This window comes from Lithobates pipiens, unplaced genomic scaffold, assembly GCF_037356315.1.
Source record: "Lithobates pipiens isolate NorthernLeopardFrog02 unplaced genomic scaffold, aLitPip1_a1.2 Scaffold_19, whole genome shotgun sequence".
Lineage (NCBI taxonomy): Eukaryota > Metazoa > Chordata > Amphibia > Anura > Ranidae > Lithobates > Lithobates pipiens.
Window position 1 is genome coordinate 331,671,043 of NW_027507764.1, and position 1,094,913 is coordinate 332,765,955.

The window sequence follows — 1,094,913 nt, forward strand, 5'->3', positions numbered from 1 at the left end:
GTAGCAGGCACAGAAGTAAGCAGGAGACAGCAGAGGTATCAGGTACAAGCAGAGGTTCGGCAACAGGAAGACAGTCCAAGAAGGGTCAAACAAGCCGGGGTCGGAGCAGGAGAGGTCAACGAGGTCAGACGGAGCCGGGTCAGGTATCAGATAGGTAGCAGGCAGGTAAGCAGGTAACTTCAGGCACAAGCTGCAGACGAGACAGCACAGAACCCCTGCAACTGTGCCTTTAAAAAGGGCCACTGGCGCCAAACGAACTAACGCTCGCCCGTGCGTGCGTGTACCGCGCGCACACGCGAACGACGTGCACCCGCGCGCGTCGGAAGACGCTCGTGCCCACGACGACCCGCGGCGCGAACGGAGAGCCGATCGCACGGAACGGACGGATTCCTGACAGTTACATTTAATGATGTTAACTACAGTGGTGTGAAAAAGTGTTTGCCCCCTTCCTCATTTCCTGTTCCTTTGCATGTTTGTCACACTTAAGTGTTTCGGAACATCAAAACAATTTAAACAATAGTCAAGGACAACACAAGTAAACACAAAATGCAATTTGTAAATGAAGGTGTTTATTATTAAAGGTGAAAAAAAATCCAAACCATCATGGCCCTGTGTGAAAAAGTGATTGCCCCCTAAACCTAATAACTGGTTGGGCCACCCTTAGCAGCAACAACTGCAACCAAGCGTTTGTGATAACGTGCAATGAGGCTTTTACAGCGTCCTGGAGGAATTTTGGCCCACTCATCTTTGCAGAATTGTCCTAATTCAGTTACATTAGAGGGTTTTCGAGCATGAACGGCCTTTTTAAGGTCATACCACAACATCTCAATAGGATTCAGGTCAGGACTTTGGCTAGGCCACTCCAAAGTCTTCATTTTGTTTTTCTTCAGCCATTCGGTGGTGGACTTGCTGGTGTGTTTAGGATCATTGTCCTGCTGCAGAACCCAAGTTCGTTTCAGCTTGAGTACATGGTCGGACATTCTCCTTCAGGATCTCTTGGTAGACAGCAGAATTCATAGTTCCTTTTATCACGGCAAGTCTTCCAGGTCCTGAAGCAGCAAAACAGCCCCAGACCATCACACTACCACCACCATATTTTACTGTTGGTATAATGTTGTTTTTATGAAATGCAGTGTTCCTTCTACGCCAGATATACTTGGACACACACCTTCCAAAGAGTTCCACTTTTGTCTCATCGGTCCACAGAATGTTGTCCCAAAAGTCTTGGGGATCAGAGATGTGTTGTGGAGAAATTGAGACGAGCTTTGATGTTCTTTTTGCTCAGCAGTGGTTTTCTCCTTGGAACTCTGCCATGCAGGCCATTTTTGCCCAGTCTTTTCCTGATGGTGGAGGCATGAACGCTGACCTTAACTGAGGCAAGTGAGGCCTGCAGTTCCTTGGACGTTGTTGTGGGGTCTTTTGTGACCTCTTGGATGAGTCATCGCTGCGCTCTTGGGGTAATTTTGGGCGGCCGGCCACTCCTGGGAAGGTTCACCACTGTTCCATGTCTTCGCCATTTGTGGATAATGGCTCTCACTGTGGTTCGCTGGATTCCCAAAGCTTTGGAAATGGCTTTATAACCCTTTCCAGACTGATAGATCTCAATTACTTTCTTTCTCAATTGTTCCTGAATTTCTTTGGGTCTCGGCATGATGTGTAGCTTTTAAGGATCTTCTGGTGGACCTTACTGTGTCAAGCAGCTCCTATTTAAGTGATGCCTTGATTGTGAACAGGTGTGGCAATAATCAGGCCTGGGTGTGGCTAGAGAAATTTAACTCAGGTGTGGACAACCACAGTTATAGTATGTTTTAACAAGGGGGGCAATCACTTTTTCACACAGGGCCATGATGGTTTGGATTTTTTTTTCACCTTTAATAATAAACACCTTCATTTACAAATTGCATTTTGTGTTTACTTGTGTTGTCCTTGACTATTGTTTAAATTGGTTTGATGTTCCGAAACACTTAAGTGTGACAAACATGCAAAGGAACAGGAAATGAGGAAGGGGGCAAACACTTTTTCACACCACTGTAGATGTTCGTATTGATCAGTAATTTGTATTTTATCAAATTGGTTTACATCTCAAGAGACAGTAGTGACCAAATATGATTGGGACGGGAAAGAAAAATGCTGGGCTCAGAATGATAGTCTGTTCTATTTGGTAACATTCAATTAACAAAAGCCAGGAGCACAAAATGGTGTGATTGATGATCAAAAAATTTAAACTATGTCCCCTTTTCATACACAGGAAGACCTCAGTCGGGGGGAGGCTGTGGCAAGTGGCAGCCAGGAGGTCGACCAATGCCCTCCTCCTCCTGCCCCAACTACAGGAGCCCAGCCACAGCCTTGAAGGATGCCTGGTGGGAAGTGCCCAAGGAAGACGAGAGAATGATGGCCTGGGTTCAGTCTGGTCTGCCAGAAGATGCAGCCTCTTGAAGAACCACATCCTGGGGACATAAATGGCATCTGAATTTCCTGTTCTCTAGGACTTCGGGACCAGACTTCTCTCCCTGAGATATGTACTCCTCAGGCCACCAATTTTTTATATTCTAATTTGTTCATGTCTGCCCTGGGGGCCAAAGGCTGCACCAAAGTAACAAGTTTCTCCAGCGCTGCGTTCCTCTTTTTAGTTTATTGCGACCAAAATAAAGGTTTTTTTGATTGATGAAATACTTGTGTGTGTTTTTTCCTTCCAAAAGGCCAGTTTATTTGTGAGCAGGCAGGTACATTTCCCAAAAAATAAGTGAAATGAATAACAAGGGGTACCAACACTAAACAACCTCCTGTAGATTAAAAAATAAAAACAAAATCTCAAAAATACAATAATGTTGTGGTAAGTTTACACAAACAAAACACCCCAAAAAAAGGAGAAATGAGCTAACTATCTTTAAAGGAGATTTTTAGGGAATCCAAAAAAAAAAAGCATCCAAAAAAGAATAAACAAAATCTAAAATTGTGTAGATGTGACGCAAACTGAAATTGTATTGCTGAAATGGTTTAAAAAAAGAGTAATGAAATACGTTCGGGAGAAGTGTGTGTGACTATGAGCATCAAAAGAAGTTTGTTCTTGCAGCATTGTAAAGAACAAGAGAATGCGCTTGATGAAAGAATTTTTAGCATTGCAGCGTAACGAATGTGCTATATCGCTTACGAGCAGTAGTTTTACCTGAACAAGCGCTTTCGTGTTGGAATTTGAATGTGAGTATGCGTGGCACCTTGTCCATCGGAGTAGGCTACACATGATCGGAGTATGTCCGATCGGACCAGTTTGTCGGAAAATATTTCCAGCAAGTTGGAAAACTTGGTCCGACTGATATTCCGACGGAATCAGTCCGATGCATACCACACACAGTCAGATTATCCGATAACACGGTCCGATAGGACACATTCCGATGGATTCTCCGACCGTGTGTACAAGGGCTAAGAAATACACAGGAGAAAATGCATGTTGATAAGGGGAGTGTAGAGATGGACGGGGAGTCTAATGACATCACAACTCCACCCACTGAGCCTCAGAAAACAGACCCACCCACAAAATCTGCAGTTTTTCGGGTCTCATAGCAGACAGAAGGGAGATATTTGACAGATAAGTATACATCTAGGAGACATGTATATCCTTCTAGATAACCAATATTGCAGTAGTTTAGAAAGGATGAGAGTGGGTATTCATCCACTTTAAGGCTTAAGTAGTTAATAAAGGAATAAAGGAAGATTTTAAGAGCATCACACAGAGTTGTGGACTTTCTATTTGGATTATACTGTTAGCCCTTGTATACACGGTCGGAGATTCAGACGGAATGTGTCCTATCGGACCGTTTTGTCGGATAATCCGACTGTGTGTGGTATGCATCGGACTGTTTCCGTCAGAATATCCGTCGCACCCAATTTTCCAACTTGCTGGAAATATTTTCCGACAAACTGGTCCGATCGGACATACTCCGATCATGTGTAGCCTACTCCAACGGACAAGGTGCCACGCATGCTCACATTCAAATTCCAACACGGAAGCGATCGTTCAGGTAAAACTACTGCTTGTAAGCGATATAGCACATTCGTCACGCTGCAATGTTAAAAATTCTTTCATGAAGCGCATTCTCTTGTTCTTTACAATGCTGCAAGAACGAACTTCTTTTGATGCTCATAGTCACACACACTTCTCCCAAACGTATTTCAATACTCTTTTTTCACCATTTCAGCAATATAATTTTATTTTGCGTCACATCTACACAATTTTAGATTTTGTTTATTCTTTTTTGGATGTTTTTTTTTTTGGAATTCCTAAAAATCTCCTTTAAAGACAGTTTGCTAATTTCTCCTTTTTTTGGGGTGTTTTTTGTGTGTAAACTTACCACAACAACATTATTGTATTTTTGATATTTTGTTTTTCTTTTTTAATCTACAGGAGGTTGTTTATTGTTGGTACCCCTTGTTATTCATTTCACTTTGTTTTTTTGAAATGCACCTGCCTGCTCACAAATAAACTGTACTTTTTGAAGGAAAACACATACACAAGTATTTGATCAAACAAAAAAAAACGTTATTTTGGTCGAAAGAAAATAAAAAGAGGAACGCAGCGTTGGAAAAACTTGTTACTTTGGTGCAGCCTTTGGCCCCCAGTGCAGACATGACCAAAATTCGAATAAGAAAGATTGGTGGCCTGAGGAGTACATATCTCAGGGAGAGAAGTCTGGTCCCGAAGAAGAGGAAATTCAGATGCCATTTATGTCCCCAGGATGTGGATCTTCCAGAGGCTGCATCTTCTGGCAGACCAGACTGAACCCAGGCCATCACTCTCTCGTCTTCCTTCGGCACTTCTCACCAGGCATCCTTCGAGGCTGTGGCTGGACTCCTGTAGTTGGGGCAGGAGGAGGAGAAGGAGGGCGTTGGTCGACCTCCTGGCTGCCACTTGCTACAGCCTCCCCTGACTGAGGTCTTCCTGTGTATGAAAAGGGGACATCGTTTTAGTTTTTTGTTCATCAATCACACCATTTTGTGCTCCTGGCTTTTGCAAATTGAATGTTACCAAATAGAACAGACTATCATTCTGAGCCCAGCATTTTTCTTTCCCGTCCCAATCATTTTTGGTCACTACTGTCTCTTAATATGTAAACCACTTTGATAAATCACAACTTACTGATCAATAAGAACATCTAGCTAACATCATTAAATGTAACACAAGAAATATGTTCAACAATGCAATACCTGTCTCAAGCTGGGCCCCACCACATGTTGCTGCCTGGAAGGCCCAGGTTGGGCGTTGGAAGCCTCAGCTGGGGGTGAAGGATGCCTTGAAGGAAGACTGGAGAGTGGTGGCCTGAGTGGTTGCCTGGGTACCCCCTGGTCTACCAGAAAATGCAGCCTCTCAAAGTAAACCATCCTGGGGTAATAAACGGCATCTGGATCTCCTGCTCTCAAGGACTCCAGGTTCTTCTTTCTCTCCCTGAGATATGTAATATTCATTGCCTCAATTTTCACATTTAGATAGGCCATGTCTGCCGTGGGGACCATGATCCGCACCGAAGAAAGAAGTTTCTCCAGCGCTGCATTCCTCTTTGTTACGTCGGCATAAAACTCGTTGTGGAACTGCCACAAGCAGGGCATCTCCTTGTAGCGTTCGAGGAATAGCCCCATAAAATTTGGGTTTTTGAATGGATCCATATTGTCTGCAAGACACAACACAAGACAAACCCTCAAATACTAATAATGCCATTAAAACCCCTCCTAATCTTGTCCCAACATTGTCCTAGATAGAAGCAGTCTAGTCTAGTGATGCACCAAGTTAAAATTTTTACCTTCGTTTGCACGTTCGTCGCGTCCGCGCCTCACTCTCTTCCCAGATTGTACGGACGATACACGCGTGTTGCGTTTTATATACAGTGCGCATGCGTGAAACTCCGCCTGCCCCTGACATTCTTTCTAGACTATTCCCCGCCCCTTCGCTTCCGGCGCAGTGGGGAGAGCACATAGCGGAGAGAACGCAGGTGCGCACTAATAATAGTTCCACTAACGAGGAGGAGGGTGAGGAAAGCCCGGAGCCTGAAACGTCCCGATCCAGGAAGAGAAGATTTAAGGCCTCAAATATGTCTTTTGGAGAGATGTTGGAGATGGTCGACATACTGAACAGGACCGACTATGATGGAAAGTATGGCCCTTACCCATACCCAAATATCAGAAAGGCCAAGATCATGTCTAAAGTTGTGAAGAGTCTTCATAAGAATTTTGGGGTACACCGATCCAAGGATCAACTGAGAAAACGCTGGTCAGACCTGAAACTGAGGGAGCACGAGCAGTACCTAAGGATCAAGCGTGTTCTTAAAAAAAGTAAGTAGTTGTCGTGTGTTAATAGGATTATTCTTGCTTGCATACTGCTCCATGTGCTTTGATTTCATGTTGTGCATTTTAACATGGCCACTTTCAAGTTCATGGTTTCATCCTTTCGTAAGAAACATCGTTCTGCAGGGAAGTATTCCAGCTTAACAAAGAGTCCCCAATAATGTTCTCACCTTGGAACTCGGCCAAAAAACACAATTGTACAACACTTCCAAGCAATGTTTCATATTCCTATTTCTGCCCTCTGTGTGCTAATTATTCTTTGTTTACATTCTCATAGGGGAAAGAAGACTCTGCAAGTATAAGGACACCAGGGACCACACCCCTCCCAAAGAAGGGCAACTTCCAAAAGCAGAAACAGAGGAGCAAGAGGAGGAGGAGGAGGAAGGAGAGATCGTGAAGGTTGGGTAAATTGTCACCACAACAGATGAGTGTCGGAGAACACAGCTTCCGGTAAGCTCATCAATGTATGTCACCATATTTTTATTACATGGTGTGCTTTTTTGCTTTGTTTTGTAGGTGATGTGGAAGAAGATTCCTGTTTTACCAGTGAAAGTGCCCAGATCCTGATTGGGGAGATAATGGGGTGCAATCAGGATTTGGAAAATATACAGCAAAACATCAATGATGTTAAAAATAAAATGAAGAACATCATTGATGTTTTGGGGAGAGTGTGAAACACACAAAACCTACATAGGGTTTTATTTTTGATATTTTAAACAAAAAATGTTGTATTTCTCGAAATTACAAATTTGGAAGATGCACAGAGTGTGTAAACATGTACTATCTCCCATCATGGGGGATCAATGTACGTGTTTTGTGTAAAGTGTCTGAGATGAAGGGGTTGCAGCCCCCAAGCATGTACATTGACCCCCCATGATGGGAAATAGCACATGTTGACACACTGTGTGCATCTTCCAAATTTGAATTTTTCAGGGGTGAAAACCCATGTGATGAAGGCAATATCAGCCCAGTTTGTATATACTCATGTCTGATATTGTCTTCCCTTTTCAAAGTTGAACTTTGTAAGTTCCTGTGTTCTGTATTTTACGGTTTGATACATGCCTGTTTACACAAAAACACCAAGTAAACAAAATTTGGATTAAACTCTGTTTTTGATACACACAATTTCTTGGTTTGTTGTAAAAACCTTTTCGAAACGCACATGTGAATGTGCTTGTATTAAAAAGTTTAATTATCAACAATGTGTGGCTTCCTTTTTCATTGCGCAAAAAATGTATTTGGAGTACAATTTTAGTTTGTGCTGAGAAGGAGTGTGATTTACTAAAGGCAACTCAACTTTGCACTCCAAGTGCAGTTTCAGGTGTACTTTTGCAGTGCACTTGTAGTGCATAGTGGATGTGCCTTTAGTAAAAAACACCCACATTGAGGTGTCAATTTGGACAATCTTGCCATTTTCCTGCCATGGTGCAGAAAATGAGCATGATTTTGGTCAGTAATGCACTACATACATTAGTTACAAAAACAAGGTGTGTGTGTGTAGCAGACCCACAACATAATAACATTATCTGAAGAAGAGACTGTCCCCTCATCTCGCTCTGAACTTGGGTTTGCACTGTTGGTGAAAAAGGCACAACTTGAAAAAAACTGGCAAAGTGGGAGGCCACAGTCTGCCATTCCTGTGGCGTTGAAGGACACTGTGTAGTGAAACAAGAACAAAAATTAGTAATTTGACAAATCAACATCGCAAGCAGATTAGACACCAACATTTTTGGATAAATAAATGTGATCATCAAAAAGGTAGATATAGTGTGTATTGGGTTTGGTAAAGTCATCAGATAGAGGATTGCTATCAGCTGAGCTAGCAGTTGGGGGGAGGGGGGTTACTAATGAGTTTGGCACAACCCCAAAAATTTAAAAAAGGTCACTCTGCATGAATTGAAGCACACACATCACATTTTTAGACATTTTAGTGGGTGTTTAGGGAAAAGCAATACTATGGAGCTGACAAAAGACATTGGTAAGTGACTAGACTATAGTTTTATGGGCCAAGAAGAGCATGGTAGGGAAGTTAGTGAGGCAAATAGGGGCAGAGCATATGAATTAGAGCATATTGCAATGATGGTAATTAGGGAATGAGGAAAGAAATGCAAGACATTAGCAATCATGAAATACATAGAATGTGATGTTTAAGGAGAAAACTTAGCTTCATATAGTCCTTCTGCAGGACCTGAATGATGGCAGAACAGGTCTCTGGAATAATGATCCCCAGAGCCTGGGGATAGATGCCTGTAGAGAACTTGAGGTCCTGAAGGCTTCTCCCTGTCGCCAAGTAGCGCAACGTGGCGATGAGCCTCTGCTCCGGAGTGATGGCTTGCCGCATGCAGGTATCCTGCCTGGTGATATAAGGGGTCAGCAAAGTCAGCAGACGGTGAAAAACGGGGTCCGTCATCCGGAGATAATCAGGATTATTCTTGCGGATCTCACGCAACCAATTCTTGGTTCACAAACGCCTCCCCTCCCTGTTCATGGACCGGGCTTGTGTCAAAGTAAGAACCCTAACACGAAGCCCCTGCACAGCACAAACTCTACGACGAGTACGTAGACGAAACATGGTTTCAAAACGGTCGGCTGGTCAGAACGGACAACAGAAAGCACCGATATACAGCAAGGCCTGAAAGAACGACCTGAATAGCAGAAGCAAGCAGACAATAAAAAATGCCTTTCAAAGCGTACTATACGAAGATATAGTCCACAATGAGAAACAAATACTTAATGACTGCACGCACTGATTATCATATACGCAAAGACAAGCACAAACCGAACAGCAGTAGCGATCTGAATCACAAATCTGAAAAGCGCGAATCGTCTCTCACCAAACTTCTACTAACACGAGATCAGCAGAAGGAGCCCAAAGGGTGCCGGACGTGGTGCTGAACTTCCCTTTTCTAGTCCCACCGTACGCGGCTTACGTCACCGCGTTCTTGGCAACCGCAAATTCCAACAACTTGGTCCGACCGTGTGTATGCAACAGTTTCGGACTAAATCCGTAGGACAAAATCCGTCGGACAAAATCCAACGGATTTGGTTGGCAGAATGTCCGACCGTGTGTACAAAGGCTTACAGTTGTGCACCTGTAAATCATGCAACCGCCTGCTCATTGTATCTTTTCAATTCCCAAGGATGTAGTACCTTACTTTTGTTTTGTTTCAAAGTGGGAAATGTTTACACCAATCAGCAAGAGAGCCACAGAACAATTGCAACAACAAAGGACGAGTGAAGCTGAGCAAAACTTAAATTGGAAGTCCAACCTATTCCTAACTAAGACTGCTTTCAGTGTGAAAGCGGCGGTTGTTAGCGCTAAAGCGCCACTCATTTTAGCAGGGTTTTTCACCCGCTAGTGAGGAACTTTTAACCCCCAAAAAAGGTTTAGAAAACTCCCATTTTGCAGCAATTTGAAGGCGCTTTGAAAGCACTGCCCATTCATTGCAATGGGTAGAGCGTTTTGGGAGCGCTAAATACAGCGCTCTCAACCCACCCCAAAGATTCTGCTTGCAGGACCTTTTGGAATGTCCCGCAAGCACACCGCCCGAGTGTGAAAAGTCACACTGGAATGAATGGGAGGCAGTTTTCAGGCACTTAGCAGAGGCTATTTGCAGCGCTAAAGTGCCTGTAAACCACCTCAGTGTGAAAGGGGTCTTAGTGTAAAGCTGCTCCCACCCTCTTTCTAAATCCTATTTTATTTAACCTGTGAAAGGAACATGTGTATATATCCTCTAAGAGGAGAGATCGCCAACAACGGCTACCTGGGCACTGACATCACCCATAGGCATTCGTTGTCGGCTGCTCCTCCTCTACACTGGATCATTCCCAGAATAGGTACATATAGAAACCTTCTTTTCACAGGATGGATAGAAAAGGGTTTAGAAGGGGGTGGGAGGCGATTTAGGCTTAGTTAGTAATAGGCTAGACTTACACTTTAACCACAGAAGTACCACAGAAAGGGGAATTTTTTTGGAGAGAACAAAAAAGAAGCTCTTTACCTTCCTGCCCTCTCTCACCAAGTGTGTAGAATCTGCTTGCAGCTGACTTTTATATTTTGTGATTGAGGAATTGGGGTAGTGAATGAGCTGTATCATCTTCTGTGGGTCCCATCACATGAGTGCAGCAGACTGGAAACTGAAGGTGATCAGTGAAAAGGTGTAAGCATTGTAGGCATATTGAGACCTTTAATTAAAAAAAATATATATATATATTATTTTCTTATAAAATTCTTTGGTAATATCAGACAACGAATATAATACATTCAAATTTTACAGTTTTAAGTAGCATTTAGCAGCTAGAACAATTTGATAGCCCTGTATTTCTTCACAACTACGTCAAAATACTTTCAGAAAAGAAATAATGCATTAGTTTAGTTGCTGTGCATAGGTATGATAGCTTAATCATTTCTGTGAGTGCAGAAATTGCTTCCCTAGCTGTTATGTCAACAACTGTGCACTTCAATGTCACGATCATGAAAAGGGCTGTCAGATTCATCTTTATATACCAGTCCTCTTCCTTCCTGCTTTGGTGTATTTGGAGAAAAAAGAACAGGCTTGTCTGGTTGAAAGTGAAAAAAATGCTCCTAGAAAATAGCTCCAGCTAGTACTGTGTTGTGTTCTACATAGAAATAGAGACATATTATCAAGTTTACTGGGTAAAAATGTACCAGTTCTGTGTACTGTGAGTGACCAGATAGAGTCCTGTGATTAGTAGTTTAGGCAGCTACTGAATAACATACTAATTTGGGCATGCGTTATAAATAGTTATTTCATTTTCTTGTTCTGGTAGGACATTATTAGTAATGGCATAAAGAAAAAAAATCATATACTGCAGAAAATACAGCACTATAAATGTGGTGAGCAGCAGAACAGTTTTAATCAGAGATAAAAGGCCTAACCGATGTATGCATAACTTTAATTTTTTCAGTATCTGTGGGGGTTATCAATCAGTTGTTGTGGACAGAGAACAAGGATTGTGAAGTGTACAGATATGTGCACACAGGCAGGTCACATAAGAAAATGTACCCCAGCACTAAAATTCAAAGAACTCAATCACTGTTTTGATAAAGTAGATGTAAATCCATCCACTAAAATGTGAAATATGTGTTAAAAGCTGATGATACTGATTTAAAGGTCCTTGTTTGGACACTTCCCTTTGTGTTATAGGTGACAACAAGGGCTTTTTTTTCAGAGAATAGCTGCAGGTATTCACCCCTCCTCTCACTGTGTAGAGGAGGAACAGCGACAATAAATGCCTATGGGTGATGTCAGTGCCCAGGCTCTGTATGGCGATCTCTCCTCTTCACTGAAGTCAGCCACTGGCGCAATCATGTAACCGGACCAGATCACTCTCAGATTAGGTAAGTATACACATCTTCCTTTCACAGGTTAGATAAAATGGGGTTTAGAAAGATGGTGAGAGCAGCTTAATGCTTAATTAGGAATAGGCTGGACTTCCAATTTAAGTTTTGCTCAGCTTCACTCTTCCTTTGTTATTGCAGCTGTTCTGGAGCTCTCTTGCTGATTGGTGTAAACATTTCCCACTTTGAAACAAACAAAAGAAAGGTGCTACATCCTTGCGAATTGAAAAGATACATTGATCAGACGTGTGCACGATTTAGAGGCGCACAATTGTAACAGTATATAGCAGTCTTGTGACTTCTATCAGTGTCTGGCCAAGCACTGGTTAAAGCTTGTAGGAGGAGTTTTCATTCTTTTTTAACTGTCTTGTGAGGCTGCATGACCCCTGATCCTCTGTCTGGACAGTGCTGATTGGCCTTGTCCTGATCACATGCACCTCCAACAAAAAAAACTCTAGCAATGCACACCAAACTGAGCATGTGCAGCATAACTCCTAGGGCTCTGTGCTATCAGCAAATAGATTGGGGACAGTAAAAGAAGGGACAGATCAGAGAAGACAGGATCAAACAGCCCCTTTTTTACACAATGCGGAAGATGAACCCCTTAGGTTCCACAGTGAGTATAACAAGCATGCTTTACTGCATATACACACTGATTTTACTGTTGTGGGTTTAGTAACACTTTAAGCCTGAGCACAATGAGCTGTATAAACAGATACAAATATTCACATCAAACTTCATCTCTGTCTGCCAGTCAGGAAATACCCCAAGCTGATTTGCTTTGCCTCCATCAGTCGTTACCCAAAAGTAGGCTGGATAGAAAACCTTTTGCTTTGGCATCCACATCAATACTCTTTAGATGTGCAGTTTCAATTGGTTTGAGGAGTAATATCTTGCTACTGATGTTGAGTCATAGTAAGATCATTCCATTGGTTTACACATCTGTGGTAGCAATAAAAGACAGTCCTACCTTTAATTCAGAAGATATAATTGCCTAAATGCATTTACCATCCATGCCCACCATGTTTGCTTACACAGGGCAGAAACAGCCTTACGAGGACCAAAATAAAATAAAAAACGAATAAAAAAGACTAAAAGTACAATCTATAAATACTGGATTATATAGCAGCTGCAGGACAGATTTTTCAGTCTGTTGGTGGAGCTCACTATTTAGCTATGTTCAGACCAAGTCCATGTTTTTGTGTGCATTCCCGTTTCTCCATTTATCGATTTTAGCTTGTATTTGACTAAGCTTGTTTGCCACCCACCCTGACTTTTTGTCTATTTCTGATATTGCCTGTCAACTGTGTATCACACTCTGGCTCTATTCCTGCTCAGTGGCCATCTGCACATGTGACACTGAGGGCAACACCCTAGTACAACCACCAGTAAAGACAATCACTCCTTGAGTGTAAGGCTGGGTTCACACTAATCCGGTGCAAATTCCAGCTCCGTTCTCTGTGCGAAGAGAAAAAGCAGCTGTTGAGCGATTCCTCTCCGTTGTAGCTGCGGATCAGCTGAGCAGGCAGAGGGGGAGGATTAGTGAGGAGGAGAGAATTCAATGTTCAGAACGGAACGCATCTGCACATTAGATGCGTTCCCATAGAAGATTATGTGGCTCTAATTTGCACCGCAATGCCTAGAAAATGCACACTTTTTTGGGCAATGCTGAGAGTGAATGCAACGCACATATGTGAAACAGACTGATTCAAACTAATAGATTTTAAAATGTTCTGTGAATTGGATGTGGTATAAGCTGCATCCAATTTGCATATGTGTGAACCCAGCCTAAAGGTCTGGTGTATGTTTGGGCTCTGCAACTTTTTACTTTCAAGTGTCCCACCCTCTCCAATGTGCAGAAACCACAATCTGGTTGTATCTCCATTTTATAAACAGCCCTTTTCCCACATGAGAAACATTTCTCTCTCTACCCTCACCTACAAAGTGGTATTCCTTGTAGCCATGACAGCTACCAATTTAGTGTCATTTTTTTTTTTTTACTGCAAGGCAATGGCTAATGACAGTTTCATTGTATCATCTGACTCTATGTCACGTACCTTCTAGTACCGAGCCCGGATTGCGGACAGAGGCCTCCCTTACAACTCCCACTACCCGTTTCCTGGCAATGTAACAGGGAACACAGGAGTAAGGAGGGGTACAGGTGCCTGGCAGGATCAACAGATGAGAGGGATGGATAGGTGAAGTTCAGTGGAGCAGGTAATCACAGCGAATGGATCAGCAGGTAGTTTATAGCAGATAACACGGTTCAATGGAGCAGGTAACTTGTAGCAGATGAACAGTTCAATATGAGCAGGCTACTTGCAGCAGATGACACAGTTCAATATAAGCAGGTACTTGCAGCAGGTGAACAGTTCAGTAAGACAAGTAACTTGTAGCAGACGAACAGTGCAATATAAGCAGGTACTTGCAGCAGGTGAACAGTTCAATACAAGCAGGTTACTTGCAGCAGATGACACAGTTCAATGTAAGCAGGTTCACCTTTAGCAGACGGATGGTCAAAGCAAGCTGGGTCAGATATCAGACTGGAAGTGAAGTACAAGGGAACAGGCAGAAGAATCATCACAACAAGCCGGGGTCGGGTGCAGGCAGATAGCAGATGGGTCACAGGCAGGCCGGGTCAAACAGGAACAAATACTACGGATCAGGTCTCACAGGTATAACGCTGTAGAGCAGACAGCAGAGACCATTAGCAAGAGGCTGGTTTAAATAGGCCGTTTGGCGCCAACATCGTGCGCACCCGTGACAAAGCTTGCGATCGTAAACCAGAAGACCTGGAGGTCAGTCTCTTCATGCGATTTTCATGACATTCTACAATGTTGCAAATTCTACCTCAGCTAACTTTTAAGTCCCTCATTTTCTTTTCAACTGCCATTTTATAATCATTTGAGTTTTTATTTATCGACTGTACAATATTTTATTTTTAATTTAATATTAGATAAATACTTTTTATTTGATGTCTTTGACAAATCTGCTCAATGATCTGCTTTACACCTCTGTTATTTGTGTTACTCATTGTTTCCTGTTCTCTTTCATTGTGTTAGGGTCATCCAAGTCCTTTGTCTACCTTTTCCATTATGTTTTTGCCATCTGCATTTTCAGAAGAGTCTATGGATGCAGATGAGGCCAAAGGTAAAAGCTGTTTTATATGATAGAACCATTAGAAAATGATGCAATGCAATGATGCAAAGCAAGGATGCAATGAGGTGATGATGGCCAATGTCTGAGTTGGTGGTCTTCTCTTGTAAGGAAACCATTTTGTAAATAGGAACAAGGTAGTGTTTAGACCTAGGACTCTTTAAAGATGGTATGCAGGTTGCATTTGTCCTCTCGTGTTTGCTTCAACAAGACAAGAATCTTCTTTTAATGATAAAAAAAATAAAGAAAAAAAAATCTGTTTAAAAAACGACATCTGTAAATATCAAATAATAGTGGAAAAACTACACTACCTCCACATGCAGAACTTCTGCCTCTCACTTTAGGTCTGCCTGATCTTGTTTTTCAATAAAGTGGAGCTCAAAAATGTAATGGAAGCTATAATAATAAAGGGAATAAACATACAGTGCTTCGGTACACACAACTATACAGAAAAAGTATGCAGTGAAGTGCTGAAAACAAAGGCTGCTTTGTCTGTGCAAAGCAACAAGTGTCCACTGCTGAAGCCCCATAGTGGAATGGCAGGCAGGCTATGCCCATAGGCTTCCCCCTGCAGCTATGCCTACAGCCACCATCAGGAAATGCAGCAAAGAGCTTTGTTGCTAAAAATCCCTAACGTGGGTCGTTTTGGGCCTACTATTCAATGGTGGCAGCAGATGCTCCAGATTTTCCTATTTGTAGCAGGGAGGACAATTTAGAAGTTGAACGAAATGTCTGATATGTGGCCCTGAACAGTTCAAATAAATAGCCTATAGGGAAAGGTTGCATTAGCAGCACCTACAGTATCTCACAAAAGTGAGTACACCTCTCCCATTTTTGTTAATATTTTATTATATCTTTTCATGTGACAACACTGAAGAAATTACACTTTGCTACAGTGTAAAGTAGTGAGTGTAAAGCTTGTATAACAGTGTCAATTTTCTGTCCCCTCAGGGGGCATGGCCTGGGGAGTGATAGAGTAGGATGCAGATAGAGTGAGCTCCTCTTGCCGTTTATTCTAATATCTTGGATGGAAACTAGCCTGTATACTTACCTTTACGACGTGTATTGAACATGGGAGCAGGTCGGGAACATGTCTCCGCCTAAAAGAACTATGAATGCAATGGATAAACTATCGAAATTCCGCCACCAAGAGAAAGACCAGCAGGCCAAAGATGGCGCCGACATGTGCTCAGCTGCTGAGCAACAACATGCGGACACAGCTAAGGTATTGGATGCCCTAGTTACTCTCCAGGGGACACTGACCACGAAAATAGATGAGGTAAAAATAAACATATCTCTACTACGCCAAGATTTATCCAAAGTTAAAGACAGGGTCACCAAGGTGGAGATCTGTATTGGAGCGGCGGAAGTCATCCTGCACCCCACGCGACATGCTACAGAAGATATAGAGGCAACTACACCAACTCCATGCATATCAAGACGATATGGAAAATCGGATGAGACACTGCAATCTCTGGTTCATTGGGTTTCCGGAGAAAATAGAAGGCAACAACCCAGCTGAGTATTTGGAGACTCTCCTGATTAAATCTCTTGGCAGGGAGGCTTTTTCTGCTATGTTTGTGGTGGAGAGAGCTCACCGCATACCAGAAAAGCCTCCAACATCGGGAGCCCCCTCCCCCAAACTTTTTTTGCCAAGTTCCTTACCTTTAAGGATAAAGATAAAATCCTAAGACTGACCAGGGAACAAGGAAATATTCAGATAGGCAATGGACACGTGGCGGTGTTCCCCGACTTCTCTAATGGAGTACAGTGGAAAAGATCCCAGTTCCAAGATGTCAAATGGTGATTGCGGTTGTTGCACCTCAAATATGCTATCTTATTTCCTGACAGACTTAGAGTGGAGGAAGATGGCTGAGTACAGTTTTTTGAAGATCCGGCGGCAGCTGGGACATGGATTGATTAACGAAGATGCCTGGCAGTATAACCTGACAGATGAAACATCCATGTGAGTACAACTACCTGGAACTTCTGTCGGGGGGTTTCACCCCTTTCCCTCCCCCCCTCTACATACCCTGCATTTTGACTCCTCAATCCCCAGGGCCCTGTTGAAGACTGGGGGCATAAAATGCACACTATAAGAGAGGGGTTGAGATCTTACCATATTGAACCCGAATCTTATGCCATCGATCCAAGACCATATGGACGGCGCTAGCTCATCCCTTCCCCCACACCTACCATCCAGCATCCCTTCTAGATATGGTGGAGCTGGTTACCCCAACCGCATTTACATGATAATGACCTGATTTCCAGTCAGCAAGAGTCTCACATAGACGAAGATTCAGAGACAGTCGGACTTTGTTTGCTGCCTTACCATGCATTATACAATGAAAAATCTCTCCCTTTACTAATGATGCTATTTTTCTACACAGTTCTTATTGAAAAGACTGCTACAAGATATGTACCTCCAGTTGGTTTAATAGGCTGGATGACTGTTCAAACCTTGGTTACAGGGTATTGTATGTTTCCGCCAAGTTGGGGAGGTGAGGAGCTGGGAGGGATGGAAAATGCTTGATCCTTAGATCAGAGCATTGGGAAGAATTGCACCATTGTGCACATGTTGATAACTTGGAAATTATGCAAGAAAGCACATGGATATTGTATGTTCTATTTGAGTGTATATGGGGTGGAACTGAATTCTTTATACTGCATAGGTGATGCTCTGCTGGTCTTTACATTTACTTTTTTTCAATTAACAACGTTTTATTGAAGTAAAGCACAGGTATCAAAAACATAGCTTACAGTAATAAACACTCATTGAAGGAGTCTACAGCAGAGTACATAACTTTTTGCATTCTATAGTACAGTCAGCATAGAGTATGGACTTGTATCTAAACATTATGCCCTTCTAGCATTTAACACCATAGATATCAAACCAACATCAGAATTATACAATTGGAAGTGGCGGGATCGAACGTTGGCTATATGTAGGTGTCGGAGTCATTCAGCCAGCGGTCCCACACTTTATTATATTTAAGTGGGCACCCCTCTATTGATGTAAATACACTTTTTGTATGGCAGGGTCAAGTTAATGTCAGCTTTCCACTCCGCCAATGTCGGTGGTGTAGATCTCATCCATTTCCTGGCGATAAGTTTTCTCGCAGCGAACAGTTTCCTGCAGGAATAACTTAGTATGTCTGTCGAGTACTCCCGGGTATACACCCAACAGGCATTGTTTGGGGTCTAGGCCAACAGGTGTGTCCATATTATCATGCAGAAAATTCACCACCTGTATCCAGAACCCTTGTAACAAAGCGCATGCCCATATGAGATGGAAAAAGGTGCCTGTGGTCACCTTGCACATTGGACAGCTAGGGGGAAACTCAGGTTTATATTTCGCTATTCTAATCGGGGGGAGGTAAGCCCTATGCAGTATATAAATTTGGGACATTCTATCTGATAATTTGGGGGACACCTCCCTGCACGTCTCAAGCGCCTCTTCCCATTCTTCATCTGCCATTTGATCTAGGTCCCTCTGCCATCTCACCTTCGGGGCATTTGCGACCTTGGAGGCAATTGGGGCAGATAACATATCATAATATGACAAAATAAGGCCCTTGGGATCCTCGCTCTTAGCCACAGATAAAATGGGGTTGGGGTGGGATGTGGGTACACTCGAGGGAATTGTGCATTAGCCGCATGCCTAACCTGCATGTATTGAAAGTGCATGTTGTATGGTATTGCAAACTCTTCCTGCAGTTGATTAAAGGGCTTGGGAACGCTCCCAGAAACGAATTGGTGTAGGTAGAACACCTCACACTTGCTCCATAGTTCCTGCCCTTGTATGTTAGCAAATTCCTTCATATGATTATTATTCCACAGTGGGGTGTAATCATTGTAAGTCGGGATTCCCAATCTACCAGAGGCTATATCCCAAATACGTCTGTATTGATGTAGAATAGGTGCGATTTCATCGCCTAAGCCCCTGCAGCTTGTGCCCATAGTGATAGCATATAGTGGATCACCCGTTCGTTGAGCCCATTTGGGGCAGATCAAGGTCATGAAGCGATCACCATCAGCTTTGTCAAGATGGAAAAGTTGGGAAAGTTGTGCTGCAATGTAGTAATGGTTAAAGTCCAGTAACGCCATGCCTCCCCTATCCGTTCGGTTCTTGAGCGTTTGCCACGCCATTTTATGTCTATTCCTACCCCAAACAAAGGGACCTAGAAGGGCTTCTAGTTTTTTGAAATATTTTAGGGGGAGGTATATTGGAGAATGCCAGAGGGCATACAACACCTTGGGCAATAGAATCATTTTGATAAGGTTAATGCGACCCCCATACCCCCAGAGGTAGGCGGGACCATGTAAGAAGTTTTAATTAGAGAGAAAAGGGGTTCAATATTCAGGGCTTTACATTTACTTTTACATTTACATTTACTATGTACTCACAAGCACCATAACTGCAATTTTTTAACATGGAACGTACGTAGACTGAGAGATGAAATTAAACTCACTGCAGTGCTAACATTTCTAAAAGCGCTGGTAGAAACCCATGTTACTGGCTACTTAAAAGCAGCTTTCAAATGCCCCTAGGTAGGTTGGCTTACCATAGCACCTATACAAACCAATCCAGGCAGGTTACTATACTGGGCTGTTTGTGCTGATACCACCACGCTTAGAATATTCCCTAGCACAGGTGTATATTTCTTCTTAATTTTAACCGTTTTTTTATGCATATATTTTTTATTTGTTAGAATCGGACCTATTCGGTCAAACCTTTGGTCTGTTGTATATTACATTTTTTTTAAATAAATTTGTCGACTGTTTAACGGTACATTCACGATCGGAGTCCTTTTTGTTTTCCCCTTCCCTTCGCTCGTGGCCGGGAGGCCCGAGTGTCTTGTGTTTCACTACAGGTTTGCGCATTGAAAAACCTTGGCATCCGATAATTCGCTGGGGAGCTGTAGATAACTCCAGGCATACAGGGAGATCGGACAGCCACTTTGCCTTTCTCTATGGTGACCGAGAGGAGAAGTAGGACGTACGACGGTTTCCGGAACTTTTCGATCTAGGCTGGCTACCTTCGAATGATCCACATCTATCCATGCGCTCAGTAGTACACCGGAACGGAATACACGCAAAAGAACCTTGCAGAGGGCTGTCTGCTCGCGCTAACGACTCCGCTGATTTGGAGTCCACCCATTGCGGTAGGAGTCAAACCTTTTTCAGTTCTGGATGTGATAGTGGCAAATCAGGAAGATTACACTGAATTCGTAAAAAGGATTGATTTCCCTATTCATTGGCTTCTCTTTGGAACTAAGAGTCCCTGATTACAAAGACTCCTTTTTTCTTGATTGAACTTCACACAGGATGTTTTTTTGATTTGTAATCTTTTTTGTGATTTGTATCAAGTTTCTCACTTCTATTTTCACGTATATATTTAGCGCAACTTTATGTATAATTTTTACTATGCTGATTGCTAAGTCTACCCTTTTTGAGTTGATGTCATTGGTGTTGGACCAGCAGGGTAGATACCTGTTTATGCATGCGATTATAGGGGCTTCCTTATTACTCTCAACCAGCTATATCCCTCCCCCATATAGATCAGGTGTGGTCATGGAGGGTCTAGCATAAATAGCACAATACCTAATGGTGCCAGTAGTATGGCTGGGGGACTTTAACACAACAATGATTCCATCGTTAGATCGCCCGGTAAAGACAGTGACCTGAACCGAAGAGACACTACAGACCAGGTTGTGTTGCACGCTGACCGAATTTGCTTTAGTTGATGTTTGGAGGCATTATAAACCCACAACCAGAGCATATACATGCCACTCCACTAGCCACATTACTATGTCTAGAATAGACTTTATACTGATCTCCAAAACTTTAATACCTAAGGTCACGGGCTCGGGATTTGCCCCCAGGGCTCTGTCAGACCACTCCCCTTGTTGGATGACAGCATCCCTATGAGTCGCATTACCCACACAAGGATGGAGGCTCAACCCCTACTGGCTATCGGCCCTCACGGATCATGAGGCAATGTGGAGGGAAATGCAAGTCTTTTTTGATAGGATTCAAGACCCGTCCACGCTTAACTCACAATAGAATCGATTTAAAATGCACGCCCGTTGGATTCTATCTACCAGAATAAACAGACTCAAACAGATATCCAAACTCCTAATACCATATTACAATTGTCATCAGATAAGCTACAGGAACTAGAAATGACATATAACTCACACCCAACTCCTGAAAACCTCAAACTCCAGACCCACATGGTTACACAAATATATACTGAAAAGGCTAAGCAAAGTATATTCTTTTGTAAGCAGCGGGTCTATGAGCAGGGAGATAGAGCCGGGAAGCTATTACTATACCTAGCTCACTTGGATGACAGATTACCAGTAGTGGTCTGTTTAAGTGACCCGGGTGGGTAAAGTATCACAGATTCGTACCTGGGGGGTGTGTATAGCCTGTAAAGGGGCACATGTTTCCCGTGCTTATAACTGTCCCTGCACAAAGTGTCATTTCTGCAGGAACAAAAGTCATTTAAAATAAGTCGCGGCTATAATGAATTGTCGGCTCCCCGTAATACAGAGAACAGTCATTGAAAGTCATTGATAAAAAAAAAAAAAAGCGTGGGGTTCCCCCAAATTCAATTACCAGGCCCTTCAGGTCTGATATGGATATTAAGGGGAAACCTGCGTAAAATTAAAAAAAATTACGTGGAGTTCCCCCCAAATATCCATACCAGACCCTTCAGGTCTGGTATGGATTTTAAGGGGAACTCCACACCAAATTTTAAAAGAAAAATGGCGTGGAGTTCCCCCTAAAAATCCATAGAAGACCCTTTATCCGAGTACGCAACCTGGCAAGCCGCAGGAAAAGAGGGGGGACCAGAGACCCCCCTGAACCGCAGCAGGGCACATGCCCTCAACATTGGGAGGATGCTTTGGGGTCCCTCCCAAAGCACCATGTCCCCATGTTGATGAGGACAAATTGTTCGCTGTTTGGTGAACAGGCGAACAGGCAATGTTCGAGTCAAACATTAGTTAGACTCAAACTCAAAGCTCATCCCTAATGGTGAAACTGTAAATAGTACCAAGCTTCTTGGGATCCTAAATTGCATCCCTAAGAGGTACAGTCTTAATGGATATAGGAATATGGAACTCCTCTGTATACTTAAATTGAACCAAGGACCAGAAGGTATCAACATCACTAGTAAATGTATTTAAATGAACCTGTTATATGTGATATATGTACAATGTAAACCACCAAAATCACTATGTGCCAACTTACCTTTTTTGACAATTGTACCTGGACGCAATGTAATATGTCCTTTTTTTATTAATAAAGTAGTTTTTTTCAAGTTAAAGAAATTAGCTGTCCCCTCAAAATAACTCAACACACAGCCATTAATGTCTAAACCGCTGGTAACATAAGTGAGTACACCCTTCAGTGAAAATGTCCAAATTGGGCCCAATTAGCCATTTTTCCCAGTGTCATGTGACTCGTTAGTGTTACAAGGTCTTAGATGTGAATGGGGAGCAGGTGTATTAAATTTGGTGTTATCGCTCTCACTCTCTCATACTGGTCACTGGAAGTTCAACATGGCACCTCGTGGCAAAGAACTCTCTGAGGATCTGAAAAAAAGAATTGTTGCTCTACATAAAGATGGCCTAGGCTATAAGAAAATTGACAAGACCCTGAAACTAAGCTGCAGCACAGTGGCCAAGACACTACAGGGGTTTAACAAGACAGGTTCCACTCAGAACAGGCCTCGCCATGGTCGAACAAAGAAGTTGAGTGCACATGCTCAGCATCATATCCAAAGGTTGTCTTCGGAAGTAGACGTATGAGTACTGCCAGCATTGCTGCAGAGGTTGAAGGGGTGGGGTTCAGCCTGCTCAGACCATACGCCGCACATGGCCGTCATCCCAGAAGGAAGCCTCATCAAAAGATGATGCACAAGAAAGCCTGCAAACAGTTTGCTGAAAACAAACAGACTAAGGACATGGATTACTGGAACAATGTCCTGTGGTCTGATGAAACGTATTTGATTCAGATGGTGTCAAGCGTGTGGCGACAACCAGGTGAGGAGTATAAAAGCAAGTGTGTCTTGCCCACAGTCAAGCATGGTGGTGGAAGTGTCATGGTCAGGGGCTGCATGAGTGCTGCCGGAACTGGAGAGCTATAGTTCATTGAGGGAACCATAAATGCCAATATGTACTGTGACATACTGAAGCAGAGCATGATCCCCTCCCTTCAGAGACTGGGCCACAGGGCAGTATTCCAACATGATAATGACCCCAAAAACACATACACGATGACCACTGGCTTGCTAAAGAAGCTGAGGGTAAAGGTGATGGACTGGCCAAGCATATCTCCATACCTAAACCCTATTGAGTATCTGTGGGGCATCCTCAAACGGAAGGTGGAGGAGCACAAGGTCTCTAACATGTACCAGCTCCGTGATGTTGTCATGGGGGAGTGGAAGAGGACTCCAATGGCAACCTGTGAAGCTCTGGTGAACTCCATACCCAAGAGGGTTAAGGCAGTGCTGGAAAATAATGATGGCCACACAAAATATTGACACTTTGGGCATAATTAGGATATTTTCACTTAGAGGTGTACTCACTTTTGTTACCAGCGGTTTAGACATTAATGGCTGTATGTTGAGTTATTTTGAGGGGACAGCAAATTTATACCATTATACAAGCTGTACACTCACTCTGAGGGAGCTGCAGAAGTTACAGGGCTTTGAGGGCTGGTATTCCAATGGAGTCCAATTCCTTCATCAATTATATGCTAATGAACAACTAAAATCATTTCAAGATTTACAGTGGGAATTTGGTATACCCTCTGATAGTTTTTTTTAGTTCCCTCAGCTTCATCATGCCCTCTTGGCCAAGGCCAAGCTGACTACCGTTAGCTTCTACAACAGACAGAAAAGGTCAAATTTTTCCTTTTCCCAGATCATTGTAGGATAGTTTCTTCAGTAACCTAGAGCTTGCAGATAGTTTCTTGCAGTAACCTAGGGGTTGAAAAAAGACATCTAGTTCAACCAAAAAATAAATAAATACAATCCCATATACACAATCCTGTACCCACAGTTGATCAAGAGGAAGGCAAAAAACCCCAGCAAATCCTGATCCAATTTGATATAGCAGGTGAAAAAATGTGTTCCTGATCCCCTGAGAGGCAATCCGATTTTGCCTGGATCAACTTTACCTATAAATGTCAGTACCCATATCACGTACCTGCTGGAGACTGGAATGTGATAGAGGCCTCCCTTGCTCCTCTCGCCTACACTCCTGAAGGTGGGAACAGAAAGTGTAAAGGCAAGGAGTGTTACGAGTAGCTGGCTGGTGATGTTCCCTCTGAAGGTGGGTAGAGCTGGCAGTCACGGTCCTTGGAGCAGGAAGTAGAAGCAGCTGGGCACCAGAGTGTGGACAGGAGTGAAACCAGAAGAAGAACAGTAGTCAGCAACAACCGGGCAGCAGAGTACCGAATCAGCAGGCAAAAGCAAGTCCAGAGGGCAGGCCAAGGTCGGGTAACAGCCGGGCAACGTGGTACCAAGTCAGCAGGCAGATTAATCCAATAAACAGGCCAAAGTCAGGATACCAGCTAACAGAGTAAAGGAGCAAGCAGAGGGGAAGTCCAAAGGCGAGTCGAGTCATACACAAACAAACAGGAGCAACGGATCAGGACTTGGTGGGTCAGGAAGGAGCTGAAGATCACCCAGCACTTGTTTGCTGTCACAGAGCAGTTTAAATAGGCCACTGGACGCCAAGTGCTAATTGTTGTGTGTACACGCGTACCTGCGCACACACGAGCGCACATGCACACTCGGTGCGCACATGCACATAACCGTGCGCATTGAACTGGCATTGCGGGCATTATGTTGGTCCTTTGCTTATGAATATTAGCACGTGTGCAATGTGTACGAGAATGAGCAGGTATCCACGCTGGCCTTTTAGTGGTGGAGGTCCGGTTTACCTTAAAACCCAGTTATATTATGTACACTTAAAAAAGAATTCAGGCCTTTTTTAAAGCAATCTACTGAGCTTGCCAGAACCACCTCTAGAGGAGTCTATTACACATTTTTAGAGCTCTTACTGTGAAGAAACCTCTGTAATTTGGAGATGAAATATGTTTTCCTCTAGACGAAAAGAGTGCCCCCTTGTCCTCTGTGATGAACATAAAGTGAATAACTCAACACCAAGTTCACTATATGGACCACTTATGTATTTGTACATGTTGATCATATCCCCCTTAATCACCTCTTCTCAAGAGCGAATAAATTCAGTTCCTCGAATCTTTCCTCATAGCTGAGTTCCTCCATGCCTCTTATCAGTTTGATTGCCCTTCTCTGTACTTTCTCTGCAGTTCCCTGACATCATTTTTGAGAATTGGTGCCCAAAACTGAACTTTATATTCCAGAGGTCTTACTAATGATTTGTACAGGGGCAAAATGACATCTCTCTGTCTGGAGTCCATACCTCTCTTAATACAAGAAAGGACTTTGCTCACTTTGGAAACTGCAGCTTGGCATTGCATGCTATTATTGAGCTTATGATCAACCAAAACACCCAGATCCTTCTCCACCATTTTTTCCCCCAATTGTACTTCCCCTAGTATGTATGATGCATGCATATTCTTAGCCCCCAAGTGCATAACTTTACATTTATCAACATTAAAACTCATTTGCAACTTAGTTGCCCAATTAGACAGTACATTGGTGTCAGCTTGTACATTGGACACATCCTGTAAGGACGTTATTCCACTGCATTGTTTAGTGTCATCTGCAAAGACAAAAATTGTACAGACCCAATATCATTTATAAAGGTATTAAAAAGTAAGGGCCCCAACACGGAACCTTGGGGTACACCACTGATAACCTTAGACCATTAAAGTAAGAGTCATTAAGGAGGTACTCCTTATAAATGTAACGAACTATGGGATCCATGGTTGCAGGTTTTGGGATAATCCCCCTTTACATTACTGTCTTTGCAGATTTAGATTTTGCAATGTTAATTTTACTAATGGTGTAGTTGGTGGGAGCTTGACTGGATTCTGATACAGGTGAAGTTGGGTGACTGAGGCACATAACGGGTAGACATGTTTTATGAGTGGTATGTTTGTAAATGGAATAGGGCATAGCAGTGGTACTGCTAAGATTCTTACATATGTTGAATAACGTGTATTGCCCGATTGCTTCCATATGCATCTTTTAAGCGGAGAGAGTTCTGAGTGGTGCTATCAATGCATTCAGACTGTGAAGAGAGTTTTATTGATCTGAATGTCTTAGTGATCTTTGGTTATTTAGCCTACCATTTGTTTTTGTATAATGCTGGCTACTCTATGTATTTGTACTAAAACAATGTATGACTTCTATTGTACATTGTGATTTGTTTTGCATTTTTTGTTTTGTTTTTAAATTTTTTTGTAAAATTACAAAACTTTAAATAAAAAGTTATTTGGGGGGAAAAAAGGCCCACACTGTAGAGCTACTTGCATTGGCTGTCTATTCAAGTGCTCACATATGATCCTAACGCTGAACAATTTTGACCAAACACTTACCTGAAGTCTATATTTAGAATATTTTGGTTATAATTGGGGTTATATGGATATGTATGGGCTCAGGGGATTTAGGGTTGTGGTCTTGATGAGGTGGTGCTGCTTTCAGGTGTATTTGCAAATGTTTTGCAACTAAAACCTCTGTTTTTAATGCATATTGTTATATGCTTAATTTTGTTCTTTTGCAGGCTAGCTGGTAAGCATGCAGGGAAAATGTTTGTTTGTGTCTAGCTTTATTTTATTTTAAGGGTAAAAATTTTATGTAGCTCTTTATTTATTTTCTTTCAAGTAAAAATAAAAAAGGATAAACAGATCCTTTTTCCTTAAAGCATTAATAACAGCACAGTGCTTGTGCTGGGCAATATGGTCCCCTGTATCACCTGAAATACCTGGCTGATCCTGCCTGGTTCTGCCCTCCCCCCTGTAAACTGACCACGATTTATCATGACTGCTGACTCCTGACACTGTGGTCAGTTTAAGTATCTCTGTTATCCGCAGCCCTGCTCTGTCTGCTCATCAGTGCCTGCCCCTTCCCCTCCTGCTGCTATCATAATTGTTATATGTTTATACAATTCCCTCTGTTTAATAACAATATGTAACCCCAGTGTCTTTGCTATATAAAAAAAAAATGCAGATTTCTAACTTATTTTAAAGCGCCTCCCAATGCTCACGTGAGTCTTCAGTTCTCTCCTCCTCCCTGGCTGACATCTCAGCTCTCTCCTCCTCTCCTCCCCGGCTAACATCTCGGCTCTCTCCTCCCTTCCTCCCCCTCTGACATCAAAAGAAGTTCTCGGCCCCTCCTGCTGTAGATGTCAGCCAGGAGAGGAGAGAGCCGAGAAGGCACTGTAAAATAAGGTAAAAATCTGCATTTTTTTATTTAGCACAGACACTGGGGTACATATTGTTATTAAACAGAGGGGATTGTATAAACATATAACAATTACGATAGCAGGAGGGGAAGAGGCAGGCACTGACACAAGCAGACAGAGCAGGGATTGTATAAACATTAACAAGTGGCCTAAAAACCACTTTAAGTTTGCAATTTTTGGACTTTACAGTGGGTTCAACAAATGCCCCATGAACCAAAACTTTTTTCTCATTCCTTATGAGCAGCCAGGTGGTCAGAGTATCAGGAAATCTAATTGAGGTTCCCAATATCTGTAACCACCATGTGAGGTGCAATGAGAAGCAATAGATGTATGCAAGTATGACCCATAGTTATACAGTGACCATGCATACAGGTAACGTGCCTCTGAAAAATCAAGGTTTGATTTATGGTAATCTGCATTTTCCCCATTGAAAATGCCCTGGAACTTTTGGGCACAGGAGAAACATGCATGGGCCTAGGTTCATGGGTGAAAACTCTCAGGAAATGACATGGCGATTCTGTTTAAACCCTAACATTAAGTTTGATAATGCATTGTGTATAACAATCACCATGTTTTATTTCTTCAGAAGATACTGTTTTACCCTTTTTTCATTCTTTTTTGTATCAGTGATGCTGATTTCATAGCCATTTATAGCCATTTCCTGTCTACATGCACTAGCTCCAGTAGTGACTGCATGTCATTTCTTAGGGCAACTGTCCTGATAGTGACAATGGCAGAGAATGTCTGTGCAGGAGGACAGGGCCACTTCCGGTATCTACAGGCAATACATTCCTCTTCACAAAACACTCTGTCCCACTTCAACATGTATGGTATTAGTGGGACGGAAAGTCATGGGAAATCTCCCCTGAAACATCGACAGAAATAATAATGTAAACCTTCTCAACTCTACTAATACTTATTGCTGTTCATGTCTGCATTGGAGATATTACATTTCCACCTCTTGTCTTAAAAACTAGGGAGACAGGAAGGCAAAGATAATCTTCACAACACGGATACAAACAATTAATACTTGACAAAGGTTCTAAACTTTCTATCCAGCATCAACAAATATTTTGGCTAGTTGGCAGGCTTGAACAAACTCAACTCTCACACTTTTATATCCCTTATGGGGGCCCGTGTTGGTGGGATTTTGTTTTTGTCAATAAAGGCCCTTGCATTTCACATATGGTACTATTGATTCAGCAATCATTTTATTACTTAAGGTCACCATTTTAATCTGCAGATGAATAAAATGGCATACCTGCCATGTAACAAGGTTTATATTCTTCATTTCCGAATGAAGCTTCTGGACAGTGTTCCAAACACGAACAAGAAGCTCTGTTTTACAGTCACTGTCATCCCAGAGAGCAAGCCTTGGCTTGCATTTTAAAAACCAAAATTTTTCAAGATTTTTAACAACAAAGAGCAGCAGGGGGATTGGTAGTAGGGGTAAAGAGACAGGGCATACCATTTACTTCTTGTGTTTTCAAGATGTAGCTCGAATGCCCAAAGTCTGTAAGAGTTTAAAGAACAGTAAAACCGTTATACTTATATAGAGACAGTATTACAAACACTGACTTATAGGAAAAAGTTCAATGTTACTTGTTTGTAGCCATACTGATGTAACGCATCATGTGCAAGTAAAAATATAATGTTTATAGTCCACCGGGTGTGTCAGTTAATAATCTGCCGGCATTAAGCTAGTATTGTGCCACGCATGTTATCTGCAAACACAGACATGTCTTCACATAAAATCATGGGTATTAATGAATGTTGAGTCAAAATAATCTCTATGCCTGGTGACAACAGTATTTTTCTACTTTTGAAACTAGTCATTTAAAAAAGAATTTAGGAAATATATTTATAACCACTGATTTGTTACATCTACACTGGATGTATGACCTGCCTCTGTCTCCTTGGCACTTTTTAACACATCTGAAGGTAACTGAGAGAAGACATGGCACCTCTTCACAAATATTCTCTATTCCACGGTTACACTTGATTTCTATACTTTCCTTATATTAGTCAGAGTACATAGTAAATTTCACTGTATGCAGAGAAAATAAGGGATTATATAATTTGCATTTAACTATTCAACCTTCTGTGATCATTCTTGTTGTATCTGCTACTTACTGTCCCTGCATCTTCCATGGCTCATGGCCATGGTCTCTTTTGTATTTTACCCCAGGTGTTGCAGCCGCAGCCACTTGCCCACATTAGTAAAGGGCTGGCATGCTCCGTGTACAGATGCCCTTGCAATGTTTGTCCACAAAACACCGGGACCCATGAGTTTACCAAGCCTGTCCTAGCGTGCCTCTTCTGTTCCTAAGCATTCCTGTTCCTCTACCCCACCAGCTGGTTCATGCAGTTCACAGCTGCTACTCCAGATATGCTCCATCTGCCACTCTTGGCACCGATCTTCATATGCTCCATCTGCCACTCTTGGCTTATGCCACTGACCTCACATCCTTGTTTGGGCAAGGCCCAAATGAATTCCAGAATATAGAGAAAGAAACGCCGATGGGCATCCCATGGGCCACATTCATATCACATATATCTGATATATCTGGACCCTTACTGATCATTGCATTTGTTTTTTTCACACTGTTTCTGCCAGGAAGTGTAAACGGTGAATCAAGACAGCAATATTGATTATTTACTTAATCAAGATATAACAGTACCTTCAGCCTTCTGGTGTGCTGATTAGCATAAAATACATTTACAATTATAACCACACTGACTTGATTAATTTCCTGAGTCAGTTTACCTCTGTGGAGAGATTTTTTAGCACAATAAAATTATCAATGAAATTATGGACTACATAACGATAAAATAAATAATAATTTATTTACCATTAAGTCACTACAAACATATATATGTCTGATTTATCATGCAACATAATATCACCCTAACCTATATACAGTACTGTATATATACAGTAGATTGGGGCAGAATAACTTAATAAAAACTGGATAAACTTTTTTTTTCATTAACCACTTCAGCCCCGGAAGGTTTTACCCCCTTCCTGACCAGAGCACTTTTTACAATTTGGCACTGCGTCCTTTTAATTGACAATTGCGTGCTCATGCAATGCTCTACCCAAACGAAATTTGCATCCTTTTTTTCCCACAAATAGAGCTTTCTTTTGGTGGTATTTGATCACCTCTGCGATTTTTAAAAAAGAGCAACAATTTTGAAAAATTATATATATTTTTTATTTTTTTCTATAATAAATATCCCCAATTTTTTTTTTTAAAACACATTTCTTCATCAGTTTAGGCCAATGTATGTATTCTTCTACATATTTTTGGTATAAAAAATCGCAATAAGCATATATTGATTGGTTTGCGCAAAAGTTATAGCATCTACAAACTATGGGAAAGATTTATGGCATTTTTATGGAATTTTATTTTTTTCTACTAGTAATGGCAAAGATCTGCAATTTTAGTGGTATTGCGACATTGCGATGGACAGATTGGACACTTTTGACACATTTTTTGGGACCATTCACATTTATACAGCGATCAGTGCTATAAATATGCACTGAATACTGTGCAAATGTCACTGGCAGGGAAGGGGTTAACACTAGTGGGCGATCAAGGGGTTAAATGTGTATTCCTACAGCGTGTTCTAACTGTATGGGGATAGGACTGACAGCGGAGGAGACAGATCATTGTTCCTACTTAGCAGGAGCACACGATCTGTCTACTCTCCCCTGACAGTACAGGGATTTGTGTGTTTACATACATAAATTCCTGTGCTGGCTCTCACGGGCATGATCACCACTGGCCATGTGCATCGGGTCCCCTGCTGTGCAGTGGGCATGCAAGGGTGCCTCCACTAGTGGCTCTCCTGGGCAAAGCCATAACCGTATGGGATTTTGCCCAGGAAAGCCATTCTGCAGCAGTAAAAGTACGTGAGTCGGTTGGGAACTGGTGAATTAGGTAAGCACCACCATCTCAGAATGTAGGCATTTACAACTAAACTAGCAGACAATAAAGTCCACCCGGGTCAGCTCTCCCACTCAAATTCTCTGAGGATCAAGCCAATGCTACCGGCTACCACTGCTAACTTGATTACTGGATTCCTGAGGTGGAAAATATACCTTAGAATACGATATATTGCCAAGGATCAATCACACGAAATAAATAAATATGCATTCAGTTAAATTTACAAGTTAGAGAAAAAATTTCAGGGCAGTTATTAACCGGTTCCCGACCAGCGCACGCCGATGTACGTCGGCAGAATGGCATGGGCAGGCATATTGGTGTACAGGTACGTCCAATCTTTAATGCTGCCCTGCCATCGTGAGCACACCGCCGGCGGCGCGCTCGTGTGCTGGTCGGGACCCCTGTGAGTCCAGTCGCGGGTCCCGCGGACTCGATCGCCGTGGGCATACCTGCGATCATCTCACGGGGAGGCTGAACAACAGTTAGTAACACACCCCTAGGAACACTTGACCCCTACACTGCCACCCACTGGTTAACCCCTTCACTGCCAGTGTCATTTAAACAGGAATCACTGCATTTATATAACAGTGATTGCTGTATAAATGGCAATGGTCCCAAAAATGTGTCAAAAATGTCCAATGTGTCCACCATAATGTCGCAGTCACAATAAAAATCGCTGATTGCCGTCATTATTAGTAAAAAAAAATATTAATAAAAATGCCATAAAACTATCCCCTATTTTGTAAATGCTATAACTTTTGCGCAAACCAATCAATAATCGCTTATTGCGATTTTTTTTACCAAAAATATGTAGAAGAATACGTATTGGCCTAAACCGAGGGGAAAAAATGTTTTTTTTATATATTTTTGGGGGATATTTATTATAACAAAAAGTAAAAAATAATGTGCTTTTTTCAAAATTGTTGCTCTATTTTTGTTTATAGCGCAATAAATAAAAACTGCAGGGGTGATCAAATACCACCAAAAGAAAGCTCTATTTATGGGAAAAAAAGGACGTCAATTTTGTTTGGGAGCCACGCCGCATGACCGTGCAATTGTCAGTTAAAGTGTCGCAGGGGCGGATTGCAAAAAGTGGTCTGGTCTTTGACCAGCAAAATGGTCTGGGGCTGAAGTGGTTAAATTATACCTTACCAACAAAGATATTTGTGATGGAACCACACCTGGGGATTCGTAAGGCCACTTATGTGATGACCCATAGAGAATGTTCAGAGAGCTTTCAGGATATCGATCAATAGAGCCTTAGACCGGGATAGCTTGATGTTTGAAAGTGTGTCTGATGTTAAGAGAGTGATCTTGTTGGAAGAGTGAGTGCTAATCTCTTTCCTCTCTGAACTTTTCCTTTTTATTTCTAAAAAGCCCTTTTCTAAAGACTAGCCTAGAAGGTGTAGTTCAGAATTTTTACCCAAATCTGATTGGAAGGCACTTCTATACATTACCTAATGTTTGCTTAGGCGTTGAATGTACATGTTCACCAGATGGCACTCCATGACTAGGAATTCCTATTTTAGATCTTACGTAAATAAAATTTTGATTTATTCAACTTAACCTAAGGTGGGACATTATTTTTTTATCCCTGGGTTAATTCTAGATATATTATCTTTATAGTAACAGAAATGGACGCGGTCCCTGGTGTGGATTTTATTTGTAATCTTAATTTTTGATGTTCTATCATTTTAATCATGGGGCATTTGTTAAAGATGCATGATTTATCCAGAGATCAATTTCAAGGTAGTAATTACCGGTAGTATTCCTCTAAGGACATCTGAATAATTATCACATCATAATTTTCCATCTCACTTCTGAAAACTCCAAATTATGAAAATATCATTATTTCTTATTTTGAGATAATAATACATATACATGGTACCATAGTTCTTGTCATTCTTGAATCCGTTAGCAAGTATGATGTCCTATGTATATCTAAAAGTGTTTTAACACTTTGTATTTTCTTTTCTAGATTCTAATTATGTCCATGAGGTCTATCCGATTAGTTGTGTACCAACTTAGTTAGCAGTTCTCGACAGAGAAACAATGAGAGTCTCTGGCATTATGATGAACATACAAAAAGTGTTGTTCCTCATTAGCTGGATAAATAGACTTTGTATCTTCCAAGTTCTAAAACTGGTTGTTTCTGTTTAAATATCCAATCTACCGTTGTCCATCAGCTTTGAGTGTCCTTGGCTTAAGCTTCAGTCCTTCAAGGCCTTGGTATTGAGATTTGTGAACCTGTGATACTTCATATGAAGTCAGGCTGCATATTTCATTAATATATGTATTATTCATACATGTCATACTAGAAAAACCCTAACATTCAAAATTTAACAATACATTCAACACTATACAGTCATAAAGAGGCACATACATAACTGTGTTTTTAGCACTAAGGTAATTGTTATTATTCATCATCATATTATTGGAGTATTCATATTACCTTAAAGGGAAAACAATAGTTTATATATTCATAGATAAAAAAACAAAAAAAAAAAAAAATAAGCAGAAAATCATTAGCTAAGGGAAAAAAGGTAGGAGGGAATTAAGTAGGGCTGATCAGAGTTAACTCAGGTTAATAAGGAGCTAAATAGAAATACATGTATTCCTAAAAAAATTGAACTCAGATCAGAAATGTGTTTGTTCAAAAAATAATAATTTGATCCTGCTCCTTGAAATTTTCTCACCAATGCAATTAAAATGAACATTGATTTGACCCACTAATGATTAGAAAAAATTAACAAACTTTCTTAGAACAATATTTTCCTAAGAATTTTCATTCAAAATTTTACCCATCTACAGCCAGATTTAGTCATAGAGACTCTATGACTAAGGTCCAGCTGGAGTGAAACCTGTAAGGGAGCAGGTGAATTTTCCTGTATTGCATTATATGAATGAATGTATTTTGGAAGGTGAGTGGTTCCCCTTCTGTTTCTTGTACTACTATTGCTAGTGGAGCATGGGCCACTTTAGAGTCTTCATCTTTCAGTCAGTGGAGCAGGGGTGTGGCTTCTGTAGTGGAGTGGCTGAGATGATCTACAATAACATATTTAATTGTTACACTATATTTACTTAAGTGTCACTTGCAGACTATATACAAGCCTAATTTTGCACAAAAGGGCTTGCATTTTGACAGCAGCTCCTGACTTTTGACAGCCCAGGAATGGTGGGAATTTACAACAGAGGGGTGGCTGTCAAGGGGGAGAGGAGTAGGACACAAGAGATACTCCTTCAAAATTTCTGAAGTTTTTTTGGGGCACATCTCCCGCATCCAAAGTCCTTAAGTGGTTGAAGAAGATGACACTAAAGTATCAGAAATGAGGAAAAGTGAAACAAATCCTTTATAAATGAATAATGTTGGCAATCCAGTTTTCCATATAAAAAATATTATTGCTGTATTTTTTCTCTATGAAATGTATCTCATTATTGTACATCAAATCTGTACGGGAGGAGAAACACTGTGCTTCTATCTAACTGTGATATGACATCTGGCAGCTGTAAGCATATGAGTAATTAATTTAAAAATCTGTAAAACTGGAAGCCCTAGGATCACTACAGAATCATTAAGCACTGCACAGTATTGAATAACCTTACAGAGTTTTAAGAAAGTTTAAAGCTAGACATATTGATTATCTTTTATTTATTTTTTTCACATCAGCTAATACTGTTCGAGAGACTTATTCAGCTTTTCGTTCCTTAACTGTCTCCTTCTCAATTTCGCATCATTGTGGTATTTTTTGCCATAAATTATTTTATTTTTAATTCCTTCTTTACTCAAGTTTTCCAAAATGTAAATATTAAAAACTTGTTCACTAACATTACTTTTAATCTATCTTCCTAGAAAAAATTCCTTCTTTCACTACCAAATATCCCACCTTCAGGTTTGCTCCCGATTGCTCCTCTTACTTTTATCTCTACTCAGACACTACTACATTCTGTATTTCTCAGAGGTTTTAAAGGTTTTCCATTTTCCCCAAATACTATTATATCTTTCCATTCCATTCTGCTGTAGTATTCTATTAGTTCAAACGATTCCTTTGCGTCCGGCTTTTTTTTACTTCTTTGGAATTAATCCTGTTGCAGCATTCAGCAGTATTGGGGTCAATGTTTTTCCATATTGTTTATTTGGGATTTTTGATTCATGAAATAGACATGTCTGCAATGTATTGTTTATCTTTTCTCCAGCTATCTCTTTTACATATTCCAAGATTTCCTGCCAATATTACTTGATTTTCAGGCATTACCACCAAATATGGGACTTCGTGGCTCTCTGTCCACATTCTCTCCAGCACTGTGGGGACTTGTCCAATTGATATTTATAGATTTTATCCGGGGTCAAATACCATCTCGCCAGCAATTTATAGTTCATTTCTACTGTATTTGGGTCTTTTGCGAACCTATATACTGATCCTATCATTCTCTCCACTTGTTCTTCTAGGTTCATTCCTATTTCTTCTTCCCATTTCCCTATATAGGAAGGTGTCCCAAATGCTTCTAGTTCTGTCAATGCTCCATATACTTTGGATATTCCATGTTTCAATGGGGCTTCTACTCCAGAGTTTTTACAATGGCTCTAAGTTCTTTCTCCCTCTAATTGGTTGTGGTAATGTGTTTAAGTGTTTTAATTGAAGATATTCCCACCCCCTTATCTTCCATCTATTTATTTCCTTTAATTCTAATAGTGTTCTCATCTTTACATGTGTAGCGATATGTCTTGATTGTGCATTCCCCATTTTTACCCCTAAATGTGTCTCATTACCTGGGCAAAAAAAAATTGTTTCCGCTGAGTGCTATTAATGGTGATTGTGTATCCAATTTTGTTTGTTTGTATAATGTGTCCCAAATTTTAAATACATTTGTGGTCAAATCGTGTGCGCCCGAGTCTAATGTTCTGTGATTACGTGGTACCTAGATATTTGCAATATTGTTCTACTTAACATATTTTCAATCTTAATCCACTTTTTTCACTCTTTTCATTGACCCATTCTACCATCTGTGAAATGATTATTGACTTATAGTATCTATTTATATCTGGGGTTGTTAAACCTCTGTTTTTTTTCTGGTAATTAGTGCAAATTTTCATCTCAGGTTTTTATTTTGTTGTATATATTTTATCATCATTGTTTTTATTATTCTAAAAAAACTGTGTGGTATAGCTATGGGTAGCATTTGAAATTTGTATATTATTTTAGGGAGGATCACCATTTTAAACATATTTATCCTTTCTATCCATGAGATCGATTGTAATGAGCCCCTCTTTAGTTCCACTTTAATTTCATTCAGTAATGGGATATAGTTTGCCAGATATAGCTTTTCAACAGTAGATGTCAATTTAATTCCTAGGTATGGCAACTCTCTTTTTACCCATATAAATGGAAATTCCCTTTGTAGTGCAAGTACTTAATTTTTCCCTACTCCTATGTTTAGTATTTCTGTTTTAATGAGGTTTATTTTAAAATTTGAAAGTTCACCATATTTTTTATTTATTTAATTATATTTGGGAGCGTCACTCTTGGATTGTTACATACATCAGGACATCATCCGCATATGCCACAATTTTATATTCCTCTTGGCCCATTCTCACTCATTCACACTCCTATATCTTAATTATTTCCTAAAGTCGCTTAAAATGGCTCCATCGACAATACATAGTGGCACCCCTGTCTCATTCCGTTATACATTTTGAACGATGGTGACAACTTCCCATTCATTTTAACCATCGCCATTGGGCGATTGTACAGATTTTTAATCAATCGCATGATTTTAGGTCCAAGTCTCATATGTAAGAGATATCCATCATCAATCCCCAGTCTACCCTGTCAAATGCTTTTTCCGCATCTATTGACAGGAGTAGAACTGGGGGTCCCTTATTTTTTCCCTTTTGTAACATTAATACTGTTTTTATGCTATTGTCTCTGTCCACCCACATTGGTATACATTTTTTTCAATCTTGTTGCCAGAATTTTTGCGTATAACTTCATGTCAGCATTCAGTAAGGCTATAGGCCTATAATTAGAGCAGATGTTTTTATACTTTCCCTCTTTAGGTATTATTGTGATATGTGCTAGTAGTGACTCTTGTCTTGTTTCTTCCCCTAACTTATTCAGGTAGTCGCACACCTTTGTGACCAATTGGTTTTTAAATTTTTTATAGTATTTATTCGTTTTCCTATGAGGGTTTCTTTCAATGCCAATTTGATTTTGTCTTGCATGATAGGTTTTTCCAACTCTAAAAGTTCTTAAAAATGTATTTTTGCTAATTTGGCCTTCATTAAATAATCTTGTGTGTTTCTTTTCCTTATTTATTTTTCTTACAGTGTCTCTTGATTTATTATTGCGTAGAGTGCACTATAATATGATTGGAAGGCCAATATGATATCTGTTGTCTTGTTTACCATTTCTTCTCTTTTGTTTTTATATTTTCAATATAATTTAAGGTTTTCTTTCTCCTTAAGATTTTTGCAATGTGTTTCCTTGGCTTGTTACCCCATTTATATCTCTCTTGTGCTCCTGTTGAACTCCTTCCTAGTTTCCTGTTCCATCAGATCTTTTAATTGGTCTCTTTTTATAATTAGGGTCATTTGGGTTTCTACTTCCGTTCGTTTTTTATGCCTTTGTTCCAGGTCATATATTTATTTTATACTTTTCACCATGGTGTTTATTTCAGTCTGTATTAATTAATATATATATATTTATTTTTTCTCTCTCTTGCACCTTTCATTTTTCACCTTATATTCTCACACTTAGCCTTCACAATTAATTTGACTTATACCCATTCTCAATTAGGCAAACTCTTAATTACTGTCATGTTTTCATTTTAGAAGCGCCCTGGTTGCCCCAGTGTCCGCTTGTGTTGCACCCTGTGGACACTGTTGCCGCTGGATGTGCCTCCTCAGCTCCCGTACCATGTTAGGGGTGGCTGGTGATCTCCGATACCGCGTCTACGACTGCATGGCCATATGTAAGTGATTGTCAGGAGGGCTTTCCAATCCCCCTCCCGTCTCACTTACCACAAAGATTAAATGGCTATTACCCTGTACTTTTAGACCAGTCACGAGCTTGCTCCTGATGAGCCGTGAAACGCATCGAGCTACCAATTGCCATGTATCTTGGTACCCCAGCTTTAATATTACCTATTTTTTTAATATATTGTATTAGATATACATTTCTTATTTAATGTGAGGATAAAGAATGCCATAGGTCATGCAGTTGTAATACTATACTAATTGTTTACTCCATCATTACTGTTGGTGGTTTCTTTATGTAATTGAGGTATGCATTTATAATCAAGTTGTTATCAGTCATTACCATTGTAAAAATGTATAATGATAATAATATGTATGTCTATGTATCTGCATCAAATGCATGTAACCATGTTTCTACAGATAAATAAACTTTTTAAACAGCCACGATTGTACTCTACTTTAACATTGCGCTTCATGTAATGTCCCGAAAACCCTTGTTTTTAATTTGTGCTTAATAGCGATAGGGATGGAGGTGCATCGCCTTACCAGGCCATGACCTAATTTAAAGTCCCAATTTTCCCCATTCCCCTTCTCCCAATCATTTAATGAATGGTGTTTTCTCTCTCCTTTTTTCTTTCTCCAATAGAGATCAGTTTTCCTCTTATGACCATTTTATGTGCTTCCCATATTGTTGCTGTTGTTACTTCTGGTGTAATTTTTCAGGAAATGTTGGTCAATCTCCTCTCTTATAATATTTTCTGTTTCCTTATCATCTATTAGGTCCTCATTTATTTTCCATGGGGCTTTCTTGTAGGTTTCTCCTTGTAGTTTCATCTTCATTGCAACTGAGGTGTGATCCGACAATGTTTTTGTTCCTATTGTTGATTCCATTACATCTTCCGGTGCTCTGCTCTGTGCTCAACCAGGATGTAATCCAGCCTAGAATGAAATGTATAGTCTTTTGTACTTGGGTGTTGGATTTCCCAGATATCTACCATTCTCTAATATTAGTTTGCCTTGTTTGAATTCCATCAGGTAGTTCAAAATTGCTGCCAAATATTTTTTGGGGTTCTTATTGGGGCAATATACATTTGCAAGCGTGTATTTCATATCCTATAGGGTCCTGCTCAGAAAAAGGAAGCGGCCCTCTGGGTCAGCTTTTCTCTTTTCTACTATAAAACAAACATTTTTCCCAAAGCCAATTGCTACTCCTTTTGCCATCCTAATTGGGGAGTCTCCATAATACCATATTGGGATATTCCTTGAATATAACTTGACATTTGTATCTTGTGCAATATTGTCCCTTGCAGAAATATTATTTCTGCTGCATTTCTTTCTAATTCTCGTAATACCATGTGTCTTTTCTCTGGGGAATTTAATCCTCGCACATTATATGTTAAAAATGTTAGTTTACTCATGTTCCTCTATAATTTCTCTTCCTTTTTCCCCGCGTCTTCCGGCCATTGTCCCACCCCCCCAAAAGTGGAGGGAGACATGGGGAACCCTTCATGTCAGGGCCCCAGGGGCCACAGCAGACCTGCCCACGGTTACAGACCTATTCCCTGCCTCCAACTTCCCTCCCCCTACTTCCCCCCTCTCCCCCCTGTTGTTGGTACCATGAACTTGAAAGTGGCCATTTTAAAATGCACAACATGAAATCAAAGCACATGGAGCAGTATGCAAGCAAGAATAATCATATGAACACATGGCAACTACTTACTTTTTTTTAAGAACACGCTTGATCCTTAGGTACTGTTTGTGCTCCCTCAGTTTCAGGTCTGACCAGCGTTTTCTCAGTTGATCCTTGGATCGGCGTACCCCAAATTTCTTATGAAGACTCTTCACAACTTTAGACATGATCTTGGCCTTTCTGATATTTGGGTTTTGGTAAGGTCCATACTTCCCATCATAGTCGGTCCTGTTCAGTATGTCGACCATCTCCAACATCTCTCCAAAAGACATATTTGAGGCCTTAAATCTTCTCTTCCTGGATCGGGATGTTTCAGGCTCCGGGCTTTCCTCGCCCTCCTCCTCGTTAGTGAAACTATTATTAGTGCACACCTGCGTTCTCTCCGCCATGTGCTCTCCCCACTGCGAAGGGGCGGGGAATAGTCTAGAAAGAACGCCAGGGGCGGGCAGAGAAAAACGCAACACGCGTGTATCGTCCGTACGATCTGGGAAGAGAGTGAGGCGCGGACGTGACGAACGTGCAAACGAAGGTAAAATTTTTAACTTGGTGCTTCACTAGACTAGACTGTTTCTATATAGGCCGATGTTGGGACAAGATTAGGAGGGTTTTTAATGGCATTATTAGTATTTGAGGGTTTGTCTTGTGTTGTGTCTTGCAGACAATATGGATCCATTCCAAAGTGAAAATTTTATGGGGCTATTCCTAGACCTCTACAAGGAGATGCCCTGCCTGTGGCACTTCCACAACAAGTTTTATGCTGACATAACAAAGAGGAACGCAACGCTGGAGAAACTGCTTTCTTTGGTGCGGATCATGGTCCCCACGGCAGACATGGCCTATCTGAATAGGAAAATTAGGGCCATGAGGATTACATATTTCAGGGAGAGAAAGAAGCACCTGGAGTCCTTGAGAGCAGGAGATACAGATGCCGTTTATTACCCCAGGATGGTTTACTTTGACAGGCTGCATTTTCTGGTAGACCAGGGGGTACCCAGGCCACCACTCAGGCCACCACTCTCCAGTCTTCCTTCAAGGCATCCTTCACCCCCAGCTGAGGCTTCTGATGTCCAACCTGGGCCTTCCAGGCAGCAACATGGGGTGGGGCCCAGCATGAGCCAGGTATTGCATTGTTGAACATATTTCTTGTGTTACATTTAATGATGTTAACTAGATGTTCTTATTGATCAGTAAGTTGTGATTTATCAAAGTGGTTTACATATCAAGAGACAGTAGTGACCAAAAATTATTGGGACGGGAAAGAAAAATGCTCAGAATGATAGTCTGTTCTATTTGGTAACATTCAATTTGCAAAAGCCAGGAGCACAAAATGGTGTGATTGAAGATCAAAAAACTAAAACTATGTCCCCTTTTCATACACAGGAAGACCTCAGTCAGGGGGAGGCTGTGGCAAGTGGCAGCCAGGAGGTCAACCAACGCCCTCCTCCTCGTGCCCCAACTACAGGAGCCCAGCCACAGCCTCGAGGAATGCCTGGAGGGAAGTGCCCAAGGAAGACAAGTGAGTGATGGCCTGGGTTCAGTCTGGTCTGCCAGAAGATGCAGCCTCTTGAAGATCCACAACCTGGTGACATAAATGGCATCTGAATTTCCTGTTCTCTAGGACTTCAGGACCAGGCTTCTCTCCCTGAGATATGTACTCCTCAGGCCACCAATTTTTGATATTCTAATTTGTTCATGTCTGCCCTGGGGGCCAAAGGCTGCACCAAAGTAACAAGTTTCTCCAGTGCTGCATTCCTCTTTTTAGTTTATTGCGACCAAAATAAAGGTTTTTTTGATTGATGAAATACTTGTGTGTGTGTTTTCCTTCCAAAAGGCCAGTTTATTTGTGAGCAGGCAGGTACATTTCCCAAAAAATAAGTGAAATGAATAACAAGGGGTACCAACACTAAACAACCTCCTGTAGATTCAAAAATAAAAACAAAATCTCAAAAATACAATAATGTTGTGTTAAGTTTACACACACAAAACACCCCAAAAAAAGGATAAATGAGCAAACTGTCTTTAAAGGAGATTTTTACGGAATCCAAAAAAAAAAAGCATCCAAAAAAGAATAAACAAAATCTAAAATTGTGTAGATGTGACGCAAACTAAAATTGTATTGCTGAAATGGTTAAAAAAAGAGTAATGAAATACGTTTGGGAGAAGTGTGTGTGACTATGAGCATCAAAAGAAGTTTGTTCTTGCAGCATTGTAAAGAACAAGAGAATGCGCTTGATGAAGGAATTTTTAACATTGCAGCGTGACGGATGTGCTATATCGCTTACGAGCAGTAGTTTTACCTGAACGAGCGCTTCCTTGTCGGAATTTGAATGCGAGCATGCGTGGCACCTTGTCCATCGGAGTAGGCTACACATGATCGGAGTATGTCTGATCGGACCAGTTTGTCGGAAAATATTTCCAGCAAGTTGGAAAATTTGGTCCGACGGAATCAGTCCGATGCATACCACACACAGTGGGATTATCCGACAACACGGTCCGATAGGACACATTCCGACGGATTCTCTGACCATGTGTACAAGGGCTAAGAAAGGACAGGGTAAGTCTGCAGTGCCAGAATATTATAGTCGGCTGTAAAAGTGTAATTTTAAAAAAGGGGAGGGGGAAGAGGAGAAAGAGTGGGGGCAGATAGGGAGTAAAAATCATTTATTGGGGAAAAACTATAAAACTGACAGGAACTTTAATCATTCCCTATTCTATCCAAAAAAAAAGTTTTAGATAAACTATAACCTTTACACAAGATAATTTATTCTCTGCTTTAAATATTTTATTCCACATATCTGCTCATATTTCAAATCTGAAATCTTTTCCCCAGATCTTTGCGTATGATTTATTTATATCTAATACAATTTATATGTTTAAATAAATCCTGGATAACAGTAATTTTCCTCTGGTGGCTGTCCTATGGTATGTTTTTATAAAGAGTGAAAGAATAGTCAGGCAGTTCAATTGTAGGAGTTGAATAAAAATGTTTTATTGTAAGAATCTAAATATTCCAGATGCCTATCTAGTAAATTATGTTAGGGGGGAGTAGTATATATCTAGTATCTATGTAGTACATAATGCTTTGCCCATTGTTGGAGTCATCTGTAAATTTAGTCTAATATATTTTAACTTTATTGGCAAATCAATATAAATGAAAACTTGCATAGTTGAGTTAAGGTATAGCTAAAGCTTTTTCTTAAATTTTTAAATGTCCTCCACTTCCTGTTTATACACAAAGTGACTACATGTGACAATGTTGAATTTGTTTTTTTTGTGTGTATTTGTGTTGTTAATTTATGATTTTTTACAAAGAAGGAAAAAAAACAGCAAAAAGTAAAAAAATAAAAAATAAATTAAAATGGCAGTACAAAAATTGTATGAACTACTTTAACCCTTTCATGACTAAGCCTATTTTTGGCATTTGGTGTTTACAAGTTAAAATCCATATTTTTTTCACCAAGAAGGTTGAAAATTACTTGGAACCCCCAAACATTATATATATTTTTTTTAGCAGAGACTCTAGAGAATAAAATGCCGATTGTTGCAATATTTTATGTCAAACGGTATTTGCGCAGCGGTGTTTTAAACGCAACTTTTTGGGAAAAGGGACACTTTCATGAATTAAAAAAAAGAAACAGTAAAATTAGCCCAATTTTTTTGCATAATGTGAAAGATAATGTTACGTCGAGTAAATAGATACCAAACATGTCACACTTTATAATTGCACGCTCTCGTGGATTGACGACAAAATACGGTACCTAAAAATCTCAATAAGCGACGCTTTAAAAACGGTTACCACTATAATTATTGCTCTCACTCTGCCGATCGCAGCGATACCTCACATGTGTGATTTGAACACCGTTTACATATGCGGGCGCTACTTCCGTATGCGTTTTCTTTGCTTTGCAAGCTCGCGGGGACGGCGGGGGCTTTAAAAAAATGTTGGTTTTGTTTTTATTTATTTTATTTATATTAAAATGACTAAACTGATCACTTTTATTGCCGTCACAAGGAATGTAAACATCCCTTGTGACAGTAATAGGTGGTGACAGGTACTCTTTATGGAGGGATGGGGGGTCTAAAAGACCCCCCATCCCTCCTTTACACTTCAATGTATTCAGATCGCCAAAAACTGTATATTTTTTTAAAACCGGCGCCATTGGCAGCCGAGTAAACGGGAAGTGACGTCATGACATCGCTTCTGTGTTTACTATTGGGATACTGGAACGAAGCCGACTACGGCTTCGTTCCAGTTCCTCCCCAGCAGCCGGAGGCATCGGATCTTGAATCAGTGCTCCCGATCGAGCGGGAGCACCGGTAACAGTGGCGGGAGATGGCCCCTCCAGCTCCTCTGGCATAACAGCCGAGCGGCTTTTAGCCGCTTCAGTTGTTATGGCTGGATAGCCAATCGCCCGCTGGAAAAAACGGTACTGGGATGATGCCTGCACGTGCGGGCATCATCCCGGTATACCCCCCAGAAGCCGAGTACGCAGATCTGCGTACGCTCGGCGGGAAGGGGTTAACATAGGGTACCGAAAGATGCAAGGATCCTAGGTAGCACTGCTGCATCAGTGTGGATGCCATCATATTGGTCATGCATTGTACAATTATATACTCAAAGACAACTTCCTTTGTCCACAGTGCAATCTCATGGCATACCTATCATATTCTATTTTTATTTTTATTTTTTTTCATGACGCGGGGCATTTCCTCCCATGTAGAGACTGCACCAGGCTCCACAGGGAAACACCAGTGGTACAAAACTACAATGTTCAAGTACATATATTTATTTATATCAAAAATAAGACGTGATATATAATCTCATATTGTTTACAAATACATTTGTTATGATGCATTGAAAAAAATTCTCTTAATAAAAAAATAAAGCAAAAAGACAAGAAAGGGAAAAGAACTTGATGGGTGTGATGGTTATGCAACAGAGTTTGCAACATTGTTTGTCTGCTTACCTGTCTCCATGTGTTCATCTCTAGAGACCAGCTGACTCTCACATGACTGCTTTTGTAATCCATCCTCTGGCAAAGCTCCCCCCCAGCTCCTATCAGAGAACTCTATATTAACCTGTGCACTGCAGGCTGACCCTGCTGATCACCCTTTGTGTGTTTGGCTTCCTGTTACCTGGCGTGTGTCATCTATCTGGATGATATTCTCATCTTTTTCAAAAATCTGCCTGCTCACAGAAACCATGTCCTCTCTAAGGCGCTGTACTTCAGCGCCTTAGAGAGAACAATCTCTATGCCAAGTTGGAGAAATGTTCCTTTGAATGTTCTGAGGTCCTGTTTCTGGGATGTTTTGTTTCTAGTTCGGGTCTCCGCATGGATCCCAGAAAGGACCAACTGGCCCCTTCCTGCTAGCCTCAACGCCACACAGCGCTTTCTTGGCTTCACAAATTATTATAGGCAGTTCATAAGGAATTACTCTTCCATTGCCACGCCTATTATCGTTTTGACCAAGAAGGGTGTGAATGCCAAAGACTGGCCTCCCGAGGCTGTCTCTGCTTTTCACGATCTGATACAGGCCTTTGTCTCTGGACCTCTCTTGAGGAGACCAAATCCTGGGGACCCATTTTTTTATTGAAGTTGGCGCTTCTTCGATGGGGGTGGGAGCTGTGCTTCTTCAGTTCTTTGAAAAAAAAATTCTCAGGCAGAGAGAAATTATGCTATTGTTGATTGGGAGCTTCTCGCAATTAAATTGGTGTTGGAGGAGTGGCGTCATCTCTTGGAAGGTTCCCCTCACTCCATAACAATCTTTACTGATCACAAGAATCTACGATACCTACAGAATGCTAAACGCCTGAACCCCAGACAGGCCAGGTGGAGTCTCTTCTTTTCCCATTTTAAATTCACGATTACGTACAAACCTGGTTCCTGCAACGGTCGAGCTGATGCGCTCTCTAGGTCATTTGACACTTTGGACGAGGAGTCCACCTCTGGTCCTGAGCCGATCATTCCTACCTCATGCATTGTTGCCCATTCTACCACCCTGGAATCAAAAATTCCTGCTGGCAAGAACTTTATTTCCACGGAGCTAAGAGCTAAGATCCTTCGTTGGGTACATGATTTCAAGGTGGCAGGTTATGCTGGGTTCCTCCGATCCTTCCTGCTCATCAGTCGTCACTACTGGTGGCCTAATTTCCGCTCGGATGTCAAAGGCTACGTTAAGGCTTGTCACATCTGTGCTCGGTCTAAATCTTCCACTCAAGCCCCTGCTGGTCTTCTCATGCCCTTGCCCATTCCTAAGGAGCCCTGGTCTCATATCGCCATGGATTTTATCACTGATATTCCACTGTCTGAGAATAATACGGCCATTTGGGTGGTAATCGATCGGTTCTCCAAGATGGCTCATTTTGTTCCCCTTCCTGGTCTCCCTTCTGCCCCTGCCTTGGTTCCCATTTTTGTACGAGAGATTTTCCGCCTTCATGGTGTTCCTTCCCATGTCGTTTCGGACAGGGGTGTACAGTTTACTTCTCGTTTTTGGAGAGCCTTTTGCAAATCCCTCGACATTACCTTAGATTTTACCTCTTCTTACCATCCCCAATCCAATGGCCAGACTGAGAGGGTTAATCAGGAGTTGGAGGTCTTTCTCCGTACCTTGGTCTCGGCCCATCATGATGATTGGGCATCACTATTACCGTGGGCTGAGTTCTCCCACAATAATCATGTCAACGTCAGTTCTCAGAAAACACCCTTTGTCACTGTTTATGGAAGACATCCTCAACTCCCTCTTTCTATGACTTGTTCTTCTGACATTCCAGCTTTGGCTACTGTTCAGAAATCATTCAATTCCACGTGGGCTCACGTTTATGATTCCATCCAAAAAGATGCCAACAAATTCAAGAGTTTTGCTGACCGTCGCAGGCGTAAGCTGCCTTCTCTTCAGCCAGGAGACAACGTCTGGCTCTCCACCAGGAACATCAAACTCCGGGTTCCTTCTCTCAAACTTGCCCCAAGATTCATTGGTCCGTACACCATAACTTCTAAACTGAATCCAGTTTGTTTCAAGCTCCGGCAGCCCTGCCTTCCTTATCACCTTGACTCCCATCCACAGCAGTCAGCCGTAGGGTCCACAACCTTGCGGTGCACTCCTGATCCATACGGTGTGCATCTGTAACCTGGCCTCAAGGTGACCTGACAATGGGGTAAGAACTTATTTGATATGTACTATACTGATCGACAACTAATAGGATGATGAACAAGTACTACATACCTACCAACTTTGTAAAATAAGAAGGAGAGACATCTTTCCCTACATAAAAATAAAGTATATAGGGAAAGGGCAGGTGCCTGTTGTGCCCCAAGTTACAGCTTGAAGAAACAACGCAGATACAATGATTAGTTAAACCCACACTTAAAATAACCAATGAGATCATTTAGGTGGGATGGATGGCTTTGTGCATTATAAAGCTTCATACACACAATCGGACCTTAAACAAACTTTCCCGTGGATTTCTATACAAAGGGCGTTGGCCGTGAACTTGTTAAAGGGATTGTAAAGTGAATTTTTTTATTTTTAAAAAATAACAAACATGTTATACTTACCTCCACTGTGCAGCTCGTTTTGCACAGAGTGGCCCCGAACCTGCTCTTCTGGGGTCCCTCAGCGGCTGTCTCTGCTTCCTCCCGCAGGTGCTTCTCACATTTATGCGAGCTCCCTCGCATGGTGAGAAGCATCTGCGGGCGTGCTCCCGTGATACAGCTGGTGGCTATAGCCGCTCGCTGTATCACACGGCCCCGCCCCCCGACGCTCCGCGTCAGTGGATGTGATTGACAGCAGCGAGAGCCAATGGCTGCGCTGCTTTACATCCATCCACTCCAGCCAATCAGCGGCCAGGCTGAACGGTGGAAACGGGGGACGAGCGCGGGACTTTCGAGGGGTGAGGTAAGTAAAACGGGGGGGACTGGGGGCGCCGGGACGGTCAGATGTTTTTTCACCTTAATGCATAGAATGCATTAAGGTGAAAAAACATTTACCTTTACAACCCCTTTAAGCATACACACGGCAGGACTTTTTTCAGCCAACTTTCACCAAATCAAGTGTTTTTTCTGCTCTTTACTGCCACCCTTTGGTCAACTTCTGTATTGTTGTTTTATCTTATGCATTGGTTCTGAGCATGCGTGTTTGTACTTTGGACTTAAGTCCTATGGTTTTCTGTACACACGATCAGACTTTGCTCCATTGGACTTTTGTTGCCGAAAAGTTTTTCTGTTTGCAGAGCAAACTTTTGTCTGATGAAAACTGAAAAAAATTGTCCGATGGAGCGTACACATGGTCGGATATTGCCTTAAAACAGCTAATTTGAATGTTTGTTGTCAAAAAGTCAGATTGTGTGTATGGGCCTTAAGGAACAGTTGGAAGCTATGTTACCAAAATAAAGGCCCATACACACGATCAGACTTTTGGACAACAAACATGCAAATTAGCTGTTTTGAAGCAACATCCGACCGTGTTTACGCTCCATCAGACAAACGTTTTTGGTTTTCATCAGACTTTTGTTGGCTGTGCGAACGGACAAACTTTCTGGCAACAAAAGTCCGATGGAGCAAAGTCTGATCGTGTGTACAGAAAACCATAGGACTTTTGTACAAAGTGCAAACAGGCATGCTCAGAACCAATGCAAAAGATCAGACAACAATACAGAAGTTGACCAAAGGTGGCGGTAAAGAGCAGAAAAACCACGTGATTTGGTGAAGGTTGGCTGAGAAAGTCCTGCTGTGTGTATGCAACACAAGTTCAGGGCCGACGCCCTTTGTACAAAAATCCAAGGGAAAATTTGTACAAAGTCCTATCGTGTGTATGAGGCTTTAGACCTACTTCCGAAATCTAAAATCTGCATATAATTATGCAATGCAATTCCATTAACATTAATTTATCTCATCCGAAATCCTCTCCAATGACCACTAATAGATATCAATACCTGGATGTTTCATCATATAAAATACCAATTTGTTAAATCATATGATACCATCATTGAGTGAAATGATTACTGCAGGGAGGAGGACGTAGATGAGATGAAAAATTCATCACCATCGGCTATCATAATAACAGACATTTATCAGCAAAATCTTCTTGAAGATTTGGGTGTTCCCAATTTTAATGAAGAGAACTGAATGTTGCTCAGGCTGTCATTGTGTTGCAAAACAAATTGTAATTAATGCTTCCTTCAGAGCTCATCCATAGGAGCAAAAACAGATGCACTGTTAATTCGAATTTCATACCTTTCTACAGAACTAAAGGATTAGCATCAGCTGGTCTATTGCCACAGTCTTCAGTTTATAATCAGTATTATATAACAGGTACAAAAGAAAAACTATAAAACACAATACAGCATCTGTTTTATGACTGGGGATAAGCAATCCAAACAAAAAATGTAAACTTCTATAATGCCATAAATAATGAACAGCACATTAAACTATTGGTTACACACACAGGTTAATAGTAAACTAATGTTAACACTAACAGAAAATTGTAGTCCGATACTTATAGTAATAGAATTGTATATTGCCCGAGAGCTACAGTAATTCTGTGCAGACATATATTTCTTAGATACCATCAGCATGTGTAGCTCAACTGTAAATTAAGAGAACACAATTTTTCGACATGTAGCATTACCTCCGCAAGGGCTGCTGGTAACTGTCTCCCCTATTTCTGCACAGCCAGGCACCATGCATTTTCCACTTGCACCCGGACACAAAAAGTCAGTCTCTGGGCTTATAACTTGAATGGGGTAGAGGGGTTATGCGATGCCCAACATGATGAAAAATGAATAGTGACAACTTCCTTTCGCTGTACAAAGTAAGGATTCTGGACTGCTCTCGTTCTTAGGCCCTTGTACACACGGTCGGAGATTCCAACAACAAAATCCATCGGATTTTGTCCGTCGAGTTTTGTCCGACGGATCTTGTCCGAAACTGTTGCATACACACGGTCGGACAAAGTTGTCGGAAAATCCGATCTTTCAGAACGTGATGACGTATGGGACTACATTCAGGCTAGTAGCCAATAGCTTTGATGTAGGAATTTGATCTGAGCATGCGTGGCACTTTGTCTGATCGGAATTCTCTACACTTGATCGGAGTATGTCCGATCGGAGCATTTTGTCGGAAAATATTTCCGGCAAGTTGGAAAAGTTGGTCCGACGGATATTCCGATGGAAACAGTCCGATGCAGACCACACACAGTCGGAATATCCGACATAATGCTCCGATCGGACACATTGCGTCGGAATCTCCGATCGCGTGTACAAGGGCTTAGATACACCCTCAGTCCTTAAGAATCAGCAGCAAAAAGTCCTTTGAGGACTAGGAGTTCCTAGTCCCCTTTACAAAAATAGCACAATATGTTGTAAACTGCATGCAGGAGTATCTTCTATCCTTTGTGTACTGCTCCCAGCTCCTGGCTTCTTGTCTACCAGCCCACCTGGCTGCTCCAAAGATCTCCCAGGGCAAGGGATAGAAAGGGTTAAGCACAGAGCTGTCCTTCTGAAAGCTTGCTACATGTGGCAGTCTCCCCGCTTGAAAATCCCTGGGTATGCCGATGTACTCGTCTATCCTCTTTGCCAGCTGCTGCTCCTTAGGCAAGCAAGCTGGAGCCCAGCCCAGAGGCAGCCCCCCCCCCCCCCCCAGAACCAGGGGTCCTTTCCTAGGCAACCGAAAGCTTTCCCAGCGCTCTATCTTCCACCTGATCTCCTGCTGACTAGGCTCTGTCATATTTAAGGGCTGATCCATCCAAACTGCCATGACATTTTGCATGGGGATTGGTCAGATTTACCTAATTATGCAGATCAGGACCTCCTGGCTTCCGCCCACTAACTTCCAGAAGCTTCTACATGCTTATAGATCCAGGAGAAGGTACCTGCCTCTGTAAAGCCATCCAGCCTGACTTGCAGTAACCCTGACCCAATGTCTGACTCACAAAACTTGCCATGAGCCATAAACATAAATTTGCCTGGACTGGCAATAGTAACACACTAGAGCAGTGATGGGCAACCTTTTTGGCGTGGTGTGTCAAAAATCGGCAAAAAATCGAGCATAACTCGCGTGGTGTGTCACTTCGACAAAAAAACATAATTTTGCGCAATTTATAGTTTAAACTACAAAAATGTATAATTGCATATATAATTGTATTTAATAAACCAAAAACAAATTATTTAACATACCTGCTTAGTAACTTCTTTGTTCATTAGTCGATTTCGTATGTTGCCCTTAATATTATTGAACTTGTTTGGGGTGCCGTGAACCAGGGCTGTGGAGTCGGCTGCTTCCTGCTCCACATCCTCATCAACATGCCCCAGTCCGCCCCTTCTATGAATATTCCTTGTGACGCGAGGGCGAAGATTATGAATATTCATAGCGGGGCGGGCCGGAGCGGCATGTTGATGAGGACGTGGAGCGGCATGTTGATGAGGACGTGGAGCTGGAAGCAGCAGACTCCACAGCCCTGCCGTGAACTGAGATAAGTGAGGGGGAGGGCGAATTCTTTAACTAACCTGCCTATTAGTGACTTTTTTGTTGCTGAATTTCATTGGCTAAATCTTCAATTGAAGGTTGGTATTTTGTACACTTCAGGCCCAAGAAAGCGCTACTAACCTCATCTGTCAATCTGTTTCTTTTGTTGGTTTTGATATTATTTAATGCTGAGAATAAGGTCTCACAAAAGTACGTAGAAGGAAAAATTGTGAGTAAAGCTGTTGCTATATTTGTCAGGGTGCTAAAAGTGTCTGGTAGTCTGTTCCAGGCACTCCAAATTTCCTGTTCGTAGTGGCACTCATCTTTATTATCCAAGCGGCCCCTTTCCAGATTCTCAAGCTTTGACCTCAAGTCGACAAACACCTGAGCCCAGATGCTGTCTTGAAATTCTGCAAGCTGCATCTCCAAATCATCTATTTGCATCCATTTGAAACCATTTAATTCCAAACTATTGTAGACTACTACATCAGGATACTTAATTATTTTCATGGTCTGTTCTAGGCTTCTAAATTGACTAAATCTATCAGTAAACTGGTCAAGTAACGAGTCTAAAACATGCTGGCACTTCATATGCAAGAGTTCCACTTAATTTCGTACAGCTGCCCTGGCCTTCTCAAAATGCTTTTGTACTTGAGGAAAATACTTTTACGTTTTAGTTTCTACATCTCGCTTGAAAATTTTTACTTTACTTTCAAAAGCTTTTATGTATCCAAACATAACATCAATACTTTTGCCAAAACCTTGTAACTTTAAGTTCAGTTCATTAACATGAACAGAGAGATCTGTAAAAAACATCAGGGTGTTGACCCACTTATCATCATTGAGCTGAGGAAAGTTTCCCAAATCCTTCTCTTCAAGAAATACCTTAATTTCTTCAAAGCACTCCACAAAGCGCTCAAGAACCTTGCCTCGGCTCAGCCATCTTACATTATTGTACATCAGCAGTCCACTGTAGGTGGAATCAACCTCCTGTAAAAGTGCTGAAAATTCTCGCTTGTGAAGGGGGCGAGCAGCTATTAAATTAACTATTTTTGATTTCAATATTTCTTTATTGAATTTCAGAGTTTAAAACAAGATATACAATTCATAACAGCTTATCAGAGGTTCCGACTAGAGAAGCATATATAGATCCTACAGATCAGAGTAACGTAACGCATAGCTAGTCTAATATGCAAACTAGGTGAAATAATATTGGGTACAAATATTAGAACAATAGAGTAGATATGTAATATCTCTAGTCGTTGGGAAGGGGGGAAGGGAATAGATGGGATAGCCCCAGTTAGGAACACAATGAATACATCAGGAGGGAATGGTTAGATATGAGAGTACATTAGTCGGACAATACTATTGATAAGGAATATCAAGTAGGAACTAAGATTAGGTAGTTACCGTACATTTCGGGTGTGAAAGCCAAATACGCCAGTCAGAAAGAAACTTTTTCATACTTAATTGTTTTCGAGCTACTATCCTTTCCATCTCACGTTGAAAGTTTAAGTCTGCAAGTGTGTGTAGGAGAGAAGGAGAAGAAGAGGTTTTCCAAAGTTTAGTTATGTTCAGTTTCGCTGCAAGAAGTAGATGTATGATCACAACTCTTGTATGCGTTGGAAATTTGTCGATACTTAAGTGTAAAAGAGCCAATGAAGGGTCGGGAGGTGTAGGAATTTGTGACAGGTTTGATATCAAGGCAAAAATTTGTTTCCAGAAGGAACTCAAAGATTTGCAAAACCATAGGGTGTGCGCTATGGTACCGGTACTTCCACATGATCTCCAACAAGTAGGAGGATGGTCTGGGAAGAATTTAGAGAGACGATAAGGCGTGAGATACCATCGATGGAGTGTTTTTTGGTAAGATTCCCAATGATTAGAGCAGCGGGAGGCTGTGTAAGTGAATCTAAAGGCACGTGTCCACATGTCAGGTGTGACCTGAGTGTTTAGTTCGTCAACCCATCTAGATAAAGATGGTATATGCGAGTAAGGCCGATTATCATTTAGAATAGAGTACATCAAAGAAATACCTCGTTTCGGATATGTTGAGTTAGTGTAAAAATCGTGGAATTTCTCAGGAAAAGTCAGAACTGTGGAAAAGTTGGTATGGCGAAGAAGGTGTGTGATCCTAATATATGAGAATGTTTCAGTGTCGGGGAGGCCAAATTCGTTTTGGAGAGTAGGAAAGGTTTTCAGGTTGTGGTTAGTGTGGTATAGATCTGACAAAGTAGATATTTTACATTTCAACCAATTGTTTAAATTTACGTCAGGTAAGTGTGACAGTATTGATCCAAGGGGAATTTGTAATCGGTGACTCGGTTGATCTAAGATGTTCCGCAGGGTGACTGTCTTCCAGACTGTTAAAGAGGCCATTATGGCCGGGGAATAATGAGTTGAAGGGAAAGGGAAGCCTGCCGAAGTAGCGAGCAGGAATTCCCGTAGGGTGTTAGGATGGAGTGATAAGGATTCTAAAATGGACCAGGCCTTAGTAGGAGTTGGATGCCACCAATAATATAGTTGGTCTAAAATGGAGGCGTAATAATAATTCTGAATATTAGGAAGGCCGGTCCCTCCTTTTCTGTGATGTCTAGTTAGGATATATTGGGCACAACGTGGTGGTTTATTGTCCCATATAAATCTGGAGATTTGTTTTTGAATGGAGGTGAAGAAGGAGTGAGGTATCGGTGAGATTACAGTCCTAAAAAGGTAAAGTAACTTAGGAAGAATTAGCATTTTAAAAGATGCAATACGACCTAGTTTGGAGAGACCCGTTGTGCGCAGCTGATTCAGTAAATGAGGTAGTCGTTTTTGGAAGGCCCGATAGTTGAGGTCATAAAGTTGGGACAGGGTAGGGGCTAAATTTATTCCAAGATATGGGAGAGAGCTTTTAGTCCAAGAGTAGGGGAGAGTACTTTCTAAGAGAGATTGTTGTCTATGTGAGAGATTAAGTGGAAGAATGAGGGATTTTGAAGAATTAAGTTTGTAGTAGGAGGCCGCACTAAATTGGCTAATGATGTCTTGGATTGCAGGTATAGAGACATTTGGGTTCGTGATCATTAAGATGACATCATCAGCAAATAAACTGATTTTATGTTCAGTGCCGTGGTGTATAAGTCCTGAAACACGCTTATCCTCTCTAATCCTTGCCGCAAGGGGTTCCATAATCAAGGCAAAGATGAGAGGGGAGAGCGGGCAGCCTTGGCGAGTACCATTAGAAATCTTAAAGGGATTAGAAAGAGTACCGTTAGTCAGTACTCTGGCTGAAGGATTCGAGTACAATGAGAGTATGGCCGCTTGGAACCATCCTGTGATGCCAAATTTGGTTAGTATGTCTTTGAGGAATCCCCAGTGCACCCTGTCGAACGCCTTCTCTGCATCTAGCGACAACAGCAGAGAAGGCGTTCGAGTTTGGGTGGCCTGGTGAATCAGGTTAAGGACCCTTCTAGTGGCGTCCGGAGCTTGCCTAGCTGGCATAAAGCCAACTTGATCAGGGTGTACAAGGTCGGGAAGATAGTTTACAAGTCTAGAAGCGATAATTTTAGCAAATATTTTTATATCGGTGTTTAGAAGAGAAATAGGTCTGTAATTTTTAGTGGAGGTGTGGTCTTTTTCCGGTTTGGGAATAGTGGTGATAGTGGAACGCAGCATATCTACCGGTAGAGAACCAGAGGTGGCAGCAGAGTTGAAGAGGTCTGTAAGATGGGGAGCAATAATGGCGGCGAAAGATTTATAGAATTCATTAGTGTATCCATCTTCACCTGGAGATTTGTGAAGCGGAAGGGAGTTGATGGCCTTTAGGGTTTCATTTAAGGAGAATGGACGGGATAGCTCCTCTAGTTGAGGGCTAGTTATAGTCGGAAGATCTACGGAGGATAGAAAATTTTGGATAATTTGGTCATTGGGTTGAGGAGTATCTGCGTCTGTAGCCAGGTTGTATAGCGAAGAGTAATAGTCGCTAAAGGCATTAGCTATATCCTGAGGATTTGTCAAGAGTGTGTCGGAGGTAGGGTGTCTGAGGGAACTTATCTTATGGTTAAGGCGTTGAGCTTTGACCTGTCTGGCTAGTAGAGCCCCAGCTTTATTACCCAAAGCGTAGTATTTGGCTTTGGTCAATTTGAGATTATGTTCAAATTTGGAAAGTAAAAGAGATCGGAGTTTCTGTCTCTGTTCTAGGAGCTCAGCAGTCAATTTTTGGGAGGGTTTCTGTTTATTTTGCTGTTCCAGGAGAGCAATTTGGCGGAGGACCTCGTCAACTTGCTGCGACCTCTGGTATTTAACATTACTATGTAACTTAATTAGAATGCCACGCATATAAGCTTTATAAGCTGACCAAAGTACAAACTTATCAGTGCCCGGTTGATCATTGGTTTGGAAATACAATTGGTGTTCAGCAGTGAGAAGCTGAGTAACCTTGGGATCCGAGAGGAGAGAAGAGTCAAGTCTCCACAACCGGGCAGTGTTAAGTCTGCAATTTCCCACATAGAGGGAGACAGGTGCGTGATCCGACCACGTGATACTGCCTATCTCAGATTTCGTTACATCTTGCAAAGTAAGTCTATCAACAACGAAGAAGTCAATTCTGGAATAAGAAAGTTGTGATGAGGAGAAGTAGGAGAAGTCCCGTTCATTGCTGTGCTGGCACCTCCAGGGATCATAGAGGTCATTTGCCTGAAGAAAGGGATTCAGTACGGACCGTTGGGTTTTAGGTTTAGAAGTAGTGTCTAGAGAGGAATCTCCAATAATGTTAAAGTCTCCACCCATGAGGAGCCTCCCTTTTCGAATTTGCGTGACTTTTTTGTATAGTCGGTTGAGGAAACGTAGTTGATGTGTATTTGGACCGTATACATTCACCAGAGTGTAGGTAGTTTGGTTAATGTCGCAGACTATAATTAGGAATCTGCCTTGTGGATCGACAATTGATTGATGTAGCGTAAACTGTACAGTGTTTCGTATAGCAGTGAGTACCCCATTTCTTTTCTTCGGCCCTGAGGCTAATATAATATGGTCATAGTTGTTTATCTTGAGTGTAGGGGATTTTGCAGCTGCAAAATGAGTCTCTTGTACTAAGAGGATGTCAGCTTTGTGGTTGGTAGCCTCCTTAACGAGTGCAGATCGTTTTTGAGGGGAGTTTAAGCCCCTTGCATTAATAGAGACTAGTTTGAAAGCCATTCTCAGGATTGGATAAAGGTATGGACGTCTGTAGAATCAGCAGAGTAGTAATATATGTAGGGCTGTTTTGCTAGTCCAACTTTAAAAGAAGTGCGCTATATGTTATAGTGCTAGATGCCTGATGCAGCGTAGGAGAAGAAGTGAAAGAAGAGTAACTGGAGCTGGGTGTGGACGAGGGATAGGGATTAAAAAGTGAGAGCTCAGTAACGAAAAAGGGTCTGAGCTCAATGTGCAGAAATTACTGCAAAAAAGAAAGCGGGGTAGAGAGATCTTACGTCCGCAACGTGGGACAAGGATCTCTAAACAGGCAAGCAAGTGCTGGATAGGAATACTGCAGTTAGCCAGCCATAGTGGCTTTGGAGAGAAGGATAAAGTCTACGCAGGATGTCCATCAGAGGGATCTCCTCCGGTTTCCATGAGGGTCGGCATTTGGACAGAAGGGGTCAGCGAGTCGTCTGGAATGATACGCCATTGTTTCAGAAGAGAAAGCCCCATAGGGAGGGTACGCACTGCATGAGTTTTGTTTTGATGCGTGATAAGAAGCTTAGTAGGGAAGCCCCATTTATAGGGAATATTATGATTTCGGAGCGCTTTTGTTATGGTGACAAGTTGTCTGCGATTATCCATCGTTGCTTTTGAGAGATCCGCATACAATGCAATGTTGGTAAAGGGATCAGGGAGAGTCGTTGCTCTTTTGGCTGCGTTTAGAATCCTGTCTTTGACAGAAAAAAAATGGATGCGCGCCAATACATCCCTGGGAGTGGAAGCAGGAAGGTGCGACGGCTTGGGAATTCTGTGTGCTCTGTCAATTTCCAGATCACGGGTAGTCAGGTCAGGTAAAAGAGCCTGCATCAGGGCTTGTATAAATTGTATGAGCTCGGGTTGCTGGATCGATTCTGGGATATTGCGGAATTTAATATTGTTCCTTCTGGAACGATCTTCCAAATCTGCGATTTTAAGGTTGATTAATTGGAGCTCGTCTTCATGGTCTGCAAATCCGTCAACCATATCATTATGTGCAGAAAGCATGTCTCCCAATTTATTCTCTATACGGGTAATAGCAGTGTCATGTTGGTTTACTACTATAGATAGTGATGAGACTGCTGAGGACAGATCAGAGTACAGTGTCTGCCTCAGTGAGAGCAGCATGCTCTTCATAGTATTCTCTGAGAGAGGTTGATCTGAGGCAGGGAAAGACTCCAGCACAGAGGCCTGTTGCGGTGGGGGGAGGGAGTACATGCTGGGAGCTGAGGGAGGATGTAATGGCTCCTCCGTCCTGAGCCTGGACTTAGCAGGGCTGGATGTTGTAGGGGATGTAGGTGGAGAACACTCACCCTGAGCGGTGTGGAAGCGCTGGGGTCCCGAAGCCATCAGAGAGCTCTGAGATGTCTGTGAGGAAGAGGACCGCGCTGAGGAATCACGGCCGCCGCCGCCGCCATTTTGGCTGCCCTGCTCGTCAGGTGAGGGGAAATAGTCTGTCAGTTTTTTAGGGAGAGAGGATCTCTTTCTCCTTTTAAGCATGACCGCTTGCTGTATGAGGCTTTCAGATGCCTTAGGATCGTTTTTTGCCTTCTCTGGAGCCGATTATATTGTCGCTGTGGCTGGATTACTGCAGAGCAGAGGATTCAGTCAGCCATCCGCACTAGCCGGCAAGCCACGCCCCCTAAATTAACTATTTTTGTTAGAACTGACATTCATTTAAGTCAGTGAATCCTGCCTTGGCACATAAAGCCTCCTGATGGATAATACAATGAAAAGGCACAATCGCATGTCCAATAGCTTCTGTAAACAATTTCACAAATCCAACTTTTTTCCCCACCATGTTTGGGGCACCATCTGTCGTCACTGACACAACTTTAGATATATCAATGCTTAGGTAGCAGAATGTTTGCATAACAACCTTACATATTTCGCTTTCTGATGTACTTGTTGGCACTGATACTAACTTTATCAACTCTTCTCTCATTGTGTGACCATCAGAATATCGGCCAATAATGGCCAACTGAGCATGCGATGTGACATCAGTAGTTTCATCAAGAGAGATGGAAAAATATTTACAATTCCTTATGTCTCTCTTTAATTGATGTTGTACGTTTGTGTTCAGTCTCATTATTCGGTCTTTTATGATATTTCTACTGAGTGGTAACTCAGATATTCTTTTAATAATTGCATCTTTATTCTGCATATCGTGAAAAAGAACTGGCGCACATCTTAGGAGAGTTTCTTTAATAAATTCTCCCTCATTAAGCGCTTTTGCAAGCTGAGCTATGGAGTGAGCAATGCTCAAACTTGCAGAGTTTAAATTTGTAGAGCCTTTTATAAATTTAAGGATGGAGTTAGATTGGCTCTTATAAAGGTGTAGCTTCCTGGAAATGTATTCCCTCCTTTCATCCTCACTTTTTTCCAAGAGCTGGGAATGATTAGTTTAAAAATGTCTATTTATATTCCACGTTCTGCTTACTACCGTTTCAGTACATAGAACGCAAAATGATCTGCCATTTTTTTCTATAATGACATACATCTCGCTCCATGTCTCTTGAAAGGGTCGGCCACTGCTACTACCACTCCCTTTACTTAACCTTTGTTTTTTATTTTTTGGGTGCTACATCAGTGGGCCAGTGACAGCAGATAGAATTATAGATAGCTTGTTAGGCTAGTTAACCCCTAATTGGCTAACACAACCTCCCCCTCACTTATCTCAGTTATTGTGGGCAATTACAAGTCCATGGCACCCCAATAGTTGCTGCTAATGGTGCTCACAGTTCCCCCCGGCACTCCACTGTTCCCTGCTGTGGTGCGGTCGTAACCGGAAGTCCCAGGAGTAGACTCTCTGTGCCGGCGCTCCTCTCCTGTGGGTCCTCCCTAACGTCCTCGCCGTGCTGATGATGTGTGTGGGCACGGCACGCACGCCTTACCAGCAGCCCCTGCGCTCAGAAAGGGGCTGTGCTTCACTGTCAGGCGGCGGCGGCGATACAGTAAGTGAGTGTGGGCGGGGGAGATCACACGTCCTGACCCCCCTGTTCCTCCAGCACAGATTCTTTCATCCTCGGCGGCCGTGCAGGAGCCGAGGATGAATCACATGAAATCCTGCGCGTGTCACCCCAAATTTCTACCCGTGTCAGCACTGACACGCGTGTCATAGGTTCGCCATCACTGCACTAGAGGGTGCTATACTCAACATATACATTTTTTGATTATTTCTTAGTATAACCTTTTTAGGCAGAATATCGCATTACAGATTTCTTGTAATAAGAAAAATGCTTATCAGCCTGTGTTAGTCTGGTAAAAAGTATGCTTGTAAGTAGGAGTTAGTCCTTGTAAAGGCTTAAGGTTTTTTTACCTTACTGCTTTATGTACATCATGTTCAGCTCCCTCCCTGCCCCTCCTAAATAGTAAGCAGAGAGAGAGGAGAGACATGCTAGAAATCATACTATGTGCTTTGGATTGAGGCAAATGCACAATATAGAAGAATATGCTTTGTTCGTTTTTCATTTCAGAGGTTTACAATAACTTTAAATGTAGAGAGGTAAAATTGATACTTGATTTTAATACAATTTAGCCATATAGTCTAAAAGTACGTTTTTATTTACATCTGCTGTTGTGGAGTTTTTGGTATTTTTGTTATCATTATATTTTATGTGATGGTTGTTTGGCCTGCTTTTCTTTACAGATGTTTAGCAGTCAACATCTGTATATGTTATATCTTGTCACAATCAGCCTATTGGAGTTATATATTTTTCTCAAAAAGTTAGCCAGATGTTATATGTAGAAAAGGCATGTTGGGTTAAAAATAAATGTGTATGTAATTTCTGGGGTGGCTTGTATTTAAGTTTACTGCTGGCTTGAATTAATGAATACATTGTAGCCCGAAGAAGAGCCCAAAACTGCTGACATTTGTAATGATAAATTCAAACAATAAAACAGCAAACCAAGTGCTTAAGACGGTTTCTGCCTAATAGCACCAGGAATAACTACCGTACTGGTGTGCTGCTGGGGGTGTTGCGGCTTACCTGTGTAAGACTATATATATATAGTGCCTTGAAAAAGTAATCATACCCCTTGAAATTTTCCAGATTTTTGGTATGTTATAACCAAAAATGGAAATTTTATTCATTGGGATTTTATGTAATAGATCAACACAACGTGGCACATAATTGTGAAGTGGAAGGAAAATGATAAATGGTTTTCAAATTGTTTTTTTTTTACAAATAAGTATGTAAAAAGTGTGGTGTGCATTTGTATTCAGTGCCCCTGAGTCAATACTCTGTAGAACCTCCTTCCTCTCCAATTACAGCTGCAAGTCTTTTTGGGTATGTCTCGACCAACTTTACACATCTGGAGAGTGATGTTTTTGCCCATTCTTCTTTGCAAAATAGTTCAAGCTCTGTCAGATTGGATGGAGTGTGTCTGTGAACCACAATTTTCAAGTCTAGCCACTGAGTCTCAATTGGATTTAGGTCTGGACTTTGACTGGACCATTCTAACACATGAATATGCTTTGATCTAAACCATTTCATTGTAGGTCTGGTTGTATATTTAGGGTCATTGTCCTGCTGCAAGGTGAACCTCCGCCACAGTCTAAAGTCTTTTGCAGAGACAGGCAAAAGACAGATCCACTCTTAAGAGTGAGAGGCAAAGAGCATATCAGTATGCTAAGAACGGACTGAGCTGACCTGGAGGATGGAACTAGTAGTAGTGATGTTGGAAAATGTGGCCATGGAATTATTCTGAGGTCTAACTGCAGAGACATATCCCCACTATTTCACTGCATTTGAATGTAAATAAAAATGCCATATGCTGTTTGGGACCTGGAGAATATTTAGAGGTGCTTTATCCCACCCAAGCAACCTCACTTTGTGGAGTATCTATGATAGATAGCACCAATAGCAAGAACTGAAATTGCACCCCTATCCAAACATTTGACACCCTGTTCTGGCCCACCTAGGCACACAAATACACACTAGAACTGTTGGGCCTGTAATTCTGATGCAGAATTGAGACTGCACAGCACGGTGCACAGAATGAAGCTATGAGGAATATAACCTGTACAACAACAAGGCTATGAAAGAGGCAGGGAGGAATAGGGAACATACAGTCTGGCATACTGAATGAGGTGGAGTTCAATAGAAAACATACAACACGGCACATGGTGTGAGGTAGTGTGGTGTACAGAATGTACAGCATAGTATATTAAATGAGCCAAAGTAGAAAATAAACTGTGTACAGCATGGCATGTGAAAAAAGGTTGTGTGAAATAGGGAACGTAAAGCAAGGCATATGGAATGAGGGAGTGTGGAATAGAAAATGGACAGCAGGGCCAGAGAATGAGGCAGTGTGGAGTAGAGAATGAACCTCATGGCATATTAAATGAGCGGAAAATAAAGTGTACTTCATGGCATATGGAATAAGGTAGTGTGAAAAAGCAAAGCATGGCATATGGAATGAGACAGTGTGGAAGAGGTAACATGAGCATGGCATATAGAATGAGGCAGTGTGGAATAGGTAACATAAAGCATGGCAATGTGGAATAGGTAACATAAAGCATGGCATATGGAATGAGACAGTGTGGAATAGGTAACATAAAGCATGGCATATGAAATATGTGTGAAATAGGTAACATATAGCATGGCATTTGGAACAAGGAATATGGAATAGGTAACATAAAGCATGACACATGGAATATGTGTGTAATAGTTAACATATAGCATGGCATATGGAACGAGGGATGTGGAATAGGTAACATATAGCATGGCATATGGAAAGAGGCAGTGTGGAATAGGGCATATAAAGCATGGCATATGGAATGAGGCAGTGTTGAATAGGTAACATCATAGCTCCCAACTGTCCCTGATTTCGAGGGACTGTCCCTGATTTGGAACAAAGTCCCTCTGTCCCTTTTTCCTCCTCAGTTGTCCCTCATTTTGGTCTATATAGTTGTATATAAAATGCACTTTTATTTTTACATTTCCCAGTGTTAAACCTTTCATCCAAATTGTAAATTACTGCATTTGTAAATTGCAAAAGCCAATATAAAGGAGTAGTAGTGGTAAAAAAAAAAAGCATTTGTGGGTATAAATAATCTTTTTTTTATAATTTTGCTTTAAGGGGGGGTAGCAGGGGGTGTCCTATGTCTACATACGTTTGCTAATAGGTGTCCCTTATTCCAATCTCAGAAAGTTGGGAGGTATGGGTAACATAAAGCATGGCATATGAAACGAGGCAGTGTAGAATAGGTAACATAAAGCATGGCATATGGGATGAGGCAGTGTGGAATAGGCGTCATAAAGCATGGCATTTGGGATGAGGCAGTGTGGAATAGGTAACATAAAGCATGGCATATGGAATGAGGCAGTGTGGAATAGGTATCATAAAGCATGGCATATGGAATGAGGCAGTGTGGAATAGGTATCATAAAGCACGGCATTTGGGATGAGGCAGTGTGGAATAGGTAACATAAAGCATGGCATATGGAATGAGGCAGTGTGGAATAGGTAACATAAAGCATGGCATATGGAATGAGGCAGTGTGGAATATTTATCATAAAGCATGGCATATGGAATGAGGCAGGGTGGAATAGGTATCATAAAGCATGGCATTTGGGATGAGGCAGCGTGGAATAGGTAACATAAAGCATGGCATATGGAATGAGGCAGCGTGGAATAGGTAACATAAAGCATGGCATATGGAATGAGGCAGTGTGGAATAGGTATCATAAAGCATGGCATATGGAATGAGGCAGTGTGGAATAGGTAACATAAAGCATGGCATATGGAATGAGGCAGTGTGGAATAGGCATCATAAAGCATGGCATTTGGGATGAGGCAGTGTGGAATAGGTATCATAAAGCATGGCATTTGGGATGAGTCAGTGTGGAATAGGTAACATAAAGCATGGCATATGGAATGAGGCAGCGTGGAATAGGAAACATAAAGTATGGCATATGGCACGAGTGTGGAATAAGGAATAGGGAACATACAGCATGGCAAATAGAAAGAGGGGGTGTGGAATAGGGAAAATACTTCATGGCATACAAAATAAGGTCGTGTGGAATAGGTAGCTTACAGCATAGTATTCAGAAGGAGGTGGTGTGGAATAGGTAGCTTACAGCATAGTATTCAGAAGGAGGTGGTGTGGAATAGCAATGTGTATCATGACATACGGAATTAGGCGATGGGGAAAAGGAAATATACAGCATGGCATATCAAATGAGGTGGTATGGAATCAGGAACATACAGCATGAAATATGGAGTGTACTAACAAATATATTTTGGTACCCTAATAGAATGATCCTGGCCCTATTCAGACCTCCATTGATTACAGTGACACCAAGTCAAGTCGATTAGTCCCCCGAGTCCCAGGAATAAGGAGAGATGTTTACCCCTTTGGCTAAGCTGTTCCACTTTCAGACCTCCCATCAGCAAAGTCCTGTAGTTATAAACCGCTCATCTGGTTGCTGCTGTCACATATAAACAAAGAGCCAGGACAGAGAAATGCTTATACTGCTCAATGTATTTGATGATGTCATCAGTCAATTGCGGGAAAAAGAAAGGAGTAATGTAACTTCTCTTGCCCTGGCTCTTTCTTTACATGTGACAAGCGCCTGTGCTGTTTGTTGCTGTGGGTCTGCTGTGAAGGGAGGTCTCAAAGAGGCATTGTTTAACTAAAAGGGAAAACACCACCACTGTCCCTGAATAGCGCAGCCAACCCCTCAAGTGGCACACAAGGCATTTGCCCTGCTTGCCATACAGCCAGAACCTGTGTCTGCGAAAAGTCATGTTATGCCGCGTACACACGTAGCGGACTATCCAACAGACTTAGTCTGGCGGACTTCCCGCCAGACTGTCCGTCCGACTTTCCGAACGGGCTACTTGCCCACACACGGCACTTTTTCAGCAGACTAATACGGCGTACTAAGTCCGCCGTACTATCCGCCGTACTTTTGAAATGAACGGACTCGCCCACACACGCGGAGGAAAGTCCGCTCATTTCGAGCGGGTCTCCAGGTAGGCGGGGCCCGCGAAGGAGACGTTGCTGGCCCCGCCACCTGGTATGGACTTAAAGGGGAACCCCCAGGTCCACATCAGACCCTTGTCCGAGCACGCTACCCAGCCGGCCAGGAAAGGGGAGGACGAGACCCCAGAAGTCGGAAGAAGGGCGGCGGCGAGGAAGAAAGCCGGGCTCCTCTGCTAGCAAAAGAGCTAGCAGAAGATTGTGGAGGAGTCCGGCGAGAAGTCCCCCGAAGACAGAAGACCCCCGGAGCTGTGCAATAAACAATTTTTACCCTGTGTTGTGTTTTTTTTTGTACTTTTTTTCCCAGGTGAATGGGTAGGGGTACATTGTACCCCATACTCATTAACATAGGGTGGGGGGCCGGTATCCGGGCCCCCCTTATTAAAGGGGGCTCCCGGATTCCGATAAGCCCCCCGCCCGCAGACCCCGACAACCAACAGCCAGGGTTGTCGGGAAGAGGCCCTTGTCCTCATCAACATGGGCACAAGGTGCTTTGGGGTGGGGGGGCCGTACGGCCCCCCTTCCCCAAGGCACCCTCCATGTTGAGGGCACGCAGCCTGGTACGGCTCAGGAGGGGGGGGGGGCGCTCGCTTGTCCCCCCCTTTCCTGGCTGGCTAGGTAGCGTGCTCAGACAAGGGTCTGATGTGGACCTGGGGGGAACCCCCACGCCGATTTTTTCAGCGTTGGGGTTCCCCTTTAAGTCCATACCAGGTGGCGGGCCAGCGTCGTCTCCTTCGCGGGCCCCGCCTACCTGGAGACCCGCTCGAAATTAGCAGACTTTTCTCTGGGCGGGAAAAGTCCATTCATTTCAAAAGTATGGCGGACTGGCATACCCACGGCCGGATTGTCCACCGAAATGCGAGTCCGGCGGGAAGATTGGAGTGCAAAACTACTTTCTAAGTCTGCCGTACTTTCGGGTCAAAAAAGTATGCCGGAGGCTACACACGGGGGGGATTGTCCGGCGGACTTAAGTTTGCCTGACTTTTCCACCCGATTGTTTGATCGTGTGTACGCGGCATTACCTGTGCCTTAGGTGCCCATACAAAGTACCGGCATGACCTGGTAAAAAAATAAATAAAAACTTATAACCTATAGTGTTACATTTACACATTACTAAGCCTGCATACATTTACCATAAAGAAAGGATTCTAATGCCCTGTACAAATGGTCAGACTTTCCGACGGAAAATGTACGATCGGACTGTGTTGTCGGAAATTCCGATAATGTGTGGGCTCCATCTGACTTTTTCCGTCGGAATTTCCGACACACAAAGTTTGAGATCTGGATCTAAAATTTTCCGACAACAAAACCCGATCGTTTAAATTCCGACTGTGCGTAGACAATTCTGACGCACAAAGTGCCATGCATGCTCAGAATAAATGATGAGACGAAAGCTATTGGCTACTGGCCTCTTTATAGTCCTGTCGTACGTGTTGTACTCCACCTCATTCTAAACTATCGGATTTTCTGACAAGTTTGTGTGACCGTGTGTATGCAAGATGAGTTTGGGCCAAAATCCGTCAGAAAAAATCAGACGGATTTTGTCGTCGGAAATGTCTGGCCGTGTGTACAGGGCATAAGTCTGCTTTAACCTCCTCCCGCCCGCCCTATAGCCGAATGACGGCCTTAGAGCGGGCGGGTTCCTTCGCCTGGCCGTCCCTGGACGGCCTGGTGTTTACTTCCGCAATGGGCGCCGCCGGGGGCGCGCATCGCGGAAGTATTGTATTCGCCGTGTCTCCCGGAGACAGGCAAATACAGATCGCCGTGAACGGCCAATCAAAGCGGCCATTCACAGCGCGATCGCAGCTGCCAATGGGAGATGATCCCATTGCCGTGTCTCTCCCTCCTCACACAGAGACAGCGTGTGAGGAGGGAGAGCGATTTGTGTGTCAGCCCCAGTGCCAGTGTCAGCCCCAGTGCCAGTGTCAGCCCCAGTGCCATCTGTCAGCCCAGTGCCAGTGTCAGCCCAGTGCCATCTGTCAGCCCAGTGCCATCTGTCAGCCCCAGTGTCAGTGCCATCTGTCAGCCCAGTGCCATCTGCCAGTAGTGCCAGTGCCGCCAGTGCCACCTGCCAGCGCCAGTGCCTGCCGTCAGCCCCAGTGCCGTCAGCCCCAGTGCCGTCAGCCACACTGCCGTCAGCCCCAGTGCCGCCAGCGTCAGTGCCACCTGCCAGTGCCACCTGCCAGCGCCAGTGCCACCTGTCAGCGCCACCTGCCAGCCCCAGTGCCGCCCGTCAGCCCCAGTGCCGTCAGTGCCGTCAGCCCCAGTGCCGCCAGTGCCGTCAGCCCCAGTGCCACCTGCCAGTGCCACCTGCCAGCACCAGTGCCACCTGCCAGTGCCACCTGCCAGCGCCAGTGCCATCCGTCAGCCCCAGTGCCGTCAGCCCCAGTGCCGTCAGTGCCGCCAGTGCCAGTGCCACCTGCCAGTGCCACCTGCCAGTGCCAGTGCCACCTGCCAGCGCCAGTGCCATCCGTCAGCCCCAGTGCCAGTGCCACCTGCCAGTGCCACCTGCCACCACCAGTGCCGCCAGTGCCAGTGCCGCCAGTGCCACTTGCTAGTGCCACCTGCCACCTGCCAGTGCCACCTGCCAGCGCCAGTGCCACCTGCCAGCGCCAGTGCCATCCGTCAGCCCCAGTGCCACCACCCCCATTCCCGCCAGCCCCAGTGCCGCCAGTGCCACGTGCCAGTGCCACGTGCCAGTGCCACCTGCAAGTGCCAGTGCCACCTGCCAGTGCCAGTGCCACCTGCCAGCGCCAGTGCCACCTGCCAGCGCCAGTGCCATCCGTCAGCCCCAGTGCCGTCAGCCCCAGTGCCGTCAGCCCCAGTGCTGCCAGTGCCACCTGCCAGCGCCACCTGCCAGCGCCAGTGCCATCTGCCAGCCGCAGTGCCATCTGCCAGCCCCATTTGCCAGAGCAATTAGCCAGAGCAAATAGCCAGCACCATCTGCCAGTGCCATCTGCCAGTGCCAGCCCCAGTGCCAGCCCCAGCCCCATCTGCCAGCCCCATCTGCCAGCCCCATCTGTCAGCCCCATCTGCCTCCAGTGCCATCTGCCTCCAGTGCCATCTGTCAGTGCCACGTGTCGTCAGTGCCATGTGGGGTCACTTTGTGGGCATTTCCATTGTCCTGGTGCTCCAGGGCCTTCAAAAATGTAATAGGTGGTTGAGAAATAAGATGTGTAATTTATGCTCCTGATGGTGCTATTTCAATATTGGGCCTCTGTATGTGGTCAGGCTGTGTAAAAGTCTCACACATTTGGTATCGTTATACTCAGGAGGAGTAGTAGAACGTATTTTGGGGTGTCATTTTTGCTATGTACATGCTATGTGTTGGAAATATCTTATAAATGGACAACTTTGCGTAAAAAAAAATGCGTTTTCATTTTTTTTCCACATTTTCCCAAAACTTCTGGAAAAAAAATGAACCATTCAAACGACTCATTATGCCTCATAGATTATACGTTGGGATGTTAGCTTTCCAAAATGGGGTCACTTTGTGGGCATTTCCATTGTTCTGGTGCTCCAGGGCCTTCAAAAATGTAATAGGTGGTTGAGAAATGAAATGTGTAATTTATGCTCCTAGAACGCCTGATGGTGCTATTTCAATATTGGGCCTCTGTATGTGGCCAGGCTGTGTAAAAGTCTCACACATTTGGTATCGTAATACTCAGAAGGAGTAGCAGAACGTATTTTGGGGTGTCATTTGTGGTATACACATGCCATGTGAGAGAAATAACTTATTACATTGAAAATTTTGTGAGAAAAAAAAAAAAAATCTTCATTTTGCAAAGAATTGTGGGAAAAAGATGACAACATCAAAAACCTCACCATGCATCTTAGTAAATACCTTGGAATGTCTACTTTCAAAAAAGGGGTCATTTGGGGGGTATTTGTACTTTCCTGACTTGTTCGGGTCGCAAGAAATGAGATAGGCCACCAGTACATCAGGTGTGATCAATTTTGTGCGATTCGCACCACAGCTTGTAGACTCTCTAACTTTCACAAAGACCAAATAATATCCACTAATTTGGGTTATTTTTTACCAAAGATATGTAGCATTATAATTTGCAAAATTTTATCACAGAAACAAAGAAATATGCGTTTTTTTTCAAAATTTTCGGTCTTTTTTCATTTATAGCGCAAAAAATAAAAACCCCAGAGGTGATCAAATACCACCAAAAGAAAGCTCTATTTGTGGGAAAAAAAGGACACAAAATTAATTTGGGTACAGTGTTGCATGACTGAGTAATTGTCATTCAAAGTGTGAGAGCGCTGAAAGCTGGAAATTGGCCTGGACTTGAGGTAGTTAATATCACAGTGGTGGATGGACTGCAGCAGAAGCTCTGAGGACAAAATAAAATCTAATACCAAATGAGGCAGAGAACTGGGTTCTACTGCTTAGACACCCAGCAGACTTTAGAAAAGCTAACCAAATGCTGCTTTCTTGGTCTGGTCAGGAAGGGTGTTTAAGTGCCCAGTAAGCAAGTGGTTAAAATCTCGAGTCACTGATAACAAAATGATATAAAAGCCAAGAATGGTTATGATTAAAGCTGAAACGTGTCAACTGATTTAATCAGCGTTTGTTTACTGTGGCTATCTGATAAAATGAAGACATTTTAAGAGCAACAACCAGAGTGCGGATAATTTTTTCTATAAAAGCCAAGAATGCCAGAAACACAAGAACGCAAATCTATAATCAATATAATAAACATTCAGTAATAATTTGTTCTACTTCTTTGGATTTCAGATAGGGTGAACAGAAAATAAGACTATCAATAACTCTCATTGATATTCACAAAGCTGTAGAAAATGAGAAAATAAATACTGGCACTGCACTGCTGACAGAACTAGTACATTCATATTCCAGGCTTCTGTAATTGCAGAGATTTTGGCGCATTTATGCACATAGATCTACATCGCAGATTTGCAGAAGGTTTCACAGCCTGTGAAGAAAATAGGTTAAAATGTGGTTAGGTCATTCACCTGCAACTGCGTGTTAGATGTAAAGCATGCCTCCTTGAGAAGAGCGCAGATACGTGGGTGCGTTATAGTCACTGTTGCAGAAAGCCAAATAAACGAGAAGGCTTTATATAGAAATTCCCCTCAAGAGCAGAACATATAGGTCAAACACATACGCCTGTTTAGTTGTATCGGGCATGCTGACATTTTCAAAAATGTACGTTAAAATCACTACAAAGGAAATGAGGTTGAATTTAAAAGTCCACTGAGGCATAACAACAAGGTGAACTTTGGACTGTCAAAATGCAGTGTTTACCCTTTAACTTGGCGTTCTGGCTCTCGGAGCCGTGCTGTATCAGTGCTTCTAGAAGGGAAAAAAAAAAGTTACAAATCTCAGCGTCCATCTTGTATTATTAATCTCAATCCTGACAGTGGCACAAAGCGGTCAGGGGTTCCTATAGATAGTTCTGCCACTTGAGAGTGATTGATAGATAGTCTGAACTTATTTGACGTGTACCGAGTCTCTGGTATAAACAGGTTTTCTTAGTGGTCTGCTGTAGGAAGATAGATTTGCTGAATATTTACATGTCATTTTAATAGCAAAATGGCACTAGGTCACATCTTACATAAATTCTTCTTGGCAATATCATACAGCGGAAAAAAATAAGGAACATCATACATAACTGAGAAAGAACAATGGACAAGCTCGCCATGTTTAATGGAAATAACATTGTAATCGTAAATTCACTTTTTTTTTTATTCTATTACTACAGGCATAATCCACTTTTAAGTACACAATGGGGTTTATTTACTAAAGCCAGAAAGTGCAAAATCAGGATCACTTCTGCATAGAAACTAATGAGCTTCTAACTCCAGCTTTTTCAATTAAGCTTTGGTAATAAAACCTGGAAGCTGATTGGTTTCTATGTAGAAATGAGCCTGATTTTGCCCTTTCCAGCTTTAGTAAATAAACCCCATTGTGTACTTAAAAGTGGGGTATGTCTGTACTTTGGTTTTGCTAATTGCAGGATGAATGGTGTCTGTTCTTGCATCATTCTAGTGTAAATAGAAAGTTTATACTTAATTGCAATGGTCTCTTAAATACATAAGGACACAGCAAACCAAAATGTCTTTGATGAAAATATTTTTATAACATACATGACAACCCAATATTATGTTCTACAGTTGAGCTCAGATTTGTGTCAAATTTGTATTATAATGCCAACAGGCTTTTTTTCCTTGGCAAACACAGTGTTTCCAGGGAGCAGCTGACAGGGAAAATATTTGACAGTAAGTACATAATTATAGTGATAATACCATTGGGGTATTTTGTTCAGGATAAGTGTTTTAAAGGAAAACTGTGATGTTTTGGGTCAATTTTATGAATGTGCATGTAAAGCTCCATACACACTGTCAGATTTTCTGACGATTTTTTCCTTCAGATTTACCAAAACCATATAATGAGGTCAGACCTTAGGAGTTTCAATTTGTATGCAATCAGGCAGGCCCTTGCACTACATGGTTTTTGGTAAATCTGAAGGAAAAAATCAGCAGAAAATCTTATAGTGGGTTCAGGGCTTCAGTCCTAACAAAGACGTTTTTTATTTGCCACCTTTTGGTATATTAAATATACAATCAATTTTCTTTTTATTATATCTGTTTGAATAGTCCAAAATTACCTGTTGATGCTGCCAGAAATCCATTGAGCTCCTATTTCCTGTAGTGACGCACACAGTGCCTCTGCTGGAGAAAAATCCCAGGGAATTTAAAGTTATATTAACCACTTGACCACTGGGCACTTAATAACCAGACCAATTTTCAGCTTTCGGTGCTCTCACATTTTGAATGACAATTACTCAGTCATCCAACACTGGACCTATATGAAATCTTTGTCCTTTTTTTCACACAAATGGAGCTTTCTTTTGGTGGTATTTAATCACCGCTGGGTTTTTTATTTTTTGTGCTATAAAAGAAAAAATACAATGAATTTTTCTTTGTTTCTGTTATAAAATTTAGCAGATTAGTAATTTTTTCTTCATAAATTTTGGGCAAAATTTATACTACTACATATCTTTGGTAAAAATAAGTACAAATTGGTGATATTATTTGGTCTTTGTGAAAGTTATAGAGTCCACAAGCTATGGTGCCAATATCTGAAAATTGATCACACCTGAAGTACTGACGGCCTATTTCAATTCTTGAGACCCTGACATGCCAGAAAAGTACAAATACCCCCCAAATGACCCCTTTTTGGAAAGAAGACATTCCAAGGTATTTAGTAAAAGGCATGATGAGTTTTTTGAAGTTGTCATTTTTTCCCACAATTCTTTGCAAAATCAAGATTTTTCACAAAATTGTCATATTATCAGTTTATTTCTCACACAGCATATGCATACCACAAATTACAGCATATGCATACCACAAATTACACCCCAAAACACATTCTGCTATTACTCCCGAGTACGGCGATACCACATGTGTGAGACTTTTACACAGCGTGGCCACATACAGAGGCCCAACATGCATGGAGCGCCATCAGGCGTTCTGGGGCACCCAGGACAATTCTGACATTTCTCTCCTACATGTAAAAATCATCATTTATTTGCTAGAAAATTACATAGAATCCCAAAACATTATATATGATTTTTTAGCAAACACCCTGGAGAATAGAATGCTGGTCGTTGCAACTTTTTATCTCGCACAGTATTTGCGCAGCAATTTTTCGAATGCTTTTTATTTGGAAAAAAAAACAGTTTTGTGCTTAAAAAAAAAAACACAGTAAAGTTAGCCCAATGTTTGCATAATGTGAAAGATGAAGTTACACCGAGTAAATAGATACCTAACATGTCACTCTTAAAAATTGCACAGGCTCGTGGAATGGCGCCAAACTTCGCTACTTAAAAATCCCCATAGGCGACGATTTAATTTTTTTTACTGGTTATATGTTTTGAGTTACAGAGGAGGTCTAGGACTAGAATTATTGCTCTCGCTCTAATGTTCGCAGCGATACCTCACATGTGTGGTTTGAACACCGTTTTCATATGTGGGGCGGGACTTACGTATGCGTTCGCTTCTGCATGCGAGCACATGGGGACAGGGGCACTTTAAAAAAATATATAAAATTATTGTTCATTTTACTTTATTTATTTTAGTTTGACATTTTTTTCCCCAAAAATAAATTTTTTAATCACTTTTATTCCTATTACAAGGAATGTAAACATCCCTAGTAATAGGAATATGGCATGACAGGTCCTCTTTACAGTGAGATATGAGGTCAATAAGACCCCGCATCTCACCTCTAAGCTGGGAAGCCTGAAAAAAAAAAAAGATTCTGGATTTGATCGTATTGGTGAGTCGGTAGAAGCACCGGAGGGCGGCGGGAGGGGGGGGGTGTCTATGGCTGGGTATTGCAGGGTATCACCGACTATGGCTGGGTATGACTGGGTATCTCAGAGTATGGCTGGGTATCTCAGAGTATGGCGTTGCAGAGTATTGCGTTGCAGAGCATTGCAGGATATTGGAGGGTGTTGCAGAGCATTGCAGAGTGTTGCACCGTATTGGCGGGTGTTGCAGAGCATTGCAGGGTATTGGTGGGTGTTGCAGAGCATTGCAGAGTGTTGCAGAGCATTGCAGAGTGTTGCAGGGTATTGGCGGGTGTTGCAGAGCATTGCAGAGTATTGCAGAGCGTTGCAGGGTATTGCAGAGTGTTGCAGAGTGTTGCAGAGTATTGCAGAGTATTGCAGGGTAATGCAGAGTATTGCAGGGTATTGCAGAGTAATGCAGAGTATTGCAGGGTATTGCAGAGTAATGCAGAGTAATGCAGAGTATTGCAGAGTATTGCAGAGTAATGCAGAGTATTGCAGTGTAATGCAGAGTATTGCAGAGTAATGGCAGGGTATTGCAGAGTAGTGGCAGGGAATTGAGTGGTTAATTTTCGGTGAGCAGCGATGTGGGCACTGCAGATGCAGCCCACATCGCTGCTGACACCGATCTCTTCCCCCTCCGCTGTTCCGATCAGTACAGAGAGGGGGAGGGAGGAACCGGTTTGTTTACAAGTGATCACTCCATCATTTGACGGAGCGATCACGTGGTAAACGGCCGCTATGAGCGGCCGTTTACCGTGATCCGTGATGTGCCGGGTCCTGTGGACCCGGCGGTCACGGATGCTCTCGAGTGCGCGCCCCAGGGGGCGCGCGAGAGCGGAATTCTGGGAGGACGTCATATGACGGCCTTCCAGAGTTAAGAAACCGCCCTGTAGCCGGCATTCGGCTATAGGGCGGTTGTTAAGTGGTTAAAGGCCAAAATATATATAAAAAAGAAACCAAACATGTTATACTTACCTGCTCTGTGCAGTGGTTTTGCACAGACCACCTGGATCCTCCTCTTCTTGGGTCCCCCACCAGTGCTCCTAGCCCCTTCCTCCTTTCACATGCCCCCAGAGCAAGCTGCTTGCAATGGGGGCACCCAAGCAGGTGCACACTTCAGCCGCTACTCTGGGTTTTCATTCAGACATGGAGCTACAACCCGGCCCTGCCTTTGTGCCTAGAATGCATGAAGGTAAAAAACTGTCAGCCTTTAGAACCACTTTAAATAGCACTACCATGGTTATCTCTGTGGAGTGTATGGTGAATAAGAAGGGGTATTCTGTAGTTGTAGTCCTGTCCTAAGATGACCACGCTGCTCCTTCATAGGTACAATACAGTGAGTTAATATGGTCATTATAATAAAGGAAGTGTGGGTAATTTTTTCTTGTGTAATTATTTCTTGTTGTAATATCTATTGATTGTTCTTTATATTTGTTATTTAAAAATTGGGGTTGCTTAAGAAGAAACCATGTCATTTGTTCTTGTTTTTTTGTTTTTTTCTGTGTCCCCTTGTCCTGGATTCCAGGAGTTGGGATCCCATTTGGTGATCCTTTATCAGCCCTGTGGGTTTTTGGAGATAATTTTTTGCCTGCTGTTTTGGATGAGATGTTTTGTGCCCCCGGGCTTATCTAAGGATCCAGCACTTGCTTCGGCTGGCGGATTGCGGTGGATGGAGTTGGCATCACACGCACTTGGTCGGTGTTTGGTGGAGTGTCCCGCGCATGTGACACTGAGTGGAGAGAACCTGTGTGAATGAGCTTTAATTTTTATTGTTATTATTATTATTTTTACACAACGCTGTGTGTGTGAAATATCAGGGGGTCTAAAAAGAAAAGAACTGAGGACACAGATCCCAAATACTTTCTCTGCAGCCTTGGCTGCACAGCAGATGAATGATCAGGAAGCTCTCTGTACAGAGGCTTTCTGTTCATTCACAAACTAAAGCATAGTAGACACAGTTTACGATACCGATCGTTCACTGTGCTCATTCAGAAAAGGAAGAGCCTGGTAAATATTACATATTTACCACTCCTTGTTCACCATCCTAAAATGATCCCCCGTGTGCCTGCAGCAGCTGACAGCCACAGACTGGAGAGGAGAGGAAGCCAGCAGCGCTTTAGGGAAACAGAGCACATAAGGAGCCTGGGTTGCATGGGGAAGGGAATCGTAGACATGAAGGGCGATCAGTTCAGGAGAGGGGGTAATCAGAGGTGTGGATTAAAGTCAGGCAAACCTGGTCACTAACTACTGATCATATCATGTACACAGAAGCAGAGCTGTCTTTAATATTGATTGGACCCTGGGCAAAAAAATTATTGGGCCCCCCCAATGCAATTTCACTCTCCACCTGCTCTGAGACATACAATAAATAACAGCTAGACTTAAAATCAGTTTACTGTATCAGATCAGGCAGCAATTGTGATTGGTTGCCAGGGGTTACAGCATATCATTACTGCTTACTGACTGGTTGCTAGAGGTTACAGCACACATTATGGCTCACTGATTAGTTGCTAGAGGTTACAGCAAATGATTTCTGCTTGTTAATTGGTTGCTAGAGATTACTGTACAGTAATACTGCTCACTGATTGGTTGATAGAGGTTACAGCACATCTCTTCACTGCAGGGGAGCATGATATACATATGAATGCCGCCTTTATTCACATACCAATGCCACGGGCCGCAACTATTTACTTAGTATTGCCACCGCTATTTACATATGACTGCTTGTTATTTACATGTAAACACAGGGTCTGCAGGTGAGTCATCTGTACACAACAATAGGCAGAGCTGGGCAGCATTAGTACCAGCACTTCACACTGAGATATCAGGACACACCACAGGACTAAAACTTCAAGAGACAAGGGAATTTAAACTGAGATAGTTGGCAAGTATGAGGCAGCTGCTTTGGGTCCCACAACAATCAAAGGGCCCAGGGCAGCTGCCCCTTTTGCCCTGCCTTAAAGATAGCACTGCACAGAAGCATAGTTGGGATTCAAGCTAAAAACAGAAGGCAAACAGAAGCATAGTTCAAGTGCAAGCCAGGGTCACTACAGGTGGATATAAGGAGTAGGTCAAGGCAAGCCAGATTGGTAATGGGTAGTCACAGATCGTAGTTATCACATGACCACTGTAGCACCTATGTGTGAAGATTTGCCGCATTGAGCCAACCTCCACACAGATTTTTTTTTAAAGAAACAAGGCTCATATTGAAAAACTGCAGTACAGAGGCTTTTCCTTTTTCCTAAGGATGGCACTATACATTTTCTGATGCTCACTGGGATAGATTTTTCTGGGTTGTCCAAACACTGTACACTTGTACCCAGAGACTAGCTATTGACTGGCCTCTTGTTCAGATGGCACAAGTTACTTGTATTTGGCTGTGCACTATTTTCCTCCTACTAATGCTGTTTTGCACAACCATACTAGTGCTCAGTATAGATAGTATAATGGAGTATAAATGGATTTCCAACCTGGCTCGTCTGCCATATTCCACCTTCAACAACAATGGACTGGGATTGTATTTGCTGCCACTTTGCAGAGAAAGGGATACGTAGCTCATGTACAAATAGTTGTAATTTGCAATAAGTAAATGGTAGGACATAACAAAATAAAAAGTTGTAGTGAAAGTGTACTAAATGTAAAACTTTTTTTTAGTTTTAGATAGAATGGAGAGGAATTAGAACACATGCCAGTTTTTATTGCTGTCTGTGCCCCTCATTAGGGAGATTCACCTCCTTGATGTGTCCTATTTACTGTTACCATCGAAAGTAAAAGAAAATTCTAAATTTTGAGTTGTCACTGGAACCGTAATAAATGGTCCCAAAAATGTGTCAAAAATGGTCGATGTGTCCGCCATAATGTCGCAGTCATGATAAAAATTGCTGATCGCCGCCATTTAAAATATATATATATATATATATATATATATATATATTTTAATAAAAATGCCATAAACTATCCCCTATTTTGTAAACGCTATAACTTTTGCACAAACCAATAATCCTTTATTGCAAATTTTTACCAAAAATATGTAGAAGAATATGTATCGGCCTAAACTGAGGAAAAATTTTTTTTTTTATATATGTTTGGGGGATATTTATTATAGCAAAAAGTCAAAAATAATGAATTTTTTTCAAAATTGTTGCTCTTTTTTTGTTTATAGCGCAAAAAATAAAAACCGCAGAGGTGATCAAATACCACCAAAAGAAACTCTATTTGTGTGAAAAAAAGGAAGTCAATTTTGCTTTGGTGTAACTTAACAGGTGTAGGGATTCCCCTTTAAGTCCCTACCCGGTGACCTGGAGACACGCTCAAAATGAGCGGACTTTCCTCCGCGTGTATGGGCGAGTCCGTTCATTTCAAAAGTACGGCGGATAGTCCGGCGGTCTTAGTACGCCGTATTAGTCCGCTGAAAAAGTACTGTGTGTGGGCAAGTAGCTCGTTCGGAAAGTCCGGCGGAAAGTCCGCCAGACTAAGTCCGCCGAAAAGTTTGCTACGTGTGTATGTGGCATAAGTGACACTGGCATGGAAAGGGTTAAATACTAGGGGCGATCAAGGGGTTAAGTGTGTCTAGTGTGATTCTAACTGTAGGAGGGATGGGCTCACTACAACATAACAGAGATCACTGCTCCCGATGACAGGGAGCAGTAGATCCCTGTCATGTTGCTAGGCAGAACAGGAAAATGCCTTGTTTACATAGTCATCTCTCCATTCTGCCTCTCCGTGCCACGATCGTGGGACTCTGGAAATGCAATTTTTTTAGTAAATATAAACAGTATTATGAATTCTGTTGGTGTCTGGTTAAAGTGGCTGTATACCCTTTTTTTTGTATTTTTACCTACAGGTAAGCGTATAATAAGACTTACCTGTAGGTAAAATGAATATATCCTAAACCTGTATGGTTTAGGAGATATTCACTTTGCATGAAGCTGCTGACGTCAGTGGCGCATGCTCTGTAAAGGTCCAGCTGAAGGTCCGGCAGACGCTGCCGGACCTTGCCGGAAAGAAATCTCCCATGCAACATTGCGGCTCCGGCCACTCACAGCACTGGAGGCGCGAATTCGGAAGACACGCTGAGGGCAAATGTCAGCTGTGACCGGGATCAGCTGTTGGCGCCTCGTTCTAAGGTAAGTATTTCATAATGAGCTAGTATGTGGTGCATACTAGCTCATTAAGCCTTTTGCCTTACAGATGTAAAAAAAAAGAAAACATTTTCGTGCGGGTATAAGACCGCTTTAAAGCTTGTAGGAGGAGTGTCCATTCTCCTCTGACTGTCCTATGAGGCTGCAGGACCCCTGACTGGACATCTCCTTGTTCTGCCGCTCCGTGAAACGATCGCGGGACACCGGCGGGCATAGAGTCCGCAGGACCTGCGGGCACGGTCACGCAGTATGTGCCCACTAGCCTGCAAATGAAAGGGGACGTACCTGTACGCCCATTTGCCACCACTGCCATTGTGCCAATATATATCGGTGTGTGGCAGTCGACAAGTGGTTAAAGGAGTTGTAAAGGCAGAAGGTTTTTTTTTTTTTTATCTTAATGCATTCTATGCATTAAGATAAAAAACCTTCTGTGTGTAGTAGCCCCCCCCCCCAGCACATCCCCTAATTACCTACCTGAGCCCCTTCTCTCTCCAGCGATGTCCACGATCCCCACAATCCCCTTTAGCCATCCTGGACACTCCTCCTGATTGGTTGAGACAGAGCAGAGGCACCATTGGCTCCTGCAGCTCTCAATTAAAGTCAGTCAACCAATCGGGGAGAGAGGGGGCGGGGCCAGGTTTGGGCTCCATATCTGAATGGATACACAGCGCTCTGCTTTGGCTTGGGTGCCCCCTGTAACAAACTGCTGGCTGAGGGGCACTCAAAGGAGTGAGGGGCTAGGAGCAGCAAAGAGGGACCCGAGAAGAGGAGGATCCGGGCTGCTCTGCACAGAGGAGGTAAGTATTATATGTTTATTTTTTCTTTTTAAACAAGCCTTTACAATCACTTTAAGCTGTATTTCTGCTGTGCCCCCCTCCCTGCAGCAACAGAACTTCCAGTAACAGTTTTCTACGTATTTACAGCTTCTCACACAATGAGAAAGCCTATTGTGAGATAAACCAAGATTAATATACAGAGTTCATCTGAATTACAATACCCAGACATTTTTAAATCACAGTTTTAAATAATCTTTAGTAGAAACTGCATAAACTTTCCGAACTTCAAATCATTTTGCATAAATCGTTACTGTACACTAAACACTCAAGAGATAAATATACAAGGACATTGGCTGAATGTCTTTTATTGAATGTCTTTTATATTGGATTGATTTACATTGTAGACTGTAAAGTGAAACTTTTAATATATTTCTTCTGTGCGCTTACCTGTGTGCTAAAGGGCAATGTATAAATCAAATTGCTAACATACGTAGAAGGAGGCAATGGTTTTCAGTATTATAGACCCTCTTTCATGGCGTATTCAATATACGGTATTGAGTATTTTTCCTGGTGCTTTACATTATTTATCTCAGTGCACACTACATTGTCCAACGACTAGTATATATTTTTATGAAGGTCAGGGAATCATTAATAAGAGGAAAATGGATGGCTTCCCTGCACAAGGGGCCTATGGGAGAAGTCTCTGATTGGCCCCATACTATCTAGGCCCTGTAGCCTGGGTCCCAGATACAAGTGCACAAGATTGTAATAAATAGCAGACTTTCCCACAAATCAGGCATGTCAGGAACTTAAAGGCCAATTCAACTAGTTAAAATTTGGTAAATGCATTCCAGGTGAACCTCAGCCAATGGTGTTTTGTTTAGAAATAAGCCACAGCCTACGTAGAAAATCCTGTGTCCTGCCAGCATGCTGTAGAGTGGGTCTCTCTTGTTATTTATGGGGAAGCACTGATTTCTGTGCAAACGTTCAGACACGCCCCCTTCTGGGTCAAATCCAGAGCTCTCCCATCAGTAGGAAGGTTGCTGATTGCAGAGATACAGGAATGACTCGGTGGGGGGGTATTGGAGCTCTGCTACAAGACCACTGCTTCCACACAGAGAGCAGGCTTTTATTATTTGTCTGTAGATGGGTGCTTTATTAAGAAAGCAAATTATAAGACTTTCCACACCATTACTTGTTGCTACTGAGAGGACGATTTGTGTCCACTCCAGACTGCAGTGAGTTAGGAAACCGGAAGTGATGCTGGTGCTCTGAAACAAACACAGCTCGCTGTCCTCCGATCCTCGCCAATTAAAATACAGAAAGGGTACAGGACAAATGAGTGTAGTGTGGGAGTGTTTGTGGGCACATTGTTTGCGCCCTGCACACGCCCTAAACATGGGCAAATCAGCCTCCCAGCTTGCAATCAGCTGATTGCAAGCTGTGACGCGTCCTATAGAATGCTGTATGTCCGGCGCCCGGACACTCTTAACCACTTAAGCCCAGGACCATTTGGCTGGCCAAAGACCAGAGCATTTATTGTGATTCGGCACTGCATCGCTTTAACTGACAATTGCACTCACCAAACTCGCAATCCATTGAAGATTCCTCCAGCTATCTAAATTAGAGGGGCTGAAGTGTCCACTGTTGCAATGCTTTGCAGGCTCATTTGAAAATAAATAACTAAATAAACAAATGCACATATTTTTTCTGAAATATGTGTTGTTGTTTTTTTTTTTGTTTTTTGGTTATTTTCTTTCTTTATTTTTTGCAAAAGGTGTGTTTAATCTTTAATGCTATTGGCAGACAGCATCATATACAGAATGTAATTTTCAATTTTTTATTTTTTTTCGTTGTTTCAGAATGCCACAAGATACCGTATATAGACACCCATAGAAGCCAAGAAGAATTTATTTTCTCTCAGGCTAATGAACAATGAGATATAAACTCTAATTCCTGTGGGTTCGTTTACATATTACTCTGCATTTTATCGTATGAGGTCTTTGGATGTGTTTGATTTAATGTAAAATGTCACCTCTGTCCTTCTGATAGTGAATGATGCCTATGAAGAATAATATAATGTATTGTAACATTAATACCAGACACTGCTTGAATTCCTTTTCTTTATATGCCAATTCAGGTCACAATAGGTGATTGAGGAACAATAAATGAAGTGAATATATTTTTATAAAAAGCCATTAGAAATACACTGCTGAGCTCTTTACCTTTATACTACCTGCAGTGTGACATGTAACCTTCATAAAGGGGCATCAGTCGGAGGTCCTGCCACCAAGAAAGATAAAGAAGTAATGCTGTTATCAGTCACAAAGCCCATGATGTGACAGGCTGAATAAAACATCTGTCATGGTACATGTCTCCAATTATGACATGGCCTATTTAGGTCAACTAGATATTCTAGGCAGGCACACATTTGATACATGGCCTACTATAGTATATGTGAACATGGAAACCTAACTAATTTTTAAAAAAAAACGCAGACTCTAGACTGAAAAATCCTATCCTAACCAAAAGACTATCCTATACTTATAATAAATATTATAAAAAGGGCCTTATAACCTGCTGGACTAAAAGGAATGATTTATACTATGGGACCTATTTATAAAGGTCCAAAAGCAAAATGTCACTCCTTTCACATGCTTATAAACAGCTAGTTTCACAATTGATAGGGGCAGCCCATCCATAGGGGGTACACAGGCGCCGCCCCCCCTTCCCCAAGCTGTAGAAAAAAAAATAAAGGTGCCCTTTAACGGCTTCCCGACCGCCTCACGCAGATATACTGCGGCAGAAGGGCACGTACTGGCCGAATCACATACCTGTACGTTGAGGCGGTCTGCGGGCGCGCACCCTCTGGGAGCTTCAGGAGCGTGATCGTGGGTCCCGCAAACCCGATGTCAGTGGGGATACCCACAATCGTCTCACGGAGAGGAAGAATGGGGTAAATGCTAATATAAACAAGCATTTCCCCGTTCTGCCTAGTGACAGGACACTGATCACAGCTCCCTGTAATCGGGAGCAGAGATCAGTGTAGTGTCACACGTAGCCCCTCCCCCCCAGTGAGAATCACTCCCTAGGACACACTTAACCCCTACAGCTTCACCTAGTGGTTAACCCCTTCACTGCCAGTCACATTTACACAGTAATCAATGCATTTTTAAATGCACTGATTGCTGTATAAATGTGAATGGTCCCAAAATCGTGCCAAAAGTGTCCGATCTGTCCGCCAAAATGTCGCAGTCACAATAAAAACGCTGATCACGACCATTACTATTACATTACACTATAACTTTTGCGCAAACCAATCAATACACGCTTATTGAGATTTTTTGATATGTAGAAGAATACGCATAAGCCGAAACTGTGGGAAAAATTTTTTATATATTTTTTGAGGATATTTATTATAGAAAAATTGTCGCTATTTTTTTGTTTATAGTGCAAAAAATAAAAACTGCAGAGGTGATCAAATACCACCAAAAGAAAGCTCTATATGTGGGGAAAAAAGACTTCAATTTTGTTTGGAAGCCACTGTCATATGCAAGACGTGTACCGAGTTACCTTCAAGATGAAAAAAAAAAAGAACTGTGAAGAATGGCTTGCTAACATATACTGCAGGACAAGCAATACACTTCCCCCTGAAGAATTCATACATCAAATTTTCCATTAAAATGATAAAGACTCCTTTCTGCTATTTGTGTCCTTGTTTTGGGATCATGCATGAGACATACACATGCCCCAGGCCATTCATATGGGTGTTCAGATCTTGTGGTATTATTTGATTCTTCTGAGAGCTTAATGCTATAATATAAAGCATTTAACATCTCAAGGTTAATACATTTGAAGTCTTAATTAAGCAAGACAAGTGCCCCCTAGGGTAAACTCTATAAACATTATGAATACAAAATGTGTGCTCATCAAATCAAATTCATTTGGTTCAAGCACTGTCCCATTCTAATTAAACCTTTGCTCAGTTCTCCGTCCCAGACCACCCGAGTTTCCCTGGACTTTGACATTTCAGACTTTACCTACACAATTTGTACCTATCAGACTTAGGTCACCTAGCAGAAGTGACTAATCATACTTTGGGTTCAGTGTTTAATACATGTCCCCCTCTTCTCAGTTTAAAGGAATTGTGCAGACATTGGTATTTTGCTCCTAATCTCTGTTTGTGAAACATTTCTAATGGATTTGGAACACAGTGCTTTAATTTTAAATTAGAAGGCTGCCACTGCAAAGCTGTTCCAGCAAAGTGTCTAAAAGAATTGAAAAGCTGAAACTTTCAGTTATTTACTGTAGTCACTACTGAAGTAATTTTTGTTAGCATTTCCATTGGTCTTCCTGGAATCTGGGCCCCTGGGAAGCCATACTATTATCCACTACTGAGCTCAGCTGTAACATTTGGAAGCACGAACAGGTATTCTTTAGTTTGACCACAGATGGACATCTGCCTACCCTATCTTTTTCTCGTCCCTTTGCTTTACGATCAACACATGGCTGCAAAGAGAATTTTGGACATGTTTGATTTATTTTTTTCACAATGACTGATGTGGAGCAATACAAGCAATTATACCATCTGCTAAAAACAATTGATAATCACAGTCTAAGAAATGCTCGAATCAGAAGCATTACTTGATATTATTGGACTGATTATGGACAAAGGAACAAAAGCAGGAGTGACTTTTTCAGTTGCCCTGGAAAACTCCTTTAAAGTAGAATTACAGACTTCAGCTAACTAATCTTAAAATGCTTCCTCCCCCTGTTCCACATAGCTGGAAAGGATTAGGCAGCTGGCTGGAATGGATCACAGTGTTTCTCCAGGAGCTAGGAACCAGGAAGCTCCACACTGACCAGCATGGACTGTAGAACAGGAAATGATGTCACCGGCGTCTGATTGGACCAAGGCAGGGCTGGAATCTTATCAGGCAGGGCTGTGGTGAAGACTAAGCGCTCGGAGCTCGGAGCTGGCTGCGCCCTTCTATTGGCCACACACTCTGATCCAATCCAGCCAGCTGCCTAATCCTTTTCAGCTATCCGGAACAGCGGTGGAACCCGCAGAGCCATGTGGAATGCCAGGACTGCACTTTACTTTGACAAGCATGCATCTTCTATTATCTTGTAAGTGTTTTTAATCTTATACTATTAAAGTCATCATTTTAATACTACACTCAGATCGGTGCCTCCCCCTCCCTGTTTTTTCCTTACATATCTTACAGAGTTCTGGACACATTCTGAAGGATGGCTGCCTTCCTTTTCATCCCTTAATACGCCTTTCTTTTCCAACCACCCAACCTATGGATACATCACCATCCAGCTATTACAGCCACAGATTATACACCTAAAGATTACTCCATTTGGAAGCGCCAGATAAACACTGACTATACAGCTTGATGTCTCCATATACTGTGTTTTCTTTTTATATTAAACGTCCACTGGCAAGAAAGGGACTGCATCTATTATACACTTTTTTTCATTTACATACAGCTATAAATAGCATTGCTTGTAATCTTCAGCACTCAGAGACTCGAATGTAAAAACATTATTTATGTCATAATGCATTTTCATATTCTGGGAGACCTCTATTATGAACACGATGAAAGGAAAAAGACTAGGAGACTTGCCAAGGAACGTGAGGTCAGCATGTCTGTAGTGGAGCAGCACAATTCTTATTTCCAACCAAAGGGAACCTAATGTTCTTCAATTGCTAAATAATGGATATTGAGCAATTTTGGCCAGATCACATTGCAGTGAAAGCATTTCAGATTAAAATAAACGGCAATTTATTTGTACATTTATTTTATACTTTGCATTTTATGAGTATCGTAGTCTCTACAAATTGAAAAGGCTTTTTTCATTTACCAATATTGAAATTTAAATTAGAGACATCAAAGAGTAATTAACAAACAAATTCTACTTTGGCTAAATCTCAAAAATAGCAATACTGCAGGCTTGGAGATTCACCAAAGATGACCCTGCATCAAGGAGGCACCGTACTTTATTTCTTTCTTCTTAACTGTATGTTGGCATCTACGTAGTTCTGTATGGGAATGAAGCTAAATTAAAAGTCTTTATTTCCCTTAATTTGGTATAATTTGGGAGATTTTGGTAAAATTTTGCCACATTGGAGAAAGGCATTTGAGTCAATAATAAGGGTGAAGATAGGGTTTTTTTTTTTTTCATTCCTAGTTTTAAACTATATCTTTTCCAGTCAATACATATATACCGTGTTTCCCAGATAGTAAGACACCCCCGATTGTAAGACGTATCGGGAGTTTCAGAGGGGTCGGCTAATATAAGCCGTACCCCGAAAGTAAGACATATGTCTTACTTTCGGGGAAACACGGGGGTATTGCCGCCTCCCTCTCATCTAGCTGCGCGCCGCCTCCTGCCCACGTCCGCACCGTCCCCCTCTCCATACGTCGCCGCGTCTGCCATTTTCCTCTAATCTTAATGAGCGCCGCCTCCTGCCCACGCCTGAGCCGTCCCCCTCTCCATACGTCACCGCGCCGTCCCCTGCACTTGTCACTGCCACCTCCTACATAAAATACGGTAATGCACACAGTATTAATCATACATCAGTAAAACATACACACTGGCATACTGGGGTATCATCTGCTGTATGTAACCCAGTGGGTATCAGCAGGTGTCACACTGGATTAAATACAGCAGGTGGTACTGTATCACACTGGGTTAGATACAGGTGTAGGTACAGGTTTGCATTTTGCTGTGCCCACATGAGCTGTTTGACGGCTTAGGACGCGCCTACCGTATGCAAATTTACTCGGGCACGTCCCTACTCCAAAGAAACCTCTCCCCCCCCCCCCCCCCCGCCCGTCACAGAAGGTAAAATGCATATACACTAAAAAAACACATTTTACACAGTTTTTTTAGCTGTCAGTGCCCCTTTAACTGCGGGATGCGGACGGTTAGAGCGGGATGAGCGGAGGGATGTGGAGGCCGCGGGAGCAGCAGTAATGTTTTCCACTGTTCGTTCTTACCATTTTTCATTGTTTTACATGTTATGCAATGTTGTAACAAGACATTCTTGGCACTTCCTTTTATAAAACTGTTTTGTGGTGAATACAATACTGTTCAGGTTGTTAATAAATGTTAATTTTATGGTTAAAACAAAAAATTCGACAATTTTTTTCCAATATAAGACATACCCCGAAAGTAAGACATAGTGGGGCTTTTGGGGATAAAAAGAAAGTAAGACACTGTCTTACTTTCGGGGAAACACGGTAGCTATTGAATCTAAGTGTGCAATCCTTACATAGGATAACATAAATGTAAGTAGTAGGCCTATCAGTGAGCACAGCTTGGATCATATAGTGAGAGGGGGTTGCACTTTACATTTATTTTTTATTTTTTCATTTCCATTGATTTTCTCTTTTCAAATGTTTTTATTGAGATTTTTAGCAGAGTTAGTTACAACAAGGGTTACAAAACAAAAAAAATAATATATAGTAATAAAAGTAACATAACACAGTATAATGTAGTGACAGGGTTTTCTCAGCACAATATAGCATAGAAACAAATAGTCCACAATAAAGAATAAAGTAGTATTCCCAAGTATCTAATATTCATAGTCATAAAGGGACTCGAACAAGAGTAAGTCTCTTAGAACTTGTATAATAAAGTCCGTTATATAATTATTGTAAGATTTATAAATAGCGATATGGATAATGGCCACTTCTGGACCCCAAGACACCCCTCACAGGGATATATCTGTGTCTTGGAGTACCTAGGCCAACATCCTAAAGGAAATTCAAACACAGTAGTTATCTTTTATGAAGGAAAATAAAGATCTATTCTTACTCCGCAGCTCAATTCAGATAAACAGACATGTGATATATTTGTCACATTATTATGAAATTATTTTTAAAGCCATCCAAAAAATATTAAAACGCACAGGAGTTCTTTCTTCTATATGATTAAAGAATCAGCATTATCTAAATTGTGGAAGTATAATTTTTGTACCATGTACTCCAAGGTTCCCATAGTTGTTGTTCCTTAATATATAGGGATTTGTCATTAGGAAATAACAATTCGTAGGAGTGGTGAAGTTGGGTTAATTCTATAACTTCTGTCATAGTAGGAAGAGAGTCAGTTTTCCATTTTCTAGTTATGGATAGTCTCGCAGCTAAAAGTATATGTTTTACTACTTTACGATATTGTTTGGGAATCGTATGTAAATTCATATTCAGAATGGCTAGTTCTGGTGAAAGTTGAAGGACAATACCTGTTACGGAAGTGAGTAAATGGGAGATTGCCTGCCAGTAGTTATGTAAGCTTGGGCAGTCCCACATAATATGAAATAGGGTCCCCAATTGGGTACAATTTCTCCAGCAATTAGGTGACGAGTTCCCCTTGAATTTTGCTAGGATATGTGGAGTCAGGTATTGTCTTTGAACAATTTTTTTGTGCCAATTCCCATAGTGTAACACATGCAGTGGCCCTATATATGCTTCGTAGGGAAGCCATCCATTGTTTAATTGAAAAGTCTTGCCCCAAATCTTGTTCCCATTTAAGGAAGGAAGGTAGTTTGCTGGGTATGTTTTTTTCCCCTAGAATTAGGTATATTGTAGCTACTCCTTTCTGTGAGGTGGCATGGTTATTGAGGAAAGACCATATTTTAACGGGGATTGAAGCTCTGAGTTGTGGATTGTGTAGCAGACACTTTTCTATTTGAATATATGTAGATCGCTCAGAATTCGGAAGCTGTAATTCATTACTTAACTGAGAAAAAGACTTTAATGAGCCCTGTTGGAAGAAGGGACCAAGTTTGATATCCCGACCCAAATTCCAGTCGTGTATTTGTACGCCAAGAATTAATGTTGGTATGATTGTTAGAGGAGGGTTTAACACCGTGATTGGAGTTCTATCCCATTGGTATGTGATGATCCTCTGCCAAGAGTATAGCGTCGCTTTCACCGTTGGTGGGTATTGAGCTGTAATTGTGGACTTAATTTTTCTACTAAGTAACCAGAATTGCATATTAGGCTGTCGTGTGATGTCTTTCCCAATTTGTCCCCATAATGTTTTAGGAGTAGGCAAGAACCATTCTTGCAATTGGGTCAAAAGAGTTGCGTCATAATAATCCTGTAGATCAGGTACGGTCGCACCACCTATATTTCTATGTTTAATTAGTATATGGTATGCGCAACGGGATTTTTTGCCATTCCATAGATATTTTCCAAAACTGCTTTGTAAGGATTTAAAGTAGTATTTAGGGATACATATTGGAAGGGACCTGAGTTGATATAATAATTTTGGTAAGGTCATCATTTTGAAAGCTGCCAGGCGACCAGCCCATGTAAATTCAAATTTACTAAGTGTTGTCAGATCTGTTTCAAAATGTTTCTTAAATGGTAAAAAGTTTGTTTTAAATAACTGTTTTGTTTTGTTAGTGAGAGTGATTCCTAAGTAAGAAATCCCCTCGTCTTTCCAGTGGTAGGGGTATTTATTAGACAATAACTGCCTGGTTGTGTTATCTAATCCTAGGTCTAAAATCTGGGACTTGATTTCATTGATTTTATAATATGATGCTGCTCCAAATGTTGTTAGTATATTTTGGAGATTCGGGAGAGATTAAATAGGATCAGACACTATAAGCACTATGTCATCTGCGAACAGACTTATTTTATTATCTATTTGCCCAATTTTTATACCAGATAGTTTTGTGTCAGATCGTATACGTTCTGCTAGATGTTCGATGGCTAAATTAAATATTAAAGGAGATAAGGGGCAACCTTGTCGTGTTCCATTCGAGATGCCAAAGGGCCTAGACATCATATCATTTGTGTATACTCTCGCTGAGGGGCCCTTATACAGTGCAAAAATTGCCGATAAAATATTTCCATGAAAGCCGAATTTTAAAAGCACTGACTGTAAATAGCCCCAATGGACCCTATCAAACGCCTTCTCTGCATCCAAAGAAAGGAGCAGAGAAGGCGTTTGATGTCTCTCAGTGAAGTGTATAATATCAATCAGACGTCTTGTTGCATCTGAAGATTGTCGACCTTTAGTAAAGCCAGATTGATCTTTGTGAATGAGGTCTGGTATGTAGTTCATCAGTCGATTCGCTATTGCTTTGGCGTATATTTTGATGTCAATGTTCAATAATGAAATCGGTCTGAAATTTTGGGGAGCGTTGGGATCTTTGCCTGGTTTTGGCAGTGTTATGATCAAGGCCTGAAGCATCTCAGCCGGAAATTCTGATTTGGATGCCACTTCATTAAAAAGTGAGCATAAGTGGGGAGCCAGTACATCTCAAAGTAATTTATAGTATTCTCCTATCATTCCGTCTGGGCCCGGAGATTTATTGTTGGGCAGGGAGTCTATAGTTCTAGCAATTTCTTCCACTAAAAATAGGACGTTAAGATCAGAGATTTGATCAGTAGTTAATGATGGGAGACTAATAGTATCTTTGGGGTAGGTGTGGGAGTTTGAGAATCATCTTTAAGATTGTAAAGGGAGCTATAATAACAGCTAAATGCATTCGCTATGTCTTGGGGGTCTTGCAATTTTTCTCTAGTAATAGGGTGGTATAGATATGGAATCTTTGATTTGGAATATCTGCCTTTGATCCGAAGTGCCATGTTTTTTCCTGCTTTGTTGCTAGTATGGTAATATTTAGCTTTACGTTTTCTAGTATGTTTTTCAAATGTATCCAATAAAGTCGTTCTGAGTTCCTGTCGTAATATTTGTAGTTTAGTTTTCAGTTGTTGTGATGGGTGACATTGGTTTTGGGAATCTAATGTTTTAATGTCAGCAGTAAGTTTCTCAATGAGTTTCGTTTTATTTTTCCTGAATTGAGCATTCAGTTGCATTAGGATTCCCCTACTAAATGCTTTATGAGCACCCCATAGGGTGGCGGAGTCTGACACCAATCCCACATTATATTTAAAGAATTCAGTTATCTGGTTTTGTATAGCTGTAGCATAGGTAGGCATTTTGATAAGATATGCATTTGTTCTCCATAGAAAATGGGTCGTTTGAGAGTGTTTAGGTAGAATAGTCATACTAATTGGGGCATGATCAGTCCAAGTGATGGGTGCAATGTCAGACTCCCTCACCAGCTGCAATAACCACTTATCCGTAAAAATATAATCGATACGAGTATAGGTATTATGTACCAGGGAATGATATGTGTATTCACGATCTCCAGGATGATGGCATCTCCATACATCATAGAGATTGCTTTTATTCAAAAAATGTTTAAGTGCACAGTTGGTTCTGGTTTTGGGACTAGAAGTGTCTAGTTCTTGTTCATGTATTGTGTTGAAGTCTCCACAAATTATTAAGGCACCTTTTCGGCATTTACCTATTTTTCTCATCAGGCCATTCAGAAAATGGGATTGCCTTTTATTAGGCGCATACACATTTACCAATGTAGTAAGTGTATTATCAATGGTACATATTAATATGAGGTATCGTCCATTGGTATCTACAATAGATTCATGTAATTGAAAATTAACTGAATGATGTATGGCAATAAGTACTCCTCTTTTTTTCTGTTGGCCTGATGCTGTAAATATGTGAGGAAAGTTCTTATGGGTGCAAGTGGGAATAGCGCCTGTTTTGAAATGGGTTTCTTGTATACACAATATTTGACATCGCTGGGTGTTAGCCATTTGCCACATCGACGCTCTTTTTGCTGGATGGTTTAGACCATTAGTATTTAAAGATATTAACTTTATACTCATAAAAGGATATTAATAAGATGGAAAAAGTAAGTACATACTAGCCTGATAATAGCTTTAAATTCTACTTCCATGTGAACAATCTGTAGTCTGAAATTACTATGAATGTCCAAAAATTTAGTGACTGAAAAGTTTTGATTCAAATTTTGTAGGTTCACAACATACCTGTCCCTTTGAATGCTATGAGTTGTGTATAGGATACTGGGAAGAAAAAAATAAAAGTAAAAGCACAAACAAAAATATAACCAAACATTAAACTTAACTTGCAGTGCTAAACCTTTCAATGTATACTGCAACATTAGAATGGGGAATTAGTTCAAAGGTCAGCTGTTCCAAAGATTTAGTATCGCACGGCACGGCGAGTAAGCTGATAGATCGGTTTCCTATAGATAGGATTGTATTTTGACCGGATCTAGTCAATGAAAGCTAATGCCATTGTGGCGTAAGTTTCTCCGGATTCTTCTTAGCTCCGATAGGTGGAGTTGGTTTCGGGGATAATACCCCATGCATGAAGTAACTTAATGCCTTGTTCCACAGAAGTGATTGTATGGTAGGTGTCGTTCTTCTGTATCAGTAGTTTAGATGGTTGTTTCCAACGGTATTCAATTTTATGATTACGCAGAGCTTTTGTAATCGTGGAAAGTTGTCTTCTCATATCTAGAGTATGTTTAGACAAGTCAGCATAAATCTGGATTGTATTATATGGTTGTGGAAGTTGTCCTAGATGTCGCACTTTATATAGGATTTGTTCTTTAACATGGTAGAAGTGTACTCTAAGTAGTACATCACGTGGTATCTGTGGAGGGAGAAATGACGGTTTCGGAATCCGATGGATACGATCAATTGTGAGCTCTAAGGCTGGTATAGCTGGCAGCAAGTTGGAGAATAAGTTAGTGGCATATTTTTTAAGATCAGACTGCTGTATATTTTCAGGGATACCCCTGATTTTGAGATTGTTCTTCCTTGAGCGGTCTTCTAAATCTGCGATTTTAAATTTAAGCCACTCTTTTTCAGCTTTATTTTCTTCATGAGCATCTATTAAGTCATTAATAGTATTGGTCATGTCTCCCATAGAGTTCTCAATAGTGTGTACTCTTTTACCTAAGGAGTTCACTGCTTTGGAGAATTGATTTGTGAGGCCGCGTACACACGGGCGGACTGTTCGCCCAACTTTGTCCGCTGAACAGTGTTTGGGCGGACAGTCCGCTCGTGTGTGGGCTTTCAGCGGACAGTTTCAGCGGACAGTTTGACGAACAAGGTTTTACGGAATTTCCGAAAAACTGTCCGCTGAAACCTTGTTTCAGCGAACAGTCCGCTCGTGTGTAGGCTTGTTCGTCAAACTAAGTTCCGCGCATGCTCAGAAAGGATTTACACGCCGAAAGTTATAATGCAGTGTATAGGACGTCGTATTTTTCGTCCCGTCGTACGTGCCGTTCACGTCATCGCGCACGGTTTCAGCAAACTGTTCGTCCGTCGTGTGTGGCCATGTCCGTCCATGCTAATTTTGAGCGGACTGTTTGCCGAAACTGTTTGACGGACAAAGTTGGGCGAACAGTCCGCGCGTGTGTACGCGGCCTGAGTTGTAAATTATCTGTATGAAGCGAAGTATGTAAAGTCAATAGCATTTCTTTTAATTGGGTGTCCAGAATAGGCTGGTTATTAGTGGGGAATGCGGCTATAGGCGAAGCTATAGGAGTTATGACTGTGTTATCTTGACTAATATGATGTATTTTATGGCTTACCTCCTGGCCTGTGAAATCCAGTTTGATACAAGTTTTAGCCAGGCTGCGACATGTAGGGCTGAGGTAATCTTCCTCATGAGGAGATTCCAGATGTGTTTTGTGAGGTGATTCTTCTAGAGCGGCATCAGGCATGTCAGTGTAGTGCGCTCTCCCTGAGGAGGCCGTTGCTGGTACAGCAGCTGTGAGAGGATCTGTGCCATCTTTTTTTCTCCCTCCCGCTGACTGAGAGGAGAATGTCGTTAGTTTTTTTATTTTCCGTTCGTCTTTCCGCTTTTTCGACATCACCTTCGGATTCAGGAACTCTTCCGTCGTCTGTTAGTATCTTTTTTACCGATATTCGCTGTAAATTGTCGCTAATATGCCCATTCGTGTCACGGAGCTCTCTCACAGAGCTTCCATTCAGCTCGTGCGCTGGCCACGCCCCCTCCATTGATTTTCTCAACCACGCAACTTGGGGCGACTTGAAGTCAGATCCCAGGTCGCCCTTGTGTGCACTGGCTCTTATAAATCAAAATAGTTATTGGTGCTCCTGTTCCAGTCACTCACTATCAGTCTTTTCTTCTCTTTACTCTTCTTTCTTGGCTTTTGCAGGCAGGGGCGGAATAGCAGAGTCTGCCACTATGGAGAGGTGTAGGCAGCAACAATACACAAAGCTCTCTGGAAAGCAGAAAAAGTCCTAGTGTAGCGATCTTCACCCATCAGGATAGTAAAGATCTAACTACTGATGTTATTCATATTTCCCTTTATGTATGTTTACTGCTCATTCATGTCTAAAATTACATGACCAAGACAAATATCTGGTCTCAGGGGCACAGTTCAGAAGACAGCAGGAGAATAATTGTTATCCTGGGCTACTTCTCTATCTAGTTCAAGAGACACAGAATTTTGAAGTAGAGTTAATACCCTCATCTGTACCTGTGCTTTCCCTATATGCTTGGATGCTGATTCATTTGCTTTTTCACAAGACTTACCATAACTGTTATACAGGGGATCTGATCTGTGATGTGCCAGGTGGGAATGGAAGAGAGCTGATGAAAACAGTTTTCCAGTCTTGTTCTTTAAAGTGTTACTAAACCCACAACAGTAAAATCAGTCTGTATGTGCAGTAAAGCTATACTCACTGTGGAACCTAAGGTGTTAACCTTCTGGATTGTGTAAAAAGGCTCTTTGGTCCTGTCTTCTCTGATCCTCTGCTTTTTCCATAGTCCCCAATCCATCATCTGTTAGTGCAGAGCCTTGAAGACATTCTGCACATGCTTTTTTTTTTCTTGGGAGGCTGCATATGATCGGCACAGGGCCAACCAGCACTGTCCAGTCAGGGGCCCTGCAACCTCATAAGACAGTCAGAGGAGAATGGACACTACTCCTATAAGCTTTAAAGCGGTTGTATACCCACACAAAAATGTTTTATTTTTTAAAAAAACCTGTAAGGCAAAAGGCATAATGAGCTAGTATGCACCACATACTAGCTCATTATGAAATACTTACCTTAGAACGAGGCGTCGGCAGCTGATCCTGGTCACAGCTGACATTTGCCCTTGGCGTGTCTTCCGGGGTCGCGCCTCCAGCACTGTGAGTGGCCGGAGCCACACTGTCGCGCGGGAGACTTCTTTCCAGCAACGTCCGGCAGTGCGCCGCTGACGTCAGTGGCTTCATGCAAAGTGAATATCTCCTAAATCGTACAGGTTTAGGAGATATTCATTTTACCTACAGGTAAGCCTTACTATAGGCTTACCTGTAGGTAAAAATACAAAAAAAGGGTATACAACCACTTTAACCAGACACCAATAGAAGTCATAATACTGTTTCTATTTTTATATTTACTAAAATAATTCAATTTCTGGAGTGGCACGGAGAGGCAGAATGGGGAGATGTAAACAAGGCATTTCCCTGTTCTGCCTAGCAACATGACAGAGATCTACTACTCCCTGTCATCGGGAGCAGTGATCTCTGTCATGTTGTAGTGAGCCCATCCTCCCTACAGTTAGAATCACTCCATAGAACACACTTAACCCCTTGATTGCCTAGTGTTTAACCCCTTCCCTGTCAGTGTCATTTACACAGTAATCAGTGCTGATCGCTGTATAAATGACAATGGTCCCAAAATAGTGTCAAAAGTGTACGATGTGTCCACCACAATGTCGCAGATCACGGCCATTACTAATGAAAAAAATAATAATAAAAATGCCATAAATCTATCGCCTATTTTGTAGACGCTATAACTTTTGCGCAAACCAATCAATATAAACTTATTGCGATTTTTTTTAACAAAAATATGTAGAATACATATCGTCCTAAACTGAGGAAAACATTTGTTTTTTATATATATTTTTTGATGATATTTATTATAGCAAAAAGTATAAAATATTGTTTTGTTTTTTTCAAAATTGTCGCTTTTTTTGTTTATAGCACAAAAAATAAAAACCACAGAGGTTATCAAATACAACCAAAAAAAAATTTGTTTGTGGAAAAAAAGGACGTCAATTTTGTTTTGGTGTAATGTCGCACGACCGCGCAATTGTCAGTTAAAGCGCTGCAGTGCCGAATCGCAAAAAGTGCTCCAGCACAAGTTCTTCTTTGTAATCTGTTTCGTATTATCAACGCTCTTGTAATCCTTGGTACATCCAGCTACTTAGTGGTTCTGCCTTTGCACTCAAACATAAAACAGAGAATGGATGATAACTGTCATCCTTCTTCTTTTTAATATGTAAAGCATTTTGAATACCATTCAGTATTGTATTGTAAGCACTCTGTTATTTTCCATAATAGATAACACACTTAACATGGAATTGTGTCTAATGATGTAAACAGAGACCCTGGAAGGCTTCCTGTACCCTTAAAACTGTTGCAATGCCACAATGAAGAGTGTGGAAAGGTAGATGCATGTGACAACCTAAAATTCAGTGCCTGGAACAGGACAAATGGCACCTATACAATAAAAAAAAAATTTTTTATTCATTTATTGTCATCTGCACTTTGAACAGCATATAAGATACTTACAGCTATCAGGTGGTGTTAACTCAAAATTAATGTCAATGCTGAACTTCAGCTTGAAAAATCATTAGTCAGCATGCCACTAATACCCTATCTCAGTGGTCATCAACCCTGTCCTCAGGGCCCACTAACAGGCCAGGTTTGCAAGATAACTGAAATACAACACAGGTGATATAATTTGCTTCTCAGTCATTGCAGTCTACATCTCTCCAACGTAATACATAAAACCTGGCCTGTTAGTGGGCCCTGAGGACAGGGTTGATGACCACTGCCCTATCTGGCTGCTTACTGTATCACTTCTGCCATTTCATTACCAGTAGGGATGGGCCGAACACCCCTGGTTTGCACCAGAACACCTCGAACAGGCAAAAAGTTCTAACAAACATGCAAACCCTATTAAAGTTTATGGGACAGAAACATAAAAAAAGCAAAAGTGATAATTTTAAAGGCTTAAATGCAAGTTGTTGCTATAAAAAGTGTATGAGGACCCGGGTACTGCCCTAGGTACAATGTATCAAAGCAAAAAAATGTTTTTAAAACAATCTTTTTTTAGGAGCCGTGATTTTAATAATGCCTAAAGTGAAACCATAAATGCCATAAAAATGAAATGTTCCTTTAAATATTGTGCCCGGGGGTCCCCTTAGTCTGCCTGTAAAGTGGTGCATCTGTGCAATGTGTAGAACATGGCGCAGCAATAATGACATTTCTTGGAAAAGAAAAAAAATTATTTAAACTTGCTTGTGGCTGTACTGTATTGTATTGCCAGCTCCCGGGAATGTAGATGAAAAATCTATGAAAAAAATGGCGTGTGTGGACCCCCCCCCCCCCCCACCCTTCGGGTCTGGTATGGATTTTAAAGTGAAGTCCACAGCAACATGTAAAAAAAAAAATTGTCGTGGGGTCCCCCCAAAATTTATACCAGACCCTTATCCAAACACGCATCCTGGAAGTCAGGATGGGAGGGAGTGAGCTCCCCCCTCCTGAACCATACCAGGCCACATGCCCTCAACAATGGGGGGTGGGTGCTTTGGGGCAGGGGAGGGGCTGTGTGCCAATGAAGAAAAAAAGAAAAAAGTGGCCTGTGATGTAAATCCATCGTCAATCATTCAAACTCTGCCTCCATGGGAGGCCCCCTGGCTAATGCTGTCTTTTGGCTTTGACAGATCTTATATAGGCAAGGGCGGGGCCACCCTCTGACGAAACTTGATGACCCTCCCCCCTCTGTCGTCACATGACATTAGAAGGGGAGGGGTCACTCGGTTACATTACCAGGTGGCCTCGCCCTTGCCTATACTATAGTTTTTAAAGTCACCGGGAGGCCTCCCATCAAGGTGGAGCTTTTTAAAAAAAATCTATTTTTCAGGTTCGTCGGGCGGCGTGATTGAAGATGGATGGACATCATGGGACCCTTTTTTTTTTTTTAATAAAGGAATTGTCAAAAACTATCTTTTGTGGTTTGTACTTTTTGACAATTTTTTTTGGTAAATAGGTAGGGGTACAATGTACCCGATAACAATTAACATGGGGGGGCGGGATCTGACCACTAGCCAGTGTTGTTGGGAAGAGGCCCTTGTCCCCGTCAACCTGGGGAAAAGGTGCTTTGGGGGTCCCCCAAATCACCCTCCCAATGTTGAGGGAAAGCGACATGGTACGGTTCAGGAAGGGGGAGGGCACTCACTCGTCGCCTCCCTTTCCTAGCCTGCCAGGCTGCATGCTTGGATAAGGGTCTGGTATGGATTTTGGGGGGAACCCACGCCTTTTTTTAAAAAATTTTGGCATGGAGCTCCCCTTAAAATCTATGCCAGACCCAAAGGGCCTGGTATGAATTTTTGGGGGCACCCTACAACATTTTTTTCTTAATTCTGTCATAGGGTTCCCCTTAACCACTTCAACGCACTGTATTATATACCCTGCACTGTATTATATATACTACACTGACTGCACTATATATTCTCCATTGTATTATATAAACTACACTGACTGCACTATATACTCTGCAATGTATTATATCTACTACACAGCTGGCACTATATACTCTCCACTGTATTATATATACTACACTGACTGCACTATATACTCTGAACTGATTTATATATGTACTGCACTATATACTCTGAACTGTATTATATATATACTGCACGGTCTGAACTATATACTTTGAACTGTATTATTTATACTACACTGACTGCACTATATACTCTGAACTGTATTATATATATACTACACGGACTGAACTATATACCGTGAACTGAATTATATATACTACACGGACTGCACTATATACTCTGAACTGTAGTATATATACTACACGGACTGCACTATATATTCTGAACTGTATTATATATACTACACTGACTGCAATATATACTCTGAACTGTAATATATATATATATATATATATATATATATATATATATATATATATATATTATATTATATTTTAATATATATATATTATATATAATATATTATAATATATACTTGACCCTCCCTTCTAGATTGTAAGCTCTAACGAGCAGGGCCCTCTGATCCCTCCTGTATTGATTTGTATTGTAAGTGTACTGTCTGCCCTCATATTGTAAAGCGCTGCGCAAACTGTTGGCGCTATATAAATCCTGAATAATAATAATAATAATAATAATATATATTAAACGGACTGCACTATATACGCTGAACTATGGGGCGCTCCTTGGCGGGTGAACTTGCTGCGAGCGCTCCATATGTTTATTTGTTCGACTCGAACATCAGGACCGTCCCCAATTACCAGTACAAGCTTTGAAAAGACGACTCCAAAATTATCCACTAAATAATTTACAGTGGCCCGTGCAGACGTGTCACAAACTGGCTAGTAGAAGGAAGCACAACAAAGATTATTTAGAATAGACTAGGGCACAGAGACCCAGAACAACTAATCAGAAATCACTTCAAGCTGATCTCACAGTAAAATGCAAGGCTGGCTTATAAAGGCCAGGCCCCACCCCCTGAAAAAATCATTGGTTGATAGTGATGCTAGAATGTACATGTAAAGTTAGATATGTATAGGTATACAGCATTCACAGCAATATTCAATTGAATGCATAGCCCCCGCAAGACATGTAAATAAATAAAAAATATATAAAACGCATATCAAATTAGGAAAACATAGGGGATGTGTGTTGATTACAATCAATTAACCATGTGTCTCACTCGGAGGAAAATGTTTTTTTAAAAAACACCGTTTGAATAAATTGTCATGCACAAAAACAAAAATTGTCATATAAAAAACAAAAATTGTACATAGCCCAAAGTGGCTAAAGGAGTCTAGAGGGAAGTGCACCCTCCAAACATGAGTGGTAGTGTAGAGTACTTATTAAGGAAACTGAACACTGGGAGTGCTGCTGCTGATGGGCTGCATGGGGGAGCGCTGCAATCTATGTGGAACAAGACAAAAGAAAAAAAGGAGAGCACACATGAGAAAGAGTTAATAATGAAAACCAATAAAATATTACACTCACAAACAATGAGAGATGGGGTGTGGTGGGAAGCAGGATGCTGAAGTTGATGTGAAGTCTGTGCAAGGGACGTCTGACTCTCCGCCATGGCCATAGGCTGGGGAGAAGCAATGGCTGCTGCTGGAGATACCAACACTGCAGGAAAAGATGACAGAAGCCTCCGAGGTCCAGGAACCATCCTGAAAACCACCTGTAGTACAACACAATGCTCCCCAGCTCCCCAGCTTCTTTATCACCTGTGATCATGCAGGCAGGAGGGTGTGTTTAGCTGAGAAAACCCCTCGGCTCCTCCTGAAGACTCCTGGGATGTATGACAACATTTGCCTAGGCCTGGAAACCAAAAATAACTGAAGTTATTCAGTTAAAGTAAAAAAAAAAAAAAAAAGGTTAAAACAAGTAAATATGGTATAAATTCTTATCAATTTAATAATGCTAGAAGCATACGGATTAAAACATAGTCAATGTTGATTGAGAGAGTGAATTCCCATTATTGTGACTATTGAAACAAATAGTGCAAAATCATGTCTATAACAAAGAAAAGGGCTCATAGCACAACAATGTAACTTTATTAAGCAGAAGTTCAAAACAAATCGTACTCACAAAGCAAGTTCTTAAAGTGTTATTTTACCTTTTTCAGCAAAAATGAAAAGGTGAACTAACACCATTCACCCTCCTTCCTCCTCCGTCAGTGCCAACACGTAACCATGCTGCCCAATCAGAACATTTCTGATCCCTCCCCATTGTCCATTAGGAAAGAAGAGGAAGAACAGCGCACTTTCAAAAACCAGGACCGCTACATGGGGCTGTGAGGACATTGACACTGAATCACCCATGGAAGTGCAACGGGGATGGGAAGGGTGTAGGGCAATGATGGCGAACCTTGGCACCCCAGATGTTTTGGAACTACATTTCCCATGATGCTCATGCACTCGGCAGTGTAATTGAGCATCATAGGAAATGTCGTTCCAAAACATCTGGGGTGCCAAAGTTCACCATCGCTGGTGTAGGGTGTTAGTTCATCTATTTTTTTTTTTCTGTAAAGGTGAACTAACACTTTAACCCAGCACTCAGGATAAACAACCTGTAGTAAATGTCTCTGAAGTGCTGCATGACTGCAAAAACTGCCATATCACAAGCGTAGGCAGATGCCATCCATGTGTATCTCAATGTTACAGTGCCTAGCACAATCCAGCATGTTTTGTCACACCAGACGTCATCAGGAGGGGATTTAAGAGGTTCTGCACATATGTTTTTGTACTATTTATTTCACGGAATTAACTTGTGGCTTTATCACCATGAGATGAGTATTGTTTTGTTGATTTGATATGTATTTGATTTGCATATAGAGAGGGGATTATGCATGTAATTGAATCTTGTTGCAAGCGCTGTATTTTTTTTCTCAATCGGATATTTATACAACTGCTTGTTTGAAGATTAGGAAGGGAAGAACTTTGATATGTGTTTAGATTTTTACTTATTCTTATTTTTCCACCTATGGTCCTAGGCGAGGATAACGTCACACATCATCCAGTGAGTTCCTGGGCAATACATAACAGCTCAAATTTTGCTACAAGATGCTCTTCCACTGGCTTGGAGTGTCTTCTCACAAGAGTTGGGTTATTCATTGTACCCAGGAAGCTTCCTGGAAGGTAGTGATTGCCATGCATAACAATGCCGAAACAGGAGTTAAAGTAAGTAGAAAAACATATTTTTTTCTTCATAGGTACTGTTTGGAAATTCTATCAGCAAGCAATTTTATTTTTGTGGGGGGGGGGGGGGGGGGGACAATATAACTAATCTGACCACATAAAGATTGGCTGCAAGGCATTCCTGTACTGTGCACATCTCTATTGCTTTTTGCCATTGACTTAAAGCGGTTCTAATGCATTAAGCTAAAAATCCTTCTGTTTCCCTCCTCAGCCCCCTTATACTTACCCGAGTATGATTTCAATCCAGTGCTGTGCATTTCTCTTCCTCCTCACTGGGCAGACTGATAGGAGCAGGAATCATTGGCTCCTGCTGCTGTCAATCAAACTCTGTGACTAGGTAGCTGTGCTACCAGTGTCAATGGATGCAGACAGGGTAGCTCAGGAGCGAGCCCGCATGAATGCTCTCATAGAAAGCAGCTTTTTCTGGGGAATTGCAGTGGTGCAGTGGTGGGGGGGGGGGGGTTGGTTTGGGAGATGGCAGGGAACCCCAGAAAATCATGGGTGCTCTGTGCAAAACCATTGCACAGAGCCAATAAGTATAACATATTTGTTATTTTATAAAAAAATAAAATAAAAAAAATAAAGCTTTACATTCACTTTAACTAAATAAGAAATCTGGGTAATGCAAAAGTTTCATGACTGACCTTCACTATTTTGTTTTTTACAAAAAGTAGCAAAAGGAAAATGCAACAAAGTGCTGAGATAGGTAAGGTGTAATATGCATTATATTTAAATTTATGCATAAGGAAATAATATCGGCATGCACAGTTCCTTGGGAATTACAGAGGTTTGCCTTGTACTGTTGAGTGTTTAACTGTGATCAAATGAAACCAGTGACAAGTACAAAGAGGCACAGAAACTGTCCTCATTTGAAAAGCCGCAGAGTAAGCAAAACTAACGCTCATCAAACACACGCAACTTTCCGAATATGAATACCAGTTACTGCCATACTTGGAAATTTATTTGGAGGCTCTGCAGAAATGTAAATGATCTGTCAGTAGCATCGGATAAAACAAAGGCTAGGCAAACACACAGCACAGGACTTTCTCTATTAGCAAGACGCATAGCTCATCCTTGTTTTACATTTGTAACTCCTGTGTGGCAAGATTTGCAGACAAATTACAACAGTACTTATGATTGTAAAAGTACAGCTCAAAGGGAATGCAAAGTCTTTTCAAGGATTTTTATACACAGCCAGGAAAATGAGATTAGCTTGTTGCTAATAATCTCTAATTAATGTGTGTTAACTTAAAAAAAATAAAATAACACTACATCTTTGTAGAGTACACCAATCAGCCATAATATTACAACGACCTTGTAACATGGTAATGGGAAATGTGGTACGACTGAGTAGAGGGGCACTCTCTCATCCCCCCTCTTTTCCCGTGGCCTCCCAGGCTGCTTGCTCGGATAAGGGTCTGGTATGGATTTTGGGGGGACCCCCACGCCATTTTTTTACATTTTGGTGCAGGGTTCCCCTTAAAGTCCATACCAGACCTAGGTCTGGTATGGATTTTGGGGGGTACCCCTATGCCATTTTCTTTTTTTATTTGGTGCAGGGTTCACATTAATATCTATACCAGACCTGAAGGGCCTGGTATGGATTTTGGGGGGACCCCCATGCAATTTTTTTTTGCTTCGGGGTTCTCCTTAATATTCATACCAGACCCAAAGGGCCTGTTAATGGAATGGGGGGGGCATGCCATTTTTTTCAATGAGTTTTATCTATATTGCCGAGACCCGACACTTCATTATAGCCGCTATCAGTTTTAAATGACTTTTTTTTACTTTAGAAATGTCATTTTGCTGGCTACATCCCTCTGACACACACATGGGAACACTCTGTGACTTGTCAATGATTTTATGGGCCGCATTGCTGAGCCCCTGGCTTTAGTCTCTTCTGTGGGTGCATCCTCTCTGCAAATCTTGAGCCTATTGAGGCTTTTTGCTTACTCTGAGCAAAACTTTTTGTATAGGATAATTGAGGCACCTACAGATTTGTGCAACCCGTTCTTTCTCTACACAGAAGATTGGGAAGGGCGGACCAAAAAGGAAGTAGTCATGGCCAAATATCAGTCCGGGACAAAGCCATACAAAGCAATGATAGGCTCTTATATATAAAGGTCCCACTACATCTATTTTTGATTTAAATTTAATATTTCAGAATTACCGGTATCAACTTACCACCCAGCTTCTTACTCTTCACCCCTGAGGAAAGTTTTCAGCAACTAGAAACGTGTTGGTGTGGGGTTATCAGCTTAGAGTATAATTAATACTTATTGGTTGGGTTTTTTATGTAATTACGTGTTTATAACATTTTGCTATACCATTGGGACACTTTTTGTCTAGTAGTCCCTCTGGTTTTAATGTATCTATGTGTATTTCTCTTTTGTATTTGTTAATAAAACATTTATGTTTTTGATTTGTGTGTGGTGTTGGTGGTCACTTATAATCCCATTTATATATAGGGGGATTTTTTTGTTCAAAATGTATCAGGGATGAGACCACCACACTAGAACTTTTTGATCCACTGAGAGCCCCTACCCCTCCTTTGCATTTTGCTATGGTACTGTTCTAAACATGGGAAAACTGTGCCACTTTACAGGCATACTAAGGACACCCCTATATTTTTCATCTATATTTCCCGGAGCTGGAAATGCAATACAGCCGGGAGCAAGTTTAAATTAAATTTTCTTGATCATACATCACGGGACACAGGAGCTTCATTACATAGTGGGTTATATAGGCACCTCTGGTGATTGGTCACTGGTTGACCCCAATTAAGGAGAATTCCTCCCCTATATAACCCCTCCCATCTGGGAGGCACCTCAGTTTTTTCGCCAGTGTCTATGGTGATGGTCACGTAAAAACGTTAGCTCTATGCAGGTCCCTGCGAGGGCCGAAGGGCTACAACAAACCGGATCCATACCTCGGGCCGATATTTGACTCCCAAGATGGTATGGTACCCGGGCCTCGTCATCCGAAGAAGCGAGGTTTTGCCTGTAAGTCCTCTCCATTGGAAGACTGGGCTCTGGGAGAATCAGACTTGGTGTACTGTTTATACAGAGCGCACGAAAGTTTCTGGCAGAGCTTTCTACATGGCCCAGGTGGGAGGTTCTTCCGAGAAGGAGCCCCAAATAAACCTGAAGGTTGGCTAACAATACCCGCCGTGATGGGTGAAGGCTGGAATTTGTCTGGTTCAGCAATTCCTGCGGCGAGGACAGGTAAAGGAAGTCATCCTGTATATTTAAATATATGAATGGATTTCTTCATTGTGAGTAGTTGTATGTCTTACCTGGTTTCCACCACTAGAGGGAGTAAGAGCAGCCTGATGCATACTTACATGCCTTTCAATACACACGCTCAGTGAAGCCTGGTTCTCCAGCTGACTCACGTCTCCATTACAGTCCCTGCCACATCAAGGTAAACAGAGGTCCCACGTAGTTTGGGGGTCCCACGCAGCCCCGTTTGGGGTTCTCCTTCCCCCCCTGGATCCCGCAGTCCTCGTGCACGCGCGCGGGCATGTGCACGTGCATCGGGCGCGTTCCCGGCCTAATGGAGGAGGGGGGAGTGTGGTTGTGAGCCATGCACGTTAGTGTGCACAGCGCTGTAATGCACAGGCGCCAGGCGGCAGTTTGTAAAAAGTCCAGAGCGTCAGGGGGCTGTAAGTGGAGACACAGGAGCTGTGGGCAGTAAGCATCCGTGGAATTGCATCCAGGCAAACCTAGACACCTACTCAGCATCAGGTTGTGCAGTTTAAGCATATATATTATTGTGAGACTTTAAGCACAACAGTGATTGCACTTGTACCTCTGCTTTATAGCTTAGGACTATGTCTCCTCGTATGAGGGTTTCAGGGGGAGGTAGCAAAGGCACTGGTAAATCACCGCCTAGGTCCAGGGGTTCTAAAAGAGTGCCTGTAAGTTACCATCCCCCCCTGCAAGACTGGAGCCAGCCTCTCAAGACGAGTCAGTGCACCTGTCAGGTTTGCAGCCTCTCCTAATGTGTCAGCCCCAGTTTATGTCACTAAGATACTCCCTTAGGGCTACATTGGAGGGTTTTGAAGAGAAAATAATGAATTTTATTTCTGCTTCCCTGAAATATAGCAAGAAAAGGGGTAGATCCCCTCCCTCTGCTGAAATTCCTCTCTCAGATGATTTTTCTGAAAATGAGGAGAGATCCCTATCTTAGGATGGGGATCATGAGCAGTCGGATGAGTCAGAGGAAGAGGAGATAGTCCCCTCCTCCCAGGCACTCAGAAAGCAGGTGCAGTATTATACTGAATTGGTGCGTACCACATTCAGAATGCCTGCCGCTGAAGTCGCTACATCCTCTGTTTCTTCCCTGGGAGTCAGGAAAGCCCCACAGACTGCCTATTCCTTTCCAATCCATCCCTTAATGGATGAATTGTTGTATAAGGATTGGGGACATCCCAATAAACTTTTTGCTCCTCCTAAAAAGGTTTTCTTTGCATTATCCTCTGGAGGAAAGTTTCACCAAGAAGTGGGGGGTCCCATCTGTTGATGCGGCTGTTTCTTGTGTGAATGAAACCTGACTTGTCCTTTGGATATTGCGCAGGTATTTAAAGGATCCAACTGATAAGAAGCTGGAAACCTTATTAAAAAGCCTCCTTTTCCATGACTGGCGCTGTGGTGCAACCTACAGTCGCAGCCGTGGGGTTGTGTCAGTTCCTCAAGGAACAGGTTAAGCAGATGCTTGGGATTCTTCCCAGTGAGGAAGTAGAAAATTATGCAGAACTGCCTCATATTCTGTGCTTTATGATTGATGCGATTTTGGATTCTGTCCAACAAGCATCACGTTTGTCCCTCATGTTGGTACACATGCGAAGGGCCCTATGGCTAAAGAATTGGGCAGCTGAGCTGTCATGCAAGAAGCATTTAATTGGGTTCCCGTTTAAAGGGAAAGTTTGTTTGGAGAAAAATTGGATAAATTCGTCCAAAATATTTCAGGGGGTAAAATCTACTCTCCTTCCAATCAAAAAGAGCCAACGTCCATCATTCAGGTGTGCTCTCTCTCCCGAAGCATCAAGCTCTAAGCAGTGGCGACGGCCTTCTCAGCCCTCCTCTACTAGAAAGGCTCAAGGCAGAGCCCAGGGGCAGGAAAAGACTTGGGGGCGAAAGCCTGCCAAGCAAAGCCCAAGATCTTCCAGAGTGGGGGGAAGGCTCCTGCAGTTTGCAGGAGCCTGGCGGAAAGAGATCCAGGACAAGTGGGTAATCCCTTCAATATCTCTGGGCTACAAGCTAGAGTTTCAGGAGATTCCACCTTCTCGTTTCCTAAGGTCAAGGATCCCCAGGGGTCCAGTAAAGCAAAAACCGCTATTTCTGGCCTTAGATCAGTTACTATCCCAGGGTGTGATAGTAGAAGTGAACCCGAAAGATCAGGGTTCGGGGTTTTACTCAAATCTCTTCACCGTTCCAAAACCAAATGGAAGTGTCAGACCTATCCTGGATCTGAAGGATCTGAACCGTTTTTTACACATCCGGTCCTTCCGAATGCAGTCAATCCGCACTGTGGTCTCCTCCCTGCAAGGGGGAGAATTCATGGCATCAATAGATATCAAGGATGCATATCTCCATGTGCCAATTTTTCCCGCACACCAAAAATTTCTAAGGTTCGCGGTAGAGCGGCGCCATTTTCAATTTGTGGCCTTGCCGTTCGGGCTTGCTACAGCCCCTCGAGTCTTCACGAAGATTCTGGACCCTCTCTTAGCAAACCTAAGAGCTCAGGGCATAGCCGTCATGGCTTATCTAGACGACTTGCTTCTCATGGAGAAAACAGCAGCGTTCCTAAGTCACAGCGTCACCAAAACGCTAGAACACCTAGAACGCCTAGGTTGGATCATAAACCTAGAAAAGTCGTCCCTACAACCGACTACCAGGTTGGAATACCTAGGTATGATCATCGACACCGCTCAGGGCAGGGTGTTTCTTCCAAGGCTAAAGCCTTGGCCATTGGGGATCTGGTGCGCCTGATTCTGGGCAGAAGATCTTCCTCCATTCGGTTGTGTATGAGACTGTTAGGGAAGATGGTCGCCTCTTTCGAGGCCGTCCCATTCGCCCAGTTCCACTCAAGGCCTCTGCAAGGATGCATCCTTGCGGCTTAGAACAGGAAGCCCCAATCTCTGGATCTTCCTATGCGTCTATCCCCAGGGACACGCAAGAGTCTTGTCTGGTGGTTACAAACCAAGAATTTGCTGAAGGGCAAAACTTTTCTTCCTCTCCCATGGAAGATTATCACAACAGATGCCAGCCTGACAGGCTGGGGAGCTGTATTGGAGGAAACATGCTCGCAGGGGAAATGGTCTGCGACCGAGAGTCTACTGCCCATAAATATCTTGGAGATCCGGGCAGTTTACATGGCGCTCATAGAGTGGCCTTACAGACTGCGAGGTTTCCCGGTTCGGGTTCAGTCCGACAATGCCAGTGGCTTATATCAATCACCAGGGCGGTACCAGAAGTCTGGTGGCCCAAAAAGAGGCGAATCGCATACTTGTCTGGGCAGAAAAGCATGTTCCGTGTCTTTCTGCAGTCTTCATCCCAGGAGTGGAGAATTGGCAGGCGGATTTTCTCAGCCGCCAGCAGTTGTGCCTAGGAGAATGGGCTCTGCACCCCGACGTGTTTCAGAACATATGTCACAAGTGGGGTACTCCAGACATAGATCTGTTGGCATTCAGGTTCAACAGGAAGCTGGACAAGTTTGTATCAAGGACAAGAGATGCACTTGCTCAGGGGTCAGATGCTCAGACAGTTCCCTGGGATCAGTACAACCTGATCTATGCCTTCCCCCCCGAGCCCGCTTCTGTCGCGGTTCCTGGGAAGAGTCAAGAGGGAGACGAAGTCGGTCCTTTTGGTGGCCTCGGCTTGGCCCAGGCGACCATGGTACGCAGAAATCATGAAGTTGGCAGTAGGCAGGCCATGGACCCTCCCTCTCCGGCCAGATCTGCTCTCACAGGGTCCAATCTACCATCCTGCTAACGCAGTCTGAATTTGACGGTTTGGCTGCTGAGACCCACATTCTGAGAGACCGTGGCCTTTCGGGGCCAGTCCTTTCTACTCTGGTCAATGCCAGAAAGCCGGCCTCCAGGCTTATTTATTACAAGATCTGGAGGACATATGTTTCCTGGTGTGAACTCAGGAAATGGCATCCTAGAAAGTATGTCATTAACAGAATCTTGGCCTTTCTCCAGTCAGGCCTAGAAATGAATTTGGCCATAAGCACTATCAAAGTGCAGATTTCAGCCCTGTCAGTATTTTTTCAAAAGCCGCTTGCATCACATTCCCTAGTACAGGCTTTTATCCAGGGGGCTATGCGGACAAAACCGCCAATTAAACCTCCGGTATGCCCATGGGATCTGAATTTGGTTCTCTCGGCCTTACAGGGGCAACCATTTGAACCTTTGCATCTGGCTTCTTTAGTTCTCCTGACTAAAAAGCTGGTCTTCTTAGTAGCCATATCTACGGCTAGAAGAGTATCAGAGTTGGCAGCTCTTTCCAGTAAGTAGCCGTATTTAATTATCCATAAGGACCGGGTGGTCATGCGTCCCAACAGGTCCTTTCTACCTAAGGTGGTTTCGGGTTTCCATTTGAATCAGGATGTAATCCTACCATCCTTTTTTCCGGACCCTCAGTCCACAGAAGAAGAATCTTTACCCACTTTGGATGTGGTTAGAGCAATCAGTATTTATCTTCAAGCAACTTCTCAGATAAGGAAAACTGATTGTTTATTTATTCTGCCGGAAGGCCCTAGAAAGGGCCAGGCGGCGTCAAAATCCACTCTCTCAAGGTGGATCAGACAAGTTATTTCTCAGGCCTATGGTTTAAAGGGGAAGATTCCTCCTTTTCGGGTGAAAGCGCACTCTACTAGGGCTGTTAGTGCTTCTTGGGCAGTGCATCACCAGGCCTCCCTGGCTCAGATCTGTAAGGCTGTGACTTGGTCATCAGTCCACACATTCACCAGATTCTATCAGGTGGATGTCAGAGGGCAAGAGGATATTGCCTTCGGGCGCAGTGTACTGCAGGCTGCAGTTTAGGTCCTCCGGTCCCTGGCGGTCTATATTTATGATCTGTGTCTCCCTCCCCTCAATCTGAGCATTGCTATGGGACATCCCACTATGTAATGAAGCTCCTGTGTCCCGTGATGTATGATCAAGAAAATGGGATTTTTATATACAGCTTACCTGTAAAATCCTTTTCTTGAGAGTACATCACGGGACACAGAGCTCCCGCCCCTCTTGGGTTTTTACGTGGTTTCTTATTGCTTTGCTACAAAACTGAGGTGCCTCCCAGATGGGAGGGGTTATATAGGGGAGGAATTCTCCTTAATTGGGGTCAACCAGTGTCCAATCACCAGAGGTGCCTATATAACCCACTGTGTAATGAAGCTCCTGTGTCCCGTGATGTACTCTCAAGAAAAGGATTTTACAGGTAAGCTGTATATAAAAATCCAATTTTTTCCCTTAGAAATGTCATTATTGCTGCTGCATGTTCTACAAATCGCACAGATGTGCCACTTTACAGGCAGACTAAGGGGACCCCGGGCACGATATTTAAAGGAATATTTCATTTTTATTGTTTCACTTTAAGCATTATTAAAATCACTACTCTGGAAAAAACAGCCGATTTAAAACTTTTTTTTGCATTGATACATGTTCCCTGGGGCAGGACCCAGGTCCCCAAACACTTTTTATGACAAAAACTTACATATAAGCCTTTAAAATGAGCACTTTTGGTTTTCCTGTTAGTGTCTTATAGACTTTATTGGGATTCCGCGGCTTTCAAATTTGCTGTGAACAGCCTAATGTTCGTTGTTCACCAAACGTCCAAACAACCAACGTTCGGCCCGAACCGTTTGCCCATCCCTCACTTTCCCATTGTAGGCTCTTTTGACACAGGTCAACATGGGCACCCTGACTATTTTGTGGCTACGCCACCTTCCAATACACCAGTGGTTCTCAACCTCGGTCCTCAAGTACCCCCAACAGGCCATATTTTCAGGTTTTCCTTTAAATCAGAGTCGATGGTTTAGTATTTTGGACAGCTATTTTATCTAAGAGAAATTCCCAAAACATGGCCTGTTGGGGGTACTTGAGGACTGAGGTTGAGAACCACTTCCATACATAACAAACTTTGATGCATTGTGTGTTATGACACTCTTCTATTGGAACCAGCAATCACGTTTTCAGTAATGTGAGCTACAGTAGCTCTTCTATTGGATTGGACTACACGGGCCAGCCTTTGCTCTCCACGTGCCTCAAAGACCTTGGACCACTTTAGGTATGTCCTGACTACTGCAGACCAGGAACATCCCACGAAAGCTGCTAGCCATTACAATTTGGCCTATGTCAAAGTTGCTCAAATCCTTATGCTTGACAATTTTTTTTGCTTTCAACACATCAACTTCAGGAACAACATGTTCACTTACTGCCTAACATATCCCACTCACTTTCAGATGCCATTGTATTGAGATAATCAATGTTATTCACTTTTCCTGTCAGTGATCACAGTGTTGTGGCTGATTGGTGAATTTGTACATGGGCAGCCATATTTGCTTATTACATATGCAGGAACTACTTCCTGTTTTGCAGCGCTACATAGTTGTGCTTTATCACTTCTTCATACAACAAAAGTCGGCCAGCTCAATCGAAAACAATGTGGTCCCTATAGGGCTGATATTCTACCTCAACAGTTGTCAGTTACAGTCAAAGTAAATTTAGACATTGGCTCATGTGGTCTGAACCTTCAGAGCCTGTGCTGTAAATGGCGGTCCCCAAGCACATGCGAGTGACATCATCGCACCCCCCCGGCCACTCATGTAGCCGGAGGCTGCGAACGCGGAAGGCAGACCGGGTGAAGATGAAAGCCCTGTAAGCCATGACAGAGCACCACTATAGGGCTTTGTTTTAAGGTAAGTCTTTCATAATGTGCTAGTATGTGATGCACACTAGCATATTATGACACTGCCTTGCAGGGGAAGGTTTTTTTTTTTCGGTTTACTACCACTTTAATGCTCACAAATACTTATTTAATGAGTGTATTTACTAAAACAGCACACAGAGGGGTTCTGATTTGCAAAGTGCAGAAACTGCTTCAAAATGATTAAAACGCAACTCCAATGTTGTTGAGAAAAAAGCATTCCCCTCTGCGTGATTCATGTACATTGCAAGGATTCCCACCTTTTGTTATTTTGAAGAAACAGCTGTTTGTTTGTCTGTGCCCATGTGAATAAGAGTGACTTTATAGTTATCAATCAGCTGCTGCACTTGCAAGGTTCAAATGAGGAAAGTGACAGGGGCTGCATCCTTTCAGATATGATTACTCTTTGAGAGTATCTCACTAAAAATGAAATTTTTGTTGCATTGGATGTCCAAAATCTGACTTGCATCTTAGTGCAGACTTCTGGGAAAATCAGTAAGCCAATCACGCAAGCAGGAAATTACATTTCTGGGGGCGTTCTTTACGCATTCTGTGTCATATTGCATTGCATTTTACAGAAAATGACAGAGCTGCAGATTAAAAAGGAAAGGTAATTTTTAACAAAATTAAATTACAATATGACTTGAGTCACAATTGTATAAGTTATATTATTTTTTTTTATTATTTGCTATTTTAATACATGCGCTATTATTAGCCTGGAGCTGTGTGTTCATGGGTCACCCAACAAATTACAGCTTGTAGCCCAAGTAATTTGCAGACTCCAAGGATGATTAAATAAGGCCAATAAGAATATGCAGAGTGCAGTAACCTACACCAAGTGAAAAAAAAATGATTGGATGCTATGGGTTACTGAACATCACTACCCTTTGAACTACAATATGGTGTATTTCAACTTTTGCAGACAGATTGGGATAACACCTAATTTATCTTTGTTACATGTTCCCTTTCACACAGCATAATTTTACAATTATATAAAAATGTCTTTCTGAAAAATCCCACGTATATTTTTAGGAGAGGGCTGAAGAGTATTGTTTAACATAACGCTGTCTGTACTGTGCTGCTAGATCTTCGTTATCAGTTGTAAACTAGATGTGTCTCTCCTAACACAGGGTTAAATATCTCAAGACTTGTGAGGTTCATTATATGTTAATGCGCTTTTTAACCAATCTGTCCCTAAATCTGTCTTAACTAAACACTGCAAGTTATTCTGAACAATACAATATGAATTCAATTGTTAAATAATTTTTTGTTATTGTATAAATGGGAATGCATAACAAACAGATTGTGAGGGTTTTTCAAGTTTGACTGCAAAAAAGAAATACACTTCAAAGCAAACCCAAGTTTTAGTAAACCCAAAACCAAACATTCAATATATTGCAGCTTACCAAATCTTAGATTCTTTTTTGGGCTTTCTTTCTTTTATTTTCACCTAGTGATCCTGCCAGCAAATCAGCCCGTACATTAGTCTTTTTTTTTTTTTTTTTTAAATCGCATGCCAAATCGGAGCCTATTGCCGAACCGGTGTGATGCTGACTTTGCAAACCGGTGCAAAGCCGACGCCGCACTGATTCCCAAAAGTCGCTTCTGCACGACTTTTGGTGATTTCAATAGACATCTGTGCATGAACCTGCACAGATATCTGTCAAATCGCTCCCAAAGTTGCACTGAAATGACAGTTTGAAATTGTGCAGGCTCAGCTGATTTCACACAGTGCGAACGAGGGATAAAGGGAAGAGGCTTTGGGGGACCAATCACGTATAGAGGAGGAAGCCTGTGGGAGTGAGGAATAAAGAAATACCCTAGACAAAATAAGTTGGCATGCATTTTCTCACTGCAAGGTACGGATGAGCTTCAAGTTCGAGTCGAACTCATGTTCGACTCGAACATTGCTTGTTCGCCTGTTCACCGAACAGCGAACAATTTGGGGTGTTCCGGCAAATTCGAAAAGCCGCGGAACACTCTGTACAAGTCTTTGGGATAAATCTAAAGTGCTAATTTTAAAGGCAAGTTATTGCAAGTTATTGTCATAAAAAGTGTTTGGGGACCTGGGTTTCCTCCCCAGGGGACATGTATAAATGCAAAAAAAAGTTTTAAAAATGTATGTTTTTTCGGGAGCAGTGATTTTAATAATGCTTAAAGTGAAACAATAAAAGTATAATATTCCTTTAAATTTCGTACCTGGGGGGTGTGTATAGTATGCCTGTAAAGGGGTGCATGTTTCCTGTGCTTAGAACTGTCCCTGCACAAAGTGAAATTTCTGCAGGAAAAAAAGTCATTTAAAATCACTCGTGGTTATAATGAATTGTCGGCTCCCCGTAATACAGAGAACAGTCATTGAAATTCATAGAAAAAAAAAAAAGCGTGGGGAACCCCGCTTCAATTTTTTTTTTAAATGATGTGGGGACCTGAAGGGTCTGGTATGGATATTTGGAGGGAACCCCATGTTATTTTTTTTTTTAATTTGACGCGGTTTTCCCCTTAATATCCATACCAGACCTGAAGGGCCTTGTATTTGAATTTGGGGGAACCCCATGCTTTTTTTTGTCTATCAATGACTTTCAATGACTGTTCTCTGTATTACGGGGAGCCGACAATTCATTATAGCCGCAAGTGATTTTAAATGACTTTTTTCCTGCAGAAATGACACTTTGTGCAGGGACAGTTCTAAGCATGGGAAACATGTGCCCCTTCACAGGCATACTATACACACCCCAGGTACGAAATTTAAAGGAATATTATACTTTTATTGTTTCACTTTAAGCATTATTAAAATCACTGCTCCCAAAAAAACGGCCATTTTTAAAACTTTTTTTTTGTAATCATATATGTCCCCTGGTGCAGGACCCAGGTCTCCAAACACTTTTTATGACAATAACTTGCATATAAGCCTTTACAATTAGCACTTTTGATTTTGAACGTTCGAGTTTCATAGACTTTAATAGGGTTCTAAAGTTTTCACAAAGTTTAGGTCTGTTCGCAGGTTCTGGTGCGATGGTTAATCTTTGTTTCCCTGTAGATCAGCTTTTATCCATTGTTAGTCAATTACTGCTATACACACTGTTACCATTATTTTAGGACATGAAGGTTTGCTTTATATCACATACATCGCTGCAATATTACCGTTCTGGACATATTCAGTATTTATCTGGAACAAATTGACTATAATGTAAAACCTGCTAGGATATTAAATAGTGATGAGCGCATTTTGCCTAAAAAGAAAAATGATCAGTGAATCTGAACTGCATTAAAGTCAATGGTGGTGAGTCTTGACAGTAAATTCTGGCCATATAGGCCTACTACAAAGTTGTTAAAAAAAAAAAAGAATGGGAAGCTGAGTAATACTATGGGGGACCTGTGCCATTGCTAAACAATGAATAAATACAAAAAACATATTAAATATCAAAATTACAGACTTGGGGGGATGCTTTGTCGTGTTAAGGAATTCAATTGCACAATATTTAGGGACAGTCTGAAAATGATCTTTGCTTATGGACAGCAGAAACAACCCAGACCACTAATATTTGGCACAAAAATAAGGCTTTTTTTCAGCTAATTTTAGCAACAACACATGAGTTTACATCAAGCAATACTAGGCGCTCTGAATGGTTGGAGTAGCAGCCACAACAGTCCTAATGCAGAGAAGGAAGCCACTAGAAGGTCTCTTCCTAAAAAATTCGAGCTAAAGCCTTCATGGATGGGTGGACAAAAATTGACTAGTTGACTCGCTTGATGACATTGTTTGTGAGATCTTTTTCTTTTTTGCAGCACCTGGAAATTGGAAAGCGGCAGGACCATGTGTATCAGCAAATGGAGGCCCAAAATATTAGGACAAAAAAGTACAGACAAGTTTTTTTTTTTTATAAAGAAGCTCTCATTACAGATTTGTAAATGTGCCAGTTGCAGGACAGTTTGGCATCAATAAGAACAGGCTTAAAATCAGAGACACAAAGTACAGGCTTTTTTTCCTTTTGATAAATAAAAGTGTCAGCCATCAGATACATAAATATGAATATGTCTTGAACAAACCAAAATAAATTTATACTTAAAATCAGTATCCTCAAATCATCAGACAGATAAATTCACACAACAGTGCATAAAAGTAATACAATTAGAGTCCATTCACACAGGGGCAACTTTAGATCCAACTTGAAGTTGTCCCAAGTTGCCTCAAGTCGGCAACATGATAAAATCAATGTAAGTGAACGAGAGCCATCTTAATGTACACTACTGAAGTCGCTCATACTTCAGAAAAGGTTCCTGTACTATTTCAATCCGACTTCTAGGCAACTTGTACCCACTGATTTCAAAGGAGGTTGCCTCCAAGTCTGATCCCCTGTCTTAACTGAAGCAACTTTCCAGGAAGTAAAAATAGTTTTCTAGGCAAACCAATCCCTCCCACAGAGCTGATTATGTGATTGGCCTCTGGCAACATCCCCTGTCCTGGAGGCAACTTCAGGTTGCCTTGTAAGTTGCCTTAAGTCGTGCTGTGATTCATACTCAAGTCGTGTCCAAGTTGCCTCCCAAAGTCTCGCTGGAAGTTGTGTTGCCCCTGTGTGAATGGACTCTTAAAGTGCACGGGTTAAAAAGTGCATATTAGTTAGTATCAGATGATGAATAAGGTGCCCAGTTTTCTTTCTTCAGTATAGACGTCTTCAGTGTGACAACATAAAGACAAATGGTGTACTTCCACCTGATAGTGACACCTCAGTGCTCCCAGTATTTTCACCTTAATGAGTAATCAAATAGCCTTTTCATCCTTTATCGATGCTAGCCCACGTGTAGTCCTTCTTAGTTGATTTGGATATCCTATGGTGGTGGTCCCTTTAAGACTCCCACACATGCGCTTATCCATATGTTAGGGAAGAAACAAAGAAGCCTCTCATAGTATAATATTGCTAATAAAATTAGTTTTTGTTAAATGAATAACTCAAACGTTAAAAAAAACTGTAAAATCACGTTTGGTATCATATACTCAGCATGAAAATGCTCTCCAAACATCACCTCCGGCCTGGGATGCCCTATGCATTACGTCACATCCATATGACTTCATCAGGGAACATAATCAGCCTCAGATACAGATGTGTACAAATTGGCCAGCAGCAGCACAGTATGGAACCAGCAAGTACAGGCCTCTATGATCTATGCCTAGCTTTTATTTTTATTATAAATTCTTGAAGACAGGTAAAAATGTGTTGCTGGCACAAAAAGGTAGTCCTAACAAGGACGTTTAAGTGAATAACTGTGTACCAAGAAAGGGCACACTAAACAATGTAACCCACCACTGTACTTGCTAACAGACCACAGTCTCTCCTTATGCAGTTTATCAGTTCTACCTGCAGTAGCTTTTACCGATCTGGCATAACTTTATGGCCACTGGCAGGTTACATGAATAACATTGATTATATTGTTACAATGGTATCTGAAAGTTGGTAGGATATATTAGGCAGCAAGTAAACATGTTGTCCCTGAAGCTGATGTATTGAAAGCAGAAAAAAATTGGCATTGGAGTTTGTTGTGTATTGGGCTGTGACCAGTCAGTGTGCCCATGCTGACCCATGTACACAGCCAAAAGCGTTACAATGGGTTATGTGAGCATCAGAACTGGACAACAGAGCAATGGTAGAAGGTGGCCTGGTCTCATGAGTCACATTTTCTTTTACATCATTTGGATGGACAGGTGCATGTGCGCATGTGTGTTGCTTACCTGGGGAAGATGGCATCAGGATGCAGTATGGAAAAAAGGAAAACCGGTGAAGGCATTGTGATGCTTTGTGCAATGTTCTGCTTGGAAACATACATAATGCCTTTCATGTGGATGTTACTTTGACACGTACCACCTTCCTAAAAATTGTTGCTAACCATGTACACCCCTTCATAGAAACAGTATTCCCTGATGGCAGTGACCTCTTTCAGCAGGATAATGTGCCCTGACAGACTGCAAAAATGGTTCAACAATGGTTTGAGGAACACTTTATATAGGTGGGATTTTTGAGGCACACAAATATTTATAAAATACAAATAATTTTAATAACAAAGTTTAAAAAAAGGGTTTTTTTCATTAAACCATAAAAGAAAAAAATCAAGACAAACACTAGCCTCCACTTGTTTTTTTAGAACAATTACACAAACAGCTGTTGCATATATAAAACTTGGTGGAGAATACCTCCTTTCTTTTACATGAAAATTATATGCCAGTGACAATAGGCGTGATGTGTTTCATGGATAGCATTCACTTCCTCAGGAGCTGAGAGAGGGGCACATTTAATAATTCTGGAGTCCACTAAAGGGAGACAAGAATGGCAAAGTTCACTGCTAAATAGCCCAAGAGAAAGGGACCTAAAACCAAGGCTGAGGTGGCCTCCCCAAGAGTATCAGACATCACCAGATTCCGATGGGATCCATACTGGTTGTTTTCATTTAACAAACAGACTTCACCACTTAGCTGTAGCACTTATATCTGCAAGGGGTTAATCCACTCCATCCATCCAGAGAATGAATAGAGATCATACGAATATATTCAAAACCCCCTTTTTAACTGTTCATTATATTAAGAGATGTGACACATCAGAGACAATATCACACATTTCTATGGAGAGTCTGAGGTGTTGATAGACCTCCAAAATCTACAGATCTCAATCTAATTGAGCATCTGCAGGATGTGCTGGAAAACAAGTTTAATCCATGGAGGCTCCACCTTGCAGTTTACAGGAATAAAATTGCTACTGACAGCTTGGTGCCTGTACCACAGCATACATTCGGAGATCTAGTGGCATCCATGCTATAATAGGTTAACAGTTGTTTTGGCAGCAAAAGAGGGACCTACTAAATATGAGGTGGGTGGTCATAAAGTTACGACTGATCGGGGTAAATACAGACATTATAGCTGCTCTGAGCCCCCACTTTTATAGTGAGAGGGCTCCATTTCCCCCTCATTATTGGCTTTTTTTGAATCTGCTGGCTAGGGTTAAAGAATGCACATACCCTGTATCATTAGCGTGGTCACAAATTTCACCTCATTCTCACTTAAAAGTTTTGCCCATTGGTTCCAATTCAAATTCCAGAGTGCAAGTTAATCTCCTTTGAACAAAAGTTATTCCTATTTTTAACCTCTTGCCGACCAGCCGCCGCAGTTTTACTGCAGCAGAATGGCACGGCTCAGCAAAACGACGTTATGTTATGTCGCTTCGCCTTTTGGCCACTAGGAACATGTGTGCCCACGGCATGTACACAAAGCCGATGTGAGTGCCCGGCAGGCGTTCTGACGGCCAGGCTCCCGCGATCGTTCGTGACAGGGCAAGAACTGGGATCTGTGTGTGTAAACACACAGATTCCGGTTCTTTCAGGGGAGAGGTGACAGATCGTGTGTACATACTATGTATGAACACTGATCTCTCTCTCCTCCTAAACAGTCCCATCCCCCCACAGTTAGAAACACACATAGGGAACATAGTCAACTCCTTGATCGCCCCCTAATGTTAACCCCTTATCTGCCAGTGACATTTACACAGTAGTCAGTGCATTTTTATAGCACTGATTGCTGTATAATTGTCAATGATTTCAAAAATGTGTCAAATGTGTCCAATGTGTCTGCTACAATGTTGCAGTCCCAATAAAAATCGCAGATCGCCGCCATTACTAGTAAAAAAAAAATAATAATAATAAATTCGTTTTTTTGATAAAAAATTTGAGATATTTATTATAGCAAAAAGTAAAGGATATTGTGTTTTTTTTTTCAAAATTGTAGCTCTTCTTTTGTTTATAGCACAAAAAATAAAAACCACAGAGGAGAGCAAATACCACCAAAAGAAAGCTTTTTTTTTGTGGGGAAAAAAAGGTTAAATTGTGCCTGCTCATGGAATGGCGACAAACTTTTACCCTTAAAAATCTCCAAAGGCGATGTTTAAACATTTCTACAGGTTACCAGTATTGAGTTACAAAGGAGGTCTAGGACTAAAATTATTGCTCTCACTCTAAGACCCCTTTCACACTGGGGCGTTTTTTAGGCGTTTTTCCGGCGTTTTAGCGTTAAAAAAAGCGCCTGTAAAGCGCTTGAAAGAAGCCTCATCTGCAGTCCCAATGTGAAAGCCCAAGTGCTTTAAGAGCCCTTTCACAATGTCAGCGCCTGAAAAACGCTCGTAAAGCGCCGCTTAAACTAGCAGCGTTTTACCAGCATTTTTCAAGCGTTATTGGGGCGTTTTTAACCCCTGCTAGTGGCCAAATAAAGGGTTAAAAGCCCCCACAAAACGCTGCTGCCAATAGCGTTTTTCAGGCGTTTTACCGGTGCTTCCCATTGATTTCAATGGGAAGGGGCGCTTTAGGAGCGTTGTATTCACCGCTCCAAAAGCGCTGCAAAGAAGCTGCTTGCAGGACTTTTTTTGACGCCCTGCCAGCGCAGCGCCTCAGTGTGAAAGCACTCGGGCTTTTACATTGGGATTGCAGTTGCAGCTTCTTTCAGGTGCTTTTTTTAACGCTAAAGCACCTAAAAAACGCCCCAGTGTGAAAGGAATCTCGGTGTGAAAGCACTCGGGCTTTTACATTGGGATTGCAGTTGCGGCTTCTTTCAGGCGCTTTTTTTAACGCTAAAGCGCATGAAAAACGCCTCAGTGTGAAAGGGGTCTAACGATTACGGCAATACCTCACATGTGTGGTTTGTACATCATTTTCATATGCGGGCGCTACTCACATATGCGTTCACTTCTGCGTGCAAGGTCGTTGGGACAGGGCACTTTCAATTTTTTTTTCTTATTTATTTTACTTTATTGTCATTTAAAAAAAAAAAAATACAAAGTATGTAAACATCCCTTGTAATAGAAAAAAGCCTACAAGGACCTCTTAAATATGAGATCTGGGGTCAAAAAGACCTCATACTTACACTAAAATGCAATAAAAAAAAAATTTATTTGAAAAAAATATATATAAATACATTTCTCCTTTAAGAGCACTGGGCAGAAGTGACATTTGACATCGCTTCCACCAGTCAATGCTATGAAGCCAAGTGTAGGCCATCTTCCCCTCCCTCTCATGGTGAACCTCTCATGCCCCGTACACACGAGAGGAATTAAGTCTGACAGACCTCCAAAGGAGTTCCGCCGGAGTTCCGCTGGAGTTCCGACGGAGTTCTGGCGGACTTTTCGACCGAACGGACTTGACCACACACCATCACACCAAACTCCGACGGAGTCGAACGTGATGACGTACGACTGGATTCGACGTAGGAAGTTCATAGACAGTAGCCAATAGCTGCCCTAGCGTCGGTTTTAGTCCGTCGGAGTAGCACACACACGAGCGGATTTTTCAAAGGGGACCGGGTCCGGCGGAGTTCCGTCGGGAAAATTTAAAGCATGCTTCATTTCTAAAGTCCGTCAGACTTTAGCTTCGCTAAAGTCCGTTGCAGCCCACACACGATCGGATAGTCCGCCGGACTCAGTCCGTCGGAGTTTGGATGTCGAAAAGTCCGCTCGTGTGTACGGGGCATCACAAAGACCACTTTTATCTGAAAGAGGACCATCCGCTGAAGAAGAGGATACCGGGGTTATGTCAGCTATGTGCTGCCAAAACAACAATATTCCTCTTTAAAGTGCCGATGTATAATGACGGCGGGCGATCCGTAAGTGATTAACCTTTTGTTAGGACGGTTTACAACTGATAATGAGATTTGCCAACACAGTACATAAAGGGTGGGGTTTTAAAAAAAAGAGCATCTAAAATGGCAAGAAGCACTTTTTAATTTTTTTCAAATATTTTTTAACCACTTCAGTATCAGGCATTTTCACCCCCTTCCTGTCCAGGCCAATTCTCAGCTTTCAATGATGTCACATTTTAACCACTTCCCGACCGCCGCACGACGATGTACGTCGACAGAATGGCACGGGCAGGCATATGGGCGTACATGTACGTCCCTGCCTTCCCGCCCGGTGCCCGCGGCGGTCGGTATTCGTTCGGGAGCGATCCCGGACGAGGGGACGGCCATTCATTCATGGCCACCCCCTCGCGATCGCTCCCGACGAATAGAAAGTCTTCGTGACATCACTTCCTCTCCTGTAATGTAAACACAGGAGAGGAAGTGATGTAATCTCTCCTCCGTGTCGGTATTTTTCGCTCCGACACCGAGGAGAGAGGATCGGTGAGTTGCACCAACACGACACTACACAGTAGAACATGCCAGGCACACTCACACCCCCCCGATCACCCCCCCAATTACCCCTGCCCCCCAGTCACAGTGACACCAATGTTATTTTTTTTTTTTTTTTTGCATTGGTGTCATTTGTGACTGTAATAACTGTTGTGCAGTTAGGGTTAGCCCCCTTAAGTTCTAATGTACCCCCCTAACCCCCCCAATAAAGGTTTAACCCCGTGATCACCCCCCGTCGCCAGTGTCACTAAGGCTGGGTTCACATTGCAGCGGTTTATGAGAACGGATGTGATTCGCACCGCACTGCAGTGCAAATCACATCCGATCTCTGTGTGATTCGAGTTCAGCCATTCGCCGCACCCGCCGCACCCGCCGCACCCGCCGCAAATTCGCATGGGACCCTTTTTTTGGTCCGCAGCAGAATCGGATCGCATGGGTGTTCACACCATGCGATCCGAGTTTGCAGATCGCACTGCGATATGCGAACTGATCTGGGGGTGTCATTAACATTTCACTGACACTCCCAGCAGTTCGCATAGGGCAGTGTGAACTGCCGCCGGGAGGCATGCGATGCGGGAACCCGCCGCAGATTCGTGGCGTTCCCGCATCACTCCAGTGTGAACCCAGCCTAATAAGCGATCGTTTTTCTGATCGCTGTATTAGTGTCACAGGTGGCGCTAGTTAGGCAGGTAGGTATTTAGGTTTGCCGCAGCTTTTTATAGCTCCAGGGACCCCCATATACTACCGCATAAAGCCCCCTGATTGCCCCCTAGTTAACCCTTTCACCAGTGATCACCATATAACTGTTACAGGTGACGCTGGTTGGTTAGTTATTTTTTTATAGTTTCAGGGCACCCGCCATTTATTACCTAATAAAGGTTTAACCCCCTGATCACCCAGCGGGTGTCATTTGTGACTGTAATAACTGTTAGGGCAGTTAGGGTTAGCCCCCTTTAGTTCTAAGGTACCCCCCTAACCCCCCCAATAAAGGTTTAACCCCGTGATCACCCCCCGTCGCCAGTGTCACTAAGGCTGGGTTCACATTGCAGCGGTTTATGAGAACGGATGTGATTCGCACCGCACTGCAGTGCAAATCACATCCGATCTCTGTGCGATTCGAGTTCAGCCATACAGATAGTATGGCTGAATTCGTGTCGCACACGCCGCAAACTCGCACGGGACCCTTTTTTTGGTCCGCAGCAGAATCGGATCGCATGGGTGTTCACACCATGCGATCCGAGTTTGCAGATCGCACTGCGATATGCGAACTGATCTGGGGGTGTCATTAACATTTCACTGACCCTCCCAGCAGTTCACATAGGGCAGTGTGAACTGCCGCCGGGAGGCATGTGATGCGGGAACCCGCCGCGCATTCGTGGCGTTCCCACATCGCTCCAGTGTGAACCCAGCCTAATAAGCGATAATTTTTCTGATCGCTGTATTAGTGTCACAGGTGACGCTAGTTAGGCAGGTAGGTATTTAGGTTCGCCACAGCTTTTTATAGCGCCAGGGACCCCCATATACTACCGCATAAAGCCCCCTGATTGCCCCCTAGTTAACCCTTTCACCCGTGATCACCATATAACTGTTACAGGTGACGCTGGTTGGTTAGTTATTTTTTTATAGTTTCAGGGCACCCGCCATTTATTACCTAGTCTCACTAGTGTACCCCTAAATTTAGGGGTGTCTACTTTCCAAAATGGGGTCATTTGAGGGGGGTTTGTGCCATCTTGGCATTTTATGGCCTTCAAAACTGTAACGCCCTTAGAAAGCCTGAAGGCGGTGCTTGGTTTTCGGGGCCCCGTACGCGGCTAGGCTCCCAAAAAGTCCCACATATGTGGTATCCTCGTACTCAGGAGAAGCAGCAGAATTTATTTTGGGGTGTCATTTCACATATGCCCATGGCATGCATGAGCAATATATCATTTAGTGACAACTTTGTGAAAAAAAAAAAAAAAGTTTGTAATTTTCCCGCAACTTGTGGCAAAATATAAAATATTCCATGGACTCAACATGCCTCTCAGCAAATAGCTTGGGGTGTCTACTTTCTAAAATGGGGTCATTTGTGGGGGTTTTGTGCCATCTTGGCATTTTATGGCCTTCAAAACTGTAATAGGTAGTGAGGAGTGAAGTCAAATATTTACGCCCTTAGAAAACCTGAAGGCGGTTCTTGGTTTTCGGGGCCCCGTACGCGGCTAGGCTCCCAAAAAATCCCACACATGTGGTATCCCCGTACTCAGGAGAAGCAGCAGAATTTATTTTGGGGTGTCATTTCACATATGCCCATAGCATGTGTGAGCAATATATCATTTAGTGACAACTTTGTGAAAAAAAAATTAAAGTTTGTAATTTTCCCGCAACTTGTGGCAAAATATAAAATATTCCATGGACTCAACATGCCTCTCAGCAAATAGCTTGGGGTGTCTACTTGCTAAAATGGGGTCATTTGTGGGGGTTTTGTGCCATCTTGGCATTTTATGGCCTTCAAAACTGTAATAGGTAGTGAGAAGTGAAATCAAAAATTTACGCCCTTAGAAAGCCTGAAGGCGGTGCTTGGTTTTAGGGGCCCCGTACGCGGCTAGGCTCCCAAAAAGTCCCACATATGTGGTATCCCCGTACTCAGGAGAAGCAGCAGAATTTATTTTGGGGTGTCATTTCACATATGCCCATGGCATGCGTGAGCAATATATCATTTAGTGACAACTTTGTGTAAAAAAAAAAAAAATTTTTTTTTTTGTCATTATTCAATCGCTTGAGGCAAAAAAATCAAATATTCAATGGGCTCAACATGCCACTTATCAATTTCCTTAGGGGGTCTACTTTCCAAAATGGGGTCATTTGGGGGGGTTTTGTACTGTCCTGCCATTTTAGCACCTCAAGAAATGAGATAGGCAGTCGTAAACTAAAAGCTGCGTAAATTCCAGAAAACGTACCTTAGTTTGTAGATGTGACAACTTTTGCGCAAACCAATAAATATACAATTATTGACTTTTTTTTTACCAAAGACATGTGGCTGAATACATTTTGGCCTAAATGTATGACTAAAATTGAGTTTATTGGATTTTTCTAATAAAAAAAAGTAGAAAATATCATTTTTTTTCAAAATTTGCGGTCTTTTTACGTTTATATCGCAAAAAATAAAAATCGCAGAGGCAATCAAATACCATCAAAAGAAAGCTCTATTTGTGGGAAGAAAAGGACACAAATTTTGTTTGGGTACAACATTGCATGACCGCGCAATTACCAGTTAAAGCAGCGCAGTGCCAAATTGTAAAAAGACCTCTGGTCATTTACCAGCAAAATGGTCCGGTCTGAAAGTGGTTAAATGACAATTACGCAGTCAACACTGTACCCACATTTTTATCATTTTTGTCCCACAAATAGAGCTTTATTTTGGTGGTATTTAATTACTGTGTTTTTATTGTTTGCTAAATAAATGAAAAAAGACCAAAAAGTTTTTTAAAAAAATACATTTTTCTTAGTTTCTGTTATAAAACTTTGCAAATAAATAATCTTTCTTCATAAATTTAGGTCAAAATTTATTCTGTGATATTTCTTTGGTAAAAATAACCCAAAATCAGTGTATATACTGAAGGAAAGTTAAAGAGTTCACAAACTATGGTATATATATATATATATATATATATATATATATATATATATATATATATATACCCCCCAAATTACCCCTTTTTGGAAAGTAGACAGTCCAGGGTATTTAGTAGGAGGCATGGTGGGTTTTTTGAAATTGTAATTTTTTGTCACAATTATTTGTAAAATTAAGAAATAATAAAAAAAAAAAAACATTTTCACAATCTTTTTTTTTACATACTGTCACCAGTGCAGTACAATGTTATCATATAACTGGTGTGGTAGTGATCAGGGACACTATCCATTGGCTGTGTACGGTGGACATAGCCGGTGATAGGTTGCGCCTCTGCATGGCCCCGGGGCCATGTGAGAGGGGCATTCTGGTTGGAGGTCATATGACTTTTCTCCCAAAACAACAGCGCCCCCGCCCGACCTATAAGTACAATGACGGCTGGGCGGGAGCACTGTTGTGAAGGTGTTAAAAATATTATACATCAGGTTAAATAATTTCATTCATCTATTGATACTTAAGGACCAAGTGGGGCTCATCCCCTGTCGGCAGGTGGGGGGCAACACCAGGAGAGTGGTCGATCTTGTGGAGGTGGCGAACAGGAACAAGACGGAGGCGCTGCTTCTCAGCTTGGATGCAGAAATGGCCTTTGATAGGATGGGCTGGCCCTTCCTGTTCGCCACCCACCAGAGGGCCGGAGTGAAGGGTCCTTTTCTTCAAGCCATTGCTCACCTATATTCGTCCCCCTCTAACCTAGTAAGGACTCAATTTGCCTTTTCTCCCACACTGCCTATAACTAACAGAACTCGACAGGGCTGTCCCTTATCCCCCCTTCTCTATGCTATGTGCATTGAACCTCTTGCTGTCCATATCAGACAGAACCCAAACATCCATGGCATTCCGGTCCGTACAAGTGACTTTAAGGTATCCCTGTTTGCGGATGATGTCCTGTTAACCCTGACTCAGCCACAAATCTCCTTGCAACTTACATGTAGAACTGGAACAATACAGTACCCTCTCAGGCTACAAAATCAATAGCTCCAAGACGGAAGCCCTATCTCTTAATATGGCCCCACGGACACTATCAGCCCACTCCCATTCATTTAACTACACATGGAAAACAGCCTCTCTAAAATACTTAGGGGTTTACCTTACACCTACCTTTGAGACCTTATACAAGGCCAACTTCCCATAGCTATATACTGATATCAGTGCCTCCCTTGCTAAATGGAAAACTTTAAAGTTATCCCTCTTCGGTCATCTGGCGACTATTAAGATGGCAATCCTTCCCAGACTCCTTTATCTCGATGAGACTCTCCCCATCCCAATCCCAGCAGCGCACCTTAGGACACTCCAAGGAGATCTAATAAAATTCTTCTGGGACTGCAAGAGGCATCGGATCGCCAGATCCATAATATACCCCCCCCCCCCCCGGAACCAAGGAGGACATGCCTTCCCCAATATAGCCAAATATTATTTGGCAGCCCAATTGCCTCCTGGTGCACACTCCATGCCTAAAATAGATGGACCCAAATCAAAAAGCTGTGCCTGGCTCCGACCCACCCGAAACTCCATGCTCTGGAGTAAGGATATAAATCCTGGTGGGTCCCAACTGCTGGGACCAATGGCGCTCATGCGTACATTGAGGCAGCAAACCAAATCAATGTATCCGCTCACTTCCACAGCATCCCTGGCCACCTCCTTTTTGTTTACCCCCAATGTCCCAGACAGCTTGACATCACAGATGTCCCAACATTGGATCAACAGGGCCCTGTTACGGTATGGTCAGTTGGTAGACATTAGGACCAGAACATTAAGGTCATTCCAAGAACTGAAAGATACTTTCGATCTGCCCAGACAAGCTTTCTTTAGCTACCTACAAATTCGCCACTTTGCACATTCTTTCACGCCAAACCTACAATTCTCCCCCTTAACCGAGTTCGAGAAAATATGTTTGGAGGACTTGTCCCCCAAGGGTATGATATCGCGCACCTACCAAATTTTTATAGCAGATATGTCACCTATATGGACAAATGGGAGCGGGATTTTGGGGAGGGCATACCTTTGAAGGCATGGCAGCTTATTTGGTCACGTACATCTAAGAGCTCCATATGTACCTTATACAAAGAAAACCAATACAAGATCATGCTTCACTGGTACCAAACTGAACTGCTCCACTCAATATAGCCATCAGCCGACTCTCGCTGTTGGCGCTGTCGCAGAGCGGTGGGCACACTGTATCATATCTACTGGACATGCCCACAGATCGTTCCTTACTGGGAAACAGTTCAATCTCTTCTACAAGCCGTTTTTGATGTGTGATTACCACTAGATCCTAAAATGTTCCTACTGGGCCTCCCTCCAAAAAACTCCTAGCCCAAGTGCTGATGGCTGGGCGATGCTTATTAGCCGTGAAATGGAAAAAGGGGGAACCCCCCTCACTGCTTGAACTACATACCAGAATTAGGGATGTCAAATGGATGGAATCCTTGACATCCTCCCTAAATAACACTCTTGACAAACGTAACAGGATATGGGAACTATGGGATAGGATGGAGGCTCCCAAACCCAGCTGACTCAGGGAAGATACCCCTCCTGGGTGGTGCGGGGGCTCGGGTGGGCGTCCTTTACTCTCTTACCCTTTATATATTACTTATTCTCGCTCTTGTTTTGTTTTTGTTTCCTTCAGCTTTCTTGTACTTACCTACTTTCTCCACTCTCCCCTAATCCCCCCTCCCCTGTCAATCTCGGTCACATAATCATTTAATGTTTGGAACAGCGATAACATTCTGGTCTTGATTCTCACCTTAAACATGCATCTGTGGTTATGTAATGTTTTGGTTTCTGTTTTTCTCTCCCCGTTCCTATTTCACAATCCACTGGCTCCTGTAGCCGGGACTACATTTCTTTGCAGGTGAAATGATGTATAGGCGGACTGTTTGTTATATACCACAAACCACACTGTGTGACTTTACATGTGACATCCTATTATTACTTATTGTCTTCTTTAATTTCCCTGTATCTTTGTTGAAAATTGGAAATTCAATAAAATGTCAGTTTTCAAAAAAAATAAAAATGTTATACGAAAAAGAACATGTAACAAATAGAAAGTAGGTGTTATCCCAATTTGGCTGTAAAAGTGGAAAATACATGTCTCCATGTAAAGCTTTCTGTAACCTCCAAAATATCGAGAGTTTTAAGGTACTGTGCTTGTTCCCGTTATGTCTCACTATTAAGATTGTCCATGACATGAATAGACTAATAGTCGATATTCTGATTACAATATAGTTTTAAAAAGCAACCTAATATCTGAGATGTGAAATTTGTCTCTTACCCAAAATCAGTCAGTTTTGGGTCTTTATGCAGTAAGTTTAACATCCCATATAGACCTTGTACCGATTTGCTCGCCTGGAATCAAATGGCACCTTTAGAATAGGCTGGATAATGGTTTGTACAATAACCTGTTGGTTACAAATGTACCCTGTTAGCCAGCTAATGGGACCTAACTAAACCCTGTTTTTGTTATAATAAAACAGGATTTTTTTTTTTGCAAATGTTTGCAAAAATATGTGACACTTGCACACTACAGATTGTGATGTGTAGACCCAGCGCTGTCAAAAACAGAAAAACCATTACAATCCTATAATCTTACTCTCAACGTCTTGAGACTTTTACCACAAGTGCAATAAAGAAAAAATATATAAATCAAAGAAATAAAAAATATATGATTTTAGAAATAAACAGATTTTAATTATAAAGACAGTTACCAGTGCAAACAAGTGAGTAAGGGAATAAGTCTGTCAAAGTGCTGTTATATAAGTGCCAGTGGTGATAATGGAGTGCTGTGCTCCCCTCCTCCTGTGCCCTCACTCACCAACTTGCCATAAATACAGTGCTTGTGAGGGGACTAGTAGTCCTCAGATTATTAGAGATGGGTGGTTCTCTTTTCCTTCTTATACTCCAGCAGGGCACACAGGTTCAAGAACTTGTCTTGTATATAAGCATGTAAAACGCCTCCTTGGAACACAGCGTTTCCCATTTGCACTTCAAATGCCGGATGTGACATCACCAGACATTCTTGCCTGTCTTATGCATTTCGATCCACCCAGGAAGCATCATCAGAGGCTCTTGCACACAAACAAGAAGTGGTGCCACTTTTGTCTATTGAAACACCAACATAGCGAGATGACAGCCTTGCCAAGGCAGGTATATCATAAACAAGGAAAATATTCAATCCATTTATAACCAGCAAGAGATGTGCAGATTACGTGAAAGTGCATTAACCAGATTTCCCAGCACTCAACTCTGAACGCTAGCAAACTGAATGTAAATGCTGCAAATCAATCTTTAATATTTAAATCATACCAATTAAACACTGCAAGCAAGGTTATCTCTGCAAGTGTAGGTCTAATCTAGTCTAGAAGGCAAATAGTGTGCATGTAAAGCTGACTATATCTAATTCTTATTAGCAGGTATCTCTGCTCTAAATTACCCGATATAAACATTTTAAAATACAATCTTTAAAATGCCCTTTCATGCATACATTCAATTGCCTAGTAATATTCGGAATACAAGTAACCTGACCTTCATAAAAGATTAAAATTCAATGCATTGCTTTAATGTTATAGAATAATGAAGCCATCTACACAAAATGATAGCATGCAAATGTGAAATGCTTATGGAAATCCATGCATCCTTTATGGATTTGTTTTTTATATGCTTAAAACAACTACTTCGATTTATAGAAATTGTTTCTACCACAGCAGATGGATTAACTCTCCAGTCCTCCGGCTAATTGGCAGCACTTTATAAATCCTCATGTTTATCCTTATCGAGGCAATATGTAGAGTAACAGCTTCCAGCTAGCTTCAATTGTTGTATACCTTGTTACATTGACTTGTACTGTAGAGTACTTACACTAATGTGCATTGATTATAAACAAACACAGTTTACTCATGCCTGATGTGTGCATTTCATTTAACGTACCTTATTTTCTCTCCTTAACTCACAGCATGCAATCAGAAAATCGCACCAGACTAAATGGCTTTTTATGTTTATGCCTATACATGCATAGCTGATGACTGTCCTTCAGTTGGAGGGACTTGTTCTTTTGGAACCAATCCTTCTGTCCAAATTTCTTCCTCAGCTTTCATTCTGGTCTAATATATATATATATATATATATATATATATATATATATATATATATATATTACAAAAAATGTGTTTTTCAAAAGTGCTTTACTGCATAAAACCATGTATCCAACCTTTAAATTCTTGCATTTGTTTTTTTTTAAACCTGGTATAAAATACCACACTTTATACTCACTTATGTGGTTTATTAAATGAACAATTAATTATTAAAAAGCATGTCTAGGAAAAATACAAAAAACATATGCAATACATTTCTGGGTTACATGCATATTTCCTGTGTTTTTTGCTTTTTAAAGACCCTGCAAGTACTGAAAAATACCTGGTGATCTGCCAGAAATGCAATCAGTGCTGAAGACTTGTGAGCCGACAAGTCGCAGCACTTTTGTGGACTGAGTGTTTCGGACCTGCTTAATGTCTTTTGCTAAACTACTTGCCAGCTCTCACTCTTAGCCCTTGTACACACGGTCGGAGATTCCGTCGGAATGTTTCGGAGCGTTTTGTCGGATATTCCGACTGTGTGTGGTATGCATCGGACTGTTTCCGTCGGAATATCCAACGGACCAACTTTTCCAACTTGCCGGAAAAATTTTCAGACAAAATGCTCTGATCAGACATACTCCGATCATGTGTAGCCTACTCCGACGGACAAGGTGCCACGCATGCTCACAATCCAATTCGGACACAGAAGCGCTCGCTCAGGAAAAACTACTGCTCGTAATCGATATAGCACATTCGTCACGCTGCAATGTTAAAAATTCTTTCATGAAGCGCATTCTCTTGTTCTTTACAATGCTGCAAGAAGGAACTTCTTTTGATGCTCATAGTCCCACACACTTCTCCCGAACGTATTTCCTGACTCTTTTTTACTCATTTCAGCAATACAATTTTTTAAATCGTCACATCTACACAATTTTTTTTTTGGGGGGGAGGGGGTTTTGGGTGAATTTTGTGTTTGTTTTTTTTCATAAACATCTCCTTTTTTGTCAGTTTGCGCATCTTTCCATTTTTTGGGGTGTGTTTTGTGTGTAAACTTACCACAATAACATTATTATATTTTTTATATTTTCTTTTTTAATCTACAGGAGGTTGTTTAGTGTTGGTACCCCTTGTTATTCATTTCACTTTGTATTTTTGAAATGTACCTGCCTGCTCACAAATAAACTGGCCTTTTTGAAGTAAAACACATACGCAAGTATTTCTTCAAACAAAAAAAACCTTTATTTAGGTGTCAGTAATAAATAAAGAGGGAGGCAGCGATGGAGAAACTGGGGAGATTAGCGAAGCCTTTGGCCCCCAGGGCACACATCAACTATTTAAACGCAAATCTTGGTGGCCTGAGGAGTACATATCTGAGGGAGAGAAGTCTGGTCCTGAAGTCCAAGAAACCCGGAACAGCAGCAGATGACATCTATGTTCCCAGGCTGTGGTACTACAACAGGCTGCATCTTCTGTCAGACCAGACTGAACCCAGGTCATCACACTCTGATCTTCCTTCCACGCTTCCTTCCAGGCTGTGGCTGTGGTGCTGGAGGTGTGGCAGGAGGAGGAGGAGCATGGGCCAAATCACACAAGTGTGTTGTTTGTGTCATTTGGCCCAACAGACCCTTGTTGAGGGTGTGTATAATTACCTCCTCACACAAGAGCTGTTGCCCCTCCTCCATTTTCTCAAGCTTGCATGCAGCCAAGACGGCAAAGGCCTCTTGATAGGTGGGTTTGGCTTGGAGGGCCGCTGATGCCTCCCCAATCAGCCTCAGGGCCGACTCCTCCACATTCCCCCCCTTTCTCGCCCTTTTGCGTGGAAGGCGGAGGGGAGGGACCTGGCATTCTGTGAGGCTCCTTTGCCCGCCTACCGCCTGGCTGCCGCTTACCCCCGCCTCCTCCTGGCTGCCACTTTCCACAGCCACCTCCTGGCTGCTGCATTCCACACCCTCCTGTTCCTGGCTGAGGTCTTCCTGTGTATGAAAAAGGGACATAGTTTTAGTTTTTGGTTCATCAAACACACAAAATTTTCACATCAAGACTGTTGCAAATTGTTAACCAATAGAAAAGACTATCATTCTGAGCCCAGCATTTTTCTTTCTTGTCCCCAAGGTTTTGCCCACTACTGTCTATTGATATGTGGAACACTTTCTAAAATCAGCAATTAGTGAGCAAAAATAAAGTTAACATCATTCATTTATACTCCCAAAATATGTACAACAATACTATACCTGGCTCAAGCTGGGCTCCCCCAGTTCTTCCTGAGTGGAAGGCCCAGGTTGGGCGTCGGAAGACTCAGTGGGTGTGGAATGTAGCATAGGACACGTGGATGGAAGAGTAGAGAGTGATTCTCTGGCCTCAGCCTGGTCTGACAGAAACTGCATCCTGTTATAATACCACAGCCTGGGGACATAAACGTCATCTGCTGAAGCACCAGATTGCATGGAGTCCAGCACCTTCTTCCTCTTCTTCAGATATGTACTCCTCAGGCCACCGATTTTCTTTTTTAAATAGTTGACGTCTGCCTTGGGGACCACCGGCTTCACAAACTCAACCAGTTTGTCCATTGCTGCCTGCCTCTTTAGTTTGTTACTATACATATATAAGCAATATAACCTAGTGATGTACCAAGTTCAAAATGTTACCTTCGTTTGCACGTTCGTCGCCTCAGCTTCTCCCTCTGTTCACAGATCGTACGGACGACACGCGCGTGTTGCGTTTTATATACAGTGCGCATGCGTGAAACTCCGCCCGCCCCTGACATTCTTTCTAGACTATTCCCCGCCCCTTCGCTTTCGGCGAAGTGGGGAGAGCACATGGCTGAGAGAACGCAGGTGCGCAATCAGAGTTCCACTAACGAGGAGGAGGGTGAGGAAAGCCCGGAGCCTGAAACTTCCCGATCCAGGAAGAGAAGATTTAAGGCCTCAAATATGTCTTTTGGAGAGATGTTGGAGATGGTGGACATATTGAACAAGACCGACTATGATGGGAAGTATGGACCTTACCCAAACCCAAATATCAGAAAGGCCAAGATCATGACTAAAGTTGTGATTAGTCTTCAGAAGAATTTTGGGGTACGCGGATCCATGGATCAACTGAGAAAACGCTGGTCAGACCTGAAACTGAGGGAGCACGAGCAGTACATAAGGATCAAGAGTGTTCTGCAAAAAAGTAAGCAGTTGTCGTGTGTTCATATGATTATTCTTGCTTGCATACATGCTCCATGTGCTTTGATTTCATGTTGTGCATTTTAAAATGGCCACTTTCAAGTTCATGGTTTAATTAGTTTGTAAGAAACATCGTTCTGCAGGTAAGTATTCCAGCTTAACAAAGTGTCCACAATAATGTTCTCACCTTGGAACTCGGCCAAAAAACACAATTGTACAACACTTCCAAGCAATGTTTCATATTCCTATTTCTGCCCTCTGTGTGCTAATTATTCTTTTTTTACATTCTCATAGGGGAGAGAAGACTCGGCAAGTATGAGGACACCAGGGACCCCACCCCTCCCAAAGAAGGCAAAATTCCAAAACCAGAAGCAGAGGAGCAGGAGGAGGAGGAAGGAGAGATCGTTGAAGTTGGACAAATTGTCACCACAACAGGTGAGTGTCGGAGAACACAGCTTCCGGTAAGCTCATCAATGTATGTCACCATATTTATAATACATGGTGTGTTTTTTTGTAGGTGATGTGGAAGAAGAATCCCATTTTACCAGTGAAAGTGCCAAGATCCTGATTGGGGAGATAATGGGGTGCAATCGAGATTTCGAAAATATACAGCAAAACATTAATGATGTTAAAAATAAAATGAAGAACATCATTGATGTTTTGGGGAGAGTGTGAAACAGCCCAAACTAGCTAGGGTTTTATTTTTTGGCTTTTAAACCACAACTTTTGTATTTTTAGAAAATTTGAGATGAAGGGGTTGCAGCCCCAAAACATGTACATTGATCCCCCATGATGGGAGATAGCACATGTTGACACACTGTGTGCATCTTCCAAATTTGGATTTTCCAGGGGTGACACCCCATGTGATGAAGGCAATATCAGCCCAGTTTGTACATACTCATGTCTGATATTGTCTTCACTTTTCCTGAGCGAGCACTTTTCAAAGTTGAACTTTGTAAGTTCCTGTGTTCTGTATGTTACTCTTTGATACATGCCTGTTTACTCAAAAACACCAAGTAAACAAAAATTACCTGAAATAATGTTTTTGATACACCCAATTTGTTGGTTTGTTTTAAAACCATTTTCTAAACGCACATGTGAAGTGTGCTTTGATTAAAAATTTAAATTATCAACAATGTGCGGCTTCCTTTTTCATTGCGCAAATGATGTATTTGGAGTAAAACTGTTGTTTTCGGTGGCAATGGGTGTTATTTACTAAAGGTAACTCCACTTTGCACTCCAAGTGCAGTTTCAGGTGCACTTTTGCAGTGCACTTGTAGTGCATAGTGGATGTGCCTTTAGTAAATAACACCCACAGTGATGTGTTAATTTTCACAATCATGCCATTTTCCTGCCCTGGTGCTGAAAATGAGCATGATTTTGGTCAGTAATGCACTACATACATTAGTTACCAAAAACAAGGTGTGTGTGTAGCAGACCCACAACATAATAACATCTTATTAATCTGAAGAAGAGACTGTCCCCTCATCTCGCTCAGAAATTGGGTTTGCACTGTTGGTGAAAAAGGCACAACAAGAAAAAACATAAATTTACCTAGGAGACACCTAAAACCAAGCTAAGCAGTAAATGTAAACAAATATTGGAGTTTCAAAGAAAAATGTATTCATAAAATGCCGCTCAGACATTGTCTGGCATATCAATGGCCCCCCTACCTACAAAGTAGTCCATGTATTGGGTTCTAACCTCAGGGGCACTTTGGGGGGGGGCAAGCCAGGATGAGCAGCTTCAAGGCCCGTGAGGTTATCATTTTCCAGCAAGTCTGCTTCTTGGACAACTGAGACCGCATAGTTTGCAGAATGTCTTTTTAGGAAATTGTGAAGAACACAGCAGGCCAGCACAATGTGATTTAGTTTGTATTCCGCCATGTGGATAGGCATTAAAAAAAGGCGGAACCGGCTGGCCAGTATTCCAAAGGTGTTCACCACTCTTCGGGCTCTGGGCAGGCGGAAATTAAAAATCCTCTGGTGCGAGGTGAGGGTCCTCATCGGGAAAGGCCGCATCAGATGGTTCGCCAGGGCAAACGCCTCATCCACTACGAAGACGAACGGGAGTCCTTCCTGATTCTCCTCTGGGGGTGGCAAGCCCAGACTGTCACTCTGGAGACGCCAGTAGAACTCCGTCCGTGAGAACACTCCACCATCCGACATCCGTCCATTTTGCCCCACGTCCACATACAAAAAGTCATAGGTTGCAGACACCACCGCCAACATCACGATACTATGAAACCCTTTGTAGTTAAAATAGTATGACCCCGAGTTGGGTGGTGGGACGATGCGGACGTGCTTCCCATCAATTGCACCTCCACAATTGGGAAAGTCCCAACGACTGGCAAAGTGGGAGGCCACAGTCTGCCATTCCTGTGACGTTGAAGGACACTGTGGAGTGAAACAAGACCAAAAATTTGTAATTTTACAAATCAACATTGCAGATTAGACACAAACATTTTTGGCCAAGATTAGTATAACATTTTGGGAACTGAGTATTTAAAGCCCAAACTATAAGGTCCCCTTATCAGAGTCATCACCCCCCCCCCCCCCCTATCTGATGGGCCCTTGCTAAAAAATGAAGGAGGGATATTTTGGACAGGTAACCCTCTCCACTTGATTGAGAGCTGAATGCCTAAATAATGTGTGATACTTTGGGAAGCCCCTCCTTACTTACACTATTGGCAGCCCACCGGACAGGTAATAAGCGTCATATTGCCAAAAAGAAAACAAAATGGAAGCACATTTTGACATTCTGCTATTACATAGCAAGATAATAATAGGGTAAAAAAAATAAAAAATGATAGCATTTGAAAGTATTGAGGCAGGCCCTTGCACTACATGCTTTGGTGAATTCATCCATAAATGTGACCATAAAAAAGGTAGATATAGTGTGTATTTGGTTTGGTAAAGTTAGCAGATAGAGGATTGCTAGCAGCTTAGCTAGCAGTTGGGGGGAGGGGGGTTCCTAATGAGTTTGGCACAACCAAAAAAAAAATGTTCAGGGAGTGTTTAGGGGAAAGCAATACTATTGAGCTGATAAAAGACATTGGTAAGTGACTAGACTATAGTTTTATGGGCCAAGAAGAGCATGGTGGGGAAGTTAGTGAGGCAAATATGCATGAGGACAAAGGGGCAGAGTATATGAATTAGAGCATATTGCAATAATGGTAATTAGGGAATGAGGAAAGAAATGCAAGACATTAGCAATCATTAAATACATAGAATGTGATGTTAAAGGATAAAACTTACCTTCATATAGTCCTTCTGTAGGACCTGAATGATGGCAGAACAGGTCTCTGGAATAATGATCCCCAGAGCCTGGGGGGAGATGCCTGTAGAGAACTTGAGGTCCTGAAGGCTTCTCCCAGTCGCCAAGTAGCGCAACGTGGTGATGAGCCTCTGCTCCGGAATGATGGCTTGCCGCATGCAGGTATCCTGCCTGCTGATATAAGGGGTCAGCAAAGCCAGCAGACGTTGAAAAACAGGGTCCGTCATCCGGAGATAATTCCTGAAATCATCAGGATTATTCTCCCGGATCTCACGGAGCAAAGGCATGTGCGAGAACTGGTCAGGCTGGCGCAACCAATTCTTGGTCCACAAACGCCTCCCCTCCCTGTTCATGGACCGGGCTTGTGTCAAAGTAAGAACCCCAACATGAAGCCCTTGCACAGCACAAACTCTACGACGAGTACGTAGACGAAACATGGTTTCAAAACGGTCGGCTGGTCAGAACGGACAACAGAAAGCACCGATAAACAGCAATGCCTGAAAGAACAAACTGAATAGCAGAAGCAAGCAGACAATAAGCAATGCAAATCAAAGCGTACTATACCAAGATATAGTCCACAATGAGAAACAAATACTTACTGACTACACGCACTGATTATCAGATACGCAAAGACAAGCAGAAACTGAAGAGCAGTAGCGAACTGAATCACAAATCTGAAAGCGCGAATCGTCTCTCACCAAACTTCTACTAACACACGATGCACACGAGATCAGCAGAAGGAGCCCAAAGGGTGCCGGACGTGGTGCTGAACTTCCCTTTTCTAGTGAGGCCGTACGCGGCTTACGTCATTGCGTTCTTGGCAACCGGAAATTCCGACAACTTGGTCCGACCGTGTGTATGCAACATCACTTCTGGACCTCGCCCGGAATTAATCCGTTGGAATAACTCCGACGGATTTGGTTGTCGGAATCTCCGACCGTGTGTTCAAGGGCTTAGATCTCTACAACACAAAGGCATGTCACGTTGTAGTCTATGATAAGAACTAGGAGGGCTTTTTGAGATAACACAGGAAGATATGCATAGGCACATGACAACACCGCTGGAACCATATCCACAGAAGGGAAGCTGGTAACCCCCCCTAGCATGCAGCAGCATGGATAGGGGGCCCCAATAAGACTCACCACCTATGCTGTGCATAGTGTCCATGTCACGATCTGGAGCCAGTTGTAGCCCTCACGATTAGAGGCTCTGGTGATCCACTGCTGGTGGTGCAGGAAAAGAGAAGAAGAAGGGGGCGCCTCTGGGTGTAGATTTTTAAAAGGCAATTTATTCACAGGTAAAACAAACAGATGATGCACTCACATTTTCCAAGGCATAAAAAGGCATGTAGAATACAAGGGGGGCGGTTTTTTCATCTGATTTGTCCGTCACATAGGATCCGGTCCGCGGGTGTCATGTTGTCCTCTCCTGGCGTTACCACGAGTTTGTTGTTAAAAAATGCCGGCTTGGTGGAAGCAGAGGATGTGTTTCCAAAGCGAGGCTTGGTTAGCGGTGACACGCGGGTCGCCCGCCGTGACGTCACAACCCCGCGACCCGCGTGTCACCGCTAACCAAGCCTCGCTTTGGAAACACATCCTCTGCGTCCACCAAGCCGGCATTTTTTAACAACAAACTCGTAGTAACGCCAGGAGAGGACAACATGACACCCGCGGATCGGATCCTATGTGACGAACGAATCAGATGAAAAAAACCGCCCCCCTTGTATTCTACATGCCTTTTTATGCATTGGAAAATGTGAGTGCATCATCTGTTTGTTTTACCTGTGAATAAATTGCCTTTTAAAAATCTACACCCAGAGGCGCCCCCTTCTTCTTCTCTTTTCCTGCAACAGTCTAGGAGCCTGGTTTCAGCTCCCTGTGGTGGCAGCCCTGCATTCCAAAGTCCCACTCAAAGAACGAAAGACACTTTCACGGGACTTGAGAACTAAAAGTTCTCATTCATATTATCGTCCAATATAACTTTATACAGACAGCCCTCCGGAGTATATTATTTTCTGATCTTTTGCGCCTCTACTTGTCGTGTGATCCACTGCTGGCTCTTAGACTCCACACCCTGGGGAATCTTACGCTCTCGCCCCTGTGGGATCCGTGTTGGTGTTCCAGCAGACCTGCCTTTTTTAACCACTTAGACTCCCATCCGCAGCAGTCAGCCATAGAGTCCATTACCTTTGTGGTGCACTCCTGACCCCAACAGTGCGCATCTGTCATCTGGCCTCAGGTGACCCAACAGAAGCCTCAGCAACACGTTGTCCAGCACCAGGAAATTGTAACCTCACAAGGTCTGGAAATGCATTGCAAAAACCTTTCTTCAAGGCCTCCTGAAGATGTTTCATCCTCTGCTCCCTCTGTGAAGGCTGGATGAGTTCTGCAACCTTACCCTTGTAATGTGAATCAAAAAGGGTTGCCAGGCAGTAATGATTCCTTCTCTTTGATACCAAAAATCCTAGGGTCCTTAGACTGCATTGCCTCCCGGAATCTGCAAAGCCTGCAAAAGTTTCCAGAGGCATTCGAGTCCTCTGGGTCACTAAGGATCACATGATCCCGGCTCTTTCCCCACCTGCAAAGCGCCTGGGGCAGATGGTATTCCCATGGGGGTATATGTACAGTACGGGGAGGATATTATGCCTGAACTGTTGAAGGTGTTTAATGCATGCTTGGAGGTTGGTGCTCTCCCCGAATGTATGTCAAAGGCTAATATTGTTTTATTGCTTAAACCGGGGAAGGATCCAGTGGATCCGGGGTCATATAGACCCATCTCTTTGCTGCAAAGCGATGTAAAGATCCTGGCCAAGGTCTTGGCCCTCCGGGTAAACGGGATAGTGTCCACTATTATTCACCAAGATCAGGCTGGCTTTATCTTTATGCCACATAAGTCCACGGCAACCAACCTTAGGAGATTATTTCTAAACATGCAGCTGCAGGCAGATAATGGGGAGAGTAGGGCCCTTCTGTCCCTTGACGCTAACAAGGCGTTTGACAGTATAGGCTGGAGGTACCTGTGGGCGGTGTTAGGTAAGTTTGGCTTTGGACAGCGCTTTATTGCCTGGGTTAAACTACTGTACGCCTCCACGACGGCCAATATTAGGATGACGGACAGGATGTCTGCCGATTTTGCCTTGGCCAGGGGGATGCGGCAAGGGTGCCCGCTGTCCCCCTCGCTTTTCGCAATCGTGATAGAACCTCTTGCTGCCCTTATAAGAGACAGCGTAGGAATACAGGGATTTCAGTATGGGGCTGTTCACGAAAAGATCATGCTCTATGCGGATGATATGCTGCTTTTCCTGGCCAACCCCAGCCAGTCCCTGCCACAGGTGATGACCATAATAGAAAAGTTTGGAGGGTTCTCCGGTTTGACCATTAACTGGTCTAAGTCGGCCATGTTGATGTTGGATGGAGGAGAGGTGGCGGTCCCAGAGTCCTGTCCAGTGCCAGTAGTGACTAGTTTTAAATACTTGGGGGTACAAATAACGTCCAAAGTAGGGGACTACTGCTCAGTGAATATATGCCCATTGCTGTCGAGATTCCGGGATAAATACATGGAACACCCTTAGGATGTCCCTGGCCGGGAAGGACAATCTTATAAAAATGATTTTAATGCCCCAATTGCTCTATTTCCTCCACAACTCACCGGTTGTAATACATTTAAAAATCTTCAGAGTAGTGAATACGCTATTTCGGAAGTTGTTGTGGAACACGAAGCCCCCTAGGATCAAGTTGGAACAGCTGCAGCGCTCCAAGGACAGCGGAGGGTTGGCGGTACCCAACCCTTGGCTGTACTATGTTGCGGCCCAGTTGCAACATTTGGTGGGCTCCATGTCGCATGAACCGGCGGGCTCATCAGCCAGGCTGCTCCTTCATGCGTCAGGGGCAGAGACCATCCCTATGGGACTGGAGGCCCAGATGTTTAAGAGCTCCAACAAACTAACCCCTACGCTGTCCATGATACAAAAAATATGGAACAAGAGTAGACAGCTGCAGGGGGTGCAGGGATTCACGGAATATAGTCCAATATGGGGTAATCATACATATGTAGAGATCGCTAAAATACAGCCTGACCCTCGATGGAGTGCCCATAACGTGAAAATGCTGTCCTATATATTTCAGGATGGAAAGCTTCTCTCCTTTGCAGCCATGCAGCGTAAATTTTACCTTACCGAGGCTATGATCTTTCCCTACTTGCAGCTAAGGCACGCGGTGGCCGCGCAGGGGGACTCGGGAGAATGGGTATTGTCGCCCACCCTGTTGTACCATGCGCTGCACTCTGCGGAAGGCACGAAGGGTATAATCTCACAATGCTATCAGATGCTGCTGGCGCGGCACCTGCGTGACCACCCGTGCAATGCCGCTTTGGGAAAAGGATGTAGGTACACTCACGGATGAGCAGTGGGAGGAGGCCATGCAGGCCATCACCTACTGTTCACTGAATGTGGCGCAAAAAGTCTCACAACTTTATATCATACTGAGAGCGCATTACACACTGGTTAGGTTGTGTAGGATGGGTGGGACGGCTGATCCCTTGTGCGGTAGGTGCAGGCAACGCGAGGGGGATCTTATCCACCTCATGTGGTGCTGCCTGAAGCTCCAAAGATATTGGAAGGAGGTAGTGGACACTGTCAATATGGTGTTTCACACGCAGATACCTTTGGATCCCATATGTTGTATTCTAGGGGTACTGGAGGATGTGGTGTCTTTGGAACCAATCAGGGTGGCGGTCTACAGGGCGCTATTCCAGGCTAGGAAAGTTATTTTGCTGGGCTGGAAATCTGCGGAATCCCCAGCAGTGGCGACCTGGATAACCCATATGGGCAGGATCCTTATCATAGAGAAATACATCTATCAGCACAGGGGATGCCCGGGAACGTTCGAGCGCCTGTGGTCACATTGGTTCGATACACCTGGGCTAAGCCCAAACTAATTAATATTGTCCAGATTACTGTAAGACGTGTGGCAAAGGGCGGACAAGGGATGCTTAGTTCAGAAATGATATACCTGCTGGGGAACTTTGTGCGATCATGGGGCGGAGGGAGGGAGCCCTGGGCTGATGTATTGCCTGTCTGTACATTGACAATTGTGTATCAAGCGGATGTAAATGTGCACTGGAAATTATTGTATACCTGTAACTTCAATAAACACCTTTTTGATTCAAAAAAGGATCACATGATCCTTAACAACCTCCTCTGAGCCACATACAATTTCTTGGGTTTCTGGAGAATGAAAACCATCCCTTGAAGACTGCTTCTGAGTGTTATCCGCCACGTCCATGCTGACACAATTCTCCTCCCCCGCTTCTTCCTGTGTGTTTGGTGGGCCTGCAGGAATAATATCTGGATAAAGGGGGCCTTGAGAGGTAAGGAAGTCCTCCTCTTCCTCACACGGTTCTGCCTCAACTGCCCTGTCCATTATTCCATGAAGCGTGTGCTCCAACAGGAAGACAAGAGGGACAGTATCACTGATGCATGCATTGTCACTGCTCAGTGTGCTCACCATCCTCGTGGCCTCATCAAATGGTGACAGAACAGTGGATGCATCCTTGATCAGTAGCCACTGGCGTGGAAAAAATAAGCCAAGCTCCCCTGACCCTTTCCTGGTGCCATACTCACACAGGTACTCATTGATGACCCTCTGCTGCATCTACAGCCGATGCAGCATTGCCAATGTTGACTTCCACCTGGTGGACATGTCACAAATGAGGCGGTTGGTGGGCAGGTTGCATTCCCTTTCAATGTCAGCCAGCCGAGCACTGGCATTGTACGACCATTGGAAATGACCACAGACTTTTCTGGCCTACCTCGGGAGATCTTGTATGCCTGGGTACCTGCTCAAGAACCGCTGCCCCACCAAATACAGGATGTGTGCCAAACATGGAACATGGGTCAAGTGTCCCTGCCGGAGGGCGGAGAGGAGGTTGGTGCCATTGTCGCATACAACCATTCCTGGCTGAAGCTAGCGTGGCGTCAATCACCTCTGAGCCTGCCCATGCAGAGCTGACAGAATCTCTGCCCCAGTGTCTCCTGTCCCCTAAGCAGTGGTTTAACCTTAAACTACGTAGAGGGTTCTTTACTGTAAGAGCAGCAAGGATGTGGAATTCCCTTCCACAGGAGGTGGTCAGTCTCAGCAGGGGGCATCGATAGTTTCAAGAAAACATTAGATAATCACCCGAATGACCGCAACACATATACAATGTAATACTGACATATAATCACACACATAGGTTGGACTTGTGTCTTTTTTCAACCTCACCTACTATGTAACTAATGTTTTCCAGAGGACTGGAGTAGGGTTGGAGATGAGGAGCGAGGAGAAGTTTGCATTTTTCTCTGATGTGTGTTTTTTAAAGTGCTGTTGCCGTAGGATATTATGAATATATTTAATTTAATTTATATTTAATTCATATATTTAATGTATATTTAATTACTATATTTAATTTAGCTTGCAGCTATGTAGGGCGGAACATATTATCTTCAACAAAATCTCTGGTAGACCAGACAAGTTGTGCCTAGGCTTGTATATACAAACAATGGAATCCAAACCTCACTTCAAAGGATCCCATGCTGGGATATGCAATGAAGGGAGACCAACTCGTAATCAATACCTAATTTCCCAGGAAAATTCAAGCTAAGCTCCTGCTCAGAACAGTCACAAGGATTTACATTAAAGGGGGCTGACTTATGCAAAGTATAGAGATTGGAGATGTAGCCAGTCCTTAACCTGGAATAGGGAAACACACCAATCAGAGCCACACTATGCCAACCAAAGAGGCATCAGTATGTAATGAAATACACACACTTTTATGGGAGAGCAAACATCAGAATGGATGGAACCTTGGTGCAAAGGGTAATTATGGGAAAGGTCTGCATTTTACTTGTAAGTAACTAAATATGTATGCAGATTAATGTTTTCAAGAATATACTCTGTATTCCTTCATTTAATTCTCTTATTTTAACCTAATATTTTCTTCCTTGCTGTAGACTATAGATATATGGTTGTGCATTAGATTAGATTGTGATTAGACTTTCAACTACTCACCAATAAATTTTGTGATTGTGTTAAAGCTTTCACTCATGGTCAAATAATTCTAATTTAACCCAAATCATATCTTAGAGATATTAAATCTCAAATATAGTATACGGGGAAAAAGACTGCATGGGAGGTTGTCTCATGTCTGGTCAAGCATGTGGTGCCCAAGCGGCTGCTGTTGTGGCCACATTTGATGCGCTTCAGTCATAGGTTTCAAACAGCAATGGTGAGATCTGCTGCACACGTGTCCAAAATGGCCCACACTAAGGAACTTTTCAAAATCAGCGGGGAGTCAGCAGTGCCCTGCACCTGTGGAGCTCTGCAGTGTGATGCTGTAGGGTGGCTGCCCTTAAGCTGCCCCCGCCTCTGAGTTGTGCCTCCTCCTCTATTCTATAAGGAACTCAAGTAGAGTCAGTGACCTTATCATCCCCTCCCTCCTCATCACTGGAGAAAACTTGGCACTATGCTGCAGCTGACTGCCAGTTTCTTGGCCTTCTTGGGCACTCCCTCTCTCTAGGCTCACGTTACTCCCTTCCTTAACCTGGGAACCAACACATTGGAGCCTTCAAATCTCTGCGCATTCTCCAGCAGCATGTACCCGACACTGTGGTTGAATAGTTCAGGGGACTCCTCCATGCATGATGATTGGGCTATGGAAAGAGTGACTGTGGACAAGGAGCAGGTGAAATAGGCCGCATTTGGCAGCTGCATAGGAAGGAGAACTACTCTGAGCCTGGGTGACAGAGGATGAGGACGGGTTTGTTATTCACTCCACCAACTCTTCTGCATGTTTTGGCTCAATAACACGGCTAGCAGCAGAAAAAAAAAAAAAAGGACAAGTGTGCCCCGCGGCCACCACAGAGGATGCACCTCAGAGCCTGCTTGCCCTCTTTTAGTGGCCTGCTGTGAGCGTCTGGCTCTCCTTGGTGGCCTTCTGGACATGATGTATATTTTGTTTTGCAACACCGCACTACACTGTATTGTGTACTGTGTACACCACCAGAAAAGTAGTAGCAACTGCACTACGGCTGCACTATATTGTAATTACAATTTTTGATCTAATAATTCACAGCAGGGCCCGTTCCTGCGCCCAACAAGAGTAACTGTGAGGGCTTAGCCCACGTACACAGGGTCAGAGATTTTGCCGACGGATTGTGTCCGAAACTGTTGCATACACACGGCCGGGCCAAGTTGGCGAAAAATCAGAACGTGATGACGTAATTTCGTTACGATGGGACTACATTCAGGCTAGTAGCCAATAGCTTTGATGTAGGAATTTGATCTGAGCATGCGTGGCACTTGATCCGATGAAAATGCTCTACACATGATCGGATTAGGTCCGTCCGGCCCAGTTGGTCGGGAAATATTTCCAACATGTTGGAAAATTGGGTCGGATGGAGATTCGAATGGAATCAGTCCGATGCATACCACACACAGTCGGATTATCTGACGACATGGTCCGATAAGACTCATTCCGACAGATTCTCCGACCGTGTGTACAAGGGCTTACAGTGTTCTGGTACCACCAACACCTAAGGCCCAATTTTATGCAGAGTGTATAGGGCAGGCTGTATAGTATATAACAGGCAGTTCTCTATTTTCAAACATTCGACTTACAAACGACTCCTAATTACAAATGGAGGGAGACAACAGGAAGTGAGAGGAAATCTACCCCTAGGAAAAAAAAAATCTCTCTTGTAAGAAAAAAAAATGTGTCTCCACTGATGCTTTATCACCAATCCTTCTTTCCCTAATAACCCCAAATTTTCTAAATCCAATTGGCATTGGGAAAGAAAATGAGGTGAAATCTTCTGAACAAGGGCACAGATGGCAAAAGAAAAATGTTACAGGGGTGATAACCCTGCCCTATATTATCCAAAAAGCTTAAACATAGATTTTGGGGTTGGGGCTACACTTAAAAAATGTACCTGTTCCAAATTACAAACAAATTCAACTTAACAACAAACCTACAGTCCCTATCTTTTTTGTAACCCGGGAACCGCCTGTATACTGCTGTTCAGAGTATATAGAGCCTGGGAGCCCCAAGCCTTTTCTTTTTGATTTGGGTGCAGGGTACCCCTTAATATCCATACCAGACCCAAAGGCCCATTAATGGGCTGGTGGGGGAAGGGGTAACTTTACATTACAGTCGCAGGCAGTTTTAAATGACCTTTTTTCCTTTAGAAATGTAATTTTGTGTAGGGACTGTTCTAAACACATGCAACTTTATAGGCATACTATAGACACCCCCAGGTAAGATATTTAAAGGAATATTTCACTTTTATTTTTTCACTTTAAGCATTATTAAAATCACTACTCCCGAAAAAATTGAAATTTTTAAAACTTTTTTTGCATTGATACAGGTCCCTTGGGGCAGAACCCGGGTCCCCAAACCCTTTTTAGGACAATAACTTGCATATTAGCCTTTAAAAATCGCACTTTTGATTTTTCACATTTGTGTCCCATAGACTTTAATGGGGGTTGCGTGTTAGCACAAATTTTTGGTCAGTTCGAATGTTCTGCCGTGAACTGAACCGGGGGGTGTTCGGCTCATCCCTAGCAGCCAATGCCTCATTTAAAGTCCCGACCCTTTCCTTTTAAACAATTTATATAGGGATGGAGGTATTTGACGATATCAATTCATGGTCTCATTTATAGTCCTGCCCCCCTCTTTAATAAAGTTGACACAAAGGGGTTTAAATGGCTATTAAAGGTAACCACATTAGGAAGGAAACACATACACAATATTGTTATAATGTTCAGCACTAAACCATCTGATTAAAAAGATTAAAGTTTAAAATTTTAATTAAACGGCATACATCTGCATGCTGATACATGAATGCGCAACCATGTGAATGGTGAGTGGATTGAATGTTCTGGGGGATGAACCCCTAAAAATCTGTCTCTAAATGGAGGCTGTAAAGGAAGTGAGGCTGCTTCAGATGCGGGCTGGGGAACTCGATCACTGTGAACAAAAGGAAAGCAAAAGGAGGAGAGAAAAGCACAAAGCCAATCCTTTAATCAGCTTAGGAATGTATTCAGTATATACAGTGCCTTGCAAAAGTATTTACCCCCCTTGGCAGTTTTCGTGTTTTGTTGCTTCACAACCTGGAATTAACCTGGATTGTTTGAGGATTTGCATCATTTAATTTACAGAACATGCCCACAACTTTGAAGATTTTTTTTTTATTGTGAAGCTAACAACAAATAGGACAAAATAACAAAAAAAGTCAATGTGCATAACTATTAACCCCTGCTAAAGTCAATACTTTTTAGAGCCACCTTTTGCGGCTATCACAGCTCCAAGTCGCTTTGGATAAGACTCTATGAGCTTGCCACCTCTTACCACTGGGATTTTTGCCCATTCCTCCTTGCAAAACTGCTCCACCTCCTTCAAGTTGGATGGTTTGTGCTTGTGAACAGCAAGCACTCTTTAAGTCTGACCAAAGATTTTCTATTGGATTGAGGTCTGGGCTTTGACAAGGCCATTCCAACACATTTACATGTTTCCCCTTAAACCACTCAAGTGTTGCTTTAGCAGTGTGTTTGGGGTCATTGTCCTGCTGGAAGGTGAACCTCTGTCCTAGCCTCAAATCACACACAGAGTGGCACAGGTATTGCTCAAGAATATCCCTGTATTTAGCACCATCCATCTTTCCCTCAACTCTGACCAGTTTTCCAGTCCCAACTGCTGAAAATATTCCCACAGCATGATGCTGCCACCACCATGTTTCACTGTGGGGATCAGTGGCGACCGGGCCCCTTGCTGCAGGGGGCCCTCAGGCCCCCTGTACTCTTCCGTAGGAGGGGAGGCTGAGAGGAGCTCCTCTATCATCAGCCGAACTGAAATCGGCTCTGTGCGGGAGCTCCTCACATTAGGGTAAAGTGTGTGCTCTTTGTCTCCCCCTACAGTGCAGTACCCGGCAGGAAGAGCCAAGGTACTGTAAATGTCTGCCGTTTTTTTTTTTAAGACTAGCTACTGCATTTGTGTTTATATGTGTGTGTGTGTGAGCATGCTTGTGTGTGTGTGTGTGTGTGTGTGTGAGAGAGCATGCTTGTATGTGTGAGCATGCTTGTATGTATGTGTGTGTGAGCATGCTTGTATGTGCGTGTGTGAGCATGCTTGTATGTGCGTGTGTGAGCATGCATGTATGTGTGTGTGTGAGCATGCTTGTATGTGTGTGTGTGTGTGTGTGAGCATGCTTGTATGTGCGTGTGTGTGAGCATGCTTGTATGTGCGTGTGTGTGTGTGAGCATGCTTGTATGTATGTGCGTGTGAGCAAGCATGCTTGTATGTATGTGTGTGAACATGCTTGTATGTGTGCGTGTGAGCATGCATGTATGTGTGTGTGTGAGCATGCTTGTATGTGTGTGTGTGTGTGAGCATGCTTGTATGTGCGTGTGTGAGCATGCATGTATCTGTGTGTGTGTGAGCATGCTTGTATGTGTGTGTGTGTGAGCATGCGTGTGTGTGTGAGCATGCATGTATGTGTGTGTGTGTGAGCATGCATGTGTGTGAGCATGCATGTATGTGTGTGTGAGCATGCATGTGTGTGTGTGTGTGTGTGTAAGCATGTATGTGTGTGTGTGTGTGTTCATATATGTATGTGTATGTATGCATGTGAGTGTGCGCATGTATGTGAGTGTGCATCTATGCATATGTATGTATGTGAATGTGCATGTGTTTATCAGTGGCGGTGCATCCAAAAGGGTGCACAGGTGCCACCCCCTCTCTCCAGCCACACCCTCTATGACCAATGGATAGATTCATGCATAGCATAGCATGAATCTATCCATAGCCACTGCTGGCACCCCCATATTTAGGTGTCTGGTCCCTTTTGGGGTGTCGGGCGCCTGAATTACAGCGGCGGGGGGTGTTTTTGCAGCACCTGATTAGAGCCATGGGCTCTAATAGGCTTCAAAATAGGTGAACTGCTTGACGCTCACAGTCTACCCAGGTGTGTTAGAAAAGTGAATTAATATTCACTTTCCTAACACTGAACCGCCTCTCCACCAATCAGGTGTGCGGGTCTGTTACCCATCACCTGATTGGCTGAAACGATAGGCGCAGCTATTGGACGCCTATCAGGAGGAGAGGACAGGAGATGAGGATGGCAGGAGAAGCATGGAGGACCCCGCTCATGGCCGTTACCTGCTGCCCCACCCAGACACCCAGGTGGTGGGGATTCACAGTGGCAGCATTTGATGGGCACACCAACAGCATTTGATGTGCACAGTGGCGGCATTTGATGGGCACAGTGGCAGCATTTGTTGGGTACACTGGCAGCATTTGATGGGCACAGCGGTGGCATTTGATGGGCACAGCGGCAGAGTTTGATGGGCACAGTGGTGACATTTGATGGTACAGTGGTGGCGCTTGATGGTACAGTGGTGGCGTTTGATGGGCACAGTGGCTTTAATTGATGTTTTTTAAATCGGTTCCTTTATATGCGGCCACCCACTTGGGACTGGGCCCTGGTGTTCCACCATCAGGCTCGGAGAAAAGAGCCCTGTCCGGAGGTCGGGGGCCCTCCAAGGTTTCCTGCATCGGGGCCCTGAAGGTTCTAGTTACGCCACTGGTGGGGATGGTGTTCTTTGGGTGATGTGATGTGTTGGGTTTGTCCCAGACAGTGCTGTCTTTGATGGCCAAAAAGTTTGATTTCAGTCTCATCAGACCAGAGCACCTTTCTCCATACATTTTGGGAGTCTCCCACATGCCTTTTCATAAACTCAAGACGTGCTATTTTGTTTTTTGCTGAAAGTAATGGCTTTCTTCTGGCCACTCTGCCATAAAGCCGAACTCTATGGAGCGCATGGCTTATTGTTATCCTATGTACAGATACTCCAGTCTCTGCTGTGGAACGCTGCAGCTCCTCCAGGGTTACCTTAGGTCTCTGTGCTGCCTCTCTGATTAATGCCCACCTTGCCTGGTCCGTGAGTTTTGGTGTGCGGCCATTTCTTGCCAGGTTTGCTGCTCTTCCATGTTCATTCCATTTGGTTATGATTGATTTTATGTTGCTTCTAGGGATAATCAAAGATTTGGATATTTTTTTTATAATCTAACCCGGACTTGTACTTCTCAACAACATTGTCCCTTACTTGTTTGGAGAGTTCCTTGGTCTTCATGGCAGTGTTTGGTTAGTGGTGTTGTAGCCTCTGGGGCCTTTCAAAAAAGTGTTTATATGTAATGACAGATCATGTGACACTTAGATTGCACACATCAATTCACTAATTATGTGACTTCTGAAAGTAATTGGTTGCACAAGAGCTTTTTATGGGCTTCATAACAAAGGGGGTGAATATATACGCACATGCCAATTATCAGTTTTTTATTCCTGAAAAATAGTTTTATGTATATATTTTTCTAATTTTACTTCACCAACTTAGACTATTGTGTTCTGATCTATTACATATAAATCAGATTTAAAAAAAAAACATTGAACTAAAGGCTGTAATGTAACAAAATAAGGTAAAAGCCAAGGGGGGGGGGGGGGGGGGGGTGAATACTTTTGGCACTGTAAGTATAAAACAACACTAAAAACTTGTGTGAAAAATGTTGGTGCATTCGCAGAGTGCTAGAGCAGGTGGGCGCTTCCACGTGCAGTGTCACAGGAGGACCGCCTGAAAGACTCTATTGAGGGATCCACGAGTGCCATGTGTTAGCTGCAGCTGGAGCCTCGATAAGCTTCATGGAGACATTTGCTGTGTGTCTCTGGATGGGAGTGGTCCAGTGCTGTCAAACTGGGGAGCTGCCCACACATTGGCCAATCAGAATGCATTTCGAAGGCACGGCCTCGCCTTCATCTGATAAAGGCGGTGAGGCCATGCCTTTGAAATGTGTTCTGATTGGCCAGACAGCAGCGTTCAAACTCTAATCGAGAAGTGGAAAATTAGGTGTTCTGTTGAAACCAACCACGGTCAGGTAGACCGACTAAAATTTCAGCTACAACTGCCAGGAAATAGTTTGGGATGCAAAAACCCACAAATAACGTTAGGTGAAATACAGGACTCTCTGAAAACATGTGGTGTGGCTGTTTGAAGATGCACAATAAGGAGGCACTTGAAGAAAGATGGACTGCATGGTCGAGTCGCCAGAAGAAAGTCATTAATATGCAATTGGTACAAAGTATCTCGCACAGAGACAAGCCTCAAATCTTCTCGCACAAAGTCATTTGGAGTGATGAAACCAAAATTTAGCTTTTTGACAACAACCATAAATGCTACATTTGGAGAGGAGCCAACAAGGCCTATGATGAAAGGTACGGAGGTGGATCACTGATGTTTTGGGGATGTGTGACCTACAAAGCCACAGGAAATTTGATCAAAATTGATGGCAAGATGAAGGCAGTATGTTATCAAAAAATACTGGAAGAACATTTGCATTCATCAGCCAGGAAGCTGCGCATGTGACGTACTTGGACATTCCAACAATGATCCACACCACAAGGCCAAGTCGACCTGTCACTGGCTACAGTAGGATAAAGTGAAAGTTCTGGAGTGGCCATCTCAGTCTCCTGACCTCAATATCATTGAGCCACTGTGGAGAGATCTCCAAAGTGCAGTTCATACAAGACAGCCTAAGAATTTACAGGAACTGGAGGCTTTGTGAGAAGAGGAATGGGCAGCTTTACCATCTGAGTAGATAAAGAGCCTCATCCACAAATACCACAAAAGACTTCAAGCTGTCATTGATGTTAAAGGGGGCAATACACGGTATTAAGAACTGGGGTGTGTAAACTTTTGATCAGGGTCATTTAGGCAGTTTCTGTTGCCATTATGATTGAAAAAGAGTAACACTAACCGTGAGTGAAAGAAACGTTTTTGTGTTATCATTCATATTCTTTGAAAAAAGGCCAAGAAATTCTGCCAGGGTATGTAAACTTATGAGCATGACTGTAAGAGCTGATTTCAAGGCGGGACTTGACTTCATTCCTTATGCCAGGTAATTATCAGATTTGAGTAGTTCCTATATGGCCAATATGCAGACAGTATGTGTGCACCTAAACTCTGAATTTTATTGGAATTGAAAATATGCATCTTAAATAGGTCATCCTTGCTTTGCTATTTAGCGGGTCACTAGCAGAACATGAAAACCCCTATTAGGTGTGAGGATACTTGTCAAGGACACACTTTTTCCAGGTCAAAGATGCACTAATAATAATACAAAAATTTGGGAAAAAAATACTGTGCTAAAGAAATCTCTCAACAATCAGTCTAAATATCTAAAGGCTGCGATTGATACGATGTGATACACACCTATAAAGCATATAAGTCAGGAATTTCAACCGCGCTCACAATTACAAAAATCTAAAAAAATATATCTAAAACCTATAACAGAATAATATGTATACACTATAACTAGTCAAAAATTATAATATAAAAACACAACTAAGTGAATAATAAAAATGTACTCTATAACTCATACAATAATCAAGTGTACAGAAAAAATATATATATAAAGTGCTCAAAAATTATATATAAGCAACAGTTCCTCATAAAGACGTAGTAATGAGCATAAGTTGTAAAGTGCACAGAATTTTTGTGAACAATCAGAAATATTATGAATAAAGTGCGCAAAAATTAAATATAAGAAAACAGTTCTTCATCAAGATGTAATCGTGGGCATAATAGTCCAATAATCATAAGTGTTTCTTCTCAAGAAATCCTATGCAGGTACGAGAGAGAGAATTTCCTTCACCAACACCGTGCTGATAAATGGTAACAATGCGCGCTTACCAAATCCCAGAATCAGAAAGGCATTTGATATCAGAAATCTTAGGGGTCATCACACAGTGACATCACCTCGTTTTCACGTGGTTGGACCATTCATAAAAGGCAAGCAAAGACTCCCATAGCGTAAAACCGTAAACCAAAATCTTTTATTCCCTAATAAAAAACATACTCACAAACATAAAGGTCAAATCAGCGTTAAAAAAAGCCGTCCGGCAAAGCGAACGCCCAAATGTCACGTGATTTGCGTCAAGCACGTCAAGACCACCCTACGTACGTTTCGCCATATGCCACTGCCCCAGACGATGCCACATATGGCGAAACGTACGTAGGGTGGTCTTGACGTGCTTGACGCAAATCACGTGACATTTGGGCGTTCGCTTTGCCGGCCGGCTTTTCTTAATGCTGATTTGACCTTTATGTTTGTGAGTATGTTTTTTATTATGGAATAAAAAATTTTGGTTTACGGTTTTACACTATGGGAGTCTTTGCTTGCCTTTTATGAATGGTCCAACCACGTGAAAACGAGGTGATGTCCCTGTGTGATGACCCCTAAGATTTCTGATATCAAATGCCTTTCTGATTCTGGGATTTGGTAAGCGCACATTTTTACCATTTATCAGCACGGTGTTGGTGAAGGAAATTCTCTCTCTTGTACCCGCATAGGATTTCTTGAGAAGAAACACTTATGATTATTGGACTGTTATGCCCACGATTACATCTTGATGAAGAACTGTTTTCTTATATATAATTTTTGAGCACTTTATTCATAATATTTCTGATTGTTCACAAAAATTCTGTGCACTTTACCACTTATGCTCATTAGTACGTCTTTATGAGGAACTGTTGCTTATATATAATTTTTGAGCACTATATATATATATATATATATTTTCTGTACACTTGATTATTGTATGAGTTATAGAGTACATTTTTATTATTCACTTAGTTGTGTTTTTATATTATAATTTTTGACTAGTTATAGTGTATACATATTATTCTGTTACAGGTTTTAGATATATTTTTTTAGATTTTTGTAATTGTGAGCGCGGTTGAAATTCCTGACTAATAATAATAATATACAATAATATAATATATAAAAATAATATATGACAGCCCTGGAGCATGCTTCTTCATGAATAGGTCAGTGATGGCCACTCCTATATTCCTATCTTGACAGGTACATTGTCAGCAATGCCCAATATGTGTATGACCAGCATAAGCTTTATTATTATTTTTTCAAGCAGCAGTATTTCAAAGCATAGCAGAATTTATGATTAATTTATCTCAATAAGTAAAAAAACACATTTCACTTATTTTTCTCAAAGATTTTAAAGCAGTCATTTATGTTAATTCCATAAAGCAAAAAACAAACTGAATTAACCCTTAACAACCAATTAGAATTTATTTTCCATTGATCTGATTCACTGAAGCAAAACTTTATTGCTGCTATGGGACACTGCACATTATAATTGCTTTTTGCATTTCTCCATTCAGTAAGCCCAACAGTGTTTCTAGTGGACCAAGAGCCTTAATTAAGAAAATGCTTAGTGAATGTCTCACCTTTAAGAAATCAAGCCACACGACTTCAATGAAAAAAAAATATATATTGTTTTATTTAAAAATACACAAAGTATGAGCAATACTTTTAAGAACCACCACCATCAAACACCTGATTTACAGGCAAGTTCACCCAGAACTGATATTACAATCTTAGATGAATGCCAGGTTGTGGAATCTCATATCAGCTGCTTATTATCAAAGTGAAGATTTGCTATTTGGCTGCATTTTAACCTGCTTTCCTAAACACCTATTTTCACCTACATAATAGCTTGTGGGACTTACAATTTTCAGGTATTACCCTTGAAAAAAATCAGCCAATTCAAATCCACTACATCTCCTATGGCAACTTTCTGTATGATTCTGGTCTTTAACGAGTTTCACCTTTTTTAGTGTTGGAAAATTGATGAACATTTTATATTCTCAGTACTGTATAGTCACTGCTGGAATAGATTCATACTCAAAGAACATTTGTTTCTCTGAGTATTTCTTTTTTTTTAGTCCAAGTTATTTATTCCTATTTCTTTGTAAATAAGCCTACTTTTCTCTAAGTGACATAACATTCCTATTGAATTTCTACCTCCAACATTTTGAGAAATAGTCAAAAAAGGAGTCAGAATCACACCTACATAGCATTGGAGAATTCAGCACATGGATAATGACTGTCTTTCTTTCGCCTAACACTAATAAAGAGAAGCGATGGATGTTATAAGGGAGAGAGACAATGGAATCCAATATCCTTTGTCTGAGGCCAAAGGATAAATGTAAGAGTACACCAACATCCAATAGATAATAGCAAATTCACTTTGGGTAGACATTAATAAACATCAGAGGTCTTCCCTAACACATATCTTCAAGGAGGAAGGGGGGAATCTGTAAATAAGATATTTTCTATCATACAAGAAACTTATGGGTAGTAGATACATTTTCCATACTGTATCCCAAATGGGTTAACTTCAAGGAGTTTGGAGAGCACAGAGTAATATAACAACTGATACAACTGTCGATTTGCCTTCATTGGAAGAATGGTGCACTTAGTATCAAAGTAGTGCCATACATAACATTCCATCCACAGTTGGTTATGAAATACCATACTATGAGGTAAAATTGGCATATGTAAACAGTGACCACGACTTAAGAACTGTACACATTTAGTAAATCTTTTCTCTGTGTCAGGAGGCATGGTGTTTTCTATTTTTCCCAGTCTCTATTTTCTTTGTAGTAAGATACTGAACCAATCCACTGAGAAGCATCAAGAAGATAGTCATAGACATCACAATGACATAATGACTGATGCTGTTAACAAGAAATAAAAAGTATGTTAGCGAGTACAACATTTACAAAAAAAAAAACAATAATTAGGGTCAGTTTTCAAAATTTACAAACAGTGTAAACATTAAATCCAAAGTATAGTGTATTTCAGTCAGTGCATATTTTAAGATATTTTTAAAGTGATTACTAGAAGTGTCACTTTGAAATAAAAATAAAAATAAAACGGCACACAGATTTCAGCAAATTTTGGAAGACAGCGCTGTTTGTTACATTATTGCCTTCACTATAACCACCTGGTGCAATCTCAGTGTTGTAACCAGTGAAGTGAATGAGCATTAAGAAAGTATCTCATCAAAAATGAAACTCCTATTGCAGGCAATATCTAAAATCTGACTTGAATCCCAGTGCAGAACTGTAAGAAATCTAGAAGAGAAACGGAGTATCATAAAAACAACTTTATTATGTACCATCTATTAAAATCTATTAAAAAAAACATTAATAATTATACTCCACATAGGGATTCACAACATGCAAAGAGTCTGATTACAGTTCACAGTTCAATTCAGGAATCCTTTTTCGGGAGCACATATGACAGAATCATTGAAATCAGTGGAATACACTGGAACCCACTCCTAATCTTTAAAAAAGTAATAACAGCCAGTAGTGTAGACTGGAATTTATAGCATGTGCATGTTACCGATAGAGGTGAAAATGAGTGAGCCAAGGTGAAGCCACTGCCTCTTGGCCCTTGTACACACCGTCGGACATTCCGACAACAAAATCCGTCAGATTTTGTCCGACGGATTTTGTCCGAAACTGGTGTTGTATACACACGGTCGGACAAAGTTTCGGAAAATCCGATCGTTCGTAACGTGATGACGTTTTTTAGTTACGACGGGACTACATTCAGGCTAGTAGCCAATAGCTTTGGTCTAGGAATTTGATCTGAGCATGCATGGCACTTTGTCCGATCGGAATTCTCTACAAACGATCGGACAAAGTAACGATCGGACCGATCAGATCATGTTGTGGGAAAATTTTATAGCCCAGCTCTAAAACTTTGTCGGTCGGATATTCTGATGGAAACAGTCCGATGGAGCCCACACATGGTTGGATTATCCAACAACACGGTCCATTCAGACATTTTATAAGGGCTAAGATGGAGAATTCAGGTACATTCAGTAAACAGCCAATGGTCTTGTACACAAAATTCTTAAAATAAAAGGACTGACCCCAATCGGTAACTATCCAGATCCAATGTAAGTAAGTCACCATAAAGACAGCATGGTAGTCAAAGTAGTCAAGGCACATATATTCCAAGGAGGGGGCTCTTAATAGGAATCTTGGAAACAATCTCAGTTCATATGAATCACAGACTGGATTTATGTAAACTGAGTTTGTTTCTAAGATACTTATCAAGAATTTGGGACTATACATACATATGTGCCTTGACTACTTTGACTAACATGCCGTCTTTATGGCGACTTACTTTTTAAAAGTTGCCCCTGGGTGCAAATTGAGATAAAAAGGTAACCTTGTCCACATAGGATTTCATTTAGCTTGTATAGAAGCAGTGTGTACATCAAGCATTTGCAAACTTTTTGGTAGGCTTTGTTAAAACCCTTAAAGCATAACTCCATTGTTGAGAAAAAAAACATTCCCCCCGGGTGATTTATGCAAATTGCAAAGATTATAACAACCTTTGTTGCAGCTTCCTACCTTTTGTTATTCTGAAGAAATCCCTGTGTGTTTGTCTGTGCCTCTGTTCTAAGTGGGTCTAATGGGAGTGGTTTCATAATTATCAGTCAGCTGTGGCAGCTGCAGGGCACTAATGAGGAAAGCTGCTAGGCCTGCACCATTTTAGAAGTGTTCTATTAGAAATATCTCACCAAAAATGAGATTTTTGTTGCAGGGAATGCCTGAAATCTGACTTGTATCTTAGGTGGACTTCTGGGAAAATTGGGGAGCCAATCACACAAGCAGGAAATTATGTTTCTGGGGAGTGGTCAGTACACATTCTGTGTACAAAACATCTCCAGGTAGCCATATTGCATTGGATTTACAGAAAATTACAACGGCTGCAGATTGAAAAGGAAAGGTAATTTTTAATAACATTCAATTACAATATGACTTGTATCACAATTGTAACACTATATAATTTTTTCCCCACGAAAGTGAAGTTAACCTTTCAAATTCTATTTAGCTTTAGTTTGGTGAAGTTAAACAAAGATCTTCCTAGGAATGCTGTTGCTTTAACCACTTAAGCCCCGGCCGATTTTGCTGGCTAAAGACCAGACCACGTGTGTGATTCGGCACTGCGTCACTTTAACTGACAATTGCACGGTCATGCGTCGTGGCTCCCAAACAAAATTGACATCCTTTTTCCCCCACAAATAGAGATTTCTTTTGGTGGTATTTGATCACCCCTGCGGTTTTAATTTTTTGCGCTATAAACAAAAAGCATATTTTTTTACATTTTGCTATAATAAATATCCCCCAAAAATATATAAAAAAAATGTTTTCCCTCAGTTTAGGCCAATACTTATTCATCTACATATTTTTCGTAAAAAAAAAAAAAAAATCGCAATAAGCGTTTATTGATTGGTTTGTGCAAAAGTTATAGCGTTTACAAAAAAGGAGATAGTTTTATGGCATTTTTTTACTAGTAATGCGATCAGGGATTTTTATCATTACTGCGACATTATGGCAGACATATCGGACATTTTTGACACATTTTTGGGACCACTCATTTATACAGCAATCAGTGCTATACAAATGCACTGATTCCTGTGTAAATGACAATGGCAGTGAAGGGATTAACCACTAGGTGGCAGTGTAGGGGTTAAGTGTGTCCTGGGGCATGTTTATAACTGTGGGGGGGGGCGTGGCTGTGTGTGATACGTCACTCATCTTTGCTCCCAATGACAGGGAGCAGAGATCAGTGACATTGTCACTAGGCAGAATGGGGAGATGCTTGTTTACATTAGCATCTCCCCATTCTTCCTCCCCATGAGACGATCGCGGGTATCTCCACGGCAATCGAGTCCGTGGGACCCGCGATCACACTCATGGAGGTTCCGACCGGCGGCGTGCACGCGATGGCATGGCGGAAAATTTAAAGGGACGTACCTGTATGGCCATTTGCCTATCCATACCATTCTGCTGACGTACATCGGCGTGCGCCAGTTGGCAAGTGGTTAAACAAGCTGCAAGCTGGCTTCAACAAAGCTTTCTTTAGGGTCCTTTTACACTGATGCGCTTTTGATGCAATCCTAATGAATTACAATGGAAGATGCCTTTTTGGTGTGCTTTTGAAAAACTGCATCAAAGATGTAGCATGCAGGACTTTTCAAAGCGCAGGACACTTTCAGTATGAACACTTATATAGGATTTAATGGGGAATAGTCTACATGCCCTTTTGTCTCCTCGGAGGAGAGCAGCAAAAACACCCCAGGTTGAACGGAAAAGTGGATTTACAGCAATTTTTTTCCTGTGATTTCACTCTCTTTTTACTTGCGTTCTATTTTTAATTTTGGTTTGAATTAAGCATAGAGATTTTCAAATCAGCTGTCACAATGACAGTTAAACAGATGCCGAAACAAGATATCCCCTTACACAGGGAGTGCACTGTTTTCCAAATATTTAGGCTACACTATAATATTCGACAAGAGCAATAAATATTGTAAAAGCTTTTTCGCTTTCATTGTGTAATCTAATGGTCTATTTACAGACATTCCTAATGATTACATTTTAAACTAATTATTTACATCTGTTTTTGATTAAGAGCATTTGTTTACATTATGTGAGCTACTCTGTTTCCCATCTATCTAATTTTCCTCAGTAATTTAATTTTATACCATCCAATTCGTAATAAGTGATGAATTCCTTTGGAATAATTGCTTGCTTGTACCTATTTTCCATATATCTGTTAGAATTATCTTACTTGCCCAAACAGGTTATCATTGTGTGCATGTCACATCTGGTGTGCTTTACATTTTATATTATCCATATGAACTGCATTGCCTTTACATTGACCATATTTCCAATATAGTATATATAAGTGGGACTGGCTCAACTTATAGTGGCATTTGTAAACCATGCACCAGACGTTTATAATATAAACAGAAAAAGTATTTCTCCTGGGCTCGCGCAGGCGGTCTTAGTGTAAATATGTAGTAATTCCGAATGGTAAGTAATATAGAAGGATCATGCATGTCCCAATGCCTAGACTGACCAGGTGTGGTCCGAAGGAAGCAAAAAAAAGAGGATGGAAGGCTCATGATATAACGCTTGAATCAAAGTGATAGGATTTATTCATAAGCAAATTATAAGTACAACTAAATTACTATGAATTCAATAAAATTTGGTTACAAGATATTCATTAAAAACGAATAATACATTATGCCCATACAAGGGCAAATGCTCAAGGTAGGCTAACGAGTTTCAAGGTTTTCCCTCTTCATCAAAGTGGAAAAACGAAAGTCTGTAGGATGTGGTAGCACTCCTCTTGCAACACAGGACAGCACTCTGCTAGGATTGCAGAACTCCCAGAAGGACTTGTCAGGGCTGGCTTAGCCCTTCCTCCTCTGGGCTGGCCGCTCAGCTGTCGGCTAATTGCCAGCTCTCTTCTCTCTCTGTTCCTGATGATGCTCGTCTGGCCTGCCTATTTAAAGTCTTCCAGCTCATTTCTCCTTTGCCTTCACGTTTGGTCACATCACTAGGAACCATCTCCTGCTGTAGTTTCAAGACTGGCTTGCTAACATCCCTCCTGGCTTCCATCCTGCTTGCAGTTGCTCTCCTTGGATCCCTGACGCCTGGACTGGCCGATTACCCGATAGGGTTCATGAACTTTGGACTGGCTGACTACCCGATATGGCTACAGGACTCTGGCTTGCTTGACTACGCTTTTTCCTATGTACCTCTTTATTTTTTATTAATAAACAAGTGTGATTTGATTGTACTTCTGTCTCTGTCTGTTTCATGGTTCCTGACAGGACTGCCTTCAGCCTGCAGCTAATGTGTATGGTCTGCAGCCTCACAACAAGTCCAAATGCAGGAACAGATGACAGACTAACAACATAACAAACCCACCATTTATTCTACGGCATGTAGAGCATTGTGATGTGGATACCTCTAGAGTAAAGGAGAATACATCACCTACTATGTGATACATCTCCGAATCAGCCATTCCTCTTCATGTGTATCTACCACATCCTACAGACTTTCTTTTTCTCTCCAAGGCTCTGATGTTGAGGTTTCTGACTACCTGGATTCTCCCTAATAAGTATCCTAATATGAACAGGTAGTTTTTGTACCTTTTTTTTGTATTCTGTTGACAGCCAGCCTTTTCACACAGCAGTAGTCTCTCACAACAAACAGAGTAAGCGAGATAGAGCCCTGAGTAACAGCTGATGCATACAAAGGCTTTTAAACAGCTGAGATTAATTAATGAGGTTTGAGTATCTGTTAAGATGTGGACCTAGGAATATTATGCTTTATCCCACCCAAAGCTCTACAAAGTCTCAAGGTTTCAGGACCCAGAACATAACTAAGATTCTGAGAAAACTAAAAGTTTACTTTATCGTTTTTGTTACCATTTTCTCCTCATCGGTCATAAGCTATGGAGACCCTCACCATATATGAGAGAAATCTAGGTGACAAATATACACCATTCACAATACTGGCAAGCCAGCACCCTATAATATGTGTATACACTCACCAACCACTTTATTAGGTTTACCTGTTCAAATGCTTGGTAACACCAATTGCTAATCAGCCAATCACATGGCAGGAACTCAATCCATTTAGACATCCAGACGTGGTGAAGATGACTTGCTAAGGTTCAAACTGAGCATCAGAATGGGGAAGAAAGGGGATTTGAGTACTTTGAACTTGGCTTGGTTGTTTGTCAAACAGGCTGGTCTGAGTATTTTGAAATCTGCTGATCTACTGGGATTTCCATGCACAACCATCTCTAGGGTTTACAGAGAATAGTCCAAAAAAAGAGAAAATATCTAGTAAGCGGCAGTTGTGTGGACAAAAATGGCCTGTTTATGTAAGAGGTATGAAACGAATGGGCAGACTGGTTCGAGATGATAGAAAGGCAACAGTAACTCAAAAAAACACTCGCTACAACCCAGGTATGCAGAATACCATCTCTGAATGCACAACACATCAAACCTTGAAGCAGATGGGCTACAGCAGCAGAAGACCACACCAGTTGCTATTTCTGTCAGCGAATAACTGGAATCTGAGGCTACAATTCACATAGGCTCACCAAAACTGGACTATAGAAGATTGGAAAAATGTTGCCTGGTCTGATGTGTCTCCATTTCAGCTGCTACATTCAGCTGGTAGGGTCAGAATTTGGCATAAACAACATGAAAGCATGGATCCATCCTGCCTTGTATCAACAGTTCAGACTGGTGCTGGTGGTGTAATGGTGTCAGGGATATTTTTTTGGCACACTTTGGACCCCTTAATACCAAATGTCACAACCTGAGTATTATTGCTGACCTCAGTGTACCCATCTTATAATGGCTACTTCCAGTAATGCACCATGTCACAAAGCTCAAATCATCTCAAACTGGTTTCTTGAACATAACAATGAGTTCACTGTATTCCAATGCCCTCCACATTCACCAGATCTCAATCCAAATTCATACACATCATGGGCGTGCAGCCGACAAATCTGCAGCAACTGCGTGATGCTATCATGTCAATATGGACCAAAATCTCAGAGGAATGTCTCCAACACCTTGTTGAAAATATTTGCCACAAACAATTAAGGAAGTTCTGAAGGCAAAAAGGGGTCCAACCCGGTACTAGCAAGGTGTACCTAAAAAAGTGTCCGTGAGTGTATGTGTGTGTATATATATATATATATATATATATATATATATATATATATATATATATATATATATATATATACATATATACACACACACACACACACACACACACACATATGCACACACACAATGGGGAAAATAATTATTTGATACCCTGCAGATTTTGTAAGTGTGCCCACTTACAAAGAAATTAAGGGTGTATAATTGTTATCATATGTGTATTTTAAATGATAGACAGAATATCAAACAAAAATGCAGAAAAAAAAAACACATAAAACAAATGAATAAATGAAGTTTCAGTTCAGTGAGTAAAATAAGTATTTGATCCCTAAGCAAAACACAACATAGTACTTGGTGGAGAAACCCTTGTTGGCAAACACAGAGGTAAGACGTTTAGTTAGTGGCCAGGTTTGCACATATCTCAGGGGGGAATTTGGTCCACTCTTCTTTACAGATCTTCTCTAAATCCTTAAGGTTTCTTGGCAACAAAGTTTCAACTCCCTCCATAAATTTCCTATAGGATTAAGGTCTGGAGACTGACTAGGCCACCCTTTAACCTTAATGCGCTTCTTCTTGAACCACTCCTTGGTTGCCTTGGCAGAATGTTTTGGGTCATGGTCATGCTGGAAGACCCATTCACGACTCATCTTCAGCTATGAGTAAGCACCTGTAATCACGGTGTGAAACACGTCAGTTTCTTTTTTATTCTTTGCTGTATGGACTGACACTATTAAAATATGTGACATTGGAGTGCGGCCGTCCGAATCTCTTTTTCCTTTCCCAATCATCTTTAGTGTTCTGGCTGAGGGAAGAATGTTCTCATCCAAGATTTTACAATACATGGCCCCGTCCGTGCTTGACTGCAGGGACGGTGTTCTTAGGGTCATAGTCAGTATTTTTCTTCCTCCAAGCATGGTGAGTCAAGCTAATGCCAAAGAGCTCAATTTTGGTCTTATCTGATGGCAGCACAGCACTTTCTCCCAATCTGTCTCTGTTAATGCCAAAGAGCTCAATTTTGGTCTCATCTGACGGAGGCGCACCACTTTCTCCCAATCCTTCTCTGAATCATTTAGATGATCATTGGCATAACTGTACATGTGCCTTCTTGAGGAGGAGGAATTGCCATGTTTGGAGGAAGAAAAATCATGACTACGACCCTAAGAACACCATCCTTACAGTCAAGCACGGAGGTGGAAACATTGGTTTGGGGCAGTTTCTCTGCTAAAGGTACAGACCAACTTTGTCGCATTGAGGGGCTAATTAAAATCTTGGGTGATTCTTCCCTCAGCCAGAACACTGAAGATGGGTCATGGATGGGTCTTTCCGCATGACAATTTCACAAAACATGCCTCCAAGGCAACAAAGGTTTTGCTCAAGAAGAAGCACATTAAGGTCATGGAGTGGCCTAGCCAGTATAGAAAATGTATGGAGGGAGCTGAAACTTCAAGTTGCCAAGTGACAGCCAAGAAACTTTAAGGATTTAGAGAAGATCTGTAAAGAGGAGTGGACCAAAATCCCTCTTGAGATATGTGAAAACCTGGTCATGAACTACAAGAAACATCGTACCTCTGTGTTTGTCAACAAGGGTTTCTCCACCAAGTACTAAGTCATGTTTTGCTTGGGGATCGAATACTTATTTTGCTCACTGAGCTGCAACTCAATTTATAACATTTGTATCATGTGTTTTTTTCTGGATTTTTGGTTGGTATTCTCTCTATTATTTAAAATACACCTATGATAAAAATGATAGACCACTTATTTCTTTGTAAGTGGGCAAACTTACAAAATCTGCAGGGAATCAAATAATTATTCTCTATATGTATATATATATATATACACACACACACACACAGTATCTCACAAAAGTGAGTACACCCCTCACATTTTTGTAAATATTTTATATCTTTTCATGTGACAATACTGAAGAAATGACACTTTGCTTCAATGTAAAGTAGTGAATGTACAGCTTGTATAACAGTGTAAATTTGCTGTCCCCTCAAAATAACTCAACACACAGCTATTATTTTCGAAACCGCTGGTGAGTACACCCCTAAGTTAAAATGTCCAAATTGGGCCCAAAGTATGAATATTTTGTGTGGTCACCTTTATTTTTCAGCACTGCCTTAACCTTCTTGGGCATGGAGTTCACCAGAGTTTCAGAGGTTGCCACTGGTGTCCTCTTCCACTTCTCCATGACGACATCACAGAACTTGGATGTTAGAGACCTTGCGCTCCTCCGCCTTTCATTTGAGGATGCCCCACAGATTCTCAATAGGGTTTACGTCTGGAGACATGCTTGGCCAGTCAATCACGTTTACCCTCAGCTTCTTTAGCAAGGCAGTGGTGTGTTTGGGGTCGTTATGTTGGAATACTGCCCTGCGGCCCAGTCTCAGAAGAGGGGGCTTATGCTCTGCTTCAGTATGTCACAGTACATGTTGGCATGCATGGTTCCCTCCATGAACTGTAGCTTCCCAGTGTCGGCAGCACTCATGCAGCCCCAGGCCATGACACTCCCGGCACCATGCTTGACTGTAGGCAAGACACATTTGTTTTTGTACTCCTCAACTGGTTGCGGCCACACACGCTTGGCACCATCAGACCACTGGACATGGTTCCAGTAATCCACGTCCTTAAGCCGCGTACACACGTGGCGGACTGTCTGGCCAACTTAGTCCGTCAGACAATCCGACGGACAGTCCGTCATACTTTCGAATGAACGGACTTGCCCACACACGGCACTTTTTGAGCGGACTAATACGGCGGACTAAGTCCGCCATACTATCCGCCCTACTTTTGAAATGAACGGACTCGCCCACACGCGGAGGAAAGTCCGCTCATTTCGAGCGCGTCTCCAGGTAGGCGGGGCCCGCGAAGGAGACGTCGCTGGCCCCGCCGCCTGGTATGGACTTAAAGGGGAACCCCAACGCCGAAAAAAATCGGCGTGGGGGTCCCCCCCAAGTCCACAACAGACCCTTGTCCGAGCACGCTACCCGGCCGGCCAGAAAAGGGGGGCGAGCGAGCACCATGTTGATGAGGACAAGGGCCTCTTCCCGACAACCCTGGCCGTTGGTTGTCGGGGTCCGCGGGCGGGGGGGCTTATCGGAATCCGGGAGCCCCCTTTAATAAGGGCCCCCCGGATACCGGCCCCCCACCCTATGTGAATGAGTATGGGGTACAATGTACCCCTACCCATTCACCTGTGAAAAACAGTACAAAAAAAAAACACAACACAGGGTTAAAATATTTTATTGCACAGCTCTGGGAGTCTTCTGTCTTCGGGGGTCTTCTCGCCGGACTCCTCCGCTATCTTCTTGTAGCTCTTTTGCTAGCGGAGGAGTCCGGCTTTCTTCCTCGCCGCCGGCCTCTTCTCCCGACTTCGGGGGTCTTGTCCCCCTCTTCGGTTCTTCTGCCGGGCCACCGCACCTTCTTATAGCTCTTTTACAGGCGGTGGCCCGGTCTTATGTCGCCGCCGTCGCCTTCCGTTCTTCTTCTTCTTCTCCAGGAGATGTTGCAACGACGATCTCTCCGGCCGGAATGCCAGGGACGCACTGCGCGGCCACTTATATAGGGACAATGGGGCGGTGTCACATGGCTTTATGTCACATGGGTTGGTCACATGGGTTGATGTCACATGGGGACTATGACATTGTAAGGGGGCGGGGTCACCATGTGACCAACCCATGTGACATAAAGCCATGTGACACCGCCCCATTGTCCCTATATAAGTGGCCGCGTAGTGCGTCCCTGGCATTCCGGCCGGAGAGATCGTCGAGGCAACATCTGAAGAAGAAGAAGAAAGAAGAAGAAAGAAGAAAGAAGAAAGAAGAAAGAAGAAAGAAGAAGAAGAACGGAAGGCGGCGGCAGAAGAACCGAAGAGGGGGACAAGACCCCCGAAGTCGGGAGAAGAGGCCGGAGGCGAGGAAGAAAGCCGGACTCCTCCGCTAGCAAAAGAGCTACAAGAAGATAGCGGAGGAGTCCGGCGAGAAGACCCCCGAAGACGGAAGACCCCTGGAGCTGTGCAATAAAATATTTTAACCCTGTGTTGTGTTTTTTTGTACTTTTTTTCACAGGTGAATGGGTAGGGGTACATTGTACCCCATACTCATTCACATAGGATGGGGGGCCGGTATCCGGGGGCCCCCTTATTAAAGAGGGCTCCCGGATTCCGATAAGCCCCCCGCCCGCAGACCCCGACAACCAACGGCCAGGGTTGTGGGGAAGAGGCCCTTGTCCTCATCAACATGGGGACAAGGTGCTTTGGGGTGGGGGGGCCGCGTGGCCCCCCGTTCCCCAAGGCACCCCCCCATGTTGAGGGCACGCGGCCTGGTACGGCTCAGGAGGGGGGGGTGCTCGCTCGCCCCCCTTTCCTGGCCGGCCGGGTAGCGTGCTCGGACAAGGGTCTGTTGTGGACTTGGGGGGGACCCCAACGCCGAACGCTTTAAGTCCATACCAGGCGGCGGGGCCAGCGACGTCTCCGTCGCGGGCCCAGCCTACCTGGATACCCGCTCGAAATGAGCGGACTTTTCTCCGGGCAGGAAAAGTCCGCTCATTTCAAAAGTACGGCGGACTGGCACACACACGGGCAGATTGTCCGCCGAAATGCAAGTCCGACGGACTGTATTACGGAAATTCCGAAATACTTAGTCCGCCAGACTGCACGCTGAAAAAGTCAGCTGAAGCCCACACACGAGCGGACTGTCCGCTGAAATGTGTTTCGGCGGACTAAGTAGGCCAGACAGTCCGCCCGTGTGTACGCGGCTTTAGTCTGCTTGTCTTCAGCAAACTGTTTGCTGGCTTTATCGTGCATCATCTGTAGAAAAGCCTTCTTTCTGGGGCGACAGTCATGCAGACCAATTTGATATGGTATGGCTTTAAAAGGGAAGCCCTATGCCGAAAAAACGGCGTGGGGGTCCCCCTAAAGTCCATATCGGACCCTTATCCGAGCACACAACTCGGCCGGTCAGGAAAGGGGATGGGGACGAGCGAGCGCCCCCCCCCTCCTGAGCCGTATCAGGCCACGTGCCCTCAACATATGGGGGTGCTTTGCGGAAGGGGTGGCGCTGCGACCCCCCACCCCAAATGGGTGAGTACCCCTACCCATTTGCCTGGGGAAAAAAGTGTAAATAAAAAAACACAACACAGGTTTTTAAAATACTTTATTAGACAGCTCTGGTGGTCTTCTTTCATCTTGATGGGGTCTTCTCGCCAGACTCCTCCGCTATCTTCTGCTAGCGCTTTTACTAGCGGAGAAGCCCGGCTTTCTCCTTTGTCGCCGCTGCTCGGGGGTCTTCTTCCGACTTCGGGGGTCTTGTCCCGCTCTTTGGTTCTTCTTACCGGGCCTCCGCGTTCTTGTTCCAGCTCTTTTACTAGTGTTGGCCCGGTCTTCTGTCGCTGCCGCCATCGTCGCCTTCTGCTACTTCCTTCTTCTGATGTTGACACAACGCTGTCTCCGCCCATAATTCTGGGGACACGTTGTGTGGCAACTTATATAGGGACAAGGGGCGGATCACATGGTGACCCCGTCCTTTATGATGTCACATTCCCAGCATCCTCCGGAACTGTTTCCACAGGTGAATGGGTAGGGGTACAATGTACCCCATACTCATTCACATAGGGTGGGGGGCCGGAATCTGGGGGCCCTCCTTATTAAAGGGGGTCCTGGATTCTGATAAGCCCCCCGCCCAAAGACCCCGACAACCAACGACCAGGGTTGTCGGGAAGAGGCCCTTGTCCTCATCAACATGGGGACAAGGTGCTTTGGGGTGGGGGGCTGCAGGGCCCCCCTTCCCCAAAGCCCCCCCCCATGTTGAGGGCAAGCAGACTGGTACGGCTTAGGGGGGGGGGCGCTTGCTCGTCCCCACCCCCTTTACTGACCGGCCAGGCTGCGTGCTCGGATAAGGGTCTGCTATGGACTTTGGGGGACCCCCACGTTGTTTTTTCGGTGTAGGGCTTCCCCTTTAAATCTATACCATGTGACAGGGCTCACAAGGTGCCAATCTCACCGATGGAGGCAGCAACATTCACTTCCTTCGCTAGTCCCGTCTACCTGGAGCCATGTTCAAAATGAACTGACTTTTCTCCGTGTGTGGGCAAGTCCGTTCATTTCAAAAGTCCGGTGAACTAGCACACAGACAGGCGGATTATAGTCCGGCGGACAATTTTGAGTCAAAACTTCTAAGTCCGCCGGACTTTTGGGAAGAAAAAGTCAGCCGGAGCCGACACACGGGCGGATTGTCCGACGGACCACCAAGTCCGCCAGATAATCCACTGCAAACTTTTTTATGCTGTCTGTGCCCACACTATTGTCAGCACAACTGAAAGTTATCACAAGGAAAAAAGGGAAGGCTTGCAATGGGAGAAGCCTGTTCTGGTGACAACTAAGAGGGTTATGTTTCTCAATTTAAATAAGTTTTCTCATGCTTCCAAGGGTCATGCAGTAAAGTGAAAAAACATTGCAACGAAAATATAAAAAGGTTCTAACATTTCCCTAATCTAATCAAAAATTTTTATTTGAATGCTTTGGTTTTAGATTTACTTTAAATTGTAATAACTGTACGTTATAGAGTTTAACTCATTATCCATCATGTGTCATTTTAGAGGGTAATAGTTTACACTTTTATACATAATAGTAAAGGATTTGTTGCAACTTTCTGGAAAAGAAAAGGCTTTTGACTTTATTGCCATATACAATTAGAATTCAATCAGTCTTTCAGAGGGATTTAATAACCTTATCCTTTAGAATGCTGGACATCTAAAACCTAAAAGATTGAGGCAAATAGGAGGTCACTGCAATGTATTACAGTAAATGCCTTATAAACTTTTTATGGAGTCTGAAGAACTGATACAAACATCAGCTCTAGGTCAAAGGCTATTCAAACAAGAACTGACATAACTGTAAACTTTCTCTTTCTTTGTTCCAATGGACACCAACTAATGAAAGAGCAGTTCTAGAGATAGGTCTCTTTTGTTATGGTAATACCTTCATTAATTTCTATAACAGTACAATGGATTGTTAGCACTTTATTGGAAGTTAAAATATCCCTGAGTATAAAAAGCAGTTCAATTTCTTATCGGTAGCTTGAAGAACCATCCTCCTCTTTAGATTTTTACTTTCTTTATCAAGGCATAACCTTTTCTTTGTGATATTAAATATTTCTGTAATGCCAGCACAAGGAAAAAAAAACTCTTCAATATCCATTAACCTATGCAGAAAGGTTAAACTATGTTCCAATAAGCTAATTACTTTTATGTTTTGCTAGTTTCTTTCATATTTTACTGACTAGGCGTACCTATATAGTCTAGGGGTTTGAAGCATTAATTTCTCACTAAGTACTAGTATTACTATTTTCTATGTACATAGATCAATGAGTGCTCATCATGTACAATACATGCCCTGCTTCAAAAGAATTCTGGAGCAAGGTCAGTTTTGTACATGAGAGGCACAAAATGACAAATACACAAAGGAGATTGTAACACATGGCATGTTTTCTCTTGTGGTACTGAAATCTTTGTATTACATTTATTTGGAGGGAGTTTCTCTAAAAGAGATTATTTTAAGTATACAGGTGAAAGTTATCAAAAATGCAAATCTTATCAATAGCCTCAATTCAGTAAGCTATAATGTGTGTGATATTTGCCACAGTAATTGTTCATTTCAGCAACGTATGATCCTTATAGCTTACTGATTTGAGTCTAATGTAATGTTTTAAAAGCCTTGTGTCTATGTACAGTGTGTAGTTATGCGAGGGCAGCCATATTTGCTCTTTACATATGTAGCCTCCACTTCCTGCTTGCTTAGAAGCTCACACAATGGTTCTGTTTTGTTCATATTGATGATTTACAGATAAACCTGTAGCCGGAATCCTTCAATTTAGACTTCCAATGTTTTAGACCATATGATGTAGCATGAAGCAGCATTTTTTTAATCATAGGAAAAAAGGTTTCAATATTTTAAAGAAGTACTGTCTTTTTGCACAGTGGAGCAGTAAAGGAGCTAAGACTAGGTGAGAATGAAGGGGTCAGGGGGCCCTTTGCAGAGATAGTTACTTTGCCCTGCATGAAACGTATCCGTGTCATTTTTAAATACAAGGGGATTGAATTAAAGGAAATACCTAGACCTAAATAAGTCAAAGGAGTGGTCAACCTGTGACAGAATCTGATTAACTTCACAGGGCTTGTCTTAAAACTGGTTACAATAAAAATTGAAAGTGGTTGTAAAGCTCTGAAATTAAAAATGAACAAAGCTTCTTATCATATAAAGTCTTTTTGCATTAATCCATAGCACCTAGTTTGTATCCTGGCTCTATCCTTAAGCCAGCCATAGACAGCTGTAGTCTCAGCCGGTCCCTGCCGAACCGATTCAAACCATGTATGGTATCGATCAATGTGGGTACAATCTGCCTGTTGGATTTTACATGTGAATATTGCTAGCAGCTGTTATGTGTTTTCCCCACAGGGATGGCTCGCCCATGCCCTCTGTGTTGATGATCGGTTTTCTTTCCTGAAACCACAGGAAAATCGCTCCATCTATGGCTGGCCTTACTCAGCTATCTGCATGAGTCACTTTTGACAGTTTTCTTCAACACCAGGCATTCCATTGTGATACCCCCAGTACACAGCTTCAAATAGGCATGTTTTCCAGTGAGGTTGTGTCGAGAGGATGTGTCCTTTCCCTCCACTCTGGTTTAATTTTACACTCAGCTCTGTGCAATGTGTAACATCTGATCCCCTTCCCCTGCCTTCTGGAAGCTGAGAAAAAATATAACCTGTGTAATTTGGAAGGCTGTGGAGGAGAAATGGCTGCAGATAAACAGGTACATCTTATGTGAGAGGATTTCCATAATTACTGTGTATATCTGAGGCTAGTCACTTCGGAGGGTTTATTATCACTGTAACCTTGCAGTTGGGCTCCCCCTGCACTATAAGGGTTAAAGTAGTTTTTGACCTATTTTGGCAACTTCATATAACCTCCTTGTTTCCTAATGACAGGAGCTCCTGTCTCTGTGTTTTATAAAAGAAAATGTCTTCTTTACCTAAATTTCAGAGCATCTCCCGGCGCTTTTGTGACTGGCTGACTTTCTCCTCTTCCAGTCTGACAGCTGCAGCGGGCAGGGCCGAGATTCCCCCCGCTGTCATCAGTCAGGAAGAGAGGAGAGAGAGCTGGTAACGTAAGCGCCGAGAGATGCTCTGAAATGAGGTAAAGGAGGCATTTTATTTTTATAAAACACAGAGACAGGAGAACCTGACAAGGAGGATCATAGATGACAATAAAAGTCATTTTAGCAGCAAAATTAAGCACTGTGCTGTGTAACATGCTTTAAGGGAACAGAATCTTTTTTTTTTAGGTTAACAAACAATTAAAATGTTTGTTTTTTAGATGGAACATAAACAGAATCTTTACTTACCTTATATCTCTCTCCTCTAGCTCCTCTTCTCTACAACTCTCTTGGTTGTGGGTGGGCTCTCTGCATCCTCACTTACGATGCAAAACTTCTGGTTTTGCATTGTATGTGATATTATCAGAGTGCTTGCGACCAATGGAACAGTAAAGGGAAGAAGCTTCAGGGCACTGGTAAAGCAGCTGGGGGAGATGCCTGCTGGAGCGAGGGATAAGGTAAGTAAAACTGCAGTTTACTTACCGGAAACAACACTAAGCCAGCCACTTTGTCTGCCACTATGGAAGCAATTGAGAGACTGGATCCCAACACCCCGCCTACCACATTCACCATACAGTCCAAGAATGGCATCCTGTGGCCTCCATCATTTTCCAAAATTGAAAGAAGACCCCCATGAATATCACCAAACATTTAGCGAAGAAGGAAATACTTCTAGGACATGATTGTGAAAACAGAATGTGGCTTTTACTACCACGACAGTTTCAAAAAAATGTGCTAATTATTGTAAAAAAAAAATGTATACAGTCTGGTGACCATATCTTTGTCTTATTTCTGTGTTTGATTTATTAAAATATTCCCGTCCACTCATGAGTAATAGACATGGAGGCATTACTTTATATTCAACCATCATACAGTGCCTTACAAAAGTATTCACCCCTTTGGCATTTTTGCCTCACAACCTGGAATTAACATGGATTGTTTGAGGATTTGCATCATTTAATTTACAGAATGTGCCCACAACTTTGAAGATGTTTTTTTTTATTGTGAAGCAAACAACAAATAGGACAAAATAACAGAAAAAGTCAATGTGCATAACTATCCACCCCCCTAAAGTCAATACTTTGTAGAGCCACCTTTTGCTGCTATCACAGCTCCAAGTTGCTTTGGATAAGTCTCTATGGGCTTGCCACATCTTACCACTGGGCCCATTCATCCTTGAAAAATGACTCCATCTCCTTCAAGTTAGTTGGTTTGCGCTTGAGGTCTGGGCTTTGACTAGGCCATTCCAACACATTTACGTGTTTCCCTTTAAACCACTCAAGTGTTGCTTTAGCAGTGTGTTTGGGGTCATTGTCCTGCTGGAAGGTGAACCTCCGGTCTAGCCTCAAATTATACACAGAGTGGTACAAGTTTTGCTCAAGAATATCCCTGTATTTAGCACCATCCATCTTTCCCTCAACTCTGTCCAGTTTCCCAGTCCCGACTGCTGAAAAACATCCCCACAGCATGATGCTGCCACCACCATGTTTCACTGTGGGGATGGTGTTCTTTGGGTGATGTGACGTGTTGGGTTTGTGCCAGACATGGCGTTTTTTTGATGGCCAAAAAGTAAAATTTTTGTCTCATCAGACCAGAGCACCTTCCTCCATACATTTTCGAAGTCTCCCACATGCCTTTTTGCAAACTCAAAATGTGCCATTTTGATTTTTGCTGGAAGTAATGGCTTTCCTCTGGCCTTTCTGCCAAAGCCCAACTCTATAGAGGGTATGGCTTATTGTCGTCCTATGTACAGATACTCCAGTCTCTGCTGTGGAACTCTGTAGCTCCTCCAGGGTTACCTTAGGTCTCTGTGCTACCTCTCTGAATAAAGCCCACCTTGCCCTGCCTGTGAATTTTTGTGTGTGGCCGTCTCTTGGCAGGTTTGCTGTTGTGCCATGTTTTTTCCATTTGGTTATGATAGATTTGATGGTGCTCCTAGGGATCATCAAAGATTTGGATTTTTTTTATAACCTAACCCTGACTTGTACGTCTCAACATCATTGTCCCTTGCTTGTTTGGAGACTTCCTTGGTCATCATGGCAGTGTTTGGTTAGTGGTGCCTCTTGCTTAGGTGTTGCAGCCTCTGGGGCCTTTCAAAAACGTGTGTATATGTAATGACAGATCATGTGACACTTAGATTGCACACAGGTGGACATCATTTCCCTAATTATGTGACTTCTGAAGGTAATTGGTTGCACCAGAGCTTTTTATGGGCTTCATAACAAAGGGGGTGAATACATGCCAATTATCAGTTTTTTATTTCTGAAAAACAGTTTTATGTATATATTTTTCTAATTTTACTTCACCAACTTATGCCGCGTACACACGAGCGGACTGTATGGCCTACTTAGTCCGCCGAAACACATTTCAACGGACAGTCCGCTCGTGTGTGGGCTTCAGCGGACTTTTTCAGCGTGCAGTCCGGCGTACTAAGAATTTCGTTTTTTTCTAAATTCTGTCCATCGTACTCGCATTTCGGCGGACAATCCGGCCGTGTGTATGCCAGTCCGCCGTACTTTTGAAATGAGCGGACTTTTCCCGCCCGGAGAAAAGTCCGCTCATTTCGAGCAGGTATCCAGGTAGGCGGGGCCCACTAAGGAGACGTCGCTGGCCCCGCCGCCTGGTATGGACTTAAAGTGGAACCCCAACGCCGAAAAAAATCGGCGTAGGGCCCCCCCCCAAGTCCACAACAGACCCTTGTCAGAGCACGCTACCCGGCCGGCCAGGAAAGGGGGGCGAGCGAGCGCCCCCCTCCTGAGCCGTACCAGGCCGCGTGCTCTCAACATGGGGGGGTGCCTTGGGGAAGGGGGGGGGCGCGCGCCCCCTCACACCAAAGCACCTTGTCCCCATGTTGATGAGGACAAGGGCCTCTTCCAGACAACCCTGGCCGTTGGTTGTCGGGGTCTGCGGGCGGGGGGCTTATCGGAATCCGGGAGCCCCCTTTAATAAGGGGGCCCCCGGATACCGGCCCCCCACCCTATGTGAATGAGTATGGGGTACAATGTACCCCTACCCATTCACCTGTAAAATAAAAGTACAAAAAAAAAAACACAACACACAAGATAAAATACTTTATTGCACAGCTCCGGGGGTCTTCCGTCTTCGGGGGTCTTCTCGCCGGACTCCTCCGCTATCTTCTTGTAGCTCTTTTGCTAGCGGAGGAGTCCGGCTTTCTTCCTCACCGCCGGCCTCTTCTCCCGACTTCGGGGGTCTTGTCCCCCTCTTCGGTTCTTCTGCCGGGCCACCGCGCCTTCTTATTGCTCTTTTACAGGCGGTGGCCCGGTCTTCTGTCGCCGCCGCCGCCTTCCGTTCTTCTTCTTCTTCTTCTCCAGGAGATATTGACTCGACGCTCTCTCCGGCCACAATGCCAGGGCCGCGCTGCGCGGCCACTTATATAGGGACAAGGGGCGGTGTCACATGGCTTTATGTCACATGGGTTGGTCACATGGGGACTATGACATCGTAAGGGGGCGGGGTCACCATGTGACACCAACCCATGTGACATAAAGCCATGTGACACCGCCCCTTGTCCCTATATAAGTGGCCGCGCAGCGCGGCCCTGGCATTGTGGCCGGAGAGATCGTCGAGTCAACATCTCCTGGAGAAGAAGGAGAAGAAGAAGAAGGAGAACGGAAGGCGGCGGCGACAGAAGACCGGGCCACCGCCTGTAAAAGAGCTATAAGAAGGCGCGGTGGCCCGGCAGAAGAACCGAAGAGGGGGACAAGACCCCCGAAGTCGGGAGAAGAGGCCGGCGGCGAGGAAGAAAGCCAGACTCCTCCGCTAGCAAAAGAGCTACAAGAAGATAGCGGAGGAGTCCGGCGAGAAGACCCCCGAAGACGGAAGACCCCCGGAGCTGTGCAATAAAGTATTTTATCTCGTGTGTTGTGTTTTTTTTTGTACATTTTTATTTTACAGGTGAATGGGTAGGGGTACATTGTACCCCATACTCATTCACATAGGGTGGGGGGCCGGTATCGGGGGCCCCCTTATTAAAGGGGGCTCCCGGATTCCGATAAGCCCCCGCCCGCAGACCCCGACAACCAACGGCCAGGGTTGTCGGGAAGAGGCCCTTGTCCTCATCAACATGGGGACAAGGTGCTTTGGGGTGGGGGGGGCCGCGCGGCCCCCCCTTCCCCAAGGCACCCCCCCATGTTGAGGGCACGCGGCCTGGTACGGCTAGCGTGCTCGGACAAGGGTCTGTTGTGGACTTGGGGGGGACCCCTACGCCGTTTTTTTTGGCGTTGGGGTTCCCCTTTAAGTCCATACCAGGCGGCGGGGGCAGCGACGTCTTCTTCGCGGGCCCCGCCTACCTGGAGACACGCTCGAAATGAGCGGACTTTCCTCCGTGTGTGTGGGCGAGTCCGTTCATTTCAAAAGTAGGGCGGATAGTATGGCGGACTTAGTACGCCGTATTAGTCCGCTCAAAAAGTGCCGTGTGTGGGCAAGTAGCCCGTTCGGAAATTCCGACGGACAGTCTGGCATACTTTTCCGCCAGACTAAGTACGTCATACAGTTTGACCGTGTGTACGCGGCATTAGACTATTGTGTTCTGATCCATTACATATAATTCATTTCAAAAAAACATTGAACTAAAGGTTGCAATGTAACAAAATAGGCAATATAGGCAAAAGGGTGAATACTTTGGCAAGGCACTGTAGCTATGTGATCTAGTAATGCTAATATGTACCATACTGATTCTTTGAATCCCATGAAGTGTGAATTTAAATAACAGATCAACCTGCAATTTTTTTATGCATTTTGATTTAAGTTGACACATGAAAATGTGTTTTTTTTTTGTTCCAGCTCTTTGCTAGCTTTTTGATGTTTTAGGTCTTTAAAAACAAAAAAAAACAAAAAGAAAACTTGTTTATGCATTTAGCATACCAATTAAATATGTATGTATGTATGTATGTATGTATGTATGTATATATGAGAGAGAGATGGTATAATGATTATGTGTGTGTCTATGGGAATGTTTGATCATTCCTCCAGAGGTGCATTTGTGAGGTCAGGCACTGATGTGGACGAGAAGGCCTGGCTCGCAGTCTGTGCTCTAATTCATCCCAAAGGCATTCTATCGGGTTGAGGTCAGGACTCTGTGCAGACCAGTCAAGTTCCTCCACCCCAAACTCGCTCATCCATATCTTTATAGAGTTTGCTTTGTGCAATGATTCAAATCATTTGAAAAACATTATGGTGTGGGGTTGTTTTTCATGGTTTTGGCTTAGCCCCTTAGTTCCAATGAGGAGAACTCTTAAGACATCAGCATACCAAAACATTTTGGACAATTTCATGCTCCCAACTTTGTAGGAACAGTTTGGGGATGGCCCCTTCCTGTTCAAACATGACTGTGCACATAGCAAGGTCCATAAAGAAATGGATGAGCAAGTTTGGGGTGGAGGAACTTGACTGGGCTGCACAGCGTCATGACCTCACCCCGACAGAACACCTTTGGGATGAATTAGAGAGGAGACTGCAAGCCAGGCCTTCTCATCCACATCGGTGCCTGACCTCACAAATGTGCTTCTGGAAGAATGGTCAAACATTCCCATAGATACACTCCTAAACCTTATAGACAGCCTTCACAGAAGAGTTGAAGCTGTTATAGCTGCAAGGGGTGGGCGCTATTTTTTATTTTTTGCCACCCCAATGCCCTAGCCCAACAGATCTCAGACCCACATGCATTGTAGCATCATCAAAATGCACGGTAACACACTACCATGTGTTGTGGGGGACTGTATCTGGAAAAATGCTACATGGATCACAATAGTAAAATTATTAGGGCTGTTACTGATTAAAATTTTCGTGTTCGATTAATCTTTTTTTTTTTAATAGATTAATCGACTAATTTAGATTAATTATAACGCACATACAGATCCATCTACTTTTAGCTGATCTCCTTGCATTACAACTCTGCATTAGTCAGTGGTAAATGTGGTATACACTATATACAATCACCCAACACTAGTTACTTTCCACAATCCATGTCTTAATTTCACAGTTCACACAAATAAGTTTTAAATTCAAACTGTAGTAATGACGCAAGTAATTTTTTTCCACAGTAGCGTGAGAATCCCTCCACCTCCGATCTAACTAATCACTATCACCTTATGGCATGGACCCCTGTGCAAACAGGTGGTCATGCAAGCAGGTATCAAAAGGGTTAACATGGACCATAAACTTCTCTCACGTATCCTTAGATCTCAGCAAGGATGCCAGGTCATGGGTAGAAAGAAAAGATCTAAGTGCTCACCGCTTAAGTATAAGATTTAATTTTTGTGTTCAAACACGAACTACTCACATAAAGATGATAAAAACACAGCATGTAAAGCCAACAATCGTGTTAGTTCCGTAGGGCAGAAACGGGTGACGTCATGCATAGCTCCTCCCCCCTATGCATTACGTTCAATCAGAACTTCGACACCGGACTCCTCCCCCTTCCCTTCGTTAGCAATCGGAGGCACTTGGGGAAAGAGGGAGGAGTCCAGTGACGTCGATGTCCCGTGACGTCATCGGATCTCCGATGGAACTCCCTGAAGACCCGAAACCGGCGGAGAGGTAAGTACCGATCAAAAGAATTTTGATCAATCAAAAAAATGTATCGATTAATCGAGGAATTAATCTTTAATTTCCACAGCCCTAAAAATTATTATTATCCTTTAAAATAAAAAAGTGTAGTTCTTCAAACAATTATCTAAATTAGTCTTAATGTCAGCCTCCTGTGATCACCTAGACTGCGGCAGCAGTCTGGGACTGGTAGACAATGTTTTTTGATTTATACACATATGCTGACAGGGAACATGCGGATAGCAGGCAAAAGCAGAGTGAGAAAAGAGAAGTGTACCGCTCCTCCTTCATTGTCAAATCAGCAGGTTTTTTTTTTTTTTTTATTAAGTTCCTTGAACAAGCAGTGCTGCTGCCACAGAGCAGATCCGGCATGTGGCTGTGCTCTCTGGCAGGGGTGTAAGCAGACTACAGGTGGCTTTAAATCCTCATTCATATGGAATAGCTATAAATCTGAACAATACTCAGCCACAATATGTTTTTCAATTATAGAGTCTTGCCACCACTGCTTAGTACGATTTCTGATGGCTTTTGTCATTAGTGAATGACCTTACTTTTAACAGACCCTTACCAAGACTTAAACTGCTCTCCTGGGCTTCAACAGCTTGCCTGAAGTTTCTGTATTAAATCCATATGGTAAGGCACAGCGTTTTATATCTTTATTATGGCCAGGACTGCATATATTGTGTGTATATACATTTTTTTAGATAAAATATTACATGGGTATTTTGTTTCTTTATATGAAGCCAGCAGATGGAGGTCTTGGAGATAACAGAATGATAAATCCTCCGTTTGCAGCTGCTCTTTCATTGTCCAGTTAGCAGGCAGGGGATGTGTCATTGAATAAGCTGTGCTTCTAAAGAGGAGGTCAATACATATGCTTGTTCTTCGGCAAGGGTGCATCAAACTCAGTATGTACTAGCACTGGACAATATATCTATATCTACATCTCGCTCTCTCTCTCTCTCTATATATAATTTTTTTTATTGTTTATTCAGCTGATTGCATGTAGCTTTAGTCACTACTGGATTAAAGCATTTTTTCCATGTTTGCTATGGGCAAACCTATGTGGCAATATGTTGGCTTTTGCTAAGATAACTAAGTAGTGCATATATATATATATATATATATATATATATATATATATATATATATATATATATATATATATATATATATATATATATAATTTTTTTTTTTTTTGTTAAATAAACAAAATGATCAAAAAGTTAAAAAATCAGCAGAGAAGCTATTGAAGAAGAGGGAGGGAGGAAATAATAAGGGAAGATCAAAGTTAAAGTGGTTCTAAAGGCTAAACATTTTTACCTTAATGCATTCCCTGCATTAAGGTAAAAAATGTCCAACTAATTGTACTGTCCCCTCACCTCCTTTAATACTTACCTGAGCCCTATCCCGATCCAGCGCTGGTCTCTCTCTCTCCTCACGGGCTCAGAGACAGCAGCAGAAGCCATTGTCTCTTGTTTCTGTCATAAACTATGAGCGGGGGGCAGAGCCAAACCACACTGTTTGTGTCAGTGGACATAGCCTAGCTCAGGAGCAAGCCCACAGGTGGGTCACCATAGGAATTGGATTCCTATGGTGGCACACAGAAAAGGAAGAACCAAGAGCACCGGGAAACCCCAGAAGAGGTGGTTACTTTTACTAGAGATGCACCGATACAATTTCTTTAAGAACGAGTACTGATATTTTTTTCTCAAGTACCCACCAATGCCAATTACAATACTTATTTTTAGTGTCACGTGACAGTTTCTCTCCAAAAGACCAGGTTCACATATGTGTGGTTTGGTTTTGACAGCAGGATTTCAGCCCCCTCCGGTGCAACTTTGTTGAGAGGCTCAGGAGCAACCTGAACAGTGCTAAAAATAGTTTTGGACTCTGTTAAAAAACGCGCTGTGGCTGGCATGCACATATGAAAACCAGCTCTATTGAAAAGGCTGCAGGTTCACATGTCATGCAAATCAAATGAAATTTAATATGTATCCAATTTGCACATGTGTACCGGGTTTTAAGGCCACGGTTACAGCCTGCAGACTTGAAGGTATCTGTTTTAGCATCAGAGCATTTGCATGAGTAAAAGTACTTGTGCAAATGCTTAGTATCGGTATCAGTACAACCCAGCGCTTTACAAGCACTTTAACAAAAAAGGGGTTAAATAGAAGATTATTCATTTATTGATTTTACTTTTCATTTTTTTTTTTTTACTTGTAAGGTTGCTTTAACAAAGGGCATCCCTTTGTACTGATGAGTGGCACTGATAGGCGGCACTGATGGACACTGATAGGTGGTACTGATGGGCACTGATAAGTGGCACTGTTGGGTACTGTTAGGTGGCACTGATAGAGGTGACACTAATGATGAGGCACTGATTGGCAGCACTGAGAGGCACTGATGGCACTGATTAGCAGTAATGATGGACACTGATTATCTGCACTGGGGGGCATTGTGTGGGACCGATTCCCCTCTAACAGATGCCGGCTAATGGCTTTCCCTTTTTCTTCACGTTGAAGCGCGAGGGGAGAAAAAAAGCCGATAACCAGCTTTTGTTTACTTCCATACTCAGCTGTCATTGGCTAGCAGCTGATCATGTTGTAAAGGGTCCACTGTGATTGGCCCTGGACCCGATCTGTGATCAACCGAATCCCAAGGTCACGGCAATTACAGAGCGCGGCACACTGTATCCCTCTTTCGGCTATAGCGTGGGTGCCAAGTAGTTACACATTGATTAGGGTTTTAGGGAGTACATCACACGTCCAAGGTTTGTTTTAGAGATTAGTTTGCAAATCATGTGTAGTATGATGCCGTTTAGATATTGTTTCAAGGTTAATATAGCATTTGAAAAAGTATCCGTAAATTGTAGAAAAAGCTAGTGCCTTCACTTTGAATGAACATACACACAAAGTTAAAGTACAGATCAAGACCCTCCGATACAGTGGCCCAGAAAAGATGAGAGGCTATTTTTTTGTAGTAGAATATACTCACACTGTGACAAAGATATTAGCACCTAAATGCTCACAAGACCTGGTTTCTCCATTTGTTTAGTGAAAGTCATGGGAAAGTTAATGAGCCGCAGTCCTAACACGACAGGATACTATTAGCCTGCATTTAAAGGTTTCTTAGGCTGTGGTGATAGTCATTATTAGCCAGTGTTCTGCACATTCATTAACAACTCTCTATATTAGTGTCGGAAAGAGAAAAAAACTTGTAGTGAGAACGTAAAATTAAGGGTAAACGACCAGATGTCTTTACAAGATAGCTCAAATACAAAATGATGGAAAACAAAGCTAGTTTAAAAGACTAAGATCTAATATATTATTGCTGAAAAAGAAGAATAAAAGATCTTGGCAAAATCAACGACTTTATAGGGGAAACATATTGATGATACTCCCATATATTTGTTTACAATGCTTTCTTGTATATGTTTAAAAATGATCTTTGGCAGACTTCACCAAGGTAGACTGGCAAAATATAAAAGTGACTACAAGACTGAATACGGTTTAACAAATATCTGTCTAAAATTTGCTAACCTTTAGTGATAAAAAAAAGAGCAACATAAATGAGTAAAAATAGTCACTAAGAAGTGCTTTCACATAGCTCTCTTTATGTTTCTGAGCTCCCAGATTCCTTGATTCTGGACTTTTGGCTCTAAATATATGTCCTTTTCTTACTGGCTGCTTTCACACTGGGGCTTCGGCGGTAAATCGCCTCTATTTTTTGCGGCACTTTACTGTAATTTTTGCTGAGGTTTGTGGCCCCTAGCGGGCTACCCCGCTAGCAGTCGAAAAAGGGTTAAAACGATTTACAAAACGCCACTGCAGCGGCGCTGCCTATTCATTTCAATGTGCCGGGGCGCTTTAGGAGCGGTGTTTACACCGCTCCTTCATTGATCCAAAGATGCTGCTTGCAGGAGTTTTTTTTTAACGTCCTGCCAGCGCATCGCCTCAGTGTGGAAGCACTCAGGCTTTCACACTGAGACTGCAGGGGAGCCGTTATTCAGGTGCTTTAAATGTGCTATTTTTTTTTAGCCCAAAAGCACCTGAAAAAGGCCTCAGTGTAAAAGGGATCTTAGTAATAAGCAGTGCACTATATTGATGGATATGTGGAGGAGGAGCTTGCAGAGTACCTGCTTAAGAACTGAACTCTGATCATTAAAAATTAAACGATAAGTTCCCTTTTCTACAAAAAAATAATAAATGCCCATCTTTTTGCAAGTAAAAAAAAAATGCATTTATTATTTTTTGTAGTAGAAGCCTGCAAGATGATACTCACTGACAGGAAGAATCAGTGAACTACCACAGCTCCTTAGTAGTTCATTGACAACTAAAAGCCAACAGCCGCCAAGGATGTCGGGGCTTGTAGTTCATTCACACACAAAGTGGCGTGTATGCATGAGTGGGTGGAGCCCCGCACGGCCACACTGTTTTCAAACAGTGACAGCTGGTACGGGAAACTTCTTCCTGTACTGCTGCCACGGCCCTGCTATGGAGGACACACCAGGATTCACACCGCCGATACCGCCATGTCAGTAGCAGCAAAATGGCGCAGGCCAGCCTCATGCACAGAAGTACATCCAGCCATCCTCTTCCTCCACTGCGCAGCCTGGGAAGGGTGAGTGACAAAACATATCCACTTGTAGCCCTGATGATCCCCTCTTATTCTCCCCCCTGAAGACACTGATTCCCCTGTATACATGCCAATACAGGCCATGCAGAGTCCACTCTGGCACAGATTATGTTGTCTATACAGCACAGCCATACTTCCCTCACCACACAAATGGACTCTATCAAAACTGACCTATCCTTCCTAAAACATGATGTGCAAAACCTTCGGCACAGGACAAAAAATGCTGAACAACGCATACGGGCATTGGAAGACGAGACACGTCCCTTACAGGGCTCTGTCAGGGAGCTGCGTCAGACCCAGGATTATATTGCTGACAGACATGGAGGATTGCCTGAGGCGTAATAATCTGGGCTTTCTGGTTTTCCCAGAGGGTTCAGAGGGCAGGGCTCCTGAGGCTTTCATGGAGCGATGGCTGACATCCACTTTTGGCGCCCCCACCTTCTCACTGTTATTCGCCATTGAGCGAGCACATAGTCCCCCTGCATCCCTTGCCCTCTGGGGCACCACCACGTGCCATACTCATTAAATTATTGCACTTCAGTTACAGGGAAGTGGTTCTTAGGGCTACCCGAGAAAAGGGCAGGGTATCCTTTTATGGTAATGAAATCACAATTTTTCTGGATTTCTCAGTAGCTACACAAAAACAGAGGGCTACATTCCTGGCCATCAAAAGGCGACTGAGGGATCTAAAATTGCCTTACAGCATGCAGGCCTACTTTTTCACGAATCCTAAGGATGCCGCACACTGGATGGACACCCTGGGGCCTCCGGATCACAGGAACCAGAACCGGAGATCTCCTCCTCACTGAATGTAACTATCCTGTATCACATCTATATACCTCTTGTTTGCAGCCCCCCGCTTAGTTGCTGTTAACGGGGGAGAGTGAAGGACAGGATATCACATCCCTCCCAATCATCCCATCTTCTCCTACCCACAAGAAGCTGGTTACACTTTTCAAAACTTTGATGTAGGTTGCATAGACCTTATTTTTTTCTGGATGACTGTCCCTACTACTTCCCTGTTTGTATTTGGTACTATTCTTCTACTAATTATGGAATGTTTTCTCTAGAATCTGGGTTACTAATCATATATTGTTTTGTGCGGACACGGATGGCAGCTCACTGCTACAGACTTCTCCCTGCTTCTCATGGTTTGCTGGATGCGGGACTATATCAGTCCTTTGCAGTTTTGGTTCTGGGAACAAAGTTCTCATGTGTTTGGGTTTGGGAGCCGGGAGGGTTAGGGTGGTTTTGAATGTTTTGAGATTTTTTATTTTTTCTCTTTTTTTTGTTTAGTTCTTCTCTCCTACTTTTTGTTCATATGCTTACTGGGCTGGTGGGCCATCTTGGTATCCAGTTACTATCTGTAGAAGGCACACTGTTCTCTCACATGTATAAATTGTTCATGCTCCCTCCTACTCCTCAGGGTGCATGGAACTCCACGCTTTGACTTTGACTCTGGTGCACTGTGAGAACTGGGCATCCATAACTGTGATTAACGCTTACTTATGACTAAACTATGTCTAATTTAATGGAATGTTAAGGAGCTTAACTCCAAAGTGAAACAATCAATATTGTTTGAGTATCTGGCACGACATAATCCAAATGTGATCCTCCTCCAGGAAACCCATCTACAAACAAGGTTCCTGGGTTATGGTCCTTAAAAGAGCTAAAATAGCATATGCCCTTCACTCCACGTATGTCCGGGGTACATCTATCCTTATAGCCAAATCAGCACCTATCAAACACTTTAAACTATATCCTAGTGGCTGCTTTGTAATTCTTGTGCTTGAACTCCTTGGAAACCTTACACAGTGACTAGTCTGTATGTTTCACCACCTTATACCTAACAATTCTTTGAGCGAGTGATGGGAACGATATTGGAAATTACCAAGGGCCCTTTACTGATAGATGATGATTATAATACAGTACTTGACAACTCCACTGATAGGTTCCGCTGTTCTACATTATCCCACACACACCTAGGTTCCTTCCTGACCCAATTTGACCTGGTGGAGGCCTGGAGATAGATACATGCGGATGTGAGGGAGTACTTGTGCCGGTCTGACTTTCACGGCACACTGTCACATATAGATTTATGTCTAGTTTCGTCAAATATGCTTAATATGGCGACTGGAGTTATATATCTCCCCAGGGCAATGTCCAACCACTCCCCTTTGATGGTGGACATCGCCCTGGACACACCCTCCTCTAATTGGGTGTGGAGATTGATTGGCTGTGGCTAGCAGACCAGGCTGTTGTGGACCAGAGTATGGCCTCCATGAAGTCCTATTGGATAACCAACAGGCAGAGTGCCTCCATCCCTGTGGTTTGGGATGGCTTTAAGTCCACCACGTGTGGCTCCTTTGCTGCAGCTATTGGGCAGGCCCATAAGGCGTCTCAGTCCAGATTGGTGGACGCGGAAGGAGGACTTAGGGAATGGGGAGACCGCCTATTCTACATCTCCTACTCCTGAGACACACGCTATATGGCAACTAAGGATGGCCAAACTGTTTGCCCGGCAGTCGTTTTGCGGCAAATTTTGCGTGTTCGCGATTCGCCCGATCAGAGGACTATCGCCCGGCGGACATATGTGTTTACAGTGTGAAAGAACTTTGACCCATCCATCATGGGGTACAGGACAGTCAATTGAGACATTTCAGCACATGGACAATTGGACATTCCCCCTACCTTATAAATAGACCTGATCTGGCGGCCATTTTACATTCTGTCTTATTTCAGTGTAGGGACAGGGCGCTGTGTGGAGCAGGGAGAGACTGTAGTGACACAAATCACTAGCTATTAGGTCCACAAAAGTCCTTTTAAGGACTGGTATGGTATAGGTGTAGCACAGTATATAGGGTTGAGTGCACTGCTGTGCTGGTGATTGCAGCAGCCTGTCTTTTGTCAGTGCAGGGAGGGACAGGACGCTGTGTGCAGCAGGGACAGTCAGTTTAATCACTAGCTAGCTATTACTATTAGGTCCACAAAGGTCCTTTTAAGGACTGGTATAGGTGTACAGTATATAGGGTTGTATATTTATAATATACTTTCTTCCAAATATAGAAAGAATATTATACTTGACTGCTGCCCTATTCTGCAGCAGTCCTTTATCAGTGTAGGGACTGAGGTACAGTCTGCAAATCACTAGCTACTTGGTCCACAAAGGTCCTTGTAAGGACTGGTATAGGTGTACAATATATAGGGTTGTGGTGCACTGCTGCGGATTGCTGCCCTATTCTGCAGCAGTCCTTTATCAGTGTAGGGAATGAGGTACAGTCTGCAAATCACTAGCTACTTGGTCCACAAAAGCCTTGTAAGGACTGGTATAGGTGTACTATTTGGAGAGTTGTGTTGCACTGCTGCAGATTTCTGCCCTATTCTTCAGCAGTCCTTTATCAGTGTAGGGACTGAGGTACAGTCTGCAAATCACTAGCTACTTGGTCCACAAAGGTCCTTGTAAGGACTAGTATAGGTGTACAATATATAGGGTTGTGGTGCACTGCTGCAGATTACTGCCCTATTCTGCAGTAGTCCTTTATCAGTGTAGGGACTGAAGTACAGTCTGCAAATCACTAGCTACTTGGTCCACAAAGGTCCTTGTAAGGACTGGTATAGGTGTACAGTATATAGGGTTGTGGTGCACTGCTGCAGATGTCTGCCCTATTCTGCAGCAGTCCTTTATCAGTGTAAGGACTGAGGTACAGTCTGCAAATCATTAGCTACTTGGTCCACAAAGGTCCTTGTAAGGACTGGTATAGGTGTACAATTTGGAGGGTTGTGGTGCACTGCTGCAGATTGCTGCCCTATTCTGCAGCAGTCCTTTATCAGTGTAGGGACTGAGGTACAGTCTGCAAATCACTAGCTACTTGGTCCACAAAGGTCCTTGTAAGGACTGGTATAGGTGTACTATTTGGTGTGCAATATATAGGTGTGTAATACACGTATAAAATATTTGCACATATAGAAAGCATAGTATAGTGCATTTCCACTGTGCACCATTGTGACTGCTGAGCGGATCTGCAGCGATACTACAGAGAGCGACAAACGCAATAAAAAAAAGTATTATAACTGGTGTGATAGACCAGTGGCCCCCAAAAACAACAGATTGAAGCGGGGTGTTATATACCTTCTTCCACATACATACTGCACTTCTCTAGAGACTTTTGTCACAGGGTCATTTAAAAAATGACAGGCAGAGGAAGAGGCAGGCCCTTCCGCAGGGGTGGTAGGGGTAGGGCAGGAGCAACAGACTTGAGCCAAAGTGGCAAATTGCAGAAGGTGCGTGCAATTACGTCAAAGACGCACCAGACTTGGTTGAGTGGCTCATTCAGCCTTACTCTTCTGCACCCTCCTCATCCTCTCGATCTGCACCCTCTTCTTCACTCTCACTACCACCAACACCACCACCATATACCTTCCACTTGAGTCACAGGAATTATTTTCTGATCCATATCAAGACCTTTCTGATGCGCAGCCACTCTTGGCATTGGATCAAAAAGAGGAGGTAGCAACAACCACCGCTCAGCCGTCTGACGACAGTACCCAGATCAGCCCAAGGAGGAGGTTTGTCCTCGCTGTTGCTGCCTACTCCGAGATCTCTAATTATAGCGGTGGGGAAGGTGACGTCGATGATGACGTGTCTAGGGATGCCACGTGGGTGCCCACAAGAGAGGAAGAGGAGGGGAGTTCAGAGGGAGATATGGACCAGTAGATAGGGAGGAGAAGCAGGAAGAACTTAGATTGCACAGGAGGGACAAAGCAGAATGCAAATGTATCAGGAGCAAGGCATCAACCATGTACGGTCACATCTGGCGCTCCCAGGACGCTGGCACATGGCTCCGCAGTGTGGGCTTTTTTTAACGTGTCCGCTAATGACAATAGTGTTGCCATCTGCAATCTTTGCAGTCAACGCATAAGTCGCGGTAAGCCCAACACTCACCTAGGGATGACCGCCTTAAGAAGGCACATGAGCTGCCATCACCGAGCCCAGTGGGAGCAACGGAACACACAAATCCACACTCCAGGCTCTCACCGTCCAGCCTCGTCTTCTACTTCTCCTTCTCCTCTCTCCTCACAATTGTCCTCCTCTCCACCTTCCATCATGGTAAGCTCACGTTTTTCTGAAAAAAGGCAGGCTTTGTGGGCCAAATGTTCGAGCGTAAAAAAATGATGATGCCGGATAACCCTCTTGCCCAACAGTTGACGGCTGGCTTGTCAGAACTCATAGCCCGCCAACTACTGCCATATAAACTGGTGGACTCGGAGGCCTTTTCGAAAATTTGTGGCCATTGGAACACCACAATGGAAGGTCCCAGGAAGGAAGTATTTCTCACAGAAGGGCATCCCAGAGCTATATGGCTATGTTCAGCGGCAAGTGAATGTATCTCTGGCACAGTGTCGGTGCCAAGATACATCTGACCACAGACACATGGTCTAGCAAACAAGGGCAGGGAAGGTATATCACTTTTACTGCCCACTGGGTGAACCTTCTGACGGCCGTCAAGCATGTAACCCGTGACACCCGTGTAGATTTGGTTTTACCGCCAGAGATTGCATGCAGGCCTGGCTCTTCTTCTCCTCCTCCTCCTACTCCATCCTCCTCCCTCTCCTCCTCAGCTGATTCCTCCTTTTCCGCTGCTAGCGTCTCTTCCGCTGCACCGCCCAAGCTCCCCAAAAGCTATTCGACATGCCAGGTGAGACGTTGCCATGTCGTGCTGCGTCTGATGTGCCTGGAAGCCAAGAGCCACACTGGCCCGACACTCCTTTCAGCTTTGTGCTCACAGGCAGATCAGTGGCTAACACCGCTCAATTTGACAGTTGGTAAAGTGGTGTGTGACAACGGTGCCAATCTGCTTAGCGCATTGAAACAGGGCAAAATTATGCATGTGCCATGCATGGCACACGTCTTAAACTTGGTCATGCAGCGATTCGTTGTCAAATACCCTGGGGTCCAGGACATCTTGCGGCAGGCAAGGAAAATCTCGGCCCATTTCAGAAGATCTTACACGGCCATCGCTCGCCTTGCTGACATTCAGCAGTGACACAATCTGCCGGTCAGACGTCTTATTTGCGATTGTCCGACGCAATGGAACTCAACCTTCTATGTGCTTGATAGGCTGCTCCAGCAGAAACGTGCAGTTAACGTCTACCTGTATGAACTCTGTGGCAGAACAGGTTGTGGGGAGCTGGGTTTTTTTCACCGCGCCAGTGGCTGCTCATGCGTGACGCATGCAGACTTCTGCGCCCATTTGATGAGATCACCGAACTGGTCAGTTGCAGCCATGGTGCCATCAGTGACATGGTACCTTATGCCTTCTTTATGGAGCGTGCATTGCGTCGTGTCATTGATCAAGCCGTGGAGGAGCAGGAGCGGGAAGATGAGGAAGTCGTAATGCTGGATGAATTTCCAGGGGGGGCTACTCTATCTGAGACAAGTCAACAACAGGAGTCTGAAGAGGAGTCAGAGGAGGATGGTGCCGGGGTGGATGAGGAGGAGCAAGAAGAGCATGCTTTAAACCTTTCTGGGATCCCTGTTGTTGTGCGTGGATGGGGAGAGAACGAGGAGGACGACATTATCCTGGATGATGAGCAGGAGCCAGGCCACCACACTGCTTCCAGTTTAGTGCAAATGGGGGCCTTCATGCTCCAGTGTTTTAACAGGGACCCCCGTATAAAAAGCATAAGGGTTAAGGACCAGTACTGGGTGGCAACGTACTTAGACCCCGGTACAAACACAAAATGGCGAAAATGTTACCACGTCACAGAGGACTGTCAGAATGGAGCACTTCCAGGCCTTGCTTCGAGAAATTCTGCATTCTGCTTTTGCGTGCGCTGGCAGAGGAGCAATTCCCACTCCCAGAGAAAGAGTTGCGGGTACCAATCCAACAGCGCCTGCAAGAAGAGGGCGGTTTAAAGATGTGTTGGTGACTTCTGATATGAGGTCATTCTTTCAGCCGACCCATCGACAGGTCTCATCCGGATACAGCATCAGGGAATGCCTAGACCGACAGGTGTCCGACTACATCGGGTTAACGGCCGATGTGAACGCTTGACCTCTGGCCGGAGCTTGCCCAATTTGCAATGGAACTGTTGGCTTGCCCCTCGTCCAGTGTCCTGTCCGAAAGGACGTTCAGCGCAGCAGGGGGGATTGTGACCGATAAGCGCACTCGCCTAGCTCACGACAGTGTTGACTACCTCACATTTCTGAAAATGAATGAGGCCTGGATCTCGGAGGAATTCAACACATGTAACCAGTAGACCATGTATATCTCTATAAACGATTTAATCGAGCACACAGACCTTTCTTCTACATTTGGCTCACTTCCTTGTACAAAAAAAGCACACCGTACTATATGCTCGTACCCTCCTGTTTGAAGAGGTTGAGCAGTGTCATATTTTTGGGGCCCAGCAGCGAGTTACTGGTATCAGTGCTGGTGTCAGTGCTCTCTATCTCGGTGCTGGTGTCAGTGCTCTCTATCAGGGTGGTAATGTATGCGATATATACATGGATATTTAAAACCATTTGTTGAATTATTGGGATACTGCAGCGTCTATTGATATAATTAAAAAGAACAGCCTCCGGGTCTGAAACAACCCAGTCAGTTTGTAATATACTAGCCTGTTGTGGTTTCCCGGAACAGATATTTGTCTTTGAAAAAACTTTCTTGAAACAAAGTAGCTTGACCTAAGCCGAAAATCCACGGAAATTGTTTATACTAACATTGGAGAAAGAACTTTATATTTATAATTACTAAATGAACACTCTGTTACAAATCCAGCTAGTAACCAGGCTGATAGTAATAGCTGTAATTCAATATTAGTTTCTCCCCTTAGCTTGCTGTTGATTGCCTGGTAAACGTTTAATTGACATTGTGAGCATTTCTCCAGGTCTAATTAGTTTACCATAATCACTTACGGCAACTAGCAGCAATTGGTCCGGACCAGCGTCATTTTCTGTGTTTGTTGTGTGTGTTATTTATGTCCTGTCGGTAGTCTGTCTTTCACGATATATGTGCTGTCTATTTTGAATATGGGTATTCTTTATGAACTGCCCTTGGTTTTTTAGTAATTTAATTATGGTTAATCATGATATTTAAAACATAAAAATTAAATATAATTTTTGTATGAATTAACCTCATTTTGAAATACTTTTTGGTGCCCAAAGTAACCCCTTTTGCAGTCCGTGCTAATAGAACTGCGCTTCCCCCTTCTTTCCATATGCTATTTGGTTACGGTATCAATACCTTAATTAAGGATTCAATAGGGGTAGAATTAAAGTAACCCTTTATTAGTGGACAAATTTGCATTCTTTTTCCCTTTTCCCTAAAACGAATTGACTCTCTATCACGGTGCTGGTGTGGTGTCAGTGCACTATATCACGGTGCTGGTGTCAGTGCTCTATATCACGGTGCTGGTGTCAGTGCTCTATATCACGGTGCTGGTGTCAGTGCTCTATATCACGGTGCTGGTGTCAGTGCTCTATATCACGGTGCTGGTGTCAGTGCTCTATATCACGGTGCTGGTGTCAGTGCTCTATATCACGGTGCTGGTGTCAGTGCTCTATATCACGGTGCTGGTGTCAGTGCTCTATATCACGGTGCTGGTGTCAGTGCTCTATATCACGTTGCTGGTGTCAGTGCTCTATATCACAGTGCTGGTGTCAGTGCACTCTATCATGGTGCTGGTGTCAGTGCACTCTATCATGGTGCTGGTGTCAGTGCTCTATATCACAGTGCTGGTGTCAGTGCTCTCTATCACGGTGCTGGTGTCAGTGCTCTATATCACGGTGCTGGTGTGGGCTTTTTTTAATGTGTCCGCTAATGACAATAGTGTTGCCATCTGCAATTTTTGCAGTCAACGCATAAGTCGCGGTAAGCCCAACACTCACCTAGGGATGACCGCCTTAAGAAGGCACATGAGCTGCCATCACCGAGCACTCTATCACGGCACTGGTGTCAGTGCTCTATATCATGGTGCTGGTGTCAGTGCTCTATATCACGTTGCTGGTGTCAGTGCACTCTATCACAGTGCTGGTGTCAGTGCACTCTATCACGGTGCTGGTGTCAGTGCTCTATACCACGGTACTGGTGTCAGTGCTCTATATATTGCGGTGCTGATGTCAGTGCTCTATATCACGGTTCTGGAGTCAGTGCACTCTATCTCAGTGCTGGTCTCAGTGCTCTCTATCACGGTGCTGGTGTGGTGTCAGTGCACTCTATCACGGTGCCGGTGTCAGTGCTCTATATCACGGTGCCGGTGTCAGTGCTCTATATCACGGTGCCGGTGTCAGTGCTCTATATCACGGTGCCGGTGTCAGTGCTCTATTTTACGTTGCCGGTGTCAGTGCTCTATATATCACGGTGCTGGTGTCAGTGCACTCTATCACAATGCTGGTGTCAGTGCCCTCTATCACGGTTCTGGTGTCAGTGCTCTATATCACGGTGCTGGTTTCAGTGCACTCTATCACGGTGCTGGTGTCAATTCTCTATATCAAGGTGCTGGTGATCATCTCCTGCACCCTCGATATAGCCTACCCTGACCTTTCCTCTCCTCCATTGCCTTCATGCGCTCCTGAGTCCTGAATTGTCAAAATTTCACATATAAAAAAAGAATACTTGTAGTTGTCGATCCCAGATTCACTTCATGCATGTGTTATGTCAGTGGCCATGTGGTGGGACTATGTGTGCACAGCTAGTAATTATTTTGTGGCTGGAAATATGACCTGTAGGTTTTTAAAGTTCGCCTGCCATTGAAGTCAATGGGGCCCACCATGAACTTTGCGGTTCGCAAACTTTCGACCGCATTCACGGTTCGCGTTAATAAAACGTCCCGACTGAAGTTTGTCCATCTCTAATGGCGACACAGGGCCAGAGAACTAGAGTTGGTGCTCCTGGAACGCACCAAGAAAAAATGTCTATATCAGAACCAACAGCTTTTTGAGTTTGGCGACAAAAATAGACACCTGTTGGCCTATCTCGCTAGACCTGACTATCAGCCATGCAACATCCCGAGAATCATGAACTCAGAAGACGTAGTAGTCAAACAAAACAAAGAGATAATGGAAGCGTTTGTCACATTTTACTACACATTATATGCTACTATAGAGCTCACTAAACTTTAGTGGAACTGGATGACTATTTGTCTGACATCCGGCTTCCAAAACTACTGGATCATCAGGCCCTATTGCTTAACACTCTTTTAACAACTGAGGAAATAGGGGAGGCCATACAGTCATTTGCCAGAAATAAAACGTCGGGATTAGATGGATTCCCCATACAGTGGTACATGCAGTTTAGGGAATCACTGATCCCACACCTGCTTCGGGTATTTAACTTTGCCCTGAAGACGGGACAACTACCGCCCTCTATGTCAGAGGCGCTGATTGTCCTCATTCCTAAACCCCACAATGACCATCTTCTCTGCAAATCGTATCGACCGATCTCGCTCATTAACTCAGATGTAAAGATTCTGGCCAAGGTGCTTGCCCGACAATTGAATAGTCATTACTACTGTTCTTGGTGCAGAGCAGACTGGATTCATCAGTGGGCGATCAACCTCCATTAATTTGCGCAGATTTTTTACCAATATGCAGGCGGTTCATGACACGGTTGGCTCTCAGGCCATTTTGGCCCTAGATGCCCACAAGGCCTTTGACTCGACTAGTCCTGACTAAGTTTGGATTTGGCAACCCCTTTATCAAATGGGTGCAACTGCTGTATTTTAAACCTACTGCTAGATTAAGAGTAAATGCATCTATATCCAATCCCTTTATGCTGATGACATGCTGATCTACTTAGAGGACCCCCAGTCATCTCTCCCTGCCCTGCTGGATATTATTCAGCGGTTTGGTCACTTTTCAGGGTTCCAGGTCAACTGGGACAAATCTCTTTTATTCATGATATATCAGGCGGCATTGACAGTATTACCTCCCTCGTGCCCACTACAGATAGTCCACACTTTTCAATACCTAGGGGTTTTGATACAACATCTCCTCTTATACTAAGATTAATTTGGATCCTCTTATCAGTGAGACACACACACTGAAGACATGGGAACAATCTTCCCCTGACACTACGAGGTAGGATAAACATCTTTAAAATTATTTACTTATATATTTTGAGTAACTCACCAATATATATGTTACAAAAGCCAAATTTAAGGAGATAGATTCAATACTTACCAACTTTATCTGGAGGGGGAGAGCAGTTCCGATTGCAAAACACACCTTACAACTACCCACTCTGGAAGGGGGTCTGGCACTTCCTTGTCTTCAAACCTACTATGTCGCCTCGCATATGGCACAAGCGCATTGGTGGTTTTACCCTGAAGCTAACAATGCGGCCACTGCTCTGGAGGCAGCCACCCCTACCTCCTACGAATTCCCCCAGAGACTAATACATCGAATATCACTTAGGGGGAGAGAAGGGGTGAATGTCCTGGCAATGACCCTATGGATTTTTAGGCTTTCTAAGCTGTTACTGCCCAATGCACACACCACATACTCACCAAATACCCATGTCTACCAGAATTTTTCCATAGAACGGATGGGGAATTATGGTTTAAAAGGGGGGTGAAAATAATCTCACACTTATTTTCAGATAACATGTTCCTCTTCTTCGCGGAATTTCGTAGGGACTTTGGTCTCCCCCACGCAGCCTATTTCCAATACCTGCAGATATGTCATACTGCTGCAACACAGTTCAGTCTCTGAAATATAGATGTTCAACTTTCTCCTCTAGAACATCTATGGACTGATTCTTCCCATACCAAACTTGTTTTTACATATTACAAATCTTGACTCCATTCCATGACCAACAGGCTTTATGCCACTAAAAACAAATGGCGTTCTGACATACCTGAGCTGACAGAGGATATCTCGAGGGAAGTCCCCTCTAGGTTGCCTCTGTCATCTCCTCCCATGACACTGTGATCCAAACAAAATTGTTATACAGGTCCTACTTCACACCGTGTTTACTGTATAGACTACACAGATTGCCCTCTTCATTGTGCTCTTGATGCAGCATGGCTGATGGTACATTTTTACATTTAATGTGGGAATGTACTCCGATAAGGAAGTTCTGGTCAGAGGTCACAGCTTTTATTAGCTCCATAGCTCAGATAACCAACATCTGTAACCCCCTATGGTGACTGTTAGTTCTTCATCACCAATATATCCCATATAAAATGTACAGTCCTTTATATGCATAGTACTGTTTTATGCAAAAAAAATAACCATGCACTGGAAATCTCAATCCTCGCACGTGATAGCTTCCTGGCTCATCATTATCAATCACGCCATACCATTGTATAGGTTGACATATGAAGCTAGAGGATGGCCAAAACAATTCTCTAAGATTTGGAACTTTTGGGTGAGCCATACCACCTACTCCTTGATATACAGAATAAGGCTATAATCCCAAATTATAGGGAATGTATATATGTCCTTGAACTCTATATGGGTTGAACTATATCAAACAGCAATATGACCTACACGTCGCTCTGTGTTTACTGACATGATGCCAGATAAATGTATTTTATTACGGTTGGAGCCTTGTTCGCTCCAAATGTATACCTGTGTATTTGTTTTTTGTTGCGTCTTAAATTTTTTTTTTTAGTTTTAACTTTAAAAAAAGGCAAATAATTTTTCTTAGGATCTCCTTCGAACCTAGTGGTACTTTGATAGACTTTACAGAAAAACTACAAGTATAACTATGAATTTTATGGTTAGAGTGAATTTTATATTCTAATTTTGATACTAAAACAAGCTGGGTTATAAACTATTAATATAGGTCTGAAAAATGTAATACATAAAATGAGCAAGGGCACAACTCTACCTTTGTACAAAGTTTGATATTGTAAGACATAGGGGTGAAATCTTGAGCTTTTGTAAATAGTATTTTTCAATTCTCTTGTTCCCTTGTAACTGTATACACCAAGGCCATTCCTACCATCTATCATACTTGTAAAGTTCCTTGGCCTTTGAGAAAGAATTTTTACTGACTGTGTACATACAGTGCCTATGAATTCCATATGTAAACAAAAAAATATTTTTTCAAGTTGCAGAGGGAAATATGTATACTTCAGAAAAAGGGAACAAGACAAACAAATTAAATTCACAAAGATGGCAAGTACTGGGACAACATCAGTTGTATCTAGAATGCAAAGCTGGGAGAGAGTAGAGTTGTTATATTTCCATTTTTTCTGTTTAATTCAAATATTTATTTTTAAATATACCTTGTTCCAATATCCAGCCAGCTCCCATAGTCTTTAACCAAGAAGAAAAAATGCTGAAAAACAGAAAAAACAAAACATTAGGATTTAAAAGACATAATAAGAGGCTGATTTACTAAAGGAATTAGGAATGTTCACTATAAAAAGCAGTTAAGATTCACTTTAATTATCCACACATGTGAAAAGAAAATTCCAGTTTATTTAATCTCTGCAGAAGACTATTTAATTAAAGTGATTCTTATTTTTTTTAGAACATTCTCAGCTCCATTAGTAGATCAGCCTTAAAGTCCTTCATCATCTATTTGTTTAAATGAGAATCGTGTTAGGACCAAATAGAATCTAGTGTTTATCGTTGCCATTTATTGTTGTTTTTGGATCTGTCTCAAAAAGCGAATATCCATTTTTCATGTTTCTAAAAATCATGTTAAACTCTGATGTTTAGTAAACATTGGCAAGCTTCCACAATAAAAAAATATATAATGCCTGTGTCTGGTGTCAACAAAAGCTTCCAAATCAACAGGATTTTTGGAACGATCGATTTATTTTTTTAGGTGTCATACATGTGATTATCTGTTAAATGTCAAAGTCAATTGGCTAAATAAAAACAAAAAGAAGAGGGTATATGGAGCATGCATAGTTCACATGTTGAGCCCACTTCACTGGTTAAGTGCTTCATTGTAACCAAAAGCATACAGAAAAAAGGAAACCCTATACCAGGGAAGGAAAGCCCCATGCAGAGTAAAAAGCAGTCACATGCAAGACCAGCGTGCACATACAGTGCATGACAAACAAAAGGAAACAATGTACACAAATAAACCAATAAAAACGTCCGGATGTCAAATAACACACGCACAGCAGTTGTCTGTCCAAGTGCAATTACCTAGAATGACCAATTTTAGTAAACAGGAACTGCTGTGTATTTACCCCTAGGATGCGCAAGCAAAAATTTATTCAGCGCAATTCTATGGTTGGTAGCAATTACTGTATAGGTTGCCACTTCCCATAGAATTTACTAATCAAAGGGTTCACCAAGACATAAACTATACTGCTTAATTTCTAGACCGCAAGTCCCATAATTGCCTATAACCTGGTGGTTATAGGCAAAGAAAAAGTGTTACTGCGCAGTGTGGGCAACAGGTCATTATTACAATATTTGCAGGCTCTCCAATTGCAAAAGTGGCAAAGCAAGGGGTTAAATCATTCATTAGCAGCTTAATATTTTCACCACTCTCCACATAGCAGGGATAAGCCCTTCCATAAGTCAGCATGGCAAACAAGCTAAATTTGCCAAGCTGTGGAGTACCAGTCAGGGTGGACAAGTATCAGGTGCGTTTCAAATGAATGATAAGTGTGAGAAAAGCCAAAGATTCAGATGGGTTCACACCTACAGTTCAAGCAGAAAAGGTAAATAAGCAGGCCAAAAGCATTGCAGGCAAATGGATTAAAGTGAAGCAGTCTCAGCCCAGGCAGTCAGGGTCTATTATGGAGGACCTATAGGTGTTTAGTTAGGGTGCGCCAAGTCTTTTTCTGTTTTATGGGTCCTGACCAGACCACTTGGGATGGAGCACCCCATCATCCCCCACCAGTACTTCTAATCAGTGTCCACGAGTTATAGGAGGAGTCCTTTTAGTTCTCCCATAAAGAGGAGTGTATTTCTCCCATGGTTGAGATGCGGGAACTTTCATTCTATGAAGAGTGTAGGACACACTTAAAATTGGGTACTTTGACGCAGTAGTGGGCTTAAGCATTGTATGGCCATATGGTGTGACCAAATCCTCATATTTGCTTATTATATTCAGGTGCTTTAAATAGCCTTGTAGTAGAGCTGCACGATTCTGGCCAAAATGAGAATCACAATTTTTTTGCTTAAAATAAAAAGAACACGATTCTCTAGTGATTCTCGCAACGTAAAAGTAATTTTCTAGCTAAAAAAATATATTTTAACTTGAAACCAACAAATGTAAGGGTTTTGTGTTTAAATAGTTAAACTTTTTTCACTTACACAAAAAGTTTATTCCTTTGACAAATTGTTACAATGTTTATACTTAAGTTCAGCTGATAAAGAATGTTTTGATTCTTGGCAGACTGCCCAGTTTTTCTCTTCTTTTCTTTTGAGGGCTGTGGCTTCAGAAGAGCAGAGAGAATTCTTTGCATAGAAAGAATTGTGAAACACTTTAGTCAAGATCGTGATAGCGATTCTTGACGATTAATTGTGCAGCTCTACCTTGTAGGATTTAAATGACATTTTTGTATGTGTGCGCTATAATCTTTTGTTCTATTGTGGAGGATCTGTCGCTGCCTCACAGCCCTATCCAGCATGCCACTAAGTCTCCTCTCAGCCGTGTAAAAACTTATAAAGAGATAGACTGTGAGGGGATATGCCATCATCAGTACATTGTGCGGAACATGTCACTCACTAGTCAAAGTGTATCTGCCTTTGTGGGTACATTATCACACATGTCCGGTGCATTCCAAACCTCCCGTTTGCCTCTTTTAGAGTATCTCACTCTGCTGCTTGCATCCTCCATGCACGCAGACCATGCCTGTTGAGTTGACCTCGTAATTCCGCTACCGCTCGGGCTGCTGTTATGGGGCATTACCACACTGACTGATCAGACTGATCAACGCATTTCGCTAATAGGTCTAGTGTAGCTTAGTCAGGACAAGGGCAGTCCTGGTACTGTCCCCTTATAAAGGGTTAACCGTGTAGAGGTTACTATCCAAAGCAATTTTTTTTAAGCTGATGTCAAGATTTTTCTACCTGACAATTGCAGTGTCCATCCTTGGCTAAGGATGTAAAAACACAGATTTAAAAGATGGTGCCAACTGAAACTGCCTAAAGCGGGCCAAAGCTGTTTTTTTAAGCCCACGATCCACACAAGTGAGGTGAATAGAGGAATCCCCTCTGCCAGGCCATTGTATTCTAACAACAGGACTTGACAGATCAGCGGCTGCAGTCATTAATCAAAAGTTTTCCAACTTGTCCATTCAACGTGAGGCCGCGTACACACGGGCGGACTGTTCGCCCAACTTTGTCCGCTGAACAGTGTTTGGGCGGACAGTCCGCTCGTGTGTGGGCTTTCAGCGGACAGTTTCAGCGGACAGTTGGACGGACAAGGTTTTTCGGAATTTCCGAAAAACTGTCCGCTGAAACCTTGTTTCAGCGAACAGTCCGCCCGTGTGTAGGCTTGTTCGTCAAACAAAGTTGCGCGCATGCTCAGAAAGGATTTTCACGCCGAAAGCTATAATGCAGTGTATAGGACGTCGTATTTTTCGTCCCGTCGTACGTGCCGTTCACGTCATCGCGCACGGTTTCAGCAAACTGTTCGTCCGTCGCGTGTGGCCATGTCCGTCCATGCTAAGTTTGAGCGGACTGTTTGCCGAAACTGTTGGACGGACAAAGTTGGGCGAACAGTCCGCGCGTGTGTACGCGGCCTTAGTCAATCTAATGATCAACCTCTGTTTAGCAAGGACAGCCATGCACTGCTCAAAATTCAGTCAGTCTCTGCTGAATCGGCCCAATTTCAATCAGTTTATGGCCAGTTTAACATTCTGCACAGTTTGTCATTAAAGTCGTCCCCCAATTTTGAGGCTTTACATACCTGTATTTGGTTTGTATTTACAGATACAGTTTCATCGTCTATGTTTTTCAAAAAAAAAAATTGGATTCAATTGCGCACTTTTTAATTTTCCAAGTCCTCTGCTTTCAGAAAATATATTGTTTTCAAAATAGCTTTTTTCCACCACATATGTAAGGCCCCTCAACAAGCCAAATCCTATTCTTTTTTTATGGCCCCGTTCACATATGAGCATTTTGTCGCCTGAAGCAAAACGCCTGTTGCTCAGAAAAGTACATGAGCTTCTTTTTGGCAGATTACAAGCATTTCTGACCCTTATAGACTTCAATAGAAATGCCTGAAAACGTGTGATATGAGCATTTTACAAACATTTTGCCATGTTTTTACTGCTCAAACAGCAGCTTTTCACCCCTAATTTCCTCCCCCTCCCCTCCCCTAATGCTTTCTATTGACTAAACAAAACTGCCTGAAGCTGATTCCGATAAGCCCCCCGCCCGCAGACCCCGACAACCAACGGCCAGGGTTGTCGGGAAGAGGCCCTTGTCCTCATCAACATGGGGACAAGGTGCTTTGGGGTGGGGGGGCCGCGCGGCCCCCCCTTCCCCAAGGCACCCCCCATGTTGAGGGCACGCGGCCTGGTACGGCTCAGGAGGGGGGGCGCGCTCGCTCGCCCCCCTTTCCTGGCCGGCCAGGTAGCGTGCTCGGACAAGGGTCTGTTGTGGACTTTGGGGGCACCCCCACGCCGATTTTTTTCCGGCGTTGGGGTTCCCCTTTAAGTCCATTCCAGGCGGCGGAGCCCACGACGTCTCCGTCGCGGGCCCCGCCTACCTTGACACGCGCTCGAAATGAGCAGACTGTCCTCCGCGTGTGTGGGCGAGTCCGTTCATTTCAAAAGTTGCGCGGACTTAGTACGACGAACTTAGTTTGCCGTATTAGTCCGCTCAAAAAGTGCCGTGTGTGGGCGTGTTCGTCCATTCAAAAGTTTGAGCGGACTGTTTGACGAACTTAGTTTGGGCAGACAGTCCGCCCGTGTGTACGTGCCTAACACCATCCCAAATGCAGATCAACAAACGCAGTGCATTTGCCTGCACCAGATCTCATGGTACAACAGTACCATGTAACCCCGATGCAGTGTGTTTTTAAAAGTAATGCATGCACTACTTTTGGTGCAATCCAGTGTGAATTCGGCCCATTCAAATGAATGGCCTGAGAATCTGACTGTGCAGAGTCAAGTGTAAACAGGCCCTAAGGTGAGTATTTTCAATATTAACCACTTAACAACCGTCTAACTCTGAGAGGCCGTTAATTAATGGCCTCCCAGAATTCAGCTCTCGTTCATGACGGAGCATGACGGATCTCTCGAGCATGACGGAGCGATCACTTGTAAACAAACTGGCGCCATGTTATGACGCCGGTTCCTCTCTCCCCCTCTCTGTACCGATCGGTACAGCGGAGGGGGAAGAGATCGGTGTCAGCAGCGCTGTGGGCTGCATCTGCAGTGCCCACATCGCTGCTCACCGAAATTTAACCCCTCAATTCCCCGCCAATACCCTGCCAATACTCTGCCATACCCTGCCATACCCAATACTCTGCCATACCCAATACTCTGCATTACCCGGCCAATACTCTGCATTACCCGGCCAATACTCTGCATTACCCGGCCAATACTCTGCATTACCCGGCCAATACTCTGCATTACCCGGCCAATACTCTGCATTACCCGGCCAATACTCTGCATTACCCGGCCAATACTCTGCATTACCCGGCCAATACTCTGCATTACCCTGCCAATACTCTGCATTACTCTGCCAATACTCTGCCAATACCCTGCCAATACTATGCAATACACGCCAATACTCTGCAATACCCGCCAATACTCTGCAATACACGCCAATACCCAATACCCTGCCAATACCCTGCCAATACTCTGCCAATACTCTGCCAATACTCTGCCAATACTCTGCCAATACCCTGCCAATACTCTGCCATACCCAATACCCTGCCAATACTCTGCCATACCCAATACCCTGCCAATACTCTGCCATACCCAATACCCTGCCAATACTCTGCCATACCCTGCCAATACTCTGCCATACCCTGCATCCTGCCAATACTCTGCCATACCCAATACCCTGCCAATACTCTGCAATACCCTGCCAATACTCTGCCATACCCTGCCAATACTCTGCCATACCCTGCCAATACTCTGCCATACCCTGCATCCTGCCAATACTCTGCCATACCCAATACCCTGCCATTTTTTATTTATTTATTTTATTTCAGGCTTCCCAGCCTAGATGTGAGATGTGGGGTCTTATTGACCCCATATCTCACTGTAAAGAGGACCTGTCATGCCTATTCCTATTACAAGGGATGTTTACATTCCTTGTAATAGGAATAAAAGTGATCAAAAATTTTATTTTTGGGGAAAAGAATGTCAAACTAAAATAAATAAAGTAAAATGAACAATAAAAAAGAAAAAAAAATGTAAAGTGTCCCTGTTCCCATGTGCTCGCATGCAGAAGTGAACGCATACGTAAGTCCCGCCCACATATGAAAACGATGTTCAAACCACACATGTGAGGTATCGCTGCGAACGTTAGAGCGAGAGCAATCATTTTGGCCCTAGACCTCCTCTTTAACTCAAAACATATAACCAGTAAAAAGAAATTTAAAGCGTCGCCTATAGGGATTTTTAAGTAGCGACGTTTGGCGCCATTCCACGAGCGTGTGCAATTTTGAAGGGTGATATGTTAGGTATCCATTTACTCGGCGTAACTTCATCTTTCACATTATGCAAAAACATTTGGCTAACTATACTGTTTTGTTTTTATAAGCACAAAAGAGTTTTTTTTTTTTTTTTAAACGCGTTCGAAGAATTGCTGCGCAAATACCAATGCGTGATAAAAAGACGACCACCATTGTATTCTCTAGGGTCTCTGCTAAAAAAATATATATAATGTTTTGGGGTTCTATGTAATTTTCTAGCAAATAAATGATGATTTTTACATGTAGGAGAGAAATGTCAGAATTGGCCTGGGTGCTCCAGAACGCCTGATGGCGCTCCCTGCATGTTGGGCCTCTGTATGTGGCCACGCTGTGTAAAAGTCTCACACATGTGGTATCACCATACTCGGAAGTAATAGCAGAATGTGTTTTGGGGTGTAATTTGTGGTATGCATATGCTGTCTGTGAGAAATAACTTGATAATATGACAATTTTGTGAAAAAAAAAAATAAGGAAAAAAATCTTGATATTGCAAAGAATTGTAGGAAAAAATTACAACCTCAAAAACCTCCCCATGCCTCTTACTAAATACCTTGGAATGTATTCTTTCCAAAAAGGGATCATTTGGGGGGTATTTGTACTTTTCTGGCATGTTAAGGTCTCAAGAAATGGCTGTCAGTCCTTCAGGTGAGATCAATTTTCAGATATTGGCACCATAGCTTGTGGACTCTATAACTTTCACAAAAAACAAATAATATCCACCAATTTGTACTTATTTTTACCAAAGATATGTAGCAGTATAAATTTTGGCCAACATTTATGAAGAAAAATTAATAATCTGCTAAATTTTATAACAGAAACAAAGAAAAATTCATTTTTTACAGAATTTTCGGTCTTTTTTCTTTTATAGCAAAAAAAATTAAAAACCCAGCGGTGATTAAATAGCACCAAAAGAAAGCTCTATTTGTGTGAAAAAAGGACAAAAATTTCATATGGGTACAGTGTTGCATGACTGAGTAATTGTCATTCAAAATGTGAGAGCACCGAAAGCTGAAAATTGGTCTGGTTATTAAGGGTGTCCAGTGGTCAAGTGGTTAAAACAAAACTTCACTGTGCTTGATTTTTTCTAACTGAGGACAGCAGTTAGCATAAATTGTGGGTAACAATCATCAAAATATTCAGAAGAGAATGCAGCGCTAATAATAGTCCATTCAGAAACAAAGTCCACAATTCCCAGGAAGCACCTAAGGTGTGCAATGGAGATAGCTCTGCAGGTGAAATGACAATACTCCACCAACACCACAGCAAACTGGGCCTCTTACCCTTAAGGGTGGACCACTGAATTACAGGTGGTCTAGTAGCAAACAAACACTCATCAGCCTTGCTACTGTTCACCATAGACTGCACAAAATGATTCAAATCCTGTTGTCCCCTCTGAGAGCTTCTCTACACAGGTTGTATGTGCCAGAATAAGCACAAAGACCGCCTCATAGGGTAATATGTAAAAGCACTTTTTATTAAAATGTTTACATTTTGTTCACACATTAGCAGTAATATACAAGCATGTCATGTACAATTCTCTGGTAGTTTCCAACCGTGGTTCACGTGTGAAAGTGATGTAACCTATTCAGGCTTCACCCAACGCATTTTGTCATACCAGACGGCATCAGGGGCACATAAATGCTTTTACATATTACACCGAGGCAGGCTTTGTTCCCATTCTGGCACATCTAACTTGTGGAGAGACGCTCTATTGGGGGACAATGAGATTTGAATCATTTTGTGCAGTCTATGGTGAACAGGAGCAAGGCTGATGAGTGCTTGAGCACTACTAGACCACCTATAATTTAGTGGTCCACCCCTAAGGGTAAGAGGCCTGGTTTGCTGTGGTGTTGGTGGAGGATTGTCATTTCATCTGAAGATCTATCTCCATTGCACACCTTAGGTGCTCCCTGGGAAATGTGGACTTTATTTCTGAATGGGCTTTTATTAGCGCTGCATTCTGTTTTTTTTATAAGACTTTAAACTAGCATTCTTCCATGGGATTGGGGGTGGCTAGAAAATGTAAATCACCATTAATAAAATATATAAGAATGACTGACCATACACTGATCAAAATTTGTCTGGTCCATGATGGCTCTTCGACTAGTGGGTGGCCTCCCCTGATCAACAGAAGTAAATTATTTAATAGAGAGGGGAAATTGGGAATTCCTCCATTTAGGTCATTTGCATGGAAATTCAGCTTTAACTAAAAAAAATAAACAAATAACCATAAATGGCCAGCTTAAAACACTTGAAATTGAGCTAGGTGCCTCACCTCCTCCAGTTGCAAAACTGATAAAATGGGACTAGCCTGGATAGGTCCATCTCCTGAAACGCCTCCTCTAAGCTCCTCTGTAGTTTAGAAGACAGACACTATGAAATGTGTGACACAACAGTGCCTACCACAGAGCAAATGTGTAGGGATCTTTATAAACTAGTGTACAAGATATTTCATATTACTAGGAGTAGGCTATAATTAATTATAGTGCAATGCATAAATGAATATATGGTTTTACATTTTGACCATAGATGTGCTTTAACTACACTGGAGGCCAAATTCCTAGCAGTCAGGCAGGAGATGCTGAATTACAAAGTTGACAACAGAATTAAACATTTTTGGCAAGTAAAATGGTTCACATATGTGTATTCCAACTATGTATTTAGCTGTCTGCCTGAAATTTAGTTTTATTGCTTTAAGAGCATCATAAGAGGATTAGTGCCCTAATATCGGGGTCATATAATGTACAAAAGTTATAGACCTGACAGTATAACCAAATAAACAGCTGGGTATATCTCCTTCTAAAGTAAATATGACCCAGCAGCCCTTTTTTAAGAAGTTATGTTTGCATTTTTCTCCAAGGACAATTTATTCCAAGAATCTTTATCTCTAGTCAAGGTATAAATATTATGTTTGATATATTCATGTGCAATTTTTCAATTAATTAATATGCAAATGTTTGCTTTGTAGTAGTTATTTTTCTGTGTTTGAAGAAAATGTAGATAATATTGCCTTTAGATATTTGTCAGGTAGTTAACAGAGTGCCCTTACTGTAAGAAAATGCTCATTGATACTAGTGAAATAAATCCCTGATGGATGCCACGGGGCAATGGGTTTAAACTGTTTAAATGAACATTCTGCTCTAAATTATCATACTGCAAAAGCTGAAATCTTATCCACAGCATGCAGGGTTTTCATGCCCTATCAATTACCGAGTCGTAAAAGTCTCAAAGATAAGTAATTCTTCTTAAATGCGCCCTCTCCAGATTATGATTATGCTAATGCTGGTATTACCTTAGCTTGGTGTGTGAACGCAGCAGACATTACACCAGAAAAATACAAATCTTGTAGAGGGGAAAAAGCTACCTTTAAAAAGCTGGGATTTTTTAAAGCATCACAGAAAATGTGCATTTTCTGCCTAAAATAAGTGTGGATTATAATGAAAGATTCAATTAAAGGTATAAATCATAACTACATTAAGAGTTACTTGGAAATAAAATGTCTAATCTTTCAGTTTATTGGCTATTGTACTTTAGAAAACATATAAAACTACGTACATGATACAGAGGCAAAAAAAAAACAGGTATGCGGATTCTTAAAGTGAACCTGTTTTTTTAACCACGCTGGGCCCATTCCTTTTTCTGTGTGCTCACCTTCCTTTCACTTCCCTGTTACAACTTTTGGTGTTAAGGCAATTGACTCACTCCCCTTCCTCCACAAAACAGCACCGGGTGATTGGTAACTGGCTACTCAGATATCAGCGCATTACATAGGGGGTAGGGAGAAAGTCCTCACCGCTGTGCATGCTGTGATTATCATTGTGTCGGGGGTACATTTACTTTTAGAGAAGACCTTTCATAGTACAATATACATAGTACAATGTCCTAGCAGTCACAGAGCTTGCAAGCATCATACTGCTTTCAATGACGAGTGGTCATTGGCCAGAGCGTCCACGTGACCACATTGACCACAAAGAATATCCTTGTTCTTTCTGGATCTCATTTTGGAAGAAGATGGCCAAGAATAGATTTAAGCTGGACATACAGTAGTTGGATCAAATTCAGACAGTTCAGCAGGGACTAGTTGAATTTTGATCCATCTATTGCTGTTCCTCCGTTTATTAGAATGATCAGTAGATCGACTCTTCGCAAAAAGGACTGTTGGTATATATGCATTCAGTCAGCTTATGCATCCAATTAGCTTCAGTGCTGAGCAGTGTATTCTGACAAAAGAGTCCCACTGTCAGAATATTATAGCACAGCAGGAAGGATTCCTTCATCCACCTTAAATGTAAGGATGCGTATATCCATTTTTTTCTGCTCAGCCAGCCGGCTGAGCAAAAAATAAAGGAGAATCGGAGACAGACCATTTCATCTATGTTCAGATTTATGCTGATTAATTACCGCTCACCATTGTGAGCAATATGATGTTTGCAGGCTTCTGGGCTGCTAGCGCACTGCACAGATTATGGATCGTCTAAAAGTAAGCTCACCCTTTAAACTGAGCTTGATCTCCCTACTTCCTCCTAGAGTAGCAGGGTAATGATGATCAATACACATTGTACCGTGAAGAGAACTTGCAGCTTACACATGTGTTTGCAAATGTGGGCAAACGAAACCCCCGTTTTTAACGCAGACTTTTGGATGGGTTAATTTGGTCGGTTGGCAGACTGGTTGGTGAGTTGAGCTATGGAATGTTCTGTTTTTGTCTTTCATGCATTTACCCTTCCATGTGCTCCTTGCTGTGAAGGCCAGTTATAGGTGTGGGCAGGAGCCATTTGTTTGTTACTAATGATGGTCAAGTACAAGATTCTGCAGGGACTGGCCTCAATGTAATCTACTGCTTTCCTTTGCACAGGTTCACAGGTGAAATACATATATAGAGCAGTTTAACCTAAGAAAGCATGTATATTTCTTGCCATCCAGATATATATATTTTTTTGCTGCAGTTAAGTAACACCTACAGGTTTTGTGCTTGCCTCAGCCTGTGACTGGGCAGTGAAAGAAGAAGCAGCACACTGATGAGCTCATCTTTGTCACTGTGTGCTGCTGCTCCCAATCTTAGTTCTGCTGTACAGGGGCAATGCAAGAAACAGCTGATAACAGCTCAAATTTTACATTGAATAAATTTAAAAATAAATACTTTGAAAGTACAATTATACGCTTATTAAAAAAAATCATAAATCTTCTTCAGGTAGTACAAACACCGACAAAGTTAATTTTAAAACCTATAAATCTATAAATACTTGGTTATCCTGTCAATCAATCTGCCTATCTCCTACAGGCTGACAAGACTGGACTGCAAAAAAAATAAAATAAATCACTTTACCTCCCCCAAATTGTGCATGACTGAAGAGTGCTTTGCTCGGCTGGCAACACTAACATGTATACCCACATGAGCTGCCCACATTGCTAATGGCAAATATAAACCTAAAGGTGTCCTGCATCTGGCAGAAGTAACCTCGAAATCAGCACTCCCAGAATCCTGCAGGATCTTCAGCTGGTGGTTTCTCTTCACCACTGCAGTTCAGCAGCATGGGCAGAAGAAGAGGTAAGTATTAACAGTCTTTTTTGCAGGGGGTACATCATTGCAAAGTTTTACTTTAACAATGGAGTTACTTTAAAAGATATTGTTTTGAAAAGTACAAAAATAGACAGATTTGTCTGGCTTCTTTTACTGGGTCACTGATGATGTAACTCCCACACGTGGGTATTGGAGCTACATTGTCCTATAGAGGGCAAAAGTGTATGCTAAACTAAACATGTGCCAAGGTCAGTATACAATTAGGAATTTTTCCTAGCAGGAATGAAAAAAATGGCAGAAGAAACTTACAAGGTCTCTGAGACTTAAGAATGCTTACACACACAAAAGCAAGATGTTAACACTTCTATCTTCTATACTACCTATCAGCACCCAAAACGCCAAGGGCCTCTGAAGAGCACCAAGATTAAAGACTGGAAAACTGTTGGCAAGTCTGACAAATTGCAATTGCAATTCTGCCAAAACAAATTGTAAACTCCAGGAGCAGAGCCTTCCTATTCCTTCTGCATTGCACTATATTGTAATTGTCATGTCCCCCTTTATATTGTAAAGGGCTGTGTAAACTGTTGAAGCTATAAAAATCCTGTATAATAATAATGGGAATGGAGTGGGGTGGGAGGTCTGCAGCGTGAATGTGTGGTGGAATCCATGCAAGGTTATCAAGACAGCATATAACATTAAGGAAAAGACAAGGGGGTTGATTTACTAAAGGCAAATAGACTATGCACTTTGAGAAGTGCAGTTGCACTCTGCAAGTGCAATTGTTAGAGCTTAGTAAAAGAGCAGAAGCTCTGCTGACTTCCATCATCCAATCAAGTGCAAGCAAAAATGCAGTGTTTTCAATTTTCCTTATATGTGATTGGGTATTCTTTGCAAACTGAAGATTTACCTAATTTACTACGCTCTGGAGCAACTGAAAAGTGCACAGTCGATTTGCATTTAGTAAATCAACCCCAAGGTCTCTTCTTCCAAAAAAATCGAATGCCCTGTACCCACGATCAGAATTTTGGTCAGAAAAAGCTCTGATTGTTTTCCCGATGCCATTACTATGGGATTTCGCTCAAGCTGTCTTGCATACACATGGTCACACCAAATTACGACCATCAAGAACGCAGTGACGTACAACACGTACGATGGGACTAGAAAAAAGGAAGTTCAATAGCCAGTAGTTTACGTCTCATAGTGGAATCTGAGCATGCGTGAGTTTTTGCACTTTGGAATTGCATACACACGATCGGAATTTCGAATAGAAATGTTTTCCGTCTGAAAAATTGAGAACCCGCTTTCAATCTTTTGCTGGCGGAAATTCGGCCAGCAAAATTCCGATGGAGTATATAAATGGTTGAATTTTCCGATGAAAAGCTCTCATCGGTCATTTGCTGGCCGAGATTCCGACCGTGTGCATACGGCATAACTGATAGAATTTTTTTGTTTAGTTCCACTATAAACTCAGTAAATGACAAACCACTGAACATTACTTATTAGGTTCTCAGAATCTCTTTCAGCTGGGACAGTACCACAAATGATTTAAGAAGTATATAAAGCAAAGTCTGGGTATCAATAGATCAGAAAGACCAACCTTTGTTGTGTATAATTTATTTTTAGGTATTCAGAGGAAACACATGCAACAATTTATAGCAGCAAACAATATAATACCAAAGGCTTTATGAAAAATAGCATTGTTTTCAGGAGGCACATTTTACATTTGGAAGTTGTAAATGCTATTGATGCAATATATTTGGATTTTATTACAGCATTTGACGCTTTTCATCATAATAGCCTGATACAGAAGTCCCTAAAACAAATATTTAGGGAGATAATACTTTAGTAAAGATTTTGTTAAAAGGCCGAAGACAAAGTAAATGAAAACAGGTTCAAAATGGGCTAGTTAAGAGTGGTCGACCACAGGGTTTAGGGTTGGACCCATTTTTTCCAATAATTTTCATAATTTGTTGTTTATTTTATTTTACAATGACAATAAAGGTTTTCTGTCTTAAGGATGACATGTATTATTTGGAAATTTCATAAGAAAAGTGACATATTACAGTAGGACTGTGACAAAGCAGCTAAATAGCAAATAAAATGTGATATTAAAAAATATACTTTCAGTTTATTTTTGTTTATTTGTGGTTACAACCACTTTAACATTGAGAGACTGCTGAAAATGAACACAGGTTTAAATATTGGGGATAGAAAATGAAATGCCAATATAATATTTCCTCTGAAGCAATCACTTGCAAGGTCACAACTAGAATATGCAGGTTCAGCTTTGGGCACATCATTTTAAGCAAGACAATATTTTTAGAAGGTCCAAAGGCAGGCAGCTAAACTGATCAAAAGGATGGAAAACATTTTGAATTTGGAAACTATACTATTCCATCCTTCACTGCAAATAAAATCCCTGCTTAAAACAGGGATTGCCTTTTCCCTGGATCTTTGGGAATGTTTGATCTGAGAAAACAAGACGGTAGGAACTCCCGAAATTCTAGTTTGTATCCTAGATACACCGTGGAGATGACCCATCTGTCCCGAATTTCCATTTGCCAGACTTCTGAGTAATACAGAAGTCTTCCCCCCACTCTGGTGAGGGGGGACACCTCTTCATGACGAGGCTTTTGTATTCTGCTTTGCAGCTTTCTGGCCCCAGGTCTTCTTTTGAGCCTGGGCCTGACCCTGAGGTTTTCCTCTAGAGTCTGACAGCGGAGGCCATCGCCACTGCCTAGAGGCGGATAGCCCTGGCGCAGTATAAAAAGTCTGTTTAAATGAGAGATGTTTATATTTTCTTTTGACTGCAAAAAGAGTACTCTTTCCACTAGAAATCATTTTGATGCATTTATCCAAATTATCGCCGAATAGTTGCTCCCAGGAAAGGGGAAACTAGTCAGAAGTTTCTTGCAAGGTGCTGTGGATGACCAACATTTTAACCAAAGGGTTCTACACACGTGTACTAGCACAAGCTCAAGGCGGGATGCCTGGTGAATAGAATACTTCATAGCGGCTATGGCAAAACATAATACTGTTGTTAGTTTGGCAAACTCATAGGCCTGTTGTGCATGGAGCTCTTTAACCACTTCCCGACCGCCGCACGACGATGTACGTCGACAGAATGGCACGGGCAGGCATAAGGGCTTACATGTACGTCCTTGCCTTCCCGTGGGTCGGGGGCCCGATCGGGCCCCCGCCCGGTGCCTGCGGCGGTCGGTATTCGTTCGGGAGCGATCCGGGATGAGGGGGCGGCCATTCATTCATGGCCACCCCCTCGCGATCGCTCCCGACGAATAGAAATCCTTCGTCACATCACTTCCTCTCTGAAGTGATGTAATCTCTCCTCCGTGTCGGTATTTTTCGTTCCGACACCGAGGAGAGAGGATCGGTGAGTTCCACCAACACGACACTACACAGTAGAACATGCCAGGCACACTCACACCCCCCCGATCACCCCCCCAATTACCCCTGCCCCCCAGTCACAGTGACACAATGTCATTTTTTTTTTTTTTTGCATTGGTGTCATTTGTGACTGTAATAACTGTTAGGGCAGTTAGGGTTAGCCCCCTTTAGTTCTAATGTACCCCCCTAACCCCCCCAATAAAAGTTTAACCCCGTGATCACCCCCCGTCGCCAGTGTCACTAAGGCTGGGTTCACATTGCAGCGGTTTATGAGAACGAATGTGATTCGCACCGCACTGCAGTGCAAATCACATCCGATCTCTGTGCGATTCGAGTTCAGCCATACAGATAGTATGGCTGAATTCGCATCGCACCCGCCGCAAATTCGCACGGGAGCCTTTTTTTGGCCCGCAGCAGAATCGGATCGCGAGTTTGCAGATCGCACTGCGATATGCGAACTGATCTGGGGGTGTCATTAACATTTCACTGACACTCCCAGCAGTTCGCATAGGGCAGTGTGAACTGCCGCCGGGAGGCATGCGATGCGGGAACCCGCCGCGGATTCGTGGCGTTCCCGCATCGCTCTAGTGTGAACCCAGCCTAATAAGCGATCGTTTTTCTAATCGCTGTATTAGTGTCACAGGTGACGCTAGTTAGGCAGGTAGGTATTTAGGTTCGCCGCAGCTTTTTATAGCGCCAGGGACCCCCATATACTACCGCATAAAGCCCCCTGATTGCCCCCTAGTTAACCCTTTCACCAGTGATCACCATATAACTGTTACAGGTGACTCTGGTTGGTTAGTTATTTTTTATAGCGCCAGGGACCCCCATATACTACTGCATAAAGCCCCCTGATTGCCCCCTAGTTAACCCTTTCACCAGTGAACACCATATAACTGTTACAGGTGACGCTGGTTGGTTAGTTATTTTTTTATAGTTTCAGGGCACCCGCCATTTATTACCTAATAAAGGTTTAACCCCCTGATCACCTGGCAGGTGTCATTTGTGACTGTAATAACTGTTAGGGCAGTTAGGGTTAGCCCCCTTTAGTTCTAAGGTACCCCCTAACCCCCCAATAAAGGTTTAACCCCGTGATCACCCCCCGTCGCCAGTGTCACTAAGGCTGGGTTCACATTGCAGCGGTTTATGAGAACGGATGTGATTCGCACCGCACTGCAGTGCAAATCACATCCGATCTCTGTGCGATTCGAGTTTAGCCATACAGATAGTATGGCTGAATTCGTGTCGCACCCGCCGCAAACTCGCACGGGACCCTTTTTTTGGTCCGCAGCAGAATCGGATCGCATGGGTGTTCACACCATGCGATCCGAGTTTGCAGATCGCACTGCGATATGCGAACTGATCTGGGGGTGTCATTAACATTTCACTGACACTCCCAGCAGTTTGCATAGGGCAGTGTGAACTGCCGCCGGGAGGCATGTGATGCGGGAACCCGCCGCGGATTCGTGGCGTTCCCGCATCGCTCCAGTGTGAACCCAGCCTAATAAGCGATCGTTTTTCTGATCGCTGTATTAGTGTCACAGGTGACGCTAGTTAGGCAGGTAGGTATTTAGGTTCGCCGCAGCTTTTTATAGCGCCAGGGACCCCCATATACTACCGCATAAAGCCCCCTGATTGCCCCCTAGTTAACCCTTTCACCAGTGATCACCATATAACTGTTACAGGTGACTCTGGTTAGTTATTTTTTTATAGTTTCAGGGCACCCGCCATTTATTACCTAGTCTCACTAGTGTACCCCTAAATTTAGGGGTGTCTACTTTCCAAAATGGGGTCATTTGGGGGGGGTTTGTGCCATCTTGGCATTTTATGGCCTTCAAAACTGTAACGCCCTTAGAAAGCCTGAAGGCGGTGCTTGGTTTTCGGGGCCCCGTATGCGGCTAGGCTCCCAAAAAGTCCCACATATGTGGTATCCCCGTACTCAGGAGAAGCAGCAGAATTTATTTTGGGGTGTCAGTTCACATATGCCCATAGCATGTGTGAGCAATATATCATTTAGTGACAACTTTGTGAAAAAAAAATAAAAAAAAATTAAAGTTTGTAATTTTCCCGCAACTTGTGGCAAAATATAAAATATTCCATGGACTCAAAATGCCTCTCAGCAAATAGCTTGGGGTGCCTACTTTCTAAAATGGGGTCATTTGTGGGGGTTTTGTGCCATCTTGGCATTTTATGGCCTTCAAAACTGTAATAGGTAGTGAGAAGTGAAATCAAAAATTTACGCCCTTAGAAAGCCTGAAGGCGGTGCTTGGTTTTCGGGGCCCCGTACGCGGCTAGGCTCCCAAAAAGTCCCACATATGTGGTATCCCCGTACTCAGGAGAAGCAGCAGAATTTATTTTGGGGTGTCATTTCACATATGCCCATAGCATGTGTGAGCAATATATCATTTAGTGACAACTTTGTGTAAAAAAAAAATAAAAAATTTTTTTTTTGTCATTATTCAATCGCTTGAGGCAAAAAAATAAAATATTCAATGGGCTCAACATGCCACTTATCAATTTCCTTAGGGGGTCTACTTTCCAAAATGGGGTCATTTGGGGGGGTTTTGTACTGCCCTGCCATTTTAGCACCTCAAGAAATGAGATAGGCAGTCGTAAACTAAAAGCTGCGTAAATTCCAGAAAACGTACCTTAGTTTGTAGATGTGACAACTTTTGCGCAAACCAATAAATATACAATTATTGACTTTTTTTTTACCAAAGACATGTGGCTGAATACATTTTGGCCTAAATGTATGACTAAAATTGAGTTTATTGGATTTTTCTAATAACAAAAAGTAGAAAATATAATTTTTTTACAAAATTTGCGGTCTTTTTACGTTTATATCGCAAAAAATAAAAATCGCAGAGGCAATCAAATACCATCAAAAGAAAGCTCTATTTGTGGGAAGAAAAGGACGCAAATTTTGTTTGGGTACCAGTTAAAACAGCGCAGTGCCAAATTGTAAAAAGACCTCTGGTCATTTACCAGCAAAATGGTCCGGCCTGAAAGTGGTTAAGAAGCTTTGTGAACTGGTCTTTTAAGAACTGACAGATGCCTATTGCTGAGATTGCAGGCTGAGTAACGGTCCCGGCCAAGGAAAAAAAGGATTTTAAAAGGAATTCCAACTTTTTATCTGTTGGATCTTTAAGCATATGTGCATTGTCTACTGGACAAGTTAAACTTTTATTCACACTGGAAATTGCAGCGTCAACTGCTATAATCTTCCATTTTTGGTGAATTTTTCCTCCATGGGATAGAGAACTCAGAATCTCTTTGAAGGGAGAAAATGCTTTTCCTGGTGATCCCATTCAGCATAAATAAGCTTTTCTCGTAATGCATGGACAGGAAACGCATGCAAAGGCTGTAAAGGTTTTAAAGAACCCAAGGAAGAAACCAGACTTTGAGCTAACTCTGTTAGGGGTAGCATGAAAGCAGAGCGAACCATTTCCATAAGAATTTGTACATCAGATTGTGAAGCTGAATGAATGAATGAGATATTTGTATAGCGCACAACACGAACTGAATCGCCTCAAGGCGCTGAATCATCAGGATGACAGTGTGGAGGCGTGACTGGAGTTCCCAGCGCTTGGGGATGGAACTTTAGGTGCCTCTGTAGTAACCTTGGAAGCTACAGTGCGAAGCACATAAGCCGAGGCACTCTAATAAAAATGCACTATTTGCTGAGCAATAGTAGAAATAACAATGCAACATTAGATTAATCTGATGCTAAACAACACTGCATTTGCCTGTACTGGAAATGCCTGTGTACACCCATCACGTGCTCCAGCGCTCCTATGTCCTGTGTGGCAGCTCTTCATTCAGCTGCTCTGGTAGAGACATTTTAGTCTTAAGATCACTGCTTTTAAAGACTTCTCAGGTGTAAGCCTGACTGCCTGTGCACCGTGTGCTCCACGTGGACGCTGAGTCCCCTGCACGCGGCGCCGACTGCCTTAGGCCACGCCCCTTCCATTGACCCACCCTCCTCCTCTTTCAAACGAACCTTAGCCTGTGTGCGCCTGGACAGCAAGACATTTGGGTCTGAGACACAGCCCCAAAGGAGAGGAGGCTGCAGCCACCATGCAGCATTACTAGCAGGAACTGGAGGGATTTCTTCTATATATATGAGAGAAGTTGGCTTCCTTGCATTAATAATAATGCTAAAGACAGGTAAAAATAAAAATGTTTGTATAAGAAAGCCGCCCGCACCCCGCGCGCGCACGGGGGGGGGGGGGGGTTGTTGGGGGTGCCGTCATGCTCTGAATAATCATCTGCTGAAACTGTGCACCCCCAACTCCTTAGTCCCCCCCACCCCCCGATACAGGGACACACCATGCTGTTGCTGCTGAAAAGGGAATGTGTATCTTTATTCCCTCTAGAGGAGTTTTAAGGCATTGAAATGTATAATATATGGAAGAAAAGGCATAGGTGAATTTTTAACAGTTCCTAAGCTTCTTCCCTTACCTTATCCTCGCTGCAGGATACTGCTGAAAGAGATCCAAACTTCACCCATCATGGCAGGCTGTGTTAGTAAACCTTCAAAGACAGAGTCCCTTTTAAAAGGGGTTCCACTCCTTTGGGCCTGTATAGCAAGCCTCAGAAGCAAATTTAGGTAACGTAGCAAGACCAAAAAGAGTCCTGGCTCCTAGGCTCCAGCCCTCAAAGAGAAGCGTTACAGGTAAAACCTAGCTCTTCTATGCAAGGCCCGGGTACCATCCTGTGGCTTGACTGGCTTGGATGGATCCGGATATGGAGATTATTTAAATCCAGCTCCTCAGAGCACATCTTCACTCGTGACCATCACCTTAGACACTGGCGAAAAAACTGAGGTACTCCTGGAAGGAGGAGGGGTTATATAGGGAAGTGGTCCATAACCCATTAAGTTATTACTTAGGCTCTGTGTCCCATGATGTACGATAATGAAAAGAGCATACCAGTGGAAAGGAAAAAATATTAAGTTAGAGTCATGCTGAGTAAACACATCACAGTGGGTGGTGAAAAAGACAGATATGAATGGCTAAAGGTCAGGTTTAAATCCACTGGTATCTCCTTTTGCTTTACTGCATTGTAATATATTTACATGCTTTTTCATTATTCTATTGGACATCACAATTCATAAAAATGCATAGAAAAAACAGACATGCCTCATTTTTCAAACCATTGCACAATGCACTGCAGGTGTCTCAACAGCCTCAGTGAATGCCATTGCTAAAAATTGCAAAGGTGAACTCGGGGCCTAAGATGACGCATTCATATGGGAAGGAATTTTACATCTTTCGAGACTTTATTGGACCAAATTTCTTAGATTTTTTTAATGAACTTTTTCTGACCTATAGACAGTGACACCAAGACTGGATTTACATTGTTCTGTGTGCATGCAGCACATATAGTAGTGTGCACCTTTGAGGTGTGAATGGTGCCATAGAGTTTTCCATTGTATTTCACATTAAACTGCAGTGCATAGGTACAAAGCAGCCACATAGGAAATATTAGGATTTCTACTTGACATGCACTTTCAGGAAGCAAAATGCAAGAGTTTTGCTGCATTAAAATGAAAAAATGTAACGTGGCCCTAAAACCAGATTGTAGTATTATTTATTTGTAATATAGTCCTAAAGGCTGAAATTAAAAACAAACTTGTTCTTTGCGCATGCAGATAAAATAGGATCTTTTGTACTCGCGGTAAAATCCTTTTCTCTGTAATTCACCGACCGACACAGCTCCTCTGTTAGCCATTGGGTTGTTATGCCCACCACTAGGAGAATACTAGGCATTAGTTGTTATGCAACACTCTCTTTCTATTCCGCCCAGGGGGCAGTCCCTTGGGCAACAACTCTCCAGTCTGCCATGCAGTCATCAATACGTTAACAAGCAGTATAACGTAAAGAGAAAAAGGAAGGGCAGGTGCTGTGTCGGTCGGTGAATTACAGAGAAAAGGATTTCACAGTTAGTACAAAAAATCCTATTTTCTGTTATATTCACCGACCGACACAGCTCCTCTCTTAGCCATTGGGACGTCCCCAAGCAGTGCAAAACGAGGGGTGGAAAAACAGCATAGAAAACTTCATCCACCATGGCAAGTGGGAACTAGTGAAACTTTACCCACAAAAAACAACAGTGCGTGGAGAAATCCACCACAAAACCAGGGTACCCTCAACAGGAGTGGCTACTCACAAGCGCACCAAAACTGTGGAATGTAATGCAACAGCGCATTAACTTAATGGTACTGCGTTTTTATCGAAAACACAGGAAAAAATAAAATATATTGCATATTCAATTGCAACTATACGGCCTCCTGCAAAACTTTGTGGCCAAAACAGGCATCAGCCGATGCACTGACGTCTACCTTGTAGAACTTTGTAAACGCGTGGACAGACGACAAAGTCGCCGCTTTACACACTTGAGACAGACGCTTGGTGTCAGAAGGCCCAAGACGTTCCGATTGCCCTTGTGGAGTGGGCTGTGACCGGAAAGAGGGGCACCGGTCCCTTCAAGGCGTAGGCTTGCACTACAATCTGTCGAATCCACCTGGAAATGGTGGCCGATGAGACCACCATGCCTTTCTTTGGACTAGCCACCGAAACAAACAGTGAGTCTGACTTCTGAAAGGGAGCAGTGGCAGACAAATACACCTTTAGAGCCCGAATTACGTCCAGAGCGTGAAGGGCTACTTCCTTAGGGTGTTTCGGCTTAGGACACAGAGATGGTAACACAATGTCCTCATTGATTTGAACATTGATATGAAAAGCCGAGACCACTTTCGGCAGAAAAGTTTTGATGCCGGAGGCATATGGGTATGTGCAGGTACGCATCCTGGATGTCCAAGGACGCCAGGGAGTCCCCTTAATGGAGTGCAGCGACTACTGAATGAACTGATTCCATTCTGAACCTCTGCACTTTCACAAAGTGATTGAGGGCTTTTAGGTCCAAGCTTGGACGTACCCCTTCCTTCTTGGGAACTACAAACAGATTTGAGTAGAATCCCTGGAAACGTTCTGATTCCGGAACCGGTACAACCCCCCCCCCCCCCCCACGTGACTCAGAAGGTCCCTTACTGCCCCCAAGAGGGCCTCCCGACGAGCCAGGGATACGGGTATGCTGAAGGGAAAGAATCTGTTTGGCGGCCAAAAGAAAAAAAACTATCTTGTACCTGAGAAAATCAGATCGCAGACCCATTGGTCAGATAGTTGAGAGGACCACCGGGCTGCAAACTCCCGAAGGGTGGGAGACAAACCTTCATGCGGTAGCACTTTTGTTCACAGGCTTGTTTGAGGTTCCAGGGACGTTTCTGTCCTTCTGTGGTCATCCTGTCAGGCTGGGGATGTTTAGCCAAAGCTCCGGGGGGACAAAAAAGCCGTTGGTGAGCGGAAAAAGAGGGCCCTTGCCTATGGCGTGGCTCCTTAGCCTTCCTGGCCTGTGCGAGTAGGGTACGCTTACCACCGGTGGTATTTTTAATAATGTCATCCAATGAGGCTCTGAAAAGCCGGTCACCAAGGAAGGGAAGATCCGTCAGGGCTTTCTTAGATGCCTGGTCAGCAGGCCAGCATTTTAACCAAATCTAGCGCCTCAGCACCACTGCTGACACTGAAGCCCTGGATAACAGAGGAAGTGTATCCAGGGCGGCGTCACAAACATACTTAAGGCCTTGCACTAGTTGGTCTGCTAGTTCCACGCAGACAGGAGAAGCCTGTTGCTCTCCTAATTCACCATGCAACAGTTTTGCCCACTCAGTTAGTGTCTGCGACACAAGTGCGGATGCCAGTACTGGTCGCATTGCTGACCCCACCGTAAACCAGGAACGAGCCACTGCCTCGGCCTTCCTGTCCGTGGGATCCTTAAATGCAGGAGTCCCCTCCACCGGGGTCGTAGTTACTTTATTTAACCTGGATACTGGGTGGTCCACGACCGGAGGAGCCGACCACTTTTTGAGAAGGCTCTCCTCAAAGGGGTAACGCACCGCCATGGATTTGGGGACCGAAAAGGTCCATTGTGGGCGACCCCATTCCTTGTAAATGAACTTGTCAAAATAAGTCAGATACGGGAACACCTTAGGTGAACATGCTGGCTTACGGGACCCAAAAGAGTCCACTACATAAGCAGAGGGATCTGCTGGCTCCTAAATCTTCAGGGTATCCCGCACAGCTGTGAGAAGTGCTCCAACAAGCACTTTGTCGCGCATGGACCCGGATGGGGACTCATCCTCGCAGTCTGAATGGTCCTGGTCAGCGTCGTCTGACAAGACAGAGCAGGTGTCACGCCTCAGCAGGACCCAAATCTGCGTCAGAGCTCTCCCCAGAGGACGGGGGGCAGGGGCCTCTTTTTTGCACACTTTTGCCCACGTGCCACCTCAATTTTGGCAACAAATTAATTGAGGACTGCCGTCAGGGTGTCCTGGGGCACTGCAGGGTGTACTGGGGCAGTCAGGCGACCCCGTTGCAATTGCCTGGATTTCGGGGGAAGAAACACCTACCCTGTCTGCCATCAGATGGGAACTTAGGACAGTGACAGGCCCACCCTCCTTACTGCTGCTGGCTGAGGGGCTCTTTCTCGCAGTACTCACCGCCCTGAGCGGTTCTGCGCTATCCAGCAGGTAGAGCCTGTAGTCTCTGTTGGCTCCCAGGTGCAGAGGAAACAGTGCTGCGTCAGTGGAAGCAGCTGCAAATGGCGCTGAAACCGCTCTGAAGTGTGCTCAGGCTTCAAGAAAATGACTGCCCAGCGTTCAGCATAAGGACATAAAACACAGGGAAAATGGCCGTTAGAGCACAGGAGCATATGCTGCCACTAGAGAACACTGAAAAACATGTTCAGCCTTCAAGAAAATGGCCACCGGTGTCCTGTATAGGGACAATCACAAGGAAAATGGCCACCGAAGCCCAGGAGAGCATGCTTTCCCTTGCCCATACCTAATATGGCTGCTGAATGCCAGAACCATGAGGGGCAGGGGGAAACAATGGCGGTGAGTACAGCACTTCACAGGACACCAGCATAGCCTCACAGACACCTTCCAGGGACATGAAAAACAGGACCCAGGACTCAGCCAGCCAGCGCCACCCCCCCAGGTGAGAGCCCCCCAGAGAGCCCCTGCAAAGACACACACACACACCGCTCAGCAGCATCTCCCCAGGGAAGGGGGGGAGGGGGACAGGGAGAGAAGAGAGGGAGGTGGGGGGCCCCTGAATCGACCTCCCAGGGAATACCCAGCTGCTCAGCCCCACCGAGGCAGGGCGAGCTGTACTTACCAGTCCTGCAGAGCTGGGATACATTCCATTACAGACCCACTCACTGATCAGTACAGGGTGGCTGCTGGCCCGGCACACTGTGACGCAGACATCAGTAGCCCTTTCATGTGTGTGCTGAGGTTTTGTCGTGGCCGGCCTAGCGTGGAGCTGCGACCTGCACACATTCGATGGCTGGACTGGGGAGACTACAAGGATAAGGGTATCCAGCCTGTCACCCAGCCGGCTGTTGATAGCAGATCACAGGATCAATCATCTGGCCCAAAAAGTCAATCTTCTGCAGAAAAAAGCAGGGACCGATGGGCCCGCAGGGTTCCTAGGTCCTTCTCCTTCACTAGGCAAAATAAAACTGATGACTGCATGGCAGGCTGGAGGGTTGGGCTGGAGGATTGTTGCCCAAGGGACCGCCCTCTGGGTGGAACTGGAAAGTTCTGAGAGTTACATAACAAGTAATGCCTAGTATTCTCCTAGTGGTGGGCATAACAACCCAATGGCTAAGAGAGGAGCTGTGTCGGTCGGTGATTATAAGAGAAACATCTTAAATTTGCTTCCCTGCTACACCATTCACCCTGCATGTCCAGGTATAGAGAGACATTGATTTGGCCCAAGCTATCACATGGGGGTAAGGCGAAGGTTTTTGTCCCATCTACATTCCAATTAGAGGAACTCTGACCTTACATAAGCGTCATTTCCGTACTTTCCCCCAGCTAAGCAAAAGGAAAGTTAGTGTATGTTGTTGTGGTTTTCTGGTTTTGTCCAGTAATTAGACAGTTTTGGCAAGAAGTTCAGAGAATCTCTCTATTTACTGATTACCAGATCCCGGAAGACCCAGCTTTTTTCTTATTACAATGCTCACAAATTCCTTTAGAGAGATACAAGAACTCAATGCTATGCCATTTGGTGAATGCAGCCAAAAGCTGCATCACCATACGTTGGAAAGAACCAGGGACACCTCGAATCTCTAATTGGTTAAATAAAGTAAGAAGAATTGGGATCATGGAAAAATTGATCCCTATGTCTTTGGAGGAAAGGGAATGTCTACGGCAAGTTTGGGCTCCATGGGAGTCATTTTTACAATCAGAGGAAGGGGAAGGGTTAATTGGAGAGGAACTAGAGGAATAGCTAGTAAGTGATGTGGCACAGATCCCTCTGTCGGCAGGGGCAACATATTTATATCTATTTGTTTGATTTGGGATTCCCTGGGTTTTTTTTTAGTTTTTTCCCCTCTCTTTCTCTCTCTCTCTCCTCGGTTCTATAAGTCCCTCACGGGATCTAGGGCCTTGGAGCAGAGGGTTGTTGAGGGGAATCGTTATTGTAATATTGTTAGTTGCTTATAAGGAAAAAAAAAAGAAAAAAATTGGCAGGAATGCACTGTGTATCATTGGTTAAATTAATAAGTTTTTGTTTTGTAAATTGATTTGATAAGTTGTTCTATGTAATTATTTTTTCTTGATCTTTGTCATGTATTCCTGCAGAGAAATAAAGTATGTTGTTGTGGAAGACTCCAATAAACCAAAGCCCAGATTTTACGCTTCAGTCAGACAGCACTTCTGTCTTCTAACAAAACGGGGAAAAACTGGCACAACATACAAGATAAACTGAAGAATAAACATACAAAATGCACAATAGTAGTCCTGTGGATAATGATAGTTATATCCGTGGGCATATACATCAGTTAAAACACTTAAGTCAATTGGGGTGACTTTACTGCAATTAAACAGGGGAAAAGGGAGAGAAGTCCAATAGTTCAAAAGGTTTATAACTAATGATGGCAGCTATCCTCAGAGAAAAGCCAACCCTGCAGATACAAATAGAGGAAAAGAAAGGAAGCGCCAACCTGAGAATTATGGTGGTTCTTCCTGTTTCCTGGGACACCATCCAGCCCACACACTGCCAACTACTACATCTGTGGTCCCTGGATGCAGCGCAGTGTCTGCAAGAAAGAACTGAGAGACCCCACAAGCACCAGATGAGCTTACTTTTATATTGTTCTTGTGAGGGTTTTCAACCTTTGAATAAACTACATTTTAATACTACACTCAGGTTGGAGCTTTCTGTCTTTTCCTTTACTTCTGTCTTCTATACTACCAACCTGCACTCCTCCAAAACTCCATGGACCTTTGAGGATCACCAAGATAAAGACTGGAAAACTGTTGCAAAGTCTGACAAATTGTAATTTCTGCTGCAATAGGCAGATACTATAGTCAGAACTGGGGATAAACAGGTCTACAGCATGAATGCGTTGAAGGAACAATGTTAGGCCATCAAAACAGCAGATAACAAAGGAAATAAATGTTCTTGCCACTTGAGGAATGTTGACCATGAAGAATTCAGGCTGTTCAGAAAGAAAAACAAGGCCCTACCTAGTACTTGCTGGGTGTACATAATAAATATGGTTGTAAATGTAAGTACTTCATAATGTTATTGTAAATGTAAGAGTATTATTTTCTTGAAATGGCACAATAACATTCCCATCAGGAAGGCTCTGTGAAGATTTCATATATTTGCAGACAAGTCTAAAAGGGTCACTGTCTTGGCAGATGCAGGGCAAAAGCACATTTATTAAAATGGCTTTGCAATAGCTGGATGGCTCTTCTGAAAGTGCAATGCAGAAAACTGCTTTTGCTTTGAAATTGCCCATCTTACTTTAGGAAATGTGTTCAGAAATCACTACTTGGTGCAGAAATATTTCCTTTAACCAAATTAATAAGAAATACAATTTAAGTGCCCTTTTGAACCTTCCTTCTTGCAACATTGTATTTATGGAGTGTGACTGATTACATAATGGGAGAGAATTTATTGAAAGAGTTTCTGCTTATGCCTGTCCAATTCTGCAAAACAAACACAAATGCCTCCATGCACTAATGTTCTGAATATTGCAGAATGACTTATTGGAACACAGCCTGTCGGTTTTATTGGCAAAGAGTATCTAACTGTGACTTACCAGAGACATTATGTCCGATATCACAAGAACGATAAGAAAAAGACTGAAAAGAAACAAAGTTGAATATTATTTCAGCACAAGGAAACGATATAGCTAAATACTGATCAGTAAACCTTACATTTTACTAAATGTTTTAACAAATGCAATCACGTTAGAAGATTCCGTACAGCTTTTAAAAATCATTAAAAAAAAATTATTTTTGAAGACCTTAGAGGACATTACTGTAAAATTTAAGGGAAAAGGTAATTTTTTGTTTTAAGGAAATGCACTAAAACAAAAATTCACACAAAACACATAATTCTGCAACAAATACATGGTATGACAACTATTCTTTTATTTGCTCTGTTTTTTTAATGCAGCATAGGAACAATTGTACACAATGCTGCCTGGTTGAGAAATGGAATCTTACATTACTTACAATGACTTCAGTTCTGAAAAGCCTGAATTTTACATCTAGCACATGACTACTGACCTTCAAATGCAACTCATCCTAAAAAGTTGAAGTTCTTGCTTACAGAAATAACAAATAGACTTCACTACCTGAACTAACATTGCAGGCATTCTAAGGCAGTCATATTTCTTTGTATTTCTTTGTACACAGCAGGATATAACTCTAATACATTTCATAATGCTCTATTAACCACTTCAATACTGGCCACTTTTACCCCCCTTCCTGCACCAAAGGCCAATTTTCAGCTTTCAGTGCTATCGCACTTTCAATGACGGTCATGCAACACTGTACCCAAATTAAATTTTTTAGCATTTTTTCACACAAATAGAGATTTATTTATAAGACAGAAAATTTGGAAAAATAATGTTTTTTCTTTCTGTTATAAAATGTTGCAAATATATTTACAGCATCTCACAAAGTGAGTACACCCCTCACATTTTAGTAAATATTTTATTATATCTTTTCATGTGACAAAACTGAAATTAAACTTTGCAACAATGTAAAGATGTGAGTGTACAGCTTGTATAACAGTGTAAAGTTGCTGTCCTCTCAAAATCAACACAGACATTAATGTCAAAACCACTGGCAACAGAAGTGAGTACACCCCTAAGTGAAAATGTCCAAATTGGGCCCTAAGTGCCAATATTTTGTGTGGCCACCATTATTTTCAAGCACTGCCTTAAAGCGGTAGTAAACCTGCTATTTATTTATTTTTTTTTAACACCTGCAAAGCAAAAGGCATAATGAGCTAGTATGCACCGCATACTAGCTCATTATGATATACTTACCTTAGAACGAGGCCCCGACATCTGCCACGATCCACGCCGAGGGAGCTGACATGCTCCCTCGGCGTTTCTTCCGGGTATCGCGGCTCCGGCGCTGTGAGTGGCCGGAGCTGCGATATCGTCACTCCCGCGCATGCGCGCGGGAGATTTCTTTCCGGACGCCGGCCGCTGCCGGATTTTCAGGCTGAGAATCCCCTCGTGCGCATGCGCCGCTGCAGTCAGCGGCGCATACCGAGGGGAATATCTCCTAAACCGTACAGGTTTAGGAGATATTTTTTTTACCTACAGGTAAGCCTTATTATAGGCTTTCCTGTAGGTAAAAGTTACAAAAAAAAGAGTATACAACCACTTTAACCCTCTTGGGCATGGCGTTCACCAAAGCTTCACAGGTTGCCAATGGTGTCCTCTTCCACTCCTCCATGATGACATCACAGAGTAGGTGGATATTAGAGACCTTGCACTCCTCCACCTTCCATCTGAGGATACCCCACAGATGCTCAATAGGGTTTAGGTCTGGAGACATGCTTGGCCAGTCCATCACCTGTTGGAATACCATCCTGCGGCCCAGTCTCAGAAGGGAGGGGATCAAGCTCTCCGTTAGTATGTCACAGGATGTGCTGGCATTCATGGTTTCCTCAATGAACTGTAGTTTCCCAGTGCCATTAGCTTTCATGCAGCACTAGCCCCTGACACTCCCACCATCATGCTTGACTGTAGGCGAGACACTTGTTTTTGTACTCCTCACCTGGTTGCCGCCACACACGCTTGACACCGTCTGAACCAAAAAGATTTATCTTGGTCTCATCATACCACAGGACATGGTTCCAGTAATGCATGTCCTTAGCCTGCTTGTCTTCAGCAAACTGTTTACGGGCTTTCTTGTGCATTATCTTTAGAAGAGGCTTCCTTCTGGGATGACAGCCATGCAGACCAAATTGATTTAGTGTGTGGCGTGTGGTCTGAGCACTGACAGGCTGACCACCCACCCCTTCAACCTCTTCAGCAATGCTGGCAGCACTCATACATCTATTTCCCAAAGACAACCTCTGGATATGATGCTGAGCATGTGTACTCAACTTCTTTGGTCAACCATGGCAAGGTCTGTTCTGAGTGGAACCTCTCCTGTTAAACCACTGTATGGTCTTGGCCACTGTGCTGCAGCTCAGTTTCAGGGTCTTGCCCATCTTCTTATAACCTAGGCCATCTTTATGTAGAGCTACAATTCTTTTTTTCAGATCCTCAGAGAGTTCTTTTCCATGTTGAATGTCCAGTGACCAGTATGACAGAGTGAAAGTGATAACACCAATTTTAACACACCTGTTCCCCATTCACACCTGAGACCTTGTAACACTAACAAGTCACATGACACTGGGGAGGGAAAATGGCTAATTGGGCCCAATTTTTCACTTTTGTTGCCAGCGGTTTCGACTAAAATGGCTGTGTTGCTTTATTTTGAGGGGACAGCATATTTAAACTGTTATACAAGCTGTACACTCACTACTTTACATTGTAGCAAAGTGTAATTTCTTCAGCGTTTTCACATGAAAAGATATATTAAAATATTTACAAAAATGTGAGTGGTGTACTCACTTTTTTGAAATCCTGTATATATAAATCTTTTCAGGCAAACGTAACTTAAAAGAGAAGGGTCTTTTTTTTTTTTTTTTATAAGAATCATACTTACCTAGGTGGATGCAGCATTAGTCCGATGCTGCATCTGTCCCCCACCGGCTCCAACAATGAGAACTGAGCGATCAAACATCGCCGCAGTCACCAGCTCCCTGTTCTGCCCCCTTGCACACTGGAGCGCTGAACTGTGGAAGAAGCGGGAGCAGCCGGCTCAGCGGCTCACTGAGAGGCTGAGCTGGGTGCTGGTCCAGGCATGTGGGCAGATCTAGACTTCATTGTTGCGATCTTGCCTGAGCCTGGACCGGGTTTCGTGACATCAGCCAACAGTGGGCTTCAGCCTGCTGTCTGCTGAAAACGGGTCACAGGAGTGCTGAACAAACTGCACTCCTGCGATCCACAGGAAAAGTACAGCCAAACAAGCTTTGGCTCGACTTCTCCTTTAAAGCATGAATAATTAGCTTTCAAAGTGTATTTCAAATCCAACATAAAGACATTTGTGCTGCTACAAGCACACCAGCAGCCAGAATGTTGCAAAAACAATGTTCTCTTATTTTGGATACAGTTCAGTTATGGATATAAACAAAAATCTGGAAGACAGACTGTGACAACGGAATGTATTCGTTTTGTGTATTAAAAAAACACAAATTAATTAGAGAGCAAGCTATTTCACACAGCAGCTTTACTACACAGAAAATTATGCAAATGTAAAATATACTTTATTTTAAAAGTGTCTATGTTAAAGCAGAGTTCCGCTTAAAAAAAAGAAAAATAAAAGCCAGCAGCCACAAATACTGCAGATGCTGACTTTTATTAATTGGACACACAACTGTCCCAGGGTCCAGTGATGTGGGCGAACCAAGCCCCGCTCATCTCCCACTCCTCTCTGCTGCACTGGCATTGTTACCGTGGGCACCCGGCTGTGGCTTCACAGCTGGCCGCGCGCTGCGCATGCGTAAGCCATGCCGTGACTTGCCGGGCAATCATCTGGAACCCGTGACATATCCCAGATGATTGCCTAGATGGAGGGGGGCACTTCCTCCCGGTGCACCGTGGCTTAAAAAAGAGGGCCTCTGCCCCACCCCCCCCAAAAAAAATGACAAGCGAAATGTGGCATGTCGGGGGGTCACCTTCCCTTAAAGCGGAAGTTCGATTTTTGGGGGGAACTACGCTTTGAGTTCAGCTAAATCTCTCAAGCATACCAGCCATATATCCTTAAATTAAGTTTATGACATTTTAGTGTTCATTTTTGACAGCTTGCGTACAACACAATTATTAAGAACTGTCTTCAGGAAGTTTTCATATAAAAGGAGTTAAAGGTCCAATTTGCCCAAACGTAAAAGTCAGACCTATTTTAGAGGGCCATAATGTGAAGGACAGCAAGGTTAGAAGAGGTAGCACCAAGTCTCAAAATAACTGGATTTTTGTATTTAGCTGTAAAATACATTTTACATCACAGGACACAAACCAGACTATATATCATGGCTTACATGAAAAGCCAAAACCACGGTGTATACTCTGCAACCTTTGGTTTTATTCAATACATATGCATGGTAACAGCCACAAAATGTGAACGTGTTTTAGACAAAAAATAGGATTTTTATAACAGCTTACCTGTAAAATCCTTTTCTTGGAGTACATCATGGGACACAGAGCCTAATGCTGTCCATACACTATACAAAAAATCGGGCGAACCCAATTTAGAATAACAAACATTCGGCCGCGAGTGCAAACGATGCTGCCATCATGTAATGATCGATAAATCGTTCAGCGGACATAAATAAATACATTTTATATTTGTTTTTTTACATATACCTAGTGCAGACAGGTTGGAGGAGAAACACATTAACCTTTCAATTTATATTTTGTTCGGGAGAAAATTTCCAAACTTCGTTTTTTCGGCTCAAAAACGTCCAAACGATTATCGATTTTGTGTCCATTAACTGTCCGAAAAAACGAATGGTCTAATGACCAAATTTCGGCTGAATTTTCGTATAGTGTATGGCCAGCATAAGTTAATAACTTAATAGGTATATAGGCACTTTTAGGTGATAGACACTGGTATACCCAATACAGGAAGTTCACTACCTATATAACTCCTCCTCCTATCAGGAGTACCTCAGTTTTGTGGCAAAGCAATATACTTAAACCCCAAAAGAGGAGAGGGACATCGGTGTTCCATGATGTACTCCAAGAAAAGGATTTTACAGGTAAGCTGTTAAAATAAATAAAATAAAATAAAATAAAAATCCTATTTTCTTTATCGTACATCATGGGACACAGAGCCTAAGTTAATAACTTAATGGGATGTCCCATAGCAATGCTATTGAGGGGAGGGAGACACAGGGTACCCCCAGACTTGAGGACCTATACTGCTGCCTGCAGCACACTGTGCCCGAAGGCGATATCCTCATACCTCCTTACATCCACTTGATAAAACTTGGTGAATGTATGTGCACTGAAGACCAAGTTGTGGCCTTACAGATCTGAGCCATGGAGGCCTGGTGACACACTGCCCAAGAAGCACTAACCACCCTGGTAGAGTGAGCTTTGAATTGAAAAAGGGGAATCTTACCCCTTAACCACTTGCCATCCGTAGGCCGTCATATGATGGCCTTGAATTTCCGGGGTTATATCTGAATGATGCCTGAGGCTACAGGCATCATTCAGATATCTGCATTTTCAGCCGGCGATTCTCTACACCATTAAGAATGATCATAGCGGCTGTTCCACCACTTGATCGTTCTTACGGGCAGCGAAAGGGGATATCCCCCCTCCTGCTGCCCGCAGCGATCGGTGATTTGGACAGAGGATCCGCCGGCCCCGGATGTTGATCATAGAGATTTCCGGCAGACCAGATGGTCGCTGGAGTCTCTATGATTGTCGCAGGCTGGGCGCGATGTTATGAAGTCACGCCTGGCCTCTGGGAAGCAAGGATCGTTTTTTATTTTTTTTTATTTCAGGCTTCCCAGCCTAGTGGTGAGATGTGGGGTCTTATTGACCCCATATCTCACTGTAAAGAGGTCCTGTCATGTCATATTCCTATTACAAGGGATGTTTACATTCCTTGTAATAGGAATAAAAGTGATCAATTTTTTTTTTAAGTGTAAAAATAAAAAATATTATGTAAAATGAACAATAAAAAAAAAAAAAAAATGAAAGCGCCCCGTCCCCATGTGCTCATACACAGAAGCGAATGCATACGAAAGTCCCGCCCACATGTGAAAACGGTGTTCAAAGCACACATGTGAGGTGTCGCCATGAACGTTAGAACGATAACAATAATTCTAACCCTAGACCTCTGTAACTCAAAATACGAAACCAGTAAAAAATTTTAAAGTGTCACCTTTGGGGATTTTTAAGTACCGGCGTTTTTTGCGCCATTCCATGAGCACGTGCAATTTTGAAGCGTGACATGTTAGGTATCTATTTATTCGGCGTAACTTCATCTTTCACATTATGCAAAAATATTGAGCTAACTTTACTGTTTTGTCTTTTTTTAAAAGCATGAACCTGTTTTTTTTTTTAAATGCGTTTGAAAAATTACTGCGCAAATACTGTGCGAGATTGCAATGACCGCCATTGCATTCTCTAGGGTGTCTGCTAAAAAAACATATATAATGTTTGGGGATTCTATGTAATTTTAGAGCAAAAATAAATTATGATTTTTACATGTGGAGCGAAGTGTCAGAATTGGCCTGGATGCGAAGTGGTTAAATTATAAGTCTGAATTATAACTCGACGCTGCCTGTCCTTTCTTAGGACCCTCTGGCAGAATAAATAAGACATCGGTCTTTCTAATCTGAGCAGGTGTCTTTAAATAGATTTTCACTGCTCTCACCACATCAAGACAACATAATGATTTCTCTTTCCTGGAACATGGTTTTGGAAAACACGATGGAAGGACAATATCTTGGTTCAGGTGAAAACCTGAGACCACTTTTGGTAAAAAGTCTGGACAAGGGCGTAACACCACTCTGTACCTCATGAATAATCAAGTATGGCACTTTACATGAAAGAGCAACTAATTCTGAAACACTCCTTGAATGAATGAATGAAATACTTATATAGCGCGCAATGCGAACTGAATCGCCTCTAGGCGCTGTGGCGAGCTTTGATCATCTGCTAAAAGAGGAAGGTCTTGAGTTTTTTCCTAAAAGCCAGGTGATTTTCTTCCAGGCGGATGTTGATTGGTAGAGCATTCCATAGCAGAGGCCCTTGGACAGCGAATCTCCGATCACCCTTGGATTTATACCGGGCTTTGGGCTGGCCCTTGCTGAGGATATAGCAACCAAGAACAGAAGCTTCTTTGTTAGAAGGACTAAGGGAATATGCTATACCAGTTCAAATGGCTGTTTTTGTAACACTGACAAAACTAAGTTCAAGTTCCAAGGGTTCAAAGGCGATTTAACTGGCGGATTAATCAGAATCACCCCTTGCATAAAACCCCAGATGTGTAGCAAGTGATCTTTGACATAAGACCAATAAAGCTGAGACTTGGCCCTTAATAGTATTCAAGGCCAACTACATCTCTACCCCAACTGTAGAAAGGCAAAAATTCTGCTTATGATATACCTTCAAGGGTGCCAACCCTTGGATTCACACCAGGAAACATAAGCCCTCCAGACTCTATAATATATAGTTCTGGAAGCTGGATTCCTTGCATTAATCAGGGTAGAGATAATTGACCTGGAAAGCCCAAGTTTTTTCAGAATGTGGGTTTCAATAGCCAAGCCGTTATTCTATCCTACCTTACAGCAACATTTTTTTCCCTTAAAGAAGAAAGCATAGGTGGACTTTTTAGTTCCTAAGTTTCTTCCCTTACCTTATCCTGCCATAGGATTTGCTGAATTAACAGGCAATCCAACCTTCACCCATCACGGCAGGCTGTGTTCAGCAAACTTTTAAGGACCGGGTCACTTTTTATCGGGGGTTCCACTCCTTAGGACCTGTAAAAAGCACCCTGCCAGGAAAAGCTTTTAAGTAATGTAGCATGGCCAAAGCCCTGGGTCCAAAGAGGCGTTATAGGCAAAACCTCATGTTTCGTATATGAGGCCCAGGTACCATCCACTTTGGATGGATCTGGTCTATGGAGGCTATTTAAATCCAGTATGGATCCCTCTTGGAGCTCCTCAGAGCATATCTTCACTCGTGACCAACACCTTAGACACTCGTGAAAAAACTGAGGTACTCCTGATAGGAGGAGGGGTTATATAGGGAGTGAACTTCTTGGATTGGGTATACCAGTGTCCATCACCTGAGGGTGCCTATATACCCATTAAGGTATTAACTTAGGCTTTGTGTCCCATGATGTACGATAAAGAAATGGCATTAACCACCTCAATACCAGGCACTTAAACACCTTCCTGCCCAGACCTTTGAGCTTTCAGCGCTGTCGCTTTGAATGAAAATTGCGCGGCCATGCTACACTGTACCCAAATTAAATTTTTAGCATTTTTTTCCCACAAATAGAGCTTTATTTTGGTGGTATTTGATCACCTCTACGGTTTTTATTTTTTGCTAAACAAATAAAAAAAGACCGAAAATTTTGAAAAAAAATATGTTTTTTTTGTTTCAGTTTCAAAACTTTGTAAATAAGTAGGTTTTCTCCTTCACTGATGGGCACTGATGGGGCTGCACTGATGGGCACTGATAAGGCGGCACTGATGAGGTGGCACTGATGAAGTGGCATTGATGGGCACTGATAGGTGGCACTGATGGGCAACACGGATGGACACTGATAGGTGGCACAAATTGGCACTGATAGCTGGCACGGATTGGCATGGATAGGCGGCATGAATAAGCATGGATAGGAGGCACAGATGGGCACTGATAGGTGGCACGGATGGGCACGGATGGGCACTGATAGGTGGCACGGATGGGCACTGATAGGTGGCACGGATGGGCACTGATAGGCGACATTGTATTGTATTGTTTTGTATTGATGGATGCCAATCAGTGCCAAACAATGCATGCCAATCAGTGATGCCCATTGTGGGCACTGATTGGCATCCATTGTGGGCACTGACTGGCATCCCTGGTGGTCTAGGGTGGCATACCTGGCGCTGGGCATCCCTGGTGGTCCAGTTTAAAATGGCAAAAAAAAAAAAAAAAAGGACGTATGGGATTTTTGTATCCCATATTTGCTGCATCTGTCCCCCACCGCCTCTTCACTGAGAACCGAGCCATGAATACCTCCAATGGCTCGGTTCTCTCACCTCCCTGAGTGGAGAGCTGCTGCCTGTCAGTCAGCAGCTCTCCTGCTCTGCTCCTCACACTCATTGGAGCGCTGAGCTGTGGAGGGGCAGGGAGCGGTCATCTTACGCTTAGACGCCTATCAGTCTCGGCACCTGGCGGATCCAGACTTCCGAAGTATTGATGATAAGGTGCCTGGACTGATCCTGGTGATGTCAGCAGAGAGCAGATTTCAGACCGCTCTCTGCTTAAAAACGGTTCACAGGAGTGCAAAACGAATTTCACTCCTGTGACCCATAGAAGAAGCCCAGCCGAATGAGCACCGGATGGACTTCTTTAATTATGTGCATCTTTTATGCAAAAAAAATAACAGACACAACAAATGAAAACAAAAAAAACTTAAACAAATAATGGGACACAGAAATAAAAAACGTCAGCACAAAAATAACAAATAAAAGGGAGAAGTGGAAAGAAAGCAGTTTATTAGCGTTAACTAAAGGTTAAAAAAAAAAGGAATATATAGGATTACATTTTATGTAAACTTAAGGTTTCTTTAACTGATGCCATAAGCAGATCAAAGGTCATACCTTTGATCTGCATACAAATAAAACAGCAAAAACAATGTAACAAAACTGCCTAACACATAGCAATTCCAGACTTTTAATGTCATGAATCTGCAGCAATACCTTCATGCCCTATCTGCCTGCATACCTCTGGTCTGTGTATCAGCCTTAGGGCCTACACTCTCACACCTGCATGGTTAAGTAATCTTCCCTCAGTGTGGCTCCACCCTAGCCTCTACAGGATACACTATTTAACACTGTGTTGTTTGTCTAGCCTTGTCTGCTAGTTGCCCTGACCTTTGGCTTATCTCTTGACTATCCCTTGCTGTTCTGGAATGCTGCTTCCTCTCTATCCTCCAGTAGCCTACCATGAGCGTGAGCTGGGAGACCCTGGGGGCCACGACCTGGAGCCAGTTGCAGCGCAGTCCATCCTCACCGCTAGAGGCTCTGGTGAACACCTGCTGGCTCTTAGGCCGCGTACACACGCGCGGACTGTTCGCCCAACTTTGTCCGTCCAACAGTTTCGGCAAACAGTCCGCTCAAACTTAGCATGGACGGACATGGCCACACACGACGGACGAACAGTTTGCTGAAACCGTGCGCGATGACGTTTCGGCATGCACGACGGATCGAAAATTTCGACGTCCAATACACTGCAATGCAACCTTCCGACGTGGAAATCCTTTCTGAGCATGCGCGAGACTTAGTTGGCCGAACAAGCCTACACACGAGCGAACAGTCCGCTGAAACCTTGTTTCAGCGGACAGTTTTTCGGAATTTCCGTAAGACCTTGTTCGGCCAACTGTCCGCTGAAACTGTCCGCTGAAGCCCCACACACGAGCGGACTGTCCGCCCAAACACTGTTCAGCGGACAAGGTTGGGCGAACAGTCCGCCCGTGTGTACGCGGCCTTAGACTCTGCTCCCTGGGGAATCCTATGCTCTAGCTCCCCCCGTGGGATCTGTGTTGGTGCTCCAGTGAACCTGCTTTCCTGAACCACCCAGATTTCCATCCGCAGCAGTCAGCCATACAGTCCACTACCTTAGCGGTGCACTCCTGACCCCCTTAGGTGACCTGACATTTAATTTGAAAGCTAGCAATTGCCAATAATATCTGCAGGAGAAGTGGCAGCAAGTAAGAGGAGCTGGGTACATCCTAGTATTTTTTTTTAAAGACAATTGTATTACGTTTAAAGTCCTCAAATTAATAGGGATATAATGATTTTTCTTTGTTTTCCAGTGCCCACTAATCAGTCTAAAATCTTCCTTGGAAAATAATATCCTGGAATGTGAATGTTTATTTATTTCTATCAAGGAAATGCAGTCAGAGTCCACATCAGACATTTTGATAAATAAGGCTCCCTATATGGTTTTTTGCCTTGCTGTTAGATGACACACACACACGGAAGGCCAGAATACCATTATTCCATTTTCATTTTTACTGGTATAATTCATATAAAGGCACTTATCTACTAGCCAAGATTTCATATAATAATGTAATCACAAATAACACACAATACGGAATACTACTGTATTGAGCAGTGACAGCACAAAGAAGGAAGAACAAGGTAAATATACCACTGTAATATAATACATGTATTCCATTCTCTGTGTAGTCATCTGGATGAACACATGCATTCCAGATAAGGAAAAAACTGCATTTGAAATCAGTCTGGCAATGTGCACTGTTTATAAAGCTCCAGTGAAAGCTTAGATAAAGCATTCTAACAGGATATTAGGCTCTGAAGGATTCCAACCTGTAACCTAAATCTGCAAGCACAAGACAGCTTCCACTGAGCCATTTCTGCAGCTGTTCTTTGGATTCTATGTAAAATATTCTCTTTATTGCTACAGCACAATGTAGAATGGGACTTTTCTAAATGAAATCTTTACATAGCCTTGATCCAGGATGCCTTATTTTTCATGGTTTATTTGTTGGCCTCCTATTTGGCTCACCCAATTAACTTTCCTTTTGGCAAACTTAGAATTACAGCAACTTTCTGCTGTATCTGTGCAGTCACTGTCAGGTTGCAAGCTTATGAAAGATGACTTGTAAGCTTTATAATATACCACTAATGTTCACATTATTTTGCTGTGCTATTGAAGGCTTCTGGCAGCTCCATTAAAGTATTACTCCAGAAAGTTATGGTTATACATTCATTACAACCAAATAAACAATTTTTAAGGTGTCTAAGGTATTTTTACTGTAGGTAAAACCTTGGATTGTGTGTAACGCGGTTTATGAGCGTTTCACAATACAAGCTGTTTTTTGTTTTTATTTAAATATTGACTCGATTTGCGAGCTTTGTCTCACAAGATGAGCAGGATTCAAGCCTCTGGGGTGAGCAGTACTGTGGCCAGAGGTGCAGGGGCACCGGTGACGCTCGGAGACACTTGGAAACACTCAGAGATGGTGAGCATTTCCCAATATCTCCAAGTGTTCCCCCCCCCATTTGCGCACATGCGGTACTGCATAATTATCTGAGTTTCCATTAATTCCTATGGTGAAACTGGCTTTGATATACGAGTGCTTTGGAATACAAGTATTCTTCTGGAACGGATTATGCTAGTAATCCAAGGTACTACTATACTATCATTCATTCTGAGTTCTGCATTGCACAGATCTGTCAGTTGACCTTTTGGAACATGCTTACAGGTGGAAGAGCACATCTGTTTGCTGCTGCTCTTGCATTGTTCAATCGGCAGGCTGAGGTGAGCTGTTACCACTGGGGTTACTATAGCCCATGCAGCTGCTATAGGGCCTTGAAGTGGGAGGGTAAGGGTTGAAGCTGATTTTGACTATATCTACTGCGAAAACCCCAATTTCATGGCAATGTCATACACACAGAAGGAGTCTTCATGCTCATCGCTAATCACATCCCTCCCATCGCTTTCTCTGTGCAGAAAGCAGCATTTGGTTAGCTTTTCTAAAGTCTGCTGGGTGTCTAAGCAGTAGAACCCAGTTCTCTGCCTCATTTGGTATTAGATTTTATTTTGTCCTCAGAGCTTCTGCTGCAGTCCATCCACCACTGTGATATTAACTACCTCAAGTCCAGGCCAATTTCCAGCTTTCAGTGCTGTCACAGTTTGAATGACAATTACGCAAGCATGCAACAATGTACCCAAAATTACATTTTTATCATTTCTTTTGGTGCTATTGTTTATAACATTTTGCAAATAATGTTCTTTTCATAAACTAAAAAAAATTTATTCTGCTACATTTCTTTGGTAAGAATTTTTGGTAAGAATTTCTTAGACTATGTTACAGGACACAGAGGCGGTTATTATAATAACTACTACTTGGGTTATACGTCACCTATAGGTGAATGGACATTGGTAGATCAATCAAACAGGAAGTCTTCCCCTATATAACCCCTCCTTCACAGGAAGCACATCAGTTTTTTCACCAGAATCATGGACTTCAATCGGATCCATTTGCTATCAACCAAAATGCACATCAGTTTTGTAGCAAGCAATAAATTCCCAAAAGAGGGGAGGGACCTCTATGCCCTGTGATGTACTCCAAGAAAAGGATTTTACAGGTAAGCTGTAGGCAAAATAAATGTTGGCCTAAATGTATGAATAAAATAGAGTTTATTGCATTTTTTTTAATAACAAAAAGTAGAAAATATATTTTTTATTCAAATTTTTTTAACTTTTCCGTTTATATCACAAAAAATAAAAATCACAGAGGCAATCAACTACCATCAAAAAAAAATCTCTATTTGTGGGAAAAAAAAGTACGTGCATTTCATTTGGTTACAGCATTGCATGACCGCGCAATTACCAGTTAAAGAAAGCAGCATAGCGCCAAATTATAAAAAGTGCGCTGCTCGTTGAGGGGCAAAATCTTCCGGGGCTGAATTGGTTAATCATAGGGTCCTCCAGAATATTTAAATTGTAATGTTAGTAGGTGAAAAATGTCATATGTTAGTAATAGTGGCTCTTTCCTGGTAATGAGCATGCATAAACTTGCTGTAAAGTGCTAAGCATATGAATGGGAGACCCTGGCTGAGACAGGCTGTTCCAGATGTATTCACTGTAACCTTGGTACTAGAGTATGAACATTGCTCAAGCTGGGGAACCAAACTCCCACTGTAACCAGAGAGACTACTGTAACTACTGTTCAGCCGATCTAGTGTACACTTGAAAACGTCCTCAACCCACGAGTCTCTGCCAAAGCCATGTACCCTGACATGTTTTTCTCTGTCCCACCATATGTTTAAGCTCTGGTAGGCAAAGCGAAGCATGTTGTAGAGCGTGAGTTTGGGGAAGACTCATGGGCTGAGGTCATTTTGAAGTCTACACTAGGTTGGCTGGACCGGAGTGCGGCACTTTTAAATGATTATATACACCGTTACAGGGTCACTGATCACTGCCACACCAATTACAGGGATCCTGATCATGGCCAAACTAGTCCATGTGTCCCCGATCACTGCCACACCAGTCATATTGTCCCCTAATCACCACCACACCAGTTACAGTGTACAGTGTTCTCAGAAGGAGTAGCAGAATGTGTTTTGGGGTGGTAATTATAAGTATGCCTATGTTGTATGAGAAAAATGACAACTTATATGACAATATATATATATTTTCATTTAAAAAACAAAATTGTGACAAAAAAAATTACAACTTCAAAAAACTTGCCATGCCTCTTACTAAATACTGTGGATTGCCTACTTTTCAAAAAGGGGTTTTCTTTATCGTACATCACAGGACACAGAGCCTGTTATAATAATAATAACTGCTTAGGTTATACACCACCTATAAGTGAATGGACACTGGTAGATCAATAAAACAGGAAGTCCTCACCTATATAACCCCTCCTTCACAGGAAGCACATCAGTTTTTTCACCAGAATCATGGACTTCAATCGGATCCATTCGCTATCAACCAAAATGTATGGTAACTGGCCCTCATTGGAATGAGAGAAGTTTCCTCAAGGTTTTGCCTGTAAGCATTGCACTGGACCCTGTGCAATGTTTGATCTGACCAACGTGCTTTCCTACAGGGTGCTATACAGGTCCAGGGGAGTGGATGCCACATTAAGGGGGACTCAGTCTCTGAAGGTCTTTTATGACAAAGCTCGCCGTGACGGGTGAGTCCTGCAGCAGGAATTGTAAGGCTGCATTTTTTGCAGTTTCTTTTTTTTTTTAAAGAGAGAGATATGACTGTTTATTCTCCCGGTGGCTACTGGGAGCAGTGTGCTGTATAATCATGCTATGTACTTCTTAGTCATGTGGGCTGCGGTTTCTTCTCCAGCCACTAGAGGGCGCTAGCTCACTCAGTATAGCCTATTTTTATATAGGCAGGAAGTGGCCAACCTGGCAACAGGTTCAGCAGGGCCTATGGAGACATAGCAGCAGCCCATGGATACTAACAAACTGTGAGTAATTACTATGGCAGAACTGTGTGTACAAAGTTATGATTATACGCTGCATATTTGCTGCTTAATTTGGGGGGACTGTTCACCTGTAAGTCGATACACCCCTGGACAGATAGCAGTTCACTTTAAAGTGTTTTTTACTGCTCAGAAGGCAGGTGCAGCGTAGTATACATGCTTGCAAACTTGTTGCTTAAAGGCATGTTTAAATATACAAATGTTTGGAAAGAAATAGGCATGGGAACACTTTAAGGACTTGTGTCTCCGGTATAGGAGCTTGCTTATTGCGTAAATGCAAGTTTCCATGGGCATGTATTGTATAACTGCATGTTTACAGGGAAGCACGCTTTCATGTTTTGACTAAATGCATAGTTGCATAATCATATGCTTCAATAAATGCAGGCTTCCATAGATGCACGTTGCTTAAACACATTCTGGCATGTTTTCATTTGTACTGAATACATAGGTGCTTATTTGCTTTAAATTGTATACATATGTACGTGTTTTCCTGGGACTACATACATATGTACTTATTTCCCTAGAACTACATACATATTTGCCCCTGAGGCGGCTGTGTTTTGGGAGTATCACAGACTAGAAAGGTAGTCTCTAAGATGGTTTGTTCCATCTTTAGCCAGCAGTAACCGTGTAGGTTAAGTGCACCTCTTGGGACTGTCTGGGTCTGCCACAGAGTCGTCAGTCTTTTGCCTTGCATTTGCTCTTGGAGCAGAAGTTATGGGCTCATCATTGTGAGACAATGAAATAGTAGCAGGTCCAAAACCAAATAAGGACATATGGTCTATCTTAAGATCTCAAGCCAATGAACATCGCATCGTTTTCAGATAGGACTATATCTGTTCAGAGATGACCTCTCTGCAAGAGGTAGATTTCAGAGGACATAATCATCTGTAAACGTACGTCTTCATGTGGCAGTTTGTTTCCTGGCTCTTCGAGGATTTCTGTATTTGCAGTAGAAAGCCAGTTCTTTTGTGAATCTTCCCTTTGGGTTTGCCACAACTCCAGAGGGTTCACAAAGCATCTAGCTCTAGTGCTGGGCTTGCTGAAGACAGTCATTTCCTCAATAATCTTTGCACATAAAGCAGTCGATTCCAGGAGTTCCTTTGATATATTTCTACAGGAGGAAGCTGTGTTTAGGTCAAAGCACGTTCCCTACATACAGTCCTTCTCCAGGCCATGGTAAAGGATCATTCTCTCTCTCTGTTTGGAACTTGAAGATCCAGGCATTGGATTTCTGGAAGGCTCTGTTTCTGGGGTATTGCAGAACAAAAATTGGTGGTTGATATTCTTCCTTTTAAGGAATTTGGATAATAATAATCACTGATGCCAGTCTCTACAAGTTGATTTGATTTGAGGCTGGCTACAGTTCAGGGAGCTTGGTCTCCACAGGAGAGAATACTGTCCATCAATATCTCAGAATTTTAGTAGGTCTTGCTCTGGATTATAGGAAAAGACTGCTGTAGTTTCAATCCGGAAATGCCTCTGCAGGCATATATATCAACCACCAGGGTGGCACCAGAGGTCATACGGCTCAGGGAGTTGAACCAACATCCTGTCTGGGACATTACAAGTGCTGTCTCTATCGCCAATAGATATTCCAGGGATAGAATAGTGGCAGGGGGATCTCTGCAGGGGAATCTTCTTGATTCCAAGTTCTACAACAGGTTGGGACAGGTGTGTCCAGGATGAGAGTCCCACTGCCAATAGGAGTAAATGTACTGGTAACGCTTTAAGGATAGGTTCTCCCTTATTTGACGTTGGTGTTGGCCGAATTAGACCAGGAGGGCTTGGTATACTGACATAGTGAGTCTTGCGGGGGTTGCTCCTTGGACACTCCCAGTCCAGCGGGACCTAATGATCTTGAGTCCTGTATCTCAGCACTGTTGAGCCCCTGGAAGCCAGCTTCAAGAAACTTCAATTACAGGACTTGAAAATATTTTTTTGCCTGGGGTGAATCCAGGAAGTGGTACTCGCAGTAATATGTGAGTGGCATTTTATTTTTCTTTCTCCAATCGGTGGAGGAAAAGAGTTGGCCTTAAGTACTGTTAAGGGTCAGAGTTCATCCCTATCCATTTTTTTTTCCAGGGGCCGTTGTTTCTCACGCCTTGTTTCATACCTCATAGAGCATATAACTTGGGCAGTCCCGTCTGTCAGGCCATTCTTGTGTCCTTGAGACTTGAATTTTATCTTGACTGTCCTTGCAGGGGCCACTTTTTGAATCATTTGGGGGATTCTGTTGGTCCTTTTATCTCAGAAGGTTGCTTCTTTGGTAACTATCACTTCACTAAGTGGAGTGTCAGAATTGGTGGCTCTTTCATGCAAGGAGCCGTTCTTGGTCTCGCATCATAAGGTGATGTTGCGCCCTCATCCATTTTTATTGCCTAAAGTGGTTTCTAGTTTTCAGTTGAATCAGGACAGTGTCTTGCCTTTTATTTTTCTCCTAATCCACAGTCGGCAGAAGAAAGATCACTACCTACTCTAGAGGTAGTTCAAATGCTCAGGACAAGTCTGCACAAGTCAGGCACAAGTCAGGAATCCTAGTTTGTGATGCCATAAGAGCCCAGAAAGGGCAGACTACATCTAGGTTGAATATTTAGCAGTTGATCTATCAGTTTATCAATGATGCCTATGGTTTAAATGTCAAAAACACATGGGGAGAGATTCTCTACCAGGTGTGGGGGAGTAACTTGGGCCATCCATCATCAGGTGTCAGTGGCCCTGGTTCACAAGATCACTATTTGGTCTTTGGTTTATGCACCTACAGGATTTTACCAGGTCGATGTCAATTACGTAGAAGATACTGCCTTTGGCTTTACCATATTACAAATAGCAGAGTAGGTCATTCTTTGGTGGCAGTTTCTATGATGGTGTCTCCCTCCCCTCAAGAATATTGCTTTGGGACGTCTCAAGTAGTAGTTATTATATTAACAGGCTCTGTGTCTTGTGATGTATGATAAAGAAACTAGTATTTATCCACATATCTGGTAAAAAAAAAAGAAATTCAATAAGGGTATATTTATTGGTTTATGCAAGAGTTGCAGGGTCTACTTCTCCTGAGTATGAGGATACCACACGTGTAAGACTTTTTGGGAGCCTAGGCATGTGTAGGACCCCAAAACCAAGCACCACCTTCAGGATTTCTAAGGGTGTACATTTTTGATTTCACTCCTCACTACCTATCACAGATTCAAAGGCCATAAAATGCCAAGATAGCACACCCCCCCCCCCCCCACTGACCCCATTTTAAGAAAGTAGACACCCCAAGCTATTTGCTGAGAGGCATATAGAGTCCATGGAATATTTTATATTTTCCCACAAATTGTGAGAAAATTACAAACTTTATATTTTTTTGCACAAAGTTGTCACAAAATTATTGCTCAAACATGGCACGGGCATATGTGAAATTACCACATGTGTGAGACTTTTTGGTAACCTATCCGTGTACAGGACCCTGAAAACCGATCATCGCCTTCAGGCTTTCAAAAAAAAAAAAAAAAAAGTTTGTAATTTTCCCAAAACTTGTGTCAAAATCTAAAATATTCCACAGACTCAACATGCCTATCAGCAAATAGCTTGGGGTGTCTATTTTCCAAAAAGGGGTCATTTGGGGGGGGGGTTTGAACTGTCCTGGCATTTTATGCACAACATTAGAAGCTTATGTCACACATCACCCACTCTTCTAACCACTTGAAGACGAAGCCCTTTCTGACACTTTTTGTTTACATGAAAAAATATTTTTTTTGGTATAAAATTACTTTGAACACAAAAGATTATATATATTTTTTAAAGCAAAGGCCCTACAGATTAAAATGTTGGGTGTTGCAATTTTTTTTTCACACAGTATTTGCACAGAGATTTTTCAAATGCATTTTTTTGGGAATTTTTTAATTTTTTTATTTTAACCACTTCCGGACCAGCCGTCGCAGTTTTACTATGGCAGGCTGGCTCCCCTGCTCAAAATCACATTACTGTACGTAACACAGCGGGGGTGCCAATGTTCATGGCCGACGGTCGCGATGACTGCCAGCCATGAGCGATCATGACTAGGTGATACAGAACAGGGACGAGTGTGTGTAAACACACACACTTCCCTGTTCTGTTCTGACAGGAGTGACAGATCGTGTGTTCCTATTAGCTTTGAACCATGATCTGTCACTTCCTGTAGTTAGTCCCTCCCCCTTCAGTTATAATCACCTCCCAGGTTACACAGTTAACCCCTTCAACCCCCCTAGTGTTAACCCCTTCACTGCTAATGACATTTTACAGTAATCAATGCATTTTTAATCGCACTGATTGTTGTATTAATGCCAATGGTTCCAAAAATGTGTCAATATTGTCCGATGTGTCTGCCATAATGACGCAGTCATAATTAAAATCGCAGATCACCACCATTACTAGTAAAAAAAAGAATAATAATGAAAATGCTATAAATCTATCCCCTATTTTGTAGACGCTATAACTTTTGCGCAAACCAATCAATATACGCTTATTGCGATCTATTTTTACCAACATTTTTAGAATACAAATCGGCCTAAACTGAGGGAACATTTTTTTTTTTTTATATATATATTTTTGGGGGATTTTTATTACAGCAAAAAGTAAAAAATAATGATTTTTTTCCAAAATTGGCACTCTTCTTTTTGTTTATAGCGCAAAAAATATAAACCGCAGAGGCAATTAAATACCGGCAAAAGAAAGCTCTATTTGTGGAGAAAAAAATGGACGCCAATTTTGTTTGGGTACAACGTTGCATGATCGTGCAATTGCAAAAAGTGCTCTGGTCAGGAAGGGGGTAAATTCTTCCGGGGCTGAAGTGGTTAATGCACTAAAACACTCTATATTGCCCAAATGTTTGATGAAATAAAAAGATGATCTCTGCTTCTAGCCACTGTGGCTGTCGGTAAAAATGGAGGAACATCCGAACCCGATAGTCTGACACTGCCGGTAGCAACGGGGAAATGGGACCACAATTGGGACCTGTGGATGCAGCATCTGTCCCCTGGTGCCTCTACACTGAGAACTAAGCGATCGAAGAAATCCCGTTAATACTGGGATAAATAGGAGGAACACTCAGGAACCAACCCACCCAGAGGATTCACCCCCCCCCCCCCCCATCTTCTAAATGCTGTTTACCTTACAGCAGTAAGGTAATAATTTAGTATACTCACGGGTGTTACTAACACCGAAGGATCACCGTATTTAAAGGCACAGTGTCACCAGATGTTTTTTTAAAGAAACTTTCACACGCTGTTCCTTTAGAACATCCACCTAACCTGCACCCTGCACTTTGTACCCAGAATAGTGTCCAACTATTTATTTATATAATTTTGGACTCATATTTATTCCCCTTTTTTGTATATTTTGTATTTATATTTATTAATTTGTTTATTTCTTCACTCAAGGTTGATTTAATAATCACAGTTACGATTACTTCTGTGTGTAAGCCTTCTGCTTATTCACACCTGCATGTGGTTACCTGTTTGCACATTAGCCCTTTATCTGTGATGAATTTTACTTTATGACACAGTGTATTGTTTCCCCTTATTGAGAATTTTATCACGTATTGGACACATTATTGTTGTTTACGTTGAGGAATTTTTTTTACGCTATTACAATTTATAGATTACTCTTATAAATTATTGTTATTAGGAGCGCAACGCCAATTATTTTGCTATTTTTTCGCAGCAGAGCAGTGTTACCATAGTGACACTGTACTACTCGGGGTGGCGGGGTTGTCAGGATTTAGTTTTTTTATACTGTGACTGTTTATTACAGCTCTGATCACTGTAATAAGAAATCGGTAAAATGCTGTGTACTGGTTTCGTTCATGAAAAATTGTGTACTACTGTGATTGGTCACAGCTATTAGATGGTACAGAGCAGCTGCGACTGGCCCTGGTACCATTTGATCGCTGTGACCAATCACAAAGCTCACACAGTAGTAAACAATGACTGCATGGTACCAACAATCAGTGATCAGGTATGTCCAGTGGACACCACAGGTCACAGATCCCACCTCTGCACTCTAAAGAGCATGGACAAGCACGGCGGTAGGATGTACTGGTACGTCCACCAGCATCGGCGCTTCTCCCTTCTGACCATTTATGCATTATGGCCAGATGGGAAGCAGTTAAACTTATGTGCCTAAAGCAGTTACAGAACAGGCTGTAAAAAAATCAAGTTTATCTTTTCAGCTAAAAGCTGAAAATATAGCTGTGGTTTGTAGTACTGCAAAAGAAATCTGTTAGAGTTGAACAGAAATTGTGTGCAGGAGCACTAACAATAATGTCTTTAACTAGTTCAGCTCTTTTGATGTGTATGTACTTACGAAGAGTGAAGGTTTAAGCATAAGCTGATGGCTGTAGTAGCCATCTGCTTTTGCCTGTTTTCTGTGCTCGGTTACATGATTTGGGGGGCAGGGGAGTTTTTTAGTGTCTATTAGACCCCCAATGTCTCTATAAAGAGTACCTGTCTTCTGCCCAATGCTATTACATGGGGGTTGTAAACCTCACTTTGTAAGTAGAATAAGGCTTACCTATAGCTGCTGGAGATATTTACAGCGCAGATGATGTCATCTGCGCATACGCTCTGAAGGTACGGCCACCTGCGCCGTTTCTTCAGGCATAGCCGGCAGCTCCCACATGCGGGAGTGACGTCACATGGCTCTAGCCAGTCACAGAGCCGGAGGTGGCGGCCACGGAAGGAAGATGGGTGAAGATGGCTGCGGGGCTAGTTTGCAGGTGTCACATAATGTGCTAGCATGCAATGCATACTAGCACATTATGACTTTATTTTGCAAGGAATTAAAAAGGAAGAAAAGCCCACTAGGGTTTACTTCCTCTTTAACTCAAACTAAACTGATGAGCTCTAAAGGCTTTTAAAGCATCATCTATGGAGATTGTTAGGTACTGTAGCTTTTTGCGATATCTCAGGTGCATGGGATTTTAAAGCTTGACATGTTTGGTATCTATTTACTGGACACAACCTCCTCTTTTATAGTTTACCAAAAAATATAATATTCTAGGGATTTTAAGTAATTTTATAGCCAAAAATGCAGATTTGTACATGTGTGCAAAAAATGAAAAACTACTTTTATTATTTCTGCCATTATGCATTTTCTTTAGCATTCAGAGCTTGCTGTGGTGTGAGATCGTATACCCCTAAAAAGATCACTTGCTGCTGCATAAACTGGGGAGCTACAGAAGAGAAAGTAGCTAGCTAGATAATAATAAAAGTTAATTTTCTGCACTGCTGGATCCACTCTTTTCTGGAAATTTATATCTGCAGCACTGGACCTTAACTACTTCAGCCCCGGACCATTTTGCTGGTCAAAGACCAGACCACTTTTTGCGATTCGGCACTTCGTCGCTTTAACTGACAATTGCGCGGTCGTGCGACATGGCTCCCAAACAAAATTGGCGTCTTTTTTTCCCACAAATAGAGCTTTCTTTTGGTGGTATATGACCACCCCTGCGGTTTTCATTTTTTGCGCTATAAACAAAAATAGAGCGAAATTTTGAAAAAAAACACATTATTTTTTACTTTTTGTTATAATAAATATCCCCCAAAATATATAACAAAACATTTTTTCCCTCAGTTTAGGCCGATACGTATTCTTCTACATATTTTTGGTAAAAAAAAATTGCAATAAGCGATTATTGATTGGTTTGCACAAAAGTTATAGCGTTTACAAAATAGGGGATAGTTTTATGGCATTTTTATTAATAATTTTTTTTTACTAGTAATGGCGGCGATAAGCGATTTTTATTGTGACTGCGACATTATGGCAGACACAGACATTTTTGACACATTTTTGGGACCATAGTCATTTATACAGCAATCACTGCTATATAAATGCAGTGATTCCTGTGCAAATGACACTGGCAGTGAAGGGGTTAACCAGTGGGTGGCAGTGTAGGGGTTAAGTGTTCCTAGGGGTGTGTTACTAACTGTGGGGGGCTGGGCTTTCATTTAGTGAACATTGATCTCTGCTGCAATCACATGGAGCAGAGATCAGCGTCACTAGTTGCTAGGCAGAACGGGGAAATGCTGTTTACAACGGCATTTCTCCGTTCAGCCACCCCGTGAGACGATCGCGGGTATGCCCGCGGTGATCGAGTCCGCGGGACCCGCGACCGGACTCACAGCGGTGCGCTGGCAATGGCAGGGCAGCATTAAAGATTGGACATACCTGCCTGTGCCATTCTGACGACGTACATCGGTGTGCGCCAGACGGGAACCGGTTAATAATATATTGTCTACAATAACAGCCCTCCCCCCATATGCCCACGATTAAGGCATACTATGGGGGAGATTTACTAAGGGTGAATTCACATACAGTAACACTTAATGTATTGTAAAACGCCTGTCCCCACAAGGACACACTAAAAACAATTGTTTGCTGAATGTCCCATTCACACTGCAATGAAAGCTGCGATAAAATGCAGACATAAAGCACCCCGCCAGCTGTCCGTTTCTATGTGAACTGGCCCTAAAACTGGTTCACACAGAATCTGGTGCAGCTGTGCATAGTAACCAATCAGCTTTAAGGTTTGAGCCCCCGTTCACATCGGTGCAATTTAATAGGTCAAATCATATGCCAAATCACAGCCTATTGCCAGCAATGGCACTGTCCCAATGGGTGTGATGCCGACTTTGCGGCGCCGCACTGATTTCCAAAAGTAGTTCCTGCATTACTTTTGCTGACATCGGGGGCGATTTCACCAGACATCAGTGCATGAACCCGCACAGATAAACACACTTAATTGTGGGTTTGAAACCATGCGAGTTCAGTTGAACTTGTGCGGTTTCAAAGCCGCCTTCAGTGTGAATGAGGGCTTATTGTCAAAGCCTAATTGAACAAGCTGATTGGTTACTATACACAGCTGCAGCAGATTCTCTGTGCACAAGTTTTAGTAAATCTCCTCCTATATGTTGGGTGACACTTATGCCCCGTATACACGAGCGGATTTTCCATCTGAAAAAACTCGGATGTTTTTTCCAACAGAATTCCGCTCAAGCTTGGCTTGCATAAACACGGTCACACAAAAGTTCTCGGAACTTTCGACTGTCAAGAAAGCAGTGACGTAGAACACTACGACGAGCCGAGAAAATGAAGTTCAATGCTTCCGAGCATGTATTGAATTGTTTCCGAGCATGCGTGATTTATTTGCCGAATTTGTACAGACGAACACATTTTCGGATAGGACCTTTTTCCTACCGAAAAATAGAGAACCTGCTCTCAATCTTTTGCTGGCTGGAATTCTGCCAGCAAAAGTCAGACGGAGCATACACATGGTCAGAATTTCTGACCAAAAGCTCACATCCGACTTTTGCTGGCAGAATTTCTGATCATGTGTATGGGGCTTTAGAGGTTGATTTAGTTAAGGCAAATGGACTCTTCGTTTTGAAAGGGAATTTGCACTTTGAAAGGGGATTTTCTTCAAAACTTACTGAATGATGAGAAGCTCTGCTTACTTCACAATCATGTGTAAGCAAAAAATAGGATTTTTTATAACAGCTTACCTGTAAAATCCTTTTCTTGGAATATATCATGGGACACAGAGCCTAAGTAAGTACTTAATGGGTTATGGGCCACCTTCAGGTGTTGACACTGGTATACCCAATACAGGAAGTTCACTCCCCTATATAACCCCTCCTCCTTCCAGGAGTACCTCAGTTTTTGTAGCAAAGCAATATACTTAAACCCCATAAAAGATGGGAGGGACCTCTGTGTCCCATGATGTACTCCAAGAAAAGGATTTTACAGGTAAGCTGTTAAAAAAATCCTATTTTCTTAATCGTACATCATGGGACACAGAGCCTAAGCAATTAATTAAAGCGGTAGTAAACCCGCTAATGTTTTTTTTTTTTACCACCTGCAAAGCAAAAGGCATAATGAGCTAGTATGCACCGCATACTAGCTCATTATGAAATACTTACCTTAGAACGAGGCCCCAACATCTGGCCCGATCCACGCCGAGGGAGCTGACATGCTCCCTCAGCGTTTCTTCTGGGTATCGCGGCTCCGGCGCTGTGAGTGGCCGGAGCCACGATATCGTCACTCCCACGCATGTGCGCGGGAGATTTCATCCCGGCCGAGTCCGGCCATCGTCGGCCTTTCAGCCGAGAATCCCCTTGTGCGCATGCGCCGCTGTAGTCAGAGGTGCATACCGAGGGGAACATCTCCTAAACCGTACAGGTTTAGGAGATTTTTTTTTACCTAAAGGTAAGCCTTATTATAGGCTTTCCTGTAGGTAAAAGTAAAAAAAAATTAGTATACAACCACTTTAATAGGACGTTCCATAGTAATGCTATTTGAGGGGAGGGAGAGAAAACCCTTAGGGCACCCCCAGACCTGAGGACTTAAACTGCTGCCTGCAGCACACTGCACCCGAAGGCGATATCCTCATACCTCCTTACATCCACCTGATAAAATGTTGTAAATTTATGCACTGAAGACCAAGTTGCGGCCTTACAGATCTAAGCCATGGAGGCCTGGTGACGTACTGCCCAAGAAGCACTAACCACCCTGGTAGAGTGTGCCTTAACGTGAAACAGGGGAATCTGACCCCTTAAATCATAAGCTTGAATTATCACTTGTCAAATCCACTTAGTGACAGTGGATTTTGACGCTGCCTGTCCTTTCTTAGGACCCTCTGGCAGAATAAATAAGATATCAGCCTTACAAATCTGAGGAGGTGCCTTTAAATAGATTTTCGTTGCTCTCACCACATCAAGACAATGTAGTGACTTTTCTTCCCCAGAACATGGTTTTGGAAAAAATTATGGCAGGACAATATCTTGGTTCAGGTGAAAACCACCTTTGGCAAAAAGCCTGGATGAGGGCCTAACACCACTTAGTCGTCATGAATAATCAAATATGCCTCTTTACAAGAAAGAGCAGCCGATTCCAAAACCCTCCTCGCGGAGGATATAGCAACCAAAAATACCAGCTTCCTTGTCAGAAGGACTAAGGGAATATGCTATATAGGTTCAAATGGCTGTTTTTGTAACATTGCCAAAACTAAATTTAAGTCCCAAGGGCTTAAAGGTGATTTAACTGATGGATTAATCCGCATCATCCCTTGCATGAAACCCCAGACTAAAGAATGTGTAGCAAGCGGTCTTTGAAATAAGATCGATAAGGTTGAGGCTTAGCCCTTAATAGTAATCAAGGCCAATTTCATTCCTATGTGTAATTGTAGAAAGGCAAGAATTCTGCCTATGATATATCTCAGAGGGTGCCAACCCTTGGATTCACACCAGGAAACGTAAGCCTTCCAGACTCTATAATATATAGCTCTGGACCCTGGCCTCCTTGCATTAATCAAGGAAGAGATAACTGACCCAGGAAGCCCACGTTTCTTCAGAAACGGGTTTCAATAGCCAGGCCATAAAATTTAGCATTCGTAAGGATGGAATATCGGCCCCTGTGAAAGCAGGTCTGGTCTTAGTGGAAGGGACCATGGACCCTCCACTGCCATCTTTACGATTTCTGCATACCATGACCTTCTGGCCCATGCTGGTGCTACCAGAATTACTGGCTTTCTTTCAAGCTTGATCCTGCAAAGAAGTCGTGGCAGCAACTGAATAGGGGGAAATGCATAGATCAGTAAGAACTGATCCCATGGGGTTACCAACACATCTATTTCACATGTGAGTGGATCCCTTGCCCTGGACATGAAGTTGACTAACTTCATGTTGAATCAGGACGCTAGAAGATCTACGTCCGGAGTCCCCCATCTTTGGCCCAAAAAACGTCAGGGTGAAGAGACCATTCCCCCAGGAATAACTGCTGGCGACTTAAGTAGTCCCTCTGCCAATTCTCTACTCCCGGAATGAAGACTGCCGATAGGCACGGAACATTACTTTCTGCCCAAGTTAGAATATGGTTCACCTCTCTCTGAGCTGAGGGACTCTTGGTGCCCCCTTGGTGATTGATATAGGCCACAGCCGTGGCATTGTCGGATTGGATCCTGACAGGATAATCCTTTAACCTGAAAGTCCAGGCTTTCAGAGCCAAATGCACTGCCCGAATATTTAGGATGTTGATGGACAAGGCTCTTTTGGTTCTTGACCACTGTCCTTGGACAGTCGTCTTCTCTAGTACTACTCCCCAGCCTAAAAGGCTGGAATCTGTTGTTACTACTTACCAGACAATTGGTCTGAAGGATTTTCCCTTCAGCAGATTCTGGGTTCGTAACCACCAACTGAGACTTTGGGACACTCTTGGGGACAGCCGCATTGGCGAGTACAGAGCTTGGATCATTTTGTTCCAAGCAGACAGGATACTCTTTTGCAACAGTTTTGAATGGAACTAGGCAGTGGGGAATGCTTCAAAAGAAGCCACCATCATTCCTAACAACCTCATGCAAAGGCGAATTGAGGGATTTCTTTTCGACCTGACCATCCGTACCAGCTCTTGTATGGAGCTGATCTTTGCCAGAGGTAAGAACACCTTTTTCTGGGCTGTGTCTATAATCAAGCCCAAATACTCCAGCGTCCTTAGCAGTTTTAAGGAAGATTTTTCTAAGTTGAGAATCCAACCCAGACTTTTCAGGTAACTGGTTGTAATGCGTACACTTTGCTCTAAGAGAGTCACTGCCTTGCCTACAGTCAAGCATGGTGGTGGGAGTGTCATTGTCCGGGGCTGCATGAGTGCTGCTGGCACTGGGGAGCTACAGTTCATTGAGGGAACCATGAATGCCAACATGTACTGTGACATACTGAAGCAGAGCATGAGCCCCTCCCTTCAGAGACTGGGCCGCAGGGCAATATTTTAACAGGATAACGACCCCAAACACACCTCCAAGACGACCACTGTCTTTCTAAAAAAAAATGAGGGTAAAGGTGATGGACTGGCCAAGCATGTTTCCAGAGCTAAACCACACTGAGCATCTTTGGGGCATCCTCAAAAGGAAGGCGGCGGAGCGCAAGGTGTTTAACATCCACCACCTTCATGATGTCATCATGGAGGAGAGGAAGAGGACTCCAGTGGCAACCTGTGAAGCTCTGGTGAACTCCATGGCCAAGAGGGTTAAGGCAGTGCTGGAAAATAATGGTGGCCACACAAAATATTGACACTTTGGGCCCAATTTGGACATTTTCATTTAGGGTGTACTCACGTTTGTTGCCAGCGGTTTAGACATTAATGGCTGTGTGGTGAGTTATTTTGAGGGGACAGCAAATTTACACTGTTATACAAGCTGTACACTCACTACTTTACATTGCAGCAAAGTGTCGTTTCTTCAGTGTTGTCACATGAAAAGATATAATAAAATATTTACAAAAATGTGAGGGGTGTACTCACTATTGAGAGATACTTTATAACCCAGTACAGATAGCCAAATGTGTACCCTTGGCATCCTTTTTGTGTTTTTTCGTGGGTGCAGGGAATCGCATTTGGTTGTCCTGCCTGAAGGCTCTGCGATTTTGGACTCGGGTCTTCTCCATGATTAGATCAGTTTAAAAAGGATCCCTGGCACGTGACACCCGGGAGGCCCCGTTGCACATATTAGTCCCATCACTGACCAAGGCCCAAAGGAAGCTAATGGGGTTGTGTTTCTGGCAGCCCGGCAGACTCATGCAAAGGCCTGCCATTAACCATTTATCAACTTTCCAAAAGATCAGAGAGTGGCTTATGGAGACCATAGCCCATGAAATGCTTGCTTCTATACTGACCGATTCTCATGCAAAATTTTTGAAGACTTGAGAGCTATGGATATCCTACAATGATCATCTTAACATGGACTGTTCTATACTTTCTATTTGATTGATTGAATAGCCTATTTCTGTGCTACATTTTGGGCTGAACTGAGCGGGAACCACTCTTGTCCTCTTCCCCTTCCCGGGCAAACCTCCTTCGTTTACTCCTCCCCTTTCTTTACAGCCTGCATCGGTATTCAGGTGGAGGCTTTCTATTCTTCCCCTCCTCTCCTTCCATTTGGAGCTCTCCCTTGTGCTCTAGCCAATTTTCCTTCTTTTTCATATATTTAAGACCATCAACTTCATCTACTGCCTTTGTTTACTGGCCCACCCTGGGAGTTACATTGCTGCCGGCATTTGGGCTTGTGTGTATCCTTGTACATCTGGCGACTCTACTTTCTGTGCCATCCTTCTATTTTGATGGAAATGTTATTATGTACCCACCTCAGACCTTTTCTTTATCAGTTTTGTGTTTTTTTTATATAAGATCATTTGTATAACATTAATGCAAAACTTGAATATCAATAAAACCATTTGTAAAAAATAAAATAAATGGCATCCTTTTATGATATGCGTGTTGCTACTCATTAATGAGTGGGAAATAAATGTGCATTTTACCACATTATACCATAATGCATAAGTGTAAATAGGCCCCAATTTAAATCTTTTTTTTAACTGATAGTTGTTTTACCTTTTTGAAGAAATCTGTGCTGAGATCTGTACAGTTTCAAAAGCACACATCACCATAATGAAAGGGATGAGAATCTGTGAAACACAAAGCAGAATCTTACAGGAGAAATGTTTTTAAGAGCTTTGTAAAAGCGTTAGGTAAGTGAACTCTAACTGGCAAATGAATGATGGGGCAAATTCTTCTTGCTCTGCATGAATAATTTAGCATATTAGATGTATTTCAAATTAATGCTGCTCTTCTTTACCATAGGTTACAAAGACACCAAATGAATACTAGAATAAAAGCTCTATTACAGATCCTTGTTAATGTAGGAGAAGGCATATTTTGTGGTTTAAAGAAATAATGCATTCAATTCATAAAAAATGAGACACATGGCAGGGAAACCTCTTATTCCAGTCATTAAAAAAAGAAAAAGAAAGACTTATTAAAAACCTAAACGAAATTTCTACATATTACGTTTTTTTAGTCTCAAAAGGACTAATACGAAAGAAGGCAGAAAGAAAACTTGAATGACAGGAATAAAAAAAAGTAGGTAATTTGAAACTGAAGCAGACCAGTGAATGTGTTAATGGGACATTACAGGAGGAATTATAGGAGAAAGCTAATATAATTATTCATTTATACTCATATATTAATAATAACAATTTTTAACTTTCCTCTCTACCTGGCGTTCTCCAACTTTTCTTTTTTGCACACCCTTGTTGATACCATGCAAGGGCTCTAAGGCCATACACTGGTTACAATTATTTGTATGGCATCACCTACACTTGTCAATGGTTGACCACTGCAATATGATAGGCCTGCGTGCCTTGTCTATGCTTTGTACATCTCGCATTAGCTCTTTAAATGCTGTCTTAAAAAAACAATAAAAACTATTTAACATACAAAATGGTGGCTCCCTGGCTGTTACGCTGACTTTCTGGCTTCAATGTTCTCTGGATCACTGACTTTGAAGGAGTGTCATATCAGGAAATTCCTACATACTTGCTCTGTGTTCATGACCCAAGAAATTGCAAGCAAAGAGATTAGCCTTCATGTTTCTATTCATTTCCTTTTAAAGGAATGATTTCCTTTAAAGCTGTAATGAATGCAGTCAGATACACATATATCTTGGATTATAGCCCAGGGCAAGGACACTGGATAGGAAGCCAGTGATCATGGGTTATATGTTGCTACCTTAAAGTGATTGTAAACCTTTGATTTGTTTTTTATAAAAATAACAAACATGCCTATACTTACCTGTTCTGTGCAATGGTATTGCACAGAGCAGCCTGATCCTCTTCTTCCGGGGTCCCCCGCCAGCACTCCTATCCCCTCCTCTTCATCAGGTGCCCCCGCAAAAAGCTGCTTTCCATGGGAGTGCCCATGCAGGCTTGCTTTAGAGTCCCGCTGCTGCCTCCAATGACTTGGCCCCGTCCCATCACAGCTTTTGACAGCAGCGGGAGCCATTGGCTCCCGCTGCTATCAATCTGTCCAATGAGCAGAGCAACAGCAGCTGGGGCTGCTGTACTAGTGCACATCACCGAATTGGATCGGGTTCAGGTAAGGAAAAGGTAATAAAAAGAGGTGATCTACAGCACATAAGGTTTTCACTTTAATGCACATGCACTAAGGTGAAAAATCTTAAGGCTTTGCAACCACTTTAAAGTGATTGGACACTTGCAAAAACTTTGCTGAAAACACCCCCAAGTGCACCCTCATATAACCCAACCTACTTCATAGGACTCCAGTTTTGTATCAAGAAGAGAAAACCGGGGACGGGGGAGGAAAACCTGTGACCTGTACTGTATTGCATTATATGGAATTTACTGGTAAGTCAAAACTACCATTATCTTAATCAGATCAATGCATGACAAAGGACAGGAATCAAAGGCCATGGGTCGTTCCCAAGCAATTACCGTATATACTCGAGTATAGGCCGACCCGAATATAAGCCGAGGCCCCCAATTTACCCCCAAAAAAACTGGCAAACTTATTGACTCGTGTATAAGCCGAGGGTGAGACATGCCTGTCCATCCCTGTGTGTGTGTCCGTCCATCCCTGTGTGTCCGTCCATCCCTGTGTGTCCGTCCATCCCTGTGTGTCCGTCCATCCATCCCTTTGTGTGTGTGTGTGTCCACCCATCCATCCATCCCTGTGTGTGTGTGTCTCCATCCATCCATCCCTGTGTGTGTGTGTCTCCATCCATCCATCCATCCCTGTGTGTATCCATCCATCCATCCGTGTGTGTGTGTCTCCATCCATCCGTGTGTGTGTGTCTCCATCCGTGTGTGTGTGTGTGTGTGTGTGTGTGTGTGTGTGTGTGTGTGTGTGTGTGTGTGTCCAGCCTACCTGTGTCCCGAGCCTTTGTCCCGAGCCTCCGTCCCGTGCCTTGCCTCCTTGCCTCCGTCCCGTGTCGTGCCTTGCCTTGCCTCCGTCCCGTCCCGTGCCGTGCCTTGCCTTGCCTTGCCTCCGTCCCGTGCCCTCTTCGTCGGCGCCTCGGCGGCCATTGTAAAATTCAAAAGCCGCGCCTCCGCCTTCGCCTGTGATAGGCGGAACACTGAATTTCCCAGCAGCCTGTGTTCCGCCTATCACGGACATCGTATCATCCTCGTCCGTAGTACGAGGATGATACGATGTCCGTGATAGGCGGAACACAGGCTGCTGGGAAATTCAGTGTTCCGCCTATCACAGGCGAAGGCGGAGCCGGAGGCGCGGCTTTTGAATTATAGAATGGCCGCTGTCTGTCTGCTCGACACGCTGATCGAGCGGGCAGACAGCGATGACTCGAGTATAAGCCGAGGGGGGCACTTTCAGCCTCAAAAAAGAGGCTGAAAATCTCGGCTTATACTCGAGTATATACGGTAACTGTGGGGTGAGAGATAAGGTAGCAAAGAGGCCCACAAAAAAGTGTTACATACCCAAAACATACAGATGTATGATGGCTCAGATCTGGTGGCTTGTCCATCTGGGTAGCAAGTTATTTTGGGAACATTTCTAGTGATGAGGAACACTTGAATCCATTCTTCCTCTATCTTGTGAAGTAGTTGAGGGTGAATCTATATACTATATCTGAATGAGGTCCAGGTAGGGCCACTGATAAGCCAGTACTACCAACCCTGTTGTACCAGGCCCAGTGTTCTCAGCTCAGCAGGGGGGGCCGGGACAGACAGACAGAGCAAAAAAATAAAAACAGACTTTCTAAATTACACAGAAACTTATAGTGCTGTGCTGCACTCTATACTAGTTTCTATTTAAAAGAAGTGAGACCACTTTTTTACTGCTAAGCAGCAACCAAATTATATGTTCGTATTTCACTTGGTGAATTTCTTATATTTACTATTTGTGGGATTTTGTTTGCACTGATGAAAGCGGTGTTGCGCTTAAAAAAAAAGCCGGGCACCTACTGTGCATGTGCGAGCCGTGGCTGCCCACGCAATCATCTGGGACCTGTCACGTGTCCCAGATAATTGACAAGAGGGAGGAGAGAGAGGCAATCTCCCTTCCTGCGCCAAGGGAAGTGACGTCAGGAGCCCAGGCGCTGAAGGAGGCAGACTACGAGGGACCCCATAGCAACAGGAATTTAAAGGTGCGTTAAAAAAAAAAATTATCCAAATTTTTTATTTTTTTTAAGCACAGTAATAATATTTTTTTTTGGGGTGGAACTCCACTTTAAGGTTGAGTTATTTGTTTCTAAATTACACCCCCCCTCAGCTACTCCTACTAGCTTGGGGGGTGTATTATTGCTACCTTCCGGGCCCCTTCTCTCTGATAATGTGGTGGTGGGAGTAGAGGTATGTGCAGTACATTCCGCTCCTGCTCTGCTGCTTAAAGTCCCGGCCGCTAGTCTGCAGCTACTGCCGCTCCTTTCCTTCCCTGGCGGAGTGATCTTCCTCCGCTCAGCAAAATAGAGAGCGAGAGGCTGTGAGGTGATTGGTGAAAGTGGCAGGCAGCTGACAGAGTCCAGAAGCCGAGGGTAAGCCAGAATGTGTGGCCATTGCAGCACAGGAGTGCCTGGAGGTGGGTGAGTGGGGACACAGATTGCACAATTCATTCAAAATGTACAGTGATAAAAGGACACTGACTCATATATGAATTATATTTTCCTATTATTTTATGTATTTATTGTTTTACACTAATTTCACAGTAAATTGGAACATTTTTGTTAATGGGTATATGCTTTTTATCATTTTAATAATGTATGTATAATCATGTTAATATAGTGAGGATTCATTAGGCAGCGCTTTGAAAAACTTTTACACTGATTTTTTAAATTTAAAGGTACAGTACCTTATTAAAAGCAGAAGCTTATAGAGGATTTATTCACATAGGATTTAATTATATTGATTATTTCATCTAAGCGTGGGTATTGGTATTATAAGAATATACCCCCATCTATATAACACACAGATAGCATTCAGCAGGTTTCCCTGTCACAGTGTGTCACATGACTAGCTGTTGGGTGCCGATTTTGTTAACTTATTGGTCATAAGCCAACAAAGTCAGCACCCAACAGCTATGTTGTGTGACACGCTGTGACAGTGCCAGCCATGATGGAGCACCTGCTGACTGCTGTCTGTGTGTTATAATGATCATGATCTTAACCTGCATGTGTTGCTGTTTGTTATCAAGGCTTTCACATGGAGTGGAATCCGATTCTTCAGCGGGGGATCTGTCCGCTGAACTACCGCTGAGCAGAGTGGGTAGATGACAGGTCCATGTCCATTCAGCTTATGCAAAGCGGACATAGACACAGTCTGCTCTGCTTTAAGGACAGCTGATGTAAACAAACTGACTGTCCATTTATACTCGACTGTCCTCCAATCCACTAGACAGAGGGAAACAAATCCCTTGCCATTTTGTTTAGCAAATCAGATTGGAGGTAGGTGGGTGTAAATGAACACAAGTCCATTTAGATACATCACTCTATAGTAGTGAATGGAGAGTCAGATCAGGTCTGCCTGAAAAAATGGACAGGCGGACCCTATCTGACCTGTCATGTGAACCCACCCCCAAACTGCTGGCTGCTCGCCCGTGCATTTACTGCAGCAAGGTGGCAATGGCAGGCTGGATCACATATATATATATATATACATCATCTAGACTGTTCCTACACTTTGTTTCAAGGTGGGGTCTGGGGAGGGGCCAGGGGCAGGGCCATAAGTTGGGTTAAGGGTGGGGCTGAAGGGGGCCCCATCATGTAGGCTGTATGGGGCCCCATGATTTATATCAGCAGCCCTGGGTCCAGAGCATCCTTCCTGAAGGCCAATGAACCCCTGGACCTAGCCACAAACATGTGCATTTTTTGTTGAATCTGGAGGCCATGATGTTTACATCTAGTGCTCACCATTTCAGTTCAGGCACTGGCAACTCTGGATATCTGTTGCCAATTTTCAACCCCTGATATGTATATAACAGAGAGAGTTGGAATGTGGTTTTCCACACTGGAGAGAAGCAGGTTTGCTTCTTTCAGGGCTGTCCAACTTCTAGTAACTCTCAAAGGTTTATGTAAGCCACTGTCTGACTGTGTAGGTCAGGCATCCAGGAGAGTTAATCCTATGACTTTCAGTTCCACAATGTTGATCGGGAGTCAAGGCATTGAAGATCCTGCCCCAAGGAATTGAAGAGCCTGTGTTCATCATTACCACTTTTCAGGAGGAGGGAAGGAACAAGTTTCTGGATATTAAGTTGGAGATTCACCATGCCAAGGACATTTTCGCCTGGGTGAAAGGCAATAATGGATGATCCAGGAAAAGGATCTGCTTGTTTCACAATGTGAAAATGTTGAGCTGCAAAGGTCTTAAGAGGAACTGAGCAAAGGGAACCACCTCGAAAGATGCCACCATGACACTCAGAACCCTTATGCAGAAGTGGGTCAAGAGATGCCTGGTTGACCTGAGAGTTCAACAGTTGTGACTCAGAGAAGCATTTTTTTCGACTTGGGCCATGTCCAAGATTATCCGTAAATATATCAGGCGACTGGAGTATACATTTAATCTTAGAGTAGAGCTATAGGCAAACCTTCTTTTTTTTTCCATTTTGGATAGAGCAAGGGAAGGTAATAATTTTTTTTTTGCCCTCTGTGTCCCATTGTAGAGATTTCCCTTCACTTTTTGTTTCATAATCAAACAGGAAGTTAGAGGCAATCCCTGCAAATGAAGGTAATTCCTTGGGGACACCAGAACTAGTGTCTCTGTTGAAAGAATTCTCCTCTATTACTATTCTAGGAAAAACCCAAAATTTGGGATTTTCTTACTTTCAATGATAACGATAAACAGGACAAACAGAGAAAAGAGAAAACTGACGTGTTCTAATCCCTCTCTGCTCTTTCAGAGAAAAAAAGTTTTGCCTTTAGTTATATTGTAATTGCTTAGGCTAATATTAAGATATCCCAACTTTGTAGAGACTTAGCAACTTACCTTCCACATCATTAAAGCCCCCATCACAAATGGATTAAACACAGTGAGGAAACAATACACAGATGCTGGGTCAAAGCTAAAGAGGAAAAATAGGAAACACAATGAGAGGCAGAAATGCTGCAGGCCTATTAAGGTCCCTTTCACAAACGTGGACCATTCGTTTTATCAGTTCATTCACTTTTTCAAAGAAAAAAAACAGATGAAGTTTACATCAGTTTGTCATTGTTTTTTTTACAACTGCCAGCTAGATACCTTAACCACTTGAGTCCCGGAGCTTTTTTTCATGCAAAAACGGACCGTTTGTCCGTTTACATCAGTTTTTCGACCGATCCATTTTTTTTAACGGAAGAAAAATAAGACATTGATCCGTTTAAAAAAAAAAAACAGATGTTGACAGAATCGAATGTAAACTGATGTAAAAGGAGGGGCATCCATTTAGCCTAGGTTCAGATTAGTGCGATCTCAGACATAGCATGTGATTCCCATCCGCACCGCAGGTGCTGATCACATGCAATGTCTGAGCAATGAGAGTTCAGCCATACAGTTGTATGGCTGAACGTGCATTAGATTTGCACAGAAAAAGGAGCAGGATCTTGTTTTTCCCCGCACTGGAATCAGATCGCATGGGGGTTCTCACCTACTCGTTCCCATTCCTGTACGAATCCACAGTTCACACTGCGATCTGTGAACCGTTCTTGGTGTGTCATTAATAATGCATAGACACCCGCAGAGGTTTGCAGGAGGGAAGTGATGTGGGAACCGGTGCTGTAATTGCGCTGGTTCCTGCATCGCACTGGTCTAAACCTAGGCTGACATCTGTTTTTCCATAGAGATGCATCAATGCCCGTTTTTCATCCATCAACATACGGATGAAAAACAGACAAATGGTCTGCACGTGCGAAATGGGCCTAAATGGTAAGTGCAATTCCAGACACAAGTACATTTGCCTACCGTTAGCTCTTTCCAGTTGTCTTCCCACCTTATTTTTCAGCTGCTTACGTACCCAAATCTGACTACTGACTTTCCTCATCATTGGCCAACCCTGTGCAATGAACCCTCATAGATTTCTATCAGGTATTTGCAGTCTTGGGAGACTCTCCAACAGAGGTCTTACTGTGCAGACAAGGTCAACTGGGATAACTTTTTTTTCTTTCTGGAGAAAGCAACAAGTTGTGTCCCTCACAATTCAGGAAGTAAGCAGCTGGGGAGTGGGAGGTTTGGTAGTTAAAGTGGAACTTCACCCTAAAGGTGAAGTTCCCCGCTTCCTCCTCCTCTTCCCCTTCCACCCCTCCTTTACATTTGTCACATATTTTTTTTTTGGGGGGGAGCGGGTACCTGACCGACAGGTACCTGCTCCTCCATTTCCGGTCAGATTTCCGTGGTTGCCCCCTCTTCACCCGCAGCCTTCTGGGATACGTCACAGGTCCCAGAAAGCTGTTAGACCAATCAGATAGCACAGCACGGCTCGCTTATTACACAGAGTGAGCAGCCGGCTGTGGAGCCGCAGGCATTCACAGCCAGCTGCCCACACTTAGTATGCTGGTGCCGGTGGCCAAAGCCCAATGAAGAAACCAGCCAGGTGAGGACACTGCTGGATCCTGGGACAGGTGAGTGTCCTATTATTAAAAGTCAGCAGCTACAGTTTTTGTAGCTGCTGACTTTTACATTTTTTTTTTAATATGACGGAAGCCCCTCTTTAACCACTCGTATATATGCATTGGCCGGGTGGGAGCCGTCTACTCCTGATAGGACGTTCCTAAACGTCATTCAGAAGTAGCGGGATCGCGCGCGTGCGTGCCCGCGCAGCGGCGCGATCCCGATGTGCTCGTGTCACCCGGACACGGCACATCTGAGATCGGCAGGAGGGCTCTGTGATTGGCCCTCGTGATCACATGACGGCCGTGTCCAATCACGGCCGTCATGTGATGTAAACAAACAGCCGGTTGCTAGGCAATCGGCTCTCCTCTCCTCACACGGAAGTCATCTCTGAGGAGAGGAGAGCAGAACGCTGCAGCCGGCTGATGATCAGTGAGTATGGGCTGCTTTTTACAGCTTTTTACTCACTGATCATCAGTCTAGTGTCAACACACAACACACCACACAGTACAAACACAGTCCCCACATATGTCCCCAAACCACACATGTCCCCAAAACATACATGTCCCCAAATAATAAAAACACATGTCCCTAATAATAAAAACATGTCCCCCACACATGTCCCACTAAAATCACATGTCCCAATGATTATCTGCACACATATGTACGTGATCACCTGCACACATATGTACATGATCATTTGCGTACATATGTCCGTGATCACACAAACCAATTATTATACAGTTAACAGAATTTTTTTTACCAAAAACATGTAGCAGAATACATTTTGGCTTAAATTTATGACAAAATTTGATTTTATTGGATTTCTTTTCAAATAGAAAAAAGAAAATATTGTTTTTTTTCCAAATTTCCGCTTTTTTTGCGCTTATATCGCAAAAAATAAAAAACGGAGTCGTGAATAAATAACATCAAAATAAAGCTCTATTTGTGCGAACAAAATGATAACAATTTCATTTGGGTACAGTGTAACATGACCGCGCAATTGTCACTGAAAGCGCAAGAGCGATGAAAGCTGAAAATTGGGCTGGGAAGGAAGGGGGTGAAAGTGCCCTGTATTGTAGTGGTTAAGAACAGTTTGCAGCTACCATAGGCAAACAAAAGGGTGGGATCAGGATATCAGTTAAGCTACCAATCATTTTTCAGCTGCTTTTGTTATTCTAGTTTTATCTTTCCATCATACCTGTTAATGGATGCTATATTCCCAGTACCGAAAAAAGCTGTAACTATGAAGAACACCTAAAGAAATGTAAAGGAAAATGTTTATTAAACAGAGAAAGCAGACATGCTTAAAAAGTTTTCTGGTTATGTACGACCTATTGCATGTTGCATTAAAGCACACCTATCGTGTGCAGCAATGTAACCCCCTACCACCTTTAGCTTTATTAGGAAGCTTCCTATGGAGAACTGTGGATTAGGATCAAAATCCTAGGAGCTGATCAGTTGGGTTTTTGGACTTGGACTTAAGCTGTCCCTGACACCTGGAAGCTACAGAGCTAAACTCTGCCAATAGCTCCAGACACACGAAATACAGATGCTATTTAAAATTAGTGCTGGGACGAATAATGATTATCCCAGCACCTGGTGCATAAGTGTTTTTTTTTTTTGTGTTCTCCCCTCCACCTCTTGCTGTGTATGTTCCTGATTGCTTATAGGAAACTAAATTGCTGTCACAGCAGTTAGTCTCAGTGCTGTTATCCAAAATGTCACTTATGTACTTTCCTCTGCACCCCTTATGTTTGGACACTAGTTGGTTTAGTCTTAAGCTCTGCTACTCCCTTGACCCACCATGCCGATTATTTGGTCTAGTTTCAGCCAGCCAAGGATCACAACCTATAGGATCCAAATATGTTTTTCTTTTATCCTACAAGAGATTCTGTTTGTGTCCTGTGTAAGGTGTTAAGGGTTGTAGTTTAAAGGTTAGAATTATTGGTCAATTTATTTATTTATTTTATTAGATTAGGGGTTATTATTAGATTAGGTTAAATATTAAGGTTAAGGGTTGTTTTTTATTTATTTTTATGTTATTTTATTATTTATTTATATTTTATTATTTCAAAAAAAGATTCAAAAATGTGGGGGAAAATGCACTAAAACGCTCAAATCAAGTGTTTTGATGCATTCCTTTGGAACAAAAAAAAAAAAAAAACGCTTAAAAAACACACCAATCTGCCCAATTCAAGCTACAAAAAATGTTCCAAAACTTTTTGAGCTTCAGGCATTTGGTTTCAGGCGACTTGTTGTGGAGATGTGAACTCTATAGAGAATAATAGATTTTTTTTTCTCCTGAAACTGAGGCAGCAAGCACCCTGTACAATTCACTAAGCTAGGATTTAGCTTATAACTTGTTAGTGGGGGGTGGGGACATCAATATGTGCTAAGTGAAGTCATCCTTTAAGGAACACTAAAGCTGCCTATAAGCTAGTAGAATTTAATTTGGAACATTTTTTGTTTTTATAATCCTTATTGGAGTAAAATCGATGTTCGTTTTTGATCACAGTGATGAGATTTTCAATTAAGAAAATTACAATTATTACAAAATCAAATGTTAAAAGCAAATTAATTTTGAAAGTAATCGCTCAATCATTGAATGAATCATACAAAAAAATTTCATACGAATATATGCAGGAACGTTTGTTTGAAAATCTACTATTCTACTAATCTAATCTACAGGGTGGCACAGTGATGTAGTGGGTAGCACTCTCACCTAGCATTAAAAAGGGTCGCTGCTTCAAATCCCAACCACGACACTACCCACCTGGAGCTGCATGTTCTCCCTGTGCCTGCGTGGGTTTCCTCTGGGTACTCCGGTTTCCTCCCACACTCCAAAGACATGCAGGTAGGTTAATTGGCTTCTGTCCAAAATTGGCCCTAGTATATGAATGGGGACCTTGGATTGTGACTCCTTGAGAGTAGGGACCGATGTGAGTGTGCAGTGTACAGGGATAGGGACAATTGTAGAAACTCACTCAGGTTGAACTGGATGGACTGGTGTCTTTATTCAAACCTACTATGTAACTATGTACTATTGTATATCCAACTTAAGATGACTTCAATTATTCTTAAAGATAATCTATTGTTTTCAATCTGGTCAGAGATAGCATAAATGTGTAATTAAAAAAACATAGTTCCTTCCACGTAAATATATACCATGTGTAAGGTAAAATATATAACTAAAAGTAACAGAAAAACACGATTTTTTTAATATTATTTTTCACTGATAAGGGTATTGACATTAGGGAAGCAGTCATGATCAACATTATGTATGTGGGGAGATATGGTGCAGAAGTGTATGTGACCAACACACTAGAGGGAAATGGCTCAGGGTGTATGGGTGAGGTGGTAGGGGGATTCAAAAACACTGTAGTGCACCTCTCAAGAGACAGAAAAATTCCTACGGTAATAGAGAAGGGCAGCAGAGGGCATATCTGAGTGTAGCAGTATGAAAACTAATTTATTCACATGACTATTAGCAACTTACAAGACAATGTAGTGATATCAAGCATATACATGTAGAAATGTCATTCGGGGTCAGCTTCCAGAGATGGACCTTCACAGAACAGGATGAGCTTCCTTGGGAGGGATTGCAGCACCTGTAGCTGTAATGCAAAGGAGAGAACACCAGGAGCAGCAGACCTAGTGTAGCAACAGGTGAATGAAAAGAAACTCACAGAAGTACAGGGTTAAGCCTGTCATCAATCCTGTAGTCATCCAGTTCTGCAAAGGTCAATCCGGAAGCTGATGCTGAATGACATTTCTACATATGTATGCCTGACATACTACATTGTCTTGTAACTTGCCAATTTTTGTGTGAAAAAATTTGCTTTTAGACTGCTACACTCAGATGTGCCCTCTGCTGTCCTCATCTATGATCAACATTATGCAAGGATTTGGAAATGTCATTTTTTTTTCTAATTACTACAAGTCTGAAAGCTTACCTATGAAGAATTTATATCCTTCCTTATTTAGCTTTACTTGGTTTGTCCGAGAATACCTCTCAGAGCGAAGAGTCAGAGATGTGGGAGGTCTGATGCTTAATCAACTACCCAAAAAATGCTTTCTTCTGGTTCTAGTAACCATGACTGTATCAAACACAAAGTTCTGTAGTTTACATAACTACAGGGCTGTTTTGTGACAATGTTATATACACTCGGAAAACAGATTATATTATCAGCATTGGGTTAGGGAGTTGGCATAGTGGCAACTATCTAACAGCAGGTTACCTCTCACTCACCCCCCAAATTCCAGTCATCCGCAGACAAACAGAGCAAGCTAAATCAGACTTCAAAAAAAAAAAAAAACCCACATGCAGAGAAGTTAAGTCGTTCCGGACTGAGCAAACAAGATTGGTGAAGAAGTTGAACCAGGAAAAAGAGCAGCTGAAGAGGTTGGCAGCAGTTAGGTAGTTCTTGGACATTGCATGACTAAAGAAGAGATAAGTAAACCAGAATTTGATTCCGATTTAGTAGAAATAATAAGGGGGGTAAATATGTATGTATTTTATAGGGAAAACCTACATATTTGTGTTGAGTTGTGTTGAGTTTATTCCAAATGCTTGGATAAAGCCAGTCACTGATTATTTTTTGCAGTTTACCAAACTCACATCGTTTTTTTAATTAAACAGATTTTGCATCCCTAAATGTATAACACGTTTTACTTAAAACTATGTTTTTTTTTGTTTTTTTTTAAACTGATAAGCCAGAAGAATGCTGTTTTCTTCACATTGCTAACAGGGAAATAACAAATGGGAAAAATAGATTGGTATGAAGTGTAGAAAACAGAGACTAAGGACATATTTTATTGTGTGGATTACACCACTGTACAATGTTAGGATAACAACTCAATTTTTTGTTAAAAAAAAAAAAAAAATGTTGCACCCAAGACAGATCTTTTCTATCATCATTTATCCAACACTCTACAAAAAAAAAAAAAAGAATACCAAAAAGAAGGCTCTTCGAATGTCATCCAAATTTAGTTGTCGAAACTGAGTTATATCTGTACAGCAGGAGAAGTCAATACTGTTAAGCTGTGAAAGAGAAAAAAACAAAACTGAAAATCAATGTTATGTGTCATCTTAGTCACTTATAACAAAATAGATGCCCCCTTGTGGTGAGTCATGAAATTGACATGCGTCAGCAATGACCACTAAAACCACTATGTTTAAAATCTCTACTTTTCAATAGGTGAACAATGCAAGACCTCCAGATATGCAGAAATCAGCTAATACAACACATTACAGAGTCCTAAGAAATTATGAGATGTTTAAAAATATATAGTGAAGGAAAAAACGTATGTATGGTCAATTAAAAATATATATATTTTTTTTAAAACCTGCGCAGCTTTGCATGTAGGACACTTTTCTGCAATGGCTGAATGTATGTAGTAAGTAAGCTTGTAGGTCAAAAACAAATGCAGCACATTATTGTTATACTAAAAAAGCCTGACCTACTTTGAAAAATATATACTAGACTTCCTATTCTACCATATAATAATATAGACATTATGGATTAATTTATGTATTGAGTTTATTGCTATTATCTGTTGGTCATTAGTAGCTATAGCAGGCTTTACTTCAGCTAGAAATACATGAGGGGTCCCAGGCAGATGTATTGGTAGTGAAAAGAGCTTGCTTCAATCATCCAGTGTTCCTCTTCCTAACTCTAGCCTAGGACATTATTTATCCATAGGCATTATTTACCACACAGCTTGTTAGCAGGATTATTGGTGTCCATGTGGCTAGCTTTTGTGTTGCGATGTTAGGATTCTGCAGTGACCGTACTTCCCTACCTTGTTCACTGTTAGTAATTCATAGGCGTTCACTGTATGCAATGCTTTTTGTATGCGGACAAGTGTATTTATGCCCAGAACAAATCCAGAAATGCAACAAGAAAAGTTTTACAGTGATTTTAAAGTTTTTTTTGTTTTTTTGGTTAAACAGTACATGTTATACTCACCTGCTCTGTGCAATGATTTTGCACAGTGCAGCCCCAAACCTCCTCTTCTCGGCCCCCTGTCAGCGCTCCTCCTCCCTTCCAAGTGTCCCAATAATAAGATGCTTGCTATGGGTGCACTCATGTAAGCTCACTGCTAAGCTGGGATATGTGTGTCCATTGGTACACACAGCAAGGCTCGGCCCTGCTCCCTCCTCACAAGGTTGGATTGACAGCATCTGGAGGCAATGGCTCCTGTGGCTGCCTCCATGTCCAGTGAGTTGAGAGAGAGGTAGAGAGTAATGCTGCTGCTCTCAGGCACAGCAACAAGATCGAGCTCAGGTAAGTATTTAGGTGGGGCGGAGGGGTAAATGATCACAGAAAGTTTTTTAACTTAATGCAGAGAATGCATTAGGGTAAAAGAGACCTTCTGCGTTTAACCTCTTAAGGATCAGCAGCTGCGGTTATAATGCGGCTGGTTTGCTTTCTTGGCTGAATCAATGTTCCTGTACATCGGCCATCTGTGGCGCAACTCTGGAGCAGATCCGTGTGGCTGGCGGTTGCGACCATCTGCAATTGCTCCTGACAGAAACAGAACAGACATCTGTCAATGTAAACAGACAGATCTCCATTCTGTCAGAGGAAAAGAGACAGATCTGCTGCTAAGATAAGGAACAGCGATCGGTCTCCGCCTCCGGGCAGTCCCATACCCATACAGTTAGAACACACATGAGGGAACACATTTAACCCCTTGATCGACCCCTAGTGTTAACCCCTTCCCTGCCTGTGACATTTATACAGTAATCAGTGGCAGTTTTAGTTCTGATCGCTGTATAAGTGTCAATGGTCCCAAAAAAGTGTCCGATCTGTCTGATGCAATGTCACAGTCCCACTAAAAATCGCTGATCGCCGCCATTACTAGTTAAAAAAAAAATGCCATAAATCTAGCCCCTATTTTATAGACACTATAACTTTTGAGCAAACCAGTCAATATACGGTTATTGTGATTTTTTTAACCAAAAATATGTAGAAGAATATATATTGGCCTAAACTAATGAAGACATTTTTTTTTTATATATATTTATTATAACAAAAATTTAAAAATATTGTTTTTCACAATTGTCGCTTTTTTTGTTTATGGTGCAAAAAACCCCCCCAAAAAAACACAGAGGTGATCAAATACAACCAAAAGAAAGCTCTATTTGTGGGGAAAAAAAAGGACATCAATTTTGTTTGGGTACAGCATTGCACGACACGTGAAATTGTCAGTTAAATCGGAGCAGTGCTGTATCGCAAAAAAAAATGTCCTGGTCATTAAGGGGGCAAATCCTTTTGGTCCTTAAGTGGTTAAGCTTGTTTTTCTAGCAGCCTAACCATACATAGATCTACGTTCTGTGAGGGCAGTAGAGTGAAAAGAAACTGGCACAGCGGATTGAGCACCATAAGTCATTGCATAGCAAATATGAGTCTAAGGGTGAAAATACAAGCCTGGAGATTTTATACTGTGAACAGAGCAATCTGAGCATACAAGCACTTTTCAGAATGAAGAGGCTAAAATAATGTTTTTAAAGCCATTGAGATCAAGCAAGCTGTCGTTCACAAGTTCCTTGGCTTTTAAGGCATGAACGAAGCAGATCATGCAAAGCTATTTGCTGTAAAGGAAGCCAGCATGCTTAAAGCAAAAAGCTGTACTAGAGCATCAGAAAATAGTTGCCACACCTTTAACTGAGGTTGCAACTTACAAAAAAGCAGCTCTGTATGAAGATCTTCAAAGAACTAGATATCTAGAAGAACGACTTTGACCGGTAGAATGAACTACGAGTATGTCTAGCAACTTTCTCAGAGTCGCTTGACCATTTGCATTCCTCTAGGTCAACTGTGGGCATAGGATTGTAAAAAGATGTTTTTGTTTTTTTTCAGAGGGGGGGGTTTACCTTTCTTTTTTTTTTATTGGTTGAAGCAGAACTCCGGGAAAAAACGTTTTTTCCATGTTCTTGTTGCTGATCTCCTACCTTCACCAACTTTGCCATCAATGATCTTCTGAGCTCTGTAGTTCCTCTGCAATAGCCTCCTGAACTTGCTGAAAAACCGTTATTGCCTGCTGACATCCTGTTTGTAAGACCGCTGCCTTCTATCCCTCTCCTATGCTCAGCCAGTGGTCTGACACGCCCCGTTGAAGTACAATCCACGGGAGTTCTATTTCCTGTAGTGGGCGGAGGGGTCTCACAGCCCACGGTCTGTGCCGCTCATGGAGGTGGTGTCCCCCTCCACCTCTATCCTCCTCTGCTCCCTGCCAGTCTCTGCAACTCCACTTCGACACCCACCCCCACCCCCGCCGCCCACCTGCTAACTCCGTGCATAGCCTGATCGTTATCAGATGACAGGAAGACACAGCATGGATCTCTGACTGTGACAGGTATTGTATCCGAGAACACCGATCACTGTAATCTCCTGCCGGCATTGTGATTGACAGCACACTGTGCTAATCTGGAGATTATAGCAATGCTGTGTCATCCGGTGATTTGTCCCAACGATCCTGCTATGCTCTGGTATGTCACTGATGAGCTGCACTGCTTTTGGGCTAAAAATAGTGCCTGTAAAGCACCTAAAAAACAGCTCCCCTGCAGTCTCAGTGTGAAAGCCCTTTCACACTTTCACACTGAGGCGATGTACTGGCAGGATGTTAAAACTCCTGCAAGCAGCATCTTTGGAGCAGTATGTACACCGTTCCTGCTCATTCACCTGAATAGGCACCACTGACGAAAAGCCAGCAAAGCACTGCTGCGGACCTATTCTAATTATGGGCATTTGAGACAAACCGAGTGTTAGAACTCCTGCTTGTCTTTTTTTAGGTTGGGCTTTTTGTCCCTTTTCTGAAAATTGGCTTCACTTACGGTCACATAGCCAAATAGGAAGCGAGGGTAAAACGCTACCAATGTCTTTCGTTGGGGGGACACAGGTCAATCTAACTAGTGTCCCCATTAGGCAAATTTCACTCTAGCAGTTTGTTGTGTACACTCCAAATTGTTAGATATTTTGGGGCTTATTAAAGGCAAATCTACTCTGCAATACAAGTGTACTCGCTGTAAATCTGAGGGAAAGCACTGGTGAGTTTATCATCCAATCATGTAGAAGCAAAGATGCTGTTTTATTTTTTCGTTGCATGTCCCCCTCGGATCTCCAGCAACTGCACTTCTAAGAGAACTTGTAATGCAAAGTGGATTTGCCTTTAGTAAATAAACCCCAAAGTCCAAGATACCTAACATTTTGGGGTGTACAGAGCAAAATGCTACAGTGCAATTTACCTAATGGGGAAAATATTTATATTGACCTGTGTCCCCAAGGAAAGACATTGGTAGCGGTTTACCCTCACTTCCTGTTTGGTTATGTGACAGGAAGTACTTAAATTTGAAGTAGAAACTGGCAAAATTTGGGAGGTGTCTTTGCCCTATCAGGGGTGCAGACATCCCCAAAAACTGACAAAACGTCTAATCCCTCTGCACTTTATCCCCAAGCAAAAATAAGAAAGGATTTAATTTAGTTTAACTTTGCGAAGACACATTCCTAAATTCAACTGTGATGCATGTCAATTGCCCATTTAGACCTTGTTTAATAGAAAACACCAGTTGCCTTTCACTATAAACCTTTGTTAGTCCAGTCCTGGAAATCTGCATCTGCTTCACTATTAATTTCCATAAAAATTAAGCTCCTGCAGCTAGATGCGCCAAATGCATCTAGACTGCTGTGTATGTGAGGTGCGCAACTGCTGTGTGCGTGGAGGTAGGTACCCGTGGCACATATCTGGTTCCTGGAAGCTGTGGCCAGCACACAGGAATTATATCACGCCCTACAGGAAGTTGCTTGCACTGCTGCTAATTTCCTCTCACCACCATGCCCCGCTCACTGTTCTCTGAGAAAGAGATGATCCTTATTTGCAAATTAAAATATATATTTTTTTTACACGGGGTGGTAACACACACCTACTTCCTGTGTACAGAGTCACATACGGGCCAATGTATATTGATTCCTCCTTCAGTGTGTGTGTATATGTGTATATATATATATATATATATATATATATATATCTATATCATCTGATAACAGGTACTAAAGGTTAGGATCGCATCTGCAAATGTGTACCACAAAGACACCTTTTTTTTAACCCGAGCAGTTGAACCAGATTAGTTAGGTTTTTATTTTCTTGTTTTTTGCTGCATAGCTTTAAAGTGTGCCGGGGATCCCCTTTGCATTGTTCTGCATAAATAGGCCTGCCCAAGTATACCTCTCCCGGTTTGCTAGTTTACCAATTGCTAGATGTGATGGCTACATTAGCTCATATTTTAGGCTCTCTTTTTCCACTGTTTTCATCTGGTGGTCTGGCCAGTAAGTCTGCTTTTTAAAAGAACAAGCTCTCCAGCAGAATATATCAGTTACAAAGATAAACCATTTTGCACTGACAGGGGTGCTTACAATTATTACCTTTTATTTATTCATGTAAAACCTTTATCCTAAAAGGAAAAAGAAAAGTGGTTTGCTGTAACTGATTCTAAAGTGTAAACTGGAGTTTTTAACTTTAATTTGGTGGTGTATTTAAATCTGCTAGTGCATTAAAAACACCCCCCAAAACAAAGGGAAAAGCAAAAAAAAAAAAAAAAAAAAGGAAAACAAATGCAGCTACCACATTTAATGATTGGTAAGCTGCAATATATTACATTTTTGGTTTTGAGTTTGATACACTTACATTTTCTAACTAAAGTTCCACTTTAGGAAATCCCTTGTGTTTTGGGATTAACATTGCTTTAAAAATGTCAGCCCAATAATCAGGTAGATTGTTTTGAATTGGAAGTTGTTCATCCTCTACAGATATGACAGCAGCAACAGTATAATTACTGGCAAGAAAAGCAATGTTTACAGATCTTTAACCTTCCACATTATTCGATTATAGGTGGTGCTTAGGAGACATTGATAGTTGTTCCTAAATGCATTTTTGACACCAAGTTGTATAAATCAAAACCAGCACATTTGACAAAACGGTAAGTACCCTCAAGACTAAAGTCCATGCAAATTTTTTTTTTTTACCATCGTCAACAGACCCAGACATGTCCACAGTTCCTACACAGCTATGTTCTTACACAAAAGATGACATTCTTTATCAACTAGAAGCTTCACCAGAGTATTGGCTGGAGAAGAGTGTAGCTTTTCGCTCTAAAGTTAAAAAAAATGGCCACAAGACCTGTAAAATGTTAAAGCAGGAGATGTTCTGTTGCTAGGAAACAGGTAATGTGTTGACAATTGAGTTCCATCAACTATCCGTTCTGCCATATAATAAATTAAATGCAACTACAAGAAAAGTCATGTTTCTTCTGCTATTTTGAAGAGTTCAGGTTGTTTAGATAGCTACTAAGCTGTACATAGAGTTACACACAGAGAGCAGTACAGTTCCTCAGGAACAATGACATTCATTAATCACAGCAAGCCATATCAGCTGAAGTAGGTATTTACAGCGCCTTGAAAAAGTATTCATGCCCCTTGAAATTTTCCACATTTTGTCATGTTACAACCAAAAGCATAAAAGTATTGTATTGGGATTTTTTGTGATAGATCAACACAAAGTGGCACAAAATTGTGCAATGGAAGGAAATTGATAAATGGTTTTCCCAATATTTTACAAATCATTATGTGAAAAGTGTGGCGTGCATTTGTATTCAGCCCCCCTGAGTCAATATTTTGTAGAATCGCCTTTTGCTGCAATTACAGCTGCAAGTCTTTTTGGGGATGTCTCTACCAGCTTTGCACATCTAGAGTGAAATTTTTGCCCATTCTTTGCAAAATAGCTCAAGCTCTGACAGACTGAATGGAGAGCGTCTGTCTTGCCACAGATTCTCAATTGGATTTAGGTCTGGACTTTGACTGGGCCATTCTAACACATGAATATGCTTTGATCTAAACTAAAGGTGCACCAAATGGAAATCTTAGTGGCCAAACCAAAAATGACAGTTTTAAAAACATTTTTTATATATAATTGTATTATATTTGACTTTTTAATTAATATCATTAGTTTAAATGAATGCAAATTTATTGTCGGCCATAATTGGCCCCTTTAGCGCAAGAAAAGCTGTAAAAAAAATTTTTATGCATGTCTTCACACTGGTTTCTTGCACTTTTATTGTGGTGTTAAAGATCCTGCCTGGTCCATTTGCGGTCAGTTAAAAAAAAAAAAAAAATGCAACTTCCCGTGCACTGAAAACACAGCAAGAATTCATCACTAACGCACCCATGTTACATTTTTGGGCCACATGACCTATGAAAAACAAACCATAAGAAAAATTGCAGCAAAGCTGCAGCGAATTTGTGGTAAAATCAGGATCTGTTAATTGTGAAAGCATAACAGTGAGGGCAAAAACTGGTTTCAGGTACCCTTTTAGGGGGAGCAAGTTTACAATGAAATGTAGTCAGTAAAATCAACTGCAAGGGTTTTGTAATCATTACTGATCTAGTGTCAGGGAACGTTCCAAAGAGTGAGTTGGTGCACAGCATTAGGGTACAGGTGCATTTGTCTCTAAGAAAACTAGATGCTCCAGCCATTGTCCAGCCTCAACACCAAATAGTCCATGAAATCTAACTTCAGAGTGTCCGCATCAGCCCTGGTCCACAAGTAGTCTGCAACCATATGGTTTAGCTGACGCCTGTGATTTCTACATTCAGCCAGGCCTGTTCACTGTGGTTGGAAAAATGCCAATAGGCAGCCCCCATCAACACTGCTCCTCTAAATGGCCCCTTTTTTGCTTCCTCTAGGATAGTAGCATAAGCCCTGCCATTCTTCCCTTGAATTGGGGATCCAAAAGAGTGGTCGCCAAGGAATGCTTCCTCTCTTTAATGGCCCAAATCATGGGATCCTTATTTTATCATGAATGAGATAATTTGCCACAAATTGCCTGCAGCAGAGGACCTCAAGTCCCCATTGTCACTGAAGACCTACATCCTTAATGATCTCTCCCCACCTAAATACAATTTCCAGAGATTGAGGGACAAAACAACCTCTTGGAAGCCTGCCCATTATCTTATTCTCACCACAGGACCCACCCCACCATACTCCTTTTCTACCTGACAGGGATATAGGAAGTAGGGAAAGGATCCTGCTGGCCCTTAGACAACAAGAAGTCCTCCTCTTCTACCTGATGCTGTGCTTCCCGTGCTCAGTCTATTATACCACACAGTGTATAGTGTCACAGAGGTATGCCGTCGCTAAGTCACACCTTGTCCTGGCTCCACATTCTGGTTGTATTTCCTTAAATGGTGACAAAATGGTGCACGTGTGTTCAATCAGGAGCTACGGACCTGCTTCCCAGTGCCTGTCATAGTCTGCTATTCACACTGAACTTGTTTATGGCCCACTGCTGGTCCCAGCGCATGCATGTATTGCAGTCAGATGGCAGAAAGCTTGCATTGCCACTGCATCTGCCAGGAAAGATACGTGTGTGAACTTTCCCTGCTCCTGAAGAGCTGCCAGAATCTCTGGCCCAGTGTGATTCCTGTCCCCCAGGCATAATAGCTTCAAAACAGCATTGCGGTATTTTGACTGGGCCGTTGGACGGGCTCTTGGGTGGTTGGTGGTTTTGAAGAATCAGAGAATGTGGCCCTCAGGGAGGAAAAACTAGAGGTGTTCATGCTGCTGACCCATAAACAATAATAAAAAAAAGACCCTAGCAAAATTGTAGCAAAAATTCAATACTTCCCCCCAAAAAAGGAAAACCTGTGACACTAAACCCCAACCCTAAATCTCCTACATAAAATAGAAAATAGAAAAACATCATATTAAAGAAAAACTAAAACAATAAAACCCAACAAATGAAGTGGTTGCCGATGCACACACTCCTAAAAAGGACTTTTTGGGTCTATGCCCATTGGGGGGGGGGGTAACATGTAGCCCACCACACTGCAATTCACAGTAAAGGAGCACATTACAGCAGGGTGTATAACAATGAAGGGCACTATATATTATGGGATCCTTTAGACCTGCTATGGTAGTAAATGACTGCACTAGCTCACTGGGGCCACAAACTGCAAATCCATCCTTTGACCCAAAGCTCCTCCCAAGTAGTGATGGACGAACTTCCGACGGGACGTTTCGCGAACGCGAAATGCGAACGGACCCAAACGTTCGCGAAACCGAACGTTCGCCGCGGGCCCCATTGACTTCAATGGGAGGCGAACTTTGCAAACCTTCATGTCGAATTTGCGGCCACGTGGTAATTATTAGGGGGTAAAACGTAGTCCCACCATCTGGACAATGACATAATACATGTATGAGGTGAATTTGGGATCGATAACTACAAGCATTTTTATTTTATTTGGGAAATTGTTCTAACAATTCAGGACTATGGAGCTAATGAAGGCAATGGAGGAGAGGGAAGGTCAGGGACCAGGGTAGGCAAAGAAGAGGGTGCAGGAGATGATCACCAGCAGCGTGACATACCGGAATGACACATGCACCGTGATAGAGGCATCTGACAGCAGCACCGTAATACAGAGCACTGACAGCAGCACCGTAATACAGAGCACTGACAGCAGCACCGTGACATACAGCGCTGACAGCAGCACCGTGACATACAGCGCTGACAGCAGCACCGTGACATACAGCGCTGACAGCAGCACCGTGACATACAGCGCTGACAGCAGCACCGTGACATACAGCGCTGACAGCAGCACCGTGACATACAGCGCTGACAGCAGCACCGTGACATACAGCGCTGACAGCAGCACCGTGACATACAGCGCTGACAGCAGCACCGTGACATACAGCGCTGACAGCAGCACCGTGACATACAGCGCTGACAGCAGCACCGTGACATACAGCGCTGACAGCAGCACCGTGACATACAGCGCTGACAGCAGCACCGTGACATACAGCGCTGACAGCAGCACCGTGACATACAGCGCTGACAGCAGCACCGTGACATACAGCGCTGACAGCAGCACCGTGACATACAGCACTGACAGCAGCACCGTAAGCAGCCCCAGGAGGAAGTCAGCACAGCACAGGGATGGTGTGACCCCCTCATAATAAGAACCCCCAGGAGGAAGTCAGCACAGCACAGGGATAGTGTGATCCCTTCATAATAAGAACCCCCAGGAGGAAGTCAGCACAGCACAGGGATATCATAAGCAGCCCCAGTAGAAATATGACACCGCTCAACCTCTTCAAAGAGGAGGGTAGGGGCATATAGTACGGTGTGCTTTTTTGGGTCAAGGAAGTGAGCCAAATGAATTAAGAAGGTCTGTGTGCTTGATTAAAAAAATAGTTTATAGACATATACATGGTCTACTGGTCACATGTGTTGAATTCCTCCGAGATCCATGCCTCATTCATTTTTAGAAATGTGAGGTAGTTAACACTGTGGTGAGCTAGGCGAGTACGCTTATCGGTCACAATCCCCCCTGCTGCGCTGAACGTCCTTTCGGACAGGACACTGGATGAGGGGCAAGCCAACAGTTCGATTGCAAATTGGGCAAGCTCTGGCCAGAGGTCAAGCCTGCCCACCCAGTAGTCTAGGGGTTCATCACTCCTCAGAGCGTCCACATCGGCCGTTAACCCAATGTAGTCGGACACCTGACGGTCTAGGCGTTCCCTGATGCTGGATCCGGATGACACCTGTCGATGGGTCGGCTGAAAGAATGACCTCATATCCGAAGTCACCAACACATCTTCAAACCGGCCTCTTCTTGCAGGCGCTGTTGGATTGGTACCCGCAAATCCTTCTCTGGGAGTGGGAATTGCTCCTCTGCCAGCGCACGCAAAAGCAGAATGCAGCATTTCTCGAAGCAAGGCCTGGAAGTGCTGCATTCTGACAGCCCTCTGCGACGGCGGTAACATTTCCGCCATTTTGTGTTTGTACCGGGGGTCTAAGTACGTTGCCACCCAGTACTGGTCCTTGACCCTCATGCTTTTTATACGGGGGTCCCTATTAAAACACTGGAGCATGAAGGCCCCCATTTGCACTAAAGTGGAAGCGGTGTGGTGGCCTGGCTCCTGCTCATCATCCAGGATAATGTCGTCCTCTTCATTCTCCTCTCCCCATCCTCGCACAACAGGGATCCCAGAAAGGTTTAAAGCATGCTCTTCTTGCTCCTGCTCATCCGCCCCGGCACCATCCTCCTCTGACTCCTCATCAGACTCCTGTTGTTGACTTGTCTCAGATAGAGTAGCCCCCCCTGGGAATTCATCCAGCATTGCGACTTCCTCATCTTCCCGCTCCTGCTCCTCCACAGCCTGATCAATGACACGACGCAATGCACGCTCCAGAAAGAAGGCATAAGGTACCATGTCACTGATGGCGCCATGGCTGCGACTGACCAGTTTGGTGATCTCCTCAAATGGCCGCAGAAGTCTGCATGTGTCGCGCATGAGCAGCCACTGGCGCGGTGAAAAAAAACCCAGCTCCCCAGAACCGTTTCTTTCGCAGAGTTCATACAGGTAGACGTTAACTGCACGTTTCTGCTGGAGCAGCCTATCAAGCATATAGAAGGTTGAGTTCCATCGCGTCGGGCAATCGCAAATAAGACGTCTGACCGGCAGATGGTGTCGCCGCTGAATGTCAGCAAGGCGAGCCATGGCCGTGTAAGATCTTCTGAAATGGGCCGAGATTTTCCTTGCCTGCCGCAAGATGTCCTGGACCCCAGGGTATTTGACAAGGAATCGCTGCACGACCAAGTTTAAGACGTGTGCCATGCACGGCACGTGCGTGATTTTGCCCTGTTTCAATGCGCTAAGCAGATTGGCACCGTTGTCACACACCACTTTACCAACTGTCAAATTGAGCGGTGTTAGCCACTCATCTGCCTGTGAACGCAAAGCTGAAAGGAGTGCCGGGCCAGTGTGGCTCTTTGCTTCCAGGCACAACAGACGCAGCACGGCATGGCAACGTCTCACCTGGCATGTGGAATAGGTTCTGGGGAGCTTGGGCGGTGCAGTGGAAGAGACGCTAGCAGCGGAAAAGGAGGAGGCAGCTGAGGAGGAGAGGGAGGAGGATGGAGTAGGAGGAGGAGAAGAAGAGTCAGGCCTGCATGCAATCCATGGCGGTAAAACCAAATCTACACGGGTGCCACGGGTTACATGCTTGACGGCCGTCAGAAGGTTCACCCAGTGGGCAGTAAAACTGATATACCTTCCCTGCCCGTGTTTGCTAGACCACGTGTCTGTGGTCAGATGTATCTTGGCACCGACACTGTGTGCCAGAGATACATTCACTTGCCGCTGAACATGGCCATATAGCTCTGGGATGCCCTTCTCTGAGAAATACTTCCTTCCTGGGACCTTCCATTGTGGTGTTCCAATGGCCACAAATTTGCGAAAGGCCTCCGAGTCCACCAGTTTATATGGCAGTAGTTGGCGGGCTATGAGTTCTGACAAGCCAGCCGCCAACCGTTGGGCAAGAGGGTTATCCGGCGTCATCATTTTTTTACGCTCAAACATTAGGCCCACGGAAGCCTGCCTTTTTGCAGAAAAATGTGAGCTTGGCGTGATGGAAGGTGGAGTGGAGGACAATTGTGAGGAGAGAGGAGAAGGAGAAGTAGAAGACGAGGCTGGACGGTGAGAGCCTGCAGTGTGGCTTTGTGTGTTCCGTTGCTCCCACTGGGCTCGGTGATGGCTGCTCATGTGCCTTCTTAAGGCGGTCGTCCCTAGGTGAGTATTGGGCTTACCGCGACTAACGCGTTGACTGCAAAGATTGCAGATGGCAACGCTATTGTCAGCAGCGGACACGTTAAAAAAAGCCCACACTGCGGAGCCATGTGCCGGTGTCCTGGGAGCGCCAGATGTGACCGTACATGGTCGATGACTCGCTCCTGATACATTTGCAGTCTGCTTTGTCCCTGCTGTGCAATGTAAGTCATTGCTGCTTCTCCTCCCTATCTGGTGGTCCATATCTCCCTCTGAACTCCCCTCCTCTTCCTCTCTTGTGGGCACCCACGTGACATCACTAGACACGTCATCATCAACGTCACCTTCCCCACCGCTATAAGTAGAGATCTCGGAGTAGGCAGCAACACCGGGGACCAACCTCCTCCTTGGGCTGATCTGGGTACTGGCGTCAGACTGCTGAGTAGCGCTTGTTGCTACCTCCTCTTCCTGATCCAATACCAAGAGTGGCTGCGCATCAGAAATGTCCTCTTGATATGGATCGGAAAATAATTCCAGTGACTCAAGCGGAAGGTATGTGGTGGTGGTGGTGGTGGTCGTGTTGTTGGTGGTAGTGTCTTTGGGGGTGCACATAGCAGAGAGTGAAGAAGAGGGTGCAGATCGAGAGGATGAGGAGGGTGCAGAAGAGTAAGGCTGAGCGAGCCACTCAACCAAGTCTGGTGCATCCTTTAAAGTAATTGAACGCACCTTCTGCAACTTCCCACTTTGGCTCAAGCCTGTTGCTCCTGCCCTACCCCTACCACCCCTGCGGAAGGGCCTGCCTCTTCCTCTGCCTGTCATTTTTTAAATGACCCTGTGACAAAACTCTTAGTCCCTATACCGATGAAGGACTGCTGCAGTATAGGGCAGCGGTCAGCAGTGGTGCACGTCAACCCTATCTATTGTGGACCGATAGCGGTCCTTACAGAACAGCAGACTGTACCGCACTCAAGCCTATGTACCGTAGCACCCTATACCAAGTTACCAGTCCTTATAAGAACTTTTGTGGACCAAGCAGGTTGTGTATTAGTGTTTAGCAGACTGTACGTCAGTCCCTATACCGCTGAAGGACTGCTGCAGTATAGGGCAGCGGTCAGCAGTGGTGCACGTCAACCCTATCTATTGTGGACCGATAGCGGTCCTTACAGAACAGCAGACTGTACCGCACTCAAGCCTATGTACCGTAGCACCCTATACCAAGTTACCAGTCCTTATAAGAACTTTTGTGGAACAAGCAGGTTGTGTGTTAGTGATTAGCAGACTGTACGTCAGTCCCTATACCGCTGAAGGACTGCTGCAGTATAGGGCAGCGGTCAGCAGTGGTGCACGTCAACCCTATCTATTGTGGACCGATAGCGGTCCTTACAGAACAGCAGACTGTACCGCACTCAAGCCTATGTACCGTAGCACCCTATACCAAGTTACCAGTCCTTATAAGAACTTTTGTGGACCAAGCAGGTTGTGTATTAGTGTTTAGCAGACTGTACGTCAGTCCCTATACCGCTGAAGGACTGCTGCAGTATAGGGCAGCGGTCAGCAGTGGTGCACGTCAACCCTATCTATTGTGGACCGATAGCGGTCCTTACAGAACAGCAGACTGTACCGCACTCAAGCCTATGTACCGTAGCACCCTATACCAAGTTACCAGTCCTTATAAGAACTTTTGTGGACCAAGCAGGTTGTGTATTAGTGTTTAGCAGACTGTACGTCAGTCCCTATACCGCTGAAGGACTGCTGCAGTATAGGGCAGCGGTCAGCAGTGGTGCACGTCAACCCTATCTATTGTGGACCGATAGCGGTCCTTACAGAACAGCAGACTGTACCGCACTCAAGCCTATGTACCGTAGCACCCTATACCAAGTTACCAGTCCTTATAAGAACTTTTGTGGACCAAGCAGGTTGTGTATTAGTGTTTAGCAGACTGTACGTCAGTCCCTATACCGCTGAAGGACTGCTGCAGTATAGGGCAGCGGTCAGCAGTGGTGCACGTCAACCCTATCTATTGTGGACCGATAGCGGTCCTTACAGAACAGCAGACTGTACCGCACTCAAGCCTATGTACCGTAGCACCCTATACCAAGTTACCAGTCCTTATAAGAACTTTTGTGGAACAAGCAGGTTGTGTGTTAGTGATTAGCAGACTGTACGTCAGTCCCTATACCGCTGAAGGACTGCTGCAGTATAGGGCAGCGGTCAGCAGTGGTGCACGTCAACCCTATCTATTGTGGACCGATAGCGGTCCTTACAGAACAGCAGACTGTACCGCACTCAAGCCTATGTACCGTAGCACCCTATACCAAGTTACCAGTCCTTATAAGAACTTTTGTGGACCAAGCAGGTTGTGTATTAGTGTTTAGCAGACTGTACGTCAGTCCCTATACCGCTGAAGGACTGCTGCAGTATAGGGCAGCGGTCAGCAGTGGTGCACGTCAACCCTATCTATTGTGGACCGATAGCGGTCCTTACAGAACAGCAGACTGTACCGCACTCAAGCCTATGTACCGTAGCACCCTATACCAAGTTACCAGTCCTTATAAGAACTTTTGTGGACCAAGCAGGTTGTGTATTAGTGTTTAGCAGACTGTACGTCAGTCCCTATACCGCTGAAGGACTGCTGCAGTATAGGGCAGCGGTCAGCAGTGGTGCACGTCAACCCTATCTATTGTGGACCGATAGCGGTCCTTACAGAACAGCAGACTGTACCGCACTCAAGCCTATGTACCGTAGCACCCTATACCAAGTTACCAGTCCTTATAAGAACTTTTGTGGAACAAGCAGGTTGTGTGTTAGTGATTAGCAGACTGTACGTCAGTCCCTATACCGCTGAAGGACTGCTGCAGTATAGGGCAGCGGTCAGCAGTGGTGCACGTCAACCCTATCTATTGTGGACCGATAGCGGTCCTTACAGAACAGCAGACTGTACCGCACTCAAGCCTATGTACCGTAGCACCCTATACCAAGTTACCAGTCCTTATAAGAACTTTTGTGGACCAAGCAGGTTGTGTATTAGTGTTTAGCAGACTGTACGTCAGTCCCTATACCGCTGAAGGACTGCTGCAGTATAGGGCAGCGGTCAGCAGTGGTGCACGTCAACCCTATCTATTGTGGACCGATAGCGGTCCTTACAGAACAGCAGACTGTACCGCACTCAAGCCTATGTACCGTAGCACCCTATACCAAGTTACCAGTCCTTATAAGAACTTTTGTGGAACAAGCAGGTTGTGTGTTAGTGATTAGCAGACTGTACGTCAGTCCCTATACCGCTGAAGGACTGCTGCAGTATAGGGCAGCGGTCAGCAGTGGTGCACGTCAACCCTATCTATTGTGGACCGATAGCGGTCCTTACAGAACAGCAGACTGTACCGCACTCAAGCCTATGTACCGTAGCACCCTATACCAAGTTACCAGTCCTTATAAGAACTTTTGTGGACCAAGCAGGTTGTGTATTAGTGTTTAGCAGACTGTACGTCAGTCCCTATACCGCTGAAGGACTGCTGCAGTATAGGGCAGCGGTCAGCAGTGGTGCACGTCAACCCTATCTATTGTGGACCGATAGCGGTCCTTACAGAACAGCAGACTGTACCGCACTCAAGCCTATGTACCGTAGCACCCTATACCAAGTTACCAGTCCTTATAAGAACTTTTGTGGAACAAGCAGGTTGTGTGTTAGTGATTAGCAGACTGTACGTCAGTCCCTATACCGCTGAAGGACTGCTGCAGTATAGGGCAGCGGTCAGCAGTGGTGCACGTCAACCCTATCTATTGTGGACCGATAGCGGTCCTTACAGAACAGCAGACTGTACCGCACTCAAGCCTATGTACCGTAGCACCCTATACCAAGTTACCAGTCCTTATAAGAACTTTTGTGGACCAAGCAGGTTGTGTATTAGTGTTTAGCAGACTGTACGTCAGTCCCTATACCGCTGAAGGACTGCTGCAGTATAGGGCAGCGGTCAGCAGTGGTGCACGTCAACCCTATCTATTGTGGACCGATAGCGGTCCTTACAGAACAGCAGACTGTACCGCACTCAAGCCTATGTACCGTAGCACCCTATACCAAGTTACCAGTCCTTATAAGAACTTTTGTGGAACAAGCAGGTTGTGTGTTAGTGATTAGCAGACTGTACGTCAGTCCCTATACCGCTGAAGGACTGCTGCAGTATAGGGCAGCGGTCAGCAGTGGTGCACGTCAACCCTATCTATTGTGGACCGATAGCGGTCCTTACAGAACAGCAGACTGTACCGCACTCAAGCCTATGTACCGTAGCACCCTATACCAAGTTACCAGTCCTTATAAGAACTTTTGTGGAACAAGTGAGTTGTGAATGTTTAGCAGACTGCAGCAGAAGGGCAGCAGTCAAGTATAATATCCTTTCTATATTTGGAAGAAAGAATATTATACATGTACAAGCCTATTACTGTACCACTGATACCAGTCCTGAAAAGAACCTTTGTGGAACTAATAATAACAGCAAGTCTTTAAAATTACCCTCACTGCCTGACAACACTGCTTCCTTCCTGTCCCTATACAAATTGGCAAAAAAAGAGAACGATTAGTGGTTACTGGAACAGCTCTTTTGTGGACCTTGATAGTAACAGCTAATGATGATGATGATGATGATGATGATGAAAGACTAATCTGGCTGTCCCTGTAGCATACACCGTCCTTTCCCTTTCTCTAAACTAACAAAAGACACTCAGGCTGCTGCAAGAATCAGCAGCACAGCAAACCTATCAACACCTAACACCTATACCAGTCCTGAAAAGAACTTTTGTGTACCAAATAGCTAGTGGTTTATCTCTCCCTACTCCACACAGGAACCTGTCCCTATCGTAACAGAAGAAAGAATGTAAAATGGCCACCGGATCGGGTGTATTTATAGGTTAGGGGGAATGTACAAGTGTCCATGTGCTGTCATGTCTCAATTGGCTGTCCTGTATCACATGATAAACGTGTCACCAAAGGTTAAAGTTCTTGTATACATTAAACACGTAAGTCCGCCGCGGCGAACGACGGAAAAAGGCGTTCGAACGTGCGGACCGCGAATGTCGGAAATTCGCCGCGAAACGACCGCCGGGCGAACCGTTCGGCCATCACTACTCCCAAGTCTTAAATTTAGATAACAAGTAAAGCATCTTGTACAGTGCATCCGGAAAGTATTCCCAGTGCTTCACTTTTTCCACATTTTGTTATGTTACAGCCTTATTCCAAAATTGATTAAATTATTTTCCTTAAAATTCTACAAACAATACCCCATAATGACAATGTGAAAAACTTTTTTTTTAAATCTTTGCAAATGTGTTAAAAAGAATACATTAAAAATAAATCACATGCACATAGGTATTCACAGCCTTTGCTCAATACTTTGCTGAAGCACCTTTGGCACCAATTATAGCCTCAAGCCTTTTTGAGTATGATGCTACAAGCTTGGCACACCTATTTTTTGGGCAGTTATCCAGACACAAATAATCCCCTGTCTGTTAAAACCTGGGGTTCAACAGCCATGGCATTAAGCCAATGACCAAGTGGTAAATCGATCCATTCGACAAAGGAGCTGGAAAAGCCCACGGAACTTCTGCCAGAAGTGCTACAAAGCTGGCATACCACATCCATCTGGGCCAATCTGAAGAAACGAAGATCAAGGATGCCTTCCACCACAACCTGCAAATGAAATAAGGATGAAGATTCAGGGAAAACAAAGTCGCAAATGAAGGTATTCTGATCCCATGGATTCACCAGAGCAGTCACTGCTTGCACTGTATCTGGAGAAAAACCTGTCCAGTTTTTTGTATAGACCCTAAGGTAAGGAAGTCTACATCCAGCATCCTCCACCAGTGACACAGGTCCTGGAACACCTCTGGGTGTAGGAACCACTTCCCTGTGGTCCAGACTGTGCTAAGAGAGGAAGTAAATTGTCTTTGTTTTAGTTGAAAACAGCAGCCAAGGCTGAAACTTGAAGTTATGCTCAGCACAGAATCTTCTGGTACCTCCCCGATTGTGAAAGTGGATGTAAACCCTCACATATACCCAGTGAAGTGAACATGCTCAGATGATACACAGGGATGAACCAAATCTCCCTAGATAATTTTTACATGCATATCTGCTGTCTTCAGCTTGCTATATTCTTTAGACTTCTTACATTGTGTTAGAATTTTTAAGTTCTCATTTAGCAGTAGGAGTGAGTCTTGACATACATTGTGTGATAGCTGATTGGAGGAAAGGCACACACACCCACTCCATATAGGCAGAAAAACAAAAGATAGTTTCAGAGCTGTGCTGTGACAAGACAAGCTCTCTGCTAATCTATTTAAAGCACCTATCCCAACACAAACTTCAGGCTGCTTTTATCACCTGTCTCTGAGAACTTGTCAGAAGCTACCATGCAGAAAGACACGGGATTGAGGGCTTTGGAGAGAGATAAGTAAACACATTTAAAATTTCATGAATTGGGTTTACATCCACTTTAATTTACATCACTGTTATGGCATTGTCTAACTTATCCACATTGTAACACACGCTGCAGAAACAGTTAAATCGATCAAAGATTTAGGATGCCTATCAGGAGACAAGATTTCTCTAAGATAAACAAGGTGGTCAATACTCATCCCCCCTACTTTGTGAGGATCTTCCAGAAGATTGGAAGGAAGGACTTTCCAAATTCCACTGGATTATGTTAGTAAAGCAAGGACAGCTTGGTCTTTGATACAGTGTACCCAAGGACTGAACTGACTAGTCCCACGACAACAGAATATTGTGTTAGAGAGATCTGGAATGTAAATAGACACCTTGAAGAAAGCTACCATCATACTAGGAACTCTCATGCAAAAACAAGTTGGACTCCTAGATGGGAGAGCTTGGCTCTGAAATCCATAAGCTACGTTGTCCATGTTCCCTCAGCAGAAGGTCATCCAAATATCCCACAATGGAGATGGCATGAGAGTGGACTGACTTGATATTGAGCCAGTGCTTAGAATCAAGTTGCAGAAGAGGTGGCAAGTGTAGGGCCGTGAACTGGTAATGTAGCAGTCTTATAGCCAATTGCAGGAAACCTTGATTCTCTGAAAAAATAAATACATGCAGGAAGGCATTCTTGATATCCACAGAAGCAAAAGAGTTTCCCTGGGGAAGGGAGACAATGACAGACACGGTGGATTCAATTCAGAATTTCTGAGTAAAATGATAATATTCAGAGCTTTGACATCCCTTTGATAAAGAAATGGTTTACAAAAGCATCACCTAAACAAACACGTAAACAGTAGTTTAGAAGGTAAATCAGAGACACCAGAATGTACAGAGTGTAGCATAATTTCAGTAGCTAGTTCTACCATCCAGAGGGAACCAGTAGCAATAAAATATAGGGAACAAGCCCAGTGATAAAAGAATGGAAAGCTGGGTGATAACTGGAGCCTTATTCCTGGAAGTGAGGGGGGTGCAGTAGCCATGGAGAAAAAGTGGGTAGTGCATATGACAAATAGGTAACATACCTCAGCTATGAGAAAGATCACCAAGAACAAAGCCTATAGCTAACGTAGGGAATAAAAAATAGTATATAACAATGAAAGAAAAAAAAGGGGGGTTGGGAGGAAAGCAAACGGGGTAGTGGGATAATAATGGAAGAAGAGAGTTGAGAGAGGGGTCAGATTAAATGGAGTGAGAGTGGAGGCGTAAAAAAGAAAGCAGAGCAGACCTCTTCAGCCTCCTATCTGATCGAAAGTTCTACTCATATATGTCAACTTGGTGGGTCCCCTCAGCATAAGTTCTCCCTACCTAACCCCTTTAGGGAAAGGGGGTAGTACCACTAACTTAAGGTCAAAGGTACTGTAGGAGTAGAGGCCCCTTACCAGAGATACTCAAATATTTATAACCTCTGTTTGATCTTAGAGAGAAACTGTCCCCTAATTCGCTCTCCGGCTGACAGGTTAAGAGGAACAGATGAAAAATCTCCGGTACAAGGAAACAGCATTTAAAATCTGTCAGAAAAATCAAAATCGAAAAAATAGACAGCATTTAAAATGGCACAGAGATTCTAACCCAGGCTGGTTTATAATGTTTACAAAATAAAACTTAAAGCGGAGCTCCACCAAAAAGGGGAAGCTCAGCTTGTTTGCCTCCTCCCCACTCCACCGCCACATTTGGCACCTTTTGGTGGGGGGTTTGACAGGTACCCGCTCCCACTTCTGGCTGAGCTTACCAACCCTTCTCCTTCCCCTGCAGCCAGCCAATTCACAGAGCATTCGCGAACGCGCAGTAGGGAGCCGGCTTTGAAGCCGCAAGGCTTCACTGCCGGTTTCTCTTAGTGAGATGACGACGGCAACACCTGATAGCTGACTGAGAAATCGGCTCAGATAAAGACAATCCTGGATTTCTGGACAAGTGTCCTAATATCAAAATTCAGCAGCTACAGTATTTATAGCTATTTTTTTTATTTTGTTTGAAGGAGCCTGGAGCTGCTCTTTAATTAAATTTGTATTTCTTTTAACATTGTAATTGTACACTATGCCTTTCTTTGCCCTTTTAAGCTCAATGCATTGTTTGTACAACGTGTAAACATTTTTGAGATCCCCTTTGCACAAATATAACTGTCTATAATAGAGAAAGTTTACCTTAAATGTATCTTTTTTTATAATTTATAAGGTTGAAATTCCCTAGCTGTGTTATCTCTCTTCTGCAATTTCCTCCTTCAAAGCAATTTTAAGTCTAGTGTTATTTGATGTGCTGCACAGTGGCAGTATTATCTCCTTCAGTGGCTTGTCTCTGGTTTCTTGCAGATAGATCGGTTTTGTCAAATTTTTAAAGCAAGAAATTACTAAAATGTTCAGTTTAATATATTTTCCTTCTTCTTGATTGGTCTGTATCTTCTGTTTGGATATGATTTTTCTAAACAGATTTGGCATTTAAAGCTAGTTTGACCCATCATAATTTGCAGGACTTCTGTCTTAGGGCTTCTATTTATAAGTGCGTTTAAGGACAACTCAGAGCTTAAAGCTGAACTCCAGGAAAAGATTTAAGTTGAAAGTTAGGAGAGAAGCCTGGCTTGCGCTGTCGGTTATACTCATGTAAACTATCCTATATGCCAAAGAAGAAAAACATTGGTGTCAATAGCTCTGCGCACTCTGCCATCTCCACTTGTCAGCATATTTTCTGTGATCATGTGTGTATGCACTGATGCCCTGATTGGCTCCTATGCTTCTGCTGCGCAAGAGGGTCTTAGGAGGGAAGTCTGACTGGCTCAGTCGGTTATACTCAGGCTCATTTTAATTCTGAAGGCGGCACTGTTTTTTTTGATAAGAAAGTCCAGCATACTTTGCAAATGGATGACCTGTGAGAAATATTTATTTGTAAAATACCAATAACTAGGATGTAAAACAGCAAACAACTTAATACATTTTTTTGACCATTATTTTTCCTTTAAATTTCTTTCTGATGGACTAGGCCCATTGTTCTTTAACCACTTTTAAACATTTTCAGATAAGTGTAATCTATATTAACATTGATAAAGGTCTCAAAATACAAGAAAGCAGACCATGTGCTAACCAAAGTGTTATGGCCTGTACATACGATCATAAAAAAGCACGGAAAATACCACTTTCGGATTGATCGTGCGATAAGTTGATCATTACTGTGCAGCTTTCATAAGCCGATCACGACAATTCTGATGGGACAAGCACAAAAAATGTTTTCGTACAATACCAGATTGTATGATTTTCATTGAATCAGCACAGTTGTCAGTTTAAAATACAATAAAAATACACTAAAACAATATAATTTAAAATTTAAAATAACTTCCAAATTTTTATTCTGTCATACGGGAACTTTTGTAACTTCCATAAACTATTCATTTTCAATATGAGACTAGTATGCACAAAAAAAAAAAAAAAACAGACAATTATTTGGCAGATAATCGGATCGTGTGCACCATGCATTAGCAGAGCCAGAAGATAAGATCAATAATTGGCCAATTAAAGTAACACCAAAAACAAACATTACAGATTACTAAACGTTTTTCTTTTACAAAAAAACAAACAATTTTGTTGTCAGATTTGTAATATGTAGTTTCTGAATCAGCTGCACATGCATTGAGGGACTAGTAGCTTATTTTACAGTGCTTCTATGGTTCATGAACAAGTACACCATTACTTCTACAGTATATTATACCTTGTAACATGGCTACAGGTCGTTTTTAAGTAAACTTGCAATACCACACATCATTGTGAATAAAAGCATAAAGTGATCTCACGCAATATAAGAAAAATCACCTAAAAACACAAAATAAAATCCTCTAATAAGTCAGTATTGTCCTGTGCAATAGTATAAAAGTGAATAAAGTGTCACATTGCAGATAATTGATGAAATACCAGTATGTAAAGGGACAGTGCAAACAATAAAATATATCAAAAAAGAGTGTCTCCATCAAATATAGTGAAAAAAAAAAAGAAAATATAAAAATTATAATAAAAAATATAAGGAATAAAAATGGAGTGCTCAACTAGTCCAAATATTACATGTGATTAATAAAAAGTCTATAACAAGAATAAATAAGTCCTCCAAATCAAAATAATAGATTTGCAAAACATTCCAAAATATGTGACTTAGTATTGTTGTTAAAATAGACGAATGATATTGTCCATATAAACTTCCATAAATTTTCTCCTAGACTACGGTATCCCAGAACTCTCACCTGGTGACCATGTAGTATCTCACATCAACAAATAATAGGTGTTATCCAAATTCTTCCATCAGGATCCTATTAAGTTGATATGTAGTGTGGATAGAGTCATAAGCACCCTTCTCTCTCAGAGTCCTCCACAGATATATCCCGGATGGCTCCAATACCACCACAGCATATATAGGGGAGGAAAGAGAAAAAATGCCTCCACTAGAGCAGTATGTTTAAAACAGGTCAAGAATATTTATTAAATGTGATAAAAGGTTGGCTCTTAAAATGTAACAATAAAAACTAGCAAAATATAAAAACACTGTATCTACGGAGTTCTCAGCACCCTCTCACATTTCCTCCTGGTGTACGTCTGACTCCAGCCACTCCCTACGCCTTGCGACACGTCACGTGTTTTCATCTGGGGAATCGGATTGGTTGCACTATCCTAGTTTATATGACGTGAAAACTGGAAGTGTATGTGTGGCCATCTTTTTGGTGGAACGTTCTGTGTTTACATGGCGGCCACTTTGTTGATGGTCAATGCGATATGTGCGGTGGCCATTTTCTTGTAGTTCAAACAAAATATCTATTATATACATGGGAATGGATATATATATATATATATATATATATATATATATATATATATATATATATATATATATGAATCCTATATCGTACGGGTTCCTTTAATAATGGATATATGGAATACATTATTGGATAGTGGCTATCAGAATTATAATATATATTAGATATACTAATGCCACAGCAATCTATATAAGGGTGGATAGCATGAGTAATATAAAATCTTGATGGGTTCTATACAAGGCTATATCAGTCGTACATATAGGATGAATCGAAAGAGTGCCTAAAGAACTTACATCTATATAATTACACTGCTAACACAATATTAAAAGGTGGCCTCAAATATATATTAAAAATCAATCTTAAAATAAACAAAAGCTGTATATAGTCAACATACACATAAACCTTTTGTTTAAGATTGATTTTTAATACAGTATATATTTGAGGCCACCTTTTAATATTGTGTTAGCAGTGTAATTATATAGATGTAAGTTCTTCGATTCATAATCACATGGTTAGCACAATTCTATATTATATTGTTTGCACTGTTACTTTACATACTGGTATTTCATCCATTTTCTGCACTGCAACACTTTATTCACTTTTATACTATTGCACAAGACAAAACTGCACTAGTATTGATTTATTAGAGGATTTTATTTAGTGTTTAAGGTGCTTTTTCTTATATTGCGCGAGATCACTTTATGCTTTTATTACCGTATATACTCGAGTATAGGTCGATCCGAATATAAGCCGAGGCCCCTAATTTACCACAAAAAAAAAGGGAAAAATGGGTATTGACTCGTGTATAAGCCGAGGGTGAGACATGCCTGTACATCCCTGTGTGTCCGTCCATCCCTGTGTGTCCGTCCATCCCTGTGTGTCCGTCCATCCCTGTGTGTGCAGCCTTGTGTGTCCAGCCTACCTGTGCCCCGAGCCTGCGTCCCGAGCCTGTGTGCTTCTGCACATACGGCGGCCATGCCAGGATCGCCGCACCTCTTCTCGTCTGACAGACGGCGGCCATTCTACTGTTCAAAAGCCGCGCCTCCGTCCGTAGTATGAGGATGAGCGGATGTCCGTGATAGGCGGACCACTGACTGCTGGGAAATTGAGTGTTCCGCCTATCACAGACAGGGAGGCGCGGCTTTTGAATAGTTGAATGGCCGCCGTCTGTCTGCTCGACGCGCTGATCGGGTAGACAGACGGCGGTGACTCGAGTATAAGCCGAGGGGGGCACTTTCAGCCTCAAAAAAGAGGCTGAAAATCTCGGCTTTTACTCGAGTATATACGGTACCCGTTTTTGTGTTCTTGTGAACACTATTAGATTTTGCAGCAATCACTTGAATTTATCACTATGATATTTTGTAGATAGGCACTTTAATTATTTACTCTTATGCTACGTACACACGATCGGAATTCCGGCCAGAAAAAGACAGATGAGAGCTTTTCATCAGAAAATGCGACCATGTGTATGCTCCATCTGAATTTAGCTGTCCAAATTTTCACCAGCCAAAAATTGATAGCATGTTCTCAATTTTCCCGATGGAAAAACTTTCTATCGGTAATTCAGATCGTGTGTGTGCAATTCCGACACGCCAAAAATCACGCATGCTCAGATTCAACTACAAGACAGAAGCTATTGGCTACTAGCTACTATTGAACTTCCTTTTTCTAGTCACATCGTACGTGTTGTACGTCACCGCGTTATAAATGATCGGAATTTGATGTGACCGTGTGTAGGCAAGACAGCTTGAGCCGAATTCCGTCGGGAAAACCATCAGAGCTTTTTCTGATGAGAATTCCGATCGTGTGTACCAGGCATTAGTAGCGCGAGGGACACGTATATTTCATGGCATTATTGTGTCCTATAGAAGAATATCTAAAAAATTAACATGGGTTCTTCTCACTGACCTACATGCTGAGAGGATCAGATCACTTACAGGCACGCATCATTGGCAATGAAAAAGCAAGCAAAGACCCCCTTAAAAAAAAGGAGGTAATCTGCTCAGCTCAAAAAATACAAGAAAAGAAACATTGTACCATAAGGTCCGTGCATACCGAAAGAAAAGTGGACATGCTAGGTGCCTAAAAAGAGAGCTGGGGGGGGGGGGGGGGGTGGTTGGAGTACGGTAGGGGAAGGGTATCTCTGTGGGGCTGACAGCATAGTGAACTGAGCTCTCATGGCCTCAGTTAAATATATGTTAAGTATTCATCTGAGTATTTGTTAATGCAGCAGTTCACTAATCATTATGATGGTTATCCAGAGTGTAATTTTAAAATAAAAAGGTAAGTGCTAATGGGTAGTTATTTGGTATAATTGCACTGTCAAGCCAGAAAGCACTGTTGAGAAATTCCCACTTCATGTAGCTCTCTTCTACAGAGTCAAACATTTTTTTTTTTGCCAGAGAACTGGTTAAATCCCTGTCAGTTTTTCTTTCTTCAAAAACCGTATAGTGCATAAAATAAATCAATAGTGCATTAACATCATATAAAGAGCAAAAGTCTATCTAAAAAGTGCATGGATGAAAACAGAAATCTAATTAAAAAGTGCATAAATAGTTCCCAGTTTACAAACCACCACACTATTCTCGCCTTATGTGGAAAATATCACACCAACCCAAAGTGTTCCCAAAGCCTCTTTACTGCAAACAATAAACAAAAGCTCCATATCAGATTTTCTGACCTCACCGAGAGGCCACAGAACGCCTTGCTGCTCTGCAGCCAAATATACCACGATCCAAGGTAATAGGACTCTCTAAGTTCCTTTGCATTCAAATTCAAAGGAATTTGAATGCAAATGTAATATTTTGGACAACGCACTTTATATATGTTTTTTGAAGTTGGTTATGCATCCTTACCTAGATAGGTAGTGTGATGCGGCAGTCCTTTATTTTACTTATGAAATATGTGAATGAATTGACGGACACTATTGAAATATATATATATAATTTATTTATTTTATTTTTTGTCATGTCCCACTGGGGAAATGTCTCTTCAAGACAAGAAAAACGACAAGAAAATTAGAAGAAATTTCCTTTTAGGTAGTGGGAAAGGTGCTCCCCATTGGAATATTTAGCAAGATAGAGCTGGAGATACACATTAAATAGACATACCAAAAGAAATAGGTTCTACTGCTTTTTACCTCACCCATCTTTTCCATTTTGTGACCCCTACCCTGTTTGCTTTCAAACTTTCACACCAAGAGGCATAGGTGTAGTCATATCCCTTTTATTGAAAATGTTAGAGCAGTAAAACAATAGGATATGCTATTTAAATTAATGACAGTATGAAGAACTATGGGTTAGGATTCCTGACACACTTAAAGGACAATCTAATTCCTTGCACTGACATTCATGATTTCGTTGTATAGCATGTGGGAAATATCAAGGGTTTGTGGCACTATTTATTTATTATTATTCAAGCTATTTGTTTAAGTGATAGTCCGGACCTGTAAATGGGGAAGGGGATTTAGTGCAGAAAAGAAGCGGTAAGAGATATCCAAATGTTCATTTTAGCTGTTTGATCCATATGGGGATATAATTGGTGCCCTGTATTAAGCAATATATCCGGTCAATAGAAAACCGAGCAGATTCTCAGTTCAGGCAACCTCAGGCTCACCTCTACTTAGCATGAATTTAAAAAGAAAAGGTAATTTGTACTTTGTTTTAGACCCCTCTATAAAATATTGTGATCTTGACACTAGGCACATGGTCATGTAATTTTTTCCGCTAATCATTTTGGAGTATAGCTTTGGTGTATGCTGCTCATTTTCCCTTCACTGTATCCCAAAGCGACTTTTATACCACGACAAATAGTGCAACAGCATAAAGATAATGCAACAGCATAACGACAATGGAAATTGGAATATTATGTAAAAACGTAACAGGAAAAGATTGGAACAGTGTACGCGGGAGTAAAATGGTGATTGTTTTCTGGCCATAACTACTAATGCTAAATGATACTGCATGTCTCGTCAATTTCACTTCTGTGACTGCACTGGAAAACAGGCTTGTTGTGATTAGCAGCTTTGGAGAGGCAAAACCATTTATGATGATAAAAAGCACAGCATTTCTGTGCATGTGGAATTTACAAGTCCAGCTTTTATTTCTTTCAACGTGCAAAGTAAAAACTTTTGCCAGGATCACTGTAAAAAAATAAATAGTTATCAGTGTCTGCTCATATATTCTGGGGTGACCAGCGCCCTCTGACCCTTTATTGGGGTGTTACTGCCTTTTCTCTTTTTTCTAGTACGAAACCGGGTGGTTAAACACCATTCCCCATTCGGTAACACAAGAGGTTCGAGATATGAGTTCAACTTGGTGTAATACTGTTTGAATTGGCACTCATTCGGTAATTGTTGTGTTGTTTATTAACCACAACAAATAGTTTTCAAGGTGATGACTGGAATAACACAATGTCCAGTTTTGAGACTGAGTTTGATACTTTGCGGCTTTGCGATTTAGTCGCCATTTAGGAATTTCCTTGTATTCCTCAAGAGTAGATACATGACTCATTATATATTCACGTATACATTTATGGAAATTGGGCTGCTTACTTACCCAGTCATTTATCTATCTATATTTTATTTTTATCTTTATACATTTTTTAATTTATATTCAATGCCTTAGAGAAATATGTAACATTCCCTTGTGATTGTGCCACATCAGAAACATTGTGTTATGTCCAGTTATACACCATTAAGTAGATGTTGTTCTCTTGTATGCTCAGATTACCTGTAATATATATTTACTATTTAGCGGTTGTCTTTATTTGATATAGTTTCATTTAACATGTGCTCTTTTTACTTGCTGACAGGATGTCCAGACGCACCTCTCCTTTCTTTCCTCTAGATGGTGCCACCTGTTGTGCTCTCTTGGCGTCGCTTATAGGGCGGACCCCTTCGGCATGGCTTCCCGGCCAGAGAAGGGGCGGGGCATATTGTGCGCGCATGCCCCTCCCCTGTGATCCCAGGTATGAGAGGGGTGATCCCACCCGCCCCCCTGGGGGATTGTATCTGGCCGGCGGCATTCTGGGACAGCTTTGGACGCGGCGCTTCACTGCGCACGCGCGTTTTGCGCGTGCGAAATGACGTGCCGACGTCACGCCGGTGCGACAAAGCTGGGTACCCTTCCGCCATGTTGGAAGGGTCATTTCCAGAACGCCGGGGGGGCCACATCCGGTCGCCCAAGATGGCGACCGAATTATTAGACTGACAGAAGGGCAGGACTCCCTGATAGGGCTTACAACTGATTCAGCTGGGCTTGTAATGGAGCCAGCTGAACCAATTAGATACAAGGTATTTATACCTCACCTTCATGGATAAGGAATTCATTCCATCTGTGACAGGACACCTGATACACTGACATTATGCTTGAGGGTAAGCTACTGGTCTGTCTTTGCTGACACTGCAACTTCTTTCTGATACAATTGGGTTGTTGTATTGCTCACTCTTTATTATTTTTATTTATTTGTAGACGAAAGTCTCCCTCTGTTTTTGCACGGTTCCTGAATAGAAAGGGGTGGACCTGCGCAAATTCGCAGGACCTCTTCCTCCTGTTTTAATATATTGCCTTTTTTTAGGCTCATCCAACACATGAGCACGTATTGCAAGATTACATAGGTAATTACACAGACAGCTTCACCATTTCATTCAGCCTTTTCTGATCTGTGCTCACTGTGGCATGTGATGTATTTGGCTTTTTTTTTTTTTCTTTCCTTCCCTTTTTCTTTTTCTTTTTTTGTTTTTTCTTTCCCTTGTTTTGTTTCCTTACTCTCACGGTTATAGTTTCTTCACACTTCCGTGTCATTCACAGGTGTTTTTTCTATGATTTTTTCTATGGTTGTTCACTCTTTTTGGTTTCATAGTGTGCTGATCTATCTGGGAATCCATACACAAGTTTCCCTATTTATACACTATTCTGGTGGGACCTGTGTTCTCCATTTATAGACCAGATAGTACCCAATTAGTGTACCTTATATACACTTATACATATAAAAACTTTTTTATTACCTCTATATTTTGTCCTACTGCAGGGTGTCGCCCTTGACCCTGGGCTGTCCACGTCTATACTCCCCTCCAACCTACACACAGGAGGTGGAATTAGGGATGTGATCCCTCGCAAGCCATCCCGTTTGTTGGATTCCGTTTCCCTGCCCTCCTTTGATGGTAGGACACAGCGACCTATACCAGCTAGATGAGCTGTGGCACATCAATGAATGATTGATATGAGGGATGTGTCTGAGCATATTCCTGTCTTTTAAAGAGGATCTCCACCGTGGATTATACAGGTATTCACCTGTGATATATAGTAACCGATATTTGCACAATATCACTATATCAGACATTCACTCTGTTTATAGTAGGTTACCTTCAATATATCATAATGTATGGATATATATTTATGTTTGTCCTCTCTTTTACAATAGATAAACCTTCTGAAGAAGACCCCTGAGTGGGTCGAAACGCGTAAAGGATTACTTTTATCTATGTTTTACTGTGTATACAGATGTAATAGGGTTCATATGATGTAATTTCCCTGTCTATACATGTACCATTATTCACCAAGTGGAGTTCAATTTCCTGACCACCGTGTCACCCATTTAATTCTTTTATCAATAAATAATTGTATTACAAACTTTCCGCGTCATCTCAGTAGTTATTCCTACTGTGTATATATATCAGCCCTCACAGGTAATATATGTTGTTAAAAACCCCACCCAGGGGATATCTTTTTGTTTTTTCTTTACTTATTAGGGGTGACCAGCGCCCTCTGACCCTTTATTGGGGTGTTACTGCCTTTTCTCTTTTTTCTAGTACGAAACCGGGTGGTTAAACACCCTTCCCCATTCGGTAACACAAGAGGTTCGAGATATGAGTTCAACTTGATGTAATACTGTTTGAATTGGCACTCATTCGGTAATTGTTGTGTTGTTTATTAACCACAACGAATAGTTTTCAAGGTGATGACTGGAATAACACAATGTCCAGTTTTGAGACTGAGTTTGATACTTTGCGGCTTTGCGATTTAGTCGCCATTTAGGAATTTCCTTGTATTCCTCAAGAGTAGATACATGACTCAATATATATTCACGTATACATTTATGGAAATTGGGCTGCTTACTTACCCAGTCATTTATCTATCTATATTTTATTTTTATCTTTATACATTTTTTCATTTATATTCAATGCCTTAGAGAAATATGTAACATTCCCTTGTGATTGTGCCACATCAGAAACATTGTGTTATGTCCAGTTATACACCATTAAGTAGATGTTGTTCTCTTGTATGCTCAGATTACCTGTAATATATATTTACTATTTAGCGGTTGTCTTTATTTGATATAGTTTCATTTAACATGTGCTCTTTTTACTTGCTGACAGGATGTCCAGACGCACCTCTCCTTTCTTTCCTCTAGATGGTGCCACCTGTTGTGCTCTCTTGGCATCGCTTATAGGGCGGACCCCTTCGGCATGGCTTCCCGGCCTAGAGAAGGGGCGGGGCATATTGTGCGCGCATGCCCCTCCCCTGTGATCCCAGGTATGAGCGGGGTGATCCCACCCGCCCCCCTGGGGGATTGTATCTGGCCGGCGGCATTCTGGGACAGCTTTGGACGCGGCGCTTCACTGCGCACGCGCGTTTTGCGCGTGCGAAATGACGTGCCGACGTCACGCCGGTGCGACAAAGCTGGGTAACCTTCCGCCATGTTGGAAGGGTCATTTCCAGAACGCCGGGGGGACCACATCCGGTCGCCCAAGATGGCGACCGAATTATTAGACTGACAGAAGGGCAGGACTCCCTGATAGGGCTTACAACTGATTCAGCTGGGCTTGTAATGGAGCCAGCTGAACCAATTAGATACAAGGTATTTATACCTCACCTTCATGGATAAGGAATTCATTCCATCTGTGACAGGACACCTGATACACTGACATTATGCTTGAGGGTAAGCTACTGGTCTGTCTTTGCTGACACTGCAACTTCTTTCTGATAAAATTGGGTTGTTGTATTGCTCACTCTTTATTATTTTTATTTATTTGTAGACGAAAGTCTCCCTCTGTTTTTGCACGGTTCCTGAATAGAAAGGGGTGGACCTGCGCAAATTCGCAGGACCTCTTCCTCCTGTTTTAATATATTGCCTTTTTTTGGGCTCATCCAACACATGAGCACGTATTGCAAGATTACATAGGTAATTACACAGACAGCTTCACCATTTCATTCAGCCTTTTCTGATCTGTGCTCACTGTGGCATGTGATGTATTTGGCTTTTTTTTTTTTTCTTTCCTTCCCTTTTTCTTTTTCTTTTTTTGTTTTTTCTTTCCCTTGTTTTGTTTCCTTACTCTCACGGTTATAGTTTCTTCACACTTCCGTGTCATTCACAGGTGTTTTTTCTATGATTTTTTCTATGGTTGTTCACTCTTTTTGGTTTCATAGTGTGCTGATCTATCTGGGAATCCATACACAAGTTTCCCTATTTATACACTATTCTGGTGGGACCTGTGTTCTCCATTTATAGACCAGATAGTACCCAATTAGTGTACCTTATATACACTTATACATATAAAAACTTTTTTATTACCTCTATATTTTGTCCTACTGCAGGGTGTCGCCCTTGACCCTGGGCTGTCCACGTCTATACTCCCCTCCAACCTACACACAGGAGGTGGAATTAGGGATGTGATCCCTCGCAAGCCATCCCGTTTGTTGGATTCCGTTTCCCTGCCCTCCTTTGATGGTAGGACACAGCGACCTATACCAGCTAGATGAGCTGTGGCACATCAATGAATGATTGATATGAGGGATGTGTCTGAGCATATTCCTGTCTTTTAAAGAGGATCTCCACCGTGGATTATACAGGTATTCACCTGTGATATATAGTAACCGATATTTGCACAATATCACTATATCAGACATTCACTCTGTTTATAGTAGGTTACCTTCAATATATCATAATGTATGGATATATATTTATGTTTGTCCTCTCTTTTACAATAGATAAACCTTCTGAAGAAGACCCCTGAGTGGGTCGAAACGCGTAAAGGATTACTTTTATCTATGTTTTACTGTGTATACAGATGTAATAGGGTTCATATGATGTAATTTCCCTGTCTATACATGTACCATTATTCACCAAGTGGAGTTCAATTTCCTGACCACCGTGTCACCCATTTAATTCTTTTATCAATAAATAATTGTATTACAAACTTTCCGCGTCATCTCAGTAGTTATTCCTACTGTGTATATATATCAGCCCTCACAGGTAATATATGCTGTTAAAAACCCCACCCAGGGGATATCTTTTTGTTTTTTCTTTACTTATTAGGGGTGACCAGCGCCCTCTGACCCTTTATTGGGGTGTTACTGCCTTTTCTCTTTTTTCTAGTACGAAACCGGGTGGTTAAACACCCTTCCCCATTCGGTAACACAAGAGGTTCGAGATATGAGTTCAACTTGATGTAATACTGTTTGAATTGGCACTCATTCGGTAATTGTTGTGTTGTTTATTAACCACAACGAATAGTTTTCAAGGTGATGACTGGAATAACACAATGTCCAGTTTTGAGACTGAGTTTGATACTTTGCGGCTTTGCGATTTAGTCGCCATTTAGGAATTTCCTTGTATTCCTCAAGAGTAGATACATGACTCAATATATATTCACGTATACATTTATGGAAATTGGGCTGCTTACTTACCCAGTCATTTATCTATCTATATTTTATTTTTATCTTTATACATTTTTTCATTTATATTCAATGCCTTAGAGAAATATGTAACATTCCCTTGTGATTGTGCCACATCAGAAACATTGTGTTATGTCCAGTTATACACCATTAAGTAGATGTTGTTCTCTTGTATGCTCAGATTACCTGTAATATATATTTACTATTTAGCGGTTGTCTTTATTTGATATAGTTTCATTTAACATGTGCTCTTTTTACTTGCTGACAGGATGTCCAGACGCACCTCTCCTTTCTTTCCTCTAGATGGTGCCACCTGTTGTGCTCTCTTGGCATCGCTTATAGGGCGGACCCCTTCGGCATGGCTTCCCGGCCTAGAGAAGGGGCGGGGCATATTGTGCGCGCATGCCCCTCCCCTGTGATCCCAGGTATGAGCGGGGTGATCCCACCCGCCCCCCTGGGGGATTGTATCTGGCCGGCGGCATTCTGGGACAGCTTTGGACGCGGCGCTTCACTGCGCACGCGCGTTTTGCGCGTGCGAAATGACGTGCCGACGTCACGCCGGTGCGACAAAGCTGGGTAACCTTCCGCCATGTTGGAAGGGTCATTTCCAGAACGCCGGGGGGACCACATCCGGTCGCCCAAGATGGCGACCGAATTATTAGACTGACAGAAGGGCAGGACTCCCTGATAGGGCTTACAACTGATTCAGCTGGGCTTGTAATGGAGCCAGCTGAACCAATTAGATACAAGGTATTTATACCTCACCTTCATGGATAAGGAATTCATTCCATCTGTGACAGGACACCTGATACACTGACATTATGCTTGAGGGTAAGCTACTGGTCTGTCTTTGCTGACACTGCAACTTCTTTCTGATAAAATTGGGTTGTTGTATTGCTCACTCTTTATTATTTTTATTTATTTGTAGACGAAAGTCTCCCTCTGTTTTTGCACGGTTCCTGAATAGAAAGGGATGGACCTGCGCAAATTCGCAGGACCTCTTCCTCCTGTTTTAATATATTGCCTTTTTTTGGGCTCATCCAACACATGAGCACGTATTGCAAGATTACATAGGTAATTACACAGACAGCTTCACCATTTCATTCAGCCTTTTCTGATCTGTGCTCACTGTGGCATGTGATGTATTTGGCTTTTTTTTTTTTTCTTTCCTTCCCTTTTTCTTTTTCTTTTTTTGTTTTTTCTTTCCCTTGTTTTGTTTCCTTACTCTCACGGTTATAGTTTCTTCACACTTCCGTGTCATTCACAGGTGTTTTTTCTATGATTTTTTCTATGGTTGTTCACTCTTTTTGGTTTCATAGTGTGCTGATCTATCTGGGAATCCATACACAAGTTTCCCTATTTATACACTATTCTGGTGGGACCTGTGTTCTCCATTTATAGACCAGATAGTACCCAATTAGTGTACCTTATATACACTTATACATATAAAAACTTTTTTATTACCTCTATATTTTGTCCTACTGCAGGGTGTCGCCCTTGACCCTGGGCTGTCCACGTCTATACTCCCCTCCAACCTACACACAGGAGGTGGAATTAGGGATGTGATCCCTCGCAAGCCATCCCGTTTGTTGGATTCCGTTTCCCTGCCCTCCTTTGATGGTAGGACACAGCGACCTATACCAGCTAGATGAGCTGTGGCACATCAATGAATGATTGATATGAGGGATGTGTCTGAGCATATTCCTGTCTTTTAAAGAGGATCTCCACCGTGGATTATACAGGTATTCACCTGTGATATATAGTAACCGATATTTGCACAATATCACTATATCAGACATTCACTCTGTTTATAGTAGGTTACCTTCAATATATCATAATGTATGGATATATATTTATGTTTGTCCTCTCTTTTACAATAGATAAACCTTCTGAAGAAGACCCCTGAGTGGGTCGAAACGCGTAAAGGATTACTTTTATCTATGTTTTACTGTGTATACAGATGTAATAGGGTTCATATGATGTAATTTCCCTGTCTATACATGTACCATTATTCACCAAGTGGAGTTCAATTTCCTGACCACCGTGTCACCCATTTAATTCTTTTATCAATAAATAATTGTATTACAAACTTTCCGCGTCATCTCAGTAGTTATTCCTACTGTGTATATATATCAGCCCTCACAGGTAATATATGCTGTTAAAAACCCCACCCAGGGGATATCTTTTTGTTTTTTCTTTACTTATTAGGGGTGACCAGCGCCCTCTGACCCTTTATTGGGGTGTTACTGCCTTTTCTCTTTTTTCTAGTACGAAACCGGGTGGTTAAACACCCTTCCCCATTCGGTAACACAAGAGGTTCGAGATATGAGTTCAACTTGATGTAATACTGTTTGAATTGGCACTCATTCGGTAATTGTTGTGTTGTTTATTAACCACAACGAATAGTTTTCAAGGTGATGACTGGAATAACACAATGTCCAGTTTTGAGACTGAGTTTGATACTTTGCGGCTTTGCGATTTAGTCGCCATTTAGGAATTTCCTTGTATTCCTCAAGAGTAGATACATGACTCAATATATATTCACGTATACATTTATGGAAATTGGGCTGCTTACTTACCCAGTCATTTATCTATCTATATTTTATTTTTATCTTTATACATTTTTTCATTTATATTCAATGCCTTAGAGAAATATGTAACATTCCCTTGTGATTGTGCCACATCAGAAACATTGTGTTATGTCCAGTTATACACCATTAAGTAGATGTTGTTCTCTTGTATGCTCAGATTACCTGTAATATATATTTACTATTTAGCGGTTGTCTTTATTTGATATAGTTTCATTTAACATGTGCTCTTTTTACTTGCTGACAGGATGTCCAGACGCACCTCTCCTTTCTTTCCTCTAGATGGTGCCACCTGTTGTGCTCTCTTGGCATCGCTTATAGGGCGGACCCCTTCGGCATGGCTTCCCGGCCTAGAGAAGGGGCGGGGCATATTGTGCGCGCATGCCCCTCCCCTGTGATCCCAGGTATGAGCGGGGTGATCCCACCCGCCCCCCTGGGGGATTGTATCTGGCCGGCGGCATTCTGGGACAGCTTTGGACGCGGCGCTTCACTGCGCACGCGCGTTTTGCGCGTGCGAAATGACGTGCCGACGTCACGCCGGTGCGACAAAGCTGGGTAACCTTCCGCCATGTTGGAAGGGTCATTTCCAGAACGCCGGGGGGACCACATCCGGTCGCCCAAGATGGCGACCGAATTATTAGACTGACAGAAGGGCAGGACTCCCTGATAGGGCTTACAACTGATTCAGCTGGGCTTGTAATGGAGCCAGCTGAACCAATTAGATACAAGGTATTTATACCTCACCTTCATGGATAAGGAATTCATTCCATCTGTGACAGGACACCTGATACACTGACATTATGCTTGAGGGTAAGCTACTGGTCTGTCTTTGCTGACACTGCAACTTCTTTCTGATACAATTGGGTTGTTGTATTGCTCACTCTTTATTATTTTTATTTATTTGTAGACGAAAGTCTCCCTCTGTTTTTGCACGGTTCCTGAATAGAAAGGGGTGGACCTGCGCAAATTCGCAGGACCTCTTCCTCCTGTTTTAATATATTGCCTTTTTTTGGGCTCATCCAACACATGAGCACGTATTGCAAGATTACATAGGTAATTACACAGACAGCTTCACCATTTCATTCAGCCTTTTCTGATCTGTGCTCACTGTGGCATGTGATGTATTTGGCTTTTTTTTTTTTTTTTCTTTCCTTCCCTTTTTCTTTTTCTTTTTCTGTTTTTTCTTTCCCTTGTTTTGTTTCCTTACTCTCACGGTTATAGTTTCTTCACACTTCCGTGTCATTCACAGGTGTTTTTTCTATGATTTTTTCTATGGTTGTTCACTCTTTTTGGTTTCATAGTGTGCTGATCTATCTGGGAATCCATACACAAGTTTCCCTATTTATACACTATTCTGGTGGGACCTGTGTTCTCCATTTATAGACCAGATAGTACCCAATTAGTGTACCTTATATACACTTATACATATAAAAACTTTTTTATTACCTCTATATTTTGTCCTACTGCAGGGTGTCGCCCTTGACCCTGGGCTGTCCACGTCTATACTCCCCTCCAACCTACACACAGGAGGTGGAATTGGGGATGTGATCCCTCGCAAGCCATCCGGTTTGTTGGATTCCGTTTCCCTGCCCTCCTTTGATGGTAGGACACAGCGACCTATACCAGCTAGATGAGCTGTGGCACATCAATGAATGATTGATATGAGGGATGTGTCTGAGCATATTCCTGTCTTTTAAAGAGGATCTCCACCGTGGATTATACAGGTATTCACCTGTGATATATAGTAACCGATATTTGCACAATATCACTATATCAGACATTCACTCTGTTTATAGTAGGTTACCTTCAATATATCATAATGTATGGATATATATTTATGTTTGTCCTCTCTTTTACAATAGATAAACCTTCTGAAGAAGACCCCTGAGTGGGTCGAAACGCGTAAAGGATTACTTTTATCTATGTTTTACTGTGTATACAGATGTAATAGGGTTCATATGATGTAATTTCCCTGTCTATACATGTACCATTATTCACCAAGTGGAGTTCAATTTCCTGACCACCGTGTCACCCATTTAATTCTTTTATCAATAAATAATTGTATTACAAACTTTCCGCGTCATCTCAGTAGTTATTCCTACTGTGTATATATATCAGCCCTCACAGGTAATATATGCTGTTAAAAACCCCACCCAGGGGATATCTTTTTTTTTTTTTTTTTTATATTCTGAAAAGCATCTTGTGCTGTCACATGGCCAGGCCCCAACTGGAACAAAAAGACTGCTTCACATCTGCACAGTACAGAGACAGTTTTAGAAATATGCAAAATTGTTTTCTTGGAAGTTTATTAAGGGATACAGGATTCAGTGAAAATTGGGTTACATTGCTATCTACAGAATTATGACATTGTGAAACATAAAATCAGTAACTAGCCTAGTATAACCCCTCCCACTCCCAGAATGCCTCTGTTCTGGAACGAGCAGTGTCAAGAGCAAGTCCATAACATAGAGGGGTGGATCCTGTGTCCCTCAATGACATTTCAAGAAATTTATTTTAAGGTGAGCGCAAAAATCCAATTCTCTTTTTTAGTTTATTAAGGGACACAGGGTTCAAAGACAATTAAGGTGTTCAAAAGCAGTCCAAATGAGAGGGTGGGTAACACAGCAAACAAAATGCTTACAAGCCCAGCTACAAATAACAGAAAAAAAGCCTCAGGACTGCCTGCAGCTCAAAGAACTGCCTATGAAGGACCTTATGACTGGCATAAGATGAGGCCTGAACACCCCACATGGTAAAACATAGAGGATGTATGAACACAAGACCAGGTGCCAGCCTTGCAAATCTAGGAAACAAGTTATCTTTTGCCCTAGAAACACCCACAGATCTAGTATAGCGTGCCTTGAGAAGAAAATAGGATTTTTATAACAGCTTACCTGTAAAATCCTTTTCTTGGAGTACATCACGGGACACAGAGACACAGTAATTACTGTATGGGTTATATGGACACTGGCACACCCTAGACAGGAAGTTAAATTCCCCATATAACCCGTCCCCTTACCGGGAGTACCTCAGTTTTGTAGCAAAGCAATACACATGTAACCAGAAAGAGTGGAGGGACCTCTGTGTCCCGTCATGTACTCCAAGAAAAGGATTTTACAGGTAAGCAGTTATAAAAATCCTATTTTATTTATTGTGCATTACAGGACACAAAGCCACAGTAATGTATGGGATTTCCCAGAGCAATGCTATCCGAGGGAAGGGGACACCAAAAAAAGTAGGGTGCAATCAGACCTGAGGATCTATACTGCTGCCTGCAGCACACTGCACCCAAAGATAGCCTCATGCCTTCTTATATCCACCTGATAGAATCTGGTGAATGTATGGACTGAAGACCAAGTTGCAGCCTTGCAGATTTGAGCCACGGGGGCTTGGTGATGCACTGCCCACAAAGCACTAACAGCCCTGGTGGCGTGTGCTTTGATTTGAAAAAGGTGAAACTTTCCTCTTCAAACCATAAGCTTGAATAATTACTTGCTGAATCCATTTGGCAATAGTGGATTTCGACGCTGCCTGTTCTTTCCTAGGACCTTCAATAAAGAATGATGTGGTCCAAGTCACCAAAAGTAATTGGCCTCAATCCCAAAATTTAGACAAAGAAAAGGGAAAGTGGTCAGTGGGACTTTAAATGAGGCCAATCGCTATATAAAGTAAGCATGTGGGATATAAAACAGTGTTGCTTTTATGGGTTCCAACAAAAAGGGGGAATTTTTGAATGAGAGATGTATACCAAAAAGCAGTCTTAGCAAATAACATTTTGTTATACCATGTGAGATTATGTATTACATACTGAACACAAAAATGCATACACAGAATCGCATACATGCAGGGCATGCTGAAAACCGCATTTATAAATATTGACGCCATGGTACTTGGCATATCATAAATTAAAAACAAGTCCTGCACAACATGGGCCACTGTAAGGGCTGAATGATGTTGGAAAGTGTAGCGTAAAACAAAATAAGAGACATAAAATCATCTGTATGGACATCATGCATCTATGTAAGCCCGACACGTTTCGTTGGAGTATACCAACTCTTCAGGGGCGAATGCAATGGTGATGTCAACTGCATAGATGTGAACAGAGTATCAGAGCCGTTAAAAAGGTCTGGCATGGGAGTTGAGGTAGAGACATGTGGACAAGCAGGGAGCACTGTAGATTCACCCATATTTGCACATTAAATGTGCAAATATAGGTGACAGTGAGACAAATCTTCTTGTTGATTCACAAGGAAATGGGGAACCAAAATCAACAGGTGAATGCTTGCATATGAGGCGGTGCCAGGGTAACACTTCATTTTTCTAGGACCTTTAGGCAACACAAACAAAACATCTGTTTTCCGAATCTGAGCAGTCACCTTCAAAAAGATTATGACTGCTCTCACTACATCCAAAGAATGTAGTGACTTTTCTTCCGTAGAACAGGGTTCTGGAAAAAATGAAGGTAGAACAATATCCTGTTTAAGATGAAAACCTGAAACCACCTTTAGCAGAAAGCTAGGATGAGGACGCAATACTACTCTATCCTTGTGAATGATTAAATATGGCTCTTTACAATAAAGAGCCGCCAACTCTGATACCCTTCTTGCAGAAGAAATTGCTATCAGAAAAACTAGCTTCCTTGTCAAAAATCCAAGGGAATATGTCATATCGGCTCAAAAGGCTGTTTCTGTAATGCCTTACTAAATTTAAGTCCCAAGGGTTCAGGGGTGCTCTAACCGGTGGATTAAGCCACGTTACCCCCTGTATAAAGCTTTGGACCAAAGAATGCGAGGCAAGCGGACGTTGAAACAATACCGATAAAGCCAAGACCTGGCCCTTGGTAATACTCAAGGCCAGCTTCATCTTCAACTCCATTTGCCGAAAGGCAAGAATTCTAACTATCGCATACTTTCTGGGATGCCAACCCCCGATTTCACACCAGGAAACATATGCCTTCCAGACTCTATAATAAATTACTATGGAAGCTGGCTTCCTTGCATTAATCAAGGTAGATATCACTGAGCCTGAAAGCCCACGATTCTTCAGAATGTGGGTTTCAATAGCCAAACCATTAAATTTAGTGTTTGTAAAGAAAGATGGAACACTGGTCCCTGCGATAGCAGGTCTTGATGTGGTGGTAGGGTCCATGGGGCTCCTAACACCATCTTTACTATTTCTGCATACCAAGATCTTCTGGGCCATTATGGGGCCACAAGAACTACTGACTTCCTTTCCTACTTGATCCTGCAAAGAAGTTGAGGTAGCAGAATAGGAGGGAATGCATAAATCAGTGAGAACTGATCCCACGGGGTCATCAATGCATCTGTTCCGCATTGTGAGTGGATCCCTTGTTCTTGACACAAAGTTGTCGACTTTGTTGTTGAACCTGGACGCATGTTGGGGTGAAGGGATCATTCCCTCGGGAAGAACTGCTGGCGACTTAAGTAGTCCGCCTGCCAGTTCTCTACCCCTGGAATGAAGATTGCTGATATGCAGGGCACATGCTTTTCTGCCCAGGTTAGGATATGTTTTACCTCTCCCTGGGCTGCTTGACTTCTGGTGTCCCCTTGGTGATATATATAAGCCACTGCTGTTGCATTGTCGGATTGAATCCAGACAAGAGATTTCCGCAACCTGAATATTCAGGCCTTTAGGACTAGGTACGCTAACAGAATCTCTAGAATGTTGATGGGCAAGGTTCTTTCAGTTCTGGACCATTTTTCTTGGACAGACGCCTCTTCCAGGACTGCTACCCAACCCGAAAGGCTGGCATCTGTTGTTACCACCTTCCAGGTAACTGGTAAGTAGGATTTCCTCTTCTGCAGATACTCGGATATCCTCCAACTGAGTCATTGGCACTTTTTTGGCGACAAACGCATTGGAAAATCTAGTGCTTGGACCTTCTTGTTCCAGACAGTCAGGATACTGTTTTGCAGTAGTCTTGAATGGGCTGTATCTATAACCAGACCCAAGACCCAAGTAATCTAATCTTCTCACTGGTTTTAAAGAAGATTTCTCTAGGTTGAGAACCCAACCTAGGTAATCCAGGCAGTTGACTGTGGTGATCATGCTTTGGTCCAAGCGGGCTACTGACTGGTCTATCAAGAGCAGGTTGTCTAGGTATGCTGTTATCGTTATACCGAGTCCTTAATCTGGCCAGAGGAAGGGACAGAAGTTTTGTAAACACCCGCAGTACAGTAGCTAGACCGAAAGGCAAGGCTACAAACTGAAAATTAAGTTTTCCTACTTCGAAACACAGATATTTCTGGGAAGCAGGGAAAATAGGTACATGCAGGTATGTATACTTGATGTCGATTGGTGCCAGAAGTTCTCCTCCTTGTAGAATGGAGACTACTGATTGGATTGATTCCATGCGATATTCAGGAACTGGTTATTCAGGAACTGGTTTAGATCTCTGAGATCTAGAATGGGGTCTGACATCTCCATTTGGGTTTGGCACTATGAAGGTTTGAATAAAACCCCAACCCCTGCTCTTACATGGGGACCACTATGATCACTTTTTGCGACAAAAGTTGGTCTAACACTTTAAAGAGAGACTTCTTTTTCTATGGATCTTTAGGGATATTTGAGGAAAGATGATGTGAATTCTCGGAACTCTAGTTTGTAACCTAGAGCTATTGTGGAGACCACCCATCTGTCTTGAAATTCCTTCTGCCAGACCCTTGAGAACTGCAGAAGTCTTTCCCCCACTCGAACAAGCGGGGGCGCCCCTTCATAAAGAGGCTTTAGCGTTCTGTCTTGTAGGTTTCCTCCCCCAGGACTTCTTTTGTCCCTGAGGTTTACCTCTTGAACCTGATGGTGGAGGCCGTCACGACTGTCTGGAGGACAGAACACATGAAAAGAACACACACTCAGGCAATTCTCCACTTTTTTCCCCCCTTTCTCTCTCTGCTGAGGTTGGTCTTTGCGAACCTCATGGCTCGGCCATCTTGAGGCCTTGTTTTGGATGCCCCCGGCACTGGAGAAAGGGCCCATTTAAATGAGGGACGTTTACTTTTTTTCTTAACTGCCAAAAGGGTACTTTTCCCACTTGATATCTTTTGGCTATATTTATCCCAATCATCCCCAAACAGCTTTTCACAGCGGAAAGGAAAACCAGCCAGGAGCTTTTTGCATGGCGTTTCGGCTGACCAACTTTTCAACCATAAGATTCTACACATATGTACAAACCCAAGCATAACGCGAGAGGTTTGAAGAATAGAATCTCTGATTGTGTCAATTGCAAAACACAAAGCCGCAGGCAGCTCGGCTAAATCCTGGGCCTACTGTTCAGGGAAAACCTTGAGCACCTGTTTAAAATGGTCTTTCAAGGATTGACATACCCAAAGTGCCACCACTGCAGGATGAGCCACTGAACTTGCAAAGGAGAAAGTGTTTTTTAACAGGAATTCAAATTTGTTATCAGTTGGATTCCTAAGCATTAGCGCATTGTCAACTGGACAAGTCAACATTTTATTCAGCGAGCATCTAGCAGCATCAATTGCTGGTATACTCCACATCTTAGTAAATTTTTCCTCCATAGGATAAAGTGTTGAAAACTTTTTAGGAGGGAAAATATGCTTATCTGGGTGATCCCACTGAAAATACATAAGCTTTTCAAGCAATAAATGGACAGGAAAGGCATGCAAAGTTTGAGGAGGCTTTAGTGAACCCAAACAAGAAGTGGGCTCCTCACCCGACTCAGTAATGGGTAGTTTAAATGTGGAGCGTACCATTTCAGTAAGAGAATACACCAGCAATTTTTCAGCTTGTGAAGCTGAAGAAGGTCCTTCCCCACTTGATCCATCGGAAGAGGAGTCATCAGCCTCTTCACGGTCCCCTGAGGGGGGATTAATCTTCCCTCACCCACGGTTGCTCTGCTTGAGGATACTGGGTGGTAGAAGGGGAACTAATGCATTTTCTCCCACTCTGTGAAGCTGCGATTAAAGCTGCTAACCTTTCCTCCAATCCAATCTTAGCGTAAGCCCCGACCCCCTTCGGCCTACCACTGCGCCCCCTCATCTTTCTCAAAAAAGCCTGTTTTCCCACGTGAGCGGGCTCTGATCTGGCCGCATCGCATGTTGAAGGGGGCTGGGGTGGCAGAGGAGGAGGAGAGCTGCTAGACAGAAAATCTTCGTAATGGTGGTGGCAGCAGGAGCCGCGTGGCATACCGCTGACTGGCCCATGCTCCTTTCTCTGCCTCCTGGAGAGAAGCTGTCCAGGTGAGAGACATTCAAGAGAAAAAAACCCCTCCCCACGTCTTACCTGGGGCTTGGAGGAAACGTGCAGCTTGAATGACACAGAGCAAGACTGGCGAGCATGGAACAGGTAAGTGCTCTTGACAGGCCCCGGTGGTGACTTTAGGCATGACAAAATTTACCCGGGATCCGGCTTTCTAAAATGAGACACGTTACAGGCAAAACCTTGTTTCTTCTACCACAAGGCCCAGGTACCATTCAATTCGGCCTGAAAAGACACTTTGAATGGATCAGGTTGCATGGCTTGCCCCAGCAGGATTTCTTCAGTGGAGCTCAACACAGTACATCCTTATTCATGACAAACACCTAAGACACTGGCAAAAAACGGAGGTACTCCCGGTAAGGGGGGGGGGGGGGTATATGGGGAACTGAACTTTCTGTCTAGGGTGTGCCAGTGTCCATCACCTGAAGGTGCCATTTAACTCATACAGCCATTATTGTGCCTCTGTGTCCCGTGATGTACGATAAAGAAAGGGATGTATCCAATCATAAAGCCCATAAGCTTGAAGAACCTTAGTGAATACATGGCATGTAGAAGATAGACCAAATGTGATTGCTACAAATTAGAAGTGCCAGGAACCCACAGCAAAGTGAAGGAATCATATAGTTGTGCTGTCCCTTTAAATTATGTGGGACAAATGTAATTATTACTTATACATATACAGCAGCCCCCAAAATTTCCACTCGCCTGTTCACATTTAGTGAGTAGAAATTAGTTGAGGACATGTGTGGAGCAGGGGCAGACTGGGGCGACAGTTTTCTGGCTGATCGCTTCTGCCAGGAATCACACAGAACAGGGATTCAGAACAGGTTTCAGCAATTATTCTTACACTCCCTGTGTTCCCTCACCACATACAAACTCTATCAGCTTACCACAAAGACTGTCTGGCAAATGATAGGATGGACAGTAGCACCTAAACGGAGAATGAGCCAGATGGACAACCAGGTATATCCTCGCCAAAAATGCCAACTCTCAATCTCATCAACTTAAGGCCGGTATCAATACCTCCAAATGTTAGATGGTATCAGCCCCTGGTGGGCTCATATCAAATCACAGCCCTAACATACATTAAAATGTATTCCCAAAAGAAAGTAACAGAGGAATCATAGTGCATTACCATAATAAAATTCTGTATGTATTAAGTGTAGTAATACAGTAATATAGTAAATAGTAATAGCGGAGGAAACGTTTAGGGGTAGGGCTTTGGCGCTGACATCAGAGAAGAGTGCAGTGTGTGCGCATGACACTCCAACTAGTAATGCAACAATCAGTCAACCCTTAATGGGGCCATCAGTGGAAAAACAGGTTTAATAATGTTGCCCAGTGGTTCTAATAAATTAAAGTAGCTCTGAAAACTCAGCCCACATGGCCTATTCATTAAATGAGCATTCTATGAATGGATGATAGGAAATTGACAGGTCTCCCCCTCCATTCATAGAGCTACAGTACAACTTTCTATGAATGGGGAAGGGGGATAAAAAGGCATGCATAGTCACTACTTTCCACAAGTGCCTATGACAACTCCATTGGCTTTTTAAATCCCTGTAGCACTAGACGATTACCAATGTGAGGGTATGGGGCAACAGAGGACTGAAGATTTTAACGAAGATAGCAGGCACCAGCACAAGGGACACATTGAATGTAAGTACCATCCCTTGTGCTGGTGAAAAAAAAAAAAAGAAAACTAAAAATAAATGTAGGCTTTAAAGACCTAATCAAAGTTTTAATGAGATGATACAAGCTAAATAGGGATTACTCTCAAACTCCAATATTGTAAACTAGAAGTGCTTTCTAAATATTAAAAAAAACAAATGTACAGTATCTGATGCCTTTTAAGAGGCAACTGATCAAGTTTTGCAAGCCTGTGGTTCACATACTGTAGGTCCATTTGTTTAGACAAAATTAAACCTTTTTAGTCCAAATGCTTGTTCTTGTTTTAGGAATCATTTAGCCACAAAATTTTGACACATATATACAACTAACATGAACGCACATTCAGATTTGCTAATCTCTGCATAACATTTTTGTTTCTCATTAGGGATTTGATCTCTAGCTAACAGAATACTGCTATCAATCTGCATACTAACCATTAGAGTCAGTTTTAGACCCGTGGAGCATTATATATTCTAATTGATCATATTCCACTGAGAAGAAACGGGACTCAGAGCATTTCACAATCATGAAGGTATAGATGTATCAGTTTTGCAAACGAAGGGCATCTCTTTTTATCCTTATTTATTTTCACATGGCATTAGGCTTACTTACAAGTCAGGCACCACGTAGTATTCAGCACTCTTTCCACTCTGATAAAGTGACCTTTAACAAAGACTAAAAAGCCAATAATTACACAAGTCGATACACGCATCGAATTTCTTGAAGGTGATATTTGTGTAGTCATTTGCTGTGTACTTACAATCACCAGTTTCCAAACAGTGGGAAAATTATCAGTGTGACAGAGCTGTTCTACAAATCCCTCCCAATAGTACAACATGATATTTTTTAATCGCTAACAACAACTAAGCCACATACAGTATATCGCTGTTTGCCACTGCTGTTTTGTTGTATGCATTATTTTATTATTATAAATTCTATTTTGCTCCAAAATATGACATTGCTGGCAGCTGATTGGATGAGCTCACATTCAGTGAATGTTTTTTTTTTTCCAGGAACAAGGATAATTAAATAATTATCGGCTTGATGCTGATTGGAAATTAAAAGGTATTCTTCTATAGAACATTTATCTGCTAATAAAGCTCTACATTGCGGCACATTGGTGTAGCTGTTAGCGGCACAGTGGTATAGTGGTTAGCACTCTGGCCTAGCAGTAAAAAGGGTCGCTGGTTCGAATCCCAACCACGACACTACCTACCTGGAGTTTGCATGTTCTCCCTGTGCCTACGTGGTTTTCCTCCGGGTACTCCTGTTTCCTCCCACACTCCAAAGACATGCTGGTAGGTGCTTCTGTCCAAAATGGGCCCTATTGTATGACCTTGGATTATGGGCTCCTTGAGGGTAGGGACCGATGAGTGTGCAATGTACAGGGATAGAGACAATTGTGGACACTGACTCAGGTTGAACTGGATGGACTGGTGTCTTTATTAAACCTTACTATGTAACTATTGCTTTTTTCTAAAGATTTGGGAGATGTGGGAAGGAAATTCTGACCTTAAAACACACTGCTTCTGATTTTAATATAGAATATGAGAAATCTTTTTTTACATTTATACTGACTAAAATCAACCTCCATTTTTTCTAATTACAAATTACAAACCCATGAGCTCTAACAATCAAAACAGCAACAATAGGAAGATGCTTCCATCCACGTCCCTTATAACAAACCGAGGAACCATAACCTAACTTTAATTTACATTTTTGACAACTAATCCTATAGAATAGCTTTTATAGTGACATTGACAGAAATGTAATGAAGGGCTGGGTTTTTTAGAACCTTTTTTCCCACAGATTTTTTTTTACAGTACTATGCCTAATGATTATGTGTGTTCTGTAGTGAATTTGAGTGTCCACATGTAATTACTGTATAAGTAGGAACTTCCATAATCCCCCACGTATATCCAACTGCCTAGTGAGGTTATAGCAAAGTGGATATCATCCAGTTTCATTTGCACAGAAGCTGCTGAAGCCCCTGCAATATGACAGCAGCATATGAAGTGACTGGATCACTATTATTAGTCCCGTTCATGAACAAAAACAGAATCTCCATTAAATGAACACTGTTCTCTAAAAGTAATACAGTAAAACCTTGGATTGCGAGCATAATTCGTACCAGAAACATGCTTGTAATCCAAACTCATTCCACAGCTATTTATTCATAAATCCTTCCGTTTATAGTCCATATAAAAAGATTATAGCAATGTGATAGGTTGTGTAACCACAAAATGTCCATCCACAAATGGCAGCCTCCACAAGGGATTAGAAGCAAAATCCAGCAGGAGCTACAGAGTATAAAAGAGAAGAGAGGCGCCTCTAAGTGTAGCATATGATTACATTTACTGAAGGTACAACATTTAGCAACTCACATGTTTGATGTCTAAAAGAAGCACATCTAAGTATGCGGGCATGCAGGGTAAAGCTGTCCACATAACCCATCCTCCACACTGCCGGCTCTCACCGCTGTCAGTCTGCAATCGTGACCAGAAAGACTACCCTGCTCTAGAGCAATCTGAAAAAAAGGCTTAAAGCGCTCATAGAGCGCAGCGTGGAATGGACGACTTAGTCGAAGGTGGTGTGGAGGATGGTCTATGTGGACAGCTTTACCCCGGATGCCTGCATACTTGGATGTGCATACTTGGATCTGCCTGTTTTAAACATCAACCATGTGAGTTTTTAAATATTGTACCATCATTAAATCTAACTGCATTGCTACACTTAGAGGGGCCTCTCTTCTCTTTTATACTCAGTTGTGACATGACGCTACTTGTAGATCGAGACATCGCTTGTATATCAAGTCAAAATTTATTTTACAATTTTGCTTGTCTTGCAAAACGCTCTCAAACCAAGTTACTCTCAAACCAAGATTTTACTGTACCTGGATGTGCATGCAGTATCCCAAGCAGAGACTACACAAACTTTCATTCTACCTTCAAATTCCAAACCATTAAAGCTTAAAGCGTTACTAAACCTAAAAACGTTATTTACCTTAAGGCATTGTTTGGTAAGGTAAAAAACATTTCTCCCTGTGCCTCCCCTTCCCTGTGTGAAGGGGAAGAGAGGGGATGAGAGATCAGCGCTGTGCATGACTGCATCTATTCTCCCTCTTTTCCTCTTTACACAGAATTCGAGCCATTGGCTCTTGCTGCTGATAATCAAATGCAGTGAGGAGGAAGTGGGGGCGGGCCTAAGTCCTGCTGTGCAAGTCTATGGAGCGTGGTTCCGTAGACAGAGGTCGGGAGCACGGGGACTACATTTCACGCATATGTGGTGTGGGAAATGCCATGTGATGTGGTTGCGTTGCAGTTCTTTTTTTGCGGCCTGCACTTTTTTGATGTGATGCGGTGCAATTTGAGCCCATACAAAATGAATGGGCTCAAATCGTACTGCACTGAATCACATGCGACTTGCACAGGAATGGGGTGTGGTTCTTGTGTGATTCACATGTGAGTTATAGTGTGAACCGGGATTAACAGTCATACACCAACTTTTAGTTTGAAGCTGGGAGTTACATAGTTACATAGTTAGTCAGGTTGAAACAAGTCCATCCAGTTCAACCTTAAAAACAAATAAATAAAATAAAAAATAATAGTACAATCCAATATACCCAATTTTATGCCCACAATTGATCCAGAGGAAGGCGAAATAAACCCCAGCAGAGCATGCTCCAATTTGCTACAGCAGGGGAAAGAAATTCCTTCCTGATCCCCCAAGAGACAATCAGATTTTGCCTGGATCAACTTTACCTATGTTAGTACCCAGTTATATTATGTACATTCAGGAAAGTATCCAGGCCTTTCCTAAAGCAATCTACTGAGCTGGCCAGAACCACCTCTGGCGGGAGTCTATTCCACATTTTCACAGCTCTAACTGTGAAGAAACCTTTCCGTACTTGAAGATGAAATCTCTTTTCCTCTAGACATAAAGAGTTCCCCCGTGTCCTCTGGGTTGACCGTACAGAGAATAACTCAACACCAAGTTCACTATATGGACCCCCAATATATTTGAACATGTTGATCATATCCCCCCTTATTCTCCTCTTCTCAAGAGTGAATAAATTTAGTTCCTCTAATCTCTCCTCATAGCTGAGCTCCTCCAAGCCTCTAATCAGTTTGACCACTGCAGAAAAAGGGTGCATATCTTTTAAGGATGAGGGGGAATAGTTTGCCTATTTCAGAGTTATAGGGGGAATCTCGGCCCGCCCACTGCATCTGTCAGCTGGGCAGAGAAGATAGCCGGCCAGTGACATGATAACACTGTGAAATACAATAAATGAGGCATTTTTTTAATAAAACACACAGGAGCACTTGTTATTAGGACACAGATGGGCATATATAAAGTTATAGAAGTGAGTTAACAACCACTTTAAATAAAACCCAAGCTTACACTTTGAATACATAGCTGCCACAATGCTTGTACCCACAATTTAAGCTTTAATTACTGTGCTACAAAACGAGAGTTCCACAGACACAGATAAATGTTAGTACAATTGTTTAAAAAAAATAAACTCTTCCACTACATATTCTTTTCTACACATAGAATATAGACAGAGTGCCAAACTTAAAGAGGAGCTTCATTAAATAAATTGGGGACTATTTAGGCACCAGCGACTGTTAAGACAATAAACACTTTGGTCAGGATTATATACTTTACAATACAGCAGAAAAGTGCAGGGGCCAGGAAAATGTATCACACACAAAGCAGGAGTCAGTAGCATGTAATGCCTAGGGCACACAGGACAGAGTGTATAAAACACAAAGTGCAGGGGACAAGAGTATGTATCACACAGAGAACAGGGGTCAGGTGTAAAAAGCACTGGGGACAGGAGTATGTAAGGCACATGGTGCAGGGGTCAGGAGTATAAAACCACTAAATTCTGGGGTCAGGAGTATTTAAGGCACAGCATGAAAGAGTCAAAAGTAAAAAATGCAGAGCAAAGAGGACTGAATAAAAAAAAAAAACACAGAGCACAAGAAAAATAAATATCTAACAGAGCACAGGGGGTAGGAGTATACAATGAACAAAGCGCTAAAGTACATAAGGCAGAGGGTTCAGGGGTCAGGAGTACAAAAGCATAGAGCATAGAGCACAGGGTTCAGCAGTGTGTAAGGGTCAGGAGTACATAATACACAAAGGACAAAGTTTGGGAGTACACTACACACAGACCACAGGGGACAGAAGTATGTAATGGACAGAGCACAGGGGACAGGTACTTAGCACAAGCAATGTCTATAGCGCAAGTACAGGTTTGCTTTAAAGATCATGTTTTGAAATGTGATGCTTATACTAAAAAGGTTTACCTTTTGTTTAAAAGAAAGGTTGTGCTTTACTAATGCCTCCTGCTCTAGAAATATCCATACAAACATCAAGCAGGAAAGAGCCACAGGGAAAAAGGCTTCATACCTAAATCAAGAAATGAAATGAAAAACAATAAAAATACATGATGTATAAAAACAAGCCCATCTCCTGGTATTTAAAAAAATCCTCTTTAGCAGTGGCCATCCCCACTGCAAGGGTTAAATACTAATTATGTCTAGGGTGCATGAATAAGTTGTCAATAGTAACCGTATTCCACACTCCAGCAGGGTCCCTTCAGAGCTGTGAGCAGTCCCCTGCAGCCTGCTTTATAAGCTGTGACCAACACCAGCAGCACTCAAGTCTTTTCAGCATACAATGCAAGGTTAATGTCTCTGCATTGTACATAACAGGTGGTACCACAAACTGAAGCTTCAATACAAGGTTAATACAATACAAGATTAATGTCTCTGCATTGTACATAACAGGTGGTACTACAAACTGCAGCTTCAGGCAAAGGAGCAGAGCACCAAAGCAGGTTGGAGCAGGAATGTAAGGTAAGTACCACAGCTTGTACTTTACCCCTTAGACATAACGAGAATTTAACCCTTCTAGTGGGCCCGCCCCGCCCGCCCACCTCTGGTGTTGGGTTTTAGCTGTATAACAGAAAAACAGACAAGCAAGCAATTAATAAATACAATTAACCAAATGCAGCTTCAGCAAAACATGAAAGCCTCAAATCAATGATATATTTTATAATACCGTAAAATTATGCAGAAAATGTATCATGAATAGAAAAGAAAAGAAAGGAAACTATTGAAGTTTACAATTTACCATGCATTTAGACCCCTTTCACACTAGGGCTGTGTCCGTGGTAAAGTGGTGCTCATTTTAGCAGCGGTTTACCGCTGTTTAAGCGGCGATTCTCTGCCGCTAGCGGGCGCTTTTAACCCAAAAGAAGGGGTTAAAAACTCCTGTGTTGCAGCTCTTCCTAAACGCTTTTCAGGCTCTTCATTCATTCCAATGGGCAGGGCATTTTGGGAGCGCTAAATACAGCAAAGGTTCTGCTTGCAGGACTTTTCGGAACATTCTGCAAGTGCACCCCCCAAGTGTGAAAGGGGTCCTAATGAAAATGGGACATGAGATTATTACAATACATTCTGATTTCTCATATGTCTAGATCCACAAAGTTATCTGTTTATAAGACAAATTTGTCACAAGGAAAAAAGATAGGATCATGGTTGTGGTGGTGGGAGGATACATTACATTGGCCCCCAGTTTTCCTTGTTTTACTAAAGCCAGAACTAACATGTTTGCTAACTAAATTTTATTGTGCCATAAAACAATATATATTCAGTACAAAGATAATATCAATGTTAAGATTACGGCTATTAAAAGATTATTCTTATATATTAAAGTTTAAATTTAGTTTTAGGGTTACATTTAGGGGTTAGGCTGAGGATTAATGAGCATGGTATAGGGATAGGTTTTAACAGAGGTTAGGTTGTGTTACAGTTATGGACGAGATTGAGGGATATACAATGCAGACAGGGTATGGCTTGACAGAGGTTAACATTCAGGCCTTGCTCACATGGGGCATACATAATCGTATGCCCATGTCTACCCGTATGGGGATGTGCAGGTGTTCCGTGCACCCCTATACAGGCAATCCCATTGCTGTAAATCGGGACACAACTGCACAGACACAGCCACTGCTCCCAATGTGAAATCTGTGCGGGTGCATGGCTCTCAATGGAAACTGATGCATCCCCATGCGGTAAACACAGCCTCTTACAGGCATACATACGTATGTATGTACACGCCGTGTGAACGAGGCGTAAAATGACTGCCATGCCATGAGAGTCATTGACAATTTACAATTTTTTTGTGGTGAAATTATTAGTTCCAAAATCATAGCCATACAATAATGACAGTTATAAAAGTAAAAATCAGTGCATTCCTAGAGTAAGTGTGCAAAGTCAAGCCTTTCAAGAGACTCTAAATCAAGGGTCCCAAAACTGGAGACCCTCCAGCTGTTGCGAAACTATGGGTCCCATTATGCCTCTCCTTGTGCGAGTCATTCTTGTTACTGTCAGCCTTGCAATGCCTTATGGGACTTGTAGTTGTGCAACATCTGGAGGGTTGCCAGTTTGGGACCCCTGCTTTAAATGATGCATGCACCAGGCTAGGCATTGAAAAGAAGTAATCTCAAGTTCTTAGTAGGCCTCCAGACAGGGGCAGAAATACATGAGAGCAAACTTCCTATATTATTTAAGTGACCCTAAATTCTGTTTTAAAAATTATATTCGAGTATGTATTCCTACTGCATAAAACTATCTTTATAGCTGTCAGCCTCCTTCAAATCTCAGAGTTGCGGTGATCTAATTTCCTGATAGAAGGTGGCTATGTTCGTTCTCCATGGTCACATTTTATGTAGGACTAGAGACTATGGAATTTGTAGTGTGCATAGAACTGTGCACATAACTGCAAGAATGTGCCCTGCTCAACCAAAACAGAAGAAATGATTTCAAGAAAAATAAAATTATAGGGCCATTAAGCAGTGGATGCGTATGAATTTTTTTTTTGGAGAATAAGGATATTGTTTAGGGTTACTTTAAGCAGTTGATAGCTGTAAACTGCAGTAAAAAATAAACAAATAAGACCCTTAAAGTGGTTGTAAACCTTTACAAACCACTTTGACCTACAGGTAAGCCTAGATTAAGGCTTACCTGTAGGTCCAAGAAATATCTTCTAAACCTATACAGTTTAGGAGGTATTTACCCGAAGACAGCCACCGCGCGCAGGCGCACTGGGCGGGCCGCAGATCGCGGCGATACGCCGCGAGTGACGGCTCCCGGGCGCGGGAGCGACATCATCGCGGCTCCGGCGAAAAACAGCACTGGAGCAGCGAGACCCGGAAGTCACTCTGGGATCCATGGCAGCGGCGAAGAGGAAGACGGAGGACCGCTTCGGGGGCTTCGTTCTCATGTAAGTTATTCATAATGAGCTAGTATGCTATTCATATTAGTTCATTATGCCTTTGCCTTGCAGGGTGTGTTTTTTTTTTTTTGCCTTTACTCCCTCTTTAAGACAGAACGTGTAGTATGCACTTTTCTGATGTTCTGATCAGCACAAAACAAGCAGCATAAAATCCTTAACTATTCATTTGAGGGATGTATTTCTGTGAGCAACAGAAGAGCAGGAAAGTCTTGTAGAGGTGTGAGCAACACTGCATTATAAACAGTAAGCAAGGGGGTAAGTGGGATTCTGACAATACTCTATTAGGGCTTTTTTTTTATCACAGCACTTCTCTTTTAACCTGGTATCACTTTGGTAGTACTGCATCCCTCATCTCATGCCATTGCTCTGGTAATATGGTATCATGCATAGCTATTGAAACATATAACTGATTTTATATACATAAAAAAATGAATAATTCAGTGATAAGAAAAAAGACAATACCCTGTGCTGAAGAGAATATAGGAGGACATAAAAGAAAGAAAAATGCTCAGGAGCCGCTGGAACAGGAACGTGGTACTAAGTAATGGTGCAACCAATGAAAAAACTGAAAGACAGAAGATGAGAACCATATTATTAGATCACATCACATTTTATTTCTTCTTCCTTGCCAAACATTATGCAGATCCCAATTAAACAAAAGCCTGGCTATAAATCTCACTGCATTCTGTCGGTTATCCTTATTCGCTTGTTCTAACCTCAGCCAAGTGGACGAAGCTGATAGAAAACATATGGGAAATCAGATAAATGCAGTAAAATCCTTTCATACCTTTCAGGGACAAGAGGACAAAGCTGTCTCTTTCAATCATGCTTGCCTAACAGTATGAGAAATACCACATTCCATATAATGTGATTATACAATGTTTCTACACACTAATTGCTTTGTGACTTCAAGAGAAGGTGTCGTAAGGACACCATACTTGTTCCATGTCAGGCAATTGCTAGGCTAATATTATTTGAAGATCCGGTTATCACAATATGCTGGTAGAGAAACAAGAAGAAAATACATTGTATGCTGGAATGTCATTTAAAGACGACCCTTCTCATTATTAACAACAGTGAAATGCACAGCCAAACACATGGTTGTATGTGTAGGATTGGTATACCAATTTGGTTGGCTACATGCTGATTCTGGAACTGTGTATACCTGTTAATATGTTAATAGTGAGAGTGTCATTGGGTATATGTTAGCGTGAAGCCATGTGTTCCCATTGCTATTAAGGTTTATTTCTGAAATATCTTTGTAAAGTGTATACTCTGTCAAAAAACTGCAGACTTCAAATTCTCAAGGGCCCATTTAGTCCTTAGCATTGCTTAATGCATGGCAACCCCCGTGTTACGTCAAAGCACCAGTGCGTTACAAATTTTGTGGCATGTCTGATTTTAGGGACATTTTGGTGCATAGAAAACCCATTATTTTCAATAAGCTGCCTAAAGCAACACACTTTAAACTGTATGTTAATGCACTGGGAAAATATCAAAGGGTCCTAAAGCTGAGCTCCAGAAACAGATAAATACAAAACTGAAAATGTGCAACTGTGAAGTGCCTATATGTGAGCTACAAGATTACTAAACAGACCAGTTACCTGTTACTATAGAATCACCCCTTCGCTACCTGGACCAGTGAGTCAAATTAAGCAGTTTCTGGACTGGGGGGGGGGGGGGGGGGTTCTTGGATGGAGGCAAGTGAAATCCTTTCCAAAGTGGAACTTTGCCCATAACAGTAAGAACAGTAACAAAAAAATGCACATTCCACATTAATAATTATGCCACCAAAATTAGTGTGTGTGGTAAATTGCCTCCAACATTGCTCCAGTTTCTTCTTGCAAGACGCCGCCATTTTGTTGAAGCCCATGGAAGTCGCTTCTTTAATAGAAACTCTCCTCTCCTTGGTCAAAAAAACTCTATGTCACCTTCTTAAATTAAAATATGTACATTTCCAGCCATGATTGTGTCTTTTAGCTCAGATACAGAGGACGGGTGCCATAAGCTTTACATATCTGCCCTTCACAGGATGTTGATGAGAGAGAAAGGAAAGAGAATCAGAGAGATAGGGTAAGTTTGTCCTGTCACCTCTCTTGGTTTTCTTTTCTCTGTCCCGAATCTGTGTTCCATCAGCACAGTTTTTGTCCTTCCTGTTGCTTTTTTCTCCTTCATCAACAGTGCCGAGAATAGAGAGCAACTAAGTGTGTGCAGAGCAGGGTGAGACAGTGCCTTAATGGATTTTAAACAGTATAGGCATTTCTTTTTAGTATTTTACATAGCTATACCTGCAAATGATGCCAGTCTGAAGTGACCTATAAGAATTTAATTTACGTGCCTAAAATTTCTACTTAGCTTTCATATTGTTTAACATAATTTACCTTGTCTGTACTGTATTGGGAAAACTTCATTATCTATGTAAACTAGATTTGAGCACTGTTTGTCCAAATGAACGGCTAAGGATCTCAAAGCTTAGGAGGTAAATTGCATGTAGATGCACTTTGTCCCCAATGTGTCCCTACTTTGAAATTGTTCTGAACAGCTTGCTGCCCTGGATAAACCCGCTCCAAAGAAACAATTAGAAAAGGTAAGAAATATATTTTTTAATTATGTTAGGTGTATCGTGTACATGGGAACATACAGTACATTAGATATGGGTTCCTCAAATTAGACTGCAAAAGTGGAACTATACTTTAAAGCAATAGTTAAGTCCATTATGTGTTTCTCTTTTTAGTGGCCTCCAGGTGGGTTATGTCATATAGTGCTAGTATGTACAGCATATTAGCAAATTGTGGCAGATTTACCTCCAGCACTGCAGTGTGATCAATCTGCTGGCCACAGGTGCTTCCATGTTTGCCTGGTCTTCCTTATGGGTTCCATGCCTTTGGCTATTTGAATGAACTGGCCATGGTGATGTCACTCCTGCGCATACAAGCAAGAGTCACATCGCCACGGCACATATCGGGGGCCTTCAATGGTCAGGGATCTGTGCAAGAGGAAGCGTTGATGACAGAAGCGACCAATAGGGTCTCTTCTGTCATAAATACCCTGCCTGTCAGTAATTTTACTAAGTTTACTACCACTTCAAGTTAAGAGAAAACATCTCTTTTATGAAAATAGCATTTGCAAGCAATCTCTTCTGATCGAACATCTAAGCAGCTTAAATCAAATGACGGTCCCTGGCTAGCAGCAGCATTGTAGACAATTCAAGCCATGAGAGACTGCATAAAGTCAGTTTTTTTTGATCTGACAGACCCTGACTGATAACATTTCAGTGAGATAAGAATGCTAGCAAGGCACAGAACTAGTCAGTGGTGCTAAATAGGAAGCAGAGCCTATATACTGCATGTAATGGCTGCCCCCCCCCTTTACGTACTGTATAGAATTAAATTTCAAGCAATTCATATAAACAGGGTTTCATACATTATCACACACGGATAAGATCATTTAAATTAGGTTGATCTCTTTCATATGTGTATCTAAAGCATATAAAGACTTGCTTTATAACAGAAAATAATTTAAAAACTGATGAATTCCAACAAACAATACTTAAAGTGGCTGTAAACCCTCACATATATCCAGTGAAGTGACAAGCCTCAGGGGATACACAGAGATTAAATAAATCCTCCTACATACATTGTACCTGTTTATCTGCAGGAATCTATCCTTTGCAGTCTTCCAAAACACACATTTTACACAGCAGCTCTCAAAAGTAGAAAGCAGGGGGCGGGGATCTGACATAACACACGCTGCAGAGCTTGAACGCAGAGCTCTGCCAAAGCTGATTGGAAGGAATGGACACACCCTTTACACAGGCTCACAGAGACAAACACAGAGCTGAGTCTATGAGTCACCTGCTGTATGCTGGAGAGGAGAGGGCTGTCTCATGGGAGGCTGAGGTGTCAGCTTATTGGTCTATCAGTGACTAGATAGCAGAGGAATTAGAGAAGAAGAACCAGGCATGGTGCTTTGGATTCATACTAGTACACACTATAGAGGGGTGTGCTTTATTAACTTTGCATGTCTGAGGTTTACAACCACTTTAACTTTCACATTAGTGTTTAATCACTTTCAGACTGGACCATTTATTTTGCTGGCTTAAGACCAGACCACTTTTTGCGATTCGCAACTGCGTCAATTTAACTGACAATTGCTCGGTCATGCAATGTGGCTCCCAAACAAAATTGGCATCCTTTTTTTCCCACAAATAGAGCTTTCTTTTGGTGGTATTTGATCACCCCTGCGGTTTTTATTTTTTGCGCTATAAACAAAAAAAGCGACAATTTTGAAAAAAACACATTATTTTTTACTTTTTGCTATAATAAATATCACCCAAAAATATATTTTAAAAAAAAAAACATTTTTTTTTCCTCAGTTTAGGCTGATACGTATTCTTCTATATATTTTTGGTAAATAAAAAAAAAAAAAACGCAATAAGCGATTATTGATTGGTTTGCACAAAATTTATAGCGTTTACAAAATAGGGGTTCGTTTTATGGCATTTTTTTAAACATTTTTTTAAAAATAGTAATGGCAGTGATCAGTGATTTTTATTGTGACTGCGACATTATGGCAGACACATCGGACATTTTTTACACATTTTTGGGACCACTGTCATTTATACAGCAATCAGTGCTATACAAATGCAGGTAGTGAAGGGGTTAAACAGGGGGTGGCAGTGTAGGGGTTAAATGCGTCCTAGGGGCGTGTTACTAACTGTGGGGGCGTGGCTGTGTGTTAGTGAACACTGATCTCTGTTCCAATCACAGGGAGAAGAGATCAGTGTCACTTGTTGCTAGGCAGGGGAGATGCTGTTTACTTCCGCATCTCCCCGTTCAGCCTACCCGTGGGACGATCGCGGGTATCCCCACAGCGATTGAGTCCGCGGGACCCACGACTGGACTCCCGGGGGTCCCGATCGGCGTGTACGCGATGGCACAGCGGCAATTTCAAATGGACGTACCTGTATGCCAATTTGCCTGCCCATGCCATTCTGCCGACGTACATCGTTGTGAGCTGGTCGGGAAGTGGTTAAGAGAATATGGCAGCACATTTCAGTGGCATTTATTTTTATTGGCACTCCAAAGCAAGAAAAGGGACATATGCTGCAGTGTACTGCAACATATACTATATGTAACTATAGCAAGTCACTACCATGCATTGTGTTGCAACAAATGGTGCATGTCTGATTATTTTGGAACATTTCGGTAGCATTCACAGCCCATTCATTACACTGTAATGGATTCCTTTAACACAAGGTAAAAAAATATGCATATTAACATGTGTGAATTAATTTAGCAGTAGTTGCCATATCCATAAACTATTTCCTATTTGACACACATTACTTCTTTTTTCTGGAACCGATAATGACACGTTTTTACTCTTGTATTCTGTACACAAAGTCCCTTTTTTGCCTAAAGTGTACCTTTCCCTAAGCTTCCTAATACAGCAATACCTTCATAATCAGGGCTGTCTTTAAGGCAGGGCAAAAGGGGCAGCTGCCGCAGGCCCAGTCATTGTTGTGGGGCCCAAAGCAGTTGCCCCTTGAGCCTACACTGCCTGAAAATAGTTGACAAGTGGATTCGGGAGGGCCCAAGAAAAGGTTTGCCTAGGGTCCAATCAATATTAAAGACGACCCTGTTCATAATCCACTGCTATCAGCTGTTTAAAACATTTTCCTCTGTCCCACAACATGTACAACCTAAGCAGATTAAAAAGTGCAGTTACTGAAATGCTAATTTTTTGTCAAAAGTCAAAAACGAAGCCCCCATCCCATCTCTAATCTTTCCACCTGACCTCTGTCTTTTGCCTACTACCCCGTGGACAGCAAACAACATTGACTGTCACAGGAAGGAGGAAGAGGTATCATTGAACAGGCTGATTGACAGCCTGGCTTCCCTTTTTCCTACAATGTGAGAGGCAAGATAGGCAAAAGGGAATTAGCTGGGTGTTGGAGGAAAGACCAAAGCAGTTTTTGTTCACCGATTATGTACCAGTAAGTTATTATAAGCTGAACAGTTCATTTTTGGCAGCAGATTCTGAAAATATAGGCAAAGGAAAGGATTGTTCTAACAGGGCTTTATGCTACATATATACAAATCTTTGGTGCATAATGCAATACTACTCACTGTTTTTTTTTAATATTTTTAGACCCAAGCTAACTCCATAGCTAATGTACAGTATATCTTAGAGCAGCAGATTCAGCCTAGACCATACAATATGATAACGTTTCAGAAATGACATAAAAAAGGAAAATAAACAAGTAAAAATGTACAGAGTATATTGCTGATGAAAACAAAATTTAACACTAACCTGAACAAAGCTTTGCTAATGCTCACATGTATTATGGAAACGAATTACGTTTTTCAATGTCTAAAAAGGAAATTGCTTCACACTTTGCACAAAGGTCAACAAAAAAGCATGATTTATTCATTTCATAAAGTGCAAGGTATCTGTCATGCTGACCCTATTGTTTCAAGTACTTTGACTCGGTGACTCGTGAGAAGTATACAGAAAAAGACTAAAGCCCCATACACACTATCAGATTTTCTGCTGATTTTTGTCTTCAGATTTACCAAAAGCATTTAGTGCAGGGGCCTGCCTGATTGCATACACATTAAAACTCCTAAGGTATGACCTTATATTATATGGTTTTGGTAAATCTGAAGGAAAAAATCAGCAGAAAATCTGATAGTGTGTATGGGGTTTTACAATTTAATTTGCGTACTTCGTCTGGGTCAGTGACTTAAAATATTCTAAAGCCAGGTCAGAAAAGCCAGTGAACATTTTCAGAAGGAAATAAGTAATGCCAGTCCCAGTATTTCTATCATTATGAGCTCACACATGCTTTTTCAGGCTATAGGAAGAGTAGTGTAATTATGCCATGCCCATACATCTGAGCCTCTGTACATACACTAAAAATGCTGTCCATGCCCAGGATAAGCGAGTAGAGCCCCATGATTTGTCACTACTGACAAGCTACATCCAATGGGGGCCTGAGAACAGCTGCACCCCGTATAGTTCTTCCGGGCTCTATTCCAAATCAGAGATGTTGTTCCTGTGCTAATGGATGTCCCAACCATCTATGTTACCAGCAGGAGCCATCCAAAGGTTCCCTATATACTCAAATTACTTGTAAAGGCTCATCATTCTTCACAAGTGCTTGCGCAATTATTACAGCAATATAATAATAATCTAATACAACTGCTACCAAAAAGTCTGTGGTGTGGAGGTAGTTTTAGGGAATTTAAATACGAGAACAAAAATGTAATATATTGCAGTTTACTAGTACTAAGATGTGATGGCTGCATTCGTTTGCTTGTTTACCTGCATTTTACCTTTATTTTAAACTTATACGTAGCAGACTTTCTGTCCCAGGGTGACAAAGCCCACTTGCCATACTGTATCTATGGAAAAATGGAAAATTGCTGTCACTCTAGGGGAGAAAGTATTTTAGGACTATGGAACCGCTCCCCTACTGCCCTAAGTTCTGCTTTATGACCCCCTTCTGTTTTGGGAACTTTTTTTGGAGGGGGGTGGGCTGGTACCTACTTTTGACAGGTACCAGCTCCCATTTCCACCACAGTGATCCATCGGAAGTTCTACTCCTCCCCCCCCACCCCACCATCCCACCTGAAACATTCTGGGACATGTCACAGGTCTCAAAAGGCTGCGGGACCATGCACAAGGCAGTGTGACTTACGCATGCGCAGTGGGCAACTGGCTGTGAAGCCGCAATAAACATGTTGGCAACAGGGATCTGAAGGTCGGCAAATAACCAGTCCGGGTGAGCACAACGCTGAACTATTGGACAGATCAATGTTCTTTTATTAAAGATTTTCTTGTTGATCATTTACAAATGTTTTATTGAATAATTGTACAATATAAGGATGAACAGTATAACAATAACCTGTGTAATTAATATAGTCTGGCACTAAACTGATATACAGTAAAAGAAAATTAAGATTATGCTACCATAACACAGAATTACTACCAGGTAGGTTTATAAAATAATACATATCATTAGAAAGATTGCAAATCACTCTTATGAGGTTAACAATAGGATATGCTCTGCAACCCCAAAAATCATGGTACACATAGCATATTATTCATTAACAATGACATGAAGTCAATGCCTATATATTTATTGAGCTTATTATATGAGGTACTGTATATAAGAACTAAAAGGCCCATTGGATTCCCTAAATCGAAATCAAAGGTCCCTAATCAAAACCAAAAATTTGGCATAATATTTATAAAATGGATTAGTCTTTTCATTAGCATAGTCAGGTCAATTCTAGATTTTGTTTTACTAAGTGGCAAGTGTGGTGTAAGCCAGTTTACATTTTGCATCATTATGCATGTTGGGTTAGGATTTGAGAAACACTGGGTTAGGGACATCAAGAACTTTACACTAGAGCTAGTATTTGAAGAATTAGATTTTTTTTTTTTTTCCTAAAGCATCCTCAATCAAATTTTTAATCTGAAACTGAAATGTTCTGAACCTGAGATCATTCCAAGAAGATACATTCTGAATGCTAGGTGAAATTAAACTACATTGTGCAGTTTCTTTGAGAAGAACCGGTCTACAATGTTTTGTTCCAATTAAACATCACATGCCTAAAGCCGCGTACACACGGGCGGACTGTATGGCCTACTTAGTCCGTCATACAATCCGACGGACAGTCCGTCATACTTTCGAATGAACAGACTTGACCACACACACCACTTTTTGAGTGGACTAATACGGCGTACTAAGTCCGCCATACTATCCGCCCTACTTTTGAAATGAACGGACTCGCCCACACACGCGGAGGAAAGTCCACTCATTTCGAGCGCATCTCCAGGTAGGCGGGGCCCACGAAGGAGACGTCGCTGACCCCGCCGCCTGGTATGGACTTAAAGGGGAACCCCAACGCCGAAAAAAACCGGCGTGGGGGTCCCCCCCAAGTCCACAACAGACCCTTGTCCGAGCACGCTACCCGGCCGGCCAGGAAAGGGGGGCGAGCGAACCGTACCAGGCCGCGTGCCCTCAACATGGGGGGGTGCCTTGGGGAAGGGGGGGCCGCGCGGCCCCCCCATCCCAAAGCACCTTGTCCCCATGTTGATGAGGACAAGGGCCTCTTCCCGACAACCCTGGCCGTTGGTTGTCGGGGTCTGCGGGCGGGGGGCTTATCGGAATCCGGGAGCCCCCTTTAATAAGGGGGCCCCCGGATACCGGCCCCCCCACCCTATGTGAATGAGTATGGGGTACAATGTACCCCTACCCATTCACCTGTAAAATAAAAGTACAAAAAAAAACACAACACACGAGATAAAATACTTTATTGCACAGCTCCGGGGGTCTTCCGTCTTCGGGGGTCTTCTCGCCGGACTCCTCCGCTATCTTCTTGTAGCTCTTTTGCTAGCGGAGGAGTCCGGCTTTCTTCCTCGCCGCCGGCCTCTTCTCCCGACTTCGGGGGTCTTGTCCCCCTCTTCGGTTCTTCTGCCGGGCCACCGCGCCTTCTTATAGCTCTTTTACAGGCGGTGGCCCGGTCTTCTGTCGCCGCTGCCTTCCGTTCTTCTTCTTCTTCTTCTTCTCCAGGAGATGTTGCCTCGACGATCTCTCCGGCCGGAATGCCAGGGACGCACTGCGTGGCCACTTATATAGGGACAAGGGGCGGTGTCACATGGCTTTATGTCACATGGGTTGGTCACATGGGTTGATGTCACATGGGGACTATGACATCGTAAGGGGGCGGGGTCACCATGTGACACCAACCCATGTGACATAAAGCCATGTGACACCGCCCCTTGACCCTATATAAGTGGCCGCGCAGTGCGTCCCTGGCATTCCGGCCGGAGAGATCGTCGAGGCAACATCTCCTGGAGAAGAAGAAAAAGAAGAAGAAGAAGAAGAAGAACGGAAGGCGGCGGCGGCGACAGAAGACCGGGCCACCGCCTGTAAAAGAGCTATAAGAAGGCGCGGTGGCCCGGCAGAAGAACCGAAGAGGGGGACAAGACCCCCGAAGTCGGGAGAAGAGGCCGGCGGCGAGGAAGAAAGCCGGACTCCTCCGCTAGCAAAAGAGCTACAAGAAGATAGCGGAGGAGTCCGGCGAGAAGACCCCCGAAGACGGAAGATCCCCAGAGCTGTGCAATAAAGTATTTTATCTCGTGTGTTGTGTTTTTTTTGTACTTTTATTTTACAGGTGAATGGGTAGGGGTACATTGTACCCCATACTCATTCACATAGGGTGGGGGGCCGGTATCCGGGGGCCCCCTTATTAAAGGGGGCTCCCGGATTCCGATAAGCCCCCCGCCCGCAGACCCCGACAACCAACGGCCAGGGTTGTCGGGAAGAGGCCCTTGTCCTCATCAACATGGGGACAAGGCACCCCCCCATGTTGAGGGCACGCGGCCTGGTACGGCTCAGGAGGGGGGGGGGGCGCTCGCTCGGCCGGCCGGCCGGCCGGGTAGCGTGCTCGGACAAGGGTCTGTTGTGGACTTGGGGGGGACCCCCACGCCGATTTTTTTCGGCGTTGGGGTTCTCCTTTAAGTCCATACCAGGCGGCAGGGATCAGCGACGTCTCCTTCGCGGGCCCCGCCTATCTGGATACCCGCTCGAAATGAGCGGACTTTTCTCCGGGCGGGAAAAGTCTGCTCATTTCAAAAGTACAGCGGACTGGCATACACACGGGCGGATTGTCCGCCGAAATGCGAGTACGACGGACAGTATTTCGAAAAATCCGAAATACTTAGTACGCCGGACTGCACGCTGAAAAAGTCCGCTGAAGCCCACACACGAGCGGACTGTCCGCTGAAATGTGTTTCGGCGGACTAAGTAGGCCATACAGTCCGCCCGTGTGTACGCGGCATAAGTGTTTATTAAGAATTGGTAATTGTGTTTACAAGAAACCTTGTAGGAACTACTAGCAGAATACAGAATGTTAATAAAATAGTAAACAACAACAGCATTTGCTTGTTTCCCTCTATAAGGCCCCACTCACACCTGAGTATTTTGTAGCTTGAAGCCTCAAACTACAAAACTCTGGAGGGGAAAAAATCTATTATTTTCTATGGAGATGGTTCACATCTCAACTCCAAAATGCCAGAAGCCAAATGCCTGTGCTCAAAAAAGTTCTGGAGCTTTTTTTGAAGCTCAATTCGGGCAGATTTTGGTGTTTTTCTTCTTTTTACATTGGTGACTGTACAAAAACGTGGCAAAAACCGCAGGCAAAATCGCGGTAAAACCACACAATTTTCTGCCTGAAAATGCTACACATGTGAATGCAGCCTTACTGCTTTAGCATATCATTCCGTATAAAAAGTAGGAGGTGAATCACCAAATGCCAAGTATTGGCTGATAAAGTACTGCTCTAAATCTAAATACTGTATTTGTAGATCTTTATGACTGATCTGCTTATCAATGTAAGGCTCTGGTAAGTCTCAAAAAAGAAAATGCTAGTAATGAATACATATTTCTTACAGTTTTACTTGCACTTTAAAAAGAAGCAAGCAAAACAAAAAACTAAAAACTTTAGGATACAAACCTTCAGGGAGTTTTAAGAGTTCTGTATATACAATCAAAGAAGAATGCAAAATCAGAAGTGGTAGACAGCAATGACTGAAATGACCATAAATATCAGATAATTTGTAACTGTTACAGGTAGGTCAAAAATACATATGTAATGCCCTGTACATACGGTGGGACATACCGACAGCAAAATCTTGCATACACACGGTCGCACAAAGTTGTTGGAAAATCCGATCGTTCTGAGCGCGGTGATGTACAACACATACAACAGGACTATAAAGAGGCCAGTAGCCAAATGTCTCGTAATTTATTCTGAGCATGCATGGTACTTTGTCCGTCGGAATTGTCAACACACAATCAGAATTTAAATGATCGGATTTTGTTGTCGGGAAAATTTTAGATCCAGCTCTCAAACTTTACATGTCGGAATTTCCGACATAAAAAGTCCGGTGGAGCCCACACACGATCGGATTCTCTGACAACACAATCCAATCGCACATTTTCTGTCAGAAAGTCCGACCGTGTGTACAGGGCATTAGACCCCTTTCACACTGGGGTGTTTTTCAGTCACTTTTGGGCTAAAAAAAAAGAGCCTGTAAAGCGCTTAAGAAATGCCTCCTCTGCAGCTCCAGTGTGAGAGCCCGAGTGCTTTCACATTGGGGCGGTGCGCTTGCAAGACGTTAGAAAAAGTCCTGCAAGCGTCTTTCGAGCTGTATATAGCACTCCTTCACTGCCCCTTGGAATCAGTGGGCACCACTGCCAAAGCTCCTGCAAACCCTTTGATGTTAACCCTTTATTCGGCTGCTAGAGGGGGTTAAAAGCACCCTGCTAGCAGCCGTAAAGCGGCGCTTTACCGCTAACACCCCCCACCCCGCCCCAGTGTGAAAGTAGCCTTACTGCACCTTTTATTATGTCAAAATCTTCTTTCTGAATTAGGAATGTAAATAATCATGTTATGAACACAGATTTAAGGTCTCTGCAAATTATTATGGGAGAAGTGGAAGGTTATTGTGCCTTATCTGTGAGCATTAATTCTGGGGACCCAGTTACAATTTTGGAACTTGCAGCAATATATTACAGCCCCCCTATGGAACCATCCTCCATATCTCCCTTGGTAAGGAGAGAGGACTGCTCCAAAGTGTTTTTTACTTGACTATACATCATAAGTTAGATGCAGGAAAAGAGTAGACTTGTTATTACAAATATTCCTGCATAATAAACATTTATGAAATGCTTAATTTAGTTTAATAAATGTGGTCTAAAAAACTGAAGAATATTAATATATACTCCTAGATATGAAGAAACATACTGTATATATATATGGCGTAATCATATTAGCTGCCATTGTTTTAGTAACACAGATATACAATATATTAACATGCGTGTACATACCTATTATTGACCAACTCAATATCTGGTTTAGCAGTGGCAGTCCTTGCTTGGCAGCTAGGCTGGAGTGAGTGGTGTTTACAATCCATATAGAAACTGCAAGGCTCAGCATCTATAAAAGCAAACAGTTAATTGCAGTGGCAGCACACACAGTAAACACTGATCAGTACCTAAAAAAAATCAAATTTTTTATCAAGAACAAGCTCCTACCTGACATTAGCATTTACTGCATAAATAAATAGTGCTCCAATAGAAACATAACCAGTGTCAGAAAGAGAAGGGTTTGAATATTTTGCAGGCTTTTTCTGGTCTTTTGCTAACTCTCATGTACAGCCTTGCATAAACATTGAGGATTCTGTGACAATATTGTATTTGACTTACCTGGCCTACTTTCTAGGCATTTAATGTTCCAACTCGCCAAGCTAAACAAATGCAGTCAGACAGGAATCTTTATTAATGTAACACTTTAATACAGCAATTTTTATGATAAGGAATTACTGGGCGCGGGGGGGAGGGGGCATTAAGAATACTGACCGCTATAGCAGAACTGAACATTTTCTTGGCCAAGGTAATCCTAAAGTGGAAGTATTGTTCATGCCTTAACAGCATTTTAAAGAGAATTCTCACTTCCATTAAGTAGTAATAATTCTTCCTTTCCAAACAGCTAGTTAAACCTTGAGTGTTATATGTAATGAAAACATGTTTGGGTTTTCTGAACCGCTTCAACCCCGCAATAATAAATATCCCCCAAAAATATACAAAAAAATGATTTTTTCCTCAGTTTAGGCCGATATGTATTCCTTTACATATTTTTGTTGAAAAAAAAAAAATCGCAATAAGCGTATTGATTGGTTTGCGCAAAAGTTATAGCGTCTATATAATAGGGAATAGTTTTATGGCATTTTTTTTTTTATTAGTAATGTCGATGATCTGCAATTTTTATTGTGACTGTGACATTATGGTAGACACATTGGACACTTCTGAGACTATTTTGGGACCATGGTCATTTATACAGTGATCAGTGCTATAAAAATGCACTGACTACTGTGTAAATGACACTGGTAGGGAAGGGGTTAAACACTAGTGGGCGATGAAGGGGTTAAGTGTGTCCTAAGGAGTGATTCCAATTGTGGGGAGGAGGGGCTACCTAGGACAAGACAGCAATCACTGCTCGCGATCACAGGGAGCAATGGATTGCTGTCATGTCACAAGGCAGAAAGGGGAAATGCCTTGTTTACATAGGCATCTCCTCGTTTTGTGGCTCTGTGACATGATCGCCGGACACCGAGTCCGCAGGACCAGCGGGCACGGTCACTCTGTACATGGCGGGCTAGACCCGCCAATTAAAGGGGATGTACAGGTATGCCCATTTGCCCACAGCTGCCCATGTGCCGACGTATATTGGCATGCAGCGGTCGGCAAGTGGTTAAAATGTTATGCCATTCCCCAAATCTTTTGCCATAACTGCATCATTTTGAAAATTGACTATGGGTTCCTTTCCAAGGTTATGTCCATGCTGCACAGAAAATTGTATCATCAACGTTCTTTAAAGAGGAACTGCAGTCTGCTCACATAATTTACAATTAAAAAATCTTTGTCATTCTGAAGCTTCCCTCCAACCATTTTGCATTATATATATATTGTAATTCTGTACTTGCCAACTATGCTGCAGACATCCCCCCTCCACTGAGTTTGGCTGCAGTAATTTTAACTGTGGGCAGCTGAAGCTGCTTCCTGTTCACTTCCTGGATTTACACATACACACAGAGGCACACCTCCAGCTCAACAGCCCTGCAGCTCTCATTGGCCCTCTTATGACTCACCCCCCATGCCTTCCTGGCAACCTCTCATGAGAGTGAGAAAGAGAGTTGTGCATGATGTCATAAGCCTAGGCTAATAACCAGAAAAGAAACAAGAAGTATTTACTGGCAGAAAAAAAATATTTTACTATCCAAAGTTAAAACAACAAGAACAGAAGATTTAATAGATGGAAAAATGAAAAAATGACTGACGCTCCGCTTTAACAGACCTTCTAACGATAAAGAAAAGGCATAAAATGTGTTAGATGCTATGAGATGTCTGCAACATGAGACTTTTTGAGTTTCAGATGCTTTATTTGTATTGGTGAATGCCCACTCCAAGTGAGCCTTGGTGACTTCATGGGCAGAGAAAGATGGTACTAACCTAGAGGAAATTTGTAAAGCAGCTACATGATCAAACATTTCCATATTCACGTCATTATTTAGATCTCTTATCTACCCAAGACCAGCTTTAGGGAGAAAGGTCCTCCAAGCAGTGGTCCCTCCAAAGGCTGATGCATTATTGTTTGTCCTCTCATAGGCTGTCCTACAAGATGACTGGAGAAAACCAGAGATAAGCTGGCTAAATATTTCAGAACAAATGAACTGAACCGATTACCCCATCCACACATTTGAGATGGATGTGGGAATCCTTTCCGCTTCTCATTGTTTTTTCAGAGCAGGATTCCCCCTTTGTTAGAATACACTGATTAGCACTGCTGCTGATTGGTTGCAGAGTACTGATCAAAGCAAAAGCCTGTTCATGAGAAATTGATTGCTAGATTGGCTTCTCATAAACAAGAATGGCCATAGATTGGGACAAGTGGCTGCATGCACACAGCTGCTGTGTCCCAATTTGTCATCTGTGCAGTAGCATGGCTCCGAAAGCACCAAGGGTGAGATCAGGGACAAGCACCCACATCCAAACGAAGGTCATATTGGGACATAGTAGCTGTATCCGTGCAGCAATGTGTCCCAGCAGACATCTATGGGACTGCCGGCACAAGGATGCATGCAACACCTGTGCTGGCAAAACATGGCTCTGCACAGGGCATGCAAGTGATTACCCATGTGATTAAGGCCTTAGACTTTGCAACTCCTCATTAATTCAGATGGGATGATCAAGGGGAAGCATCTGCATAATACTACAATTTAATGTTAAAACAACATGAAGAATTATCACCGCTATTAATTCTGCTGCATATTTGAGCGATGTAAAAGCCCCAATCATTTCACTGAAGAATCCTCAAATTAACAAGGTGCATTGTGTGCATGTCTCACGCACTAGCACTGAAATCATTTGATCAACTAAGGTAATTCACACCACTAGATTCCAAAATAATGCTTTAAATTTTATACATGCCATGATCTGATACCTAAAATAGGAATTTTTGTGTTAATCTGTGGATTTCCATTTATCTTGGTGAACAAGTAGAAAGTTCACTTTGCATGCACAAGGAAAAAAAAAAAAAAACACTTTTGTTAACACACAGTTGGGATGATTGAAGTCAGCAAAGCTTAATTTCAGTCACTAAGCTAAGTGAAAATTCACTTAGCAAAATAAACATGCTCTGCTATTTTAATAAACCCATAAGTCTTTAACAACTTTAATACCAGGCACTTTCGCTGAGCTTTCAGTGCTGTTGCATTTTAAATGACAATTGCGCGGTCATACAACTCTGTACCCAAACTAAATTTCTATAATTTTTTTCCCCACAAATAGAGCTTTCTTTTGGTGGTATTTGATTGCCTCTGCGTTTTTTATTTTTTTGCTAAACTAAAAAAGAACAACATTTTTGAATAAAGAAAAAGGTTTTCTTTGTTTCTGTTATAAAATTTTGTTTTTGCTCCTTCACTGACAGGCACTGATGAGGCGGCACCGATATGCAGTACTGATGGGCACTGACAGGCGGCGCTGATAGGCAGCACTGATTGGCACTGACAAGTGGCACTGATGGACACTAATAGATGGCACTGATGGGCAGCACTGACAGCCTCTGTCAGAGGCTTCTTATCACGATCGGAGATGCAGTATGTCAGACTGACACGCTGCACTGTGCGATCCCACGGGCACGTGGGATCTCTGCTGAAGCCTGCTGTCATCATAGAGCCGGTCCAGGCTGGGGAAAGACTGCGACCATATGGTTGTGATCCACCCACATACCTGAGGCTGAACCCAGCTCCGCCTCAGTGAGCCGCTGAGAGCCTGAGCCAGCTGCTCCTGCCCCTCCACAGCCCTGACAGTCACCAGCTCGCTGCTCAGGGAGCATTTAGAACCAAGCGATCAGTTCTCAGTCTTAGAGCCAGCGGGGGACAGACGCTACATCCACCTCGGTAAGTATAATTCTTGAAGAAAAAATTCCCATACTTCTCTTTTAACTTCTCCCCATCCGGCCAATGCATATAAATGGCCGGGTCGGTGTTTCATCCTTCTGAGTTCCTGGACTGTTCCCCGGACTCGGCGCATCTCCGATTAGCAGGAGGGATCTGTTATTGGTCCTCCTGATCACATGATGGCTGTGTCCAATCACAGCCATCATGTAATGTAAATAGAGATCCATTGCCAGGCGATCGCCTCTGCTTCTCCTCACACAGAGCCTGTCAGTGAGGAGAAGGAGAGAGGATCTGTGCTGTGAGCCGGGGATCAGTGTGTATGAGCAGTTTTTTTTTACAGCTTTTTACACACTGATCGCCCAACTAGTGTACCCAAAATAGTGTCCTGCCACAGTGTCCCTAAACAGTGAAAAACACCCGTCCCACATCTGTTCCAGTGAACATCTGCACACGTCTGTCCTAGTGATCATCTGCAACATATGTCCGTGATTATCTGTGCACATCTGTCCCAGTAAACGTCTGCCACATCTGTCCCTGTGAAAATCTGCGCACATATGGCTGTGATCATCTGCACACATCTGTCCCAGTAAACATCTGCGCACATATGGCTGTGATCATCTACCACATCTGTCCCAGTGCACATCTAAACACATCTGTCCGTGATCATCTGCCACATCAGTTCCAGTGCACATATCTGTCCGTGATCACCTACCACATCTTTTCCACTGATCAACTTCTGTCACACATCTGTCACAGTAATCTGTCAACATGGCTAAAAAATTATTCAGCAAGGAGGCGGCTTTCCATATGTTCCAGGATATGTTGGATGAGAGTAGCACGGACATCTCCGTCAGACTCGGATATCGAGTATGAGCCAGTAGAAAGCAGTGGCTCTGAAATGGGAACTGTGGACAGAATCCTAAGAAAGAGGCTAAGGAGCCTTCGAAAATGTGATAGGTAGCCAGGAAATGAAATGTGTAATTTATGCCTTTAGAACGCCTGATGGTGCTACTTGAATGTTGGGCCTCTGTATTTGTGGTCATGCTGTGGAAAAGTCCCACACATGTGGTATCGCCATACTCAGGAGTAGCAGAATGTATTTTGGGGTGTAATTTTTGGTATGTACATCCTATGTGTTAGAAATATCTTATAAATTGACAACTTTGTGTAAAAAAAAAAAAGTTTTCATTTTCTTTCCACATTTTCCAAAAATTGTGGGAAAAAAATGCAATGTTCAAAAGACTCATTATGCCTCATAGACTATACATTGGGGTGTTTGCTTTCCAAAACGGGGTCATTTTGTGGGTAATTCCGCTGTACTGGTGCTCCAGGGCCTTCAAAAATGTGATAGGTCATCAGGAAATTCTATGTGTAATTTATGCTTCTAGAACACCTGACGGTGCTCCCTGCATGTTGGGCCTCTGTATGTGGCCAGGTTGTGAAAAAGTCTCACACACATGGTATTGCCATACTCAGGAGTAGTAGCAGAATATATTTTGAGGTGTAATTACAAGTTTACCTATGCCATGTGTGAGAAATAATGTGTTAATATAAAAATTTTGTGGAGAAAAAAATTCAGTGTTTTCCAAACAATTGTGGGCAAAAAATTGCAAATTCAAAAAACTCATGTAGAAGAATACATTCTGGCCTTATGACGAAATTTGATTTTATTGGATTTCTGTTAAAACCCAGTGGTGAATAAATACCACCAAAAGAAAGCTCTATTTAAACAAAATGATAAAAATGTAATTTGGGTACAGTGTAGCATGACTGAGTAATTGTCATTCAAAGTGCGAGAGCATGGATGGCTGAAAATTGGTGTGGGAAGGAAGGGGATGAAAGTGCCCAGTATTGAGGTGGTTAAGGAGTGAAATATTTGTTAACATGCATATTAACCAGTTCCCTACTGCCGTATTGTAAAATGATGGTGGCAGGAACCATTTCTCCCTCTCGGTGGGCATCATATGACATCCTCTGCTTCCCTGCATTGTGGAGAGCGCGCACACTTGGCGCATCACTGGGGACCCGATGCGGGTGCCCAGCGGCCGCGATGTCCGCCGGGCACCCACGATTGCCCGGTAACAGAACTAGGACATGAATCTGTGTGTGTAAACACACAGATCCACGTGCTGTCAGGGGAGAGAACTGATCTATGTTCCTTGTACAGAGGAAGACCGATCAGTCTCCCTCCCTCATCAGTCCCCTCCCCCCACAGGTAGAATCACTCCCTAGGACACACATTTAACCCCTTCAGCGCCCCTAGTGTTAACCCATTCCCTACCAGTCACATTTATACAGTAATTGGTGCATTTTTTTATAGCACCAATCTCTTTACAAATGTGAATGGTCCCAAAATAGTGTCAAAAGTGTCCGATCTGTCTACTGCAATGTCAAAGTCGTGAGAAAAATCGCAGATCGCCGCTATTAGTAGTAAAAATAATAATAATAAAAATGACAAATCAATCCTCTATTTTGTAGACGCTATAATTTTTGTGCAAACCAATATACGCTTATTGGGATTTTTTTTTTTACTAAAAATATATAGAAGAATACATATCTGCCTAAACTGAGGGAAAAAATTTTTTTTTTTTTTTTAAATGGGATATTTATTATAGCAAAAAGTAGTAAATAGTGTTTTTTTTCAAAATTGTCACTCTTTTTTTGTTCATAGCGCAAAAAATAAAAAACACAGAGATGATCAAATACCACCAAAAGAAAAGTCTATTTGTGGGGGGGGGGGAAACAATCAAAATTTGGGTACAACGTCGCATGACCGCGCAATTGTCATTCAAAGTGTGACAGAGCTGAAAGCTGAAAATTGGCCTGGGCAGGAAGGGTGTGAAAATGCCCTGTATTGAAGTGATTAAAAAACCTAACAACACTTTGGTAAACTGCAAAAATATGTTTTAAAGTAGTGGAAACATTAGTCGTTTACAATGTTTCTGTGTTCTTTGCTGATAAGTGCATTTAACAAGTTGCATATATTTTTTTTATTTGTTGAATCCTCAATGTTATGAGGTTTGCACATACAGTACATGAATTAATAGAAAGACACTGCCTCTGGCTGTAAATTGCACAGTACATGCTAAAATGGGATTTTCAGGTCAAGTCCTTGGAGGGTTACACAGAATCAAATCTATTTTGTGCCTGATTTCATGAGATCCTTTGCAACAGCTGCAGAAGTTTAAAAGCAATTAATAAAGTTAGCCCTTCTATCTCTCAAAGGCAAATATATGACACCATTACTAAATGAAGCAAAATCTCTGCAATCTATTTTCAGATATTGCTAACCCTGGCTGTTTTGGAGAAGCCCTTTAATATTTTTTTTATTTTTTTAAATTAGGTGACGTGGGGAACATAGTCAAAGTGTTAAATTCCTTTACTCCTGAGGCAAAACGGTCAAAATGTCAAACTCAACAGTGAGAAAAAGGTCAGTAATGATTCAATAACAGCTCATTATAAGCAACTGATTAACACAACTCTCTGGAATTCCCCGATCAATTACAGTGAGTTTCAAATTATCATACTAATTTTCATTTTGCAATTCTACTTTACAGAAAGTGTAAGTAATACAATGTGAAAAATGAAGCTCTTGGGCATACATCAGCAGGGGTGAACTGAAAGCTTTGAATTTAGAAAGTCACATGCTGAACAGCTGCAGACATCTTTGTCAATAACCCACTTCATTTAAAAACTTCCTGATTTCTATCTCATTTCTGTACCATCAGTTTGAGCCTTGAGTTCAGAGATTCTAGTTGACCTGTAATGGGTATGTTTTAATCATGATACATTACAGATACTTCCACCAGTTAAGGTACAAAGCATATCAGAGACCCCACATATTCAGAGGCTGGTTGAAAAATTGGATTTTTGGTTTACTTGTAAAATCCTTGTGTTAGAATACTTTACAGGGCACAGAGCTTTTTTATATTAATAATGACAGGGTTATGCTGCCATCTTCAGGTGACTGGACACCAGAAAAAAAAAAGACAGAAAGTCCCATTCTAGGCATAACACCTCCCCGTTAGGCAAGGCTTCGGTTTTGTAGAAAGCCATAAACCACAAGACAGAGGGGGGTGGAATCTCTGTGTCCCGTGATATACTCCAAGAAAAGGATTTTACAGGTAAAAAAAATCCCATTTTCTTTATCGTACATCACTGGACATATCCTGCCAACAGAGATATGCCCCCAAAGTGCTGACTATGAGGGACGGCCAACATGGTAACAAACCCAACTGGCCCCAAACAAGTAAACAGGTTAGAACCTCACATAGCAGCCTGCAAAACACGCTGAACAAAGGTAACATTCCCCCATTGGCTCTAGCATCCACTTGGTAAAATTTCGTAAAAGCATGAACTGAAAACCAGGTCGCTACCTGGTAGAATGGGCTGTTACCAAAAATGGTGGAACTTTGCCCTTTGGACTGTTTGCATGAGAAATAAGCTGACAAATCTGAGAAATGGTAGATTTGGAAATTGCATGACCCTTCTGTGGACTTTCAAGAAGCACAAAAATGGAATCTAACTTAGAGTACACCTGATTGCACAAACCACATCCAAAGTGTGAAGAGCTTAGTCCCACCATGAGGCTTAGAACAAAAAGGCTGCAACATTGTGTACTAGTTGAAAGAGAATGAAGAAACCACCCTAGGTAAAAAAATTATGGATAAAGACCTAGGGCCTTTTTGTTTACGATGAAGCACCAGGAACAGTTCCTTACAGGAAAGAGCAATTTCAAAACTGTGGGAGCCAAAGCCTAGAGGCGATTCAGTTCGCATTGTGCGCTATACAAGTATTTCATTCATTCATTCATTTAAAGTAATGGCAACCAGAAAAATAACCTTCTGAGTCAGAAGTACTAAAGGAATTTCCCCAATGGGTTTAACCACTTCTCGACCGGCGCACGCCGATGTACGTCAGCAGAATGGCACAGGCGGGCATATTGGCGTACAGGTACGTCCATTTTAATATTCCACCCTATCATCGCGTGTGTGCCACACTCGTGTGTCACGCAGACTCGATCGCCGCGGGGATACCCGCGATTGTCTCACAGGGCGGCTGAACAGAGAGATGCCGTTGTAAACAGCATCTCCCCGTTCTGCCTAGCAACAAGTGACGCTGATCTCTGCTCCATGTGATTGGAGCAAAGATCAGTGTTCACTAACACAAAGCCCAGCCCCCCACAATTAGTAACACACCCCTAGGAACACTTAACCCCTACACTGCCACCCCCTGGTTAAACACCTTCACTGCCAGTGTCATTTACACAGGAATCAATGCATGTGTATAGCATTGATTGCTGTATAAATGACAATGGTCCCAAAAATGTGTCAAAAATGTCCGATGTGTCTGCCATAATGTCGCAGTCACAATAAAAATCGCTGATTGCTGCCATTACTAGTAAAAAAAATTAATAAAAATGCCATAAAACTATCCCCTATTTTGTAAACGCTATAACTTTTGCACAAACCAATCAATAATCGCTTATTGCGATTTTTTTACCAAAAATATGTAGAAGAATACGTATCGGCCTAAACTGAGGGAAAAAAATGTTTTTTTATATATTTTTGGAGGATATTTATTATAACAAAAAGTAAAAAATAATGCGTTTTTTTCAAAATTGTCACTCTATTTTTGTTTATAGCGCAAAAAATAATAAAAACCGCAGGGGTGATCAAATATCACCAAAAGAAAGCTCTATTTGTGGGAAAAAAAAGGACGTCAATTTTGTTTGGGAACCACATCGCAGGACGCCGCCATTGTCAGTTAAAGCGACGCAGTGCCGAATTGCAAAAAGTGGTCTGGTCTTAAGCCAGCAAAATTGTCCGGTCTGAAAGTGGTTAAATGGTGACTTCTGCAATACGGAAAATATCAAGTTGAGGTCCTGCAGCAGTGGAACAATATGCGTGATGCCTTATACAAAGGCACACACCAAGCAAAATAAGATTTCCACTAAATTTGCCAGTGCCTCGCATAGCGAGGGGTGGTACCCAAAAGCTCCACACTACACTACATTCACTGCTGTGACCTGTAATCCCACACTAAATAAATAAAAAAAAGTGCTATCTTTCCTGTCCTGCCGCAGGGGCAATTGTAAACACCAGAGGAGGGTACAACCTTTGCCACTCTAGGGCACTCATCAGTTCTGCCACAAGACACCCTAGGCAGTCCAATCTTCACACATCATGGCAGGCAATGGCACAAGGGCTTTATGGGACTTCACTCCTGAACTTGGGAACACTGCTCAGGACCTATGTAGCGTTATACCGGTCATTAAGGCAAGCTATCACTGCACAGGGTCCCTTTCCACAGGGTCCAGTGCTGACCAGCAATGCTACAGGTCATTGTCCAGTGAGAGGTCTAGATACCATTCCTCTGAGCACTGAAAAGCCACTGGAAAATGTACCCATAAAGAACTAGTCTCCTAACACCAGATGGAATCTTCAGATCTTTCAGAAGCTAGCTACATTTTCAAGTAGAGATTGAACAGACAAGACCATCACCTAATACATTAACAAAAAAAATCAAGCCTTGCCTAATGGGGAGGTGTTATGCCCAGGGGGTGACTTCCTGTTTTTTGTTTTTTTTCTTTACCAGTGTCCAATCCCCTGAAGGTGACAACATAACCCTATCATCATGGATATGAAGATGCTCTGTGTCCTGTTACGTGTGATAAAGTAAAGGGTTTGGTTATACTTCTCAACCTAAATACACCATTTTTTTTCCAGAATTAAAGCCTTATTCCAGCCTGTTTTAATTTTGGACAGAGAAATGAAAAGTTACAATTCCTGTCAGGTTATTCCTAACTTCTGGCACCATGGCCTTTTTCTCATTGAATTTTAATGGTATTTCCAGGGGCCTTGCATATCTTTAAGGTGTTAAAAGTACAGTTGCGAGGTGGATTTTTATACGGGTTTTTATTCTTGCCTGTATTCCCGTTAGGGATATTTATCCTCCCTTCCTGTCGCAGTAACACGCATATATGACATGGGTATGTGATTGTCACTGGGACAGGGAGGCATGGGCAACAATATAGTCACTGTTAGAAGTTAGAAGCTTTCCTCACTCTGATAAAAATGTGTTTTGTCTTCATAGGAGAGGGAGAAATTGCCTTAAAAAGAGGGAGTCCACCGGGACTCCGCGTTTTTTATTTTTTTAAAAGCCAGCAGCTACAAATACTGCAGCTGCTGACTTTTAAAATAGTGACACTTACCTGTTCAGCGCGCCCGCGATGTCGGCACCCGAAGCCGATCTCTAGGTCGCCTGTCGGGTCCTGCCGCTGCCATCTTGGGTATGGGAATCAGGAAATGGAGCCTTTCGGCTTCATTTCCCGGTTCCCTACTGCGCATGCGCGAATCGCGCTGCGCAATAAGGACGCTCCCCGCTGCCTCTGGGATCTGTGTGTTTCCCAGCAGGCAGGGGGGCACTTGCGGGAAGGGGCGGGCCCTTGCGGAAAGGGGCGTAAGTTACGCCCCTTTCCGCAGAGAGCTATCCCGGAAGTGGGGGCAGTTACCTGGATTATCCAGGTAACTGCACCCCCCTCCCCCCTGAAAGGTGCCGATTGTGGCACCGGAGGGGGGGAGGGTTCCGTTGAGCGGAAGGTCCACTTTAGGGTGGACCTCCGCTTTAACAGAAAGACAGATGGCAATGAAAACCTGACAGAAGCTCTAACCCTTCCATGCTCTACCAAAAACAAAATAAAACCTTTTAGATGGATCGTGCTATAATTGGCCCCAAATTGAATAGATCTTTTTCTATGGGGTATACTAAAAGTGGCAACACAATTGGTCCCTGCTACCAAATCTTCAGTTCTATCAGATTTGGATGTACAGCTCAACATGGTAGGAGGGCTGCTGAAAGCTAGACCAGATCATGCTACTCCATCTTCCTGAACATGAACTCCTTTATACCCGATAACAATTTTTCACTAAGGAACCAATTTGCAGCATTATACATATTAAAAATAAATATAACTTTGTATTGACTGCTGGTAAGATGAACTTCTGAGTGACTCCAAAAGTGCAGTAACACTAAGGGCACTTTCACACAGAGGTGCTGGGGCGTCGGCAGTAAAGCGCCGCCAGTTTTAGCGGCGCTTTACCATCGTTTTAGAGGCGCTTTTCGGGCGCTAGCAGGGTGCTTATAACCCCGCTAATGGCCGAATAAAGGGTTAAAAGTGCCCGCAAAGCACCGCTGCACTTTGCAGACGATTTGGCAGCACTGCCCATTGCTTTCAATTTTTTTTCAGGGGTGCTTTAGGTGCGATGTATACACTGCTCCTAAAACACCTCAAAGATGTGGCTTGCAGAACTTTTTTTTAAATTTCCCGCAAGCGCACCACTCCAGTGAAAGCACTCAGGCTTTCACGGGACAGGAGAGGTTCTTTACAGGTGCTATTTTTAGAGTAATAGCGCCTGTGAAGCGTCTCAGTGTGAAAGTAGCCTTAGTATCCAGATTCTAAGCTCTGAAACCTTTCAATTTGTTAACAAAAATGTAGTTAACAAAAAACCTTTGTTTAAACATGTACTATATAGTCAACACAATTTTTTCCACAAATGCTACAAAACTGAAGACAGCTTAGGCTACACTGCCTTAAGCATTTGATGATATACCCATCATTACACATAGAGTGGGTATAGAAAAGAAGCACCCCCTTAAAAATAATCAGATTTTGTTGCTTTGCAGCCTGAAATGAAGACAGACACCGTTTTTTCTTTATCCAACTGTACTCACTAGTGTAACTTATGACATCCAAGTGAAAGGATATAACACCAACATGTCAGAAAATAATCAAAATCAGAATCAATGAGTTGGAAAAAAGATCACCCCCTTATATCAGTATTTAGTTGGAGCACATTTTGCTTTAATTACTGTTGGGATATGTCCCCACTAACTTTTCACATCTAGACTTTGCAATATCTGCCCACTCTTCTTTGCAGAACTGCTCAAGTTCAGTTAAATTTGATGACCATTTGTGAACTGCAGTCTTTAAGTCATTCCACAGATTTTCAATGTGGTTTAAGTCTGGGCCCTGACTAGGTCATGCAAGGACATTCCCTTTTTTCTCCCTCAACCACCGTATGGTCACTTTTGCTGTGTGCTTTTGGTCATTGTCGTGTTGGAAGGTAAACCTTCTTCCCATTGACAACTTTCTGGCAGACGGCAGCAGATTTTCCACAAGAATTTGATGGTATTTTGCCCCATCCATTTGTCTTCTATCCTAGCAAGTGCTCCACTCCCTGCTGCTAAAAAACAACCCCATTACAGGATATTGCCACCTCCATGCTTTACTGTAGGAATAATGCTATTTGCACGGTGAGCTTTATTGGATTTCCACCAGACATATTGTTTGGTGTTAAGGCCAAATAATTAAATTTTAGTCTCAACTGACTAGTCTTCAAGGTGTGTTTAAGGTGGCCAGATGAGACTAAAATTGTATTGTTTGGCCTCAACACCAAATATTACTGATGGAAATCCAGTACAGCTCACCATCCAAATAACACCCTTCCTACAGTAAAGAATGGTGGTGTTATAAGTTGCACTAGTAAATACAGCTGGATAAAACAAATTCTGTGTCTGTCTTTATGTCAGGCTGCAAAGCAACACAATGTGATTATTTTAAGAGGGGGGGGGGGTGATTATTTTAAGGGGGGAGGGTGATTCTTTTCTATACCCACTGTTAGGCTATGTACACACGATAGGATAGAACAAAACCATGGATTTTTTTGCCGAAGGATGTTGGCTCAAACTTGTCTTGCATACATACGATCACACAAATGTCGGAAATTACGAACGTCAAGAACGTAGTGATGTACAACACGTACGACGAGCCAAGAAAAATTAAGTTCAATAGCCAGTGAGGCTCTTCTTCTTGATTCCGAGCATGCGTGGACTTTTATGCATCAGAATTGTGTACACACGCTTGAAATTTGAAAACCTGCTCTCAAACATTTGTTGGCAAAAATTCTGACAACAAAAGTTCACATCCAACATTTGTTGCTGGAAAATCCTATCGTGTGTACGAGGCATTGCTATTACCAGGGTCCATTCACTAAATTGAATGTATTATTTCAACTGCATTAAAAATGTATCACAATTTTGTCAAACATTTAATTCACATACTGTACATACTTACATACATTTCATATGGGGTTGTGCGCTTGCGGGACGTTAGGAAAAGTCCTGCAAGTAGCATCTTTGAGGTGGTTTGGGAGCGATGTATACAGCGCTCCCAAAACATGGGCAGCACTTCAAAAGTGCAGCAACATGGGCGTTTTTAACCCCTTCTTAGTTAAAAGCACCCTGCTAGAGACCGAAAAGCGCAGCTTAAACAGCACTAAAAGCACCGCTAAAATGAGTGGCGCTTTAGTGATATCGCGGTCGTGGCCACAGCCCCAGTGTGAAAGGGGTCTTATGCCTCGTGCACAAGTCCGGCGGACTAAGAAAGTATTTTTGTACTCCAATCTGTCCGCACTTTTGAAATGAACGGACTTTTCCCGCCCGGAGAAAAGTCCGCTCATTTTGAGCGCGTCTCCAGGTAGCCGGGGCCAGCGAAGGAGGCGTTGCTGGCCCCGTCACCTGGTATGGTGTTAAAGGGGAACCCCTACACCAAAAAATCGGCGTTGGGGTCCCCCCTAGGTCCATATCAGACCCTTATCCGAGCACGCTACCCAGCCGGCCAGGAAATGTTGATGAGGACAAGGGCCTTTTCCTGACAAGCCTGGCCGTTGGTTGTCGGGGTCTGCTGGCGGGGGGCTTATCGGAATCCGGGAGCCCCCTTTAATAAGGGGGCCCCCGGATCCTGGCCCCCCACCCTATGTGAATGAGTATGGGGTACAATGGACCCCTACCCATTCACCTGTGAAAAAAAGTAAAAAAAAAACACAACACACAAGGGTTAAAATAGTTTATTGCACAGCTCCGGGGGTCTTCTTCTGTCTTCGGAGGTCTTCTCGCCGGACTCCTCCGCTATCTTCTGTTCTTTTGCTAGCTCTTTCACTAATAGAGGAGCCCGGCTTTCTTCTTCGCCGCCGCCCTCTTCTTCCGACTTCGGGGGTCTTGTCCCCCTCTTCGGTTCTTCTTGCCGGGCCACCGCGCCTTCTTCTAGCTCTTTTACAAGCGGTGGCCCAGTCTTCTGTCGCCGCTGTCACCGTCTTCTGTTCTTCTCTTCTGATGTTGCGTCGTTGCTGTCTCTGCTCACAATGACAGAGACGCGGTGCGCAGCGACTTATATAGGGACATTACTGGATGATCTCCCCGCCCATTATGATGTCATAGTCCCAGCATCCTCTGATCCATATCAGACCCTCTCAGGGTCTGATATGGACCTGGGGGGGACCCCCACGCCGATTTTTCGGCGTAGAGGTTCCCCTTTAAGTCCATACCAGGTGACGGGGCCAGCGATGCCTCCTTTGCTGGCCCCGGCTACCTGGAGACGCACTCAAAATGAGCGGACTTTCCTCCGCGTGTGTGGGCGAGTCCATTCATTTCAAAAGTACGCCGTATTAGTCCGCTGAAAAAGTGCTGGGTGTGGGCAAGTAGCTCGTTTGGAAAGTCCGGCAGAAAGTCCGCCAGACTAAGTCCGCCGGATAGTCTGCTACATGTGTACGCGGCATTAGTGAACTGAAAAAAAACAAAACATTTTTTTAAGGTCAACTCCAGTTCTGGGTTAGATGCATCTTTTACCACATGCAGCGCTCATTCTGGGTGGACGTCATATGATGGCCTACCAGAACGACCGTTCTCAAGAGCCCTGGGGATGCACAGATGCAGAGCAACAATCGCAGCCACATTGCTAGGACACGGCGCGATCCCGATCTGTGTAAAGAGCTGCGGCTCTTTAACCATGTGATCGGCTGTGTCCAATCACAGCTGGTCAGATGTAAACACGGAGATGCTGGTAATCGGCGCTCTTTACCTCACACTGACAGAGTGTGAGGGGAGGAGAGCCGATCAGTGGCATCTCCTCACAGGGGACAGCTAGGTATGTAATCAGGGCACTGATCATCAGTGCCCGGATTACAATTAGTGCCCACCAGTGCCAGCAATGGTTGCCCACCACTGCCAGCAATCAGTGCCAACCAGTGCCCACAATTGCTACCAATCTTTGCCCACAAGTGCCAGCAATTAGTGACCATTAGTGACGCCAGTCAGTGCTGGCTATCAGTGCTGTCCATCAATGCCACCCATCAATGCCGTCCATCAGTGTTGCCTATCCATGCCCACCATTGCCTCCTATCATTGCTCATAAGTGGCACCTATCAGTGACCATAAGTGCGGCATATACGTGCCTCCTCATCAGTGCCCATAAGTGCCGCCTCATCAGCACCAATCAGTGTCGCCTCATCAGCGCCCATCAGTGAAGTAGAAAAAATACCTATTTACACAATTTACTGACAGAAACTAAGAAAAATGTTTTGCTTTTTTTAGGAAAAAATAAAAAACCCAGGAGTGATTAAATACCACCAAAAGAAAGCTCTATTTGTGTGAATAAAATTATAACAATTTCACATGGTTACAGTGTAGCATGACTGCGCAACTGTCATTCAAATTGTGACAGTGCTGAAAGCTGAAAAATGGCCTGGGCAAGAAGGGGGTGTAAGTGCCCTGTATTGAGGTGGTTAAAAAAAGCACTGTGTTTGAAAATATACAAAGAACAACAATACTACACAATACAGTGATAGAGGATATTACATTAAAAAGCACGCTAGAACAGTTATTGACTGAAGACTAGATAAAGCTAGACTCTTGCTGAGCTCCAAGGGTTTGGAATTGGTTTACTTTACAAATATGCTGACCTGACAGATGTGCACTGTGAAATCTCCCTCTTCTACCTTTCTGTCTTTATTTCTCCAAAGTGACACAAGGGAGGCCAGCGAAATGAAAAGTGCTAAAAGTCCTGCGCAGGTACTGTGAAAATAAGAGAAATAGAACATTAATCATCACATCAAAGCTATACAGCCATGAAACAAATACCGTTCACACTTGTCCATATACAGTATTTAATAAAATGGTTGAGGAAAATGCATTGCTAGCTGTCAGTTAGTGTTACTTGTGTATAAAATTATTATTCTATAATTAATATTCTAAATAGGCAACTGTAAAAGTTTGGCAATTGTACATGAGCCTTGCTCAATTAGGTAGTGGGTTTATGTCTTTTTATAGAACTCAAGTGGCAAGAACCCAGGGAGGTTTACAGATCCACAGACCATTACAGTGAATTAACAAGGAGGCACCAACAAGAAACATACAAATGGCAACTCACATTTGTGGAGAATTAAAAAGGCATATCTGTAGGTACAAGTATGCCAGGAGTAGGTATAGGTGAACGAGTCAAGGTTCCTACATTCCTCCACTCTGGTTTCAGCAACAGAGTGCTGCAGTCCCTGCTGGTCACCACAAGTTGGAAACAGATGGCCAGGCAGTGTGGAGAAGACATCACCAGAGTGTGACGTGTTTCTGAGCATGCCCACTGCGTGTGTTGCGGCAGCCGTGCTCCTTTTCAAGCATAGTAACTGTGATAGATGGCTGACCTTATAAAGCACAGCAGGAGGAGGGGCCAAAACAATATGCTAGGACACAGTTTAAAAAAAAGAATATACTGAAGACTGAGTAGTGGGGCAATGCCCAGAGGAACTAAAAATAATATACACACTAAAATAAACTACATTAGATCTTCCAAAGGAAGAATAAATAAAAAACACAACATTAATAAGTATTCAGCAAGCAGCAGTGGGAAAAATCTTTGATTAATACTAAAAGAGGTCTATGCACATAAAAGTCTAATGAATCATCAATAGTCAAAGATATTATTGGTTGGCAGCTAAAATGTGTAGAATCAGATAAAAAAGCAAGCAAATAAACGAAGCTAGATATAATACTATAATAAGTGAACGTGAAATATGCATGCATTCAAACATCTATATATTCTACACATATCATATATGGCTTGTAAGATAAACAATTCTGATCATTATATATCCATGGAATAAGAATCTGTAAAGTAAGATAGGGAGAAGACAGAAAAATCAAGAGAAAAAAAGAAAAAGAAAAGTGAGAAGGGAAGAAATAGAGGGAAAAAGGAGAAAAGGTGAAAGGGGAGAGAAAAAGTGAAAAAACACAAAGTACAAACTGAACTGGAATGGGGAAGCCTAGAGAATGGTAGCAATTTTAATTTCCTCATTCAAACCTCCTGGTGAAAAAGGTCATCAAGGTTATAAATCCAGAAGGTTTCTTGGACGTTTTTTTTTTAATGTTCAGCCTCAGGAAGAGATCTGGGCATCTGTTCGATGACCCACACTTGTAGTCCCACTGTGGACTGTTGGGGAAACTCGGCAAAAAGTTGTGGGACATTCTGCTGATATTTTTCCTCTTCTATAAGTCTTCTATGCTGGGCAAAACACTGCCTTAATGGGCAGATGGTGCGGCCAATATAGATCAATCCACAAGGGCAAGTGAACCCATAGACAACAAAGTCTGAGGAGCAGTTGTAAAAATTGTCCAGCTGGTAGGTCTTCCCCTGAAGCCCCATACACACTATCAGATTATCTTCTGAGTTTTTCCTTCAGATTTACCAAAACCATGTAGTAGAAGGGCCTGCCTGATTGCATACACATTGAAACTCCTAAGGTTTGTCCTCATATTATATGGTTTTGGTAAATCTGAAGGAAAAACTCAGCAGATAATCTGATAGTGTGTATGGGGCTTTAGAGAAAAAGCATTTTTTACTATGCTGGTCAAACTTACATGTTTTACAAAGAGCTTTTCGGCACTCATACATACCTACAAGGGGTAGCAGAACCGATGAACTAGGTCTGGTGTCACCAGTTTTTCAGTGTTGCTGTCGATGGGAGATGTGTCTACTAATTATGTTCATTAGGTAAACTACCATAGCCACAAGTTTTACATAATATGTATTTCTTATATTCTGTACAATAATTAGCATTTTCCAATCTAGGGATTACATAGTAATGCCTCTATACCACAATATTTTTTTTCCTTTAAGTCCCTTTCCTTATATATATTGTTTTCATTTTCTTTCTCCCTTTTAGATTATTTGCTTGCTTTTTTATTGGAGTCTACACATTATAGCTGTCAACCAATACTATCTTTGACTATTGATGATTATGTAGTAAGGTCCCAGGCCTCCTTTGGTCTAATGAGAACCTCCAAGGCCAGAGGTAGCTGACATGCTTCTGTGTATAGTGGGTTGTGAGGCATGGTGAGTGCAAGATGATTAAAGTCATTGGGTGCCAGACACTTCTTGAATGCAAAAGAGAGCTTATTTCTCTTAACAAACTTTTTGGGGGAAAGAGGGTTAGGGCCAGGACACCCTTAGGTAGTTGCAAGTTCAATTGGCAGACTCCAAGACTTAAACAGGAGGACAGCCATGCAGGGAAAGGCATCCAGCAAGACGCCACATCTGCATATGCAGGAATGCTATCTCCAATGGCAACAGTCTTTAACAGTTCCTAACACAAACATAACAGTTCCTTTCTCTTTCACTACAACCGGTCCTTGTAGTTCTTCAGCCCACTGAGATCAAGGTCTTTCACTTGACCCACTGATTCACTGTCACTGAATCCCTGGAGCTCCTCCAATCTTCACAATGGTATCTTCCTCAAGCGTTATCCCCGCCTTTCTCCTAGGTTCCTAGCTTGCCTCTCAAAATACCTCTCAAACTTCAACCCACTGGCCCACTCAGTCCCTAGCTTGACACACAAGGCTGCTCTGCAAGCGTCACCTCTGATGGCTGGGTCCCTGGCTTGATACCCACTGAAGTTTCCCAATTTTTCACCGTCACAGGTCGGCGAGAATACTGCTCCGGTACTTGCTTCAGTTACTCACTGTGGTGCCTGGTAATAAGGTGATTGGTGCCTTAGTGGTGACAATTTCCCTTCTACCCCTGACCACGACAGGTTCTCCGACCAGCAGAACTGGCACTTTTGGTTGGACTGCAAGTTGCAGTCCCAACCCTGCGCTGCTCCCCCGCTTCTGGAGAGGCCCTCAGACAGCCTAGCAGCCAGCTGTGCCCGGGATAGACCCACTCTCCGAGCTAGCAGCACAGGCAGTACAACACACGTCCACCCAGACAGCTGTCCAGGTGGCACAGAACATAGATCACCTGACTCCACCCGAATATATATGCTCTCCCAGCAGGCCAAGGCATCCAAGAAAATCCCTCCCCATTGGCTGAAATACCCCATATACCCATAACAAGATCCCTGCATTGCCCTCCTCGTATCTAATACCACCAAGTACCCGGCCGCCTAGTGGTAGAAAAGAAAAGTGCAACAAGGCCAAACTTAGGGAGAAATCAATGGACCTTTAACAATCAACCAGGATAATCATTCCTGGAAAATAAACTCCAGGGTGCTACATCAGACTTTTATGTGCATAGACCTCTTTTAGTATTAATCAAAGAATTTTCCCACTGCTGCTTGCTCAATACTTATTCAATTTGTGTTTTTTATTTATACTTCCTTTTGAAAATCTAATGAAAATTTAGTGTGCATATTATTTTTAGTCCCTAAGGTCAGCCATCTATCCCAGTTCCTATGCTTGAAAAAAGGAGTGTGGCTGCCGCAACACACGCGTTGCACTCTGGTGACATCATCCCTCCACACCACCTTGCAATCTGCGCATTAAGCCTCAATTTGGCTTCTCCACACTGCCCGGCCATCTGTTTCCACCCTACGGTGACCAGCAGAGTGGAGGATTGGAGGAACTTTGGCTCATTCACCTATACCTATTCCTGTGATTCTTGTACCTACAGGTGTGCATATTTAATTCTCCACAAATGTGAGTTGCCATGTGTATGTTCCTATTAAAGTGGTTTTAACTTCTACACTTAGAGGCTCCTCTATTTCTTGTTTATTCTGTTTATTATGGAATCTGGCTTCTATTTCGACATGGTGGCAGCCCTCAGTGTGTGGATTTTATATTCTTATTTCATTTTTCATGGCCTAATTTATGGATTTATATTGGGTAACCATAGAGCCACACGTGTGTTGCACCTTTTACTTTTTACGTTTCATTACAGTGAATAATGAATTATTATTTTTACTTTAAATAAAAAATATGGAGAATGCACAGAGGAGGAGTTTAATTGGGAAAACTGATATTCCAGGTAGGCAAGAACAGAACCATGAACCACATTTCCAATACACACAATACAAAAAGAAATGGGTCAACTGAGCACTCCCAGAGACCAGGAGGTTTTATTTTCAAATAGCAAGATGCATTAACAATAGTAGTCCTGCAATGCCTTAACCTCCCTGGTGGTATGATTATTTCAGATTTTTGGTGCTGAAAGTGGTACAATTATTTTGCATGGAAATTTAGCATTTTATATTGTAGGCCTGTAATTCTTAGGAATAACTCAATTAAATCACTTAAGTCTAGTAGACATCCCGGGTATGATAAAGTTTGAAAAACGAAATCATAAATTATAAAATAATAAATAATTATACCAAATAATAATAATAAAAAATATTCAATAATGTAATCAAATCAAAAACACAGAAATGTGCTCAGTTGCAGAATTGTCGCTGTCATTACTTTTCAGTGTTTGATGACGATCTCCCCACAAATCATTATTGCTCAATTCTGCGAGTGATTATAATTTATTATCGCTGTTTTGTAGCTGGTCTAAAACAACTTTTGATGTAGAGGGACGGTTTTGGTTGCCATGGACAATCTCCAGTTTCCAGGCAAAAAGAACATTTTTTATAATATAAAACTGCTAGCAGGGCACTGGAGAAACCACAAGGGACAAAAGGGAGGTGAAATAATTACATACAGTAATGTAATCTGTAAGTTACAGTGTACTGTATGTATAGTGTGTGTTTCACTTTTTGAATTTGGCAGCCTTCTCCGTCCCCGTGCATCGCAGCGCTCGCAGGGAATGGAGCTTGGCTAAGGGATTGTAAAGTCTCATGGTTTTTAACCTTAAAGCGGGAGTCAGCCGTTTTTTTTTTTTTAAAAGCCAGCAGCTACAAATACTGCAGCTGCTGACTTTTAAAATAATGACACTTACCTGCCCAGCGCGCCCGCGATGTCGGCACCTGAAGCCGATCTCTCGATCATCTCTCGGGTGCTGCCGCCGCCATCTTGAGTATGGGAATCAGGAAGTGGAGTCTTGCGGCTTCATTTCACGGTTCCCTACTGCGCATGCGCGAGTCGCGCTGCGCAATAAGGATGGTCCCCGCTGTCTCTGGGATCCGTGTGTTTCCCAGCAGGCAGCGGGGGACCTTCGGAAAGTGGGTGCAGATACCTGTACTGTACAGGTACCTGCACCCCCCTCCCCCCTGAAAGGTGCCAATTGTGGCACCGGAGGGGGGAGGGTTCCAATGAGCGGAAGCTCCACTTTAGGGTGGACCTCCGCTATAAAATGCATTCTATGCATTAAGGTGAAAAAATCTTTGCTGCAGCTGCTTCCAGAGCCCCCCCTTTTCTTATCTGAGCCTATCCATTCCAGCGATGTGCACAAGCCCAGCCGCCCCAGCCACTGTCTCTGTCCTCATTGGATCGATTAATAGCATTGGGAGCCATTGGCTCCTGCTACTGTCAATCAAATACGCAGGAGCGGGGGTGGCGCAGAGTCCTGCTGTCTGTGTCAATGGACGCAGCAGCGGGACTTGGGAGCCCATCCACGTGGGTGCCCCCAAGCGGCTCTCCGTGGGGGCACCCGATGAAGTGGAGGAGTCAGGAGCACCGCAGAAGAGGAGGATTGGCGGGGCTGCTCTGTGCAAAATACTTTGCAAAGAGCAGGTAACATGTTTGTTATTTTTATTTAATAAAAAAAAAAATCGAACCTTTACAACCCCTTTAAGGCCCCAAGGGAGACCTGCTATTTAGGTCACTAAGAGATATAAAAAGAAGGCAACCAACTCTACCCATTAAAAGCTAAAAAATAAACTAAATGGTCTTATAAAGAAAAACCCTTTTTAGAATCTTCTAAACAATAGAAAGGAAGGGTGATGGAAAAAAAATATGAAGAAGGATGTGCTTTTTCATCGTTATACTTAGAAAACGGTGGTATTGTCAGTTGATTAAAGAAGAGAATCATTTTTTAAAAAGTGCGCTAATAATTTATAAATGTACAAAAAGGCGTTAATATGTTATTTACTTGACACTGCCAAGCTCTCCATCACTTTGCGATAGAAATATTCTGACCCTTGGTCTGTCCAAATGTGGCTTAGAAAGGTAGAAGACATTAACAAAATGGAGGACCTAGTACTATCTGCGCAAAACAAACACAAAAGTTTAAGAAAACGTGGCTTCCCTGGAATAATATATACTCAAATGAGGGCAGATCCCTGGTAGATGGTGCCACACAACCAGCTTAAACATCCCACCCTGGTCTGTTTGTTTGCCATTTTTAAAGCCCCCCCCCCCCCCCCCCCCATTTTTTTCTACCTCTCTCTCCCTTTACCCATCTGTTTCTTTTCTCTCCTCTCAGTTCCCTTCTTCCTATCTATTATATAAAAAAATTGGGTACCTACCCAACCTTGGGTGCATTTAGTAGTCTTATTTAAGCTTAAATGTTGATGCTATTCATTTCTGTACAGTCTGTGATCTGCACTTTTGTACCCTTAATGCACTTATCTTGTTTAACTACTTGTTCAGAATTTGATGCAATTTGTTGGTTACACAGGATTTTACAGGCCGGATAGCAGCAAAACCCTTAATAACAGTGATCATAGTAAAATACAGATTATAGCATGTGTAGTACAACTCAAATGGCAAAAGTATATAACATTACACCATTATAGCAAAAGTGCATATAAATTGATTGAAAATATTTCTGGACGATTACCACATAAAGCCTAACAAAGACCTGAATGGACCTACATAGAGAATTAATTGGCTGCAGTTTAGGGCATGCCATGAAAAATTGGATTTTTGTACTCACTGTAAAATCCATTTCTCTTGAGTTCGAGGGACACAGCACCTCCTTAAACTTGACCACTGGGTTATATCACCTCTGCAGGAGTAGGACTAGGCAAAACAAAAAACACCTGGCTAAACCCATGGGCTGTGCTCAGTCAGTATATAACCCCATCGCTGCTCTAGGTATTCAGTTTAGTAGAAAGCAGTAATAGAAGTATCAGAAAACTCCATAGAGGGGTGGGGGTCGTGTCCATCGATGAACTCCTCCTTCTTAATCTTGACCACTGGGACATCCAAAAGCAGTGCAAAAGAAAAATGAGGGGTGGGAAAAATAACCCAAGGCTAACCACAAGAGCCCTACCCAGGACACAGGAGCCTTAACCGGGTCACAGGAGCCCCATCTGAAATAAAAAAATATTTAAAGAAAAAACACCCCTTATGAGGGAACCCCCTTCTTAAAAAGCAGCCTGCAAAAGCTTGCGGCCAAATAAGCATCCGCAGATGCCAAAATATCTACTATAGAATTTAGTGAAGGTATGAACTGATGACCTTTTGGCCACCTTGCAAACCTGTGATATTGACACTTGATGACAGAAGGTCCAAGAAGTACTATGCACCCGAGTAGAATGTGCTGTGACAGGGAAAGGAGGAACCAGACCCTTAGTAGAATAGGCCTAAGTCACAGTCTGTCTGATCCATCTGGAGATGGTAGATGAAGAAGCGTTGTTTTTTTTTTTTTAAATATATTTTTATTAGAGTTTAACAGATTACAAAAAGCATATCAATTGACAGATTGCATAAAATATGAATGCCAAGTATCTAGTATGTCAAGTCTTAGGACAAAATCCAAACACTAGAGTAATTTGAGAGATAAGAAGAAAAAGAGGGGGAAAAAGAAAAGAGAAGAGGAGGGGGGGGGGGGAGGATGGAAGAGGGGATTGTGTGCCATCACTATTACCGCAGAATATAGTAAACCTCCTTTGCAGGGGGAACTGACAAACACAGTAAGCAAAATACCAAATACCCCTAATTACCACTAACAGTTGACAAGCTTATAACCCAATGAAAGTAGACCTGTGGGAGACCAGAACATAAGTGCAAGTAAATGAATGGTGAATAGAAAGATCAACCGCCTATGAAGCGGTGGGATGACCAGAACAGTCCAAAGGATATCCACTGGGCTCAAGGCGGATAATGCACGACGTTGAGGGGGTGAGTAGAAAGATGGGAGGTCGGTAGTTTAAGCTTCCCCAGCGAGTTTGTGAGGTTACGTTTGAGGTACCAGTCGGTATATCTGAAAGGGTACATTATCGATGGAATGTCAGCAGGAGAAAACGAGTGTTCAATGTAATTTTTCCACCGTGAGAAGAACCGGGTAGTAGACTGGAAATGTGAAGAAATAGTGTCCAGCCTTTCCATGTAGAACAAGGAGAGAAGAGCTTGTTGTACTCCATGGAGACTCGGAGGAGATGAGGAGATCCAATGAGACATAATGGTTCTGCGGGCAGCAAGTAGACAGACGTGCATCCAATGAGAGAGCACCACAGATCCTGGTTGGGGCCTTTCAGAATTGGTGGGGTCACAGCTGAACAAGCAGATAAGTTGCTCCTTAGGTAAGAAGCGTTGTATTAATGTCATCTTTGCTGAACTTTTCGGCTGCTGGCAGGGGCGCTTTTAACCCCGCTAGGCGGCCGAAAAAGGGTCAAAAGCGCCCGAAGAGCACTGCTTTGCCAGCGCTGCCCATTGATTTTAATGGGCAGGGGCACTTTAGGAGTTTTGTATACACTGCTCCTAAAGTGCCTCAAAGAAGCTGATTGCAGGACTTTTTTGTGCGTCCTGCCAACGCAGCGCCCCAGTGTGAAAGTATTCAGGCTCTCACACTGGAGAGAGAGAGAGAGAAGAGGTGCTTTACAGGCGCTATTTTTAGCGATAGCCCCTGTAAAGTGCCTCAGTGAAAAAGTAGCTTAAGGTGTTAAATGCCATTGATTTCAGAAGCACCAGCTTGCAGATATTGAGCTAAGAGTTAACCATATATGTAAGCAGTAGTGTATATGTGTCCATTGATGCAGAGAAAAAAAGCACAGTCCTCCCCTAGCACCAAGGACACAGAGGGATCATTATCAGACAGCCGTCCCCATTTCAGATAACAGGGGATAGGAGAAACAAAGTGATAGGGTGTGATGTTTGTAAGGAGAGACAGTGAGTAGGATCGGTATCTTTCACTCCCTCCAGAACATGCAGAATGTAGCTGGGTCTGCCAGCTGAAGCCACAATCCGACCAATCTAGAGGCTTCACCCTGGAGTCACAACACAGAAGGCTGACCAGCTCTGTCTCTCTGCTCTCCTGTCTGTGGAGAGGGGGGGGGAACTGTGAGCACACGTTGTGCTCTATGTGAGAGATGCTGCAGCCAGCAACCTCCAGCAGTGAATGGACTGACTCCAGAGGAGGAGGGGGTCTTTTTTTCTTGAGGGGCTGCCCACCCGCAAAGTGCTGCCCTAGGCCTGGGCCTTTTTGGCCTAGGCCAGAATACAGCACTGGTGCCATGGGTTGTGGGGATCGGACCCAGTCCTGTGCCCTTGTGTCTCTGTATACCAGCAACATGGATGCAAGATGCACCCTTTCCTATAGGTGGCGCTGAAGTAGAGTAGTAGTAGTGGTGCTGGTGGTTGGAGGAAGTGGGGGTGATAGCAGCACCTCCTTTTGCAGTCAAATTGTAGTTATGGACAATGGCGCAATTTGCAGTCTGCACCTCGCAATGACATCATGAGCCGGGAGGTTGAGGAGGAGTATAAAAGAGCAGTCTGTCCACCAGAGGTGGTGGGGTCTGCTGGAGTTCTCTGTGTCTGCCAGCAATCCTTCCTGATTCAAATGTAAAATGCTTTGCTAAAATGAGACTAGCTTTTATGGCTTTAATCACCACCAGTCTGGGCCATTTCTGACATTTCTCTTATACATGTCAAGATCAGCATTTTTTTTTTGTAGAAAACTACTTAGAATCCCCAAACATATATATATATATATATATATATATATATATATATATATATATATATATATATATATATATATATATATATATATATATTTTAAGTAGAGACCCTGGAGAAAAGTGGTTGTTGCAATTTTTATGTCACATGATATTTGTGCAGCAGTTTATCAAACAACAAAAATTTCAGGAAAAAATACACTTTAATGAACTTTAGCACACACAAACATGCAAGTAAGTCGATAACTAACATGTCTGTGGAACAGTGACAAACTACGATACCTAAAAATCTCCATAGGCAATGCTTTAAAAGTCTTTACAGGTTACCAGTTTAAAGTTACACAGGAGGTCTGACATTAGAATCATTGCTCTCATTCTGACATTAGCAACAATACACTTTTACATGAAAGCTTGCTCTAAAAAATGATACCGCCATCATTGATGCAGCAATATGGTGGATGGCAAAAGGTTGAAACGGTAAAGTTTAGTTTCTTTTGGGGTAGCATTGAAATAGGCTTTACTATTATATGTGAATTTTATATTTTATATATATATATATATATATATATATATATATATATATATATATAAACACACACACAGAAGAGATGATGCTGCGCTGCTAATATGCTTATACAATAAAATCATAGTTTGCAAAACAAACAATGTTACATATATCTAATATGGCACATGGCACAATAAGGAATAATTGAACAATGGTGATGGGCAGATTTATCATGAAGAAAAAAAACATGAGACTGCTTTAATTTACTTGATTATGAATTTTTATTAAGGAGCATTAAGTATTTATAATGACTGTTTATTTTGCACAATATTACTATGTGTCAATACCAAGTTGAAATATTGGGTACATATGTTTACATATATTGTTGGTTATATGTAACACTGTTTGTTTTGACCACAATATTTGTATTGTGCATGTAGAGTAACAGTGCAGCATCATCTTTTCTGAATCTATGCACTATATAAAGTAGTTGCAGGAACACTATTAGGTGTTTACAGCAGCTATTCCTTTCATTTGTCCATGACTAAGCTCTGTGGGCGGAGTGAAATGTGCTGGGGGAGTGGTCTGGTTGGAGCCCAGACTGAGACTGACATACACCTTTTTTACGAGGTTTTGTAAAGATATGTGACTTCCAGGACTTTTCCCTTTTCCATTAGATGTCTAGAACTAGAATGAGCTCTGTCCTTGTCTGCACTCCAAGCGGTTGCTACATAGGGGGGAATCGGTGGAGCTGTGAGCGGCACCTGTAAATCTAGTTTGAATCTAAAAATATACCTATATTTAAGAGGAAGTAATCCCTGATGGGTTTTACTTCCTCTTTTTTGCCCTGCAAAGTAAAAACATAATGGGCTAGTATGCATCGCCCATTATGTTGAAAACAAAGCCCACGATATCCCCCACATCCATCTTCACCCCTCTTCTTTCCAGGGCCGTGTACTCTGGCTCTGTGACTGGCCGGAGTCGCGTGACATCACTCCCGTGCATGCACTCGGGAGCCGCCGGTCATGGCACGATTGTGCCCTTTTTTAGTGCACATGCACAGATATACTGTATGTGCAGGTTTAGGAGATATTTCCAGTACCTACAGGTAGTTACACTTACTTAGGTAAACGTGGTGTAACTAGGTTTACAACCACTTTAATAAAATATCAATTGGGATTAAAGTGGTTGTAAACCCTCCCCCACAACTTTGTCCCATATAAATCAGCATAAAAAACCCTATACACTGCTTGTAGATATCTCCTTACTCGCTTAATATTGTTGTAATCCATGTTGTTCTGTAGAATGAAGTCACTGAGCATGCCCAGATCTCCCCTGATTTAAGGCACACTCTCTATGTCTTATCTATCTGTTATCAGGACTTCCTACGGCACAGCTCTGAACTCTGCTAATCACTCAGAGCTTCCTCCTACACACCATGTAACCTCACATACATTCTAAACTGCAGCCATTACTGCAGTCTTATCAGCTGAAGCTGAAGGGAAACATTAGACATCGGCACAAGTAAATACTATGAAATAAAACAAGTCAGCTATGAACAGGGAAGCAGGGTTGCCATAGAAATGTTGGATTGAGAAGGAGGCTTGGTTAACAGTACAGGAAGTGCTCAATGTAAGGGCGGAAATACACTCCACTGTGAACTCAGAAACAATACTTAAGATGGAGCTGCCTAACCCCTGGAAACAAGTTTTTTTAAAGTTTCTTTAACCACTTGCTTACTGGGCACTTAAACACCCTTCCTGCCCAGACCAATTTTCAGCTTTTGGTGCTCTCACACTTTGAATGATAATTACTCAGTCATGCAACACTGTAACCAAATGAATTTGTTGTCCTTTTTTTCCCACAAATAGAGCTTTCTTTTGGTGGTATTTGATAACCTCTGGGGTTTTTATTTTTTGCGCTATAAATGAAAAACGAAAATTTTGAAAAAAACCCGCATATTTCTTTGTTTCTGTGACAAAATTATGCAAATTATTAATTTTTCTTCATAAATTTTGGCCACAATTTATACTGCTACATATCTTTGGTAAAAATAACCCAAATTAGTGGATATTATTTGGTCTTTGTGAAAGTTAGAGAGTCTACAAACTGTGGTGCGAATCATACAAAATTGATCACATCTGATGTACTGGTGGCCTATCTCACTTCTTGTGACCCAAACAAGCCATTAAAGTACAAATACCCCCCAAATGACCCCTTTTTGGAAAGTAGACATTCCAAGGTATTTAGTAAGAGGAATGGTGAGCTTTTTGATGTTGTCATTTTTTTCCCACAATTCTTTGCAAAATTAAGATTTTTTACTTTTTAAATTTGTCATTTTTGTCAAAATTGTCATTGTAATAGGTTATTTCTCTCATGTGGCATGTGTATACCACAAATGACACCCCCAAAAAATGTTTGCTACTCCTCCTGAGTATTACAATACCACGTGTGGGACTTTTTCACAGCCTGGCCACATAGAGAGGCCCAACATGCAGGGAGCGCCATCAGGTGTTCTAGGAGCATAAATTACACATCTAACTTGTTGACTACCTATTACACTTTTGAAGGCCCTGGAGCACCAGGACAATGACACGTGACACTGATGACAGATGGCACTGATACGTGGCAATGATGACACTTATACGTGGCACTGATGACACGTGGCACTGATGACAGATGGCACTAATATGTGGCACTGATGACAGATGGCACTAATACATGGCACTAATACGTGGCACTGATGACAGATGGCACTAACACGTGGCACCGATGATGCGTGACACTGATGACAGATGGCACTGATAAGTGGCATTGATGACACGTGACACTGACAACAGATGGCATGTGACACTGACAGGTGGCACTGATGACAAATAGCACCTATACGTGGCACTGATGACAGATGGCACTAATATGTGGCACTGATGACAGATGGCACTATGTGGCACTGATGACACATGGCACTGATGACAGATGGCACTGGGGACAAATGGCACTTACAACAGGTGGCACTGGGGCCAGATAGCACTAACAGGTGGCACTGGGGACAGATAGCACTAACAGGTGGCACTGGGGTGGATGGCACTGGGGGAGGATGGCACTGGGGGAGGATGGCACTTTTTTTTAACTTTTTTTTCACTTACGGCTGCTGCAGCCGTTCATCTCTCCCCTCTCACACGCTGTCTGTGTGAGGAGGGAGAGCGGTGCTGAGAGATGATCTCATATGTTTACATATGAGATCATCTCACATTGGACATGCCGATTGTGCTGTAAATGGCCGCTGTGATTGGCCGTTTACAGCGATCTGTGTTTGCCTGTCTCCGGGGGACACGGCAAACACAAAACGTCCCCGATGCGCGCCCGTGGCGCAGCGCATTGCGGAAGTAAACACGAGGATGTCCAGGGACGGCCTCCCAGATGAGAGCGTCCGCTCTGTAGCTGTCATTTGGCTATAGGGCGGGCGGGAAGCGGTTAAACAGTAAGTAACATGCAATTTGGGCTGGATTACAGTGGCTATAGTCTGATAATGATTTATTATAATGGACTAAATGAAAAGAAGCATCAGAGTGAGAGAGTTTACTTCCTCTTTAAAGAGCTCTAAATGCCATATCTAGTATTTAGGCATGTAAGCCTTCAAATCTACTGAAATTCTATGATGCAGAATTTTCAATAGTCTTAAATGTGAAGAGTTGACAAAACCTTTTCATTGAGATTTAATTTAAAAAGAGTCAGCAAAACCTTCCACTGAGACATTATTTATAGACAACAGAAAAATTGTGCAAAGGTATTTATTAGGTGTGATCCTAAATTTGACCTTAAGGCACATACATATAAAAGACACACATTAATGAAGCTCTGTATTCATTAATGATTAAATTTAGTTTTGAAACACAGCAAGTGTAAGTACCTGAATTTCACTCAATGCCAGTCTTTTGCAATCCCCTCCAGAGCAGCACTAAGACCAGGGGAAGGAAGGGCAGCACTGCACTGGGAGCCAATCAGGTGTGCTACATTTTTTTTTTAAACTACATAAAAAATAAGTATAACACTGGTTATGACAATTACCCTGACAGTAAAAAAAAAAAAAAAATCCAACCCGAACAAAATTACACTAACACTAACCTATTCTAGAGCTAGATTATGATCTAGCTATTTTAACGTTTATACAGACCTAAAACCTTTCACTTAGACTTTTTTTTTTCTAGCAAGAAGAAACACTTCCCATGGAAGAATGCCTACTTCTGTGGAGCTGCATATGTGCATAGACTTGCCAGCAAGGGGCTAAGAAAACTACAATCCCTCAGCAAAGAACAACCATTTTGAATAGTAGTAAAAATTTCACAGATGGGAACGCTAATTTGATTTTGCTTATAAAACACACTTAGATCGCTTAGAAAGTAATTCTCTGACGGATTCTGCCAAAAGATGGACCAAAGCAAATCACTTAAATATAACAGATGAACACCTGTTGCTCTCTTTAAACAGATTTAGAACCTACTTTTATCCTCATTTAAGAAAGCAAATTTAAAGCATTTTTACTACGCTTTTATTCGCTTTTGGAAAATAGCAGTAAACTCATGATAACCAGTGACAGTCTTTTTCAAAGCAGGACTGCCTGGCTTAAAAAGTTTTACCTTCAATATAGTTGAATTACTGTCCAAGAATCTGTAAAGCAGATTTACTATATATCCACTACCATATTTCCACTCCCAGCCAGGCTACAGGCAAAAATGATCTCGCATTTAGAGATAAATGATTAATTGAAAACGCAGTCCCTTCCGTCAGCCATGTGGGCAACTTTACAAGCTTCTACAAACAGGGCCTTTCCACTCTTAGCTCATTTATAAAGAAAATGTGCAGTTAGAATGCTACAGAGACCACATATTCCACCAAAAAGAGCAATATATTACTAAATTGTTCCCTTACCTACTTCTATGTTTCTTCTTCAGAGGAGTAAAAAATATCTGACAGTTGGGTGACTCAAGGACTATGAAGAAAAGTTTGCGGCAACCCTACCATACTACCACTTCACTTTTTTTTTCTTTTTTTTTTTTTACATTTACCTAATATATTATTGCTTCGCTATTTTTCTTTCCTGTTAAAATTTTACAATATTTTTAATTAATACAACCTATTAGAAAGATAGGCATCGATTTCTCTGTTCTTTCCAGTCCTCTTTTTGTAACAGTAAATTAAAAGTAAATAAATAATGCAGCAGCATGCAAAGGGATATTTCTACTGATAATGGCACAAAGAATAATATTGTAGCTGCAATTTTAAAATTAGCTGTGCACTTTTAATTGTTGTTACTGGATCAATCTTTTTAACAGTAGCAGAACAGGAGACTGACAAACCTACAGTTAAATTTTGACTTTGGATTTTGCTTCAAGGAGTTTACACATTTCTGTTTTAGGAAAAGTACAACTAATAGTAATATAAATAACCTTGTCCCACCTAGTATACCATCATTTAAAATGCACTCCATCTTAATTTTCATTTGCATATATTTGTAGTCAAGTCACAGTTTGGCACTTACCTATGTACATAATTTATCAAAATTTGTCATTTTAGTAAAATACATGTTAGTTATTAATTGCAAAATGATTTGGTAATTGCAATTGAATAACAAAACTAGAAATGATAATTCAACAATAAATTCAAATCCACTAAGTAACCAGATTTTCACACAGTGGTCTGAATGCTTGGTCTAGCAGAATTACAAGATTATATCAGATCTATAAAAGATCTAACTGTATTGAATCTTCACTTGCTTTAAACTGCTTTAAACAATGGAATCTCAAGATAAAGAAGGGCGTGCATGTTATGAAATATTGCAAAACACCTGACAGTATTTATTAATATTTTTTTAAAGCCAAAATTCTAGGTGCCTTCCATATACTGTACATTTCTTTTTCTATCTTTTCCATATCTAGGAAACAGGTGAATGCAGTATTTCGCTGTAGTCTAACTGGATTTCTTTTAAGTAGCTACAATTTCTTTATCCTGGAATTTAATCTGTGTTCTGGATTAACTAGGTGCATGCCTCTTATAGTTGAAGATCAGTCAAAGTTCAGTCAAATCCTAACTATACTTAAACCTGCTCCCACCCCCATTCTAACTACCATGTGAAGGAAAGATGTCTATACTTACCTATGCTGAGGGCTTTTTGGTCCGGGAACATGATCACTCCAGTGGCCAACTTCAGTGAAGATGAGAGATCATCGACACTTTAGATTTCTGTCTGCTTAACATCAGGACTGCTAACCAGTGCCCACCAATACCACCTACCAGTGCCACCTATCAGTGCCCACCAGTGCTGCCAATCAGTGCCACCTATCGGTACTGCCCATCAGTGCCACCTCTCAGTGCCGCCTAGTAGTGCCAATCAGTACCACCTATCAGTGGCCATCAGTACAGCCTCATCAGAGCCACCTCATCATTGCCTATCAGTTCAGACTATCAGTGCCCATCAATGCAGAAAACAAATTGCCTGTTTGCAAAATTATATAACAAACAATAAAAAATGTTGGTCTTTTTTGTGTTTAGTAAAAAATAAAAACCCCAGTGGTGATTAAATACCACCAGAAGAAAGGTCTATTTGTGTGAAAAAAAAATTATAAAAATGTCATATAGGTACAGCGTAGCATGACCACGCATTTGTGATTCAAAGAGTGACAGCACTCAAAGGTGAAAATTGGCCTGGGCAGGAATATGGGTGGGTATATGTGCCCAGTAAGCAAGTGGTTAAATTGTTCCATTACAAGACAACAATTAATTAATGCATGTCTACTTTCCATTTTATAAAACTGAAAATTTATGTCAAAATACTTACCGTAATTTTCCTTTCCTGATGGACTCCATGGCAGCCAACATGTGGGATTAGTCTCGCCTCCATTACCCTATAGGACGATACTCCCATAAATCTTTGCTCCCTGCCAGAGGCCGTGTTCTGTAACTATCCTACTCCAGCCATTTGGGAGGGAACGCCTGCTGCCATGTCCATCAGGAAAGGAAAATTACGTTAAGTATTTTGACATAAATTTTCAGTTTTCCTGACAGACTCCATGGCAGCCAACGTGTGGGAAATAACTTGACAAAACACACCCGGGTGGGCAAAATGCTGCATAACAAAGATTTATTTGACACCGTCAACCAACAAAAATTTAACACCAAAGTCAACTGAGAATAGAGCCGCCGGCTCAACACAATAATGAGATATAAAGGTGTGTATTGAAGACCACGAAGCAGCCCTGCATATCATGTCAGGAGCCACATGGCGAGAGGCCGCCCACGAGGTAGAAAGACTTCTGGTCGAATGCGCCGTCACCGCCTGAGGAGGAGCCAAGCCCTTTTCTCTGTACGCCCATTGTATTGCTTGAACTATCCATGCCGCAATTGACCTGACTGATGCCCTAGTGCCCTTGTTCTTCCCACAGAACAAAACAAACAGGAAATCCGACTGCTGGAATGGAGCTGTAGCCTCCAAATATAGCTTTAATGAGTGACCAATATCAAGCGGATGAACTTCCGAGGAATCTCAGAATCTGAATGTGGGTAGAGAGATTTCCTGATTTTCATGAAAAACCGAGGTGACCTTAGGGTTTGACCCCAACATTGGAACTAGGACCACCCTGTCCGGAAAAAAAGTTAGAAAGGGTTCTTTGACTCCTAGAACCTGAATCTCTGATACCCGTTTTGCTGAGGTGACCGCCACCAGGAATGCAGTTTTCAAGGTGAGTTCTCTGATGGAAAGAGCCTTATTGAAATGAGAAAAAAAGTACAGAACTAGTGGCAGATCCCATTTAGGGAATCTGGGTTTTCTCTGGGGTCTCAATCTTACTGCGCCTTTGAAGAACTGTTGGATAAGGGCATGCTTGGCCCACGAAACCCCTGTAAATGCCGAGATAGTCGAGACTTGAACCCGAAGGGAACTAACTGACAAGGGTAAGTCCAAGCCTAATTGCAGGAAACCCAAAACGTCCTGAACTGCAGGTGAAACGTAGGAACTAGTTCTGGAAGACATATAGGATACAAATTTGGCCCAGATCCGTTCATATACTTTATTAGTACTTCGTCTCCTTGCACTTAAGAGAGTAGAAATGGCCTCCTTAGGACACCCTAGTGCTTCCAGCCTTCCCCTCTCAAGAACCAGGCCCTCAACTGAAGGTGAGCCGGACATGGGTGGAGAACCGAGCCTTGGGAGAGCAGGTCCCGTCTGGATGGGAGAGGAACTGGGTCCCGAAAACTGAGGAGGGATAGGAGAGGAAACCAAGGCCTGTTGGGCCAATGCGGAATTATTAGGCGAAGAGATCTACTTCTGGAGAAATCCCCAGGGATAGAACCCACTGAAAAACATCTTCGTGAAGGGCCCACTCGTTGTTGTCCAAGTGGACTCGTGAGAGAAAGAGAGAACTCCAGGCACATAGGCTGCTGTTAAGTTGGCCAGATTCTTCTGGGCCCAATGCATTATTGGATCCACTTCCCGCAGCAGAGACCGACTTCTGGTGCCCCCTTGCTTCCTTACGTAGTCAACTGCAGTTTTATTGTCCAGCCTGAGGACTACGGATGTTCCCACTATCAGATGCGGAAATGCCAACAACGCTAGGAAGGCTGCCCGTAGTTCTAGCACATTTGACACTATTCCCGAGAGGGAAAGTCCCAAATGCCCTGAGCCACTTCCGACAGACAATGCGCCCCCCAGCCCCTGCTGCAGGCATCTAACGTCACTGTGATCCATTTGATTGGAAGAAGGGAGTGGCAATTCAACAGGTTTCCCCCATTGAACTGCCCTTTGCAGACTTTTTGAGAGATGTTTGTCTGGACCTCCAAGATCTGGAGAATTCCCGTCCAGGCCTGTAACTGCGTGCCTCCCTGGCACAGTCTTGACCCTGCTTTCTTGGGAACGATCTCCTTTGACTCTGCAGGCGCCTATCCTGGGGGAGAAACCCTGACTTATCCCCTGTGGCCCGAGTTATAGCACTATCCAGCTTATTGCCGAAAAGGGAAGAACAATCAAAGGGAATACGGCACCAAACCTGCTTAGAAGCGGGATCGGCTAGCCAAGGCCGGAGCCACAGGGCACGCTTGGCAGTTACAGAAGAGAGCATAACTCGAGCCACCAGTCGGATAATATCGATCGAGGCCTCCCCCAAGAAAGCCGAAGCCAGCCTTAGTTCTTGAATGGGAGAACCCTTGGCAAGATCTTCTGAGACGTTTCAGAGTGTCTCATCAACACTATCAGACCAAACTTCCATCGCTCTAGACAGAGCCGCTAAGGCCAGAGCTGGTTTACAGGCCATGCCAGCCGTAAGATAGATCCTCTTCAGGTCAGAATCAATTCTCTTGTCCAGAGCATCCTTAAAAGAGACTGTGTCTTCAAGAGGAAGGGTCACATGTCTGACCAGTCTCATTACTGCCGCATCCACCAGAGGGGAAGACTCCAAATATTTAACTTCTTCCTCCTTGAAAGGGTAAAGTATCTGGATCTTAGATAGAAGAGAATTCTTTTTCTCTACCTTGCTCTACTCATCCGAGATCACTTCTCCCAACTCTGAGAGGAAAGGGAAGCTACTACCGGCTCTTCCCAGTTCAGCGTTTCCTTGATGGCTTTGACCAAAGGAGGAAGCAAGGAAAAGTCAAAACCCGAACCAGACTCTTCTTCCTCAGATTCACTATCTGAGAGGACAGCAGACGGATGGCTAGTCAGAGAGGAATCCCATGTGTCCTGGGCCTGAGCATCCCTCCCCGGAGACCTTGGAGATTCTATGGGAGACAAATGGGGGGCTTCAAATTTCTTTAGACTGTCCTTGACCAATTTTTCAACCATAGACTTCAGCTGTTGGTCAGAGTCACTCCTTTCGCCTGTCGCTTTGACATAACAGGCATCACAAAGGGACTTGTCAGCAGGAACCTACGTCCTACACCCCCAACATAAACCTTCAGCTGCGTGACTTGAGCAAGCTGTAGAAGGGTGGGAAGGTTCCTGGCTACGGAGATTAGTTCTCGCAGGAGAATCATGACGTCTGGATCTGGAAGAGGAATGCCGGCGGTGGGACTTAGACGAATCACTTCCTCGGTGAGAACTCCGGCGTTGAGTAGACCTAGAAGGGCTGAAAAAGGGAGAAACTAACAGTGTTAGTGGAACATCCCCTAATGTTCCACTGCCCCCCCCCCCCGGCAGGTAACCCAGGAAAAAATGTACCTGCTACGAGAGGGCTGGCCACTAGCAGGCGGCGAGGCATCCAAGGGATCCATCAGGGCTGGAATAAAACAGCCCCAATTAAACACAGAGAACAGCTAGGATAAGCAAAGACAAACTGACCTTTCCCCATAGACACATACCTATTGCTGAAGAAATCAGGGCTCAGGAATGGCACTGCAGGCTTTACAAGCATCCCAGAGGCTCTGCAAGCTGTTCTCTGTTTTTAAAACTGCCGCTTTAATGACGTCATCAATTACTCCATAAAAACGATAGTGCGCATGCCTCGTCCTCGCGCCGGTCTCGCGCATGCGCAGAACGACCGAGCGGCGAACGAGGAAGTAGCTGGGCGGCTGGAACGCAAGGAAACCAGCCAACCATCTTGCCAGATACACCGCAGAAACGATGTATGGGGGAAAAAAGAGACACAGAGCAAAAACAAAAACATACAGAAAACGACATAGAATGGCTGCCATGGACAAACATAAAGCTCACCACTCCTGTACACGAACACCAGCCGAGGTAGGTACCCAAACACATGCTGGACTTCTAGGGGGGGGGGGGGGGCGCGATAGTCACCTGCTAGTAGCTAGGCTCATGACTAACACGCGGTTTCACCTGTCAGTGACCAGGAATACACCTCTTCAGCGCCTCTTCCATATGCCCCTTTTCCATACTCCGCTAGTAGCTAGAGCTTATTGGAAATATGCGACTCCAAGTCACTCGGCCGGTCCGCATCGCATGAAAAAAATGCAAGTCTTCAGGGTAAAAAGACACATGCTAGTTCCTATGGAGGAGGACAAAAAAAGAACACGGACTCTGGCAGGGAGCAAAGATTTATGGGAGTATCGTCCTATAGGGTAATGGAGGCGGGACTAAACCCACACGTTGGCTGCCATGGAGTCTGTCAGGAAATACACATTTAATATGGAACAAACTCTACACTGTGTTTAAACCACAACAATTTTGCTGAAAAATTTACTTGACTTTAACAATTAAGATTTTCCCAGAATTTGTGTCCATTTAGGCATGGGATGCCATAAATATGTCATGTTCAAAAATACAGGAAATCTGTTTTAGGTCTGTGCTCTCAGACCCGCTCTTCCTTTAAAAGTCAACTTTTCACTTGGTATTTGTTCTAGGCTAGTAAAACGGTCATAAGGACACAGAGATTATTCTGCCAATAACAGTACAGATGACATTTCTTCTCACCACTAAAATCAAAAGCTTTTCTATTATTAAAAAGCTGAAGAAAATTCTAAAAAGTGAACAAAGTAATCTTGTATCTGCTACAGCTTTTCACCTCTAAAGCCAAGGCATGGTGAAATATTTACTAGGTGCAGGATACTGAGATAACGCTTGAGACACAAAAATGTACAGCAAAAACTAAAACGAGTGACAGTAAATATTAATAGCAGAGAATGAAGGATGAAACCCAAAATGCTTATAAGGATTACATTTTACTTTGTTACTCTTTTCTGAAACCAAGTCCATAATGAAGGATTTGCAACTGTTAGAAGATGGTTACATGCCCATGATCATCAAATAAGACGATTTGTATGAATTGTACTTATATAAAAGCAAATGTAAGCTGCGTGTACTCTTTAGATATCCATGCTTTAAAACAACCAACATGCTCCCAAACACATAAATAAAGCTTTTGCAAACTGAAAGCAGGCTTTCATGTGAGGAGAGGCTTCCATTTAGCCACTCTGCCATAAATCCTAGATCGATTTAGGGCTGCAGTGATGGTTGTCCTTCTGGAATTTTGTCCCATCTCCACACAGGATCTCTGGAGCTCAGTTCTTGGCACCTTTCTTACTAAGGCCCTTCTGGCCCAATTTCCCCGAAGAGTCCTGGTTGTGTCAAAATTCCATTTGAGAATTATGGAGGCCACTGTGCTCTTGGAACCTTCAGTGTGGCAAACAAAAATGGTGTAGCCTTCCCCAGATCTATGCTTTGCAATAATCCTATCTCTGAGCTCTGCAGGCAGTTCCTTTGACCTAATTTTATTTATTATTTTATGACAGGTATTTATATAGCACCATCAATTTACGCAGAGCTTTACACATAGATATTGTTCATTCGCATCAGTTCCTGCACTCAAGGAGCTTACAATCTAAGGTCCTTAACTCATATTTACACATACATATACTAGGGCCAATTATCCTGCCAGCGAGTCTTTAGAGTGTGGAAGGAAACCAGGGTACCCGGTGGAAACCCAGGCACAGGGAGAACATGAAAATTCCAGGCAGGTATCGCCGTGGTTGGGATTCAAACCAATGACCCCAGTGCTACTAGTCAAAAGTGCTGCCTCATGGCTTTTATTCTGATACAGTATGCATTATCAGCTGTCAGGCCTTTTATAGAGATGTGTGTGCCTCTCCAAATCAATTTAATATACCACACGTAGACTCCAATCAAGAAGTAGAAACATCTTAGCACCAATCAAAAGAAATGGGAGGCATCTGAGCCTGAGGTCTGAATACATATGCCAATGTTATATTTCAGTTTTATATTTTAATAAATTCACAGACCTATTTAAAATGTTGTTTCCACTTTGTCATTATGGGGTACTGAGTGTAGATTCAAGAAAAAAAATAATTTTAACAACTGTATTATCAAGCTGCAACATAACAAAATTGATTGAAAAACGTGAAGGGGGTCTGCATACTTTATGAATGATAGATATATACACACACAAACACTGTATATTGTGAGAGTACGAGGCCTTGCTACTAGGTAATTTTAAGCAAAAGACACAGGATTTGCACGAAGGCAGAGTGTGAAGCTCCAGAATATTGTTTCTGAATGGAGAAGACTGGGATTTCATTTTTCTTAGGGTTTTATAAGGCTCCAATCCTGTGTCCAGTAGACATGTGCATTCGTTTTCGTCCGAATGCATTTTCGTCCGAATTTCAGCTATTTTCGTTTTCGTTTTGACAAACGATAACGAAAGCACAAAATCCGAAAAACGAAAGATCCGACATAAATAAATGCTTTATTTTCGTTTTCATTGTTACAACAGTTCGATATAGAATAGGAGATTCGACATGACTCTGACAACAATCTGTGTCTATAGAACCTGTGGTCGAATGTGCCTAACCTTACCTCTATTAGTCCAAGATTATATAGAGAAAATATTCGACAGAGAAAAAAGATTTGACAGAGAGAAAAGATTCTGCAAGTTACTGTCCTAAAAAGTGTTTGGGGACCCGGGTCCTGCCCCAGGGGACATGTATCAATGCAAAAAAAAGTTTTAAAAACGGCCGTTTTTTCGGGAGCAGTGATTTTAATAATGATTAAAGTGAAACAATAAAAGTGTAATATTCCTTTAAATTTCGTAGGGGGGGTTGTCTATAGTATGCCTGTGAAGGGGCGCATGTTTCCCGTGCTTAGAATTGTCCCTGCACAAAGTGTCATTTATGCAGGAAAAAAAGTCCTTTAAAATCACTCGCAGCTATTATGAATTGTCGGCTCCCGTAATACAGAGAACACTCATTGAAAGTCATTGATAAAAAAATAAATAAATAAATAAAAAAAAAAGCGTGGGGGTCCCCCAAATTCAATTTCCAGGCCCTTCAGGTCTGGTATGGATATTAAGGGGAACCCTGCCTCAAATTTAAGAAAAAATTTGACGTGGGGTTCCCCCTAAATATCCATAACCAGACCCTTTATCCGAGCACGCAACCTGGCAGGCCGCAGGAAAAGAGGGGGGGACGAGAGAGCGGCCCCCCCTCCCTCCTGAACCGTACCAGGCCACATGCCCTCAACATTGGGAGGATGCTTTGGGGGTCCGTGACCCCTCAAAGCACCTTGTCCCCATGTTGATGAGGACAAGGGCCTCATCCCCACAACCCTGGCCGGTGGTTGTGGAGGTCTGCGGGCGGGGGGCTTATCAGAATCTGGAAGCCCCCTTTAACAAGGGGACCCCCAGATCCCGGCCCCCCCCTGTTTGAAATGGTAAGGGGGTACAAAAGTACCCCTACCATTTCACAAAGAAAGTGTAAAAAATGGTTAAATAAAACAAACACACTTTTGAAAAATTCCTTTATTAAAAATAAAAAAAAGATTCCAGCGGCGGTAATCCACTCTTGCTATCCAGCGACGGACGGTCAGCTCTCCATCGATGTCTAATGTCATCCAGCGCAGCGCAGCATCCTTCTTCTGTCTCCGTGGAGGAGACACTACAGACATTCCGGCGGCTTGACGTTTCTTATATAGGGTGGGCGGGGCCACCCGTCATCTGACCCCGCCCCCCTCTGACGCAAGGGGAAACCCGGGGTTCCCTGTGACGTAGGGGTGACCCGCACCCCTCTGATGTAACACAGGCAGGTTTCCGTTACATCAGAGGGGGGCGGGGTCACCCATACGTCACGGGGAACCCCGGGTTTCCCCTTGCGTCAGAGGGGGGCGGGGTCAGGTGACGGGTGGCCCCGCCCTCCGTATATAAGAAACGTCAGCGCCGGAATGCCTCCAGTGTCTCCGTGGAGGAGACAGAAGAAGGATGCTGCGCTGCGCTGGATGACATTAGACATCGATGGAGAGCTGACCGTCCGTCGCTGGATAGCAAGAGTGGATTACCGCCGCTGGAATCTTTTTTTTATTTTTAATAAAGGAATTTTTAAAAAGTGTGTTTGTTTTATTTAAACATTTTTTACACTTTCTTTGTGAAATGGTAGGGGTACTTTTGTACCCCCTTACCATTTCAAACAGGGGGGGGGCCGGGATCTGGGGGTCCCCTTGTTAAAGGGGGCTTCCAGATTCTGATAAGCCCCCCGCCCGCAGACCTCCACAACCACCGGCCAGGGTTGTGGGGATGAGGCCCTTGTCCTCATCAACATGGGGACAAGGTGCTTTGAGGGGTCCCGGACCCCCAAAGCATCCTCCCAATGTTGAGGGCATGTGGCCTGGTACGGTTCAGGAGGGAGGGGGGGCCGCTCTCTCGTCCCCCCCTCTTTTCCTGCGGCCTGCCAGGTTGCGTGCTCGGATAAAGGGTCTGGTATGGATTTTTAGGGGGAACCCCACGTCAATTTTTTTTTTAATTTGACGCGGGGTTCCCCTTAATATCCATACCAGACCTGAAGGGTCTGGTTATGGATATTTAGGGGGAACCCCACGTCAAATTTTTTCTTAAATTTGAGGCAGGGTTCTCCTTAATATCCATACCAGACCTGAAGGGCCTGGTAATTGAATTTGGGGGACCCCCACGCTTTTTTTTTTATTTATTTATTTATTTATTTTTTTATCAATGACTTTCAATGAGTGTTCTCTGTATTACGGGAGCCGACAATTCATTATAGCTGCGAGTGATTTTAAAGGACTTTTTTTCCTGCATAAATGACACTTTGTGCAGGGACAATTCTAAGCACGGGAAACATGCGCCCCTTCACAGGCATACTATAGACAACCCCCCCCCTACGAAATTTAAAGGAATATTACACTTTTATTGTTTCACTTTAATCATTATTAAAATCACTGCTCCCGAAAAAACGGCCGTTTTTAAAACTTTTTTTTGCATTGATACATGTCCCCTGGGGCAGGACCCGGGTCCCCAAACACTTTTTAGGACAGTAACTTGCAAATTAGCCTTTAAAATTAGCACTTTAGATTTTGAACGTTGGAGTCCCATAGACTTTAATAGGGTTCTAAAGTATGCTATATAGTTAGCTCCGTCGAATCTTCTTTATACATTCGACAGACACCATAAGCCTTCCAAGACAGATTCGACCGTAATTCATGTGGATTTTCGGACGAATGCAATTTTTGAACGAAAAACGAAATAAATAAAAACGAATTTCGGGAGTAACTAAATAAATTAAGTTTTCAGACGAAAACGAAATTCCGAAACGAAATATTTTACTCTGCACATGTCTAGTGTCCAGTTCTTATTAGAGGCTTGCAGGTTGTCTGAGTATGCAGGTGTGCATGTTCATTATATACCAAGCCTGAACCCAGATTTATATCAGGCTCATTTGGCATGCAATTTGACATGTCAAATCGGCGGCCATTGATGGCAATAGAACCGTCCGAATCGCTGCCACATCCATTTCCAAAAGTAGTTCCTGTACTACTTTTGCCAAATTTGGGGGGCGTTTTGAATAGACACCTGTGCAGCAACCCACACAGATGTCTGCCATATCGCCCAACCCCCCGTAGTCGGACTGCATTGCTGGTTTGAACACAAGTTCTAACCCACAATCAGTGTGAATATACACTAAGGATAGTTCGGGGCTCACATTTTGAAGACAAAGCTCTAGCATGGGGTCAGCTGTGCTCCACTCCAGAGACAGGAGGTCATAGCACAGGAGTCAGGTGGGCTCCTATCAACAGGTGAGAGCGTGGACCTGTGCAGCTCTAAGCTGTGAGCAAGATCAGATTGTGGACCTGTGCAGCACAGAGATGTGAGCAAGAGAACCAAGAAAGCAGTGAGAAGCATACAGAGCCTGGGTTCCGTGAGACAGGGTGTGTCTCTAGGCAGAAGCCTGTACAGCCAAGTTGGTATTTTGTGTTTGCTGGAAAGCGAAAGGAGACAGAAGAGAGCAGCGCTGCTGCTGACAAGGAGCCAGATAGCTCCTTGTTTCATAGAAACAATTACCGTATTTGCCGGCGTATAAGACGACCTTTTACGCTTAAAAAAACTGAGCAAAAAGGAGGGGTCGTCTTATACGCCGGGTCCGCTGCTGGGATGCCTTCTGGCTGTCCGGTAATACTGTATGTAGCTTCGGCTACATACAGTATATACCACTGAACCAATCCCAGTGAGCGATGTATTCAAATGAATACAGAGCCTGCTCGGATTGGAGCAGCAATCTCTGCCAATCCGAGCAGGCTACACACAGTAGCCTGCTCCGATTGGCTTTGAGAGTGAGGCGCGGGCTGATGATGCAACAGCCTCCGCCAATCCCAGCAGGCTTTGTATTCATTAATAGAATACATTGCTCGCCGTGATTGGCTCCAGCACCAGAAGGAAGAAGGAAATGGCTCCAGCAAGAACGAAGAAGAAGAGGAATATGAAGCGTCGGAAGCCTCGGAATCGGGGGTCGTCTTAAACGGTGAGTACGGGCAAAACATTTTAACTTTGCAGGTTTTTAGGGGGTCGTCTTATATGCCGGGTCGTCTTATACGCCGGCAAATACGGTACTTGATGTGCAATTCATGTTCCTTCTCTGGAAAATACAGACATAATTTTAATTATAAAGTAGATTTAGTGTCGCATAACATTTTTCATATGATGAAGTGTCAGGTGGATGTTTAATATCTTGAATTATTGAACTGTGATTTAAAATAAATCACAGTACGACCCCCGAAATTCCCCCCCAACAATGTTTTTATTTATCTGCTTTTACCTCCAGGATTATGCCCTCTTAGTTCATGCACTATTTAGTGAATGTACAACGTGTAACTCCTGGTGCCTGCGCAGTTCCTGACTAACAAACGTCTGACACAGATTGGCCCTCACTTGTCAAAAAGGTACAATGTTGAAGTCTGACAACTGGGGGAAAGGAGACTGCAAAAATGTTCCCTCCTGTCTGCAGCAGACTGATGACATCATCTCAGTCTAGGCCAATCACTTGTTTTGCGCTCAAGGACTGCATATTAACAATGATGCTGTTGCTCTATATTGTGAAAGATAAATAATTTATTAATTCAGACTTGTAAAGTTACTGAAAGGTCCACTTTCAGAAGCAAGCGGAATCAAATCCTGCCCCAAGCATATTCAGAGTCAGACAGGACCCTCAAACAGCATGCACAGTCACCTTTCCTTTTACAGCCAAAATACAGATTAGCCAAGGACTAGCACCTTTCATGACGCATTACATAATGGGGATAGAGGAAGTACTAAAGCTAGATTAATCAGTTCATACAAACAAGCCTAAATAGCTTGCATCCTATAGCAATTAGTCTGATATTACCTTTGAGCTGACCCTCCTACTCACACAGAGAGCTAATGTCAGTCATTCCGGGTTATATGTTTTCATCATACTAGCCAACACACCAGAAAAAAATAAAACAAAATATAAATTAAGACTCACAATTTCAGTTATATCAAAATAAACCTGTTTTTATGGTTATGTTTGTAATCTATTTTCTGTCAGCATCGCTCACTTCTGCATTTCCAGTTAATTTTTTTCAGCTGTTAACTGCATGGTTCCAACCGTGTTTCTGAATCCAATTCCTCACTTAAGCAGCACCAATATTGATTTTATTTCTGTTTTGATTATTAAGCTGGCAGATCAACAGAGCATGAAAAAACACAGACCAACAATTTAACTCCCTCATTTCTGAAACTAGCTTTATTATGTGAAATAAGAGGTTGCAGAGCTAAATGGGAAAATGGGCCTAGAGCTAGTTTTCAAAATCTGTAACTGAAAGCACTCAGTGTGAATAACACGACAAAAAAAAAAGCACACAAAAAAGTCTGTGTAACAAATCTTGTATTCGAATTGCAATTGCACGTCATAGGAGTCCCATCTGTGCATATGATATTTTACCTATAAAGACTTTATTGTGAAAAAAGTAGTTTTTCTCTAGTATACAACTTTTAATACAGGGCTGTAAAAATGCATTTTATAGTTTAAAGTATAACTAAAGGCAAAACGTTTCTATACATTGGAAAGGGGTTAGAACGCTTGTCAGTTTTTATTACTGTCTGTGTCCCCTTTAAGGAGGTTTGCCCTGTTTTTAATGTTGGCATTGAAAATTAAAGTCCTGTGCTTTATTAGCTGTACTGGAGGGCAGGAGAGAATTTGGTGGTCTAATACAGTGGTCCCCAAGCTCTTTGGCACCGGGGACCGGCTACGTGGAAGAAAATTGTGGCAAGGCCTGGGGGGTGCACAGGGGGTAAGTGATTTTTCATGGGCAATTTGTCGGAGCAATGGCTGGTGTTAGTGCTTCAATCATCTCAGCACCATGGTTGATATGGTATCAGGGTGATTGACGCGCATTATTTATATTATTACATTCTAATATCAAATGAAATAGTTCAACTCACCATAATGCAGAATCAGTGGGAGCCCCAAGCATGTCACTTGCCACCGTCTCCTGCCAACAGATGCAGCTTGTCACTTGCCACATCACCTACCATTAGATGCAGCTTGTCACTTGCCACATCACCTGCCACCAGATGTGGATTGTCACTTGCCGCATCACCTGCATTCAGATGCAGTTTGTCACTTGCCACGTTGCCTGCCACCAGATTCGGATTGTCACTTGTCACGTCGCCTGCCACCAGATTCGGATTGTCACATGCCTGTCGACAGTTGCAGATTGTCACTTGCCATGTTGCCTGCCAGTTGCACCAGATGTGGATTGTCGCTGCATTGGTGGTAGCACTGGTCCATTTAGCACAGAGGTAGACCTCTGTGCAGTGGTCGGTTCTAAATGAGGGCAGGAGAGCGGAAATGTGGGGTGGGCGGTGAGAGATGAGGTCATCTCTCTGCTCCCGGCCACACCTCCAACACTGAAGAGGCCCAGCTCTGAGGGCAGAAGAGCGGTGATGCGGGGTAGGTGGAGAGAGATGATGGCGTCACTGCTCGTCTGCCTGCTTCTCTCATCTGCCTGCCCAGCTGGCTGTCTCATGCCACCCGCACCTGCGGCCCGGCGGCAGGGAGGCCATGGCATGGTAGTGGCTGCAGCCCGATGCTTTGGGACCCCTGGTCTAATAGACCACAGATGTCTCCATAAAGTAAACCTTTCACCTGCACCAAGCTATCAAACAGGGACTTGTTTTGCCTTTGTGAAAGCAATAAAGTTATTGAAATAAATGTAAAAAAAATAAAAATAATGTAAAAAATGTAAAAGAATCTCCACCCCAGCCAATGTGCAAATGCACCCACTCAAATGCACATCTATGTAAAGAGCTCTTTCACACGGTGATCTGTTTGGGTCCGCGCGTCAGTTTTTCAGGCGGACCTGAACGGATGCTCCATAGAGGTGACATGTCCGCTGACATCCGACCCGCTCCATTCCGAAAAAGTGTGACGGAGGAAAAACCTACTTTTCCATCCGTCATCGGATTGGATCAGGTGACGACGGACTCTGCGGCACATAGGGGAGAGCGGCGCTCTGACAGGTCCATCCCTGCACAGTGTGCAGAGACGGACCTGTCATCTTCCTGCTCAGTGGGGATCGATGGAGCGATCCCCATTGAGCAAGCGGATGTCCAGGGGGCGGATCATCATGGATCCGCCCCGTGTGAAAGAGCCCAGACAGAGATTGAACATCAGAGTAAATACTGTTGGGAATGTCAGAATGAGAGCAATAATTCTATGGCCATAATTCACAATCAACTCTAAAATGATAAGCTGTAAATGCTTTTAAAAAGCGTCCCCTATGAAAAATTTTAGGTACCATAGCTTGTTGCCATTATATGTTTGATATCGATTCACTCGAAGCAGCATCATCTTTAGATGTATTATTTAGAGCAGAGGCTTGTTTCAGAAGACATTACATACAGTGAGGGAAAAAAGTATTTGATCCCCTGCTGATTTTGTACGTTTGCCCACTGACAAAGAAATGATCAGTCTATCATTTTAATGGTAAGTTTATTATAACAGTAAGAAAGAATAACAACAAAAAATATCCAGAAAAATGCATTTCAAAAAAGTTCTAAAATGATTTGCATTTTGATGAGTGAAATAAGTATTTGACCCCTTCGCAATCACAGAGGTCAGACGTTTCTTGTAGCTGGCAACCAGTTTTGCAAACACGTCAGGAGGGATTTTGTCCCTCTCCTCTTTGCAGATCCTCTCCAAGTCATTAAGGTTTCGAGGCTGACGTTTGGTAACTCGAACCTTCAGCTCCCTGCACATATTTTCTATGGGATTATGGTCTGGAGACTGGTTAGGCCACTCCACTACCTTAATGTGCTTCTTTTTGAGCCACTCCTTCGTTGCCTTGACTGTGTTTTGGGTCATTGTCATGCTGGAATACCCATCCACGACCCATTTTCAATGCCCTGGCTGAGGGAAGGAGGTTCTCACCCAAGATTTGATAGTGCATGGCTCCGACCATCGTCCCTTTAATGCAGTGAAGTTGTCCTGTCCCCTCAGCAAAAAAACACCCCCAATGCATAATGTTTCCACCTCCATGGTTGACGGTGGGGATGGTGTTCTTGGAGTCATAGGCAGCATTCCTCCTCCTCCAAACATGGGGAGTTGAGTTGATGCCAAAAAGCTTTAATGTGGTCTTATCTGACCACAAAACTTTCACTCAGTTTTCCTCTGAATCATGCAGATGTTCATTATCAAACTTCAGACAGGCCTGTGCATATGCTTTCTTGAGCAAGGGGACCTTGCGGGCGCTGCAGGATATCAGTCCTTCACGGCGTAGTGTGTTATCAATTGTTTTCTTGGCGACTATAGTCCCAGATGCCTTGAGATCATGGACAAGAGTCTCTTGTGTAGTTCTGGGCTGATTCCTCACCATTGCCATGATCATTGAAACTTCACAAGGTGATGGTCTTGTAGCCCATTCCAATCTTGTCCCTGACATTCTTGGACAGCTCTTTGGCCTTGGCCCATGGTGGAGAGACTGGACTCTGATTGATTGATTGATTCTGTGGATAGGTGTCTTTTATACAAATAACAAGCTGAGATTAGGTGAACTCCCTTTAAGAGAGTGCTCCTAATCTCAGCTTGTTACCTGTATAGAAGACATCTGGGAGTCAGAAGAAATCTTGCAGACTGATAGGGGATCAAATACCTATTTCACTCATTAAAATGCAAATCAATTTATAACTTTTTTGAAATGCACTTTTCTGGATATTTTTGTTGTTATTCTGTCTCTCAATGTTAAAATAAACCTACCATTAAAATTATAGACTGATCACGTGCTTGCTGCTGCCATTGGGTCTATATGCCATAGATACCCATACGGACGACCGGGGCTTGTGGGGGGGGGGGGCTGATCTTTATCCATTATTGTGGGTTGGATTGGCCTGCCTCCCCACTGGCCCATTTATGGAGGTCCTTGGCGTTGCAGAGTCTACCGGAGCCTTTAAGCAGGCTTCTTCTAAACATCTTAGCCCTATTGGGCTTCCATTGTTTAGTGTCAGCAATGGGGCACTTTTCATCGTGAACCGGAAGGTTGCACTGGAAGTGATGCGTCATTTCCGTTTCCAGCGGCTTAGTTGCGCTATGGGGAATTGCGGTTTAGCGTACGCATGGCGCCATAGAGGTGTGATGTCACACACCGCTTTTTGGCGCCATGGAGAGGGGATATTTAAGTGTTTTTTTTTTCCATACAATATCTGACTTTATTATTATTTTTTTCGACATTTTATATAGACTTTTGTCTGTGTAAATAACCACCTACCAGACAATTGCCTATTATGCGGTTAGCCAAGCTCCTGAAGTTATTTTGATGCTTCTATCTATTCATTAGTGGGAGGTAGGCACAGATCACTATTAGAAGCATGTTTTGAACTGTTTTCCTGCTTCTCTCTATGTTTGGTTGATATCCTTTTTTGCTTTATTGCTTAATGCTTTTACAGGTATTGCATTTGCATGACATAGAAGAAATGTTATAGCAAACCCACCCCTTTCTAAGGGTTGTTTGGCACTTTGTGGACCATTTTTTGGCTTACATGCATAACGGGACCTTTGGAAACTATTTATACTGGATTTGACCCTCGTGCCCCCTTTTTGGAGGTAGGGGGAAATTGTAACATCGTGTTTTGTAGTGGGACACATATTTTCAATATTCTTGCTGGGGATCTGGGATTCTAAAAAAAATGTTTATTGTACTTTGTTTGTGTTAATACAGTGTCTATGTATTTCGATGTACTAATTGTTGTGTTCTTTTCTAGTTATATACATCTTGAGTGGGATTTATTTCCTCGTATATTCAGTAAAAGCCCCCTGTGTCCCTTTCCTGAAGAAACCACATAGGCGAAACATGTCGAAAAAATGGGAACAGCATGGGTTATCTATTTGAATGCTGTAATCTCTGTTTTTCTGTAATAGGTTATATGTACAGTGCCTTGCGAAAGTATTCGGCCCCCTTGAACTTTTCAACCTTTTGCCACATTTCAGGCTTCAAACATAAAGATATAAAAATTTTATTTTTTGTGAAAAATCACCAACAAGTGGGACACAATTGTGAAGTGGAACGAAATCTATTGGATTTTTGAAACTTTAACTAATAAAAAAATGAAAAGTGGGGCGTGCAAAATTATTCGGCCCCCTTGCGTTAATACTTTGTAGAGCCACCTTTTGCTGTGATTACAGCTGCAAGTCGCTTGGGGTATGTCTCTATCAGTTTTGCACATCGAGAGACTGAAATTCTTGCCCATGCTTCCTTGCAAAACAGCTCGAGCTCAGTGAGGTTGGATGGAGAGCGTTTGTGAACAGCAGTTTTCAGCTCTTTCCACAGATTCTCGATTGGATGCAGGTCTGGACTTTGACTTGGCCATTCTAACACCTGGATACGTTTGTGAACCATTCCTTTGTAGATTTTGCTGTATGTTTGGGATCATTGTCTTGTTGGAAGATAAATCTCCGTCCCAGTTTCAGGTCTTTTGCAGACTCCAACAGGTTTTCATCCAGAATGGTCCTGTATTTGGCTGCATCCATCTTCCCCTCAATTTTAGCCATCTTCCCTGTCCCTGCTGAAGAAAAGCAGGCCCAAACCATGATGCTGCCACCACCATGTTCGACAGTGGGGATGGTGTGTTGAGGGTGATGAGCTGTGTTGCTTTTATGCCAAACATATCGTTTTGCATTGTGGGCAAAAAGTTCGATTTTGGTTTCATCTGACCAGAGCACCTTCTTCCACATGTTTGGTGTGTCTACCAGGTGACTTGTGGCAAACTTTAGACAAGACTTTTTATGGATATCTTTGAGAAATGGCTTTCTTCTTGCCACTCTTCCATAAAGGCCAGATTTGTGCAGTGTACGACTGATTGTTGTCCTATGGACAGACTCTCCCACCTCAGCTGTAGTTCTCTGCAGTTCATCCAGAGTGATCATGGGCCTCTTGGCTGCATCTCTGATCAGTCTTCTCCTTGTCTGAGCTGAAAGTTTAGAGGGACGGCCAGGTCTTGGTAGATTTGCAGTGGTCCGATACTCCTTCCATTTCAAAATGATTGCTTGCACAGTGCTCCTTGGGATGTTTAAAGCTTGGGAAATCTTTTTGTATCCAAATCCGGCTTTAAACTTCTCCACAACAGTATTACGGACCTGCCTGGTGTGTTCCTTGGTCTTCATGATGCTCCCTTTGCTTTCAACAGAACCCTGAGACTATCACAGAGCAGGTTCATTTATACAGAGACTTGATTACACACAGGTGGATTCTATTTATCACCATCAATCATTTAGGACAACATTGGATCATTCAGAGATCCTCGCTGAACTTCTGGAGTGAGTTTGCTGCACTGAAAGTAAAGGGGCCGAATAATTTTGCACGCACCACTTTTCAGTTTTTTATTTGCTAAAAAAGTTTAAAATATCCAATAGATTTCTTCCACTTCCACAATTGTGTCCCACTTGCTGGTGATTCTTCACAAAAAATTAAAATTTTATATCTTTGTGTTTGAAGCCTGAAATGTGGCAAAAGGTTGAAAAGTTCAAGGGGGCCGAATACTTTCGCAAGGCACTGTATATTGGTCTGTTTAGACACTATACTACTAAGGGAGGTATATGGTGTGTGCATGGGTGTTGACGCTGCCTCTTTTTAACTTTGTCTAAATAAACATTTAATTGGTATTTTAATCTGGTATTATGCAGTATTTGTACTATTTAGGTATCTTTAAAGTCCGGTATCTCCAAATTTCTGTAATGCTTTTTCATCTTTATGAAAAGACAATCTAGTAAGATTTCCTGCCTGGGTCCATGACTCTAGTCATGGACACGGCCAAGCAGTGTTACTCGATCATCTTTTAATAATGTGAGTATACAGATATCAATGTGTGGGGAACTTAGTTATTGAGCAGAGAAGGACTTTCTGATCAGTTCCAGTACCCACAGTTGTGACCAAACATTAGTAAGGGCTTGTAGCAGCATTGATAAAAATGTGCAAGCTTTTTATTGTGGTCTATGTAGCTTTTGGAGATTTCCCCCCACTTCCTAACTGAAAAAAACATTGTCACCACTATAATGAAGGAAAATCTCTCTAACAGAGGATAACAGTAAAAACATGACAAAAGTTCTAACCCTTTCCCACTCTATCCAAAACTTAAAAAAAAAAATTTGTAGCATAGTTAGGCATAACCTTTAACTCTGATTAGTTGATGTAGGTTAAATTGCTATACAATGTCTAATAAATAAGCACATACACAAAGATCTGAGTGAATACCATGCATGTACCTTGAGCTCACTACATTATGTTTAAATACCAAAATGAAAAACTAGTGTAAGCTTAGTGATTCAGAGAGGAGTCAGAAGTGCTCAGTTCTCTCCATTTCTGCTTTACCAGCAAAAAGAAAATTAGACAAATCTTTTCAACTTTTGAGAACCTGAACAACACTGACAAAGGTATTTTTGTGCTATATATGTAGAGATGTCACATGGTTGTCTCAAAGATTTATAAGAGAGACAACCTCACCTAGTATACCTCCATCCTAAAATTCTATGGCCTAATATAGACAGTCATATCCAAAGGACAACACAGCTCTCTAAAGTACAGCAGCAATAACTTAAATCACAAAACCATCTCACAGGTAATACCTCCAACAGGATGTGGTTTGCCAGTTAACATTACCCACTTGAGCCCCGGATGGTTTTACCCCCTTTCATGACCAGGCCATTTTTTTTACGATACGACACTGCGTTACTTTAACTGACAATTGCGTGGTTGTGTGATGCTGTACCCAAATAAAATGTAAGTCCTTTTTTCTCCCACAAATAGAGCTTTCTTTTGGTGGTATATGATCACCTCTGTGATTTTAATTTTTTGCACTATAAACAAAAAAAGGAGTGACAATTTTGAAAAAATAAACAATATTTTTTACTTTCTGCTATAATACATATTCAATACAAAAAATTGAAAACATAAAATTTCTTCATCAATTTCGGTCAATATGTATTATTTTTGTAAAAAAAAAAATCCCAATAAGTGTATATTGATTGGTTTGCGCAAAAGTTATAGCGTCTACAAATGATGGGATATTTTTATAGAATTTTTTTTTTTTACTAGTAATGGCGATGATCAGCGATTTTCAGCGGGACTAAAACGGCGGACAAATTTTTAACGGAACTACATTACGGCAGACAAATCAGACACTGGGGACCAGTGACACTAATAGAGTGATCAGTGCTAAAAATTTGAACTGCTCCTGTACTAATGACACTGGCAGGGAAGGGGGTTAACACCAGGGGCAAAGGGTTAAGTGTGTCCCTAGGGGTTGCTTACTAACTGTGTGGGGATTGCCCTGACTGGGAGAACACAGAGATCCATGTTAATGCTTAGCAGGAACACAAGAACTATGTTCTCCCCTGTCAGAACGGCGATCTACCTTGTTTACATAGGCAGATCGCTGTCCTGCCTCTCTGGGAAATTATTACAGGTGGCCGGACCCGCTGATTGGCTCCCCCTCTGTCCAATCAGTACGCACGTGCCCCCAGAGGCTACTGCACGAAGCGGCCTACAGATATGTGGTTTCATACAGCCGGGCCACCTTGCCACACTAAATGTACAGAAGGCGGTCCATAAGTTGTTAATATGCTCAGCGATTATTTTTGCCAAGATATCATAAGCCAGATAATCTTTCCATCATTATGTCTTATGCCAAGCAGCATATAGAGCCGATCAGAGTATTTCAAAAAGTATAAAGTAGGGCAAAAAAGTAACCAGACATATGATAAATGCCATTGCTGAGAGTGCAAATTCTAGGATTGTCATAAGTATCCTTTCTTCACCATATGAAGAGTCGTTGACCTACAAGCAAATTGGCTGTCCTGGTATTTTAATGGTTGCATGCCTGTTCTGCTGGCAGTGGAGTAGTAATGTAAGAATGGGTACTATAGCCCTAGAGTTGGCATTGTCAAAAATAAGTCAGCAGTGGCAACTACATTTATGTTTTTTTTCGGTCAAGTGCCTTTTTAGATATAGTGGAAAAATAAATAAGGCAATAAATAACTCAGCAGGCCCCTTAAATGTATGATCTTCTGATTTGTCAATGGTATGCAATTGATCATCCCTATACTGTGCAGATTAAGAGCTAATTCACACTATGGGGTAGATTTACTAAATCTGGTGCACTCAGAATCTGATGAAGTTGTGCATGGCAGCCAATCAGCTTCTAAACTCTGCTTGTTCAATTAAACTTTTGCAATAAAAACTGAAAAGTTGATAAACCCCATTGTGCGGTGACTCTCAAATGCCGGTCAACGCTAAGACACACAGAAAACAATTATTTTCTGTGTGTCCTTTTTACACTGCAATGCAGCCCAGAGCCGCGTTGAAGTTCCACTACAGGGACTGTGTTCCTTGAATCCAATTTTAAACCCTCCTATATCACCATTTACTTGGATCAGGGGCGTAACTAGAAATCACAGGGCCCCATAGCAAAATGTTGTACAGGCCCTGTGATTAACTAATGCCATTGAACAACAGACTACCACATCCATGTGGCACAGTACCCAGGCAACGGCTTATATTAATTTTTAACAACAAAGTATGCAGTATACTGTATGCAGCCCCTGAAGGGAACACATTGCTGACCTCCATGCCTTCTAACCAAATTCTGTTCTGTTATATAAAACAAAATAGTTCAACTCACCATAATGCAAAATCAGTGGGATCCCTGAGCGTGTCACTTGCCATTAGCGTCTGCCACCAGATGCAGATTTTAACTTGTTACACGTTGCAGAATGTCACCTGCCACATGTTGCGGATTGTCCTCTTGCCACATCCCAGATTGTCACTTGCCACGTCACTTGCCACGCATTATGGATTGTCACTTGCTATGTCCTGGATTGTCACTTGTCACATCACCTGCCACACGTTGTGGATTGTCCACTTGCCACGTCACCTGCCACCAGGTGCAGATTGTCACTTGTCACACGTTGCAGTATGTCACCTGCCACATGTTGCAGATTATCCACTTGCCACGTCCCAGATTGTCACTCGCCACACATTACGGATTGTCCCTTGCCACGTCCTAGATTGCCACTTGCCACACATTACAGATTGTCACTTGCCATGTCCTAGATTGCCACTCGCCACACATTATGGATTGTCACTTGCCACGTCCTAGATTGTCACTTGCCACACATTATGGATTGTCACTTGCCACATCCCGGGTTGTCACTTGCCACGTCACCTGCCACACATTACGGATTGTCACTTGCCACGTCACCTGCCACACATTACGGATTGTTACTTGCCATGTCACGGATTTTCACTTGCCACGTCACCTGCCACATATTACGGATTGTCACATCCAGGTTGTCACTTACCACATCACCTGCCACACATTACGGATTGTCACTTGTCACATCACCTGCCACACGTTGCGGATTGTCCACTTGCCACGTCACCTGCCACCAGGTGCAGATTGTCACTTGTCACACGTTGCAGTATGTCACCTGCCACATGTTGCTGATTATCCACTTGCCACGTCCCAGATTGTCACTCGCCACACATTACGGATTGTCCCTTGCCACGTCCTAGATTGCCACTCGCCACACATTATGGATTGTCACTTGCCACGTCCTAGATTGTCACTTGCCACACATTATGGATTGTCACTTGCCACATCCCGGGTTGTCACTTGCCACGTCACCTGCCACAAATTACGGATTGTCACTTGCCACGTCACCTGCCACACATTACGGATTGTCACTTGCCACGTCACCTGCCACACATTACGGATTGTCACTTGCCACGTCACCTGCCACACATTACGGATTGTTACTTGCCATGTCACGGATTTTCACTTGCCACGTCACCTGCCACATATTACGGATTGTCACATCCAGGTTGTCACTTACCACATCACCTGCCACACATTACGGATTGTCACTTGCCATGTCCCAGGTTGTCACTTGCCACGTCACCTGCCACACATTATGGATTGTCACTTGCCACGTCACCTGCCACACATTACAGATTGTCACTTGCCACGTCACGGATTTTCACTTGCCACGTCACCTGCCACACGTTACGGATTGTCACTTGCCACGTCACGGATTTTCACTTGCCACGTTACCTGCCACACATTACAGATTGTCACTTGCCATGTCCTGGGTTGTCACTTGCCATGTCACCTGCCACACATTATGGATTGTCACTTGCTCTGTCACTTTCCTGCTGTGTCACAGAGTCAGGCAGCAGAGAGATAATGTCATCTCTCTGCTTCCTGGCTGCCTGCACAGTGAGGGGGAAACTGCACTGCAGGGATGCAGGGCGGGCGCCGGGCAGTGAGAGATGATGTCATCTCTATGGTCCCCCACCCGTCAGCTCCCTGATTGGCCAGCCCGCTCACGCTCACTCTCTCACCCGCGGAGCTGCCCGCTCTCGCCCGCGGACCACCCGCGGAGCCGCCCGCGGAGCCGCGGGCCACCTGCTCTCACCCGCGGAGCCGCCGGCCGCCCGCTATCACCCACGGAGCCGCGTCGCCTGTCCTCACTGGGCCCCACTTGACTGCGGGCCCCATAGCGCCTGCATGTGTTGCTATGGCGGTAGTTCCGCTACTGACTTGGATAGTAGCTAACAGTGGTTCAAGTGATAACACAAACAGCAGGAGTGAAAGCAGACATTCCTGTTTGGTTCCACTGAATAATTTAGATGGCTGTGATAAACTACCATTAACTTGTACCCTTGCTGTAGGGTGATTATATAAAGTCGCTATACCCTGCATCATCTTAGGGCCTAATCCCAAAGCCTCCAATGTAGCCATCATAAATCCCCAGTTAACCCTCAAATGCTTTTACCGCATCAATTGACAGGAGTAGAACTTGGGATTTTTCCTCACAAACCTTATGCAATAGCAACAGTGATCTTATACCATTATCTTTCCTTTCTCCTTCAGGGATAAATACAATTTGGTCAGTGTGTATCCAGTGTGGTATAAGACTCTTCAAACTGGTGGCTAATACTTTTGCATATAATGTTGTATCTACAGTATATTCAACAGTTATATTGGCATATAGCTAAAAAACACAGCCAATGTCATTAAAGCGGCGTTACACACATTTTTCTGTTTATTAAAAGTCAGCAGCTACAAAAAGTGTAGCTTCTGACTTTTAATAAACACACACTTACCTGTCCCACAAGCCAGCGATGCGGCCGCGCAAAGCCTCGGTTCTCTACCCTGCCTCTCCCCACCATCACTAGTGTGGGCACCTGGCAGTGATAGCGTGGGTGGAACTCTGCTTTAAGAACTATCTTCAGCATAAAGAAGAACAAGGAGTCCTGGAAATTATGGTTTGGCCCCCACAGAGCCCTGATCTCAACATCATCAAGTGTGTCTGGAATTACATGAAGAGGCAGAAGTATTTGAGCAGCCTACATCCACAGAAGATCTGTGGTTAGCTTTCCAAGATGTTTGGAAGAACCTGGCTACCGACTTCCTTTAAAAACCGTGTGCAAGTGTAACTAGAAGAGTTGATACTTTTTTGAAGATAAAAGGTGGTCACACCAAATGTTGATTTTGATTACGATTCTGTTCATTTACTCTTCATTTTGATAAACTATTAATACTTCTATTTCTAAAAGCAATCTAGATTTACAGCATTTTTTCACACCTGCCTAAAACCTTTGGCACAGTAATATATATATATATATATATACATACATACACACACACACACACACATATATACATACACACACACACACACACTCAGTATCTCACAAATGTGAGAAATTAAACTTTGTTATACAAGTTGTACACTTACTATTTTACATGGCAGCAGTGTAAATTTGCTGTACCCTCACAATAACTCAACACACAGCCAATAATGATTAAACCGCTGGCAACGGTTTGGACATTTTCACTTAGGGATGTACTCACTTTTGTTGCCAGCGGTTTAGACATTAATGGCTGTGTGTTGAGTTACTTTGAGAGGACAGCAAATTTACAATGTTATACAAGCTGTACACTCACTACTTTACATTGTAGCAGAGTGTAATTTCTTTAATGTTGTCACATGAAAAGCTAGAATAAAATATTTACAAAAATGTGAGGGGTGCACTCACTTTTGTGAGATACTGTGTATATATACCCGATATTCCCGATCACCTCACCAGAGTAGTACAGTGTCACTATGTTAACACTGCACTGGCCACAGTTTGTAACAAAAAAAATATAAATAAAAAAAAAAATTTTTTTTTTCCCTTTTAGTACATACTATCACCAGTCAATAACCTTGATCACCACCAAATCAGTCATATGATGATGCGGTACAGGTCTGGTGGCAGTATGTAAAAAGGAAAATTATTTATTTTCTTTATTTTTCAAAAATCTGTGACAAAAAATTACAACTTCAAAAAATTCACCATCCCTCTTAATAATGATCTTAGGCTGTCTACTTTCCAAATAGGGACAATTTGGGGGGTATTTGTACTGTCCTGCCATTTTGGGGCCTCGAGAAATAGGATCATTTTATGTATATGTACTATAGTTTGTAGACTATAACTTTCACACAGACTAAATAATATGCAACACTTTGGGTTTATTTTACCAAAGAAATGTAGCAGAATACATTTTGGCCTAAACTTATGAAAAAAGATGACTTATTTGAAAATTTTATGAGAGAAACTAAGAAAAGCGTGTTTTTTTTCAATTTGTAGTTTGTTTGTTTTTATGTTTATTTAGCAAAAAAAAATTTAAAACCCAGCGGTAAATAAATACCACCAAAAGAAAGCTCTTTTTGTCTCCAAAAAATTATAACTATTTTATTTGGGTATGTTGCATGAGTAATGAGTAATTGTCATTCAAAGTGTGACAGCAGTGAAAACTGAAAACTGGCCTGGGCAGGAAGGGGGTGAAGGTGTCTGGTATCGAAGTGGTTAAAGATGTTAACACCGCATTTTCCATTATTTATTTTTGAATTATATGATGTTAGTCATTTGCTGCAAAGATCTCATATTTTATTAAATGATGAAAAGAGATTATGCAGCCTCTGTCTTGTTAGAAAGTTTGAAATCTGTTAAAACAGAAGTGCAGGAATAAAAACAAACTTAAATACACACCAAGATAGCTGCAGCATCGATCCAATGCTGCATCTGTCCCCCGCCAGCTCTACACCGGGAACTGAGCAATCAAAAAATGCTGATTGCTCAGATCTGAGGTCCGCTCTGAGCACACTCAGAATCAGTCACTGTTCTATGCTCTGCCTCTCCATCACTCACAGGAGTGCCAGACTGTGGAGGAGACAGGAGTAGCTGGCTCAGGCTGAGATCCTGACATTATTGTCAGGATCCCTGCAGACTTAAGCCCGTTGTCGGCTGAATCTGGGTCACAGGCGTGCAAAAACAAGTGCACTCTTGTGACCTACAGAAGAAGTATTGCCAAAAAAGCTTTGGCCATACTTCTCCTTTAAAGAGGAAGTAAACCCTGATGAGTTTACTTCCTCTTTCATTCCCTGCAAAGGTAAAGCATAATGGACCACTCGCGGCATATCGCCGTTGACCGCGGCGTGCTCAGTGCGCCTGCTCGCCGCTGTCTACGGCGCATGTGCCGTAGACAGCAGTGCCTGTCTTTCGCCAAATATCTCCTAAACCGTGTAGGTTTAGGAGATATTTCTTGGACCTACAGGTAAGCCTTAATCTAGGCTTACCTGTAGGTCAAAGTTGGTTGTAAGGGTTTACAACCACTTTAAGTTTAGCAAACAAGTACACATGCCACTTGGACGAACGTATCCATGTGACACGAGGGGCCCAAATCAGACACTCCCTGTGCACCTATGAACAGTAGACTTAAAGGGTATTTTTGAAATCCCCACTATATGTTTGTTATATGTTTCCATTTACATTTACATCACATACCTAAACCTATTTAAATTATTTCTTACCCTTTTAATGTTTCTAAGGAGAAGGTGTCATAACTGATTCTAGGAATTTCTGGACAGTCTTAAGTCACAATGAGATTATTGGACGAATGATCATAAGTTTTATTGGCATGCAAGTCTCATCTTAAAAATGAAGGGGTTACTAAAGTTATGAAAATTCTCGTTAGACAGACTACACGTTTGGAAGGGAAGTATTGTATTGTATTGTAATATATGCTTTTGCTTCTGAGCATGCGCAATCTTGGTCACTCGGTTATTTTTCCTACAAATACCATACTAATTAAACGAAAATCATTTGTTCTGTTATCTTACAAAAAATGTTTTAATTCTTGTCCTTTGAGGTATTTTCACATGAACTGTCATAATCAACTCATGAAAGCTGTGTACTAATAGATCAGACGATCCCTCCAAATGTGTTTTTTTTTTCATTCAACTTTCTTATCATGCGTACTAGGCATTACAGTGTCTTAGTCCCCACATAGTGTGAGATATATCTCATTAACCACTTAAGGACAGCCCCACCTACATGTACTGTCGCAGGGAAGCCCTTAAGAGCATAATCACGTACCTGTATATCATCCCCACATAAACATGTTTGTATGTGTGCACTATAATCTTTTGTCCCTACCATGATGGTATGGACCACCTATTGCTAGAATGGTCAGACAGGCAGGCAGAACAACCTCTCCAGGTTATAGTAAACCAGAAAGCCTCTGGGACACTCTCTGGTGGTAGGATGGGTCCTGCAGTGTGGTCAAACTCGCAGTGGGATAAACCAGCTGGAACCAGAAGGTAGACCATACAAATAGAGACCTCCAATAGTGTAATACTGTATATATAACGTGTATTGAATAAAGCCAAATGGCTACTTACAGTGGATAAAAAGCAGTAAAGCATAAATAAAATAATTTGCCGGCAAACACAAATTCTTTACACCGGAGGACCCATCCTACCACCAGAGCATCCCAGAGGCTTTCTGGTTTACTATACCCTGCAGAAGTTATTCTGCCTGTCTGTCTGCCCATTCTAGCAATAGGTAGTCCCTACCATCTGGTAAGCGTCCCTGATCACAGACAGTGGGGTGCCACAGAAGTCTCTGCATGATTTTTTTGGTGGTGGAATCCCTGTCTAATCAGTTTTGTTTTGGATTCCTATATATTTACCACGAGAATTAATTTCTTACACAATTTTTGAACTGTCTTCTTTTTTCTCATAACTTGAAAAATATAAGGACACTCACTATTTATGCACAGAGTGCGTCATGTCACATTAAGGATTATAAATTTCTTTCTTTTTCATTTTTGAGATTAGCCCAACTTTTTGTTTAATCATTTAAAGAAGACTACTACTACTAGTAAACTGAAACTAAACAAATTTGGTACAAGGTGGGGAAAAGGTTTCTTGTACCATAATAAATATTATCCCATGTCCAGTGATGAAGACACCAATAGAGCACTCCTAGTAAGTAGAAAAATAAAATCTACACAATCTGTATTAGAAGAGATGTTCACACAATTACCTAATGAATCAGCATATGGGAAAGAAGAAAACAATGGATTTTTAATACAGCTTACCTGTAAAATCCTTTTCTTGGAGTACATCACGGGGCACAGAGCACCATAGTAATAACTATCTGGGTTATACACTACCTTTAGGTGATTGGACACTGGCAACAATAGTAAGAAAGTCCCCCCCATATAACCCCTCCCATACAGAAAGTGCCTTAATTTTTGTAGTAAGCAATGAAGATCCCAGAAAAGAGGCGAGGGACCTCTTTGTCCCGTGATATACTGGGAGAGAAAAGGATTTTACAGATAAGCTGTATTAAAAATCAATTTTTCTTTATTGTACATCACGGGGACACAGAGCACCATAGTAATGACTATCTGGGATATCCTAAAGCAATGCCCCTGAGGGGAGGGAGACACTATTATAGAAACTGCCACCAAAGGCAGACCTACTCCATTATTTGTAATACGCTGAGGCCAAAGGCAGTATTTTCTATGTGATTGACATCGACCTGGTAAAAACCCTGTAAATGTATAATCCAAAGACCAAATAGTGGTCTTGTACCCCTGGGCCACCGACATCCAATGATGGATGGCCCAAGATACTCCCATACCTAGTAGAGAATCACTCCTCAGAATTTTTTTTTTATTTTTTTTTACCATTTAAACTATAGGCATCATTGATAAACTGGCAGATCCACTGCTAAATATTCAACCTGGATGCCCCCTGCCCAACCAGGATTCCTGACTTGTGACGACAACTCAAGTAGACCCTGAGCATCTGAACTACCACTAGAGTAGGTTGCAATCTTTGGGAGAAAAATAAAAGGCAAGACACCGTCCTGATTCAAGTGAAAAACTAGAAACCATTTTAAGCAAGAAAAATGGACGAGGACGCAACATCACCTTGTGATGTGAGACCAAGGATGGCTCCTTGCCACCAATACTGACACTCCACTTCGTGAAGTGATAGCAAACGAAGAAGCCACCTTCTGAGATAAAAGAACCAACAGACTCCCCTGATTGGTTCAAAAAGTAGCCTCTGTAAGGACAGTCAAGTTAAGTCTCAAGGACACAAGAATGGCATAGTAGTGAGAAACAACGACCCCTGGAAAAACATGGATAGGGAAAAACCCTGACCCTTAACGGTACTTAAGGCCAAACTCCTTTCTTCTACCGACTGGAGAAAGAAAGAGAAAACCTCCCACCCACATATTTCTACGGGTGCCACTTCCTGGCTTCACGCCAGGCAAAAAAATATTTTTAAGTCCTGTAATTGAAGTTCCCTGAAGGAGCTCAATAGTGCTGAGATATGGGACTTAAGACCACTGGACTTCTTCGGAATAGATGTGGCAGAATCATAAACAGGGGGAAAAAAAAACATCAAACAAGGGAGAACCAGACCTTAAGGTATTACCAGTGTATGTACCACCATTGGCAGTGGGGCTCTTGTCTTGGACACACCTGTCCCAACTGTTGTAGAACTTGGAATCTAGAAGATTCCCCTGGCCACCATTCTATACCTGGAATAAGTATTGGCGATGGAGCAGGCACTTGTACTGTCCTAGACAAAATGTGATACACCTCCCTGAGTCGCATGACCTCTGGTGCTGCTCTAGAGGTTGAGATATATATATATATATATATATATATATATATATGCCTGCAAAGGCATTTCCAGATTGAACATACAAGAGGTTTGTCCTATAATCCAGAGCAATGCATACTGGCCAAAAAATTACCAGCTATTGGAGATCAGGCCTACTGAAGTATAGCCAGTCTTAAGTCAACTTAGAGATACCGGCGTCAGTGGTTATCTTCCAGATTCCTGAAAAGGAGGAATATCAAGCACCAATCTTTGCTCTGCAATACCCCGGAAACAGAGCCTTCTGGCAAAGCAATGCCTGGATCCTCAAGTCCCCAACGGGGCATGAACCTCTACCAAGACCTGGAGTAGGGCTGTACGTAGAGAACGTGCTTTGACCTAAACAGCTTCCTTCTGTAGAAATATAACAAAGGAACCCCTGGAATTGACTGCTTTTTGAGGAAAGATTGAGATACAGTGTATTGAGGTGTCTTCAGCAAGCTCAGCACTGGGGCTAGATGCTTTCAGAATCCTCCTGAGCTGAGGCCAACCCAAAGGGAAGATTCACAAAACAGCTTTTCCACTGCAATTACCAAAATCCTTGATGAGCCTGGAAACAAACCGCCACATGAACCTACCTCTTGCAGAGAGGTTATCACTTAATCGTCTAACCTATCTGAAAACAGAAGGATGTCTAGCGAGTTGAGATCTTAAAATAGACCTCATGTTCCTACTACCACCATTTAATTGTCACAATAAAGAGCCAATAACTTCTGCTACAAGAGCAAATGTAAGGCAAAGACTGACAACTCTGTGACAGACCCCACCCAAGAGGTGCCCTTAACAGACCAGGTTACCTCCGGCAAAAGATGGAACAAACCACCTCAGAGACTGCCCTTAAGTCTTACTGGCCTGAGATACTCTCTAAAAAAAAAAAAAAAAAAAATACAGCAGCCTCAGATGCCTCCCGGTGGGGAATAGCTTACAGCATCTGGTATCCCCAGGCAGTCTCCCATCTGTATACTAACCCGGCTTTGATCCTGCCAAGATCAGGCATGAGCAAGGTAATGTGGCCGCAGTCAGATGAAAAATTAATGCGCCAGGACACCCTGTAATGCCAAACACCACAGTGGTTCAGATGCAGCCAAAATCACTGTCCATCAGGGAATGTGGATACCTGTCAGATCATTGAAACTTACAGCAATGCTCCTGCTTGCCCAAGGATGCAGGCCTAAACCAATGTAGGTTTACCTCTATATAAGCTCTTAGGTATGCAAGTACCTAGGCATGCAAACATGCAGGTATACAAGTGCTCTTGCCATTCTTGTGTTGATGTATGAAGTACAGGGTCAATACGCATGTGACGGAACCGATCCCACACTCCGCTTGAGTGCTTCTGTCTATATACCGCTTCCTAAGTCCTGGAACACAAGTCCAATGGATCTGGCTATAGGAGCCCCCAAGAGACTAGATGACACCAGTCTTGGAGGACATCAGGAATGACCTTTATTTGAGATCTCACACAAAATATATACAGCTGGGTGACTAGAACCTAACCTAATTAGCATGAGTTATCTAAATCAACACTCAGATTAGTTGATTGAGGGATAAGACTTTTCGGCTCCTGCCGAATTCAATTGCAGGTTAATTAGCACAAACAACAAAACAACAATAGGTGAAATACTCTTTAGAATCTGTGTCAAGCCAGACTAGACTCATTTACATTATACAAGACAGTCAGGATGGCTGGAGGTGATATTAGCATCTAAGAGCTTGTGTCCCAATAGTGTGATTTAGTCTATTGCTAAAATGGCATTTACATATCCAGAGTCTGTATGTCTTGGGGGGGGGGGGGGGGCACGGACCTGAATCCAAGTAACACCACCTCAGGGGTCCCCAGGCATACAGCTCACAAAGCGCACCGTTCCCCCAAATGCGAGGGCCCATAATCACAATGTAAAAGGCTAGCATTCAGTCCCCTCCAAGAGCCTCGGTCCCAGCTAGGTCTGTCACAACGCTCATACGGATATACCCTCAGGCAAACAAGCATCCTGGCAAAAAGGCCCATATGCATGTAGTCCTATGTAAATAAGTACATAGATAAATAGCCCGGAGAAAACAAGTAAATATGTATACAGCTTAATGTAATAATCATGTGTATGCAGTAAAAATGAAAACATGCCTGCATGTGTTTATTCAATATGCTTCTATGGAAGCATGAGTTCATGCAAATATGCATTTGGGCACAATATGAAAGTGTGTGTTGTATACACGCATTCATGCAACATGTGCCCATAGAAACAGGTATTCCTGCAATAAGCAAGCATGCGTTTATGAAACCTGTTTATGCAACATGTTTTTTTTTTTTTGTGTGTGATCATGTATTTTTATATGATCCAGCATCTATATGCGATCCAGCATTTTTAAGTGATCCAGCATTTTTGTACGATCAAGCCTCCTTCAGCAATCAAGCAGCTCTAAGTGATCAAACATCTCTAAGTGATCAAGCAGCTCTAAGTGATCAAGCAGCTCTAAGTGATCAAGCAGCTCTAAGTGATCAAGTATTCATATGCAACCATGGGGATTATTCACTAAGGGCAAACCCACCCCGCACCACAAGTGTACCGCAAGTGCACCTGGAAGCAAAGTCACCAAAGATCCGAGTGGGATATGCAAGGAAAATAAAACACAGCATTTTAGCCTGCACATGATTGGATGACAAAATCAGCAGGGCTTCCCCTTATTTTAGATCTACCTCCTAGTTCAGAGTGACTGCACCCCCAAGTGCACCCGCAGTGCAAAAGCGGATCCGCCCTCCGCAAACAAGTCCCCATGTATCCTATGTGAACATGTATATCCTTGTATATTAAAGCAAACGTATAATCTTGTATCTTTATGCAATCAAATATCTTTATGTGATCAAGCAGGTATGTAAAACATGTATATCTAAACACGCATTTTTTGGCAACCATGCATCTTTCTGGGATCATGCATCTTCATATGATCATGAATAATCAATGCCCATGAATATGTCCAAACCTGCATCTTTAAGCAAGCAATGATAACCATGCATCTCTATGAGATTATGCACTCTATGTTGAATATGTATCTCCATGCAAACATGTAAATTCTTGTACATTTTTGCAAACGCGAATAAACATGCATCTTTGTGCATCAATGCATGCTTAAGCAACCATGGTCATATATTTTTAGCAACTGTGCATTCCAGCAACCGTGTGTTCTTAGCAACCTTGCTATTTCAGCAGGTTTTGCTGCCCATTTTTCCCCAAATGTATATATTTAAACATGCATTTAAGTAACAAGACTGCAAGCATGTAAACTACACTGCACCTGCTTATAGAACAGTCAACACTTTAAAGTGAACTGCTAACCATCTAGGGGTGTTTTAACTTTAAGTTGTACAGTCCCCCTGGATAAGCAGTATAAAATTATGACTTGTTTCACATAGTTCTCCCATAGTAAGTATTCACACTTCATTATTATGCTGCTATGTCCCAAGAGGCAAACTGAACCTGTTGCCACATGGCCACCCTTCCACTTCCTGCATATATAAAAATAGGCCATACCGAGCGAGCCTGCTCCCTCTAGCGGTTGGAGGATAAACCGCACTTCACATGAGAAAGCGTGCATAGCATAATTAAACGGCACACTGCACCCAGTGGCCACCGGGAGAATATATAGTCAGATTTATCTCTCTTTTTTTTTTTAAAGAGAAACTGCAAACAAATGCAGACTTACCATTCCTGCTGCAGGTCTCTAAACATAACAGTCCAATCTTCACCCATCACAGCGAGCTTTGTCATAAAAGACCTTCAGAGACTGGATTCCCCTTAATCTGGGGTCCACTCCCCAGACCTGTATAGCACCCTGCAGGAAAACTCTTTGGTCAGAACAAACACTGCACAGGTTTCCATTACGCAGGGTCCAGCGCCGTAAGGCCGCATTACAGGCAAAACCTCCAGGAATCTTCTCTCCTTCCCATGAGGCTCGGGTACCATCCATTTTAGCTTCATGCCATCCGAATGGATCCAATCATAATGCCCTTTACTGGGACATCATTAAGTTTTGAAGAGCTTCAAACAGCCATGACCATCACCTTCAAGACACTGGCGAAAAAACTGAGGTACTTCCTGTATGGGAGGGGTTATATGGGGGACCTTTCTTACTATGGGTTGCCAGTGTCCAATCACCTAAAGGTAGCGTATAACCCAGATAGTCATTACTATGATGCTCTGTGTCCCGTGATGCACGATAAAGAAACACATATACACATACAGTGCTTTGAAAAATATTCACACCCCTTGAAATTTTCCACATTTTGCCCTGTTACAACCAAAAATTTAAATGTATTTTATTGGGATTTTATGTGATTGACCAACACAAAGTGACACATAATTATGAAGAGGAAGGAAAATGATAAATGGTTTTCAAATAGTTTTACAAACAAATATCTAAAAATATTCCCTGAAAGGGACCGCTGTATTTGACCTGTCTGATTTACTCAGGGGTCCATCTCCTGAGGTGAGCGGCCATTTCTATCGGTGGTGGAGGGTGTCACTCAAGTCAATATACCTGATGCATAGATCACCTGATTCACTGGATATCTTGGGGCTTCTCTGCTGAGTTCATCACTATCTTCTTTTGAGTTTAAAGAGAATGGACTGCCTCTTGTGTTTTATTATTATTATTAGCTTTACTTTTAATTTAATGATTTAGTTTAAGTATCTGCACTGTACTGCTTTTTTATGATGAACTATTTTGCAAAGAAGAATGGGCAAAAATTCACTTTCTAGATGTGCAAAGCTAGTAGAGACATACCCAAAGAGACATGCAGCTGTAATTGCAGTGAAAGGTGGTTCTACAAAGTATTGACTCAGGGGGCGCTATACAAATGCACGACACGCTTTTCACATATTTATTTGTAAAACATTTGAAAAATCATTTATCATTTTCCTTCCACTTCACAATTATGTGCCACTTTGTGTTGGTCTATCATGAAAATCTCAAATAAAATACATTTACATTTACATTTTTGGGTGTAACATGAAAAAATGTTGAACATTTCAAGGAGTATGAATACTTTTTCAAGGCAGTGTGTGTTTGTGTGTGTGTGTGTGTGTATATATATATATATATATATATATATATATATATTATATATATATGTGTGTGTGTGTGTGTGTGTGTATAGATAGATAGATACACTGTATGTATTACAAACCAAGATAAATAAATGCTATAAATTCTTAAAGTCTACTTAATGCACAATAGAATAACCATCAGCAGCCCATCTAAGCAGACAGTTTCTTTCATTATTGAAATAACATCCTTTTTTCCCCTGACTCCACAATAGTTCACGTGTCTGACAAGACTCACTGAATCAGTGCGTACTAAATGTGATATAAAGCTTTTAGGAAGACAATGTTGATCTTACACCAGAGTGATGTTGGGCTCCCTTCCAACAACAGGCATCAGGGGAAACACTGCCAGCAGCAAGCACAAGAGAACCCAACTCACAGTTGTTATCTGCAAAGAAAGGGAAAGGAAAAAAAAGTAAATATCGGTAACAGCACTGTGGGAGATCATGTACACAAGCAGAATTGACAGAACAGCAAAATCAATCCAGCCATTTCCCGGCACAGTAGAGCAGGCTAAATCTGCTACTGGAAGAAGTAAAAGACTTCCTTATTTTTTCACATGCAAATGATTTTCAAATATTTTCATATAGAAAAATAGAAAGAAGCATTATAACCCAATGTATTTTATTAATGCAATCGTCATTCTTTAATTAAATGCCTTTCATAACAAAGGATAATGATTACTTCACCTTTTAAATGCTTACACTTATACGAATGCTGACCCCCGCCAGAAATTGCAGTCTCAACAAATTTAATGAGTTAGATGACAATGGCGGCCTTTTATTAAGTTCTCAGGGGTGTCACATCCTTTTATTACACGCCATTTAAGATACCTGGATCCCTTTAATTTACTCTATGAGAAACATAAGACTGGAAAAGCCCCTTGATTACTAGCACCATTTGACTACCTATTAATCATGTGATCCTCCCCATACCCCTTAGCCCTTGTACACATGGTCGGAGATTCCGACGGAATGTGTCCTATCAGACCATTTTGTCGGCTATTCCGACTGTGTGTGGTCTCCATCTGACTGTTTCCATCGGAATATCCGACGAACCAACTTTTCCAACTTGCCGGTAAAATTTTCCGACAAAATGCTCAGATCGGACATACTCCGATCATGTGTAGCCTACTCCGATGGACAAAGTGCCACGCATGCTCAGATCAAATTCCTAGACCAAAGCTATTGGCTACTAGCCTGAACGTAGTCCCGTTGTAACGAAATAACGTCATCACGTTATGTACAATCGGATTTTCCGACAACTTTGTCCGACCGTGTGTATGCAACATCACTTCCGGACCTCTTGCAGAGTTAATCCGTCGGAATTACTCCGACGGATTTGGTTGTCGGAATCTCCGACCGGGTGTACAAGGGCTTAGCCTTCTTTCCTTCCACACCATTTTGCCTTCCTTTTTTATTTTCTCTTTTCTTCTCCCCCCCTCCCTAATTCTCCACCCTAATCTCCCCATCTAAGTTCACACAATCACACATATCTTCCCTATTGACTTCATACTTCTCTACCATTTAAACTTAACTTTCAACATCCAGTATGGCCAAGCAGCTCCCCTCTCCTCCATTCATTATATATCAAACTCTTTACACATCAGAATCACCCTTTCAAGATAAACTGTCTCAGTGATTGAAGGGACATGGGGTTGATTTAAAGGTACATTAAAAGGCAATTAGGGTGATGACTTTACAAAGGATTTTTCCCTTAGCTTAGTGAATTAGGTGAAGCTCTATTGACTTCAATCATCTAAACATTTACAGGAAAAAACTTTTTTTGGCGTAACTACAGGCCCTGTGTTGGGGTCAGTGGCCTCTGAATGATGACGGGATCAGATTGGAGCTAGCTCTTCCACATGGCCTTCTTTACTGCAGTGGTGGCATGGGACACAGCCCAACATCCTGCTTGGTGAGTCCTGTTGAATGTAAAGCGCCCGTCCCTCCGAGCGCATGTGCAGTAGTGAAGACATGCAAGCTGTGTTCAAACCACACATGTATCTCCATGACTGTAAAGCCTCATACACACGATAGGACTTTGTACAAACTTTCCTGTGGATTTTTGTACAAAGGGTGTCGGCCGAGAACTTGTATTGCATACACACGGCAGGACTTTTTCAGCCAACTTTCACCAAATCACGTGGTTTTTCTGCTCTTTACCGCCACCTTTGGTAACCTTCTGTATTGTTGTCTGATCTTTTGCATTGGTTCTGAGCATGCGTGTTTGTACTTTGTACAAAAGTCCTATGGTTTTCTATAGACACGATCAGACTTTGTTCCATCAGACTTTTGTTGCCAGAAAGTTTGTCCGTTCGCACAGCCAACAAAAGTCTGATGAAAACTGAAAAAGTTTGTCCGATGGAGCGTACACACAGTCGGATGTTGCTCCAAAACAGCTAATTTGCATGTTTGTTGTCAAAAAGTCTGATCATGTGTATGGGCCTTTAGAGTGAGAGCAATAATTCTAGCACAAGACCAACTCTGTAACTCTAAACTGGTAAACAGTAGAAATTTTTAAAGCGTCCCCTATGGAGATTTTTAAGTACCATAGTTTGTCGCCATTTCACGAGCGTGCAAAATTTGAAAGCATGAAATGTTAGGTATCAATTTACTTGGCGTAACATCATCTTTCAAGTTATACAAAAAAATTGGGCTAACTTTACTGTTTTATTATCTTTTTATTCAAAAAAGTGTATTGTTTCCAAAAAAATTGCATTTGTAAGACCGCTGCGCAAATATGGTGTGACAAAGTATTGCAACAATCTCCATTTTATTTTCTAGGGTCTCTGCTAAAATATATATATATATATATATATATATATATATATATATATATATATATATATAATGTTTGTTTTTTTTCTCACAAAAAATACAGATTTTAACTTGTAAGCAACAAGTGTCAGAAATAGACTTGCTCCTTAAGTGGCTAAGAAGCACCACCTCAAAAAGGTAAACTCTCTAAAAAGTGTTTTGGGACTCAACCTGAAAGGAAGGAAAGAGGGAAAAAGGGGGGTATGGAACTGACAACTCAGGCCTTAAGGGTAACCACCCCAGGGAGTGCCCACAGCTGCCATCTGCGCCGGATGGGGGGGGGGGGTGAGGAGGATACTTACTGGTTCAGCAAACAACCACAGGTAACACTCCCAAGACAAACCCCCTACCACCAAGGTGGGAGCTGTTAGCCAGGGGAACAATTGAGTCCCCACGAGACGTTCAACTCGCCTGCTACCCCAGTCCTGGAAAGGGCTGTTGCAGTAAATTTTGCACGTAGCCAGGCGTTTGCTTGTGCTGACTGGCCTGGCAGGGGTGGCTACTTAATCCAGGTTATCAAGCCTGTCATCTTGCTCGGCTGCTGCGTGAAAATCTTCACAGGAAAAAAATGCAGAAAAGGAAAGGAACGAAATGTGGAAATTAGAGTCCCAACATGGGAATGTCCTCATTCCTACACTTGGGAGAAAAAAATTAGTAGCCTTTGGCAGATTGGGGCTTGACCACCAGTTAGGGCTGCCCATGAACAGTGCTGTGTCCTTTTTTTTCTGCCTAGTGCCCTACCTCTGAAGGTGGCGATAAAACCCTACAGTCAAGATTAATGAAACGCTATGTCCTTCAATAAATGTAAGAGAAAGGTCTTTTAAAGGACTTAAAGGGCAACCTTGTAAACAAACAAATTCTATGAACATCATGTTTGAGAGGTGCGTTACAGCTGCATATAAAGCTAGAGTACAGTAACATGCAGTCTTAAAATTTCCATTAAAAAAAAAATGGATAAAACAGCATGGGGTTTCTATTAAATTTAAAGAAAACGTGTATCTAGATATGTAGCCAAGGTCACTAGGAAAAGGATGGCAGTGAGCATGCTGCTCCCTTCCTGTACTATAACAGGTGACAATGATAATTTGCAAGAGAGGGCAGTAAAGTCTTATAACTTCTAACGAGGAACACTGTCCCCATAATGAGAAACAAGGGCCTCTTCCCCAGATATTGTCACCTAAAAGGTGCCATATTTGGTCCATGACATCACCAGGATCCTCGAGACAGAAGGAAAAAGGAAAAGTAGCGAGTGACCAAGAGCATAGGTAGGAGGTTTAATACAAGAATGAAGTGATCACAAATGATACAGCAGTAGAAAAGCAGCAGAAGGACAATTCTATGCTGCAATTTAAAGCTCAAAATCAAGAGAGACAAAAGCACAGGTGGTTTTAATATAAGAACAAAAAATAGCAGAACATACAGCAGTTTGGAACTGGTCAGCAGCAGGACATTTTAAAAGAGAAGTATGGGAAACATTTTGTTTTGAAGAATCTTACTTATCTAGGTAGATGCAGCATTGGTCCGATGCCGCATCTTTCTACCGCAGCCTCTAAAAACCACCAATTGCTCGATTCTCTGAGTTCGAAGAGCAGAGAACTGGCGACTGTCAGTCACTGGCTCTCTGCTCTGCCCCCCCCCCCATTCCTGAGCTCACAGGAACGCTGGGCTGTGAAGGGGGCAGGAGCTGTTGGCTCAGGCTCTCAGTGGCTCGTTGAGAGGCTGAGCCGGGTGCTAGTCAAAGCATGTGGGCGAATCCCCACCATATGGTCGTGATCATTCCTGAGCCTGGACCGGCTCTGTGACGTCATCCGATAGTAGGCTTCAGCCCGCTATTTGCTGAAAACATGTCACAGGAGTGCAGAACGAACTGCACTCCTGTGGTCCACAGAGAAGTACAGCTAAACAAGCTTTGGCTGTACTTCTCCTTTAGGATGGGTTCACACCTATGGGAATTGGATGCCGGTTTCCCTGCATCCAATTCGCATGACAGGAGATTGTGGCCGGCTCACTATGGTGCCGGTTCACATTTCTTCATTGAGGCTGTGGAGCAGCTTGCACAGGAATGCTGTGCGTCATTGGCTGTTTCAGGGCTGAATTCAGACAAAAATTTGGCCCTGATTGCTCCCTGAAATGGAAAACAGGGATGCACCGGACCCCTGCTGAGAGTCGCTTCTGTCTGAGGTGTGAACCATCCCTTAAATCAGGGATATTAGGCCTAACTCATGTATGCCTAACTATTATTTTATCTATGGAGATGTGGTCATGTTTATCTATGGAGATAAGGCAGCTATAAGAACAGACTGACAGAAACTAAATGATGTGATTTGAGCACATTAAAAAAGACTCATAAACATAAAAAAAAAAAAACTCCAAGAAACTAAAACTCCAAAATACCACCCCTGAAACAGAAGTTTTTTCTATAGAGAAGCCTTGTAGTAAAAAAAAAAAAAAACAAACGAACAAAAAAAAAAGGTATCAGCATAAAATAAAAGTTCATATATCCTCTAAATAAAAGAAAAGCCCAAATTAATACCACCTGAAACATGGTTCACTTTTCCTAAAGTACAACAGCAAAAAAAATAAAAAATAAAAAAAATAAAAAATAAAAAAAATAAAAAATCAGTTTAACCAAAAAGTAAAAAATGCCCCCAAAATCATAAAATAAAAAAAAGAAATGAAAAACCACCCCTGGAACATAAGCCTTCTTTTTTTTTCTTAAGGGAGGCTTTGCAGCAGCAAAAAAAAACTATGCAGTTTAACAAAAACCACTTTAAAAAAAATAAAATAAAAATGAAGGCTTGCTGCAGAAAAAAACCTGTTTAACCACTTGAAGACCAGTCATGGCAGTTGTACTGCAGCGGGTTGGCACTATTACACAAATCGCCATCATTGTCGTTCAACTCTTTTTTATTGTATATGTGATTTATTGTTTATTGTAGGATATTTAACAAAGAAGAGTTTCAAAACTCATCTTCTAAAATACAATCATATACATTACATATTTACATAACGCATTACATTTAAAACTTAACAATTGACATTATACATTTAACATTAACATTTTAACATTTAATATTCCTGAAATGTAAACTTCTGCTCTATATTTTCCACTCCTTACATCCAATTCCTACAATCTATACCATTCCTACCTAAAAAGACGAAATGAAAAACAGAAGCAAAACAGAAGGGGATGATGGGAGGAGGCCGGTGGGAGAAAAAAAAAAGGGGGGAAGGGTGAAGAAGGGAGCAACGAGGGCAAAGGGGGGGTGGAAGAGGCTGGTGGTAAATTTAAAAGAGAGAAAAAAGAAAAGAAAAGATCCTTATACTTCCCAGGTACCCACATTATTTGACTTAAGTATCGTCCACGCAAATTTTCTTCCAGTGATACCCATTTTTTCCTGGGAGGCACCATGGACCTTATCGATCGCCCTCCGTAACACTGTTGCCTCATGGTATCTCTCAAAATTCGGGAGGTATAAATCCCCTTTTGACTGTGGCCTTGTCAGAGATCCATAAGAAATATGTGTTCTCCTATCCTTCCATATAAATCTTCCGACCAACCTCCCGAGGGTCTTGAAATAGGTCCTCAGGATGTTTATCGGAAGAGTCTGAAACACATAGAGAGCCCTCGGCAATGTCACCATCTTAATCACGATTATCCTACCAAACCATGACAATTTATTTGCCGGGTGCCCCCTCAGATCTTGCTTGATTTTATTTAGTAAAGGTAGATAATTGTCATGGTATAAATCTATTTCCAGAGTGGACAAAAACATACCCAGGTACCTTAGATCTCTGCGTTTCCAAGAAAACATATATTGAGATTTAAGGTGCCTGCTGTCTGCTATAGAGAATGGAGACATTTAGTATCTCCATCTCTTCTTTATTGATCTTCAACTTCAAAATTTCTACATATCTTTCAAACTCTGACATTATAATTGGGAGTGATTTTCCTGGGTTGGAAACATACAGCAACACATCGTGCGCAAATGCAGAGACTTTGTGTTCCTGTCCGGCCAGCTCCATTCCCTTAATTTCCTGATTTGCCTGAATAGTCACCAAGAAGGGTTCCAGGGAGAGAGGACAAACAGAAATGGTGAAAATGGGCATCCGTGTTATGCACCGTTATACAATGCGAAGGCGCCCGAGAGGGTCCCACTGATTCGTATCTGTGCAGTTGGTTCAGAGTACAATGCCTCGATCCAGCTGTACATTCATGGCCTATGCCTGCATGTCTCAAAGTTGCGAGCATGTACTCCCAATCCAGTCTATCAAAGGCCTTTTTGCTGTCTAATGATAGAAGTAACATTGGTTTCTTTCCCTTTTTGGCTCTGTGGATCACAAGTAAAGTTCTTATTACATTATCCCTCCCCGGAACAAAGCCTGCCTGGTCCTTGTCTATCCACTCTGGCATAAGGGGCTTCAGTCTTTCTGCCAATATCTTTGCATAAATCTTTATATCTTCATTTATCAAAGATATCGGTCTATGGCTGGCACATACTGTTGGGGTTTTCCCTACTTTGGCTAAGAGAGTTATATGAGCACGTAATGACTCTCTACCAATCTCCTCGGCATTTCCTATTGAGTTCATATATGGCAAAAAATATGGGGCCAAAATTCCTGAGAACTTTTTGTAGTATAATGAAATAAACCCATCAGGGCCTGGGATTTTACCTATTTTAGAATCTTTAATTGCCTGTTCTATTTCATTTTTTTAAATCTCCATATCCAATTTACTGAGACCTTCTTCTAGTATGGCTGGGAATTTTAACTTTTCCTAGGTATTGTTCTATTTTGTTTTTTCTACACTTGATATCCTCGGGGCTCTGTATATAATTTACTTTATATAGCATTTGATAGTATTCTTGCAGGATCTCTGTAACTGAAGTGGTTAAAGTACAGTTTTAATTTCTAACTGATCCTTAATCTCTCTGTATGCAGTTTGCCAGCTTTCCCTGTCTTTTCCCTGCTACAGCCGATATGTGGCTGGTCCTCCTCCCCCTTCCTTTTATAGTGAGAGGGCTGGCACATAACAAAGTTGCCATTTTTGTCCATTCTAAGGCATCTGACCAAAGTTCAAAGGCCCTCATTAGTGGCACAATTTTGAATACATGCTACAAAGAAGGAGGTTCGGAAAGCAAAAGGGGTCCTGTTTATTACTATATAGGTGAACCTAATAAAACAGACAACGAGTTTATAGTATATCAAAGCAATACCTGGCGCCTAAAATGTGTTAATCTCTGAACATTAAATTCAGATACCAAAATAAGAATTCAATTACTTAGAAGTTTGACTTTTCAGTACTTTCATGCGGATTACTATATTGCAATTAATCCATTTTTACAAATAATGTTTACCTTAGCTTGCCTCCACAGCTTAGTAACCAGAGGCCAACAAGCAAAACCCAAAAGTCCAATAGTAAGCACTGAACGATAGAAGAAGCTCAGAACCTAAATAGAGAAAGGCATGCAAAAGAAGATGGTTGAAGATATTATGAGAAATCAAAGAAAATTCTAAAATAAATGTATATTAAACAAAGTTACATCATGTAAACATTCAAGAATTGTAAAATGTCCTAAATTGTACAACTTTATATGAACAATGAATACATTAAAATGCTCTTACAAGAAATATATAGTCTGTCAGCAGCAGAATAAAATATAACATTCTCCATAATATAGCTAGGATTTGTACAAATTATCAGACCTTCCTTAAACCCGAAGTACCTTGTACTGTTTGATTGAGAAAGAACTCTAGTCTAGTAGTCTCATAGTAGAAGTCATGGTGCAAGTTACTTGTGGAAAGTAAAGACTCCTTGTTTATGCCAACAAGGGTGTACAGAGTAATATTTTGAAGTGGTGCGGGATCTATCTTTCAATTCACTGCATGCAGACATGCCATGCACTGTGATTTGTATAACTATTCATCTCCTCAGAAATGGGATTTTACCTTTTGATTTATCTCATATAGTTAACACTTTGAATGTTTTCACCTCTTCAAGACAACACTTGGTAGAACTAACTTTTAATTCAATTACAGCTTTAATCCTTTTGGGGAAGGTATCCGCTAGCTTGATACAGCTGAATCCTTGAGTTTTTGACCATTCTTGACTTGCACTCTAAAGCCTCATACACAGAATCGGATTGTTGGGCAACAAAGCGTCAGACTTTGTCCGAAGGGCGTGTGCCAGGAACTTGTCTTGCATAAAAACGGTACACAATTGTTGGCCAACAAACACAAATGCATTGACATACTACGTGGAATTTCAGCTCTTGAGCGCCACCCTTTGGGCACCTTCTGCTAATGTCATGTTTGGAGAGTATTGATTCCAAGTATGAGTGTTTGTACATTGGACTTTTGTGCGATGACAGGAAAATCTGACAACAGACCATTGTCCGCTGAAAATATACTAGCCTGCCATCCAACACTTGTTGGAGGAAAGTTGGACAACAATTGTCTGATGGAACAAACTAACGGTCGGATTTTAGGCAAACAGTCTGTCACACAATTCCCTGCCAATAATCCAATCATGTGTACAAGGCTTTGGACTGGCTAAAGAGAGCTATTGAACTGCCAGAGATTATGAATTTAATTGAAGCTGGAGCTTCAGTGGGCCATTCTAAGATACTGGGATTCCTGGTCATCCTAGCTTTGTCTATGCATTCAGGGTCATTTTCCTTCTATGAATATCTGCCCCCAGTCATGCTTACTTTAATCATCCAATCATGTACAAACAAAAATGCTGTGTTTTTATTTATTTTTTTAAATTACGTTTAGAAAATGCAAAACTAAGCTACACTACATTCACGATGCTCTGGGAAAAAATAGGATTTTTATAACAGCTTACCTGTAAAATCATTTTATTGGAGCCTTAAAGGGGTTGTAAAGCTTTGTAGGTTCCTTTAATGTTTTTTTTCTTTGTCTGAATTTCTCACTTCCTGTTTCTGCTCAGTAAACTTTACACCATCATCCGAGCAGTGTTTAGTCAGCCAGAACAGCTTACTGAACAGCTTATGGAGGAGGAACAGGAAGTGAGAAACTCAGACAAAGAAAAAAAACATTTAGAAGGGAAATCGAAGGAATAAGGTAAGTGAACCAACAATGCACTACCTTAAAGGAACTTATTTAGAAAACAAAAAACAAACCTTTACAACCCCTTTAAGTAATAACTTAATGGGTATATAGGCATCTTCAGGTGATGGACACTGGTATACCCAATCCAGGTTCACTCCCTATATAACCTCTCCTCCTTCCAGGAGCACATCAGTTTTTATAGCAAAGCAATATACTTAAACCCCAAAGAGAGGGGAGGGACACCTGTGTCCCATGATGTACTCCAAGAAAAGGATTTTACAGGTAAGCAGTTATAAAAACAGGATTTTTTATAACAGCTTACCTGTAAAATCCTTTTCTTTGATGTACATCAACTGGAAGTTTTGTAGCCAAGCAATACAAGTGTATACCAAGATGGGAGGAACCTCCGTGTCCCCTGATGTACATCAAAGAAAAGGATTTTACAGGTAAGCTGTTATAAAAATCCTGCTTTCTTTTCTTACATCAGGGGACACAGAGCCATAGTGTTTACTATGTGGGAAGTCCCATTGCAATGGCAACTGAAGGGAGGGAGACACAACAAAAAAGTAGGGCAAAAAGGAGGCCAGAGGACACATACTGCAGCTTGCAGTATACTGCGCCCAAAGGCAATATTCTCATGACCTTTAATATCGATTTGATAAAATCTGATAAACGTATGAACCAAAGACCAAGTCGTGGCCTTACAGATCTGAGCCATAGAGGCCTGATGATGCCCCATCCAAGAGGCACTAATCACCCTGGATGAGTGTGCTCTAACATGAGAAGGAAGAATTTTCTTCTTTAAGCCGAAGCTTGAACAATCACTTGACAAATCCATTTGGAAAATAGTGGATTTTGACGCTTGCCTGTCTACATTTTGGACCCTTTGGCAGTACAAACAAAACGTCTGTTTTGCGAACCTGAGCGGTCGCCTTTAAATAGACTCTGATTGCTCTTACTACATCAAGGGAATGTAGTGCCTTCTCTTCCCTAGATTGAGGCTCTGGGGAGAAAGAAAGAAGAATAATATCTTGGTTTAAATGAAAACCTGTTACCACTTTTGGTAGGATGAGGACAAAAAACCACCTCATCCTTATGCATGATCAAAAATGTCTCGTTACAAGACAGAGCCGCTAGTTCCGATACTCTTCTAGCAGAAGAAACGGCAACCAGAAAGATTATCTTCCTTGTCAAATGAACAAAGGGAATTTCATAAAGGCTCAAATGGCTGATTCTTCAAAGACGATAAGACCAAATTTAAATCCCAAGGAGGTGCCTTCATAGGGGGATCAATCCATGTTACCCCCTGAATAAGCTACGCACCAAGATTAGGAAGCAAGACGCCATTGAAAAACACTGACAAGGACAGGATCTGGCCCTTGATAAAAGCCAAGGCCAGCTTCATTTCAGATCCCATTTGCTGGAAAATCAGGGATCTTGCCCATGACATACTTCCTGGTGTGCCAACCCCTGGATCCACACCAAGAAACATATGCCTTCCAGAATCTATAATAAATGATTCTGGAAGCCAGATTCCTGGCATAATCAAAGTAGACACTACCAAAGGAGATCACCTACGATCCTTTATAAAGTGGAATTCAACAGTCAAACCTGTTAAATGTTTGGTCTGTAAGGTAGGATGGAATACTGAACCTTGTGTGAGAAGGTCTGTCTATAATGGCAGAATCCGAAGGACTCCTACTGCCATCTTTATGACCTCGTTAAATTAAGATCCTCTGGGGCCACCAGAATCACCTCCTTTCATTCCTGCTTGGTCCTGCAGAGAAGGCGTGGAAGTAGCAGAACTGGAGGAAATGCATAGATCAGTAAAAAACTGATCCCGTGGGAAGACTAATATGTATGTTCCGCCTGCTAGCGGATTCCTTGTTCTCGACACAAAGTTGTCTATTGTGTTTAAATCTGGACGTGAATAGGTCCGTGTCCGGAATACCCCCTCTCTGACATATCACTAAGAAGATGTCAGGGGTGAAGAGACCATTCTTCCTGAAATAACTGTTGGCGACTCAAGTAGTTCCCGGAATGAAAATTGCCTATAGGCAAGGAATGTTGTGTTCTGCCCAAGCTAGAACATGATTCATCTCTTTTGGGCAGCACTTCTCGTGCCCCCCTGCTGAGTGATGTAAGCCACAGCCGTGCCCTTGTCGGACTGAATCCTGACACGACAATCCTGTAGTCTGACCGTATAAGATTCTAGGGCCAGACGTACTGCCCCGAATCTTTCAAAATGTTGATAAGCAAAGTCCTGTAACCTGGAACATCTTCCTTGGACCGAATTTTCTTCCAGGGCTGCTCCCCAGTCTAGAAGGCTGGCATCTGTTGTTAACACTTTCCAGGATACAAGTAGAAAAGATTTTCCCTTTTGCTGGATAACAACCAACAATTTAGGCTCTGACTTACGTCGGGAGCCAAGCGCATTGGAAAAATCCAAGGCCTGAATCCTTTTATTCCAGACCAACAGGTTGGTGTTTGAAGCAGTCTTGAGTGAAAACTGCACGTAAGGGGCGGCCCGAAGGAGGCCACCATTTTCCCTAACAATCTCATGCACAGCCGAATGGAAGGATTTTTCTTTGTTTTGATAAGTTGAATTATTCCTACAATGGAACTGATTCTTGTCTGGGGTAAGAATAACTTCTTCTGTACGGTATCTATAACCAGCCCCAAGTACTGTAATCTCCTTGATGGTTTTAAGGAGGATTTTTCTAGGTTGAGTATCCAACCCAGAGATTCCAGGTAGCTTACAGCTGTGATCAGACTCTGGTTTAGACCTGAGACTGAATGATCTAGTAAAGGTAGATCATCTAAATACACTAGGACCGTTATGCCTTGAGCCCTTAATCTGGCTAAAGGAGGTGCCAGAATCTTTCAGAACACCCGTGGTGCTGTGACTAAGCTGAATGGCAGGGCCACAAAAATTATGATCTTATATTTCAAAGCGCAGAAATTTCGGGTAAGGGGGAAATATTGGCACATGGAGATATGCATCTTTGATATCGATTGAAGCCAAAAACTGCCCTCCTTGCAGGATGGACACAACTGATCGGATTGACTCAATGCGAAGGGATCCGATGTTTAAGTGCCGATTCAGATCTTTGAGACCTAGAATGTGTCTTACCTCTCCGTTTGGTTCTGGAACCGTGAAAAGGTTTGAATCAAAACCTGTGCCCTGTTACACTAAGGGAACCTCTGATATCACCGTCTGGGATAATAGATGATCCAAAGCCAGAAAGAGAGACTTCTTTTTCTCTGGATCCTTGGGAACATTTCTCTCAGAATTCTAGTTGCAACCTAGAGAAAACTGCAGAAGCCACCCATATGTCTTGACATTGTTCCTGCCAGATCTTTGAGAAATGCAGGAGCCTTACCACCACCTGAGCGAGAGGGGACGCCCCTTCATGAGGAGGCTTTAGCATTCTGCTTTGTGAGCTTTCTGCCCCAAGATCTCTTCTGACCATGGTGCTGCCCTTGGGGTCTTCCCCTTGAACCTGACAGTTGAGGCAGTTGAGACTGCCTAGAGGCTGAAGCCCCTGGCACAGGAGAGGCAGCACGCTTAAAGGAAAAATATTTGAACTTCTTCTTTACTGGTAAAAGAGAGCTTTTCCCATTAGAGATAGTTGGATGTATTTTATCCAGTCCGTCTCCAAATAGCTGTTCACCAAGAAAAAGGGGAATCTGGCTAGGAGCTTTTTACAGGGTGCTTCTGCTGACCAATTTTTCAGCCATAGAACTCTGTGAGAATGCACTAGTCCAAGCATAAACCGTGAGGTTTAAATGATAGAATTTTTCATAGAATCTACTGTGAAATATAGTGCCTCTGATACACCAGCTCATTGCTGGGCCTGCTGATCAGGCAGAATTTTAAGTATCTCAAAAAACTGTTCCTTAATGGACTGGGATACACCAATTGCAGCAAGGATTGGCTGCGCTACTGAACTTGCTAGAGACATATTGCTTTTAGAAAGAAGTTTCAACTTTTTATCTGTTGGATTCTTTAACATCAGCGCATTATCCACCGGACATGTGAGATTCTTTTTCACTAAGGCAATTGCAGCATCAATTGCTGGAACCCCCCATCTTTATATAGAACTCCTCTTCCATAGGATAAAGTGTGGAGAATTTCTTAGGAGGATAATATTGTTTATCCGGATGTTCCCATTCAGGATACATAAGCTTTTTTAGCCATGCATGGATAGGAAAAACATCTCCAGATGGGGGAGGTTCTAATGATCCCAAATTAGAGGTGGGTTCCTCAAGAGCCTGCGCTGCAGGCAGCAACAAGTTTGAACTAACCAATTTAGTAAGGGAGTGCACAAGCAACCTGTCTTGTGATGCTACTCCTTCTATATTAGGATCCTCGGAAGAGGATAAATAAGTATCTTCCAAATCTTTGGGAAAATCTACCTGATCCCCAGCCTCCTGCACCTCAATAAGAGGGTCCTGAGCACTAGAAGGGAATCTGCTATGTTTGGCCCCACTAAGGAGAGATATCATAGCATCAATCTTCTTTCCAAATTACAAATGGTAGAAGAAAAAACCTTTTGTGTGATATATACAGGGACTGAAGTGTCTAGCGTAGCTGCAACAAGTTTACCCTGACGGGTCAATCTGACCAGCCGCATCCCTCTCAGAGGAGGATGACATTCTTTTGGAAATGGATTTAGTTTGTTGTGAAACCATTGACCCTTTAGAACCCTTAGAGGGGTTCCTGGTCCCATTACCACTCATAGCCTGAAGCACAAAGCAGAGGCACTAGCAGCAAAAGAATGTATACTGCTAGTCTATAGTCCAGCGCTATAAGCTGCTATTAATACTTAGCCTGGTAAAGTATAATGTGTCAAAGGGAATGCCTGTGTCACCAACCTGAAACAAGCCATCCTCCTGCTCTGTCACTCCGCAGCCAGCAGCAGCTACACACATACAGTGCTTTAACAACTTCCTCCACGTGTGACCGGCGTCTGACGCCGTTAGCCACACCCCAGCGCTAATTATGGCCCCCCCTTCTTTCAAAAGAAAGTGTCTTCCCACGCGAGTGGCACCTTGCAAACCGCTGAGCGGCCGCGTGGTCTGTCTCTCTTTTTTATTTTTTTAAGAATACTTTTGGCATATAAGTCCCCCGAAGGGGAAAAAAAACAACATCAAGGGCGCAGGAGGAGAACCAGACTCCCCTTCTTACCGGAGGATCTGCTGTGGCAGGAGGAGAGGAGAAATTAAGGCTTCTGATACAGCGCTGTTTCTAGCATCAGGCGGTGAGTGCTCAATACAGCCCCCAGTGGTGACACATAGGCATGACAACATTATACACAAAAGGAGAAATTCTAAAGAAAATCTCCCTTACCTTTCCTCACAGCAGGGTTATCTGAGATAAACCCAATTGTCACCCTTCACGGTGGGCTCCGAAATCTTCAGGAACAGGGGAACCTCAGGTTACCTACAATCCTGGACCTGCAACAGCACTCTGCCAGTAAAAACTTTATGACCTTACTACCAAAAAGTACTTGTTTCTTCAGACACGAGGCCCGGGTACCATTCCTTTAGATAAAGGATGAACAAACTCTGGACAGCCACACTCCAGATCAGATGAAAAGTAAAAGGTGCCTTTCTTTCTTCAAAATAAAAAACCTCACATCACGCAAATAACAGCAGCAAAGGGAAAAATATAAAACAAAAATATCTGTGCGCGTTTCACGCTAAAGCTAGTGCTTACTCATAGCTCATCAGCATAGCACATCTTTACTCGTGACCAACACCTTAGACACTGGCGAAAACACTGATGACTCCCAGTAGTGGGAGGGGTTATATAGGGAGTACACTTCTTGACTTAGGGCGTGCCAATGTCCATCACCTATCAGTGGCCCTATAAACCACATAGTAAGTACTATGGCTCTGTGTCCTCTAATGTAAGAAAAGAAAATCCTATTTTATTTATCGTACTTAATGGGATACAGAGTCTTAAGTAATAAATTAATGGGACATCCCATAGCAATGCTACCTGAGGGGAGGGAGACACAACCCGCAATCCCCAGACTTGAGGGCCTATACTGCTGCCTGCAGCGCACTGCACCTGAAGGCGATATCCTCATAGCTCCTTACATCCACCTGACAAAATATTGTGAATGTATGTACTGAAGACCAAGTTGTGGCCTAACAGATCTGAGCCATGGAGGCTTGGTGACGCACTGCCCAAGAAGCACTAACCACCCTGGTAGAGTGTGCTTTGACTTGGAAAGGGGGAATCTTGCCCCTTAAACTATGAAGCTGAACTATATATGGCCGAATCCACTTAGTGACAGTGGATTTTGACGCTGCCTGTCCTTTCTTAGGACCCTCTGGCAGAATAAATAAGACATCAATCTTTCTAATCTGAGCAGTTGTCTTTAACCACTTGAGGTCTACTCTATAGCCGAATGACCGCCACAGTGCGGACCTGAATTTCCGGGAGGCTGTCATAGGACGTCCTCCCCTTTGTGCGCTCCCCGCTTGTCCCCTGCAGGGCGCGTGGCATGCGCTGTGATCACCGAGTCACTGAGACTCGGGTGATCACCAATCTGAGTAAGGGGCTGATCCTGGCCACTTACCATGTGATCAGCTGTCAGCCAATGACAGCTGATCAGGTGTGTAAACAAAATCTCAGCAATCGGCTTTTTTTTCTCCTCACGCTGGCAGCGTGAGGGGAAAGAAAAGCCGATCACCGGCTTATGCTCAAGGGACATCGGTCCCAAAGAGGAAGGAGGCACAACTGCTTCCTCCTCTGTGTCAAGTACCACCTGCCATTGCCCACAGTGCCCACCACTGCCACCTATCAATGCACACAAGTGCCACCTATCGATGCCAACCAGTGGTGCCAATCAGTGCCTCATCAGTGCCATCTAGCAGTTCTGCCTTTCAGTTTAATTTATCAGTGTCCATCACTGTCACCCATCAGTGCCCATCACTGCCAGCTATCAGTGCCATTTATTAGTCCCACTTCTCAGTGCCCACCAATGCCACCTATCAATGCCCTTCAGTACCATCTCTCAGTGCTGCCTGTCAGTGCCCACCAGTGCTGCCCTATCGGTGCCCATCAGTGCCGCCTCATCAGCGTACATCAATGAAGGAGAAAAATTACCTGTTTGCAAAATTTTATAACAAAATATAAAATGTTTTTTTTTTTTAAATATAATAAAAATAAAAATAAATCGGTCTTTTTCATTTTTTTTTTTAACAAATACCACCAAAAGAAGGCTCTATTTGTAGGAAAAAAATGATAAAAATACAATTTGGGTATAGTGTTGTATGACTGCGCAATTGTCATTCAAAGTGCATCAGCTCTGAAAGCTGAAAATTGGTCTCGACAGGAGGGGGATTTAAGTGCCCAGTAAGCAAGTGGCTAAATAGATTTTCACTGCTCTGACCACATCAAGACAATTTAGTGACTTCTCTTCCCTGGAACATGGTTTTGGAAAAAACGATGGCAGGACAATATCTTGGTTCAGGTGAAAACCTGAGACCACATTTGGCAAAAAGTCTGGACGAGGGTGTAACACCACTCTGTCCTCATGAATAATCAAGTATGGCTCTTTACATGAAAGAGCAGCCAATTCCGAAACCCTCCTTGCTGAGGATATACTAACCAAGAACACTAGCTTCCTTGTCAGAAGGACTATGGGAATGTGCTGTATCGGCTCCTGCCCCAGGGGACATGTATCAATGCAAAAAAAAAAGTTTTAAAAACGGACGTTTTTTTGGGGAGCACTGATTTTAATGATGCTTAAAGTGAAATATTCCTTTAAATATCGTGCCTGGGGGGTGTCTATAGTATGCCTGTGAAGTGGCACATGTTTCCCGTGTTTAGAACAGTCTCTGTCCAAACTGACATTTAACGGAAAAAAGGTAATTTAAAACTGCTTGTGGTTTTAATGTAATGTCTGGTTCCGGCAATATGGATGAAAATCATTGAGAAAAATGGCACGGGTAGCTCCCCCTGCCCATTAACAGCCCCTTTGGGTCTTGTACGGATATTAAGGGTAACCCCGTACCCAAATTAAAAAAAGGAAAGGTGTGGGGTCCCCAGGCCTTATATACTCAGAACAGCAATATACAGGCGGTGCAAACAAGCAAGGGACTGTGTAGGTTTGTTGTGTTAAGTAGAATCTGTTTGTAATTTTGAAGTGGTACATTTTTAAAGTGTAGCTCCAGTCAAAAAATCTATTTTGAAGCTTTTATCACCCCTGTATAATTTTTTTTGGCGTCCGTCTTTTTTCATCTCCTTTCCTGTTGTCTCCTTCCGTTTGGATGTTTGAAAGTAGGGGCCTGCCCCATATGCTCTGCATAAATTTGGGCCTAAGGTGTTGGTGTTGCCACAACACTGTAAGCCCTCAAAGTGACTCTTGGTGGGCGCTAGAATGCCCTGCTGTGAACTATTATATCAAGAATTGTAATTAAATGCCATTGTTGAACAGTGGTAGAAAAATTGGGCCTTTGGTGGTGGTGGTGGTGCTGGTGCCACAACACTGTAAGTAATCACAGTTACTCTCGGTGGGCGCTGGAACAGGCCCTGCTGTGAAATATTATATCAAGAATTGTAATTACCTGTTAAACAGGGGCTGAAAAATTGGGCCTTAGGGACTGGTGCCACAACACTGCAACACCTCACAGAAACTCTAGTTGGAGAAAAGGAACAAGCCCTGCTGCAAAGTATTGCATCAAAAATTGTAATTACACACCCCTGTTAAACAGGGGCTGAAAAATTGGGCCTTAAGCCCCATACACACTATGAGTTTTTCTGCTGAGTTTTTCCCTCTGGTTTACCAAAACCATGGGCCTTAGGCCAGGTGCCACAACACTGCAACCCCTCACAGATACTAGTTGGAGTGCAGGAATGAGCCCTGCTGCAAAATATTGCAAGGGCCTGCCTGATTGCATACAAATTGAAACTCCTAAGGTTTGACCTCATATTATATGGTTTTGGTAAATCTGAAGGAAAAACTCAGCAGAAAAACTGATAGTGTGTATGGGGCTTTGGGCACTGGTGCTGATGCCATGACACTGCAACCACTCACATATATTTTAGTTGAGCGCAGCAATGAACCCTCCCAATATAGCATCAAAAATTGTAATTACATGCCCCTGTTAAACAGGGGCTGAAAAATTGGGCCTAGGCACTGGTGCTGGTGCCACGACACTGCAACCTCTCCCAGATACTCTAGTTGGAGTGCAGGAATGAGCCCTGCTGCAAAGCACTGCATCAAAAATTGTAATTATGTGCCCCAGTTAAACAGGGGCTGAAAAATTGGGCCTTAGGCACTGGTGCCACAACACTGCAACCCCTCACAGATACTCTAGTTGGAGTGCAGGAATGAGCCCTACTACAAAGTATTGCAGTATTGGTGGTTAAACAGGGGCTGAAAAATTGGGCCTTAGCCACTGGTGGCAGCACCCAGAATCAAAAATGTTCTTCCAAGCTATCAGCAGGATCATTGAGGAGGAAGAGGATAGTCAGTCAACATAACAGGACAGTCACAACATAAGCAGTCTTGAAGGGATATGACATTTCAAAAAAAATATTCAGTTACATCAGCTTCAGGTGCTTGGTAGCTGGTGGTGACCCAAGACTGATTCATCTTTATGAAGGTCAGTCGATCAACCGAGTCGGTGGACAGGCACACCCTGTGATCGGTTACAAAGCCTCCAGCAGCACTGAATATGCGTTCCGAAAGAACGCTGGATGCAGGACAGGCCAGTAGCTCAATTGCATACTGTGCAAGCTCTGGCCAGTGATCCATCCTCAAGACCTAGTAACCCAGAGGATTTTCGGTGGGAAAGGCGTCCAAGTCTGACCTTGCCCCTAGGTATTCCTGCACCTTGTAAATCAGACGCTGGCGATGGTTGCTGGAACCGATCATGCCTTGGGGCTGCGGACAAAAAAATTGTCTGAACGCATCGGTCAGCTTCTCCACCGCTCCTTCTGTGACTGACCGAAGCCTCAGCAACACGTTGTCCAGGACCAAGAGTTTGTAACCTCCCAGTCTCTGGGAACGCGTTGCACAGACCTTTCTGCAAGGCCTCCCGGAGATGTCTCATCCTCTGCACCCTCTGCGATGGCAAGATAAGGTCCGAAAACGTACCCTTGTACCATGGATCAAGGAGAGTTGCCAGCCAGTAATGATCCCTCTCCTTGATCCGCTGAATACAAGGATCCTTCCGCAGGCTTTGCAGGATCAGGGAGGCCATGCAGCATAGGTTAGCGCCTCTCAGTCACTAAGGATGACATGATCCACAGCCACCTCCTCCCAGCCACGTACAAGTCCACGGGTTTCTTGGGACTGTAAATCATCCCTAAAAGACTGCTGATGCTGAGTGCCAGGCTCCGCCTCCATGCTGACACAATCCTCCTCCTCCTCTTCCTGTGTGATCCGCGGAACAGCAGGAACACTGTCTGGATAAAGGGGGCCTTGAGAGGCAAGGAAGTCCTCCTCTTCCTGCCTCTGTTCTGCCTCAAGTGCCCTGTCCATTATTCCACACAGCGTGTGCTCCAACAGGTGGACAAGAGGTACAGTGTCACTGATGCATGCACTGTCACTGTTCACCATCCTTGTGGCCTCCTCAAATGGTGACAGGACAGTGCATGTATTCCTGATCATGGCCCACTGGCATGGGGAAAAAAAAACAATCCCCCCTGACCCTGTCCTGGTGCCGTAGTTACTCAGGTACTCATTGATGGCCCTCTGCTGCATGTGCATGCATCCGCTACAGCATGGCCAACATTGAGTTCCACCTGGTGGGCATGTCACATATAAGGCGGTTTTTGGGCAGGTTAAACTCCTTTTGGAGCTCAGCCAGTTGAGCACTGGCATTATATGACTGGCAGTCAGACTTTCCTGGCCTGCCTCAGGACATCCTGTAAGCCTGGGTACCTGCCCAAGAACCGCTGCACCAAGTTAAGCACGTGAGCCACACAGGGCACATAGGTCAGTTGTCCCCGTCGGAGGGCAGAGAGGAGGTTGGTGCCACTGTCACAAACCACCATTCCTGGCTTAAGCTGGTGTGGCGTCAACCACCTCTGCAGAGCTGACAGAATATCTGCCCCAGTGTGGCTCCTGTCCCCCAAGCACACGAGCGCAAGCACAGCATGGCATCTTTTTGCCTAGGTACTTGCGTAATCCCTTGAATGCCTACGGAGCACTGTTGGTTTCAAGGACAAAGCACAGGAAGAGGCCATGGAGGAAGAGGAGGGGGTGGAGGAGAGAGGTGTATCACAACCAGCAGTAGCATTTTGGAGGCGTGGTGGCAGAACAACCTCCAACACTACTGCACCTTGTCCTGCATCCTTCCCAGCTGCCAGAAGAGTGACCCAATGCGCTGCGAAAGATAGGTAACGTCCCCGTCCATCCCTTCTTTCGACGGTCCAGCAGCTGGGGCAGGAAAATTTGCCTGGTACAATCGGACGTCGGTGTACTGCTAGCAGAGTGCCCGCAAGTACTTGGCTGTGACACACCGAATTCTACACCTTAATTTCTCTCAGTGCAGTTTTCAGAGAGGACTGAAAATATAGTGGGGTTGGAGATCCCAGCTGATGAGGAGCAAGGAAAGGTCCGCTTTGTTCTTTGGTGTTCTGCAGTGTGATTCAGTCGGTGTGCTGCACTTGTCCTGGAGCATGTACCCAACACTGTGCTCAAACAGTTCGTGGGACTCGATGGGTCTAGGGAAGGAGTGACTGATGCCATTGAGACGAGGGAAGAGGACGCGTTGGCAGCTGCTTTGCCAGTACCCTGAGCCTGGGTGAGAGAGGATGAGGAGGGCTTGGTCATCCAATCTACCAAGTCTTTGGCATGTTGTGGCTCAACACACCCAGCTGCCAAAAATAAGGACAAGCGTGTCCCATGGCCAGGTGCTTTTGACGATGCACCGCATCCACGACTAGTAATGTTGCCTCTAGACACAGAGCCCGCTTGCCCTCTTTTATTGGCTCGTGGCTGTCTGCCTCTCCTTGTTGGCCTTCTAGACATACTAATGTCCTGCAGGGAGATGAGAACACCAGCAATTGGGGTAGCTTTAGGTGCACACTGAGCAGATGACACAGTACACCGACTGTAATTACTGCAGCTGCCTGCCTGTGGTATAGGATCTGAAGAACACAAGCAATTGGGGTAGCTTCAAGTGTATACTGTGCAGGTGGCACAATACACAACGACTGTAACTGCTGCAGCTGCCTGTGGTATAGGAACAGAACAACACCAGGTGTATACTGTGCAGGGGGCACAATACACCCACTGTAACTGCGCTAGGTTCAATCACAAGAAACGTAGACACTGTCCCTGCCTAGCCTTCTCTTTATAAACGCACAGGCGGCCTTATATAGTGTGGGGTGTGTACTAAACCCCCTGAGCTATAATTGGCTACAGGCATGGCGTAGTGCATTGTGGGCCATGAGCGCCACACGAATATGGCGCGAACGGCCCACAAAGTTTTGGCTTCATCGACGGGCGAACACCCGGTGTTCGAGTCGAACATGCGTTCGACCTGAACACCCAGCTCATCCCTAGTGTCAACCCTTGGATTCACACAAGGAAACATAAGCCCTCCCTCCAGACCCTATAATATATAGTTCTGGAAGCTGGCTTCCTTGCATTATTTAGGGTAGAGATAACTGACTCGGAAAGCCCATGTTTCTTCAGAATGTGGGTTTCAATAGCCAAGCCATTACATTTAGAGACCGTAAGGTAGGATGGAATATCGGCCCCTGTGAGAGTAGGTCTGGCCATAGTGGGAGGGACCATGGAATCTTTACAACTTATGCATACCATGACCTTCTGGGCCATGCTGGTGCTACCAGAATTACCGGCTTTCTTTCCAACTTGATCCTGTAAAGAAGTCGAGGCAACAATTGATAGGGGGAAATGCATAGATCAGTGAGAACTGATCCCATGGGGTCACTAACACATCTGTTCCGCATGCGAGAGGATCCCTTGTCCTAGACATGAAGTTGACTAACTTCATGTCTTCATGTCCAGGACAAGGACTAGTTGACTAACTTCATGGTGAATCTGAACATTAGAAGATATACGTTCCGGAGTCCCTCATCTTTGACAAACAGCCTGAAAAATGTCGGCACTGCCCGAATTTCTCAGATATTGATGGGCGAGGTTCTTTTGGCTCTTGACCACTGTCCCTGGACAGTTGTCTTCTTTAGTACTGCTCCCCAGCCTGAAAGGCTGGCATCTGTCGTTATCACTTTCCAGATAACTGGTCTGAAGGATTTTCCTTTCAGCAGATTCTGGGTTAATAACCACCAACTGAGGCTTTGGGAAACCCTTGGGGACAGCTGCATTGGCAAGTCTAAAGCTTGAATTGTTTTGTTCCAAGTAGAAGGGGTAACATTTTGCAACAGTCTTGAATGGAAACGGGCATAGGGAACCGCTTCTAATGAAGCCACCACCTTTCCTAGGAACCTCATGCAAATGCGAATGGAGGGATCGCTTTTTGACCTGAACATCCGCAGCAGCTCTCTTATGGAGTTGATCTTTGCCTGAGGCAAGAGCACCTTTTTCTGGGTGTCTATGATCAAACCCAAGTACTGCAGCCTTTTTAGCAGTATTAAGGAAGATTTCTCTAGGTTGAGAAACCAACCCCAAATTTCCAGGTAACTGGTTGTAATGCTTTGCTCCAAACGAGCCACCTACTGGTCTATTAGCAATAGCTCTTCTAAGTACGCCAAGATTGTTAAGCCCGGTGCCCTTAACCTGGCTAGAGGTGGGGCCAGGACTTTTGTAAACACCCGGGGTGCTGTAGCTAACCCGAAGGGCAGGGCTACAAACTGGAAAGGCTACTGTTCTACCTCAAACTGCAGAAACCTTTGGTGAGCGAAAAATATAGGAATATGCAGATATGCATCCCTGATGTCAATAGAAGCCAGGAGTTCTCCTCCTAATAGGATAGAAAATACTGACCCGATAGTCTCCATGTGAAAGGAGAGGATTTCATGGAACTGATTTAGATTTTTTAGATCTAGAATGGGTCTGACACCTCCATTTGGTTTTGGTACCATAAAAAGCTTTTAATAAAACCCCAAACCCTGCTCTTTTGTGGGGATCTGTAGGTCTAGTGCCCGAAACAGAGATTGTCTTTCTCTAGATCTTTGGGAACTTTTGACCTCAGGAAACAATGGAGGAAAGTCCCGAAATTCCAGCTTGTACCCCAGAGTTACTGTGGAAATGATCCATCTGTCCTGAATTTCCTCTTGCCAGGCTTCTGAAAACTGCAGAAGTCTCCCCCCCCCACCCTGGGGAGGGGGTTGCCTCTTCATGATGAGGCTTAAAGTTTCTACTTTGCAGGTTTCCAGCCCCAGGACTTCTATTGAGTCTGGGCCTGACCCTGAGGTCTTCCGCTAGAGTCTGACGGCGGAAGCCCCTGGCACAGGAGAAAGAGCCCGTTTAAATGAACGCCGTTTATACTTTCTTTTGACTGGTAAAAGGGTACTTTTCCCACTAGAAACTGTTTGTATGTATTTTTCCAAATCATGCCCATGCAAAGGAAACCCTGTCAGGAGCTTTTTACATGGTGCTTCGGCTGACCAACTTTTTAGCCACAGGATTCTACACATATGTACGAGCATAAGCGTAAGACGGGATGCCTGGTGAATAGAATCTTTAATGGTATCTGTGGCGAAGAATAATGCTTTTGGTAGTATGGCCAATTCCTGGGCTTGTTTTGCAGGAACCTTTTTAAGGGCTGCTACTGCAGGCTGAATAACAGCACCTGCCAAGGAAAATGCAGATTTAAACAGGAATTCCAACCTTATATCTGTTAAGTATTTGTGCATCGTCTACTGGACAAGTTAGACTTTTATTCACACTGGAAATCAAAACGTCAACTGCTGGTCCCGTCCATTTTTTTTGTAAATTTTCCTCCATGGGACAGAGAAAAGAAAAACTCTTTGGAGGAAGAAAATACTTCTCCGGGTGATCCCATTCAGCGTAAATAAGCTATTCTAGTAATGCATGGACAGGAAACACATGCAAAGGCTGTGAAGGTTTTTAAGGAACTCAAGGAAGAAACCAAGCTTTTAGCAAACTCTGTTAGGGGTAGCATGAAAGTAGAACGAAACCATCTCTGTAAGAGATTGTATCAGCAATTTCTCAGATTACAAGGCTAAAAAAAGGTTCATCTGCCATTGTTTCCTCCACAGAGGAATCATCCGTTTGTCTTGGCTCCTAATCGCCTCAGGGTAACACCTCATCCTGTGCCCACTGTTCCCCTTGCAAAAGGTCCAAAGTGGGGGTGGGGGATCTAGCACGCTTCCTATACATTTGAGCGGAGGATGCAATTAAAGCCACTAATCTTCCTTCCAGGACTTGCTCCTCCTCGTCAGCCGAGGAGAGACTGCTCCAGCTGTATTTTTATTAGAAAATAAAGCTAATAAAATACTGCGCCAACCCCAAGTGTAAGCAGCCAACACAACAATAAGACTAATTGTTAACGAAATGTGGGTAAAAAGTGAAGCGCTAAAAATGAATGAACATAACAGACCTACGGAAAGAGGAGCTGTCTGGTCAAATATGTACACAAAAATCAGTCCCTCATAATGAGGAGCGTGACAACATAAATAATAAATCACAGCATGGGAAAGACCCCATGCGGCAGTGCGTCGCCGGAGAATCGCAACACTAAAATTTTAAAAATAAGATAAAAATCACAGTATCATATGGAAGTGCTGGGTAGGATGAACTTCCATATAATCCATCCAATGTAAACATGGAGTAAAGTGACCACAAAGTGATAGTGATAGTGACTTATTAAAAAGAAACACACTATTCTATACACATAGAGGAGACAGACCCATATACATTCCTGGATATGTCAAATAGCACAATGCTAATTACAATTGTAAAAAAAGTGAAAATTTGATATAAAAAAATACATGTATTAGTCCAAAAGGTATCAAACATACACAGTGATGATTGTAAAAATGCAACTGCTGCAAACATGATAGTCTCTGAAGTAGATGTGTTTAGTGGTGGATATATACACCCAGGAGTGCCTTCACCTTCCAAGCAGAGGGGAGAGAAAAAGGTACTCTTACCAAAAATGGTGGACCCAACTCACCATACGGTGGTGGATCTATCAGGCATGGAACCGGAGACGTGAGATCAGGCTTTTCAGGATGAGCCACATGGCTTTATTTTCTGTGGAGGAGTAACAGTCTCTCCTCAAGGGTTCAGACTAAGATCTCACATCTCAGAGTAACACCCTCATTCCAGAACATAACCTTCTCAAGGCAGAGCATCAATTGTGCCATTTTTCCTTCCTTTTTAAAATAATAGACTTAAAGATTATATATATATATATATATATATATATATATATATATAAACACCCAACACACATTTTCTGCTGCTCTTTAACCACTTCAGCCCCAGAAGAATTTACCCCTTCCTGACCAGAGCATTTTTTGTGATTCGGCACTGCAACGCTTTAACTGACAATTGCATGGATGTGCAACGTGGATCCCAAACAAAATTGACATCTTTTTTTTCCCACAAATAGAGCTTTCTTTTGGTGGTATTTGATCACCCCTGCAGTTTTTATTTTTTGTGCTATAAACAAAAAAAAGCGACAATTTTGAAAAAAACGAATTTTTTACATTCTGCTATAATAAATATTCCCCAAAAATATATAACATTTTTTTTTCCCTCAGTTTAGGCCGATATGTATTCTTCCACATATTTTTGGTAAAAAAATAATTAGCATATAAGCGATTATTGATTGATTGGTTTGCGTAAAAGTTATAGCGTTTACAAAATAGTGGATAGTTTTATGGCATTTTTATTAATAATAATTTTTTTTTAAATGGTAGTGATTTTTATCGTGACTGTGACATTATGGCGGACACATTGGACATTTTTAACACATTTTTGGGACCATTGTCCTTTATACAGCAATCAGTGATATACAAATGCACTGATTCCTGTGTAAGTGACACTGGCAGTGAAGTGGTTACCCACTAGGTGGCAGTGTAGGGGATAAGTGTGTCCTGAGGCATGTTTCTAATTGTGGGGGGCGTGGCTGTGTGTGACACATCACTGATCTCTGCTCCCAAACACAGGGAGCAGAGATCAGTGACACTGTCATTAGGCAGAATGGGGAGATGCTTGTTTACATTAGCATCTCCTCGTTCTTCCTTCCCGCAAGGCGATTGCGAGTATCCCCGCGGTGATCGAGTCCGCGGGACCCGTGACCCGACTCACGGAGCTTGCCGACAGCGCGTCCACTGGCCGCCTCTTAAAGGGCCACGTACAGGTACATGATTCTGCCTGTACAAGCCCTTCTGCCAACGTATATCGTCGTGGGGAGGTCGGCAAGCGGTTAACCATGTGAACCATGTGTCCAATCACAGCCGGTCACATGTAAACATGGAGATGCTGGTAATCAGTGCTCCTCGTCTCACACCGAGAGAGTGTGAGGAGAGGAAAGCTGATCAGTGGCATCTCCTGACAGAGGAAATCTAGAGATGTAATCAGGGCACTGATCATCAGTGCCCTGATTACAATTAAGTGCCAGCAATGCCACTGCCAGCAATCAGTGCTGACCAGGGCCCATAATTGGCACTAATCTGCACCCACAAGTGCCAGAAATCCATGGCCATCAGTGATGCCAGTCAGTGCTGGCTCTCAGTGCTGCCCATCAATGCCCATCACTGCTGCCCATCAATGCCACCCATCAATGCCCATCAGTGCCCACCAGTGTCGCCTATCTTTGCCCATCAATGCCGCCTATGTGCCCAGTGCTCACCAGTGCCACGCATCAGTGCCGCCTATCAGTGCCATAAGTGTGGCATATTCGTGCCTCATCAGTGCCACCTAATCAGTGCTACCTCATCAGTGCCCACCAGTGCTGCCTCATCAGCGCCCATCAGTGAAGGAGAAAAATTACTTATTTACAAAATTTACTGACAGAAACTAAGAAATACTTTTTTATTCAACATTTTTGGTCCTTTTTTTTTTTAGGAAAAAATAAAAAACCCAGCAGTAAATATATAACAGCAAAAGAAAGCTCTATTTGTGTGAAGAAAATGATAAAAATTTCACATGGTTACAGAGTAGCATGACCGTGCAGTTGTCATTCAAAGTGTGACAGCACTGAAAGCTGAAAAATGGCCTGGGCAGGAAGGGAGTGTAAATGTCCTGTATTGAGGTGGTTAGACAAGTTACTACAGTAATTCTGAGAGCTAGGTTGTGGGAGGGCTAAGTCTTATCAATGTTCTAAAAACCTTTAAGAAAAAGCTATGCATAAAAGAAACTAAGGGGCGAGACAAGAGTCAGAAACCAAGGAGCAAGCAATTATTCTCTCATTTTTCAGTTTTTGCTCTGCAGTTCGCTTAACCTTTTCAAACAACCTTTTCATTATAATCCTGGTGCCTGGATTTCATATCATTCAACATGCCCCTGTTCCTTAGGACCTTGTCTTATCAAAGTAACCATTGTTCCAATGCCATTTGGATTATTTTCTACCACTTAAATCAGAGAGAAATTTGGAATGTATGTAGTTTTTCTTCTTACTCACCAACAGTAAAACTCCAAAGCCTATAACGATGATAAATCCCAGCACTCGAAGAGCTGAAACTGTGATTAGATATATTTTGAGCTGATGAAGTATCCATAATCTAAACATATAAAATAAATATATCAAAAATCTATACTTTTACAATATATAAAGTAAGTTTGGTTTTAATAACAAAAGGTATTACATCAATGGCTCAAATGTCAATAAATGCATTAAGTGTCAAACAGTGGACCCTACTGCAAGCAGCGACATTTCTGAAGCCAAGAAATGAAGTTGTTAAGGCATTACAATTTGAACAGCCTTGGCCAGTCCATTCAGGAAAGTAATTTTAGACGTAAATGAATGTTACCAAGTTCTAAGTGGCAGACAATTTGACAAACACATTTACGATACTGGCTATTTTCCTGTGATGCAGGTCAGACACATGTTAATAGCTTAGGTTGACCCTTAAGCACTTCCATGTATTATCAGGCAGATTAATCTGGAAAAGCAGCAGTACCACATAGCCTGCAGTGTCTTCTAGTAATCGTCTCAACAATATCAGCAGGCAGTGCTGAGCTAAGCAAAACTGCAAGTGTTTGGGATCATGCCATGGATGAACAATTAGTTAATAAGTCATAGAATATTGTTGTTCTATACAAGTTGTTTAAAAGATCGCAAACACTGTTCATATTATAGAAAATGGCAATACAAATATTTGATTTCTTATTTTTCAGTGTGTATATGAACTCTCTCATATAAAATGTAGGACCCTTAATATAAATGTGACCCCCTAGGATCCCACAAAAAGGATCCCACAAAATATTTATGCTTATAGTTGAATTTCAAGAGATGCAATTCATAGTAACAACCTTATGCAATTTTTTTTAAGAATGACTGAGATCGCAAATTGTCAGCCACAAATTACAGCTATTCATGAATCAGCAGAGTCTAGGTGACCCTTCCGCAATAATCTCATGATCGCTGACCATGCCAGCCGGCCAGCCGGCAGATCCTAGTTGCTGTCAGTGACCAAACATGGTCATGACTATTTTTAATTAATGACGTCATACTGCATCACCAGCTGACTCTGATATTTAGCTGCCAGACACTGAGTAGCCATTCACCTTGAGGCCGGGTTCACACCGCTGCGATGCGGGAACGCCGCGAATCCGCGGCGTTTTCCCGCATCGCATTACTCCCGCCGGCAGTTCACACTGCCCTATGCGGACGTCTGGGAGTGTCAATGATATGTTAATGACACCCCCAGATCCGTCCGCATATCGCAGTGCGATCTGCCGACTCGCACAGGAATCGGATCGCATGGTGTGAACCCCCATGCGATCCGATTCTGTTGCGGACCAAAAAAAGGGTCCCGTGCGAGTTTGCTGCGGGAGAGATGCGAATTCAGCCATACTATCTGTATGGCTGTACTCGCATCGCTACGGAGATCGGATGTGATTTGCTGTGCGAATCACATCCGGATCTCCCCCCGCAGCAGTGTGAACCCAGCCTGAGAGTCCATCGGGAGCAGATTGTTGTGCGCAGATCATTGTGTTTTTGTCAACGGGTTGTTAGGGCATTGTTCATCTTAATTAATGATGGATCTACATCGCAGGATGATGTGATTGAAGATAAATGTATACCATGTTAGTTTTAAAAAAGGACCTTATCACATTTAGACATGTGCAGAACGGAAAAGTTAGTTTGGTTTCGTTCTGGATCAATTTATGTTACTAATTTTGTTTTGTTGAATCGTTTTGGAATTAGTTTAGTTCCGTTTCATTTAATTCTGTGTGAAGAAAAGCTGGCTGTTGAGGAACGGGCCGGGAGGCCAACTGCTGCGTCCTTAACAACCGATGACTCATCAGCTGTCAGTGGGCTTCCCATGGGGGGGTGCTTTGGGGCAGGGGGGCTCTGCCCAGCGTACCTTGTGTGCCATGGTCAATGATGTCACAAGGGGGCGGGTCACCACTGACATCATCGGGTGACTCCCCTTACTTAAAAAATGTCAGGAGGAGCAGGCAAATGGCGGAGAGCCTTCGATAAAGCCGGAGTTTTTTTTCTCTTTTTTCGTGTTTGATGGGCAGCGTGATTGACAATAGATCTACATTGGGGGACAAAGTATCCTCTCTAATTTGAGGGCAGTAAAGGAAGCACCAAATCTGAACTTCCCGATGTAGATTTTGAGAGGGGGATGGGCGCATACAGTATTTTTATATACCTGAAACGTATTATCATTGCAGCAAGAGAACGTAAGGGTGATAGCTATTGCCAGTGCTTAAGTGGGGGGCTTTTTTACAAACAAACTAACTGCTGAAAGGTTAAAAGGCTTTAAAATAGACCTGAAGATTGAGCAAGTGGCTTAATGGGGAGAGGTGTATACATTTAACATTTAAAATGATTGTATTCCTGAACCCAGTGTCCAGAGAAGAAATGGCAAATACATTAATTTGATAATATTGACTAGATTAGATTAAAGGAACTGCACACATGATGGTAGAGGGAAAAGTACTGTACCTTGAATAAGCAATATTGCAAAATATTTCAGGATACCTAATAGTGGAGTTTTATGGGGCTTTGGGTGGTTAAAGCACTGAAAAAAGTTGAAGGTCGATGGGAGAAATATAATGATACATTTCAAGTACTCCAGTCATTTAAAAAGAGTAATGTGATTTGGTTTTATGTATTTTTTTTTTTACTTTATAGAATTAGGTAGACTTGCTATAAAGGAAACAAACATTATCAAACAGTTATGGTGACACGCTTAATAACAATGAATCTGTAATTTAAAACTAATACATACTGTATATCAAAGATACCAAACCCTCCATTACACAAAGTTGTTACAGAGATAAAAAAAAACAAAAAACGCAGGCCTCCTTGCTGTGCATTTTAGTGTGATTTTTAGTCCATTTGAAAGTTAAAGTAAAAAAGGCAGTGCCAAAACAATGCTAATTGTTAATCCTATCCAGCTGCCATCAAATTGAGGGACCTCAATCAAAGATCTTTCCCTTTAGTTCATTTAAACCATTACAATTTCTCAGTGCAACTCCATGCATTAAAACATGTTCATGTGTTTTATTATGCATTTTACACGTTACCAATAACTCTTATGGAAGATGTGGTTTCTAAAAACTGAATGTAAACTGCAGGAATCACAATGTTTTAAAAAGAAAACAATGCAAAAAAGGATACGGGAAAATTATTTGATCGTTTTAAAAGCACATACAGCACAGTGGTGTAAATGTGCCCTATACATGTGATTTCTACCCAACACAAATGAAGGATGTGTATGCACTTAATGCACTATTTAACAAGAGTGCCTAATACCTATCTCAGTGCCATCATTTACCATTCTAAAAGGGCTACACCATCACCACAATGCCTAATTAAACACCGTTTATTACACAGCTGTTAAGTGTACTGGAAAGCAGTTTAGGTCATTAAGGTCAGTCATTTGATTTGTTCATACAGCATACAATGCTTATGCTCGTATTGATTTCCTAAAGGCAAGTATGCGGTGCATTACTACTGATGGCCATTTACAATGGAGATTGCTATTCTTAGAAAAAGCATAGGTCACTAAATGCCATTTACATTATGTAAATAAATACTTATTAAGGGTCTACAAATTCACCTGACATCCTAACAATGTGTTGTACTTGGCAGTCTGTTACAATGCTTATTCTCAAATGAAAGAGCATGTTTACTTCTGATAGAAGACCCCTTAGGATTGCTTTTTGTTCAATCATAATTCTAAATGGCAGATGTTACTTTCATTGATCTCAGATTCCCAAGCTCGCAACTCACTTGGCACAAACAGTCAATCCATCTGCTATGTTTGACAGTGGTGAATCTCACAGTTCATTAAACATGACTTAAAGTAGTTATGTCTACTGTCTTTTACATGTTATAGTGCTGCCAACCTAACAAGTATATCCCAGTCTGCATGTAAGACTTATTTTCAATGCCTGACTATAGTTATAACTAACTGCATGGCAATTCCATGACAATGATGTTCCCATATGAAATGTTTTTACTGTATAATATAGCATATTATTATATTTTCTTGTTCAATAGTTTTATTAAAGATTTTCATAGGAAAAGCCCCAACAAGGCACATCCAGAGACATTTAGGTATATTAGTATACATCATTAGTCAGGGCCATTATCATGTTTGTAACAACTGCAGATGTTGTACATACTCAATTGAACTGTAAACCAATACATAAGGATCTCTGTATTGTGCAACGATAAGGGTAAAACAAGAGATTCAAAATTAGATCTAGTACAGGTTAATATGACATCTTGCAGCATTGCTGGAATGTTCTAGTAATTATTGAGCTATAAATTTAGAAAATAAATGAAGGAGGAGAGAAAAAGAAGGAGGGAAAGAATATAAAAGAAGGCAAGGAGGATAATGAGGGAGGGGAAGGGGGGAGTGAGGGAGCAAGGGGGTGAGGAATACATCTGGCAACCTCTTAGCTCAAAGACCTGGTGTGGTTGGGAGTAGGAAATACACATGGACCAGATGTTTAGACATTTTTTATAGGTATAAGAAATAGCTAATAGCTTTTCATTAATAATAGCCCAATTCCATCAAGAAATAACCTCAGAAAAATGTAACCTTAGGGACTTTCAAGAACAGGCCCACAGTTTGATTGGTGGCATTAAAGATAAAGGTAATTAGGTTTGCTGTTCGATGAGGAATATTTATACGAGATTTGTTCATTAGTGGGAGTCCGCCGTTTTTTGTTTTTTTTTTAAAAGCCAGCAGCTACAAATACAGCAGCTGCTGACTTTTAAAATAAGGACACTTACCCGCCCAGCGCGCCCGCGATGTCGGCACCCGAAGCCGATCTCTCGATCGTCTCTCGGGTGCTGCCGCCGCCATCTTGGGTATGGGAATCAGGAAGTGGAGCCTTTCGGCTTCATTTCCCAGTTCCCTACTGCGCATGCGCGAGTCACGCTGCGCAATAAGGATGGACCCGCTGCCTCTGGGATCTGTGTGTTTCCCAGCGGGGGACTTTCGGAAAGGGGCGTAGATCTACGCCCCTTTCCGCAGAGAGCTATCCCGGAAGTGGGTGCAAATACCTGTACTGTACAGGTATCTGCACCCCTCTCCCCCCTGAAAGGTGCCAATTGTGGCGCCGGAGGGGGGGAGGGTTCCAATGAGCGGAAGGTCCACTTTAGGGTGGACCTCCGCTTTAAGGCTTCTACTGGATCCTTGTATAGGTTACAGCCTGGGACAGCATATATTAGGGAATTCATGATCTGCGATCCTTCAGACATGCCCACCACCAAATCTATGATATTGTACCTTCCTGTCCACAGGTATGGAAGCACAAAATGTTGTGATTCTGAAGTCATAAGGTAACAGTGGAAAAGGACTTTATATGAGTTATCCAAAGCCAAAAAAATGTAATGAGCTTTTAGCATTTAAAGTCCATTTTTCCATACAATCTTCTTCTGATAGGGCTTTACCAAGTTCCTCCTCCAATCAGAGCATAAAATGTGTTTTTGGATAAGATTTGGAAGAACTAATAGAGATCTGTAATAAGGAAACAAGGCCTGGAGTGTGAGGATTAGTGACACTTATTTTTGAAAGGCAGGGTAAATTGTGGTCAGCTGCAGAGCAACAGAGGCACAATGTTGCAGTTGCATTTATTGGTATAACTCAGAATTAGGGGCTGCATGGGTGTTTTGAAAATATTTGAAGGGTTTGATACCTTTAAAGATGAGTAAAGAATGTACAGCTTTGAATCCCTGATGAAGATAGTGTAATCATTGTATCATGAGACTATTATTAAATCATTGTGGGTTTTGGCTTTACTTAAAGAGGAGTTCCAACCAAAAGTGGAACTTCTGCTCATTTTTCTCCTTCCCACTCCGATACCACATTTGTCACCTTTCGGGGGGGGGGGGGGGGGGGAGATGATACCTGTTCCCACTTCTGGGAGTCTAGTGAATTACGCCAGCAGCTCAGCTCCCTCCTCCTTCTGCCACCGGGCCAGTAGAGGAGGTGTAGTGCACCGGTGCATCGGTCACGCATGCACAGTAGGGTTCCTGTCGTGTTCCATTACCCACAATGGCGGAGGCAGCATTTTTGTGTCTTCTCACATGTGAGTACCCATTTTTTATTGAATAAGCGTTTTTTTTTATAACGGTAATACACTATGTAGCTCCATTTCCTCCTTTTTTGGTATATGTAACCTGGGAGAGACTCACAGTGTATACCTGGCTACTATATTTCGGATCCCTTTACAATCCACATATGGAAGAATCTAATTCAAACATCTGATGTGTACGGAAGTTTGATTACACCATTAAGCCTTAATGACTCAGTGGGAGTAAGCCTAGTTGGGTCCATCGCTTCCGCTGAGCCTCATTCCATAAGGTGGTGGTTATCTTCAGACAAATTAATTGTTTTTCCAGTATCTACTGCACTCTTTGGACTCTTCATGGACTTATAGGATTTTATATTTTTTTGCACCATTGCTTCTATTACGGTGGATAGTTTTAGTGTCACCACCCACTTTTTAAATTTTTACAACACTTATTTGGATTTTCTGTGTACAGATGGGACTTTATATTCTCTGCACAATATATATCATTATTGATTATTGTTTAATAACATTCCTATTTTGATTATCACTGTTTATATTTACACAGATACTTTGTTTATTTGGATTATCACAGTATATATTTATACAGATACTTTGTTATTGCATACAGTCTTTTATTGGTTGTAGCACTTTACCTATATTTCATTAACTATTGCCGCACTTGACCATTACTTTATATTGCATTTACCACATCGATTTTCCGTTGTGCAGGCAGCTAATTGCGGTTGTGTTTTTTAGACAGCGCGGTTTTGTCTTTTTATTTTTTTTTCTCTTCCAATGATGGTTTTACCAGAAAGTAAGTGAGAGAAAACAGGCTTTTCCCCCATGTTACTAAAATACATTGTATTTCTGTCTTTGTTGTTTTTGAAAGTAAAATATACATATAAACATTAGTGCAGCGCTCAAAAATTGTGAACCAAAATACAAATGATGAAATGGTGAAATAGTGTGTGTGTATGTGTGTGTGTATCTAATATATATATTACACATACATATACAGTGCCTTGCAAAAGTATTCACCTCCCTTGGCTTTTTACCTATCTTGTAACATTACATTCTGTAGTTCAATGTTTTTTTTATCGGAATTATATGTGATGGATTATAATTTCTGTGAAGGACTACATCATGCTGCATTCATAAACTTTGGGCAACATTATTTTTCACTTTTTTATATTTTTTATCATTGCTTATTTCACATTCACAATATTTTATTATCCATTTGGATCCTCTGTTCATTTGAGTTTCATAGACCCCTGGGAGACCTATCAGCCTAAACAGAGGAAACATTTTTTTTAGATATTTTTGGGGGATATTTATTACAGCAAAAAGTAAAAAATGATGCGTTTTTTTTTTCAAAATTGTCACTCTTTTTTTGTTTATAGCGCAAAAAATAAAAACCGCAGAAGTGATCAAATACCGCCAAAAGAAAGCTCTATTTGTGGGGGAAAAAGGCTGTCAATTTTGTTTGGGTGCAATGTCGCAAGACCGCGCAATTGTCAGTTAAAATGCTGAATCGCAAAAAGTGCGCTGGTCAGGAAGGGAGTAAAATCTTCTGTGGCTGAAGCGGGTATAGAATAAGTCCTTAATCTACTGTGAAAATTCACGTGTGATTTCTTCTCAATTTATGGGACTTCTTTTCTGTGATGGACTACATCATGATGCATTCTTGAACTTTTATAGACCCCGGGAGACCTGGGTTTTATTTTATTTATATATATATACACACACACACATATATATATATATATATATATATATATATATATATATATATATATATACATACATACATACACACGCATATATATATATATATATATATATATGTATATATATATATACACTTCACCTTCATTTGTATTTTGGTTCACAATGCAGTTTTTTACTTTACCATCTTTGGAAAGTAAAATACAAGAGCTAGTAAAAACGACATAAACCAAAGCTGTAACCTGTACTCGTTTCTTGCACTTGCAGTAACAAAGTAAACGCTTGAAGTTATACAAATACATATTCAAGCCCTTCTACTGGACATTGCAAGGTAACACACAATGCATAAATCAATAAACTTTATTTCTTAAAATGTAAAAACAAACTATATTATACAATTGCTATTGCAGTATATAATTTCCCTAGACTGGAAAAAACACATTGCTGATGCAAACTCAGTTTGATTTCAACTTACTCTTTTGATGCTTCATTCCAGATAATAATGGGTAATAGACAATATATGTAGTAAGTCCATGGACAGGACTGGATTATTAGGAACAAGACTGTGCACAGCGCCAGAGCTGAAAATCCATATTTCACAAAAGGTGATGTTGCCTGCAAAATAATTACATTTAAAACACCTTGTGGAAAAATGTTAAACTCAGCTGTTCTGATTATCACAATATTCTGAAATGTTTACCTTTTACTTTACAATGGAACTCTTGCCATAGCATTTTGGACACAGTATGGAAGGGTTAAGATGCTTTGTCGAGTTTTAAATACTGATGAAGGAAAAGGCAGCACCAGTGGCGGCTGTCTGTTGGTCCACCGGCACTTACCCCATTGGCGGCGGTGATCAGCGGGCACACCAGACGGAGTGACAGGTATCAGATCCGCTTACTGATTTGCCAGGAGGACGATCAGTGCTGCTACCGCCAATATTCATTCACTGTTGCAACCCACCTGGGTGGGCTCTGGACTCAATGCTCTGCTCCCCAAGCCCATCCTATTTTGAAGCCTATTAGAGCCTCTGGCTCTAATCGGGTGCTTCAAAATACACACCCCTGCCTATCCTCACCATAGTAATTCATGCGCCCGATGTCCTGAAAGGGGCTGGTTGTATGGAAAGGAGAGCGGTGGAGGTGCTCCCACAATGCATAGGCCGCTCCTGGTCAGCGCAGGTTTTTGTTCAAGAGAACCACTCCTGAAAATCACACCATAAGTAATTTTAACAAATTTCTGCAGTCAGCCAAACCTGGCAGAGGGGCAACATATTTCCTGGAAAAGGTCTGCAGATCATTAAAGCAAATACCACACTGCTTTATTCAGGGAGGATTGGCTGTGACCTTAAAGCGGAGTTCCAGTCTGGGGAAAAAATACAAATAACTGTAGCTGTTAACTTTTAATATAAGGACACTTACCGTACCTGTCCACGATGTCGGCGCCCCAAGCAGATTCGCAAGTAAGGGAAACCAGCAGTGAACCCTTCAGGCTTAACAGCCTTTTTCCTACTGTGTATATGTGAATGCGCTGAGCTTTCTGAATGGCCCCACCATCTTCTGGGCATGACGTAGTTCGCCGTGCGGCGATCTTACCAGGAAAAGGGAGCAGGTACCTGTCAAAACCAGGTACCCACTCCCCCCAAAAAAACTGCCAAATGTGGCAGCGGAGGGGGTGCGAACAAGTGGAGGTTCCCCTTTTGGGTGGAGCTGCTCTTTAAGAGCTGTTTATTTTTTAAGATGGCCATACACTGGTAAAATTGGGTTAAAAAATTTTCACTGTAAGAATGTTTGTTTGATTTTCTAATTAAAATTAATGTACGTTTTTGGTTGCAGTGATGGAAAAATTCTAAGGTGCAGGATGGACATTTTTTCTTGAATTTCTAACAGTGTATGTAATTTTCATTTCAGAAATTACATTTGTTCCAAATTTTAATTTTAAAAGTAAACAGAAGTAAACAGTTGGCTGAAGTACTTTCGAATGACATTTGTCGTGCATATGTATTTGCACATACATATGCACATGTGTTCATACATACACTGGTCAAAAATCTGTTAGTGTATGCCCAGCTTTAGTCACTCCTACTAGTCTTAGTGCAAGATCTCTTCTTCTACAGGGTAATCTCTTACCCGCTTCTTTCTCAATACTTCACCAGAGCCAATTTTTTGTATCTTTTTTTTTTTTTCTTGCTACATCAGCGATTTTTTCACGAGGCCCCAATCAACTTTACGTTCATTTGCACCTTCCTCGTCTTCACATCATTGTAGCGTTATTTTTAATTTTTACCTTTAATTTCCCTTTTTTTTTTTTCCTTTCCTCTCTCAGTGTACACAAGCACTTTAAAAAAATCAATAATATATCACAATTACAAGATTGATTTCTCATACATACAATCTACTGTTATCCTTATCTTCTATAAATTAGCATCCTTTTAACCATTAACCTATCCCACCTCTCCCTTTCCCTTTCCTACTACCTTCACCGTTACTACGTCTTTATATTACTTTTTAAGCGGTTTACTCATAACATAAATGAAGGTCTACTTCCCCTTTCTTAATTTTAATCTTGATTCTCCAACTCATTTCTAATCCAAGGGGTATCCCATCTCATCAGCCCATGGTCTCCATATTTTTTCAAACTCTCTCAGGTTCCCCCTTTTTACATATATTGTCTTCTCCTTCCAAATTAATTCACAGATAACTTGGATCCATTCACTCACCAGTGGAGGCCTCTCCGCCTGCCACCTTTGTGCTATTATTCTACGTGCTTGGAATAGGCAGCGCACAACTGCCACCGTAGTGCATTTCTGTTCTCCCCGCGCCTCCCTATATCCCAGCACGCAGATTATCGGGTCCATTTCCAGTTTTACCTCAAAAATTTTATTTATAGTTTCCACCACTCCCTGCCAATATCGAAACAATTTCGGACAACGCCACACCATGTGCATAAGATCTCCCTGTCTTTGGCATCTAGGGCATCTATCATCATCTCTCCTACCGAATTGGTATAATCTCTTAGGGGTATAGTAAGCCCTGTGCACCAGCATCAGATGCGAGGTTTTTTGTGAGGGGGAGACTGATGTTATTGGCCCTAGTTCCATTATTCTCCTCCACTGCTCATCTGATATTTCCCCCATGTCCTCTTCCCATCTCTTCTTCTGTTTTAAGTGGTCTACTTCCTGGTTGGCCTTTGAAAATAATTGTTTATATATTGCCGATATACACCCGCTGGTTTTATCCATTGTAGGTAGCTCCTGAAGCATAAGTATCTTATCCCATACTGGCATATGTACCCCAAACTGGGCTGCCAGCGCGTGTCTCAGCTGGAGGTATCTAAAGAAGGATTGTTGTGGTAAGTTGTATTCCTCCCTTAGGTCCGAAAATGACCTTAGGGTATTACCGTCATAAAGTTGGATCAACCTCGTTATACCCTGTCTTTCCCAATTTTTAATCTTTCCTATTGAAATTAATTCCGGGAGATTTTTATTATCCCACAGTGGCGTAGATTCTGACAAACCCGTATACCCCATTAATATTTTTACAGTTTTCCACACTTTGCCCATCATAAGAGTTACAGAATTTTTGTGCCGAAAGGAATCGGCCTCTAATACCTCGGCCACTGTATTGTGAGGGGCGCCTTTCATCATAATCCCGCTTACTAAATTGCTACCAGTTTCCAAGTCGCAGCCCGCCAGATGCTGCAGCTCTTTAGTATCTGTATCTTTAGTGCAGTTTCTCTTTCTACATGGTGGGCTCTCTTGGCAGGATCTACGCTGCTCTGCAAATGGCAAGCTCTGTAGATTAATATTTCTACATGATAGTCTCCAACATTTTCCAAGGCATTCAAATTTGAAAACAGTTTAAACACTGGGCTAAATACAACTTTCAGTCAGATATGAATGAAAATTTTGTCTAGACACAGAAAATAATTGAAAGCCATGTCTTCACTTTATAGCATTTTCCAGGAAAATGCCAGTGATTACTATTGGAATAATTTTATAAGAAGTAAATCCATTTCTAATAAAAACTTTTTATATCAGTTTTCTAATAGTAAAATTTGCCCTTTTTTTATACTTCCACTGTTTTGGCTATAATGAAGAAGGTATATGTACAGTATGTATACAGTTTAAATACATAGGTTTACTCTTTTTCCTGTCAAAGGATTTGCAATTCAGTACAGTCTAGTTTGTGATTTACACACTTCTAGTATGCTGCAATGATACCGCATTATCACCTCTCATTGGGTAGATCCTGGAAATAGTAAAACTGATACAGGAAGCAGCAGAGTGAAATGTCAAGGATGGGTGTGTAAATCTCAAGTGGCTAACCAAAAAATTCACAAATCCTTTGGCAAATAAATTGTAAATCTATAAATTTCACTTGTGCATTCAGCTTTCCTTGTGCTCCACTTAAACCACTTCCAGCCCTTAGGCTGTACCTGTATGGCGGAAAAAGTTATACCAGAATCATGACTACAGCTGCAGCCATTATCCTGGTAACAACATTTTCAGCCAGTGATTAGCTTTCAGGTAAAAGTGATTTGCACGACTCTACAGCCACTCGATCACCTTAACAGGGCTGGGAAGAGGGCCCCTTTCTCCCTCCGCCATTCCTGTGTTCTCCTGTTCTACCGGGGAGCCCAGGACTGCTGCCAATGGGTCAGCTGAGCACAAAGGAACAGAAGTCACATCTGTTCCTAGCCCTCCCCTGTGACAAAAGATCCTGGAAGTGATGAGGGTTTAATCACTTCCAGTTTTGGGTCTTTGTTTACTGGCTGCTACCGGCCAAGCAAGCATCTAACCAAACCAATCTCAGTTTAATCAGATGCTTTGGAGGGCAGAGGAGGGATCAGGGGTCTTATATAGACTATTGCTCTCTCTATATAGACTACCTGTCGTTTCCCCAGCTATCACAAGGGATGTTGATTTTTGTGACAGAAAAAAAATTGAATAAAAAAAAAAAAGAAAGTGCAAAAAAAAATGTAGGTCCCGCATGCATATGAAAATGGTATGAGGGGGGGTTAGCTCAAATGGGGATCACCTCCCCAGTGAAAAAGGTAGTCTAGACGGCAGTCTTTGACTTGTAGTCAGGTAGTCAGCTTAGAGTGGGAATTTTGATTGGAGAGTGGAAAACAGTTTTGCTTTTGACTGCTGATGATTGCTGTGTTCTCATTTTTTTTTCATTTTTTTTACCATTTTTGCAGTGACGTCTAGGCGGCCCTAGATGTCACTGCACCCCCTAACAGCTGGGAGAGCAGCCCATCTAGTAGGGGTGGTGAGGGTAGTGCAGGTAGGCCTAGACAGTTGGTGGTAATAGGGGATTCTATAATCAAAAGGACCGATAATTTTTTGCCAAAATTGCCTCAACTGAATGGTTTGCTGTCTCCCTAGAAGGGGGTCTACTGTGCTGAGGGAGAGGTTTATGGGAAAGCTGGAGGAGTATTTAAACTAGGAGTGTGGGAGGAGGGTGAATAAGATAATCGGTCAGACAGGGGTCAGCCCCTATTGGTGGGTGGAATGGGGAAAGATGGGAGAAGGGCTATGGCAGATGCTATGAAGGTTCCTATATTACAAACAACCATTGGAAATTGTACTATTTGTACTAAAATAAAAATATGCAACATGCATTTGCAAAATGTGACAATGAATCAGTGTTTCTTCACCAATGCCAGAAGTCTACCAAGCAAAATAGGCGAGTTGGAAGCTCTGGTGCATGAGCAGAACTATAATCTAATTGGTATTGCTAGATTTTGGCTTCAGTCTTTTCATGACTGGGCTATTAATATTTCTGGCTATGCTCTCTTTCGGGAAAAAAAGGGTAAAACGGAGGGGTGAAAAAGTGGCAATACAGCGCTGTCTAGTATATCCCTCTAATGAGTGAAATTTAGAGTGAAAAAGTAAATAAAGAATTAGCTTCAACTTAATGTGAGATACACACAATAAAAACATAAATTAAAAGAAAAGCTGCACTGCAAATTGCTACAAAAAGCATGAATGATTAGTCCATATAGTATATATGAAATGTATAATAAAAGACTACTCCAACAAAAACAAAATGAATTGAAACAATATTAAACTGAGTGAATATATAAACAAAAAATATATGGATGCATCTAATGTCCAAATATCGGTGTAACCATATATATACACCAAATTCCAGAAATTAGGAATTGAATGGTCCACGATAGTTCTTCAGCCCTCCAAGGTGATGTCACACACGACACCCATGAAGATGTGCCAGAGTACAGCAAAAAAGATCCTCCACCAATAAAAGCACTTCCGCTTACCAGCTAGTTAGATCTCTTGTTTAAGGAGATCTAATGTGCCTTTGGCTTATCCCCCAGCAAGGGTCTCTGTGCCAGTGTGACAAAAACGTTTCCCAATGCTCCGCTCAAAGTGACAGTATATGTTCTCCAATGTCCACACAATAACTGTTAAAAGCTCTTTTACTCTCCATACAATTCCTCTCCCTGTCTTTTCCCTCCAAGCACTAGAGGACCAAGTAGTTTTATCTGAGGCTCCGTTTGCCTCCGTTTGTACACATGATCGGAAATTCCGACAATTTGAGAACCTGCTATCAAACATTTGTTGGCGGAAAGTCTGACAGCAAATGTTTGATGGAGCATACACACGGTCGGACTTTCAGCCAACAAGCTCACATCCAACATTTGTTGTCAGAAAATCCGATCATGTGTACAGGGCATAACTCTAAATGGTCTAAGGCTATCAGTAGTGTACCCCAAGGTTCAGTGTAGGGACCCTTACTTTTTAATATCTTTATAAATGATATATAGTCTGGGATTAAAAGTACCACTTCTGTCTTTGCAGATGACATCAAGCTATGTAGTGGAATAACATCCTTACAGGATGTCTCCAATTTACAAGCTACAATGCACTAATCTAATTGGGCAACTAAGTGGCAAATAAGTTTTAATTTTGGCAAGTGTAAAGTTATGCACTTGGGGGCTAAGAATATGTACATACTAGGGGGCAGTACAACTGGGGGAATCCATAGTGGAGAAGGATCTGGGGGTTTTGGTAAATCATAAGCTTAATAATAGCATGCAATGCCAAGTTGCGGTTTCCAAAGCGAGCAAAGTGCTTTCTTGTATTAAGAGAGGTATGGACTCCAGAGAGCGCGATATTCTTTTGTCCCTGTTTAAATAATTAGTAAGACCTCACCTGGAATATGCAGTTCAGTTGGGGGTACCACTTCTCAAAAAGCATACTGGGAAACTGGAGAAAGTGCAGAGAAGGGCAACCAAACTGATAAGAGGCATGGAGGAGTTTAACTATGAGGAAAGATTAGAGGAACTGAATGTATTCTCTCCTGTGAAGAGGTGATTAAGGTGGGGTATGGTCAACATGTACAAATACATAAGTGGTCCATATAGTGAACTTGGTGCTGTTATTCACTTTTAGGTCATCACAGAGGACAAGGGGGAACTCTTTACGTCTAAAGGAAAAATAGGATTTTTAGTACTCACCATAAAATCCTTTTCTCTGTAATTCACCGACCGACACAGCTCCTCTCTGTAAAATGGGTTGTCAGCCCTATCACTGGAGATTACTAGGCAAAGTTGTAATACAACACTTCAGAACTTTTAGTTCCGCCCAGGGGGTGGTCCCTAGGCTACAACCCCTACAGCCTGCCCTAGCAAACACAGTACGTCAACAAGCAGTATAACGTAAAGAGAAAAAGGAGGAGCGGGTGCTGTGTCGGTTGGCGAATTACAGAGAAAAAGGATTTTACGGTAAGTACAAAAAAATCCTGTTTTCTCTTATATTTACCGACCGACACAGCTCCTCTCTGTAACAAAATGGCACGTCCCCAAGCAGTGCCAAATGAGGGGTGGGAAACAGCATAAAACTTCATCAACCATGGCCAGTGGGAACTAGTGAACTAAACCCACAAAAAAAACAGCAGTGTGAGAAAAAAACACCACCATATAACCGGATATCCTCAACAGGAGTGACCTCACAGACCGCAACCAATTGTGGAAGTAATGCAAAAGCTCATTAAACTAACAGTACTGCATTTCCACAAAAAAAAAAAACAGGAAAAAATAAAGGTTGCAAATTTAATTGCAACTACACGGCCGCCTGCAAAACTTTGCGGCCAAAACAGGCATCCGCCAATGTACTGACGTCTACCTTGTAGAACTTGGTAAACGTATGGACAGACGACCAGGTCACCGCCTTACACACCTGAGCGACCGACGCTTGGTGTCGAAAAGGCCCAAGATGTTTCGATTGCCCTCATAGAGTGGGCCATGACCAGAAAGCGGGGCACATGCCCCTTTAAGGCGTAGGCTTGTACTACAATCTGTCTGATCCACCTAGAAATGGTGGCCGACGAGACCGCCATGCCCTTCTTTGGACCAGCCACCGAAACAAACTGTGAGTCTGATTTCTGAAAGGGAGCCGTGGCAGCCAAATACACCTCACGGCCCTAACCACATCCAGAGCGTGAAGGGCCACCTCCTTGGGGTGCTTCGGCTTAGGACACAGTGATGGTAATACAATGTCCTCAATGATATGGAAAGCCGAGACCACCTTCGGAAGAAAAGGTGGTTGCGGACGCAACACCACCTTATCCTTGTGAATGACCAGATAGGGCGACTTGCAAGACAAGGCCACCAATTCTGAAACCCTCCTGCCCGATGTGATGACCACCAGAAAGACCACTTTCTGGGAAAGAGTCAACAGGGGAATCTCCCTGATATTTTCAAACAGCGGTTTTTGAAGCACCGACAACACCAGGTTCAAATCCCATGGGGGTAACGGTGGGCGCACCGGAGGGACTACATGTCGTACCCCCTGAACGAAGGTACCCACTAAGGAGTGCAATGCCAGGGGTCGTTGAAAAAACACAGCCAAGGCTGAGATTTGCCCCTTGATGGTGCTCAATGCCAATTTCTGGTCTGCTCCTCGCTGGAGAACCAGCAGGATCCTCGCTATGGAAAAGGAATGCGGATGCCAACCTTTCTCCTTACACATGGAGATGTATGCCTTCCAGGTACGATGGTATATCTTCCGAGAAGAAGATTTCCATGCCTTAAACATAGTTGGAATCACTGAGTCCGACAGACCCCGGTTCCTCAACACCTGGCTCTCAATAGCCATGCCGTTAAAGCCAGCGATGGTAAAGCAAGATGAAAAATTGGACCTTGAGATAGGAGGTCCTCCCGCAATGGCAGTTGCCAGGGAGCGTCTGCCACTAGACTCACCAGATCTGCGTACCAGGGATGCTGAGGCCAATCTGGGGCAACCAGTATTACTGGGATCCCCTCGGCTTCCACTCTGCGAAGCAGAAGTGGCAACAACTTCAGTGGAGGAAAGGCGTAGATCAGCTGGTACTGATCCCACAGAGCCACCAGCATGTCTGATGCGTCTGCCCATGGATCTTTTGTCCTGGACATAAATCTTGGCACCTTCCGATTGAGACAGGAGGCCAGTAGATCCACATCTGGTGTGCCCCACTTCAGGCACAGCAGCCTGAATGTCTCCGGATGCAATGCCCATTCTCCTGGGTCCAGCATCTGTCGACTCAGATAGTCTGCCTACCAGTTTTCCACTCCCGGGATGTAAATGGCTGACAGGGCCGGTACGTGTAGCTCTGCCCACCGAAATATGTGAGCGACCTCCCAAGCAGTGGCTGCGCTTCTTGTTCCCCCTTGGTGATTTATGTATGCCACCGCCGTGGTGTTGTCCGACTGTATCCTGATCGGACGCCCTTGAAGACTCACCGACCATGTGTGGAGACACAGCCTGATCGCTCTCAATTCAAGCAGATTGATCGGCAACTCAGATTCTTCCATCGACCAGAGGCCCGGAGTCGACTGAAGCCCCATCATTCCACCCCAGCCAGATAGACTGGCGTCCGTAGTGATCACCGTCCATTTCAGAGGAAGGAACGATTTTCCGGACTGAATTACCGGGGACCTCAACCACCAGATCAGAGAGTCCCTGACTGGTTGGCTCACCTGGATCTGTCAATCTAGGGACAACTTAGACTTGTCCCATTTTAACAAGATCTCCTTCTGCAGTACTCTGATGTGGAATGGGGCGTAAGGTACTGCCTCGAAGGAGGCAACCATGAGTCCCAGTACTCACATGCAAAACTGGAGTGACGACCACTTGTGGTTCATCAACAGTTTTACCGCGGACCTGACAGTCTGCAATTTGTCTGAAGGGAGAAAAACTCTTGCTTCCCTGGAATCCAACAGTAAACCTAGGTACTCCAGATGCTGGGTCGGCACAATCACCGACTTCTTTAGGTTCAACAGCCACCCAAATTCTTGCAGGGTCTGCATGGTGACCTCCATATCCTCCTCTAATTCTGAGGCGGAAGATTCTCTCAGGAGGAGATCGTCCAGGTAGCCCACGATCGCGATCCCACGTTGTCTCAGCAACGCCAATACTGGAGCCAGTACCTTGGTAAAGACTCGGGGGGCTGATGCCAGACCAAAAGGAAGAGCCACAAATTGGTAATGGGCTTCCCCGTCTGCAAAATGCAGAAACTTTTGATGCCGAAGGCATATGGGTGGAGGCAAACCTTCATGCGGTAGCACTTTTATTCGCAGGCTTGTTAGGCAAGGTCCAGGGATGTTTTGACGTTTTTGACCGCCTGTGGGCATCCTGTCGGGCTGGGGATGTTTTGTCAAAGCACAGGGCAGACGAAAAAGCCGATTGTGAGCAGAAAAAGAGGGACCTTGCCTGCGGCGTGGCTCCTTAGCCTTCCTGGCCTGTGGGAGTAGAGTACTCTTACCACCAGTGGCATTTTTAATAATGTCATCTAACGAGGCTCCAAAGAGCTGGTCGCCAAGGAAAGGAAGATCCGTCAGGACTTTTTTGGATGCCTGGTCAGCAGACCAGCATTTTAGCCAAATCAGGCTCCTCAGCACCACAGCTGACACTGAAGCCCTGGATAACAAGGGGAGAGGATCCAGGGCCGCGTCACAGACGTACTTAAGGCCTTGCACTGGTTGGTCTGCTAGTTCCACACAGACAGGAGAAGCCTGTTGCTCTCCCAATTCGTGGTGCAAAAGTTTTGCCCACTCAGTCAGTGTCTGCGACACATGTGTGGATGCCAGTACAGGTCGCACGGCTGACCCCACAACCGTAAACAAGGAACGAGCCACCGCCTCAGCCTTCCTGTTTGTGGGATCCTTGAATGCAGGAGTCCCCTCAACCGGGATCGTGGTTACTTTATTTAATCTGGATACTGGGGGGTCCACAACCGGAGGAGCCAACCATTTCTTGAAAAGGCTTTCCTCAAAGGGATAACGCACAGCCATGTATTGGGGACCACAAAGGTCCTTTGCGGGCGACCCCATTCCTTGTAAATGAACTTGTCAAAATAAGTCAGATACGGGAATACCTTAGGTGAACGTGCTTGCTTGCGGGACTCAAAAGGGACCAGTACATCAGCAGAGGGATCTGCTGGCTCCTGAATCTTCAGGGTATCATGCACAGCTGTGATAAGTGCTCCAACTAGCACTTTGTCGCACACAGACCCAGACGGGGACTCATCCTCCCTGTCTGAACGGTCCTGGTAAGCGTCATCTGACAAGACAGAGCAGGGGTCACCGGCCTCAGCAGGACACGAGTCTGCGTCAGAGCTCTCCCCAGAGGACAGGGGGGCAGGGGCCGCTTTTTAGCACCTTTCTTCGCATGTACCGTCTCTAACTTGGCAACGAACGAATTGAGGCCAGCCGTAAGGGTGTCCATAAGGACCATGCAGTCCGCAGGTGACCCAGTTGCAATTGCCTAGAACTCCGGGGAAGAAACACCAGTTTCTGAAGCCATGATGACCCTACCCTGTCTGCCACCCGAAGGGGACTTAGGACAGTCCCACCATCCTGCTGCCGCTGACTGAGGGGTTCTAACCTGCTGGACTCACCGTCCTGAGCAGTTCCGCGCTGTATTACAGCAGTGCCTGCAGATCCCCAGTGCTCCCAGATGCAGAGGTACAAAAGCTGCGTCGGTGGCAGGTCGTCAGCACGATCGGTGAACAATCGGTGAGCGATCTGAAGCACGCGTCCAGATTCACAGGAAAAACCTCCCAGCGCTCTGTGATGACCAAACAGGAAGCTGAGGGCACAGGCGCTGCTGCTAGAGCACAAAAAACACGATCCGGCAACAAGAAAATGGCCGCCAGTGTTCTAATAGAAAATCACTAGGAAAATGGCCACTTGAAGCCAGAAGTATGCCTGACCCTTGCCCACACTTAAAATGGGCGCTGGCCAGAGCCATGAGAGGCATAGAGAAAACATGTCGCAGACACAGCGCCAGACACAGGGGCAGACCTCACAGGCATCCATGGGGACTAAGCTGCAGGACCCAGGCACTCCAGTACAGCTGAACCCCCAGGTGAGAGCCCAGGGCACACGCACACACTGCTCAGTATCATAGCCCCATCCCCCGTGAGGGGGGAAGGAGGGGAGTTAGGGACAGGGGAGAGAAGAGAGGGGGTGAGGGGGGCCCCCGAATCGACCTCCCAGGGAATGCCCAGCTGCTCCACCCTGCCGGGACAGGGGGAGCTGTACTTACCAGTCCCGAAGAGCTTGGGGATATTCCATGGTAGTCAACTCCTGATCAGTACAGGGAAGACTACTGGCCCGGCATACTGTGACGCAGACATCAGTAGCCCGGTCATATGTATGCCCCGGAGCATAAAAGCTCACCGACCACCTCTGGAGCTGAGGTATGTTGTGGCCTGCCGAGCCATAGCTGCGACCTGCACACGCTTGATGGCCGAACTGGGGAGACTACAAGGATAAGTGAATCAGCATGTCACCCAGCTGGCTGTTGATAGAAGATCACAGGATCATTCATCTTGCACAAAAAGCCAAGCTTCTGCATCAAAAAAACATGGACCTATGGGCCTGCAGGGTTCCTAGGTGCATCTCCTTCACTAGGCAAAATAAAACTGTGTCTGCTAGGGCAGGCTGTGGGGGTTGTAGCCTAGGGACCGCCCCCTGGGCGGAACTAAAAGTTCTGAAGTGTTGTATTACAACTTTGCCTAGTGATCTCCAGTAATAGGGCTGACAACCCATTTTGTTACAGAGAGGAGCTGTGTTGGCCGGTGAATATAAGAGAAATAAAGATTTAATCTCCAAATACAGAAAAGTTTCTTCACAGTAAGAACTGTGAAAATGTGGAAAAGACTCCCTCCAGAGGTGGTTCTGGCCAGCTCAGTAGATTGCTTTTAAAAAAAAAGACCTGGATTCTTTCCTAAATGTACATAATATAACTGGGTACTGACATTTATAAGTAAAGTTGATACAGGGAAAATCCGATTGCCTCTCGGGGCTCAGGAAAGATTTTTTTCCCCCTTCTGTAGCAAATTGGAGCATGCTTTGCTGGGGTTTTTCGCCTTCCTCTGGATCAACTGTGGGTGAAGGATTATGTATATGGGATTGTATTTTATTTATTTTTTTGGTTGACCTAGATGGACTTGTGTCTTTTTTCAACCTGATTAACCATGTAAACATAATGCAAACTATTTTCTTTCTTTCGCAAAGCAATCTCTACATCGACAGCTCTCTCGGGTTTGGCTTCCGGAGTCCCAAATCAAAAGCAATCTCTTGCTTCAGTCCTTCCTTATTTATACCACCAGCTGGTGGTCATTAGTGTACTTCAAAATCTGGTCCGGAAACCAACAATGCCAAGGTGGCCCAGATCCTACCTTAGTTTCCTGTAAGAAACTATGCAAGGTGATACATAGCATCCATCAATCACCTTGTCTTTCATACTGTCAAAGATGATTTCCCCCCCCCCCCCCCCCCATTACATGTGAGGTATTGCTGAGAACATCAGAGTGAGTGCAATAATTCTAGTACCAGAGTTCATCTTTAACTCTAAACTTGTAACCTGTAAAAGCTTTTAAAGCATCACCCATGGAAATTTTTATGTACTGTAATTTGTTGCCATTTCACAGGTGGGCAAAATTTTATTTTCCAGGGCCTCTGCTTTCAGCAAATATATAATGTTTGGGGGTTCCAAGTAATTTTCTTGCAATACATTTTTTTTTTAGATTTTTACATATGTGAAAAATGTCAAAATTGCGCTGGGCAGTAGGTGGTTAATAGCAACAGCGTATTTAGATGTGGTTTGTAGCTTGGTATTTACAGTGTGTGAAAAATGAATATCCAGTTGAGAGCCTCTTGTTTACATAAATGATTGTTAAAAAAAAACTAGACAATATAATTTATAACATAATTAGGTTACTTAAAGAATAAAGTAGTTATTTACATGTATTACAATCTGCACACAACACATTGCAGCAAGTTGTCACTTGTTATCTGTAAACGTGCAGGACTCACCCTTTGAACACACAGGATAAATAACAAATTGATGCAATTTACTTATGGCTTGGCAATTCTCCATTATAAATGACAGCAAACAATCCAGAAATAGCAACCCCTCAAGAAAATATAGCATCTATTTAATTGGAACATGTAAATCAGTTCTAACACCTATACATTTAGGAAAAAAAATATCCCATAAACAAACTGAATTTATGTAGGAATACTCAAAATATGTTAGTGGGATATAAATGTGTAAAGATTTTGTTTTGTTTAAATGCTACTAATTTGGTATTACTAATTATTTCATTGTTACTGATTTGGAACTATTTTGTCCCTTACTAAGTCTTTCAGTAATGGTCAAGAGCTTTCCAAGAGAAAGAAAACGAAATAAAGTGTTCAATTTCTTTTAGGCTGCAATGTCGACCAAAACTGCAGCATTATCAAGTAGGACACCGTTTAACCACTTCAATACTAGGCACTTTCACGTTCCTGCCCAAGACAATTTTCAGATTTCGGATAAACGTATGAACCGAAGACCAAGTTGCGGTCTTACAGGTCTGAGCCATAGAGGCCTGATGATGCACCACCCAAGAGGCACTAATCGCCCTGGATGAGTGTGCTCTTAATCTGAGAAGGAAGAATTTTCTTCTTTAAGCTGAAGCTTGATCAATCACTTAAAATATCCATTTGGAAAATAGTGGATCTTGACCTCTGGCAGTACAAATAAAACCTGTGTTTTGCGAACCTGAGCGGTTGCCTTTAAATAGATTCTGATCGCTCTTACTACATCATAGTGCTTTCTCTTCCCCAGATTAAGGCTTCTGGGGAGAAAGGAAGAATAATATCTTGGTTTAAATGAAAACCTGTTACCACTTTTGGTAAGAATTCAGGATGAGGACATCAAACCACCTCATCCTTATGCATGATGAAATATGGCTCTTACAAGACAGAGCCGTTAGTTCCGATAAGAGATAAGAAATGGCAAGCAAAATAGATTATCTTTCTTGTCAAAGAACCAAGAGAAATTTCTCGTAAGGTTCCAATGGCTGATTCAGCAAAGCCTAAAAGACCAATTTTAAATCCTAAGGATTTAAAGGTGCCTTGATAGGGGGATAAACCGTGTTACCAAGAGTGGGAAGCAAGAGGCCATAGGAAAAAACATAGACACGGCCTGGATCTGGCTCTTGATAAAAGTCAAGGCCAGCTTCATTTCAGATCCCATATGCAGGAATCCTGCCTATTGACATACTTCCTGGGTTGCCAACACCTGGATCCATACCAAGAAACCTATGCCTTCATGATTCTATAGTAAGTGATTCTGGAAGCCGGCTTCCTGGCATTAGTCAAAGTAGACACTACTGAAGGAGATCACCCACGATCCTTTATAGAGTAGGATTCAACAGTCAAACCTGTTAAACTACTTGTCCTTAAAGTAGGATGAACATCGGACCTTGTGCAAGAAGGTCTGGCTATAATGGCAGAGTCCAAAGGACTTCTACTGCCCTCTTTATGATCTCGATAAATTAAGATCTTCTGGGACCCAGCTGGGGCCACTAGAAACACCTCCTTCTGTTCCTGCTTAATCCCGCGGAGAAGGCACAGAAGTAGCAGAGCTGGAGGAAATGCATAGATCAGTGAAAACTGATCCCCTGGGAAGACTAATGCATCTGTTCCGCCTGCTAGCGGACCCCTCGTTTTGACATAAAGTTGTCGACCTTATTAATGAATCTGGACGCAAATAGGTCCATGTCCGGAGTATCCCATCTGACTTATTGCTAGGAAGATGTCGGGGTGAAGAGATCATTCTCCCAGAAATAATTGTTGGCGTCTCAAGTAGTACGCCTGAAATATTAAAATTGCAGATAGGCAAGGAGTGTTGTGTCCTGCCAAAGCTAGAACATTATTCACCTCTTTTTGGGCTGCACGACTTCTGGTGCCTCCCCTGGTGTTCGATGTAAGTCCCTGCTGTGGCTCTGTCAGACTGAATCCTGTCATGACAGTCCCATAATCTGACCGCCAAGATTCTATGGCCAGATGTACTGCTTGAAACTTCCAACAAAGTTGATAGGCAAGGTCCTCTAACCTGGATCATCTCCCCTGGACAGAATCTTCTTCCAGGGCTGCTCCCCAGCCTAGAAGGCTGGCATCTGTTGTTAACACCTTGCAGGATAAAGATTTTCCCTCCTGCTGGATAACCACCAATTTAGGCTCTGACCTATGTTGGGAGCCAAGCGTATTGGAAATAAGGCCTGAATCCTCTTTATTCCAGACCAACAGGATGGTGTCTTGAAACAGTCTTTGAATAAAACTGTGCATAAGGAACAGCCCTAAAGGAGGCCACCATTTACCCTAAAAATCTCCTGCAGCCGAATGAAGGAATTTTCCTTTAACCTGATAAGTTGAATTAGTCCTACAATGGAACTGATTCACGTCTTGGGTAATAATACCTTCTTCTGTATGATATCTATAATCAGTCCCCAAATAACCTCCTTGATGGTTTTAAGTGGAATTTTCCTAGGCTGAGAATCCAACCTAGAGTCTTCAGATATCCACAGCTGAGATCAGACTCTGTTTTTACACCTGAGACTGAATGATCTGTTAAAAGTAGATCCTTTTAATAGGCTAGGACCGTTATGCCTTGAGCCCTTAACCTGGCTAAAGGAGGTGCCAGAATCTTTCAGAACACTCGTAGTGCTGTGATTAAGCTGGGTGACAGTGCCACGATTGAAAAAATAATATTATATTTCAAACCGCAGAAATTTCTGGTAAGTAGGAAAGTTTGGCACATGGAGATATGCAACTCCCGTCCTTGCAGGATGGACGCAGCCGATCGAATTATGAAAGGATCGGATGTTTGAGTGCGGATTCAGATCTCGGAGATCTAGAATGGGTCTTACCTCTCTGTTTGGCTCTGGGACCTTAAAAGGTTTGCGCCAAAACAAAACAAAAACCCCTGTTCCACTAAAGGAATCTCTGATATAACCGACTGGGATAACAGTTGATCCAGAAGCCAGAAAGAGAGACTTCTCTTCTTTCCTTTTCCTTTTTTTTCTGGAACCTTAGGAGTATTCTTTGAGGAGACGGACACTCTTGCATAAAGACTGCCACGTCAGCAGCCCCAAGGACCCCACAGGCAGCACTCAAACAGGACCCGAACCCCAGACCCTCAGATCGAAAGCCGACTGGGCCATCCGGGCTCTTGAAACTCTAGATGTAACCTAAAGAAGAAAATTGCAGAAATCCTTCTGCTGTTAAAGTGGTTGTAAACCCTTACAAACCACTTTGACCTACAGGTAAGCCTAGATTAAGGCTTACCTGTAGGTCCAAGAAATATCTCCTAAACCTATACGGTTTAGGAGATATTTGCCTGAAGACAGGCACCACTGTCTACGGCGCATGCACCATAGACAGCGACGCGCATGCGCACTGAGCGCGGCATTTCCAACAATGGATCTGCCGCGCGTGTCGGCTCCCGTGCGCATGCGCGGGAGTGACGTCATCGCGGCTCCGCCGAATGACAGCGGCGGAGCTGCGAGACGCCACCAGCAAGATGGATGCGGCGGACTACAGGGGACAGCGGCGACTTCGCTGGCTCCTGTGTCAGGTAAGCGACACATAATGGGCTACTATGCGATGCATAGTAGTCCATTATGCTTTGCCTTTGCAGGGAATGAAAGAGGAAGTAAACCCATCAGGGTTTACTTCCTCTTTAACATTGTTCCTGCCAGACTTTGAGAATCACAGGACCTTTCCCCTCATTTGAATGAGTGGGGGTGCTCCTTCATGAGAAGGCCTTAGCATTCTGTTTTATGGGCTTTCTGCCCCCAAGATCCTGGTGCTGCCCCAGGGAACTAAGGCATAGGAGATGCTGTGTGATTAAAGGAGAACTATTTGAACCTACTTTTACTGGTAAAGAGAGCTTTACTCCTTTTGGAAGTATTTATCCATTCTAATAGTCGTATACCAGGAAGGGACACCTACTGGCTAAGGTTTTCACCCAGTGCTTTGGCTGATTAATATTTCAGCCACGGACCTCTGCAAAAATGCACTAGTCCAAGTATAAGCCATAGCATCTGTGAGACACAGTGCGTCAAATACACCACCCCCTTGCCGGGCCTGCTGATCAGGCAGAACTTTCAGGTAACTCACACCTGTTCCTTAACCCCTTGGAGTCCACATTCCAATGCATTGGTGTGACTCAAAATGTGCTCCACCACAATAGTGGAGCAGACGTTAAAGGGTTAATGGACTGAGCTACTCCAATTACAGCCAGAACTACAAAAGACATCTTGTCTTTAAAAGGAAAATCCAACCGTAACTTGCTGGATCCTTTACGATCAGTGCATTATCCGCTGGAAATGTGAGACTCTGATCACTGAGGTGATTGCAGCATTAAATAGCTGGAATCCCCCATTTCTTTTAATAGAAATGTTCTCATTCAGAATACATAGCTATGCATGCATAGGAAAAACCTCCCCAAGTGGGGGAGGTTCAAATGAACCCTATTATAGGCAGATACCTCAAGAGCCTGTGCTGCAGGCAACAAAAGGGTTAAGTAAGGGATTAGGCAGACACCTGACTTGTACAGCTACTCCCTCCCTGTTAGGAGCCTCCGAAGAGGAAAGATAAGTATCTTCCAATATTTGGGAAGATCTACCTGATCGCCAGCCTCCTGCACCTCAACAAAGGGGCCCAGAGGACTAGATGGGAATCTGCTATGTTTAGTCCTACTATGGAGAGACATCATAGCAATAATCCTTTAATTGGTAGAAGAAAAACCCTGTTTGTATGAAATACACAGGGACAGAAGTGTTCTACCCTTGACGGCTCATCTGACTCGCCGTATTTTTCTTTTTACCTCTCAGGGGAGGAAGAGATTCTTTTGAAAGGTTTTTTTAGTTTGTTGTATACCATTAACCCCTTAGAACCCTTAGAGGAGTTCCTGGTCCCTTTGTCACTCATAGCTTACAGTACAAAGCAGAGGCAGTACCAGCAAAAGAATGTTTCACTTGCTAGGCTATAGTACAGTACAATAACTGCTATTAATCCTAGCTATACAGTACAATGTTGTCAAAAGGGAAATGCCTGTGTCACCTAACCTGACCAGCAACCCCCCTGCTCTGTCCCTCCACCACCAGGCAGCAGCTTCTGTTGCAGATCTCTGAACTACTTCCTCCACGTGTGGCCGGCGTCTGACGCCGTTTAGCCATGCCCTGCGCGGAAACACCCCCCCCTTCCTCTTTCAACAAGTGTGTGAGCGCCTGCATCATGGCAGGCGGCATGGTGGGGGAGGGGTAAATCATCCACCTGACGAAGGCAGCTGGCTGGCATTCAAAGGATCAAAAACCACCAATCTGGGGGCCCAGAAAGTGATCAGACCCCCCCCTTCATACCTGAGGGTCTGAGCTGGCTTGAACGGATAGGAGAGTGGAGCCTCTGCTGTTTCCAGCGTTAGAATGGTGAGTGTCCAATACAGCCTCCAGTGGTGACACATAGACATGACATGACAATACAATACATGGAAGGAGAGATTATCTCCCCTACCTTTCCTCGCAGCAGGGTTTGTCAGAGATAAAAAACCCAATCTTCGCCCTTCACGGTAGGCTCCAAGACCTTGAAAGGAAACTTTCAGGAACAGGGGTACACTCAGGTAATCCCGCAATCCTGGACCTGCGAGAAGACCCTGCCAGGAAACTTTTATTGGCCTTACTACCAAAAAGTACTGGATCCCAGGGCCCAGCTTAAAAGCATTCGCGAGCAAAACCTTGTGTTCGGATGACAAGGCCCAGGTACCATTCATTTAGTCCATTATGGAGACATCAGAATGGATCCAGCCAGGATGGCTGGCTCTCATCAAAGGATTACTGCCTGTGGAGCTCAGTACACACATCCTTACACGTGCCCAACACCTTAAACACTGGCGAAATAACTGAGGACTCCCAGTAAAGGGAGGGGTTGTATGGGGGGAGTTCACGCCTTAAGGGGCGTGCCAGTGTCCAGCACCTGATACACCGATACAATCACATAGTTATTACTATGGCTGTGTCCCCTGATGTAAGAAAAGAAATAAGTTTTCCTTAGTGTCCGTTATAAAATTTTGCAAATAAGTAATTTTTGTTCTTCACCGACGGCAACTGATGAGGCTGCACTATTGGAGGCACTGATGAGGCTGCGCTGATGGCCACTGATGGGGCTGCACTGATAATCAGGGCACTGATAATGTTCTGCCACTGATAATGTACTCATTACTGTACCCTGCCAGACTTACTAGTCATTGGCTCTCCTTTGCACACACAGAGACAGCGTGTGAGCAAAGAAACAATAACCAACAAGTCTGTTTACATGTGACAAGTTGTGATTGGACACAGCTGATAACATGGTAAATGGCTGCCGTGATTGGCTCTTTACTGCCATCTGTGATCAGCCACATCCAAAGGACACAGCAGTCATAGAGAGTGCCCAATATGGGCCCCAGGAGGGCCATAGAGAACTGGAAGGCAGTGTTGTAGCTGTTTTTCAGCTATAGCGCAGTTGGGAAGAAGTTTAAACGGTATCAAATGACAGAATCACACATTTTTACTGAAATCGTTTTTTTTAAAGCTCAAGTTTGAAGTTTAATCTGCTTGCCATTCCTGGCTCCCCCTTTCCTATCATCAATATGCTAATTACATTTTTGAATAAAATCTTTCCGTTTCATTACATACCTTATTTTAGACTCAGTGACACCTGTGTCTCTTTGCTACTCTAATCACACCGATCATGGCTGATGTGAGAGGATGGCAGGGTGCTGTACATACTTGCCAAGAAACACCACAGAACACTGCATCACTACTCCTCGGAGTCCTGAGCCCTGAAAACAGTGGGCTAGTTCTTGGAAGTTGTTATATCAAACTACAGGTGCAAACATCAAAATGCCTTGATGGGTGTATGTCAGTCTGCAAATGTGGGCATTCCTATGCAGGCTGCACTTGCATGCAGGCAGCCCTAGGTAATGCCCAAATTTAATGCTAAGCTTCCATAATTGAAATCCAAAAAATGTAAATGGTGGGCCAGGGGCAGGAAAACTGGAGATGAGAGCGTTAGATGATGCTGGATGTTCTCCAGCCAGAAAATAATGCAGGCTCGATCTGGCTTGCTGCAGCTACCAATGTACAATGTGAGAAGCTCACAGTGTGCACTGAAATCAGAGTAAGCAATTTCAGTGCAGGGGTGGAGCTTGTGCAACTGTTAAGCCCCATACACACTATCAGATATTCTGCTAATTTTTGTCTTCAGATTTACCAAAATCATGTAGTGCAAGGGCCTGCCTGTTTGCATACCAATTGAAACTCCTAAGGTTTGAGGCTTATGTGTAAACGTGAATCCTTTAGGAGATATTTACATTACATGCAGCCAGTGACGTCACTGGCGCATGTGCTCTGAAGGAACGGCCACCTGTGCCATTCATTCAGAACCCTGTGCCGTGAATGGTGGCTCCCGCGCGCATGCCCCAGAAGTAAGATGGGTGAAAATGGAAGCGCCTGCAGCGCTGATTTATTGGCATGGGAGGGCTTTGTTTTATGGGATGTTTAACATAATGTGCTAGTATGCAAAGCAGGGTTAAAAAAAAAAAAATGTGCAGCGGTATACAACTGCTTTACTAGTCTATGTGTTAATAGAAGTGGCTTAAAACAAATACCACAATCATGATCAGGATAAAAGAACCACTTCTCCAAATGTTTTGTCGTTTGTCACATTCTGGAAAGCAGCATGCCAACAGGAGAAGAAAGCAGATTGACAGAGAAATGACTTCATCCCTGTGCTACTTCTAGTTTACTGTCCAGTTAGACTAAGGCGGGTCAGTGTCAGCCTGGGATCACAGGAAGTTAAAGAGGTTGTAAGGGCAAAAGTTTTTTTTATCTTAATGCATTCTATGCATTAAGAAAAAAAGCCATCTGTGTGCAGCAGCCCCCTCAGCACCCCTAATATTTACCTGAGGTCCCTCCCTGGCCAGCGATGTCCACAAGTGTCTCAGCCGTCCAAGATTCTTCTTCCTGATTGGCTGAGACAAAGCAACGGTGCCATTGGCTCCCACTGCTGTCAATCAAAGTCAGCTAGCCAATCAGGTGAGAGAGGAGGCAGGGCTAGGTTGGGGCTCTGTGTCTGAATGGACACAGTGAGCTGTGACTCAGCTCAGGTGCCCCCATAGCAAGCTGCTTGCTGTGGGGGCACTCAACAGGAGGGAGAGGTCAGTATCACAGAAAGAGGACCAGAGAAGAGGAGGATCCAGGCTGCTCCAGGGTGCAAATCCACTGCAACAGAGCAGGTAAGTATAAAATGTTTGCCTTTACAATCACTTTAACTCCATCTACTGGCATAAGAGAAGACATCTCTGCAAAGAAGGTGAATATTGCATTTTAATAAATATATATATTTTTTTTAATGGACTGTTATTTTTATCTTGCTGGAAATATGCTTTCGCATTTTTCCACTCTATCCAAATTTTTTTAAAAGTGTCTTGGGTTAAGCATAAACAGTTCTAACAAATCTGATGCGCATGCTTTCAATGTGTTTCTGGGTTCTACTTCTCATCAGACACTCATCTGATCAAGATAATGCTGCTGAGATAAAATATAATAAATGTACAGTAAGATTAACAAACCTGGCAACAGTCTGCCAGATTTGAGTATGCTTACTCCTTGTGTGCCATAATTTTAGCACAAAATTGAAGATATGTTCACTACAGTATTTATACCACTCTGATAATGGTGTATACAGCCATTTTGAATTGGTTTTAGAATGGAACATTGGTGTAAGTGTTTCACCATTTTGGTGCACACAATCAGACATTTAAAAAAAAAACATTGCATAGCACGTTTAATGCTATTTGATGCAGCTGGTGCAACACTACATAGAACTGTAGTGTCCAAAATTTTAAAAAATTCGCTTGAGTTAAAGGATAACTCCACTTTCATAGGGAAAAAATAATATAGCATATACAATTGCGACACAAGTCATATTGTAATTGAATGCTATTAAAAACCTTTCCTCTTAAATCTGCAGCTCTGTAATTTTCTGCGCAATGCAATATGGCCAACTGCAGGTGTTCTGTACTTAGAATACGTACAGAATGCCCCCCAGAAACATAATTTCCTGCATGGGTGATTGGCTCACTGATTTTCCCAGAAGTCTACACTAAGATACAAGTCAGATTTTTGGCATGCAATGCAACAAAAATCTAAGTTTTGGTAAGATACTCTCAATAGGAAATAACGTCTAAGTACTGGTTCACACTACAGCGACTTGGGATCCGACTTGTCAGACCTCAAGTCGCCCCAAGTTGCTGGACATAAGAAATTCCATTGAAGTGAATGAGAGCTGTCTTAATGTACACTACTGAAATCACTCCGACTTCGGAAAATGTTCCTGTACTACTTCAAGGCGACTTCTAGCCGACTTGTACCCATAGATTTCAATGGAAGTTGCCTCCAAATCGGATCCTTATCTTAATTGATGTGAGTTGGATCTGAAATTACAGGAAGATTACCCATGAATTCCCAGAAGTTGCTTCGAAGTTGCCTCCAAGTTGCCTGGCAAAGTCGTGCCAACTTTCAGGTCGATGTAGTGTGAACCGGCACTTAAGGGATGCAGAACCTATCACTTTCCATATTAGAGTTGTGATTCTGCAGCAGCTGGTTGATAATTATGAAGCCACTCCCATTACACTCACTGAGCACAGGGGCACAGAGAAACAAACAGGGATTTCTTCAGAATAACAAAAGGTAGGAATCTGCAAAGTTTGTTACAGTCTCTTCAATGTACATCGATCACCCAGAGGGGAATGTCTTTTTCTCAACAAAAGTGGACGTACTTTAACCACTTAAGCCCCGGACCAATTTGCAGCCAAAGAACCAGGCCCCTTTTTGCGATTCGGCACTCTGTCGCTTTAACTGCGCGGTCGTGCGACGTGGCTCCCAAACAAAATTGGCGTTCCTTTTTTCCCCACAAATAGAGCTTTCTTTTGGTGGTATTCGATCACCTCTGCGGTTTTTATTTTTTGCGCTATAAACGAAAATAGAGTGACAATTTTGAAAAAAATTCTATTTTTTTTACTTTTTGCTATAATAAATATCCCCAAAAAATATATAAAAAAACATTTTTTTTATATTTTTTTTTTACTAGTAATGGCAGCGATCAGCGATTTTTATTGTGACTGCGACATTATGGCAGACACATCAGACATCTTTGATACATTTTTGGGACCATTGTCATTTATACAGCAATCAGTGCTATTTAAATGAACTGATTGCTGTGTAAATGACACTGGCAGTGAAGGAGTTAACCACTAGGGGGCAGTGTAGGTGTTATGTATGACATTATGTGTTTTTTTTATTGTAGGGGGCGTGGCCTGGCATGTGACGTCACTGATTGTCTTTCGCTATAAAAGGGAACAGACGATCAGTGACAGGCTCAGTAGGAAGCATGGGGAGAGGTTTGTTTACACAGACCTCTCCTCGTTCTTCAGCTCTGTGACCTTATCGTGGGACACTAGCGGCGATTGGGTCCGCTGGTCCCGCGACCGTGGTCACGGAGCTCAGGACCGGGTCAGGAGCGTGCTGCCGGTGGCACGCCCCCGACCCATGGCTGGGCACTTAAAAAGCAACGTACCGGTACGTGCTTGTGCCCAGCCGTGCCATTCTGCCGACGTATATGTGCAGGAGGCGGTCCTTAAGTGGTTAAGCATTTACAGCTTCAAAGGTCAGTGTTTTTTATGGTTACATTTATTCACAACAGAAAGGATGTTTTTACTGCATAAGATCTGATAAGCATGTTTTAAATTTGCTTCTGGTTTATATTTTCCATCAGACAATCATTTGATCGAGATCAAGCTGTCAAGACAAAATATAGTAAATGTACAGTACAAGTTCTTTACTTATAATATTAATAATATCTCTGATTTCCAGAAGCAAAAATTGGCATTGAGCCACAGCATTTCTGTTAGATAAGCATGCCATGCCAGGAGGTAGGGCTCTACCTACCTCTATTCTTATCTCTACAAAATTTTATAATAACCATCCTTGCTTCTCCATGAAACCTGAAACCTCTCTGGTTAAAGTGGCACAGAATACTGTACACAAATGATTTAGCTGCACAGGAGAATGCTATGGTACTGATCACAGTTAAATATATTTGTATAATTCTATCCTTTAGTACAGGGGTAGGGAACCTTTTTGGCTGAGAGAGCCATGAACGTCACATATTTTAAAATGTAATTCCGCGAGAGTCATACAATATGTTTAAAAATATATATATTTTTTTAATCAATTAATCAACTAATTTCAATTATAACTGTCCTGTATCCACATAATCTCCCCCACTGTAATATCCACATCTCCCCTACAATTGTCTGCTTGCTTACCACTACACAGGCAGGCAGAACCACGAGCAGTTGAGGCGCGTGATGATGACGTCAGTGCACCACTCAACTAGGCCGCCGCCGGGTGTACCATGATGGCTGCAGCTCCGGAGCTAGGGATTCCGCTATTGGCTCAATCCACGGATCAGCACACCATGCAATCCGCGGATTGAGAGGTGAGAGCCAGATGCAGCCATCAAAAGAGCCACATCTAGCTCGAGAGCCTTAGGTTCCCTACCCCTGCTTTAGTATATAATTTATAAGTTCTACGTTCACTTTGCCACTATGCAAACATGCCACTTCCTGGTTTTTCCCAGTGACATCATACATACCTCCCAACTGTCCCTGATTTCAAAGGGACTGTCCCTCATTCAGAACAGAGTCCCTCTTTCCCCCTCATTTGTCCCTCAATTTGGTCTGATATAGTTGTATATAAAGTGCACTACTTATCTATCAAAAAGTGTTTTACAGTGCAAACCCTATCATCCAATGTCTAAATTGCTCCATTTATTAATTTCAAAAGCCAGTGTAAAGGAATACTAATGGTAAGAAAAAAGCAATTGTGGGTTTAACCAAGCATATTTCTTTATTTTTTTTGTACAATTCTCCTTTAAGGGGGTTTGGCAGTGTGTGTGTCCTATGCCTACATACCTTAAATAATGGGCGTCCCTCATTCCCATTTCAGAAAGTTGGGAGGTATGATTATACCTCTAGGACACACACTCCAAATTTAGCTGCAAAAACTCAACAGTTTGCATTCACAAACTCGAAAAACACAAATTGCATGGACATTGCCAAGTCATTACATAATGACCTCAGACACATGGAGGGGAGTATTAAGAAAGATTGGTGTGTGCTAAAAAAATGCACCAATTTCTATATGCCTGCTTATTTAGCACTTCCTGTGACAAATTGTTTAAAGTTCCCTGCATGGTGGTGACAGTATGCCAGATTCAAATATGCTTACTCCTTGTGTACTAAAATTTTAGCACAAGTCGGAAGATATGTTTACACCACTCTGACAATGGTGGATTATTATTATACAAGGTTTATATTGTGCCAACAGTTTGCGCAGCTCTTTAACCACTTAACAACCGCCCAATGCCGATTAACGGCTTCAGGGCGGTTGTTTAACTCTGAGAGGCCGTTAATTAACGGCCTCCCAGAATTCTGCTCTCGCGCACCCCCTGGAGCGCGCAGAATTTTCGGTCTTTTTTCTTTTATAGCACAAAAAATAAAAAACTGAGAGGTGATTAAATTCCACCAAAAGAAATCTCTATTTGTGTGGAAAAAAGGACAAAAATTTCATATAGGTCCAGTGTTGCATGACTGAGTAATTGTCATTCAAAATGTGAGAGCACCAAAAGCTGAAAATTGGTCTGGTTATTAAGGGTGTTTAACCACCTTCAGACCGGACCATTTTGCTGGTAAATGACCAGAGGTCTTTTTACAATTTGGCACTGCGCTGCTTTAACTGGTAATTGCGCGGTCATGCAATGTTGTACCCAAACAAAATTTGCGTCCTTTTCTTCCCACAAATAGAGCTTTCTTTTGATGGTATTTGATTGCCTCTGCGATTTTTATTTTTTGCGATATAAACGTAAAAAGACCGCAAATTTTGAAAAAAAATGATATTTTCTACTTTTTGTTATTAGAAAAATCCAATAAACTCAATTTTAGTCATACATTTAGGCCAAAATGTATTCAGCCACATGTCTTTGGTAAAAAAAAAAATCAATAATTGTATATTTATTGGTTTGCGCAAAAGTTGTCACATCTACAAACTAAGGTACGTTTTCTGGAATTTACGCAGCTTTTAGTTTACGACTGCCTATCTCATTTCTTGAGGTGCTAAAATGGCAGGGCAGTACAAAACCCCCCCCAAATGGCCCCTATTTTGGAAAGTAGACACCCTAAGGAAATTGATAAGTGGCATGTTGAGCCCATTGAATATTTTATTTTTTTGCCTCAAGCGATTGAATAATGACAAAAAAAAATGTATTTATTTTTTTTTACACAAAGTTGTCACTAAATGATATATTGCTCACACATGCTATGGGCATATGTGAAATGACACCCCAAAATAAATTCTGCTGCTTCTCCTGAGTACGGGGATACCACATATGTGGGACTTTTTGGGAGCCTAGCCGCGTACGGGGCCCCGAAAATCAAGCACCGCCTTCAGGCTTTCTAAGGGCGTAAATTTTTGATTTCACTTCTCACTACCTATTACAGTTTTGAAGGCCATAAAATGCCAAGATGGCACAAAACCCCCACAAATGACCCCATTTTAGAAAGTAGACACCCCAAGCTATTTGCTGAGAGGCATTTTGAGTCCATGGAATATTTTATATTTTGCCACAAGTTGCGGGAAAATTACAAACTTTAATTTTTTTTTATTTTTTTTTCACAAAGTTGTCACTAAATGATATATTGCTCACACATGCTATGGGCATATGTGAAATGACACCCCAAAATAAATTCTGCTGCTTCTCCTGAGTACGGGGATACCACATATGTGGGACTTTTTGGGAGCCTAGCAGCGTACGGGGCCCCGAAAACCAAGAACCGCCTTCAGGTTTTCTAAGGGCGTAAATATTTGACTTCACTCCTCACTACCTATTACAGTTTTGAAGGCCATAAAATGCCAAGATGGCACAAAACCCCCACAAATAACCCCATTTTAGAAAGTAGACACCCCAAGCTATTTGCTGAGAGGCATGTTGAGTCCATGGAATATTTTATATTTTGCCACAAGTTGCGGGAAAATTACAAACTTTTTTTTTTTTTTTTTTCACAAAGTTGTCACTAAATGATATATTGCTCACGCATGCCATGGGCATATGTGAAATGACACCCCAAAATAAATTCTGCTGCTTCTCCTGAGTACGGGGATACCCCATATGTGGGACTTTTTGGGAGCCTAGCCGCGTACGGGGCCCCGAAAACCAAGCACCGCCTTCAGGCTTTCTAAGGGCGTTACAGTTTTGAAGGCCATAAAATGCCAAGATGGCACAAACCCCACCCAAATGACCCCATTTTGGAAAGTAGACACCCCTAAATTTAGGGGTACACTAGTGAGACTAGGTAATAAATGGCGGGTGCCCTGAAACTATAAAAAAAATAACTAACCAACCAGCGTCACCTGTAACAGTTATATGGTGATCACTGGTGAAAGGGTTAACTAGGGGGCAATCAGGGGGCTTTATGCGGTAGTATATGGGGGTCCCTGGCGCTATAAAAAGCTGCGGCGAACCTAAATACCTACCTGCCTAACTAGCGTCACCTGTGACACTAATACAGTGATCAGAAAAACGATCGCTTATTAGGCTGGGTTCACACTGGAGCGATGCGGGAACGCCACGAATCCGCGGCGGGTTCCCGCATCACATGCCTCCCGGCAGCAGTTCACACTGCCCTATGCGAACTGCTGGGAGTGTCAGTGAAATGTTAATGACACCCCCAGATCAGTTCGCATATCGCAGTGCGATCTGCAAACTCGGATCGCATGGTGTGAACACCCATGCGATCCGATTCTGCTGCGGACCAAAAAAAGGGTCCCGTGCGAGTTTGCGGCGGGTACGGCGGGTGCGACACGAATTCAGCCATACTATCTGTATGGCTGAACTCGAATCGCACAGAGATCGGATGTGATTTGCACTGCAGTGCGGTGCGAATCACATCCATTCTCATAAACCGCTGCAATGTGAACCCAGCCTTAGTGACACTGGCGACGGGGGGTGATCACGGGGTTAAACCTTTATTGGGGGGGTTAGGGGGGTACCTTAGAACTAAAGGGGGCTAACCCTAACTGCCCTAACAGTTATTACAGTCACAAATGACACCCGCCGGGTGATCAGGCGGTTAAACCTTTATTAGGTAATAAATGGCGGGTGCCCTGAAACTATAAAAAAAATAACTAACCAACCAGCGTCACCTGTAACAGTTATATGGTGATCACTGGTGAAAGGGTTAACTAGGGGGCAATCAGGGGGCTTTATGCGGTAGTATATGGGGGTCCCTGGCGCTATAAAAAGCTGCGGCGAACCTAAATACCTACCTGCCTAACCAGCGTCACCTGTGACACTAATACAGCGATCAGAAAAACTATCGCTTATTAGGCTGGGTTCACACTGGAGCGATGCGGGAACGCCATGAATCCGCGGCGGGTTCCCGCATCGCATGCCTCCCGGCGGCAGTTCACACTGCCCTATGCGAACTGCTGGGAGTGTCAGTGAAATGTTAATGACACCCCCAGATCAGTTCGCATATCGCAGTGCGATCTGCAAACTCGGATCGCATGGTGTGAACACCCATGCGATCCGATTCTGCTGCGGGCCAAAAAAAGGGTCCCGTGCGAATTTGCGGCGGTGCGGCGGGTGCGACACGAATTCAGCCATACTATCTGTATGGCTGAACTCGAATCGCACAGAGATCGGATGTGATTTGCACTGCAGTGCGGTGCGAATCACATTCGTTCTCATAAACCGCTGCAATGTGAACCCAGCCTTAGTGACACTGGCGACGGGGGGTGATCACGGGGTTAAACCTTTATTGGGGGGGTTAGGGGGGCACATTAGAACTAAAGGGGGCTAACCCTAACTGCCCTAACAGTTACTACAGTCACAAATGACACCAATGCAAAAAAAAAAAAAAAAGCAATTGGTGTCACTGTGACTGGGGGGGCAGGGGTAATTGGGGGGTGATCGGGGGGTAAAGGGGGGGTGTGAGTGTGCCTGGCATGTTCTACTGTATGTGGGGTGTGTTGGTGCAACTCACCGAACCTCTCTCCTCGGTGCCGGAACGAAAACTACCGACACGGAGGAGAGAATACATCACTTCCTCTCCTGTGTTTACATTACAGGAGAGGAAGTGATGTCACCGGACATTTTCATTCGCCGGGAGCGATCGCGAGGGGGTGGCCATGAATGAATGGCCGTCCCCTCGTCCGGGATCGCTCCCGAACGAATACCGACCGCCGCAGGCACCGGGCGGGGGCCCGATCGGGCCCCCGACCGGCGGGCAGGCAAGGACGTACATGTAAGCCCTTATGCCTGCCCGTGCCATTCTGCCGACGTACATCGGCGTGCGGCGGTCGGCAAGTGGTTAAGTGCCCAGTGGTCAAGTGGTTAAAATATAAAGGGGGCGGACAGACACAATTACAATATAGTTTAATACAGAAGAGATAGGAGGGTCCTGCTCATGGAGCTTACAATCTGAATGGAGGGGGGACTGGTACAAAAGGTAATATCTGCAGGGGATGATCTGGTGGAGGTGACTCAAGTACGGCTTTTTAGGTGATAGTGGGGTAAGCTTTCCTGAGTGAGTTTTCAAGGATCGCCTAAAGGCAGACAGGGTAGAAGATGACCAGACATATAGGGGTAGGGAGTTCCAGAGGATAGAATAGGTTCTCAGAAAATCCTGGAGGCAGGCGTGGGAGAGGTAATTAGGGAGCTAGATGTCCTGGGAAGAGCTGAGAAGACAATCTTAGCGATATTTACAGATGAGGTTGGGGATATATCTGGGGGCGATGTTGTAGATGCATTTGCATGTTGTGGTTAGTGTTTTGAATTTTATACATTGGAAGCCAGTGAAGAGATTAGCATAGAGGGGTAGCAGTCACAGATTGGTTAGTAAAGTGTATAAGCCTGGCAGCAGCATTCATAATGGACTAAAGGGGGATAACCTGTGTAAAGGTAGGCCTGTGAGGAGGGAGTTGGCATAGTCAAGGCAGGATAAAACCAAGCTGTGAAAAAAGTTGTATTGTGTCGTTAGTCAGGAAGGGGCGAATTCTGGAAATGTTGCAGAGGTTGAGGCGGAAGATTTTGCCAGTGATTGGATGTGGGGGCTAAAGGAGAGGTCAAATTCTAGGTCAAAGTCTAAAAAAATTATGGAGTTGGGGTGTCCCCTCCAAAGCCATACCAGACCATGGCTATGGGGGGGACCCCATGTCGGGTTTTTTTTTTGCCGTTTTTTTTTTGCCGTTTTTTTTTTACATTCAGCTGTCAGCGGAGAAGCCCGCTGACAGCTGATGACTCATCAGTTGTTAGGTAAGCGGCTGCCGGCTTCCCGTCCTGCTCCTTAGCAACCAGCTATATACAGTGAATTTAAAAAAACAAAAACACACAAATCTCAAAACGCTAATCGTAGCAAAATTGCAGTAAAATTGCACAAAGCACAGCAAAAAGCACTGCAAAAATGCTCCAAAGTAACGTGCATAGATGTGAATCGAGCCTAAGGGTAAATAACCTCTAAAGGTCTCAATCAGCAATCAAACAGAAATATTTCCTCAACAGGGCACAGGTAGCATTTAAAACCTGACATAGATTCACCCATTAAATAAAAGAGTCGTGGATAGAGTTCAGCTTTAAGCCTCATGCACATTGGACATTATAATAACGTTAAAAAAACTCCAGTAGCTTTGCAGTGAGTTTCTCAGTGTTTTTGCAATAGCGTTTTTTAGCGTTAGCCCTTTTAAGCGTTTTTGTTATTATTAAATCAATGGGATTAAAAATGTTAAACACCGGTGAGCTGCGTTTTTGAGCATTTATCATTGTTTTTTGACATTAGAGCATTTTTATAACTGAAAAACTCCTCTCAGAACCCACTAGTTTTGTTTGTTCTTTTTACAGCCAAAAACCGCTGTGCATGGAAACATAGGATAAAATGCTGGAGAGTTTATTGACTGCAGAAAAAAATGTCTGAAGCCAAAAACAGCAGCTGTAAAAACATCCAGTGTGCATGAGGCCTTAAATTAAAACTGTGGTTGCGCTAAAGACAATAGACTATATACATATTCTGTCAGCCTTTTCATTTCTAATGTAAACAGAACAATGTAGAGAGAAAAAAATCCAACATGAATGTCTTCACTGATTCTACTGTTAACTTTGAGGATTAAGTGCTCCCCAGTGGCTGCAGCTACAGAGCTCAGTGTTGGTTAGTTTTACAGCTTATTTCCTGCTTGTGAAGAATATGCAAAATTCTGAATGTCCATAGTCTAGCCACAGTTCTATGTTAAAGTAGTACACAATTAGTACTTTGAAAAACATATGACTTTTTATTGAACATGTAACTTAACTAAGGGGTGATTTAATTTCCTTATTTCCTTGGCATGCTTTAATCTTTGCATGAAAAGTGTAGTGAGGTTCACAAAGCACACTTATAATAAACAACTATAAAAACTGAATTTGGGCCCAAAAATATTTCTTAGCCCTAGTTTACACTGTTGCAACTTTTCATGCAACTTGCTGTGACATGTGAAACAGAATGTCAAATGACAAGTCAAAACACATTCATTTAAATGGGTGCCATCTTAATTGCTGTAAATCAAGTAATAGCGTAAAAAAAGAATAGTTTCTGCACTACCTTTCTGCGTCTTCTTTGCAAATGATTGCCATAGACGTCAATGTTATAAATCACAAAAGTCGCAAGGAAATAATTTCTTTGTCTTATCTTTGCGACTTTGGCTGCGACTTCAGAGGGTTTTGTAAACTCAATAACGTGTCACACTCTGTACTGTAATGCTTTGCCAAAGCCAAAATTGCAAAACATCAAAGTCACATGAAAGTCACATCAAGTTGCAAGCAAGTCGTAATGCAAAGACATACTGGCAGTTTCGAGACTTTGGGGTTGCAGCAGTGTGAACCAAGCCTTAAATTCTGTAAAAAAAAAAAAAAAATTTTGCAATATGCCGTTTTACCTCGTCATGGATTACAGTAGTCTGGACTATGCTACTATTTGTTTTCAAGGTTATTAAAATAACATATGAAATCCAGCCAGCGAAACCCATCACAACACTAACGCCAAGAAATAATCTGTCATAGGTATGATAATAAGTGAGTCCTCGTAAAGCCAAGTCCATCAGAGTCTTGCAGAGGTCCATCTATGAAGACAAAAGATAAAACCATTTGTTTAGATGCAACACAAATGTTGCTGGAAAAGTACATTTATATTGATAAGCAAGATAATGCACTGCTCCAACTTTGCTCGATATCAATAATAAAATCATGTTTTTAAAAAAAATCAGAATTACAAAGGTCTGTGAAATCTACTCAAACTTCAAAATTTCAGCCTGGCTGCTGCATAACTCTAGTTTCAATGAATGCTACGTTATGAAAGTTTTACCTTCAGTCCTGCACAGTTGTACAGTTTCCTTTCATCTACTAAAAATGTTTAGTCTAATTTCACTGTACACTTTGAGCTCCTCGGTGTGTGAATTAGAAGCTGCAGCAAGTCAGAGCCCACCTCATTTTATGGCTCGGGGACATGCAGCATCATCTAACCCTTTCCTCTCCAGCCTGATTGTCCCTAGCCTGACTCTTTCATTTAGGCCCCATTCACACATTGAGGCCGGGTTTACATATGCTGCAGCCGCGGTTCACAGCATGGGCTCCAGTACGACCCTGTTCACCGATTCAGGTGTGATTTAGGTCAGAGTTTTTTGAATTTGCAGCTGAATCGGAACCAAAGACGCACAGGACCCTTTTTAAATGTGGACTAAGGCCACCCGAGAGCTAAATGAACCAGCTCCATTTAGAGCTGGTTACACTGTCCTGTCACACAAATTGGATGCGGGGAAACCTGCACCCATATTGCATATGTGTGAACCAGGCCTGAGTGATTTTCTGCATGAAGCTCTAAAATGCTCAACAAAGCAAATCCCATTCATTTCAAAGGCCCCTGTTACCTGAAGCAAAACACCTGTTCCTCAAAAAAGTACAAACAAGTGTAAGTGCGACAACCTAACTCCAGTCAAGGATTAAGAATATAAATGATGCGCTATTCCTGTGCAAGCAAAGTGACTAGATATAGTACAAAAGTAAAAATTATAAAAAGACTTGATACATGCACGAAAATGGTACTGAATACAAAGTGCTGTGTCTCAATATAGTGAGCCAGTAATTAATTAACCACTTGCTTACTGGGCACTTAAACACCCTTCCTGCCCAGACCAATTTTCAGCTTTCGGTGCTCTCACACTTTGAATGACAATTACTCAGTCATGTAACACTGTACCCAAATGAATTTTTTATCCTTTTTTCCCCCCACAAATAGAGCTTTCTTTTGGTGGTATTTGATCACCTCTGGGGTTTTTATTTTTTGCGCTATAAATGAAAAAAGACCGAAAATGTTGAAGAAAAACGCATATTTCTTTGTTTCTGTGACAAAATTATGCAAATTATTAATTTTTCTTCATAAATTTTGGCCACAATTTATACTGCTACATGTCTTTGGTAAAAATAACCCAAATTAGTGGATATTATTTGGTCTTTGTGAAAGTTAGAGAGTCTACAAGCTGTGGTGCGAATCATACAAAATTGATCACATCTGATCACATCTGATGTACTGCATTTCTTGCGACTCGAACAAGCCAGGAAAGTACAAATACCCCCCAAATGACCCTTTTTTGGAAAGTAGACATTCCAAGGTATTTAGTAAGAGCATAGTGAGCTTTTTGATGTTGTCATTTTTTCACACAATTCTTTCCAAAATTAAGATTTTTTATTTTTTTTCCACAAAATTGTCATTGTAATAGGTTATTTTTCTCACATGACATGTGTATACCACAAATTGAGTATTACAATACCACATGTGTGGGACTTTTTCACAGCCTGGCCACATAGAGAGGCCCAACATGCAGGGAGCGGCATCATGTGTTCTAGGAGCATAAGTTACACATCTAACTTGTTGACTACCTATTACATTTTTGAAGGCCCTGGAGCACCAGGACAATGACACGTGGCACTGATGACAGATGGCACTGATACGTGGCAATGATGACACGTGGCACTGATGACAGATGGCACTAATATGTGGCACTGATGACAGATGGCACTTATACATGGCACTGATGACACGTGGCACTGATGACAGATGGTACTAATACGTGGCACTGATGAGACGTGGCACTGATAAGTGGTATTGATGACATGTGACAACAGATGGTACGTGACACTGACAGGTGGTACTGATGACAAATGGCACTGATACGTGGCACTGATGACAGATGGCACTAATATGTGGCACTGATGACAAGTGGCACTGATGACAGATGGCACTTATACGTGGCACTGATGACAAATGGCACCGACAACAGGTGGCACTGGGGACAGATAGCACTAACAGGTGGCACTGGGGGCAGGTAGCACTGGGGAGGATTGCACTGGGAGAGGATGGCACTGGGGGCGGATGGCACTTTTTTTTACTTTTTTTTTTTTTTACTTACGGCCGCTGCAGCCGTTCATCTCTCCCTCCTCACACGCTGTCTGTGTGAGGAGGGAGAGCGGCGCTGAGAGATGATCTCATATGTTTACATATGAGATCATCTCTCATTAGATAGGTCGATCGCGCTGCAAACGGCCGCTGGACACGGCCAGCACAGAACTTCCCCGATGCGCGCTCCCGGGAGCGTGCATTGCGGAAGGAAAACAGGAGGACGTCCAGGGACGGCCTCCCGGCAGATAGCGTCCGCTCTGTAGCTGTCTTTCGGCTATAGGGCGGGCGCGAAGCGGTTAATAAAGTGACCAGGGCTTACATAATAAAGATGATTAAGGTGCTTATAAGAAAATATCAAATTAATATTTGTACACAACCAATAAATCTTTCAAAATTAAATTGGTGTCTGTGCGACTAATGCTGCGTACACACGACCAGACTTTTTGACAGCAAAGGTCCGACGGAACGAGTCCGTGGGACAATTTGATCATGTGTGGGCTCCATCGGACCTTTGTTTGCCAAACATCTGGCGGACTTTAGAAATAGAACATGTTTTAAATTGTCTTGCCGGAACTTCACTGGACCAAGAAATCCACTTGTGTGTATGTTACTCCGACAGACAAAAACTGACGCTAGGGCAGCTATTATCTACTGGTTATGAACTTCCTTATTCTAGTTCGGTCGTACGTCATCACATTCAAATCTGTTGGACTGTGGTGTGATTGTGTGTGTCCAAGTCCATTCATTCAGAAAGTCCACCGGAACTCCGCCGAAAGTCCGTCAGGAAGACTGTCGTACCTAGTCCATCGAAAATTCCGGTCGTGTGTACACGGCATAACAATACAAAAAACACAATGTTCGTGACCATAAATATGATGGAATGGGGTTTATTTACTAAAGGCAAATCCACTTTGCACTACAAGTGCACTTGGAAGTGCAGTCGCTGTAGATCTGAGGGGGACATGCAAGGAAAATAAACTACATTTTTGCTCGTACATTATTGGATGACAGAAATCAGCATAGCTTGCCCTCATTTTAGTTCTTCCCCTCAGATCTACAGTGACTGCACTTCCAAGTGCATTTGTAGTGTAAAGTGGATTTGCCTTTAGTAAATACACCCCATAGTATTAAATGGAATCTGTTCAATCTTCTGTGCTGGCATATAACACTGAGGGGTTGATTTACTAAAGGCAAGTCCACTTTGCACTAGAAATGCATTTGTAAATGTAGTCGCTGTAGATCTGAGGGTGACATGCAAGGAAAATAAAAAAAAACTGCATTTTTGCTTGTACATGATTGAGTGATAAAATCAGCAGAGCTTCCCCTCATTTCAAATCGTCCCCTCAGATCTACAGGGACTGCACTTCCAAGTGCACCTGTAGTACAAAGTGGATTTGCCTTTAGTAAATAAACCCCTGAATGTTGCAAGGTGTCATTTCACTTTAGGATAGTCTTCTGTGTTTTGAGATGTGAGGTTCCATATAACAAAATTGGTCTCTTACCGGATACAGTGGATCACTATGACAGAGATCAAACTCGCTGTGTGAATATAACCACTGGTATAGATGTTACTCTCCCAGCTCTCTCATACCAATATACTTCAGAAGAGATAAAAATGTTGTCTACTGGGAATGGAGGATCCATTCTCCAGCCTCCCTTCCCAGTAGAGGACCTTTTTGTGGAAGCGTGTCAGATCGGAGCATCCCTGTAACACCAGATTAAAATTTCTTACTCTTGAATTTTCAGCTTTGTTGTAGGTGTAACTTTTAAAAAGATATTTTAATACATTTTTTGTGGTTTTACACTATGAGGCTTTTTCTTTCCTTATCTATTTATGATTTCTAAACCATTGGAGTTCTATTTATGCTAAAATAAGGATTTAAGGTTGTTTGAATTAATACACCTGAAACATCCAAGCCGATAATGAATGCAATACAAGTGGGCTGAAGGTCCATGGGAGTAATCCAATGATGTGGTCTTTTGAATCACCGGAGTCCAAGTCTCTTCTGAAGTATATGAATATGAGAGAAATGGGAAAGTAGCATCTGTACCAGTGGTTATTTTAACACAACGAGTTTGATCTCTGTCATCCACCAAATTCGGAAAGAGGCCAATTTTATTATATGGAACTTAATTTCTCAAAATATAAAAGACTATCCTAAAGTGGAATGTATTAGACACCTTGCAACATTAAGCCGGATTCAAACATGTGTGTTGTGAACTGAAGCTCCGGTTTCACTGCGGAGATAAAAATCAGTTGTTCAGAGGTTCCTCTGCATTTTAGCTGCGGATCAGTGAGCAGGGAGAGGGGGGAGGTGTAGTGAGGAGAAGGAGAGAATTTGTGTTCAGAACGGAATGCATCTGCGAATCAGATGCGTTCCCATAGAAGATAATGGGCTTGTAATTCGCACCGCAATGCCCAGAAAACACGCACGTTTTTGTGCAATGCGCAGTGCGAATACAACGCACAAATGTGAACCAGATGCATTCAAGTGAATTTATTTGAAAATGTTCTGTGAATTGGATGCGGTGTAAGCCGCATCTAATTCACATAGGTGTGAATGGGGGCTAAGTGTTATATATCAGCACAGGAGATTGTCTGAACAGATTCCATTTGATACATTGTATCATATTTATGGGCACGGACTTTGTGTTTCTGTATTGTTAGTCACGCAGACACCAATTTAATTTTGAAAGATTTATTGGTTGTGAACACATATTAATTTGATCTTTTTCTTATAAGCACTGTAATCATCATTATTATGTATGCACTGGCTCACTATATTGAGACACAGCACTTTCTATTCAGTACCATTGTTGTGCATGTAAAACGTCTTTATATATTATTTACTTTTCTACTATATCTAGTCACTTTGCTTTGCACAGGAATAGCGCACCATTTATTTTATTTTTATTTTGACTCCATTCATGGTCTTGAGTAGCAGCTGTTTCATCATTTCAGACCAGCGCAGAGATTTTTTTCTATTTAAACGGATCTGGTCAAGGATTGCTATGCTATAAAGTAATGTGTACTGCTGGGACCTATGATTCCTTTATAAATGTATTACCGTATATACTCGAGTATAGGCCGACCCGAATATAAGCCGAGGCCCCCAATTTACCCCCAAAAAACTGGAAAACTTATTGACTCGTGTATAAGCCGAGGGTGAGACATGGCTGTCCATCCCTGTGTGTCCGTCCATCCCTGTGTGTGTGTCCGTCCATCCCTGTGTGTGTGTCCGTCCATCCATCCATCCCTGTGTGTGTGTGTGTCCATCCATCCATCCCTGTGTGTGTGTCCATCCATCCATCCATCCATCCATCCATGTGTGTGTGTCCATCCATCCATCCATCCCTGTGTGTGTGTGTGTCCATCCATCCATCCCTGTGTGTGTGTGTGTGTGTCCGTGCAGCCTTGTGTGTGTGTCCAGCCTACCTGTGTCCCGAGCCTGTGTCCCGAGCCTGTGTCCCGAGCCTGTGTCCCGAGCCTCCGTCCCGAGCCGCCGTCCCGAGCCGCCGTCCCGAGCCGCCGTCCCGAGCCTCCTCCGTCCTTCCAGGATCGCCGCTCTTCTCGGCGGCCATTCTAAAATTCAAAAGCCGCGCCTCCGCCTTCGCCTGTGATAGGCGGAACACTGAATTTCCCAGCAGCCTGTGTTCCGCCTATCACGGACATCGTCTCATCCTCGTCCGTAGTACGAGGATGAGCGGATGTCCGTGATAGGCGGAACACTGACTGCTGGGAAATTCAGTGTTCCGCCTATCACAGGCGAAGGCGGAGGCGGAGGCGCGGCTTTTGAATTTTAGAATGTCCGCTGTCTGTCTGCTCGATACGCTGATCAAGCAGTCAGACAGCGGTGACTCGAGTATAAGCCGAGGGGGCACTTTCAGCCTCAAAAAAGAGGCTGAAAATCTCGGCTTATACTCGAGTATATACGGTACTAGTATATCTCAGTTAGTATGAACATCTTGTTGCGCTGTGAGGCTAACCTTTATGTAGCCCTTTTTTTCTCTCAACTCTGTCCCTGCAGTTGCAGATCCATCTACTAAACTTTTTCGATAAAAATGTATTGAAACAAAACTAGAAAAAAAGAAGACAAGCTTCTTTTTGGCAGATTGAAGGCATACTGATTGGGTCCCATAGACTTCAATAGGAACACCTGAAAATAAGCGTTTTATGGGTGTTTATTGTTGCTTGATTTCTGCTCAAACAGCAGCTCTCCACCCCTAACCTCCTCCATCTCTCCTCCCCCTAGTGCTTTCTATTGGCTACACAAAAACTCCATAAGCTGTAAAACGCTTGTACTACGCTTTTAAAAACACTCAAATAACAATGCCTGAATGTCACTCTGCTTGGGTGTGAATGCAGTCTTCTTGAATTTTTGTTATTTTATAAATGAAGGCTCAGAGTCACATAACGGCATTATCTAGGATGGCTGCATGAAAATGAAGTATGCTTAGAACTCCCAATGTCTCCAACTGACATCATCCAATCATAACATTTTGATATTTGCATAATGGTTTGTTCTCGGCCCTCTTTATAATTTCCTGGCCTATTCAGGTCCTGCCGCCCTCCATCATCTTTCTTAAGTATTTCATATTTCTCTGAGGTTTTAAAAATTCTCCATCTTTTCCAGGTACTGTTCTATTTTCCTGATTGCCCTTTTTCTCTGCTGCATAAGTATTACGTTCTATTGTAGTATCCTATTCACTCGAACCATTACCTTGTGTTTGGTTTTTCTTTACTTAACGACTTCTTTGGGATTATTCCTTTTGCAGTATTCAACAATATTGGAGTTAATGTTGTTTCTGTATTGCTTATTTGAGAGATTGGAGTCATGAAATAAACACGTCTGAAGGCTGTTATCTTTTCTCTCGTTATCTCTTCTATATAGTCCAGGATTTCCTGCCAGTATTCCTTAATTTTTGGCCATTCACACAATATGTGCGTCATTGTGGCCCCCTGTTTACAATCCCTCCAGCACTGTGGAGATTTGTCCAGTTGGTATTTGTGAATTTTATCCGGTGTCAAATACTATCTTACCAAAAGCTTATAGGTCATTTCTATTCTATTTATATCTGTTGCGTAGTTATATACTGCTCCTATCATTCTCTCCACTTGCCGCTCCTCTAGTTTCGTAGGCTGCTATACTATTGATCTATATGGGGTTTTATTAAAATCAGTGGGAAAATGGCCGCTATATAATATAACAATGTAGAGAACAACTGCAAATGTGTTAATCCAGCAGATCCACTAGAAAATGGCCGCTTTTGTAGACCATCTCCCAAATCTACAGGAAAATGGCAGCTATATAATATACTAATGTAGGACCACAAGAAAATGGGCACTCATTAAACCCATCTATTTTAGGACGCTTCTACTGCCTATCCATATTCCTTGATGTAGTCGCATAATCGTGATGCTACGCGTTGGAACAGATAGGCACCAGAAGTGACGTCAGGTTGCGAGCTTGTGGTGCTGTGTTTGTTTGTATATGTTTTAATGCGAGTACCGAACGGGCTATTTTAATTTAATAAATTTAAGTTTCAACATACTTCACGATTTGGGCCCCCCTTTCTTCCCTTTTATACACTGGCACTGGACCTGGAAACTTTCCCCTTTTTTCCATGCATTGCTGAGTTGCACAGATAAGAAACCACCAGCCATCTACTACAGGACCCTGGATTCCGTTGGATGCTATTTTTCTTTCACGCTGTTACCTTACAGCGGTAAGGTAAGGGGCTAATTCACACAAATGTGCAATTGCACTGAACAATTCAACCACTGAGTCTGTTTACATTCTACAGAGTGCTAACTGGAGCAGCACGTTACAGCTTCAGTTTACTCGTCTATATGGACATTATTCTCTTGGAGCACTTTTATATTCACTTGAAGAGTTTTATATTTGGACAATTTTAATTATGTGCACTTTATTTACTCAGTCTGAAGATTATATGTCACTTCTGTTTTTTTTATCACTTGCACTTTATATATCAGAATGTATATAGGCTGTTTACACTATTGTTTGATTAGAATTTAAGACTTGATCTCAGATGCATCCACCTTTTATCTACTTTGGTTTTTACAACACTTTCTATATATCACTGTTATTTTAGTTTCTACCCAGAGCAGAACACCAATTATTGATTTTTATTCCATCCATTGTGTTGGTTTTGGTTGACCAATTGGGTGTTTGCAGCAGCTAGTATACTCATCCCCCTAGCCACAGGTAGCGCAGGAATAATTAATTTTCTCACTGGGGTTGATTTACTAAAACTGGAGAGTGCAAAATCTGGTGCAGCTGTGCCTGGTAGCCAATCAGCTTCCATTTTTTTTTGGGGGGGGGGGGGGTTTGTCAAAGTTTAATTAAACAAGCTGATTGGCTACCATGCACAGCTACACCAGATTTTGCACTCTCCAGTTTTAGTAAATCAACTCCACAGTGCTTTAGTGAAATAAATGTTTCATGTCTACTTTAATACAAGATACACCCTTACCTTGGCAAAGGATTACCAAAGCACTATGGGTTTTCTAATACTGAGAGAGACAAAGCAGTTGTTACTCTTTAGACACACTGAGCTTGATTTACTAAAAGAGAAGAGGCTCTGCACTGAGCAAAGCAAATTTTTCATTATGCAAAGTGAATGCTAGTAATAAAGGTAATGTTGGTTCACTTTGAATACCCAATCATGTGTTGGGGAAAAAATTAAAAGGGATTATTCCTAGCATAATCTGATTATTATATAGGATTTATATAGTGCCAACAGTTTGCACAGTGCTTTACAATATGAGGGCAGACAGTACAGTTACAATACAATTCAACAAAGGAGGAATCAGAGGGCCCTGCATGTTAAAGCTTACAATTTAAGAGGGAGGGTGAAGTGATACAAAAGGTAATAACTGTGGGGGGGTGAGATTATGGAGAAAATAAAAGTCCAGTTTGTAGGTAGTAATAGGATAGGCTTCTTTGAAGAGAAGGGTTTTCAGGGATTGTCTAAAAGTAGACAGAGTAGGAGATAGACAGATTGGGGTAGGGAGTTCCATAGGATGGGAGAGCCTCGGGAGAATTCCTGGAAATAAGCGAGCTAGAGAGTGGGAGGTCTTGGGAGGAATGAAGAGAACGATTTGGTTGGCATTATTGATTCATAGTGAACACATATTCACATTATTCACCAGCATTCACATATAATTTGCATAGTTGACATTTACTTTGCTGAGTAGCCTCCACTATTTTACTGAATCAACCCCACTGTGTTTGACTGAAATTTAGTGTTGAGCTGACAGAAGAGGGAAGTGAGTCACTTCTTCAAATTCAATGTCTGTTAAAATGCATATATCTTATCTCTTTGTCCAATGGTGTGTGTGTGTTTATCACTGCCTGGGCTTTTTATAACTACATACATATATACACATACACACACACTATACATCAATTATATTGCAAATGCAAAAAAAATATTACTTCTGTAGATTAAGCAAAAATATTACACGTGATCTTTAATTGAAAGTTATCAGAAAAAGACTCTTGTGGTATGCTTTGTATAACATCTATGGGGATGTGGAGCTTCTCTTAGTTGCTCATGCACATATGGGACACATCGCTACCTTTGCACCTAAATTCATGTTTGCCTCAGGCATCACAAGCTAAACATATTCTTGCAGAATCATCACCGTGCATTGTATAGCCAGATGCATTCTTACTTCACTTGATCGATTTGCTGTCAAGAGAAACATTTGGCAACAGTTTGACTGCAATCCATCTTATCAGTCTGATTATGACAAGATCGACAAAACAACATCAAATGACGTAGCTGCCATACTACATGGATAGTTCTTGCTCACAGGTGAACCAACAAAAGGAAGTATTATGTAAAACTCCAATCACCTGTTAAACTCGCCCTAGTAGATTATTAAAAACCTGCAGATGGTAAAGCATAGTTACTGGTTCTCAGTCTGCACCAATAATTGAATTTTCAAGGTTTTTAATACTTTGGATTTTCACCCCTAAAAATTCCTTTTGCAAAGTTTTTGTAGGTGATGTACAATATCTAAAATATAAATTTGTTCAACATTTTCCTGCATGAAAGGATGGCTGGACTGTGTTATCCTATTACGCCAGCTTCCCTTAACTTTCTATGAGGAGCAATTTATTTGCAGTTCTGTGAAAGGAAAGATAAGCAGCGCACAGCATAAGCCAGACCTGGGAACTGTTTAAATAAATACTTTCTTGGCAAAGAGCAATCTGACTGCGCACAGCATGTAGATGTTGCTGGGGTCTACAAATATCCGTACTGAACTATGCTCATTAAAGTGGTTGTAAACTTAGAAAAACAAAAAAACAAAAAAAAATCTGCAAGACAAAGACATAATTGAACTAGTATGAATCGCATACTAGCTCATTATGAAATACTTACCTTAGATCGAAGCCCCCGCAGCGGTCCCGGGCCCACCGCTGTGACCGGCAACATGTCTCCCGGAGTCATGGCTTGGCTACTAAAGAAACTGCATGAGCGGGCCATTTCTTCAGTGCACATGTGCCGATGATGTCGGCACATGCGGATACAGTGAATATCTCCTAAAGTGTGCAAGTTTAGGAGATATTCACGGTACCTACAGGTAAGCCTTATTATAGGCTTACCTGTAGGTAAAAGTGGTGTAACAGGGTTTACAACCACTTTAATGGAAAATAATTCTCAGCTACAGCAAGATCATAATAATTTTGGTCCAGATTCTTGTAGTTTTCTGAGTGTTTGCATCTGTCTATATTAAAGTGGCAAACAACGTATACTTACCTGCTCTGTGCAGTGGTTTTGCACAGAGCAGCCCTGATCCTCCTCTTCTCCAGTCACCTGCCGATGCTCCTGGCTTCTCCTACTTAACTAGTGCGCACAGAGCAAGCATCTTGCAATGGGGCACTGGTGCATGCTCGCTCCTCGACCAGGCTCTATGCATCTATGAGACACATAGAGCCACAGCTCAGCCCCTCCCCTCACTCTCTTCTTATTGACTCACTGGCTGTTTCAGCCTATAAGGAGAGAGTGTCCCGGGACAGCCGCATCTCTCATGCACATCACTGGATCGAGAGGGGGGCTCAGGTGGAGTATTAGGGGGGCTGTGGTGGGAGCAGCACAGAGAATGTTTTTTAACTTCACGCACAGAATGCATGAAGGTAAAAAAATCTTCAGCCTTTATAATCACTTTAATTTTTACTTCACAATAGTAATTCCATTGCATATCAAGGATACAAACACGAAGGCTCCATTAACACTAGTGTGACTTATCATGCGACTTTGGACACAGTCACATGACAAATTGCAGCCCACTGATTGCAATGGCACTCATTGCATCTTTGAAAATGTTCCTGCACTACTTTGATGCAACTTTTTTTTACTTGAGTGCCAGAGAGTGTAAATTCCCATGAAAGCCGCACTCTAAATAACGAGATTTTGGAGACATACTATAGTGAACGAAGCCTTAGGGCTCATTTACCCTAATAGTTTGCAGTAGCATATGGAAATACATGTTGCACGCATTGCGGTACTATTTATTATGTAGTAAAGGCATGTGTGTTGCAGTACTACAGAAACGAGACTGGAGGAGACCAGCAGCACTGAGATGCACAGTGCTTTTTCAAACTCGGGGGCATTCAGTTAAGTTGTACCTACTTTAATGTGGTTGTAAACCCTTACAGTATATATACCCAGTGTATTGACTAGCCTCAGATAAGGCTGGGTTCATACTGGTACGACAAACGCACCGACATTGGGTGTACATGCTGCATGACGTGTATAAATCAATGGTTCCCTATAAGAGCCTTCTTAACTAGTCCGACACAAGTCTGTCCAACTTTGAAAAAGATTCCTGCACTACTTTGATCCTACTTCAGCCCGTTGAATATCACTGAAGTTGGATCAAAGTCAGATCATTGTCTTAAGTGATCCGACTTTGGCATATGACTTGTGTTCTGAGAATCTTGAAGGGGAACCCCACGCCAAATAAAAAACATTTAAAAAATGGCATTATAGTCCCCCCTCCAAGACCATACCAAACCCTTTGGTCTGTTATGGATTTTAAGGGGAACCCCCATGCCAAAAAACTGGTGTGGGGTCCACCCAAAAATCCATACCAGACCTTTATTGGAGCACACAGCCAGGCAGATCAGAAAAGGGGGTGGGGATGAGCCCTGCGCCCCCACCCCAAAGCACCTTGTCCCCATGTTGATGGGGACAAGGGCCTCTTCCCGACAACCCTGGCCAGTGGTTGTCTGGGTCTGCGGGCGGGGAGCTTAATGGAATCTGGAAGCCCCTTTTAACAAGGGGGCCCCAGATCCTGGCCTACATTGTACTACATTGTACCCCTACCCATTCACCTAAAAAAAAAGTGCCAAAAATAAAAACAGCACACAGGTTTTTGACAAAGTAATTTATTAAAGCAGTTCCGGCGTCTCTTCTTCCAATTTCTTCTCCCTCTGGCGATGTTTTCATCCTCCAGTTCTTCTCCCTCCATTGTCTTCTCCCTCTGTTGTTTCTCCGATGTTCTCTCAACGCTCACTCCCACTGTAATGCTGGGTCCGCCATTTGCCATTACTTATATAGTCATGGGGCGTGGCCACCCGGTGACGTCATTTGGAGGCCCTGCCCTGTGTGACATCACCACCCATTCATGCCTCGGTGGTGACGTCACAAGGGGGTGGGGCCTCCTAATCCCGTCACCGGGTGACTTCCCCCCACGGCTATATAAGTAATGGCACATGTCGGACAAGCATTACAAAGGGAGAGAGTGTTGAGAGAACATCGGTATAAGAACAGAGGGAGAAGACAACGGGGGGAGAAGAACCGAAGGAAGATGCCATCAGCGGAGGAAGCATAGTGAGTGGGTAGGGGTAAAATTTACTCCTACTCATTCACATAGGGTGGGAGGAATGGGGGGCTTCCAGATTCCGATAAGCCCCCTGCCTGCAGGCCCAGACAGGCACCAGCCAGGGTTGTTGGGAAGATGTCCTTGTCCCCATCAACATGGGGACAAGGTGCTTTGGGGTGGGGGGCGCAGGGCTCCCTCTGCCCCAAAGCTCCCCCATGTTGAGGGCATGTGGCCTGGTATGGTTCGGGGGGGGGCGCTCCCTCGTCCCCAACCCCTTTCCTGACCTGCCAGGCTGCATGCTTGGATAAGGATCTGGTATGGTCTTGAGGGGGGGACCCTATGCCGTCTTTTTTTTTTTTAAACGTGGCGTGGAGTTTCCCCTAAAGAGTCATTCCAGTGTCAAAGGGCCTGGTATTGTCAGGATCAAAGTTGGATAATCCAATCCACCCAATGAAAGAATACTGGTGTAAACTACTCTTCCAACTGTGCAATATTAATTTAAATCAATTATATGTGTGCATAAATCATGCGCATAACAAAGTCCATGAAGTGTCTGGCACAAACTCTTATGCAATAATGTGCCAGAATTCATCCAAAAAGTTCATAGTACCTCCAAACAATCCTTATATCACCAATGTCCAATTACCATGCATCTAAGTAATGTGTCAACATGTCCCCATTCACTTCCTGAGGAAGTCACGCCACCTACTCCCATTGATTATAGTGTAACAGTAAGGAAAAAAATAGTATTTCTCAGAAAAAAATGATTGCTCCACTATAGATACACATCTCCATCTGCATCTCCCAGCACCAAGTGCTTGCCACCAAAAATAGGATTTTTTTGTCACACTTTCTTGTAAAATGCTTTTCTTTGAGTACATCACGGGACAACAGAGTTAGGCAAATATTCATTACCTACTGGGTTCTACTTCATCTCCAGGTGAATGGACACTGGTAGACGAAAGGTCTTTAGGCAGGAAGTGATCCCCTATATAACCCCTCCCATACAAGAAGTACTACAGTTTTGTAGCAAGCACTTAATCCTCAAAAAGAGGGGAGGGACCTGTGATGTACTCAAAGAAAAGGATTTTACAGTTAAGTATGACAGAAAATCCTATTTTCTTTTTCATACATCACAGGACACAGAGTTAATCTAATATTCATTACCTACTGGGACGTCCCAGAGCAATAGCCTTGAGAGGAGGGAGACACCCTGCCAATCAATAGCCCTTGTAGGGCAGCCCGCAGTACACTGCGGTCGAAAGCCGAATCATCGGCTGCTCGCACATTCACTTGATAAGATTTTGTGAACGTATGCACTGAAGACCAAGTAGCAGCCTTACAAATCTGAGCCACATATATCTGATGGCAAGAAGCCCAGGAGGTTCCTACACCCTTGGTAAAATGAGCTCTCACCCTAAAAGGGAGGAGCCCTACGTTTCAGACCATAGGCCTGAATGACAACTGGCGGAACCCAATTGGCAATGGAAGCTTTGGAAGCTGCCTGTCCCTATCTGGTTCCTTCTGGCAAAACAAAAAAGGAGTCTGATCCTCGGATCTCTGCAGATCTAGAAAAATAAACTCTGACTGCTCCAAGGAGTGCAGTCATCTCTTTTCCGCCGAACGAGGCTGAGAGAAAAAAGAAGGCAATGATTCAAATGAAAGGCCGACACCACCTTTGGCAAAATGGACAGAACAGATCGTGACACAACCCTGTCATAGTGAAGGATCAAGTATGGTTCCCTGCACGAAAGGGCCACCAACTCTGACACCCTTCTAGCAAAGGTGATGGCCATCGGGAAGGCTAGCTTGTGTGACAGTGAGACTAATGGAATTTCCTTGATAGGCTCAAACAGTGGTTTCTGTAACACAGACAGTACCAGCTTTAAATCCCAAGGAAACATAGGTGACCTAATGGGGGAAGAAAACTAGTTATCCCCTGCATTAAGGCTTGGATCAGTGAATGGGAGGCTAAGGGCCTTTGGAAAAATACTGACAAGGCTGAAATCTGACCCCTGAAAGTACTCAAAGCTAATCTGATTTCCACAGCCGACAGTAGAAAAGAGAGAATTCTCCCTATCACGTATTTCCGAGGATGTCATTTTCTAGCTTCACACCAAGCAATATAAGTCTTCCAGACCTTATAATAGATCTTGCTAGTTACCGTTTTTCTGGTATTTGCTAGGGTAAGACACCACAGGTCCTGAGATGGCATGATCCTTTAACACCCTAGCCATGGCGTTAAATTTAGAGACTGTAAATTGGGATGGAATATAGGACCTTGAGACAGTACATCGGGGCAGTGCGGAAGCGTCTGTCTATTGCCAATCTCATGATCTCTGGGATCTTCTGGGCCAGGCTGGTAACACCAGGATGACTGGAACTCCCTCTCTCTTAATCCTGCACAACAAATGTGGAAGGAGAGGGATCAGGGGGAAAGCATAAACCAGGGAGAACTGGTTCCATGGAATTACTAGAGCATCTGCTCCGATCCCTTGTTCAGGACACAGACTGCTGTAGCTTGTTGTTGAACCTGGATGCCAATAGATCGACCTCTGGCCATCCCCAACGCTGGCAGATTTCCTGAAACACGTTCGTGTGTAGGGACCATTCCCCCAGGCAGATCTTCTGGCGGCTGAGATAATCTGCCTTCCAGTTCTCTATTTCCAGGATATGAACCGCCGACAGAACCGGCACATGTCCCTCTGCCCAAGTTAATATGTGGTTCTACTCCTCCTGAGCTCCTAGTACCACCCTGGTGGTTGATATAGGCCAGTGCAGTGGCATTGTTGGACTGAACCCTGATGGGGCAGTCCTGAAGCTAAACTCTCCAAGACAGTAGGGCCAGACGTACCACCCTTAACCCCAGGATGTTAATGGGAAGGCTCTGCTCTGTCCTTGACCATCTCCCCTGAGCTGTAAGTCCCTCTACGGTCGCTCCTCAGCATGAGAGATTGGCGTCTGTGGTCAGTACTCCAAGACACCGGAAGGAAAGATCTTCCCTTTTGCAAGTTCCAATCCTGCAACCACCAGCTTCTACCGAGTGGACTGACTCCATCCTGAAGGATTGGATTAACAGATGTTGGTTCAGGGATCTTAGGTCCAATATTGGCCTTATGTCCCCATTTGGTTTTAGAACCATGAACATGTTCAGATAAAACCCTGTACCCCTTTCAGACACCGAAATCTGTATGATCACTCCCTGATGCTCTAGTGCTTGAAACAATACGTTTCTTTTTGGAGGATCCGCAGGAGCGTTGGACCTTAAAAAACCTCTAAGGAGGAAAGCTCTGTAAATCCAGCTTGTAACCATGGTACACTGTTGAGATGACCCACTCGTACTGCATCACTGTTCTCTAAATGTCTGCAAATTGGAGCAGCCTTCCCCCACCCAATAGAGTGGGGGCGTCCCCTCAAAAGGAGAGCTTGGTGCCGGGTTTAGAAGAGTTCTGGACCCAGGGATTTTTCTGGCCCTGGCCCCCGCATGTCAGCCACTCTCAGCTTAAATAAGATGGCTGCCACAAAAGACAAGACAGAAAGAGACACAAGAAATCTTACTCTTTCCAATAGTCAGGTCAAAAACTCCCCCCTGCGGTCACCGCTACACAGGTGTCCAGCCTTAGCTACATTGACAGATTGTTACACACATGGGGCAGCCCATAATAAGTAAATAAGAGGGGAGTTCACTTACCCATCCAGGCGCAGGGCAACCTTACAAACTAAGAGCCCAATCTTCACCCATCACAGTGGGTTCCTGTCACTTGAGGAACTTCAAGGACTAGGTACCCTTTTCATGTTTTAGGATCCCACTCCCTTGGACCTGTACAGCACCCTGCAAGAATGCCTTAGCTCTGTGGTGTACAGTATTCCACTACCCAGGGTCCAGTGCCCTGAGGTCGCATTACAGACAAAACCTCACAGGATCCTTGCGTCTTCTTTGCGAGGCCCGGGTACCATCTATCTTATCATATAAGCTTGTTTCAAATGGATTTGTTTGGTTAATCCCTTTAATTTATTTTAGAACCATGCTGGGACTTCAAGACCGAGAGAAAGCTCAAATAAACGTGCCCATCCACTATGCAGACACTGCTAAAAAAAATTAAGTACTTCCTGTATGGGAGGGGTTATATAGGGGATCACTTCCTGCCTAAAGACCGTTGATCTACCAGTGTCCATTCACCTGGAGATGAAGTATAACCCAGTAGGTAATGACTATGAGTCCAATTCTGTGTCCCATGATGTATGATAAAGAAAGGCTTATTTATACCTCACAACAATGCACACGTGAAAAACAAGTAAGCCACACTCTGGATCTGTAAGTCGCTATGTTTAAAGCGATATTAAATCCAAAACCAACAATGTAATATATTGCAGTTTACCAATCCTTAAACGTGATGGCTGCATTAGTTTTCTTTTTTTGTTTTTTTTTTCCCTCTGTTTTAACCTGGTGATTTGGCCAGCAACAAACCTCCTGAATTAGTGTGCCTCCAATCTGGATGAAGGTGCACAAGGGCAATTTTGAACAGCAGCATTGTCAGCCTGACAGTGGGAATGAAATAGTGTGAGTTCAGCTACACTCACACAATTTCATTCCTGCATGTCAGTCTTGACTCCTGGGGCGATTTCAGACATCTATGCGGGTTGCTGCATAGAGGTCAATGGAAATCGCACCCCGAAGTCGACAAAAGTAGTACAGAAAATACTTTTGGGAATCGGTACAACGCCGCTGATTTGGCATGTGATTTGACATGTCAAATCGCTCCAATGTGAACCAGGGCTTAGAGACACTAACAAATTGAAGCAAAACTCCAGCTCACACTGCAGTAACAGGCTCATAAATAATGTGATGCAATACTTAAAAAAAAAAAAATGTCCTAAAAGAAAACTGGACAGTGTGGTCTCCAAATATAAAAATATGTTTAAAAAGAGCCCCAAAATATTCCGAACCATGTAGTGTCTAAGGAAATATAACTCCACAAATGTGCTTCTCAAACATTGTGCAATACCTGTTGTGAATCTGTCACCACTCTCACTGAATTGAACTCACCAAAAATACAGGCTGGTCAGGTTATAAACCAGAAAATACGCTCAACAGTTTCATGCATTTTGCCTGGGGTTAGAGTTCAAGTCCACCCCAATACTAAAATCTCTAAATCTACAGAAATCCACGATCTAAGACTAACCTATCTAGCCCTGTAAAGAAGAAATCACTATACATACCTTTTTGGAAGCCACTCCAGTCTCCAGTGGCAGAAGCTCTGAAGAGTAGACAGCCGACAATGGCTAGAAATGAATGGGAAGTGACGTCACCCATAGTATTACAATGGGGCTTCCGTGGTCGGCTGCCTCCTCTGCACCTGCCTACACAGCAAAGCCACCACTGACAGCTCGGAGTGGAACCGGATCAGATTCAAAATGGTATGTGTAGCGATTTCTTCTTTACAGGGCTAGATAGGTTGGTCTTAGATCGTGGATGCCTGTAGATTTACAGATTTTAGTGTTGGGGTGAACTTTTACTTTAAGTTTTAGTCACATTTTCCAAATGCAGCTATGAGCTTGTTATTAGAAGAAAATAAATCCGGATGGCTGCACACCAATACTGAGATCCAAAACGCCTTCATTCGTATAAAATCATGTATGACATTGAGAGCACAACAAGTACAAGCAGGGGAGGAATGATTTTTTGGATCCCAGTATTGGTTTGCAGTCCTCCGGATTTATTTTCTCCTAATTGCTACAGCTGTGACAGGGCGAGCACTGTGCATGGATGAGATCATGCCATTGGAGCCGGCTCCCCTGTGAGCAGCGGTCCAGAAATCCAAATAAAGTAGGGGGAATACCACTGCTCCAGGCAGGTCCACCAGAATAAAGACTTCTCCTCTAGAGATAAAGAGCCCCCAGGTGCTTGCTAATGTATATAACAGATGAAGATGAATGGAAAAACTCTGGACAGTCGCACTCCAAAGAAGATTTCTTGTGCCTTTTATTGAAAACTTGGGATCACACTGTACAAGCCACAGCAAAGCAATACAGGAATAACGGACGCGTTTCACACTATATGTGTTTACTTATAGTGAACGATCAAATGTGTCAAATGTGTTTTTTTTTTCTATTATTTTAATCATACAAAAAAGAAGAGAGAAAAATATAAATTTGAATGAACAGTAAACTTATTTTTAATTTGACGAAAGCTAAAAAAAAAAAAAAAAAGGGAAAGGAAGGGGGTAACAGATAATATGGTAATCAGGGGTTAAAAATCTATTTAAAAAAATAAATAAAATAAAAAAAAGCGGACAGCTGCTGCTAACTACAAAATAACACTTTCATTGATTTTTAACAAGCACTGATTCTGTATGAAGATGTTATAGTTATCAGAACAGAAATGACCTCTGACAGCAGCTCTGTTACATAGACCTGGAATTCAGCTGTCAAACTGACAGCAGACTGTCAAATTTACACCTGCAAACTTGTGCCCAACAGAGAAGTACTTTGGTTAAACACTGAACATATGCAAAGCTTATATCTGTTCAGAAAGATATAAATGAGAATTTGCTTGCAGAGGGCGTGACCATGCCCTCTCAGCCACACAGTCTAGCTTCTCTTGTAATACAAATTAAACTTAGAAATATTATGGGAAATCTCCAAAATTTCCAAGTGTATAATTGACTTCAATGAAGAAATCTACAATAATCAAACAAGTATATGATGGATTTTCATTGGTTGTTATGTTGAACTAAATTAACCATCCAATCCAAAACATTTAAATAGTCTGACTGAACACATCTATCATGGAAATAACCTACAAGGTTCTCATTCAGTGATACTGGGTGCCAGCTCAAATAGCTCATGTCATCCCAAATAGCAACAAGTATTTCAGGGGAAGAAGTCTACGCATTGATGTACTACATATAGTATCTATTGGTCCTGCCCAAACATGACAGTATTTTGATCTAGAACATTTAGGCTTCTACAAACCATGTTTCATATAATAGCCCCTAAGGACAGGAGGATAGCCCCCCTTTACTTGCATGGAGAGAAAATATTTTGCCCATCATCTAAAGAATAGGTCACCACATCCTTTAGAAATAATTGAAAAAATGGGAAAGGATAAATGGGATTTTTAATGTGCTAAATTAGAACAAAATTATTTTATCAAAGTAAAAATTTATTCAATCAATAAAAACAGAGCATACAAAGAGTAAATATTGATAATACAGTAATAATACATGTGCTGACTGATTTAATCTCCTTTCCCGGTTAAAGCATTCTTTTTTTCGGCCCGCATATTTGTTTGGCTTCAGCGTGTTATTTACATCCTTGCATTCTTTCCATAGTGTTTGTCTCATTTGTTGCTGGCATTTCCGGTTTTGTTGATGTTTTTACATCACATCTGGTCTGTCGCCATCTTTAGGGTGTCACTTCTGGTAGGCGGCCTAGCCGCAATGACCTCATATCCAGTGCGACCTCAGTCACACAAATTGGTGGTCATTAAGCGTCCTCACCCTCGAGTTTTAGCGCTAAAGCAGGCATTTAATCTGAAGGTGGAGGGGGGTATATAAACAGCTCCACTTTTGGTTGTTATTTGCGGTCCAGCATGGGAAGGAGAGAGATGTGTTAGTGAATTCTTGACTGAAGGTAACTCTATTACTGTTGCTCAGTGTTGTTTGCTGTTTTCTTGACTGTTTAACCACTTGCCGCCCGCCCTATTACAAATTGACGGCGGCAAAGTGGTTTCATAATCCTGATCGGCCGTCATATCACGTCCTCAGGATTATGGGCCGCTGCGCGCCCCCGGCGATCGTTGTTGCGGGGTGTCACCCTGCAACTACGATCTCGGTAAAGAGTCTCCGACGGAGACTCTTTACCACGTGATCAGCCGTGTCCAATCACGGCTGATCACAGTGTAAATAGGAACAGCCGGTGATCGGCTTTTCCTCACTCGCGTCTGTCAGACGCGAGTAGAGGAGAGCTGATCGGCTGCTCCTCTGACAGGGGGGGCCTGTGCTGATCGATTATCAGCACAGCCCCCCCGAGGATGCCCACACTGGACCACCAGGGATGCCACCAGACCACCAGGGATGCCCAGGATAAGGTATGCCACCCTAGACCACCAGGGATTCCAGTCAGTGCCACAATGGATGCTAATCAGTACCCATAATGGATGCCAATCAGTGCCCACAATGGGCATCACTGATTGGCATGCATTATTGTTTGGCACTGATTGGCATCCATTAGTACAGTATATTATAATACAATGCCGCCTATCAGTTCCCATCCGTGCCGCCTATCAGTGCCCATCCATGCCACCTATCAGTGCCCATCCATGCCCACCTGTGCCGCCTACCCATGCCCACCTGTGCCGCCTACCCATGCCCACCTGTGCCGCCTATCCATGCCCATCCATGCCGTCCATCCATGCCCATCCATGCCAGCTATCAGTGCCAATTTGTGCCACCTATCAGTGCCCATCCGTGTCGCCCATCAGTGCCACCCATCAGTGCCACATATCAGTGTCCATTAATGCCACCTCATCAGTGCCACTTCATTGGTGCCACCTCATCGGTGCCCATCAGTGCCGCCTTATCATTGCCCATCAGTGTATCCCCATCAGTGAAGGAGAAAATGTACTTATTTACAAAGTTTTGAAACTGAAACAAAAAAAAAAAACATTTTTTTTTTTCAAAATTTTCGGTATTTTTTTATTTGTTTAGCAAAAAATAAAAACCGCAGAGGTGATCAAATACCACCAAAAGAAAGCTCTATTTGTGGGAAAAAAATGATAAAAATTTCATTTGGGTACAGTGTAGCATGGCCGCGCAATTGTCATTCAAAGTGCGACATCGCTGAAAGCTCAAAATTGGTCTGGGCAGGAAGGTGTTTAAGTGCCTGGTATTGAAGTGGTTAAACTTATACTAATTGGGTCTATTATCTTTCTGATTAAGGGGGTCACTATTTGACTAAAATTCAGAAAGGAGTTCATCTTATCTTTTTCGTCATCTTCATCCATTCCTGTTTTGGAGTTGGTAAACAATTGTTAAACCCATAAATACAGCAAAAAACTGCTGGCACAGGGTAACAACCATTTTAGATTTAACCAGTCTTGGTTTATATTTGAGTGGTGATTGATTGTTTGTCGCCTTAGTGTTTAACTTTGCTCATTACCTCACCCTTTAGTTTCTGGACTATTCACTGGTGGCTGTATTTCGGATATACCCCCTTCTATGGTTTCACCGGATGATCCATCTGTTGATATCCCCATGATTGTGGAGCCTTTATCTATATGCAAGTAGTTTAGAATATTCAGGTAAATATCTTGAACATCGATGACTTGGTTGCTATGCTATTTTCAGTCGATGAATGTTTTTTCAATTTGTTTAAAGTGTATTTATTTATATACTGTGATTGTTACAATTGTTCTGCTTTTCAGAAAAAACTCTTTATTTTTAGTGCTTACTGTACCTGATATCAATTATATCTCCTGAAGAAGCCAATATCAAGGCGATACATGCAGAGATTAAATCAGTCAGCACATGTATTAGTACTGTATTATCAATATTTACTCTTTGTATGCTCTGTTTTTATTGTTTGGATACACTTTTACTTTTATAAAATTATTTTGTTCTAATTTGGCACCTTAAAAATCCCATTTATCCTTTCCCATTTTTTCCTCCTTTACCGCATGATTCCAAGCCTTTTTTCACACAAACAGGAACCAGCCACATACTTGTTTCTGGCAACGGCCAAAGCCTAGAAAAGTGCCATAGACTTTTTCCAAGTTGTCAACAACCATATGAACTTGATGCTGGTTAATGAGAAAATTGTCCAGGATCGTTTATAGTTCACAGCCTAAATTTCTCAAAATATGAGAATAATAGTTTGCTTACTCCTTACCATCTTTAACTATTCTAGCTTGATCCTATGGCTCAAGTCCATGAGGCATACAGCCTGTGTTACCCTTACACCCCTTTGTGTTTTCTTTATTTCTCTACCCCAATCTTCATCCTTTTTTACCTTGGCAACTCCTGGTCTCTTCTTCCTACCAGTTCCCTGTCCACTCTTTTATCCTTCTGTACACCCACCCCATTTTTTTTGTTTAATACCCAGACCTATCTGCCTATATAACAGCTTTGTCTATCCACCTACTACTTTAAGCCCATTAAGGGTCTTAAACAACATAGGACCAGAAAACTGACTGACATCAATGTTTGTTCATTTCACCCAAACTGTTTGCGTATTGTATTAGAGGTTTTAGCCCCTACATGGGCATGACTGTAGATTTACCTCCTAGAAAGACAATAAACATGAACAAAAGAGAAATAAGCTGGTCAAGTAGAGTAAAATGCTTTAGAAAAAGCTACAATCTAATAAGGTGAACAAACCATTCTAAAGAAAATATATCTTAAGACTCTTTGACAACTTTGCCGCTTAATAACTAAAGCTAACAACTGAAGTGACAATAGTAACAAATAAAGTGGGTGAATCTACACAGCAGAGACACGGGGCAGCAATAAACATTTCACAAGGTTGCTAACCTTTCCCCACTCTATCCAAAGCTAAAAAAAAGTTTTGGCTTTAGATACATTTATGTTAAAGTACAATAAAGTGTTTATTTGCCACATTTAACATTTTTCTTGGGTCGGATCCTAAAAGAATTTATTTTCCAATTTGGGTAGAATCTGGATCAAACTTTAGAATGTATATCTTGTGCGTAGTCTCTGTATTTGCATTCACTTGTAGAATGATATTACACGTTTTTTTTTTTTTTTAATATCTGAATTTGAATGAAGCAGCTTTGTAGGAGGAAGAAGCATCAAGGGATATGGGAGATGTTTTTTTTTTTACTTAGTCAGCATAAAGCATCCCTTCATAACATGGCAAATCAGGATCAAATAGTTAATGAAGAAAAGAAGAAAAATCACATGCCACTTTCCCCATGTGATACAAATTGCTACGTCTAGCTCTGAATGCTCTGGTAATTTGGTGCTAAAGAGATTTGCACTAGGAGTTTTCCTATGATTGAAATGCCAATCTTTACAACAATGGAAACACAAGGACACATAAAAGGCATTACTCAAATAAGAAACAGTCACTGCTTTGTGATTATAAACTTACCGCTTCTTTGTAATTTCCTCCCTGAATGTAAGATCTTGTTTTCCTCAAAATGTCAAGCTGCTTAGACTCTGAAAGCAAACTGTAAATACAAACATATGTGAAAGGTGCTCACATTGATATAGTGTGGTTAAACAGCTTATATATATTCCACCAATGTATGTGAAATCATTTCAAAGCACGCAACAAAGAGCAATCACAGTGATAAATGGCTTATCCTGTAACATGTCTTTACAAAGATCAAATAGTAGTAAGAAAGAAGGTTATTTTCTTTTTGTTCAAGCTCTACTTTTTTTTTCCAATTTAACCTGCTGCCTAAATAACAGAAAATAGACTCCTTCATAGCATTTTGGGTAGGAATTACCAGCATGTGTACATGTCACTTACAGTTCACCTATTTCAAAGGTCTTCATTTTCTTAAAGTGAACCATTTTCTTTCCAGACTGCTCAACTTTGGCCGAATGCTTCAAAAGGGTGCTACATTCAACTTTATGTGGGCAACACATTCCGTACATGTAGAATAATCTAGGAACGAAGGTACCTAGTGTTTGACATTGATCTTTTACACCACAGCAGCATGGATATTGAGATCAACTATATTGAAGTTTGTTCTTTACCAAGACACCTTTCACACTGAGCCGCCACTGGAGTAAGCAGTAAAGCGGCGCTATTTTTAGAGCCGCTTTACCATTGTTTTAGTGGCGGTTTTAACCCCCCACTAGCAGCCGAAAGGAGGTTAAATCCACCCGGCGTGGCATTTTGTCGGCGGTATCGCAGTGCTGCCCCAGCAGCGGTGGAGGAGCGGCTCCAAAGAAACTGCTGGCAGGACTTTTTCTGAGGCCCTGCCAGCGCACCGCTCCAGTGTGAAAGTTTATGGAGCAGACACTATTTTTAACGCTATAGCTCCTGCAAAACGCTCCAGTGTGAAAGGGTTCTTAGAGTAGAACTATTAGCAAGACTTTTTTTTTACGTTGGATAGAGTAATGCTGGCCATACACTATACAAAAAAAAATAAAAACAATTTCGGGCAATTAATCAGCACAAAATCGATAATTGTTGGGAGGTTTTTGAGCCGAAAAAACGAAGGACAAATTTGGAAATTTTCTGCTGAACGAAACGATGAATTGAAAGGTTAATGTGTTTCCTGTCCAAACTGTCTGCACTAGGTATACGTAAAAAAACGAACAAAAAATGCTTTAATTTATGTCCGCTGAACAATTTATCGGTCATAGCATGATGGCACTATCGTTAGCGCTCATGGCCGAATGTTCGTTTTTCGAAAATGGGTTTGGCCGATTTTTCGTATAATGTATGGCCAGCATTAGAGAGGGTTAAAACCCCTGTATAGTTTATTTTCACCATCTTAGTACCATTGCAGAATTGCACCTCCGCTTCCTGTCCTATAGCCAAACAGGAAGTGAGATGAAATCCCTTAAAATTAAGGGGATCTCTTGGAGACCACTAGGTCAGCAGAACTATTACTTTTTTGGGACAACCCAAAATTTGGGATTTTCTTTTACTTTCACTTTTAGTAATAATGGTACACAGAATAAATAGAGAAGGGGAATCTCCCTAACAGGGGCACAGACAGTAGTACAATCTGGTGTTCTAACCCATCTTCCCTCTGTTCAAAACAAAGTTTTGCTTTTAGTTATACATTAACTCCAAGTTAGATGATATCCATTAAAGGCAAACCAGTGCTTGTTCTAACCAATTCCAGTTCAGGAAGTGAAGTGATTGAGTAAAAAAAAGTTTTGTATTTGTTTTTTCAGTTTAATGGCTGGCTACATTTTAAACTAGAATGGTCATTTATATATTTATTTTAACAAATGTGAAGTAGGATGCCTTAAAGCGGAGTTCCACCCAAAAATTGAACTTCCGCTTTAAGTACTGGTTACCCCCTGACATGCCACATTTGGCATGTCATTTTTTTTGGGGGGGGGAGAGGGTATTCAGTTTTGACAAGTACCCAGCTCCCACTTCCTCCCCGGGCGCCATGGCACTGGAAGGAAGTTCACCTCTCCCCCTACCTCCCTGAAATCTCTTCTGGGACACATCACAGGTCCCAGAAGATTGCCCAGCCATTCACAAAACGTGGTATGCGCAGTGCTCGCCTGGCTGTAAGCTACAGCCAGGGGCCCACAGTTACAATGCCGGCACCACAAAGAGGAGTGAAGCTTTGTGGGCCCGCATCGCTGGACTGTGGGACAGGTGAGTGTCTGTTTAATAAAAGTCAGCAGCTACACTTTTTGTAGCCGCTGACTTTTAAATGGGTGGAACTCCACTTTAATCAAGAAAAAGCACTGCAACAATGTGTTCTCTGTAGGCAGTGTTGCCAGATTTATATAAAGAAAGGAATGGGCACTAAAAAGGTGTCAGGACAAGCCTGTTCATTGAAAGAGAACAGGCTGAGTTACCAGCATAGCTAGAGAACTGACCACAGTGTGTTCTGCTTAGTGTGGTCAGTTTTTAGTAAAGCAGAGGGGCTGGCAGGAACACCGGAGATTTCACTTACATGAAGCAACAGAAAGAGAACAGGATACTTTTTCCTACAAGTACATGGTACAGCAGACACATATCAGGAACATGAACTGTTGGGGCAACAAACACTTTAATCTCCTTCAGGATTTTACTGTTGAATGTGCGATCCCCGTTCCCCTCATTTCATACTGTGAGGGGAAATATGACCACTGGAGCCACAGACAAAAAGGTAAAAAAAGGGGTTCTTCTCCCTCCCCCCATTGGTAACTGAAAGAAAAATCTGACCAGAGCTGTCCTTTCCGGCCCTGATCAGAACATTTAAAAAAGGTGCTTTTTTTTTGCTGAATATACAGAAATATACAAAAATGTAGGATCTGAGCATAACGATCTGTTTTAAAAGCAAAAACAAATAATGTAAGTATTTGATAATGCCTGCAATCTAAAATGATGATTCAAAACATATATTTATACAATACATCAACCACTTAAACGATGAATTTAAATAGAATCATTCTGAAGCAAAAACTTAAATGACAACATTTTCGTTATAATTTTAGTGAAAGCCTTGTTTTATATCAATTTCTGGTGTCCTAAATACGCTGTCATAAAGCTCATTTTCTCCCCCCTCCTCTGCCGTTCTGTTCCAAATCAGGGAGTCAATCAAAAAACCATTTGAACGCTAATGATTTTTTTATGCTGTAGTAACACTTTCACGGTTAGAAGCTTCTATTAAGTTTTTGCCAGCATGTATATTTTAAATAATTACACAAGCTGTAACTCTTTGCATTTAAACAGAGCAAAAACCACCAAACCTAAAAATAAGCAATGCTCATCTAGAATGGCATCCCATAAATTATAGTGAAGAACTGCACCATGGAGCACAAGACCTCATTGTAACATCCTGTGATTATTTAACATTTATATTGCCTTCTATCAAAAGATACATCGCTAGGATTTGTCCATTCTTTTGATGTTTTAGAAGAATTTAATGGACCAGAACCATATAATGAATTGCAATGTACCACAGTTACATGTCAAACTTGTATACATGAAGATTAACAAATCCAAAGATCATCGGTTTGCTTGACAGTAGTTTAATACTGAAGTCTGTTCACTTAGACAAATTATTGCTGGTGGCATTACAAGCATTTCATAGGACTGTCAGGCTTAATTAATAAAACTACCCTGGGTGATGTGAGGAAATCAAATAGTAAAAACATGACTGCTGTAACGGAACAGAAAATCTAGTGTTCTGCATCTGTCACAGATATAATAATCTACACATAGTGGGGAGATTGCAAATCAAGGTTGCCATGAATTAAGTCCTCCCTGTGCCTTAGTGAATTTTCTCACGCTAGTCCGGTTTCCTCCCACACTCCAAATGTCTTGTACACACAGTCTGACATTCCGACCACAAAATCCGTCTGATTTTTTCCGACGGGTTTTGTCCGAAATTTGTGTTGCATACACACGGTCAGACAAAGTTGTCAGAAAATCCGATCGTTCAGAACAAGGTGACATTTGTTGCATACGACGGGACTATGTAGAGGCTAGTTGCCAATAGCTTTGGTCTCGTAATTTAATCTAAGCATGTGTGGCACTTTGTCTGTCGGAATTCTCTACAAACGATCGGAAAAAGTCTGATCAGATTTTGTTGTCGGACAATTTTAGATCCTACTCTCAAATTTTTTCGGGATTTCCGACGGAAAATGTCCGATAGAGCCCACACACGATTGGATTTTCCAACACTATAATCTGATCGGACCTTTTGCGTCGGAATTTCTGACCGTGTGTACAGGGCAAAAGACATGCTGGTAGGTTAATTGGCTCCTGTCTAAATTGGCCCTCATATGTGTATGTATGAATGTGAGTTAGGGACCTTAGATTGTAAGCTCCTTGAGGGCAGGGACTGATGTGAATATATAATTCATATGTAAAGCGCTGTGTAAATTGATGGCGCTATACAAGTATCTAAAAAAATAAAGTATGCTGTTAGTGATAAGGATTCTGGGAAATACCATCTAAAATGTAGTGCCGTTGCAATGTTTGCAATGAACAGACATTTAGACCTGGTTCACGCCTATGCATTTTTAGTGCTTTTTGCATTTTGCAGATTTGCACTACAGTCCATTTAACATGGTTTCCTATGGAACACATTCTTCGGTGCAAAACTGTAAAAAGCACTAAAAATGCATAGGTGTGTACCAGGCCTCAAATTTGTCAACAATTCTAGGAAACAGTGGTTTTTAAAGGAAACATGTAAAAAGATAACATGGTCACTGGTGTTAGGAACCTTCCCTTTTGAAAGGCTGGCAAACTAGTGTTTTCAGGATGATCCAATAACTACAGCCATTTAAAGTGTTACTAAACCCAGGACCCAGCGTTCACTATATCTGGTCTCCCACAGTACACACAACATGAAAATGCAATAGTTTTAGTAAATATAAACTGCTAAATACCTTTTCTCATAAGCAGTATATAGCAGTCTTGTGACTTCTAGTGTCTGGTAAAAGCTTGAAGGAGGAGTTTTCATACTCCCCTGACTGTCCTATGAGACTGCAGGACCCCTGACCCTCTTGTATGGACACTGCTGTTTGACCCTGTGCTGATCATATGCAATCTCCCAAGAAAAAAAAAATCTCTAGCAATACACACCGAGCTGAGAACGTGCAGCTTACCCCCAAGGCTATGTTCTATCAGGAGATGGATTGGGGACAGTAGAAGAAGAGGAAGTTCAGAGAAGACAGGATCAAGCAGCCTTTTTACATAATGCAGAGGATTAACCCCTTAGGTTCCACAGTGAGTATAACAAGCATGCTTTACTGCATATACAGACTGATTTTGCTGTTGATGGTTTAGTAACACTTTATGTAACCAAGAACAAATTTACAGATCAATGAAAAATTACTCTGACTTGCTAATCCAAATTCTCGTTCTACTTCAGTGACTTAGAAGGTTTAAAAACCAGAGTCAGCCAGTCTCATTCCCACTGTCTGTGGTGACCTGCATTTTTCCACACTGGATAAATACGGGTCCTAGGGCACAAACAACCATTTTTGTTACACTGATCCTCATGCTTTGCTTTTTTCTGAATCACTGAATACATGAAATTAGCAGGAGAAATAAAGACATTAATGACACAATGGTTAATTATGAATTCATGAAGTACAAGGGCTAATCTAAATATATTCATCCACCTACTAATATTTAATAGAAAAGAGTAAGCATGTCCTAGCAGCTACACAGAGTAAGGAGAAAGAAAAATGTTGCCTGGAAGCTTTTCAAACCGCAAAACTTATTTTTTCTTCTTAATGCAGTTTTGATTAGTTTTTTAGATGCCTTTTATTCACAACAAATAAGCTATTCAGTCCTGATTCTTGTAAATAATACAACTAATTTAGGTCGATTCATTTAAAATGTTTTCCTATGAAAAACGGAGCAGTTTGATACCACCTTTTTGTGTACAACAAATAGTAAAATTTAAACAAGCAACACGTTTCAGCCAAGTCATTATTACAGAATCACTCCTTGCAACCAAACATTGTATTCATATTTTATTTTCCTGCATTCTCAATTTAAATTTTCATGCAGCCCAGGATATGAGATTATGATAAATGCCTTTGCTTTCAATTAAGCCAATTGCAACTAATAAGATCTGCAGGCAATTATTATGTAGACAAAAAGCAAACTAAATAAGTGGGAAAAAATTCATAACCCATATTTACATTATGTGTTAACATTCTTCTTAAACATTAACTTGGTTTACATGTTAAATTAAACACAACCAGTATTTATTTTTAGATTGTTAAAAAAAAAAAAAATCTTCCTATTATTTTAAGCAATTTAAATGGACTTTCTTTTTCTGCCTTTTTGTAAACCAAAATTTAAACAATGCAATTTATAATCCAATTTGACTGGATGCATAAAACAAAAAAAAAACATAGTTTCTAGTATGAAATAAATAAACTGATAATCCCTTACACTAACTAGAATAGCTCATAAAATGGTAAGTACCATGGCAATAAAACATTTAAAAAACTTGTAATACAATGTAATAATACACATAACCATACACAATAAATGCAGATTTGGAAAAAATAACGAAAGATAGAAATTTTTATATAGTAGCGTGACCATTATAACTTTATATAACAAAAAAGATTGAAAAAAACATAGAAGTGCTTTTAGTTTAAGTGAACCAGATTTACTGAAATACCCCTGAAACTGTTTTACATGATTCTATCCACAAAGATAATTTGCCAGATTTTTAGGTGGTGTGCTTTTCCAAGACAATACAGGCAAACCCCAGGTTACAAACAAGATAGGGCCTGTAGGTTTGTACAAGTGTACGTAAGTGTAAGTGTATCTCCAGCAACAAAAAAAATATTTTTAAGCTTTTTGGTTAGCACAGGGAAGGGTTTTGCTGCCTGTACACCTATTCAGAAGATTTCACCTCACTTTCTGTCCCAATGACATTTTAATTTAGAAAATTTTGGGTTGTTGCGGAGACAAGACTTGATGATAAAGCATCAGTAAAGGTACCTTTTTCCCATAATAACTCTTACAGGAGTGAATTTTCCTTCCTAGGGGTAGATCTCCTCTCACTTCCTGTTGTCTTCCTCCGTTTGTAAGTTGAATGTTTGTAACTAGGGGGCCGCCTGTAACTGGGCTGTATTTAATCTCGAATAGGCATTCTCCTCACTGGTCTCTGTTCCAAGGTGCTCCCCATATTTGCTGTCACATTGTGTTTCCCATCACTCCACTGGCATAAAGTGGCTTGCTCTTCCAGCCCTTCTCAGTGCAACAGCTTTTCACTGTGAAGCATCACTAGAGAAACCCCTACCTAGAGCCTCAAGTGGGCAGAAAGTATCTGGAAGAAAATGTCCATATGAGGCGCATATCTCTACAAACCCCAGGTAAGTAAGTGTAACAGCCTTAGTCCGGGCTCCAATCTAGGACACGGCCCCAACGCATTACACTCTGATCCATGGGGATCCATGATGTAACGCTTAGGGCATGGACAGAGACAGCTGTGGACCAGAGGTGATGTAGGAGGGCAGCAGTCCCAGTATCTAATTGTTTTTATTGTGGTACTTTAAAAGATTTTAACATTGTAAGTGCATATACAACTCAGAAAGTGAGCACATTTTAAATACTAGGAGGCTTCTTATATGTTCTTTTCTTTTTTTTTTTTTTTATCTTTATTTATATCAAAGTTTTTCTTTTTTTTTCCATAACAAAATAAATACATGTATGAAAAGGGAAGGGGCCATATTCACACAAATACAAAATATACCGTACCAAAAAAAAAAAATTATTAGATTAAACCTACACCAGTATAGTCTTTGTGTACCCCTCCCTCCCCCCCCCCCTCCCAACCCTCCCCACCCATGCCTTGTAGAACCACTAGTGCGTTCCCTCTCAATGACCGTTATTTTTTAGCAGGAAAATGCTTTCTGCTGAAGTTTAATGTATAATTTCCTCCACATATCTCCAGGTCAGTTTAAATTCTTCCCAGGATGCCCATTTGTTTGAGCCTCCCTCCTCTGCTGTTACATCATCATCCCCTTCGTTATAATTTTCTATTTTTTGTATTTCATTTAAACGGAAAATCCAATCCGATATTTTAGGGCTCTCCTTTTCCTTCCATTTTTTTGGGATTAGATTTTTGGCGGTGTCTAACAGGGTTGGAATTAATGAATTTTTATAATGCTTTATGGGTTCGTCTGTCCCATGAAATAGGACGGTCCACGGGTCTTCTCTTATTTCCTTTTTTGTTACAACTTTGATTATCTCTAAGATTTTTCTCCAGTAAGTTTTAATAATGGGGCAGTCCCACCAAATGTGGGCCATAGTCCCAATTTTTTTACACCCGCGCCAGCAATCCGCAGATTGCTCTAATCCAAATTTGGCCATTTTGTCGGGTGTCGCGTACCACCTTGCAAGGCATTTGTAGTTTGTTTCTATCAGTTTATTATCAACAACCCCCGAGTGAATTAATTTAAAAATCTTCTTACGAGTTGGTGTGCTACATTGTGACCCCAGCTCTGATTCCCACTTTTGGATGTATGGCGGGTCCTCCAATTCGTCCCCCTCAGAGAGGATCTTATATATAAGTGTAATATTTTTCTTTGATGTTTCTCTCAGACATAAACGCTCCAAGGGTCTCAGTTCCTCTTCACCACGAATTGGCTGAGGTAAACTCGAAATGAAATGACTAAGTTGGAGGAACCGCCACCCATCCATTTTCATGAGGTCTGTGTCCAAACTAAGTGCTTGAAATGAAACTATTTTGCGGTTAACTAATATATCTTTTAATTGTGCGGTGTCTTTCCTAATCCAGTTACCCCCCACCTCCTGTTTACCCGGTGTGAAAAAAACATTATCTTTAAGAAAAATCAAGGGTGAATTGTACCCCCACTTATTTTGTGAATGTGTTCGGTCCCATATCTTTAAAGCTAGACGTGTAATCTCGTGAACGTGAGGTCCGATGGACCTAAACTGTGGGGGGTTCCATATCGTGCGACCTAAACGTGTTTGACTCATTGTGTTCTCTACACTCACCCACCTCTTTTTATTTGCCTCTTTCGCCCATTCAACTACTCGAGACAGAACCACTGCATTGTAGTATCTTTTTAAATCCGGGACAGACAGTCCCCCTTGTCTTTTGCCCCTGCATAACACCCCCATGGCAATTCTCGGTTTTTTATGTTGCCAAATATACTTCGAAATTAAATTTTTCATTAATCTAAAATAAGCAGAAGAGAGCGGAATGGGCAGCATCTGAAACTTGTAGATAATCTTCGGGATTAGTATCATTTTGACTGCGTTGATACGCCCTAACCAAGAGAGGGAACATGCTGAGATTTTTTTTAATTCACTTTTGATTTCGTCTAGTAAGGGGATATAATTCTTCGTATATATTTTCCTAATGGTGTTCGATAGGTAGATTCCCAAGTATTTAATCTCCTTACGCCATGGGAAACAGAATTCTGACCGAAGTTTTTCCTCTTCCTGGGTACTGATGTTAACATTCATAACTTCGGACTTGCTGAGGTTTATTTTCAAATTCGATATTTTACCGAACTTTTCCAACACCCTCAGCAAGTTCGGAATCGTGATCCTCGGTTTAGTTATGAAGAATAAAACATCATCCGCGTAAGCGGCTAATTTGTGATCTTCCCCTCCCAACTTGATCCCCGCTATATCCTTATTTTTTCGGATATGGGTCAACAACGGCTCCAAGGATAACGCAAATAAGAGTGGGGACAGTGGGCACCCCTGTCTGGTGCCGTTACCCATCTGAAAAAGGGAGGAGGATTCTCCATTGATTTTGACGGAGGCCTGTGGGTGATTATAGAGGGCCTGGATCCATTGGATCATTCTCGAACCTACACCCATAACTTCCAACGTTTCTATCATGAGTCCCCAGTCTACCCTGTCAAATGCTTTTTCTGCATCTATTGACAGGAATAGAGCTGGGGACCCGCTGTGTTTTAAGGCCTGGAGGAGGAGTAAGGCCCTCACCCCATTGTCCCTTCCTTCTCTCTCAGGAATAAATCCTACCTGATCTGGGTGCACTAGATCGCTCATCTTGTTCTTCAACCTGGCTGCCAATATTTTGGCGAATAATTTTGTATCAGCATTCAATAATGCTATTGGCCTATAGCTTGAGCAAAGTGTATGATCCTTCCCTTCCTTCGGAATTACCGTGATTGAGGCCAATAAAGCTTCAGCATTCATGTCATAATTTGTACCCAGCCCATTCATATAGTGACATAGTCTTGGGACTAAGATTTCCTTGAATATTTTATAATAAAAAATCGTGAACCCGTCAGGACCGGGACTTTTGCCCGATTCTGTCTCCTTTAATGCTCTATATATTTCCTCCTCAGTAATAGGTCTATCTAAACTGTTTCTTTCACTCTCTTGTAATTGGGGTAAGTTGGTATCATACAAAAATTCTTTAATACTTTCCTTAACCCTTTTACCGCACCTCCCTTTTTGGCCCACATTATATAGGGTACTGTAATATTGTCTAAATACCTCCGCGATTTCCTTAGTGGTATGGACCGTCTTCCCCTTCTTATCCTGGATTTTATCAATAAAATTAGTCTCCCTCCTCCCTTTTAGTTGTCTCGCTAAGTATTTACCTGTTTTGTTTCTCCCATAGTATCCTTCTCTAATTCTCCCTTCGAGTGACCTACTTGCTTCCTGATCCATCAGGTCTTTAAGTTCCTCCCTTTTATTAATCAATAGGTGAAGATGTTCCGGCTGTTGGACCTTTTGTTTTTTATGCTCTTGCTCTAATCTATGGACTTCTTTAATCAGGTACTCCCTTTTCTGAATTTTAGCTTTCTTTTTATTTGTGCCAATGGAGATGAGGATACCCCTTATATATGCTTTATGTCCTTCCCATAGGGAGGCCCCCGAGACTTCCCCTGTATCATTCGTCGAGAAGTAGAATTCTAATTCTTTCCGGATTATCTCGATGTTATCGTTATCCTGAACCAGATTTTCATTTAATCGCCAAGTGAAGGGTTGTCTGTATAGCCCTGGTATCCTCAACTTCATTGTCACAGGGGAGTGATCAGAGAGGGAGGCTATTCCTATCTCTGTCTCTGCAACGTCCTCCAGCAGCCTGTGATCCACCAATATGTAATCCAGTCTAGAGTACGTCCCGTGCACTGGGGAGAAGAAAGAGAAGTCCTTCGTTTTCTCATGTTGTATCCGCCAAACGTCCACCAATTGATGCCGTTTAAGGCGTTGTTTCAGTATTTTCAGGGACCTCTCATTCGTCCCCCTTGCACGGGACGTACTGTCCATGGCGGAATCCATACAAAAATTAAAATCCCCTGCTAAGATTATATCGCCAGATTTAAATTCTACTAATCTTCGTAGGATCCGTTTCATATATCCTAAGGGATTATTATTTGGGCAGTATACATTAGCGAGAGTAACCGCCCTATTTCCTAGCTCTCCCTTAAGGAACAAGTATCGGCCCTCAGGGTCAGTCAGTCTATCTATCAGAGTAAATCGTGTGTGTTTCTCAAATCCAATTGCCACCCCCTTAGCCCTCCTAATAGGGGAATCTCTGTAAAACCATGTCGGAAAGCTATCTGAAAATAGCTTAACATTTGAATCCAGGGAAAGATGGGTCTCCTGCAAGAATACTACTTCCGCTCTACATTGATGTAATTCTGCTAAAAGTTTGTACCTTTTGTTTAGGGCGTTTAATCCTCTTACATTGTAGGATATAAAATTTACTTCAGTCAACCTGTACTAACTACTGGATTATTTAATCTATATTTATTTGTCCAACCCGCACTTTTCATGTCCCTTTCGGTCCCCCACTCTACAAGGCAATTCTTCTCCCAATCCTCCCCCCCCCCTGTCTCTTGCCCCCCCCCCCTCTCCCGCCCCTGGCCCCCCCCCCATCCCTTCACCCCCCCCTCCCCCACCCCTAGCCCAGTCCTGGCCTATACTTGCTTATGGGTGGCCCTGCCCCCCTCTGCAAGTAATACCTTCCAGGGTGTGGCTCCAACTGCGGACTTCCACTTCAACACCCCCTGTCCCCCCACCCCTAGGGGTGGAGAAACCCCGTCTCCTGACAGGGAGTGGTGGAGCCCGGATCCGCCCCACCTATCCATCTTCCCCTCCAACCCACCCCCGCACCCCTCCCCCAAGTCCCCCCCCCCCCGCCCCCTCCCCAAAAAAGCAACATAGAAAAAGAAAGAGAAAAAAAAAACAACAACAGTCAGAAACAGACTCAGAGACCAAGGGGCCCACGCTATAAGCGCTGGGGACCCCCTCCTCCCCTCTCAGTAGGCCCATAAATTTTCACAGGAGTCTCAGGGGAGCTTAAGGTGTGGAATTCCCAAATTGTTGCAAAAGACCTCGAGTTCTTCTAGGAACTTTAACTTATAAGTCCTTCCCTCTCTCTGAACAATCAGGGCTGTCGGAAAGCCCCAGCTGTATCTTATATTGACACTTCTCAGGTGTTCCAATAAGGGTTTGAGTTGTCTTCTCCTAGCCAGGGTCCCTGCGGAAAGATCAGCAAAAATTTGTAGAGCTGTCCCTTCGTATTGTAATGAGGGCAAACCTCTTAGTTTACTCCAAATCTTGGCTTTGTCTTCGTAGAGATGGAATTTTACAATCACATCACGGGAGGCCTCTGCCTGCAGTCCTGGGGGTTTCCTTACTCTGTGGACACGATCTATCTTTAGTTCTTCATCTTCCATTCTTCCTAATAAAGGGTTAAATAGCATCCTGATCTTTGCACCGAGATCTTCTCCTTGTTGTTCAGGTAGGGCTCTAATCCTCAGGTTCTGTCGTCTGCTCTGATTTTCCTGTTCCTCCAGTCTGTATATAATGTCCCTGTGGGCCTCTTGCATTTTTCTAGACTGCGCTTTTAAGTCTAGTAATTCCTGAGCCTGTTTGCCCATTAGATCCTCCGTATCTTCTATTCTCCTTAACAGGTGACCCATATCTGCCCTAACAGTTAAGATCTCTGACTTAATTGAATTTTCCAGTTTCAAAAACATTTCTTGTATTTCGCCTTTGGTAGGTATTTGGGAGATATCTGTCTGTTCTCTGTTTTTACCATCAAGGTCTGACTCTGTTTCTTCCCCAGAGGAATCGCCTTGGATCCCGGTTGATTTTCCAGCCTCCTTCCTCCTCTCTCGCTTGCCCGCTTGTTTTTTATCCAGGCCTGGGCTTTTTTGACTTGTCTCTTTGAGATATTTCTGGATAGAACTTGTGTTTAGGCTCTCTTTGGGGGCTTTAGAGTCATTGACTTTTGGGTTTCTACCCTTCATGTTGTCCCTCTTAGGCTTTCTCTTCCCCAGAGTTCCCTTTCGTTAGAAAGCACCTTAGAGAAAGGCTATAGGATTGCAAATAGCAAACTGAGAATAGGGGTGCAAGTACTATTATAATATAGTCAGGTCTTTGCCTCTGAGCTAACTAATGGCCTTTCTATGAGACAGCAAGCTCTCCCCAGGAAATCCGACCGTGTAGCTCCCGGGGCTCGGTGAGAAACGGGGAGATCTACTGCGCCTCTACTTGGGCAAGAAAAAAAGCCGGGTTAACTCCCTTAGCTGTTCGTGACTATGAGCAGTAGAGACCATGGGGAGAACAAAAATAAAGAGATACTGCCAAACCGGGCCACCAGAGGGCCCCTTTTCTCCCTTCCCACCCAAGTATCCTCTTCCCCCGATACAAAATAAAATTGAACGTGTGGTTAACTGGTTCTGGGGGATTAACAGATACTATATTTGGGGTTTATTGGTCCCTCCTGCACTAGGAGAGTCCGGTACGGCTCTCAGGATTAATCGTCCCCAATTTCTCCACAAGTTCCGCTAATTCCAAGCGGGGGCATGGTCATGCCCGTGACTGCCTTACACACAGGCGGAGGCCCTTGGGCTGGGCTGCCTTTAGTTTATATCCACTCGTGCCGGAGGATTGGAGAAACCAAGAAAAAAGAAATGCCCCACCATTCAAGGGTGTAACAGAGATCAATACTGTACTTTTCAAGGCGTAATTAACATGTAAAAGAAGCTATATATCCATAGCTAACATCAAAGTCCTGGGCGGAACTTTTCAGGGCCCAAAGAAGCATGTGGATCTGAGTGTGTACATTCAAAATGCTACTATTGAGTGAGTAAGTTGCATTTGATTCCAACAGCCTGCTTGCTCCTTATATGCATCTACTCAGTACTTTAACTGAAGGGTATATGACAGTCCAGGAAAAAAAAAAACGTAACAGTTTGGAAGGGTCTGACCTGTTAGTAGTCTTCTGCAAACATAGGCTCTTCAGCCCACAGGGACTGCACGCACTCAGCGACGTCTAATAGTGGAGTAGAGAAGTAGAGAAGTGTGGGGGGGGGGGGTAGAGCCGAGGGTTCCGCTCGCTCCAGCGAGGTCCTCCGTACCGTCTATCGGTGTCCCTTCGAATCGCGCCAGGAGTACTCTCTGATCCGGGCAAGCGGGCGTTCGGATGCGGGTGCTGGTGCCAGAGCGGGAGTCATTTAGGAGCGCCGCGCTTTCTCCCTGCGCTTAGCTCCGGATGGTGCGGCGAATCCACCTCCATCCCTGTCTCGTGGAAGCCGCCGCTAGGCTCCTCCCCTCTCACTTATATGTTCTTTTCTAACATCAACACTACCGCATGAGTGACCCAGAGCTTTAAAGGGTCCCTAGTCCAGCTATATTGTTGGTATTGCATAGTACATCAGGAGAGTTTCCAGAGGACAGGAGGCTTGGGATCCCCTATAAATCTACATTGTAGATGGATGATTAAACTAGGCACATTTTCTGTTGAACAAAGGAGAGAGTTTGGAGAGCACAGAGGTGGCACATGTGTCCTAATTTTAGGAGAACCTATATATATATATATATATATATATATATATATATATATATATATATATATATATATATATATATATTAAGTGGTGTGGGACTTTACGAGCCCTGAAGAAAGCACTTTTTTTTTTTACTAAGTGTTGATGAAGAGTTTGGTTTCATACTACAAAATCAAGTATGTTTACTGATATGTTCACATACTACATATGATGGATTGAGCACTTTGTGATTAATGTTTTAAGAGACTGTCAAATGTTGTAAGATTGCACAGTGGTATAAGGAATAACTTTATTGATTTGTATGTTTGTTTTCACATAGTTTTGGTTTTTTGGTTAGCAGCGCAGCACCTTATGCTATTATTCATCTATCCCTAAGGCTTCTTTCACACTGAAAGTGCAGAGTGTTGGCACATTTTAATCCTTTCTTCGGCTGCTAGCGGGGGCTAAAAGCACCCTGCTAGCAGGCAAAAAGCACCGCTAAATCGGCGGTATAGCGCCGCTAGGCTTTTAGGCTGCTAGCAGGGTGCTTTTAACCCTCGCTACTGGCCAAAGAAAGGGATAAAAGCTTCCAAGGCACTTCGGCAGTGCTGCCTATTCATTGCAATGGGAAGAGTGTTTTGAGAGCGGTGTATAGACCATTCCCAAACCGCCCCAAAGATGCTGCTTGCAGGACTTTTCAGAATGTCCCGCAAGAGCACCGCCCCGAGTGTGAAAAGTCACACTGAAATGAATGGGGAGGTGATTTTTAGGCGTTAGAGGCTATTTCTACCACGAAAACGCATGAAAACCGCCTCAGTGTGAAAGCAGCCTAAATGCAACCTGATGTGGACAGTTTTTGGAAACACTAGGTTTCAATGAGACAGACCTCTTAAAATAACAAGGTATTTGGTGAAAAAAATAACAAATAGAGCAATTGAAAATGTTTTTAAAAATTGATATTAATGGTAAAAAAAGAATAATAATAGCTAATAGCTGAAGAGAAGAGGAAGTATATAATTGGGTCTGATTTGGGTTTAACTAAAGATTGATTAGGGATTAACTAGGAACATATTTTAAATTTAAAAAAAAAAAATATATATATATATATTTTTTTTTTTAACTGGTATGGCTGCTTTAACTGATATCACATGCAGATCAAAGGTCATCCTTCTGATAAACATATGAATAAAGCCATGCAAATACAATGTAACAATACACTGTTACTTATGTATGGGCACGCTGAATGTACCAAGCTGATCGATTGATCAACCTGGGTAAAACCATCCTGATGGATTTTGCTTGCAATTGTCACTAGCGGCTACTATTGCCATTAGCAATAATCACTGTCTTCTCCCGACGGGAAAGGGCCACAGGTTTCAGGAAAGAAATTTGCCCTGTCTATGACCTGCCTTAGTACTTCTCAATAACACTTGCAGACACTATCTGTACCTTTTGCACAGGAGTGGCTGATGCTGCTTCTGTCACACATTTTGATGATTGGGATTTGCTGGAAATAGAGGTCAGGGAGCACTGCCTGCGGCAATGGACAATGAGTGAGGCATGTAGATACTTAGAACTAAGAAACTAAGAACTTTGTCGAAGTTTCTAGGGACTATCTCCTATGCCCAAAGTCCAGAAGTGGTTAAAAGCTCTAACATTTTATAGGCAAAGACACAGTGGCTTTGCCTGGTAAAGACCATTATCACTTTAGCAACTGTGAATATTTGCTTCAAACATTTGTCCAGGCTATGATAGCTTTGGTCTATTGCTACTTAATGATGTGGTTATGTAAGCAGTATGTTTCAGAGCCTACACTTTTATTCCAATGTGGTTTCTGAGGGTTATCCAATAAGATAATGGAAATCTGTATTTTGTTATCTTTATAAGCAATGTAGGACCTGGACTTTAAATTACAGAGCTCCACACACAACACACATAATGCCAAACGCTTGTTGTAACACTATATGATAGTTGAGGAAAATATTTAACATTTGATGTTTAAGGGTAGCTTACAGAGATAATAATTTTAATACAATGTTTTAAGTTATTTTAATGTATGGCAAAATCTACTGTATTTCACTTTAATAATGTCATAAACATCTAGAGTACATGAACAAGACCGGCATAGTATTTGAAAAGCATCTCGATGCGCTGCTGATGAACTGGAGATAGCACAGCCATCTAAAGAAGCAGGCCCGCCAAAACGGCTTGCGATTCCTATCTGTCACTGGTAAAGAGAATAGGCAATCAGTGCCTTGGCAGTTCTGTTTATGCAGCACTTTTCAAACCCAGAGACCGAAAACAGCTAAAAGCTGGAAACAAAATAAATGTCTCAATGTTCTATACAGCTCTTATGTTACAGATATGTCCCTGGATGTTCTGTTTAGACTAATGACAAAAAGGGGTAATGATGCTAAGCAATCAAAAGGCAGCTGGCTACTGTAGCAGAGCGAATGGAATGAGCCAGGAATTACTCTGCAATAACACAAACACTGCTAGACACGGAAGAGAGACAGCTGTGTACAGAATGTATTATTTGTTGCATAGTGTCCTTTAAAAAATTGATTAGCACCATTGTGGTCAAGGTTGAAACTTTAATTCGTCCACAGTTATATTCCCTTGGACATGCGATTTATTCTCATGACATCATGGACGACCCCACAATCCAACTTATTTTGAGTGCTTGTTCATTTTTGGTCCCCATTACACTGTTGTGCATTACCATATTGTGTTTTGCATGGCTGTGATTTTGTCCAGATGTATCAAGATTCAGGACCAAATAGGAAGAGAATTCCTGTGTGATATTTAGAACAAAATAAATGCCACACCAAATGTATAGAATCCAAAAGGATTCTATGCATTAAGGTGAAAAAACATCTGACAGTGCCTGTGCCCCCAGCCCCCCCCCCCCCCCGTTTTACTTACCTCACCCCTCGAAAACCCCGCGCTCGCCCCGCTGTCCTTTCCACCGTTCAGCCTGGCCGCTGATTGGCTGGAGTGGATGGCTCGCCCCGCTGTCCTTTCCACCGTTCAGCCTGGCCGCTGATTGGCTGGAGTGGATGGATGGAAAGCAGCGCAGCCATTGGCTCGCGCTGCTGTCAATCATATCCACTGACGCGGAGCGCCGGGGGGGCGGGGCCGTGTGATACAGCAATCGGCTATAGCCGCTGGCTGTATCACGGGAGCGCGCCCGCAGGTGCTTCTCACCATGCGAGTGAGCTCGCATGAACATGAGAAGCACCTGCAGGAGGAAGCCGAGACAGCCGCCGAGGGACCCCAGAAGAGCAGGTCCAGGGAACTCTGTGCAAAACGAGCTGCACAGTGGAGGTAAGTATAACATGTTTGTTATTTAAAAAAAAATTAAAAATCACTTTACAATCCCTTTAAAAAAAAAAGGAGTAGATGGGTGTATTTAATGCATGCTAGCTGGTTTAGGCAGATTTGCGATGTAGCAGTGACCCATTAATCTCAGCCCAACTGTAGAAAAAAAACAGAGAGAACCTACCTTCTGCACATAGTTAAGGCTAGTTGGGGTGGGGGGGGGGCATGAGTTATGAGGAGATCAATTTATATTAAGGCTCAAGATGAAGGGATAAATGGTCTGTCAGTGAGTAGTAAGAAGAGGCACAATTAATTATAAGTGTATGATGAGGAGGGCCCATAATTTATGGAATCCACTGACCCCTTGGCAGGACCATAGGAGTGAAAGTTCTGAAACCTGGGTTAACTTCCTCACTCTCTCTCTGTTTCATGACTCGCTGATATCTTTGTATATGATTGTCAGTACAGAGAAACATCTTGGAACTGGCACATTTTAAACATCAGATTCTCTGAAGCAGCCAGGAGGGCATAGCAGCATCACAACCAGATGCTGTAGACTATCATCCAAAAGAAGTGGTCTGGACTGCTGTATCAGGAATACCAGGATGAAAAGCTGAACCACTGAGTAAGTAGGCTGTGTGCAGTGGGGGTCAATTAAATAAGGCATTTTTGTAACATGAGTGTGTTATGAGTGTGTTATATATTGGCTGCTTTGATGGTTTAAAAATTAAGATTTTGTTAAAAAAACAATTCCATAATTTCTTGTTTTTGTCCAATTGTTTATTTGTTCTATGCCTTTAAATTTAGATATTAAACTTTGTAATTTTCAATGAAAACTGAAAAAAAAAATCGGGGTGTTCTAAAACTTTTGATTGATGATATATATTGTGACAGCAGGCAGGTAAAATCGCCTGGTTGTGTCCAGGATGACAAATATGTGTGTCCTAGATTTAGGCTCTATTCAGATTTGTACCACTAGGGGGAAGTGCTGAGAGTCCTGCAGGGGTAGAGTTACTGAGCCCAGCTGAAGTAAGTTGGCTCATTAAGACTTCTACAAAAACTCCCAGAATGCTTAGGGAGGTGCTCCATCCTGCAACCAGTTTTTGTGCATGGGGAGTGCCGTGAGACAACGCCTGTGTGGCAAGCCTCTTTAACAGGAAGATATAGGTGCTGGGGGCAGCACAATACTGCACCTAGCTGTTAGCCAGGGAAGTTGTGTACGTAGTAAATGGCCAAGTTGGCAAGAATTTATTTTCATGTTTCTTTTTGTTTTGCTGTTTTTGACCATTGTATATAGTGTAAATAAACTGCACCTTTGTTCTTCACCTCCACTACTCTTTGCTGTGCCTAATTTTTGTGTAGTGAACTCTTATAGGGGGTCACATACACCGCTGCCAAGCTAACCCCTCACAATATATATATATATATATTTATATTGATCTATCTAAATATATACTGTATATATTGTGGCAGCAGGCAGGTAAAGTCACCTGGTTGTATCCAGGATGGTAAATATGTGTGTCCTAGATTCAGGCTTTATGCAGACTTTTACAATTAGAGGGGAAGAGTTAATGAGCCCAGCTGAATTAAGTGGGTTCATTAAGGCCTCTACAAAAAACCCCAGCATGCATAGGGAGATGCTCCATCCTGGAACCAGTTTTGTGTTTATAGACTGGGGAGTCTGAGATCTGTTCTGTGCGGTGAGTTAACGCCTGTGTGGCAAACCCCTACAATAGAGACAGGGACTGGGGCAGCCCAAGGCTGCACCCAGTTGTTAGACAGGGAGTCTACGTGTGTAGTTAGAGGTCAAGCTGACCAGGATTTATTTTCTTGTTTTATTTTGTTTGGCTGTTATATGTATCACTGCATGTAGCCTAAATAAACCGGATCTTTTGTTTTTTTGCACCTACACCGCTGTCTGCTGTGCCTGACTTTGTGTTGTGAACCCATCCAGGGGGTCACACACACCCGCTACCGAACGAACCCCCTCACAGTTGGTGGAGAATGCGGGCAGTTTTTTTTTTTTTTTTTGTTAAGGCCAGCATGGAGGAGATACTGAGACAGCTGGCTCTAGCAAATGCAAACCAGCAGCAAATAAATGCAGGTTTACAAAAGAGCCTTGCAGCTCAACAACAAGCCCAGCAGCAGACAAATGCAACTTTGCAGCAGAGTTTGGAAGCCCAGCAGCAGGCAAATGCAAATCAGCAGCAGACAAATGCAACTTTGTAGCAGAGTTTGGAAGCTCAGCAACAAGCCCAGCAGCGATCTGAAGCCCGCTTCATAGACCTGTTGCAGAAGCAAGAGCAGAATTTTCAACAGAAAATAGAGACATTAATACAGCAACGTCCGCAGACCAATGAAGCAAGTGGTTACAATAATACCGCATCCTTTGGTGTGAGCCGTTTACTGACAAAAATGACTGGAGAGGATGATCCGGAGGTGTTTTTGACCACATTTGAAAGGACTGCTGAAAGGGAAAAGTGGCCTAAGGAGCAATGGGCTGGACTGGTGGCCCCTCTGTTAACTGGGGAATCGCAGAAAGCTTATTATGACCTAGAGCCTGACCAAGCAAAAGACTATGTGGTGCTAAAAGCAGAAATATTGGCACGGCTGGGTGTCACCCTGGCAGTCCGGGCTCAGCGTGTGCATAACTGGACTTTTCAGATTGGAAAACCCCCCAGGTCTCAAATGTATGACCTCATTCACCTGGGCAGGAAGTGGCTGCAGCCAGAGACTTTGACCGCACCAAACATTGTGGAACGTGTTGTTATGGATCGTTTCCTGAGAGCTCTTCCTACTGCCATCCAAAAATGGGTAAGCCATGGAGACCCAGAAAATGCAGATAAACTTGTGGATCTGGTTGAGAGGTACTTGGCTACAGAGAACTTGACCACCTCTTCCAGGGACTCACGGACTTTCCCCCCTAAGACCAGATCATCCCCAGTGGCGGGTAAGATGACTCCAAGGGGTGAGGGTGGAGAGAGTGAGAGGGTGGGAGTTCTACCTAAGGTCTGGCGGGAGCAGCCCAGGAAGCCCATGCTGCAAGAGGCAGCGAAAAAAATTATTTGCTACCGCTGCCGGCAAGAGGGACATATTGCAGCCAATTGCCCAGTTGTGGATGAGCCTATGCAATGTGACTTTATAAGGGAGAGACGTCAGTCGCTGTTTGCAACAGTTGCATGCACTGCCATTCGGGGACCTGAGAAACATTTATGTAAAATGTGTATTAATGGTAGACATGTTGATGTGTTGCTGGATTCAGGTAGCCTGGTAACATTGATAAAAGCTGAATTAGTTACTACAGAGGTCTCTGGGAAGAACAGAGTGGCTGTTATTTGTGTGCATGGGGACACCCGAGAGTATCCTGTAACTTCAGTGTTTTTTGAGACCCCCAAAGGTAACCTCTCATCAGGTGGGGTTAGTGTCTCAGTTACCACATGATGCTATTGTGGGAAGGGATTTTCCAAAATTCTGGGAGCTCTGGGATTGTCCTGAGGCCCCCATTGGTGCCCCTATAAACCAGGAAGATGACCAGAATTCCTCTGGGAGTGGTGAGGACTCTCCTGAATTTCCCTTGTCGGTATTGGCGGGGGAAACTCGAGAAACTGGGGAGGAGCCAACATCCTCAGATGAAAACATGCCGTCTGTGGAGTTTTCGGATCTTGAGGTTCACAGGGAAAATTTTGCCACAAAACAGTTAAAAGACCCCACCCTAATAAAGGCACGGGAAAATGTGGTGAAAATAGATGGCGAGTTAGTGAACCCAGATAAGACTTGCCCTTATCCTTACTTCACTATGGAAAGGGACCTGCTATATCGAGTGGCTCAAAGGGCAGAAGAAACCATTGAGCAACTTGTAGTGCCCAAATCTTACAGGAAGTTGGTGTTAGAATTGGCTCATGGACACATTCTGGGAGGTCATCTGGGGACAGAGAAAACCAGAGAGAGGGTATTGCAGAGATTCTATTGGCCTGGGGTCATGAAGGAAATAGAAAAGTATTGTTCCTCCTGCCCTGTGTGTCAGAAGTCGGCACCTATGCCACATTTCCGTAACCCACTGGTACCTCTTCCTATCATTGAGGTCCCCTTTGAGAGGATCGCAATGGATTTGGTAGGTCCGATAATGAAGTCTGCTAGGGGGCATCAGTACATTTTGGTTATATTGGACTTTGCCACCAGTTATCCGGAAGCAATTCCTCTCCGAAATACCTCGGCCAAAACCATAGCCAAAGAGCTATCCCTTGTTTTTAGCCGCATGGGTATTTGTAAGGAACTGCTTACGGATCAAGGTACACCCTTTATGTCCCGGGTTATGAAAGAATTATGCAAGTTGTACAAAGTGAAGCAATTGCGTACATCTGTGTATCACCCCCAAACAGATGGGTTGGTTGAAAGATTCAACAAAACCCTAAAACAAATGTTAAAGAAGGTGGTGGATAGAGATGGAAAGAATTGGGACTGTCTAATACCCTATCTAATGTTTGCCATTAGGGAGGTACCCCAATCCTCTACGGGTTTCTCACCCTTCGAGTTGCTCTATGGGAGACACCCAAGAGGGCTGCTGGATATCGCCAAGGAAACTTGGGAAAATGAGAGTTCTCCTCACAGGAGCGTGATTGAGCATGTCGCCCTGATGCAAGACAGAATTGCACAGGTAATGCCAATCGTAAAGGAACATTTAACCCAAGCGCAGTTAGCACAGCAGAGAGTGTACAACCGTGGGGCCAAGACCCGTACTTTTTCCCCGGGGGATAGGGTCTTGGTGCTAGTCCCTACGGTTGAAAGCAAATTTCTGGCCAAATGGCAAGGTCCATATGAAGTAATTGAAAAAATTAGTGAGGTGAACTACAGGGTTAGACAGCCAGGAAGGCGAAAGCCGGAGCAGATCTATCACGTCAATCTGCTGAAAGCCTGGAGGGATAGGGAATCCCTAGTCGCAGAGACTTGGTCACAAGTACAGCCTGATTGCTTAGTTCCTGAGGTTGGAATAGCAGACACCTTATCGAAACCCCAACAACAGGAGGTTAAAGAGTTTGTACTTCGTAACAAAGAGATTTTCTCTGAGCTTCCGGGACAAACATCTGGCGTAGAGCATGACATTATCACCCCGCCAGGAGAAAGGGTAAAACTAAAACCTTATAGAATACCAGAGGCCCGACGGGAGGCAATACGTGGGGAGGTTCAAAGGATGTTGGAATTGGGTGTGATAGAGGAGTCCCAGAGTGACTGGTCCAGTCCTATCGTACTAGTGCCCAAACCTGATGGGAGCTGGCGGTTTTGTAACGATTTTCGACAATTAAATAAAGTTACAAAATTTGACACCTACCCCATGCCGCGTATAGATGAGTTGATTGACCGGCTGGGAACAGCCCGATATATGACAACTCTTGATCTCACCAAAGGCTATTGGCAAATTCCCCTGGCCGAGTCGGCCAAGGAGAAAACTGCGTTTGTAACCCCAGATGGGGCATTCCAATATAAGAGAATGCCGTTTGGGTTACAGAATGCACCGGCAACATTCCAGCGGAAAATGGATAAGATTCTGAGGCCCCATCATAAATATGCTGCAGCTTACCTGGATGATGTGATTATCCATAGCACAGACTGGGTCTCACATTTGCCAAAAGTACAAGCAGTCCTAGACTCTATCCGGGAAGCTGGGTTTACGGCCAATCCAAAGAAGTGTACCATTGGACAGGAGGAGGCCAAATATCTTGGGTACACTATTGGGAGGGGGGTGATAAAACCCCAAGTCAATAAAGTCGAGGCCATACAGAGTTGGCCACGTCCCAACAGCAAGAAACAGGTACGAGCCTTTCTGGGAATCGCTGGCTATTATCGACGATTCATTCCCCATTTTGCTTCTCAGGCTATGCCCCTCACCAACCTGACAAAAGGGAAAGAGTCGGTTATGGTTAAATGGTCCCCAGAGGCTGAGGAAGCATTTCAGTCCTTAAAAACAGCCTTATGTAGCCAGCCAGTGTTGTACTCACCAGACTTCTCTAAGGACTTTGTTGTACAAACTGATGCATCAGACGTTGGGTTAGGAGCAGTGTTATCCCAGGTCTGGAACGGGGAATTGCACCCAGTCATTTACCTCAGCAGGAAGTTAAAGTCCCATGAGGTAAATTACTCCACGATTGAGAAGGAATGTTTAGCAGTGAAGTGGGCTCTAGATTCCCTTCGGTACTATCTGCTAGGTAGGCACTTTGACCTGGTGACTGATCACGCTCCTTTAAAGTGGATGGCTCAGAACAAGGAGACCAATAGAAGGGTAAATAGGTGGTTCCTGGCCCTACAAGAATTTAACTTTACAGTTAAGCATCGCCCTGGTGTTAAAATGGGGAATGTGGATGCTTTGTCTCGGATACATGCGTGTCTGACTGCTGGTGTTACAACCCCAAGGTTGAAACAAGAGGGGGGGGGTATGTGGCAGCAGGCAGGTAAAGTCACCTGGTTGTATCCAGGATGGTAAATATGTGTGTCCTAGATTCAGGCTTTATGCAGGCTTTTACAATTAGAGGGGAAGAGTTAATGAGCCCAGCTGAATTAAGTGGGCTCATTAAGGCCTCTACAAAAAACCCCAGCATGCATAGGGAGATGCTCCATCCTGGAACTAGTTTTGTGTGTATAGACTGGGGAGTCTGAGATCTGTTCTGTGCGGTGAGTTAACGCCTGTGTGGCAAACCCCTACAATAGAGACAGGGACTGAGGCAGCCCAAGGCTGCACCCAGTTGTTAGACAGGGAGTCTACGTGTGTAGTTAGAGGTCAAGCTGACCAGGATTTATTTTCTTGTTTTATTTTGTTTGGCTGTTATATGTATCACTGCATGTAGCCTAAATAAACCGGATCTTTTGTTTTTTTGCACCTACACCGCTGTCTGCTGTGCCTGACTTTGTGTTGTGAACCCATCCAGGGGGTCACACACACCCGCTACCGAGCGAACCCCCTCACAGTATATATATATATATATATATATATATATATATATATATATATATATATATATATATATATATATATATATATATCATATCCAATGGTTGTCGCTGCACACAAATCAGGGATAAAAAATGGGTCTGGGTGCATAGTAGAGACTGTAGTGCATATAAACCAAAAAAAGAGAGTGCCACTCACAGGTCTGGAAAGGTGAACACACGATGGCGGTTTAATTTGACGATGCACAAACCTGTCTTCCTCAGGATCCAAAGAAAGTTTAGCAACACAACATAGATACCCTAAAACCCCTCCCATCATTATCACCCACATGTGGTGACATCAACAAGTGCAAATATTAAAGTTCCAGCTAAAAGCAATCATGGGAAAATGTCCAAATTTGGGAGAACAGTGGGATTGCTCTGCTATGGGCGTTGGCACCTTAGGTGCTCTCCTTAATCTGAGCTCAAATTGTTTTTAATCTACCACTTATTTGTTTATTTCTACCTTCAGCACATTTATTGGGTGACTTTACACTGGGTTCATGTCTCTTTTTGTACCTGTCTTTTAATTGACATACCTGGTTCTGCAGGTTGCTCTGCAGCACCCCCTTGTATTTTTTCCAATACACACTACATTTTCACCATGCTCTCCTACTCCAGCTCTGCCTCAGCATGTTTTGTCTTTAACCACTTAAGGACTGCCGTATTGCCATTGTACGTCATCACAATGGCACAGGCAGGCACAAGCACGTACATGTACGTGCCTGCCTTCCAGCGGGTGGGGGGTCCGATCGGACCCACTCCCGCTGGATACGGTGGTCCGGTTCGCTCCAGGAGCGATCCGTGATGAGGGGATGGCCGTTGGTTTCTGGCCACCCCCTCTGGATCGCTCCTGGCCAATGACAAGCTTCCTCCCACTGTGTATTGTTTACACAGGAAGGAGGAAGTGATGTCATTCTCCTCGGGGCGGTCTTTTTGACCGGACTACGAGGAGAAGACACAAAGTAAGTGTGCACCAACACTACACTGACATGTAGGTACACACAGGCACACAAACCCCCCCCCCATCGCCCCCCGAACCCCCCCCCCAGTCACAGTGTCACTGATTGCATTGATCATTTCTTTACTGATCACTGCATTCAGTGTCAGTTGTAAAAGTAAAAACTGTCGGGGCAGTTAGTGTTAGGTCCAGGGTAGCCCCCTATCACCCCCCAATAAAGATTTAACCCCCTGATTGCCCCTAGAGTTAACCCTTTCACCCCCTTTTGCCAGTGTCACTAAGCGATCATTTTTCTGATCGCTGCATTAGTGTCGCTATTGTCGCTAGGTAGCTAGTTATTTTTTTAGGTTCACCGCCTGGTTTTTATAGCGCTAGGTACCCCGATATACTACCCAATAATGGTTTTATCCCCGATTGCCCATAGTTAACCCTTTCACCCCCTTTTGCCAGTGTCACTAAGCGATCGTTTTTCTGATCGCTGCATTAGTGTCACTAGTGCCGCTAGGTAGCTAGTTATTTTTTTAGGTTCACCGCCAGGTTTTTATAGCGTTAGGTAACCCCATATACTACCCAATAATGGTTTTAACCTCCTGATTGCCCCTAGTTAACCCTTTCACCAGCGATCACAGTATAAGTGTCACTGGTGACGCTGGTTAGCCAGTTAGTTATTTAGGTTCCCCGTCAGGTTTTTATATAGAGCCAGGGACCCCCATATACTACCTAATAAAAATTTAAACCCCCTGATTGCCCCTAGTTAACCCTTTCACCACTGATCACTGTATAAGTGTTACGGGTGACTCTGGTTAGTTTGCTTTTTATAGCATCAGGGCACCCACCATTTATTACCCAATAAAGGTTTAACCCCCTGATCACCCGGCGGGTGATATCAATTAGGTTTTAGGGTCAGGGTCTGCGTCGCCCCAGGCAGCACTAGGTTAGTGCCAGTACCGCTAACACCCACAAGCAAAGCATAAACCTCCCGTAGTGGTATAGAATCTGAACAGATCAATATCTGATCTGATCAGATCTATACTAGCGTCCCCAGCAGTTTAGGGTTCCAAAAAAACGCATTGTTAGCAGGATCAGCCCAGATACCTGCTAGCACCTGCGTTTTGCCCCTCTGCCCAGCCCACCCAAGTGCAGTATCGATCGATCACTGTCACTTACAAAACACTAAACACATAACTGCAGCGATCGCAGAGTCAGGCCTGATCCCTGCGATCGCTAACAGTTTTTTTGGTAGCATTTTATATTTAAATCCGGAAGGCAGTGCTTGGTTTTCGGGGTCCCGTACGTGGCTAGGCTCCCAAAAAGTCCCCCACATGTGGTATCCCCATACTCGGGAGAAGCAGCAGAATTTATTTTGGGGTGTAATTTGACTTATGCCCATAGCATGTGTGAGCAATATATCATTTAGTGACAACTTTGTGCAAAAAAAAAAAGTTTGTAATATTCCCGCAATTTGTGGCAAAATATAAAATATTCCATGGACTCAACATGCCTCTCAATAAATAGCTTGGGGTGTCTACTTTCCAAAATGGGGTCATTTTGGGGGGTTTTGTGCTATTTTGGCATTTTATGGCCTTCGAAACTGTGATAGGTAGTGAGGAGCGAAATCAAAAATTTGCACCCTTAGAAATCCTGAAGGTGGTGATTGGTTTTCGGGGTGCCGTGCGCGACTAGACTCCCAAAATGACCCACACATGTGGTATCCCCATACTCAGGAGAAGTAGAGGAATATATTTTGGGGTGCAATTCCACATATAACCATGGCATGTGTGAGCAATATATCATTTAGTGACAACTTTTTGTAAAAAAAAAAAAAAAAATATTTTTTGTCATTATTCAATCCCTTGGGACAAAAAAAAAATATTCAATGGTCTCAACATGGCCCTCAGCAAATAGCTTGTGGTGTCTACTTTCCAAAATGGGGTCATTTGGGGGGTTTTGTGCCATCTTGTCATTTTATGGCCTTCAAAACTGTGATAGGTAGTGATAGGTAGTGAGGAGTAAAATAAAAAATGTATGCCCTTAGAAATCCTGAAGGCAGTGCTTGGATTTCGGGGTCCCGTACGCGGCCAGGCTCCCAAAAAGTCCCACACATGTGGTATCCCTGTACTCAGGAGAAGCAGCAGAATGTATTTTGGGGTGTCATTTTACATATGCCCATAGCATGTGTGAGCAATATATCATTTAGTGACAACTTTGTGCAAAAAAAAAAAAAGTTTGTAATATTCCCGCAACTTGTGGCAAAATATAAAATATTCCATGGACTCAACATGCCTCTCAGTAAATAGCTTGGGGTGTCTACTTTCCAAAATGGGGTAATTTTGGGGGGTTTTGTGCTATTTTGGCATTTTATGGCCTTCGAAACTGTGATAGGTAGTGAGGAGTGAAATCAAAAATTTGCACCCTTAGAAATCCTGAAATCACCGACTGGGGAGATGACGTAGCGACACTACGTGAGGAGGGAGGGGCTTGGAGGAGGCTCGCTGGAGAGGGCGCCTGGAGGTAAAAGCGGGGACGGCCGGAGGGTGAGAGGCTCCGGCAGACATGCTTAACCTCCGTACGGGACCCCTCCGGCACCCATCTAGCTACCGGCGAGAATAAGTGGCAGCGCCGGCCGAAAGCCTCCCGGACCTCGCTCCCCTTTCCCCCGCTCTCCCCCCGCAGTTCCTTCGGCTCCTCCACCTTTGCCATACAACGCTGTGTTACGCTGGAGAAACACAGCAACCAACGTGGCTACGGAACCCCAGAAGGAGATAAGCATAAGAGACACACCGTTCGGAGGCAGATAAGATAAGTTGGATTGATATGTTTGCTCTTGCTCTGGTCACTGTATGAACTGTGCTCGGATGATAGACCTGGTGCTAGTCCTTAACACAGTTATTATTCTGGAACGAAAACATGGGACAGATGCAATATTAATTTAACCAGTGGTTATCTATAAATGGTTGATTGGACACTCAAATGTAGTAGGAGGAAATGTTTTAAACTGCCCTGCATTTATTCCATATCCCGGCATATTCCGGTACGGAAGTAATGTGTTATCGACCTAATGCTAATTAACGTGGATGTAGCCCAGAAATGGAATGGGTGGATTGATAAAATCGCCTTGAAAGATATCTAGCCGGTTGTAAAGAAGCAAACAAGTATACCCTTGAGAGGGTTAAATGTGGTTACCAGGTGGACAATACCGTGAATCTGTGAGGAGCAACGCATGAAATGGTTAATGCTCTGTAGTCACTGTAAGGTCCCCATTTGCAGATATAAGTCCCATTAACACCTGAATTAATTAACTTAACTGTTGATGTTTGAGTAACTGGCAAGAAACAGCACAGATACAGGCTTCGCCTGAGAGCCTTGCTACTTGGTCTCTAGGGATGCATGGTTGTTCCCAACGGCTGTTTTTGGTGTTGCTTCTTTATCTGTGTTTACACGCATAAACATTAAAGTTTAGACCAATAAATATTGATGACCGACTGGTAATAAAATAGGCAGGATATAACAGCGGGGAAATTCCCCTCCGCCTGAATTATCGACAATTAAAAAGGTGAACACACGAGGGCCCTCAGGTGGACCGGGTAGAGAGACTCAGAGAAATAATACTTGGTATAGGATAACTCTGGCTACCGCCCTAAATACTATATTTAATAGATTATAACATGAATTATACTTAATTTTACGGATAGACGGGGAACCAGAAATTTAAACAGGTTGTAAAATAGTATGCATTGTGCGAATTACTGGAAATCTCCTGAGAGATCATAGAAGTGACTCAATACGGTGACATTACACAAAGAGCCACTTGGAGGACTGGACAGTCAACAGGAGTTTGACGAGCAGCGCCAGGACTGAAGAGGCTTGATCGCTGTTCTGAATATCGCAATATCAGGAAATTATACCTAAGGGCATACCAATACCGGGGCCCGGCGGCTGAAGTATTCTGCTCTGAGAGACAACAAGCTTATTAAGCCAAAATATTAGACCCCGCCCTGTAAAATAAGCCGTGTAGACACAATAGGGGAGTGGGCTACAACAAGTCCAACAACCTGGGGAGACGATCAAGGGAGACAAAAAAAAGCACCATGAGCAGAGCATCAAGGCAACCTAAGGGGGTAGGCCCTAAGACCCCCAAAAATCTAACCACTGAAAGTACCATAAAACAATACATGACGCAAGGGGCGAGCCCCAGGATTGGCGGGAAGGAAAAGTTGCCCCCTAACTCTGAGAAAAATAGAGGACTGGATAAACAAATAGAGGAGACCTTAGACCATTCTAGGGACGGAATGACAACAGAGAGCGAACCAGAACTAAGTAAATGTGAAGACCAAAGATTGGACGACCAAGGGTTAACAAAAGAGGTGATGAGGGAGATGCTCTTAAAATTGGAGAACGCCATAAAATCGGAGATAAATATGTTAAGAAACGATCTGGGACACTTATTAACACGAGTGGAGACAGCAGAAGAAAGAATCAATCTACAAGCTCAGGAACTAAATATAGTACAGGAACAAGTTAAAGTCGCATATCGCAACCAGAGGAAAATCCTCTATCGGTTGGAGGATCAAGAGAATAGAAATAGGAGACAAAATCTGAGAATACGACTGGTCCCAGAAAATAAAAGAGAGGAGCTAAGGGAGATTATAGAAGATATTTTTAGGCCTATATTAGACTGAGGAGAAGTGGCATTCCCCAGAATCGAGAGGGTGCACAGGGTCAGGAAGAAAAAGCCAGAAGAAACAGGAAGACCTCGAGATATCATTATTAGATTTGAACATTACGATGATAAAGCTGAAATCTGGAAAAAATTAAGGGGGAAAGCCCCCCTAAAATACGCAGAAACCGAGATACAAATATTCCCTGACCTCGCGCCTGAAACTTTGGCTAGAAAACGCCTTCTAAAACCCTTGCTGGAACTACTGAGAGTACAGAATATTAGATACAGCTGGGGATTTCCGGCATGTTTACTTGCATTCAAAGATGGTAGAATGGCTAAACTAAGTTTCCCTGAAGAGTTAGGGGCCTTCTGCGATAAATTAGAAATTCAAACCCCTGCTATTCCGGGATGGTCGGAGGGGTACGAGGAAATTATATGAGAGAATTGTTGTTGGGTTTTTGGGAGAGGAGGAGGGTGGGGGGGGGGGGGCGCTGGGAGAAGATTAGATGAATATAAGGTTAGATAAGAGATGGGCCCAGTAACTCCCTCACTTCTTATAGATACATCTAGAGAGGGAGGACAAGGAGGCCAAATCTAGAACCCCACCTCAAGAACGCTGAAGACTTGGAGATGGCCAGAGAAATGTGGTCTATTTACAAGTCAAGGGCCGATTGGTGCCTAAAGGGAGGGAGGAGGGTTGATAAGGAGGGGGGCTGGGAGGGTGGGGGAGGGGAGGGAGATAGGGGTAGGGGGTGTGGGGTTGGGGGAAAGGAGTGATGGGGGATAACAGGGAGGGGACATGTCAGTGGTGAAACCCTCTGGGACAAGATGGATAATTTAGGTCAAAACATAGGATATGGATAACAAAAAAAAGGATATTAATTTTCTGTCCTATAATGTTAAGGGGCTCAATACAGCAAAAAAGAGGCACAAAATCTTGGAAGAGCTGAAACAGTATCAGGCAGACGTGATCTTTCTACAAGAGACGCATATTCCACATACGTCAAAAATTAGGCTCCATTCTAAAGATTACCCGAATTGGTACTACGGGGACACGATCACAAACAGAGCAAGAGGGGTAGCAATAGGATTTGGGAAAAACACCCGCTTTATTGTTGAGGGAAGAAATACAGACCCAGAGGGAAGATATCTATTTTTAAAAGGTAAACTAGGCAATATAAAGTATACACTAGTGAATATCTATTCCCCGAATAAAAATCCCATAAAATTTTTGAAAGGAATATTAACTAAATTACAGGAATTTAAAAGTGGATACGTGGTTGTGATGGGGGATCTGAATTTCTGTTTGAATCCCGGGCTGGATAGTACGTCCGGTGCACGGGGAAGGAGTAACACTCAACTGAAAAAGATAATTCAAGATTTGAACAAGAATCAACTAGTGGACATCTGGAGAGTACAACATCCTAAAAAATTAGATTATACGTTCTTCTCCCCCGTGCACGGGACGTATTCCAGGATAGACTATATCCTGGTGGATCATAGAGCTCTTGAGACAGTACTGGAAACTAGCATAGAAATAATAACACAGTCAGATCATGCCCCAATAAAGATGAAGATGCAGATCCCTGGTTACAGTAAACCACCCACTAGGTGGCGGTTAAATGATGATTTAATCCAAGATAAAGAGGGGGGTGAAGTCGTAAGTCGAGAACTAGAAAAGTATTTCTCAATAAATGAAACAGAGGGCATATCTGGGCAAGCCCTTTGGGATGCCCACAAGGCATATATTCGTGGGATCTTGATAGCCCGAGGTTCACAAAAAAAAAAAGAACGGGCCGAAAAGATTAACATACTCAGGGAAGAGATCGGTAAAATAGAACAACGACATAAACTAGGGATCGCGGATAAGAAGATATATCAGAATTTATTAACTAAAAGAAAAGAATTACACGGGCTAAGGGAACACGAAACAAAAAAGTACCTCAATCAATTAAAGAAAGCAAGATATCAGGACGGGAATAAACCCACTAAATACTTAGCGAATATGCTTCAAAAGAAAAAAGCTATTAATTATATAGAAAAAATACAAACAGAACATGGGGATTTGGTATATACGTCAAAGGAGATTGCAGAAACTTTTAAAATATACTATGAGAGATTATATGCAATAAAAAATAAGAAGTCGGAAAAAGGTAGGGAGATAAAAGAAATAGAGAGATATCTTAACAACGCGAGACTTCTAAAGATAGGAGAAACAGATAAAGAAAACTTAGAAAATCCCATAACAGAAGCAGAAATAAATAAGGCTTTGGTAGATTCAGCCCCGGGGAAGAGTCCAGGACCTGATGGGTTAACAATATATTATTATAAAAGGTTTAAGGAAATTCTGATACCGAAACTTTGCAGATATATGAATGGAATTGGGATAGAATACGACATAAGTAAAGAAGCACTGTCTGCCTCTATCACTGTCATACTAAAGGAAGGGAAGGATGAAACTAAATGTGCCAGTTTTAGACCAATATCACTATTAAATGTAGATACCAAATTATTTGCTAAGGTACTGGCAAATAGAATGAAGACAGTAATGAATTTCCTGGTTCACCCGGATCAGGTGGGTTTTGTGCCGGGCCGAGAGGGAAAAGACAATGGGGTTAGAACTTTATTATTGCTATCTCAAAGGGAGGAGACAGAACCCCCAGCGCTATTATTATCAACAGATGCCCAAAAAGCCTTTGATAGGGTGGACTGGGGATATATGTTTCAGACATTAGATAAAATGGGTATCGGTCCTAGGATGGCCAAGTGGATTAAAACATTGTACTTGCATCCTACAGCGACTGTAAATGTTAACGGGCTACCCTCCCCTCCCTTTGAGATGGAAAACGGGACTAGACAGGGCTGTCCACTTTCGCCCCTCCTCTTTGTGCTTTCATTGGAACCTTTACTTGCGACGATTAGAAATAATGTAGAAATAAAAGGAATTATAGCGGGACAGGAGGAGCATAAACTTGCTGCATATGCGGATGACGTACTATTTTACATTAGCAACCCCAAAAGTTCCGTATTAAAAATAATTGAGGCCCTCGACGAATACGGGAAATTATCAAATTTTAAAATAAATCAAATAAAATCGGAAATCCTTAATATTAACGTGAGTAAGCAAGAAGAACATCTGATTCAGGGAAAATGTAAATTCAAGTGGAAAAAAGAACTGAAGTATATGGGAATAAAATTGGCATGTACTTTGGATAAGATTTTCCACTTGAATTATATTCCATTATTAAACTAAATCAAAGCGGAATTTAGAAAGGTAGCTAACGCATCTATATCCTGGCTGGGTCGAATAAACGTGTTTAAAATGTTCATCCTTCCCAAAATAACATAGAAATTCCAGATGTTGCCGATTAATATACCCCCCAGTTATTTCTTAAAATTAAAATCCTTAATTAGTAAATATATATGGAATAATAAAAAACCCAGGATCTCCCATAGGGTATTAAAACAAGAGAAAAGAAAAGGGGGACTGGCTGTCCCGGATCTGCACTACTATTATCAGGCTGCCGTATTGTCAAGAATAGCCGAATGGGTAAAAAAAAAAAAAAAGATGACAAAAGGTGGGTGAATCTTGAATGTATATATAGCAAGGCACAACTATGCGAGATAATATGGAATCCCCCTAAATATAGGGTACTTGACACAAACACTAATGAGTTGACACGGATTGCACTTAAAATTTGGGATGGGGTATATAAAAGATTAAACGGACACTATAACTCGCCTCTGATAGTTTTAAAAGATAATGAATATTTTCCCCCTGGCAAAAGGGAGATAGGAGGGAATTGGATAAAAAAAGAAGGGTCACAAATAAAAGATATAATAAAAAACGGAAAACTTATTTCACTTGAAGAATTAGTGCACATGGGATTTATGCTGAACGATAGGTGGCGATATTTACAGCTTGCACATTTTATAGGAAAATTGCCTCAGCCAATCAGAGCTGTAAATGAACTCACTGGTTTAGAGCAACTATGTATAGCAGATAGAACTAAGGGCACAATGTCGAGGCTATATAAGATGTTAATAGGGGCTAGCCAGAGGGAGATACCGCCATACATAAAAAAATGGGAACAGGAATTAGGGGCACGAAAAGACAAAGAAACAATAAATAAAATACTGAAAATAACCCATAGTTCGGCAACTGACAATAAGACAGCTGAGATGAATTACAAACTTATCTCTCGGTGGTATAACACTCCTGATAAAACTGCTAAATATCAACAGGGAACAACGGCTGAGTGTTGGCGTGGCTGTAAAGCGATAGGGACAATGACACATCTATGGTGGGGATGTGCAAAAATTAAGATATACTGGGACGAGATCCTCCAAAGGATAAAGGAAATAACTCAAATAACTGTAAATCCGGATCCCTGGATAGTACTCTTTCACGGGACCGAGGGGGGGGTCAAACAATACCAAGACACAATTATCCCACACCTTTTAAATGCCGCAAAAAAGTTGATTCCCAGGAAGTGGAAAGAGACTGAATGTCCAACGACGTGGGAGTGGGTAGACGCGGTGGAGGGAATATTTAACTATGAAAGTTTGTGTATGAGTGATGAAGATGAAAGAGCCACATTTGAGAAAAAGTGGAAAGGATGGATAGATTTTAAACAGGAATGGAGCTATGCAGCACAATTGAGACCAAAAAGATATATAAAGGGAAGAGATTTAGCAGAGGTACACCACTGACATGGGTTTTTATTTTGGGGGGGGGGGGTAGGGAAGAGGTTTAAAATAATCAAAATGAAGTGAGACGAAATGAGTAATAATTTTTAATAATAACGAAATAAAGTTATACACGAAACTTATTTAATAAAAAAAAAAGGGAGCAAATAAAGTACAGCTACAATGATGTGAAAATTAATAAGAGACAGTGATGAACGTTAAGATGATTCTAGTCTCGCTTGATAATTCGCTGATGTGGCAACGAGAAAAAAAAAAAAAAAGAAAAAAAGAAATCCTGAAGGTGGTGATTGGTTTTCGGGGTGCCGTGCGCGACTCCCAAAAAGTCCCACATATGTGGTATCCCCGTACTCGGGAGAAGTAGCGGAATATATTTTGGGGTGCAATTCCACATATAACCATGGCATGTGTGAGCAATATATCATTTAGTGACAACTTTTTGTAAAAAAAAAAAAAAAAAAAATTATTTTTTGTCATTATTCAATCCCTTGGGACAAAAAAAAAATATTCAATGGTCTCAACATGGCCCTCAGCAAATAGCTTGGGGTGTCTACTTTCCAAAATGGGGTCATTTGGGGGGGGGGTTTGTACTGCCCTGCCATTTTAGCACCTCAAGAAATGAGATAGGCAGTCATAAATTAAAAGCTGTGTAAATTCCAGAAAATGTACTCTAGTTTGTAGACGCTATAACTTTTGCACAAACCAAAAAATATACTCTTATTGACATTTTTTTTACTAAAGACATGTGGCTGAATAAATTTTGCCCTCAATGTATGACTAAAATTTAGTTTATTCGATTTTTCTTATAACAAAAAGAAGAGAATATCTTTTTTTTTTCAAAATTTTCGCTCTTTTTCCATTTATATCGCAAAAAATAAAAATCGCAGAGGCAATCAAATACCATCAAAAGAAAGCTCTATTTGTGGGAAGAAAAGGACGCAAATTTCGTTTGGGTGCAATATTGCATGACCGCGCAATTACCAGTTAAAGCAGCGCAGTGCGAAATTGGAAAAAGACCTCTGGTCCTTAAGGTTTTTATTGTTCCGGGGCTGAAGTGGTTAATGCCTGAATTTTGTTTCCTTGAATAATGTTTATTTTTCAGGTATGTTTGTTGTTGTTTTTCTGTCCAAATTTGGACATTTTCCCATTATTAGTTTTAGCTGGAACTTTGATATGTGCACTTGTTGATGTCATCGCATGTGGGTGATATCCTGAGGAAGAAAAGCTTGTGCCTTGTCGAAATGTCAAATTAAACCACCATCGCGTGTTCACCTTTCAAGACCCGTAATTGACGCTCTCTTCTTTGGTTTATATTCACTACAGTCTTTGCTGTGCACCTGGGCCCATTTTTTAGCATTGGCTGGTGATGCTGTTTCCCTCTATTTGTGTTTTTTGGACATGTTTTATGGACTTGCTGAAATAAAGGTGATTTTACTGGACGTGCAGCAACCAGATTTATTTTTTGCACATTGAAATTGGTGATGGATGGGGCCAGCACCTGGTCTGTGTGTTAGTGGAGGGGAGATGGGAGACTGACCTAGAGTGGTGTTCACACACATCTATGAATTTTAATGCCATTCCAGTCTTAGTCTGTACGGTTTAATATTGAGTTGGCCCACCCTCAGCAGCTATGACAGCTTCAACTCTTCTGGAAAGGCTGTCCACAAGGTTTAGGAGTGAGTCTGTGGGAATGTTTGACCATTCTTCCAGAAGCGCATTTGTGAGGTCCGGCAATGATTTTGGACAAGGCCTGGCTCGAATTCATCCAAAAAGGTGTTCTATCGAGTTTAGGTGCAGGCAAACAAGAATATTGAGGTCTTTATGGATCTTGCTTTGTGCACTGGTGCACAGTCATGTTGGAACAGGAAGGGGCCATCTCCAAAGTTGGGAGCATGAAATTGTCCAAAATGTCTTGGAATGCTGAAGCCTTTACAGTTCCCTTCAGGGGAACTAAAGGGCCAAGCCCAACCCCTGAAAAACAACCCCGACCATAAACACCCCTTCACCAAACGATTTGGACCAGTGCACAGTGCATAAAGATGTGGATGAGAGAGTTTGGGGTGGAAGAACTTGACTGGCCTGCACAGTCCTGACCTCAACCCAATAGAACACCTATTGGATGAATTAGAGTGGAGACTGTGAGCCAGGCCTTCTCGTCTAACATCAATGCCCGACCTCACAAATGTTTCTGGAACAATGGTCAAACATTCCCATAGACGCACTCCAAAACTTTAACAACCTTACAAGAAAAGTTGAAGCTGTTATAGCTGCAAAGAGTGGGCCAACTTAATATTGGACCCTATGAATTAAGACCGAGATGCCATTAAAGTATGGGTGTGTATGTAGAGGCAGGTGTCACAATATTTTGGACAATATAGTGTATATATACAAGTCAACAAAAATTTTCATAATTTATCTTAATCAAATAACAAAATGGAAAGTAATTGAACAGAAGATAATTCCAAATCAATACTTTGCCTTCAAAACAGCATCAATTATTCTAGGTACTAGCACACAGCTTTTCAAGAAATTTGGCAGGTAAGTTTTTGTTGTGCATAGTTGATCCGCTTAGCCTTGTTTCCATGTCCTATGCATGAAAGCATAGGAACTGGGGTGCAGACAAATGGCAGCAGGTTCTCTGGACTGAAATATTTTACTGCAGCTAAAGGGCTGGAGACCAGTACAATAATGAGTGTTTGCAGGCAAAAGTGAAGCATGGTGGAGGTGATTTGGGGATCTCATGATACCAAGCCAAGGTCAGGTAGACCAAGAAAGATTGCAGCCACAACTGCCAGAAGAATTATTCAGGATACAAAGAAAATACCACAGGTAACCAAAGGTACCTGTACGGCACTTGCTCCCGCCGTTCAAGAACCAATCAATCTTCAGGTCCAGGTAAATGGCCTGGACCTGCTGATCGGTTCTGGCAAATGAAATGCTTCCCCTGCCTGTTAGTGTAAACACAGGCAGAGGAAGTGATGTCATCTCCTCTCCTGGAATTCTTTTCGGTTCCAGAGGGAGGAGAGAGGACACCTAACTGTGAGTTGCACCAACAGTACACTAACATCAGCACACATAGGCACACGTTTCACCTGCGGATCACCCCCAACTGCCCCCCCCCAGTTAACCCCTTCATTCCCTGTCACAGTGACACAAAGTGCAGTTTTCAGATTTTTCACTGATCACTGTACTGGTGTTACTTGTGACTCTAATTACCATTAGTAGTAGGCCCAGGTAGCTTTAGGGTACTCCCCTGATAAAGGTTTAACCCCTTGACTGCCCCTCAGTTAACCCTTTCACTCCGTGTCACCAGTAGATTTTTTTTCTGATTGCCATATTAGTGTCACGGGTGACACTAGTTAGCCAGTTAGTTGGTTAGTTTCACCGTAAGGTTTTTATAGCGTCAGGGTATCCCCATATATTACCTAATAAAAGGTTTTAACCCAATAATTGCCCTCTAGTTAACCCTTTCAACCCGTCACCAGCGATCACTGTATTAGTATTACGGGTGACGCTGGTTAGTTTGTTTTTTATAGCGTCAAGGTACCCGGCATATATTACCCAATAAAGGTTTAACCCCCTGATCACCAGGCAGCGTCAGACTAGTGCCAGTAGCGCCAACACCCATGCACACACCATATACCTTCCTTAGTAGTATAGTGTCTAAACAGACCAATATCTTTGATCTGATCAGAATTATATTAGCATCCCCAGGAGTTTAGGGTTCACAAAAACGTGGCATTAGTGGGATCAGCCCAGTTACCTGCTACCCCTGTTTGGCCCCTCCACCTCAGCCCACCCAAGTGCAGTATCAATCAATTACTTTCACTTACAAAACACAACACGCATAACTGCAGCATTCGCAGAGTCAGGCCTGATCCCTGTGAACGCCATTTTTTGGTAGCGATTAAAGCAGGCTCTGACATTCAGGTGCTCTTTTTACTTTCTTTTTAGTCACACTAGTTGTACCAGTACATTTAGAGGCCAAAATGTCCAATCAGAGGTACACTAGTGAAGAGGCCTTTCGGAGCATGACAGATGAGAGTGAAAAGGAAGTCACCCATCTGTCATATTCACTTTTTGAATAAGTAGGGCCAGTAGTGACAAGCCGGCTCTGATTGAATTTGCATTGTATGAATTTTTGTCTTAAAAAACCTAATAAAGAAATTGGATAAAAAAAATAAAAAGATTCAGGCTTAGAATACAAACCAGTAGACAGCAACGGCACCCTGACAAATAGATCTGATGACTAAGTAGTGGTCCGTGCTAAGGCCAGGCGTACCCGACCCCTTTCCTTTGTTATTGAAGTGCAAGAACAGGGCTCTTGTATGGAGCAGAGAGAAAGTACTAGTGCCGCTCATCCTTCTGGTGAACTGGCAAGCACCAGCGGCCTAGTACATCTAGCATGGTTGAAGCTTTTTTTTCAGTGCAAAGTGTGCCACATGTATGCAAAATTGGTGCAACAGCTCCAGGATGGATACCACTGTGAGAGATGTGAGTGGGTTTGCCCTTCTGGAAGCTCACATTGGAGATCTGGAGGAGCAAGTTGCAAAACTGGGCAGAAAGGACAACCTTGAAAGGGGTCCTCTGCTCGCTGAGCAGGTGGTCAGTAGGGTTGATGCGCAGAGTGGAGGGGAAAGTCAGGATTATTAGGTAGGAAGATGGGTTAATGTAGTTAGAGGGAATTGAAGGAGCTCACAGAAAAGTAAGGCCAGTCCTGTGTTTGTGCATCAAAACAAATTTACCAAGTTGAGTGTTTATGTGGGAGGTGGCAGCCCTAGATGTCACTGCTACCCCTAAGAGCCGGGAGAGCAGCCCATCTAGTAGGGGTGGTGAGGGGAGTGCAGGTAGGCCTAGATAAAAGAGAAGGGGTAAAGGTGCGCTATGGACCCTAGACTATTAATAAAACTACACCAAGAAGATGAACAACCCAAACAACAAAAATGAGACCCTAGTGGTAAGAAAAAGGGGCTGCCACTACCATTTAAATTCACCCAAAAGGTGAATAACGTGAATAAATGTCAAAGGTGATAGTAACAATAAAGCTCCAGTAAAAAGTTCTTCTAAAACAAAGGTGACAGTGTGCTTCAGTTCTCAGTGGATTCCTGGATTGCAACCGGTGCGATTTTCGTGTATAAAGACAATCCGCACTCGCCAGCTCCCCCTCCCCTTAAGGGGTTAATGCGCCTCCACAGTGTGAGCCCCTGTGCCGCTATACAGAGCTGGTCCGGTTTTTATCCAGTGACAATACAAAGATTTCCAGCTCCCCCTCCCCTTAAGGGGTTAATGCGCCTCCACAGTGTAAGCCCCTGTGCCGCTATACAGAGCTGGTCCGATTTTTATCCAGTGACAAACCAAAGATTTCCTCCTCTGCTGAAACTTCCAGCAAAGTCTGTCACCTTTGTTTTAGAAGAACTTTTTACTGGAGCTTTATTGTTTATTGTCTTTTCTGCCGTTGGACTTTTATATCAACTTATAAATCGCATGCTTCCATTTAGCAACTTAATAAATACAGAAGGACTGAAAATATATATAAACCATGGCACTTTAAGTAGCATGTAGCACTTTTTCACTAAGATATTGTTATTATAGCACTTGTCTAAGCACTGTGCACTTTGCAATGAATGTTTTGCACTAATGTATATTTGCACCTTTAATATCGCAACAAGTATATTATAATCTTTATATGTGTAGTAGGGCCTTTATAATACCCCTACGCATATTGTCAGCGATTTATATTTGCAGAATATTTGTTTTCCTTTTTTTTTTATACAATATTGGTTTCTTTATATTTTATTTTTTTATTTTTTTGTTTTGTGTTTATCATTTTTTATTCAAATTTTTTCATAATTTCATGAGAGATTTTGTCACGTAGACATTTTTTATGTCACACTTTCTAATTTCCCACACATTTACACAGATCCTTGTAAATACAAAATGTATTGAACAGCAGGTGAGCCTGCTGCATGTATAATTAATTAATAGTAGGTGTGCGCCGTTACTATCACCTTTGACATTTATTCAGGTAGGCCTAGATAGTTGGTGGTAATAGGGGATTCTATAACAGAATGATGGATAGAATAATTTGTCGCCAGGATCACCTCAACCGAACGTTTTGCTGCCTCCCTGGTGCCAAGGTTCGGGATGTGGCGGACCGGGTTGATAAATTACTGGGAGGGGCTGGGCATGACCCAGCTGTCTTGGTCCATGTTGGAACTAATGACAGAATAGAGGGAAGGTGGAGGTTCCTTAAGAATCAATTTAACCACTTGACCACTGGGCACTTAAACCCCCTTCCTAACCATTTCAATTTTCAACTTTGGTGCTCTCACACTTTGAATGACAATTACTCAGTCATGCAACACTGTACCCATATGAAATGTTTGTCCTTTTTCACACAAATAGAGCTTTCTTTTGGTGGTATTTAATCACTGATGTTTTTTTTTTTTTGTGCTAAAAATCAAAAAAGTCTGAAAATTTGGTAAAAAAAAAAATCTTGTTTCTGTTAAAATGTATTGCAGAGTATTGGCAGAGTACTGCAGAGTATTGCAGAGTATTGCAGAGTATGGGCACTGAGCAGCACTGTGGGCACTACAGATCCAGCCCACAGCGCTGCTGCAAATGATCTCTCCCCTCTCCCCTCGCACTGTACAGATCGGTACAAAGAGGGGAGGGAGGAACCGGCATCATGACATAAGCCCAGTTTGTTTACAAGTGATCGATCCGTCATTTGACGGAACGATCATGTGGTAAACTGCCACTGCCAGTGGCCATTTACAGTGATCCGTGATGTTCTGGGTCATCTGGACCTGGCGGTCATGGATTGTTCTGATAGCGCGCCCCAAGGGGGCGTGCAGGAGCAAGATTCTGGGAGGACGTCCATGGATGTCCTCCTAGAATAAGCTGACCGCGCTGTAGCCGTCTTTCGGCTATGGCCCGGTCAGCAAGCGGTTAAAGAACTAGGCTGCAAGTTGAAGGGAAGGCTCTCCAAGGTGATATTCTCCAAAATATTGCCTGTGCCATGCACATCACAGGAAATAGAAAATAGGAAATAGGAGATTAGAGAGCTGAATGCATGGTTTAAGATCTGGTGTAAGAAGTAAGGGTTTGGGTTTCTTGAGCACCGGGTTGACTTTTCATTGGGATGCAACCTACAGTTTATTTTAAAGATGGTTTGCACCTGAATGGAAAGGGGTCTGCTGTGCTGGGGGAGATGTTTATGGGAAGGCTGGAGAAGTATTTAAACTAAGATCAAGGGGGAGGGAGAACTAGAATTCCATCGGACAGACAGGTCAGTTAGGGGGTCAGATATTAATGGAGGGTGGAATGGGGATAGATGGGTGGAGGGTTACGGCAAGTTTCCATGTTGCAAACAACCGTTGGAAATGATAGTGCCATTTGTACTACTAAAAAAGATATGCAAAACACCACAGAAAAATGTAATAATGCATTAACCACCTCAATACAGTGCAGTTACACCCCCTTCCTGACCAGACCAATTTTCAGCTTTCAGCGCTCTCACAGTTTGAATGACAATTACTCAGTCATCCAACACTGTATCCATATGAAACTTGCGTCCTTTTTTCCACACAAATAGAGCTTTCTTTTAGTGGTATTTAATCACTAGTGGGTTTTTTATTTTTTGTGCTATAAATAAAATAAAACAATAAATTTTGTGAAAAAAATGCCTTTTTCTTTGTTTCTGTCATAAAGTTTTGCTAATTATTAATTTTTCTTAATAAATTTTGGCCAAAATTTATACTGCTACATATCTTTGGTAAAAATAACCCACATTAGTATATATTATTTGGTCTTTGTGAAAGTTATAGAGTCTACAAACTATGGTGCCAATCACTGAAAATTGATCACTTCTGATCAGGCCTTCAGTACATCAGGTGTACCTCATTTCTTGAGACACTAACAAGTCAGGAAAGTACAAATACCCCCCAAATTACCCCTTTTTACAAAGTAGACATCAAAAGGTATTAAGTAAGTAGCATGGTGAGTTTTTTTAAGTTGTCATTTTTTCCCACAATTCTTTGCAAAATGAAGATTTTTTTATTATTTTTTATTATTTTTTACTAAATTGTCATATTATCAGGTTATTTCTCACACACAGCATATGCATACAACAAATTACACCCCAAAATACATTCTGCTACTCTTCCCGAGTACAGCGATACCACACGTGTGAGACTTTTACACAGCCTGGCCACATACAGAGCACCAACATTGATGTAGTACCTTCAGACGTTCTACGAGCAAAAATGACGCATCTCATTTCTCAACCACCTATTACACTTTTGAAGGCCCTGGAGTACCAGGACAATGGAATTTCCCATAAAATTACCCCATTTTGGAAAGCAAACACCCCAACGTATAATCTGTGAGGCATAATGAGTCTTTTGAATGGTTAATTTTTTTCCAGAAGTTTTTGGGATATGTGGAAAAAAATTAAAACGCATTTTTTTTTACACAAAATTGTCAATTTATAAAGATATTTCTAACACATAGCATGTATATAGCAAAAATTACACCCCAAAATACATTCTGCTACTCCTCCCGAGTATGGCGATACTACATTTGTAGGACTTTTACACAGCCTGGCCACATAGAGAGGCTGAACATTGAAGTAGTACGTTCAGGCGTTCTAGGAGCATAAATGACACATCTCATTTCATTCCTACCCATCACACTTTTGAAGGTCCTGGACCACCAGGACAGTGAAATTACCCACAAAATGACCCCATTTTGGAAAGCAAACACCCCAACGTATAATCTATGAGACACGGGTTGCAAATACGTACTCGAGTACTGTGATGGGCTGGAGATAGGTACTCGGGTACTCTGATGGCCTGGTGACAGGTACTCGGGTACTCTGATGGCCTGGTGACAGGTACTCGGGTACTCTGATGGCCTGGTGACAGGTACTCGGGTACTCTGATGGCCTGGTGACAGGTACTCGGGTACTCTGATGGCCTGGTGACAGGTACTCGGGTACTCTGATGGCCTGGTGACAAGTACTCGGGTACTCTGATGGCCTGGTGACAAGTACTCAGGTACTCTGATGGCCTGGTGACAGGTACTCTGATGGTTTGGTGACTGGTATTTGGGTACTCTGAAGGGAGCGGTGACAGGTACTCATATGGACTGGGACAGGTACTCGGGTACCCTGATGGACTGTGACAGGTACTCGGTACTCTAATGGACTGTGACAGGCGCTCGGTACTCTAATGGACTGTGACAGGTACTTGGGTACCCTGATCGACTGTGACAGGTACTCGCGTACCCTGATCGACTGTAACAGGTACTCGGGTACCCTGGACTGTGACAGGTACTCGGGTACTCAAATGGGCTGTGACATATACTCGGGTACCCTGATGGACTGTGACAGGTACTCGGTACTCTAATGGACTGTGACAGGTACTCGGGTACCCTGATGGACCGTGACAGGTACTCGGATACCCTGATGGACCGTGACAGGTACTCGGGTACCCTGATGGACCGTGGCAGGTACACGGGTACCCTGATGGGCCGTGACAGATACTCGGGTGTGCCGTGACAGGTACTTGGGTACTCTGATGTGCCGTGACAGGTACTCGAGTACTCGGGTACTCTGATGTGCCGTGACAGGTGCTCGGGTACTCTGATGGGCCGTGACAGGTACTCGGGTACTCTGATGGGCTGGGACAGGTACTCGGGTACTCTGATGGGCCGGGACAGGTACTCGGGTACTCTGATGGGCTGGGACAGGTACTCGGGTACTCTGATGGGCTGTGACAGGTACTCAAATACTCTGATGGACTGTGACAGGTACTCTGATGGACTGTGATTGACAGGTACTATGAGGGGTGGTGACAGGTCCTCTTTATTGGGGGGGGGGGGCAGGCAGGCAATCAGTGTGATTGGTGTACACTAGGCGGTAAGGAGATGTTACCGCAATCTTCTCCTCACACACAATCGGTGTGTGAGGAGGAGAACAACCCAGTAACATCTCGTTACCGCGGTTTGTTTACATTTTAGTGATTGGCTGTGAAAGGCTCACAGCCGATCACGTGGGTAAACAGCCGGCCAATGGCTGTTTACCAGCGTCGGTGACGAGCAGTGTTCCCGGGGAACACGCCACCACCGACGTGCACGCGCAACGCGCTCACGATCGCGCGCATGCGCCGTGCACAGCCGGGGTGTGACCATCTGTGATCGGCCGTGACTTCATCACGGCCGATCACGTGGTAAACAGCCATAACCAATGGCTGTTCACCCCCTTCGGTGGCGAGCGGTGTCTCCGTGACACGCCGCCACCGAAGAAACAGGGATGGGCGCGCACGATCGCGCGCATTCCCTGTTTAAACGGGAGGCCGTCATATGACGGCCTCCCGCCACAATAGGTGCGCCGCCTGGCCGTCATTTGACGGCCGGCATCTAGTTAAAGTGCTTGTTCACCAATGCCAGAAGTCTGCCAAGCAAAATAGGTGTGTTGGAAGCTCTCGTGCACGAGGAGAGCTATGATGTAATTGGTATTGCTGAAACTTGGCTTCATTCCTCACGACTGGGCTGTTAATATTCCTGGCTATGCACTCTTTTGGAGAGACAAGTTAAAAGGGAAAGGTGGCAGGGTCTGTCTCTATGTGAGAAGGGATGTCAAAGCGAGTGTGAATGAGCACCTAATTGATAGGGAGTGTGATGTGGCTGAAGCATTATGGGTGGAACTGCATATAGATGTGTCTAATTCAAAGCCAATCACTGGAGTTTGTTATAGACCACCCAATGTTAATGAGGAGGTGGAGACTCAGCTCCTTGCACATACGGAAAGGGCTGCAAGGGCTGGGACAGTGATAATAATGGGGGATTTTAACTATCCAGAAATTGACTGGAGTAATGGCACTGCACTGCTGGAACAGTTAAAGGGCAAAAATGTATAAACCTATTACAGGTCAATTTTATGGTCCAGTTTATTGAGGCCCCAACTGGGAATGATGCTCTGTTGGACCTGGTAATTTCACGTTCAAAGGTTTTTATTGAAAGATCAACATATGGTAACAGGTATAATGTATCAATTAAAGGTATTTTTGTAGTTACATGTAAATTAAAGAAGCAGGTTATGGCATGGCATTAACATAACACACAGATGGTAAAATTGATGTTAGATAAGTTCCCTTTTTATCAAAATGATAGAGTTTTCAATATTAGCTTACATTAATATTTAGAGGTTCATTATCAGTTAATGAAATCATTCTCTGCAGCTATTACCTTTTGTACCACCACCCCCTCCCTTTAGAATGTAAGCTCTATGAGCAGGGCCCTCCTGTACCTTTTGTATTGTACTGTAATTGTGTTGTCTCCCCTATACATTGTAAAGCGCTGCGTAAACTGTTGGCGCTATATAAATTGTTATTAATAATAACAATAATTTGTGTCTGAGTTCTTATGTGTGTTAAACATTTGAATAACGTATATATATCAAACTACTGAGTGTGATAATTTAAATATATTCAATATCAACTGTTGCTTTTAGGTACCTTATGAAATGATAATAGGAAAGAAATAGTGGAAGAGAAGAAAAAAAGAAATAAAGAAAATAAGGGAAGGGAAGGTGGGGGGGACAGAGGGCATGGGGTGTTCCGGAGGCATAATCTATTCTTATATGTTTATCATTGTTGCATATAAAAACGTTATTGGAGTACCTGGTGGTCAAAGTTTATAGATAAACAATGTGATCCATGGTTTCCATAGACCTTCATATCCTTTCAGATTTTCTTTATCTAGGGCTTTCATTTTTGCATGCAACAATGACTGATTCATTCTGTGCTTGGTTTCTGCTATGTTTAGGAAGGGATTTTTCCATGCTTTATTTATTGGCTGTTTCGTGTCCCGAGATCAGCGTGTGGTTCAGGCCTCGTTCTAAGGCTTGAACCGCACGCCTATCTTGGGTGATGGAAAACGGCACTAGCTAGCCCTAAAAATAACCGCTGGAAAGACTCAGTGCCGGTCTAAAGGCACTTTACTTGCAAGTGTACATATGCAGTATCTCACAAAAGTGAGTACACCACTCACATTTTTGTAAATATTTTATTATACCTTTTCATGTGACAACGCTGAAGAAATGACACTTTGCTACAATGTAAAGTAGTGAGTGTACAGCTTGTATAACAGTGTAAATTTGCTGTCCCCTCAAAATAACTCAACACACAGTCATAAATGCCTAAACCGCTGGCAACAAAAGTGAGTACACCCTTAAGTCAAAATGTACAAATTGGATCCAATTAGCTATTTTCCCTCCCCGATGTCATGTGACTCTTACACGGTGTTACAAGGTCTCAGGTGTGAATGGGGAGAAGGTGTGTTAAATTTGGTGTTATCGCTCTCACTCTCTCATACTGGTCACTGGAAGTTCAACATAGCACCTCATGCCAAAGGAACTCTGAGGATCTGAAAAAAAAGTATGCTTTTTTTTTTTAGGCTATAAGAAAATGGCAAATAACTCTTTTGTGAGATACTGTACATACCTATTTTATTGTCTTAAATACATTTTTAAACATGTTACGCAATGATGGTTGTCTGCTTTCCATGAAATATCGAGATTAATGTGGAGGTATAAGGAGTAACTGTTGGCAACCAGTTTGAGAAATCTTCAGAAAAGTGGAGTGGTTAACGCAGCATAAACCAAAGGTGCATCTTTTACTTGTTTCTGGTGAATGCCCATTTCAGAAGGTGGTGGTGGCTCACAAATTGGTGAAAAGTTTATTCCAGTCTCACGGATGTGAATTTGTGAACGTTGGATTTGGACATTCCATATATACAGAGGACCAAGGGGACTATTTATCTATTGAATACATGATTATTATCATCACTTTTTATTTTGCTAAGGAGATGTAGTTCTATGTAGTAGTTACACTTTTCACTGTAAACATTTTATACCCCACATTATTGATGGGGGATTCATAACTACAGCAGATCTGAGTTTGAATTTAAAGACACAGTAACATACATACATACATATATATATATATATATATATATATATATATATATATATATATGATATATCTTGTGCTGCTGAGACATATTTTTACAATATGTTATATTAAGAACTTGCTAAGACGATTAAAGTATCTCCTTGAGACGATAAATGACCAAAAAAAGATACTAAATATAATAAGACTGTTTAGCTGTCTTATTAATCAAGAGATAGATGGAGAATGGATCCTAGAAGTATGAAGTTATGAAAATGGAAAAGATAGCTAATTTTCACATTATCATAACTTTGTGAGTCTAAATATAATAAGAATTAATTAGATGCAAAATGTGAAATAGTAAGGATTGGTGAACGTATCCATCAAGTAGAGAGAGATATATGAGTATATAGTAATATTCAGTCCATAAAGTCATCAAGGACTTGATTAGGCGATCGATAACGGCCCCTTTTATGTGAGCTCTGGTGTTCATTTCTCCTTGGCAACGCAGAATATTTATTTGGAGAAGATGATGCCCGTCTTGGTCGAGTGGTTTCTTGATTCTGTGTCACGTTCAGCAGATGCATGTCTTGAAGGGTTGTTTGGAGTTCGTTAGCAGAACGACATGTAAATTTAGAGCCTTGAAATGTGAAACGCACTGAAAATGGGAATCCCCATTGGTATGTAATTTGATTGCATTGTAATACTTGTAGTAAGGGTTTTAAGGTCCTTGTTTTACATTAATGTAAGTTGGGACAAGGCTGCAAAAAGCTGGTAATTATGTCCTTGGAAGTTAAGTTTCTATTCCTTGCTGCAGATAGTTGTTCTTTTGTTCTGTAGAAATTAAACTTTGCAATGATATCGTTGGGCAGACCAATTACAGTTTTAAGAATACCTCTAATACGCACATTAGAGCATCTAGTACGATTTTCGTAGTCTTCTAATCTTGTCTGTAATGTTGCATTTTCTTCTTTAAGGTTGTCAATTTCATTATAGCAATCTACATTGTACATTTCTAAGTCATCTACTCTGGTTTCAAGTGTGGATAAGCGCTGACCCAGCTCTCTTATTTCCCTCGTAAGGCTAGTAGTAATATGGTCAGAGATGCTTTTCAATGCTTTTTGAAGCAGTTTTTCTATTTGTATCAGCGTAACTGGTGAGATAATTTTATTCTGAGGTGAATCTTCCAAATACTCACAGTGTAATTCAGAATCATATGGTGCAGTCTGTGTGATAGTATATGCCTTTAAGTTGATTTCATCACCGCTGGAGGTACCTGAGGCAGACTGCTGCAGCGCCATGTTGGCTGTGCTGTGAGGCGGCGCTGTTTTGTTGATTTTGGGACCCATATTCTCTCCAGTGACACCAGGACGGAGACCCCTAAATTAAGGAGTTCTGTGGGCATATATTGATATATTTTATGTGCGGGTGTTTAGCGAATTTTAGGGACTCATTAATGACAGGAATAGTACCACTGGACTGGTGTAGGGCCAATGTGGTGCCTATTTTTAAAAAGGGAACAAAGTCTTTACCAATTAACTATAGACCTGTTAGTTTAACTTCTATAGTCAGGAAGATACTTGAGAGTTTAATAAAAGATCACATAGATGAGTTCTTGCTGGAAAAAAATATTTTAAGCAACAGATGGCATGGATTCATGAAAGACAGACGTCAAACAAATTGGATTTCTTTTTATGAGGAGGTAAGAAAAACCTTGGTCAGAGGGGTGGCTGTGGACATGGTATACTTGGATTTTGCAAAAGAGTTTGACACAGTTTGTAAATGGATAGAAAACTGGCTAAAAGACCGAATTCAGACAATAGTGATTAATGATTCTTACTCTGAATGGCCTAAGATTATCAGTGGTGTATCCCAAGGTTCAGTAATGGGACCCTTACTTTTATATATCTTTATAAATGATATAGGGTCTGGGATTAAAAGTACAATTTCAGTCTTTGCAGATGACACTAAGCTATGCAGTGGAATAACATCCTTACAGGATTTCTCCAATTTACAAGCCGACCTCAATGCACTGTCTAATTGGGCAACTATGTGACAGATGAGGTTTAATGTTGATAAATTAAAGTTATGCACTTGGGGGCTAAGAATATGCATGCATCATACATACTAGGGGGAGTACAACTGGGAGAATCCATAGTGGAGAAGGATCTGGGGGTTTTGGTAGATCATAAGCTCAATAATAACATGCAATGTCAAGCTGCAGTTTCCAAAGCTAGCAAAGTTCTTTCTTGTATTACAATCATTTTTCCCCTGTGCAAATCCTTAGTAAGACCTCATCTGGAATATGCAGTTCAGTTTTGGGCACCAGTTCTCAAAAAGGATATAGCGGAACTGAAGAAAGTGCAGAGAAGGGCAACCAAAGAGGCATGGAGGAGCTCAGCTATAAGAAAAGATTAGAGAAATTGAATGCATTCTCTCTTGAGAGGAGGCGATAAAAGGGGGGTGTCCTATCATATACTGTCCCCCATCGGATAGTGTCCGCTGTGTACTGCGCATGCGCAGTACACAGCACACACAGATTCCGAAAATACCCAAAGATGAACGGTGCCTGCACCGCGAGTCCAGGTTCTATCCCCACCATCCAAGTGGACATAGAGTTGGAATATAAAAGAGCCAAGCACAGCGAGGCCGAGCCCGAACCCTATGTCTGCTTGGATGGTGGGGCTACCACCTCCACTCACAGCGCAGGCGCCGTTCATCTTCGGAGATTTTCCGAAGCTTCGTCTGCTCTGTACTGCGCCTGCGCAGTACGGGGCGGACACTATATGATGGCAGGACACTATCTGCCAGAACAGGGGGAAATGATCAACATGTACAAATATATACAGGGTCCATATAGTGAACTTGGTGTTGAGTTTTTCACTTTACGGTCAACACAGAGGACAAGAGGAAAAGAGATATATGGAAAGGTTTCTTCACAGTAAGAGCTGTGAAAATGTGGAATAGGCTCCCTTCAGAGGTGGTTCTGGCAAGCTCAGAAGATTGCTTTAAGAAAGGCATGGATTCTTTCCTAAATGTACATACTATAACTGGGTACTAACATTTATAGGTAAAGTTGATCCAGGGAAAATCCAATTGCCTCTCTGGGATCAGGAAGTAATTTTTTCCCCTGCTGTAGCAAATTGGATCATCAGGTTTTTTTTTGCCTTCCTCTGGATCAACTGTGGGTATAGGATTGTATGATATTTTTTTATTTATATTTATGGTTGAACTAGATGAACTTGTGTCTTTTTTCAACCTGATTAACATCCTGGTTGTACATCCAGAACTGCAGTATCACGTGGTGACATGGCAAGTCCCATAAGTGCAGTTCAAGCTGGTGTGGTGGCTAGCACAAGTAGTGCCCCGCAGGCACCAAGAAGACAAACATAGGCACGTTGAGCCTATAGTGCCCTTCCTGCTGCATTTGCCAATCCTAAGTGGGAGGCCAACACTTCTGCAGGACCCATACTTCCCCCATTCACTGGCCAACCCGGAATTTAGGTGGAAACAGTAGCTGGTCAATTCATCTCCACTAATCCCCCAGTTGACCCTTGCCAGAGAGTGGAAACCTATTATGGTTTCTGACTTTAAGACCTTCCTGGGCCTATCCCTCCTCATAGGCATAACTAAAAAAGTGAGTTGCGGTCATATTGGTCTACTGACCCAATTCACCATATGTCCATGTACTCTGCCTCCATGACCAGGACACGATATGGGCATATCTTACAGTTCATGCATTTTAATGACAATGAACTCTGTCATCCTCAAGATATATAAGCTCTGTGACAGGGCAACAGGCTATATGCATAGTTTTATGGTTTACCAAGGAAAAGAAAGTCACGTGGAGCCTGAAAACTGCTCAAAGTACATAGGGAGCACTAGTAAGATTGTGTGGGACTTGGTGTCACCCTTTTTCGGAAAGGGGTACCACTTGTACGTTGACAATTATTACACAAGCGTGCACTTTTCAGTCACATGTTTGATCGTGAAATTGGCACATGTGGCACCGTATGATCTGATCGCCGGGGCTTACCCCAGCGGCTTGTAGAGTCCCGAATTACACTGGGGGAGAGAAGTAATAATTTTCTAAAGTGAAGTGGAGGGATAATCAGAATGATTTTGACTTTGTGTTGTGGAGAAACCCCTCTGTGTCCACGAACACAACCTTAATATGGGAGGGGTGGACCTCAACAACCAGTTGATGGGGCCGTACTTAACTGCCTGTAAGATCAGATGCTGGGACAAAAAATTGTCTGTATACTTATTCCAATTGGTTCTGCTGAATGCTTCTGCAAAGCGTCAGGACGAACTGGATCCTTCCTTAAATTCCAGGAAGAGATCACAGCCCTTTTGTTTCCAGACGGTGCTGTGCCCCAACATGTTTGCTTTTTAGGTATGTAATGCTTTTATACTTTACCGTTTACTGTGTTTTATTGTTAACCATTATTTTCTTTTCAGGTACGCCATTCAGCTGCAGCACTGATTTATCTATCTTGATAGCAACAGCATTTGCTCTCACGATATGTAAATCAGCGGCTCCAGCGCTGTAGGAGGCGATTTCACCATTACAGTTAAAAAAAAAAAAAAAGAAAAAAGAAAAGTATATATGCCAAAGCATGGGGGCAGGGGTGGAGGGGTGATTTGCCCCTAATGTTAGGGGCTGATTGCCCCCGTGCTTCGGCATATATTTTTTACTTGTGTGGCACATATTGTTGTTGTTTTACTGAATTAATGTTTTATTGTTACCATAAAGCTTGAAAGCGTTGACTGGTTTTCGAGGTCCTGTACGTGACTAGACTGACAAAAAGTAGCACATATGTGGTATCCCTGTACTTAGGAAAAGCATCAGAATGAATTTTAGGGTGTAATTCCACATATGGCCATGGCCTGTTTGAGAAATATATAATTTAGTGAAACTTTTGTCAAAAAAATAAAAAATAAAATGTATTGTCATATTCCTGAAAATTATGGCAAAATATAAAATATTCCATGAACTCAACATGCCTCTCTGCAAATAGCTTGGGGTGTCTACTTTCCAAAATGGGGTCATGGGGGGGGGGGGGGGTAGTGCTATCTTGGCCTTTCATGGCCTCCGAAAATGTGATAGGCAGTGAGGAGTAAAATCAAACATATGCCCCCTAAAGGCGGTGCTTGATTTTCAGAGTCCAGCAGCTAGACTGCCAAAAAGTCCCACACATGTTGTATCCCTGCACTCAGGAAAAGCAGCAGAATGTATTTTGGGGTGTAATTTCACATATGCCCATGGCATGTTTGAGCAATATATAATTTCAGGGACAACTTTGTGTTAATTTTCACTTATGACAAAAAAATGTAAATATTCAATGTGCTCAACAAGCCTCTCAGCAAATTCCTTGGGGTGTCTACTTTCCAAAATGGGGTCATTTTTTTTGGGGGGGGTGCTGCCCTGCCATTTTAGTACCTCACAAAATGAGATAGGCAGTCAAACTAAAAGCGGCATAAATTCCAGAAAACGTACCGTAGTTTGTAGGCACTACAACTTTTGCGCAAACCAATAAATACACACTTGTTGATTTTTTTTTTTTACCCGAGACATGTGGCTGAATGTTTTTTGGCCTACATGTATGAAAAAAATTTACCTTATTGGATTTTTTTTTTTATAACAAAGTGGAAAATATCATTTTTTTCGTTTATATCTCAAAAAATAAAAATCACAGAGGCAATCAAATACCAGAAAAAGAAAGCTCTATTTGTGGGAAAAAAAGGACACACATTTTGTTTGGGTACAGCATTGCATGACCACGCAAATACCAGTTAAAGCAGCGTTGTTTCAAATTGTAAAAAGTGCTCTGGGCAGAAAGGGGGTAAAACCTTCCAGGGCTAAAGGAGAACAATATGACACAAAAATGAGCTGCATGGTTGAATTGCCAGAAAGAAGTTGTTACCAAGCCACAACTGTACATACACTCAGATTAGGGAGAGTCTCATGTGAATAGCAAACAATCTGTGTGATCATAGAATGATGAGATCTAGCACTTTATTCACACTGTAAATCAAACTAAGACATGCAGCAAAGCAGAACACTATTCGTCAATGTGTCTTTATTAGCAAATATGTAACAGTTGAAAGCTATCAGGAGCAACACTTCTGGGTGCCAAACCAGAAGCTAACATTATTACTAAGCAGACACTTCACACAGGAGGAGCAAGGTAATATACAAAAATACACATACAAAAAACATTCTTGCACTTTACTGTATCGCTAACAAAGGTAGTGGCTGGGGTGGAAATTCGATTCATGAAAATATATAGAAAAAAGTCTGCACAAAACATGGCCTACCATAAAAACGTAACAAGCTTTCAGCTGAAATGTGTTCAATATATTTAATGATACAAGAGTTGCCAATAGCAATGACACAATTTTCTGTTTTATAACCAAAATTATTTTTTTGAAATAAATTTTGCAAGGAACATGGACATTTCCTTATTTTATAGCCTGAATTACATGAAGCTAATGCTATTACTTTCTACTTAAATATACGAATGGATTACATGCTCTAGGATGAGAATTTCGAGCCGATGGAACTGAAAGCATCCAAACGAACAGAGGCAGAGATCACTGGAGGGTAATTAAGCAGGTATTACTAATCTTCACTTTCTGCTAACATATAGTTGCATAAATAAAATGACTTCACTGAGCCATTAACTGCAAGGGAATTAAAGAACCTTTTAAGAACTGATATATATTCTCATTTATGTATATATACATAGTACTCATTATCCTTCTGTAGCAGAAACAATTACTCTTTAAATAATGTAATAAAATGTTTTAACTACAGTTTTGTTGGTTCAATGTCAATAGTTAAATCACTTTATTGCGTTCAAATTATTTCTGAAAGAGAACTTGTGTTTGATTTGTTTATAGACAGTAGTTTAGAAATTACATTAAGGCAGCTTTTTTTCAACCAGGGTGCCTTCTGGGATCTTCAGATGTGCATTGGCAAAGTAAAAAAAAATTGCCTCAAATTGCCCAAAATTGTCAGCAAGTTGGCAGGTGGATCTCACCTGCATTTATTTTTTGTTATACAGAGCCACGGGTTTAATTTGTGCAGCATTACAACCTTGGGCACAGTGCGAGCCAGGTGCTGGTATTCTAATAAATAATGATGTCATCAATTGTGAAGAAAGACATGGAGTATCTGAGGATGTCCTTGTTTGCCCTTCTCCGCCTGCACTGGGGTCACATTAGCTGAATGAAGGAGGTAAACTTTGGGAGAGGAGAAACACTGGAATACTAGTCAGTACTAGCGTGCAAAGGTGTATAAAATAAATTGTCTCAAAAAAGGTTGGGTGTCCTATGTGTGTTGATGCTGCTGCATTATGTAAAACCATTAATTTCTTTTACATTTGAGAATAGGGTGCCTCGAGATTGTGCATATTTTTAAAGGGTGCCTTGACTGAATAAAGGTTGAGGAACACTGCATTAAGGCATCCCTTGCCATACAAAAGTACCAAGAATGGAGCCAAGGACAGTGTCACAAGTGGATTTTCCATATATATTGATCAATTTCTCCAGCCCTTGGCACAGGGCCTGCCATCGTACATACGTGATGGCCCACATCCAATCGATATGCTCCAGCCCTACACATGGGAGTCCACCTATTGGTGGCTCTCTCTGGACGTATCATCCTTGTATACCTCAATTCCTCATCAAGTGGGGTTACAGGTGGCTGGACACTTAATGGCGAAGGGTCCCAATACCAATTCCTGACAAGTCCATTTTTATTTTAGAAGCCCTACAATTTTGTCTTAAACACAATTATTTTGAATCAGATAAAACCTATTATCTGCAGATCAATGGCACAGCTATGGGGACCAATTTTGCACCCAGCTATGCGTATCTGACAATGGGCTTTGGGAACACGTATATCTTTCTGCTGATCATCCGTTTGCTACCCATGCGGTCTACTATGGACGTTACATCAACGATATAGTTGAACTCCTTGGGCCTATCCTTTACCCATGTCCTTGACCCTAATTCTCTTGCATTCTTGGACTTATGCTATGACCACGGAACTATATATGCAAAGAATTTTATTAAACCCACTGCTGGGAACTCATTTATCCACTTTGACTGCTGCGATCACCCCAGGTGGGTCAGTAATATTCCGCGTAGCCAATTTTGCAGTCTCTGCAGAAACTGCACCAGAGACATGGATTACAATAATCATGGCCAACTTCTGTCAAAAAAAATTCTTGACAAATGCTGCTCGGCTTCCCTAGTTGAAGAAGTGTTTGACAAATATAGCACCCTACCTACTCGCCCTCGTACTCCACCACCCTCTGTTGTCAAACAACCCACACGATTTATTACACAATTTCATGCCAAATATAATAAAATTTAAAGAACCTTCTCTGCACATTGGTCAAAACCACTTGAAGATCCACGTCTGAAAAATACAATTGTAATCAAACCTAAAATAAGGCCACATTCACACCAGCGATTAATGCCGATGCAAATTGTAGTGGGAGGAATCGTATGATTCCTGCTGCAGTTGTGAGTTGCTAGGTGCAGCCATCATAGTGACCCCGTTCACTATGACAGGTCGCTGGTGGCCACAGCTATTCATGGTTCTCTGCGCAGCTAGCGAATACCTGCAGTGATCGCTGTTGGATGCACTTTGTGTGCATCCAGCAGCAATCACCATAGGTAATCGCTGGCTGTGCAGAGAGCTGTGAAAAACTGCGACTGCCAGCGACCTGGTATTATAGTGAGTGGAAACAACTAGTCACTGAGAGCCACAACAGGAAATGCTGAAACAATTCACACCAGCCTTAATCGCCAGTATGAATGTGGCCTCAAAGAAGACTGTGAACATTTATCTATTCTGCCAACTTCACCACCAAACGCCTACAGGAAAACCGACACATATACGGGAGTGTCGCTCTTCTTGGTCCCAAAAAGCTTTCACCGAATCCTCCCGCTGACCTTAATATCATTATTATCTCCTATAGTTACATGGCCGTCCGCAGAGGAACCAGTGAGAGCTGTAGGTAAGGAAGAGCCTGGCAGACTTCAGCATTCGGTGGTATGTGTGGCAAGATAAGTAGGAATTTATATTCTTGTTTTACAAGTATACCTTGCCAGACTAAACTTAGCATAATGAAAGGGGTTATTTTAAAAAGTGTATCTATAGTGGATTTTTTTTAGCCCTTGATAGAGCAGTCAGGACTTAAAATGCCTTTCAAGCTTCTACAGCTATGTCCCCATTAGGTAAATTTACTCTAGTTTGCCACTAAGCCTAAACCTGAGGGAGAATCCAAAATGTTAAAGTGGAACTTTAATCAGAAAATTAAGTCCTGATAGTGAGTTTACTTCAGACAGCCTTCTGCAGGTATAGCTATGTAAAACATAATAGAGGTGTATGGCAAAGTGCAGCTTATCTGCAGGAAAGCCACAGGTGCAGTGTGGGTAAACCTTAGCGCATCAGTGTGAAAGCAGCCTCAGGCCCCTTTCACACGATCAGTCCGATCCAATCAGACCATCCATTCACCTCTATGGAGCAGCAGACGTAAATGGACTTGTGTCTGTTTACACCCACCTACCTCCAACCCAATCCTCTAAAAAAACAGGGCATCTGTGCCCTTCCATCTGGGCAGAACGGATAAGAGGGCCCATAGAGTAGAGCATGTCCGCTCTGCATATGCGGAGTGGACACAAATCTGTCATCCGCCCACTCCACTCATTGTGGACCGCGACCAATTACCAAGTCACTTAAGTGGCCCTCACTCTTCAACAGGTTGGACACCCCTGTACTAGAGGCTGATCAGCTGACAACTTTAAGATTTACTGTTACTTAAGGGGAAAGACAGCAACAGAAATTACATGGGCTAGAGATGCTGAAAGCTCACATATCCCTGATTCCCAAAGAAGATAAAGACCCAGCTCTATTCGGAAGTTACAGATCCATATCACTGCTAAACTTTGACTTAAAATTATTCTCCAAAATCCTGGTGTCCCGTTTAGCGCACCATCTTTAAGCCCTGGTACACACGGACCAAGTGGGTTTTATACCTAACAGGGAAGCCCGGGACAACACAATAAAAGTCCTGAACCTCCTCCATGTGGCCAACACTAAGAGCTCCCCATGTGTATTTTTGAGCACAGACGCTGAAAAGGCGTTTGATAGAGTAAATTGGAACTTAATGTTTGCAGTACTCCGGCACATTGGCTTGGGAGACAGGATGCTTAATTGGGTAAATAAAATGTATTCGAACCCCACGGCGCAAGTAAAAGCGAACGGCATTCTCTCATCCCCCTTCACTATTTCTAATGGCACGAGGCAGGGGTGCCCCCTATCACCTAGCCCAAGCTGACGTCCCATTAAAAGGCGCACTCTGGTGCTATGAATCCCTCTCTGCGGGGCTGAAAACCCACCCTCTTCTGGGCGTCACATTACGCCACAGTAGACAGGCCACTTTCCAGTTTTCCCTAACCTCAAGCAACTCACCGCCCAGTCCTAGGACACCCGGACTTCACACCAGGCCTTAAGCCCAATGAGTTCAGCAGTCTGAGTGACTCCGGCTTAGACTATGCCGCCAGATTTGTGATAGCTACTACAGCAGAATTGACAGCCATATACCAACTCCCCTTCTGGAAAGCGGTGCAACTACACCATTTTCTACAATCGCTACCTAACCCTTGAGACTTCACTAGACAGCTAACAGAATTTGAGGATTTGTGCCTAGGAATCGAACCAATCGCGAAAACTCTATCCAACATGTATTTGTTGTTTAACACTCCCACGTCCCCACCACACTTACTCTACCTTAATAGGTGGGAGAGAGATCTCAACCGCACATTCTCCGAGACACAAAAACAAAAAATTATCAGTTGCGCTCTTCAATCATCCATATGTACCAAAATGCAAAAACAAACTAATAAAATCCTATCACGCTGGTACCTCACCCCCTCCAGACTGCATAAGTGCTTTCCCAAGACCTCAGACCGTTGCTGGCAGTGTGTGGGAAGGAGGAGGGTTCAACGCTTCACATTTTCTGGTCCTGCCCTAGCCTACAGAATTTTTGGAAGGAAGTTAGATGCATCACTTAGAAGTTTACAGAGTACGAAATACCAGAGGATGCAGCTTTCTTCACTTGTCCAAAGTACCGATCAAAAGATATAAAAAAATCGCTGACCTGACACTTACTAAATGCCGCAAAGGCATGTATACCGCTGCGCTGGAAACAAAAATGCCCCCGGTCCGTAGCAGATTGGCTGAGTCCTTACAGCACAGCATAATCGTGAGAAATACTCGGAAACCTGGACTAATTGGAAAATCTTCATCTACTAAGATGAGGGAGCCTCACTCCTGAACCCTTAACCGACAACTAATCGTTTACGTTGATTAAGATCCGATAGCAATACAATATGCTCACCCACGCCCTGCCTGCTCACCCACCCCCTTTCCCCCTCTCTCCATTTCTGATCCCTTCCCTCTTTCCTCACCATTGACCTGCACCTGCCCTTTGTGAAACAGCCCTTAATCAAATTGTAGAATTCCAACCAAATGTATTTTAAAGTGTATATACAGTATATAGTGATAATATATTTTGTTTTGAACAGTGTATGAAAGGGTTAAAGGCCTGCCAGTTTATTTTTTTTGCTGTTTGCGTACCATTGGGGAAATGTCCCTGCACTTTCTGTCTCAAACATGCAACAAGAGGAAATTCCCCAAAGTGAAGAGAATTCCCCTTTTAGACATTTGACCTCGGAACAAGTTTCCCCATTAGAACATCTCCCCTTAGAACATCTTAGAACATCTCCCCTTAGCTTTTGTTCTGGGGACAATGCTAACATTTGCCTAGAAAGAAAGTTTTTAACACTAGAAGATGTGGAATAGTCTAAGTCCTTGTAAACGGAAATTCCGATGGAAAATGTCCGATCCGACCATGTTGTCGGATAATCCGACCGTGTGTGGGCTCCATCAGACTTTTTCCGTCGGAATGTCTGACCAACAAAGTTTGAGAGCTGGATATAAAACTTTCCGACAACGAGGGCGCATGCGCGCGAGCGACGATGATGGGCGCTTGACTCCCTCGCTCCACGCCGTCGGATCGTTAACACCGGCCTAATCCGACATAGACGCAATCTCTCTGTGACATACTCACCCCCGCCAGCTCCGGAACACCCTGCGGGGGCTCCGGTAATGCATCGATCGGCGAGGAAGCCGCCGAGGAGCCAGCAGCACCGCAAGTCCGCACAGGCCTCCGCGGCGGGTCCATCGTCCCCCGCAGACAGCCTGCACCCCCCGGCTGATACGGACGACCTGCTGGCGCGGTTCCGCAGCATTGTACAGGACGAAATTACAGCGGCATCCCGTAAGCTTTCTTCTGAATTCGTGCGGGCCTTAAAGAGATAGGCCATCACACCAACCAGTTGGAGCACCGCATGGACCTGGCTACCACTGTCCTTGAGGGCCATGAAGAGGAGGTTGATAAGCTGTCCTCAGAGCTGGTGGCCTTACGGGACAAGTTAGAGGATGCAGAAAATAGGGCCCAGAGGGACAACCTTCGCATTAGGGGTATCCCCGAGTCGCTCACGGATCTTCAAGGTACCGCCACGGCTTTTATTCAGGAATTGGCTCCGGAGATCCCCCTGGAGAGGCTAGAGTTTGACCGCATCCACAGGTCTTTGGCCCCTAAACCCGCCGAGGGCCCCCCGAGGGACGTTATCATTAAATTTCATTATTATCGCACCAAAGAGAGACTTCTGCAGGCAGCGAGAGAGCAGCAGACCCTCTCCTTTCAAGGTAACCCCCTCCAGTTGTTTGCGGACCTAGCTCCGGCCACCATTGCTAGGCGCCGAGACCTCAAGCCATACCTCCATTTCCTCCAGTCACAGGGTATCAAGTACCGATGGGGGTTCCCATTCAAGCTCACCTTTTCCCACCAGGGTCAGCAATTCCAGGCTTCATCGCCCTCGGATTTGAGGCGTCATTTTCTTGCCCTCCAGCTAGAGATCCCCTCGTCCTCCCCTGAGGCTCTGTCCGTGCCCCCCGGATCAGGCCCACCAGGTCGGGCTTCTCCCCCATTGATGGCCCACGGGGATGCTGATTTTGCCGTGTTCTAGACCCCTCTCCCTTCCATTTGGGTGGGGGGGGGGATATTGTGGCCCGGCTGTGGGGGTGCGCCCGGCCTCCTGGAGGACAGTGGCTTGGCTGCCCTCTCTGGGGGCTTGGGCGGGCCCTTACGTCCGCTCCTTTGTGGAAGAGGTTCACCCATATTTACTACTGTGTTTTGGTTACACTCAATTTGGTTTAGGTTTCCATGTTTTTGTTAGCTCTATTCTATGTTCATTCAACAATACTGTTTCCATGTGTTTAATTTAGGCCGGTTGGTCCGACGGACTACTGCTCCCCCAGATGTGTGTACACTTGGCTGAGATGGGTTTCTCGGCCTTGGTCACACTCCTGAGTGGGCCGTTCAGCCCACATTCTTGTACATCTTTGAGCTCGCCTTATATGTCCTGTCGAGCTTGTTCTCCTTTCTATGCTTTTCGTATATCTTTTCTTTTCTCTCTCTTTTTTCCTTCTTGTCCTTCCCCTTCTTCCCCTTTCCCCCCGCTCCCTCCCCTCTACCCCTCGCTCCCTGGGGTGTGGGAACAGAAGATGTGCTGTTGCATGCAACCGCCGTGATGGCGCTTCATTGGCTTTCCCTGAATGTTCAGTGTATGAACTCCCCCCAGAAACGGATTAAAATATTTAAATACCTCCAGCATCTTAAAATCGGCATTGCATGTCTACAGGAAACTCATTTTTCTTCCTCTTCCTCCCCCAAATATTTTTCTGCGCATTAACCCCAAGTTTACCTAGCAAACGGCCCCACTAAGCAGAAGGGGGTCCTTATCGCCATTCATAAATTGCTCCCGTTTATTTGCAGTAAACAGCTAGCTGACTCCGACGGCAGGTATCTCCTGCTGCAGGGCACCATCCAGGATAATGAGATTACTATTATGAGTTACTATGCCCCGAATAATAATCCGGGCCCCTTTCTGACCCATGTCTGTTCCCTGCTGAAGGTCCACCAGAGAGGTGTTCTCTTCTTGGCAGGCGACTCCAATGTGACACTTAATCCCTCTATGGAAAATTACCCGCCGGCCCATAAATCCCCTTCCCCATCAGCTAAAAAATTCTTGCAGGCCCTACAAAACCATGATCTCATCGATGTCTGGCGGGAACACCACCCTATTGGCAGGGATTACACTCACTATTCCCACCCTCATCATTCCCATTCCAGGATTGATCACATGTTTTTGCTACGTAAACATCTTCCTCAGGTAGCCTCTATTTCCATCTTGACGGTCCCCTGGTCTGACCATGACCCAGTGTTAACTATATGCCACTCCCTCTGTGACAAGCCACAGGGTGCCCCTTGGGTCATGAATGACTCTCTTCTTTCTCTGGAACCGATACTTAAGAGCCTCCACGAGGCCTCTGAGGATTACTTTAAAACGAATGTGGGCTCAGTATCCTCCCCGGTGGTGCCTTGGGAGGCCTATAAAGCCATCCTTCGTGGACAGGTCATTCGTATAGCGTCCCAGAGGAAGAGGGAGAGGGTCCAGACCCACCGTAAGCTTGAGGAAAGGTTGGAGGCTCTCTCCACAACTTTTAAACACTCCCCCTCTACAGCAAACCGCAGGCTATTGGACAAAGCTCGTTTGGACCTGGACCTATGCCTCACGGATGATGCAGAACGCACCCTCCGTTGGGCTCGTCAGAGGTGGTACGCCAGGGCAAACAAATCCAATGCTATGTTGGCCAGGAGGTTGCGGACCTTCACTTCGAAATTTCAGCCCATCACTCTGCGCACCCGCCATAATACTCTGACAGGTAACCCCTGACTAGTATTGGAGGAATTTCGCTACCGCCTGGCCAAACTTTATTCCGCCCCAACTCACACCTCCACTCTGGACCTGGGTGCTTTCCTAAAAGAGTTATCCTTGCCTTCTTCATCTGATGTCCAGATGTCGCTTATGGACCGGGACATACAGGTCTCTGAGGTCCTGCAGTGCATTAAAGAATTGAAGGTGGGGAAGCGCCCAGGCCCTGATGGTTTCACCTCTTTGTATTACCGCAAGCTGGCTGCGGTGCTGGCCCCCCACCTGGCGGCTGTGTACAATGCGGTGAAGGGTGGTCACTCCTTCTCACCGTTAATGTTGACGGCAAATGTGGTGATGATCCCCAAGCCGGATAGGGACCGCTCTTCTTGGGCCAACTTCTGATCAATATTGACGTGAAAATCTTGACAAAAATCCTGGCTACACGCCTGAATTCCTTCCTCCCCCGACCGATCAAAAAAGATCAAGTAGGTTTTGTCCCCCGGAGGCAGGCTGGTGACGCCATTAGACGGCTCGTGCAAGTCCAACATCTGGCGCATACTAGGTCTCTGGAGACAATGTTTCTTTCCTTAGACGTGACCAAAGCCTTTGATAACCTGTCCTGGTCATACTTGATGCGGGTACTTACTAGCTATGGCTTTGGCACTTTCTTTATGGGCTGGATTTCGGCTATCTATGACTCTCCACAGGCCAAGGTGCGCTACTATGGTTACGACTCGCCGGTCTTCCCCATACGTAGGGGAACCCTCCAGGGGTGCCCACTTTCCCCACTACTATTTATACTAGCATTGGAACCCCTGGCGGAAGCAATTCGGTCACATGTGGACATTTCGGGAGTGGAAGTTTCGGGTAGTATGCATAAATTGTCACTGTTTGCAGATGACATTCTGCTGACACTTAGGAACCCCAGGCTTTCCCTTCCCAATTTGTTCTCTCTTTTGGATACCTTCGCTGCGCTATCGGGCCTGGCAGTTAACCCAGCGAAATCTAGGGCAATGTCTATTAACCTACAACATGCGGAAATGGAATCTTTGCAAGCCGCATTTCCTTTTCAGTGGAAAACCACTTTACCGTACTTGGGTATTAGACTTTCACCCAAGTACTCAGAGCTTTACCAGGCGAATTACCCCCCTTTATTTCGGAAGCTGACGGGTTTGCTTGACTCATGGTCAACTCTCCCAATCTCATGGTTTGGCAGGATAGCGGCGGTGCGTATGACTTATCTTCCAAAACTGTTATATTTTTTTCGAGTGTTGCCGGTTCCCGTACCCCTCCATGTACTTAGAATCCACCAATGCAAAATGATGCGCTTTATCTGGGGCTCTTCGAAGTCTCGGATCAAAAAGCAGGTTCTTTATGCCCGTAAAGCTAACGGCGGTTTCTCAGTCCCTAATTTGCATGCATATTACACGGCAGCAGGAATCGCCCCCCTGTCCCGCCTACATGAACGCCATCAAATGCCCCTCTGGGCAATTCTTGATATGGTGGACTCCCATCCGATTCCTATTATCAAAGCTGAGTACCACCCTTATTTCCACTAGACACAATATTACCACAAGACAACAGGTTAATCGTTATAAATTTGTTGGAAACAATCGAATCCTCACCAAAAAATGCAATAAACTGTGCATAAAGGGACTACAGAAAATCTTATAAAGTGCTTTGTGCAAGGATAAGTGCTACATATAATACTTGTTGTGAATCACATGCAATTCACACAATTCCCTATATGTGTTAAATTATTCAGCATTCATAAACTACAAAAAATTAGGCTATGGTGCAACCTCATGAAAAACAAAAGACAATATGGCTATAAATTATTTTCTCCTATAAGCACCAGACCCCAAACCTCATGTGCAAAATAACAAGATAATTTTACCAAATATATGCATATACAATAAATATCAACCAGGGTAACTATATATTATATAAAGAAAGGGGAAAAGATTTTATATATATATAATTATGTGCATAAAAAATAAATTTAAATCAGAAATAAAAAGTTGTTCAAAAACAACATTAAGCAAAACAATAGAGCAAAAAAGTGATAAAACAAAAAAAGGAAGAAAAAGAAAAAAAACACAAAAAGAGTCTATTAATGTCCACACGTGAAAAAAAGGAGAAGAAAAAATAAAAAAATGGAAAAAATCATCAAACAAAATCCTTGATTTTTTGTAGTTTATGAATGCTGAATAATTTAACACATATAGGGAATTGTGTGAACTGCATGTGATTCACAACAAGTATTATATGTAGCACTTATCCTTGCACAAAGCACTTTATAAGATTTTCTGTAGTCTCTTTATGCACAGTTTATTATATTTTTTGGTGAGGATTCGATTGTTTCCAACAAATTTATAACGATTAACCTGTTGTCTTGTGGTAATATTGTGTCTAGTGGAAATAAGGGTGGTACTCATCTTTGATAATAGGTAGCGCCGGACACCCCATATTCGCTTGAGATTATTAATTATTTTGAAAGACCCTTACGGGGATTTCCTGGTTGGGGGGCTGCAACCTGTATATATTGATATTTGGATGTTTTTCGTTCTCTGTACCCCTTCTGCTTCCCGTATTGCATACACGCGGCTCGATCCAATCTTTTTAATCCCATCCGATTCCGTTAGCGTCCCTTCCCTGGCTCCCGAAAGTACAACGCCCACCGAACATAGGCCCCTGCTTGGCCCATTCTCTCTGCCTCTGGGATTCGGTGAAATACTCCGCAGGTCTCCAATCTCCCCATCTCCCGCTGCTTTGTTTTCTACACTGCCCCCTATTCCCGCCAGGCTGTGATAACCCCGGTCAGTTAGCGTGGTGGACAGATCATGGTTTTGTAGATGTCCATTCCTTGCTCACCCCGACTAAAATTATCCCTTTTGCAGCCCTTCGGTCATCCCATGATATTCCCCTCAGGAAATTTTATACCTACCTCCAACTTAAGCACTTCCTTCACCAATTGATTGGGCCCCAGTCTGCTCCCTACACACTCCTTTTCCTTTTGAGAGCCTTTGTAGATCTTGGCCCCATGCCTCAGGGTTGATCTCCCTCATTTATACAGCTATTTTATCATCTACGAAACCGCCGCTCCGGCCCTATCACCTTCAATGAGAGGCTGAACTGGGCAAACCGCTTGACCCGGAGGACTGGCAGGCTATGACCAAGGCGCTGCCTACCTGCTCCAGAAACGTTATTTTTCTGGAGAATGCATATAAGGTGTTCTACAGGTGGTATTACATCCCGGCGAGGCTGGCGACATTTATCCCGTCTTGCTCCCCCCTATGTTTTCGCGGATGCTCGCAGGAGGGCACCATGGCTCACATCTGGTGGACCTGCCCCAGGGTGACTAGATTATGGGTCAGAATATATGCTCTACTTCGTACACTCTTTCATGCGGATATTAGGAGAGACCCTTTTGAGGCCCTCCTGTGGAAACTGATTGCAGAGCTCCTGCGTCCGGAACGTCAGCTAGCTGCACATTTATTTACTGCAACCAAAATCACCATAGCAAGGGCCTGGAAGACTCCGGTTATTAGCTATGAGGCAGTTAGGAACTGTATGAATGATATTATGGTGAACGAAAAACTGACGGCGATAGCATCAGATACCCATGCTAAATTTCTTCGGGTCTGGCAGCCCTGGGTGGCTTATACCCGCCCATCCAGATTTGATCCGGTACTCCTCTCCCTTTGATCGTTGGATGTCCCCCCGCTCCAGGGACCCCCCCTTCTTCCCCCCCTCTTTCTCTCCCCCCTTACCCCATTTCTTTTCTTTTTCTCTCTTTCTCCCACTTTTCTCTCTTTTCTATACTTCTATCGCTATCTCTTTTCTCCTTTGCTCTTTTTTTTTTACATCTGTCTCACAGCGCACTCAGGCTGCCCAGTGGCATCTCTGACCAGTAGCGGGGGTTTTTTTATTCCCCTTTTGACAGCAGCCCAAATTCATCTGCTCGCTGTGTAAGAGTTTTGTTTGACTTTCTATCTGTTATGTGGTTATCCGACATTGGTACCCCATCGAACAAATGAACTCTGTCCGCCCCTACGCCCCATTAGCTTTGCTCTATGGTGTGCGGCTGCGTGTTGCGGCCAGCCTTAGATGCTTCTACATGTCTATTATGGCCTGGACACGAGTCCAACATTGTTATGTCTATATGTAACTCTTCACAGGTCTTTGATATGTTTTTGGCAGATCTATGTTATCTCTGTATTGTCTCACTGATGTGAACTTTTCAATAAACCTTTTGTAAAAGAAAAACTTTCCGACAACATGATCCGATTGGACTTTCTCCGATCGTTTGTAGAGAATTCCGATCGGACAAAGTGCCACGCATGCTCAGATCAAATTACGAGACCAAAGCTATTGGCTACTAGTCTGAACGTGGTCCTGTCATAACGAACGAACGTCATCACGTTCCGAACGATCGGATTTTGCAACAACTTTGTCCGACTGTGTGTATGCAACACCAGTTTCAGACAAAATCTGTCTGAAAAAAACATGTGTACAAGGGCTAAGGGGGTATAGTTATGCAAAGCACTGTATGCAACTAGTTAGTGCTCTTGCTATTTATATTCAGATTTGTCTTTATATAAAAAGAAGTGTTCCAATATGTAAAATAAATTATCTATGATTGAGTCATGTTTTTTTTTAAATAAGCACTTGTTTATCCAAAAAAAAGACAGACATACAAAAGGAAAAGTAAGATCACAGAACCGTTATAATGGTGATCAATATAAAAGATCAAGTCCTAAAAGTGGTTGTAAAGGCAGAATTTTTTTTTTTATCTTAATGCATTCTATGCATTAGGATAAAAAAAAAACCCAATGGCTGAGACAACAGCGGAGCACCATTGGCTGCTGTCCATCAAAGTGAGTGAGCACCTGCAAAGGACCCAAGAAGAGGAGTATCTGGGCTACTCTGTGCAAAACTACTGCACAGAGCAGGTAAGTATAACATGGTTGTTATTTATAAACAAACAAATAAATATATAGACTTTAGTATCACACTAAGTCAGATCTAAATCCAAAAACACAAGTTTTATAGCTAACGTGTTATGCTTCCAGTTCAGAAGTGACAAGGGCACTATTTCTGACAAGATGAACAGGTATTTTCTGTACTTACTGAAAATGTTCATAGCCTGAAAAATAAAAACTAATACAGCCACAACATCTAAGAACTAGTAAACTGTAATATGTACATTTTTTGTTCATGGATTTAGTTATACTTAAAGAAGCAATGAAATGGTTGAATTCCAAGACTATAAAAATAACTACCAAGTAAAAAGAAAAAATATATATTTTGTATAGCTTTGTATACAACTGAAAAAGATGGACTTCGAGAAAAGGTAACAGATAAAAGAAAGGAAGAAAAAAAAAAGCAACCACGGACTGGAAGAGAGGGCATGAAAGAGGGTGTTAAAAATACACAGTTGGTTTTACTACCCCATGGTTACCTACCTAAAAGATAGCAATGTTATGTGTAAGACTCTGAGTGGCATCGTGTTGAGACAAATAATTATACCCCATGTCATGTTAAGTGAATGGGGCCGCTTCACAACCATTCACCACATGCCTGGCTTGCGGTATTTGTTGGGAAAAAAAAAACAGGCATTTAGGAGGCATTAGTATCACCTGCTGAGAAGCATCTGAGGCTTCATCTTCTGCTAAGGTGTCCCAGAAGAAAGAAGCACTTCTCATTGGTCAGCGAGGTCAAGTGGTCGCACTAACCAAGAGCACTTGCCATTGTGAGCATTATGATGGATGCTCACTCTGCAGCTGTGTATGGTGTTGTATGGTGTATCAGGGTCGCAATGTGCAGCCCTGAGTTAGTTCGCTTTTTTTTATCTATACGTTTACTACAGCCTTCAAAATCATATCAGTACAATGGAACAAATACATTTTTGAACTCTGAGTTTTAATTAAATAAGATACCAAAACATTTCTCATGATCCACGTCAATTTATGTTTCATCACGAAAAAAACAATATTTTTTTCAGGATTTGGCAAGCTCAAGCTTAGAAACTAAAAAACGAAAGGATGTTTAGAATCTTGAATACCTAGGATGGATTAGAATAGAAAATGTAGACAAGTGGCGAAAAGGATCAACTGATCCATTGAGAGTGCGCTTTTTCTATTAATATGATCTATGCTATGACTTACTACTTCTGGGAATAGCAATTTTGTTTTGCCTATAAATTCCATATCTTGGAGTACAGTACAATGCACAGGATCTGTAGTCATATAGCATGAGTGCTATGCAGCTACCTTCATGTGACTGGACACTGACAAAAGCTTTGCTGGGAATACCCCTCCAGTGCACCCTCAAAAAAGAAGCTTCACTGGAAGGCATGCATACACCATTCGGAATGGGGATCAAGGAAACACCAGGGAATGTAATGCGAAGAACAGGGAATGTCTGGTTTTGGTCACAAACCTGTCCAGCTTCTTGTTGAATGAGGCCATGATGTCTACATCTGGTGATCTCCACTTTTGTCAGAACATCAGGAAGATATCAGGAAGATCTCAGGGATCACTCCTCTGAATTCCAGTATGTAAATGGTCGAGAGTGTTGGAATGGGGTTCTCCACCCAATAGAGAATCAAGTTTGCCCCCTTCAGAGTTGCCCGACTTCTGATTACACCTTGGCAATTTATTTACCCCACTGAGGTCCAGTGTAGGAAAGAGAAGAGATCTGTTTGTCCCATGTTGTGACAATGTTGAGCCGCAAAAGTCTCGAGTGGAGTTGAGGAATGCTGACTGATCTTAGAGAGTGACAGATGGACCACAGCAATAATTTCCAGGGGAAGGGAAATTTTGGTATGAGCCATTTCCAAAACCAGTCCCAAACACTCAAGGCAATGAGAAGGCTGGAGGGCAGACTTATTGAAGTTAATCACCCATCCAAAAGTTTGAAGGAGCTGGATTTTCCTTTACATTTTGGAAGACAAGACTGTGGCCGAGGAGTCTTTCAAAAGCAGATCCTCTAGGTATCTAATGACATGGATGCCCTGAGATCTTAGCAGGACCAGAAACTGAGCAAACACCTTTCTGAAAACTCCTGGTGTGGAAGACACCCAGAAAAAGAGAGTGAGAAAGTGTTGGTCTCAGAAAATTTGAAAAGTGTCAACCCATGGGAATTCACCTTATTTTATTGAATAAGGGAATCAGCTACATACTTGTACTAATTGCAAATTCACATTGTGTGCAGTTAGTCTTAATGGCATGCAAGTAGCACTATATTGTTGTTTTTAGCAGCCCAAAAAGTGGTTCAATGTTTTAATGTAACAAGTCTAGTAATAAAAATAATGTTTTATGTATATATTATGTGCTCCTTGTCATGCCTGTAAAGTCCGACATATTGTTTTAGACGTTTAGACATTCTGCAGGGCATAAACACAAATTAACAGTGCTGAAGACATTCACTGCAATTGTTCAAGGAGAACAGGGTCTTACAACATAGAAGCATGTTCTCCATTCATTTGTACAGTCCAGTTAGCTGCAGTCTGATGATTACCCTCAATGAGATGCTTGTTGAGAACGTGGTTGACACGATTCATTAACTGGAACAGAACATTTTTTCATAAATGTATATCTGGATCTGGTCAATCCTCATGCAAAGCACAGTTACCTTGCATGTTCAGAGAGGTGGTCTTTTAAGATTTGTAAGCTGTAGTGACTGCAGCTTTAGTGTCCAAAGGAGCTTGTTTGGGCTTTAGAAATTCCTGTGCTGTTGGACACAAGCTAGTATGCACTACATCAATAAGTTAGCCCGTGGTGAAAGTATATAGCATGAAGCCTTAACTTGTGTCTCATGAAGTGCAGAAGGTGAAAATTCCTCTGCAGAATCCTCTTCTGTGTTCACCTCACCCTTCTAAATATCTTCCTTGAAGAGGAAGGATAAGGGTGGTACGGCTGAATAGCCCCAAAAGGGCAAAACGTTTCTTAAAGAAATCAGATATAGCAGCAGTGAAATCTGGCACAGTCAGATAGGTCATGGGGAGCTGTGTTAATGTGACCTTGATCCAGTTCAGTTATCACCTTGAGAATTTTGCTAGTTTTCCTCAGTGCCAATGCCCAAGTTATATTAGGCCCTTTTGCTCTTTGCCTTACTCCCCCCCCCTGTGCTATATAAATAGATCCCCTAAGGAGTACTCTCAAAATGGATGTGGCGTGAGAGTACATTTGTAAAAAGAGAAGCGTTTACAGGCAAGACCTTGTTTCTTCGGACATGAGGCCCAGGTACCATCAATTTGGCCTAAAAGTGTCAGGGCTGGTTTAGCCCTTCCTTCTCTGGGCTGGCTGCTCAGCTGTTGGCTAATTGCCAGCTCTCATCTCTCTCCACAGTTACCAGCTGTTCCTGATCATGTTCGTCTGACCTGCCTACTTAAAGCTGTCCAGCTGACTTCACCTCTACCTTCACCTTAGTCACATCACAAGAAACCATCTCCTGCGGTTCTGTTTAAAGACTGGCTTGCTGACATCCCTTCTGGCTCCTTATCCTGCTTGCTGTTGCTCTGCCTGGATCCCTGACTTCTGGCCTGGCTGACTACTCTATACGGTTACTGGACTCTGGCTATGCTTTGAATACACTTTTTCTATTTTCCTTTTTATTTTCATTTAATAAACAAGTGTGATTTAATTGTACTTCTCTCTCGGTCTGATTCATGGTTTCTGACAAAAAGACACTTTGAATGGATCCGGCTGCATGGTCAGCCCCAGCAAGGATTGCTCCAGTGGAGCTCAGCACAGCACATCTTTACTCGTGACCAACACTTTAGACCCTGGCGAAAAAACTGAGATACTCCCAGTAGTGGGAGGGGTTATATAGGGAGTGCACTATTTATCTTAGGGCGTCCGAGTATCAATCACCTGAAGGTGGCCTATAACCAGTAACTACTATGACTCGGTGTCCCATGATGTATGATAAGAAATCCTTTATTTCAGTCACCAGGAAAGTGCTAACTATGGATACCAGCCTTATAGGCTGGGGTGCAGTCCTAGAAGAGCTTTCGCTCCAAGGAAAGTGGTCCAAACTGAAAGGTTCCTGCCGTCAATATTCTGGAGATTAAGTACATTTGGCCCTCAGGGCCTGGACTTACAGGTCACAAGGCTGTCCTGTCTGGATACAATCCGACAATGTTACAGTAGTGACCTATATCAATCAAGCAGGCACCAGGAGTCTGAATGCCCAGGGGGAGGTGAACCATTTTTTGATTGGACAGAGATGCATGTTCCGTGCCTATCTGCAGCCTTCATTCCAAGGATGAAAATTTGGCAGGCGGATTATCTAAGCCGCCAGCAGCTGTGTTCAGGAGAATAGTCTCTACACCCCTCCATATTTCAGGCTATTTGCCAGAAATGAGGTTCCCCTGGATGTAGATCTTCTAGCCTCCAGATTCAACATGAAGCCGGGTGATTTTTTTGTCAAGAACAAAGGATCCACTAGCATGCGGAACAGACGCATTGATAATTCCTTGGGATCAGTTCTCTCTGACCTAGGGTTTTTCCTCTGGTTCCGCTCCTTCTGCGTCTTCTTCACAGAATCGGGGTGGGGAAGTAACCAGTTATTCTGGTGGCTCCAGCCTGGCCCAGAAGGCCTTGGTATACAGGAATCGTAAAGATTGCGGTAGGAAGACTGTGAATTCTTCCACTATTCCCAGACCTGATCTCACAGGGACTAGTGATCCATCCTTCCTTACGGAATCTAAATTGGATGGTTTGACTGTTGATACCTACATCCTGAAAAGTCGTGGGCTTTCGGGTCCAGTTCTCACTACTCTGTACACCGCTCCTACAGAGCTGCAAAGATGCTGCAGGACTTTTTTATACCGCCCTGCAAGCGCACCGCTCCAGTATAAAAGCACTCAGGCTTTCACACTGAAACGAGAGGAGAGGCTCTTTGCAGGCGCTATTTGTAGCACTGTAGCGCCTGTAAAACTCCTAAGTGTGAAAGCAGTCTAAAGGTAATGACAAATAATCCATGGTCAAGGACTATAGATCATGTGTCCTAAACTGTACAATTAAGCTATAATGCTTTTGAAGTTTACAGAACTTTCTGCCTGTTAGTTTGGAGTCAGATTTTTTGTCAAATTTTGTTTCATAGTGAAAATACTGCCCTCTTGAATCTTATTTAAAATCTTTGCCTACTTAAAGCTTTCAATCATGCCCCCCCCCCCCCCCATTCCCTCTTTTACCTCAATCTGATATATTTTATTCCCTAGACCATTTACCCAATTGTTGTTGCTCATCATTGGACTCGTTCTATATTGTTTTTTTGTTTTTTTTATACAATATTTAATTTAAAGATTTTCAAGTTTTACAATGAAAGGAAAACATATACAAACATGTTTTGGTACAATGTTTTTATTGATCTATAAAAAGGGGGAAACTAGATAAATTCCGACGCAGGAGATATGGACATGAAACATAAGATAGAAGTTCATGCAAAAATACATAATAAAACATATTATAAGGGTATAGATTATAAACTGACACTGACCCTCAAGCCAAGGCCGGAGGTCAGTGCATTATGCCGAGCATTGAGACCCAGGGGCTAAGATAGACAAGGGGGAGCGGAGCTGTCCGCAGAATGGGGAAGAAAAAAAAAAATATATATATATATATATATATATATATATATATTTTATTTTTTTAGGGTGGGGGAGAGGGAACAACAAAACAAAAAACACACTCACGTGCACAACAGCAGGGGTGGGGAGGTTAGGTGTAGAACAGAGCGACGGGCAAGAGGCCCAGAAATGGGACGATTGAGAAAGTGGGACAAAGAGGGGGTGGGAAAAAGAAAGAAAGGTCCTCCAGGCTGGAGATGGGGGTCAAATTAAATTTAGAGTCCTAGACTAGTCGGGTGTAAAGTAGGAAATGCGTAGGACCACCACGGGGCCCACATCTTAAGAAATTTGGCATGGGAGTCGTGAAGGAGACTGGACATTTTTACATGAATCATAAGGGTCATCAAGTTATTCTTTACCTCTTAAAAACAGCCAGCTGTTGTTCATTTGGCTGCGATAAATAGATATGTGGCTAGTTTCTGCTGATGAGAGAAAAGGCCTGGGATTGGGCAATGGAGTAATCCAAATTTGGAAGGATAGTAGGTCAAAGACCCTTGATCAGAATCCTACAAGATGGGGGCAAGACCACCATGTATGCAGTTCATCTCCTCGCTGACCACAACCCTGGAAGCATCCATCATAGCATGATGGGTTTGACTTGGCGATACGGGATGAGACCCAGTACCATCGTAGGAGAACCTTATAGGCTGCCTCCAACATGGTAGTGTTAAAAGAACACTTTGTTATGCTGGACCAGGCAGTAGTGAATGTATAGCTTGTATAACAGTGTAAATTTGCTGTCCCCACAAAATAACACACAGCCATTAATGTCTAAACCACGAGCAAAAAAAAAGGGAGTACACACCTAAGTGAAACCAAATTGGGCCCAATTAGCCTTTTTCCCTCCCCGGTATCATGTGACTCGTTAAGCCCCATACACACTATGAGATTTTCTGATGATTTTTTTCTTCAGATTTACCAAAACCATATGAGGTCAAACCTTAGGCGTTTCAATTTGTATGCAATCATGCAGGCCCTTGCACTACATGGTTTTGGTAAATCTGAAGACAAAAATCAGCAGAAAATCTGATGGTGTGTATGGGGCTTTAGTGTTAGAAGGTTTCAGGTGCGAATAAGGAGCAGGTGTGTTAAATTTGGTGTTATTGCTCTCACTCTCTATTACTGGTCACTGGAAGTTCATCATGGCACCTCATGGCAAAGAACTCTCTGAGGGTCTGAAAAAAATTATTGTTGCTCTACATAAATAGATAATAGATAGCCTCTAAAGTCACCGAGATACATAAAGATGGTTTAACAGCAGTTTAACAGGGCAAGTTCCACTCAGAACAGGCCTCACCATGGTCCACCAAAGAAGTGCACGTGCTCAGCATCATATCCAAAGGTTGTCTTTGGGAAATAGACGTATGAGTGCTGCCAGCATTACTACAGAGGTTGAAGGGGTAGGGGGTCAGTCTGTCAGTGCTCAGACCATATGCCACACACTGCACCAAATTGGTCTGCATGGCTGTTGATGATGCACAGGAAAGCACGCAGACAGTTTGCTGAAGACCAGCAGACTAAGGACATGGATTACTGGAACCATATCCTGTGGTCTAATGAGACCAAGATAAACCTATATGGTTCAGATGCTGTCAAGCGTGTGTGACGGCAACGTTGCATGAGTGCTGCCAACATTGGGGAGCTACAGTTCATTAAGGGAACCATGAATGTCAACATGTACTATGACATACTGAAGCAAAACATGATCTCCTCCCTTCAGAGACTGGGCCGCAGGGCAGTATTCCAACATGATAACGACCCCAAACACCTGCATTACGACCACTGCCTTGCTAAAGAAGCTGAGGGTAAAGGGAATGGGCTGGCCAAGCATGTCTCCAGACCTAAACCCTCTTAAGCATCTGTGGGGCATCCTCAAAATGGAAGGTGGAAGAGCGCAAGGTCTCTAACATCCACCAGCTCTGTGATGTCATCATGGAGGAGTGAAAGAGGACTCCAGTGACAACCTGTGAAGCTCTGGTGAACTTCATGCCCAAGAGGGTTAAGGCAGTGCTGTAAAATAATAGTGGCCATACAAAATATTGACACTTTGGGCCCAATTTGGACATTTTCACTTAGGGGTTTACTCACTTTTGTTGTCAGCGTTTTAGAAATGAATGGCTGTGTGTCAAGTTATTTTGAGGAAACAGCAAATTTACACTGTTATAAAAGCTGTACACTCACTACTTTACATTGTAGCAAAGTGTAATTTCTTCAGTGTCACATGAAAAGATATAGTAAAATATTTACAAAAAAGTGAGGGGTGTACTCACTTTTGTGAGATATTGTACATTGGGCAATTTTTTATCTTAGTTTTTTTGATATAATACAATTATTAATGTATGTATATTGTTCTGAGTTTTCGTTCAAGCCCCTCCATTCTTGGATCTTGTTATAGAAATTTTATACGAAGAGGTTGAGCCTTAGTCAGGTTGTTATATTTTCCTAGATGCCATAAATGATTCACACCGATGGCTCCCTCTTGCTGACTAGTCAATTACCTCAGTTGTGGTTCACAGCTGCAGCTCCACCCCCCCCCCCCCTCTGGCAGGTGTTTTTTGTTATTTTCATTTTTTTCTCCTTCCCCCTCTGGCAGGTATATATTCTATTTTTATTTTTTCTCTCATTATGTTACTTTGAGTATTAACTAGATAATATTGAAAAATATTAGACTAGAGCTAGATCAGGGGTGCCCAACCTTTTGAAGAGCGAGGGCCACTTAAGCAACTTGGTAACCAGTGATGGGCCACAATGGGCAGAGCAGGCGGATGACAGGTCCAAGCAGAGCGGACACAGCCCACTCTACTCTATGGGTCCTCCGATCCACCCTGACGGAAGGGGATTGATCTCCTTCTGTTATTACATTTTTTTAGCAAATCAGATTGGAGGTAGGTGGGTGTAAAATGACACAAATCTGCAGTTTCATAGAGGTGAATGAAGGGTCCGATTGAGTCGGACTGATTGTGTGAAAGGGGCTTTTCACACTAATGCAGCACATGTGTCTTTCCTGCGGGTTAGCTACACTTTGCCCTAGACTTCTATTATATTCTGCAGGTGTGGTGCACTTTCTGAAAGCACATCAAGCCCGCAGGTAACAACAGAAGTCTATGCCTCAGTGAAGGTAACCTGAAAGTGCACTGTACCTGCGGATCAGTTTTGAAAGCAGCCCAGTAACCACTGCGCAGGTATGCCCATATATACACTGCAATTTTAGTAATCAACCAACCTTTAGTAACAGTCTTCCATTCAGGTTTTGCCTGCTGTTGCTGTCCCCGGCAGAGTGCAATTGGTATCACTCCGCCTGTGGGAAGAAAGGGCACTATACAGGAAGCATCGGCTTATACAGCTCTGCTCAACAGCTGCTTGCTTTGCCGGCTTCATTAACAACACAGATGCTCTGGGATGGCAGGTCTGCAACCCATGATCTTTGCTTGCCAATCTGCCATCCCACAGAAGGAGGTCGCGGGCCACATCAGAGGGCTCCGCGGGCCACTGTTTGGGCACCCCCTGAGCTAGAGGATACATTTTATACTTTTTGCTGTTATGGGAATACGTAAATTAGCGGTTACGTATTAACTGGTTGGCGCATCTCCCTCTGATGAAGAGACATTGTCCTTCTTTATCTCTGTATTCGTCAATATATGTCCATTGAGAAGTTTGTGCTAAGAGTATGCTAACTCCTCTCGGCTTCTTATCCGGGGAGCCCTAATGATACAGTGAGGGAACAAGGTATTTGATCCCCTGCAGATTTTGTAGGTTTGACCACTGACAAAGAAATTATCAATCTATAATTTTAAGGGTAGGTTTATTTTAACAGTGAGAGGTGAGAGAAAGAATAACAACATTTCAAAAAAACGCATTTCAAAAAAGTTATAAATTGATTTGTATTTTATTGAGTGAAATACATATTTGACCCCTTTGCAAAACATGACGTCATGTCATGAGGTCAGACAATTCTTGTAGTTGGCCACCAGGTTTGCACAAGTCTCAGGAGGGATTTTGTCACACTCCTTTTGTAAATCCTCTCCAAGTCATTAAGGTTCCGAGGCTGACATTTGGCAACTTGAACCTTCAGCTCCCTTCACATATTTTCTATGGGATTAAGGTCAGCTAGGCCACTCCAGGACCTTAATCTGCTTCTTCCTGAGCCACTCATTTGTTGCCTTAGCCATGTGTTTTGAGTCATTGGCATGCTGGAATACCCATACACAATCCATTTTCAATACCTTGGCTGAGGGAAGGTGGTTCTCACCCAAGATTTGACAGTAGATGGCCCTGTCCATTGTCCCTTTTATGCAGTAAAGTTGTCCTGTCCCCTTAGCAGAAAAACACCCCCAAAGCATGTTTGATGGTGGGGATGGTCTTTTTGGGGTCATAGGCAGCATTCCTCTTCCAAACACGGCAAGGTAAGTTGATGCCAAAGAGCTTGATTTTGGTCTCATCTGACCACAACACTTTCACCCAGTTCTCCTCTGAATCATTCAGACGTTCATTAGCAAACTTCATACTGGCCTGTACATATGCTTTCTTGAGCAGGGAGACCTTGCAGGCGTTGCAGGATTTCAGTCCTTCACAGCGTAGTGTCTTAATTGTTTTCTTGGCGACTATAGTCCCAACTGCCTTGAGGTCATTAACAAGATTCTCCTGCGTAGTTCTGGGCTGAATTCTCTGAAACTCCACGAGGTGAGATCTTGCATGGAGCCCCAGACCAAGGGAGATTGACCGTTATTTTGTGTTTCTTCCATTTGTGAATAATCACACTGTTGACACCCTCTCACCAAGCTGTTTGGCTGTGGTCTTGTAGCCCCTTGCAGCCTTGCGTTGATCTACAATCTTGTCTCTGACATCCTTGGACAGCTCTTTGGTATTGGCCATGGTGGAGAGATTGGAATCTGATCGATTGCTTCTGTGGACAGGTGTCTTTTATACAGGAAACAAGACAAGATTAGGATCACTCCCTTTAAGAGAGTGCTCCTAATCTCAGCTCATTACTTGTATAGAAGACATCTGGGAGCCAGAAACCTTGATGATTGATAGGGGATCAAATACTCATTTCGCTCATTAATATGCAAATCAATTTATAACTTTTTAAAATGCATTTTCAGGATATTTTTATTCGCTGTATTACTCTTAAAATAAACCTACCATTAAAATTATAGATTGATCATTTCTTTGTCAGTGGCCAAATGTACAAAATCAGCCGGGGATCAAATACTTTTTTCCCTCACTGTATCATTCATTCTAGGTCATTTAGAAGCTGGAAAATTAGTTTCTTGAAGGAATGCAACATGGGTCTTTTTTCTGCATAAATCTGTAAGAATCATCTGTCTTTTTTTTTTTTTTGGAGTATTCAGACTCCAAATATTTAATGAGATTATCTTTAATTATGGACTTAAAAGGTTAAGATGAGATTATAGGACCACCTGACTGGAGCAGGAGAATGTAGGGGAAGGTGAATTCAGCTCAGAGAGGAAGAAAGAAAAGAAAGTTCTATATTGTTATAATTTTGTAAGGGAGTTCTTCAGAACTGGACACACTATTCTAAATGCTCTTGTTCCATGTTTCACAACGCCTCCAGGGAATATCAACCCTATTGCATACCTTTGCGTCATCAGCATTTTTTAATAAATTCTTCATTTCCAGTTTTTTTTTGGGGGTCATACGGGAATAGACAATCCAGTTAGAAAGCATATAAAAAAAAACAATCAGATCTCTTTTATATCCCATATGCAAGATCCAGGTGACATAAAAAAGAATCCCATGAGAAACTATTTACAGTTATACAATACCAACTAAATCAGAGTCTTCACTTACAGAAGTTCATAAGAAAACATTAGCATCATTGTATACTTCCACTATGTATATAATAAATGAAGAAGGCTCTTACTGTACAAACATATTATGTATACAGAGAAAATTATAATAAAATGAATCAGAATAAATAGCTCTAGCAATAAGACTTTGTGATCACACCAGTTCTCCGGGAAACCCTTATTTCTTATTTCAAGTGCAGCTCAATGTACATTAGCATGATTAGTACTGTATTATAGTAACTAGTTCATTTTCATCATAGGTTAAAGGATAAAGAATGTGTATTACCTAGAGTATTTGACACTCAGAACAGATCATTTTATATACCCATAAGAGACAAATAGTGTTCATTGCTCAAACAACTCTTATGCTCTTTGATGGTTTTCCCGTCGGAATTCCTATGGAATTTCACTCAAACTGTCTTGCCTACACACGGTCACACCAAATTCCAACCGCCAAGAACACGGTGACGTACAACACGTACGACGGGACTAGAAAAAGGAAGTTCAATACCTAGTAGCCAATAGCTTCCATCTCGTAGTTGAATCTGAACATGCGTTTTTGCGCATCGGAATTGCATACACACGATCGGAATTTCCGATAGAAAGTTTTTCCATCGGGAGAATTAAGAACACGCTATCAAATTTTTGCGGGCGGGAATTCGGCCAGATAAAATTCCGATGGAGCATACACACGGTCGCATTTTCCGATGAAAAGCTCTCATCGGTCTTTCGCTGGCCGAAATTCTGATCGCGCGTATTCGGCATTAGAAACCTCTAGACAAGCACACAACAATGCACATGTAAACACATAATCACAGTTTTATTGCATTGTCTAAGCTTATTTCCAGGTGAAAGATTTAGGCCGATATCACACCTATGCAAATTAGATGCGGTTTCCCAGCATTCAATTCGCATAGCAGGAGATTGTGACTGGCTCTTTAGGGAGCCTGTTCACAAATCTCCACAGTGGGTCCAATGTGTTTTGCAGGAAAAATGTGCTCCTTTTTTAGTCCGTTTCAGGTCCGAATTCAGCCCAAAATTCGGGCTGAAATTGGACCTGAAACGGTGAACCAGTACGCACCAGCTCATATGTGAACCGAGCCTCAGACTCATATAAATTAATTGTTGATTGGATAATATACTAAAGTTAAAAAAATATATATAAATAATAGGGCTGTTACTGATTAAAATTTTTGTGTCCGATTAATCGATTTTTTAAAATCGATTAAGCGACTAACTTTGATTAATTATAATGCATACAGATCCAACTACTTTTAGCTGATCTCCTACACTTTATACAATCACCCGACACTAGTTAGTTTCCACAATCCATGACTTAGCTTCACAGTTCACCCAAATATGTTTTAAATTCAAACTGTAATTTTTGTTTCCACAGTAGCATGATAATCCCTCCATCTCCGGTCTAACTAATCACTCTCACCTTATGGCATGGACCCCTGTGCAAACAGGTGGTCATGCAAGTGGGTATCAAAAGGGTTAACACGGACCATAAACTTCTCTCACGTCTCCTTAGATCTCGGCAAGGATGCCAGGTCATGGGTAGAAAGAAAAGATCTAAGTGCTTCTGCTGTTTGAATTTTGATTGATCAAAAAAATAATGATTAATCAAGGAATTAATCTTTAATTTCCAAATATTAATATCTCCAAAGCATTCAGCAGTTTCTTTACAGCAAAGTGGCACAAGCTAGTTTTCCAGGCTAAGCTACTAAAATGAACTCTGGGGAAGTCATGGTTATAACTTATCTTAGCAAATGATGCACAATGTGGTCTAGCAACAGCTTAAAAGTAATAGAGTCAGTGAGGCATGCACTCTTAAAATTGAACTTACTGACTGAAAGCTGAAGGATTACTTTCAAGGTCTAAACAATTTAAAGTCAGTTAAAATGGAGGAACACAGTCACCAATTATTTGGTCTTCCTAATGTTTGGCGCAGCTGCCGTAAGCAGAATATTGTGATAAACTATCATATAAAAATACCAGATAAATTAAATGATCCCTCTGCTTTGTTGTTGGCAAAAAGAACATATGGTCAGTAAGTAATGCCCTGAGATATGTTTTAGTTATGGATGTCCCTATTAAAATGGCAAATGTGCACAAATGGATTTTGATATTTGAAAATGGATTTGCTGCACAAATTCCTCAATGAAAAACAATACAAACCTCTCAAACTATTATCAAAAGCAGCATGTAAGGGTAACAGCAGTAGCTGAACCTATAATGAATATCTTTAGACTCATCCATGATCAGCATATTCTAGTCAAGTAAAATGAAGGAATCCCAGCACATGGCACAAGATTGCTGTATTTTTTTAAATTGTATTTCACTTGTACCTTAATGGGGATTGAAAGTACACAAAGCCACACTCACTTGTAGTGCCTTGCAAAAGTATTCACCCCCTTGGCTTTTTACCCATTTTGTTACATTACAGCCTTTAGTGCATTTTTTTTTTTAAATCTGAATTATATGTGATGGATCAGAACACAATAGTCCAAGTTGGTGAAGTAAAATTAGAAAAATATATACATAAAACTATTTTTCAGAAATAAAAAACTGATAATTTGCATATGTGTATGTATTCACCCCTTTGTTATGAAGCCCATAAAAAGCTCTGGTGAAACTTATTACCTTCAGAAGTCACATAATTAGTGAACTGATGTCCATTTGTGTGCAATCTAAAGCCCCATACACACTATCAGATTATCTGCTGAGTTTTTCCTTCAGATTTACCAAAAGCATATAATATGAGGACAAACCTTAGGAGTTTCAATGTGTATGCAATCAGGCAGGCCCTTCTACTACTTCTACTTCTGATCTGTCATTACATATACACACCTTTTTGAAAGGCCCCAGAGGCTGCAACACCTAAGCAAGAGGCACCACTAAACAAACACTGCCATGAAGACCAAGGAACTCTCCAATCAAGTAAGGACAACGTTGTTGAGACGTACAAGTCAGGGTTAGGTTATAAAAAAATATCTAAATCTTTGATGATCCCTAGGAGCACCATCAAATCTATCATAACCAAATGGAAAGAACATGGCACAACAGCAAACCTGCCAAGAGATGGCCACGCACCAAAACTCACAGACCAGGCAGTGAGGGTATTAATCAGAGAGGCAGCACAGTCACCTAAGGTAACCCTGGAGGAGCTGCAGAGTTCCACAGCAGAGACTGGAGTATCTGTACATAGGATGACAATAAGCTGTTCGCTCCATAGAGTTGGGCTTTATGGCAGAGTGGCTAGAAGAAAGCCATTACTTTCAGCAAAAACCAAAATGGAATGTTTTGAGTTTGCAAAAAGGCACGTGGGAGACTCCCAAAATGTATGGAGGAAGGTGCTCTGGTCTGATGAGCCTAAAATTAAACTTTTTGGCCATCAAAGAAAACGCTATGTCTGGCGCAAACCCAACACATCACGTCACCAAAGAACACCATCCCCACAATGAAATATAGTGGTGGCAGCATCATGCCATGGGGATATTTTTCAGCAATCGGGACTGAGAAACTGGTCAGAGTTGAGGGAAAGATGGATGGTGCTAAATACAGGGATATTCTTGAGCAAAACTTGTACCACTCTGTGTATGATTTGAGGCTAGGACAGAGGTTCACCTTCCGGCAGGACAATGACCACAAACACACTGCTAATGCAACTCTTGAGTGGTTTAAGGGGAAATGTGTTGGAATGGCCTAGTCAAAGTCCAGACCTCAATTCAAAAGAAAATCTGTGGTCAGACTTAAAGAATGCTGTTCACAAGCGCAAACCAACCACCTTGAAGGAGCTGGCGCAGTTTTGCAAGGTGAAATGGGCAAAAATCCCAGTGGTAAGATGTGGCAAGCTCATAGAGACTTATCCAAAGCGACTTGGAGCTGTGATAGCCGCAAAAGGTGGCTCTACAAAGTATTGACATTAGGGGGGTGAATAGTTATGCACATTGACTTTTTCTGTTATTTTGTCCTATTTGTTGTGTGCTTCACAATAAAAAACAAAACAAAACATAAATCTTCAAAGTTGTGGGCATGTTCTGTAAATTAAATGATGCAAATCCTCAAACAATACATGTTAATTCCAGGTTGTGAGGCAACAAAACAGGAAAAATGTCAAGGGGGGTAAATACTTTTGCAATGTACTGTATTTACTAAGCTAGGCATACACTGATATCTTTTTTCTTTCATGCTAGAGGCTGGAAAAAAAATAAAAATTCCTATACAAGGGGATGGAAATTTTCCAACTGTGCCTATAGTAATTTAACACCATGCTGTCTCAAACTATGGTACTTAAGCACTTGCCGACGGCCTCACGCTGATATACGTCGGCAGAAGGGCTCGTACAGGCAAACTAACATATCTGTACGTTGCCCTTTAAGAGGTGGCCTATGGGCGTGCGCACGGCAAGCTCCGTGAGTTGGGTCACAGGTCCCACAGACTCGATGTCCGTGGGGATACCCGCGGTCATCTCACGGAGAGGAAGAACGGGGAGATGCTAATGTAAACAAGCATCTCCCCGTTCTACTTAGTGACAGTGTCATTGGTCTCTGCTCCCTGTGATCGGGAGCAGAGATCGGTGATGTGCCACACGTAGCCACAGCCCCTCACAGTTAGAATCACTCCCCAGGACATACCTAATCCCTACACTGCCCCCTAGTGGTTAACCCCTTCACTGCCAGTGTCATTTACACAGAAATCAGTGCATTTGTATAGCACTGATTGCTGTATGAATGGCAATGGTCGCCTTAATGTCGCAGTCATGATAAAAATTGTTGATCGCCACCATTACTAGTAAAAAAAATTATTAATAAAAATGCCATAAAACTATCCCCTATGCTATAACTTTTGTGCAAACCAATCAATAAACAATTATTTTTTTTTACCAAAAATATGTAGACAAATACGTATTGGCCTAAACTGAGGAAAAAAATTTTTTTTATATATTTTTGGGGCATATTTATTATAGTAAAATGTAAAAAATAATGTGTTTTTTTTTTCAAAATTGTAGCTCTTTTTTTGTTTATAGCACAAAAAATAAAAACTGCAGGGGTGATCAAATACCCCCAAAAGAAAGCTCTATTTGGGGGTAAATCCCCTGCAGCGGCAGGTGGGAGAGGAGAGGAGGTCTGGTAGAACTGCAGGGATTAGATAGGGGGCGCCAGGAAGCAAGGGAAATCGACTGCACAGGCACACCCAGCGTGCACGCCTATAGTCAAAATACATGGCAACATAACACATAGCACATTAACGCAACATTGTAAACACGGCCTAAACAACTTTCTAAACAAAGCACAGTAAAGCTTAATCCAGCTGATATAGGAATGTTCAAAAACAAAAGTGTGCAGATACAAAAGGCTTAAACATATTGCAAGGTTTATCACTAACACTGCAAATTTACACATTTAACTAGGCTAAAAAAAAATTAAAAATCTGTCAAGGTTAACCATTTCAGAGCCAGAAAGTCTTTAGCCTAAGGGAAGGAAATGCTATCCTTCACATTTTGGACAACTTGACCAAATTTTCAAAAAGGAATACATCCCGTTTCCAATCCCATTACAGTAGTTAAATCCATCCTTTGGAAGAAAATATTTTCTTACTGTCCTTTAGTCATCAAAATTGTGCATAACATAAGTCAGCCTTTCTTGATCAGAGTACCTTCTGAGCCCTTATAGTATGCCCTCCTGACCCTCCACTACGGTGTCTTCCTGAACCCCCTGTAGCCTGCCCTTTTCACATCCCAGTACTGTGTTCTCCTGATCTCCCTGTACCAGGCTCTCCTGACCTTCCTTACACACTGCTCTGCTGACACCCTCTCCTTTCTCTCCTTTGCCCTGCTGATGCAAGTTTGCTGGCCTCCTGTATTTTGCCCCATCTAGTACTGACCTCTGTACGCTGTCCAAAGTACTACTGGCTCCTGGACACTGACCTACATACTATTTACTTCTGTACACTGCGCTTTATACTAGTGACCTCTTTACACTGCCCTCCTTACTACTGTACACCGCCCTACCTACTGCTGGCCTCTGGACACTATCCTACCTACTATTGACCCCTGGGCACTTTTTCTACTTATTAATAACCCCTGGACACTGTCCTACCTAATACTAACCTGTACTGACCTCTGTACGCTTCCCTATGTACTACTGACCCCTGGACACTGACATACATACTACTTACACTGGCCAGAACTCAGAGCAGACAGCCAAGCTAGCATTGAGGTGATCTGAAACTAGCTGAGCAAATCAGTCTGCTTTCATGATGGACTCCTGTATCAGTATTGTGGGGGCAACCAATTTTTACCTGGACATGAAAAAAATTGTGAATGAAAGTGAATGCCGAGTTTCTTGCTGAAGCAACATTTAAGGTAGGCCAAGTTTATATTTTTACAGCGACATTAGTATTATATTTTTATAAGTTTGGTTGATGCGCTCTTACTTTTTATTGCTAGTGAACTTCTTAAAAAAGAAAAAGGGGCACTGCACCATGCCCTAGTGAGCTGCGATCTCTTCCATGTTGTGCAGGTTGGTCTCTACCTCTCAAAAGGTTGCTTACCCATGCTCTACATTCCTTAAGATCCGATTGAGAACACCCAGTGTTTTGATAGATCCAGTGCCCTATAACTTTCTTCTTTACCAACATAAGAGGGTGTTTCCACACTGACTACTAATGGCTAGGGGAAACAACAATTTTAATGTATGCGTTTCTTTTCTGCTATTATTATTCATTTAAATTCAAGAATTTTACTAAAAGTGTTGTTGTATAGAGGAGGGTGTACAAAAAGATATGCGCAGGGCGCATTTGCTATAGTGTAGCTGACCAATTCTTAGATGTGATGGTTGTATGAGTTTGAGACTATTTTCATCTGGTGATCTAGACAGCAAATATGTTGTTTTTCAAAAGCACAAGATCTCCAGCAGAATGTATCCGTTTACACGGATCAGATAAACCACTTCACAATGGCAGGGGTGAAAATGATCAGCTTTTATTTATTCGCGGAAAACCTTTATCCCAAAAGGAAAAGACTGTTTGCTGTAAATGATTATAAAGTATGAGCTGGAGTTTGTCTCCAATTTGTCAATTTATCTAAATCTGCTAATACATGTATCACTACTTGTCTTCTCCACCCCCAAGACTGACAATGTTGCTGTCTACTATGCCTCCTGTTCTCATTCATACAGAGTATTGTCTCACTAATTCCGGAGGAGTGCTACTGGCCAGATCAACAGGTGAAAACAGAGTAAAAAAATTGCCAAAGAAAACAAATGCAACCACCACCTCTAATGACTGGTAAGCTGCAATATAATACATGTTTAGTTTTGTGTTTAATACCACTTCAAATCAGAAACACATTAGGCAGGTCCACTTCAGCCCAAAGTGCTGAAATTCTGCAGTTGTGCACTGTGCCCTTGTTACCTTGCCCTTGCTTGATTTTAATGCATCTGTCTTGTTTTTTTATTTTTTGCAATACTATATCAAACCATGTGTTTTAACTTATTTTTATATCTTTTATTGGTATTTGCTTCTTTGTGCTTTGGCTTGGCATTGCATGTCTGGCACTTACCCATTATTTCCAAGTCTTTTTCCAGCTGTTTTCCCTAATTGTAATCTATTTGATGTATAAAGACAATACTATTTCCTCAGCTTAGCTGGTTATAGTTTTGTCAACACTAAACTTCATCTACCATTTAACTGCCCACGTTGCCATCTTGTAAGGATCTTTATGTATAATGTCACAATATGACTGAGTTTTTATAAAGCTATATAGTTTTGTCATCTGCAAACATCACTACATTTAAATGAATAGCAAATATATAATGGGATATGTTTCTCAGTATTATTTTAAAGATGTTTTCATAGACAGAATTTGCATTTGGTTTTAAAAAAAGTAGTAAAAATGGCAGTCCACAGCGCTATCAAATAGTAATGTCATGTAAAGTACCGCATTGGCAGACTGCTGTCATTCCACAGCTGCAGTGCTTTGATATTAAACTTAAAAGCAGAATCAATACCTAAAGAACGCTAGGCTACAAAACAAAATTAAAGTTAAACACATTTTAGCACATTTATAGATTATCTGTATATGTGGGAAATATATAGTTTGATGATCAAACACAAAGTCGCAACGCTCCATGATAAAGTAATTTACTTATTCCCAAATACCCCTAATCTGCGCCTACATAAAAACCATACATCAAGATTAAACAGAAATGCAATGTGCTGGGGTTAGCAGAAATCCCCTTCTTGTCTGCTTTCTTTCTTGTAAATACACCAGCATTTCCAGAACCAACCAAAGATTACCTAATTTGGTTGCCATAGTCATGGTGATGCCAATTATGCATAACAAATTTTAACGTCACCATTTCCAATTGTAAGGTCTGATTCACACCTATGCAGGTTGCAATTTGCATATTGCAGGTGCATTTTGACTATTTCAATACATGCTTTTCATCCACTGAAGTCTATACAACCAAAAACCAGAAAAAAGTCCCTGGCCCTTTCCATAAAATGCACAGATGTGAACTACATCCATAGAAAACCATGTTAAATGGACTGTAGTGCATTTCTGTAAAACTGAAAACATGCTAAAAAATGCATAGGTGTGAACCGGGCCTAAAGGAAACCACATTTGCCAACTACCAGCACCCCAGGTATCACTTATATGTTGTAATCAAAAGCTACCCATGCTTTTTGTGAAGTGGTACGTTTTGCATGGAATGGAAGTGATTCTCTTTCTTTTATTACTAGCCAAAACAAGCCCCCATTAAGCATGCCGGTATTTGACTTTTTTAGGGATGTTATTGTTTTTTTTTATTATTTCTTTACTTTAAAGTGGAGTTTTCACTTACCTTATAATGCCTGTTGCTATGTGGTCCTTCGAAATCTGCTTCCTTCAGTGCCTGAGCTCCTGATGTCACTTCCCTTGGCGCAGGAAGGGAGATCTCCTCTCCACCTCCCTCTAGGCAATCATCTGGGACACAAGTCAGGCCCTAGATAATTGTGCGGCCAGAAACGGCGCACAAAGCAACTCGCGCATGCGCAATAGGTGCCCGGCTGTGAAGCCACAGCCAGGCACCCACGGTTAAAATGGTGGTGCTGCCGAGCTGAGGGGGAAACGAGCGGGGCTTCGATCCCCTGCATCGCTGGACCATGGGACAGGTAAGTGTCCAATTATTAAAAGTCAGCAGCTAGAGTATTTGTATTTTTTTTAAGCGGAACTCCACTTTAAGCTACAAATATTAAAGTTTAAGAATACTTTCAAACCATATTAGGTATTTTAATACAGTATATCCAGCAACATATTGGGAGTTATCATCACAGACACAGGCCAGTTCCAACAATGCTTTACCTGTCTGAACTGTATAGAATTCAGAAATACACATCTGCAAATGATCACAAAACAGCCAGGAAAAGAACTAAACTTTATTTTGGCATGTTTTAAACTATAAGTAAATGGTTTACTTACCTAAATGGTGAAAATAAAAATGACAGGGTGGTTTCTTTTTTCTGTGCCATCTTGACCTGGAAAATGTATTTTATGTTTATATCTTATGTATAATGTTAATTTCTTAAGCAGCATTTTTTACTGGGAACCCTTCATTACAATATACCAGAGATATGGTCCCTCAAACAGAATTAACAGAAAACAGTACTTATAATTTAAAAAAACACAGGAAGTAAAATTGAGTTTTTTTTGTCTGTCTGGTTTTCCGCATGTTGGCAGCCTATTCTTAACAAGTCAGCATGCAAATTACTGCACTGGATATACACTATGCAATGTAATGACATTAAGAAGGGGACTTTAAAAGTTTGAGTTGCACTGCTGACCATGTGATGTGTAAATTATGTTGACTTAGGAGGGAGGTTCCTGAAAGGACAGTTAGTATGTGCGTTTCATATGCTTTAGACGAGACATCCACCAGTCTCCGAACTTGGTGTAGGGACATTAGAGAATCCCACAATGCAGTCCTCCTATGTCATGCCAAGTGAATATTCTTCTGTAAGCTCTAGAAAAGAACTGAGAAAAATGAACCGCCTCCAAATCCTTACCAATACTCATATGGAGAGAGGAATTGAGGGAAAACTGTGGGTTCTAAAAGAAGCCCCCTGATTGTTTAGCTCAAGGCACTTCTCAGCTCTTTAATTAGGAAAATTAGATGGTCGCCTTAGGCCTCGCACTCCCAGGAGCCTCAAGGCCACCTAATTTGCCTAATCTGTGTGTGGAAACGTCCCCCAGTTGGTGTCCCAAGGGCCATCTTTAATGCGGGAGAAAAGTCTGCGGTGCCCACAACTAGTTTTTCCTGGCCAGGGGCGATCTGACCACTTGAGCACTGCCAAGGTCTCAGTGTCAGTGGGTGGCTCCGTGTACTCCCCTCCCCCGGCTCCTCCCCTTTTGCCATGCTCTGCAAATCTCCTGCCATGTGCAGAGCGCAGATAATGCCCACAGCGGCTGTGCAGATCTCTGCTCTCTCTTCTAGGATGGACGGTCTCTGTAATGGAGGACCTGCCAGAGCTGGTGCCTGACAGTCATCGAGGAACCAGTCTGCCACAGCCTCAAGGTACTGTGTGACTGTCCTGCCTGACACTGACAGCACCCCTTAGTGATGTCACCTCCTGAGCGAGGGCGCCCTGAAAATAATCGTTGCCAGCCGCCCTTAACCTCACACATAGCCCTTATATGTATGCCATCCAGCATATGATGCCACCTACTTTCCACCTGCCATAATCATTATCCTCATCATCCCCCTGTTTTTGGTATCCTACCACCCTACCTCCTGTCATCATACTTCCTGCTCTCAGCTTTCTACCAACTTACACCTATCATCATCTCTATCCTCATCAAAATCCCCCTGTGCCTGGAATCCTACTACCCCACCTGTGTCATCTTAATCCCCTTGTACCCCTCTTCCAGCTTCCTACCACCCCATCCCATAATCATCATCCCATCTGTACCCCATTGTCAGTTTTCTACCACCAAACCCCCGTCATCTTGATCCCCGCTGTACCCCTCTACCAGCTTCCTACCACCCCACCCCCATAATCATCCCCCCTGTACCCCATTGCCAGTTTCCTACCACCCCACCCCCTGTCATCTGCATACCCCCATAGCCCACTGCCTGTTTCCTACTACCACCCTGTACCCCTTTGCCAGTTTCCTACCACCCCACCTCCTGTATTTGTCACTCCACCCCATACCCCACTGCCAGCTTCCTACCACCTCACCCCCCATCATGATCATCCCATCTGTACCCCACTGCCAGTTTCCTACCACCCCATCCCCTGTCATCTTCATCCCTCCGCCAGCTTCCTATCACCCCACCCCCCTGTCATCTTCATTCCCCCATACCCATTATCATCATCATCTCATCTGTACCCCATTGCCAGTTACCTATCACCCCACCCCCTGACATCTTAACCCCTTCGCACCCCTCAGCCAGCTTCCTACCACCCACCTCCTGTCATCTTCATCCCCCTGTCATTTTTATCCCTCCTGTACCCCTCTACCAGCTTTCTATCACCCCACCTACTATCATCATCATCCCTTTTGCTGACATCCTAACACCACACCCATTTTCATCAACATCCCCATCATCCCTCTCTACCCCACCTCTGCCATCCTACCACCCCATCATCATCCTCCTGAACCCCACCTCTGTTATCACACCACCCTACCCCCCATAATTATAAGGGAGATATGTTGCCACCATCACCCCAAACTCCATCCGTCAGCCAACCAACTGTACCCCAACAGTTGCATTACACAGCGCAATACTGCCCTGCCACCCAGTGAGAGGTAATGATGTGCTGTAACCTCTAGCAAAGAATCAGTGAGCAATAATGATAAGCAGTAACCCATAGCAACCAATCAATGAGTGGAAATGAATGTACAGTAACCTCTAGCATCCAGTGAGTGGTAATGATGTGCAGTAACCTCTAGCTACCAATGGGTAAGCAGTAATGATGTGAAGTAACATCTAGCAACCAATGGGTGAGTGTTAATGGCATACAGTAACCTTTAACAACCAATGGGTAAACGATAATGATGTGCAGTAACCTCTAACAACCAATTTGTGAGCAGTAATGATGTGCCGTAACCCCGAGCAACCAATGAGTGGTAATGAAGTGCAGTAACCTCTAGCAACCAATGGGTGAACGGTAATGATGTGTAGTAACCTTTAGCAACCAAATATTGAGTGGTAATATTGAGCAGTAACCTCTAGAAACCAGTGAGTGGTAATGGCGTGCACTAGCCTCTAACAACCAATCAGTGAGTGGTAATGATGTGCACTAACCTCTAACAAACAATCGGTGAGCCTGGAGCAATCAGTGAGTGTGAACCAGATATTTATGAATAAATTATTAAAGGTTTTTTTTTTTTTTTTAATAAGTCTATGTCCGGGTTTGTTTTTTGGGATGTTAGGGTGGAGAGCGAAATTGCTAGGGGTGGGGAGCCCAGGAAAATGTTTGCCCAGGGTCCAATCAATATTAAAGACACCCCAGGCTGGCGGGGTGAACAGGCTGGCACACTGGGGTAAAGGCATGGAGGTTTCAGTCAGCTGTACACAGAGAACATCTCATCAGCTGCAGCCAATAACAGACTCTACTGCCATCCTAGCCTTCTCCCAAAGCCTGCACCGCATTGCATAGCAAGAGTACTCCACACCACACACTACACTTGGCCCTCCAGTGCCTGCGCTCTGCAGAGACTACACCTCCCAGAATGAACTGCAGGGCACTCAAAGCGAATGTGTCAGGTTCTCCTGCTTGTAGTGGATGGAGGAGTGTATAGAAGGATCATCTGTCTGCACTCTGTCTGTGGCTCTAGTGTATGGTGTCTGCTACAACAATGTGGTGTTACCGTGTTAGCCAAGTGACAGTGTACTTATCATTACCATAAGACCATCTCTTGTATCATCATGTCTGCAGTCTCTGACCATCTTTTGTATCATGATCTGCAGCATTCTCCTTTACATCACAGTTCTCCTTGCACTGTAAGGGGAATCCTGCAGACTCTGATGTAAGGGAGAACTCTTTGCTGGCTGGGTTATATTAACCTGACCTTCATGGTTTTTGACCTTTGTTATAACTTAAACAGATTGCTAGTGCTGCAATTTTATCTATTTGTTTGTGTATCTGTGTAATATATATCCATGTTTAATGATATTCGATTAAAGAGTAATTGGTTAGAGAAATTTTTAGAAACTGTGAATTCAAAGTTCACAGGATTTAAGACTCTTAATAAATGTAATTGATACAGTTAATTTCTATCGCTTGAATTATTTTTCCTATTGTAGAAGTGAGTGGGGCCTCATGCCTAAGATTTGCCTAAGGCCTCATAAAGCCTAGAGCAACCTCTGCTTCTCCAGAAGAGTAAATTACCCTTTCCTGGACAGCATCCATAGCCAGACTAAGGTATGACAACTATTGAGCTTTCATTAGTACCAATTTCTGGAGACTGAGTCCAGCCACATCTCTCTAGAGTGCAAACTGATGCCGCGTACACACGATCAAAAAATCCGGTGGAAAAGTCCGGCAAACTCAAGTCCGCCAAACAATCCCCCCGTGTGTAGCCTCCGGCATACTTTTTTGACCCGACAATACGGCGGACTTAGAATTTCGGTTTGCACAACAATCTGCCAGCCGTACTCGCATTTCGGCGGACAATCCGGCCGTGTGTATGCCAGTCCGCCGTACTTTTGAAATGAGCGGACTTTTCCCACCCGGAGAAAAGTCCGCTCATTTCGAGCGGGTCTCCAGGTAGGCGGGGCCCGCGAAGGAGACGTCGCTGGCCCCGCCGCCTGGTATGGACTTAAAGGGGAACCCCAACACCGAAAAAAATCGGCGTGGGGGTCCCCCCCAAGTCCAGAACAGACCCTTGTCCGAGCACACTACCCGGCCGGCCAGGAAAGGGGGGCGAGCGAGCGCCCCCCCTCCTGAGCCGTACCAGGCCGCGTGCCCTCAACATGGGGGGTGCCTTGGGGAAGGGGAGGGCCGCGCGCCCCCCTCCACCCAAAGCACCTTGTCCCTGGCCGTTGGTTGTCGGGGTCTGCGGGCGGGGGGCTTATCGGAATCCGGGAGCCCCCTTTAATAAGGGGGCCCCCGGATACCGGCCCCCCACCCTATGTGAATGAGTATGGGGTACAATGTACCCCTACCCATTCACCTGTAAAATAAAAGTACAAAAAAAAACACAACACACGAGATGAAATACTTTATTGCACAGCTCCGGGGGTCTTCCCTCTTCGGGGGTCTTCTCGCCGGACTCCTCCGCTATCTTCTTGTAGCTCTTTTGCTAGCGTAGGAGTCCGGCTTTCTTCCTCGCCGCTGGCCTCTTCTCCCGACTTCGGGGGTCTTGTCCCCCTCTTCGGTTCTTCTGCCGGGCCACCGCGCCTTCTTATAGCTCTTTTACAGGCGGTGGCCCGGTCTTCTGTCGCCGCTGCCGCCTTCCGTTCTTCTTCTTCTTCTTCTCCTTCTTCTCCTGGAGATGTTGACTCGACGCTCTCTCCGGCCACAATGCCAGGGACGCGCTGCGCAGCCACTTATATAGGGACAAGGGGCGGTGTCACATGGCTTTATGTCACATGGGTTGGTCACATGGGTTGATGTCACATGGGGACTGTGACATCCTAAGGGGGCGGGGTCACCATGTGACACCAACCCATGTGACATAAAGCCATGTGACACCGCCCCTTGTCCCTATATAAGTGGCCGCGCAGCGCGTCCCTGGCATTGTGGCCGGAGAGAGCGTCGAGTCAACATCTCCAGGAGAAGAAGGAGAAGAAGAAGAAGAACGGAAGGCGGCAGCGGCGACAGAAGACCGGGCCACCGCCTGTAAAAGAGCTATAAGAATGAGAGGAGTCCGGCGAGAAGACCCCCGGAGACGGAAGACCCCCGGAGCTGTGCAATAAAGTATTTTATCTCGTGTGTTGTGTTTTTTTTGTACTTTTATTTTACAGGTGAATGGGTAGGGGTACATTGTACCCCATACTCATTCACATAGGGTGGGGGGCCGGTATCCGGGGGCCCCCTTATTAAAAGGGGGCTCCCGGATTCCGATAAGCCCCCCACCCGCAGACCCCGACAACCAACGGCCAGGGTTGTCGGGAAGAGGCCCTTGTCCTCATCAACACGGGGACAAGGTGCTTTGGGGTGGGGGGGCGCGCGGCCCTCCCCTTCCCCAAGGCACCCCCCATGTTGAGGGCACGCGGCCTGGTACGGCTCAGGAGGGGGGGGGCTCGCTCGCCCCCCTTTCCTGGCCGGCCGGGTAGCGTGCTCGGACAAGGGTCTGTTGTGGACTTGGGGGGGACCCCCACGCCGATTTTTTTCGGCGTTGGGGGTTCCTAAGGGGGCGGGGTCACCATGTGACACCAACCCATGTGACATAAAGCCATGTGACACCGCCCCTTGTCCCTATATAAGTGGCCGCGCAGCGCGTCCCTGGCATTGTGGCCGGAGAGAGCGTCGAGTCAACATCTCCAGGAGAAGAAGAAGAAGAAGAACGGAAGGCGGCAGCGGCGACAGAAGACCGGGCCACCGCCTGTAAAAGAGCTATAAGAATGCGCGGTGGCCCGGCAGAAGAACCGAAGAGGGGGACAAGACCCCCGAAGTCGGGAGAAGAGGCCGGCGGCGAGGAAGAAAGCCGGACTCCTCCGCTAGCAAAAGAGCTACAAGAAGATAGCAGAGGAGTCCGGCGAGAAGACCCCCGAAGACGGAAGACCCCCGGAGCTGTGCAATAAAGTATTTTATCTCGTGTGTTGTGTTTTTTTTGTACTTTTATTTTACAGGTGAATGGGTAGGGGTACATTGTACCCCATACTCATTCACATAGGGTGGGGGGCCGGTATCCGGGGGCCCCCTTATTAAAAGGGGGCTCCCGGATTCCGATAAGCCCCCCACCCGCAGACCCCGACAACCAACGGCCAGGGTTGTCGGGAAGAGGCCCTTGTCCTCATCAACACGGGGACAAGGTGCTTTGGGGTGGGGGGGCGCGCGGCCCTCCCCTTCCCCAAGGCACCCCCCATGTTGAGGGCACGCGGCCTGGTACGGCTCAGGAGGGGGGGGGCTCGCTCGCCCCCCTTTCCTGGCCGGCCGGGTAGCGTGCTCGGACAAGGGTCTGTTGTGGACTTGGGGGGACCCCCACGCCGATTTTTTTCGGCGTTGGGGGTTCCCCTTTAAGTCCATACCATGCGGCGGGGCCAGCGACGTCTCCTTCGCGGGCCCCGCCTACCTGGAGGCCCCCCTCGAAATGAGCGGACTTTCCTCCGCGTGTGTGGACGAGTCCGTTCATTTCGAAAGTACGGCGGACTCAGTACGGCGGACTTAGTACGCCGTATTAGTCCGCTGAAAAAGTGCCGTGTGTGGGCAAGTAGCCCGTTCGAAAATACCGACGGACAGTTTGGCGGACGTCCGCCAGACTAAGTACGTCGGACAGACGGCTACGTGTGTACGCGGCTTGAGATGCGCTGTGTCCCATATGCTGAAGAATCTGCAAATTGAGCAGAAGATTGTTGAGGTATCCCAGAATAAGCCTTTCCTGGGCCCTCAGAAGGCCTAGAATCAGGTCCAAGACCATCAAGAATACTCAGGTTGTGGACAGGCCAAACGTGTCCTGCACTGGAAATACCAGTCCTCTACTGCAAATCACAAGAACTTTGGTGAGGAAGAAAACACTGGGACATGTAGGCAGCATCCTTAAAGTGGTGTTTCCCCCAAAAAATAAAAAGTTGCTAGGGGGTCCCTCGTAGTCTGCCTTCTTCCTTGCCCGGGCTGGTGACATCACTTCCCCTCACGCCGCACAGTCATCTGGGACCTGTCACGTGTCCCAGGTGACCGTACGGCATATCACGGCGCCCTGCGCCGCTTGCGCAGTGGGTGCCCGGCTGTGAAGCCACAGCCGGGTGCCCACAGTATGCATGACGGCGCCGCAAGCGGAGCGGGGGACGAGGGGGGGGCTTCGTTCCCCCGCATCGCTGGGACAGGTAAGTGTCCGATTATTAAAAGTCAGCAGCTGCAGTATTTGTAGCTGCTGACTTTAAGGGGGTACCCCACTTTAAGTCCACCGCTGCCAGGAACTCCTGGCTAGAGCAAGGCCAATACCGCACACAATGATTGCCCAGGAGACAGAGGGGCATTTTGCTTTTGAGTTTAATTCCTCTTAAAGCTTTAAAGTATAGTTTTATTTGCTACAGATTTGCAACTTTGCAATGAACTACAAACTGTAAATGTGTATATTATCCCATGCTCCCTTAATCACCAAAAAACTAAATAACATACTGTCAATGTAACAAATTACGGGGATGGCTGCAAAGAAATAATTGTGTTCCCACAACTACAAAAACAACAGTGATATAAGGTTTTGTTGAGCCTACCTCTACTAAACAATAATATCAAACTAAATACATATCCTATGCACTACCTTATCTGTGCTACTTAACAATAACCACATAAAACCTCTGCGATGATAAATCAAAAACCAAAACAATATCCATGTGCATAGATAACAATATAAAACATATAGTCAGTGAATATTCTATCCATATAGTAACAAATAGTGTTCTTCCACACTGGTGATAAATAGTTCATATATAATAGTCCACCCTTATGTGCCATTCCTTCTTAAGTTATGCACAGACTTTCACCACCATTCACCACTATGCTCACCTCCAGCTGCGACCTTTTAAATACAAGGTCCAACCACGATTTACTGATGTACACAACCAGGCTCCTCTCCAGTGCCTCTGCAGTTATATACTTCTCTGAATAATATGTGCATGACCCTTTAAATCCACAAGTATCTCTCTGAAGGCAAGCTCATGCAAGATAGAGTGTTCTTATGGTATAGTAAATTAAAAGAATTCCTTTCCCTGAGGAAGTCAAGTGACTCTGTTGGTCAATGTTAGGTGACGCTGTGCTGCAGATCAGAAGTGATGTGGGAGACGAGGGGCCCACTGTTTTTACTGTAAAGTGTTTAAGTTGTTTTAACACGCAAGCACATCACTTTTAATAAATAAGGAATTCTTGCAAATAGATAATTTATCTGTGATATTCTGTGGGAATAGTGTGGATATACTGTAATTTACTACGATAATGCACAGTACGTGATAGATATATCAGCACAAGGAGATCTGGTGTTGTCTGCTCTTTGTGTATTATGCACATCTGACCCCTGTTCTTTGCTCATACACACTCCTGAGCCATGGGTTACTTTTGATCCCATGCAGAGTAGGTCTGAGATTTTATTTAATCCCATCCACTACAATTCACAGTGGCGCACTTTGCATGCAACATCATTTATCTACTAAGCCTAAGGAATTTTGTGTTATACCACAAATGTCTGCCGCTTGTTTCAAAAGTCTATGACCAATTGTTTCAGGGCATGTTGAAAATTGAGGTGTGATTTTTTTGGGGGGATGTGGCTATAAATAGGGGTTTAGTGATGTGGGTGTGGTTAACCACTTAAGGACCACCTCCTGCACATATACATCGGCAGAACAGCACGGCTGAGCACAAGCTCACGACCCAGTCCTGAGCTCCGTGACAATGACCGCGGGACCTGCGGACCCGATCGCCGCTGGTGTCCCGCAATCGGGTCACAGAGCTGAAGAACGAGGAAAGGTCTCTGTAAACAAACCTCTCCCCGTGCTTCCTATAGTGGCTGTCACCGATCGTCTCTTCCCTTTTATAGGGAAAGACGATCAGTGACGTCACATGCCAGACCACGACCCCTACAATAAATAAAACACATAACGTCATACATAACACCTACACTGCCTCCTAGTGGTTAACTCCTTCACTGCCAGTGTAATTTACACAGGAATCAGTGCATTTAAATAGCACTGATTGCTGTATAAATGACAATGGTCCCAAAAATGTGTCAAAAATGTCCGATGTGTTCGCCATAATGTCGCAGTCACAATAAAAATCACTGATCGCCGCCATTACTATTAAAAAAAAAAAAATATTAATGAAAATGCTATAAAACAATCCCCTATTTTGTAAATGCTAGAACCTTTGCGCAAACCAATCAATAATCGCTAATTGCGTTTTTTTTTACCAAAAATATGTAGAAGAATATGTATCGGCCTAAACTGAGGTTTTTTTTATATATTTTTGGGGGAAATTTATTATAGCAAAAGTAAAAAATATTGATTTTTTTTCAAAATTGTCGCTCTATTTTTGTTTATAGCGCAAAAAAAAAAAACGCAGAGGTCAAATAACGTCAAAAGAAAGCTCTATTTGGGGGAAAAAAAGGACGCCAATTTTGTTGGGGAGCCACGTCGCACAACCTCGCAATTGTCAGTTAAAGTGACGCAGTGCCGAATCGCAAAAAGGGGCTTGGTCCTTTGGTTGCAAATTGGTCCGGGGCTTAAGTGGTTAAAAGCTGGCAGTCAGTAGGGTATTCCTGGATTTTAAAAATCTGGTAACCTTATATTAGTTCTGGTCTCATTTTAGCTCCAGATCCAGGAACTCAGCTCTATCTCTGTTCCAGCTGCAGAGCTTGCTTAACCAACTGCCACAGAATCACGTACCTCTATGTGATTGTGTTAAAGTGGTTGTTCTGGAGTTATGGCTGCTGCTGTATGCCATAACCCTGATATTTTTTTTCTTTTCAGCCGGCGATGCTCTTTTATTTAAAAGCAATCACAGCAGCTGATTAGCCGCTGGACTGCTTTCACAGGCCACGGGAGGGGACGTCATCCCTCCCTCATTGCCTGCCGTCGCCTCTCTGGGCTCTCTCATGTGATCAGGGAGGCCGCTTTCCAATCTGGTGGTTTTGCCAGGTTATCATAAACCTGGCTAATTCTCTACGGGGTCTAGGAGGCTGGAAGTGATGTAATTATGTAACTTCTGGTTAGGGCAGATGTAAACACAGCTTTTTTTTGGATACATGAGATCATTTTTTTTTTTCGATGTCATGCTCTCCAGATGTCTCCATAAAGAGGACCTATCATGCCTTATTTCTTGGTTACATTTCTTGTGAAAGGAATAAAAAGGACAGTGTAAAAATAAATAATAAAATAAATGTTCTTAAAGAGCTCACGCTCACATGCATATGCACGTGGTGTTTGCACCACATACAGTATCTGACAAGAGTGAGTACACCCCTCACATTTTTGTAGATATTTTATTATATCTTTTCATGTGACAACACAGAAAAAAATTACACTTTGCTACATTGTAGTGAGCGTGCAGCTTGTATAACAGTGTAAATTTGCTGTCCCCTCAAAATAACTCAACTTGCAGCCATTAATGTCTAAACTGCTGGCAAAAAAAGTGAGTACACCCCTGTGAAAATGTCCAAATTGGGCCCAATTAGCCTTTTTTTTTCCCCCGTGTCACATGACTCGTTAGTGTAACAAGGTCTCAGGTGTGAATGGGGAGCAGGTGTGTTAAATTTGGCGTCATCGCTCTCTGATACTGGTCACTGGAAGTTCAACATGGCACCTCATGGCACCTCATGGCAAAGAACTCCAAGGATCTGAAAAAAGAATTGTTGCTCTACATAAAGATGACATAGAAGAAGATTACCAATACCCTGAAACTAAGCTGCAGTATGGTGGCCAAAACCATACAGCAGTTGAAAAGTAAAATTGTACAAATTTGGCCCAAAGTGTATATATTTTGTTTGGCCACCATTATTTTCCAGCACTGCCTTAACCCTCTTGGGCATGGAGTTCACCAAAGCTTCACAGGTTGCCACTGGAGTCCTCTTCTACTCCTCAGTGAGAAGTTGGTGGGTGTTAGAGGCCTTGTCAGTCCATCACCTTTACGCTCAGCTTCTTTAGCAAGGCAATGGTCATCTTGGAGGTGTGTTTGGGGTTGTTATGTTGGAATATTGCCCTGCGGGCTCAGCCACCGAAGGGAGGGGATCATGCTCTGCTTCAGTATGTCACAGTACACGATGGCATTCATGGTTCCCTCAATGAACTGTAGCTCCCAAGTGCCAGCAGCACTCATGCAGCCCTAGACCATGACACTCCCACCACCATGCTTGACTGTAGGCAAGACACACTAGTCTTTGTACTCCTCACCTGGTTGCTGCCACACACGCTTGACACCATCTGAACCATATTTTGAGCTCATCAGACCACAGGACATGGTTCCTAAAATCCATGTCCTTAGTCTGCTTGTCTTCAGAAAACTGTTTGCGGGCTTTCCTGTGTATCATCTTTAGAAGAGGCTTCCTTTTGGGACGACAGCCATGCAGACCAATTTGATGCAGTGTGGGGCGTATGGTCTGAGCATTGATGGGCTGACCCCCCACCCCTTTAACCTCTGCAGCAATGCTGGCAGCACACATATACGTCTATTTCCCAAAGACAACCTCTGAATATGACACTGAGCATGTGCACTGAACTTCTTTGGTCGACCATGGCAAGGCCTGTTCTGAGTGGAACCTGTCCTGTTAAACCGCTGTATGGTCTTGGCCACCTTGCTGTGGCTCAATTTTAGCTCCCATTCACACCTATGCGAATTAGATGTGCATTTCCCCGTATCTAATTCGCATAGTAGGAGAATGTGACTAGCTGCCTATGGAGCCAGTTCACATATCTCCGGGGCGGCTGCAGAGCGCACTGCAGATAAAACGCATACGTCTTTGGCTCCGTTGCAGGGCCGAATTCAGGCATAGAATCGGCCCTGATTCATCCCTGAAATGGGGAACAGGGGCGAGCAACGATCCTGTGCGTTCCGCAGCAGGTTATAGTGTGAACCCGGGCTTAGGGTCTTGGCAAACTTCCTAAAGCCTAGGTCATCTTTATGTAGAGTAACAATTCTTTTTTTACGATCCTCAGAGAGTTCTTTGCCATAAGGTGCCATGTTGAACTTCCAGTGACCAGTATGAGAGAGTGATAACACCAAATTTAACATACGTGCTCCCTATTCACACCTGAGACCTTGTAACACGAACGAGTCACATGACCCTAAGGAGGGAAAATGGCTAATTGGGCCCAATTTGGACATTTTCACTTAGGGGTGTACTCACTTTTGTTGCCAGCAGTTTAGACATTAATGGCTGTGTGTTGAGTTATTTTGAGGGGACAACAATTTTTCACTGTTATACAAGCTGCACTCTAAACTGGCAACCTGAAAAAATGTTTAAAGCGTCACCTATAGAGAATTTTAAGTATCATTTTTTTGTCACCACTCTACAAGCGTATGCAATTTTAAAGCGTGACATGTTAGTTATCCATTTACGAGACATAACAACATCTTTTATATTTTACCCAACAATTTGGTTATATATTGTTGTTTTGCATTAAAATTCATCAATAATTAATTCAAGTATACTTTTTCCAAAAAATTACACTTGAAAAGTCTGTTGCGCAAATAATGCGTGACATAAAAAATTGCAACGACCACCACTTTATTCCCTAATGCCTCTGCTAAAATATTAATATATATATATATATATATATATATATATATATATAGTAATTTTCTAGCAAACAAAATTCAGATTTTTACTTGTAAACAAAAAGTACCACAATAGGCCTGGTCTTCAAGTGGTTAATAAAATGACAAGCTTTGCTTTGTCTCCAGGTGATGGAGCTCTTAGCTCTGGAACCTTGCTATCCATTTTGTAGACTGTAGTATTCTTCTTATCTATTTATCAAACTTATATAACAATATAACAATACAATGCATAAATGATCATCTATAACCACAAAAAGTAATATCTAATCGGTATAAATGAAAGGTAATATAAACTTTTTATTTTCTTTGTCAGTTTTGTTCTCAGAGTAACAATATCAGACTCATTAGCAGCCTAACCAAATAAAAAGAATAGTAAGTGCTTACCTTGAACTGCTCCAGAATCTGAAGCGCATTCGTAAGCATACTCTCCGCTTTAAAATGACTGCTGCTGTTAAGATACTCCACAGGCAAAATACCCTAGGAGAAAAAACACAAGAGAACAATGTGAGCCAAGTTCACTTCATTAATCACACTACTTAGACAGTAAAACAACCAGCACGATTTTCCAGTAAAGCAAAGCGGGGAAGAGAGATGAGATGTACAACATGAAATGCATGAATCAGGTTTTTACCGAGAAGCACATCAACAGCCAGTTATAGTACATTCACAAATTAGCTTTTTTTCAAAACTTTCTCTACGGCATAAGAAGAAAAAGTTTTATGTTTTTCTAAAAACAACTGAATCTACTTGATCTTTTATATTAAGGTAGTGTAAAGGGGAGCAACTCCCATGAATCAATGTACACGAGCCAGATTTTATTCTATACTATATTTTATTCTAAAGAGGAGCTTCAGATGTTCAAGTATGATATGGTCACGTTGTCAAGCAGCTGTCATTTTATGTATATAATCGGACATAGATGGGCAGGTGTCGTGCTAAGAATGATGAGTGAGGAGACATCTGCACATCCTCTGTAAAGTCCGGATTTTCTATAATTTTTAATGCAAATGTCTGTCTAATGGACTGTGACACATACTTACTGCTAAGCGTCATTCTTGTGTTGTATAATCCCTTTAAGCAATAGTGATATTCAAGTGATTTAGTGCTACCTAGGAAGCGATAGTGACAGCTCTTCTTGTGAATGCCCCTTAGGAAGCCTAATGGCCCGTACACAGGATCGGACTTTGACAACAAAACCGTGGATTTTTGTTCAAAGGTTGTTGGCTTCAACTTGTCTTGCATACACACAATCACACAAATGTTGGCCAACAATTACGAATGTGGGAACATGGTGACGTACAAGACGTACAACGAGCTGAGAAAAAGGAAGTTCAATAGCCAGTGCAGCTCCTTCTGCTTGATTCCGAGCACACTTGAACTTTTGTGCGACGGACATGTGAACACACGATCGGAAATTCCGACAACAACGTTTTGTTGGCGGAAAATTTGAGAACCTGCTAGCCAACATTTGTTCTTTATTATTTTTTTTTTACTTTTGGCATCTTTGGAGACCCTGTTAAAGTGTGTCCTATGACTGTGCAGTGCTGTACCCTACACTAATACTCTTCTAGTGTGTGGTAGCATTCGAAACATTCACTGATGCAAAAACCAGGTTGGTTAGGACAGGAGAGACAATAATAGAAGGTGTCACTCCTATATCTTCGTTTTCTACAGACACATCTTCTTCTTTGGGGTGATCATTGGATAGGGGTACCAGGGAGGACATACAGAAAATACCTCTCATGCAGCCAGCTCACTGCATTTGTGTTGGGATGTTGGACCACAGCACCGTCTGGAAAAAGAAGGGATGTAATGATCTCTTCCTGGAACTTATGGAAGGATCCAGGTCGTCCTGATGCCTTGTATAGCACAAGCGTTCAGGAGAGCCAATTGGAGTAACTATACAGATACTTTTTTGTACCAGCGTCTAGCCTTTCGGGCAATTAAGTATGGCATCATCAACTGGTATTTGAGGTTCACCCCTCCCATATTAAGGTTGTATTCAATCGATCACTGTCACTTACAAAAAGAAGGGAGGGACCTGTGTCCTCTGATGTACTTCAAAGAAAAGGATTTTACAGGTAAGCTGTTTTAAAAATCCTGTTTTCCTTTCATACATCAGGGGACACAGAGCCATAGCAGTTACTATGTGGGGTGTCCCATAGCAATGGTAACTGAAGGGTGGGAGACACAACAAAAAAGGTAGGGCATTAAGAGGCTAGAAGACTTGTACTGCAGCCTGCAGTACACTACGCCCAAAGGCAATATCCTCATGACCTTTTACAATGATCTGATAGAATCTGGTAAATGTATGGACTGAAGACCAAGTTGCGGCCTTGTAGATCTGAGCCATAGAGGCCTGATGATGCACCGCCCAAGAGGCAAGAACAACCTTGGTGGAGTGGGCTTTAACATGAAAAGCAGGACCATAAGCTTGAACAATCACTTGACACATCCATTTGGTAATAGTAGATTTTGATGCTGACTGTCCTCTTTTAGGACCTTCTGGCAGTACAAACAAAACATCTGTTTTGCGAATCTGAGCGGTTTCCTTCAAATAAACCTTGACCGCTCTCACTACATCAAGGGAATGTAGTGCCTTCTTTTCCCTGGCTCGAGGCTCTGGGAAAAAAGAAGGCAGAATAATATCCTGGTTCAAATGAAAACCTGTCACCACCTTCGGTAGGAATTCAGGAGGAGGCCGCAATACCACCTTATCCTTATGCATGATCAAATATGGCTCTTTACAAAACAGAATCGCCAATTCCGATGCCCTTCTGGCAGAGGATATGGCAACCAAAAAGATTTTTCTCGTCAAAAGAACCAAGGAAATTTCCTGCATAGGCTCAAAAGGCTATTTCTGGAAAGCCGACAAGACTAAATTCAAATCCCAAGGATTTAGGGGTGCCCTGACGGGGGGGATTAATCCATGTTACCCCCTGACTAAAACTACGTACCAGAGAATGAGAAGTAAGAGGCCACTGAAAGAATACTGATAAGGCCGAGACCTGGCTCTTGATAGTACTCAAGGCCAGCTTAATTTCCAATCCCATTTGCAGGAATTCAAGGATCCTACCTATGACATACTTCCTGGGGTACCAACCCCTGGATCCACACTAGGAGACATGTGCCTTCCAGACTCCATGACACAAAGTTGTCAACTCTGTTGTTGAATCGGGACGCGAACAGATCCACGTCCAGAATACCCTATCTTTGACATATCGACAGATTGTTGGCGACTCAAGTAGTCCGGCTGCCAAATTTCTATCCCTGGAATGAAAATTGCTGATAGGCAAGGTATGTTGCTTTCTGCCCAAGCTAGAACATGATTCACCTCTCTTTGGGCTGCTCGACTTCTCGTGCCCCCTTGGTGATTGATGTAGGCCACAGCCGTGGCATTGTCGGATTGAAACCTGACAGGACAATTCCGTAGTCTGAGTGTCCAGGACTCTAGGGTCAGATGTACTGCCTGAATTTCTATAATGTTGAGGGACAAGGTCCTTTCTGACTTAGACCACTTCCCCTGGGACAGATGCTTCTTCCAGGACTGCTCCCCAGCCTAGAAGGCATCCGTTGTTACCACTTTCCAGGATACTGGTAGTAAGGATTTCCCCTTTTGTAGGTTGCTGGATATCAACCACCAATTGAGGCTCTGATGCACCTCGGGGGGTAAGTGCATTGCAAAGTCCAAAACATGGACCTTCTTGTTCCAGGCCGGAAGAATGGTGTTTTGTAGCAGCCTCGAAAGAGGCTACCATCTTTCCTAATAATTTTTATGCACAGCCCAATGGAAGGATTTCTCTTTGTTTTGAAAAGTTGAATCAGTTCCTTTATGGAACTGACTCTTGCCTGGGGTAAGAATACCTTCTTTTGAACGGTATCTATGATCAGCCCCAAGTACTGTAATCTCCTTGATGGTTTTAAGGAGGATTTTTCTAGGTTGAGAATCCAACCTAGGAATTCCAGGTAGCTTACAGCGGAGATTAAACTTTGGTTTAGACCGGAAACTGATCGATCTACTAAAAGCAGATTGTCTAGATAGGCTAGGACAGTTGTACCCTGAGCCCTTAAGCTGGCTAAAGGAGGTGCCAGGATCTTTGCGAACACACGTGGTGTGGTGGCTAGACCGAATGGCAGAGCCACAAACTGAAAATGATGATTTTCATACCGTGAAGCGTAGAAATTTCTGATGAACGGGAAATATCGGCACGTGGAGATATGCATCCTTGATATCGATCGATGCCAAAAATTCCCCTCCTTGCAAAATAGAGACAACCAATCGGATTTGACTCCATGCGAAAGGACCGGATATTTAGGTGCCAGTTCAGATCTTTGAGATCTAGAATGTGTTTTACCTCCCCGTTCGGTTTTGGAACCGTGAAATGGTTTGAATAAAACCCTGAACCCTGTTCCTCTGTGGGAACTTCTGATATCCCCTTCTGGGATAAGAGATGATCCAGAGCTAGAAAGAGAGACTTCCTTTTCTCTGGATCTCTGGGAACGTTTGATCTTAGAAAACGAGGAGACGGGAATTCTCTGAACTCTAGTTTGTAACCTAGCTCTCTATGTGTATGTACTAATCCTAGCATAATCTGTGAGGCTTGAATAATAGAATCCTTCATAGCATCTACCATAAAACCGAGTGCATCTGATATGCCAGCCCATTCCTGGGCCTGCTCATCAGGAATGATCTTAAGTATCTCTATAAATTGGTCCTTTATGGACTGAGACACTCCAATTGCTGCAAGAACCGGCTGCACTACTGAACTTGCCAGAGAAATGTTGTTCTTAAAAAGAAATGCCAACTTTATCTGTTGGATCCTTTAACATTTGTGCATTGTTTACCAGACAAGTGAGATTTTTATTTTTTATTTACCGAGGAGATTGCAGCATCAATTGCTGGAATCCCCCATTTCTTATAGAATTCCTCCTCCATTGGATAAAATGTAGAAAACTTTTTGGGAGGAAAAAAATGCTTATCCAGGTGTTCCCATTCAGAATACATAAGCTTTTTTAGCCATGAAGGAATAGAAAAAGGATCCCTAGATGGGGGAGGCTTTAGTGATCCCAAATCAGAGGTGGGTTCATCAATGGACTGCGCTGCAGGCAGCAAAAATGTTGAGCGAACTGTCTTGTGAGACTACACCCTCTATAGTAGGATCCTCAGAAGAGGAGATATCAGCATCTTCCTGATCTTTGGGAAGAACTTCCTGATCCCCCGGCCCTTGCACCTCAGGATGAGGGTTCTGAGCACTGGATGTGGATCTGCTATGCTTGGATTCACTACGGAAAGTGATCATAGCATAAATCTTCTGTTTTAAACTAGAAATGGTAGAAGAAAAAACCTCCTGTGTGATATATATAGGGGCTTAAGTGTCTAGCGCTGTTGCAACATCAGTCTCCCCTGACGGCTCACTCTGACTGGCCGCATCACTCTCAGAGGAGGATGACATTTTCTTGGACATGGATTTAGGTTGTTGTAAAACAATCGATCCCTTAGAACTCTTTGAGGAGTTTCTTGTCCCCTTTCCACTCATAGCCTGATGCACAAAGCAGAGGCACTACCAGAAGGAATGCATACACTGCTAGACTATAGTCCAGCAAAATATTGCTGCTATTAATGCCCAGCCTGAAGCAGTAACAATGTGTCAAAAGGAAAAATGCCTGTGTCCCTCCACAGCCAACAGCAGCACACAGTGTGCTTTTAAAAGCTTGCTTCCATGTGCACCTGGCGTCAGAGAATGCTGACGCCACTGGCCCGGGCCCTGCGTTGCCTAAGGCTCCACCCCCATTTTCAAAAAGATGGGTTTTCCCACACGAGCGGCAGACTAGTTACCCTCAGACCTAGAGCGAGCATGGCATTTTCCAAAAAATGGATCCGGGTGCTTTTCCCCCCAAGAGGGGGGGAATCCCAGCATAGGGAGGCAACAAATTCCCCCTTTTGCTTACCAGAGGATCTGCTGCTTTGGTCGGAGGAAAGGAGGAAGTATTCGGCTCCTGATACAGCGCTGTTTCCAGAATGAGGCGGTGAGTGCTCAATACAGCCCCCCATTGGTGACACATAGGCATGACAACATTATTTTTCTTAAAGGAGACATTCATAAGAAAATTCTACAAAACTTCTTAGAAAACTCCACTTACCTTCCCACCGCAGGGTTTTCTGTGGTAAACCAACAGACCCAATCTTTACCCTTGACGGTGACCTTAGAGGAAACCAACAATCCTGGACCTGCAACAGCACCCTGTCAGTAAAACTTTATGGCCTCACTACCAAAAAGTACTGGATCCCAAAGACCAGCTCCCGAAAAAGAGAAGCATTTGCAGGCAAAACTTGTTTCTTCGGATACAAGGCCTGGGTACCATTCAACTTGGCCCAAAAAGACACTTTGAATGGATCCTGTCAGCATGGCTAGCCCCAGCAAGGATTGCTCCAGTAGAGCTCAGCACAGCACATCTTTACTCGTGACCAACACCTTAGACATTGGCAAAAAACGGAGGTACTCCCAGTAGTGGGAGGGGTTTTATAGGGAGTTCACTTCTTGTCTTAGGGCGTGCCAGTGTCCATCATCTGAAGGTGGCCTATAACCCACATACTAACTGTGACAGGGAGTTAAGGGGTTAACTGGGGGGGTGACAAGTGTGCCTATGTGTACTGGTGTTAGTGTAGTGTTGGTGCAACTCACAGTTAGATGTCATCTCTCCAGAACCAAAAATAATTCCACAAGGGGAGACGACATCACTTCCCCTGCCTGTGTTTACACTTACAGGCAGGGGAAGCAGTTCATTCATCAGAACCGATCAGCAAGTCGAGGCCAGAAATCATTGACCTGGACCTGAAGATTGATCGGTTCTGTAACTAGTCCGATCATCACGGGCAGGGCGGGGGCGCGTGGGCGTGTCACCGGCCATCGTACAAGTATGGTGATTCACACAGCATAGCCATTCTGCCGCCATATATGGGCGTGAGCCAGTCAGGAACCAGTTAAAACAATGCAGCTGTGTTTAGATCTGTAATTAAAAACACTTGTATATGCATTTTTTTATGAAGCCTCATTCACATGACAGTAAACATTTTACTGATGTCTTATGTTGAGGAGGGAGAAAATTTGAGTTCTAGTGATCACCAATGTCTTTGGTTTGATAGTAAAACAAGAATGGAAAAATCAAATACAAAAACAAAATTTTTAGATTTCAAAAGGAAAAATTTTGCTGAAATGAGAAATTTCTAGAAAAAATAAATAAATTGAGAGGTTGGAGTAAAATGACAGGAGAAAATAATCAGTGGGTATTGTTAAAGTCTACCATCCTGGAGAAAACTAGATTATACTGTATGTCAGGCAAGTTAGTAAGAGTAAACGGAAGAAAGAAACAACATGGTTCAGTTAGGTAGGATGGCAAAGGGAAAAAATTAGAGTTACGCTTACCGGTAACGTCTTTTCCAGTAGTCTTTCAGGACAGCCACTATGAGAGATAGACTCCTCCTCTTCCTCTGGAAACACTGCGCCAGCCCATAAATTCTTACTTCCCCTGCCGGACCTCAGTTTATATCGAGATTACCTCCGGCCAGCTGGGGAGACACAAGAACACATTAATAACATATTTATCAAATACCATTATCTTGCTGCGCTCTGGTCTTTTGTAAGACTCCCCCCAATTTTCGGGTGGGAACTAGGGCTGTCCTGAAAGACTACTGGAAAAGACGTTACCGGTAAGCGTAACTCTAATTTTCCCTAATCGTCTTTCAGGACAGCCACTATGAGAGGATAAGCGAGCACTTACCAGTTAGGGTGGGACTACAGCTTGCAAAACCTTTCGCCTAAAGGTCTGCTCACCTGCCGACACCAGATCCACTCTGTAGTGTTTTACGAAAGTGGAATAGCTGGACCATGTTGCTGCTCTGCAAATCTGCTCTGGCGTTGCTCCCGCTCTTTCTGCCTGGGAGGCTGCCATAGCTCTAGTGGAGTGTGCTTTAATACCCACTGGGATTTCTTTCCCTGCAACTGAATAAGCCTGCTCGATGGCTACTCTGAGCCATTTAGCAATAGTGCGCCGGGATGCTTTACAACCTTTTCTGGCCCCGGAAAACAAAACAAATAAGGAATCTGACCTTCTGAATGTCTTGGTCAGTTCCAGATAGTGTAGGATACATCTCCTAACATCCAAATAATGAAATTTTAGTTCCTTCTCACCGGAGGGATTGGGACAAAAGGAGGGCAAAACAATTTCCTGGCTTCTATGAAAGCCGGATGCCACTTTCGGCAAAAAGGCTGGATCGGTCTTTAAAACTATCCGATCCGGAAAAATAACGCAAAAGGGAGCCCTGACTGATAAGGCCTCCATCCCACTGACCCTCCTGGCAGTTGTTACTGCTACCAGAAACACTGTCTTCAGAGTAAGCTCTCTCAGAAAACACTCCTTTAAAGGCTCAAAGGGGGGTCCAGTTAAGCTCTGTAAAACTAAAGATAAATCCCATCTGGGAAAGGACAGACCCTGGACCGGTCTCTGTCTGGACAGGGCCCTAAAGAACCTGACTACCCATGGGTTGGCAGCCAAATGATCTTCCAAATAAACACTGAGGGATGATACTTGACCCCTAAGGGTACTAATGGATAAGCCCTTATCTGCCCCACATTGTAAAAATTCCAAAACTGCGGAGGAGCTCCGTACTGGGAAAGAGCTCTCTGCGCACCACTTGTTGAAACGCAACCAGACCTTTTCATAGATCTGGCGAGTTTCCTTCTTCCTACTGTCCAGGAGGGTAGAAACTAGTCTCTCTGAAAATCCTTTAGATTTTAATAAACCTTCCTCAGTAGCCAGGCCGCTAACTTCCACTGGCGTACTTGTGGGCAGAGGACTGGCCCCTGAGAGAGGAGATCGTCCCGAGGGGGCAAGAGAAGGGGAGGTTCTACCGCCAACTGCTTTAGCATTGAGAACCATGCTCTCTTGGGCCAATGTGGAGCCACCAGAATCAGAGATGTGCTTTCCATTTGAAACTTTCTCAGAACTGCTGGCAACAACGCTGGAGGTGGGAAGGCATAGCTAGTTCTGAAGTGCCAATTCTGGTTCAAGGCGTCCACCCCTAAGGCTCCCTCTCCCCTTTTTAGGGAGAAAAAACAGGGGGTTTTTGCATTGTTTTTGGACACGAACAGGTCCACCTCTGGAGACCCCCATCTCTTTATTATGAGATTGAAGACCTCCTGGTTGAGAACCCAATCGCCCTCCCTCAGCCTCTTTCGGCTGAGAAAGTCTGCTACCACGTTTTTTTCTCTCCCCTCAGGAAAACTGCTGAGAGCGAAAGGGTGTAGGTTTCGGCCCAGGACAGGATCTCTGTCGCTAAAGACAACAGGGTTCCGCTTCTCGTGCCACCCTGCTTGTTTAAATAGGCCACTACGGAAGAGTTGTCCGACCGCACCTGAATGTGGTGACCCCGGAGCTCTTTTTTGAAGAATCTGAGGGCTAGTCCCACTGCCCTTAATTCTTTCCAGTTGGACGATCGAGTCAACTCGCCGTCCTCCCAAGTGCCCTGGGCTAGAAGGGAACCCAAATGTGCCCCCCAACCTTTTCCACTTGCATCTGTGGTCACTACCCGAGAAACCGGGATGAGCCACAGACGCCCCTGCGACAGATTCGTCATTTTCCTCCACCACCAGAGGGATCTCTTTACCTGGTGAGGAATATGTACTAGGGTGTCTAGAGCCTCCTGACTGTGGTCCCACACCCCTAGGATGAAGGTCTGTAGGGGACGAAAATTTAGCCCTGCCCACTGCACTGCTGGGAGGGTAGATGTAAGGTGACCCAATACTGACATCAGAACCCTTATGGAAACCAGCTGGTTGCTCTGAAGAGAGGCCACCGCTCTGTCCAGCTTTTGTACCTTCTCTCTTGGTAGAAAAACTCTCAACAGTGTTGAGTCCAACAGGAAACCTAGATAGGAGATCTGTTGTGAGGGGATCAGGCTGGACTTTTCCAAGTTCAGAAGCCACCCCAGGTCTGTAAGGACCCCTTTGGTTAGATCGAGATCCTTGACCAACTGTGTTGGGGATGCTGCAAATAAAAGCAGGTCGTCCAGGTAGGCTATTATACATATCCCCTGGAGCCGAAGAAAGGCCATGGCTTCTGCCAGGACCTTGGTAAAAATGCGGGGTGCAGAGGATAGCCCGAATGGCAGGGCCTGAAACTGAAAATGTACTGTTTCTCCCCCTAAATCTATGGCTAGGCGTAGAAAACTCTGCGAGGCTTCCGCTATAGGGATGTGTAAATACGCGTCCCTTAGGTCCAGAGATACCATGAAACAGTTGCGGGGCAGAAGAGCCTTTACTGAAAAGATCGATTCCATGCGGAATCTTTTGTATGTCACTGAAGCATTCAGGGGCTTTAAGTTCATTATCAACCTGAACTTCCCTGAGGGTTTTTTCACTACAAAGATGTGAGAATAAAACCCCCTTCCCTCTTCTGCTTTTGGGACCCTGAGAATAACATCCTGATTCTCCAATTCCCTCAGAGCTTCTAGCCAGGCCTCGGCCTTTACCATGCACCTGGGTAGATGCGTGACAAGGAGCCTTTGAGGGGGTGGTCTTAAGAATTCTAAGAGGTACCCCCTTCTTATTACCCCTAAAATAAATTGATTGGGGGATATTGTCTCCCACTGTGGTAGAAAGGCCCCCAGTCTTCCTCCCACTGTAGCTGGAATGTCACTGGGTTTTACGGGGCTGGACAGGAGGGCGAAAAATCGCCCCTCCTCTGCCCCTGCCTTTTTGGGGCCAGGTTTTCTTTTTCCCCTCTGGTTTAGAGGTTCCCCTACGCCCTTGCGGACGAAACCCCTTTTTAGTTTGTACGGGGGTTTTCCGTTTAAGAGGAAAGGATTTTTTCCTGTCCGCTGTCCGGTCTAGAACAGTCTCTAGCCCTGGGCCAAAAAGAAGGTCCCCCGTCAGGGGTATCCCACATAGCTTTATCTTGGAGGCATTATCCCCTGGCCATGTTTTTAACCAGAGGGCCCTTCTGGCCGAATTGGCTAGAGCTGCCGTTCTGCCCGACATGCGGACGGACTCAGCAGAGGCATCTGCTATGTAAGTGATCCCTCGCAGCATAGTAGGGAAGGATGACAGAATGTTTTCCTTATCTGTGCCTGCCTCAATATGTTGTTGGATCTGTGAGAGCCAGTGCTCTAAGTTGCGAGCCACAACTGTAACTGCCATTTCAGGCTTTAGATTGCCGATAGCCGAGTCCCACGTTTTTTTAAGCAGAGAGTCAATCCTTTTGTCCATGACATCTGCCAAGGCCCCCATGTCTTCAAACGCCAAATCTGTGTGTCTGGAGACCTGGGAGAAAGCGGCATCCAATTTGGGATTTTTATTCCAAAGGCATGCCGGGTCCTCTGAAAATGGGAACCTTCTTTTGAGGGATCTAGATAAAAAGGGTTTTCTTTCCGGATCCTGCCACTCCTTTTTAACTGTTTCCATTAAAACTTCGTGCACTGGAAACACCCTTCTTTTTGGCTCCCCCAAACCTGAATACATTTGGTCATGCAGGGTTAGGTGCTTTTTATCCGTCTGGATACCGAGGGTTGCATAAATTGCCTTTAAGAGGTCCTCTACCTCATCAAGGGATAATTTATATCTGGAGGCTTTCCTGGACCCCCCGTCCTGGTCCTCCCCCTCTGAACCCTCCTGGGAATCGGAAGAGGAACTGTCTGGAAGTTCCCTACCTGTCCCTGAAGGGCCTGCAACCTCTGTCCCCCCTGTACTAGCAGGTTGGACCGGAGCAGAACTCTGTGCTAGAGGTGGGGTTGTATCCTGGGGAGATGGACCCGTGGGAAGCTGAAATTTTTCAAAAAGGGACCTAAAAGAAGAGAAGGTGGACGAGAGCTCTTTGACTGAAGCTGCTAGTCCTGACTCCTGTTCAGATTCCCTTTACCTAACGAGGGAGTCAATACAGCCTTTGCACAACACTTTGGTCCAAGATTCCCCTAAAATGTCCCTACAGGAGGCACACTTCTTTTTAGAGCTATGCGTAGACCTAGTTTTTTCCGTAGCTTTCTAAAAAAAAAGGAAAAAAGAAAAAACAGAAAAAGACAAGGTCAATCAAAAGCTCGGGATACAACCCTGGGAGTGCACTAGACCCTTTTTTTAAAAGAAGGGATCTGAGCCTCCCCTCCCCCCTGGCCACCCAGGGGGTCTGCCCCCCCCCCATGATAGAACCATACATTGGGGTGGGGGGATCCTAGATAGAGAGTACCCCTCCCCAGGGTGCTCTTACCTTAGGAATGCTGGAGATAGAGTCTGTCATTTGAGCCTCAGCTTCCGACATGACTGCAGGTGGCTGCTTACTACAGAGTTCCACGCTGCCTGTGCGCGTTCCGAACTCATCTCCAGCTTGTGCCCGGCCCTCCTATCAGCTCCACGACCTGGAACTGGAAGTCAATCGTATTCGAGGTCAAGCCTTCGTTTCCGCCGGATATGACGTCGCCTGTCGTTCGGCCCGCTCGGTTCAAAGAAAAAAAGGGGCGGACTGTACCCTTGTACAGGGAAATCTTCCGAACGGCTTGCCAGCTGCGTCCCTGTAGACGCGATAGGAGTCCCCCACGACCTGAAGCCGCGCTCGACTCGGAAGGGGTGGCAGTACCTGGTGAGGTAAGTAAACCGTTCGACCCGCCCGACACGCGGACGTTGGTTTCGAACGGTTTGAACCCAGCTTTCTTCAAACGAAGCCCCTGCTTCTTTCAACCGGGTTCTTTAACGACAAAATGGCCACAGCCTCCCCGACTGATCGGCCTGGTTCCTTGCACAGTGTCTCCCCGCCGGAGGAAACACTAATAACTGAGGTCCGGCAGGGGAAGAAAGAATTTATGGGCTGGCGCAGTGTTTCCAGAGGAAGAGGAGGAGTCTATCTCTCATAGTGGCTGTCCTGAAAGACGATTAGGGAAAAAATCAGCACATTGAAGATTCAAGTAAACAGGAGTTGTAGCTGACAGAGAAGAGTGTAAAAATATACACAAGAAGGCCAAACACATCATCAGTTCTGCCAAAGGCAAAACAAGCAGGAAACTGCTAATTCACATTAAGAAAGGAAACATTTTTTTTTTTTTTAGGTACATTAGAGATAGAAGGAAAAAAAAAAAATCATCCCTAAAATTAAAATTGGGAAGAACATTTATGTTGAGGGAGACCTGAATGTAGTAAACCATTTAAACAATTACTTCTGTTCAGTCTTCTCAGGCCGCGTACACACGGGCGGACTGTTCGCCCAACTTTGTCCGCTGAACAGTGTTTCAGCGGACAGTCCGCCCATGTGTGGGCTTTCAGCGGACAGTTTCAGCGGACAGTTTGACGGACAAAGTCTTTCGGAAATTCCGAAAAACTGTCCGCTGAAACTTTGTTTGAGCGAACAGTCCGCCCGTGTGTAGGCTACTTTCGAAATGAGCAAACTGTTCCCGCTCGGAGGAAAGTCTGCTCATTTCGAGCGCGTGTGAAGGTAGGCGGGGCCCGCGACGGAGACGTCGCGGGCTCCGCCGCCTGGAATGGACTTAAAGGGGAACCCCAACGCCGAAAAAAATCGGCGTGGGGGTTCCCCCAAAGTCCACAACAGACCCTTGTCCGAGCACGCTACCCGGCCGGCCAGGAAAGGGGGGGCGAGCGAGCGCGCCCCCCCTCCTGAGCCGTACCAGGCCGCGTGCCCTCAACATGGGGGGTGCCTTGGGGAAGGGGGGGCCGCGCGGCCCCCCCACCCCAAAGCACCTTGTCCCCATGTTGATGAGGACAAGGGCCTCTTCCCGACAACCCTGACCGTTGGTTGTCGGGGTCTGCGGGCGGGGGGCTTATCGGAATCCGGGAGCCCCCTTTAAGAAGGGGGCCCCCGGATACCGGCCCCCCACCCTATGTGAATGAGTATGGGGTACAATGTACCCCTACCCATTCACCTGTAAAATAAAAGTACCCCAAAAAAAAACACAACACACGAGAAAAAATATTTTATTGCACAGCTCCGGGGGTCTTCCGTCTTCGGGGGTCTTCTCGCCGGACTCCTCCGCTATCTTCGTGTAGCTCTTTTGCTAGCGGAGGAGTCCGGCTTTCTTCCTCCCCGCCGCCGGCCTCTTCTCCCGACTTCGGGGGTCTTGTCCCCCTCTTCGGTTCTTCTGCCGGGCCACCGCGCCTTCTTGTAGCTCTTTTGCAGGCGGTGGCCCGGTCTTCTGTCGCCGCCGCCTTCCGTTCTTCTGCCGGGCCACCGCGCCTTCTTATAGCTCTTTTGCAGGCGGTGGCCCGGTCTTCTGTCGCCGCTGTCGCCGTCGCCGCCTTCCGTTCTTCTTCTTCTTCTTGTTCTTCTTCTTCTCCAGGAGATGTTGACACGACACTCTCTCCGGCCGGAATGCCAGAGCCGCCCTGCGCTGCCACTTATATAGTGCCAATGGGGCGGTGTCACATGGTATATGTCACATGGGTTGGTCACATGGGTTGATGTCACATGGTGACCCCGCCCCCTTACGATGTCATAGTCCCCATGTGACATCAACCCATGTGACCAACCCATGTGACATATACCATGTGACACCGCCCCATTGGCACTATATAAGTGGCAGCGCAGGGCGGCTCTGGCATTCCGGCCGGAGAGAGCGTCGTGTCAACATCTCCTGGAGAAGAAGAAGAACAAGAAGAAGAAGAAGAACGGACGGCGGCGACAGAAGACCGGGCCACCGCCTGCAAAAGAGCTATAAGAAGGCGCGGTGGCCCGGCAGAAGAACGGAAGGCGGCGGCGACAGAAGACCGGGCCACCGCCTGCAAAAGAGCTACAAGAAGGCGCGGTGGCCCGGCAGAAGAACCGAAGAGGGGGACAAGACCCCCGAAGTCGGGAGAAGAGGCTGGCGGCGGGGAGGAAGAAAGCCGGACTCCTCCGCTAGCAAAAGAGCTACACGAAGATAGCGGAGGAGTCCGGCGAGAAGACCCCCGAAGACGGAAGACCCCCGGAGTTGTGCAATAAAATATTTTTTCTCGTGTGTTGTGTTTTTTTTTTGGGTACTTTTATTTTACAGGTGAATGGGTAGGGGTACATTGTACCCCATACTCATTCACATAGGGTGGGGGGCCGGTATCCGGGGGCCCCCTTCTTAAAGGGGGCTCCCGGATTCCGATAAGCCCCCCGCCCGCAGACCCCGACAACCAACGGCCAGGGTTGTCGGGAAGAGGCCCTTGTCCTCATCAACATGGGGACAAGGTGCTTTGGGGTGGGGGGGCCGCGCGGCCCCCCCTTCCCCAAGGCACCCCCCATGTTGAGGGCACGCGGCCTGGTACGGCTCAGGAGGGGGGGCGCGCTCGCTCGCCCCCCCTTTCCTGGCCGGCCGGGTAGCGTGCTCGGACAAGGGTCTGTTGTGGACTTTGGGGGAACCCCCACGCCGATTTTTTTCGGCGTTGGGGTTCCCCTTTAAGTCCATTCCAGGCGGCGGTGCCCGCGACGTCTCCTTCGCGGGCCCCGCCTACCTGTACACGCGCTCGAAATGGGCGGACTTGCCTCCGCCTTACGTGGGTGAGTCCGTTCATTTCAAAAGTTGAGCGAACTGTTTGGCAAACAGTTCGCTGAAACAGTCCGCTCGTGTGTGGGCAAGTCCGCTCATGCAAATTTTGAGCGGACTGTTGCGGCAACTGTTTGACGAACAAAGTTTCAGCGAACAGTCCCCGCGTGTGTACGCGGCCTCAGAAATAAATTGCACTAACAAAAACAAGTTGGGGAGTCATATTGGTTCTAGTAATGACGGTTCATTTCTAAGATTTCTGGAGACAGAGGTAGCAAAGGAACTGGCCTGGTTAAAGCTTAATAAAGCAATGGGCCCCAATGGTATTCATCCCAGAGTTCTAGGAGAACTTTGAGGTATAGTTTTTGGACTCATAAAAGATCTTTTTAACCACTTCATCCCCGGAAGATTTTAACCCCTTCCTGACCAGAGCACTTTTTACAATTTGGCACTGTGTTACTTTAACTGGTAATTATGCGATCATGTACCCAAAGGAAATTTGTGTCCTAACGTCACTTCCCCTCGGTGCAGGAAGGGCTCAGCTCTGTCCCCTCCCTCCTGTCAGTCATCTGGGACACGTAACAGGTCCCAGATGACTGCGCGACCAATCCCCTCCCAGCATTCTCTCTCCTCCAAACACGATGAGTTTAATCTGACCATATGACATTCTCCCAATCCTCTTCTGGATCATCCAAATGCTCTCTAGCAAACCTTAGACGGGCCCGGACATGTACTGGCTTAAGCAGGGGTACACGTCTGGCACTGCAGGATCTGAGTCCCTGGAGGCGTAGTGTGTTACTGATGGTAGCCTTTGTTGGTAGCCGTTGGCCCCAGCTCTCTGCAGATCATTCACTAGGTCCACCCGTGTGGTTCTGGGATTTTTTCTCACCGTTCTTGGGATTATTTTGTCCCCACGAGGTGAGATCTTGCGTGCAGCCCCAGATTGAGGGAGATTATCAGTGGTCTTATATGTTTCCATTTTCTATTTATTGTTCCCACAGTTGATTTCTTCACACCAAGCTGCTTGCCTATTGCAAATTCAGTCTTCCCAGCCTGATGCAGGTCTACAATTTTGTTTCTGGTGTCCTTCGACAGCTCTTTAGTCTTCACCATAGTGGAGTTTGGAGTGTGACTGTTTGAGGTTGTGGACAGGTGTCTTTTATACTGATAACAAGTTCAAACAGGTGCCATTAATACCGGTAATGAGTGGAGGACAGAGGAGCCTCTTAAAGAAGAAGATGCAGGTCTGTGCCAGCCAGAAATCTTGCTTGTTTGTAGGTGACCAAATACTTATTTACACCACAAATAAATTCTTTCAAAAATCAGACAGTGATTGTCTGGATTTGTTTCCACATTTTGTCTCTCATAGTTGAGATATACCTATGATGACAATTACAGGCCTCTCTCATCTTACGTGGGAGAACTTGCACAATTGGTGGCTGAATAAATACTTTTTTGCCCCACTGTAGAGCTTTCTTTTGGTAGTATTTGATCACATCTGCGGCTTTTATTTTTTTGCTCTATAAACAAAAAAACAGCGACAATTTTGAAAAAAAAATAAATATATCTTTTACTTTTTGCTCTAATAAATATCCCTAATTTTTTTTTAAATACAAATTTCTTCATCAGTTTAGGCCAATATATATTCTACATATTCTTGGTAAAAAAAAAATAAAAAATCGTAATAAGCGCATATTGATTGGTTTGAGCAAAAGTTATAGCGTCTGCAAAATATGGGAAAGATTTATGGCATTTTTATTATTTTTACTAGTATTGCAACATTGTGGCAGACAGATTGGACACTTTTGACATTTGTAACATTGACATTTATATAGCGATCAGTGCTATAAAAATGCACTGATTACTGTGTAAATGTCACTGGTAGGGAAGGGGTTAACATTAGGGGAGCGATCAAGGGGTTAAATGTGAGTTCCCTCGATGTGTTCTAACTGTATGGGGATAGGACTGCGTAAGAGAGGAGACATATCGTTTTTCCGATTTACTAGGGACAAACAACATGTCTCCTCTCCCCTGACAGCACAGGGATTTGTGTTTACACACACAAATCCCCGTGCTGGCGCTCGTGCATGCAATCGCATGTGGCAGGGGCGATCATGCATCAGGTCCCCCGCCATGCAGTGGGTGCACCCTCTGGCAGCTCTTAAAGGGCCGCCATACCCATAGGAGTTTGCGCACCCGTGCCACTTTGCCAATGTATATTGGCATGAGCAGGTCGGCAAGTGGTTAATCAATCTCTTCTAACAGGAGAAGTTCCCTGTGACTGGCGGACAGCTAATATTTTACCTATCCACAAGAAGAGCAGCAAAGTAGAAGCTGGCAATTACAGGCCGGTGAGTTTAGCATCAGTTGTAGTAAAGAAAAGAAGGATCATTGATCACTTAAAAATACACAACTTGCAAAGCAGCATGTCTTTGGGTCATGGGGCAGATAATGTCAGACTAATCTTATTGAATTTTTATTACCAATGCTTAGGACCAGGCTGGTGCCATGATTTCAGCAAGGCATTTGATACAGTTCCACATAATGATCTAATAAAAAAAGTTGTACAAGCTAGCACTTTTAATTCACCTCTAAATGCCTGTTGCTAGGGGGTCACTCGTAGTCTGCATCCTTCAGTGCCTGGGCTCCTAACGTCACTTCCCCTTGGTGCAGGAAGGGCTCAGCTCTGTCCCCTCCCTCCTGTCAGCCATCTGGGACACGTAACAGGTCCCAGATGACTGCGCGACCAATCCACTTCCACCGAGTGGAGGGGGGGACAAGCGGGACTTCGATCCCCCCGCATCGCTGGACCCTGGGACAGGTAAATGTCCAATTATTAAAAGTCAGCAGCTGCAGTTTTTGTAGCTACTGACTTAATTTTTTTTTTTTAATGGAAACTCCTCTTTAACCCATGGGTGGTTCAGTGGATATGCAGTTGGCTAAAGGATAGATACCATGTGGCTGTAAATGGGGTTCATTTGGAACAGAGACCAGTCACTAGTGGTGTATCACAAGGCTCTGTACTAGGTCCTCTCTTATTAAATCTATATGTAAGTGATATAACTAAAGTTTTGTTGGGTAAGGTAAGTCTTTTTAGTGATAATACGAAAAGTGTTGTAATAGGGTTGATATCCCTGGAGGTGTTTCTAACATGGAACAAGATTTGGCATTGCAGGAAGATTGGTCAAAGCAGTTCAGTATTTCTAAATGCAAAATAATGCACCTAGGGAAATAGAATCCCTTGAGAGAGTACAACATTGGGGGTACAGTGTTAGCCATCACTACAGAGGAAAAAGATTTGTGGGTACATATTTCAGATGATTGCAAAATGAGCAAACAGTGTAACAAGGCAGTGGAAAAAGCAAATAGAATACTAGGATGCATCACTAGAGGGATCACCAGCAGGAGGAAGGAGGTTCCGATTCCCCTATGGAGAAAAACGCAGCGCCATCTAAGTATTCTTCGGCTCCACTCAGGGATTGGTGTCGATGCAGGAATGTTGCAGACAGTTGCAGCAGCGCTGGTGGCTCCCAGCACTTTCAGGTTGTTCTGGTATAATTCAAAGAGGAGGACGACGTCAATACCAGGTCCAAAGTGAGCGGGTGTGGTGCACATTTAGAGCATGCATGCTCCTTTCTTAGGTCTGAACGCTCAGAGCTACCAGCGCCGCTGCAGCTATCGGCAGCAGTCCTGAAGCTACACCAATCCCTGAATAGAGTAGAAGAATACTTAATATACAGAGCACTATATGCACATTTATTTTGTGAGTGTCTTTCCTAGCTCTTTTTAAGCTGGCAGCCACTAAGCACAGCAATCTTCTGACGTCAAGGACTTTTATACGCCTTTCCTTGAACTGATTTTATGACGCGTGATGATATCATTATGTTTTATGCATAACCCAATCTATCCTGAGCCTTAGTGCGCCAATATTGTTTATGTCTCTGATTCCCTTATACAGATCTTTAGTGAGACCTCATTTAGAATACTGTGTCTAATTCTGGAGACCTCACTTACAAAAACATACTGATAAGATAGAACGAGTCCAGACCTGTAACAAAAATGGTGAAAGGTCTGGGGGATAAAATATATCAAGAGCAACTTCAGGAACTTAATATGTACAGTTGTGAACAAAGTCTAAATCACCAAAACATTGTATCTCATCTGAATGGGAATGTGTTGTTGTCTACATATAAGAAATTGGTGTAGGAATTTGACAATTATTCACACAGCTACAACAAAAAATCAATGCATTTTGTGTAATTATAATAATTATTTCCTAATATCCGAAGCGCCACCTAGAGTCTACAATGAGATATTTTATCCTGAAATACCTTAATCAGGGAAAATATAACATTATTGCCACTAGATGGCCTTGCGGTCAAAGGAAATAATTATACTGCACAAAACATGGCAATTTTTCATTGTGGCTATGCAAATGTTTGTCACATTTCTACGGCAATTTTTTTTATATATACATAGGGTTTACTTCTATGTATACTAATGTGTTTTTTGGTGTTTTTTTGCTTGGTGCCTGTTGTCAGTTTGTAGTGGAAATCACAAGTTCAGAAGCATTTTAAAACATGGTTATCCTTGGTTTATTTTGCATTCCTGTAAATAAATTCATTTATCAGCATTTTAGCAATGTTTAAATAAATATATAAGTTTTTTTGAAAAATGCTTCTTTTTAGTATTTTTAAATACATACGGTTTATGTATAGGGTTATAGCTGCGTTTTGCAGAAAACTGCAGTACATTCTGCTTGATAATGTAGCTCAGAGACTGTACATCACTCACTCTTAATAGCACAATACAATACAATCTATGTGTGTCTGAAAGTGTAATTGTTTGTATCTCAAGGGCGATGATTATAGTGAAAACGTCCAGATCTGTATCTCAAAAAACCATCACCAAAAAATATGAAATAGCAAGAAAGTAAAAATCAAAAACTAATTTCAAATAAACTTTACAGCAGTAACTCAAAATGTGCAATTGCTGGCTATACTCTATAGTTTTCATTTAACCACTTCAGGCCCAGGATTTATAGCCTTAATAACCAAGCCATTTTTTGCGATACAGCATTGCGTTACTTTAACTGACAATTGTGGTCGTGTGATGTTGTACCCAAACAAAATTGACGTCTTTTTTTCCCCACAAATATAGTTTTCTTTAGGTGGTATTTGATCACCCCTGCATTTTTTTTTTGTGCTATAAACAAAAAAAGACTGGCAATTTTGAAAAAAAAAAAAATTATATATATATATATATATATATATATATATATATATATATATATATATATATTTTTTTTTTTTTTTTATTATTATTTATTTTTTTTACTTTCTGCTATAATACATATCCAAAAAAATATATAGAAAAACAAATGGATTCATCAGTTTAGGCCAATATGTATTCTTCTACGTATTTTTGTTAAAAAATCCCAATAAGCGTGTATTGATTGGTTTGCTCAAAAGGTATAGTGTCTACAAAATAGGAGATAGATTTATGGCATTTTTATTTATTGATTTTTTTTTTTTTTTTTTACTAGTAATGGTGATTAGTGATTTTTAGCACTGCGACATTTCGGCAGCCAGATCAGACACCAAACTGACATTTTTACACTTTTTTTGGGAACCAGTGACATTATTGCAGTTATCAGTGTGAAAAATATGCACTGACATTGTACTAATGACACTGGTAGGGAAGGGGTTAACATCAGGGGCGTTCGAGGGGTTAAATGTGTCCTCTGTTTTCTATGGCCTTGTTTACTGTGGCAGATCCCTGTTATGTCTCTGTGGGGAACAATCGAGGGCAGCCGGTAGACATACAGTTCCGCCGGACCCACTGATTGGCTCCCCCCACTGGCTATTAGAAGATTCACGCATGCCCGCGAAAGCTAGTGCATGAATCGCAGTATCGGTACGGTGATTTGCATAGCCGAGCCACTTTCCCTCAGTACATCTGCGGTGGGTAGTCGGCAAGTGTTTAAGGTACTGATGTGAACATTCACTGATGTGAATACTGTAGCTGCTGACTTTTAATATAAGGACACCTGTCTAGGGAGCCCACGATGTCGGCACCCCAAGCCAATCCATCTACTGGCTTCAGGTGCAAGAGCCGTCATTTTAAAGTAAGGGAAACCAGAAGTGAAGCCTTCAGGCTTCACAGCTGGTTTCCTTCTGCGCATGTATGAATCGCATGTCGCTTTCTGAATAGTCCCATCGTATTATGGGACATGCACAGGTCCCAGAAGGCTGCAGCGGGGAAGGAAGTCCCTAACAAAAAAAGGCAAAAAAGGTAAAGAAAAAAATCCCAAAACGAGGGGGGTGGTCAGTTGTCTAACCGCTTCTGGACCGCACACTGCATATATACCACGGCAGGGTGGCCCGGCTGCGCTAAAAGATGTACCTATACGTCGTTGCACGCATGCCAGCTGCACTTCGGGGGGAGCGGCGTGCAGGTCCGGTAGACTCGAATGTCTGCCAACCACCCGCGATCACTCCACAGCGATGCAGACCAGGGATCTAAAATAGCAGATCCCCGTTCTGATAGGGGACAACACTGAGATCGGCTGTTACTAGTAACCCCCCACACAGTTAGAACACACACTGAGGGAACAGAGTTAACCCTTTGATCGCCCCTAGTGTTAAACCCCTTCCTTGCCAGTGTCATTTATACATTGATAAGTGTATTTTTTTACTGGCGCCCAAGAAGTGTCACTAATGCCGCGTACACACGATCAAACAAGCGGGTGGAAAAGTCCAGCAAACTCAAGTCCGCCAAACAATCCCCCCGTGTGTAGCCTCCGGCATACTTTTTTGACCCGAAAGTACGGCGGACTTAGAAAGTAGTTTTGCACTCCAATCTTCCCGTCGGACTCGCATTTCGGCGGACAATCCGGCCGTGTGTATGCCAGTCCGCCGTACTTTTGAAATGAACGGACTTTTCCCGCCCGGAGAAAAGTCCGCTCATTTCGAGCGGGTCTCCAGGTAGGCGGGGCCCGCGAAGGAGACGACGCTGGCCCTGCCACCTGGTATGGACTTAAAGGGGAACCCCAACGCCGAAAAAAAAAAAAGCGCCCCCCCCCCCCCCTCCTGAGCCGTACCAGGCCGCGTGCCCTCAACATGGGGGGTGCCTTGGGGAAGGGGGGGGCCGCGCAGCCCCCCCACCCCAAAGCACCTTGTCCCCATGTTGATGAGGACAAGGGCCTCTTCCCGACAACCCTGGCCGCTGGTTGTCGGGGTCTGCGGGCGGGGGGCTTATCGGAATCCGGGAGCCCCCTTCAATAAGGGGGCCCCCGGATACCGGCCCCCCACCCTATGTGAATGAGTATGGGGTACAATGTACCCCTACCCATTCACCTGTAAAATAAAGTACAAAAAAACACAACACACAAGATAAAATAATTTATTGCACAGCTCCGGGGGTCTTCCGTCTTCGGGGGTCTTCTCGCCGGACTCCTCCGCTATCTTCTTGTAGCTCTTTTACTAGCGGAGGAGTCCGGCTTTCTTCCTCGCCGCCGCCCTCTTCTTCTGACTTCGGGGGTCTTGTCCCCCTCTTCGGTTCTTCTGCCGGGCCACCGCGCCTTCTTATAGCTCTTTTACAGGTGGTGGCCCGGTCTTCTGTCGCCACCGCCGCCGCCTTCCGTTCTTCTTCTCCTGGAGATGTTGACTCGACGTTCTCTCCGGCCGCAATGCCAGGGATGCGCTGCGCTGCAACTTATATAGGGACAAGGGGCGGTGTCACATGGGTTGATGTCACATGGGTTGGTCACATGGGTTGATGTCACATGGCGACAGTCCCAGCATCCTCCGGGACTGTGACATCGTAAGGGGGCGGGGTCACCATGTGACACCAACCCATGTGACACCGCCCCTTGACCCTATATAAGTCGCAGCGCGTCCCTGGCATTGCGGCCGGAGAGAAGGTCGAGTCAACATCTCCAGGAGAAGAAGAACGGAAGGCGGCGGCGACAGAAGACCGGGCCACCGCCTGTAAAAGAGCTGAAGAACCGAAGAGGGGGGACAAGACCCCCGAAGTCGGAAGAAGAGGGTGGCGGCGAGGAAGAAAGCCGGACTCCTCCGCTAGTAAAAGAGCTACAAGAAGATAGCGGAGGAGTCCGGCGAGAAGACCCCCGGAGCTGTGCAATAAACTATTTTATCTTGTGTGTTGTGTTTTTTTTGTACTTTATTTTACAGGTGAATGGGTAGGGGTACATTGTACCCCATACTCATTCACATAGGGTGGGGGGCCGGTATCCGGGGGCCCCCTTATTAAAGGGGGCTCCCGGATTCCGATAAGCCCCTCGCCCGCAGACCCCGACAACCAACGGCCAGGGTTGTCGGGAAGAGGCCCTTGTCCTCATCAACATGGGGACAAGGTGCTTTGGGGTGGGGGGGCCGCGTGGCCCCCCCTTCCCCAAGGCACCCCCCATGTTGAGAGCACGCAGCCTGGTACGGCTCAGGAGGGGGGGCACTCGCTCGCCCCTCCTTTCCTGGCCGGCCGGGTAGCGTGCTCGGACAAGGGTCTGTTGTGGACTTGGGGGGGACCCCCACGCCGATTTTTTTTTGGCGTTGGGGTTCCCCTTTAGGTCCATACCAGGTGGCGGGGCCAGCGACGTATCCTTCGCGGGCCTCGCCTACCTGGAGACGCGCTCGAAATGAGCGGACTTTCCTCCGCGTGCGTGGGCGAGTCCGTTCAGTAGGGCGGATAGTACGGCGGACTTAGTACGCCGTATTAGTCCGCTGAAAAGTGCCGTGTGTGGGCAAGTAGCCCGTTCGGAAAGTCCGATGGACAATCTGGCGGGAAGTCCGCCAGACTAAGTACGTCGGATAGAGGGCTCTAAGTACGTCGGACAGACGGCTACGTGTGTACGTGGCTTTAGGGTCAAATTTGTCTGCCTCAATGTTGCTGTCCCGCTAATAATCACAGATCGTGCTATTACCAGTAAAAACATTAAGAAAAATTAATAGTCCCTAAATCTATACCCTATTTTGTAGACGCTATAATTTTTGCACAAACGAATCAATATGCGCTTATTGGGATATTTATTTACCAAAAAAATGTAGAAGAATACATATTGGCTTAAACTGATGAAGACATCGTTTTTTGGATATGTATTATAGCAGAAAATAAAAAATATGTTTTCTTCAAAATTGTTGCTTTTTTTGTTTATAGCGCACAAAATAAAAACCAAATGAAAGCTCTATTTGTGGGGAAAAAAGGACATAAATGTTGTTTGGGTACAAAGCCGTACAACCGCTCAATTGTCAGTTAAAGCAACGCAGTGTCGTACCGTAAAAAATGGCCTGGTCATTAAGGAGGTAAATGCCTCCGGGGCTGAAGTGGTTAAAACAGAGATGTATTTTTGCCTGGAACTCTGCTTTAATCAATTCCCTGCATTAAGGTAAAAATGTTTTATAGCTTTCTGTCCTCCTTCCCTGTGTGAAGAGGACGAGTGAGAATCATGTGTGTTTTCTACTTCCATTTACCCAGTGGCAGGTCCTTGCACTGACAATATATTTTATATAATAAGCTCCATTGCCACAGTGAAGGCCACAATGCCCACTTCCAGTGGTTGCCAACCTGTAGTGCACAGTAGTAGTAGTATAGTCCACACCAAAGTGCTCAAACTATGTCTTTATGAACCTCGCTTTGTTCACAGGAGCACAGCCAGGCTGGAACGAGTGTCTTTGTGTGCATTACAGTACCCTCCATTGGAAACATGTGAGCATAATCATATGGAGTGATATCCACATCATTTTGGACATAAAAAGCATCTTTGGCTTGAGGTAGACACAACCGTGACAACTGTTGTCATTATAACTAACAACAAGTACTGGCCGTAAACACGAGGGGATAGCAATATATTTCCCCAAGAATTTAAAATTTACGTTACAAATTTAGTGGCACCAAAGGCTAACACTAGTTTTATTACTTACATCTGAGGCAAGCAAAAGGTAGTGCAATAAAATAGGATTTTTATTGCAGCTTACCTGTAAAATCATTTTCTTGCAGTACATCACGGGACACAGAGCCATAGTAGTTACCATGTGGCTTATAGGCCACCTTTCTTGTGATGGACACTGGCACACCCTGACAAGAATTCCACTTCCTATATACCCCCTCCCACTACTAGGAGTACCTCAGTTTTGTAGCAAGCAATATATTTGTATTAGAAGAGGGGAGGGACCTCTGTGTCCCGTGATCCAAGAAAAGGATTTTACAGGTAAGCTGTTATAAAAATCCTATTTTCTTTATCGTAAATCACGGGACACAGAGCCCTAGAAGTTACTATGTGGGATGTCACAGAGCAATGCCAACTGAGGGGAGGGAGACACAACAAAAGTAGGGCATTAGGAGACCAGAGGACTTATACTGCTGCCTGCAGCACACTATGCCCAAAGGCAATAATATCCTCACGCCTTCTTACATCCACCTGATAGAATCTGGTAAATGTATGGACTGAAGACCAAGTTGTGGCCTTGCAGATTTGAGCCATGGAAGCTTGGTGATCCACTGCCAACGAAGTACTAACAGCCCTAGTGCAGTGTGCTTTGATTTGAGGAGGTGGAATCTTCCTCTTCAAACCATAAGCTTGAACATTACTTGTCGAATCCATTTAGACATGGTAGATTTCGATGATGCCTGTCCTTTTTTAGGACCTTCAGGCAAAATCCGTTTTTCGAATCTGAGCAGTCACCTTCAAGTAGACTTTGATTGCTCTCATCACATCCAGAGAATGTAGTGACTTCTCTTCCATAGAACAGGGCTCTGGAAAAAATGAAGGTAAAACAATATCCTGGTTTAGATAACACCCTGACACTACCTTCGGTATAAAGTTAGGATGAGGACGCACTACCACCTTATCCTTGTGAATAATTAAATATGGCTCTTTACAAAAAAGAGCAGCCAACTCCGATACCCTTTTCTTGCAGAAGATATGGCTACCAGAAAAATTTGTTTCCTTGTCAGAAGGACCAAGGGAATATGACGTAACGGGTCAAAAGGCTATTTTTGTAATGCCGATAGAACTAAATTCAAGTACCAAGGGTTCAGGGGTGACCTAACTGGAGGATTAAGCCACGTTACCCCCTGAATAAAGCTGCAGACCAAAGAATACGAAGCAAGATGTCACTGAAATAATACCGATAAGGCCGAAACCTGGCCTTTGATAGTACTCAAGGCCAGCTTAATTTCAAACCCCATCTGCAGAAAGTCAAGGATTCTACCTATGACATACTTCCTGGGGTGTCAACCCTTGGATTCAAACCAGGAGACATATGCCTTCCAGACTCTATATGTTTCAAGAAAGACGTCCTGGTAATCCGGCTGTTTCTGGAAGACCTGTCCGCAGAATTCATAGCAGAAGAGCCAACCGACACACGCGGGTGTGCTCTAGCACGAACGGGCGCACGCGGGTGCGCGATAGTGCGAACTGGGGTGCGCGGTGGTTTGAGCAGGGGCGCACGGGTGTGCACGCGGATGTGCCGCATGACGACACCTGGCGCCAAAGAGGCTTATTTAAAGGAATCTGTCGCTGAGCCTTCTTGCTGTCCGGTCTACAGCGTTCCTGAGACACCCTGCTGTTTATTCTGCCTGCTGATCTGATTCCTGTTAGCCGGCTTGTCTTTGACCATTCCCTGATTGCTGCCTGCCTCTGATGCCAGCCTGTCTTGACGCTTCTCCTGCCTGCTCCTTGGTACCTCGCTGCACGCCAGTGTATGACCCAGCTTGCTTCACGACTATGCCTTGCTTGCTGATTCGGTACTATTCCTGCCAACCAGTGTTTGACCCGGCCTGCCTGTGACCTGCTTGTGTCCTAAACCATAGAACACCTCCCTGTTGCTGCTGCCTCCAGCTTCCAGTCTGGTTCTCCTGCTGTTCCTGCTTACTGCTGGTCCCGGCTCCAGTCCACATCTGAGTTCCTCACAGCTCATTGAAGTCCGGATCAGCCCTTATACCTGTGACCTGTCAGGCACTTGTGCCCCTTTGCACTCCTGAGCCCCTGTCTGCTCTATCAGGGGTTCTAGAGTCAGAGGAATACGAGAAGCCGCTCCCTGCATAGGTGGGCTCAACCACCAGGTATGCGACGTCCCCTGATGTACATCAAAGAAAAGTATTTTTACAGGTAAGCAGTTTTAAAAATCCTATTTTCTTTTCTTACATCAGGGGACACAGAGCCGTAGTACTTACTACGTGGGATGTTCCATAGCAATGGCAACTGAAGGGGGGGAGACACAACAAAAAAGGAAGTCAGAACTTATACTGCAGCCTGCAGTAGGCTGCGCCCAAAGGCAGAATCCTCCTGACCCTTAACATCGATTTGATCAAATCTGGTAAATGTATGAACTGAAGACCATGTTGCGGCTTTACAGATCTGAGCCGCAGAGGCCTGATGATGCACCGCCCAGGAGGTACTAATCACCCTGGTAGAGTGTGCCTTAATATGAAAAGGAGGAATCTTCCTCTTTAAACCATAAGCCTGCACAATGACTTGACAAATCCACTTGGCAATAGTGGATCTAGATGCTGCCTGTCCTCTCTTTGGACCATCCGGCAGAATAAACAAAATATCTGTCTTACGAACCTAAGTGGTCGCCTTTAAATATACTCTGACCTCCCTTACTACATCAGGGAAATGTAGCAACCTCTCTTCCCTAGATTGAGGCTCTGGGAAGAATGAAGGAAGAAAAATATCTTGGTTTAAGTGAAACCCTGTCACTACCTTTGGCAGGAATTCAGGATGAGGGTGTAAAACCATCTTATCCTTATGCATAATCAGATATGGCTCCTTACAAGAGCCGCTAGTTCAGAAACTCTTCTGGCAGAGGAAATGGCAACCAGAAATACTATCTTTCTGGTCAACAGAACCAAGGGAATCTCCCGTAAAAGTTCCAAAGGCTGCTTTTGTAAAGCTGACAGGACCAAGTTCAAATCCCAAGGATTTAGGGGTGTCTTAATCGGAGGACTGATCCGTGTTACCCCCTGCCCAAAGCTACAGGCTGCTGAAAGAACACTGACAAAGGCCAAGATCTGGCCCTTGATGGTAATCCCATCTGTAGGAATTCAGGAATTCTACCTATAACATATTTCCTGGGGAGCCAGCCCCTGGTTCCGCACCAGGCAGCATATGCCTTCCAGACTCTATAGTAGATGATCCTGGAAGCTGGCTTCCTGGCATTAATCAAGGTAGATATGACTGAAGGAGATAACCCATGACCCCTTAGGATGTGGATCTCAACAGCCAGACCATCAAATTTAGCGTCTCTAAGGTAGGATGGAATACTGGACCCTGCGAAAGAAGGTCCGGCCGTAATGACAGATCCCAAGGAACTCCTACTGCCATCCTTATGATCTCGGTGAACCAATGCCTTCCTTTGTCCTTGTCTGATCCTGCGAAGAAGACGCAGAAGTAGCAGAACTGGAGAAAACTGATCCCATGGGAAGACTAATGCATTTGTTCCGCAAGCTAGCGGATCCCTTGTCGACTTTGTTGTTGAATCTGGACGCGGACAGGTCCACGTCCGGTGTACCCCATCTGTGACATATTGCAAGAAAGATGTCGGGGTGAAGAGACTACTCTCCTGGAAACAGTTGTTGGCGGCTCAAGTAGTCTGCCTGTCAATTCTCTATCCCGGGAATGAACACTGCCGATAGGCAAGGAACGTTGTGTTCTGCCCAAGACAAAATGTGATTCACCTCTCTCTGGGCTGCACGACTCCTCATGCCCCCCTAGTGATTGATGTAAGCCACAGCCGTGGTGTTGTCGGACTGAAACCTGACAGGCCAGCCCTTCAGTCTGGCTGCCCAGGCTCCTAAAGCCAGATGGATTGCCCGAATTTCCAAAATATTGATAGGCAAGGTCCTTTGCAACCTGGACCACCTTCCCTGGACAGAATCCTCTTCCAGGACCGCTCCCCAGCCTGAAAGACTGGCTTCTGTGGTTACTACTTCCAGGTGGAAGGCAGAAATGTCCTTCCCTTTTGAAGGTTGCTGGATATCAGCCACCAATTCAGGCTCTGACGTACTTCAGGCGCATGCTGAATCGGAAAATCTAAGACCTGAACCTTTTTGTTCCAGGCTGACAGGATTGCGCCCTGTAGCAATCTTGAATGAAACTGTGCGTAAGGGATGGCCTCAAAGGAGACCACCACCTTCCCCAGTAATCTCATGCACAACCGAATGGAAGTCTTTTTCTTTGCCTTGATAAGATGGATTAGTTCTACAATGGAACGGATTCTCTTTGGAGGTAGAAATACTTTTCCCTGCCTGGTATCTATGATCAGTCCCAGGTACTGTACTCTCCTTGATGGCCTCAAGGACGACTTTTCTAGGTTGAGAACCCAGCCTAGAGATTCCAGGTAGTTTACCGTTGTCACCAGACCGTGGTCTAACCCAGAAACCAAATGATCTACTAAGAGTAGATCGTCCAAATAAGCTAGGACCATTATGCCCTGAGCCCTTAATCTGGCTAAAGCAGGAGCCAGAATCTTTGAGAATACTCTAGGAGCTGTGGCTAGACCGAATGGCAGGGCCACAAACTAAAAGTGACGGTTTTCTACTTCGCAGCGTAGAAACCTCTGGTGAGCGGGAAATATTGGCACATGAAGATAGGCATCCTTGATATCGATTGAAGCCAAAAATTCTCCTCCTTGGAGGATGGCTACTACAGACTGAATTAATTCCATGCAGAAGAATCGGATGCACAAGTGCTGATTTAGATCTCTGAGATCTAAAATAGGTCTTACTTTCCCGTTTGGTTTCGGGACCGTGAAAAGGTTTGAATAAAAACCTGTGCCCTGTTCCTCTAAGGGAACCTCTGATATGACTGCCTTGGCAAGCAGATGGTCCAGTGCTAGAAGGAGAGCCGCCTTCTTTTCTGGGTCCTGGTGAACCCCTGACCTTTGAAACCAGGGAGACAGCAAAATTCGGAACTCTAGTTTGTAACCTAGAGACAAGGCAGAAGCCACCCATTTGTCCTGACATTGCTCCTGCCAGATCTCTGAAAATTGCAAGAGCCTTCCCCCCACCCGAGCGGGGGCGCTCCTTCATAAGGAGGCTTTAGTACTCTGCTTGGTGGGCTTCTTTCCCCAAGATCTTTTCTGACCTTGGTGCTGTCCCTGGGGTTTCCCCCTTGCTGAGGCCGTAGAGACTGTCTAGAGGCTGATGTCCCTGATACAGGAGAAGAGGCCCACTTAAATGAGAAATGTCTAACTTTCTTCTTTACTGGCAACAGAGAGCTTTTCCACTGCAAATCTTTTGTAAGCATTTATCCAAATATTCTCAGAATAGCCATTCCACATGAAAAGGAGCTTCTTACACAGTGCTTCGGCTGACCAACTCTTAAGCCAAAGAACTCTGCAAGAATGCACTAGCCCCAACATCAGAAGTGAAACTGAATGGACGCATCTCTCATAGCATCTAATGTGAAACACAGTGCGTCTGCTAAATCAGCGTACTGCTGAACCTGTTCAACAGGTAAAAATGTAAGCATCTCCTCAAATTGCTCCTTAGTGGCCTGGGATACACCCATTGGGGCCAGAACCGGCTGCACTGCTGAACCTGCTAAAGCCATCTGGTTCTTAGAAAGGTGCTCCAGCTTCTTATCCACTGAGTCCTTCAACATGAGTGCATTATCAACCAGACATGTGAGATTCTTATTTATGGAGGTTATCGCAGCATCAACCGATGGAATCCCCCATTTATAGAAATCCTCTTCCATAGGATACAGTTTGGCAAACCTCTTAAGAGGATAAAACTACTTATCCGGATGCTCCCACTCTGCATACATAAGCTTTCTTACCACGCATGGATAGGAAAGGCCTCTCCAGCCAGAGGAGGTTTTAATGATCCTAACTTAGAGATGGGATCATCAGAAGCCTGCGCTGTAGGTAGCATAGAGGTTGATCGAACCAACCCAGTGAGAGCGTGCACAAGCAAGCTCTCTTGCGGTAATACTTCTTCCGTGTTAGGATACTCAGAAGAGGATAAGCCAGTATCTTCCATATCTCTAGGAAGATCTGCCTGATCCCTGGCATCCTGAACCTCCAGAGGAGGATCTTGAGCACTTGAAGGGGATCTACTGCATTTAACCCCGCTCTGAAGGGATAAAATGGCATAAAGCTTTTTCTCTAAACCAGCAATGGTAGAGGACAACACTTCACGTGCGACATACTCAGGGGCTGAAGCGTCTTGAGTGACTGCAATAACAGCTTCCCCTGAAGGCTCAATCTGACCGGCTGCAACACTCTCAGAAGAGGAAGACATTCTTTTGAACAGGGTCTTAGTTTGTTGTGACCCCCTAGAACCCTTAGAGGAGTTCCTGGCCCCCTTGCCACTCATAGCTTACAGTACAAAGCAGAGGCACTACCAGCAAAAGAATACAACACTTGCTAGGCTATAGAACAGTACAATAACTCCTATTAGTCCTAGCTAGCAGACAGCATACAGTATAATGTTGTCAACAAACCTGACCAGCAACCACTCTGCTCTGTCCCTCCACCACCAGACTGCAACTCTGCCTGTGTAGCTTAAATTACTTCCTCCACATGTGGCGGCCGTGATTTGCCCAAAAAAAGAGAAAAAAGAGGTAGTGGGCTGGCATTCAAAGGAACAAAAACCGCCAATCTGGGGGCCCAGGAAGTGATCAGACCCCCCTTCATACCTGAGGGCCTGAGCTGGCTTGAACGGAGATGAGAGTGAAAGCTTCCTCTGTTTCCTGCGTCAGAATGGTGAGTGCTCAATGCAGCCTCTAGTGGTAACACATAGACATGACATGACAACATAATACATGGAAGCAGATTCCTTGCAGAAAATCTCACCTACCTTTCCTCGCCGCAGGACTTTATCATAGATTAAAAACCCAATCTTCGCCCTTCACGGTAGGCTCCGAGACCTTGAAAGGAAACCTTCAGGAACAGGGGTACACTCAGGTAATCCCATAATCCTGGAAGTGCGAGAAGACCCTGCCAGTAAACTTTTATTGACCTCACTACTAAAAATTACTGGATCTCAGGACCCAGCTTAAAAGCATTCCCAAGCAAAACCTTGTGTCTTTGGATGACGAGGCCTGGGTACCGTTCATTTAGTCCATTACGGAGACATCAGAATGGATCCGGTCAGGATGGCTGGCTCGCATCAAAGGATTACTGCCCATGGAGCTCAGTACACACATTCTTACACGTGCCCAACACCTTTAGACACTGGCAAAAAAACTGAGGACTCCCAGTAGTGGGATGGGTTTTATGGGGGAAGATCATGCTTTAAGGGGCGTGCCAGTGTCCAGCACTTGATACGTTGATATAACCCACGTAGTAAGTACTACGGCTCTGTGTCCCCTGATGTAAGAAAAGAAAGGTGTTTTTTAATAGGAATTCCAACCTCTTATCCATTGGATCCCTAAGCATTTGAGCACTGCCTACCGGACAAGTCAAACTTTTACTCACAGAGGATATAGCAATGTCAATTGCTAGTATCTCCCACTTCTTAGTGAATTTTTCCTCCATAGGTTAAAGTGTTGAAAACCTTTTAAGAGGAAAAAAATGCTTATCTGGGTGATCCCACTCAGAATACATAAGCTTTTCCACCAATGAATGGACAGGAAAGGTATGCACAGTTTGAGGAGGCTTTAGTGAACCCAAACAAGAAGCTTATCAACCGACTCAGTTAAGGGTAGCATAAATGTAGAATGGACTATCTCAGTAAGAGATTGCACCATCAATCTTTCAGATTGTGAAGCCAATCCTTCCGCATTTGATCCCTCAGAAGAGGAGTCATCAGCCTTCTCACAGTCCCCTGAGAGAAATTGGTCTTCTTCTAACCCTAGTTCCTCAGTTTGAGGGTCCTGGGTAATGGACTGGGACCTGTCACGTTTTGCCCCACACTGGTATGCGATTAAAGCCGCTAACCTTTCTTCCAAACCTATCATGGCTGAGGAAAAAACTTCTTCAATAATATAGACAGGGGCTGCAGTGCTGGAAACAGTTGCAACATTTGTCAGGCCTGATAGCTCACTCTTATCAGTTTAGGTTTTTTAGAGCTTGAGGCAGTCTCTTTTGAGCACTTTTTTGGAGTGATTCCACCTCTGACCACCTCCACCGATTCTGACCATAGCCACAGAGGTATTACCAGAAGAAATTGCACCCACTGTTTGAGCAAATAGTCCAGCAACTGCCGCTGCCATTAGATTAGTGCTCAGCCTGGTGCTTTACTAAATGTGCCAAGGGAATTCCTTACATGCCCCTTTTTGCTCGTGTCCCTCTGCCAGCTTGCAGTCAGCAAAATTGAGTTTTTTTTAAGTGTACTCCTGTGATGAATGCTGCCGCACGCCAAGCTAAGCCACGCCCCCTCTGTATTCTAACGCGCCCCCTCCTCCTCTTTTCTTTTTTTGTTTACAAACGATTTTTATTATTTGAAAGGTCAGAGTATAAAGCAGTTAAAGTGATGGTACAGGTATAAAAATATATAACTATTACAATAAATGTAGTACAGGAATAGACCAAGGATTGTGGTTACATGAATAGTGGAAAAGAATATATATACATTTGCACATTCTTGTAATATTGACTATACAGAAGTGGTAGAGGTGGGAAGAGTTATATAATGATTAATGCGTATATGTTGCGATGGGGAGGTGGAAGATAACAAAAAACGTGACCAAGGCTCCCCCTCCCTCACCCAACATCTCCCACTCTCTCCTAATGTGAAGGAGCAGTATCCCATAGCATCCACTTCGTTTGATAAAGGGGCATTGAATCATATAGCATGTGGTGAATTTTTTCTGAAAGTTTGATGTTCATCATGCGGTTAAGGATTTGTGGCCAAGGTACTGTGGTGGAGCACCAATTAAAAGCTATGGCCCAATGTATAGTGCTTAGGAATGTATGGATTAGGGTAATGTTGTACTTTGGAATATCTTGTATAGGGAAGAATAGGAGACAGATTTGGGGCGTAAGAGAGAACTTTTTGCCGGATATTTTTTCTATAATTTTGCTGGCCTTATGCCAAATGTTTTTTATGTGAGGACAATCCCAATAGATATGTAAAAGGGTTCCCTGGGAGGGGCAACCCCTAAAGCAGAGAGGAGAAATTGAGGGATAAAATGTGTTAAGTTTGGCAGGAGTAAGGTACCAGCTATGTAACAATTTGATGGATGATTCTCTGATTGAGGTTGTTTTGGTGCATTTATGTAGGTTTGTAAGAATAGAGTCCAATTGCTCATGAGTATATGTGGTATTTAGGTCAGATTCCCATTGTAGCATGGGGAGTGTTTTCTCAGGCATGTTTAACTCGTTTAAGCACTTATAAATTTTGGAGATTAAACCCCTATCTCAAGGGAAGGAGATGCAAATTTGTTCGAATTGTGTATAAGGCGGGTGGAGTGTGAGTGAATGATATTTCTGATAGAAGTGTCTTATGTTAGTGTAGTTTTCGAATTCCAAGGGTGGGAGATCATATTTTATTTGTAGACTAGTGAAGGTGAGAAATTAGTTATTGTGAGAGAGTGATTTTAGATGCATTAGATTATGAAGCTTCCAATACGATAGAAAATGATGATCATACGTTTTTTCTGGGGAGGAAAAGCGAGGGGCGCCTAGAAAGGAAGAAAGGGGGGGGGGAGTGTCCGAGGATAATTTGAATTTAGTGACCTGTTTATTCCATAGTTGAAGAGTGTGAGTGACGATAGAGTTTAAATGTCTTTGTTTTTGTGGAGGTATAGATTTGGACCAGAGGAGTCCTTGTAGATTGTATGGAAGGATAGATTCTTCCTCAAAGTGGAGCCAAGGGATATGAGGTGAATGGGCATACCATTGTGCTAATTGGGTGAATCTGGCCGAAAGATAATAATGCCAGAGGTTGGGGATGCCTAGGCCTCCCTTTATTTGGGGTCTAAACATAAGAGAATAGCTAAATCTGGGTTTCTTGTTTAGCCAAATAAATTTGTGGATGTCTCTTTGTAGGGAATCTAGTGTTTTTTTAGCTAATGTAATGGGAAAGACTCTAAAAAAAAAAAAAAAAAGTTTTGGTAAAATCATAATTTTTACGGCAAATATTCTGCCCGAGAATGAGATATGGTATGACGACCAAAGTTTAAGTAGATTTTTTATCTTGTTGATTAATGGGGGGTAGTTTGCTTGGTATAGTGATTTATATAATGGTGTAATCTGGATACCTAGATATCTGAATGAGTCCGTGCTCCAGTTAAATGAGAAATTGTCTTTAAGCGAAGAGAATAATGTTGGGGGAATATTAAATCGGTAAAGCCGAGCACTTAGACAAATTTACACAAAGACCTGTCAAGTCATGAAAGATGTCAAGGGTTTTTAGTAAGATTGGGAAGAGAGATGAGAGGGTCGGTTATAAATAGAAGCATGTCATCTGCATAAAGACTTAATTTATATTCTCTGGAACCCTTGGAGTATCCTTAGATGTCTATGTTGTTTCTGATAGCGCAGGCTAGGGGTTCTATCGCAAGTGCGAAAAATAGAAGGGAGAGGGGACATCCCTGTCTAGTACTTTTGGTCAAGGGGAAAAAGTCAGAATTGTTGCCTGGGAGTTTAATACGTGTTTGTGGGTTATGATACAAAGCCTTAAAGTGGTTGTAAACCCTTACAACACACTTTGACCTACAGGTAAGCCTAGATTAAGGCTTACCTGTAGGTCCAAGAAATATCTCCTAAACCTACACGGTTTAGGAGATATTTGTTGAAAGACAGCGGCGCGCAGGCGCATTGAGCGCGCCGTGGTCAACGGCGATATGCCGCGAGTGGCGGCTCCCGTGCGCATGCGTGGGAGTGGCGTCATCGCGGCTTCGCCGAATGACAGCGGCGGAGCAGCGAGACCCACCGAGAAGATGGATGCGCCGGACTACAGGGGACAGCGGTGACTTCGCTGGCTCCTGTGTCAGGTAAGTGACACATAATGGACTACTATGCGATGCATAGTAGTCCATTATACTTTACCTTTGCAGGGAATGAAAGAGGAAGTAAACCCATCAGGGTTTACTTCCTCTTTAAAGCCATGTAAGAAGTCATTGTTAATGCCATATTTGGGGAGTAGAATGTCAAGATATGACCAGGGTACGCTATCAAAAGCTTTGTGTATATCCAGGCTAAGTAGTAGCGTAGGTTTGGAATGTAAGTTGGAATCTTGAATAATATTTGAGGTCAGTCTTATGTTATCTGTTATTTGTCTGTTTGGAATGAAGCCTATTTGATCAGGGTCTACTAATGGAGAGATAACTCTGGATCGTCTGTCTGCCAAGATACACCCAAATATTTTCAAGTCATTATCGATCACTGAAATTAGGCGGTAGTTTTGGGGGGTAGTATGGTCTTTATTTGGTTTGGGAAGAAGGGATATATTGGCTAAAAGTATTTTAGATGGGAATTGGGCACCTTTTAAAATATTGTTATATAGTTTAGTAAGGTGTGGTGTAATAATAGAGGCAATTTTTTTATAATAGGATGTGGAAAAGCCATCAGGGCCAGGAGCTGTGGATATCTTTAATGTTGCAATGATTTTGTTGATTTCAATGTCAGTGCATGGGGCATTGAGAGATTTGATTTGTTTCGTGGAGAGAGTCGGTAGTGTAATGTCGTTAAGCCAATCTAAAGAGGATTGTTTAGGAGAGGGTTGCGGTGCAGAGAGGAGATTTTCATAGAAGTCTAAAAACAGCTTCATGAATTCTTCGATGAGACACTGTGTTTCCAGATATATTTCTTAATTTGTATGTGTGGGGTGGTTTCATGGATTGATTTAATTTTCTGGCGAACATGGTGGAATATGAATTGCTGTTAAATAAGAATCTAGCTTTAGACCATCTAAGGGCTTTTTCGGTATGAGAAGTTAATAATGTGTCTAAAGTTGTGTGTTTCTCTTAAATTTGTTTAAGAAGGTCGCTAGATGGGTTTTGGTTATTTCTATGATATAGATGGTCAAGATCCTTTGTGAGGGTCCTGATGTCTGTGAGTTTGGTTTTGTTTTTGAATGAGGCGATATTAATCAAATGGCCTCTCATCACAGCCTTATGTGCCATCCAAACATTTGTGGAAGACATGTCCGGTGTTAGATTATTTGCAAAATATTGCTCAAGGTGAGATAGAATTTGCTGGACGCATGAAGGGTCAGTAAGTATAGAGTCGTTAATTCGCCATGAATGTGTCGTTTTGGCTAGACCTATGCAGGAGGTGTCAAAAGTAACTATGTGGTGGTCCGACCAGGGGCATGTATGGATGTCAGCCTTGGAGGAGTTGGCAAGTAGAATTGGGGAGCAGAAGATATAGTCCAGTCGGGCGAAGCTATTGTGTGGGTGGGAATAGAATGTGTAGGATTTGATGCCAATGTTGTGTGCTCTCCAAGTGTCTATTAATTGGTGGTTGTATAATGATCTGTTTAGAGACTTGGGGAAGGCTTTAGAGGATGGGAGCATAAATCAAGGCAAAGGTGATGGGGCGACCCTTAACTGTGCCTTTCAGAATTAAATAACGACTATCTGGGTCTTTATAGAAATTCTGAATCTCAAAAACTACAGAGTTTCTATTGAATATGACGGCTCCCCTAGATTTCGTGTTGTAAGTAGTACAGTAAAATTAGCTAAAACTTTTGTCAAAAAATGTGGGGGTGTTTGTCTGAAGCAAAATGGTTTTCTTTCATTAAGATTATATCCGCCCCCAATCTTTTGTAGTGGCGAAAGGCTTTCTTTCTCTTATGAGGTGAATTAATGCCCTGGGCATTATGAGAAATCACCCTAAGACTCATTGTGGAGGTATAAATAGGCTACAATGGTTATTAGGTAGTGACAGAGGATCACAGGGCCCAGGGGCTGATTTGAGGCCGAGTTGATTTGATATTGGTGATGTGGTTGAAACCTTAAACAAGGTGTAATACAAGATGGAAAAACTACCTAACAAAGATAGGAATTCCGTGGTCACTGTGTAGCCAACTGTATTATCAAATGTACATATTAAGTTATACATCAAAACCTTGTGTATGTATATTCTAGTTAACCTTTTAATGAGAGATATGTTGTACCTATACCCGTAAACAATGCAGATTGGGCTTCTTAAAACGTAGAACCCATAAAATACTAAGAACCTGAACAGTGCGAGCGCTACCAAGCATAAAAATGCACCATCATATTGCATTAAATAACGTAGAGAATATTTGTTTGACCTATTCAAATTTATAAAAAAATTAAGTATAATAATGTAAATATATGAATTATTGTTAATAATAACATGGGGTTAGCGTGAAAAGCACTAACTGACCAAAAAGAGAATTGTTGTGGACCATAATGGCCGTAACTCACAAATGGAGCATCCTCCAAAAAAACAATGGAAAGCAGGTTCAGTAGTAGAAGCGTATCCACCAGATGAATCATGCTTAAGGAGTCCTTTGTGAGTAGAGGAACAAACTGGCAGAGGCGGAACAGAACAGCCTCAGCGAGGATTTTATAAACTATACAAAGAAAAACCTAAGAGCATGCTATGATCCTATGGAGAAAGAAAGAGAAAGGGAAGAGAAGAAAAAAAAAAAAACACCTTTCCATTAGGAAATTTCCCTTTTTTTTTTCTCCATTCCACAGGTGCACAGTGTCACACAGAGACTCGTAGAAGAGGTTATATAATACCGAATCAAAACATCTTAAAGGTGTATAACTTCTAAGCATTGATCATAACAAGACAAATTTTAAGATTTAGAATCATTTGAGCTATAAAGTAACCAGTAAGGGAAAAGTAGTAATAATAAAAAAGGGGGAGGGGTGTGGCATAATAACACATGAAATCCCATAGAAGAAATTATGTAATACCGAACTGATAACTTCTGAAGGAATGGAACTGCTAAGTACCAATCATAATAAGTCAAACTTTAGTACTTGCTAAATTTAAAACTATAAAAATAGATCTTAGGATCATGTGTAAGGGACAAAAAAAAAATTCTCTTCCATTGTTCCTGTAAAAGGGTGGAGTCATAGCTGCCGGCAGGACTCAAATACAGCTGCAGGCATCTAGATTTCTGATTGAAGGGCGCCATCTTCCTTGTCCTCGACATGTGGCCGGGGTGGCCCAGATAGGTGAGGTATGGGGAGTAGAAAGCGGTCTTGCAACTGTACCCGGGTCCAGGAGACCCAACTTTACTAGAAGATCTTTACCTTCTGAGATGTTGAAGACTGTAAGTAGTACCATTGTGAGGGACTGTCAATTTAAATGGGAAACCCCACCGATATCTGATATGAGCTGATTGTAATACTGAAGTTATTTCTTTCATTTTGCGTCTCCTCTCCAAGGTGGCTTGTTAGAAATCTGGGAATATTTGGATTCTTGAGACATCCAATTCAATATTTTGCATGTTCCTAGATGCTCTAAGTATACTTTCTTTTTTGATAATGTCCCGTGAAGGTTTATCTGGGGAGGCTTGGGACGCAGGGCCCTATGAATCCTATCACACATAAATGAGGATGGAGGTAAATCTAGGAGGAGGTTGTGGAACAACTTGGACACCGCAGGCATCAATTCCGTGACAGACTCTGGGATGCCACGAATCCTTAGGTTGTTCCTGCGGTTGCGATTGTCCAAATCCTCCACTTGTGATTGTAAGTAAGAGTGGTTTTCGACCAGGAGCTCAAAGTCCCTTCTAAGATTGTTGTGCGCAAGTGATATTTCATCGTGTTTGGTTTCAAGAACATCTGTGCGACTTCCTAGGGTAGCAATTTCTTGAGTGAGTGTGTTTGTTGTTTTTTGGAGTTCACACTGTATTTTGTCTACAAGTTTTTCGTAGATTTTGGTTAAACTGGAATCCAGGTCAGTCTTTGTGATCTGAGAGGGGAGATCGCTGATATTTTGTTTTGAAGGAGACTTTAACTGAGGGCCAGTGGCGGCCGTGAGGGATTGTTCCGGTGATGAGCTGATGCCTTTTTGAGCCATATTCCTTTGCTCCTTATTGCGTAGTGGGTATGTGGTTAATGAGTGCTGTTGCGCACGCCGATTGTATGCCTTCTTGCCCGACGGCATGCACTAGTATGAATTATAAGGGTGTTTATATGAAATATGGCTATTAAAGGTAATAGAACCCTATCATTTGTGTTGAATCCTCGCTGAATCAATGGGGTTATTTGATATGTATGCTGAACTGCATCGCGACTCGCAAGCGCCCCCAATTGGATGTGAATATAACTTTAGTTCATCTTATTGCACGGTCTAAGGGTTTTAGCCTGTATCAAGATCATTAAGCGGCTACATTTTGCATGATGTGTATACGGTAAAGAACCAGTAACCAGGGTTTGTGGTAAAACAGTCCGGGAGATGTGGAATAATAGTGGTCTCTGGCCGCAACACAAGAATCGGTTCTCTCCAAGAAGGTAAGGAGAAGATAAACTGGGGGGGGGGGGAGTGATAGGGTAGGTGTGCAGCTCTTGGGAACCCACCTAGAGTAAATCAGGTCTATGATGGGGTAGAGAGATGGTGGGTGCAGCTAGTAGTGGGGACGGGGTTGGGAGAGGGTGTAGATTTATTTGCGCCTTGGCCTGGGTGAGCCCCCCACAGGTGAGTTATTGCTATGATATAGCAGTGTGAGAAAATGATTATGGGGGACAGAAGGGCTGTAGGTGGGACAGGGTGTACCAAGATGGCCGCCTCTCACCTCAAAGTCCAGATGTACAGCTCAGCTATTGACCCCCCCAGCCGCACCTGGGGTTTAGAGGGGATGTGTTGCTGGTCCTCTGGTGCAGGAGAGTGAAGGGGGGCCGCCGCCACCACCGCGGAACACGGCAGATGGGCCTGGAGGTGGTTTGGTAGGCCGCAAGATGACGGACGGTGCCTGGAGGCCTGTGTAGGAGCGTGCAAGCAGCCCTGTGGCTCAGAGCCCACGATCATCCGCCTCAGCGCGGGCGCCGTCAGGGAAAGGTAGCCACAGGTCTGGAGGGTCACCGCAGCAGGCTAAGGATCAGCTGTAGGCCTCGAGGGCCGCAAGATGGAGGCCGAGTGCCGGGGGATGGATCCAGCCGCAGGCTGGACTGTAAGGCGAGTATGCCGTACGGGGCCAGGAAGACCGCTCACTGTCAAGGAGCCGTCGCCGGTGCCGATGAAAGAGGCCTCCGATTGGCCAGCCGAGCGGAGAAATCTATCCCGGTGGACGCGGAGGCCTCGTAGGCTGCAAGATGGCGGCCGGAGGTCCGGAGAAGGAGCCGGCCGCGGGCCAGATTAGAGCGCGGGGTGGCAGCCAATTTGGCTCGGATCCAGGGAGAGCCCAGACTTCAATGCAGAGGGTCTGTGAGCATGCAGAACTGTCCGATGGCGCTGGATGGCTCTGGATTAGGTTCAGGGTGAGGGAGCCGTTCCAAAGTGCGTCTGATGTCTTTCCCCGTCCCCCCTCCTCCTCTTTTCATCTATCCCGGTGGACGCGGAGGCCTCGTAGGCTGCAAGATGGCGGCCGGAGGTCCGGAGAAGGAGCCGGCCGCGGGCCAGATTAGAGCGCGGGGTGGCAGCCAATTTGGCTCGGATCCAGGGAGAGCCCAGACTTCAATGCAGAGGGTCTGTGAGCATGCAGAACTGTCCGATGGCGCTGGATGGCTCTGGATTAGGTTCAGGGTGAGGGAGCCGTTCCAAAGTGCGTCTGATGTCTTTCCCCGTCCCCCCTCCTCCTCTTTTCAAAAGCGTTGTTCCCACGCGAACGCGGGCCTCCAATCCAATGTGATTAGCGTGTGTGTGTGTGTGGGGGGGGGTGGGGGGGCGGCGAGGAGGAGAGCTGACAAAACAGCCGTGCAGAAGCGGTGAGGAGTGGAGCATCATCCGCCGATCGTTCTGGCTCCCCCCTCAATCCAGGAAGAGGGGGAGAGCTTCTGTCCAGCTTCTTTTCCAAAAGCTCCCCCAACATCTTACCAGAGCCTCATAAACTAGATGTGACCAGAACTGTGTGACTGCAACAGAGTGAACTAGACATAAATAGGTGAAAGTAAGTTTATTAAAGTAAATACATATATATGTGAACACACCACCAATACAAACTGAGTGAACAAACCAATCAACCAAACAGTGACGATAAACAAACTAACCAGCATATGTAGCAAAAGGGTGTACCAGAATCATAGTCATGCCAGGCAAGGGTCATAAACAGGAGGCCAGCAGAAGAGGGGACAAGGAGAAAGGGATCAGGTTGCAGGACAAGGTTCCAGGGATGCAGGAATAGACAGGATCAGTACAACAGGTTTAGGAGGCAGGATGCCGGAATCAAGGTTCAGGATCAGGTAACAGATAAATAGACTGCCGGTCAGGGCACAAGGACAATATGCACTTGCCGGGTATTTATACAATGACTGCTATCAGTCATGTGACGCCTGATTGCAGAAGGTAATACCTGCTCCACACTGACAGGATCCCTCCGCTGGTGGATGCCAGTACTGCGGCCCAAAGATGACATAATTCCAGCAGGGAAAAACTCTGACAGCTCCAAACGGCCAGGAGACACCTGCTGGTGGATCTCAGTACTGCACGCCAAATGATCGATATTACCAGCGGAGGGAACCTTTCCTGACAGCCGGAGGGAAGTCTGCAGTTTCTGCTGAGGCAGAGTGATCTGAGGAAAGTAGAACAAGGTACTGCTCTATACAGCCCCAAGTGGGGACTTTTAGGCATGACAACATTTACTTTTAAAGGAGATTCATAAGAGAATTTAAAATTCCTTGGAAATCTCCACTTACCTTTCCCGCAGCAGGGATCCTGTGGTAAAACCAAGCAGACCCAATCTTCACCCCTCACGGTGGGCTCCATTAAAAAACCTTCAGGAACTAGGGGCCCTTTTTATCAGGAGATCCACACTCCTGGACCCGTAAAGCACCCCACCAGGAAAACTTTATGGCTGAAAAAAACAAAGTACTGGATCCTGGCGTCCAGCTCTCTAAAAAGAGAAGCATTATGGGCTAAAACTCGTTACTTCCGCCACTTCCGCCACGAGGCCCGGTACCATTCAATTCGGGCCTAAAAAGACACTTTGAATGGATCTGGTTGCATAGCTTGCCCAGCCAGGAATATTCCAGTGGAACTCCTCATAGCACATCTTTACTCATGACCAACACCTAAGACACTGGTGAAAAAACTGAGGTACTCTCAGTAATGGGAGGGGTTATATAGGGAGTGGACTAGTGTCCATCACCTGAAGGTGGCCTATAACCCACATAGTAACTACTATGGCACTGTGTCTCGTGATGTACGATAAAGAAACATTTGAGTCTCCCAATTCATATGCATTTACTTCCTGCATTTAAATGTGCTGACCCTGTCCCACATTAACTTAACTGTTTTTAAAATGAACAAAACTCCATAGGCTGCTGTCTCTTGCCATAATGTGCAAGTATGTAATGCATACCTGTACATTATGGCACCCTTACCTCTTACTGTGCCCTCCACTAGGAGTAACAAGCTTAGCAAGCCCATGCTGCTTGTTCTGAATCATACAATGCTCTCCTTTGGCAATGGACAACCACTGATGATGTAACTCATGTGCATGAGCACACTAGTTTTACAGCTCCTGACACCCAGCTCTATGCACGGAATGAGGTGAGATGTAGAATGCACAGCGTACATGAGCATGTAGAGAAAAAAAGCTTACTAGCAGTGCGAGTCAAAGATGTGTTGTCTATTGTGCTACATGAACTCCAGCTCCAAGCTATTTTTATGTCTTTATTTGCCACAAAAACTCTAGCTCCAAGCAATTTTTACAAGATATTAAAGCCACTTTAAGAAGTCATGGTTTGATATAATAATTAATAGTATATAGTTATATAGTTTATATAGTAATTATAATTTTCATTAGCAGCTTGTGTCATTAAAACAAATGCCTGTGTGCATAGTAACACGTTTGATAATTTTTTTACAATACTAAAGCTGACAGAGTCATGATTATTTACGGATAAAGAAATGGGTTCCACACTGCTATGGTTGTATTAAGTCTATTGCACAGAGCCTCAGTTTCCTGAACACTAACAAGTACATCCCATGGGATAACAACCTTTGGAGAAAGCCTGCTTCATTGCTATGATATAATCCATCGCTAAAACATAAAGCTGAAATTATAGTTTTTTCATCAAGTTTTTCAAAGAACTCAGTATGTTATTAAATGCAATGAAACCTCAAAAAGGGAATGTATGGATGTTGGCTATGTTACATTCACTGCTTTTTTTTTTTTTTGTTTTTTTTTTATATATGCTGCAAAGTATTGTGTGATTTTGATATTAAAGGAGAAGTCCAGCCTGAGCTTTATAGGCTGGGCTTCTCCTCTGGGTCACAGGAGTGCAAAACGAACCCGTTTTCAGAGGAGAGCGGTCTGAAGCCTGCTATCTGCTGACATCACAGGAATCAGTCAAGGCAGCGCACCATCCCGACATCCCAAATCTGGACTTGTCAGCTGCCTTGATTGATGGCAGTCTCAGCGAGCCGCTGAGGTGGCCTCTCCCTGCCCCTCCACAGCTCAGCGCTTCAGTGAGTGTGGAAAAACAGAGAGGAGAGACGCTGACTGACAGGCAGCATCTCTCCTCTTGGGAATCTGTGAAAACCAAGCCATCGGCGATGTTCGTGGATCTTTTCTCAGTGCAGAGATGACAGGGGACAGCTGCAGCATTGGTCTAATGCTCCATCCATATAGGTAAGGATGAAAATAAGGCCATAATTCTCTTTTAAAGCAGAGTTCCACCCATTTAAAAGTGTTTTAATAAACAGACACTCATTTGTCCCACGGTCCAGTGATACGGCCACCAGAAGCCTTGCTCCTCTCCTCCTCCTCCACTTCATGGCACCAGCATTGCAAGTTTGGGTGCCCGGCTGTGACAGCATGCGGCTTCACAGCCAGGCACGCATTGCGCATGCACGTGTCATGCTGCGCTGTCTTGAATAGCCGGGCAATCTTCTGGGACCTGTGACATGTCTCAGAACATTGTAGGAAGGAGGGGGGAGAGGTGAACTCCCGCATTGCGGCGCCAGGTGAGGAAGTGGGAGCTGGGTGCCTCTCAAAACCAGGTACCTGCTCCCCCACCAAAAAAATGACATGCCAAATATGAATACTGAATAGTTTACCGTCTCCCTAGTGCCTGGATTCAGCATGTGGTGGACCAGGTAAACAAATTACCGGGAGAGGCTGGGCATGACCCAACTGTCTTAGTCCATGTTGAGACCAAATACAGAATACAAGGTAGATTGAGTATATTTAACCACTTCAATACCAGGCACTTTCCCCCTTGCCCAGGACACTTTTCTACTTTCAACGCTGTTGCACTTTGAATGACAATTGTGCAGCCATGTAACACTGCACCCATATGACATATTTAGCATTTTCTTCCCACAAATAGAGCTTTCTTTTGGTGGTATTTGATCACCTCTGCGTTTTTTATTTTTTGCACTATAAACAAAAAAAAGACCATCAATTGAAAAATAAAATGATGGGCACTGATAGGCGGCACTGATGGGTACAGATAGGTGGCACTAGATAGGCAGCACTGATGAGGAGCTACTGACAAGCATGATTGAGTGGCATCTGAAGGGCCCTGACAGGCATTACTGATGGGGCACTGATTGACACTTTTATGGGCACTGATTGCCACATTTACAGGCACCGGCAGGTGTTTATTATGGGACACAGGCTGGCAGTTTATGGGCACTTATTGGCAGCTGATGGGCACATCTGATGGGGGCTGTGCTGATAATCAATGTATCATCAATGTGACCCCCCGACAGTGAGAGCCACCGATCGGCTCTCCCTTTCAGTGTGAACTGAGGAAAGCCGTTTAACTTCCTGGTTCACACGATGATCAGCTGTGATTGGTCACAGCTGATCAAGTGGTAAGAAGCCTCCGTCAGAGGCTATATACCACGATCGGAGTTGCGGTGTGTCAGACTGACACACCACACTGATCGCCACACAAGCCCCTGACTTGTTATCCTGATCACGTCATATGACAACCAATCAGGATAACTAAACCAATTTGCCGCTGTGATATTGCTATATGGAGGGCAGCAAGTGGTTAAAAATCAACTTAGATTTGGGTGCAAGTTGAAAGAACCTCCAAGGTTATATTTTTTGGAAATTCCCATATTACAAACTAACACTGGAGATTGCAGTACTATTTTTAGTACAAAAAAATATGGTAAATACAAGTTACCGTAAATATGCCATGATGGATAAAAGGGGGGTGGCCAGCAAATCTGGGACTGTATGAGCAATTGTAGTGTAGGTTTTTAATAGTTATTGATTTACAAGAAACTTAGTAAACTTTTAAGGTTATCAATTATGTTAGTATATAAGTAATCACTTCAATCTACACATTATATATATACATGGTCTAGTGTATACAGAGACATATGGTCTTATTATTCTGTGGGAAGTTGGGAACCTCTGATCTTTCTATTATGTGGTGTGGCTCAAACTGGTTTTCACAAATTTTTGGGCTGGTATATATATATACACTGTATGTCTGGAAAACAAAAGGCTGGGGGAGATGGATTCAGGATTGAAGAAGACAAGACCGAATCATGATGGGATAATCAATTCCAGGGACTTCATATGAAGTTGGGGGAACTCTCCCTGGATTGAATATGCCATATTTATCATTTTTTTTTAACTCTTTTTATTGACAAGATGCACAAAATGAAATACATGTTGGTACAATGACCAATACGCTCAACATGAGCACAAAGAATAAACAATTCAGTACACAACTGCATATCATATTTAAAGCTGTATGCACAAAGACCAGTGGCAAAGTTTATACATCTGAAGATGACATCCAGTCACTTGGCAACCAGGTAAGGATGTATCAGATATCAGGCAACTCTCTAAGTATACAAGTATAATAACATCCAAACCTATAAACCAAGTGAAAGTCCAAAATTCTCCAGGTAGTTGTAATAGTAAGAGTGGATGAACACCAAGAGTCCCATACCTTGTTGTATTTATTAGGGCAACTCCTATGTGCAAATTTAATTTTTTTCAAATGGGAGTATCTGGTTTATTTATCCACTTTTATCATCTGTAATAAATCCTTAAACCAAGTAAATTCCTTTTATTATTATACTCTCGAGTTGACTAAAATTATTGTATCATATCCACATATCTGAAAGGTTAAACATAGGAACTTTCAAGCAATAAAGTCTAACCCTTTATTACAGCAGTCTCAGTCTTTACAGCAACATCTGGCATTAACCCCCAAAGCACATGCACATCTAGAGTCTTAGGACAAGGCCCTACTCAAAATGTCCAAGGACAGTTTTCATCCACCCAGCTTCCATGCGACACTCTTCGGGGAGAGAGGAGGACCTTCTCCAACCCAGCTTTCACAGGTCATGCCCTACAACAAATGTATTTCAGTCCAAATTCCTTCAGGCCCTCAGCCAAGTACATGCGGATGCCTAACAGACCTATAGCACACAGACTACCTCTCAGGGACAGCAGCCCCAGGAGAATCACTTGCTGAGCAAGCCTCTCAACCATTTAAGTCAGGTAAATATTCATAACTCAGTGGCTGATCTTCCTACTTTATTTCCAGTTTGTCTATTCAGAGGCAAACAAGAGCAATATGGCCAGACCTAGAAAATAGATTGCCGCTCAAAAACAAAAGGGCTGCAGGGGTCAGGACAGTGATAGGTGATTTTAATCTTGACTCATGTAACAGCACTGTTGAAACAGTAAAAGAGCAGAAATGTTTAAACTTATTACAAGACAATTTTATGGTATTGTTTACTGAGGCCCCGCAATCACTCTTTTCCCAGACCCCCCCCCCCCACCCCCTGGCTCTGCATGGCCATTAACACACAGATTGCAGCTCTGCTTCACCCTTCACTCACTGTGATTGACAGTAGCGGGAGCAAATGGCTCCCCCTGCTGCCTCTCTGTCCAATGAGGAGAGGGAGAGCCGAGAGAGCAGTTGCTCTTGTTCCCATCGCAGGCATTTAAGAAGAATAAAAATAAAGGAACACTTTCTTCATTTGAAAGTTACAAATAAAATAACAATAGATGTAACAAGCAAATCAATATTGCAAAAAATTCAAAACGAGTGACAGGTTACAAAAAAAGAGTAAGACAACCCCCCCCCCCCCCAAATATCTTTCAAGTATATTAATAGTAAAATGATTGGGTATTAAATGATAACTCAGAGTTGGTGACAAAGCAAAGCCAAATTTATTAAATACCTTCTTCAGCTCTGTGTATACAAAAGAAAATGATGAAGTTCAAGTCCATAATAGGGATAGAAGAATAAAGCACCTAGGCACAATGGCTTATGCCCAAATGTCCTTAGAGTTGAGCTCTGTTGTTTCCAATCCATTGTTACTAATTTTTGGAGACTCTTTACTGACTGACTTGCTACCAATGAATTGGTGCAAGGCCAATGCGGTGCATATATTAAAAAAGGGAACAAAATATTTTTACCAAGTAACTCCAGACCTGTAAGTTTAAGTTCTATAGTCAGAAATATACTTAAAGTGGTTGTAAAGGAAGAAAGCTCCCGCTTCTGCTGTCAAAGTCAGTTAGTCAATCATGAGAGAAAGGGATTGGGGCCAAACCACATAACGTGTCTGAATGGACAGAGGGAGCTGTGGCTTGGCTTGAGTGTCCCCATAGCAAGCTGCTTTCTGTGGGAGCTCTCAACAGGATGGAGGGGCCAGGAGCTCCAAAGAGGGACAGGAGAAGAGGAGGATCTGGGCTGCTCTGTGCAAAACCAGTACACAAAGCAGGTAAGTATAACATGTTGGCTATTTTTATAGAAAAAAAAACAATAAACTTTAGTATCACTTTAAGAACCACATAGATGAGTTGATGCAAGAAAATAACATTATAAGTGAAAGCCTGCATGGATTCACAGAAGACTGAAGTTGCCAAACAAATCTACTTTCTTTTAGTTTGAAAATTAGCAAAAACCTAGACAAAACTGTGCCTGTGGATAAAGTATACTTTATCAAAGCATTTGACAGTTTCCCAAAGACAGTTAATGTACAGTTGTGCTCATAAGTATACATACCCTGGCAGAATAGGGATTGGGAAGTTATGCACTTGGGGGCTAAAAACAGACATGCATCATACATACTAGGGTAGAGTACAACTAGGTGAATCAATAATCAAAAAGGATCTGGGTGTTCTGGTAATCACAAACTAAATAACCGCATGCAATGCTAGGCTGCAGGTTTTAAAGCCAGCAAAATACGTTCTCGCATTAAAATGAGGTATAGACTTTAAAGCGGAGTTCAACCAAAAAATGGAACTTGCGCTTTAAGTGCAGGTGACCCCCTGACTTGCCACATTTGGCATGTCCTTTTTTGGGGGGAGGAGCAGATACCCTGTTTTTACAGGCACCAGCTCCCACTTCATCCCCTGGCTTTGCGGTGCCAGAAGGAAGATCACCTCTCCCCCCCTCTTTCCTCTCTGCAATCTTCTGTGACACGTCACAGGTCCCAGAAGATTGCCCAGCCATCCACAGGGCACAGTGCGCGCCCGGTTGTGATGCCACAGCCGGGCACCCACAGTTAGAATGCTGGCGCCTCAGAGAGAAGGGGGAGAGGAATGAGGCTTCCTGCACCCGTATTGCTGGTCTTCACAGCCTTTGCAGCTGTAGAAAAACTTTTTTTTTCACCTGCCTCCAAACACCTGTAAATGCCTATGTGTGCAATGACACATAGTGGGTTCTTTACTAAAGGCAAATCCACTTTGCACTGCAAGTGCACTTGGAAGTCAAGTCACTGTAGATCCGATGGGGACATGCAAGGGAAATAAAAACAGCATTTTAGCTTGCACATGATTGGATGATAAAATCAGCAGAGCTTCACCTCATTTCATAGCTTTCCCTCAGATCTACAGCAACTGCACTAACAAGTGCACTTGTATTGCAAAGTGGATTTGCCTTTAGTAAATCAACACCATAGGCTAAAATAGAGATGCAGAAAGAAAAGCCAAACACCCTTAAAAGTGGTGTTTTTGACATCCTATGTGCTTGTGCATGTGTCCAAAAGCTCAATACACACTATCAGTTTTTCTGATGAGTTTTTCCTTCAGGTTTACCAAAACCATGTAGTGCAAGGGCCTGCCTGATTGCATACAAATTGAAACTCCTAAGGTTTGACCTTATATTATATGGTTTGGGGTTAATCTGAAGGAAAAACTCAGGAGAAAAACTGATAGTGTGTATGGGGCTTAAAGAGGAAGTAAACCCTGATGAGTTTACTTCCTCTTTCATTCCCTGCAAAGGCATTTACTTACCTGACACAGGAGCCAGCGAAGTCGCCGCTGTCCCCTGTAGTCCGCCGCATCCATCTTCTTGGTGGGGTCTCGCAGCTCCGTCGCTGTCATTCGGCGAAGCCGCGATGACGTCACTCCCGCGCATGCGCACGGGAGCCGACACGCGCGGCAGCTCCATCGCTGAGAATGCCGCGCTCAGTGCGCCTGTGCGCCGTAGACAGCGGTGCCCGTTTTCGGGCAAATATCTCCTAAACCATATAGGTTTAGGAGATATTTCTTGGACCTACAGGTAAGCCTTAATCTAGGCTTACCTGTAGGTCAAAGTGGTTTGTAAGGGTTTACAACCACTTTAAGAGCTGTGAAAATTAGGAATTGGCTCCTCCAGGAAGCAATTTCAGCCAGCTCGGTTGATTACAGAAAGAAACAAATAACTGGATGCATTCTAAATGCCGGGATTTTAACTGGGTATTAACATTAATAGGTAATAACACCAGAGATTGTTGACCCAAGGTATATGTGATTACCTTAAGGGATCAGGACGGAATTAGACAATGATTTAGAAGATTTATATTTTGTTTTCCTCTACATTATTTATTTCTATTTATTTCATATTAATTGAATCTATTGGACTTTATTGTCTTTTTTTCAACCTGATTATGTAAACATAAGAATAAACTGTCCTCAGATACACTATCAGTAACTCACCCACCGAACCATAAACATATCTGCAGAGACACAATAAGTACCATAATCACAAAACCAGAAGCACAGTCAGTGCCTTACGGACAGACTCTGCAACATCCAGATCATTTGCTGGAGGGGGGATAATGGTGTGGGGTTCTTCTTCAGGGGTTGGGTTTGGCCCCTTAGTTTCAGTGAAGGGAACTCTTAAGGCGTCAGAATACCAAGACAATTTCATGCTCCCAACTTGTGGGAGCAGTTTGGGGATGGCCCTGTCCAGTTCCAACATGACTGCGCACAAGTGCAGAAAGCAAGGTCCATAAAGACACGGATGAGCGAGTTTGGGGTGGAGGAACTTGACTGGCCTGCACAGAGTCCTCACCTCAACCCGATAGAACACCTTTGGGATTAATTAGAGCAGAGACTTTCCCTAAGGCCACCCATATACAGAGCAAATTTCTTTCCTGCAACCACAGGTTGCAAGAAAGAAATTTGCTCGAGTCCTCCAACACAGTGTTGACGAAGAAATCCCTCCTGCTGAGCCATTGTCTTCTCCTGGCAGGAGTGGGGAGGTCATCCCTGCTGGTAGAAGACAGAAATTATTGCTAGCAGCTATAGCAGCTGTAAGCGATAATCACAGGTAAAACCCATCATGTTGGTCGTACCCAAGTTGACATTAAGCCTGCCCATACACAGTTCCTGCTGAACCGGCCAAAATTCAAACTGTGTATGGCCTGCCTAAGCTCCAAGCCTCTAGGCTGCAAGATCACATGCCTTCCATAATTCTCTCTGATCAAACGGGCTTCATAGTGTAAAACATGAAGATCCTTAATTGTGTTATGACATGGTGGAACGTGATAAAACAATTAGGGCTCATTATGTTTTACACTGGGCAAAACATGAACCTGAGAAGACACCCTTTCTCATACTATATATAGTGTAGATATATATATATATATATATATATATATATATATATATATATATATATATATATATATATATATATATTGGGAGAGAAAATAGATGGGTTAGATTTTAGCTAATAAGTTGAAAATGTTTCTGGTATTAATTCCCCCTGAATTGGCCACCCAACTGAAACCATATTTCTTGTTTATGTGGGCACATATATCTCTCCCGACACAATCACATTTATTCTAGAATTTATTACATAATACTCAGTTTAGTAAGAAGGAATCTCAACAGGTGCCAAGGTCTTCCTCTCATGTGGCTGAGGTAAATAAACTGTAATCAAAATTACTATTTTTTTTTAAACAGATGCAAGTTTGATTACAGTCTTCGTAAAAAAAAAAATATATATAAAAAACATAGATTTGCTTATTTTATCGTACAAAGATTAAAAAACGGATGGAGGCTTAGGTATACCAGACTTAACTTTATATTTTAAAGTGATGTGGTTTGTCCGAAGAGTGTACTCTGCATGCATGATAAACTGTGGGTCTAAAAAGACAATGGCGGGACATAACTTAGCGAGAGTGCCATGGATCCCGACAGCAGTTCAGAGTCTGTTGAATTGGACTTCTCTGAAAACTCTTGCAACGTTGAAGACCTGGAACAGACTTAAGGCTTAAGGGGACCTTTTACCACAAACCTCACCTTTAGCCCCACTGAAAGTATTCCCCTGGTACTCCCCTGATGAAAACATAGCCTACTTTAATGTATATGGGATGGATGGAGTCACCAATTTTCACAAATTTTCCAGTGAAGGCAAGCTTATACTCTTGGACATCTTGTGACAACATATAAGTCCCCTTGACTCCTTTCAAGTCTAAGGCCTCATGCACACTGGTTTGTTGTAAATGCTTTTTCTCCTGACAGAAGAAAATCAGTGTTAAAAACTTACCTAAACTGGTTTTAAAAAACGCAGCTTAAGAGAGTTTAGCTGCGCTTAGCAGCGTTTGGGTGTTTATTTCAATGGGCAGAATTTTTATTTATTCTGGCCAATGAAACAAATAAACGCTGAAGTGCTAAACGCTCCTAGGTGTGTTTAGACATGCTTAGCTGCATTGGACGTTTTTTTGTCCAAAAGTTCCCTCTCATCAGCACTTTTCTTCTGTGTTCAGGAGAAGGCGTATTGACTGTCTCTAAACTCTGCTGCTCCTAAACTCCTCTAAAAGCCTATGAGTACATGGACACATAAGGATTTCATTGAGATGAATTCAGGGACTTCGGCAAAAAGGCAAAAAAACACTAAAAGCCCCACAAACATCAATTTAAGAGCAGCATTCTGCTACTGAAAGCGGTAGGAAACATCTCCTTTCCCATATGTATGAACTGCGGATTTGTACTTACTCCTGCCAGGTTCCTTACTTTATTAAGGAAAAGAGCTCAACGTGGAGTTTACTTCCAATCAACTGCAAAAAATAATAGGCCTCCCTCACGTTTCCTCTATCAGGACCAAAACTCAAGAGTCATGTTACAAATTTGTGTCACAATGGTATAAAGACTCCCTCCCGCTTTGCAAAGATTTTGTTCTCAAAATCCATCTTACCGTGGATAAAGAAAACTTCCCTTAAACTGATAAGATGCATTCCTCTCCAATTCCTGTTTCATGACCTCATATAAGAGCAGTGTTACCAGCATATACTGAATGCCCAAAACCTAGGTTCTGGAAGCAGACTACTTGTCTGGCTATTGGAGATTGGCAGGAAGTTGTCGATAGGATGATGGAGGCTGAGAGGTGGGTTGTTATATCTAATAATAAGGAGGAACAATTCTGAGACATTTGGGTAGGGCGGACGTATTACTCTTATAAGATACATGGGAAAGATCACTAAATCCATTTCTACTTCAGTGGTCTGGTAACTACTAGGGACTACTGCCTGCTTATTAAAGGGTTTCTTCATTATATGTTCTCCTAAGGTACCCCTTTTTTATAATACAGATGCAAATATATTCTATCTGGCAGCACGGTTCTACATTTTTTTGTGCGTTTACTTTTCCCCATTTTTTTAAACGTTTTTATCTTCATTTACTTTGATGTTCCATTTCCTTGATATGGATTTCACTTCATGCGTAGTAATGTTAGAATATATCTCTACTTGGAGCTTTATGGAAGACATACACCTATACACGCGTTAACTCTTTATTGTGCTAAATTCAGTTATAGGATGTATTTGTGTGCATTTTGTAAGTGAAAGTTGCAGCAGCTCCACTGCATGTAATGCTTGGCAAAATTGTATTCAATACTGCTTTTTTGTGTTGTTTATCCCTATTTTGCAAATAAACATAGATTATGCAAATAAGTAATACAATAACACAGCTGTATTATTCCTTTAAATACATGCAGCAATGCCTTACCACTGAGTTAAGAGGATAAGGGACTCCAATTAGAGCTGTCATGAGTGGAGCCACATCTGCCTAAAAAACAAAGCACATTATTGTGTTTGGAAATGGAAGAAAATAGATATCAACAGTAATTCATTTATTACAGGTATTTATAAAGCACTGACAACATATGCAGTACTTGTCATTTTTATATCAGTCCCTGCCCTCTAGAAGCATATGTGTTTAGGGACAATTCTGACAGGAGTCAACTAACCTACCACAATGCCCTTGGAACGTGAGAGGAAATCAGGCTACCCAGAGGAAATCTGCGTAAGCACATAGAGAGTTCATGCAGGTAGTGTGATAGTGGAGATTCGATGACCCAAGAACAAAGTGCAAACCACCAAGCCATTTTGCTTATACAGTTATTATACTGATAAATAGAGTACTTTACTGAACTGAGGCAGTACAGAACTAATGCACAAACCTCTTTATCCGAAGATACACAATCAATGGCATTTCTGACCTTTGAGTTGGGCAATAATTATACATACTGTAAATCCATGACAGATAGTAAGCCAAGAGCATCAGTGTTAATTTTGGCTCGTGACTTCATAAAGACTGTACAAATGAAATTCAGCAAGTATTCAATGAACCCGTATGCGATCAGATACATCTTTTTTCAGCCATAACGTTTTCAGCCATAACGTTCAACACATATTTGAATATGAGATGAAGATCACAAATGGCAGTTTTAGGTCTTGTGGACACGCAACTATATTTTGTGAGCTAGCTAGCAATGGAAACTATGGGATGAATGCGAGGAACATTGCTGATAGCTGCACCTCTGAATCAGGCAAAAGTAGTACAAATAGAGAGCAGCATGAAATGTCAAACAATCAGGTCAGTATTTAAAACAATAAATCTTATGGTGGACCCACTCTCACATGTTAGCCTAAATTCTCACTTTAACTGGGGTGAAGTAATATACAGTACTAGAGGGGCTGAGTTACTTTATCGTTGGTAAGAGTTGTCTCAGGCTTCCTCCAGTGGGGTTCACATAAACATATTTGTGATCCTGTCGTAGGCAACAACTCAGCAGCAGCAGGACAGGAACAAACTACTACAGTGTTGCTACTTCACTGGCAAGATGAGTATTACTTCAGTGTCCCTTAATGACATTAAAGAAATACCCACCTATTTAAACAGCATCACTCAATGTGGGATGAATAGGGTAGCAATGTCTTGCTTACCTGGTCATCCATGGAGTAATGCTGTAAAAACAAGAGTATCTCTCTGCCCTTATTAGCAATGCTATAGCAGGTTCTTATATGTGGCATGGTTCTAAAAAGCTCACAAAAGCTCGGAATAAGATTCTTGTTATGCATGCACAGCAAAGAAGAGTAGTATTCTACAGCTGGAAATAAAGATCCATCAGTATTATGCTTAGGAATAAAATACATTTTATAACTTACACTTTAAGAGCAATATAAAAAAAACTGCAGGCCTCAATATTTGATACGGATATGCTTTCAGTGAAAACAGGCAATTGTGAGGCTTAGGCAGAGCAAGCCAAGTTAAACTAGCAAAATAAACTAATAAACTTACAAAATGATAATTTAAGAATGAATATTAAAGTGGTTCTAAAAGTAGAAGGTTTTTTATCTAAAAGTGTTTGTGAACCCATTTATAGAAGACTATGCCAGCCCCTCTAGTAGAGGCTGGTATAGCACACTATGAAAGTTGTTTTTAAAAACGAGAGTTCTAAATACAAATTTTGAGCTGTCTCCAGGCCGGTCACAAGACATGTGGCCATTCTACAGCTCCAATGGGTGTCTTCTGCAGCAGGGGATGTGATCTCCCTCTGACGTCAGCCGAAGAGATCACGTAGCAGCTCGTCTCTTCCGCAGAAGCTTGGTCTCATAGCTGTAAACCGGGTGCGAGTCACGTGACCGGCCTTAAGACAGCTCAAAATTGGCATTTATAACGCTTGTTTTTTAAAACAACTTTCATAGTGTGCTATGCCAGCCTCTAATAAAGGGGCTGGCAGTGACAATTTTACGTTGTTTTGTTTTTCAAGCATAGCGGCAGGGACGGGGCAGGGCAGAGACAGAAAAAGAAAATGAGATGACAGGCAGGAAGGAGGGGGTGAGGGGGAGAGAGGAGAGCAGAGGGGACAGCAACATATGATGCAGGGATGTACTCTGACCACGATGGTCAAAGCTCAGCAGCGCAGATTTTCGTGGTCAGTACAGAGAGGACATAAAGGAAGTAACAGTTCAGAGGGGGGCAGATTACACAGCACAAGCACTGTGCTTTGTAATCTGCTTTAAGAGACAAGGATCTTTATTTTTTTGGGGGGTAACACTTTAATGCATGCAAAGCATTAAAGTGGTTGTAAACCCTCCCCCACAACTTTGTCCCATGTAAATAAGCATTAAAAACCCTAATGAACACTGCTTGTAGATATCTCCTTACTTGCTTAGTATTGTTGTAATCCTTGTTGTTCTGTAGAATGAAGTCACTGAGCATGCCCAGATCTCCCCTGATTTACGGCACGCTCTCTATGTGCTTATCTATCTGTTATCAGGATTTCCTATGGCACACCACTGAACTCTGCTAATCACTCAGAGCTTCCTCCTACACACAATGGGACCATGTGACCTCACATACAGTCTAAATTTGGCCATTACTTCAGTCTTATCAGCTGAAGCTGATAAGTCTGACAAAGGCAAGCATTAGACATCTGCAAAAGTAAATACTATGAAATAAATAAGTAAGCTATGAACAGGGAAGCAGGGTTGCCATAGAAACGCTGGATTGAGAAGGAGGCTTGGTTAACAGTACAGGAAGTGCTCAATGTAAGGGTGGAAATACACTCCACTGTGGACTGAAAACAATACTTAAGATGGCGCTGCCTAACCCCTGGAAACAAGTTTTTTAAAGTTTCTTTAAACAATAAGTAATATGCAATTGTGGCTATAGTCTGATAATTACTTATTATAATTGACTAAATGAAAAGAAGCATCAGAGTGGGAGAGTTTACTTCCTCTTTAAAGCTTTTGTTGACCCACAAAAACCAAACATCCTGTTCGCTTAACACCTGTTATACAGCACAGTGCTTGCATTGCGTCATTTGGACCCCTGTATCACCTGAAATACCTGGCTGCTCCTGCCACTCAGCTGATTGTCGGCGGCTCTGCGCTCTCTCTCTCTCCCCTATCTCCCCCTCCTTCCAAGCTGACGGCAGTAGGAGGGTTCGGCCCCGCCCACTGCAGCTGTGAGCCGGAGACAGAAGAAAGGAGAGGAATCAGCTGAGCGGCAGGAGCAGAGATTATACTGGTACAATCGTGCATATTTTTTACATTACACAGGCACAGGGACAATTATAATGGTGCAGAGAGGATGGGGGCATGTAACTGAAGTGATTCAAAGTGTTACAAAACCCAGGAGCCCTATTTCAGGTCTCCTACAGTACACAGAACATGAAAATGCATCTTAGTAAATATAATCCGCTAAATACCTTTTCTCATCAGCAGTATATAGCAGTCTTGTGACTTCTATCAGTGTCTAGTTAAAGCTTGTAGAAGGACTTTTCATTCCCCTATGGGTGTCCTATGTGGCTGGAGGACCCCTGACCCTCTGTCTGGACAGTGCTGATTGGCCCTGTGCTGATCACTTGCTCCAACTTAAGGAACAAAAAAAAACTCTCTAGCAATGCACACCAAACTGAGCATGTGCATAATGACTCCAAATGCTCTGTTCTATCAGGAGATGGATTGGGAGAAAGGGAGGATCAGAGAAGACAGAATCAAACAGCCATTTTACACAATGCATTACTGCATACACAGACTGAGTTTACTGTTGTGGGTTTAGTAACACTTTAGGATGAAAACATTTCTTTGTGCAGCAGCCTCCCTCAGCCCCCCTAATACTTACTTAACCTGTGCCTCTTCTCGAACCAGCAATGTTGCACAACAGCCTTGGCTGTCCGGGACTCTCCCTCCTCACTGGCTGAGACAGCAGTGGGCACCACTGGCGCCCACTGCTGTCAAAGTCAGTGAGCCAATGAGAGAGGAGGGGTGGGGCCAAGCCCCTGCGCCATATCTAAAGGGATATACTGTACACAGCAGCAACTCGTGCCCCCACAGCAGGAGGAAGGGGTCAGGAGAGCTGGCGAGACCAGACAAGAGGAGGCTCTGAGCTACTCTGTGCAGTAGGCAAGTGTGACTTTTTTTTTTTGCTTAAAAATAAAAAACAAGACTTTAATATCACTTTAAAACAGAGTTCCAGGCTTTTCATTAAAAGTCAGCAGCTACAAATGTGTAGCTGCTAAATTTTAGTAAGCAGACACTCACCCGTTCCATTCACCACGGTCCAGCGATGCGGCCAAATGGAGCGTCACTCCTCTCCCCCTCCTCTCTGCCAGCGCCTCCATTGACACTCTGGGCACCTGACCGTGACAGTTTTTGGCTTCAAGGCCGGGCACGGACGGCACATGCATGAGACGCTCTGCGCTCCCAGAGTGGACAGGGGATCTCCTGGGACCTGTCACGTGTCCCAGGAGATCGCCTAGAGGGAGGGGTCGCCTAAGTCGCCTTGCCGGTCCCTGAGCGGAAGGAGGAAATGGGACAGGAAGTCCCACTCCTAACAAAACCTCCACTCGCCCCCCCAAAAAAAAATACATGCCAATGTGGCATGTAAGGGGGCAGGGAGTGCTTAAAGCGGAAGTTACAATTTTGGGTGGAACTCCACTTTAAGCATGAATTGCACTGTCCTAAAAAGGGCTCTGTTATATTAAAGTGAACCTCTGCAATGCCCATGCAGGGTACATCAACAGGATCCCTTTAACTCTTCTACTGCTAGAGCCTTTTTTTTTCTTGTACAAGTTAAAGAAATGATTTTAGGCTTGGAGATTAGTTAAAACCCCAAAACAGGGTTTATTTTCAGAAAGCAGAGACCCTGGAGAATAAAATTGCCATATTTCCATTTTTTATGTCACACAATATTAACACACCTGTTTATAAAATGCAAATTTTCTGTAAAAAATAAACTAAAGTTAGTTTTAGTGCACACAAACAAGTGGGAGGGGGGGTTAAGGTATTGGTGTCTGTGGAAGCCAACTTCTTGTAAGATTTACACCTACTCCCAGCTTCTGTAACAACCAGAAGTGTGTGTAAACACCAACTGCTGCTGGCAACATATGACAAACGACGGTGGCTGTATAAGGGTTAAAGCTGGCAACACATCTGCACATGATCACTTTTTCTTTCCCTGTTCAACTAGGTAAGCAAAGTATCCTGCCCAGTAATTCCACATATGTGGCTAGCCGTTCGGGTCCTCTCCCCTCTGAGACATGGAGCCGAGTGAGGGAAAGATGGCCCCCGCTAAGCTCCATAACAATGGATGATGAAAGCGACGTCAAACATCACTTCCACTCAATGGTCTTAAAGGGGAAATAAAAAAATAAAAAAAAAAGGACATTTATTTTTTATTACATTAAAGTATAAATGTGAGATCTGAGGTCTTTTTTTCTATTACAAGTATCCTTGTATTAGGTATAAACTTGACCCAATTATTTTTATTTATTTTTAAAAAGGACCATGTAAAAATAAAACGTAAAATAAATAATAAGAAAAAATAGAAATAAATTTAAAGCTCGGCGTCCCACCAAGCTTGCGTGCAGAAGCAGAAGCAAACGCAAATGCAAGTCATGCCCACATATGAAAACGGTGTTCAAACCATCCATATGAGGTATCGCTGTGATTGTTAGAGCAAGAGCAATACTTCTAGCAAAAGATCTGTAACTCAAAACTGGTAACTTGTAAAAAAATGTAAACGTCGCCTATGGAGATATTTAAGGGTCAAAGTTTGTCACCATTCCACAAGCGCAATTTTAAAGAATGACATGTTGGGTATCACTTTACTCGGCGTAACATTATCTTTCACAATATAAAAAAATTGGGCTAACTTTACTGTTGTCTTACTTTTTAATTTAAAAAAAGTGTATTTTTTCCCCAAAAATTGCGCTTGTAAAGCCCCATACACATTATCAGATTTTCTGCTGATTTTTTCCTTCAGATTTACCAAAACCATATAATATGAGGTCAAACCTTAGGAGTTTCAATTTGTATGCAATCAGGCAGGCCCTTGAACTACATGCTTTTGGTAAATCTGAAGACAAAAATCAGCAGAAAACCTTATAGTGTGTATGGGGCTTTAAAACGCTGTGCAACTACGGTGTAATAAAGTATTGGAACGACCGCCATTTATTTCTTTAGGGTTTCTGAAAAAATATATATATAATGTTTGGGGGTTCTAAGTAATTTTCTAGCAAAAAATAAATAAAAATAGATTTTAACTTCTAAACACCAAGTTTGAAAAAAATAGGCTTGATCCTTAAGTAGTTAAAGCTTTACTAAACTGCTGCTTTCACCATTAGGCAAATTATGCAGCATTGCTCAAATGTTTCAACTTTAAAATATTAATAATTATGGTATATAATAAAAGTGCTGAACACTTTTTCTTATTCAATAAAGCAGAAACGATAAGGAGATGAAGCAAAAAAAAAAGCCCACAGAACAGAGCTAGAGACACTTCAAAGAAATCCTTTATATTTCAATGGAAAAACAGCACAAATAAAAATCATACCACATGAAACACAACTACACAAAGCCATTAAAAGGAAATTAGGAACGCAGCAGAGACCTGGACAAAAAGCATAAAATAAAAAAAGACAAAAAATTTTTTTTTACAGGTCTACACAGGAAAAAAAGAAATTCATCATCTATCACAAAGAGAGCTCACATACACACATACAAATGGTAACACGGTACAGTGGCACAGCGGGTCCAACCCCAACTTCTAATCACTGAGCTGTGCTCTCTTGCTACACCTAGCCTATTAAAGGATAAATTGAACAGCACAGACATCTCAGGAGGTGATAGCTACTAATATGCTGTCAAGTTCTGCCATCTAAAGATACATGGCAGAATATGATCTACGGTTTCAGAGTTCATTTATAGGAGTGTGAATACCTTTTTATTATAATTATTATATAAAAATGTGTACTCCCCTGCCACCAATACCTAATATGAGAGTAAGAATAAAAATAAAAGTAAAAGTAAGCTGCTGCTGGCTCTATAGTGTGTTCTCACACTCTGTGTATTATAAATATAAAAAAAAAAATGTCTTACACTCCTCAATTGTGTGTAGCTACTATTATAACATTCATAAATGATAAACATAAATGTCAATAAATATGCTCATTACATATAAATCAGATCATACATGAAAGATATGTGCCTAACCACCATATGGTAATGCCTGGTGTGAATAAACAACCCCTTACATTCTACTCTTGCAGTTGAAAAACAAAAAAGTGAAATATAAGTAAAAAATGCAAACTAAATATAAGCTAAATTTTCTAAATGTCCACCTTTCTGTGACTCAAATTGTCCAAATTCACATATGGAGAAACATTTGAAACCACAGAATATGGGCACTGTATTAACAAGGAAACATGTATAAAGATGAATATAATCATTTTTTTAGAAAATCGCTAAACCATATTAAAACTTTAAAAGTAATAACCCGAACTACTGTGTAAGTATACCCTCCCCTTAGGCCTAGGTAGGGAGCCACCAAATATTCACATTAGCAAATATACAGCATGATAAACAAAGTTACCAGAAGCTGATAATAAACGAAGGGCTGTGGTTATAGAGGGATGCATAGGCTCACGCTAGAACGGAGAAGTGCACAACATGTTTATGAATAATGCTTCTTCAGGAGCATGAGGGGTTAGTTACAGTTTTAAACCCTGTTCAGGAATAGGCAGACTTTAACATCAGTTTTACAGATATGCAAACATACTATAAACAAAATGAGTAGTTCTAGATACTTAAAAAACAAAATATGTGGCTCATCAAGAGCGAGGAGCAGAGCCAGTGGCAGGTATGGCCCCCCATCTATAGGCAGATATGGGGATACACCTAGGTGGATAGCATATAAAGTAGTATATTATTTACACCTATATAGACTCAAATATGGCTTAGTGTATGTATATAGTCTCTATACTGTGTAGAGTGACCCATATACCAATATAACACTTACGGTATACAATAGTTGTATATGGAGTTGCAAATTATATTGGAAGCCTGACTCTGGCTTCTGAATTGTCTACGAAAGGTGCCAAAGCTAGTTGTGTCTCTGCTTATGTATAGACTCTATCCCACATACAGTATCACAGGTTACTCCTCCTTCTACTCCTTTGGGGCAATTATACAGGTATGGCCCACCCTTTGGGTTTCCTAAACTGTGTAGAGACAAAGAGCATATGCCAACATATACTTTAAAATGTGGAAAAATCATCAGGAAAAGGAAAACTGTATTCCACTACACAAGAAAAGACTTGCGTTATTCTCTGTGTGAGATGTCCTGTGCTCCTCGTCTGCTCGCTAATGACCTACAATGGAGAGTGATCGGCCGGTCTAAACAAGACCCTGCTAATCATCTCCCCCTACCATCATGCCAGGTGCATGCAATCAGCTCGCCATCTGACATGAAACGGCTCTGCCGAAGGTGCACGCCTAGAGGGGTGGACGCTCCACGCATGCGCAGTGCAATCGGAGTGGTCCGACCAGTGGAGCAATGCAATCTTTAGCGCCTGGAGTCTCTGTTCAGTATATTCAACCCATATGTAAATAAGGCACTAAATAGGTATTTTGTGTTTTTCTCTCTTTTTTTCTGCTTTTGTTATATGTGGCTGAAGGCACGGCTCTTGTTTACCAGCAGGGTTGGACTTTGTCAGATCCAGTTTTGGTGTGCGGGTGCGGCACTTCCAGATGCCACTAGGGGGAGCTCCTCTCCTCCAGGCTCTGAAGATTACATTGTTCTACTGGTCGGAAAGCACTGATTGCATTGCGCATGCGCAGCAGCCCCTGTGGGCGTGCACCTTTGGCTGGGTCATTCTATGTCCCCTTGGCTCTGGCTCTCACATTGCTCTACTGGTCGGACTGCATACTGCGCTTCCGAGGCCATCGTTGTGGGTGTGCACCTTTGGCCAGGCCGTTTCATGTCAGGTGGCGAGCTAATTGCACGCACCTGGTGGGACGGTCGGGATACACCTTATATGGGAAGATGATCAGAAGGGTCTTGTTTAGACCGGCTAACCACCCTCTATTGTGGGTTAGTAGCGAGCAGACGAGGAGCATAGCATATCTCACACAGAGAAGAATGTAAGTCTTGTCCTGTGTAGTGGAATACAGCTTTCCTTTTCCTGATGGGTTGTTCACTTTTTAAAGTATACGTTTGTATATGCTCTTTGTCTCTACACAGTTTAGGAAACCCAAAGGGTGGGCCATACCTGTAAATTTCCCTAAAGCACGAGGAGTAACCTGTTATACTGTATGTGAGATAGAACCTACACATAAGCAGAGACGCAGCTAGCTTTGGCACCTATCGTGGACAATTCAACAGCCAGAGTCAGGCTTCCAATATAATTTGCAACTCCATATAGAACTATTGTATACCATAAGTGTTATATTGTTATATATGGGTCCCGCTACACAGTATAGAGACTATATACATACACTAAGCCATATTTGAGTCTATATAGATGTAAATAATATACTACTTTATATGCTATCCACCTAGGTGTATCCCCATATCTGCCTATACATGGGGGGTCATACCTGCAACTGCCTCCTCGCTCTCCATGAGCCACATATTTTGTATGTAAGTATCTAGAACTACTCATTTTGTATATAGTATGTTAGCATATATGTAAAACTGATGTTAAGCTCTGTCTGTGTTTATTCCCGAACAAGGTTTAAAACTGTAAATAACCCCTCATGCTTCTGATGAAGCGTTATTAATATCGAGAAACATGTTGAGCACAGCTCCATTCTAGCGTGAGCCTATGCATCCCTCTATAGCCACAGACCTTTGTTTATTATCAGCTTCGGGTGACTTTGTTTATCATGCTGTATATTTGCTAATGTGAATACTTTGGTGGCTCCCTACCTAGGCCTAGGGGGAGGATATACTCACAAAGTAGTTTGGGTTATTACTTTTAAAGTTTTAATATGGTTTTAATGATTTTCTAAGAAATGATTACATTTATCTTTATACATGTTTCCTGTTGCCCATAAAGTCCCATATTCTGTGGTTCCAAATTCCTCTTCTATATCTCTAAGGAACGAGGCATAGTGTATCATCTTTATGTGCATGGGAGCCATGCCATGGTGACATAATTAAGTTAATTGTTTCAAATCCACATGTGCTCACAAATCCTCTGTGTTCCAGATCAAATATCACACAAGTAAAATTACTCACATTTTATCGTGTACTAGCTGGTGCACTGCAGATTCTCACATCTATAACACTCCCTGTGGTCAAGTGCGATCAGCGCCCCTCTAGGGCTTTATAAGATTGCTTCCTTGTGTGATGTCACTCAGCTAAAGCCAATGTGTTGCCACACGTCTTCTTCAGGGGAAGACTCTGGGGCATTTATTAATGTTATGTATAATAGTAGCTACACATTATTAAGAACTGCGGCACTGTTTTTTATATTGGATATAATTATGTTTTAATAAATATAAGGGCAACATCTAACATCATGCTTTATGCTTTATAAGGTGAAAACAAAGCAGGAATAGAATATAAAAGAAAATACTATAAAACACATACATATATTCAAAAGTTGCAGATGAGCTGCAGATGGGCATTGATGGGCAATCGTGAGGCTGCAGATGGACATTGATCAGGCTGCAGATAGGCAATGTTAAGACCACATTGATTTTGCTTCAAAGTTCTTTATTTAAAATTTCAGTTTTAAATGAAGTTTAAAAACTGAAACTTCCCTCCTAAAATGAAGGTGCGTGTTATACGCCTGTGTGTTATATGCCAATAAATACGGTATTTAAAGTGACAAGAAACCTGGAGATCAAGTTTAAGTAAGATGAAAATGAAGCAGGACTTAAACATTATAACCCCTCAGTCAGTGAATCACACATCAAAATAGATAAGGTCCATGATTTTATTTGTACAAAAAAGAGATCAATTAACGATTATTCATATACATCGGGGATCGACAACCTGTCATTCACGATCTACCCGTTGAACGCAGGCAGATGACAGGTAGATCGCATCCCTTGGTTGCCAATCCCGGAAAACTTGAGGGGGGGGGGGGGGTGACACTGAGTGGAACTGATCAGCATTCAGCTGCTGCAGGGAGGAAGATGCAGACAAACCGGTTTCAATAAATGCTACTCCCGCTGCCCCTCCTCTTAAGGTTTTTTGTTCTTCTGTTGCCTGGCACTCCATGTGCTTCCTTAAACCCCTCTTCCCCTGCCGGTTTCCACCCTCTCCTCTCCCGCAGGCTGCTTCAAGATTCATTTTAGAATTGAGAGTGGGGAAGGGACCAGTAAATATGTCATTTACCAGCCCCTTCCTTATTTGAATGAACGCAGTCACTAAACAGTATCGATCACCCCCTGTGTTCATTCATACCTGGAGCAGAGTAAATTGTGTTTGATAAGCTTTGGTTTTTGAATGAACAGGAAGCCACTCAGCACAGAGAAGTGATACGTGCTTTATTATGTTTTTCTAAGTTTTCCTTACTATTTAGTAAAGCATTGTTAATTTCTTAAGGTTAGCTTTGGCTAATACTTATGGAATGTATGACATAATCTTGGCCTATGCTGAAAACAGGAAGCAACTATAAAAATGTAAAAAAAGTTTTAAAAATGTAAGCTATAGTGAATGTTGACTGAGATTGTTTAGCTCCGCTTTAAGTTATCTTAGGCCCTAATAAATCCAGAGATTAACAAGCAATGGTAGAAATATTTCAAATTAAACTAAACTTTCACATTTAATCATTTTTTAAATGATTCCTGCGTAAATCTATATTTTTGGAGAGGTGATTCATCCTCCTATAAAACAGAGAAAAATAGATGTAACTATGTTTTTAAATAAGACCTAAAATAGCCGTACCTGGTTAACATCAATTCTTTGAAAGCTTTCCAAATTCCATTCTGGAAAGAAAAGACCATAAATACATTAAACGGAAAATTAAGAAACTAGCCAAGCATACTGCACACAAGTAAACAAACTAGCTTTGTAGCTAGTATATAAATACTGTAATTAAGTATAGTGGCATACCAAGCAGAGGAGTTTATCTTTGCATCTCCCTTAGACCACAGGACACTGTAGAATTTATAATATTTGAGATATACTGTATATGTAAATGAAATCAGATTGATGGAAGCAAGTAAAGAAAGAAATGCTTATTGCAATAAATGCTTATTTATTGCAAACTCTATGGACTATTGAACATTACTTGTTTCAGAAACAACTATAATGCAACAACATCTAGGGCGCCAAAGCCGAACAAAGATATTTATCTGCTTATTTAGAAATGTTTGTCCTGTTTTCTACACACATATAATGCTCAAACGCAGTGGGATGTTTAACTACAAACAGTATACTATTTCTATTATTATGTCTTAAGCAAAAAATAATTTTTTAAAAGTATATTTTTAGTATAGCACATGAATCATCTAGTTGTGCAAAGTTTATAAAATACCCCATTGCTTTTAAATAACGAATGAGTGAATGCATCATAAGAAATTAGGATCTATCTATTGTGAGATCACTTGCATACTAGAGTTGGGAATCCTACTGTGAGATGAGGTGGTAATACAGAAGTCAACAAGAGAAAGCAGACAATAAATTAAAGAACTATTCTAAGCCCTATGTCTAAACTAACCAAATATACCCCAAAATGAATTTAGGAAAAACGATTTTTTCAATAAAAAACACTCAGAGTTTATGCAGGATCTGTGCCTCTAATATCACATTTGAAGTAAAATAGAGCTACTGTATGTGTATATTACAGCTGTCAATGTTGCCAATGGTAACACAAAAATGCCCCGCACTGAAACCCAATGGTGTTAAAGTAAACCAGTCACAAGAAATATATGGGGCTACCACTGCTGTCTACCTTATGAAAATAGCACTTGTATGGCTGCATATTAAAAAAAGTCACTAAAAAGTCTAAAATTCCTCATCTGCTTGCTGGTTTCATTCAAACTTCATTCACAGTACAAAGTTAAACCTTACTGGTAAGTTTTTTGACAGTTACCTATCAAATAACTTGTCCCAATTGCTATTGCTCCCCTTCGAAAAGCCATCATTGGTACTGCCTGTCTCATGTCCAGCAATTTAACCTCCTTGGCGGTATGATTATCTCAGATTTTACGTGCTAAAAGCGGTACCGTTATTTTGCATGGAAATTTGGTGTTTTATATTGTAGGCCTATAATTCTTAGAAATAATTCACTTAAATCTGTCCAAACAAGAGTCTAATAGACATCCTGAGTATGATAAAATTTGAAATATGAAATCATAAATTAATATTATATATATATATATAATAAAATAAATAACTATAAATAATTATAACAAATAATATAATAATAATAAAAATTACTCAACAATGTAATCAAATCAAAATCACTGTCACTGTCATTACTTTTAGTGTTTGATGATGAATTTCCCCACAAATTACTATTGCTCAATTCTGTGAGTGATTCTAATTTATTATCGCTGTTTTCTAGCTGGTCTATAAGCACTTTTGATGTAAACGGAAATTTTTTGGTTGCTATGAACAATCTCCAGTTTCCAGGCATAAAGAACAGTATTTATAATATAAAACTGTATGCAGGACACTGGACAAACCACTAGGGACAAAGGGGATGTGTAATTATTTGATATTGATCGGCGCCAAATTCAAAAAGTAAAATACACAGTAAAGATACAGTATACTGTAATCTTACAGATTACAGTATACTGTATCTTTACTGTGTATTTTACTTTTTGAATTTGGCGCCGAACTCCGTCCCCGTGCGTCGCAACGCAGGGAACGGAGCTCCGTCCCCCGTGCGTCACAACGCAGGGTCATGTTAACGCAGGGGACAAGGTAAGTAACCCCATCCATGGATCCAGCGATGCGGTTCCGAGTCTGGCTCAGGAATATAGCTTATGGTATTTAAATCTTACCCCGAGCCAGACTCGGGAATACCGCCAGGGAGGCTACCTTTCTATTATACGGTCTTAATATTATGGAACTTAACCACTTAAGCCCCGGACCAAGCCCCTTTTTGCAATTCGGCACTGTGTCACTTTAACTGACAATTGCGCAGTCATGTGGTGGTATTTGATCACCTCTGCGGTTTAAATTTTTTGTGCTATAAACAAAAATAGAGCGACAATTTTGAAAAAGATGCAATATTTTTTACTTTTTGCTATAATAAATATCCCCCCAAAAAATATAAAAAAACATTTTTTCCGTCAGTTTAGGCTGATACGTATTCTTCTACATATTTTTGGTAAAAAAAAAATTGCGATTATTGATTGGTTTGCGCAAAAGTTATAGCATTTACAAAATAGGGGATAGTTTTATAGCATTTTTATAATTTTTTTTTTTTTTTACTAGTAATGGCAACGATCAGCGATTTTTATTGTGATTGCTACATTATGGCGAACACATCGGACATTTTTGACACATTTTTGGGACCATTGTCATTTATACAGCAATCAGTGCTATTTAAATGCACTGATTCCTGTGTAAAAGACACTGGCAGTGAAGGAGTTAATCACTAGGGGGCGGGGAGGGGTTATGTGTGAGGTGTGTGTTTTTTGTTTTTTTTTACTGTTGAGGGGCGTAGCTTGGCATGTGACGTCACTGATCATCTTTCCTTATAACAGGGAACAGACTATCAGTGACAGCCACACTAGGAAGCACGGGGAGAGGTTTGTTTACACAGACCTCTCCTCGTTCTTCAGCTCTGTGACCCCATCACGGGACACTAGCGGCGTTCGGGTCCGCAGGTCCTGCGGTCACGGAGCTCAGGACCGGGTCGCGAGCGTGCCCCGGGGGCGGCGTGAGCGTGACCCATGGCTGGGCACTTAAAGAGCCATATACAAGTATGCGATGTGCCCAGCCGTGCCATTCTGCCAACGTAAATGTGCAGGAGGTGGTCCTTAAGCGGTTAAGCCAACTAACTTAATATACTATTGAAATGCATATACAATGTCTGTGAACAGTTTTACCTCCAAAACGATTAAGGGCCCGTTTACAAGCCTATTGCGCTTTAAAGTGTCATTAAATCCAAATCATCAAAAACTGTCAATACATGCTATATTACATTGTGTTGATACTCACTCACTACAGCATTTGTTTTCTTTAGACTGCAAAAATCCTGATTGATCCTGCTGTTCACAACCCCCCCCCCCCTCCTGGTCTGTGCCTCTGCTGCAGTCAGAGATTGTGTACATCTGCTGTTGACATCTACGAAGCATGCCCCAATTTCAGTTCCCTTCTACATCATTCATTTTCTCCCTTTTTTCTTATCTGTGCCGCCCATGTGACCTACGAGTCACACATGTGGTTGTATACACAATGGTAAATGACAATCCTCCTCCATCCCTCCTCCTCCACGTTGCTAAACACTATGGGGACAAGATATAAGATGGTAATTGATGGAGGTTTCACCTCCCTGTTAGTCCCAGCACATACACACAATAGACACAGGCTGAAGGGGCATTACACAGCCTGCGATTGGCGGAACCTCCTCCAGATATCTTTACAGTGTGAACAAAGTTAAAGATTTTGTTAGTCAACATCACAAACACCGCGTTATTGCAAAAAAAAATTTAAACATTTGCTTTGAAATATATTTTTTCTGCAAAGCTTTAAAACACTTTGTTGCTAATAATTATTTACATTTTCTATTCTGAAAGCCTTTGTTTATGTGACCAATCAAAGCTGTGATGACATAGATTCATACATCAACAGAGTACCAGAAACTCCTCCCTCAGAACTTTCCCTGAGGACAGGAAATACCTAGGAAACATCATGTGATGTCCTAACAGCAACGATTAAATAATGTAATCATAAATAAGAGTACAATGTTTCGGAGTCACGCAGGACCCCTTCTTCTGGCATGTTATGATCAAGTGCCGGATGAAAGGGTCCTGCGTGATTCTGAAAGGCTGCACTCTCTTGTTTGTGATATAATCATAATTCAATAAAGCCATTTGGACTCTATCTGAAGATCCATGGTGTGCTGGCAAATATTTACACTTTATTGCAGACCAGACATGCACTTTCTCTACTGCAATAAAATGCCCTTACCTCCCTATCTTCATCGGTGTTGTAAACTGCATGCGTAGCTCAGCTTACAGAATTGGAATGGTCTCTGAGTGCCGAGATGAGTTGCTCCATATATGGGAGTGACGCCAACCCCTGCAGGCCAATAAAGAGGCCCAAAGACCGGCACTCAGAAGAAGATGCTGGTACAGTATAAATAAGCATTTTATAACACTCTCTTTATTTCTCCCTTCCTTTACTTTTCTAAACGCTCAGTCGCTGAGCTTAGGGTAAAAACAGTTTACAATGCATTACAAGTGCCCCAAATCCTAGAGGATGTAGTATTTAAAGAACCTTTACTTTATTTTACCTAAAGTTTAATCAGATACAAGTATTAAAATATTATTAATTGTTGAATGAATACATGACTGAGCTTAAGGGATTTTATATATTTGCATTGTGTTTCACTTTAAACAAAAGATGTTTTTTCAGTTCTGTGTTCTAGATTATTTTAAAGTCAAAATTTTTCTTATGCACCATAGTTGACTTTGCAAAACACATAAGGTTTATACTTTGGACATAATAAGAGGCTGCAAAATATGGACTGTCTAAATACAGTGTATTTGAAAACCTCCGCACGGGAAAAAAAAAAGAAAAACCATTAACAAATTTCAGTGAAACATTTAATGAGGACTTAACATTGCAGGTTACCAGGCTTTTAATGACATATGGGCGTATTGGATTATTCCAAAGCTTCAAAACCAGCAATTAAATATAGCATATTTTCCTTATCAGAAGGTATTGCTAGAAATTTCTAAAATGTAAATGTCAGTTATGCCTTTCTTTTTTGCATTCCTCTTTCAGCCTAAATCAGAGCTCAGAGAAAAGGGCAGACAGAAACAATATAAAATTTATGTCTTTGCTAAATCACCAGCACAAGTCCTTAGTTTAGCCTTCACAGCACAAAAGTGCACTGAAAGGTTTTATTGCTGAACTTTAAAGAATAATAGGGTGTATATATAAAAAGCAATATGGAGAGAAATGGATATATAGCCCAAAGGATCTAATCAGACACATTATTTTTCTAAAGTTAAAAGTGAACCATAATTGGCTGCTAGAGGAAACACCATACCATGCCTTTGGTCACTTTTTAACAAACCTTATTTAAGTCCTCCCTAAGAACAGATACAACAAGAAATCAGCTATTGTCCTTGTTAGCCCCAAGAAGAATTATTTGCACATCTCTTTGATACTTATTACATTTTGTAACATAGTGCTTGGGTTCAGGCAGCCCAGCCAAAACTGAATCCTCAATCCAAAAAAAAGTAATCTTACTTTCTGTTGATGCAGCTTGGGGATTAGCCAACAGTTCGGGCTGAACCTAGGTTTGGGCCAACCTTCAGCTAGCTCATCCCCTGTTTGGTGGGAGTGGTAACCCAAAATCATATATAAAAGCAGTATTTTATTACATCTTTATATGAACGCTCACATTTGGCTAGTGATTTGGGGACCACACACACATTTTTTTTTTTTGCGTGAAGTCCCTATTAAAATCCACACTAGATCCTCAGGGTCTGGTATAGATTTCATGGAAGACCTCACACTTTTTTTTATGAGGTACCCCTTAAAATGTATACCAGACAAATTTTCTGTGTTCTAGGTCCACTCCTGCCCACCCCCCCCCCCCCTTTTTTCTTTATTATTTCCTATTTCTTTTTGCTTTCCCCCGGATCTTTTTCCTGACCATACTTTGTGTTTTGTTTTGTTTTTTGTCTTCTCTGATCCCGGCAGACTCTAGTATTTGGTCATGTTTTGGGCCTTCACCGTAATTCCACTGTTAGCCCTTTGCATTACACATAGTAATTGCTGTTGTGTTACAGCATATTCCTGGGTCATACGGGATGTTTGACTTTGCTAGGGCAACATGTATTTAACACTTTATGTTACTAGAACTATGCTGGAGTCTTTTGTTCTTATGGACTCATGGTTATGTTTTTATATGCCTATAAATATTTTTAAAAATAAAATAAATTCATACCACACTTATAATTATGCAGTTTAAATTGCGGGAAAAACAGGATTTTTTTTCATCATACTTACCTGTAAAATCCTTTTCTTTAAGTACATCATGGGACACAGAGTTAGACTAATATTCCCTACCTGCTGGGTTATACTTCATCTCCAGGTGAATGGACACTGGTAGACCAAAGGTCTTTAGAGAGGAAGTGATCCCCTATATAACCCCTCCCATACAGGAAGTACTTCAGTTTTGTAGAAAGCACTGAATCCTCAAAAATAGGGGAGGATCTCTGTGTCCCACGATGTGCTCAAAGAAAAGGATTTTACAGGTAAGTATGATGGAAAAAACAGGATTTTTAAAACAGCTTACCTGTAAAAATCCTTTTCTTTGATGTACATCAGGGGACACAGAGCCATAGTAGTTACTATGTGGGTTTATATGGGCCATTGATAGGTGATGGACACTGGCACGCCCCTAAGGCAAGACATGTACTCCCCTATATAACCCCTCGGACTACTGGGGGTCCTCAGTTTTGTAGCCAAGCAATACAAGTGTATACCAAGAAGGGAGGGACCTTTGTGTCCCCTGATGTACATCAAAGAAAAGGATTTTACAGGTAAGCGGTTTTAACAATCCTGTTTTCTTTTCTTACATCAGGGGACACAGAGCCATAGTAATTACTATGTGGGATGTCCCATAGCAATGGCAACTGAAGGGAGGGAGACACAACAAAAAAAGGAGGCCAGAAGACTCATAATGAAGCCTGCAGTACACTGCGCCCGAAGGCAATATCCTCATGACCTTTAACATCAATTTGATAAAATCTGGTAAACGTATGAACTGAAGACCAAACTGCGGCCTTACAGATCTGAGCCATAGAGGCCTGATGATGCACCGCCCAAGAGGCACTAATTGCCCTGGTGGAGTGTGCTCTAACAAGAAAAGGAGGAATTTTCTTCTTTAAACCATAAGCCTGAATAATGATTTGACAAATCCACTTGGAAATAGTGGATTTTGACGCTGCCTGTCCTCTTTTTGGACCATCTGGCAGTACGAATAAAACATCTGTTTTATGAACCTGAGCAGTAGCCTTTAAATACATTCTGACTGCTCTCACTACATCAAGGGAATGTAGTGCTTTCTCTTCCCTAGAGCGAGGCTCTGGGAAGAAAGAAGGAAGAACAATATCTTGGTTTAAGTGAAAACTTTTCACCACCTTTGGTAGGAATTCAGGATGAGGACGTAACACCACTTTATCCTTAATCCTTATGCATGATCAAATATGGCTCCTTACAAGACAGAGCCGCTAGTTCCGATACTCTTCTAGCAGAAGAAATGGCAACCAGAAAGACTTTCTAGTCAAAAGAACCAAGGGAATTTCACATCAAGGTTCAAAAGGCTGTCTCTGCAAAGCCAATAAGACCAAGTTTATATCCCAAGGATTTAGAGGTGCCTTGATAGGGGGATTGATCTGTGTTACCCCTGAACAAAGCTACGCACTAAAGACTGAGAAGCCAGAGGCCATTGAAAAAATATTGACAAGGCCGAGATCTGGCCCTTGATAGTACTCAAGGCCAGCTTCATTTCTAATCCCATTTGCAGGAAATAAAGGATCCTACCTATGACATATTTCCTGGGGCGCCAACCCCTGGATCCACACCAGGAAACATATGCCTTCCAGACTCTATAGTAATTGATTCTGGAAGCCGGCTTCCTGGCATTAATCAAAGTAGACACTACCGAAGGAGACAACCCATGATCCTTTAGAATGTGGGTCTCAATAGCCAAACCGTTACATTTAGCGTTTGTAAGGGATGGAATACCGGACCTTGTGCGAGAAGGTCTGGCCATAATGGCAGAGTCCAAGGGACTCCTACTGCCATCTTTATGATCTCGGCAAACCAAGATCTCCTGGGCCACGCTGGGGTCACCAGAATCACCTCCTTTTGTTCCTGCTTGATCCTGCGAAGAAGATGCGGTAATAGCAGAACTGGAGGAAATGCATAGATCAGAGAAAACTGATCTCATGGGAAGACTAATGTGTCTGTTCCGCAAGCTAGCGGATCCCTTGTTCTCGACACAAAGTTGTCGACCTTGTTGTTGAATATGGACGTGAACAGGTCCACGTCTGGAGTACCCCACCTCTGACATATTGCTACGAAGATGTTGGGGTGAAGAGACCATTCACCCAGAAATAATTGTTGGCGACTCAAGTAGTCCGCCTGTCAATTTTCTATTCCCGGAATGAATATTGCTGATAGGCAAGGGACGTTGTGTTCTGCCCAAGTCAGAACATGATTTACTTCTTTTTGGGCTGCACGACTCCTCGTGCCCCCCTGGTGATTGATGTAAGCCACAGCCATGGCATTGTCGGACTGAATCCTGACAGGACAATCCCTCAGTCTGACCATCCAGGACTTTAAATCCAGACGAACTGCCCGAATCTCCAAAATGTTGATAGGCAAGGACCTTTCTGACTTGGACCATCTCCCCTGGACAGAATCCTCTTTCAGGACTGCTCCTCAGCCTAGAAGGCTGGCATCTGTTGTCACCACTTTCCAGGAGACTGGTAGAAACGATTTCCCCTTTTGGAGGTTGCTGGATACCAACCACCAATTTAGGCTCTGACACACGTCGGGAGCAAGGCGTATTGGAAAATCTAAGGCCTGAACCTTTTTGTTCCAGGCCGACAGGATTGTGTTTTGTAGCAATCTTGATTGAAACTGCGCGTAAGGGATGGCCTCGAAGGAGGCCACCATTTTTCCCAACAATCTCATGCACAAACGAATGGAAGGATTTTTCTTTGCTTTGATGAGTTGAATTAGCTCTATAATGTAGAAATACTTTTTTCTGTATGGTATCTATGACCAGACCCAAGTACTGTAACCTCCTTGATGGTTTTAAGGAGGATTTTTCTAGGTTGAGAATCCAGCCTAGAGATTCCAGGTAGTTTACAGTTGTGACCAGACTGTGGTTTAGAGCTGAAACTGAAGGATCTATTAAAAGCAGATCGTCTAAGTAGGCTAGGACCGTTATGCCTTGAGCCCTTAATATGGCTAGAGGAGCTGCCAGAATTTTTGAGAACACCCGTGGTGCTGTGGCTAGATCGAATGGCAGGGCCACAAACTGAAAATCATGATATCCTATTTTGAAGCAGAGAAATTTCTGCTGAGCGGGGAATATTGGCACGTGGAGATATGCATCTTTGATATGGTTAGAAGCCAAAAATTCCCTCCTTGGAGGATGGCAACAACCGACCGGATTGACTCCATGCAAAAGGATCGGATGTTTAAGTGCTGATTCAGATCTTTGAGATCTAGAATAGGTCTAACTTCTCCGTTTGGTTTTGGAACCGTAAAAAGGTTTAAATAAAAACCTGTGCCCTGTTCCTCTAATGGAAGCTCTGATATCACCGACTGGGATAATAGATGGTCCAGCGCTAGAAGGAGAGCCTTCTTTTTCTCAGGGTCCATTGGAACATTTGACCTTAGAAACAGAGGAGACTGAAAATCTCTGAACTCTAGTTTGTAATCTAGAGAAACAGCAGAAGCCACCCATCTGTCTCAACATTGTTCCTGCCAGATCCTTGAGAATCACAGGAGCCTTCCCCCCACCTGGGCGAGCGGGGGCGCCCCTTCATAAGGGGACTTTAGCATTCTGTTTTGTGGGCTTTCTGCCCCAAGATCTCTTCTGACCTTGGTGCTGCCCTTGGGGATTTCCCCTTGAACCTGACGGTTGAGGCCGTGGAGACTGCCGAGAGGCTGATGCCCCTGGCGCAGGAGAGAAAGCACGCTTAAAGGAGAAATGTTTGAATTTCTTCTTTACTGGTAAAAGAGAGCTTTTGCCATTAGAGATCTTTTGTAGATATTTATCCAAATCATCTCCAAATAGCCGTTCACCATAAAAAGGGAAACTGGCTAAGAGCTTTTTACATGGTGCTTCGGCTGACCAACTTTTCAGCCATAGAACTCTGCACGACTGCACTAGTCCAAGCATAAGCCATGAGATTTGAATGATAGAATTTCTCATAGCATCTACTGTGAAACACAATGCGTCTGATAAACCAGTGCATTGTTGGGCCTGTTCATCAGGCAGAACTTTAAGCATCTCCTCAAACTGTTCCTTAATTGACTGGGATATGCCAATTGCAGCAAGAACCGGCTGCGCTACTGAACTTGCTAAAGCCATATGGCTTTTGAAAGAAGCTCCAACTTTTTATCTGTTGGATCCTTTAACATTTAGCGCATTATCCACCAGACGTGAGATTCTTATTCACTGACACAATCGCAGGATCAATCGCTGGGACCCCCCATAGAAGTCCTCTTCCATAGGATAAAGTGTGGAGAATATTGTTTATCCGGATGTTCCCATTCAACATACATAAGCTTCCTTAGCCATGCATGAATAGGAAAGGCATCCCCAGATGCAGGAAGTTTTAATGATCCCAAATTAGAGGTGGGATCATCAAGAGCCTGCGCTGCAGACAGCAAAAAGGCTGAACCAACTTAGTAAGAGAGTGCACAAGCAACCTGTCTTGTGATGTTACTCCTTCTATATTGGGATCCTCAGAAGAGGATAAACCAGTATCTTCCAAATCTTTGGGAAGATTTACCTGATCCCCAGCCTCCTGAACTTCCAAAAGAGGGTCTTGAGCCCTAGATGGGGATCTGCTACGTCTGACCCTACTATGGAGGGACAAAATAGCATCAATCTTTTCCAAACCAGCAATGGTAGAAGACAAAACCTCTCGTGTGACTCAGGGGCTGAAGTGTCTTGCGTGACTGCAACTAAAGATTCCCTTGACGGCTCAATCTGACCAACCGCATCACTCTCAGAGGAGGATGACATTCTTTTGGAAATGGTTTTAGTTTGTTGTGTAACCACTGACCCTTTAGAACCTTTAGAGGAGTTCCTGGTCCCTTTGCCACTCATAGCTTTAAAGCACAAAGCAGAGGCACTACCAGCAAAAGAATGTACACTGCTAGGCTATAGTACAGTAACAGCAATAGCTGCTATTAATTATGGCCTGTAACAGTACAATGTGTCAAAGGGAAATGCCTGTGTCACCAAACCTGATCCAGCCAATCTCCTGCTCTGTACCTCCACAGCCAGGCAGCAGCTACACACACAGCGCTAAAATCACTTCCTGCACATGTGGCCGGCGTCTGACACTGTAAGCCACGCTCCCACGCAAAATAAAATTTCAAAGGAAAGTGCTTTCCCGCATGAGCAGACATGGCGGGGGGATAAATCCTCCTCTGAGTGGCCGCGGTTGTAGTAATATAGTATAATTGGGTAGATGATTAGTAGTTATTATAAGTACTCTTCCTCAGCAACCCAATTCTTCCAGAGAGATGCACTTTATTGACTTCCAAGACAGAACAAAGTCTTGCAACAGATGACAAAATCCAACAGATTAAATCTGACAATGAATATTTTTCTTAGACCTGTGCCTTCATAATCACACACTGAGACAAGACTCAACGCCATGTTATATCCCCAACACATTGAATTGCTGAGCAATTTGATTGGCCCTTTCCATTAAATGCTTAGATCTCCATGTGTCTTTCAGAGTGACAGAAGATGACCCCTAGCCGTGAACAGCTGTAGTCATAAACTGCCCTAATTTGCATTCTTGCATATTAACATCAAGAAGTTTCCTTCAATATGCGCAATTAGATTAACAGATACCATCTTAACAACCTTTTGGTCAACAAGTCCCCTTTGATATGTGTAATTTAGTTGGCTCGGACAAGTCCCTTAGTCAACTGAAATCTGGCCTGGTCAATCTTGTACTGTATACCCACACATTATATATATATATATATATATATATATATATATATATATATATATATATATATATATATATATATATCACAACATATACTGTCCCTTTTTTTTTTAAAGGAAACTGCTTTGGCATCCTATCCCCCAAAGGGGAAAAAAAACAATATTGGGGGCACAGGAGGAGACCTGACCCCCCCTTCTTACCAGAGGATCTGTTGTGGCTGGAGGAGAATGAAGGCTTCTGTGCTGTTTCCAGGGTCAGGTCGGTGAGTGCTCAATACAGCCCCCAGTGGTGACACATAGGCATGACAACATTATACATAGAAGGAGAAATTCCTGAGAAAATCTCCCTTACTTTTTCCTCGCAGCAGGGTTTATCAGAGATAAAGATCCAATCTTCACCCTTCACGATGGGCTCCGAGACTTTTTAGGAAACCTTCAGGAACCGGGGAACCTCAGGTTACCCACAATCCTGGACCTGCGACAGCAACCTGCCAGTAAAAACTTCATGGCTTTACTACCAAAAAGTACTGGATCCCAGGGCCCAGCTCTCGAAAGGGAAGCGTTAGCAAGCAAAACCTTGTTTCTTCGGACACTGGGCCTGGGTACCGTTCATTTAGCCTATGAAAAGACATCAGAATGGGGACGGTCAGCATGGCTAGTCCCAGCAAGGATTGATTCCAGTGGAGCTCAGCACAGAACATCTTTACTCGTGTCCAACACCTTAGACACTGGCGAAAAAAGTGAGGACTCCCAGTAGTGGGAGGGATTGTATAGGGGAGTACACCTCTTGCCTTAGGGGCGTGCCAGTGTCCATCTCTTATCAGTGGCCTATATAAACCCACATAGTAACTACTATGGCTCTGTGTCCCCTGATATAAGAAAAGAAAATCCTATTTTATTTTTCATACATCATGGAACACAGAGTTAGGATACTATTCATTACCTGTCTGGAAGTCGCAGAGCAATATCCCTGAGGGGATGGAGACACCCTGCCAAACATTAGCCATCAGACCTTATACGGCAGCCCGCAGTACACTGCTTGAACATCCACTTGATAACATTTTGTGAATGTATGCACTGAAGACCAGGTAGCAGCCTTACAAATCTGAGCCACAGATACCTGATGGCAAAAAGCCCAGGAGATTTTTACACCCCTGGTAGAATGAGCCCTCACCCTAAAAGGAGGAGCTTTACCTTTCAGAGCGTAGTCCTGAATGACTAATTGACAGACCCAATTGCCAATGAAAGCCTTGGAAGCTGCCTGTCTCATTTTGGGCCCTTTTGGTAAAACAAATAATGAATCCGATCCTTGGATCTACGCAGCTCTAGACAAATAAACCTTGACTGCCCGGACAACCTCCAATGAATGCCGTCGTCTCTCTTCTGCCGGACTAGGCTGAGAGAAAAAAGAAGACAAAATAATGTCCTGATTTAAATGAAAGGCCGATACCACTTTTGGCAAAAAGGATGGAACAGGTAGTAACATGAGCCTGTCGTGGTGAAGGATCAAGTATGGTTCCCTGCACGAAAGGGCCGGCAACACCGACACGCTTCTAGCCGAGGTGATGGCCATCAGTAAGGCTAGCTTGCATGACAGCAAGTCTAATGGAATTTCCTTGATAGGTTCAAATGGTTGCTTCTGTAACACAGACAGCAACAAGTTCAAATCCCAAGGACACATAGGTGACCTAATGGGAGGAAGCAAATGAGTTGCCCCCTGCATAAAGGTTCAGATCAGCGAATGGGAGGCTAAAGGGGCCGATTTCCACAGCTGATTGTAGAAAAGAGAGAATTCTCCCAATTTCCAAGGATGCGATTTTCTGGCTTCATACCAAGCAATATAAGTATTCCAGACCTTATGATAGATCTTCCTAGTGACAGCTTTCCTAGCATTCACTAGGGTAGGTACCACTGGTCCCGAGATGCCACAGGTCCTTTAACGCCCTGGCTTCAATTAGCCATGCCATCAAATTTAGAGACTGTAAATTGGGGTGGCATAAAGGACCTTGAGACAGTAGATCGGGGCGACATGGAACCATCCATGGTCCGCCTATTGTCAGTCTCGCAATCTCCGGGAACCAGGGCCTTCTGGGTCAGGCGGTGCCACCAGAATGACTGAAACCCCCTCTCTCCAAATCCTACGCAACAAATGTGGAAGGAGAGGAATCGGAGGGAAAGCATAAATCAGGGAGTACTGGCTCCATGGAACTACCAGAGCAACTGCTCTGATTGCCAGAGGATCTCTTGTTTGAGACACAAACTGCTGTAGCTTGTTGTTGAACCTGGATGCCAGTAGGTCGACCTCTGGCCATCGTTAACGTTGACAAATTTCCTGGAACACCCCTGGGTGTAGGGACTATTGCCCTGAGCAGATCTGCTGGTGGTTGTGATAATCTGCCTTTCAGTTCTCTGCTCCCCGGATATGTCCCTCTGGCCAGGCTAGCATGTGGTTCACCTCCTTCATAGCTGTACGACTCCTGGTACTTGGTGGTTTATATAGGCCACTGCAGCGGCATTGTTGGACTGACCCCTGATAGGGCAGTCCTGAAGCTCCACCATCCAGGAACGTAGGGCCAGATGTGCTGCCCGTAATTCCAAGATGTTTATGGGCAGGACCTGTTCTGTCCTTGACCATTTCCCCTGAGCTGTGAGCCCCTCTAGGGTCGCTCCCCAGCCTGAGAAAATGGCATCTGTAGTCAGTACTCTCCAAGTTACCGAGAGGAAGGATTTTCCCTTTCGCAGGTTCCGATCCTGCAACCACCAGTTTAGGCTTAAGCGTGCCCGAGGAGATAAGAAAATTGGATAATCCAGGGCTTGTCCTGTTCTGTTCCAAGCTAACAAGATGTCTTGTTGTATAGGCCTGGAATGGAACTGGGCATAGGGCACTGCCTCAAAGGAGGACACCAGCCTCTCTAGAAGGCTCATACAGAGCCAAATGGAGGGTTGTCTGGTGCTTATTATTTGATGCACCTGATCCTCCAGGGCACAGATCCTTACGGGTGGCAAAAATACACTTGCCTGGACCGTATCTAGGATCAGACCTAAATACTTTAGACTTTGAGCTCGATTCCAGGCTGACTTTTCGGTATTTATGATCCAGTCTAAGCTTTTCAAATACCGCACTGTGCATGTTATGCTCTGTTCTAGAGCCTGTAATAAGTGATCTCTGAGCAGGAGGTTGTTCAGATACCCGAGCACCAAGATACCTTGGGCCCTTAAAAGACCCAGTACTGGTGCTAGGACCTTTGTGAACATCCGGGGAGCTGTAGCAAGCCTGAAGAGTAGAGTCACAAACTGAAAATGATGTTCAGAAGACTTCACCGCGGCCGATCACAGGGTAAACAGCCATACCCAAAGGCTGTTCACCCCCCTCAGTGGTGAGAGGTGTCTGCGTGACATGCCGCCACCGAAGGAACAGGGATGCATGCACACAATCGCACGTATTCCCTGTTTAAATGGGAGGCTGTAATTTTCTGTCCGTCATGCAGAATGTACACTGATATCAGTGGCCATGCTGGGATATCCCCCTCCCCCTCATAATACAGACCTCTTTATGGAGGGGGGGGGGGGCTGTGATGGAAATTCCCCACCCCATCCTCTGTATAGAGCCCCAAAAGAGCTCAAAATACTCCCCTTTTATCCTTACCCGCAACCAATGTGATCGACTCATGTTTCAGATTGGCCGTGACTTCACAGATGGTTCCACCCCCACTGTGAACGGTACGTGCGCACGTTGGTGGCGGCGTGTTCCCGGGAACACTGCTCATCACCGACGCTGTTAAACCATTGGCCGGCTGTTTACCCACGTGATCGGCTGTGATCGTTTCACAGCCGTTCACTAAATGTAAACAAACCGTGGTAACGAGATGTTACAGAGTTCTCCTCCTCACACATTGATCGTGTGTGAGGAGGAGATTGCGGTAACATCTCGTTACCGCTTACAGTGTACACCAATCACACTGATTGCCCCCCCAATAAAAAGGACCTGTCACCACCCATCAGAGTACCTGTCACAGTCCATCAGAGTACCTGTCGCAGCCCACCTGAGTATCCGAGTACCTGTCACAATCCGTCAGAGTACCTGAGTACCTGTCACAGTCCGTCAGAGTACCCGAGTACCTGTCACAGTCCGTCAGAGTACCCGAGTACCTGTCACAGTCCGTCAGAGTACCCGAGTACCTGTCACAGTCCGTCAGAGTACCCGAGTACCTGTCACAGTCCATCAGAGTACCTGTCGCAGCCCACCTGAGTATCCGAGTACCTGTCACAGTCCGTCAGAGTACCCGAGTACCTGTCACAGTCCGTCAGAGTACCCGAGTACCTGTCACAGTCCGTCAGAGTACCCGAGTACCTGTCACAGTCCGTCAGAGTACCCGAGTACCTGTCACAGTCCGTCAGAGTACCCGAGTACCTGTCACAGTCCGTCAGAGTACCCGAGTACCTGTCACAGTCCGTCAGAGTACCCGAGTACCTGTCACAGTCCGTCAGAGTACCCGAGTACCTGTCACAGTCCGTCAGAGTACCCGAGTACCTGTCACAGTCCGTCAGAGTACCCGAGTACCTGTCACAGTCCGTCAGAGTACCCGAGTACCTGTCACAGTCCGTCAGAGTATCCGAGTACCTGTCACAGTCCATCAGAGTACTCGAGTACCTGTCACAGCCCGTCAGAGTACCCGAGTACCTGTCACAGTCCGTCAGAGTACCCGAGTACCTGTCACAGTCCGTCAGAGTACCCGAGTACCTGTCACAGTCCGTCAGAGTATCCGAGTACCTGTCACAGTCCGTCAGAGTACCCGAGTACCTATCTGCAGCCCATCAGAGTACCCGAGTACCTGTCACAGTCCATCTGAGTACCCGAGTACCTGTCACAGTTCATCTGAGTACCTGTCAAAGTCCATATGAGTACCTGTCACAGTTCATCTGAGTACCTGAGTACCCGTCACAGTTCTTCTGAGTACCCGAGTAACTGTCACAGTCCATATGAGTACCAGAGTACCTGTCACAGTCCGTCAGAGTATCCGAGTACCTGTCACAGTCCGTCAGAGTATCCGAGTACCTGTCACAGTCCATCAGAGTACTCGAGTACCTGTCACAGCCCGTCAGAGTACCCGAGTACCTGTCCCAGTCCATCTGAGTACCCGAGTACCTGTCACAGTTCATCTGAGTACCTGTCAAAGTCCATATGAGTACCTGTCACAGTTCATCTGAGTACCTGAGTACCCGTCACAGTTCTTCTGAGTACCCGAGTAACTGTCACAGTCCATATGAGTACCTATCACTGCCCTTCAGAGTACCCGAATACCAGTCACCAGGCCATCAGAATACCTGTCACCAGGCCATCAGAGTACCAGAGTACCTGTAAGCAGGCCATTAGAGTACCCCAGTACCTGTCACCAGGCCATCAGAGTACCCGAGTACCTGTCACCAGGCTATCAAAGTACCCGAGTACCTGTCACCAGGCCATCAGAGTACCCGAGTACCTGTCACCAGGCCATCAGAGTACCCGAGTACATGTCACCAGCCCATCAGAGTACCCGAGTACCTATCTGAAGCCCATCAGAGTACCCGAGTACCTACTTGCAGCCCATGCCTCATAGCATATACGTCGGGGTGTTTGCTTTCCAAAATGGGGTCACTTTGTGGGTAATTCCACTGTCCTGGTGCTCAAGGACCTTCAAAAGTGTGATAGGTAGGATTGAAATGAGATGTGTAATTTATGTTCGGCCTCTCTATATGGCCAGACTGTGTAAAAGTCCTACACATGTGGTATCGCCATACTCGGGAAGAGTAGCAGAATGTGTTTTGGGGGGTAATTTTTCCTATATATATGCTATGTGTTAGAAATATCTTATAAATTGACAACTTTGTGTAAAAAAAAAAAATGCGTTTTAATTTTTTTTCCACATTTTCCAAAAACTTCTGGAAAAGATGAACAATTCAAAAGACTCATTATGCCTCATAGATTATACGTTGGGGTGTTTACTTTCCAAAATGGGGTGATTTTGTGGGCAATTCCATTGTCCTGGTGCTCCAGGGCCTTCAAAAGTGTAATAGGTGGTTGTGAAATGAGATGTGTCATTTTTGCTCGTAGAACGCCTTCTATGTTGGTGCTCTGTATGTGGCCAGGCTGTGTAAAAGTCTCACACATGTGGTATCGCCATACTCGGGAAGAGTAGCAGAATGTATTTTGGGGTGCAATTTGTTGTATGCATATGCTGCGTGTGAGAAATAATCTGATAATATGACAATTGTGTAAAAAAAATAAAAAAAATCTTAATTTTGCAAAGAATTGTGGGAAAAAATGACAACTTAAAAAACTCACTATGCTACTTAATGCCTTGGAATGTCTACTTTCTAAAAAGGGGTAATTTTGGGGGTATTTGTACTTTCCTGACTTGTTATTGTCTCAAGAAATGTCTCAATATTAAGAAATGTTATTGTCTCAAGAGAAAGAAGCTCGGCTAAATCCCGGGCCTGTTGTACAGGAACCTCCTTAAGGGCCTGTTTAAACTGGTCCTTTAGGGATTGACAGATGCCATTGCAGCGACTGCCGGCTGAGTAACCTCCCTTGCCAAAGAAAAAGAGGATTTTAACAGAAATTCCAATCTTTTATCTGTTCGATCCTTAAGCATTTGGGCATTGTCTAATGGACAAGTTAGGCCCCTTTCACACATGCGGACAGTATGTCCGTATTTCATCCATCCGTTTGCGGATGAAATACGGACATACATGCATCCCTATGGGATAGTGGGTGTCTGCGGATGAACATCTGCAGACACCCGCTATTGTCCGCCTCCGCTACTGTCCGATTCTGCAGACAGAGGAAAATCCTATTTTTCTATCCGTCTGCAGAGCGGATCGGATGAACACGGACAGACGGTCCGTGCTCATCCGATCCCCATAGAGGAGAGCGGAGAGCTGACAAGGCGGTCCCTGCACAGTGTGCGGAGACCACCCTGTCCGCCGCTGGCTCAGCGGGGACAACGGAGCGATCCCCCTGAGCGAGCAGATCATCACGGGGCGGATCATTACTGATCTGCCCCATGTGAAAGGGGCCTTAGACTTTTACTCACACTGGATATAGCAGCGTCAACTGCTGGTACATTCCATCTTTTGGTGAATTTCTCCTCCATGGGAGTACTGAGAAAGTGCTGAGAATCTTTAGGGAGAAAATTCTTATCTGGATGATCCCACTCAGCATAAATAAGCTGTTCTAGCAATACATGAATGGGAAATGCATGCCCAGCCCGAGGAGGTTTTAAGGAACCCAAAGAAGAAATGGAACTCTCAGCTGACTCCGTTAGGAGCGGTTTGAAAGCTGAGCAAACAATTTCCGTAAGCAAATGTACCACCAATTTCTTAGATTGCGAAGCCGAAAAGGGTTCATCCACTGTTGATTCCCCCGAAGAAGAGTCATGGGATTGTCCTTCCTCCTGATCCCCTGAGGATAACACCTCATCCTCTACCCACTGCTCCCTTGATAATGGGTCTGTGGTGGGGGAAGGAAATCTACCACTTTCTCTCCATTTGGATGGAGGATGCAATTAAAGCCGCTAGTCTTTCCTCAAGTCCCGGAGGAAAAGGCATCTCAGTCACATATACAGGGGCTGAGATGTCCAAAGCAACTGCAACATCTACTGGTTCACCCTGGCTAGCCACTTCAGGTATTTCAGGAGAAGATGACAATATGGAGGCAAGACTAGAATCCTCAGCGCCTGGGAGTGATATTTTTGGTACCTTTGAGTTTTTTGCCTTTTTGGAAGGCATAATCCTAAGAACAAAAGCAGGGGCACTATTTTAATGGAATTTTTTGCTAAACAGTAGTCTAGAAAATACAAATGCCACCATCAACAGTTCAGCCTAGCTCCAGAAAAAAATGTTTTCACTCTATTGGGAATGCGTGTAATGCCATCTCACGTGCCCCACTGATACTGTGTCCCATGGGATGGGCCAGCGCGCTCTCCAGCTTTCCAGCTGAGTAGAGACTGCTTTTTTGTACTCAGCTTCTCCCTGCGCAGTGTGTCCTTGTGGATGCTATGTTCTGCATACGGTGTTGCGCCTAGGCCCTGCCCCCTCCGTGCATCACCCGCCCTCCCTCTCATTTTGAAACTCGGACCCTTCCCGCGTGCGAGCGGCATTCAGGTCTTCCACTCGGTAGATACAGCAAGAGGGGAGGGGAGAGAGGCTAATGGAACCGTTGGTGGGAAAAGTCCAGTGGAACTATGTCGCAGCTGACATAGTACATAGCTGCGGTCTGCGCACGCTCACTGGCCAGACTGGGGAGACCACTGGATCTTAGTGTCCAGCCCGTCGCCCAGTCCAGCAGTTGATTGTAGATCTGACTGGAGAAAAATCCAGGAAAAAAAAAACAAACAAACAAAAAAAATTCTGAGGATTAGAGATCCTAGCAGTGAACTAGGTCCTTACTCCTGACTAGGCAGAAAAGAAACTGAAGGGGGCGGTATAACCCAATGGTCCTGAATAATGGAGCTCTGTGTCTGTCAATGAACGAAAGAGAAATTAGTATTTTGAATTTGACAGATTTGGTCCCTGTTGGTTTTAATGGGTTATAGATTTGGCTTCTGAATTTCGCCAAATCTTGCTCAAACTCAGCACAGGACAGTCCCCCTGATTACTAACACAGTGTCTTGGAAATGGAGATGGCAGGGGGCAAAGGCTTAGTCCCAAAGTCAGGCCACTAGGGATGAAGAGGTACCCGGGAGGGACTTTTATGGCTAACAAAGGTAACATTGGGCATCTTGCAGGCATCATGCAGTGTCTGGTCCTAGATGGGACTTTTACAAGTTTAAATAGCTGCACAGTTCACTTTGAAGATATTTTCCTTTTTTCTAAATTGAATCATGAAGCCTTTTGTTGACCACCACAGGTTACTCCTCTCAGGTTAATTTCAATCAGTTGTTAGGACACTGAGGGTAAATCTCACATGACCCAAAAACCTGGATCTGCTCTTTGTGTATACATTTTTTGGAGTGACACTGCTCCAGCCTTGGAAAACTTTTTGACGGGTTATAAAAATCACTTTATTTTACTATTCTGCCTTACCACTGTCAGAAATCTAGATTTATGTTTTACATGATTCCTTAATTATTTAACATAATTTTATTTGATAGTATGAAAACTTACCTTTTGATAATACATCATGCTGCAGTTGATTTTGCCTTGGATAATGTATTCCAGCTCCCCAAGCAACCAGTGGTGTCAGAGTCTCAGAAGGGTGACCTGCGCCATGAGAACCTGCAAGATAGAAAGTAATAATATATAAATAATCAAAACATACATTAAGTTTACTGGCTACATAAACTTGAAATGGTTTTCCAAGAAATCACATCAATCAGTCATGTGGCCAGAGGATCACAGCAAAAGATGAGTTGCAAACAATAAGTTCAGTTTCCAACAGGAAGAGTTAGTATTATAAGGAGAGTTAGTGTGAAGGCTACAAGAAGAGTTTATGCATGCACACTGAGCTTATAACGACAGTACTTGCACACATCTCTTCAAATTAGCATTACAAATACAGGATATTTATTTACAGCATATGTGCATTAGCTTATTTCAGGTCAGTGTGATCTTTAAAAATAAGTCTCCAGAACATTTATCACCATTCAAAGTCACTGACCTAGCAGAGATTAAAGCCATATTAAACTGACAAAAAAAAAAGGGGGTCTTCCATAAATGTTCTGTCTCTTTGGCCACTTAAATGGTTGGGTTGCGATGATGTCATTCCCATGTATGCACACGGGAGACACATCATTACGGCACACAGTCATAAATGTGTTCCGAGATGTGAGGCTAAGATGCCATTCCCGCTGACAGTGGGAGGCATTTATGACAGAAGAGACCACACATATAATGAGAATCAGAGTCTCTATTACTAGGAATTTCTAGATCATGCTTTGTTGTGGGGTGGTCCTACTGGCTATAACACCTCACTCTGCTTCCAGCAGCTCAGTTCTTCAAAAAAAAGCAGTACAAACATAAATAGGAAAAGGATTTTACAGTGAGTCCAAAAGTCCTATTTTCTCTTTCATTCATTGACGGACACAGCTCCTTTAATCATGACTTTAGGGACGTCCCCAGCAGTTTCAAAAAACGAGGGGTGGGAACATCAAGAAAATAACTCCACCCATAAAAAAAAGAACTCCTCAACAGAGGAGTTGCAACCTTAAATGGCCGCCTGCAAACCCTTGCAGCCAAAGTATGCATCTGAAGATGCGCTCACGTCAACCTTGTAAAATTTAGTGAAAGTGTGAACGGACGACCAGGTCGCCGCCTTACACACTTGGGAAACAGACGCTTGATGACGGAAAGCCCAGGAGGCACCAATTGCCCTGGTAGAATGTGCCGTGACAAAAAAGAGGGGCTCCCGCCCCCTTATGGCATAAGCCTGAACCACGATCTGTCTGATCCACCGAGAAATGGTGGCCGACGAGACTGCCAGGTCCTTCTTCAGACCAGCCACCGATACAAACAGCGAGTCCAACCTCCGGAAAGGAGCTGTAGCAGACAGATACACCCGCAGAGCCTGGACCACGTCCAAAGAAAACAGAGCAACCTCTTTGTGATGTGACGGCTGAGGACATAAGGACTGAAGCACAATGTTCTCATTTAGATGAAAGACCGAAACAACCTTTGGAAGAAAGAAAGGCTGTGGACGCAGCACCACCTTATCCTTGTGGAGGATCAAGTAGGGAGGCTTACATGACAAGGCCGCCAACTCAGAAACCCTCCTGGCAGATGTAATAGCCACTAGAAAGACTACCTTCTGAGAGAGTGTCAATACTCACCAATGAATGAGTCGCCAAAGTTCGCTGAAAAAAGACAGCCAAAACTGATATCTGCCACTTAATGCAAGCTTCTGATCCACTCCTTGCTGCAAAAACAGCAGGAACCTGGAAACTGAATATTTACGTGGACGCCATCCCATCTCCTTACACATGGAGATGTAGGCTTTTCACATACGATGATAAATCTTCCAAGAAGAGGACATCCGTGCTGTCAGCATAGTGGAGATTACCGAATCCAGCAGTCCTCAGTCCCTCAGCACCTGGCTTTCAACAGCAATGCCGTTAAAACCAGTGACAGAAAAGCAGGATGAGGTATTGGACCTTGCGACAGAAGGTCCTCCCGCATCGGCAGCCGCCAAGGAACATCCGCCACCATTCTGACTGTCGGCGTACCAAGGATGTCGAGGCCAATCTGGGGCAATCAGAATGACTGGAATTCCCTCAGCCTCCGCTCTGTGTAGCAGACAGGGTAAGAGTCTGAGTGGGGGAAGGCATAAATCAGCCCCCATGGAGCCACCAATGCGTCTGCCGCATCCACCCAGGGATCTTTTGACCTGACCACAGACCTCTGTACCTTCTGAATGAGCTGAGAGGCCAAGAGATCCACATCTGACGTTCCCCATCTTAGGGAAAGGAGCCGAAATACATCCGGATGCGACCATTCCCCTTGGTCCAGCATCTGATGACTTAAGTAGTCCATTTTGCCAGTTTTCTACGCCCGGGAATGTATACGGCTGACAAAGCTGGCACACGCAGCTCTGCCCACCACAGGACGTGAGTGACCTCCAAGGCTGCAGCCGAGCTCCTTGTTCCTCCTTGATGGTTGACATACGCCACCGCCGCGGCATTGTCCGACTGGATCCTGACCGGACGCTCCTGCAGCCTCTGTGACCATGTGGAGAGGCACCGCCTTTTCGCCAAAGTTCCAGCACATTGATCGGCAGGCGGGATTCTTCCTGCGTCCAACGACCCTGTACGCCCCAAACTCCCTCCCAACCGGTCAGGCTGGCGTCTGTTGTGATCATCATCCAATGAAGAGGAAGGAACGACTTCCCAGACCGAAGGGCCGGAGACCTCAGCCACCAGAGCAGGGAATGCCTGACTAGCTGGCTCACCCGAATCTGACAATCCAGAGATAACGGAGATTTGTCCCATTTGGACACTTTTTGCAAGACTCGAGTGTGAAATTGAGCATACGATACCGCCTCGACAGTGGCTACCATGAGACCCAGGACTCGCATGACCACCTGCTGGACACCAACAAATTCACCGCAGCTTGAAGAGTCTGCAGCTTGTCCAAAGGGAGAAAGACTCTTGCCTCTGAGGAGTCCAGAAGCAAGCCCAGGTAACCCATGGTGATTGCCACATCCTCCCTTAATTCTGAGACGGAAGCTGCTCTCAGAAAGAGGTCGTCCAGGTAACCCATGATTGCGATCCCTCGCTGCCTTAGCAAAGCCAGAATTGGGGCTAGCACCTTGGTGAAGACCCTTGGTACCAACGCCAGGGCCAAAAGGGAGAGCTACAAATTGATAGTGCTCGTCCCCAACCGCAAATCGCAGAAACCTCTGATGCCTGACGCATATAAGGACATGCAAGTATGCGTCCTTAATGTCCAGGGATGCTAGAAAATCCTCCTGATGGAGTGCAGCGACCACTGAGCGAACTGATTCCATCCTGAACCTTTGTACTTTCACAAAGCTGTTGAGGGCCCTGAGATGCAGGACTGGACGGACCCCTTTCTTCTTTGGGACTACAAACAGATTGGAGTAGAATCCCTAAAACCTTTCTGGCGTCGGCACAGGCACTATCACCCCTCGCTGCAGCAGGTCCTGTATTGCCCCGAACAGGGCTTTCAGATTCAGATGAACCAGGAAGAGAATGAAGGTTGGAGGGAAAAAAACTGTTTGGCGGACAAGAAAGAAACTATCTTGTATCCTAATGAAACCAGTTTGCAGATCCACTGGTTGGAAAGTAGGGAGATCCACCGAGCTGCAAACTCCCAAAGGCGACCCCCCACCCGAGAATCAGGCAGGGCAAACCTTCATGCGGCAACAGATTTGCTCGCAGGCTTGTTCGGCTTTGCGAAACCAGGCACGCTTTTGTCCCTCAACAGGCACCTTGTCGGACTGGGAACACTTACCTGCCGACCCGGGTGGATAAAAAATCCGCTTCGGAGCGGAAAAGGAGGGCCCTTGCCTATGGCGTGGCTCCTTACCTTTTCTGGACTAAGGGAGCAACATACTCTTACCCCCAGTAACATTCTTAATAATGTCATCCAGCGAGGCTCCAAATAGCCTATCTCCCTGGAAGGGCAATTCTGCCAGTGCTTTGTTAGATGCCTGGTCCGCAGACCAGCATTTTAGCTAAATCAGGCAACATAGCACCACAGCTGATACTGAGGCTCGGGGGCCATATCTAAGGCTGCATCAGAGACATACTTAAGGCCCTGCACCAACTGGTCCGCCAGCTCCACGCAGACCGGGGAAGCCTGTTGCTTCTCCAACTCATGGTACAACAATTTAGCCCATTTAGTAAGTGTCTGGGACACCAGGGCCGTGGCCAGCACTGGCCGCAATGCCGACCCCACCACCATAAACATGGACCGGGCAAATGCCTCGGCCCTCCTGTCACCAAGGTTCTTGAAAGCAGGGGTCCCTTCCACCAAAATTGTGGTTACCTTATTTAACCTGGACATCGGGGGGGGTCAACAATTGGAGGAGATGTCCATTTCTTCAGGAAACTCTCCTCAAAGCGGTAACGCACCGCCATGCGTCTCGGGACTGAAAAGGCCCACTGCGGGCTTCCCCACTCCTTGTAAATAAACTTATCAAAATAAGTTAGGTAAGGAAAAACCTTAGCTGTGCGGGCCTGCTTGTGGGACCCGAAAGGGACTGACACCTCTGTATATGCCCCCGCCGTATACTCCATCTTTAGGGTATCCCGCACTGCTGTGATAAGTGCTCCTACAAGTGCTTTTTCCTGTGCTGACCCGGACACAGAGTCATTCTCACTGTCTGAATCCTCTGAAATGTCATTACAGGGGATGCCTGCCTCAGCGGGACCCGAGTCTGAATCAGAGCTTTCCCCAGAAGACGCCAGCTTCTGACCCCATGCTGACCCACACTCACCTGTCACCACTAAGGGACCTAAGACAAGTCACATAAAATGCCCACCCTCCTAACTGCCACAGACTCAGGGCCCCCCCCCCGCAGGCATCACCACCCTGACCCAGGTACTGCGCTGTGCTGCCGCTGTAGGCACTCCCCTGTGTCAGCCACGAGGTGTTCTGTGTAAAAAGTGCACTGTTCTAGAAGGAAACAGCCACCCAGCACTAGAGGCAAAACAAGGTGAGGCTACTAGAAAATGACTGCGGTCCACGCAGAAACCTCCCCGAATGGCGTACACACCAAAACACCCCACCATGGCCCAAGAAACAGGGAAGAGGATGAGCGGACCCCCAACACCAAGGGCAGCCCCCTGCCAGGACTCGGAGGACCCCCGGCCAGGTACATGCACTGCACCCCCATATGCTCAGTCACACAGCGGCCCATAGCATGGGGAGGAGGGAAAGGGACAGGGAGAGAAGAAAGGGAGAGTGAGAGACCCCCTAATCGACCTCCCAGGGAATGCCCAGCTGCTCCATCCTGCCGAGACAGGTGGAACCATACTTACCCCTCCTGCAGGGACTGCTGGATGCATTCCACGGACAGACCCATCACCCAAGCAGTACAGGGTGGCTGTCGGCCATGGCACACTGTGACATGGACAGCAGTAGCCCGGTCATGTGTGTGCCCTAGAGTATATAGCTCACCGGCCGCCCTTGGCTCAGACGGGCATGTCGTGGCCAACCCAGGCTGTTGATTGTAGATCACAGGAATCAAAAATGCAGAAAAACGAAAAAATTCCCAGGTACAATAGTCCCCACCGGAGCCAGGTCCTTCTCCTACACTAGGCAGAAAAAAACTGAGCTGCTGGATGAAGTGTGAGGGGTTATAGCCAGTAGAACCACCCCCTGAGCGGTACTGTGCAGTTTTGCTGTTTTTACATGTTCTGCCTAGTCCTCTCCTGAAGGTGGCGATATAACCCTAAGGTCAAGATGAAGATGCTGTGTCCGTCAATGAACAAAAGAGATATTTTTTTTGTTTGGCAGACAAGAAAGAAACTCCACCTTGTAGGCTATGAAACCAGTTCGCAGACGCACTGGTTGGAAAGGAGGGAGGTCCATCGTGCTGCAAACTCCCGAAGGCGACCCCCCACCCAAGAGTCGGGCGGGGGCAAACCTTCATGCGGCAACAGATTTGCTTGCAGGCTTGTTCGGCCTGCAAAACCAGGGACATTTTTGTCCCTCGGCAGGCACCTTGTCAGACTGGGAACGCTTACCTGCTGACCCGGGTGGACGAAAAATCAGCTTCTGAGTGGACAAGGAGGGCCCCTGCCTACGGCGTGGCTCCTTACCCTTTCTGGACTGTGGGATCAAAGTACTCTTTCCCCTGTAACATTCTTAATAATGTTATCCAGTGAGGCTCCAAAGAGGCTCTCACCTTGGAAAGGCAAATCCACCAGCGCTTTTTTAGAAGCCTGGTCCGCAGACTAGCATTTAAGCCACATCAGGCGACGCAGCACCACTGCTGATACTGAGGCTCTAGAAAGCAAGAGGGCAGTATCCAAGGCCTCATCACAGACATACTTCAGGCCATGCACCAACTGGTCTGCCAGTTCCACGCAGACCAAGGAAACCTGTTCCTTCTCCAACTCGCGTTGCAACAACTTAGCCCATTCAGTAAGCGTTTGTGACACCAAGGCCATGGCTAACACTGGCCACAATGCTGACCCCACCACCGTATACGTGGACCGGGCAACCGCCTTGGCCCTTCTGTCGGCAGGGTCCTTGAAAGAGGGGGACCCTTCCACCGGAATCGTGTTTACCTTATTTAACCTGGATACCATGGGGTCCTTTGCCCAGTCACACAGCGGCCCCTCAGCATGGGGAGGAGGGGAAGGGACAGGGAGAGCAGAAAGGGAGATAAAGACACCCCCTAGTTGACCTCCCAAGTAATGCCCAGCTGCTCTATCCTGCCAAGACCGGTGAAACCATACTTACTCCTCCCTGTAGGGACTGGTGGATGCATTCCACAGACAGACCCATGACCCTAGCAGTACGGGGTGGCTGTCAGCCATGTCACACTGTGACATGGACAGCGGTAGCCTAGTCATATGTGTTCCCCGGAGCATATAGCCCACCGGCCGCCCCTGGATTAGACGGGGCATGCCGTGGCTGACCCAGCACGTAGCTAAGGTCTGCACACGCTCGATGGCCAGGCTGGGAAGACTACCAGAATCTATATTATCCAGCTTGTCACCCAGCCCGGCTGTTGATTGTAGATCACAAGAATCAAAAAGCAGCAAAAATCAAAAGATTCCAAGGACCATTGGTCCCCACAGGGAGCCAGGTCCTTCTCCTATACTAGGCAGGAAAAAAAACTGAGCTGCTGGAAGCAGAGTGAGGGGTTATAGCCAGTAGGAACGCACCCTGGGCGGTACTGTGCAGTTTTGCTGTTTTTACCTGTTCTGTTTAGTCCTCTCCTGAAGGTGGCGATATAACCCTAAAGGTCAAGATTAAAGGTGCTGTGTCCGTCAATGAACAAAAGAGACATTTTTTTTTTCACTATTTTTGCCCATTTTGTCCTTTGATAGGAAAAAAAAAAAGATCAGGAGATTTCCATTAACATTTACCACCAAAAAAGACCCAACACAAGGGGGATGATTTACTAAATCTGGAGAGTGCAAAAACCAATCAGCATGCAGGTTTATTGTCAAAGCTGAATTGAACAAACTGAAGTTAGAAGCCGATTGGCTACCATGCCCAACGGCACCAGATTTTGCTTTTTACGGTTTTTATAAATCAACCCCAAAGTATAATTTGACTGGGGTGCCCTGAGAATTTTGCATACTTTCAAAGGGTGCTGTGACTGAAAAACAGATTGAGAAATGCTGTTCTAGATCAATAAATGTCTTACTTTGTCATTGAAGAGAGCATTGCAAACCTTTGGGAAAAGCTTAATGCTGATGCTGCTTTCCAAGTTACTTGACAATCATATTTAGTTGATGTTAATAATTAAAATCATGAGCATATGCAGATAAATAAAACAACAAGGTCAACCGTAGGGGAAACTTATTGCAAATGTTACTTGACAAAGTCCAGTCAAATAATTTTTGATGCAGCTAAAAAAGTCATGAGCCTGCTTAGTTATGCTTAGTTTATGTTTCATGATATCGGAAAGGGCTGTAAAATTCCTGGTAATTTACCAAGATGTATCCCGCTTACAAAAATACAGAGTAAATCTGACTTTTTCGGTTAACAAAAAAATCTGACTTATTTGAAAAAGAAAGGATTTTTGACATAAGACAAAAATCAGTATTTAAGATATACTGAGAAGGAAATTAAAAAAAAAAAAAACCTCATATCTTGTACAGTAAATGTACACTAACAAAAGAAAATCATTGCAAAATTACAAATTGATACATAGTTCTACTCACCCCAGTCTGTCATGCCGTGGTCAGAGGTGAAGATGAAAGCTGTTTTATCATCATATCCATAAAAATCTTCAATCAGGGTTACCATTTCTTTGACACCTTCATCAACTTTTTTCACATTTTCTTTGTACTCCCTTTTTGGGGAATTGATCAGAAAGGTAGTCATTGAAGTGATAAGCAGATAAGAAATGAAATATACACTGACGTACAATAGCTTCCTTTTTCATTTACACATTTGGAATGAAAGATGGATAATAGTTTCTTCCTCATGGAGAGATCTGACAATATCCAAAGACAAAAGTGACCTTCGTGTAATTTTTTTTATTTTTTTTTTTGATCAAGAGCTCTAGTGTCCCTGGGGCTGTAATGTATTCCAGTGGAAAATCCTGCCATGTGATGATGTGGCTTATGCCAATGTTTGGCATAGAGGCCGGTGAGGTGTTACAATAATCTACTCTCACTATGGTAACTCATACAATTAACACTAACCCAAAGTGCCTACTGGTCACTTTTACCCCCTTCCTGACCAGTCCAATTATCAGCTTTCAGCGCTGTCACAACTTAAATGACAATTGTGCAGTCATGCTAAACTGTACCCACATGACATTTTTTACATTTTTGTATAAGGTATGGCTAGCCTTAGGAGCACAAGTGAGTGCTAACAAGTTCCTCCACCCCAAGCTCACTCATCTATGTCTTTATGGACCTTACTTTGTGCACTGGTCCAAATCATTTGATGGAGGGGGATTATGTGTGGGGGTTTTTTTCCAGGGGTTGGGCCTGGCCCCTTAGTTCCCGTGAAGGGAACTCTTAAAGCGGTAGTCCGCCGGGACTCCACGTTTTTTTTTTTTTTTTTTTTTTAAAGCCAGCAGCTACAAATACTGCAGCTGCTGACTTTTAAAATAGTGGCACTTACCTGTCCAGCGCGCCCGCGATGTCGGCACCCGAAGCCGATCTCTAGATCGTCTCTCGGGTGCTGCCGCCACCATCTTGGGTATGGGAATCAGGAAATGGAGCCTTTCGGCTTAATTTCCCAGTTCCCTACTGCGCATGCGCGAGTCGCGCTGCGCAATAAGGACGGTCCCCGCTGCCTGTGGGATCTGTGTGTTTCCCAGCAGGCAGCGGGGCACTTGCGGAAAGGGGCGGGCACTTGCGGAAAGGGGTGTAATCTACGCTCCTTTCCGCAGAGAGCTATCCCGGAAGTGGGTGCAGATACCTGTACTGTACAGGTATCTGCACCCCCCTCCCCCCTGAAAGGTGCCAATTGTGGCGCCGGAGGGGGGGAGGGTTCCGATGAGCGGAAGGTCCACTTTAGGGTGGACCTCCGCTTTAAGGCGCCAGCATACCAAAACATTTTGGACAATTTCATGCTCCCAACTTTGTGGGAAAAGTTTGGGGATGTCCCCTTCCTGTTCCAACATAACTGCGCACTAGTGCACAAACGAGGTCCATAAAGACATGGATGAGCGAGATTGGGGTAGAGGTATTTGACTGGTCTGCACCGAGTCCTGACCTCAACCTGATAAACCCCCTTTCTGATGAATTAAAGCAAAGACTGTGAGCCAGGCCTTCTCATCCACATTAATGCCTGACCTCACAAATGTGCTTCTGGAAGAAAGGTCAAACATTCCCATAGACACACTCCTAAACCTTGTGGACAGCCTTTCCAGAAGAGCTGAAGCTGTTATAGATGAAAAGGGTGGGCTAACTCAATACTAAACCCTACGGACAGGGATGCCATAAAGTTCATGTAAAGGCAGGAGTCACAATACTTTTGATAATATAGTGTATATCTGTGTAATGAAAGGTTATTGAAAATGGTAGCGTGATACATTAAAGCTTGTGTGTTGAATGTCCTTTGAACTGTAAAGGGGCTCTCCAATTGCTTCAAGTTACTGCACTGTATTCCTAAACAACTGTATATGTTAGTTTAGAAACATTTTATCTACTGCATCTCTTATATTACACCTTTGGTACATCCACTACTTTCTATAGCACCAAAGGAGATGATGATGCTAAACAAATAAAGAATTATAATAGTAGAACAGGTCTTGTGTTGCCCATAATAACCAATTGGACTTTTTTAAAAAGACAACTATTGACTCCTGTCACCATAATCTTCTGGTGCTGCAGGGGTTATTACAACTTAGTTGTTGTCACAGGTTTACATCGAGAAAGCCTGGCTATGCCTGCCCTTTCCTCCCAGCTCCGCTATTTACTGACACCATACCATAGTTTCAATGAATGAAACAAGATCTATGAATGGATGAGGTACATCAATTATCCGCCTACCTTCTATTCACAGATCACTTTCCAGTCATAAAAGCTGTAGTATGGTTTCTTTGTATAGCAAAAGGAAAAAATTCTGGTTAAGCCACACATCTAAAAACAGGATTTTTAAAACAGCTTACCTGTAAAATCCTTTTATTGAGGTACACAGAGCCATAGTAGTTACTATGTGGGTTAATAGGCCACCTTTAGGTGATGGGCACTGGCACTCCCTAAGATAAGAAGTGCACTCCCTATATAACCCCTCCCACTACTGGGAGTACCTCAGTTTTGTAGCCAAGCAATACATGTGTATAACAAAGAAGGGAAGGACCTCTGTGTCCCCTTATGTACCTCAAAGAAAAGGATTTTACAGTTAAGCTGTTTAAAAAATCCTATTTTCTTTTCATACATCAGGGGACACAGAGCCATAGTAGTTACTATGTGGGATGTCCCATAGCAATCACAACTGAAGGGAGGGAGACACAACAAAAAAAGTAGGGCATTAAGAGGCTAGAGGATTTATACTGCAGCCTGCAGTACACTACACCCAAAGGCAATATCCTCATGACCTTTAACATCGATTTGATAGAATCTGGTAAATGTATGAACTGAATACCAAGTTGTGGCCTTGCAGATCTGAAGCCATAGAGGCCTGATGATACACCACCCAAGAGGCACTAACAGCCCTGGTGGAGTGTGCTTTAACATGAAAAGGAGGAATTTTCTTCCATAGATCATAAGCTTGAACAATCACTTGACAAATTCATTTGGAAATAGTAGATTTTGATGCTGCCTGTCCTCTTTTAGGACCTTCTGGCAGTACAAACAACACATCTGTTTTGCGAACCTGAGTGGTTGCCTTTAAATAGACTTTGATCGCTCTTACTACATCAAGGGAATGTAGTGCCTTCTCTTCCCTAGATCAAGGTTCTGGGAAGACAGAATGTAGAATAATATCCTGGTTCAAATGAAAACCTGTCACCACCTTTGGTAGTAATTCAGGATGAGGACGCAAAACCACCTTATCCTTATGCATGATCAAATATGGCTCTTTACAAGACAGAGCCGCCAATTCAGATACTCTTCTAGCAGAGGATATGGCAACCAAAAAGACTATTTTCCTTGTCAAAGAGCCAAGGGAATCTCCCGTATAGGCTCAAAAGGCTGATTCTGTAAAGCCGATACGACTAAATTCAAATCCCAAGGATTTAGATGTGCCCTGACAGGGGGATTGATTTGTGTTACCCCTGAATAAAATGACACACCAGAGAGCGAGAAGCAAGAGACCGTTGGGAAAAACACTGATCAGGCCGAAACCTGGCCCTTGATAGTACTCAAAGCCAGCTTAAATTTCTAATCCCATTTGCAGGAATTCAAGGATCCTACCTATAACATAGTTCCTGGGGTGCCAACCCCTGGATCCACACCAGGAAACATATGCCTTCAGGACTCTATAGTAAATGACTCTGGAGGCCGGCTTCCTAGCATTAACCAAAGTAGACACTACTGAAGGGGATAACCCACGGTTCCTTAGAATGTGGGTTTCAATAGCCAAACCGTTAAATTTTGCATTTGTAAGGTAGGATGGAATACCGGACCTTGCGCGAGAAGGTCTGGCCACAATGGCAGGGTCCAAAGGGAATCCTACTGCCATCTTTATGATCTCGGCAAACCAAGATCTTCTTCTAGAGAAACTGAGGAAGCCACCCATCTGTCTTGACATTGCTCCTGCCAGATCTTTGAAAATTGCAGAAGCCTTCCCCCCACCCGAGTAAGCGGGGGCGCCCCTTCATAAGGAGTCTTTAACATTATGTTTTGTGGGCTTTCTGCCCCAAGTCCTCTTTTGGCCTATTTCGGCCCTGGGGCTGCCCTTGAGGTCTTCCTCTTGAACCTGACGGTGGAAGCCGTCGAGAGGCAGATGCCACTGGCATTGGAGAGGCAGCACGCTTAAAAGGAGAAATGTTTAAACTTCTTCACTGGTAAAAGAGAGCTTTTCCCATTAGAGATTCTTTGGATGTATTTATCCAGATCATCCCAAATAACCTTTCACCATAAAATGGCCAAAAGCTTCTTACGCGGTGTTTCGGCTGACAAATTCTTCAGCCACAGGACTCTGCGAGTATGCACTAGTCCTAGCATAAGCCGTGAGGCTTGAATGATAGAATCTTTCATAGCGTCCACCGTAAGACATAGTGCATCTGATACGCCAGCCCATTGCTGGGCCTGCTGATCAGGAAGTACCTCCACAAACTGATCCTTTATGGACTGAGATACACCAATTGCCGCAAGAACCGGCTGCGTTACTCAACTTGCCAGAGACATGGTGTTCTTAAAAAGAAATTCCATCTTTTTATCTGTTGGATCCTTTAACATCTGCGCATTATCCACCGGACAAGTGAGATTTTTGTTCATCAAAAAAATTGCTTATCCGGGTATTCCCATTCCGAATATATCAGCTTTTTTAGCCATGAATGAATAGGAAAAGCATCCTCAGATGGGGGAGGCTTTAGTGATCCCAAACCAAAGGTGGGTTCATCAAAAAACTGCGCTACAGGCATCAAAAAGGTTGAACGAACCAATTTAGTAAGGGAGTGTACAAGCAAACTGTCTTGTGACACTTCTCCCTCCATATTAGGATCCTCAGATGAGAATATATTAGTATCTTACAGATCTTTTGGAAGACCTTCCTTCCCCTTGCACCTCAGTATGAGGGTCCTAAGCACTGGATGGGGATCTGCTATGCTTGGACCCACTATGGAGAGTAATCATAGCATCAATCTTCTCCTGTGTGTATATATATATATATTTATATATATATATATATATATATATATATATATATATATATAGGGGCTGAAGTGTCCAGTGCTGCTGCAACATCAGACTCCCCTGGCGGCTCAATCTGACCGACCGCATAACTCTCAGAGGAGGATGACATTCTATTGGAAATGGATTTAGGTTGTTGTAAAACAATCAGACCCCTAGAACCCTTTGAGGAGTTCCTGGTCCCTCTTCCACTCATAGCCTGAAGCACAAAGCAGAGGCACTACCAGAAGAATGCACACTGCTAGGCTATAGTCCAGCAATATAATGCTGCTATTAATGCCAAGCCTGAAGCAGTAATAATGTGTCAAAAGAAAATGCCTGTATCACCAAACCGGAAAAAATGCCACCTCTCTGCTCATGTCCCTCCACAGCCAGCAGCAGCACACAGTGTGCTTTTATAAGCTTCCTCCACGTGCATCTGGCGTCGGAGAACGCTGACGCCTTTAGCCCCGCCCCCGTGTTGTCTACGGCCCCACCCCCGTTTTTAAAAGGGGTTTTCCCGTGCGAGCGGCAGACTATAGGTACCTTAGTACCCAGACCTAGCATTGCGGGGGGTGGGGGTTATATGACAAAACCGCTGAGCAGCCGCTGCATTTTTATTTTTTTTTCAAAAAAGTGAATTCAGGCTTTCAGACCCCCCGAGGGGGGAATCCCAGAACAGGGGAGCCACAGGCGGGGAGACAAGTCCCCTCCCCTCTTACCGGAGGATCTGCTGCTTTGGCCGGAGGAGAAGGAGGAAGTGATCGGCTCCTGATACAGCTCTGTTTCCAGCATGAGGTGGTGAGTGCTCAATACAGCCCCCTGTGGTGGCACATAGGCATGACAACATTATTTACTTAAAGGAGACATTCATAAAAAAATTCAAAAATATTTCTTAGAAAACTCAACTTACCTTTACGCCGCATGGTTTTCTGAGGTAAACCCAATCTTCACCCTTCACGGTGGGCTCCGTAACCTTCAGGGGCAGGGGAACCTAGAGGTAGCCCACAATCCTGGACCTGCAACAGCACCCTGCCAGTAAAACTTTATGGTCTTACTACCAAAAAGTACTGGATCCTAGGGTTCAGCTCTCTAAAAACAGAAGCATTTGCATCCAAAACCTTGTTTCTTTGGATACGAGGCCTGGGCACCATTCCATTAGGCCCAAAAAAGGACACCAGCAAGGATTTTTCCAGTGGAGCTCAGCACAACACATCTTTACTCATGACCAACACCTTAAACACTGGCGAAAAAACTGAGGTACTCCCAGTAGTGGGAGGGGTTATATAAGGAGTGCACTTCTTGCCTTAGGTCGTGCCAGTGTCCATCACCTAAAGGTGGTCTATTAACCCATATAGTAACTACTATGGTTCTGTGTCCCCCTATTGAAAAAGTCTTCATAAAAGTAGATCTCCACAGGAGCCATTGGCTGTTGCTGTCAAATCACAGAAAGTGAAACAATGTCCATTCACAGGAGCATGGCTCAATGGCCCCATAGCAAGAGGCTTGCTATTAGGAGCACTCAGCAAGGGGAGTGGCTAGGACAGTCAGCAGGGGACCCAAAAAGAAGAGGATCAGGGCTGCTCTGTGCAAAGCCAGTGCACAGAGCAGGTAAGTATAACATTTTTGCTATTTAAAAAAAAATTGCAACCTTAGGAATCACTTTAACCAGTTCTCGACCGGCGCACACCGATCTACGTCGGCAGAATGGCACGGGCAGGCATACTGGCGTACAGGTACGTCCATTTTTTATTTATTTTTGTAAAATCTTTATTTTGAAACATTTTAACAAAGGAATACACTTGAGTACACATAAGACAGGTATGCCAGGACCAATTACAAGTCATATAAGAAAGAAACAATGAAACCTGTTTGTTTTGTTCAGGAAAGCAAAGAGAAGATGGTCTCAGTCGGCCATGTAGACCCAGTGCCTTGCTTTAAGCTAGTACCTGCAATGTCTCCTGCATATCCATATCTGTTCTGGCTTCTTTGATCTGTGACCCTGCCGGAAAGTGCTTTAGCTTCATGGAGGGGACCAGCCGAGGCCCGACCCGTCCCCCCCCCCGTATACATAGGGTCTGGGAAGCACAGGGCAGCCCCCGGGTGGTAACCCCAGGAGAGGGGGCTAAGCTGCCTCCATCTACCTCTCCCGAGTCTCCCCCCGGGGTGAAGCAGGCCCACAGCAGTCTCACTGCCCAGGAGGGATGAACATTCAATTGCCCCTCCAGACAGAGGGATTCCCCTTCACCAGCTAGGCGAGGCAGCCACAGGACCAGCTATCTTGCAGGCAACAAAGCTCACAACTACATCTCCATGCCGGAGAGGCCATTAGTAAGTAAGGTCATACTGAAGTGTAAAATAGAGAAAAGAAGAATGGAAAAGAAGATTGGGGGGGAGAGAGGGAGATAGGAAAACAGGAGGGTTGGGAGGGGTGGATGGGGGAGGGAGATGGAGCTTACCTGCAGTCTCGAGAAAGTATAGCAATCTTGCACCAGGCGAGTCTTAGCGGTGGATTCGCCTCTCCAAAAGAGGGGCAAGGTGGTGAATATCAGTTACTAGGCAATGGTGCCAATACCTGTGCGAGATCTCAGGGACAGTTCTGCTAGCTCCAAGAGAGCCAGGCCAAGGCTGGAGGATGTGTAAATAGTGTCGAACATGTAGGCTGTCCAAGGCTGCCATGTGATGTCAAACCGAGCCCTCGTACCTCTACATGTTGCTACCCAATGTTCAGCCTCTCTAATGTCATTGATTTTTTTGACCCATTCCTCCTGTGAGGGGATTCTAGTTTTGTTTCCAGTAGATTGGGAGAAGGCGTCTAGCCGCATTCAGCAGATGTGGCAAGGTGCTCTTTTTGTATCTACCAATCAGGACCAGAGGGATGTGCAGAAGATAATTAGCTGGAGATAGTGGAGTATCCAAATTCAAGATTGCTTTTATTTGGGATTGGATGTCTGCCCAGTATGGTTTGATTCGTGGGCAGTCCCACCAAATGTGTAGGAGGGTGCCCCGTTGGCCACATTCCCTCCAACACCGGTCCGATACCGAAGGGTACATACGTGCTAGGTCTGCTGGCACTCCGTACCAGCGAGACAGGTTTTTATAATTCATTTCTTGGGTTTTGGATTCCATGGAGTTTGTCTGAGTGAATTTGTAAAGGTGGGACAATTGAGTCACAGAAAAATTAAACTGTAGGTCTCTCCCCCATACCCGTATATACGTTGGTCTAGTGTTCTCGGTATCAGGACCGAACAAGCGGTAAATTTCCGAGATCATGTGGGGAATGGGTTCCTCTTCCACAAAGAGACGTTCAAAGGGCGTGAGGGGCGCCATGTCTCTTATTGAGTGGCCGTGAAGTTCGAAAAAGTGTTGTAGTTGCCTGTACCACCAAAAGTTCATGGTGGTGCTCGCGTGACCAGTCTGTAAGGATTCATAGCATAGCTGACCAGTTTACCCTCGCTCATCAATTTTCCACAGCTGGCGTTTCCATCGTCCACCCAGGGGCCAAAGAAGGCCCTCTGTTCCCCTGGCGGGAACCACAGGAACCCCCCCAGCGGGGCTAGCGGTGACACAGGAGGGGACAGACGAAAGGTCTGATTCATTTTGTTCCATGTTGAAAGAGCCTGTACTGTTAGTGCAGAGGTATCATTCGACAGTCCCCTATGTTCCCGGGATAGCCAGGGTGTATAAGCCAAGTCTCTCCCAGCTAACCATTTTTTTAATGAGACCCACATTTTAGACTGAGTATGGAACTTCCAGTTAAGTATCCTCTGTAGGACAATAGCCCTGTGATACTTCAGGATGTCCGGGACCCCCAAGCCCCCCGCCTGTTTCGAGCGCCTCAGTAATTTCATGGCTATTCTCGGTTTCTTTGTGTTCCACACAAATTCCGACAGTGTGCTATTTATCTGGGTAAAAAACGTTTTGGGAAGGGATATGGGTATCATCTGCAAAAAAAAAAAAAAAAAAAAAAAGGAGTATACGGGGGTAGGATGTTCATTTTTATAATATTAATACGACCTAACCACGTAAAGGCGGTCTTGGTCCACTGCGAGAGATCTGTCCTTACCGTGCTAATTAAGGGGGGGAGTTGGTAGTATATAAGGTATCAAAGTGGTCTGTCAACTATCTCAGACTTGGAAAAGTTGATCTTGAAATTGGATAACGCCCGAAGTTCTTCAGTTCCCTCAACAGAACTGGCAACGAGATCAGGGGTTCAGAAAGGTAAAAAAGCATGTCGTCCGCATATGCCGACAGTTTGTGCTCTGTCTTCCCTACCCTCAGGCCCTTTATGTCTGCGTTCACTCTCACAGTACAGAGCAATGGCTCCAGTACCAGGGCGAAAAGGAGGGGAGAGAGGGGACACCCCTGTCTCATGCCATTTCGAATCAGGAGGAAAGCCCCCCATTCACCTTCACTTGTGCGCAGGGGGTAGAGTACAAGGCCATAATCGAGGACAACATGCCTGCCCCTAGCCCCTGAGCTTCCAATACCGCCTGTAAATATGTCCAGTCTACACGGTCAAATGCCTTTTCGACGTCGGTAGAGAGAACGATGCGTGGTTTAGGATTGGGGCTGGTGCGAGCCCAGTGTATGAGTTGAATAGCTCTGATGGAGTTATCTCTCGCTTCCCTCCCCTGAATAAACCCTGTTTGGTCTGGGTGGATAATTTGAGGCATGAGACTCCCAAGTCTGTTTGCCAGGACTTTTGCTAGGATTTTAATATAAACGTTAAGGAGGGATATAGGACGATAGCTTTGGGGGATGGTGGGGTCCTTGCCTTCCTTTGGCAGCACCGTGATGTGCGCCATGAGCGCCTCGGTTGGAATGGGACTCCCTTCCGCCACGGAATTAAAGTAGGTACACATATGTGGTACCAGGAGAGGCAAGAAAGTTTTGTAGTAGGAGCCAGTGTAACCATCTGGTCCAGGACTCTTGCCCTTGGGTAGGGGCTTCACCGTTAATGCTATCTCCTCTGGGGAAATTGGCCGCTCCAGATCGGCGCATTGTTCTGCATTTAGTGGAGGGACCCCCGCTGACGTGAGGTATTCCTGTATGGCAACAGATCTGGGAGGCTGGGCGTCTGAGGGTAGAGCTGGGGATAAAGTTATAAAGTTGAGTATAAAACTCTTGGAACCCTGAGGCAATTTTATTGGACTGGACCGAAATGTCTCCAGACGGGGAGCGGAGCTTTTGTACATAGGATTGAGCGTGCTTCTTGCGAAGGGCCCTAACAAGCATGCGGCCGCATTTGTTGCCTTGCTCATAATATTTGTGCGAAAGGTGCCTGGCCTGTTTACGCGTATGGCGATCTAGTAAGCGCAAAAACAGTTCCCGCAACTCAAGAAGCTTCTGCCTTGCCTCAGGGCCCCCCCCCCCCCCTTGCTTATGGGTAAGTTCTGCCGCTTGTAGGGCGTTCAGAACCTTGGTAAAGTCAGTGTGGCACATTTTTTTTGAGTTTGGAGCCCAAGGATATTAATTCTCCCCGATTACTGCCTTGTGGCCCTCCCAGATTGTACCCGCACTAAGGTCCTCTGAAGAGTTTTCCCTGAAATAGTGAGTGATGAACTCTGGCACCTTCGTAACCACTGCAGAATCATCCAGTAAATTCTTGTTTAGTCTCCGTGTCTAGGCCCTATGGGGGCTAGACGGGAGCATAATGGTCACTACAACCGGGGCATGGTCAGATAGAGTGATGCTGCCAATGGATGCGTTCTGCAGGAGCTCCAGCGCGGGGCGGTCAACATAGATATGATCTATGCGGGTATATACGTCATGGACGGTCGAGTAGTAGCTAAAATCACAGCCGGAGGGGTGAGAAACCCTCCAGGTGTCAAGTAGGAGGTGTGCCTGAAGTGATTTGCGAAAATGTTTGAGAAAAGCATAGGAGTACGAGGGTCGGGCGCTGGAGGTGTCGAGCTAACATTAAAGTCCCCTCCGAGAATCAGAAAACCTGCCTTGAATTCTGTCAGCAGGTCAAGGGTATTATCTAAGAAAGCAAATTGGTCAGAATTGGGTGCATAAATTGAGGCGAATGTGTACATGCTACCAGCAATGGTGCCCTTTATGAAAATAGAGCGGCCCTGAGGGTCTATTCTGCAATCTTCATGTTGAAAAGGATGTGTATTGCTATTGTAGTGCCTTTGGACTTGGACTTAGGGGATGTACTGTGAAACCACTGATTAAACATGTGGGTGGGTAGTCTGGGCAAGGAGTGGTGGGTAAAATGTGTCTCCTGTAGAAAGACCACTTGTGCCCGCAACTTCTTACGCTCTCCAAAACAATTTATTCTGCTTCCTTGGGGAGCAGAGACCTCGCACATTGCAAGATATTACCTTAAGTGTAGACATGGAAGAACTGGAGGGTAGAGGAGTTGTCGAATGTCCCAACTCGCCTGGTGCAAGGACTGCAGCAAGGGTATGCTCCTAGGAAGGGAGGGCGGTAAGAGGGGTGAGGAAGGGGGGGGGGGAAAGAGGGAAAGAAAAGACACAATGGGTTAGTCATGGAAACGACAATAACACAATAGCATAACATCAACCGTAGTATTGAACTTGGCAGCGGTATGCTGGGGGTGAGATCCCCCTCGGTATGGGGGGGAACCTCAAGCCACAGCCTAAAGTCCCCAATAGGGAACTAAACCCATAAATGGGTGGCCTACGTGGGGAACGTGTACCAACATAAGGGGGAAGATAGAAGGTCCCATCTCCGCCCATCGCATCTGAAAAAAGCAGAACTTTAGTTTGGGGAAAAATTGTTGTAGTAAAGAACCAGTGTCAGCTGGCAGACCGTGGGGTCTGGGCAGGCAAGCTGGAAAGTTCGATCCCTATCCCGGGTGAGGGCCGCAATGCACAGCAGGGCTGTACCCAGGGTCGCAGTAAGTGTTTGTCGGGGAAGGGTGGGGATCCCGGAGATGGCCATCTTGGTGATCAAATAACCCCCGCCCCCTGGTGCTCGGAGAAAAGAGAAAAAGGGTGTTGTGGCATGTCCACCTCCGTCACACGATGAAAGGGGTGGCAACCTCCGTCGGGTAGGCCCAAGATGAGTTTCTGAGCAGTCCCTAAAGCTGGAAAGGATTCGCCAGGGGATCTGGAGGCCAGAGCTGCCGGACCTGGTAGCCACATGGGGTACAGCCTTCATCTAGGAACATCCGGGGGGCTCAGAATCAAAGCATAGTCACCATAAAGGGGCCAAAGACCTTTTCTAGTACAAATCAAAGGGCCAGTATTTGGCATTCAGCCGCACGGCTCAGTCCCAGCGTCAGTCTCTGGTAGTAGATGATGCCGCTGAGGGGTCTCAGGTCGAGTTTTGCCTATCCCTCCTCTGATTTTTATGTGTGACTGTGGACCACCGTTGAGGGAGTGGGATAGCCAGGTTGCCAGGGGGTCCTCTCCAATCCGGGAAGTCCACGGGTTCCAACCCCAAAGATGAGAGGAAGTGTGGGAGATCGTCTTTAGTGCTCAGGGTAACCTGTCTTCCATCTTTGTGCACGGGTAAGGAAAAGGGGAAGCCCCAGCGGTATGTCAGTCCCGTGGCTTGGATCCCAGAAAGGAGGGAGTGGAGGGCCCTCCGCCGCATAAGGGTGCGCCTGGAGAGATCTTGATAGAAAGTCAGTCGTGCACCATCAAAGTCATAAAAGGACTTGCCTCACACTTTTTGCATAATACGGTCTTTGATAGTATACTTGTGAAGTTTACAGATAATGTCTCTAGGATTGTCAGCGTCTTGAGACGGGGGTCTCAGTGCTCTATGAGCTCCATCAATTTCAATGGGAGAAGAAGCTGGTAGGCCCAATATATCCCTGAAGACGTCAGTGTGGGGATAATATCTCTGGAGGCAGTAGCCTCTGGCAGGCCTCTAATCCTGATATTGGTCCTTCTGCTGCGATTTTCCACATCATCTAATTGTCCCAGCAACATGTCAATCTGATGGTCCTGCATCTGACATCTAGGCTGCAGCAGAGCAATGATGGGGAGAGCCTCCTCCAACTTCTCTTCCAGTGACTCCACTCTGTGACCCAGATGTGTGGTATCCGTTTTAAGTTGGGCAATATCAGCAGTAAAAGCTTTCTCCACCCTGCTAGTAAACCGCTCCAGGTCCTCCCTGGTGGGGAGAGACATAATATGGCGATGGATCACTTCATCCCCCATGAGGTCAGAAATCTCTGAGCGGCCATCCAGGGACCCAGGGGAGACAGGGGGGGCGGAATCGCTCACCGATCCTGGGGATCGCACCGGAGAGGCCAGGGAGGCTGTCCCTTTCGGCAGGTGAGACGCTGCTGCGGCTGGCTGAGAGGATTTCCCAGCCCTCTGTGATTTCCCGGTCGGCGCCATATTGGATCCGTCGCGGCCTTGTCCGCGGGAGCCCAGGAAATAAAGTTCCAGCTGTCTCTGCCTCGTTTTGCCATAAAAACTATCCATAAGACAAGTTTTTGGCGCAAATCAAAGATGATAGTATTATATTCCCACTAGGAGAAAAAGTCTATGAGAGTACATGGAATAATAAGTGCAGAGGTGCACTGCTTAATCAAGTCCAGGAGAGTAATTGAATGATCTTAGTTCATTTTGTGGGGGGGGATCCACATGCAGGGCTGCCACCTTAAAAGAGCTGAAACCAAGCTCCTGGATTGCTAAAGATAAGAAGAGAAGAAGAGAGGGGCGCCTCTGGGTGCAGATTTTTTCCAAAAACTTTATTTACAATGTGACAGTAGTAAAATTTGCACTCACATTTAGAAGGTTAAAAGTAGGCATTTATCACTGATTAGCCTGATGAAAGAGCGCGGTCATCTTGCAATCTCGACCCGCACGCTCAAGAAACGCGTTGCATATTCATGACATCACAGCTCCGCGCCCTGGCCGTCTCTGCTTCCCAAGCCTCTTTCTGAGTTTACATACTCTGCGTCCACCACAAGCCGGCATTTCTCTAACATCAGTAGTGGACAACGCTGAGAGGAACAGGAAGGATGACAGATGTGGACCGGATTACTGGCTGACGTTCTTAATCAGATACAGCAGATGACCCCTCTTGTGATAAATGTCTACTTTTAACCTTCTAAATGTGAGTGCAAATTTTACTACTGTCACATTGTAAATAAAGTTTTTGGAAAAAATCTGCACCCAGAGGTGCCCCTCTCTTCTTCTCTCCATAAAAACGATCCCCTATTTTGTAAACGCTATAACTTTTGCGCAAGCCAATCAATAATCGCTTATTGCGATTTCTTTTACCAAAAATTATGAGGCTCTATTTTTGTTTATATCGCAAAAAATAAAAACCGCAGGGGTGATCAAATACCACCAACAGAAAGCTCTATTTGTGGGGAAAAAAGGACGTCAATTTTGTTTGAGAGCCACGTTGCATGACCGCGCAATTGTCAGTTAAAGCGACGCAGTGCCGAATCGCAAAAAGTGGTCTGGTCTTAAGCCAGCAAAATGGTCTGGTCTGAAAGTGGTTAAGGATACCTTGCTACCCTTATTGAGGCTGTACGTTTTCGTTTAGCATTACAGCAGCCTGAGCCTGCACACCCTAAGGTCTCCAGTATGGCCTCCCTATAATTTCCCAAACCTGTTAAAACCTTCCCAGTCCACTCGCTCTTAGAGTGATGACTGGCCTAATCCAGAAAGGCCTTTTGCTCCTCCAAATGTTTCACTCAGCAACATTGAGGATGGTTTATTAAAAGGGTTGTAAACCCTTGTGTTTTTTTCACCTTAATGCATCCTGGCAGTCACCCCCCCCCCCCCCCAGCCCTCCCGTTTTACTTACCTGAGCCCCTTCATCTCTTCGTCTGGGACGTGCTGTCCCTCTCTCCACGGGGTCCTGGCTCTTGATTGGATAGATTGAAAGCAGCGCAGCCATTGGCTCCCACTGCTGTCAATCAAATCCAATGATGCAGCCGCCGGGGGTCGGGGCAGAGTCCGGGATTTGTGTCTGTGGATGTGGCCTGTCAGTGTGTGTTTGCTGTGTTGCCCAACCCCCCATTGAACTGCCTTTGGATGTCCCATGGCTAGACTAAAGATCTTGTGTCCTGTATTTTATGATCTCCCCATTGCTTGCCACAAAACTGAGGCTAGCTGTGAGTGGTCCCTGCAATCTTTTTTTCTTTGATAGCATCTAATCACCTGAAGGAAGCTGCATGTTACACATGGTTAAAGACTTAGGATCCTGTGTCTTGTAATGTGATCCAACAAAAAAAAATGTTACTGCAGTGCAAGTGAGTCAAAAATAATATTTTTTTGTTTAAGTAGATATCAAGTATCTTTAACATTTAGTATTAAGTAAAATAGGATTCAAACACTCAAGATAGCAGAGGCCAAGGTCAGATTATTTATACTCTATTTCACCCTTACATATACATATCAGTGAAGGCATAAACGTGGAATACAACATCTACATTTCATTTGTAGCTGCCATCAAGTGCTTCTAATTGGCATGCTAAATCAGGATGTCAACACCAATATCAGTCAAAGAAAACCATTGATTAACTGTTCTTGTTTATGAGCACAGAAACTTGAGGCCAGTCACAAGCCTGAAAGACTGACAGACACCCTAGCCTCATTAAACATCAAGCTCATAAAGACTGACAGACATCTGTATCCTAAAATGAAATGCCAAATGTGTCATCATTACTGCCAATGAGAGATCTGGGAAAGCCACTTAATCACAAAGTGATTGAATTACAAGTTTACTTGGCATTAAGCAATGTATACTTAGAAATATATTTTGGAAATAAACTTAGAGGGCTGAATGTAACAGAATAGTTTAATGGCAAAACAGGGTCTATATTGGCACCCATATTTCTTAAAACACCAAATAATCTAAAATAAATTCTAGATTTAGTGTAGGTAGTGTAGACATGTCACTGGAGAAGTGATCGAGGGGGTGTACATCTCACCTAGGTTGCTACACAGTGTGAGATGGTAAATCCAGGATGGATCAGTTTCTCAGCAGCGATATGCTGCTGAGTTGTTATTTAATTTTGCCGGGCCTGGGTTTATATGGAATGGCAGGTAGGTTTGGTAGAGGGACCTGTCATTCCACATCCCCCGATCCAGTTCTGGGTTTGGGATCAGGTGAGCTTTGATCCTAATTAGCCTGGGAAGCTAAAAGCACTGCAGGGTCTGCAGGTGGTTGCTCTCAGCCAGGGAATGAACAATCTGTGTGTTGAAGGAAGCTGCAAGCACAGCCACTGCTGGAGCTAAAACTCACCCTGCGATATCCAGGCGAAAGACGCTGTGTTCATAAGTGTCAGATAGGTGAGCAGAACCTGTTAGTAAGCGCCCAGCCGGGCTAGGACTTTTATTTTTGTTGTACTTAGAAAGCACGGGGTTGCTGTATATTTTGTTTGCTGGACTGTTTGTACCACGAATAAACGCCAAGATCTGCTTTATAAATTCCAAGTCTGCTGTGAACTGTGTCCAAACACACCCTACCCCGGGAAGATCCCTTACAATTGGTGTTCGAATGCGGGCAAAGTCGGTTGCTAGGGGCAACGGTGTGGACAGACTTGGCTACAGCTGCTTATGTCTTGGGTGAAAGCTGCAATGACACTCCAGGAACAGTCCAGCAACATGGAGGAGATGCTGAAGCAGTTTATGCAAGTGAGTTTGCAACAACAGCAACGACATGAACAGTCCATGGCTGCACAACAGCAGGCTCAGATAGAGGCCAATAGACGACATGAACAGTCCATGGCTGCACAACAACAACTTATTGAGCACCTGATAGCAAATCGAGAGGCGCCTGTGGTGATGGGAGCCGCTCCAGAGATTTTTTCTGGGAGAAGGACTGTGCAGAAAGCGCTGCAAAAGATGACTGCTGAGGACGATGTTGAAGCCTATCTAACAGTATTTGAGCGCGTGGCTGAGCGAGAGAAGTTACCAGCCGCTGAGTGGGCAGAGGTAATTGTGCCCTATTTAACAGGTGAACCTCAAAAAGCCTACTATGACCTCAGTGAGCAAGAGGTTAAGGACTATACTCGGCTAAAAGAGGAGATGCTTGCCCGACTAGGAGTTACTACTGCAGTCCGTGCCCGGAGGGTACGCAACTGGAGCTACAGTCTGGACAAATCAGCGAGGTCCCAAATGTATGACCTAATCCATTTGGCAAGAAAGTGGTTGGAGCCAGACACTTCTACTCCTGCACAAATCCTAGAGAAGGTCGTGATGGATCGCTACCTCCGAGCCCTTCCTACTGACTTGCAACGCTGGGTGGGACAAGGTGATCCTAAGAATGCGAACGAACTTGTCAACCTTGTGGAGAGGTTCCAGGCGACTGAGGACTACCTCTGTGATGTTCCTGCAGAATCTTCACCTCCCCGGAGCGCCAGATCTGTGCCGTCAGCTGGTAAGAGACTTCCATCTATTGGGGGAGTGTGGAGGGGTGCTGATGGAGGAAAAAGGGCTCAAGTGGTGTCTCAGGGACAAAAGACTGGTGATGGTCCCGGGTGGCTAAGGGGCTCTGAAAAGGACTCCTTGCCAAAGAGACCAGGCCCTATCCAGTGTTGGAGATGCCATGAGGCGGGACACGTGTCGGCCCATTGCCCTCTTACCTCTGAACCCATGGAATGTGACGCTAGCCGGCGTCAGTCGCTATTTGCGGAACCATCTTGTGCTGCAGTTCCTGGACTAGAGACTGAACCGCAAATCTGCGACATCACAATCAATGACTTTCCTGTTAAAGCGTTAATGGACTCAGGAAGCCTCGTAACCTTGGTGCATGCTAGCCTGGTGACTGGGGACTTAGAGTCTAAAAAGCATATGAGCGTTGTGTGTATACATGGTGATACAAAAGTGTACCCTATAGTGCTGGCTAAAGTCGGGACTGAACAAGGCACAGTACAATATGAAGTGGGTGTGGTTAAAAACCTCATGCATAATGTAATATTGGGGCGCGATTTTCCTTTATTCTGGGCTCTCTGGGAAAAAAGAAAAATCCCCAAAAGGAGTGAGGATACCTCTAAGGGGGTTGCCTTGTCCACTGTGAATGATAAAAGTGTACAGGATGAAAATGATTGTTTTCCTTTGCAGGTCCTGGCTGGGGAGGAGGAGGCTCCTCCCACTGAGCAAAATATACTAGACTTAGAGGTGTCTAGCGATAATTTTGGGGCTGCACAATTACAGGACCCCACTCTCAAAAATGCGAGAGAGCAGGTTGCTGTTATGAACGGGGTACCTCAGGAACCAGATGCTGAAAAAAGATTTCCACATTTTTCGGTGACTAATGATCTTTTCTATAGAGTCAATAAGGTTAAGGATGAGATTGTGGAACAGCTTCTGGTACCTAAGCCGTACCGGCGTCAGGTGCTTGACATGGCACATAACCATGTTCTTGGGGGACACTTGGGGACTGACAAAACGCGAGAGAGGGTTCTCCAGAGGTTTTTTTGGCCGGCCATATATGATGACATTAAAAAATACTGTGAGTCGTGCCCCACATGTCAGGTTAGTGCCCCAGTGTCACATTTTCGCAGTCCTTTGGTTTCGCTCCCTATTATAGAGGTGCCTTTTGAGCGTATTGCCATGGATTTAGTGGGTCCCATTGTAAAGTCAGCTAGAGGACACCAGTATATTTTGGTAGTCCTGGATTATGCGACCCGCTATCCTGAGGCTGTACCCTTAAGAAACACTGCATCTAAAACAATTGCACGTGAGTTGTTTTATATGTTCTCTAGGACTGGGATCCCCAAAGAAATCCTAACTGACCAAGGTACGCCATTTATGTCGAAAGTAATGAAGGAATTATGCAGACTATTTAAAATCTCACACATCCGTACCTCTGTATACCACCCCCAGACGGACGGATTGGTGGAGAGATTTAATAAAACTTTGAAACATATGTTGAAGAAAGTGGTGGCAAAAGATGGGCGTGACTGGGATCATTTATTACCCTACCTCATGTTTGCTATTAGGGAGGTGCCCCAAGCGTCCACAGGGTTCTCACCATTCGAGTTGGTCTATGGTCATCACCCTAGGGGTCTACTAGACATTGCAAAAGAGACATGGGAGAATGAGTCCACCCCATACAAGAGTGTTATTGAGCATGTAGCACAAATGCAGGACCGTATAGCCACTGTAATGCCCCTGGTAAGGAAACACCTCCAGAGGGCTCAAGAGGCCCAAAGTAGAATTTACAACCGGTCCGCAAGAATCAGGACATTCAACCCAGGCGATAGGGTCCTTATACTAGTCCCCACTGTTGAGAGTAAATTCTTGGCGAAGTGGCAAGGTCCCTATGAAATTGTTGAAAAGGTCAGTGAGGTGAACTACAAGGTGCACCAACCAGGTAGAAGGAAGCCTTTCCAAGTTTATCACATAAACTTGATCAAGCCCTGGAAAGACAGGGAATCCTTGGTGGCGACAAATACTGTTAATAATTTGTCACCACCAATCCCTCCAGTCAAGGTAGGTGATACTCTATCAGTGTCACAGAAACAGGAGGCTCAGGAATTTTTACAGAAAAAAAAAAACAAGTTCTCTGACCTCCCAGGGCGTACACACCTCATCCATCATCACATTGAAACTGAGCCTAGAAGCAGAGTAAACCTTAAGCCCTATAGGATACCCGAGGCACGTAGGGAAGCCGTATCTGCCGAGGTAAAACGTATGCTTGCTCTGGGGGTAATTGAGGTGTCACAGAGTGAATGGTCCAGCCCAATTGTGCTAATCCCAAAGCCCAATGGAACTTGGAGGTTCTGTAACGATTTCAGAAAGTTGAATGAGATCTCCAAGTTCGATGCGTATCCTATGCCCAGGGTAGATGAGTTGATTGAGAAGTTGGGTAACGCCAGGTACATAACCACCCTCGATCTCACAAAGGGCTACTGGCAGATTCCACTTTCTGGTGAGGCTAAAGAGAAAACTGCATTCTCCACCCCTGATGGGCTATTCCAGTATGTAGTGATGCCATTCGGGTTACATGGAGCGCCTGCAACTTTCCAGAGGTTGATGGACTTGATTCTGCGACCACATCGTGATTACTCAGCTGCCTACCTCGATGATGTGGTCATTTTTAGCCCTGATTGGGAAAGTCACCTCTGTAAGGTACAGGCCGTGTTGGATGCCATAAGTGTTGCGGGGTTGACCATAAATGCCGAGAAGTGTGCTCTAGCCCTAGAAGAGGCCAAATATCTAGGCTACATTATTGGGAGAGGGTTGATTAAGCCACAGCTAAATAAAATTGAGGCAATACAGAATTGGCCTAGACCCCTGACAAAGAAACAGGTTAGAGCTTTCCTGGGTATTACGGGGTATTACCGTAGATTTGTGCCAAACTTTGCCTCAGTTGCTGCTCCACTAACTGACTTGACAAAGGGCGGAAAGACAGCAATGGTCACGTGGACCCCAGAGGCCGAGAAGGCTTTCCAAAGCCTTAAGTCGGCCTTGTGCCAACCACCTGTCTTAGTTACCCCCGATTTCAGGCGAGAATTTCTGGTCCAGACAGATGCCTCTAACACAGGCTTAGGTGCAGTACTCTCACAAGTAGTGAATGGTGAGGAGCATCCAGTGACGTACTTGAGTAGAAAACTAACCCCGGCCGAGAAAAATTATGCCATTGTGGAGCGAGAATGTTTGGCAGTAAAGTGGGCCCTAGAATCGTTAAAGTATTACTTGCTAGGCAGGAAATTCAAGTTGGTGACAGACCATGCCCCCCTAACATGGATGAAGTTAAACAAGGAGAGAAATGCAAGAGTGACTAGATGGTTTCTCTCCCTACAAAACTTTAATTTCACTGTGGAACACAGGCCAGGGAAATTACAGGCAAATGCTGACGCATTGTCAAGGGTAAGTTGTCTGTGGGGACAAAAGGCTCAGCCCTCCGGTCTGAAAAAGAGGGGGGGGATATGTAGACATGTCACTGGAGAAGTGATCGAGGGGGTGTACATCTCACCTAGGTTGCTACACAGTGTGAGATGGTAAATCCAGGATGGATCAGTTTCTCAGCAGCGATATGCTGCTGAGTTGTTATTTAATTTTGCCGGGCCTGGGTTTATATGGAATGGCAGGTAGGTTTGGTAGAGGGACCTGTCATTCCACATCCCCCGATCCAGTTCTGGGTTTGGGATCAGGTGAGCTTTGATCCTAATTAGCCTGGGAAGCTAAAAGCACTGCAGGGTCTGCAGGTGGTTGCTCTCAGCCAGGGAATGAACAATCTGTGTGTTGAAGGAAGCTGCAAGCACAGCCACTGCTGGAGCTAAAACTCACCCTGCGATATCCAGGCGAAAGACGCTGTGTTCATAAGTGTCAGATAGGTGAGCAGAACCTGTTAGTAAGCGCCCAGCCGGGCTAGGACTTTTATTTTTGTTGTACTTAGAAAGCACGGGGTTGCTGTATATTTTGTTTGCTGGACTGTTTGTACCACGAATAAACGCCAAGATCTGCTTTATAAATTCCAAGTCTGCTGTGAACTGTGTCCAAACACACCCTACCCCGGGAAGATCCCTTACAGTAGGTAATAGAAGACACAATTTTATATCCAATGAGAAAATGTAATGATCCAACCCTCCCCAAAGCCAACAATTAAGATATGGGTAGACATGGAAGGCCTCATCACTCAGGGTGCCAGTACACAGGGGCAACACTACTTCCAGCGAGACTTTTGGAGGCAACTTGGACACGACTTGAGTATGAATAACAGCACGACTTGGAGCGACTTCAACACGACTTTAAGTCGCCTCAGAGAATAATCAGCTCTCGAGGGGGAACTCCACGTCAAATTTTAAATAAAAAACCGGCATGGGTTCCCCCTCCAGGAGCATACCAGGCCCTTAGGTCTGGTAATGATTTTAAGGGGAACCCCCTTACGCCAAAAATCCCCCCAAAATCCATACCAGACCCTTATCCGAGCATGCAGCCTGGCCGGTCAGGAAAGAGGGTTGGAACGAGGGAGCACCCCCCCCTTTTGAACCCTACCAGGCCACATGCCCTCAACATGGGGGGGTGGGTGCTTTGGGGAAGGGGGGCGCCCTGCGGCCCCCAAAAGCCCCTTGTCCCCATGTTGATGAGGACAAGGGCCTCTTCCTGACAACCCTGGCCGTTGGTTGTCGGGGTCTGCGGGCGGGGGGCTTATCAGAATCCAGGAGCCCCCTTTAATAAGGGGGCCCCCAGATCCGGGCCCCCCCACCCTATGTGACTGAGTATTGGGTACAACGTACCCCTACCCATTCACCTGGGGGGAAAAAGTGTCAATAAAAAAAAACACAGGTTTTTAAAGTAATTTTATAATAATAATCAGCTCTGGGATCTTCTTCCAACTTCTCAGCTCTCTTCGGCCTCTTCTCCCAGTGTCCGGCCTCTTCTCCCGCTCTCCAGTTCTTCTTCCATCTCTTTTACTAGCGGAGGAGCCTGGTCTCCTCTGTCCTTCTTCCCTCTTCTTTCGATGTTGACACATGTTCTCTTCCACTGTAATGGCTTGTGCGACATGCACCGCGACTTATATTAGGTATGGGGAGTGGTCACCGGGTGATGTCACATAGTGACCCCTCCCCTTATGATGTCAAGTCTCGAGGCATGCTGGGAATGTGATGTCATAAGGGGCGGGGTCACTGTGTGACATTACCCGGTGACCACGCCCCATACATATATAAGTCGTCGCGCACGTCGCACAAGCCTTTACAGCGGAAGAGAGTGTCGTGTCGGAAGAAGATAGAAGAACGAAGAGAGAAGAGGGAAGAAGGACAGAGGAGACTGGGCTCCTCCGCTAGTAAAAGAGCTGGAAGAAGATATCGGAAGAGCCGGGAGAAGAACCGGAGAGCGGGAGAAGAGGCCGGACACCGGAAGAAGAGGCCGAACAGAGCGGAGAATTTAGAAGACCCCCGAAGTCAGAAGAAGACACCCGGAGCCAATTAATAAATTACTTTAAAAACCTGTGTTTTTTTTTATTGACACTTTTTCCCCAGGTGAATGGGTAGGGGTACGATGTACCCCATACTCATTCACATAGGGTGGGGGGCAGGATCTGGGGCCCCCTTATTAAAGGGGGCTCCCGGATTCCGATAAGCCCCCCGCCCGCAGACACCGACAACCAACAGCCAAGAGGCCCTTGTCCTCATCAACATGGGGACAAGGTGCTTTGGGGTGGGGGGAGCCGCAGGGCGCCCCCTTCCCCAAAGCACCCATCACCCATGTTGAGAGCATGCGGCCTAGTACAGTTCAGGAGGGGGAGGGGGCGCTCACTCGTCCCCACCCTTTCCTGACCGGCCGGGCTACGTGCTCGGATAAGGGTCTGGTATGGATTTTGGGGGGAACCCCACGCCGTTTTTTCGGCGTAGGGGGGTTCCCCTTAAAATCCATACCAGACCTAAGAGCCTGGTATGCTCCTGGAAGGGGAACTCATGCTGGTTTTTTATTTAAAATTTGGCATGGAGTTCCCCCTCGAGAGCTGATTATTCTGTGAGAGAGGTGACATTGTCGCTTCAATACAGATGGAGATCAGACTTGGAGGCGACTTCCATTGAAATCAATGTGCACAAGTCGCCTAGAAGTCGGATTGAAGTAGTACAGGAACCTTTTTTGAAGTCGGAGCAACTGCTGTAGCGTACATTAAGACGGCTCCATTAACTAACATTGATTTTCTCAAAAGCGTGACTTGGGGCCACCTGAAGTCAGATCCAAAGTTGCCCCTGTGTGAACAGGCTCTCAAGCGTGTTTTATATCATTCAGAAAGCTCTGGGCTATGCCAAACGAAATCACTGAAATGTCTCTATTCTTTCTGCTTCTACCCAAATGTAGCACACATGAAAACTACCTTCTAAAGCTATTCTTACAATAGGTGAACCTGGAAACCCATGTACAGCTAGATCACAGTCTGTCACACCAAGTTATAGGAGAAGCAGACTGATTTAACACAAAACCAATGACTGCAGGTTGGGAACTGCACTGGAACTAATTCTGCAACTGCAAAGTAGATGTTACTTCCCATTCTTTTAGATTTTGTGTTATTCATTAGCACTGAATCAAGGGGTTTGCATTTGTTGTAATGGCGTAGTTCAGCTATTTATAACCCCATGACTTTACTGATGAGACATGCCATGCTAGTATAGGCAATACAAATAGAGCAGTTTCTCTGTGATTATTGCAGTCTTATTAATGTTAGTCCAGTGGATGGGTGGGCCAGTGTTGTGCTGCTTACCTTGCCTAGGACCCCATCCTGAATTAATCTATCTTTTCTACTGGCTGAATCATATTTAAAATTGCCGTAGAATGTATAGAATTCAAGCAACATTGCAAGCATTGTAAGATCATGTTAGTTAAAGTGGTTGTAAAGACTCAAGGTTTTTTTACCTTTGTGTATTCTATGCATGAAGGTAAAAAACCTTCTGTGTGCAGCGGTCGTCATCCCCCAGCCCCATCCCGATCCAACAATGTGCACAAGAGCCTCGGCTCTCTCTGGCCTCTCCCTCCTCATTGGCTCTTACTATTGTCAATCACAGCTAGTGAGCCAATGAGGAGAGAGCAGGGGTGGAGCCGAGCCCCTTTTGTGTATGCACACACAGAGCAGCGGCTTGGGAGCTAGCCTGCTCGGGTGCCCCCATAGGAAGCTGCTTGCTATGGGGGCACTAAGCAGGGAGGGAGGGGCCTCGAGACCCAAGAAGAGGAGGATCAGTGCTTTTTTTTCAAATAAAAACTGAACCTATAATGTCACTACTCTACTAATCTAAAGTCTCTACTGCATGCTTCTTGAGTAGTTTACACAACAGGAATCAATGTGTTCTATTCTCCATTTAGGGACTGATCACTATTCCTACAAATTTATTGCTAGTGATTTTTGTAGGGTGATTGAGCTGCTAAATATCACTGGAGAAGATTTAGCCTACACTGAAGTTTTCTCTGCATAGGCTGTAAAAAAATGATAAGACCTAAAAGGTGCACATCTGGAAAGAAAAAATGTCCCTCACAGGTAAAAAGGTGGCCATATTCAACAGAGGATAGTTGGACATGCAGGTTGACTTCCAACCAAAGGAATCATTTATTTTCCAAATTTTTGATTAAAACATATAGGTCTCTCAAGCATTGTTAATTGTGTAGTAGTAAAGCCAGACATGCATGGTTTAAATATTGGCCGGTCCAGCCTACAATTTTGATTCTTGAATGGGCTAGCTGGTTGTTCACAAGTCGCTCCATAAATCGACTTGTGTATAGGGAGTCTGGCGGGTTTATCCCAAACAATCTGTACTGCCGGCTATAGTAGGCAACACTGATCATTATATTTTGCCAGAAGGGAAGGTTCCCCATCAGCAGAATACAATAGCACAGTGGGAGGATTCCCCCATCCAAATTGAATGTGTGGATGGGAAAATTGGCTCATTTTTTTCATTCAACCAACTGGTTAACTGGAAAAAAAGTTTAAAATAATATGGCCAGCCTAAATGGTGCAGCCAGATACCACTTTGGGGGGAAAAACAATATTGATTATACAAGGTTTTCTAAAGCTGGCTATACACTAGTAGAATTTTTTTTTAATGGTTTCATTTTTCAAATGTTTCATTTTAAGAATATTCGTAATTTTCTAAAGGTTAGTGGGGTCAATTCGCCATTCAATTTCAACTGCAGTGATGACAAAATTCCAAGAAGCAAGATCAAGAATTTTTCCTCAAACGAACAAGTTTCTAACAGTGTATGTGGTGTTCCTTCAGGAAAGTCCATTCATTCCAAAATCTCATTTTGAAGTACTTTCGAATAACACTCGTCAAGTCCTTAAATGTACTGAGAGTTTTTGTACCAACGTTCAGTTAAAAAGTTACCAGTTTATGGCGAGCTCCTTGCTCATTCAGCTGGGAATATTTTCTAGTACCAATAGGGATGAGATTGTTGCCTCATCTGATCCAAATCCGCCATATCAGATGACAATCATCGAGGATCAGCACAAAGCAATGTGTATAGTCTCTATGTGACAGCAGCTACCATAGGATGTATAGATAACCCTAATGCACAATTTAACCTATGTTGCCCACATAATACGAACACAAAAACATCTGACAGACATTTTGGCATTTCTTCTTTTGGCAAGTTAAAAATTTTACTAGAAAGTCAAACAACAGATATTGGGGTGAAAACAAAAGTGCCAATGTGTTAGGTACAGAATTAAATCTGAGGATTAGCAATTATGATACCATGACCACCGTCCTTCTGTAGTCCCTCTACCCAAGAACAATTTAGGGTACACACCTGGAACCCGGCCTATGAGCATGTCCATTGGTATCTAGACCAAGCAGATGAAGAAAAAACACTACTCCTTCTTCATTTAGTTTATCGAATAGTGTTTGGTTGTTGTGGGCAGACCTGAAGAAATTCTAAAAACACAAACATTGATAATATATTGCATTATTACACAAACCTTGTAGTTCATCATTACATAGAATTCCAACAAACTGCATGACCAACTATTTAAGCAATAACAATAAACAATATCAAAACACAATAACAGGACATTCGTCATAACCAATGATGCCATATTTAGTACTACATCAGGAGCAATTATTAATTTCAGTAAATCTTGTGAAAATAAGGCATATTATTAAAAAAAAAAAAAAAAAAAAAAAAGGAAAAAAAAAAAAACTTTTTCTTTAGAATCTCTTTAAGGCTGCATTCATTACTACATAAGACATGTAATAATGAATGCAGCCTTAAAGAGATTCTAAAGAAAACGTTATTTTTTTCCAATAACAAACATTTTATACTTACCTGCTCTGTGCAGCCCCAATCCTCTTGTTTTTGGGTGCCCCACCAGCAGTCCTGGCTCCTCCCACCTACTGAGTTTCCATCAATAGCAAGCCTCTTGCTATGGGGCACTCAAGCAGGCTTGCTCCTGAGCCACGATCTGTGTGTTCATTCACACACAAATCGCAGCTTGGCCCCACACTCCACTTTCTTCTCATTGGCTCACTGGCTGTGAGCCAACACCTCCTGCTGTCTGAGCCAATGATGAGAGAGAGACCTGGGAGAGCCGCTGCTCTTGTGCAAATTACTGTTTTTTTACCTTAATGCATATAATGCATTAAAGTGGTCGTAAAGCCTAAACATTTTTTTACCTTAATGCATTCCTCACGTTAAGGTAAAAAATGTTTATGTGTCAGCATCCTCCCTCCCCCTTTTAACTTTCCTGAGCCCTCATTTGATCAGGCGCCATGCACGTCTGCAGCTCTTCTCTCCCCTCACTTCTGGGTCTTGCTGGCTTTGCCGGGGCACAGTGCAGTCAATCAGAGCAAGTGACAAGGGTGCAGGAAGCAGGGCCAAGTCCTGCTGTCTGTGTCAATGGACGCAGAAGCGGGGCTCGGGTGTGAGCATGCATGAGTGCCCCAATGGGAAGCGGCTTGGCACAGAGCAGGTAAGTATAGACATGTTTGCTATTTTTTTTTATTTTTTATTATTTTACCTTTACAATCGTTTAAGGTAAAAAAAACCTTGAGCCTTCAGAACCACATTAATAAAGGTTAAAACAAAAAATCATGACGTATTATTTATAAAGCACAACTAAATCCTTTTTACTATTTTGCAATTTTGTAGGTTTATTTCTACCAGAGTATTTACCTAGTAATCTAATCCACCAATACTGGTAACCACTTTTTGTAAAGAAATCTTTCATATGTTTAGCAATTATATCTCTTTTTCAGCTATGAAAACTGACACAGAGCTTGTCTATCGAACCAAATATTAACAGTAATAACAACATATGTCTCTCAGAAGGTGAAAAAAGCAAACCTACCACTTACAATGCAAAAAACACCTTGTGGCGCTGTAAAAACTACACACTGTTAAATAGCAGTGTACTATGATAACCAAAACTACACAACGTGAAAATTATAAACACATGTGCATAAATAAATATAATCAACAATAAAGTAAATAGTGATTAAATAGCGAAAAAATGCAATCAAAAAAATAATCGCACAAAAGTGATACAGTGAATATGTGACAAAACATAAATTTAGAGAATGAACACAATGACAATTAGTGCTCTAATAGAAATGTGCAGTTCCAAAATAAATTAAATTAAATTGATCTTCAATCAAATACAATCATTGAGGAGCAATAACTGTAATGATGGCAATAGTTCAAAAAAGAAGAAGAAGAAGAATTCATTTTCCAGTGAAAGTTCTGTACCCAAGTGTCCATAAACCGCAGAGCCTCCACCGCACCCCCGGCGCCAGCGCCCCCCTTGTCTAGAACACCCACCAGCAGTATTGCCCAGCACTCTCGTGTCGGGCAAAAAACGCTTATAGTGTATACAGATGATGACTATTTCTCCAGCCACTTCTTGTGAAAACCTCGCAGCAGAGGATAATCACTTAATATCTCAGAGTTACCTCAGGGAGACAAAAGAAACTTCCCATAGTGCAACATTGCAAAACTATTTTTAATCTCAATAAAACGTTCGATCAAAATCACACTCACATGGATCCAATTAAAAACGAGCACTTCAAATAGACATTCCACTGGTCAATTCAAAGATCCTTCACTCATAGGCATTGGTGAGTACACTGGAAGCAAGCTAAGTTCATATCAAATAGCACCGTCTCTACACAAGGTATCTGTGTGGTACCTGACAGCAGACAACCCAATTTGAAAACAGCGCCAGATAGTGATATCCAGTGCTTCAACTTGTGTGTTCTCCATTGCCATCATTACAGTTATTGCTCCTCAATGATTGTATTTGATTGAAGATCAATTTAATTTAATTTATTTTGGAACTGCACATTTCTATTAGAGCACTAATTGTCATTGTGTTCATTCTCTATATTTATGTTTTGTCACATATTCACTATATCACTTTTGTGCGATTATTTTTTTGATTGCATTTTTTCGCTATTTAATCACTATTTACTTTATTGTTGATTATATTTATTTATGCACATGTGTTTATAATTTTCACGTTGTGTAGTTTTGGTTATCATAGTACACTGCTATTTAACAGTGTGTAGTTTTTACAGCGCCACAAGGTGTTTTTTGCATTGTAAGTGGTAGGTTTGCTTTTTTCACCTTCTGAGAGATATATTTAATTTTTTAAGTGGCAGCTGGGGGGAGGGGGAGTTTGAGCGCTGGGATGATATACTAATCGGGAGGTCATTGATAGTGTATCTTGAGTTTTTTTTAATAACAACATATGGCTTAATTTGTCACTCGCCTTCACATTGTCAAATACCCAAGTGTCCAGTTCTGTAGCATCTTCAGATGCAAAGTCCTCACTCGATGCGGAGTAACAATGTGTAAATACATGATCTCCACTGGCACCTGAAAATACATTTATCACAAGCTGTCAACTTAAATTGTTACAATACGACTGAAAGATTTCCAGAAAACAAGAAAACTACAATATAATGACTCTGCCTCTTCAGCTGCTGACCTCCACTGGACTTACACACCCAGGCTCAGAGGATAAAAAGGGGATGGAGCTGGAATCCTAGCAGTACAAAGTACTTTCCAAGTTCTTCCTTCACCCTCATCTTTATTGCTCTCTTCCATGATGACGTCTCTGCTTAGCTACAATACATGCTCTCCTTTTTCTCTTGAAATACCCACCATCATTCTAGGTGACTTCAACACTGCTGTTAATGCTACCACACTGTCTACTACTAAACTTCACAAACTAATCTCATCTTTCAACCTGACACAATGAATACACACTGAAAGCAACAAGCTTGACCTTTTATGAAGCAAATAACTCTTACGTAATGTTCTAAATATTGTATCCAAATCACTACCTTTTCGCTTCTTGCAATATAACGTGTTCCCACACACTACAGACTGAACATATATTAAACCTAATGTCCACTATAATACAGTTTTTTCTATCCCCAAACCATAAATCAAATATCAGAAAATGATATGCACAAAATCAATCTGTATGCTGGTAATATAATACAATGATATTCCCGCGCTACTAAATGTGTACATTTTTTAACAATATGCTGCAACACTGAAGGAAATATCAGAACCCAGAAAATATATAAAGCGAAGGTAGTGCTGCGCTTAGAACCTAAATACTGTGCATAATAAAGTGCAAGGTGCTCAATGAAAGATATGGTTGAAAGATCAATATATATTCAATCCTAGGCAGTATAAAAACATGTCACATGCCCTGCGATTTCTTCGGATAAAACAAGTGTATCAATAAGACAATAAAAGTATTTCAAACACTCAAATGATTCTTCATAGAACAGTGATAGGATATATATCCATGTGGTGTGCAAATGCAGTGAAAAAAACAGTGCTCAAAAGAAGGTGCACTACAATTGCAATAAATCTCGAAGGAATAGGTAAAATCCTAAACGGCATACAAAAAAGTTTTGATGAAGTCATGTGACAGTGACGAACACGAGGCACCAGAAGTGACGTGGGCTGGCTCGCAAATCGTTTGTTATATGCCTGTTTGATGTTTCTTATTGTGAGTACCTTGATTTTACTTTTACTATTTTGTCAATAAAATTTGGAAATACTACACTATTGTGAATCCCTCTTTACATCCCCCACACACCCCATTGCAAGGTTCATTGGATGCGCACACACCAGGGACAATAGTGGGACTCTGATTCCTGACTAGAGACACACAACAGTGGAGCCGAATACGCCATACTGGGAGGCTGCCAAGAAACACATTGAGATATACCTACAGCGGTAAGGTAAGAGTACATCTATACATTACTCTGCACAGGAACCAGGAAGTCACCTATCATCAGCACTTTATGCCAGAGGATTGTCACCAGCACTTTGTCATTTTATGCTGACACTACTAATATACAGCCACTTACTTACCTTGCACTTTATATGGACACTACTTATCTTTTTTGCCTTCACCTAGAAGAAAATTTGCAGCATATACCTATATGGAGGAAACTTTTTTGTATGCTTTTATATGCCGTTTAGGATTTTACCTATTCCTTCGGGATTTATTGCAGTTGTAGTGCACCTTCTTTTGAGCACTGTTTTTTTCACTGCATTAGCACACAGTATGGATATATTTACTATCACTGTGCTAAGAAACATTTGAGTGTTTGAAATACTTTTATTGTCTTATTGATACACTTTTATTGTTTTATCCAAAGAAATTGCAGGGCATGCAACACGTTTTTATACTGCCTAGGATTGGATATATAATGACCGTTGAACATTGCCTCTTTCAACCATATCTTTCATTGAGCACCTTGCACTTTATTACGCACAGTATTTAGGTTCATAGCGCAGCACTACCTTCACTTTATGAATGCTGGTAATCCTAACGCCCTTTTCAAACTGAGGTGCTTATAAACTGCCAGTAAAACACTGAGCGCTGCACTGCAATTAGGTTTAGTATACAGTATAAACAAGCTTAACCCTGTTTTCTCCCGACTCTGCACTCCTTGCAGCCTCCCGAACACCCCTGTTTTTTCTCTCGGATCACAACTTTCAGTATATACTCAACCTGTCTCAACCTTCTATCTCGTGAACCAGCAAACAGTTAGCCATAGATACTTTCACCACTTCAACCCTTCTCCTCTCTATTCTGCTACTGATGACCTCTACAACAAAATTTCACCCATGTCCTGCCCAGACCACCTCTGTCTACAACAGCTCACTCTCATCTTTACCAGATGCAATTGCTCTCCTCGCCACACACAGAATTAGAACCCAAAGTTATATACGCCCCTGCAGCTAGGTTCTGCTCCCGTGCGGTTGTGTGCTGCTTTGCCTGGCTGTCTATGGGTGGGGATGTACACAGATGACATGCTTGCTACTGATATATATATATATATATATATTTATTTTTTTGTACTTATTTTTAAGCACATTAGATTGCAAGCTCCTGAAGAAGTGCTTAAAGGCAGACAACGTGTAGAGTTTCTCCATTACGCCTCTGCCACCAACTATCTTCTTTTCCAATACTATCCCCTAAACTGAATCATTTCATCCTAGTACTATGGTAATATTTGGTTATGTAGGTGGTGAGAGTGCTGTATAGGTCTAATCATGTTGTTTTTAAAGTGTATGTCAACGATGTTGTTTTTTTTAATCATGTTTAACCCTTTCCCGACAAGCAGCCGCAGTTGTACTGTGGCAGGTTGGCTCCCCTGGGCGAACCGATGTAACTGTACGTCGGTACGCCTTTTGGCCATTAGGGAGCGTGCGCATGCGCTGCGACGCTGGAGCTGCGACGCTGGAGCCGATGCACGTGCCCGGCAGTCGCGATGACCGCTGGCCACCCGTGATCACTCCGCACATAGAAAGAACAGAGATCTGTCTATTTAAACAAACAGATCTCCATGCTGTCAGGGGTGAGGAGAGTAATCTGTTGTTCATACTAAGTATGAACAATGATTGCTCTCCTCACCCACTCAGTCCCTTCCCCCCACAGTTAGAATCACTCCCTAGGGAACATAGTGAACCCTTTGATTGCCCCCTAGTGTTAACCCCTTCCCTGCCAGTGACATTTACACAGTAAGCAGTGGATTTTTTATAGCACTGATGGCTGTATGAATGCCAATGGTCCCAAAAATGTGTCAAAAGTGTCCAATCTGTCTACCATAATGTCGCAGTCCCAATAAAAAAAAATCACTGATCACCACCATTACTAGTAAAAATAAATAAATAAAAATGCCATAAATCTTTCCCCTATTTTGTAGATGCTATAACTTTTGCGCAAACCAATCAATATACGCTTACTGCGATTTTTACTACCAAAAATATGTAGAAGAATACATATTGGCCTAAACTGAGGAAGGAATTTGCTTTTTTTTTAAAATAAATTGGGGATATTTATTATAGGAAAAAGTAAAAATTATTTAGTTTTTTCAAAATTGTCGCTTTTTTTTTTTTGGTTATAGCGCAAAAAATAAAAACCGCAGAGATGATCAAATACCACCAAAAGAAAGTTTTATTTGTGGAGGAAAAAAAAGACACGACCGCGCAATTGTCAGTTAAAGCGATGCAGTGCCGTATCATAGGGCCCAAAGTTAAGTCACCAGAGCTCAGCAGTGTCTCAGTAACCTAAGCAGTACAGAGCTCCTTCTTACACCACACCTCGTGACCACCTGCTGACTGCTTCCTGCCCTATACAGCCCCTCCCTCGCAGGTGGGTTAACACTTTCAGACTACCCATTATCAGGGTTAGTGGCTCTTTCCCACCCAAAAATCTCTCAAAGTCTCTTGATTCTGAGTCCTACATTAGAATCTAATAATCCTGTGTGAACTGAAAATCAGTTTTCCCTCTCTCAGATCACCATGGGGGAGATTCCTGAGTACTTCCACTCCTCTGTTTGCCCCCCTTAAAGAGACCACAACCCAAACAACGGGGACACTCATCTCCAACCCAAAACCCACCCTGGCACCCTGTACAGACCTTTCTGCTTCCTTCAACACAGCTGGCAACCCGCTCTCTCAAAAAATTCTGCTGCCTTGGCCTCCAAGACTCTGCTCTTTCCTTGTTCTCCTCCTACTTATCTAAAAGCTCCTTTAGTGTAACCAACAACTCTACTACCTCCTCTCCTATTTCACTTTCCTTAGAGGTCCCCAAAGGATCTGTCCTTGGACCCCTAGTCTCCAGCTATACTTTTTCCCTTGGTCAGTTGACAACCTCACATGCTTCCAATACCACCTCTATGCTGACAACGCCCAAATCTATATCTCTGCTCCTCAGCTCACCCATTCAATCTCCATATGCATCACTAATCTACTAACCAACATATCAGCACGAATGTCAAACTACTTCCTAAAATTCAGTCTTTCCAAAACTGAGCTCATATTACTTGCCCTTTCCCATGATCCCTCCCCCACCTTTTCTATCAAGATCAGTATCACAACTATCTTTCCTTCCCCTCATACCAGGAAGATAGGTGTTATCCTGGAGCCTGACCTTTCCTCTCAACTTCACATGAAATCTTACTGCCTTTTCCACCATTTCCAAAATACACTATTTCTTAACCAATGGCAACACCAAACTACTAATTTAATCCCTGGTTATCTCTCGCCTCGACCATTGCAACTATTTCCTTATTGGCCTACCTCTACACAGGGTACATCTCCCCTTGAGTCTATCTTGGCTGCCGATCTCATCCACCTTGTCAATCACTTAGTGTCTGCCAGCCCTCTCTGCTAACATTCAAAATATTAACATCAATTTACAAAGCCATCCACAACTCTGCCCCCAGCTACATCAGCAAACTCATATCAAAATATAAACTAAACTGTCCACTTTGCTCCTCCCAAGAGCCCCTGATTTTAAGCTCCCTTGTCACCTCCTCTCATGCTCGCATCCAGGACTTATCCAGAGCCTCCCCTATTCTCTGGAAATCCCAACCCCAAACTGTACAGTGTAGCTGTTCTCCGCGTTTGATTTTTCTTTTTAATGCAGTGTTTCTACAAGGGATGCAGGGGTATCTAAATAATAAGCAAAAACCTGCATTTTGAAGTAGGATTCTCTTTAACAGTATGGCACTTTGATTATGTTTCCCCACGTCTACAAAGGATTTTTCGACATGATCCAGTTTTCTCCCGCAATCCAAAACCTATACAGGAAGGTTATGTGGTGCCATCACAAACCAGCATTAAATTTGATTTGCTTCTTCAGGAAAAAAAATTATTTGGACAATATGTGAAATAAGAGATTTGTATCATGGTTACCTTCATCCATACAATTACACATACCTTTTGCAAACATGGGTAAAATATCAGGGCTGCCCCAGCTCCATGTGTATTTACTTTCATTAAAAACAGAATCAAATTCAACTGGGTTTTCCTTCCAACCTAGAGAGAAGACATAAACACTTACCTAAAAATAAATTAAAGCTGTTTATTCAGCTTACAAATTAATACTCTAAAAAATGACTATTCAAATCATACAATAAACAAAATGGACTACATTAGCCTGTGTCCCGCACAAAATCAGCAACTACGTAACTTGTATGTAGAAACGGGGTGTAATATCCTGCTAACATAATTCATTACTAGCTTTTTTTTCTAGTTTTTCTACCATTACAGTCCTAATCATGGGATCACAGCAAGCAGATCATCCGACTTAGCACTCAACAATAAGATAGTAATTAGAATGCATGTGTCATTATGCACAGAATACTAACAGGTACAATTCTGCACATTGCTAAAATCATTACAATGAATATACCTAACTTAGAGAGGACTTTCACTTTAAAGAGTCTGTCTATCCAAAGCTGATATTTCAGTTTGGTGCTAATGCTAGTGGAATACATTCTATGCTTGCTTCTAATATGATTCAGGCATTAAAGTATTTGACATTTTTACTTGAGATTGTATGCCCACCTGCCACAACCATCACGAGGGACTCCAATTCTCCGAATTGGATTTCTCACTTTCAGTGAAACTGCCCTACTACTGCCACGTCAGAGGCAAATCTCTGCGGCAGGAAAACAGATACAGAACCCCAATGCTGGGATTAAATTCTCACATGCTTTATTGCAGTGTGCAATTACACAGTAAATGCATTGGTGTGGTTTTAGATGTACTGTATTGGCAGCCCAATTAAAAATGAATAAGCTGCCTTAATGTAACATGCACAAATGTGTGTGCATTACTGCACTAATGAGATCTGAACCTAACCTGAAAGAATAACAGTTTATGATAAATGAACCCCTTTAAGAAGATCTAGACCCGGCATCACTAAATAGCGGGCCACGGGCCAAGTCCAGACCGACTCAATGTTCCGTCTGGCCCCGCTGCCGTCATGCCATTTAGGATTTGCTTTTTCCCCCCTTTAGCCACCCCCGCTAGCTCTGTTGTCTTTACAGATCTGACATCGGAAGAGCAGCACATCGATGCACGGAGGGTGAGGGCTGGCCCAGTTAACTGATTGGTTGCTAGAACCGCCATGCATTCTAACAACCAATCAGTTAACTGGAGCAGGTCCCATCCTCCATCCATCCCTTTGCTGCAGTGAATCCTACCCTCCGCCATGTGTAAGGTAGGATAGGGAAGAAGGCACTGTTATTGTTATAAAGGACAGAGGAAGCCAGGTGTGATATAAAGGGGGGATCAGAAACTGTAATATGAATAAGGGGTGATATAAAAGGGAGGAAGGACAGGAATGAGAAAGGAGTGATATGAAGGGTGATGGGAATTCTACAAATGGGGTGAAGACAGGAATGTGAAGGGGGGCTGGGGACTGAAGTGTGAAGGGGGTTCTAAAAAAATAGGGTGAGCACAGGAATGTGAAGGGGGCTGCTATAAAAGAAGTGAGGGCAGGAATGTAAAGGGGGGGCTGGGGACTGGAATGTGAAGGGGGGTGCTATAAAATGGGTAAGGACAGTTATGTGATGGGGGTTGCTATAAAGGGGATGAGGACAGGAATGTGAAGGGGGGTCCTATAAAGGGGGGTGCTATAAAGAGGGTGAAGACAGTTTTGTGATGGGGGTGCAGACAGGAATGTGAAGGGGGGCTGGGGAACTGCAATGTGAAGGAGGGTTACTATAAAGGGGGTTAAGACAGGAGTGTGAAGGGGGACTGGGGACTGCAATGTGAAGGAGGGGTACTATAAAAGGGGGTGAGGACAAGAATGTGAAGGGGACTGGGGATTGCAATGTGAAAAGGGGGATGATGTGCAGGGGGGACTGAGAACACTGATATAATAAAAGGATTGTGATGTGAAGGATCTGAGGCTAGGTTCACATTATTGTGTACTGCGTTCTGCATGTAGGTGGCCCATTTATTTCAGTGGGCTGCTTTATAAGCAGAACACAAAAAAATAAGTCCCTGATCCATTTTTTTTACTGCGCCGTACCAAGTTACATGGTACTCTGCCATCATGTGATATGGCACTTGCAAAAATGTACCACATTTGCCAATTGTGCAGAGGTGCCATTGAGAGTCAAACATATGAGTCGGACCTTGGCTAGAAGAAAATGTTACTGATTGGATTTCATGATTTGTAATTCAATACCCCTGATCTAGATCCTTACCAGATGACATACAGCACCATAACAGGTTCAAGTGCCTGAACAAGGACCTTTTAGGGTAGGATTACTAAGTACTATTTTAGTGAAAGCTCACCATTTCAAAAGATACAAAACAACATTTGAAAACACATTAACATTTTAAAGCAGAACTTAAGTCCACTGTATTTAACTATCCTCAAGCAATGTACTGTTGGCAAACTCCCTAACTAACATCTTTGCCCAGGCTTCTTGGTGAAACTACTAGTCATGCACACGGGAGTAAATTCATCCTGGTAAGAACCAAGAACGTACAGGGAGCTGTGCATGCAGGAGAAACAATACTGGAAGGCAGAAAATGAATTTCTATTGCAGAGGAGACATATTGAGGCTCTTCTGCAATATTCAATAGAAGCCTACCTGCCATCAATTAGTTCCACTTTACAATCTATAAAGAGTGATTGTGTTTAATTTTACTTTAAAAAGTAATCCTGAGTACAAAAAAATACCAAAGAAAAAATAGATCCATGCTGACAGCTAACTCGGCAAACTCAGCAGAAGTCCTCACATTGCTTCAATCTGTATAACTGCCTATGACACAATATGTTAAGCATATTGATAATATGTCGAGAGAAATACGAGAAAACTATATAAAGGCAACCAAGAAAAATGGGCAAATTCCCTCTTATTCCTTTCCTTTACACACCACTATATCCCCGATGATAAAATTAAAAATGTTCATAGCTACTTCTACATTGTTTAACTTATCCGAAACACTTGGAAAACCAACATTATTGATTCCTTTTCTGTGCCTAGTTCTCAACGCTGCTCATGATATGACATATTTGTCAATATGCTTACTTTTAATAGTGTTATATAATGCACCTAAACAAAGATAGAAAAATAACGATGCAAAATACACATTTTCTCACATGGATTAAGCCAAATGGATTAAGAGTCCAATCCATCCTAAATGTAAATTTTAGTTACGCATCTTCATGTAAAGATAATCTAATGTTTTAAAAACTTTGTTTCGATGTATAGTTTGCAGGTTGTACTGCTTGCTTAGCAGCTCTGCACAGTAATTTAAAGTGTTAAAGTGTTTTAAAGTAACCCTAAAAAAAATGTAAAAAAATATCCTGTTCCCTTGAGGCTGGGTTCACACTGCTGCGGGGGGAGATCCGGATGTGATTCGCACCGCAAATAACATCAGATCTCCGTAGCGATGCGAGTTCAGCCATACAGATAGTATGGCTGAATTCGCAGCGCTCCCGCAGCAAACTCGCACGGGACCCTTTTTTTGGTCCGCAACAGAATCGGATCGCATGGGGGTTCACACCATGCGATCCGATTCCTGTGCGAGTCGGCAGATCGCACTGCGATATGCGGACGGATCTGGGGGTGTCATTAACATAACATTGACACTCCCAGCCGTCCGCATAGGGCAGTGTGAACTGCCGGCGGGAGTAATGCGATGCGGGAAAACGCCACGGATTTGCGGCGTTCCCGCATCGCAGCGGTGTGAACCCGGCCTAAAGCATGTTATACAGCACAGTGCTTTGTAATTTGGCCACCTGTACAACCTAAAAAACCTGGCTGATCCTGCCTAGCTATGCTCTCCCCCTGTAAGCTGACCCCGGTTTATTATGGCTGCTGAGCTTTGACACCGTGGTCAGTTTATGTGCCTCCGTCATCCACAGATCTCCTCCCTCGCCCACCCCCCCCCCTCCCCCACCTGTCAGCTCCATTCACTCCTCAGCCCTCCCCTCCTGCTGCGATCATTAGGCAATGACATTGCTACAATACCCACTGTTATATTAAATAAAGTACTCAGTGCATGTGTTGTTTTTTTAAATGCCGTTGTGTTCTTAATTTCATAGCAATTCTTAATTAATTTCTTAATTTTCATTTCAATTGGCGCTCACATGACCTTCCACCTTTCTCCTCCTCTCCTCTCCTCCTCCTGGCTGACATCAGTGGGGGCTTCTCAGCTCCACACAGCATAGCTGTCAGATCGAGAATTGCAGCCAGCCACGGGAGTGGCATTCAGCGCTATGAAAAGAGGTACACAGCAGCAGTTTAAAAAAAAAAAACAACACATGCACTGGGGATATTATTTTATATACCAGAGGGGATTGTAGCAATGTCATTGAGTGGCTTAACAACCACTTTAAGTGTACCTAAATATGCAAAAACAAAAATTGAATATATAGCAGCTTACCAGTCCTTAGGTGTGCTGGTTGTGTTTTTTTTTTTTTCAAATTTAGTTACATAAATGAATGTGAAAGTGGAGGTGAAACTGCTTTTCCAAAACTAGAGGAAAGAAAATGATCTATGTGCTGTCCATAGTAATCACTTTCTTTGATATGTTTTTCAACCTGAAAACTTCCAGGCATTTATGTAATGAGGCGACAGGTCCCCCTTACTGATTCTGGAGATGGCTGGGCAAGTTGCTGGCAATGCAGGAATCTCTTATGATGGAATACTGGTTCAGAAAGCTCCTAGGGCTGGTGATGAGGTTTAGTATCAATGAAAAAATTGAGCACATAGCTGACATAAGGATGTCATTTTCTGCATTTGTTGTACTTGCTGCTGTCAAGTATCACCAAGACTCTTGGAAATAGTGGCGCATTGGAAGAATCCCTTGACGATTTGCCAGCCATTGGAAAGAGGTATGTATATGGCCTCATGTACACAGGGCATATGGTGGGGGTTTTTTTGCCTCGAAATGCCCCTGCATGTTAGCATATGTGTCCATGCATACATAGGCATTTAGAGACGTTTAAAGGCAGGGGTGTTTAGGTGCATAAAAAAAAAAAATGCCAGTGCATTCAAAAGCAGCAGCATTTTGACAGAAAAAAGTGTTTGAAGTGTGTAAACGTAATCTAAATGCGCATTGACACTAGGCACACAAAGCACTTGAGTGTTAATTCATTTTACTAGATAGAATTATTATTCTGGCCAATGAAATTAATTAGCCAGATTTGTCCATTTGCACTTGACGCGTTTTCATGCATGAAACCTCTTTTCTGTCAAAACGCTGCTGTCAGGAGGAAAGGTAAAGTGCCTTGAGTGCACAAGGCCTATTCGTTCACATTTGGGACCATTGAGTGTATTACACACATAAGTAGAACACAACATAGGCTGTGCCACCACTTCTGTCAGGACTTCACTCGTGAGTGAATACAGTGAAATTGAGAGATTCTACACGTACCTTGGATTGGATTACAATTGACCATTATACTTGAGTCAGTGGGCAGACATTGTTCAAAATGCATGGAGTAAAGGTCTTTGAGAACAGCTTGTCAGGGGCAGAAGGATCAGAGAAGTGATCTTGTGAATGTGATGATTGTAATGCGTAGATAAAGTTTATTTTAGCTCAGCTGAGTGCAAATGCCAAAACTGTTAAGTAGTACAGTTTAACCCATAAACACGGGAGGGATAGCAGGGTGCACTTAACTTTTTGGAGGTTATTTTTATATCCTGTTACTATTACCTAACAGCATGAGTGGTCAGTGTTATGTCATGCTTTTCTCGGTGATAATTTAGAAAAATAGACGAGTGTTGGTGTCAGAGAAGTAGATAACCGATTACTCTGGTAAAAGAAAAATGGAGGATTTCTATAACAAAGCATGGGATTCTCATGAGAGACAGTTATGAACACTAAAGCCAGCCACAGACTGTTTAAATCTGATCTGGTTCAGCAGGAATGGGCCGAGATTCGAATCATGTATGGGCAGACTGAATGTACCCAAGTTGATAGATCCATCAACTTGGGTACAACCAGACTGTCAAATTTTACATGCGATTATTGCAAGTGGCCATCATAGCTACTAGCAATAATCACTGTCTTTTCCAGGAGGGGAAGGCTTCCCCCCACACCCCCGAATTTGCTCCTTCTATGGACGGCCTTATTAACATGTTGCTGTGTCTGCCTCAGGATTTTGTTGTCTGATGATTTAAATAATCATACATGTAAACCCTAACAAACTTTTCAGATTTGATTCCTTTTATTCAGTTAAATCCACCATTGAAAGCATTTTGTTAGGTTTGTTCGAAAAGTGCAAAAAAAATACCTGATTGACCCTGACAAAAATCCAGTGAGCTGTAACTTTATATGCACTTCGCCTGTGCTTCACTGAAATCTCCAGCAATGTTATCAGCTGTGCCCAGTTCACCTCTGGGAATTATAAAAGGCCTTCTCCAAAATATGGAAATAATGAGATGGTGAGGTGTTGTGAACTTATGACACACTTCCTAGCCCATGGTGACCATGCTGCCCCTCTATAGATACAATACAGTGAATATAATTTATCACCATAGGACAGGAATGTGTTATTGCCAGGATCACCGGAGAAAAAAATTGCCTAAAGAAGAAAAATAATACAGCCAACATATTTAAGCACAATCTACTATAAAATCGTACAAAACATATTGTAAATACAGTATTCCATTCTATCATACAGAGCAGCAATAGGTCTATCATTAATATAAATGTTCACAGGAATATAAACTCACTCTGTAGCCATAAAAATGTCAACTTTATTTATTTTCCATTAAAAGCAAATGACTGACATAAAACCCATATATAAAGATATATAACTTAAAAGAGAGCATAAATGGAACAGAAAAAGAATCTACAGCTGTTTCACAATATGGTAACACTTTCTCTAGGCCCCATTATATTTCCCTACCTATAGATTTTACCCTTGTCAGATGTATTTAATAGATTGAAAGTAAACCTGAGGTTTTTATGGCCACTGAACATAAGAGGATTTATGTAATAATGTGGGTAATACTTTAAACTGGCATTCTTCCACAGTATTTTCTAGCTGTCTGATTCTGATTTCTTCAGTGGAGTAAAAGGGGAACTATAGTATTTTTATAGATTTCTATATGTGCTCTACATGTGATACTCCTACAAACCATTTTTTTTTCTTTTTTTACATACACCAGCTGTATTTTTTCCTTATAAGTTCAGACTATGTTTTTTGGTTGTCGAGCCAATGCTCTTACCTTATTACAAGTCTACCAGACAGGGTCTGCCTAATTGAAAACAATTTACCTTATTTATTGGCGTATAACACGCACCGGTGTATAACACGCACCCCAAGTTTAGGAGGGAATTTTTAGGAAAAAAAAACTTACATTTAAATGCCCATCAATGCAGCCTTATCAGTGTCATTTGCAGCCTTGTCATGCAGCCTTGTCCATCATTGCAGCCTTGTAATGCAGCCTTGTGCATCATTGTCCCCTTGTCAGTGTTCATTTCAGATTTTAAAAATGGCGCCGTCAAGATGTCCTGTGTATCTCGGCGGCTTTCGGCCGCCTTCGGCCATTCTCGGCGGCTTTCGGCCGCCTTCGGCCATTCTCGGCGGCTTTCGGACGCCGAAAGCCGCGAGAAGGACCGAAGGCGGCTGAAAGCCGCCGAGGAAGGCTCAAAAATCGTGCAAAAATCGCGGAGGATCACCGTATAACACGCACCCTGATTTTAAGGGGGGAAAAAGTGCGTGTTATACGTCGATAAATACGGTACTCTCTGCAGTCTGTAAATGACAACACAATGGGGGAGATTTACTAAAACTGGTGCGCACAGAATCTGAAGCAGCAGTGCATAGTAACCAATCAGCTTTTAACTTAAATTTGTTCAATTAGGCTTTAACTATAAAACCTAGAAGCTAACTGATTACTATGCACAGCTGTACCTGATTATGTGTGCTCCTGTTTTAGTAAATCTCACCCAATGATTCTTATAGCCAGAGCCAATGTTGTATTCTGCCTAAACCTTAGGACACATGATGGAGCTCAGGAACATTATATTGTTTATGGAGTTACAGACAGAAATACAATCAAACCTTTCCCCATTTCATGCACAGCTAAAAAAAAGTTTTGACTGCAACAGGCCTTTAAACCTAGATCGGGTATAGATTATGGGTAACTACTATAGACTGTATACATGGCTGACTCTTGATGAGATATTTTTGTCAACAAGGTAGAGAACCCTTTGCTTATAATTTGTTATCCTTACCACCAGCATTGATACACTGTAGTATAATGAACACAGAAAGGGGACTAGTATAGTATGTACTTTTAGAGCAAATGCAATCTGTTCAGTCTTTGTTAATCTTTCTTTTTGTACATTTCAACAAATAAGGTCAGGTTCACATCGGGGCGCTGTGGTTTGGGCACAGTGCAATTGTATGCACATTTTATACACCGTTTTAGGTGTGCTCCCATTGACATCTATAAGACTGTAAAGTTCTGCATGATGCATCCTTGATGTGCTTTCAGAAAACACATGGTCTAATAGAAATCAATGGGAGCACACCTAAAACCATGTGTAAACTGTGCAGGTATTCTTCGCTCTGCGTCCAAAGCACAGTGCACCGGAGTGAACATGGCCTTACTATATAATACTGAAGAACACTTTTAAAAAATTGTTTCTGGCAGTACCATCACTATCAGAGAAATAATAAAAACCGACATCATATATAGATGATGTGACATCCCATATACAGTGGTGTGAAAAAGTGTTTGCCCCCTTCCTCATTTCCTGTTCCTTTGCATGTTTGTCACACTTAATTGTTTCGGAACATCAAACCAATTTAAACAATAGTCAAGGACAACACAAGTAAACACAAAATGCAATTTGTAAATGAAGGTGTTTATTATTAAAGGTGAAAAAAAATCCAAACCATCATGGCCCTGTGTGAAAAAGTGATTGCCCCCTAAACCTAATAACTGGTTGGGCCACCCTTAGCAGCAACAACTGCAACCAAGCGTTTGCGATAACGTGCAATGAGGCTTTTACAGCGTCCTAGAGGAATTTTGGCCCACTCATCTTTGCAGAATTGTCCTAATTCAGTTACATTAGAGGGTTTTCGAGCATGAACGGTCTTTTTAAGGTCATACCACAACATCTCAATAGGATTCAGGTCAGGACTTTGGCTAGGCTACTCCAAAGTCTTCATTTTGTTTTTCTTCAGCCATTCTGTGGTGGACTTGCTGGTGTGTTTAGGATCATTGTCCTGCTGCAGAACCCAAGTTCGTTTCAGCTTGAGTACACGAACAGATGGTCGGACATTCTCCTTCAGGATCTCTTGGTAGACAGCAGAATTCATAGTTCCTTTTATCACGGCAAGTCTTCCAGGTCCTGAAGCAGCAAAACAGCCCCAGACCATCACACTACCACCACCATATTTTACTGTTGGTATAATGTTCTTTTTATGAAATGCAGTGTTCCTTCTACGCCAGATATACTTGGACACACACCTTCCAAAGAGTTCCACTTTTGTCTCATCGGTCCACAGAATGTTGTCCCAAAAGTCTTGGGGATCATCAAGATGTGTTGTGGAGAAATTGAGACGAGCTTTGATGTTCTTTTTGCTCAGCAGTGGTTTTCTCCTTGGAACTCTGCCATGCAGGCCATTTTTGCCCAGTCTTTTCCTGATGGTGGAGGCATGAAGGCTGACCTTAACTGAGGCAAGTGAGGCCTGCAGTTCCTTGGACGTTGTTGTGGGGTCTTTTGTGACCTCTTGGATGAGTCGTCGCTGCGCTCTTGGGGTAATTTTGGGCGGCCGGCCACTCCTGGGAAGGTTCGCCACTGTTCCATGTGTTCGCCATTTGTGGATAATGGCTCTCACTGTGGTTCGCTGGATTCCCAAAGCTTTGGAAATGGCTTTATAACCCTTTCCAGACTGATAGATCTCAATTACTTTCTTTCTGAATTGTTCCTGAATTTCTTTGGGTCTCGGCATGATGTGTAGCTTTTAAGGATCTTCTGGTGGACCTTACTGTGTCAAGCAGCTCCTATTTAAGTGATGCCTTGATTGTGAACAGGTGTGGCAATAATCAGGCCTGGGTGTGGCTAGAGAAATTGAACTCAGGTGTGGACAACCACAGTTATAGTATGTTTTAACAAGGGGGGCAATCACTTTTACACACAGGGCCATGATGGTTTGGATTTTTTTTCACCTTTAATAATAAACACCTTCATTTACAAATTGCATTTTGTGTTTACTTGTGTTGTCCTTGACTATTGTTTAAATTGGTTTGATGTTCCGAAACACTTAAGTGTGACAAACATGCAAAGGAACAGGAAATGAGGAAGGGGGCAAACACTTTTTCACACCACTGTATGGGAGAAAGAGAAAACTAGCGAAATTATTCTTTTGTTTCAAATACATGAACATTCATAGGCAGTTAACAAGAGTATTCACTATATCAGATTACTTCTATACTAAACCATATCTCCTGAGATCCCCTTGACAAAGACCCAGGTAATGAAACATAGGGGCAGGGCTTACTGAATGCTATAACAATGCTTGGAAGTAGCAAAGGGCTGGTAAAATATACTGGAGAACCACATTGTCTGCTAAAGGAGTATGTTTGTATATGCTGGAAAGGGGCTCCCTACCCATTTTTACTTACCTTTCCTGCACTGCCTTGCTGTTCCTTCCTCTGTCTCAGCTGACGCTGATATAAATGGTGAAGGCAACCTGACAGATGGAACTCCCTTGGACATGCAACAAAGTTTGAGCCTACTGATTGACTGCTAACTCTGGGCTATATCACAGAGCGGCAGGTCACAAGGCCTCCCATGCCTGGAAGTACAGAGTATTGCCACCAACTGCAAGAAAGACGTAGTTCAACCCCCAGCAGTAATTAAGAAGCCTTCTAATCGCTAATATAAACTTGGAGTTCTGGGGACAACAGCTTGGTGAGATGTGCTTCTGAGACAATAAAAATGACTTTGAGTATGGTGCTTTATGGTGCTTTATGGTGCTATAGTGTATGAATTTCTCCACCTACAGAGACAAAGTTCAGTAAGGCTACTTTCACACTGGGGCGAGTGGGTAAAGGGCGTCGGCGGTAAAGCTCCGCTAGTTTTAGCAGCGCTTTTCGGCTTTTAACCCCCACTAGCGGCAGAAGAAGGGGTTAATAGTGCCCATGTAGCGATGATCCCGAAGCGCTAGTTTTAGCAGCGCTTTTCGGCTGCTAGCAGGGCGCTTTTAACCCCCACTAGCGGCAGAAGAAGGGGTTAATAGTGCCCATGTAGCGATGATGCCGAAGCACTTTGCGAGCGCTTCGGCTGCGGTGCCTATGCATTTCAATGGGTAGAGGCGTTTTAAAAGCAGTGTATGCACCGCTCCTAAACCGCCCCAAAGATGCTGCTTGCATGACTTTTTTTTAATGTCCCGCAAGTGCACCACCCCAGTGTGAAAGCACTCAGGCTTTCACATTGAAGTGACAGGAGAGGAGCTTTACAGGCGCTTTGCAGGTGACATTTTTAGCGCTAAAACGCCTGTAAAGCGTCTCAGTGTGAAAGTGGCCTTAAGGCTTGATTTAAAACTGAATTCCACTTATAGCTATTTTTAAATAGTTACATTGGTCTAGCTTGAAACAAACAATGTAACTATTCATGTGTAATACCTGGCTGATCCCCATGGAATCTAGAAATCACTGTAAAAGGCAATGCCTACTACAGTGGTTGTCACAGGATTCGGAGTCCCATGCCAAACATCAGACCTGCTGCTTAGTGAACACATAAGTTGCTAACTCAGCACAGACACCATTCAGAGAATACTTTGTATTTTGCCAGTGAATGCAGTGTTATCTGAATGGACAAGGTAGAGATTGTGGCATCAAAGCTCCACCAGTATGGCGCATGTACTATATACTTACATTGGTCCAAACTGGAACAAGGTATCTATGCAAAAATCTGATATATGCTTCAGGTTTAAAATTTGACCTAAACACTTTTTTCTATAAAAACAGAGCCCTGAAGTTCTCCGTGTAGGTCCATCATACCCCAAAAATCCCAGTGAAGCCAAAAATTGCAGAAAGCTTCCAAAAGCTTCCAAAATGTAAACTGGTATACGCAATTTCTTTGTATAAAAACTTGATGTGAATGCATTCTTTATTTAGCTGTGCCTGCGTAATATCTCTAGAGCTCGTTTTGGCAGCACTTTACCGCTGTTTAAGCGTCACTTTTCGGCCGCTAGCGGAGAGCTTTTAACCACAGTGCTCCTAAACCGCCCCAAAGATTCTGCTTGCAGAACTTTTCCTAACACTGTCCCCCAGTGTGAAAAGGCACACTGAAATTAATGGGAGGCAGTTTTCAGGCACTATTTAGAGGCTATTTCTTGCGCTAAAATACCTGAAAACCACCTCAGTGTGAAAGGGGTCTGACTAAGCCCTGATTCACATTGATGCGATTTTGCATGCGATTTGACATGTCAAATTGGCGGCAATTGCTGGCAATGGCACCGTCCGAATTGGTGCGACGCCACACAGATCCCAAAAAGTAGTTTCTGTACTACTATTGGTGATTTTGGAGTGCAATTTCCATTGACATCTGTGCAGAAACCTGCACAGATGTCTTTGAAATCACCCCCGAAATTGGGACTGACATGCAGGAATGAAATTGTGCGAGTTCAGCTGAACTCACACAATTTCATTCCCGCAGTCAGTGTGAACCAAGGCTAAAGATGGGTATACAGGTATTGAAATTAGGCTGGTTCAGCAGAAGCAGTCTGAATTTTAGTCCATGTGTACCACTTTCTGTTCAACAGAAGCCAGTCATTAGTAAACCAGCATTGGATCAGCCGCTGCAGCCAATGACTGCATCGCTGATCAGTGTATTCTGATAGGATACAAAAGCAAAGCAGGTGAGATCCCTGCATCCACATTGCAGGCATCTGAGTTTTTTTTACAACCAGTCAGTTTAACAAAAAACCTCAACATGTATACCCAGCCTAACTTAGCCTTTAAAAAAAAAAACAAGTACATAAAAGGTTCTTTTATACCTGATTACATGACATGCTTTGTAAAACAATAACAGGATTAAACAGATTATGGTACCTTTTGCAATTGCACTGACGTCTTCATAGAAGCCTGCTATCAAGGCAACATGTCCAGGTCTCGACTCTGTAGGAACTCGAGTGTGAGACACACCCCAGCTACCCCTTGTCTGGATTATTTCTCTAAAACAATAAAAGAAGACGCATTGACGTAATATAATGTGTATTGATCAGCCTTATAACATACATGTTTATTTTAGAATAATCAAATGAAACAAATATACATATAGCGATTATTATCATAAAGATTCCAGTCCCAAAGCCTCCCCATTTATCACAACATAGACAATGATTTAAGAGATTACATAACATTTTAACAAACTGCCACGCTATGAAAACAATTAAAATACTTCCACTATTTACTATTCTGTTCTGGGTGAATTTACCATCCAAAATGAATGACAAGTGCAGTAAGCATGGGCTTTTAGTGGTTAAAACAGGCATTGGTGAAGCGACATAACAGCTCTTCTGTGCCTGTCGTACTCAAGGGCAACTCAAGAGTAAATGAGCCCTTACAGGTATAAGTGTCAAGCACTATTCCCTGTTACACAGAAGAGAAAATAATTCAAGAACACTCCAATGCCCCATTCTAATACCAGCTGGTTACTTGTGCAGAAGGATTGTACATGCAGTGTCGCTAGACAAAGAACTATGCGCTATGCATATTTTTTATAACTGTTTCCTGTATACTTTTATCATCATTTCAGTTGGTGGATTGTCAGAATTTCCAGGGTATCAGTTTAATTTTAAAGTAATTTAACTGTATACTTTTTTTTTTGATGAGCCTATATTTTTTTATAGTACTGTTAACTAATATTACAGTATATGCATCCAAGATTTACCCTTGCATATTAAAACTGAACTCCAGATATACATATATTAAAGCAAAGTTCCACCCATAAAAGGAAGATCCGATTCCTCCCAGCCTCCGGCACCTTTCAGGAGAGAGGGGAGAGCAGATACCTGGTGTTCCCATTTCTGGGACTACATAATGTCCGGCCCCTCCTTCCCCCTCCCCCACTGCCTCCTGGGAGACACACAGGTTCCAGAAGACAGCAGGGACCATTCAGAAAGTGCAGCGCGACTCGCACATGCACAGTAGGAAACAGGCTGTAAAGCCGTAAGCTTTCACTTCCTGTTTTCCCTTAGTAATGATGCCAGCCCCCCGCACCCGGAGCCGACGGATGGGTTGGCTTTGGGTGCAGACATCGCGGGCTCCCAGGACAGGGAAGTGTATTTATACTAAAAGTAAGCAGCTGCAGTATTTATAGCTGCTAACTGAAAAAAATCTTTTACCCAGGTGGAACTCCGCTTTAAAGGAGTTAGTAAACCGTTTTTTTTTTTAAACCTGCAAGGTAATATCATGTAAAACGTAACTAAGAACTAAGCCCTCCAGCGGCATGCTGTCACCGCTAAGGGTGCTTCTATCTTCACCTGGCCTTCCTTCCAGGTTTGCGGACTCTGGTTGTGTGAGTGGCCGGAACCGTGATGACGTCTCTCCCATGTATGCGCACTGAAGCTGCTGTTTATGGTACATGACTCCCCGTGCCGTTCCTTCAGAGCGCATGCGCCGGTGACGTTACCAGCTGCAGTTACAGTGAATATCTCCTAAATGGTGCATGTTTAGGAGATACTTACAGCACCTACAGGTAAGCTTTATTGTAGGCTAAGGAAGGAGGCATTACAAGCCTCTGAAAATGCACTCTGATTGGTATGTTCTCCTCTTGGTTTGACAGGTGCCAACCAGCCTACGACTGCTCGTGTTCACTGCGTCCTCTCTCCTGGTTCACAGAGCCGCCGGCTGCGTCAAGGCCTACTCCACGATCCCATGTGGGATCTTTGCCATAGCTCATCAGGGCATAGACTGTCACCTCTGTCATCCTGTAAGTTAAACCTGTTAATGATTTTACTTGTTTTATACTCATTAAACTACACTATTGGTCGCCTGACGCCTCTCGCACCATCTTGTTCAAATCGCACGTGATTCTTTGCAGTGCAATTTGAGCCCATTAATTTTGTATGGGCTCAAATTACCCCACAAAATGTATCAGTACTCGGTATCGGCGAGAACTTGACCAAAAGTATTGGTACAACCCTACTTTCGAGCAACATGACCTTTTAAGGATCAGCAGAGCTTCCCTTCTCAGATGAAGTTACGCTTTAAGTGGGATTGCAAAAATTAAAATTGAACAGTGGCGGCGGGAGATTGACAAAGATAATGCCCGAGTCTGACATACATAAAAACAAACCGTACCTTTGAGGGGAGGTCAAGTAAGAAAGGTATCTAAAGTTGAAGATGGTAGATGTACTTTTAGAACAGCTGAATCCAGCATTCTGTTCAGACATTTATTGTAACTGGATTGTGTGCTAAGAACAGACGTGGGTTAAATCATTGGGAACGGATTGCTTATTATCACAAAGCATCATGTTGCATCCAATAGATCATTCTATAGCACTGTTCTATGACACAGAAGAGAAAATATCCTAAGAACCCCCGATTTTGCCCCATTCTCACAACAGCTGGTTACCTTGCACAGAACAAATGTACATACATTTTCTATGCATGGCTATGCAAATATAAGTTTATAAATAGACACCTTAGTGAATAAATGAACCCTATTAGTATGCTGCAATTGTTAGCGCCATAGAGACAAATGTATAAAAACACAGAGAGAGCGAGAGAGAAAATAATGCTTGCCCACAATATGTTCTTGATTTCCTTTCACAGTCAACATTAAATAAAATTACACGGTTATCTTAGAGGGCTACAATGGGCAAAATTAACACATTTTCTGTGTATATTTTATATATATATATATATATATATATATATATATATATATATATATATATATATATATATATATGTTCTATTGTGGTCACAAAAAAAATGTCTTTTAAATAAAGAAAAAAAAGGGACATTCCATTTAACTACTGTTAAAATAATATATCATTCATATTGGGAATCCATTGTTTTTAGGCCTATTTAGGCCCTGTGAGAGGGCGAAATGCATTGATGTGACACACTTCCGGTACTGACGTAATTTCCTGTCTCGTGGGAACGCTAATGAATGGTGTTTGCTGTACCCTCTGATCATTTCAATGCCTGATTTTAATTTACTTTTGTAAGCATAACCTTTTATGTGCAATAAATTTTCAGTCTGAACATATTTCACTATTGGTCCCCCCTTTTTTCTTCCTTTTTGGGTACCTGTTTTTGTATGGCTGAGTATTAACGTTAAAGGATCGTTTATCATCTCATCAGTGAACCTGCCATCCTGCAACATCTTCTGGATATCGCTATAAGCCTATTTTGACTCCCAGACTGCAAAGCTGGGTGTCATTGTGATTTAGTGAATGGGGACACATGTGGGGGTGTCTGGGTACACCTGAAAATTTTTCTGCAACATTTTCTCTGCACTTTCTGCACACCAGATGTGAAGCATTCCCTGCATTTTTTATTTTTTGACGCACATTCACAGTTTTATATGGACTTTATGTTTTAGCCATCACTTATTATGGGTTTTTGTCTGTGAGCGCTGTATTAATATTTTATTACTATGTCCAGGTGTCTAGCACTTTGTGTATAGCAGCTTCATTCATTTTCTTTCTCACCCATTTTTTTCACACCATCAGCGTGAGTTTATATATCTAGATCATATATTTTCACACAAAGCAAATAGCCACCGCCATGCATAAGGACCTATACTGCTGCCTGCAACACACTGCGCCCAAAGGCGGTGTCCTCCTGCCATCTTACATCCAATTGATAGAATCTCATGTATGTACTGACGCCAAAGTAGCGGCCTTGCAAACCTGAGCCACAGAGGCTTGGTGATGCACTGCCCATAAAGCACTGACTGCCCTGGTAGAGTGAGCTTTAATCTTTAACCACTTGGCCACAGACATCATTCAGATATCGGCGTTTTCAGCCGGCGATTCCCTGCACCATAAGAACGATCATAGCGGCTGTTCCGCCGCTTGATCGTTCTTACTCCCGCCGCCCTGCGGTGCCTCCTGCCGCCCTGCGGTGCTTGTACCGACTCACCGCTTCCATCGGTGAGTCGGTCACAGGATCCGCCGGCCCCCGCAAGTTACCATAGAGATTTCCGGCAGGCCAGATCATCCCCGGAGTCTCTATGATCGTTCGGAGGCCAGGCGCGATGTTATGACGTCACGCCCGGCCTCGGTATTCAAATTAACGGTGCCGATTTGGCTAGGAAGCCAGGATCGTGTTTTTTTTTTGTTTTGTTTTTTATTCTTCCCAGCCTAGAGGTGAGATATGGGGTCTTATTGACCCCATATCTCACTGTAAATATGTCCGATCGTGCCATATTCCAATTACAAGGGATGTTTACATTCCTTGTAATAGGAATAAAAGTCACCAATTTTTTATTTATTTTTTTAAGTGTCAAACTAAAAAAATAAAAATAAAAAAAAATGTAAAGCTCACCTGTCCCCGTGAGCTCGTACACAGAAGCGAAAGCATAAGTCCCGCCCACATATGAAAACGGTGTTCAAACCACACATGTGAGGTATCGCCGCAAACGTTAGAGCGAGAGCAATAATTCTAGCTCTAGACCTCCTCTGTAACCCAAAACATGTAACCAGAAAAAAAATTTAAAGCGTTGCCTATGGGGATTTTTAAATACCAAAGTTTGGCGCCATTCCACGAGCGCGTGCAATTTTGAAGCGTGACATGTTGGGTATCTATTTACTCGGCGTATCCTCCTCTTTCACATTATGCAAAAAAATTGGGCTAACTTTACAGTTTTTTTTTTTTTTTAAGCATGAAACTGTTTTTTTTTCTGAAAAATACGTGTTCGAAAAATTGCTGCGCAAATACCGTGCGAGATAAAAAGTTGCAACGACCGCCATTGTATTCTCTAGGGTCTTTGCTAAAAAAAACATATATAATGTTTGGGGGTTCTATGTAATTTTCTAGCAAAAAAATTAGGAATTTTACATGTAGGAGAGAAATGTCAGAATTGGCCTGGGCGCGAAGTGGTTAATGCTTGACCCTTTCTAGGGACTTCCGGCAACACAAACCAAACATCAGTTTTCCGTATCTGAGCAGTCGCTTTCAGATAGGCTTTAATTGCTCGCACTACATCGAGAGAATGTAATAATTTTTCTTCTGCAGAATGAGGCTCTGGGAAAAAGAAAGGTAAGCTAACATCTTGATTCAGATGAAAACCAGACACTACCTTTGGCAAAAAGCTTGGGTGCAGACACAGCACAACCTCATCCTTGTGAATGATTTAAAGTATGGCTCTTTACAGGAGAAAGGAGCCAATTCTGATACTCTTCTTGCAGAGGTTATCACAACTAGGAATACCAATTTCCTTGTCAAAAGGATCAAAGGAATATTCCGTGTAGGTTCACACAAGGGTATTCTAACTGGCAGAGTTATCAGAGTTACTCCTTGTATGAATGCCCGGACTAAAGAGTGAGAAGCACTGCCAAGGCCAAAATCTAACCCTCGATTGTACTCAAGGCCAGCTTAATTTCTACTGCTAATTGTAGAAAGGCCAGAATTCTTCCTATGACATACTTACGAGGATGCCAACCCTTGGTTTCACACCAAGTGACGTAGGCCTTCCAGACCCTGTAATAAATGGTCCTGGAGGCCGGCTTTCTGGCATTAATCAGAGTGGTTACTACCGAACCTGAAAACCCCCGATTTTTTAGAATGTGGGCTTCAAGAGCCACACTGTTAAATTTTGTGTTTGTAAGGCAGGATGGAATACCGGTCCCTGCGACAGCATGTCCGGAAGAGTTGGAAGAGTCAAAGACTCCCCTACTGCCATTCTCAGCATCCCTGGATCCCAGGGTCTGCTGGGCCATACCGAGGCCACTAGGATTACCGGCATTCCTTCTTTCCTGATCCTGTGGAGCAGCCTTGGTAGCAACTGAACTGGAGGGAATGCATAAATCAGTGAAAACTGATTCCACGGGATCAATAACGCATCTACTCTGAGTGCAAGTGGATCCCTTGTTCTCACCACAAAGTTGTCCAACTTCTTGTTGAACCTGGATGCCAATAGATCTACATCCAGCGCACCCCATATCTGGCATATGACCAAAAAGACAAACATCGGGATGTACAAACTATTCTCCCAGCAACAACTGTTGACGGCTCAGAAAATCTGCCTGCCAATTTTCCACTCCTGGAATGTAAACTGCAGATGTTTCTCTGCCCAAGACAGAATATGGTCCACCTCCCTTTGGGCAGCGTGGATTCTGGTGCCCTCTTGGTGATTGATATAAGCCACTGCTGTGGCATTGTCAAATTGTATCCTGACAGGAGCATTCCGCAACCTGGATGTCCAGGCTATTAGAGTCAGACGTTCTGCCGGAATCTCTAGGATATTGGGAAAGGGCTTCTCGGACTCTGACCACTTCCCTTGAACAGTGGTCTCTTCGAGAACTGCTCCCCAGCCCCATAGGCTGGCATCCGTTGTTACTATTTTCCAGGAAACTGGAATGAAGGATTTCGCCTTTTGTAAATTCCTGGTTATCAACCACCAGTTGAGACTCTGGCTTACCTTTGGAGACAGATACATTGGATAATCCAAGGCTTGGATCCGTTTGTTCCAAGCAGACAGAATGCTGTGCTGCAACAGTCTTGAATGAAACTGGGCATAGGGAACTGCTTCAAAGGAAGCTACCATCTTCCCTAGTAGTTTAATGCAAAGGCGAATGAAAGGACCCTTCTTTGCCTTGACCGCCTAGACCAGCTCTCTTAGAGCGTTGACCTTTGCTTAAGGCAAGAACACCCTTTCCTGGGTTGTGTCTATGATCACGCCCAAATACTGCAGCCTTCTTACCGGTTACTTCTTACTGTTCTGGACACCCCTAGATTTAACCCTGCTATTGACTGATCTACCAGTAGCAGGTCATCTGGGTATGCTATTACTGCTATACCCTGTCGCCTTCGTCTTGCTAGTACTGGGGCTAACACTTTTGTAAACAGTCGGGGAGCGGTGGCTAACCCGAAAGGCAAGGCCACGAACTGAAAGTGGCGCTGCTCTAACCGCAGAAACTTCTGGTGAGCGGGAAATATTGGCATGTGTAGACATGCATGCTTGATATCTATGGATGCTAGAACCTTTCCTCCCCATAGGGTGGAAACAACTGACCTGAATCAACTCCATTCGAAAGGAGCGGATGTTTAGGAAGTGATTCAGATTCCTGAGATCTAGAATGGGTCTGACATCTCCATTTGGTTTTGGTTTTGGTACCATAGAGAGATTTGAATAAAACCCCATGTCCCTGTCTTCTGTGGGAACCTCTATTATCACTGCCTGATACAGTAATCGGTCCAGTGCCAGAAATAAGGACTTTTTCTTTACTGGGTCCATGGGAAGGTTTGATCTTAGAAAACGCGATTGGAACTGTCGTTTGTAGCCTAGGGCTACTACAGAGAACACACACTTGTCTTGGATTTCCTCTTGCCGAGTTTCTGAAAACCACCGCAGTCCTACCCCCACTCGATCAAGCGGGGGCACCCCTTCACAAGGAAGCCTTGGGACTCTGTTTTGTGGACTTCTGACTCCAGGGCTTTTGTAGCCCTGTATCTGGTTATGAGGCTTATCCTTTGCCCCTGACAGTGGAGGCCGTCAAGACTGCCTGGAGGCTGTTGCCCCAGACTTCTAAGCAGAAAGTTACAACCTTTGTCCATGAAACAGAAACCCAGCCAAGAGCTTCTTGCATGGTAACTCAGCTGACCAGCTGTTTAGCCACAGAATCCTGTGCATATGTATCACCATGAGCGCAAGGCGAGATACCTGATGGATAAAATCCTTGATAGCGTCCACTGCAAACTATAGAGCCCTAGATAGCTCAGCTAAACCTTGGGCCTCTTCAGTTTGAGCAGGAGCTTTTTTTTTTTTGAATCCTGCTTGAATTCATCCTGAAGGGATTGAAAGATGCCTATTGCTGCCACTGCAAGTTGTACTACCGTACCAGTTACTGCAAATGAGGCTTTAAGTAGAGATTCCAACTTCTTAGCTGGATCACTAAATACTTTGTCCATTTGGACGTGTTAAACTCCTGTTCACAGAAAAGATGGTCGCATCTACTGCTGGCAAATCCCATTTCTTTGAGAACTTTTTCTCCATAGGATAAAGAATTGAAAATCTTTTAGGAGGAGAAAACCGCTTATCTGTGTGATCAGCATCAGCATAAATCAGTTGCTCCAGTGCATAGGGAAAGTATGAGAACCCTGTGGGGGTTTTAGCAAACCCAAGGAGGGGAAGGAATCATCCTCCACCTCTGCAGGAGGCAACTTATATCCAGAATGAACCAAATCCGTAAGGGATTGAATTAGCAATTTCTTCGATTGCAAAATTGAGAAAGGTTCTTCGGAGGCTGAATCCTCCGAAGAGGAGTCACCTGAACCTCCTTCTCTCAAAGATACCCCAATATCATCTGCTCATTGTTGCTCCAATACTGGAAGGTCAATGGCAGGAGAAGGGGGTCTGCTGTGTTTTCTCACCTCCTGGGAGGAAGACGCTGACATCTCGGCTATTTTCCCTTCCAAACCAGCCATAGCCAAATTGTCCTTAGTGACGTATACAGAGGCTGGACCGTTGGAGGTAGCCACCATGCCTATGAGACAAAATGGCTCAGATTCGCCAGGTTTTTCAGGAGAGCATGGAACTGCGAGCGTGTGGCTAGGAGCCTCAGGCTCTGACCACAGCGACTTTGCACCCCCCCTAAGGAATTACCCCTCCTGAGGGAAGACATAGTCCTAAGCACAAAAAAAGCAGAGGTACTAAATGTGCATCTACTGCAGAGTTTTAGTCTAGCAATTACATAACATGCTGCTATAAATGGGAGAAGGGAACATATTGTTGCATATCATCATCACAACGCTCACACTCTTATGCACATTGTCCCTTTCCCCCCATTTTATTTAATTTTTTTGCCTTTTGCCCATATTATGGATTATATATATGTATGCATATGTGTACACAGAATCTTTTTTCACACATATTGTTCACACATATGTACACTCGAGCAATCAGTTTAGTTTGGGGTTCTTTTTACATTTTAATTTTTATTAGCCCATTTGGGGCCTTTTTCACTGGTTTAAATTAGAGACTCAACATAGGGATCACATGAGTGGAGATTCTAGACTAATGGGCTGCCAGCTGTCACAAATTTTCACCATTGATCACAAGATCATAGGGGGTCACTTATGTAGTATATATTTGTTTCTCACTTAGAGTAATAACTAGATATGAGTAAGCGCTAATTTCAGCGCGAAACGCACCAGCACTTTTTTTGTTTCATTTTCTCTCCTTTTGCTGTGGTTCGTGTGGTGGTGATTTTTTACTTGAAAAATAAAGGCACCAACTATTTCAGATTCGATCCGGAGTGCGGCTGTCCAGAGTTTTCCTTTCTCTATCCATGCTGTTATAAATGCTCAGTCTAAATGTTGAGTAAAACGTGCCCCTTAAAAATGCCTGTATCCACACCCCCATATAGCTTACATACCAGTTGTGTGCTATGTGTCCCTCTGTCAGCCAACCAGACACTTCCAGAGTGTAAAGCTTTTAAGCAGTGAGCCTTGTGCTCCATGTGCACGCCAAGGGCAGTTAAGCCACGCCCCCCTGGTCGACTTAGGCTCTGCCCCCCCTTTTTTCTTTTTTAAAAGGATCCCTTTCCCACGCTCTGTGCGGAGATAGCCGACCCTGTAGTAAGGGCGGATCGGGGAGGGGGGCGGGGAGTCTTCAGCAGGGGGGAACCTGACCTCTCTGATGGTGGATGGTCCCCCAAAACAACTCCTGATGGCCGACAAAGAAGAAGAAACAGCAATACTGCCCCAGGAAGCTGACACTTGAGCACATCACAGGGGAAGCATGGAATGTTGGAAGCCAGGTATGTAGCTTTTACATTCTCTAGTGGCAAAATGCAGGCAAGGCATCACATACTCACACCAGAAAGATCAAGTGAATCATATTATATATATATATATATATATATATATATATATTACACATACACACACACACACACACACACACACACACACACACACATATATAAACACACATTCCCTGTCTTTCTGACTTACCAGATCCCCACCACAGGACTGCTGGAAATTATCAAAGACAGACCCAGCATTCACCCATCATGGCGGGCCATGTCATGCCAGACCTTCAAGGACCAGTTACCCCTTTCACGGGTCCACTCCCTTGGACCTATACAGCACCACTGCCAGAAAACTCTTTTTAGTAACATGACTAAGGTGCCAGATCCCAGGGTCCAGCTCTCAAAAGAGAAGCCTTACAGGCAAAAACCTTGTTTCTTCTTTTACAAGGCCGAGTACCATCCATTTGGCTTTCAAGCACTTTAGGTGGATCCGTTTGCACAGCCCCTTGATCCCGTTACTTACTCTTAGTACTTCATAAACTGTGACCAACACCTTAGACACTGGCAAAAAAACTGAGATACTCCTGGTATGGGAGGGGTTATATAGGGAGGGGCACTTCCTGTTTCTTTTTTGGTTATACCAGTGTCCATTCACCTAATGGTGGCCTATAACCCATATAGTTATTACTATGGTGCTCTGTGTCCCGTGATGTACGATAAAGAAAAAAAGTGTTTAAATTATTTATTTTTATTTTTACACTGTCACGTTAAAAAATATTGTAACACCTTTCTTGCTGTCAGAAGGAATGTAATTATCCCTTGTGACAGCAACAGGCATGTGACAGGTACTCTTTAAGACTGCAGATCCCTCCTCTGCCCTTAAAGTGGTTGTAAACCCTGCTTTATTTTTACCCACACGTAGGCCTATAATAAGGCCTACCCGTAGGTAAAATGAATATCTGTTAAACTTGCACCGTTTAGGAGATATTCACCCTTCATGCAGTGGCGCCTGACGTCAGCGGCGGATGTGCTCTGAAGGTCCGGCATGCTGTGCCAGATCTTCAGCTCTTCATGCCAGAACCAAGTGCTCCCCTGCACATGCGTGGAACTGACGTCATCGAGGCTCGGGCCATTCACAGCACCGGAGCCCACGAACCCAGAAGAAAAGCCGAAAGAACATGTCAGTCCTCTCACCGGTGACCAGACGTTGCTGGGAGGGCTTAGTTCTAAGGTAAATATTTCATAATGTGCTAGAATGCAATGCATATTAGCACATTATTAGATTGTCTTGCAGGGGTTTTTTTTGTTTTGTTTTTCAGCAGCTTACTACAGCTTTAAAAGTATTTGATCACGTCAAAATTGGTGTGATCAAATGCTTTTTTATTTTTTATTTTTTTAAATGGCGCAATTTACATCCGGGTAACCATATCCCAGAGCCGAACAAAAGACAATCTGGTCTTTGTTCAGATTTACAATCAACTGGCGGAAACACAGACTTGTTGATCGGGACTCCTGGTGGCACGGAAAATCCCAGTAAAGCCATAGCAGACATCCCCCTTTCGGCTGCTTGTAAAAGCAGTCCAGAGGCTAGTTAGTCACTAGGACTGCTTTTACAAGAGAGCTGACCATCTGCTCTAAAAAAAACATAGTGGGATGATCATTGCAGTATAACCCCTTGAGGTCTAATGACATACCATAACATACCAAGTACGTGACTGCTCGGCAAGTGGATATGTAATGGGCAAATATGGCATGTGTTCCATGTGCACATAACACAAAATTATAGATAGAAACCATTTTTTAAAACTTTAAGACATATTGTTAAGATTATTACACCAACTAAGCATTTTTACATGTCTATGTAAAAAAGAAAAATCCATTGAAAGACTAGAAATTCCATTAAAAAAACATAAGTTTTAGTTTCACAGTTTTCAAAAAAAAAACAAAAAAAACAAACAAAAAAAAAAAAAAAACACATAAAATCCTGAAGGTAAGTTTGACATTTTGTTAAGCATTAATGTGTTGATCTTACCTGAGATAGGGAGCCCGAGAAATACCATTTTCATCCAAATGAAAAAAAGTATCAGCTCTCAAACCATCAGCCACAAATAGCACTAGACGTTTTGTCGGAGATGGCAGCAAAGTGTGTTGTGGGGTCATTCCATGGACCAGTGGAGATGTGAAGTAGATGTCAAAAATTGAGGCAAAAAACACCAGATGGACTAGCAAACCAACAAGAAAAAAAAGAAACATCCTCTATAAAAAAAAAAAAAAAAAGCGCTGACAGGCCCTAGGAGTAAAGAACAACATGTAAATCTCTAACAAATATCAATAATAAAGAGACCATGTCAAGTGTCTAAACAATTAAAATGCCTGTTCCTTGCAATTAAAGAGGTTGTGTACTTACCTCTCTGCTAGTTCGTTTTTACCTCCCCTCCATTTCAGCGCTGCAGCCTCCCTTAGCATTTTCGGGATTCAACACTTCAGGGAGTGTCAGATATTGAGGTTGATTTACTAATAGTGGAGAGAGCAAAATCTGGTGCAGCTCTGCACAGAAACCCATCAGCTTCAGTTTTGTTTGTCAAAGCTTAAAATGTAAGTCCACCCCAACACTAGAATCCCTCCATCCACAGACATCCACAACCCAACACTAACTTATCTAGCCCTGTAAAGAAGAAATCAGTATACACACCTTTTCTGAAGCTGATCCAATCTTGTCTCCAGTGGTGGAAGCTCTGCAGAGGACACAGCAGACAACGGCTGTGAAATGAATGGGGAGTGACGTCACCCATAGAGTTACTATGTGTCCTCTGCACCCACCTCCACAGTGAAGCCACAGCTGACAACTCGGCTTCAAAAAAGGTGTTTATACTGATTTCTTCATTACAGGGTTAGAAAGCTTAGTGTTAGATCATGGATGTCTATAGATGCAGGGATTTTGTGTTAGGGTGGACTTCTACTTTAACTGAACAAGCTGAAGTTAGAAACTGATTGGCTAACATGCATAGCTGAACCATATTTTGCACTCTCCAGTTTTAGTAAATCAACCTCATTGTATCTCATAGAAATCAGAAAAAGAAACCAGTGAACAGTAGGAGGACATAGGCATTTGGCACTCCCAGACGTGTCAAATGCCAAAGAGACTGACTGCAGCAATGGAACAGAGGAGATATGGACCACTGCAGAGGTGGTCCATATCTGCTGTACAAGCTCTTGTACAGCGGGGAGCTGGTGTTTTAATTTGCTTAGAGACCTCACAAGATTGCTTTAAGCATAACATTTTATATAAATGCAATCAAAGTCAACTTTCTTCATTTTATTTCTCCAATTTGTTCAGGCTTTTCAAATATCATATCTTAAAGTTCACAATAGGAAGTATGATAACTTAAAAAGAAAAATAGTGGATAAAAGAAAATCGTTAAAATACAGCTTTTTTTTTTTTTTTTTTTATGTTTGGCAGAAATACTGATACAGCTTATTATGAACACCATCAGATAAACCTCAGAACACAGCAGCAGAACATTTTGGACTAAAACGAAGTGGACATGACAGATGCAAACAAAGTGCTGAAGCCTAGTTGCTTGAAACCTGAAATCCATAGAAAAGACCATCACAGTACTGGCACCTAGTGGCAATTGTAATCACATAAAATAGGAGAATTTTTATACAATCATATTAGAGAAACCGGTTACAAAATGAGCTGTGAAAATAACATATGATGAAAAAACACATTAGCAGAAAAAAAAACTGCATTTCAAAAATGAACAGATACAGAGATACATGCAGCTGAAGTTTTGTGCAAATTCTAACTTTGTGGAAGAGTTGCTGTAGCCAGCATGTTTATTATTGTATAGTAAAAAAAATATATATATATATTGTGGCAGCACGCAGGTAAAGTCACCTGGTTGTATCCAGGATGGGAAATATGTGTGCCCTAGATTCAGGCTTTATGTAGACCTTTACAATTAGAGGGGAAGAGTTAATGAGCCCAGCTGAAGTAAGTGGGCTCATTAAGACCTCTACAAAAAAACCCCAGCATGCTTAGGGAGATGCTCCATCCTGGAACCAGTTTTGTGTTGTATAGACTGGGGAGTGTGACACCTGTTCTGTGCGGTGAGTTAACGCCTGTGTGGCAACCCTCTACAACAGAGACAGGGACTGGTGCAGCACAAGGCTGCACTCAGTTGTTAGACAGGGAATCTAAGTGTGTAGTTAGAGGTCAAGCTGACCAGGATTTATTTTCATGTTTTATTTTTTGTTTGGCTGTTATATGTATCACTGCATGTAGCATAAATAAACTGCATCTTTTGTTTTATGCACCTACAACGCTGTCTGCTGTGCCTGATTTCGTGTTGTGAACCCATCCAGGGGGTCACACACACCCGCTGCCGAGCTAACCCCTCACAATATATATATATATATATATATATATATATATATATATATATATATAAACACCAACCTAAGGTAATGTAAGTATGATAAAAAATAAAAAAAATGCAGTTGAAGTTGTACTTAATTATGCACTTTTTTCTGAAAAATCAGGCTTGGCTTGCTTGTCAAGTTAGATTACAGAGAACAAACATTAACAGCCACAAAGAAGCACTGATGAGCACAGACAGGACAATCACACAGACACAGGATTTACAAAGCAGGAGTCAATACAAAACACTCTTCTTTAATTAAAAATTATTTAAAATAAAGACGGAATTTTATTCCAAATGAGGTTATGAAATTGTCTGAAGAAGAACTGCATGCTCCCCACAGCCAAAATAAACCCATTCAAATGCAAAGCAACCTGCTCATTTTTCATTCCTTTTCATATGCAGGGACTAGTATATGCAAACCTATTATCACAAATCACAAAAGAAATTAGAGAATTAAAGCTGATCTCCATGTAATGTCCCTCAAAATAGTTTATTTGGACCAAGCTAGGTGTGCTGTATTAAGTGTCCATAGTCTAAGCTACAGTGCCTTGAAAAAGTACTCATACCCCTTAAAATCTTTCCATGTTTTGTCACGTTACAACCAAAAACGTAAATGGATTTTATGTGATAGACCAACATAACGTGGCACATAATTGTGAATTGGAAGGAAAATGATACTGTAAATGCTTTTCCAATTTTTTTTTATAAATATGTGAAAAGTGTGGCGTGCATGTGTATTTAGCCCCCTTTACTCCGATACCCCTAAAATCTAGTGGAACCAATTGAGTCGGCCTGTGAGTAATTTATTCTCTGTATAAATACAGCTGTTCTGTAATGTGCTCAGATGTTTGTTAGAGAACCTTAGTGAACAAACAGCATCATGAAGGCCAAGGAACACACCAGACAGGTCAGGGATAAAGTTGTGGAGAAGCTTAAAGCAGGGTTAGGTTATAAAAAATATCCCACGCTTTGAACATCTCACAAAGCACTTTTCAATCCATAGTCCAAAAATGGAAAGTGTATGGCACAATTGCTAACCTACCAAGACATGGCCGTCCACCTAAACTGACAGGCCGGGCAAGGCCTACAGGAGCTGCAGTGATCCACAGCTCAGGCGGGAGAATCTGTCTACAGGACAACTATTAGTTGTGCACTTCACAAATCTGGCTTTTATGGAAGAGTGGCAAGAAGAAAGCCATTGTTGAAAAAAAGCCATATAAGATCCAGTTTGCAGTTTGTGAGAAGCCATGTGGGGGACACAGCAAACGTGGAAAGAGGTGCCCTGGTCAGATGAGACCAAAATTTAACTTATTGGCCAAAAAGCAAAACGCTATGTGTGGTAGAAAACTAACACTGCACATTAACCTGAACATACCATTCCTACCGTGAAACATGGTGGTGGCAACATCATATTGTGGGGGTGCTTTTCCTCAGCAGGGACAGGGAGGCTGGTCAGAGTTAATGGGAAGATGGATTGAGCCAAATACAGGGCAATCTCAGAAGAAAACCTGTTAAGAGTCTGCAAAAGACTTGAGACTGGGGTGGAGGTTCACCTTCCAACAGGACAAAGACTCTAAAGATAAAGCCAAAGCTAAAATACAGTAGTTTAGAGCTAAGCATATTCATGTGATAGAATGGCCTAGTCAAAGTCCCGACCTAAATCCAATTAAGAATCTGTGACAAGACTTGAAAATTGCTGTTCACAGACGCTCCCCATCCAGTCTGACACAGCTTAAGCCATTTTGCAAAGAAGAATGAGGAAAAAAAAAATGTCACTCTGCAGATGTGCAAAGCTGGTAGAGACATCCCCCAAAAAGACGTGCAGCCGTAATTGCAGTGAAAGGTAGATCACAAAGTATTGACTCAGGGGGGCTGAATATAAATGCACGGAACACTTTTCACATATTTGTAAAAAAAAAATGAAAACATTTATCATCTTCCTTCCACTTTACAATTATGTGTAACTTTGTGTTGGCCTATCACATAAAATCCCAATAAAATACATTTACGTTTTTGGTTCTAACATGACAAAATGTGGAAAATTTCAAGAGGTATGAATACTTTTTCAAGGCACTGTAAATACAGTATAAAGGGCTGTGTTCTGGGAACTCCCAGTCCCAATCCTGAAACAAAATTGAGTCAGCCATTCACGGAAGCTTTGTATTCTATGAATAAACACTTCCTCGGATTGGCTGGCATCATCTGCTGCCTATCTGCCTCAGCCAATCAGAGGAAGCTTTGTATTCAGTCATAGAATACAAAACTTCCTATGAATGACTGAGCAGCACTTGACCTGACTCTATTTTGTTCCAGGAATGGAATGGGAAAGTCCTTATTCCACTGTAGCTGAGGTAAAATATGTACGCCCAAAAAAGGTATTGCAGCAAATAGATTGTTTGGGCCAGCTTGGGACATTAAGGCCTCCTGCACACTGGACGTTATAATAAAGTTATAAAAACGCCAGTGGCTGTGCAGTGAGTTTTTCAGCGTTTTTGCAATAGTGTTTTTTAACATTAGCATTTTTAAGGGTTTTTGAGCATTTATCAGTGTTTTTCGAAGCTGAAAAATCACTCTCAAAACCCACTAGTTTTGGGGGGGTTTTTTACAGCCAAAAAGAGTTGATAACAGCCTATGTGTGCATGGACACATAGGAAAACATGCTGGAGAGTTTATCGACTGTAGAAAAAATAATAAATGTCTGAAGCTAAAAACAGCAGCTGTAAAAACGTCCAAAAATGTGCAGTGTGTATGAGACCTAAAAGGTGGAGATCAGCTTTTCAACTGAACATTTTATTTTTGCTTTGGATACAGTGAGGAAGGGTTAAAACCCTGTCAGATTTTTAACGCCAGCTGGGGCTCCATTACACCCTAGTCACACCAACCGCGACATTAAAACCGTGCCACTTCACAAAGTAGCATTTCAGTGCTACTTCAGGTACAAGTCTATGTAATGCCGCGTACACACGAGCGGACTGTATGGCGTACTTAGTTCGTCATACAATCCGACGGACAGTCCGTCGTACTTTCGACTGAATGGACTTGACCACACACGGATGCACAAACAGTCCGTTGAAAGCTTGCGCGATGACGTGCACAGCACGTACGACGGGACTAGAAATAGGAAGTCTAAGACACAGCAAAGCACCCTTCCGCCGTGTAAATCCTTTCTGGGCATGCGCCATTCTTAGCTCGTCGAACTAGCATACTGACGAGCGGATTGTCCGCTGAAACCAAAGTACGACGGACAGAATTTCGAAAAATCCGAAATTCTTAGTACACCGGACTGCACGCTGAAAAAGTCCGCTGAAGCCCACACACGAGCGGATTGTCCGCTGAAATGTGTTTCGACGGACTAAGTACGCCATACAGTCCGCTCGTGTGTACGCGGCATAAGTCACACCTTGCAAAATGTAGTGCAGGAACTTCTTTCAAAGGTAGTTTGACCGCTTCCAATGCAGACAATAGGCCATGGGTCTTCAAACTATGGCCCTCCAGTTGTTCAGGAACTACAATTCCCATCATGCCTAGTGATGTCTGTGAATGTCAGAGTTTTACAATGCCTCATGGGATGTGTAGTTTTGCAACAGCTGGAGGGCCATAGTTTGAGGATCCCTGCAATAGGCTGTGATTTGAACTGTCAAATTTCATGACAAGTCAGAGTGGTGTGACTGGGGGATAAGACTCCATTCACAACTGTGCAATTAAAAGCACAGTAGGACTTTGATTATAAGTAATGGTGCCTGTTCACACCTGAGTGTAGTGTCTCTTGAAGTACATGACTAATTTTGGGGCAGAGTTGCTTGTTTTGGCACTAATGGACTTCAAAGGGAGTGCTTAAAATCTTGAAATAAATGCAAATTTTTCATTTATTGATTAGCATCTAGCTTTCCAAAAAAAAAAAAAGCAACAATGAAAGGCGGACATGAATTCTAGCCTTCACCTTACTTTACTAAGATAGCATTTTGATTTTACCTGTTGAAAAAAGAAAGCCTTTTGATTTCTGTCTCCCTTACTTCCTGTTGTCACTTGGATAGATATTGAGGGGAAATATGAGAAACATGGAAAGCAATATGTCTATAAAATGGCACTGAGAAAAAGGATGGCTTCAAGATCCCTCCAGTTGTGCACTCGGGTTGGGGGTGTCACCTGAATCATCTTAACCACTTCCAGCCCAAGTACTGTACATCATATAATGTCCTTGAATTTCAGTGGGAATATCTAAATGATGCCTTCAGCTACAGGCATCAGATATCCTTGTTTTCAGTCGGCAATTCTGTGCACTATAAGAACAATCATAGCAGCAGTTACATTGCTTATTCTTACAAAAAATGTGTGTGAGAGGCAATAAATTTAAAATTTTACAATTTTGTGTACCACATCCAAAGTTATAGACCAGACTCTTGGAATACCCCTAGTGGTGGACTTTTAAGGCACGTACAGTAAATATCAGAATTTTTTTTTTTTTTAAAGATTCAAACAGTTTTTTTTTATTATTGAAAAAATTAAGAAAATACATAAAACAAGGAATGCATAAATACACTGGTAGTCTGTACATGTATAGGTTACTTGAAATACCCTACGCGTTTTGGAGAAACTAAATCTCCTTCTTCAGGGGATATGTACAATTGTAAGAAATGATAACAAAACAGTGTGTTGAATAGACATTCCATCAAGTTTGTAATTAAAAATATGACAGAGAACCAGGGTGGATGTTGCCTGTGGTCATTTTGCCCCCTTAAGGTCTTCCAATGTGGTCACTCCTATAGGACAGGCTAGGAAACCAGCAAGGTGTTAGAGAGAGAGACCAAACCCCCAGCACTGATGGGCAATTGGAGCTAAAAAGCTCCCAACCCGGGAGAGACACTGGGGCAAAGCAAGCGGTCCTCAATATAGTGTTGTCAGACTAACCACCCGTCCGTCACGGCATCCTGCACTAGAATGTGAAGCCACTAGAATTGCTTATTGTTACAGGCGACGGGAGGGGACATCACCCCCCCCCCCTCCCGCCACCATCCGATGCTTCTCCGGGCTCTCCTGTGCCATCAGGGACCCGGAGAAAGAATCAGCTGCCGGACGACGACCATAGAGATTTCCAATGACCAGATGGTCACCAGTCATCTCTATGACCGTCGGAGGTCCGGGTGCAACGTTATGACATCACGTCCAGGCCGTGGATGTAAACAAAGCCGTGATCGCAGCTGGTAAGCATGAGATCGTGGATTTTTTTTTCCGATCTCATGCTTTCCAGCCTGGAAGAGAGATGTGGGGTCTTATTGAAACCGCACCTCTCCATAAAGAGGACCTGTCATGAAAGATTCCTAAAAAAAAGGGAATCCTTAAAAGGGATGTTTACATTCCTTGTAATAGGAATAAAAGTGATAAAAAAAAAAAGTCAAAAATTAATAAAGTAAAAAAAAAAAAAAAAAAAACATTTTGAAAATGCCCCTTTCCCCGGTAGCTCTCACTCAAAAGTGAACGCACATGTTAGTCCCACCTACATATGTAAACTCAGTTCAAACCACATATGTAAGGTATCGCCGTGTGTGTTAGAGCGCGTGCAACAATTCTAGCACTAGATTTCCTCAGTAACGCTAAACATGTAACCTGTAAAAAAATATTAGGTTTTTAAGTACCAAAGTTTGGTGTCATTCCATGAGTGTGCGCAATTTTAAAGCGTGACATGTTGCGTATCTATTTACTCAGCATAACATCATCTTTTACAACAAATTGTGCTAAATTTACTGTACTGTTACCAAAAAAAAAAGTGTTTGAAAAATTGTTGCGCAAATACCATGCGAGATAAAAAGTTGCAACGACTGTGATTTTATTCCCTAGGGTGTGGGGCTGTTGCTTTAGTACATGTTACACTGAATACGGGTGTAACATGTTACTAACGGTGAACTTGTCCTTTCAGTGAGTGCGGCTTATGCTTACATTGCCTACCTATAGCAATTTGTGATCTGTACCTTTAGTAACTATGTGCAGTGCAGTAAAATAATCCTAAGTATGGTTCCTGGAATTGAAGACATTGAATTAAACAAAAGTTTTTGTAGTTCTCACTCTCTGTTGGCAGTCATGTGTCACTTTATACAGTATCAATGGTTACATCGGTGAACATATCCACATGGGATGCCACATCCAAACTGTTTAGACACAAGAGACACGTCTAACCTCCATCCTGCTACTCCGTCGGGCATGCGCTGTCTGCCGGAGAAGCCTCTGTGTTGGTGGGCCGCATGAAGTCTTTCCGCTGTGCTGGCGTTGCGCATGCGTGATTGGGATGTGATTGGAGGGGGGGACAATTGATGTATTTAAAGATATATATATATATTATTATGTTCAGGATTTTTTTGATCTCTTAAAATGAAGATAATCATCATATGGAATATAATAATTAAAATTTAGAGATACCAATACGAATACCTATATAACTGACCCACTGTCACGCATTCATCACTTTTCAGTATACTTCAGTTGTATTGTTTTTGAGCTATTCCCGCACCAGTAGTCTGCGTTCACCTGGTACAGGTAGGAGATATATATATATATATATATATATATACACATGTATGTATACATATATACGTTCTTATATGTTTAAAACGATTTTTTCAATCTATGCAATACATATATACATGAACAACCCCTCTTTTTACACCTTGTACTACCCTTCAATTACAGAGCCGTGCCCTCCCTTTGGCTTTAGTTTCTCTTCAGCTGTCCAAACGCCCTCTGAGAAAGCCCAGCATTATTCAAATTCCATTTGTTTTTGTAATATCGGTGCATACTGTGAAGACCAGCTACCTAAAACAGGCAGATCTTGGAGACTTTGTTGTGGGTGGTACATTGTTGTTAGGGGGATTTATTGTTGCTGGCTGAAGGGGATCTATTTGACTGCTTTTCTTGATATCATTACCAAATTCCATACAAATTACTTAGCACCACAAAATGATACTTGGTTCTGTATTGTCTAAAAGGGGTGGTACTGGGAGGTGGGTAGGAGATGGAACCAAAGGACAGTGCTCAGAGGTGGGTAGGGGGCGGGGAAAAGGGGTGACTCGGAAAAGGGGAGTTCCTGCACCTACTGTCTGAGAAAAAAAACGCCCTGGTGTTTATATGTATATATATTTCATTGACCCTTTGCAACCACTATAGTGTAGATTCATGATTGACCTCCTCATAACACCCCTGAAGACACATTTTCTATTAATCTATATTAGTGCCTTTAAAGTCCATTTAGGGAATAGCCTCTTGTGTCTTTACACAGTATAGTGTAGAATACAGTGAGAGTGAACTAAAAAAAATGGTTTATACTGGGCTGGGCCTGTGATGATCCGTCAGGGAGAGGAATGAAACATTTTGGGAGACTGTTTTTTGCAAACTTGTCCACTATAACATCAAGTTCACCAATGTCTTACTACCATCAGGACCGATATATAAAGTAGTTTGAAACAGACTCGTGTCTGTTAACCATCTAGATGAGTAATTTTAAATATCTAAATATTAACTCTTAGGAAATCTCCACGTATACATTTTTAAAGGATGTACTAGCATCTTTACATCACTCCACATACACAACCCCCCCCCCCCCCCTTTTTTTTTTATGACTTTGCACTAGATCGCCTACAATAAACAACAAAGATGAAAATCTCCTTTCAAAAATGCAAAGATAAGCACATTTATGAAAAAGCTCTCAACTTTTGAAATTCTTCATGAAATCCAAAATTGGATGAACACCAATCTTGGAATGCTCGAATGGGTATAGGTTTAAAAGAATAGCAATCAGAAAGGTGATTCATAAATGTTAACAATTACTATCTGCAATTTGGTTTGTGAGCCATAAAAGAGACATCCTGAATGCTAAAAAAGTGTTTTGATATTCATTATGGGCTTATTTTGGAAAGGTGCCTATCTTGGCAAATAGCAACCATTTAGAAACGTTTTGCACAATTCAGATCTTAAACGGAAAACATTTGTACAACAAAATTACATTTTCTTATGATTTCTGATTTTGGGAATGTTAACCTTATCAAAACATTAAAGTGGTTGTAAACCCTTACAACCAACTTTGACCTACATGTAAGCCTAGATTAAGGCTTACCTGTAGGTCCAAGAAATATCTCCTAAACCTACACGGTTTAGGAGATATTTGCCGAAAGACAGGCACCGCTGTCTACGGCGCAGGCGCACTGAGCGCGCAGCGGTCAACGGCGATATGCCGCGAGTGGCGGCTCCCGTGCGCATGTGCGGGAGTGACGTAATCGCGGCTTCGTCGAATGACAGCGGCGGAGCAGCGAGACCCACCGAGAAGATGGATGCGCTGGACTACAGGGGACAGCGGTGACTTCGCTGGCTCCTGTGTCAGGTAAGTGACACATAATGGACTACTATGCGATGCATAGTAGTCCATTATGCTTTACCTTTGCAGGGAATGAAAGAGGAAGTAAACTCCTTAGGGTTTACTTCCTCTTTAAGGCTTTTCTTAAGAGATTTAAAACCTTTAAAGTGTTACTAAACCCACAGCAGTAAAATGCAGAAAAGCATGCTTGCTATACTCACTGTGGTGTCTAAGGGGTTAATAATCCGCCAGGGGTGGCGGCAAACAGTACGAACCCCCCAGTCAGTCGGTCTGTTGGTGGTCCGTCAGAGGGGTCTGCTGCACTTACCCCATCTATGGTGAGCAGCGCTTCTCCCAGGCTTTGGCGGCTTTCCCTTCCCCTGCGCTCCACGGGCATTGTGGCGGCTTCTGTTTCCTCCCTCCTCCTCAGTGGCCAATTGGGACTCTTCTCTTTTCGGCCAATCGGAAAAAGGGTCTCAGACCTGCTTCTGATTGGCCAGATTGAGGATCAGTGTTTCAATAGTGAATATTCATTCACTATTGTAACACCTTGGTGGGCCCCTGGCGCAATTCTCTGCGCCATAAGCCCACCCTATTTTGAATCTAATCAGGTGCTTCAAAAAATCCCCTCCACTGCGATTCCTGCAACTCATGTGTCCTGAAAGGGGCCAGACGCATGGATAGGGGGTGGTGGTGCCCTGTCAAAATAGTGGCCGTGCATAGACCATGGGGGTGGTGGATGTTGATAGAGGGGGCAGCACTCTGGCGCCGCTAATGGATGGGCCACCACTGTCCTCTGCATTGTATAAAAAGGCTGTTTGATCCTGTCTTCTCTGATCCTCCCCTTCTTTTACTGTCCCCAATCCATCTGCTGATAGTACAGAGCCTTGGGAGCACTCTGCACGTGCTCAGTTTGGTGTGTTGCTAGTGAGTATTTTGCTTTTTTTTTCGGTAGACTGCAAGTGATCAGCACAGGGCCAATCAGCACTGTCCAGAGGGTCAGGGGTCATACAGCCTCATAGGTCAGTCAGAGGAGGACGAAAAACTCCTCCTACAAGCTTTAACCAGTGATAGAGACTGATGAGAAAAGGTATTTAGCAGTTTATATTTAGTAAAATAATTGCATTTTCATGTTCTGCGTACTATGAGAGACAAGACATAGTGAATGCAGAGTCCTGGGTTTAGTAACACTTTAATTACATTCATCATACACTTTGTATTAATTAGCAAGGAGTAGCAGTGCTCACGGCAATAGCGTGTTCTCTAGAAAGGGCTTACTTTGCATAGAACCTATTGTACTCTGCAGAGGTCATCATACTAGTATCGCTGTAGGCCTGATCTAGCTTATGCAATATGTAGCCAGATGCCAGGGGACCTTATCCACATGCAATAGAGATGCCCATTGCCTTTTTCCCCACTGGCCACAGGTGTTGAACACATTTAATGAGTGTTTAATACCCCATTTCTCTTAGACCCCCAAGTTGTGTTTGCCTGGCAGATGATGAGGTCATTCCACCCATGGCACAGATACTGGATATTGTTTCAGACCCTTTACGTCCAAAGCACAAAGAAGGGCTGTTTATGTTTCACCAGACCATGCCACTTGGATTACTATGCTTATCAATATGCTGTCCTTGTGAGAAATGTATATACTGTATAAAAGAAAAGGTTGCCACATTAAATTTGAAAACTATGGGGAGATTGGCTTAGTGCCCTGGGTCTCATTTCATTAAATATTAATAGACTGCTTTCCTAAACCATATTCAACTCCTTTGCTTTTTGCTCTTGGGCACCCCTTGGGTTTTCTACGCTAGCTGGATATTTTTTATTTTTCTGCTCAGATTGGGTGCTCCACTGGTATGTTATTTCCTTAATTCTCTGTTTAGATCTGCTGTCTATTGACAAAGAAGCAAGGGTATCTATGGTCAATACATACAATTCATAGTGTTTATTACACAAATAACAGATAATGGTAATATGTAAAGTAAAATGTGAAAAATCTTCAATAAAAATATTGAGGGAGGGGCCATCTTATACTGCATGCTGCAAAGAGGTGATGAAGACTAATAAAACTGGCATGATTAGAACATACACAGGTTCACACAAGTAGGGGATCTTATTATCCAGTTTCTAAGGCAGACATCCTTAGAAATATACCAATTAATATTTTGATATGTATATCAATATAACATAGTTGTCTAAAGTCTCCACACATACTTTGTATAAAATAATGTTTTTTCCCATTTTGCATGACATGACTAATACATATAATTTAATCTTTATCATTTATTTGCAATACACATGCTGTCATAAGTACTGTTGTTGCCTAATAAACATATTGAATTAACATAAAATGTGATTTTAAAAAAATATAATTAATTGAACCAAACAATCTTATATGGCAAATTACATAAAATCATTAAAAGAAACAAATGTATCTACTACGGTGCTGTAGTTTTTTTTATTTTTTTATTTTTAAATTTTACGCAAAGTACTACAAACTGAACACTAGGTGTCACTATAACACAAAGATCCAGCATACTGTACTCTAGTCATACGATGACACCCTTTGTTACTTTTTCTATTCACTATCATTAGATTTTCTGTAGTTACTTAGTCTTCATAATCTAGGTACATTTGTAAAGCAGTAAATGTGACATCTACTGCAGATGTAGCTATGTGGGTCATGTGTCCTCAACAGCAGTCATTTATCTGCAGTGAATGTTTGTCGAATCACGATGAATTAACCACTTCAGCGCCAGAAGATTTTACCCCTTCATTACCAGGCCATGTTTTCGCTACTTGGCACTGCTGCTTTAACTGGTGATTGCACGCTGATGCAATGCTGTACCCAAACTAAAATGTATATCATTTTTTTGACACAATTAGAGCTTTCCTTTGGTGGTATTTGATCACTACTGGGTTTCTTATTTTTTGCGATATAAACGAAAAAAATATGAAACGTTTTGGAAAAAAAATAACGTTTTACTTTCTTCTATAAAAAAAATTCCCCCAAAAAAATCACATTTCTTCATAACTTTTGGCCAAAATGTATTCTGCTACATGTTTTTGATTAAAAAAAAATCTTGATAAGTGTATTGATTGGTTTGCGTGATAGTTATAGTGCCTACAAACTATGTTATATATACTGGAATTTTTTTTTAATGTTACTAATGGTGGCGTACAGCGACTTATAACAGGACTGTGATACTGTGGCAGTCAATCTGGCACTAACTGATGCGGGGGGAGGGGGGGGACGGCACTGACTTACTGCCATGGTTGTCTCCAGTGATAATACTATACACTGTCACTGTACTAATGACACTGGCTGGGAAGGGGTTAACATCTAGGGCGATCAAAGAGTTAAATATGTGCCAAACTATGTGTAACATGTGTACAGTTTGCTGCTTTAACTAATCTCTCAGTTTCTCATTCCTGCTTTGCTGACAGATCGTTACCTTCCTACAGAGCTCTGTGTTGTTGACCAACACAACACTTCTGGGCTGTGATTGCACACCGCCAATCAGCAAGTCCCTGCCATGGCCAGGACTTGCTGACAGGCTCCCACAGTGTACAATTACAGTGGGAGCCAGGCAGGGGCGCGTGCCGTAAAGCCAGAATTAGGTAGCAACATACGGGTACATCACTTTGCCTACAGAGGCTGCTCGCTCGCAGTACATTGCGCTCAGGCCCAAAGTCTGATGATTTGGATGCCGCTGACCAGCAAAGGTGCAGGCTGAGGAGAGGTTCATTCAGACCCAAAGCACAATGTAGAAATAGGAAGACACAGACCTTGCCCACCCCGAGTGGTTAGCAGGTAAATGCAGCCTCAGCTTCATTCACCCAAGCCATGCCCCCAACATGTCTCACCCTGCTCCCAGGGCTTAATCATGGAGCCTGAGAGATTAGCAGGTAAAGGCAGCCTCGGCTTGATTCACCCAAGCCATGCCCCCAATATGTCTCACCCTGCTCCCAGGGCTTAATCATGGAGCCTGAGAGATTAGCAGGTAAAGGCAGCCTCGGCTTGATTCACCCAAGCCATGCCCCCAACATGTTTCACCCTGCCCCTGGGGCTTAATTATGGAGATGAATGTTGGTTGAATGTCACATTCACTGCTTTATACATATGCCCCTAGGCACCTGCAAGTCGCTGGTACTGGCACAGGGGCTGCATTTGATCTGCTTTTGTCTGCCATTGTGAAAATATTGTGGGAACAGAAAATGATCTCAGTACAACCAAAGAAAGATTCTTCAATCACTTTATGCAACTAAAAAGATTTAAAAAAATAAAAATAATTAGCAGATTTGCTATTAAAGCGAAAACAATGGTTCACATTCAAGAAAAACCAAAATCCACACAAACCCTTAAAACAGGGCTTGACAAAACCCGGGCGCCAGGTCGCATTGGCGACTAGAAATAGCGACCTCGCGCCTGGGGCAGTACAGCTGGGGGTATCTTGTCTCTGTGGACCCCCCCAGTGTGATCGCGTCGGGCCGTTCTGCGGGGCCTTCTGCGGTCCTATGATTCCTTATGGAATCTGGCGCCCTCTTGTGGTCGCCGTTGGTATGACAAAACAGCAATGCTAATGAAGCTTCCTCTGCCTGTTTTATATTACCTGCCTCTTCTTCCCTTTATTTAGAACCCCCTAAACATTATATATATTTTTTATTCTAACACCCTAGAGAATAAAATGGTGGTCGTTGCAATACTGTCTGTCACACCGTATTTGTGCAGCGGACTTACAAGCGCACTTTTGTTGGGAAAAATAATTTAGTTAATAAAAAAATAAGACAACAGTAAAGTTAGCCCAATTATTTTTTATATTGTGAAAGATAATGTTACGCCGAGTAAATTGATACCCAACATGTCACGCTTCAAAATTGCACCCGCTCATGGAATGGCGACAAACTTTTACCCTTTAAAATCTCCATAGGCGACGTTTAAAAAAATTCTACAGGTTGCACGTTTTGAGTTACAGAGGAGGTCTAGGGCTAGAATTATTGCTCTCGCTCTACCGATCACGGCGCTACCTCCTATGTGTGGTTCGAACACCGATTTTATATGCGGGCAGGACAGAGCGCGTTTAAAAATTATTATTTTTTCTGCTTATTTTAACTTTTTTTTTTTTCCACTGTTCTTTTAAAAAAAATGTTGTGTCACTTCTTATTACAAGGAATGTAAAAATCCCTTGTAATAGAAAAAGCATGACAGGTCCTCTTAAATATGAGATCTGGGGTCAGAGAGACCTCGGATCTCATATTTACACTAAAATGCAATTGAAAAAAAAAATTGTCATTTGAAAAAAAATAAATAAAATGTCCCTCTAAGAGCTATGGGCAATGACTTGGAGACGGGGGGGGGGCGGCGACGGCGCTGCTATCTTCCCCTCACTCGTCTCCATGTCAGGCCAGGGACAGGTCCGGATCGCCGTCACGGACCTGGCACCTAACTTTTTAAGCTGGCTCCTAGATTCCAAGCAAATTTGTCAACCCCTGCCTTAAAACAATTTGCATTTGCTTTTGGGGAATGGTATTTATTCCTCTATGTTCACATCTAGGCAATGCAGAAGCCCATGTACATATATGTGTAATTTAGATACTTAAACCACCAACGCACCCTTTTTTTTAAATGCATCTCATGGTAATACATTACCATGCGTTGTGGTGTGCTAAAACACACATGCATTAGCAAGGTGCATTGGAGTGCCAGAGACACAACGGTTATCAACAAAACTTGCTTCCATTATGTAAAAAAAAAAATAGGACCTTAGAAAAAGAGCTGGGGAACACCTAAACACCACAGAGGTCTCAAATATTAGACTATTACTGTTTCTATTAAATCTTTAGTGTTACATCTGGCTTGGGACTATGACAAAGCTTCATGCTAAAGATTTTTTCGGGCTGTTAGATGGAATTGTGAAGTGCAGTCTGTAAATGTGGTGAAAATTCATTTTTCGAAGAATACCCAATCATGTGCAAGGAAAAAAATAAAATATATTTTTGCTTGCACATGATTGGATGAGGGAAGTCAGCGGAGCTTCACCCCATTTAGTGAGCTCTGGGGCACATCCCCTTGCAAAGTGAACAGTCTATTTGCCTTTAGACCTCATTCACACTTAGGTGCTCTAAAATGAGGACAAAATTGTGCATTTTCTGAAATTCGACAAAACACGCATTTACCCAGGTAACCCCCTCCCTCCCACAGAGCTGATTACTCTGCGATTGGCCACAGCCAAAGTTGCCTGTCCTGGCGGCGATTTTAAGTCACGTTGTAAGTTGCTCAGTCGCCTCCAAATGACCTTGCAAAGTCACGCTACAAGTCAGGTTGCCCCTGTGTGAACCGGTACTGAACTTGCCTTGTAAGGAATATAAACATCTTGAAGTATTGTTTATCAATAAATAGCTCACACTTAGATCCCTTTCACACTGCGGGCATTTTTCATGCGCTACAGCGCATAGCTCCTGAAAAAATATCGCTCCATTCGCTCCAGTGTGAAAGCCCGAGGGCTTCACACTGGAGCGGTGCGCTGGCAGGGCATCAGAAAAAGTCCTGCCAGCAGCTTCTTTGGAGAGGTGAACTCACTGCTCCTCCCCATTGAAATCAACGGGGCAGCGCTGCGATTCTGACGGTGTTTTGCGGGCAGATTTAACCCCTTTTCGGCCGCTAGGGGGTTAAAACCGACCCCGCTAGCAGCCGAATAGCGCCGCTGTACTGCTTATGCCAGTGGCAGTCGGTGTGTGAAAGGGGGCATAGGCTCTGTTCACATCTAGGCGTTTTTCTGCTGTAAGCCTCAGCTCTAAAAACGCCCAACAAGACAAATCCCGTTAATTTCCATGGCCCCATGTTCACATTTGAGTGTTCTGTGACTGAAGCAAAATGCCCGTCACAAAAAAAAAGTACATGAGATTCTTCTTTGGCAGATTACAGGCGTTTTCTGCATTTTACATTGGTGACCTTTTGACCTGTACACAGCGATGACCTTTTGACCTGTGCATGTGATCTTCACAGCGATGCGGTGCGAATCACATGCAATGTCTGACATCGCACTAGTGTGAACTGGGCCATAATGTACAGAGATGTGAACATTGACTGATATTGACCAATGTAGAGTATACAGCGGTGTTTCTCAACTCCAGTCCTCAAGGAGCCCCAACAGGTCGTGTTTTCAGGATTTCCCTCAGATGAAACAGCTGTGGTAATTACTAAGGCAATGAAACTGATCAAATCACCTGTGCAAAGTCATGGAAAGCCTGAAAACATGACCTGTTGGGGCTCCTTGAGGACTGGAGTTGATAAACACTGGTATACAGAATGTAGAACACAATGCAGGGACTCCTGGTGATAGTAGAGGGGGTGATGCGGTCCATTAGTTCAGCTGACATTCCTTTTCTAATAGGGAAGGATTTTAACATTTGCACTCGCTCTCCTTCATTCTCATGTCATGTACTGCCCTTTTATTACCACATATCTTAGCTAACACCTACAACTACCCCGTCCACAAAGTAATCACCTACCCTCATTCACATACACAGAAGCAGCTTTCTCCCTCCTGTCATTCTCTCCTAACTTCCTGGTCGCTGGGTGATGACGCCACACAGCACAGGAGCATGCTGGGATGTGTAGTTTTTACTTCCCCAGTCATTTCATGCTGAATTATACTGAAACCTTCTAATACTGCTTTAGAATACTGCTTCCAACTTGCATAATACCAATGTACCAATGTAAAAAAAAAGGCATATACTCAAGATTTATAACATTGTAACAAAATAATTAGAATAAGAATAGTAGTATAGAGTAACATAGAGTAAAATTGAATAGAATATTAATAGTTACCAATATTTTATATAGATCGAAAATATTAAACACCCTTATATATGTTTAACCACTTGCTTACTGGGCACTTAAACCCCCCTCCTGCCCAGACCAATTTTCAGCTTTCAGCGCTGATGCACTTTGAATGACAATTATGCGGTTATACAACACTGTACCCAAATGAAATTTTTATCATTTTTTTCCCCACAAATAGCGCTTTCTTTTGGTGGTATTTCATTACAGCTGGGAGGTTTTTTTTTTGCTAAACAAACAAAAAAAGATGCAAAATAGAAAAAATCATGTTTAATAGTTTGTTATAAAATTTTGCAAACAGGTAATTTTTCTCCTTCATTGAAATGCACTGATGAGGCGGCGCTGGTGGGCACTGATAGGCGGCGCTGGTGGGCACTGATAGGCACAGTTAAGGCGGCACTCATAGGCACAGATAAGGCGGAACCGATAGGCACATATAAGGCAGTACTAATGAGCACAGATAAGGCGGCACTGATGGGCAAAGATGGGCACAGATAAGGCGGCACGGATGGGTGGTACGGATGGGCACTGATAGGTACTACTGATAGATGGGACTGATGGGCACTGATAGGTGGCACTGATAGGTGGCTCTGATAGGTGGCACTGCTGGGCACTGATGGGCGTCACTGATGGGCACTGGTACATGACACTGATGGACACGGATATGTGGTACTGAGGTGCAGCACTGTGTGTGCGAGGCATATTGTGGGCACTGATAGGTGGCAGTGTGGGCACTGATAGGTGGCACTGTGGGCACTGATGGGTGGCACTATGGGCACTGATGGGTGTCACTTTTTGCCATATTTTAGGTGGCACTGGCAGGGGGCAGGTGGGCACTGATGAGCTGTCCCCACCGGTGATCGGCTTTTTTTTTTCTCCTCGCGCTGTCAGCGCAAGGAGAAAAAATAGCCGATTACCGACTCTGTTGTGATCACATGATCAGCTGTCATTGGCTGACAGCTGATCACGTTGTAAGGGGTCGGGATCGACCCCTTGCTCCGATCTGTAATCAGGCGAGCTCAAAAACTCCCTGATCACAGAGCGCGCCACACGCCCCCATATATCTGGGGGCGTGCGGGCCGCTCGTGCACGGGACGACGTCAATAGACGTCGTCCCGGCAAAGCAGGTCCGCGCTGTACCCGTCATTCAGCTATAGCGTGGATCTCAAGAAGTTAAACAACAACATCCTACAGTGAAGATACAGAAATATATCATCTTGATTGATTACAGATTGCTAATAATATTAGTAAGATGTGCTGGCAAAACCACAGCTCCCAACTAAGGATGAGCTCCGGCGTGTTCGCATACGCCATGTGCAGAGCCTGCCAGGAAGTCGGCGCAGCACTAATCACAGGCAGTGAGACATTTCCCGATCTCTGCAGCCTCGCATCGGGGCAATGTCTCACGGCCTGTGATTAGCACAGCGATGCACCGACTTCCTGGTGGCCTCTGCACATGGCGTATGCGAACACGCCTGAGCTCATCCTTACTCCCAACTGTCCCTGATTTCAAGGGACTGTCCCTGATTTGCAGCAATGTCCCTCTGTCCCTCTTTCTTCCTCATCTGTCCCTCCTTCTGAGTGGACGTTCAGGAAGGGGGATCACGCGCATGTTGGCCCGCGCATGCCGGCCCACGCAGCGGCGCGATCCCGATGCACTAGTTTCACCCGGACACAGCACATCTCAGATCGGCAGGAGGGCTCTGTGATTGGCCCTCCTGATCACATGACGGCCGTGTCCAATCACAGCCATCATGTGATGTAAACATAGAGCCGGTTGCTAGGCGATTGGCTCTCTTCTCACACAGACGGATTTTGACAGCGGGATGTCCGACCGTGTGTACAGGGCATTAGACTCGGTTCACACTTGTGCGATGCGGGAACCCTGAAAATCCATTGTGGGTTTCCGCATCGGACCAGACTCGCACGGCAGTCGCACTCGCACGAACTGCTGGGAGTGTCAATACAACGTTGATGGCACCCCCATTTCATCTCGCATATCGCACTGCGAACTGACAGTCTGGACATGAATCGGATCGCATGGCCGATCAGACGGGCGATGTGATCTATTCTCCACGATGAGCCTCTGTCTGCTACGAGTGCATCCACTTCAGAGCTGCATGTAGGCAGCCAATGAAGGTGAACCCAAACGCAGTGGCTACACACACGCACTGTCACATGTCAAAATTTGACACGTGGGCAGGAGTGGGTGCATGGATCTGAATGCACATTGTCCGTGTTCAGACCTGTGCTACCACTCCTGCACCCATGTCAAAGTTTAACAAGTGACTGTCCTTGCAGCCGCTGCTTCAGTATCCCCTTTAAGGCTAGGTTCACATCCAAGCAGCTCTGTGAGCTACATTCGCACAGGCATGGCAGCCCATTCATTTGAATGCATTGCCGTGCCTGCGTTTCATACAGGAAAAAGGTTCTTGCACCTTTTTAAAACAGCAGCTGGAGGGAAATCGCATGGTGAAATTTCCCGCAACCGAAAATGTGCAGTTTCAGATGCAGTTTTCTCTAAAGTATGCAAGGTTTCCCTTGCTGATGCCTGCATCTTCTCCCCGGCTTGCAGTCTTCAGGCATCTTCTTTGGCTGGCATGGGATGACATAACTCCTGCTCATGTGCAGGAGTCAGTCATCCTGGCATACAGGGACCGTTCCGTGCCAACAATGCAAGTTAAGCTACGAATGTGCGGCTCAGTTTACATGTCACAGAACTCTGCCAGCTGGCAGGTAGGTGTATCTTCTGTGATAAATAGCTTGCCTGCTCACAAGTTTTAAGAAAATGCCTTCAGTTCTACTTTAATGTCACTTCTAAAATATCTATATGTGAGACTCTATATATCAATAAGAAGTCCTCTGCTGGTGCATTTGAATAAACATGTCAATAGGTAGTCCTGTCATTGATCTTTTTAGGTTGTCATGAATGATATTTTATAGGCACTAATGAGCTTAGACATTTTATATAATGGACAATGAATATTTAAAGTCCAACTCTAGGAAACTATAACATTATCCCCTGCAGTGGGCTGTGCCCACATTGCAAGGGTTAATTGGTCATTCAGGTCTAGGGGACATAAAAAAAGCTAAATTTTCTTACCAAATCCTACGTTCCTAACCACTGCAGCGGCCTATGTTCTTGTGCCATCAAGACAAATGCAGGGTCCATAGCCCTGCATTGAGGACACCAAGGGACAGTCCACTGCTGGAGTATGAAGAAGTGCTATCTTCTGGAGGAGCAGAGGATCAGGTAAGTAAAATAATTTCTCCTCTCCCCCAGACTAAGCAAACAGTCAACCCTTGCAGTGTGGGCACAGCTTCACTGTAAGGGCTACATTTATAGTTTCCTGGAGTTGGGCTTTAAAGGTTTGGAGACAAAAAAGGAGACTGCTATGGTGTAACAATGATTCTTGATGAGAGCTATGTCTTTTGAAACCATTAGATAGTACAGGGGTCATGAGTGGGTAAAGTACAGAGTGCAAGCGTCAGCTATATGTAACCTACACAGTGCAGGTGTCAGAAGTATATGCAGCCCAGCCCACTGAGAACATTTTCACCAGTCTCCTGCTTCATGAGATGGCCCTCCTCCTTTGCTATAGGAACTCACTGCTGCCCCGTGCACTGAGCGCCTACTTTGAGCTGGGTAGTAGGGTTGCCACCTTTTCTTCAAGTCAAACCCGAACACTTTAGCGGCGAACTTATTTATTTATTTTTTTACAGTATATAGTACATATATTTTGTGATTAAATAACAATTCCTCTCTTACATCCGAGTCCACAGAGTTCCCCTTTTAAACCTGAATCTGCAGAGTTCCCCGTCACATCTGAATACGCAGAGTTTGCTCTTACATCTGAACTTGCAGAGTTCCCTTACACTGTAAGGAGGGACTCTGCAGACTGATGTAAGGGAGAACTCTGGGGCCTCTAACATAAGGGATGCTTTGGAAACCCTGATTTATGGGGAAACACTGAGAGCACTGATGTACGGAAAGGACTCTGATATGAGGGCGAACACTGTGGCCTCTGGTGTAAAGGGGAACTCTGATGTAAGGGGTGCTCTGAGAACTCTGATTTACCTTAGTGTATTCACTCAGAGGCAGCAGAGAGAAGGAGGGAGACTTCAGTCACAGAATGGGATGGCTGGTGAGCTCATTCACCCCTTGGCAGTCACCAACTCCCATTGAGATTTATCTGCATCTGCTGGGCTTCAAATGTCCATCCCCCACTTCCCTTTTTTTATTGGATTAGAGTGTGGGCAGACACAGAGGGTTAAGGACGGGAGGAAGAGGAGCAGATCAAGCCCTCTCTCCTCTCCTGTATGCATGTGTTTGTGCTGGCGTTGGGCAGTGTGAAAGAGATTGTAACAGACACTCTTGGGTTAGACAGCTGCCGCCAGCAACCCTGCAGGGAAGCCATGGTCCGCTCTGAATAATGTGTCCGGGATTCAGGTGGTCTGAAACCCAGACGCATGATTCAAGACCCGAACTTTCTGGTTGAATCATGGACAGGTGGCAACCCTACTGGGTAGCCTGCTGTTGAAATTGGCATGGTAACTGCAGAAGCTGAAGCTCTGGTCTTTGCCTTGGAAAAAGTGGCAGTACCAAATGAGTGGCACATTCGAACAGGGAAAACAGTAGTAATTGCAGGGGTCAGGGCTTTGATGCAATAAGAAATGCTTACTTTCTTACATAGCAAAATGTTGGCTGGCTACAGAGCTGGTTTGGTGAGACTGGGATAACAGCTCCAGGCTGCATTTGACCAGGCCCAGCCCTCCCTGCTGACCTGATGGGGCTTTATGTGCTAGGACTGGAGGCATTGGGGATTTTACTGAGAACAAGAGAGCTGGTGACTGAACCAATAATCCAGCATTGCCGGGTTATTCCTGGTAAATTCCCAGGTATGCCAATCACTCACATAGCTCCCAACTGTCCCTGATTTGGAGGGACTGTCCCTGATTTCCCAGAACTGTCCCTGATTTCCCAGAACTGTCCCTGATTTGGAACAAAGTCCCTCTTTCCTCCTCATTTGTCCCTCATTTTGGTCTGATCTATATATTTGTATATAAAATGCACGTTTTATCTTTCACAAAGTATTTCCCAGTTCTAAACCTTGCATCCAATTTCTAAATCGCTGCATTTGAAAATGTCAAAAACCAGTATGTTTTATGTGATTTTAGTGTTTAGTGTTTTAGTGATTTAAGTGGTTAAAGAGGAAGTAAACCCTGATGGGTTTACTTCCTCTTTTTTTCCCTGCAAAGGTAAAGCATAATGGACTACTATGCATCGCATAGTAGCCCATTATGTGTCACTTACCTGACACAGGAGCCAGCGAAGTCGCCGCTGATCCCTGTAGTCCGCCGCGTCCATCTTGCTGGTGGCGTCTCGCAGCTCCGACCAATGACAGCGGCGCAACCGCGATGACGTCACTCCCGCGCATGCGCACGGGAGTCGCGCCTCGCAGCTCCGCCGCTGTCATACGGCGAAGCCGCGATGACGTCACTCCCGCGCATGCGCACGGGAGTCGACAAATTTGGCAAATCCATTCTTGGATTTGCCGCATTTAGTGCGCCTGCGCGCCGCTGTCTACGGCGCATGCGCCGTAGACAGCGGTGCCCATTTTCGGGCAAATATCTCCTAAACCATATAGGTTTAGGAGATATTGCTTGGACCTACAGGTAAGCCTTAATCTAGGCTTACCTATAGGTCCAAGTTGTTTGGAAGGGTTTACTTCCTCTTTAAAAAAAAAACAACTTGTGGGTTTTACTATTTTTTTTTTTAATTCTCCTTTAAGGGGTGTGACAGAAGGTGTGTCCTATACCTACATACTTTTGCTAATAGGTGTCCCTTGTTCCCATCTCAAAGAGTTGGGAGATATGCACTCATGAAGTTTGGACTATGTAAAAACTGGCCAAGTAGATTATTGGGCTGAGACTTCATTTATTAAAAAGAACACATCCAGGGTTCCATTTTTGTTCCTGGGGCAGCCTCCTGAAAAAATGGAAATTCCCCCCTAAAATGGGATTTTCAATGGCAACAACACTACCAAAGTTATATAAAACCAAGATTTATTGAAACATATAAAATATGATCTGTCACATATAAACAGAGCAAGAGCAAATAACATGAGCATTACAAACATTCAAATAGTAAATATGTTACTCTCCAATATCCGAGAACAATTTTTGGTACCCGACGCGTTTCAGGTTCAAGCTCTTCGTCAGGGTAGTTTATACAGGAGATTCTACATTCAACAACTTGTCAAAATAGGATAAATGGTGTGTAGCACTGGCTCTTGATGAGCAGGCGCTATTGTTTTTGTAAAGTTAAGTTGCCTGAAGCCACAGTTGGGCTTCAGGATTATTTCTCGAAATTTCTGGTTTCAGTACCAGTCCAGCTGGGTTGCACTGGGTTCTCCTTGACCGCAGGTGTCGCTGTCACCGTCGGCAAGAGTAGAAACCCAGTCTAGCTGGATGCATTGAATGCGACTTATCTCTCAGAACCAGCCCAGGGGGAGTGTTTTTTTGCTGTGCATTCTGGGGGGTGGTATTTAAAATACCGACACCATGTTGGCGGGGGATTACTTTCTGTCTGTTTGGTTCTGGTGGTCCTCCTGACCCAGCCCCATGGCCCTCCTGGCCTGGGGTGCAGAACTATGCATCCTGTGTCTCAGGGCTGGCTGGCCTGAGGCGAAGCAACTGAAGGGATAGGCCTGAGCGAATTTCAGGGCCTACTGATCCAGGGATGGTCCGGTGCCGTCTCATCAGAAGGGAGAGGCCCAGCAACTGAAAAATCCAAGGGGAGGACTCTTTCAGGAGAAGACCGTGCGCAAGGCTGGTTTCTCTAAAGGAGCCTGGAGACTTAGTTGAAGAAGGCAACCTGGATCAACACTCATACGGTATCGCCGGATCGGCTGAGAGAAACTGGTACCGTATGTCAGTTCTTTAAATTTATCCACATCCCTCAGTAACGCTAAAGTGTATCTCACAAGTCTGTGACAGAGACTTTACCGAGCATCCCACTGGCTGCTAGGCCTAGTGAGAGAGGTCTATCCGGGGGTTGTTGAATCCAGTCGTGGAACAGTTTTATTCTCTGGATTCTCTTAATACTTTCACCTTGCAATTTAAGTGCCTGAACTCACCCCTAACCCTCTACCCTCCATTAAGAGACTTTGTTTTTTCTAAATAAATAACCCAAAAGAGGATTTTGTGTCAGTTTCAACATTCTTTGGGCCATTTACCATGGGATCCCCAAGACGGAGAAGCAAGCAGGTGAGGTAACAGTAAGCCCAAATCAAACCAGCAGCTCCTTCGGGGGTTAGGGCTACAGGTGCAATGTTTAAATATGCAAGTCATCACTGCAGCAGATGCCGTGGTTGGAGGCTTTGGGGTGGCCCTCTAAATTAACCATAATGCCCCACAGAGGTCCCCACAGTAAAAGGTCGCAAACCTGGGTGTTTGAACAGGTAAAAGGAACCAAATTGGTATAAGACGGATATCACAGTAATAGGCCAAACACGGCCCTTCACGATCCTTCAATAAACAGCATGATAGATATACAGCCTTCAGTCCTCACCCTGTTCTGTGTTGTCCATGTGCTGTCCTCCCTGTGGCCTAGCCTCCTGAAAATCAATAGCTGAGACAGAAAATCTGGGGCAGCTGTCATGGCACCAGCTGAAACTGGAACAGACAGGCAAGGATTAAAATATGAAGATCCTGCATACTCAGTAGGTGGGGATGAGCTAAGGCCGATCTGGACACAAGTCTGGACCCACCTGAGCTATCCTGCCAGGAAGCCTTCAAAGAAGACAGCCAATCATAGGACTATACAAATGGGTGTATACGTAAGGCTGCAGGACGGGGAATGTATCCACCACCAATGATTAATTTTCCTTCCGTTGGACAGCTTCTTGTCAGGATAGTTCAGGTGGATTCAGACTTGTGTCTGAACCTGCCTGAGCTAATCCCTATTAGTAAGTGAATATATCAGCTGCCGAAAGTGTTAAAGCAAAATGGGCAAGTTCCACTTTAAATCCTCCATATTTGGCATATAATTTTTTTTGGGGGGGGGGATACCTAGTTTTGATAGGGAATCCAAGCGTAAGCTTTCACCCTCTCCTCCTTCCCTGCAATCTTCTTGGAACATGTCACAGGTCCAGGGCCGTCTTTAAGACAGGGCAAAAGGGGCAGCTGCCCTAGGCCCTGTCATTGTTGTGGGGCCCAAAGCAGCTGCCTCATACTTGCCACTTGAAGTTTTAGTCCCGTCCACTTCCCTTGCCCCTTGAAGTTTTAGTCCCGTGCTGTGTCCCAATATCTCAGTGTGAATTGCTGCTACTAATGCTGCCCAGCTCTGCCTATTGTTGTGTACAAATGACTCATCTGCAGACCCTGTGTTTACATGTAAATAACCATCAATCAAGGCTTTTTTTCAGGGGGAACTTGGTGGAATTCAGTTCTACCAGCTCTGGCTCAGACCCTTGGGGGGGGGCCGGGGCCGTCTTTAATATTGATTGGACCCTGGGCAAAAAAATTCTTGGGACCCCTCCCATGCAATTTCACTCGCAACATGCTCTGAGACATACAATAAATAGCAGCTAGATAGGGATGAGCCGAACACCCCCCGGTTCGGTTCGCACCAGAACTTTCGAATGGACCCCAAATTCGTACGAACTTTAGAACCCCATTGAAGTCTATGGGACTCAAACGTTCGAAATTAAAAGTGCTAATTTTAATGGCTAATATGCAAGATACTGTCCTAAAAAGGGTTTGGGGACCTGGCTCCTGCCCAAGGGGACATGGGTCAATGCCTAAAATGTTTTTAAAAATGGCCGTTTTGGCAGGAGCACTGATTTTAATGACGATTAAAGTGAAAAAAAAAGTGAAATATTCCTTTAAATATCGTGCCTGGTGGGTGTCTGTAGTATGCCTCTGAAGTGCCACGTGTTTCCCGTGCTTAGAACAGTCCTTGCACAAAATGACATTAAACGGAAATAACATCATTTAAAACTGCTTGTTCCTGCAATATGGTTGAAAATCATTGAGAAAAATGGCATGGGTAGCCCTCCCTGCCCATTACCAGCCCCTTTGGGTCTTGTACGCATATTAAGGGGAACCCCGTACCCATATTAAAAAAAGGAAATGCGTGTGGCCCCCAGGCCCTATATACTCAGAACAGCAGTATACAGACGGTGCAAACAAGACAGGGACTGTGTAGGTTTGTTGTGTTAAGTTGAATCTGTTTGTAATTTTCAACTGGTACATTTTTAAAGTGTAGCTCCAGTCAAAAAAACAATTTTTAAGCTTTTTGGAAAACATAGGGAAGGGGTATCACCCCTGTATAATTTGTTTTGTCGTCAATCTTTTTTCATCTCACTTGCTGTTGTCTCCTTCCGTTTGCAAGTAGGAGATGTTTGTAAAGTTGGATGTTTGAAAGTAGGGGCCTGCCCTATATGCTCTGCAGAAATGGCGGAACAAGGTGTTGGTTTTGCCACAACATTGTAAGCCCTCAAAGTGACTCTTGGTGGGCGCTGGAGCACCCTGCTGTGAACGATTATATCAAGAATTGTAATTACATGCCATTGTTGAACATCGGTAGAAAAATTGACCTTTGGTGGTTGTGGTGCTGGTGCCACAACACTATAAGTCCTCACAATTATTCTGGGTGGGCACAGGAACGGGCCCTCCTGTGAAATATTATATCAAGAATTGTAATTACATGTCCCTGTTAAACGGGGCAGAAAAATTGGGCCTTAGGCACTGGTGCTGGTGCCACAACACTGCAACCTCTCCCATATACTCTAGTTTTAGTGCAGGAATTAGCCCTGCTGCAAAGCATTGCATCAAAAATTGTAATTAAATGCCCCTGTTAAACAGGGGCAGAAAAATTGGGCCTTAGGAACTGGTGCTGGTGCCAGGACACTGCAACCTCTCCCATATACTCTAGTTTTATTGTAGGAATTAGCCCTGCTGCAAAGCATTGCATCAAAAATTGTAATTAAACGCCCCTGTTAAACAGGGGCAGAAAAATTGGGCTGATGGCATCACCCAGAACCAGAAATGTTCTTCCAACATATCAGCGGAGGAGGAAGAGGATAGACAATCAACATAACAGGACAGTCACTCAGCATCAGCATAGGCAGTCTTGAAGGGATGTGATATTTCAAAAAAAATTATTCGGTTACATCAGCTTCAGGTGCTTGGTAGCTGTGGGTGATCCAAGACTGATTCATCTTGATGAAGGTCAGTCGATCAACTGATTCGGTGGACAGGCACACCCTGTGATGGGTAACAAAGCCACCAGCAGCACTGAAGGTGCGTTCCGAAAGAACGCTGGATGCAGGACAGGCCAGTAGCTCAATTGCATACTGTGCAAGCTCTGGCCAGTGATCCATCCTCAAGACCCAGTAAGCCAGAGGATTTTCGGTGGGAAAGGTGTCCAAGTCTGACCTTGCCCCTAGGTATTCCTGCACCATGTAAATCAGACGCTGGCGATGGTTGCTGGAACCGATCATACCTTGGGGCTGCGGACTAAAAAATTGTCTGAAAGCATCAGTCAGACGGCCACCTTCTCCACCGCTCCTTCTGACTGATGCCTCAGCAACACGTTGTCCAGGAACAGGAGTTTGTAACCTCCCAGTCTCTGGGAACGCGTTGCACAGACCTTTCTGCAAGGCCTCCCGGAGATGTCTCATCCTCTGCTCCCTTTGTGATGGCAAGATAAGGTCGGCAACCTTACCCTTGTACCGTGGATCAAGTAGAGTGGCCAGCCAGTAATGGTCCCTCTCCTTGATCCGAAGAATACGAGGATCCTTCCGCAGGCTTTGCAAGATCAGGGAGGCCATGCAGCGTAGGTTAGCTGAGGCATTCGGTCCGGAGTCCTCTGGGTCACTAAGGACAACATGATCCGCAGCTACCTCCTCCCAGCCACGTACAAGTCCACGTGTTTCTTGGGACTGTAAATCATCCCTACAAGACTGCTGCTGCTGCTGCTGCTGCTGAGTGCCAGCCTCTACCTCCATGCTGACACAATCATCCTCCTCCTCCTCTTCCTCCTCCTCATCCTCTTCCTGTGTGATGAATGGCACAGCAGGAACACTGTCTGGATAAAGGGGGCCTTGAGAGGCAAGGAAGTCCTCCTCTTCCTGCCTCTGTTCTGCCTCAAGTGCCCTGTCCATTATTCCACGCAGCGTATGCTCCAAGAGGTGGACAAGAGGTACAGTGTCACTGATGCATGCACTGTCACTGCTCACCATCCTTGTGGCCTCCTCAAACGGTGACAGGACAGTGCATGCATCCCTGATCATGCCCCACTGGCGTGGTGAGAAAAAACTGAGCTCCCCTGACCTTGTCCTGGTGCCGTAGTCACACAGGTACTCATTGATGGCCCTCTGCTGCGTGTGCAGCCGCTGCAGCATGGCCAACGTTGAGTTCCACCTGGTGGGCATGTCCCATATAAGGCGGTTCTTGGGCAGGTTCAACTCCTTTTGAAGCTCAGCCAGCCGAGCACAGGCATTAAATGATCGGCGAAAATGCACACAGACTTTCCTGGCCTACTTCAGGACATCCTGTGAGCCCTGGGATCCTGCCCAAGAACCGCTGCACCACCAGGTTAAGGACGTGAGCTACACAGGGCACATGGGTCAGTTGTCCCTGTCGGAGGGCGGAGAGGAGGTTGGTGCCATTGTCGCAAACCACCATTCCTGGCTTAAGCTGGCGTGGCGTCAACCACCTCTCGGCCTGCCCCTGCAGAGCTGACAAAACATCCGCCCCAGTGTGGCTCCTGTCCCCCAAACAAACCAGCGCAAGCACGGCATGGCATCGTTTTGCCTGCGTACTTGCGTAGCCCCTGGAACGCCTACGGAGCACCGCTGGTTCTGAGGACAGAGCACTGGAAGAGGCCATGGAGGAAGAAGAAGAGGAGGGGGTGGAGGAGAGAGGTGTGTCACAACCAATAGTAGCATTTTGGAGGCGTGGTGGCGGAACAACCTCCAAAACTACTGCACCTTGTCCTGCATCCTTCCCAGCTGCCAGAAGAGTGACCCAATGGGCCGTGAAAGACAGGTAACGTCCCTGTCCATGCCTGCTGGACCATGAGTCAGCGGTAATATGCACCTTACAGCTGACCGCCCTGTCCAGCGAGGCAAGGACATTGCCTTCCACATGCCGGTAGAGAGCCGGAATCGCCTTCCGTGTGAAAAAGTGGCGATTGGGGACCTGCCACTGAGGAACCGCACATTGTACAAACTCACGGAAGGGGGCAGGGGAAGTCTACCAACTGAAAAGGCAGCAGTTGAAGTGCTAGCAATTTAGCCAAGCTAGCATTCAACCGCTGGGCATGTGGGTGGCTGGGAGTGAACTTCTTTCGCCGGTCCAGCAGCTGGGGCAGGGACATTTGCCTGCTATAATCGGATGTGGGTGTACTGCTAGCAGAGTGCCTGGAAGCACTTGGCTGCGACACACCTAATTCTACACCTTCATTCCTCTCAGAGCAGGTTTCAGAGAGGACTGAAGGTCTAGTGGGGTTGGAGATGCCAGCTGATGAGGAGCAAGGAGAGGTCCGCTTTGTTCTTTGGTGTGGGTCTTTGAGGTACGCTTGCCAACGAGCTGCATGGCAGGTCAACATATGTCTGGTCAAGCATGTGGTGCCCAAGCGGCTGATGTTTTGGCCACGCGAGATACGCTTGAGACATATGTTGCAAATAGCAGTGGTGCGATCTGATGCACTCGTCTCAAAAAAGGCACACACCAAAGAACTTTTAGACTAACGCGCAGAGGCAGTGCCCTGCATAGGCGGAGCTCTGCGGTGTGATTCAGTCGGTGTGCTGCCCCTAAGCTGTCCTCCGGAGGGCATCCTGCCTCATTGAACATGTGCCTCCTCCTCCTCGCTCCTACCAGGCACCCACGTGGAGTCAGTGCCCTCATCATCCCCTGCCTCTTCATCGCTGTAGCAAACCTGGCAGTATGCTGCAGCTTGTGGAACATGACTGCCAGATTGCTGTCCTTCTTGAGCATCCCCTCTCTCTGCATTCACGCTACTGCCTTCCTCTAGCTGAGTGTCATCATCAGAGCCTACAAAACACTGGGCATCCTCCTGGAGCATGTACCCAACACTGTGCTCAAAGAGCTCAGGAGACTCCTCAGGAGGACGTGGTGGATCTAGGGAAGGAGTCACTGATGATGACATTGAGACGAGGGAAGACGATGCATTGGCAGCTGCTTTGCTAGTACCCTGAGACTGGGTGAGAGAGGATGAGGAGGATGAAGAGGGCTTGGTCATCCACTCTACCAAGTCGTTGGCATGTTGCGGCTCAACATGTCCAGCTGCCGAAAAGAAGGACAAGCGTGTCCCATGGCCAAGTGCTGATGATGACGATGCACCGCGTCCACGACCAGCACTGTTGTCTCTAGACACAGAGCCTGCTTGCCCTCTTTTATCGGCTCACGCCTGTCTGCCTCTCCTTGCTGGCCTTCCAGACATGGTAATGGCCTGAAGGGAATTGGGTAAAACAGCAGTTGGGTAGTGTATATTGTGCTGGAGGCACACAACACCCACTAACTCCTGCAGATGCCTTTATTATAGAACACCAGCAATCAAGGGTAGATAAAGGGGTATACTGTACTGGAGGCACACAACACCCACTAAGCCCTGCAGATGGCTCTATTAGAGAACAGCAATAAAGGGTAGATACAGGTGTATATTGTGCTGGAGGCACAAAACACCCACTAACTCCTGCAGATGCCTTTATTATAGAACACCAGAGATAAAGGGGTATACTGTACTGGAGGCACACAACACCCACTAAGCCCTGCAGATGGCTCTATTAGAGAACAGCAATAAAGGGTAGATACAGGTGTATATTGTGCTGGAGGCACACAACACCCACTAACTCCTGCAGATGCCTTTATTATAGAACACCAGAGATAAAGGGGTATACTGTACTGGAGGCACACAACACCCACTAAGCCCTGCAGATGGCTCTATTAGAGAACAGCAATAAAGGGTAGATACAGGTGTATATTATGCTGGAGGCACACAACACCCACTAACTCCTGCAGATGCCTTTATTATAGAACACCAGCAATAAAGGGTAAATACAGATGTATACTGTGCTGTGCTGGAGGCACACACAACTTCCAATAACTCCTGCAGATGGCAGATGGCTCAAATAGAGAAGAGCTATGTAGGTGGATAAAGCGGTGTGTACTGGGTAAAGAGCACGCAGACAGCACGCACAAGCTCCTAACACTGACTGCAAGCTCTATTATAAAATATAGATATATCGCTAGCTATAAAGGTGAGGTGAATATAGCGGTGTATACTGCGGTCAGGGTACGTAGACAACAACCACTACAGAAGAGCAAGATCGAAAAATCGGCCGATAGCGATCGGTGTATACTGTGTTGAAGGTACACAGAACATCCACTAACTGCTTCAGACGCCAACACACTACACAAGGCCGCCGCGCTGGCGGCCTTATATAGTGTGGGGCGTGTACTACACAGCCTGAGCTATGATTGGCCACAGGCATCCTGCCTGTGGCCAATCATGGCTCTCCTCGCTGCCGGCGCTGTGATTGGCCAAGCATGCAGGTCACAGTGCATGCTTGGCCAATCATGAGCCAGCAATGCACTGCGCCATCGCAGTGCATTGTGGGCCGTGAGCGCCGCACGAATTTGGCGCGATCTGCTCATAATGTTTGGAATTCGCCGAACGGGCGAACAGCCAATGTTTGAGTCGAACATATGTTCGACTCGAACACGAAGCTCATCCCTACAGCTAGACTTAAAATCAGTTTACTGTATCAGATCAGGCAGCAATTGTGACTGGTTGCCAGTGGTTACAGCATATCATTACTGCTTAATGACTGGTTGCTAGAGGTTAAAGCACACATTACGGCTTACTGATTAGTTGCTAGAGGTTACAGCAAATGATTTCTGCTTGTTAATTGGTTGCTAGAGACTGTACAGTAATACTGCTCACTGATTGGCTGCTAGAGGTTACAGCACATCATCTCCTCATTGCAAGGAAGCATGATACACATGTGAATGCCACCTTTATTTACATATCAATGCTGCTGGCCACAGCTATTTATTTTGCAGGTGAGTTATCCGTAAACAACAGTAGGGCAGAGCTGGGCAGCATTAGTAGCAGCAATTCACACTGAGGTATCAGGACACAGCACAGGAATAAAACTTCAAGGGACAAGGGAATTTAAACTGGGATAGTTGGCAAGTATGAGGCAGCTGCTTTGGGCCCCACAACAATGACAGGGCCCAGGGCAGCTGCCCCTTTTGCCCTGCCTTAAAGACGGCCCTAGGGGGGCCTGCTCACCAGAATCACTTGTAAACACAGAAGTCCGGTTTCTGTGTTTACAAGTGACAGCTCTGCCCTCTGTGTGTAACCCCCCTGAACTCTGCACTCTGTATGTAATGCAATCCTGGTATTTAATGCCCCCTTCCTTAGGACCCTCCTACTGTTCGTGAAATTTGACTGACCGCACCCACTATTTGATGTGATTTGGATGGTGTGTGGGTGGAGGGGTCTTGGGGGGTCGTGGTTGAGTTCCAGCACCTATTGTTTGAGAGAAAAAAGCCCTGCCGTCAATCATATGTAAATAGCGGCGACATTCAAATGTAAATAGCTGCATGGCAGCAAAGATGTGTAAATAAAGGTGGCATTCATATGTATATCATGCCCCCTGCAGTGAGGAGATGATGTGCTGTAACTTCTAGCAACCAATCAGTGAGCATTATTACTGTACAGTAATCTCTAGCAACCAATCAACAAGCAGAAATCATGTGCTGTAACATCTAACAACTAATCAGTGAGCCACAATGTGTTCTGTAACCTCTAGGAACCGGTCAGTAAGCGGAAATGATACACTGTAACCTCTGGCAACCAATCGCAATCGCTGCCTGATCTGATAAAATAAGTTTACTCTAAGTCTAGCTGCTATTTATTGTATGTCTCAGAGCAGGTGGAGAGCGAAATTGTATGGGGAGGGGGAACGTTTGCCCAGTGTCCAATCCTGTGTCCTGCACAGGTCCCAGAAGACTGTAGGACCATTCACAAAGTGCATGCGCAGTCCAATCAATATTAAAGGTGGCCCTGCACAGGTCCCAGAAGACTGTAGGACCATTCACAAAGTGCATGTGCAGTACGCAGCTAGGTGTGAAGCGGAGAGCAACATACCCAGCTGCCCACAGTTAGGCCGCGTACACACGGGCGGACTGTTCGCCCAACCTTGTCCGCTGAACAGTGTTTGGGCGGACAGTCCGCCCGTGTGTGGGCTTTCAGCGGACAGTTTCAGCGGACAGTTGGACGGACAAAGTCTTTCGGAAATTCCGAAAAACTGTCCGCTGAAACTGTGTTTGAGCGAACAGTCCGCCCGTGTGTAGGCTACTTTCGAAATGAGCAAACTGTTCCCGCTCGGAAAGTCCGCCCATTTCGAGCGCGTGTACAGGTAGGCGGGGCCCGCGAAGGAGACGTCGCGGGCTCCGCCACCTGGAATGGGCTTAAAGGGGAACCCCAACGCCGAAAAAAATCGGCGTGGGGGTTCCCCCAAAGTCCACACCAGACCCTTGTCCGAGCACGCTACCCGGCCGGCCAGGAAAGGGGGGGCGAGCGAGCGCGCCCCCCCTCCTGAGCCGTACCAGGCCGCGTGCCCTCAACATGGGGGGGGTGCCTTGGGGAAGGGGGGGCCGCGCGGCCCCCCCACCCCAAAGCACCTTGTCCCCATGTTGATGAGGACAAGGGCTTCTTCCCGACAACCCTGGCCGTTGGTTGTCGGGGTCTGCGGGCGGGGGGCTTATCGGAATCCGGGAGCCCCCTTTAAGAAGGGGGCCCCCGGATACCGGCCCCCCACCCTATGTGAATGAGTATGGGGTACAATGTACCCCTACCCATTCACCTGTGAAATAAAGTACAAAAAAAAACACAACACAGGGAAAAAATATTTTATTGCACAGCTCCGGGGGTCTTCCGTCTTCGGGGGTCTTCTCGCCGGACTCCTCCGCTATCTGTGTGTAGCTCTTTTACTAGCGGAGGAGTCCGGCTTTCTTCCTCCCCGCCGCCGGCCTCTTCTCCCGACTTCGGGGGTCTTGTCCCCCTCTTCGGTTCTTCTGCCGGGCCACCGCGCCTTCTTGTAGCTCTTTTGCAGGCGGTGGCCCGGTCTTCTGTCGCCGCTGCCTTCCGTTCTTCTGTCGCCGCCTTCGGTTCTTCTGCCGGGCCACCGCGCCTTCTTGTAGCTCTTTTACAGGCGGTGGCCCGGTCTTCTGTCGCCGCTGTCGTCGCCGTCGCCGCCGCTGCCTTCCGTTCTTGTTCTTCTTCTTGTTCTTCTTCTTCTTCTCCTGGAGATGTTGACTCGACGAGCTCTCCGGCCGGAATGCCAGAGCCGCGCTGTGCGGTCACTTATATAGTGACAATGGGGCGGTGTCACATGGTATATGTCACATGGGTTGGTCACATGGTGACCCCGCCCCCTTACGATGTCATAGTCCCCATGTGACATCAACCCATGTGACCAACCCATGTGACATATACCATGTGACACCGCCCCATTGTCACTATATAAGTGACCGCACAGCGCGGCTCTGGCATTCCGGCCGGAGAGCTCGTCGAGTCAACATCTCCAGGAGAAGAAGAAGAAGAACAAGAAGAAGAACAAGAACGGAAGGCGGCGGCGGCGGCGACGGCAACGACAGCGGCGACAGAAGACCGGGCCACCGCCTGTAAAAGAGCTACAAGAAGGCGCGGTGGCCCGGCAGAAGAACCGAAGGCGGCGACAGAAGAACGGAAGGCAGCGGCGACAGAAGACCGGGCCACCGCCTGCAAAAGAGCTACAAGAAGGCGCGGTGGCCCGGCAGAAGAACCGAAGAGGGGGACAAGACCCCCGAAGTCGGGAGAAGAGGCCGGCGGCGGGGAGGAAGAAAGCCGGACTCCTCCGCTAGTAAAAGAGCTACACACAGATAGCGGAGGAGTCCGGCGAGAAGACCCCCGAAGACGGAAGACCCCCGGAGCTGTGCAATAAAATATTTTTTCCCTGTGTTGTGTTTTTTTTTTGTACTTTATTTCACAGGTGAATGGGTAGGGGTACATTGTACCCCATACTCATTCACATAGGGTGGGGGGCCGGTATCCTATCTTAAAGGGGGCTCCCGGATTCCGATAAGCCCCCCGCCCGCAGACCCCGACAACCAACGGCCAGGGTTGTCGGGAAGAGGCCCTTGTCCTCATCAACATGGGGACAGGGTGCTTTGGGGTGGGGGGGCCGCGCGGCCCCCCCTTCCCCAAGGCACCCCCCCATGTTGAGGGCACGCGGCCTGGTACGGCTCAGGAGGGGGGGCGCGCTCGCTCGCCCCCCTTTCCTGGCCGGCCGGGTAGCGTGCTCGGACAAGGGTCTGGTGTGGACTTTGGGGGAACCCCCACACCGATTTTTTTCGGCGTTGGGGTTCCCCTTTAAGCCCATTCCAGGCGGCGGAGCCCGCGACGTCTCCTTCGCGGGCCCCGCCTACCTGTACACGCGCTCGAAATGGGCGGATTTGCCTCCTCCTTACGTGGGCGAGTCCGTTCATTTCAAAAGTTGAGCGAACTGTTTGGCAAACAGTTCGCTGAAACAGTCCGCTCGTGTGTGGGCAAGTCCGCTCATGCAAATTTTGAGCGGACTGTTTGCCGAAACTGTTTGACGAACAAGGTTGGGCAAACAGTCCGCGCGTGTGTACGCGACCTTAGGGAACCCAAAGGGCAGTGAAGAATTAGCCCAGGTGAGGACAGCACTGGAATCCATGGATGGGTAAGTGCCCTTTTATTCAGCAGCTACATGATTTGTAGATGTTTACTTTAATTATTTATTTATTTTATTCTGAATGAACAACCACTTTAAAAAACGGAAGGTTTAATATCACATTAAAATGAAGAAAGAAAGACAATTATTTGCATTGTGGATAAACTACTGATAAAATCTGAGAAAGGGTCAGTTAATTCCAAACAATTATCGCCCACCAGCAATCATTACTGTCGCAATTAGAGGTGGATCTATGAGTTGGAAATGTTTCAAACAAACTAGAAAAACCTGGAGCTCAGACAACACCCAGCGCCCCACCTGCTAGCAACATGCGAGTTGCTCAGACCTGTCATAAAGTCAAACACGCACATGATATTGACATGGTCATTAGTAAGCAATTCTTGTAGCAACAACACAAAATTCTATAATAGATTCAAGAGTCAATCCACCAAAATCTTATCTAATATTTTTAATAAATCTTATATTTCACTATTGGGTAAAGAGGTTGTAAACCTCCATTTTCAAGTTGTACATATAGGTAAGCCTATAATAAGGCTTACCTATAGGTACAGTAAATGTCTCCTAAACATGCGCCGTTTAGGAGACACTTACTTTGTACTGCGCCAACGATGTCATCGGCTCATACGCTGTAAAGAAACAGCCCTCTGTGACATTTCTTCACTAGCGAGTGCCGTGACTGGTGACTCCTTGCCGTGAGTGACGTCACGTGACTCTGGCCAGCCAGAGTCCGCGGCCCCGGAAGAAGGAGGGGTGAAGATGGATACGGCCACCAGCGGGGACAGCACAGGCTTTGTTTCCAGGTAAGTGTCACATAATGTGCTAGTATGCGATGCATACTAGCTCATTATGCTTTTACTTTGCAGGGAACAAAAAAGGAAGTAAAACCCACCAGGTTTTACTTCCTCTTTAATTCCTAAAGTTTGAATTACCTACAAATGTGAATCATTGGATCCTGTAGCAAAAACACTTTAGATCTAATAATAGTCCAGGTCTGGCAGAATCCCAGTCTTTACAAAGCCGTATCATGTAAAGTTAACCGCTTCCCGACCGCTTCACGTAGATATACTCCGGCAGAAGGGCGCGTACGGGCAGATTAACGTACCTGTACGTTGCCCTTTAAGAGGTTTTCATGGTGAGGAAGAATGGGGAGATGCTAATATAAACAAGTATTTCCCCGTTCTGCCTAGTGACACTGTCACTGATCAGCTCTCCCTAATCGGGAGCAGAGGTCAGTGACGTGTCACACACAGCCCCCCCATAGTTAGAATCACTCCCTAGGACACAGTTAACCCCTACAGCGCAAACTAGTGGTTAATCCTTTCACTGCCAGTGACATTTTTACAGTAATCAATGCAATTTTTTAGCATTGACCGCTGTATTAATGCCAATGGTCCCAAAAATGTGTCAAAATTGTCAAATGTGTCTGCCATAATGTCGCATTCATGATAAAAAACGCTGATCGGCGCCATTAGTAGTAAAAAAATAAATAAAGGCGGCCCTGTTTTTTTTTTGCAAAACTAATGTAACTATGCCTTTACCATACCTGTGGAAGCTGGAAATCACTATGATCTCCACTAGCTTCTAGGTCCAGTGCTGAGCAGCTGCCCTCATGAATACTGAACACAGTGGGTCTACCTTCCTGCTATGAAATAAAATGCCTGAAGCTGCCTTATTAACTTAACCACTTCAGCCCCGGAAAAATTCACCCCCTTCCTGACCAGAGTACTTTTTGCGATTCGGCACTGCGTCGCTTTAACTGACATTTGAGCAGTCGTGTGACGTGGCTCCCAAACAAAATTGATGTTCTTTTTTTCCCCACAAATAGAGCTTTCTTTTGGTGGTATTTGATCACCTTTTTATTTTTTGCACTATAAACAAAAAAAATTGCGTAAATTTGAAAAAAAACGCATTATTTACTGAATCAGATCAGGCAGCGATTGTGATTGGTTGCCAGCGGTTACTGTGTATCATTACCACTCATTGACTGGCTGCTATAGGTTACAGCACACATTATGGCTCACTGTTATTTTCTAGAGGTTACAGCACATGACTTCTGCTTGTTCATTGGTTGCTAGAGATTACTGTACATCAATACTGCTCACTGATTGAATGCTAGAGGTTACTGAACATGTATACCACCCACTAATTGGTTTTTAGAGGTTGCTGCACATTACTACTGTTTACTGCTTGGTTGCAAGAGGTTAGTGCACAGAATTACTGCTCACTGATTGGTTACCAAAATTCAGGGTGCTATGGCACCATGTTATTTTGAAGAAGGGTTTCACCTCCAATTTGCAAAATATGTTGTTAGGCTTAATGACCACAATTGTAGGCAAGATTTTCAAGCATGCTCCTTTAACTCCCCAGTGGGCAGCATTCAGCAGAAGTGATGCTGGATGTGACCTCGGGGGGGGGGGGCATGATATATCAATTCCGCGGTCCACAACTATTTACATATTAATGCAGGTTATTTACATGTAAACACAGGGTCTGCAGATGAGCCATCTGTACATGACAATGTGGCAGAGCTGGGCAGCAGCAGAAGTTTACACTGAAATATTGGGACACAGCATAGGACTAAAAATTCAAGGGATAAGGGAATTTAAACTGGGATAGTTGGCAAGTGTGAGGCAGCTGCTTTGTGCCCCACTACACTGATGGGGCCCAGGGCAGCTGCCCCTTTTGCCCTGCCTTAAAAACGGTCCTGAAAAAAACGCTGGAAAACACTAGTGCAAAGACGCTGAAAAACTCACTCTACAGCTCTAGCTTTCTACAATTAATGTTACTGGCTTTTTTATAATGTCCAGTGTGCATGAGGCCTTAAAAGTAACATTTTGTTTGGTAGATTTTGCATTCTGCAAGAAAATTGTGCAATAATGTCCAGTGTACATGAGGCCTTAAAAGGAACATTTTGTTTGGTAGATTTTGCATTGTGCAAGAAAATCATACAACATAAATCACTGGAAACACACTTCTGTATAGGTCTCTAGTTTTATCGCTTTGAGGTACATACAGGGACTATAACATCCCTAAAAAGAATCAAACATATCTACAGTAAGAAGCAAAAAAATTCCCCAGCATCAGTGATTAACAGTGGCGGCTGGTGCTCCAAATTTTTGTGAGGTGCAAACAAACTAAAAAATACTGAACCCCCCCCATCAATTCCAGCCTCATTGTGCCCATCAAATGTAGCCGCTGTGCCCCATCATATGCAGCCACTTGTGCCCTTCATATGCAGCCATTTGTGCCCATCATATGCAGCCACTTGTGCCCATCATATGCAGCCACTGTGCCCCATCATATGCAGCCATTGTGCCCATCAAATGCAGCCACTTGTGTCCATCATATGCAGCCACTGTGCCCAATCATATGCAGCCACTTATGCCTATCATATGCAGCCACTTGGGCCCATCATATGCAGCCACAGTGCCCCATCACATGCAGCCACTTGTGCCCATCACAGGCAGCCACTTGTGCCCCATCACATGCAGCCACTTGTGCCCCATCATATGCAGGCACTTGTGCCCATCAAATGCAGGCACTTATGTCAAGTATATGCAGCTACTTGTGCCCATCAAATGAAGCCAGGCTCTGCTGTCACTTCACTAACCCCCTCCTCCCTGCGGCCAGTCCGGCGGCACTTACCACTAGTGTAGCGGGGTTCTGCTCCACTGTGGCTCTCCTCAGCGGCTCTCCTCGGTGGGAAGCAGCTGCGACTCCTGTGTCCACTCGGCTCGTCTTCAGGCTTTCTCCGCTGTGTCTCCTCATCTGCCAAAGCATTAGGCATCCAATAGGATCACCTAATGCTTTGGCCAATCAGGAGACAGGTCTCACTGACCTGTCTGTTGATTGGCAGGGAGGAACGTTAGTGTGAAAATATTGCAAATTCATTCGCTATGCCACACAACAGGGTGGGATCGGGACACAGTGCTCTGCGCCCCGAGCCCACCCTATTTTGAAACCTATTAGAGCCTCTGGTTCTAATAACGTGCTTCAAAATACATACCCCCGCCTATACCCGCCATAGTATTTCATGTGTCCGGCGTCTTGAAAGGGGCCGGGCACATGAATAGGGAGAGAGGCGGAGGTGTCGGGGGGTTGGCGCCCGTGCACCCACAACGCACGGGCCGCCACTGGTGATTAATGGAAGAAAACCAATGCTACATCGATTGTCAATGGGAGAAAAAAATACCCTGACATCAGTTGGTAAAGTGGTTGTGAACCCCAAGAAAAAAAAAACAAAAAAAAAATGTAAGCCCTTGTACACACGGTCGGACATTCCGACAACAAAATCCATTGGATTTTGTCCGAAACTTGTGTTGCATACACACGGTCGGACAAAGTTGTCGGAAAATCTGATCGTACGTAACGTGATGACGTTATTTCGTTACAACGGGACTACATTCAGGCTAGTAGCCAATAGCTTTGATCTAGGAATTTGATCTGAGCATGAGTGGCACTTTGTCCGATCGGAATTTTCTACACACAATCGGACAAAGTCCGATCGGATCATGTTGTCGGAAAGTTTTATAGCCCAGCTCTAAAACTTTGTCCGTCAGATATTCAGATGGAAACAGTCCGATGGAGCCCACACACAGTCGGACTATCCGACAACACTGTCCGATCGGACATTTTCCGTCGGAATGTCCGACCGTGTGTACAAGGGCTAAGACAAAGGCATCATGAGCTAATATGCATCGCATACTAGCTCATTATGAAATACTCACCTTAGAACGAAGCCCTCCAGCAGCACCCGCACACCGCTGAGACAGCTGACATCTCTCCTGGCATTTCTTCCAGATTCATGGGCTCCGGCACTGTGGTTGGCCGGAGCTGCGATGACGTCACCCCGCGCATGCACGTGGGAGCCACCGGTCATGGCACAGGGTCCTGAAGAGAAATCAAGGGATGCCGTTCCTTCAGAGTGCATGCCCTGATTACATCATTGGCGGCATATACAGTAAATATCTCCTACATGGTGCAAGTTTAGGATATATTTACAGTACCTATAGGTAAGCCTTATTATAGGATTACCTATAGGTACAAACAAACCAGGGGAGTTTACTACCTCTTTAACCAATTTAATACTGGGCACTTTTACCCCTTCCTGCCCAGGCTAGTTTTCAGATTCCAGCGCTGTTGCACTTTGAATGAAAATTGCGAGGTCATGCAACACTGTACCCAAACTACATTTTTATCATTTTATATATATATATATATATATATATATATATATATATATAAAGTATCTCACAAAAGTGAGTACACCCCTCACATTTTTGTAAATATTTTATTATATCTTTTCATGTGACAACACTGAAGAAATTACCCTTTGCTACAATGTAAAGTAGTGAGTGTACAGCTTGTCTAACAGTGTCAGTTTGCTGTCCCCTCAAAATAACTCAACACACAGCCATTAATGTCTAAATTGCTGACAACAAAAGTGAGTACACCCCTAAGTGAAAATGTCCAAATTGGGCCCAAAGTGTCAATATTTTCTGTGACCATCATTATTTTCCAGCACTGCCTTAACCTTCCTAGGCATGGAGTTCACCAGAGTTTCACAGATTGCCACTGGAGTCCTCTTCCACTCCTCCATGATGAAATCACAGAGCTGGTAGATGTTAAAAACCTTGCGCTCCTCCACCTTCCATTTGAGGATGCCGCACAGATAGGGTTTAGGTCTGGAGACATGCTTGGCCAGTCCATCATATTTACCTTCAGCTCCTTTAGCAAGGCAGTGGTCGTCTTGGGTGTTTTGGGCCATTATCATATTGGAATACTGCCCTGCGTCCCAGTCTCTGAAGGGAAGGGATCATGCTCTGCTTCAGTCACAGTACATGTTGCTATTCATGGTTCCCTCAATAAACTGGAGCTCCCCAATGTTGGCAGCACTCATGCAGCCCCAGACCATGACACTCCCACCACCATGCTTGACTGTAGGTAAGACACACTTGTCTTTGTACTTCTCACCTGGTTGCCGCCACACACGCTTGACACCATCTGAACCAAATGTGTTTATCTTGGTCTCATCAGACCGCAGGACATGGCTCCAGTAATCTATGTCCTTAGGGTCCTTTCACACGGGGCGGATCAGTGTTGATCCGCACCCCTGGATATCCGTTTGCTCAGCGGGGATCGCTCCGTCGATCCCCGCTGAGCAGGGAGATGACAGGTCCGTCTCTGCACACTGTGCAGGGACAGACCTGTCACAGCGCCGCTCTCCCCTATGGGAGATCGGATGACGACGAGCCGCAGTGTCCGTCGTCACCCGATCCGATCCGCAGATGGAAGGAAAAATTGCTTTTTCCTCCGTCACACTTTTTCGGATCGGAGCGGGTCGGATGTCAGCGGACATGTCACCGCTGACATCCGACGCTCCATAGAGGTCTATGGAGCATCCGTTCAGGTCCGCCTGAAAAACTGACAGGCGGGCCTGATCGGATCGTCAGTGTGAAAGGGGCCTTAGTCTGCTTGTCTTCAGCAAACTGCAGGCTTTCTAGTGCATCATCTTTAGAAGAGGCTTCCTTTTGGGATGACAGCCATGCAGACCAATTTAATGCAATGTGCGGCGTATGGTCTGAGTACTGACAGGCTGACCCCCCACCCCTTCAACCTCTGCAGCAATGCTGGCAGCACTCATACGTATATTTCCCAAAGACAACCTCTGGATATGACGCTGAGCATGTGCACTCAACTTCTTTGGTCATCCATTGTGAGGTCTGTTCTGAGTGGAACCTGTCCTGTTAAACCGCTGTATGGTCTTGGCCACCATGATGCAGCTCAGTTTCAGGGTCTTGGCAATCTTCTTATAGCCTAGGCCATCTTTATATAGAGAAACAATTCTTTTTTTCAGATCCTCAGAGAGTTCTTTGCCATGAGGTGCCATGTTGAACTTCCAGTGACCAGTATGAGAGAGTGAGAGCGATAACACCAAATATAACACACCTGCTCCCCATTCACACCAGAGACTTTGTAACACTAACGAGTCACATGATACCTGGGAGGGAAAATGGCTAATTGTGCCCAATTTGGACATGTTCACTTAGGGGTGTACTCACTTTTGTTGACAGCGGTTTAGACATTAATGGCTGTGTATTGAGTTATTTTGAGAGAATAGCAAATTTACACTGTTATACAAGCTGTACACTCACTACTTTACATTGTAGCAAAGTGTCATTTCTTCAGTGGTGTCACATGAAAAGATATAATAAAATATTTACAAAAATGTGAGGGGTGTACTCACTTTTAGGAGCTACTGTGTGTGTGTATATATATATATATATATATATATATATATATAGATAGATATATATATATATATATATATATATATATATACAGTGGTGTGAAAAAGTGTTTGCCCCCTTCCTCATTTCCTGTTCCTTTGCATGTTTGTCACACTTAAGTGTTTCGGAACATCAAACCAATTTAAACAATAGTCAAGGACAACACAAGTAAACACAAAATGCAATTTGTAAATGAAGGTGTTTATTATTAAAGGTGAAAAAAAATCCAAACCATCGTGGCCCTGTGTGAAAAAGTGATTGCCCCCCTTGTTAAAACATACTATAACTGTGGTTGTCCACACCTGAGTTCAATTTCTCTAGCCACACCCAGGCCTGATTATTGCCACACCTGTTCACAATCAAGGCATCACTTAAATAGGAGCTGCTTGACACAGTAAGGTCCACCAGAAGATCCTTAAAAGCTACACATCATGCCGAGACCCAAAGAAATTCAGGAACAATTGAGAAAGAAAGTAATTGAGATCTATGAGATAAATATATATATTTATGGTTCAGAGCCCTATGGCCGATACGGATATGGATGACATACAGGGTTAACATAAAACTTACCACATGAAATGGACCTGAAAGTGTACCTTGGTCTAACGTACGGTATACCAAAATAAGGGGGCATACCCTAGATAAAAAATGAGGAATGAAATGAAATAAATATGAAATTAGATTAGTAATTTGTAAGGAGTATGAATACTTTGAGAAATGCCCTAAAATGGGGATGGGAGGGTGTTTATCGCACACAGGACGAAGACCACAGACGAACGGGCTGGTTAAATACCCCTCCAGGCTACTCCCATAAATTCAGGCCACCATACTGGCCTTCTTATTTATGGTTCAGAGCCCTATGGCCGATACGGATGACATACAGGATTAACATAAAACTTACCACATGAAATGGACCCGAAAGTGTGCCTTGGTCTAACGTACAGTATACCAAAATAAGGGGGCAAAATTATGCAGGTAGGGAATATCTCTTTATTGATTTGAGTTTAGTTACTAAGTGAGTTTGGCAAAGGCCTGGGCCATTTCCACTTGTGTATTGGAAATGTAGCGGGTGAAGCAGGCAGACTTCCACCTGTCTAGTCTTTTAATAACAGGGTTCGGGACCCCATGACGGGACACTTTTGAGGCTGCCCGATACGAAATGTCCGGAGTACTGGCTAGGGTTCAGGTGAAGGTTGCGGAGAAGTATCCTCATGTGCTTCATGAATTGACCGGTGTTTAGGGGCTTGACAGGAAAGGGTAGAAGGGGACTAGAGTCCGATTGCTCGGGCAGTAGTAACAACAACAGATTTACATAGTTACATAGTTAGTAAGGTTGAATAAAGACACCAGTCCATCCAGTTCAACCTGAGTGAGTATCTACAATTGTCACTATCCCTGTACATTGCATACTCACATCAGTCCCTACCCTCAAGGAGCCTGCAATCCAAGGTCCCCATTCATGTACTAGGGTCAATTTTGGACAGAAGCTAATTAACCTACCTGCATGTCTTTGGAGTGTGGGAGGAAACCGGAGCACCCGGAGGAAACCCATGCAGTCACAGGGAGAACATGCAAACTCCAAGCAGGTAGTGTCGTGGTTGGGATTTGAACCAGTGACCCTTCTTACTGCTAGGTGAGAGTGCTAACCACTAAACCACTGTGCCACCCTAGTCTAGCAACTGGACACCAGTTGTTATTGGTTCTGTAGAAGTGGATATCTGTACCTGAGCCTACTTGCTGGGTTTTAGAAACTGCTAGATACAGAATGAAATGGTCTTTGCAGCGAACCAAGTGGCGTTTGCGTAGCACTTGGCCTGCAGGGCTGCTACAAGTGAATTCTCCAGGTCGTAAGAACCCGTAGAAGGCCAGGTACATGGTCGCTTGCAGGACCATACTAGGGAGGAGCCCGAATAGCGACGTAGCCAGGATGGTTGACATACCCCTAAAGATGTCTCCCATTATGGGTAGGCGTTTGGCACTGACCACTGGTTGGAGCTTCTGAATGCCACGTAGAATGGCCCCTATAGTGTGAGACGTAAACAAGGAGGGTTTTGCGGGGTCCCAAAGAGACAAGAAATGCTGGAGACCGGCTAGGTACAGCCGAATGGTGTTATGGGATAGCGTAAGCTGAGTATGACAGTGTGAAATGAAGGCCAGAATCTGTTTGATATTAGTCTTTTCTTTGGAGTGATGTGTAAGGAACTTGTTGAAGGCCCTCCAGGCTGTCTGGTAGGCCTTGAGGGTGTTGTGGGAGAGTGAGGAGTTGATAAGCTGAGTTGCTGTCTGCAGATGTTGAGCTAGTCCAGAGTCAGCTGAGACCAGGCCGGGATAGTGGCTGATACAGGTTCGGCTCCGGGAAAATGTTAAAAAAATGATGTGTAGGTAAAACAGGAGAGCGAATCCGCTGCAAGATTGCGCTTGCCCGGAACAAATGAGCAATAAATGTTAAACTGAAACTGTAATGACAGCTGTACCAGCCTACGCAGGAAGGACATGACTGCAAGGGATTTGGACCTGCCTTTGTTTATAATTTCTGCTGTGGCAAGGTTATCAGTAGTGAAGGCCACGGTTTGCCCGGTCCAGCTATGGCCCCATAGCTGTGCGGCTGCCACTATAGGGTAAAGTTCAAAGAGGGAAGATGTGTTGGTGAAACTGGGTATAGCTAGTATCTGTGACGGCCAGGGAGCTGCAAACCAGAGATGGCCAAAAATTGCTGCGTCTGTCACTACCTGGGGTGACAGGGAAGACACGGTGCTAATGAATAATGATATGCCGTTCCAAGTGGAAAGGAACTCCTCCCACGTGGAGAGGTCCGCTACTGCTGCGGTGTCGAAACTGAGGACTTGATCGGGATCTTGCGTACAGGACAGGTACACTAGTAGGCGGGACACAAAGGAGTGACCCTGTGGGATGATGCGCATGGCAAAATTGAGCATCCCAATAAGGGATTGCAGTTGTTTTTTGGTGCACCCTCTGGTGCGGTTGAAGTCTCGGAGAACCGCCCTGATTCTGGTCAGTTTGTCTGGGGGGATATAGTGCAGGTGTCCAGGTTGATACGGAGAAACATGATCGACTGTGCTGGACCATCGACTTTGTGTTCAGCGATGGGAATATTGAGATTTCTAAACACAAGTCTTAGCTTGTCGAGGTCCCCAGGGAATGAGCTGGGCAGCTCTATTAGTAAGAAATCGTCTGGATAATGTATGAGCTCTTGACACTGGGCTTTGTGTAAGAGGATCCATGTGAGTGATTGTGCAAACGTGTCAAGCAGCCAGGGGCTACTTTCTGACCTGAATGGCAAAGTAATACACCTCCCTCCATATGACGCCATGCCAGCACCAAAGGGATGGGTGGATAGGAAGGAGTTTAAAAGCATCCAAGATATCGGCTTTGGAGAGCCAGGTACCAGTGCACGTTTTGAGTATAGCCTGGATCGCCATATCCACAGAGGCATATTTGAGGGAAAACTCTTCGGAGGGGATAAGTGAATTCAGACTGGAGATGGTGGAAGAATGAGGCGCTGACAAATCGTACACAAGACGTAGTTTATTGGAGAACTTGCCCTTGACAAGCCCAATAGGGCTGACTCTCCATGTGTTGAAGGGGGGCTGAGTGAAAGGGCCTATCATGAAGTCCCGATCTATCTCGGTTTGTAGGAGCTGGTCTATGGCCTGCTCATTGGTGGCTGCTGAATGTAGGTTCCTGCAAATGTGGAAGCCTTTCCATGAAACCTTGGCTGAGGTAGGTGACCAGGGAGGGAGTGGGGTGTGCGGAAAGATAGAAGCTGAGCCATGTGACATTGACCCGGCTTAGTCATGCCTTCTTCAGTTGCTTGACCTCGCACAGGAGCCTAGGATGAGCTCTCTGGCATAGAGTACAGAAGTGAAGCAGACAACACTGGCTGAAATTACAGGAAGCATAGTTAAAATTATTGCAAATATCTGCCCCTCCCAAGGTCGGGACTGTGCGTCGGAATTTATCCATCTGGGGCATATGTGCAGGGGCCTGCTGGCCCTGAACTGCACCGGAGGTATAGGGACTTTCGAAGGAGCGACTGGTTGTCGCACCAAGTAGCAGTGTGGGTAGCCGACTGGCAGATTGCGCACAGTGGTGACCGTAGGCCAGCAAAGTGGCGACAGAAGAGCTCCGTGTCTATGATGCTCCAATCTGTGGGCGTCTGAAATGGCAAAAACCTGGCTGCTGCTTTGGTGGAGAAGGAGCGGTGGTAGTCATAAAACCCAAAAGCCCCCATACTTGTAGCCCAGGTCTACACCAGTATGGAGGTATAGATCCAGCTCTTCTCTTCTGTTGGGAGAAGCTGAACATATGACATCCCTCATCATACCGAAGGACAATGTGAGCACTGATAGCACTGATAGCTTCCTATTAAGCCTGGGGTCTTTAGCCTTAAGGACTACTGACACGTCCCCCCAAGTATATGCTTTATTCTCCGCCAAGTCATGTAAGGAGATAAGCAGAGGGCTCCACCCTGTGGTATCTGCAGCAGGAGTTGTAACTGCCTGGACTACAGCAGGGTCAGGGGCAGAAATGGACGGGCAGGTCTCCATAAGTGCCACTCTATTCTGAACCTCGGAAACTGACGCGGTCAGAGATGACACCAAGGTATGCAGTTGTGACGTTTGCTGGGTGCTGGATCCTGCTGTGGTTGGTGGAGGAAAGAGAAGCCTGAAGAGCTCTGCTTTCCTGGCTGTAGCGGGGAAGGGCACACCTCTACGCCTCAGCTCTGATACCAACTTCGGGATGGTCCATCCCCTATGTGACTGAACGCTGCCACTCTCTGATACCGGAGAGGGGGACAAAGGGGCCGTGGGATCTTCACTGCCGGCCTAGGACATGGTTCGGTTGTCCTAAAGCCTGGGTGTGCTGACTTGTCCTTGGGGTTGAGTCTTGACTGACCGGAACCTATTGAGGGTGACATAAATTACAGGTCTCGCTTGTGCTCCCTAACGGCATACGTACCTAAGCGAAGTGTATACCTCTCTTTATATATATATTTCTCTCTCTTTTTTTTTTACCTGGGGAAGCACCGTCCAAGCTGGTGCAGGGAGGACCTGAATCCGACTGACCTGAAGAAATATGAGAGGTGAAAACTTGTTGAAAGTTTCGATTACCTGTCTTAGACAAATTACAAAAATGGTGACTTGAAATGGTACTGAAATGAGGCAATTGGTGAAATGAGGCCAAACAACTAGGGTCCCCGGGACGAATCGATACATTGCAGATGCTACTGGATTTGAATCGGGGCGCGGTACGTGACAGTGAAATGATTTGTTCTGCCATGACAGAGGCCCGGATCACCATGCCACAGTTTGCGACTGAGCACAAAACGGACTCTGGAGCATGTACTGAAATGTGGCTTGTCCTGGGGCACGCCGAGACAAATTTAGTGACTATATTTGTGTCGGAACGTGATAGGTGACAAAGAAATGATACGCCATGACAAAGACAAGAGTCAGTGACCGAGCCTACGATTGACAAGTGAATCCGTCTCTAGAGCATGTACTGAAATGAGGCCAAACAACTGGGCACAGCGGAGTGAATTGGTGCATCTTTAAATGCGACTGGATTCGTAATCGGAGCGTAAGAAGTGACAAAAAATTATATGCCATGACAAAGACAAGAATCTACAAGCGAACCCATGACTGACAAATGAATCCGACTCTGGAGCATGTATTGAAATGAAGCCGAGATCCACTGGGGCACACCGAAACGAATCGGTGCATCGAAGATGCGACTGCAATCGAATCGGAGAGCGGTATGTGACAGAAATGAATGAAATTATTTGAAATGCTTTGAAACGATTATAACGATAAAACAACTGAAATTATTGAAATGTTTGTGAACGAATGCCTGATGTGGCATCGACCGACGTGTCACAAGCAAGTGAATTGCTTGTGACGCATGGTAAGAACGTCTATATGAACATGCCAAACACGACACGAAATGAAATATACGTACGGATTACGTGAAATGTTGTGAGTAATACGTTGTATAGATATCATAGTTTAGTGACATGGTAATTAACGAAGCGTGAAATGAAAAAACCTGAGCCCAAGCTCTACCTGCGACAGCCAAACCAGAAACATTGTACGGCGACTGCAACTTGACAACGACTGTAGGTAGGTAGTGTGGTAGGTGTGCTGTGTATTATGAACCATTCTCCATCCTCAGGGAGGTGTCCCCAGAGACAGAGGCTGTCCTCCTCCCATGTAGTATATTGTCTTCCATATATATAGTGTATATATATAGTGTAGGTAGGTAGTGTGGTAGGTGTGCAGTCTATTATGAACCATTCTCCATCCTCAGGGAGGTGTCCCCAGAGACAGAGGCTGTTCTCCTCCCATGTAGTATATTGTCATCCATATATACAGTGGGGCAAAAAAGTATTTAGTCAGCCACCAATTGTGCAGGTTCTCCTACTTAAAAAGATGAGAGAGGCCTGTAATTGTCATCATAGGTATACCGCAACTATGAGAGACAAAATGTGGAACCAAATCTCTGGGCTGGCTAGCCCGAGGCGAAGCAACTGCAGGGACAGGCCTGAATGGATATCGGGGCCTAATGATTCAAAGGTGGTCCAGTGGCATCTCCTCTAAGGAGAGGCCCAGCAACTGGAGAAGCATCTAGGGGAGGACTCTTCAGGAGAAGGATGTGCGCAAGGCTGGCTTCTCTGAAGGAGCCTGGAGGCTCAGTTGAAGGACACTTCATGGATCTACACTCAAACGGTATTGCTGGACCAGCTGAGAGATACTGGTACCGTATGACAGCTCTTTAAATTTGTCTATGTCCCTCAGTTACATTCAAGTCTGTGGCAGAGACTTTTCTCAAGTATTCTACATCCAAGTGTGTGGCAGAGAGTTTGCTTTACTTAACACCCTGCCGGCTGCTAGGTCTAGTGAGAGGAGGTCTATCCGGGGGTTGTGAGAATCCAGCTGTGAAACGGTTATTGTCTGGATTTCTTCTATAAGAGACTTCCCATTCCAAAGTACCTGAACTTCTTCCTAACCCTCTACTCTAAACTGAGAGATTCTATTTCAAAAATAAATAACCCAAAAGAAGATTCAGAGACGAGGTCAAGAAGGTAACAGTAAGCCCAATAAAACCAGCAGCTCCTTCGGGGGTCAGTGTAGGTAGGTAGTGTGGTGGGTGTGCAGTGTATTATGAACCATTCTTCATCCTCAGGGAGGTGTCCTCAGACACAGAGCCTGTCCTCCTCCCATGTAGTATATTGTGCTCCATATATATATATATATATATATATATATATATATATATATATATATATACAGTGCCTACAAGTAGTATTCAACCCCCTGCAGATTTAGCAGGTTTGATAAGATGCAAATAAGTTAGAGTCTTCAAACTTTAAACAAGAGCAGGATTTATTAACAGATGCATAAATCTTACAAACCAAAAAGTTATGTTGCTCAGTTAAATTTTAAACATAAAAGTGTGGGTCAATTATTATTCAACCCCTAGGTTTAATATTTTGTGGAATAACCCTTGTTTGCAATTACAGCTAATAATCGTCTTTTATAAGACCTGATCAGGCCGGCACAGGTCTCTGGAGTTATCTTGGCCCACTCCTCCATGCAGATCTTCTCCAAGTTATCTAGGTTCTTTGGGTGTCTCATGTGGACTTTAATCTTGAGCTCCTTCCACAAGTTTTCAATTGGGTTAAGGTCAGGAGACTGACTAGGCCACTGCAACACCTTGATTTTTTCCCTCTTGAACCAGGTCTTGGTTTTCTTGGCTGTGTGCTTTGGGTCGTTGTCTTGTTGGAAGATGAAATGACGACCCATCTTAAGGTCCTTGATGGAGGAGCGGAGGTTCTTGGCCAAAATCTCCAGGTAGGCCGTGCTATCCATCTTCCCATGGATGCGGACCAGATGGCCAGGCCCCTTGGCTGAGAAGCAGCCCCACAGCATGATGCTGCCACCACCATGCTTGACTGTAGGGATGGTATTCTTTGGGTCGTATGCAGTGCCATCCAGTCTCCAAACGTCACGTGTGTGGTTGGCACCAAAGATCTCGATCTTGGTCTCATCAGACCAGAGAACCTTGAACCAGTCTGTCTCAGAGTCCTCCAAGTGATCATGAGCAAACTGTAGACGAGCCTTGACATGACGCTTTGAAAGTAAAGGTACCTTATGGGCTCGTCTGGAACGGAGACCATTGCGGTGGAGTATGTTACTTATGGTATTGACTGAAACCAATGTCCCCACTGCCATGAGATCTTCCCGGAGCTCCTTCCTTGTTGTCCTTGGGTTAGCCTTGACTCTTCGGACAAGCCTGGCCTCAGCACGGGAGGAAACTTTCAAAGGCTGTCCAGCCCGTGGAAGGCTAACAGTAGTTCCATAAGCCTTCCACTTCCGGATGATGCTCCCAACAGTGGAGACAGGTAGGCCCAACTCCTTGGAAAGGGTTTTGTACCCCTTGCCAGCCTTGTAACCCTCCACGATCTTGTCTCTGATGGCCTTGGAATGCTCCTTTGTCTTTCCCATGTTGATCATGTATGAGTGCTGTTCACAAGTTTGGGGAGGGTCTTAAATAGTCAGAAAAGGCTGGAAAAACAGATAATTAATCCAAACATGTGAAGCTCATGGTTCTTTGTGCCTGAACTACTTCTTAATACTTTAGGGGAACCAAACAGAATTCTGTTGAATTGAGGGGTTGAATAATAATTGACCCTCTGAATAAACTTTTCACTATTTTAAAAAAAATTAAACAAAGAAATAAGATTCTTTTTTGCTGCAGTGCATTTCACACTTCCAGGCTGATCTACAGTCCAAATGTCACAATGCCAAGTTAATTCCGAATGTGTAAACCTGCTAAATCTGCAGGGGGTTGAATACTACTTGTAGGCACTGTATATATATATATATATATATATATAGTGTAGGTAGGTAGTGCGGTAGGTGTGCATATTTGCCAACTGTCCCGAATTTCCCGGGACATTCCCGGGATTAGGACCCTTGTCCCCGATTTAATTTTGTCCTGGGAAATTTGGTTAGTCCCGATTTTCACCGCTGGCCGCTAGAGGTCCGTGGCCGGCGGAGACAATGTCTCCGTCAGCCGCCATTTTAAAGAAGACCAGAAGCTGGTCTACAATAGAGATGCTGCGGCGCCGCCCACCCACGCCCCGCTGCCAGTGTCTGTGAGGTGTAATGGAAAGGGCGGAAGGTGGGCAGCGCCGCAGCTCAATCTCTTTCTGCGTGGGAACGACGGTCTGGAAGCCAGAGGGGGGCAGTCTGGATGTCGGGGGCCAGCGAGTTAGAGTCTGGATCTGTCGGGGGGCCAGTGAGTCAGAGTCTGGATGTCAGAGGGGGGGCCAGTCTGGATGCCAGAGGGGGGCTATTGAAGCTCTAACACCATGTATTTGGAGTATCTTTATCTGCTGATTGTCAAATTCTGGAAAACACATATTGCTATTGTGGTATAGGAGCTGGGGCTGCTGTCCCTCCATCCCGCATTCATCTCAGACTCTAACCACATCCCTTTGAGCCACGCCCATGTAAGCCACGCCCACATTTGCTGCGGTGCGCCACATTTTCCCCTTTTCTATGCCACACCTATAACCGCATGCCCCGCCTACTAATTATAATTCAACCCCGCCTACAGCCAAAAAAGGGTCCTGATTTTTTTTTTTTTTACAATGTTGCCAACTATGGGTGTGCAGTGTATTATGAACCATTCTCCATCCTCAGGGAGGTGTCCCCAGACACAGAGCCTGTCCTCTTCCCATGTAGTATATTGTCATCCATATATATAGTGTAGGTAGGTAGTATGGTAGGTGGGCTGTGTATTATGAACCATTCTCCATCCTCAGGGAGGTGTCCCCAGACACAGAGCCTGTCCTCCTCCCATGTAGTATATTGTCATCCATATATATATAGTGTAGGTAGGTAGTGTGGTAGGTGGGCTGTGTATTATGAACCATTCTCCATCCTCAGGGAGGTGTCCCCAGACACAGAGCCTGTCCTCTTCCCATGTAGTATATTGTCATCCATATATATAGTGTAGGTAGGTAGTATGGTAGGTGGGCTGTGTATTATGAACCATTCTCCATCCTCAGGGAGGTGTCCCCAGACACAGAGCCTGTCCTCTTCCCATGTAGTATATTGTCATCCATATATATATAGTGTAGGTAGGTAGTGTGGTAGGTGGGCTGTGTATTATGAACCATTCTCCATCCTCAGGGAGGTGTCCCCAGACACAGAGCCTGTCCTCTTTCCATGTAGTATATTGTCATCCATATATATAGTGTAGGTAGGTAGTATGGTAGGTGGGCTGTGTATTATGAACCATTCTCCATCCTCAGGGAGGTGTCCCCAGACACAGAGCCTGTCCTCTTCCCATGTAGTATATTGTCATCCATATATATAGTGTAGGTAGGTAGTATGGTAGGTGGGCTGTGTATTATGAACCATTCTCCATCCTCAGGGAGGTGTCCCCAGACACAGAGCCTGTCCTCCTCCCATGTAGTATATTGTCCTACATATATATATATATATATATATATATATATATATATATATATAGTGTAGGTAGGTAGTGTGGTAGGTGGGCTGTGTATTATGAACCATTCTCCATCCTCAGGGAGGTGTCCCCAGACACAGAGCCTGTCCTCCTCCCATGTAGTATATTGTCCTCCATATATATATATATATATATATATATATATAGTGTAGGTAGGTAGTGTGGTAGGTGGGCTGTGTATTATGAACCATTCTCCATCCTCAGGGAGGTGTCCCCAGACACAGAGCCTGTCCTCCTCCCATGTAGTATATTGTCCTCCATATATATATATATATATATATATATATATATATATATAGTGTAGGTAGGTAGTGTGGTAGGTGGGCTGTGTATTATGAACCATTCTCCATCCTCAGGGAGGTGTCCCCAGACACAGAGCCTGTCCTCCTCCCATGTAGTATATTGTCCTCCATATATACATATATATATATATATATATATATAGTGTAGGTAGGTAGTGTGGTAGGTGGGCTGTGTATTATGAACCATTCTCCATCCTCAGGGAGGTGTCCCCAGACACAGAGCCTGTCCTCCTCCCATGTAATATATTGTCCTTCTCGTCTCCTCCCCACATCTCCGCCTCATTACAAGATGGCGGCCCCTGCATCAGGCTCAGGCCCGGGCGGCTCCTCGGGTGTACCCGCCGGCTCCGCGGGCCCGGTAGGTCCCAGTACCAGTAGTAGCAGTGTGAACCCGTTCCTGAGCGATTCGGAGGAGGAGGAAGAAGAAGAAGAGGAGGAGGAGGAGGAGGAGGGTGAGGACGGAGATAACGAGGAGGAAGATGTGTCTCCATTGGACACCCGCCCAGGACTCCCGACCACCGGCCGCTATCCCGGGGATGACAGTGACCCGCCTTCCCTGCAGCTGGCCGGGGGGTCCCGGTATAATAACCTCCCGCTGTCCTGTGAGCCCGGCCGGGTACCCCTGGATACGGTGGCCGCTCAGCTACTGCGGGATCAGCTGCTGCTCACAGCCCTGGAACTGCACACCGAGCTGCTGGAGACCGGCCGGGAGCTGCCCCGCCTCCGGGATTACTTCTCCAACCCCGGCAACTTCGAGAGACCGACAACCACGGGGGCTCCACCCCCCACCGGCATCAACAACCCCAATACCGGGCCCGGGGGACAGCTGAGTGAGTGTGACAGGGGGGCGGGGCCGCCTGCGGGCTGTCATTATGTCAGCCAGTCTGATGCCTGATACAGGAAGCATTGCTGTATAGAGGAGATCATTGCCGGTCTGCCTATATAGAGGGGGGATCATTGCCGGTCTGCCTATATAGAGGGGGATCATTGCCGGTCTGCCTATATAGAGGGGGATCATTGCCGGTCTGCCTATATAGAGGGGGATCATTGCCGGTCTGCCTATATAGAGGGGGATCATTGCCGGTCTGCCTATATAGAGGGGGATCATTGCCGGTCTGCCTATATAGAGGGGGATCATTGCCGGTCTGCCTATATAGAGGGGGGATCATTGCCGGTGTTCTGCCGTATAGTGTCCGGCTATCAAATAGTGTCCGCCCCGTACTGCGCATGCGCAGTACAGAGCAGACAAAGCTTTGGAAAATCTCCAAAGCTGAACGGCGCCTGCGCCGTGAGTGGAGGTGGTAGCCCCACCATCCAAGAGGACATAGGGTTGTGAATATTAGAGGGCCCCTCGCGGGCGAGCTTTGCTCGCCACGCTTTGCTCGCCACGCTTCGGGCTCGGCATCACTGCGCTCGGCTCTTTTTTATTCCTACTCTATGTCCACTTGGATGGTGGGGCTAGAACCTGGACTCACGGCACAGGCGCCGTCCATCCTCTGCAATTTTTGGAATCTGTGTTGCTGTGTACTGCGCATGCGCAGTACGCAGCGGACACAATCAGATGGAGGACGTTATATGACAAGACACCGGTCTGCCTATATAGAGGGGATCATTGCCGGTCTGTCTACATAGAGGGGGGATCATTGCCGGTCTGTCTACATAGAGGGGGATCATTGCCGGTCTGTCTACATAGAGGGGGATCATTGCCGGTCTGTCTACATAGAGGGGGATCATTGCCGGTCTGTCTACATAGAGGGGGATCATTGCCGGTCGGTCTACATAGAGGGGGATCATTGCCGGTCTGTCTACATAGAGGGGGATCATTGCCGGTCTGTCTACATAGAGGGGGATCATTGCCGGTCTGTCTACATAGAGGGGGATTATTGCCGGTCTGTCTACATAGAGGGGGATCGTTGCCGGTCTGTCTACATAGAGGGGGATCGTTGCCGGTCTGTCTACATAGAGGGGGATCATTGCCGGTCTGTCTACATAGAGGGGGATCATTGCCGGTCTGTCTACATAGAGGGGGATCATTGCCGGTCTGTCTACATAGAGGGGGATCATTGCCGGTCTGTCTACATAGAGGGGGATCGTTGCCGGTCTGTCTACATAGAGGGGGATCGTTGCCGGTCTGTCTACATATGGAGGGGGATCGTTGCCGGTCTGCCTATATATGGAGGGGGATCGTTGCCGGTCTGCCTATATATGGAAGGGGATCGTTGCCGGTCTGCCTATATATGGAGGGGGATCGTTGCCGGTCTGCCTATATATGGAGGGGGATCGTTGCCGGTCTGCCTATATATGGAGGGGGATCGTTGCCGGTCTGCCTATATATGGAGGGGGATCGTTGCCGGTCTGCCTATATATAGAGGGGGATCGTTGCCGGTCTGCATGGAGGGAGGATTGTTGCTGACCTGCTGGTATGGGGGAAGGGGTCATTGCTGACCTGCTGGTATGGGGGGAGGGGTCATTGCTGACCTGCTTGTATAGAGGGGAGGGGGGTCATTGCTGACCTGCTTGTATAGAGGGGAGGGGGGTCGTTGCTGACCTGCTAGTATAGAGGGGAGGGGGGGTCGTTGCTGACCTGCTAGTATAGAGGGGAGGGGGGGTCGTTGCTGACCTGCTAGTATAGAGGGGAGGGGGGGTCGTTGCTGACCTGCTAGTATAGAGGGGAGGGGGGGTCGTTGCTGACCTGCTAGTATAGAGGGGAGGGGGGGTCGTTGCTGACCTGCTAGTATAGAGGGGAGGGGGGGTCGTTGCTGACCTGCTAGTATAGAGGGGAGGGGGGGTCGTTGCTGACCTGCTAGTATAGAGGGGAGGGGGGGTCGTTGCTGACCTGCTAGTATAGAGGGGAGGGGGGGTCGTTGCTGACCTGCTAGTATAGAGGGGAGGGGGGGTCGTTGCTGACCTGCTAGTATAGAGGGGAGGGGGGGTCGTTGCTGACCTGCTAGTATAGAGGGGAGGGGGGGTCGTTGCTGACCTGCTAGTATAGAGGGGAGGGGGGGTCGTTGCTGACCTGCTAGTATAGAGGGGAGGGGGGGTCGTTGCTGACCTGCTAGTATAGAGGGGAGGGGGGGTCGTTGCTGACCTGCTAGTATAGAGGGGAGGGGGGGTCGTTGCTGACCTGCTAGTATAGAGGGGAGGGGGGGTCGTTGCTGACCTGCTAGTATAGAGGGGAGGGGGGGTCGTTGCTGACCTGCTAGTATAGAGGGGAGGGGGGGTCGTTGCTGACCTGCTAGTATAGAGGGGAGGGGGGGTCGTTGCTGACCTGCTAGTATAGAGGGGAGGGGGGGTCGTTGCTGACCTGCTAGTATAGAGGGGAGGGGGGGTCGTTGCTGACCTGCTAGTATAGAGGGGAGGGGGGGTCGTTGCTGACCTGCTAGTATAGAGGGGAGGGGGGGTCGTTGCTGACCTGCTAGTATAGAGGGGAGGGGGGGTCGTTGCTGACCTGCTAGTATAGAGGGGAGGGGGGGTCGTTGCTGACCTGCTAGTATAGAGGGGAGGGGGGGTCGTTGCTGACCTGCTAGTATAGAGGGGAGGGGGGGTCGTTGCTGACCTGCTAGTATAGAGGGGAGGGGGGTCGTTGCTGACCTGCTAGTATAGAGGGGAGGGGGGTCGTTGCTTACCTGCTAGTATAGAGGGGGGGTCATTGATAACCTGACCTGCTTGTATGGAGGGGGGTTGTTATTGCTGACCTGCTTGTATGGGGCGAGGGTATCATTGCTAGCCTGCTTGTATGGAAGGGGGGGGGGGGGTCATTGCTGACCTGCTTGTATGGGGCGAGGGTATCATTGCTAGCCTGCTTGTATGGAAGGGGGGGGGGTCATTGCTGACCTGCTTGTATGGGGGGGGAGTCATTGCTGACCTGACCTGCTTGTATGGAGGGGGGTTGTTATTGCTGACTCGCTTATATGGGGCGAGGTTATCATTGCTTTCCTGCTGGAAATCATTGTTGGTGTGTGTGTTTGTGGTGGGAGTCATTGCTGGCCTCCCTGGGTGTCCCTTCACATATTAGTTATTCCTCATTCCTCTGTGTTATTAGGTAATAATAATGTGACACGTTCCGCAGTAGTTGTTCTGCACAGTAGCTATGTGCAGCGTTCTGTTGCTCTTGTTCCTGCTATTGTAGCAGTGCTGATGGGACGGCGCTCATTTTAACTTCTACACTGCATGCTTGCTGTATATTTGTGTTTACATTGGCTATACAGAAGGTACAATTTTCATGAAAAATACAAGCCTTGTGATCTATCAAAATGACCTATCACTAACATAGGCACAGAGTTGCATGTTTTGCAGCCAAAGGACAGTATACTACTGGCTAAGGGTACCCTAGGTCTACCTACCCAGGCTATCCATCATATGGGCTTCGATCCTTCGGCCAGGCACATCTGCGGTTCTTTTTATATAGCTACTTTGGGCTTGGTGCTGATGTCTGCTGTATACAGTATATCCATCTCACAGCAAATCTGCACCTTCACATCAAGCTGTAAATCACCTGTGGGTGCGGACACACACAGTCAGGCCTGAATTAGAACTGACATGCAAAGTCACAAAAACATGACGATTCCGATGTGTCCTATATAATCATTTAGGCATGGGAAGAAGAAGCAGCGAGGAGGTGCAACGTGCTATAAAATGTGTCACCTAATCCTAGTGCTTTATAATAGTCAGATTATCTATTTTTTTTTTTTCTGGCACCTTTCTGTTCACCTTTTTATAAGGTAGATATAAAACCTCACTGACTTTAATGACTGACGTATACAATATCTCTACAGTGCCCCACATGGAAATTTTAATATTTTTTTTTATATATAATTTTATTTTTTGTACCACTTTAGCGAACACTATTAAGAGACTTATTCAATTAATTAAATTTTTTTTTTAAATACATTTTATTATATATATATATATATATATATATATATATATATATATATATATATATATATATATATATATATATATATATATATAAAAAATTCTGTACCCATGTGATTGCTGGCAGGCTTTCTCCGCTGTGCTCAGCCGGACCTATGAGGAGGTCTCGAGCTGCTGAATTACTCTTTGCCATCACCGCTGGTCCAGGGACTTTCAGTCCCAGAATCCCATTACTTGATATATTGCAGTCCGCTTCTCAGTGATGTTTCCAGCCTCTGTCAATCAGTTTGGCAGGGCATTGCAGAGGGAATGAGGAAAATCGATTGGCCGCTTGACATATGCTGACAATGGGGAGACTACGGACAAACTGTGTGTTTAGCGTAGCGGCCTGTAAATCCATCTCTATAAGAATGCAAGGCAGACTGACAACGCTACTTCTAGATTACAGGCCGTGGGTGAGTGTTGTCACTCTACTTCAGATAAAGCTTTGACTGGCAGGATCTACAGAAACAAGGTAGCAGATGAGCAGGCCAAAGGAGAAAACCCCATAAGCCTAGGCAGGTGCAAGCGGCATGACATAAACTATTGTAGTTCTGGGGCCTATTCACACCATATGCATTGGGCAGACTTGCCTAATGTTTAGGACATAAGGCCAATTGCCTTGTCTATTACTCCAGTTCACACCACTGTGCTGTGGAGGTAAAAAGTAGAACGTCCTGTGTTTTTTTTTGCACAGTATGTTGTGACGCAATCCCACTACGGTGCATGAAGATGGATAAAATGTCATTTTGTGACATTTCAATAAAGTAAAAAAAACGTGCATTATGACAACCTTTTTTCGTCGAGCACACCAGCGGCATTATAATCTGTATGCTGCTGGTGTGAATAGGCCTTTACATATAACCTTTACTAGGCACAGGCTTTTTATTTTTTATTTTTTAAAGCTTTCTCTAAAAGAAGAAATAAAAAAAAGGTAGTAATGCAGCTTACCAGTCCTTAGATGTTGCAGCTGCATTGGTTTTCTTTTTTTTTTTGCATTCTTTTTCTTTTGTTTTAGCCCTGGTTCCCATTGCCATATCTTCAGATCTGACATTCCTGCGCGGCTTCATCGTGGCTTGCATATGACTTCTTTAACAGCAGTCGATGCATGTGGTGTTGAAGTCGCACCAAAGTAGTGCAGGAACCTTTTTCTAATTTGGAGCAACTTGAGTCACACCGATTAGGCTTGTTTCATTGCTGTTAATAGGACCCGACTTCTCATGCGACTTTGAACTCTCAAGTCGTATGACAAGTCACGGCAATGTGAACCGGGCTTAACCTGGTAATCCGGCCATTTTACTCCCTTCCTGTCCTAGGCTGACAACCGTACTGAGCAGCGCTTCACCCTAGAACAGGGAGTGTTAGGACTATATAACTCCCTTCCACTCTTCTCTATAATGGGGGAGGTGCTTTGTAGTTTGTCATCCACAGAGATAGCAGAAAGCACTGCTGATAACTTCCCCCTACTCTCTGCCTCTGGACTGTTATCAGCTCACATAATTTATGGAGGGATGAACAGCTACTTAATAATATGATACGCTTCCAGTTATATATTTGACGTCTTGGTGCCAAGTATACGCAAATATGCATTCTCTCGATGCCAAGAGGCCACATGTTTGCTTACCTAAAGTTATACCAACCTGTGCCAATAGCGCACTCATTGCACTCATTGTTACCAGTGCCCAGGGCAAAGATGCCAAACTGCGCCCCCCCCCCCCCCTTTATATGCAAGCATATGGGATCCTACTCCCATTAGTCATCTGCTTGTCCACAGGAGGATTTTTTTATTAAGAGTAGAGTCGTCACAAGAACTGAGGCTGGGCACAGTTGCCTGGTTCTCTACTGCTCTTCCCATTGCTCCCAGCGCTTGGCTAACGGAAGTGATGCCGCTATCGCTACTCCTGTCAGGCATACAGTCAGAATGGCTGTGCCTCCATCCCTGCAGTACACAACTGCACCCAGGGCAGCTGCCCCTCCTGCCCGCTCCTTGACCAAGTGTTCTGTCAAAAACTGTCCGGCCATCGGATAGTGTCTGCCCCGTACTGCGCAGGCGCAGCGCTTGCACAGTACATCGGAGAAAGAGACTCAGTCTCAGAAGGAGAACGGCGCCTACACACTGAGTCCAGATGCAAGCCCCACCATCCAAGTGGACATATGTTACCACATAGTAACAGGACCGCTCACCATGCTTCGCTCACCACGCTTCGGGCATGGCCTTGCTTCGCTCGGCTATTTTTTATTCTAACTCTGTCCACTTGGATGGTGGGGCTTGAACCTGGAATCACGGCGCAGGCACCGGTCATCTTCGGAGTCTTTCAGAATCTCCTTGTCCTCCGTACTGCGTAAGCGCAGTACAGGGTGGACACTATCCGATGGGGGACAGTATTCGACACATCACCGGCCCTGCTGGTGCCCAACAGAAAACTCCTAATTGCTATTTTGAGATCATGACCTTTCCAGTCATTTGATCACCGTGACAGCCAATTATAGTGGTCACATGATCATAAACACCACCCCGCCTCCCGCCATCATAAACCCAAGGCCTGGGAGGCGCTGGCGTTAAGGGGTTTACAGACCAAAAGGAATCAAATAAGATGTGTTATGTTTGAATTTACATTTACTTTAATGGTGCCCATACACTAGGTGAAAAATGGTTTGCAAATCTGTCATTTGGACAGTTCATTCGTTTTTCGTCTAGTTAATGGGCATAAATTGAAAATCAATTGTGATGTTTTTGCGCCAAAAAAACAAAGCAAAACTCTTGCTGAACAGACTATAAATTTAAAAGGTTAACATGTTCCTCCCCCGTTTTAAACGGTTGGTACTGCACATATGTGACCCAGAAGCAAAAAAACAAGAAACTGATTCATTTATGTTCGTTAAACAATTTATTGTTCGAAAGTCGGTCATTGCATGATGGCAATATTGTTCTCTCTCACGACTGTGTTCATTTTACGAAAAAGCGTTTGGATGATTTTTCAACTGGTGTATGGCTAGCATAAATTTCTGTGGTTTTCATGCTAGGACATATTTTGTGACCTCGAGAGGGCAGGACCTAAACCTATATTTTAGGAAATGTATAGAAAATGCGCTTGCTTTTCTTGTTTGTATTGTTCAATATTTTGGTATAGCGTGGTTTGGTGGTTTGTGTTTGCTCACAATTTTGCTGATTGTTATAGCACCTAATGTGTACTAAGCAGACCTTTCAGCTTGGTGTATAGTGATCCCTATGGGAACAGAAATAAAGGATTTGCCTTTACACAATGGGTTTCATGGTGCAGTCAGGATGTCATCCAGATCTTGGCTTTGCTATAGTAAAACTGGCCATACATGGTTTCGTTTTTTCTCATTCAGCCACAAGGCTGAATGTAAAAAACTAAACTGATCGTGTGTGTGTGTGTGTGTGTGTGTGTGTGTAAATATTTCCTGGTGCGCTATTGTATTGTAACAGCGGGGTGATTCCCCCCCCTCCTGTCAGAATGCACAGATCAGCTCTGCAGCCTATTGCCTGCAGCGCTGATCGAATGGCTTATATCCGACAGGGCAGTTGGACTTAACTCGAGTAGTCATTCAACTTCTGTTCAACCACAGTGGCCCCTGACAATGAGCCCAGACATGTTTGCAACACTCTACGTGCCCGCCAAGAAGCTGACACTCCGCATCGCTAATCACAAGTAGTGAGACATTTCCTGATCTGTGCAGCCACAGATCAGGAAATGTCTCGCTGCCTTGATTAGCACTGCGGAGTGTCAGGTTCCTGGCGGGTGCGGGCACACAGAGTTGTGAAGACGCAACTCCGTGTGAAGCAAGGCTTACTATTAAGAAAACGCATCATCAGTAGGGTAAAGCTAACCTGTCTCACGACGGTCTAAACCCAGCTCACGTTCCCTATTAGTGGGCGAACAATTCAGCGCTTGGTGAATTCTGCTTCAATGAGAGGAAGAGCCGACATCGAAGGATCAAGGCTCATCCTTTGTGGTCTCACATGGATCAAAATTTGTCTGGTTCATGCTGAGCGGTCTGAATTTAGATCAATGTATGGCCAGAAGGAGTGACTTGTATTCAACAAGTATGTAGGATTGGAGATGTCTTTTCAGACTTCACTAGCCACGTGTTACCAAAGACATGGTGGTGGGGGTGATGTAGTGGTCAGCAGAAAGAACCATGGTGCGCAATTGGGAACACGCTGTTTGAGACATCCAGAAGAGCTGGATAGCAGTAGCAATTATATTTCTTAAACAAAGAAAAACTCGCCACCCGCCTAAAAGGTACACGATAAAGGTCAAATTCACCTTTTTGGAGCCTGTTACATGCATATTTAGGGATTAACGTGTAATACGGTTCAGCACCTTCATCCACAGACCGGGTCCCCCCTCCTTGCGAAAGTAGGCAGGGGTTTCCTCTCCCAGCACCCACTGGCACATTTTAACCACTGCAGCCCCGGAAGGTTTTATCCCCTTAATGACCAGGCCATTTTGTGCGCTACTTTAACTGTCAATTTTGCAGTCATGCGACGCTGTACCCAAATACGATTGATGTCCCACACAGGTACCCCCCCCGAAAGGTGCCAAATGTGGCACCAGAGGGGGGAGGAAACAGATGAGCGGAGCTTCCACTTTTGGGTGGAACTCCGCTTTAACTGACACGTAATCGTAATGCACTGGTGGGGTTGAATTTTTATCAGGAATCCAGAATGTGTAAAGTATCTTGTGAATGTATAGTATAGTAGGTCAACATTAATAATAGAATACTGTCCTGTGTGTTTGGCTAACATTCCATTTGGGCGTGTGAAGTACTTTATCCTGTTGCATAAAGCTTGCATTCAGGAGTCTTTGTAGCATATTTATTTATTTTTATTCAGTGGACCTTCCTGTCATATGACTGTCATATGATCTTGACTAGGCATTCTTTTAGTTTGTCATATTTTTGTAGCCTGTGAACCCATTGTAATTGTAACGTCAAACACTCTTCTCCTTGTTTTATATTTCAGTAGTATAAAATCTGTCTTAAAGTGGTTGTAAAACCTTACAACACACTTTAACCTACAGGTAAGCTTAGATTAAGGCTTACCTGTAGGTCCAAGAAATATCTCCTAAACCTACACGGTTTAGGAGATATTTGCCAAAAGACAGGCGCGCATGCACACTGAGCGCGACACCGTCAATGGCGAATATGCGGCACGTGGCATCTCCCGTGCGCATGCGCGGGAGTGACGTAATCGCGGCTTCGCCGAATGACAGCGGCGGTGCTGCAAGATCCCACTGAGAAGATGGATGCGCCGGACTACAGGGGACAGCGGTGACTTGGCTGGCTCCTGTGTCAGGTAAGTGACACATAATGGGCTACTATGCAATGCACAGTAGTCCATTATGCTTTGCCTTTGCAGGGAATGAAAGCGGAAGTAAACCCATTAGGGTTTACTTCCTCTCTAAGCCCTTTACACACTAGTAGGGGTTTTTTTTTATTTATTTTTTGTTCAACCCAGTGGACTGAATGAAAAAAACTGACAGCTCAGGAGGAGCCACTGTGCTAACTATCTGACTTTAGTACAGCAATCTCCCCTGCTGTGCTATTGTGTTCTGACAGGGGACGGCCCCCCAGCAGAACACTCCTGTCAGCACTTTCAGTCATTGGTTGTCAGTCAGGAGCTGATCAGCAGACCTTTTTTGGTCATTCCCCTTTCACAGAAGCCTACTCAGCTGCAGTACACACAGGCCGAATATCAGCTGGTTTCCATTTGCATTTGGTCTGTGTGTACTTTAAAAGGCCCCTTGCACACGGACGATCCGTTCAGGTCTGCCTGTCAGTTTTTTTTGTTTTTAGGGGGACCTGAACGGACACTCCATAGAGGTCTATGGAGGGATGAATGTCAGCGGTGGTTGACCTCCGATCCGAAAAACTGTGACGGAGGAAAAACCTATTTTTCCATCAGTCATCGGATCGGGTGACGACTGACTCTACGGTCCGTCGTCATCCGATCTCCCCCCATAGGGGAGAGTGGCACGCTGACAGGTCGGTCCCTCCACAGTGTGCAGAGACAGACCTGTCTCGACGGAGCGATCCCATGCTGAGCAGAGCGGGCTCCTTACATGGACACATCCGTGTGAAGGAGCCCTATAGTCCATGTTTTACCCCCAAAAAATTATATATTTGCATGGAAAAAAGTGCTTTTACATTTTTTTGCAAATGAGCATGCAAAGAAATGGATTGCAGAAGCAAAGCCATGCTCCCTGTCAGTACACCATCATGCCCCCCTCTGACTGCATTTGGTAATTTCAGTGAAAGTTAACCCTTCCCAACATGGGTGGTTGACATTTGGTGTCCTGACCACCAGTGTAGGGGGAGAGGGTTAACTTTCACCCCCCCCATGGGTCATTATTTACCTGATACTTATACTGTGGGCTGAGATTATTCTGCTGTCGAACTGGTGCCCAACAGCTTATGGGCAGAATGTGGGCACAGGGATCTAGGGGATGATAGATAAGGTAATATATATACATTAGAGCTGCATGATTAATCACCATGTCGATTCAACCCCCCTCATGTTCTTAATTTGGCATTTCAACGATTCTATGTAAACAGCGCAGAGCTGTTCTCTGCTCAGAGCTGTCAAAACAAAAACAAAAAAAAAGCTGGCAAATTTTTATCAACACTGATCAGCATTAAGAGATCGAGGAGAGATACAATGTATCATTTTGGTTCTTTTAGAGATCAAAGGGCTAAACTTCTGTCTGTAAATGAGGTCAGTTTTAACACTTATGCCCTGTACACACGATCAGACTTTCCGACGTAAAATGTGCGATCGGATCTTGTCGGAAAATCCGATCGTGTGTGTGGGCTCCATTGCACTTTTTCCATCGGAATTTCCGACACGCAAAGTTTGAGAGCAGGGTCTAAAATTTTTCTGACAACAAAATCCGATCATTTAAATAACCGATCGTGTGCAGACAATTCCGATGGACAAAGTGCCACGCATTCTCTGAATAAATTACGAGACAAAAGCTATTGGCTACTGGCCCGTTTATAGTCCCGTCATACGTGTTCTACGTCACTGCGTTGTGAACGATCGGATTTTCTGACAACTTTGTGGGACCGTGTGTATGCAACACAAGTTTGGGCCAAATTTTGTGTACAGGGCATTAGACTAGACCCCTTCCACTTGGGGCAGATCCGTTTAGCGGAATCCGCCTGCTCAGCAGGAGATCGCTCTGTTGATCTCTGCTGAGCCGGCGAATGACCGTCTTTGCCCTTTTTTTTTTTTTTTTGCAGAGTCACACAGGACCCCTGATGATCACATGAAGGGGTCCTGAGTGACTCCAAAGCGTTGCACCCTCCTGTGTGATGTGATCATACGTCAATAAAGCTGTTTGGACAACTTAAAGATCCGTGGTGTGCTGGCAAATGTACTCTTTTCCACTGTCGTCACCCTGAGTTGTGGGCTGGTCCTCTGTGACCTCACATACTATGCATGGCTTCTGGTCCTGTATTGTACAGGATGACATCAGAGAGCTGCAACAGGTCCGGAACAAAGACAATAAGATCAAGCCGTGTACACGATCATCCAGTTGTGCTATCAAAAATCCTGTTGGGATTTTTTTTTTGTTCTTTGTGTGTTTTTTTTTTTTTTTTTTTGCTTTATCTAATTTTGCTGTTAGGTTCAGTTCAGATGGGATTTTGACTCTGTTTGCAGTGTGATCATGTAATGCAACTTTGATTGCCTTTTTGAATATGGTTTGCATAGTCTTTGGGACCAAATCGCACCAAAGTAGCACAGGACCCAGTCTCAAAATTGCTTTGCAGCAATGAGGCATCGACGTGAACAGGAAGCAATGTTATTTCCATTGTCATGTGACTCGGTGAAACCCAAATCGCATCTGTGTGAACCAGGTCTTTTTTTTTTTTTTCTTTGCAAAGTAAATAACCTCTATTCCTTTAGTAAGCGATCCCAATGCGGTCTGCTTTCACAGTATATTTCTCCATTCAGCTTGTGGCCTGATTGTTTCTACTTTTCCACCTTCAGCATTTTACAGCAGTTGATATCTAAAGATTGAATCTGCTATTAAAAAACAGAAAAAAGAAATGCTGAACTATGCACATTTTCTTTTCTTTTTTTTCTCAGTATCGAGATTAACCCCTTGTCTGTTTCCACAGTGAAGAAGCCCATTGGTTGTGCCTAGTGAAAATGGGACAAAAGTCTGCAAGAGGTTAATGTCAGGCTAATTTATAATTTTTCTTGTGTGAGCAAAATTGGCTTTGTTTTGTGACCAAGGCATACTAAACCTCAGAGATCCCCATCTTTTTCTGCACATTTGTTAGATTTAAATATATTCTGTAAACGACTTAGTGCCGCTGAAACCTGTGATCTAGTTCTGGGTATGTGAGAGAAGGGACACCCTCATCATCCCACTATGTAATATTCAGTGTCTATTGTCACAGTGTTGTCACACGGAGGTCCTAAGCCCCTCCTTGTGCAATCTAGTGTTACATTTTTAGGATAGCGGAGAGCTGTCACATGGAAGTGTGGCTTCTCAATTTTCCTTTTGTAAATACTGACGTTCTAAATAGCCAATTTACACAACATTATCTGGGTGGGCACAGAATTCTAACCCTCCAGTGGACCACCATCCCTTAATAATAATAATAATAATATTATATAATATTATTATATAATAATATTATTCAGAATTTATCTAGTGCCAACAGTTTGCACAGAGTTTTACAACCCGAGGGCAGACAGTACAGTTACAATACAATTTTTAATACAGGAGTAAGGAGAGGGCCCTGTTTGTTATAGCTTACAATCTAAAAGGGAGAGTCTAATGATACAAAAAAGGTAATGACTGTGGGGGATGAGCTGATGGAGACAATAAAAGTACAGTTAGGTGGAGGCTGGATCGGCTTCTCTAAAGTTTTCTGGGATCGCCTAAAAGTGGATGGCGTTTGGTAGGGAATTCCATAGGCTGGGAGAGGCTCGGGAGGTCCTGGAGGCAAACCAGGTAGAAGGGAGAGAGCAGGAGGTCTTAGCCCTTGTACACACGGTTAGACATTCCGACAACAAAATCCGTGTTGCATACACACGTTCGGACAAAGTTCCGATCGTATGTAACGTGATGACGTTATTTCGTTAGGACGGGACTACGTTCAGGCTAGTAGCCAATAGCTTTGGTCTAGGAATTTGATCTGAGCATGTGTGGCACTTTGTCTGATCGGAATTCTCTACACACGATCGGACAAAGTCCGATCGGATCATGTTGTCGGAAAGTTTTATAGCCCAGCTCTAAAACTTTGTCCGTTGGTTGTTCCGACGGAAACAGTCCGATGGAGCCCACACACAGTCGGATTATCCGACAACACAGTCCGATCGGACATTATCCGTTGGAATGTCCGACCGTGTGTACAAGGGCTAAGGAGGAACAAAGAGAACGATTTGGTTGGTATTTCGAGACTAGGATAGTCATGTACTTGGGGCCAAGTTGTAGATGTCTTTGTAAGTTATTGTTAGTATTTTGATTTTAATTTGTAGGGTGAGTGGCAGCCAATGGAGGGATTGGCAGAGAGGGGTGACAGACGCTGAGTGGTTTGTAAAGTGGATGAGTCTGGAAGCAGTATTCATAATAGACTAAAGGGGGGATAGTCTATTTAAAGGTAAGCCAACGAGGATGGATTTGCATTAGTCTATGCGGGAGATGAACAGGGAGTGAATTAGAAGCTTAGCGGTGTCATTGGTTGGGAAGGGACGTATTTTGGAGATGTTGAGGCAGCAAGCTTTGGAAAATGATTGAATGTGGGGCCCAAAAAGTTCAGGACTACATCTAGCACTCTGGCATGTGGGGATGGGTAGATGTTTGGGACATTGATCTTGACAGAGACGTCAGGAAGGGGCATGTGAGGGAGGATATATGAGCTCATTTTGGATAGATTGAGTTTGAAGAAATGGTGTGACATCCAGGCTGCTATGTCTGTTTTTACTTTAGTGAAGAGTGAGAAGACTAATGGAGTAAGCTGCAGGGTGGAGAGATGGATTTGAGGCTATCAGCTGACCCAGGTAGGTGATGTAAATCAAAAATTGGAGAGGTCCAATAACAGAACCTTGGGGGACGCCAATGGAGAAAGGAAGATGAGAGGAGGAAGTAGAATTGTAAGTGACACTGAAGGTGCGGTGGGATAGGTAGGATGAGAGCCAGCGAAGAGCACAGTCATGGAGACCGAGTGAGGTGTGGACATTTTTTTTTTGTTGTGTGTTTGTTTTTTTTGTTTTTTTTGAGGAGGGGCTGGTCAACTGCATCAAAGGCAGCCAAAAGGTCTAAACGTAGGAGTTCAGAATAGTGTCCATTGGATTTTGCTGTTAGTAAGTGGTTTGTGAGCTTTAGGAGAGCAGTTTCTGTGGGCTATTGATGGTGAAATCCAGACAGAAGTACAAACCTACAGCTGTAGTCAGCCTGACACACATTCTGCTTGTAAATAACAACCCACTAAGCTGTCGGTTACAGAGCCGTCCCCTCTGCACAGCTCCAAAGCGGCTGTCACTTTACCTGGCATTCAGTGATGCGCTATGCTGTGCCGCGGGCAGGAGATAATTACTGTGCAGGCACCAGGCATCTTCATGACACAGATTTGTCATTTCAAACCTGCTGGCTGCTCCACAAGTTAGAATTGAGGAACGGAGGTCACCTGACTGAGATCTGTCAAAGTTATAATAAAAAAATAAGCTAATGATGCATATGCTGAATCTAATTTGATATGCATAGTTTTATAATCGAACTAGATGAAAAAACAGTGCTTGCAAAAACCTGCGTTTTTATATATTTTTTCATATCATTGTTTCCTAAAGTGACAGTAAGGTCTCATTCCCATGGTCGTAACGTAACAACATAAATGTAAAAAAAAAAAATACTGATCATTAGGATAAGGAATAAACGTTTACGCCTAATCAGTAAATGGATAAAAAAAATTTAAAAATTCTCAGTGGCATGAAGAACTTGTATACGCATGTCCTCAGATGCAGATTTTTGATTTTGTCTTACAAATCTTGTCTGCGACTCATTTTTAGGCTGTGTGACTGTCTCTCTATTGAAAACAATGCAGCTGCTTTCAGATACGTAAATTTAAAAAATGCTTTTTTTTTTTTTTTTTTTTTTTACAGCCACGTAGAACTGCATGATTCTGAATAAAATGAGCATCATGATTATGTTTTTAGCTTAGCAGAAATCTCACGATACTTTTACAATTCTCAGTATAACTGTAACATCTTTCACCGCTGCGCAAATACAATGACCTAAAATAGTGCAACAACCTCCACTTTATTGTCTAGGGTCCCTGCTAAAAAAATAAAATATATGAAAAGTTTGGGGGTTCTAAGTAATTTTCTAATACATCTAGCTACATCCCCAGTTATAAGAGGGTGTGCACACTTATGCAGCCATATTAGTTTCGTTTTTTATTTTTACTTTCTTCCACCTAAAGGAATTCAGTTTGTTGTTCAACTGAGTTGTACAGTTTATAGGTCACATTAAAAGGTGAAAAAAAGTTCTAAAATTCTTTGTCTCATTTTTTACATCACAGAAACCATTTTAACATGGGTGTGTAGACTCTTTATATCCACTTTGTGGATTTATCCAATTAGTTTTTCAATGGGTTGACAATGTACTACAATGACCAGAAAAAACACTTTTTTTTTTTTGCAAAGCTGCTAAATGAAGAAAATATTCACATCTGTGCACTGTGATACCTATGCAGCATAAGGCTGCTTTCACACTGGGGCGGTATTCAGGCGTTCCAGCGCTAAAAATAGCGCCTGTGTAGCGCCTGAAAAAAACCGGCCCCTTTCACTCCAGTGTTAAAGCCGGAGGGCTTTCACACTGGAGCGATGCGCTGGCAGGACGGTGAAAAAAGTCCTGCTAGCCGCATCTTTGGAGCGGTGAAGGAGCGGTGTATTCACCGCTCCTAAACCGCTCCTACCCATTGAAATCAATGGGACACCGCGGCAATACCGCCGGCAAAGCGCCGCTGCAGCGGCGCTTTGCGGGCGGGTTTAACCCTTTTTCGGCCGCTAGCGGGGGTTAAAACCACCCCGCTAGCGCCCGCAGACCGCCGCTAAAACGACGGTAAAGCGCCACTAAAAATAGTGGCACTTTACCGCCGACGCTGCTCCCGTCCCAGTGTGAAAGCAGCCTTAGTGTGTGTGTGTGTGTGTGTGTGTGTATGTATGTATATGTGTGTGTGTGTGTGTGTGTGTGTGTGTGTGTGTGTGTATATATATATATATATATATATATATATATATATATATATATAAAAAAATTATTTATTTATTTATTTTTTTTCTCTGTCTATCTATCTAGTACAGACCAAAAGTTTTGACACACCTTCTCATTCAAAGAGTTTTCTTTATTTTCATGACTATGAAAATTGTAGATTCACACTGAAGGCATCAAAACTATGAATTAACACATGTGGAATTGTATACTGAACAAAAAAGTGTGAAACAACTGAAAATATGTCTTATATTCTAGGTTCTTCAAAGTAGCCACCTTTTGCTTTGATTACTGCTCCGCACACTCTTGGCATTCTGTTGATGAGCTTCAAGAGGTAGTCACCTGAAATGTTTTCACTTCATAGGTGTGCCCTTTCAGGTTTAATAAGTGGGATTTCAAGCCTCATAAATGGGGTTGGGACCATCAGTTGTGTTGTGCAGGAGGTGGATACAGTACACAGCTGATAGTCCTACTGAATAGACTGTTAGCTGCTTTTTTTCTTGCCATAATACAAATTCTAAGTAAAGAAAAACGAGTGGCCATCGTTACTTTAAGAAATGAAGGTCAGTCAGTCCGAACAATTGGGAAAACTTTGAAAGTGTCCCCAAGTGCAGTGGCAAAAACCATCAAGCGCTACAAAGAAACTGGCTCACATGAGGACCGCCCCAGGAAAGGAAGACCAATAGTCACCTCTGCTGTGGACGATAAGTTCATCCGAGTCACCAGCCTCAGAAATCGCAGGTTAACAGCAGCTCAGATTAGAGAACAGGTCAATGCCACACATAGTTCTAGCAGCAGACATATCTCTAGAACAACTGTTAAGAGGAGACTGTGTGAATCAGGCCTTCATGGTAAAATAGCTGCTAGGAAACCACTGCTGAGGACAGGCAACAAGCAGAAGTGACTTGTTTGGGCTAAAGAACACAAGGAATGGACATTAGACTAGTGGAAATCTGTGCTTTGGTCTGATGAGTCCAAGTTTGAGATCTTTGGTTCCAACCATTGTGTCTTTGTGCGACGCAGAAGAGGTGAACAGATGGACTCTACATGCCTGGTTCCCACCGTGAAGCATGGAGGAGGAGGTGTGATGGTGTGGGGGTGCTTTGTGGTGACACTGTTGGGGATTTATTCAAAATTGAAGGCATGCTGAACCAGCATGGCTACCACAGCATCTTGCAGCGGCATGCTATTCCATCCGGTTTGCGTTTAGTTGGACCATCATTTATTTTTCAACAGGACAATGACCCCTAACACACCTCCAGGCTGTGTAAGGGCTATTTGACCAAGAAGGAGAGTGATGGGGTGCTGCACCAGATGACCTGGCCTCCACAGTCACCGGACCTGAACCCAATGGAGATGGTTTGGGGTGAGCTGGACCGCAGAGTGAAGGCAAAAGGGCCAACAAGTGCTAAGCATCTCTGGGAACTCCTTCAAGACTGTTGGAAAGCCATTTCCGGTGGCTACCTCTTGAAACTCATCAACAGAATGCCAAGAGTGTGCGGAGCAGTAATCAAAGCAAAGGGTGGCTACTTTGAAGACCCTAGAATATAAGACATATTTTCAGTTGTTTCACACTTTTTTGTTCAGTATATAATTCCACATGTGTTAATTCATAGTTTTGATACCTTCAGTGTGAATCTACAATTTTCATAGTCATGAAAATAAAGAAAACTCTTTGAATGAGAAGGTGTGTCCAAACTTTTGGTCTGTAAAGTGTATACGTGTATATATGTGTGTGTATGTATATGTATGTATGTGTGTGTGTGTGTATATATAATATTTCATACTAGCTCATTATGGAATACTCACTTGAGATCGAAGCCCTCACAGCCGCCCCAGCACACTGCTCTGCCCGGGCAACATGTCTCCCGTCATTTCTGGGTTTTGCAGGATCCAGTGCTGTGATTGGCCGGAGTTGCGATGACGTCACTTCCACGCATGCGCCGCAGGTAACGGCACGTCAGCTGGAGCAACAGCACGACTGAGCCGTTGCTTTAGTGCTCATGTACCGATGATGTTGGCGCATGCTGATACAGGGGATATCTCCTCAACCATGCGAGTTTAGGAGATATATGGGGTGGCTACAGGTAAGCCTTATTATGGCCTTACCTGTAGTAAAAAGTGGTTTGTAAGGGTTTACAACCACTTTAAACTGCCTTCTGTGCAGTGCACGTGCCACATGAATTGCAGTACTGTATGCATTATCACTGAACACCTTTAGAGTTCTTGTGTCAGTACAGTACTGATTTTTGCATGTTTCTCATGGTAGTAAAGGGGTCCCTGTGGATATGTTTATAATTGTGTCTGTACAGTACTGATTTTGTCTTCTATTGTCATTACAGTGCTAATTATGTTTCTGTGAACATATTTGTGGTTATGTCAGTCCATTTGATTATGTTTCTGCAAACATGCTTTTGCTTGTGATTGTGTTAGTGTGGTTATGTTATTGCAAGTTATTTTGTTCTGTACACGGTGTATATATTAAGAGGGCGTAATCCGCCATAGTATGCATTAGTGTATGAGGAGGGATGGAATTGTATTGTAATGGCTCCACCTTCCAAGTCAGCCAGCCTCAGGCATGTCATGCCGTAACCCCTCTGTTAGACTTGAGATGTAGGAAAACTCGCATCTATGATAACGAGGTCACAGTACGAAAGAATACGGCTTCAGCCTGACTTCTCCAGAAGCCACCTCCCAATGTATGCATTTTACCTTCCCACAGGCTTGGTTATTATTATTATTACTATACAGAATTTTGTATAGCGCCAACAGTTTATGCAGCACTTTAAAACTTGAGGGTAAACAGTACAAATACAAGATACTTTTTAATACAGTAGGAATCATAGGGCCCTGCTCCTTAGCACTTACAATCTAAGAGGGAAGGTTAAGAGATACAAGCAGTATTAACTTTGGGGGATGTGCTAATGGAGAAGATGAATGTACAGTTGTTAGGTGGGGCCCAGATGGGCTTCTCTGAAGAGATGAGTTTTCATGGTTTGTCTGAAAGTAGACAAAGTAGGAGAAAGTTGGACAGATTGAAGTAAAGCATTCCAAAGGATGGGAGAGGCTCTGGAGAAGTCCTGGAGGCGAGCATGGGATGAGGCTGACCAGGGAGTGGATTAGAATCTTTGCGGTGGTTAGGAAGGGGCGTATCTTGGAGATGACAGAGAAATCAGGGGAAGTAACACGTGGGGGAGGAATATCATGAGCTCGGTTTTGGATAGGTTGAGTTTGAGGAAGTGATGTGACATCCAGGCTGTTTTGTCTGTTTAGTAAGTTGGTGATGCACAAGGCGAGAGCTGGGGGATGGAGCAAGAGAGAGAGAGATTTGGCTATCAGTGTACAGATCATATTAAAAGCCATGGGAGGCAATCAACTGACCCAGGGAGGTGGTGTAGATTGAGTAAAGTAGAGGTCCAAGAACAGAAACTTGGTGGACCTCGACTGAGAAAGGAAGAGGAGAGGAGGAAGTAGAGTTGTGACACTGAAGGAGTGGTGCGATGGGTAGGATGAGAACCAGTGAAGAGTACAATCATGAAGACCAAAGTGCAGGTTTTTTTTTGTTTTGTTTTTTTGCGGATGAGGGGTGGTCCACTGTGTCAAAGGCTGCAGAGAGGTCCAGGAGAAGTAGAACAGAAAAGTGTGCGTTGGTTTTGGCCGTTAGTAGGTCATTTGTGAGTTTAAGGAGAGCAGTTTCCATAGAGTGTTGAGGGCAAAATCCAGACTGAAGGGGATCAAGAAGTTTGTTCATGGTCAGATGGGTCGCTCAGTTGATTGTAGACCAGTCTTTCAAGAATTTTGGAGGAGAAGGTGTGTAAGGAGATGGGGCATAGGTTGTTGTTAAGATTGGTGGGGTCCAGTGAGTGCTTTATATGTATGGGGGTGACTAGCGCATGTTTTAGAGAGTTTGGGAAGATGCCACTAGCGAGCGAGAGGTTGCAAATGTGAGTTAGAGAGTGTAGAATCCAGTCAGAGGGTGAGTGTAGCATTTGTGAGGGAGCAGGATCCAGGGGGCAGGTGGTTAGATGGGTGTTGGATAAAAGTTTTTTTGCAACCTCATTAATACTAGGGTTTGAGGAAAGTAATGATTATATCTGTGGACATGGGGTGTTGAGTGGGAGAGGTTTCTGTGCATTGAAAATCTCCTCATATATTGTATCAGTCTTATTTTCTGGGCAGTGAGCGAATTAGAGGGTGGAGGCAATGGAGGACAGAGGCTGTAGACGAAAGTGGTTAGGTTGGGGCAAGGCAGGGGGCAGATTTTGTCAAAGGCAATCAGTAGCAGAGTAGAGAAGGGTTGAGGTGGCAAAGGTTTCTACGGGTAATCGTTAGGTGGTTGGAGGGAGAGGAGTTGTAAGACGGGGAGAGAACAAAACTAATAAGGTGGTGATCAGAGAGTGAGAGAGGATGGTTGGAGAGGTTGCATGGAGTGCACAGATAAGAGAAGACCAGGTCAAGGGTGTTGCCGTTGGCGTGAGTAGGAGCCTGTATCCATTGCTTTAGGTCAGGAGGTGAGGTTAGATTGAGAAGTTTAGAAGTAATAGTAGTGTTGGCATCAACAGGGATTTTGGAGTTGCTGGGAATGCTTGTGAGGATTTCAGAAGAGAGAAAGTAGGGTAGCCAGTCAGAGAAGTCATCAAGGAAGGTTGATACCAGTCCAGGGAGCAGTAGATGACAGCAATTCTTAGGGAAAATAGGAGAGAATAGACGAATGCAATATGCCTCAAAAGGAGAGTGTCGGAGAGTGAGGTGGGTGAAGTACCTGATAGGTGCTGCATAGGGCTAGAAAGATTCCCACTTCACCTCTTTACTGTCCACTTGGTCTGGGGGCATGAGTCCAGAGAAGGTCACCATGGTTGAGAAGTAGTGTCTGATTCATGAAGCCAGATTTCAGTAATGGCAAGTAGGTTAAAGGCATTTTGTGATAGAGGTCGTGGAGGGCGGTGAGCTTGTTAGAGCGTGCATTCCAGAGGGCACAGAAGAGAAGGCTGGTTTTGGGAAGAAGAGGAATAGAGACTAAGTTCTTTGGGTTGTGGCTGCTGCCAGAGTGTGTTGGGAGATGGGCGCATCGGCAAAGACAGATGATGTGGTGGCCCAGGGTTTGGGGATATGCCTCCAGAGTTTGGGAGAAGCAGGAGGTTGAGGGAGATAATGTGGGAGTGTGCATGCCTGAGCGTACTGGAGGTTTTATCCGTATATGGATGTAGATTAAGCAAGATTTGGCAGGAGCAGTAATAGGGAGAGGCCAGAAGGCAGGGTGATGTATAAGCAGTGGGATGGAGTAGAGGTCAAGGTAGGAGTGTTTGAGAAGTGAGGACACTCCGCTATTCTTGTAAAATAAAAACGTTAAATTGTCACTGCCAGCCTCTATTAGAGTCTGGGATAGCACACTATGTCAATAGTTTTCAAAAACAAGTGTTCTAAATACCAAATTTAAACTGTCTTCAGGCTGGTCACGTGACTGGCGTAAGAGGGAGATCACCGCAATCCATCGGAGCTGTAAAGCGGCCGTGAGTGATGTAACCGGCCAGAAGACAGCTTAAATTCGGTATTTAGAACACTATTATTTTGAAAACTACTGACATAGTGTGCTATGCCAGCCTCTAATAGGGGCTGGCATAGTCTTGTATAAATGGGTTAGCAAACCCTTTTAAGGTATTTTTTTGTCTTGTTTGATGTGATTTCTTTCATGATCAACTTTAGCTGAGAAATTATATATAAGCAGTTATTAAACCCCTGAGAGATAAGAGATCATGTAGAAGATTTTTGCAAGAAAACAACAATATTTTAAGCAATAGTCAGCATGGATTCACGAAAGACCAAAGTTGTCAGATAACTCCGATTTTTTTAATTTTTTTTTTAATGAAGATTTTACAAAAGTGTTTTGACACAGTTTCCCCCATGTAAGGTAAAGTCTACAGACTTGGAAAGATCAGTTTGTAAATGGATAGAAAACTGGCTAAAAGACACAATTCAGAGAGTAGTGAGTAATTATTCTTAGGCTGCATTCACACCTGAGCGTAGCGTGTTTGAACGTTTTTACCGGCGTTTTTACCGGCGTACAACGCGCGACAACGAGCGTTTTGTCACACTACAACGAGCGTTTTTAACTTCGGCGGTTTTTTTTTTCAGCCAATAGGAAAAATATTTTTCATCTGCTTATTTTTTCTTGAGCAGATACAGCGTCAAAACGCCCGTAGAAACGCTCGTTGTCGCGCTAAACGCTCAAATCGAGCGTTTCCATTAGTTTCTATGGGAATGAAAACGCCCAAATCAGCCCAATTTGCGTGACAAAAAAGGGTCCGGAACTTGTTTGAGCTTCAGGCGTAGGGCTTCAGGCGACATGGAGTGGAGATGTGAACCATCTCCATTGAGAATAATGGATTTTTTCCCCTCCAGCGTTTTGTAGCTTCAGGCGTAGGGCTACAAAACGTTCAGGTGTGAACGGGCTGTTACTCAGAATGGTCTAAAGTTATTAGTGGTGTACCCCAAGGTTCATTGTTGGGGCCCTTAATTTTTAATATCTTTTATAAATGATATACGGTAGGGTCTGGGATTAAAATTGGAAAACAAAAGTGGAATAATGTCCATACAAGATGTCTCCAACTTAGTTGCCCAACTAAACAGTGCATTAAGATTGGCTTGTATGTGACAAATGAGGTTTAATGGTGCCACCATTCTGCCGGCTTCCCGCAAGCAGGATGGCGGTGCTGGGGACCTGGTAGACCAAAGAACTGGCCCAGGTGATGACAACGCTAATCCTAAAATATATTTAAAGTGGAGTTCCAGGCTCTTAAAAATTTTTTTATTTTTTTTATTTTTTTTTTAAGTCAGCAACTACAAATAATGTAGATGCTGACTTTTAATATTAGCACACTTACCTGTCCAGGCATCCTGCGAAATCTGCCCCCAAAGTGGGGCAACTGGCAGTGAAGACTTCAGCCTAGTGTAGGACGGAAGCCCTACTGGAAATAACAAAGAAGGATATCCATATACAGGGGGGGTGGGGTGCTTGATTGGAATACATCAAAATTGTGAAGTGGAAGGAAAATGATAAATGGTTAGCCATCCATCCACTTTTCCACTTTTCAGACATTTTTACAAATGTCTGTAAAGTGTGGCATGCATTTATATTCTGCCCCCTTTACTCTGAGTCCATCGGTGTGTAATTTAATCTCGTTATAAATACAGCTGTTATGTGAAGCCCTCAGGTTTGTTAGAGAACCTTTGTAAACAAACCGAATCATGAAGGCCAAGGAATACACCAGACAGGTCAGGGATAAAGTTGTGGAGAAGGTTTAAAGCAGGGTAGGAAGGAAGCCTTTAAACATTACTGTGCTGTTATTAGCTGCTGATGGAATTGTGTTGCCAATTTAGAAAAGGCCAGCAGAAGGCGCAAAAGAGTGTGAATGTGTGGAACTGCATAGGAAAGGGCTGATGGGAGCCTGCGTCTCTCACCCAGTACAACTTGCCAATAAAGTCAGGGGGCTGGGGCTTCAAAAGACAGGTGGAGCTCAGAGGAAAGCAGAAGTTCTGGTCTGTAAACGTCCCTCCCTCCATATTTTTGTTCCGTTTTCGTCTATTGACTTGAATCAATTTTTTTTTTTGTCACTGAAAACATGCAGCGCCACAACACCAATCTTGGTATAGAGCCCCAATCATGGCTGATCAGTGTAAGCAGGAAGAGCCGTTTATTGCCTTTTCCTCACTCACATCCGTAAAGGAGGGGGTGGGGTTATGTGCTGATCCGCGCGGATGCATGCCCAGGATCACAAATGATGTCCACCAGGTATGCCATCCTGGACCACCAGGGATATGCCTGTCGGTGCCGCCTCATTGGTGCCACCTTATCAGTGCCTGTCAGTGCAGCCTCATCAGTGCCTATAGTGAAGGAGAAAACATACTTATTTACAAAATGTTATAACCGGAATAAAGAAACTTCTTCCCTTTATTTATTTATTTATTTATTTTTTTTGAGTGTTCTTTGATTTTATTGCCAAAGAAATAAAATGCGGAGGTGATAAAATACCACAAAAAGAAAGCTATATTTGTGGGGGGGGGGGGGAAGGATAACAATTTTGTTTGGTTACAGTGTGTCATTTAAAAAGTGGCAGCGCTGAAAGCTGAAAATTGGCTTGGGCAGGAAGGGGGGAAAGTGCCTGTTATTGAAGTGGTTAATAATAATAATAATATTATTATTATTATTATTAAGCTTTTTTAAAAAATCTGTGGATATCCATTACCATTTACCACCAAAAAGTCTAATTTGTGTATTCAGGTGGATTATACCGTGTTTTTATTTTATTTTTTATTTTTTTGTACAAAGTAGTTGCAGTGATGTGTACAGTTTTTACCAATGCATGTCAAAGTTGCAAAATTGTGTTCAGGCGTTTAGTATTTGTTTTACCCTCGGGCACTAAGTGGTTAATAAAATATCAAGTATATTGCTGGTCACTTCACTTTATTCTTTCAGAATGGCAATATCAATACATGAAAATGATGGAAAGGCTGACATGTCAATATGGCTGCTTTCTCCATTCTCCATATACTGTAATATTGTGGTCGGGCCTTTTTATGTCGGTCATGCTGCATCCCAGAACCTTTGTGGACGGTGCATTAAAAAGCCCCCGAGGAGGATTTCTGATCTTGATTTGCTTATGGTTTCAATTTAATGAATCATTTTCTCTGGAAGGCAATCTTCCATTAGGCACTTTCATAACAAATTGTTGGGCATTATGCTTCGTTTTCAGACCTTTCATAGTCTGCTTTTCATTTTCAGTTGCACTTGAAGAAGGCATACATACTGATTTTATGTGTTCCCAAAATGTACCCGTTCATTTCTAATGGGCCCATAGCACACACAGGTGCAGTGTGGGAAACCTCATGTGATTGGACCGGAATCGCATTGCATTGCGTTAAGGGCCGGTTCACACTGCTGTGGTGTGAATTTAGCGTGATTTTGATCCGAATTGCGTTGCGAACTTGCATTGCAAATTCTTTGTGTTATTGCGATTCTACTGCAAATTTTGCAGTCTATGGAGCTGAATTTGCATCGCGCAGGGATCAAACTCGGACAGGACCCTTTTTTTTTTTTTTTTTTTTTTTTTTTTCCTTTTCTTTTTTACGCAGCTTAGATTCGCAACGCATTGATGTGAACGCCACTCATGGAAAACAATGTTATTAAAATCTTGCAAATTTGAGCGAAACGGCTCAAATTTGCAATAGAATTAGCGGCAGTGTGAACCGACCCTTAAATTGCATGCGATTTTTTTTTTGTAGTGCAATTTGAGCCCATTCGTACTTGCTGGTAAAAAATACGTTATCAGTGCAACCCTACCTCAAACTGCTACATTGTTAGGACAGATTGTAAAAACTGACTTCCTTTCACCAGTAGAAAATAAAGGGAAAAAAACCTAATGCCGGGCCATACACGGTTTGAATTTCAAAAGAATTTTCTTTCGAAAATCGTATTAAAGAATTTTCTTATGAATTTCGCACCATTAGTGGGCTGTAGCAACAGCCGATTTTCGTGTGGAAATCAAATTTGAGAAATCGGACATGTTGGAAATCTTTTGAAAAACAAACAATTTTCTAATCAATGATGGGAGAATCGTGCTAGAAATGTAATAAGAAAATTTACGGAGAGAAAAGAAGATTCCTGGCTACGAAAATTGTTTTCTGTAGCCACATGAGGTGAAATTGAAGGCTTGGTCGGCCGAATTTTCGAAAATCAGTGGTGGCATCATCGGATCACAAAAAAAAAAATGAATTTTCTGATTTTGAAAAGAAAATTCGTTCGAAATTCGACCATGTATGGCCTGCATTAAAAAAACGAATGCAGCCATCACTTCTAAGAATTAATAAGCTGCAATATAACGTTTTCTTTTGCGTTTTAAGTGTTGTAGTTAAAGTGTTTGTTAAACCATAAAAAACAAAAACAAAAAAAAATAGATCCTGGTCCCTTTACCGGCTCTCAACTGGCTCCTGTATAAATGTGTCGTCAGAATGGCACGTCTGGGCAAAGTAACCTACACGTACGTTACTTTGTATTTCCCTCCCTGCATGCGAGCTCCGTGACCGTGGTCGCGGGTCCTGCGGACTCGATCGCCACAGGGATACCCGCAATCGCACCACGGAGCTCAAGAACGGGGAGATGGTCCCAAAAATGTGTCAGAATTGTCCGATGTGTCCACCAAAATGTCGAAGTCATGATAAAAATCGCTGATTGCTGCCATTACTAGTAAAAAAAAAAAATTTATAAAAATGTCATAAAATTATCCCCTATTTTGTAGACGCTATAATTTTTACGCAAACCAATCAATAAACGCTGATTGCGATTTTTTTTTTTTTTTTTTATTACCAAAAATCTGTAGAAGAATAGGTATTGGCCTAAACTGAGGGAAAAAAACTTTTTTTTAATATTGTTGGGGGATATTTATTATAGCAAAAAGTAAAAAATAATGCATTTTTTTTTTTCATGTTGTCGGAAAATTTTAGATCCAGATCTCAAGCTTTGTGTGTAACACACGATCGCAATTTCCGACAACACAATCCGATCTCACATTTTCCGTTGGAGACTGTGTGTACAGGGCATTACAATGTATACTACAGATCTCGATTATAGTGCTTTATGTTGGCTCTTTGTGGCGGGCTGTTTTCTACACCGCCCCCCCCCCCCCCCGAATAGATCTCCCCCCTGGGGAAATTGTGGAATCGTTGCGGATTGTCTTCTAATACTGAGAATAGATATATGATCAAAGCTGTGTCTGCTACATAGTTGCTAAGCTTCTGGTAAGTGCATACATGGTGGCGGATTCGTGGCACGTGTGAACGACTTTACACAGAGGACGGTCATCACATTTCCATTGAGAATACATTTGCCATATATTTACCATGGACTTTGGTCTTTCACAATCCTTATCAAATTTTTTGTTCATACTTCGTTTGCTAATCTTATCCTATTCATTTGTTGGGAGAGCAGCAAATTTCACTTTATTAAAAATACCATTTTGTTTTTCTTTGCATGTGATTGGGTAAAGTGAACCTTTGCCACACTCGCCAAGCTCTGGGGCAAAATGTCTTCTAAAATGAACAGCCTATTTGATTTAGTAAACCGACCCCATGAAGCGAATGTATGGAGAGCAGTTATGAACTACGGTCAACTACAAGGCTAATGCTTTTAACATTTCTCTAAGGAGGTCGTATATTAGGAGAAGGAGAAGATGGTCAGGTAGTCTGGCAGCAGCATTTATAAAATAGGTTGTAGCGAGTGGGAACAACCCGCCAGTTAACAGATGCAATACAAAAATGTTCATAAAAATTAGATTGTGGAGACATGTTCACCTAATGAAGCAGGTCATAATAAAACATGTTTATTTAAGCAAAAAGTGATCTGGATATACTATACAGAAAGGATCCTTCATTTCTTATCACCTGTGGCCGGTATTATGAGGAAGCACCATTTTTGTAGGTTATTCCTGGAGATTCTAGCCGGGTTTTGCCATCATGTAATGGGTACTTACCACTTGACATCAAAAGGGACCAGGGAAGAGAGCAGGGATAGAGGGGAAAAGAAACCCTGGATGCCAAGGGAGTGCAGGGATGGGTGCCTAAGGGTCATTTCACACAGGGCGGATCAGTGGTGATCCGCCCCGTGGATTCCGCTTGCTCAGCGGGGATCGCTCCGCCGATCCCCGCTGAGCAGGAAGATGACAGGTCCGTCTCTGCACACTGCGCAGGGGACGGACCTGTCACAGCGCCGCTCTCCCCTATGGGAGATCGGGTGACGACGGACCGCAGTGTCAGTCGTCCCCCAATCCGATGATGGATGGAAAAATAGCCTTTTTCTCCGTCACACTTTTTCGGATCGGAGCGGGTCGGATGTCAGCAGACTTGTCACCGCTGACATCTGACGCTCCATAGACCTCTATGGAGCATCCGTTCAGGTCCGCCTGAAAAGCGGACAGGTGGATCTGAACGGATCGTCAGTGTGAAAGGAGCCTAAAACTGGAGGAAAGAGGTGAGCATAACAAGAAAGACGACTGGCCAAGATGAGAACGTGGCACCAGGAGGTATTATTGGCTGCATGATAATATATTCTCCAGACCTCCCAGGGACAGGAATACCATGATTTACTTTAACCTCTTAAGGACCAGGCCTTTTTCTGACACTTGTTTACAAGTTTAAATTTGTATTTTTTGCTAGAAAAATTTGTTAGAACCCCAAATATTTTATAAAATAGGGGGGGAAATCTTGTGTGCATGTTATACGCCGATATAGGCTGCCATCGAGGGGAACTTGGGAGGAAGTGGGACCTCAGACCCTCTAAAAAAAAATGACACGCCAAATGGGGCATGTCGGGGTCATCTCACTTAAAGCGAAAGTTCAATTTTTGGGTGGAACTCCGCTTTGACTTGTCGTTTTTACATTAGACTGGAGTTGAGCTTTAAGGAAGACTAGTCTAACCTAAGCATGTCATGATTAACTGTACTGTCTGTATGATAATTCTTCACTCTCCTCAGACTTTCAACTTCTGAAAAGACAGGATGTGAGCAAATTCTGGCATAATGAACTTGTCATTCAGTTAATATCTCCTGTGTCACTTGCCTTTTATAAAATAAGTGTTATGTTGCAAGCTGTCTATACACTCCCTGGCCACTTTATTAGGTACACCTTTCTAGTACCAGGTCGGACCTCTTTTGCCTTCAGAACTGCCCTAATCCTTCATCCTAATCCTGCCCAGTCTTGCCACAAAGAGTTAATCCAGCTCTGAGCAATCCTCAACTTTTTTTCAGTGAAATAGAACAGACAAACTGTGAAATTTTTGTCCCTTCTTCCCCCTTGCTGTGATTGACAGGTGATTTACATATTTCATGCACTAGCCTTAGCCCTTGTACACACGATCGGAAATTCCGACGGAAAATGTCCGATCAGACCGTATTGTCAGATAATCCGACCATGTGTGGGCTCCATCTGACTTTTTCCGTCGGAATGTCCGACCAACAAAGTTTGAGAGCTGGATATACAATTTTCTGACAACATGATCCGATCAGACTTTGTCCGATCATTTGTAGAGCATTCCGATCGGACAAAGTGCCACGCATGCTCAGATCAAATTAAGAGACCAAAGCTATTGGCTACTAGCCTGAATGTAGTCCCATCGTAACGAACGAATGTCATCACTTTCTGAATGATCGGATTTTCCGACAACTTTGTCCGACTGTGTTTATGCAACACCAGTTTTGGACAAAATCCGTTGGAAAAAATCAGACGGATTTTGTGGTCGGAATGTCCGACCGTGTGTACAAGGGGTAAGACATGCATTGTTTTTTTTTTATTCCTTCCCACTCCTTTCTTCAGCGGCTCTGCAAGCATTGGCTGTTCTACACCTCAGCATGATTTGGCATGCTGAAGTCATGTGGGGACTTTTCTGGGTTTTGACTGGATGTTAGTGATCATAGCAGAAGTTCGGTGTAAGAAATACACAGGAGAAAATGCATGTTGATAAAGGGAGTGTAGAGGTGGGCGGGGAGTCTACTGACATCACGACTCCACCCACTGAGCCCTGGAAAACAAACAAACCTACCCACAGAATCTGCAGTTTTTCTGGTCTCATAGCAGACAGAGGAGAGACATTTGACAGATAAGTATATATGCAGGAGACGTGTATATACTTCTAGATAACCAACATTGCAGTAGTTTAGAAAGCATGAGAGTGGGTTTACATCTACTTTTAACCTGAATGATTTTAAAGTACTTACTTTTTGAAGATCCCCACACATTCACTTCCGTAAATTCTCTGACATGTATTTACTATGCCCTGTAAGTAGGCACTGTAGTGTCACACATATCAGAGCCTGCCTTCTGAACTACAGATGTGCTGAGAGTAGGAGTTCCAGGAGGCGGCGTCAGTACAGGAATCACTGCCTGCAGGCAGCCAGGTACCATGGGATACGTAGTCCTTAATAATTGAAAGTCAACATTGTGCAGGGAATCTAGGACGCTTTGGAAAGAGATTGCCAGCAGACAGGCAGCACTAAAAATATGAAAGGAGAGTTTTCAAGTAATCTTATATTATTAAAATGCTGACTTTCTAAAATGAAAGTGAATGCTGTGACTATAGATCTCCCTTTTTAATATACTTTTCTAATATCAACTTCACATAGGTAAATGTTGTTTAGCACTCCACTTTCCTCACCTCCCTGAGAAGCTGGCACATTTGTGGCACCATAGAGAACGTATAAGCTGAAGGGGACAGTCAGTTTGACTTCCAAAAAGACTGAGGTTTCAGGGCTCACTAGTAGAAATATGAAGGCAACTACAAGCATTTCCACTAAAATGTTAGTCATAGGGTTACTCATGCTGTACATATAAGTGAACCACATAAGGTTTTTTTGCTTTGAATGTGAGCCTTTTTATTCTGATGTAAAAGTGTTCAGGAATTGTTCCCAAATGTCAATTATTTAGATTTACCCATAGTAAGTTGACATGACTTGCAGGAGCTCTCACTGTTGCCCTAATGAGATTCTCTAGGGTCTGGCACCCTTATCCATCCTCCTCTTTGGTGAGTTACTGACCTGGAACACGTCTGTTGCCATGCGTCACAATGGTCAGTGACTCATGTAGTAACGGACGAATCAGGATGACCGCCATGTTTTTCATCTATCGCAGGGATATGCAATTAGCGGACCTCCAGCTGTTGCAGAACTATTATTCCCATGAGGCATAGCAAGACTGACAGCCACAAACATGACACGCAGAGGCATGATGGGACTTGTAGTTGTGCAACAGCTGGAGGTCTGCTAATTGCATATCCCTGATCTATTGGGTACTCTTTAAATAGGTCGTAAACCCCTGACATGAAATATGAACAATGCACATCTCTCTGTAGTGTGTACTTGTCTCAATCCAGAGCAAAAAGTGTAATTTCTGTCTGCTATCACCATGAGTCATTTCTGACAAATTATCCTGACAGCAAGAGAAAAAATGGTGAATGGGAGGGAGCTCCAGTGCACAGCCTGTGATTGGCAGCCTCAGATCTGTTCCTGTGTGCTGTGTGAAGGGCGGTGTATCCCTTCCCTCCAATCAGCTCTCAGCGCTTTTCACTGAGAAAGAAATTGTATATAGTTCCTTCTATATTAGTGGGATGCCCTAATTGACCGCTGCCATCTAAATATTGGTGAAACGCCTAACAAAGTTGTAATGAGAAAAGCAATCAATGCAGATCTATGATCCCACCAAATCTAACGAACACTCGTGATATTCCAAATAATAAATAAGAATCTCAATATGTACAACATGGTGAATCCATCCAAACATATCACCTAGTGCAGTGATGGCGAACCTTGGCACCCCAGATGTTTTGGAACTACATTTCCCATGATGCTCATGCACTGTACAGTGTAGTGGGGCATCATGGAAAATGTTGTTCCAAAACATCTTGGGTACCAAGGTTCTCCATCACTGACCTAGTGCATATCATGGTAATGCAATCTATTGACATTCAATGAATAAACATTTCTTGTAAGGTGAAATTGCTAGAGAAAATTTTAATTAAAAAAATAGTACATATCGCAACAATGAATATTAATAAAATACAAAAACACCTTTTAAAATGTAATAAAGATTTTACCCCAAAAAAAAAAAAAATGTCATAAGTGATCCAGAAATCGTGCAAAAAAAGTATGTAAAAAAATAAATAAATATGCAAAATAATAGTTCATACGTGTTCTAAAAAGATCCAAAAAATAAGTTCCCATGAAAGTGGTGGATAAAGTCTTCTTAAAAGAATATTTTTCTGATTATTTTGTAAATGACACCCAGTGTGATCCTTCACTGTTCTCCCCAAACTAAAGCCACACCATCCGATTATCAGATGAATTTGCAGGACTTTTTTTTTTTTCCATTCTGCAACCGCACCGCCCCAGTGTGAAAGCACTTGGGCTTTCACACTGGCGAGGCTTGGGAGGCATTTTCCAGGTGCTTTACAGGCTAAAACGCCTGTAAAGTGCTTTCTGTGCGAAAGGGGTCTAAAGCTTTGCGTGAGAACTCTAAGGCTAGGTTCACACTATTGCGATGCGGGAACGCCGCGAATCCGCGGCGTTTTCCCGCATCGCTCACCTCCCGCCGGCAGTTCACACTGCCCTATGCGGACGGCTGGGAGTGTCAATGATATGTTAATGACACCCCCAGATCCGTCGGCATATCGCAGTGCGATCTGCCGACTCGCACAGGAATCGGATCGCATGGTGTGAACCCCCATGCGATCCGATTCCGTTGCGGACCCAAAAAAGGGTCCTGTGCGAGTTTGCTGCGGGACAGCTGCGAGTTCAGCCATACTATCTGTATGGCTGAACTCGCAGTGCTACGGAGATCGGATGTGATTTGCTGTGCGAATCACATCCGGATCTCCCCCCGCAGCAGTGTGAACCCAGCCTTAAGCCGCGTACACACGTAGCCGTCTGTCCAACGGACTTAGTCTGGCGGACTTCCCGCCAGACTGTCCGTCGGACTTTCCGAACGGGCTACTTGCCCACACACGGCAGTTTTTCAGCGGACTAATACGGCGTACTAAGTCCGCCGTACTATCCGCCCTACTTTTAAAATGAACGGACTCGCCCACACACGCGGAGGAAAGTACGCTCATTTCGAGCAGGTCTCCAGGTAGGCGGGGCCCGAGAAGGAGACGTCGCCGGCCCCACCACCTGGTATGGACTTAAAGGGGAACCCCAACGCTGAAAAAAATTGGCGTGGGGGTCCCCCCTAAGTCCACAACAGAACCTTGTCCAAGCACGCTACCCGGCCGGCCAGGAAAGGAGGGGCAAGCGAGCGCCCCCCCCCCCTCCTGAGCCGTACCAGGCCGCGTGCCCTCAACACGGGGATGCCTTGGGGAAGGGGGGGCCGCGCGCCCCCCCAACCCAAAGCACCTTGTCCCCATGTTGATGAGTACAAGGGCCTCTTCCTGACAACCCTGGCCGTTGGTTGTCGGGGTCTGCGGGCGGGAGGCTTATCGGAATCCGGGAGCCCCCTTTAATAAGGGGGCCCCCGGATAACCGGCTCCCCACCCTATGTGAATGAGTATGGGGTACAATGTACCCCTACCCATTCACCTGTAAAATAAAGTACAAAAAAAACACAACACACAAGATAAAATAGTTTATTGCACAGCTCCGGGGGTCTTCCGTCTTCGGGGGTCTTCTCACCGGACTCCTCCGCTATCTTCTTCTAGCTCTTTTGCTAGTGGTGGAGCCCGGCATTCTTCTTCGTCGCCGCGGCCTCTTCTTCCGACTTCAGGGGGTCTTGTCCCCCTCTTCGGTTCTTCTGCCGGGCCACCGCGCCTTCTTATAGCTCTTGTACCGGCGGTGGCCCGGTCTTCTGCCGCCGCCTTCCGTTCTTCTTCTTCTCCTTCTTCTCCTGGAGATGTTGACTCGAAGCTCTCTCCGGCCGCAATGCCAGGGACGCGCTGCGTGGTGACTTATATAGGGACAAGGGGCAGGGTCATCGGTTGATGTCACATGGGTTGATGTCACATGGGTTGACGTCACATGGCGACAGTCCCAGCATCCTCCGGGACGGTGACATCGTAAGGGGCGGCGTCACCATGTGACATCAACCGATGACCCCGCCCCTTGTCCCTATATAAGTCACTGCGCAGCGCGTCCCTGGCATTGCGGCCGGAGAGAGCTTCGAGTCAACATCTCCAGGAGAAGAAAGAGAACAACGGAAGGCGGCGGCAGCCGCGACAGAAGACCGTGCCACCGCCTGTAAAAGAGCTATAAGAAGGCGCGGTGGCCCGGCAGAAGAACCGAAGAGGGGGACAGGACACGAAGAAGAATGCCAGGCTCCTCCGCTAGCAAAAGAGCAAGAAGAAGATAGCGGAGGAGTCCGGCGAGAAGACCCCCGAAGACGGAAGACCCCCGGAGCTGTGCAATAAACTATTTTATCTTGTGTGTTGTGTTTTTTTGTACTTTATTTTACAGGTGAATGGGTAGGGGTACATTGTACCCCATACTCATTCACATAGGGTGGGGGACCGGTTATCCGGGGGCCCCCTTATTAAAGGGGGCTCCCGGATTCCGATAAGCCCCCCGCCCCGCAGACCCCGACAACCAACGGCCAGGGTTTTCGGGAAGAGGCCCTTGTCCCCATCAACATGGGGACAAGGTGCTTTGGGGTGGGGGGGGCCACGCGGCCCCCTCTTCCCAAAGGCACCCCCATGTTGAGGGCACGCGGCCTGGTACGGCTCAGGAGGGGGGGCGCTCGCTCACCTCTCCTTTCCTGGCCGGCCGGGTAGCATGCTCGGACAAGGGTCTGTTGTGGACTTAGGGGGGACCCCCACGCCGATTTTTTTCGGCGTTGGGGTTCCCCTTTAAGTCCATACCAGGTGGCGGGGCGTCGTCTCCTTCGCGGGCCCCGCCTACCTGGAGACCCGCTCAAAATGAGCAGACTTTTCTCCGGGCGGGAAAAGTCCGTTCATTTCAAAAGTATGGCGGACTGGCATACCCACGGCCGGATTGTCCGCCGAAAAATGCGAGTCCGGCGGGAAGATTGGAGTGCAAAACTACTTTCTAAGTCCATCGGGTCAAAAAAGTATGCCGGAGGCTACACACGGGGGGATTGTCCGGCGGACTTCAGTTTGCCGGACTTTTCCACCCGCTTGTTTGATCGTGTGTACGCGGCATAAAGGGATCAGGAGGAAGGGAAATAAGATAATGCCTTGACTTATTCAGTTTTGTGTGAATTTCCACTTTTGCTGTTGAGCTCTGTGAACAAGCTTTTCCAACAAGCGAGATACAAATAGCTTTGAAAACGTGAAAAAAGAAGGTTAGCGCAAATGAATACAAAATATTCTTGTGCACAGTTTTCAATTTTTTTTTTTTTTTTACATTTTTAATACTGACCAGAAAAAATCAAGAAAATGTAGTCTAGGCTTCTAAAATCTCATGTTCCGTTTAATCTGGACCAGCTCAAAAAACACAAGTGGCAAAAAAACAAAAACCTTTGGCTATTGTTTGATTAGTGACACGCGAAAATTAACAGGACATCCAAATTTCAAACTGCACTTAATCCTGTATACCAATTAATTTACATTGCCTGTCTGAGGGACCCCTTGCTATGGGAGTATTTTAGGATGGGTCACAACACAGCCCGAAAGACTTTAATGGCACAGTATGCCCTTCTGTGTATAAGCCCTAATGGGGTAAAAGCAACCTTGATGTATGTTCCTCAGAGCACTGCGAAGAAAGTAAATAAACAAATTTCCTAACATAAATGTGTTTCTAGACTTAATCGAACTGGCAGGAATTTAGCTGACATAGCCATCTCACCACCTGGTTTCTCCTAAAATGCCTTTCCAGAATAACCGAACAAGCGTAATAATTAGGTGACTAAATGCTCTGGAACAGTAGGCCCCTAAAAGTCATTTCATACTCCACATTGACCTTTAGAGTCACAGTTGTCATAAGATTAATTCGCTGTGTCTCTCACCATTTCTATAGGAGAAAATGTTCTTGTGCCATAAAATTAAAACGTTACAAAGCATTTTTTTTCTCTTATAGATTCTAGACCATAGATAAGTTAGTGTAGTCATAAGTAGGCAAAGCAGACCATACTTACGAGGACCTGAACTGTAATACATTTTAAGAACCTCTGTCATTTGTACGGTACATTGTACGTCAAAGGGTGGATATTGCCAAATTACTCTAACAGTGTGAGGGGTATTGTTAAATCCAGGAGTGCATAATCATAGGATGCAGGGTTCTGGAAAGAGTTATACAGTACATGGGGTGCAGGGTTCAGGAATGCGCTACGTTGCGTGCACAGCTTAGCATAGAGTTATGCATGGGATGCAGGGCTCAGGGGTGCGCCGCTTGCAGGGTGCGGGCTTCAGGAGTGCACTGCTCACGGGGTGCGGGTTCAGGAGTGCTCTACGCATGGGTTTCAGGCATGCACTGCTCACGGATTGCAGGGTTGAGGAGTGGGCTGCCCCACATGATGCAGGGTTGAGGAGTGTTCTGATTTCAGACCTCTTTCACAGTTCCTTTATTAATGCATTCCCCAAGTACATCACATTTCTGCACACCTCTTTAGCTCTAACCTTTGCATCCCCCAAGCCCTTACATCTACACCAGGGATGCCCAACCTTTTGAAGAGTGAGGGCCACTTAAGCAACTTGGTAACTGGTCGTGAGCCACAATGAGTGGAACCGACGGAAGACAGATCCGTGTCCGCTATGTATATGCAGAATGGACATGGACATGAACACAGCCCATTCTACACTGTGGGCCCCCCTATCCAATCCAACCAGATGGAAGGGGACAGATCCCCTTCAGTTTTTTTTATTTTTTATTCGTGGATCAGATTGGAGGTAGGCGGGTGCAAATGGACTCAAGCCAGTCCATAGAGGTGAAGGGAGGGTCCGCATGGGTTGAACCGATCATGCGAAAAGGGGCCTAAGGCTGCTTTCACACTGATGTGTGGCAGTTTACCTGGACTACATGTGCAGTATAGTGACCCTGTGGCTTTCCTGCAGGTTTTCTGCACTTTGCCATCGATGTCTATTATATCCTGCAGGTGTGGTGCACTTTCTGAAAACCCACAGATAGTAACAAAAGTCTATGGCTCAGTGCAGGTAACCAGAAGGTGCAATGCGCTGCACCTGCAGTTTGAAAGCAGCCCAGTAACCAGTGCAGAAGAGATATGCCTATATATACACTGCTTTTAGTAATAAACTTACCTTTAATAACAGTCTTCCATTCAGGTATCACTGGCTGTTGCTGTCCCAGGCAGAATGCATTTGGTATCACTCTGCTTGGGACAGGAGCCGGCGCTATACAGGAAGCATCGGCAAACACGGCTCTGCTCCCTCTGCAGCCGCTTGCTTCCTCTACCACTGGCTTCATTTAAAACGCTGATGCTCTGGGATGGTGGGTCGGCAACCCATGATCAGGGCTTGAGAAACTGCTATCCCAAAGCAGGAGGTTGCGGGCTAAATCAGAAGGCTCCGCGAGCCACATGTGGCCCTTGGGCCACTGGTTGGGCACCCCTGATCTACACACAACCCCCTCCATCACTGCCCCCATCTTTGCCCCACACTTCAAAACTCCACCATCTGCCATGTTTACTTTTTTAAAAAGCACCTCTCACCTGCCAGCCCGGCTCCTATACCTCCTGCAGCTTTCTTTGCATTTATTTGCAGCTCTGTCCCTTTCCCATTCAGCAAAATTTGGGTATCACGATGCAGCTCACCACGTCTGTGATCCACCCATGAATACACTGTTCTCAGTCAGCTGCCCATCTCTTGTCCCGGCTCTCAGTGCAGGGCAGAGAAGGTTCTGTAGAAGCCACTGGGGACGGTGCACTGTCAGTTGTAAACACAGATGCATGGCTTCTGTATTTACAAATTACGTGGTTAATGGTGAGCACAGGGCCAGTCCCAGAGGTGATTGAATTCCACAATGTTTCAGCTGAACAAAAGTCCTAATTTTCTTCATGAGTTAAATTTAGACTCCTTTACATCTCACTGACAAATTGTGAGACATTTCCAACATTGCCATCTTTTGTCTCTCCCAGGCAATAGAACGTGTGATTAATGCTGTAGCAATGGTTGTCTTGCCTCTGCCAGTGGAAATGATCACAGTTCAATTAGAGCCAGCAATTTGGTAGCTTTGACTGATGGTCCTATTTTGGCAGAAGCCATATGGAGTGCTGCCAGGCAGTGAGAAAATGACGAGAACCAGTTTTTCACAAAGGGAAGTTCCTTTCCATTTATTTATATCCTTTTATTTTAGGATTAATCATTTTGCATCAGGGATTCTTAACACATTTGTGTTTACAGACCCCCAGTGAATTGATGCCCTTATAGGTCTTCAGCAGACAATGGCGTATTACATGCTGTTCATACTCAGTCACTATGAGATTTGTTTTCTGTTGTTTTCCATGTTGCCATTTCAGCTAGGGATTTTGCAGCTCTGGTGGCAACTCTGCACATGTTCAATTTTCAGTGGGTTTCTATGCTGAGCGTTTCCTCCCTATCACATCTGAGCAGCCCATGTGACTAGTCTTACGTGGGTGGGATATTACACGTAGATTAATGGAGGCTTCGCCTCCCTCTTATTCTACACAGGCTGGGAGGGCATGACACAGCCTGTGACCGGCAGCAACCTACCCACACCATGTTATTTCCACAAAATAATAAAGATTTGATTTCAAATAGTTATTTGTATGACAATTTAAAAACGCGTTTTTTGTAAATTAAATTTTATTGAGATTTTAGGACGGGTGTATACAACAGACAACCACGCATCACGGTAACAAACAGACCAGTCACAATAAGAGCAGTACCAGCCAAAGTCAAAACTTAAACAAAGGAAGGAAAACAAAATACAACCTCTTCTATGACAGAATTATTCAGTTTCTTGGTGTAGAACAATAAGAGAGTGAGAAGAGTGTGTATAGCCCTAGTGGTAGCTAAAGGTTCAACTATGTGCAACAAGCATACCTCAACCGAAAGGGGTATTGAGATGGAGGTGACTAACCTAATGCATGTCGCAATTTCTTGCCAAAAGATGTGCATAAAATGTGCAAGAGGTGCGGAGCGTCTCCAGCACAGGGAAGTTTGGCCTCTAAATATCCTGGCTAGCCTAGCAGGGCTAAGGTAGATTCTGTATAAAAATCGTAATGGATCAAACGGTCTCTAGCTGATACTAGGCACTTAAAGGGAGCCTCCCAAATGTCATCCCAATCGTCCTGGTCTTGTCCAGGAGCTGCGGCCTCCCAGGCTAGTCTGCAAGATTGCATAAATTGAACTGTCTTTGGAAAGAGGCCCTTGTATAGAATGGATAGTAAGTCACTCTGAATTGAGAGTAAAAAGCATGTTTCAGTTTGATATACCTAAAAAAAAAATTTGAGTTTCGCAATCTGTATCATTCTTTAAGATCATTAAAGGTCATCAGGGCACCATTAGTCACTACATGTTGTAGAGTCTTTATACCATATTTGGTTCAAACTATTGGATCAGTATAGTCAAAAAAAGGGTTAAGTTTGGATTTCTCCACAGTAGTAGGTTGGGAGATAGCCGACAAGGACTAGTTGACCTAAACCTCTGCACCACTGACCACATAGAAGAGGTAAGTAGTAGGGGATTTCAAACCTCTGTACACTGAGAGAGGGCCTCGTATGATCCCACACAGGCAGCCACCAAGGATATAGAGGCTTTATCCCAGGGGCTGTCAGCCAGTAGTGAGCAACTGTCAATTGGCCAGCCAGGAAATATTTTAAGAATTTGGGGACTACTAGGCCCCCGTCTCACCACAGCTGCTGTTGTATGGCTAATTTAAGACAAGGAGTCCCTCCGGGCCATAAAAAAGGACAGGAGTACACTGTTTATTGAGGTAGAAATTCATTTGGGGATCCATACCGGGAAGTCTCTAAGGCCATATAAAAATGGGGGAATTTTTTTTATCTTAATCTATTTTATCTTGCCAGTGAGCAACAGTCGAAGATTTTTCCAGGCATTTAGCTTCTGGTTTAAAATGGCAAGTAGCAGGGAAATGTTAAGGCCTATGTAGTCTGCCACCGAGTTTTTTTATTACTGATCTCAAATCTTTAATTTGTGTAACCCACTGAAGGGGAGTAGTAGGGGCAGCCGGTCTAGGCATGGGCTGTGAGCGCAAAGGAAGGATTTTAGATTTGTGCCAATTAACCTCGAGACCGAGACCACTGACAACCTGTCCAAAAGAGAGAGTGCCGTCTGTAGGGAGGGTCCTGTGTCCCTAATAAAGCACCAGGTTATCCGCATAAAAGGGCTCTTGTCTCAACCACAGATTACCCACACTAATCCGATGTATTTGGGGGGGATGAGAGTAACGCTAAAGCCAGAGGCTCCATAACCAGCATAAATGGCCCTGGTGAAAGGGGGCACCCCTGCCTGGTGCCTCTGGACACTGGAAAAACGGCTGATACTCTCCCATTTACACGAAGAGCAGCCACCAGATGCTCGTATAGTAGTGAAATCCACTTAAAGAAAACGTGGGTCCGAACCCCCTGCGTTGCAATACCTACATCATATACGTCCAATCAATGGAGTCAAAGGCCTTTTCCTGGTCAAAAAACACCAGAGCCTCCCCTGATGATGATACCTCAGGAGCTAACTGAGCATGTGTATACACCCTTTGCAGGTTAATGTCTGTGGCCATTTTTGGCATGAACCCAGTCTGATCTGGAAATATCAGGTGGTGTAATGTGTTGGTCAACCTATTGCCAATCCTTTTGGTGAGTATTTTCAGTTCCATGTTGAGTAATGCTATGGTTCGCTATGCCGAGATGCAATGCTCTGCACCTGTAAGGCAGCCGCTAAACCTGTCCATATCCTGCCTTATGAGCCCACATTCTAATGCCACCTTTTCTATTTTCCCCTCCTTGGAGGACTTGCTTTCTGCGATCACCATCAGGATTGCAGAAGTGGACTGGTCAGTTCTAGGCTCCAGGGTTGTGGATGGTAAATCTCCATCCGGATCGGAGGTTGGAGCCATCCAGAACTCTGTCTGCACCGCCACTGAAGCTGGAGAGGAGGAAGGGACAGGCAAGATGGCTTCCGCTCGTTATTGGCGGTGTGGGCCACGAGCTGTGGGAGGCTGATTTCTTGATGGATTTGCGCTTACCGGTCATAGGAATAACCTATAGGTAAAAGTTAGTGATGGAAATGCACTTCCTCTTTTAAGCTACAGTATTTGAAACGACCTTGTTTTTTTGAAACACACACTTTGATTAAAGCAAAGGAAGGTGTGTTCAGGTATCAAAGTCCTTTGTGCCTGCCTTGGTTGATAAATGATAGCTCTCTTAGTTTCCGGGTTTATAAAAATAGAAAGCAAAAGGTAACACTAACCAACCAAATGTCCTTTGCCCTGCATGTTTTACATTGATTTATTGTAAAGACTATTGGGATGGTGTCAGAATTCAAGATATGAGGGTGTGAGTGAGGATGGCCGTTGAGCATTATTATAGTTATGTGGAGTCGGGAAGTACTGCAGTTGTTTGTAAGATTTCCCTCATTACATTGTTTTATGACATATGGAAGTGTGTCAGATTACATACAATATGCTGTCAGATTACATACAATATGCTGTCCATGATGACCGTTTCCTGCTGTTTTGTAATGGTAGCTTGCAAAAAACTAACATCTTTCTTCCTATTATTGGACAATCTGTTTATATTTGGGGTTACTGGACTTTTAGGGTTCAGTCACACCAGTGTTGTCTACTGTGGTGCTTGCTGACTGCCTAAATAGGGATGTACTTCATGATTTTGACGTTAAATACCGGGATTATGGCTGCAGCTAGATTCCATAACCCTGGTATCATTCTTTCCCTTAGGTGGCTGGCTTTCTGATAATTGATCCCAGTGTCAGATTCACTTTAGGAAGCGGCGGGAGAGGGACCCTCCGTTCAATTCCCGGGGGTTCCCGAGCCAATGGTGACGATTGCTGAGCCCGGGAACCATCCAGCATCTGCAGGGTTTTTGCATAGAGACGAGTGATGGCAAGATGGACACCATCTCTATGCCCTTGGAAGACTGGAGCAAAGTTGATTTCACTCCCGGTTCCCTAGCCATGTAAACAAGTGTGTGTTTTTAGGGTAGAAGAGAGATTTAAACCCCAAGATCTCCATAATGTGGACCTGGAATGCTGTATTGTTATTGCAAGGGATGTTTCCTTTCATTTTTTTTATGGGGACAGTGTATAAAAAAAAATATATACGGCGCATATATATATATATATATATATATATATATATATATATATATATATATATATATATATATTATATTTTATAGTAGTTAACATGTACGTAAGTCACACCCACATATGTAAGTGGTGTTTGCACCATGTGAGGTATCGCTTTGAATGTCTGAGCGAAAGCAATAATTCTAGCACTAGATCTCTCTTGAACTCTAACCTGGTAACCTGTAGACATTTTTAATGCGTTGCCTATGTAGGGTTTTAAGTACTGTCGTTTGGCTCAATTTTACAGCATGACATATTGGGTATCTATTTACTCGCCGTAACTTCATCTTTAATATTGTACAAAAATAAATATATATATATATATCTATATATATCTATATATATATATATATATATATATATATATATATATATATATATATATATATATATCTATATATATATATATATATATATATATATATATATATATATATATTTTTTTTTTGTGTGTGTTTGGGGGGGTTCTAAGTAATTGATTAGCAAAAAGATACTGATTTAAACTTGTAAACAACAAATGTCAGAAAAAGCCTGGGTCCTTTTTAAGTGGTTTAAAGTGGTTGTAAACCCAAATAACAAAAAATTTAACTGAACATTTTAGCTACGTCAGCAAAGCAGCACAACTCATTTGCACACAGTCTGACATGCATAGGAGCAGCCGGTCATCTGTAATCCTCCTCACTTTGCTACTGAAAAAAGATCCGACCTATGCAGAAAATGTCACCACGCCCCTTCTCCTTTAGCTTACTGACATACAGAGGGATGCATGAGTGAAGGGTGCACATCTCCTGCTACCCCAGACTGCAGGCTGGGTTCACACATAAGCCAATTGGATGTTGGTTTCACCGCATCCAATTCGCTTGACAGGCAGTTGTGATTGGCTCTCAATAGAGCCGGTTCACACATGTCTGGGGTGGCCATGATCCGGATTGAAAACTGGTCCGGTTCAGTCAAGCTAAAATTCGGACCTGAATCACACCTGAACCCGATGTACAGGAATGCAGTGTGAACCCAACCTAAAAGAGTGTTTTCAGTTTTAAGTGCTTGTAAACCTCAAATGCATAATTTCTCCAATACGTGCAACATTTTATAGTTATGTAAAAATCCAAACCGCTGCACAATAACCTCTGTATTCTCATTTCTAAGCATATCACAGCTCTCTGGAAATCTCCAGTCTATGGACAGTGAAGTTGTAACATAGCTGACCCCCACCTTCCGGCCGTGTATCCCCCACCTCCCCGGCCGTATAGCCCACCTCCCAGCAGGGAGTGACGTGTGCGCACACTTCCAGCACCATGCGCGCTGCTAATCCGGTGTTCTGCCGAGAAAGGTCCCCTCGGCGGATAATGTCCTCCCTCTACTGCGCAGGCACAGCGCCTGCGCAGTAAGAGCCACAACGGAGCCACCGAAAATAGGCGTAGCTGAACACCTGTGAGACAGCTGTACACGGCGCCTGCGTTCCAACACTGTTGTAAGGCACCATTTTTTAGCAGGGCCACTCGCGGCCTCACTACGCTCGCCATGCTTCCGGCACAGCCTTGCTTCGCTTGCCATATTTATATTCTAGCTCTATGTCCACTTGGATGGTGAACCTGGACTCGGGGCAGAATGTAGCATTAAGAGCGCAGGCGCCATGTAGAGCTGACAATCAGCTGTTCATCTTCGGAGACTTTCGACGGCTCCGTAGTTGTTCGTACTGTGCAAGTGCTGCACCTGCACAGTACGGGGGTGGGGGGGGGGAGGGACTTGATCCGCTGAGAGACCTTTTTCGGCAGGACACCAGCATTGGTGTGTAAGTGTACAGATGGGATGTGGGGCCAGTGATGTCATGACTCTGCCTCCGGAGCTCTGGATCGGATATTTCCAGAGAGCTGTGATAGGCTAATGACTATCTATCTAATGTTTGCTCGTTCACGTTTTATGTTGAGAGTCAACAAATTCTACTGGGTATATTTACCTTTTACATGAATATCTAATGGAAAATGTGGACAATATTTACTCTTTGTGTGCACTACAATATATTTTTGCATTCCGTAGACCCTTTCAACAATGTACTGGCAGGAGGAGTTTTTTGGGGGAAATGGGTGGGCTTGTGTAAAAGAGAAGCTAGTTGTAGTTTAATTTTAAAGCCATTAACCATTTTTATAGGTATGTTTTTTTTTTTTTTTTTTTTTTTCATATATTTACATACGGTATATGTTCTATTAAAAAAAAAAAAAAAAAAATCTGATTACACCCCATCCATATTACATCAAATTGTAAAGTAATATAAGGTAAAAATGCTCGCTTCGTATTGCATAGTATTTTTAATGTCTCAAAACAATATTTTTGCTGCCATTTAATGCATACAGCGCTTAAGCCTAGTACACAGATGAGATTCTCAGATGAATGATCATCCGTGTGTGTTTTTATTTATTTTTTGTTTGTTTTTGTCTTGTTTTTCGTCTTTTTTTTTGTATGCTAGTTGCTATCAAAAATGAATAATTTACTAAAGCACGAAAATTCTCATATGACAGAATAAAAATTTGGAAGTGATGTAAAGTATTTGTTCTGTATTTTTTAACTAAAACTTTACTGATTAAACAAAAATCATACAATCTGTTATCGTTCAAAAAAGAAAAGGTTGTCTTTGTCCCTTCGGAAAATTTCAGACGAAAGTGTACTAACGATCGGATTATTGTACGATATTCTGATTATGTGTACAGGGCTTTAGACCGATGACGCGCAGTGTGTTGTAACGCTAATAATAAATCCCAGGGACTTCTTTTACTACCTAAGTTTAGTAGATTGCTACGTGTGTGTGTGTGTGTGTGTGTGTGTATATATAATCAAATTTTATGGATGCTATACAGAACACGCTGCTTCCAGGGAAAAGTAGAGAAGCAACTGACAAACGTTTGTTTCTATGGAAACTGACAGTCAAGAACGAGAGTACTTAATGTTGAGCATATCATGTGGGTGTCTTTATTGGAATTTTCTTTACTCCATATTGAGCTTGGATTTTTCATGTAATAATGTTTCTTGATGAAATACTATTGTTTACATGTTTTTAGTATTTATGCATATGTATAGCCAACATTGTTTCCCGCAATTAGAAAACCGTAGTGAGTAAAATTTGAATAATGTGTATTCGGTGCTGATGAGTCATATTTCTATCCATAAAGGAGAAGTACTTGTTTACAAAGGCAGATCCCCATTCTGCCTCTGTACTAGGCAATTGCGAGTCTCCGGGAGACAGAGTCCACCCGACCCGCAGGCACGCTCCCACGCCCGCCTGAGCCGCCGCACAGCTACGACGATTTGCACAGGAGAGCTGACCTGCCACCGTATAACAACGGCTGCTGGTTGGCACGTGGTTAAAAGGGTTGTAAAGGTAAATTTAAAAAAAATAAAATAACAAACATGTCTATATCTGCCTACTACTACTATAACCGCCTCTTTTTGGGTCCCCTGCCGGCACTCCTGGCCCCTACTCTCTGGCTAGTGCCCCCGTAGGAAGTAGCTTGCCATGGGGGCATGCTCGCACCTGAGTCCCTCTGCTTCGTCCATTGACACAGACAGCGGGACTTGGCCCCGCCCCCGTGCTTCCTCGTCACTGCTGGCTTCGATTGACAGCACTGGGAGCCAATGGCTCCCGGTGCCTCAGCAAAGCCAACGCGACCCAAAATTGAAGGGAGAGAAATGCGGCAGATGTGCACGGTGCTGGATCAAATGAGGGCTAAGGTAAGTAAAGGGGGGCTAAGGGGGCGATGCTGACACCTAAACATTTTTTACCTTAATGCAAAAAATGCATTAAGGTAAAAAGCTTTTAGACTTTGCAACCCTTTTAAATTATTGAAGTCCAGATATAAATTGTAAAAATTATAGTCCTTTTTAAATACTGTTTTCTTCAACTCCCACGGTTCCACCATAGCGATTCTTGTGAATTGAATATATACATGGAAGGTCACCAGAATATGTTGACCGCTTTTAAAAAGCAGGATGGTCACATAAGGTTCTTCACTGGATAGGCTACTTCCCAGTATTCTACAGGATCTATCTCATATGCTCATCGACTTAGAGAAATGTTAAAAAAAGAAGCATCTCCATAGTGTAATAGATTTGGCAAGTTATATTCTAGCTCTAAAGCAGCTGTCATTAAATGGAGGACCACAGTCAGAACATGGACCAACCTTTACTCCAGTTGGAACCGTCAGTCTGACAATCTAACATGCCAGATTCCTGCCACTCAGCAGTCGTCCGTTCCTGGGACCGCGGGCGTACCAGCAACCAATGACGTTGCGTGTGTGCCCCGCCTCGCTATCGCTTTGCTGCCTCTCTGCAAGGCATGGTGTGACATAACGTGTACAGCCTATCCCCTTCCGCAAGGTTCTTGGCTTAGATCCTGCCACCTGCAGCTCGCTAACTCTGCTGGCTTCCAATCCCTGCCTGCCCTCAAGGTACGGTGTGTTCTTCACAGAGATTTACAGGGGCGTGCTAATGGGCACATTTTTGTTGTGCTCTTCCAAATTTCCCTTAATATAAAACTTGTCCATCACAGTGCTCCTGATTTTACAAAGCCTACCTGCAGGGCAGCTGCACAGAACTGCAGCACCATGTGTTTTCCCACACCCCAAAAGCATTGTGTGTTCTTATGTGTGGGGGTACCATTAAGAATTGGCACCCCTGCACGTCTGATAAAAAGCAGTGCAATTTGTCTGCGGGTTTGGAACCAGTGCGATTTTTGCTACAGTTCGCAACTTGCGTATGTGTGAATCAAGCCGTATTCGTTTTAAATGGTGCCTATGTTTGTTTGTTTTTTATTTTTTTTACTTTATATACAATTTTCCCTAATTTTATACAGAAAACATTCACTACACTTGTGCCACACTATGAATGGAAGCTGCACATTCTTTTAATCATTTCAGCTGTGAAATGTTCTGATCGGCGACAGATTTGGTTTAATAATAGCATATTATTTAGAGATGGGCTAAGAGGATTTTTGTGAATCTTTATTTTCATTGTTCCAGATCACTCTATAAAATGGATTACACTGGAATATTATTTAATGTTTATTTAACCATGATATTTCTTCCTTGTTCTATGAAATTCTTAAATTTTGACACACCCCTGACTGAACGATCCTTATTCTTTGCAGATCGAGCTGGTAGTATAAGCACTCTCGATTCACTGGACTTTGCTCGCTACTCTGATGATGGCAACCGGGAAGTTGACGAGCGTGTGGCAGGTGAGTACCAACAGAAGTATAATTTATCTTTGTTCTGCAGTTTACAGTTACAACTTACCTGACTGGCCTTCTAGCAAAACCAGGGCCTTGTCTCCTTGTGACAACCTTTTAAGTAAAGGGAAAAAAAAATAAAAAATTTATAAAACCTATCCAGAAAATGGAAAAAAAATACAAATACAAATCCCACGCACACAGTTTTCACCGCTTCACAAAAAGGCGCAATATAAAATCTAGAAATAAGTATTAAACGAAATTTAGTAATGATTTCAGTGTCTATTTATCAAAAACATGACTTTGCTAACATTTTGCTCATTTATCGCTGAACCGACAAAATTTGTAGCACCATCCTTTTTATTCTACGGGTCCTGTGCCTTACAAAAATGTGTAGTTTGGGGGTCTTTTACAAAGTCTGAAAGCTGTAAGTGAAATTTTTTAAAAATAGTCTGGCAACGTGAGGTGAAAAAGTGGACAGGATGTCCTGGAACCTACCTTGGAAGTGTAAGGTTTGAAGGACATGTTATGACGCACCTTTTTCAGATGCTTTGTATGCCAAAGAAAAAAGATTGTAAATGGCGATGTACTTTATGGACTAGATAAACTGGCAGATGCTCTGTGAAAAAGATATGGACTTACCCAAGATAAAAGCAACTAATAAAAACCATGCTATCGTAAAATAAAAATAAAAAAGTCTCTACCATTTTAGGATAAGTAAAACACCCTTTCAAGTTTTTTTGTAATGGGGCAATGGAAAAACCTGTTGGAGAAGCAAAGCATGACTTTCACAAGGCAGTGCCTGTGCAGAATAGGAAGGACTATGTAAATGGGTTTGTAATTTAATAAAAAAAAAAAAAAATTAAAAAATGGCTACATTTATTGCATTAAAATTTAATGTAAAGATGAATTCCAGGTAATATCAAAAGTTACCTTGCATTTAGGCCCCCCTGCAACACACATAAGGTTTAAATAAGGGGAGCATAAAGGCTTATCCCTCATTCCCTTCTCTGTTGGCACTCACCCTTTCTCTCTGATGCTCCGAGTTGTGTTAGCAGACCCTGGGACATCTTCGCTTGCAATGCAGGACTACTGGTTTCTGCATTGTATCTGAGGTATGGCTGCCGGCAACCTACAGAGCAGCCAAGACAAGTGGCTTTGTGGAGCTGGTCATGCTGCTGGGAGGAAGTCTACAGAAGAAAAGTAAACTGCTCGTTTATTTTCACCCTAAATAAAATAGGCAGTTAACCTTGCAGTGTCGGGGTAGCTACACTGCAAGGCTAACTTATAATTGTACCTAGACTTCAGCTTTAAGTGACAATTGGCTTTCAGTCTACTGAAGAAGATTGTGAAGAGAAGGAGGGGAAGGAAGACGGTAGAGAGGATGCAGTGAGGCCAGATAGTGGGGAATGTAGAGGGGAGGAGGGTAGGAGTTAATGAGTTAGTCTTTCTGTGTATGTATGTATGTATATATATATATATATATATATATATATATATATATATATATATATATATATACAGTGGTGTGAAAAAGTGTTTGCCCCCTTCCTCATTTCCTGTTCCTTTGCATGTTTGTCACACTTAAGTGTTTCGGAAAACATCAAACCAATTTAAACAATAGTCAAGGACAACACAAGTAAACACAAAATGCAATTTGTAAATGAAGGTGTTTATTATTTAAAGGTGAAAAAAAATCCAAACCATCATGGCCCTGTGTGAAAAAGTGATTGCCCCCCTTGTTAAAACATACTATAACTGTGGTTGTCCACACCTGAGTTCAATTTCTCTAGCCACACCCAGGCCTGATTATTGCCACACCTGTTCACAATCAAGGCATCACTTTAATAGGAGCTGCTTGACACAGTAAGGTCCACCAGAAGATCCTTAAAAGCTACACATCATGCCGAGACCCAAAGAAATTCAGGAACAATTGAGAAAGAAAGTAAATGAGATCTATCAGTCTGGAAAGGGTTATAAAGCCATTTCCAAAGCTTTGGGAATCCAGCGAACCACAGTGAGAGCCATTATCCACAAATGGCGAAGACATGGAACAGTGGTGAACCTTCCCAGGAGTGGCCGGCCGCCCAAAATTACCCCAAGAGTGCAGCGACGACTCATCCAAGAGGTCACAAAAGACCCCACAACAACGTCCAAGGAACTGCAGGCCTCACTTGCCTCAGTTAAGGTCAGCGTTCATACCTCCACCATCAGGAAAAGACTGGGCAAAAATGGCCTGCATGGCAGAGTTCCAAGGAGAAAACCACTGCTGAGCAAAAAGAACATCAAAGCTCGTCTCAATTTCTCCACAACACATCTTGATGATCCCCAAGACTTTTGGGACAACATTCTGTGGACCGATGAGACAAAAGTGGAACTCTTTGGAAGGTGTGTGTCCAAGTATATCTGGCGTAGAAGGAACACTGCATTTCATAAAAAGAACATTATACCAACAGTAAAATATGGTGGTGGTAGTGTGATGGTCTGGGGCTGTTTTGCTGCTTCAGGACCTGGAAGACTTGCCGTGATAAAAGGAACTATGAATTCTGCTGTCTACCAAGAGATCCTGAAGGAGAATGTCCGACCATCTGTTCGTGTACTCAAGCTGAAACGAACTTGGGTTCTGCAGCAGGACAATGATCCTAAACACACCAGCAAGTCCACCACCGAATGGCTGAAGAAAAACAAAATGAAGACTTTGGAGTGGCCTAGCCAAAGTCCTGACCTGAATCCTATTGAGATGTTGTGGTATGACCTTAAAAAGGCCGTTCATGCTGGAAAACCCTCTAATGTAACTGAATTAGGACAATTCTGCAAAGATGAGTGGGCCAAAATTCCTCCAGGACGCTGTAAAAGCCTCATTGCACGTTATCGCAAACGCTTGGTTGCAGTTGTTGCTGCTAAGGGTGGCCCAACCAGTTATTAGGTTTAGGGGGCAATCACTTTTTCACACAGGGCCATGATGGTTTGGATTTTTTTTTTCACCTTTAATAATAAACACCTTCATTTACAAATTGCATTTTGTGTTTACTTGTGTTGTCCTTGACTATTGTTTAAATTGGTTTGATGTTCCGAAACACTTAAGTGTGACAAACATGCAAAGGAACAGGAAATGAGGAAGGGGGCAAACACTTTTTCACACCACTGTATATATGTATATATGTATATATATATATATATATATATATATATATATATATATATATATATATATATATATATATATATATATATATATATATATATATATATATATATATATAATCTCCTTCTCCTGAAGTTGGACCTTGATCAGAGCAGGACCTGTTGCTAATTATGAGGTCTTCCAGTATCGACTAACTGTGGGGATGATTAAAGTGTAAGTAAACCCTCCTATTTTCAGCCAAGGAAGCTGACATCTTGGTTTAATCTTCAACTGTCATGATGATGCACATGTGATCAGTTATGACACCAGCCATTGTATGGTTTGACAGTTTAGCTGAGAGCACAACCAATGTGACCGTTATATTACCAGCACGTGTCGGGAATGTAACTGTTTTGTGAAACTGTTAAATTGATGGGTTTACTTCCATTTTAGGGTCTAAATGAGGTAGTAATCTCACTTAGGGCCTTCATCCCAACATATTTATTCTGAAGAGAATGCTCTCTTTCCCAGTCCTTTTCTGGGTCCAGGCCAGAGCCTTAGTAAGGTTTTGAAACCATTCGATCAACATGACAACCAAGAAACTAGTACTTTCAAAATTGGGGGTCGAAAACGTCAACCGCAATATTTCTTCCTACAGGAAACTGTCAGCAAGAAAATAGTTCTTGCGCATATAAAAGGTTCATGAATTGGATAAAGTAACATATTTTTCCATGGCGGCCAGTATTGGTGCTACACTGACTCTATATTCAACATTGCATCTATGTATCTGCAGCACTAGATAAGGAGCAAAGAACTCCAACTCTGCATATACTGTATCTGTTTGGCGCAAGGTCTATATAAAAAGCAGCTAAAACACTTCTGTTAAAAGGTATTAAGTCAATATTCATACAATTTTTGATTTTGGCATACATGTGATAGATGTACTTTAATAGAAATAATTCTAAGATGTTAGGCACCTAAGTATTTTCTATGTTCTTCATACTATCGTGATTGTTCCCACCAACAAATTGGTGCAGAAAGTAGGTTGTGTAAAATTCCCTTCGTTGTCATACCACCTCTGTTTTTCCTGTCACAAGACAGATGGTATGGTGTCAGTATACTAGGTATATGCGAAGTGCTGGACTGATCATCTTCTGTTTGGTAGTTCCATATGGCATACCATGCGTTTGCTGTCAGAATGGAGTTGATTGGAGATCTCAATTGTGTTCTGAGGGGAATGCATTGATCACCGTCAATCCATCTGGGACCAAACCAGCAAATGTTTATCCTGCCAGTACGAGATGTTTGCATTGAATAATTTATGTCTGATTGAATTGCAGTTTTATTGTTTGGTAGTCTCATACTGAATGCCAGGGGCCACTTTCTTGACATGGGATACCAGACATCTCTCTAGTGAAAATAAAATAAGAGCAGCTTGATGCTGTACAATCAGCCAGACCCAAATGGCTAACAGTTCTCCCCTTAAGGAGATTCATACTTTTTTTTTTATTTGTACTTCTGACCATTGTCACCGAGAAAGAACGTAAGGGAATATCCAAAGTTGTCCCCAAAATAAGAGTTGAAGGGAAATGTTCCAGTGGGGACACCCTTTTAAGAAGGGAATAGTTCAGGGCAGAGGTAGGCAACCTTTAGGAGGTGGAGGTCTACATGAACATTATGGAGGAGATCAAAGATCTCCGGAGTGTGCCTTTTATTTATAGAACATTTTTTACTAGCAAGCCCCCAATAACAAGTAGGGACCTAGAATTTCTTTCCGTGGCCACAAACCAAATCATCGTGGCCACCGTGTGCACATTCCCTGGCTGCTGTCTCTGCAGCCTAATGGGGAGTGGTTGGGAGGTAGTAAAACCTGCAGCTCAGCTAAGGGGTTTTATGTCCTCCAACCACTAATGTGAGTTAGTTCATTAGTGGTTGGAGGTCCCTAATGCACAAACCACTTTACAAAGTACTACCAAAATGGACCCCTTCTACCCATATTCCTCACAATAGAGATCTCCCCTAAAACCTGCATAGTAGGTGTGGGCTCACTGGGGCTGCTGCAGCCATCTCAGTTTTTACTTTGTGCTACACAGTGCTAAAGAATCTTTAGAATAAAGAAGCAGCCCTGGTGAGCCCACACCTGCAGTGTTTCTTTAGTGAGAGAGGTCTTGTGAAGTCTCCCCTTCTGCTTCACCCAGCCGGCTCTCTTTCGCTGCTTCGCCTGCCTGGCTCCCTCCTCACCTGTTCTGACTTGGGGGTTCTCTCCTCCCTGGCTTGACTGCCTGGCTTTCTCCTAATCTGATCTGCCTGCCCTGCTCTCTCCTTCCCTGATCTGATAGCCACAGCAGCCCAAGTGAGCCCACACCTGCTGCTTCAACAAAAGAGGTAGCTCAGTACCTGAGCAGATCTTCTCCCCTGATTCACCGGCCCGGCTCTCTCCTTCTCTACCCCAGACTTTTCACCACTGAGGAGGAGCAGTTTAGCCCAGGTCGGCAATGCAGGGACGCAAGCTATCCATTACCTGGCCATGATCGACGAGTAGATTACGATCAACAGGTTGCCAACCTCGGTTTTAGGCCATCCCTAAGATGCATTATTGTGTCCCTTGGACAGACGGTGAATGGGAATGTGTCCATTTGTACATAAACACAAAAACAAATGTGTGGTACATCACATTTAGGGCAGCCCATATGTTTCAGCGGGCCATTCTAAATCACACAAGATGTGCAATCCCCAAAACGCATAGTTTTCTTAATACCATGCGTTTTGATGCACTATTTCTCAGGCATGTTGGCAAAGTGCATTGGGTAACATTAGTGGCACGTATACACGATCAAACTATCCGGCAGACTTGGTCCGACGGACCAGAGTTCGCTGGACAATCCGCCCGTGTGTGGGCTCCGGTGGACTTAGAAAGTAGTTTTGACTCAAAAATTTTCCGCTGGACTGCGATTCCTTCTGACAATCCGGCCGTGTGTGTGCTAGTCCGCCGACTTTTGAAATGAACAGACTTTCCCGCACACGGAGGAAAGTCCATTCATTTTGAACACGGCTCCAGTTAGCCAGGACTAGTGAAGGAAGTCAATGTCGCTGGCCCCGTCACCTGGTATGGACTTAAAGGGGAAGTCCTACGCCGCCCCCCCCCCCAAGGTCCATATCAGACCCTTATCCGGCCGTTCAGGAAAGGGGGTGGGGACGAGCGTGCGCTCCCCCCCCCTCCTGAGCCGTACCAGGCCACGTGCCTTCAACATGGGGGGGTGCTTTGGGGAAAGGGGGGCCATTCAGCCCCCCCACCCCAAAGCACCTTGTCCCCATGTTGATGAGGACAAGGGCCTCTTCCCGTCAACCCTGGCCGTTGGTTGTCAGGGTCTGCGGGCGGGGGATTATCGGAATCCGGGAGCCCCCTTTTAATAAGGAGGCCCCCAGATACTGGCCCCCCACCCTATGTGAATGAGTATGGGGTACAATGTACCCCTACCCATTCACCTGGTGAAAAAAAAAAGTAAAAAAAAAACACAACACAAGGGTTTAAAATAATTTTATTGCACAGCTCCGGGGGTCTTCTTCCATCTTGGGGGGGGGGGGGGGGGTCTTCTTGCCGGTCTCCTCCGCTATCTTCTGCTAGCTCTTTTACTAGCGGAGGAGCCCAGCTTTCTTCTTCGTCGCCGCCCGGGGGTCTTCTTACGACTTCGGGGGTCTTGTCCCCCTCTTCGGTTCTTCTTGTCGGGCCTCCGCTCCTTCTTCCAGCTCTTTTACTGGCGGTGGCCCGGTCTTCTGTCGCTGCTGTCTTCGCCACCCTTCTCTTCTCTTCGCTGTGCATCGTACAAAAATGAACGCTGCCTTAACCACCTCAATACAGGGCACTTTCACCCCCTTCCTGCCCAGTCCAGTTCTCTGCTTTCAGTGCTGTCATGCTGTGAATGAGAATTACCCAGTCTTGCAACACTGTATCTGAATGAAATTTGTATCATTTTATTCACACCAGTAGAGCTCTCTTACAGTGGTATTTATGTACCACTGGGTTGTTTTTATTTATTTATTTTTTTTGCGCTACAAATAAGAAAAAAAAAAGGAAAAAAAATCATTTTTCTTAGTCTGTTATACAATTTTGCAAATAAGTAATTTTTTTTTCATACAATTTGTCTGCTACATTTCTTGGCAAAAATAACCCAATTTGGTTTATAATATTTGGTCTGTGTGAAAGTTAGTCTACAAGCTATGGTACCAATTATTGAAAAGTGATCACACCTGACGTACTGACGGCCTATCATCTCTTGAGGCCGTAACATGCCAAAACTGTACAAATACCTCCCAAATTGGCCCTTTTTGGAAAGGAGATGGTCCCAAGGTATTTAGTACCAGATTGTGGATGATGGCATCTGAGGTGACTCTCACTTGTTATCCAAATCGACCTAATTAAAGCTAGTCCTGCTCAAGTAGCCAGATTGCAGGCTTAGCACTTCTGTTACCAACCTCCATAAATAGCTTGGACTGTATTACAAAAGAAAGCTTAACAAGAATACTATGGAATTCCATCCCGTGTTTAACAAGCTCTGAAGGCTAAACTATTATTATATTATTATTATACAGGATTTATATAGTGCCAACAGTTTGCTCTGCATGGGACATCACCAAGTGATTTTATTGATTTTAGTGATGGCGACAACAACAGGTTAAATTACTAAATACCATGAGAAAGTAAAAGCTAGATGTTAAAGCTGAACACAGATGAAGTGCACACATAAGAGCATTTTTACTTGCTTAAAGGGGTTGTAAAGGTAGAAGGTTTTTTTAATCTTAATATATTTTATGCATTAAGATAAAAAGCCTTCTATGTGCAGCAACCCCCCCCCCCCCCCAATACTTACCTGAGCCCCATCTCTATCCAGCTATGTCCCTGAGTTCCTCGGTTTTCCAGGACACTCCCTCCTGTGCCATTGGCTCCCGCTACTGTTAATCAAAGTCAGTTAGCCAATGGGGACAGAGAGAGGGGCGGAGCCGAACCACAGCTCTGTGTCTGAATGGGTAGACGGAGCAGCAGCTCCACTTGGGTGCCCCCGTAGCAAGCTGCTTGCTGTGGGGGCACTTGACAGGAGGAAAGGACCATGAGCAGTAAAGAGGGACCATAGAAGAGGAGGACCCAGGCTGCCATGTGCAAATCCACTGCACAGGGCAGATGAGTATAACATGTTTGTCTTCTTTTTTTTTTTTTTATACAAAAAACTAAACTTTACAATCACTTTTAAGGCTTTGTGGTTCTGTCCATCTAATACCACAGTTTGCACAATACTGCCAGACAGTGCAGCCAGGGCAGTGGTAAAGGAGTGTGTGTAAACTTTTAACAGTATGTGACCTAGCAGAATGGGCTGTTCAAAGGAGATGACTTACAATGAGGTTTTAGATCCACTTGGAGCTTTGGATCACCCTATGAATTGCATATGAATCGCACAGAAACCACACCCCATTCCTGTTCAGTTTACATGCAATTTAGTGTGGTGTGATTTGAGCCCATTCATTCATGCACCAATTTTGGAATGGCACTTTGCCTTTGGGACCTGTGTTTGGGGTGTCGATTGCACTGGTACCCACTGCAGATTACCAGGGGAATTGCGGTTTGAATGTGGTGCTGGAAACTGCATCAATGGCAGGTTTCCCACACCACATTCTAGTGTGAATATGAGCTAAAAGTGTACCTTGCATGGAAAGTCCCTCATCCCCAGAAAAAAAAAACCTGCTAAAGTAAGCCTAAAATAAAAAGAAATTTGGGAGACAAAAATACAATACACCCAGATTCCTGTGCATTCACCTATGCAAGGGTGATTGCTTTCAACCTTCCTGCAGGACCTAGGAAAAATCTCAGCATCCCAAATCGCATGGAAATGTTCTTCTGTACTGTCCTATTTTTACCACAGTTTTTATGTTACAAGTGATACTCAAAATCAAGAGCATCACGTGTTATTATTGGGATATTTATGGACATCCATCTTTATACGTCAAGCTCCATTTTCATTGTGAGCTAATCAGCAGTGTGGTTGCCTTCAAAGGGTCGGTTGTATCTGGGGTGTGCCCCACGTCCAGAGTGCAGGGTTAGGAGGTGCCCCACGTCCAGAGTGCAGGGTTAGGAGGTGCCCCACGTCCAGAGTGCAGGGTTAGGAGGTGCCCCACGTCCAGAGTGCAGGGTTAGGAGGCGCCCCACGTCCAGAGTGCAGGGTTAGGAGGCGCCCCACGTCCAGAGTGCAGGGTTAGGAGGCGCCCCACGTCCAGAGTGCAGGGTTAGGAGGCGCCCCACGTCCAGAGTGCAGGGTTAGGAGGCGCCCCACGTCCAGAGTGCAGGGTTAGGAGGCGCCCCACGTCCAGAGTGCAGGGTTAGGAGGCGCCCCACGTCCAGAGTGCAGGGTTAGGAGGCGCCCCACGTCCAGAGTGCAGGGTTAGGAGGCGCCCCACGTCCAGAGTGCAGGGTTAGGAGGCGCCCCACGTCCAGAGTGCAGGGTTAGGAGGCGCCCCACGTCCAGAGTGCAGGGTTAGGAGGCGCCCCACGTCCAGAGTGCAGGGCTTAGGGATGCACTTTAAACAATGGGCACCCCCCCCCAAAAAAAAAAAGCTTCCTTGCATCTCTCGCCTACCTGGCCCAGATCTAGCACCTCCATGTGTAGGCGGCTTTGCCTCGACATTGCAGGAAGATTGGTTTCTCTCTCTGATTCTGGCGATCTGACCCCACCATGAAGCGTGCGCAGGAATCTTCTAGTTCCAGGAACCACAGAGAGCTATGCTCTCCCTTTTAAACACAGAAGGCGTCTGTGTTTACATTTGATAGCGGAGTGGGGGGAGCACAAGAGTCAGAAGTGGTGGAATGGAGTTCCGCCATGTTTCAGCTGCAAAACTTGGTGTCTTTAGCTGCTTTGGTTCACCCCTGCTCACCCGTGTGAACCTGTAAGGTAAGTGGTGTTTTTTGTTTGTTTTTTTTTTTTTGTTTTTTCTTTTCTTTCTGGCCTAGTGACACAATTAAACACATGTCCTCTTGTAGATTAAGGAAAGTATTTATGGACTTTGGGCTTGGATATTGGTTTGCTCTGTTTGATTAAAAGGAAACTATAATGCTTGTTCTAGCAGTACACATTTGGAGCCATTGTTCTAATTTGAAACAAAAATTAGTTATCACATTCTTTCATTATTGTGCATATTTAGACAGCTGTATTTTCTATAACAATTTGCTGGCTATTCATCTATAGTGAATAAAAATGAACAATTTCCGCACTCCTAATCTGTCTAGTAGCTGTTGCAGTACAATTATCAAGAGTGGAAACTCAATACGTAAAATTCAAGGCCTATCAATTAGTAGTGCTCCTGCAATGCCAACAACATGCATTCTACACTACAACTGGGCAAAATAAGCTTTCCTTCTTTAATTGTGCATATATAATCAAAAGTACATAGATCCAGTAAACAATCCACAAAAATATATAATAAGCAAGGAGAAATTAGGCCTTGATAGAAACCATTCATATCTGCAGAATCTCTCAAAGTGCAATCCACATGCTTCTTGGTTAAAGCGGTATTAAACCCAAAACCAAAAATATATTGTTATGGACCCTTATACCTCGTATACACGTTCTGATTATCGGATGATAAAAATTGCTTTCGAATTGATCGTTCAATAATCTGATCCTTGGTACACAGCTTTTGACAGGCGATCACGGTGGTCCGTCCAACAAAATCCGAAGGGACGAATGCAAAAACTTGACTCGGACGACAGCCCATCGTACGACAATCGTTTAATCGGTACAGTATGCGTCCGCTAAAAATCGATAGATGAACACCACACATGATCTGAAACATGAAAATAAACCAGACGGACACAGGGGCCGCGCATATTTGACATCATTTCAAATATGTAGCTACGCACAGTGGAAGGTTTTTCCAGAATCGTACGACAAAAGTCGTACTTTTTGGTAGAGCAAATTTTGCACTTTTGTATTCGATATTCGTTTTAAATATGTTGAACGATAATCGGAAAGTGTGTACGAGGCATTAAGCCTCGTACACATGATCAGAGTGTTAGCAGGGGATTGTTTGTTGGCAGACTGTCCTAAAATCTGACCGTTAGTATGCTCCTTTTGACAATTGTTGTCCAACTTTCTGCCAGCAAATGTTGGATGACATGCTAGTACATCTTCGGCGGACAACGGTCTGTTAGGTTTTCTGATGATCGGTACACAAGTCCGTCGCACAAAAGTTGAAAGTACAAACGCGCATGCTTGGAATCAATGCTGACCAAACATGAAATTGTCAGAAGGGGCCCAAAGGGTGGCGCTCAAGAGCTGAAATTCAATAGAATGTCACTACATTCGTGTTAGTTGGCTGACAATTTTGTACTGTTTGTATGCAAGACTAGATCCAGGCACACGCCCTTTTGACAAAAATTAGACACTCGGTTGGCCAAGAATCGAATCGTGTGTACCAGGCTTTAGATGCACTAAAAATTGACGCCAAACTCCAGCTCACACTTTATAATCAGTTACAAGAAACATGTTCTTTTTTTTTTTCTTTTTTTTGGGATAAAGGTTTTGTAGAAATAAAAAGCTGATCACCTTTGCTTGTGTTGGGCAGTGTGTCTCATCTGTGTAAACTAATACATTTTGCTGGAGAGCAAGAGTTTTTGAAAAAAACAGATTGCTGGCTGGATCACCAGATGAAAAATAGAAGAAAGAGAGCCTAAAAAAATCAAATTCAGTCATTGCATCTAAGAGTCAGTAAGCTGCATTATAATAAACGTTTGCTTTTAGGTTTAGTAATGCTTTAACCTTCAGTGGTATTAAACCCAAAACCAAACCTTTAATATTGCAGCTTGCCAGTCGTTGGATGTAGTGGCGGCTTTAGTTTTTCTTTTTTAGGCCTTTTCCCTCTGTTTTCACCTGGGGATCTGGCCAGTAACACCTCCCGCTATCGATAATCGCATGTAAAATCCACTAGGTTGGTTGTACCCAAGTTGATTTACTGATCTCGGCCGGTTCCTGCTGAACTCGTTGAGTTTCAAACTGTTTGACTGCCTTTACATGTAGTCAATATCTATAGTGTTTATCAGTACCATCACCCACTCTCCTAAATAATTGCTGAGATAAAGTTACCACCTTTCCATATAAAATCTTCGTTACTGCTTTTACATCTTTTATAGATGGAGAAGCTGTATTTCTACCCAGGTTTTTATATGGTAATTCGTGAAAGTTGTGCTTCTGTGGAAGGTAAACGGGGAAATCTGGAATTGTACATGAATATAGTAATATACCCTCATGAGTTTCTACCTTTTTAATACATTTTTAATGACTTTAGATCTGTGCTTTGATCACTATAAAACACGGAGGAGTCTTTGTAGGGCAGGTTTTTTTAAACTGTTAATAGGCTGAAACAATCTTTCTAGGTGGCTTGGTCCTGGAAGATTACCAGAGAAGGCATTCTGGTGAGTGTATTCCTAAAATTTAAGACACTAGACTAGGCCTTCTGACTCTTGTACCGATATTAGCCATCAATAAGCTTTCTGACTCTTGTGCTGATAGTCAACACTTGACTAAGCTTTCTGACTTGTACCAATAATAGCCTGTACTGGACTAGGCATTCTGAACCTTGTGCTGATAATTACTTGGGCTGGACTAGGCTTTTTGACTTGCAGTGATAATATTCAGCACTGAACTAGGCTTTCTGAACTTTATACAAATGATAACCTGCACTGGACTGAGCTTTCTGAACCCTTTACCAATGATAACCGCCACTGGACTAGGCTTCCTGAACCTAGTACTGATGATGACCTGCACTGGACCAGGCTTTCTGATTCTTGTACCAATAATAGTCAGCACCAAATTAGGCTTTCTGAACCTTGTACCATTGATAACCTGCACTGGATCAGGCTTTCTTATTCTTGTACCAATTATAACCTGCACTGGACTAGGCTTTCTGATTCTTGTACCAATAATAGTCAGAAATAAATTAGGCTTTCTGAACCTTGTACCATTGATAACCTGCACTGGACCAGGCTTTCTGATTCTTGTATCGATGATAATCTGCACTGGACTAGGATTTCTGAATCTTGTTCAAATAATGACCCTCACTAGAGTAGGATTTCTGAATCTTGTGCCAATAATAGCCTGCACTGGGGTAGGATTTCTGGCCCTTGTACAGATAATGGCTTTTTTTTGTAAAATGTATGTAAATTTTAGGATTAAAAAAATAAAATAAAAATGTTACCTGATTTACACAAAAATTTGGAAAAAGTCTGCTTTCCATGGGGTCAGCATCTTTGTTCTTTACCCCGTCTTGCTGAATAAAGCACCTACAGTATCTCACAAAAGTGAGTACACCCCTCACATTTATTAAAATATTTTATTATCTTTTCATGTGACAACACTGAAGAAATTACACTTTTCTGCAGTGTAAATTAGTGAGTGCACAGCTTGCATAACAGTGTAAACTTTCTGTCCTCTAAAAATAACGCAACACACAGCCATTAATGTCTAAACCGCTGGCAGCAAAAGTGAGTACACCCCTAAGTGAAAATGTTCAAATTGGGCCCAATGTGTCAATATTTTGTATGGCCACCATTATTTTCCAGCACTACCTTAACCTCTTGGACAGAGCTTCACAGGTTGCCACTGGAGTCCTCTTATGCCTCTCCATGATGACACCACGGAGCTGGTGGATGTTAGAGACCTTGCGCTCCTCCACCTCCCGTTTAAGGATGCCCCACAGATGCTCAATAGGGTTTAGGTCTGAAGACATGCTTGGCCAGTCCATCACCTTTACCATCAGCTTCTTTAGCAAGGCAGTGGTCATCTTGGAGGTGTGTTTGAGGTTGTTAACATGTTGAAATTACTATCCAAAGGGAGGGAATCTTGCTCTGCTTCAGTAGGTCACAGTATGGCATTCATGGTTCCCTCAATGAACTGTAGCTCCCCAGTGGCGGAAGCACTCATGCAGCCCCAGACCATGACACTCCCACCACCATGCTTGACTGTAGGCAAAACACACTTGTTTTTGTACTCCTCACCTGGTTGCCACCACACACGCTTGACACCATCTGAACCAAATAAGTTCATCTTGGTCTCAACAGACCACAGGACATGGCTCCAGTAATCTATGTCTTTAGTCTGTTTGTCTTTAGCAAACTGTTTGCAGGCTTTCTTGTGCATCATCTTTAGAAGAGGCTTCCTTCTGGGACGACAGCCATGCAGACCAATTTGAAGCAGTGTGTGGCGTATGGTCTGAGCACTGACAGGCTGACCCCCCCATTCCTTCAACCTCTGCAGCAATGCTGGCAGCACTCATACATCTATTTTCCAAATATAACCTCTGGATATGACGCTGAGCAACTGCACTCAACTTCTTTGGTCGACCATGGCAAGGCCTGTTCTGAGTGGAACCTGTCCTGTTAAACCACTGCATGGTGTTGGCCACCATGCTGCAGCTCAGTTTCAGGGTCTTGGCAATCTTCTTATAGACTAAGCCAGCCTTTCTCAACCTTTTCATCACAGAGGAACCATTGAAATAGTTCTCTAGTCTTGGGGAACCCCTGCTAAAAATTAGAAATCTACAACTCGTGATACATTAGTGTTATGTTCAGTGGGAAGAATGGTCCGTACACTTGTGGTCATTGGGAAGAATTACCTCCTTACAGATAGTTAAAAAGATCAATGGTGTCGGTGGGAACTTATCTGGGAGGCAGATATTGCCCAATGCTGAAGGAACCCCTAGCAACCTCTGGAGGAACCCTGGTTGAGAATCACTGGCCTAGGCCAGCTTTATTTAGAGTAACCATTCTTTTTGTTCAGATCCTCAGAAAGTTCTTTGCCATGAGGTGCCATGTTGAACTTCCAGTGACCAGTATGAGAGAGTGAGAGCGATAACGCCAAATTTAACACACCTGCTCCCCATTCACACCTGAGGGAAAATGGCTAATTGGGCAATTTTTTGGCCCAATTTTTCACTTAGGGGTGTACTCATTTGTTGCCAGCTTTAGACATTAATGACTGTATGTTAAGTAATTTTGAGGGGACAGAAAATTTACACTGTTATACAAGCTGTTCACGCACTACTTTACATTGTAGCAAAGTGTCATTTCTTCAGTGTTGTCACATAAAAAGATATATTTTTACAAAAATGTGAGGGGTGTACTCACTTTTGTGAGATAATGTGTATATACATTATTGGTGTTAAATGTATGAACGCTCTTCTCTAAAACCTGTTTTCTGTATTTCATACAGTTTGTTCCAGCTGTCATACTTTGTGCATGTTCTTATACTATACTACTTGCTGTTTTAGAAATGATGGAAGTGATATAAAATGAGTACGGTATTTGCCAAAAAAAAAAAAAATAACCAAAAAAGATCACTTAAGATCCTCTGTAAGAACGAAACATGCAGCAGAGTGTTTGTTACCATTTGGCCTTTCCTCCCAAACGTGATGTGCTCCATCTGCCATTGGCTTCTTGCAGTCTGACATAGGTTTTCCGTTTTTATTGTGTTCCCTTTATATTATTTGCAACATTTATTGTTTTCTTTGTGTTTACTATGTATTTTATGTTGATCATTGATTTTTCTTTTTTTTTTTTTTCCACAAATGATCATTGATTTTCATCCTTAGCATTCAGCATATATAGGAGTTCATTTATAAAAACCACTGCAAAGGAAAGTGTGCCTATTTTTTTTTTTTTTTTTTTTTAATGTTTTTTTTTTTTTTTTAATCTGTTATGTAGGTGACCTACAAGCAATGTTCTTTCCATTTGCTCTAGTTTACATAAATGTTCCCCTTGTCATGCACTTCTGTAGCATATTTGCAGAAGAGTTGTGTTGTAGTTAAGAGTCTTTGGCTGTTTGTCAAAAAAAAAAAAAAAAAACGCATAGTAACACATACTGTCAAACGTTATACTGGAGGCAGTAAAGTTCTTATTATGTTTAGTATCACAAATTCTAGCAGGATATACAGTACTTTTCAGAATAAATGGATACAATAAATTTTCTTATTAGAATTAGCTGAGTTCAAAACTAATACTTTTTTTTTTTGTCTTTATTAATAGTGTTAGCTGTGTTTAAAGCTAAACTCCAGGCAAAAATCTAATTACACAGTTGATGTATATTTTATATTTACTGTCTAATCTTAAAAAAAAGATTTGTCATTAAGTTTAGCTAATCTTATGATCCAGGCACTTGAGTAAGACTAAATGCCGGTTCACACAGGGGCAACCTGTAATTCCGCGTACACATGATCGGAATTCTCGTCGGAAAAAGCTCTGGTTTTCCTGACGGAATTTGACTCAAGCTGTCTTGCCTACACACGGTCACACCAAATTTCCGATCGTTTATAACGCGGTGACGTACAACACGTACGACGCGACTAGAAAAAGGAAGTTCAATAGCCAGTAGCCAATAGCTTCTGTCTCGTAGTTGAATCTAAGCATGCGTGATTTTTGGCATGTTGGAATTACCGATAGAAAGTTTTTCTGTCAGGAAAATTGAGAACATAGCTATCAATTTTTGGCTGGCGGGAATTCAGACAGCTACATTCCAATGGAGCATATACACGGTCACATTTTCTGATGAAAAGCTCTCAATCTTTTTCTGGCCGGAATTCCGATCGTGTGTACGCGGCATTAGGTGACTTAGCCATCTGACAAGTCCTGCGCCATGCATTGCAATGGAACCGTTCTAATAGGAGTGACTCAAGTCGCTCCGACTTAGAAAAAGGTTCCTGTACTACTTTCGGGACGACATCGGAGCGGCTTGCATTGACTTCTATACAGAAGTAATTTTGCAAGTCACACTGTACGGGGCGGCTTCAGAGTCGGGCGACTTTGAAGCCACCCCTGTGTGAACCGGCACTAAGGGTTCATGCACACTGGACTATTTTCTGCCGTTTCTAGGGGGCGTCTGGTATTTTTTTTTTTCTCAAAACGCCAGCCTAACATGCAGGGTCAGGAGTTTAGAAGCAGGAGTGTTGAAAGGCAGAAAACACCATTGAGATCGAAACCTTAGTAGAACAACAGATGTTATTTAGGACAAAATTAAAGTGGAAGTAAACTCCTCTATCGTTTTCAGCCAAGGAAGCTGCCATCTTTGCCTCTGTTTAATCTTCAACTGCTATGGTGCTGCACATGTGATTCGTTATGACACCAGCCATTGCATGGTTTGATAGTTTGGCTGAGAGCACAGCCAATGTGCAGTTAGCATTCCCGGCATGCCTTTTTTTTTTTTTTTTTTTTTTAACTGTTTAAATCCATGGGTTTACTTCTACTTTAAGCACCACAGCTACAAAGCTCATTCAAAGTAATACCTAGACCTGCCACTAGTACACATCGCCAAGTCCACTATGGCATATTGGTGACTGTTTAGTCAGTACCCTCCTGTTTTAAATAAGGTTTTGCAACTGGAATAGCTAGGATCTACTCTGCTTTTAAAAGAGAGAAGATGTGATCTCCAGCCTGGATGTTCCCATCCAGAAAAGAAAAAAAACTATATTTTGCAGAGCTAAGTACAATTTCAAATTCAAGTGCACATATGATTTCTTTCCCTGCCGCTTCAGCTCCTTGTCAGACAGCTTGAACTGAATTTGGTTTGATTAGATTCATCTCCATAGCACAAGACAACATTCATTTGTTTGCTAAGCCAACTCTGCTGCATGCTTTCATAATTTCCATTAGACTGCATGCTTTCTGTTCCAGTACAAACTGTATAGATATTTTTCCACACCCATCCTTGCTTTTTATTTTTATTTTTGTTTCCCTTTTCTTGGTTGGATGCCTGTGTGTGTTTAATCCAAAACCCTGTCCAGTCCTGGAGTTTGAGCTACGAAAAGCCAAGGAGACCATTCAGGCCCTCAGGGTCAACTTGACACTGGCTGCAGGTGGTGTACATACAATTTTTTCTTTCTTCCTAGTTTCTTTAATAAATTCTGGCTAACCATTTGATAAGCAGTATGATTTTCGCTCTAAGTAGATTCATTTGTTTTATTTCTGTATTGCAGAAAACGATGTTCCTTTGCAGGAACGAAAGAATTATAAATCGTGTCCTGAAATTCAGGTATGATGGATCGTATGCATTTTGTTTGGAAGATATTTAAAAAGCTCCTTTTATTCTAGAGTTTTATGCTTTGTTGTGTTTTCCGTAAGCCACTAAATTGTTCATTGCTCAATCCTTGTGTAACAAGAAATGTTTGCCCCCATATACAATTGGAGTGCGCAAATCCAGGTGATTTAGAGGTGTATTTTCTCCAAAACGTTTTACAAATTTTTTCATAAATGTCTTTACAAAAACAAATTTCAAATAAAAAAAAAAAAAAGAGTGCAATAATATTAAATGTTTCCAATATGTAATATTATCCCAGTCTTTTCCTAATACGTCTCTCTATTTCCAATTAAGGATGAGCTTAGGCGTGCTCGCAGCCGCACGCGCAGAGCCCGCCAGGAAGTCTGCGCTGAGCTAATCATAGGCAGTGAGACATTTTCCCGATCTGCAGCTAGAGTGATTGGGAAATGTCACACTGCCTGTGATTAGCGCAGTGCCGACTTCCTGGCGGGCTCTGCATGTGCAGCTGCGAACACGCCTGAGCTCATCCTTTTTTCCCATCACAAAACCAACTCTGACCACTAAGTTGCTATATACTTCATTCATTGTTAATTTCTTTCCTCCACCGCTCTCTCTAAGACCCCTTTCACAGTGAGGTGCTTTTGCGCTAAAAATAGCATCTGAAAACTACTTCCCATTAATTTCAATGGATGCTTTCAGACTGGGGCGGTGCGCTAACGGCGCAATGCAAGAATCTCTGCAAGCAGCATCCTTGGGGAGCTTTGAGCTTTTTAAGGTCACGTTTTATGGACAGTTTTTGAGCGCCTCAGTGTCTTAGTGTGTGTGTATGTATATGTATATATGTATATAATATGTATATATGTATATGTATATATATATATATATATATATATATATATATATATATATATATATATATATATAGATATATAGATATGTGTGTGTATGTGTATGTATGTATATATATGTATATGTGTGTATATATATATATATATATATATATATATATATATATATATATATATATATATATATGTGTGTATATATATATATATATATATATATATATGTGTATATATATATATATATATATATATATATATATATAAACATTTTTCACCAAAAAAATCTAAGTCTAGAGTCTTAGATGTGAAATATAACACAAAAAAAGGGAGACAAATAATATGCAGTCATTCCTCATTCTAGTTTTGCCACATGTATACACTCAATTAAGTGATAACATAGCTTTTTCCTGTGCTGTTAAGGATTTCTCCATATCTAGAGGCCAACATTGATTTATTTTATTCAACTTTTGCACCCCCCATCAACTATTTTTAATTGATGTATTAAAGCAAGTTCTTTTTATTGCTCCGTACTTTTATTGTTTTGTTCTTGAGTAACAGTGACTGTTCTACCCCATGAACATTTAGCGTGAGCGCAGTCAGGTGATTTAGAGGTGTACTTTTGCAGGTTTTTGTCTTCTCTCTAAGACCCCTTTCACACCACACCACCAATAGCGTGGGCGGTAAAACGCAGTTTTTTTTTTTTTAGCTGCGTTTTACCGCCGGATTTGCGGTGCATTTCGGCCGCTAGCGGGGTAATTTTAACCCCCGCTAGCAGCCGAGAAAGGGTTAAAACCGCCGGCAATACGCCGTAATAGTGGCGTTTTGCCGGCTGTATTACAGCGCTGCCCCATTGATTTCAATGGGAAGCAGCAGTGGAGGAGAGATAAACACACCGCTCCTTCACCGCTCCAAAGAAGCTGCTGGCAGGACTTTTTCCTGACGTCCTGCCAGCGCACCGCTGTAGTGTGAAAGCCCTCGGGCTTTCACACTACACATAATAGTGCAGCTTCTTTAGGGCTGATTGCAGTCGCTATTTCTAATGCTATAGCGCCTGCAAAACGCCCTGGTGTGAAAGGGGTCTAAATGGTCGATTTTTCGACCAACTTGTAGTAGAGGAGCAGAATTGTGCAATTTCCGCCCCTATGGACTTTTAAATGGAAGCTTTTGAAAAGCAAGTGTAAACACACAATTTTCACGTTTCTTTTTTCAGGCGCTGTGGCTAAGTCCACCTTTTATTCCATGTTGCACCCATATTTAGGGTGGCGGCTGTAACTCTGAAATTTGCCTGTGTGTGGCTTCGGCTGCATAGTCACAGAGATCTATGAATGAACAAACGAAAAGACCTATCTGCCACCACGGCAGAGAACTTTTAGCCATCGGTAGAGCACAACTGTGGTGATCACTGCACTTGTAGTACAGTGATGTCTTCTCCAGCTCCATAACCGAAAGTCCATACTTTTGGTTTAGAACAGAGGACTACAAACTTTCTAAACAAAGGGCCAGTTTACTGACCTTCAGGCTTTAAGGGGGAGATCAGGCTGTCAGTGGGAGTAGAAAATGCAGTGGCATAAGTGAGAGCAAACAATGCCCCATCAATGATATCAGTGGGAGGAATTCTGCCGCATTGTGTCATTGTGAGGAATAGTGACCCATCGTTGGTGTCATTGGCAGAAATGGTCCCCCATCGTTGGTTTCATTGGCAGAAATGGTGCCCCATTGTTGGCATCATGGCAGAAATGGTGCACTATCGTTGGTGTCATTGGGAACAATTGCACCCCTTTGTTGGGTCAGTGGAAGGAATTATTCCCCATTGTTGCTATGGGTATAGGATTAATGCCCCAAGGGCCAGATAAAAGAAAGCAAAGGGCTGCAGTTTGGAAACCACTGGTGTAGAAGATTCCACAGAAGCCTGGAATTGCCCCTGTGATCGTGTTGTGCACGCTGTGCATAAAAAAATATATAAATACTTACACTGTTTAGCTCCGAGATAGATATAGATATATATATATATATATATATATATATATATATATATATATTATGAGAGAGAGATAGATAGATAGATAGATAGATAGATATTCTATATCTCGGAGCTAAACAGTGCAAGTATTAATATTTAAACATATAGCTATTGTTTAAGTTAAACAAAAGTCAAAAACCATATTTCTCAATTTACGTGAAGGTCAGGTTACGATAGCCCAGCCAGCACAGAGTTACCCCATACATCAGAGTCTGCATAACTCTTATGTAAAAGGGAACGCTACAGAGACCACCTTATGTCAGAGTGCACTGCAATCCCTTTACATCAGAGTTCCCACTTACATCAGGCTCTGCAGCATTGCCCTTGCACTTTGCTCCCGTCCTGCTTTATTTATACCACCTATTGGTGGACTGTAAAACCAACCCTGCCAAGGTGGCATGCGAGGTGAAACATAATGTCCATCAATCACCTCCCATTTCATAATGTCACTGTGTGTGTGTGTGTGTATAATAAAAATAAATATTATATATATTAATTTATATTAAATTATTACACTTGTCCTTTTTTTTTTTATGGGAAAGGTGGACTTCACTTGATCTGGCTGCTGAGCACTGTAGTTTTGAACAATAGTTTTTATTTTATTTTTACAATAGAAATTTTTATTAAACAAGGTAAACGTAAAGGTACAAGGTAGTAGAACCCTGGCAAGAAAAAGTACAAGGTTCCAGGTACAGTTATAAACAATACAGATACATATAATGAACAATATTTTTTAGCATATACGATAGGGAAATTATATAAAGTGTGTGATTTTGAGATGTTGCTGGTGTGAATGGTCATCATTTGATCTGTATATGTCAAAAGGTCAGAGCATAGGAAGGATATACAGAATGTGTTAAGTCAAAACTGCGTATCAGACTATAATCTTGTAGTAGAGACCAGAACTGACATTGATATCTTAAACTGTTCTGTCTAAGGAAACCCTTAGTTTCCTATTAGTAATATTGCTTCCTTTTGATTGCTGTGTACTGAACAAGCTCCCCACTGTCCTGCTGTTTAGATAATGTCAAGCAGAGTGTCCCTATAATCTGCTGCTGGTTAGATAATTCACTGTAACCATATTAACTCCACACATTATTGTAAAACCAGAACAGTCTTCCTAAAGTGACTGCATTTTGGACAACAGTAATGCCGCGTACACTCGATCTGACATTCCGACAGCAAAATCCCATGTTTTTTTTTCCGGCTGATGTTGGCTCAAACTTTTCTTGCATACACATGGTCACACAATGTTGCCAGAAATTCTGAACGTCAAGAATGTGGTGACGTACGATGAGCTCTTCTGCTTAATTCCGAGCATGCGTTTAACTTTGTGCGTCGAAATTGTGTACGCACGATCAGAATTTCAGACAACGGATTTTGTTGTTGGAAAATTTGAGATCTTTGAGATTTTTGAGATTTTTTTTGTGTCGGAAATTCCCATGGAAAATGTCCGTTGGAGCCTACACACGGTCGGAATTTTCAACAACCGGCTCCCAACGAACATTTTCAGTCGGAAAATCTGACCGTGTGGACGGGGCATAATGTACACAAAACATAACTTTTGCACGTCTCACAGCATAACTGTGAGACTTGCAAAAAAACAAACAAACTGATTGTTCATTTCATGTTGGTTAAACAGGTTTTTAACCACAAGATGAGAGCTGATCTTCCTTTACCAAGGCCCTGTGATGGATACTCTATAAACACCCCAATCTTTTTGAGTTTTGGTCATCTCTGGTGAGTGATGGTTCCAAGATACTTTTGGAAGCTATAAGCTTCTGGAGCTGTCAGTCCAGGCAGTGTGTTCTGGCAAATCCATTTTAAAAGGCAGGAAACATGTCTCCATTTGCAAAAATAAAAAAAGTTTAAAGGCTAACTTGCATTTTTTGCGCCATATTTAGGGAAATGGAACCCCCCCTCACCGTTCCTGACAGCATGTCACTTTTGAGCCGCGCCATTCATCCATAGAGAACTGTCAATGAATGAACTACACAGGCTTCTGTGCAAAAAAATAAAATAAATGCACATTTTTTTTCCCCCTGCAAATGACCAATATGTGCAACTTATTTATTTTTCTAAAAGGTGGACTTGGCTTTTAATAAGGTGCTGGGTACTGGCTATCAATTTTAAAATATGGTAATGTAAAACATGCCATTCAGTTTAAAATAGAAAGGCAAAATGTCTGTAATTAGATGTAAAAAATCATAAATGCCTTCTTTTCCCCTTTGTGATCACATTGCCTCTGGCCTCAGCTGCATAATAGCTGGGGGGAGGAGAAGCAGCAGCACACCGGTCAACCCAGTGAATGTGTGTGAGCTTTCTCATACAAGTACATGGTACAGCAGGAGCATATCAGGAATATGAAATGCTGGATTTACATATTCTTTAAAGCAGTTGTATACTCGCACATCTAAAGAAAAAGAAAAAACACTGTAAGGCAAAGGCATAATGAGCGAGTATGCACCGGTGCATACTTGCTCTTTATGAATTACTTACCTAGGATCGAAGCCCCAGTATCACAGCCCGGTCCACGCCGAGGGAGCTTACATTTTGGCCCTAAACGCTTCCGGGTTAGCGGCTCCGGCGCTGTGAATGGCCGGAGCCGTGATGACATCACTCCTGCACATGCACGCAGGAGTTTTCTTCCTGGCAAGGTCTGGCAGCATCTGCCGGACCTTCTGCCAAGCATTCAAAGCGCATGGGCCGCAGACGCTGCCTTATCATAGGCTTACCTGAAGGTAAAAATTACAAATGAGGGTATACAACCACTTTACTACTTTTTTTTCCCTTGCAAAGTAAAAGCATAATGGGCTAGTATGCATCATACACTAGCCCATTATGTGGCACTTAACCTGCAAATGAAGCCCGTGCTGTCCCCGCTGGTGGCCGCATCCATCGTCTCCCCTCCTCCTTCTGGGGCTGCAGACTCTAGCTCCTTGACTGGCCGGAGCTGCATGATGTCACTCCCGCTCATGCGGGTGGGAGCCGTCAGTCACGGCACTTGGGAGTGAAGAAACTGCATGGGGGTCCGTTTCTTCACAGCACATGCACTACAAGGTAAATATCTCCTAAACAGTGTATGTTTAGGAGATATTTCCACTACCTATAGGTAAGCCTCAGTCTATAGGTAAAAGTGACAATCGGGGGGTTTACAACCACTTTAATAGAGGACAGCACTGGAAGTCTCTGCTTTTCAACCTTAACTATTCTGTCCATTCAACAGTAGCTTACTGGCCAGTGGAAGAGTGATTCATTTTTTTGTTGTACTGAAACATAATACAGTCAACCCTCCTATATATAAATTCTTGTCAGCAGGGGTGCTCACATAGTGCCATAGGGCTCATCTCTGACTCTGGACTTGTTTTTAGTTGTGGCAGTGGCAAAACTACCAGGGTCGCAGCAGCCACACTTGTGACTGGGCCCTGGTGTTTTGCCACCGTGGGGGTCCCCAAGACAGCAGGAATGTAGTTGCCATGCCAACTATTGGGACAGCGACCCTGCCTCAGGTACCCACAGATAACCGTGTGAGGTTTCACATCGGCCCTGCACAAATGCATGCCAGGGCAGAGATCCCTCCCCCTACCTCCTCCACCAGAAGCAGATCAGGCTCCCTCTGGGCACTCATTCACTCTTACTAAGAACATCCCAGAGGCAAAGCCTATGTTGAAGTAATTGATTCTCCTGCACACTACGTGGAACTGACGTTCCCCACCATTTGTTTTCGGGAGAGAAGGAGAAGTAGTGCACAACCAGGAAGTTTTAAATCCCCATGCTGGAATGCTTTGCTCCTGCAGAGGGGGAGACTGAAGCAAAATGTTGGGGTGCTGGGCCACATTAACAATGGGAAGTCTTCGCTGGCCAAGACCACCTCCTCCACTGCTGCCTTCCACAAAACAACCAGAGCCAGGAGGGGGCATCACCCTGGTCCTGGGTTTCTTCTCCTTCGCCATGCCCACCTCCCAACACCTGAGACACCAGAGAATGCTGTCTACAGTTTACCTTGGTGACTGCCTGGGACATGCATCCTTCATCAGGATAACCATAGGAGGTGATTGCACTCTGCTGGTTGAAGGGAGGGTGCACAGAGGTCAGCATAGTCCGAAAGAGCACCACAGGACCCAGCATGGGCCTGATGGAGTACTACAAGCCCCGGCATGCCTTGGCAGAGAACTACAGGTCCCAGCATGACCTGATAGAAAACTACAAGTGCCAGTATACTTAAAGAAGTCATTCTTTATCGGGGAATAATAGCACTTGTAGTTTTCAATCAGGCCGTGCTAGGACTTCTAGTTCTCGAGGAGGCCATGCTGGGACCTGTAATTCTCGATCAGGCCATGCTTGAGCTTGTAGATGTTTATAAGACTTCTACTAGCATTCCCTGCCAAGGAACTAAAAGTCTCAACATCTGAGTGAACACCCTCTGATTGTCAGCACACACTGGGACTAATAGTTCCTTAGACAACAGCACATTGGAAATGGTATGTCCCTGTCTTTTAGAGCATGCTGGTTATGGTAGATCCTCCCTTCTGTCAGGGCTTACGGGGACTGGTGGTCCCCCAATCCCCACCTGTTGGTACACACTGGGACTGATTGTTTCACAGCTGTCAGTGCCAGCTGAGTTTGGTAGATCCCCAGCTGTTGGGGCACACTGAGACTGGTAATTCCCTACCTATCTAGTCACATAGCAGCTCGCTAACTACCCTGCCCTACTGCTGGCTGACTGCCTTGCCCTACCATGCCGCTTGCAGACTGCCTTGCCCTACCATGCCGCTTGCAGACTGCCTTGCCCTACCATGCCGCTCGCAGACTGCCTTGCCCTACCATGCCGCTCGCAGACTGCCTTGCCCTGCCAAGTATGAAGGAAAGGGGCCTGCTGCCGGACAGTAATAAAGGGCCACAGAATGGGAGTAAAGGGACCCGGGCTTGGAGGGAAGGGCCCCCGAAACTGATGGAAAGGGCCCTTCATGGTTTCTTGCACCAGGGCCCTGAAGGTTGTAGTTACGCCTCTGAGTTTTGGGTTTAACTTGAAGTATACCTAAAGGCAAAATGTTTGTTTTGGATAGAGTGGAGATGGATGAGAACACCTGTCAGTTTTTAGAGGAGAAATCTTCCAATGGAGACACACTAGTTCTTGTAACTTGCGGATCCTCAAGAGATTGCCTTAATTTGCAGGGACTTCCTATTTGGCTATAGGACAAGAAGTGAATGTAAATCTCCCCAATGGGACAAAGATGCCTAAAAAAAAAAAAAAAAAAAAACCTTACAGGAGTTATAACCCTCCCTTACTCTCTTAAAATGGGGAAAAAAAGTTTTGCCTATAGTTCTACTTTAAGCGCACTTATCAAAGTTCGGCCATTGTAGCAGGAAGCGCCTAAATTTCGATGTGTGTAGCCCTGTGATTCGCTAAAAAAACAGCATTCAATCAGCTGCTGCAGCGCTGATTAGTGTATTATGAAGGGAGGGGGGGAATAACCAGCTATTCTTTGCACTTATCAAACAGATTTAATAACACGCTTTCAATTATATATTTAACAGGCCAAAAGGGAGCAAATAGGAGTCAATTGTTAGGTTTTTCATGCACTAGCATAATTTATGCACTTGTGGTAGTAACACAAAACTCAATAGAATTTTTTTTTTCCCCAGAGTAGTGTGTTGTCAGGCACCATACCACATTATAACACGCTGAAGTGAATAAAGATGAATGAAATGTTGTGACATTTCAATGCAGTTTACAAAAAATATAAACTGTGAGGATTGACATAACACAACAGCACAGCTTCCACACCGGCAGCCACAGTAAAATGCCGCTGCTGGAGAATACAAGCCCTAAAACTAAAGCAGAGTATTCACTGATTTATTTATTTTCTTAACCAGTAGGTTGAAAAAAAAAAAAAAAAAGCTTCAGATCTCCCCTGCAGCGCTATTGTATTCAGAATTGAAGTGGTTTTCCTTTTATCTTAAATCTTGAAGCAAATCTGAAGCCATTCAGAGACTTTGTTTTAAGGTTTTGGAATAGACATGAATGGTTATTAATAATCAGAATGGGAACAGATTAGTGTTGTTGTGTTTATGATTTATTATACGCAAGCTGGACGTTGTCACTTTTCTTCCTAGAGTTACACTTTTACATCTTTTGCATGCCACCTAGTGGCAATTTTTCAGATTTCAGTTATTGTTTAAAACCAAACTTAAAGTGGGTTGAAAAGGCTGTTTTTTTTTTTTTTATCTTAATTCTAAAATGTCTCCTTCCTGATTGGCTGAGACACAGCAGCACCATTGGCTCCCACTGTTGGCAATCAAAGTGAGCTAGTCAATCAGAGGATATAGGGTGCAGGCCTGGGTCGGGGCTCCGTGTCTGAATGGACACAGGGATTGCTGACTCTGCTCGGGTGCCCCCAAAGCAAGCTGCTTGCTGTGGGGGCACTGAACAGGAGGGTGGGCCAGGATCACAGAAGAGGGATGCAAGAGGGGGAGGATCCAGGCTACTCTGTGCAAATCCACTGCACAAGGCATGTAAATATAAAAAAAAAAAATTATTTTTATAGGAAAAAAATAAACAAGACTTTACCATAACTTTTTAGATAAACTTTTCTAGGCAGCTTTTCATCATATAGATAGTTAATGAGTTCCTGCAGATCGGAATTTTTTTAATGCTGTCATTTTATCTTTAACCTTTTTCCCACTTCACACTACAATAATTAGGATGATAACGCTAGCCATAAAAGAACCCCTTTCACACTTGTGTGACTTGTCCTGCTAATTGGGAGTGCAAAGTTGCATGACAAGTCGTACCCCATGATTTTCAATGATAACCATTCATATCTGTGCGGCTTCAAAGTAGACCCAGCACTACTTTGGTCTGACTTTAATGCGAGTAGGGGTCCATAGACCTCAAGTTTACACAAGCGTTCCCTGAAATCGCATCAAATTGCGGCTGTAAAATCACACGACTTTCAAGTCACGGCAGTGTGAAAGTGGCCTCACTGGGGCTGGTTTACTAATTGTATTTGAATTGTTTTTTAATTTACCTTGTACATTATTGGGTATACAAGGTGAGCACAGCTTTGCTTTATTTGCTAAGCTATTGGAAGGTTCACCAAGTAAATAGTCTGTATGCCTTTAGTGATTTAGCCATACTGAGTAAGTTGAAGTTTAAGAAATGACTTCAGTATCTGTAAGGAAATATAGTAGGTATATTTATTTAGACTTAACTGCTGAAAGGGAAAAAAAAACTGTATTTTTCAAATTTACATTAGCCAGAAATTACATTCTAAAATGGAGTATGATAGACTTCCAAAGGATGGATTGCAAGGACCATCGGTATACCTTTTTAATATGATGAGACTGTGGGCTGCCCTCTGTAAACTTCCAATGAATACATAATCAGAAACATACTGTGTACATTGTGTGTGTGTGTGTGTGTGTGTGTGTGTGTGTATCTGTATATATGTGTGTGTGTATGTATGTATGTATGTATGTATATATATATATATATATATATATATATATATATATATATATATATATATATATATATATATATATATATATACACACACACACACACACACACACACACACACACACACACACACACACACACACACACACACACACACACACACACACACACACACACACACACTATATATATATATATATATATATATATATATATATATATATATATATATATATATATATATATATATATTATAATATAATGTGTGTGTGTGTATATATATATATTGTGTGTGTGTGTATATATATATATGTATGTATGTTTATATATAATTTCTATTAAATGAATGTGTGTAGATATATATAATATAGTGTATTTGTGTGTACAGTATGCTTGCTGTATATTAATTTCATCATTCTCATGTATTTGTATTAATTGGTCCCTAGGTGAATTAATAGTAAACGCTTGCTAACAATTAAGAGTGCATAATCTCATAATAATTATCTTCCATTAGTAAATTAGATTTCCACTTAAGGTAAACTAGTCTGCAGGGGAGGGCGGTAAGGGAAAATATAATTGTAATCCAATATTAATGCATTATGGGACCAAACCCTGTAGCTCTCTCTGTAACCATCTCACCAATGGCCTGTACTATATATACAATTCAGATCCAATCTTAGCTAGCCTAATTAACAGAGCTGCTTCCTCACATAGGAAGATTCTGTATTATGCTGTTGTATCTTAAGGTCATTTTCTTTCTGCAACTGCATATCATAAAACGGAACTGGTTACCAGACTGGACATACAGTATATCACATTAAAATGAGGTGAGCAGGGCCCCCCCATTTAAATGTATTAAATATCCAGAGCTTGAACACTCTAATTTATCACGGTCAGTTTTGGAGAAGATAACCCTTTTGTTTGTCATTATTATTATTTTTTACAGTTATAATAGTCATTGCCCCTTGATGGTGAAGTGAACCATTGTGTGTATTACTAGTGTGCCCTTGGACTGGTCGATACTAAATCAAGTGTTAAAATTATATGGACTAATATTGCTCGTTTATTTAATTTTTTTAGTATGTTTATTTGCTTGGTTTGTCTCTTTCCAGTTTAAAGCCACCACTTCCTTTATGAGTTTAGGATTGCCTTTATCCCTGAGATCCATAATATTTGACCTGCCAAAGACTATATTTTAAGATTAAGAATTGGAGGCTTGCTTAATATACAATACAGTCTTGTTTCAAAATAACGATGGTAGGGGTTTTATGGAAGTGTTCTGAAATGAACAAACTGTCCTGGATTTCATATCGGAGTCCCTCCATAAGTATTTAGTCATCCAGATACATTCTATTTTTATTCTCAAGGGCAGCTCCAGAGGTGCCATATACTAAAAGGTGGGGGGCTTATATAGGCAAATTTTATTGGCTACACAAGTGAGTATTGGCAGAATTTTTCTTACCTGGTTGGTAGAGTTTTTCTTGAGCCCTCGCCTGTCAGTAAGTACACAAATATGTATAGCTTTTCTAACTGCTTTGGTTTGTTTTATTCTAGGAACCTATTAAAAATCTTGAAAAAAGAGCACTAAATTACCTTGTGAACGAGTATTTATTGGAAAATAACCACAAGCTTACTTCTATAACATTTTCTGATGAAAATGATGACCAGGTAATGTGTTAGTTACATTTAAGTACAATATGTTTATTTTTGGTTGTATAGAAACGCTAGAAGGTGCATAATCCTCAGGTAGAAAAACGGAGTATAAAAACAGTTCTGGGACTTTTTCTCAGGAAAGGGCCATTTTAGAACAATGTAATATGGAGGAATATCCTAGCAAGGCAAAAGGATATCCTTCTAACTGCTTATATTGTTCTTGGAATTTCCTTCCATAGTTTTCTATTAGATGCCAAATGCGATCTGACTGCAGATGCCATGACGTTATATACCATGAATTAATAAAAACTTTTGTACTGCTGATTTTCAAAGCACTTGTGTAGAATATGGAATTATTAAATACTCAGCGGCTCTTATGAAACATGGTGATATGTCCATGGTAGTCCACAATAGGTCAGCTGTATAAAAGTAACTATACAACGCAAGATGGTTTGTGTAAAATTGCTTTAAATCCTGTTCATGGGTGAATACTGTATGTCATGGGTTCACATGTCCAACAGATATTTTTTAAATGGATGTGGTGGCATTTGACCCTCCTGTTCAATAAACACTTAGGAAAAAAAACATTTTGTAGTCCTTTTCTTAGTCATTGTGATAGCAAAAAGCAGCAAGCAGCACACCACCATTAGATTACTGATAATTAACTTTCTGTATAGGTGTGCAGTTATGAAATGCAGGCAATAATAATTTTACTGTGTGTAACTTTTTTTTTTCTAGCTTTAGTGGTATGTGTTAATTCCGTAATTACACTATGAATATGTTTTTTTTTTTTTGTTTTTTTTTTTCTAATATTTAAAATGTAATATTTATGTAATCCATTTTTTATTTTTTTAGCAGCACCTTTTGTTTTTTTTTCCTTCTCACTAGTAAGCCATATTCATATCACATAGAGGGAATTTCTTCTGCTTGACTCCTAGTTAAGCCCCATACCTGCCATTTAGTAGTCCAACATCTGTCGTGAGTAGTGTTGGCGGCCTGAGGTTCCCACAATGGACAATTGAATGGTAAAGGCAGTGAATTAAATGAGTTTAGGTCCTCTGTATGCTTCTGCTCTAAAGCCCCATACACACTATCAGATTTTCTGCTGATTTTTGTCTTAAGATTTACTAAAACCATATAATATAAGGTCAAAACCTTAGGAGTTTCAATTTGTATGCAATCAGGCACGCCCTTACACTACATGGTTTTGGTAAATCTGAAGACAAAAACCAGCAGAAAATCTGATAGTGTGCATGGGGCTTAAGTTTCCGGTGCAAAGCAACGAATTTAACAATTACCAAATGTGTCCTTCTTAGCCCTGGTTCACACCAGTGCTGCTTTGAGATTAAGCTAATTTCAAAGCTGCAAATCTATGCAAGTCACAAAGAAATCCCAAAAAAGTAGTGCAGGAACCTTTTTCAAAGTCACTGCAGCTTGCTGGCAATAGGGTGGAACTTGTCATGCAATTTTGAATTGTCAAATTGCATGACAAATCGCACCAGTGTGAACCAGAGCTTATTGTGTTGTGAATTTGATAAAACAAAGAGGATGTTCACATTGAATGACAAATTGCCTTTATTTGAAAAATGAGACCCATGGATATAATACATTTCAGGAAAACAATGAAATGCATGGTAAGCTGGACTTGCGGGATGGATGAAGAGATGGAACACATCTCTTCACACACCTTTCTTTCTTTCTTTTCTTTCTTTCTTTTCTTTCTTTCCTTCTTTTTTTTCTTCTTTCGTCTTTCTTTCTTTCTTTCTTTCGTCTTCTTTCTTTCTTTCTTTCTTTCTTTCTTTCTTTCTTTCTTTCTTTCTTTCTTTCTTTCTTTCTTTCTTTCTTTCTTTCTTTCTTCTTCTTCTTTCTTTCTTTCTTTCTTTCTTTCTTTCTTTCTTTCTTTCTTTCTTTCTTTCTTTCTTTCTTTCTTTCTTTCTTTCTTTCTTTCTTTCTTTCTTTCTTTCTTTCTTTCTTTCTTTCTTTCTTTCTTTCTTCTTCTTTCTTTCTTTCTTTCTTCTTCTTTCTTTCTTTCTTTCTTCTTCTTTCTTTCTTTCTTTCTTTCTTTCTTTCTTTCTTTCTTTCTTTCTTTCTTTCTTTCTTTCTTTCTTTCTTTCTTTCTTTCTTTCTTTCTTTCTTTCTTTCTTTCTTTCTTTCTTTCTTTCTTTCTTTCTTTCTTTCTTTCTTTCTTTCTTTCTTTCTTTCTTTCTTTCTTTCTTTCTTTCTTTCTTTCTTTCTTTCTTTCTTTCTTCTTTCTTTCTTTCTTTCTTTCTTTCTTCTTCTTTCTTTCTTTCTTTCTTTCTTTCTTTCTTTCTTTCTTTCTTTCTTTCTTTCTTTCTTTCTTTCTTTCTTTCTTTCTTTCTTTCTTTCTTTCTTTCTTTCTTTCTTTCTTTCTTTCTTTCTTTCTTCTTTCTTCTTTCTTTCTTTCTTTCTTCTTCTTTCTTCTTTCTTTCTTTCTTTCTTTCTTTCTTTCTTCTTTCTTTCTTTCTTTCTTTCTTCTTTCTTTCTTCTTCTTTCTTTCTTTCTTCTTCTTTCTTTCTTCTTCTTTCTTTCTTTCTTCTTCTTTCTTTCTTCTTCTTTCTTTCTTTCTTCTTCTTCTTTCTTTCTTTCTTTCTTTCTTTCTTTCTTTCTTCTTCTTTCTTTCTTCTTCTTTCTTTCTTCTTCTTTCTTTCTTCTTTCTTTCTTTCTTCTTCTTTCTTTCTTCTTTCTTTCTTTCTTCTTCTTTCTTTCTTTCTTTCTTCTTCTTTCTTTCTTCTTCTTTCTTTCTTTCTTCTTCTTTCTTTCTTCTTCTTCTTTCTTTCTTTTCTTCTTTCTTTCTTCTTCTTTCTTTCTTTCTTTCTTTCTTCTTCTTTCTTTCTTCTTCTTTCTTTCTTCTTCTTTCTTCTTCTTTCTTTCTTCTTCTTTCTTTCTTCTTCTTTCTTTCCTTCTTTCTTTCTTTCTTCTTCTTTCTTTCTTCTTCTTTCTTTCTTCTTCTTTCTTTCCTTCTTTCTTTCCTTCTTTCTTTCTTTCCTTCTTCTTCTTTCTTTCTTCTTCTTTCTTTCTTCTTCTTTCTTTCCTTCTTTCTTTCTTTCCTTCTTTCTTTCTTTCTTCTTCTTTCTTTCTTCTTCTTTCTTTCTTCTTCTTTCTTTCTTTCTTCTTCTTTCTTTCTTCTTCTTTCTTTCCTTCTTTCTTTCTTTCTTTTTCTTTCTTTCCTTCTTTCTTTCTTTCTTCTTCTTTCTTTCTTCTTCTTTCTTTCCTTCTTTCTTTCTTTCCTTCTTTCTTTCTTTCTTCTTCTTTCTTTCTTCTTCTTTCTTTCTTCTTCTTTCTTTCCTTCTTTCTTTCTTTCCTTCTTTCTTTCTTCTTCTTTCTTTCTTCTTTCTTTCTTTCTTCTTCTTTCTTTCTTCTTCTTTCTTTCTTCTTCTTTCTTTCTTCTTCTTTCTTTCTTTCTTTCTTCTTCTTTCTTTCTTCTTCTTTCTTTCTTCTTCTTTCTTTCTTCTTCTTTCTTTCTTCTTTCTTTCTTTCTTTCTTTCTTTCTTTCTTTCTTTCTTCTTCTTTCTTTCTTTTTCTTTCTTTCTTCTTTCTTTCTTTCTTTCTTTCTTTCTTTCTTTCTTTCTTTCTTCTTCTTTCTTTCTTTCTTCTTCTTTCTTTCTTTCTTTCTTCTTTCTTTCTTTCTTTCTTCTTCTTTCTTTCTTTCTTTCTTTCTTTCTTCTTCTTTCTTTCTTCTTCTTCTTCTTTCTTCCTCTTCCATCTTATCCAGGGGTGTCCAACCTGCATCCCAAGAACGCTATGAATGCAGCCCAACACAAAATTATAATTTTTTCTTTCTTTTTTTTTTTTTCTTTTAAAAAAATGCATCTACAATAGCGAACACATGCAGCTATAGAAAATTTTGAATCTTTAATGGATTTTTATATAACTTTTTTATCTTCCCAAACTAAAATATCCCACTCTTCACAATCGCACCTTATTCGTGTCATCAGTTTTTGGCAGCACCTGGATTTGTGAGCAATTATTCTCAAGGACAAAGCACACGAAGGGCAAAATTTGAACCAAAATATCTGATATGCACCTTGAGAAGTAATTGAGAATTGCTGCTACATCCATCCAACCAACCAGATATTGATGCATTAGGTTATCAAAAACGCGTCAAATATGGCACTTGTTTTATGTTGCTCTTTTTTACTTTTATAATAAAAAATATTTAAAAAAAATGAATTTTTATTACTCAGACAGGTAATTTATTTGAGCAATTGTTACCTTGTGATCTGTCTGACTTTTTCTTATTGTTAGTATATTTTATGACCCGACGCAATTCCTCTTTTTCCATTGTGGCCCAGGAAGGTCAAAAGGTTGGACACCCCTGATTTAATCGTATAAGCTAAAATATATTCCAGTTATGTTACCGTGATATACAAATTCTTTTGTTATAATGGTTCCTTTTTTTTTTTCTATTACTACAAGGAATGCTTTATAAAAATTGCGATGACCCTGGGACAGGGTTTGCATTTTTGACTCAAGAAACCTGGTTGTGAATTGCAACATGTAAAAGTATATATGTCTTATGTTGTGTTTTGTGGATTGCTGTATTCAAAAAAAAATATTGAAAAGAAAGCGCAGAGGTTGTATATACTAATCGGTTTTAAGCCAGGTAATTGGAATCCTGACCCTCTGTACTTTTTCTTCAGGACTTTGAATTATGGGATGATGTAGGATTAAATATTCCAAAACCTCCAGACCTTTTGCAACTTTATCGTGACTTTGGAAGCCACCAGGCTGTAGTAAAAGACACTGCAGATGTTGCAGTTCTTGTAAAAGAAGATGACCTTGAGCCCCTTTCTAGTGCCCAGATATCCATAGTGGAACCCCAGGCTGTCCAGGTGAGATTTGTTTTATTTATTAAAGCTGAACTTCAGGCTCACATCATTTTTTAAATGATTGTACATTTGGGTTCTATTTTATGGTTTTGCCTAGGGTTGTCCCTATACCGATACTAGTATCTGTATCGGCACTGATACCGAGCAATTACCCTAGTACTTGTACTTGGGCAAATGCTCCCGATGCTTCACCCGATGCCTGGACAGTCAGCGGTGATCAGTGCGTGCGGGAGTTACAAGCTGCCCTCCCCCCAATAATTGTACATTTGTGTTCTATTTTATGGTTTTGCCTAGGGTTGTCTTGATAATGATACTAGTTTCTGTATCGGCACCGATACCGAGCATTTATCCGAGTACTTGTACTTGGGCAAATGCTCCCGATGCTCCCGATGTCTTTGACCACCTGCAACAGTGGCCTGTATGTTTGTTTTTCTGTTTCTGCTGACTCCTCCCACCATTTGCGGAGAGCATTTGCTTTAAAGGATAAGTTCACATTTGTGTAATAAATACATTTTTAAATTGTTTTTTTTTTTTTTTTTTTTTTTTTTTTTTTTTTTTACTATGAGCCTGCAAAGCATTGCACCCATGATCAGGAGATTGCGGGTGCAAATGACTGGAAAAACAATGAACTACTAGAGTGCTCAATAACCCCCTGATAGTTCATTGAGAACTACAAGCCGACAGCTGCAAAGGTTAACGGCACTTGTAGTTTTCACATTCACAGAACACAGTGAATGAATGACTGTGCCGGAGCAGTGTTTTTAAAATTGTGAGGGCAAGCGGAGGAAGAAGATTCCCCCTACTCGCTGTCTAAACACTGGATTTGGGGGGGGGAGGCTGGGTTGCGAAAGCTCATGCACCTATAACACCTGAATATGGGTGTACCATAAGGTACACCCATTATTCTTTTTAGGGCTAGTTCGCACCACAGAAACGCACTCCAGATCCATGCCGGATGCATTTCTGCATGTGTGTTTTTAACGCGTTACAGTGAGTTTTGATGCGTTTTTAATTCACTTTGGAATGCATTCCAGATGCTTTTTTTCTTCCCTTTGTTTTTTCACAGTTTTGGGGTCTGGTGCGTTTGTGTTTGTGTTGCGTTGCAGTTTGATGCGTTTTACCACATACCAGTCCAGTGCAGGAAAAATGCAGCATGTTCTATTTTTTTTTTCTGGACCTGACTGCACTAGTGTGAACTATGCCTTTTGGATGCACTGGACTGCTTGTGGTGTGAACTGGCCTTAATAACACCCCATGATGGTTTTACAGGGATCTCAAGATCTTGTATCTCCACAAGGAGTGAACGAAGAAATAAACATGATTCATTTTAAATTACAGGAGGATGAGTAGGGAGCTTTATAGAGCTAGATTACCTGGAGATCTGCTTTTAATTATGTTGCCCAATGTTTTGTATTTTTGACTGTATAAATTTGAACAAGTAACTGCAATTTTAGTTTTACACTTATTGGGATCATATGCACGTTCATATATGGGCCTGTTATCTCTAACCAGAAATATGGGGCCAAATACTTAAAAAAAAAAAAAAAAAAAAGTATATCATGAAACCAGTGGCGGCTGGTGCTCAAACGCTGCCCCGGTGCCTCATCAAACCCTGCTGCTGAGCCCACCCACCATCTGCCCAGCACTTATCCTGTCTCGGAGGGGCAGCGGGTGATGGCGGTAAACGGCGTCCTCCATGCTCCTCGATGTCTTCTCCTGTCCCCTTCCTGTCCTCTGCTATGATTGAACGCCTGGTAGGCATCCAATCACAGCGCCTGTTTCAGCCAATCGGGTGATGTCTAACAGACCCGATCACCTGATTAGTGGAGAGGTGGTTCGGTGTTAGGAAAGTGAATATTCATTCACTTTTCTAACACAGCTGGGTGAACTGCGAGCGCCAAGCATGACGCTCCCCGTTCACCTTTTTTTGACGCCTAGTAGAGCCTATGGCTCTAATCGGGTGCTCCAAAATAAATACCTCGCTGCTGTAATTCGCCTGAAAAGGGTGCTTGTTGAATAAATTACTATAGGTTTGTGTTACGCTGCAAATCACAGGGATTAATGGGGAAAGAATGTCTGTCTGTATTTGTTACTTAAGTGGAAAGTATATAATTTCACAATTTTTCTTTAGTCATCTGCAGTAGTTCAAGAACTAGAGGATAAAATCAGTCAGTGCAATGAAGAAAAAGTGGCTTTACTGGAACAAATTGCGACCCTCCAAAGGTATGTAGAACCGCGATTCGCATCGATCCACATTGTCCTAGAGCAGACACTGTCGTTTATTACAGAGTAAATATGAAGATTATTTCATGGCAATGGGGAGGTATGTGGTTCCATACTAAAAACTGTAATACCTTGAACCCAAATACGTACTCTTTATAAAATATAATTTTACTGTTCACTTCAGTGAAAAGAGCATCATAGAGTTAAAATGGTTAAAGGTAGGCCATGCATCTCTGTATGCATGTCACAAATAATTATGAAACTAATACATTATAGATCTTTGGCTTTCCTTCTTCAATGTCTTGAAGGGTGCATCCTCTTATGCGCCATAAGACAGTGGGACAATGGTTCCCTTTCCCGTGCTTCTAAATTCATGCACGGGGGGCTTACTAAAATGCCAAGTTCAAAATCCTCTTTGAGTGCGTTTTATAATAAGGATTTTACAGAAGAGGGGAAAGTAGACCTACCACGTAACAAGGATGTGGTCAGGAGACTAATGAAAGGGTGAGCCACTGAAACATTGGTGTAGCCAATAATTTAAGAAGGGCATATGATGTTAGAGATGACTGTACCAACAAATTAGGACGTTGTAATAATTATTCACTGGTCAGTATTGCACAATATGATCACTTACAACCAAACATAAATTCACAAAATGTATTAAAATACATTTACTGTATTTAATTGATGGGACTGTCCTTTCTCACTATATATGGAGCGCCGGATTACTATCTCTATCTATCTATCTATCTATCTATCTATCTATCTATCTATCTATCTATCTATCTATCTATATATATATATATATATATATATATATATATATATATACACACACACACATTTACATTCTAGTCCCTTTGGGGGGACCTAGCAGGGTAGCCTACATACCTATTGCCCTTTTTTGCCGTGGGCCATGACAGCTACTCGGGTACTCTCATGGGCCGTGACAGCTACTCGGATGGACCGTGACAGTTACTCGGGTACTCTCATGGGCCGTGACAGGTACTTGGGTACTCTGATGGGCCGTGACAGGTACTCGGGTACTCTGATGGGCCGTGACAGGCACTTGGGTACTCTGATGGGCCGTGACGGGTACTCGGGTACTCTGATGGGCTGTGACAGGTACTCGGGTCCTCTGATGGGCTGTGACATGTACTCGGGTCCTCTGATGGGCTGTGACAGGTACTCGGGTCCTCTGATGGGCTGTGACAGGTACTCGGGTCCTCTGATGGGCTGTGACAGGTACTCGGGTCCTCCGATGGGCTGTGACAGGTACTCGGGTCCTCTGATGGGCTGTGATAGGTACTCGGGTCCTCTGATGGGCTGTGACAGGTACTCGGGTCCTCTGATGGGCTGTGACAGGTACTCGGGTCCTCTGATGGGCTGTGACAGGTACTCGGGTCCTCTGATGGGCTGTGACAGGTACTCGGGTCCTCTGATGGGCTGTGACAGGTACTCGGGTCCTCTGATGGGCTGTGACAGGTACTCGGGTCCTCTGATGGGCTGTGACAGGTACTCGGGTCCACTGATGGGCTGTGACATGTACTCGGGTACTCTGATGGACTGTGAGTGACAGGTACTATGAGGGTTGGTTACAGGTCCTCTTTATTGGGGGGGGGTGGGGCAATCAGTGTGTACACGATCGGTGTGTGTTTACATTTTAGGGATTGGCTGTGAAACGATCACAGCCGATCACGTGGGTAAACAGCCGACCCATGGCTGTTTACCAGTGTCGTGACGAGCAGTGTTCCCGGGAACACGCCGCCACCGACGTGCAGCGTGCTCGTGATCACGCGCCGTGCACAGTGGGGGTGTGACCATCTGTGATCGGCCGTGACTTCATCACGGCCGATCACGTGGTAGACAGCCATACCCAATGGCTGTTTACCCCCTTCGGTGGCGAGCGGTGTCTCCGTGACACGCTGCCACCGAAGAAACAGGGATGTGCGCACACGATCGTGCGCATTCCCTGTTTAAACGGGAGGACGTCAAATGACGCCCTCCCGCCACAATAGGTGCGCCGCCTAGCCGTCATTTGACGGCCGGCGGGCGGGAAGTAGTTAAGGAAAGACTCACCACAAGATATTGGAGTAGTCTATGGGAATTTGTGCTCAATCGGCCAGAGCATTTGTGAGATAAGGTGATTTTAGAATAGAAGTCTCGGATGACAATCTTCATTCAAGTTTATTTCAAAAAGTGTTCAGAGCTTTGTTCCAGCTATTCAAGTCCCATCCCCCCCCCCCCCCCCCCTCACTCTAAACTTGTCAAAGCGTGTCTTTATGGACATGGCTTTGTGCACATTAATGTTGGAACATGAATGGTACTACACAAAACAATTGCCATAAGGTTGAAAGTGTCCAGTTATCCAACTTAGTGTTTCTCAACATTTTTCCAGTCGGGGCTCCCTTGAAAAGTATTTTAAGTCTTGAGGCACCCCTGTCCATGGCTTGGTTCATGTTACTGTGTGTCACACATACAGACACATGTACACACACACGTACATACAAACACATGTGCACACACATATTCAGACATGTACACACACACACCCCCCTAGATACATGCACGCACGCGCGCGCACACATGCACATACACATTCAGACATGTACACACACACACCTAGATACATGCACGCACACACATTCAGACATATGCACACACACACAAATACACACAAACGCATGTACAAACACACAAACATGGATAAAGCCTTTTAAAAAGTTATAGTACAGTACAGAGAGTAGAGCACACTCCCCCTGCCGTCTAGGCTCTTGTCTAGTTGTAAGGGCCTCTCCATCTGACTGCCTACACAAGCCTCTAGGGAGGTTAGGCAGCTTCATGACAGGGGCAACTGGAGGACCCCCCTTGGGGTTAATTTTTGACTGAGGTTTCGCTCCAACTGAAGGGATAAGCAACAGTCCCCCCATCTGCAAGCATCAAATCGATCGCGCCCTGAGTATTTCTCCCTCATTGCTGCAGGGCCACGAGGCAGAGCGTATGTTTTTTTTTTTTCCTCCAGGCACTGAATTCTGCCTGCTGTGTTCGGTCTAGTGCTCAGGGTGGACCCAGATTGTGGCGTCTTGCTCGTGGGACATGGTGATATCATCACTTCCGACCGGCGACATCTTGGTGGAGGTATGAGCAGTATACTACACTTCCGCTTGTGTCACGTCCGGGTGCATCTTGTTTGTTGCTGTGGGTGACATCACTTCCGGTTTCGCCATGGCACGTTTTTGGAACCTGGAACAAAAATCTGTGCCAAAAGTACATAAGCAAACTTGTAGCAAAATAATGCCTGGGAGTCTAAAATGATTAGTCTCTGTAAAAGATGTCCGACACCTTCCGCTCCCTTCAGTCTGGGGCTCAATCACGTTTTTTGTGCTTGATTTTGGGTGGATCCTGCAATGTATAATTGACTGGCTCTTGGACTAGTCCTCTATGCAAGGGCTGCATAGACAAACCTGTCTGCTTGTTATCACAGGAAGGTGGTGTACTTCTGACTACATTTCCAGGCTCAGGATGTCAGCAGCTTTAGGTTGCATTCACACATGAGTGTTTCAAAGTCGCGCGTTTTTAACGTGATATTGTACAGTTCACCAATGTAAAAAGCAGAAAAACGCCTGGAATCTGCCCCAAAGAAGCTTGTGTTCTTTTTTTTTTTTGAACTGAAGGCATTTTGTTTCAGGTGACAAAAGGCTCAGATGTGAACAGGTGCCATTTTGGGACTTTGCTTGTTGGCCGTTTTTCATGCATTTTTCGGGCATTTTATGAGCTGAAAACGCTCAGGTGTGAATGCAGCCCTAATTTTCTACCAGATCTGACCAGGTTAAGACCTTAGGAATTGAAAGTTTGGGTGCTTCTCATCTGAGTGAGACCTTCAGGTTTCCTTCAGTGTACGTCTCTATGGGTGACTCAGTCCAACTGAGCATCTGTCTTTGGCCAGGGAGGAGTGTAACCTGTACCTATTATGGGTTACCAGTGTCCACTATACACACCACTTTGTGTGCTCAACCTCACACTTTTTTACCTGAAGTCCCCCAGTACTTGCACTGGATAGATATTTAAAGCATTAGTAGCCACGGAGCAAGTTATGCCTAGGTCCTGGATTCTGCCAACTGCTTGATGGCATAACCATCAATTGTGTAGGCATTGCAGATCAGTGGGTATCTCTTAGATGAATACACCATGACTGACCTCGGGGTTCTGCATTATGCTAGTATTTTATCTCTATCATGAACCTACACATGAAATGGATAAATTGGGGGAAGTATCTCTGGTGGCTATAGTTAAACTAGATATCCTTTGTTGGCGAATTTCACATTAAACATCAATTTGCAATCTCAGACTCTGTGCATTTCATAAACGATTGCTCTGTCTATGTGGTGTTTCAAATTGCCTTCTTTTAGAAGCAGGCTTTGTTCCAGAAGTTGCTATATGATGGTGCACTATACAGGACACTTTATCCTTCTATGTTTTAGATAGACACGGGGGGTTCAGTTCTTTCTACTGCATTCATTTGAATATATTCAGATGGTAATTGCTCATGGAGGGCCCAGGAGTCTTGGCTGCTGAAACATCTTTGATGGTTCTGCAATACAGTATGTTTTGTCTCAATGTTATTTTGTCTATTTCTGATATTGTTTGGATGTGAACATACACATGAAGTAGACCAATATGTACTGTACATCTAGCTGCGAATGTTCAACTAATTTGTCACAGATCAAGGCTTTTGTCAATTATCTGTGACTATCTGTGACTGTTTATTTGATGGCCCCTGAGCAGAAGTGAATCTTAAAGCGCAACAAAGCCCATTGATTTAGGTCTCTAAAAAGTTACATGCCTAGATTGCTAACTGTCAGATTCGCTTACTGCATCAACCAAACTGTTAAACCATCAAATGGCAGGTGCCATGGCTGATCGCATGCGCAGCACCATGGCGGTTGCAGATCAGACAGAAGCCGCTTCCTTGGCTGTAAAGGATAATGGGATTTAATTCTGCTTTAAGGCTGTCAGAAGATCGTCTACAAACTCGGCAGTGCCTCAAAATGGAGAGCAACTGAGCATGTGCAAAGCAAGATGAGACAGTGTATTACTGGATCTTACACAGTATGGCCACTTTTTAACATTTTACCTTGCTACACCTGCAAAAGGGGCCAGCCTGAAGTGATCTAGTAGGACTTTGTTTTCTGTCTAAAACTCCACTTTAACAGAACGTGATGTAACAGTCAACATGAATGGTTTATCCTGTTACTGCTACAGGCTCAGTCTCTTTAAGCACGGATCTACCCAACTCTACTTATACCAGAATCCCAACTAGCCCTAGAGTCCTTGGGGGGCACTCAAATTAAAGTGTAAGTACACCCCCTATCGTTTTCAGCCAAGGAAGCTGCCATCTTTGCCTCTGTTTAATCTACAGTTGCCATGATGCTGCACATGTGATCAATTGAGAGCACAAGCAATGGGAATGTTACATTTCCGGCACGTGCTGTAAATGAAACTGTTTTATGGATGGGTTTACTTCTCCTTTAATACAAAGGAAGAACACCTGACATTTGCATTCAGATGAAGGGACCATTATATTGCGTATGCAAGAATGTACTATATGATTGTCCTTACATATTGGTTATATGTGTAGTAATGGATTGGCAGTCTAGCAATTTCTGTGTATTTCTTACTTTTGTGGTCAGAGGCCATACCTGGTCACCACTTTCCTCACTGATGGTCAAGGGCGTTGCTCCTTAGTCCATGCTTTAAGTATCTATTTGAACACATCAGAAGTTGCAGTGGAAATTATGGTCTAGGTATCATCGCATTCTACTATACTGTTTTATCCTTTATATGTCTCTATAGACCTTAAAGTAGTTCACTCCAAGTCAAGTATGGGTAATCTCTTAGCTATTTTCAGACCCAACCAGGGACAGAAATCGGCATCTCCATGCTTACAGTGCCTGATTGGCTGCTCATTGGATGGTGCCTGGGTGATTCTGGGGGCCAATGGCACTTAACAAGCCAAGTGACATTGCAGCAATGGTTTTGGTGGCCACTTTTAAGGGTGGCAGTCTAATCACTGCTGGGGGGGGGGGGGGGGGTGGGGGTGGGGGGGGGGGTTTGGTCCCTATTGTCTTCCAGTGCGTGGAGCATTATTCCCATGGAGCACACAGTACGAATCTTAAAACTGATTCAATTTAGGGGTTCCCTGCTGCTCTTCAAAGTTTATATGTAGAACCTCTAAGTGAAGTCGGAGGTCATTTCACATCACCTATGGACAGAGGAAGGGTGTCTCCTCAACTCCCCAAAGCTGGTAGTTAGATCAGACTAGCATGTCTCATATCTACCAATCTCAACCAGGTACCACCCAAGGGAATCACAGCCCATTCTACCAGGCCTGGTCATTATATGTGGAAAAAGCAGGAGCTATGCCAGCTGAGATCTGCCAGGTGGCAACCTGCTCAAGCTTCAGTACCCTTACAAAACCTTACAGGATATATTTCCTGTCCAGCCAAGACTGATCTTTAAGTAGTAGTAGTTTTTCTTGCTAAATCCTCCCAGGTGCTGCTCTGGAAAACTGAGTTGGGTACCTGGTAATTCCTTTTTCTAGGAAGTCTTCCAGGGCAGCACTCCATATGTATTATTTTTAGGTGGAAGTTTTATGGAAGGATGTTTTATATTTGCCTGTTGTTCCTCTGTTACTTGTATATTACTGAGGTATGTGACAGATTTTTAAAATGGTGGATGGAGGTTTTAGGTGGGAGGAGCCATATCTCTCAGATGCTGCCCTGGAACACTTTCTAGAAAAGGAGGCGGGGCTGGTGCAAGCATTTATGACACCCTAGGCCTGTGATGGCGAACCTTGGCACCCCAGATGTTTTGGAACTACATTTCCCATGATGCTCAGTTACACTTATGAGTGCATGAGCATCATGGGAAACATCTGGAGTGCCAAGGTTCGCCATCACTGCCCTAGGCGAAACCCCATTTTGCCACCGTCCTTGGCTCCACCCCTGACGCCACCCCTTTTGCCCTGCCCATGTATAACCCACCTTTTTATAACGGCTATAATGACTGTTACCATTTTGGGGGTGGAGTCGGTCACTGGCCTGTCGCATGATATGCATGCAGCGTATGTAGGAGTGGTGGGGGGGGGGGCACGACATGGCACTGGTGCGGCATCCCTGACTGATATGCGCTCTAGGCCAGTGCCTACCTTGTCTATAGGTAACGCTAGCCCTGTACATGGGGTATGTACACAGATAATCAAGGCACTGATGATCAGTGCCACCTATCAGTGCCCATTAGTGCTGCCCATCAGTGCCCATGGGCACTAAGTGCCACCTATATGTCTCCATCAGTGCCACTTATCAGTACAAGCCTCATCAGGGCCCATCAGTACAGCCTCATCAGTGGAGAACCCCTCATAATGAGCATAGCAGGGGTTCAGACCTGGAAACAAAGCACAGGGATGGTAGGAACCCCTCATAATGGGCACACCAGGTGTACAGACCCCTGGATAGGAGGGGCAGCATTTACTGGAACTTATTGCCTATATTTTCTTCCTGCAGTAGCTGACTGCTGGTGGAAGGGAGAGGAGGAGAAGACCCTTTTTAGATGCTGCAAGTGAAGGGAAATACAGCCCAGTTCTAATAAACGCTGCACTAGTATCAGAAGTAACCAGGAGAATACATAGTGACTAGTGGGCAGCAGCCTAACTTGTAGGAAGTGTGTTCCATGAATGAATGAATGAAATACTTGTATAGCGCACAATGCGAACTGAATCGCCTCTAGGCGCTGTGGCGAGCTTTGATCATCTGCTAAAAGAGGAAGGTCTTGAGTTTTTTCCTAAAAGCCAGGTGATTTTCTTCCAGGCGGATGTTGATTGGTAGAGCATTCCATAGCCGAGGCCCTTGGACAGCGAATCTCCGATCACCCTTGGATTTATACCGGGCTTTGGGCACGAGGAGGAGGTTTTTGTTGGCTGATCCAAGACTGCGGTTTGGTGTGTAATGATTTATTTTCTCCATTAGGTATTGCGGAGCTTCTCTATGCACGCATTTGTGGGTGAGGCAAAGGGTCTTGAACGTGATCCGATTTTTTACGGTTAGCCAATGTAAGCTCCTCAGTGAAGGAGAAATGGATTCCCAGGGTTTTTTTCCTGTTATCAGCCTTGCTGCCGTGTTTTGGATCAGTTGTAATCGCGCAAGTTGATATTGTGGTAATCCTATGTAAAGCGAGTTTGCGTAGTCCAGTCCTGAATTAATGATTGTTCCAACTACCACTGCTTTGTCATTCTTTGGGATAAAAGGGATGAGTCTGCGAAGCATGCGCAGATGATGGTGAGATCGACTGACTACAGATCCTATTTGCGCATCCATTGACATTTGTGCGTCTAAAATAACCCCGAGACTCTTCGCTTTGGTCTTTGGGGAGATAGTCTGCCCAAAGACGGTTGGTGGAGACCAGGAGGTTTTGGTTGCGGGCTTATGATTTGGGTGTAAGATAAGAAGCTCTGTCTTTGATTGGTTCAGCTGGAGGGAGTTGGTGGTCATCCAGTCCTCTATTGATTTGAGGCAGTTTTCAAGTATTTGTTGGTGATCTTTTTTTCCATTGATCCGGAAATAAAGTTGCGTGTCGTCAGCGTAAGAGTGGAAGCAGAGATCTGAGCATCTGAGCATCTGATGATTTGAAGGAGTGGGCGAATGTAAATGTTGAAGAGAACGGGTGACAACGGAGAGCCTTGAGGGACTCCGCAGGTGACTGCCCGAGTTTTGGAGAGGAATTTTCCTAGTTTCACTGTCTGTGACCGATTTCCTAGGAAGGACGCGAACCATTGGAGATCTATGTCTTGGACTCCGGCTACTTCTGTGAGGCGGACGAGTAGAGTATTGTGATCTACTGTATCAAACGCTGCACTTGGGTCTAGCAGTACGAGGAGACACGGCTCTCCGTCATCTGCTGCTTCGAGGGCGTCATCCCAAATCTTGAGGAGAGCTGTTTCTGTTCCATGACCCGGGCGGAAGCCTGATTGCAGCGGGTCCAGGAGTTTGTGAGTATCCAGGTGAAGTTGTAGCTGATGTACTACAGCTTTCTCTATGATCTTAGAAATGGTGTTGAGGCTTGTAATCGGCCTACGGTTGTTTGGATCCTGAGGGTCCAGGTTTGGTTTCTTGAGTAGAGGTTTGACGATGCCTTGGGTGGTCACCAGCAGAAAAAAGAAGCTTAAAGAGAGCCAACACACTGACCACCTGGCACAGCACTAATATCAGCTCCAGTAACCGTTACTAACAGCATGCGTACCAGGACCAAGCACTCGCCTACATTTTCAGCTTGCGACCTGTGCATTGTGACCAGGGAGGAACATTCCAGGGAGCTCAGGGTTATCAGGAGGAAGAGCTAAGTTGAACGCTGGTGTGTCATTCCGAAGGAACGGTTTACTGTCCTATAATGGGGGAGGGCTGAGTGAGTACAGTATGTAGTTTTCAGAGCAGTCAGTTGTGTGTGTGTGTGTGTGTGTATAGGGTGGCATTTACAAACACCAGTCATTGTATTTTCCTCCTCTAATGTCTCCCTATACACAGGATGTGCAACTCCCCAGCTAGGACTTTATCAGTGTGTATCTGTGTGTGTGTCAGTGCCCAGGACCAGTGTCTGGAGCTGATAAGACACTTCCAGGCCAGGCTGCTCTGTGTATTGTTGGTAGGAAGGGAAGCGCAGATCGCTCCCATACAGTGCGGAGCAGCTCTATCAAAAATCTTCTGCTTTCCCCAGTGACTTGAGCTGCACCGTCTCCGCACTCCTCCCCTCCTCGTGTTTGTCAGTCCTCTTAAACTGACACCCGGCTCTACACACAAGGCTGTGTCTTCTCCTCACCAAAGAGCTGTGTACACAGCAGCTGCAGTTGCGCCATAGGCAGCTGCCTAGTCCGCCTAGTGGTAGCACCGGCCCTGAAAGGAGTTGCCAGGTACCTAACTTTAGTTTCACTTTTTTGAGGCTGACCAAACAAATTTCCAGTGCGGATGTACGGTTTGGCTGGGGCTTCTGGAACTAGGGCTCAGCCTTTCTCTACCATGATCCCGCGGCACCCCTATGGACATGCTTTGGCACCCTGGGTGAGATAGGCTGGTCTAACTTGTTCCTTTGTGCAGCAGCATTAACAATGCCCTTCACTGGAAACCCCTCAACTCAATAGACTGGAGAAGTGTCAGCATTCATTTGGCTGTATATAATGTATACATATACTGTATTTTTAAAAGCAAAATATTGCGTTTCATTGTGTTGGTTTTTTTGTTTGGAGAAAACTAGAGCTTTTAACCTTAACACTTGAAGACCATTCTATTTCAATGTAAACATGGTTTGGTTTTAGGGAACTTGAGGTTCTAAAGACAAAGCCAGTGACAGATGTGTGTCCTGAAAAGCCAAGGCTGTCTGACAAGTTGCAGAGTCAAACGTCGGTGGAAAGTGATCCTTACATGGATATAAGAATGTCAGACAGTGACAGCAAATGTGACCGGACTGAGGAAAGCCAGATTATGGAGCCGTCAGAAATAGACTTCCAACTGGCTGAGGATATTCCACCCATTGCTGACCTGTCACATATTACCAAAAGGGTACTTCTTACTACTCCGCCTCTTAAAGATGGCATCCAGTTTGACCAACCTAACAGGTAAGTAGTGCAAAGATAATCAGGTGTGTGTGTTTTTTTGTTTTTTAAATGAGCCTTGCACAGAGTTTGTTCGGCTAATATATGCCCTCGCTGATTGCTCCCTGCAAGGCTGACAAACATTTATCCTGACAACACACTGATACAAAATGAATAGTCCTTTTCAGCTCCCCCATTTCTTTTACACCTTAAATGTTGACTTTATGCCCCATGTATCTAAATTTATTATTTTAATTTTTTTTACTTTTTCACAGAAAACTGTCCCCAGCTTTTCATCAAGCACTACTATCTTTTTGCCGAATGTCAGCAGACAGTCGTTTGGGTTCAGAGGTAATATAAAGATGCTTAAATAATTAGTTACAACAAAAGCATGTAACTTTTTAAGAGTCTTCATCTTACAAGATGGCTTCACGTTGAAACTTTATCCCCCTTTACCAACTGGGACAGGAAGTAGATTTTAGGAGGCCCCACCTGACCACATATCAGTGTTTTTGCCATTCCAAGGGATAGACACAGATTACAAGATCTTATTGGCCTAGAAAGAAGGACAATGAATTTGATGTGTAACTTTGATCCATCCAGATCCAAATGGTGCATTTCTAAAGCTCCTGCAAGCATGCAATCACCCAGAAACATGTACAAGTCATAGGTATTGTGTTGGGTTCTGCAAGGTCTTGTATTTTGATCTTATATTCCCAGTATGGTATGTGTAATGTTGGGTACCTTTATTTTGGTTTCATCAACCCACTACTGTATGAGATCTGTATCCCTATCACTATAAATATTGGAAATTCTGAATAACAAACATTGCTGATGCGCAAACTACAAGGTTACAGTCTGGTTTGGAGAGCTCTGGTAAAGCGGACTATGGCTTTGCATTTAAAGCTTCTGATACAGCTAGCTATAAGAAGTCTGAAGAAAAATGTTGCTCTAAACATGGGCAAAAAAATATTTGCAAGATGTGGCTTTCCCGATGTCCCTCTACTTAGAGACTGCTTGGGAAAAGAGCTCTCCACAGTTTTCAGAATCCCCTAAACTTTCATGTGTGGCCAACATTTATTAGGCATGCAAGTTGGTCACCATCTAAATTTTAATGGTACCTTAGATCATTTATAAGCATGTCTAGAACAAATTGATATAGCTATAGACATGGAAACTTTCAGCCGCTTCCGTTGGCCAAACATTTCACCTGTATGTCTATTCGTCCATTGTGTTATTCAAAAAAGATTGTTTGCAAATCACGAGCACATTTACCAGAAAACATCATTGCAATACTAAAAAATGTATTTTTTTCAAAGTACATTTTTGTACTGTAAAGAAAAACAAAAAAAAGCTATTGTTTTTATAAATCTTTCTTCTCAAAGATTGTCCACAAATCAGATTTTTCGCTGTCTGATAGCCTATGAAAACCTTTCCTTTCACTATTGCAACCTTTTTTGTTATAGTGATTTGCCTAATCTGGAGAGTCTTTTCTCCTCTCAAGCATTTTACCTAGCAATATCTTAAAACCAGGCAGTCCCCATAGTGGAGCTGGCCATTTCTTGTTTTAACAAGACTCCGGTCCCAGTTGAGGACATCCCAGTGTTTGGAGATCCAGTGGCCAAAAGGCTATAAACCCTTTCCAAAGCTTGATTCACTCTTGCAGGCCTGCCCTGCAAACAGCCATTGCTGCAAAGTCCCTCTCAGATGTTTGGTCCAAGAATATGTCTTGAGATCCTGGATCTAGCCTAATGGATTCCTCTGCCCCAACCGCCCCCCCCCCCCCCCCCCCAACAGCTGGAGATCATACACGTTGCTGTGCTGTATGGTGTTGATGGGTTGCTGGATAGTTTCCTAATATCAAAAATGTATTCGATCTTCATGTGGAAGACCCCTTTTGGCTCAGATGCTACTAGTCTGTGGAACAGCAGTGCAAAAAGTGCCGTCTGTGCCTGCCCTTTGATGGGAAATGCCTCTTGAGTCTCTAGACTATAATACTACACCACCAGGGGCAAGAGCACCCTTTTACCCCCCAAAGTGATGCCTAAGCCTATATCTGGGAAACCTTTCCTTTTTCAGAGGTCACTTGCCTCTCAATCCTTGAAAGCCTTTGTGCAAGGTGTGCCTCATATTGCTCCTGCTATTCATTTGCCCGTGACTCCGTGGGATCTCAGGCTGGTCCTATAAAATTTCCAGAAGGCAACCTTTGAACCTATCAAGGATGTTCCCCTGTCTAGTTCCCCTCATAAAATTATGTCCTCATTGCAATCACCTCTGCGAGTTGATTATTTGTGCTGACAGCCTTAATCTATAAGGAAACTTTCCTTGTGCTGCAAAGAGAAATGGTTGCTTTGGGGCCTAAGGCATTGACATTTTTCTTCCATCTTATGTTCCCCAAAGTCCCTCCACTGTCAGGATGTGATGAGTGGTGTTCTCAGCTACAGCTTTTTTTTTTTTTTTTTCTTATGTCCCGATGCAGTTTTACGGTTCATAGTTTGTTCGTACCACACCCTAGAACAGGGATCTCCCAGCTCTACAGTCCCTCAGCTGTTGTGGAACTCCACGTCCCATGAGGCATTGTAAAACTGACATTCGCAGACATGCCTAGGCATGATGGGAATTGTAGTTCCTGAACAACTGGAGGGCCATAGTTTGGAGACCGCTGCCCTAGATTAACAGAGTATCTGCTGTAACTGATATACCCATTTAGAAAAAAAATGTATCTACACCTCCTAGGCTTTTATCTAGTGTGTATATATAATAATTTATTGTGCAGGATGAACAAAAAAATCTAGATTTACGCTTAAAATTTATTTCTGGGAAATGTTCTACAATAGTACCCAGGCAATGCCCTCCCTGATACAGATTTAGTGACTCTATGATTTCTATACTTTTTAATTTGCAAAAACAAAGGCAATGTGGCTAATAGGGCCTTTTAAAGTCTCCACTTCATGTCCTTTCTTGTAGATGGGGACATTTTATGAGTGGTGCTGTCATGGAAGATTTCTAGAAAGAAAATGAACTGTGAATAAACTGTAGTTTTCCACAAAGGTGGTGACAGTTATATTAAAGGTTAACTCCAGTCAAATAGCTAACATACATAAAGTAAAAGGGAGGTTTTTTACCACCAAAGGATTTGGATTTCTGTCAACTTAGTCCTTGGATTTCCACAGTCCACACCATCAGATGAAGGACTCTGTTAGTTTTGACTGTAGAACGTTGGTTACAGTTTTGATTGTAAAAGGGATACAGTGGTATCCTCTTCCCACCTCTAGCCTGTTAATTGGTTAGTGAAAGAGCAACCGCAGATCGATGAGGTCACCTTTCTGCATGAGAGCAGCGGCTTTCCCGAGTCTCTCTCTCCCTCTCTCTCTCCCCCCCCTCTCTCTCTCTCTCTCTCTCTCTCCCTCTCTCTCTCCCTCTCTCTCTCCCTCTCTCTCCCTCTCTCCCCCTCTCTCCCCTCATTGGCTCACACAGTAGTGAGCGGGGGTGGGAGCCATGCCACACTCTGTGTGTGAATGGACCATGTCCATTCACAAGAGCACCACTCGGGAGCTAGCCCGCTCATGTGCCCCCCTAGCAAGAGGCTTCTGATTGGGTGCACTTGGCAGGGGGGAGGAGCCAGGACTGCCAGCGGGGGACTCAAATAGAAGAGTAGGTATGCTTGTAGGTAAGTTACAACCTTTTATAATCGCTTTAAATGTACCGTATATACTCGAGTATAGGCCGACCCGAATATAAGCCGAGGCCCCCAATTTACCCCCAAAAAAACTGGCAAACTTATTGACTCGTGTATAAGCCGAGGGTAAGACATGCCTGTCCATCCCTGTGTGTGTGTCCGTCCATCCCTGTGTGTCCGTCCATCCCTGTGTGTCCGTCCATCCCTGTGTGTCCGTCCATCCCTGTGTGTGTGTGTCTCCATCCATCCATCCATCCCTGTGTGTGTGTGTGTATCCGTGTGTGTGTGTGTGTGTGTGTGTGTGTGTGTGTGTGTGTGTGTGTGTGTGTCCAGCCTACCTGTGTCCTGAGCCTTTGTCCCGAGCCTCCGTCCCGTGCCGAGCCTCCTTGCCTCCGTGCCTCGCCGCCGTGCCTCGCCGCCGTGCCTCGCCGCCGTGCCTTGCCTCCGGTCCCGTCCCGTGCCGTGCCGTCCTGTGCCTTGCCTCCGTCCCGTGCCCTCTTCGTTCGTCGGCGGCCATTGTAAAATTCAAAAGCTGCGCCGCCGCCTTCGCCTGTGATAGGCGGAACACTGAATTTCCCAGCAGCCTGTGTTCCGCCTATCACAGACGTCGTATCATCCTCGTCCGTAGTACGAGGATGATACGAAGTCCGTGATAGGCGGAACACAGGCTGCTGGGAAATTCAGTGTTCCGCCTATCACAGGCGAAGGGGGAGCCGGAGGCGCGGCTTTTGAATCAGAATGGCCGCTGTCTGTCTGCTCGACACGCTGATCGAGCGGGCAGACAGCGATGACTCGAGTATAAGCCGAGGGGGGCACTTTCAGCCTCAAAAAAGAGGCTGAAAATCTCGGCTTATACTCGAGTATATACGGTATTCTATATTTGTCTGGAGTTTAGCTTTGACTAAAATAGGGTTTTTATAGACCATTGCTCTGTAACGTGTAGACTTGTAAACTTTAAAAAGTGCTTTCCCTTGTCACCATAATGATTTTTATTACAGAAGGCAAGATTATCTTTTAGTTTGATAGATATTCCAACTCTTTTTGTCATGCAATACAACACATATGATATTCTACTATTTTGAAAAAAAAAAATTAACTGATGGCGTATAAGGCTCTGTTCTGTTCCTATGTCTACGAACTATTGTTGGCTTTGTTTAGCCACAGGCTACTTGGTAATAAAAAGAAGTTTGTGTGGAATTGCAGGTCTTATTGAATACCCGGTCACTATAACACTGCTTATGTATTGCAGGTGTCCCGCATTGCTGACAGTGAGAATGGAGTCATGCTGATGCTGGGCCGCTGTCTTCCTCATATTGTCCCAAATGTACTTCTAGCAAAAAGAGAGGTATGGAAAACCTATATAGACTAATCTCTGCTTAGATTACCGAGATTAAGAAAACCTAAAATAGTAAAATAATTCAGTTGACAGTTTTATTTCCATGCATGCTTCTCCTAGAGAATGGTTGTACATCTGTGCCAGGTGAGTTTGGTAGTGTATCCTGGATTCCTAGCACATTATCCCTTATCCTTCACAGAATAACGCCGGCTGTGTCTGTATCCCCGTCCTTTCCATCAACGCATATAACATATGTCATGTGATCATATACTGTATGTATATGTGTGTGTGTGTATATATATATATATATATATATATATATATATATATATATATATATACACATACATACATACATACATACATACACATGTCACAATTTGTCATGTTTATGTGTTTTCTACTTCACCACATCTTTAAAGGGATCCTTTACTATGAGAAGTATGTAGGCTGCCTTTGCTGCTGGTCTTCTGAGAATGTTTGTTGTCTGGCTTCCTCTGGCTTTCCTCCTAAAATATTAAAGCCAGGTGATCTGCATTACAGCCAGACAAGTTGCATTTATAAACGGCAAGGTCAAGAGTGACGGACTATATACTTATCCCAGTACAGGATTATATAATGGCAGGCTAGTTTAAGTGGAACTTCACTCTTTCAATGAACTTTAACTATTTTTAATCCTTAAGCTGCATTAGTAAATAGTACAGTATATTTTCTTTACTTGTTTAAATCCCTTTTTATCTATGTATTCAGTTAATCCTGGTTTCTACTATGCCTAGGATACAATGTCATACATTCCAGAAGTCTGGGGAGGGGGGGTGCATTCTCAACTAAGCACACCCTCCTGCCCGCATGCCTGAGTTAAGGGCAAATGGATTCAAGAAAGTTAGTTACATGAATCATCTGCCTTTACTCAAGATGGCCACTAAGCACACCCTCCTGCCCGCATGCCTGAGCTAAGGGCAAATGGATTCCAGGAAGTTAATGCTACATGAATCATCTGCCCTTACTCAAGATGGCCACAGTCAGAAATGCTAGGGGGTGTTTTGCACAGCGATTTCTCAGCAAACTAAAGCTTGGAGACCATGCATGGATGGGGGTGTTTTGTTTTGAATGATAAAAACTACTTAAACCATGTTTTTGTTTTGTGGCGTTCATATACAGTGTAGATCCTCTTTAAGCATATAGCTGTGTTATACAAGTTTATAGATTAATTAAAATCAATATGACAAAGCAAGCTGTGCATTTAAAGTACAGTTACTCATATCAACCAGCCAGATTTTAGTTTGTTGATCTTGGATCATTGTGATGCATTCTGATTGATTTATGCAGTTCAATTACATTGCAATTTTCCTGTCTATATTTCTAAGCCGCGGTTCACACTGAAGCGATGTGGGGGAATCAGATTACTGTGCAGTTCCCGCAGTGCATAGCAATTGAACTGTGTTCAGGCAATCTGCTGCAGGTGTCAATTAAAAGTTGACACCCCAAAAGCAGCAAGCAAAATGCAATGTGTTAGCCTGAACCAGATCGCATGGGTATGGGCTTGTCCACACCTTTTTCGTGTGGATGTGGAGTGATTTGAGCCACTCAAAATGAATGGGCTCAGATCGCACCGCACAGAATTTAAATGTGATTTGCTCAGGAATGTGGTACTATTCCTGTGCAAATCAGTGTGACCCTGGGCTTTTTTTTTTTTCTTCCCCATTTCAAAGGTTGTGCCCATAGATGCAATAACTTTTTGGGAATGAAGGATCTGTTGTGAACAAAATGGCCATTACGAATAGATATCGTTTAGGAAGGATGAAAATCTCAGTCCTAAAATAACCACGTTGGTGTAAGTACATAGCTATCTTTGTCGGAGTTACCAAAATTGGAGCATGCAGAATCTGGTGCAGCTGTGCATAGTGACCAATCGGCTTCTAGGATTTATTATCAAAGCTTAATTGAACAAGCTGAAGTTGAAAGCTGATCGGTGACTATGCACAGCGGCACCAGATTCTGTGTGCACCAGTTTTAGTAAGTATCCCCTTTTGTTTCCCCAAATAGCCTTGAAGTTTATCAGGTGTGCCAAACAACTGAGTTGTATAAGTTTGAGAACTGGAATACCTGGTTTAGGCCCCTTTCACAAGGGGCAGATCGGTTTGACGGACTCTGCTTGCTCAGCAGGGATTGCTCTGCTGAGTCAGCGGATGACAGGTCTGTCTCTGCTCGCTGTGCTTAGTGCTGTCGGAGTCCTGCTCTCCGCTATGGGGAGATCAGATGAAAACAGACTGCCTGTGCGTTTTCATCCAATCTGCCAGATGGATGGAAAATAGGACTGCCATCCGCCTGGATTTGGCGGACAGGATCGGATCGGATAGTGTCAACAGACATGTCACCGCTCCATAGGGGTGAATGGAGCGTCTGATCAGGTGCGCCTGAAAAACTGACAAGTGAACCAGATCACACAGCCCATGAAAGGGGCCTTAGGTTTGTTGAACCTGAAGGAAAATAGCTTGATTCTGTAGCTGCAGAGTATGGCCACTTGAGGGCAGTATAAACAAGTACAGCAACTGTGATCAAGATATCGCCCACAGAACTCTGGCAATTCAAATTGGATATTTTTTGATTAATTCTTTCATATAAGAACTCGGCTGTGTTATTTTAATTAAGTAATGCCAACATACATTAACAAAAAAAAAAAACCTCATTAAATCTCCCACTAAAATCTAAATAGAATATTAAAATGGGTGTAGTGTAGTTGAACCCTGGGAAATTAATGCAGGTGAATAGCTGCCAAGTGTTTGATTCTCAATACAGTTATTGTGAAGTTCTTTATATTCTGTGGACATTTAAAGGTTAATGTGAACCCGTAAGGGTAGAGAACAGGAAGTGCCATCGCTGACTTTGTTATAGAGATCAAAGATTCTGACTTCACTTTCTGCATGTTTTCAGACTACGGTGGAACCTTGGATTACGAGCATAATGCATTCCAGGAGAATGCTTGTAATCCAGAGCACTCAGGTATCAAAGCAAGTTTCCCCAAAGAGGTCAATGGAAACGAAGATAATTTGTTCCGCATTGACTTCTATGACATACAATACTGCATGTGGCCTGGGGGGGGGGGGCTGCGGCTGCCGGAGAGCCTCGGAAATACTCGCGGATAGATCAGCTGAACTCGGAAAGGCTCAAACACTCAGGGACAGAGTATTTCCGAACGGCTCCAAACCATTCCGAGTGTCCCTGGTGCCCCCCGCACCTCTAGCCAAATGCGATACTGTGCTGCCCATTAGCTTGAATACTGCTCGTTTTGCGAGACAACACTCGCTAACTGAGTCAGAATTAAGAAAAAAAAATAGTTGGTCTTCTTTCAAAAAGCTTGTTAACCACATTACTCGTAAACCAAGGTTCCACTGTATTGAAATGGGAGGATCAATGTGACCATCGGGCAAATAGCATAATAGAAGGAGTCTACAGTGACCACTTTTTCAATTCTCTAAACACAAGTTTCTTTAAAAAAAAAAAAAAAAAAGGATGACTTCTAAAGCATTTCAGTTCTTGAAGTACCTAAACCAACAAACCCACATGTATTTTATTGCCTTGCCCGTTTTTAAGATGTGGTGGCCATCTTTTTCTTGCCTTTATTTTCACCTGGTGATACTGCCAGTAACCTGCTCCCTGTTCTAGAGTGACAACACTTAAAGAGGAACTGCAGTCTGCTCACATTATTTGTAATAAAAACATCTTTGCCATTCTGAAGCTTCCCTCCAACCACTTTGCATATTATTTTATATATACTGTCATTCTGTACTTGCCAAATTTGCTGCAGAAATCTCCCTCCACTGAGTCTGGCTGCAGCCATTTTAACTATGGGCAGCTGAAGCGGCTGCCTGTTCACTTCCTGGGTATACACAGAGGCACACATCCAGCTCTGCATTTCTCATTGGCCCTCTTATGACTCACCCCCCCCCCCCCTTCCTGAAAAACTCTCACGAGAGTGAGAGCTTTGCGTGATGTCATAAGCCTAGGCTAATGACCAGACAAGAAATGGGTAGTGGGCTATATAAGGTATTTACTGGCAGAAAAAAATATTTTACTATCCAAAGTTAAAAGAACAAGGGCAGAAGATTTAATAGATGAAAAGATGAAAAAAAATGGCTGAAGGTTCACTTTAAACTATCTACAGACAAGTGATGTTATCCTCCTAGGACAGAACAACTTCCCGTCTCGTTATCGCATAACATGGTGGATGTGTTTTGTAGTTTACAGCAACAATTTCTTTTTTTCTTTTGGAATAAATGTTTTACATAGATGAATAACTGCCACTATTGCTGGACAGTTTGCTCTGCCAAAGGAAGTTTAAAACTGACTTCCTGAAAGGATCAGCATGTTAATACTGCTATGTTACAAGGAGGGCAGGGGGGATTCACAAACATGACTGCTGTGTTAATGCTAGTAACAGAAAGTGTCTCTCTTTTTGCCATTAGTTGCTCTTAAAGTTCAATTGAACTTTTGTTTTGAATCTGCTAAATACATTTCAGGTCCATCAAACAGTGTACAGAGTTTTACAGCTTGTAGTTGTAGAAAACAGCCACAGGCTGAGTAGAAAAGCCTGTCCCTGCCAGCATGCCGTGAAGAGGGACCCTTGGTCTTTGTGGGGAAATAGTTGTCTCTCTGAAGAGCTCCGGATGCCCTGCTAAGTCAGACACATAGCTCTGCAATCAGCAAAAATCATGCTCCCTGCTGATTGGCAAGCTATAGCTCTGATTCAACAGATTGTGTGACCGAGCCCTGCAGAGAGACTACTGCTTCCACGCAGAAACCAAGATTCCTTTTTCACAGCATGCTGACAGGGGACGGCCTTTTCTACTTCTACTTCTACTTCTACTCAAAGAAAACAAACTTTACTATTTTATTTTGCAAACCTTTTTTATTCTGATGGATCTGAAATGTATTTAGTGGATTTAAACTGAAGGTTAGATTTGGCTTTATTAAAGCTCACACATAATATCTTGCTGAAACATTTCTAACTAAAGCATTTGATTTTCTTTTTGGATGCAGTGAAATGTATGGTTGTGTGGCAATTACCAGACATAGTCAATGGTAAACCGTAGGTGGAGTATGTATCTTGGAGTGATATGGGAAGATTGGCTTATCTGTGAACATCCACTCCTGCTCTATGTAGTTCCATATCTCAATCAGATTAGAACACCTCCATATTTCTAGTACAGACTTTCCTTCTTTGGATTTAATGAGAGTCCTCATGATCACAGTTGGTGACTCTTGAGCTATGCGATATATGTAGGTAAAGACCATTTTGCATCATTTAAAAGAGGGGTTTCCAAACTCTATAAACAAGTTGTGTATCAAATTTTAGGGGGGCCCGCCTGTGGCCAGTGGGGCAAGAAAATATCCTGACATCAGTGGAAGTAAACAATGAATGCCCCATCTTTAGTATTATTGGCAGGAATACTGCCCCACCATTTGTACTGGGGGAAGTAATAGTGCCCCTTTGTTGGTATCAGTGGAAGATTTAGTGCCCCATCTTTGGTGTCAGTGTCAAATATTGTCCCATCGTTTGTATCAGTAATGGTGCCCCATTTGTGTCAGTGGAAGGAGTAGTGCCCAATTAGTGGTGTCGGTGGGAGGAATAGTGTCTCATCATTGGCATTCATGGCAGAAATGGTGCCTGTATCAATTGGAGAAATGGTGCCCTGTCATTGGTATTGGAGAAATGGTGCCCTGTCATTGGTATTGGAGAAATGGTGCCCTGTCATTGGTATTAATTGGAGAAATGGTGCCCTGTCATTGGTATTAATTAGAGAAATGGTGCCCTGTCATTGGTATTAATTGGGGAAATGGTGCCCTGTCATTGGTATTAATTGGAAAAATGGTGCCCTGTCATTGGTATTAATTGGAAAAATGGTGCCCTGTCATTGGTATTAATTGGAAAAATGGTGCCCTGCCATTGGTATTAATTGGAAAAATGGTGCCCTGTCATTGGTATTAATTGGAAAAATGGTGCCCTGTCATTGGTATTAATTGGAAAAATGGTGCCCTGTCATTGGTATTAATTGGAAAAATGGTGCCCTGTCATTGGTATTAATTGGAAAAATGGTGCCCTGTCATTGGTATTAATTGGAAAAATGGTGCCCTGTCATTGGTATTAATTGGAAAAATGGTGCCCTGTCATTGGTATTAATTGGAAAAATGGTGCCCTGTCATTCGTATTAATTGGAAAAATGGTGCCCTGTCATTGTTATTAATTGGAAAAATAGTGCCCCGCCATTGGTGACAGTGGGAGGAATAGTGCCCCTTTGTCAAATATGGGTGGCAGGAACTATGCGCCACTGTTGCTGACGGTGGAGGAGGGAAATAATGGCTCAAGGACCTGATGAAAGCAAGCAAAGAGCTACATCTGCCAACCGGGCCATAGTTTGGAGAACACTGTACTAAAAGAAACAATCTCCTCTCAAACAATTAAGCAATGCCAGATACACGAGGGCCCATGTGGATGTTAGTAGCCAAAGAACAGAACCACCATAAATTATACCTAACAAATGTGGCTTTCCATATCATAACTCACAAGTTTTCTCCCATGGTTAGACTTCAATTTATATGCAAGTACAGCCGAGTCATGAGTATTTTCTTTTACTGTGTTCCCCTAATTCAGTCTCCGTGTCCCGCTCTTGGCTTTCAGCTCTGTTATTATAGCATAATTAAATACGCCACAGCTATGCAAGTTTCCTTTTGTTTGTTTTCCTTCCTACAGACTTGTGAACAGAACTTGCCTGTAGGCATAGGAATATTTCCAAGGAGGAAGCAAAAGAAATAGTCAAATGAACTTGTACATGATCTTATACGTTTTGTAACTTTTTTTTTTTATTTTATTTTTATTTTTTTTAATGGGATTTATGTGTATTTTGGATTTTAATGATGTTGTTGGGTTTTTTTTTTCTTTATTTTTTTTTTTTGTGGTAACTTTTAATGAATCTTGAGCTATACAAAGCAGTAGTAGACCAGTAGACCACACTAAAGTCAAAACTGTAGAAAAATGAACTCTCTAACATCCGCACTCCTTCTCCAACAATGCCCCCTTTTTAGAAAGGGGACATTGTTGAAGGAACATAGACATTTGAGTCAACCTATATTTAGTGTTCCATTCACCCCTGCTATGAATTGCTACATAAAATGAGGGTGACAAGGCTTTTCATTGAAAATATTACAGAAATTTTATTCAAATTGGTACTCTTTATTATATGGCGGCTTAGACCTTTCCTATGCCACTGCAATTACTTTTCTATTACAGTCACATCTAATCTGATATGCAGTGGGGGAAAAAATATTTGATTCCCTGCTGATTTTGTACGTTTGCCCACTGACTAAGAAATGATCAGTCTATGATTTTAATGGTAGGTTTATTTTAACAGTAAGAGATAAAATAACAAGAAAAATGCATTTAAACAAAAGTTGTAAATTTGATTTGCATTTTAATGAGTGAAATACGTATTTGACCACTTCGCAAAACATGACCTAGTACTTGGTGGCAAAATCCTTGTTGGCAATCAGAGGTCAGATGTTTCTTGTAGTTGGCCACCAGGTTTGCACGCCTCCTCAGGAGGAATTTTGTCCCACTCCTCTTTGAAGATCCTCTCCAAGTCATTACGTTTTTCGAGGCTAACATTTGGTAACTCAAACCTTCAGCTCCCTCCACATATTTTCTATGGGATTAAGGTCTGGAGACTGGCTAGGCCACTCCAGGATCTTAATGTGCTTCTTCTTGAGCTACTCAAGATGCACATGATGCATTTAATTCTTTTGTGTTTTACATATCCCTGAATATTATCATCATGGTTTTACTTCTTCTTTGATGTACAGGAACTGATACCGCTTATACTGTGCACTGCCTGCCTCCATCCAGAGCCTAAAGAAAGAGACCAACTCCTGCATATACTCTTTAATTTAATAAAGCGCCCAGATGATGAGCAAAGGTTTGTGATTTTTTTTTTTTTTAGATAATTGTTTTACAGAACAAATGTTCTCCAAACATTAGATTGTGTGGGATAACAGTGGATTTTATCTTATACAATTATGTAATATATTTTTTGCCCAAAAACATTTAAACTCAACCTATTTAACTGCTTATTGTGGAAAGTGCAGTGCGCTCTGATAACTTGCATGCCAGTCGTTTTTAGAAATTGTCTTTCATACGTTGCATCAATAAAAACACCAGCTCAAACATTTGAATCATTGTTCTGTCTGCTATAAATAGATCAGTGATATTGAAACTAAATGTTGAGGAACATTTTTTATTTTTTTTATTTTTTATTTTTGTACATCACGGCACACGTTGTATCTTCATATGCATAATAAGGTTATGTACCTTCAGGGGATTGGACACTGGCAAAAAAAAGTACTCTCCTAGACATAACCCCCCCCTTAGTTAGGCAAGTCTTAGTTTTTTTGTTAGTTTCTTATGTGATGGTCAGGTCTGTGCACCAATATAGCTAGATTGTCAATGGTTCCATCTGGAGTTAGGAAGACTGGCTGGATCCATTTCCTATGGCTTTTCTGATTTCCGCAACCCACTCTAGACACAAGGAGATGGCCGTAATCCTAGCTGGGGTCCCTGAAGGCCCTTTTTGGCAAAGCCATAGTGGATTGATTGGACCCCCTGTAGCAAATGGTGAGTGCCCTGGGGTAGCCCCTACACTGTCGGTTGAGGAAACGGCACTCAGTTATGCACACATTTTTTTGGTAATCCTTGCCAAGTCTACTGTTGATGTGTTTGGCAGTCATAACGCATTGTTTGATGGATTTTTATCTTCAATAACGTTTTTTTTTATTGAAGTGTGGTCAACCTTTTCTTGTGTCAGTAGCCCCTACACTGATTTTTGTGCCCTGGCTGGTAACCCCTTCTCACCAGGTGGAAAAAAACACTCATAAATCTTTTTTGATTTGCTTTTGTGTGAGAGTTCTGAAAAAGATGGTAGGCTCCTTCGAGGTGATCCCTTTTATCCATTTTCATTCTAAACCCTTCCTAAGGGAAGAACTCTGGATGTGGATCTTCCAGGTTCAGTGCAAAACTGGGTAGATTTGTCTCCAGGACCAGGCATCCTTAAGTATTCGTAGTGGATGCTCTGGTGACACGCCAAGGCCAGTTCTCCCTAACCTATGCCTTTCCGTCGTCGCCACTCCTATCTCATCTGCTTTGAAGAATTCCAGTGAAAGGAATTCCTGTGATTGCCTGAACCTTGCCCAGGAGAAATTGTGAACATGTTGATGGACAAACCCTGGACTTTTCCAGACTGACCCGACCTACTGTTGCCAATGTCCACTCTTCTACATTTCTTTACATCCACTGGCTTTAATGGCATGGCTGTTGAAGCCAGAGTCCTAAGAGACAAGGGTGTTTCTGATGCGATCATTCCTACCCTGCTGAAGGCTGGGAAAGCAACGTCCAAGAAGACTTGCAAAGGGGCTTGGAAATCTTATTTTTCCTGTTGTGAGGCTCAAGGTTTTTACCCTTGTGCCTTGAAAAAGTATTCACACCCCTTGGAATGTTCCACATTTTGTCATGTTGCAACCAAAAACGTAAACGTGTTTTATTGGGATTTTATGTGATAGATCAACACAAAGTGGCACATAATTGGGAAATGGAAGAAAAAGATAAATGGTTTTCAATTTTTTTTACTAATAAATATGTGAAAAGTGTGGCAAGTGAGTCAATACTTTGTAGAACCACCTTTTTTGCTGCAATTACAGCTGAAAGTTTTTTTGGGTATGTCTCTGCCAGCTTTGCACATCTAGAGAGTAACATTTTTGACCCATTTTTATTTGGAAAATAGCTCAAGCTCTGTCAGTTTAGATGGAGAGTGTCTGTGAACAGCAATTTTCAAGTCTTGCAACAGATTCTCAATTGGATTTACGTCTGGACTGCGACTGGGCCATTCTAACACATGACTATGCATTAATCTAAAACATTCCATTGTAGCTCTGGCTGGATGTTTAGGGTCATTGTCCTGCTGAAAGGTGAACCTCCATCCCAGTCTCAAGTCTTTTGCAGACGCTAACAGATTTTCTTCTAAGATTGCCCTGTATTTGGCTCCAGCCAGCTTCCCTGTCCCTGCTAAAGAAAAGCATCCCCACAAAATGATGCTGCCACCACCGTGTTTCACAATGGGGATGGTGTGTTCAGGGTGATGTGCAGTGTTCGTTTTCCCCCACACATAGTGTTTTGCTTTTGGGCCAAAAAGTTAAATTTTGGTCTCATCTGACCAGAGCACCTTCTTCCACATGTTTGCTGTGTCTACCACATGGCTTCCCGCAAACTGCAAATTAGGACTTCTTATGGCTTTCTTTCAACAATGGCTTTTTTCATGACACTCTTTCATAAAGGCCAGATTTGTGGAGTGCACGACTACTAGTTGACCTGTGGACAGATACTCCCACCTGAGCTGTGGATCTCTGCAGCTCCTCCAGAGTTACCATGGGCCTCTTGACTGCTTATCTGATTAATGCTCTCCTTGCCCGGCCTGTCAGTTTAAGCAGACGGCCAGGTCTTGGTAGATTAGCAGTTGTGCCATACTCTTTCCATTTTCAGATGATGGATTGAACAGTGCTCTGTGAGATGTTCAAAGCTTGGGATATTTCTGTATAACCTAACCCTGCTTTAAACTTCTCCAACTTTTCACCCTGACCTGCCCGGTGCGTTTCTTGGCCTTCATGATGCTTTTTGTTCACAAAGGTTCTTTAACAAACCTCTGAGAGCTTCACAGAACAGCTGTATTTATACTGAGATTAAATTACACACAGGTGGACTCTATTTACTAATTAGGTGACTTCTGAAGGCAATTGGTTCCACTAGATTTTAGTTGGGGGGGGTATCAGAGTAAAAGGGGCTGAATACAAATTCACGCCACACTTTTTTCACGTATTTATTTGTAAAAAAAAATTAAAGCCATTTATCATTTTCCTTCCACTTCACAATTATGTGCCACTTTGTGTTGGTTTATCACATAAAATACATTTACGGTTTTGGTTGTAACATAACAAAATGTGAATAATGTCAAGGAGTGTGAATACTTTAAGGCACTGTATTTTGGCCTTCCTCCAAGCTGGAGTGGATCAGGGATTGGCCTTAAATAAAATCAAGTGTCCAATTTTGGCCTAGGTGATAATTTTTCAGAGACTGATTGCCTCATACTCTTTGGTGTGGGCCTTTGTACAAGATGTTATGCTCATTGTTCCACCAGACACTGTTGTCTTCGTGGGACCTCCACTCTGTACTTTCTGTTTTATCAGAAATCTGCTTTTGAACTCATTCAGGTAATTCTGTTTCGTTCTGACTTGAATTTTTTTGTTTGTTTGTTTTTTGTCATTACTTTATTTCGAAATTGGCTGCTCTTTCCTGTGGTGTTGTTGCTTCACCATGACAAGGTGGTTTTACTACCTTAGACATCCTTTTTGCCTAAGGTGGTTTCTTCCCATCTCAGCGAGGTCTTTGTGTCAACATCCTTCTGCCCTAAGCCTCAGATGTGGTTTTTGTTATCAGGCGTTACCTGAAGTGAACTGCTGCTATTCAGCAGTCGCATTCCCTATTTGTGTTTCCCGAGGGCCCAAAGAAGGGTCATGCAGCTTCCAAATCTTTTATATCCCAATGAATCCATCAGCTTATTTCTTAAATGTGTATCTTAAAAGGAAAAGTTTCCCCTTTTTCAGTGATGGCTCATTTTAGTAGTGTCTGTCCCTTCTAGGCTATTTGTCATCAGGATTCTGTAGCTCAAGTTTGTAATGCTGCTACCTGCTCTTCAATTCATACTTTTACCAAGTGAATGTTAATTGCTGAGGATGCTATTTTTGGTCGGCACATTTTGCATGGGGTTTTAACCTATTCTGGATTAGTTGTTTGCTGCCAGTTGGCTTTTTGCCATGTTGCCCTCCTCCCATTCAGTGCTTTGGGACATCAATATTATTATGGATATGAAGATGCTCTGTCACATGATGTACAATAGAGAAAATTAGATTTTTTTTGTTTACTTGTAATACAGGTCCTTCTCAAAAAATTAGCATATTGTGATAAAGTTCATTATTTTCTGTAATGTACTGATAAACATTAGACTTTCATATATTTTAGATTCATTACACACAACTGAAGTAGTTCAAGCCTTTTCTTGTTTTAATATTGATGATTTTGGCATACAGCTCCTGAAAACCCAAAAATCCTATCTCAAAAAATTAGCATATTTCATCCGACCAATAAAAGAAAAGTGTTTTTAATACAAAAAAAGTCAACCTTCAAATAATTATGTTCAGTTATGCACTCAATACTTGGTCGGGAATCCTTTTGCAGAAATGACTGCTTCAATGCGGCGTGGCATGGAGGCAACCAGCCTGTGGCACTGCTGAGGTGTTATGGAGGCCCAGGATGCTTCGATAGCGGCCTTAAGCTCATCCAGAGTGTTGGGTCTTGCGTCTCTCAACTTTCTCTTCCCAATATCCCACAGATTCTCTATGGGGTTCAGGTCAGGAGAGTTGGCAGGCCAATTGAGCACAGTAATACCATGGTCAGTAAACCATTTACCAGTGGTTTTGGCACTGTGAGCAGGTGCCAGGTCGTGCTGAAAAATGAAATCTTCATCTCCATAAAGCTTTTCAGCAGATGGAAGCATGAAGTGGTTCAAAATCTCCTAATAGCTAGCTGCATTGACCCTGCCCTTGATAAAACACAGAGGACCAACACCAGCAGCTGACATGGCACCCCAGACCATCACTGACTGTGGGTACTTGACACTGGACCTCAGGCATTTTGGCATTTCCCTCTCCCCAGTCTTCCTCCAGACTCTGGCACCTTGATTTCTGAATGACATGCAAAATTTGCTTTCATCCGAAAAAAGTACTTTGGACCACTGAGCAACAGTCCAGTGCTGCTTCTCTGTAGCCCAGGTCAGGCGCTTCTGCCGCTGTTTCTGGTTCAAAAGTGGCTTGACCTGGGGAATGCGGCACCTGTAGCCCATTTCCTGCACACGCCTGTTCACGGTGGCTCTGGATGTTTCTACTCCAGACTCAGTCCACTGCTTCTGCAGGTCCTCCAAGGTCTGGAATCGGTCCTTCTCCACAATCTTCTTCAGGGTCCGGTCACCTCTTCTCGTTGTGCAGCGTTTTCTGCCACACTTTTTCCTTCCCACAGACTTCCCACTGAGGTGCCTTGATACAGCACTCTGGGAACAGCCTATTCGTTCAGAAATTTCTTTCTGTGTCTTACCCTCTTGCTTGAGGGTGTCAATGATGGCCTTCTGGACAGCAGTCAGGTCGGCAGTCTTACCCATGATTGCGGTTTTGAGTAATGAACCAGGCTCGGAGTTTTTAAAAGCCTCAGGAATCTTTTGCAGGTGTTTAGAGTTAATTAGTTGATTCAGATGATTAGGTTAATAGCTTGTTTAGAGAACCTTTTCATGATATGCTAATTTTTTGAGATAGGAATTTTGGGTTTTCATGAGCTGTATGCCAAAATCATCAATATTAAAACAAGAAAAGGCTTGAACTACTTCAGTTGTGTGTAATGAATCTAAAATATATGAAAGTCTAATGTTTATCAGTACATTACAGAAAATAATGAACTTTATCACAATATGCTAATTTTTTGAGAAGGACCTGTATTCTTTTCTTGGCGTTCTTCACTGGGCACAGAGATCCCACTCCTCTTCCTTTTATAGTTCATGGCTTGCTACAAAAACAGAAGCCTTGCCTAATAATGAGGTGTTAAACTGGGGAGGGAGCTTCCAGTGTGTTTTTTTTTTTTTTTTTTGCCAGCGACCACGTGAAGATGGCACACCTTTATTCATGTGGACATGAAGACACTCCGTGTCCCTTTTTAATGTATTAATAAAAACTATTTTACAGGTGAACTAAAAATTCAATACAATTCAATTATAATAAGATGACCCATTTTTGCTTCAATAAAGCCTGGGGTACACACTTGTGCAAGCGGAACACCACATGTCATTCGCACAGGCATCACACCGCATTCCTGTGCATGTGATCATGTGATGTCTGGGGTGCAATTTGAGCCATACATTTTGTATGGCTCAAATCGCATTGTATCCATAGCAATATTATGCAGGTCCCTCACCTGATTTGTGTGTATGTATGTATGTATGTATGTAATATATATATATATATATATATATATATATATATATATATATATATATATATATATATATATATATATATATATATATATATATTCTCTTGATGGAGGTGTATAGAGAGAGAGAGACTGCTATTTATTTTTGTTTTTATTAATAACTTGTTTTTCTCCCATATAGACAAATGATTTTAACTGGATGCGTGGCCTTTGCCAGACATGTTGGACCAACGCGAGTTGAAGCAGAGCTTTTACCACAGTGTTGGGAACAGGTTGGATTTCCAGTTGCCATTCATTGAACCCCAAACATTAAACTCTGTATTCATCCTACTTTAGTTTCATTTTTTCATATTTTGCTGTTTATATTTTTCATGTCCTATCTGGTTCCTTCTAAGACAACATAAACATTCAGTGCCGGTCATTAACTGCCAAGTTTAATTGGCAGGATTTCTATCACGATATTGTTGAGAATTTGGCAGGAACAAAGTAATTTACTTTAATCTTAGGTAATAGGTATTGATTATTTTGGCATAGGCTTTCTCCCTGTTTTATTACTGCACACCACACACATTTCTGTAATTCATTGGTTGTTTAGCCATGTTCATATGCTTTCGGGGGTTAAAATAGTGCATATTACACTTTTGTCAAATAGTAAACATACCAAGCATTAAAATTGTCTAGGTTACCACTAAGAGTCTGCAAAAGACTATTCAAACCATCATATTTTAGGTGCAGAAGATAGGAGGATGTAGGAAAAGCATATTTAAACTCTTTACTACTTCCATAGTTTATCAGGCTTAGTATACACCCAAGTATTACCTACCCCTCGTCTTCACTCCTTCACTTCATATCCTGTAAATCTGTCAAAAACCATGGATTTATATGTTGGGATAGAGCTATGTGGATGATTTTAACCACTTCCTGGCACTCATCTGAACAAGCTAGATTTATACAGGAGAAATTTTTTTTTTTTTTCCTAGGAAGTGAATTTGTTAAATTTGTAAATGCCACATCATACAATCATGTAGGAATGATTGCTACTGCATGTTACCCATGTAGCTTACTCCATAAGGAACCAGTTGTTCTATTTGTTTAGTAATCATTTTCCTACAGCTAGCGATTCCTTCTTAGTCCCAGCTTATTCAGATGACTGTCAGAAGGTAGGTAAATTTGTAGAAATTAAAATCGCGCATATAGTCTAGCCCAGTGATATGCAATTAGCGGACCTCCAGCTGTTGCAAAACTACAAGTCCCATCATGCTCTGCGTCTGGGTTTTCATGCTCTGCGTCTGGGTTTTCATGCTTGTGGCTGTCAGAGTCTTGCTATGGCTCATGGGTCTTGTAGCTCTGCAACAGCTGGAAGTCCACTAATTGCATATCCCTGGTCTAGCCCTAAAAGTGATAGACCAACAAGGTATAGCCCTGTGATCGCTACGATCATCTAAATACAAAATACATAAATATTTTCATATCAAAGCGTGTGTTGCTTTGCATACATTACCCAAAATAAATGTTAATTCATGGTTGGGTAAATATCCAAAGATCTCCGGTACCCAAAATATCTAACTTTTTTAAAGATTTATTTTGAACAAGTGGGCTCTGGGATTTTTAAACCTTAGAGGATTCACTTGTTGCAATACATTTGCAACATCTGTTATGGTTAGCAGCCACACAGTAAACCTATTTGAAACATTCAATGTCTAGCTTGAAGCTTTGAATCTTACTGCTTAGTGTTTGGCACTATAGGATAAAAACTAAATTGCAATTGAGGGTTTAAAATGCATTCCATTTAAGCCTTGGGTAGTTGGAAAGCTGTTTCATTTTGTAGCAGGCCTTTATCGTCGTATGCTCTTCTTGTTTCCGAGATTAAATATGTGTTGATACTTGGCAAAGATTTTGCACTTCCTCATTCTATATGCCCTTTTTTTTTAATCTAGTCCTTGGTGAAAGCAAGCCACTTCTGTCTGTCTGTCTTTGTTCGAACACACATTTTATATTTTTCTCACCTTGTAATTTAGCTGTTTGATTTTTGATTTTGTTTTTGCTTTAAAGTAGAACTATAGGCAAACATTTTTTTTTTGCATAGAGTAAGGGAGGGTTATAGCTTCTGTCAGTTACATATTTAGCTGTGTGTGTCCCATTGCGGAGATTTACCTCTGCTTCCTGTCCCATAGCCAAACAGGACGTAATAGAAAGTTCCTGAAAAAAAAAAAAAAAAGGAATCCCTTGGGAACCCCTCGGGTTACTAGAACTAGTGTCCCCATTTGAAGATTTCACCTCTATTACTTTTCTGGGGACAGCCCAAAATTTCATAATGGTAAACAGGACACATAGAGTGGGTACATCTCCCTAATGGGGGCACCGACAGCAATAAAAACTGACAGGCCTTCTAATCCATCTGCATTCTGTCCAAAACAAGAGTTTTTCCTTCTAGTTGTACTTCAAGTTAACTTCATGAGCAATAATGCGTGTTGTCTTTCAGATCAATCACAAATACCCCGAAAGAAGGCTTCTTGTGGCAGAGTCATGTGGAGATCTAGCACCATATCTTCCTGTGAGTAAATATGCAATAATGCATACATATTTATTTTATTTGCCTATTTCAAGACATTCGTTTTAAAAAGAAAAGTAGATCACATTTATGAGAGACACTCTTGTGGAAAAGTTATGACTCCCCTTCCTCTGTCTGCTCTGTATTGCTCCCAACAGCCGTTTAGAGAGAGACTGTTGTCTGCTGTGTTTAGCTTTAGAAAACGTATGATGTTCTATAACAGGTCTCCAAACTTTCTAAACAAAGGACCAGTTTGTTGTCCTTCAGTCTTTTTAGGAAGACCAGTCAGACCATGGCCAGTGGTAGTAAACAATGTCCTATTATTGGTATTGGGGGAATTATTAGTGCCCCATCCTCACCATCAGTGGGAGGGATAGTGACCCATCATTGGTGTCAGTGGGAGGAATAGTGACCCATCATTGGTGTCAGTGGGAGGAATAGTGACCCATCATTGGTGTCAGTGGGAGGCATAGTGACCCATCATTGGTGTCAGTGGGAGGCATAGTGCCCCATCATTGGTGTCAGTGGGAGGCATAGTGCCCCATCATTGGTGTCAGTGGGAGGCATAGTGCCCCATCATTGGTGTCAGTGGGAGGCATAGTGCCCCATCATTGGTATCGGTGGGAGGAATAAGTTATCTCTGTGCTCAGATCTTTCCGCTTCCTCCTTTTTGTGCTCAGATCCCAATAGCTTGTACATGGAAATAATCTACCAGGTGCTAAAGGGATGTGACCACATGTTAACACTAAAAAAATTTGGATGATCCCTCTTCACACTGCCTTCCTAGCAAACTTTGCAAGGTTTAGGTCTGGCCACTGACCTGCAATACAACAGATACAAAATGTGCTCAGATCCCAATAGCTTGTACATGCATACAGTATCTCACACAAGTACACCCCTCACATTTTTGTATTTTATCATATCTTTTCATGTGACAACTCTGAAGAAATTACACTTTGCTACAATGTAAAGTAGTAAGTGTACTGCTTGTTTAACAGTGTAACTTTGCTATCCCCTCAAAATAACTCAACACACAGCCATTAATGTCTAAACCGCTGGCAACAAAAGTGAGTACACCCCTAAGTGAAAATGTCCACTTTGGGCCCAAAATGTCAATATTTTGTGTGGCCACCATTATTTTCCAGCACTGTCTTAACCCTTTGGACAAGGAGTTCACCAGACCTTCACAGGTTGCCACTGGAGTCCTCTTCCACTCCTCCACGATGATACCATGGAGCTGGTGGATGTTAGAGACCTTGTGCTTCTCCACCTTCCATTTGAGGATGCCCCACAGATGCTCAATAGCGTTTAGGTGTGGAGACATGCTTGGCCAGTCCATCACCTTTACCCTCCGCTTCTTTAGAAAGGCAGTGGTCATCTTAGAGGTGTGTTTGGGGTCCTTCTGATGTCGGAATACTGCCCTGCGGCCTAGTCTCCGAAGAGAGGGGATCGTGCTCTGCTTCAGTATGTCACAGTACATGTTGGCATTCATGGGTTCCTCAATGAACTGTAGCTCCCCAGTGCCGGCAGCACTCATGCAGCCCCAGACCATGACTCCCACCACCATGCTTGACTGTAGGCATGATACACACTTGTCTTTGTTCTCCTCACCTGGTTGCTGCCACAAACGCTTGCTACCACCTGAACCAAATAAGTTTATGTTGGTCTCATCAGACCACAGGTCATGGTTTTAGTAATCCTTGTCCTTAGTTTGCTTGTCTTCAGCAAACTGTGGACTTTCTTGTGCATCATCTTTAGAAGAGGCTTCCTTCTGGGACGACAGCCATGCAGACCAATTTGATGCAGTGTGCGGTGTATGGTCTATGTATTGACAGGCTGAACCCTCACCCCTTCAACCTCTGCAGCACACACAAATATAGGCAGCACTTTTTAAAGACACCCGTTTGGTGTAATCTATATAACCATATATATCAAACACATATGATCATGCAATACATAAAATCAACAAAGTGCATAGTTGAAAAAGTCCATCATTAAAATGGTAAATAGTCCATATGATAGTGAGGAGTGGGGTTTCTATAAGTAGAAGATGGCTAAGTTTTCACCGACACCACCACACGGGAAAAACCAGGGGAGTGCTCACACCCCCCTCTGAATAAAACTCTTACCAGAAAATATAAGGTAATAAGCAGGTAAATGGCACTTGTAAGCACCATTTGAGCAACTTCCTTTTGTTTTACTGGTTAGCGTAACCTTTCTAGTTTGGAAGAAAGATACCGAAGAAAACATCCCTAAGGCTACTTTCACACTGAGGTGTGGGGGGCGGTAGCGTTAAAGTGCCGGTAGTTTTAGCATTGCTTTACCGCTGTTTAAGCAAAGCCTTGCCACTTCTAGCGGTGAGCTTTTAATGGGTTAAAAAGGGGGTTAAAAGTGGCGCTGCTGAACCGCTCCCGCACTGCCCCAAAGATGCTGCTTGCAGGACTTTTTTTCTCATCCTGTAAGCGCACCGCTCCAGTGTGAAAGCACTTGGGCTTTCACACTAGGGCTGCAGGTGATGCAGTTTTCAGGTGCTTTACAGGTGCTATTTTTAGCGTTAAAGCGCCTGAAAAACGCCTCAGTGTGAAAGCAGCTTTAAAGGGGATGTAAGTCCTCGTGTTTTTTGTTTTTTTTTAACCTTAATGCGTCCTATGGAATTTCACATGCCTTCCTCTGCCCGAGGTTCTCGGCCCTTGATTGGATAGATTGATAGCAGCCATTGGCTTCCCCTGCTGTCAATCAAATCCAAGGACAAGGGGCCAAATCTGGCATTCGTGTCTATGGACGCAAATGCTGGACTCAGCAGCGTGCCCACAAGGTAAACCCCCCAGGAGAGCGCTTCTCCTAGGGAGTTATCTGATGCGGGGAGGAGCCATGAGAGCCACCAGGGGACCCCAGAAGAGGATGTTCGGGGTCACTCTGTGCAAAACGAGCTGCACAGTGTAGGCAAGTATGATATGTATGTTATTTTGCAATCACTATACGCGTAAACTGAGGAAAAGAACAAGACTAAGAAATAGTTTTTTGACTTGTTTGACTGTACATGAAAGCAGTACGTTTTGTATATGGAACCCTGCTGTGTATGTAAGCTTTTTTTTTTTTTTTTTTTTTACTATTTGCTTTTATTGTGAGAGTAAAGGGCACAGATCCGTTCTGTCTCCTAAATGTGAGTTTACTTATTTGCTTTCAGAAAGAAATCAGGAGCTCTCTTGTGCTGGCCATGTTACAACAAATGTTAATGGAAGACAAAGCGGATATGGTGAGAGAAGCTGTGATCAAAAGCCTCGGCATTATTATGGGGTACATTGATGATCCTGACAAATATCAACAGGTGAGATTTCTGTGACTATTCCATACACAGCCCAAGACCTATTTTTTATGTTGGTTAGAGAGTGAAAGTGTTAGTTCATATCTTGGCCCTTTATGCTCTCTGTGTCCCTGTCCTGAAAAAAACTGATTGTAAGAAGAAATCTTCCCAAAGTGATGTTGAATATCAAAAGTAATCTGGCTTTTGATGTCTGACATCAGAACAGGTTTCTCCATTTGGATATTTTCCTTCACCTCTTGAACTGGTATCAGTTGCCATGTTTTGGATATCCCCTTTCTCTTGCTCAGGGGTCAACTGTCGTCAAAAGAAGGTGAGGAAAAAATCTCTACAGGTGGTTTATACATTTGTAGTAGTACTATCCTGCACACCTACCTCATGAGTAATTAAGAGTAAAAGCTAAAGCCAGTATTGGTACTGTTAAAACCATAACCAATTAAAATGCCATAACTCTGAGGCAAGATCTTCATGTCGCCAAAATGTCAGTCTGTGCACATGAAATGCTTTCTGAGTAAACACCGACCTGGAGTGCTGCTCTTTCCATCAGTTGATCTTCCCAATGGGGACACATACCTTTTAAAAAAAACAAAAAAAAACTGAATAAGTAAAGCATTATTACTGCGCTAATATCTAATAGGTAATAGCTGCTGGCACAACAATCAGACAAATTGTGAAAGTGATGAACAAACTGTGTTGCTAGTGCAATACCAGCAAGAACAATGTGCATAAATGCAGTTCTAAATATGAAACATATAAAAGTGCATGTTAAGTATTGTAAACTTTAAAACGGGTAATAATGACATTTACCATAATAAAGTGCAAGTGCTAAAACAACAATACAAACTTGGTGACTGATCCACCTGTGAATAATTAACTTGGGCCACTTTCACACTGAGGCGCTGTACAGGCCTTTAGAGCGCTAAAAATAGCACCTGCAAATCGCCACTCCAGTGTGAAAGCACCCGGGCTTTCACACTGGAGCGGTGCACTTGCAGGATGCTAGAAAAAGTCCTGCAAGCAGCATTGTTGGGGCAGTGGAGGAGCAGTGTATACACCACTCCTCCACCACCCCTGCACACTGAAATTAATGGACCGCGCTGCCGAAGCTCTACATGGGCGGTATTAACCCCTTCTTCGGCCCCTAGCGGGTGTTAAAAGCACCAGGCTAGCGGCGGTAAAGCGCCGCTAAAACAAGCAACGCTTTACTGCCCCAGCCACTGTATAATGAACAGTTCAAATGAAACTAGGTGAAAGTGTGAATCTATTCAATATTCATGAAAAATATTCAATGAAAAAATGGTCACGAGCCATAATAAAAGGGTTCAGTATTTTGAATAGCTTAATGAAGATTTTAAACCACAATCGGGATCATCATTTACCGTGGGACTAATCCCCATTTGGTATTTACCCACAGTTTAAACACAAAAATCACATTTTATTATCAACCAGATTACCATTATCCCACTCACGTTCAGGTGTGAGCAGCCAAAAAAAGCTCTGAACCAGTGCTGCAGCCATCTCTTTAACTGCAAAAACAGGGACTGTGGACAATCTAAACATAAGACAACAGACTATGAAAGCACATGCTCTAGTAGTGCAATAATCTTCTTTATTAACTCCTTGGCACCAGCTCCTGCCGCCACTTTATGGGCTATAGAATTCCAGGAGGCGTGGCAGGGTTTTTGCCCATTTGACAGCTGGGATTGGCTGTCACAGAGGTCATATGATCAGAAAACGCCCTATCGCAAGTAGCCGCCAGTCATAGCGCTGGGCGCATGCATGACACAGCTCTATTGGCACCATTGCGCGCAAATATGCTGCCACTCGGCACCAAGGCCCGGCCATCGAGAGGCCACATATTTGCATGCACTGAGCTTCAACAGGTTAAGCAAAGATAAAATGACACCTAATGCATTCTCATGCTTCGGGCATGACACCAAGAGCTTTACACAACTGCAAGAATCCACCTTCTGACCCCTATATGAATGCCTTTAGATGTAATTCACTCAGCTAAAGGCTCCCTGTCCAGAGCTGGGAGTCAGCTGCAATAGCAGCTTGTTTATCACAGGCACCTGGATTATGGAGTACCGGCAATCATTCAGTAGGGCGGCATGCATCCGAAGGAGGCTATGCGTGCGGGTCGCCATAGGTTTGAGGCTGCAGACCACAGGTTGAGCATATCAATTCCAAACATTTACACTCTTATTTAGGGCATCTGAGCTGAGAAAATATTTTTCATGCATATAGTTTCATAGTTCTCATCTATGTGCATTTCATGAGGCAAACTAAGTCTGCAACTGCTGAATGGAAAGCGCTTTTAGGGCTCATGCACACAAGTACATTCCTCCTTACAGCTTAAAAAAACTGGCATATTTTGGTGCCCAGGAGCCTCTGGTGCTGCCTTCAGCCACCCGTGGACATGAATGGTTGTGGGCGGCTGTACTCAGGTATGTGGCCATTTTATGTAAGTAGCAGCCAATACCTGCCTATAGTCGCCCACAAACATTCATGGGTCACTTGATGCAGCACACGGAGACACAAAAAAAAACACCAGTTTGTTTACACTGTAAGGAGGTATGCTCTCATATATTCATGAGCAATTAATGCATGTTGTATAAAGAAATTTAAATATATAACGCCTGATTTCTTCTTTTTTTTTTCTTTTTTTTCCTACAACTGATTTAGGGGTTTGAGCTCCTGCTAACAGCTTTAGGTGACCCATCAGAAAGGGTGGTGAGTGCCACTCACCAGGTGTTCTTACCGGCTTACGCTGCATGGACTATGGAACTTGGTAATCTTCAGTCTCATCTTATTCCCACTCTTCTCAGCAAGATTGAAAAACTCCTCAGGGTAAGTTCAGTCTTCTAGTAGTTCCCAGGTTCATAGCAACACTCCCACTGCAAAACACAATAAAGGCTACGTGTTGTGGTTTAAGCAAATTGCATTTAGTATATAATTTAAGGTGTCTTGGATACGTGCGGTAAAACTCGCTGGGGTGCTCTGGCATGACCTTTTAGGAGCAAATAATCAACAGTAAACTGAACTAAATACACCAGTAAATGTTTCAGTCTCTCTCTTTTTTTGTATTGATGACCATTGCCACCAGAACATAGTGATTGGACAGGAAATTTTCCTTTGGGAGCAACTATTACACTGACGGAAGTCGAAGGTGGAATATCTTTTTAGTTTTGGGAGACTTTTAGTTCCTTTCAAGTGGACAAGAGGTGAATTAAAATGTCCCCAATAGGAGATTTCTGCAAACCTGCAAAAAAAAAAAAAGTTGTTCATTCACTATTATTCCTATAGACAATTACTACCCCAAATCACAGTATACAAATTCCTTATTACATAGTAAGGTTGAATAAAGACACAGACCATCCAGTTCAACCTGAGTGAGTGTCTACAATTGTCCCTATCCCTGTACATTGCACACTCACATCGGTCCCTGCCCTCAAGAGGCCCACAATCCAAGGTCCCCATACATATACTAGGGCCAATTTTGGACAGACATCAACCTACCTGCATCTCTTTGGCGTGTGGGAGGAAACCGGTGTACCCGGAGGAAACCCACGCAGGCACAGGGAGAACATGCAAACTCCAGGCAGATAGTGTGGTGGTTGGGATATGAACCAGTGACCCTTTTTACTGCTAGGCGAGAGTGCTAACCACTACACCACTGTGCTGCCCTTATAAGGGTGCATGCCCTGGCTCAAAGCAGTTACAGTGTGAGGTTTCTTGTAAGTAGGGAGTATAAATAACTAATACCTTGTGTTTTTTTTTTCCAATCATTATATGACTTATTTTCTCAACTTCAGGAAGGAGAACACGGGCTGGATGAACACAAACTGCACATGTATTTATCTGCCTTGCAGTCCCTTATCCCTTCCCTTTTTGCAATCGTATTACAAAACGCACCATTTACAAGTAAAGCCAAGCTTCAGGGAGACATACCTCAGATAGAAGGTATGAAAAGGTCATGCTGTCATTTTACATCATTATTGTGAGCTATGTTCTTTCTTTGTACCCTGGAGATGTGCTTGTATGTGTATTGGACTGATGTTGCAATTTTTGGCAGTCAAAGAGCTATTCCCGTTTGTCTTCCATTTGTCTCTTGTTGCATACCATACATTAGTGGTTATAAAGCAGTAGTGGTTTATTCACACATACACACAAAAAAAACTTTGATATGCTTTTTCCAACTTCTATTACAGTCTGTCTACTTGTCCTTAAAATAGATCTGCTAGCTGTATGATTTTCCTGTATCTGACTCAGCTGTCCCAACATGTGAGACTGTGTAATATCCTATGCCGCAGAGTGCTTCTTTCTTATGGTCTTCACATTTTGTTTTATTTCTTCTTTATAGTGGCGTGTATGTCACATTTTGTAGAGCGCGGGTTACTTAAGTGATTTGGTCCACAGTGAAATTAAATGATTCCGAATTTAAATTCTTCATTATGCTATTCAAAATAAAATAAAAAAATTGATGCAATCCGGATCATCGTTTTTCGTGGGACCAGTCCCTGTTGGATGTTTACCTACTGTTTTTAATTCAAATCACAAGAGCAGCTGACACTAGCGTGATCACTGACTTGGTTTACTTTTTACAAAGACTGTAAAAAGTAATCAAAAATAGAGGATTTGTTCCTGTACATGCTGCCTCTCCTGTCCCAAGTGTAAAACAGAATGTGATAGGGAGGTCGCACGGGCCCCCTAGAGCATGGAATGGGGTCTCCATTGCTACCCTTGACACTACACCAGTGGTTGGTGGTAAAAACACATCTCGGCTATGGGGTTTTACCACTGCCAAACTGCAAATATAAATGAGCCCCTATTGTCCTGATTCCCTTACAAAGCTGCTTTCGCACCAATGCACTGTGGTTTGCCCACACTGTGGGTGCAGCGCAATGCACCTGCAGGTTGGCTGCGGTTTGTTATAAACTTCTATTATGTCTTGCAGTTGTTTCGCACTTTCTGAAAGCGCACCAAACCCGAATGATATAATAGAAGTGTATGGCAAGGAGCAGCAAATCCGCAGGATATTATAGAATTATATGGCTCAGTGCAGCTAACCTGCAGGAAAGCCGCACTACACCCGCAGTATGGCTAAACTGCAGTGCATCAGTGTAAACGCAGCTTACTAGTCGTTAAAACTTTGCTAATATGCCCAGTGTATGTGTTTTTATCCTCTTTGCAGCTTCTGCTGGCATTGCTCTCCAGACCTCTAGGGATAGGAGATGGAATGCACTTAGTGTCACTCTGTCTGGGACAGGAGCTGGCACTACAGAGGAAGCATTGGCTTATCTGGCCCTTGCTTCCTCAGCGGCTGTCAACTCACTGCACTGTGATTCTATGGGATTACGAGTCGGGAAGCTGGACATGCGCTTATCTGGGCTGTTTTTTACCTTTTCTATTAATTAATCATATTAGGTTTAAGGTTGCGAGTCACAGGTTGAGCACCCCTGGTGTGTGTATGTATATGTGTGTGCATATGTATGTATGTATGTATGTATGTGTGTGTGTGTATGTATGTATGTGTGTGTGTGTGTGTGTGTATATATATATATATATATATATATATATATATATATATATATATATATATATATATATATATATATATATATATATATATATATATATATTAATATAATATAGTGTGTGTGTGATACCAATAAAAGCTGGGATGAAAAAATAAAGTGTAATAAAAGTACTTTTCATAGAAAATGAAGCTCCAGATTCTGCTGAAAGGGAAGAACAACCCATATAAGCCCTAATCCTTTCCTCTAGCACAGATCACATGACAGGCGCCTACACTTTAGACAGGTGCCCAGCACTGAATGGGACCTGAAACTGCAGTTTCTCTGGTTGGGAAAAAAAAAAAACTCAACCTTTCTGTTAGTAACCCATTTCTGCAAAACTGTTAGGACAAGTGTTAGTTTTTCATTTACTTCAGAATTGCTTCTTCCCCATACAAGTCTATGGGAAAGAAAATGCAAATCACAGGTAAACACAGTTGCAATGAATTCTGAATGGTTTCTGAATCATCTCAAACTGATGGCAAAAGCACACTGCATTTTGCTCATCACACCCCATAAACACAGGCCCCTAATATAGATGGTAATATTTGTGCACAGGGCTACTTTAATAATGTTTGGTCTGGTAGTAAGATGATGTCCAGAATTCGTGCAAGCTCTGCCAAAAAATGTTAAGTACTTGTTAAGCAATTTTACATTTACAAGAGCTGTGCCTGGTTTACTGTTTACTAAACTCAGAGTGAAACATAAAATGTGGAACAACCTTTAAGTAACAAGCCGTGAGATGTTGCAAAACTGTTATACGTTTGTAACTTGAAAGTATATATTTGTGTGGGAAATTGAAATTTATCCTGCAGTATGCTAAATCTTTCACTCAACTCTGTAAAGGAAATATTCCAGATACGTACATAAAGAGCCTTCATAGTAGGAATGGCTGTTCTTTAAACAGGATTGGCTAGAAACATATCACTATGTGAAATTGCTGGACACATTTCACCTTCCCCTACAAATACAAAAACTAATGTAAGGTAATTTCTTTTATAGTGTCTATGATTGGGGAGAAAATAAATGATCACTGTGGGATGACCCAGCCCAACCTGAAACCAACCCAGATTATCTTAATCCTTCTTTCTGATCCTCCATGCCCCCTAGGGTTGCCATCTGTCTGAGAGTCAACAGGACAGTCTAGGTTTTGAATCATGTGTCCGGTTTTCAGTCTGGCTGAAACCCAGACACATTATTCAGACCGGACTGGGGCTCCCTAATATAGCTAAAGAGTGGATTAGGTGTTCTCCCTCCAGCCTTCAGGCAGCTTTAGAGAGAACCTACACTGGCACTGCCGAATAATGAGGACAGACTATCCTTCCTCTCCCCTTGTCATTTGACTTATTACATGACTGGAGAGAGAGGAAAGAACATCTGACTTTTTGCAGAGTTTGTGATTTGTGACTACAGGGGGGAAGGGGGGAGAGAGGAGAACTCTGATGTGTGGAGGGACACCTGATGTAAGCAGGCATTCTGATGGGGACACCTGATGTAAGCAGGCATTCTGATGGGGACACCTGATGTAAGGTGGCACTTTGATGGAGACACCTGATGTAATGGGTCACTCTGATGGGGGCACCGGATGTGTGTATTGCTAAAGTGTTTGGGTTTGGCAAGAAGAAAAGGTGGTAACCCTAAACTCAGCCCCCCCCCCCCCCCCCCATTCATTCCCTTCATTATATTCATTGCCTTCATCCCTCTTCCTAGTCCAATTCATGCCAGAAGGTCTAGCTTAGGTGACAACACTTGGGGAAGGGGAGACCATATAAATGGAATGTGGTCTAATATTATTATCGTCACCATTTTTATAACTGTTTTACTCTGTATACTGGCTATGTAAACCACACTTTATAAAAAAAAATTATATTTGAGTATAGTAGTACCCTTGTCTTTTTGTATTGTGACATTTCAAAACCTAAATAAAAATTGGAAAAAGAAAAGTGCATTTATTGTGATAGATGAATTGCAGCTAACAAGAAACCTTTAGGGTGCTACACTGGTGTGTTATTGGGCTGTGGAAAGCATTACTTGTGTTAAGAGACTGTTTGTTTATAAGAGACTGTGTATTACCACCTTCTGTTATTTTGTCTGATTTTCTTGCCTTTACACTGAAGTATTGTTTGACATGTGTACTAAGGGGGTTGTGTTATTGTGTAGGTGACTTGTGAGAGAGTATATCCTTGTACATTTGTTGTGTTGTCTTACAGGTTACAGTTGGAAGAGCACTATGGTTTTGTTTTCGATAAGATGGCAATTTTTGTTCCTTTGCTTTCTGTTAAGATTGATTACAGTGTAAAAAGTCCCTTTTCCTTTTACATACCCTCACTGAAAGCTGAGTGACAATGACAATTTTTTCCAGTGAAGCTGGAGCTTAGCATATGATGGCATTGTGGTATTGACACCTCCCTGTAAGTCTACAAAGGAAATCCCCATTGTTGTCACGCTGCTTTGTGGTGCATTGATGTTGTTGTGCCAGTTCTGTTTATGGTTACTGATAACCTGTCTGAGGAAAGTTGTAGGTTGAAGAGAAAAAGAAGATTTCCGTATTCTAGAAGCCATGTCTAACTATTGCTTACGTTATTTTTTTTAGTGACCAGATTTCCTCGGCCCATCTCACCTCTACAAGATGTAGCCACCATCATTGGCAGTCGTGAGCAGCTGGCTGTACTACTTCAGCTTTATGATTACCAACTGGAACACGAGGGTACCACTGGATGGGAAACTTTACTTTGGGTTGTAAATCAGCTGTAAGTTGGTGTCTTGTTTTCACCAGATTTTTCAAAATACTTGGCATCAGATATATTTTTGTTAAATGCATGCATCCATACTAAGTAATTTGTAAGTGTAACCGCTATGCCGCGTACACACGATCGGAATACACGGCGTACCAGAGTCCGCCGGACAATCCGCCCATGTATGGGCTCCGGCTGACTTTTTCTTTCAAAAAGACAATCCGCCCATCTGTGTGGTAGTCCGCCGGACTTTTGAAATGAATGGACTTGCTCACACACGGAGAAAAGCCGGTCATTTTGAACTTGGCTCCAGGTAGACGGAACTAGCGAAGGAAGTCGATGTTGCCGCCTCCATCAGCCAGATTGACACCTCGCAGGCCCCGTCACCTGGTATGGATTTAAAGGGGAACCCCTATGCCGAAAAAACGGCGTGGGGTTCCCCTCAAAGTCCATTGCAGACCCTTATCCGAGCACGCAGCCCGGCCAGTCAGGAAAGGGGGTGGGGACGACCGAGCGCTGTGGGAAAGGGGGGGCCTTGTCCCCATGTTGATGAGGATAAGGGCCTCTTCCCGAAACCCTGGCTGTTGGTTGTCGGGGTCTGCGGGCGGGGGGCTTATCAGAATCCGGGAGCCCCCTTTAATAAGGGGGCCCCCAGAATCCGGCCCTCTACCCTATGTGAATGAGTATGGGGCACGTGGTACCCCTACCCATTCACCTAGGGGGAAAAATGTAAATAAAAAAACACAAGGTTTTTAAAATAATTTATTAGACAGCACCAGTGGTCTTCTCTTCCATATTGGGGGGTCTTCTCACCGGACTCCTCCGCTATCTTTTGCTAGCTCTTACTAGCGAAGGAGCCCGGCTTTCTTCTTCATCGTCGCTGCCGTCCGGGGGTCTTCTTCCGAGTTTGGTGTCTTGTCCCACTCTTCGGTTCTTCTTGCCGGGCCTCGGCTATCTTCTTATAGGCTCTTTTACTAGCGTTGGCCCGGTCTTCTGTTGCCGCCGCCGCCTTCTCTTCTTCTTCTTCCTTGCGATGTTGACACAACACTCTCTGGCCGCAATGGCAGGGGCTGCGGCCCCCCACCCCAAAGCACCTTGTCCCCATGTTGAGGACAAGGGCCTCTTCCCAACAACCCTGTCTGTTGGTTGTCATTGTCTGTGGGCGGGGGGCTTATCGGAATTCGGGAGCCCCCTTTAATAAGGGGGCCCCTAGGTACTGGCCCCCGACCCTATGTGAATAGGTCCGCCGGATAGTCCGATCGTGTGTACGCGGCATGACAAGTATTTATCGGCTATCATCAAGACATAGTTCTTCCCCCAAAGATGTCTATCTTATTTTCCTTCCAGAAGGACAGGGCCACGTTTGTTCATGTAATATGAAGGTTTGGCTTAAATCACGGTGCATGTTAATTTCTTGGAATTGTTCACAAATGTTTAACACAGGTCAGCTAGTGCTGGAGCCTTACACCTTTGAATTATGAGGTTACAGTGTTGAGGTATGTGCACTGGGCAAAAGGAGATGATTTCTCCTGCCTATAACAGGCCAATAATGTTATCTCTTCGCCTTAAAGTAATTTGACTGAAGTTCAAAGACTGCTTTTAAAGCCAGCTCCAGACTTAACCTCTTAATGCTCCCACCATCACAGCCCTCCCCCCCTCCATGGTATATGTTGTGCTTTTATTATATATGTATATTTTTAGACTTTATCTTGAAGATTTCAAGCCAGTCATGTGAAGAGTAGGGGACCTTTCTTCCATTCTTCTCCTTGAGTTGGGCCGTCCTGGATTATGCAGAGAGCAATTATCACATTATATTGTGAATGACACTAGAAGGTCAAAGACCATAGTCTACAACTGTTTGGTAAGCTGTGCAAGCTTGGTTCCCTCTGCTCATCAGGGAGAATGAGGATTCAAGTATTGTTCCTCCTTAGTGTCAATTGCTTTCTCCTGTAAGCTTTGACCTGAAGTTGGAGGGCATGGAGATCTTTAGAGTCAGTCTTGCACAGTGTCCTTTAACCCAGAGACGGTCTTCTATCGCTGACACCCAGCAACGGAACGTATCAAGGTTATGCCCAAGTAGGCTGATGTCTGTTGCCAGAAAGTCTATCTTTTCAGTCAGTGTCTCTTTGCAAGCAGTAATTGCCACCAGGAGATCGGCACTTGAGGGGGCCCCCTCCATTCTGTTACCCATTTCTATGCCCACAGACATAGCTGCAGCAGGGGACTGCCTGGTCAAGATGCCTGCTGAAGAAGGTCGGGGAGTATTGGCCTGGGAACGAGTGGCATGCTGCTTGCTCTGAGCCATTATTCACTCCCTGGATGTAGCGCAGGCACACCAGAGGGTGTTGAACACAGTGCCCAATCCTGAGATACCGAAAATTCGCTAGATGGAAGCTGTTTGGTGCTCCAGCGCCGTGCGTCCAGTCAGGCTCACATGAATGAAGGACACTGGTGATATTCCCTTAAGGGATAAGCCCATTATGTTCTGACCTGCACTTGCACAATATTTTCTTCTCTGAATGATGGTGGGCATCTTGTTGTGTAAAACATATACTGTGGTAAACTGCTTCAGATTGAAGGTGAGTTTTGTAGCCCAATGTTGTTTTTTTGTGCTTTTTTTTTTTTAAACTTTTTTTCTTTTTCTTTTTTTTTTTTTTAATACTACTCTGGCTGATTGTTGGGACATGTCAGAAATGTATTCATTTAGACTTGTCATTTAGACCTTTCTGAAACGATCCATTATAAAGAAGTGCTATTTGTATGAGTGGAAAAAAAATGCTCTCAGAAGAAAAAGCATACATTGTTTGGGACTTTCAAGATTGACAAGAATCTATATGTTTGTTACATTAAAAATCATAACTTCCTATTGCAAAATCCCACGCTTTCTTTCAAGTAGTGAGCTATATATCGTTCTGGTAACATATGGCTCAGCAGTGTTTTTCATTGAATTTTTTTTCAACGGAGTAGAGCGAAGGAGTAATCTTGAGGACCATTTAAGAACATGAAGTCCCCTTCAATCCATTCACCTTTTAGTTAAGAGAGTCCCCAGCTCAGGCACTTAACAGATTCTTTGCTTTGGGAAAACCTCTAAAGATTTTGAAGAAGGGCTTGTTTACGATGGTTCCAGATGGATTTAAGTGGGAGATTTTGTGCAACATCTAATAGCTTTGTGCAAGATGATTTTTGAAAAGCCCATTTTTTTTTTTTCATTTCACTTCATGAATGATGCTGGCATATGGAAAGCCAACCTCAACAATTTGCAGATCAAAGTTTTGCTGATGCAAGGATTCTTTAGTCATTATATATATATATATATATATATATATATATATATATATTTTTTATTTTTTTTTCCCCCCCTTATATAAAGTCACATTTGCCCAGTTTTGGGAAAGACGCCTTATAAAAACCTGTCTGTTTTGGTCATTTTGAAGACACCCATATTGTGTTTAGTATTGTATAAGATTGTTTTTTTAAGTTTCTTTCCTTATCAGCCGAGAACAGCAGTTGCCTTATTCTAGTTACCGGTATCTTTGTAATTTTATACTCTTTGTGTAGTGTCTACTGCTCGTGTGTATTTTTCTTTACTTCTGCAGTAAAAACTGGATACAATGCAGATATGACATGGGCCTGAACAGTAATATCTATCTCATATGGACCTGCATCTTGGGTTGTAAAATTTATGTTTGGAACAATAGATATTTTGTTTTCTCCTAGACATTTTTTTGCACCAAATTTAGCTGTGAGGTATGGCAAAAATCGGTGTGTTCACAAGTCATACATATGGCTCAACTCAAAAGCTGTGATGTTTTAATACCACAATGAGAATTGGTTTAAGGGATTGAAACTGGAGATATGTGTATTTGAGCCTACTATACACCCATCTCTATAGATAAAAGCAAAAATGGCCTTTTAAGGTGTAGTAAAAGACAAACCCCACACACAGATGCTGGATAATGGTCAATTTTTTTTTTCGTTTAAAGTCTTCTAAAATGAAAGTTTAAATGCTTTTTGGATTATAGATATGCAATTATAAATATGATTATTTACATAGCTGAAATATTTTAATATTGGGGTATGGTAAAGTAGAACGGATATCAAAAAGTAAAGCATAGGGGAGTTTAGAAATGTTGCCTAAAGCTGACTACACCCTGCTTGAACGTTTAGTCTATTCCTACTGAATCAGCCAAAATTTAAGCCATGAATAGCCCCATTGGCACCCTCCCTCAACAAAAGTTGATTTTTCAGTCAACTTTTGTTGAAGGAGGTTGTTCAAAAATGTTCAACCATACAGTGCTGGCATCCAGTCAAAAGGAATTTTACAATAACCAGCAGCTGACATTCCTCTAATCATGCTGCTTAGCCTTGATGAGGGAATCAGTCTGGGCTAAACAAGGAAATGTTAAGTGTGTAAAGCTAGTTTTAAGCAATAGGCTGAAAAATCAACCCTTTGTCCTGAATCTTTCCTGAAAAATAGCAGTGCACTTCCTGATATGTGAGTGGGCCCAGGCACTCCTGTGGCCTACAGCTTCATAACTTTATATTGAGTTCAGTTTCTTTTTACTTTATTAAAACCTTGTTTGTATGCAAAATTTGTATATATAATATATGAACATGAAGGAATCCATAAATGCTTATTACATACTCAGGCTCTCCTTGCTACACAATGGTTGGGCTTTACTGCTCCAACCCACAATGCAAAACAATGTTGGCTGACCAACTGAAAAGAATCTAAATCAGTTCCTGAAGATCCACCATAAAACCGCTAGACAATCTATTGCTTATATACCAATCGGTGGCTTGTTTGGAGCAAAGTGTACGCATTACAACCAGTTACCTGGAAAGTCTGGATTGGATTCTCAACCAAGAGGAGTTTTTCCCATAAAACCGCTAAATAAGCTGGAGTATTCAAAGGGGTTCCCTATGCCCAGTTCCATTCAAGACTGTTGAAAAACAGTATCCTGTCTGCTTGGAACAAAACTATCCAAGCTTTAGACTTGCCAATGCGGGTGTCCCAAAGCCTCAGTTGTTGGTTACTAACCCAGAATCTGCTGAAAGTAAAATCCTTCAGGCCAGTTATCTAGAAAGTGGTAAGGACAGACACCAGCCTTTCAGGCTGGAGAGCAGTACTGGAGAAGACAATTGTCCAGGGACAGTGATCAAGAACTAAAAGGGCCTTGCCCATCAATATCCTAGAGATTCAGGCAGTGCTTCTGGCTCTGAAGGCCTGGACTTTCAGGATAAGGGATTGTCAGGATCCAATCCAACAATGCCATAGCTGTGGCCTATATCAATTACCAAGGGGGGTACCAAGAGTCTTGCCACACAGACAGTGGTGAACCATATTCTAACTTGGGCACAGAACATTCCTTTCTGCCCATCAGCAGTCTTCAATCTGGGAGTAGAGAATTGGCAGGCGGACTACCTGAGTCACCAGCAGTTATTTGCGGGGGAATGGTCTCTTCACCCCGACATTTTTTGGGCTGTTTGCCAAAGATAGGGGACTCCAGACGTAGAGCTTCTAGTGTTCAGATTCAACATGAAGTTGGTCAACTTTGTTCAGCACAAAGTATCCACTCTCATGCTGAACAGATGTGTTGGTGACCCCGTGGGATCAGTTCTAACTGATCTTTGCATTTCTCAGTATTCAGTTGCTGTCACGACTTCTTTGCAGGATCAAGCTGGAAAGAAAGCCGGTAATTCTGGTAGCATCAGCATGGCCCAGAAGGTCATGGTATGCAGAAATCGTAAAGATCACAGTGGAGGATCCATGGGCCCTTCCACTACGGCCAGACCTACTCTCACGGGCCGATATTCCATCCTACCTTACAAACGCTAACTGCTATTTAAACCCACATTCTGAAGAAACGTGGGCTATCCGGTTCAGTTATCCCTACCTTGATTAATGCAAGGAAGCCAGCTTCCAGAACTATATATTATAGTCTGGAGGGCATATGTTTCCTGGTGTGAATCCAAGAGTTGGCACCCTCGGACGTATATCATAGGCAGAATTCTTGCCTTTCTACAATTAGGGGTAGAGATGAAGTTGGCCTTTAGTACTATTAAGGGCCAAGTCTCAGCTTTATCGGTCTTTCAAAGACCGCTTGCTTTAGTCCGGGGTTTTATGCAAGGGGTGATGAGGCTTAATCCACCAGTTAAATCACCTTTGAACCCTTGGGTCTTGAACTTAGTTTTGTCAGTGTTACAAAAACAGCCATTTGAACCGATACAGCATATTCTCTTAGTCCTTCTGACAAGGAAGCTAGTGTTCTTGGCTGCTATATCCTCAGCAGGGAGAGTTTTGGAATTGGCTGCTCTTTCTTGTAAAGAGCCATACTTAATTATTCATGAGGACAGAGTGGTGTCACCTCGTCCAGGTTTTTTGCCAAAACTGGTTTTAGGTTTTCATCTGAACCAAGATATTGTCCTGCCATTATTATTTTCCAAAACCATGTTCTAGGGAAGAGAACTCACTACATTGTCTTGATGTGGTGTGAGCGGTCAAGGTCTATTTAAAGACGACTGCTCAGATTCGGAAGACATATTTGTACTGCCAGAGGGTCCTAAGAAAGGACAAGCAGCATTGAAATCCACTCTCGCTAAGTGGATTCGGCAAGTTATAACTCAGACTTATGATTTTTAAGGGGTAAGATTCCACCTTTTCAAGTCAAAGCGCACTCGATCAGGGCGGTTAGTGCTTCTTGGGAAGTGCGTCACCAGGCCTCTATGACTCAGATCTATAAGGCCGTAACTTGGTCTTCAGTACATACATTCACCAAATTTTATCAGGTGGATGTAAGGAGGCGTGAGGTTATCGCCTTCGGGCACAGTGTGCTACAAGTAGCAGTATAAGTCCTCAAGTCTGGGGGTGCCCTACAGTTTGTCTCTCCCTCCCCTCAAAGAGCATTGCTATGTGACGTCCCACATAGTGATTTCTATGGTGCTCTGTGTCCCATGATGTGCGATAAAGAAAGTACGATTTTTATAACAGCTTATCTGTAAAATCCTTTTCTTGGAGTACATCATGGGACACAGAGGTCCCTCTCCTCTTTTTGGGGTTTAGGTATGTTGCTTTGCTACAAAAACTGAGGTACTGACTGCTGGTAGGAGGATGGGTTATATAGGGAGAGAACTTCCTGTATTGGGTATACCAGTGTCCATCACCTGAAGGTGCTTATATACCCACATAGTGATTGCAATGTTGCCCTGTGTCCCATGATGAACTACAAGAAAACTATTTTTACAGGTAAGCTGTTATAAAAATCCTGTGTTTCCTTTCGCTTATGTTACCTAGCTAGGAATTGGCTTGCATCAGACTTTCTCCATTTATGGGTAACTTCTTTCGAAAGTTAGAGGGATTCCCCTCCATTGCAGGGTAGGCGTTTACACAACCCACCCGTCCCTAAACCTTGATACACTTGTTACATGGTTGCTTGGGCTATCTGTTCAAGTATAGTTTCATCCTCTGACAACTGCTCCAAGTGATCTTTTTTCTGGTAGAATATTGAATGTACAAATGCTGTTTCATAGTGATTACATGTTCTGCAGTTTTAGCATATATTGCATATCACAAAATATTACATGTAATCAATGTTTTTGTTTTTTGTATCTTTAGATTACCCCAACTTATTGAGATAGTTAGTCGCATTAATGTGGCCTCTACGGCTTGCGTTCATGAGTTCTCAAGGTATTTCTGGAGACTGTGCAGAACATTTGGAAAAATATTTACAAATACAAAGGTAACAATGCACTGTGGGTTACCCTGCAAATCGTATAGCCTTCGTGTTGCTGTTATGTGCCTGAAATATCTATTCACTTACCTTGTGTTCTTAAAAAAAAAATACTAATGTTAATAATTCTCTGTATTTTCAGGTGAAGCCACAGTTCCAGGAAATCTTGAGGCTGTCTGAGGAAAATATTGGTAAGGGTTTTTGAATTGAAGCTTTTCTTTATCATCTCTGACACTGTGATTACGTGTGACCATCTCTGGGAGAACATTAGCGATGGCTCTATAGCGTTCATTGTGGATAATATTGTTTATATGACCTAGTTGTTACTTGGTTCATTCATTTGGTGATTTGGGGTTATATAGTAAATATTCTGGTCCATTTGATTAGAAATTGGCAAGCATCCCTCCATTGGTTACCGTTGATGAAGCATATGTCAACATCCTAGGGGTTGAAAAGTCCTCTTCTCCTTCCTGAAGAACAACTTGGCAGCGTTCTGAAGGCTTCAGATTCTTTGCCTTGAGAAAGCCACCCACGTCTACATGCCAGTGGTACCCCTAGTTCACCTTCACTAAAACATGTAAAATACTTTTGGGCTTTGGATAATGTTCTGCTAACTACTGATAAAATGTGTTTTGTTAATTTATCTTCAAACTAATGTATGACAGATGTAATCCTGATTTTCTTGATAAAAATGATTTTCTATTTTGCACTGAAGTTCCCTTTTCTTTATAACTTTGTGGTCTGTGTATATATTGGGGGGGAAAAAAGTAAGCTTTTACTGGACATGAAGGCAAAAATGTGTGATTGTTGCTTCTGCTTTTGTTGTTGGGACTGTACCGTAGATTGTTTGCGTTAGCAACCCAGGGTCATTTTAGTGCTAATTCCTCTACTGTAGAGGGTATCTATACAAGGCTGTTAATAAATGATGACAATTTAATGAAAACAACTGTGCACTGTTGTAGACTGGGTCAGCCAACTAGTGGAATCCAAATATACAGCAGACGTGAGTGCACACAACTTAGAGAGGAAGGGCGATGGCCAGTTTCCTGAACACTTGTCTGATAGTTTTTATAGATGTAGACTGAAGTTATGGTACAAACTTCACAAGTCTATTGATTCTTGTCAGCAGTTCAAGTTACGGGTTGTGTTATAATGTCTGTCTGGAAATTTTGACATGTTATGTTAGAGTTAAGTACTATGAGAGAACACTGAGTGTATCTTTTTTTTACTGTGGCAGTGTAGACCTTAGCAAACTGGTCTTTAATATACAAAGTATCCTATTGCAGAGCTTGGAAAGTTTTTAAAAATGTTCTAGCAACATCGTTTTAATGCGGTTTAGTGCAGTGACCTGGCAAACCTAATTTGTGTTTAGAGTTCCTGGCATTCAGGACCATACCTAAACCCAACTAAAGCTTTAAATGCAATAATAACAGTACAGGCACTGCCGGGTTGCAAACAATATGTTGTAGGTTTGTTCTTAAAGTGTTTGTTACCCTAAAAAAGAAAAAAAATCCTACTCCGTTAAAGCATGAATAACAGTGTTTGTGCTATGTAATTTGGCCCACTGTATCACCTAAATTACCTGGCTGATCCTGCCTGGTTCTGCCTGTCCCCCTGTAAACTGATCACGGTACACCGTGGTCAGTTTATGTGCCTCAGTCATCTACAGCTCTCCTCTGTCCTCCCCCAGCCCCCCCGCCTGTCAGCTCTTTGTTAGGTTATACCCCTTACCCCCTCTCCCCCCTCCTGCTGCTGAAAACCGTTAGTAATAATCACGCAATCCCCCGTCTTTCATAATACTATGTGTCCTGTGTATGTGCCTTATTAAAAATATGCTGTTCTATACCTGATTCTGAGCGCCGGTCAGCGCTCACATGACGAGCTGGCCCTCTCCTCCCCTCCTCCGGACTGACATCGGAGGGGGATTCTTGGCCCCTCCCGCTCTAGCTGTCAGATCGGGAGAGAGCAGAGACGGCCGGTCACGTGAGCAGTGCTCAGAAATCTGGTATAGAGTAGAGTATTTTTAATAAGGCTCATACACAGGGCACTTAATATTATGAAAGACAGGGGATTTGATGATTATTACTAAGTGGGTTTACAACCACTTTAAGTTGATTTTATATGCAAGTTAGAACAGGTAAAAAAAATTTCAGTACAACTCCAGCCAGCAAAATAATTTTTAAGGTTTTTGGATAACCTAGGGAAATGTTAACACCCCTGTAATGTTTGTTTTGCTGTCGTTGCCCCTGTACAGAAGATTTCAACCCACTTTCTGTCCCTGTGATAATAGAATTTTCAAAAATTTGGGTTGTTGAAGCGAGGATTGGTGATAAAGCTTCAGTGGAAACACTTTTTTAGCATGATAACTCTCACAGGGGTGAATTTCCCTTCCTAGGGTTAGATTTCCTCATGTCTCCCTCCGTTTCGAAGTATGAGTTGTATGTATGCAAGTCAGTTATTTGAAACTCAGGGACTGCCTGTACTGCCTAGTAAAATGTACATTGTATAGTTGTGTGTTAAAGCTGATTGGGGCAGCAGCATGGAGCCCAAACTTGATTATATTTTAGTGGTAGGTACTTTTCCTTATCTGACTTCCAGTCTGATATAAGGACCATCATTAGCTACTGTTTAAAATGTGTCAACTTCCCATATTTAAAGTGATACTAAACAATATCCTTATTTTTCAAAACATAATCCAGATACATCCTCTAAATTGTTTTACGGTGTTTTTCTGCCTCCTTGGAATGCCTTTCACAAGCTCCTGAACCTTTTAGTTATGTTCCTACATACAGTAGAACCATGGGAATAAATGTAGACACCATCTAACAGGAAGTGAGATCACAGCAGCAAAAAGAAATTGGAGAATGCTCCTTTGGCCAGATCGGGTAAGAACTACCAATCTGCAGTTCAATGAGCAACACCCCCAAAATAAGCATTTTTGGGGTGTCAAATGATCGACTTGGACAATCACTATTGTTTTCTATGCATAGGGCTGTTCCTCCAATATTGCGCAAACAGGACATTACAACATACTTTCTCCCTCTCCAGCTATTGCAGCCCAATTCCCAATATTGCGGCACCATGAGTACAGCATTAGATCTTGACTGGTTTACAACAAAGGCACTCCCATGCTGTCAGATTTTACAGGAAGTTCCACCTAGCAGTACTTAAATTTATTTAAAGTAGTTCTAAAGGCTGAAGGTTTTTTACGTTCATTGATTCTATGCATAAAAGTAACAAAACCTGAGTGCAGCACCCCCTCCAGCCCCCCTTATACTTACATGAGCCTGATCTCGATCCAATGATGTGCATGAAAGCAGTGGCTCTCTCCCTTTTTTGCTCAGACACAAAATCACATCCGGTAAAGAGGGAGCGGGGCTCGGGATCTCTGTTGGGGGGGGGGGGGGTGGGGAGACCAGGAGCACCAGTGGGGGCTTCTGTGTGCAAAACCGTTTCACAGAGCAGGTAAGTATAACATGTTTGTTATTTAAGAATAAAATAAAAATCTTTACCTTTTGTACCACTTTAAGGCTAGGCTCACACACATGCGATGCAGGAATCGGCACAATTCCTGCAGGTCTCACAGGCAGTTCATCACATGTCGTGTCTGACGACGCCACAGTGTCCAGCCTAATGGTTTTGGAATAAATGCATAGCTGTACCATAGGGTAGACTTGTATTTTTTGAGTTCTACTTTTGAATGATGATTGTAAAAAGATAAATATATTCAGTAGAAATGTTCCTACTTTTTGGAAATGTTGAGTAGGGATGATCTCAGGCGTGTTGGCATGGTCCACATGCAGAGCCCGCCAGGAAGTAGGCGCTGCGCTAATCACAGGCAGTGACACATTGCCCAATCTCTGCAGCCCCGCATCGGGGCAATGTCTCACTGCCTGTAAACACGCCTGAGCTCATCCTTAATGTTGAGGCCGCTTTGCTTAAAATATTGAATTCTTATGTAGACTTTTTTTTTGTTTCAGAATCTGCAGCAGGAAATGGCGTCCTGACAAAAGCCACTGTCCCAATTTATGCAACTGGAGTTCTAACGTGTTACAATCAGGTATGTAAGCTACTTGGCTTGACTACACTATGGTTTTAGAATGTCGCATTCATAATATTTTTGTTTAATCGCACTGATAAACATAATCATATGAGCCAATTTGAACGTGTGTTATAATACAGTATTCTTATCCTAAAGCAAGTATTCCTGATTTTGTATAGGAAGAAGACCGTAAGCTGCTTGTTGGTTTCCTCGAAGATGTGATGACCATGCTCTCATTATCTCATGCACCATTGGATAGTCTAAAAGCATCCTTTGTGGAACTAGGGTAAGCAATTCTAAATATATTTGGCACCTACGTGATTTGAATGTACTTTAGAGCAGACTATCTGAGTTCTAATCCTCCTCCACTCCATCCAAAACTTAAAAAAAAACATTTTTTGCTTTAAAGCCGCATTCTAGGAAGAGAATAGGATTGAAATTGAATCCACTTGTGTATTGGTTACACAACATTATACTTATATATATTACATTATATTATATTACGACTTCAAAATAGAAAGCAGTGTTCTAATGTAGTTAGGATTCACTGCATTCTTAAGCCGCGTACACACGGGCGGACTGTATGGCCTACTTAGTCCGTCATACAATCCGACGGACAGTCCGTCCTACTTTCGAATGAACGGACTTGACCACACACGGATGCACAAACAGTCCGTCGAAAGCTTGCGCTATGACGTGTACAGCACGTACGACGGGACTAGAAATAGGAAGTCCAATACACAGCAATGCAACTTTTCGCCGTGTAAATCCTTTCTGAGCATGCGCCATTCTTAGTCTGTCGAACTAGCCTACTAACGAGTGGATTGTCCGCTGAAACCAAAGTATGAGGGACAGTATTTCGAAAAATCCGAAATACTTAGTACGCCAGACTGCACGCTGAAAAAGTCCGCTGAAGCCCACACACGAGCGGACTGTCCGTTGAAATGTGTTTCGACGGACTAAGTAGGCCATACAGTCCGCCCGTGTGTACGCGGCTTAACAGTGCATTTGGTCTAACACTGGGAGCTTGTTGACAGGGGGCAGAGCATAATAATGACCCCATCCGTCTGGTGATGTTCCGATGGCAATATCAAGGGGAAAAAAAAGAAGATATCAACAGGTCGGACGTTTAAGGCATGGAAGCAAATGGGAAAGTAGAAAAAAATATTTTATTGAAAAATGCAATATCATACCAGTGTTCAAAACAATATAAAAATCATATGAAATTATATAATTTGTACATTAAGCCCTTGTGCGTTGCGTCTATGCGTTTCACCGTAAAGGCATCCTTAGGACACAGAAAAAGGTTCAAAGACGTATCTATTTGGTATCTTCTTTGTTTTCCCTTGATGCATTACGGATGTGGCATTGTGGGTGCTCCCTCCTTCCTACTGTTCCGATGGCAGTGTTCAATAAGCAGCCTGGGGGCAGATGAGTAACCAAGCTGTAGTACTTGGCAACAATTAAACATGATTTTGCAGTTTTAGCAATGTCTCTGCTACACACTTTTTTTTTTTTTTTGTGATAAACTGTATATTTACAGTGTTAAACATCTACTACACATTAGTGATTCTAGCACATGCAGAAAATGATCATGTTGAGTGTTTTTGTTTTTGTTTTTTTATCTCGTATTTCTGAAAGCTGAAACCAGTTTGGTTAGCGCCAATGATGTTAATAGTCCATGTAACAACCACCCCCAGGTCATTCGTAACAAAACATTACTTAACATACACAACATACCACTGCAATGACACACTTAATGCTGTCACATGTTTCTTTCAGTTCTGTCACACTGCCACTTTTTCTAGAACATGCATGTTTTGGCTATAGATCACTATAAAACAGATGATTTCTGGGGAAACTGGACATCTGGTTTAGAGCACAGATGCAAATGGACATAAATAGCACAATACAATTCAGCTGTATCTGTAGTGTAAACCAGGGTATGTGGAGGCGCAGTTAGCCTAGGGGCAAAAGTAAAAATTTGCATGGCTTCTCCCACGCATTAAATGAGGCAAAAATAAAGCCCTTATTTTCGGGGATTTTAATAGAATATGTAACGCTATGTAAATATCCTTAGGCTCTGCTATTCTTAGCAAGAGCTTCGCTGAAGGTTTTTTTGTTGCTTTACAGGGAACAGACTCACTAAATTGTCAGTTTTTAGAAAACACAGGTTCAGTTTAACGGCAGATATTATAGTAATGTAGCTCTTCGCTGCGGCAGGGCGGCTGCTCTGCGCCAGATCACATACCTAGTACGTGATCTGACACTTCCAGGTGTAAGGCACGCGGACGTGCCACCAGCGACCCCCTCCAGCTGTGTAATCACAGGGGGAGCACAGCAGCTGGTACCGCGGACTCAATGTCCACCTGCACCTGCCGATTACACAGACAGAACAACAATCTGCCTATGTAAACGAGGCACATTGTCGTTCTGTCAGAAGGGAAGGCATGGATTCTGTGTTTCTACTAAGCAGGAACTCAGGTCTTTGCCTTCCCCTAGCAAAGCACCTCCCCCACAGTGAGTAAACACAACCTAGGCACATGGTTAACCCTTTGATTGCCCCTGATGTGAAGCCCTTCCCAGCCATTGTCAGTATAGTGACAGTGCATATTTTAGCACTGATCGCTGTATTCATGTCACTGGTCCACAAAAAGTGTCAAAGGTGTCCAATTTGTCCACCGCAATATCGCAGTCCCGTTATAAGTCGCTGATCGCCACCATTGCTAATAAAAAAATAACTATCCTATAGTTTGTAGACGCTATAACTTTTGCTCAAACCAATACACGCTTATTGGGATTTTTTTATACCAAACATATGTTACAGAATTACAGATTTGCCTAAATTAATTAAATGTAAAAACATTTTTTATTATGTTTTATAGCAGAAAAGTTTTATTTATTTTTTTCAAAATTGTTGGTCTTTTTTGTTTATAAAAATATAATAATAATAATAATAAACGCAGAGTTGATCAAATACTACCAAAAGAAAGCTCTATTTGTAGGGGGGAAAAAAGGACATAAATTTTATTTGGGTACAGTAGTGCCACACGACCGCACAATTGTCATTTACAATAACGCAGTGCCGCATCGCAAAAAAGACCTGGCCAGGAAGGGGGGTAAACCTTCCGGAGCTCAAGTGGTTAATACATCATGAAATTTAATTTTAATTTAATTAAGGAGTGTAAACACCTGAATTTGACTAGGTATTTGTTTCTTGCAGTTTCTGTAAAGCAGGGCTCCAATTGGTGGGGGGGGGGGTGGGGGGAGTAGCACAATGAGACAATCGGTTATGCTGCAGTGCATCATGGAGCGTTCTAATAGGTGGGAACAGCAGAGTGACAGATATGAGCTCATCAGTCAGCTTTTTCCCCTTTAAGGAATTTGTTACCCCAACATTTCATATTCCTGATTATGTTCCTGCTGTACCATGTACTTGTATGAGAAAGTATCCTGTTCTCTTGGTATTTCTTCCTTTGTGTGAAATCCCTGGTGTTCCTGCCAATCCCTCTGCTTTTTGGATTAAAACCTGACCACACTGAGCAGGAGAGCACATGTGGTCAGTTCTCTGGCTATGCTGGGAACTTGGTCTGCTCTCCTTCAATGATGAGACTTGTCCTGACACGCCTCCGCTGCACAGCCTTTCACTGGGAAGATCAGTGTGCTGCTGAGTCTCCTCCCCCCGCCCCCAGCCTTTATGCAGCTGAGAACAGAGGGAATGTGATCACTTATAAAAAAAGGGTATTTAACATTTTTATTTTATATCTATACACAAATATTTTTCCTTTCATTTCTATTTTAAACTGGGTTGTTTTACAAGGTGATCGTTTACAAACACTAAGTGCCTGTTCACACTACCGCTACTTGTCAGGCGACTTAGCCGCCTGACAAGTCGCGCTCCGTTCTGTACTATGGAACCGTTCTAATAGGAGCGACTCAAGTCGCTCCGACTTAGAAAAAGGTTCCTGTAGTATTTTCGGGGCGACTTCAGACGACTTGCATTGACTTCTATACAGAAGTCATTTTGCAAGTCGCCGCTGAAGTCGTGTGCAGGTCGCGTCTGTGAGTCGCGCTGCAAGTCGCATCGCCCCTGTGTGAACGGGCACTAACTGTCCAGTGGGGATGAGTAGGAGACATGTAAGTGTGACTTAACTGCAGTGGGGAACAATTAAGTCTCCTGCTTTGCCAGATAGGGCTGTGTGGTGTGGCAGAGATGTGTACATTTTTAGAACTTGGATTGACAGAAATACAAATCCTTTGGAAGATAAAACAGATCTTCTCTGTAGTGTATTTAGCAGTTTACCTGAGGTTCAGCTTTATTTCCACCTCACTATAACCTGTCTCTTTATACTTTTGAAGTTCTGACTTGTAAAGGAGCTAAAAACGATAACAAATATACTAGTTTTATGTGCAAGCATTGATTTTATATAAAAGTATCATGATTATATAAGCAATTGAGGAAACCTTTAAATTGATACTAATGCCACATACACACGACCGGTTTTCCCGTCGGAATAAACTCCGAAGGTTTTTCCGACGGAGTTCTGACAGAGTTCTGCTGAAACTACATACACACAATCACACCAAAGTCCAATCGTTCAGAACGTGGTGACGTACAACACGTACGACAGGACTAGAAAAAGGAAGTTCAATAGCCAGTAGCCAATAGCCTCTGTCTCGTACCTGCTTCAGAGCATGTGTCGTTTTTGGTCCTTCGGAACAGCATACAGACGAGCGGTTTTCCCGTTAGGAATTGGTTCAGTTCGGAAAGATTTAAAACGTGTTCTATTTCTAGGTCCGCCAGAATTTTCGTAAAAAAAAAAAGATGAGGCCCACACACGATCAAAATATGCGATGAAAAGATTCCGTCGGAAATTCCGCTCATGTGTAAATGGCATAAAGGATAACCTTTTTAATAAAAAAAAGAAGTGGTTTATACTTACCTGCTCTGTGCAACTTTATTTCACAGAAAGGCCCCTGACCGCCTCTTCTTCTGGCAGTCCCAACCGGTGCTGTCTGCTCGTCTCTCCGGGGCCTCCTTAGCAAAATACTAAGAAGGCACCCATTTGCGTGGACTTCTGAGCCAGGCTGTGTGCGTCCATAGATGCACACAGCGCCGGAAAGCCGCGCTCCTGCTCTCTTCTTAGCCCTTGTACACACGATCGGACATTCCAACAACAAAATCCGTCTGATTTTTTTTTTTCTGACGGATTTTGTCCGAAACTGGTGTTGCATACACACGGTCGGACAAAGTTGTCAGAAAATCCGATGGTTCGTAACGAGATGACGTTATTTAGTTACGACAGGGGACTACGTTCAGGCTAGTAGCCAATAGCTTTGGTCTAGGAATTTGATCTGAGCATGCGTGGCACTTTGTCCGCTCGGAATTCTCTACAAACGATCGGACAAAGTCCAATCGGATCATGTTGTCGGAATTTTTTTTATATCCAGCTCTCAAACTTTGTTGGTCGGACATTCCGACGGAAAAAGTCAGATGAAGCCCACACATGGTCGGATTATCCGACAACATGGTCCGATCGGACATTTTCCGTTGGAATTTCCGACCGTGTGTACAAGGGCTTACAGGAGCTTGGCTGATAGCAACAGGGGCCTATGGTCCCCACTGCACTCAGTGTCTCCTTTTGAAAGCAGGAAGTGAGATAAGCGCTACTGGAACAATGACGGGAGTTTAGGGATTTTTACCTTTTTTTAAAGTGCTTGTAAACCCTTCCATATAACCAGTAAAGTGACAGGCCTCGGGATACACAAAGATGAAATAAATCCTCCTGAATAAGTTGTACCTGTCTATCTGCAGTCTTCCCTCTTCCACACCCGTTCAAAGTGCTGAATTTTAAAGCTTGCCTGAGAGTACAGAAAAAAAGGGATGGAAAGATAATGTTGCACTCTGCAGAGCTCAGTGAGCTAATTGGAGCGATACACCCCCTCTACACCAATCAAAAACAGAGCAGAGGCTGTCAATCAGCTGGAGGCCCCTCCCCTGTCACTATTTTTCCTCTTGGTGTCAGGAAAACTTGTCAGAAGTGATTCATACACACCCTATAGAGGGCTGTGCTTTGCTCATATTTCATTTCTGAGGTTTACATCGACTTTAATGCTGAGAATGCAAAAAACCTTTTGACTTTAAAACCATTTTAACTTTGGTTGATGTAATATTTCTTCATCTACGGTATCATACCATATTTGGACGAAGTTGTTAAAATCTATATTGTAATATTAAGTTCATTGTTTTATTGTGTGCCTAATCTAATGGGGAGTTCTTTTGTATGACTGTATACCATACAATTTTGGTGTGTATATTAGTACTGTTATCTTAGGCCATGTTCTCCCTCCCTTTTAGAATGTAAGCTCTACAAACAGGGCCCCCCTGTACCTATTGTACTGTAATTGTGTTGTCCCCCCCTATACATTTTAAAGCGCTGCATAAACTGTTGGCGCTATATAAATCATGAATAATAATAATCTTCTTGAAACTTTCTTTTCTCTCTCCAGGACTAACCCTGCTTACCATGAGCTGCTACTAACTGTGCTTTGGTATGGTGTTGTTCATACGTCAGCCCTTGTCAGGTGTACGGCTGCAAGGATGTTTGAGGTTAGTAAACTATGTATAAGAAAAATAAGCAAAAATGTCTGTTTTATTACTACTGCAGTGTGCTGTGCGATGGAGCAGAAAGATGAGGTTTACAACTCTTCAAGATTTGCATGATTTGGTGTACGCAGTTCACTGCTTTGATTCATGACGATCCTATGCATTAGAATCAGCATTGGTTTTGCATTGTCATATGTGAGTGTAGTATCATCGATAGTAATTCCTGTTTTAGCATTCTTTTATTTCTTTACTTACTGCCTTGTAATTCTGACCCGCCTCTGAAAAGTATAACTACTGCTATCCGTCCAGATAACAGTACTTTACTTTTACAGTCCTTCTGCATTGCTTAAAAACCTGTCTGCTTTTTGATGTATTCTACTGAGGACTGCATACAAAATATGATGAGTACTTCCAACTTCTGTGGGATCATCCATAATCCATATATTATGCAATTTTCTTTCCTTCCACCATGAGTTGAAGGAAAGAGTTGCTTGAGTCCCCTGTCGGCCCACTTAGTGTTGATGGGGGAATCCCTTCTGCTGCCGCTATTGTATTGTGACAGTGGAAGGTTTCCCTGCTGTCAGACTACAATGTTTACTGTTGGCAACAATAGCCGTTGATAGTGATCTTATGAGGAAAAAAAAAACAGGCTAGTTGTACTACTGAAGGTGATCACGAGATTGACTTCAGTACAACCAGCCTGCCCATATATGGATCAAAATTCGGCCGGTTCTTGCTCAACTAGCCAACATTTGATCCAGATGTGGCCAGCTTTGCACGTTCTAGGCAATAACCTATACGGATTGTGACTACAAAGCACAGTCTACCGTTAAATCCTCGGCTAACAAAAATCTTTCATAGAACATTTGGGATAACTTTAATCTAAAAGGTCTTGTATTTGCCATATATAAACAATGTAGATAGTTTGGGGACTGACAGCATGTCCAGTCAAGCACACCAGTATTAATGCGTGATGTGGTCGTTCCCAACAGTGCTTGTAATATTCAAGTAGTAGAGGGTTTAAAAACGCAATAATGAGCATGCACTCGCATCATAATTGTTGCTTGCAGAGATTTTCCATTCATGGGCATTATTATTATATTTCTACACATGATTTCTATAAAGACAACCATGTGTCCAGGGAATGGAGGGAGAAGTACAGTTACAATAGATATCAAAACAATACAAGAGGAATCGGAAGATCCTTCATGTTAAAGCTTACAATCTGAAAGGAAGGCTCAAGCTATACAATAGGTAATAACTGTGGAGGATGAGCTGATGGACAAGGTAAAAGTCCAGTTTATTGGTTAGAGGCTGCATAGGGAATAGAGGGAACAGGTTCTGGTTAGCAGGCTGTAAGACAGATTCAGGCACACACAGGTAGGCCGCTTTCATACGGGACGGATCCGTAATGATCCGCCCCGTGATGATCCGCTTGCTCAGCGGGGATCACTCCGTTTATCCCCGCTGAGCCGGCGGATGACAGGGCGGTCTCCGCACACTGTGCAGGGACTGCCCTGTCAGATCTCCGCTCTCCTCTATGGGGGATCGGATGAGCACAGACCGTCTGTCCACGTTCATCCGATCTGCAGACGGATAGAAAAATATTCCTCCATCTGCAGAATCGGACCATAGCGGAGACAGATGATATTGGGTGTCAGCGGATGTTCATCTTCAGGCACCCGCTATCCCATAGGAATGCATGTATGTCCGTATTTCATCCGCAAATGGATGGATACAATACGGATAGATCTATCCGTATTGTATCCATCCATTTGCGGATGAAATACGGACATACATGCATTCCTATGGGATAGCGGGTGCCTGAAGATGAACATCCGCTGACACCCAATATCATCCGTCTCTGCTATGGTCCGATTCTGCAGATGGAGGAATATTTTTCTAAAATAATTTATATAAAATAAATAACACTAAGCTATTGTGAATAAGCTTCAACTGCTATATTAAAGGAACGATCGGTAGATTATAGCTAGAGGTATGTTTATTCACAATAGCTTAGTGTTTACTGTGTATATATTGATATTTTACCATTCTACACCTTTTTGTTTTTTTTTAGCCATAACGCAGAATGGTTGACACATAGATTAACTGACTCATTGGATGCATGCAGAGGGTAGTAAGATGGTGAAAGTCAACTTTTAAAAGCAGCCACAAATACTGGAGCCTGTGTTGATGGTCTTAACAAGCAATTGCAGCATACTTTTGACATCAGTTTGAGATGCTTCAGATCTTCTGTCCCAGCTGCTTTGCCTTTCCATAGGCTTGTATGGGATGAGGAACCGGTCTGAAGTGTACAAAAACCCATTAACACTGGCCCATAAGCACTTACACCTTCTGAGGCAAGTTGTTGTAGAGTGTGTGATATGTACAGTGTGTGTGTATGTGTGTGAGATTATATATATTTATCTTTGTGTGTGTATGTATGTATGTATGTGTGTGTGTATGTATGTATGTATGTATATATGTATATGTGTATATATATATATATATATATATATATATATATATATATATATATATATATATATATATATATATATATATAGTATTGGCTACAGGGAGAGACAAAGATCGTGACCTTACTGTCCTTGGGTCAGTTCATCAAGACATGAGGCTAGGGTTATACCATTATTGATCTATGTTTGAATTGTGTATTCTAATCTGTCTGGTTTTGCTTTCATTATATGCATAGTTACTGCATTGGGAAATGAAAGAAACTATCCTTATTTTGAAAGGTTTGCCTTCTTTTTTTTTTTCTCAGTACTTCTACAGGTGTCAGGAGTGACAGTATAGGCAAATAGAAACATGAAAAAATGCTGGTTTAGTTCTTTGCACTTCAGTGATACTGCAGGGGATAATAAGGGACTTTCCAGATTACCTGTTCTTTAGGGCAGGTTAACCAGGTGTTGACGTCTGACATTCTTAGAGAAATGTACAGACTGCTAAGAAACTATTTTAACTATATCTGAACATTTCCAGTGCAAACACATTGGCTGTATTCTCATTTGTTGTGTGGACTTGTGTTAGCTACTTTTTGGACCAGACCTATTGTACATGCACACATTGCATCTAAACAAACAGTCTAGTTTTTGGGACATCTACTATTGCTGGTAGGTGCTGTATGAGGTCTGCTGCATGTTTTTTTGATATGTGGACAGCCTTGGAAAGGAATATGTATAGCTATTTAGTAGAGATACCATTTTTTATTTTTTATTTTTTTTTTTTACCGCTGTGTACGAGTACCGATGCTTTTCCATCCCCAAAAAAAAAAAGCTGTGATCACTGGGGGAAAGAGGATGTGGATGGGAGGGTTGTTGATTGACATGTGGGCAGAGGTGCTAGCTGGTGGAGGGCAGGAGCACACTGCACAGGGCTGGCAGGAATGTACAGTAAGGGGCGAGAAGGGCACAGTACAGGAGTTAATGCTGCCAGTGCACTAGGCAGAGCTCCGTTTCCCATCCCTGCATTGTACACAGCCTGAACACAGGCAGAGCTCCTGCTGCACACACTGGAGCTGAAATCTGATTCCCTTACAGCTACAATGTGCACAGTGTATAAATAGTTACTGGTTGCAGTTCTGACCTATGACATTCCATGGTAGGAAGGAACGGAGTTCCAGTAGCTAGCTATATGCTATACACATCATAGCTGTAACGGAATGGGATGGGGAGGAGGAGCTCTTAGTGCTGTGCTCAACATGTGTGCCATGCGGGGAAGGGAGACTGCCGGCAAGCGTCGGGGGTGGTGGAGGGCTTGGAAAGGTGGAGCCCGCCTGTCCCCAATACCCCCCTAGATTGGAGAATGATCTTATAACTCTGCTACTTGTGATGGAAGGATGTCTTCTGGTCCGATCCCCTCTCCAATCTGTGCCCTGTGATAGGAGCACTATAGCTCCTGCCCACATAGGCAGTGCCCAGGTTGGCCTGTGCATTAAGACAGCCCTGAACCAGAAGAGACAGCCGGTCGGAGGGGAGGAGGCGGGGGCGTTCCACTCCTGAGCTGACGTCGCTTCTGGTATCGGTTTTGGAGCATTTCTGTGTTTACCGATACTTGTGAAAATGCCTATTATCGGTTTCTGTGCAACCCTTCTATTTCGGCTGGGTAAATATGTCTGATTGTATAGACTACGAGATTACTATGGACAGTTGGGGGCTTTTATTTACCACTGATTTGCTCAGAGGGCCTAATAAAGAGATAAGAATTATGAGGCAGGGTCAGTGATATAGAACGTTTTTAGCATGCTAACAAATAAGCAGCTTGCATTTTCAAAAGAGCAATGGTAACCTTTGCATCATTGAAATGGTTTTGCTGTCAGCCTGTTTAGAACACCTATCCATCTACAGTTGTCAGTTAATACATGGTGACACTACTATAATTGTATTCTCACCCATTTATGAACTGTGGCATTTTCCACATCAATGGTCTAATGTGCAGGTATAAAAGCTTTCTTAATGACTGTGAACACTGTTAGTTCTGCAGTAGTGCCCGAGTATCCAGTCATTCAGTCACTGTAGAAGTGAATGGACCATAGCATAATGTAGCACTAGTGTAATTTGTAATGTGATGTAGAGGAATTGTTTTAAGATTTTAAATTGTAATCTTCGCTGTTGTAGTGATGGAGCATTTTAGGCATGGGTATGTGTGCTTGTATGTATTTTTATTGTCTCGCTATCAGAGCAGAAATTGCCAGCCCGGTGTCAGATTGACGGCTGGAGAAGGGTAAAACTGTTAGCTAAAAAACCCTTTCGTTTTCTTTCTTCTAAAATGACATGCCAGTTTTGGAGTGCTGTCAGGATATGGGACAAGTGAGAATAAATGTAAATAGTCAAAAATTTAATTGTTTGAGAGGTAATGCACTATTAAAATAATTTGCGAAATTGATTGTCACATTTATTGTTGATGCTCATTGATGACTGCTTCTCTCGTTTCATTCTGGGTACTACCTAGAGTAAAATGCATAGCAGGAAATGAACTATAAAAATACTGTGCTTTATTGGCACTGATCCCAAGTAAAAGTGCTGACTGGTGATAACAGATATTCATTCGGCAAAAGTTGCAAAATGCCAAACCTTTATAATCTTGTACAGAAAGGGAATTATTCATGTATGTACTCAGTGTGCTCCATGTGTGCAGTTATAAATGACTCTAGGAAGATTAAAACAAAAAGCTTGTTCTAGGCCCATTCATAAAAGAAGAGCAGATCTTATTTCCAGTTATGATTCGTAATCATCATTTTCCTGCACAGCTTTAAATAAGGCTCCTGTGACTATTATACAGTATCTAACAAAAGTGAGTACACCCCCTCATATTTTGTCAATATTTTATTATATCTTTTCATGTGACAACACTGAAAAACTTACACTTTGCTACAATGCAAACTACTAAGTGTACAGCTTGTACAAGACCCCTTTCATACTGGAGGCATTTTTCAGGCGCTACATCGCTAAAAATAGCGCCTGAAAAAAGCAGCTCCATTCACTCCAGTGTGAAAGCCTGAGGAGCGGTGCACTGGCAGGGCGTCAGAAAAAGTCCTGCCAGCAGCTTCTTAGGAGCAGTGAACTCACCGCTCTTCCCCATTGGCGTTTCTATACCGGCAGCAAAACGCCGCTGCGTCTGCGTTTTTTTTGCAGCAGATTTAACCCCTTTTCGGCCGCTAGCGGGGGGGTTAAACTGCCCCGCTAGCGGCCAAATAGTGCCGCTAAAACGATGGTAAAGGCGCTCTAGGCGGTACAGTGTGAAAAGGCTCTTACGGTGTATATTTGCTGTCCTCTCCAAATAACTCGACACACAGCCATTAATGTCTAAACTGCTAGCAACAAAAGTGAGTACACCCCTAAGTGAAAATGTCAAAATTGGGCCCAATTAGCAATTTTCCCTCCCCAGTGTCAGGTGACTCCTTAGTGTTACCAGGTCTCAGGTGTGAATAGGGAGCAAGTGTGTTAAATTTGGTGTTATCGCTCTATCATACTGGTCACTGGAAGTTCAACATGGCACCTCATGGCAAAGAACTCTGAGGATCTAACAAAAAAAGCAGCACATGGCCAAGACCATACCATAAACAGACCCCATCATGGTCGACCAAAGAAGTTGAGTGCATGTGCTCAGCCTCATATCCAGAGGTTGTTTTTGGGAAATAGACATATGAGTGTGGCCAGCATTGCTGCAGAGGGGTGGGGGGGGGGGGGTCAGCCTGTCAGTGCTCAGACCATACGCTACACACTGCATCAAATTGGTCTGCATGGCTGTCGTCCCAGAAGGAAGCCTCTAAAGATGATGCACAAGAAAGCCCACAAACTGTTTGTTGAAGACAAGCCGACTAAGGCCATGGATTACTGAAACCATGTCCTGTGGTCTGATGAGACCAAGATAAACTTAATTGGTTCAGATCGTGTCAAGTGTGTGTGGCGGGAACCAGGTGAGGAGTACAAAGACAAGTGTGTCTTACTTACAGTCGAGCATGGTGGTGGGAGTGTCAGGATCTGGAGCTGCATGACTGCTGCTGGCACTTGGGAGCTACAGTTCATTGAGGGAACCATGCATGCCAACATGCACTGTGACATACTGATGCAGAGCATTATCCCCTCGCTTCACAGACTGGGATGCAGGACAGTATTCCAATATGATAACAACCCCAAACATACCGCCAAGACGACCACTGCCTTGCTAAAGAAGCTGAGGGTAAAGGTGATGGACTGGCCAAGTATGTTTCCATCCCTGAACCCTATTGAGCATCAGTGCAGCATCCTCAAATGGAATGTGGAAGAGCGCAAGGTCTCTAACATCCACCAGCTCCGTGATGTTATCATGGAGGAGTGGAAGAAGACTCCAGTGGCAACCTGTGAAGCTCTGGTGAACTCCATGCCCAAGTGGATTAAGGCAGTGCTGGAAAATAATGGTGGCCACACAAAATATTAACACTTTGGACCCAATTTGGACAATTTCACTTAGGAGTGTACTCACTTTTGTTGCCAGCAGTTTAGATATTAATGGCTGTGTGTCGCGTTATTTGGAGGGGACAGCAAATTTACACTGTTATACAAGCTGTACACTCACTACTTTACTAGCAAAGTATCATTTCTTCAGTGTTGTCACTTGGAGAGATATAATAAAATATTTACAAACATTTGAGGGGTGTACTTACTTTTGTGAGCTACTGTACATACAGTATTTCAGATACTGTAGCTCTTAGTGAATGACCTTTTTGTTTTCTTGTTTGGACTATTTTACAAGAAAAGCACACACTGTCAGAATGACAGAGTTCTGTTTTTTTTAAGGTGGATTAATTTTCAACTGGTTCATCTGGAACTTTATCGTTGAGACATGCTGTATTCTAGCAGGGTAGTTTTTGAAGGGCTTGGACCAGCAGTTAGCAGTTTTAGAGCCTGTGTAAGCGGGCTTTGATGGACAAATGCAGCATGATTGGTGCTGAAAGCATTGAAATTTGGTTGAAGTTTGGTTGAGCTGCTTTTGCATTCCCATAGACTTGCATCAGGAGAGAATCCGTTATGAAGTGAACAAAAGCTTATCAACACTGGCCCTTGGGGTTTGAGAGAGTAATAAATTTTTATGGGATACAAATGTAGAGTTTTGCCTATTGGGACTTTAGATGAAGCGCCACACAGCCAGAAATGAAAACATAGTACAGGTTTATTACATCTATGCCAGCAATAACATTGGAAAGGGTGTCATAATGCAAAACAGTTGGCCCAAATATACAGATCCATTACGTGGTTACATACAGTAATCAAATAGTCTATGGTAAGTGTGTCTCAGCATCTATGGTAACCCAACTCGTTTCGTGAGTTCAGTCTCACTCTGAACTCTAGACATAATCTATAAAGTAAAACGGTTAAAAGATATAACCTAGTAATGAACATGGAAATGTATTAGCGAGATTGAAATTTGTGAATCAGACTAAGGGATCCATACTCCAAGATGATGGCTACCGGTGGCATGCGCAGCATCCTGCATCTCTGCGAGTATGGATGCCTTAGTCTGATTCCCAAATTTCAGTCTACCTAATTGGAGGCATATATGCAATAAACCTGTACTGGCTGTGTGGCACTTCATCTAAGGTCCCAATGGGAAAAACTCTGCATTTGTATGTATTGTATGGGGATGGAGGCACCTTGCAAAATTTGAGTTATTCCATGAAGTCCGTTTTAAATTGTGGGGAGGAAGTATGATCTAGAGTATGGTAAATTTATTGTGATTGTTTCAACTAAACCATAAAGGATGGTGGCGTTGGCAGAGCTTTAATGCAGTGCATTTTGGGTTTCATTAGTCACTATGACATGTCAAGCAATGAGAATAACTGCTGCCACTTTACTGGTACTGTTTACCATTCGATTACAAAATCCAATTTCCTTGTCTTATCTTAAAGTAACCCAACATGCACTGCATAAGGTGTAAACTTTTTAAGATTTGGATAAAGTGGTGTGGGGTTAGAACCAATGTCCGTTTCCTATTTTGGTCTGTGTCCCTTTGGGGAGATTCGCTCTTTCTAATTGTACTGATCACCAATGTCCCTGCAAATTACAGTGAGGTTAAATCCAAAATGTCAAGTTGCCACTAGTAATAAAGGGGAAATCTTCCAATGAGGACACATGTTCCCATATTAGAGGGAATTTCTCTCCCACTGGAAAAATATAATCTTACTTTTTGATGAGTTTCCAGAACAGGAAGTAAAGGAAAATCTCCCTAAAGAGGAGCAGATGAGAAAAATAACGAACTGCAATTTTAACGCTGCCCGACTCTATTCAAAATAGGGAAAAAAGTTTTGGTTTTCGATATAATGTTCTTAAATGTGTTTTTATTCATATTATGCTAGTTTCCTTTAAATTCTATTTCTTTGAGCATGCTTAGTATTCCAAAGGTTGACTTTTAAGGCTGAACTAGTACACTGCAATTTAGTATTAGAAGTACGCCAGTTCTTTTGCTGCTCTTTGCCTATATAAGCCTTAGCTTGCAAGTAGTGAGTAGCTTCTAATCCGTGTTTTGCTTTTTGTATTTCTTCCCCTTTCTCTGGCTCTGTTCTTCTGCCTCCCTCTTCTGTGCACCACATCATGGCTACCCTTTGTTCCGGCCAATCAGCTTTTGGTGAAGGGGGTGAATGAGACTTTGGTTGCTCAGAGAGTTGTCCCTGCTCTCATCACTCTCTCCAGCGATCCTGAAATGTAAGTTTCTGAGGTGCTTTTTTACAATAAGCATCCAAAATGTTTGAAATGCCCATCAGAATGTAGTCCCCTTATTGGACACAATTTTGACTTTAATTGGAAATGGCATCACTGGACTTCCTAAAGACCTACCTTTCTTGTAAGATATCCCACGTGTCTGTGGTAATACTGCTGTCACAAGAAACTGATGGGGCATCTCTGACAGAATGATGCTTAATTTTTTGACTAACACTTTTAATTCAATTAATTTGCAGCATGCTGTGTATACTACTTCCCAATTCAATGCATGTAATTTTGGATCATTTAAATAAAATAAAACCAGTTCTAGTATCTGCCCATCCACAGTCACGGCTAACAGTCTTATTACCCATTTACCAAACAATTTTTTATTGCATGTTGACTGGTTACAGCTGATTCTCCGAGGCATGCGGGAATCCTTAGTTGACAAGCGAGTTGCTCCGGCCCTTGTTACCTTGTCCAGTGACCCAGAATTGTGAGTTCTAATGACTGTCTCAAACTAATTCTCTTCTATTGAGACTTTTCCTGACCCATTTAATTGAAAATCACTCAATTTTAAAGTTAGTATTTTTTCCTTGTTGTGTTTTTAACATTTTATATAAATCTCCAAACCACATCTAATCTTTTATAGCTCTGTACGCATTGCCACAATTCCAGCTTTTGGTACCATCATGGAGACTGTTACACAGAGAGAGGTAAGTCTCTAAGATTAACCAAATGTGTATTAGTAGAATATGTCCGACTCCAACACGCCTTTGTTTTAATTGATACAAATGGTTATAAGTCATGAAGTACTTTTTCAGTGAAGAATGACTAGTTTGTAATTGGATGTAAGAGCCTATTTTATTTGGAAATCGCCACACTGATGAAGTTTGAAATTGATACTTGACATCAGGAATGGTTAGTTGTAGGCTACATGCATGTAGCTCTTTGCTGAAATGAGCAAAGGTTGTGTGTGCAATCCAAAATTAGCTTTAATGGTTGGGATTGCTTTAAACACTTCAGCCCCGGAAGATTTTACCCCTTTCCTCACCAGAGCACTTTTTACAATTTGGCACTGCATCCCTTTAACTGACAACTGCGCGGTCATGCAATGCTAAACCCAAACGAAATTCACGTCTTTTTTTCCCCCCACAAATAGAGCTTTCTTTTGGTAGTACTTGATCACCTTTGATCAATATACGCAATAAGCGTATATTGATTGGTTTGCACAAAAGTTATAGCATGTACAAATTATAGGAAGGATTTATGACATTTTTATTATTGATTTATTTTTTACTAGTAATGGCGGTGATCTGCGATTTTCTTCTGTGTTTTATTTTTAATTTTTTTTGCGGTATTGCGATGGACAGATCGGATACTTTTGACACTTTTTTTTGGGGACTGTTGACAATTATACAGTAATCAGTGCTATAAAAAATGCACTGATTACTGTGTAAATGTAATTGGCAGAGAAGGGGTTAACACTAGGGGGCGATCAAAGGGTTAACCGTGTGTTCCCACTGTGTGGGGATGGGAGTGACTAGGAGAGGAGCCATATCGTTTTTCCTACTTAGTAGGAACCAACTATATGTTTCCTCTTCCCTGACAGAACAGGGATTTGTGTGTGGCCAGCGGCGATCGTGCACGCCAGCTAACGCACATTGCGTTCCCAGCCGTGCAGCGGGTGCTTGCCCTCTGGTGGCCGAAAAAGAGGACGTACCCATATGGGGTTTCGCCTGGGAGAGCCATTCTGCTGCAGTATATCTGTGTGAGCCGATCGGGAACCAGTTAAACTGATGAAAGCTGTAAATGAATAAGTTGGTAAATATCAAAGCTCTCACCAGAAGTTTAAAAGGCTTGCTAAATCCCCTAGGGGATTCAGTACACATGGCACTTGTCCCTGTTAAAATCTGTGTTGTGGTTTTGAAACATCGTTTTCATTTATTTCAGTCTCCACTCCAGGCAAAAGCCCAATTTATGGATATTTCTATGGGTGAGGTACAGGCAATACTGAAGTCAGTCACCTCTAGTCTATAGCCCTCCTTGCTGTGCAGCCTGTGCCCCTTTTGCTTACTCCTTTGTACCGATCCACAACATCCCAGCCAACTAGTTCAGAGGAGATTCATACAATGGTAGCTGACAGCATATGCTGTAAATGGCTGTAGTTTGAGAGGGGCACCGTTATTAACAAAAACCCAAGCCCACAAAAATGTACGCTCACTGACAGCTGCTACACTAGTCTATATGCAGTAGCTGGCTTGTGTTTTTGTGAATGATTGCACTTCTTTCTAGCCACTGTTTATTGCACAAACTGCCAGCTGCTGGTGTATTAATTTCCTCTGAGCTAGCTGGCATCTACAGGAGGTTGAGGGCTCACATGTAGATAAAAGAAAGCTGGCAGATCTTCCACCATGAATACGTTTATTAATCCAGGTGTGGTACAAAATAATGCAGGGCTTGCACGATTTAGCATGTTGCCTTACTCCTAGCCTAGATTGTGGGCACTCTATCTTTTATCAGCACAAAGGGAGCAGAAGAGGCACGGGGCTGCACAGCAGGGAAGGCTGTAGAGCAGGGGTCTCCAAACTATGGTCCTCCAGTTGTTCAGGAACTACAATTCCCATCATGCCTAGTGATGTCTGTGATTGTCAGAGTTTTACAATGCCTCATGGGACGCGTAGTTCCGCAACAGCTGGAGAGCCACAGTTTGGAGATCCCTGCTGTAGATAGTCCGTCTAGTAGCGCTCAGAGATGGCTGAGGCTATGTGGGTTCAGTGTACTCTGTTCTGCCCCCTCTCCTGTGTGGGCTTTTGGAACTAATGAAGTATTCATCTCCTTACTCTAGCATGGTCAGATAACGGTGGAGGAAGGGGATGATATTTTCAACCATGCTGCTCAGCAAACACCTCACAGATTTTACCAGAGGCAGGTCCTATGTACACTGGTTCTCCTAGGAGGGTTTAGCAAGCTGTTTTAATTCCTGGTTAAACTTCTTTAATCCCTGTAATTTCATCTGACTAAAAGGCACACCTCAGTCAACATTGAGAATTAATCCTTGAGTAATATTCAGGCAGCAAAGCTTATCTGCTTAATAGTTCAGTTTTCATCCAGGTATGGCTGTGTTGCACCACTCCACTGCCCTCCCTTTCCTGAAATCTAAGGATGTGTGCACACCTGCTTGTGATGTAGAAGAGGTATTCCTAAAGACTGATTGCTGTGTCTCACCTACAGAGTGCACTGACACGGATACTAATAAAGTGCGACAACACCGAAGTATAAAATGGTCATGCATGGTTAAATTTTAACTAGAGGAAAGGGGGTTTTCAAGAAAGATTTAGTTTATACTTTATATATACAGTACAAACCAAAAGTTTTAACACACCTTCTCATTCAAAGAGTTTTCTTTATTTTCATGACTATGAAAATTGTAGATTCACACTGAAGGCATCAAAACTATGAATTAACACATGTGGAATTGTATACTGAACAAAAAAAAAAAAAGTGTGAAACAACTGAAAATATGTCTTATATTCTAGGTTCTTCAAAGTAGCCACCCTTTGCTTTGATTACTGCTCCGCACACTCTTGGCATTCTGTTGATGAGTTTCAAGAGGTCGTCACCTGAAATGGTTTTCCAACAGTCTTGAAGGAGTTCCCAGAGATGCTTAGCACTTGTTGGCCCTTTTGCCTTCACTCTGCTGTCGAGCACACCCCAAACCATCTCGATTGGGTTCAGGTCCGGTGACTGTGGAGGCCAGGTCATCTGGCGCAGCACCCCATCACTCTCCTTCTTGGTCAAATAGCCCTTACACAGCCTGGAGGTGTGTTAGGGGTCATTGTCCTGTTGAAAAATAAATGATGGTCCAACTAAACGCAAACCGGATGGAATAGCATGCCGCTGCAAGATGCTGTGGTAGCCATGCTGGTTCAGCATGCCTTCAATTTTGAATAAATCCCCAACAGTGTCACCAGCAAAGCACCCCCACACCATCACACCTCCTCCTCCATGCTTCACGGTGGGAACCAGGCATGCAGAGTCCATCTGTTCACCTCTTCTGCATCGCACAAAGACACAGTGGTTGGAACCAAAGATCTCAAACTTGGACTCATCAGACCAAAGCACAGATTTCCACTGGTCTAATGTCCATTCCTTGTGTTCTTTAGCCCAAACAAGTAACTTCTGCTTGTTGCCTGTCCTCAGCAGTGGTTTCCTAGCAGCTATTTTACCATGAAGGCCTGATTCACACAGTCTCCTCTTAACAGTTGTTCTAGAGATGTGTCTGCTGCTAGAACCCTGTGTGGCATTGACCTGTTCTCTAATCTGAGCTGCTGTTAACCTGCGATTTCTGAGGCTGGTGACTCTGATGAAATTATCGTCCGCAGCAGAGGCGACTTTGTCTTCGTTTCCTGGGGCGGTCCTCATGTGAGCCAGTTTCTTTGTAGCGCTTGATGGTTTTTGTCACTGCACTTGGGGACACTTTCAAAGTTTTCCCAAATGTTCGGACTGACTGACCTTCATTTCTTAAAGTAATGATGGCCACTCATTTTTCTTTACTTAGGTGCTTTTTTCTTGCCATAATACAAATTCTAACAGCCTATTCAGTAGGACTATCAGCTGTGTACTGTATCCACCTCCTGCACAACACAACTGATGGTCCCAACCCCATTTATAAGGCTTGAAATCCCACTTATTAAACCTGACAGGGCATACCTGTGAAGTGAGTCAGGTGACGACCTCTTGAAGCTCATCAACAGAATGCCAAGAGTGTGTGAAGCAGTAATCAAAGCAAAACGTGGCTACTTTGAAGACCCAAGAATATAAGACATATTTTCAGTTGTTTCACACTTTTTTGTTCAGTATATAATTCCACATGTGTTAATTCATAGTTTTGATGCCTTCAGTGTGAATCTACAATTTTCATAGTCATGAAAATAAAGAAAACTCTTTGAATGAAAAGGTGTGTCAAAATGTTTGGTCTGCACTGTACATTTAGTAAAATATTGCTATTATATGGTTATAGGGTTTAACTATTTTGTATTCTATGCAGTCGTATTTCATGAATGTTGAACTAATCTTTTATCCATAGCACCACTTTCAGATGAGCCTGTTTCTTTAGGATTAGTGAAAGATTCTGCTTTGAGGGTTTTTCTATATATCTTTCAAATTCAGACAACACCATTTCTCAATGGCCAAAAACCATGTAGCTGGACAAGCCACATCTAAGCCTGTTTCAAATGGGCTTCAGCTTGTATAAGAGCAGTGTGAACAACAATCTTCAAGAAGTGCTGAAGCCTGCTAGCAGCTTGCCTAAAGTGGCAATCAACTATCCCATTAGGATCTGTGTTCATAGTTTACAAACTGGGGCTGAATGGCATAACAAAAGCTGAAAGCTCTGCAAAGCTCAAAGCTTGCTGTTCACACTGCTCTTATACAAGCTGAAGCCCACGTGAAATAGGCCCTAGGCTACATGTTTTTCAATCAATCCGTGCAGATGTTTAGACTTGTATTGAGAAAAAACTATGGAAACCACATTTGGCTTCAGTAAATATGACTGGTCTCATGCACATCTAATTAAAAACCGTAACCAGTAGCATGTTTTAATGACATTTCAAATGATAATGTTATTTACATTAAACTGATGAAGAGTCCACATGTACTACTTGTTCTTTTCATCTTTTTTTTTGTCTCCTAGTAAGTCTGCATTTCTGACTATTGCAGGTCCTTCACATGACCAATTATGTGCAAACACCGAATTCCAGTGGTGAGATTCATCAGATTCTTGCAAATTGGATGACGGGTGTATACACAAAGCTGCTGCCCCTTAGCCTGTACAAAGCAATGACCAGCTGAGAGGAGCTCTTTCTGTTTGCACGTATACGTACAACCAGTGTTAGGAATGGATGCCCGTGCCCGGATGCAGACAAAACAGCTGCTGCCTCCCAGCCTGTCACTGCTTTTGTACAGGCTGAGTGGTCACAGTTGTTCGTGTACGCTTGTCATCTAAGCTGATCCACTGATTCTTGCTGCTGGAATCCGGTGTATGCACATAATCGTCCGTGTGTATGAGGCCTAGGGCTATGGTTTAGTTCAATTATACTCCTTTCACATTTTGAAGAAAACTGTGATTTTGATTATTATTATAAATTATTTATATAGCACCAGCAGTTTACACAGCGCTTCACAATGTAGAGGGGGACAGTACGATTACAATACCGTTCAATACAGAAGAAGTAGAGCCCTGCTTATGAAGCTTACACTCTAAAGGGGAGGTGGTACAATAGCTGCAGGGATGATCAGATGGAGGCAACTCATGTACAATTCTCAGGTGAGGTAGGCTTCCCTGAATAAGTGAGTTTTCAGGGACACGGTGGGACTGACCGGATATACTGGGGCAGAGCGCTCCACAGGATGGGAGAGCCTCTGGAGAAGTCCGGGAGGAAGTAACAAGGGAGCTAGAGAGCAGGAGGTCTTGGGAGGAGCAGAGAGGATGATTTGGGTGATATCTGCAGATGAGGGTGGTGATATAGCTGGGGGTGATGTGGTTGGCCTTGTATGCTGTGGTTAGTATGGGAAGCCAGTGAAGAGATTTGGCAGAGAGGAAGAGCAGTCTTCAGTTAGTATGGTGTATTAGTCTAGCAACAGCATTCACAATAGACTGAAGGGGGATAGCCTTTGTAATGGTAGGCCACTGAGGATAGAGTTGCAGTAGTCGAGGTGGAAAATAACCAAGGAGTGAATACGTTTTTTTGTGGTGTCCTTAGTCGGGAAGGGGCGAGTTCTGGAAATTTTGCAGAGGTTAAAGCGGAGTTCCAGTCCCCCAAACTTTTTTTTTTTTTTTTTTTTTTTTTTTTAACGACCGCTCTGGAATTGTCATAACATATAGAAATACATTTCTAACTTGTCATATTTTTTGCACTTTTACTTTAAAAATTGTTTTACTCACTGATCTCGGAAAGCAGGCAGGTTCCATTTTAGTTGTGTGCATCTGAAGCCCTCCTATGTTAATATCCTGGACTTCTGTCCAGCTGGATACCCAGCATATACCTCTGTAGTTATACCCACGCATTATTCCCTTAGCGAGGCCGTCCTTTCTGACAGGTTTCTATTTCGGAGTAAGTTCCCGTCCCATTGCTATAGCCACCTGTCAAGCAGCGGACAGGAGAGGAAGGTAAGTCTCTCCAGCTGCAGCCGGTGTACTCTGTACCGTGGTGTTGCTGTGAAGTGGTGACAGGGCCAGCTAGCTGCAGCGCTTTGCTGAAATCAGGCTGCGGCGGTGTGACAGGGAGTGCAGGCGGGCTGTTGGAATGTTTCCCCGGCTCACCCCCCTCTTTTTCCCTCCCCATTGCCCACAGTGGAGGGACAATCACAAAAGAAGCATCATGGGACATTTAGTCCCAGAAGATCTGCGACCCCATTGTTCTCTACAGGGAGGAGACTACAGCTCCCAGCATGCACTCAGCTGGGCTATCTGCCGTTTGCATCATTTCCTAGCAAGAAATAACGCAAGGTTTTGGCAGCAGGCGATTCACAAGGACTCCTGGGATACATGGCGCTGTTATCCCAGGAACCCTTGTGAATCGCCTAGTGATGTAATCGCCTAGGCAGGAGAAAGCCAAAAGTCATGGAGAAATAATAAACAAAAGGGTATTTATGAGCAAAAAAAGGCCCATTGTGAAAAGTTGTAGCATGCAGCACAGACAAAGTTAACAAAAAAAAAAAAATGGATGGAACTCCGCTTTAAGGCAGCAAGATTTAGCCAGTAATTGGATGTGGGGGCTGAAGGAGAGGTCCGAGTCTAGGATTACACCCTGGCGTATGTGGAGGGACCAATGGTTGTGCAGTTGATATCAATGGTAAAGTCATGAGGAGGGGATTGTGGAAGAGGAAATATTACAAGCTCAGTTTTAGAAAGATTGAGTTTGAAGAAATGGTGTGACATTCATACTGATATGTCACTCAGTAAGTTTGTAATACGTGAGGAGATTGAGGGGGTGAGTTGAGGAGTCGAGAGATAGATTTGGGTGTCGTCAGCATAGAGGTGGCATTGGAAACCTTGGGAGGTTATCCACTGGCCCAAGGAACAGGTATAGAGAGGGAATTGGAGGGGCCCAAGGATGGAGCTTTGGGGTACCCCAACAGGAAAAGGAGCAGAGATTTCTTAAGACTTCTAGTTTTAGGAACCAGCTTGAACTATTGCATTAACATGATCAGTCAAAGTCATGAAAATATGAGGAACAGAAGTTTTCTGCTTATACCAGACATTGTAAACATGGGTTATATTAGACACTTGTCTGCACACTCAGTTTCTCTGAACTCCACCTTACATAGATGAAATCTTTCATGCCTTGGCAACACTGCACGTTTGCCTTCCTAGAATGAATAAGTGGAACACAGTTTAGCTGGTCACTGGTAGCAGAATAATGCATTCCTCTACATTTTATATCACTACTTAATAGGAGGAAAAAAGAGGCAAGCAGGGAGCTTTGGTTCTGTGTTTTTCTCCTCCTATCATTTGACTTGTATTTGCTCATTATTTCAATTAACAACACAGAAGTGCTGCTTGACGTTCAATGTCTATGTGCTTTCTCAAGTGAAGCAGCCAAGTTGTTAAGAGGTCCATTTGGCCATGCGGTCTCTGTTCTGTGAGGTTTATCTTTAGTTTGCAGAACCATTTTCATCAAATATGCTACTTTCTGTACACCAGCACACAAACAGGTGAAAGAACAAATGGTAAAACGACATTCTTTCTTAAGCCTTGTACTCACGCTTAGCTTTTCGGATGACCGAACGTCTTTTTTTTTTTTTTTGTGTGACATGCTAGTCTCATGTCGAAAGTGAAGAGGTTACATACATTATGAAAATTTTCGTAAGACAGAATACAATGTCAGAAGTGACGTAATGTGTTGAATAGTTTTGTGTGTATTCTTTCGTTTCTGAGCATGTTTAGTCCTGCTCATACGTTTGTTTGTTTTTTCACAAGAAAACCGTACTAATGAAACAAAAATCGTAGTTTGTATCTGAAATTTTTTTTCATACTCTGCACATCCTGCTTTTGTCTGACGAAAAAAGCAAAATAGGCTGTCGAATGCACCATACTAACAATTGGAAAATCGGAAAATGGCTTGTCGTACAAATTTTTCTACTGGATTTTCATATCGTGTGTACGGGCATTTAGAGTTGAGTTTGCTAACTAATGTCATGTGTTGAATCCCCCTACATCCCTAATGCTGTCCAGCTGCATGTAACAATATGAACAAATAGTAATTCTTTGTAAATACTTCTAACAATTTAATTGTGTATAACTCCTAGCAAAGGCAGAATGATTTGTGAGTAGTAGTGTGCAAATGATTCTCAAACATTTTTTTTCTGTAGTTATTAGAGAGAGTGAAAATGCAGCTGGCTTCATTCCTTGAAGACCCTCAGTACCAAGATCAGCACTCCCTGCAGACAGAAATTATAAGGACGTTTGGTAGAGTTGGCCCTAATGCAGAGCCAAGGTTTAGAGATGAATGTAAGTCAGTTTCTTCACATTTGAGATTTTCAGATTTGTACCACATGTCAAAGAGCAACTGAGGAAACTGTATTTCATTAAGGTTAGCCTTGTGGCCTTTGTCTTTTCTGCATGCAGTTTCTAGACTTCATTTATTTATCTGCGGAAAATTTGTTTTTCACTTTTCCCTTCCATATTGTCAAAAAGAGATTTTAAGCAGGGTATACACGTATCAAAATTCATCCTGTTCACCAGGAACAGGCCAATTTTTGATGTGGTTGTATCCCTTTCTGCCCAACAGTCCTGCTGGAAAACCAACATTCGCTCAGAGTATGCTGCCAATAGCTGTAGCACTGATCAGTGTTTATTCACAGGAAAAGGCCTCTCTGTCAGAATACAATAGCATCACAGGGGAGATTCCCACATCCACATTGATTGTGTGAATGCAGGAATCTGTAAGGTTTTTTTTATTTGTTCAACCCGCCGATTGAATGAAAACAAAAATGCTCCGTGTATACCCAGCTTAAGAAATATCCACCAGCCAGAGCCACGGGCACAGAAATGAACAATGTTTGCTTTCATTAACTCCAGGAACAGTTTGAGTTGGACTGCCCATAGACCAGTATTATATGTGTGCAAAGCATGCAGTCTTTGGCCCATTTTGTTAGTATAAAGCTGGCCTTAGATGGACCAAAGTTCAGCAGGCACTGGACAAATTTTGATCCACGTGTGACCTCTCCTGCTCTACAGAAGTTAAACTAATGTTTTGATTTCTGTTAAATGGGCTTGTTGGAAAATTTCTCTTGATCAGCGGCTGCAGCCAATCACTCTCCTGCAGCCGCTGAGAGTCCCCGCTGTCAAAATACGATGTCTCGGTGGAGTGGATTCCTCTATCCACCTCAACATTGTGGATGGAGGAAGACATTTGTTTATATCGTTTAGCCTGCTAGCTGAACTGAAAAAAAAAAAAAGATCCATCTATGGCCAGTCTAAATGTGTATATGTATATAACAGGTAATTTATATTTACAAAGAAAATAATCATAACGTTCCTTCTTGTAGTTGTTCTTCCTAATTTGCACAAGTTAGCCTTGGTCAACAATCAACAGTCGGTGGATTCAAAGAGACTTGACATTGCTACATACTTGTTTGAAGCTTACAGTGCGCTTTCTTGCTGTTGTATCCTTTTCATTCTGAATGACTAACACCACATTTCAAAAGTAATAAAATTGTAGCAATTTTTGTTTTGTGCATTTCACCTTTATATAGTGGTTATTGTTGTAAGTTATATTTACAGACTGAATTTGCTATAAACTAGGCTGTGTTGCCATTAACTTGGCTATAGGAGTAGTTTATAGATCTACTTACATTTACCTGTACTCATTTGCTGTCTGTAAATAATTAGGCTGAATTCACACTAACTTGCCATACAATGCAGAGAAAATGATCTACATTTCCATCCATTTTATGCATGTTTTAATGCGTGTTGATGCACATTTTGATGTTTTGCATTTTGCAGGTTTTCCCATGGCATAACATCTTGTTCCTGTTTGAGGGTTAGATAAGGTATTTTTTGGTAAGCAGGATGTCTAGCACAACAGGCCCTAATCATTGTGATTGTGCTAGCTATATTGGGGAGGCGGCGCATGAAGAGATTGAGGCAAGCCAGAATATGCTATTGGGTAAATCCATTGCTCTCAGAACATGAAAGTAAAGGGAAGTTTTGGACCTTATACCAGGATTTATGAAGTGCTCAAATGTGAGCTACAAAATCATCAATATTATTAAATTTTGACATACCGACTAGAAAGCAATGGCTCGGCACACACTTCTCTTCTCCTCATTCTCCAATTCCCCAAAGATGGCCACTGGTTTGGGTGCTTGTAAAGGGATAAAATTAATGATGATGCTAAATTTTTTTTCTTCTTCACTTGTGTTGCATTGCACTGCATTGATGTGTGTTTTACATGCATTGTGTTGCGTTAAAATGCATACATGTTGCATTTTAACACAGAGCAGGTTAACACAGTGTTGTGGTGAGAACAGGACACACAAGTTAAGGCTACATATCGTCATGAAAAAGATGACGAAGATCTCACTTTTTTAAAGAGTTTTGCATCCAATGTCATCTAAGAACCAAACGTTATCAAAGGACAAATGTCCAGTAAACAGACAGGCTATATATAGCCCCATAAAAAATGTTTTAAAAGTTGCGCTCAATGTACAAAAAATACTAAAATAAAGTCCAGAGAGTTCTAATACAGTTCCATTCAGCAGCACAGGCTGTGTGAAGACAAACGATGATACGATGAATAAACATCAACTCAGGTGCTTATAAAGAAATTCTCCACCTTGTGAATCACCAACAATAAAGTCAGGATGTGCTGTTACTCCAAGACGTAGACCCCCTGTTATGGAAAGACAAACAAGTGTTTGATGTGTCCATGGAAGAAATAGTACAGAAGGCGTATGATCTGTTCCTCCTGCACTGTGTATGTATCATTCAGACAGTCCAACGGTAACCAAAAATAGACAAGGGGCTCCAATAGTGTAAAATACCTTCTTGAAGGTGTTTATTGAAAAACAGTGCAATAAGACATATAGTCAAGGGCAGTGCATTAAAATAAAAGCTGCAGCATAACTGTACTGATGTGAAAATGGCGATAACAAATCTGTGTCCTCGCCCGACCTACACACTTACACACTTAAGTGCAATGTTGATTAGGCATCCAAAAAAACGTCATATAACATAGGGATTGTCCAACATACATAAAAGCTAAAGAAAGGCTTAGCGTATTATGAGAAAGTTCAGCTGCCTTACACAGAGAAAAAATTCTGCCCTCACAGGGAGAGAGAATACAAGTGATCAACAGACCACACATGCCCAAGAGGGCCAAAGTGGTTTTAAAGGCATTCTAGGCATTAAGGTAAAAAAGCTATCTGTGTCCAGCCACAGCCTCCTTTTCTGTCCTCTTCTCACTGGCTCATACACAGCAGTGGGAGCAAATGGCTCATGCTGCTGTCAATCACAGTTAGTGAGAAGGGGGTGGGGCAGGGCAAAGCGATTTGGAAGTAAGCCTGCATGGGTGCCCTCGTAGGTGGCTTTCTAAGGGGGCACTCAGTAGGGGAGGAGCCAGGAGTGCTGGTGGGGCACATCAGAAAAGAAGGATCGGGTTTGCGCTGTGTAAAACCATTGCACAGAGCAGGTAAGTGTAACAAACACTTAAGGCTTCACTATTATAATAACCTAAGAGGGGAGATGCAGGTTCTTGAAAATATCTATTCCTGACCTTTGATCTTTAAAGTGTTGTTTTTTTTTTAATTTTTTTATTTACAAAATTGCCGTACACGTTTATCGTGAGTAATCGGGAGTGAAATTCCACCTTAGTCCTTTATATGTCTGTATTCAAGGTTCATTGGCTTTGTTTTTCTGTGTTAAATTTTTTTTTACAATTACAATTTTCCATCTGGCTCCTTTGACGTAAGTCGATTTTCCAATCCAGGTGTTGCATTGACTTTTAATGGGTGCATGGCCGGCTTTAGAGACCTTGTAGTCGGCCATTATTACGTACGTATCATATGGGTTTAACACTTTGATCTTGATCTTCTAAAATTGAAAATCTTTTTTATGCATTTTTCTCTGACTTGCGGTGCATTTGCCTGTTGCTGCCAAAAACTCCAGGACAGTCTACTTAAAATTAGCATTGTCGGTTGCGAAAGAGAATGGTTACCTCAATATAAATGGTACATTTGTGCTTATAAAGGAGAAGTTACAGTGATGTGTCAATCAATAACTGCTTCCTTGCTGGCAACTTCCTCTTTTACTCTGTCATCCAGCTTTCGGCATTTACTTTATTCCTTTTTCACATCATTTGTAAAGCAAACACTTTGAGATTTGTTAGACTTTTGTGGCCTATTAAGAGCTTACTGTGGTCAATGAGATTCCTATGTATTATGTACTTCATCTTAACTGATTGTTTTTCATGGTATAGATTGTTGGTTGAAGAGATTTTTGGATTGTTGTCAGTTTTTAGCATAGCTGAACTGGAATTCTTATGATTCTATACATATTCTGGCTTCTTTTTGGAAAATGTGGTGCTGATTTCATATTATGTAATCTTTTCTTCTTCCTTCCAAAAATTTCATATATTGCAGTTTACCGGTCTTTTTAGATTTGGTGTCTGCTAGTTTTTATTTTCTTTTTTTCAGGGATTTACTTCTTTATTTTCACCTGGTAATCCTGTGAAAAACTGACTTTTTGTCCTTTCATGTCTACTCATATTTTCTCCACTGTATCTATTGGGTGGCTATGATGGTAGTACAGGCTAGACTTTTAGCATGTCTGTCTTCATCTTTCTTCATTACACAATGGAATGATGGGACCTGGATTTCACACACTTTGTGGAAATCATAGGCACGCTATGAGTTAAGTCCAAGAAGGTGCATGACATCTCCTGAGCTTATTTCTATTTATATCTTGACAGGTTTATGGAGCTGTCGGAGCATACACTCTCACTCTGGACTGTGAGTAAGGAGACAGAGGCACAGCTATACTTGCCTCTCCCCTCTGCTGCCCATTCAGAGAAGCCTTTGTATTTTATAAATGAGTTTGCATAATACAAAGGCTTCTGTGATTGAGCAGGAGGAGGGGAAGAGTAGGTGAAGCAGCTGCACCTACTTTAAAGTTAAATATGCTTAGACCTGAAGCATCAGGGCTCCTGAAAATACAGTGATAGATGTTTTCCAGAAGTGTAATAAAACTGTCAGATGTAAATGATAGAGAAGTCCAGGAGATGTCATTCACCTCCTTGAATTGAACTCTTAGTGTGCATTCACTTTTTACAGAGGAGCCGAATTTGTGGAATTCAGCTTTTAACCTAAAAAATATAAATTAATACAGCCCCCCACATCTTAAGACTGATAAGTCTCAATATATAGCATTTTGGGGGGCTTGAATGCGCTTAACCTGTCATGAGCGAGATATCAGAACCAACATTGCCGACCTCCGAATCAATATACAGTATAAGTTGTTTCTGTGGCCAGATACTAATTGTTCTACTTTTTTTCTGGCACTTTGAGTCAGCCAGTAAAGTGTAATTGCTGCCAACACTTTTTTTGGTTTAGCTTTCCATAAAGTCCGGATTCTCAGTCCTCAAAGACATAACAGGAAATTAAAGGCAATCTCCTCAAAATTAAGGCAAATCCTGCCACTGGATCAATTGGAACCAGGGTACCCATTGGGAGATGTCTCCTCTAGTTCTCTTCTGGTGACAACCATGAAAGGCTCTTCATTTTCTTTGCTGGTGATGTTGGTCCTCAGGATAAATAGTGCGGTTGGACCTTCACAACAGGGAAAGCAATAAAAAACTTGAAGGGTGTTTTAACTCCACTCTGTCCAGAACTAGAAAGCAACATTTTACTGTTGGGGTTATAGTTGATGATTAGCTTATGTCGCATTTTATTGCCAATTATGTGCAAGTCAGGAAAGTTAATGTGCGTTGTCTACATTATGTGTTTTTGTGTATTTGACAGACAATGTACCAGCGTTCACAGTATAAAGCAACTCTCTCACGTATATATAAAAATGCCTTAACAGTATGTTGCAGTCATATCTGAGGAGTTAATGGTGAATCACTTTTTACCAGGACTCAGGTGCCTACGTGCTGATATGGAACAGCTGTCTCCTGAACATGAGGTACGTGCTTTATTTCTGTAATTACTCTAATGTCCTAATAACAGACAGGCTAATTCAATAAAGTGTTTACAACCGGTTTATGGCGTTAGGTCCCTTTTTTTTAAAACTACCTGTGCCAAATTTAGGCAAGTATTTGCACAAGTGTTGCTACAGATATAGGAGTGCCATTGTGAATGCGGCTTAACATTTGCATCCTCAACTGTGTCAGACACTATCAAAATTCAGAGGTCAACTGAGGTCACTGATCACTTTAGTTGGATTTGACATGTTTTATAAGCCAATTCTCAGTTTATAACATTTACTTTTATACCTTCCTAAGCAGTCCCACAGGATATCTACACACAGCAGAAGTCACATCTGTCATTATCCGTTTTATAGGATAAGTTCACCTTTTGTAACATGTTACACCCATATTTGGAGTGTATATGTAATGCAAGGCAATACATGGTGCAATTTTCTTTCCTGCAAGAAAAAGCAGTGCTGACAGGGGAATCCCTCCTGCAGTTGTCTTCTCCCAGAGGAGGGGCAGGCGGGGTAAGCCTTCCCTGCCGTAAGAAGACTGGCAGGCTGGTTGTACCCAAGTTAATCGACCAATCAGTCAACTTGGTACATTCAGCCTGTCCATTATTGGTTCGAATCTGCATCACACCCACAATCTGCTGATCGATGGTACAATGCTTTCCAGGCTCCCATGAAAATAAAATAATGCAAATTTCTCTTTCGTTCATTGACAGATACAGCGCTCCATTATTCAGAACCATAGGGTTATATCGCTCCCTACAGGAGTAGGACAGTAGGCAGATAAGACTTGGCTACGCCTATGGGCAGTCCTAGGTGATATACACTCCCCTATCTGCTATAGACCTTCAGTTTTTTTTTCTGCCTAGTCATGAGTAAGGACCTAGTTCCTGCTGGGATCTCTGGTCCCGGCAATTTTTTGTTTTTGCTTTTTAAACCTTTTTTCTCTAGACGGTGGCTGGCCCTGCAAGTTAAACGTCTTGCAATGTTGCATATGACTGGGTCTCGGCCTGTGTCGCAGCGTCCCCCACTTTGGTGGCAAGGAGGATCTTTCTGGGAGCGTTACCCGAGCACTTCGCTGGATTGGTAAGGTGCCCCCTCCTCTCCTTCTGTCAAGTGGTGTGGGGCACATGTACTCCCTGGGATGGTTGGTCCCTCTGGGGTTCTCCTCCACACCCCCCTTCCCTGGGTGAGGCCCAGGCCTCTGGCCTAGGTGCATCGGACACTCTGTCCACTCCCCCCTTCAGGGCTGTTAATATTGGGGGGGCAAACCTTGGCACCTGCTGGGTGGTTGGGCGGGTGACCAGGCATCCGCACATCCACGCCCCCTGCGGCACCAACCAACCATGCGCGTGTTGGGCGGCCCTAGAGCAGACGGCTGAGGCCGCCGTTTTCCGTTGTGGGCATCCGCCCTCCTTCCTCGGCTCTGCTTAGTCCGATCCCCGCATGGACCTGAGCACTTGTGGCGAGCGGCCGAAAATTTTGGCTGCGTCTTTTGCAGCCTACTAGTCCACGTGGCCACGCCAGACACCTTCTTCCAGAGGGATGGCTCTGAGGGTGACCCCCTTTTGGGGGGTTAAGTGGGCCCTCCGTAGACACCCCCCTGTGCAGGGCCTTGGTGGATGCCCACTGCAAAAGCAACCCAGGAGCTTTTGAAGGAAATGTGGAATATTCTGCAATGGCCGAGTGAATCACCTGATCTCAACCCAATTAAGCATGCATTTCACTTGCTAAAGGCAGAAAGACCCACAAAGAACAACAAAAGACAGCTGCAGTTAGAGTCTGGCAAAGCATCAGAAAGCAGGAAACCCAGTCTTTGGTAATGCCCATGGGTTCCAGACTTCAGGCAGTCATTGCCAGTAAAGGATTCTCAACAAAATATAAAAAATTTACATTTTATTTATGATTATATTAATTTGTCCAGTTACACTTGAACCTCTGAAAACGGGGAGGCTGTGTATAAAAATGGTTGGAGTTCCTAAAATTTGTTCTTGCTATTTATGGTCAACCCCTTGAATTAAAGCTAAAAGTCTGCACTTCAAATTCATTTGAATTGCTTCGTTTTAATTTATTCTGGTGGCATACAGAGGCAAAAGTATGAAAATTGTGCCTGTGTCCAAATATATATGGCTCTAATTGTATACGTGAATTTTTATTTTCAATACCAGGGATGGCAATTAGCAACTTATAGCGGGACTGAGATATTGAGGCTGGCCATCTGTCACTGACTGACACGTTTAACACTTTGTGGGAACCAGTGACACGAATACAGTGATCAGTCTAAAAAAATGCACTGTCACAGTACTAATGACTCTAGCTGGGAAGGGGTTAAACATCTAGGGCATTCAAAGGGTTAATAGTGTACCTGACCAGTGTTTTTTTGGGGGGGTTTTTACTAAGGGGTGTGCTCAATTTTATTTGCTGCTTTGCAGGGAAACAAAATCCAACACATCCCCATCTGCCTTGTTTTACATAGCGCTTCTGCTCTTTCTCCTCACCGATCAGCAGGTACCAGTGGTCATCCATTGGCTGTAACACCCCTGATCTGCTAATCATAGCCCCAAGGGGCACACTGGCGACACGCTCCCTACCTGAGCACACCGGATCACTTACTAGGTACGTGATCCGGCACAGGAGAGCCGCTTTGCTGCAGTATAAGGGCATAATGCGGTCAGCAATTGGACCGTCTATCAGGCTTTATTGCTATCTGTGCTCCATTAAGGATATTTGCCCTCTTGTTTACAGCTATCATTAAAAGTTCTCCTCTATCACTGTTTTAGTTGGGATTTTCTTTCAATCTTTTAATGGGGACGTTGGTACAGGTGATCCTGTTGACAGCTAGTAGTTCTCTCATGTTGAAAGGATTTCCTTTCACTTCCTGTTTTGGCTCCCTAATGGGATACAGAAGCGAAGAAAAAAAAAACGGACAAGGGTTAAAACCTCCCTTACTCTATCCAAAATGAAAAAAATGTTTTGCCTTTAGTTCTAGTTTACAAAGTCCAATACCCCACTCTCCCAAAGAGGAGCTTGGTGATTCAGAATAAAGGTCTTGTGTGTGTATATATGGTTTCATCTTTCAACAGCTGACCACAAATCCCCACAAAGGAGTATGTACTTAAAACAAAACAAAAAATATCGGTAGATGCACATTAAAATTAAAATCAATGTTTACAGCTCACCTTGGCGAGTGTCCAAGGAGACATCAATTTGTGTCCCAACTAAACAACTTGCATAGCAGGAGCCCACATTTGACTTCCAAGATGCCTTCAAAACACACTTTTAAGAGGGAGCAAGCAATGCAAGCTCAGTAACCCGCTGTATGTTATAGATGTTGGTACATTTGGGACTTTATCAGTATTGTGATCCACCTCTTTTTACTCTGCACTGTGTGGACTCCAACACCCAGCAGTATTGTCGTTGAACGTGGCCTTGGGATGTGTTATGAAAGACATCTTGGAAGTTGACTGTGGATGCCTACTATGTAAGTTTGTTAGTCGGGACACAAATAAATTGATGTTTTCTCTGACACTTGTCAAGGTGAGCTGCATACATTTTCAGTTCGGTTTTCCAGTCTGCTGATACTCTTAAATGCCTTTTTTTTTTTTGTTCTTTTCAGTCCTCCTTCAGGAATTCAATGGATATATAACTTGTGATTGAAAATTGTCCTATTTTATTGTAAAAATCAGTTAAATTAGAATGTCTACTAAGACTCCTTTCACACTTGTGCAACTTTGGATGGGTACAAGTGAATTGTTGTCCCCTCTGCAAAGTTGGACACACAGCTGCATGTAAAACTTTCAGGTATGATTTTCATGCAACTTTTAATGGTTAACATTAAAGTCTATGGCCCTAAAGTTGCATGATAGCAGACCAAAGTAGTGCATTAACTACTTTAAGTCAAAAATATAGGAATGGCTATCATTGGAAAACACAGTGTGCGATTTGTCATGTGACTTTGATGTCCAAAGTTGTATGACAAGTTGCACAAGTGTGAAAAGGGTGTAAGGCAGTGATATGGTTGATGGTTTCTCAATATCACGTTATTGATGAAGCAGACTTTGATCATAAATACACCTATTTTGCGTTTCATCTGTTGTCACTTCTCTCTCCTTTGCAAGGTTATTTTAAGCTCCATGATAAAAGAATGTGAACAGAAGGTGGAAAACAAGACCGCCCAGGAGCCACAAGGGTAGGTGAAATGATTCACTTATTTAAAAAAAAAAAAAAGTTTAATTATTTTTATATAGTCTATAGATCTAATTTCTACAGTGGTAGCCAGAATTTGTGTACCTTTCCCAGTTCTAAATTTCCCACTTTATGCATGACCAACTATCCAGTCTCAGCTATCAGGTTCTGTTTTCAGAGTTGCACAGAAAACATGGACAGTGTTTATTTTATTTTCAATGAAATGTTCAGTTGGCCACATACAATATAGTCTGATTACGCAACTTACTACATTTAGGTTGACGGGTACAAAGGTGAACATGTATACAATGGACATGTTAAACATTAATAGTGGAGACTGCAAAGTGGAAGCCAGCTGCAATACATTTAAATCAGACCTTCAGTAATTTTTTTCAACTTTCCGTCTGTTAATTCTTCTGCCCTTGTTGTCTTAACTTTGGATAGTTAAACATTTTTTTTTTCTGCCAGGAAATGCCTTAAACAACCCACTTCCTGTTTCTTGTCTGATCATTAGTCTAGGCTTATGACATCATGCACAGCTCTCTCTCTTACTCTAGTGAGAGTTTGCCAGGAAGGGAGGGGGGATGAGTCCTATAAGGGCCAATGAGAGCTGGAGGTGTGTGTCTGTGTAAATCCAGGAAGTGAACAGGCAGCAGCTTCAGCTGCCCACAGTTAAAATGGTTGGAGCCAGACTTGGTGGCGGGAGATATATGCAGCATATTTGACAATTACAAAATCACAGTATATATAAAATAATATGCAAAGTGGTTGGAGAGAAGCTTCACAATGGCAAAGATGTTTTTTTTTTTTTTTGAAAAATGTTTATTTGGTTTTAAAAATAAAAATTACAAAACATAGCCGTATAGTTTTACAGAAACAGATTCGTGCACAATAAACAGCAAACAATAGAGTACCAATAGTCCTCTTGTAGTGTGGTATGCGGACCCTAACAGGTCCTATAAAGTCAAACGATCTAAGTATACCAGCTAAACGATTCCACTTCGTAGCTCTTGGGTACATACCCTCTAGAGTGGGTGAAAAGAACGGAGAGAAAAAAAAATTGCACAGTGTAAGGTCCATATTGTCAAGGAGGCTTAAAGTTTGCCGGATCCCCACGGGGAAGCAGTTTAAGTCCGCCCAGAGATCCAGTTAGGTTGCGTTGAAGATACCATTCCGTGAAGCGAAACGGTTGCATGGCCACCTGAATGTCCGAGTGTGTTAGTGAGGCCTCCATATATTTGCGCCACCGCACAAAAAAGCGGTGAGTAGGTTTAGGATTCCTGGTAATGGTATCCAATCTCTCCAGGTAGAAGAGCGATTCGATAGCCTTTTGTAACGCCGGTAGTGTAGGTGGTGTGGCAAAGATGTTTTTATTACAAATTGTGTGAGCAGACAGCAGTTTCTCTTTAATGACAGAAATATCAACTTACCATGTCAATGTCTTTTTGTTTTTTACATTTAAATCTTCTGTGAGCCCACGCATATTTTAATATCTTTACAGATTCAAATCATAATGTATGGGTCAATTCAAAAAAAATTATTCCCTGTGCTAAATTTTATGCTGTTCTATGATGAGGTATTAAAAATGACTGCTTTTGTTTAGCTACAGTAGATCTCTTTAATTAAAATGTCAGAAATAAGAACTCTGAGTACAGATTTCTAATTTGGACCTGCCCTGGAAAATGAATGGTGGAATCAATCTCGTAACTGTTGGGAAATTACAATATTTTGTAGCTTTTATATTTTAGTACTCAAAGCAATTGTGTAACGCAAGAGGTTTGGTAACTGGTTTGAGCTGCTTCACAGACCTTATATTTGTCAAAACCATATACTATTATCGTTCACTATTAGTTAAAGTAAACTGGTCACAATCCACTGAGCATATGATAAAAAATGTAATGGCAAAATTTGGAGATATTGGCAGTTAAATGGACATTCAAATCCTGAAAAAGTTTAGATTGACACCTCATGCTTCTATATACAAGTCCTTTTTGTAAGCCTGTAAATAAATAAAGACGTAGACTGCCATTGCCAACCTCCTCCTAGAAATGGTAGTTTCCTGACTGTTATGCTGACCACTGCCTTTGATACTTTGAGTCACTTCCAAATGCAGTACCGTATGCAGATTAGGAAAGTTCTTAAAGCAGAAGTTCATATTTGTATACATGTTCTGTATGTCAGAGTGTTGAACGTAGAGAGCCAGCAGTCAGGCAACTGGCAATTTAGGATGGGTCATCAGCAGAAGCCATTATGTGTCTGTCATGATCGGTTTCCTTTAATGTGATGAGTGGGCCACATCGGCCAGTAGAGGATTGTGAAAGCGTATACTGTAGCTACTACTATCTGTATTTCTTGATCTACCTAGAGTTTTGACATGCAGATCTCTACAAAGGCAACTTCAGAAAACATATTTTTCCATCCTATTTCTGTCTGAGTCCAGGGATGGAACTGGGCCACCCTTATTTATCTTGGCTAAAGCAACCAATCTGATTTTAATCGGCCATAGTGATATCACTGAACAAAAAAAATATGTAGTCTAGACTACTGTACTTTGCATTTTACAGCTTTTATACATTTACTAAAAGCAAACTACAGTCTGTAAAAAAAAAAAAAAAAAATTCAATTGACCATTTGATTTTACAAAGCCGAAAAGGTAACATGACCAGGAGTACTATAACATTTTTTTAAAACTGGTTTAAATTAACATTTGGCTCCAACTCTGTGCTGTTGTATCAATAATTGTGTTTAAAGCTTTTGGCTTTGCCCGTACGGGGTGATTCCAAAATGGTAAATGTTATGTGATGCAGTCTGTGGTGGTGGGTAATAATGTTTAATCCTCTTAGGAAATGTGACATTCTTTGGTTTTGCAGTCAAATAATTAGAATTGTGTAATTTCTATTAGCTAGTAAGAATGTTCATCTTTTTTATTTATAAGTATCGTATAGCTAGACTTCAATTTGATCATGGTTTATTTATTTTTGGCTAAAAATGCTTCTTTGTGTTTTTTTTTTAATTAAAGTTAGGGCAAAATTTATAAAAAAAATTTAAATAGCTGTGTAATGGACACATATAGAGAAATGTGTGTGCTTCAAGCCTGTATGAAAATCCCTTGCATTGGGAACTCTGGATGTCAAACAAAGGGAGCTCAGCCACTCTGTAAACTGAATAGAATACCAGGAAGTTTCATGCCAATGATGTCAGATCACATCCATCCAACTTTATGAAACGTGGCATAGCACTCTGCAGCCCCACCTTGGACTGTCTCTCTAACGCTTTACCCAATATAGGCTTGATCACAGAGAACTTCTTTGTAATCAAGCCTATATTGGTTAAAATGTTAGGTATTGCTCTAGGGTAGGGCTTCAGTGTGTTATGTCCAGGTTTGTTAACACTGGCTGTTATCCTACAACATTAGTTCTAGATGTTCTGCTTTCTTATTGACATTTCTGCAATGCATGCAAACTTCACCATGTTTTGTAAGTGTGAGTACAAAAAATGCATGTGTATCTTGCCAGAAATTGAATGTGAGCCTAACCTCCAAGTAGAAGTAAAGTCTAAACCTATCTAACTCTAAACCCACTCCCATCCCCATTCTAAGCCTAATCTATCTAAGCCTGTAAAGAAAAGATTGCTCTACTTGCCTATGCTGAAGTCGCCCTGGTCCCTTCTCCAGCGGTGCCTTCTGTGTGCAGGAGAAAGCCAACAATGGCTGGGAAGTGATGTCACCCATAGAGTTACTATGGGGCTTCTTATGGCGGCTGCCTCTCCTATACATTTAAGCTGGGACTGGACGGGAATGGCTGCAGAATAGAGATCCTTTTTTTTTTTTTTTTTTTTTTTTTTTTTAACAGGCCTAGATAGATTAAGGGGTGGGAGTAGGTTTAGAGTTAAGTTTTGCTTTTACTTCCACTAACTTCACAACATGGAGAAATGACCACGTATTGCAGAGGGGTACTGAATTTTTATATTTGTTTTGCCAGGACATGTGCTTTAAATGCAAATTTCAAGCTCTAGACTGATCTTATTTGTATTTCCCAGAATAAGGTGTTGTTTGTTTTGCTCTGAAGCCTGTAGCATTAATCTATAGGTATGTCTTTGTCCTGTGACACTAGCTTTCTGTTTCAGTATTTCCATTAGACATTATTGTAGTAGTTGCAGTACAATGCAGTTTCTTTGTCCTTCCCATGCTGGTCTCCCAGATATTTCCATGGCAATGTAGTTGGTGTCTGCAAATCTGTACCTGTTGAACTGTTCATTTTGATCTTTTGTATAACATTTGGTTTAGTATACCAGTTTGCCTGTGAAAGTGAATGCAGAGTTAAAAGCTGGGATTTGCAGAAGCGCTGTGTGTAAGTGGTCTGTGTGTTATGTTTGCACACTGTATAGAGAGCACATGAATTAAAGACTTGTCCTGAAATGTGAAGTTCCCTTTATGGCTGGTGAGTGTTGCTTCCCTTACAATGCCTTCCTCTTTTTATGTCTTCCTTCCAGATTTTAAATAGTTATTTTGAAAAGTCTTCAAGTATACTCACACCAAATCTGTGCATCTAGCATCTACTGTTAAATGGACACTGGTAAATGCAGATGCATTTTATACTCAGAACACACTTGTGCATTAGTTAAAGAGCAGCCATTTGAACAAAATGCACCGAACACTATTTTTTTTGCAGAACAAGTAAATGCGATATAATCATATTTTCTTTTCTTACATCAGGGGACACAGAGCCATAGTACTTACTATGTGAGTTATAGGGCCACTGATAGGTGATGGAAGCTAGCACGCCCTAAGGCAAGAAGTGCAATCCCTATATAACCTCTCCCACTACTGGGAGTCCTCAGTTTTTTTTTGCCAGTGTCTAAGGTGTTGGTCACGAGTAAAGATGTGCTGTGCTGAGCTCCACTGGGAGCTTCCTTGTTGGGGCTAGCCATGCTGATCCGTTCTGATGTCCTTTTCATGGGCTAAATGAATGGTACCCGGGCCCCCTGTCTGAAGAAACAAGATTTTGCTTGCAAACGCTTCCCTTTCGAGAGCTGGGCCCTGGGATCCAGTACTTTTTGGTAGTAAGGCCATGAAGTTTTTACTGGCAGGGTGCTGTCGCAGGTCCAGGATTGTGGGTAACATGAGGTTCCCGGTTTCCTAAAAGGTCTCTGAGCCCAACGTGGAGGGTGAAGCTTGGGTCTTTATCTCTTTTAAACAATGCTGCGAGGAAAAGGTAAGGGAGGTTTTCTCAGGAATTTCTCCTTTTTATGTATAATGCTGTCATGCCTATGTGTCACCACTGAGGGCTGTATTGAGCACTCACCGACCTGATGCTGGAAACGGCACAGAAGCTTGTCATTTTCTCTCCTCCCGCCACAACAGATCCTCCGGTAAGATGGGCGGTCTGGTTCTCCTCCTGCGTCCCCAATGTTGATCTTTTTCCCCTACTGGGGATTGATATAAAAAAAATTTTTTGTTTGTTTTTTTTACAAAAAAAGTAAAGGACAGGTTGCGCGGCTGCTCAGCGGAGGATTTAATCCCATCCCCACCGCCATGCTTTAGCCACGCTCGCGTGGGAAAGCACTTTCCTTTGAAAGGAAAGAAGGGGGGTCAGTAATTTGCGCGGGGGTGTGGTTAATGGCGCTCAGATGCCGGCCACACACGGAGGAAGTGTAAAGCGCTGTGTGTGTGTGTGTGTGTGTGTATAGCTGCTGCTGGCTGTGGAGGGACAGAGCAGGAGGATGGCTTATTCAGGTTAGTCACACAGGCATTTTCCTTTGTCACATTATACTTTACTAGGCTAGGATTAATAGCAGCTAATGGTGCTGGACTATAGCCTAGCAATGTACATTCTTTGAGTGCCTCTGCTTTATGCTTCAGGCTATGAGTGGTAATGGGACCAGGAACTCCTCTAAGGGTTCTAAAGGGGTCAATGGTTTTACTATAAACTAAATCCATTTCCAAGAAGAATGTCATCCTCCTCTGAGAGGAAACTGTTGTTGCATAAACGCTTCAGTCCCTGTATATATCTTACAAGAGGTTTTTTCTTCTACCATTTGTAATTTGGAAGAAGATAAATGCTATGATGTGTCTCCATAGTGGGGCTAAACATAGATTTCCATCTAGTGCCTCAGGACCCTCTTATTTAGGTGCAGGAGGCTGGAGATCAGGTAGATCTTCCAAAATATTTAAAAGATACTTCTTTATCCTCTTCTGGGGATCTTAATATGGAAGGAGTAGCATCACAAGACAGGTTGCTTGTGTACTCCATTACTCAACCTTTTTGCTGCCTGCAGCGCAGGCTCTTGAGGAACCATTTGGGGATGTTTTTCCCTATTCATGGTGCTCGCTTCGGCAGCACATATACTAGAAAAGCTTATGTATTCTGAATGAGAACATCCGGATAAATAATATTATCCTCCCAAGAAATTCTCCACACTTTATCCTATGGAAGAGGATTTCTGTGAAAGAAAATGGGGGGGGGGGGGGGTTCCAGCAATTGAGGCTGCAATCGCCTCAGTGAGCAAGAATCTCACATGTCTGGTGGATAATGCACTGATGTTAAAGGATCCAACAGATAAAAAGTTGGAACTTCTTTCTAAAGACAATATGTTTTTAGCAAGTTCAGTAGCGCAGCCGGTCCTTGCTGCAATTGGTATATCTCAGTCCCTTAAGGAACAGTTTGTGGAGATACTTTAAATTCGGCCTGATCAACAGGCCCAGCAATGGGTGGTATATCAGACGCACTGTGTTTCACAGTAGATGCTATGAAAGACTCTATCATTTAAGCCTCATGGCTTATGCTTGGACTAGTGCATTCTTGCAGTGTTCTGTGGCTGAGAAATTGGTCAGCCGAAGCACTGTATAAAAAGCTTTTAGCCAGTTTTCCTTTTCATGGGGAACGGCTATTTAGAGACGATCTAGATAAGTACGTCCAAAGGACCTCTAATAGGAAAAGCTCTCTTTTACCAGTAAAGAAGAAGCTCAAATATTCTCCTTAATCGTGCTGCCTCTCCTGTGCTGGGGGCATCAGCCTCTAGGCAGTCTCGACGGTCTCACCATCAGGTTCAAGGGGAAGTCCCCAAGGGCAGCACCAGAGTCAAGAGATCTTGGGGCAGAAAGCCCTCAAAGCAGAATGCTAAAACCTCCTCATGAAGGGCCGCCCTCGCCCCGCTTGGGTGGGGGGAAGGCTCCTGCAATTCTCAAGACAATGTCAGGACAGATGGGTGGCTTCTGCAGTTTTTTCTCTAGCTTACGACTAGAGTTCCGAGAGTTCCCGTCTCCTCGTTTTTTTTCAAAGAGAAAATGTTCCCAAGGATCCAAAGGTTCCCTTAGTGGAACAGGGCACAGGTTTTGATTCAAACCTTTTACGGTTCCAGAACCAAACAAAGAGGTAAGACCTATTCTAGATCTCAAAGATCTGAATCGGCATTTAAACATCCGATCCTTTCGCATGGAGTCAATCCGATCGGTTGTTTCCATCCTGCAAGGATCAGAGTTTTTTGGCTTCAATCGATATCAAAGATACACATCTCCAGTACTGAAAAGATGCATATCTCCATATCTCCAATATATATGTGCCAATATTTCCCGCTCACCAGAAATTTCTGCGCTTTGAAATATGAAATCATAATTTTCATTTGTGGCTCTGCCATTCGGTTTAGCCACAGCACCACGGGTGTTCTAAAAAATTCTGGCACCTACTTTAGCCAGATTAAGCGCTCAAGGCATAACGGTCCTAGCCTATTTAGATGATCTACCTTTAATAGATTATTCAGTCTCAGGTCTAAACCAGAGTCCTACAGCTGTAACTACCTGGAATCTCTGGGTTGGATACTTAACCTAGAAAAATCCTCCTTAGAATCATAAAGGAGATTACAGTACTTGGGACTGGTTATAGATACCATACAGAAGAAGGTATTCTTACCCCAGACAAGAATCAGTTCCATTGTAGGACTAATTCAGCTAATCAAAACAAGGCCGTCCCTCGTACAGTTTTTCACTCAAGACTGCTTCAAAACACCATCCTGTTGGTCTCAAATAAAGATTCCGGCCTTGTTTTTTTTTCCAATACGCTTGGCTCCCGACGTAAGCCAGAGCCTAAATTGGTGGTGGTTATCCAGCAAAAGGGAACATTTTTTCTACCTGTATCCTGGGAAGTATTAACAACAGATGCCAGCCTTATAGGCTGGGTAGCAGCCCTGGGAGAAGATTCTGTCAAGGGGACATGGCCCAGGTTAGAGGACCTTGCCTATCAACATTTTGGAAGATTCGGGCAGTACGTCTGGCCCTAGAATCTTGGACGGTCAGACTACGGGACTGTCCTGTCAGGATTCAGTCCAACATGGCCACGGCGGTAGCTTGCATCAATCACCAGGGGGGCACGAGAAGTCATGCAGCCTAAAAAGAGGTGACTAATGTTCTAGCTTGGGCATAACACAACATTCCTTGCCTATCTGCAATTTTAATTTCAGGAATAGAGAATTGGCAGGCGGGCTACTTGAGTCACCAACAATTATTCCGGGAGAATGATCTCTTCACTCCAACATCTTCCTAGCGATATGTCAGAGATGGGGTATTCCGGACATGGACCTATTTGCGTCCAAATGCAACAACAAAGTTGACAACTTTGTGGCGAGAACAATGGATCTGTTAGCAGGCGGAACAGATGCATTAGTCTTCCCATGGGATCATGGATCTTCCCATGGGTTTTTCACTGATCTATGCGTTTCCTCCAGTTCTGTTACTTCAGCGCATTCTCCGCAGGATCAAGCAGGATGGAAAGGAGGTGGTTTTGGTGGCCCCTGTGGGTCCAAGATCTTGATTTACCGAGATCATAAAGATGGCAGTAGGAGTCCTTTGGACTCTGAAATTATAGCCAGACCTTCTCGCACAAGGTCCGGTATGTCATCCTACATTACGGATGAAAAATTTAACAGGTTTGACTGTTGAATCCCACTTTGTAAAGTATCGTGGGTGATCTCCTTTGGTAGTGTCTACTTTGATGCCAGGAAGCCGGCTTCCAGAATCATTTACTATAAGGTCTGGAAGGCATATGTTTCTTGGTGTGGATCCAGGGGTTGGCACCCCAGGAATTATGCCATAGGCAGGATTCCTGATTCCTGCAAATGGGATCTGAAATAAAGCTGGCCTTGACTTCTATTAAGGGCCATATCCTGGCCTTGTCAGTGTTTTTTCAATGGCCTCTTGCTTCCCAATCTTGGTGCGTAGCTTATTCAGGAGGTAACACAGATTATTCTCCCTATCAAGGCACCTCTAAATCCTTGAGATTTAAATTTGGTCTTATCAGCTTTGCCGAATCAGCCATTAGAATTTTTACGAGAAATTCCCACTACGCGTACTACCTACTTAAAGGCAACCGCTCAGGTTCGCAAAACACATGTTTTGTTTGTACTGCCAGAAGGTCCAAAACGTGGACAGGCAGTGTCAAAATCTACTATTTTCCAAATGGATTCAGATTTTCCAAAAGTGATTGTTCAAATTTCGACTTAAGAGTAATATTCTTCTTTATGTTAGAGCACACTCATCCAGGACGATTAGTGCCTCTTGGGTGGTGCATCATCAGGCCTCTATGGCTCAGATCTGTAAGGCCGCGACTTGGTCTTCAGTTTATATGGTTACCAGATTTGATCAAATCGTGTTAAAGGTCATGAGGATATTGCCTTCGGGCGCAGTGTACTGCTACAGTATGAGTCCTCTGGCCTCCTTTCAGTTGCCATTGCTATGGGACATCCCACATAGTAATTACTATGGCTCTGTGTCACTAGATGTAAGAAAAGAAAACAGGATTTTTAAAACGACTTACCTGTAAAATCCTTTTCTTTAATGTACAACAGGGGACACAGAGGTCCCTCCCTTCTTGGTATACACTTGTATTGCTTGGCTACAAAACTGAGGACTTCCAGTAGTGGGAGGGGTTATATAGGGAGTACACTTCTTGCCTTAGGGCGTGCCAGTGTCCATCACCTATCAGTGGCCCTATAATCCACATAGTAATTACTATGGCTCTGTGTCCTTTGATTTACATCAAAGAAAAGGATTTTACAGGTAAGCTGTTTTAAAAAATCCTGTTTTTTTTTTGTTTTTTTTTTGCAGAACAAGTAAATGCAATACAATCATTTTTTCTGTGCTTTTAGAGTGGTTGTAAAGCCTTGCATATACCCCATGAGATGAATGGCCTCCGGTGATGCAGAGATGAAACAAATCCTCCTACATAAGTTGTACCTGATTATTTGCAGCCATCTCTTTTCTATATCCATTGAAAGTGCAGAATCTGGGAAATGCATTAGGTCCCTCCCCCTGGGTAAGTCTCCGGGGCCAGATGGCCTAACGAATGATTTCTACCGTACATTCTCTGACCTACTTGCCCCGCGACTCTCGGGGGTCTATGCGGAGGCATTCGACTCTGCGTCTTTCCCCCCTGAGATGCTTGGGGCCTACGTGGTCACTATTCCCAAGCCAGGCAAGGACCCGACTACCCCATCCAATTTTAGGCCCATATCCTTACTAAATACAGACGTTAAGATATATGCCAAAGTTCTTGCCCAGAGACTTCTTCCCCTCATCCCCTTGTTGATCCATCCGGACCAGACGGGCTTTACACCGGGCCGGCAGGCATCGGATGCCACCAGGAGGGTTGTTGGGATTATCCAATACGCACGGACCTCTCGGACGCCTTCTCTGCTCCTCTCATTGGATGCGGAGAAGGCGTTCGACAGGATCCATTGGGGCTATATGAAACAGGTCCTGCAGAAGTTTGGCCTTGGGGGGCCGATCCTCTCAGCCATTCTCGCCCTTTATTCCACCCCCTCAGCGAGGGTCTTCACCTCTAATATGTTGTCGTCCCCTTTTCCTATATCGAACGGTACCAGGCAAGGGTGCCCCCTCTCCCCTACAATTTTTAATCTTTTGATTGAGCCACTAGCTGAAAAAATTAGATCCCATCCTCAGATCGCAGGCATACCCATGCACGAAGGCCCCCATAAAATTAACTTATTTGCAGACGATATTATCCTTTTCCTGACCCTCCCCTCCTCTTCTTTGCCACAAGCTCACCAAGTACTTCAGGAATTTAGCTTGATTTCCTACTATAAGATAAATTTTTCAAAATCAATCATTTTAGACCTAAGCACTAACCCATCCCTCTTCACTGATTTGAGGACCGCACTTCCATACACTTGGAGCGACTCCACTATCCCCTATCTGGGACTTCAACTTTCCAAATCAGCTCAGGACTTAGCAGAAGCCAACTTTCCTCCACTTATAGATAAACTATCCAAAGAGGCGAGCAGACTAGCTAGAACTGAACTTTCATGGTCAGGACGCCTGGCATCTTTTAAGATGCTGATGCTCCCTCAAATTTTATACGTATTTAGAGCGCTACCAGTCCCCCCCTCCGGGAAACACTTTTCCGGACTGAATTCCCTACTGCACAAATATATTTGGTGTTCCAAGAGACCGCGATGCTCGAAGATGCTGCTGACAAAACATAGGCTGGCGGGAGGTATGGGTATGGTGGACCTTAGAGATTATTATCTGGCTTCCAGGCTTGTCCAATTGAAACATTGGTTCAACCCTACCCAGGAGCCAAGGTGGTGTAGTATTGAAAGAGCCCTCTGCCCTACTCGGGATCTGGGGCTCTTCCTTCTTGCAGACTCCGTTAAACAGTGGTCCCTCTGCAGACTTCCCGATACTCTCCGAGCCTCTTTGCAAGCTTGGAGAGAACTCCTTCAGTCCACCCCACAGGATATCAAACTAGCTAGCCTCCCTATCCCGTTGCGGGCTCTAGACTTTATCATCCCCAATCTCACGGTAAGGGAATGGGCCGCGGGGGGAATACGGAGGCTACAAGATCTTTTTCAGGGACCCGAGCTGATTCCATTCCAATCCCTACAAGTACGTTTTTGTCTGAAACCTTCTGATGCCTACAAATACTGCCAAATTTCTCATTTACTGAAGGATAGTAAGACCACTCATGTAGTACTAGCAGACTCTCTTTGGAATTTTTATGCTGCCACTCCTACCCTGCCTAAAGGAATATCTCTATTCTATAATTTCTTCCAACACAAGCTTACCTTTGTTAAGTCACGTCCCTACCTGCGCTGGGAGGAGGACTTGGGGAAAGCCTTTACAGAGACACAATGGTGCCATGCATTTAGAGCAAACTATGCAGCCTCCAAGGGTGTTGGACACTGGGAGATAGCCCAAAAAATAGCTTTGCGGTGGTATCTTACGCCATATAGGATTTCAAAGTTTGGCCTGGCTGAGTCCTCCCCCCTGTGCTGGCGAAATTGTGGAGAGGTAGGTACCCTCTTCCATGTGTTTTGGTCCTGCAAGCACCTTACCAGTTTCTGGAACGCCATATTTCGCGGTATATCCAGCATCACCGGTTTCCTCTCCACCCCCGAGCCAGGGTTGGCAATTCTCAACCTTGGCATTGAAAAATACCCACCTAATTTCAGAGTGGTGATATCCCATATTTTTCTGGTGGCCAGAACACTGATAGCTAGATACTGGAAAAATAATCAAGCACCTAATGCCTCAGAGGTATGGGCCACTACTAATCTGCACTACACGTATGAGTCAACCCTAGCCCTCAGGCTTGGAAAAAAGTTAAAGTTTGATAATAATTGGCAAATGTGGGAAACATGGCGTAGGAAAACTCCAGATGTGTGCCCATGACCGTTGACCAATTACTCCTAGTAGGATGCGGAGTCTACACGGGACCATTCTTGTGCCTACTTAGTATCAACCTTGAGCGTATGACAGACCAATTTCTGACAGTTTCACTCTTTCTTTCCTTTCCTTTCTCCTTTCTTTCCCTCCCTTTCTTTCACATGTTAAGCTTAGTTTTATTCTTAGTTTGATCACCCATTGTCTCACCCACCTCCCCACTATTCTATGTCCTCCCCCCTGCCATTTCACTACTCTAATTCAGCGTGCTGGAGTGCTTTCAGGGTGGAGGGAGGTTAGGGTCTGATATAATAGTTGGGGGGATGTGGAGATTTCTTTATGATTACTTTGCAATTATTTTGTGATGACTTTGCGACAATCTTGTGAGTATGTTGTGATTATTTGGTGGTCATTTCCTGATTTCTTTGTGATTTGTATCTTGATTATACTGTGAAATTCTTCTAATAAAAATTATTTACAAAAAAAAAGAAAGTGCAGAATCTACACAGGATCTCTCAGCTCTGAAAAGGAGGCGGAGAGCTGAAGTTACTCTGCCGAGCTCAGTGAGGAGAACTCTGAGAGCTAATTGGGGGGAAGGGACACACCCCCCTTCACACAGCATACAAGCACAGAACCAAGGCTGTCAATTAGCTGGAGGACCCTCCCCTGTCACCTTTTTTCTTTTGGTGTCAAGAAAACTTGTCCGACGTGACCCATGCAGATAGCAGAGTAACAAGGCATCGGACAGAAATTACACTTAGTGTATTGGATTGAGAAGTACACACTATAACTATATGCTTTGTTCATGCTTCATGTCTGAAATTTACAACTAGAGGTCGACCGATATATCGGCCGGCCCATATATCGGCCCATATTTGCCATTTTTTAATTAATTGGCATCGGCCGATTGTGCTGATTAAAAGGCAGATTATAACTACAACGCGACTTACAAATGACTTCTGTAATAGAAGTCAATGCAAGTTGCCTGAGTCTTCAGTGAAGTGACTTTCCTCTCTGGGCAGTCTGCCAAGAAAAGACCAAAGAGATACAATGTTTATACTTCTGAATGAACTCAACTGTGTGTAGGAGTTCTCAGTGTAACCATTTAAAGACTAAATCTTTTCTGACACTTGTTGCTTACAAGTAAAAATCCTGTATTTTCTGCCAGAAAATCACTTGGAAACCCCAAAAATTATATATATATATATATATATTTTTAGCAGAGGTCCTAGGGAATAAAATAGCTGTTGTTGCAATATTTTATGTCACACGGCATTTGCGCAGAGGTCTTTCAAACGCAATTTTTTTTGAAAAAAAATACACTAATGATTTAATAAAACTAAAACAGTAAAGTTAGCCCATTTTTTTTTTTTTTCATCCAAAAGTTTTGATTACCTGTTTAATATTTAATATATAGTTTTTTTTAAAATCTAAATTATACATACAAGTAAACAGATTGGAGGTTTGTTTTGTTTAATAAATGTTTAAATGTAAAAAAAATTCTGTATCACTTATTAAGGCTGCTTTCACACTGGCGCAGGCAGGAGTTGACGGTAAAACGCTGCTAGTTTTAGCGGCGCTTTACCGTCATTTTAGCGGTGCTATTCGGCTTTAACCTCTTCCTCGGTCGCTAGCTGGGTTATATGCGCCTGTGAAGCGCCACTGCCAAATCTCATTGCATGCGCTTCGGCAGTGGTGCCCATTCATATCAATGGGCAGGAGTGGTGGAGGAGCAGTATACACCACACCAAAGGTGCTGCTTGCGGTACTTTTTTTTAACATCCTGCCAGAGCATCGCCTCAGTGTGAAACTACTCTGTCTTTCACACAGACTGTAGGGGAGCCGTTTTGCAGGCACTTTACTGGCGCTATTTTTAGCCCAAAAGCGCCTGAAAAATGCCCCAGTGGGGAAGGTGTCTGTTAGTTTTTATGAGATGGGGGGAAGAAATTGGCCTAACATATCGGCCTAAAAAAATCGGCATCATATATAGGCCATCGGCTGTCGTGATTTCTAAATATCGGCATCGGCCAGAGAAAAACCCATATCGCTCAACCTCTATTTACAACCACTTTTAAGGGCATTCAAACTGCAGTGTACTTTATCCTATGCTGCACTTTAATAGGCCAGGTTAGAAATTTAGATGCAGCCATTACTGAGTCAGTCATATAAAATCTGTCGTGTGAGATCAGGTAGCTACCAGGAAAGCTGCTGTTGGATATAATGTGACCTCTGACCCCCTGACTCTCCTACTGAAGTATCAGCCTCAAGCAAATAAAGTGATGCTAAATAAGGAGGGAGGGAACGAACATGCTTAACAAGTAAAGCTGTAAAATTATAATTACAGACTTAATCTTTGAGCTTCAACCTTCCCATTTATTTCATTTATTCCACACGTACTTGATGTTCGGTTCTGCATAGTTCAGATACTTGGTGGTTCAGTATATACTGCGCTGTGGCGATAAACTTTATCAAGCCGCCAACACAGCTTCTAGACGAGAAAGCGTGAAATAACTAAAGAAAAATAAATGTGTAGCGCTATGATAAAGACAATGAAATAAATATACACGAATCGCCCTATAGATCATTCAGATAAGAGTAGAAGATTATTCGCAATGTTAATCAAACATAGGAATCAAAATCACGTTTAGAAGTTAGATAAACAAAGTGTACATATAAGTGAAAAAAAATATAAGTGGAGAAAATTCATTAATAAAAACAGAAGAAAGGTGCTTATGCCAAGTAAGTCCCAAAAATATATGATGTCCAATGGTGAATTTGTAGAGAAATCAGTTTTCGCAAAAGTTATTTTCAAAACCAGTGCGTGCTCTTCTAACATGCAACACCACCACCACCACCACCGTGAGAATGGGGGAGGCTTACCAGAGGACTTGGACTTAGTGAGACATACATCCCCCAAGTCGTATAGGCTTTGTATATAGGGTCTATCCGATAGATATGAATATTCCTTCGACTCAGCTTGTACCGTGACGTCAAAGTGGGTGTGAAAATCTTTAATGTCCGATGCAAGATGGAATGATGGTCTCGTACATAAAACCATAAAAGCAGAGACCCGACATAGCGTAATATTGTTACGTAATTTTTTTTTAATAAAGATGAAAATAACTCGCATTTTGCTGGTATCAAAAAGGCAACATGTACATCAATATAGGAATAGTGGTGTCTGAAGAGAGATCCATTCAACGCGTTTCAACTAAAAAGTAGTCATCTGGGGACCCAAGCTGAGTCCAAGGAATATTCATATCTATCGGATAGACTCTATATACAAAGCCTATACGACTTGGGGGACGTATGTCTCACAAAGTCCAAGTCCTCTGGTAAGCCTCCCCCATTCTCACGGTGGTGGTGGTGTTGCATGCTAGAAGAGCATGCACTGGTTTTGAAAATAACTTTTGTGAAAACTGATTTCTCTACAAATTCACCATTGGACATCATATATTTTTGGGACTTACTTGGCATAAGCACCTTTCTTCTGTTTTTATTAATGAATTTTCGCCACTTTTTTTTACTTATATGTACACTTTGATGTTTATCTAACTTCTAAACATGATTTTGATTCCTATGTTTGATTAACATTGCGAATAATCTTCTTCTCTTATCTGAATGAGCTATATGGTGATTCATATATTTTTATTTCATTGTCTTTGTCATAGCGCTTCACATCTTCTCCTATGATGCTATTGGTTCTTTTGAGTTCAGGCACAGCCTCCCAATGCTAGGCTGGCCCCCATACTCCTTTAATGAATGGAATAATGTGCAGTGCTCCCAGTGCCTCCTGGAATATGCATTTCAAGGGGGCAGGACCAAAGCGTCTACAGTTAAAAATAAAGACAGTGGAGGAAACTTCATAAATGAGTGAAGATCTGCTTTGAATTGCTACTGGGTATGGTGCAGTCAGCTGCATATTTAAACAGTGTTTACCTGTTGAACTTTTGGCCTATTAGATAGCACATGCTAAATGCAAAGAAGGATGTTCTACCCACTACATTTTGACCCACAGGGGTTGATTTACTCAATCTGAAGAGTGCAAAATCTGGTGCAGCTCTGTGTAGAAACTAATCGGCTTCCATATTTTATTTTTATTTTTTTCAAAACTCCATTGCACGAGCTGAAGTTAGAAGCTGATTGGCTACCATGCACAGGTGCACCAGATTTTGCCCTCTCCAGTTTCAGTAAATCAACCCCACAGTGTCCTAAATCTTTCAGACCACCTCATCCATTATCTGCTCCCTCCAGTATCCCCTGCAAAGTATACCGTTCACATGCACCTCCACATTGACAAACCATATGAAGATACCACAGATGATTAGCCCTACCAAAGCAAAGATAAAATTCAAAACATTTACCCATTACCAACAGACAGATTTCTTTTTAAATTTTTACATCAGATCGACTTCTGTACAACCACAGTGCCTATACTCCTATATGCCCATACATGGATCAAAATTTGGTTAGTCCCTGCTAAAAAAGATGAATTGGTATCCATGTACGGCAAACTTAAAGCTGTAGTAAATGTTCAACAAAAAAAGGGTTCCTTCTGCAAAGTTATATGTGCTCGTGTGCATCGCATACTAGCACATTATGAAAAACTTGCCTTGAAATGAAGCCCTCCAATGGCTTGCTGTCATTGATGAGAAGGCTTCCATTTTCACCCGGTCTTCCTTCCAGGTTCCCGTGCTCCGGACGTTAGAATGACCGAGTCACAATGATGTAACGCCCTCGTGCATTTGCTCGTGAGTCACAGCTGTGGCACAGAGCTCTGAGGGGACAGCATAAGTATGTCCTCCCTTCAGAAAGCATGAGCTGGTGATGCCAACAGCTGTAGAAACAGCGAACATCTCCTAATTGATGCTCGTTTAGGAGATATTCCTTGTTCTTACAGGTAAGCTTTATTATTAGCTTACCTGTAGATACAAGTGTCCAAACAATGCTTACTACAGCTTTAAGAGTTGTCCCCTGGAAATTGACACTCTGAAGAGCGTTTAATGCTGTAGGCGTGGTCATCATTGTTACAAGAACCTTTGCACTGCTTTATAAAAATCGTGCATCGTGAGGTGGGTAGCACTTGATGAAGGTCGGAGCTATTATCTCTGCGCATTGGCACTTTTTTATCTTTGTAAAGAAAATGTGGGGTTTTCCTCGTCTCCTAGGATACGTTTTCACAAACTTTGCAGATTCTAACCTTTTATCTTTTGAACCATGACTTCCCAGATGTAGGAGATGTGTGTCATGATAGTGCGAGACAGGTTGTTTTATGAAGAGACAAAGCTTTCATGAAGAGCTATATTTACTAGAAATCTGTTAAAATACAGTTGGTAGGCTTTTATACCAATGAGACTCCTGCATCCTTTTTAAAATGGTAAATACTGTGTACCCTATTGAGAAGTAGTACAGTATTATTATTATTATTATTACTAATAGTAAGGATTTATATAAGGCTAATGGTTTTTGCAGTAATTTACAATAAAGGCAGTACTGTTACAATTCAATAAAGGAGGCTTAGGGGGTCCTGCTCATGATAGCTTACAATTTAAAGTATTCAATGTGCCTTAGAATGTACTGTATGTCAGAGCAAAAAATAAAAATAAATAAAAGCACATGCTCTGCAATACATATCCTGTACATTTCCCCATGTTTTATCCCATTAAAGACCCTGCAAGTACAGAGAAATATCTACAAGAATTGCATTCTGCTCTAAATTTCCTGCTGTGGACTGAGACCATAGTACCTTTTTTAGGTCTGTAACCCCAATAAATGGTGACAGTCCTTCCCAATTGTCTTTTGTTGAACTATTGAATCCTCCCTTCCTCATCAACACAAGAATTGTTCAGTAGTCTACAATAAGCCTGGAAGGAGTTGAGATTCCTCAGGAAGGTGTGCACAGGATAGCTATGACTTTCTAACATGGCCAACAGTTTTTTGCACTTGCCAAACAAATATAACAAAACACTTTCAATATGATATATTCAACAAATCAAAAGTGTACAGCTAAAGGAAGTTCATTTTTAAGGGTTTACATATACTTTAAAAATCTACAGCTGGTTTGGGACTGCTCTGCTGTTCTTTATGAAGAATCCTGCCCCTGTCAGAACTCCTGGCTGATATCTGGAGTGCACGTGATGGGCTCCTACATGTATCGGTTGCTTACGCCTTATTTCATATATGTTTAGAGGGATTTTAATGTTCAGATTTTCTTTGCTTTTTGTCATCTAATTGAGATTGTTGAAATGTTGAAGGTGTAAGAACAGCACTACAGCCTGTATTATGTTGGAATGGTCAAGTACAGTGAGAACAGTATGACAGGCTTCGTGTTGAAATGGTCAAGGCGTAAGAAGTGTATGACACCCTTCGTGTTGAAATGGTCAAGCTGTAAGACATGGGTGCTCAATATGTGGCCCTATAGCTGTTTTGGAACTACAAGTCCCATGAGGCATTGCAAGCTGCTGACAGTTACAAGCATGACTTCCAAAGGCAGAAGAGTGATCCACAACAGCTGGAGGGCCACAGGTTGAGTACCCTTGGTGTAAGACAGTGTTGACTGCCTTCATGTAATCTTGGTTTAAATGCTCACTGCAGCCATCTGTTTGACTCTTCTAACCATAGGTCCCTGGAGACTGACAACAGTGCATACATTTTTACCATATGGTCTCACCCGTGAGTAGGAGGATAAAACTGGAAAACATGCACTGTTGGGCACATCCTTAAGTTGAGCAATACTGCTTTATAAACTGTTGACATTCTGAAGTCTCTCTCCATCATATGTCCTTTTGTTTGGCAGCAGAAATAAAAACAACATATAAGACAACTGAGCACAAAAGATCATAAGTAACCAGAGTGAAATGGCTAAGCACAAAAGATCAGAAGTACAGTATCTCACAAAAGTGAGTACACCCCTCACATTTTTGGAAATATTTTATATCTTTTCATGTGACAACGCTGAAAAAAATTACACTTTGCTACAATGTAAAGTAGTGAGTGTACAGCTTGTATAACAGTGTAAATTTGCTGTCCCCTCAAAATAACTCAATATGCAACATTAATGTCTAAACCGCTGGCAACAGAAGTGAATAAACCCCCTAAGTGAAAATGTCCAAATTGGGCCCAATGTGTCAATATTTTGTGTGGCCACAATTATTTTCCAGCACTGCCTTAACCCTCTTGGGCATGGAGTTCACCAGAGCTTCACTGGTTGCAATTGGAATCATCTTCCACTCCTCCACAATGACATCATGGAGCTGGTGGATGTTGGAGACTTTGCGCTCCACCACCTTCCATTTGAGAATGCCCCACAGATGCTCAGTAGGGTTTAGGTCTGGAGACATGCTTGGCCAGTCCATCACCTTTACCCTCAGCTTCTTTAGTAAGGCAGCAATCGTCTTGGATGTGTGCTTGGGGTAGTTATCATGTTGGAATACTGCCTTGTGGCCCAGTCTCTGAAGGGAGGGGGGGGGATCATGCTCTGCCTCAGTATGTAACAGTACATGTTGGCATTCATGGTTCTCTCAATGAACTGTAGCTCCCCAGTGATGGCAGCACTCATGCAGCCCCACACCATGACACTCCCACCAACATACTTGACTGTAGGCAAGACACACTTGTCTTTGTACACCTCACCTGGGTGCCACCACACACTCTTGACACCATCTGAACTAAATAAGTTTATCTTGGTCTCATCAGACCGCAGGACATGGTTCCAGTAATCCATGTCCTTAGTCTGCTTGTCTTCAGCAAACTGTTTGCGGGCTTTCTTGTGCATCATCTTTAGAAGGGGCTTCCTTTTGGGGCGACAGCCTTGCAGACCAATTTGATGCAGTGTGCGACATCTGCAGCAATGCTGGCAGCCCTCTGCAGCAATGCTGGCAGCTACGTCTGTTTCCCAAAGACAACCACTGGATATGACGCTGAGCAACTGCACTCAACTTCTTTGGTCGACCATGGCAAGGCCTGTTCTGAGTGGAACCTGTCCTGTTAAACCGATGTATGGTCTTGACCACCGTTCTGCAGCTCAGTTTCAGGGTCTTGGCAATCTTCTTATAGCCTAGGCCATCTTTATGTAGAGCAACAATTATTTTTTTCAGATCCTCAGAGAGTTCTTTGCCATAAGGTGCCATGTTGATCTCCCAGTGACCAGTATGAGAGAGTGAGAGAGATGAAACCAAATATAACACGCCTGCTCCCCATTCGCACCTGAGACCTTGTAACACTGAGTCACATGACACCAGGGAGGGAAAATGGCTAATTGGTCCCAATTTGGACATTTTTACTTAGGGGTGTACGCACTTTTTTGCCAGCATTTTAGACATTAATGGCTATTGAGTTATTGTGAGGGGACAGCAAATGTACACTGCTATACAAACTGTACACTCACTACTTTACATTGTAGCAAAGTGTAATTTCTTCAGTGTTGTCGCATGAAAAGATATATCAATATATTTTTTAAATATTAAAATATTTACAAAAATGTGAGGGGCGTACTCACTTGTGTGAGTTGCTGTACCTAGAGTGGAATAGTTTTTTTGTTTTTTGTTTTTTTTGTTTTATTTTTCTCACAGAAATCAGTAAACTGAATCACAGAACTTACAGTATATACCATTGGGCAAAATTAGGTCAAACTAGTATGTACTTTACCCTTAAGAAAACAGTCCTAAGTAATGTTCATGTTCTCCTGCACTCCTAATGTTGTAGAAAAAATGAAAATGTCCCACCAGAATGTTTGCCAGTGCAGATGAGAAACTGTGGTAATTTTACATGGCCGGTTTAAAGCTGTTTTTTTTCTAAGACATGTATTATTTTTTTTTATACATGCTGTTCAGTTCTCATTTTAGTGTTCTGAGAAACCTCCTTGCATGAATGTAGGAAACCCAAGCGTTCCAGATTGGAGACAGAGCATGTTGAATTGGTAATTGAGAGCTAAAAGCTGGCTGAGAACGTTCTTCAGTGATTTGAGTAGTCGTCTCCCTTCCTTCTCTTCTTCTTCTGCTAAGATGTTCTCCATGTCCTTGTTGCCCTCAATGGGATTGCACTGTGCCTCTTTCTGTCTACTCTCAGCTTTTCTTACTCTCATTCCAGAATGCTCTCAGCTTGTCTTTTTCCGGCCAATCTGTTTTCCATGTCATCGTGCGCTCGTGCTCCAACCTGGAACGTTTGGTCTCTGTCCAAGTCAGGCGCTGAAAAGAAGGGTTAGAAGTGAGTTTTATTTTTTTTTTCTATTGTTGGCGGCGCAATGTGTAAGTTCACTTATATTACTGAAGTTATTTCCTAAGAAAACAATTCCTCTGTTCATTATATAATGAGCACAATTGATTTAGCAGTAGGAGCCTTCCTGATATTCACAAAACCATTTCCGTATTGCTTTACCACTACCTGCTAATGTGATTTGTATCCTTTAGCTGTCTATTTGTTTTGAAGGATGGCTGTCTGTGTATTGGACAAGGGGTCTATTTTGATTTTAAAGTCGGGGCATTTAGATGATTCTTAAGTAGCAAGGAAATTCTTACAAATGTAAGCCCAGTTCTGGTCTAATTGCTTATTTTTTAATTAAATGTGTAAGGGTTAGCATTTCTATCAGTTTTTATTGCTGTTTTTGACTCCTTTGGGGAGAGTTCTCTCTTCTGACTCAGTGGCAGATGGTCAAAAATTAAGGAAATTTGAGGCCACTGGACAGCAGGACACAGGCAGCAATAGAAACATTTTTAGAGGTTCTGACCTTTCCTACTCTATTAAAAAGCGTACTGTATTTTTCCCCATTGGTGAAATCCCATCTTTTCTTGTCCATCTAACATTCGATCACTAGCCTGAAAGGGTTAGAAAATGTTGCTAAAGGGCACACGGTAACAAAATCTGATGCAGTTCTAACCCTTTCACACAAGTTTTGTCTTTAATGTACAACTGTCACTGAAGAGGTAAAGGAGCTGCCATTGCTGGCCTGCTTCTGAAAATTCTAGCTCCATGGCTAGTTTCCAAATCTCAGATCCAGAACATGCATGGTGTAAATTTAGAAAAGTGTGTGTATGCTTTATATCTACCTGTCCCAGGTAAGCGACTTAAAAATTTGTTTTAAACAGAACAAGGTGACTGCTGTTGTTTAGCTGATGAAAGCTACACTTCTTAATTCATTTTGCAGCAACATAGACGAGGAAATATTAAAGCCAAACTCTGGGAAACTTGAAAACTGCCCCTTGCAATGGGGCTGTGCCTGCACTGCAATGGTTAATTGCGCATTCAGGCCTAGGGGACTTTAATAATAACAATAATATTCGTTTAATTTGTTTTACTTACCCGATCCTCCACTCCTTTGCATTGCTGGACCGGTCCCCGCAGCTGCTTCTTCTACCCCTTGCTCTAGTGGTCTAAAATCCTGATGTCGTCAACAACGATACGCTGAGGAACAGCCCAACATGGGAGCAATGGGGAGTGCTGATTGCTGGGGAAGCGGAAGATCAGATATGTAAAGGTGTGTGTCTACTCTCCCCTAGACTAAATGAGCAGTTGGCCCTTGCAGTGCGGGCACAGCCCCACTGCAAGTGATCATTTTCAGGTTTCCATTTCTCTGGGATCCTTTCTCTGGGATAAAGTGTTAGGTACTGAAGTGGTACACTTTCTTTCATGGAATTAGGTAGTTGTGGCACCCTAAAGACAAAATTAACTAATTTTTTAATTTGTTTGACATGCTTGTTTTTATTTTATTGTACTGTAAGGTCACATGAGCTCAGTATAATTTCTCCAACCATGAGATTTAATAATTATGGAATTGATGAGATACATTTTCAATGTAATGATGTGAGGCAGTAGATCTAATAATCAGAATTACTCTTTTAGGAACCTAGTGGCAATGGTTGATGCTCTGACAAGTAGTCTTTAAATCACTGGGGTTGATTTACTAAAATTGGAGAGTGAAAAATCTGGTGCAGCTCTACATGGTTAAAGAAGAGGGGGGTTTTTTGGATTGCGCTATGGATCTCCTACTATAGAGTAAATTGGATTATACCAAGTAGGTAAAGTGGAAAAGTAGCAGGGAAAAAAGGGGTAAGAGCAGCCTCTATTTGTTTCCACCTTGACAGGTGGAAAGGTACTAGGAAAAGGGGTGAAGATAAATAGACTTGGCGCTATACCTTCTCCATGCCAATTTATATGTTTAAAACTTTATGAGATATATTTTCCAGGGTGCTGGCAATTAAATAAAATTATGAAACCAATGAATGGCAATTGCTTGCCATAACCACTACGAGTGCAAGTACATATAAATTACATGTGCCACAGGATATATACTGTCATCAATTAGAAAATATTAAAATGCAAGTGAAAAAATATAAGTGGAAAAAATTCAAGTGAAAAGATTGGGTAAGGAATGGTGGCTAATTCTTTCCTAATGGTATAGTGACTGTGCTTGGTCTGTGATAAAAAATTATGCTGAATGCAATCAAAATGAACTAACGTGACAACCAACACGCTGTGACAGACATAAAAAGCAGATAACCATGTATTGTGCAAAAACCAATATAAAAACCAATATGAAAAAACAATATTAAAAATATTAGAAAATAATATTAAAAATATTAAAAATTAGAATTAACATTCATAGTGAACCATATATATTTTTTTTGGATTGTGAATAGTCTTTATAGTGAGTGGCGTGATCCTCCGTGCATATAGGGAAGGAAGGGGGGTGGTGATATTCAAACAGTGTTTCCCGTGTTCAGTGGTTACTCCAATAATATGCTCTCACCGGAAAAAATACCCCATCCGGGGTGGATCGACCTTCACAATATCAGCTATTGTGTCGCTTCTCTGGCTTGCTTCTGGTGCGATAATGGGGGTCTCTCGTTTTTCGGTGAGTGTAGTAAACCACATGTATTATATCAAAAGAGAGGCATATCCATAGCGTGATACCGTTTAAAATATATATTTATTAAAGAAAATAGATAAAATCTACTTACAAACGTAGATATTGCAATGGCAGTAATAGTACAGCGTTCAGGCAGGTTTAAAAGTCCCGCTCAGCTTCCTGGTTAGCGCTAGAGGTGTACGTCGTATGGCCACGCCCTACGCGTTTCGTCACTCAGACGTCATCCGGAGCGGGCCACATCACCCTGAATGCGCTCGATCTCGTCTCATCTCGGATGCTAAGCAGCGTCGGGCCTGGTTAGTACCTGAATGGGAGACCACCAAGGATACCAGGTGCTGTAGGTTAAAACGCCTACGGCCACATCACCCTGAATGCGCTCGATCTCGTCTCATCTCGGATGCTAAGCAGCGTCGGGCCTGGTTAGTACCTGAATGGGAGACCACCAAGGATACCAGGTGCTGTAGGTTAAAAACGCCTACGGCCACATCACCCTGAATGCGCTCGATCTCGTCTCATCTCGGATGCTAAGCAGCGTCGGGCCTGGTTAGTACCTGAATGGGAGACCACCAAGGATACCAGGTGCTGTAGGTTAAAAAGCGCTCCGGATGACGTCTGAGTGACGAAACGCGTAGGGCGTGGCCATACGACGTACACCTCTAGCGCTAACCAGGAAGCTGAGCGGGACTTTTAAACCTGCCTGAACGCTGTACTATTACTGCCATTGCAATATCTACGTTTGTAAGTAGATTTTATCTATTTTCTTTAATAAATATATATTTTAAACGGTATCACGCTATGGATATGCCTCTCTTTTGACATAATACATGTGGTTTACTACACTCACCGAAAAACGAGAGACCCCCATTATCGCACCAGAAGCAAGCCAGAGAAGCGACACAATAGCTGATATTGTGAAGGTCGATCCACCCCGGATGGGGTATTTTTTCCGGTGAGAGCATATTATTGGAGTAACCACTGAACACGGGAAACACTGTTTGAATATCACCACCCCCCTTCCTTCCCTATATGCACGGAGGATCACGCCACTCACTATAAAGACTATTCACAATCCAAAAAAAATATATATGGTTCACTATGAATGTTAATTCTAATTTTTAATATTTTTAATATTATTTTCTAATATTTTTAATATTGTTTTTTCATATTGGTTTTTATATTGGTTTTTGCACAATACATGGTTATCTGCTTTTTATGTCTGTCACAGCGTGTTGGTTGTCACGTTAGTTCATTTTGATTGCATTCAGCATAATTTTTTATCACAGACCAAGCACAGTCACTATACCATTAGGAAAGAATTAGCCACCATTCCTTACCCAATCTTTTCACTTGAATTTTTTCCACTTATATTTTTTCACTTGCATTTTAATATTTTCTAATTGATGACAGTATATATCCTGTGGCACATGTAATTTATATGTACTTGCACTCGTAGTGGTTATGGCAAGCAATTGCCATTCATTGGTTTCATAATTTTATTTAATTGCCAGCACCCTGGAAAATATATCTCATAAAGTTTTAAACATATAAATTGGCATGGAGAAGGTATAGCGCCAAGTCTATTTATCTTCACCCCTTTTCCCAGCTCTACATGGTAGCCAATCGGCTTCTAACTTCAGCTTGAATGAATGAATGACTGACTTGTATAGCGCTACCTATACGAACTGAATCGCCTTAGGGCGCTTTTCTTGCCACCGGTGTCCATCTGCAGCTATTTATGCGGTCCTTTAAACTGTAGAGTCCCGACACTTACAACATTGACATACACGTACACATATTATGGCCAATTTTTTTTTGGACAGGGTCTAATTAACCTACCAGCATGTCTTTGGAGTGTGGGAGGAAACCGGAGTACCCGGAGGAAACCCACGCAGGCACAGGGAGAACATGCAAACTCCAGGCAGATAGTGTCGTGGTCGGGATTTGAACCAGCAACCCTATTGCTGCTAGGTGAAAGTGCTAACCACTACACCACTGTGCTGCCCTATAGCTTGTTCTATTAAGCTTTGGCAAATGAAAACTGGACGCTGATTGGTTTTTATGCAGAGCTGCATCGGATTTTGTACTCTCTGGTTTCAGTAAATCGGTCCCACAGTGTTTCTCGTGACCACATTTTAATCTGACTTTTATGTTTTTCAGTTCCATGTCAATTGCAGCAAGCCTTGTGAGTGAAGACACAAAGACAAAGTTTCTGAACAAAATGGGCCAGCTGACAACATCTGGTGCAATGTTGGCAAATGTTTTTCAGCGCAAGAAATAGGTGGCTTGCTGCTAGCCAATAAAACACTAAAGATGGACCACTTGCTCCTTGTACTTGAACTACTTGCCTTTTTTTTTATTTTTTCTTCATGTCTTACGTTCTTGTAATATATTTTATTGAAGACTCCAAAGAAATTTGCACTTCATTAGAATCCGCATGTCTGTTGATTCGGGAGTTCATACTGTAACTTAAGTTGAAGAAGGATCTTTAGCCTATACCATGTCTCCGTTCTGTGTTTTTGTCTTTTTTTTTTTTTTTCTTCTTCTTTTTTTATACATAAATATATATATATAGTGAAAAAAGTATTTTTTCTGAAAAAAAATATTGGCAACTCTATCTGTTATATACTGCACAAAGTTGCAATGGTACTTAGTAATGTAAATTCTTTATCATGAAATAATAAAGTCAGATATTGATATGTACGTAAATATTGGAAATAGCAATCAGTTTGTTTTTATTTTTAAATGAATAAGAAAACAGCCAGCGTTAACCTGTGCCTTTTTTGGATTCATCCTCGAGTCTACAGTAGAAGGACAAGCATAAATAACTTGCATTCCCAGTTTTGGAGACAATGCTTTTTTCATTCGATGTTCCCTTGGCATTACTACTGTGTGCAGTAATACTGTCATGTTGCCATGTTGTTGTCGTTTTAAAAATGTAAAAACCTTTTGATGAAGACCATCTTAAAAAATTTACTACAATTGTGTTCGCTATAATCGGATCTAAAAGAAGGTAGTTCATATTTTTATGGTGTTTGCTTTACCTCATTTTCAGTTCTGCTTTTTCTAAAAGCCATATCCATTTTTTTTTTTTTAAGCTGTGCTTGCATTCCATTAAAAGCTGTGACTGAATGCCTTCTACTATTAGAACCTCCAACAGAAGTGCACCTCAACAAGATCCTCAAATAAGTTTAAGACTTCTTTAGAAAACCTCTGTTCTTAGCTATTTTCCACCGCAGCAAAAGTATAGTCAGAGTAACTCACTCACATACTATGAGCCCAAGGGATGGGAGGATCCAGTGCAGGGTCTCCATTTCCAATTAAAAGACTTTGTTTGGCCCTCTACAGACGGGAAGTGTACGACTCTGCCAACTCATGTGAATCCCACACAGAGACTTGTATTGCCATGCCCTTATGGGTGATTTGCTTAGCTTGTGTCTCTTTTGTTGATCACCACTCCCTTAGTTGCCACAATATGAAGTTAAAAGAATCTGGATCGAATAATGAAAGTTTTTGATTTATTTCTAAAGGTGTCATCCTTAGCCTGTATTAGTGATTCTCTGACCCAAACCGCACATGCATTCAACATGGTTTCAGAACACTTGATAAGCCAATGCTTGTTCTAGGTCAGTTGTTCCCAAGTAGTGAAGGAATGATATGGATGGCAGCCTAGAAGCACAGGGGTCTCAAACTGGCGGCCCTGCAGCTGTTGCCAAACTACAAATCCCATGAGGCATGACTTCCACAGACAGAGGCATGATGGGACTTGTAGTTTTGCAACAGCTGGAGGGCTGCCAGTTTTGAGACCACTGCTCTATCATGACCATCTCTTCTAAGTTTACAATCTGTCATAGGGAATTGTTAACTGCATGTTGCCACTTATACCTGCCTGTTGGCCTCTCCTAAACAAAATACACAAGTGTACATTCATTATTTAAACCATCTTATGACGCTATTCATAGGGGGTTATTTGCTAAAGGAAAATCCACTTTGCACTGCAAGTGCACTTGAAAGTGTGCTGAAAGTGCACTTGGAAGTGCAGTCATTGTAGATCCGAGGGGGACATGCAAGGAAAATAAAAAACAGCATTTTTTTTTTGGGGACATGATTGGATTATAAAATCAGCAGGGCTTCCATTCATTTCAGATCTACCCCTTAGATTTAGAGCAACTGCACTTCCAAGTGCACTTTTAGTGCAAAGTGGATTTGCCTTTCGTAAATAACCCCCATAGTGTCACAAATGAAACAATGATATACGGATACTCAAAAGTTTAGACAAAACATAGAATTGCAAAATATATACACCAAAAGCAAGATATATATTGGCAGTGGCTCATATAAGTTTGCAATTAAGAGGAATATGAGATTAAATTCGGCCCATAGCAACATTAATAGCACACAGAGTGATGCAATACAGCATTGCAAATCATATTTTTCTTCAACAATGGAGGTTCGGTGAGATCTGTTTTGGTTGATAGAGTTTAATCCATACCAAGTAAAAGTATCAGACAGCAGCCTTCTGTGATCTACAGGCACCTGTGAGCACGGAAAAACACTTTTTGTAATACACAGAGAAATAAAAGGGAGATTCAGGCAAAAATACAGCTTTATGTATTCTAGGAGTCATCACAACTCTAAATCCATGCTAAAATACCCCCCTTCCCTTTCAAAGGCAATACCTACTGACTGGTTCCATGGAGAATCCCAGACTATGTTCATATTGCCCTTTTAAAATGTATATTTTTATTGTTTTCCTTTAAACACTAATTTCCTTGGTCTACATAATGTTTGAGAATTAGGAAATGTAAGTCTCTATTTTTGAGATTTTTCATTTTGATATTTGTTAGCTCTGAGGACACAACTGTATGTAAATATTCCATACAGTATTATAGCCACCATAAATGTTATTTATTTAGGAAAGGTGGTCATCTTTTATTTTTCTCAGGATGGCTTACTGCTGGTTGGCCAGCATAACGCATGAACAGATTCTGGCATAAATGCAGCTATTTTAAATAACTGTACTATACGGCAATGAACAACTTTTTATTTGTATTAGATAATATATTGTGGTCTTATTTATGCAGTGTTTTACAATATGGCACAGAGAAATTGTGTGCAGGAGCTTGTGACAGGCTATCGGGCATCCGCTTTCATTACTTGAAACTGGTTCTATTTAATGTCAGATTGGTTGCTGTAGGCCTCTGCATGCCTTGGTTCTGTGTCAGGTTGATGGGCTTATTGATGCAGTTTTCATACTTATTGTCATATCAGTCATTTTGTATAAAGAAAATCCTTCCTTTTTGAAAAATTTTACTAATCCATTTGTTTGCTGCAAGTTTAAAAATTTGACCCAGGGGGACATAAGAAGGTCCAAGGTTGAGCAGTAACTCAAGTTATTTCCTAACCTAACCTATTTTTCACAGTTCTCCACACCAACCTAATATGAGGAAATCATCCTCCTCCATTCCTCTTTCCACATGAGGATTCAGAGCTCCTGTTCCAAGTGATATTTTGGCATTTAATTTGGGTCCCGTGTGTAGCCAGTGCTACAGATTGGTTGCTCAGGGAGAAGCATCAAATCTGTGTCCCTGCCACAGTTAAGTGTTGAAAGTAGCCTTGGGACTGGAGGCGTTTGGACTCAGAACTGCTATCAAGTGGCTATAAGAGGATGACTTGTGCAGGTTAGTTTAGCATGGAGATGAATGGTAAGTAATAAGCTTTTTGAGGGAGTTTAAAACCCTCTAGGTATGCCGGCCATACACGGTTTGAATCTCGGACTTCGAAATATTAATAGGCAGGCTGAATGTACCAAGTTGATCAATCGATCAACTTGGGTACAACCAACCTGCTGGATTCATTTACGATTATTGCAAGTGCTATAGTAGCTAGCGATATTCACTGTTATTCCGGCGAGGGCGGCTTCCCTGCCCCCCCTTTCCCTGCCGGGAGAAGACATTGACCCGGCAAGACGGATTTCCATATCAACACTGTCTGTGTTGATGGGGGGAATCAAACACAAAGAAATTCGCTCTGTGTATGGCTGACCTTAAGCCTTGAAATACATACAGGTTAAACAGCCTATCTACTCAAGGCTTGAAGCTTTCTTCCAAGCAAAGCTATAGTGCACCAGTTTATGCACCTCCTTTTTGGTAATTTAAAAATGGCTATTTCTTGTAGCGCAAGAAAGATATTCCCAAACACTCCCATTACAGGCTCATTGCTGTCTCAAGTAAAGAATGCCTGTATGTATCAAAATGTCAATATTAGAAAATTCACAACAGCCACCAATTAGATTCACACTTGCCATGGGGGCTTGAATCTGACTGATGACAAGCTTCAGAAAGAAGACCCTCCCAATGAACATGTGTAGGTCTATGTGATATCTAGCTGATGCTGCAACATTAGAAGTTTGCTGATTGGTTTCACTTGTCCTAGAAATTCTGTTTAAAAGGAGTGGTATTGACAGACATATGGAAACCATCACTGCAGATTTTGAGTTAAAGTGATTTTAAACCTCAGACCTGAAATATGAACAAAGCATATCCCTCTATTAGCAGTGATGGAAATCCTTGGCACCCCAGATGTTTAACTACATTTCCTATGATGCCCAACTACACTGTAGAGTGCATGAGCATCATGGGAAATGTAGTCCCAAAACATCTGGGCTGCCAAGGTTGCCATCACTGCTCGATAATGCGTACTTAAGTGTCTCAAGCATTAAAGCTGGCTTCACATTATACAATTTTCTTGTTCAATTTCCTTTAGATTTACCTTCAACTAATGTAGTGCAAGGGCCTGCCTGATTGCATACAATTGGAAAGTCTATAGGTTTGACCTCATATTATTTGGTTTTGCTAAATCTAAAAGCTAAATGTATGAAAATTGCATGATGTGTAGCCAACTTTAGTGTCACTTTTGTCTACTACTTTGTTCCTCTACTATCAACATGAATCACTTCTGAAAGGTTTTCTTGACACCAAGTGAAAAATGGTGATGGGAGGGCACAGCCTGTGACTGACAGCCTCAGCTTTGTTCCTGTGGGCCTTGTGAAGGGGCACCTTCATCACCTTCATTGGTTGAAACTCACTGGGTAATAAAGTCAAGATGAGGTTTACAAACCCAGAACCTGATGGTTAAATAACAGCCAGCCGATTAGGGAAGAGCAAAAGGCTAGCAATACAAATGTGTAGGGTGTTCTATAACTGGCTCATAGGCATGGTTCTTGGTGACCCATTTCTGGGGCAAAAAAAACTCACATATTAGGTAGATAAGCATATCCTACATTTGTACAACTTGCAGTAAACTTTAATAACAGATTTCAAAAGTGAAGAGTTTCTTGAACAGCAATCTTAAATTATTTGTAAATGTTGGCATCCATTGTGGATGCTGAGGAAGAGAAAGCCGGATTAGCCATATATATTTATAGCGTGTTACTGTAGATGTAGAATAATACTACAATTGTAATTTACAACTGAGTGAATGCACTGATTTTTTTTTTTTTTTCTTTCTGCCTAACCCTTTTTTGAATTTCTGTGAATATACATATTTTCTATGTTGCATTTTTTTTCTTCAAAGGTGACTGTGCATAGTTTTGGGATAGTTTGAAGATTTACAAGAAAGTAGGTCAGCAGTGTGTCATTTGGAAGGCTCTAAAATATTGAAAACCAGGAAAAAGAGCTTACATAAATTTTAGTATTCCTCATTCTATGTGCTCGTCCACAAGAGAGTGCATTGTTTATACATGAAACGTAAGACTGTTTTTCACAATAACTGTCTGGGTAATAATGGAAAGCTTTTCTGTTCAAATAAATGAATACAAAATTACACAGTTTTTTCGCTATGTAGTATTTGTGACTTCTCCAAATGTGGTATATCTTTAACAGTATGAATTCACATACATAGAAGGAACATTACAAATAACTTTTTTCTTTTGTGTTTTTATTGAAAAGTGTTTAACAAGAGAAAGACATAAACCACATTAGAAGATAACAACGGGGTAATGCCAAGCCATACATCTCCATAAACTTACAAAAAGAAAAACAAAGTACATCACATGGTAAGGATATCAGGACCTGCTGAAGTCCATGGCTGTGGTAAGCCTAACCTCATACATAGGTAATATCATCTTCCCACCATGGTACTTGGCAACTTAACCATTTGCTTACTGGGCACTTAGACCCCCCTCATGCCCAGACCAATTTTCAGCTTTCAGTGCTCTCACACTTTGACAATTACTCAGTCATGCAACACTGTAACCAAATGATTTTTTTGTCCTTTACTTCATACCAATAGAGCTTTCTTTTGGTGGTATTTGATCACCTCTCGTTTTTTTATTTTCTGCGCTATAAATGAAAAAAGACCGAAAATTTCGAAAAAAAAATAATTTTTCTTAGTTTCTGTGATAAAATTTTGCAAATTAGCAATTTTTCTTCATAAATTTTGGACACAATTTATACTACTACACATCTTTGTTAAAAATAACCCAAATTATTGCATATTATATGATCTGTGTGAAATTAGTCTACAAGCTATGGTGCAAATCATAAAGATTTGCAAAAAAAGATCACATCTGATGTACTAAGGCCTATCTCCATTCTTGAGACCCTAACAAGCCAGGAAAGTACAAATGCCCCCTTTTTGGAAAGTAGACATTCCAATGTATTTAGTAAGAGGCATGGTGAGTTATTTTAAGTTGTTGTTTTTTCCCACAATTCTTTGCAAAATTAAGATTTTTATTTTTTTTGTTTTCACAAAATTTTCATTGTAATGGCTTATTTCTCCCACACGGAATATGCATACCACAAATAACACCCCAAAATACATACTCCTACTCCTCCTGAGTATAACGATACCACATGTGTGAGACTTTTACACGGCCTGACCACATACAGAGGCCTAATTTTGAAGTAGCACCTTCAGGCATTCTAGGAGCATAAATTACACATTTCATTTCTCAACCACCTATTACAGTTTTGAGGGCCCTGGAACACCAGGGCAATGGGGACGTCCAGAAAATGACCCCATTTTGGAAAGCTAACACCCCAAAGTATAATCTATGAGGCATAATGAGTCTTTTCAATGGTTCATTTTTTTCCAGAAGTTTTTGGAAAATGTGGAAAAAAATGAAAACGCATTTTTTTTTACACAAAGTTATCCGTTTATAAGATATTTCCAACACATAGCATTTACATTGCAAAAATGGCACCCCAAAATACATTCTCCTACTCCTCCTGAGTATATTGATACCACATGTGTGAGACTTTTACACAGCCTGACCACATACAGAGGCCTAATTTTGAAGTAGCACCTCACCTAATCTATGAGGCATAATGAGTCTTTTCAATGGTTAATTTTTTTCCAGAAGTTTTTGGAAAATGTGGAAAAAAATGAAAACGCATTTTTTTTTTACACAAAGTTGTCCGTTTATATGATATTTCCAACGCATAGCATTTACATAGCAAAAATAACACCCCAAAATACATTCTACTACTCCTGAGTATGGCAATACCACATGTGTGAGACGTTTACACAGCCTGGCCACATACAGAGGCGCAACATGCAAGGAACACCGCCGGCGTTCCAGGGACACATAGCCTGCACATACCAAGAATTACACCCCCAAATACATTATGCTGAGCAAAGGGTAAAGAAAAGATTACCTGTGGTTTTAGAAGCGCAGTTGTCTACAGGAGGATATCACTGGTCCAGGCAGCAGGCAGGGACTTGGTCAGCAACAGCGAACACAATTTAGCAGGCAGGGATACTGTCCATATACAGTCCAGGGTAAGTGCAGAGATATTGTCAGCAGTGCCAAAAATATTGGTCCTGGTAGTAGGCAGGTCCATGTGGTGTGGTCAGTGTGGCATGACGGCAGTAAGTCCTACAGGCAGCAGACAGAAGTAGAGCCTCGTTCAGGACAGAATGGGGATAGGGGTAGAGGCTTCTCCCTCCCAAATCTCTTTGAAGCCTCCGAGTCTCCAGGCCCTAATCTAGGAATAAAAAAACAAAGAAAATTGTTTTCTTCTTCCAGAAAAACTATACTGGAGCCCCTCACATATGTGAGACCCCGTGTTGAATCCCACTAGTCCAGTTGCAGAATACAAGATCAGTCCAAGAGGCAAGCAAATATCGTGGTCAAACAGTCCAAGGTCAGTTCCAGATCAGGCAGAGGTATGTACAGAATCGTTAGGCAGAAGCATGGTCGAATAACAGTCCAGGGTCAGTTCCAGATCAGGCAGCGGTATGTACAGAATCGGCAGGCATAAGAGTGGTGAAATAACAAGCCAGGGTCAGTTACAGAGCAGGCAGTGGCATAAGGGGTGTGAAGGTGTATGAAGGCAGGAACTGAGGATTATGTTTACCATACTTCACTAAAAATGTATTGAAGTATGGTAACGCCGAAAACAGTCGCCTATGCAGAGGCCTGGTTGGGAAGGACATTGTGCACAATAATAAGATGTGTCTCTTCTGACTCCTGCTCTGGTACACACCTTACATCTTTTTTGACGTCTTTGGCCTGTTGGTTTGGGAGGGATTTTATCGGGAAAGAGTCGACTAACAACGTCTGATCGGATATTTTCTGGTGGGCCGTGGGAAAATAAGGGCAGTGAAAACTTCCTCCTGGTAGCCAAAGAAACGTTTGGGGTTTTGGGTGGAGTTGCGGTAAATGACATAGGAATTGTAAATGGCCAATTGAAAAAAATAAATTGCTACTTTTTTTGTACCAATGGTATGTCCGTCTTGTGGCAAGATATGGTTCCATCATTTGGTCGTTGAAGTCGACTCCCCCCATGAACAAATTGTATTCATAAATGCATTTTTTTTTTTTTTGCGGGGCCATTCCACAAACGTATTATTGTGGATAGAAGACAACATATACACATCCCTTCTGTCCCTCCACTTCACTGCCAGAACCTCCTTGTTTCTCAGACTCGCGGTTTCTCCTTTTCGCAGCTTCTTATTCACAAGACTTTGAGGAAAGCCCTTCCGATTCCTTTTTACGGTGCCACATGCTGGCGTCTTCTTCCGGTGAAGGTTGTGGAACAGGGGCAGAGATGTGTAGAAGTTATCTACATACAAGTGGTAGCCTTTATCCAATAGGGGGTACAGTGGTGTGAAAAAGTGTTTGCCCCCTTCCTCATTTCCTGTTCCTTTGCATGTTTCGGAACATCAAACCAATTTGAACAATAGTCAAGGACAACACAAGTGAACACAAAATGCAATTTGTAAATGAAGGTGTTTATTATTAAAGGTGAAAAAAATCCAAACCATCATGGCCCTGTGTGAAAAAGTGATTGCCCCCCTTGTTAAAACATACTATAACTGTGGTTGTCCACACCTGAGTTCAATTTCTCTAGCCACACCCAGGCCTGATTATTGCCACACCTGTTCACAATCAAGACATCACTTAAATAGGAGCTGCTTGACACAGTAAGGTCCACCAGAAGATCCTTAAAAGCTACACATCATGCCGAGACCCAAAGAAATTCAGGAACAATTGAGAAAGAATGTAATTGAGATCTATCAGTCTGGAAAGGGTTATAAAGCCATTTCCAAAGCTTTGGGAATCCAGCGAACCACAGTGAGAGCCATTATCCACAAATGGCGAAGACATGGAACAGTGGTGAACCTTCCCAGGAGTGGCCGGCCGCCCAAAATTACCCCAAGAGCGCAACGACGACTCATCCAAGAGGTCACAAAAGACCCCACAACAACGTCCAAGGAACTGCAGGCCTCACTTGCCTCAGTTAAGGTCAGCGTTCATGCCTCCACCATCAGGAAAAGACTGGGCAAAAATGATCTGCATGGCAGAGTTCCAAGGAGAAAACCACTGCTGAGCAAAAAGAACATCAAAGCTCGTCTCAATTTCTCCACAACACATCTTGATGATCCCCAAGACTTTTGGGACAACATTCTGTGGACCGATGAGACAAAAGTGGAACTCTTTGGAAGGTGTGTGTCCAAGTATATCTGGCATAGAAGGAACACTGCATTTCATAAAAAGAACATTATACCAACAGTAAAATATGGTGGTGGTAGTGTGATGGTCTGGGGCTGGTTTGCTGCTTCAGGACCTGGAAGACTTGCCGTGATAAAAGGAACTATGAATTCTGCTGTCTACCAAGAGATCCTGAAGGAGAATGTCCGACCATCTGTTCGTGTACTCAAGCTGAAACGAACTTGGGTCCTGCAGCAGGACAATGATCCTAAACACACCAGCAAGTCCCCCACCGAATGGCTGAAGAAAAACAAAATGAAGACTTTGGAGTGGCCTAGCCAAAGTCCTGACCTGAATCCTATTGAGATGTTGTGGTATGACCTTAAAAAGGCCGTTCATGCTCGAAAACCCTCTAATGTAACTGAATTAGGACAATTCTGCAAAGATGAGTGGGCCAAAATTCCTCCAGGACGCTGTAAAAGCCTCATTGCACGTTATCGCAAACGCTTGGTTGCAGTTGTTGCTGCTAAGGGTGGCCCAACCAGTTATTAGGTTTAGGGGGCAATCACTTTTTCACACAGGGCCATGATGGTTTGGATTTTTTTTCACCTTTAATAATAAACACCTTCATTTACAAATTGCATTTTGTGTTTACTTGTGTTGTCCTTGACTATTGTTTAAATTGGTTTGATGTTCCGAAACACTTAAGTGTGACAAACATGCAAAGGAACAGGAAATGAGGAAGGGGGCAAACACTTTTTCACACCACTGTATATGAGGTCCCAAACAACTTTTCCGCTGGATCCCAAGTAGTCCGGACAATTAGGGGGCTGCAGCTGGGTGTCCTTCCCTTCATACAATATGAATGAATATGTGTACCCTGTGGCTCGGTCGCATAATTTGTAGATCTTCACCCCATAGCGGGCCCTTTTGCTGGGCATAAATTGCTTCATTTTAAGCCTACCACTAACTTTAATAAGGGACTCATCCACACATATGTGTTGGTCCGGGGTAAACAATTTGGGGAATGTTTGTGAAAAATAAGTAGTGGACGAATTTTGTAAAGCCTGTCGTAATTTGGGTCATTTCGTGGAAGGCACTCGGTATTGTCGCTGTAATGTAAGAACCTCAGGATCATCTGATACCTGATTCTGGGCATTACCGCGGAGAAGAGCGGTGTGTGGTGGAGGGGGTGGGTTGACCAATAGGTACGCAATTGATTTTTTTTGTTGAGTCCCATGTTAAATGTGAGGACTAAAAAAACCTTGAACTCCTCCACCGTTAGGTCTCTCCATTCGTAGGGACGGGCATAATAAGATGTCGGATTTTTCCAAATAAATTGCTGTGCATACAGGTTGCACTGGGCCACAATTGACGACAACATATCCTCCGTAAAAATGTAATTAAAAAAATCTATTGGGGTAAAATTCTCCGTGTCCACCTGGACTCCTGGCTGGGCAGTGAAAGGGGGAACATTGGCCTCTCCTGAATTAGGAGGAAGCCACAAGGGGTTCTGAAGGGCATAGGGAAGGCCGGCATGGCTCCTAACCCTTTGGGGCTGAGATGACACCCCACTGGTACTTGGCCTTTCTTGCCGGGGCACTGCGGTGCTGGTGGACGGCACTGCCTCACTAGAACGCCTTCGTTTGATGGGCCGGATATCTTCCTCCTCGGATTCAGTCAGTGTTTCACTGCTGAGGACTGGCTCATAATTTATGTCGGCTTCAGAATCCGAATCTGAAAGAGAATCTGAAGAGGAGAGCTCCCCGTTGCTCTCGTCGGCCGTGGAAAGAATTTTGTACGCCTCCTCGGCGGAAAAGACTCATTTAGACATGTTGCTGGTGTTAAGCCTGCACTGATGAGGTGGCACTGATGTGCACTGATTGATGGCACAGATGTGCACTGATGAGGTGGCACAGATGTGGCACAGATGTGCACTGATGAGGTGGCACAGATGTGCACTGATGAGTCGGCACAGATGTGCACTGATTGTACAGATGTGCACTGTTTAGGTGGCACAGATGGGCGCTTTTGAGGTGGCACAGATGGGTGCTTTTGAGGTGGCACAGATGGGTGCTTTTGAGGTGGCACAGATGGGCGCTTTTGAGGTGGCACAGATGGGTGCTTTTGAGGTGGCACAGATGGGCGCTGTTGAGGCGGCACAAATGGGCACTGATGGGTCGGCACAGATGTGCACTGATTTATTGCACAGATGTGCAGATTTATTGCACAGATGGGCACTGCTGAGCCGGCAGATGGGCACTGCTGAGGCGGCACAGATGGGTACTGCTGAGTCGGCACAGATGGGCACTGCTGGGTTGGCACAGATGGGCACTGCTGAGGTGACACAGATGGGCACTGATGGGTCGGCACAGATGTGCACTGATTTATTGCACAGATGTGCAGATTTATTGGACAGATTTGCAGCAGATGGGCACTGCTGAGGCGGCACAGATGGGCGCTGAGGCGGCACAGATGGGCGCTGAGGCGGCACAGATGGGCACTGCTGTGGTGGCACAGATGGGCACCAATTTGTACAGATGGGCACCGATTGGCACTGGCGGTGCACAGATGGACACTGACGTTGCACAGATGGTGCACAGATGATGCACAGGTGGGCACTGGCGGGGTAGAGATGGGCACTGGCGGGCACAGATGGCACAAAAAACACTCTTTTTTTCAACTCACAGAATCGCTCTCCTCACACGCTGTCTCTGTGTGAGGAGACAGATTCGGCAATGGGAGATGATCTCATTTGTTTACATTTGAGATCCTCACCCATTGGAGGCGGCGATCGCGCTGTAAACGGCTGCTGTGATTGGCCGTTTACAGCGATCTGTGATTGGCTGTGTCCAGGGGACATGGCCAACACAGATTTTCCCCGATGTGTGCTCCCGGGAGCGCGCGGGAGCCATTAAAGGGGACGACGTCAATAGACGTAGTCCCGGCATTCAAGATCCGCGCTGTAGCCGTCATTTGACTATAGCGTGGACCTCAAGTGGTTGAACAGGCCAAATGTCAAGTTAGCCACTTTAACGTTAGCAATAAACCGCCAGAGCACAAGGTGACCTTCGCAACTAAGCCCCAAAAAGAGACCACTATCCCAGTCCACAGTCTCATGCGCTGGCCTAATACATGGCTACTGACTACCTCTAAGTGGAGGGAATAACTTCGCAACCCAAAAAAATTGTCCACATCCCACACAATCGGTATAGTGATCCCGACTTCCAGAAAAAGAGAAAAAAGGAGGGGACAGACAGAAAAGATTTAAAAATAGGAGAAGGAAGGACATGCCAACTCCTCCAAACTAGACCACTGGATAAGCCATGGGCACCAGGGTGTCTCCCGGCAGATATCGAATCCAGGGGCTCCAGGTTTTCTCAAACTCCTTTTAGTTTGTCGTTTAGAATTGCAGATAGCCTTTTTTTTTAACCATAATCCAAGACAGATTAGCCCTTACCAAGTCCATAGGTATCACTTACGGTTTTCTTTTAATTAAATTGAAATTTCATTTACATCTACTTGATTTATGCTAATTGTCTTCCAGTTTAGCAGTTAACTGAGGCTGATGTTGGCTGGCCACTTTTAGGCTCCGTTCACATAGTGAAAAATGGCTTTTGGTTGTGGTTTATTTTTTGCGTGGAGTGTTTCTGCTAGTCGTGCATAGGGCAGACCATTCAGCAGCAGCAGAGCTTTTCTTACTAGTGTTGTGTGTTCTTTGAACCAGTGGTTGATTCAGTGGTTCGGTTTGTGTTCTGTCACACATCAGAAAAAGCACTCATTTAGTTGCATGTGGCATGATCAAGGGTCTTATGGTTGGTAAAATGCTCCTGAAAATTTACTACTTCTTTATTTTTATTTTTTATTTTTTTTGGAATGAGGGTAAGGTTGAAATGTTGCAAAATTACATCTGACATAGAATCCATTTCACTTGTGACTATCTGGATAGAAATAATACACTCCGTGTCTGACTGTTTTGTAGCATGTAGTAGCGATTAATATCCAACTGTAACACAATAATTCACATTGTGCAATTGGACACTACTACATACAGTCCCTGACAAAAGTCTTGTCGCTTGTGTACAAATTGACCTAAAGTGCCGCTAAAATATATTTCTAATCAAGATTTTGTTACAAGAAATGGGTCATTTTAATCCCAACAGCTTTTGTAATAATGTTTCAGTGCAAAACGAAACTGACAAAAAGTATTCTAATATTCACAGCTTGGTAAAGCCCATTGAGTAAATTTTTGCCAAGACATAAGTGTCCAAGACTTTTGAGCGGAGAGGAGCAGGTATATCCAGGAGTCGGAGGAAGGCATTTTCCATATTGAGGGTAGCCAACCTGTGGCATGGGAAGTCGGTTCTCCATAACCAGAGCAACAAGCACGCATGACCCTTAGAATATATGTTCATTTGGGTCAACTTCATTCGGTAAGCTCACATCTATTGAGGTGGTGGTACCGTCACGAGGGTGGTGGCTTTGTTGAAATACAACTGGACTACTTTTCAAAATTTTTTGATTCTTTGGATTTCACAAAGGACAGTTTGTTCTTTTGCTTTTTTGTGTTATTTACACACGATATATTCACTTACTGAAGTATAAATATCAACAAGCACAAATATATATTTGCATCGATAAGAACCCTTGATTAATGTAAATTGCACAAGTATTTTCATGTACACGTTGAATTAATTCAATTTATTCTATATAGTGCTGCACTTTAATATTTTTCACTTTGAGCTAAATTATTCATGTTTAGTGTGTTAGCTGCTTTTTGGGATAGCGCAGTGTCAATTTTTGGTTACACATGCAAAAACCTGACTTGAAGATTCTGAGGCCACATGGGAAAAAAAGGTGTTGAGGCCAAAGAATTCAATTTTAGTCTCATCTGACCATAACACCAAACGATATGTCTGGCGGAAATCCAATACAGCTCACCATCCAAATAACACCATTCCTACAGTAAAACAAAGAGGTAGTAACATCCTATTATGATGTGTTCCTCTGCAGCAGGGACTGGAGCACTTATCAGGATAGAAAGAAAAATGAATGGGGCAATCAAATTCTTGAGGAACATCTACTGCTCTTGAGAAGTTCTGCAAAGAAGAGTGGGCAAATATTGTCTTGATGTGCAAAGTCAGAAGAGACATATCCAAAGAGACTAAAGGCTGTAATTAAAGGTGGTTCAACAAAATACTGACACAAGGGGGTGATTATTTTTTGCAACTCAATGATTTTGTGTTTGATTTTTATTTTATTTTTTTCAGACATGTTGGTGTTATATCTTTCAGTTGGCTAGTAAAAGTTGCACTGAGTGAATACAGCTGGATAAAACAAAAACTCTGTGCCTTCATTTCAGGCTTCAAAGCAACAAAATGTGACCATTTTATATTATATGGGGGAGGGGGGTGATTCTTTTCTATGCCCACTGTAGAAAGCTATAAATGAATTTATTTCCCATTTGGCTTCTAAAAAAAATTGTCCAAATGTTGATGGTGCAGTAGCATACAGTAGTAAATTGTATACTTGCCTAATGATAATTATCCTTTTCCTAGCGCTAAAGTAAGGTGACATGTACATAGGTATGGTCCACATACCTGATAGGACTAACTATACTATAAATGAAACCCCTCTAACAAGGTTAATTTTCTACTTTAAAAGTGCTTATCTGTATATTTTTATGTGGGGTAGTCCCTGCTGTCAGTATACAATAGTGCGGTAGAGGATATTCCTGCTTCATACATCGTTTCTGTTGATGCAGGGATCTGTTTTTTTTTCTTTTCTTTTGTGTTCAAACCGCTGGTTGAACAAAAAAGAAAAATGAACGTGTATGAACAGTGATCTCTGGCACTGGAAGTGAGAGTACCACCAGTCAGAATAAGTACAGCAATAAAATTGTCTTTTATTTAATGGAGAAGGATATAAGTTTCTATTGCTGTTTGAGTTCCCAACTAAGAGATTCCCCTACTGCCTGTCCCAGTGACGGGTCATGTGATCAAGAAAAGGAAAATTTCCCCATATGGGATACAGACAGCAATTGCATTGTCAAGCTCTGTCCAAAGGCAATAAAGGTGTTTAGGCTGGAGTTGCACTTTCAGTTTAAAATATTACAATAATTGTTGTTTTTCTCATGTCCACACATTAGCAGAAATCCTGCCCTGGTGAGCTACAACCTATAGACTATAATTTCTGTTCCCAGGGCTGTGAAAGTATCTCTCTACAAACCAGGATAGTTTCAGATCTGCAATAAGGTAACCAAAGGTCAGACCGCATAAATGTGGGCTTTCACAAGAAACAGAAGTAGAGTCATTTTATAACTTGTGCAGATTTCCAGATAAATGAGGGCATTGGGATTCTGGTTTATGGCCTTTGTAAAGTTTAACTCCACTCATGAGGGAGGGTGGAGGGATTTAATATAGCATATACAATTGCTAAAAAAAAAAAGTCAAACTGTAATTGATTTTTACAAACAATAGCTTTTCCTGTCAATCTACAGTGCTGTAATTTTCTGAAAAATGCATACAACCTGAAGGTGTTTTGTGCACAGATGGTGTGCGGAATACCCCCCAGAAATGTATTTTTTGTTTGTCTGATTGGCTTATTGATTTTCCCAGAAGTCTTCATTAAAATACAGGTCGGATTTTGGGCATCCTCTGCAACAAAAATTGAACTTTTGGTGTGCTACTCCCAAAGGGAAGTCACGTCTAAAGGAATGCAGACCCTGCCACTTTCCTCATTTGAACCTTGCACCTGATAGATGATTCTAAAATCGCTCACATTCATTGCACATGGACACAAAGAAACAAACGGCTATTTCTTCAGAATAACACAAGGTGGGAATCGGTGATGAGGTTTGTTAAAATCCCTAAATTTACATAGATTACCCAGAAGGGAATGTTTTATCCTAAGCAAAAGTGGAGTTACTCTTTAAGACGTTTTGACTACAGCAATAATTTGTCATGTTCAGCCTTTTCACTTGGAAACAAAATCGGTAACTTTGATTGGAGTTCTTTCAGCATTACCAAGTTTTTGACAGGAATACTTGGACGTTGATAGATGTTCAGATGTTTTTAATGAATGAAGGTTGTTAGATTTTCCACATAGGTACACATACAGACATAAAAGAAAAAAGGTGCAGAGGGGCTTCCCAACCTTGTAAAAGAAAAAAAAAAAAAAAAAAAAACATTAGGGACAGATACATAGTAAGGTAGAAGATACACATGATTACTACGAGTCAGAATCAACTGAGCATGAGCGTGGTTCATGTAATCTCGGAACATGGAATAAATGAAAAACCTATTGCCTCCACCACTGCACATAGAAGAGGTAAAGTGGCACTAAATTCTGGTTAAAAAAAAGCTACATGCTGTGTGTATATAATATATATTCTTAATTCAAAAAAGAAAAAAAACTTCCATCGTTCTCAGCCTCCTCCAAATTCAGTTTTTACTGCTGTAATCTGACTTCCCATAGGATGGTGGCTATACTAACTCTCCATGGTCCCACTGTATGTAGGATAGTAGCCACACTCTCATGCTTGCTCCATTGATAGACTAGGCCTAGGGACTATGGTATTTGTAGTCTGCATAGAGCTGTGCACATGACTGCAACTAATGCCACGTACACATGACCGGACTTTCCGCCAGACTAGGTCCAACGGTCTTCCCGACGGACTTTCCGAGCGAACGGATTTGGCCACACATGAACGGGCTAAGTCCGTTAGTTTTTTTTTTTTTGTTTTTTTTTATTCCTTTTTGTTCATGGCAGTTAACTGTACAATACATCCAGACATTAAATTTTTATCAGTACAAACATAGTGTTCATACATTGAAGACCATAAACAATACGTCTCTAGACACAATGAACTCTGCCGAATAACTTCAAATAATATTACATCGATTATATCTACGATTAAAGCAAATATTAGACGGGGTCTATGAGAACCCACCCTGAAGTAACCCATTCATACATGTGTCTCAAAGTCTATGGTATGTCGCTTGGTCTACAGGACCACCTGCTTCCCAGGGCTTTCATACTTGTATTTTTCTTCCGTCTGAAAATAACGGGTGAGGTTATTGGCTTTATTTAAGAACTGAGGCTAAGAAGGAGATGAAGCAAGTTGGGAAAAGAAGGAAGGGTGAAGAAGGAAACTGTGGGAAAGGCGGGGGGAGGAAGGTGGGAGGGAGGAAAAAAAAAGGGGGGAGGACAGAAGGAAGACTGCCAGTTCTCTCGCAAGATTAATGCACCCAACTCTCTGGTTGTTTAGAGCGTTTATTCAGTTTCTGGAGTGGTAGCATGGGTTATCTTGTAGCTACACATGTGTGCCAGTGAAGTACCTCCAGGGCCTCCATTTGTGGCGGAATTGTTCTTCCATGTTATAAAGGGTGGCTGTCAGTTCTTCCATCCGGAGGATGTGATTAACTTTAGAGTACCACAGGACCCTGGACAGGGGGTTGGGGCTGTCTCCACATCGCAGGGATACATGCCCTTGCTGCGTTAACGAGTTCCATCGTCAATGTCTTTTTATACTTCCGGATGGGTCTCTCTGTTAGGTGGAAAAGGCACGCAGCTGGGTTATCCTTTAATTCCACTGAGGTTATGCTTTTAATCGTCGCCGTCACCGCCTCCCAGAACACCCCCAGTGCCGGGCAAGCCCATAAGATATGACCTATGGTTTCTACCTCTGTATTGCACCTCCAGCATTTATCCAGGCTTGTTTTACTTATGTTATTGACTAGGTACGGGACCCTGTACCAGCGGGAGACTATTTTGTACCCCAATTCCTGATGTTGATTTGCAATGGAGGCCTTGTGTGCTAGTACCAGAATTGTTTTCTGTTTCCTGTGGGGTGAAGTGGGTTCCTAAATCTTTTTCCCACTAGTGGATGAATGTTGGGGTCGACTTCTCGTCTTGGTTAATCAAGAGGTTGTACAGGAGGGAGAGGGTGTGCCGTACAGGTTCTCTTTTGTGACAAATGGACTCAAAGGGAGTCAAGTCTTGCGGTGTGTAAGGACTCTTTTGTATTGCTTGCAGGAAGTGTCGAAGCTGATATGTGCTAAACATGTCAAGTGGTGGGTCGTGAGCTCAGTGATAGCCTATGAAGTTGGGAGCTCCCCCGATGGCCACACCTCCCCCAGGCGGTGTCTCCCTGCTGCTGTCAACTGTCTCAGTCTTTTGTTAGTAAGGCCTGGGGAGAAGTCTGGATTCCCGATTATGGGAGTCATAGGGGAGGGCAGAGGCGAGATACGTGTGTTGCAGGACAGTCTCCTCACAGCTGTCAGCGTAGCCCCTATCAGGGGGGGATCCCTAATGTCTTTTGGGAAGTTAGCAGGGGGGTGGATGTGTCTTCCATCTCCGTCCCCATCCACTGTTTGTGTTCTTTGTTGCAGTGCCAGTCTACTACCCTAGCCAATAGTGTCGCCCTATAGTATCTGCGCAGGTCAGTGAGACCTAAGCCTCCCTTTTCCTGTGGTTTGGATAATGTTTGTAATTTTGTTCTGGGTGGTTTGCGTGCCCATATAAAATTTCTAATGAGCGCCTTCAGTTGTGTAAAAATATTCAGGGGAATTCGGATTGGCAGTGTTTGGAATATGTACAAAATCCTCGAAGTGCTGTCATCTTGAAGGCACTACATCGCCCGGACCAAGACAATGTTAAAGAGTGCCCAAGAATGCCCAAATAACATATTGACTTATCTGACCAATGAAACGCAAAAGATGTGCGTAGACAGTGAGCTTCAGCCTCAGGGACGGAGATTTTCAAGATAGCTGACTTGGCGCAGTTGACCTTGTAGTTTGAAAGGTCGCCGTATGCCCGTAGGGCATACAAAATGTTAGGGAGAGAGATACGGGGGTTGGATACAAAATAGATCAAATCGTCGGCATAAGCCGTGATCTTATGGTGCGCCGATGGTTTCTGTACTCCTAAAATATTTAGGTCATTCTTGACGTGGCACATAAGCAGTTCCAGTGTCAAAATGAAAATGGGGGGACAGGGGCACCCCTGTCTCGTCCCATTCGCAATTGAGAAAAATTCCAAACACCAGTCATTTACCCATACCGCCGCTTATGGTTTTGAGTATAGCAACGAGATCCAGCCCAGCATATTAGGACCTAGTCCAATATGGTCCAGGGTGGCCTGCATAAAGTGCCAGGCGACCCTGTTGAAGGCCTTTTCTGCGTCTGTTGAGAGTAGGAGAAAAGGCTTTCCCTGTGTACGTGCCGCATGGATTAGATTAAGGACCGGGGTCGTATTGTCCCTTGCCTCTCTCATTGGCACAAACCCTACCTGATCTAAGTGTATTAAGTTTGGAATATGCGGTATTAGTCTGTTGGAGAGAATCTTCGCAAAGAGTTTCAGATCAACGTTTAGGAGCGCGATTGGGCGATAGTTCCCACACTGTGACAGGTCTTTCCCCTCTTTAGGTATCAATGATATATATGCCCTCAGTGAGTCCACTGGCATTGTTCCCTTTAAGCTTATTGTATGCATTTAAGAAATGAGGTAGGGAAGCTGCGTAGGTGTGATAATAGGTCAGGGTGAAGCCATCAGGCCCTGGCGCCCTCCTTGGTTTTGTTTGAGCCACGGCCGCTTGAAATTCATCTGCCGTGATGTCTGATTCTAGTGAGTCAAGGATTTCAGTGGGTAAGGTAGGCATGCCGGAGGCCCTGATGCATTCACCCGCTGCTTCCATTTTAGAGGCTATCGTCTATCCAGGTTCCCCTGTGTGGAGGTTATAGAGTTTCTAGTAGTAGTCATAAAATTCCTTTGCTATGTCTTTTGACATGTAAGCTTTGGATCCCTGTTTAGTCGTAATGTGCGGAATGAAGATGCGCTTGATTTGTTAGAGAATTCGAAGAGCAATCACCTAGCCCACGCCAAGCTCTGGACTGTCTTTTGATAAAGAAGATCATTCAATTCTTTCCTAGCTCTGACTAGGGATTCTAAGTGAGCTTCTGCAAGTGACCGCTTGTGTATTAGTTCGAGGGAGCGCACCTTGGTTATCAGAGCGTCAATTTGCTTGGTTCTTTCTAGTTTTTTCTGGGATCGGATTCGGATCAACACTCCCCTCACGACTCATTTATGCGCCTCCCAGATGCACATTGGGTTTAAGGACGGGTTTGTATTTTCCCTGAAGTAGTGTGTAATCGCTTCCCCTACTTCCTTTCGGATCTCGGGGATCTGCAAGAGACTTGTTGAGTTTCCATGTGGTCGGTGAACGAAGTCTGTTCGTTTTGAACGTGATGGCGTAAGACGGGATTAAAAAAGGGAGTTCAATAGCCAGTGGCCAATAGCTTCCCTTGCGTCATATCTGGTCCGTCAGACCAGCATACAGACGAACGGTTTTCCCGATAGGAATTGAGTCTGTCGGACAGATTTGAAACCTGTTCTATTTCTAGGTCCATTGGATTTTTTTTACGAAAAACAATCGGATTAGCCCACACACGATCGGATTGTCCGACAGACTGAGTCCGTCGGACCTAGTCTGCCGGAAAGTCCAGTCGTGTGTACGCGGCATTACATGCACTTCTCAACCCAAACAAACAGGATGAGGAAAAGGGGGTTTGCAAAGCTCAAGGAAGCCAAAAACACAGTAAGAAATAATTTTATGAAAAATAGATTACAGGGCTATTATGTAATGGATGTGTATGGATTATTTTTGGAGACGCAGGCCATTACATGGGTCGAATTCGGAACAAATTTTTAGGGTTGTCTCGATACCGATACTAGTATAGATACCGAGTATTTGCAGGAGTACTTGTACTCATGAAAATGCTCCCAAAGCTTCAACTGATACCTGGACACTGAGGCGGGGAATTTATAATCACCGATCTCCCTGTGTGGCTTTCAATAAAGCAGCTGAAAGCCGCGGAGGGGAGAAGAGGAGAAGCACAGGGAGATCTGTGATTATAACTTCCCCGCCGCAGCACCGATTTTTTTTTTTCTGAGTGTCCTTTGTATCCTCCTCCGGCTCCCCTATGAGTCCTCCTCTGTATTCCTTCGTGGGCTCCTCCGCTACCCCTCCCTGCGCTCCTCCATGTTTATCTCGGGTCCCCCCCCACCATGTTCTCCTCCGGTTACCCCCCGCTCCTTCTCCGGTCCCCCACCCTCCACTCCCCTTCCATGCGCCTCCTCCTCCTCCGTGTTTTCCTCCGGTTCCCTCCCTCCCTTGTTCAAGTCTGGTCAGTCAGTCAGTGACCACTGACTCTGTCCATTCACAATAACTGAGAATCGTAAACGGTGTATGATGCTTCAGTTTATGAATGAAGAGGAGCCACTGTCTCCTGTCCATTCTTCTTGGCAGCTAAGGAGGTTGAGAAAGGGACTTGGGAATCTCTATCCTCAGTCCCTTTCCATGACTCAAAGGGGAGATGTCAGGGGTCTGTTTAGACCACTCATATCTCGCCAAAGCCCCCCCCCCCCCCCCAACAGGGTTACATTACAAAAAAAATGTATATCAATAAATATTGTAAAGTAAAATTGTAAGTGTAATAAAAAATAAAATAAAATAAACACGGATAATGACTGCCCCCCCCCCCCCCCCCACGGAAAAAAAAGTTTGTGTGTGTATATAATAGATATATAGTAATAAAAATAAAATGAAATAAAAAGCTACTGACACAAAAAAAAGTATCGGTAATCAGTATGGGCGAGTACTTGAGAAAAGTATCGGTACTTGTACACGGTCTTAAAGTGGTATCGGGACAACCCTACAACTCACAAAGTTAGTAATTTTTGTGATCCAATGGTGCAACTATTGATTTTCACCAATCAAGCCTTCAATTTCACCTCATATTGCTACAGAAAAGATTTTTCATGGTTGCGAATCTTCTCTTCTTTCTAGGAATTTTCTTTTCATGCACTCTTTGCGCATTTCTTTTTCGATTATATTTCTTGCATGATTCTCCCATCATTGATTAGAAAATCATTAACTTTTCAAAAACTTTTTCAGTGTGGCAATCACTCAGATTCGATGGCCACAAGAAAATCGGCCATTGCTGCTGCCCACTAATGGTGAAAAATTTGAAAAAAAAAATTACTGGTTAAGATTTTTGTAATTTGACCCATGTATGGCTGGCCTAAGGATATTGTTTAGTGCCACTTTAACGGGGGAAAGGGAGGGGAAGGGAAGGAGCCCAGCCAGGGCTAGCCTTAGAAGTTGCCAGCTGTTTATTGCTGCTATCTGTGCCTGTTAGGCTGATATCCCTGTTTCCTGTCTACATGGAGGTTTTTACCATGACAGAAAAGGGAGTCTCCAAAATGGAAACATATACTATACTGTACATCAATAAAAACCTTACAGAGATTAGTATTGTATGACATGTTCACCACTTCGCACTTTATTACGTGTAGGTTCATGGACTGTAGCATATTTTATGAACTTTAATTATATTTTTGTACAGTGAATGTTATGTATTAATTTTGATGTACGAAATCAATGATCATTTTCACATGTACTTGTATGTTTATGAACTTATGCACTTAGCACTTCATTGTCACGTTGGCACTTTAACTTGGAGCGCAGCAACATATTTTGGTTTATTTGGATAATATGACACTTACCTGTCCAGGGAGCCAGCGATGTCTGCACCCAAAGCCAACCCATCCATCGGCTCTGAGTGCAGGTGCCAGCATCCTTACTAAGGGAAACGGGAAGTGAAACCTTGCGGCTTTACAGCCTGTTTCCTACTGCACATGCGTGAGTCGTGCAGCACTTTTTGAATGGTCCCATTGTCTTCTGGGACACACATAGGCCCCAGAAGGCGATGGGGGAGGGAAGGAGGAGGGCAAAAAAAAAAAAACACGCAGCCCTGTGGAACGAAAGTCCCATAGAAAATATGAGAAAAAGGTACAAAAAAAATAAAAAATAAATCCAAAAACGAGGTGGGGTGTAGTTTCGTTTTCTAAAGCCCCGTACACACGAGAGGACTTATGTCCGACAGACTTCCGAAGGAGTTCCGTCGGAGTTCTGCTGGAATTCCGACGGAGTTCTGACAGACTTTTCGGCTGAGCGGACTTGGCCACACACGATCACACTAAACTCCGACGGATTCGAACGTGATGACGTACGACTGGATTCGAATAAGGAAGTTCATAGCCAGTAGCCAATAGCTGGCCTAGCGTCGGTTTTAGTCCGTCGGAGTAGCATACACACGAGCGAATTTTTCGAATGGACCGGGTCCGGCGGAGTTCCTTCGGAAAAATTTGAAGCATGTTCCATATTCTAAAGTCCTTCGGACTTTGGCGAGTCAAAAGTCCGTTGCAGCCCACACACGATCGAATAGTCTGACGGACTCAGTCCGTCGGACTTTGGATGTTGAAAAGTCCGCTCGTGTGTACAAGGCATAAGGAGTTCAATTTTTTTTCCTGGAACTCAGCTTTAAGGCAAAATGTTGTAATTTTGCAAAACATATAATCTTGTCAGGTTTTTTTGTTTTCTTTGCCATCTGTGTCCCACTGAATTGATTTCCCTTCACTACCTGTCCCATAACCTAAACAGGAAGTGAGAGGAAAAGCCTCTAAAGTGAGGAAAATCCCAGTTATTTGCCAGGGTCACCAGAAATTGTGTCCCCATCGGAAGACTTTCCCATTGCAGTTTTGGAGACCACTTAAAATTTAAGATTTTTTTCATTTTAGTTTTTAGTGGTAACGGTTAACAGCACAAATATAAGAGAGGGTGAATCTACCTCTTGGGGACTTAGACAGAAATAAAACCTGGCAGTTGTTCTATTCCCATCTAAAACTAAAAACCGGTACCGATCGGTAGATCGATTTCTGTACAACCAGCCTTCCCATGCGTGGATTGAAATTCTGCCAGTCCCTGCTGAACCAACCAAATGTCAATCCATGTATGGCATGTATCATTCTTTTTCAGCTTAAAAAGAGCTAAAATAACTAATGTGGCTCTTTTATTTACCATTAGATTTGCAAAAATTCCTGTCTACTTTTAAAAAGCGAATGATTAATACATTTTCCAGAGAACAACATTTCCATTTAAATGTTTGCCGCTATGTTTGCTATTATTAGTTTTAATGTACCTTTAGGGATCCAACATTAACATTAAACAATGTCTTAAATGTGGATTTTATCATTCTAATTTTGCTCATGGTATTTTTTCTTGCAAAAAAGTGTATTTTGATTTATTGCAAGAGATTAATCTTGTGTTATTGGCTGACAAACGCTCTTCCTTTTACTGTATTTCTGGGATTAAATGACATTTGCTTGATTTTTATGGAAAATTAAGCAGATTTTTTTTTTTTTTGCAAAAATCATTCGATAATGGAAAATATTGTATCAAGAATAGGAGGAACCCCTTTACCCATTAAGGAAATATTACATTTACATAATCTTGTAATGCGAAGATTCTCTCTGCAGCATTGAGGCTATGCCCACCACCAGAGGAAAAAGAGGGGGGGGTTTAAGGGAGGACCTGTGATTGAGGTGAAAATGGGGCGGGGGTAATTAATCCCAAGATCAGAATTTGGTATTAAGGCTTTTTTTATATCTTTATTTTTACATTACAAAGACTACAGTAAAGTCCATCACATAGTAAACAAGGGAGATAAAGAGAATGCCCCACACTCCTGGTGTTGCAACAGTAGACACAGGGGTTTATGTACTAAAGCTGGAGAGTGCAAAATCTGTCTCACTTTTGCAAAGAAACCAGTCAGCTTCCAGTTTCATTGCCAAAGCTTAATTGAACAAGCCAAGGTTAGAAGCTGATTGGTTTCCTTGCAGAAGTGAATCAGCTTCTAACCTTGGCTTGTTCAATTAAGCTTTGGCAATGAAACCTGGAAGCTGACTGGTTTCTTTGCAAAAGTGAGCCTGATTTTGCACTCTCCAGTTAGTAAATAAACCCCACAGTCTTGGGTTTTAAGGTTTTAATACTTAACATTTGGAAAATGTTCTCGTTATTGAAATCTGCTAGTCTTATATTTATTTCTGCCTATAACTTCTCTTTTAGTTGTTCGCTACATATATTCTTTGTTACGTATTTATTTTTATTTTTTTACCTGCCCACTGTCAAATGACGGAGCGAGCGGCGTGGCTCTCGTTCTGGGTGGACGTCACATGACGGCGCCCAGAACGGTCCTTCTCGTGTGCCCATGGGGGCATGCAGCGCAGCTGCGCTGTGTTGCTAGGACACGGTGCGACGCAGATCTCTGTAAAGGGCCGATCACTCGGCTCTTTAACCAGTTGCCGACCGCCGCACGCCGATGTACGTCGGTACAATGGCACGGGCAGGCATAAGGACATACATGTACGTCCCTTGCCTCCCGCGGGTCGGGGGCCCGATCGGGCCCCCGCCCGGTGCCTGCGGCGGTCGGTATTCGTACGGGAGCGATCCCGGACGAGGGGACGGCCATTCATTCATGGCCACCCCCTCGCGATCGCTCCCGACGAATAGAAATCCCCGGTGACATCACTTCCTCTCCTGTAATGTAAACACAGGAGAGGAAGTGATGTATTCTCTCCTCCGTGTCGGTATTTTTCGTTCCGACACGGAGGAGAGCGGATCAGTAAGTTGCACCAACACATCCCACACACAGTAGAACATGCCAGGCACACTCACACCCCCCCTTTACCCCCCGATCACCCCCCCAATTACCCCTGCCCCCCAGTCACAGTGACACCAATGTAATTTTTTTTTTTTTTTGCATTGGTGTCATTTGTGACTGTAATAACTGTTAGGGCAGTTAGAGTTAGCCCCCTTTAGTTCTAATGTACCCCCCTAACCCCCCCAATAAAGGTTTAACCCCGTGATCACCCCCCGTCGCCAGTGTCACTAAGGCTGGGTTCACATTGCAGCGGTTTATGAGAACGAATGTGATTCGCACCGCACTGCAGTGCAAATCACATCCGATCTCTGTGCGATTCGAGTTCAGCCATTCGCCGCACCCGCCACACCCGCCGCAAATTCGCACGGGACCCTTTTTTTGGCCCGCAGCAGAATCGGATCGCATGGGTGTTCACACCATGCGATCCGAGTTTGCAGATCGCACTGCGATATGCGAACTGATCTGGGGGTGTCAGTAACATTTCACTGACACTCCCAGCAGTTCGCATAGGGCAGTGTGAACTGCCGCCGGGAGGCATGCGATGCGGGAACCCGCCGCGGATTCGCGGCGTTTCCGCATCGCTCCAGTGTGAACCCAGCCTAATAAGCGATCATTTTTCTGATCGCCGTATTAGTGTCACAGGTGACGCTAGTTAGGCAGGTAGGTATTTAGGTTCGCCGCAGCTTTTTATAGCGCCAGGGACCCCCATATACTACCGCATAAAGCCCCCTGATTTCCCCCTAGTTAACCCTTTCACCAGTGATCACCATATAACTGTTACAGGTGACGCTGGTTGGTTAGTTATTTTTTTATAGTTTCAGGGCACCCGCCATTTATTACCTAATAAAGGTTTAACCCCCTGATCACCCGGCGGGTGTCATTTGTGACTAATAACTGTTAGGGCAGTTAGGGTTAGCCCCCTTTAGTTCTAAGGTACCCCCCTAACCCCCCCAATAAAGGTTTAACCCCGTGATCACCCCCCGTCGCCAGTGTCACTAAGGCTGGGTTCACATTGCAGCGGTTTATGAGAACGGATGCGATTCGCACCGCACTGCAGTGCAAATCACATCCGATCTCTGTGCGATTCGAGTTCAGCCATTCGCCGCACCCGCCGCAAATTCGCACGGGACCCTTTTTTTGGCCCGCAGCAGAATCGGATCGCATGGGTGTTCACACCATGCGATCCGAGTTTGCAGATCGCACTGCGATATGCGAACTGATCTGGGGGTGTCAGTAACATTTCACTGACACTCCCAGCAGTTCGCATAGGGCAGTGTGAACTGCCGCCGGGAGGCATGCGATGCGGGAACCCGCCGCGCATTCGTGGCGTTCCCGCATCGCTCCAGTGTGAACCCAGCCTAATAAGCGATCGTTTTTCTGATCGCTGTATTAGTGTCACAGGTGACGCTAGTTAGGCAGGTAGGTATTTAGGTTCGCTGCAGCTTTTTATAGCGCCAGGGACCCCCATATACTACCGCATAAAGCCCCCTAATTGCCCCCTAGTTAACCCTTTCACCAGTGATCACCATATAACTGTTACAGGTGACGCTGGTTGGTTATTTATTTTTTTATAGTTTCAGGGCACCCGCCATTTATTACCTAGTCTCACTAGTGTACCCCTAAATTTAGGGGTGTCTACTTTCCAAAATGGGGTCATTTGGGGGGGGTTTGTGCCATCTTGGCATTTTATGGCCTTCAAAACTGTAACGCCCTTAGAAAGCCTGAAGGCGGTGCTTGGTTTTCGGGGCCCCGTACGCGGCTAGGCTCCCAAAAAGTCCCACATATGTGGTATCCCCATACTCAGGAGAAGCAGCAGAATTTATTTTGGGGTGTCATTTCACATATGCCCATGGCATGCGTGAGCAATATATCATTTAGTGACAACTTTGTGAAAAAAAAAAAAAAAAAAAAAAAAGTTTGTAATTTTCCCGCAACTTGTGGCAAAATATAAAATATTCCATGGACTCAACATGCCTCTCAGCAAATAGCTTGGGGTGTCTACTTTCTAAAATGGGGTCATTTGTGGGGGTTTTGTGCCATCTTGGCATTTTATGGCCTTCAAAACTGTAATAGGTAGTGAGGAGTGAAATCAAAAAATTACGCCCTTAGAAAGCCTGAAGGCGGTGCTTGGTTTTCGGGGCCCCGTACGCGGCTAGGCTCCCAAAAAGTCCCACATATGTGGTATCCCCGTACTCAGGAGAAGCAGCAGAATTTATTTTGGGGTGTCATTTCACATATGCCCATGGCATGCATGAGCAATATATCATTTAGTGACAACTTTGTTAAAAAAAAAAAAAAAAAAAAAAAGTTTGTAATTTTCCCGCAACTTGTGGCAAAATATAAAATATTCCATGAACTCAACATGCCTCTCAGCAAATAGCTTGGGGTGTCTACTTTCTAAAATGGGGTCATTTGTGGGGGTTTTGTGCCATCTTGGCATTTTATGGCCTTCAAAACTGTAATAGGTAGTGAGAAGTGAACTCAAAAATTTACGCCCTTAGAAAGCCTGAAGGCGGTGCTTGGTTTTCGGGGCCCCGTACGCGGCTAGGCTCCCAAAAAGTCCCACATATGTGGTATCCCCATACTCAGGAGAAGCAGCAGAATTTATTTTGGGGTGTCATTTCACATACGCCCATAGCATGTGTGAGCAATATATCATTTAGTGACAACTTTGTGTAAAAAAAAAAAAAAATTTTTTTTTTTGTCATTATTCAATCGCTTGAGGCAAAAAAATAAAATATTCAATGGGCTCAACATGCCTCTTATCAATTTCCTTAGGGGGTCTACTTTCCAAAATGGGGTCATTTGGGGGGGTTTTGTACTGCCCTGCCATTTTAGCACCTCAAGAAATGAGATAGGCAGTCGTAAACTAAAAGCTGCGTAAATTCCAGAAAACGTACCTTAGTTTGTAGATGTGACAACTTTTGCGCAAACCAATAAATATACAATTATTGACTTTTTTTTTACCAAAGACATGTGGCTGAATACATTTTGGCCTAAATGTATGACTAAAATTGAGTTTATTGGATTTTTCTAATAACAAAAAGTAGAAAATATCATTTTTTTTCAAAATTTGCGGTCTTTTTACGTTTATATCGCAAAAAATAAAAATCGCAGAGGCAATCAAATACCATCAAAAGAAAGCTCTATTTGTGGGAAGAAAAGGACGCAAATTTTGTTTGGGTACAACATTGCATGACCGCGCAATTACCAGTTAAAGCAGCGCAGTGCCAAAGTGTAAAAAGACCTCTGGTCATTTACCAGCAAAATGGTCCGGTCTGAAAGTGGTTAACCATGCAAACGGCTGTGTCCAATCACAGCTGGTCACATGTAAATGTGAAAGTGCCAGTGATCAGCTCTCATTGCCTCAGACTGACTGTGTGGTGATGAGAGCCGATCTGCGGCATCTCCTTGCAGGGAACACCCAGACGTTTAATCAGGGCACTGATCTTCAGTGCCCTGATTACAGTAAAGCCCCCCAGTGCCGCCAATCTGTCCATCAGTGACACTAATCAGTGGCCATTAGTGATGCCAGTCACTGCTGCCTTTCAGTGCCTGCTCATCAGTGATGTCCATAAGTGCCGCCTCATCACTGTCCATAAGTGCAGCCTCATCAGTGCAAAAATATGAAGGAGAAAAATTACAATTGAAAATTGCGCAGTCTTGCAACACTGTAATACTGACAGAAACCAAAAAATAATAATTTTTTTATGTTTTAGTAAAAATAAAAAATCCAGTAGTGATTAAATACCACCAAAAGAAAGCTCTGTGTGAAGAGAAAGCTAAAAAATGTATCTGGGTACAGTGTTGCAAGACTGCACAATTTTCAAAGTGCAATGGCGTTTAAAGCTGAAAAATGGCCTGGGCAGAAAGGGGGTTAAAGTGCCCTGTAGGCAAGTGGTTAATCATAAAAAGCTACCTTAATCAATATATATATATAAAGATCAAATAAAAAAAAAAGTTAAGAGAAGCCAGTGTATTGTTGTAACTAGCATTTTTAAAGGGGATGCCAGGAACAGAGCACCCTCAGTACAGTACCCTTTTTTTTTTTCAGAAGAAATTATAAATAACAGGCATTTTGGTCAATATGAGTTTAAATGTCAACCAAAAGAATCCATAAGTCTAAAAGTAAAATTAATTATTATTCAAACAGTAGACACTAATCATACTATGTTACAGTGAGGAGGCTATTGTAATTTTTCCCTAAGGTTGGGATCTATACAGTTTATGTATGTTATTTGCAACATTTACTTTTATATAATTTTTTGTGTGTGTGTGTGTGTTCAGAGTTCTGACAAATGGGAGTTTCCACAGGTAGTAAATCTTGCTGCCTAAATGTATTCAATTTAACAGTTAATGAGAGGCTGACAATTTATAGGAAAACAGTTTAGGTTTCAGTGAAACAAAACATATGCTGCCAATGTTTGTTATTGCGGCAACAATACCTTTTTTGCATGATTATTGCTCATTTCCAAGAAGCTGTTGGCTAAGGTGAGGTGAGTTCACGCTGGAGTGTCTGTCTTACAACAATAGAAAATGGAGATTAATAAAGTGCTCCTGTCTTAGAAACTGATCAGTGACCACATAAGTTGCCCCAAAAAAATAAAAAAGGGGGGTTTTGGCATGCAGAATCTTCTACTTCCAAACTCAAAGACAACGTCTCTGTGAAAGTTATAGCGTCTACAAACTATAGTATAAATATTTGAAAATTGATCAATCCTGACGTTCTGACTGCCTATCTCATTTCTTGAGGCCCTTAAATGCCACCAAAATATTTTTTTTTTCACTCAAGTTGTCATTTTAACATTTTTATATTGCAGCCATTTGCTAAAATTAAGTTAATTTTTTTTTTCCTCATGAATTTACACACAATACTCCATATTGACAGAAAAACACAGAATTGTTGACATTTTTGCAGATTTATTAAAAAAGAAAAACTGAAATATCACATGGTCCTAAGTATTCAGACCCTTTGCTGTGACACTCATATATTTAACTCATGTGCTGTCCATTTCTTTTGATCATCCTTGAGATGGTTCTACGCCTTCATTTGAGTCCAGCTGTGTTTGATTATACTGATTGGACTTGATTAGGAAAGCCACACAGCAGTCTATATAAGACCTTACAGCTCACAGTGCATGTCAGAGCAAATGAGAATCATGAGGTCAAAGGAACTGCCTGAAGAGCTCAGAGACTGAATTGTGGCAAGGCACAGATCTGGCCAAGGTTACAAAAACATTTCTGCTGCACTTACGGTTCCCAAGAGCACAGTGGCCTCCATAATCCTTAAATGGAAGACGTCGGTGACAACCAGAACCCTTCCTAGAGCTGGCCTTCTGGCCAAACTGAGCTATCGGGGGAGAAGAGCCTTGGTGAGAGAGGTAAAGAAGAACCCAAAGATCACTGTGACTGAGCTCCAGAGCAGTCGGGAGATGGGGGAAAGTTGTAGAAAGTCAACCATTACTGCAGCCCTCCACCAGTCGGGGCTTTATGCAGAGTGGCTTGACGGAAGCCTCTCCTCAGTGCAAGACACATGAAAGCCCGCGTGGAGTTTGCTAAAAAAACAAAACGTAAAGGACTCTAAGATGGTAAGAAATAAGATTCTCTGGTCTGATGAGACCAAGATGGAACTTTTTGGCCTTATTAGTAAGCGATATGTGTGGAGAAAACCAGGCACTGCTCATCAACTGTCCAATACAGTCCCAACAGTGAAGCATGGTGGTGGCAGCATCATGCTGTAGGGGTGTTTTTAACTGCAGGGACAGGACTGGTTGCAATCAAGGGAAAGATGAATGCGGCCAAGTTCAGGGATATCCTGGACTAAAACCTTCTCCAGAGTGCTCAGGACCTCAGACTGGGCCGAAGGTTTACCTTCCAACAAGGCAATGACCCTAAGCACACAGCTAAAATAACGAAGGTGTAGCTTCACAACAACTCCGTGACTGTTCTTGAATGGCCCAGCCAGAGCCCTGACTTAAACCCAATTGAGCATCTCTGGAGAGACCTAAAAATGGCTGTCCACCAACGTTTACCATCCAACCTGAAAGAACTGGAGAGGATCTGCAAGGAGGAATGGCGGAGGATCCCCAAATCCAGGTGTGAAAAACTTGTTGCAGCTTTCCTAAAAAGACTCATGGCTGTATTAGATCAAAAGGATGCTTCTACTAAATACTGAGCAAAGGGTCTGAATACTTAGGACCATGTGATATTTCAGTTTTTCTTTTTTAATAAATCTGCAAAAATGTCAACAATTCTGTGTTTTTCTGTCAATATGGGGTGCTGTGTGAACATTAATGAGGAAAAAGTTGAACTTAATTAATTTTGGCAAATGGCTGCAATATAACAAATAGTGAAAAATTTAAGGGGGTCTGAATACTTTCCGTCCCCACTGTATATTTCCAGTTACGACCCAGAAAACATTCTGCAAATCCTTTTGAGTATTGGAATATCCCATGTGTGAGACTTTTTCCTAGCCTTACTTCATAGAGGGGCCCAAAATTAATAAATACCTTCAGGCTTTTTAGGTGCATAAGCTGCACATCTAATTTCCTTAATCACATTTTTAGAAGCACTGGAGTGCCTGGACAGTAGAAACACCCACAAAATGACTACATTTTGGAGAATAAACATCCCAAGGTATTTTTTAGGAGGCAGGGTGAGTCTTTTTTGCTGCAAGTTTTGGAAGATGCAGAAAGAAAATGAAAATTAATTTTTTTACATGCTTGTCAGTTTTATAAGTTATTCACACACAACATAGACATGCTTAAAGTGGATGTAAACCCAATGCCATCCTTTCTAAACTACTGCCATAGGGGTTATCTATAAGGATACACATGCCTCCTGCATGTATCTTTACCGGTCAAATGTCTACCCGCTGTCTGTTATGAGACCCGAAAAACTGCAGATTCTGTGGGTGGGTCTGTTGTCTGGAGCTCGGTGGGTGGGGTCGTGATGTCAGTAGACTCCCCGCCCACCTCTACACTCCCCTTGTCAATATGCATTTTCTCCTGTGTATTTCTTACACTGAACTTCTGCTATGATCACTAACATCCAGTGAAAAGACAGGAAAGTCCCCACATGACTTCAGCATTCCCAATTCTGCTGGGGTGTGGAAAATCCTGGCAGAGCAGTAGAAGAAAGGAGTGGGAGAGAATTAAAAAATAATGCATGTCTCTTAAGCTATTGCACAAGATATGTAAATCACCTGTCACTCACAGTAAGGGGGACGATTTGACAAAGTTTTTCTCTGTTTGTCAAGATTTATCTCACTGAACAATGAAAGAGGATTGCTCAGAGCTGGATTAACTCATTGTGGCAAGACTGGGCTCAAATGATAGGAAATCTTATATTCTACACTATGACATAAAAAAAAAAAATTTGGGTTTACATCCACTTTAAGGCCCGTACACAGGATCTGACTTTTTTGACAACAAACATGCAAATTAGCAGTTTTAAGGCAACATCCGACCGTGTGTATGCTCCATCGGACAAACTTTTTTGGTTTTCATTGGACAAATGTTGGCTGTGCGAACAGACAAACTTTTCGACAACATAAGTCCGCTGGAGCAAAGTCCGATCGTGTGTACAGAAAATGATCGGTCTTTACAAACGCGCATGCTCAGAACCAATGCAAAAGATCAGACAACAATACAGATGTTGACCAAAGGTGGCGGTAAAGAGCAGAAAAACCACATGATTTGGTGAAAGTTGGCTGAAAAAGTCTGATCGTGTGTATGCTTAACAAGTTCAGGGCCAACGCCCTTTGTACAGAAATCCACTGGAAAGTTTGTTTAAAGTCCGATCGTGTGTATGAGGCTTTAGAATTACACTCCAAACTACATTCTGCTACTTCCTCTGAGTATGGGGATACCACATGCATTTAGGTATTCTGTGTGAATGGGAACACATAAAAAAACATATATAGTGGGTGTCTCTCAAGTTTTAAAAAGTTGAAATTTATTTTAGGGCCTGTTCACACTGGTCTGACATGCGCTCCGACTTCGAGAACACAAGTTGCACGATATGTCAAAATCAATGGTTTCCTATGAGAGCCGACTTTAGAAAAAGGTTCCTACACTACTTTGGTCCAACTTGGTCATGATTTCAGCCCATCGATTTGAATGGAAGGCATGCTCTGAGATCAAGTGTATATAGTGGTGTGAAAAAGTGTTTGCCCCCTTCCTCATTTCCTGTTCCTTTGCATGTTTGTCACACTTAAGTGTTTGGGAACATCAAACCAATTTAAACAATAGTCAAGGACAACACAAGTAAACACAAAATGCAATTTGTAAATGAAGGTGTTTATTATTAAAGGTGAAAAAAAATCCAAACCATCATGGCCCTGTGTGAAAAAGTGATTGCCCCCTAAACCTAATAACTGGTTGGGCCACCCTTAGCAGCAACAACTGCAACCAAGCGTTTGCGATAACGTGCAATGAGGCTTTTACAGCGTCCTGGAGGAATTTTGGCCCACTCATCTTTGCAGAATTGTCCTAATTCAGTTACATTAGAGGGTTTTCGAGCATGAACGGCCTTTTTAAGGTCATACCACAACATCTCAATAGGATTCAGGTCAGGACTTTGGCTAGGCCACTCCAAAGTCTTCATTTTGTTTTTCTTCAGCCATTCGGTGGTGGACTTGCTGGTGTGTTTAGGATCATTGTCCTGCTGCAGAACCCAAGATCGTTTCAGCTTGAGTACACGAACAGATGGTCGGACATTCTCCTTCAGGATCTCTTGGTAGACAGCAGAATTCATAGTTCCTTTTATCACGGCAAGTCTTCCAGGTCCTGAAGCAGCAAAACAGCCCCAGACCATCACACTACCACCACCATATTTTACTGTTGGTATAATGTTCTTTTTATGAAATGCAGTGTTCCTTCTACGCCAGATATACTTGGACACACACCTTCCAAAGAGTTCCACTTTTGTCTCATCGGTTCACAGAATGTTGTCCCAAAAGTCTTGGGGATCATCAAGATGTGTTGTGGAGAAATTGAGACGAGCTTTGATGTTCTTTTTGCTCAGCAGTGGTTTTCTCCTTGGAACTCTGCCATGCAGGCCATTTTTGCCCAGTCTTTTCCTGATGGTGGAGGCATGAACGCTGCCCTTAACTGAGGCAAGTGAGGCCTGCAGTTCCTTGGACGTTGTTGTGGGGTCTTTTGTGACCTCTTGGATGAGTCGTCGCTGCGCTCTTGGGGTAATTTTGGGCGGCCGCCCACTCCTGGGAAGGTTCACCACTGTTCCATGTCTTCGCCATTTGTGGATAATGGCTCTCACTGTGGTTCGCTGGATTCCCAAAGCTTTGGAAATGGCTTTATAACCCTTTCCAGACTGATAGATCTCAATTACTTTCTTTCTCAATTGTTCCTGAATTTCTTTGGGTCTCGGCATGATGTGTAGCTTTTAAGGATCTTCTGGTGGACCTTACTGTGTCAAGCAGCTCCTATTTAAGTGATGCCTTGATTGTGAACAGGTGTGGCAATAATCAGGCCTGGGTGTGGCTAGAGAAATTGAACTCAGGTGTGGACAACCACAGTTATAGTATGTTTTAACAAGGGGGGGGCAATCACTTTTTCACACAGGGCCATGATGGTTTGGATTTTTTTTCACCTTTAATAATAAACACCTTCATTTACAAATTGCATTTTGTGTTTACTTGTGTTGTCCTTGACTATTGTTTAAATTGGTTTGATGTTCCGAAACACTTGTGTGACAAACATGCAAAGGAACAGGAAATGAGGAAGGGGGAAAACACTTTTTCACACCACTGTACAATGTTATCAATGTAAAATGCCCTTCGGTCTGGTATGGATTTTTAGGGAAAACCCCCACACCAAAAAAAACAAAAACTGCCTGGGTCCCCCCCCCCCGAATCCATGCCAGACCCTTATCCAAGCATACAGGTCAGGAAAGGGGGGACAAGCGAGCATCCCCCCCCTCCTGAGCATAGCAGGCCACATGCCCTCAACATGGGGGGGGGTGTTTCAAAGAACCTACTACTTAAAGTCCCCCTACTCATTCACCCAAAAGAAAAAGCAGTGTAGTGTTACAAAAAACAAGACAGTTTTTGACAAGTTCCTTATTAAAAAATAATGTCCCCCTGCCGTAGCTCCTACGTCAAGCATGATGTCTTCTTTCTCCGCTTCCTCCGTCAATGTCTAGTTTGTCTATGGCAGAGGTCTCAAACTGGTGGTCCTCCAGCTGTTGAAAAACTACAAGTCCCATGAGCCATTGCAAGGCTGACAGTTAGGAGCAGGACTCCCAAAGGCAATGGCATGATGGGACTTGTAGTTTCACAACATCTAGAGGGCCACCAGTTTGAGACCCCTAGTCTATGGCCATCAGGTAACATCACCCTGATGCCCGCCCCTTATCACACCACAGACCCAGGCATGATGGGTCTTTGATATTACAAAGGGGCAGGGGGTTCAAGTTACGTCATCGCATGGCCACACCCCATAGTTATAAAAGAACTGTCAGACACCTGAGCTGATAGAATGGTGGGAGCCAGCATCTGAGGAGGAGCCTTTTTTTTTTCAGCGGCTCGCGGTGGAGAAAGAAGCAGAGAAAAAAGACATCGGTGGAGGTTGGGGGAAAGAAGACATCGTGCTTGACATTGGAGCTACAAAGGGGGACATTCTTCATTTTTAATAAAGAACATGTCAAAAACCATCTCTTGTAACACTACAGTGCTTTTATTTTTTGGGGGGGGTAAATGGGTACCTCTGCTTTTAACGTATACTGTTAGACAGGTTTACTTGGTTGTCTGTGGCTGGTCGGTAAGTTAAGCTTGTTTTTTTTTTCCTTGGCTTTATCCTTTGCCTTGTTTATAACTGTTGTTAGCTTTCCAATGGTTCTTACTGTGATAGCCAGCTATAGATAGGGGCAAGTGGCGTACCCTTTTTGTATCACTGTTGTGTTTTATGGTCGGGCAACACACTGACACCTTTGCAGCCATTGCGCTATATTCTGGGTGTTCAGTGTGCCCCTGCACCTTTAAGAAGGGGTGGCTTCCCTTCAGTCCACCTGCTCGCACCTATCCATCAGAATGCATGTGCCTCCACTGTGGGGACACTTATAAGTTAGTGTTAGGTACTACAGATACCAGGGTGCCTTGACGAGGCTCTGTGGCTTATGCATGCGTTTGCAAATGTATGCAGACTAAACCCCTGCTTTTAACGCATACTGTTAGACTGGTTTACTTGGTTGTCTGCGGACTGGTCGGTAAGTTAAGATTGGCTTTTTCCTTGGATTTATCCTTGGCCTTGTTTATAACAAGTACAATGTGTTCTGGTATGGTTTAGGAGGGGGACTTGTCCCCCCACCCCCTTCCTGACCTGCCAGGCTGCATGCTCAGATAAGGGTATGATATGTTTTTTTGGTGTGGGGTTTCCCCTCAAAATCCATGTCAGACCGAAGGGTCGGGGGGGTCCACGCTGTTTCTTTTTTAATTTTTTGCGTGGGGTTGGCCCTCAAGATCCATACCAGACCTTTTTTATTTTTTTCATAAATTTGGCATGAGTTTTCATCTATTCTAGAGTCAAAGGAATTGTTTTTTTTGGTCAAACAATAAGTCGCAATTATCTCAAAATCGGATCCCGTTCATGGAAGTCAGGTTGCAGGTAAAAGTCAGGTCGGAAGTCTTGCCATAACCTCAATGTTCAGCCACTGCCTGTGTTTTCCATATGTTTGTAACAGAGAGTATTTATTCCAGGGTTTATATCAACTTAAGTTAGGCTGCTTTCACACTGGGGCGGTATTCAGGCGTTACAGCGCTAAAAATAGCGCCTGTGTAACGCCTGAAAAAAACCGGCCCCTTTAACTCCAGTGTGAAAGCCGGAGGGCTTTCACACTGGAGCGATGCGCTGGCAGGACGGTGAAAAAAGTCCTGCTAGCCGCATCTTTGCAGCGGTGAAGGAGCGGTGTATTCACCGCTCCTATACCGCTCGTACCCATTGAAATCAATGGGACACCGCGGCAATACCGCCGGCAAAGCGGCGCTTTGCGGGCGGGTTTAACCCCTTTTCGGCCGCTAGCGGGGGTTAAAACCACCCCGCTAGCGCCTGCACACCGCCGCTAAAACGACGGTAAAGCGCCGCTAAAAATAGCGGCGCTTTACCGCCGACGCTGCTCCCGCCCCAGTGTGAAAGCAGCCTTAGTGTTAAACCCAAAAGCAAAAATGTATTATATTGCAGCTTACTATTTCTTAGATGTGATGGCCATATTTGTTTTGTTTGTTAGGCTTTCTTTTTTCTATTTTCATCAGGTAATCATGCCAGTAAATCTTTTTTTTTTTTTTAAAAGAACAAGCGCTCCAGCAGAATGTATCAGTTACAGAAATGAGACAAACCATTTAACACTAGCAGGGGGGATTACAATGATCAGCTTTCATTTACAGTATTTATGTAAAACGTCTATCCCAAAAGCAAAAAAAAAACTGTAACTGCTGTAAAGTTGTAACTACTTATCAGGGGCGTAACTATAGGGGGTGCATCAGTCGCGACCGCAACCGGGCCCTGTGATGCAGGGGGCCCATGCAGCCCCCTCTACATATGGCCGGCAGCAGCATAGGCAGCTAGGGGTACCAGTGCACCATGCACACAGGTGGTGGAGGTGGAGGGTGACTAGCAGAGCTCCATGCTCGACTATCGCACTGGCTGCTCTTTAGTTGTGCATTCCCCGCATGACCTGTGTCCTCGGCCGGCTCCTCAGAGTACCCCTCTCCTGCTCCATGCATTGCCGCTCAGTCCGATGTCTGTTATCCCCAGCCAGAGTCCCGCCCCCCCCGAGTCCGGCCCACACTGCACTGCATATTTCTTCCAGGTAAACAAACTTTAAGCACACAGATGCAGTGCAGCCCTATGAGAGCCCCCCAGAGGACACTGCAGGCTTGTCTGCCAGCCCCCCTCCTCCCCCGTCATACACAGATGATGAAAGGTCTTTCTGGGAGATATGCTGATCACCCGTCCAGCACACTGGATGGAGCCCAGGCCAACATGGATGAGTGTGCGACCTACAGCTTGGTCATGGTGAGTGAGAAGACCTCATCCCCCACACACTATTACATACCCCCTCCATCTCCCCCTGGGGACAGGGACCCCTTCTCACGTGGGGACAGGGACCCCCTCCTCCCATGGGGACAGGGACCCGTTCTCACCTGGGGGCAGTAACTTCATCTGCCCTGGAGAAAAGGACCTCATCTCTTCTGGGGACGAGGACCCCATCCTGCCTAGGGACAGTCCCCCAATGGGGCACCTAAAAATTTAAAAAAAAAAAAAAAAAAAACTACTGATACCAGTGGTGGAACTACAGGGCTCACAAAGGTCATACCTGGTACCACGCCCCGGAGTTCCACCGCCGAACTCGGAGGGAAGGGCCCTGGCTGTTGTTCAGGGGGGCCCTTTATGGTTTCTTGCATCGGGGCCCTGAAGGTTCTAGTTACGCCACTGCTACTTATAAAGTGTTACCTGGAGTTTTGCTTCAATTTGTTAGTGTATTTTAATCTGCTGATGCATCCAACACTCCCCTCCCCCCAGACTGACAATGCATCTGTCCAAATGTGCCCCCTATTCTCCTTCATCCAGAGCAGGGATACTCTAATATAGGAGATGTGTTACTTGCCAGATCACCGGATGAGAACAGAGGGGAAAAAAGCTAACGAAAATAAAACTACTGTAGCCAATACAGTATATTACATTTTAGGTTTGGTATTGAAATAAAATAAATATCTGAAATGGAATCTCATATTTAAAAAAAAAACAAAAAAACACACAAGACAGACAGGCGGTTGTGCAGCACTTTGCAGGACATGCATCACCTTTGTTACACCCTTTTGATTAAGCACATAATAAACAGCTTTAAGCTTTATTCATTATAATATTGTCTCCTTTTGCAAATCAGTTTGGCAGCTTGTAATTATCAGCATTGCATAATGTATCTGCATTTTATATTGACATGGTAAGCTGCTTTAATTCACAAATATAGACTATTGTCGTCTGTGCATGTTCTTGGGCAAGGAGAACTACTAGGCAATGCCAAATTGTAAACATGGACTTTATATCTTATTCTATACCACTGTCATTTCTAATAAAGCCATTGTCACATGTGACGCCGGGGATTTCCAGAGGTGTGTTGGGCATGTTTCTTTTGGACTGGTGCTTGTAATCATAGTGAAATTAGAGCAAGAAGATGATCTGTAGTCAAACAGAGCCAAGTGTGTGAAGCTATGGTTGATAAGGATTAAAAGGAACCTGTCACAAAAAAATAAATAGAGGCTGCCATTGATGATCTTCTAAAAGTGCTAGCTGCCTGCTTGTCTTGTTGATCCTCCTCCTTCCACCCCATGATCCAGGACAATAATACAGATCAGGTCATATGACTTTCCTGATCTGTGTGCATGTTGTAGGTTTGTGACTATTCTGAAGCTGATGGTTCAGCATATGAGGCAAGCAAAAAGTACAGGTGCATCTCAAAAAATTGTAATATCAGCAAAAAGCTAATTTATTTTAGTAATTAAATTCAAATAGTGAAACTCGTACATTATATTGATTCATTATACACACAGAGATATATTTCAAGCATTTCTTTCTTTTAATGTTGATAATTACGGCTTACAGCTAGTGAAAACTCAAAATTCATTATCTCAGAAAATTAGAATATTGTGAAAAAGTTCAATATTGTAGAATCATGGTGTTGCAACCTGTAACGGTTTCCTGGGACTTTAAATGGTCTCTTTCAGTAGGTTACACAACCATGGGGAAGACTGTTGACTTGACAGCTGTCCAGAAGACAGTCAATGGCACCCTCCACAAGGAGATTAAGTCACAAAATTTGATTGCCAAAGAGGCTTGCTGTTCACAAAGTGCTGTATCCAAGCATATTAATGGGAAGTTGAATGGAAGGAAAAACTGTATTAGAAAAAGGTGCACAAGCAACAGGGATAACTGCAGCCTTGCGAGGATCGTGAAGCAAAGGTCATTCAAGAATTTGGGGGAGATTCACAAGGAGTGGATTATGGCTGGTGTCAGTGCTTCAAGAGCCACCACACACAGATGTATCCAGGATGTGGGCTACCACTGTCGCAATCCTTGTGTCAAGCCACTCTTGAGGCAGAGACAAAGTCAGAGCCGTATTACCTGGGCTAAGGAGAATCAGGACTGGACTGTTGCTCAGTGGTCCAAAGTCCTCTTTTCGGATCAAAGTAAATTTTGCCTTTTATTTGGAAATCAAGGTCCCAGAGTCTGGAGGAAGAGTGGAGAGGGACAGAATCCAAGTTGCATGAGGTCCAGTGTGAAGTTTCCACAGTCAGGGATGATTTGGGGAGCCATGTCATCTGCTGGTGTTGGTGCACTGTGTTTTGTCAAGTCCAAAGTCAGCGCAGCCCTCTACTAGAATATTCTAGAGCACTTCATGCTTCCCTCTACTGACCAGCTTTATGGAGATGCTGATTTCATTTTCCAGCAGGACTTGGCACCTGCCCACACTGGTAAAGATACCAATACCTGGTTTAATAATCATGGTATCACTGTGCTTAATTGGACAGCAATCTCACGTGACCTAAACCCAATAGAGAATCTGTGGGGTATTGTCAAGAGGAAGACGAGAGACACCAGATCCAACAATGCAGATGAGCTGAAGGCTGCTGTCAAAGAAACCTGGGTTTCCATAACACTTAAGCAGTGTCACAGGCTGATCGCCTCCATGCCATGCTGCATTGATGCAGTAATTCATGCAAAAAGAGCCCCAACCAAGTAATGAGTGCATACTATACTGTACATGAACATATTTTCAGTAAGCCAACATTTCTGTAATAAAACCCTTTTTTTTTTTTATTGGTCTTATGTAATTTTCACTAGCTGTAAGCCATATACATCAAAATTAAAAGAAAGAAATGCTTGAAACGTACAACTCTGTAATTAATCTGTGTAATATATTAGCTTCACTTTTTGATTGGTTGAATTACTGAAATAAATTAGCTTTTTGATAATATTCTAATGTTTTTGAGATGCACCTGCATTTTAGAAAGTCAGCAAAAGCAGCCTTGATAGCTTTTTATTTCCTGACAAATGTAATAAAACAAATATAATAAAAATAGACTGTGCATTTTTGCCAAACACGCACATTTCATGAGTTGCATCCCTTTAACACCCTACAAGTACAGAAAATATCTATTGATCCTCCAGAAATGCGCTCAGTTCCTAGGTTCTTATGGAATAACACCTCATTACTTTTTGTAGAATGAAGTAGCAGGACTTGGTGTCAGCCCTCTCTAGTGGTCTTTTGCTAAGCGACTAAATCTCTTCCATTCTTCTCCCAATCTCCACAACATAAGGACTAATTATGCTGTAGTGCAAGATAAGGATCAAGAAGACTCCCTAATATAACACAGGAAGTGTGCACAGGGCACAAAACAGCTCTGAATTTCTGCCACTTCATACACATGTTGCACTTAAGAAATAGCTACGACAAAATGCTTTCAAACTGATATGTATTGTACCAAAAGGGAGCAAGAGAAGATCATTGTTAAGGTTTTCCAGACACAAGCATGACATCATACACACATGGGTATAGCTCTGCCCCACACCTGATCACAGGACCAGTTAAAATATAAATGAAAAAGACAAATCAAAAAATTCACCAAACAAAATATCTGGTAAATAGTGGCAAAATAACAACCAATCAAAGTCCTTTTCAGCGTGGGGTTTTTTTTTTTTGCGAAATAAACAAATAAAGACTGAAAATTTTGGAGGAAAAAAACAAACTTTTCCATAGTTTGTTATAAAATTTTACAAACAGGTAATTGTACTCCTTCACAGATGTGCACTGATAGGCTGTACAGGTGAGGCTGCATATGATGGGCACAGTTTTATCTAGCAGTAATAATACACAATCACCCGATAAATGGCTATTTACAGTAACAGTTGAATTTTTCAGTTTGTTTGCGCCCCCCCCCCCCCCCCCCCCCAAAAAATAATTTTTGAGCACCAGCCATCACTTATTATGCGATGCTGCCTTGTGGTGTGTGTTTCATTTATAGTATGACCAGTCCGGTGATTGGGGGGAGCCATGTATGTGTGCTATCAAACTTTAACTTCAGGAAAGGGAAATTACCAAAAGGCAAGTATACAATTTTCTATTTATATACACTTCTTTTTGGATGAAAATGTATACTTTATTTTGCTTAAATATATACAAAAAAAATAAAAAATACTTCAACAGGGTACATTCCGCTCTGTACTGTGATGCAGCGCATAAATACACTACCTAACAATACAGTTCCAAGCATACAAATAAATTACATTCATCTATTTATATACACTTTAACTTACCTGACCCCCACCATGCAAAGTCTTAAGCCCCATACACACTATCAGATTTTCTGCTGATTTTTGTCTTCAGAGTTACCAAAACCATGTAGTACAAGGGCCTGCCTGATTGCATACACATTGAAACTACTAAGGTTTGACCTCATATTATATGGTTTTGGTAAATCTGAAGGAAAAAATCAGCAGAAAAACTGATAGTGTGTATGGGCCTTATACACGATAGGATTTTCCGACAACAAATGTTGGATGTGAGCTTGTTGCCGGAAAATCCGACCGTGTGTATGCTCCATAGAAAATTTGTTGTCGGAATTTCAACAACAAATGTTTAAAAGCAGGCTCTCCAATCTTCCGACAATAAGGCCCCTTTCACACTGAGGCGCTAGAGTGCTAAAAATAGCGCCTGCAAAGCGCCCTCAAACAGCCGCTGCTGCCTCTCCAGTGTGAAAGCCAGGGGGCTTTCACATTGGAGAGGTGCGCTTGCAGGACGCTGAAAAATGTCCTGCAAGCCGCATCTTTGGAGCGCTGTAGGAACGGTGTATTTACCGATCCTAAAGCGCCCCTTCCCATTGAAAACAATGAGGCAGCGCTCCAAACCCTTTTTCGGCCGCTAGCGGGGGTTAAAATGGCCCCGCTAGCGGCCAAAAAGCGCAGCTAAAATGATGGCAAAGCACCGCTAAATATAGCACCGTTTTACCGCCAGAGCGCCCACTGCCTCAGTGTGAAAGTAGCCTAAGACTTATTGTTGGAAATTTCCCAGCGTGTGTAAACAATTCCAAAGCACAAAAGTTCACGCATGCTTGGAATCAAGCAGAAGGGCCGCACTGGCTACTGAACTTCATTTTTCTTGGCTCGACGTACGTGTTGTGCATCACCACGTTCTTGATGTTCGGTATTTCCGTGTGACAGTGTGTATCCAAGACAACACTCACCAGTCCAACTCCTACCACAAAGGTGCTGTATTTGGTATAGCAGAAGAACTACACCTATGAGGAGCCGCACAGCCACTGCTACAATTAGTTTTAAGCTATTTATGCCGCTCATGTCTATGGAGAGACCGTCTCTGGTTGGAACTCCAATAGATAGACAGATTCCTTATTTGAGTGAATGGGATTTTTCAATTTTAACAGAAATGGTAAGAGACTGGCTGGAAGAGTTTGAAGCTGCAGTTAAGCAGTTACTGCAATGCCTGGTAAGGCACACAGAATATGTTCATTTTGAATAGCACCTCAAGGCAATGTAATGCAATGTAGTGCATTTGGGTGCATGGCATTAGAAAAAAGGTCCTGGTACCATTTTTAGCATGTTGGAATGAGTTGGAGACTCATTCATTTCAATGGGGTGCCTTAACACAATGTACATTAACACATGAGGGGTCAACCACATCCACGGAAAAGATGCCTATTGTTAAAGTGCATGCCTCTCTATTGAAATGAATGACATTTTTTGATTGTACATTACAGGACACAGGTATTTAAAAGCTTAGGCCATTGGGTTATGCAGCTGCCTTAACATGACACTAAACTATATCTTTATTCTCCAAAAATAGTTCATATACATCCATTACTTAATGGTTCCTTAATCTATTTTCATGAAATTGTTCCTTGCTGTATTTTTCTGCCTCCTTGTAACATCCGCCGTGAGTTCCTGAACCTATCTTTCCTCACTTCCCTTTGTTTGGAACAAGCAGTGCATGTTAATTGCAGTCTTGTGCACTGCTCTATGAACACTGCAAATCCCATTGTCCATAGTTCCTAGTCCATCTCAGGACACAGCAAGAGAGGATAGCTACGTTTCTAAATACATTGGTACCACAGGGAATTATACGTAGCTACCATCTAACAGGTAATCAGATCACAACAGCAAAAACAAAAAAAGGGGAATTTGAAGATATGGAGGAAGCTGAGAACAACAAAGTACTTTTTTAAGTTAAAGTGGTATTAAACTCAAAACCAAACATTTGTTATATTGTGGTTTTCTATCTTCTATTTTCATCTGGGTATCCAGCCAGCAAGTCTGTTTTTTTTCAACAGAACAAGCTGTCCTGTAGATGTAGCAGTTAGAGTGTTGAGACAAACCATTTACCACAGACAGGAGTGTTGCAATATTTAGCTTTTATTTATTCATGTAAAACCTTTATTCCAAAAGAAAAAAAAAGTTTTCTGTAACTGTGAGCTGAAGTTTATCTTCAATGTGATAATTTATTTAACTCTGCTAATAGATCTAACACTCTCCACTCCCCAGACTGACAATGCAGCTGTCCAACGGTGCCCCTGTGCTCCTTCATCCAGAGTGGTGGCACTGTAATACAACAGGCGTGTTACTTGCCAGATCACCAATGGATCTGGCCAGCTCTACTATTTGCAGGTGGATTGGGCATCTCATTATGAAGACTGGACTGTTTCACTCCCTTCCTGCCAAGGACATTTTTCAATTTTCAGTGCTGTTACACTTTGAGTAACAAATGCTCAATCATACTACACTGTACCCATGTGTGTTTTTTAGCATTATTAGAGACAGATAGCTTTCTTTTGCTGATATTTAATTACCACTGGATTTATTTATTTTTGTTATATAATGGAAGAAAGACTGAAAATTTGAAAAAAAAAGTTGATTTTAGATTCTGTTATAAAACATTGCAAATAAGCAATCGTTCTTTATACGTTTAAGTCAAAATGTATTCTGCTACATTTACTTGGTGGAAATAAACACACAAACTGGTGTATATTATTCAGTCTGTGTGAAAAGTATTTGCCAAATAATTGCCTTGGCCAATTAATAGGAGGTCAATTGATATCACCTTTATTCTAGAATTGCTGCACTTCTCTCTTCTGTCACTAGATGGCCAGGTATCTGGTGTCATTAAATAAGACAAGCGCATTGCAAGGACAGATTAGGAATGAATGGGCTGTCTCTGCCAATGGGCAGGGATTTTCTTGGGTTCCTTGGCCTGCTGGGAGAACCTATTTATTTGGATGATGTCAGGTGATTGTGGTTCTGTGCCATCTGGATGGCTGTCTGGGTGGATGTGTGTCGTGCTGCCTCAGGCTGCTAGGCCAGAGCCTGAGGCTTATCCCGGGGACATCCAGCTGCTAGGCTGTCTGAGGGCCTATCTAGAAGCAAGAGAGCAGCGTAGGGTTTGGATTGCGACTTGCAGTCCAACCAGAAGTGACGGTTTTGCTGGCCGGAGAACCTGTCCTGGTCTGAGGTAGAGGAGAAGCTGTCGCCACTAAGGCACCATCCAACTTACTACCAGGGACCGCTGTGAGTAGCTGCAGCAACTACCAGAGCAGTATTCTTACCAACTGGGGATGGTGAAGAATTGGGAAACTTCAGTACATGTCAAGCCAGGGACCCAGCCAGTGGAGGTGACACTTTCAGAGCAATATTGTGTGCCAAAGAGGCTAGCGGGATGATGCTTGAAGAATATCGGTGAATGCCAAGCTAGGGGCCCAGCAGGGACGCAGGGGTGATGCTTGAGGAAGAAACAAAATGAGAAGATTAGAAGAGCTCAGGGGATCCAGTGGCAGTGGATCAGCCAGTCTAGTGAAAGACTGGGAGCTCAGTTGAGTGAAGATCTACAATAGGAAATTGTAGAAGAAGTGAAGAAGTTCATTACAACCTTTTGTTAGCAACTGTTTCAAGATTGTTGCCATAGAAGACAGCGGTCCAACTCATGCAGATGTGGTGTCTTGCTGGATGTCTGTCCCTGTGTGGCTGTCTACCTTTAGAAGTCTCAGAGTCTCCATTACAACACTAAAGGGTGTCCTGCCCTAAACCCCACTCCCTCAGTTCTGTTTAAGAGCCAATAAGTCTTTCAAGTGCATTCAAGAAGTGTCTGGCACCCATTAATCTACCTTGCACTACCATGCCTTGTAACCCACTCTACACAGAAGGATGTCAGCTGTCCCTAACTGGAGGTCACTATTAGGCCTGGAGAGGCCCAGAACTTGGCTACAGTTATATAACTTGGCTACAGTTATGTAGTCTAAAAACTATGGGATATATAATTGAAAGTTGATCAATCCTGATGTTTTGACTTTCTATTTAATTTCTTGAGGCCCTAAAATGCCAGTATAGTACAAGCCCCCTCACACACACACATGTGCACACACACACAAATTACCCCTTTTTTGAAAGTAGACAGTTCAAGGTATTTAATAAAAGGCATGATGAGTTTTTTTGGAATTTTTTATTACAATTATTGTGAAAATTAAGAAATGTAATTATTTTTTTCACACGCATGGGCATGCTTACAATTACCCCACAAAACACATTCTGTTACTCCTCTTGAGTATGGCAATAAAACATGTGTTAGCCCTTGTACACACGGTCGGAGAATCCGTCGGAATGTGTCCTATCAGACCGCGTCGTCGGATAATCGGACTGTGTGTGATATGCATTCGGAATATCCGTCGGACCCAATTTTCCAACATGGTGGAAATATTTCCCGACCAACTGGTTCGATCGGACATACTCCGATCATGTGTAGAGAATTTTGATCGGACCAAGTGCCACGCATGCTCAGATCAAATTCCTACATCAAAGCTATTGGCTACTAGCCTGAACGTAGTCCCATCGTAACGAAATTACGTCATCACGTTGTGAATGATCGGATTTTTCGACAACTTAGTCCGACCATGTGTATGCAACAGTTTCGGACAAGATCCGACGGACAAAATCCGATGGACAAAATCCGACGGATTTGGTTGTCGAAATCTCCGACCGTGTGTACAGGGGCTTAGACTTTTTCACAGGCTAGCCACATAAAGAGGCCCAAAATCCAAGAAGCACCTTTTACTATATATATATATACCGTATATATATATATATATATATATATATATATATATATATATATATATATATATATATAACTTCCTGAATATCTATCACATTCTTGGAGGCCCTGGAGCACTAGGACAGTGGAAACACCCACAAAATGGCCACATTTTTTATAATTCCTTATGATGAAAATCTTAATAAAAATATATTTTATTAAAAAAAAATTACCACATTTTGGAAAGCAAGAACCTAAAGGTATTTTTTTATAATCATTGTGAATCTTTTGAAGACTACCATATTTCCCGGCGTATAAGACTAACTTTTACACTTAAAAAAAGTGAAAAAAGCGGGGGTTGTCTTACCCGGTTGTCTACACCGGGTATCCAATGTAGTTGGCTGTTTGACAGCCTGCCAGATGTGCAGTAATACTGTATGTAGCTTTGGCTACATACAGTATACACCACTGAGCCAATCCCAGCGAGCGATGTATTCCAATGAGTACAGAGCCTGCTCAGATTGGAGTAACAACCTCTGCCAATCCGAGCAGGCTACATACAGCAGCCTGCTCATTTTGGCTTTGAGAGTCAGAGAGGAGTGGGCTGATGATGTTACAACCTCTGCCAATCCCAGCAGGCTTTGTATTCATTAATAGAATACAGATTGGGTCAGTGCGGTATGGCTCCAACTTCCATTAAGAAGAAGGAAATATCGGCAATATGAAGCCTCAGAAGGGGGGTCATGCTATACAGTGAGTATAGGCAAAAACTGTAGAAATACAGTAGAATTAGGGGGCCGTCTTTTATACCAGAAAATACAGTATTTTTGCCCCAAATTTTTGGAATGAAAAACAAAAAAATTTATATATACACAACCGCATCAAATTTTTTGTTTATGCCTTTAAATATTTGTATTGTTTTGAAAACTCTTAATAAATATATATTCAACTATATACAGTATATGTACACATACCCTGCAGAATGTGTACACAGACACTCCCCCCCACCAAGAGAAAGTGGGGGGGGGGGGGGAGTGAGAGACAGGAGAGTGTGAGAAAGAGTGGGGTGAGAGGTGAGAGGGGGGTGAGAGAGATGAGGGATGTTCATCATACCTGCACTCACCAATTATGGCCGCAGCCTGGTCTCCCCTAGACTTAGGTAGCCAGGATATGGAGCTGATGTGTGCTCTATAATTAAATCTGCCACCTCCATAGCAAGCCCTTTCACAGCAGTGAGTGCAAGTTGGGGGTGGAGGCAGACACAGCAGAGATAGGGTGGGGGTGGAGCAGATTAAGCCTTTTCTGTCCTGTTTATATAGCATACTGTGCTGGCACTGCTGATTCTGTGTCTCAATATCTCACTCATATGATTTCTGTGCGATATTACAGGATCGGCAAAGCACAGTGCAACCACCTCCAGCTCACAGACAGAAACGCCCTGGCCAGCAATGACAGGGAGAGGACACAGCACTGCTGAAGAAATAGGATGGATTACTTGGGTGTGTAATGTGTGACAGGGCACAGTGTGCCTGCACACTAGACTATATGCCATTGCACATGGGATAATTAGAGTGTGCCCAGGCACATCCCGCATCCCCCTCCCCTGCGCACGGCTATGCAGTCTAACCACTTAGAGAGGCCCAAAATCCAAGGATCAACTTAAGGCTTTCTAGGAGGCATAAATATGCATCTAATTTTGATGTGCCGCTCTGACACACTGCATCTCTGATCTCAGCCTATGACGTAGGTTCTTTACCATGTGATCACCTGTGTCACATCATAACCAGGAAGTGCCGTTTATTGCCTTTTCCGCTATTCTCACTGACAAGGCGCAGGTAGAAGAGAGCTGATCAGCGGCTCTCCTGATGGGGTGTCTGCACTTCTAATCAGTGCATCGATTACCAGTGCAGACCCATCAAGGATGTCCACCAAAGATGCCAATCAGTGCCCATTAGGGATGCACTGAAATTTCAGCTGCCGAAACATATCGGCCAAAAATTGTGTTTTCGGCACATTGCCAAAAGAAAAAAATTGCAGATAATGGCGCTGCAAATTGTGCATGCGCAGTAGCAGAGCACGCACCGTCATGTGATGTCACACACGTTCCTCATGGTTAAGACGCTGGACTCGTGGGCACATTCCCTCCGGTGGAGACGATGGAGGTGGGAGCACTTTCTCTGTGGATGTTCCTCGTGGTTGAGACAAGACTTGAGATGTAGTTGTGACTCAGCATACAGGGCTGCATTGGAGAGTTGGCACTGTCCCTCCTGGATGGCTACTATTACTACTATTCACCGGTGAGCATTCTCTTTAACTGCTCACAGTGACAAACAATCCATCTAGTACTATATAATAATATATAATACAAACTTTGCTATTGAAATAGAGTTATTCAGCTGTATATGTACTTGTAGTATTATAGTTAGTTCTCTTTCTACTAGTTCTTCTACTACTAAGCTAACAGGCCAGGTACAGTATCTCACAAAAGTGAGTACACCCCTCACATTTTTATAAATATTTTATTTTATCTTTCATGTGACAACACTGAAGAAATTACACTTTGCTACAATGTAAAGTATTGAGTGTACAACTTGTATAACAGTGTAAATTTGCTGTCCCCTCAAAATAACTCAAAACACAGCCATTAATGTCTAAACCGTTGGCAACAAAAGCGAATACACCCCTAAGTGAAAATGTCCAAATTGGGCCCAAAGTGTCAATATTTTGTGTGGCCATAATTATTTTTCAGCACTGCCTTAACCCTCTTGGGCATGGAGTTCACCAGAGCTTCACGGGTTGCCACTGGAGTCCTCTTCCACTCCTCCATGACAACATCACGTAGCTGGTGGATGTTAGAGACCTCAGCGCTCCTCCACCTTCCGTTTGAGGATGCCCCACAGATGCTCAATAGGGTTTAGGTCTGGAGACATGCTTGGCCAGTCCGTCACCTTTACCCTCAGCTCCTTTAGCAAGGCAGTGGTCATCTTGTAGGTGTGTTTGGGGTCCTTATCATGTTGGAATACTGCCCTACTGCCCAGTCTCTGAAGGGAGGGGTACATGCTCTGCTTTAGTCTTGTCACAGTACATGTTGGCATTCATGGTTCCCTCAATGAACTGTAGATCTCCAGTGTCGGCAGTACTCATTCAGTCCCAGACCATGACACTCCCACCATCATGTTTGACAGTAGGCAAGACACACTTGTCTTTGTATTCCTCCCCTGGTTGCCACCACACACGCTTGACACCATCTGAACCGAATACGTTTATTTTGGTCTCATCAGACCACAGGACATGGTTCCAGTAGTCCATGTTCTTAGTCTGCTTGTCTTCAGCAAACTGTTTGCGGGCTTTCTTGTGCATCATCTTTAGAAGAAGCTTCCTTCTGGGACGACAGCCATGCAGACCAAGTTGATGCAGTGTGTGGCGTATGGTCTGAGCACTGACCAGCTGACCCCCCACCCCTTCAATCTCTGCAGCAATGCTGGCAGCACTCATACATCTATTTCCCAAAGGCAACCTCTGGATATGATGCTGAGCACATGCACTCAACTTTTTTGGGTCGACCATGGCAGGGCCTGTTCTAAGTGGAACCTGCCCTATTAAACCGCTGTATGGTCTTGGCCATGGTGCTGCAGCTCAGTTTCAGGGTCTTGGCAACCTTCTTATAGCCTAGGCCATTTTTATATAGAGCAACAATTCTTTTTTTCAGATCCTCAGAGTTCTTTGCCATGAGATGCCATGTTGAACCTCTAGTGATTACTATGAGAGAGTGAGATCGATAACACCAAATTTACCACATCTGCTCCCTATTCACACCTGAGACCTTGTAACACTAATGACTCACATGCCATCATGGAGGGAAAATGGCTAATTGGGCCCAATTTAGACATTTTCACTTAGAGGTGTATTCACATGGGTTGCCAGGGGATTAAACATGAATGGCTGTGTGTTGAGTTAGTGACAGTGTTGTCACATGAAAAGATGTACTAAAATATTTACAAAAATGTGAGGGGTGTACTCACTTTTGAGAGCTACTGTAATAATTATATAATGTACTACTTATAAAGCGCTGTCAATAAATTTAGATTCAGTTTGTATGTTCAACTAATACTACACTGACACGTGCATGTATGTTTTAAAGATGACAATATGCACTATGCCGCAAAATAATACTGAATAATATATTATATCTCACAAATAGCATGCAAACAAATCAAATTCAATATATTCTTTGGCACAAGTCAGATGTACTGCAGTGCATGGCAAAAGATGTACACTGTAAAAAAAAAAAAAAATGGGTGGTTAGGTTAATTTTTTTTTTTTTTTTTTTTTATAGCTGCCTGGGGTTTAGTTTTTTAGATTGATTTTAGTCCTTTTTTTTTCCCCTCAGATTTCACTCCCACTATAGATCATTCTATGCTATTCTTTTTTACACTACCAGCAAAGGTGAACCATGTCTGCTGTGTGGAAATATTTTAAAGTTTCTGATAACGACCCCAAATTTGCAATTTGCAGTCTTTGCTCAGCAGAAATTTCAAGAGTGGGTACAGTGCCAAGGCATTTTTCAACAACATGTTTTATACACCACCTGAAAACACATCATCCAGTTCAGCATACAGAATACAAAAAAAAAGTACTGCTTCCAAAAAGTGCCTCAGAGCCAGGCTCAACACCATCTGTGGCTGTGACAGTCCCAAAGCTGGCGGCATTACAAATAAAATTATGGAATTTATTGCATTTTACAACAAGCCATTCTCTGTTGTGGAGGACATTGGATTCCGTAGGCTCATGCAACATATTGAGCCGCGTTACACAATACCAAGCAGACGCTACTTTGCAGATACCCGTCTACGTGAATTGTTTTGCAGTGTTAGAAAACACATTCATGAGCTTATGACTACCGACATCATAGCAATCAGTTTTACTACTGACATTTGGAGTTCAGACGTCAGTCCAATGAGCATGCTTAATCTGACAGCGCAGTGGATAGATGCCAAATTTAAATTGCAACACAACCTACTTAACTCACGTGAGTTTGTTGGATCAAATACTGCAGCAGCAATATCTGAAGCTTTAGAAACCATGCTTGACACTTGGCACATTGAGAAGTCTAAAGTGCATTTGATTGTCCGAGATAATGTGCGGGACATGGAAAAGGAAATGGAGGACAGTGAACTTAAAAGCATACCATGTATGGCACACACGCTGCAATTGGCTGTGAATGAGGGATTGCTGACGTATCAAAAGGAAGAAAAATTGTGGGTCCCTTTAAGCATTCTCCGCTTGCTTATTCCAGATTTCAAGCTTTGCAGATACAGTTTGGAATGCCACCGAAACGACTGCAGCAAGATCAGTTGACAATAGTTTGTCTCTTCTATCTCCATTTGAACAAAAGAAATAATCTCAGCTAATGCTTCCATTGCTGAAGTTATTCTCTTGATTGCTACACTGAAGCGTCTGCTAGGAAAAGAGGCAGAAACAGACCATGGTGTAAAAACGGCTAAAACCACTCTACTGGAGGCAGTTAACAACAAGTTTCAAGACACTGAATCCAACCCACTGTACTGCATTGCAACAGTTCTAGATCTTCGATTTAAAGAGCATTATTTTTTTAATGTGGACAAAAAGCTGCGTGCATGGGAAATGATACAGGCACAAATGGAGGTGATGGAAGCATCTGGTGAAGGAGTTTGGGTTTCGAGGTGTAGCACAGAGGAAAGTATACCAGAGAAAGGGTCGCATACAAGTGAAGAGAAACTCACTCCCTCCATATCTGATATGTTTGAAGCAATTTTAGATGAATGCATCCAGGTCCATAGCAGTGCCACAACAACTGCAGCTACCCAACAGCTGGAGATTTATTTAGCTGAACAGCCTATCGCCAGAAGCGAATATCCCCTTGAGTACTGGCATATCAAAAAACAAAATTTTCCTTTGCTTGCATGCAGATATTTATCTGCCCCAAGCACCAGTACAAAGAGTGAGAGACTATTCAGTCTAGCATCTCATATTTTGATAAGAAGTCCCTCCTGTGAGAAAGCTGAACAACTTTTGTTCTTAAATCGAAATCTGCCACTTTTACTCTGAAATATAAAGATTTAGAAATCAGTAGCATAGTCCAATTCATTTACTATGTTGAACATAGTAAATTAATTGGTATAGAGTCAGACTGTGCTATTGGACACAATTGGAACATTGTATGTTCCAATGTCTAGTTGTGACATAGGTTGTTCAATGTTCATTGTAGTTCTTCTACAGTTTTTTTTGCACTTCAATTTAACACATATGTGGAAAGAGTGCCCCAGGGATATTGTGGGCAAAGAAAGATAATAGAACAGGGTACACCAAAAGGACGTATTGTAATATAAAAAGTCTATTTTATTGATACAAAAATTGAACACAGTAATGTATGTATACAAAAACACCTAAAAACAATACTGGGATATGTGCCAAATAGTAAAAATAGAGATCCCTGTAAATATACCAATAAAACGAAATCACAGATATCTGTTCCCCTGCATTTTGAGGGGTAGTCCCTGCAAGCTTTGGTGCACTGCTACCCCGAGGCGGCTGCATGAACTACTTTCATCCAATCTTGTCTATATTATTGCTTGGTGGGACTGACTGTCCCAAAACTTAGAGTTATATCCATGTAACATGATATGAAAATGCAGTACAGCAGAGTTTGGGACCTGCCGTTTCGTCTACCTGACAGGCTTGTAGTGTTCACAAAAGGAATACAAAGCTAAATAGAACAGCATTCTCATATATAACCCCTGAAGAAGGAAATATACACGTACCAAATATAAAAACCCTGTCCCGCTTTTCGAAACATGTTGGGAATCTTGATCTACACACACCGCATTGATTCAACACTTAGCCTGGAACTGTGGTGTGTTCCAAAAATCAGCAGCTGTTTTTACTATTTGCCACATATTCCAGTATTGTTTTTAGGTGTTTTTGTATACGTATATTACTGTGTTCAATTTTTGGACTTTTTATACTACAATACTTCCTTTTAGTGTACCCTGTTCTATTATCTTTCTTTGTCTGCAATATCCCTGGGGCACTCTTTCCACATATGTCTATATTTGGGATGTGACAAAGATTGTTGGGTCTCCTCATTATCCTGGTCGGTTTCCTCTCCTTTCTTTAATTGCTTCTTCAATTTAAGAGAACTCCAGCTTTTGAACTACTGTACACATAGTTTGTTGTTGGGCCAAACTATGTCTCACTCATTCCCTAAGCTTTCAGCCCGCTGCATGTGCAAAACTGTATGTATATCTGTTCTGTATCTGTGGCTGGCTACATACATACAGTATACTGCACTGTATTCCGGGTATGGGTGGAGACTTCCAGAAACAGACTAGTCTACATTGCTTGCTGTGATTGACTGAGCGCCGCTGCTGTAGACCAGATTGTAGACTAGTCTGTGTTCCGGGAAGTCTCCGCGCATACCCGGGGCCAGAACTCAGTGCAGTATACTGTATGACTATGTATATAATGTAACCTGTATATGTATATTACATATACATACAGTTTTACTTTTATTGCACATGCAGCCACCGACACGTTAGGGAGAGAACTTAGGGAAATTAGTTCTCATTTAAGTTGAAAAAAATAAAATAAAAATATCATAATATGTTATATAATATATATTATTTACAGAAAAACTGTGGAACAGAATAACGGCCTTCTGCCATACTTGTTATGGTTAGTTGTTCCTTATTTTTTTAACAATTTGTTTTGCACAGTAACTTTGCCATTAAAGTAAAGGGGTATGAAACTGAATAGGAAAAAACACAGAGGTTGATTGATTTACTATTACTAAAACTGGAGTGCAAAATCTGGTGCAGCTCTGCATAGAAGGTTAGGTTAACCAATCGGCTTCCAGTTATTTTTTTGTCAAAGCTTTGAACAAGTCGAAGAAATTTGAAGCTCATTAGCTAGCCTAATGTACTTAGCAGCGCTAACATTTTCAATTTCTCCAATTTTAGTAAATCAACTCCACAATCTATGATGCTTGGAAGTGGACCCCAGACTGTTGCCTACATTTTTTCCTGCCTCGCCTTGATGTCCTCTTAATATACTCTTATGACTAGGGAAGTCCGTGGATATAATTACACTGTTGAAATAAAACAAGACAGAGGGCATCCCGGCCTAATGCATTAAGGAAGATCTCTCTTTGTTAATATGGTAACGTAAGTTACACCAACAGGTGTGCTCTATCAACCTTTCGTCAAAGTAAGATTCCAGTCCACAATACATCACATCACCTATAGCTAAGGACAACTGGAAAACCGAACAGGCTAAGTCCTTAAAACACCTTAGCCTGTTGGGTTTTCCAGTTGTCCCACTCCCATTATGTGATGTGAATGATGATGTATCGTGTACTGGAAGCTGATGTTTTACAGTACTTTGACAACAAGCTTTGATACAGAACTGATGGCTTAGTAGTATTATGTGTATACAGGCATACCCCACTTTTAAGAACACAATGGGGTTTATTTACTAAAGCCAGAAAGTGCAAAATCAGGCTCCCTTCTGCATAGAAACCAATGAGCTTCTAGGTTTTATTACCAAAGTTTAATTGAACAAGCTGGGGTTAGAAGCTTATTGGTTTCTATGCATAAATAAGCCTGATTTTGCACTTTCTAGCTTTAGTAAATAAACCGCATTGTGTACTTAAAAGTGGGGTGTGCCTGTAATAGCCTGTGCGCCCTCTGTCTTGTTTTATGGTCCTTCTATTTTTGAACAATAAAGTAAACAGTGCAAATACCGTACGTTTACTCAAACATAGAGGCTCTTAGTCTTTGGCATTTTTATATTATGCCTGTTTTTTGTTAATATTTTTATTATTGTGCAGCAGCAGCATATGTGTACTGTTACTGTAAGTAAAGTTACTTTCTTTATTTAATTTTGTGTTTTATTTTATTTTCTGTGTCCAATCTATGTGGATCACTTTTAATAAAGAAAGTCGAATATGAATAATAATGAATACAACACAATTTAGAATTTCATATTTAAATTTTTTTTTTATTTAAAAAAAAACTGTAATTTCCGGTATCGATTTTGGTTTTTGGCCTAGTGTATCTTCCATTTTCGGTTTCGGCACCAAAATTTCCATTCGGTGCACCCCTAGTGCCCATCACTAATGCCTGTCAGTACCGCCTCATCAGAGCTGCCTATCAGTGCCATCTATCAGTGCCAATCAGTGATACCCATCAGTGCTGCCTATTAGTGCCCAGCAGTGCTGCAAATCAGTGCCGTCTACCAGTGCCCATCAGCAGGGCCGGACTGGCCTAACGGGATACCAGGAGATTTCCCGGTAGGCCGCTTGCCCTGGGGCCGCTTTTAGTTGCGGCTGCATCCTCCTCTCTCTCCTATGGATCACAGCACTGGCTGGCTCTGTGTTCGGCGGCCGCGTTGTAACACAGTCCTGCCCCCTCAGACCTGCTTGTGTGATAGTAGAGAGAATCAACATTCTGCCTATCACACAAGCCAGTCTGAGGGGGAAAAACTGTGTTACAGAGCGGCCGCTGAACACAGAGCCAGCCAGCGCTTTGATCCATAGGAGGAGATGCCACGAACATATAGGATAGGAGGATTGACGGGGGGGGCTGCAGGGGTCCCCCCTGCCGATTCTCCTATCCAACTTATTTTACTGTCCCCAGTTCACCTTGTGCTCCCTGCCCCCCCCCCCAGTGCTCTCCTCCACCACCACACTCTCCCACCCCCCCCCCCCACAGTTCTCTCCTCCCCTGTTCTTGCTGTCCCCCGCTCTCCAGCTCTCTCCATCCTTCTCTAGCCACCATCCTAGTGTCTCTCCACTTCCCCCCTGTTCTCCCCCCCCCCGTGCTCTCCACTCCCCCGAGTGCTCTCCCCCCTGGTCTCCCCCCCAGTGCTCTCCCCCTGTCCCTCCCCCAGTGCTCTCCCCCCTGTTCTCCCCCCCAGTGCTCTCCACTCCCTCCCGTGCTCTCCCTCTGTTTTCCCCCCCAGTACTCTCCACTCCCCCCAGTGCTCTCCCCCTGTTCTCCCCCCCAGTGCTCTCCACTCCACCCAGTGCTCTCCCCCTGTTCTCCCCCCAAGTGCTCTCCACTCCCACCAGTGCTCCCCCCTGTTCTCCCCCCCCCCAGTGCTCCCCCCTGTTCTTCCCCCCAGTGCTCTCCCCCCTGTTCTTTCCCCCCCCAGTGCTCTCCACTCCCTCCAGTGCTCTCCCCCCCAGTGCTCTCCCCCTGTTCTCCCTCCCCAGTGCTCTCCACTTCCTCCAGTGCTCTCCCCCCTGTTCTCCCCAGTGCTCTCCACTCCCCCCAGGGCTCTACCCCCTGTTCTTTACCCCCCAGTGCTCTCCACTCCACCCAGTGTTCTCCCGACTGTTCTTTCCCCCCCAGTGCTCTTCAGCTCTCCCCATCACTCTCCAGCCCCCACCCCAGTGCTCTCAAGCTTCCCATTCTCCCCACCCCTGTTCTTTCTGGCCCCCTGGTGCTCTCCAGCCCCCCCAGTGCTCTCTACCCCTCCGTGCTCTCCCCCCTGTTCTTTTTGGCTCCCCCCAGCATTCTCCATTCCCCACCCCTGTACTCTCCCCTCCCCCCTACATTTTGCCTCCACCCATGTGCTCTCGAACCCTACCAGTACTTTCCACACCACAGAGTGCTCTCCAGTCCCCCGTACTTTACACCCCTGTTCTTTCTGGCCCCCACTGGTGCTCTCCAGCTCCCCCCCCCCATTGCTCTCCACTACCTCCTGCTCTTTGTACCCCCCAGTACTCTCCAGCCCCCGTGCTCTCCACCCCTATTTTTCTGCCCCCCCCAGTGCTTTTCACCACCCCACACTCTTAGCCCCCCCAGTGCTCTCCGCCTACCGTGCTCTCTACCCCTGTTCTTTTTGGGCCCCCCGGTGCTCTCAAGTTCCCCCCAGCACTCTCCACTCCCCACCCCGTGATCTCCCCTCCCCCCTGCTCTTTGCCCCCACCCATGTGTTCTCCAACCCCACCAGTAGTCTCTGCTCCGCCTTCTCTCCAACTCCAACCCAGTGCTCACCCCTTCTCCAGGACCAGAGAACAGGCTGACTGGGGCCGGAAAATGAGGATGGCTGAAGGTGCAGGTGGCCAGGGACCACTCCACCTCACAGCAAACAGATCCTCTGGAAGGAGCACCATCCCCATCCAAAATGAGAACAGACCCTGCCTGCTGTTGGCCATCATGGATATCCTGCTGGCATGCAAGGTACCGTACCGAGCATCAACAACACACCTTCCCACAGACAGGGACTATAGACTGGGACATGGGGCACAGGAGGGGCTGCAATGATGGGCACAGTGAGACTGCATTCACAACACAGTAAAGCTGCATTTGATGGACACAGTGAGGCTGCATTGGTGGGCACAGTGAGGCTGCATTGGTGGGCACAGTGAGGCTGCATTGATGGGGACAGCGAGCCTGCATTTGATGGGCACTGGTGAGGCTGCATTGAGCTCTTGCATCAAGTCTGCAGTCTCTGACCATCTCCTGTAGCATGTCTGCAGTCTCTGAGGGAGTCTGGAGAGGAGTCAAGAGTGGGAGCACCACCGGGATGGGGGTCATGGGAGAAGTCAGACTTGTGTGGAATGTGGACAGGAGACTATAGGATAAAACCAGAGCCACCAAGCTGGAGCCGACTGACTGAGCCCTGCACCGTGCACCTGAAAGGAGGTCAGTGACAGCACCACCAGGCCAGTCGGGGGGGTCACTGATGTAAGGGGGAGTGAATACTAATATTAGTAACCCACCCCCCTTACCTTAGTGTATTCTTTCTGCAGAAGGTGCCCCCCCCCCACGTTCTGAGTTCCTGGGGTCCCCCTTGATGATTGATCACTTACCACTTTTAACTGGAATTTTAATATATATATATATATATATATATATATATATATATATATATATATATGTATATAGCCCTATGTGATGTCATATCTATATATAATACTCTCTTCATCAAATGTGCTTTAAAATGTATGATTTTTCCTTTCATGAACAAGAAAATAATGACGTTATGCTGTTGGGCTGGTATAATAATGCTGTGGGGCTGGTATGAAATTTTTTCCAGGGCTGTTTTTTATTCCCAGTCCGGCCCTGCCCATCAGTGCTGCATATCAGCGCCGCCTATCAGTGCTGAATATCAGTGCCACCTCATCAGTTCTGCCTAATCAGTATCCATCAGTAAAGGAGAAAACTTACTTATTCACAAAATTGAATAAAAGAAACAAAGAAAGATGTTTTTTTTCAAAATATTAATTGTTTCTTATTTTATTTGTTTAGAAAAAAAATGTGATTAAAACAAAAGTGATTAAATGCCACCAAAAGAAAGCTCTATTTGTGGGAAAAAAATTCTAAAAGTTTCATATGGGTAGAGTGTTGCATGACTGCGCAATTGTCATTCAAAATCCGACAGTGCTGAAAGCAAAAAATTGGCCTGGGCAGGAAGGGAGTGAAAGTGCCCTGTATTGAAGTGGTAGATATCTCTAAGGCCGCGTACACACGGACGGACTGTTCGCCCAACTTTGTTCGTCAAACAATATGACAAACAGTCCGCTCAAAATTAGCATGGACCGACTTGACCACACACGATGAACGAACAGTCCGCTGAAAGCGTGCGCGATGACGTGAACGGCACGTACGACGGGACGAGAAATTCGACGTCCAATACACTGCAATGCAACCTTCGCCGTGTAAATCCTTTCTGAGCATGCGCGAAACTTAGTTTGTCGAACAAGCCTACACACGAGCGGACTGTCCGCCAAAACCAAGTTTCAGTGGACTGTCTTACGGGAATTCCGAAAAACGTTGTTCGTCAGACTGTCCGCTGAAACTGTCCGTTGAAGCCCACACACGAGCGGATTGTCCGCTGAAACACTGTTCAGCGGACAAAGTTGGGCGAACAGTCCGCCCGTGTGTACGCGGCCTTACACACAGCATAAAATGACACCCCAAAACACATTCTACTACACCTCCCAAGTATGGGGCTATCACATGTGGGAGACTTTTATTAATGTTTGGACTGATTATGAACCAGACATTCAGGCAGGGCCGCTGTTAGAAATCATGGGGCCCCATACAGCCTACCTGACGGGGCCCCATTGACCCCGCCCACAACCCATCCTGGCTCCGCCCATAACCCCACCCCTGCCTCCACGCTGTCAGGGCAGGAGGCAGGAGCTGGAACATTTAACATTTACAGCGCCCCACCAATCATAACTGCATCTGAATGGGAGAGATGTCAGTGTTTTGACATCTGTGCCCATTCAGTTTGTGTCTTCATACGGAGCTTTCAATCAGGTCTGCATGAAAAAGGACCTAATTGCAAAGCTTGGGTGAAAGGTTATGAAAGGAGAGTGGTTTGGGGGTGGTAAAAACGCAGCTTGGCTATGTATTTTTACTGTCCCTTCCCCCATCACATGTGTAAAAGTAGCATCTCACTATGTGCTCATGGTCATTATCATTATGATGATCAGAGCACAGCAGGTGCTGTGTGGCTCTGTCAGTGTAACATGACTGTGTGGTGCTGACTTTGTTATGGCTGTGCTGAGTTATAGTCTGTAACACACAGTACAGTCATATATCAGGAAAGTCAGCACCACACAGTCATGTTACACTGACAGAGCCATACAGCACCTGCTGTGCCCTGATCATCATAATGATAATAACCATGAGCACACAGAGTCTAGGGACTGCACATGCTACAATAGTGTGACCTGTCAGTGTGTGTGTGTGTGTGCAGGGGACTGCTTGCCTGTGCACCACTGCCGTTGTCCAGATTACTCCTGCTGCTCTGTCTGTCTCAGCCGACCCAGTGATAAGTCCCTCAAGCTGCAGCACTTACTGGATGAAGGGAGCCGTATAACAGTAATATCCATCCGCCGGAGAGGCATACAGTGAGGAGGAAGAACTTTAGTTTGTGCAGGTATACTGAGAGCAGCATGCGGCACAGCATTGTATCCCTGCACCCGAAAATAGAAAAAAAGTCCCTCTTCTGCTTTCACCTCCTGGGCCCCTCTGGTAACCTGATGGGGCCCAGGAAATGAATATATATTCCTTATATATGTTAGTAATCAAGTGGGTGCAGGTTAATATAGTTATTTCGTTTTTTTTTTTTTTTAGCTAGAAGTTAAAAGCTGCTCGGGCCCCCCCTGCTGGCCAGGCCCGGTACAACAGGGCTGGTTGTACTGCCCTATCAGCGGCCCTGCATTCAGGGCAGAGCTTAGGGTGGTGGGGGCCCCTGGGCTTGAGTCACTTTCGGGCCTTACCTTCTATACATTACCGTATTTATTGGAGTATAACACGCACCCCAAGTTTAGGAGGGAATTTTAAGGAAAAAAACTTTTAGGAGGGACGTTTAAAGGCAAAAACTTACATTTAAATGCCCATCAATGCAGCCTTATCAGTGTCCATCTGCAGCCTTGCCCATCCATCTGCAGCCTTGTCCAGTGTCATTGCAGCCTTGTCAGTGTCATTTGCAGCCTTGCCAGTGTAGCCTTGTCATTTGCAGCCTTGTCCCAGTGTCATCTGCAGCCTTGTCATTGAAGTCTTGAAGTTTAAAAATGGCGCTGCCGAGATACAGAGTCCTGTGTATTTTGGTGGCTCACGGGTCCTCTCGGCGGCTCTCGGGTCCTCTCGGCAGCTCTCGGGTCCTCCCGGCGGCTCTCGGGTCCTCTCGCAGTCCCGATCGGAGCCGAGAGTAGCCGAGTGTACTCGGCTTGGCTCACAGTCACACTCAGTCCCTGTGTTATGTCCATCATAGGGCGGGACTGGGCGTGACTGTGAGCAGAGCCAAGCCGAATACACTCGGCTATGTATCTTGGCGGGGCCCATGGGTTTGAGCTCAGTCAAGCCCAATGGTAAGTGCGGCCCTGCCCGCGGGGCCCCCTATTGGGCGGGGCCCATGGACTTGAGCCCAGTCAAGCCCAATGGTAAGTTAAGCCCTGCAGACATTGTATCATGTGTATCAGAAAAATCAACCAGTTGTAACTAAACTAGTGTACTAGTAAAGTGAACTTGTGCCAATACAGGCAGCAGGCAGAGGCAACACTGCATTGGTGTGGCAATGATCAGAAACACTACTGGCTGTTACTGGCTGCACTGGCTCTGCTGGCACTGGACTGATGTGGAGGCAGTCAGGAACACTGTTGATGGCAGCACTGGCTCTGGTGACACTGGCACTGGTGTGGCTAGCAATCAGGAACATTGTTGCTGCCTGCACTGGTCTGGTGACATAGTTACTGGGTTGGCAGTGATCAGGAACACTGTTGATGGCTTACACTGGTCTGGTGACACTAGGACTGGTGTTACAGCAATCAGGAGCATGGTCGCTGGCTTACACTGGTCTTGTGACACAGGGACTTGTGTGACAGCGATCAGGAACACTGTTGCTGGCTTACACTGGTCTGGCGACACTGGGGACTAGTGTAGCAGCAATCAGGAACATTGTTTTTTGGCTTACATTAGTCTTTTGAAATTGGGACTGGTGTGGTGGTAGTCAGAAACACTGTTGCTGACTAACACTGGCCTGGTGACACTGGGACTGGTGTAACAGTGGTCAGAAACACTGTTGCTTGCTTACACTGGTCTGGTAACACTGGGACTTGTGTGGCGGCAATAAGGAACACTATTACTGCATACACTAGTCTGGTAACACTAGGACTTGTGTAGTGGCGATCTGGAAAACACTGTTGGTGCATACATTAGTCTGGTGACACTGGGACTTGTGTGGGAGTGATCAGTAAAACTGCTGCTGGCTGAACTGATCTGCTATGACAGCAATCAGGAACATTGTTTCTAGCTTTACTGGTCTGGCAACATTGTGACTGGCTGCACCATAAGGGCTTGTTCACACGTGAGGTTGGAGGGCAGTAAAACTTTGCAAATAAGCTGTGGTTTTACACCCAAATGAATGGGTAGAGTCCAAGGGGTTAAAGCAGGTGATGAGGAGGCGTTGTAACATGGATCACTTCTCAGAGAGCACCGCACATGTGCATGAGGCTTTATGAAGACACTGGAACTAGTATGGTAGTGACTAAGGACTTTGTGACTGGCTGCACACAACTGGTGACATTGTACTGCTGTGGTGGTGATCAGAGACAATGGCTGGTGGCACTGACATACAGTGATATCCCTGCAGCCATGTACATGATCAATGCATCAGCAGTACAACGTCACCATAGTGACATTGCACTGTTCTATAGTTAATATGGATAGGTGACAGTGTCAACAAGAAGGAACCACCATCCCTGAATAGTATGTATATACAAAAGGATGATTTAATGGGACTTTCAGGGTGCCTGGTAAGTAGAATGGACTGATAATACACCAAAAAGTATAAAAAAAAATATCAAAATGTATTAAACAAAAAACAGAAATGTATTTTCTTACATCTGGGGACACAGAGCCATAGTACTTACTATGTGGGGTTATAGGGCTACTGTTGGTGATGGACACTGGCATGCCCTAAGGCAAGAAGTGTACTCCCTATATAACCCCTCCCACTACTGGAAGTCCTCCGTTTTTTCGCCAGTGTCTAAGGTTCCATTGTAGGACTAATTCAACTTATCAAAACAAAGAAAAATCCTTCCATTTGGCTGGGCATGAGATTGTTGGGGGAAATGGTGGCCTCTTGCGAGGCCTTCCCTTATGTGCAGTTTTCACTCAAGACTGCTTCAAAACACCATCCTGTCGGTCTGGAATAAAAGGATTCAGGCCTTGGTTTTTTCCAAATACGCTTGGCTCTCAATGTAAGTCAGAGCCTAAATTGGTGTTTGTCATCCAGAAAAAGGGAAAATCATTTCTACCTGTATCCTGGAAAGTGTTAACAACAGATGCCAGCCATCTAGGCTGGGGAGCAGCCCGAGAAGAAGATTCTGTCAACATTTTGGAAAATTCGGGCAGTACATCTGGCCCTAGAATTTGGGACGGTCAGACTACGGGACTGTCCTTTCATGATTCAGTCTGACAAAGCCGCGGCTGTGGCTTACATCAATCACCAGAGGGGCATGCAGGGCCGGGACAAGGGGTGGGCAGGAGGGGCGGCTGCCCCTGGCGCAATGGTTTATTGCAGGGGTAGGGGGCACCCTGACCCTAACCCTAAGGGAAAGGGGGGCGCAGTTTGGCATCTTTGCCCTGGGCGCTGGATGACCTTGACAGAAGTCATGCAGCCCAAAAAGAGGCAAATAATGTTCTAGCTTGGGAAGAACACAACATTCCTTCCCAATCAGCAATTTTTTTCATTCCAGGAAAAGAGAGTTGGCAGACTGACTACTTGAGTCACCAACAATTACTTCTGGGGGAGTATGGTCTCTTCGCCCAAACATCTTCCTAGCGGTATGTCAGAGATGGGGTGTTCCTGACATGGACATATTCGCGTCCAGATTCAACAACAAAGTCAACAACTTTTTGTCGGGAACAAGGGATCCGCTAGCAGGTGGAACAGATGCATTAGTCTTCCCATGGGATCAGTTTTTTTACTGATCTATGCATTTCCTCCAGTTCTGCTACTTCGGCGTCTTCTCCGCAGGATCAAGCAGGAACGAAAGGAGGTTATTCTGGTGGCCCCAGCGGGCCCCAGAAGATCTTGATTTACCTAGATCATAAAGATGGCAGTAGGAGTCCTTTGGACTCTGCCATTATAGCCAGACCTTCTTGCACAAGGTCCTGTATTCCATCCCACCTTATGGACAAAAAATGTAACAGGTTTGACTGTTGAATCCCACTTTATAAAGGATCGTGGGTGATCTCCTTCACGTAGTGTCTACTTTGATTAATGCCAGGAAGCCGGATTCCAGAATCATTTACTATGGAGTCTGGAAGGTATATGTTTCTTGGTGTGGATCCAGGGGTTGGCACCCCAGGAAGTATGTCATTACAGGATCACTGATTTCCTGCAAATGGGATCTGAAATGAAGTTGGCCTTGACTTCCATCAAGGGCCAGATCCAGACCTTGTCAGTGTTTCTTTTCAATGACCTCTTGCCTCCCAATCTTGGTGCGTAGCTTATTCAGGGGGTAACACGGATTAAGCCCCTTATCAAGGTACCTCTAAATCCTTGGGATATGAATTTGGTCTTATCGGCTTTGCTGAATCAGCCATTTGAGTCTTTACGAGAAATGTCCTTGGTCCTTTTGACAAGAAAGATAATCTTTCTGGTTGCCATTTCTTCTGCTAGAAGATTATCAGAACTAGCAGCTCTGTCTTGTAAAGAGCCATATTTAATCATGCATAAGGATGAGGTGGTTTTATGTCCTCATCCTGAATTCCAACCAAAAGTGGTAACAGGTTTTCATTTAAACCAAGATATTTTTCTCCCTTCTTTCTCCCCAGAGCCTCAATCTAGGGAAGAGAAGGCACTACATTCCCATAAAACACATATTTTGTTTGTACTGCCAGAAGGTCCAACATGTGGACAGCAGTGTCTAAATCCACTATTTTCCAAATGTGAAGTAATTGTTCAAGCTTCAGCTTAAAAGAAGAAAATTCTTCCTTCTCATGTTAGAGCACACTCATCCAGGGCGATTAGTGCTTCTTGGGTGGTGCATCATCAGGCCTCTATGGCTCAGATCTGTAAGGCCGCGACCCAGTCTTCAGTTCATACGTTTATCAGATTTTATCAAATCGATATTAAAGGTCATGAGGGTATTGCCTTTGGGTGCAGTATACTGCAGGCTGCAGTATGAGTCCTCTGGTCTCCTGTTTTTGTTGTGTCTCCCTCCCTTCAGTTGCCATTGCTATGGGACATCCCATATAGTAAATACTATGTCCCCTGATTTAAGAAAAGAAAACAGGATTTTTAAAACAGCTTACCTGTAAAATTATTTTCTTTGATGTACGTCAGGGGACACAGAGGTCCCTCCCTTCTTGGTATACACTTGTATTGCTTGGCTACAAAACTGAGTACTCACAGTAGTGGGAGGGGTTATATAGGGAGTACACTTCTTGCCTTAGGATGTGCCAGTGTCCATCATATTAGTGTCTCTATAACCCCACATAGTAAGTACTATGGCCCTGTGTCCCCTGATGTACATCAAAGAAAATTATTTTACAGGTAAGCTGTTTTAAAAATCCTGTTTTTTGTTAAAAAAACAATAGTATTGGCTATACAGACATTATGCAGACGTTGGTACACATCTAGTAAACAGATGAGAAAGGTCTTTCAGCAATAAAACCCCAACATGTTTCGCCCTCTAGGGCTTCCTCAGGGGATATTTGTTGAGAGACAAAAGTACATGTGTCACTGTATAAAACAAAATACAATTAAAAGCGTACAAAACAATATGCAGAAATACAAAACAGTATGCTATTGACCATCCAAAACAAAATGTTCCAAAATTAGCCAAAATTAGAGAGACAAACACTGAGCTGCCCACAAAGAACTGGCCAGGAGGGGCCCATGGACAAGGCCAAAGGCCAATCTCTACCCAGTAAAAAATAAAAATAAAGATCCACAAAAAATTGGGGAAGGGGAAAAAAGGGGGGGTGGAAAAGAGGGTGCATTGGGTGAATAGAGGGGTAAAGAAAATAAGGAGTGGATGGAATAGAATGAGGAATAGGAAAAGTAAAAGGGGAGAGGAAAAAGGGGGGGCAGGAGGGAGAGGGGAGGGAGGGGGAGGAAAGGAAGGATGGGGAGGGGTTGGGTTGTGTGTGTGAGGGAGGGGAAGCTGGAAAGGGAAGGGATCTTTATTTTTATTTTTTATTGGGTAGAGATTGGTCTTTGGCCTTTTCCCTGGGCCCCTCCTGGCCAGTTCTTTGTGTGCAACTCAGTGTCCGTCTCTCTATTTTTGGCTCGACATCAATGCGCAGATAAACACTGGTTGGCGGGTGGCTAATGAACATTGGTTTTGGATGGTCAATGGCATTCTTTTGTGTATTTCTGCATATTGTTTTGTACGCTTTTAATTGTATTTTGTTTTATGCAGTGACACATCTACTTTTGTCTCCCAACAAACATCCCCTGAGGAAGCCCTAGAGACCAAAACATGTCGGGATATTATTGCTGAAAGACCTTTCTCATCTGTTTACTAGATGTGTACCAATGTCTGAGTAATTTCTGTATAGCAAATACTATTGTTTTTTAACAAAAATTGCTGTTTTTTTATTTAATCAATTTTGATATATTTTTTATACTTTTTGGTGTATTATCAGTCCATTCTACTTACCAGTCACCCTGAAAGTCGCATTAGATCATCCTTTTGTATATACATTGCACTGTTCTAGTGACAGTATATAATTTTTTATTTATTTTTTACCTAGTGAAAGTTTATTCACACAAGTGTTTCCTGACTTCTCTTCAGAGTCACACTGGCTTTGGTAAGCATACCTACATGTGGGTGTCTGAAGGGGGAAGCGAAAGATAGTTAAAGTGGTTCTAAAGTCTAAAGGTTTTATTTTTACCTTCATGCATTTATGCATGAAGGTAAAAAATCTTCTGTGTGCAGCGCCCCTCCCAGCCCCCAATTCTTACATGAGCCCTCTCCAATCCAGTGATGTTCACGATAGCCTCGGCTGTATGTTGACTTTCCCTCCTCATTGGCTGAGACAGCAGTGGGAGCCCATTGGTGTCAATCACAGTCAGTGAGCATATGAGGAGAGCGCCGGGGGGGGGGGGGGGGGGTTAACTTGTGTGACAATGAATATAGTCCATGTATGTAAAGGTGTAACAATTTTATTTCAACCAAAGGATCATATAGAAGACACATAGTTACATAGTAGATGAGGTTAAAAAAAGACACAAGTCCATCAACTCCAACCTTTGTGTGGGCTTTTATGTCAGTATTACATGTATATCCCTGTATGTTGTGGTCGTTCAGGTGCTTATCTAATTTTAAATTATTGATGCTCCCCACTGAAACCACTGCTTGTGGAAGAGAATTCCACATCTTTACCGCTCTTACAGTAATGAACCCTCTATGCAGTTTACGGTTAAACCTCTTTTCTTCTAATTTTAGTGAATGACCACGTGTCTTTTTAAATTCCCTTTCACTGAAAAGTTGTACAACAAATACAAATACAACCAAAAGAAAGCTCTATTTGTGGGGGAAAAAAAGACATACATTTCATTTGGCTAAAGTGTCACACGTCTGCGCAATTGTCAGTTAAAATAAGGCAGTGCCATATTGCAAAAAATGACCTGATCAGGAAAAAAATTTTTTGGCAGTATATGCACTTTTTACTGAATCTCTGGTTTTGAAATGATATCTATCTATAGAATAAAAAGACTTTGTCTCCATATACTGTAGATAATGAGTGACATATAAGGAACACTGATAAACTACAGACCATCTTTCCCCAATCCAATATGTCAATTCTGCATAGTCCTCAGAAAGTTGAATCACACTGTGACTTTTCTCATCTCCTCAGGGTCTCCAACGATAAAACACCCTTACCAGAATTCACAAATAAGCCCAACTGTGACTATTACAAAGCTGGATGATAAATTGATAATGTCATGTTCTCTTGATGGATTCTTCACATTTAACCAAAACATCTTCAACTACAGAAGGGCCATAATAATGCAGAGTGAACACTCAAATTTACAGTGCATTCCTAAAGTATTCAGACCCCCTTCCCGTTTTTCAGTTTTGTAATGTTGCAGCCTGATGCTACAGTTGTTTAAATTCATTTTGTCTCATTAATCTATACTTAGTACCCCATAATGACAAAGTGAAAACAATATTTTAGAAAGGTCTGTGAAATGTTAAAAAAAAAAAAACTCTAATATCACATGTATTTAAGTATTCAGACCCTTTACTCAGTACTTTGTTGAAGCACCTTTTAGCAGCACTTACAGCCTCAAGGCTTTTTGGGTAAGACGCGACAATCTTTGCACACCTGGATTGGGGGATTTTCTGCCATCCTTCTTTACAAATCTTCTTAAGATGAGGTTAGATGAGAACTGTCAGTAGACAGCCATTTTCTTGACTCTCCTGAAATGTTCAATAGGGATCAAGTCAGGGCTCTGGCTGGAACAAGCAGATGGGTAACACCACTCCAGGTGATAATGATTCTATCCTTGATGATCAAGTGCTGGTCCAGTCCATGGTCTGGGCAATGGAAAAAAAAAGCAAAGCGAATGACCACACTACAAAAATGAAGGAAAAAGAGCCTTGTGGTATATAAAACATCCAACATGAAAGACGATTACGGCAACAGCATCATGGTACGCACAGAGGGGAGCATAGTTGACACGTTTCACACATTTCTTTGCTTAGTCATAACCCAAAAGCACTAGCAATCTAATACCTTAAATAGTCATGGTACAGTTGAATGATATTGGAGTGCTTGATTGGTCCCGCTCAAGACAAACATCACACGAAGCCATAAATAAAGACAACATTGAAAAAAATATATATATAGCTATCAAAGAAAAAGAGTAAATATATACGTAAATGACTCATACATTTGTCTTAAAAAACACACATATGTGTATATCCTATATATACACTTGTAAAAAAAAAAAATACTTAGAAAAACATATGCGTAATTGGAAAATGCCACATGGAACTTGTAAGGAATACATATGGTGAAAAAGCTGCTTGAAAGATGCATGTTGAAAAAATGCATAAGAAAAAAATCTAAAAAAATAAATCCAAAAAAATCTAATTTGAAAGAAACTACTAAAAGATGCACGGGACAATCAAACAAACATTATTAATATTGGTATAATAGATTATGCAACAAGGCACACATAACGATACTCCCACTTCATATATAGTAAACAAGCAATACATATGCATATTATATAAAACCACATATAATACAGCAATAATATAGATGTAAACAAATTTATGCATATTCAAATGTAAGTTGGAGATAGTCAAAGAAACTGGTTTGAATAATATGAATGGGATGTGTGTCAAAATACACACAATTACTCATAGTAGTGTATCACATCCCATTCGAAATTCATTCCATTGGGTATTCTGCTCTGTAGTTTAAAGATCCAGAATACCTCTCTTTTGCATAAAAGGCAAAAAATATCCCTTGACGGTGTTTTTATTTTTTCTATAATTTGAATCCTAACTAGGGACAGATCCCCATCATGTAAGTTATTGGAATGGCAGGCAACATTTCTAGATTTATTTCCCCTAATGTCACACAAATGTTCCCTGAATATATATCAGAATCTTTGAATAGTTCTTCCCACATACTGCTCTGGGCTCGGCCATTGTATGAAATTCACAAAGTTATCCCTAAGCCACTCCTGTGTTGTCTTGGCTGTGTGCTTAGGATTGTTGTCATGTTGGAAGGTGAACCTTTTGCCCAGTCTCAGGTCTTGAGTGCTGTGGAAAAGGTTTTCTTTAAAGATATCTCTGTACTTTGCTTCATTCAGCTTTCTCTCAACCTTGACCAGTCTCCCTGTCCCTTCTGCTGAAAAACACCTCCACAGCATAAGGGCGTGGCCAAAGGACGGACATACACTCTCTCTCAGGGCTGCAGTGAACGGAGGCTTTTGTGTGTTGCGAATTATAAACAGCAATATTGTGAGTAGTTTTTCAACTTAATAAACTGGATGCACTATGGATACTCTTTTTTCTCATTTATCATATGAATAATGTATTCCCGCTGAGGCAAGCAAAGTACCGTGATAAGCACCACAAGCAACACAGGGGCTCACACTGTGAAGGCGCTTTCACCCCTGCAGGGGCAGGGGATCTGGTGAGTGCAAATCCATCACTTGCACGAAAAAAATGCCCCGGCTTTCATTTCCAGAGATTAAGAATTCAATCACCTGTGCACTAGTCACTTTATCACGATTTTGGACTATTATAATTATTTATTTATTTTTTATTATTATTATTTTTTTAATATTATTTATTTTTTATTTATATTTATCATCATCACCAATATTACATATTTTTTCACACATTCTTATTTTAGTTATATTTTTGTAAGTATAATCTGTAATAATTTTTTGGCGGACACTAGCCACGTGTATTGGAACTATAACTGTTTATTTACTTATTCACTATCACTTTTTAAATACATTTTTTATTTTTATTTTTATTTTTTTGTGTGTATACAAATGCATATATGTATAGTATGTTTTTTTTGTATCAACACTCTTTAACTACACTGAATTTTTAGCACAAACCAGTGAGATCAACACCATACAGAGGTTCTAATACCTTCCTTATAGCTCGTTAATTAATTAGGACAAATTAATTTCTGGTTGGCAGGGCACCATACAAACCTTGACACAACTGAGATTTTAGGTTTTGGATAAAGTTCATTAATTTAAATATACTTTGGGGCCCAGTGGTTCTCCTTCCCTATCAGCAGATAACACGTAGTTTTGTTTGGGCACGTATTCTTTTGGTTCTGCAATTTTGAAGCTAGTGCCACATCTTTCTATACCTTCTTCATAAGTCTGCCACCACCATGCTTCACTGTTTGGATGGCATTGGGCAGGTGATGAGCGGTGCCTGGTTTCCTCCAAACATAAAGTTTAGACTTGAGGCCAAACAGTTCAATCTTGGTTTCATCAGACGAGAGAATCTTGTTCCTCACAGTCTGAGAATCCTTCAGGTGCTTTTTGCATACTCCAAACAGGCTTTCATGTGAGGAGAGGCTTCCATCTAGCCAAGATCGGTGGAGGACTGCAGTGCTGGTTGTCCTTCTGGATCTCCACACAGGTACTCTGGAGCTCAGTTATGCTGCGTACACACAATCGAATTGTCCGGCGGACTCAGTCCGCTTGACCACAGTACGCCGGACAATTAGATCCTGTGTGGGATCCAGCAGACTTTTTCATCCTCTTCTTGAGTGCCACAGAGAGCCACATTCCATGGGGGCACTTATGTGGGCACGTTCTCGAGTCCTGCTGCTGCGTCCATTGACACAGACAGCAGAACTCAGCTTTTGTGTCACGGGATTTGATTGATAGCAGCAAGTGCCAATTGCTCCTGCTGCTATCAATCTATCCAATGAGGACCTGAGACAGCAGCTGGAGCTGCTGTGCTTGTTCTCATCACTGGAAAGATCAGTGTCAGTTAAGTAAAAGGGTGGCTCTGGGGGTGTTCTGCAGCATGGAAGGTTTTTCACCTTAATGCACAGAGTGCATTAATTGCTTGCCGACTAGTCAGCGCAGTTATACTGTGGCAGGTTGGCTCAGCTGCGGGAATAATTGTAGGTGTACGTCGGCTCGTACGCAGCTTTCTGTGAGCATGCACACTGATTGTCCAGTCAGAAAATAAAAATGCCATAAATCGATCCCCTATTTGGTAAACGCTATAACTTTTGCACAAACCAATCAATATACACTTATTGTAGTTCTTTTTGTACCAAAATTATGTAGCAGAACACAAATTGAGCTAAATTGATGAAGAAATTCGATTTTTTAAGCATTTTTATTGGGTATGTTTTATAGCAGAAAGTAAAAAATCGTTTTTTTTTCAAAATTGTCGGCCTTGTTTATAGTACAAAAAAAACAACACAGAGGTGATCAAATACAACCAAAAGAAAGCTCTATTTGTGGGGAAAAAAAAGACATACATTTCATTTGACTAAGGCCTCTTTCACACTAACGTCCCGTTCAGGCCCGCCTGTCAGTTTTTCAGGCGGACCTGAACGGGTGCTCCATAGAGCTCTATGGAGCGTCGGATGTCAGCGGTGACATGTCCGCTGACATCCGACCCGCTCCGATCCGAAAAAGTGTAACGGAGGAAAAAGCTATTTTTCCATCCGTCTGCGGATCGGATCGGGTGACGACGGGCACTGCGGTCCGTCGTCATCCGATCTCCCATAGGGGAGAGCGGCACTGTGACAGGTCCGTCCCTGCGCAGTGTGCAGAGACGGAGCTGTCATCTCCCTGCTCAGCGGGGATCGTCGGAGTGATCCCCGCTGAGCAAACGGACATCCACGGGGCGGATCAGAACTGATCCGCCCCGTGTGAAAGGACCCTAAAGCGTCACACGTCTGCGCAATTGTCAGCTAAAATAAGGCAGTGCCATATCGCAAAAAATGACCTGATCAGGAAATGGGTAAATCCTTCCAAGGCTGAAGTAGTTAAGTTATAAATCATGAGGAATAGATTCTTGATACACTTACAAATAGTGTCATAATTCAGTCAAATGAAGACACTACTGATTCAGTCCACAAAACAGCTATCTTTATGTTTGTAACAGGTATGATTTAGAGGCTGCCATAGACAGCTAACATTTAGTATGCTTAATGCTTAACTGATCAAAATTCAAGCCATGCATGGCCTTGTCAGCAACAATCACCTCGACAACAGTCAATGTTTTTATTGTATTTTTGTCAATGGTGCTGGGTGGGAAAATGTCAGCCGTACAGTGACTGATTCCAATCAGGTGCAATCCCTGCTTGAGTATTCTGATAGTCACATGTGCTAGCTACGAGATCACAAGAGCTGGCAGGGGAGATTCCTCTGACATGGACTTTCACTGTATTGTTCAGTTAAGGCACAAGAGACTCCATTTTGTTCAAACTGTTGAAATGTGTTCTGTAACCTTCACCTAACACACAGACACATTTCTCAAGGTTTTTACTTTTGCAATGTTTCTATTTGCTAGCTTTTAATAACATATTTATATTTGTCAGTTTTTAATAACATCTCACACCACCCCTTTATTATCTATGTATAAAATAACATGTGATAATACATTTTGTCCTGAATGGACATTTTAAACACAGTGATTGCGTCCTGTGAATCTGTTCCTGCAATTGCAGTATTACCTTTTGTTTTTAGAGTCACAATCAGAAATATTCCCATAACAGTTTTAGCGAGTCATATCAGGAGTTTTGCAGAGTCTCCAGAAGGAAACATGCTTTGATCGGGATCATTGCGAATGCAGACCTCTAAATGATGGCTAGGTAAGCTGTCCTTAAGCTTGCTATATTTTCAGCCCTTCCTATATATCTTATCTTTCAGTTCTCAAAGAAACCAGACCACTCTCAGACCTTTCTGGTTGGGTAACTTGTGTGTGTGAATGTGTTTGTGTCCCCTTCACGGTTTGGACTGTGTGTGGATAGGGAGAACCCTCCGCATTTTCCTGCATTGACTCCTTGTGGGCGACCTGGGTCAGAGGCGCATGATAGGGCGAGATAAAACCCACAGAGAAGAGAAGAGACAAGGTGGGTCTCTTAGTGAGTGTTTTGTCTATTGTCATAAACCCCTTCTATCCACGTAGATAAGTGGAGACTATTCTTGTAAATCTGCAGGTTTGCTGTACTATTTGTTTTAGAGGCAAGAGTGTATAGGCACAAGTAGAGAAGAGAAAAGACTGACCAGTCATTATAGGCATTAAATTAAATAAGGGAATGAAGGGTGAGAGACCATAAGAAAATGCCCAGCGCAAGATGAGCGCTAGACAATATATGAACCGAAGGTACGATTCTGCCTATACTGAGCCCCTAGATAAATGGGTAGAATTGACAAAAGGAACAGCTAAACCTTTAAAATCTGAAGGGACTTTTAATTTACAAGTATGACATACTTTTCTGCACGATTATGGCCCACTACTGTGCAGTGAATGAATGTGGAGAATAGCTTGCACATGGGAGACAGAAGCTAAAGTAGCAAATCAAACTGGCTTCATGAAGATGTTTAATAAAAGTACTGCCCAAATTTACTATATTTGGCCAGAAGACTTTATAGAGGCAGGACTGGTGCAAGGATTTCTGACACCCTAGGCGAAACCTCATCATTTTGTCGCCCCAGTTGGCTCCACCCCTTACCCCACCCCCTTTGCCCTGCCCATGTGACAGGAGGTGGCGCTTTACAGGAAGCATTGGCTCTGCTTCCTCTAGCACTGGTTCCAGTGCTGCACTGTGCCTCTAATTACACTACCAGTTGGATAGAGCAGCTTCCTGAGAGTTAGTTACATGCTGCAGCCTGCAGAGCAAGCAGACGCGGAGGGAAACCAGTGGCCCGGCGCCCCTAGGCAGCAGTGCGCCCTAGGCGGTTGCCTAGTTTGCCTAGTGGTAGCACCGGCCCTGTATAGAGGAGGACCCCCCACCTTATGTGGCTGTCAGTTTAGCTTCAAGAGGTCCATCCACAAAAGCACAAGAATTAGATTACATGAAACACACAAAAGATGAGCTGGGCAATACAGTAGAGAGCAGAGGTTTAACAGCCCCATATCAACCTACAAAGCGGGATTTGGCTCATATTTTAAAAAGAGGTGATTGGCATAAATCAAAAGGCACATATGTAAAACTAAATCTCTCTGAACGTAAGGCTTTGGCCAGAGAAAGAGCGATATGGTTTGCTCCAGAGGTTCAGACTCTAATTTCCAAATTGTGTCAGCAAGATGAAGAGAGAAGCCACTCCTTCTGCCCCTGTCACCGATCAATCTGTTGCAGTTTATCCTGTTAGAACCCAATTTGTTTTTGAAGGTAATTCTGTCAGTAAGTATCAAATTAAATGGCATGTACCTTTTAGTCCCCAAGAAATGAGAGCCATATTGGAGGGATTGGGAGATCATAGAAAGAATCCAATTGGGTTTGCAAACAAACTTAGTGCTGCACAGGAAGCATATTGTGCTTCTGTTACTGACATTCATCAGCGTCTTATTAAAGCAGTGGGAAGCAACATGTCTGGGCAGGGGCGGCCTGACAACTCATGGGGCCCCCGGGCAATAGGAGATTATGGGGCCCCAAGGCAATCAGAGATTATGGGGCCACACAGTATACACAAACACACACACACAGTATACAATCACGCAGTATACACAGACATGTTTCTATTGGCTGAGAAGGTACTGGAGAGGTGGGGCAGTTATAATCTCTGGGTTTTTAGACCAAAAGATTTCAGTAAGAGACATTTCAGAGACAGATGTAAAAAAAAAAACACAAATTTTTACATACTGTCCCTGCTTTTACTGAGGCTGGCAACCCTGATGGGGCCCCCTAGTGGCATGGGGCCCTCGGGCAGTGCCCGAGTGGCCCAATGGTCAGTCCGCCCCTGTGTCTGGGTATATATTTAAAGAATGGTGTGTAGACGTCACAAATATAGATAAGATGGTTAGTGGATGGAAGGTTTGTGAAAAATTGCCCCAAATATATGGATAAACCAGACATGCTGAATTTATGAATGCTAAGCAAGGGAAAGAGGAAGCAGGCCTTAAAATAGAGAAGAGAAGAGAAAGCTGGAGAAACTGCAAGCCCATCTACACAACTGGTGAAACAAAGCTTTCTTGATGGTTTAATACCAGTTGAAAGAAAAGTTGTTCACAGCAAGGCCCAAGGCAGGAAACATGTCTATTCAAGACCTTCTCCCTATCCTGATATCCGTAGAAAACAGGATTAACCAGAAAGACAGCAAACCCAAGGTTATGTACATGGGGAAGCAGAGGGGAAAAGGAAGAGGCAAAGGCAATTTCAGAAATCATGGCAATCGGGGACCAATTATATGCTACAATTGTCATGGGGAAGGACACACAGTCATACTTTGTCATCTTCCTGACTGTAGACTGGAAAAGAGCATAGAGGCACCTCATACTGATCCCAGTTCTCTGCCAAAAGCAGTGGATCAGGCCTAAGAAAATATCATGGCAGTATCAGTCATGTTAAATAGGGGAGAAAATGGTCCAGAGTAAAAGTATTTTTACAAGAACTCCCCTATCCTGGAGGAGAAACAGAATTAACCTGTTTAACCTCTTGCCAACCAGCCGCCATCATTATACTGCGGCAGGTCGGCACGATCCTGCGAACCGCTTGCAGCTGTACATTGGTCCCTCTAAGTGGGATAGCAGGAGTGCACGCCGCTGTATTGCGGGGGTGCCAATGCGTGTGAACGGCAGTCGTGATGACCGCTGGCCATGTGCGATTGCGGGCGCTTGGGCCAGAACAGGGACGTGTATGTGTAAACACACAAATCCCTGTTCTGTCAGAAGAGGAGAGACAAATCGTGAGTTCCTACTAGCTAGGAATAAGGATCTGTCATTTCCTCCAGTCACTCCCATCGCCCTACAGTTAGAAAAAAACACTAGGGAACACAGTTAACCCCTTGATCGTCCCATATTGTTAACCCCTTTCCTGCCAGTGACATTTACACAGTAATCTGTGCATTTTTATAGTACTGATCACTGTATAATTGTCAATGGTCCCAAAAATGTGTCAAAAGTGTCTGATCTGTCTGCCATAATGTCGCAGTCCCAATAAAAATCGCAGATCGCTGCCATTATTACTGTGTTTCCCTGAAAATAAGCCCGGGTTTAATATTAATTTTGGCAACCAAAAACACAGTAGGGCTTATTTTCGGGGTAGGGCTTGTCTTCTCTACCCCTCTCCCTCCCTGCCTGACAGAAATTCCCCGTGTGAAGTGAAGTAAAAATGGTTGTGGTCTGCTAGAGTCCACTCTATTTCAGTAGTATATGGTGGGAAAGGTGTGTGTTTGTGATCTGTTATATCAGGTACCTTATTATAGCACCGCTCTAGGCTTCCATAGCCTGCCTGAACTCTCTTCCACGATCTGAAAATTGCAGAGGGAGGAGGGCTGAGATGCCTCACTGACCGGCAGGAGAAGAGGAGATCCGAGTGCTGCTCTGGGCTTTCATAGCCCGCCTGAACTCTCTTCCAAAATCCGAACATTGCAGAGGGAGGGGGGTCTAGATTCCGCACTGACAGACAGGAGAAGGAGATCTGAGTGCCGACTGGGCTCCCATAGCCCGCTTGAGCCATCTTCGACAATCCGAGCATTGCAGAGGGAGGGGGGTCAAGATCCCCCGCTGACAGGCAGCAGAAGAGGAGGAGACAACCACTTCAAACAAGGGCTTATTTTGCAGGTAGGGCTTATATTGCAGCCCTCCTCGAAAACCACGGTAGGTCTTATTTTCAGGGTAAGTCTTACTTTTGGGAAAACGTGGTATTAAAAAAAAATAATAATGCCATAAATCTATCCCCTGTTTTGTAGACGCTATAACTTTTGCGCAAACCAATCAATATACACGTATTGTGATTATTATTACCAAAAATATGTGAAGAATACATATTGGCCTAAACTGAGTAAAAAATTTGCTTTTTTTTTTTAAATTGAGGATATTTATTATAGCAAAAAGTACAAAATGTGTTTTTTTTTTCTAAATTGATGCTCTTTTTTTGTTTATAGTGAAAAAAAAAAAAAAAAAAACACAGAGATGATCAAATACCACCAAAAGAAAGCTCTATTTGTGGGAAAAAAGGGACTCAATTTTGTCAGTTAAAGCAACGCAGTAACATATCTCAAAAAAATGGCCTGGTCATTGAGCAGCCAAATCTTCCGGGGCCAAAGTGGTTAATTGATACTGGTGCAAGACGAAGCATATAGATATATAGAGGACTTACCTTCAAGATTATTATCTGAAAATGTAATCTCTGGTGTTGGCCTAACCGGGACCTCTACCGATTTGGTTGAGTACAAACCACTTAAACTCAGGCTAGGACAGCAAACAGAAATTGTCACTAAAGTGTTAGTTTCAGACACAGCTCCTACCAATCTTTTGGAATCTGAAATTTAGAATCAAATTTTAGCAAACATAGAATACACTCCTACAGGAGTCCAAGTGGTCAGTAGTCTGTCAGGAAAAGTTTTAAATTCTGCCTGTGGAGTATTTTTAATCCAAGACTCCACTCCTGTATTTCCAGCAGAATTGGAAGTGATTCTTACTGATTTATGGGCCACCAGCAAATATGATGTAGGTTACATAGTTACATAATTAGTAAGGTTGAATAAAGACACCAGTCCATCCTGAGTGAGTGTCTACAATTGTCCCTATTTCTGTATATTGCACACTCACATCAGTCTCTGCCCCCAAGGAGCCCACAATCCAAGGTCCCCATTCATATACTAGGGCCAATTTTGGACAGAAGCCAATTAACCTACCTGCATGTCTTTGGAGTGTGGGAGGAAACCCACGCAGGCACAGGGAGAACATGCAAACTCCAGGCAGGTAGTGTCGTGGTTGGGATTCGAACCAGCGACCCTTCTTACTGCTAGGCGAGAGTGCTAACCACTACACCACTGTGCCGCACTGTGCACTGTGCAAGGTCTGCTGGACTCCATCCCAGTTATGATAAAAATTAAACCAGGAGCCCATCTCCCACAGATTAAACAGTACCTACTGAGTATTGCTCAGACTGAGGGGATAAAGAATCAGATCACTCAACTGAAAGCAGCAGGGGTTGTTGTACCAATCAAGTCCCAAGCCAATACACCCATTTTCCCAATTGCAAAGAAGCCAGACTAGAAGGGTGAGCAAGTAACACACTGCATGGTGCATGATTTGAGAGCCATTAACTATATAATTGAGGCAGATACCCCAATCATGCCTAACCCCTGCACTAAGTGGAATACCTGTCTCCAGCACCTGCTTTACAGTGATTGATTTTGCAAATGCTTTTTTTCGGTGCCCCTATAGCCAGATTGCTGGCACCTTTTTTAATTTACCCATGATACCCAAAAGTTAGCATAGACAAGATTGCCCCAAGGCTGTGCGAGTAGCCCCTCTGAATGGAATACTGCATTATAGCAAGTATTGGACCACTGGTCCTCCTCACACCTAAACACAGTTTTGTTCAGTACATAGACAATTTGCTTATTTGTTCTGATACAAAGGACATTTGTAGCAGAGAAACAGTAAGCCTTCTCATGTTTCTCTTTAACAGTAACAACAAAGTTAGCAAAGATAAGCTACAATACTGCCAAAAGAAATTGATCTTCCTGGGTCACAACATTTCACAATCTGCCATTTAACCCCAGATCAAGTTAACACTCTACAAAAATGTGAAAAGCAAAGAAATGTACAGCAACTATGTGCCTTCCCGGGGGTTAGTGGGCTTTTGTAGGGACTGGATTCCAAATGTATCAGAACTTATGGCTCCTCTATTTGAGGTTACCAGTACAAACCCTTTCAAACTCACATGGGACAATGAATTGCAGATGAAGGATCTTATTAAAATGTTGTCTGAAGCTCCCGCCATTGGACTTCTTGGCTATACTAAGATCTTCTCATTGTTTTGTCATGAAGTCAATGGATTTGCTGCAGGTGTACTCACCTGGAGACAGAGGCCTGTGACATATGTATCAGCCTCATTAGACACTATCATCAAAGGCTCCCCCACGTGGCTCTAAGGTGGTGTGGTTAGTGTCTGAGCTGAACGAGGGAGAGGGAGAAAGGGATGGAGGGACAGCAGGCCCAGATCCTACACAACAATAGAAATATGTGTATTCTAGAAAGTTTAACAATCATCCTAGCTCCATAGTTGTTATGGTGTCAGGATGATTGAAGCGCATTATTTCTATTATAACATTGTAATATAAAATTAAATAATTCAACTTACCATCATGTAGAATCAGTGGGAGCCCTGAGCGTGTCACTAGCCCCGTCGCCTGCCACCAGATGCCATACATGCAGCCTGTGTCCCACCAAATGCAGCCTGTGTCCCACCAAATTGCAGCAGCATGTGTCCCACCAAGTTGCAGCGGCATGCGTCCCACCAAGTTGCAGCGGCATGCGTCCCACCAAGTTGCAGCGGCATGTGTCACCACCAAGTTGCAGCAGCATGTGTCACCACCAAGTTGCAGCAGCATGTGTCACCTCCAAGTTGCAGCAGCATGTGTCCCACCAAGTTGCAGCAGCATGTGTCCCACCAAGTTGCAGCAGCATGTGTCCCACCAAGTTGCAGCAGCATGTGTCCCACCAAGTTGCAGCAGCATGTGTCGCACCAAGATGCAGCAGCATGTGTCGCACCAAGATGCAGCAGCATCACGTGTCCCACCAAGTTGCAGCATCACGTGTCCCACCAAGTTGCAGCATCACGTGTCCCACCAAGTTGCAGCAGCATGTGTCCCACCAAGTTGCAGCATCATGTGTCCCACCAAGTTGCAGCATCATGTGTCCCACCAAGTTGCAGCAGCATGTGTCCCACCAAATTGCAGCAGCCTCACATCAAACCCCCCTTACTTACCTTGCAGTGTGTTGTCCTCTCCAGCGGTGTCTCCTGTGGAGAGGTCCGTCCTCTTATACTTCCTGGTTCCTCTCTCCTGGGCGCAATTGGAGAGAGAAAACAGGAAGTGACATCAAACTGAGATGTTGTCATAAGATGCGCACTCCTATGCGCATGGGTAAGGCGCTCTGGCGCACAGTTGTGTGCAATAGGAATGCGCTAAAGCGCACAAGCACACACACAGGGCATGACCCCTCGCTGACCTATAAAGAAAGTGAGGGCATTCAAACACACTGCTGGTTCGTCTTCAGCTTCCTGAGATTCCTTGTGATCTGTATTACCCGTTGTGACCCGGATTGCCTCATTGACCTCGCTGATCTTCTCCTGTCCTGACCTCTGGCTTGACCTTGGACTCCCACTTTCTGAACGTGTTTGACCCTCAGCCTGCATCTGGACTTACCTGCCATCTCCTGTGATCGACCCCTGGCTTGTCTTTGGATTACCCTTCTGTCTCAGCATTCCTGGTACTTGTTGTCTTCTGATCTGGACTGTGTTTGACCTCCGGCCTGCCTCCTGGATCCTGCCTTTGCCTTACGGACTTACTACCATTGCTCCTGGACCTTCCCACAGGACATCACCTATCAGCTCTGCTCAAGCTACCTGCTGATCTACTAGCAAGTGACTGTCCTACTGGTAGCTTGTGCCTCTTGGTGCCAACCACCCTCTGTGCCACCTTCAGGGGTGCTCTGTGCCGAGTTGCAACAGCGACTGCTCTCGGTATCTTGGCCTCGGTGAGTCCATTTATATGATAGATGCCAATCAAACCGCCCGGCCGTAGTAGTATACACTACGAACGGGCAGAAGCTACTCGGCGCTTCAGAAAGCACCGCAAGGCAGGCTAAACGCCTGCAAATGAAGTGCCACATCTGCAATCTCGTGATTACGTAAACATGGCGCTTCCCATAGGTGCACTATGTCCGGCGTCGGACTGTGTCTGGTGGGAGGGTTTGGTGACTTTTTATATGGCATAGCAACATGGTTACAGAAACTAGGCGCTTAGGCGATGCAGCAGAGCAGAGCAGACGTGCTGACAGAGGCTCCGTCCCTAGCTTCAGCCACAGCTCTCCCCGCAGCCCTCCCCGCTCTCCCCGGGACTTCCAGCAGCCTTACCGGCACTCAGTGAGGACAGTGACACGGGGGCTAGGAAACAATCCCCCCTAGCCACCCGATCCACCTCGCGTTCGCGTCCATGATCTTCCGCCG

General features: G+C 43.1%; 2 protein-coding genes and 2 pseudogenes across 5 annotated transcripts; 3 read left to right on the forward strand and 1 right to left on the reverse strand.

The window, feature by feature from the left end:
• Nucleotides 1–153,027: 153,027 nt before the first annotated feature.
• PIGN (phosphatidylinositol glycan anchor biosynthesis class N) lies at nt 153,028–771,052 on the reverse strand. The gene is made up of 29 exons (XM_077492054.1): nt 770,987–771,052; nt 752,739–752,996; nt 740,826–740,947; nt 727,708–727,806; nt 722,216–722,322; nt 719,260–719,384; nt 693,035–693,165; nt 684,837–684,947; nt 663,722–663,762; nt 651,758–651,817; nt 597,433–597,525; nt 584,099–584,154; nt 494,923–495,001; nt 470,437–470,619; nt 437,505–437,644; nt 429,216–429,315; nt 408,944–409,036; nt 401,064–401,155; nt 348,769–348,880; nt 331,842–331,950; nt 319,400–319,502; nt 315,943–316,045; nt 264,537–264,623; nt 260,781–260,836; nt 257,984–258,059; nt 251,586–251,659; nt 222,170–222,212; nt 194,723–194,775; nt 153,028–154,296 (listed from the first exon to the last, which is right to left on the reverse strand). The coding sequence occupies exons 2-29, from the start codon at nt 752,957–752,959 to the stop codon at nt 154,173–154,175; spliced, it is 2,793 nt and encodes a 930-aa protein (XP_077348180.1). The 5' UTR covers nt 752,960–752,996; nt 770,987–771,052; the 3' UTR covers nt 153,028–154,172.
• Nucleotides 771,053–808,535: 37,483 nt separating this feature from the next.
• On the forward strand, nt 808,536–1,016,965 carry RELCH (RAB11 binding and LisH domain, coiled-coil and HEAT repeat containing). Of its 4 annotated transcripts, XM_077492057.1 has the most exons (30): nt 808,536–809,098; nt 856,357–856,446; nt 874,373–874,444; nt 874,565–874,620; nt 886,511–886,624; nt 891,271–891,462; nt 893,591–893,682; nt 904,043–904,342; nt 904,594–904,669; nt 909,247–909,342; nt 917,191–917,303; nt 923,643–923,733; nt 925,944–926,015; nt 929,200–929,340; nt 932,020–932,184; nt 933,150–933,297; nt 937,504–937,660; nt 945,261–945,384; nt 945,518–945,566; nt 949,356–949,435; nt 949,597–949,703; nt 955,928–956,027; nt 965,139–965,221; nt 965,871–965,934; nt 974,594–974,732; nt 975,773–975,889; nt 980,317–980,405; nt 984,542–984,612; nt 1,006,369–1,006,485; nt 1,011,302–1,016,965. In XM_077492057.1, the coding sequence occupies exons 1-29, from the start codon at nt 808,558–808,560 to the stop codon at nt 1,006,481–1,006,483; spliced, it is 3,654 nt and encodes a 1,217-aa protein (XP_077348183.1). In that variant the 5' UTR covers nt 808,536–808,557; the 3' UTR covers nt 1,006,484–1,006,485; nt 1,011,302–1,016,965. The 4 variants fall into 4 exon arrangements, with proteins under 4 accessions (XP_077348183.1, XP_077348181.1, XP_077348182.1 ...); XM_077492055.1 differs by lacking the exon at nt 1,006,369–1,006,485; XM_077492056.1 differs by lacking the exons at nt 965,139–965,221; nt 1,006,369–1,006,485 and adding an exon at nt 965,632–965,714.
• Nucleotides 1,009,494–1,009,611, forward strand: LOC143998920 (5S ribosomal RNA; annotated as a pseudogene).
• On the forward strand, nt 1,009,618–1,009,735 carry LOC143998921 (5S ribosomal RNA; annotated as a pseudogene).
• Nucleotides 1,016,966–1,094,913: the final 77,948 nt, after the last annotated feature.

What these genes read in the sequence shown, in the direction of transcription:
- PIGN (XM_077492054.1), bottom strand. Translation starts at nt 752,959, where the DNA reads ATGTTTCTTTTTTTTCTTGTTGGTTTGCTAGTCCATCTGGTGTTTTTT. An exon ending in GCATGATGTATTATCAAAAG is followed by an intron (nt 663,763 to 684,836) that starts GTAAGTTTTCAT and finishes TTTTCTTTCCAG; the next exon opens with AATGGAATTTGGAAAGCTTT. An exon ending in TCACAGTGCACATCTGTCAG is followed by an intron (nt 331,951 to 348,768) that starts GTCAGCATATTT and finishes TTGCTTTTATAG; the next exon opens with ATGCTGAGCCTTGCAGTTTC.
- RELCH (XM_077492055.1), top strand. Translation starts at nt 808,558, where the DNA reads ATGGCGGCCCCTGCATCAGGCTCAGGCCCGGGCGGCTCCTCGGGTGTA. An exon ending in TGGAACCCCAGGCTGTCCAG is followed by an intron (nt 891,463 to 893,590) that starts GTGAGATTTGTT and finishes ATTTTTCTTTAG; the next exon opens with TCATCTGCAGTAGTTCAAGA. An exon ending in AGACTGTTACACAGAGAGAG is followed by an intron (nt 965,935 to 974,593) that starts GTAAGTCTCTAA and finishes TTTTTTCTGTAG; the next exon opens with TTATTAGAGAGAGTGAAAAT.